Below are 1153433 nucleotides of genomic sequence, written 5' to 3'. Positions count from 1 at the left end.
CATGATTTATTTTTTTTTAAACTAGGAGACTAGTCAAAGGGATCTACTCGAGAATCATTTTGGTACAGCTTTTACATTCTCAGTTGATGAAATTATCAGTAAAACTACATCTTGATAAGAGGAAGACATAATTAAGTAACTGACTAAGTCCTGATTACTGAATAAAATGATTACCCACAGGTCTAACAGCAAAAATGAGTTTCTGTTACAACAATGGGTGCATAATTAGTGAAGTTTCTGAAACTTGCTGCTGCATTTCATGTCTCTACTTCTAAAATTTGTCTGTGATTCCTTGATACCATGATAGCATAATCCACACCCCTATATGCTAATTATTAGCCTTCACTATTTTCTCTACAACAAGCTGTGATAAAGCTTCGTGTGTTCACTTCATCAAAAACATTTCCATTGTGTGGGAATACCACAATCTCCTCATAACACCCTGACTTGGGCCAGGGAACTACTTTTTTTCAGCTTTGCTGGTTACTATCTTGGAACTCCCTCTAACACCACTGTGCAAGTACCTTCATCTCAATGATTACTGTGGCTCAGTGAAGAGCCACTGTATCCTCACCTGGGACAGTAATTGAGGCTTTCCAGCTCTGTGCCCTGGGAGCTAACGTATGTGAGCAGTAAATGAGCTTCTACCCTGAGGAGCTTAGCATAGCACTTGTAATTAACTGGAAATTCTCAGGGATTGTCGTCAAAGAATCACTGCCTCCAAATTCACATGAAATTCTTGATGTTGCTTAAATATTCAGATTGCTTATGTTAGAGTCTCCATCCAGAGTCTATCATAAAATTTGTATGTGGTGAATTAATTTCTTAAGCATTTGACTAGTCACTGTTAATGACGATGATTTGGAGATGGCAAAGTAGTTATCTTCTGTTTGCTTCAGTCATTGACCACACACACAGGTCTCACACTGGAGAGCAGAATACAACCAGAAAAATTAATTCAGAGTGTCATAGGAATAGTCTCTATTTTGGCCCATATGTTGTGCCAAACTAATTGTTGTAGTACTTGAGCAGGCCTGGTGGAAGAAGCTGTCCCAGAGCCTGTTAGTCCTGGCTTTTATGCTGCTGTACAGTTTCCTGGATGGTAGCAGCTGGAACAGTTTGTGGTTGGGGTGACTCAGGTCCCCAATGATCCTTCGGGCCCGTTTTACACACCTGTCTTTGTAAATGTCCTGTATAGTGGTAAGTTCGTATCTACAGATGCACTAGGCTGTCCACACCACTCTCTGCAGAGTACTACAATTGAGGGAAGTACAATTTCCATACTAGGTAGTGATGCAGCCAGTCAGATTCTCTCACTCGTGCTCCTATAGAAAGTTCTCAGAATTTGTGGGCCCACACCAAACTTCTTCAACCGTCTGAGATGAAAGAGGCGCTGTTGTGCATTTTTCACTACACAGCTGATATGTACAGACGATGTGAGATCCTCAGTGATGTTTATCCCGAGGAACTTAAAGCTGTTCACCCTTTCAACCCCAGATCCATAGGAGTTAGCCTGTCTAAATTAGAAATTCTTCCTCTCTTAAACATATTGTATGTGTCTCCACCATCACTGATGGCAGCACATTCCAGGCAGCCCCGGTTTTCCATGCACTCACCACTCTGTGTAAAAAACTTACCCCTGACATCTCCTCTGTACCTACTTAAAAACACCTTAAAGCTACGCCCTCTCGTGCTAGCCATTTCAGCCCTGGAGAAAAGCCTCTCATTATCTTGTACATCTCTATTAGGTCACCACTCATCCTCCATCAGTCCAAGGAGAAAAGGCCGAGTTCACTCAACCTATCCTCATAAGGCATGCTCCCCACTCCAGGTAACATCCTTGTAAATCTCCTCTACACCCATTCTATGGTTTCCACATCCTTCCTGTAGTGAGGCGACCAGAATTGAGCACAGTACCCCAAGTGGGGTCTAACCAGGGTCCTATATAGCTGCAACATTACTTCTCGGCTCTTAAACTCAATCCCACGATTGATGAAGGCCAATGCACCATATGCCTTCTTAACCACAGAGTCAACCTGCGTAGCAGCTTTGTGTGTCCTATGGACTCAGACCTCAAGATCCCTCTGATCCTCCACACTGCCAAGAGTCTTACCATTAATACTATATTCTGCCATCATATTTGACCTACCAAAATGAAACACCTCACACTTATCTGGGTTGAACTCCATCTGCCACTTCTCAGCCCAGTTTTGCATCCTATCAATGTCCCGTTGTACCCTCCGACAGCCCTCCACACTATCCACAACATCCCCAACCTTTGCGTCATCAGCAAATTTACTAACCCATCCCTCTACTTCCTCATCCAGGTCATTTATAAAAATCACAAACAGTACTCCAGATGGGGCCTAACCACAGTTTTATAAAACTAACATACCTTCCTGAATCTTAATGTTTTGACTGATGCCATGTTCCTCTATACATCAGCACTGTTGAGATTAATGCATTTCATGTGCTGAAGTGTAACACCTCAGTTGGCCAAATCTTTACACATATCTACAGCTTATATAAATCGTACTGTATTGGTTGGTAATTATCTACACATCATCAGTGATCACTCGTAGTCGAGTATGATTCTTCTTGCTGGTGGTTGATCTGGTCACTTGAGGGTCTTGAGATGACTGAAGAGGCCGGTCCATGATCCACAAGTCCTATTGCAGTGTTGGCAGGTGTATGTTGTAGAAGTGGTGGTGGATGTAGCTGGTTGGGCCTTTCCCAGTCTCTCCTTATGTTGAAATTGCTCAGTCTCAGTGGATGTATTCTTCAAACTCATAGACAGTCCTTCTCCAGCTTTCCCCATCCATTCAGGATGTTATGGCACTTCCTCAGGTGGGTCTTGATATTGTCTTTGAACCGCTTTTGCTGCCCTTCAGGAGTGGGCTTTGCATCCTTGAGCTGGCCGAACAAGAGTATTTCGGGGAGGCAGGAGTCAGGTATACAGAGATGTGGCCAATCCATTGCAATGGGTGTTGAGTCACAATTGTGGCTATGGAATTAATGCTGGAGTTAGTGTACGTGTTTTTCCAGCTAACTCTCAGAATCTTTCGTAGGCATTTTTGATGGTAAGTTTCTAGGGATTTTGTACTCCGCTCCATATAGCAAGGAGGGGAGGGCTACAGTTTTATAAACCAGAAGCTTAGTGTTGATCTGGATATCCCGATCTTCAAAAACACTCTCTCAGCCTGGAAAAAGCTCCACTCACACAGCGTAGTCTGTGATTTATTTCAAAGTCAATGTTGGCTCTTGAAAGAAGGCCGGCAAGATTGGGAAAGAGTTCTCCAAAGGGATATTATCAACTTGGATAGTTTGATGTTTAGGGGTTCGATCTGGAGCGGGTTGGTGCAGGAATTGGATTTTTCTGATGTTTAGATCACGTCCCAGGAATTTGTAAGCTCTGGCAAAAGCATCCGTTATTCATCACTGGTCCTCCTCAGGGTAAGCCATGATGGTGTTAATCGTCTGCATATTGGAGCTCTATTATGGAAGTAGTTGACATCTTGCTCTTTGCCTTGAACCTGTTAAGGTTAAAGAGCCCCCCATCTGTCCTATAGAAAATCTGGACTCCTTGTGGGAGGTCTTGGCCTGTGAGGTGAAGAATTGTTGCAATGAAAATGGCAGAGTTGGGGCAGTGATGCACCCCTGTATGACCCTGGTCTAAATGTTAAAAGGTGCTGTTTCAATTCCACTGATGCACTCGTATCATTGTGTAAAAGCTGCAGAATCTTGAGGTATTTCTCCAGACACCAATTTTGGACAGGACTATTTATAGGGTCAACTGCTTTTGTAATTGCTGAAGGCCATATAAAGTGGGAGATTTTGTTCCCGGGCTTTCGCCTGCAATTGGCGTACTGTAAAAATCATGTCAGATGTTCCTCTAGCTGAATGAAAGCCATACTGATACTCAGGGAAGGAGACCTTCTGCCAGAGGTGAAAGCTGGTCACTTAAAATTCAGGTGAGTACCTTTCCTGTTGTAGAGGGGAGGGAGATTCCTCTATATTTTCTGTCAGCTTTGAAGAGTGTGACAAACAAGGCATCCCTGAGTTCAGCTGGAATCTTCTCCTCATCCCAGATCTTGACAAGAGGCTCATGAATATGATTTAAAAGTTTTGTGCCTTCTTTCTTGAGGATTTCTGCTGGAATTCCATCAGGCCTCGTGGCCTTGTTGGTCCTCGATCTCTTGCAAGCCATCTGCACTTCTTTGACACTAGGAAGCTTAGTCATGTCCTTCATGGGTCATTGTGGGAGCTGGTTGATGACTTTAATATCAACAGTGGTGTTACAATTAAGTAGCTCCTGAAAGTGTTCCTTCCATTGAGAATTGATGGCATCATGGTCCTTTAGTAGCTTTTGTCCATCTTTGGAACAAAGGGGATTTATGCCACCTTAGTTTGGGCCTTACACTGCCTTGGCGGCAATAAAGAAACCCGAATATCATCAGGGTCATAAGGCTGCTGTATTTTGAGGGCCCTCTCAATCGACCACTGATTCTTTATTCCCCCTATTCTATGCTGGACTACAGCCTTATCTTTGGAATGAGCTTCTCTTTTTGCTTTGTATTTGATGTTCTACTGCTTGCACAGAAAGATTTCCTTTTGTTGTTCATTAGCTCTCCTATTTCATTGTCATTTTCATCCTGCAGGTTAACGTAAACAGTGAATAACTGAGGTCCAAGGGCTGATCATTTATTCCAATTTTGTTTTCTAGGTAATAACCAATCTTTAATCCATGTGAACACATATCCTCCAGTATCATGAGATTTTGATAACCAATATTTTATGAAGCATCTTGTCAAATCCCTTTAGAGGTGCCAACACATTAGTTCCACATCTACAGGTTCCACCTTGTCTATTCAGCTCCTTACATTCGAAAAGAACAAATTTGTAAATCATGATTTGTATTTCATAAAACCATCTTGACTAGGTTTAGTTATAGATTGGGATGCTGTTCTTTTTTCTGCAGGTCTAATGTTTCTCTTTGACTATTGGCTATACGGAGAAGATAAATCTCAGAGTTGTATATGGACAGGGAGATATATACACACACTCATTGATAATACATGAACCTTTGAACTTTGGTTATGCTGTAATCATTGACTCTAGCATCTTGTCAGCAGTAGATGTTAAACTCACCAACTTTAACAGTATCTTTAATTTATTTTCTGCTGTGTATTTCTCATTCAATGTGATCATAGCTGGTGTTTGCAAGTCTCAACTCTTCTTTAGTGGCAGTGCCCCATGACTCTCAATTCCATGATCTTTCAAATATTTATTTTTCTTCACTTTAAATGATCTAGCCTTTACCAACCTTGGGGACAGAATTCCAGAGTTTACCCTCAGAAGAAACTTTGATGCACCTCAGTGTTCAATAACCAGCCCCTTAACTTGTACCATGTTCATGTCCCTCTAACCAACTGAAAACATCCCAACTTCTACCCTGGCAAACCACTACACCCTCCCACACATAGGATTTTGTATCCTTTAAATAAGGTCACCCCTCATTCTCCTAAGCTGTAAGGTATTCAGACCAGAACTGTCTAGCCCAGAGGTTCCCAGCCTTTTTTTGAATGCCGTGCATCAACACCTTTAGCAAGGGGTCCATGGCTTCTCATGATAGGGCAGCCCTCTACTCCCAGGAATTAACATGTGTTTCCCCTTTGGACTGCCTCCAATGCTACTACATCTTTTCAAAGTACTTTTATTATCAAAATATAAATATGTCACTATATACAACCCTGAGATTCATTTTCTTGTAGGCATTCACAATTAACAGGACAAACAACCAATGCACAAGACAACAAACTACAGATACAAAACAAGTAATAGACAATAAATATAAAAACATGAGATGAAGAGTCTTTGTAGTTCAGTCACAGAATGCCCTTCCATTCCCATTTTATTTGCAACCTTTACATCTTGTTCCTTCCTTCCAGGTCATGAATATAAAGAGCAATTATGATCTAAGAACTAATCCCTGGTTACACCCTTCCGGTCTGAAAAAAGATCTATTTATTCCAACCCTCTTTGATGAGTCAGCCATTTTGCAATCTATGCTAACATTGTAGCAGTCAGAAAGATGTCATGCGGTCTGGGACAGTGGGCTAGGAAGTGTCATTGGGAACCCAGGAAACAAAAGAAACAGTGATGGAAGATCGACTAACCAATCCCTGATTTTAGGTTTACAGCCCATGAACTATCCACTGTAAACATCCCAGAATGTGTTAGGAATGAATCTTATGGAATGGACAATTTGATGAAATACAAAAGCTCAAGTAAACAAACTTAGGAAACAAATACCGGTAACTATTGTGGAATGACACTAGCAGGACTTTGTAGTTAAGGAAACAAAGTCTTATAGATAAGGAGTGGAATTACAGCTGTATAAACCTGCAATAACAAACGAGGTGTGTAAAGGAACACACAACGAGGTATCTTTTGGTATGAGATAATCAGCAGCAGTGACTCTGGAGACTAACCACTGAAAAAGAAGTTCCTGAGTCAGGTACTCAAACACTCAAGATGGAACCCGCACTCCAGTTCTTCAAGTGTGGGGATATCCAAAAATAACTAGGTCAAAGTAACTGAAGATGTTGTGAAACTGAAAAGATAGTAATTAATTAAACCAATGTAGCAAATCTTTGAATTGCTTTAACTATGATTAATAATTGTTAATGGTGTGTTATTGTATGCTGTACTGAATTAACAAAGTGGTGGCTATGTGGAAAGAGTTATAAAGCGGAAGTGGTGGACAGGGGTACAATTACAACATTTAATTGGATAGGAACAGTTTAGAGGGATATTGGCCAAATACAGGTGAATTGGCTCAGGTAGGCAACTCGTCATTTTGAGCAGAAGGCCGTTTCTGTGCTGTAGCATACTTCATCCAAAGCTGCATTCTTGATGCACTTATCACGTCTTTTTGGAAAGCCAATACATCACATCTACAGCTTCCCATTTAGCAACTCCCCTTGTCTCATTCAGAAAGAACTTGAGCACATTTGAGATTTGCTATTCATGAAACCATGATGAAAAGGTTGTATATTCAGCTTTCTTAAATGATTATATATTAAAAACAAGAGCACCATGCAAAAAATGCTGCAAGAACTCCACTGGTCAGGCAGCATCCATGGAGAGAATATTGATCTATCAATAGTTGGGATATTCATGTGCAAAGTTAATACCAATGCAAAATACATCACTGGACAACAGTGAAAACCAGCCACTTAGCAAAACAGGAGGAATTTGCCTGCATTTTGTACACAACTATTGGCTCACAGACATACCATTAAACTCCCCACCTCATTCCAGAGCTGGATCCATGGATATTAAAGTGATTTTTTTTTAAAAAAACACAAGATATAGTTGTAACTAATTCTTTTCTGACTCAATTATTTAAAAAGGACACTGGCAAGCTGAGATGATACTATCCCACCGTGGTCCAAGGCTGTCAGTTCTGAGAGCAGAAGTGCACTGTGATTGTAGTTTGAAATAGAGTTGTTGGGTTGCTCCATGCTTTAATATAATCACAGCTGATCAAAATTCAGCCCTGCTCCTGTTTTCACCCCTAATTATGGCCCAAAAACAATATAACTGCTTCTTGAAACATGTGCACAAGCAACACAGACTTCCATTTTAAGGTTACACACCCAGCTCTACAAATAGCAGAATGAGCACACAAACCTTTGTACATGTATCCATTTATTTCCTACTAGAGCTATCTACACAAGCTGTAGAATAGAAGCAAAAATTACAATCGCAAAGCATAGCAGTGAACCCTTGAAATCCCAGGCAGTGGTGTTTCAGGCAAAGAGCAGCCATGAGGGACAATAATAATGAGCACAAGAAACACACTCACAGCCAGCAGTTCTCTTCCTCACTTTTCTGTGGGTCAATAAATGGTTTATCTATTGATTTAATCATCAGTTCTCCACAATAGATACATTCATCTGCCACAAGGTCATCAATATCTGACTTGATCTGGTCACGGGACTGCTGACCCCGGTCATTGGCTTCTCCTTCCTTGCAGCGTTGCCGGGATTTAGTCTGAGCAGCTGCAACCAGCTTTCTCTGCAGCTCCTCCAGTATATTCTGTTTGAACTGAGAAAGGTGGGGCATGACTTCCTGCAGCAGACAGTCAGAATGGAACATGTGGCCACAAAGGAACAGATAGAAAGGGCGGTTCAACAGTGGGAAGTCACATGATGCACACTTCTCCTGAGACTCCACCACCCCATATTTGTTCCTCATTTCTTGGATGTCCTCGCGGATTCGCTTGGCACTTTCAGTTGCCTCCTCCATCTCCTGCTTGAGCTCATCAATATGCTTGTTGTACTCCTGCAGAGAACTGCAGATGGCTTCCTTGAAATGGTCAATGGTCACAAAGTTGGGAAAGAAGGGTAGAATATCTTCAATCTTTAACAGGTTGCAGCTGGACAGGCACACCATGGCCTTCTTCACATCCTTCTCCTCCTGAACCACATGCCGGGCAATCTTCAGCCACAGTTTCTTTCGGAGCTCTTCATCATCCTCTGGCATGTCCGCACATGATTTAGCAAGGTCCACATCCATCTGTGAAAAGATATCCAAAAGTCAACGTGGTGCAGGGATAACTACAACAACAACCAAGTGAGTCAATTCTTCAAACCACATTCTACATCATACCATCAGACCCCAATTTGTAGATTTGTACTTTCCAATCAATTTCATGAACACACTACCATTAGTAGCACATTCCATCACTCCAGCCACTCACTTTTTAATTAGATCACTTCACTACTGATCTGGCTCTTTGTTTATCTATCTTAGTTCTGTGACACTTGGTGACCTTTAACAAGGATCTTAATTTAGAAGTGTTCAGAATGGGTGAAACAGCAGCCTAGCGGTCAGCACAATTCCATTAAAAGCACCAGCAACCCAGGTTCAATTTCTGCCACAGACTGTAAGCTTTTGTACATTCTTCCTGTGACCATGTGGTTTCCTCAGGGTGTTCCGTTTTTTCCCCACGTTCCAAGGACATGCTGGTTCATAAGTTAGTCACACAGGTGACTCTAGGAATAATGGTGCCTAGTTCCCTGAAGGTGGGATCTCATGTGGATAGGGTGGTGAAGAAAGCTTTTGGTATGCTGGCCTTTATAAATCAGAGCATTAAGTATAGGAGTTGGGATGTAATGTTAAAATTGTACAAGGCATTGGTAAGGCAAAATTTGGAGTATTGTGTACAGTTCTGGTCACCGAATTATAGGAAAGATGTTAACAAAATAGAGAGAGTACAGAGAAGATTTACTAGAATGTTACCTGGGTTTCAGCACCTAAGTTACAGGGAAAGGTTGAACAAGTTTGGTCTTTATTCTTTGGAGCATAGAAGGTTGAGGGGGGACTTGATAGAGGTATTTAAAATTATGAGGGGGATAGATAGAGTTGACGTGGATAGGCTTTTTCCATTGAGAGTAGGGGAGATTCAAACAAGAGGACATGATTTGAGAGTTAGGGGCAAAAGTTTAAGGGTACCACGAGGGGGAATTTCTTTACTCAGAGAGTAGTAGCTGTGTGGAACGAGCTTCCAGTAGAAGTGGTAGAGGCAGGTTTGGTATTGTCATTTAAAGTAAAATTGGATAGGTATATGGACAGGAAAGGAATGGAAGGTTATGGGCTGAGTGCGGGTCAGTTGGACTAGGTGAGAGTAAGCGTTCGGCACAGACTAGAAGGGCCGAGATGGCCTGTTTCCATGCTGTAATTGTTATATGGTTATATGGGTGTAATCGTGCAGCTCAGGCTCGTCAGAAGGGCCAGTTACCATAGTCTCCAAATTTAAAAAAAAACATTTTCAACAGATGCCCTGTCTCAATATATTTTTGGAGAGAAGAGTTCCAGAGTTCCAGACTTCAACCAAGGGAGATAGAACTCCTGCCCTTCACCTCTTCCTTTCCACTGTCCAGGGATCCAAACACTGCTTCCAGCGGCATTTTTGCCATCTCTGCAATGGAGAAATCACATGCAGTGTGCAGAGGGTCCCTGTGCAATCCACCAGGGTAACCAGGGCTTCTAGACACTTCAAACCAAAATAAAAAATGCCAGAAACACACAGCAGTTTGGACACCATCTGTGGAAACAGCAAAGGAGATGAATATAGGAACAGGAGTGGGTCATAGATTCCCTCAAGTGTGCCCTGCCTTTCAATGGCTGATCCATGCTGACCTCAACTCCTCTTCCCCATAACTCCCACTTCCCTGATAATTCAAAAATTTATCTACCGCTGTTTTGATTACTTTCAACGATCTAGATATTTGGGACAGAGATGTTTTAAATGACCACCCCTTAACATTTTGTACTGATGTCCTCTTGTTCAAGACTCCCCAACAGGAATAAACATCTGTGTTTATAAGGATCTGTGCTGTCGTCAGCACTCATTATCCTAAATTTTACCAATATAGATATCAATTCTTTAGCCACCTGTGACAGGAAAACTCCTCCCAGTAATTAATCTGGTGAATCTCCTTTGTACTGTCTGCAATGCCTTGGGTAAGGGACAGGAAAGTACACAGTATTGAGTGTGGCCTCACCAACACCTAATACAACTAAATAAAAGATTGCCATTTGTTGGACATACCTGCGAACTTTTTGTGAATCATGCGATAGAATACCTTGATGTCTCTTAACATTGTGCAGTCTCTCTCCATTAAGATAATAGTCTGCCTTTAGATTCCTCTTACTGGCATGCATCTCCTCACACTTCCCCATATTAAGCTCCATTTGACAGGTTTTTTGTCCCATCACTGAATCTATCTCCATCTTGTTGCACAGTCCCAGTATTTTAGTTACCAGAGAATAGGCCTCCTACCTATTCTGTAAACTTGGATAGCTTGCATTCTTTCCTCCTGTAGGTCAATGTAAACAGTGAATAACTGAGGCCCAATCAACAGGACACTGCAGACTGCACTACTATGGACATGTCTGATAGTGCTCTTTTGCAGTAAAGACCTGCTCTGCACTATGAGAATTCAAATTTAAATCTAAATTAAAACAGTTACTTCAAAATGAAAATAAGCACATGCGCTGTGAATGCCACTTAAATGATCAAGGTGTGCTAGAGATGGACCCAGCCTAACTAAAATGCTGCTTCAGTTAAGTTAGGAATTCTCTCCCAGCTTTGATATTAGACACATAGTCAGAAACAGTTTCAGCGGTTATACTTTTAAGCCCCGGCTTCGGCGTGCAGCTGGCAGCGCAACTGTTCAGATTCCAGTATTGTGCTGTGCCCAAGCATAAAGTAAGGTGCCAGTACCCCTCCTGGAGAGTACAAACGTTTCTAAACTTTCAGGGCACGCTAGCCTAAACATACATTAATGTTGGATTATCAGATGTGAGCAGTAGTTGCTGAAGAGGGTGAACAGTTTGAAGAACAGTACTGATCATTGGCAGTGTAACAGCAGTCTATCATTCATCCCACTGAATTCATATCAGCTCAATGTTAGTACTCACTCCACTCCCTGTGCTTCCCCCATTGCCCCACAGATCCTTACCAGCTACAATGCAGTCTGCCTTTACTTCTCCCCGGTGGCACACATTTCTTGCTGCATGATAAGATCTTCCTGCTGTCATTGTCAATACTTTCACCAATTACCTTCATTTTGTGTTCCCTACCCACAGCAAGTTTCACTCTCCCTCACCTGTGCCCTCAACACAGCTACAGGTCACTGGTACAAATGACTGTAGAACTGGTAGGTACCAGATTTAAAACATTGCAGGGTCAGGTTTGCTTACGGTTTTGAGAATAAGGTTTGGAATACAATCTAAACTGATTATATCTGGACAAATGTCTTTGATAGACCATTTTCGTATTTAGAGATACAGCAATATAACAAACAGGTTCTTCTAGCCCAATGAGCCCTCACTGCCCAATCCATACGCCTCTGGAATGTGAGAGGAAACCAATAGAGAGAAGATAGACATTCCTTACATGGCAGCAGGCACCACTACACCACTGTGCCGTCCTTTAAGCAAAGTATTTGCATAAACTTATGTAATCCTTTCACTTAGACCAAAAGGAGCAATTGGGAACCACACAGTGACAATCATCAGTCATGTCCTGCATGAGACAAGGCTGCTACTCCAGACAGTACCACTGAAGCCCTGTATACAAAAAAGGCTTTAAAGCAAGCCTCTGTCTCTGCTCAGGAGAGGGTGAATGATTCTATAGGACTGCTCGAAAGGGATGTTCTCCCAAGATGCATCATTAAATACAAACCTGGTCACTGATAAACCTCTAGAAATAATAAGACCATAAGATAGAGGAGCAGAAGTAGGCATTTGGCCCATTGAGTCCGCTTTGCCATTCAATCATAGGCTGATCCAATTCTTCCAGTGATCCCCACTCCCCTCTCCCTATACCCTTTGATGCCCTGGCTAATCAAGAATCCATCTATCTCAGCCTTAAATACATCCAATGACTTGGCCTCCACAGCTGCTCATGGCAACAAATTCCACAGATTTACCACCCTCTGATTAAAGTAATTTCTCTGCATCTCAGTTCTAAATGGATATCCTTCAATCCTGAAGTCATGCCTTCTTGTTCTAGAATGCCCTACCAAGGGAAATAACTTTACCACATCTAATCTGTTCAGGTCTTTTAACATCCTGAATGTTTCTCTGAGTTCCCCCTCATTCTCCTGATCTCCAGGGAATATAGCCCAAGAGCTGCCAGACGTTCCTCATATGGTAACCCTTTCATTCCTGGAATCATTCTCGTGAATCTTCTCAGAACCCTCTCCAATGTCAGTATATCATTTCTAAAATAAGGAGCCCAAAACTGCACACAATACTCCAAGTGTGGTCTCATGAGTGCCTTATAGAGCCTCAACATCACATCCCTGCTCTTATATTCTATACCTCTAGAAATGAAGGCCAACACTTCATTCGCCTTCTTCACAACTGACTCAACCTGGAGGTTAACCTTTAGGGTACCCTGCACAAGGGCTCCCAAGTCCCTTTGCATCTATGCATTTTGAAATCTCTGCCCATCTAAATTATAGTCTGCCCATTTATTTCTCCCAAAGTGCATGACCATACACTTTCCCACAATGTAGTTCATTTGCCATTTCTTTGGCCATTCCCCTAAACTATCCAAGTCTCTTGTTTCCTCAACACTACCCGCTCCTCCACCTATCTTTATATCATCAGCAAATTTAGCCACAAATCCATTAATACCGTAGTTCAAGTCATTGACATACATCATAAAAAGCAGCAGTCCCAACACCGACCCATGGAACTCCACTGGTAACCGGCAGCCAGCCAGAATAGGATCCCTTTATTCCCACTCTCTCTTTTCTGCTGACCAGTCAATGCTCCCACCCACGTTAGTAACTTCCCTGTAATTCCATGGGCTCTCATCTTGCTAAGCAGCCTCATGTGCGGCACCTTGTCAAAGGCCTTCTGAAAAACCAAGTACACAACATCTGCTGCATCTCCTTTATCTACCCTGCTTGGAATTTCCTCAAAGAATTGCAGAAGGTTTGTCAGGCAGGATTTTCCTTTCAGGAAACCATGTTGGCTTTGGCCATCTTGTCATGTGCCTCCAGGTACTCAGTAATCTCATCCCTAACAATCGATTCCAACAACTTCCCAACCATTGATGTCAGGCTAACAGGTCTAAAGTTTCCTTTCTGCTGCCTCCCACCCTTCTTAAATAACGAAGTAACATTTGCAATTTTCCAGTACAATGCCAGAATCTATTTATTTCTTGAAAGATCATCATTAATACCTCCGCAATCTCTCCAGCTACTTCCTTCAGAACCCCAGGGTGCATTCTATCAGGTCCAGGAGATTTATCCATCCTCAGACCATTAAGCTTCCTGAGCACCTTCTCAGTCATAATTTTCACTGCACAAACTTCACTTCCCTGACACTTTTAAAAGTCTGGTATACTGCAGACGTCTTCCACTGTGAAGACTGATGCAAAATACGCACTCAGTTCCTCTGCCTTCTCTGGAACTCTCATGACAATTTCTCCAGCGTCATTTTGTATTGGTCCTTTATTTACCCTCGACTCTCTTTTACCCTTTATATACTTAAAAAAGCTTTCAGTATCATCCAATTTGCAATTTCACACCTGGCAGAAGATGCCTGTTGCAGACAGAAAATTAAACCCCATCCATCCTGCCAGCCTCATAAATATTTGCCTATCTGTATGGTAAAGCACTCATAACCTGGGAAGGACCTTTATTTGCTGTAATACCCTTGTGACATGAATGCCATCCAGTGACTGAAGCAATGAGCAGCATACCTGGAGAGCGTGGTCCACCGCCTCCTCATACAGTTCCATGGTCTTGTATATGTGCACACAGGCCTCTGTCTGTTTATTCTCTGCACAGAGACGTAGTGCATACTTGAGGTCATAGTGGATACAGTCTGCATTAGAGCCCGCCTGTTCCAGGTACCAAAGTAGGGCTTTGGGCTTGTACTTGGCATAGAGAGACAGCAGGTAGTTGTGAATGGCCTGGTCTGTCACTTCCAGCTGGTGTACACAAAATTCAAGGTAGCGAATAGCTTCACAGACCTGCGTCGAGCTCCCAATCTGGCTGTAGTTGACCAAGGCTGGGATGAGGTTTTTGGGATCCAGCCTCTTCCTCATGTTGATCCAGGCATCTACCACCTGCTTGGGAATATGCTGCATGAGGACAGGAGAAAACTTGTAGAAGAGAGCAGGGTCCTGGCACTTGGACATGACCTCCAGTGCTGCACTGTAACCATCATGTTGGCAGTGGTGGGCCACCACCCGCTCGTAGTCCTGCATAATCACAGAGAAGAAGATCATGTCCTCCACATTGCCATGGCTGGCGAGGAGGTCATAGATAGTTGAGCGATTGTTTAAGAGACACTCCTTTATCTTGGAGCCACTCAGGAACTTGCGGAACTCCTCCCTGGTTGCCTCAAATTGGTTCTTCTTGTCTTTGTCTGCCTCAAGAGTACCCAGCCAGTTTAGGTAGATTTCAGCAAGCCAAGTCACCAGCAGCGTCAGTTGTGTCTTGTCCTCCAACTTCAGGTTATTCAGCTTCTTCAGAAGGAACTCCTTCAGGGCCTCCTCTTGCTTGGCTTCAATAAACTTCAGAGCGATCTCCTCAAAGTACTTCTGAGTCAGTGCATAGTACTTGGCACTTTCCACATACTTTTTGTTTCGAAAGCAGTAATCTGCTTCCTTAGCAAGAACAGTGTCCAGACACTCAGGCCGGTCTTTGCAATACTCCTTAGCCAGTTCAAACTTCCCCATGTTCATGTACATCTGCCAGACATCCCGCGATTCCTTCTGAATGTGATAACGGAACACTGCCTTCTCCGTGTATATCCATATCAGCCCAGCCACCGAATCTTTGACCATACGGAGGAGGTGGCCAAACTTGTCAGGGAACACATCCTCAAAGACAAGCTGCCCATTCAGTGTGCAAATGGCCTTCACCCTATCAGGAAGCAACAGTAGGAAGTGAAACTGGGTGAGGACGATGGACCGGGGGGGCTCAAGCTCAGGGGCGATGTCACCTGGGTACTCCCAGACTTGTACATCACTTAGAAGGGAATCAGGCCGGGTGAAGTCCAAGGTGCCATAGAGCACGCCATTGCCCATCATCCAGGCAAATGATCGAGGGCTAGACCGTAGCTTAGAGGTGTAGAAAGAGATCTCGCTATAGCCCAGGCTTGCTGGGAACTCCTGGAAGCTGGGCAAAGTGTTGGTATACTGACTGAACATGGGCTGAAACATGTGTGGATCAGGGCTCTCTGGAGCCTTGCCCACAAATTGATACAAACGCTTCCGTGTGGTGGCGATGACAAAGAGCCGGGCGTCAGCACTTCGCTCAATCTCCAGACAGCAGACTGGAGCAGGGGATCCATCCTCCTCCAGATTGTACACATTCTTGAAATGCTGGTCAGGACTCGAGATGAAGAGCCGCTCTTCTGACACAACAATCTCTGCTTCATACAACTGGCCCTGGCTGGTTCCCACCAGGATAGGGCCTGTGCTGCTCTCATTGCCCAGATATTTGTTCCACCCAACGCTCTCAATCAAGTGTCCTTTCCAGCGAGAGAGGCTCTTCACTTTCTGAGAATTTCTGTTAAGGTAGAGACACTCATTGGAGGTGAGGCTGATCAGGAGGTGAGACCCTGCGATAAGAGACAACACGTTTCAGTGGGTTTATGCAGCTTCCAATACTGTAATTTTATGTATTACACTGTACTGCTGCCGAGAAAAACTAATTTCATGGTGTGAGTGAAGATAAACCTGATTCTGAGATGGGTTTCTATTGTGGACTGAGAGTGGGAATGGAACAGGGAGAGGGGAATCATGATTGATAAAAGGAGAAAGGAGAGGGGAGGGAGGGGCACGCACCAGAGAGACCTAGTGTAATGATCAATAAACCAATTGCTTGCAATCAAATGGCCTTGCCTGGTGTCTCAAGGCTGGCTGTGATCTGCACCCTTGCCAGTCCCCCATCCCTGGCACTCCTTCTCTACCATCTGTCCCACACGTCTCCTGCAGTGCTCCACCCTCACCATTCCCAATATCCTTTGCTCCCACCAGATTTACAAACTTGCACTGCTTCACATTGGCAAATACAGTACCGTGCAAAAGTCTTAGGCACCCTAGCTACAGTACTGCACCTCGACTTGAAGTGTAGTAGAGAATGTGTACTTACTAGCTTTGGAAATACAAGTGTTGAGTATTCATGTTTCTACAGTTTGAGAGGGAGAAGCTACAATCAGATATATCAGTATTGCAATGGAAAAAAGGGAACTAAAGAAGCACAAGACGAGATGCACAAACTTGACTGAAAGGGTACATTATGTGGGAAGACAGTGGAACAGCAAGGCCTGAGTTTTGGGGAGCAAATCAGAAGGCACAGGATAAGATTTATCCCAAAGAAGTTGCATTCTAAAGGGAGGATGAGGCAACAGTGGCGCACAAGGGAAGTCACAGACAGCATAAAAACAAAAGAGGGCATAAAATATTAATGGGAAGCCAGAGAATTGGGAAGCTTTTAAAACCAACAGAAGGCAACCAAAAACTAAATAGGAAGAGATGAAATATAAAGGTAAGATAGCTAATAATATAAAAGAGGATACCAAAGTTTTTGCAGATATATAAAGAGTAAAAGAGAAGAGAGAGCGGATTTTGAGCCACTTGAAAATTATGTTGGAGAGGTAGTAATAGGGGACAAAGAAATTGCATCTGAGAATAAGTATTTTATGTCAGTCTTCACTGTGGAACACACCAGCAATATGCCAGAAATCCTAGAGTGTCAGCAGGCAGAAGTGAGTATAGCCACAATCACTAGAGAGAAGGTACTTGGGAAGCTGAAAGGTCTGAAGGTAGATACTTCACTTGGAGGCAAAAGACAGGAAATTACAGGCCACCATGTTGGAGTACAATATTAAGAATGAGGTTTCAGGGTTCTTGGAGGCACATAAAATAGGCAAAAATCTGCATTGTTTCCTGAAGAGGAAATCTTACCTGACAAATCTGTTTGAAATCTTGAGGAAATAACAGGCAGAATAGACAAAGGAGAGTCACTGGATGTTGCTTAATTGGATTTTCATAAGGCCTTTGACAAGGTGCCATACAAGGCTGCTTAACAAGACAAGAGCCCATGGTATTAGAGGAAAGGTACTAGTATTGATAGAAGTTTGGCTGCCTGGCGGGAGGCAAATAAAAGGGAGACTTTTCTGATGGTAACTAGTGGTGTTCCACAGGGGTCCGTGTTGGGACCACTTCTTTTCAGGTTATATGTCAATAATTTGCATCATGGAATTGATGGCTTTGTGGCCTAGTTTGTAGATGATACAAAGATGGGTGGGGAGGGGAGGTAGTGTGAGGAAAAGAGTCTGCAGAAGGACTTGGACAAGTTAGGAGAATGAGCAAAGAAGTGGCAGGTGGAATACAGTGTAGGGATATGTGTGGTCATGCACTTTGGTAGAAGGAATAAAGGCATAGACTATTTTATAAATTGGGAGAAAATTCAGAAATCAGAGGTGCAAAGGGACTTGAAATCCTTGTGCAAGATTCTCTAGAGGTTAACCTGAAGGATGAATTGATGGCAAGGAAGGCAACTGCAATGTTAGCATTCATTTCAAGAGGACAAGAATATAAAAGCAAGGATGTAATGTTGGGACTTTAAGTCTTTGGTCAGATTGCTTTGAGAGCAGTTTTGGGCCCCTTATCTAAGAAAACATGTGCTAGCATTGCAGACAATCCAAAGGTTCATCAGAATGATCCCAAGAAGAAATGGTTAATGTATGAGGAGTGTTTGATGGCTCTGGGCCTGAACTCACTGGAGTCAGTAAGAATGAGGGAGGGATCTCATTGAAACTATCAAATATTGAAAGGCTTAGATAGAGGGGACGTGAAGAGGATGTTTCCGAAAATGGGGGATTCTAGGACCAGACGGCAGTCACAAAGTAGGATGTTCCTTTAGGACAGAGATGAGGAGGAATTTCTTCAGCCAGAAGGTGGTGAATCTGTGAAATTACTGGTCCCAGACTGATGCGGAGGTGAAGTCACTAGGTATATTTAAAGCAGACGTTGATGGGCTCTTGATTAATAAGGGGATCAAAGGTTACAAAGAGAAGGTAGAAGAATGGTGTTGAAGAGATTTAAAAAAATAAGCTGTAATGGAATGGCAGAGCAAATGTGATGGCCTATTTCCTCTCTTTCATCTTATTCCAGTCTACTTAAGATGATTAGTGTCCAGTTTTCATAGAGGAAACATAAAATTAACTATATTATCTGCCCTTGGGAACTGTTAAGTGATCTGCTTTGCACAAGCCAAGGCATATCCCTGTTCTATTGCAATATCCTGTAGATGGAAATTTTAGCTCTCACTGGGTCACTGAGACATGGGCCAAGGTGGCAGATTCAGGAGCTCATGGTGAGAAACACCTTCAACAGGGTGAGTGACCTGTACTGCTAAATTCTCAGTGTGGCTAATACAAACATCAGTCAGATTCTTAGGGCTCCAAACAGCTAAGCCATGATTATAGCAGTAACTTACATTAAAGAACCTTAAAAACAGCAAAACATCTTAATACAGGAGAGGAGAGGAGGAGGGAGAGGTTGATGCTCCATGCTGTGGTGAAGGGGATGAGATTACATGTCTTGTAGGGACAGCTGAAGTGACCTATTCAGTTAGGAAGACTGAACACTGAATGAGAAGCTGACAACCAAGCTCCTATAGCAGGAGCAGAAACAGGCAACGGCAAGGCACCAAAACCACAAGCCTCATACCCGAGGGATCCAGGAACAGTTTGTGGATCCGAGCATCATCCTTGCGCCCCACTTCAACCTGGTTTGGCTGGTCTGGTTTTCCAAGATCAATCCTGGAGAGGGCAGAGAGGAAAGAAAAGAGTCATATTAAAATAAGTCTTAATTGAAACCCCAAACTGGATTTATTAAGAATAGATATTCATATTTTAATATTCAGAAATTACTGAATATCATTCATTCCTCTCCATCTAAAGAATTTGAATGTGTTGTTTCTCTTGATGTAGAGAGAATCTTTGATAGGGTAGAATGGCCCTATTTATTTCGGGTTTTCGAAAGATTTAATTTTGGTCCATGCTTTATTTCTTGGATTAAATTGATTTATCAAGCCCTTTTGGTGGCAGTTATAACTAATAATCAAAAATCTTCTTATTTTAGGTTATATAGAGCTACCCGGTAGGGTTGCCCTCTCAGTCCACTATTTAATTTAGCTTTAGAACCTCTCACTATTGCTCTTCAGGACTCCAACACAGTTCAAGTTATTAAGAGAGGAGATAAAGTGCATAAGGTTTCGTTGTATGCAGATGACTTGTTAGTTTATATTTCAGATACTAAGAAATCGATTCCTGCTTTGTTACCTATTTTCTGAATTTAGTAGTTTTTCTGGATATAAATTAAATTTACATAAAAGTGAGTTATTTCCTATTAACAATTATATTGATCAATATGATCAATTTCCTTTTAGTATTGCTAAAAATAACTTATCTCGGTATTAAAATTACCAAAAATTTTAACGACCTGTATAAATATAACTTTCTTCCATTAATTAAGTATACACAGCAAGTAATTTCTAAATGGTCTCCTATGACATTATCATTAATTGGCCGTATTAATGCTATTAAAATGATAGCATTACCGAAGTTTTTATATGTATTCCAAGCAATCCCCTCCTTTGGTCCTAAACTGTTTTTGATAGAATAGACTCTAAAATTTTATCTTTTATTTGGAATAATAAAAATCCTAGATTGAGTAAACTTTTATTGCAAAAATTTTAAAAAGTATGGTGGTATGGCTTTGCCAAACTTTAGATTTTACTACTGGGCAATTAACATTCATTATATCACTTTCTGGATCCATTTTTCAGATATACATGATTGTCCCTTATGGGTGGATTTGGAGAAAAACTCAGTGAAGGGGTATTCTTTGGCCTCTTTATTGGGAGCTCCTCTTCCTTTTTTGCTTTCTAAGATCGGTAATCGAGATTTTAATCCTATTATTAAACATACATTAAGAATTTGGTTTCAATTTCGTAGATCCTTTGATTTTAACAACTTTGATCTTTCTAGTAAAATCCATCTTATTTTTTTTAAACCTTCAATTTTTGATCAGACCTTTTCATTTGGAAAACCAAAGGAATAGTAACTTTTTTAGATTTGATCTTGGCTAATTGTCTAATGTCTTTCACTCAGTTAGTGGATAAATATGACCTATCTAATGTACACTTTTTTAGATATTTACCAATTAGGAATTTTCTACGTAATTTACTGCCAGATTTTCCTTTGGTTTATTCTCCCAATATTATTGATACTCTTTTTCAGGTCAAACCATTTCAAAAAGGACTGATAGCTATAATTTATAAATGGTTATTGAACTTGTATATGTTATCTAATGATAAAATTAAAGCTGCGTGGGAACTGGAGTTTCGAAAGTCACTTTCATATAATCAATGGGATAAAATTTTTCATTTGGTAAATACCTCTTCTATTTGTGCCCATCACTCCTTGATACAGTTCAAGGTAGTGCATCAGGCGCATAGGTCAAAGGACAAATTAGCCCGTATTTTTTCTAATATTAATCCTATTTGTGATAGATGTAATATTGAGGTGGCTACTTTAACACTTATGTTCTGGTCTTGTATCAAGTTTGATAATTTTTGGAAAGAAGTCTTCAAAACTCTGTCAAAGGTTCTGAATTTGGAACTACAACTGAATTTACTTACAGCAATTTTTGGGATAATTCCTTCCGAAGCAGGAGATGTTCCTGCTTCCGCTCAATGGATGATAGCTTTTACAACTTTATTGGCTAGGAGAGCCATTTGCTTAAATGGAAGGATTCTAATCCACCTACTGTTATTCATTATGTCCTGTTTAAAGTTTAGAGAAAATAAGAAGTCGGACATTTGATGCATCCTCTAAGTTTGAGGAAACTTGGCAACCTTTTAGTCAATTTTTTCCTATCTCTGACCCATGGCCCTTCCAGTTACCTTTTTGAAGTTTTGGATTTGATTTTAAAGTTTTTCCTTTTTTTTTGGCTTTCACTCTCAGTTTGAGCTGCCCAGTTATTTTTTTTTTGTGTTTTTTTTATGTTTTGGGATTTTTTTCTGTTTATGTCAATTATAAAAGTTTATCTTTTTTTTCTTTTTATAGCTAAGAGGAGAATCAATTACCTTTCTCTTTATTATATACTATTAGATTAATACTTTGTTTGATCGTGATAATGTTTATTTTTGTTTATTTTTCCTTTTATTCAAACTGTTATTGATATAGTTACTTGTGATAATTCTCCTCGTGTGTATATGTACTTTTTCATTTAATAAAAAGATTGATAAAGAAAGAAAAGAAAGCCCACACGCATCATTCCCAAATTGAGCAGACTGTTTAGATTCAAACACATCAATAGATCTGTAGTCACATACAGGGCTAGGATGGCAGAGTTCCTCTTGCAAAGGACATTGGTAAGGCACAAACAGGAAAAAAGTTTGCAGATGCCTTAAATCCAAAGCAACAGATACAAAATGCTGGAGGAACTCAGCAGGTCAGGCAGCCTCTACGGGAAAGAGTAAACAGTCGATATTTCAGGTTGAGACCCTTCGTCAGGAGAGGCAGGTAAGGCAGACAGGTTTTTTATGATAATCCAGCACTTTCATAATCTGTTAATAAAATAAACAGATTTAAATTCCATTTTCCATATTAAATTTAGACCTCCAGCCACCATGGAGAGATTCTACATCTAGATCAGAGACTGTGGACAAGTCCTGTAATTAAATTGCTCCTGTCCTATCCATGGAGCGAGCCTAACCTGAGCAGTGTGTCCTTGCCCATACTCATGCAGAGCTGATTGTTGCACACCACTAGGTGGGTGATTGCACTAGGAGGAGTGAAATCAATTCTCTGCTTGGAAAAGATGGGCTTTTCCTCTTCCAGTCGGGCGCTGACATAGCCTGCAACAACCAGAGATCAATGTTAGACTATTGGATGCCAGGGCCCACTCGACCATCACCCACCAAGGACAGGAGCAGAAGGCATAGCTCTTGCTTATCTGATCCATGTCTGTCTCATCCCTGACCCTGTCACCCATTACTGAATCAGAGGAAATATAACATGCAACAACACACACAAAATGCTGGTAGAACACAGCAGGCTAGGCAGCACCTATAAGGAGAAGTGTTGTCGACGTTTCGGGCCGAGACCCTTCGTCAGGACTAACCGAAAGGAAAGATAGTAAGAGATTTGAAAGTAGTGGGGGGAGGGGGAAATGCGAAATGATGGGAGTAGACCGGAGGGGGTGGGATGAAGCTAAGAGTGGAAAGGTGATTGGCGAAAGTGATACAGAGCTGGAGAAGGGAAAGGATCCTGCTTTTTCTGGCGGACCGAGCGTAGGTGTTCCACGAAACGGTCTCCCAGTCTGCGTCGGGTCTCGCCAATATATAAAAGGCTACACCGGGAGCACCGGATGCAGTATACCACACCAGCCGACTCACAGGTGAAGTGATCTCCCAGTGGCCACACATTTTAATTCCACGTCCCATTCTGATATGTCTATCCATGGCCTCCTCTATTGTCAAAATGAATCCAAACTCAGGTTGGAGGAACAACACCTTATATATCGGCTGGGTAGCCTCCAACCTGATGGCATGAACATTGACTTCTCTAACTTCCGTTAATGCCCCTCCTCCCCTTCTTACCCCATCCCTGACCTATTTAGTTGTTTGCCTGTTCTCCATCTCCCTCTGGTGCTCTCCCACCCCCTTCTTTCTCCTGAGGCCTCCCGTCCCATGATCCTTTCCCTTCTCCAGCTCTGTATCACTTTCGCCAATCACCTTTCCAGCTCTTAGCTTCATCCCACCCCCTCCGGTCTACTACCATCATTTCGCATTTCCCCCTCACCCCACTACTTTCAAATCTCTTACTATCTTTCCTTTCGGTTAGTCCTGACGAAGGGTCTCGGCCCGAAACGTTGACAACGCTTCTCCTTATAGGTGCTGCCTAGCCTGCTGTGTTCTACCAGCATTTTGTGTGTGTTGTTGTTTGAATTTCCAGCATCTGCAGATTTCCTCGTGTTTGCAAATATAACATGCAACAGCGTTTTGTACCATTGTTAGTCAAAGTACACGCTCACAGGACAATCTCATCTCCCAACACCATCCATAATGCTTCAAATCCATACCCAAGTAGATTTTAAATACCAGGGTTTCAGTATCCATTTTCCCCCGCCCCCCCCCCCCCCACTTTGTGGATGGAAATATTTTTTTCTTCTCTTTCCCCTTAAACCCACACGTCCTGATTCCCCCTGAGGGAAACAAAACTTTTCTATTAGCTCCCCTCCAGCACCTATCATTTTAGATACCTCAATTAAGTATTCTCTCTGCCTCCACTGTTCCAAAGAAAACTCCAGCCTACCTAATTTTTCCTTATGCTACAATTTCAAATTTCTGCTAATATCTCCAGAAATCTCTGTGAACCCCTCCACTTTTATCTTTTCTGTTAATGTGCTGACAAGATCTGTTTACAGTTCCCACCTGTGGTCTAACTTGTATTCAGTGTCAAATCTGATATTACAACCCCCCGTGTAGTCATTTTATTAAACTGCCCTAATAAAGTTCCTCACTGTCTCTATTTTCAATATCCACCTGTTTATCCGCCATTCATTACCATGGTTGGAACTCCACAAAATGTATCATCTCAAACTTCCCAGATTAAAATCTCACAAGCAAAAAAAAACAAACAACTGGAGGAACTCAGCATGTCCAGCAGAATATTTTTTTTTAAATAATCATTCAACTATTATGGGCTGTGCAGAATGAATCAGTGGCTAATTGCCCATCACTAATTACCTTTCAGATGTGGCTGTATTCACAATGGTGTTAGGGAGGGATTTCCAGGATTTTAACTCAGTGAAGGAATGGCAAAATACAGTGGATTCCAGTTAATTGGGTCAACAGTTATTTGGGGAAGCCACTGGTTTGAGCCAACTCTTAAAAGACAAAAACTAATCGAGAAAAAAGCTGGATTCCCTTCATTTGAGAGATTGTGCCACTTATTTGGGACAGGAGACTGTTGCCAAAAAGTTTCGAACTGACATTAGTCATTTTAAATTTTGTGGCCATTAAGACGCTACACCATGCTTAGAGCAAATAGTTTTTAAATTAGCATCAGTTACATGTATTTGTTTTCAAAAAGCATTGATGTTTTTCACTGGCAGTTGGTGAGACAATTCAAAACTGTTTTGCTCACTGGTTTCAAACATTCAGGCTTAGCCATGCCAGAAACGGCCAGGGGTGAAAATTAAACTATTTCATTACTTCAACAAGCTAGGAACTATGAAGAATTTAAAAATATCGACAATCTCCTTGAACATTACAATGAAGTTGCAGATTTGGAGGATGCAATCATCAAACATTGTATCGAAGCAGTCCATTATCTTCACTATGAGTCAATCAAAAGAACACAGCAACACACACTGGATGAATTCTTCCATCGATAACTATTAAGAACAGTTTTACAGTACTGTAGTAGTATTGATGGTGTTCTAATTTGTTCTGTATTTCATTTTAAAAGGCAGTTGGTCTTGTTTATATTTTTAACTATTTCCATGATTAGGACCAGCTCCTTAATTGGGACAAAATGCACTAGTCTCCATGTGTTCAAATTAACCAGAATCAACTGCATTTTCAAGCTCTGTCCTCCACAGATGCCGAGTCCCCCAACAGTTTGTCTTTTTGCTCCTGGTCGTAGCATCCTGAATCACATTCTCCCATTTTTTGCCTAGCTGATAAGATTATCAACATATCCCCGTTGGTCACAGCTCTGCCCTTCACTATCAACCGCACACGGGCAATTGGAGCAACGGAAAACTCCTTTACCGTGATGCCTACAGTCAGGTGCCCATGACCGCGTTCTTCCCATTTCCCCCACCTCCTCCTGTCCCACCCCGCTCCGCGCCTGTGACCACTGCAATACCGGACTGTCCAATTCCTGTGCTTCCCAGCCGGTGCTGTTGGTACGGAAACCCAGAAGGCCGAAAACAGGCCCGGGCCTGTGAATCCTCGTACTCATCCAGGATGGAACTCATATCGGCTGACAAACAACACCGGAAACAGGCAGCAACCCGACCCTGACAGATGGCATGGCCAATTGCAGATCAGCTATTGGCAGGGTAATCCCGCCTACCTGCCAAGTTAGCCTATCATCGAAAGATTCTGTCTTCTCGCTTTCAATAACATCCAATCACAACGTGGACTCTGCACAGTATGACTACCAATCAGAATTGGGACAAGTGGGCCCGCACTGCCAGCCAATCATATCGAAGAAGAGCGGGGCGGGACGAGGCGAGAATTGACAGCTTGTTGGGCGTGGGGACGAGGCAACAGGGAATGCAGAGCAACATCGTTTTTCATTAATGGATTACCGTAGATACTGAGCATCACATTGTAGGAAATTGTGAATTTCAGTAGAGATGTTTTCTGAAGCATGGGAGTGACTCACACTTCTTCAAGCTGCAATAAATTCAGAGGGTTGTCTAGTGCAATGAGGGTATGCTGGGGGAGTTCATCAGACTTTGCAAATGTTGAGTTCAAGACTCGTCCTTTTGAATGCTTCAGTGAATGAGCTGACGGTATCTTGAAGCCTAAACTCGAGCTATATACAAATGTGAGCATCACCTGCTTCTATGTGAGCTTCTGATTAATGAGATTTGTATGAGACTGGTTCTACAGTCACGATAGGTTGTACAGTTTCCCATTCTGTACTCACCACAGGGTGAACAGTTTCCCATTCTGTAATCACCATAGGGTGTATAGTTTCCTATTGATCACGGTAACATAAAGATGATTTGCCACATGAGGGATATGAATGCTGGACCAGTAGGCTGTCTAGACTATTCAAACTTATCACTGTTAATGCTCAAACACATCTTTTAATTCACTTTACATAGCCAGCCAAATAAATATAAATTTTCTGTAATATCCCTGCATATTTGCTCTTCGGATTCCTGTTACCTATAGTACTGTGGCGACCCACTTTCCAGTGCACTCGAACCGGCTCACAAAATGGCGCGCGCCGGCAGGGAGGCCAACCCCAAAAAGGGCGCCAGGCCTTCTTCACCAGCAAGGGGAAAAGCCCGCGCGTGGAAAGGGACTGTAAATATGCACCCCCTATAGCATTCCCACCCGGGGAGGACGGAAATGGGAAAGCTTAAAAGTGAGGCCGCAAAGTTTGAATAAATCTCTTTTGAAACTGCAACTCACCGACTGTGTGTCATTATTCCAGTGCTGTGTGTAGCACACCACTACAATTGGTGACCCCAACGGCCCAAATGATATTTGGACCGAAGATGAATGACGCTGTATCTGTTCATGCAGTTTTGTTAAAACTGCCAAGCTTCTGGATGCTGCGACCTCACCTATGGTTCCAACAAGCAGAAGCCCAATTCCACATTCGGCAGATAACGTCGGATGCCACACATTACTACTACATGGTGAGCTCCCTCGACCAGGACACAGCCGCCCAGGTTGAGGAGTTCATACAGTCGCCCCCGGACGGCAAATACACAGCATTCAAAGCCTTGCTCATAAGGACTTTCAGACTCTCACGGCGCGAGCGAGCTGCCCGCTTACTGCACCTGCATGGTTTGGGAGACAGGCTGCCGTCGGTTTTGATGAACGAGATGCTGGCCCTGGCTGGAGGACACAAGCCCTGCCTCATGTTTGAGCAGGCGTTCCTAGAGCGGCTGCCCGAGGATATACGCCTGCTGCTGTCCGACGCGGATTTCAGCGACCCCCGGAAGGTGGCGGCCCAGGCAGAGTGCTGTGGAAAGCCAAGAAGGAGAGTGGGGCATCCATCGCACAGATCACCAAGCCACGTGCCCAACAGCAGACCAGACCAGGCCCAGCAGCAAAGCCCACAAAACCCAGAGGCAGGAGTGCGGAGGCCAATGAACAATGGTGCTTCTACTACCAGCAGTGGGGCACAGAAGCCCACCCTGCAACTTCACGGGAAACGCCAGGGCCAGCCACCGCTGATGGCTACGGCGGCTGGCCATCGGGATAGCCTCCTGAATGTCTGGGACAAACAGCTTTTTGGTCGACACCGGGCCCGAGATCAGTGCCTTACCTCCGATGAGTTATGACACCCGCAACAGAGAACCGGAGCCCACCCTGATCAAATGACAGCGCAATACGGACCTACGACACCCGTACAGTGCGGCTGCAGTTCAGTTCCAGCTGGTTCACATGGGACTTCACACTGGCCACCGTGGCCCAACCACTCCTGGGAGCAGATTTTTTGCGAGCTCACAGCCTGCTGGTCGACCAGGGAAGAGACTGGTCCACGCCAAGACTTTTCAAACGTTCTCCCTGGGTGAAGCTAAGTTGCCAGCCCCACACCTGGACTCCATCACGCTGTCCAACAATGACTTCACCAGAGTCCTGGCGGATTTCCCATCGGTTCTGGCACCGCAGTTCATGGCACCACATCCCAACCCAGGAACCACCCCTCCACGCCCATGCTCAAAGGCTTCCCCCAGACAAGCTCCGACTGGTGAAGAATGAGTTCAAGAGGATGGAGGAATTGGGGATCATACAGCGGTCCGACAGCCCATGGGCCTCCCCCCTGCACATGGTGCCCAAAGCGACAGGGGGCTGGAGACCGTGCGGCGACTACCGCAGACTGAACGAGGCTACAACAACGGACCGCTACCCTGTGCCGCACATTCAGGACTTTGCAGCAAACCTGCATGGTGCAAGGATCTTTTCCAAGGTAGACCTCGTCTGGGGATACCATCAAATCCCGATGCATCTGGACGACATTCCCAAAACAGCACTCATCACCCCGTTTGGCCTTTTCGAATTCCTCCGAATGCCGCACAGACATTCCAGCGGCTCATGGACGCAGTGGGATGCGACCTGGACTTTGCATTCATCTATTTGGACGACATCCTCATAGCCAGCAGTAGTCGTCAGGAGCATCTGTCCCACCTCCATCAACTCTACGCCCGACTGAGTGAATACGGCCTAACAATCAACCCAGCCAAATGCCAGTTCGGACTCAACGCCATCGACTCCCTGGGCCACAGGATCACTAAAGACGGGGCAACCCTGCTGCCCGCCAAGGTAGACGCGGTCCACCACTTCCCCCGACCCAACACACTCAAAGGCCTGCAGGAATCCGTGGGTATGGTGAACTTCTACCACCGCTTCCTCCCCTCAGCAGCCCGAATCATGCGCCCCCTGTTCACCCTGATGTTGGGTAAGGGCAAGGACATTACCTGGGACGAGGAGGCCGCAGCCGCTTTTGTTAAAACCAAAGGAGCCTTGGCAAACGCTGCGATGCTAGTGCACCCCAGAACAGACATCCCTACTGCCCTCACAGTGGACGCATCCAACACAGCAGTCGGTGGAGTGCTGGAACAACTCATCGAGGGCCATTGGCAACCCCCTGGCATTCTTCAGCAAACACCTACGACCACCCGAACTCAAATACAGTGCTTTCGACCGGGAGCTGTTGGCACTATACCTGGCAATCCGGCATTTCCGGTACTTCTTAGAAGGTAGGCCCTTCACCGCGTTCACTGACCACAAACCGCTCACCTTTGCGTTCACGAAGGTGTCTGATCTCTGGTTGTCCCGCCAGCAGTGACATCTGTCCTACATCTCCAAATACACAACAGACATCCGGCATGTCTCGGGAAAGGACAATGTCGTGGCGGACGCCCTATCCAGACCTACCATCCAGGCCCTGTCCCGGGGGTAGACTATGCAGCGCTGGTAGAGGTGCAGCAGGCAGACGAGGAGATCCCTAGTTACAGGACTGCAGTCTCCAGTTTGCAGCTCCAAGACTTCCCCGTAGGCCCAGATGAGAGGACCCTACTCTGTGACGTCACCACCGGCCAACCCCGTCCCGTCATCCCGGCAGCCTGGCGGCGACGCGTTTTCAACTCCATTCACAACTTAGCGCACACCTCCATCAGGACAACCGTCCGGATAGTAGCCAACAGGTTCGTTTAGCATGGACTCCGCAAGCAGGTCAGTGAATGGGCCAAAACGTGCATGCAGTGCCAAACAGCCAAGGTGCAGCGGCACACCAAAGCCCTGCCGCAGCAGATCCACCCCACCCACCGGCGTTTCGACCACATTCATGTGGACATCGTGGGCCCCCTGCCAGTGTCGCGAGGAGCGTGGCACCTCCTAACTATCGTAGACCGGTTCACAAGATAGCCAGAGGCAGTCCCGCTCACCGACACCAACTCCGAATCCTGCGCCTGGGCACTGATTGCCACCTGGGTATCTCGCTTTGGTGTACCAGCCCACATTACCTCCAACAGAGGCGCCCAGATCACCTCCAGCCTGTGGTCAGCTATGGCCAGTCTTTTGGGAACACAGCTGCACCACACAACTGCCTACCACCCACAGTCGAATGGACTAGTGGAGCGATTCCACCGTCACCTGAAGTCGGCTCTCATGGCCCACCTCAAAGGGCCTAACTGGACGGACAAACTTCCCTGGGTCCTGCACGGAACCGCACGGCGCCCAAAAGAGGATCTGCACACCTCATCAGCCGAGTTGGTGTACTGCACTCCCCTGGTCGGCCCAGGAGAGCTCATACCAGCCCCAAGGGGGCAAGAGGAAGAACCCGCAGCAGTCCTGGACAGACTATGTGAGAGGCTTGGTAACCTGGCCCCCATACCCACTTCACAGCATGGACAGAGCCTGACCTGCGTACCCAAAGACCTGCAGAACTGTAAGTTTGTTTTGGACATCAGGCACTGCTACAGCGGCCCTACGAGTGGCCGTTTAAGGTGATCAGGAACAACGGGTCCACGTTCGTACTGGACATTAGGAGGTTTTCACAGTGGACCGACTTAAACCGACCCATGTGGACTTGGCGCAGCCGGTCCAGGCTCCGGCACCACGGCGCAGAGGCAGACCTCCCAAACAGAGACCGACTCAGACTGTGGACATTGGGGGGGGGTGCGTATCGCCGGGTCTGGGAGTGGGTTATGTGGCGACCCACTTTCCAGTGCACTCGAACCGGCTCACAAAACAGTGCACGCTTGCAGGGAGGCCGGCCCCAAAAAGGGCGCCAGGCCTTCTTCACCAGCAAGGGGAAAAGCCCGTGCGTGGGAAGGGACTGTGAATATTGCATTCCCACCTGGGGAGGGCGGAAACAGGAAGGCTTAAAAGCGAGGCCACGAAGTTTGAATAAATCTCCTTTGAAACTGCAACTCACCGACTGCATGTCGTTATTCCAGCGCTGTGTGTAGCACACCACTACAGTACCTTATTTTTCAGCTCCATAAAGCCCCACTTCATGATCCCTCAGCAAGTTCATCTCAGACTGCAGCCATGATGTTCTCCTTGATTAGAAATTGAACTCCCTCTCCTCTCTTTCATCTATCTCTATCTCACTTATGGTTCCTAAAGGTTGTCACAGCCACGGGAGGTGGGGGTGCAGTGGGAAAATGCTTCCACAAATTATTAAGTGCTCCCAATGGCGTGGGTCTCAAATAGTCCCTGACAACAAATCCAGTTCCTGGCCTTCACAAGTGGTTTAGTTACTAAGCCTGGCAGAACAGTTCCTACTGACAGGAGAAGGGGCAAAGGTGGGTTATTGGCATCTTAAAGCCAGTTGCTTCAGACAGATAGGGCTCATCAGCCACAGTCAGCAGTGCATCTAGAAGAAGGAAAACGCTAAATTTCAAACCATCGCTGCCTTGCGGCTACACTGACTCTCACGGGAGGCTTTGGCAGTAAACCACGAGGGAAAAATTCAAAGCTGGAGTCTTTGGCAGCCCTACATTGAGTTTAATGTTGACTGACACCTCCTGTGATGCTGCAGGTCCCAAACTGGATCGGCCTCTGCCGTTCCTTTGGGTCATCAGCTGCGTGGAGTGGGGGGAGTGTGCTGCATGGACAACAGCTTTCTCGCCATATCATACTGCCCTGGCTTGCATATCACAGCTAAGACACAACATCCATGGACAACCTTGATCAATGGAGGGCTTCCTCCTCCAACCCACTAATGTGGGCTGAGTTCTTTTTTGGTGGGAAATGGGAGAAAACAAGAGAGAAGACTAAGGGTGCCGTTCCTGTTACACAAGGTGCTTTGTGCAGATGAAGGGCTTCAAGGAGAAAGGAAAAATACTCCCATGAGGGAGTCCATTTGTTGGAGGTGGATTTTGAGCGACATTCAGGAGGTGGTGTGTGCTTTCACGCGGTACAATGGTCCAGCACCTGAGTTACAGACAACTTCAACTCATGAGCTTCATGAAGATGAGCTTCAACTATGTGCATATTTGACTGTTTCATTATAATGTTTTTTTTCTTTAATAACTCTTTGGTTAAGTAATGTTCATAAATATACCCTCTTTATAATTGTATGCAGTATACGATCTGTTATTTCTTGCCAACGGGGGATTGCGGGGATTGGGGTAAGTGTGTGCAGTAAATCACACAGCATTCATACAAATCAGGGTCTGGTGGGACCAAAGTGTATACCCCCCAGATGTATGATGCCTGAGAAAGGTGTGTTTCTAGCCGTGGGGCCCAGCAGCTGTTAGCAAACCACATTTCCAGAGATGCCCAGTAAAAAGGGGATCTATTGTGGGGCTCACCCATATGGAATTCATTGAACGCTGTGTGATTGCCCTAAGGATTGATTAAGTGGTCTTGTGTTTAAGCCTGTGTTAAACTATCATCTGGTGAAGTGGTTATGGATACCGCAGAGATTAAGTTTTAGTGCGATTCAAAGAGATTACCTGTGCTTGTGTTCTGAGCAGGGTGGATATGCACAGACTATTGGAGTATAAAGTTGCATTGTTTGCTGTGTAACCAAAACTATGTAGTCAGCTTTGTATTTGCCATTTGCTATGTATGTATCCAATTTAGTAGAATAAAATCTCTGTATTGTCTCTGTACTATTGAACACCAGTGACTTAAGAATGTAGCCAAATAAGAAGATAATGGTGTGTTAATGAGAGGTGTAACCAAAACTATGTAGTCAGCTTTGTGTTTGCTATTTGCTATGTCAGCCAGAATGAAATCTCTGTATTGTCTCTGTACTATTGAACACATCAGTAACTTAAGAATGTAGCCAAATAAGAAGATAATGGTGTGTTAATGAGAGGCTAGCTAAGAGATAACTGTGGCCAGGGATGAGGTAACACATGGCCCAAAAACTAGATTAGAACATGATTAAGTTAATGGGTGGAAACAATAGTGGGAAGTCGGGAGCTGATGTACTGGTGATACGCAACTGTAGACCGATTGGATATGCTAATACAAGTAAACCAGGAGATTGCTATAAAAAATGCTATGCACAAGGATCGCTGGGCAACCAGCGACTAGCTCACTGACTGTCTCAGCTTTGATTTGCAAATTAAAGTTTAACACTTCTTGAAGAATCTTCTGCGTCTCCTGGTCGTTTGTGGGGCACGAGAAACCACGACAAGACCAGACGAATTGTTGATTCAGGTTTTAAGTTCCGTTAAAGCATTAGATAAAGTTACAGTCATGGAGCAGTGGGTTGATGGAATGGGCACAAATGTGGTTGTAGTTCAGACTAACAGTGGATCTGCCTGTTACCACTGGGGCGCCTGGAGAAGGGAGTGCCGAATTGCAAGTCGAGTTTTCCGTAGCCGAGGGCGGAGTCTTTAAAGACAAGTTGCTCTCATTTCTGTGAGTGAGGGGAAGGAGCTGTCTGATGTGAAAAGTCTACTGAGTCCTTCAGCTTTTGATTTAAACTCTGAGCTCATTTTGGTTATTACGTCAGTGGTTGATAAGTGCAGAAGTACATCTGCGGAGAGCCAGAGTTATTGTAAGCTGGGAGTGTTCTCTGGGGTCAAGTCCACACCCGATGGGGAAGAAGAATATAAGGTTTGGGCTGAGCAGACATCTCAATTACTGGATGCATGGCCGTGCTCAGATAACATGAAAATAATGAGACGGGTAGAGAGTTTAAAGGGGACAGCGGCTGATAGAGTGAGGTTCCTCAAGGCAGAAAATCCACTAGCCGTTATCAGCTAACTACCAGCAAGCTCTGGACGATGCTTTCAGCACTGCTGGAAGTGCAGCTGATCTTAGGAAGAATTTAAGGCACATATTTCAGGAGGAAATAGAGAAGCTGCCTGCCTACATTTTCAGATTGGAGAAGCTGCTGCACTGTTTGTGCCACAAAGGGGGCATTCAACTGTCTGAGGGAAATTGCTTGAGGATAGAGCAAGTTGTAAGGGGTGTGTTGTCACATGATGTGATGCTCTACATATTTGAATGACCTACAAGATGCACCCTCCTCCCTCTTTTACTGAGTTACTCAGAAATATTAGAGAGGAGGAAAACACACTAGGGGAGCTGGAGGTCTCAGTTAGCAGTTAGTCCTGGATAGTAGCCGCTGTTGCTGAAGTGACCCCCTGATCAAGTTCAAGTTCAGGTTGCTTTTTTATTGTTGTTTCAACCATAACTGCGGTACAGTACACAATAAAAATGAGACAACATTTTTCAGGACCATGGTGCTACATGAACAATACAAAAACTACACTGAATTACGTAAACCAACACAAAAACTACACTAGACTACAGACCTACCCAGGACTGCATAAGTAACACAAAACAGTGCAGGCAGTGCAAATAATAAACAAGACAATAGGCACTGCAGAGGTCAGTAGGTTGGTAGTCCGATGGCTTGGGGGAAACTCTGTTACATAAATAATCAGCTGAATGGCGGCGTCTGGGATTCCATCTGTTTCTGTACTCCTACCGAGTATATCCAACAGGCAGGGGTTTTACAGGATTTTGTGAAAGATTTGAGAGCTGAGGTATCCTGGTTGATATCGATGGATGCTATCACCAAGCCTGACAAGGCCATAGAAAACCAGGTCCACTGGTGGATGTATCAAGGCGAGGGGAGGTGCTGAAATGTGTCACTTGACCAGGGAAGTGACCGGTATTTTCTGTTACAATTGTGGAGAAGATGGACATTTCAAACAGGAGTGTGAAGGAAAGGAAAATCTTTGGAAATTATATCAGCATTTAATCAAACAGAGAAGAAAAGAAGGACCCAGCAAAGGAACAGGCTGACATTTCGGAGAGGATATGTTCCTATCAGCGTATCAAGGGAAATAGAAAGGTACAGAACACTATTCCTGAGGGTTAGTGGGACCAAACTCTGATGTACCCATACAGATTGAAGATGTTTATGCTAGAGCCATACTTGACACAGGTTCTCAAGTTATTTTGCTTTATAGATCCTTTTACAACCGGTTTTTGACGCACTTGCTGTTGACGCCACTCGGTACCCTTGAGATTCAGGTACTTAGTACTGCTGAGTACCATTACGATGGTTACATGCCGTTGAAGCTGGAGTTTTGGAAGCAGATGTTGGAGTAACTGAGACTATTGACACACCCATGTCGGTCTGCCCTGATCCAGTTGAAAAGGGAGGAGCTTCCATTCTTGTAGTAACAGACGCTGCCGATGTGAGAAGACTCGTAGGAGCATGCAAGGTGAGAAACAGTGAGAACTTTTTGAAAACCTTGTCCATTTACCCTGTGGTCACAGCTGCTTTTGAGAAGGAGCAAGTTTCTCCTAAGCAGGATGATGAGCAGAAATGCGGAGCTGTATGGCACACCCAGTCTAAACCCGTCATGTTACATACTGGAGGAGTGGCATGACAGCAACCCCGGAATTTGATGGAATGTCTGAAGAATGGAAAAGAAGATTAACTGAGAAGATGTTGGGACACAAAGATGCATTTTCTACCAATGAGGCTGATGAGCCACATTTCCAGAGATGCCCAGTAAAAAGGGATTTTCACTTTCTTTATGACCATATCTACCTGTGATGCTACTTTCAAAGTCCTATGGATCTGCATTCCCAGATCCCTCTGTTCTACCACACTCCTCAGTGTCTTCAGATGATCCTCCCAAAGTGCAACACCTCACACTTGTCTGCATTAAATTCTGGCTGCCTTTTGTCAGATGGTCCAGATCACACTGCAAACTTTGATAGTCTTCCTCACAGTCCTCGATACCCCAGTCTTGGTGACATCCACAAATTTGTTGATCGAGTTTACAAATTACCATCTAAATCATTGATAAAAATGACAAACAACAGACACAGCACTGATGTCTGTGGCACACCAGTAGTCACAGGCCTGAAGACAGAGGGGTAACCATCTACTAACACTCTCCAACTTCTCCTGCGAAGCCAATGTCAAATTCATTTTACTAACTCATCCTGAATTCAAGCTACTGAAATTTCTTGACCATCCTCCCATGTAGGACCTTGTCAAAACCTTTGCTAAAATGTAAACGGTTTCTGCCTTGGTTGGTAGTCAAAGTGTTTCTATAATACAAGTTGTTGTTAAAACTGATGTGAATTGGAACAATCAAAACCAGAGAAGAGTTCTGTTGGCTGAACCTGGTAAGACAAAGGAGCAGAATTAGGCCATTTGGACCATCGAGTCTGCTCCGCCATTCAATCAGCCCCACTCCCCGGCCTTCTCCCCATAACCTTCGATGCCATGGCCGACCAATAACTTATCAAGTTCTACCATAAATACACCCAATGACCTGGCCTCCACAGCTGCCTGTGGTAATAATTTCCACAAATTCACCACCCTCTGGATAAAGAAATTTCTCTGCATCTACTTTAAATGGATGACCCTCTATCCTGAGGCTGTGCCCTCTAGTCCTAGAAACCCCACCGTGGAAAACATCCTTTCCACATCTACACTGTCTACACCTTTCAACATTCAAAAGGGTTCAATGAGATCCTCCCTCATCCTTCTGAATTTCAGCAAGTACAGATCCAGAGCCATCAAACGTTCCTTGCATGATAATCCTTTCATTCCCAGATTCATCCTTGTGAACCTCCTCTGAACCCTTTCCAATGCCAGCACGTTTTCTTTTTTTTTGTAATTTATTTATTATTTAAGTTCATCATCAAACAAACATTTCCATCAGATGTATTTCAGATATTGTACATATATATCATATAGTCATATATGCCACAAATTTCCACATAATAGTTAACTGAGGTATACACTTATCGAAAATAGAGGAAAGAAATAACAAGCGGAAGGAGAAAACTATGTACAAATAGGGAGTGATCTTTTTTTTTACAACATATTCATTGATTCGTGATGATAAAATCAGGCCTAAGAGGTGCTATGTAGTTAACCATTTTTCCCAGTATGAATCAAATTGTTCCAATTTATAATTAACAGATGCTGTTATCTTCTCTATTCTGTAAATGTCCATTGTAATTTCCATCCATGCATTTAAGGTTTGGCTCTCCTGTGATAACCATTTCCTAGTAAGAGTCTTTTTACCAGCCACCAGTAGTTTATTCATTAAATATTTTTCTCTTTTCAACCATTCTTGAGGTATATACCCAAAATATGTGGCCTTAATTTCTAAGAGTATTTCACATTTAAAGATGTCTTGTAGGGCATTGTATATCCCACTCCAATATTCTTTGAGAATGGAGCATTTCCAGAAAATATGATAATGATTTGCATTTTGATTTCCACAATTTCTCCAGCAAACAAGGAGGTTACTATCATAATGGGATTTCTGAGAGGGTTTAATAAAATATCTTATCAAGTTTTCCATCCGAACTCCCTCCACTTCTGTGAACTGGTACACTTCCATTGATATCTCCATATTAATGTCCATTCTTCCTCAGATATAATTATCCCTTCTTCCTTCTCCCAGTTTGTTTTAATGTATGAAGTCGAGTGTGTTTTAAGATTTGACAAACCCTTATACGCACTTGAAATGATCCTACTACCGTTATCTGAATTATATGTTTTTCTAAATAGCTCTATCAAACATGTTCTTGCCTTGGTTACATTTTTAACCATCCTATTAACATATTGTCACATCTGTAAATACTGATAAAAGTCTTGTTTTTCTCTTTAAGCATTTCAAAACTGAATAGTGTTCCTTCTTTCATTATATTGCAAAGAACTGTTATTCCTTTAGCTGTCCAGTGCTTAAATCTACCAAACACGAGGAAATCTGCAGATGCTGGAAATTCAAGCAACACACACAAATTGCTGGTGGAATGCAGCAGGCCAGGCAGCATCTATAGGAAGAAGTACAGTCGACGTTTCGGGTCGAGACCCTTTGTCAGGACTAACTGAAAGAAGAGATAGTAAGAGATTGGAAAGTGGGAGGGGGAGGGGAAGATCGGAAATGATAGGAGAAGACAGGAGGGGGGTGGATGAAGTTAAGAGCTGGAAGGTTGATTCGCAAAAGGGATACAGAGCTGGAGAAGGGAAAGGATCATGGGACGGGAGGCCTAAGGAGAAAGAAAGGGGGAGGGGAGCACCAGAGGGAGATGGAGAACAGGCAAGGAGTGATTGTGAGAGCAACAAAGAGAGAAAAAAAGGGAGAGAGAGAAAAGAAGGAAAACGGGGGGAACATAATAAATAAATAAATAAATAAATAAATAAATAAATAAATAAATAAATAAATAAATGAATGAATGAATGAATGAATAAATAAATAAATAAATAAATAAATAAATAAATACATACATACATACATACATACATACATAAATAAATACATAAATAAATAAATAAATAAATAAATAGATAGATAAATTGATTGATTGATGGACAAATGAACGAACAAACAAACAAACAAACAAATAAATAAGGGATGGGGTAAGAAAGGGAGGAGGGGCATTAACGGAAGTTAGAGAAGTCAATGTTCATGCCATCAGCTTGGAGGCTACCCAGATGGAATATAAGGGGTTGTTCCTCCAACCTGAGTGTGGCTTCATCTTGACAGTAGAGGAGGCCATGGATAGACATATCAGAATGGGAATTGGACGTGGAATTAAAATGTGTGGTCACTGGGAGATCCTGCTTTCTCTGGCGGACAGAGCATAGGTGTTCAGCGAAATGATGCTCCCGGTGCGGCCTTCTATATATTGGTGAGACCCCACCTACATCTGCCCTTACACTCCCTCCCTCACCACCATTCCGGGCCCCAGGCAGTCCTTCCAGGTGAGGCTACACTTCACCTGTGAGTCGGCTGGTGTGATATACTGCATCCGGTGCTCCCAGTGTGGCCTTCCATATATTGGTGAGACCCGACGCAGACTGGGAGACCGTTTCGCTGAACACCTACGCTTAAATCTAGCATCCAGTTTATTCGGCGTAAAATCTGATTCATATGCACACCATTTAAGAATTACAGTATCTCCCTCTAGTTTATATTCTTTTATAATAGTTTTCCATATTTTAAGAGTCCATTTCACCCATGGGTTATCAATAGTATTTATGTACCTTTGTAGGTTGTTATCAGCCAAAATAGCTTGTATGGGGATGGGAAGTATCCCCTCCTCAATGTTTTTCCATTGAGCATCATATGATGGGTTGCACCAACATATCACAGCTCTCAACTGTGCTGCAAAATAATAATCTCTAAGAGAAGGCAAGCCCCATCCCCCCTTTTCCTTTGCCAATTGCAAAGTTTTGAGACGAACTCTAGGCCTTTTATCCTGCCAAATATACTTTGATAGCATCTTGTTCCATTCATTGAATTGATTTTGATTAATCTCTATTGGCAGGGTCTGAAAGAGATATAACAGTCTGGGCAGTATATTCATTTTAATAGACTCAATCCTTGAACTGAGACTAAAAAAAAGAATTAGGTTCCATCTTGTTATATTTTCCTTAATTTTTTAATATATAGGCTGATAATTGCATTCTGACAATGTTGCCAAATCTTTTGGCATAATGATGCCCAAATATTTGAAAGACTCTGTTTGCCATGCCCAGTGATATTTACTTCCAATTTCTCTTGGTGGGCAATAGCTATATGAAAGCAATTGGGTTTTATCTATGTTGATCTTGTATCCTGATAATTGACCATATTGTTCAAAGGATTTAGGTAAAGAGTATGTTGGTTGCCCTAGATAGATCAAAATGTCATCCGCGTAACAGGCCACTTTAATAGTAATTCCCCTGATATCTTCATTTTGTCTGATGTATTGAGTTAATGTTTTCAGATATAATGTGAAGAGTAGTGGTGACCATGCACAACCCTGTCTTGTGCCTCTTTCTAGGGTAAAACTATTTGATAAATATCCAAACACGAGGAAATCTGCAGATGCTGGAAATTCAAGCAACACACACAAAATGCTGGTGGAACACAGTATTTTGATAAATATCCATTGATTTTAATCCTAGCAGTAGGGTTGTCATATAGTGCATGTATAGTTTTAATAATTGTGTCATGGAAACCAAATCTATGTAAAACTCTGTAAAGAAAATTCCAATGAACCAAATCAAATGCCTTTTCAGCATCCACGTTTATCACTATTGCTTCGATTTAATTTTTTTGTATATGATCTATAATGTGAAGTGTCCTTCGTATATTGTCTTGTGGTTGGCGTTGTTGTATAAAACCTGTCTGATCGTTATGTATCAGTATGGGTAGAAACTCTTCTAATCGTTTAGCAATGATAGAGGTAAATAATCTATAATCTACATTAAGAACAGATATTGGTCTAAATGACCCACATTCCATTTTATCCTTACCTTCTTTCAGTATAACTGAGATTATCGCTTCCTTCCAGCTGGGTGGCATTTGTGCCTTTTTAGAGCCCAGTTCAGTGTGGGGAGTAAGGCAGGAATTAGCTCATTTTTAAATTGTTTGTACCACTCTGCCGTATACTCATCTGATCCTGGTTCCTTGCTTAATTTAAGCCTACTAATTGCAGCTTTTAGTTCAACTTCAGTTAAGTCAGCAGTCATCGTTCTATTTTGTTCTTCGCTTAAAGTGGGTAACTCTAGAGAATTCATGAAGGTGTCAATTTGGGTTATGCTTCCCCTGGAACTTTGGAATATGCCAGCACATATTTTCTTAGATGAGGAGCCCAAAATTGTTCACAATACTGGAGGTGAGGCCTCATCAGTGCCTTATAAAACCTCAGCATCACATCCAACATTGTATTTCATTTGCCATTCTTTTGTTTATTCTCCTAATCTGTTTGTCTTTCTGCAGCCTTCCTGTTTCCTCAACACTACTTGCCCCTCCACCAATCTTCATATCATCTGCAAACTTTGCAACAAAGCCATCTATTCTATCATCTAAATTATTGATATAGAGCATAAAAAGAAGCAGTTCTAACACCAGTCCCTGCGGAATACCACTAGTCACTGGCAGCTAACCAGAAAAGGATCCTTTTATTCCCATTCACTGCCTCCTACCAATCAGCCAATGTTAGTAACTTTCCTGCAAAAAAACATGGGTTCTTAACTTGGTAAGCAGCCTCATGTGTGGCACCTTGTCAAAGGCCTTTCGAAAGTCCAAATATACAACATCCACTACATCCCCTTTATCTATCCCACGTGTAATCTCATCAAAGAATTCCAATAGATTCGTCAGGCAGGATTTTCCCTGAAAGGAACCATACTGACTTTGACCTATCTTGTCCTCTGTCAGCAAGTACTCCATCACTTCATCCTTAGCAATTGACTCCAATGTCTTCCCAACCACTGAGGTCAGGCTAACTGATCTAAAATTTCCTTTTTGCTGCCTTCCTCTTTTCTTAAAGAGTGGAGTGACATTTTCAATTTTCCAGTCCCCTGGCACCATGAAAGATCATTTCTAATGCCAGCACAATCTCTAATGCTACCTCTTTCAATACCCTAGGATGCAGTTCATCTGATCCTGATGACTTACGTACCCTTAGATCTTTCAGCTGTTTGAGCACCTTTCTTGCACCCACATCTCTTCCCTCACATTCTTCAACATCTAGCACACTGCTAGTGACTTCCACAGTGAAGACTGATGCAAAATACTCATTTAGTTCATCTGCCATCTCCTTGTTCCCCATTATTCTTTCTCTGTCCTCATTTTCTGGTGGTCTGATATCAACATTCATCTCTCTTTTATTTTTTACATACTTGTAAAAGCTTCTACTATCCACTTTGATGTTGTTTGCCAGCTTGCTTTCATATTTTATCTTTTCCCTCCTAATGATTCTTTTAGTTTAGATTTTTAAAAGCTTCCCAATCCTCTATCTTCCTGCTAATTTTCCCTTTGTTATATGCCCTCTCTTTTGCTTTTACATCAGCTTTGACTTCCCTTGTCAACCACGATTATACTATTTTGCGCATTCCTCATTTATCCCAGAAACTCAAGCCATCGCTGCTCTGCTGTTTCCCCTGCCATCAACTCCTTCCAATTTACCTTGGGCATCTCCTCTCTCATACAATTGTAATTTCCTTTGCCCCACTGAAATATGTCAGACTTTACTTTCTCCTTATCAAATTTCAAATTGAACTCAATCATATTGTGATTACTGCCTCCTAAGGGTTCCTTTACCATAAGCTCCTTAAATTACCTCTGGTTCATTAGATAACCCACAATCAAGTATAGATGATCCCCTAGCAGTCTCTAAAAAGCCATCTTTAGGTATTCAACAAACTCACTCTCTGGATATCCATTACCAAGCTGATTTTCCCAATCGACCTGCATGTTAAAATCTGCCATGACTATCACCTTTTCTATTTCCTGTTGTAGTCTGTAGTCCACATCCCACCTACTGTTGGGAGGTCTGTATATAACTGCCATCAGGGTCCTTTTACCCTTGCAATTTCTTAACTCAACCCACAAGGATTCAACATCATCCGATTCTATGTCACATCTTTCTACTGATTTGATGTCATTCTTTACCAGCAGAGCCACACCACCCCTTCTGCCTACCTTCCTAACCCTCCAATAGAATGTGTAACCTTGGACATTCAGCTCCCAACTACAACCATCATTCAGTCATGATTCAATGATGGCCACATCATACCCGACAATCTGTAATAGTGCAACAAGATCATCCACCTTATTTCTTATACTCCGTGCATTGAGATACAACACCTTGAATACTGTATTTGCTACCCTTCTTGATTCTGCATCCCCAACGCACTGATACTCATCCTGCTGCCTGTGATTTTGTCCTATCATCTGCCTGCCCTTCCTGACAGTCTGACTACATGCTATCTTTGTTTTTTTTTACCATCCTTCCTATCCTGAGACTCTTCACTCCAGTTCCCTACTCCCCTGCTAAATTTCCCCATGAAAGTATTAGTCACCTTAGGTACAGGTCAGCCAGTGGGATTCAGTAACCCACACCAGCTTCTTGGGTGAATTGTTAACCTGGACAGTCAGCATAGGTCACAGGTATACTGAACAACAGGTACTTTGAACAAAGCCAGGGTGGTTCCAAAGTCTTTGACGAAGTCCCACATGGAGGGTTGCTCTGTAAGGTTGACTCATCTGGCATTCAGGTTGAAGTAGAAAATTGGATTCAACTGGGGCTTAGCAGGAGAAGTCAGAGAGTGATAGTAGATAGTTGCCTCTCTGGCTGGAGGTCTGTGTCTCATGGTGTTGGGTCCGCTGTTGTTTGTCATCTATATCAATGAAGTGGGCCAGCAGTTCTGAGGATGACACGAATTGGGGGTGTAGTAAACAGCGAGGAGGATGTTCATGTAAACCATGTCAACCACTTTTATTACATCAACTTTCCTGGTAACTTTCTGGAAAAACTCTAAAAATTGTTTAAGTATGACTTACTATTCACAAAGCCATGTTGACTACCCCTAATCAGGTCCCGCCTATCCAAATGTTTAAATATCCAGTCCCTTAGAGTACATTCCAATAATCTACCTACTATTGACATTAGGCTTACTAGCCTATAATTTCTTGGTTTATTAGACCATTACAGTCATAGAACATTACAGCACAGAAACAGGCCTTTTGACCCTTCTTGGCTGTGCCGAACCATTTTTCTGCCTAGTCCCACTGACCTGCACCTGGACCATATCCCACCATACACCTCTCATCCACGTACCTGTCCAAGTTTTTCTTAAATGTTAGAAGTGAGCCCGCATTCACCACTTCATCTGGCAGCTCATTCCACACTCCCACCACTCTCTGTGTGAAGAAGCCCCCTCCAATGTTCCCTTTAAACTTTTCCTCCTTCACCCTTAACCCATGTCCTCTGGTTTTTTTCTCCCCTGGCCTCAGTGGAAAAAGCCTGCTTGCATTCACTCTATCTATATCCATCATAATTTTATATAGAACATAGAACATAGAATAGTACAGCACATTACAGGCCCTTCGACCCACAATGTTGTGCCGACCCTCAAACCCTGCTTCCCATATAACCCCCCAACTTAAATTCTTCCATATACCTGTCTAGTAGTCTCTTAAATTTCACTAGTGTATCTGCCTCCACCACTGACTCAGGCAGTGCATTCCACGCACCAACCACTCTCTGAGTGAAAAACCTTCCTCTAATATCCCCCTTGAACTTCCCTCCCCTTACCTTAATGCCATGCCCTCTTGTACTGAGCAGTGGTGCCCTGGGGAAGAGGCGCTGGCTGTTCACTCCGTCTATTCCTCTTAATATCTTGTACACCTCTATCATGTCTCCTCTCATCCTCCTTCTCTCCAAAGAGTAAAGCCCTAGCTCCCTTAATCTCTGATCATAATCCATACTCTCTAAACCAGGCAGCATCCTGGTAAATCTCCTCTGTACCCTTTCCAATGCTTCCACATCCTTCCTATACTGAGGCAACCAGAACTGGACACAGTACTCCAAGTGTGGCCTAACTAGAGTTTTATAGAGCTGCATCATTACATTGCATCTCTTAAACTCTATCCCTCGACTTATGAAAGCTAACACCCCATAAGCTTTCTTAACTACCCTATCTACCTGTGAGGCAACTTTCAGGGATCTGTGGACATGTAACCCCAGATCTCTCTGCTCCTTCACACTACCAAGTATCCTGCCATTTACTTTGTACTCTGCCTTGGAGTTTGTCCTTCCAAAGTGTACCACCTCAAACTTCTCCAGGTTGAACTCCATCTGCCACCGCTCAGCCCACTTCTGCATCCTATCAATGTATCTCTGTAATCTTCGACAATCCTCTACACTGTCTACAACACCACCAACCTTTGTGTCGTCTGCAAACTTGCCAACCCACCCTTCTACCCCCTCATCCAGGTCATTAATAAAAATCACAAAAAGTAGAGGTCCCAGAACAGATCCTTGTGGGACACCACTAGTCACAATCCTCCAGTCTGAATGTACTCCCTCTACCACGACTCTCTGCCTTCTGCAGGCAAGCCAATTCTGAATCCACCTGGCCAAACTTCCCTGGATCCCATGCCATCTGACTTTCTGAGTAAGCCTACCGTGTGGAACCTTGTCAAATGCCTTACTAAAATCCATGTAGATCACATCCACTGCACTACCCTCATCTATATGCCTAGTCACCTCCTCAAAGAACTCTATCAGGCTTGTTAGGCGTGATCTGCCCTTCACAAAGCCATGCTGACTGTCCCTGATCAGACCATGATTCTCTAAATGCCCATAGATCCTATCTCTAAGAATCTTTTCCAACAGCTTTCCGACCACAGACGTGAGGCTCACTGGTCTGTAATTACCTGGACTATCCCTACTACCTTTTTTGAACAAGGGGACAACATTCACCTCCCTCCAATCCTCTGGTACCATTCCCGTGGACAACAAGGACATAAAGCTCCTAGCCAGAGGTTCAGCAATCTCTTCCCTTGCCTCATGGAGCAGCCTGGGAAATATTCCGTCAGGCCCCAGGAACTTATCCGTCCTAATGTATTTTAACAACTCCAACACCTCCTCTCCCTTAATATCAACATGCTCCAGAACATCAACCTCACTCATATTGTTCTCACTGTCATCAAGTTCCCTCTCAGTGGTGAATACCGAAGAGAAGTATTCATTGAGGACCTCGCTCACTTCCACAGCCTCCAGGCACATCTTCTCACTTTTATCTCTAATCGGTCCTACCTTCACTCCTGTCATCCTTTTGTTTTTCACATAATTGAAGAATGCCTTGGGATTTTCCTTTACTGTACTCGCCAAGGCCTTCTCATGCCCCCTTCTTGCTCTTCTCAGCCCCTTCTTTAGCTCCTTTCTTGCTACCCTATATTCCTCAATAGACCCATCTGATCCTTGCTTCCTAAACCTCATGTATGCTGCCTTCTTCCACCTGACTAGATTTTCCACCTCACTTGTCACCCATGGTTCCTTCACCCTACCATTCTTTATCTTCCTCACCGGGACAAATTTATCCCTAACAAGAGATCCTTAAACATCGACCACATGTCCATAGTACATTTCCCTGCAAAAACATCATCCCAGTTCACACCCGCAAGTTCTAGCCTTATAGCCTCATAATTTGCCCTTCCCCAATTAAAAATTTTCCTGTCCTCTCTGATTCTATACTTTTCCATGATAATGCTAAAGGTCAGGTAGCGGTGATCACTGTCCCCCAGATGTTCACCCACTGACAGATCTGTGACCTGACCTGGTTGGTTACCTAATACTAGATCTGGTATGGCATTCCCCCTAGTCGGCCTGTCAACATACTGTGACAGGAATCCATCCTGGACACACTACACTGCCCCATCTGAACCCTTGGAACTAATCAAGTGCCAATCAATATTAGGGAAGTTAAAGTCACCCATGATAACAACCCTGTTATTTTTGCACCTTTCCAAAATCTGCCTCCCAATCTGCTCCTCGGTATCTCTGCTGCTACCAGGGGGCCTATAGAATACCCCCAGTAGAGTAACTGCTCCCTTCCTGTTCCTGACTTCCACCCATACTGACTCAAAAGAGGATCCTGCTACATTACCCACCCTTTCTGCAGCTGTAATAGTATCCCTGACCGGTAATGCCACTTCTCCTCCCCTTTCCCCCCTCTCTATCCCTTTTAAAGCACTGAAATCCAGGAATATTGAGAATCCATTCCTGCCCTGGTGCCAGCCAAGTCTCTGTAATGGCCACCACATCATAATTCCATGTATGTATCCAAGCTCTCAGTTCATCACCTTTGTTCCTGATGCTTCTTGCATTGAAGTACACACACTTTAGCCCTTCTACCTTACTACCTTTATACCTTTTATTCTGCTTCTCTTTCCTCAAAGCCTCTCTATATGTTAGATCTGGCTTTACTCCATGCACTCCTTTCACTGCTCTATCGCTCTGGGTCCCATCCCCCTTGCAAATTAGTTTAAACCCTCTCGAACCATGCTAGCAAACCTACCTGCAAGGATATTGCTCCCCCTCGAGTTCAGGTGCAACCCATCCAATCTGTACAGGTCCCACCTTCCCCAGAAGAGATTCCAATGATCCAAAAATCTAAAACCCTGCACCAACTCCTCAGCCACGCATTCAACTGCCATCTCCTCCAATTCTTACCATCACTATCACGTAGCACTGGCAGCAATCCTGAGAACGCCACCCTTGAGGTCCTGTTCTTCAGCCTTCTGCCTAGTTCCTGAAACTCACACTTCAGGACCTCATCCTTCTTCCTGCCTATGTCGTTGGTCCCAACATGTATCACGACTTCTGGTTGCTTTCCCTCTCGTACCAGGATGTTGTGCACCCAGTCAGAGACATCCCGGATCCTGGCACCCGGGAAGCAACAAACCATGCGGGTTTCCTTCTCACGTCCACAAAATCTCCTGTCTGCTCCCCTGACTATAGAGTCTACAATGACGACAGCTCTCCTCTTCTCCGTCCCATCCTTCTGCACCACAGGGTCAGACTCAGTGCCAGAGGCCCTGCCACCATGGCTCACACCTGGTCGGTCGTCCTCACCAACAGCATCCAGGACGGTAAACATTATTTAGGGCATATATGTCAAACTCAAGGCCCGCGGTGGAATTATCTTTGGCCCGCGAGATAATATCTAATTACTATTAAAGCTGGCCCCAGTAATCGAAGCGCCTATGGCGTATGATATGGCTAATGCTGAGGTTATTCAGGTATCAGGTTTTCAGGGTTTTTAGTGTTTATTCGGCAGTCTTGCTCGGCAGTCTTCTTCATAAGAAACGGAATTTGTAAAGTGAAACACTTTGTAGTTATAGCAGAGACTGAGACACATGAGAGCAGGCTGAAAAAACGGAGGCAACGAAAGCTGCGTTTCATACGCGTCCGACTGATCCGACCCGCATGAAGCTGCATTTTGCTCAATCCGGCCTGTGACCTAAAATGAGTTTGACACCCCTGATTTAGGGGAATGGTTACAGGGGTCTACTCTCCTTTGCTTTCCCCCCTCGGACTGTCACCCAACAACCTACTTCCGGCAGCCCAGGTGTGACTCCCTCCCTGAAGCTCTCATCTATGACTGCCTCATTCTCCCTTATGAGTCGAAGGTCATCCAGCTGCTGCTCCAGATTCCTCATACAGTCTTCCAGATCGCCCAGCCGCAAGCACTTCTGGCAGATGTGACTCTGCGGGAGAGGGGAATTCCCCCAAGACTGCCACATCTCACAGGAGAGGCACATCACTGTCTCAGCAGGCATTGTAAAGACTAACTGGGAACAAACTCGTCCTCCACCTCTTCTCATTGAATATCAAATCTCCTCTCATTCTTCTATGCTCCAGGGAATAAAGTCCTAACCTGTTTTCCTCGGCAGTTGAACGGGGCATGACTGTGCAAGCATGTGAAAGTTGGCCAATGAGGCAGTAGGTGAGTAAAAAGTGAGCAGTTTGATATGGGTCGGTCACTTTCTTCAGCAGTTGAATGGGGCACGACTGCACAAGTGCATGAAAGTCAGCCCGTGAGGCAGTGGGAGAGTTAAAAAGCGAGCAGATTAACGGAGCGGGCGATGTAGTAGTGGGTGACGGAGTAGTGGGAGACAGAGTAGGAAGGCTTTGGCTCGAGAGGCTTCGGTGAACAGAGGCTGAGGAGGAGCTTGCTCTCAGTGAGGTAAGGCCGGGTAAGCTCCTTTAATAACTCTAATTAACTTAGGAGTAGGTAATGGAGGCAGCAGTTAGGGCAGTCGAGTGCTCCATTTGCAGTATGTGGGAAGTCAGGACGAGCACAATTGTCCCTGATGACTCCACCTGCAAAAGGTGCATCCAGCTGCAGCTCCTGACAAACCGTGTTAGGGAGCTGGAGCTGGATGAACTTTGGATCATTCAGGAGGCAGAGGCAGAAATAGACAGGAGTTTCAGGGAGATAGTCACTCCTAGGAGTCAGGAGACAGGTAGCTGGGTGACTGTCAGTAGAGGGAAGGGGAATAGACAGAATGAGCAGAACACCCCATCCCCACCAATAAAAAGTATATCATTTTGGATACTGTTGATGGGGACAAACTACCAGGGACAAGTTGCAGTGGTTGCATCTCTGGCACCAAGACTGGACCCTCAGCTCATAAGGAAAGGAGGGAAAAGAGGAGAGCAGTAATGATAGAGGATTCGATAGTTAGGGGGAGATAAGAGGTCTGTGAAAGAGATCAAGAATCCCAGATGATCTGTTGCCTGTCTGTTGGATATCTCGGATTGAGTTCTCAGTATTCTCAAGAGGGAGGGTGAGCAGCTGGATGTCGTGGTCCATGTAGGGACCAATGACGTGGGTAGGAAGAGTGAGGAGGTCCTGAAAGGTGAGTTTAGGGAGTTAGGCACCAAGTTAAAGGACAGGACCTCCAGGATAGCAATCTCAGGATTGCTACCAGTGCCACGTGCAGGTGGGTTTAGAAATAGTAAGATAGTGCAGATCAACACGTGGCTGAAGACAAGGTGCAGGAGGGAGGGCTTCAGATTTATAGTTAATTGGGCAGTTTTCCAGGGAAGGTGGGACCTGTTCCGGTGGGACGGTTTACATCTGATCTGGAGGGGGACAAATATTCTTGCAGGTAGGTTTGCTAGAGAGGCTCCAGTGGATTTAAACTAGATACAAGGGGGAGGGGAACCAAAGTGTAGGAACAGATGTATGGGAGAAGGTAGAAAAAGAAGATAGTAAAGTTGTTTGCACCATTAGTGATAAACAGAGAGTAAGAGACGGAGAATTTCTTAAATGCATTTATTTTAATGTTAGGAGCATTGTAAGAAAGGTGGATGAGCTTAGAGCATGGATTGATACCTGGAAATATGATGTTGTAGCTATTAGTGAAACATGGTTGCAGGAGGGGTGTGATTGGCAACTAAATATTCTTGGATTTCGTTGCTTCAGGTGTGATAGATTCGGAGGGACAAGAGGGGGAGGTGTTGCACTGCATGTCAAAGAAAATATTACAGCGGTGCTCTGGCAGGATAGATTAGACGGCTCATCTAGGGAGACTATTTGGGTGTATTATAGACCACCTATAATACAATTGGAATTGGAGGAGCAAATTTGTAAGGAGATAGCAGATATTTGTAGTAAGCATAGGATTGTGATTGTGGGAGATTTTAATTTTCCACACATACTGTAAAAGGGCTGGATGGTTTGGAGTTTGTCAAATGTGTGCAGGTTAGTTTTTTTGCAGCAATACATAGAGGTACCAACTAAAGAAGGGGCAGTGTTGGATCTCCTGTTAGGGAATGAGATAGGTCAGGTGACAGTGGTATGTGTTGGGGAGCAGTTCGGGTCCAGTGATCACAATGCCATTACGGTAGTTTCAATATAATTATGAAGAAGGATAGGACTGGACCCAGGGTTGAGACTTTTGATTGGAGAAAGGCTAACTTTGAGGAGATGCGAAAGGATTTAGAAGGCATGGATTGGGACAATTTGTGTTATGGGAAGGATGTAATAGAGAAATGGAGGTCATTTAAAGGTGAAATTTTGAGGGTACAGCATCTTTATGTTCCTGTTAGGTTGAAAGGAAAGGTTAAAAGTTTGAGAGAGCCATGGTTTTCAAGGGTTATTGGAAATCTGGTTCGGAAAAAGAGAGAGATCTACAACAAAAATAGGCAGCATGGAGTAAATGAGGTGCTCGAGGAATATAAAGAATGTAAAAAAAATCTTAAGAAAGAAATTAGAAAAGCTAAAAGAAGATACGAGGTTGCTTTGGCAAGTAAGGTGAAAATAAATCCAAAGGGTTCCTACAGTTATATTAATAGCAAAAGGATAGTGAGGGATAAAATTGGTCCCTTAGAGAATCAGAGTGGACAGCTATGTGTGAAGCCAGAAGAGATGGGGGAGATTTTGAACAATTTCTTTTCTTCAGTATTCACTAAGGTAAGGGAAACAAGTAGGGAAGTTATGGATACTATGATGATTAAAGGGGAGGAAGTACTGGAACTTTTAAGGAATATAAAAGTGGATAAATCTCCGGTTCCTGACAGGATATTCCCTAGGAACTTGAGGGAAGTTAGTGCAGAAATAGCAGGGGCTCTGACAGAAATACTTCAAATGTCATTAGAAACGGGGATGGTGCCGGAGGATTGACGTATTGCTTATGTTGTTCCATTGTTTAAAAAGGGTTCTAAGAGTAAACCTAGCAATTATCGGCCTGTAAGTTTGACGTCAGTGGTGGGTAAATTAATGGAAAGTATTCTTAGAGATGGTATATATAATTATCTGGATAGACAAGGTCTGATTAGGAACAGTCAACATGGATTTGTGCGTGGAAGGTCATGTTTGACAAATCTTATTGAATTTTTTGAAGAGGTTACGAGGAAAGTTGATGAGGGTAAAGCAGTGGATGTTGTCTATATGAACTTCAGTAAGGCCTTTGACAAGGTTCCACACAGAAGGTTAGTTAGGAAGGTTCAATCATTAGGTATTAATATTGAAGTAGTAAAATGGATTCAACAGTGGCTGGATGGGAGATGCCAGAGAGTAGTGGTGGATAACTGTTTGTCAGTTTGGAGGCCGGTGACTAGTGGTGTGCCTCAGGGATCTGTATTGGGTCCAATGTTGTTAGTCATATACATTAATGATCTGGATGATGGGGTGGTAAATTGCATTTGTAAGTATGCAGATGATACTGAGATAGGTGGCGTTGTGGATAATGAAGTAAGTTTTCAAAGCTTGCAGAGAGATTTAGGCCAGTTAGAAGAGTGGGCTGAAAGATGGCAGATGGAGTTTAATGCTGATAAGTGTGAGGTGCTACATTTTGGTAGGAATAATCAAAATAGGACATACATGGTAAATGGCAGGGCATTGAAGAATGCAGTAGAACAGAGTGATCTAGGAATAATGGTACATAGTTCCCTGAAGGTGGAATCTCATGTGGATAGGGTGGTGAAGAAAGCTTTTGGTATGCTGGCCTTTATAAATCAGAGCATTGAGTATAGGAGTTGAGATGTAATGTTAAAATTGTACAAGGCATTGGTAAGGCCGAATTTGGAGTATTGTGAACAGTTCTGGTCACTGAATTATAAGAAAGATGTCAACAAAATAGAGAGAGTACAGAGAAGATTTACTAGAATGTTATCTGGGTTTCAGCACCTAAGTTACAGGGAAAGGTTGAACAAGTTAGGTCTTTATACTTTGGAGCGTAGAAGGTTGAGGGGGGATTTGATAGAGGTATTTAAAATTATGAGGGGGATAGATAGAGTTGATGTGGATAGGCTTTTTCCATTGAGAGTAGGGGAGATTCAAACAAGAGGACATGAGTTGCGAGTTAGGGGGCAAAAGTTTAGGGGTAACACGAGGGGGAACTTAATTACTCAGAGAGTGGTAGCTATGTGGAACGAGCTTCCAGTAGAATTGGTAGAGGCAGGTTCGATATTGTCATTTAAAGTAAAATTGGTTAGGTATATGGACAGGAAAGGAATGGAGGGACATGAGCTGAGTGCAGGTCGGTGGGACTAGGTGAGAGTAAGCATTCGGCACGGACTAGAAGGACTGAGATGGCCTGTCTCCATGCTGTAATTGTTATATGGTTATATGGTCATATTCAACCTTTCTCTGTAACTCAGTTTCTCAAGTCCCGGCAACATCCTTGTAATCCTTCTCTGCACTCTTTCAACCTTATTAATATCCTTCCTGTAATTCGGTGACCAAAATTGCACACAATACTGCACATTCAGCCTCATCAATTCCTTATACAACATTACTCAATACTTTGATTTATAAAGGCCAATGTACCAAAAGCTCTCTTTACTACCTATGTACCTGTTACGCCACTTTTAGGGAATTGTGTATCTGTATTCCCAGATCCCTCTGTTCTACTGGTCTCCTCAGTGCCCTACCATTTACCTTGAATGTTCTACCTTGGTTTGTCCTTCCAAAGTGCAATACCTCACACTTGTCTGTATTAAACTCCATCTGCCATTTTTCAGCCCATTTTTCCAGCTGGTCCAAATCCCTCTGCAAGCTTTGAAAACCTTCCTCACTGTCCACTACACCTTCAATCTTTGTATCATCAGCAAATTTGCTGATCCAATTTACCACATTATCATCCAGATCATTGATATAGATGACAAATAACAATGGACCCAGCACTGATCCCTGTGGCACACCACTAGTCACAGGCCTCCACTCAGAGAAGCAATCCTCCACTACCACTCTCTGACTTCTCCCAGTGAGCCAATGTCTAATCCAATTTACTACCTCTCTATGTATACCTAGCGACTGAATCTTCCTAACTAATCTCCCATGCGGGACCTTGTGAAAGGCCTTACTGAAATCCATGTAAACAACATCCACTGCCTTCCCTTCATCCACTTTCCTTGTAACCTCCTTGAAAAACTCTAATAGATTTGTTAAACATGACCTACCATGCACAAAGCCGTGTTGATTCTCCTTAATGTCCCTGTCTATCTAAATACTTGTAGATCCTATCTCTTAGTACTCCTTCCAATAATTTACCTACTACCGACATCAAACTTACTAGCCTATAATTTCCAGGATTACTTTTAGAGCCTATTGTAAACAACGGAACAACATGAGCTATCCTCCAATCCTCCGGCACCTCACCCGTAGATACAGACATTTTAAATATATCTGCCAGGGCCCCTGCAATTTCAACACTAATCTCCTTCAAGGTCTGAGGGAATACCCTGTCAGGTCTTGGGGATTTATCTACTCTGATTTGCCTCAAGATAGCAAGCACTTCCTCCTCTTCAATTTGTATAGGTTCCATGATCTCATTACTTGTTTGCCTTATTTCCACTGACTCCATGCTAGTTTCCTTAGTAAATACAGACAAAAAAAACCCATTTAAGATCTCCCCCATTTCTTTTAGTTCCATATGTAGCTGACCACTCTGATCTTCAAGGGGACCAATTTTATCCCTTTCTATCCTTTTGCTCTTAATATACCTGTAGAAGCTCTTAGGATTATCCTTCACCTTGACTGTCAAAGCTACCTCATGTCTTCTTTTAGCCCTCCTGATTTCTTTCTTAAGTATTTTTTTGCACTTTTTATACTCCTCAAGTACCTTATTTGCTAGTTGTTTCCTATACATGTCATATATCTTTCTCTTCTTCTTTATCAGAGTTCTAATATCCGTAAAGAACTAAGATTCTTATTCAAGTCAAGTCAAGTCAAGTCACTTTTATTGTCATTTCGACCATAACTGCTGGTACAGTACATAGTAAAAATGAGACAACGTTTTTCAGGACCATGGTTTACATGACACAGTACAAAAAACTAGACTGAACTACGTAATAAAAAAAAACAACACAGAGAAAGCTACACTAGACCACAGACCTACACTGGACTGCATAAAGTGCACAAAAACAGTGCAGGTATTACAATAAATAATAAACAGGACAGTAGGGCAAGGTGTCAGTCCAGGCTTCGGGTATTGAGGAGTCTGATAGCTTGGGGGAAGAAACTGTTATATAGTCTAGTCGTGAGAGCCCGAATGCTTCAGAGCCTTTTCCCATACGGCAGGAGGGAGAAGAGATTGTATGAGGGGTGCATGGGGTCCTTCATAATGCTGTTTCCTTTGCGGATGCAGTGTGTAGTGTAAATGTCTGTGATGGCGGGAAGAGAGACCCCGATGATCTTCTCAGCTGACATCACTATCTGCTGCAGGGTCTTGTGATCCGAGATGGTGCAATTTCCGAACCAGGCAGTGATGCAGCTGCTCAGGATGCTCTCAATACAACCCCTGTAGAATGTGATGAGGATTGGGGGGTGGGAGATGGACTTTCCTCGGCCTTCGCAAAAAGTAGAGACACTGCTGGGCTTTCTTTGCTATGGAGCTGGTGTTGAGGGACCAGGTGAGATTCTCCGTCAGGTGAACACCAAGAAATTTGGTGCTGTTTATGATCTCTACCGAGGAGCCGTCAATATTCAGTGGGGAGTGGTCGCTCCGTGCCCTCCTGAAGTCAACAACCATCTCTTTTGTTTTGTTCACATTCAGAGACAGGTTGTTGGCTCTGCACCAGTCTGTTAGCTGCTGCACCTCCTCTCTGTATGCTGACTCGTCGTTCTTGCTGATGAGACCCACCACGGTTGTGTCATCGGCGAACTTGATGATGCAGTTCGAGCTGTGTGTTGCTGCACAGTCGTGGGTCAGCAGAGTGAACAGCAGTGGACTGAGCACACAGCCCTGGGGGGCCCCGTGCTCAGGTTTGATGGTGTTGGAGTTGCTGCTCCCAATCCGGACTGACTGAGGTCTCCCAGTCGGGAAGTCGAGGATCCAGTTGCAGAGGGAGGTGTTCAGCCCCAATAGGCTCAGCTTTCCAATCAGTTTCTGAGGGATGATTGTGTTGAATGCTGAACTAAAGTCTATGAGCAGCATCCGAACATATGTGTCTTTTTTGTCCAGGTGGGTTAGGGCCAGGTGGAGGGTGGTGGCAATGGTGTCATCTGTTGATCGGTTGGGATGGTACACAAACTGCAGGGGGTCCAGTGAGGGGGTCAGCAGGGTCTTGATATGCCTCATGACGAGCCTCTTGAAACACTTCATGATGATGGATGTGAGTGCAACGGGACGGTAGTCACTTAGGCAGGACACGGGGACGATGGTTGCAGCCTTGAAGCACGTTGGAACGGTGGCGCTGCTCAGGGAGATGTTGAAGATGTCAGTGAGAACATCTGCTAGCTGGTCTGCACATCCTCTGAGCACTCTACCAGGGATGTTGTCTGGTCCAGCAGCCTTCCATGGGTTGACCCTGCACAGGGTTCTTCTCACGTCGGCCACGGAGAGACACAGCACCTGGTCATTCGTAGGGGGGGTGGACTTCCTCGCCGCCACGTCATTTTCCGCCTCAAACCGGGTGTAGAAGATATTCAGCGCATTTGGGAGGGAGGCATCATGTGCACAGTCAGGTGATGTTGTCTTGTAATTGGTGATGTCCTGGATGCCCTTCCACATGCACCACGTGTCGCCGCTGTCCTGGAAGTAACTGTGGATTAGCTGGGCATGTGCACGCTTTGCCCCTCTGAAGGCTCGGGACAGTTTGGCCCTTGCTGTTGTTAAAGCTGTCTTTGCCTTTAATCCTGACAGGAACATATTGATGCACCATCAATAACTCTCGGAGACGTGAGGCGAGAGATAGGCTTTTATTAGCTGGAAGAAAGCACGATCAGCAGCAAGAGACCATCACACAACATCCTGCAGACTGAGGGAGGAGCAGTGCCTCCAATCGCCTTTATACAGGTGTCTGTGGGAGGAGACACAGGAGCAGAAACACAGGGCGAAGTTTCTTACAAGTATATTTACAGGTTAAGTCTATCAGGTGGTTGATTTCTGTCGCTGTGATCTATGTAGCACCAGTGGTGATTGCACCGGTGACGGTGGTTGTGCTGGTTCCGGCCTGACTTGAGGTGTCAGCCCATTAGGCGTCAGTGATCCTTCATGCGTGTGCGAGGCACCCGGTATGGGAGTGTCGTGAGGAGTCTGTGTAGGGCTTGGTGTACGCGGTGTCAGGTGGGTATACACCTCGGTGGGTACAGGGTTCATAGTTACCGTGGAGTGCTCGGGGTAGTGGTCTGCTGCTCCTGCGGGCGCCAGGTCATGGACAGAGACCGTGTCCGCCCGCCCATCAGGTAAGACCACATAGGCATACTGGGGGTTCGCATGTAGTAGGTGAACTTTCTCGACCAGCGGGGAGTATTTATTGCTCCTCGCATGTTTCCGGAGCAGCACTGGCCCTGGGGATGTCAGCCAAGCCGGTAGGGTGGTCCCAGTGGCAGACTTCCTGGGAAAAGAAAAGAGGCGCTCATGAGGGGTGGCATTGGTGGACGTACATAACAGGGAGCGGATAGAGTGGAGTGCCTCGGGGAGGACCTCCTGCCAGCGAGAGACCGGCAACCCCTTTGACTTAAGAGCTAAAAGTGTGGCCTTCCACACTGTGGCATTCTCCCTCTCCACCTGTCCATTTCCCCGGGGATTATAGCTCGTGGTCCCACTAGTAGCAATGCCCCTAGCCAGCAGGTACTGGCACAGCTCGTCACTCATAAAGGAGGACCCTCTATCACTGTGGATATAGCAGGGATATCCGAACAGAGTGAAGAGCTGGCACAGGGCTTTTATGACGGACGTGGCAGTGGTATCGGGGCAGGGGATGGCAAAGGGGAACCGCGAGTACTTGTCGATTATGTTGAGAAAGTAGACATTGCGGTCGGTGGAGGGAAGGGAGCCCTTAAAGTCAACACTCAGTCGCTCAAAGGGGCGGGTGGCCTTGATAAGTTGCGCCTTTTCAGGACGGTAGAAGTGCAGTTTGCACTCAGCGCAGACTTGGCAGTCCCTGGTCATCATCCTGATGTCCTCAAGGGAGTAAGGCAGGTTCCGGGCTTTCACGAAATGGTAAAGCCGGGTGACCCCCGGGTGGCAAAGATCTGCATGTAGGGCGTATAGCTGGTCGAGCTGCGCACTGGTACACACTCCCTGGGATAGGGCATCAGGGGGCTCATTGAGCCTTCCAGGCCGGTACAGGATATCATAGTTGTAGGTGGAGAGTTCCATTCTCCACCGCAAAATTTTATCATTTTTGATTTTGCCCCGCTGTTGGTTGCTAAACATGAACGCAACTGAGCGCTGGTCGGTCAGCAAGGTGAACCTTTTGCCGGCGAGATAGTGCCTCCAGTGCCTAATAGCTTCCACTATGGCTTGGGCTTCTTTCTCCACCATGGAGTGCCGAATTTCAGGGCCTTGAAGGGTACGAGAGAAGAATGCTATTGGCCTGCCTGCCTGATTGAGGGTAGCAGCCAGTGCGAAGTCGGAGGCGTCACTCTCTGCTTGGAAGGGAATGGTCTCATCCACTGCATGCATCGTTGCTTTGGCAATGTCCCCTTTAATGCAACTGAAGGCACCACGGGCCTCGGCTGAGAGGGGAAATGCAGTGGACTTGACCAGGGGGCGGGCCTTGTCTGCGTAATGAGGGACCCATTGGGCGTAATAGGAAAAGAAGCCCAGGCACCATCTGAGGGTGGTGGGAAGAGGGAGTTCTAACAGGGGGCGCATACGGTCGGGATCAGGGCCAATGACCCCGTTCTCCACGACATACCCAAGGATAGCGAGTCGGGTGGTTCCGAACACACACTTGTCCCTGTTATAGGTAAGGTTCAGAGCTTTGGCCACTTGGAAAAATTGTTGGAGGTTGGTGTTGTGATCCTGCCAGTCATGACCGCAGATGGTGATGTTATCCAGATAAGGAAATGTGGCCTTCAGTTGGCACTGGTCCACCATCCAGTCCATTTCCCTCTGGAAGACAGAGACACCATTCGTGACACCGCAGGAAGTGATAGAGCCTGCCGCCCACCTCGAAGGTGGTGTAGGGGTGGTCCTCTGGGCGGATGGGGAGCTGGTGGTAAGCGGATTTCAGATCTATGGTCGAGTACACCTTGTACTGAGCTATCTGATTGACCATATCCACGATGTGGGGTAGGGGGTACGCGTTAAGCTGCGTGAACCTATTGATGGTCTGGCTAAAGTCCACAACCATCCTATTTTTCTGCCCGGTCTGAACAACAACCACCTGGGCCCTCCAAGGACTTGTGCTTGGCTCAATGATCCCCTCCCTGAGCAGCCGCTGTACCTCCGACTGAATGAAGGCCCTGTCCCCCGCGCTGTACCTCCTGCTTTTAGTTGCCACAGGTTTACAGTCGGGGGTCAGGTTGGCGAACAGCGATGGGGGAGGGATCTTGAGGGTGGAGAGGCTGCAAGTGGTGTCCGTAGTGCAGCTGTCAGCATGGTTTTGGGTGGGATGTGCGGGTCAGTGAGTGTGTGTGGTCAGTAGTGGGGTATATGGCGAAGTCCCACAAAACTGAGGATTCCTGACAGTGAGTGGTGGGAGGGGCCCATCATACGCCATTGTCACACTTTTCAGGTGGCTCTGGAAGTCGAGCCCCAATAGCACAGGGGCACACAGGTGAAGCATGACCAGTAGCGCAAAGTCCCGATATTCTGTGCCCTGCACCACCAATGTCACTACACAACCCCCCCGGTTGTCTGTGGAATGCGATCCAGAAGCCATGGTGACCTTCTGGCTTACCGGCTGTGTCACGAGTCTGCAGCGTTGCACCGTGTCCGGGTGAATAAAACTCTCAGTGCTGCCCGTGTCAAACAGGCAGCTAGTCCTGTGCCCCTCCACCAGGATGTCCATCATTGACCTTGCAAGCTGGTGTGGGGCGCTTTGGTCGAGGGTTACGGAGGCCAGAGTTGAATCGCCGTCTTGGTGCCTGGTAAGCACCCGTGGGTTGGAGGCGGGGCGAGGTGGCACCAACAAAGATGGCTGCCCCCATGCCTCTCACGAGGCGGGCAGGCAAGATGGCGGCGACCAAGATGGCGACCCCCATGTCTCGCACATGGCACTGCTCGACCCCGCTTGTGGTTTAGACTTACAGACCTTGGCAAAATGGCCCTTCTTTCCGCAGCTGGAGCAGGTAGCTTCTCGGGCCGGGCAGCATTTTCGGGGGTGCTTTTCGACTCCGCAGAAGTAACATTGCGCGTACTTGCAACTGGCAGCAGCTGTGGTTGATTCGCCGGAGGGTTGCGAGGAGTTCACGGACTTGCGAGTGGCAGCAGCTGAGGTCGATTGGCTGGGTGGCAGGATCTGTGGCGTCCACGGGGCCAGTGGAAGATTGCACAGCTGGACAGTGTCAGTGTTGTGCAGAGCAGCCTCCAGCGTGTCGGCCAGCTCAATCGCCGAGCGTAAGGTAAGATCGGCGTTTTCCAGCAGCCGCTGGCGCATGTATGCTGACCTGATCCCCGTAACGAAGGCGTCTCGTACCAGGAGCTCTGCCTGCTGTTCCGCCATCAGTCCCCTGCAGTCGCAGGCCCGCACGAGTGTCTGTAGGGCCCGGACAAACTCAGCGCTCGACTCTCCGGCCCGCTGCCGCTGCGTCACTAAGCAATGTCTTGTGTAGACGGTGTTCACTGGCCGCAGGTACTGTCTTTTGAGGGCGCCCAGTGCCCCTTGGTAGGTCAGCAGGTTCCTGATGAGGGAGTATACCCTCGGACTGACCTTGGAGAGGAGGATTTTGTGCATGATAGCAGGCTCAGTCACGGGAATCTCTTCCAGGTATGATTGGAAGCATGCAAGCCAGAGTTCAAAGGCAATAGCTGCTTCTGGAGCTTGAGGATCAATGTCCAATTTTTCCGGATGTAAAATACTCTCCATGTTTTAAAATTCCAGCTAATAAAATTGATGTACCATCAATAACTCTCTGAGATGTGAGGCGAGAGATAAGTTTTTATTAGCTGGAAGAGAGCACTATCAGCAGCAAGAGACCATCACACAACATCCTGGAGACTGAGGGAGGAGCAGTGCCTCCAATCGCCTTTATACAGGGGTCTATGGGAGGAGCCACAGGAGCAGTCAGCGGGGGGGGGGGGGGGGGGGGGGTGTCCAGACAAGTATATGTAGTTCACCACACATATAAATTCTGCACTCTCAAAATTTCTCCTTTGAAGGCCTCCCACTTACCAACGACATCCTTGCAAGAGCTCAACCTGTCCCAATCCATGCTTTTTAGATCCTTTCTCATAGGATTCTTACAGGCCTTTCCTGAACAGCGGAACTATCCTCCAGTCACCCATGGTTAAGGGTGTTTAAACTTCCTCACTCTGATCAGATTTGATATTCATATAATCTTCTGCAGAAAAAGCATCCTTTCTGGACCTTTATCCAATTATGTTTAATAATTGTTTAAAAACCTGTCTATAGAAGATCAGGCTTCTTAACATTGGTCCAAGAAGGGGAACAAGGATTTCTCCTGCCTCTTTTCTCAAAGATTGAGAAAAGTGTGTGATTTCAGTGGGAAATCAAAACACAAAATGGAAAGGACCGAGAAGGAGACCTTGGAAAGACAAAATGGTGAAGCAATTTACCTGTATTTTAATTAACAGCAATCAAAACTGAAAGATGGGACTTAAGGCTCATAATAGTTAATTTTTAAACAGGTTGTAGATTGGCAGTAATTAGCCATTCTGATATCGTTATAGTGGGTCATAATCTGGAATGGACAAAACTGATATTTCTGCAGTAAATTTAGTTAATATTTACCTCGGGTATCTGTATCTAACAGGGCTCAATGATGCCTTTTCCTTAAAGGCGACAGCACCAGGCACAGTTTGGGTATCTGTGTCTAATTGCACATCCTTGTCTTATTTTAAGTTACTAAGCTACCTGTACTTTAGTAAGAAACGTGATTGCTTTCATGCAGCTTCAAACAACATCTCATCAAATATTTTCACATGTGGAGGAGCTTATAACTTGTTATTAAAATACAAGATAGTTATTAATTAATCCAATAGGAATTCAGAAGAGTATACTAGAGATTGAGTGAAATATGGAGTCTGCTTCAACATGAAGTTATTGAGACAGATAGCATTGTGCCTTTGAGGGGAAGCCAGTTACTGGAGAAAGGAAATGGAATATGTGCTGATGGACTTGGACAACGTGGGTGGGAGAAAACTGCGTCAACCACACTCTCAGGTTTCCATGCCTTTAACTGTGAACCTGTACATGTTGATATTGGAATTCCTGTTTCTCTACATGATTTGGAAGTAAAAGTACTGGGGGATTAATTCTTCTTAAATCCTCCAGGTTACATTGCACCCCCTCATTTCTGATACTAGGCTGTTCTCCAGTTGGTGAGGTGTAAAGTGCCTGCAGCAGTAAGGAGTAGTACACAATATCTGAACATAGAATCACATCATCACTGGGGAGGTGCAGTTGGTAAAAAAAAAACCCACGAAAGGGCTCCAACTTCTTCTGAAGCAAAGAGATTGACAGAAATATTGTGTTCAATTTCTTTCAAAATCGGGACTGGTCAGTCAAGAGTTACCTGGCCGCCTGACAGAGAGAGAAAAGAAAATGGGAAATCTCACTGCACATGCTCTGATTCAGATTCACTTATTTATCACATGTACATCAAAACTTTGTGAAATGCCTTGTCTGTATTAACATAACCAGAAGATGTGCTGAGGACAGCTCAATAATTGTCACCACGCATTCTGGCAAGAACATAGCCTATCCACAATGGTGAGCAGATTTTGGGGGTAGGGTGGTAGATATCTGCCCACTCAACATTTACTCCTTCATTTACATTAGCTTCCTTTGTGCAACTTAGCTGCCTTCCTGACACAAATTTGCCATTGTCCACCTTTAGGCCATGCTGAGGGTAAAATCCCACCCCACTTTATTTCCCATAAACACCTTAAAACACACAATTCTGGTCACTATCTCCAATACTGTCACTCCTTGCACCTGCCTGGCTACCTTTCCCAAGTTAAGGTTGCATAATTATCCATTCCTCATTGGTCTAGCTGCATACTGTGTCAAAAAGCTCTCCTAAACATACCTCAAAAACATAGATAGATAGATAGATAGATAGATAGATAGATACTTTATTCATGCAGATTTGTTGATGGGGAACAGTCAAGTCAAGTCATACTGCTGGTACAGTGCATAGTATAAATGAGACAACGTTTCTCAGGACCATGGTTTACATGACACAGTACAAAAACTAGACTGAACTACGTAATAAAAAGAACACAGAGAAAGCTATACTAGACTACAGACCTACACTGGACTGCATAAAGTGCACAAAAACAGTACCAGCATTACAATAAATAATAAACAGGACAGTAGGGCAAGGTGTCAGTCCAGGCTTCGGGTATTGAGGAGTCTGATAGCTTGGGGGAAGAAACTGTTATATATTCTGGTTGTAAGAGCTTCATTGTAAAAAGAGTTCTAGATTGACGAAGTGTTCAGGGTGTCTGGCAGTTCCTTCAGACCTAAGGAATGTTGCTGCGTTCCTGAAAGAGATAGCTTCAATCTGGCTCTCATCCAAATGCTGAGTACCACCAGTATTTTGCGTTTGTTACTGAGACACGACTGACTGGTATCCTGAGGTACCTAGTTTTCAGAGGAGACAGAGAGGGTAGTGGAGGGGAGTGGGTATTGCACTGTTGGGCGTATTGTAGGCCTCCCAACAATCAACAGGGAGAACAGAAATGTAGGCATCTAGAAGTTAGTTGTGATGAAAAAAAAAACTTTAAATGCTCAGGGACTTCAATTTCCCAAATATGAACAGACATTGTCTCAGTGTAAAAGGCTGAGAGAGGGCTGAGCCCAGGATCTTAAGGCACAAACTAACGGAGATGGGAGTAGACTCTCACATGGTGGATTGGATAGTGGACTACTTGACAGATAGACCTCAGTATGTGCGGTTGGGAGACTGTAGGTCTGACACGGTGGTCAGCAGCATAGGAGCGCCGCAGGGAACCGTACTCTCTCCGGTCCTGTTCACCCTGTACACATCAGACTTCCAATATAACTCGGAGTCCTGCCATGTGCAGAAGTTCGCTGATGACACGGCCATAGGGGGTGTCAGGAATGGACAGGAGGAGGAGTATAGGAAACTGATACAGGACTTTGTGATATGGTGCAACTCAAACTACCTGCGTCTCAATATCACCAAGACCAAGGAGATGGTGGTGGACTTTAGGAGATCTAGGCCTCATATGGAGCCAGTGATCATTAATGGAGAATGTGTGGAGCAGGTTAAGACCTACAAGTATCTGGGAGTACAGTTAGACGAGAAGCTAGACTGGACTGCCAACACAGATGCCTTGTGCAGGAAGGCACAGAGTCGACTGTACTTCCTTAGAAGGTTGGCGTCATTCAATGTCTGTAGTGAGATGCTGAAGATGTTCTATAGGTCAGTTGTGGAGAGCGCCCTCTTCTTCGTGGTGGCATGTTGGGGAGGAAGCATTAAGAAGAGGGATGCCTCACGTCTTAATAAGCTGGTAAGGAAGGCGGGCTCTGTCGTGGGCAAAGTACTGGAGAGTTTAACATCGGTAGCTGAGCGAAGGGCGCTGAGTAGGCTACGGTCAATTATGGATAACTCTGAACATCCTCTACATAGCACCATCCAGAGACAGAGAAGCAGTTTCAGCGACAGGTTACTATCGATGCAATGCTCCTCAGACAGGATGAAGAGGTCAATACTCCCCAATGCCATTAGGCTTTACAATTCTACCGCCAGGACTTAAGAACTTTTTAAAAGCTATTATTAATGCTTTTTGAGATAGTGATTTAGATGCATATAATATTTTTTTTTACTGAGTTAAGTATTGTATGTAATTAGTTATGCTACAACAAGTGTATGGGACATTGGAAAAAAAGTTGAATTTCCCCATGGGGATGAATAAAGTATCTATCTATCTATCTATCTATCTATCTATCTATCTATCTATCTATCTTAAGGGAAAGGAACCTTTAGGAGGCAGTGATTGAGTTCAACTTTTAATTTGATTACGTCTGATGTAGCAGTATTTCAGTGGAGTAAAGGAAATTACAGTGGTATGGGAGAGGAGTTGGCCAAATAAATTGGAAGTAAATTGGCAGGGAAGACAGCAGAAAAACAACGGTATGAGTTTCTAGGAAATATGAGGAAGATGCAGGATAGATATATTCCAAAAATGAAGAAATACTCAAATGGCTAAATATTACAATCATGGGTGACAAGGGAAGTCGAAGCTAATGTAAAAACGAAAGAGAGAGCATACAACAAAGCAAAAACTAGCAGGAAGATAGAGAATTAGGAACCTTTCAAAAACCTACAGAAAGAATCAATTAAAAGAATCATTAGAAGGGAAAAGATGAAATATGAAAGCAAGCTAGCGAACAACATCAAACAAGATAGAAAAAGCTTTTTCAAGTATGTTAAAAATAAAAGAGAAATGAGAGTGGATATAGGACTACTAGAAAACGAGGCTGGAGAAATAATAATAGGGTACAAGGAGATGGCAGATGAACTAAATGAGTATTTTGCATCAGCCTTCACTGTGGAAGACACTAGCAGTGTGCCAGATGTTGAAGGTGCAAGGAAATGGGAGTGAGTGCAGTTACAAAGGAGAAGGTGCTCAAAAAGCTGAAAGACAGAGGGGTACATAAGTCACCTGGACCAGATGAACTGCACCCTGGGGTTCTGAAAGAGGTAGCATTAGAGATTGTGGAGGCATTAGTAATGAAATCTTTCAAGAAGCATGGTGCCAGAGGACTGGAAAATTGCAGGTGTTACTGCAATCTTTAAGAATGGAGGAAGGCAGCAGAAAAGAAATTATAGACCAGTTAGCCTGACCTCAGTGGTTGGGAAGATGTTGGAGTCAATTTTTTAAGGATGATGTGATGGAGTGCTTGGTGACACAAGACAAGATAGGACAAAGTCAGCATGGTTTCCTTAAGGGAAAATTTTGCCTGATGAACCTGTTGGAATTCTTTTGAGATTACAAGTAGGATAGATAAAGAGGATGCAGTGGATGTTGTGTATTTGGATTTTCAGAAGGCCTTTGACAAGGTGCCACACATGAGGCTGCTTACCAAGTTAAGAGCCCATGGCATTACAGGAAGGTTACTGACATGGTTAGAGCATTGGCTGATTGGTAGGAGGCAGTGTGTGGGAATAAAAGGATCCTTTCTGGTTGGCCGCTAGTGACTAGTGGTTTTCCGCAGGAGTCAGTGTTGGGACCACTTCTTTTTATGCTGTATATCAATGATTTAGATGATGGAATAAATGGGTTTGTTTCCAAGTTTGCTGATGATACGAAGATTGGTGGAGGGGCAGGTAGTACTGAGGAAACAGGTAGGCTGCAGAAGGACTTAGACCAGGGTGTCCATTTGAAACAGAGGTGCAGAGAAATTTCTTTAGCCAGAGGGCAGTGAATTTGTGGAATTTTTTACCATTGGCAGCTGTGGAGGCCAGGTCATTGTATTTAAGCCAGAGATAAGCCTTATGAGATTGGGTTGAGTGAACTCGGCCTTTTCTCCTTGGAGCAACAGAGGATGAGAGGTGACCTGATAGAGGTGTACAAGATAATGAGAGGCATTGATTGTGTAGATAGCCAGAGGCTTTTCCCAGGGCTGAAATGGCTGGCACAAGAGGGCACAGTTTTAAGGTGCTTGGAAGTAGGTACAGAGGTACCTTGTCAGGGGTAAGTTTTTTACGCAGAGAGTGGTGAGTGCATGGAATGGGCTGCCAGCGGCGGTGGTGGAGGTGGAAACAATAGGGTCTTTTAAGAGACTCCTGGATGACTACATGGAGCTTAGAAAAATAGAGGGCTATGGGTAAAGCCTAGGTAGTTCTAAGTTAGGGACATGTTCGGCACAGCTTTGTGGGCCTGTATTGTGCTGTATGTTTTCTATGTTTCTAGATTGGTGGGCCATTGCTAACTGGCTGGTACCTTGACTGAGATCTTTAACCTCTCACTTTAGTAGTGTGTGGTACCCACTGGCTTCAATTATGCCAGTGCCCAAGAAGAGCGTGGTGACCTACCTCAATGACTTTTGCCCAGTTGCACTTACATCCACAGTGATGAAGTGTTTTGAGAGGCTGGTGATGAAACATATCAGATCCTGTCTGAGTGACGACTTTGATCCACTCCAGTTTACCTACTGGAGAAACAAGTCCACAGCAGATGGCATCTCATTTTCTTTTCACTGGAATATCTGGACAGCAAAGGATGCTCTCTATTGACTGCAACTCAGCATTCAATACCATCATCCCCTGAAAACTAATCAATAAACTCCAAGGCCTGGGCCTCAATACCCCTGGTACAATTGGATCCTGGATTTCCTCACTTGCAGACCCAGTCAGTTCGGATTGGCAACAACATCTCCTCCACAATCTCCATCAGCACAGGAGTACCACAGGGATGTGTGTTTAGCCCCCTGAGCTACTCGCTTTACACCTATGACTGTGTAGCTAAGTACAGCCCCAGCACCATATACAAGTTTGCTGATGACATCAGTGTTGTGGGCTGTATCAAAGGAGGTGATGAATCAGCATACAGGAGGGAGATTGAAAACTTGGCTGAGTGATATAATAACAACAACCTCTAACCCAGTGTCAGCAAGACCAAGGAACAGATTGTAGACTTCAGGAGGGGAAACCAGAGGTCCATGAGCTAGTCCTCATTGGAGGATCCCCCAGTGGAGAGGGTTAGCAACCTTAAATTCCTGGGTGTCACTATCTTAGTGGACCTGTCCTGGACCCATAATATAAATATAATTCTGAAGAAAGCATGGTAGTGCCTCTACTTCCTTAGGAGACTGTGGAGATTTGGCATGACATCTGAAATCTTGACAAATGTCTTCAGATGTGTGGTGGAGAATGTATTGACTAGTTGTATCATGGCATGGTATGGAAACACCAATGGCAGTGGATTCAGCCCAGTACATCACAGGTAAAGCCCTCCCAACCACTGAGCACATCTAAATGAAACACTGTCATAGGAAAGTAGCATCCATCATCAGAGATAGGCACCAGCCAGGCCATACTCTTTTCTCATCGCTGCCATCAGGTAGAAGGTACAAGTGCCTCAGGACTTGCATCACCAGGATCAAGAACAGTTACTACCCCTCAACCATCAGGCTCTTGAATAAAAGGGGTAACTACCTACCCATCCACTGAGATGTTCCCACAACCAATGATCTGTCTTTAGCAACTCTTTATCTCATTATCTCATGTTCTCATTATTTACATTTGTATTTACACAGTTTGTTGTCTTCTGCACTCTGGTTGATCCTGTTATAACTACTATTCTATAGATTTGCTGAGTATGACCGTAGGAAAACAAATCTCAGGGTTGTATATGGTAACATATATGTTCTTTGATAATAAATAAATTTACTTGGACTTTGAAATGAGCTTTGCTGATTTCATGCAGGAACATTTAGAACTGAAATTATTGTTGATTGTGGGATGCTTTAGATTTCCTAAGCAGTTTCACACTGTTTAAGATGGCACTGGTGAAGCTCAGTGCCTATTTGCTGGTGGCAAACAAAGCAAAGAATTAATTTAATAATTACACTTTTGCTGCAATCAATAGCTTGTAACTTCAGTTTTGGAATTGAGCTTTTGAGCTGCCTATATGACCTGGCATTTTTGCAGTGTGAACTGAAGTCTTGAAGGTGCAGGTTGGGGCGTGGTGTGTACGGGTCAAATCAGGTGTCTTGGCCTGCCATGAGAGCAGGGAATGAACCGATCTTTGGCCATTGCTGGCATGCACTGGGAGGTGATCCAATGTGGTAGAACTGAGGTGAGGAGAGCCAGAGCCCAAACCCAGGAATAAGGCAAGTCCAGAGGCTTGGATGATTTAAGCACTGGGCTGAATTGGGGAGGTTGGGTACCAGGGCGACAGGGTCCAGGCCCCAGAATGTATCAAAGTAAAAGAACCTTGGACCAAGAGCAAGGAATGGCCTAAGGTTTCAATGATTTAAGCACCAGGCCAGATCAAAAAAATCAGGATGTCAGGGGTGGAGGCAAGGGGCAGGCCAGTTCAGCTCACTACTCGCAAGGTTTACTTGTCTCTGCACTGAACTAAGACAGTAATGATGACTGACTTCACGGATGTGGTTTCACTTTTGTAAACTTTAGTTGTTTGCTTGCTTTTGTTGTTTGCACAGTTTGTTTTTTTTCTGCATGTTGGATGTTCGACGATTTTTTTAATGGGTTCTGTTGGGTTTCTTCATTTGTGGCTGCCTGTAAGGAGATGAATCTTAAGGTTATATGAATATTGTGATAAAAATATGCTTTATAAATACGAGGAAGTCTGCCAATGCTAGAGATCCAAAGTTACCCACACAAAATGCTGGAGGAACTCAGCAGCTCAGGCAGCATTATTGGAAACAAATAAACAGTCAATATTTGAGGTCAAGACCTTTCTTCAGGACTGAGAAGGCAGGGGGAACACACCAGAATAAAAAGGTTGGGGAGGGAAAGGAGGCTAGCTGGAAGGGGATAGGTGAAGTCAGGTGTGTGGAAAAGATCAAGGGCTGGAGAAGAAGGAATCTGATTGGAAAGGAAGAGTGGACCATAGGAGAAAGGGAAGGAGGAGAGGACCCAGAGGAAGTAATAGGCATGTGAGAAGAGATAAAAAGTCAGAGTATGGGATAGAGGAATAGGGGAGGAGGGAGGGATTTTTTTTACCGGAAGTAGAAATCGATATTCATGCCATCAGAATGGAGGCTGCCCAGACGGAATATAAGGTGTTGCTCCTTCACCCTGAAGGTGGCCTCATCTTGGCACAGGACATGGCCATGGACCTCCTTTTCAATCTGGCCTGACGCTTAAATGTACTTTGACTTTGGAATTAAAAGGAAGAGGAGTCTATTTCAGTATACCTGGCTGAATTGAAGAAGTTCATGGGTTAGCAAGTGACACAGAAAGCACTCTCTGAGAATAGATATATTCATCATTTATTTTGATATTGTAAAAATTCAACCAAACATTCATGTTCCAAAGTTACAGACACTACAAAGCTGAATATTCAACAAACATACTTAATGAAAAGAGCACGCAGAGCATACCTTCCCAACCATCATTGCTTCCTTGTCTTAAACAAAGGAAGAAGAGAGCAAGCATGTTCCACGTGCTACTTTATATACCCTGGTGTTTGAAACTGGACACCAGGCAGCTATCCAATGAGAAAAGTAGCTGTAGCTTCTAAACTAACCAATCACAATGGAAGTGACTTTCGACAATCAGAATAAAGCACCCCCCCCCCCCCCCACAGGACACTCCACCCTTCAAAAGTTGCTAACGTGATGATCCAACGCTAGACTAGTATGACTTTCATGAACTCCCAACTAAGTTATACATAAAAACACAAGAGTAAAATGCCCAGAACTGTAAACCCAATAGTCACCTCCCAGTATACCATAGTAATCCACCAGCCTCCCTGTGCCCCAAAAGCCCACCGGCTTACCCTGGTGTTTGATAGCCAATGAGCTGGTGCCTCACTTAATTTTATACACTGACTCTGAGATATGATCGACCAGGTGAGTGATGTTCACCAACCCATCATGTATGTAGGTGCAGCATTTCTAACCAATAACAGTACATGTGCCACCTTCCTTTGTGAGCAGGTAATCCAAGGCATCAGTGCCCGGAACTGTCTGGCTGTACCATACTGAGAAAGGCTATCATTCAAAACATTCTTCCTTTGTAATAACCTTCTTACCAAACATCATGGTCCATCCAGGGCACTAGGGTGGCATGCATACTGCACCACGTATCATCCACACCACTCTGGGAAAACAGATATGGCTTATCCAGTAAGAGCCATTCATAGAACATAGACAACTTCAGCACATTACAGGCCCATAATGTTGTGCTGACCATGTAACCTACTCTAGAAACTGCCTAGAATTACCCTACTACATAGCTCTCTAGTTTTCTAAGCTCCATGTACCTAAATAAGAGTCCCTTAAAATACCCTATTGTATCTGCCTCTACCACCATCACTGGCAGTGCATTCCACACACCCACCACTCTCTGTGTGAAAAACTTACCCCTGACATCCCCTCGGTACCTACCTCCAAGTACCTTAAAACTGTGCCCTCTCATGATAGCCATTACAGCCCTGGGAAGAAGTCTCTATCCACACGACCAATACTTCCTATTATCTTATGCACTTCTATCAGGTCATCTCTTATCCTTCATCACTCCAAGGAGAAAAGGCCAAGTTGATTCAACCCATTCTCATAAGGCATGCTCTCCAATCCAGGCAACATCCTTGTAAATCTGCAGGATGGGCAGCATCTGTAGAAACGAGCTCCCGTCTTCTCCATGGAAACAGCGCCTCCAACATTGGAGAAGACGGGAGCTTGTTTCCATGGATGCTGCCCGACCTGCTGAGTTCCTCCAGCTTGTTTGTACATGTTGATTTGACCACAGCATCTGCAGTGTACTTTGTGTTTATCATCCTTGTAGATCTCCTCTGCACTCTCTCTATAGTATCCACATCCTTCCTGTAGTGAGGTGACCAGAATTGAACACAATACTCCAAGTGGGGTCTAACTAAGGTCTAATACAGCTGTAACATTACCTCACAGCTCTTGAATTCAATCCCATGGTTGATGAAGGCCAATACACCATACGCCTTCTTAACAACAACTTTGAGTGTCCTATCAACATGGACCCCAAGATCGCGCTGATCCTCCACACTGCCAATTGTCTTATCATTAATATGATATTCTGATTTCAGATTGGACCTACCAAAATTAACCACTTCACTCTTCTCTGGGTTGAATCCATCTGCCACTTCTCAGCTCAGTTCTGCATTCTATCGATGTCTCGCTGTAACCTCTGACAACCATCCAGACTATCCACAACATCACCAACTTTTGTGTCATCAGAAAACTTACTAACCCACTTTTCTATTTCCTTATCCAGGTCATTTATAAAAATCACAAAGAGGAGGGGTCCCAAAACAGATCCCTGTGGGAAACCACTGGTCACCATCCTCCATGCAGAATATAAACCATCCACAACCATACTTCGTCTTCTGTGGTCAAGCCAATTCTGGATCCACAAAGCGAGGTCTCCTTGGATCCCATACCTCCTTACTTTCTGAATGAGCCTCACATGGGGAACCTTATCAAATGCCTTATGGAAATCCATATACACAACATCTACTGATTTACCTTCATCAATGTGTTTTGTTATATCATTTTCCAGCAAGTGCTCAGCTTCATGACACCATTTGGCATAGACACAGCCATCCCAGGATACTGCTCCTGCTCACAGTCATATCACTAGACCCGGACTTCTGAGGTCGAGAGAGTGGGATTGCCCCAGTGCAACGATTTTTCCACTTTAAGCGTAGAAGGTTGAGGGGGGACTTGATAGAGGTATTTAAAACTATGAGGGGGATAGATAGAGTTGACGTGGATAGGCTTTTTCCATTGAGAGTGGGGGAGATTCAAACAAGAGGACATGAGTTGAGAGTTAAGGGGCAAAAGTTTAGGGGAAACATGAGGGGGAACTTCTTTACTCAGAGAGTGGTAGCTGTGTGAAATGAGCTTCCAGTAGAAGTGGTAGAGGCAGGTTCAATTTTGTCATTTAAAGTAAAATTGGATAGGTATATGGACAGGAAAGGAATGGAGGGTTATGGGCTGAGTGCAGGTCGGTGGGACTAGGTGACAGTAAGCATTCAGCACGGACTAGAAGTGATGCACCATCAATAACTCCCAGAGACTGGAAGTGAACGATGGGCTTTTATTAACAGCAAAAGGGAGCACGACATCTCGGAGACTGAGGGAGGAGCAGTGCCCCAATCGCCTTTATACAGGGGTCTGTGGGAGGAGCCACAGGAGCAGTCAGCAGAGGGGCGTGTCCAGACAGGTCCAGACTATACATAGTTTACCACAAGAAGGGCCGAGATGGCCTGTTTCCGTGCTGTAATTGTTATATGGTTATATGGTTAAAAACTCTCCCGCACGGGTTTTCTGCCATTGTTGGACACAGCAACCACAGCTACTACTAAGTGACTGGCATATGTCATAATGCATTATGTACGTGCCTTGCTTAAGGAAAAATGAAAGACTCACACTCCAGACTCCCTTGTTTTTCTTCCAATTAGTTCTGTTTTAGAGTTACAAAGCATAACACCACACTGATGAAAACACTAACCACTGCTTCATTGATACCATTAAGTCCCACAACATCCCATGCTGTGCGGTTAAGTTTTCAAGAGATAATCTGCAGATGCTGGAAATCAAAGCCAGTGGCATATCTAAGTATGGCAGGTATGGCACGTGCCCTGGGCACCACTTGAAGGGGGGCACCACTGAGCAGTTTCTATTAAAGTCAAATAAGCCATCCTCGGATAGTGAAAAAAAATTTCTCCAGACGTATGATCTTTCTTTGATTATCATGGGTGAGAAGCACTAGGATGGCCTTATTTCAGAGCATTGTGTAAGAAGACCATGAAACGTTTCTTCATGAAGAAGGAAAATGGAGCTGAAGGACGGAAGAGACAAAAGTTGAAGGTGGAGGAAGCCAAGAAGTCCAGCAAGTTCTTCATGCCCTTCTTTGAAAAGCCTGGAACAAGTAGTTTGACACATTCCATCGAGTTGCCTGCATCTGCTACAAGTTTGTTAGAATCCGATGGTGGATCAAATACAAATGTGTCACAAGCCAAGGGGGAAGTCAAGTCAGATAAATCCGAGTGTGACGAGATTAAGAGTGAGGCTGCCACAGAGAACATGGGCATGACAGGAGGGGAAGACGATGGTGATGGTGGTGATGATGTTGAGTTTATTAGCGAGATTCTACCTGACGAGATTGAACCTGACGACACTGAACCTAGTGAACTGGATGGTGTCAAAGAGCCTCAAACTGTCATACCAGAAGTGATTGAACAGCATGACATTGGACTTCTGAAGTTCGACAAGGATACTGGAAAAGCAATTCTGCCTGACGTGTTGAGAACAGAAATAATAAAGCTGGGTTTGAAGTATTTCCAGAACAGTGAGGGGCCTTTCCTACCAACAAATAACTGCTCAATAAACAAAACTTGGTTCAAGAGGAAATTGGGAAATGGTTGTGATGAGGAAGTGACTCACTCATGGCTGGTCTATTCCCCTTCTAAAAAGTCTACATTTTGTATCTGTTGTCTTCTCTATTCTTGGTCAGACCATCAATTCTCATTGGAGCAGGAAAGTGGATTCAGACAGTGGAAAGCATCTGAAAGATTTAGTGTTCATGAAAATGCCAAAGATCATGGGGAATGCTTCACACAGTGAAAAGAAATAGAAAGAAATTTAGCTGGAAACAGAGGGGTTATTGACATGGTATTTCAGTCACAGATTGAGAAGGAAAAGCAGAAGTGGTGTGATATCTTGACAAGAATCCTTCACTGCATAAAATTCCTTGCGACTCAGAACCTGGCTTTGCGAGGACACAGGGAGTCACTTCAGTTAGACGATGACTCCAATGTGGGAAATTTCCCTGGCTTACTGAAACTACTGGCCATCTTTGACCCTGTCATAAAAGAACACCTCATTCATTTGGAAGGTCATCCTGGAACAAACTACTCATTCGCATTGACCGTATTCAAAAGAGGCTGCAGGATCCTAGCGTGATGCTACCCTGGATTTGAAAGCCCTCCGAGATCATTTTTATGATGAAAGAGAAGTGTTGGTCAGTGAATCACTTAAAGAAGGAGTTGGTCTCTGTCAAGAATGGAATATTGAAGTTGAAAGACATCAGAGACGAAAGAAATGAATGGCTGATGAGAACTTGAGAAACACTGGGTTAGCAGCTAAGGAGGAAATGGAAAGAGTCATGAAGGGAACACTCGACTGTCATCACAGAGAAATGGATGAAAGGTTTGCTCGTTTGCACAACACTGACACCAAGTTTGGGTTCCTTCTCAATGTCGAGGGACTGTGTTACGGCACCGACAGTAACAACCTAAAGCAAAAGTGCGAAAATTTAGGTGAATTGTACAGCTCTGATGTTGATGGACGGCAGCTATATGAAGAAATTTTGGATTGCAGAATGTTGCTATCAAGGCGGGTCAACATGAAAATATCAAGACCTGAAGAGCTTCTTGAATTTATTGTTCAATATGGAGATGAGAGCATCTTCCCCAATCTTCGCATTGCTATTCAGATAATGCTAACTATTGCAGTTTCCATCACCAGCTGTGAGAGATCATTCAGTAAGTTAAAACTAATACTTTTGTATTTGAGAGCCTCCATGGGTCAAGGCAGACTCTGTGATCTTGCTCTGCTGAGTGTAGAAAGAGAAGAAACCAAAAAAGCTGACTTTGATCATATCATAGACCGATTTGCATCAGTGAAAACAAGGAAGGTGCAGTTATACGTTTCATGTAGTGCCATAATTTGTTAATTAAAAGATTAATGACATATTTTTGAGCTGATATTATGGTAAAGTTGATCTAAAAGATGGGTGTCAGACATTTGGACAGGGGTGCAATTTCAGTGCTTGCCATGGGTGCTATTTTCCATAGGTACTCCCCTGATCAAAGTAACACTGTGGTGAACTACATATACCTGTCTGGACTGCTCCTGTGGCTCCTCCCACAGACCCCTGCTGACTGCTTCTGTGGCTCCTCCCACAGACCCCTGCTGACTGCTTCTGTGGCTCCTCCCACAGACCCCTGTATAAAGGCGATTGAGGCCTGATGCCCGGCCTCATTCTCCAGGATGTAGTGTTGTTCATTCTTCCAGTCAATAAAAGCCGATATCTCGCTTCTTATGTCTCAGAGTGAGTTATTGATGGTGCATCAAACACATACAAAAAAAGACAGCAAGGGGAAAGGAAGGCATTTATATCAAATTCAAAAGAGTGTTACAGGTGCTCGGGTAGGCAGTGGATACAGAAGAGAGGAAAGTGTGTGTGTGTGTGTGTGTGTGTGTGTGTGTGTGTGTGTGTGTGTGTGTGTGTGTGTGTGTGTGTGTGTGTGTGTGTGTGTGTGTGTGTGTGTGTGTGTGTGTGTGTGTGTGTGTGTGTGTGTGTGTGTGTGTGTGAGAGAGAGAGAGAGAGAGAGAAAATGGATGAAGGGATTTAGAATGTAAGTCTATTGTCTGATCCACACTCCGGAGCAGAAGGTGGTGGTAATGCACCATTAAGCTAGGTGTCAAATGCCGAAGAAGAAGAAGAAGAAGAAAGACACACAAAATGCAGCAGGTCAGGCAGCATCTATGGAGAAGAGTTAACAGTGGATGTTTTGGGCTGAGATCTTTCATCAATGTAGCTGGAAGTTAGGATTTAATAAGAACATAAGAAATAGGAGCAGGAGTAGGCCATCCGGCCCATCAAACCTGCCCCACCACTCAATAAGATCATGGCTGATCTGTCCATAAACTCAGCTCCATCTACCTGCCTTTTCCTCATAACTCTCAATTCCCCTACTATGCAAAATCTATCCAACCTTGTCTTAAATCTATTTAGTGAAGAAGCCTCAATTGCTTCATTGGGAAGAGATTTCACAGATTCACCACACTCTGGGAGAAGCAGTTTCTCCTCTGCTCCATCCTAAATCTACTTCCCGAATCTTGAGGCTATGTCCCTAGTTCTAGTCTCACCTACCAATGGAAGATAACTTTCCTACTTCTATCTTATCTATTCCATTCAAAATTTTGTATAAGATCCCCTCTCATTCTTCTGAATTCCAGAGAGTATATTCCCAGGTGACTCAATCTCGCTTCACAGGTTAACCCCTTCATCTCTGGAATCAACCTGGTGAACCTCCTCTGCACTGCCTCCAAAGCCAGTATATCCTTCCTCAAGTATGGAGACCAGAACTGCACACAGTACTCCAGGTGCGGCCTCACCAGTACCCTGTACAGTTGCAGCATGACCTCCCTGCTTTTGATTTCAATCCCTCTAGCAATGAAGGCCAACATTCCATTTGCCTTCTTAATAACCTGTTGTACCTGCAAGCCAACTTTTTACGATTCATACACAAGCACTCCCAAGTCCCTCTGCACAACAGAATGCTGCAATCTTTCACTATTTAAATAATAATCTGCTCTTCTATTATTCCTTCTAAAGTAGATGATCTCGCATTTACCTACGTTGTATTCCATCTGCCAGACCTTGGCCCACTCACTTATCCTATCTATATCCCTCTGCAGGCTCTCCACATCCTCTGTACAATTAGCTTTTCCAGTCAGTTTAGTGTCATCAGCAAATATTGCTACGCTACACTCAGTCTCTTCTTCCAAATCATCAATGTAAATGGTAAACAGCTGCGTGCCCAGCACCAACCCCTGTGGCACCCCACTCACCACTGATTGCCAACCGGAGAAACACCCTTTTATACCAACAACACACACAAAATGCTGGTGGAACACAGCAAGCCAGGCAGCATCTATAGGGAGAAGCACTGTTGACGTTTCGGGCCGAGACCCTTCGTCCTGATGAAGGGTCTTGGCCCGAAACGTTGACAGCGCTTCTCCCTATAGATGCTGCCTGGCTTGCTGTGTTCCACCAGTATTTAGTGTGTGTTGTTGTTTGAATTTCCAGCATCTGCAGATTTCCTCGTGTTTACCCTTTTATACCAACTCTCTGCCTTCTATCGGTTAACCAATCCACTATCCATGCCAATAAACCTCCTTCGACTCCATGCATCTTATAAATAAGTCTTTTGTGCAGCACCTTATCGAACGCCTTCTGGAAATCCAAGTATACAACATCCACCTGTTCTCCTCTATCCACTGCACTCAATATGTCCTCAAAGAACTCCAGTAAGTTTGTCAAACAGGACCTGCCCTTTCTGAATCCATGCTGCGTCTGTCTAATGGAATGACTCCTTTCTAAATGTTTCACAATTTCTTCCTTAATGACAGCTTCAAGCATTCTCCTGACTACAGATGTTAAGCTAACTGGCCTATAATTGCCTGTCTTTTGCCTACATCCTTTTTTAAAAAGTGGCGTGACACTTGCTGTCTTCCAATATGCTGGGACCTGCCCAGAGTCTAAAGAACTTTGGTAAATGATTACCAACGCGTCTACTATAACCTCCACCAATTCCTTCAGCACCCTGGGATAAATCTCATCGGGACCAGGGGACTTATCTACCTTCAAGCCCTCTAGTTTGTTCGTCACTATGTCTTTAATGACATTGATTTTATCAAGGTCCTCATCTCCCATTTTGTCCATAACATCCTTTTTTGGCATATTAGACGTGTCCTCCACCGTGAAGACCGTCACAAAATAGTCGTTCAATGCCTCAGCCATTTCCTTATCACCCAATATCAATTTCCCCTTCTCGTCTTCCAAGGGACCTACATTGACTTTGGCCACCCTCTTCTGCTTTAGATACTAATAAGAATTTTTTCTATCTGTTTTTATATTTTGTGCTAATTTACTTTCATACTTTATCTTCCCTTTCCTTATTTCTTGTTTAGTTGTTCTTTGTTGCTTTTTAAACTTTTCTCAATCCTCCAGTCTCCCACTACTCTTTGTGATTTTGTACACATGAGCTTTTAATCTGATACTATCTTTTAGTTCCTTTGTTATCCAAGGTTGGCTCTCCCCACACTTACTATCCTTACTTTTGACTGGAATATACTTTTGTTGAGCACTGTGAAAAATTTCTTTGAAAATATTCCACTGTTCCTTAACTGTCCTACCAAATAGCCTGTGCTCCCAATCCACATTAGCCAACTCCTCCCTCATCCTGTTGTAATCTCCCTTGTTCAAGAATATTACACTAGTTTTAGATCTATTTAATCTCCATCTGTATGTGAAATTCAATCATACTATGATCACTCTTTCCAAGAGGATCCCTGACTACAAGATCATTAATCTTACCTGTCTCATTGCACAGGACTAGATCTAAGATAGCATTTTCCCTTTTAGGCTCAATAACATGCGGCTCAAGAAAGCCATCATGGATGCATTCTATGAAGTTCTCCTCAAAGCTTCCTTGACCAACCTCATTCACCCAATCTATGTGGAAGTTAAAATCTCCCATGACAACTGCCATTCCATTCTTACAAGCCTCAGTTATTTCTTGGTTAATTGCCTCTGCCACTGCAATATTTTTATTAGGTGGCCTATAGACAACTCCCACCAGTGATTTTTTGCCCTTTACTATTCTTAACCTCCACCCAGATGGACTTAACATGCTGAGATCTTATATTGTCTCTCGCAATCGCCCTGATCTCATCCTTAATTCAGAGCGCCACCCCACCTCTTTTGCCTTCCTGCCTATCTTTCCATATTATCTGATACTCTTGGATATTTAATTCCCAGTCATCACCACTTTGCAACCAGGTTTCTGTAATGGCCACTAAATCATATGCCTTGGTACTGATCTGTGCCACAAGTTCACTAACCTTGTTTCTAATACTACAGGCATTTACAAACGTTTGTAGATAAAGTGCCCTTATACTCATTGTCCTTTTAGAATCTAGTGACCTATGTGATTATTGCTTTTTACTTTTATGCACTCTACTCTTACTTTTTTCTTCACTAACTCCAGCTTTGGTGTCTGCATCACTTCCCTCCTCTTTTCTGTATTGGTTTCCATCCCCCTGCCATATTAGTTTAAAGTCTCTCTGACAGCACTGGCAAACAATCTCCCTAGGACATTGATCCCGGCCCCACCCAGATGTAAACCCTCTGGACAGTACTGGTCCCACCTCCCCCAGAAGCAGTTCCAGTGCCCCAAGAATCTGAAACCCTCCCTCCTGCACCACCGCTAAAGCCACATATTCATTCTAGCTATCATGCTATTCCAACTCTGGCTAGCAGGTGACACCGGTAATAATCCTGAGATCATTACTTTTGAGGTCCTACTCTTGAACTTATCTCCTAGCTCCCTAAGTTCAGCTTGTAGGACCTCATCTCGCTTTCTTCCTATATTGTTGGTACCTGTATGCACCATGTAGGCTGGCTGCTCCCCCTCCCCTTTCAGATTGCCCTGCAGCCTCTCCAAGACATCTCAGACCCTTGCACCTGGGAGGTAACTCACCATACAGGAGTCCAGTTTGTGGTCACAGAAGCTCCTCTATATTACCCTGACAATGGAATCCCCTACCACAACAGCTCCGCCATTCCTTTTCTTGCCCTCTTGTGCAGCAGAGCCACCCGTGGTGCCATGATCCTGGCTACTGCTGCCTTCACCTGATCAGCCATCTCCCCAACAGACTCCAAAGCAGTATATCTGCTTTGGAGGGAGATGACTGCAGGAGACTCCTGTACTACCTTCCTGCTACTACTCTTCCTGTTGGTCACCCATTCCCTACCTTTCCTTAGATCCTTAAACTGCAGTGTGACCAACTCACTAAATGTGCTATCCACAACATTCTGAGCATCTCCGATGCTCCAAAGTGAGTCCAGGAGCAGCTCCAGTGCCACCATGCTGTCTATCAGGAGCTGCAGCAGGATACACTTCCTGCACACATAGTCTTCCATAACCAGCTACACAAAGCATTTCATTATTGTTGAGTTCAGTGTTAACGCAGGAATGGGAGAAGGGGAGTCTTACAGGGGATGAGCTAATGTCAGAAATAATCCTACACTCTGAGTCTCAGCAAACTGCAAAGCGGCAAAGCTTTATTTTTCACGAGTCTGCAGAGTCGGACCCAAAACTGCTCCAGCAGTATTGAGCCCAGAGCATTACATTTCATTTCCTTTTATACAGTTTCAAGTAGGTTATCACGTGTCCCTCAGTTGCTGTATCATTCCTACAATTATTCATAGTCAGCTCCACTCTCCCCCTCCCCACAGGCTTGTACATTTCGGGGGTCACATACACATTTTCTCATATCCTCTGTCCTTGGAGTTAGCCATCCGCAGAGCCATGTCTGCCAAGTTTTCAAAACATTCATCGGCCTTGGAGTTAGCCACAAGAGTACAGCTTATCTCCATCTGTTTCATCCACCTCCGCTCTCAGCTCCTAGCTTAATGACTCCTTTTTAGTTCTTCATGATTACCACAAGGTACAGATTGTACCTATACAGTTTTACAAGAATCTTATATCCTTATTTAGCAATGTGTCAGCATATGTTTTGTAAGCTTAGATCTTAGCACAGTCTAACCTTAACCCTTTCTCTTCTTACAATTCCACCCTTTTTCTTTTTAGAGTGTGCTAAGGATTTGTCCAGGGATTCCACTCTTCCAGTTCTCTGCCTCGTTGCAACAGCATTTTAGCCGGGTCAGCTGGGTTCCCTGGCTGCATTACCTGTACTACTACTCGCGTTATTAATGCTCTCAAGCAGGGTATTAAGCATGGTAATATGATTATCATTATGAGTATTCCGCCAAATATTAACAGGGCTATTCGCCACCAGCTTCCTCCCAGCAGACTATCCAGCCAACTCAGGTTCCCTAAGGATCTCCAAGTTTGTACTGGCACATGGGCCAACTTCCGAATTTTGTCGGATATTTTCAACACTGCCTTTCCATTATCATTTATCTTTAGGCAACAGTTTGTCAGATTGAACTTTCCACAGACCCCTCCCTCGGAGGCCAATAGGTAATCCAATGCTAATCGATTTTGGTATATGGCTGTTCTCATCTGGCTTTGCTGCTCAGCCAGCAATTCCAGAGCCAATGCGGTTTGGTTGGTGATCACCTCTACTACAGCTTGTAGGCGTATTATTCGATTTAACATATATACCGGGGTTCGGTAACCCCATGACCCATCCTGGGCCCAAGTTGCTGGTCCGTAATATTCAATGATGCGTGCTGGAGGCCACTCGTCGCCCCATTCTCCCACCTTTATCTCCCGCTTCTCCCTTCTCAGTGAGTCAAATAACTTGATTCCCAATTCCCTATCTTCATCCTGGGGTAGGAGGAAGAACTCTGGCCTTATAAGGCCTAAGAAACAAACTCCTCCCCATCCTTTCGGCAATTTGGTGTATGCCTGATTCCCACAAATCCAGAACAGACCTTCTGGAACAAATCCTCCTTTCTTTGCTTTCCGCCAGGCTTTCCAAACACTGGGAATTCCTTCGTACGGGTTATGCCCACTGCAATTCCAGATTCCCGAATTGTTTCCCATAGCCGTACAATTGTCCTTTGCCCCTTTAGTTATGTACCAAGTCGGCTCCTCGGGCCACCAAGTGGCATTATTTTTTTGTTTTAGCCAACTTTATACTCTGACATGGGCTTTCTCCTACTTTCACCTTCCCTTTTCTTTCTACACATACTTGTCCTTCCGGATAGTTTGTTAACTTCCATTCTTACGTCCTCCCAGTCCTTTTCTTATCCCAATCATGAGCCAATAGCTCCCACACACTCAAACTCTCACCTATCCATGGCCATTGCTCGCTCATGTGGGGTCCCCCACAAACCCAACAGTCACTTACATTTAAACTTGTAGCTATTCGAGTTGCTAAGTCTATAAACAGGTTTTCCTTCATTTCCGGTCTTGTTTTTCCATAGGTTCCCCATTCTTCTCTGACTCCACCAAACTCTGCCCTTCCTTTTTCTTTCCTTTCACATATCCATTCTGTCTCAGGGCATGTACTTTCTCGTACACTCCAACTTCTCCCTTCTCCTTTTTCTTCTCTCACTGATCCACCGGGGTATCCCCTGTTCTTTCTCAGGGTATATTTTATTCCTCCCTCTTCACATTCCTCTTTTTCTTTTCCATAACATTGGTCATTTACATGTGAATGTGACACAAGGGCCCCGGGTCGTTCTTTTCCTTTCTCCAAAACTCGGTTCCTACACTTGTCACATTTCCCTTCTATTTTTCCCACATACAGAATTAAATATATTACAGTCAATAATGTAACAGTCCACATTGAGTTCATTTTTGTTGCCTTTTCAGTTTCACCACCAACGGTTCTTCACTGGGAACACAGGTCCACTCCGTGTGTCCCTCAGGCTTAACTGGTCCCTTTATTCTGGATGCGTGGGTCCACCCTTTCTCTTTTGTTCGTACGGCCGCCTCGGTGGTTAACAGGACCTGGAAAGGGCCTTCCCACTGTGGTTGTAACTTCTCCGGCTTCCAGGTCCGTACCAGAACCCAATCTCCAGGCACGATCTGATGTAAAGCAAAGTCGAGCGGCGGAGTCTGGGCCAAGAGACCCTTCTTCCGCAGTTCTGCAAAGGAACGAGATAGTGCCAGTAAATAGTTCCTTATAAAAATATCACCCCCTTGTAGCGTGGGGTACCCTTCTACCTTATTCCAATACGGGAGTCCAAACAGCATTTCATAGGGGGAGATTCCTATATCCTTCCTGGGTGCTGTTCGGATTCTTAACAGGGCGATGGGGAGACACTTAGTCCAGGGTAACTTGGTTTCTAGCATTAATTTGGTCAATTGCGCCTTTAAGGTACTGTTCATCCTTTCCACCCGTCCCGAACTCTGGGGATGCCACGGGGTATGGTATTTCCATTGGATACTCAATGCATCACAAATCAACTGGTGCGTCTTGGAGGCAAAGTGTGTCCCTCTGTCCGAGTCTATGGACCCCATGATCCCATATCTGGGGATTATGTTTTCTAGTAGTATTCGGGCTACTGTAGGCGCATCGGCCTTTGTGGTCGGGTATGCTTCCACCCAGTGGGTAAAATGATCCACTATTACTAACAGGTACTTCCATCTCTGCACTGAGGGTAGTTCGGTAAAGTCGATCTGGACTCTATGGAACGGTCTCATGGCCAGTGGCTGGCCACCTTTTGGAGTGGATCGCATCACTTTCTTGTTTATCCGCTGGCACGTCGGACATCCAGTTATCTCTTGCTGGGCCAGTGTGTATATTCCTTTGCATACATAGTCCCTCAGAATTGTGTCGCACATGGCCTGTACTCCCCAGTGGGTTTGATGGTGCAACTGTTGGAGGATGTTGCGGGTTACTTCCTTATTTAGTACCTGTCTCCCATCCGGGACCGTCCATTTACCATCAGTGTCTTTTCGGGCTCCTAGTTGGTTCATGCTATCAATCTCTATTTGGGTAAACATAGGTTGTTTAGTAAGTCCTTCCCTCACTGGTATCAAGGTCAGGAGTTGGATCGGGTCTTCAACGGCTGCTCGTTTGGCCTCCCCATCGGCTAGACGGTTCCCTACTGCTTCAGGTGTTGATCCTTTTTGGTGTCCGGGTACATGTACTACCGCAATCTCAGTTGGTAGGGCCAGGGCTTCCAATGTCATACTTATCATTTGCTCGTGTGCCAGTCCCTTTCCTCTGGCCGTTATCAGTCCTCTTTCTTTCCATATCTTCCCAAAGGTATGTACTATCCCATAGGCGTACTTAGAGTCAGTGTATATTGTTCCGATCTTCTTCTCCAATATCCTCAGAGCCCTCTGGAGTGCGTATAATTCGCATGACTGGGCCGACCAGTTTCCCGGTAATCTCCCGGACTCCACTATTCTTTCAGTCTCTCCGTCAATGATGGCATATCCGCTGTGCCGTACTCCATCAATACATCGTGAGGATCCATCTATATACAATTCCTGTCCTTCTCCCAGGGGAACTTCCTGTAAGTCCTCCCGGCTCTTTGTTTGCAAGTCCAACAATTCAATACAGTCGTGTTCTGACTCCTTTTCTTCTAGTCCTCCATAGAGGAACTGGGCTGGGTTGCAACTGGAATCCTTTGCGAAGTTTAGGTCTTCTCCGGTCATCAGTATAGTTTCGTACTTTAGAATGCGGGAGTCAGTGAGCCACCGATGTGCCTTCTGGGCTAGTAGGGTGCTGACCGAGTGGGGAGAATGCACTGTGATCTTCCCTCCAAAGGTTAGTTTCCGGGCTTCCTCTACCAATACCGCTGTCGCTGCCACTGCTTGGATACAGGTGGGCCATCCACGCGATACCGGGTCTAACATTTTTGACAGGAAAGCCACGGGTTGCCGCTTTCCTCCTCTTAGTTGGGTGAGTACCCCTTGGGCCATTCCTCCGGCATTGTTGACGTACAGCTGGAATGGTTTTTCCAGGGCTGGCAAGACTAACACCGGAGCACGGATCAATTGCCCCTTGATATAGTTGAATTTTTGCTCCTCTTCCTTTGTCCATTTTACTGTTTGCTCATCTTGCCCGAGTTTATCATACAGAAATCTCACCAGGGGAGTATAATTCTCAATCCAGATTCGACAATACCCCACTAACCCCAGGAACTGTCGTATCTCCTTCTTGGTACGAGGTAGCGACATCCCTGTTATTCCAGCTATCCTTTCTGGGGTAATGCTTCGCTGTCCCTTACTGACCCGGTGTCCCAGATACCTTACTTCCTTTTCCACGAATTGTAACTTTTTCTTGGAGACCCGTAGCCCCTTTTTCCCTAGGAAGTTCAGTAATCTGATGGTATCTTCCTGCACCCCTTTCTGTGTTGGCCCGGATAGTAATAAATCATCCACATACTGTAGCAGTTGGTTCTCTGGAGCACATTGGAATTCCACTAGTACTTGCTCCAAGACCTGCCCGAATAGGTTAGGTGACTCAGTGAATCCTTGCGGCAGGACCGTCCATCTGAGTTGTCTTTTCCGCCCTGTTGTAGGATTTTCCCATTCAAACGCAAACATGTCCCGACTGCTTTCTTCTAGCGGGCAACTCCAGAAAGCATCTTTTAGATCTATTACACTGAACCATTCATGGTCAGGGGAGATTTTACTCATCAGGGTGTACGGGTTGGGTACTACCGGGTATCGGGTCTGGACTACTGCATTTAGACCCCGCAGGTCTTGTACCATCCGATAAGTCCCGTCCGGCTTTCGCACCGGGAGGATGGGGGTATTATATGGCGACATACATTCTTCCAGCAGTCCATCTGCGATCAGCCCTTCAATTACCGGCTGCAGCCCTTTTCTTCCTCCCATCGCAATGGGATACTGCTTCCTCCTTACTGGGCGACCGTCCGGTAGCAAGGTGATCTGTAGAGGGCTGATGTTCAATCCTCCCCTATTTCCCTCTCTATACCACACCTCGGGCTCTATTTTCTGGTCGTCCTCTTCTTTTAATGCGAATAATTTTACTATTATTTCTCCATTGTTCGGCACTGTTCCAATGCCCAGTTGCACTTGCAGGTCCCTTCCTAATAGGTTGAATCCTGCCGAGGGCAGCAGGAGAAGGTCTTGCCTTGTTGCCCTATCTTCATATCCGACTTCCACATTGTCCACAATGGACACTTGTATCGTTTTTCCTCCGATACCGGATACCTTCATTACTCTTGTTCCTGTTCGGGCGCCGGGAGGTATCTGGATTACACTGGATCTTTCAGCACCCGAATCTACCATAAAGGTTGTATCTGACCCTTGGGGACCTAATTTCAGATTTACCAGGGGTTCCTGTCGATAGTTTCTTCTCCCCAAGGGTAGGAACCCCCGACCCCCCTAGTCTTCGTCCTCCATCATGGCATATGACCTGACCTCTCGCCGATACTTAGGACATTCCCGTTTAAAATGTCCTTCCTCGTTACAGTGGAAGCATCTTAGAGTCCTTCGCGTTTTCCTTCCTGGTTCTTGGCCATTGCCTCGGTCTGACCACGTTCCCCTCTTTTCCCTGTTTTCTGTGGTTACTTGCCGTACTGTCTGAACCATTATCCTAGCGGTATTTTTCTGTTTCTCCTCGTCTCTTCTTACAAACACCTTCTGCGCTTCTCGCAGTAATTCGCTCAAGGGTTTTGAATTCCAGTCCTCTATCTTCTCTAGTTTCTTCCGAATGTCTGGCCAGGCTTTCGATACAAATTCTACCCTAATTAGCTGTTGTCCCACCTCTGTCTCCAGGTCTACCCCCGCATATTGTTGCATATTTTTCCGAATTCTATCCAGGAAGTCAGTTGGGGTCTCATCGGGGTTCTGGTGGCTTCCGAACGCCTTAGTGAAGTTATGACCCTTGGGGACCGCTTGTCTTATTCCCTTTATCAGGAATTCCCTCATGTCTCTCATGTTTCCTTGACCTTCTCCGGTCTGCTTATCCCAGTTCGGGTTTAACAGGGGAAACTTAGGTTCCCCGGCATTCCCCTTCTCCTTTCTCTCTCTCCTCTTCCGCCTGCCGTTGCGGATCATCCGGATGCGGAGCACTAGCAGCTTGTTCGGGCTGCTGGGGCCGGGGAACATAAGGGGGAGGTAGATGATTCAACACTTCCCAAGGAGGCTCTTCCTCCTTAGTTTTAGTTTCTAGTTTAAAACTTCTTGCGGAGTCTCCTGGTCCGGGAACCCAGCAAGAGGCATACTCATTTTCTTCCTCTCTCACATTTGGTTTAGAGTTTACATATATGTTTAAGGCCTGTCTAACCCAATCCTCATCTGACCCAAATGGTGGCCACCATACCGAGGACCCTGTTATTGGCTGTTTGGACCATAATTTGCAATATTCTACCATTCTCTTTTTCTGCTTTCCCTTTGTTCGTCCATATCCCCATCCTGCAAACATTCTACCGAGGGGGCTATCAGGAGGTACCTTCGGGAACAAACCCGAACTCTCCGGCTCCTTTTCCTTTGAGCTTCCCCCTCCCATTATTCCCTTCCCGGCCCGGTTCTTTTTACTCTAGGTGTCGTCACACCTACTTTACCCGGTCACACCCACCTAGATCTCAGTTAGCTAGTCTCACTTACCCGGTGTGCCGTAGAACCGTCTCCTTTCCTCCCTGCTTTGCCGCCTTGCGCTGTCCGGATCTCACTCGCTCAAGCCGTTTCAGACGACGAGCAAGGAATCAGGGACTGCCGAACTCGGCAGGGTGCACCTTCTCCGATGTCCTTCCTCTCGCCCTCCACGACCGGAGTGGGGATCCCGGACGAGCCCCCAGCTGTCAGAAATAATCCTACACTCTGAGTCTCAGCAAACTGCAAAGCGGCAAAGCTTTATTTTTCACGAGTCTGCAGAGTCGGACCCAAAACTGCTCCAGCAGTATTGAGCCCAGAGCATTACATTTCATTTCCTTTTATACAGTTTCAAGTAGGTTATCACGTGTCCCTCAGTTGCTGTATCATTCCTACAATTATTCATAGTCAGCTCCACTCTCCCCCTCCCCACAGGCTTGTACATTTCGGGGGTCACATACACATTTTCTCATATCCTCTGTCCTTGGAGTTAGCCATCCGCAGAGCCATGTCTGCCAAGTTTTCAAAACATTCATCGGCCTTGGAGTTAGCCACAAGAGTACAGCTTATCTCCATCTGTTTCATCCACCTCCGCTCTCAGCTCCTAGCTTAATGACTCCTTTTTAGTTCTTCATGATTACCACAAGGTACAGATTGTACCTATACAGTTTTACAAGAATCTTATATCCTTATTTAGCAATGTGTCAGCATATGTTTTGTAAGCTTAGATCTTAGCACAGTCTAACCTTAACCCTTTCTCTTCTTACAGCTAATGCTAGTGGGAGTAGCTTACGGGGTAGCTCTAGCTAGGGAAGAAACCTGATGCCACATTAGTGTGCTTGTTGTCCAGGAGGAAGCAACTGAAGAGCTTTAGCTGAATGCCATGAAGAACCAATTGGAAGGGGAGGTTATGATAGAGGACCAGTTGCTGGAGTGGGCCTGTTTCTGGGACAGGCCGCTGAAAGAGAGACACTCGGACTCCAGGGTGTTCGCCTGTTACGCGTTGACGTCAGTGTTGCGGCTAGGTCTTGGCACCGGAAGTGTCGTCACACCGGGCGGCGCAGAGACGGCGGCGGGTGAGGGTGCCGGTGATCGCCAGTTTGTATCAGCCGTGACCGAGTGGTTCTTCATCGTGAGTGGAGGCGAGGGCGGTAAGGGCCCAGTTCGGATGTATTGTCTTGGGTTGAAGCAGAGCGGTGTGCTCGGTGTTAGCCCGTCCCCGGCCCTTTCCCGGACGACTGGTTAAGTCACTGATTCCCACAGTCAGTCTGCTGTAATGGGATGTGACTCGGCAGGACCTGCTTCCCCTGGATCCGCCGTGATATACATCTGTCGGGAACAACTGCTCGAGTGCTGTCGCTGTGTTAGATCACGGCTGAAATATATGCCCCCGCCCCCACCCCCACTTTCTTCCTCCCCCACAGTGCCCGGCTCTTACTACCCCTCCCGGCTGCTGGTCAACTCGTCCATCAGAGTGGTCATTCACCTTCCAAAAATTAGCTTGTTGAGGACTTTTTATTTAACAAGTCTGACTAGTTCTGTTGTGCTGTCTTGTGTTTCGCCATTAAGATTCTGAAATTTCAGCAATCTGTATACCTAGTTTCACGAACAACTGTAAAACAAGTTAGCTATTGAACAGCATTCGTGTTACCTGGTTTTACCTCAATGTGGAAAGTAAACAATTGAGTGTGTATATCAAACCTGATCTCCAAGGTGGTCAAAGTTGGTATCCAGACATTACTTAAGAGGTGAATTTTAACATATACTTGTTGATATCATGTGGAACATACATATACCATATGTTATGTTAACGAAAGGGGATAATTTATTAACTGTTTATGCTGTACCTGTAATAAGTTATTCTAGATTGAGTGATAAGTGCTTTCACATGACCTGTATGATATACTTGGTATCTTCATTCTTTCAACTTGCTAATGTGCGATGCGGGTATCTGCTAACAATCACTGATGACCCTGCTTCACACTTTTTATCCAATATTGTTTTGCCATTCAGCTGAATTGGCCTATCCTTGTTTCTATTCTTGTTTGTCCAGTACAACTACCAGATTGGATTCTAGTCCTAGTTATCTCTACTTGACCACATTTATTTCTTGGCCTGTATGCTACCTGTTGGTAACCCTGAAATCAAAGTTGTGTATATATGACAATGAATTTGAGCACAGGTGCAATGAGAAACTGACTTGCAGCAGCTTCACAGGCACATAGCATCAGAGATAGAGCGTTCACAAGAAAAACAAATCTAAGTTATAACAATTTTTATAATATCATAGTTTACTTGCCTGAACCCTGAATTGACTCTATAGCTGTGGCCTGCAACCACTGGCACTCATCTCAACCTTGGACTGGCTGTGTGACTGACCATGTGTTCGGGGACTCTGCAGTTCATGTTCTGAATGTTATTTGTTTACTTTTTTATTGTTTGTGTGATCTTTTCCTTTTTTCACACTTTGGGTGTTTGACAGTCTTTGTTGTGTAGGGTTTTTTAAATGGATTCTATTGTGTTTCTTTGTTTTGTGGCTGCCTGCAAGAGGACAAACTCAAGGTTGTAAATGATATGCATACTTTCATAATAAGTGTTTTTTGAACTTTGATGTCATGTTTCAGATGCCAATCGATGACATCCAGCTCTACTTCACCATCATCTCTCCTGTGTCACTGACCCTGTCAGATTGATTATCCAAATTCCATTACTAGAGCAGGAGATATTTCCTCTCAAAAAATTGTATAAGTTCAATGTACATTTATTATCAACATATGTATGCAGTATACAACCTTGAGATTTGTCTTCCTACAGATAGCCGTGAAACAAAGAAACATAATGGAATCTATTTAAGGAAAACATCAAACACCCAATGATGGTCTTAGTCATTCCCTTCAGACTGCAAAAAATATGTTCCTTGGCCATCATCTCCAACTCTGTCAAAATAGGAAACAGACTGTTCATGACCTTCATGGCTTATTTGACTCTGAGATTAGCATCTGACAGCAGGACAATCTAATTCCAAATACATTTTGCCTTTCCAGATTTACCACTGCCTAAACATAATGCTGAAACCACCATTCATGTTTATGTTAACTCTAGGCAAAATCTATAATTCTTTCTTCCTCTATCTCGATTTGCACCATGTTTCATTCACTTCTGAAATTTACTGATTTTTTTTGCTTCCCATTTCAACACTGACTTTGGAAGTTCTCATTTGTAAATCCCGTTGTGGGTTTAGTCATAAGAACATAAAACAATAGGAGCAGGAGTTTGCCACCTGACGAATTGAGCCTGCTCTGCCATTCAATAAGATCATGGCTGATCTGGCCATGGACTCATCTCCACCTACCTGCCTTTTCCTCATATCCCTCAATTCTCCTACTATGCAAAAATCTATCCAACCTTGTCTTAAATCTATTTACAGAGGTAGCTTCCATTGGGCAGAGGATTTCACAGATTCACCATGCTCTGGGAAAAGCAGTTCCTCCTCCTCTTCATCCTAAATCTACTTCCCCGAATCTTGAGGCTATGTCCCTAGTTCTAGTCTCACCTACGAGTGGAAACAATTTTTCTGCCTTTCTTATCTATCCCTTTTATTATTTTATATAAGGAAGATCTGTAAGATCTCCTCCCATTCTTTTGAATTGCAGCGAATACAGTCCCAGGTGACTCAATCTCTTCACATAGTCTAACCCCCTCATCTCTGGAATCAAGCTGGTGAACCTCTTCTGCACCACCTCCAAAGCCAGTATATCCTTCCTGAAGTAAGGAGACCAGAACTGCTCGCAGTACTCCAGATGTGACCTCACCAGTACCTGGTACAGTTAGAGCATAACCTACATATTCTTCAATTCAATCCCTCTAGCAATGAAGGCCGACATACCATTTGCTTTCTTGATAGCCTGCTGCACCGGCAAACCAACCTTTTGTGATTCATGCACAAGCACTCCCAAGTCCCTCTGCACAGCAGCATGCAGCAATTTTTTACCATTGAAATAATGATCTGCTCTTCCATTTTCCTCACATCCTTTCAGCCAGAGTTTGAACAGAGGTCTTAAAGGCTTGTAAACTGTCATTTTCTTTTTATCACCTTTAGCCATGCCTTCTGTGTAGGGCTTAAATTCTGGAAGTTTCTACACAGACCTGGATTTCTGTCTCCCACTTGTCCTTTAATGTTTTTGAAGGCCAATTTCTTTATCAATATCTCTAGTCTCATTGATGATAATCCACTGATACCAATATCTAATGGCTACATGGATAGATAGGGTGGTTAATTAGGTATATGACATTATGACATGCTTGCCTTCATATGTTGGGGCATAGAATATAAGAGTTGGGATGATATACAGGCAGTCCCCGGGTTACGAACGAGTTCTGTTCCTAAGTCCGTCTTTAAGTCAGATTTGTACATAAGTCAGAACAGGCACATCCGGTATTATTTAGTGTCAGTTAGTCAAATGTTTGTCTTAGTATATAGTATATATTTTACCTTTCTATGCATATAAAACACTTAAGAAACGTATGTATTTCAATAATTAAACCACTGCGTTGCTTAGTAATAATTGTAGCTTTTATTGGGGCAGGGCCTTTCACATGCTCCATTATTCTCACTTTATCCTTTAAAATTGTTCCAATTGTTGACTGATTGTAGCCTAACACTTTTCCAATGATTGATGGTGTTTCACCTCTTTCCGATTGCTTTATTATTTCCACTTTATTTTCAATCGTGATCATTTTCCGTCAACTGAACAGAAACACTGCGGATTCAGCAGCAGCCGCGGGAGGCGGGTCCTGTGCTCCTCCGGGTCCTAAAGTCCACCCGCACTGAGACAGGTTAAATGGGACAAGTGGGGGCAGTGCTGACTGGAAAAGGGAGGTCAGGGTGAACCTTGCTAAGAAAAATTTAAGCCAAATACGAAGTTACACACTCAAAAACAGTGTTAACGGCAACGTGATCTGACTTAAAATGACGGACAGCGTTCTCCTTCCTCGAGTCGATGAATTTTTAATATAATAGGCTTTGTGGCAGGCTGTTCGTAAGTACGAGTTGTTCGTAAGTTGGACGTTTGTAACTCGGGGACTGTCTGTATTGAAACCACAACACACTGGTTAGTCTGCACTTGGAGTATCGTGTGCATCTTTGGTCATTGTACTCTTAGAAAGATGTGATTGTCTCGGAGAGAGTGCAGAAGAGATTCCCCAGGGTGGTGTGAGTTGGATAGGCTAAGCGTGAAGGGTATTTAATGTGTCTTTTACCCTTAGTAGAGCTATTAAAACAGAGGCAACAGGTTTATGGTGAGGGGAAAGAGTTTTAAAGAGGATTTGTGTGTAACACTTACCCAACAGGCTGGTATATGTCTAGGGGAAAAAGAGATCCAGCCACACACCAACCCACCTCCCGTACATGCAGGTGCTGTGAGAATTGCGTTTATGCCTCGCGCCTGCCAACAGTATCAAACCCACAACAAATACCGTTATGAAATACACTTTAAAGAGTTTACTAAAATTAAAAGAGTATTAGGCAATACAATATATATATATATACATATATACAAGAAAAAAACAAAAGGCGTCAACTTATCAAAGTTCAGTCAGTTTAGTGCACATCGGTGGAGCTCATCCAGCGAACCATTTGACTCCTCGGTGGTTGTCCTCCCAAAACTCCCACTTCGGACTCCCCGGTGGTCGTCCGAGCGCACGTCCTCCTTCCTCGGTGTCTCCCTCCGGACTCTCCTTACACCCCAAGCCTGTGCAACCCCTCCCCCAAGTTCCCAGCCTCACAAAACACAATAACATTCCCCATTGATTAACAAATGAATACAATTACCATATCAGCCATTCTAAAGCGAAACAAGGGCAAGAGAAACTTTTAACAGACAAAGAAGCATTCCTACTCGTAACAAACCAAAGAAGACCTTTTTAGTAACATACACAGGACATTGTACATTCTCTCCCCACCAGCAAATGTCATGCCCTCATGGCACTACTAGAGTTCCCCAAAGCTTCTTGCAACACCCAAAACCCAACCCAGGTGCAGAAAGCAGTGACATAACTACCCAGAGCAGTAGAAATCACACTCGGTTCTCCTGGTACCACATATATCAACCGCTCTGGGGGGCGCCTAATCCTCTGAGATCTCCATACCCCTTCTGCCCCCCTGGGCTCCCTCTCCACCTGCGAACCCACTGTCTCGGACACCCCAGGTCTTCCTGACAGACCCTCACCCCCTTCCTCATGGAGGTCCTCCCTCACCTGAGATCTCTCCGGCTCACGCTCGGGCTCCACCCTCTCTCCCACCACTGTTGGCTGCCTCTCCATCTGACCCTCAAGACCTTCCCTCCTCTCACCCAATTCAGTATGGGAAGGGCCAGGAGCCTCCTCTCCGAGTACTGGAGCACCAGCGAATGGGAACAGGGGCCACTCATCTGAGTCGTCCTCTTCCGAATCAGTAGCCATTTCCGGGTGAGGGACCCGTCCCCGCTCTTCAGCAGCGGTCTCTTCCCTTTCTATGCACCCTCGCAGAGTCCTTGTACTGGGCGTAACCTCCCACTCTGGCTCCGTATCCACCTGCACTGCTTGACCCAGCGGCAGCAGGTGATTCCGATGGAGTACCTTGATAGGCCCTTTCCCATCCTCAGGTTTCACCCGGTAAACTGGCAGGTTCGGCATCTGGCTCTCTATTACATAGGGGCTGGCCGCCCATCGGTCTGCCAACTTGTGCTTACCAGGGAGTCCCAAATTCCGTAAAAGGACCCGGTCGCCCGGCAATAATTGAACAAACTTCACCTTTCGATCATACTGCATCTTATTCCTCTGATTTTGTTTGGTAGCCGCCGCCTCGGCCAACTCGTACGCCCGCTGTAACTCCCTCTTCATGTCGGACACATACTTTAGATGGGACTTCCCGGGTAATTCACCCACTTCACCCCCAAAATACAAGTCAATGGGCAACCTCGCTTCCCGCCCGAACATCAGATAATAGGGCGAATATCCTGTAGCATCATTGCGAGTACAATTGTAACAGTGAACCAGTTGTCCAATATGACGACTCCACCTGCTTTTCTGCCCAATCTCCAGCGTCCCGAGCATATCCAACAGGGTCCGGTTGAACCTCTCTGGCTGCAGATCTCCCTGTGGGTGATACGGGGTAGTCCTGGATTTCTCAACCCCAAGCATAGTCAGTAATTCATGGATAAGGTGGCTCTCAAAGTCCCGCCCCTGATCGCTATGGATTCGCCTGGGAAGGCTGTAATGAACAAAATACTTCTCCCATAACACCTTCGCCACTGTCGTCGCCTTCTGATCCTTAGTGGGAAATGCCTGAGCATAGCGAGTGTAATGATCGGTGATGACTAAGACATTCGCGGTGTTGCTGGTGTCAGGTTCAATCGACAGAAAATCCATACATACCAGGTCCAGAGGTCCCGCACTCTGCAAGTGCGACAGTTGAGCTGCCAACGTGGGCAGGGTCTTCCTCCGGATGCAACGACTGCAGCCCCTACACTATTTTTCGACTTCCCCCCTCATCCGGGGCCAGTAGAACCGGTCTTTGAGTAATCCATAGGTCTTTTCCATCCCCAAGTGTCCAGAATCATCATGTAGGGCCTGGAGTACAGCCTGCCGATACTCCTCCGGCAGGACCAGTTGCCAACAGTGGGGTTGGTCCGGAGGCGCCGTTACCTGGTACAAGATTTTGTTCTTTAACTTCAACTGAGACCACTCCTTCAACAACAGGGGCACGAATGGGTGTTTCGCCTTCTCATCCCCCCTCTCGACCGCTCTCCACACTGTGCCAATGCCCGGGTCATTTTGCTGAGCAGCTGCCACTTCCCCCGGACTCAGTTCTGGCAACTGTTTAGACCTCAGTGCGGTCAGGTCACAGTAAGCTAGGGGTATGGCGTCGTCAAAACCCCCCAAATGGTCCACGGCTCGTTCCAGCCTCCCTCTTCCCTCGGCCTTCACGGTGATAGCAAACTGACACATCGCCTTCACTCCAGGGGCAGGGACACTCTCCCACTCCTCATCCCTCTCCTGTTCCCCCGGCTCCTGACGAGACAAAGCATCTGCATCGACATTCTTGCTTCCGGGCCGGTACCTCAGGCTGAAATCATATACTGACAAGGCCGCCAGCCACCGATGTCCTGTATCGCTGAGGATCGCTCCCGTAGGCCCGCGCCCCTTTTCCGCCCCAACGCTCTCTCTTCCTCCCGCACCTCTCTAATCAGTTGCCCGAACGATGGAGGGGGGCCTTTCCTATAAGCCTGCCTAATAGTCCACGCCACCTTGTCCTCCTCCAGAGAGCCACTGAATAACTGACTCATTCTCACGCTAGCCACGTCAGGCGCCTTCACTACCCCTCGGCGCCGCAGCCCCGAGAGCATCCCCTCCATCCTAAATATGTACTCAGAGAGCTTTTCCCCTCTCCATTGTTCCAGGCATTGGAACTCTGCTAAAAGCAGCCAGGGTTCCCCTGACAACCCAAACGCTCCCTCCAAAACTTCTATACATTTCTCCACTGAGGCCCCAGACTTTTCAGCTTTTCACTCCCGACCTGTTTTGGCTGCTAAACCCCTCAAACTTCCCACCAATCGCTGCCGCTTCTCCTCCTCCAAGCCTGGCCACTCCTCTAACATCAAGGACGTATGCTCGATCCAGGTCTCATAGTCCACCTCCCCGTCCGGAGTAGGCTTGGCTCCGGAGAACACCCCCAGCTTCAGCCGTGGCCTCTCGGCCCCTCCCACCAGAGAGTTAAGTGCGGCTGCCAACTCGGAGGCTTCCACCCTACCTGGGGAGCGGGGCCTAGTCACGACTCCCTCCTCCCTCCTCCCTTTGCTAGTGCCTGCCACCTCTCCGGGGTTTTCCTCTAGCTCTAGCTCCTCCTCTGATGTCTCCTCAGCCTCATCCTCATCCCCTCCTCCCCCAGTACACTGACCGTCGCCGGCAGTTCCAATGTCCTGACGTCAGCACTCGTACTAACCAACACCCAGCTAGACTCCATCTCTTTACCACACCGTCTAGCTACCAATTCTACCTGCCCCATACCCTTCACCAAACTTAACCCCCGCACTACCGCGTCTCCCGAAACTCGAAAATCCACTCCGCTCACTACGCATGTGTACTCTACCACCTTCAAATCCGCACCAGCGAACAATTTTCTCTCTCTCCATTTCCGCTCACTAACTGCGCGATTCCACAGCCCCCTGACAATCCAATCCCGGACCAGCACCCCACAAATGTAACACTTATCCAACAGGCTGGTATATGTCTAGGGGAAAAAGAGATCCAGCCACACACCAACCCACCTCCCGTGCATGCAGGTGCTGTGAGAATCGCGTTTATGCCTTGCGCCCGCCAACAGTATCAAACCCACAACAAATACCATTATGAAATACACTTTAAAGAGTTTACTAAAATTAAAAGAGTATTAGGCAATACAATATATATATATACACAAGAAAAAAAACAAAAGGCGCCAACTTATCAAAGTTCAGTCAGTTTAGTGCACTTGGTGGAGCTCATCCAGCGAACCATTCGACTCCTCGGTGGTTGTCCTCCGGAAACTCCCACTTCGGACTCCCTGGTGGTCGTCCGAGCGCACGTCCTCCTTCCTCGGCGTCTCCCTCCGGACTCTCCTCACACCCCAAGCCTGCGCAACCCCTCCCCCAAGTTCCCAGCCTCACAAAACACAATAACATTCCCCATTGATTAACAAATGAATACAATTACCATATCAGCCATTCTAAAGCGAAACAAGGGCAAGAGAAACTTTTAACAGACAAAGAAGCATTCCTACTCATAACAAACCAAAGAAGCCCTTTTTAGTAACATACACAGGACATTGTACATGTGGAAGATGTTTTTTTAAGAATGTGGCTAGAGGAGGTGGTGGAGGGCAGAAGTATCACTGTTTACTCAAGGCAGTGAGTTCAAAAGTTGGGAAGTTATGTTGCACCTTTAAAACACTTTAGTTAGGCTGCACTGGGAGTAATAACATTTAATTCTAGTTGCCACATTCTAGGTAGGATATAGAGAATTTGGAGAGGGTGAAAAAGGTTTTTCAGGATGCTGCCTGTATTAGAGGGTGTGGGTTATGAGGAGAGCTTGAACAGACTTTTCTCTGGAGCAGTGGAGGCTGAGAACAAACCTGATAGAAGTTTTTGTAGGGCACAGACAGCTGGTACATTTTTCTCCCAAGTTAAAATGTCTAATGTGTTTAAGGTAAGAGGTGTGCAGGGCAAGTTTTTTTGTATAGAGCCTAGAAAATACTGCTGGAGTTGGTGTGCTGGTTGGTGAAGGCAAATATGAAAAATGCATTCAATAAACTCTTAAGTAGGCACATGGATGTGCAGAGGATGGAGAGAGAAGGACATTGTGTAAGTAGAAGAGTGTAGTTTAGTTAGACATTTAATTAGTTTGGAAAAACGTGCTGTACTGCTCTATGAGGTGTTTTGAAAGGCACTTGAGTAGATGAGGCTTAGAAGCATGTAGTCATAATGCAGGCATTGGGGATATTGTGGCGACCCACTTTCTGCGCAGGCAAACCAGCTCACAAATAGCCAGCGCGCGGAGGGAGACTTTGGTAATGCACCTCTGACGTCATTTCCACCCGGAGAGGGCGGGTGCTAGGGATTAAATGCCAGTGCTGCGAAGTTTGAATAAACTAGTCTCAAAACGACTTAGTGACTGCGTGTCGTTATTTCAGCGCTATGTGTAGAACATCGCTACATTGGTGACCCCGACGGCCCAAACGGGATTTGGACCAAAGATGACTGACTCTTCATCTGTTCATGCAGTTTTGCTAAAACTGTCGACTTTCTGGACGCTGCGACCACGCGTGTGGTTTAGCCAAGCAGAAGCCCATTTCCAGATTTGGCAGATATCCTCTGATTACACGCGTTACTACCACGTGGTGAACGCCCTTGACCAGGAGACGGCCGCCCAGGTTCCGGATTTCATACAGTCGCCCCCAGAAGAAGGCAGATATGAAGCATTCAAAGCGCTGCTCATTGAGACCTTTGGCCTCTCACGGCGTGAGCGAGGTGCCCGCCTGTTTCACCTGGATGGTTTGGGAGACAGACTGCCGTCAGCATTGATGAACGAGATGCTGTCCCTGGCTGATGGACACAAGCCCTGCCTCATGTTTGAGCAAACGTTCCTAGAGCGACTGCCCGAGGACATACATCTGCTGCTGGTCGATGCAGATTTCGGCAACCCCCGGAAGGTGGCGGCCCGGGAAGACGTGCTGTGGAAAGCCAAGAGGGAGAGCATGGCGTCCGTCGGTCAGATTACCAGGCCACGCGCCCAACAGCAGACCAGACCAGGCCTGGCAGGGGGATGCACACAACACAGAGGCAGCAGTGAGGAGGCCAGTGAACAGTGGTGTTTCTACCACCAGCGGTGGGGCACAAAAGCCCGCTGTTGTCGCCCGCCCTGCAAGGGCCAGCTGCCGCTAATGTCTATGGCGGCTGGCCACCAGGACAGCCTCTTGTATGTCTGGGACAAACAGTCGGGACGCTGCTTCTTGGTCGACACCGGAACAGAGATCAGCGTCTTGCCCCCGAAGGGGTATGACACTCGCAACAGGAAGCCAGGACCCACCCCGAGGGCCGCAAACGGCAGCACGATACAGACCTACGGCACCTGCACAGTGCAGCTGCAGTTTGGCGCCAGCCGGTTCACGTGGGACTTCACACTGGCCGCAGTGGCCCAACCACTCCTGGGGGTGGACTTTTTGCGAGCTCACAGCCTGCTGGTCGACTTGCAAGGGAAAAGACTGGTACATGCCGAGACTTTCCAGACGTTCTCCCTGGGTGAAGCCAAGTTGCCGGCCCCACACCTAGACTCCATCACGCTGTCAGCAACGAATTCACCAGAATCCTAGTGGACTTTCCATCGATTCTGGCACCGCAGTTCACGGCAGCCATGCCCAGACACGGGGTACAGCACCACATTCCGACCCAGGGACCACCCCTCCATGCCCGTGCACAAAGGCTCCCCCGGAAAAGCTCCACCTGGCGAAGGAGGAGTTCAAGAGGATGGAGGAATTGGGGATCGTACGGAGGTCCGACAGCCCATGGGCCTCCCCCCTGCACATGGTGCCCAAAGCAGCCAGGGGTTGGAGACCATGCGGCGACTACCGCAGACTGAACGAGGCTACCACTCTAGTCCGCTACCCCGTGGCGCACATACAGGACTTTGCAGCAAACCTGCACGGGGCAAGAATCTTTTCCAAAGTAGACCTCGTCCGGGGATACCATCAAATCCCGGTGCTCCCTGAAGACATCCCCAAAACAGCACTTATCACCCCGTTCGGCCTGTTCAAGTTCCTCTGAATGTCGTTCGGCCTGAAGAATGCCGCACAGACGTTCCAGCGGCTAATGGACGCGACCTGGACTTTGCGTTCATCTATTTGGACGACATTCTTATAGCCAGCAGTTGTCGTCAGGAGCATCTGTCCCACCTCCGCCAACTCTACTCCCGCCTGAGTGATTTCGGCCTCACGATCAACCCGGCCAAATGCCAGTTCGGTCTCGATACCATCGACTTCCTGGGCCACAGGATTACCAAAGACAGGGCAACACCTCTGCCCGCCAAGGTAGTCGCGATCCGCCACTTTGCCCGGTCCAACACGGTCAAAGGCCTGCAGGAGTTCGTTGGTATGGTGAACTTCTACCACCGTTTCCTCCCCTCATGCGCCCTTTGTACACCCTGATGTCGGGTAAAGGCAAGGACATTATTTGGGACGAGGAGGCCGCGGCTGGTTTCTTTAAAGCCAAGGAAGCCTTGGCAGATGCCGCGATGCTGGTGCACCCCAGAATGGACGTTCCGACCGCCCTCACGGTGGACGCATCTGACACAGCAGTCGGTGGGGTGCTGGAGCAGCTCATCGAGGGGCGCTGGCAACCCCTGGCGTTCTTCAGCAAGCACTTACGACCACCCGAACTCAAGTAGAGTGCTTTCGACCGGGAGCTGTTGGCACTGTATCTGGCAATCCGGCATTTCAGGTACTTCTTAGAAGGCAGGCCGTTCACGGACCACAAACCGTTGACCTTCACGTTCACGAAGGTGTCCGATCCCTGGTCGGCTCGCCAGCAGCGACATCTGTATTACATCTCCAAGTACACGACGGACATCCAGCATGTCTCGGGAAAGGACAACGTCGTGGCGGACGCATTCTTCAGACTAGCTGTCCAGGCCCTGTCCCTGGGGGTGGACTATGCAGCACTGGCCGAGGCGCAGCAGGCAGACGACGAGATGCCCAGCTACAGAACCACAGTCTCGGGTTTGCAGCTGCGGGACTTTCTCGTAGACCCAGGTGATAGGACCCTCCTGTGCGACGTGGCTACCGGCCAACCTCGCCCCATTGACCCGGCAGCCTGGAGGCGGTGAGTTTTCGACTCCATACGCGGTTTGGCGCACCTATCTATCAGGACAACCGTCCTGCTGGTCTCCAGCAAGTTCGCGTGGCACGGACTTCGCAAGCAGGTCAGTGAATGGGCCAGAATGTGCGCGCAGTGCCAAACAGCCAAGGTGCAGCGGCACACTAAAGCCCCGCCGCAGCAGTTTGAACCTACACGCCGGAGGTTCGACCACATTCATGTGGATAAGGTGGGCCCCCTACCAGTGTCCAGAGGAGCGCGGTACCTCCTAACTATGGTAGACTGGTTCACGAGGTGGCCAGAGGCGGTCCCGCTCACCGACACATCTGCGGATTCCTGCACCCGAGCACTGATCGCAACCTGGGTAGCACGCTTCAGGGTACCAGCTCACATTACCTCTGACAGAGGCGCCCTGTTCACCTCCAGCCTGTGGTCGGCTGTGGCCAGCCTGTTGGGAACACAGCTACACCACACAACTGCCTACCACCCACAGTCGAACGGACTGGTGGAACGCTTCCACCATCACTTGAAGTCAGCTTTCATGGCCCGCCTGAGCGGACCTAACTGGGTGGACGAGCTTCCCTGGGTCCTGCTTGGAATTCGTACAGCGCCCAAAGAGGAACTGCACGCCTCGTCGGCCGAGTTGGTATACGGCACGCCCCTGGCTGTCCCAGGAGAGTTCACACCAGCCCCAAGGGGGCAAGAGGAAGAACCCTCAGCAGTCCTGGACAGGCTACGCGAAAGGCTCGGCAACCTGGCCCCCGTACCAACTTCACAGCATGGACGGACCCCGACCCATGTACCCAAAGACCTGCAGAACTGTAAGTTTGTGTTTGTATGAAGGGGTCGACAGCGGCCGTACGAGGGGCCGTTCCAGGTGATCAACAACAATGGGTCCACATACGTTCTGGACATTGGGGGGAGAGAGGAGGTTTTCACGGTGGACCGACTCAGACCAGCCCATGTGGACTTGGCGCAGCTGGTCGAGGTTCAGGCACCGCGGCGCAGAGGCAGACCTCCCAAACAGAGGCTGGTCCAAACTGTGGACATTGGGGGGTGTATCGCCGGTTCTGGGGGGGGGGGGGTGGTTATGTGGTGACCCACTTTCTGCGCAGGCGAACCGGCTCACAAATAGTCAGCGCTCAGGGGGAGACTTTGGTAATGCACCTCTGACGTCATTACCGCCCGGAGAGTGCGGACGCTAGGGATTAAATGCCAGCGCCGCGAAGTTTGAATAAACTAGTCTCGAAACGACTTACTGCGTGTCGTTATTTCAGCGCTGTGTGTAGCACATCGCTACAATATAATGTAAGTGGGCAAAAACATGGGCTTTGTACATGATGGACTCAAAATTTCAATGCTGTGCAACTCTGACTTTATAAAACATTCTGAGATGTCTTACTGCAATTTACTATAAATGTTCGATCAGGGACAATGTTTAGTACAAGTGCTACTTCACAATTGAAGGAAACCTGGTTCAATTGTGACTTGCAGTGCAGTCTCTAGTTCTGCTCCAGTTTCCTCCCTCATCTGTACATTTTCCAACAAGCACAACTTTGGAGGAAAAGATTTTTTTCTTTATTTTTGTTCACTAACTATTAAGTGAAATTTTTTTCAGTATCTCAAAGTTATGGGTAGTTATATTTTACTCACAAGGTATTATTGCAGACCACACATGGGATATTCTTTTCTGTTTTGGTCACCTCATTATAGGAAGGATGTGGAGATTTAGAATGGGTGCAGAGATTTACCAGGATGCTGCCTGCATTAGAGAGCATGTCTTATGATAGGCTGAGGGAGCTAAGGTTTTTCTTCTTGGAGTGAAGGGGGATGAGAGGTGACTTGATGGAGGTGTACAAGATGATAAGTGGATAGCCAGAGATATTTTTCCCAGGGCAGAAATGGCTAATACAATGGGGGTATAATTTTAATTGGATTAAAGGGTTAAGTTTTTTTACACAGACTGCTGAATATGTGGAGCACCATGCCGGGGTGGTGATAGAAGCAGATACACTAAGAAGCAATGTAAGAAACTGTTGGATAGACACATGGATGATGGGAAAATTGAGGGTTATGTAGGAGGGAAGTTAGATTGATTTTAAAGGTAGGTTAAAACATTGGTGCAACATCATGGTCCGAAGGGTATGTAGTGTTCTAGACTTAAACAGGAAATGATAGAGGAAAGCCAATAAAAGGCGGTAGGAGGGTTAGGGTCCTTCCATATAAGTAAAATGGTTTTCCTAGCCAGTAAGGTTGACAAGGCTGGAATAATCCCAAAAATAGCTGTAAATAAGTTTGGTTGTAAATCCAGATCCAGCACTTTAGATAAGGTTTTAAAAACATCTTTCCAAAAATACTCCAACTTTATGCAAGACCAAAACCATATATAACCATATAACATTCACAGCACGGAAACAGGTCATTCCGGCCCTCCTAGTCCGTGCTGAACTCTTAATCTCACCTAGTTCCACCTACCCGCACTCAGCCCATAACCCTCCACTCCTTTCCTGTCCATATACCTATCCAATTTTACCTTAAATGACACAACTGAACTGGCCTCTACTACTTCTACAGGAAGCTCATTCCACACAGCTATCACTCTCTGAGTATATAAATACCCCCTCGTGTTTCCCTTAAACTTTTGCCCCCTAACTCTCAAATCATGTCCTCTCGTTTGAATCTCCCCTACTCTCAATGGAAACAGCCTATTCACGTCAACTATCTATCCCTCTCAAAATTTTAAATACCTCGATCAAATCCCCCCTCAACTTTCTACGCTCCAATGAATAGAGACCTAACTTGTTCAACCTTTCTCTGTAACTTAAGTGCTGAAACCCAGGTAACATCCTAGTAAATCGTCTCTGCACTCTCTCTAATTTATTGATATCTTTCCTATAATTCGGCGACCAGAACTGTACACAATATTCCAAATTTGGCCTTACCAATGCCTTGTACAATTTTAACATTACATCCCAACTTCTGTACTCAATGCTGTGATTTATAAAGGCCAGCGTTCCAAAAGCCTTCTTCACCACCCTATCTACATGAGACTCCACCTTCAGGGAACTATGCACTGTTATTCCTAGATCTCTCTGTTCCACTACATTCCTCAATGCCCTACCATTTACCCTGTATGTTCTATTTGGATTAGTCCTGCCAAAATGTAGAACCTCACACTTCTCAGCATTAAACTCCATCTGCCAACGTTCAGCCCATTCTTCTAACCGGCATAAATCTCCCTGCAAGCTTTGAAAACCCACCTCATTATCCACAACACCTCCTACCTTAGTACCATCAGCATACTTACTAATCCAATTTACCACCCCATCATCCAGATCATTTATGTATATTACAAACAACATTGGGCCCAAAACAGATCCCTGAGGCACCCCGCTAGTCACTGGCCTCCATCCCGATAAACAATTATCCACCACTACTCTCTGGCATCTCCCATCTAGCCACTGTTGAATCCATTTTATTACTCCAGCATTAATACCTAACGACTGAACCTTCTTAACTAACCTTCCATGTGGAACTTTGTCAAAGGCCTTGCTGAAGTCCATATAGACTACATCCACTGCCTTACCCTCATCAACATTCCTCGTAACTTCTTCAAAAAATTCAATAATGTTTGTCAAACATGACCTTCCATGCACAAATCCATGCTGGCTACTCCTAATCAGATCCTGTCTATCCAGATAATTATAAATACTATCTCTAAGAATACTTTCCATTAATTTACCCACCACTGATGTCAAACTGACAGGTCTATATGAGGTCTATATCCAATTGGTCTATATCCAATTAAAACGTATGAGTTGAAGTGGCCACCTGAGTATTACACCTATCACAAATAGGATTAACATTGGGAAAAATAGGGCTAATTTATCCTTTGACATATGTGCCCGATGCACTGCCCTGAACTGTATCAAGGAATGATGGGCACAAATAAATGAAGTATTTACCAGATGAAAAATTTTATTCCATTGATTATCCGAAAGTAACTCTTAAAATTCCAATTCCCAGGCAGCTTTAATTTTATCTTTAGATATCATTCGTAAATTCAATAACCATTTATAAATTGTAGCTATTGATCCCTTTTTGGAGTGGTTTAACCTGGAAGAGGATATCTATTATATTAGATGGATAAGCGGGGGGGATAATTTGGAAGCAAAGTGCGTTTAAAACAAATAAATTCCTAATTTGTAAATATCTAAAAAAAAGTGTACATTGGATAAATCAAATTTATCCGCTAGCTGAGTAAAAGACATTAAACAATGCTCTATAAACAAATCCAAAAAGTTATTATACCTTTGGTTTTCCAAATTAAGAAAGTCTGATCTAAAAATTGATGGTTTAAAAAATAGTTACAACATATTTTACTAGAAAGGACAAAATTATTTAATTCAAAAAATTTGCGAAACTGAAACCAAATTCTTAATGTATGTTTAATAATAGGATTAAGGTCTTGTCTACCAAACTTGAGAGCAGAAAAGGAAGAGGAGCTTCCAGTAAAGAGGCCGAAGAATATCCCTTCACCGAGTTTTTCTCCAATTCCACCCATAAAGGACAGTCATATATGTCTGAATAATGAATCCAACAGGTAATATATCGAATATTAATTGCCCAGTAGTACAGTATAAGATTTGGCAAAGCCATACCACCTTCCTTTTTTAATTTCTGCAATAAAGGTTTACTTAATCTAGGATTTTATTGTTCCAAATATGGATAAAATTTTAGAGTCTATTCTGTCAAAAAAACTGTTTAGGAACAAATGAAGGAACTGCTTGAAATATATATAAGAATTTAGGTAGAACTATCATTTTAATAGCATTAATTTGGCCAATTAATGATAGTGTCATAGGAGACCATTTAGAAAGTGTTGTTGGGTATAATCAGTTAATGGGAAAAAATTATATTTATACAGATCTTTAAAATTCTTAGTAACTTTAACACCACGATAAGTAAATTGATTTTTAGCAATACTAAAAGGTAATTGCTCATACTGATCCAAATGATTATTAATAAGAAATAACTCACTTTTGTATAAATTTAACTTGTATCCAGAAAAACTACTAAATTTGTAGAATATGGATAACATGGAAGAAATAGGTTTCTTAGGATCCGAAATGTAGATTAACAAGTCATCTGCATATAACGAAACCTTATGAATTTTTCCCCTCTCTTAATACCCTGAATACTATTGGAATTCCAAAGAGCAATAGCAGGAGGTTCTAGAGCCAAGTTAAATAACAGAGGACTAAGAGGACAGACCTGCCGGGTACCTCTGTATAGTCTAAAATAGGGAGATTTTTGATTGTTAATTATAACCGCAGCCATAGCAGCTTGATATATCAGTTTGAAACCTGGACCAAAATTAAATCTTTATAAAATTTTGAAAAATAAAACTTTTTTTGTGTCAAGGGAAATGACACATTCAGGTTCTTTGGATGGAGAGGAATAAATAATGTTCAATAGTCTCTGAATATTAAAGTATGAATATCTATTCTTAATAAATCCAGTTTGATCGTTAGAGATAACTTCAGGTTAAAAATTCTCGATCCTAGAGCCGTAATTTTCGAAAGAATTTTAGAATCCACATTTAGTTAAGAAATTGGTCTATAAGAGGCACATTCAGATAAATCTTTTCCTTTTTCAGGAATTAGTGAAATTAATGCCTCAAAGTTTTTGGGAGAGACTCAGGATATAGAATCAGTGAAAACTTGACATAAATGAGGTGTAAATATCTCAGTAAAAGTCTTAAAAAAATTCCACTGTATATCCATCTGGTCCCGGAGCCTCACCTGATTGAAGAGAGGACATAGCCCTTGTAATTTCCTCTTGTTTAATAGGCACATCTAATGTATTCATATTTTGAGTAGAAATTTTAGGTATATTCAGCTTGTGCAAAGATCTATTCATAGAAGTAGTATTGTCTGAAAAGTGAGATTTATAAAGGTTAGAGTAGAAATCCAGAAATACCTTATTAATTTCCTGAACATCTGATGTTTCAATTCTGTCAGCTCTTCGTATTTTCAAAATCTGTCTTCTGGCCATATCTGCTTTTAATTGACCAGCCAACAATTTGCCTGACTTATCCCCATGTATGTAAAATTGACTTTTAGATTTGAGAAGTTGCTGCTCAATGGGATAGGTCAAAAGCAAATCATGCTGTGAAGTTCCATCCTCATAAAGATCTTCATTAGGTGTTACTGAATAAACTTTATTTCTTTAATTCTATTAGTAATCACTATAAGTTCCACTTTCGTTTTCTTTCTTAAACTTACTGAATATGAATCCGTCCCCTGAGAAAAGATTTCATCATATCCCAAATAACCAAATTTGACATTCCCTCAGTTGTATTTAATTCAAAAAATAAAGAAATTAATTCTTTAATAAAACTTACAAAAGCTAAGTCCTATAATAATATAGTATTTAAATTCTTCTCAGTGGAGATTTAAATGTTATCAGGAAATCTAAATGTTAATTTCATGGGTGCATGATCCGACAACGTGATGACATCATAAGTGTAATTGGCAACAAAGGCACCAATTGTGTGTCTAGCAAAAATAATCAATTCTTGAGTATTTATGATATGCATGTAAAAAGAAAGCAAAATCCCTATCTTTAGGATGTATAAATCTCCAGATATCAACTAAACCGTATTTCAATAAAAAAGAGTTAATACAAGTCGCAGCCTTGTTAGGAAGCAATGGATTGGTTGCTGACCTATCAGCCGAACGATTTAAACAACAATTGACGTCACTGCCCATAATCAACTTGTATTCATTTAAATTGGCAATGCAGAAATTAGTTTCTTAAAAAATTCAGGATTATCTATATTAGGTGCATAAAAACACACCTTTTGACCACATAACAGATCAGTAACAATTAAATAGCTTCCAATTGAATCAGTAACAGTATTAAAATGTATGAAAGGGATTTTAGATTTAACAAAAATAGTCACTCCTCTAATTTTAGTTACTGATAAAGAATGAAATTGATAACCTCTCCAAAATTTAAAGAAACAATTTTCATCTTCCCTACAAATATGGGTCTCCTGCGCAAAAATAATATCAGCTTGAAGTGTTTTTTCCGCTTAATAGGTTGATTCATACCGTTCAAATTCCAAGATATATTAATTTTATTGACATCCATATTTGAAATTTAATATGAGATTTTGTAAAGTAAGTTATTGCATAAGCACAAATCAAATCTACCAGGAAAAACAGAGCATGAACTCGATCAAAGATTTAAAAAAATGCAACATGGTTGACAGAGAAACCTCTCGGGAATGCCCAGTCAGAATACATCTAATCTAATAACCCCACCCCTCCCCCCAAAACCCAAAAACCGTCCAATAGGCAGACAGCATGCTAAACTACTATCCCCTATTCCCTGTCTCCGATTGGCAGGCTCTTCTCAGACAGTTATGTATTGACACCACGAGCTAAAGACAAAACAAAAGAAAAATTTTGATATTATACTAACAAAGGTTAGAACCTAACTAAGATTGGCCATCTTAAATTCATTTAAAATAAATTAGTTATATACAGGTAGTCCCCGAGTTATGAACGTCCAACTTACGGACAACTTGTACTTACGAACCGAGGAAGGAGAACACCATCCGCCATTTTAAGTTGGATCGCGATGCCGTCCACCATTTTAAGTCATTGCTGTTGACACTGTGTTGAGTGTTTAACTTTGTATTTGGTTTAAACTTTTCTTAGTAAGATTCACCCTGACCCCGCCCCCCTGTTCTGGTCAGCTGGTGGCGCAGTGAGATCAGCGTCGGGCTTGAGAACAGAAGTTCCCGAGTTCAATCCAGTGACAGACTGCTCCCGTGCCGAGTTGATGTCGATCCAGTGACTCCCGTACCATCCGTGCCGGGTTGATGTCGAGCTCGCAACTTGACCTTATAAAAAAAAACACTGCCACCTCCAGTTTAAATTCCCATGCGGAATATTGTGGAGGATCAAATACCCAAACCCAGGACAGCCCCCACTTGTCCCATTTAGCCTGTCTCAGTCTCCTTAGGACCCAGCGAACCTCGGGAGCCGGCCCAGCTAGGGACCCGCCACCCTCAGTGTTTCTGTTCCATTGACGGGAAGTAATCGCGATTGAAAATAAAGCAGAAATAATAAAGCCTTTGGAAAGAGGTGAAATGCCATCGGTCATTGGAAAAGCATTAAGCTACAGTCAGTCAACGATCGGAACAATTTTAAAGGATAAAGTGAGAATAATGGAGCATGTGAAAGGTCCTGCCCCGATGAAAGCTACAATTATTACTAAGCAACGCAGTGGTTTAATTATTGGAATACATGCATTTCTTAAGTGTTTTGTATGCATAGAAAGGTAAAATATATACTATGTACTAAGACAAACGTTTGACTAACTGACGCTAAATAATACCGGATGTACTTGTTCCAACTTATGTACAAATCCGATTTAAAGATGGATTCAGGGACGGAACCCGTATGTGACCTGGGGACTGCCTGTATTCAAAAAAGAGTAAATCCAACCAATTAATACATTATGACTAGTGCTAGCCACTTACAAGTCAATAAAAAAGTAAGTAAATATGTGTACAGGTGGCCCCTGTTTTTCGAACATTGGCTTTACAACAACTCGCTGTTATGAAAGACCTACATTAGTACTTGTTTTCGCTAACCAAAGAGGATTTTCATTTTTACGCAAAAAAGACGCCTGCTTTATACGTGTGTTTACCCTGAAAAGACTACCGTGACTGTGAAGCCTTGTGCGGGCAGCTGTGTGTGCATGTGTGTATGTGCATATGCATGTCCGTACGTATGCGTGTATGTGCGGATTTCTTTCTCCAAATCGATTTTGGTTCGCTGTCTTCCCGATTTTGATAAGTGAAATTACGCCGTACATACAATATTTCTACTTTATATAGGCTGTATACTTATCATTCCTGCTTTTACTATATGTTCGTGTTATTTTAGGTTTTATGTGCTATTTGGTATGATCTGGTAAGTTATTTTTTGGGTCTGGGAATGCTCAAAAATTTTTCCCATATAAATTAATGGTTTATGACTTCGCTTTATGACATTTTGGCTTACAAATGGTTTCATAAGAACGCTCTGCCTTCAGATAGCGGGGGGAACCTGTATATTAAATCCAAAACTATATTAAGTATTAAAGTTTTTCCATTTCAACGACTCCCAGCTAAGGATTAATCATTTAAATTGCTTGTGAGATGGTTTTGAACTCCTTTATGAATCTCCAAGTCTCTTCTGGAGAGTTGATCCATTTGGGGCGATCATTAGGTGGAGAGATTCTCAAACGAGTTGGGAAGCTCAAAGAAGGACGACAATTATTCTTAAAAAGTTCAGTCATCACTTCCCGATGTTTAACTCTTTCAGTATAAACCTCTGGATCAAAATCTTCAATTATGCGAATGGCTGCCCCATTAAGGATTAGCGTCCCTCGTTTTCTTCCAGCTCGGAGAATTGCTTCTTTCGTTGTAAAATAATGCAGGGTTAGTATCACATGGTGAGGTTTAATCTCAGGTGAAGGTTTTGGATGGAGAGAGCGATGAGCTCTATCTGTGATCGGAGGGGCTTCAAGTATCTCACTAAAAAGTGGTGTAACATATCTGTAAAATATATTTTTTAATTTTTAAATTTTTTTAATCCACAAAAACCACAACCTTAACAAAATCAAATTAAATATTGAGCAGCAAAAGGGAGAATAATATAAAGGCAAAAGTAAACATACACAGCAGAGGTGCACCACACCAAAAAACCTCAGTCCTCACCCCGTAAGAAGGTCCAATACAGGAGCCCATATCCTTTCAAAGATGTCCCCTCTGTCCTCATTACATAGTCTCAGTCTCTGCAAATGTAAAGTATTTGCCGGTTCTCTCAGCCACAGATTGTACGTAGGCAGAGTCCATTTTCCACATTTGCAGGATTAACTTCTTAGCAATCACCATTCCAAACAATACAGCCATTTTTTCATACTTATTGGCTGAAGATAGGGAGCTTGTTGCTCCAAGGATGGCTATGAGTGGGTCCGGTTCCCACTGCTTTCCATTAGCCTCAGAGAAACAGTGAAAAATACTTTTCCAGTATTCATAAAGCTTACAACATGACCAGAATGAATGTGACAAGTTACTGTTCTCAGATTTACATCTATTACAAACTGGTGAAACATCAGGGTAGAAGCTGTGCAACTTTTCTTTGGAATAATGGAGTCTATATATTGTTTTAAACTGTATAAGTCTGTGTCTGACATTGTCCGAACAACCATGTATACTCTCACCCCAGACCTCCTCTGTCAGTTCTATACCCAATTCATCCACCCATGCCTGTTTAAGACCTGCAGTATTCACCTGATCTCCATTATGTAGGATCTGATAAAAAATAGGATACGGCACTACGAGTAACCGGATCAAATTTATTTATTGCCTCCAGGGACTCATGTTTGTCTAAAACTTCGAAATTAGGTATATATTTCCTAACATAATCTCGAATTTGTAAATATCTAAAAAAACTAGATGCAGGGATATTGTAAACTGCTTGTAACTGCGCAAATGAGGCAAAGTTTCCATTAATATATAGGACACCTACACTACAGATGCCACTCTGTTTCCAGAAAGAAAGAACAGTATTATTCAGACCAGACAAAAAGGAATGATTGTCACAAATTGGAGTGTCAATATAAGTTTTTGGGGCCTTAATGTGTAGTTGAATCTGCTTCCAAATTCTTAGTGCTGCCAACCACAAAGCTGTTACTAAAATGTAACTTATTAACTGCAGTGGGGCTATTAAGGAGAGCTGGCAAGGAAGTCTTCTTACAAAGCACTCGCTGTATGAGTCACCATGCTGAGGTATGCATGAGTCTGAGGTAGAGGGTGGGCTTTTTTTCCACCATGCAAGAATGGATAGGTGGGCAGCCCAGTAATACATTTTAACATCTGGTAGGGCAAAACCACCTGCTTCCTTGGGCTTTGACGTGTGCTTTTTAGTAATTCTAATGGCTTTATAATTCCAAATAAAGTGTATAATAATTGAATCCAGTTGCTTAAAATATGATAGAGGAATAAAACATGGAATTGACTGGAAAAGATGAAGAAATCGTGGCAGTACAATCACCTTGATTGTGTTAACCCTCCCCACCAAAGAAATTGGAAGGGTTTTCCAAAAGTCAATATTGTGTTTAACCTGTTCAACTTTGTTTCGCCAATTCACTTGCAAAAGGTCATCTGGGTTTTTTGTAATAGACACACCAAGATAGGAAAAGTTATAAGTAATTTTAAAGGGAATAGACTATAAATATGCTGTATTAACCACTGCAGTGATTGGCATTAGTTCATTCTTATCCCAATTAATAGAGAAACCTGAGAAACTACCAAAATGATTAATTAGAGTCAGAAGGGCGGGTATTGATGTTTGTGGGCTGGAGATATATAAAAGGACATCGTCAGCGTATAACGAAAGCTGATGTTTATGTCCATGCATATCATTGGGAGATATCAAAGGGTCCTGTCTGATGCTAACAGCTAGTGGCTCAATGATAACTGCAAAGAAAAACGGAGAAAGGGGGCAGCCTTGACGAGTCCCACGATGAATTGCAAAAGGGGAGGAAATATTCTGATTAGTGATAATAGAAGCAGATGGGTGTGAATAAATTATCTCAATCCATTTAATGAAAGATCCAAATCTTTCAACATCATATATGGCCATTCCACTTGGTCAAACGCACATTGTGCATCTAATGAAATAACTACAGCCTCTTATGCATATTTTGTATATAAAATATTGAAAAGACAATGCAAATTAAAATGCATATGAATACCTGGTATAAAGCCAGTTTGAGCTGGATGAATAATAGAACAAATGCATTCTTTTAACCTATTGGCCAGGACTTTACCGAGAATTTTGGTTTCAATGGGCAGCAGCCAAATGGGGCAATATGATGAAACCATCTCGGGATCATTGCCTAGTTTTGGAATCAGAAAAACATTGGGTTTACATAAGGTAGGTGGCAATCTGGAAGCTGTCCTGGAGTGATTCAACATTTCTAAGAGGAGAGGTGACAATTTTGGACCAGATACTTTGAACAATTCCATGCTAAAACCATCCAGGCCTGCTCACCGGATTCCATATTTTCAGGCAAGCCCAGTATGCGTAAATTCATCCTGCGGCTTCTACTTTCCAGATCAACCATTTTCTTCTTAATTCTCGATATTTCCAAAGTAGCTTTGTTAACTTTCTTTTCCATAGCTGATAACTTTAATTCTTTTTCTTTAATAACTTGATTCATTGCCTCCGGTTCTCTTTGGATTCTGTAGTAGTCTTCTTGAGCGCCTCAAATTGAATTTCCAAATTGCCGCAAGGTTCCTGGATGACGAAAATAATTTTTTCAAACTTTTCATTAGCCTTCATCAAGCTATCAATCTTAAAATTCATATTTTCCATTAAAGAGAGCATTCTTTCTGAAGTAAGGACTTCCGCTGACTGCTCTGTTGGGTCGGTTTCAGCAACGGTTTTTCCAGCATTTTTAAAAATCCCTGCCATCGTAATTAAATCATAAAACCTTCAGTAAAAGTAATAAATCTTCAAACTTTAAATGGATCTAGCTGTATGAAGTAGGTTATCAAAGTTAAGAGCAGTGCACACTCCATGGACTGCCAAAAGGTGACTCCAGAATGGTTTGTGTGGAGCCGAAAGAGATGGGGGAAATCTTAAATGGATTTTTTCCATCTGTATTTACTCAAGCGATGGACACAAAGTCTATAAAAGCGAGGCAAAGCAGCAGTGAGGTCATGGACCCTGAACAGATTACAGAGGAGGAGAGGTTTGCTGATGTGAGGCAAATCAAGCCGGATAAATCCCCAGCTGGATAAATACCAGACGATGTGTTCCCTCATACCCTGTGGGAGGCAAGTGCAGAAACTGCAGGGGCCCTAGCAGAGATATTTAAATCATCCTTAGCGACTGTTGAGCTACCAGACAATTAGAGGATAGCTAATGTTCTGCTATTTAAGAAGGCTCTTAAAATAAAGCAGAAAATTATAGGCCGGTGATCCTGTCATCAGTAGTGGAAAAGTTACTGGAATTTATTCTAAGGGACCAGAGTGGTAGTAGATGGTTGCCTCTCTGACTGAAGGCATGTGACCAGTGGAATGCTGCAGGATCGGTGCTGGGTCTGTTGTTCTTTGTCATCTATATCAGTAATCTGTATGATAACGTGGTTAACTGGATCAGCAAATTTTGTGGATGGTACCAAGATTGCAGATATAGTGGACAGCAAGGACGACTATTGTGGCCTGCAGAGGAATTTGGATCAGCAGGAAAGAGAGGATAATGGAATTTAATGTAGACAAGTGTGAGGTGTTGCTCTTCGGTAGAACCAACCAGGGTAGGTCTTACACAGTGAATGGAAGAAGTGTGATAGAACAAAGGGATCTGGAAATACAGGTCAATAATCCATTGAAAGTGGTTTCATGGGTAGAGAGTGTTGTAAAGAAAGTTTTTGGCCCATTGGCCTTCATAAATCAAAGTATTGAATACAAAAGTGTTGGGGTGTTATGTTGAAGTTGTATAAGACATTGTGAGGCCTAATTTGGAGTATTGTGTGCAGTTTTGGTCACCTACCTACAGGGAAGCTGTAAGTAAAGTTGAAAGAGTAGAGAGAAAATTTAGAAGGATGTTGCTGGATCTGGAGGACCAGAATTATTAGGCAAGATTGAATAGGTTAGGACTTTATTCCTTAGAAATTAGAATACTGAGAGGAGATTTGATTGAGATATACAAGATGATGAGGGATGTTAACAAGGTACATGCAAGCAGTCCTTTTCCACTCAGGTTGGGAGAAACTACAACCGGGGGCATGGGTTAAGGGTGAAAGGTAAAAAGTTCAAGGTGAACATGAGGAAAACTTCTGCACTCAGAGGGTCGTGTGAGTGTAGAATGAGCTGACAGTACAAGTGGTGCATGCGAGCTCGATTTCAACATTTAAGCAAAGTTTGGGTAGGTACATGGATGGTAGGAAATGGAGGGTTGTGGTGCAGGATAATGGGAGTAGGCAGTTTAAATGATTTTGGCATGGACTTGATGGGCCAAAGGGCCTGTTTCTGCACTGTACTTTTCTTTCACTGACTCAAGAACCCATGTGAATACAGTCTTGCTTGTAGCTCTTTAGTCTGAAAAGGGCAGAGGTGCTCCTAACTCTGAGGCTTTCAATCTGTAGATTTGGAGGTGATAAGATTGCCTTTGTCTGTGATCTGTCTGTGCCTACAAGTCATTAAGGAAAATTGAATCATTAGGAAAAGTTAATTTAATTGGGCATCTTAAGTGTGGTGATCAGATGAAGGATTGTGAACAGATAACTAATTGTTATTTTTTTCATTATCTGTTTCAGTGAGAAAGTGCATCACCCACATTAACGAGTGAGACATAACTAATCCCCATGTCGGAACTATCTACTCAGATTGTGCCTGCTTTTCAGGCTGGGCAGCCAAAGGAAACTACCTCAGAAAACACTCAGAACACCTCGGTGAGATGTCTATCTCTTCTGATTTAACACCTTGAGCCCAGAGCATACCAATTTAAGGAATTTGACAGGAAATTGGATTTTGGGTGGGCTGGGAAGATGAGAAGAGCATTTTATCTTCTTACAATCTGGAATGTGCTGGCTTGCAAGTTTTAGAAGCAAATTCAGCTGTAACTTTCAATGGAGGGTTAGATAAACCATTGAGTAATGATTATATGGAAAGAGTGGGGCTAAATAGAGAGCTCTACCAAAGGGTAGTCACTGGCATAATGGCCAGTAACCTGTATTGTGTTATTCTATATAAAAGTCTAGATATAATGGGCTCACTCAATGAGGAGCAATGACATTAAGTTATTGATATCAAGTTAACGATTATCTAGGGTTGAAGTCATTAAATGTCCAGGAGTAGAATATCCTTTTTAAGGAGCAATTCAGCTTGATTTTATTTAATCTTTGTTGTTCTACATTCCTGTCTCTAATTTAAGTGTTGATGACCTTCCCCTCCAATCAACTAAATGTAAGGTTACTCTGTTTCAATATTAGATTGTTATAACATTTTGGCATCTTGGTCAGCAGAGACGTCGTGGGCCTCTTCCTGTACTCTACTGTTCTATGTTGTATTTCAACTTAAATTATACTTTGTCTTTTCTATTCCAATACATAATAATCATTCCAGATATTCCCAAATATTATCTGGAATTATGTATTTTTCTCTGGGTCTCAGTATCTTTGGTACAATTTATTTCTCCACTGTATGTTCACATTATTTTGTTTAAGGTTAAGGTGTGGATTTTGCATTGTGTTGGAGAGATGCATCAGTAATGACGACACCAATACGTCAGATTGTTGTAAAAAATAGCTCAATTCATTAACGCACTTCAAGGAAGAAGATCTGACCTCCTTCGTGAGTCTGATCCAGAGGTCAGTCTGAGCCAGCAAGAGTCATTGACCTTTAAAATTCTTCAAACAATCTAATAAATCACAGTTGGGAATAGGCAATAAATTCTGGACTTGCCTGTAATGCCCAGATCTTTAAAAATATTTTAAAAATGTGACATTGTTAAAGCTTTGACACTGCTGCAGTCAGCACATCTCTGACATAGTTTAATCCAGTGGATCGTAAGTTTGCATGTTTCTCATGATGTTAGATTCATGGAGAGAGCATCTGTACACTGGTGCTGCCAATTCATGTCTTCCCAAATGATTTGGGTTGGAAGTTTTGCTTTGGTGAAGAATGTTGGTTTTATTAAACAACCCATTCATCACCTTAACTTTTCATGCAGATTTTTTAGACTTCTTAATTTGTGCTATTCAGTTAGATTATTTTTCACTTTAGGATTGGTGGTCTTCACTAACCAATCTTTTATTCTTAATACTTTGTACTTGCACAAATCTCATTTTGCACGTTGATTATTTGTAAGTCTTTATGTGTAGTTTTTCATTGATTCTATTGTATTTTTTATTCTTCTGTGCCCGAATCAAAATGAATCTCAGCATAGTATATGGTGTCATATCTGTACTTTGATAATAAATTTGCTTTGAACTTTACACTATTATTATAATTTGTAATTTCACCAATTCTTCTGTGACTTGTCTGTATTGAACATCACTTTGGGAGTAGTAGGTAGGCGTTTCCTGGGGTATTTATAGAAATATTTAATCTCTCCCTGCTTCAGTCTGAGGTCTTCACCTTCTTTAAGAAGACCACTGTCATACCAGTACCCAAGTAAAACGAGGTAATGTGCCTTTATGACTGCCTCCAGTGGTCCAGCATTTATAATCATGAGAGCTTCAAGAGGCTGGTCATGGCACCCATTAATTCTAGCCGCCTGGAGATCCACTGTGATTTGCCTATTGCCAAAACAGGTCTCTGGCAGGGGCCATCTCTCTGGTCCTACACTAATCTCTCTGCAGCATCAGGGCAATAAAGGTACCTATGCTAGACTACTTATTAACTACAGCTTCTCCTTCAATTCTATAACTCCTAAGCAAGTTCATCTCCAAACTCCCAAACCTGGGGTTAATCTCCTTGCTTTGCAACTGGATCCTTGATCAACTGACTGCTATGGTAGGTTAGGTTATAACACCTGCTCTGAGATTATCTTCAATGCTGGCACCCCACAAGGCTGCAAATTCAGCCGCTTACTCCACTCGAGACTGCGTGGCTCAGTTCTGCTCGAACTCCACCTGCTTGCGGATGGTAACTTATCTCAAAAAAATGATGAGTCGAAGGAGATAGTGAGCCTAGTGACATGGTGTCATGACAGCCACGTTTCCCTCTGAATGTCAGCAAAACAAAAGAGCTGGTCTTTGAATTTGGGGGTGGGGGAGGGTGCACATGCACCTGCTTATATCAATGATGCTGAGGTAATGGGGTTAATTTCCTAGGTGTGAACATCACCAATATTTTCTCCTGGTCCAACCACATTGATGCCATGGCTAAGAAAGCTCAGACATTACATCATGTTGAACAAAGGCAACTGAATTGTCAATCAAAATCGAAGTACCTCTGGCCTTGGTTTGAAAGGAAGAATGAAAAGCTAGACCATTCCAACGCTTGAACAAACATCCACAGTCAGATCTGCGAACATGTGTTTCTTGTTTAAAAAAAAATTGAGGCAGTCAGTTTCTTAATATAGGTAAAAACCTTATTGAGTTTCACAGGGTGGTTTAAACCTTTCACATTTAAACTAAGAAAATAATATTGTGTACCATTTAAATATGTTTAAAACAGGTTAAACATATGAACCACTGGAATATATCAAAAATCCAAACCTTAAAATTCAAAATACTTAACCAAGCAATAGATGAGGCGGGGATAATCAAACAGGTGATAAAAAGGAAAAAGAAAAAAAAACAGCCCACTCCCGCCCACCCCCCTCAAAGAAAAAAATCACCCAAGAAAGCTAATCTAGTGATAAATCCCACCCCCAACATCCTACTGGCAGAGCTCCCCAGGAGAAAAGATTAGTACAAAATGAAATCCAACATAAACCAAATAACCTTCAAATGAACTGAAAAACATTCAAAACATAGTGCTTGCAAAAAATAATTACAAAGAAAGCTTACAGATTTAATTAATTTTAATAAATTTTCTATTAATTTTCTAAAAAATGAGAAGGAAAAGAAGAATTATTTATGAAAATATATCAAAAAAGAATTATTCAAAGTGCTATACAAATAAAACTACAAAAATGCAATGTATTGATCAGTCAAACTGAGGGGACAAGGTTATAAGAAGCAAAAATAAACAGTTAAACTTCTGGAGTTGATAGACTAAATATTATTCAAAAGAGCTAATGAAGAATTCAAAACATCATGTTAAAATATGATAAGAACAGAAGCTAATTGTAAGAATATATGAGAATAGAAAAAGTATTGTTCATAAGAAAGACGTTCTAAACCTTTAGACTGCAAACTTCCAACAACAAAGAATCGGTCAAGCTAAGGAAGCATAGTTTACATAAAACAGTATTAAACAATTAATTTTCTGGACTTGATTCGGCCTGAAGAAAATCGTGCACTTCCTCAATCGAAAGAAACCACTTAGGAGATCCATTTTTCAAAATGATCCTGAGGTGAGCAGGGTAATTTAGTGAAGGTTTATACCCTTTGTTATATAACTCAGACATGACTTTTTTGTACTTAAAACATTCATTTAATACCTTGGGTGAATAATCTTCGACCAGCCTTATCTTGTAATTACCACCGACTTAACCTGTAAATTATCTTCTAGGGAATCCTGCACAATGACTCCCAAGTTCCTTTGTGTATTTTCTCTCCGTTTAGAGAATAGTCAACCCTTTCATTTCTTCTACCAAAGTACATGATGACACACTTTGCCAACACAATTCCATCTGCCACTTCTTTGTCCATTCTCCTAATCTCCAAAACCTTCTATAGCCTCTCTGTTTCCTCAAAGCTACCTGCTCCCCCACCTATCTTTGTTATCATCTGCAAGCTTTGCAATGGGGCCATCAATTCCATCATCCGAATCATTGACTTATAACCTAAAAAGAACCTGTTCCCACACAGACCCCTGTGGAACACCACTAGTCACTGGCAGCCAGCAGGAAGAGGCTCTCTTTATTCCGACTGTTTGCCTCCTGCCAATCAGCCACTGATTTATTCATGCTAGAATCTTTCCTATAATACCATGAAGACTGGAGGTCTTCCAGACTTCCCACACACAGTACAAAACACTGCCCTGGAGCTATTCTCACTAAATTACAATGCCCTGACAGATGAGAAATGAACCAATGAAAACAAAGAGAGAAACTTACCAAATATTTAATCTCACCTGATGAGTCAAAGCGACCCTAAACACTGGCACACTCCAAAGTGTCTGCTCTGCTTGCACTTAAATTATTTTTATTGGCCCTTTCTAAGTGAGCCCTAGAGAGGTTATTATGAGGTATGGATGTCTGGGCTCTGCAGGTCAGATCAATACATGGTGTGAGGTTGGGTTGATGTACTAGGTGTTAATTCATTTACTTTTGAGTGCTGGACACATTTTCTAGGTGCCGATCAGGGAGATTTTCTTTCGACTTTCTTGGAAATTGAATATTAATTGAATTGCCCAATAGTTGGTTTCTAATCTATTTAAATTATCAGCATTGGTTTAAAAAATATTTAACATGTACTTGCCCTTGTCCGTCCATTACCTCTGTCTTATCGTCGTTTAGCAGCAACTGGATTTAAAAATTCTCATCAATGTTTTTGATTTCTTAGGTTGGGTCTTCCATTGTAGCTTACATCAGCCAAAACCATCGGTTTTCTTGGTCTGCATTACCTATTTCCAGACCTGCCACCTGTGTAGGTTTCAATCTTTGGAATTACTAGGACTCTCACCTTCTCTACCCGTCTGTGCTTATTTAACATGTGTCTTAAAGCCTGGGCTTAGCTTGAGCCAGTCTTTGTGATCGGAAGAAAAAAAAACTGCAGGTCTGAGAAAGACTGGCAATAATCAGAATCGGGTTTGAAATTTGTTGTTTTGCAGCAGAGCACAGTGCAAATATAAAAAATGATTAAGTTATGAAAACAGTACAAGAAAGAAATAATGAGGTAGTGTTCATGGACCCTTCAGAAACTTGATGTTGGAGGGAAAGAAGCCTTTCCTGAAATGCTGAGTGTGGGTTTCAGGTTCCTGTACCTCCCCAATGGTACTAACAAAAAGAGAACGCATCATGGATGGTGAAGGTCCTTAGGTATCATTGCTTAAAGATATCTTTGATGGTGGGGAGGGCGGTGCCTGTGATGTACCCTGAGTCTGCAACCCATTGCATCTTCTTTCAATCCTGTGCATCGGAGGCTCCATATCGGGTGAAGACGCAACAAGTCAAATGCTCTCCACCGTATATCTGTAGAAATTTGCAAGAGTCTTTAGTGACGCATCAAATCTCCTCAAACTCCTAATGAAATATTAGGAGATACTGGTGTGCTTTCTTTGCAATTGCATCAATATGTTGGGTCCAGGATAAATCTTCCGAAATGTTTATTCCGAAGAACTTGAGGCTGCCAACTCTTTCTACTGCTGCCCCCTTATCGTCATCTAAAATTCTGCCAATATGCTGTGGATGAATTCAGAGATGGCATTTGAGCCATCTACAGAGAGAGTAGAGCAGTGGGCTAAGTGTGTGTCCTTCAGGTGCGCCTGTGTTGGTTGTTAGTTAGAAGGAGATGTTACTGATCCACACTAACTGTCCTCCTGTCAGTACAGTTGAAGGAGATACTGATTGTTGGATTGTGACGTTTTTGATCCAAGGTTTTTCAGAAGTCAAGAATGAGGCATTAAACGTAATCATTTCTTACTGCTTGACAGAAACCTTTCTGAACTGTAATATTTTTCTGATGGGCATTGTCATGAAAATTCCAGGGTCCATAAGACATGGGAGCAGTATAAGGCCATTCAGCTCATCGAATCTGCTCCACCATTCCATCATGGCTGATAAGGATCCCACTCAACCCCCTACACCTGCCTTCTCACCATATCCTTTGATGCCTTGAAAGAACAGTAAACTATCAACTTCTGCCTTAAATATAAACACGAGGAAATCTGCAGATGCTGGAAATTCAAACAACAACACACACAAAATGCTGGTAGAACACAGCAGGCTAGGCAGCATCTACAGGGACAAGCGATGTCGACGTTTCGGGCCGAGACTCTTCGTCAAGACACTGGATCTCCCAGTGGCCACACATTTTAATTCCACGTCCCATTCCCATTCTGATATGTCTATCCATGGCCTCCTCTATTGTCAAAATGAATCCAAACTCAGGTTGGAGGAACAACACCTTATATACCGGCTGGGTAGCCTCCAACCTAATGGCATGAACATTGACTTCTCTAACTTCCGTTAATGCCCCTCCTCCCCTTCTTACCCCATCTCCCTTTGGTGCTTCCTCCCCCCCCCTTTTCTTTCTCCTGAGGCCTCCTGTCCCATGATCCTTTCCCTTCTCCAGCTCTGTATCACTTTTGCCAATCACCTTTCCAGCTCTTAGCTTCATCCCACCCCCTCCGGTCTACTCCTATCATTTCGCATTTCCCCCTCCCCCCTCTACTTTCAAATCTCTTACTATCTTTCCTTTCGGTTAGTCCTGACGAAGAGTCTCGGCCTGAAACGTCAACATCGCTTCTCCCTATAGATGCTGCCTAGCCTGCTGTGTTCTACCAGCATTTTGTGTGTGTTGTAGCCTTAAATATATATACCCATGGACTTGGCCTCAACCGCAGACTGTGGCAGAGCAGTCCACAGATTTACTGCTCTCTGGCTAAAAATCTTCATCCTTACCTCTGTTCTAAAAGATCGCTCTGCAGTTTTGAAGCTGTGCCCTCTAGTTCTGGATACCCCCATCCACCTTATCTAGTCCTTTTAACGTTCAGTATGTTTCAATTAGATCCCCTGGCATTCTTTAAATTCCAGAGAGTACAGGCTCAAAGCTACTAAATGCTCCTCCTATGTTAACTCCTCAATGACAACACATCCTTTCCGAGATATAGGGACAAATCTGTTGACAATACTCCAAATGCTGCCTGACTTGTGTCTTATAAAGCCTCAGCATTATCTCCTTGTTTTTATATTCTATTCCCCTTAAAATAAATGGCAACATTGCATTTGCCTTCTTTACCACAGACTCAACCTGTAAATTAACCTCCTGGGAGTCCTGCACGAGGTGTCCGAAGCCCCTCTGCATCTCTGATGTTTAAATTTTCTCCCAATTTAGATAATAGTCTGCACTACTGTTCATTTTACCAAAATGCATTATCATACATTTCCCAGCACTGTATTCCATCTGCCACTTTTTTGCCCATTCTTCCAATTTTTCTAAGTTCTGCTGCACTTGCATTGCTTTCTCAGCACTACCTAACCCACCACCTATCTTTGTATCATCTGCAAACTTTGCCCCAGAGCCATCAATTTCGTTATCCAAATCGTTGCCAAAGAATGTGAAAAGTAGCAGACCAAATACCAAACCCTGAGGAACACAACTAATCACTGCCAGCCAAGCCAATGCCCCTTCTATTCCCACTCGCTGCCTCCTGCCTATCAGTCATTCCTCTATAAATGACAGTAACTTTCTTGTAATACCATGGGATTTTACCTGGTTAAGCAGCCTCATGTGTGGCACCTTATCAAATGACTTCTGAATATCCAAGCAAATGACAGCCACTGCCTCACCTTTGTCCATCCTGCTGGTTACTTCCTTGAAGAACTCTAACAGATTTGTCAGGCAAGTTTTCCCTTTACAGAAACTATGCTGACTTCAACTTGTTTATCATTGGTCTCCCAAGTAGCCCAAAACCTCATCCTTAATAATGGACTCTAACACTTTTCCAACTACTGAGCTAACTGGCTTATAATTTCATTTCTTTTGCCTTCCTCCCTTAAAGAGTGGAGTAACATTTGCAATATTCCAGTCCTTAAGTGATTCTTGAAGATCATGACCAATGCATCCATTATCTCTTCAGCAACCTCTCTCAGGACTCGGGGATGTAGTCCATCTGGTCCAGGTGAGTTCTACACCTCAAGACCTTTGAGTTTGTCTAGCCCTTTTTCTTTTGTAATAGCAATGGCACTTACTCCTGCTTCCTGACACTCACGGACCTCTGGCACACTGCTGGTGTCTTCCACAGTGAAGACAGATACAAAGTATTAAGTTCATCTGCCATTTCTTTGTCCCCATTACTACCTCAACAGAATCATTTTCCAGTGGTCCAATATCAACTCTCACCTCCCTTTTACTCTTTATATAACTGAAATAAGTTTCAGTACTCTGCTTTATATTATTGGCCAGTTTGCCCTCTTATTTCATGTTTTCCCTTCTTATGGCTTTTTTAAATTGTCCTTTGTTGGATTTTAAAAACTGTCCCAATTATCCAACTTCCACTCACTTTTGCTACATTATATGCCCTTCCCTTGGCTCTAATGCAGTCCTTAACTTCCTTTGTCAGCCAGGGTTGCCTACCCCTGCCATGTGAGAACAACTTCCTCGGTGGGCCATATTTATCCTGCACCTTGTGAACTATTCCCAGAAACTTCAGTCATCTGTTTTTCCATCATCCCCACCAGTATCCTCCTCCAATCCACCTGGGCAAGTTCCTCTCTCATGTCTCTGTAATTCCTTTTATTCCATTGTGACAGTGATACATGTGACTTATGCTTCTCCCTCTCAAACTGCAGTATGAATTCAATCATATTATGATCATTACCTCCTAAGGATTCCTTTATGTTAAGCTCCCTAATAAGATCTGGGTTGTCATATACATTAATGATCTGGATGATGGGGTGATAAACTGGATTAGTAAGTATGCAGATGATACTAAGATAGGTGGCGTTGTGGATAATGAAGTAGGTTTTCAAAGTTTGCAGAGAGATTTAGACCAGTTAGAAGAGTGGGCTGAACGATGGCAGATGGAGTTTAATGCTGATAAGTGTGAGGTGCTACATTGTGGTAGGAATAATCCAAATAGGATATACTTGGTAAATGGCAGGGCATTGAAGAATGCAGTAGAAGAGAGTGATCTAGGAATAATGGTGCATAGTTCCCTGAAGGTGGAATACTCATGTGGATAGGGTGGTGAAGAAAGCTTTTGGTATGCTGGCCTTTTTAAATCAGAGCATTGAGTATAAGAGTTGGGATGTAATGTAAAAATTGTACAAGGCATTGGTAAGGCCAAATTTGGAGTATTGTGTACAGTTCTGGTCACCGAATTATAGGAAAGATGTCAACAAAATAGAGAGAGTACAGAGAAGATTTACTAGAATGTTACCTAGATTTCAGCACCTAAGATACTGAGAAAGGTTGAACAAGTTAGGTCTTTATTCTTTGCAGCGTAGAAGGTTGATGGGGGGACTTGATAGAGGTATTTAAAATTATGAGGGGGATAGATAGAGTTGACATGGATATGCTTTTTCCATTGAGAGTAGGGGAGATTCAAACAAGAGGACACGAATTGAGACTTAGGGGGCAAAAGTTTAGGGATAACACAAGGGGGAATTACTTTACTCAGAGAGTGGTAGCTGTGTAGAATGAGCTTCCAGTAGAAGTGGTAGAGGCAGGTTCGGTACTGTTATTTAAAGTAAAATTGGATAGGTATATGGACAGGAAAAGAATGGAGGGTTATGGGCTGAGTGCGGGTCAGTGGGACTAGGTGAGAGTAAGCGTTCGGCACGGACTAGAAGGGCCAAGATGGCCTGTTTCCATGCTGTAATTGTTATATGTTATTACACGATACCCAACCTAAGACTACCATTCCCTGAGTAGGCTCAAGCACAGACTGCTCTGAAAAGCCATTTTGTAGCCATACAACAAATTCCCTCCCTTGTGATTCGTACCAACCTGATTTTCCCAATCCCTTTGCATATTGAAGTCCCCCATTACAATTGTGTCATTACCCTTATTACACGCCCTTTCCAGCTCCCTTTGCAATCTCAGTGCCACATCTTGGCTTCTATTTGAAAGCCTATCTATGTCACTCGTATGTTTTTTTAAATCCTTGCAGTTTCTTAACTCCACCCACAAAGATTCCACATTCTCTGACCCATGTCACCTCTTTCTAAAGATGTAGTTACATCTCTTATCTATAGAGCCACACCACCGCCTATGCCTTCCTGTCTGTCCTTTTGATACAAGGTATATCCTTTGATGTTAAGTTCCCAACTATGGCCATATTTCAGCCACGACTTAGTGATGCCTACAACATCATACCGACCAATCTCTAATTGCGCCATGAGTCTGTCCACCTTATTGTGAATGGTACATACATTTAAATACAGCGTGTTCAGTCCTGCATTCTTCACCCTTTTGAATCTTGCCTCTGTGGTACAATTTAACTCTTTGCTTTGTCTTCATTTGTACCCAATCATTGGCTTGACCTTCCTTACATTCATGTTACACCCATCATCTACTTGTAAACCTGTTGGCTCATCCTCGGCTCTATCACACTGGTTCCCATCCCCTGCCATATTAGTTTAAACCACTCCCAACAGCTCTATCAAACCCATCCACAAGAATATTGTTCTCCCATGGATTCAAGTGCAACCTGCCCCTTTTGTACAGGTCACACCTGCCCCAGAAGAGGTCCCAGTTATCCAGAAATCTGAATTACTGCCCTCTGCTCTAATTCTTCAGCCATGCATTTATCTGCCACATTATTCTATTCCTATCCTCACTATCCTCGGCAGCAATCCCGAGATTGCTACCCTTGAGGTCCTGCTTCTTAGCTTCCTTCTTGTATTCTGTTTTCAGGACCTCTTCCCCTTTTCTACCTATTTCGTTGGTATCAGGACTTCTGGCTGCTCACCCTCCCTTTGCAGGATACTGTGGATGTGTTCAGAAACATCACAGACCTTGGCACCTGGGAGGCAAACTACTATCTGTGTTCATTTCCCCATTTAGGACATTGTAAAGTATAATTGTATAAACGGTGCCCTACTGGAATGGTACCTTCTGAATTCAAGCAAAAAGTAGCTTTTATAGGAAACCCGTGAAAAGACTTTATAGCTTTGTCATGAAACTTGCATGCATATATCAAGATATCCCAGCATAAGACATGAGTCTGGTCAGATATGAGATGATTCCCTAATGTAGGGAATCATGTAGGGCCCTTAAGTTTGTTAAAGCTGGGGTGGTAATGGGGACAAGCTCCCACTACCTATTAAATGCTCCCAATGGCGTGCATCTCAAATAGTCTCTGAAAATGAAGTACAGCTCCTGGCCTTCACTTATGGCTTAGCTACTAAGCCTGGTGGAACTGTTTCTACTGATAGGCAGGTCACTGACACCTTAAAACCAGATGCTCTTCAGTTGTGGTTGGCAGCTCATCCTGGAGAAGGAAAATTGATCTCAAACCTTTGCTGCCTTGCAGCTTCATGGGGAAGGCTGCAGCAACTCCTGCGACGCTGCTGATGCCAAACTGTATTGGTCTTTTGAATTTATCAGCTGTATCAAGAGGGGAAGCTTGCTATGTGGACAACAGCTTTCTTCATATTGTACTGCCCTAGCTTGCGTATCACATAGACCGCTGCGACTGACAGAGGGTCTCAAAGTGATCTAGTTGAAGATGATACGTAAGAGGCTTGATTATCATGTTAATATCACCGTTGCTGGATTGTGATAATGAACTTCAAGGAAACAGGTGCATGTTTGTTCTGAATCTGCAGCAGTGCCTAGCATTGGTGAATATTTTGAAGTGTGCAGTATTTAATGAGGTGCCCACAGTTGGAGGCATTACCAGCATCAGCAAATTCATGTGATGCCTCCAAGTACACATTGAGTCATCTCAATTAGCACATTGTGAGTAGAGAAAATTGGTAGAAATAGAACAGCAATAAATCATACTAGAATAAACTTCCTAATGTCTGATAGTTATAGACTCTTGAAGTCCTCTGGCTGGTTAGTGATTTGCTCACTATAGCCCAGAAGCATAGGCACTGAATCAGAGGTTACTAACACATTAACTTTAGTGTCTACTGTCTCAAGATGATCCTGTGCTAGCCTAGATCTGCCCTTCTAACCCAGCACCTCACACATAACTGCGATAATACTGCTAACAGCCAGCCAACTTTTTCCTTTGTCAAAGGTATTCTCTGGATCTTATCCCATACATTATCATGTAAAAGCCACATTTCGGTAGACTCAACATTGATGGTACATTTCATCCAGTTATTTTCATTAATATCAAATTTGAATATTTTATTCTGGTTAAAACTTAAACCCTCAGCCCTGCCTCCCTTTTTCTGTAGTAAGTTCTATGACTTTAGTCATTGTTTTAATGTAATCTCATGTAACGCTTAATTTGTACGTACTTTTTATCACGGATTGCATCAGAATACTGTTGGATTGCAATTGGAATTATCTTCTTAGTATTATAATCTGAGTATTGTAGGATAGTAGTTGGAAATACCTCAGGATTGGAATTGAAGTACTATTAGTTTGAAAATGACAGGTTTTTATCTCGTTGGATTGGGATCTAAATGTTTTTAAGCACTAGGTTACAATTGGTAGGTTTCTTAGGTAGTTCACCTAAAGAATTTAATGTGAGTATTATGTTAGATTTGGTGCTGTTCCAGAATAGCAGTCTAGTAGTTTTCATACACTCTTAAACTTCCACTAGGTGGTGTATTAAAACAAGAACTAGGTAATTTCTCAGCCAATTTGGAAAATACCTTCACCTTGCTGAAATTAATCATAATGTTTTTTATCTAAGATTATTCAGAAGTCAAGAATGAAGCATAAAAATTGTTGCTTATGGCAGTTTTCTATTAAATGCTAAAAGAAAAAAGTAATAAAGAAAAGGGAAATAGCGAAAGCAGAACCTAGTAGCAAAGGGAAGGTGAAGACAAATGAAAGAGATGGATCCAACATGATCTGGTCTTCTAATACCGAATAGCTGAATGCAATAAATTCCATTGCTTGAATCAACTAATAAGATAGCCCCCATTTGAGTAAATCTGTATCCGTCTCTAAAACCAAGAAGTTTCCAGAAAAATACCAAGGAACTGTAGCCCATTATAAAGCCAGTGAACAGTTACATATATGGGTAATTTATATAAAAATACAAACAAGCAGAAGAAAGTTAAACAGCAAGTAAAATAACAATTCTATAGTCTCATCCAGCAAGAGGTTCAGGTTTGGAAGCTTGTTGATTAGGACCGAGCAGATGATAGTGATGAATCCTGAGCTAAAAATTGATTAACAGCTGTTGTCTAGGTGTGCCAAAGTTGAGTAGTTGGCCAGTGAGATTGGATCCACTCTAGACCTGTTTTGGTGGGAGGCAAATTGCAACAGGTCCAGTCCTTGGTCTGGAGTTAATTCTAGTCATGACCAACCACTTCATCATAGTAGATGGGAGTACTTAGCCCAAAAACAGTCAACTCGAAGTTCAGTAAGTGTGTGAACAAGGAAGCCCCAAGCTTCCCAAAATGCAGTCACTACAGTCTTTATGACTGTGGCGAGGAATGCAGCATTGGAGAAGGGAACTTTATATTCTTTGGGTTTATTTGCAGGCTTACCCTTTGTTTTTATCCCTAGTTCTGGCTCATAAAGCCATTGCCTTGTGTTATAGGTTTATAATGTGGTAACCACCTGTCTTGTTCCTGACCAGACATATCTGGACATAGAAAAGAAAGCAGCCACAACCTGTCAAAGTTGTGAGCAGGCCGGTTTGAAAATGGATAGTGCTGATGAAAATGAGGAGTGTGTTCCTTTGCTGATCCTTAGAGAGGAGATGGCTGAAGAGACTGTCAGACCTGATCAGGTAGGCTATGGACCGTGCAAAGACGTGAATCAGCAATGTGTGCAGAGGTCTGTGCCTGATAAAACGGGTGTTTTTCCTCCCTGTTCAGGCAGGTTTGTAACTGCACATCGACATGGAAGTCTGTACTGAAAAAAACTCAGCTGAGTGACTTTATTTTTGTAGAGGATGATAATTTTCCCAGATGGGTCTAAATTTAAATGTGAACCTGAACTCAGTCGATCAGTTATTCGGTGTGTAGGAGTGGAAGTTGCTCGTCATGTTGTGGTATACTTGTAGAAATAAGTACAATCCAGTCTGCCTTTGTGATCTCAGCTGAAGCTCTGAGATATTTAGTGAACAGATGTATCTTTTTAAAGGAGCATAAAAGATGCTGGGGAATAAGCAACAAGCCAAGCAGCATCTGTGGCAAGGGAAATAATTGATCTCTCAAGTTGCTAACTTTCATCAAAACTCAGTGAGAAGACAACATGCTTCAAGTTGCAGAGATTCAGAAATTGGATGGAATTTCTGTAATGACTCCAATTCTCCTGTCCCACTCCAAACTCTACACGTGGTTGTACCTGCTTCCATTTATCACTTTTGTGTTGATTCTTAATTGCTGGATTTTAAAGTAATTGTTGCCTGATCAGTACCCTATCACATATTTCCTCAACCTCTCTCAACTTTAGGCTTAGTACCGTACAGCACAGTAACAGGCCCTTCAGGCCATCTAGTCTGTGCCAAATCATTAATCTGCTTAGTCCCATCAACCTGCATTCAGACCAGAGCCCTCCACATCTCTCCCATCCAGGTACCTATACAAACTTCTCTTAAATGTTGAAATCGATCCTGCATGTACCACTTGCGCTGACAGCTCATTCCACACTCTTATCACCCTATGAGTGAAAATGTTCCCGCTCATGGTCCCACTAAAATTTTCACCTTTCGCCCTTAACCCTTAACCCATGACCTGTAGTTGTAGTCTCACTCAACATCAGTGGAAAAAGCCTGCTTCCATTTACAAACACAAGAAAATGCTGAAGGAACTCAGCAGACCAGGCAGCATCAATGGAAAAGAGTACAACTGGTGTTTTGGGCCAAGACCCTTAATCGGGTTTGTATTATCCTATCTATATCCCTCATAATTTTGTGTCTCTCTATCAGATTTCTCCTCAATCTTCTACCTTCTAGGGAATAAAGTCATAATCATTCCACCATTCCCTATAAAGTCATAATCATTCCACCATTCTCTATAAGTCGAGTCCTCCGGTCCTGGCAACATCCTTGTAAAATTTTCTCTGTACTCTTTCAATCTGATTTACATCATTCCTGTATGTGGTATAACTGGACACAATGCTCCAAATTAGTCTCACCAACATCTTATGCAATTTCAACATAATATCCCAATTCCTGTAATCAGTGCATTGACTTATGAAGGCCAGTGTCTCAAAAGCTTTCTCTCTGACCCTGTTTACCTGTGATGCCACTTTCAAGGAATTACGGATCTGTATTCCCAGACAACTCTGATATACCACACTCCTTAATGACCTACTGCTCACCGTGCTGGTCCTCCCAAAGTGCAACACCTCATGCTTTTCTGCATTAAATTCTATCTGCCATCTTTCCAGCTGGTCAAGATCCAGCTGTAAGCTTTGACGGTCTTCCTCACAGACAGACAGACACACTTTATTGATCCCGAGGGAAATTGGGTTTCGTTACAGCCGCACCAACCAAGAATAGTGAAGAAATATAGCAGTATAAATCCATAAATAATTAAATAATAATAAGTTAATCATGCCAAGTGGAAATAAGTCCAGGACTAGACTATTGGCTCAGGGTGTCTGACACTCCAAGGGAGGAGTTGTAAAGTTTAATGGCCACGGATAGGAATGACTTCCTATGACGCTCAGTGTTACATCTTGGTGGAATGAGTCTCTGGCTGAATGTACTCCTGTGCCTAACCAGTACATTATGGAGTGGATGGGAGTCATTGTCCAAGATGGCATGCAACTTGGACAGCATCCTCTTTTCAGACACCACCGTCAGAGAGTCCAGTTCCACCCCCACAACATCACTGGCCTTACGAATCAGTTTGTTGATTCTGTTGGTGTCTGCTACCCTCAGCCTGCTGCCCCAGCACACAACAGCAAACATGATAGCACTGGCCACCACAGCCTTGTAGAACATCCTCAGCATTGTCCAGCAGATGTAAAAGGACCTCAGTCTCCTCAGGAAATAGAGATGGCTCTGACCCTTCTCATAGAAAGCCTCAAGTGTTCTTTGACCAGTCCAGTTTATTGTCCATTCGTATCCCCAGGTATTTGTAATCCTCCACTATGTCCACACTGACCCCTTGGTTGGAAACAGGGGTCACCGGTGCCTTAGCCCTCCTCAGGTCCACCACCAGCTCAGTCTTTTTCGCATTAAGCTGCAGATGATTCTGCTCACACCATGTGACAAAGTTTCCCACTGTCGCCCTGTACTCAGCCTCATCTCCCTTGCTGATGCATCCAACTATGGCAGAGTCATCAGAAAACTTCTGAAGATAGCAAGACTCTGTGTTGTAGTTGAAGTCCGAGGTGTAGATGGTGAAGAGAAAGGGAGACAGGACAGTCCCCTGTGGAGCCCCAGTGCTGCAGACCACTCTGTCTGACACACAGTGTTGCAAGCGCACGTTGCCAGTCAGGTAATCAATAATCCATGACACCAGGGAAGCATCCACCTGCATCACTGTCAGCATCTCACCCAGCAGAGCAGGGCAGATGGTGTTGGAAGCACTGGAGAAGTCAAAAAACATGACCCTCACAGTGCTCGCTGGCTTGTCCAGGTGGGCGTAGACACGGTTCAGCAGGTAGATGATGGCATCCTCAACTCCTTGTTGGGGCTGATGGGCGAACTGGAGGGGGTCTAAGTGTGGCCTAACCATAGGCTGGAGCTACTCTAGAACGAGTCTGTCCAGGGTCTTCATGATGTGGGAGGTCAATGCCAACGGTCTGTAGTCATTGGAGCCACTGGGGCGCGGCGTCTTCAGTACAGGAACAAGGCAGGACGTCTTCCACATCACAAGAACCCTCTGGAGAGTCAGGCTCAGGTTGAAGACATGGTGAAGTACTCCACATAGCTGGGGGGCACAGGCTTTGAGCACCCTGGGGCTGACACCATCCGGGCCTGCAGCCTTGCTTGTCCACTCTCTGTCCACTACATCCCCATTCATGGTGTCATCTGCAAATTTGCTGATCCAGTTTCCCATAAATCATCCAGATTGTTGATATAGATGACAAATAACAATTGACCCAGCATAGATCCCTTTGGAACAGCACTAGTCATAGGCCTCCAGTCCTATAGGGCAACCTTTTACCACGCTCTGGTTTTGTCCACAATGCCAATCCAGTTCACTGCCTCATCTTAAATGCCAATTGACTGATCCTTCTTGACGAACATCCTATGTGGGACCTTGTCAAATGCCTTGCTAAAGACCTTGCCTCATTATTCATTGCCTTGCCTTCATCACCTTTCCTGGTAACTTCCTCAAAAAACTGTACAAGGTTGGTTAGACGTGGCTTACCACACAGAAAGCCATAGTAACCTATCCCTATTCAGACCTGAATATCTGAATACTTGTATATCTGGTCCTTTAAAATACTTTCTAATAACTTTCCCAGTACTGATGTCATGCTCACTGGCCTATAATTTCCTGGTTTATTCTTAGAACCTTTCGTAAACAACAGAACAACATTAGGTATCCTCCAATCCTCTGGCACCTCACCCATCGCTAAGAATGTTTTAAAAATCTATGCTAGGGCCCCTGCAATTACTGCACTAGCCACCACACTGTCCGAGGGATCGCCTTGTCAGATCCTGGGGATTTATCCACCCTAATTTGCCTTAAGACAGCAAACATCTCCTCCTTTGTAATCCATATAGGGTCCATGACTTCGCTGCTGCTTTGGCTCAAATCTACAGACTCAGTGTCCATCTCCCAAGTGAATACAGATGCAAAAAAATCTGTAAGATCTCCCCTGTTCTTTTTGGCTCCACACATGGATTACCATTGTGATCTTCCAGAGGACCAGTTTTGTCCCTTGCAATCTTTTTGCTCGTAATAGATCTGTCAAATTCTTTGGGATTCTCCTTTACATTTTCTGCTAGAGGAAACTCATGTCTTCTTTTCACCCTCCAGATTTCTTTAACATGTTCTCTTGCATTTCTTACACTATTCAAGTATCTTGTTTGTTCCTGCCTGCCTATACCAGCTATGCACCTCCTCCTTTTTCTTAACCAGAGCCTCAGTATCTCTCAAAACCTGAGGGAACCTAAACTTGTTGCTCTTGCCTTTTATTCTCATAGCAACATAAAATCTGTACTCTAAAAATTTCACTTTTGAAGGCCTCCTACTTCTCCGATCCTTGCTGATATCAAAATTGGCCTTGCTCCATTTTCGTATCTCAACCCAAGGACCAGACACATCCTTTTCCAAAATTACCTTGAAAATTATGGCATTATGATCACTAGATGCAAAGTGTTTCCCTGCACAAATTTCTGTCATCTGCCCTGTCTTTTTCCCTTACAGAAGATCCAATATTGCATCTCTCTAATTGGCACTTCTATGTACTATGTACTGATTAAAGAAGCTTTCCTGAACATACTTGACAGACACTTAACCATCAGCCATGTTCCAGTAAGAGAGTCCCAGCCAATATGTGGAAAGTTAAGATCATCTACTATCACAACTCATGTTTCCCTGACTTAATAATGCCATCCTTCCCACTCTGTCACATCTAAAACAATGGAACCCCAGATCATTGAACTGTCAGTCCTGGCTCTGAAGCTAAGTGTCACTAATGGCTACAATGTAATAATTCCACATGCTAATCCATGCCTTAGCTCATCCACCTTGCCTATAATACACCTTGCACTGAAATATACGCAGCTCAGAGCAGTAGTCCCACCATGCTTGACCTTTTGATTGCTGACTTTGTTTGTAGGCTTAACAACCACTTTCTCCACAACCACTCCACTCTCTGTTCTGGTGTTCTGATTCACAACTGTAGTTTAAACCCCCTTCGTGCATCACTAGCAAACCTTCCCACTAGGATGTTAGTCCCCCTCCAGTTCAGATGCAAACTGTCCCTTCTGTACAGATCCCACCTTCTCTGGAAGAGAACCTAATGATCCAAAAATCTGAAGCCCTCCCTTCTACACCAACACCTTAGCCATATGTTAAACTGTAATAATCTTCCTGTATCTGGCCTTGCTAGCACAAGGCCTAGGAAGCAATACTGAAATCACAGCCCGGTAGATCCTGTCCTTAACTTACCATTTAACTCTCTGAACTCACTTTGCAGGACCTTATCACCCATTTTACTTGTGACATTGATACCGACGTGGACCACAGCCTCTGGCTGCTTGCACTCCCACTTAAGAATACCGTGGACTCGATCTAACATGTTTCTGACCCTAGCACCTGGGAAGCAACAAACCATTCTGGAATTTCGATCTTGTCAATCTTTCTGTTCCCTTAACCAACCAATCTCCTTATCACAGATAGCCTCTTCTTCTCTCCTTGCCCCTCCCCACCTTTCCTTCTGAGCCACAGAGCCCAAATCATTGCCAGAGACCTTACCATGTGGCTCCCCTGCTAAGTCACCCCCCCCCCCCCCATACAATATCCAGAGTGGTTTCTGATTATCCCCTTCCTTCTCATGATCACCCAGTTACCAGTGTCCAGCACTTTGGGTCTATCAGCCCTAAAGCCTCCTGAATGATGCAGAGTTAATCCAGTTCCAGCTCAACGCAGTCTGTTGGAAGCTGCAGCTGGATGCACTTCTTGTAGGTATAGTCATCAGGGATACTGGAGCTCCCTGCCATAGAACCATAGAACATTACAGCACAGAAACAGACCTTTTGGCCCTTCTTGGCTGTGCCAAACCATTTTTCTGAGTCCCACTGACCTGTCCCTGGCCCATATCCCTCCATACACCTTCCCACATTGCCTTCCCATATTCTGCAAGAGGAGCATTCTGGTATCCTGAATGGCATTCCCACTGTTTTCAAAGTGCAATAAGAAAGAAAGAAATAACAAAGAAAAAAATCTACCTGATGCCTCCACCTTTCCTCACTGAAGCCTCAACTCCCCACTCCAACACTAGCCCACTCACACAATGGCCGCTCCACTTAAATCTAACTTCATTTTATTGGTCCTTGCCAAGTGCTGAATTATGCATAAACTCTCTCTAACCCTATGCATTCCGGTGTCTCCTTGGGATCCTTGACCTAAAACATTGATCTTATTTTCCAGTGCAGAGTAAGTTACACATTTTATTCCTTATGAAATAGTTTCTTTGTATTTACTGCACAAGATCCTTTCATGCTGAGTGAAAATCTCTATTGGATAAACCAGGATTACATAGTCTGCCCTTGTAAGGCCTCATATCATTATTCTCTCCTGAGAGGAAGTGGCTATCTTTTGTATGGACCATAGACTAACAGAGATTGCGTTTAAAAGCTACATAGCTTTGAAAGAGGAAGAATTGCATGTGGTGTTCCATTGCTGGTTAAGTGACTGAAAACTAGACAAAACAAACAACAATACCTGACCTTTGTCAGAGGTAACCGGAAAATAGGGAAATATTTAAATTTGCTTCAGTTGGCTTTAAATATATCCATTGTGAAATCTTATTAATGTTTTTCTACCTTTTTATAACTTACATTTTGAAGCTGTTGGAGGCAGAGGACAAACATCTAATTGGAACCATGTACGTACAAAAAGAAATGAGCAAGCAGCTTAATTAGAAGTGCTTCAATATTTTCCTTTTTTAGCCATTACAGAGGCAAATTGAATTATATTACTTGAAAAGCCTTGTGGAAGTTTATAGAAGCCCTGTTTATCTGAAAGCTGTTAAATATGCCACAAGCATTTCCATAACATATAAAATGCTTTGATTAAAATAATGCACCTATTAAAATAGTGTTTTATTAATTAAATATGCAAAAAGTACATACCTGTAGTTTTATTGATGACCATCATCACTTAATATTGGGCAGGTTCAGTTGCTAAGGTTATTGGCTGATAGAGAACTGAATTATATAGAGTCTCAATTTGGTCCCCTCTTTTATTAGGGGAACTAGGGAAACCCGCCCTTTGGCTCAGCTCGTTCACATTGACCAAGTTTTCCATTTAAGTGAGGCCTATTTTGCCTGCATTTGGCCCATATTTCTCTCATAAAACAATAGAGGAACTAGTCAGCTGCTATACAGTGCCTTGAAAAAGTATTCAGCCCTCACCCCTTTGTTCACATAAGTGAGTATTACCAACAAGGATTTTGATCAATTTAACTGAGAATCTTTATTTATGAATCAAATGCTCGTTTTTTCATAGTAGAGCCCAAATATCAGGGAAAATGAAAATCTAAAAATTCAAAAACTGAAATGTCAGCGGTTCAAAAGTATTCATCCTTTTGGTCAGTACTTAGTTGAACCATCTCTCACAGCTTTTATAGCCAGTAGTCTTTTTGGATAAGTCTGTTAGCTTTGCACAGCATGATGGAGTAAGATTTGCCCTTTCCTCCTTGCAAAATTGCTCAAGCTCTGCCAGGTTAATTGAGGTCTTACCAGAGATGTTCAATCGGATTAAGGTCAAAACTGAATGGGCCACTCAAGGGCATCAATTTTCTTCATTTGAAGTCACTCCATGGTTGCTCTGGCAGTGTGCTTTGGGTCGTTGTTCTTCCGAAAGTTGAATTTCCTTTCCAATTGAAGCTTTCTGGCAGAGGCTAGCAGGTTTTTATCCAGGATCTTTCAGTATTTGACAGCATTCATCTTCCCATCAATCCTGACCAAATTTCCAGTCTCTGCTGCTGAAAAGCTCCTCCACTATTTACTTTACAGAAGGGAAGGTGTTTCATGGTTGATGCACAGTATTAGATTTACACCACATGTTCCACTTAGTGTTTCTTTTTGTGCCCATAAGTTCCACATTAGTCTCATGGACCAGAAGACTTTCCACATATTTACAGTATCTTCTCAGTGACACTTTGCAAAGTCTTTACAGGCAAGGATATGTTTTTTTCAGTGGTACAAGTGGCATAGATCTAATATTGCACACCATTGTAAACGTAAATTTGCCGGATCAAATAACGACAGCACAAAAAGATTGTTACTTACCAGTTTATTTCTTTGAGCTCAGCCAGCGAGGGAACTTGATCCGGACATCAAGGGATAAGCATTCTCATCCCTTCGGCTGCCTGACATCAGAATTGTTACAGTTTATAAGGCCACCAATACAAAAGAACAATCAGTTTGATAAACATTACAGCCAAGTCAATGGACTATTGATACAAAAGAACTATCAGTTTGATAGACACTTCAGCCACTTTAATTAAAAAAAGGAATGTCCTACCTGGTTTGTTGAAGCCAAAACTTATTACAAAGATAAGAACATCCACCAAATTTATGCTTTAATTAAGAAAGAAATGCCCTGCCTGATTTCCATCAGGTACTGCCTTTTGTCAAAATTAAAAGGTGTGAAAAATCAGGAGACATCTTATGTGGATCTGTGTGAACTTTAACGCTTACCTTGTTTCAAAGAAGCAGCTGTGAGATATTATTCAAACACACTGAAGTCACTCACAAAATACACAGATATAGTCGGTACTTAATCAATTATTTACAGGAATCTGAGAATCCCCCAATTCCCTTAAACTTTGTCATTCCCTCCTTTTTATCATTACATGATAACTTTTCAGAACAGATTGTCGCTTCTACAGCATGATACAAAACATACCCAACATGCTCCCTGTTCTTCTTGCTTAGTGTAGGTATGGCAGAGGGACAGAAAAGTGTTAACCTGGGGGCCACCTGGAACAGGGGCAGGTCCCCTTAGGGTCATTAAAATCATCAATAGCCAATACATTTTTCAGTCCTTATCAGTTTTGCCAGTAACGTGTTTACAGTCCGTTTGATGTATCCACCGGAGCTGCCCTTGCACTTTCACTGCAGTAGATGTTGTTAGTAGCACTTGGTATGGTCCTTTCCACCTGATGGAAATTAGACAGGGCATTCCTTTCTTAATTAAAGCATAAATTTGGTGGATGTTCTTATCTTAGTAACAATTTTTGGCTCCAACAAACCTTTTTTAAATTAAAGTGGCTGGAGTGTCTATCAAACTGAATGTTCTTTTGTATTGGTGGCCTTATAAACTGTAACAATTCTGATGTCAGGCAGTGAACTTGTTTGAACTGCCAGAGGGATGAGAATGCTTCTCCCCTGATGTCTGGACCAAGTTCTCTCGCTGGCTGAGCTCGAAGAAATAAACTGATAAGTAATGATCTTTTTGTGCTGTCGTTACTTGATCTGGCAAATTTACATTTACATTTGGTGCCGTGACTGGGATCCCAACATAGGGAATGCCTCTCTGGGCTGAATAAGTGACAGGGGGCTTGAATCGAACACAATTGAGTGGCAGGGTGCCCTGAGGTAGTTTACCTCGGGCTACTCCTTGTGTCCGACTGAGCGTTTTTACCCTTCGCCCATTGAGACAGGTACCTTGATGGGATCAGATGACCCATCTGGATACAGGATTTAAGGTAAGCAGTTGTCTCTTTTACGTTGCTGCGGGTGACAGGATATGGCCAGTTGAAATTTGAAGATTCGGAAAAGAGGTTGCGCATGTCTCAAGATATAGTTGAAATCTGAAAAAGATATGAGACTGGCAGCCCGGTAAAATTCTCACCTTGGCAGCAGAAATATAGCCGGTTGAAATTTAATGAAACAAGTTAAGGATAAAGGAGGAAAGACCTCCAGAGTATGTGAGAGTTTTTTTTTGCAAGTATTAACGGAAAATAGGCTAGCAGTTTTTGTGAGAATTAAAGACTGCAAGTGACATTGGGTATTCTATATTGTCCCTAAGGAAAGAGTTGGGACTGGGGACCCTGGTCAGGAGAGGCAGCCACCGCGACCTGACAGATTTGACCATATCAGCTGCCTCTTAATAATATGGCCAGTTGAAATTGATTAAGGGGAGGCAGGCTGGCCAAGTCAATGGACTATTAATACAAAAGAACTATCAGTTTGATAGACACTCCAGCCACTTTAATTAAAAAAAGTAATGTTCTACCTGGTTTGTTGGAGCCAAAACTTATTACAAAGATAAGAACATCCACCAAATTTATGCATTAATTAAGAAAGGAATGCCCTGTCTAATTTCCATCAGGTACTGCCTTTTGTCGAAATCAAAAGGTGTGAAAAATCAGGAGAATCTCTTAGTATCTTTCCTTTCAGTTAGTCCTGACGAAGGGTCTCGGCCCGAAACGTTGACAGCGCTTCTCCCTATAGATGCTGCCTGGCCTGCTGTGTTCCACCAGCATTTTGTGTGTGTTGTGACATCTTATGTGGATTTGTGTGAACATTAACGCTTACCTTGCTCCGAAGAAGCAGCTGTGAGATATTATTCAAACATGCTGCAGTCACTCACAAAATACACAGACATAGTCGGTACTTAACCCATTATTTACAGGAATCTGAGATTCCCCCACTTCCCTTAAACTTTATCACCATTGTGGAGGAGGGGCAGAGCGCAAGTTATCCAAGTTTGCTGATGAGATGAAAATAGGTGGAAGAATATGTAACAATGTGCAAAAATGTTTGTGTTTAGGAATGGGAAGTGTTGTTTCAGTGTTACTGGTGATGCCACATGTGGAACACTTTGCATAGTTTTGGAACCTTTATAAAGTATACTGTTACCGGAGGCAGTCCAAAAAGATTCACCAAACTAATTCTTGAGATGAAAGGGTTGCTGAATCACAGGTTGCTAAGGAAATGAAATCGATATTCTTTTGAGTTTAGAAGAATGAGGGGTGATCTTATTGAAGCATGTAAGATCCTTGGAGTGCTTGACAGGATAACTTGAGATATGATGAATGGCTAGTTATTTAAAACTGATGTCTAGGAATTTCTTGTGAATCACTGCAGTTCTTCATATGGTTGTGAAAGCTAGATCATGGGGCATATTTAAGAGGAAGTAGATAAATTTGTAAAGATCAGGGAATTGAGGGCTATGGAAAACTGGGAAGAAGAGATAAGTTTGGAAGAGGTCAGAAGGATATTAAATATCAGGATAGACTGTAAAGTACCAAGTGGCCTTGTTCTGTTATTTTCATGTGGATCAAGTCAATAAGAAGTTCTACCAACTACTTGGAGCCCTACCCAGAAATCACATTAACTGGAAGGGATGAGTTTTTTTACTGAGGAATGGAGAATTTTTCACAACAGATTCTGGCTGCCAATTTCATTCACTCTGACTGTCAATTTCAAGTTTATACTGCGGAATAGAGAATTTTTTATTCAGACTCTGGCTGCCAATTGCATTCTTTGTTTCGTGCAACAGCCAAGTTACATGGAAGGGACAGTACTCTCCACAATTATACTTGTTAATGTACGGTCTCCTAAACTATTGTCACAACTGTTTGTTTTAATGTTTGTCTGTAGATTTGATCATTTTCACATATTCAGTGTTAGTACTGAGCATGGAGCTTCCTTTGACTGTCTTAATTCTGTATGCTTGTGAACATTTTAATTATCCTTTATCTGAGCTGTGTTTTTGCCGGTAGGATATTAACTGCGAGATCCATTTGAAGTGGTAATTATATTGCTTATCAAAGTAAAAATGTTAAGTATATAGTTTTGATTTTGGCTCTTTTTATGGTTATGAGGTGTAAGATTACTTGAGTTTTACATTTTGAATGACTTCATTCTGAATTGCTGACCATTACAGGACTGCATTCTGACAAAGAGCACAAAGTTGGATATATTGTATAGCTCAACAAGTCTCTGATTGTAAACTGAATTGTAATCATGGAAAATTTTATGCCAGAAAGAGGCCATTGTGTCTGTGCTATTCAAAGAGTTATATACATTCATTCTACCTCCTAGCATTGTGTTGACCCGACTTCCCCCGTGTAAATTTATTTCCTTATTTCTCCACTAATCATCCTACCAAATACTTTTAAGTCTGTGCATCTGGTGTTTGATCCTCTGCGAGGTACTCTTAGACTTTCAAAGTTTTACACTCATTTATCAAGACTCTTCTGTCAGCCTCTTATATTCGAAAGGAAACAGCCCCAGCTTTTCTCACCAATAATTTTTCAGTCCTGGCAATATTCCTTTAAATCTCCCTTGCATCCTTTCCAGAGCAATTATACCCTTATCGTAATGTGGTGTGCACAGTACTCAAACAGAACCCTAATGGGTTGTAGAATCCTGGAGTCATAGAGCATTACAGCACAGAAACAGCTACTTCGACCCAACTAGCTGTGCTGAACTGTTATTCTGCCTAGTCTGATTGACTCAGCCCTGGACAATATCCTTCCGTATCCCTCCCAGCCATGTACCTATATAAACTTCTCTTAAATGTTGCAATCAAGCCCATATCCACTACGTTCTCTGGCAGCTCATTCCATATTCACACCACCTTTCGAGTAAAGAGGATCTATGGGCATAGAGGCCAAGGTTCTTTTGTTCCTCCTTGCCCAAGACTTGCCCAATATTTTGTATGCAATATTGCCTGCCACCTCTTCAAATGCAACTCAATGCACTTGTCTGCATTAACTTCACTTTTCCATCCTCTGCTCAAGTAACGGGTATGTTGTTCTACGTCTTGAATCTAACCTTATTGCCAACTGCATGGCCATTTTTAGTATCATTTGCACACTGCTTTCTTATTTTGGTTGAATTCTTTAAAGTATAAAGCAGAAAACAAGGGAGCAGATACTGAGTTTGTGGAATACTGCTGGTAATGTTTTCTAGCCTCAGAATATCAGCAAACTGTTATCCTTCACTTGCTTCTGTAGCCAGTTTTGGATCCACTTTGCTCCATTAATTCGGATCCCAAGGACTTTTACTTTGAGCCAGCACTCCATGTGGTATCTTCGCAGTGTCTCCGAATGCATTTACAATATATCTGTCAAAGCTAGTACATGCATTACTTGTTTTTACATTCTTGAGCTCTTCTGCTGGAGAACTATATAAAATGGTAGAACTAATTAACAACCCAGCCTGCTGCTCCTCCCTTAGGGTGTGTTTTGTTGGATGACATGCACCTCACTCATGGTGAATCACAGAAATCCAAGTCAGAGTACAGTACTGGAACAGACAGGAGTGTTTCTCCTGGTCTATCTACTCCAGGGGTATGTGGTTATCTGTGATTATTTTAATGCCAATCCCTCTGCTCGTCCTCAAATCCCCTTGCAGAGTTTCTTTTCTCATCCTCTCCTTCCTTGCTTTCCTCTTCCCTTTTTTCTGCACTTCCATTCTGATTGCTTCCTGATAGATAGATAGATACTTTATTCATCCCCATGGGGAAATTCAACTTTTTCCAATGTCCCATACACTTGTTGTAGCAAAACTAATTAGATACAATACTTAACTCAGTAAAAAAATATGATATGCATCTAAATCACTATCTCAAAAAGCATTAATAATAGCCTTTAAAAAGTTCTTAAGTCCTGGCGGTTGAATTGTAAAGCCTAATGGCATTGGGGAGTATTGACCTCTTCATCCTGTCTGAGGAGCATTGCATCGATAGTAACCTGTCGCTGAAACTGCTTCTCTGTCTCTGGATGGTGCTATGTAGAGGATGTTCAGAGTTTTCCATAATTGACCGTAGCCTATTCAGTGCCCTTCGCTCAGCTCCTTACCTCCTTGTCCTCCCTTCTCTCTTCCCAATGCTGCCAAACTTTGTGAGCCTTCTCTCAGTGAACCCTTTTTTTCCCCTCTACCATCTCTCACCCCACTGTCTGCAGCACCATCCGACTTCTCCAAAAAGGCAAATTGTCATTGTCATTGGGGAAACTGCAGTTTGGCACTTGTTGGCATGTAATTGTTTTGTTTTTGTTTTTCCCCCTCCCCCTCAAATCTTTTCCCAGTCTAATCTTGCTCGCAGGGGTCTAGATGAAGATGATCTTTGCCCAGAGAGTAACGGCCAGTCACAGAATGACATGAGACAGACGCAAGAGGAGTTTGGGGATGAAGAAGAGCTGTCTCTAAAATATGGAGCCAAGCATGTCATCATGCTGTTTGTTCCTGTCACTTTGTGCATGGTGGTGGTGGTGGCCACAATCAAATCAGTCACTTTTTACACAAGGAAGGATGGCCAGTTGTAAGTATTTCTTTGCTCAAAGTTTCTCCACCTCCTCTGACTTGCCATTTTAAGGAAATGATGTTTTGGTAGTGATGTAGCAGAGGCAGCATCTTGAACTTGAAGTACTTGAAGATAGTGCTAAGCAGGCTGTTTATCCTCTATAGTGGTCTCCTCCTGCTCCTTCTCACCCCATCATCCCTTTCCTATTTGTGCTCCTCTTCACTCGACCTTTAATACTTTTACACATGCCTTATCTTTTTTTCCCAACAGCTTCCACCTTCTCGATACTCCCTAAATTAAGTCTCGGATACTTTATTGAATTTCTTAGTGCTAATCTTGTGTATCAGTCTTGATTTTTGGAAGCCAAGTATAAAATCTCAACTATATTTGTATGCTTTTCTGCATGTTTTGGGGCATTGAGAAAAGTAACACAGTGCTCTTAGTTTGCAAAACTGTCCACTCAAACATCAAACTAAAGCTCTGACTTCTAACATCATACCCTGGTCTGGACACCTTGAGTGAAGCAAGGAGATGGAACATGAATTACATTTGGCTTGGTGGATTCTTTAAATTACTTCTAGTGAGAAAATTGGGAGGAATTTGTGAAACTGCTGTAAACTTTGATTAAAGTGGATGTTTGCGGCACATAGTTATAAAGTACTACAGCACAGAAACAGGGACTTTGGTCCATCAGTCCATGCTGAAACAGTTATTCTGCCTAGTCCCATCAAGCCATAGCCCTGTACTTAGACAATTTTCCTTAAATGTTGAAGTCAAACTTGCAAACACCACTTCTGCTGGTAGCTCGTTCCACACTTGCACCACCCTCTGAAGAAGATTTCCCTCAGGTTCCCCTTATATATTTCACCTTTCACCCTTAACTCATGATTTCCAGTTATAATCTCACCATCCTCAGAAAAAGCCTGTTTGCATTTACTGTTTCTAAACCATTCATAATTTTGCATGTCTTAATCCCTAACTCTGCAGGCAGGATGGTAGTTAAGGTGCTGGAATGCTTCTCCTGTAAGATATGAGATCACAGGATCCCTGATTATTACATCTTTGGGAAGTGCACCCAGCTTCAGCTACTGACTGCCAAGGTCCAAAAACTGGAGCTGCAGCTGGGTGTGCTCAGACCCATCTGGGAGGATGGAAACCTCATGCATGAAACTTTGACTGAGGTGGTCACACCCAGACTTCAGGATTCATTTGGTAGATGTGTGACCACCAGGGCAAGCAAGGGGTGTAAGCAGTCAGTCTACGGTTCCCCTGTGACCATTCCCCTCAGCAATAATATCCCTTTGGGTATTTGAGCAACACATACAAAATGCTGGAGGAACTCTGCAAGCCAAGCAGCATTTATGGAAAGGAGTATAGTTGGTGTTTCGAGCCGAAACCTTTTGGCAGGACTGGAGAAAATAAAGCTTAGGAGTAGATTTAAAAGGTGGTGGGGAGGGGAGAGAGAAACACCAGGTGATAGGTGAAACCAGGAGGGAGAAGGATGAAGTAAAGAGCTCTGAAGTTGATTGGTGAAAGAGACAGAAGGCCATGGGAAAAAAAAGGGGGGTGAAGAGCACCTGAGGGAGGCGATGAGTGGGCAAGGAGATAAGGTGGGGGAGGGATAAAGGTGGTGGACGGCATTACTGGAAGTTTGTGACTAAGACCCCCCCTTTTCTTTTTCTTCCATGGCCTTCTGCATCTTTAACCAATCAACTTCCCACCTCTTTACTTCCTCCCTCTCCATTTCCCTCCCAGTTTCACCCATCACCTGGTGTTTTCTCTCCTTCCCCCTACCTTTTAAATCTACCCCTCAGCTTTTTTTCTCCAGTCCTATCGAAGGGTTTCATCCCAAAGTGTCAACTGTACTTTTTTCCATAGACGCAGCCTGACCTGCTGATTTCCTCCAGCATTTGGTGTATGTTGCTTGGATTTCCAGCATTCTGCAGATTTTTTCTTGTTCCCTGTGGATATTGCTGAGTGGGATGACTCATCAGGGCACAGCTGTAGCAGCCAGACAAGTGGCACTGGGACTGGTTTTAAGGCTCAGTAGGGAATGGTAAAGAAAGGTAGAGTGATAGTGATAGGAAAGCCAGGATGTCTCAGAGTGGCTGCAGAGAACTCTCATTTGGGAAGGTGGCATTCAGGGGTCGTAGTGCACATTGGCTCTAATGATATGGGTAGAAGGGGGAAGATGTCCTGTACAGTGAGTATAGGGAGTTACAATAGATACCAAAGAATAGGACCTCCATGAAATAATTGGCAAGAAGCAGAGAGAGTTAATTGGGAACAGTTGTTTTTGGGTAAGTCCACATCTGACATGTGGAGGGTGTTTAAAGACGAACTGTACAGAGTACAGGGCAGGTATGTTCTAGAAGGAAGGACAGGGATGGCAAGGTAAAAGAACCTTGAGTGTCAAGAGAGGTAATGAATGTAGTTAGGAAGAAAAAGGGAAAATATATAAAAGCTAAGGAGCTAGGATCAGAGAGCTCTATAGGATTAAAAAGAAGCCAGAAAAGAACTCAAGAAGGGAATTAGGAAAGCCAGGAGGGGCCATGAAAAGTCCTTGGCAAGTAGGATTAAAGAGACTCTCCAGGCATTTTATACATACAACAAGAGCAAGGTGATAACTAAGGAGAGAGTAGGACCACTGAAGGATAAAGGAGGGAACATTCTGTTGAATGCAGAGGATGTAGGTGAGGTCCTAAATGAGTACTTTATATCAGTATTTACCAAGGAGAAGGATGTGGAGGATAGGGAGATTAGTGCTGAGTGTATTAATTTTTTAGGGCATTTCAAGGTAAAGGAGAAGGTAGTGTTGGTTTTTTAAAGAAGATTAAGGTGATAAATATCCAAAACCAGATGGGACCCCATGTTACTGAGAGAGGCAAGCAATGAGATTATCAATATCTTTGTGTCCTTTCTGATCACAGGTGAGGTTCTAGAGGACTGGCAAGTAGCTAATGTTCCATTATTCAAGAAGGGAACCAGGGATAATCCTGAAAAGTATAAACTGGTGAGCATCACATCAGTAGTAGGGAATTTCCTAGAAAGAATTCTTAGGGATAGGATTTATGAGAAATTGGAAAACCATGGCCTAATTAGGGACAGTCAGCATGGCTTTGTGCAGGGCAAGTAACTTGACTGAGTTTTTTGACAAGGTGATGAGGGTGATTGATAAAGGTAAAGCCATGAATGTTGCCTACATGGATTTTAGTAAGGCGTTTGACAAGGTCCTCCATGGGATGCTCATCCAGAAGATTAAGATGCATGGGATCCATGGTGAATTGGCTGTTTGTCCTATAGAACACAGTGACTGAAGGCACTTAGTCTAGCTGGAGATCAGTGATTAGTGATGTTCTGCTGGGATCTATGCTGAGATCTCTGCTGTTTATGATGCTATTTAAATTACCTGGATGAAAATGTACAAGGGTGCATTAGTAAGTTTGCAAATGATGCAAAGATTGGTGGTGGTGTGGTTGCCAAGCTTAGAAGATTGGCAAAGAATACAGAAGGATATAGATCTGTTGCAGATATGGACAGAGAAATGGTAGATGGTGTTTAACCGGCCAAATGTGAAGTGTCACACCTTGATAGGTCAAATGTAAAGGAACAGCACACTGTTAAAGGCAAGACTTTTAGCAAAGTTAATGAGCAGAGGGATCTTGGGGTCCAACTTAATAGCTTCCTGAAAATGGTTGTACAGGTTGATAAGGCAAACACGAGGAAATCTGCAGATGCTGGAAATTCAAGCAACACACACAAAATGCTGGTGGAACACAGCAGGCCAGGCAGCATCTATAGGGAGAAGTGCTGTCGATGTTTCGGGCCGAGACCCTTCGGCCTTACTTTATTCTAGAGTGGCAGAGACTGAGGGGAGATCTGATAGAGGTTTATAAGATTATGACAGACATAGATGGAGTAGACAGGGAGCATCTTTTTCCCAGGGTTAAAATGTCTTAATAGCAGAGAGTATGCACTTAAGGTGAGGGGGGTTAAGTCCAAAGGAGACACAAGGGACAGTGTTGAGTGGTGAGTACCTGGAATACGCTACCAGATAATTAGGGATTTGTTTAGATAGACACATAAATGTGAAGAAAATGGAAGGATATGGAGATTGTGTAGGCATAAGGGATTAGTTAAGTCAACCATGATTTCTATGTACAGTTCTATGTTCAGTGTTTTTTATTGAATTTTACCTCATTCTCCTACATTCCAGGGAATAAAGTCCTAACCTATTCAAACTTTCCCTGTAACTCAAATCCTTAGGTCCCAGCAATATCCTTGTAAATGTTCTCTGTACTCTTTCAATCTTATTGTTATCTTTTCTGTAGAGAGATGACCAGAACTGCACACAGTGCTCCAAATTAGGCCTCACCAAAATCTTGTACAACTTCAACATAATGTCCCAAGTCCTATACTCAGTTTGGAGGGCTATATGTCAAAAGCCCTCTTTATGACAGTATCTACCTATGATGCCACTTTCAAGGAATTAAGGATCTGTATCCCCAGATCCCTCTGTCCTGCTGCACTCCTCCAATGCCTACCACTCTCAGTACAAGTCCTCCCAAAGTACAACACCTCACATTTGTCTGCATTAAATTCCATTTGCCATTTTTCAGCTCATTTTTTCCAGAGGTCTGAATAGCCTTACTCGCTCTCCACTAGACTCCCAATCTTGGTTTTATCAGCAAATTTGCTGATCCAGATTACCACACTATCAAAGATATAAATGACAAACAACAATGGTCACTGCAACAACCCTCGGCACACCACTAGTCTCAGGCCTCCAGTCACAGAGACACCCATCTACTATCTCTGGCATTTGTGAAGCCAATGTAGAATCCAGCGGACTACCTCACCCTGAATGTCCACTGACAGAACCTTCTTGACTAGCCTCACATGTGGGTGTTGTTTTAAGGCCTGACTAAAGTCTTTGTAAACAACATCCACTGCCTTTCCTTCATCAACCCTTTCACTTTCACTTTCAACTTCACTTTTGAATGCCTCCCACTTACTTAGTGTCCCTTTGCCAGAGAACAATCTATCCCAATCGTCGCTTGCCAGAACTTTTCTGATGCCATCAAAACTGGCCTTTCTCCAGTTGAGAATTTCAGCTTAAGGACCAATCCTACCTTTCTCCATAGTTATCTGGAAATTAATGGGATTATGATCACTAGATTCAAAGTGTTCCCTTACACATACTTTTGTCACCTGCCTTGTCTCATTCCCTAATAGGAGATCCACTATCACATTCACTCTAGTTTGGATCTCTTGTGTTGATGAAGGAAGTTTCCCTAAATACATTTGACATGAAGTGCATCAAACTTAATGACAACTTTCACAATAAAACAATACATGCACATTCTTAAAATGTAAAGTAAAATGGAAAATGTACGTTGTTGGGATTCCTGGCCCAAAAATTACAGATGGTTCAACTGGGTGTAATGGAGAGCAAATAACTAGTAACCACAAGGGTTAGTGGATTTCTTGGAACTTTTCTTCACCTAAGCCAGTCCCTGCAAAAAAAAAAGACAAGTAACTGAGGCAGAAGGGTGTTGAGAAAAGAGAGCTTGTCAGATTGGGTGGGGATAGCCTTGGCAATGAAAATTAGTGAAATTAATTAGATGTGGAGGCTGGTGGAAAATATCTGCCCTCCTCCACATCACAGATCTTCCATTCACCTTTCTATTGACTTTAAAGTAGTTACATCTGTAATATAGCTGCTTTGAAATGCCTTGACTGAAGCATTAGTTCTGTATTTCTTAGCTTGTCTCTGCAGAGCACTGGAATATTTCTAATTTTCTTTCATTCATTTCACAAGAGTGATCCATTAAATGAGGTAAAATAACAATTAGCAGAACCTTTTCCATCTTTCGGACATCACACTGGAAGTCTTTTTATTCTGTTTCCAAACTGCTAGTAGTGTATCAGAAACACAAGGTAGAAAGTAATGATTAAGTGTGTTAATAGGCTGAATGTATTTATTGAGGAATAGAAGAGATCAGACTCAAGTGAAATAACCAGAAAACAATGTACAGATAAACAAACTAAACTGAAGTAGGAAACTGTTCAGCAGAAATGCATTGCAATTAAAAAGCCAGGAACTTGGCAGCAGTAAAGTGGGGGGGAAAAATGCCATGTACCGAGTTCATTAGCAATGACAAAGATGAGGAATGAAAATAAAACTTCAGGCAAAATTTGTAAAACTTGTATTAAAATAAAGCCATCTTATACATTAAGAATGATGGGGAGAAAGGGAGCTATAAACCAGTCAGCCTGTCATCAGTTAGGGAGGGGAAATGGTAGAAATTATTAGGGAAGCACTAACAGGGCATGTGGAAAATAATAGGAGGCTTGGGCCTGGTTGATACAGGGTTTTAAATGAGAGATGGTGCTTGATGAATTTGCCGTGGTTTTACACTTTGGAAAAGTCCCAATGAAATGTCCCTTAAGAAGTTATTAAACAGAAAAGAAGTACATGGAATTGAGTCACATAGACATGAATTGAGGATTGGATCATGGGAGAAGTGGATTGAGGATTGGATCATGGAGGCATGAATTGAGGATTGGATCATGGGAGACGTGGATTGAGGATTGGATCATGGAGGCATGGATTGAGGATTGGATCATGGGAGACGTGGATTGAGGATTGGATCATGGAGGCATGGATTGAGGATTGGATCATGGAAGACGTGGATTGAGGATTGGATCATGGAGGCATGGATTGAGGATTGGATCATGGGAGACGTGGATTGAGGATTGGATCATGGAGGCATGGATTGAGGATTGGATCGTGGGAGACGTGGATTGAGGATTGGATCATGGAAGCATGAATTGAGGATTGGATCATGGAGACGTGGATTGAGGATTGGACCGTTGAGGCATGTGTCGAGGACTTTTAAGGGGCAGACAAATAGAGAAAGATTGAACAGGTCTTTTTCTGATTACAAAATGGACCAGTTGGGTGACAGATATCAGTGCTGGCCTTTAACAAGATTTATTAGTGAGGGTGAGGGGATCAGGTGTTTGCTAGTGATACAAGTCTCGGTGGCAGTGCAGTGATGGGAAGGATACAGAAAGGCTTCAGAGATGATAGGCAGGAGAAATAAATGGGCATAAATATGGCAGGAAATAGCCAGAGATTTTATTGAATAGTGAAAATTTTTTTCTCTTTACACTGAGAGAAAATTCAGAGCAAAGTATTCTCTTTACATTGACTACTTTCCTCTTCCACTCACAGTTTTGTGTCACGGTCTTAACATTGACAATTCTGCTAAATATTATGGGCATGCTATGCTGGTGGCAGAATGTATGTCTTTACTTGCAGGCTGCTCCCAGCATATCCTTGAGTGTGAATGTAAATGACATTTTTCAAAATCAGATTTATTATCAGGTCTATTATAACATTATATTAATCTCTATAATGTTAGATTTAAAAAGTACAAAACAGAAATAATATATATAAAACAAAAGTGAGGTAGTGTTCATGGGCTCAATGTTCATTTAGGAATCATATGGCAGAGGTGTAGAAGCTGTTCCTGAATCACTGAGTGTGTGCCTTCAGGCTTCTGTACCTCCTTTGACAATAACATTGAAAAGAGGGCATGTCCAGGGTGATGGGGGTCCTTAATGATGGAGGCTGCCTTTGAGGCACTGCGCCTTGAGGATATCTTGGATGCTGTGAAGGGCTAGAACCCAAGATAGAGCTGACTAATCATAACTTTCTGTTGGTTCTTTCGGTCCTGTGAAGTTTTTGAGTGTTTCAGTTGACAAAGCAAATCTCCTCAATCTGCTATTGAAGTATAGCAGCTGTCTTGCCTTCTTTTTAGCTGTGTGGATATGTTGGGACCAGGTTAGAGCCCCAGAGATGTTGACACCCAGGAATTTGAAATCACTCATTTCTGATCACTGGATGTTTTGATGTACATTGTAATTTTGAATCTAAGGTTACCTTCAGTCTCCTTCATTCCAGAGTATCCAGTCCCTCCTTGTAACTCAAGCCTTCCAGAACTGGCAAGGTCCTTGTGAATCTTTTCTGTATTTTCTACCTACGTTATTATATTTTACCTATAGTATGGTGACTGGAACTGCTCAGACAGTATTAACAGATACATTCTCACGAACATTTGTACAGCTTTAAAATGAAATCCTAACTCTTGTACTTAATGTCCCATCCAAAGTAGGCAAGTGGACTATACACCTTTATCTTGGCTACCTGTGTTACCACTTACAGAAACTATGTACTATGTATATTTCTGTTCTACAGTGCTGCCCAGGACCCTGCCATTCACTGTAAATAGAAAAAAAACATAGAAAACCTACAACCCTACAGGTAGTGCCGAACAAGTCCCTACCCTAGAAATTACTAGTCTTACCTATAGCCCTCTATTTTTCTAAGCTCCATGTACCTATCTAAAAGCCTCTTAAAAGACCCTATCGTATCCGCCTCCACCACTGTTGCCAGCAGCTCATGCACTCACCACACTCTGAGTAAAAAAAATCACTTACCCCTGACATCTCCTCTGTACCGACTCCCCAGCACCTTAAACCTGTGTCCTCTCGTGGCAACCATTTCAGCCCTGGGAAAAAGCCTCTGACTATACACATGATCAACACCTCTCAGCATCTTATACACCTCTATCAGGTCACCTCTCATCCTTTGTCTCTACAAGGAGAAAAGGCCGAGTTCACTCAACCTATCCTCATAAGACGTGCTCCCCAATCCAGGCAACATCCTTGTAAATCTCCTCTGCACCCTTTTTATGGCTTCCACATTCTTCCTGTAGTGAGGCGACCAAAACTGAGCACGGTCCTCAAAGTGGGGTCTGACCAGGGTCCTATATAGCTGCAACATTACCTCTCGGCTCCTAAATTCAGTTCCACGGTTGATGAAGGCCAATACACCGTATGCCTTCTTAACCAAAGAGTCAACCTGTGCAGCTGCGTTGAATGTCTTATGGACTCGGACCCCAAGATCCCTCTGATCCTCCACACTGCCAAGAGTCTTACCATTAATACTATATTCTGTCATCATACCAAAACGAACCACTTCACACTTTTCTGGGTTGAACTCCATCTGCCACTTCTCAGCCCAGTTTTTCATCCTATCAATGTTCCGCTGTAACCTCTGACAGCCCTCCACACTATCCACAATACCTCCAATCTTAGTGTCATCAGCAAACTTACTAACCCATCTCTCCACTTCCTCATCCAGGTCATTTATGAACATCACGAAGAGTAAGGGTCCCAGAACAGATCCCTGAGGCACTCCACTGGTGACCAACCTCCGTGCAGAATATGACCCATCTACAACCACTCTTTGCCTTCTGTGGGCAAGCCAGTTCTGGATCCACAAAACAATGTCCCCTTGGATCCCATGCCTCCTTACTTTCTCAATAAGCCATGCATGGGGTACCTTATCAAGTGCCTCTTGAAATCTATATACACTACATCTACTGCTCTTCCTTCATCAATATGTTTAGTCACATCCTCAAAAAATTCAATCAGGCTCGTAAGGCACGACCTGCCCTTGACAAAGTCATGCTGACTATTCCTAATCATATTATACCTCTCCAAATGTTCATAAATCCTGTCTCTCAGGGTCTTCTCCATCAACTTAACCAACCACTGAGGTAAGACTCACTGGTCTATTAATTTCCTGGTCTATCTGTACTCCCTTTCTTGAATAAAGGAACAACATTCGCAACCCTCCAATCCTCTGGAACCTCTCCCGTCCCTATTGAAGAGGCAAAGATCATCGCCAGAGGCTCAGCAATCTCCTCCCTCGCCTCCCACAGAAGCCTGGGGTACATCTCATCTGGGCCTGGTGACTTATCCAACTTGATGCTTTCCAAAAGCTCCAGCACATTCTCTTTCTTAATATCTACACGCTCAAGCTTTTCAATCTGCTGCAAGTCGTCACTATTATCGCCGAGCCTTTTCCATAGTGAATACTGAAGTAAAGTTTTCATTAAGTACCTCTGCTATTTCCTCCAGATCCATACACACTTTTGCATATGGAATATCTTCCCAAAATATATTACTCTGCATTTGTCAGAGTTAAATTCTATTTGCCATCCTCAGCCCACTTTCCTTGTTAGTCTTGATCCTGTGGTAACCTTGGGCAAGCTTCTTCACTGTCTACGACGCCACCAATTTTGGTATCTGCAGACTTTCGGATCATGCCAGTGATATTTTCATTCAAATCATTAATATATGTGACAAACGACAGAACTTAGCACTGACGTCAGTGGCACACAGTGCAGGATCAAAGGCCTCTCCACTATGGGGGTGAAAAACCAACCCTCCACCACCACCCTCTGACTCCTATGAAGAAGCCAAATTTGTATACATTTGTAACCACAAGATTCTGCAGATTGCTGGAAATTCAGAGTAACATGTACAAAGATTAGAGCAGTGGTTCCCAACGTGGGGGTGTACGCCCCACAGGGGGGGTAATTTGATTTTTAAGGGGGGCAATTCGAGAATGAGTTATTAACAGAGAATTTTTTCTAGTAAGTCTGTGTGAGTATGAGTGTGTGTGCGAGTTAATACATATGTGTATATACAGTATGCATACATAAAAATACTTGTGTGTATGTACATGTGTAATTGCATATGTACTGTATATATAGTGTATCACCATCATTACAACCATCAAATGGCTTTCATAATTAAATTAATGAATTGACTGATGTAGGAAGGAACGAATGAACAAGTCCAAACGCGTAAGAAACTCATACGAGGTCGCGCCAATGCTGCTTTTTGCAGTAGCTTTCGGTTCTTGGTGGTGTGAAGGTGTGTACATTGCGTCATCTCTTTTAAACGGTGTATCTGTCTTTGTATGCTGTAGAAATGAATCGGCATTGTTTTATTTATTTATTATTATTATTTTAATATCACTTAATGTTCTTTTTTTTTACAATTTCTTAGTAATTTCTTCCTCAGAACTTTAACAGTCCTTTGGTTCTTTTATTTTTCTCTTTCATGAATGCCATGTTCTTTGGAAGCTTGTTTAAACCAAGTTAATGGTCTTTTAGGCTTCCTCCAGGTGAATAGGAGTTCACTTTTTGAATAATAAGAATTATATTTCACCACAGGGGGCATCAGGATTTAAGAGGTGATTAGGTGGGGCATGGCCAAAAAAAGGTTGGGAACCACTGGATTAGAGGATCTCATCATTCCTGATGAAGGGTCTCTGCCTGAAATGTCGACTGTTTATTCCTTTCCAAATATGCTCTGCTGAGTTCCTTCAGCATTTTGAATGTGTTACTCTCTATATCCAATTGGCTAGCTCAGTCTGGATCCTAGGTGATCTCACATTTTGAACAAGCTTATCATATGCTGAAATTCATGTAAGCTACTGCTTTGCCCTTGTCAGTTCCCTTGGTCAAGTCTTAAAATTTGAGCTTTTCTTTAGAAGAGAAGATATCCCATGTACAAAATAACTCTGTATAAATTGGTCTGCATCTTTCCAAATTCAGCTCACCAGCTGTAATTACCTGGCTTGTCCTTGCAACTGTTGCTTGTATAAGTGCACTATATGCAGGTATCTCACTTGAGGCTAAGGAAGGTACCAAGACCCCAGTGATTTCTCGTGTCCCACAAGGTCCTGGCTTTGTCCAGCTTCATGCACCTCAAGATCACTAACCCACCTTGGGGTTGGTGTAGGCATGTGGCTGTATTGAACAGTCAGATTGGCACAGGGATGGAATGGCCTATTCATGAACTGTTGGAACACTACAGAACAAAAATTGGGTTAGGGACAAGCCACTGAGCTATGCAATGGTAATGGGTGAGATGTCAGAAATTAGTTTGTCTCAGTGTACACCAGGAAAATTGTGGACGTGATGTTCAAAGAAATAATGACAATATCACCTATGCTTCTTTACCATATTTAGAGATGATCATGATCAGTGGATTTCTTTTCTGGATTCCTCAAAATTTTTGGCAGAATTTTGAGGAATCCAGAAGAGCAACTGCTGAAGAGAAGAGGGGATGCAGGAAGGGTCCTACCTACCCAAGCACCTGTATCTCGGATACTCCCAAGTCCCTGCTGCTTCAGAGTCTGCAGATCCAGAATTGGTCTCTACAGTCACCAATGATCATGCTGTCACTTCAGAGGTTTGTTCTTCATTGTTGATCTCTGCAGGCAAAGATCCTGCCATCAGCATCATCAGCGATGATAAATTCAGGCTAGATGTTTTTCACTGTAGGGGTGTTGATGAACCCTAACAAATCATTGGAAAAGTAGTTGGTATACCCAAGATATACCCAAGAAAAGGGTATACACAAAAGGCAGGGAACTATGCAGTAGTTTGTTAATGTCACTAGGAGGATGAGAAGGGAAACTGTCTACTTATCAGGTCAGGGACTCTTATGAAAACTGAATGAAAAGACAAATGTGTTTTTAGTTGTCTTGAGGAGTGCAGGAAGTGAAGTGGATGTCTGATAACTGAGATTAAAATTGGTCAATGTCTCTATATATATATACACACCACACACACACACACACACACACACACACACACACACACACACACACACACACACACACACACACACACACACACACACACACACACACACACACACACACACACACACACACACACTTTAACCCATCTACACTAAACCACTTGCCCACACTATAAATCGTCTCTTAATGCCTTGCCTAGCGAAATTTCTGGCTGTCCTTTAAGCATCATTGTATGTAACTCTGCTGTCACCTCTGACAATACATTCAAGATTAACAGCCTCTGCTTTCTTAAAAAAAACAAGTTTCTCATCTCTGTTTTAAAAGATAAAGGACTCTGACTATCTAGCTAAGATGCTCTTATCTCTCACATCATTCCTCAGCTTCCTTTGCTCCTGGGAAAACAAGGTGGCAATTGCTTGCTATTAGAAATAGGAGAGGAGAAAAAGAAGCAAGTTGAATCAGAGTTACAAGAGTAGAGACATGGAAAAGGGTGGTTACCTAAAATAGTTAAATTCTATTTTGAAGTCCAGAGGGCTACAACATGTGCAGACAGCTTGTGTGGGCCGCTTTTGGAGTGATGTAAGAGGCTAAGGGGCAGTGAGGTCAAAATGAAAATGGGGCAGAGAATGGAAGAGTCACAGGAACTGCAGATGGTGGGATCTGGACCAACTCACATCTGCTTGAAGAGTTTAGCAGGTCAAGCAACATCTGCAGGGGAAGGATTTGTTGATGTTTTGGGTCAAAACCCTGCAACAGGACTCAAACTGCCCACAGCTCCTTCCCACATCCCCACAGATGCTGCTCAGTCTACTGAGTTCCTCCAGCAATTTTTTGAATTGTTAAAGCAGGATTGTTAGTTATTTTGGAAGCTCAGGTCACCCTTGCAGGTTGAGCCAAAGATGCTCTGCAGAGTGGTTACCCAATCAGCATTTGGCTTTGCCTGCTGTTGAAGAAGTGCAGTTCGAGCACTGAATGCAATCCACTAAATTAGAAAAAGTGCGTTTGCTGCATAATTTGAAAGGATTATTTGGGCCCTTGGTCTTTGTGTTCAGTCTACAAGGAAATCTCTGAGTTACTTGTGTCAGTCACCTTAACTCTTTAAAGCTCTCTCATTTTCATCTGTCTTTGGCTTCCCACATTGCTCCAAAGATGCTGAATTCACCATTCCACTCTGGCTAATTTCATTGACAACAGCACAAGAAAAAAAAACTCACTGTTTACATTCAAAAGTTGTAAGGGATGCATTAGACATAGACATTTTAATCAGAATCTTGAGGGGTAAAAATAACCATGAATATTTTGATAGCACATATCCCTTCCTAATCTTTTGTTGAAAACCCTCATTTAAATTCTTTGAATCTGCAAATCTCTATCAAGAGCAGAAAATAGTTATGCATCTAGATTATAACTTGTTTGAATATTTATATTCAGATATACAACGTAGACTATGGATTTTATTTGTAATTTGTAGTAATTTTGCCTTTGCACTGCACTGCTGCCACAGACAAATTCCATGTCACCCAAGTGATATATCTAATTTGGGAAACAAACGGGATGAGAAGCTAGAAAGTTATCAGATCATATTTAAAGCAATTGATCAGTAAATAGTTGCTTTTGCTGCATTGGGAGTGAAATGCAGAGCAGTGGAATAAATGGAGACAATTGTGAACAATTGCACTCTGATACAATTTGTCTGTTAACCCTGTTCTATCAATGTACTTGCCTGTGCTGAATGGTTAGTAGAGTGAGGTCCTGGATGATTTATAGGATCCATTTGACTTTAGCTTGGCATTGATCAGCAGGAGAAAATCCTCATATGCAGAGAGAGTGAAAAGGGTATCTTGGGGTGTGGATGGGCCTTTCCAATTTCCTTTCTAATTATTTTTCTAATGCAAATGATCAGTATTGTTGGTTAAGGATATCAGTGCATTTTCTTATAATTAAAACAAACAAGAAATTATTTAAAGACGAAGGGTCTCGGCTTGAAACATCAACTGTACTTCTTCCTATAGATGCTACCTGGCCTGCTGTGTTCTACCAGCATTTTGTGTGTGTTGCAAGAAATTATTTAAAAATGGAGGGTATAGGTGTGTTGGCACTATGAGGATTTAACCAGTTGCACAGCCTGTTAAAAGTTTTGAAAAACTTTTGTTAATGATAACTGATTCAACACCAGTTTACTTAGGAAGTAATCATCCAGGTGGAAGTGGTCTGACTCTTATGGGCTTTTTATGTCTGCAGATTGTACACACCTTTTACAGAAGACACAGATAACATTGGACAGCGTGCTGTAAATTCCATTTTGAACACTCTTATTATGATCAGTGTCATTGTGGTGATGACACTGATTCTTGTACTCCTCTACAAATACAGGTGCTACAAGGTACGTATGTGCTACAAATTTTCTTGATTCGTAAGGCACATATTTTGTTATTCCCTCCTAAGAGAATGAAGGGTGTAAACTGTAAGCTGCTTCCGTAAGCTGTGACCCATGGACCCCTTAGTTAATGGTAGGGGTCCATGGCATAAAAAAAGTTTGGGAACTCCTTCAAGAGTTATCTCCAAAAGATTTTTCTGGTTGATGGTGGAGACTAGGTTAAATCTTGAGGGTGAGGGTGATGTCATTGGTTTACAGCTGTTGCACATATTTAATTTTCATAAAATGTGTTAAAGCTGCTAAGGCCAGCTTCCTCTTGTGTTATCTTCTCTGTTCAATGTGTTATCTTCTCTGTTCTTAATCAGTGGCTTGAATTTGTTCACTTCAATGATACCATGTGCTCACCAATCTGTTCTTTCAACTATTCTGCTGGCCTTTTATGTATCCCTGAAAACTGGCCTGTTTACTAACCTGTAGAGTTCCTTGCTTCATTTTCTTTTCTTTCTTCCATTAAGCACTGTTTTAAAAAACCTACCTTTTTAACGTGTGATATAGCTATTTTATTGTGTTAGATTTTCTGATGCGTTCTCTTGTAATGCAGTTTTGGACATCTTGCTGTTGGAAAACCTATCCAAACCCATGTCATTGTTTCTGTGTTCAATATTTTCTCGGGATCTGCTGCCCCTGCACAGGAAAATTTAGCAAATGTATTTTTTCTGTCCCAAATAGTTAATCAAATTGCCCTAGCTCAAGACCTGGTTTTGATTCACCTCTGTGCCAGTACTTTGCTATACTGATGTTCTGCTCAGTTCTAGCTTTTGTTTCTGGTTTAGGTACCATTTTGTCCACTCAGAGTCAGCTTCTTATCTATCCTATGTTTCTAGTTTTTTTGGAGACAAAAGAAGACGTATTGAAATTATTGTAAAAACATTTATAGAACCTTTTTTTCTGATGGGAGTAATCATTTGAATGAATATAGTTTGTGGGAAAGATGACTAGTACATAGAGCCAATATCATCAGGACAAGGTGAACTAGTGCTGCAGGTTGAAACCAATTTGGAAGGGGGTGGACTTTCAGGGTGAAATGAAGAGAAAGGGGGTATGCTGGTGCCTTATAGTGCCAACACCTTGTGTTCAGTCTTGACCTCATGTGGAGTTTGCATGCTCTCCCTGTGACTGTAACTTGGTGATTCATTTTTCTTCCACATCTCCAAGGTGTGCAGGTTGGTGGATTAATTTGCCTTGTGTGTAGTTGGGTCAAGGGGGAGTCAGGTGGAGATGATGGGTGTGTGGGATAGAATGGATTACTGGGAAATGGGACTGATGAGATTGCCCTGAGAGTTGGCATGGACTCAATACGCCTCAATATTGGAACAAAATATATAAAATTTCCCCTCGTGTGGGTGGATGGCAGGAAAATTGTGATGGGAAAGTTGTTGGCAATGTGAGACAGAATAGGTTGCGAGGAAAAAGAAACTGTATATAATAGGAGACCCAACATGGGTGTGGGGTTAAATCATCTGTTGTATGAAAGTATGAGAAATATTACATGAGAATTTGAAAAAGTAAAGAGCAATTCGGCACTATAAATTTGATATTTATGGGAAGCATTCACAGGTGGTTGTAAGCTCTGTGGTAATGTGGAGACTGGTGAACTCTAGGCTCATATAGATGACGTAGTAGCAGTAACAGTCATCAAACTTAAACAAAAAGGCAGGTGGAAACTGTATACTCTTGGCTAAAAGGTATTTATGAACCTTTTTCCTGTGAGAGGATGAGCCAAATGACAGTATTAAGCCATGTATAGCTAAAAAAAATGTTTTTGTATAAAGTGGTGAATTTCCCTGATAAATAAGGAAGAATAGTGGCATGATAATGTCTTCATTAATGGCAAAGATCAAAATCATGTGTAGATAAAAATCTCAAAGATGCATGAACTACTGTTGTGATAACAAGGGAGATGAGGGAGCGTGGAGTGAGGCAAGAGCAAATCTTCAATTACCCCCATATTGGTATGTTAAGTGTGAAGGCCAGTGGGAGATGGGGGTAAGGAACAGTTCTTGACATGCATTCTATGGATAGTGTGCTCCAGTCATTGCAGATGGAAGCTGAGCCAAATTGAGGGTTTTGGGAAAAGCTTAACCTCAGTGAGGGCCATTTTTGGGTACAGTGATCATAATATTGTTGACAGGTTCCTTAAGGTTGTCATAGCCAGGAGACATTGGGGTGAGGATAGTGGGGATAAGCTCCCACTACATGTTAAATGCTCCCAATGGCGTGCATCTCAAATAACCTCTGATAGCCTGTTCCTGGCCTCCACATTTGGCTTCACTACTAAGCCTGGCAGAACTGCTTCTGCTGACAGGAGAAGGGGCAAAGATGGGTTACTGACATCTTAAAGCCAGTTGCTTTGGACACATGGTGCTCATCGGCCATAGTTGGTAGCTCATCTAGGGGTAGGAAAACACTGATTTAACACCTCAGCTGCCTTGCGGCTATTCCCATACATGGGGATGGCTTTGGGAGTAAACCCTGAGGAAAAATACAGAGCTGAAATTCCTAAAGCAGTCCTACATTGAGTTCAACACTGACAGGCAAATCCTGAGATGTCACTGGTACCAAACTGTATTGGTCTCTGTTCTTCCTTTGGATTAATCAGCTACATGGAGATGGGGAGCCTGCTCTTCAAATCAGATTGCCCTGGCTTATGTGTTGATTTCAACAGCTAGGACCCAGCATCCACAGTTGACCTCAATCAATGGAAAGCCATATGATTATCAAAAATAGTGTTCAGATGTGTTTTTATCTGAGGCATTTAGAAGTTAAAAAGATGGCAGATTATTGAATGATAAGAGGGCCTTCATTTGGGTATCTCTTGAACAGAGGAGAGCATTCCTTTGAGTGTAAAAGGAAGGCTTCCCAAAGTTGTTAAAAAGGCAGAGGGCACAGTTGAGATGCTTGTAAAATGGGTATACTGTTAATTTAACTGAGGAGGAGGAGGAAGTAACAATACTGGTTAAGAGTTGACAGTTCTTCCTTCCAACAAATGGGATGGATCTGAGACAACTGGAGGAATGAAGGTGGTTTTTGCAGGGATTCTGGAGGATGGTACTTACTACAGCATGTTTAAAATTAGGTGTGAAGGACGAAACTGACTGATGTTGGCCAGTCCATCCAGAATCAGTGATGGAGAAAACCTGAGGTCATAATCTAGCAAGAGAGGATGATAAATGAAAGGGAGCACAGACTTGTTTGAAGCAAATTGCATGCAATCAATCTGTTTGAATGTAATAGCCAGTGAGGATGGTTCAGATGGTGTCTAGGCGAAATTTGAAAACTTCAGTCAGTTTCTTAGGAAATGCATGCTCAAAGAACTAATAGTACAGTGGGAACATGAATACAACATTAGGTGAGGGACTAATGTGCTATGAGTCAATATGAGGACCACTATGTTCCAGCTTGGGTGTCATTTGAAGTTTTGCACATGTTATAAGATCTGGAGATGAGGTGAACTGTGAGCATGTTAATACATTTCAGGGCAATGACAGGGAAGTGTGAAGTGATATGTTCAGGAAAAAGAAGAGCAATAGAAACAATTTAAAGAGCTGCAGAAAGTAAGATCATGTGCATAATCTTTCAATGATAGGTTAGTTAAGAAGACCTATGGGATGCTGGGCTTCAATAACGGGGATTGAGTTCAAGAGTAGAGAGGTCATGTTGCAACTCTACAAATCTCTGGTGAGACCTCTTGTTTGAATCTCCCCTACTCTCAATGGAAAAAAAGCCTATCCATGTCAATTCTATCTATCCCCCTCATAATTTTAAATACCTCTATCAAGTCCCCCCTCAACCTTCTACACTCCAAAGAATAAAGACCTAACTTGTTCAACCTTTCCCTGTAACTTAGTGCTAAAACCCAGGTAACATTCTAGTAAATCTTCTCTGTACTCTCTCTATTTTGTTGACATCTTTCCTATAATTCGGTGACCAGAACTGTACACAATACTCCAAATTCGGCCTTACCAATGCCTTGAACAATTTTAACATTACATCCCAACTCCTATACTCAATGCTCTGATTTATAAAGGCCAGCATACCAAAAGCTTTCTTCACCACCCTATCCACATGAGATTCCACCTTCAGGGAACTATGCACCATTATTCCTAGATCACTCTCTTCTACTGCATTCTTCAATGCCCTACCATTTACCATGTATGTCCTATTTGGATTATTCCTACCAAAATGTAGCACCTCACACTTACCAGCATTAAACGCCAACTGCCATTTTTCAGCCTACTCTTCTAACTGGCCTAAGTGTCTCTGCAAACTTTGAAAACCTACTTCATTATCCACAACGCCACCTACCTTAGTATCATCTGCATACTTACCAATACAATTTACCACCCCATCATCCAGATCATTAATGTATATGACAAACAACATTGGACCCAGTACAGATCCCTGAGGCACACCACTAGTCACCAGCCTCCAAACTGACAAACAGTTATCCACCACTACTCTCTGGCATCTCCCATCCAGCCACTGTTGAATCCATTTTACTACTTCAATATTAATACCAAACGATTGAACCTTCCTAACCAACCTTCCGTGCGGAACCTTGTCAAAGGCCTTACTGAAGTCCATATAGACAACATCCACTGCTTTACCCTCGTCAACTTTCCTCGTAATCTCTTCAAAAAATTCAATAAGATTTGTCAAACGTGACCTTCCATGCACAAATCCATGCTGACTGTTCCTAATCAGACCCTGTCTATCCAGATAATTATATATACCATCTCTAAGAATACTTTCCATTACTTTACCCACTACTGACATCAAACTGACAGGCCTATAATTGCTAGGTTTACTCTTAGAACCCTTTTTAAACAATGGAACCACATTAGCAATACGCCAATCCTCTGGCACCATCCCCGTTTCTAATGACATTTGAAATATTTCTGTCAGAGCCCCTGCTATTTCTATACTAACTTCCCTCAAGGTCCTAGGGAATATCCTGTCAGGACCTGGAGATTTATCCACTTTTATATTCCTTAAAAGCGCCAGTACTTCCTCCTCTTTAATCGTCATAGTTTCTATAACTTCCCTACTTGTTTCCTTTACCTTACACAATTCAGTATCCTTCTCCTTAGTGAATACCAAAGAAAAGAAATTATTCAAAATCTCCCCCATCTCTTTTGGCTCCACACATAGCTGTCCACTCTGATTCTCTAAGGGACCCATTTTATCCCTCACTATGCTTTTGCTATTAATATAACTGTAGAAACCCTTTGGATTTATTTTCACCATACTTGCCAAAGCAACCTGGTATCTTCTTTTAGCTTTTCTAATTTCTTTCTTTAGATTCTTCTTACATTCTTTATATTCCTCGAGCACCTTATCTACTCCATGCTGCCTATATTTATTGTAGATATCTCTCTTTTTCCTAACCAAGTTTCCAATATCCCTTGAAAAGCATGGCTCTCTCAAACTTTTAACCTTTCCTTTCAACCTAACAGGAACATAGAGTCTGTACCCTCAAAATTTCACCTTTAAATGACCTCCATTTCTCTATTACATCCTTCTGATAAAGCAAATTGTCCCAATCCACTCCTTCTAAATCCTTTCGCATCTCTTCAAAGTTAGCCTTTCTCCAATCAAAAATCTCAACCCTGGGTCCAGTCCTATCCTTCTCCATACTATATTGAAACTAATGGCATTATGATCACTGGACCCGAAGTGCTCCCCATCACATACCTCTGTCACCTGACCTATCTCATTTCCTAACAGAAGATCCAACACTGCCCCTTCTGTAGTTGGTACCTCTGTGTATTGCTGCAAAAAACTATCCTGCACACATTTTACAAACTCCAAACCATCCATTCCTTTTACCGTATGGGCTTCCCAGTCTATGTGTGGAAAATTAAAATCTCCCACAATCACAACCCTGTGCTTACTACAAGTAACTGCTATCTCCTTGCAAATTTGCTCCTCCAATTCTCGCTCCCCATTAGGTGGTCTATAATACACCCCTATAAGTGTTACTACACCTTTCCCATTTCTCAATTCCACCCAAATAGTCTCCCTAGATGAGCCCTCTAATCTATCCTGCCAGAGCTCCGCTGTAATATTTTCTCTGACAAGCAATGCAACACATCCCCCTCTTGTCCCTCCGATTCTATCACACCTGAAGCAACAAAATCCAGGAATATTTAGTTGCCAATCACACCCCTCCAGCAACCATATTTCACTAATAGCTACAACATCATATTTCCAGGTATCAATCCATGCTCTAAGCTCATCCACCTTTCTTACAATACTCCTAGCATTAAAATAAATGCATTTAAGAAATTTCCTCTTCCTCTCTGTTTATCTCTAACAGTACAAAGAACTTTACTGTCTTTTTCTTCCTTCTCCCATACATCTGTTCCTACACTCTAGTTCCCCTCCCCCCTCATATCTAGTTTAAATCCACGGGAGCCTCTCCAGCAAACCTACCTGCAAGAATATTTGGGTCCCTCCAGTTCAGATGTAAACCGTCCCGCCGGAGCAGGTCCCACCTTCCCTGGAAAACTGCCCAATTATCTATAAATCTGAAGCAATCTCTCCTGCACCATGTCTTCAGCCATGTGTTGATCTGCACTATCTTACTATTTCTAAACCCACCTGCACGTGGCACTGGTAGCAATCCTGAGATTGCTATACTGGAGGTCCTGTCATTTAACTTGGCACCTGGCTCCCTAAACTCGCCTTTCATGACCTCCTCACTCTTCCTACCTACGTCATTGGTCCCTACATGGACCATGACATCTGGCTGCTCACCCTCCCTCTTGAGAATACTGAGAATTCGATCTGAGATATCACGGACCCTGGCACCAGGGAGGCAACTGTCCATCTGGGATTCTCGATCTCTTTCATAGAATCTCCTATCTGTCCCCCTAACTATCGAATCCCCTATCACTAATGCTCTCCTCTTTTCCCTCCTTCCCTTCTGAGCTGAGGGCCCAGTCTTGGTGCCAGAGACGCAACCACTGCAACTTGTCCCTGGTAGGTCGTTCCCACCAACAGTATCCAAAACGGTATACTTTTTGTTGATGGGAACGGCCATAGGGGTGCTCTGCTCTTTCTGTCTATTCCCCTTCCCTCTCCTGATAGTCACCCAACTACCTGTCTCCTGACTCCTAGGGGTAACTATCTCCCTGAAACTCCTGTCTATTTCTGCTTCTGCCTCCCGAATGATCCGAAGTTGCTCCAGCTCCAGCTCCAATTCCCTGACACGGTTTGTCAGGAGCTGCAGCTGGATGCACCTTCTGCAGCTATAGTCATCAGGGACTGCTGTGCTCGCCCTGACTTCCCAAATACTGCAAACGGAGCACACAACTGCTCTAACTGCTGCCTCCATTACCTACTCCTAATCTAATTAGATTAATTAAAGGAGCTTACCTGGCCTTACCTCACCTGGAGTGAAGCTCGTACTCAGCCTCTGCTGATTTAAAAAAGCGTTTTAAATTCCCCCACTGATCTCAGAGGCCGACTTTCACGTGCCTGCACAGTCTAGCCTCTTTGCCCGGATCAGTTAAAAAAAAAAGCGGCTTTTCTCCAAGCTTCTTTCATCTTTTCCCTCTCCGCCTCTTGCTTCGATTTAAATGACCGTTGAAAGCTTCCTCTCCTTTTTAAACCTTTGGCACGTTACGTCACGCGCCTGTGCAGTCTAGCCTCTTTGCCCCAATCAGTTAAAAAAAAACAGCTTCTTGTCCGAGCTTCTTTTACCTCTTCCCTCTCCGCCTCCTGCTTCAATTTAAAAGAACGGCATAGATGGGGTGGATGGTCAGTACCTGTTTCCCAGGGCACCAATAGCAAACACCAGAGGGCATATGTACAAAATTAAGGGAGGGAAGTTTAGGGGAGACATCAGGGGTACGTTTTTTACACAGAGGGTTGTGAGTGCCTGGAATGACTTGCTAAAACATTAGGGGTATTTAAGAGCCTCTTGGACAGGCACATGGATGAAAGAGAAATGGAGGGTTATGGGGTAGTGTGGGTTTAGTACTGTTTTTTAAGGATTATATGGGTCGGTACAACGTGGAGGGATGAGGGGCCTGTACTGTGCTGTAGTGTTCTACTGTGCTGTAGTGTTCTATGGTGACTGGATCTCAAAAATTTTACTTTTGAAAAATATTTCACTTAATCATGAAATACAGGGACAAGATGGTGATATAGAATGTGCATAGAGAATTAAAGTAGTCAGCTGAAGTACTTGTTGCATTTTGAATACCTTGAAAAAGCAAAGGTCTTAAAAAGAAAATTTGTTAGAAATCTCTAGGGTTGAGGAACATTTGGAGAGGCAGGGAATGTTCTCCTACGTCAACACAAGTGGAGGAGATTTTGACAGGTGCTTTTAGACAGAGCAAAAGATGGAGAACTTATTCAGTGACAGTGCAATCAATAACTCGAGAAGTCAAGTTTAAGGCGATCCCTGGATGAGTGGCAAAGAGTGGAAGGAATGTTTTTTCTGTGTGAGTAATGTGATCTGGATTCTGCTGATGGAGGCAGATCAATATATAAAAGGGAGAACTCAGCACGATGGGGGAAGGGAAGAGAAATGGAATTAATTGTATAATGTCAAAGAGAGAGCATAGGTATAGTGTGCTGAATAGCTCCCATGTCAGTGGTTCCCAAACTAGGGTGAAAGACTCATTTGAGGTGGAGCAATAATTAATAATTTTGCAGTAATTAGAAAGTTTACAAAGCATAAAAATAAACATGAAAAGACTGCAAGAAACACGAGCTTAAGCCTACCAACTTTGTTGCTCATGTATTTCTGCAAAAAAAACATATAAGTTACTCTTCTCTATCATCTGACCTTTCTCAAGAAGGTTCTACTGCAGTTGTACAAGGCCTTGGTGAGACCGCACCTAGAATATTGTGTGCAGTTTTGGTCCCCTAATCTGAGGAAAGACATTCTTGCCATAGAGGGAGTACAGAGAAGGTTCACCAGGTTGATTCCTGGGATGGCAGGACTTTCATATGAAGAAAGACTGGATCGACTAGGCTTATACTCACTGGAATTTAGAAGATTGAGGGGGGATCTTATTGAAACGTATAAAATTCTAAAGGGATTGGACAGGCTAGATGCAGGAAGATTGTTTCCGATGTTGGGGAAGTCCAGAACGAGGGGTCACAGTTTAAGGATAAAGGGGAAGCTTTTTAGGACCAAGATAAGGAAAAACTTCTTCACACAGAGAGTGGTGAATCTGTGGAATTCTCTGCCACAGGAAACAGTTGAGGCCAGTTCATTGGCTATATTTAAGAGGAAGTTAGATACGGCCCTTGTGGCTAAAGGGATCAGGGGGTATGGAGAGAAAGCAGGTACAGGGTTCTTAGTTGGATGATCAGCCATGATCATACTGAATGGCGGTGCAGGCTCAAAGGACCACTCCTGCGCCTATTTTCTATGTTTCTATGTTTCTAGCCAAAGGTCTTTAGAGCCATTGAGTTACTTTTGAAGTGCTGTTACAATGCAAGATATATGGCAGCAGGTCTGCACTCAGTAAGTGCCCTCAGTAGCCATTACATAAACAAATTGATAACGTGTGATGTTTGGGGGTGAAAACTGCTGAGGTCATTCCTGAAATCTAGCTGACTCTTCAAACAGCCATGGCAGGTGAGCTGCTAATTTTAAAGCCTGACCCATAAGGCAGCCCCCTTGGCAACACAGCAATCCTCCCCCCTCCCCCCCCATTGCCACTTTAACCGCCCATGTCTTTTGAACCCACAGCCTTGACACTGTTGATTCATGACCTGCAATAGGTATGTATGTGAAGGCGAACACTGTGCCAGTCCTGTCCTGAGCTGGATGTTAACGACTTTGTGCCTTTGTAAAATAAAAGTGCTTGACTGAAAGCTTATTCATGATCTTGGTTTTTTAAATAGGTCATTCATGGATGGCTGATAATCTCGTCACTCTTGCTCCTTTTCTTTTTCTCCTACATCTATTTAGGGTAAGTTTAACCTTTTTTGAAAATTATACTTGCTTTATTTTATACTTGCTTTATTTAACAATCTGTCATTTAGCTGGTGGCAATGGTTGCAATATATTAAAAAAACTCACAATCAGAATCAGGTTTAACATTACTGGCATATGTCGTGAAATTTGTTAACTTAGCGGCAGCAGTAGGTATATTGCAATACAATTAAAAGAACTTTCAGTTACAATTTTTATATATGTGTGTATGTATATACAAGGTTGGAGGCGATATTGGATGTACGACAACTCTGGCAGGGTTCACAGGATTTACTTCCCACAAAGTGAAACCCTAGCAGGGGTGTCAAACTCATTTTAGGTCACGGGCCGGATTGAGCAAAATGCAGCTTCATGCGGGCCGGATCAGTCAGACGCGTGCGAACGCAGCTTTCGTTGCCTCCGTTTTTTCAGCCTGCTCTCATGTGTCTCAGTCTCTGCTATAACTACAAAGTGTTTCACTTTACAAATTCCGTTTCTTATGAAGAAGACTGCCGAATAAACACTAAAAACCCTGAAAACCTGGTACCTGAATAAACTCAGCATTAGCCATACCATACGCCATAGGCGCTTCGATGACTGGGGCCAGCTTTAATAGTAATTAGATATTATCTTGCGGGCCAAAGATAATTCCACCGCGGGCCTGAATGGCAGCGATGCTTCACTACCAGATGAACTCAACGCCTTCTATGCCCGCTTTGAAAGGGAGACTATAACTACAGCTGTGAAGCTCCCTGCTGCACCTGATGACCCTGTGATCTCTGTCTCAAAGGCTGATGTCTTTAAAGAGAGTGAACCCTCGCAAAGCAGAAGGTCCCAATGGAGTACCTGGTAAGGCTCTGAAAACCTGTGGCAACCAACTGGCGGGAGTATTCAAGGACATTTTCAACCTCTCAGTGCTACGGGCAACAATTATACCAGTGTTACAAACCCATAGGTTTTGTTTGCTGTGGACTGTCACTTTAAGAGAGTGCCTGAATGAGGCGGGACTAACAATGACATCAGCCACCGGCTTTCTCAGCTCACTTCTGATTTTTACAGAGAGAGAGAGAGAGAACACAGCTGCTCTCGTAGTCCAAGGTTGACTTGGACTTAAGAACTGCCAGGGCAAGGTTTACTCCAGAATGTATGTCTGTCACTTCATAATATCCAAAGGAGTGGATTGAGGAATGTCATGTGGAACCACTTGAAATCAACCCTTGCCTGGGTATGGTATGTGATAATTACTTGAAGACGACATTCCTGTGACAGGTCACTTTGGTGATATATCTAAGTGGACTTTGGATCGATTCAATGGACAAGATCTTCAACAGTTTTCGTTTGCCTGTGGAATTCAACATAATTGTCATCACTCTACATTTACCTTGGAGTACAGATATCTCTCTCCCATCATTTAGTCCTTGGATTACTGAACTTTCCTACTTTACCATCTCAAGATTCTAAGCCTTGTTCCCCCAGGCTCAATAGTTTGGGAGTTATATTTACAGACATTTATACACATAACACTGTTAACTTTTGTTTATCTTGTTTAAGTTACAATATTATAAGTAGTTACTAATAAAGATAGTGGTTTTAACATCAAAACCAGTCTCCAGTGTGAACTCTGTTGCTGCTGGTTTGTTTCTAAAGCATTACAGTTTGGTAACACTAGTGCCTAAGAAGAATAATGTGAACTGCTTTAATGATTATTGCCCAGTAGCACTCATATCTACAGTGATGAAATGCTTTGAGAGGTTGGTCATTAACTAGACTGAACTTCTGCCTCAGCAAAGACCTAGACCCATTGCAATTTGCCTATCACCACAATAGATCAATGACAGATGCAATCTCAATGGCTCTTCATGCGGCTTTAGACCATCTGGACAACACAACACAAACACCTATGTCAGGATGCTGTTCATCAACTAGAGCTCACTATTTAATACCATTGTTCCCACAATCCTGATTGAGAAATTACAGAACCTGGGCCTCTGTACCTCAGTCTGCAATTGGATCCTTGACTTCCTAACCAGAAGACCACAATCTGTGCGAGTTGGTGATAACATCTCCTCACTGACGATCAACACTGGTGCACCTCAGAGATGTGTGCTTAGCCCACTGCTCTACCCTCTGTATACCCATGTCTGTGGCGAGGCATAGCTCAATACCATCTATAAATTTGCTGATGATACAACCATTGTTGGTGGAATCTCAGATGGTGACGAGAGAGCATACAGGAGCGAGATATGCGAACTGGTGGAGTGGTGTCGTAGCAACAACCTGGCATTCAATGTCACTAAGATGAAAGAGCTGATTGTGGACTTCAGGAAGGGTAAGGCAAAGGAACACATACTAATCCTCATTGAGGGATTAGAAGTGGAGAGAGTGAGCAGTTTAAATATGTTGATCCCAACATATTGATGTAGTTATAAAGAAGGCAAGACAGCGACCATGCTTCATTAGGAGTTTGAAAAGATTTGGTACATCAACAAATACACTCAAAACTTCTATAGATGTACTGTGGAGAGCATTCTGACAGCCTGCATTACCATCTGATATGCGAGGGGTGGGGGGCTACTGCACAAGACCGAAAGAAGCTGCAGAGGGTTGTAAATTTAGTTGGCTCCATCTTGGGTACTAGCCTACAAAGTACCCAGGATATCTTCAAGGAGTGGTGTCTCAGAAAAGCAGCATCCATTATTAAAGACCTCCAGCACCCGGGGCATGCCGTTTTCTCACTGCTACCATAATGTAGGAGGTACAGAAGCCTGAAGGCACACCCTCAACGATTTGGGAACAGCTTCTTCCCCTCTGCCATCCGATTCCTAAATGGACATTGAACCTTTGGACACTACCTCACTTAAAAAAATATATATATGTTTTTGCACGATTTTTAATTTATTCAATATATGTATACTGAAATTGATTTATTTTATTATTTTTTTCTTCTAGATTATGTATAGCATTGAACCATTGCTGCTAAGTTAATAAATTTTATGACACATACCGGTGATAATAAACCTGATTCTGTGTGTGTGTGTGTGTGTGTGTGTGCATGTATGTGTATGTATATCAAATTAAATAAGTAGTGCAAAAAGAGAGTGGGAAAATATAGTGAGTCTGTGTACATTCATTGTCTATTCAAATATCTGATTGCCGAGCGGAATAATGGCGGGTCCTTAATGATGAATGCCACCTTTTTGAGTTATTGCCTTTTGAAGATGTCCTGGATGTCGAGGAGGCTAGTTCCCATGATAGAGCTGGCTGAGTTTACAACCTTCTGCAGCCTTTTTTGATCCAGTACAGAGAAATAGTCTGTTTTATTCAGTAAGCCACAATCATGTTATTTCTCTTTAACAGGGAAGTCTTCAAAACGTATAATGTTGCTATGGATGTCTTCACATTAGCAATGATAATCTGGAACTTTGGGGTGGTTGGAATGATATGTATTCACTGGAAGGGGCCACTTCGATTGCAACAGGCCTACCTGATTATGATCAGTGCTTTGATGGCCCTAGTTTTCATCAAGTATCTTCCAGAATGGACTGCTTGGCTCATCCTGGCTGTGATTTCGATATATGGTAAGATCTAATAATGGCTGAAGTTTGTTATGATGAATGAATGGCATCCTGCAGTTCATCTAAACACCTGGTAGGATGAGTTCAGTAGATAAGCAGGTCTGATAACTTTACTTGATGAGTGGGGATTCTGACATTGAAAAGCAAATTCAATGTCATTCTGCGTTGAAAAGCAAAGTTGCTTTTAAAATGTGTCCAGGAATTCTGAACAAATTTTAAAACTTATTACAATTACAGTGATTATAGGTACATATTTGTCCAAAAATACATATTTAATAGTTACCTGCACAAATAAATTATGACAGTTGTCCATTATTATACATCTGTTCTTGGACCTGAAATATTTTAGTTAATACTGAGGAGGTCAAGACATGTGGGGAGAAGGCAAAGGTAACTACGATATTGAATGATGGAAGCAGGCCAAGTGCCTACTCCTATATGTGTGTGTTATTCATGTTTTCATGTGCAGTTTGTTCTGAATAACTACTATCCTGATACCATTTCTTACCAGGTAGATGATTATGGAATTTGCCATTAGCCATTTGTTGCAGTTTTTGAAGAGCACGAGATTGGATTAGATGCACACTATTAGGGAAAGCTTGAAGGGCTATAGGTCAGATGCTGGTAAAATGACACCAGGTCAGCATGGCAATCGGGGAAAAGGAGCTCTTTTTGTATGACTGTTTTTGGATGAGCAGCAACATTATAGTTCTCTGCCAGTTATCTTTTTAAACTGAACAGACATATTTGAGGTAATGTGATTTTTGTATGCTTTAGATCATGGATGCAAGTCATGTATTTTTAATGAAGAGGTGAGGATCTAGAATCCCTGATAACAGGTATGAATGATGTTCTCTCACTAAGGAGGAAGTCGAGACTCACTGCAAAGATGAATGTAAATCTAGATTGACACTCTAAAACAGTTTTGAGTAAGTGTCAGTGTTTAGCTTTGGGTAAGGTGTTACTCTCTTTGACACAAAAGATGACCCTTCAGCCCACTGAGTCCATGCTAGCTGTCAGCAAAGTAATTGAGAGCTTTCATTTCCCTATACTGCTGCAGTTTGTGCTTTCACCTGCCCATCAACTTCCCTTTGATTTTTTTTGAGATTTCCCTACACTGAGGGCACTTTGCAGCAATCAATTAACCTACCAGACCATGTGAGGAAACCACATCACTTGGAAGTCCACATAGTCATGGGGCAGAATGGAATTACCACAAAGGTCAGGAGCAAACAAGGGTTCCTGGAACTGTGAGCTTTTCTGCTTTATTGAATAGAATTAAAAGATCCTATGACACTTTTCAAAGCAAACAGTCGCTGACATTGTTTTCATTACTTCACTCTTGCATTTTACTACTGTGTGAGACTCAGTAAACTGACAACAGGATCCACTGCAGTACTGCAGATAGTTGACTGAAAGCAATGATGTCCTAAAAAGAGGAGGAAGGTGTTGAAAAATGGAAGTCATTCTTTAATTGGAACTGGTAATAGATCAGATAATATTGTTGTTTGTTAATTTTATAAAGCTATATTTCAATTAAACGGGAACAAAATTCTGGGAGAGATTTGTTCTTTGAGGAAAAGAGGAAATTTAGTCTCAGGTGGTGATTTGGGATTTCTACCTTAGCTTATCCCTCTGTTCACCTTTTACATGAGCATTTTACATAAGCAATGGGAAAGCAGCTCTCTTTTCCCTCCCTCGGGACTTGCCAGGATCAGTCTATGGCTTGTTTTACCTGTGTGCTCTGTCTTCTTGTGTTGTGCAGGTAATGGAGGATGCCAGAATTGTTACTGTTGCTGCTCTGAGCCAGTAGGCCATCTGGTATCCAGCTGTCGGTTAATTTGTGGTAGAGCAGGCCAAGCGTGTGCTAAACAAAATTATTTGTTTCTCTTGGAACACATTGAGTGAGCTGTTGGGACAAGGGGCTTCCCGTCTGTTGTAAAAAGAACAATATGTGTAAATGTTCTTGATGTAGGAGCGGTGCTGAAGTATTCTTTGCCCATTTCCATTGAGTCCATCAAAGTGTAGGGCTAGGCTGGAGGGGACTTTTGCTCTCAAGAACCAATATTTTTCCATCATCCGAGACCCTCGTTTATCTGGTGACAACCCATAATAGCTAGATTTGCTGAAATTTGGTTCACTGAAACTTTTAATAATTTCTCAGGATCTGTGGTTCATCAGTTTACTAATTGTCCTTGAGGAGGTGAGGTATCACCTGTGAACCATTCCAGCCTTTCTGGTGAAGGTGCTATTGGGTAGGCAATATCAGGATTTAGACTGTTAATATATTTCTGAGCCATGGTGCACCACTTGAAGTAAAAGTGCAGAGTTTGCTGTTTCTGTGAGCCTGTTGCTCTTGTCACAGATTTTGGTCATGCTGGGTCAGTTACTGGAGCTCATTTTGTATGTGGCACAGGTTGGTGGTGGAGGGAATGTTTGGATTGGTTAATGAGGTGCTAATTAACGGGCTTGCTTTGTCCTGGATGGCGTTGAGCTCAAATAATAGTTGATGATGAGATTCTGCAGGTGTTGAAAATCTTGAACAAAGCAAACAAAATGCTAGGGGAACTCAGCAGTTCAGTTAGCTTCTATGGAGGAAAATCATCTGTTGACATTTTGGGCCAAGACTCCTCTGCAAAACTATTGAAGGGTCTCAGCCCCAAACATTGATTATTCATTTCTCTCCATAGATGCTGTCTGACCTGCCTGGTTCCTCCAGTATTTTTAGTGTGTTGGAGCTGCTCTCATCCAGTCAAGCAAAGATTTTAGTCAGTGATGTTGACTGAGGGGACTTCAACAATGTTAATATCATTGCATGTCTTGGTGTTGATCATTAGCACTTTTGTGATGAGACCATTAGTTGCCATTTATTTGTTAGTGCCTGAATGTTCTCTAGGTCTTCCTGCATGCAGGCATGGGTTATCTTCATTTGCTGAGGAGTAACAAATAAAACAGATATTGTACAAATATCACAAATATTGTGACCTGGTAGTTGAAGAACAGTTGTTGATAGAGCACATAAAGCTTATGGAATAATGAGCTAGAAGGGCTAGGATTTTTACTTTATATGGTCTTGTCCCCTGTTTTACCAGGACTCTCTTAAAAGTTGCTTTGATGTTAAGGGCAGCTGCTCTCCTGAAATTCTTGCGGGCAGGTTTACTTGAGCTGTTGGGAGTGATTTAAACTAATGTGGCAGGGGGTTGGGAACCAGTATGATAGAGCTGAGGATGAGCCAGCAGGTTTAGACCATATAACACTGGAGCAGAAGTAGGCCGTTTGGCTCATTGAGTCTGCTCTGCCATTCAATCATGGCCGATCCTTTTTTTTTCCCCTCCTCAATCCCACTCCCCAGCCTTCTCCCTGTAACCTTTGATGCCAAGTTCAATCAAGAACCTATCAAGCGCTACCATAGATACACCCAAAGACCAGGCCTGCACAGCTGCCTATGTTAATAAATTCCACAAATTCACCACCCTCTGGCTAAAGAAATTTCTCCGGATCTCTGTTTTAATGGACACTTCTCTATCCTGGGGCTGTGTATTCTTATCCTACTCTCGCCCACCGTGGGAAACATCCTTTCCACATCTACTCTGTCTAGGCTTTTCAACATTTCAAAGGTTTCAATGAGTCCCCCCATCATCCTCCTAAATTCCAGAGAGCCATCAAATGTTCCTCGTAAGATATCCTGTTCATTCCCGGATTCATCCTTATGAATCTCCTCTGAACCCCTCCAATGCCACACATCTTTTCTTAGATGAGGAGCTCAAAACTGTTCACAGTACTCAAGGTGGGGCCTCACCAATGCTAACATTGCATTTGCCTTCCTCACCACCGAATCAACCTGCAAGTTAACCTTTAGGGTGTTCTGCACAAGGACTCCCAAGTCCCTTTGCATCTCAGATTTTAGGATTTTCTCCCCATTTAGAAAATAGTCTGCACATTTATTTCTTCACCAAAGTGTATCACCATGCATTTTCCAACATTGTACAAGTAGGTTTACAAGTAGATGATGGGCGTAACAAGAATGTAAGGAAGGACAAGCCAATGATTGGGTACAGATGCAGACAGAGCAAAGAGCTAAATTATACCACATAGGCAAAATTCAAAAGGGCGAAGAATGCAGGACTGAAGGTGCTGTATTTAAATGCATGCAGCATTTGGAATAAGGTGGACAGACTCGTGGCAAAATTAGAGATTAGTCACTATAATGTTGTGGGCATCACTAAGTCATGGCTGAAAGAAGACCATAGTTGGGAGCTTAATTTCAAAGGATATATTTTGTATCGAAAGGACAGGCAAGAAGGCATAGTTGCGGGTGGGGCTCTTTTGGTAAGAGATGGAATTACATCTTTAGAAAGAGGTGACATAGGGTCAGAGAATGTTGAATCTTTGTTGGTGGAGTTTAGAAACTGCAAGGGTAAAAGAAACATTATGGGTATCATATATAGGTCTCCAAATAGAAGCCAAGATGTGGGGTTGAGATTGCAAAGGGAGCAGGAAATGGCATGTCATAGGGGTAATGATACAATTGTAATGAGGGACCTCAATATACAAGGGGATTGGGAAAAACAGGTCGGTGTTGGATCTCAAGCAAGGGAATTTGTTGAATGCCTATGAGATGGCTTCTTAGAGCAGTTTGTGGTTGAGCCTACTTGGGGAAAAATTATCTTAGATTCGGTATTGTATAATAACCCAGATCTTATTAGGGAGCTTGATGTAAAGGAATCCTTAGGAGGTAATGATCATAATATGGATTGAATTCATACTGCAGTTTGAGAGGGAGAAGTAGAAGTCAGATGTATCAGTATCACAATGGAATAAAGGGAATTACAGAGGCATGAGAGAACAGCTTGCCCAGGTGGATTAGAGGGGGATACTGGTGGGGATGACAGCAGAACAGAGGTGACTGAAGTTTCTGGGAATAGTTCACAAGGCGCAGGATAGGTATGTCCCTCAGAAGAAGTTGTTCTAAGTGGCAGGGGTAGGCAACCATGGCTGACAAGGGAAGTTAAGGACTGCATAAAAGCCAAGTTAAGGTAAGTGGGGAAATTGGATGATTGGGAAGATTTTAAAATCAAGCAAAAGACATCTAGAAAAGCCATAAGGAAGGAAAAGATGAAATATGAGGGCAGACTAGCCAATAATATAAAACAGGGTATTGAAAATTTTAGTTATATAAAGAGTAAAAAGGAGGTGAGAGTTGATAATGGACCACTGGAAAATCATGCTGATGGTGTAGTAATGGGGGACAAAGAAATGGCGGATGAACATTTGAAAATATGAAAATACTTTGTCTGTCTTCACTGTGGAAGACACTAGCTGTGTGCCAGAGGTCCGTGAGTGTCAGGGAGCAGGAGTGAGTGCCATTGCTATTACAAAGGAAAAAGTGTGAGGCAAATTGAAAGGTCTTGAGGTGGATAAGTCATCTGGACTGGATTGACTACATCCCAGATTTCTAAAAGAAATTGCTGAAGAGATAACAGATGTATTGGTTATGATCTTTCAAGAATCTCTTGATTTTGGCATGGTCCTAGTGGACTGGAAAATTGCAAATGTCATTCCACTCTTTAAGAAGGGAGGAAGGCAAAAGAGAGGAAATTATTGGCCAGTTAGCCTCACCTCAGTGGTTGGGAAAGTGTTGGAGCCCATTATTAAGGATGAGGTTTCAGGATGCTTGGAGACTAATGATAAAGTAAGTCAAAGTCAGCATGGTTTCTGTAAAGGGAAATCTTGCCTGACTAATCTGTAAGAGTTCTTCGAAGAAGTAATGAGCGCGGACAAAGGAGAGGCAGTGGATGTCATTTGCTTGGATTTTCAGAAGGCATTTGATCAGATGAGGCTGCTTAACAAGATAAAATCCTATGGCATTACAGGAAAGATACTGTCATTGATAGAGGAATGGCAGACAGGCAGGAAGGAAGCAACGAGTGGGAAAAAAAGGGGCCTTTTCTGCTTGGCTGCCAGTGACTAGTGGTGTTCCTCGGGTCAGTATTGGAACCACTACTTTTTACATTGTTTGTCAATGATTTGGATAATGGAATTGATGGCTTTGTGGCAAAGTTGGCAGATGACACGATGATCGGTGGAGGGGTAGGTAGTGCTGTGGAAGCAATGCAATTGTAGCGGGACTTAGACAATTTGGAAAAATGGGCAAAAAAGTGACGGAATACAGTGTTGGGAAATTATGATAATGCATTTTCGTAAAAGAGACGATAGTGCAGACTATTATCTAAATGGGGGGAAGGTTCAAACATCAGAGGTGCAGAGGGATTTGGGAGTCGTCATCTAAGGCTCCCAGAAGGTTAATTTACAGGTTGAGTCTGCGATAAAGAAGGCAAATGCAATGTTGCCATTTATTTCAAGGGGAATAGAATATAAAAACAAGGAGATAATGCTGAGGCTTTATAAGTCACTAGTCTGGTCACACTTGGAGTATTGTCAACAGATTTGTCCCTATATCTCAGAAGGGATGTATTGATATTGAAGAGAGTCCAGAGGAGGTTCACAAGGATGATTCCAGGAATGAAGGGGTTAACATATGAGGAGCGTTTGGCAGCTTTGAGCCTGTACTCACTGGAATTCAGAAGAATGCAGGGGGCTCTCATTGTAATCTACTGAATGTTGAAAGGACTAGATAGGGTGGATGTGAAGAGGATGTTTCCTGTGGTGGGGTTGTTCAGAACCAGAGGGCACCGCCTCAAAGTTGAGGGGTGACCCTTTAAAACAGTGGTAAAGGAGAAATTTTTTTAGCCAGAGAGTAGTGAATCTGGAAAGCTGTCACAGACTCTGGTGGAGGCCAAGAAACTGGGTATATTTTAAGCCAAAATTGGTAGTTTCCTGATCTGTCAGGGCGTCAAAGGTTATGACAAGAAGACCGGTGTATGGGGGTTACGGGATCAACTATGATGGAATGGTGGAGTGGAATCAATGGGCTGAATGACCTAACTCTGCTCCTATGTTTTATGATCTTATGGCCACAATTATAGAGGAGAATGGTAGGCACTCAATCATTAGACATTCCAGGTTGTGGGAATAAGAGTAGGAGAAAAATCCTAAGTCCAAACACCACAAAGAGTTTATCATGAAACATACAGTAGACCCACACCTTTTTCTTCTCTGGAAAAAATGTATATAATTAAATTAAATAAGTAGTGCAAAAAGAGAGCCAAAAATAGTGAGGTCGTGTTCATGTTCAGTATGTTCAGAAATCTGTTGGAGGGGAAGAAGCTGTTCCTGAAACTTTGAGTGTGTGTCTTCAGACTCCTGTACCTCCTCCCTGATGGTAGCAATGAGAAGGGATCATGTCCTGGGTGATGGGGATCCTTCATGATGTCACCTTTTTAAGGCATCGCCTTTTGAAATATCTTTGATGCTTTGGCTGAGTTTTCAACCTTCTGCAGCTCTTTGCAATCGGTGCAGCTAGATGGTGATCCATCCAGCTAGTAGTTAGAATGCTCTCCACAGTACACCTGTAGAAATTTGATTGAGTCTGATGACATATAAAGTCTTCTCAGACTTCAAATGATATATAGCTGCTGGCGTGTCTTTATAATTCCATCAATATGCTGGGCCCAGGATAGATTCTCAGAGATGGTGACACCCAGGAATTTGAAACTGCTCACCCTTTCCACTGCTGATCCCTCAATAAGGACTTGTGTGTGCTCCCTTGACTTCCCCTTCCTGAAGTCCACAATCAATTCCTTGGTCTTACATTGAATGCAAATTTGTTGTTTCGAAACCACTTGATCAGCTGATCTATCTTGCCTCTTCGTTACCACCTGAGATTCTGCCAACACCAGTTTGTCAATGGCAACTTTATAAATTCTGTTTGAGCTGTGCCTAGCCACCCAGTCATGAGCATAGGAGACTAGATCAGTGGGTTAAGCACCCATCCTTGAGGTGAGCCAGTGTTGATTGACAGTGAAGAGGAGATGTTATTTCCAATCTGTACTGACTGTGGTCTCCCAGTGAGGAAGTCAAGGAACGAGGTACAGAGGCCTAGGATTTGGAGCTTGTTGAACTGAGGGTGTGATTGTGTTGAATACTGAGCTATAATTAAAAAAACAGCCGCCTGATGTAGGTTTTGCTGTTAGCAAGGTGGTCCAAGGCTGAGTGGAGAGCCAGTTAGATTGCATCTGCTGTAGACCTGTTGTGGTGATAGGCAAAGTGCAGTGGATCCATGACCTTGCTTAGGCAGGAGTTGTTTCTGACCATGACCAACCTCTCAGAGCACTTCACAGTGGATGTGAGAGTAACCAAGTGATAGATGTTTAGGCATCAAATCCTGCTTTTCTTGGGATGCCTTTTGATGCCTTTTGGAAGCAGATTGAAACCTGCAACTGCAACAGTGACAGATTGAAGATGTCCTTGAACACTGCCGCTAGTTTGTTGGCACAGGTTTTCTGTGCCTGATAGTACACCATTGGATCCTGTCAGCTTGCCAGGGTTCACCCTCTTGGATGATGTTCTGTCATTGGTCCTGAGTCAGAGATCACAGGATCACCAGATGCTGCAGGGATTTGCACAGGTGTCATTTTATTCTCCCTTTCAGAGTGTGAACTAAAGGCTTTGTGCTCATGTGGAAGTAAAACATCACAGCCATTTATGATGTTAGTTTTTGCCTTGTCGGAAGTAATGGCCTTTGGCAAATCCTGCCAGATTCAATTGGAATTGTTTTCCATTCTTAACATAGCTTTCCATACTTAAGTTGTATCTGCAGTTCTTGTATACTTCTGGATCAGCAGTCTTGAATGCCACAGATCTAGTCCTCAGCAGACCGCGAATCACCTGGTTCATCCACAGCTTTTGGTTTGTGGGGTGTGTCTGGTATGTTCTCAAAGGCACACATTCATCCACACATCATGATAAAGTCAGTGACAACTATGGCATCTCTGAGTATTGTCCATACATCAACTCAAAGCAGTCAGGTAAGCACTTCTCCACCTCCCTTGACCACGCCTTCATGGTCCTCACCACTGGTGCTATAGTCCTCAGTCTCTGCCTGTAGCTGCAAGGTGATTGGTCTTGCCAAAGTACTTTGGTACGGTAAGTGCCCTTGATGGTGATTTAACAATGGTTAAGTGTGTTGGCTCTTCTGGTTCTACAGATGATATGTTGGTGGTAGTTGGTGAGAGACTTTAAGCTGGGCTGGTTGAAATCCCCACAATGATAGGAAAGGCATCAGCGTGCGCTGTTTCGTGTTTGCTGATCACAGTGCGCAACTCCCCCAGTGCATGCCTGACATTGGCCAGGGTGGAATGTACACCACTAGCAGGAGGATGGTGGAAAATTACATTGGCATAAAAATGGATGACTCTTGACTGCTAGATGTTTCAGGTTGGGTGAACAGGACTGAGACAAAACCACCGTGTCTGCACCACGATGAGTTGATCATGAAGCACACTTTGGCCCCTCTGCTTTAAGAGACCAGTGGACGGTGACTAGTGTGGGTGGCCACCTTTACTTTGTAACTTGTTTTCTTCACCCAACATCTGGTTCTGACAATTTCACACTAAGCACTTTCCCAGATAGAATTTCACTTCCAGCCTGAAGGATTCCTGTGATGGAGGAGTTGCTGCAATCCCCAGAGAATGTGACAAACACACATTGTGCCATGTGACTTGTTTCTTAAATGTTTTCTGGTTTATGTTAGTCTCCGTTGATTGTTAAATAACAGCAAATTAAGAATTGCCTTTTTATTGTCTTGAAATTAAAAGATAAGACTTCAGGGTTCCCAAGGGGCTTGTCTTTTCAAAGCAACGCTGAAACCACACTCAACTATCTGTTTAAAGAACTTAAAAGACAGTAGACAGAATAACACCTTCCCTGGGATATGTTTTCCAAATGTTAGCTATTGTTGCATTTACATATTAGGTATATTTAGGATTATATTCCTGTCAGTAGATTAAATCTGATCTGTGAACTTCAAACAGAGCTTTCTTTTCATTTGTTTGCAAAACGACATCTGCCAGCATCAGCAGTAAGGGGCTATGATCCTAAAAGGGTTGAATAATAAAGAGTAAACCAGCTTCCATTCCCAGTAAAATTCCCATAATTTAGCACCCTCGGGTCTTTGGTGCTGGACTAATGGGCTTTCTGGAGCATTGGATATTAATCCTATTCCACAGCACACTATTAATTCATGCTTTAAGGGTGTTTGTTAGTGATAAAATTTTTAAGTAAACTAAAGGAGTTTAAAATGTGCAGTAACAAAACCAGTGTATTTATAAGGAGAGTGGAAAGAGGATTCTTCGTGTTTATGAGGAGGGTGGGAATGAGGTCAGCAGTTTAAGTAAGTGTGGTGTTGTACCTCCAGGGAATGAGACTGCTGAATAAATAACAGAAAACAAATAAGGTACGTTAAATCAAATTTTTACATTGGTTTTAGTATTGGAGTCTTGTAGCTTGGAACCGGCTTTGTCCATGCTAACCATTTGGTGCCCATCTGTATTAATCCCTTTCCATATCCTTGTATGTCTAGGTGATTTAGGTTCCTGTCATTTTAATACTGCCATTGGCTACTTCCACTACTCCTCTCTGGCAGTGCAGTCCAGATACTCTGGGTGAAAGAGGACCCTATCAGTTCCCTTCCAATTCTTTTACCCGTTACCTTAAACCTGTCCTCCAGTTTTATTCATCTCTAAGGGGAAAAGAATAAACTGCAGCAAAACTAAGAATGATCCCTCATAACTTTTATATACCTCAATCTTAAGATCACTAGAACAGGAGCAAAATTAGGCCATTCACCCCATTGTGTCTGCTTCACCATTTAATCATAGCTGATCTCTCTAACCCCATTCTCCCATCTTCTCTTTGTAACTTTTAATGCCCTTTCTCATCAAGAACCTATCGACCTTTGCTTTAAACATACCATGTGACTTGGTCTCCCCAGCCATCTGTGGCAATGAATTCCACAGACTGCACACAATCTGGCTAAAGAAATTCTTCTTCACCTCTATTCTAAAGGTACAACCTGTCCTTCTATTGAGGCTGTGCCGTTTGGTCCTCAACTTTCCCACTAATGGAAGCATCTTCTCCACATATACTCTGTGTAGGACTTCCATTGTGTGGAATGTTAACCCTTTCATTCCTGGGATAATTCTCGTAAACCCCCTCTGGACCTCTCCAATGCCAGCACATCCTATCTTAGATATGGGGCCCAAAACTTCAAGGTGGTCTGACAAATGCCTTGTAAAGTCCTTGCTTTTATATCCTAGTCCTCTCAAAATTAAAGCTAACAATTGTTAGCCTTCTTTATAATTGCTTCAACCTACAAGTTAACCTGAAGGGATTCCTGCAATCGGACTCCAAGCCCCTTTGCTCCTCCAATTATACAAATCTGCTTTCTGTTTAGGAAATAATTTATGCCTTTAATACTTCTACCAAAATGCATGACCGTACACTTCCCTATACTGTATTCCATCTGCCACTTCTTTGTCCATTCTTGTAATTTGTCCAAGTCCTTCTGCAGACTCCCTACTTCTTCAACACTTTCTACCCCTCCACTTATTTTTTGTAACATCCATGAACTTGGCCACAAAGCCATCAAATCTGTCATCCAGATTATTCACAAATAATGTGAAAAGTATTGGATTCAACACTGACCCCTACAGAAAGCCACTATTCACCAGCTGCCAACCAGAGACACACTTTATTTCCACTTTCTGCCTTCTGCCTGTCAGCCAATCCTCTATCCATGCTGGTATTTTTCCTTAAGTACCAGGGGCTCTTATCTTTCTAAGGATTTGATATAATTATTTTTTAACCAACAAAGCCACCCACCTCCTCTGCCCATCTGCCTGTACTTTCAATATGATGTATATCATTGGATGTTAAGCACCCAGCTGTGAATATCTTTCAACTATGACTCTGTGATGCCCACAATGTTATACCTATAAATTTCTAATTGGGTTACAAGACCATCCACCTTATTTTGCATGCATCCAATATAACACCACCCTTATTTTCTATTCTGTCTCCATGCTGGTTAAAGTTAAAATGTTATCCCTTTTTGTCTTATACTTTATTCTAGAGACTTAAGTAACCTCTCCTGCACACTCCTTCCCTTTTACTTTATCCATACTTTTCCAGGCTGTTGAACCCAACTTCCTGCTGGTTAGATCAGAATCAGGTTTATTATCACTGGCATGTGACATGAAATTTGTTAACTTAGCAGCAGCAGTTCAATGCAATACATAATCTAGCAGAGAGAGAAGAAAATTAATAATAAATAAAATAAAACATAAATAAACAAGTAAATCAATTACGTATATTGAATAGATTATTATGAAATGTGCAAAAACAGAATTACTGTGTATTAAAAAAGTGAGGTAGTGTCCAAAGCTTCAAAGTCCTTTTAGGAATGGGATGGCAGAGGGGAAGAAGCTGTTCCTGAATCGCTATGTGTGTGCCTTCAGGCTTCTGTTGGTAACAGTGAGAAAAGGGCATGGCTTGGGTGCTGTAGGTCTTTAATAATGGACGCTGCCAATCTGAGACACCGCTTCCTAAAGATGTCCTGGGTACTTTGTAGGCTAGTGCCCAAGATAGAGCTGACTAGATTTACAACCTTCTGCAGCTTCTTTCGGTCTTGTGCAGTAGCCCCTCCATACCAGACAGTGATGCAGCCTGTCAGAATGCTCTCCACGGTACAGCTATAGAAGTTTTTGAGCGTATTTGTTGACATGCCAAATTGCTTCAAGCTCTTAATAAAGTATAGCCGCTGTCTTGCCTTCTTTATGACTACATCAATATGTTGGGACCAGGTTAGATCCTCAGAGATCTTGACACCCAGGAACTTGAAGCTGCTCACTCTCTCCACTTCTGATCCCTCTGTGAGGATTGTTATATGTTCCTTCTTCTTATTCTTCCTGAAGTCCACAATCAGCTCTTTCATCTTTCTGACATTGAGTGCCAGGTTGTTGCTGCGGCACCATTCCACTAGTTGGCATATCTCATTCTTGTGCGCCCTCTCGACACTGCCTGAGATTCCACCAACAATGGTTGTATCGTCAGCAAATTTGTAGATGGTGTTTGAGCTGTGCCTAGCCATGAGAGCCCTATCCATTGCCCCAGTTGTGCCGTGATTCCAGCATGGTTCTGATGGCAGCTTCCTCTTTCCCTCAATACTGGTGCCAGTGTCTCATATATTCAAACGCACTTCTCTCACACTAATATTTGAGCCACAAGTTTAGCTCTCTGTTCTTATTAACTCTGTGCCAATTTGTAGGTAACAGTCAGAGATTATTATATATATGATTCTGCCCCTATTTGCTTAAGTTCCCTCAGCAGAACATCTTTCTTTGTTCTTCCTACGTTATTGGTATTCACATGGACCACAATGATTGGATCTTTCCTCTGCAAGTCAGTGAGATGTCCTGAGCCCAGTTTCCAGGGAGATGTTCTCAATCTTTGCAAGGAAGTGTCTATTCCCAATTACAGCTACATTTATCTTCTTCCCACCCTTCTAAATGGCTCCCCAAATCAATAAGACCATAAGACATAGGAGCAGAATTAGGCCCATCAAGTCTGCTCCGCCATTCAACCATTGCTGATCCGTTTTTTTCCCCCTCCTCAGCCCCACTCCCCGGCCTTTCCCCCATGACCTTTGATTCTGTGTCCAGTCAAGAATCTATCAATCTCTGCCTTAAATACACCCAACAATCTGTCCTCCACAGCTGCACGAAGCAACAAATTCACCACCCTCTGGCTAAAGAACGTTCTCCATATTTCTGTTTTAAATGGATGCCATTCTATCCTAAGGCTGTGTCCCCTTGTCCTAGATTCACCCATCATGGGAAACATCCTTTCCACATCTACTCTGTCTAGACTAGTGGTCACCAACCTTTTTAAGCCCAAGATCCCCTACCTCAGCCTTAGTAAAAGACAAGATCGACCCCACATCCATTAGTTACATGCATGCGCACCAGGGCAGAAAAGACTGGAAGTAAAACCCCGCAACCCGGAAATAGAAATAATATATAAACACCAGGGGTACCCACCCTTTTTTTTTTGCACCGTGGACCGGTTTAATATTGATGATATTCTTGCGGACTGGCCGACGGGGGCGCGGGGGGGGGGGGGTAGGTGTTAAACACGACAAGAGCGTGGCCTGGGTAGTGAGGAATCATTATTGATGGATGTTGCTTTTCTATAGCAAGGTTTCATGTAGGTGTGCTCAATGGTTAGGAGGGTTTTACCCGTGATGTATTGGACCGAATCCACTACCTTTTGTAGGATTTGCTGCTCAAAGGCATTGGAGTTCCCATACCAAATTGTAATGTAGCCAGTCAGCACACTTTGCACTATACATCCTTCGAAGTTTGCCAGAGTCTTTGATGACGTGCCTAAGTTCCGCAGACTTCTGCGGAAGTAGAGGCACTGCCATGCTTTCTTTGCAGTAATATTTATATGATGGGTCCAGAACAGATCCTCTAAGATAGTTACACTCAGGAATTTAAATTTACTGATCCTCCAATGATTACTGGATCATGGACCTCTGGTTTCCCTCTCCTTATGTCCACAATTAGTTCCTTGATATTATTGACATTGAGTAACAAAAGAAGTCAAAGCCAACATAAAAACCAAAGAGAGGACATAAAATAGAACAAAAATTAATGGGAAGTTAGAAGATTGGGAAACTTTTTAAAACCAACAGAAGGCTACTAAAATGCCTTTAAGAAGGTAAAGATGGAATATAAAAGTAAACTAGTCAATAATATTAAAGAGGATACCAAAAGTTTCTTTATATACATAAAGTGTAAAAGAGAGGCGAGAATGGATTTTGGACCACTGGAAAGCGATGCTTGAGAGGTAGTAATGGAGGATAAGGAAATGGCAGACGAACTGAATAAGTATCTTGCGTCAGTCTTCACTGTGGAAGACACTAGCGGTATGGTGGAAGTTCCAGGTGTCAGGGGTCATGAACTGTGAGGGGAAAGAGGTGGCTGAAGAGACTGTGGTGGCTGAGAGGATGGTGCAGGAGGGAGGGCTTCAGGTTTTTAGATAATTGGGCTTTGTTCCAGGGAAGGTGGGATCTGTTCCGACGGGACGGTTTACACCTGAACTGGAGCGGTACTAACATTCCTGCAGGAAAGTTTGCGAGTGCTGCTTGGGGGGGTTTAAACTAAATTTGCAGGGGGCAGGGATCCAGAATGTGAGAGAGGATAGCGAGATGAAGAATAAAGGACAGGTGGGGATTACACGGTTCCAGAATATTAAGTGTGTAGTAGAGAAAGGTGAGGCGGAACAAGTGATAAGGAGTACACATGTACAGAGGGATGGTCTGACGGAACATGGAGTTAAATGTGCAGAAAGAATAAGTAAATTTTGGAAGGACAACAAAATTCAAGGGGCGTATAGCCTGATGGGAGTTCGGGGAGCTGGGTTAAGCACAATAGGCAGTGATTTAAACAGAGAGAGGAGAAATGGGCTAAAAATTCTATATCTGAATGCACGGTGTCAGAAATAAGGCGGATGAGCTTGAAGCTCAGGTGCGAATGGGTAACTATGATGTTGTTGGGATAACGGAGACATGGCTGCAGGGAGATCAGACCTGGGAAATGAATGTACAAGGGTATATGTGCTATCGTAGGGACAGAAATGTGGGCAGAGGGGGTGGGGTGGCCCTGTTGGTGAGAAATGAGATTCAGTCCTTTGTAAGGGGGGGACATAGGATCAGGAGAAGTAGAGTCTGTGTGATAGAACTGAGGAACAGTAAGGGCAAAAAGACCCTAATGGGTGTTGTCTACAGGCCCCCAAACAGTAGCATGGATATTGGGTGCAAGTTGAATAGGGAGTTAACATTGGCATGTGGCAAAGGTAATGTCACAGTAGTTATGGGGGATTTCAACATGCAGGTGAACTGGGAGAATCAGGTTGGTGCTGGACCCCAGGATAGGGAGTTTGTAGAGTGCCTACGGGATGCATTCTTGGAACAGCTTGTATGAGAGCCGACCAGGGACAAGGCTATTCTGGATTTAGTGTTGTGTAATGAACAGGATTTGATAAGTGATCTTGAAGTAAAGGAGCCATTAGGAGGTAGTGACCATAATATGATAAGTTTTTATCTGCAATTTGAGAAGGATAAGGGCAGCTCGGAGGTGTCAGTGTTGCAGTTGAACAAAGGAGACTATGGAGCCATGAGGGAGGAGCTGGCCAAAGTTAAATGGACGGATATCCTAGCAGAAAAGACAGTGGAACAGCAAAGGCAGGTATTCTTGGTGCAAGGTGCAAAATCTGTTCATCACCCGGAGAAGGACGGATTCAAAGGGGGGCAAGGGGCCACAGTGGTTGACAAAGGAAGTCAGAGATTGCATAGCATTAAAAAAAGAAGTATGACAGAGCTAAGGTGAGTGGGAAGACAGATGATTGGGAAATTTTTAAGGAACAACAGAACTTAACTAAAAAGGCAATATGGGGAGAAAAAATGAGGTACAAACGCAAGCTAGCCAGGAATATAAAGGAGAATAGCAAAAGCATTTTTAGGTATGTGAAGAGAAAGAAGATAGTTAAAAGCAATGTTGGGCCCTTGAAGAATGAATTGGATGAAATTGTTATGGGAAACAGGGAAATGGCAGAAGAATTTAATAAGTACTTTAGATCTGTCTTCACTAGGGAAGACACAAGCAATCTCCCAGATGTATGGATGGGCCAAGGATATAGGGTAACAGAGGAAATGAAACAGATTGACATTAGGAAGGAAACGGTGATGAGTAGACTGATGGGACTGAAGGCTAACAAATCCCCAGGTCCAGATGGTCTGCATCCTAGGGTACTAAAGGAGGTGGCTCTGGAAATTGCGGATGCATTGGTAATCATTTTCCAATGTTCCTTAGATTCAGGATCAGTTCCTGAGGATTGGAGAATGGCTAATGTTATCCCACTTTTTAAGAAAGGAGGGAGGGAGAAAACATAGAACTATTGTCCTGTCAGCCTAACATCAGTAGTGGGGAAGATGCTAGAGTCCATTATTAAAGATGAAATAGTGGCATATCTAGATAGCAGTGATAGGATTGGGCTGAGCCAGCATGGATTTACCAAGGGCAAAGCATGCTTGACTAATCTATTGGAGTTTTTCGAGGATGTAACCAGGAAGTTAGACAAGGGAGATCCAGTGGATGTAGTGTACCTCGATTTTCAGAAGGCATTTGATAAGGTCCCACATAGGAGATTGGTGGGTAAAATCAGAGCTCATGGCATTGGGGGGAAGATATTGACATGGATAGAAAACTGGTTGGCAGATAGAAAGCAAAGGGTAGCGGTGAATGGGTGTTTCTCGAAATGGCAGGTGATGACTAGTGGGGTGCCACAGGGCTCAGTATTGGGACCACAGCTGTTTACGATTTACATCAACGATTTAGATGAAGGCATTGAGAATAACATCAGCAAGTTTGCTGATGATACTAAGCTGGGTGGCAGTGTGACATGTGATGAGGATGTTAGGAGAATTCAGGGTGACTTGGATAGGCTGGGTGAGTGGGCAGATACTTGGCAGATGAAGTTTAATGTGAATAGGTGTAAGGTTATCCACTTTGGGAGTAAGAACAGGAAGGCAGATTATTATCTGAACGGTGTAGAGTTAGGTAAGGGAGAAATACAAAGAGATCTAGGAGTCCTTGTTCATCAGTCACTGAAGGTGAATGAGCAAGTGCAGTAGGCGGTGAAGAAGGCTAATGGAATATTGGCCTTTATTACAAAGGAAATTGAGTACAAGAGCAAGGAAATCCTTTTGCATTTGTACAGGGCCCTGGTGAGACCACACCTGGAGTATTGTGTACAGTTTTGGTCTCCAGGGTTAAGGAAGGACATCCTGGCTGTAGAGGAAGTGCAGCATAGATTCACAAGGTTAATTCCTGGGATGTCCGGACTGTCTTACTCAGAGAGGTTAGAGAGACTGGGCTTGTACACGCTGGAATTAAGGATATTGAGAGGGGATCTGATTGCAACATATAAGATTATTAAGGGATTGGACAAGATAGAGGCAGGAAATATGTTCCAGATGCTGGGAGAGTCCAGTACCAGAGGGCATGGTTTAAGAATAAGGGGTAGGTCATTTAGGACAGAGTTAAGGAAAAACTTCTTCTCCCAGAGAGTTGTGGGGGTGTGGAATGCACTGCCTCAGAAGGCAGTGGAGGCCAATTCTCTGGATGCTTTAAAGAAGGAGCTAGATAGGTATCTTATGGATAGGGGAATCAAGGGATATGGGGACAAGGCAGGAACCGGGTATTGATAGTAGATGATCAGCCATGATCTCAGAATGGCGGTGCAGGCTTGAAGGGCCGAATGGTCTACTTCTGCACCTATTGTCTATTACCGGTAGTAATCATCTTCCAAAAATCACTAGATTGGTGCTGAAAGACTGGAAAATTGCAAATGTCACTCCATTCTTCAAGATGGGAGAGAGGCAGAAGAAAGGAAACTGTAGACCAATTAGCCTGATCACAGTAGTTGGCAAGATGTTGAAGTTGATTATTAAGTATGAAGTCTCAGTGTACTTCGAGGCACATAGGCCGTAGTCAGCATGGTTTCCTCAAGGGAAATCTTGCCTGAAATTCTGTTGGAATTCTTTGAAGAAATAATCAACAGGATAGTCAAAGGAGAATCTGTTGATGTTGTGTACTTGAATTTTCAGAAAGTCTTTGAGAAGGTGCCACACATGAGGCTGCTTAACAAGTTATGAGCCCGTGCTATTACAGGATGAATTCTGGCATGGATAAAGCAGTGGCTGATTGGCAGGAGACAAAGGGTGGGAATAAAGGGAGCTTTGTTGGCTGGCTGCCAGAGACAAGTGACACAGGTCCCTCACAAGAGACTCATCCAGAAAGTCATGAGGCATGGGATAAGTGGAACCTTGGCTGTTTGGATAAAAAATTGGCTTAAAGAAAGAAAGCAGAGGGTAGTTGTGGAAGAAAAGTATTCTGCCTGGAGGTCGGTGACTAGTGAAGTGCCACAGGGATCTGTCCTGGGACCCCTGCTATTTGTGATTTTTATAAATGACCTGGATGTAGAGGCGAAAGGATGGGTGAGTAAGTTTGCGGATGACATGAAGATTGGAGGAGTTGTGGATGGAGCTGCAGGTTGTCAAAGGTTATAAGAGGATAGAGACAGGCTACAGAGTTGGGCAGAAAAATGGCAGATGGAGTTCAATCCGGACAAGTGTGAGGTGATACATTTTGGAAGGACTGAGTACAGGATTAATAGTCAGTTACTTAAGAGTGTGGATGAACAAAGGGACCTTGGGTTCAAATCCATAGATCCCTCAAAGTTACTGCGCAGGTTGATAGGGTAGTTAAGAAGGCCTATGGAATGCTAGGCTTCATTAACAGGGGGATTGAGTTCAAGAGTAGAGAGGTCATGTTGCAACTCTACAAATCTCTGGTGAGACTGCACTTAGAGTATTGTGTTCAATTCTGGTCACCTCATTATAGGAAGGATGTGGAAGCTATGGAGAGGGTGCAGAGGAGATTTACCAGGATGTTGCCTGGATTGGAGAACAAGTCCAAGATGGCGGCACGTCGCAGCTTGCCGCGGCCACTCCGGAGCTGATTATCTGTTATTTGTGAAGTGGGGTGCTGGAGCAATCATAATCGATTGAAAACGGACGTGGGAGCACGGAGGAACATCAGGAAATCTCCAGGAAGACCTTCTTTGTTGTTGCTGCTGCTGTGAGGTCCGGGACCCTGCTGGGAAGAACAGGCCCCCAGTCCTCAGGGTCGCATTGCCGATGGCTGTTGGTGGGGCCGTCTTAATACGCTCGGCAGAGGATGGTGCTCAGAGAAGCTGTGCCGGAGGGGATGGTCATCGGCTCAAAGGTTCGATGGACTCGGAGTCCACTGCAGTCAGGTCGCTTTCAGTGTGTGCTGCGTCTGCGAGGCTGGGTTCGATGGAGCTTTCGTTGTGTGCTGCATCTGCGAGGCTGAGTCGGGTGGCGCTGTGGAAGTCCATAGCGGGGGTATTCCCTTCTGCCACCGGCGTGGGATGGCGAGTCTGTTGGGACCCTGGGGACTTGTGGAAACTGTGGTGATTTCTTTTGAACTTATAGTCCTTTAACATCCTTGGACTATTTTTACTGTGCCCATGGTCTGTTTTTTTTAATCAATTATGCTATTGTTTGCACTGTTGTAACTATATGTTGTAACTATGTGGTTTTGTGCAGGTCTTGTAGCTTTAGTTTTTGGTCTTGTTTGTCTGGTGGATTTGGAGCTCCTTTCTGGGGAATGCGCTAAGACGGTAGCGCGATATTAATACGCAGCAGCCTCTCCAGACTCTGGATTGGGGATTGCCAAACGTTATGTGGATTTTCTGGTGTAGTCTGTTTTGTCATTTGCTTTTGTGATATCATTCTGGAGGAACATTGTCTCATTTTTTAACTGCATTGCATTTGTGGTTTCTAACTGACAATAAACTGAATCTGAATCTGAAGTCATATGAAGCAAAGTTAGCAGAGCTGGGACTTTTCTCTTTGGAGTGTAGAAGAGTGAGAGGGGACTTGATAGAGGTCTACAAGATTATGAGAGGCATAGATAGGGTGGATAGTCAGTACCTGTTTCCCAGGGCACCAAGAGCAAACACCAGAAGGCATATGTACAATATTAAGGGAGGGAATTTTAGGGGAGACATCAGGGGTAAGTTTTTTACACAGAGGGTTGTGAGTGCCTGGAATGACTTGCCAGGGATGGTGGTGGAGGCTAAGACATCAGGGTGACATGGAGGGCTGAAGGTCCTGTACTGTGCTGTAATGTTCTGTGGTTCTATGGTACACAGGGGTCTGTGTTGGGAGTGATTCTTTTTATGTTATATGTCAATGATTTGGATGATGGAATTGATGGCTTTGTTACAAAATTTACAGGTGGAGAGGCATGTAGTTTTGAGGAAGTAGAGAGGCTGCAGGGCTTAGACAGATTAGGAGAAGTGTATGGTCATTCACTTTGGTAGAAGAAATGACTGTTTGCCAAATGGAGAGACAATACAAAAAGCTGAGGTGCAGAGGGACTTGGGAGTTCTTGTGCAAGATTCTCTAAAGGTTAATTTGCAGGTTGAGTCTGTGGTGAGGAAGGCAACTGCAGTGTTAGTATTAATTTCAAGAGGTCTAGAAATTAAAATCAAGGATGTAATGTTGAGGCTTTATAAGGCAGTGACAAGGCCTCACTGGGAATATTGTGAGCAGTCTTTGGCCCCTTATCTTAGAAAGGATGTGCTGAAATTGGAGAGAATTCAAAGGAAGTTCACGAAAATGATTCCAGGATTGAATGGCTTGTTACATGAAGAGCTTCTGTTGGCCCTGGGCCTGTATTCACTAGAATTCAGAAGAATATGCGGTAACCTAATTGAACCTATCGAATGGTGAAAGGCCTTGATGGAGTGGATGTGAAGCGAACGTCTCCTATGGTTGGAGAGTCTAAGACCAGAGGACACAGCCTCAGAATAGAGGTGTGTCCATTTAGAACGAAGATGAGGAGGAATTTCTTTAGCCAGAGAGCAGTGAATCTGTGCAATTCTTTGCCACAGGCAGTTCTGGAGGCCAACTTGTTTATATTTAAGACCATAAGTCATAGGAGCAGAATTAGGCCATTTGGCCCATCGAGTGCTCCACCATTCAATCATGGCTGATCCTTTTCTCCCCTTTTCAACCCCTTTCTCTGGCCTTCTCCCCGTAACCTTTTGATGCCATGTCCAATCAAGAACCTTTCAGGCTCTGCCTTAAATACACCCATCAACCTGGCCTCCACAACTGCCTGTGGTAACAAATTCCACAAATTCACCAGCCTTTGGCTAAAGAAATTTCTCTGCATCTATGTTTTAAATGGACACCCCTCTATCCTGAGGCTGTGCCCTCTTGTCCTAGACTCTCCCACCATGGGAAACATCCTTTCCATATCTACTCTGTTTAGGCCTTTCAACATTCGAAAGGTTTCAACGAGATCCCCCCTCACCCTTCTAAATTCCAGCAAGTACAGATCCAGAGCCATCAAACATTCCTCGTATGATAATCCTTTCATTCCCGAATCATCTTTGTGAATGGTCCCTAGACCCTCTCCAATGCCAGCTCAACTTTTCTTAGATGAGGAGCCCAAAAATGGCAGAGGTTATTAGATTCTTGATTAGTCAGGACATGAAGGGATACGAGGAGAAGGCAGGAAATTGGAACTGAAAGGAAAATCGAATCAGCCATGATGAAATGGCGGAGCATACTTGATGAGCCAAATTGCCTAATTTTGCTCCTTTATCTTATGGTCTTACGGTTCAAGATGTTGATACTTGGAAACTTGAAACGGCTCACCATTTTCATCAATGAGTTTTTGTATGTGTTCTCAGCACTTTCTTGTCCCAGTCCACATTCAGTTCTTTGGTCTTGTTGATATTGAGTGCAAGGTTGTTACGATTGGCCGATCTATCTCATTCCTGTCGGTCTTCTCATCATGATCTGAGATTCTGCAAATAACTGTGCGTCATCAGCAAATTCATATGTGATGTTTGAGCTGTGCTTAGCCATGTAGTCATAATTGTAGAGAGAGTAGAGCAGTGGGCTAAGTGTGTTTTCCTGAGCTGCATCTGAATTGATAGCCAGCGAGGAAAAGGTGTTATTACTTATCTGCACTGGTTGTTTCTTCTAATAAGGAAGATGAGGATCCAGTTGCAGAGGCCAAGGTTTTGATAGATAGATAGATAGATAGATACTTTATTCATCCCCATGGGGAAATTCAACTTTTTTCCAATGTCCCATACACTTGTTGTAGCAAAACTAATTACATACAATACTTAACTCAGTAAAAAAAAAATATGATATGCATCTAAATCAATATCTCAAAAAGCATTTATAATAGCTTTTAAAAAGTTCTTAAGTCCTGGCGGTTGAGTTGTAAAGCCTAATGGCATTGGGGAGTATTGACCTCTTCATCCTGTCTGAGGAGCATTGCATCGATAGTAGCCTGTCGCTGAAACTGCTTCTCTGTCTCTGGATGGTGCTATGTAGAGGATGTTCAGAGTTTTCCATAATTGACCGTAGCCTACTCAGCGCCCTTCGCTCAGCTACCAATGTTAAACTCTCCAGTACTTTGCCCACGACAGAGCCCGCCTTCCTTACCAGCTTATTAAGACGTGAGGCGTCCCTCTTCTTAATGCTTCCTCCCCAACACGTCACCACAAAGAAGAGGGCGCTCTCCACAACTGACCTATAGAACATCTTCAGCATCTCACTGCAGACATTGAATGACGCCAACCTTCTAAGGAAGTACAGTCGACTCTGTGCCTTCCTGCACAAGGCATCTGTGTTGGCAGTCCAGTCTAGCTTCTCGTCTAACTGTACTCCCAGATACTTGTAGGTCTTAACCTGCTCCACACATTCTCCATTAATGATCACTGGCTCCATATGAGGCCTAGATCTCCTAAAGTCCACCACCATCTCCTTGGTCTTGGTGATATTGAGACGCAGGTAGTTTGAGTCGCACCATATCACAAAGTCCTGTATCAGTTTCCTATACTCCTCCTCCTGTCCATTCCTGACACACCCCACTATGGCCGTGTCATCAGCGAACTTCTGCACATGGCAGGACTCCGAGTTATATTGGAAGTCTGATGTGTGCAGGGTGAACAGGACTGGAGAGAGTACGGTTCCCTGCGGCGCTCCTGTGCTGCTGACCACCGTGTCAGACCTACAGTCTCCCAACCGCACATACTGAGGTCTATCTGTCAAGTAGTCCACTATCCAATCCACCATGTGAGAGTCTACTCCCATCTCCGTTAGTTTGTGCCTTAAGATCTTGGGCTGGATGGTGTTAAAGGCACTAGAGAAGTCAAGGAATGTAATCCTCACATGTTGAAATGTTGTTGTTAGTACTGAGGGAATAATGGTGTTGAACACCCAAGCTACAATAGATGAGCAATAATGTGCTATATGTTGTGTTGCTGCCAAAGTTAGAATGAGGAACCAGTGAGACTGGCTCTGCTGTAGATCTGCTTTGGCAGCAGATGAATTGCAGCAGGTCTAGGCAGAGTTAATGTTAGCCATGACCAACCTCTTGAAGCAATTCATTCCAGTAGATGTGAGTGCATTGAAGAGGCTCACCCTGCTCTTGAGCACTGGAATAACTGCTCTTCTTTTGAAGCAGATGGGAACCTCAGTCTGCAAAAGCGAGAGTTTGAAGACTGTGACCAGTTAGTCGGCAAAGGTTTTCAGTACCCGACCAGGTACACCACCAGGTCCTGATGCCTTACAAGACTTCATTCTCTTGAAGGATGTTCAAAACAAGAGATCATAGGGTTGTGGAACACAGGACTTGCACGAGTATAGTGTTATTTTCTCTTTCAAAGTGTACAAAATGGTTTTGAGATCACTGGGGAGTGAAGTAGCACTGCTATTTTATGCTGGTAGGTTTTACTTTATAAGTAATGGCATGCAAACCCTACCACAGCTGTCAGGTATCTGATCCTGTCTCTAACTTCACTCAGAGTTGCCTGTTTTCCTATTTTCTCAATAAGTATAGTTCCATATTTTCTTGGTTTACTCTTGAACGATAGTACTACATTTCTGCTAGTCTGCTATTCCTGTTCCCGAATACAGAAAATTAATATGTACACCACCCGTCAGAACCTGTGAAATACTTTCACCACATTTTCTTGATGTTAGCCATCTCTTATCTGTGTCCAACTGGAATATGGAACAGAAACAGAACTTTTGGCCACTGCATCTGTGATGGCCATGATGCCAAATTAAACTAATCCCATCTCCCAGTAATGTCCTCCATTCCCTGTTGTATCTGCATCCATCATGTTCACTGGTAGAGTGTTCCAGCCACCCATCATTTTATGTTTAGGAAAAAAAACTTGACTCTTCCATGAATCACACCCCCTCACCTTAAATGCATGCCGTATAGTATGAGAAATTCCAACCCTGGGGGAGTAAAGTAACCACTGTATACTCCATTTGTTGCCTTTCACAATCTTATAAACATCTATTACATCTTCTCTCAGCGCCACTGTTCCAGAGAAAGTTTGTTCAAACTTTCTTTATAGCACGTGCCCTCTAGTCCAGGCAGCATCCTGGCTAACCTTTTGTGCATCCTCTCCAAAACCTCCACATCCTTCCTATAATGGGGTGACCAGAACTAAATGCAGTACTCCAGATGTGACCTAACCAGTTTTATAAATCTACAATGTAACTTTCTAAAGGCAAGTATGCCATACTTCACCTTTATCACCTTGTCAACTTATGTGCGCAATTTGAGGGAGTCATGTACCTGGACCATAAGGTGCTCTGTTCTTCAATGCTGTTAAAGGTCCTGAAATTAAATGTATTCTCCTCTTGTGTTTGATCTCCCCAAATACAGCACCTCACACTTGTTCAGATTAAACTCCGTGTGCCACTTTTCTGTCTATATCTGCAACTGATCTATATCCCACTATATTGCTGGACAATCTTCTGTGCAGTCCACAAGACCACCAATCTCTGTCCATATAAGGTCCTAATGCAGAACACCACTAGTCACAGACCTCTATCCAGAGTAAGACCCGTCCGCCACTACCTTCTGGGCAAGCAGATTTTGGATTCAATCATCCAAGTCACCATGGATCTTGTGCATTCTAATTTTCTGGATGAGCCTACCTTGTTGAATGGAAATTCTATGTAAACAATATCCACTGCTCTACTTCTTCTATCACTTTTGTCACCTTAAAACACAATCAGATTAGTCAGACATGACCTTCCCTGTAAAAAGCCATGCTAGCTGTCCTTAGATCATGCTTCCCCAAATGCTCAAATCCTCTCTGTTTCCCTACCAGTAAAAGTAGGGGAACTATCTGGTCTATAATTTCCAGGTTTATCCCCATTTCCTTTGAACTAAGGAACAGCATTAGCTACCTATGAGTTGTCTGGCACAACACCTTGGTTAGTTTGTGCTTCACTGTGTCCTTTGACAGCCTTCCTTGGTATCCACAACTCTGCCCATTTTTGTGTTGTCTGCATCTTTACTTACATTTTTATCCATATCTTTATACCACAAGCAAGGAACCTTGCTGAATATTTTACTAAAATCCATTGAAACAATTGCACCATCCTCACCCTCATCACATCCTCAATGAACTCTGTCATGTTTGTAATTCATGATCTGTCTCCCACAAAGCCATGTTTAATAATACTATACTTTTACAAATGTGAGTAAATTGTATTAAGAATTTTATCCATATGCCACATGTGGTCTTGCCCCCATTGGCTTTACTCCAATTTAGTACCCACCCACTGCCTGTCTGAGATCCCATCTTACCCATATCCTTAAATAGCTTAAAGTGTATGGGGTTATGATCACTGGTCTCAAAATATTCTCCCACTGAATTATCTGATTCCTTTGGCCTCGCCACAGCCTTAATGTTATTCTTGGTTATTAGGCCTGCTCCTCATTCATTTCCACTTGGTCTGATCTTTGTAATGCCACATGTCCCCTTTCCCAATGTTAGTCACTATGTAATCACATCTTCATAAACAAGTTTAACTTAACAAGTATTATCTCTCTTGGTTCCATTGGTATGTTTGTTCTGAGTTTTTTGTGCATTCTAATATAGTGCCTTTAATTTTAATTTGCTCACAATTTATCTTGTTTTAGTTTACAAGTGTAAGACTATTTGACTCTTGTCCCAGTCTGCTTATCGTTAACCGGACAGCTACTCCTGTAACAGCTTGAGGCCTAATACATAAGGATGTGTGCACTGATGAGACTTTGTTATCCCTATTGTCTCTGCTGTAGTCTAAGGCTATCGTTTCCACTCTTTGGCCTAAGATTGCTGAAGTGATGCATCTTTTTTTGCAGTCAAACTGCTTCCTAACCACTGCTTACATCCCAGTTTTGCCCCATTACATTCCCACTCTCGAGGACTGGCCAAATCCCAAGTGCTATCTCATTACATGGCTCACCCGTGACAATCATAATGCTGTTCCAGTACATACCTCACTCCTGCTGCACTGTAATGTCCTTTACTTCTGCAGGCAGTTCAGTGACTTGAAGTTGAAACTCCTCAGTGTGTGGCCAGATTTTGCTCTGGATCACACTAATTTTCACCTTCAACCGTTTGGCCAGAGGTAATCTGTTGTTATTGCTGTTAGATCTTATGTACACTTTATTTTCATTCATTTAATTGTTTCTTAGTTGTATTACATTGTTAATTTAAAGTATTAGCAAATAAGACCTGTGTATTAGTTTAAATAATTTCAGTACATCAAAAATCATGTTACGACTTGTCAAACAAACAGACAAGTCTTTCTTCCACCACCCTTAATGCTTTCTCTCTTGTTCTCATTCTCGCTCTAACAATTTGGGTCTTTTTAGCTCCTCTTCTCCACACCTTCTATCTTTCTACCTTTCCCTGGGTATCTCGCTTTCCTCTCAGGACTCCATGCCCTCCCACTACCACTCTGCCTCAAACACTCAGGATCTTTCTTCAACACCGTTAATATCCTGGCACCACCCTCCTTGCCCTTGGGCTTGCTGTTGCTACCTATTCTATAGGAGTCTTTGTTAGTCAAAAGTTCAAACACACTTATACCACCTATACTTGTTAACATAGAAATAAATAGGTAATTGTAATTATGACTTCTATTGATGCTTTTACACATGAGTATGAAATCTCTAGTGTTGGTAGTAGCAGGTGACGGAGTAGAGGGAGACAGAGTAGGAAGGCTTTGACTCGAGAGACTTTGGCGAGCAGAGGCTGAGGACGAGCTTGCTCCCAGTGAGGTAAGGCTGGGTAAGCTCCTTTAATAACTAATTAGTTTAGGAGTAGGTAATGGAGGCAGCAGTTAGGGCAGTCGAGTGCTCCGTTTGCTGTATGTGGGAAGTCAGGACGAGCACAATTGTCCCTGATGACTACACCTACAAAAGGTGCATCCAGCTGCAGCTCCTGACAAACCGAGTTAGGAGCTGGAGCTGGATGAACTTCGGATCATTTGGGAAGCAGAGGCAGAAATAAACAGGAGTTACAGGGAGATAGTCACCCTTAAGAGTCAGGAGACAGGTAGCTGGGTGACTGTCAGGAGAGGGAGGGGGAATAGACGGAATGAGCATAGCACCCCTGTGGCCGTTCCCATCAATAATGAGTATACCGTTTTGGATACTGTTGGTGGGGACAACCTACCAAGGACAAGTTGCAGTGGTTGCGTCTCTGGCACCAAGACTGGACCCTCAGCTCATAAGAGAAGGAGGGAAAAGAGGAGAGCAGTAGTGATAGGGGATTCAATAGTTAGGGGGACAGATAGGAGGTTCTGTGGAAGAGATTGAGAATCCTGGATAGTCTGTTGCCTCCCTGGTGCCAGGGTCCACGATATCTCGGATCGAGTTCTCAGTATTCTCAAGAGGGAGGGTGAGCAGCTGGATGTCGTGGTCCATGTAGAGACCAATGATGTGGATAGGAAGAAGGAGGAGGTCATGCAAAGAGAATTTAGGGAGTTAGGTGCAAAGTTGAAGGACAGGACCTCCAGGGTTGCAATCTCAGGATTGCTACCCGTGCCACATTCTAGTGAGGCCAGAAATAGGAAGATAATGCAGCTAAATACGTGGCTAAGGAGTTGATGCAGGAGGGAGGGCTTCATGTTTTTGGACAATTGGGCCTTGTTCCAGGGAAGGTGGGACCTGTTCTGACGGGACGGGCTGCACCTGAACTGGAGGGGTACTAACATCCTTGCGGGAAGGTTTGCTAACGCTGCTCCGGGGGGGGAGGGGGGTTTAAATTAGATTTGCAGGGGGAGGGGAACCAGAGTGTTAGAGCAGATAGTAAGGTGGAGGAGGATAAAGGTCATGCGAGAGCTGCAAGTATAGTGCATGGAGTAAAGCCAGATCTGGCATATAAAGAGGCTTTGAGGAAAGAGAAACAGAATAAAAGGTGTAAAGGTAGTAAGGTAGAAGGGCTGAAGTGAGTGTACTTCAATGCAAGATGCATCAGAAACAAAGGTCATGAACTGAGAGTTTGGATACATCCAAGAGCTTCCAGTAGAAGTGGTTGAGGCAGGTTTGGTATTGTCATTTAAAGTAAAATTGGATAGGTATATGGATAGGAAAGGAATGGAGGGTTATGGGCTGAGTGCAGGCCAGTGGGACTAGGTGAGTGTAAGTGTCGGCACAGACTAGAAGGGCTGAGATGGCCTGTTTCTGTGCTGTAATTGTTATATGGTTATACATATTTGGAATTATGATGTGGCCATTACAGAGACTTGGCTGGCACCAGGGCAGAATTCTCAATATTCCTGGATTTCAGTGCTTTAAAAGGGATAGAGAGGGGGGAAAAGGGGAGGAGGGGTGGCATTACTGGTCAGGGATACTATTACAGCTACAGAAAGGGTCGGTAAAGTAGCAGGATCCTCTTTTGAGCCAGTATGGGTAGAATCAGGAACAGGAAGGGAGCAGTTACTCTATTGGGAGTGTTCTGTAGGCCCCCTGATAGCAACAGAGATACCGAGGAGCAGATTGGGAGGCAGATTTTGGAAAGGTGTAAAAATAACAGGGTTCTTATTATGGGTGACTTTAACTTCCCTAATATTGATTAGCACCTGATTAGTTCCAATGATTTAGATGGGGCAGAGTTTGCCAAATGCGTCCAGGATTGATTCCTGTCACAGAATGTTGACAGGCTGACTAGGGGGAATGCCATACTAGATCTAGTATTAGGTAACGAACCGGGTCAGGTCACAGATCTCTCAGTGGGTGAGCATCTGGGGGACAGTGACCACTGCTCCCTGGCCTTTATCATTATCATGGAAAAGGATAGAATCAGAGAGGACAGGAAAATTTTTAATTGGGGAAGGGCAAATTATGAGGCTATAAGGCTAGAACTTGCGGGTGTGAATTGGGATGATGTTTTTGCAGGGAAATGTACTATGGACATGTAGTCGATGTTTAGGGATCTCTTGCAGGATCCAGGCAACATCCTTGTAAATCTCCTCTGCACCCTTTCTATGGTTTCCACATCCTTCCTGTAGTGAGGTGACCAGAATTGAGCATAGTACTCCATGTGAGGTTTGATCAGGGTCCTATATAGCTGCAACATTACTTCTCAGCTCTTAAACTCAATCCCACGGTTGATGAAGTCCAATACACTGTATGCCTTCTTAACCACAAAGTCAACCTGCGCAGCAGCTTTGAGTGTCCTATGGATTTGGACCCCAAGATCCCTCTGATCCTCCACACTGCCAAGAGTCTTACCATTAATACTATATTCTGCCATCATATTTGACCTACCAGAATAAACCACTTCACATTTATATGGGTTGAACTCCATCTGCCACTTCTCAGCCCAGTTTTGCAACCTATCAATGTCCTGCTGTAATCTCTGACAGCCCTCCACACTAACCACAACACCCCCAACCTTTATGTCATCAGCAAATTTACTAACCCATCCCTCCACTTTCTCATCCAGGTCACTTATAAAAATCACGAAGAATAGGGGTCCCAGAACAGATCCCTGACGCACACCACTGGTAGCCTATCTCCATGCAGAAAATGACCCATCTATAATCACTCTTTGCCTACTGTGGGCAAACCAGTTCTGGATCCACAAACCAATGTACCCTTGGATCCCATGCCTCCTTTCTTTCTCAGTAAGTCTTGCATGGGGTACCTTGTCAAATGCCTTGTTGAAATCCATATACACTACATCTATGGTTCTACTTTCATCAATGTGTTTAGTCACATCCTCAAAACATTCAATCAGGCTCGTAAGGCACGACCTGCCTTTGACAAAGCCATGCTGATTATTCCTAATCATATTATGCCTCTCCAAATGTTCATAAATCCTGCCTCTCAGGATCTTCTCCATTAACTTAACAACCACTGAATTAAGACTCATTGGCCTATAATTTCCTGGGGTATCTCTACTCCCTTTCTTGAATAAGTGAACAACATCTGCAACCCTCCAATCCTCTGGTACCGTTCCCATCCTCATTGATGATGCAAAGATCATCGCCCAGAGGCTCAGCAATCTCCTCTCTTGCTTCCCACAGTAGTCCAGCGTACATCCTGTCTGGTCCCGGTGACTTACCCAACTTGATACTTTCCAAAAGCTCCAGCACATCCTCTTCCTTAATATCTACATGCTCAAGCTTTTCAGTCCGCTGCAAGTCATCCCTATAATCGCCAAGATCCTTTTCCATAGTGAATACAATACTGAAGCAAAGTATTCATTAAGTACCTCTGCTATCTCTTTTGGTTCCATACACACTTTTCCACTGTCACACTTGATTTGTCCTATTCTCTCACGTCTTATCCTCTTGCTCTTCATATACTTGTAGAATGCCTTGGGGTTTTCCTTAATCCTGTTCACCAAGGCCTTCTCATGGCCCCTTCTGGCTTTCCTAATTATATTCTTAAGCTCCTTGCCTGCTAGCCTTATAATCTTCTAGATCTCTATCATTACCTAGTTTTTTGAATCTTTCATAACCTCTTCTTTTCCTTTTGACTAGATTTACAACAGCCTTTGTACACCACATTTCCTGTACCCTACCATCCTTTCCCTGTCTCATTGGAACATACCTTTGCAGAACCCCACGCAAATATCCCCTGAACATTTGCCACTTCTCTTCTGTACGTTTCCCTGAGAACATCTGTTTCCAATTTATGCTTCCTAGTTTCTGCCTGATAGCCTCATATTTCCCCTTATTCCAGTTAAACATTTCCCTAGTTTGTCTGTTTCAATCCCTCTCCAATGCTATGGTAAAGGAGATAGAATTGTGATCACTATCCCAAGTATTGAATCTCAAACGTGGCACCCGTCAGGCATGCCCCTTAAGTCCCTTTCTCTTTGATTTGGCTATAGAACCTCTGGCGATAGCATTTCGAAAATGTCCTGAACTGACCGGGATTTGGAGAGGGGGTGTTGAGCATAAAGTCTCTCTCTATGCTGATGACTTACTACTCTTTCTCTCATATCCGTCTACATCCTTACCTCTAATGTTTTCACTTCTTGACCAGTTTAGCCAGATCTCTGGCTATAAACTCAACTTACATAAGAGTGAACTTTTCCCAATTAATAAAGAAGCACAAGAACTAATATTTCGTGATCTCCCTTTTAAAGTAGTCCATAATCAATTTACTTATCTTGGAATTACAGTCACAAGGAAGTTTAAAGATCTCTTTCGTGAAAACTTTGTCAATCTTTCATATGCTACAAAACAGAATCTGGTACAATGGTCACCTCTATCTATGTCCTTGGTAGGTCGTATCAATGTTGTCAAAATGTATGTTCTCCCCAAATTTTTATACTTATTTCAATCTATCCCAATTTTTATTCCTAAATCCTTTTTTGATTACTTAGACTCTATTATTTTGTCATATCTGTGGCAGAATAAGCGCTCTAGAATTAATAAAATCCACCTCCAAAAATCTAAAAAAGAGGGTGGCATGGCTTTACCTAACTTTCGCTTATATTACTGGGCAGCTAATATACGTTGTGCTGCCTTCTGGTCTTTCTTCCACGGTCAACCTGAGTGCCCTAACTGGGTGGCAATGGAGTTGAGCTCCACTAAAGAATTATCTATATCTGCACTTCTTGGCTCTGCACTCCCTAGCAGTCTGCCCAGATCAATAGCTAATCCTCTGGTTAGACACACTTTGCGTATATGGGCTCAGTTCAGGAAATGCTATGGTTTCCAAGGGTTTTCCCATTTCCAGCCCTGTCGCACACCTTTTTTTACCTACCACGTTCGATTCAGCATTCCATGTTTGGTACAGGAAGGGCATTAGACATTTTGAAGATCTCTTCATTGATAACCGCTTCGCTTCTTTTCAACAGCTCTCTGTTAAGTTCAACCTGCCTAACGCTCACTTTTTCAGATATCTCCAAATCCGACACTACTGCTCCTTTAATTCCTAACTTTACTGAAATGCCTGCGAAAAATGCTATGGACCTATTTCTCTCCATTACTCCACTAGGTAAAGGTTTAATTTCAATTATCCAAGATAAACTAGCAGCCTTACGACGGGCCCCTGTGGATAAAATTAAAATGGCCTGGGAGCAGGATTTAAATATCTCCTTATCCGAGGAGAGCTGGGACTCAGTTCTCAAATCGGTTTACTCAACCTCTCTTTGTGCTCGCCATTGTCTCTTACAGTTTAAGATTGTTCATAGAGCCCATATGTCTAAATCTAAACTATCTCGATTCTACCCTGGCATTAGTCCGCTCTGTGATAAATGCAAGAGGGGCGTGGCCTCTCTCATCCATATGTACTGGTTCTGTCCTAGCTTGGAGAAATTCTGGATAGATGTCTTCACTACACTATCGGGTATTCTGAATCAGCACCTAGAACCTAACCCCTTAATTGCTCTGTTCGGTTTTTGGGGCGAGACAGATTTATGTCTGGGTCCGACCAAATGCCGAATACTATCCTTTGCCTCTCTCCTGGCGAGACGCTTGATCCTCCTTAGATGGAGAGATGTTGCCCCGCCCACTCATGCGCAATGGCTTAACGACATTATGGCCTGCTTGGACCTCGAAAAAATTCATTATTCAGTTCTCAATTCGGATTTAAAGTTCCATAAGGTCTGGGGGCCTTTTATCGAGTACTTTCATAACCTTCCTCTTGACTAGATAGATAGATAGATAGATACTTTATTCATCCCCATGGGGAAATTCAACTTTTTTCCAATGTCCCATACACTTGTTGTAGCAAAACTAATTACATACAATACTTAACTCAGTAAAAAAAATGATATGCATCTAAATCACTATCTCCAAAAAGCATTAATAATAGCTTTTAAAAAGTTCTTAAGTCCTGGCGGTAGAATTGTAAAGCCTAATGGCATTGGGGAGTATTGACCTCTTCATCCTGTCTGAGGAGCATTGCATCGATAGTAACCTGTCGCTGAAACTGCTTCTCTAAAAAACTAGGGTTTTTTTTTTCCTTTTCGGTCCCTTGCTTTCAGCTCCCTTTTTTTTTCTGGTAGTAGGCATTATTATCCTCTGTTGCTAAGTGTATTCACAGTCTGGGAGTTTGACTGTCCGGACTTATACTCTCTATATTGTGTGGTGGTTGGTCTGGAATTGTTGTTTTTTTTCTTGTGTTGTGGGGTTTGGGGAGGACACTAAACTCACTTGTCTTTAATTTAGGTGCTTTTTTGTTAAATTCTCTTCCTTTGTAGCATATTGTTATTGTATGCTTAACCTTGCTCTGTATTAATGCTCCTCACTGGGATTTGGGGTTTTTAATTTTGTAAAATGTTTTGAAAAACTAATAAAAAAATTAAAAAAAAAAAGAATTGTGATCACTATCTCCAAAATGCTCTCCCACTGAGAGACCTGACCAGGTTCTTTTCCCAATACCAAATCAAGTACAGCCTCTCCTCTTGTAGGCTTATCTACATACTGTATCAAGAAACCTTCCCGAACACACCTAACAAACTCCACCCCATCTAAACCCTGCACTCTAGGGAGATGTCAATCAATATTTGGGAAATTAAAATCTCCCACCACAGCAACCCTGTTATTATTACACCTTTGCAGAATCTGTCTCTGTATCTGCTCCTCAATGTCCCTGTTACTATTGGGTGGTCTATAGGGAAAAAAACACCCAGTAGAGTTATTGACCCCTTCCACCCACAGAGACTCTGTAGACAACCCCCCGTGACTTCCTCCTTTTCTGCAGCCGTGATGCTATCCCTGATCAACAGTACAATGCAACCACCTCTTTTGCCTCCCTCCCTGTCCTTTCTGAAACAACGAAAGCCCGGCACTTGAACAAACCATTCCTGCCACTGCACCATCCAAGTCTCTGTAATGGCCACAACATCATAGGTCTAAGTGCTGATCCACGCTCTAAGCTCATCCGCTTTGTTTCCACAACCCCCCCAGCAATTCTAGTTTAAACTCTCCCCAATAACCTTAGTAAACCACCCCGCTAGGATATTGGTCCTGAAATCTAAATCCCTGCCCCCTGCTCCAATCCCTCAGCCACACATTTATCCTCCATCTCATTCTATTTCTATACTCACTGTCATGTGGCACAGGCAGTGATCCCGAGATGACTACCTTTGTGGTCCTGCTTCTCAACTTCCTTCCCAGCTCCCTGTAGCCTGCTTTCAGGACCTCCTCCCTTTCCCTGCTTATGTTGTTGGTACCAATATGTACCATGACCTCTGGCTATTCTCCTTCCCACTTCAAGATATCGTGGATGTGATCAGAAACATCTTGGACCCTGGCACCTGGGAGGCAAACTACCATCCAAGTTTCTTTCCTGTGTCCACAGAATCGCCTGTCTGATCCCCTAACTATAGAGTCCCTTATCACTGCTGCCATCCTCTTCCTTTCCCTACCCTTCTGAGCCACAGGGCCAGACTCTGTGCCAGAGGCGCGACCACTGTTGCTTCCCCCAGGTAGGCTGTCCCCCCCAACTCAAACAGGAGTATTTATTGTTAAGGGGGACAGCCACTGGGTACTCTCGAGCATCTGCCTCTTGCCCCTCCCTCTCCTGACTGTTACCCACTTGCCCCGGAGTGACAACCTGCCTATAGCTCCTCTGTACCACCTCCTCACTCTCCCTACCAGACTAAGGTTATTGAGCTACACCTGCAGTCCCCTAACGCAGTCCCTAAGAAGCTGCAGCTTGACCCATCTGATGCAGATGTGGCTGTCCTGGAGGCTGGGAGTCTCCAGGACCTCCCACATCTGACACCGAGCACAAAAAACCAGCCTCACACACATACTTTCAGTCTGTATTCTACACAGATAACCTACCTCACCATGACCCTTTATCGCCAAAGCCCTGTTGAGCCAAAGCCTTCCTACTCTGTCTCCCTCTGCTCTGATGCCCGCTGTATAAATCTGTCTTCTTTTTAAGCTCTTCTCGCTGTTCTCACCGGCTGAGCTCCACACCTTGTACAGTCGTGTCCCGTTCAAACTGCTGAAGAAATAGGGGTTTTCATTTCAAGTGTTAGCAAAACACTGTCAATAAGAACTTAAGAGCTTTTGCTCATATGTGAGTTGCTTGCTAAGTGATTCTTTAAAAATTCAAGTTTCCAAATATCTCACCATTTGCAAATTCGCCAATGAATTTTGTGCACAGTTTAAATTCCTTTGTGTGTTAGTAGCAAAAGATGTGTGTAGGTGCACATGTGCACACCTCTGAGGGAACATTGCTTAAGAGTTTCTCAAATGTCCCTAACATATATACCTCTACCACCTGTCTTGGCAGGGTGTTCCATGCACTCCCCACTCTCTGTGTAAAGAGTTTGCCTCTGACAACTATATTTTCCAACAACGATCTTAAAATTATGTCCTTTGTATTAGCCATTTCAGTCCTGGGAAAAAGTCTCTGGCTGTCCACTCTACCTATGCCTCTTACCATCTTTTACACCTTTGTCTCGTCACCTCTCATTTTCCTTTGCTCCAAAGAGAAAAGCCCTAGCTTGCTCACATTTATCTTCCCTCTAGTCCAGGCAGCGTCTTGGTAATTCCGCTCTCTGAAGCATCCACATCCTTCCTCTTAATTTCTTGATGCATCTGCTCCAGAAGTTCCCACAGACTATTTGGGAGCAGCCTCAATATAGCACTACCAAGATGACCATCTCCTCCTTATTTCTAAGTTCTACCCTATTGGCCTTGTTACATGATCCTTCTAGAATATCTTCTCTAAACACCACTTATATGCCTTCCCTTATCAAAAAAGCAACACCTCATCCACTTTATCTGTTCCTCTATCACACCTAAAGGAATATTGAGCTGCCAGTCTTGCTTTGTTTCAGTTTTGGACACAATATCCTATTCAGTAGAGGCAATCGGTGCTGTTTGCCCAGTTTACCTGTAAGCACCGTGCATTGAAATAGGACCACTGTTTAAATTGTATCTATCTGCCCTTTTACAATCCTGATTGCTAGGCTCACACACTTTGGTTGCCGCATGTGCCTCTGTCTTCTTACTGACTTGGTTATATTGAGTTGGAACCCCTTGTCAATCAAGATTAAAGCCTCTGATGGTGAAATTGCTGCATTTTAATTTTCCTTTTACTTCCGATATTACTTATTTAAACATGGTGGATTGTCAACTGTGGTTTGAGTGTAAAACTTGTAATTCATTTTGTTGTTTCCTGTTAACTCTACTTCTGTAACTACTGATGATGCAAAGTTTATAATGAGTGCTGTGTATGATTTTCAGATCTGGTGGCAGTTTTGTGCCCAAAAGGCCCATTGCGCATTCTTGTGGAAACTGCTCAAGAAAGAAATGAGCCAATATTTCCAGCTCTGATATATTCCTGTAAGTAGAGCTCTTTATGTTTAGTTTCTTAGCTGAAAGTCTCAGTGTACCTGTTTAACTGTTCTATTTGGTCTCCTGCAGCAACAATGGTATGGCTGGTTAACATGGCAGATGTCGATCCAGAGGCCAAGATAGACCCAACTAATGATTCTGGTTCTGAAACTCGCAGTGAGTATAGTTTATAGAAACATAGAACATTACAGCACAGAAACAGGCCTTCTTGGCTGTGCCAAACTGTTTTTCTGCCTAGTCCCACTGACTTGCACCTGGCCCATATCCCTCCAGACACCTCTCATCCATGTATCTGTCCAAGTTTTTCTTAAATGTTAAAAGTGAGCCCGCATTTACAACTTCATCTGGCAGCTCATTCCACACTCCCACCACTCTCTGTATGAAGAAGCCTTCCCCCCAATGTTCCCTTTAAACTTTTCCCCCTTCACCCTTAACCCATGTCCTCTGGTTTTTTTTCTCCCCTAGCCTTAGTGGAAAAAGCCTGTTTGCATTCACTCTATCTACACCCATCATAATTTTATATACCTCTATCAAGTCTCCCCCTCATTCTTCTACGCTCCAGGGAATGAAGTCCTAACCTAGTCAACCTTTCGCTGTAACTCAGTTTTTCAAGTCCTGGCAGCATCCCTGTAAACCTTCTCTGCACTCTTTCAACCTTATTAATGTCCTTCCTGTAATTCGGTGACCAAAACTGCACACAATACTCCAAATTCAGCTTCACCAATGCCTTATACAACCTCACCATAACATTCCAACTCTTATACTCAATACTTTGATTTATAGAGGCCAATGTACCAAAAGCTCTCTTTACTACCCTATCTAGCTGTGACGCCACTTTTAGGGAATTTTGTATCTGTATTCCTAGATCCCTCTGTTCTACTGCACTCCTCAGTGCCCTACCTTGTATGTTCTACCTTGGGATGTCCTTCCAAAGTGCAATACCTCACACTTGTCTGTATTAAACTCCATCTGCCATCTTTCAGCCCATTTTTCTAGCTGGTCCAAATCCCTCTGCAAGCTTTGAAAACCTTCCTCACTGTCCACTACACCTCCAATCTTTGTATCATCAGCAAATTTGCTGATCCAATTTACCACATTATCATCCAGATCATTGATATTGATGACAAATAACAATGGACCCAGCACTAATCCCTGTGGCACACTACTAGTCACAGTCCTCCACTCAGAGAAGCAATCCTCCACTACCAGTCACTGACTTCTCCCATTGAGTCAATGTCTAATCCAATTTACTACCTCACCATGTATACCTAGTGACTGAATCTTCCTAACTAACCTCCCATGTGGGAACTTGTCAAAGGCCTTACTGAAGTCCATGTAGACAACATCCACTGCCTTCCCTTCATCCACTTTCCTGGTAACCTCCTCAAAAAACTCTAATAGATTTATAAAACTCACCCTAATAAGTCCCTGTCCATCCAAGTATTTGTAGATCCTATCTCTTAGTACTCCTTCCAATAATTTACCTACTACATACGTCAGACGCATGGCCTATAATTTCCCGGATTACTTTTTGAGCCTTTTTTAAACAACGGAACAACATGAGCTATCCTCCAATCCTCCAGCACCTCACCTGTAGATGCTGACATTTTAAATATATCTGCCAGGGCCCCTGCAATTTCAACACGAGTCTCCTTCAAGGTCCGAGGGAATACCCTGTCAGGTCCTGGGGATTTATCTACTCTGATTTGCTTCAGGATAGCAAACACCTCCTCCTCTTCAATCTGTAAAGGTCCCTAGACCTCACTACTTGTTTGCCTTGTTTCCATTGACTCCATTGCCAGTTTCCTTAGTAAATGCAGACGCAAAAAACCTATTTAAGATCTCACCCATTTCTTTTGGTTCCATACATAGCTGACCATTCTGATCTTCAAGGGGACCAATTTTATCCCTTACTATCCTTTTGCTTTTAATATACGTGTAGAAGCTCTTAGGATTATCCTTCACCTTGACTACCAAAGCTACCTCATGTCTTTTAGCCCTCCTGATTTCTTTCTTAAGTGTTTTTTTTGCATTTTTTATACTCCTCAAGTACCTTATTTGCTCCTTGTTTCCTATACATGTCATACATCTCTCTCTTCTTCTTTATCAGAGTTCCAATATCCCTAGAGAACCAAGGTTCCTTATTCTTATTCACTTTGCCTTTAATCCTGACAGGAACATACAAACTCTGCATTCTCAAAATTGCTCCTTTGAAGGCCTCCCACTTACCAACGACATCCTTGCCAGAGAACAACCTGTTCCAATCCACGCTTTTTAGATCCTTTCTCATTTCTTCAAATTTGGCCTTTTTCCAGTTTAGAACCTCAACCCGAGGACCAAATCTATCTTTATCCGTGATCTAGTTGAAACTAATGGTGTTAAGATCACTGGAACCAAAGTGTTCCCCCACACACACTTCCGTCACCTGCCCTAACTTGTTTCCCAATAGTAGATCTAATATTGCATCCTCTATAGTTGGTACCTCTATATATTGATTTAGAAAACTTTCCTGAACACATTTTACAAACTCTAACCCGTCTAGACCTTTAACAGTATGGGGGTCCCAATCAATATGTGGAAAATTAAAATCCCCCACTGACACAACTTTATGTTTCCTGCAGTTGTTTGCTATCTCTCTGCAGATTTGCTCCACCAATTCTCGCTGACTATTGGGTGGTCTATAACACAACCTCATTAATGTGGTCATACCTTTCCTGCTTCTCAGCTCCACCCATATGGCCTTGGTAGACAAGCCCTCTAATCTGTCCTGCCTGAGCACTGCTGTAACATTTTCCCTGACTAGCAATGCCACCACCCCCCCCCCCCCCACCCTTCATTCCTCTGCCTCTATTACGTCTGAAACATTAACCTGCCAGTCCTGCCCTTCCTGTAGCCAAGTTTCACTAATGGCTACAATGTTATAATTCCACGTGTTAATTCACGCCTTCAGCTCGTCAGCCTTCCCCACAATACTCCTCACATTGGAATAGACACACCTCAGAAGATTATTACCACCACACACAACCCTTCTATTTGTGACTTTGCATGAAACTTTAACATCATTTATTTTCACCTCCACTCCACTATCTACTTTGTCACTCTGGTTCCCATCCCCCTGCAAATCTAGTTTAAACCCCACCCCCCAACAGCACTAACAAACCTCCCTGCAAGGATATTGGTCCCCCTGTAGTTCAGGTGTAACTAGTCTCTCTTGTACAGGTCCTACCTGCCCCAGAAGAGGTCCCAATGATCCTGAAATCTGAAACTCTGCCCCGTACACCAGTTTCTCAGCCATGTGTTCATCCTCCAGAGCATCCTAATCTTACCCTCACTGGCACGTGGCACAGGTAGCAATCCTGAGATTACCACCCTCGAGGTCCTGCCAAGTTTTAACTTCCTACCAAGCTTTCTATACTCACTCTTCAGGACCTCCTCACACTTTCTTCCTATGTCATTGGTACCGATGTGTACCATGACATCTGTTAAACTTTATAGAGAACATTGAATTAAAGTGGAGTAAAAGTATGTAAAGAACTCAACTGGACTCTCCGTGTAAATACTGTGACTGCTAAATGAGTTAAAAACTGGGTTAAGGTGCAGCGTGTGACCAACCTGATGCCCCTTCATCTACGTCAGGATTGTGATAGAATAATCTTTACTAGCCTGTATTGCTCTAAGAAATCTCAAGAAACCAGACACCATCCAGGATACAGCAGCCCATTTTGATTGGCACCCCATCCATCACCCAAAATTCCCTCCCCCAGTGCAGTGTTGTTCTTTCTGCAAAATGCACCCACTTCAACAGAACCTCTCAAGATCACAACCTCCCCTTATTGAGGGGAGCACCATTAACTGTCACAGGACCAGTGCTATGTCCATTGTTTGTCATCTATACCAGCAATCTAGATGATAATGTAAACCAGGTCTGCAAATTTGGAGATGATCCTAAGATTGTGGGCATTGTGGACAGTGAGGAAAGCTATCAAAGCCTGCAGCAGGATCTGCACTGGCTGGAAGGATGATTGAAAAACGGCAGATGGAATTCAATGCAGATACTGCAAGTGTGATGTGTTGCACTTTGGGAGGAGAAAGCAGGGTAGGATGTACACAATATCATTGAGGAGGGTCGTAGAATAGAGAGATCTGGGAATACAGATCCATAATTTCCTGAAAGTGGCGTCACAGGTAGATAGGATCCTAAAGAGAGGTTCTGACTCATTGACCTTCATAAATCAAATTACTGCGTACAGGAGTTGAAAAGTTGTATTGAAGTTGTATAATATATTGGTGAGGCTTAATTTGGAGTATTGTGTGCAGTTCTGATCATCAACCTACAGGAAAGATGGCAATCAGATTGAAAGAACGCAGAGAAAACTTACAAGGACATTGCCAGGACTTGAGTTATACGGAAAGGTTGAATGGGTTAGGACTTTACTCCCTGCTGCATAGGAGAATAAGAGCAGATTTGATAGATGTCTACAAAGTTATGAGGAGTATAGATGAGATAAATGCAAGTGGGCTTTATCCACTGAGGTTGGGTGAGACTAGAACTAGAGGTCATGGGTTCAGGGTGAAAGATGAAATATTTAAGGAGAACCTGAGGGGAAACTTTCACTCAGAGGGTGGTGAGAGTGTGGAATGAGCTGCAGAAGGTAATGGTGAATGTGGGTTTGATTTCAACATTTTAAGAGAAATTTAAGTAAGTGTATGAATGGGAAGGGTAGGAAGGGCTACGTGCGGGTCGAGGTATGGGTTGATGACACGAGGCAGGCACTAGATGGGCCAAATGGGCCTGTTTCTTTGGTTCCATGAGAGTGAAGGACGTAATCATTCGATTGTAGAATAGAGAGGGTTATGTTTTTGCTAGCTTCGTTGAAGAACCAGCAGCTTAGTCAGACTTCCTGGATCTTTTTCCAAACCTCTGCAAACTTTCCTTCTTGATAATTTACCTACCAGCTTCCAGTGTGTTCTAGATCACCACAACTCACAGGTGTATGCAATATTGGTTACACAGAAATATGGTGGAGTGAGGTGTGCTCTGAGAGGCAGCAGAGAAGGAAATAGATGAAATATGAATATTGAGTTCTCTTTTCTGCTCCTTTTACCAAGTCTGTTGTTTTGAAATTAAAAGGAGTATGCTCATTGCTCGTCCAAGCACATGCAGATAACTGGTAATAATTTTGCTCCTTTCCATTAACTTCATCTAGAACTTGAGCTAAATCAGGCTTGTCCTGATAGTAGTATAATGGATGCAGATGATGGAGGCTTCAGCCGGGAGTGGACAGAGACCAGAGAGGCCAGGTTGGGTCCTATGGAATCAACTCAGGAAAGTCGTGCCACCGTGCAGGCATTGCCAAGCCCTCCAGTGGTAACAGAAGATCCGGAGGAAAGTAAGTAACCACATCATTGGAAGGAGTAGATCATTATACTCCACCCATCAGTCTTCCTGGTCCAGCAAGTCAATCTTTTCATGTAGCTCATTCTCTCTATCTCCGTAACCAGCAATGATACAGATATCAGTGTTTCTTCAGTTCTGACCCTGTGAACATCATACTGCTCACACATATCTATGTTAACCAAGATATCCAAGAGTGGCTACAAGGATAGTTGCGACTAATTGAATAGGTGTGTTTAAGAGCAAGTTAGAAAGGAGAGAAAGTAGAAAGGGAAGTTGACTGATGACCAGCAGGCAGGCAACTCATTTCTAAGCAGTAGATTTGCCTCATGGAGTCATGGTCACAGAAATAGGCATATCAGCCCACCAATTGCACACTGGCCCTTGCATACCAATCCTGCTCAAATCCCATTTCATTCTCCCCATGTTCTTATCAGTTCCCCACTGATTGTAGGAATTACTTACACACTGGAGGCAATTTACAGTGGCCAACTAACCCATCAATTTGCATGTTAATTGGTTGTGGGAAGGAACCACAGCACACAGAGGAAACCCGAATGGTCACAGAGAGAATGTGCAAACCCCACGTGTTAGCCACCAAGGTCAGGATTGAACCTGCATCGGTGGCTCTACCAACTTGCAAATTGGAAAATGGCGCCAGTGTACTGTGGTGACTCTGCGGGCTGCAGAAAATTGTACCAGTTTTCCTCTTAAATATACTTTTGAATTACTTTCGCTGTAATCTGCATCATGTCAATTTCCTCTTTAACAATGGACTATAAAATTACATCAATGATCTTCAGTTCTCACTATCGATTGAATGAACAGAAGTCATGAGCTCTGGCAGAGCAGTTGAGCACAGCACCTTTAAGGGTCAACGCCATGGCAGGAGAGATGGAATTCAAAGCAGGCTGAAGCGCAGAGGGATGAGGCCTCCTCTGCCTACCATCTTGTTGGCAAATGTAGTCACTGCAAAATAAGATTGATAATCTCAGAGCAAGGCTGCTGCATCAGAGGCAGATGAGGCTGATCTCAATTGTTTGTTATGTTGAGACTTGGTTAACAGTGAACACAGCTATCCGATTAGAAGTTTTTATGATTTTCAGAATGGTTGGAACCTCTGATTCTGGTAAGGAGAAGGTGATGGCATGTGCTTTTTAGTCAATTCTCATTGGTGTATGGACTTGTTCTCCTGACTTGGAACACTTAACAATTAAATATAGACCCATTCTATTTGCATCGGGAGTTCTCATCTGTAATCCTGACCACAGATTATATACCAACAGTGGCCAATTATAAGTAAGCACTGCACAATGTTGTCTGCAGGCAAGAAACAGCCCATCCTGATGCATTTCAAATTATAATTGGCGACTTTAACCAGGCCTGTTTGAAGAAAATCCTACCAGCATGTAACCTGTTGCACCAGAAATCCCAACACACTGGACCACTGCCACACTACAAAAAGGAATGCCAATCAGTCCTGCCTGAGATCGCAATTTGGCTGTACTCCTGCTACCTGCATACAGATAGAGCCTAAAGAGCAAGGCTCCAGAGATCAAGACAACTAAGAGGTGGTTGCGGGAGGCTGAGGAACAGTTACAGGATTGCCTTGAGTCAGTGGACTGGGTCATGTTCACAAACTCATCTGAGGACCTGAATGACTACACTGGGGTGGTTACAGACTTTATTAGAACAGCTGTGGATGAGTGTGTCCCCATGAAATCATTCAGGGTTTTGCCCAATCAGAAGTGCTGATGAACCATGAATTCTGGAATTTGCTGAGAGCCAGATCAGAGGCATTCAGGTCTGGAGATCAAGAATGCTACAAGAGGTGCAGGTATGATCTCTGGAAAGCCATCTTTCAGCAAAATGGAGAATCTGGACTAGACTGAAATCAATGAGGGATGCTTGACAGCCCTGACAGGGTTTGAATGCCAAAATCACTTACAAAGCTAACGACTTAGGGGACTGCAGAGCTTCGCTTCCAGATGAACTCAGTGCCTTCTATGCTTGCCTTGAGCACCAGAACATGGAGGAACCATCTTGCATCCCCATGTCTCTGGTTGATCCTTTGGTCTCAGTATCTGAAGATGATGTGCGGGCTGCCTTCAAGAGAGTGAATCCAAGGAAAGCATCCAGTCTGGATGGAGTACCTGGCTGAGTACTGAAGACCTGTGCTGACCAACTGGCTAGTGTGTTCACAGATATCTTCAACTGCATTGGCAGTGGTTGGTACCCACCTGCTTCAAGCAACCCTGAAACATATGAGCAACAAAAATTGGATACATCAGGATGCTCTTTATCAATTACAGCTCAGCATTTAACACCATCATCCCCTCAAAACTAATCAAGACGTGGGCCTCAGTAACCCCTTGTGCAACTGGATCCTGGATTTCCTCACTTCTAGATCCCAGTCAGTTTGGATTGGCAAAAGTATCTCCAGCACAATCTCCTATCAGCACAGGAGCACCACAGGGATGTTTGCTTAGCCCCCTGCTCTACTCACGTTATACTTATGACTGTGTGGCTATGTACAGCTCCAATACCACATCCAAGTTTGCTGATGACACCACTATTGTGGGATGTATCAAAGATGGTGATGAATCAGCATAAAGGAGGGAGGTTGAAAATTTGGCTGAGTGATGTAATAACAACAACCTCTCACTGAATGTCAGTAAGACTAAGAAACTGATTGTAGACTTCAGAAGAGGAAAACCAGAGGTCCATGAGCCAGTACACATTGGAAATCAAAGGTGGAGAGGGTCAGTAACTTTAAATTCCTGGGTGTCACTATATAACCATATAACCATATAACAATCACAGCACGGAAACAGGCCATTCCGGCCCTCCTAGTCCGTGCCGAACTCTTAATCTCACCTAGTCCCACCTACCCGCACTCAGCCCATAACCCTCCACTCCTTTCCTATCCATATACCTATCCAATTTTACCTTAAATGACACAACTGAACTGGCCTCTACTACTTCTACAGGAAGCTCACAGGTACTATCTCAGAGTACCTGTTCTGGACACATCATATAAATATAATTGCAAAGAAAACATGACAGTGCCTTCTCTTCCTTAGGAGTCTGTAGAGTTTTGGCATGTCATCAAAAGCCTCAACAAACATCTATGGATGTGGTGGTGGCATGTGTGCTGCCTGGCTGCACGATGGCCTGGTGTGGAACACCAATGCCTTTGAGCGGAAAATCTAATAAAAGATGGTGGATTTGACCCAGTGCATTACGGTAAAGCCCTCCCAACTATTGAGCACATCCACACAAAAGCAACATCCATCATCAGTGCCCTGTTTGCTCGAAACATAGCAATGTGCATTTCTGCCAAAAAGTTCAACTTTTGTCTCATCTGTCCCAGAAGCATTGTGGAACATTCAGATGGTCTTTTGCAAACTTGAGACATGTGCAGCAATATTTTTTGGAGGGCAGTGGTTTCCTCCGTGGTGTCCTGTGAGCACCATTCTTGTTCTGTGTTTTTCTTGTAGTGGATACATGAACAGTGACTTCAGCAAATTCTTGAGATTTCTACAGGTCTCCTGCTGTTAACCTTGGCTTCTTTTTCACCTCCTTCAGCATTGCACATTGTGCTCTTGGTATGACTTTTGCAGGGTGCCCACTCTTAGCAAGAGTAGCAACAGTCCTTAAGGTAAAAGAACTCATAGGGGACAGTGATCATAATATGATTGAATTCACCCTGAAAAATGAGAATGGGCAGCTAAAATCAGATGTTTCAGTATTACAGTGGCGTGAAGGCAATTGCAGAGGCATGAGAGAGGAGTTGGTCAGAATTAATTGGGAAAGAACACTGGCAGGGATGATGGCAGAGCAGCAATGGCTGGAATTTCTGGAAGCAATTTGGAAGACACAGGATGTATACATCCCAAAGAGGAAGAAGTATTCTAAAGGCAAGATGACACAACTGTGTCTAACAAGAGAAGTCAAAACCAATATAAAAGTCAAAAGTCAAAGAGAGAGCATATGATAGAGCAAAGATTAGTGAACATTAGTGGATTGGGAAGATTTTAAAAAAACAACAGAAGGCAACTAAAAAAGTCATTAAGAAGGTAAGGATGCAATGTGAAAGTAAGTTGGCCATTAATATTAAAGAGGATACCAAATGTTGCTTCAGATACATAAAGTATAAAAGAGAAATGAGAATGGATATCAGACCGCTGGAAATTATGTTGAAGAGGTAGTAATGGGGAGCAAGGAAGTGGCGGACAAATAGAATAAGTATTTTGCGTCAGTCTTCACTGTGGAAGTCGCTAGCAGTATGGTGGAAGTTTCAGGTGTCAGGGGTCGTGGAGTGTGTGAAGTTACTATAAATAAAGAGAAGGTTCTTGAGAAACTGAATGGTCTAAATCCCCGGGACCAGATGGTGTATACCCCATGGTTCTGAAAGAGATTGTGGTGGCATTAGTAATGATTTTTCAGGAATTACTAGATTCTAGAATGGTTCCAGAAGACTGGAGAATTGCAAATGTCATTCCGCTCTTCAACAAGAGAGAGGCAGAAGAAAGGAAACTATAGGCCAGTTAGTCTGACCTCAGTATTTGGGAAGATGTTGGAGTCGATTGTTAAGATTGAGGTTTCAGGGTACTTGGAGGGACGTGATAAAAAAAAGTCGTTGTCAGCATGGTTTCCTCAAGGGAAAATCTTGCCTGACAAATCTGTTGGAATTCTTTGAAAAAATAACAAGCAGGATAGACAAAGTAAATGGATTCCAGGATTGAATGGCTTGTCATATGAAGAGCGTTTGATGTCTCTGGGCCTGTATTCACTAGAATTCAGAAGAATGAGGGGGGACCTTATTGAAACCTATCTAATGGTGAAAGCTCTTGATAGAGTGGATGTAGAGAGGATGTTTCATATGATGGAAAAGTCTAAGACTAGAGGACATAGCCTCAGAATAGAAGGGTATCCTTTTGGAATGGAGATGAGGAAGAATTTCTTCAGCCAGAGTAGTGAATCTGTGGAATTCTTTGCCACTGGCAGCTGTGGAAGCCAAGTCTTTATTTAAGGCAGAGGTTGATGGATTCTTGATTGGTCAGGATGTGAAGGGATACGAGAACGCAGGAAATTGGGGCTGAGAGGAAAATTGGATCAGCCATGATGAAATGGCAGAGCAGACTTAATTGGCCAAATAGCCTAATTCTCCTATATCTTATGATCTTTTATATATATTTATTTGTGTGTTTAAATACACATAGGACTTTTGCACAGTACTGTAGTTTTCATGTGTAACAGTGTGCAAGAGAGCTATTGCACTGAGCTATTATGATCAGTATATGTAGAGTTTACAATTCTTTTAATTTTGAAAACATTAAAGTAGGAGTCTTACAATTAAATGTTTACCATGCTGTTAGTTAATGATGTTCAGTTTTCTCTGTTCACTCTCATTTTCCCATTTTTACTTTTCCCATGATCACATGGAGTCAATGTTGCTGTCAATTTTTTTCTGTTCCAGGAGGTGTGAAGCTTGGTTTAGGTGACTTCATATTCTACAGTGTTCTTGTTGGCAAAGCATCAGCAGCAGCAAGTGGAGATTGGAACACAACCCTGGCCTGTTTTGTGGCAATATTAATTGTGAGTATGTCGCAGGCTGTTGTTGCACAGTAAATCTTATCATACGTAGAGTATAAAATGGGTATGATTACAGGAGAGGGATCTCGTTGAGCTACTTCACTATTTTGTCTGTGTTGAGTGTGTTTGGGAGTGAATTGTCCTTGGCAGACTCCCAGCTGTAGTGTTTGATGTGCTTTGCTCAATCATGGTGTGATAGGATGTGAAATAATGGCAGGCAAGTGGAGTTGCCTCATGATCTAATTGATAATAGAACAAGGGATCCAATGATTTCCCACTGTTCCTGTAACTTCCAATGTCCCTGAGCTTTTCTTCCTCTGTAGTCTGGTGAAGACAGTGTGAGTAGACCCCTGATTATGCTGGATTTGATCACATAGCTCTGTGATACAGGTGCCTACACCCGCACTTTGGCTCTTCCTGCTTCTGCAGATCCCACAACACTGATGTGAGGGTGATAGTAGATTCAGGCCTTGTGGCCCCACTCATTATGTCTCAATCAGCCTCACTAAAGCAAATTAATTGGATAACATATGGCAACTGTCTGGTTCTTTCCTGCAATGACTTGAGACATCTTGAAGTTGTGAAAAGCAAGTCGTTTTTGTTTTCTATTCCTCATTGTGTTTAATGGAGGGAGTGAACTGCATTTCTTTTCTTTGTGTTTCAGGGTTTGTGCCTTACTCTCCTGCTGCTCGCCATCTTCAAGAAGGCTTTACCAGCACTTCCCATCTCTATTACATTTGGGCTAGTTTTCTACTTTGCTACGGACAACCTGGTGCGCCCATTCATGGATCAGCTTGCTTTGCATCAGTTTTATATATAGGGCTGTCCTTGCTGTTGGGTGATTACACTGTAAGTCATGTTGAGAACTGGAATAGAGACATTTTGTAATTGGTATAACAATACAAGGTTAGGGAAAAGAATGATGAATGGAACTCTGGATTATAACTTTCTACTCAATTCATCTTATTTCTAATTTAAAATCACAGTGACATCAGAAGAAAATCAAACTGGTGCAAAAGTTTAACATCTGGCTGTAAAGAATGTTTGGAGTGCTTATGGAACAATCCTGTCTGCACTTAGCTTATAAATAGTCTCACAGTGCAATGACAGCAAATAGGCTCCAAACATATTTTCCAACATGCCTGCAAAGGTGGATTTGAAATATTACTTCACTAAGTTAGTTTATTACTCTGAAATATTCTTGTATTTCAGAAAGGTGGTGGCCTCTTCTCCATAAACAGATCTCTGTAAACTTTACTTCACCCTGAACTCAACTTATCCTTTCAAATTAAAAGAAAATCAGATTGTAGTTTTGAAATGAAAACAGGAAATGCCGGGGACACTGATGGTGGCTGTGGAGAGGGGGGTAGGGTTAAAGTTCCAAGTTGTCTTCTGCACCACATTTTGTTTTTATTGCAGAATTCCAGCAGCTGTACTGATGCTTTTTGTACTGATGTACTTTATTTTTTTAAACATTATAAATAAGACACTGTGGATTTTGTGATGTGTTTTGAAAGAATGCATACAAATGTATTGATCTTTTTAAAAAAAAAAATAATTATTTGGTTCTTCATGACCAGTCAGCTTTTGTCTGGTCCCTGATGAGTTAGCAATTAAAAATTAGCGATACACTGGAATGTTGTCTCTTGCTTGTTTCCTTCTAGTAATTGACAGTAATCATGATGGTGGTTTATGGGAGTCAGCAGGAAACACTTCAGACTCCCAGCTGCCTGCTCAACCCATGGGACATTGGCATTTTCTTACATGAGACTTTCAAGGCTAAGAAAAGTTAAAAGAAACTAGTTTCTCTGGAGGTGTGGTCTTGACCAAGCCAACAATAATTCGAGCCAATCCATCATGCCGATTAGTGTTCCTTCTGGGCAGTTTTTTAATTTAGGGCATCTTGGTGGTGTAGATATTTCAGCTCAAGGTGATCTGCAGTTTGGAGTTTAATTCTGGTGCCGTCTGTATGCTCGGTTTCCTCCACGTGCTCTGGTTTCCTTCCATAGGTCAAAGATATACTGGTTAGTCACTCTACTCAGCAGGGAATATGGCAGTGGTTAAAGCGCATTCTAGTCATTAGGTGGATGTGGGAGTGTAGTGGGGGATGTTAAGACCTCAACAGGATATTTTCAGTGGGATATTTGGGTATAGAGTTAGCAGGTGGAATTTACTCCTGACAAGTGTGAGGGGATCCATTCTGGGAAGTCAAATGTATGTAGCATATACACAAGAATGTCAATGAATAGAGGCACCTTGAGGTTGAATGTGGGAACCCTGGCAATAGGGTAGTGACAAAGGCATAACCTATAGCTGACAATTGGGTGGTGTGTGGCACAGAATATAAGAATTGGGAAAGAATATTGAAACTTTCCAAAACGCTGCTGAGACTACACAGTATTTCCTTAAGTTCTAGTTACCACACTATAGGAAGAATGTGGTTGTGCGTGGTTAGAGGACTTCAGTAATGGGAGAGATTGGACAGGCTGGCCTTATTTTCCTTGGAGTGATGGAGGTTGAAGGGTGACTAGATTGAAGATTACAAGAAGCATCGATGGGGTATTGGAAACATGAAGGTTTAAACATGCGGGTCAAGTTTTAAAGGGGATCTAAGGGGCAAGTTTTTTGTACAGAGAGGGGATTCATTGCTGTATGAGACGGTGAGCTCATATATGATAACCACACTTAGATAGGATTTATATCAGTACGGTATAGAAGGAAATAGTCCTAATGTGGGCAGATGGAATTGGTAGAGGTAGGCAACAGTTTGGAATGGCTTTTTTCCTGTTCTGTACAGTTCCATAACTATGCAGCAGTTAGATTGTGATCAAAGGGCAGGGATTTAAATAAATTGGCCCAAGCAGATTGTTTACCAGAGTGGTTTCCTCAAAGGGTGATTTAGTCAGCTGTAACAGGCAAAAGGGAGTTGGCTCAGGTACTTGAAGTTTGTAACTGTTGCTGAAGTATTGGTAAAGAGTGGTGAAGAAACCAGAGAGCTCTCTGAAAGCTTCATCCTGTGCCAAGTTATTGGGGCGATTGTATGAAATGGGCTAAACACTGTCCTATTGCTTCACTTCACCCTCTGTCAAAGGCCCCTCCCACTCCTTATTTACTTTTGTTCATGTTTCATTTAACCTGCCAAAGTCATAAATGATCTCCCTTAAAGAAGATTAAAGTGTAATAACCATGCTCTGATGATATGCACCATCAACAAGATTTAAGCTGTTAATATTCTCCATGTTAAACCTATTTGAAGGTAATCGTTAATTAAAATTTTAGAAAGATAATCCTATTACAAAGGATGTTGAATCATAACAAAAGCCATAAAAAGAGGACCAAAGTAATAAACGGGAAAGATGCAGTTGAAATAAATGGTGGTTTAAAATTAAAGGGTACCATTGTAATTAGCTAAACTGAATGACAGTTTCTTGTGTTGGAGATCATTAATCACAGTGCAATGTGAATTTTTTTTGTTTGGCATGGACTAGAAGGGCCGAGATGGCCTGTTTCCGTGCTGTAATTGTTATATGGTATATGTTGTTTACTGCATACAGGTGTTCTTCCCCCCCCCCCTTTTTTTTTACAAAGGTAGAGTGTTCCTATGAAACCTTTCTTAAGCCGAAATGGCGTAAAGCGAAGAACCATTAATTTATATGGGAAAAATTTTCATAAAAGCAAAAATCCTTTTTGTAATGCGAAAACAGGTTACTAATGTAGGTCTTTTGTAAAAGCGAAGTGGCGTAAAGCAAACATTCGTAAAGTGGGGGACAACCTGTACTTCAATAATAAATGTACTTTGAATTCAAATAAGCAGCTGTACTGTAAACAAATAAAAATCATCACTACTCAGAGCACTATCAAACACTCAGCTTGCCCCAAATTGACTCCAACCTAACCTATTCTCCACACATTCTGCCCCAAACCTACACACCAGGGCCAATTTACGATGATCAATTAACGTGCCAACCAGCATGTATTTGGGATGTGGGAAGAAACTAGAGCATCCAAAGGAAAGCAATGGAGTCACAGGGAAAATGTGCAAGCACATCATCATCAGTAGTACTGGATGGCAGGATTGAACTTACTCTTTGGAAATATTAGGGAATGTCTCTAATGACTACATCATTGTGCCACCTACTGTATGTAGTACTTGTCTGTAAGGGTTGTGTAGTATACAATCACAGGTCACATGCAAATGTAGACTCATTTTGAGTATCTTACACTGATTAAACTGAGTAGTAGTATTTTGCCTGATTGGTTTATAAGAACAGATGGCAATTGAAGTATTATCAGATGCTTTGAATTTTATTTGCTCTGGAACATTTATCTTTGTGCTTTTGTTGGAATTGATTGGAAATCTACCATCACGTCCAAAGATAATTTGGAAAGAACATGGAGATGATGATGTTGGAACTGGAACAGCTGCAGTTTCACTGCACCAAACAAACACAGAACTGCAACAAGAGAACGATGATTTATTGGAAAATGTGCTCAAATCTCTCTGGTATTAGTTACAACCAAAGAGTTGATAAGTCAGCGTAAGGGCACCATGTTTGTTTTTGAAGTCAACGAACTACAAGTTCAGAAACTTAATAGCCAACTGTCAGACAGAAGGTGGTAGAAGCTCGTGATCCTGATATTTCAGCATGGCATATCATAAGACATAGAAGAACTAGGCCATTTGGCCCATCAAATCTGCTCTGCCATTTCATCATGGCTGATTCATTTCCCTCTCAGCTACACCATTCTTCCTGTCTTCTTGTAACCTTTCACACCTTGAGTAATCAAGAACCTATCAACCTCTGCCTTAAATACAAACAATGACTTGGCCTCCACAGCTGTCTGTGGCACATTCACCACCCTCTGGCTTAAAAAGATTCTTCCTCATCTTCGTTCTAAGTGGATATCCCTCTAGTCTTTGGCGAGGAGGCTGAGGGAAGAGACTATGCCAGGCACATTTGGAGAGGGTGAAGACATGACTGCTAAGCTGATTCAGTGTGCTACGTGCATGATGTGGGAGGTCAGGGACACTGATGGTGCCCCCGGCTGCTACAGCTGTGGAAAGTATGTCCAGATTCAGCTTCTGAAGGAGCATGTTGCAGCACTGAAGACAGAACTGGATGACCTCAGGTTTATCCGCGAAAACGAGAGTTTTCTGGACAGGACCTACAGTGAGGTTGTTGCACCGAGGATACCGGAAGAGAGAAAGGGGGCGACGATGAGGAAGGAAAGGATGCTTGAAGTACAGGAGACCCCAGGGGATGTACCTCTCAAACAGGTTCACCCTCTTGGAAGCTGTCAGGACAGAAGATACTGCCAGTCTGAGAGGCGGACAGGTCTGCGAGCCAAAATTTGGTGCAGAAGCAGAGCCGAGGAGTCAGACATCAGGAAGAGCCATGGTAGTAGGGGACTTCATAGTAAGAGGTACGGAAAGGGGTTTTTGTGGCAACAGGCGAGATTTAAGGATGGTGTGTTGCTTCCCTGGTGCTAGGGTCCAGGACATCACGGACCGATTGCAGGGAATCCTCAAGGGTGAAGGTGAACAGCCGGAAGTGACAGTGCATGTCGGCACAAATGACATCGGGAAGAAGAGGAAGGACATTCTGCAGCGGGACTTCAGAGAACTCGGAAGAAGGCTGAAAAGCAGGACTTCCAGTGTGGTTATCTCTGGTTTGCTTCCAGTTCCTCGCGCTGGAGTGGGCAGGGACAGGGAGATAATGGATCTGAATGTGTGGCTGAGGAACTGGTGCAGGAATCAAGGATTTACATTCTTGGACCACTGGGATCTGTTTTGGGGTAGAGATGAATTATACAAAAGGGACGGGTTGCACCTTAACAGGTGGGGGACCAGCATTCTGGCAGACAGGTTTGCCACTGCAACGCGGATGTGTTTAAACTAAGTAGTGGGGGGGAGGGGATGAACTGGAAATATAAAGATGGCGTTAAAGGGAAAGTGAAAATAAGAAAAGTTAAAAAGGACAACAGAATCAATGGAGTAGAAAGCTCAAGAAGAGATCATACAGTATGGCCAAATGAAGTAGGAATTGATATGAAAGGTGAGGGGAGTAATGAATTAAAAGTGTATGTGAATGCACAAAGTATAAGGAATAAAGTAGATGAGCTTGAGGCTCAGTTGGAAATTGGCAAGTACGATGTGGGAATAACACAGACATGGCTTCAAGTGGACAGGGCCTGGGAAATGAATATTCAAGGATTTACATCTTATCGAAAGGACAGACTGACTGGCAGAGGGGGTGGGGTGGCTCTGTTGCTGAGGAATGATATTCAGTCCCTTGCGAGGGGGGACATAGAATCAGGGGATGTAGAGTCAGTATGGATAGAACTGAGAAATTCTAAGGGTAGAAAGACCCTAATGGGAGTTATCTACAGGCCCCCAAACAGCAGTGTGGATGTAGGGTGTAAGTTGAATGAAGAGTTAAAATTGGCATGTTGCAAAGGTAATCATACAGTTGTCATGGGGGATTTCAACATGCAGGTAGACTGGGAGAATCAGAATGGTACTGGACCCCAAGAAAGGGAGTTTGTGGAGCGCCTCCGAGATGGATTCTTAGAACAGCTTGTCCTGGAGCCTACCAGGGAGAAGGCAATCCTAGATTTAGTGTTGTGCAATGAACCGGATTTGATCAGGGACCTCGAGGTAAAGGAACCATTAGGAGGTAGTGACCATAATATGATATGTTTTAACCTACAAATTGAGAAGGAGAAGGGAAAATCAGATGTGTCAGTATTACAGTTGAACAAAGGGAACTATGGAGCTATGAGAGAGGAGCTGGCCAAAGTTCAATGGAACAATACCCTAGCAGGGAAGACAGTGGAACAACAATGGCAGGTATTTCTGGGAATAATGCAGAAGGTGCAGGATCCGTTCATTCCAAAGAGGAAGAAAGATCCTAAGGGGAGTAAGGGGCGGCCGTGGCTGATGAGGGAAGCAAAGGACAGTGTAAAAATAAAAGAGATGTATAACATAGCAAAGATGAGCGGGAAACTGGAGGACTGGGAAGCTTTTAAAGAGCAACAGAAGATAACAAAAAAGGCAATGCACCAAGAAAAAATGAGGTACGAAGGTAAACTAGCCAAGAATATAAAGGAGGATAGTAAAAGCTTCTTTAGGTATGTGAATAGCAAAAAAATAGTTAAGACCAAAATTGGGCCATTGAAGACAAACGGATGAATTTATTATGGTGAACAAGGAAATGGCAGATGAGTTGAACAGGTACTTTGGATCTGTCTTCACTAGGGAAGACAAAAACAATCTCCCAGATGTAATAGTGGCCAAAGGAACTAGGGTAAAGGATGAGCTGAAGGAAATTTATATTAGGCAAGAAACAGTGTTGGATAGACTGTTGAGTCTGAAGGCAGATAAGTCCCCGGGACCTGATGGTCTACATCCCAGGGTACTTAAAGAGGTGGCTCTAGAAATCGTGGATGCATTGGTAATCATTTTCCAATGTTCTATAGATTCAGGAACAGTTCCTGCTGATTGGAGGGTGGCTAATGTTGTCCCACTTTTCAAGAAAGGAGGAAGAGAGAAAACAGGGAACTATAGACCGGTTAGCCTGACGTCAGTGGTGGGAAAGATGCTGGAGTCAATTATATAAGAGGAAATTACGACACATTTGGATGGCAGTAGAAGGATCAGTCCCGGTCAGCATGGATTTATGAAGGGAAAATCATGCTTGACTAATCTTCTGGAGTTTTTTGAGGATGTAACTATGAAAATGGACAGGGGAGAGCCAGTGGATGTAGTGTACCTGGACTTCCAGAAAGCTTTTGATGAAGTCCCACATAGGAGATTAGTGGGCAAAATTAGGGCACATGGTATTGGGGGCAGAGTACCAACATGGATTGAAAATTGGCTGGCTGACAGGAAACAAAGAGTAGCGACTAATGGGTCCCTTTCGGAATGGCAGGCTGTGACCAGTGGGGTACTGCAAGGTTCAGTGCTGGGACCGCGGCTGTTTACAATATACATTAATGATTTAGATGAAGGGATTAAAAGTAACATTAGCAAATCTGCCGATGACACAAAGCTGGGTGGCAGTGTGAAATGTCAGGAGGATGTTATGAGAATGCAGGGTGACTTGGACAGGTTGGGTGAGTGGGCAAATGTATGGCAGATGTAGTTTAATGCGGATAAATGTGAGATTATCCACTTTGGTGGCAAGAACAGGAAGGCAGATTACTATCTAAATGGAGTCAAGTTAGGAAAAGGGGAAGTACAACGAGATCTAGGTGTTCTTGTACATCAGTCAATGAAAGCAAGCATGCAGGTACAGCAGGCAGTGAAGAAAATTAGTGGCATGCTGGCCTTTATAACAAGAGGAATTGAGTATAGGAGTTCTTCTGCAGCTGTACAGGGCCCTGGTGAGACCCCACCTGGAGTATTGTGTGCAGTTTTGGTCTCCAAATTTGAGGAAGGACATTCTTGCTATTGAGGGAGTGCAGCGTAGATTCACAAGGTTAATTCCCGGAATGGCGGAATTGTCATATGTTGAAAGATTGGAGCGACTGGGCTTGTATACACTGGAATTTAGAAGGATGAGAGGGGATCTGATTGAAACATATAAGATTATTAAGGGATTGGACATGCTGGAGGCAGGAAGCATGTTCCCGCTGATGGGTGAGTCCAGAACCAGAGGCCACAGTTTAAGAATAAGGGTAGGCCATTTAGAACAGAGATGCGGAAAAACTTTTTCACCCAGAGAGTGGTGGATATGTAGAATGCTCTGCCCCAGAAGGCAGTGGAGGCCAAGTCTCTGGATGCATTCAAGAGAGAGTTGGATAGAGCTCTTATAGATAGCGGGGTCAAGGGATATGGGGAGAGGGCAGGAACAGGGTACTGATTGTGTATGATCAGCCATGATCACAGTGAATGGCGGTGCTGGCTAGAAGGGCCGAATGGCCTACTCCTGCACCTACTGTCTATTGTCTATTATTCTGAAGTTGTGCCTTATGGTCTGAGACTCACCACAGAAACATCCTCTCCACATCCTTTCTGCTTGGACCTTTCAACATTCAATAGGTTTCAATGTGATTCTCACTCATTCTTCTAAATGTCAGTGAGTAAAGGCCCAGAGCCATCAATTGCTACTTATATGATAACCTTTTCATTCCCAGAATCATTCTTGTGAACCTTCCCTGGACCCAATGTCAGCATATCTTTTTTTAAATAGGGGGCCAAAACTGTTCGCAATACTCCGTGAGACCTCAATGCCTTATAAGGCCTAGGCATTACATCCTTGCTTTTATATCATAGTCCTCTTGAAATGAATGCTAACATTGTGTTTGCCTTCCTCACCACTGACTCAACCTGAAAATTAACCTTTAAGGAATCCTGCACAAGAACTCCCATATCCCTTTGCACTTCAGATTTTTCAATTTTCTCCCATTTAGAAAATAGTCTGTGCTTTTATTCCTTCTACCAAAGTGCATGATCATATAATTCCCAACATTGTATTCCATCTGCCACTTCTTTGCCCATTCACCTAATCTATCTCCTGCTGCAGCCTCCCTACTTCCTCAACAGTACCTGCCCCTCTACCTATCTTCGTACCGTCTGCAAACTTGGCCACAAAGCCATCAATTCTGTCATCCAAATCATTGACATACAATGTAAAAAGAAGAGGTCTCAACACCAACCCACGTGGAACACCACTAGTCACCAGCAGCCAATGAGAAAAGGCTCCCTTTATTCCCACACCTTGCCTCCTGCCAATCAGCTAATGTAATACCATCGGCTCTTATATTGTTAAGCAGCCTCATGTGCAACCTTGTGAAATGCCTTCTGAAAATCCACGTACACAACATCCACCAATTCTCCTTTGTCTTTTCCAACAGATTTATCAGGCAAGATTTTCAGTGCCTCCAAGTACCCCGAAACTATATCCTTAACAATCAACTCTAACATCTTCCTAACCACTAAGGTCAGGCTAACTGGACTATAATTTCCTTTCCTTGCCATCCTCTCTTCTTGAAGGGTGTATTGACATTTGCAATTTCCTCATCCTCCAGAACCATGCCAGAATCTATTGATTCTTAAAAGATCGTTACTAATGCCTCACAGTCTCTTCAGCCACCTCTTTCAGGACCCTGGGGTGTATTCCATCTGGTCCAGGTGACTTAACTTCTTTCAGACCTTTCAGTTTCCCAAGCACTTTCTCCCTGGTAACAGCAACTACACTCACTTCTGCCCCCTGCCACTCTCAACTTCCAGCATACTGCTAGTGTCTTCCACAGTAAAGATTGGTGCAAAATATTTAAATCAGTTAGTCCGCCATTTCCTTGTCCCCATTACTACCTCTCCAGTGGTCCAATATCTACTCTTACTCCATCTATCTGAAAAATACTTTTAGTATCTTCTTTGAAATTATTGACTAGCCTACCTTCAGATTTCATCTCCCCCCACCCCAAGGCTTTTTAGTTGCCTTCTGTTGGATTTTAAAAGTTTCCCAATCTTCTAACTTCCCAATAATTCTTGCTCTATTATACGCCTTTGACTTCCCTTGTCAGCCATGGTTATGTCATCTTACCTTTAGAATACTACATTTTTGGGATATTCCTACCAAAGAAGCTCAAATTAAGCCCAAACCCAGCCAACCATTGGACTCTACTAACAACCTTTAAGAACAAAATGCTCTTCCGAATTCTATTTTTCCACAACTTTGGTTTTGAATGATGATTCTCAGAACTTCATCTCTAGGTTTGGGGTGTGTGTACAGTAATTTTGATGAACTGAATCCTTTGCCATTTGCACTCAGTTCCAGATTTTTTATTTCTTCAGCTACTGTGGTGGGGTTAAAACACACCTCCTTACATTAACTGATACATTAACCATTGTATTGGCAAACAATTGTGTGCAGAGACAGAGGATAGGGTCTTACAAGAGGCTTTTAGATAGATACATGGAGCTTAGTAAAATAGAGGGCTATAGGAAAGCCTAGTAACATCTGAGGTAGGGACATGTTCGGCACAACTTTCTGGGCCAAAGGGCCTGTATTGTGTTGTAGGTTTTCTATGTTTCTATTCTATGTGAGAGATGAATAGAGTTGGAGAGCAGTAATTTGAGAAGTACCAACCGAGCAAATTACGTATGTATCAGCACAATTTTTGCTTTGGTCAAGCAGAGCTAACTTTTGTCTGTTAACATTAAAAATGATTGAAATCTGTTGGTTTTCTTGAATCCAAGGCCACAGGTGTAGCTCTAAGTTGTTAAGAGCAGATTTGGAGATTAGTGGAGGCAAGGACCTTTGTTCTCCATGGACTCGCTTTGGCATATGCTGAGCTGGTCCTGACTTCCTCCACCTTACATTCACGGAGGGAGGGGCTGTGGGTCGGGCCTGTAATGGGGGAAAGAGGAGGGGAGAGCTGGGCTGGACACATTATGGTTGCTAGGTGGCTGCTCTAATGAATGTTCAGTGAATTTGGAGGGAAAAATTGTCTGGCAAAGGTATCCTGAAGTTTCTCAGCCTTGGGGTTTCGGGGACATCCCATACTGACTGTGGGACTCTGTTCTCCCTCAAACCAGAGTTGGAGTAACTGTTTCTTGCCCCTACAGTTTTCCTGTGGTAATCTCCCCTCTCCCAAATCTCTGTGCAAGGTCCCTGCCTCAGCAGAGACCCTGCAGGCACCCTCTCCTACCTCCTCTCTGACTCCGCACCATAAACTTGAATACTCTCCTCTGGTGTAAGGCCCTTCCACATCTTCTCCCTGCCCCTTTGTTGCACCTTCCTTGTCTCTCCAATCCCACTACATTTGCCCTCCAGCTCTAAATACATCTGCCCCCGCTACCCCATCACAGTTTGATGTGACTGGACCTCTTACCCTGATATACCTGACCCATGCTTCTGTGAACCATTAAACTGTGCTTGGTTGCTCTCTACACGCAGACACTGTGTTACATCTCTGCACTGTCTTTCTCTCCTCTCAGAATAAGGTATCCAACACATTCCCTGAGCTTCAAGTGTCCTTTGATAGAAACTGGGGGAAATGAAGACACCCATCTCTTGCAAAATACAAACTACTGGAGGAACTTAGCAGGTCAAGCAAGTGTTCGTATGAGCAGCATCTGCAGTCTCATACTGACATTTATCTCTTACAATAGAGATTCTGAAACCACATACCAGACTCTACATGGCCATCAGAAACTTTCCTCAGAAGCACAGGGATTACCTGATTTTAACTCTATACCTCTTCCTCCACATCTCTATTTGTCCTCTCAATTCTTCCAAATCTCTCACCATATGTGTCTTCATGTCCACCCACCCACCTCTCCTCCTTACCCTCTGCACATCCCTCCTCCCTGTCTCCACTTCTCATTTGTCTTTTCTCCCCACTCTGCTCTCCTATTCTCTCTTTCATATCTATCCCTTTGGATTTTAGACACTTGTGATGTGTAAGCACAGCAAGATTCCACAAATAGGTGTTTGGAAGTGATTGGCAGATATGCAGAGTGAGTATAGAGCATGTCTCAGCCAGGACATCCTAGGTACCTCACACACTCCTTCAAATCTACTGTCTCACATCCAGCTGGAGAAATACATCCTGTCTCTGGGTCGGACACCCACTGCAAATGGTTCTGTATTTGGTCAGACAGGACAGGGCCATTCTGCAGTACTAACAACTGACACTTACTCACCAACACACTTTGGGTTTCACCAGGACAACTTCAATACATCATAATGACAGAGGTGAAGGTGACTGAATAGCATCGAGCAGCCTCAGTAAAACTGAAGTCAATGGGCATCAAAGTGATAACACTAAAGTGGCTGCACCTGCTCCTCATACAAAGGGAGATAGTTGTGGTAGTTGAAAGCAAATTCCCCCAGTCATAGAAAGTACAGCACAGGAACAGGCCCTTTGGTCCATGATGTGTCAAACCAATCAAATGGCCAACTAAATTAATTGATTCTGCCTACTCAATATGGTCCATACCTTTCCATTTCCCTCACATTCCCGTGCCTCTCTAAACATATCTTAAAAAGCCCAATTGAGATTGAAAAGATACTGCCTGTCTACTCTGTGCCTCTCATAATCTTAAAAACCTCTATCAGATCTCCCTTCAGCATCTGACACTCCAGAAAAAATAACCAAAGTTTGTCTAACCTCTCATGATAGCACATGCTTTCTAATCCTGGCAACAAACAAGAAAATCTGCAGATGCTGGAAATCTGAGCAACACACACAAAATGCTGGAGGAAATCAGCAGGCCAGGGAGCATGTATGGGAAAGAGTACAGTTGACATTTTGGGCTGAAAGCCTTCAGCAGGGTCCTGGTAAACCTCTTTTGCACCCTCTCCAAAGCCTTGACTTCCTTCCTATAATAGAACAACCAGAACTGTATGCAATACTCCAGATGTGGCCTAACCAGAGTTTATAAAGCAACAATGTAACTCCTTGACTTTTGAACTCAGTGCCTTGACTGATAAAGGCAAGCATGCCACATGCCTTTTCAACCACCCTATCAACCTGTGTGGCCACTTTCAGGGAACTCTGAACCTGGACCCCAAGATCCCTCTGCTCATCAATGCTCAGCATCTTATCAGTGTACTGTCTCTTTATGTGTAACCCAACAAGGTGCAACATTTCACACTTGGCTGGGTTAAACTCCATCTGCTATTTCTCAATCCATACCTACAACTGATCTATATCCCTTTTCCATTCTTCTGTGCTCTCCACAACACCACCAGTCTCCGTATCAACTGCAAACTTATTAACACACCCATCTGTATTTTCATCTGCCCAGTCTGTTGAAGCTGACTTTACATGCAAGGACAGGCATGTCCCTATTTTACCAGAGTATGAACCCGCCTGTCAAAGTGATGTACCAAGGTTTCAATAGGTACATTTAATGTCAGAAAAATGTATACACTATCCATCCTGTGAATTTTTTTCTTTGCAAACATCCATGAAAATAGAGGAGTGCCCCAAAGAATGAATGAGTTAAAATGTTAGAACCCCAAAGACCCCCCCAGCTCCCCCTCCCACACACAAGCAGCAGCAAATCAATGATCCCCCAGCCCCACCAGCAAAAAAGCATCAGCACCCTCCACTGAGCACTCAAGCGTGCAGCAAAGCATCAATAAAGACACAGACTTACAGTACCCCAAAGACTACTCGTTCACCCAGTAATTCGACATACCACAGGCTCTCCCTGTCTCCATAATAAGGGGAAAAGGCGTCTCCATTTCACAGCGAGAGGGGACACATAACAAAACAATTGGCTGATTTGTTAAATCAGTCTGAGCAGACTGGGTAGATGGTGTTAAAAATCTGTTACGTCGATTTTTCCAGCTCTGTTCCCAGAGTTGGCCCCAGAAAGGCGCACCTCTCTGGACACACAGCCCACAGCTGCTAACCTGCTGTTCCTGTTGTTCCACGTTCTCCCACGGTGATCAATTAGGGGCAACAGCCTAGAATCAGCCTGTCTCCAGAGTCATGAAAATCCAACACCCTGAAGGTGCACTACTCTTCCAGGCTGCGTCCTTGGGATATCAAAAAGTGGCCGGTCATGAGGCCCTGACAGCGGGTCCCATTCCCGCAAAGAACCAGTCAGAGTGTAACTCCAGGTCAGGGTCTTCAAAAGAACCTTGAATAGGGAAAAAAAGGAGAGATATCAGAGAAAGAAATAGAGCTTTTTCTGGGTGTGACTGTTGTTATATGCCAACAGCTATTTGGAACCACAGGTGAGAGCTGAGCAGCTGAGTGGCCGGTGGTGACCAAAGGTGAGTGAGCTGCCCCTGAAAAGACATGACAGGTGCCATCACCAGGGGTGCTACACCCCCTCCCCAGACACCCTATATACAGCAGCATACACTGGATGAATTCCTCCTATAATCATTAGGAACATTTATAGTAGTGTAGTATCATTTGTAGTGTTACAATTTGTTCTGTATTTCATTGAAAAATATAATTTATTACCAGTTAAACAGTAGTTTGTCATTTTTATCTATTTCCATCAAACTTTGGCTAATTGGAGCAGAAGTTTATTTACTTGGGACAAAATGTACTTGTCCCCATGTGTCCCAATTAACCGGAATCCACTGTATACTATAAAGAGCCGAGGGTCCCCAGTACAGATCCCTGTGGAACACCACTAATCACAGTCGTCCAGCTAGAATAAGTCCCTTTGACCACTATCCTCTGTCCTCTATGTGCAAGCTAGTTCTGAATCCAAATGGCCCATGCATCCTAATCTTCTAGATGAGCCTCCCATGAGAGAGCTTGTCTTACTAAAATGCATGAAGACATTATCCATAGCCTTTCCTTCATCAATCACCCTCATCAACTCATCAAAAACTGCAATCAGGTTAGCAAGACACAACTTGCCCCAGGAAATTATTGCAGTGTCCTAGGACCAGTGACCTTCATCGGCGGCTGTGATCAGTAGTGGGGATGCTTACTGCTGACTGCATTTGCAGCATCTTAACAAGGGAACCAGTCCATGCTGCAGGTAACAAGACTTCCAGACCATTCAGTTATGGGCTAATGTGATGCAGCTGTTACACCAGGCTACACAGCTCTGAGAGATTCTAGCCACATATTCTTGAATTTCAGTGATGCCATCAACCATCAGTACGCTTAAGGTCACTGTTATGAGGAGAAGCTGCACTGAACGTGGAATGCAGCACAGTGCAGTGAATAGGTCTTTTGGCCCACCATATTTGTGCTGCCGGTCTAGACTCATCCCATTTGTTTGAACTAGTCTATATCCCTCCATTTCCTGCCTGTTCATGTCTGTCCAAATGCTTCTTACATGTCTCTATCATATCTGCTTCCATAACTCCCTGGTAACATGTTCCAGGCACCTGCTGTTTTGTGTTTAAAAAAAATAATTACCTCGCAAATCTATAAGCTTTCCCTCCTCACCTCAAACCTGGGAAAAAGATTAACCATTTAGCCTAGCTCTGTCTCTCATAATTTCATAAACTTCTACTAGGCTGCCTCTCAGCTTCTACGTTTGTAGCTCTCCAGAGAAAACAATTCAAGATTCCGCTAATACTCTATAGTCAAATAGACTGTAAGTAAAGAGCTAATACTTTCTGATCTGGGCAACACCCTGGTGAAATTCTCCTGCACCTTGCCTAAAGCCTCCACATCCTTATTGCAATGGGACATCCAGAACTGCACACAATGCTCTGGGTGTGACTGAACCAATGTCTTAAATAGCTGCAAAATTACTTGTCAGCTTTTATATTCAAAGTCCCAATCAATGAGGGCAAGTAGCCATATGTCAGATCAGCCATCATCTTACTGAATGGCAGGGCTGGCTTGACAGGCCAGGTGGCTGACTCCTGCTCCTATGTCTTACATTCTGATGTTTATCACACTTTCTATTTCCATTTTCTACTACCAAGCACATCTTTCCCTTCCCCCACCTTTCTGCTTTCCGCAGGGAACGCTCCCTACACGACTCCCTTGTCCATTCATCCCCCCCATCCCTTCCCACCGATCTCCCTCCTGGCACTTATCCTTGCAAGCGGAACAAGTGCTACACCTGCCCATACACTTCCTCCCTCACCACCATTCAGGGTCCCAGATAGATAGATAGATAGATAGATTCTTTATTCATCCCCATGGGGAAATTCAACTTTTTCAGGTGAGGCGACACTTCACCTGTGAGTCGGCTGGTGTGGTATACTGCGTCCGGAGCTCCAGGTGTGGCCTTTTATATATTGGTGAGATCCGACACAGACTGGGAGACCGTTTCGCTGAACACCTACACTCTGTCCACCAGAGAAAGCAGGATCTCCCAGTGGCCACACATTTTAATTCCACGTCCCATTCCCATTCTGATATGTCTATCCATGGCCTCCTCTAGTGTCAAGATGAAGCCACAGTCAGGTTGGAGGAACAACACCTTATATACTGGCTGGGTAGCCTCCAACCTGATGGCATGAACATTGACTTCTCTAACTTCCATTAATGCCCCTCCTCCCCTTCTTACCCCATCCCTGATATATTTAGTTTTTTTTGGTTTTTCTCCCCCTCCTTTTTTTTTCTCTCTGCCCATCACTCTGCCTGTTCTCCATCTCCCTCTGGTGCTCCCCTCCCCTTTTCTTTTTCTCTAGGCCTCCCGTCCCATGATCCTTTCCCTTCTCCAGCTCTGTATCCCTTTTGCCAATCACCTTTCCAGCTCTCAGCTTCACCCCACCCCCTCCGGTCTTCTCCTATCATTTCACATTTTCCCCTCCCCCTCCTACTTTCAAATCTCTTACTATCTTTCCTTTCACTCAGTCCTGACGAAGGGTCTCGGCCTGAAATGTCGACAGCGCTTCTCCCTATAGATGCTGCCTGGTCTGCTGCGTCCCACCAGCATTTTGTGTGTGTTGCTTTCTATTTATATGGTGACTTTCAGGGAACCATGGACTTGGACTCTAAGATATCTCTGTACATTGAAGCTGTTAAGGGCCCTGTCATTTACTGTATTCTTTCCCTTTTGACCTCCCAAAATACAACATCTCACATGGATGGGTTTATTTGCATTGCAGCATCCGAGGAGACTGAGGGGTACCTGACAGAGATGAACAAAGTGACACACAACCTCGGATAACAGGAAACATTTCCCTGTAGCAGAAAAGTGTAAGACCAGAGGCCACAGGTGGACAGGAAAGAGTACAAAGTTTCAGGGGATCTGAGGACGAGCGGTTAGCTGAAGTGTAGAACACACTGCCCGAGGGATGGTGGAGGTAGACACACAATATTTAAGTACCTGAACGAATTCTTGAATCATGGCTGGTCAACAACAGAGTATAGATGGGTGGTAATAGACTGCGTAAGACCTCTTTCTGCGCTGTCTAACTGCATCCACTACTCCACCTGCTTTGGACCCCTCAAGGGGTAACACTGGGCAGGAGGTTGGAGGCCTTGTGGACAAGAGAGGGCAAGAGGGATCACAGGATGAGGAGGGCAACAGGGAATGGAGAGGTACAGGAGTCTTAGGGGTAATAGGAAGTCAGAGAAGTGGGTGCTGTTAAGGGAACAGGTTGGTGAGGGGTAACCCTCCACCCTGCTCTGTTGCAGCCTGTTCTGGGAACTATGGGAGTCCAATACATTGACTACCTCGAGGATAGTGAGGGTGGCTGTCCATGCTTGTGACGATGGTCCTTCCCTTCACTGTCCCTGATATTCCTCTCAACTGGTGACTGTGATGTTCTGTCAAATCAGCCTGAGAAAGAGTTGATTTGAATGAAGAATAGCAGCTGAAACAGGGTGGGGTGGGAGTCTGAGGGACCGCTCCCTGTCTAATGCTATTGCAACTGTTCATGATCAAAAGGCCCAAACGCCCCAGTTTTGCAGGATTTCTACAAGTCAGAACATGCAGACAATCTCTTACATCCTATCATTTTTATGAGTTCAGCAAAGATGAGCCAGCTGCCACTAATCCTCAACACCAATACCGTCCTGATGGTCCAACCCCCCCCCCCCCCATTGCCTGCTCCCTCCCTCTAAACTGGACCAACTGAACACCAAGTTCATTTGATGGTTTCCAGTGATGGATGGAGCCTACCTCCCCCTCCCCTCACAAAAACACACCTCACAACCCTCCTCACACCCACCCTACACCTGTCCACATCACCCACGCACCTCCCTCATGTCCCATCCTTACTCCATCTACCTCAAGTCAGTCTGCTTTTACACTGTCACCCTTCCATCTCACATCCCTCCCTCCCCACCTGGCACTCACCCCTCCCTCTCTCTCCTGCCCCACCCGGCACTCACACCTCCCTCCCCCTCCCCACCTGGCACTCACCCCTCCCTCCCCCTCCCCACCCGGCACTCACCCCTCCCTCTCTCTCCCACCCCACCCGGCACTCACCCCTCTCTCTCCCACCCCACCCGGCACTCACCCCTCCCTCTCTCTCCCACCCCACCCGGCACTCACCCCTCTCTCTCCCGCCCCGCCCGGCACTCACTCCTCCCTCTCCCTCCCCGCCCGGCACTCATTCCTCCCTCCCCCGCCCCACCCGGCACTCACCCTTCCCTCTCCCTCCCCGCCCGGCACTCACCCCTCCCTCTCTCCCCCGCCCCACCCGGCACTCACCCCTCCCTCTCCCTCCCCGCCCGACACTCACTCCTCCCTCTCCCCCGCCCCACCCGGCACTCACCCCTCCCTCTCCCTCCCCGCCCGGCACTCACCCCTCCCTCTCCCTCCCCGCCTGGCACTCACTCCTCCCTCTCCCTCCCCGCCCGGCACTCACCCCTCCCTCTCCCTCTCCCGCCCCGGCCGGCACTCACCCTTCCCTCTCCCTCCCCACCCGGCACTCACCCCTCCCTCTCTCCCCCGCCCCACCCGGCACTCACTCCTCCCTCTCCCTCCCCGCCCGGCACTCACCCTTCCCTCTCCCTCCCCGCCCGGCACTCACCCCTCCCTCTCCCTCCCCGCCCGGCACTCACTCCTCCCTCTCCCTCCCCGCCCGGCACTCACCCCTCCCTCTCCCGCAGAGTTGTATATCCCGCTGGCGACGCGGCTGAAGCAGCGAAAAGGATCGGAGCAGCTTCTGGTGAAGACGCCGCCCGGACCCAGAGCGGGATCAGGAGCGGCGAGGGAGAAGAGCCGGATCAAGATCAGTATCTGGAGCAGGGGCCGACCGGGACCCGGACTCGGATACGATGCTGCCTCTCCAGCCGCTGCCAGTCGCGCTGCTGCTGACTTGGGTGTCCGAGTCTTTGGTGAGTACGAAACTGCCGCTGGTTCAGGATGGGGGGGCGGGGGGTAATCCCAGGATCAGGTGTGGGTGTGTTTGATGCCGAACAGTAAGGGGAGACCACTCGGCCCCTTCAGACCATGCTAGTCGGGGAAGCCTCCCCCTGACCTTCACAGCGCTAGGTTAATTCCCTGGCTTCCCTTCCTCAGGTTCACCTCCCCCCCCCTCCCCCCCCTCCTCCCCCCCCCCTCCCCCCCCCCCTCCCCCCCCCCTCCTCCCCCCCTCCTCCCCCCCCCCCTCCCCCCCCTCCTCCCCCCCTCCTCCCCCCCCTCCCCCCCCTCCTCCCCCCCCTCCCCCCCCTCCTCCCCCCCTCCTCCCCCTCCTCCCCCCCTCCTCCCCCCCTCCTCCCCCTCCTCCCCCCCTCCTCCCCCCCTCCTCCCCCCCCTCCGGTAACGGGTCAGTGAGAATAGGATTTACCTCTCTCGTCCCTCACCTTCCTGGCTCTGTCACTGTGAATCTGTGCTCATGATATCTGATCTCATTGTCTCAGAACCTTACTTTAAGCACCCTTTCCCCTCCCCTGTTCCATAGAAAATAACTTCAGCCCATCCAAAAGTCAGGCTGCACCTGTAGGGAGGAAATGAGTTAATGTCAGTCTCACCAGACAGAAACAGGCCCTTTTTAGCCCACGTTGTCCAGGCCAGTATACACTGATCCTATTACCATCGTTACGTTCCTATCAGCCCTGTCTCAGCAATTGTAGTGCTTGTCTTCATACTTGTGCTGAGAGTCTCTGCATCCTCTACCCTCTCAAGTGATGTATTTCTGATTTCAAACCTGGCTGGGGCAAAAATTCGCCTTCAAATCCCCTACAATAGAACCATAGAAAATCTACAGCACATTACAGGCCCTTCGACCCACAATGTTGTGCCAACCATGTAACCTATTACCTTTCAGCTCTAGTTTCAGACATCTACTTTTGGGTAAAGTTTCTCACCTTCAGCCTTTCAGTCTCCTACACTCCAAGGATAACTGACTTAGCCTCTCCTCATCTCAGGTAACATCCCAGTGAATCTACTTTGCACCTTCTGCAATGTAGCCACGTCTGTCCGTCGTGTTCTATGCTGAACAGAACTGCAAATGAAGGCTTGCCAGAGATGTAATTGAGATGCTGCAAAGCAGGAGGATGCAGAAAAATAGAGACTTTTCTCTGACAAGGAGGTTCCTGAGTTTAAAGTAAGGGGCCGAGGAGCAGAGGCACGGCTAAGGAATTTGGGTGAAGGGGAATTGTGATGGAAGTGATTCAATGAACTTCAGAGGGAAGTTGGAGATGAACTGGGATATCTTTCAGGCTGTTAGGACAGAGTGCAGAAGTGGGGTTAGGAGGGATCTTGCAGGCTGTTAGGAAGGCGAGGAGGAGAGAGTTAGCGAGAATAGGAAGGTAGCAGCACTGGGGAGGAGGTGAACAGAAGCAGGCAAAGGAAGAAGTGGCTGTATACAGTGGAGCTTAGAGATAGTATCACACAGCACATAATTCAGCTCTTCAGTCGGCCATGTCCATGCTGGCCAGCAAGCACCCTCCTGCACCAATCCCATTTGGTCATTTATATGAGACAAGGCAGTGATGGGAGGCACATGCCTGACAGTGTTGAGCATTTTGGTAGGTAGCCGGAGAGCCTTTGAGTAACAATGGAGACCCAAGTTCAGAGCTCTGTAAAAGTGTCTGCACTGATGGTTAAGAAGGCTTGCCTTTATTAGGCGAGGTATTGAGTTCTAAGGTCAGGAAGTTGTGTTGCAGCTTTATACAACTCTAGCTGGGCTGCATCGGGAGTACTGCAAACAGTTCTGGTCACCCCATTATAGGAAGGATGTCGAGGCCTTGGAGAGGGTACAGAAGAGTTTACCAATATGCTGCCTGGATTAGAGGCCACATGCTATCACAAGAGGTTAGACAAACTTGGGTAGTTTCACTTGGAGTGGTGGATTGAGGGGAGACCAGTTAGAGGTTTATCAGATTATGAGAGGCATAGATATAGACAGACGGTATTTTTTCTCTCAGGGGTCAAGTGTGTAATACCAGGTAATATATATAAGGTGAGGGGGGTAATTTCAAACGAGATGTGAGGGGCAAGTTGTTTTTACGTAGAGTGGTGGGTGCCTGGAATGTGTTCCTGGGGTGGGGTAGAGGCAAATACAAACTTTGTACATTAGGGACTTTTAAGAGACGTTTGGATAGGCAAATGGATGTGAGGAATTTGGACAGATATGGATGTTGTGTCAGCTGAAGGGACTTGTTTAGTTGACAATTTGATCACTAATTGAATTGCTTTGCCACAACATTCTGGGCTGAAGGGCCTGTTCCTGTATCATTCCATGTTCTAAAGTTGGAGAAAATGGATAGATAAACCTTAGCTTCCAACTTTGTCACGAGTTGTGAGTGTGGTTTGTGAAATGGCTAAAAGAAATTTTGGCAAGTGTCCAGGTACTGTGATGGTTGCAGTCAACATTGTTGTGTTTGTTAACTGAAAGGGTTGGGCTAAGTGTTTTGGGCAGAAACTACTGTCATCACACAATCAAGAACAGCAGGCGTGGGATCACTCTGTGCAATTTGCAACAACACTAAGGAACTGAGGGAGTATGAAATAAGTCAGAGCAAGGGTGTGACTTTGGTGCAAGCCCTTACTCAGGAGGCAGATGTTGGTGAAGTATTTGGCATGACGCAGTGTGGAAGTGTGATTGAGTCCACAGAGGAGAGCCTATTTCCTTACCATGTTGAGGGGGTCATTAGTCACAGCCTACAAATCAGAAGAGAATACTGTAGTCACCAACATTGATCCCAACAGAAAAACAGTCTAACTGGGCAATTGGGCTGTACTGAACATAGAAAAATAGAAAATCTACAGCACATTACAGGCCCTTTGGCCCACAATGTTGTGCCAACCATGTAACCTACTCCAGAAACTGCCTAGAATTTCCCTACAACATAACCCTCTATTTTTCTAAGCTCCATGTACCTATCTTAAGAGTCTCTTAAAAGACTATTGTATCTAGCTCTACCGCTGTCACTGGTGATGCATTCCATGCACCCACCTCTTCCTCTATCAGGTCACCTCTCATCCTCTGTTGCTCCAAGGAGAAAAAACCGAGTTCCCTCACCTGTATTGGTCTCTGCCTTTCCTTTGGATTCAATCAGCTGCATGGAGAAGGAGAGCCTACTACATGGGCAACAGCTTGCTCTCCATATCATACGGCCCAGGCTTGCATACTGGCTGGCGTTTCACGTAGTCAACTGGAACGCAACCTCCATGATCAATTCAGGGCCTCAGTGGGCTGTACTTCAGGGCCAGAGCTTCAGGAGTGTTACTGTGGTGATGAAGGATTGGCAAAGAATGCCTATATTGGAACTGAAGAGGAACTTGCTCACCTTGTCCTTCTGAGTAGTAGAGGTAGCCAGATCAGGAGGAAGCCCCAGTGAGCATCTAGCAGGGTGTGCAGTGCAGCTGTGGAGTAGAGGTAGCAGGTAGGAAAAGTGGTGTAACTATCACACTCTCACCGGACAGTGATGGGTGTGGAGTAATCCAATCACTCCAGATGTATATTGTGGTTGGTTGAAAGTAGGTGCTGAGTGATTTATAGAAGGTTTGTATTGTGTTAACTCTGGTGTGTTGTGATACCATTATCAGTGATGCACTAATCCCATTACCATCACTGTCAGTAAGAAGAACCCATTCCAACCGGACTTGCTGAATGAACCACTAACACTTAGGCTACTCCAAGCCTCCAGAGAAAGACCACGTTGAAGTGGAGATTTTCTACACAGTACTACCCTGAGCCGAGCTGCTTGCTGGCTGGATTTTCACAGTGGAGGACACATCCTCTGGAAGGAAGTCCGTATAACCATATAACAATTACAGCACAGAAGCAGACCATCTCGGCCCTTCTAGTCCATGCCAAACGCTTACTTTCACCTAGTCCCACCTACCTGCACTCAGCCCATAACCCTCCATTCCCTTCCTGTCCATTTACCTATCCAATTTTTTTTAAATGACAAAATCGAACTTGCCTCAGTCCAGCATAACTGAGCATGTATATATAAACCAGGAATACACTGATAATCAAACACTCACTGGTAACCCATCCAAAGGACCTGTTTCCATGTGGTAAAACTCTCAGACTGTGTATTTTCCTCTATAGATGCTGCTTGACTCAAAGAATTCCTTCAGTTTCTCCAAATGTTTTTAATATGTTTGGGTAGAAGTCTTTTGAAGCAGTGTTAGTGACATTTTCCCTTCTGACTCAGGAGATCAAATTCTGAATGCGTTCACACCTTGCTCCAGAGTCCTGGGGACCAAGTGCAGTGCATTCAATGGGAATCCGGCACTGTCAGAAGCTCTGGCCTTGTTGGGACAATGAAGAGGACATTGACTACTCTCTAGTGGAGAGAGAAGTCCCAAAAACAGTAGTTAGAGAACTGGGAAGTTTTGTAGTGAAGCTGAAGCTAATTATATCGTCACTGTTCGGTCTTGCTTTGCACAAATTGGCTGCTGGTTTCCTAGGTTACAACAGTGGTTACACTTCACAGAGTATAGTGTCAGAACAGGCCTTACAGCCTGACTTGTTTGTGCCCACTACTTCCAGAACCCACTTTAGGCCTTCAGGGAGGTGGAGCTTTGCAATAAAAATACTTTGCTTGCTACCTCTCAGTTTAGGACAAACAGAAGTTGCCCAGAAGTGCAAATTTTCCTTGTACCAGTGCTTTATATACTACTTTATAAAAATAGTGCTTCACTCTTCGTGAAAATCAATCCTCTTTCAATGATCATCCAGCGACTGATTTTAAAAAATCATGAAATTTGCAACTTCATTGTAGTTGTGATTTAAAGGAGTAAATGATCCTTTCTGTACAATGAAAGGCAAACTGATGATGGCTTTGCTTTCACTAAACAATCTGAGCACTCACAAATGTGCATTCCTTAGAGTCTGACGTCAGGCGTATTATCGTATTTGTTCCTTCAGTGAACTTTAGAATATCAGAACCACCTCATCCACCCACTTCAAGGCAGAGACCTTAACCCTTAAGATGCCCGAGTAGGAGAGGATTTTTGCCCACAATGTACTGATGCAGTTTAGTTTTCCAGCCCAGTGTGTGCCAACAGCAGAGTTATAAGTGCAGACCTGCCAAATAAGCTGATTCTGGGTGGCTCTTCTGAGATATTGTTTATAGTTGTGTTAGTTCCAAGGACAGACTGTGAGCATTCCACTCATTAAAATAATAACACACCATATTTATGAGTGTTCAAAAGCAGAATGTTGCAGAAACAGACTGTACGAAGAAAACATTACCCCATGTTTCAGCACTTGTGAGGTATGTTGTTTCTTTCTCATCACGCTCTGTCAGTCACTGTCACCCTGTACCACACTGACACCCTACAGTCACGTTTCCCTGTATCACACTGACACCCTACAGTCCCTTTCACCCTGTACCACACTGACACCCTACAGTCAGTGTCACCCTATACCACACTGACACCATACAGTCACATTCCCCTGTACCACACTGACACCATACAGTCATATTCCCCTGTACCGCACTGACATCCTACAGTCACAGTTGCCCTGTAAGACACTGACGCTCTGCAGTCCCTCTCGCCCTGTACCACACTGACATCCTACAGTCTCTCTCGCCTTGTACCACACTGACATCCTAAAGTCTCTGACACCCTATGACACGTGAACACACCACAGTCAAGTTCCCCTGTACCACACTGACACCATACAGTCATGCTCGCCCTGTACCATACTGACAACCTACAGTCACTGTCACCCTGTACCACACTGACATTCTACAGTCCCACTCACCCTGTACCACACTGACACCCTATAGTCATGCTTAACCTGTATCACACTGACAACCTCAAGTCACTCTTGCCCTGTATCAACTGACATCCTACAGTCTCTGCCACACTGTACCACACTGACAGCCTACAGTCGTACCCCCTGTACCACACTGACTCCCTACAGTCATGCTCACCCTGTACCACACTGACACCCTACAGTCAGTGTCATCCTATACCACACTGACACCATACAGTCACTTTCCCCTGTACCACACAGACACCCTACAGTCACTCTCGCCCTGTACCACACAGACACCCTACAGACACGTTCGCCCTGTACCACACAGACACCCTACAGTCACGTTCACCCTGTACCACACAGACACCCTACAGTCACTCTCGCCCTGTACCGCACTTTACTGTCTTCATTGAGAAACTTGCTACTCCAGGCACAATGTCCACTTTTTCCCTTCAAGGGTCCTTATCCTTTTTCTCCTCATGTGCTTTAAATCTCTTTGGCTTCTTCTTTATCTTTGGCAAAGGCATCTGATGGTCTTTGTGAATTCCTTCTTCAGTGCATATCTCAGGGTTTCATGCCTCCAGCTGCCTGTCCATGGTTCATGCCTCTTTTTTCTAGACAGGGCCTCAATATCACTCATCATCCAGGGTTCCCTATTCCTACCAGCTGTACTCATCACTCTAACAGAAGTATGCATACCTCTGCATCTTACCTTTAAATGCCATCCACTTGCCAGATGCCTCTCTGCCTACAAACAATCTCTCCAATCAATTTAATACTGTTAAATATGGTTAAAATTTGCTTTTTCCCAGTTTGGATCTCTGCCTTGTAGACCAGATCTGTCCCTTTCCATAACTATTAGAAACATGGTCACCGGTCCCAAAGTGCTCTGTCACTGCAGTCACTTGACACACCCTAACAAAGAGAGACTGTTTTGAGGGTGGTAGGAGGGAGCTTAGGGAGTCGGAGTTAGGGGATGTTTAGGGTGTGTGATTGGGTGCCAGTAGATTGGCCGCTATACCCAGGATGGTGTCAAAGTACTTGAACGTTCTTGAGGCCACACTCATTCAGACAAATGGAGGGTGTTTTATCAGGCTCCTGACCTGTGCCCTGTAGATGGAGACAGAGTTTGGGTGCCTCTGTGATAGTTACTCCTCCCCACAGGGTCTTGAGTCTCTGACCTACTGAGAGCATCTTGCCCCAAAGTGTTAATGTTTCATCTTTGGCAGCCTGAAGACTGAATCCCCCTCACCTACACTCTTTGACCCTTTTGCAAAAGCTTCTCTTATAAGCACGACTGCAGCTCAGCCAACACTGTTAAACATAGTTTGGTGTCTCTTCTGTAAGAGCAATGTACAATGTTCGACAACAGTGACAGGAGCCTTAAGGAGAGTGAGGCACATCTTTGCTGCTGTTGGGAGACTAAGTGTGATCCCAGCCCTGTTCAAGAGATCACAAACTCTTCTGCTAAGGGGGATGGTTCTGCAAGCAGCTGGGTGAATGAGCAGTGCCAGGGGATCTGAAAGGTACACAGTTGCCCCGGTTCACAGAACCCGGGGAAGTGCAAGGGTAACTCAAATCCACTCACCTTTTGTAGGGTGAGTGAGAATTAGGATGTCTGTGCTGTTGGCATACAGCCCCTGTGCACAGACACTCAAAACTCCAGTAACCCCACCCAGTGCACACCTTGGATGGGGCCTGCACCTGCCATTTTGGTCCTGTGGTTTTAGTCAGTACTTTATCCTTCCATAGTTAATCTATTACTTCACTCCCCTATGATATTACTTCCTTTCACAGCAGTGATTCTATCCCCCTTTCAAGTTTGCATGAGACTCTTTCTTGGCCAGTTCAGAGAGGCTGGTACCTTTGACCATAGGTACGTTGTGGGGAATAAGTAGACTTGGGATAATCCAATTGCCAGACATTAGCAAAATTGATGAAGCACCAAAGGTTGGTCAAGGCACCAAGGAGCACTGTTAGTTTGAGTACCCTGTTGTACATTCTCTGACAGTGAGCTGACATTCTGAAATCAGCTCCCTGGATTGGAACAGCAAAGCTGAGTGTATTGGATAGATCCACTTGTGTCCTGTAGGTGGGGGCAGAACTTGGGGTACTGCTGGAATAGTCACTCCCCACAGGGTCCCCAGTATCGGCTATAATAACTGGGTTTTTTGATCTAGCCAATCAAAGTCTCCAAAACCTGCAGTAATTATTTTGTAGTTTGAATGTGCTGTTGTGGCCATTCTGTGCCGTTGCTTTGTGTTCTTTGCGGGGCAGTAAAGTGGAATAAAATCTGTTTCATTGATAGTGTATTTATGTGTTGCTATAACCAGAGGTCTCTCACCATTGAGCTGCTGGGAAGATACTTGCTCCATTAAATCAGAGCTTTTCATTAGGATGCTTCCTGGCTCTGTTGTTGCCTTTAATTAATCCTGCCAAGGCTGTAGGCCCTCTTGTTCGTCAGATAGGTTTGGCACTATTTCTGAGACCTACTAGAAGTAGGAATCTTGGATGCCATAGAATATTGTAACTCTGGTTAAGGAAAAGGAGGCTTGGGTCAGATCAAAATCAAATAAAGTCTAGAAAATAAAGAAATACAAAAGAATTTATGTAAGACTAAATGTAAACAAACAACCAATGTCAAAATCATGCAAATAAAAAAGATAAATAATACTGAGACTATGAATTGCAGAGTCATTGAAAGTGTGTCTTTTGTGGAGTCAGTTCAGCATTGAAGTGAGTGAAGTTATCCATGCTGTTTGATGAATGTAGGGGAATAGCTGTTCAGGAAAATGGTGATGTGGGACTTGAGGGTCTTGTACCTTCTGCCTGATTGTAATAGGGAGAAGAGAACATGGTCTGTATATTGGTGTTCTTGATGATGGATGCTGCTTTCTTGTGGGAGGACTCTTTGTAAGTGTGCTCAGTGATGGGGAGACCGTTGCCTGTGATAGACTGGGTTGTACTTCACTCCCCCCCACTAATTTTTTGTAGACTTTTCCATTCCTAGGTATTGGTTTTTCCATATCATGCTGTGATGTAATGAGTCAGGATACTCTCCACTGTGCATCTATAGAGTTTTGTCAAAGTGTTAGATGACATAACAAATCTACACAAACATCTAAGAAAGTTGAGGCACTTTCTAGCCTTCTTTGTGACGGATCCTCCTCTCTGGATTTCTGATCCCCTAATAAGGACTGGCTCATGGGCCTCCATCTTGGATGATAGTGTTGAATGCTGAGCTGTAGTCAGTGAAGAGCAACCAGCTGTATGCAACTTCTTTCTCCAGATGTGATTCACTCCAGGGCAGAATGAAGAGTCCACTGTAAATTGGAATGGATACAAGTCACACCTCAAACAGGAGCTGATATGCTTCATGACCAATCTCTCAAAGCACTTTACCACAGTGAATGCAAGTGCAACTGGACAATAGGCATTGAGGCGGGCTGCCATGTTCTTCTGGGACACCAGTATGATTGAAGTCTGCTTGAAGCAGGTGGGTGCCTCAGATTGCTGCAGTGAGAGGTTGAAGATATCAGTGATACTCTAGCTGGTTGATCAGCACCGGTACAGCATTTGGGCCAGATGGGCTCATCCTCTTGAAGGATGTTGGCCTCAGACACTGAGATCACAGGGTCATTGGGGGCTATGGGACTTCATGAAAGTGCCCCCATTTTCTGTCAGTCAAAGTGACAATAAAAGGCATTGAACTAAGTAAATGAAACCTCATTGCCATTTATTTTGTTTGGTTTTGCTTTGTAGGAGGTGATGACATTCAAGCCTTGCCATAGTTGTTGGGCATTCTTTTGTGATTCCAATTTTGTTCAGAGTTGCCATTTTGCATGTCTGAACCTCTTGTACACTCCTGGGTTGCCAGCTGTGAACACCGCTAATCTGATCCTCAACAGATCTGCATCTCATGGTTCATCCAGGGCTTCTGGTTGGGATACTCTGCAGATGCTGGAAATCCGAGCAACACGCACACCGTGCTGGAGGAACTCAGCAAGCAAGCGGCATCAATGGAAAAAAATACCGTCGACGTTTCGAGCTGAAACCCTTTGGCAGGACTGGAAAAAAAAAAGATGAGGAATAGATTTAAAAGGTGGAGGGAAGAGAGAGATAAACACAAGGTGACAGGTGAAATCTGAAGGGGGAGGAATGAAGTAAAGAACTGGAAAGTTGATTGGTGAAGGAGATACAGGGCTGGAGAAGGGGGGAGTCTGATAGAAGAGGATAAAGGCCATGGAAGAAAAAAAGAGGGGGGGAGCACCAGAAAGAGGTGATGGGCAGACAAGGAGATAAAGTGAAAGAGGGAAAAGGGGTTGGAGAATGGTGAAGGGGGCAGGGGGTCATTACCAGAAGTTCAAGAAATCGATGTTGATGCCATCTGGTTGGAGGCTACCCGAACTGTATATAAGGTGTAGTTTCTGCAACCTGAATGTGCCTCTTCGCAACACTAGAGGAGACCATGAGATATCTTTGGGAGACAGAACAAAGGTAAATTCTAAGAGATTTCTTAAGTATATCAAGAAAAACAATGCTAGGGAGTGAATTAGGCCCTCAACAATCAAGATAGAAATGTATGTGTGCAGTCTCTGGAGATGGGCAGAGCTCTCAATGATCTACTACTTAACTACTTCTACCATTGAGGAAAACCTGAAGATAGGGGACCTAGAAAGGTTAATGAAGATGTTTTAAAGAAAACATGAAGATGGGGGACCTGGAAAGGTTAATGAAGATGTTTTAAAGAAAACATGAAGATAGGGGACCTGGAAAGGTTAATGAAGATGTTTTAAAGAAAACATGAAGATAGGGGACCTGGAAAGGTTAATGAAGATGTTTTAAAGAAAACATGAAGATAGGGGACCTGGAAAGGTTAATAACGATGTTTTAAAGAAAACATGAAGATAGGGGACCTGGAAAGGTTAATGAAGATGTTTTAAAGAAAACATGAAGATAGGGGACCCGGAAAGGTTAATAACGATGTTTTAAAGAAAACATGAAGATAGGGGACCCGGAAAGGTTAATAACGATGTTTTAAAGAAAACATGAAGATAGGGGACCTGGAAAGGTTAATGAAAATGTTTTAAAGAAAACATGAAGATAGGGGACCTGGAAAGGTGAATGAAGATGTTTTAAAGAAAACATGAAGATAGGGGACCTGGAAAGGTTAATGAAGATGTTTTAAAGAAAACATGAAGATAGGGGACCTGGAAAGGTTAATAACAATGTTTTAAAGAAAACATGAAGATGGGGTACCTGGAAAGGTTAATGGAGATGTTTTGAGGAAAACGTGAAGATAGGGGACCTGGAAAGGTTAATGGAGATGTTTTGAAAACCGTCCATATCACAGTAGGAGAGGTGGTGCCTGTGTTAATGTGCATGAAGGTAGACAGATCTCTAGACCTGAGCAAAGCATATTCAAATGAACCTGGAGAAGAAATTGCAGCATCCCTCACTGAGATATTTGAAACATCGCTGTCTTTTGGCAAGGTGCTGGAAGTCTGGAGGATAGTAACTGTTGTGTCTGCCAGGATAGACCTGATAATTAGAGAACCATCAGCCTAACATTATTAGCAGACAAGCTGCTGGAAAACACTCCAGTGGGTAAGGTGTACTTACATTTGGAAAGGCAGAAATTGATCAGGAGTAGTCAGCATGGTTTAGTGTTACAAATTGGATTGAGTTTTTGTAATGGTGGTGAGGAAGGATGCTGAGAGTAGAGTGATCAGTGTAGTGTGTATAGATTCCAGCAAGGCTGTTGATAGGGTAGGCTGCTCTGGAAGGTTAGATTGTATGGGATCCAAGGAGAATTAACAATATGAATAATTGGCTAGATAGCAAACAGAAGGTGTTGGTGGAAGGATGATTCTCGGATAGGTGGCCTGTGACTAGTGGTGTGTCATAAGAGTCAGTTTGTGCAGTCATCTATAATAATGATTTGGATGAAAATATGCAAGGAATACTTAGTTAGTTTGCAGAAGACACAAAAATAGGCGGTGTTTTAGACAGTGAAAAGGAGTATCAAGAATTTCAGCAAGATGTTGTTCAACCCCATTGATTGAGATACAGCATGGAGTAGACCGTAGACCCTTCTGGCCCTTTAAGCCACACTGCTCAACAGTTCCCCGATTTAACCCTAGCCTAATCACACGACAATTTACAATGACCAATTAAACTATCAACTGGGCTGTCTTTGGACTATGGGAGGAAAGTGGAATACAAGGAGCAACAAGGAACGTGGAACGCGGTCATGGGGAGAACATACAAACTCCTTACCAGCAGTGTCAGGAATCTTGTATCTGAGTAGATGGGCTGATGCCCAGAGGCAAATGGAATTTAAATAAGTGCTAAGAGAGTCATTTTGGAAGGATAAATCAAGGTGGGAGTTTTACATTGAATGAAAGGCCCCTGAGCAGTGTTGTAGACAGGTGTGTAGACAAGGCCGTGACGAAGGCTTCTGCCATGCTGGTCTTCATCAATCGAAGCTCTGAATACGACAGTGTGAGGTGATGTGATTGTACAAGATGTTGGGTGAAGCCATGTTTGGAGTACTGTGTTTATTTTGGTGACCCTGTTATGCAAAGGATGTGTTTAAAAAGGGAGAAGTACAGAAAGGATTTCGATGGATATTTCTAAGACTCAACGGACTGAGGTTAGACAGTGTAGTGCAGGAGATGGAGGGTGATCTCACGGAAGTATTTCAAAGCATGAGGGATATAGGTAGGGTGAGCAGTCTTTTTTCTAGGGTTGGGGAATCAAAGACTAGAGGACATAGTTTTAAGTAAAACGTGAAAGGAAAATAAAAACCTGAGGGTCAATTTTTTATAGTGTGGGTGGTAGGTACAGTATATGGAACCACATGGCAGAGAAAGTTGTTCTGTTGTTTAAGAAAGGCTGTAAGAATAAATTAGGAAATTATAGGGCAGTGAGCCTGATGTTAGTTCTGGGTAGATTATGAGGTGATTATAGAGAATGAAGGGGATTTGATAGAAAACCAAATACAAAATCGTATTCAAAATCATGAGGGGTAAAGATATGGTAAATGCAAACAGGCTATTTTTATAGAGGTTGGGTGAGACTTGAGCTAGAGGTCATAGGTTAAGGGTAAAAAGTGAAATATTTAAGGAGAACCTGGGGGAATTTCTTCACTTGGAGGGTGGTGAGAGTATGGAACAAGCTGCCAATGAAAGTGATGTATGTGGCTACAATTTCAGCAATGTAAGGCAAGTTTGGTTCAGTACATGGGTGAGAGGGATGCGGAGGCCATGGTTCAGGTGTAAGGTGATAGCACTACGCAAAATAATAGTTCAGCATGGGCTGAAGGCTGTTTCTGTTCTGTAATGCTCTATGACTATTAATGCCAATGAAGTCTTCCTCCTATTTGTAAGAAAGTGTTGCCCAAAGCCCTCTAATCCTCTCTTATCTATCTTTTAAATGTTGCTGATGTTGCCTGCCCCAACCACTATTTATTGCAGTTCATTTCAAACACACACCATTCTTTGTGTGAAGATGACCCTTGATGTTCTTAAATCTAAGCCCTCTTGTTTTAGCACCACTGAACCCCACCCATCCTAGGTAAAAGACTATGCCTCTCAGGATTTTATATATGTGTAACCCTCTGGGTTGCCTCAGGCTCGCTCAGCTCGTTCTCGTCTGGGGGGAGCAGCCTTCGGCCCCGCCAAACTGGGTAATCAGCTGGTGTGGATGCTGTGTGATGTCCCCGCCTCGCCCAAAAACAGACAGTACACCTTATGCGATTAAATGAGTACAATTTATAAAGGTTACTATAACTAAGTGATTAATAACGATACAGTATATATGAAGGAAAAAAATAAAGAAAAGGCGCCAAACTTATCAAAGTCCAAACCACTTCGTGCACAACCGTTGGAGCTCAATTACTGAAGTCTTCTGGCCACCATTCGATCCCCTCCGAACTCCTCGACTCGCAGCTTAGGACCACCCGAAGTGGTCAACCAAGCACATCTAGCTTTATCTCCTCTCCTCGGGGTACCTCCTGGCCCTGGACCCCTGCTTGGGGTCCGTTCCTCGCCCCGTTTACAGCATCGCGTCCTCTCTCTCTCACCCCCTTGTGCCGATCTCCCCAAAATGCCCGCCAACAATAGCTTACAGACTCAGAAGAAAGAATAACATTAATCCCAATTGGTTTACAAAGGAATACAATTCTCGTTATCAGTAAATTTTAACCCAAACAAGCTTCCAGCACTCTCTCGCAACAAAGAAGCATTCCTACTTTTAACAAAACAAAGAAGCCATTTTGATTACATAGACAGTAACAAAGAAAAAGAAGAAATGCCCTTTACATATGTACCTCTGTCAGGTCATCCCTCGGTCTGCTATGTTCCGGGGAATAAAGTCCAGATTGCACAACTCTGCTTGTAATTAGATCCTGGATTTCCTCACTTGCAAACTCCAGTCAATTCAGATTAGCAACTCCATCTCCTCCATGATCTCGATCAGCACTGGTGCACCTGCTCTCCTCACTTTACACCTATGACTGTGTGGTTAAATGCAGCTCCAGCACTATATTCATGTTTGCTGATGACACCATTGTTGTGGGTCAAATTGAAGGTGGTGATGAATCAGCATACAGGAGAGACATTGAAAATTTAGCTAAGTGGTATAATAACAACAACCTGTCACTCAATGTCAATAAGATCAAGGAATGAATTGTAGACTTCATGAGAGGGAAACCAGAGGTCCATGAGCTAGTCTTCATTGGGGGATCAGAGGTGGAGAGGGTTATCACCTTTAAATTCCTGGGTGTTAACATTTCAGAGGACCTGTCCTGGACTCGGCACGTAAGTGCAATTGTGAAGAAAGCATGGCAGTGCCTCTACTTCCTTAGGAATCTGTGGAGATTCGACATTTCATCAAAAACCTTGATACACATCTTTAGATGGTCGTGGAGAGTATACTGAGTGACTGCATTACGGCCTGGTATGGGAACACCAATACCTTTGAAAGGAAAATCCTACAAAAGGTAGTGGATTCGGCCCAGTACATCACGGTACAGCATTGAGCACATCTTAATGAACACTGCCATAGAAAACAGCATCCATCATCAGAGATCCTCATCACTCAGTCCATGCTCTTTTCTCATTGCTCCCATCAGGTAGAAGATACAGGTGCCTCATGACTTGCACCACCAGGTTCAGGAACAGTTGCTACCCCTCAACCATCAGGCTCTTGAACTAAAGGGGATAGCTACACTCACATGCCTCTTCATTGTGATGTTCCCACAACCAATTATCTCTCTTTAAGGACTCTGTGTCTCATTGTTTCATGTTCTCATTATTTATTGCTATTTTATGTATATTTGCATTTTGCACAGTTGTGTTCTGCACTTTGGTTGATCTTTCTTTGATCCTGTTATAATTACTGTTCTATAGATTTGCTGAGCATGTCCACAGGAAAAATGAATCTCAGAGCTGCATATGGTGACATATAGGTACTTTGACAATAAAGTTTAATTTCAACTTTGAAATTTGATCTCAGACCCTCAAGTCAAGGCTGGTAATCTTTTCTCATTCTCTCTAGTTTAATAACGTCTTTCTTTTGGTAGTCTGACCAAAACTGTACACAATACTCCAAGTGTGGCCTCACTAATGTCTTGTATGACTACAGCATAACTTCCAAACTGCCAGACTCATTGCTCCAAATGATGGCGGCCAGACTTCTCCATCCCCCAGTCTACGTGTGACGTCGCTCTCAGTGAATCATGCCCTTGTACATGTAGGTGCCTTTGTTCCATAACATTTCTCTCTGAAATAGAAACACGAAACATTCAGCAGGTTGAAACTTTATTAAACATTGGCGAGGCCACATTTCGAGGCCTAATTGCCACACTGTAGGCAGTATGTGACTACATTGGAGAGGCTGTGGATGATTCACAAGGATGTGGCCTGTGATGGAGTGTTTCATTTATGAGGAGAGATGGGAAAAGCTGTGCTTATTCTTCCTGGAGGGGAGGAGGAGGCTGAGGTGGACCTGAGGGACATAAAAAGGGTAGGTAGTAGGAAACAGTCTAGCTAACTCCCCTCCCTGCCATAGGTGTTGAAGGTCAGAGGGCAGGTGTGTAAGGTGAGGAGTGATAGGCAATCTGAGGATGAATGAATGCCTCCCCCCCCAGAGGCTGGGGGGAATCTGGATGGCGTTGCTTGAAGTGGTGGTGGGGGTAAACACTTTTACAATGTTTATGTATTTAGACAAACCATTGAATCACCACAGTAGATATGGCTATGGACCATGAGCATCATCTGGGGACCAAGAAATAGAATTAAGATAAAATCCCATGGCATTACAGGAAAGATACTGGCATAGATAGCAGATAGCTGACAGACAGGAGGCAGCAAGTGCGAATGAAAGAGGGCTTTTCTGGTTGGCTGCCAGTTACTCGTGATGTTCCTCAGGGTCAGTACTGGGACCACAGTTTTTCACATTTTTTGTCAATGATTTGCATAATGGAATTGATGGCTTTGTGGCAAAGTTTGCAGATGATACAAAGATAGGTGGAGGGTTTGATAGTGCTGAGGAAACACTGCAGCAGGACTTAGACAATTTGGAAGAATGGGCAAAAAAGTGGCAGATGGAATACACTGTTGGGAAATGTATAATGCATTTTGGTGAAAGGAACAATAGTGTAGACTATTATCTAAATGGGGAGAAAATTCAAACATCAGAGGTGCAGAGGGACTTAGGAGTCCTTGTGCAAGACTCCCAGAAGGTTAATTTACAAGTTGTGTCTGTGGTAAAGAAGGCAAATGCAATGTTGGCATTTATTTCAAGGGGAATAGAATATAAAAGAAAGGAGATAATGCTGAGCCTTTATAGACACTACTCAGGCCACATTTGCAGTATTGTCAGCAGTTTTAGGCCCCATATCTCAGAAAGGATATGTTGTCATTGGAGAGAGTCTGGAGGAAGCTCACGAGGATGATTCTGGGAATGAAGGGATTAACATATGAGGAGCATTTGACAGCTTTGGGCCTGTACTCACTGGAACTTAGAAGAATGTGAGGGGATCTCATTGAAACCTAGTTAATGTTGAAAGGACTAGATAAGGTGGATGTGGAGAAGATGTTTCCTCTGGTGGTGGTATCCAGAACTAGAGAGCACAGCCTCAAAATTGGAGGGTGGCTGTTTAGAACAGAGGTAAGGAAGAATTTTTTTAGCCAGAGAGTGGCGAATCTGTGGAATACTCTGCCACAGACTGTGGTGGAGGCCAAGTCCATGTGCATACTTAAGGTGGAAGTTGTTCGTTTCCTGATCAGTCAGGGCATCAAAGAATATAGCATGAAGGGAGGTTTTAGGGGTTGACTGGGATCCAGGATCAGCCATGATGGAATGACAGAGCAGACTTGATGGGATGAATGGCCTAATTCTACTCCTATGTCTTATGGTCCAACAGCCAGAAGTTTGTGATCAGAAATTTAAGTCTGTTTCTCATTGTACAGATGCTGTCCGACCAGCTGAGTCTTCTGGCTTATTCTGTTATTGTTCAGGGGTGGGCTATCAGTTGAGCAAGGTCAAGCTGGGTTGGGGTAGTATTGCAGCTGTTAGGGTAATGCTATAACAGCACCAGCAATTGGGTTCAATTCTGCCACCTTATGCAAGGATATTGTTCGTTCTCCCCATGGCCATGTGGGGTTTCTCCAGGTGTCCAGTTTTCTTCCCACTGCCCGAAGGTATATGGGTTCATAGGTCACATGAGTGTAATTGGGTGACATTGGTTAATGGGCCAGAAGGGCCTGTTACTGTGCTGTATCTCTAAATAAAAATTAAAAAAAGTAAAAGTCAAGTTTGTTGTCATTTGCACAAGCATAGGTGCAATGAAAAACTTCACACATAGCATGAGGTATACAGCATTCTGTACATAGAACCCAGAGGAGTGAGGAGGAGAAACTAAAGACAGATGTATCAGTATTACGGTAGAGTAAAGGGAATTCCAGAGGCATGAAAGAGAAGTTGGCCAGATTTGATTGGAAAAGAACACTGGCAGGGATGACGGCAGAGCAGCAATAGCTGAAAATTCTGGAAGCAATTCGTAAGGGAGAGAGGCAGAAGAAAGGAAGTTTAAAACAAAAGCAGCATACACTTTCTTCAGAAAGGAAGACACAATCAAGTTTTTTAAGTTAGTAAATTGAATAATTCAGGGTTGATAAACTGTGAGTACCAGGTGAAGATAATAATTTTAAAAAGCAGAAATGGTTGGCTGTATTGGAAAGACTGATGGATTTGATCATGGGTAATTGGCTCACGTATACTGAGCTCGGAAGAGTATTTTGAAGCAAATTAAGTAGCCAATGAAAAGAGAATGCCAATTTTGCTAAAGGCATACAGTTTGCTTTGATATTTGACTGATCTAACCAAACCAACAGAAATGAGCATTGCTGCTGTGGAAAAAAGTGATACAGGAACACTTAGAACCAAAGCCATTATTGATTGCAGGACCCTTTAGATTTCATAAGCAGAATCAAAAGGAAGGGGAGTCCATATCAGCACATGTGGCTGAATTGAAGAAGCTGTCTGAGCATTGTCAGTTCAGTAATGGGATCAATTTGTGGAATCTTAAAAGAAAGCATTCAGAAGTGGTTCCTAACTGAAGCACAACATACATTCAAACAAGCAGTGGGAATTGCTGTTTCAATGGAAACCGCAGATGGAGACACAATGGAGTTACAGTCAGGAAGGAAAGTACAATGCCTATAAAAAATACTCACCCCCTTGGAAGTTTTCATGTTTTATTGTTTTACAACATTGAATCACAGTGGATTTAATTAGGCTTTTTTGACACTGATCAACTTTTCGTGTCAAAGTGAAAACAGATCTCTACAAAGTGATCTAAATTTATTACAAATATAAAACACAAAGTATTTGATTGCATAATTACTCACCCCCCTTCAAGTCAGTATTTAGTAGATGCACCTTTGGCAGCAATTAGAGCCTTGAGTCTGTGTGGATCGGTCATCAGCTTTGCACATCTGGATGCTGCAATTTTTCTCCATTCTTCTTTACAAAACTGAGCAAGCTCTGTTAGATTGCATGGGGTTCGTGAGTGAACAGTCCTTTTCAAGTCCAGCCAATTTTCAATTGGATTGTGGTCTGGACTCTGACTTGGCCACTCCAGGACGTTGACTTTGTGTTTTTAAGCTATTGCTATGTAGCTTTGGTTTTATGCTCGGGGTCATTGTCTTGCTGGAAAACAAATCTTCTCCATCGCAGTTTTCCTACAGTTTTTTTTTGTGCCATACTCTGCCAGAGCCTCAGCGACCACTTTTTTTTTCAAGTGGTTGTCTTGGAGGAAAGATTCTGTGAGTGGTCCCCCACGTCCTTCTCACAGCACAGTTGTTTTTTTTTTAATGAGGTCGAGTTGCGAGCTCAACACTCAACCTGGCACAGATGGAAAGCATGTCTGGGAGCGGCCTGACTGGATTTGAACTCGGGAACCTTCACTACGGACTCCGGCACTGATGTCACTGCACCACCAGCCGGCCATCAGGTGTACCTCCTGGATTTCAGTGTGTTTTGCTGTATTCATTTTACCCTCTACCTTCACAAGCCTTCCTGGACTTGCTGCAGTGAAGCATCCCTTCAGCATGATGCAGTAACAACTGGGCTTCATGGTAGGGATGGTGTGTTTTTTTTTATCACTAATTTTTATTGCAACACCAACAAATTACATTCAATACAACCAGTTGCTGATTACATTTTGACTGTTTAATCCAGCCACCCCCAACCCTCATTGCCATCCCTCCTCCACCCCTCCCTCCACCAACCGAATAGCAGTGCATACACAGACAGAGCATTCCTAGTTTAACAGAAGATCTTTAAAGTTAGATATAAAATTTGTCCACATTAAGATAGTGTTTGATCGTGCATCATTTACCCTTACTGATGATAATTCCAGGTAAGAAATGTCCAAAAAGCTCCGAAGCCAGTGAGTACTTGAAATATCATGAGGAGGTTTCCAACGCTGGACTACAATCTTCTTAGCTGCAGTCAGGCCTGCCAGCCAGACTTTGCGTGTTGTTTCTGTAAGTGAAAGGTGGGAATCATCATTTAGAAGATGTACAGCAGGGTCCATTGGTAATTGTACCCCCATTAGTTCTGTAAGAGTACTGATAACCTTCCCCCACAAACCAAAAACCACTGGACATTCCCATACAACATGTATAAATGAGCCAATGGTTCTGTGGGGGCAAAATGAGCAATATGGGTCAGGAACCAGTCCCATTTGATGTCTAATTCTTGGTGTTAGATATGCTCTATGACAAAATTTCAGGTGTATATACCGATAATTCAGGTTTTTCGAAGCACCGGCAGCATTATCCCAAATTGCAACCCAGTCTAAGTCTTGTCCCAATTCAGTTATGTCCCTATCCCAGGCTTTCATTCCTGATGTGGGCATATATCTCTGGGAGTTTAATTTATAATAGATATATGACATCATCTGTCTTGGAGCACTCTGTATCCAACTTAAAATGGGATGGTCCTTCAAATCTGACCCCCAGGTAACCCTGTAGGCTTTACAAGCTGATCTTACTCTAAAGTAGAAGAAAAGAGAGTGTTTATCAATAATATATTGAGATACCAGTTCTTGAAAGCTAAGAATAGCACTTACCCTATCAATATCTTGAAGAGTAGTAATACCTTTATCCTCCCAAGTTCTGTTAGTGAATGGTTTCCCCCCAGATAAAAGATGATTATTGTTCCATAATGGAGATGATTTACACCATACACTTTTAAATTTTAGGGATTTTTCTGCTGCTCTAAACACTTGCATCATATGGGTTAAAATTGGACTGTAACACAAATCACAGTTTTTGATATACACACCCATAAGGAGAAAGTCCTTCAACCTTATTGGTACTATTAGATCTTATATAACCATATAACAATTACAGCATGGAAACAGGCCAGCTTGGACCTTCTAGTCCATGCCAAATGCTTACTCTCATCTAGTCCCACTGACCTGCACTCAGCCCATAACCCTCCATTCATTTCCTGCCCATATACCTATCCAATTTTACTTTAAATGACAATATTGAACCTGCCTCTACCACTTCTACTGGAAGCTCGTTCCACACAGTGACCACTCTCTGAGTAAAGAAATTCCCCCTCGTGTTACCCCTAAACTTTTGCCCCCTTACTCTCAACTCATGTTCTCTTGTTTGAATCTCTCCTACTCTCAATGGAAAAAGCCTATCAACGTCAACTCTATCTATCCTCCTCATAATTTTAAATACCCCCATCAAGTCTCCCCTCAACCAACTACGCTTCAAAGAATAAAGACCTAACTTGTTCAATCTTTCCCTGTAACTTAGGTGCTGAAACCCAGGTAACCTTCTAGTAAATCTTCTCTGTACTCTCTCGATTTTGTTGACATCTTTCCTATAATTCGGTGACCAGAACTGTACACAATACTCCAAATTTGGCCTTACCAATGTCTTGTACAATTTTAACATTACATCCCAACTCCTACACTCAATGCTCTGATTTATAAAGGCCAGCATACCCAAAGCTTTCTTCACCACCCTATCCATATGAGATTCCACCTTCATGGAACTATGCACCATTATTCCTATATCACTCTGTTCTACTGCATTCTTCAATGCCCTACCATTTACCATGTATGTCCTATTCTGATTATTCCTACCAAAATGTAGCACCTCACACTTAGCATTAAACTCCATCTGCCATCTTTCAGCCCACTCTTCTAACTGGCGTAAATCTCTCTGCAAGCTTTGAAAACCTACTTCAGTATCCACAACGCCACCCATCTTAGTATAATCTGCATACTTACTAATCCAATTTACCAGCCCATCATCCAGATCATTAATGTATATGACAAACAACATTGGACCCAGTACAGATCCCTGAGGCACACCACTAGTCACCGGCCTCCAACCCGACAAACAGTTATCCACCGCTACTCTCTGGCATCTCCCATACAGCCACTGTTGAATCCATTTTACTACTTCAATATTAATACCTAACGATTGAACCTCCCTAACTAACCTTCCATGTGGAGCCTTACTGAAGTCCATATAGACAACATCCACTGCTTTACCTTCGTCAACTTTCCTTGTAACCTCTTCAAAAAATTCAATAAGATTTGTTAAACATGACCTTCCACGCACAAATCCATGTTGACTGTTCCTAATCAGACCCTGTCTATCCAAATAATTACATATACCATCTCTAAGAATGCTTTCCATTAATTTATCCACCACTGACGTCAAACTTACAAGCCTAGGTTTACTCTTAGAACTCTTTTTAAACAATAGAACAACATGAGCAATACGCCAATCCTCCGGCACCATCCCTGTTTCTAATGACCTTTGAAATATTTCTGTCAGAGCCCCTGCTATTTCTACACTAACTTTCCTCAATGTCCTGTCAGGACCCAGAGATTTATCCACTTTTATATTCCTTAAAAGCGCCAACACTTCCTCCTCTTTAATCATCATAGTTTCCATAACTTCCCTACTTGTTTCCCTTGCCTTACACAAATCAATATCCTTCTCCTTAGTGAATACCAAAGAAAAGAAATTGTTCAAAATGTCCCCCATCTTTTTTGGCTCCACACATAGCTGTCCATTCTGATTCTGTAAGGGATCAATTTTATCCCTCACTATCCTTTTGCTATTAATATAGCTGTAGAAACCCTTTGGATTTATTTTCACTTTACTTGCCAATCTTCTTTTAGCTTTTCTGATTTCTTTCTTAAGATTCTTTTTACATTCTTTATATTCCTCGAGTACCTCATTTACTCCATGCTGCCTATATTTATTGTATATCTCTCTCTTTTTCTGAACCAAGTTTCCAATATCCCTTGAAAACCATGGCTCTCTCAAACTTTTAACCTTTCCATTCAGCCTAACAGGAACATAAAGATTCTGTACCCTCAAAATTTCTCCTTTAAATGACCTCCATTTCTCTATTACATCCTTCCCATAAAACAAATTGTCCCAATCCACTCCTTCTAAATCCTTTCGCATCTCCTCAAAGTTAGCCTTTCTCCAATCAAAGATCTCAACCCTGGGTCCAGTCCTATCCTTCTCCATAATTATATTGAAACTAATGACATTGTGATCACTGGACCCGAAATGCTCCCCAACACGTACCTCCGTCACCTGACCTATCTCATTCCCTAACAGGAGATCCAACACTGCCCCTTCTCTAGTTGGTACAAAAACTAGAGTATTGCTGCAAAAAACTATCCTCTTGTTCCATGTTTTTCCATGACGAAACTTTACCCTCCTCCATCCAATAGCTAAGACTTTTTAATACAAATGCCCAGTGATACAGTTTAAAATTTGGACATGCCAATCCCCCATCTGACTTTTTGAATTGTAGAGCTGACCACTTTATATTGGGTCATTTACCATTCCAAACATAGCATTGTAGTAAGGAGACCAGTTTTTGCCAATATCCTGCTGGAGGCGCAAGTGGGATCATTGAGCGTCAAAATTAATGCGGGGTAAGATGTTCATTTTAATGACCGATATACGGGTTGGGACTAATGCTGGCAGGTGTCTCCACCTATTAATATCTTCTATTTTTTTCAAAATTAAAGAGTAATTTGTTTTAGCCACAGACGATAGGGAAATATTAAGTTTAATACCCAAGTAGCACTAACTAGCACCAACAAATTAGAAAGGCAAAGCGGTTCTCATAGACAATCATATCAAAGAAACAAGAAAAAAAACCTGGTCAAACCTGTTAACCTATATAATTAAAACCGTTCCCATCTCAAATATATTATAACACATTATCAAGACTCCAACAGCTCTCTTGCGGGGGACTGTTGCTTTAATAGACCGTTGCTTAGTGATAACGCCAGTGATGTCTTATCTCGAGCCCAGGAATGTAAACAAGTCTACTGGAGACATAACCCGAAATGAACATGTACAACTAAAGTTATTCAGAACAAACTGCTGTTTTTCAGCTTCATTCTTGATGAAGTATCTCATTTGGGTGTGTTGAATATCAGCTTAGAAAGTAAAAGATAAAAAGTATATTCTAGGCGGACTTATATCACCTTACCATGTTATCCTTGCCTTAAAACTCTGACCTGCAATACTCAGAAACAAATTGGCCCCTTAATTAACTAAATACAAAAGTGCATCAAATGACTTTCCAATAAAAGAATAACCAGAAATCTTCACACCTAGTACGTTAACTTGACTGTGCCTGTTAGATTGAACATACAGGCTGGTCCGAGCTCTTAATGCAGTTCCATCTCCTCCCGAAGGGCGTGTCGACTGCCAGGGTCTTCTTCCATATCTCCCAGCACCGATGATTTCAGGGCTTTTGCTTCCTCTGCTGAGTTAAACTACATCTTCATGCCCTTGATATTCATTCTCAAAATTGCCGGGTATATGAAGAACAAGTCGATCCCCTTCTGTCAAAGCTTCGCGCAGATGTCCTTGTATCCCTGCTATTCCTGCATCGTGCTGGGGCTGTAGTTGGCAAAGAACTTCAGCTGGGTGCCATCAGGGAGAGTAGGTTTGGCTTTCCTCGCGCCCTCCTGGATAGCCTGCCGGTTGGTGTACCGTAGAAGCCTAAAAACCATTGTCCACGGTCTTGAGGTGTTGTTAGAAAAGATCCTATGTGCTCTATCGATCTCCAGTGGAGTGCTGTGGGAATTCTTGAGCGCTGGAATCCAATTAGGCAGCATCTCCTGGGGGTAGCCTCTTGGATTGTCACCCTCAGCGCCTGTCGGTAAGTTGACCAGCCGCATATTGTTTCTCCTGGATCTGTCCTCCAAATCGTTTAGCTTCTTCCATATCTTAGTCACCTCTGCGAGACAGGAGCTAGTATCTTTCTCATTCTTGCGTAAACTAACCTGAATGTTGGCTATTTTGTTGAAGACCGTGCTAAATTTTTTAGCATGAATGTCCGCTTGCTCCTTTAATGTTGCCATTCTCTGCCATGTGCTTCTGTATGGGGTTGAGACCCTTTTCCAGCAACTCCTTTAGCACTTGGGCTACCGTTTCTTGCAGCGATTCCATCTCCGTTGCCATTGTTTGCTTAATTAGCATAGCTATTTCCTCGGATGAATCGCTAGCTTGGTGTTGTCTGCTGGTATCTTGTTTCTTGGTTGAATTTGGATCTTTTTTTGAGGTCATGTCTTTAGTTCGATCTTTCTTCAACTCAAGCTTGTTTTAAGACTGTATATGAGCCCTAAAGAACGTGAAAAAGGAGGGTTATATGTCAGCGCTCAGTGCTGTGCTACCATTTTGCCTCGTGCCTCACTGGAAGTCCCGGGATGGTGTATTTTTGATGATGTGCGGTCTTTGGCTTACAGCAAACATAGTGTTTAGTCTGATAGCTGAAAAGCTCAATTTTAGTTTCATCAGAACATGGAACCTTCTTCCAGCTGACGTCAGAGTCTCCTACATGTCTTCTGGAAAACTAGCCGAGATTTCATGTGAGGTTTTTTTTCCAACAGTGGCTTTCTCTTTGCCACTCTCCCATAAAGCTGCGACTGGTGAAGCACCTGGGCAACAGTTATTGTATGCGCAGTCTCTCCCACCTCAGCCACTGAAGCTTGTAACTCCTCCAGAGTTGTCATAGGTTTCTTGGTGGCCTCCCTCACAAGTCCTCTTCTTACACAGTGACTCAGTTTTTGAGAATGGCCTGCTCTAGGCAAATTTACAGCTGTTCCATATTCTTTCCATTTCTTCTCTGTATCGTTCCAATTTTAGTATATATGCTGCCGAAGTGAGCACATTCTTTCCATTTCTTGATAATTGACTTAACTGTACTCCAAGTGATATTCAGTGACTTTGAAATTTTCTTGTATCCAGCTCCTGACCTGTGCTTTTCAATAACCTTTTTGTGGAGTTGCTCAGAGTGTTTTTTTTTAAATTTTTTTATTAGTTTTTCAAAACATTTTACAAAATTAAAAACCCCAAATCCCAATGAGGAGCATTAATACAGTGCAAGATTAAGCATACAATAGCAATATGCTACAAAGGAAGAGAATTTAACAAAAAACCACCTAAATTAAAGACAAGTGAGCTTAGTGTCCTCCCCAAGCCCCACAACACAAGAAAAAAAACAACGACAACTCCAGACCAACCACCACACAGTATAAAGAGTATAAGTCCGGACAGTCAAATTCCCAGACTGTGAATACACTTAGCAACAGAGGATAATAATGCCTACTACCATTAAAAAAAGGGAGCTGAAAGCAAGGGACCGAAAAGAAGAAAAAAAAGAGAAAAAAAAACCCTAGTCAGGAGGAAGGTTATGAAAGTACTCGATAAAAGGTCCCCAGACCTTATGGAACTTTAGATCCGAATTAAGAACTGAATAATGAATTTTCCATAATGTCGTTAAGCCATTGCGCATGAGTGGGCAGGGCAACATCTCTCCATCTAAGGAGGATCAAGCGTCTCGCCAGGAGAGAGGCAAAGGATAGTATTCGGCATTTGGTCGGACCCAGACATAAATCTGTCTCGCCCCAAAAACTGAACAGAGCAATTAAGGGGTTAGGTTCTAGGTGCTGATTCAGAATACCCGATATGAATAGCTAAGGCAGATTTAGTAGGTGATCTGGTAACAGAGGACGATCGGTCCAGTTTAGGATCCAACCAACAGTTGAAGTCACCACCCAGTATAAGAGAGTATGAGTTTAAGTCTGGAAGTGAGGAAAAAAACCGTTCAAAAAAGTTAACATCATCAAAGTTGGGGGCATACAGGTTTGCTAGTGTAACTTTAGTGTTATATAGTTTACCAGAAACAATAATAAAATGGCCATTTGTATCAGATATTTTATTATGGAGTTCAAAAGGAATATTTGAGTTAACAAGAATGGAAACTCCCCTGGCTTTAGCGGCAAAGGATGAATGAAAATGCTGACCCGCCCACTTTGACAGAAGCCCGGAGTGATCAGAACAACGAATATGAGTTTCTTGGAGGAAAGCAATGTCAGCTTTGAGTTGTTTAATATGTGAGAATACCTTCCTCCTTTTAACAGGGTGGTTCAGTCCCTTTACATTCCAGCTCACGAATTTAAGTGCACTAGCCATTATCAATTACTAATGCATAAAAGGCAGCAGGCATATAAAAAGTTAAGCAGTACAACAGCAGTCTGGGAGCAGAGATGTAAACATAGATTCGTAAGGTCAAAATATAAACATGTCCTAAGCAATAAAAAGACGTTGGAACTGGAAAATCCACCCCACCCGCACAACCCAAAACTAGACGGTTACCAAAACAAGTAGCTAGCTCTACCAAAAAAATTAACCCTAATACAACTTCCAGATCTGTGTCATTAACAACAGTTCCATATAAATACTATAGCAAATAATAACTAGTTTATGCACTAGAAAACATAACTACAGATTAGAACACCTTCTGCAGAAATATAAAACTTAATACAGAGAAAATCGGAAGAAAACCAAAACTAACCTACCCGCGAAAAATTATAGAAGAATAAAGTAAGAGAAAAAGAAAAAAAAAGGTAAGGAGGAAAAAGAAAAAGAAGAGGAAGGGGAAAATTATAAATTTAAGACGAGTATTTATCAACCGTTTACAGAGAAGGGAGAAAAAAATTCAGAGATTAGAAAAAAGGGTGAAGAAAAGAAAAAGATAAAATAAATAAATATTTAACACAAAGGAAAAATGAATCAGCAGTTGAACTGTGAACCGACAAACAGGGAGGCCTTCGCTAAAGATTTCAAACCTCCAAAACAAGTTAGAGTTAGTTGTAGAACTCTGTAGGTAAAGTTATACAAGAATAAAAATAGATTACACACACACCAAATCCCGGGAGAGATTGTCAACAGCCCTTAAAGTTTCAATGAATAATGTCTGAGTGATTCAAGTGAATTCCGAGTCCAAAGAAAGTAATTTTACTACGAGGAGTACTTATCCACCATTTTATGAGGTCCGATCAGATTCCGAAGATGACTGGATAGCCAGAAGACTTGCCACAAACGCTTCAGCTTCCTTTGCTGATTTGAACCACTTGAATTTCCTGGTATTAAGCTTGATTCGTAGATCAGCAAGGTTACGAAGGGAAGGTTTGAAACCACGATCAAAAAGCACTTTCATTACGCCTCTAAACTCAGCGCGCATCTTTAAGGTCTGGGGTGCAAAATCTTCCACAAAGCGAATGGTTGTATCCTTGAAAGGAAGCGACCCCCTGCGACGCGCCTCTACAATCAGACTGTGTTTTACCTGGTATTGATGGAAACACAAGATTACTGGTCGCGGGCGGGAGCCCAGAATTCCGGAGGGAACGTAAACTCTGTGTGCCCGTTCGAGCTCGGGCGGCTTCGGAAGCAAATCTTTTCTCCCGGATTTAGAACTCTTGCTAGACATTGTAAGTTAGATATATTCACAGGCAAGTAAGAGATACCGAAATAATTCCTAACTAAGGTTTAAAAAATGAAGACATTTAATGCAAAGATAGCCACAGTAACGGAACAAAAGTTCGGAGCAGCTAAACAATCGCCATCTTACCGGAAGTCCCCCTCAGAGTGTTCTTTTGTCTTCATGGTGTTGTTTCTGCCAGGATACTGACTCACCAGCAGTTGCACCTTCTTCTTCTTCTTGTGTTGTTTTATGGCGGTTGGTAAACCAGGTTTAGGGTGCATTACCGTCACCTACTAGACTGGAGTGTGGATCGTTTGATAAACAGGAGGAATGAAAGGAATTGCATTGCCTAAATTCTACATAATAAACCAGAGTCTTTCAGATACTTCATGATATAGGTCCATATTTCTCTTGAACTCCCACCTAAAATGTCTTCTATACCCACAACACTTCACTCTTTCTCTTTTATACTTCTTACATTTTATCAGTACATGTTCAACTGTTTCTGGTTGATTACAGTATTCACACAACCCAGATGGATGTTTCCCTATTTTATATAATGTGTAATTAAGACATGTGTGTCCAATTCTTAAACGATTGATTACTTCTATCTTTCTATGCCCACCTGATATTCTTTGGTATCTGCCTTGCCTTTGTATTTTGCACAGTTGTCTCCCTGTTTCACTCTCATCCCAATACTTCTGCCATGTCTCCTCAATACGTGTTTTTATAATGCTTTTGTCTTCTGCTTTGCTTAGAGGGATCTGGACCTCTATTATAAACGATTTGAGTGATTGTTTAGCTATAATGTCCACTTTATCATAACGCTCCACACCACAATGAGCAGGAGCCCAAAGGAAACTTATTTTTACCCCATTTTCGGTCAGTGTACATAACTGGCAATAAAATATCCTGTCTACTTTCTGATTTTCTTGATTTGATGGTGGTTAATGCAGACAAACTGTCTGAACAAATTATGGCCTTTTGGACATTACTTTCTTCTATCCAAGGTAATGCACTCAATATTGCCATTAATTCTGTTGTATACACTGATAAATGGTTTGATGTTCTTTTCCTAATGCTAGTTTTGCACTGAGGAATGTAGACTGCAATACCTGTGTGGCCAGAGATAGGGTCTTTTGATCCATCCATAAATATTACTAATTCATTTGTAAAATGCAGGTCTATATGTTCTTGTACTATCAGTTTGATTCCACAGTTAGACTTCTTTTTTAAAAGTTGTTGCAGGTTTATATCCACTGTATGTATTGTAAAGAGCCATGGGGGAACATCAGATAATGGAACTGTAGGGCTATATTCCATCTCATGTAGACCATATTTTTGTGCTGCTGCATCCCCAATCCATCCAAACCTATTATAATTTGAATTATTATTATGTTCCCAGCAGTCTTTTAATATAGCTTTAGCTGGATGTGAATAGTTATGCCCCATGATGTTAACCCAGCAATGTAGCATTAGCTTTATTCTTCTAAGTCTTAATGGCATTTCCCCCATTTCGACTTGAAGAGCTGATACCGGTGATGTTCTGAATGCACCAATGCATATCCTGAGGGCCTGAGCTTGCTCAACATGCAGCATTTTTAAAGGCAACACGAGTGAATCTGCAGATGCTGAAAATTAATAAAAAACACAAAATGCTGGCAGAACTCAGCAGGCTAGACAGCATCTATGGGAGGAGGTAATAACGACGTTTCGGGCCGAAACCCTTTATCAGGAGTGAAGTAACATGGGATGGTCGAGGGGGGATAAGAAGTGGGGGGAGGGATAAAGTAGAGAGCTGGGAAGTGATAGGCTGGAGGGAAATGGGCTGGGGGAAGGTGAAGAATTATGGGAAATAAAAGAGAAAGAAAGGTAGGGCTGGGGGGAGAGATTATAGTGAGGGGGGAAAAGAGAGAGAAAGAAAACCAGACTAAAATAATAGATAGGGATGGGGGTAAGGGTGGGGGGCAGGGGTATCAACGGCGGTCAGTGAGTTGGATGTTCATGCTGGCAGGAAGGAGGCTACCTAGGCGGTGTGGTGAACTACATATACCTGTCTGGACATGCCCCCCTGCTGACTGTTCCTGTGGCTCCTCCCACAGACCCCTGTATAAAGGCGATTGAGGCCTGAGCCCTGCCCTCAGTCTCCAGGATGTAGTATGGTGGTCAATTACTGCTTGTTCTTTCTTCCAGTCAATAAAAGCCGATATCTCGCCTCCCGTCTCAGAGAATTATTGATGGTGTATCAATTTTATTGACTGGAAGTTTTAAAACATGGAAAGTATTTTACGTCCGGAAAAATTAGATTTGGACCCCCAAACTCCAGAAGCAGTTCTTGCCTTTGAACTCTGGCTTGCATGCTTCCAATCATACTTGGAGGAGGTTCGTGCGACTGAGCCCGCTATTATGCACAGAATTCTCCTCTCGAGGGTCACCCCGAAAGTTTACTCACTTATCAGGGACCTGCCGACCTACCAAGAGGCACTGGATGCCCTCAAAAGATGCCGGTGAACACCGTCTACGCAAGACATTGCTTAGCGACGCGGCGGCAGCGAACCGGCGAGTCGAGCGACGAGTTTCTCCGAGCCCTACAGACACTCGTCCAAACTTGCGACTGCAAAGCTCTCACGGCGGAACAACATGCGGAGCTGCTAGTACGAGACGCCTTCGTTACGTGGATCAGGTCAGTGTACGTGCGCCAGCGGCTGCTGGAAAATGCCGATCTTACCTTATGCTCGGCGTTCGAGACAGCCAACACGCTGGAGGCTGCTCTGCACAACGCTGATGCTGTCCAGCCTCGCGATCCACCACCGGTTCCGTGGACACCTCAGACTCCGCCACCCGCGAGTGAATTCACCAACGCCGCTGCCGGATGTGGCTCCACGAACTCCCCGAACCCAACCACAGCTGCTGCCAGTCGCAAACCCACACAGTGTTTCCTCTGCGGACTCAAAAAGCACCCCCGTAAATGCTGCCCGGCCCGAGAACGACCTGCTCCAGCTGCGGGAAGAAGGGCCATTTCGCCAAGGTCTGTAAGTCTGAACCACGAGCGGGGTCGGGCAGCGCTGCGTGTGAGACATGGGGGTCGCCATCTTGTCTGCCCGCCTCGTGTGAGGCATGGGGGCTGCCATCTTTGTCAGTGCCAACTTGACCCGCCCCGACCCACTGTTGCTTACCGGGCACCAAGACGGCAGTTCAACTCTAGCCTCTGTAACCCTCGACCAAATTGCCCCACACCAGCTTGCAAGGTCAATGATGGACATCCTGGTGGAGGGGCACAGGACTAGCTGCTTGTTTGACACGGGCAGCACTGAGAGTTTTATTCACCCGGACACGGTGCAACGCTGCAGACTTGTGACACGGCCGGTAAGCCAGAGGGTCACCATGGCTTCTGGATCGCATTCCACAGACATCCGGGTGGGTTGTGTAGCGACATTGGTGGTGCAGGGCACAGAATATCGGAACTTTGCGCTACTGGTCATGCCTCAACTGTGCGCACCTGTGCTATTGGGGCTGGACTTCCAGAGCCACCTCGAAAGTGTGACTATGGCATATGATGGGCCCCTCCCACCACTCACTGTCAGGAATCCTCAGTTTTGTGGGACTTCGTCATATACCCCACTACTGACCACACACACACACCGACCACACATCCCACCCAGCACCATGCCGACAGCTGCGCTACTGACACCACTTGCAGCCTCTCCACCCTCAAGATCCCTACCCCACCGCTGTTCGCCAACCTGACCCCCGACTGTAAACCTGTGGCAACTAAAAGCAGGAGGTACAGCGTGGGGAACAGGGCCTTCATTCAGTCAGAGGTGCAGTGGCTGCTCAGGGAGGGGATCATTGAGCCAAGCACAAGTCCTTGGAGGGCCCAGGTGGTTGTTGTTCGGACCAGGCAGAAAAATAGGATGGTCGTGGACTATAGCCAGACCATCAATAGGTTCACGCAGCTTGACGCGTACCCCCTACCCGGCATCGTGGATATGGTCATTCAGATAGCTCAGTACAAGGTGTACTCGACAATAGATCTGAAATCCGCTTATCACCAGCTCCCCATCCACCCAGAGGACCGCCCCTACACCACTTTCGAGGCGGGCGGCAGGCTCTATCACTTCTTGTACGACCCCTTCGGTGTCACAAATGGTGTCTCTGTCTTCCAGAGGGAAATGGACCAGATGGTGGACCAGTGCCAACTGAAGGCTACATTTCCCTATCTGGGTAATATCACCATCTGTGGTCATGACTGGTCGGATCACAACACCAACCTCCAATGATTTTTCCAAGTGGCCAAAGCCCTGAACCTTACCTATAACAGAGACAAGTGTGTGTTCGGAACCACCCGGCTCGCTATCCTTGGGTATGTCGTGGAGAACAGGGTCATTGGCCCTGATCCCGACCGTATGCGCCCCCTGTTAGACCCCCCTCTTCCCATCACCCTCAAAGCCCTCAGACAGTACCTAGGCTTCTTTCAAAGCCCAATGGGTCCCCCATTACGCAGGCAAGGCCTACCCTGGTCAAGTCTACCACATTTCCCCTCTCTGACGAGGCCTGCGCGGCCTTCAGCTGCATTAAAGGGGACATCGTCAAAGCAACGATGCATGCGGTGGATGAGACCATTCCCTTCCAAGTAGAGAGTGACACCTCCGATTTCGCGCTGGCTGCTACCTTCAATCAGGCAGGCAGGCCAGTAGCATTCTTTTCTTGTACCCTTCAAGGCCCTGAAATTCGGCACTCCGCGGTGGAGAAAGAAGCCCAGGCCATAGTGGAAGCTATTAGGCACTGGAGGCACTATCTCGCCGGCAAAAGGTTCACCTTGCTGACTGACCAGCGCTCAGTTGCGTTCATGTTCAGCAACCAACAGCGGGGCAAAATCAAAAATGATAAAATTTTGTGGTGGAGAATAGAACTCTCCACCTACAACTATGACACCCTGTACCGGCCTGGAAGGCTCAATGAGCCCCCGATGCCCTATCCCAGGGAGCGTGTGCCAGCGCACAGCTCGACCAGCTATACGCCCTCCATGCACATCTTTGCCACCTGGGGGTCACCCGATTTTACCATTTCGTGAAAGCCCAGAACCTGCCGTACTCCCTTGAGGACATCAGGACAATGACCAGGGACTGTCAAGTCTGCGCTGAGTGCAAACCGCACTTCTACTGTCCTGAAAAGGCGTAACATATCAAGGCCACCCGCCCCTTTGAGCGACTGAGTGTTGACTTTAAGGGCCCCCTTCCCTCCACCGACCGTAATGTCTACTTTCTCAACATTATCGACGAGTACCCTTTGCCATCCCCTGCCCCGATACCACTGCCGCGTCCGTCATAAAAGCCCTGCGCCAGCTCTTCACTCTGTTCGGATATCCCTGCTATATCCACAGTGATAGAGGGTCCTCCTTTATGAGTGACGAGCTGCGCCAGTACCTGCTGGCTAGGGGCATTGCTACTAGTGGGACCACGAGCTATAATCCCCGGGGAAATGGACAGGTGGAGAGGGAGAATGCCACCGTGTGGAAGGCCACACTCTTAGCCCTTAGGTCAAAGGGGTTGCCGGTCTCTCGATGGCAGGAGGTCCTCCCCAAGGCACTCCACTCTATCTGCTCCCTGTTATGTACGTCCACCAATGCCACCCCTCACGAGCGCCTATTCTCTTTTCCCAGGAAGTCTGCCACTGGGACCACCCTACCGGCTTGGCTGACATCCCCAGGGTCAATGCTGCTCCGGAGACATGTGAGGAGCAATAAATACTCCCCGATGGTCGAGAGGGTTCACCTACTACATGCTAACCCCCAGTATGCTTACGTGGTCTTACCTGATGGGCGGGAGGACACGGTCTCTGTCCGCGACCTGGCGCCCGCAGGAGCAGCAGACCACTACCCCGAACACTCCACGGCAACTATGAACCCTGTACCCGAGGTGACACCGCGCACACTGAGACCTACACAGACTCCTCACGACACTCCTATACCGGGCGTCTTGCACGCGCATATACCAGGCGCCTCGCAAACGCATGAGGGATCACTGACGCCTAGTGGGCTGACACCTCCAGTTAGGCCGGAACCAGCACAACCACCGTCTCTGGTGCAATCACCACCGGCATCTGTGCAATCACAGCCGGTGCTACGTGGATCGCAACGACAGATTCGACCACCTGATAGACTTAGCCTGTAAATATACTTGTAAGAAACTTTGCCCCATGGGGACTCTCTTTTAAAACAAAGGGGGGGTGAATGTGGTGAACTACATATACCTGTCTGGACATGCCCCTCTGCTGACTGCTCCTGTGGCTCCTCCCACTGACTGTGCCTCTTCCCACAGACCCCTGTATAAAGGCGATTGAAGCCTGAGCCCTGCCCTCAGTCTCCAGGATGTAGTATGGTGGTCAATTACTGCTTGTTCTTTCTTTCAGTCAATAAAAGCCGATATCTCGCCTCCCATCTCAGAGAGTTATTGATGGTGCATCAGGCGGGAGATAAGGTATTGCTCCATCGACCTGCGTGTGGCCTCATCTTGACGGTAGAGGAGGCCATGGACAGACATATCGGAGTGGGAGTGGTCTGTGGAATTGAAGTGTGTGGCCACAGGGAGATCCCGCCACTGCTGGAAGACTGAGCGCCGGTGTTCGGTGAAACGGTCTCCCAGTCTGCGGCGGGTCTCCCCAATGTATAAGTGGCCACATTGGGAGCACCAGATACAGTATATCACCCCAGTTGACTCGCAGATGAAGTGGTGCCTTACCTGAAAGGACTGACTGGGGCCTGGGATGGTGGTGAGGGAAGAAGTGTGGGGGCAGGTGTAGCACTTCTTCCGTTTGCAGGGATGAGTGCCCGGAGGGAGGTCCGTGGGGAGGGATGGGGGGGGGATGAATGGACAAGGGAGTCGCGATCCCTGCGGAAAGCCGAGAGTGGGGGGGGGGGGCAAAGATATGGTCTACACGAGATGGAATATAGACCTACAGTTCCATTATCCAATGCATAATCCTCCGTAACTTCCGCCACCTCCTACGTGATCCCACCACCAACCACATCTTCCCCTCCCCCACTCTCTACTTTATCCCTCCCCCCACTTCTTATCCCCCCTCGACCATCCCATGTTACTTCACTCCTGATGAAGGGTTTCGGCCCGAAACGTCGTTATTACCTCCTCCCATAGATGCTGTCTGGCCTGCTGAGTTCTGCCAGCATTTTGTGTTTTTTATGCAGCATTTTTAAATTGCTTTCAGCAGCTGACATATATGCTACACATCCATAATCCAAGGTAGCCCTCATTAGAGCTTGATAAATACTTAATAGCGATAACTGGCTCGCACCCCAATCCTGTCCAGCAAGACACCTCAATAAGTTGTTTATTTTTTTTACATTTGTTTGTAATTTTCTCAATTTGCTTTTTCCATGTAAGTTTCTCATCAAATAACAAACCAGATTACCTTGACCTGCTCTAATTTTTGTTCATATAATTTCATGGAAACTGGTTTGTGATTTCTTGAGAAATATATCATTTGCAAATTGCCTATAGACAATTTGAAACCCCATTTATTTGCCTACTCCTCCACTTTATTAATTACATCTTGCATTTTCCTTTGTATATAAATTAACTTTCTTCCCCTCGCCCATAAAGCCCCATCATCTGCATATAAGGATATGTTCAACTTGCGCAAGTATGTCATTTATCATTATGGTATATAGTAATGGACTGCAGACACTACCTTGTGCTGTTCCATTTTCAATCAAATATATCCTGAAGTACTCTTCTTCCACCTTGACTTGAATTGTTCGATCAAAAAGAAAGTCTAGAACCCAATTATATAATTTTCCTTCCACCCCTAATTCTTTCAATTTAATTAACACTCCCTCTTTCCAGAGCATATCATATGCCTTTTCTGTGTCAAAGAATACCACCAGGACCATTTTTTTTATTTGTTTGAGCCTAGCTGTGAAGTTAATGCAATTGGTCTATAGTTTGTTGGGTTTGATGAATCTTTATCAGGTTTTAATTTTGGAACAATAACAGAATGTTTCCATGCAGATGGTATTTTACCTATTTCCCATATATTAGTAAACAGTCTCTGTAGAACTAGAAGTGCACTTCTAGATAATTGCTTCAGCATTATACTCTGTACTTGGTCCTTCCCAGGAGAACTTGGCCGCGCATTCATAATGGCTCTTTCTGTTTCTGTTATGCTAATAGGTGTATCTAGAACTACTTCTGATGTTGCTCTTTTGTCTGTCGTTCCTGAATTTTGCTTAAGCCTCCCTTTGCTGTTTCTTTTATATTGTATTAATGTTTCTACCGAATGTTGTCTTTTTAACACTTTAAATGCTTTATTTCTTACTTTTATACTTCTACATTCACAATTCCACCATGGAACACTTCTCTCTCCTCTACCTTTACTTTTCGGAATTGTTTCTTCTGCCGAATTTATAATTGCTGTGACCAATTTATCATTCATTTCTCCTATATCCAATATATTTTCATCTAAAATCTTTATGCATCATACTTTACTTCTTTGGAATATCTCCCAATCTGCCTTATTTAGTTTCCACCTTGACACTCTAGGTCCTTTATTTTATTCTATTTTAATCTGAATCCTTGTGAGTATGGGATAGCGATCACTTCCTACTGTAGTTTGTTTTAATACGTTCCAAGTACTGATCCCTGCTAATTCTATACTTACAAATGTTAACTCTATTGCAGATTCTGTGTTTTGGGAAATATTTTCTGCAGACCTGACAATAATTTTAACTTCCTCAGTTCTCTTGTCGGTCTGTGCTGAACAGTTAATTGCATCTACCATAAACAGTACAAAATCCTTTCTACTCATTATTAGTGTATCCTTATTTATCATATTACAGCCCTCATAGTTCACTGGTTTATTATTCCCTATATTTGTTCGTTTGATAGCCTTCTCCTTTTCAGCCATTCCTTTCACTGCCTCTGCGTAGCTAATCCCTTGAGTTACTTTAACATATTGTACCTCAGCTGCCTTCTTGCTATTCGTGCACCCTCGATAAGCTGCACTGTGTTCCCTGCCACAATTGCAGCATTTCAGTCTAGTTCCTGCTTCACATTTCCTGTATTCATGTTCTCCAGCGCATCTCCCACATCTTTGTTTCCCACTGCAGACCGCCGCAATATGCCTGAATTTCTGACATTTAAAGCATCTTAAAGGCAGTGGTATACATATTCTGACCTCATATCACATATACCCTAAATAAACTTTAGTCGGCAATCTTTCTTCATCAAAGTTAATCATGACCGATAAACTACCACACTTTTTTCCATTTCTTGTAACTTTCAAATGCTTGGCCTCAATAATTTTTGCTCCTTTTATGTTCTGTTTAATCTCATCCATAGTAACTTTTGTTGGTATCCCTGAAATAACTCCTCTAGTCCACTTTCTGTTGTTGGGTATTGAACATTGTACTTTTTTGCCGTCTATTTTATTTACGGTAATCTTATCACTTTGTCTTGCTGAGCACTATCCCAACAAATCACTAATAGCGATCCATTTCATAAAATCTTTGCTCTTTTGACCTCGCCTATAAGTTTGTTGATTACCTTTGTCAAATGAATCGGGTTCCAATCATCAAAATACGCACCGCCTTTGCTTTATAATTTATAATCGTTTTATAATTGCTTTAATCTAATCTTTTTTTCATTGTTTTGCTTTGGTCATCCCCTGACTCCTGACTCCTCAGAGTTTGACATCTCATACCTCTTTCTTTTCTTTCATTTTCCACTCCTTTCCTCTTGCCCATCAGCCTCCATCTCTAAGTCATTTCCCAAATCGTCACTTCCTCCTGCTATCCTCCGTCCATTCACATTCTATTTGTTTAGCCAACCGCCGTCCTTCCTCCAGTCGCAGTTGCACCTTCCAGATACAGGAGTATTTTTACTACACCTTAACTGTACAGTCGGCCCTCCTTATCCATGGATTCTGCATGCACGGATTCAACCAACCGCGGATCGGGAAAACCCGGAAGTTCTCTCTCCAGCACTCGTTGTTTGAGCATGTACAAACTTTTTTTTCTTGTTATTATTCCCTAAACAATACAGTATAACAACTATTTACATAGCTTTTACATTGTATTAGGTATAAGTAATCTAGAAATGACTTAAAAGAACAGGCTGTCCCCGGATTATGAATGAGTGCCATTCCTGAGTCCGTCTTTAAGTTGGATTTGAAGTCGAAACAGGTACATCCGGTATTATTACTGTCAGTTAGTCAAACGTTTTTCTTTTTTTTTTGTAATTTTTTTAAATTGAAGTTCATCATCAAACAAACATTTCCATAAGATGTATTTCAGACATTGTACGTATATATCATATAATCATATTTGTCACAAATCTCCACATCATATTTATCTGGGGTATACACTTATAGAAAAGAGTGGAGAGAAAAAACAAGCAAAAGGAAAAAACTATGTACAAGTAGGGAGTGATCTTTTTTTACAACATATTCATTGATTTGTGAGAATAAAATCAGGCCTATGAGGCATTATGTAGCTAAACCGTTTTTCCCAGTATGAAGTAAATTGTTCCAGCCTATGATTAACAGATGCTGTTATCTTCTCCATTTTGTAAATGTCCATTGTAATTTCCATCCATGCATTTAAAGTTGGGTTCTCCTGTGATAACCATTTATCACAGAGTCTTTTTACCAGCCACCAATAGTATATTCATTAAATATTTATCTCTTTTCAACCATTCTTGAGGTATATATCCAAAATATATGGTCTTACTCTCAAAGGGTATTTCACATTTAAAGATGTCTTGTCGGGCATTGTGTATCCCCCTCCAATAGTCTTTGATAACAGGGCAGTCCCAAAAAATATGATAATGATTTGCATTTTGATTTCCACAATTTCTCCAGCAAACAGGGAGGTTACTATCATAATGGGATTTCTGAGAGGGTGTAATAAAATATCTTATCAAGTTTTTCCATCCAAACTCCTTCCATTTCTGTGAACTGGTACACTTCCATTGATACCTCCATATTATTGTCCATGTTTTAACGCTGGCAATGAGGCCAACTGAAAGTGAATTAAGAAGTATACTGGATGAAGCCGCAACTGTTTCCATGCTGAACACCATGAACCATTGCCCAACAGAAGACAAATAGGTGTTGGTGCCAACCATTGTGTCTTTGGTTTCTAAAGCATATTGGACCAAAAAGGACCATGCTGCTCAGAAGACTTGTAAAAGTGATGAAAGCAGTAATCAGACTACAACAATTTTTGTAGGTAACTTATCCGTGAGAGCCTCTGATGTGTTAATCAGGCAGTTGCTTGGGAAATGTGGCTTGGTTTTAAGCTGGAAGAGAGTTCAAGGATCTTCAGGAACGTTACAACCATTCATCTTTTGTGAGTAAAAGGAAGCAGAATCTACTCTGTGTGTAGTAAGGTTATTGCATGAACTTCAAGTGGGAGGCAAAAAGCTGCTCGTAAAAGTAGATGCAAAGGCCAAAGCCCAGCTGGATGAATGGAAGGAGTCAATGAAGACAGGAAAACAAAGTGTTCATCAGATGATGTGGATGAGGAAACCAAGAGGAGAGATCAGATCATAAAGGGAAAAATAGAAGGATTCATGAGAATACCCCAGTGAACTAAATGCACCTTCCCAAGATATAGATGCACAAACTAGAAGAAGAAGAAAAAGGAGAGGAGATGGAGAGAAAGAACGCAAAAGAGAAAGGTGTGAGAAAGGTGCCCAGAGCTATCAGAACCACTTCTTGCATTCTCAGAGCCAACCCCTGCAACCACCACAGAGGAGGCCCCAGAACTTGTGATTGTTTCACAGCTACAAGCCTCACCAGCCAAGCAGAATGATCTCCCTTGTCCGGAAAGACATTATCCCACAAGAGTAAGAAATCCTCCACAGTGATTAAATCTTTAGACCTGAATGGAACAATTAAAAAATTTACTATGCTGTGGATGTCTGTATATATGTTTCATTCTATAAAATACTGTGTAAATAGCTGAGATATAAACATATAACAATTTCAGCATGCTGACTGTCACCTAGTCCCACCAACCTGCACTCAGCCCATAACCCTTCATTCCTTTCCTGTCCATATAACTATCCACTTTTACTTTAAATGACAATACCGAACCTGCCTTTACCACTTCTACTGGAAGCTCGTTCCACACAGCTACCACTCTCTGAGTAAAGAAATTTCCCCTCATTTTATCCCTAAACTCTTGCCCCTAACTCTCAACTCATGTCCTCTTGTTTGAATCTCCCCTACTCGCAATGGAAAAAGCCTATCCACGTCCCCTCATAATTTTAAATACCTTTATCAAGTCCCCCCTCAACCTTCTACGCTCCAAAGAATAAAGACCTAACTTGTTTAACCTTTCTCTGTAACTTAGGTGCTAAACCCAGGTAACATTCTAGTAAATCTTCTCTGTACTCTCTCTATTTTGTTGACATCTTTCCTATAATTCGGTGACCAGAACTGTACACAATACTCCAAATTTGGCCTTACCAATGCCTTGTACAATTTTAACATTACATTCCAACTTCTATACTCAATGCTCTGATTTATAAAGGCCAGCATACCAAAAGCTTTCTTCACCACCCTATCCACATGAGATTCCACCTTCAGGGAACTATGCACCATTATTCCTAGATCACTCTGTTCTACTGCATTCTTCAATGCCCTACAATTTACCATGTATGTCCTATTCTGATTATTCCTACCAAAATGTAGCACCTCACACTTAGCATTAAACTCCATCTGCCATCTTTCAGCCCACTCTTCTAACTGGCGTAAATCTCTCTGCAAATTTTGAAAACCTACTTCATTATCCACAACGTCACCTATCTTAGTATCATCTGCATACTTACTAATCCAATTTACCACCCCATCATCCAGATCATTAATGTATATGACAAACAACATTGGACCCAGTACAAATCCCTGAGGCACACCACTAGTCACCGGCCTCCAACCTGACAAACAGTTATCCACCACTACTCTCTGGCATCTCCCATCTAGCCACTGTTGAATCCATTTTACTACTTCAATATTAATACCTAACGATTGAACCTTCCTAACTAACCTTCTGTGCGAAATCTTGTCAAAGGCCTTACTGAAGTCCATATAGATAACATCTACTACTTTACCCTCATTAACTTCCCTTGTAACCTCTTCAAAAAATTCAATAAGGTTTGTCAAATGTGACCTTCCATGCACAAATCCATGTTGACTGTTCCTAATCAGACCCTGTCTATCCAGATAATTATATATACCATCTCTAAGAATCTAAGAATAGAGATGTCTTCTTTATCGAGTTAGATTTTATAGCTAAGCTGGGAAGCGTGTTGTGTATTTAATATTTCAATAATATTGGAGTAATGTGTGTGTGTGTGTGTGCATGTGCATGTATGTGTGTGATCTTCATCAGTGGTTCTGTTCCACCACATGATCAGTAGTGGGAATGTTCACTGATGATTGCATTTGCAACACCTTAACTAGGTAACCAGTCGTGTTGCAGGTAACAAAACCACGAAGTTATTCTGTTATGGGCTAATGTGGTGCTGCTGTTACACCAGAATACACAGCTCTACCTTCATCAATCACCCTCATCACCTGTCAAAAAAAACTCAATCAACTTAGTAAGACATGACTGCCCTGCGCACTTGGCCATGCTGACTGTCCCTAATGATGCCATGGTTTCCAAACACTCATAAATCCTATCCCTCAGAATTCCCTCCAGTAACTTCCCTGCCACTGATGTGAGACTGTCTGGTCTATATTTTCTAGGATTTTCCCTGGTTCCCAGCAATCTCATCTTTGCACCTCTCAATAACCTAGGGTATATTGCATCAGGCCCCAGGGTTTTATCCACCTTAATGCTTTTGAAGAGACCCAACACTACCTCGTCCTTCACTTCAATGTGTTTGGCATGGATCTCCCTTTCTTCCTGATTCATGGTAAATACTGATGTCAAGGACTCATTTAGAACCTCACCTGTATTCTCCACATCCAAGCAAATGTTTTCCTCTATCTTTCAGTGGTCCCACCCTCTCCCCAGTTATCCTCTTGCTCTTGATGTATGTATGGAATACGTTGGGATTCATCTTAATCCTACTTGCCAAGGACTTTTCATGGGCACTCTTGGCTCGCATAATTCCCTTCTTCAGTTCTTTCCTGGCTGCTTTATAATCCTAGCTTCCCAAGATTTACATACTTTCCCTTTTTCTTCTGAACTACATTCATTACCTCTCTGGACATCCACCTTGCCGTCCTTGTCCTTCCTTCTGACTGGAACATACCTGCCCTGTACTCTGTACAGTTTGTCTTTAAACACCCTCCACACGTCAGATGTGGACTTGCCTAAAAACAACTGTTCCTAATTAACTCTCCCTAGTTCCTCCCTAATGCTCTCATAATCTGCCCTGTTCCAATTTGAATCTCTCCCACAAGGCCCACACTTATCCTTATCTATAGCCATCTTATGGTCACTGTTCCATAACTGCTCACCCACTGAAAGGTCGGTCACCTGGCCAGGCTCATTACCAGGATCAGTAAACCCCATCCTCTCAATAGACTGTGTCCATGTTGATTTAAGAAACCTGGATGCACCTAACAAATTCATAAAAGCTACTTGCACTAAGAAGGTGCCACTTTATATTAGGGAAGTTGAAGTCCCTCATGAAAACAACCCTATTATTTTTACACCTTTCCTTAATCCGCCAGCATATCTGTTTCTCAATGTCCCCATGGCTATTGGGGGGGGGCATGTCTGTTGTACAATCTCATCAGAGTGATTGCACCCTTCCTATTTTTGAGTTTTACCCATATAGACTCAGTGGACAAACTCTCCACTATTATTCCCTGTGAGCGCAGCCGTGATTTGTCCCTGATTTGCAGCTCCCCACTCCCACTTTTTACCTCCCTCTCTCTTTTCGAAAGTATTGAAACTCTGTGATATTCACCACCCATTCCTGTCCCTCTCTTAACCAAGTCCAGTTTGTGGATATATTCTGTTGCAGGCTGATGATGTACAAGTTCTCATTGTGTCCTGTTGGTTTGCACCCAGCCTGTAAGGAAGAACCGCCAGGCAGATTACTGGGGCCCCTGGGGAGAGTGGGGAGAGTGCAGCCGGACATGTGGAATTGGTGTTACCTTCCGAGAGCGTCGCTGTTACTTGAACCGGTGAGTAGAGAGCTGGGAGCCCGGTTCCGTATGAAACCGCACTGCACTGTGCCTGATTGCGTGAGGTGGCACAACTGCAGGCTGTGAGAAGGTGGGGTGCTTGGTGGAGGGCATTTGAGGGCTATTCTAGCAGATAGTCATGTCAATATCTATCACCTAGACTGTCACCCCCTTCCCCGTAAGCTGGCTCCACCTGCTCCTTCCTCACTCCATCTTCTATGTCTGCCTCCATCTATCGTGTCTTCCCACTCCACCTCTCTCCTCTCCTACCCCTTATCCTTCACCCTTTCTCAATCCATCAATCACCTCGGACTCCTTCATCACCATTCCTTGTCTCCTCTTTATCCTGGCCAATCTTAGTCCTGATGCCAAAACATCAACAGTTATTTCCTCCCCTCTCTTCCCCTCCCCTCCTCAACCCACTGACACAACCAGCAGACTGTGCATTGCTTGGCATCAGCCACTTGGTGCATGGCAGATGTACAAACGTAGATGGGAGCTTGCTCTGGGAGAAATTTGGAAACTAGAGTTCTTCCTAATTCCAAATATCACCTCTGGCTCCACTTCATGTTATTTCTAAATGAGACCTAACATCTTCGCATTTGAAAAGATCTCTCCTGCCTGCTTCCGCTCTCTCTCCGGGAACCCTCTCTCATAAGGTTATGAATCTTTTACATATTAACAAACCTGCAGTAACCCAATCCATTCTCTTCAGGGCAAACCCTCTGTTTAAGGTTCTGATTCAATACAGGTGACAACAAATAGGAGAGCAAGGCCCTGACCGTGTTATGGTGTTGGACAGTTCAGAAGCATGGGGTAAGGAAATGGCCCAGAATGGGCTCAGTGGTGATGGAGTTGAAAGTGCACAACGTTATAAAATATTTACATGCTGGCCTTCCAATAAACAGAAAAGGAAGTTCATTACTAGCAGATATTCTCAGCAGCTCACTGCACTGTTAAAAACTTTATCTGAAGAGCGCTGGGGTTGGAGTCAGGGAATTCCTGTCCGTGGAGATTCCCAGACAACCCGGATCCATCTTTTTACTGTCCTTCCCTGTACCTAGATTCTGCAATAGTTCCAGAGCTCTAGAAGATTGGAAATGTCAGTCCACTCTTCAAGAAGGGAGAGAGGCAGAAGAAAGGAAATTATAGACCAGTTAGTCTGACCCCAATGGTTTGGACACTGTTGGAGTCTATTATTAAGATGAGCTCTCAGGGTTCTTGGAGGCAGATGATAAAAAAGGCCAAGGTCAGTATGTTTTATTTAGCATGAAATGTTCCTTTGATTTCTCTAATCTTCTTGAATAGATCTCTTGTTTTTCCAATTCTGTTGGCTTCTTTAGCTTCTTTGCATCACTCCTTTGTTACGAACCCCGTAACTGGGTCACTTACCAGCAAAGATAGAGAGGTCTGTTGAAGTCTGATGATACTATTTTTAATAGTATTTATTAGTAAAAATACACAAAAATAATATCAATGCAAATTTACAGACAATATATGTCATCAATACTAAATCTAAAAGTGCGGGTATAATAATAATCAATAAGAAATAAGCTCTATCGTTGTCTAGGGGATAATGTATTGTCAGATGGAAATATAAAGTTCACTCAGTTCATGCAGGCTGCAGCCTCTGGGGACCGCTGGGTTGCAATGGTTGGAGAGAGAGAGAGATTTGGGAGAAAAACTTGCCGGCTTTCCTTTTATGATTTCGATCCGTCAGAGTCTCGTTGGTGTGGCCGTTCACTTGTGGCCTCCCCTTTAGCTAAACCGTTCTTCCCTGGCAAGGGAGGACGCACACCGGCTGTCGCTATTAAACACTGTCACGGGATCTCTAGCGTTTCTCCTGGTGCGTCTAAAGGGGTTGTTCCCCAGACCCTCTTTTATCCTTACTCACGGGGTCTCAGATGTCAGTCAGGTTGGGATGATGCAATCCCTCAACCAGACCACTCTGGTTGTCCCCTGAGGGGTTTCAATGAATAGTACAGTACTCAATACACAATTCCGTCTCCAAGAGACAATAGCCGTTATCAGTGGTTCCGTTTCGCTGAGGCCAGGACACATTCCAAACCCTGTGTATTCTGGATATCTCTCTCTCATTTCCTGGGTCCCAGACCCAAATTAATAGCGATCTTGCGATTCTCAAAAAGGAGGGGGGGCAACTTTGTACCTTTCGGCCCCTCAGAGTTGCGTCACATTCGTAACACCTTTAAGTAAGTATCCTTATCTTCTTGAACTTTGCATTTAGATGGAGGTATTTGTTCCAGTCTCCATTGGCCTTCACTTCTCTTAGCTGCTCAGCCAGTTGTAGAGCCTCCACAGAAAGCCATTTTGCTTTCCCGGTCTTTTAGTTTGCAATATTTTTTGTTGCCACCTCTTCTATAATGCTCCTTACTTCTATCCATAATTCTTCTGGCTTTCTCTCTACCAGGTTTAATCCATTGAATCTGTTCTTCACCTCCGCAGCATATTATTGATGGATGCTATCAACATCAAACTTTGCTGGTACATTGGTTTTTCTGATGCTCTGCAGTTTCAGTTCTGAATATTGCAACAAGCAGCAAGATTAGAGAAATCAAGGGAACGTTTCATGCAAAAATGAGTATAGATTCCAACAGCAAAGACACCTGCAATGACTCTCTCATTGATCTAGAGCCGGACATTCTGGAAAGTGAAGTCACATGGGCGTTAGAAAACATTGCCAATAATAAGGCTGTAAGATGTGACAGGATTCCAGTTGAATTGTTTAAAACTTTAAAAGGTGATGCTATAAAAGTGTTGCATGCAATTTGCCATCAGATGTGGAAAACCCAACAATGGCCTTTAGACTGGAAAAGATCAGTTCATATCCCAATTCCCAAGAAGGGAAATGTAAAGGAATATTCAAATTACTGAACAATTTCACTAATTTCACATGCTAGCAAGGTAATGCTAAAGGTCATGCAAGTGAGACTCCAGCAATATATGGAATGAGAACTGCTAGATGTACAATCTGGTTTTAGAAGAGTTAGAGGCACCAGAGATCAAATTGCTAACCTATGCTAGATAATAGAGAAATTGTGGGAATTCCAGAAAAGTATTTGTCTATGTTTTATTGACTACTCTAAAGCCTTCAACAGTGTGAACCACAATAAACAATGGCAAATTCTTAAAGAAATTGTGATACCTATACATCTGATCTGCCTTATGAGAAACTTGTACGAAGATCAAGAAGCAACAGTTAGAACTGAACACGGAACAATAAACTGGTTCAAGATTGGGAAAGAAGTACAACAAGGCTGGATGCTGTCACCCTACTTATTTAATCTATAAGCTGAACACATCATGAGGAATACTGGTCTAGAGGACTCAAAGGTTGGAATCAAAATTGCCGGATGAAATATTAACCTCAGATATGCAGGTACTCTAATGGCTGAAAATGAGGAGGATCTGAGGAAGTTTCTAATCAAAGGGAAAGAAGAAAGTGCAAAAGCTAGTTTGTTGCTCTTATTAAGAAAACCAAGATTATGTCGACCAGCCTTATTAACTCCGTGGTAAAGGATGTGAAAGCAGTGATGGATTTTGTCTTCTTCAGTTCAAAGATTTCTATAGATAGTAACTGCAGCCACAAAATTAAACGGCGCTTACTTCTGGGGAGGGCAGCAATGGCAAATTTAGATAAAATACTGAAGAGTGTAGACATAACGTTGTTTACGAAGATCCATATAGTCGAGTCTATGGTATTTCCAGTTGTAATGTATGGCTGTTAGAGCTGGACTATTAGTAAGGCTGAAAACAAAAGAATCGACGCCTTTGAATTTGGATGCTGGAGGAAAGTGTTAAGAGTTTGTTGGACAGCAAGAAGATCCAACAAGTCAATACTTGAAGAAATACAGCCAGACTGCTCACGAGGAGGCTTGATTATGAGACCAAAGCTCAAATATTTTGGACACATCATGAAAAGACAGGATTCCTTGGAGAAGACTGTCATGTTAGATAAAAGAAGGAGAGGATGACAGAGGCTACGATGGATAGATAATACTCAGACAATGCTGTTGTAAAGAAATACTTTTATAATGATCAAACACAAGGAAATCTGCAGTTGCTGGAAATTCAAACAACACACACAAAATGCTGGTGGAACACAGCAGGCCAGGCAGCATCTATAGGGAGAAGCACTGTCGACGTTTTGGGCCTTCTCCCTATAGATGCTGCCTGGCCTGCTGTGTTCCACCAGCATTTTGTGTGACTTTTATAATGATGATTAGTGAGGTACAGAGAAATCTTGTGTCTTCTTTAAAACATTGATCAAGCCGAGCATGTCAAACTCACAAAATGGAGAATAGAATGTCTTCACAAAATGGCAGCCTGCACCCCCAAGCATGCAACAAGAACAAAGCCAATTAGACTGTCTGCTTTCACTGCCCTTGATTCATTTAAATTCACTGATTTGTAGACTGTCATTCTTTCTGGCCAACAATGCATAGATAGAGTGGATGTGGAGAGGATGTTTCCTTTGGTGGGGAAGTTAGAACCAGTGGGCACAACAAAAGAGGGATGTCCATTTAGAACAGAGATGAGGGGGAATTTCTTTAGCCAGATGGTAGTGAAACACAAATGGCTGTGGCAGCCAAGTCATTTGATATATTTAAAGTGGAGATTGATATGTTCTTGATTAGGGTGTCAAATTTTACAGGGAGAAGGTAGGAGAATGGGGTTGAGAGGGATAATAAATCAGCCATGATGAAATAGTGGAGAAGACTCAATGGGATGAATGGCCTAATTCTACGCCTGTGTCTTATAGTTTTGTGCTTGCATTGGGTGGTGGTAGTGCAGCAGGTAGTTCCAGAATATTATCCTGCTACCAGTCTGTATAGAGGCACCTTTCACCCACTGCCTGGGGTTTTGGACAGAGATTTCCAATATGTCCCATTCCCTCAATGTGAATGCTGGTACAAGAATCAAAGTCAAAGAAGAGTTTATTGTCATGTACACAAGTGCAGTGAAAAACTTACTTGTAGCAGCATCTCTGGTATGTAGCATCTGATAAACAAGAAAATCATAAATTATACATTTTTTCAAAAAAGAGCACATTCAGAACAAAGCAAGTTTGTTTTTATGGGAAATGTTCAAAGTGGTTACAGGTGTGCCAAACCTTAGTGATTAGGATTGTGCTGCTTGGTTCAAGAAACGAATGGTTGAAGGGAAATAGCTGTCCTTGAACCCTCTCCCAGCATAGCTTCACCGTCTCCACAGTCCTTCCCCTGCTTAACTCTTCCTTGGCTATGCCCAGGATTGGTTAAAGGTATTGGGGTGGAGTTGGAACCTACAACTTGATTTGAAGGTAGTAAGTAGATCCGTAAACAGTTCCTGAGGTAAGGTGGAGTGGACAACAGGACCTTGTGGGATGGGAAGTGGTCAGAGAGACATGCAGTACCAGAACTAATCTTTTGGTCCAACTTGTCTGTCCTGACCAAGATGCCCATATAAACCAGTCCCGATTCCTTATGTTTGGTCCATATCCCTCTAAACCTTTCATATCCACTTGCCTGTCCAAATGTCTCTAAACACGAACTCTGCCACTTCCACTGGCAGCTTGTTCCATAAACCCACCACCATCTGTGTGAAAAACTTGCCCCTCAGGTCGCCTTTAAATTTCCCTTTCACCATAACCCATGCCCTCTGGATTTGCTCTCCCCTGACTGATCATTCACCTCATGATTTTATAAACCCCTCAGCCTCATTTGCCTCAGGGAAAACACTTCCAGCTTCTCTCCATATAACTCAAGTCTTGCTGTCCTGGGAAGATTACGGTGAATGTTTTTTGCTCCCTTTCTAGTTTAATGATTTGCAGTTCTAGGTGAGCAGAGCGCGCACAGTGCTCCAGGTGCATCACCTCCCATCTGTTGTATCAGATGATCCCAGATGTGTTTTCATTGTGTTTGTGGCTGCAGGAGAAATGATTGCTGCAAGTTTTGGAAGCATTTATGGACTGTGACTAATGACACAATTTAATCTTTGATGGTTAGTGATTCATCAGCAGAGTTCAAACGTGAGTGTGTTTGTTCAAACCAAAATTGAGTCAAGTGCCTGGACTAGGAATGGGTGTGGTTGTAATTTGCTAAGGGCACTCTGATGATTAAAACATAGAACAGAACAGCACCTTACAGACCCTCCGGCTCATGATGGTCCAAACAAAGGTGTAATTGTTAATTCTTTACCTCTTTTATACGATCACAAGACACTGCCTGATAGTAAGAAGGTTGGAGGAAATGGTTGACAAAGCTGAGGCTCTTATGGAGGACAGGACGTTTTGTCTCAGAGAGGGGAAGGTCAGAGGGACTGGTGGAGACCTGGCATAGATGAGATCGGGGATCAGTGGGGGTGGGAAGGAGGTTGGTAGTCTGAGGAGAAGGGAGGTGGTGAGAGATGAAAGGAAGATGAAGTCTCCAAGGACCCAAGAGCTGGTGGTGGGTGAGCTCCCTTTGACTACCTGGATCTCCTCCGGTTTCCTCTCACATCATATGTGGGTTGGTAGTTTGGTAGGTTGCACAGACCCTAGGGGTTGCACAGTTACGTAGTGGTTGGCTTAACACCAGTGCCCCAGATTCAGACCTACCGCTGTCTGTAAGGAGTTGAATGTTTCCTAACGTGACTACTGGGGTTTCCTCCGGGCATTCTGGTTTCCTCCCACAGTCCAAAGAGGTACGGGTTAGTAGGTTAATTGGTCACGTGGGTGTGATTGGGTGGCAAGGGCTCGTTGGTCTGGAAGGGCCGGGCTGGTATCTCTATCTGGGGAGACTGCTGATGATCTGTGCTTTGAAGTGAGTGTGGGCAGACCAGGATGGACTCAAAAGAATTCTGAACGCTATCATGTCGGCTGTAGCAGGAGAACTTTGCCCATTTAGCCCCTTTGCTTTGGTGGGATATGCGGGCCAGGCAGACCATGCCTCTATGTGGTGTTGGTGAGCAGGGTATGCTGGGTTCAGGAACTCTCACACATCTGAGCACTGAGACAGGCGTCGAGCTCCAGTGCAAGGTTTTGCTCTCTCAGCAATGCAGGACATCAGCCAGAGCACCACAGAACCCGAGGAGCAAGAGCTTCTGTTGTAGGCACCTGGAGCTTGGATACCCCTTCCCAGGATGGAGATAAAACGACTTGGCCTTCTGCCCAGATTCTCCTCTCTGACTCTCCCAATTCTTTTTGGTGACCCCCCGACTTCCCTCTCTCGTCTCCCGAAAGCCTGCTCTGACCCCACCGAATCTCCTCTCTGAGACCCTGATTCCCCTCTCTGACTCCCGGATTCTCCTCTGACCCCCCCGATTCCTCCCCTGAGCCCCCTGATTCCCCTATCTGACCCACCAATTCCCCTCTCTAACACCCCCATTCCCCTCTCTGAGATCCCCGATTCCCCTCTCTGACCCCTCCCCAATTACTCTCTCTGAGACCCCCGATTCCCCTCTCTGACCCCCGACTCCCCTCTCTCACCCTCTGATTCCCCAATTGGCAGATCATTTCTGATACCATCAAAATTGCCTTTTCTCCATTTTATAATCTCAGCCTGAAGACCAGACCTATCTTTCTGCATAATCACCTTGAAACTAATGGCATTGAGTTCACTGGATGCAAAGTGTTGCCCTCCACAAACTTCTCTCACCTGCCTTGTCTCATTCTCCAATATGCAATCTAGTTTTGCACTCTCTCTTATTGGGACTTCTGTGTGCTGATTAAGGAAACTTTCCTGAGCACATTTGACAAACTCTTTCCCACTCTGCCCTTTTGTAGTAGAAGAGTCCTGTGAAGGTCTGGCTGTATCCACGATTCCCTGCAGTTGGTATGGTTAGACTTTCCCTTCGTAATTGTATGTTTGTATTATGCACAGCGGGAGTCACTTCACAGCATTTGAAAGTGACCCAAAAGGTAATTGGCCCAATGGAATGGACCAAGGCTCAGGCCAAGGGGAATGGACCAAGGCTCAGGCCCACGTGGAGTGGACCAAGGCTCAGGCCCACGTGGAATGGACCAAGGCTCAGGCCAAGGGGAATAGACCAAGGCTCAGGCCCACGTGGAATGGACCAAGGCTCAGGCCCAAGTGGAATGGACCAAGGCTCAGGCCCACGTGGAATGGACCAAGGCTCAGGCCCAAGGGGAATGGACCAAGGCTCAGGCCCACGTGGCGTGGACCAAGGCTCAGGCCCACGTGGAGTGGACCAAGGCTCAGGCCCACGTGGAGTGGACCAAGGCTCAGGCCCACGTGGCATGGACCAAGGCTCAGGCCCACGTGGCGTGGACCAAGGCTCAGGCCCACGTGGAGTGGACCAAGGCTCAGGCCCACGTGGAGTGGACCAAGGCTCAGGCCCAATGGAATGGACCAAGGCTCAGGCCCAAGCAGAATGGACCAACGCTCAATCTGGAACCTCTGGCCCATATGCCAACCAACATCATGGAGGTCTAAGCATTGCCACTACCTCCAAGTCTTCCTGTAAACCAAGCTGTCATTTCTGCTCTGGAATGGATGTTGAATGCTCTGTCTCTGTTTGGCTATACTATAAGAAACCCTGTGCCCTGCACTAATCCCTCAGCCAAGTGTTTACCTGCCAAATCATCCTATTCTTACCTTCATTGGCATGTGACACAGGCAACAAACTAGAGATGACTACCTTGGAGGTCCTGCTAATCAGCTTTCTATCTAGCTCTCTTCAGGACATTCCCACATTGCTACCTATGTCATTGGAGTAATTATGCACCAAGACTTCTGGCTGCTCCTCCTCCTCCTTTAGAATGCTGTGGACCAGACCTGAGACATCCCCTTAGCTTTCCAGGGCCTTACTTAAGCCTCTGGTTGTAGATACTTCTGTTATGGGGAAGAGTCTCCTTATATCTACCCCTACTCTCCCTCTGCCTCTTATAATGTTGCATGCTTTCATCACCCACCACCCTGCACATTGCCTCCCTCCCCCTGCTCCAAAGGAAACAAACCTTGCCTTGTCTGGCCTCTCCGGAAACCCATTTGTTCTTGTTTGGCCTTTATTGCTCTGGATTTCCTGGAACAGCCTGTGACGTGAGTTTACTGCTTCAGGCACACAGGCCTTGTGCATAATCTCCACAAGATGCCCAAGGCTTGGTGGAGTGGAATGGGTGGGCAGCCTTAACAAGCCATGGAATTAGAATCCTTTGCAGACAGGAAGGAGATGAGGCAATCTCTGGGTTAACACAGCCATCTCTGAGATCCTTGTGCTGAACTCTAGGGCTGAGCTGTGACTGTACATATCCCTGCCATTTTTGTAGCTTCTGGTCCCAGACTGGGGATCCTGCATTGTCTAATGGTTAATCTGAATTCCTATAACAATGTATGTGCCTCCTCAAACCCCAGATTTTCACCTTCTTTACAGGAGAGCTGGTGGGAGCAGTTGTCTGGGACCGCTGAGAGACTACCGTGTTTGCAACATGCAGGTAGGGGACGCAGCTCTGCAACCCTGGGGTGGAGGGCATCCTCTGAGGTGCGGAGCTGCAGCCAGTGAGGCTTCTTGTAGGGATCAGTGTGTAGAGATCAGAAGCTGCAGTTAATACTAGGCTGGTGGGAGGGAGGAGATTCAGCCAAATGATTGGGACCTGAAATGGCTTAAGGGTGTGTGTTCCGATCAGTTGGGAGGACCAGGGTTGGCGAGTGGTCCCGCATTTGGCTCAGAAGGAGCTGACTGGAAGAGAGGTTGCTGAGGGTCTGGATTGTCTGGGGGGTGGGGAGGGGGGAGGGTCTCAGTTCTGATAGCTGTGTTGTGGTTTGAAGGGAGGGATTCCTGTGCTGAAATGGTTTTCAACATTTTCGAGGTTTACTGTCTTCACTCATGTGCTATCTGTCAAGGATTGGGTGGGGTGTCAGGAGTAAATTGGTTTATTATAGTCACGTGCCCCAAGGTGCAATGAAAAGCTTTGTTTTCAAAGATTTGTTTCCATATACAGTGCTGAAATTTGCAGCCATCATCCAGATCACATAGAGTGTCACATTTATAGAGAAAGTGCACATAGCCTAAACGACACAAGGTAGATTCTGAGGACCGTCTTATCACTGTTAGTTTTCTAAGAGTTGGGTGGAAGCAGTTCTTGAGCCTGTTGTTTTGTGCTTTCAGACTAGGCAGGGGAGAGGAGAGAATGTCGCAGGTGAGTAGGCTTTTCGATGAGGCTGACTGTGAGAAGTCTGAGGAGCGGAGATTGGTTTCTGTCATGTGCTGAGTTGTGCCCACGGCTCTCTACAGTTTCTTATGGTCATGGGCTGAGAAGTTATTATGAGTTGGTGGATGTTGGTGTATTTCTTTACCCTCCTGAGGAAGTCAGCTGTTATCTGGCTGTGTTGCCTGTGGTGTCAGCATGGTTGGACCAAGCCAGGCTGTTGGTAATATAGGAATGTGAAACTCTCAACCACTTTGGCCTCAGAGTTCACGTCTGTTCTCCCTGACGTTGAGCGGATGAACATGGGATATAAACTAATGGGAGCTATACTGCAGCGTACATCTCCCCGTATCACAGGCAGATACAACAAGACCACACAGATGTAGGATAAGGAGAGTTTAGACAGGATGTGATGGGCAGCAGTCCCTGGAATATACTGCCAGAGAGAATATTGCAGGCAAATTCATCAACAGTGACTCTAAGACAATAAGACTTAGGAGCAGTAGGCCATGTGGCCCATCAAGTCTGCTCTGCCATTCAATCATGGGCTGATCTAATTCTTCCAGTTATCCTCATTCCCCAGCCTTCTCCCCATCACCTTTGATGCCCTGGCTAATCAAAAACCTATCTATCTCTGCCTTAAATGCACACAATGACTTGGCCTCCACAGCTGCATGTTGCAACAAATTCCACAGATTTACCACCCTCTGACTGAAGTAATTTCTTCGCATCTCAGTTCTAAATGGACGTCCTTCAATGCTGAAGTCATGCTCTCTTGTCCTAGGGATGAGAACTTAGATCACTAAGACATCTCAGGTTACGTGCTAGAAGATAGGATTGATATGGATGGGTCCACTGGTCAGCATTGACATGCTGGGCTGAATGGCTGTATGGTTGTGGTGTGGGGGAGAGGGAGAAAGGCCCAGAAGCAAGAGTAGCCATCCAGTCCCTGGAGCCTGCTCCAGCACCCATTGCTCCCCTGGCCTTTTGCCCCAGTGCCTGCAGCAGCTCCTTCAGTGTCGACTCATATCGATTTCAATCGAACTGGAAGACTGAATCTCTGCAACCCACAAGGTCTGGAGGTTCACCGCTCGTATAAACAGCAGATGTGAAGCCACGATGCTTTGTTCACTTAGCCGGTTCATTGCTGTGGACTGTGATAATCTGGTGCCCATGATATGCCCCAGCACTCACATCTGACAACTTACAAACATAGAAACATAGAAAATAGGTGCAGGAGTAGGCCACTCAGCCCTTCGAGCCTGCACCGCCTGATCATCCAACTCAGAACCCTGTACCTGCTTTCTCTCCATACCCCCTGATCCCTTTATCCACAAGGGCCATATCTAACTTCCTCTTAAATATAGCCAATGAACCGGCCTCAACTGTTTCCTGTGGCAGAGAATTCCACAGATTCACCACTCTCTGTGTGAAGAAGTTTTTCCTCATCTCGGTCCTAAAAGGCTTCCCCTTTATCCTTAAACTGTGACCCCTCGTTCCGGACTTCCCCAACATCGGGAACAATCTTCCTGCACCTAGCCTGTCCAATCCCTTTAGAATTTTATACGTTTCAATAAGATTCCCCCTCACTCTTCTAAATTCCAGTGAGTATAAGCCTAGTCGATCCAGTCTTTCTTCATATGAAAGTCCTGCCATCCCAGGAATCAATCTGGTGAACCTTCTCTGTACTCCCTCTATGGCAAGAATGTCTTTCCTCAGATTAGGGGACCAAAACTGCACACAATATTCTAGGTGCAGTCTCACCAAGGCTTTGTACAACTGCAGTAGAACCTCCCTGCTCCTGTACTCAAATCCTTTTGCTATGAATGATAACGTACCATTTACCTTATTCACCACCTGCTGTACCTGCATGCCCACCTTCAATGACTGGTGTACAATGACACCCAGGTCTTGTTGCATCTCCCCTTTTCCTAATCGGCCACCATTCAGATAATAATCTGTTTTCCTGTTCTTGCAACCAAAGTGGATAACCTCACATTTATCCACATTAAATTGCATCTGCCATGAATTTGCCCACTCACCTAACCTATCCAAGTCACCCTGCATAACCTATCCAAGTCACCCTGCAGGTGACTTGAACCCCTTGAACCCCTAGGCTATGTAGCAGTTCATAGGTCAACTGGTTACTGTGAACTACCCCTAGTGTGTGAGAGAGGGCTCAAGTCTAGGGAGAGGCAATGGGAATGTAGCAAGAATGAAATGGGCTGGCAGGACAGGAAGGAGGTGGAGTGAGTGGACGAGGGGTTGAGAGGGAAAGGGCAGAGGAGGTAGTGATGGAAGATGAAGGACAATGGGTAGGATTGGAGGGTGCAAGGAGGGGAGGTTTGGGAGAAGAGGTGATGGGGAGGAAAAGCAAAAAGTAGAGTGAGAGAAGGTGAAGAAGGAGGAGTTTGAGAGGGTGAGGAGGAGTTTGAGAGCATTGGGACAGAGGAGTGTGAGTGAGAGCATTGGGATGGAGGAGTGTGAGTGAGAGGGTGAGGAGGAGGAGATTGAGTGAGAGGGTTGAGACAGAGAGTTTGAGGGAGAGGGTTGGACGGAGGAGTGTGAGTGAGAGGGTGAGGAGGAGGAGTGTGAGTGAGAGGGTTGGGATGGAGGATGATAATTTGGGGAGTTGTGGAGCTGAAAGTACGAAGAAGAGGGTGAGAATGGGGAGAAGATGGTGGTGTGAGGGTGGAGGAGGAGGAGATGGATGGGAGGATTGTGTGGTGGGCAGTCACAGAGAGTGGCCAGAGAGTTGCTGCCTTGGTCTGAATATTTAGGCTTTTTGTTCCACAGGACTGTCTGGAAGGTTCGAGGGATTTCCGGGAAGATCAGTGCTCTGCCTTTGATGGGACTGATTTCCAGGGAAAGAGGTACAAATGGCTGCCATATTACGGAGGTGAGCAGGTTCATGGGGATTTTCATGACATTGTAAACCCTTCCCTTTGTCAGCCTGCTTGCCAGAATGGTGACCCCTGTCCTTACACCAACGGTGCTGGCTGCAGTTTGTAGGGACACTGAATAGCAGTAAGCTCCGTTTACAATGGGCAGTGTTTTTCCTGAGTGCCACATCCCCCTCACTGATAAAGTGATAATCCCCTAGGGTCAGTACTTCCCAGTGTCATTGGTATTAATTACTGTCACATACAGTGAACGACTTGTTGGTGTGCCTTCCTGACAGGTTGCTATGTAAGGAAGTACATCGAGATAGTAGAAAAGGATAACAGAATGCAGAATAAAGTGTTACAGGGATGATGCGGAGCTCATAGACATAGAAAGTGCAAGGCCAGGGCCAGGTTGGCTGGTCAATCAAAGTTCATCTTTATCACACACGAGTTCCATTCAGGAGTCTTATATCAGTGGGGCTAAAGCTGTTCATGAGCCTGGGGTGTGATGGGAGAGGGCAGAAGGAAGAATGGCCAGTGTGGGAAGCAGCTTTGATTATGTTGTCTGCTTTCCTGAGACAACAGGAAATTGTAAATGAAAAGCAATGTGAGGAAGCTGGTTTTCGTGATACACTGTGCTGTGTCCACAATTTTGCAATTTCTCCACGCTCAAGAACAACTGCATTCCCATACAACTCTTGTATGATAAGAAGGCAGATATGGTTGTTTCCAGTGTCTGTTCTTTAAAGGTTCATGATTGACCATAAAGCAGTAGGCTGACTCATCAATAGCTTTGCAGCAGGGTAAATGGTTTGTTTCTCTGAGAGAAAAATGAAAATAAGTCTCCATCTGACTGTGTTTGGGCATATGATTGTGTTTCCTAACTTTATCTTGCGCTTCAGAGGTGTTGAAAATTGTGAAAGAATTTGATAAAGAGCCGGGGCAAAGGGTGGGTGATGTCAGTCACACCGCAATCCTGATTGGGTAACTGTGTACTCGTGCTCTACCTGTGGCAGCCCCTGACAGTGTCACCATTAGTCCAAACTTCTTATTTAGCTCTCCACAAATCACCAAATTCACATCCATGTTCCAGCACATTTATCCCGTTGGTACAGAAGCTTTTTCGTTGACATGGATTATGGACTGTTGTTTGGCAACAGGCAAGTTATAGCTCAGCAGTAATTAATTCAGTTTTTTCCTGGACACAAATTTATCTGAGGACTCTGGCTACAACACAGAAGCTGCTCAATCCATGGACCAGGTTCAGCAGTGCAGCTGAGAGCAGAACATCAATGGTCTTTCAGACAGAGCCTGGGATCGAGGGTCGTACCTTTGCACTGGCCATGTGGGAATCACAGTCTGCCCAGAAGGCTGTGGGAGAATGGGGTGGGTGATTTTTGAGGTGGACTACTCTTACACAGGGTTCACAGACTCAAGCCTGTTACAGGTTCTCAAGAACAACCTGGAATCTTTGCACAGCTTGCATCCTCCAATCATAGGGTTTGGAATCAAGTGTACCTTTAGGGAGCCTGCTGTCAGAAATGTAAATGAAGTGGACTGTCCCACAAAGCTGAAGTGAGAGACGGCCTCAGTTCTGGGACATTTCACAGGACTGGATTCTGATATTTGTTCAAGTATATAGGAGGCTCGGCAGGTGTTGTGCTGGTGGTTTAAGGTGCCTACTCTGGATCATACATAAACTAGGGTCACTGTTGCTCAATATTCCATTAGGTTGGAGTTTCGATCTTCAAACCACCAAAAGTTGTGCTGGCACACTGGAAGTGGAGTAACGTACGGAAAATGCTGGGAACCACGGTAGCATAGCGGTCAGCAGGACACTATTACAGCTTGGGATGTCCTGCACAGAGTTCAATTCCAGTACAGTTCTGTAAGGAGATTCTGTATTTCCTCACTGTAGAATGGCTGGGTTTCCTCAGGACTTCTGGTTTCTTCCCACAATCCAAAGAGATACCGAGTAGGTTGGTTGGTTATTGTAAATTGACTCATGATTAGATTAGGGCTAATTGGTTTTCTCAGGGGTTGCTGGGGCAGCAAGGCTCAAAGGGCCAGAAGGGACTACTCCATACTGTATTGCTGAATAAATACAATAAAATTAACTTGGGTCAGGCAGCAACTCTAGAGACATTTTGTACTGAGACTCTTCATCAAGACTCCTTAAGGTTCTTAGCCCAGTACTTCAACTGTTTCCTTCCAGAAATGCTGCTGAGTTCCTCCAGCATTTTATCTGTGTTGCTCAAGATTTCCAGCATCTGCAGAATCTCATGTGTGTGAAAACAGAGTACATTTCATCACTGATGGAGTTAATTGAATTGGAATAGGTTGGTATTATCACATGTACCGAGATACAGGTGACCGGCTGGTGGCACAGTGACATTAGCACCGGACTCCGGAGCGAGGGTTCCCGAGTTCAAACCCAGTCAGGCCGCTCCCAGACATGCTGTAGGGATGCTTCACTGCAGCAAGTCCAGGAAGGTTTGTGAAGGTAGAGGGTAAAATGAATACAGCAAAACACACTGAAATCCAGGAGGTACACCTGATGGCCGGCTGGTGGTGCAGTGACATCAGTGCCGGAGTCCGTAGTGAAGGTTCCCGAGTTCAAATCCAGTCAGGCCGCTCCCGGACATGCTTTCCATCTGTGCCAGGTTGAGTGTTGAGCTCGCAACTTGACCTCATTAAAAAAAAACAACTGTGCTGTGAGAAGGACGTGGGGGACCACTCACAGAATCTTTCCTCCAAGACAACCACTTGAAAAAATAGTGGTCGCTGAGGCTCTGGCAGAGTATGGCACAAAAAAAAACCGAGATACAGGAAAACGTTTGTCCATACAGATCAAATTTTTTACACAGTGCATTGAGGTAGAACAGGATAACACAGTAACAACACAGAATAAAGTGTAACGGCTACAGAGAAAGTGTAGTCTAGGTAAATAATTAAGTGCAATATCCTGGCTAGAAGGTTTGCTAATCCTACTCAGCAGAATTTAATCACTAACAAGAGAACAACTGCAGATGCTGGAAATCCAAGCAACACACACACAATGCTGGAGGAACTCAACAGGCCAGGCAGCAACAATGGTAAAAAGTACAGATGAGGTTTTGGGCTGAGACCCTTTGGCAGGACTGGAGAAAAAAAAGATGAGGAATAGATTTAAAAGGTGGGAGGAAGAAAGATAAACACAAGGTGATAGGTGAAACCAGAGTTGGGGGAGGTGGGGGGTTGGAGGGGTGAAGTAAAGAGCTGGGGAGTTGATTGGTGAAAGAGATACAGGGCTGGAGAAGGGGGAATCTAATAGGAGAGGATAGAAGACCTTGGAAGAAAGGAAGGGGAGGTGATAAGGTGAGAGAGGGAAAAGGGGATGGGGAGTGGTGATGGAGAGGGCGGGGTTTGAGAAATCTATGTTCTTGCCTTCAGGCTGGAGACTACCCAGACGTAATATAAGGTGTTGGTCCTCCAACCTGAGTGTGGCCTCATTGTAACAGTGGAGGAGGCCATGGATAGACATATAGGAATGGGAAGTGGAATTAAAATAGGCGGCCACTGGGAGATCCCAAGCGTAGGTGCTTGGTAAAGCAGTCTCCCAATCCATGTCTAGTCTCACAGGAGGCCACACTGGGAGCAACACAGTATATGACCCCAACAGACTCACAGGTGAAGTGTTGCCTCAACTGGAAGGAATATTTGGGGTCCTTAATGGTAGTGAGGGAGGAGGTGTAGCACTTGTTCCACTTGCAAGGATAAGTGTCAAGAGGGAGATCAGTGGGGAGGGATGAATGGACAAGGTTTGTCGCATAAGTTTGATCCCTATGAAAAGCAGTAAGTGTGGGGATCCTGGTTGAGATGGCAGAAGTTATGGAGAATTATGTGTTGGTGGGGCAAATGCAAGGAGGCAGTGAATTGATAAAGGCAAGATCCTGAACAGTGGTGCTGAGCAGAGAGATCTTGGGATTCAAGTTCACAGGTTGATAAGGTGGTTAAGAAGGCTTGTGGAATATTTGCTTTTATTAGTCGAGGCACTGAGTTCAAAAGTCAAGAAGTTACGTTGCAACTTTATAAAACTCTGGTTGGGCCACATCTGGAGTATTGCATATAGTTCTGGTTGCCCCACTATAGGAAGAATGTTGAGGCTTTGGAGAGGGTGCAGAAGATGTTTACCAGGATGCTGCCTGGATTAGAGGGCATGTGTTACCATGAGAGGCTGGATAAATTTGGGCTGTTTTCTCTAGAGCGCTGGAGGCTGGGGGGAGATCTGATAAAGGTTTATAAGATTACGAGAGGCATAGATAGAATAGATGGGGAGTATTTTTTACCCGGGATCTAATATCAAAGGGCATACATTAAAGGTGAGAGGGGCTAGGTTCAAAGGAGATGAGAAGGGTAAGTTTTTTGCTCAGAGTGGTTGATGCCTGGAATGTGCTGCTTAGTATGCTGGTAGAGGGAAATATATTAGAGGCTTTTAAGAGATGTTTGGATAGGGACATGGATTTGGGGGACATAGAGGGATATGGACATTGTGTAGATAGGAGGGATTAGTGTTTGGGTATTTTTGAGTTGCTTTTTAGCTGGTTTGGTACAACATTATGGGCCAAATGGCCTGTTCCTATGCTGTACTGTTCTGTGTTCTGTTGTGAGCACAAGAGTCCATCATATACTAGGGAGCCATTGAATAATCTTATAACATTGTAGCAGAAGCTGTCCTTTGGCCTGATAGTACATGCTTTCAGACTTTTCAATCTTCTGCTAAATGGGAGAGGGTTGAAGAGAGACTGTCTGAAGTGAGTGGAGTCTTTGGCTGATTTAGCAAAGTACAGAGTCCATGGTTTCTGTGACATACTGAGCTGTGTCCACAACGCTCTGCAATTTCTTGTGTTAAGGAAAAACTTCTCCCAGAGAGTTGTGGAGGTCTGGAATGCACTGCTTCGGAAGGTAGTGGAGGCCAATTCTCTGGATGCTTTCAAGAAGGAGCTAGATAGGTATCTTATGGATAGGGGAATCAAGGGATATGGGGACAAGGCAGGAACCGGGTATTGATAGTAGATGATCAGCCATGATCTCAAAATGGCAGTGCAGGCTCGAAGGGCCAAATGGTCTACTTCTGCACCTATTGTCTATTGTCTATTGATCATGTGCACAGCATTTGCCATGTCAAGCTGTTCTGCATCCGGATGGAATGCTTTCTATAGTATCAATGTAATGGGGGCATGCCAGAGTTTTTTAGCACCTGAGGATGTAAGAGGCATGGGTGAATTTTCTTGAATATACTTGGTTGACCAGTGAAGATTTTTGACGTTCACTGCTAGGAATGTCTACGTGGTGGAGCAGGACAAGCTTTTGATGTTCACTGCTAGGAATGTCTGCATGGTTGACCAGTACAGATTCTCGATGTTCACTGCTAAGAATGTCTACGTGGTGGAGCAGGACAGACTATTGATGTCACTCCTAGGAAGCTAAAGCTGTCAACCTCACCCTCCATACTATTGGATAGTACAGCACAGAAAAAGTCTCTTATGCTCACAACACCCATGTCAACCTTTTTGTCCATCTATGCTAATCCTATTTGCCCACATTAGGGCGATATCCAGCTACACCTTGCCTATCCAACTACCTGTCTAACTGCTTCTTAAACATAGTGATTGTATTTGATTGCACCACCTCCTCTGACAGTGCATTCCAGATATCTACCAAATTAGATCCCATTTGGAACTACTTTCTCTCACTGTCACAGAATTGGTGGCTTTGTGGCCAAGTTTGTGGATGATACAAAGATAGGTGGAGGGGCAGGTTAGTGTTGAGGAAGCAGGAGGTCTGCAGAAGGACTTAGACAGATTAGGAGAATGAGTGAAGAAGTGGCAGATGGAATATAGTGTAGGGATCGTTGGTCATGTAGTTTGGTAGAAGGAATAAAGGCATTGATTATTCTCTAAATGGGAAGCAAATTCAGAAATCAGAGGTGCAAAGGGACTTGGGAATCTTCGTGCAGGATTTCCTAAGGTTAACTTGCAGGTTGTGTTGGTGGCAAGGAAGGCAAATTCAATATTAGCATTCACCATAAGAGTAAGGATGTAATGCTGAAGCTTTATTATCATTGGTCAGGCAGCATTTGGAATATTTGGCCTTTGGGCTCTATCACTTTGCAACACAATATCCTAACTTTTGTAGCAACACACACAAAATGCTGGTGGAACACAGCAGGCCAAGCAGCATCTATAGGAAGAAGCACTGTTGACGTTTCGGGCCGAGACCCTTTGTCAGGACTGGCGAAGGGTCTTGGCCTGAAACGTCGACAGTGCTTCTTCCTATAGATGCTGCTTGGCCTGCTGTGTTCCACCAGCATTTTGTGTGTGTTGCTTGAATTTCCAGCATCTGCAGATTTCCTCGTGTTTGCATCCTAACTTTTCTATTCTATTTCATGCCCTAACCTAGGGAGACAAGTAAACCATATGCCGTTTTCACCACACTTTCTCCTGTGTTATCACTTTCAGGGAACTATGGGCTTTAAATCCCAAGGTCCCTCCATTAATCAACATCCCATAACACCGTACCATTTACTGTATATATCACGATCTGATTTTACTTCACAAAATGTATCTCTTCATATTGGCCAGAATGAAATTCCATCTGCTGATGTTCTACCCAACTTACTGACTGATCTATATTGTGTTGTAGGATTAGACAACCTCCCTCGCTATCCACAACGCCACTAACTTTGGTGTCTTCAGTAAAGGTTCTACACGACTATCTTCAGTGAAGACTGTATGATTAGTACAATTATTTTCCTGGCTGAGGTGGGCACTGGTGAATAGATAAATCAGGAAAAGCTGGTGATCCAGAAGAAGGCCATTCAGTCCATCAAGTATACTCTACCATTCCATCGTGGCTGATTTATTATCCTTCTCAACCCCATTCTCCTGCCTTCTCCCTATAACCTTTGACGTCCCGTCTAATCAAGAACCTATCAACCTTCACTTTATTGAATTGAATTGAACGAGCTTTATTGTCATTATACATAGGTACAATGAAACTCTGTTTGGCTTCCTCTCAGGCAATCAAACAAAGCGGTAGATAAAAACAAAACAGTAATAGAAAAACAGTATTAAATAGATAAGTAGCAGAAAATACGTTACAGCAGCACCAGAATGTCACAGTAATGCACAAAGTGCCATTAGTGCAAGTATTCGAGTACTTGTGTATGCTCGCAGTTTCATTCATTGTTCTGTGGGAGTGGTGTGATGGAGGTCACAGCTCTGGGGTAGAAGCTGTTCTTCAGTTTATTTGTTCTGGTTTTTAGTGTCCTGAACCTTTTGCTGGACGGAAGCGGGTCAAACAGGGAGTGGCTGGGGTGTGTGGTGTCTCTGGTTATACTGCTTGCTTTCCTCCTGAGTCTGCTGGAATAGATGGTGTCCAGTCCTGGGAGCTCCATCCTGACAATTCGCTGGGCCGCCTTCACCACACGATGCAGGTCTTGTCGCTCAGTGGCTGTGCAGCTAGCATACCATATTGTGGCGCTGTTGGTCAGGATGGTTTCAATTGTGCTTCTGTAGAAGTTAAGCAACAGCTTTTGTGGGAGTTTGGCCTGTTTCAGCTTTCTGAGGAGGAATAGTCTTTGATGTGCCTTTTTTACAAGCAGCGAGGTGTTAGTGTCCCTATCAACCTCCACTTTAAATATGCCCAATGCTTTGGCAATGAGTTCCACAGTTTTGCCACCCTCTAGCTAAAGAAATTCATCCTCGTTTCTGGACATCCCTCTATCCTGAGGCTGTGGCCTCTCATCCTTGACTCCCTCACTATAGAAACTTAAATATTGCATTTGCCTTCCTCAATACCAACTTAACCTGTAAGTTAATCTTTAGGGAATTCTGCACAAAGCTTCCCAAGTGCCTATGCATATCTGATTTCTGAATTTCTCTCCATTTAGTAATGCCTTTATTCCTTTTACCAAAGTGCATGGTCACATATATCCTTTCAATATTTGATAGGTTTCAGTGAGGTTCATCCTCATTCTTTAAAGTTTCACTGAGTACAGGTCCAGATACATCAAACTCTCCTTATATGTTGACCCACACAAAATGCTGGAGGAACTCAGCAGGCCAGACAGCGTTTATGAAAAAATGAAAAGTTGACGTTTCGAGCCGAGACCCTTCATCAGAACTCAGCCGCAATGTCAACTACATACGCTTTTGTGCATTTGTGTGTGTTGCTTGGATTTCCACCATCTGCAGATTTTCTCTTGTTTGTCATTTGTTAATCTTTTCATTCCTGGAATCATTCTTGTGAAGCTCCTCTGGACCCTCTCCAATGCCAGCACGTCTTTTCTTAGATATGGGGCCCAAAACTGCTCACAATGCTCCAAGTGTGGTCTGATCAATGTCTTTGAGCACAGCCCAAGCTGAATGGCATTCACTCAAGTCTCACCCCCTCCCCACCCCCTGCTCTGACACACATCCTCACTGAGCATCTACCCTGCTGCCCTTTGACCTTCCACCATCCCAGTGCTTACAGGGACTGTCCCTCTGAGCAGAACTTGTCACCATGTAAAGTATGCCTCCTTCTAGAGCATCTTAATAAATGCAGGAGGTGTGGCACAGGCAGCAGGTGAGGGAACTCCACAGAGGGCTGTGGACCAAATGTTGGCAGGTTTGGTATTGGAGGGTAATGGTGGGCACTGACAGGGTAGGTCAGAAGGCTTGCCTATGTACTCTATGACCCTGCATATTAAAGTATTGTGCTTTACTTGAAGGACATGGCAGTTGGGGAGTTCCTAACTGGTCATACACTGCAGTGTTCCATATGACATGTGATAATGTTGTACTACTGTAATGGGAAATCCATGACACTCATGTCAAGCAACACACACAAAATGCTGGTGGAACGCAGCAGGGCCAGGCAGCATCTATAGGGAGAAGCATTGTAGACGTTTCGGGCCGAGACCCTTCGTCAGGACTGATGTCAAATCAGGATTGCACACACAAGCAGAAGCACATGTTGCTAGTTTTTCAGGGTCTGACTTGTAGGGAAAGGTTGAATATAAAAGCATAACACCGTAAGTCATAGGAGCAGAATTAGGCCACTCAGCCCATTGGGTCTGTTCCGCCATTCCATCATAGCTGATTTATGATCCCTCTCAATCCCATTTTCCTCCCTTCTCTCCGTGACCTTTGACATCCTGAACATAGAACCTATCAAACTCTGCCTTAAATACACCCACGACCTGGCCTGCACAGCCACCTGTGGCAACAGGTTTCACAGATTCACCACCCGCTGGCTAAGGAATTTTTTCTTCATCTCAGTTCTAAGTGGATGTCCCTCTATTCTGAGGCTGTTTGCTCTAGTCCTAGTCTTCCCCACTACAGGAAAAATCCTATTTATATAGGCCTGTCAATACCTCATAGGTTTCAATGAGATTACCCCTCATTCTTCTAAGCTGAAGCAAGTTCAGGCCCAGAGTCATAAGACATAGGAACCAAATTAGGCCATTCAGCCCATCAAGTAGTTCTCATATGTTAACCCTTTCATTCTTGGGATCATTCTCATGAACCTTCTCCGATGTCAGCACATCTTTTCTTAAATAAAGGGGCCAAAGCTGCTTACAATACTCCAGGTGTGGTCTGACCAATGTCCATAAAGACTCACCATTGCATCCTTGCTTTGTATTCTAGTCTTCTTGAAAGGAGTTCAATTGCTTTCCTTACCACTGACTCAACCTGCAAATTAACCCTCAGGGAACCCTACACAAGGACACCCAAGTCCCTTTGCACCTTGATTTTTTCACCATTTAGAAAATAGTCCATGCCTTTATTCCTTTTGCTGAAGTGCATGACCATGCATTTCGCTACACTGTACTCCATTTAGCCACTTTGCCCATTCTCCTAATCTGTCCAAGTCCTTCTGAAGGCACCCTACTTCATCAACTCTACCTGCCCCTCCACTTTTCTTCGTATTGTCTGCAAACTTGACTACAAAGCCATCAATTCCTTCCTCCACAACACTGACATATAACATTAAAAAAAAATCGGTCCCAACACTGACCCCTGTGGCCCCACTAGCCACCGGCAGCCAACCAGAAAAGGCCCCCTTTATCCCCTCTCTTTGTCTCCTGCCAGTTAACCAATCTCCTATCGATGCTAGTATCTTTCCTGTGATACCATGGACTCTTAACTTGTTAAGTAGCCTCATGTGTGGCAGCTTGTCAAAGGCCTTCTAAAATCCAAGTAAACAACATCCACTGACTCTCCTTTGTCTATCCTGCCTGCTATTTTCTGAAAGAATTGTCAGGCAAGATTTCCCCTTTAGAAAACCATGCTGACTCTGACCTATTTTATCATGTGCCTCCAAGTAACCTGAAATCTCATCTTTAATAATAAACTCCAACGTCCTTTCAGCCACTCAGATCAGGCTAACTGGCCTATTTCATTTCTTCTGCCTCCCTCCCTTCATTACTAATGTCTTCATAATCTCTTCAGCTACATCTTTCAGAGTCCTGGGGTGTAGTCCATCTGGTCCACCTTACCTACCTTCAGATCTTTCAGTTTCCGACGCACCTTCTCCCTAGTAATAGTAACAACATTCACTTCTGCTCCCTGTCACTCTCACATTTCTAGCATTCTGCAGCTGTCTTTCACAGAGAAGACTGCCATAAAACTGTTATTCAGTTTGTCCGCCATTTCTTTGTCCCCATCACTGTATCTCCATTGTCATTTTCCAGTGGTCTCATATCCATTTGTGCCTCTCTTTCACTCTTTATAACTAGGATAAAACTTTTGTATCCTCTTATACTATTGGCTAGCTTGCCTTCATATTTTAATGTTTTCTGTCTTTATAGTTTTTTCATTGCCTTCTGTTGATTTTAAACTTCTCAATCCCCTTAATTCCCATTAATTGTTGCTCTATTATGTCCCCTCTTTAGCATTTATGCTGACTTCCCTTGTCAGCCACAGTTGCCTCATCTTCCCTTTAGAATACTTCTTCAGCTTTGAGATATATTGGAATTGCCCCCAGAAACTCCAGCTATCATCTGCCATCATCCCTGCTCGTGTCCCCTTCTAATCAACTTTGGCCAACTCCTCTCTCATACCTCTGTAATTTCCTTTATTCAACTGTAATACTGATATATCCAATTTTAACTTCTCCTTCTCAAACTGCATGGTGAATTATATCATATTATGATCACTGGCTCTTAAGGGTTCTTTTACCTTAAGCTCCCTAATCAGATCTGGGTTGTTACATAATACCAAATTCATAATTGCTGTTCCCCTAGTAGACTTAACCACAAGATGCTCCAAAAAGCTATCTCATAGGTATTCTACAAATTCTCACTCTTGGGCTCCAGGACCAACCTAATTTTCCCAATCTATCTGCATGTTGATTATCACAACATTGCCCTTTTTACGCATCTTTTTTAATCTCCGTTATAATTTCTACTCCAAATCCTGGCTAGTTTTTGGAGTCCTCTACATAACTCCTATCAGTTTCTTAACTTTTCTGTGGAGTGCAGGAGAATGAGGGGCGATCTTGCATAGGTATACAAAATTACCAGGGGTATAGATGGGGTAAAAGCATGGAGGCATTTTGCACTCAGGTTGTTTGAGACTGGGACTAAAGGTTGTAGGTTTAGAATGAAAGGTGAACTATTTAAGGGGTATCTGAGAGGGAACTTCTTCACTCAGAGGATGGTGTGAGCGTGGAATGTGCTACAAGATGCAAACACAGTAGTACATGCACACAGATACACTGAACCATACACAGACAGACATGAGCTAGCAAACAATACCAAAGTGTAAAAGCTTTTAAAGTATGCAAAAAATAAAAGAGAGATGAGACTGCTAGAAAATAAGGCCAGAAAAATAAAAATAATGATGGGGACAAGGAGATGGCAGATGAACTAAGAGTATTTTGCAACAGTCTTCACTGTGGAAGACATGAGCAGTGAGCCAGATGTTGTATCATGTGAAGGAAGAGAAGTGGGTGCAGTTACTATTTCAAGGGAGAAGGTGCTCAGAAAGCTGAAAGACCTAGGGGTACGTAAGTCACCCAGACCAGATAAACTGCACGCTAGGATTCTGTAAGTGGTAGCAGAAGAGATTGTGGAGGCATTAGAAATGATCTTTCAAAAATCATTGGACTCTGGCATGGTACAAGAGGACTGGAAGATTGCAAATGTCACTCCACTCTAAGAAAGGAGGGAGGCAGCAGAAAAGAAATTATAGACCAGTTAGCCTGACCTCAGTGGTTGGGAAGATATTGAAGTCAATTGTTAAGGATGAGGTGATGGAGTACTTGGTGACACAGAACAGGATAGGACAAAGTCAGCATGGTTCCCTTAAGAGAAAATCATGTCTGACAAACCTATTGGAATTCTCTGAGGAGATTACACATGGGAGATTCTGGGAATGAAAGGGTTATCATATGAGAAACGTTTGATGGCTCCAGGTCTGTACTTGCTGGAATTCAGAAGGATGAGGGGGGATCTCATCGAAACCTTTGGAATGTTGAAAGGCCTAGACAGAGTAGATATGGAAAGGGAGTTTCCCATGGTGGGAGAGTCTAGGACAAGAGGGCACAGCCTCAGGATAGAGGGGTATCTATTTCAAATAGAGATGCAGTGTAATTTCTCTGGTCCACTCATCCCTCCCACCCATCAACCCCCCGTCTAGGCAACACCTGCCCCTACACATCCTCCCTCAACTCTATCTAGGGACCAAAGCAGTCCTTTCAGATGAGGCAGTTATTCTCACATAATCATCCAGGGTTATTTATTGCTTCTGGTGCTCCCAACATGATCTGCTCTACATCAGGAACACCAAACACAGACTAGGCGACCGCTTTGCCAAGCACCCGTCTTCCATCCGTCTTGGCCTTTCGGAGTTTCTGATCACCAGCCCAGCCCTCCTGCTGTCTGCTCTCTTCTCTTCCAGTCCAAGCAGGGGTCTCACCTGTCCATTCCCTCAACAGATGGTGTTCCTCACTAACACTGAGCTCTTCACCCTCCCACAGCTTCCAATAAGTGTGAGCTGAACTGCATCCCTCAGGGGGAGAACTTCTACTACCGACATAGCTGGGCAGTGAAGGATGGCACGCTTTGTGAGCCTGGACACCGCCACATCTGCATACAGGGCATCTGCAAGGTAAGGCTGACTGCTGGCTGGGCTGAGGAGCAGGATGCCTGCTGGCTGCTCTCCGCACTCCTCACCCACAGAAGATGCCGCACCTGTCTGCTCAAATCTCTGGGAGCTTCCTTACTGCTTATCCATCATTGCATCTCACCACTCACCGGGGGGGCCCACACATCTCTCACCACTCAGCGGGGGCCTCCACCTCTCATACCACTCACCGGGGGGCCCATACCTCTCTCACCACTCACCGGGTGGCCCACACCTCTCACCGGGGGGGCCCACACCTCTCACACCACTCACCGGGGGGCCCACACCTCTCACCGGGGGGGCCCACACCTCTCTCACCACTCACCGGGGGCCTCCACCTCTCACACCACTCACCGGGGGGGGCCCACACCTCTCTCACCACTCACCGGGGTCTCACACCTCTCTCACCACTCACCGGGGGCTCACACCTCTCTCACCACTCACTGGGGGCCCCACACCTCTCTCACCACTCACTGGGGGCTCACACCTCTCTCACTACTCACCGGGGCCCTCCACCTCTCTCACCACTCACTGGGGGCCCCACACCACTCTCACCACTCACTGGGGGCTCACACCTCTCACACCTCTCTCACTGCTCACCGGGGCCCTCCACCTCTCTCACCACTCACTGGGGGCCCCACACCTCTCTCACCACTCACTGGGGGCTCACACATCTCTCACCACTCACTGGGGGCCCACACCTCTCTCACCACTCACCGGGGACTCACACCTCTCTCACCTCTCACCGGGGTCTCACACCTCTCTCACCACTCACCGGGGGCTCACACCTCTCTCACTACTCACCGGGGCCCTCCACCTCTCTCACCACTCACTGGGGGCCCCACACCTCTCACACCACTCACCGGGGGGCCCACACCTCTCTCACCACTCAGCGGGGGGCCCACATCTCTCTCACCACTCACCGGGGGGCCCACTCCTCTCTCACCACTCACTGGGACCCTCCACCTCTCACACCACTCACCGGGGGCTCACACCTCTCTCACCACTCACCAGCGGTCCCACAACTCTCTCACCACTCACTGAGGGCCCACAACTCTTTCACCACTCACCAGGGGTCCCACAACTCTCTCACCACTCACTGAGGGCCCACACCTCTCTCAGCACTCACTGGGGGCCCACACATCTCTCACCACTCACTGGGGGCTCACACCTCTCTCAACACTCACTGGGGTCCCACACCTCTCTCACCACTCACTGGGGGCCCACACCTCTCTCACCACTCACTGGGGGCCCACACCTCTCTCACCACTCACTGGGGGCTCACACCTCTCTCAGCACTCACTGGGGGCCCACACCTCTCACCGGGGGGGGCCCACACCTCTCTCAGCACTCACTGGGGGCCCACACCTCTCTCACCACTCACCAGGGGTCCCACACCTCTCTCACCACTCACCAGGGGTCCCACAGCTCTGTCACCACTCACCAGGGGTCCCTCAACTCTCTCACCACTCACTGGGGCCCTCCACCTCTCTCACCACTCACCGGGGGCCCCACACCTCTCTCACCACTCACTGGGGGCTCACACCTCTCACACCACTCACCGGGGGGGCCCGCACCTCTCTCACCACTCAGCGGGGGCCTCCACCTCTCACACCACTCACCGGGGGCCCACACCTCTCACCGGGGGGGGGCCCACACCTCTCTCACCACTCACCGGGGGGCCCACACCTCTCACCGGGGGGGGGGACCCACACCTCTCTCACCACTCACCGGGGGCCTCCACCTCTCACACCACTCAGCGGGGGCCTCCACCTCTCACACCACTCACCGGGGGCCCACACCTCTCACCGGGGGGGGGCCACACCTCTCTCACCACTCACCGGGGGGCCCACACCTCTCACACCTCTCACCGGGGGCCTCCACCTCTCACACCACTCACCAGGGGGGCCCACACCTCTCTTACCACTCACCGGGGGGCCCACACCACTCACCGGGGGGGGGTCCATACCTCTCTCACCACTCACCGGGGGCCTCCACCTCTCACACCACTCACTGGGGGCCTCCACCTCTCTCACCACTCACCGGGGGCCCCACACCTCTCTCACCAATCACCAGGGGCCTCCACCTCACACACCACTCACCGGGGGGCCCACATCTCTCTCACCACTCACCGGGGGGCCCACTCCTCTCTCACCACTCACCGGGGGCCCACTCCTCTCTCACCACTCACTGGGACCCACCACCTCTCACACCAATCACCAGGGGCCTCCACCTCTCACACCACTCACCGGGGGCTCACACCTCTCTCACCACTCACCGGGGACTCACACCTCTCTCACCACTCACCGGGGTCTCACACCTCTCACACCACTCACCAGGGGCTCACTCCTCTCACCAGGGGCTCACACCTCTCTCACCACTCACTGGGGGCTCACACCTCTCTCACCACTCACTGGGGGCTCACACCTCTCTCACCACTCACTGGGGGCCCACACCTCTCTCACCACTCACTCGGGTCCCACACCTCTCTCAGCACTCACTGGGGGCCCACACCTCTCTCACCACTCACCAGGGGTCCCACAACTCTCTCACCACTCACTGGGGCCCTCCACCTCTCTCACCACTCACTGGGGGCCCCACACCTCTCTCACCACTCACTGGGGGCTCACACCTCTATCACCACTCACTGGGGGCCCACACCTCTCTCAGCACTAACTGGGGGCCCACACCTCTCTCAGCACTCACTGGGGGCCCACACCTCTCTCACCACTCACCAGGGGTCCCACAACTCTCTCACCACTCACCAGGGGTCCCTCAACTCTCTCACCACTCACTGGGGGCCCACACCTCTCTCACCACTCACCGGGGCCCACACCTCTCACACCACTCACCGGGGGCCCACACCTCTCACACCACTCACCGGGGGGCCCACTCCTATCTCACCACTCACCGGGGGCCCACTCCTCTCTCACCACTCACTGGGACCCTCCACCTCTCACACCAATCACCAGGGGCCTCCACCTCTCACACCACTCACCGGGGGCTCACACCTCTCTCACCACTCACCGGGGACTCACACCTCTCTCACCACTCACCAGGGGCTCACACCTCTCTCACCACTCACTGGGGGCTCACACCTCTCTCACCACTCACTGGGGGCCCACACCTCTCTCACCACTCACTGGGGTCCCACACCTCTCTCAGCACTCACTGGGGGCCCACACCTCTCTCACCACTCACCAGGGGTCCCACAACTCTCTCACCACTCACTGGGGCCCTCCACCTCTCTCACCACTCACCGGGGGCCCCACACCTCTCTCACCACTCACTGGGGGCTCACACCTCTCTCACCACTCACTGGGGGCCCACACCTCTCTCAGCACTCACTGGGGGCCCACACCTCTCTCAGCACTCACTGGGGGCCCACACCTCTCTCACCACTCACCAGGGGTCCCACAACTCTCTCACCACTCACCAGGGGTCCCACATCTCTCTCACCACTCACTGGGGGCCCACACCTCTCTCACCACTCACCGGGGCCCACACCTCTCACACCACTCACCGGGGGCCTCCACCTCTCACACCACTCACTGGGGGCCCACACCTCTCTCACCACTCAGCGGGGGGCCCACATCTCTCTCACCACTCACCGGGGGGCCCACTCCTCTCTCACCACTCACTGGGACCCTCCACCTCTCACACCACTCACCGGGGGCTCACACCTCTCTCACCACTCACCAGGGGTCCCACAACTCTCTCACCACTCACTGAGGGCCCACAACTCTTTCACCACTCACCAGGGGTCCCACAACTCTCTCACCACTCACTGAGGGCCCACACCTCTCTCAGCACTCACTGGGGGCCCACACATCTCTCACCACTCACTGGGGGCTCACACCTCTCTCAGCACTCACTGGGCCCTCCACCTCTCTCACCACTCACTGAGGGCCCACAACTCTTTCACCACTCACCAGGGGTCCCACAACTCTCTCACCACTCACTGAGGGCCCACACCTCTCTCAGCACTCACTGGGGGCCCACACATCTCTCACCACTCACTGAGGGCCCACACCTCTCTCAGCACTCACTGGGGGCCCACACATCTCTCACCACTCACTGGGGTCCCACACCTCTCTCAGCACTCACTGGGCCCTCCACCTCTCTCACCACTCACTGGGGGCCTGCACCTCTCTCACCACTCACTGGGGGCCCACACCTCTCTCAGTACTCACTGGGGGCCCACACCTCTCTCAGCATTCACTGGGGGCTCACACCTCTCTCAGCACTCACTGGGGGCCCACACCACTCCCAGCACTCACTGGGGGCCCACACCTCTCTTACCACTCACCAGGGGTCCCACACCTCTCTCAGCACTCACTAGGGGTCCCACAACTCTCTCACCACTCACCAGGGGTCCCACAACTCTCTCACCACTCACTGGGGGCCCACACCTCTCTCAGCACTCACTGGGGGCCCACACCTCTCTCACCACTCACTGGGGGCTCACACCTCTCTCACCACTCACTGGGGTCCCATACCTCTCTCAGCACTCGCTGGGGGCCCACACCTCTCTCAGCACTCATGGGCCCTCCACCTCTCTTACCACTCACTGGGGGCTCACACCTTTCTCACCGGGGTCCCACACCTCTCTCAGCACTCACTGGGGCTCTCCACCTCTCTTGCCACTCACAGGGGGCTCATACTTGTCTCACCACTCACCGGGGGCCCACAAGTCTCTCAGCACTCACTGGGGCCCTCCACCTCTCTTACCACTCACTGGGGGCCCACACCTCTCTCAGCACTCACTGGGGGCCCACACCTCTCTCACCACTCACTGGGGGCTCACACCTCTCTCACCACTCACTGGGGGCCCCACACCACTCTCACCACTCACTGGGGGCTCACACCTCTCTCACTACTCACCGGGGCCCTCCACCTCTCTCACCACTCACTGGGGGCCCTCCACCTCTCTTACCACTCACTGGGGGCTCACACCTCTCTCACCACTCACTGGGGGCTCACACCTCTCACACCTCTCTCACTACTCACCGGGGCCCTCCACCTCTCTCACCACTCACTGGGGGCCCCACACCACTCTCACCACTCACTGGGGGCTCACACCTCTCTCACTACTCACCGGGGCCCTCCACCTCTCTCACCACTCACTGGGGGCCCCACACCTCTCTCACCACTCACTGGGGGCTCACACATCTCTCACCACTCACTGGGGGCCCACCCCTCTCTCACCTCTCACCGGGGACTCACACCTCTCTCACCTCTCACCGGGGTCTCACACCTCTCTCACCACTCACCGGGGGCTCACACCTCTCTCACTACTCACCGGGGCCCTCCACCTCTCTCACCTCTCATTGGGGGCCCCACACCTCTCACACCACTCACCGGGGGGCCCACTCCTCTCTCACCACTCACTGGGACCCTCCACCTCTCACACCACTCACCGGGGGCTCACACCTCTCTCACCACTCACCAGGGGTCCCACAACTCTCTCACCACTCACTGAGGGCCCACAACTCTTTCACCACTCACCAGGGGTCCCACAACTCTCTCACCACTCACTGAGGGCCCACACCTCTCTCAGCACTCACTGGGGGCCCACACATCTCTCACCACTCACTGGGGGCTCACACCTCTCTCAACACTCACTGGGGTCCCACACCTCTTTCACCACTCACTGGGGGCCCACACCTCTCTCACCACTCACTGGGGGCCCACACCTCTCTCACCACTCACTGGGGGCTCACACCTCTCTCAGCACTCACTGGGGGCCCACACCTCTCACCAGGGGTCCCACACCTCTCTCACCACTCACCAGGGGTCCCACAGCTCTGTCACCACTCACCAGGGGTCCCTCAACTCTCTCACCACTCACTGGGGCCCTCCACCTCTCTCACCACTCACCGGGGGCCCCACACCTCTCTCACCACTCACTGGGGGCTCACACCTCTCACACCACTCACCGGGGGGGCCCGCACCTCTCTCACCACTCAGCGGGGACCTCCACCTGTCACCGGGGGGGGGCCCACACCTCTCTCACCACTCACCGGGGGGGCCCACACCTCTCACACCTCTCACCGGGGGGGGGGCCCACACCTCTCTCACCACTCACCGGGGGCCTCCACCTCTCACACCACTCAGCGGGGGCCTCCACCTCTCACCGGGGGGGGCCCACACCTCTCTCACCACTCACCGGGGGGCCTCCACCTCTCACACCACTCAGCGGGGGCCTCCACCTCTCACCGGGGGGGCCCACACCTCTCACACCTCTCACCGGGGGCCTCCACCTCTCACACCACTCACCAGGGGGGCCCACACCTCTCTTACCACTCACCGGGGGGCCCACACCACTCACCGGGGGGGGGGTCCATACCTCTCTCACCACTCACCGGGGGCCTCCACCTCTCACACCACTCACTGGGGGCCCACACCTCTCTCACCACTCAGCGGGGGGCCCACATCTCTCTCACCACTCACCGGGGGGCCCACTCCTCTCTCACCACTCACTGGGACCCTCCACCTCTCACACCACTCACCGGGGGCTCACACCTCTCTCACCACTCACCAGGGGTCCCACAACTCTCTCACCACTCACTGAGGGCCCACAACTCTTTCACCACTCACCAGGGGTCCCACAACTCTTTCACCACTCACCAGGGGTCCCACAACTCTCTCACCACTCACTGAGGGCCCACACCTCTCTCAGCACTCACTGGGGGCCCACACATCTCTCACCACTCACTGGGGGCTCACACCTCTCTCAGCACTCACTGGGCCCTCCACCTCTCTCACCACTCACTGAGGGCCCACAACTCTTTCACCACTCACCAGGGGTCCCACAACTCTCTCACCACTCACTGAGGGCCCACACCTCTCTCAGCACTCACTGGGGGCCCACACATCTCTCACCACTCACTGAGGGCCCACACCTCTCTCAGCACTCACTGGGGGCCCACACATCTCTCACCACTCACTGGGGTCCCACACCTCTCTCAGCACTCACTGGGCCCTCCACCTCTCTCACCACTCACTGGGGGCCTGCACCTCTCTCACCACTCACTGGGGACCCACACCTCTCTCAGTACTCACTGGGGGCCCACACCTCTCTCAGCATTCACTGGGGGCTCACACCTCTCTCAGCACTCACTGGGGGCCCACACCACTCTCAGCACTCACTGGGGGCCCACACCTCTCTTACCACTCACCAGGGGTCCCACACCTCTCTCAGCACTCACTAGGGGTCCCACAACTCTCTCACCACTCACCAGGGGTCCCACAACTCTCTCACCACTCACTGGGGGCCCACACCTCTCTCAGCACTCACTGGGGGCCCACACCTCTCTCACCACTCACTGGGGGCTCACACCTCTCTCACCACTCACTGGGGTCCCATACCTCTCTCAGCACTCGCTGGGGGCCCACACCTCTCTCAGCACTCATGGGCCCTCCACCTCTCTTACCACTCACTGGGGGCTCACACCTTTCTCACCGGGGTCCCACACCTCTCTCAGCACTCACTGGGGCCCTCCACCTCTCTTGCCACTCACAGGGGGCTCATACTTGTCTCACCACTCACCGGGGGCCCACAAGTCTCTCAGCACTCACTGGGGCCCTCCACCTCTCTTACCACTCACTGGGGGCCCACACCTCTCTCAGCACTCACTGGGGGCCCACACCTCTCTCACCACTCACTGGGGGCTCACACCTCTCTCACCACTCACTGGGGGCCCCACACCACTCTCACCACTCACTGGGGGCTCACACCTCTCTCACTACTCACCGGGGCCCTCCACCTCTCTCACCACTCACTGGGGGCCCTCCACCTCTCTTACCACTCACTGGGGGCTCACACCTCTCTCACCACTCACTGGGGGCTCACACCTCTCACACCTCTCTCACTACTCACCGGGGCCCTCCACCTCTCTCACCACTCACTGGGGGCCCCACACCACTCTCACCACTCACTGGGGGCTCACACCTCTCTCACTACTCACCGGGGCCCTCCACCTCTCTCACCACTCACTGGGGGCCCCACACCTCTCTCACCACTCACTGGGGGCTCACACATCTCTCACCACTCACTGGGGGCTCACACCTCTCTCAACACTCACTGGGGTCCCACACCTCTTTCACCACTCACCGGGGTCTCACACCTCTCTCACCACTCACCGGGGGCTCACACCTCTCTCACCTCTCATTGGGGGCCCCACACCTCTCACACCACTCACTGGGGGCCCACACCTCTCACCAGGGGTCCCACACCTCTCTCACCACTCACCAGGGGTCCCACAGCTCTGTCACCACTCACCAGGGGTCCCTCAACTCTCTCACCACTCACTGGGGCCCTCAACTCTCTCACCACTCACCGGGGGCCCCACACCTCTCTCACCACTCACTGGGGGCTCACACCTCTCACACCACTCACCGGGGGGGCCCGCACCTCTCTCACCACTCAGCGGGGACCTCCACCTGTCACCGGGGGGGGGCCCACACCTCTCTCACCACTCACCGGGGGGGCCCACACCTCTCACACCTCTCACCGGGGGGGGGCCCACACCTCTCTCACCACTCACCGGGGGCCTCCACCTCTCACACCACTCAGCGGGGGCCTCCACCTCTCACCGGGGGGGGCCCACACCTCTCTCACCACTCACCGGGGGGCCCACACCTCTCACACCTCTCACCGGGGGCCTCCACCTCTCACACCACTCACCAGGGGGGCCCACACCTCTCTTACCACTCACCGGGGGGCCCACACCACTCACCGGGGGGGGTCCATACCTCTCTCACCACTCACCGGGGGCCTCCACCTCTCACACCACTCACTGGGGGCCCACACCTCTCTCACCACTCACTGGGGGCCCACACCTCTCTCACCACTCACCGGGGGCTCACACCTCTCTCACCACTCACCGGGGGCTCACACCTCTCTCACCACTCACCGGGGCCCACACCTCTCACATCACTCACCGGGAGCCCACACCTCTCACACCACTCACCGGGTGGCCCACACCTCTCTCACCACTCACCGGGTGGCCCACACCTCTCTCACCACTCACCGGGGGGCCCACACCTCTCTCACTACTCACCGGGGGGGCCCACACCTCTCTCACCACTCACCAGGGGTCCCACAACTCTCTCACCACTCACTGAGGGCCCACAACTCTTTCACCACTCACCAGGTGTCCCACAACTCTCTCACCACTCACTGAGGGCCCACACCTCTCTCAGCACTCACTGGGGGCCCACACATCTCTCACCACTCACTGGGGGCTCACACCTCTCTCAACACTCACTGGGGTCCCACACCTCTCTCAGCACTCACTGGGCCCTCCACCTCTCTTACCACTCACTGGGGGCTCACACCTCTCTCACCACTCACTGGGGGCTCACACCTCTCTCAGTACTCACTGGGGGCCCACTCCTCTCTCAGCATTCACTGGGGGCTCACACCTCTCTCAGCACTCACTGGGGGCCCACACCACTCTCAGCACTCACTGGGGGCCCACACCTCTCTTACCACTCACCAGGGGTCCCACACCTCTCTCAGCACTCACTAGGGGTCCCACAACTCTCTCACCACTCACCAGGGGTCCTACAACTCTCTCACCACTCACTGGGGGCCCACACCTCTCTCAGCACTCACTGGGGGCCCACACCTCTCTCACCACTCACTGGGGGCTCACACCTCTCTCACCACTCACTGGGGTCCCATACCTCTCTCAGCACTCACCAGGGGTCCCACAACTCTCTCACCACTCACTGAGGGCCCACACCTCTCTCAGCACTCACTGGGGGCCCACACATCTCTCACCACTCACTGGGGGCTCACACCTCTCTCAACACTCACTGGGGTCCCACACCTCTCTCACCACTCACTGGGGGCCCACACCTCTCTCACCACTCACTGGGGGCTCACACCTCTCTCAGCACTCACTGGGGGCCCACACCTCTCACCGGGGGGGCCCACACCTCTCTCAGCACTCACTGGGGGCCCACACCTCTCTCACCACTCACCAGGGGTCCCACACCTCTCTCACCACTCACCAGGGGTCCCACAGCTCTGTCACCACTCACCAGGGGTCCCTCAACTCTCTCACCACTCACTGGGGCCCTCCACCTCTCTCACCACTCACCGGGGGCCCCACACCTCTCACACCACTCACTGGGGGGGCCCGCACCTCTCTCACCACTCAGCGGGGACCTCCACCTCTCACCGGGGGGGGGGCCCACACCTCTCTCACCACTCACCGGGGGGCCCACACCTCACACACCTCTCACCGGGGGGGGGGCCCACATCTCTCTCACCACTCACCGGGGGCCTCCACCTCTCACACCACTCAGCGGGGGCCTCCACCTCTCACACCACTCACCGGGGGCCCACACCTCTCACCGGGGGGGGCCCACACCTCTCTCACCACTCACCGGGGGGCCCACACCTCTCACACCTCTCACCGGGGGCCTCCACCTCTCACACCACTCACCAGGGGGGCCCACACCTCTCTTACCACTCACCGGGGGGCCCACACCACTCACCGGGGGGGGGGTCCATACCTCTCTCACCACTCACCGGGGGCCTCCACCTCTCACACCACTCACTGGGGGCCCACACCTCTCTCACCACTCACTGGGGGCCCACACCTCTTTCACCACTCACCGGGGGCTCACACCTCTCTCACCACTCACCGGGCCCACACCTCTCACACCACTCACCGGGAGCCCACACCTCTCACACCACTCACCGGGTGGCCCACACCTCTCTCACCACTCACCGGGGGGCCCACACCTCTCTCACCACTCACCGGGGGGGCCCACACCTCTCTCACCACTCACCGGGGGCCCACTCCTCTCTCACCACTCACTGGGACCCTCCACCTCTCTCACCACTCACCGGGGGCCCACACCTCTCTCACCACTCACTGGGGGCCCACACCTCTCTCACCACTCACCGGGGGCCCACTCCTCTCTCACCGCTCACTGGGACCCTCCACCTCTCTCACCACTCACCGGGGGCCCACTCCTCTCTCACCACTCACTGGGGTCCCACACCTCTCTCACCACTCACTGGGGGCCCACACCTCTCTCACCAATCACCAGGGGCCTCCACCTCTCACACCACTCACCGGGGGGCCCACATCTCTCTCACCACTCACCGGGGGGCCCACTCCTCTCTCACCACTCACCGGGGGCCCACTCCTCTCTCACCACTCACTGGGACCCTCCACCTCTCACACCAATCACCAGGGGCCTCCACCTCTCACACCACTCACCGGGGACTCACACCTCTCTCACCACTCACCGGGGTCTCACACCTCTCACACCACTCACCAGGGGCTCACACCTCTCACCAGGGGCTCACACCTCTCTCACCACTCACTGGGGGCTCACACCTCTCTCACCACTCACTGGGGTCCCACACCTCTCTCAGCACTCACTGGGGGCCCACACCTCTCTCACCACTCACCAGGGGTCCCACAACTCTCTCACCACTCACTGGGGCCCTCCACCTCTCTCACCACTCACCGGGGGCCCCACACCTCTCTCACCACGCACTGGGGGCTCACACCTCTCTCACCACTCACTGGGGGCCCACACCTCTCTCAGCACTCACTGGGGGCCCACACCTCTCTTAGCACTCACTGGGGGCCCACACCTCTCTCACCACTCACCGGGGCCCACACCTCTCACACCACTCACCGGGGGCCCACACCTCTCACACCACTCACCGGGGGGCCCACACCTCTCTCACCACTCAGCGGGGGGCCCACATCTCTCTCACCACTCACCGGGGGGCCCACTCCTCTCTCACCACTCACTGGGACCCTCCACCTCTCTCACCACTCACCGGGGGCTCACACCTCTCTCACCACTCACCAGGGGTCCCACAACTCTCTCACCACTCACTGAGGGCCCACAACTCTTTCACCACTCACCAGGGGTCCCACAACTCTCTCACCACTCACTGAGGGCCCACACCTCTCTCAGCACTCACTGGGGGCCCACACATCTCTCACCACTCACTGGGGGCTCACACCTCTCTCAACACTCACTGGGGACCCACACCTCTCTCAGCACTCACTGGGCCCTCCACCTCTCTTACCACTCACTGGGGGCTCACACCTCTCTTACCACTCACTGGGGGCTCACACCTCTCTCACCACTCACCGGGGGCCTGCACCTCTCTCACCACTCACTGGGGGCCCACACCTCTCTCAGTACTCACTGGGGGCCCACACCTCTCTCAGCATTCACTGGGGGCTCACACCTCTCTCACCACTCACTGGGGGCTCATACCTCTCTCACCACTCACTGGGGTCCCACACCTCTCTCACCACTCACTGGGGGCCCACACCTCTCTCAGTACTCACTGGGGGCCCACACCTCTCTTACCACTCACTGGGGGCTCACACCTCTCTTACCACTCACTGGGGGCTCATACCTCTCTCACCACTCACTGGGGTCCCACACCTCTCTCACCACTCACTGGGGGCCCACACCTCTCTCAGCACTCACTGGGGGCTCACACCTCTCTCAGCACTCACTGGGGGCCCACACCTCTCTCACCACTCACCAGGGGTCCCACACCTCTCTCACCACTCACCAGGGGTCCGACAACTCTCTCACCACTCACCAGGGGTCCCACAACTCTCTCACCACTCACTGGGGGCTCACACCTCTCTCACCACTCACTGGGGGCCCACACCTCTCTCACCACTCACCAGGGGTCCCACAACTCTCTCACCACTCACTGCGGCCCTCCACCTCTCTCACCACTCACCGGGGGCCCCACACCTCTCTCACCACTCACTGGGGGCTCACACCTCTCTCACCACTCACTGGGGGCCCGCACCTCTCTCACCACTCACTGGTGTCCCACACCTCTCTCACCACTCACTGGGGGCCCACACCTCTCTCAGTACTCACTGGGGGCCCACACCTCTCTCAGCATTCACTGGGGGCTCACACCTCTCTCAGCACTCACTGGGGGCCCACACCACTCTCAGCACTCACTGGGGGCCCACACCTCTCTTACCACTCACCAGGGGACCCACACCTCTCTCAGCACTCACTAGGGGTCCCACAACTCTCTCACCACTCACCAGGGGTCCCACAACTCTCTCACCACTCACTGGGGGCCCACACCTCTCTCAGCACTCACTGGGGGCCCACACCTCTCTCACCACTCACTGGGGGCTCACACCTCTCTCACCACTCACTGGGGTCCCATACCTCTCTCAGCACTCACTGGGGGCCCACACCTCTCTCAGCACTCATGGGCCCTCCACCTCTCTTACCACTCACTGGGGGCTCACACCTTTCTCACCGGGGTCCCACACCTCTCTCAGCACTCACTGGGGCCCTCCACCTCTCTTGCCACTCACAGGGGGCTCATACCTCTCTCACCACTCACCGGGGGCCTACAAGTCTCTCAGCACTCACTGGGGCCCTCCACCTCTCTTACCACTCACTGGGGTCCCACACCTCTCTCAGCACTCACACCTCTCTCACCACTCACCGGTGGCTCACACCACTCTCAGCACTCACTGGGGCCCTCCACCTCTCTCACCACTCACCGGGGGCTCACACCTCTCTCACCACTCACTGGGAGCCCACACCTCTCTCACCACTCACTGGGAGCTCACACCTCTCTCACCACTCACCGGGGGCTCACATCTCTCTCACCACTCACCGGGGGCTCACACCTCTCTCACCACTCACTGGGGGCTCACACCTCTCTCACCACTCACCGGGGGGGCCCACTCCTCTCTCACCACTCACCGGGGGCTCACACCTCTCTCACCACTCACCGGGAGCCCACACCTCTCTCACCACTCACTGGGGCCCTCCACCTCTCTCACCACTGACTGGGGGCTCACACCTCTCTCACCACTCACTGGGAGCCCACACCACTCTCAGCACTCACTGGGGCCCTCCACCTCTCTCACCACTCACCGGGGGCTCACACCTCTCTCACCACTCACTGGGAGCCCACACCTCTCTCACCACTGACTGGGGGCTCACACCTCTCTCACCACTCACTGGGGCCCTCCACCTCTCTCACCACTGACTGGGGGCTCACACCTCTCTCACCACTCACTGGGAGCCCACACCACTCTCAGCACTCACTGGGGCCCTCCACCTCTCTCACCACTCACCGGGGGCTCACACCTCTCTCACCACTCACTGGGAGCCCACACCTCTCTCACCACTCACTGGGAGCTCACACCTCTCTCACCACTCACCGGGGGCTCACACCTCTCTCACCACTCACCGGGGGCTCACACCTCTCTCACCACTCACTGGGGGCTCACACCTCTCTCACCACTCACCGGGGGGGCCCACTCCTCTCTCACCACTCACCGGGGGCTCACACCTCTCTCACCACTCACCGGGAGCCCACACCTCTCTCACCACTCACTGGGGCCCTCCACCTCTCTCACCACTGACTGGGGGCTCACACCTCTCTCACCACTCACTGGGAGCCCACACCTCTCTCACCACTCACTGGGGCCCTCCACCTCTCTCACCACTCACTGGGAGCTCACACCTCTCTCACCACTCACTGGGAGCTCACATCTCTCTCACCACTCACTGGGAGCTCACATCTCTCTCACCATTCACCGGGGGCTCACTCCTCTCTCACCACTCACTGGGGGCTCACTCCTCTCTCACCACTCACCGGGGGCCCACTCCTCTCTCACCACTCACTGGGGCCCTCCACCTCTCTCACCACTCACTGTGAGCTCACACCTCTCTCACCACTCACTGGGGCCCTCCACCTCTCTCACCACTCACTGTGAGCTCACACCTCTCTCACCACTCACTGGGGCCCTCCACCTCTCTCACCACTCACTGGGAGCTCACATCTCTCTCACCACTCACTGGGAGCTCACATCTCTCTCACCACTCACCGGGGGCTCACTCCTCTCTCACCACTCACTGGGGGCTCACTCCTCTCTCACCACTCACCGGGGGCCCACTCCTCTCTCACCACTCACTGGGGGCTCACACCTCTCTCACCACTCACCGGGGGCCCACTCCTCTCTCACCACTCACTGGGAGCTCACACCTCTCTCACCACTCACTGGGAGCTCACATCTCTCTCACCACTCACCGGGGGTCCGACAACTCTCTCACCACTCACCAGGGGTCCCACAACTCTCTCACCACTCACTGGGGGCTCACACCTCTCTCACCACTCACTGGGGGCCCACACCTCTCTCACCACTCACCAGGGGTCCCTCAACTCTCTCACCACTCACTGCGGCCCTCCACCTCTCTCACCACTCACCGGGGGCCCCACACCTCTCTCACCACTCACTGGGGGCCCACACCTCTCTCAGCACTCACTGGGGGCCCACACCTCTCTCACCACCCACTGGGGGCTCACACCTCTCTCACCACTCACTGGGGTCCCATACCTCTCTCAGCACTCACTGGGGGCCCACACCTCTCTCAGCACTCATGGGCCCTCCACCTCTCTTACCACTCACTGGGGGCTCACACCTTTCTCACCGGGGTCCCACACCTCTCTCAGCACTCACTGGGGCCCTCCACCTCTCTTGCCACTCACAGGGGGCTCATACCTCTCTCACCACTCACCGGGGGCCCACAAGTCTCTCAGCACTCACTGGGGCCCTCCACCTCTCTTACCACTCACTGGGGTCCCACACCTCTCTCAGCACTCACACCTCTCTCACCACTCACCGGTGGCTCACACCACTCTCAGCACTCACTGGGGCCCTCCACCTCTCTCACCACTCACCGGGGGCTCACACCTCTCTCACCACTCACCGGGAGCCCACACCTCTCTCACCACTCACTGGGAGCTCACACCTCTCTCACCACTCACCGGGGGCTCACACCTCTCTCACCACTCACCGGGGGCTCACACCTCTCTCACCACTCACTGGGGGCTCACACCTCTCTCACCACTCACCGGGGGGGCCCACTCCTCTCTCACCACTCACCGGGGGGGCCCACTCCTCTCTCACCACTCACCGGGGGCTCACACCTCTCTCACCACTCACCGGGAGCCCACACCTCTCTCACCACTCACTGGGGCCCTCCACCTCTCTCACCACTGACTGGGGGCTCACACCTCTCTCACCACTCACTGGGAGCCCACACCTCTCTCACCACTCACTGGGGCCCTCCACCTCTCTCACCACTCACTGGGAGCTCACACCTCTCTCACCACTCACTGGGAGCTCACATCTCTCTCACCACTCACTGGGAGCTCACATCTCTCTCACCATTCACCGGGGGCTCACTCCTCTCTCACCACTCACTGGGGGCTCACTCCTCTCTCACCACTCACCGGGGGCCCACTCCTCTCTCACCACTCACTGGGGCCCTCCACCTCTCTCACCACTCACTGTGAGCTCACACCTCTCTCACCACTCACTGGGGCCCTCCACCTCTCTCACCACTCACTGTGAGCTCACACCTCTCTCACCACTCACTGGGGCCCTCCACCTCTCTCACCACTCACTGTGAGCTCACACCTCTCTCACCACTCACTGGGGCCCTCCACCTCTCTCACCACTCACTGGGAGCTCACATCTCTCTCACCACTCACTGGGAGCTCACATCTCTCTCACCACTCACCGGGGGCTCACTCCTCTCTCACCACTCACTGGGGGCTCACTCCTCTCTCACCACTCACCGGGGGCCCACTCCTCTCTCACCACTCACTGGGGGCTCACACCTCTCTCACCACTCACCGGGGGCCCACTCCTCTCTCACCACTCACTGGGAGCTCACACCTCTCTCACCACTCACTGGGAGCTCACATCTCTCTCACCACTCACCGGGGGTCCGACAACTCTCTCACCACTCACCAGGGCTCCCACAACTCTCTCACCACTCACTGGGGGCTCACACCTCTCTCACCACTCACTGGGGGCCCACACCTCTCTCACCACTCACCAGGGGTCCCACAACTCTCTCACCACTCACTGCGGCCCTCCACCTCTCTCACCACTCACCGGGGGCCCCACACCTCTCTCACCACTCACTGGGGGCTCACACCTCTCTCACCACTCACTGGGGGCCCGCACCTCTCTCACCACTCACTGGTGTCCCACACCTCTCTCACCACTCACTGGGGGCCCACACCTCTCTCAGTACTCACTGGGGGCCCACACCTCTCTCAGCATTCACTGGGGGCTCACACCTCTCTCAGCACTCACTGGGGGCCCACACCACTCTCAGCACTCACTGGGGGCCCACACCTCTCTTACCACTCACCAGGGGTCCCACACCTCTCTCAGCACTCACTAGGGGTCCCACAACTCTCTCACTACTCACCAGGGGTCCCACAACTCTCTCACCACTCACTGGGGGCCCACACCTCTCTCAGCACTCACTGGGGGCCCACACCTCTCTCACCACCCACTGGGGGCTCACACCTCTCTCACCACTCACTGGGGTCCCATACCTCTCTCAGCACTCACTGGGGGCCCACACCTCTCTCAGCACTCATGGGCCCTCCACCTCTCTTACCACTCACTGGGGGCTCACACCTTTCTCACCGGGGTCCCACACCTCTCTCAGCACTCACTGGGGCCCTCCACCTCTCTTGCCACTCACAGGGGGCTCATACCTCTCTCACCACTCACCGGGGGCCCACAAGTCTCTCAGCACTCACTGGGGCCCTCCACCTCTCTTACCACTCACTGGGGTCCCACACCTCTCTCAGCACTCACACCTCTCTCACCACTCACCGGTGGCTCACACCACTCTCAGCACTCACTGGGGCCCTCCACCTCTCTCACCACTCACCGGGGGCTCACACCTCTCTCACCACTCACTGGGAGCCCACACCTCTCTCACCACTCACTGGGAGCTCACACCTCTCTCACCACTCACCGGGGGCTCACACCTCTCTCACCACTCACCGGGGGCTCACACCTCTCTCACCACTCACCGGGGTCTCACACCTCTCTCACCACTCACCGGGGGCTCACACCTCTCTCACCACTCACCGGGGGGGCCCACTCCTCTCTCACCACTCACCGAGGGCTCACACCTCTCTCACCACTCACCGGGAGCCCACACCTCTCTCACCACTCACTGGGGCCCTCCACCTCTCTCACCACTGACTGGGGGCTCACACCTCTCTCACCACTCACTGGGAGCCCACACCTCTCTCACCACTCACTGGGGCCCTCCACCTCTCTCACCACTCACTGGGAGCTCACACCTCTCTCACCACTCACTGGGAGCTCACATCTCTCTCACCATTCACCGGGGGCTCACTCCTCTCTCACCACTCACTGGGGGCTCACTCCTCTCTCACCACTCACCGGGGGCCCACTCCTCTCTCACCACTCACTGGGGCCCTCCACCTCTCTCACCACTCACTGTGAGCTCACACCTCTCTCACCACTCACTGGGGCCCTCCACCTCTCTCACCACTCACTGTGAGCTCACACCTCTCTCACCACTCACTGGGGCCCTCCACCTCTCTCACCACTCACTGGGAGCTCACATCTCTCTCACCACTCACTGGGAGCTCACATCTCTCTCACCACTCACCGGGGGCTCACTCCTCTCTCACCACTCACTGGGGGCTCACTCCTCTCTCACCACTCACCGGGGGCCCACTCCTCTCTCACCACTCACTGGGGGCTCACACCTCTCTCACCACTCACCGGGGGCCCACTCCTCTCTCACCACTCACTGGGAGCTCACACCTCTCTCACCACTCACTGGGAGCTCACATCTCTCTCACCACTCACCGGGGGCTCACTCCTCTCTCACCACTCACTGGGGCCCTCCACCTCTCTCACCACTCACTGGGGCCCTCCACCTCTCTCACCACTGACTGGGGGCTCACACCTCTCTCACCACTGACTGGGGGCTCACACCTCTCTCACCACTCACTGGGGGCCCACACCTCTCTCAGCACTCACCGGGGGCTCACACCTCTCTCACCACTCACCGGGGTCCCACTCCTCTCTCACCACTCACCAGGGGCTCACTCCTCTCTCACCACTCACTGGGGCCCTCCACCTCTCTCACCACTCACTGGGGCCCTCCACCTCTCTCACCACTGACTGGGGGCTCACACCTCTCTCACCACTCACTGGGGCCCTCCACCTCTCTCACCACTGACTGGGGGCTCACACCTCTCTCACCACTCACTGGGGCCCTCCACCTCTCTCACCACTCACTGGGGTCCCACACTTCTCTCAGCACTCACCAGCATGTGCCTAGACAGTGCGGATCTGAGGAGTTTGGGGGGGGTTGTGTCACAGCTGACCCCTCACTCGCTGACTCACTCAGGGAGTTGAACCAGCTCCACGTCGTGTGTTTCACTGCTGAGACAGTGGTGAGCAAGCCTGGACTGTCCCGACTCACTATCATGGGATCTCCTCTGTGTCTGACTGGCTGCACTCTGAATGTCAAAGGTGATTCCCAGCCATCCCAGTGAGGAGCTGACTGGCTGACAAACACCAGTAGTGAGAACTTGGCTCAGGTCTCCCATTGCTTTGGTTTCCTCAGGACCAGCTTTCTGTTGTGTTGCTGATTGCAACCACCCTCTTGGTGAAAAAATGTCTCGTCAGCATGTCCCCTCAACACTTCCCAACCTAATCCTGGCTACTTCAGTTTCTGCTCAGAGGAGAAATTTCTCACTATTCACCCTTCCTATCCCTCTTAGAGCACAGATCACTACATGGAATTTTGGCCACTGTAGAGACTTGGCTGGCACAAGGGCAGGATACTCCAGGGTTTAGATGTTTTAAGAGGGACAGGGCAGGCAGGGAGGGTGGTAAAAGTAGAGAAGTAGCATTGTCAATCAGGATAGTATCACAGCTACAGAAAGGGAGGACACCCCGATAGCAACAGAGACTCTGAGGAACAGATTGCAAGGCAGCTTTTGGAAAGGAAAACACTATTCTTGGAAGAATTAAACCTTATCATGAGAGGGACCAACATCCTTGTGGATAGATTTTCTAGAGCTGTTGGGGAGGTTTCAAACTAGTTTGGCAAGGGGATGGGAACCAGAGTGATAGGTTAGGGAATGTGGTAGTTGGTACACAAGAAGATGGAGCATGTAGACAGTCTATGAGGAAGGATAGGTGGTTGATAGGGTGAAGTGAGTCTAATTCAATGCAAGAAGTATCAGGAGCAAGGGTGATGATCTGAGAGCATGGGTTAGTAAACGGAACTACAATGTTGTGATCATCACGGACACTCGCCTGTCATAAGGGCAGAAATGACTGCTGGATGTTTGAGGCTTTAATTGGAACATGTTCCAGTGTTGCGGTGGATTAAGTTGGTTGGTGGGGGTGGCATTGCTAATCAGGGATAGTAACCCATCTTCAGAAAGGGGGAGGTGGCTTGGAGATTATGGAGGGATTGTCTACTGAGTCGTGTGGTGGAAGTCTGAAGCAGGAAGGGAGCAATCACTCTATTGGGAGTATCCTATAGAACCTCCGACAGCACCAAAGCCACTGAAGAACAGATTAGGAAGTAGATTCTGGAATGGTGCAAAAATAACAGGGTTGTTTTCATAGGGGACTTCAACTATTGATTGGCAGCTCCTTAGTACAAAAGGTTTAGATAGGTGGATCCCTGACAGGTCAGTTCAAGGAGAAGCCATACTGGATCTGGTACAGGGTAATGAACCCCGGTCACTTGCTGGGTGAGTATTTCAGAGACAATGACCATAACTCACTGACCTTTACCATAGCCTCAGATAGGGATCAGGGCAAACGGCAATATGGGAGTGTGTTTAATATGGGGAGGTGAATTATGGTGCTATTACATAGAAACTTGGAAATCTGAATTGGGAACATGTACTCAGGCAAATAAACAATGGAAATGTGGAAGTTGTTTAGGGCTCTGTTTAGGTTAGTCCCAATGAGCCAGGGAAGGAACTATCTAGTCAACCAACTAGGAACCAGTGTGCAACATCTAGTCAACAGGAAGAAAGAAACATAATTACTGTTTAGAAAGCAAGAATCAGACGGGCTCTAGGGAATTACAAGTTATCCAAGAAGGAGCTTAAGTATGGACTGAAGAGAGCTAGAAAGGGGCATGAGAATTAAGGCGAGTAAGATTAAGGAAAAAGCTCTAGCTTCTACTAGTATGTGAAGAACAGGAGGATGAGTAGAGTGGGGGGAGGACTGATCAAAACGTGCCTGGAGTCAGAGGAGGTGGGGAGGCCATAAATGAATACTTTGCCTCAGTGTTCACTATTGAGAGGGATCTTGATGTTTGTGAGGACAGCGTAATGCAGGCTGATATTGTGGAACATATGGATGTTCAGAATAAGGGTGTGCAGGAAAACATTAGGGTAGCTATGTCTTTGGAACTGTACGGGATATACCCCAGATTTCTACAGAAAGTGAGGGAAGAGATTACTGCACCTTTGACGATGATCTCTGTGTCTTCTCTAGTCTCCAGAAGATTGGAGGGTGGCAAATATTATTCCTTTGTTCAAGAAAGGTAATAGAGACAACCCTGAGAATTAAAAACCATTGAGTCTTATTTCAACGAGGACAAACTATTGGAGGAGATTCTTAGAGATAGAAATTAGCATGTGGAGAAATGTTCTTTGAGGAAGTAAGTAAACAAATGGATGAAAACAGAGCAGTGGATGTGGTGTATATGGATATTATTAATGCATTTGACAAGGTTTCCATGGAAGCTCATTCAGAACTTAAGGAAGCATGGGATCCAAGAAAACTAGGCTACATGGATTCAGAACTGACGACAAAAGGTGTAGGAGATGAAACTAGGAGGTTAGTGACCAGTGGTGTCTGCAGGGATCTGTTCCCTGACTCCTGTTCTTGGTGATTTTTATGAATGACTTGGATGCAGAAGTGGAAGGCTGGGTTAGTAACTTGCAAAGGACATGAAGATTGGTGGTGTTGTGGACAGTGTAGAAGGTTGCCTCATTATAGGAAGGATGCGGAAGCTTTGGAGAGGGTGCAGTTGGAAGTTACCAGGATGCTGCCTGGATTAGAGAGCATGTCTGGTTGAACAAGCCAGGGCTTTTCTCTTCGGAATTAGGGAGGAGTGTGAAGTGATTCACTTTGGAAGGTTGAACTTGAAGGCAAAATACAAGGCTAATGGTTAGAGTGTGGAGAAACAAGGGATCCATGGATCCCTCAAAGTTATCACACAAGTTTATAGGGCTATTGAGAAGGCACATGGTGTGTAGGTCTTCATTAGTTGGGAATTGAGGTCAGGAGTTGTGAGGTAATGTTGCAGCTGATCAGACCACACTTGGAGAATTGTGTTCAATTCTGGTCACCTCATTATAGAAAGGATGTGAAAGATTTGGAGAAGGTGAAGACAAGATTTACCAGGATGCTTCCTGGATTGGAGAGAATATCTAATAAGGATAGGTTGAGTGAGCGAGCGAGGGATTTTGTCTTTAGAACAGAGAAGGATGAGAAGTGACTTGAAAGAAGAGTTGAAGATAAAACGAGGCATAGATTTAGTGGACATTTCTTTGGATAGAAACGGCTAATACAATGGGATATAACTTTAAAGTGTTTGGAGGAAAGACGGGGAGAGGGTGATATCAGAGGTTACACAGAGACTGCTGGGTGTGTGGTAGAGACAGGTACATTAGGGATTAAGGCACATGGATGAAAGAACAATGGTAGGCTGTGCGTGAGGAAAGGGTTAGAGTATTTTAAATGGTCAGTACAACATTGTGGGCAGAAGGGTGGTCATACTATGGTCTGTCATAATATATATACCTTTGTCAGGACATCCACCCCACCCCACCCTCCAAATCTCTAATGCCCCAGGGAAAACAAAACCTCTGCCCTTCTCTGGCATCCCTCAAAGTGAACAGCCCATTCTAGCCAACACACTAGTGAATTTGACCTCTCTCTCTCTGCAGTGCAAACCCTTCCTCCCTGTGTGCCTTCAGTCTGAGTGAGTCCCTATGCCTCTCGATAACACTGGCTTTCTTCATTCTAGACGGTTGGCTGTGACAACACGTTGGAGTCATTACAGACTGAGGACAAATGCTTGGAATGTGGAGGGGACGGCAGCAGCTGTTATGAAGTCGGGGGGATATTTGACACTGTTGATTTGCCCAAAGGTATGGTGCTGTGATCCATTCCTGTCTGTGTAGACATGTTATGTGGCAGACCAGTGAGTCATCACCACTCATTTCTCATAGCAGGTTACAACCAGATCCACGTCATCCCCATTGGCGCCATGAGTATTCACATCCGGGAGGTGCTCCCAACACGTAATTTCCTCGGTAGGTCACAATCTTTCTCATCTCTCCCTACCACCCACTCTGCATCAGGATGTGAGGTGCAAGGATGGACATTGACTCCTCAGGTGCTGCTGTTCATCCTCCCACACCTCCTACTGAGTGTTTGTGATGCTGAGACACTCTCTGTCTGCTCCTTCTGGGAGAACTCCACACAGAATCACCACAGCTGACTCTTCAGCATTACCACCACCATCCTGGTGATGGCCAGTCAGTCTGGGAATTCTGTTGGATGTGGCACAGGCAGGAATGGTTCCTGGAGACTGGAGTAGAATTGCTGTGGAGAGTCAGAAATTGACATGTCCTGTACCCCAACACTACCTTCCACAAAATCCCCCTTTGCTGGGCCTCTCCCATGGGACTTCACACACCACGTGGATCCCCACACTTGCCCTCACATTTGCCCTCACCCCTTCTCACTTCTCCGCCTCACTCCCCCCCACGCCTCCCCACATCAACCCTCACATTCACACTCCCCCCCTCACTCTCCTCTCTGTCCCCCCATTCGCCACCTCACTCTCCCACTCATCTCCCACTCAGAATTCCCCTCACATGCCCCCTCCTCATTCTTCCCCATTGATATTCCTGCTCCTCCTTCACTGGGGAGCGGAGGCTTCGTTAAAGCGAGGACATACTGAGTGCCCTAGTGAACGATGAATGCTCCTTTCCTACCACCTGATCTGCATCATTACCCACCCCGTCGCCCTTGGTTCCAGGCCCCTCCTCAGCAATAGAGGCCATTCAGCCTGTTAGTGTGTGTTGGCCCAGTATAGAGTCCTTGCTGCTCCCACATTCCCAGCAATTACCCTATGGCCTTTTGAGTTTCCCCCTACCTGACCCTCCTGAGCCCATGCAGACCCCACTGACCCTCCCTCGATCCCCACTACACATCCTGCGTCATCCAGCGGTAATCCCCGGTCTTTCTGTCTACAGCCCTGAGAAACGCCCAGGGTGAGTACTACCTGAATGGAGAGTGGACCATCGACTACAGTCGCACTCTGCACATCGCCAGCACACTATTACACTATGCACGCGGATCTGAGGGAGACCTGGCACCCGAGGTGATCCACGCACGAGGGCCCACCTCTGAGCCCCTCATCCTTGAGGTTAGTGTCACAAGCACAGAGCCTGTAACTAGGGTAGCAGGCTACACAGGCACCAGATCCCTCTCCGAGGGAGGGGCTCTCCCTTCCCGAGTGAAAGATCCTGTCTCTTCACAAACTGAGAAATTGTCCCCCAAGCAAGACATCCTCTCTGAGCAAGTGAAGACTCATCCCCTCTCCCGAGTGAGCGAGCCTCCACTGACTGCTCTCTGAGCAAGAAATTAGCCCCTCTTCTGAGAGGGAACCTCCCTGTCAGGGCTCATCCCTGAGTGAGAGATCCTCCCCAAGGAAGGCATTTCCTCAGAGCACACGAGGAACCTTCCTCGGAGAGCAATCCTCTCTCAAGTGAGGAAACCTCTCCTCGCTCTGGGTCAGAATCACTGAAGGGGGCTTGTCTATTTTGAGTGGTGGAAGGTAATGGAATTTCCTGAGGGATGGCAAGCAGGGAATATCCTTTGGGTGGAGGGTGCTGAGATCCTCTGAGCCCACCATCAACACCATCTGCATGGAGGCCAGTGACCAGTGGAGTGCCTCAGGGATCTGTTTTGGGACCCCTTCTCTTCGTGATTTTTATAAATGACCTGGATGAGGAAATGGCGAGATGGGTTAGTAAATTTCTGATGACACAAAGGTTGGGGATGTTGTGGATAGTGTGGAGGGCTGTCAGAGGTTACAGCAGGTCATTGATAGAATGCAAAACTGAGCTGAGAAGTGGCAGATGGAGTTCAGTCCAGGTAAGTGTGAGGTGGTTCATTTTGGTAGGCCAAATATGATGGCAGAATGTAGTATTAATGGTAAGACTCTTGACAGTGTGGAGGATCTTGGGGTCTGAGTCCATAGCACACTCAAAGCTGCTGCGCAGGTTGACTCTATGGTTAAGAAGGCATACGTTGCATTGGCCTTCATTGATCGTGGAATTGAGTTCAAGAGCCGAGAGGTAACGTTGCAGCTATATAGGAGCCTGGTCAGACCCCACTTGGAGTACTGTGCTCAGTTCTGGTTGCCTCACTACAGGAAGGATGTGAAAACCATAGAAAGGTTGCAGAGGAGATTTACAAGGATGTTGTCTGGATTGGGGAGCATGCCTTATGAGAATAGGTTGAGTGAACTCGTCCTTTTCTCCTTGGAGCGATGGCGGATGAGAGGTGACCTGATAGAGATGTACAAGATAATGAGAGGCATTGATCATGTGGATAGTCAGAGGCTTTTCCCCAGGGCTGAAATGGCTAGCACGAGAGGGCATAGTTTTAAGATGCTTGGAAGCAGGTACAAAGATGTCAGGGGTAAGTTTTTTTTTACACAGAGTGGTGAGTGTGTGGAATGGGCTGCCGGTGGCGATAGGGTCCTTTAAGAGACTCCTGGATGAATACATGGAGCTTAGAAAAATAGAGGGTTATGGGTAAGCCTAGGTGGTTCTAAAGTAAGGGTATGTTTGGCTCAGCTTTGTGGGCTGAACGGCCTGTATTGTGCTGTAAGTTTTCTATGTGTCTATGTTTCTAACACCCTGATTGTCCCCAGGCACTGGAAACTCAACTGGACTGGTCACTCACACTCTCAGTGATGAATCCACCTGGCACTATTGAGACAATCCAGCTGGATTCTGGTCAGTGAAAACTCCAGGATGGTGTCAGTGGGGAGCTGATTGAGTTGCAAAGACAAAGAGCACGGAGACAAGTCCTTTGGGCTACTGTGACCCTGCTGATCATCGACCTTCTCAACCTTCTCATCTTCATCCCACTTACACACACACACGTTTCCCCCACTATCCAAAAGTAGAGCGTTCTTATGAAATCTTTCGTAAGCCGAAATGGCGTAAAGCGAAGAAGCAATTACCATTAATTTGTATGGGAAAAATCTTTGAGCGTTCCCAGACCCAAAAAATAACCTACCAAATCATGTGCTATTTGGTATAAAACCTAAGATAACACTAACATATAGTAAAAGCAGGGATGATATAAATACACAGCCTATATAAAGTAGAAATAATGTATGTACAGTGTAGTTTCACTTACCAGAATTGGGAAGATTTAGCCAAAACCGATTTGTAGAGGAAAAAAAATCAGCACGTACACGCATGTGCACACACCTGCCCACGCAAGGCTTCTTGGTCATGGTAGTCTTTCTTGAGGTAAACACAAGTTTAAAGCGGGTGCCTTTTTTTGTAAAAGCGAAAATCCTCTTCAGATTTCTTTCGGTTAGTGATAACAGGTTCTAATGTAAACAACAACACACACAAAATACTGGTGGAACACACAGCATCTATAGGGAGAAGCGCTGTCGACGTTTCGGGCCGAGATCTTGACGAAGATGCTGCCTGGCCTGCTGTGTTCCACCAGCATTTTGTGTGTGTTGTTGTTTGAATTTCCAGCATCTGCAGATTTCCTCATGTAGGTTCTAATGTAGGTCTTTTGTAAAAGCGAAGTGGTGCAAAGCAAACTTTCGTAAAGCGGGGGATACCTGTACACACACACTCACATACGCACACACTTACCCACACACACACCAACACACCTACATGCACACACAGACCTACACACAAACACACATACTCTCTCACATACACTTACGCAGACATACACACACGCAGTCACTTATGCACACACAGACACACGCACACCTATAAACACACACAGGCACACTTATACGCACACTCACTTACATGCACATACTCACATACACACAGACCTACACATGCGTACACACACAGAGACCTACACGCAAACTCACTTACGCAGAGACACACACAAACACACTCACATACATACACACACTCACACACAAAGGCACACACACACACAGAGGCACACATAAACACAGATATGCACACATACACATACACCCATACAGACACACACACACTCTCACAGACAGACACACTCACAGACAGACACTCACACACAGACACACTCACAGACAGACACACTCACACACCACTATAATCCTTTCACTAACTATCCCCACTAAGGGCTTATTCTGAGTGGCAACATTATCTGGGAGTGGGGGTGGGGGTGGGTAGAACACCCGGAGAAGCTTCAAACGGCTAGTGGGGGAACGCTGGTCATCCTGTACTCTTGAAGGCTCCACCAGTTACTGTGTAAATCCTGCCAAGTTAAAGTCATAGGGAGCATTGAGTGACTGGGGCTGTGTATGGAACCTTGGCCCTGCATTTTTGGGACACCCCAGGGCCACAACCTGTGAACTGCTGATAGCCACAGCTGCTGGAATTTGTTAGGTATATAACCCAGAAGCAGACCACTATTCCCAATACATCCATGCTGGCCTTCACATGATATGTGTCACTGTTCACATTCCCTGGCCAATGGGGAAGTCACAGTAACCTCTCTCCAAGGAGTACCAGATCGACGTACACCTTTTCTGGAGGAGACCATTTGCTCTGCCGTATGCTGATTTCAAAAGCACCAATGTTACATGTGAAATTACCTCTTGTGTCTTCACAGATCATTAGCCAGGAGCCCAACCACGGCATTGAATACAAGTATTACCTCTCACGCCGCAGGAAGCAGTCACAGGGTTACATCTGGAGTGTGGGCTCCTGGAGTGTGTGCAGCAAAGAATGTGGGGGTGGTGAGTGACTGTTTCTAACACATCTCCCCATTCCCTCTCAGTGAAATTCTCTATAAGCAGGCAAAGCATCTTGTGACCAGAGGATGATCGGGGGTGTTTAACAAGCCAGACAGAAAAACTCTGAGTACAATGATCTCCACTCTAAGTATACCCAATGACTAGATCTCCACAGTTATCTGTGGCAACGATTCACCCCTGGCAAAATGCTCTAAATGGATGTCCTTCTAATCAGAGGCTTTGCCCTTTAGTACTAGACTTCCCCCATTAGGGGTAGCATGGTTAGCACAATGCTTTCCAATATCAGCAACCCAGGTTCAATTCCCACAGCTGCTGGTAAGGAGTTTATACTTTCTCCCCATGACTACGCGAGTTTCCTCCAGGTGCTTCTGTTTCCTCCCACATTCCCAAGATGTACCAGTTGGTAGTTTACTCGGTCATTGTGTATTGTCCTGCGATTAAGCTAGGAACAAATCGGGGGTTACTGGGTGGCGGGGTTCGAAGGGTCAGAAGGGTCTGTTCCATGCTGCATGCTAAATAATCGATATTGGAAACATCCTCTTGATCCCCACTCTATGTTCAATACAGAGTATGTTTCAGTGAGATCCCCACTCTATATTCAATACTGAGTATGGATCAATGAGATTTCCACTCTATATTCAATACTGAGTATGGATCAATGAGATTTCCACTCTATATTCAATACCGCGTATGTTTCAATGAGATCCCCATTCGATATTCAATACTGAGTACGTTTCAGTGAGATCCCCATTCTATATTCAATACTGAGTACGTTTCAATGAGATCCCCACTGTATATTCAATACTGAGTATGTTTCAATGCGATCCCCACGCTATATTCAATAGAGAGTACATTATCAATGAGATCCCCACTCTACTTTCCATACTGAGTACGTTTCAATAAGCACTCTCTCTTTCTTTATTTCTTTTTTTAAAAAATTTTTTAAAATTATTTTTTCAAAACATTTTACAAAATTAAAAACCCCAAATTCCAGTGGGGAGCATTAATACAGTGCAAGATTAAGCATACAATAACAATATGCTACAAACGAAGAGAATTTAACAAAAAAGCACCTAAATTAAAGACAAGTGAGCTTAGTGTCCTCCCCAATCCCCACAACACAAGAAAAAAACAACAACTCCAGACCAACCACCACACAATATAGAGAGTATAAGTCAGGACAGTCAAACTCCCAGACTGTGAATACACTTAGTAACAAGGGATAATAATGCCTACTACAAGAAAAAAAAGAAAAAGGGAGCTGAAAGTAAGGGACCGAAAAGAAGAGAAAAAAAAAGAAAAAAAAAAACCCTAGTCAAGAGGAAGGTTATGAAAGTACTCGATAAAAGGTCCCCAGACCTTATGGAACTTTAGATCCGAATTAAGAACTGAATAATGAATTTTTTCGAGGTCCAAGCAGGCCATAATGTCGTTAAGCCATTGTGCATGAGTGGGCGGGGCAACATCTCTCCATCTGAGGAGGATCAAGTGTCTTGCCAGGCGAGAGGCAAAGGATAGTATTCGGCATTTGGTCGGACCCAGACATAAATCTGTCTCGCCCCAAAAACCGAACAGAGCAATTAAGGGGTTAGGTTCTAGGTGCTGATTCAGAATACCCGATAATGTAGTGAAGACATCTTTCCAGAATTTCTCCAAGCTAGGACAGAACCAGTACATGTGGATGAGAGAGGCCACGCCCCTCTTGCATTTATCACAAAGCGGACTAATGCCAGGGTAGAATCGAGATAGTTTAGATTTAGACATATGGGCTCTATGAACAATCTTAAACTGTAAGAGGCAATGGCGAGCACAAAGGGAGGTTGAGTTGACCGATTTGAGAACTGAGTCCCAGCTCTCCTCGGATAAGGAGATATTTAAATCCTGCTCCCAGGCCATTTTAATTTTATCCACAGGGGCCCGTCGTAAGGCTGCTAGTTTATCTCGGATAATTGAAATTAAACCTTTACCTAGTGGATTAATGGAAAGAAATAGGTCCATAGCATTTTTCGCAGGCATTTCAGGAAAGTTAGGAATTAAAGGAGCAGTAAAGTGTCGGATTTGGAGATATCTGAAAAAGTGAGCGTTAGGCAGGTTGAACTTAACGGAGAGCTGCTGAAAAGAAGCGAAGCGATTATTAATGAAGAGATCTTCAAAATGTCTAATGTCCTTCTTGTACCAAACATGGAATGCTGAATCGTATGTAGTAGGTAAAAAAAGGTGATTATGTGCGACAGGGCTAGAAACTGAAAACCCCTGGAAACCATAGCATTTCCTGAACTGAGCCCATATACGCAAAGTGTGTCTGACCAGAGGATTAGCTATTGATCTGGGCAGACTGCTAGGGAGTGCAGAGCCAAGAAGTGCAGATATAGATAATTCTTTAGTGGAGCTCAACTCCATTGCCACCCAGTTAGGGCACTCGGGTTGACCGTGGAAGAAAGACCAGAAGGCAACACAACGTATATTAGCTGCCCAGTAATATAAGCGAAAGTTAGGTAAAGCCATGCCACCCTCTTTTTTAGATTTTTGGAGGTGGATTTTATTAATTCTAGAGCGCTTATTCTGCCACAGATATGACAAAATAATAGTCTAAGGAATCAAAAAAGGATTTAGGAATAAAAATTGGGATAGATTGAAATAAGTATAAAAATTTGGGAAGAACATACATTTTAACAACATTAATACGACCTACCAAAGACATAGATAGAGGTGACCATTGTACCAGACTCTGTTTTATAGCATATGAAAGATTGACAAAGTTTTCACGAAAGAGATCTTTAAACTTCCTTGTGACTGTAATTCCAAGATAAGTAAATTGATTATGGACTACTTTAAAAGGGAGATCACGAAATATTAGTTCTTGTGCTTCTTTATTAATTGGGAAAAGTTCACTCTTATGTAAGTTGAGTTTATAGCCAGAAATCTGGCTAAACTGGTCAAGAAGTGAAATCATTAGAGGTAAGGATGTAGACGGATTTGAGAGAAAGAGTAATAAGTCATCAGCATAGAGAGAAACTTTATGCTCAACACCCCCTCTCCAAATCCCGGTCAATTCAGGACAATTTCGAAATGCTATCGCCAGAGGTTCTGTAGCCAAATCAAAGAGAAAGGGACTTAAGGGGCATCCCTGACGGGTGCCACGTTTGAGATTAAATACTTGGGATTTCTGAAAATTAGTTAGAACAGAAGCAGTAGGACACAGGTACAGCAATTGGATCCAAGAGATGAAACTTTGGCCGAGGTCAAATTTTTCTAAGACTGCAAAAAGGTAGTTCCACTCTATACGGTCAAATGCTTTCTCCGCATCAAGGGAGATAACACATTCAGGAGTCCCAGTTGGAACTGAGTATAAAATATTAAATAGACGCCGAATGTTTAAAAAAAGGGAGACGGTTTTTAATAAAGCCTGTTTGGTCATCAGAGATAATGGAGGGAATAATGGTTTCTAATCTATGAGCCAACACTTTAGCTAAGATCTTTACATCAACATTGAGCAGAGAGATCGGCCTGTACGAGGAACACTCTGTTGGGTCTTTGCCCTTTTTTAAAAGAAGAATAATAGATGCCTCATTGAAAGAGGGTGGCAATTTGCTGTAATTAAATAAGTCAGATAATACTGAAAGTAACTGAGGAGAAAGAAGTGAGGAGAATGATTTATAAAATTCCACAGGGAACCCATCAGGTCCAGGAGATTTCCCTGAGGACAGTGCAGAAATTGCAAAAGATATTTCTTCTGGTGATACAGGCGCATTGAGTTTGGCTTTGAAATCAGATGAAAGTGAAGGGATATTCAGATTCTGTAAAAATTGATCCACAGTGATATTGTCATTCAGGGATTCAGAGGAATAAAGCTGAGAGTAAAATTTTTTAAATACGTCATTAATTTCTAAATGATCCGATGTAAAGTCTCCATTCTCCTTCCAGATCTTTGTAATATGTTGTTTGGCTTTGGAACGCCTCAGCTGATTGGCTAGGAATTTACCAGACTTAGCCCCATGAATGTAAAAGCGGCTCTTGCTTTTGAGAAGTTGGCGTTCGACAGGTTGAGTGGACAGAAGGTTAAATTTAGTTTGGAGTTCAACGTGCTTCTTGTATAATTCAGGGTTCTTAGTTTGGGCATATATTTGATCCAAATCTTTAAGCTGGTTAATGAGGTCTGCTCGATCTGCACGGGATCTTCTATTGAGATTTGCTGTGTAAGAGATTATTTGACCCCTCAGATATGCTTTCATGGCATCCCAGACAATCTGGGATGGCACTTCAGGTGATGTATTAGTGTTAAAATAAAAGGTTATCTGGTCCTTAATAAATTTTATGAAATCATCATCCGATAGTAAAGTTGAATCAAACCGCCAGTGTTTGTTCCTCTGAGGGAGACCAGGAAAGTTCAGAGAGAGGGTAATTGGGGCATGGTCAGAAATCAGTATACTCTGATAGTCACAAGAGTGGGCAAATGGGATAAGTTGGTTATCGAGTAAGAAATAGTCAATTCTAGTGAAGGTATGGTGAACATGTGAGAAAAAAGAATAATCTCTCTCCGTAGGATGGAGGAAACGCCATATATCAGAGATACCAAAATTAGAGAGAAACGATTGAATAGCTAAGGCAGATTTAGTAGGTGATCTGGTAACAGAGGACGATCGGTCCAGTTTAGGATCCAACCAACAGTTGAAGTCACCACCCAATATAAGAGAGTATGAGTTTAAGTCTGGTAGTGAGGAAAAAAACCGTTCAAAAAAGTTAACATCATCAAAGTTGGGGGCATACAGGTTTGCTAGTGCAACTTTAGTGTTATATAGTTTACCAGAAACAATAATAAAATGGCCATTTGTATCAGATATTTTATTATGGAGTTCAAAAGGAATATTTGAGTTAATAAGAATGGAAACTCCCCTGGCTTTAGCGGCAAAGGATGAATGAAAATGCTGACCCGCCCACTTTGACAGAAGCCGGGAGTTATCAAAACAATGAATATGAGTTTCTTGGAGGAAAGCAATGTCAGCTTTGAGTTGTTTAATATGTGCGAATACCTTCCTCCTTTTAACAGGGTGGTTCAGTCCCTTTACATTCCAGCTCACAAATTTAAGTGCACTAGCCATTATCAATTACTAATGCATAAAAGGCAGCAGGCATATAAAAAATCAAGCAGTACAATAGCAGTCTGGGAGCAGAGATGTAAACATAGATTCGTAAGGTCAAAATATAAACATGTCCTAAACAATAAAAAGACGTTGGAACTGGAAAATCCACCCCACCCGCACAACCCAAAACTAGATGGCTACCAAAACAAGTAGCTAGCTCTACCAAAAAAATTAACCCAAATACAACTTCCAGATCTGTGTCATTAACAACAGTTCTGTATAAATACTATAGCAAATAATAACTAGTTTATGCACTAGAAAACATAACTACAGATTAGAACACCTTCTGCAGAAATATACAACTTAATACAGAGAAAATTGGAAGAAAACCAAAACTAACCTACCCGCGAAAAATTATAGAAGAATAAAGTAAGAGAAAGGGAAAAAAAAAGGTAAGAAGGAAAAAGAAAAAAGAAGGGGAAGGGGAAAATTATAAATTCAAGACGAGTATTTATCAACCATTTACAGAGAAGGGAGAGAAAAATTCAGAGATTAGAAAAAAGGGGTGAAGAAAAGAAAAAGATAAAATAAATAAATATTTAAAGCAAAGGAAAAATAAATCAGCAGTTGAACTGTGAACCGACAAACAGGGAGGCCTTCACTAAAGACTTCGAACCTCCAAAACAAGTTAGAATTATTTGTAGAACTCTGTAGGTAAAGTTATACAAGAATAAAGATAGGTTACACACACACCAAATCCCGGGAGAGATTGTCAACAGCCCTTAAAGTTTCAATGAATAATGTCTGAGTGATTCAAGTGAATTCCGAGTCCAGAGAAAGTAATTTTACTACGAGGAGTACTTATCCACCATTTTAGGAGGTCCGATCAGATTCTGAAGATGACTGGATAGCCGGAAGACTTGCCACAAACGCTTCAGCTTCCTTTGCTGATTTGAACCACTTGAATTCCCCAGTATTAAGCTTTATTCGTAGCTCAGCAGGGTTACAAAGGGAAGGTTTGAAACCACGATCAAAAAGCACTTTCATTACGCCTTTAAACAGCGCGCATCTTTAAGGTCTGGGGTGCAAAATCTTCCACAAAGCGAATGGTTTTATCCTGGAAAGAAAAAGAGCCTCTGCGACGTGCCTCCACAATCAGACTGTGTTTTACCTGGTATTGATGGAAACACAGGATTACTGGTCGCGGACGGGAACCCAGAATTCCGGGGGGAACGTAAACTCTGTGTGCCCGTTCGAGCTCGGGCGGCTTCGGAAGCAAATCTTTCCCGAATAACTCACAGAGAAACTTGGTGAAAAACTTCATGGTTGATCCCTTTTCAGTCGCCTCTGGTAATCCCAGAATTCTGATATTGCAGCGTCTGCTACGATTTTCGAGATCCACCATTTTGGAAAGAAGTTTATTAGATTTTTCCTCTAAGCTGGAACAGAGAGTCTCCAAGTATCGAACACGACTTTCTAAATCTTCAGAAGTCGAATCGATGTGAGATAAGTGTTCAGCATGTTTGTCCACTTTATCGTTGATCCGATCCAGTTTGTCTTCTAACTGTTTGAAAGCGGTTTTAAATTCCTTTAAGATTTCGTCTCGGAGCTTTCCCAGCGCAACCAGCGTCTCGTCCGACGCGGTCATAGTTTCTTTTCTCCCGGATTTAGAACTCTTGCTAGACATTGTAAGTTAGATATATTCACAGGCAAGTAAGAGATACCGAAATAATTCCTAACTAAGGTTTAAAAAATGGAGACATTTAGTGCAAAGGTAGCGACAGTAACGGAACAAAAGTTCGGAGCAGCTAAGCAATCGCCGTCTTACCGGAAGTCCCCCAGGATTCTCTCTATATTCAATACTGAGTATGTTTCAATGAGATCCCCACTCTATATTTAATACAGGCAGTCCCCGGGTTATGAACGAGTTCCATTCCTGAGTCTGTCTTTAAGTCAGATTTGTACGTAAATCGGAACAAGTACATCCGGTATTATTCAGCATTAGTTAGTCAAACATTTGTCTTAGTATATAGTATATATTTTACCTTTCTATGCATATAAAACACTTAAGAAACATATGTATTCCAATAATTAAATCACTGCGTTGCTTAGTAATAATTGTAGCTTTCCTCGGGGCAGGGCCTTTCACATGCTCCATTATTCTCACTTTATCCTTTAAAATTGTTCCGATCTTTGACCAACTGTAGCCTAATGCTTTTCCAATGACCTATGATGTTTCACCTCTTTCCAAACGCTTTATTATTTCCAGTTTATTTTCAATCGTGATCGCTCCCTGTCAATGGAACAGAAACACTGCGGGTGGCGGGTCCCGAGCTCCGCCAGGTCCTAAGGACCACCGCACTGAATTCCCCGGGTCCTAAAGTCCACCGCACTGAGACAGGTTAAATGGGATAAGTGGGAGCTGTGATCCCCACTCTATATTCAATACTGAGCACCTTTCAATGAGATCCCCACTCAATATTCAATATTGAGTACTTTTAAATAAGATCCCCACTTTATATTCTATACTATGTTTCAATGATATATCCACTCTGTATTCAATACTGAGTACGCTTCAATATGATCGCTACTCTATATTCAATACTGAATACATTTTAATGAGATCCCCACTCTCTATGAAATACAGAGTACATTTCAATGAAATATCCACTCCATATTCAATACTGAGGATGTTTCACTGAGATCCCTACTCTACATTAAATACTGAGTACATTTCAATCTTACCCCCACTCTCTATGAAATACAGAGTACATTTCAATGAGATATCCACTCTGTATTCAATACAGAGTATCTTGTCCCTGACAACGACACCTGCAAGAAGTGCATCCAGCTGCAGCTTCTAACAAACCGCATTAGGGAACTGGAGCAGGAGCTGGATGACCTCCGGATCATTCGGGAGAATGAGGAGTTTATAGGTAGTAGCTTCAGGGAGGCCGTTACGCAAAGAAGCAGCACGCAGGTACTGGGTTACTGTCAGGTGAGGGAAAGGGAAAGCGCAGGCAGAGCAGGGCTCCCCTGTGACCATTCCCCTCAACAAGTATACCGATTTAGATACCATTGGGGGGGATGATTTACCTGGGACAAGCTGCAGCAACAGGATCTCTGGCACTGAGTCTGGTTCTGCAGTGTAGAAGGGAGGATGGAAGAAGAGGAGAGCGGTAGTGATAGGGGACTCAATAGGTAGAGGTACAGACAGGAGGTTCTGTGGCCGTGACAGAGACTCCCAGATGGTTTGTTGCCTCCCGAGTGCCAGGGTCAGGGATGTCTCTGATCGCGTGCACAGCATTCTGAAATGGGAGGGTGAGCAGTCAGATGTCATGGTACACATCGGTACCAATGACGTAGGAAGAAAGAGTGAGGAGGTCCTGAAGAGTGAGTATAGACAGCTTGGTAGGAAGTTAAAAAGCAGGACCTCGAGGGTGGTAATCTCAGGATTGCTACCTGTGCCTCGTGCCAGTGAGGGTAAGAACAGGATGCTCTGGAGGATGAACACGTGGCTGAGGAACTGGTGTAGGGGGCAGGGTTTCAGATTTCAAGATCATTGGGACTTCTTCTGGGGCAGGTGGGACCTGTACAAGAGAGACAGGTTACACCTGAACTACAAGGGGACCAATATCCTTGCAGGGAGGTTTGTTAGTGCTGTTGTGGGGTGCGGGAGGGGTTTAAACTAGATTTGCAAGAAATGGGAACCAAAGTGCCAGAGCAGATAGTGGAGCGGGGGTGAAAATAAATGATGTTAAAGCTTCATGCAAAGTCACAAATAGAAGGGTTGTGTGTGGTGGTAATAATCTTCTGAAGTGTGTCTATTTCAATGTGAATATTGTGGGAAAGGCTGACGAGCTGAGGGCGTGGATTGACATGTGGAATTATGACATTGTAGCCATTAGTGAAACTTGGCTACAGGAGGGGCAGGACTAGCAGCTTAATGTTCCAGGTTTCCGATGTTTCAGACGTGATAGAGGCAGAGGAATGAAGGGTGGGGGGGTTGGCATTGCTAGTCAGAGAAAATATTACAGCAGTGCTCAGGCAGGACAGATTAGAGGGCTTGTCTACCGAGGTCATATGGGTGGAGCTGAGAAACAGGAATGGTATGACCACATTAATGGGGTTGTATTATAGGCCACCCAATAGTCAGCGAGAATTGGAGGAGCAAATCTGCAGAGAGATAGCAGACAACTGCAGGAAACATAAAGTTGTGATTGTAGGGGATTTTAATTTCCCACATTTTGATTGGGACTCCCATACTGTTAAAGCTCTAGATGGGTTAGAGTTTGTAAAATGTGTTCAGGAAAGTTTTCTAAATCAATATATAGAGGTACCGACTAGAGAGGATGCAATATTATATCTCCAATTAGGAAACGAGTTAGGACAGGTGACGGAAGTGTGTGTAGGGGAACACTTCGGGTCTAGTGATCATAACACCATTAGTTTCAACTTGATCATGGATAAAGATAGATCTGGTCCTCGGGTTGAGGTTCTAAACTGGAAAAAGGCCAAATTTGAAGAAATAAGAAAGGATCTAAAAAGCATGGATTAGGACAGGTTGTTCTCTGGCAAGGATGTCATTAGTAAGTGGGAGGCCTTCAAAGGAGAAATTTTGAGAGTGCAGAGTTTGTATGTTCCTGTCAGGATTAAAGGCAAAGTGAATAAGAATAAGAAACCTTAGTTCTCTCGGGATATTGGAAATCTGATAAAGAAGAAGAGAGAGATGTATGCCATGTATAGGAAACGGAGCAAATAAGGTGCTCGAGGAGTATAAAAAGTGCAAAAAAATACTTAAGAAAGAAATCAGGAGGGCTAAAAGAAGACATGAGGTAGCTTTAGCAGTCAAGGTGAGCTCCAAAGAGCTTCTACAGGTATATTAAGAGCAAAAGGATAGTAAGGGATAAAATTGGTCCTCTTGAAGATCAGAATGGTCAACTATGTATGGAACCAAAAGAAATGGGGAGATCATAAATGGGTTTTTTTGCGTCTGTATTTACATGGAGTCAATGGAAATAAGGCAAACAAGTAGTGAGGTCATGGAATCTATACAGATTGAAGAGGAGGAGGTGCTTGTTATCTTAAGTCAAATCAGAGTAGATAAATCCCCAGGACCTGACAGAGTATTCCCTCGGACCTTGAAGGAGACTAGTATTGAAATTGCAGGGGCCCTGGCAGATATATTTAAAATGACAGTATCTTCGGATGAGGTGCCAGAGGATTGGAGGATAGCTCATGATGTTCTGTTGTTTAAAAAAGGCTCTAAAAATAATCCGGAAAATTATAGGCCAGTAAATTTGATGTTGGTAAAAGGTAAATTATTGGAAGGAATACCAAGAGATAGGATCTACAAGTATTTACATAGACAGGGACTAATTAGGGAGAGTCAGCGTGGCTTTGTGCATGGTAGGTCATGTTTAACAAATCTATTAGAGTTTTTTGAGGAGGTTACCAGGAAAGTGGATGAAGGGAAGGCAGTGGATGGTGTATACATGTACTTCAGTAAGGCCTTTGACAAGGTCACGCATGGGTTAGTTAGGAAGATTCAGTCACTAGGTATACATGGTGAGGTAGTAAGTTGGATTAGAAATTAGCTCAATGAGAGAAGTCAGAGAGTGGTAGTGGAGGATTGCTTCTCTGAGTGGAGGCCTGTGACTATTGGTGTGCAACAGGGATCAGTGCTGGGTCCATTGTTACTTGTCATCTATATCAATGACTTGGATGATAATGTGGTAAATTGGATCAGCAAATTTGCTGATGATACAAAGATTGAAGGTGTAGTGGATAGTGAGGAAGGTTTTCAAAGCTTGCAGAGGGATTTGGACCAGCTGGAAAAATGGGCTGAAAAATGGCAGATGGAGTTTAATACAGACAAGTGTGAGGTATTGCACTTTGGAAGGACAAACCAAGGTTGAATATACAAGGTAAATGGTAGGGCACTGAGGAGTGCAGTAGAACAGGGATCTGGGAATACAGATACAAAATTCCCTAAAAGTGGCGTCACAGGTAGATATGATGGTAAAGAGAGCTTTTGGTACATTGGCCTTTATAAAACAAAGTATTAAGTATAGGAGTTGGAACATTATGGTGAGGTTGTATAAGGCATTGGTGAGGCCGAATTTGGAGTATTGTGTGCAGTTTTGGTCACTGAATTACAGGAAGGATATTAATAAGGTTGAAAGAGTGCAGAGAAGGTTTACAAGGATGTTGCTGGGACTTGAGAAACTGTGTTACAGAGAAAGGTTGAATAGGTTAGGACTTTATTCCCTGGAGCGTAGAAGAATGAGGGGAGAATTGATAGAGGTATATAAAATTATGATGGGTATAGATAGAGTGAATGCACACTGGCTTTTTCTACTGAGGCTAGGGGAGAAAAAACCCAGAGGACATGTGTTAAGGGTGAAGGGGGAAAATTTAAAGGGAACATGGGGGGGGGGGGGCTGGCTTCTTCACGCAGAGAGTGGTGGGAGTGTGGAATGAGCTGCCAGATGAAGTGGTAAATGCGGGCTCACTTTTAACATTTAAGAAAAACTTGGACAGGTATATGGATGAGAGGTCTATGGAGGGATATGGTCCAGGTGCAGGTCAGTGGGAGTAGGCAGAGAAATGGTTCAGCACAGCCAAGGGCCAAAAGGCCTGTTTCTGTGCTGTAATGTTCTGTGGTTCTATGGATATCCACTCTGTATTCAATACCGAGTATGTTTCAGTGAGATCCCCACTGTATATACAATACAGACAACGTTTCAATGAGGTCCCCACTGTATATTCACTACTGAGTATGTTTCAATGAGATATCCACTCTATATTCAATACTGAGTACGTTTCAGCAAGTAACCTCTCTATATTCAATACTGAGTACATTCCAATGAGATTGTTACACGACCGAGGCAGTGGATGAACCCAAGTGCAGAACACAGGCTCGGAGGCAGAGTTGGGTGGCGTTCTTGACATAGCGAGCGTGGAATCGGTATCCAGGAGCAATGCTAGACTTAGAACTGGCAGTCCTAAGAACCATGAAACAAGGTTACTCACACCAGAGTCAACCAACAAACTGGCAGCTCCTTGTTGTGGTCACAGGGTTTTTATCCTACATTTGCTGATGGAAAGCAGGTATGTGTAGTTAGTGGAATCTGGGAATGATTGGAAACTAAACGAGGGGATTGAGGCCCAATTCCTGAGGTAAATAGCCAGGTGGGGGATTGCCAGAAGGGACCATGACAGAGATATTTACTCTATATTCAATATAGAGTACGTTTCAATTAGACATCCAACCTATATTCAATAGAGTATGTTTCAATGAGATATCTGCTCTATATTCAACACAGAATACGTTTCAAAAAGATCCCCGCTCTATATTCAATACTGAGTATGTTTCAATGAGATCCCCATTCTGTATTCAATACAGAGTACATTTCAATGAGATTGTCACACTGTAGGGGGCAATGGTGCTGGAGGAGGACCCAAATGCAGGACACAAACACGTTTTTGTCAGGTTAACTAAAATAGAGTTTATTACTCTTTACAAGGAGAACTGTGATGCAAGGATAGAACAGGGAAATCAAGGAGAGCAAAGAAGAGAGGGGACTAGGTGTAGTAGATGAGGGCTCAGGCCCGGGACTAGGCTGGGACTCAGGGTCTGGGGGGGCCAGGACTTGGAGATCGGGGATCAGACCCAGAACTTGGAACACAGACCTTGGGCTTGGAGACTTGGAACACGGAATGCCATGGCCAGGACTTGGAGACAAGGAACACCACGGCCAGGACTTGGAGACGAGGAACACCACGGCCAGGACTTGGAGACGAGGAACACCACGGCCAGGACTTGGAGACAAGGAACATCACGGCGAGGACTTGGAGACGAGGAACACCACGGCCAGGACTTGGAGACGAGGAACACCACAGCGAGGACTTGGAGACGAGGAACACCACGGCCAGGACTTGGAGACGAGGAACACCACAGCGAGGACTTGGAGATGAGGAACACCACGGCCAGGACTTGGAGACAAGGAACACCACGGCCAGGACTTGGAGACGAGGAACACCACAGCCAGGACTTGGAGACGAGGAACACCACGGCCAGGACTTGGAGACGAGGAACACCACGGCGAGGACTTGGAGACGAGGAACACCACGGCGAGGACTTGGAGACGAGGAACACCACGGCGAGGACTTGGAGACGAGGAACACCACGGCCAGGACTTGGAGACGAGGAACACCACGGCCAGGACTTGGAGACGAGGAACACCACACCGAGGACTTGGAGATGAGGAACACCACAGCGAGGACTTGGAGACGAGGAACACCACGGCCAGGACTTGGATCACCACAGCCAGCACTTGATACTTTGGACTTGGAACATCAGGGCCAGGACTTGATACTCAAACACAGGACATGAAACACTGAGCCAGGACTCTGCCTTAAGACACCAGGCATGGAGCCGAGACTCTTCTTCTTCAAGGGACAGACTCAGACACAGGACATGAAACACTGAGCCAGGACTCACACCAGGCATGGAGCCGGGACTCTTTAACACCGGGGTCAGGACACTTCTAGGGTACAGGGCCGGGACCCCTCTTCAGACAGGACATGGATACGGAGAGCACACAATGACAGTCCATTCGAGTAGTGGCAAACGGCCTGCCTACTGAACTGGATACAAGACGACAACACAACAGACAGTACTATCACTGGACCCAAGTTTGTTCCAAGCTGCAGGAGCTCTTAACTCACTCTGGTGGGTTAACCTTGCCCGGACCCACTCTGGCAAGGAAGGTGAATTGCTGGCACTTGCTGCGGGAGGGGTCTTGGCTAGCTCCAGCAAGTAACTTAGTTGGCTCCAGCTAGATGACTTTGGCTCGCGGTAGCTACGGTGACTTTGCTAATGCTCCATAACACTCTCGCGCCGAACGGCTGAAGCCAGGGGCTTATAAACTGCCAGTTTGGTTGAGAGTAATTTACCTTAATCACCAAGCTCGAGGGACACGTGAAACGGAATTAAAGGGGAACAAGGAGTCAACGGACTGGATCATAACACAACCTAGATAAATTTAAAGGGAAACCTATCTGGACCATGATAGAGATATACAATCTATATTCAGTACAGAGTATGTTTCAATGGGTATCCACTCTATAATTCAATACAATGTACGTTTCAATGAGTTATCCACTCTATATTCAATAATGAGTACATTTCAATGAGATATCCACTCTATATTCAATGCTGAGTACACTTCAATAAGTACCCACTCTATATTCAATAATGAGCACGTTTCAATGAGATATACAACCTAAATACTATATAGAATATGTTTCAATGAGCTATCTACTCTATATTCAATACTGAGTACATTCAGAGTATATTCAGTACCCTGACCTGACAGGGTATACCCTTGGACCTTGAAGGAGACTAGTGCTGAAATTGCAGGGGCCCTGGCAGATATATTTAAAATGTCTGTATCTACGGGTGAGGTGCCGGAGGATTAGAGGATAGCTCATGTTGTTCAGTTGTTTAAAAAAGGCTCTAAAAGTATTCCAGGAAATTATAGGCCGGTAAGTTTGACATCGGTAGAAGGTAAGTTATTGGAAGGAGTACTAAGAGATAGGATCTACAAGTATTTACATAAACAGGAACTTATTAGGGAGAGTTAACACGGTTTTGTGCATGGTAGGTTATGTTCAACAAATCTATTAGAGCTTTTTGAGGAGGTTACAAGTAAAGTGGATGAAGGGAAGGCAGTGGATGTTGTCTACATTGTCTTCAGTAAGGCCTTTAACAAGGTCCTGCATAGGAGGTTAGTTAGGAAGTTTCAGTCGCCAGGTATACATGGTGAGGTAGTAAATTGGATTAGACATTGGCTTAATGGGAGAAGTCAGAGAGTGGTAGGGGAGGATTGTTTCTCTGAGTGGAGGCCTGTGACTAGTGGTGTACCACAGGGATCAGTGCTGGGTCCATTGTTATTTGTCATCTATATCAATGATCTGGATGATAATGTGGTAAATTGGATCAGCAGATTTGCTGATGATACGAAGATTGGAGGTGTAGTGGATAGTGAGGAAGGTTTTCAAAGCTTGCAGGGGGATCTGGACCAGTTGGAAAAATGGGCTGAAAAATGGCAGATGGAGTTCAATACAGACAAGTGTGAGGTATTGCACTTTGGAAGGAAATCCCAAGGTAGAACATACAAGGTAAATGGTAGGGCACTGAGGAGTGCAGCAGAACAGAGGGATCTGGGAATACAGATACAAAATTCCCTAAAAGTGGCGTCACAGGTAAATAGGATAGTAAAGAGAGCTTTTGGTACATTGGCCTTTATAAATCGAAGTATTAAGTATAAGAATTGGAATGTTATGGTGAGGTTGTATAAGGCATTGGTGAGGCTGAATTTGGAGTATTGTGTGCAGTTTAGGTCACCAGATTACAGGAAGGATATTAATAAGGTTGAAAGAGTGCAGAGAAGGTTTACAGGGATGTTGCCAGGACTTGAGAAACTGAGTTACCGAGAAAGGTTGAATAGGTTAGGACTTTATTCCCTGGAGCGTAGAAGAATGAGGGGAGAATTGATAGAGGTATATAAAATTATGATGGGTATAGATGGCTTTTTCCACTAAGGCTAGGGGAGAAAAAAACCGGAGGACATGTGTTAAGGGTGAAGGGGGAAAAGTTTAAAGGGAACATTGGGGGAGGGCTTCTTCACACGGAGAGTGGTGGGAGTGTGGAATGAGCTGCCAGATGAAGTGGTAAATGCGGGCTCACTTTTAACATTTAAGAGAAACTTGGACAGGTACATGGATGAGAGATGTACGGAGGGATATGGGCCAGGTGCCGGTCAGTGCGACTAGGCAGAAAAATGGTTCGGCACAGCCAAGAAAGGCCAAAAGGCCTGTTTCTGTGCTGTAATGTTCTATGGTTCTATATTCAATGCTAAGTACGTTCTAATGAGATCCCCACTCTATATTCAATACTGAATACGTTTCAGTGGGATCCCCACTCTATATACAACACAGACTATGTTCCAATATTCTATATTAAATACTGAGTACGTTGCAAAAAGTACGCACTCTATATTCAATACTGAGCATGATTCAATGAGATATCCACTCTATATTCAATACTGAGTATGTTTCAATGAGAACCCCACTCTATATTCAATGCTGAGTACATTTCAATGAGATATCCAATCTATATCCAATACAGTGTATGTTACAATTGGATATCCACTCTATATTCAATACTAAGTATGTGCCAATGAGATCCCCACTCTATATTCAATACTGAGTATGTTTCAGTGAGATCCCCACTGTATAAACATTACAGACAACATTTCAATGAAGTTCTCACTGTGTATTCACTACTAAGTACGTTTCAATGAGATAACTACTCTATATTCAATACAAAGTACGTTTCAATGAGGTACCCACTCTATATTCAATACTGAATACGTTTCAATAAGTATCCACACTATATTCAATACTGACTACATTTCAATGAGATATCCACTCTACATTCAATACTGAGTGTGTTTCAGTGATAAATCCACTTTATATTCAATACGGAGTACATTTCAGTGAGATCCCCACTCTATATTCAATATTGAGTACGACTGAATGAGATATCCACTCTATATTCAATACTGAGTACATTGCAATGAGATCCCCACTCTATATTCACTACTGAGTATGTTTCAATGATAAATCCACTTTATATTGAATACTGAGCTTACAATGTGAACCCTACTCTATATTCAATACTGATACGTTACAATGAAACCCTCACCCTAGGTTTAATGCTGAGTACGTTTCAATGAAATCCCTACTCTTTATTCAATACTGAGTATGTTTCAATGAGAACCCCACACTCTATATTCACTGCTGAGTACATTTCAATGAGATATCCAATCTATATCCAATATGGTGTATGTTACAATTGGATATCCAATCTATATTCAATACTAAGTATGTGCCAATGAGATCCCCACTCTATATTCAATACGGAGTATGTTTCAGTGAGATCTCCACTGTATAAACGTCACAGACAATATTTCAATGAAGTTCTCACTACTAAGTACGTTTCAATGAGATAGCTACTCTATATTCAATACAAAGTACGTTTCAATGAGGTACCCACTCTATATTCGATACTGAATACGTTTCAATGAGATATCCACTCTATATTCAATACTGGGTACATTGCAATGAGATCCCCACTCTATATTCAATACTGATACATGACAATGAAACCCTCACCCTAGGTTCAATACTGAGTACGTTTCAATAAGATCCCCACTCTACATTCAATATTGAGTACGTTTCAGTGAGATATCCACTCTACATTCAATACTGAGTACGTTTCAATGAGATCTCCACTCTACATTCAATACATTCAGTACTGAGTACATTTCAATGAGATCCCCACTCTATATTCAATACTGAGTACGTTTCAGTGAGATCCCCACTCTATATTCAATACTGAGTACGTTTCAATGAGATCTCTACTCTATATTCAATACTGAGTACGTTTCAGTGAGATCCCCACTCTATATTCAATACTGAGTACGTTTCAATGAGATCTCCACTCTACATTCAATACATTCAGTACTGAGTACATTTCAATGAGATCCCCACTCTATATTCAATACTGAGTACGTTTCAATGAGATATCGACTCTATATTCAATACTAAGTACATTTCAATGAGATCCCCACTCTACGTTAGGGTGAGCCTTAATGTCCCTGATGACTACACCTGCAAAAGGTGCATCCAGCTGCAGCTCCTGTCAAACCATGTTAGGGAACTGGAGCTGGAGCTGGATGAACTTCGGATTATTCACGAGGCAGAGGCAGAAATAAACAGGAGTTACAGGGAGATCGTCACCACTAAGAGTCAGGAGACAGGTAGCTAGGTAGACTGTCAGGAGAGGGAAGGGGATTAGACAGAATGAGCAGAGCACCCCTGTGGCCGTTTCCATCAACAATAAGTATACCGTTTTGGATACTGTTGGTGGGGATGACCTACCAGGGACAAGTTGCAGTGATTGCGTCTCTGGCACCGAGACTGGACCCTCAGCTCAGAAGGGAAGGTGGGAAAAGAGGAGAGCAGTAATGATAGGGGATTTGATAGTTAGGGGGACAGATAGGAGGTTCTGTGGAAGAGATCGAGAATCCCGGATGGTCTGTTGCCTCCCTGGTGCCAGGGTCTGCGATATCTCGGATCGAGTTCTCAGTATTCTCAAGAGGGAGGGTGAGCAGCTGGATGTCGTGGTCCATGTAGGGACCAATGACGTGGGTAGGAAGAGTGAGGAGGTCCTGAAAAGTGAGTTTAGGGAGTTAGGCGCCAAGTTAAAGGACAGGACCTCCAGGATAGCAATCTCAGGATTGCTACCAGTGCCACGTGCAGGTGGGTTTAGAAATAGTAACATAGCGCAAATCAATACATGGCTGAAGACATAGTGCAGGAGGGACGGCCTCAGATTTATAGATAATTGGGCAGTTTTCCAGGGAAGGTGGGACCTGTAACGGCGGGACAGTTTATATCTGAACTGGAGGGGGACAAATATTCTTGCAGGTAAGTTTGCTAGAGAGGCTCTAGTGGATTTAAACTAGATACAGTGGGGGGGGGGGGGGGGACCAGAGTGTAGGAACAGATATATGGGAGAAGGAAGAAAAAGAAGACAGTAAAGTTCTTTGTACTGTTAGAGATAAACCGAGAGGAAGAGGTGGAGAATTTCTTAAATGCGTTTATTTTAATGCTAGGAGCATTGTAAGAATGGTGGATGAGCTTCGAGCATGGATTGATAGCTGGAAATATGATGTTGTAGCTATTAGTGAAACATGGTTGCAGGAGGGGTGTGATTGGCAACTAAATATCCCTGGATTTCATTGCTTCAGGTGTGATAGGATCAGAGGGACAAGAGGGGGATGTGTTGTATTGCTTGTCAGGGAAAATATTACAGCGGTGCTCTGGCAGGATAGATTAGAGGACTCATCTAGGGAGGCTATTTGAGTGGAATTGAGGAATGGGAAAGGTGTAGTAACACTTATAGGGTTGTATTTATAGACCACCTAATGGGGAGCGAGAATTGGAGGAGCAAATTTGTAAGGAGATAGCAGATATTTGTAGTAAGCACAGGGTTGTGATTGTGGGAGATTTTAATTTTCCACACATAGACTGGGAAGCCCATACTGTAAAAGGGCTGGATGGTTTGGAGTTTGTAAAATGTGTGCAGGATAGTTTTTTACAGTAATACATAGAGGCACCAACTAGAGAAGGGGCTGTGCTGGATCTCCTGTTAGGGAATGAGATAGGTCAGGTAACGGAGGTACGTGTTGGGGAGCACTTCGGGTCCAGTGATCACAATGCTATTACGGTAGTTTCAATATAATTATGGAGAAGGATAGGACTGGACCCAGGGTTGAGATTTTTGATTGGAGAAAGGCTAACTTTGAGGAGATGCGAAAGGATTTAGGAGTGGATTGGGACAATTTGTTTTATGGGAAGGATGGAATAGAGAAATGGCAGTCATTTAAAGGTGAAATTTTGAGGGTACAGAATCTTTATGTTCCTGTTAGGTTGAATGGAAAGGTTAAAAGTTTGAGAGAGCCATGGTTTTCAAGGGATATTGGAAACTTGGGTTTTTCCGATGACGTCATTGTCGAGAATGGCAGCTTAAGTCATTAGCTCCTCCGGAAAATCGTGTATTAAGCCCCATTAACCCATCAAATATAGTATTTTTTGAAAAATATTTGAACTGAAAAGAGGGGCAAGAATAGGAAAAAAGAATGGAAATTAAAAAAGCGACACTGCGGAGCCTACGGCTGAGAGGAGTGCAGCGAGTGGCTCTCCTACCCGACCGCGTGCTAGCGAGGCGGCTGCTGGGCCTCATTCAGGCGAAGCGGCAAGTATGATCGAATATCTGAAAGAGATAAGGGAGTTCCAGAAAGATATAAAGCAGCAGCTACATGGTATTAAGTCAGAGCTCGCCAACGTCAATCAAAAAATAGCGGTGGCAGAGACTCGAATTGAGAAGGTGGAAGATCGCGTTCAAAACATGGAACGGATACCGAGTAAGACGATAAAAATATTAAACCACCAAGAAGGTAAACTGCTTGACCTGGAGGGAAGATCACGGTGGAAAAATATCAGAATATACAATGTTCCCGAAGGAGCGGAGGACTTGTCTATGATGGAGTTTGTTGGAAAGTTGCTGCGGGACACGCTGGAGCTTCCCTCGACAATGGAGCTATCATAAAGCTGCTTGATGATATTCACCATCTCTTCCGGTACACCATAGTGTCGTAAGATGCTCCACATTGACTTTCTGTCCAGGCTGTCAAATGCCTTCTCAAAATCAATAAAACACACATATAGTGGAGTTTGCCATTCTATTGTCTGCTCCACAATGACTCTAAGTGTAGCTATCTGGTCAATGCATGATCTCTCTTTCCTGAACCCTGCCTGCTCATCTCTAATCAATGGCGTCTTTCATCTGCTCCAAGATGACCCTGGTGAGAACTTTGCTAGGAATGGACAACAAGGTGATTCCCCTCCACTTGCCACACAGTGAAAGATCTCCAAATTTTGGCAGCTTCACAAGGAGGCCCTTCTTCCAATCTGATGGGATCTCTCCTGTTCTCCATATCAAATTCAGCTGTATATACAAATGGTCCATCATAACCTCTCCACCCTCTTTCAATGCTTCTGCAGGAATGTTGTCTTCTCCAGCAGCCTTGCCGTTCTTCTGGCTTTTCAGGGCTTTTTGAATTTCTTGCTTGGTGATTTCACCTATATTGATGTTGAGTGGATCTCCAGGCTCCAGGTCAGGTGGGTTCTGTGGTGGTGGTCTATTCAATACTTCCTGGAAGTGTTCCTTCCATCTCGCCAGCTGATCTTCAACTGAAGTGAGCAGATGGCCTGTCTTGTCTCTAACAGGTCTGTTGAAATTGCTTTTCTTCCCTCTCAAAAGTTTAGTTGTTGTGTAGAGTGCCTTGAGGTCCCCTTTACTGACCGCTGTTTCTGCTTGCTCTGCTATTTCATTGAAGTATGACCTCTTGTCCTTTCTGAGCTGTTTCTACACCTCCTTGGCCATCACGCTGTACCTGTTGGCGGCGATTTGTTTCTGTTGCTGGGTTCTGGCCTGATTTAACTCCTGTTTGAGCTTTTTCCTCTCCTCCACTTTCTGCCATGTCTCGTCCCTGATCCAAGGTTTACTGTTGACTGGTGGTCTTCCCAGTACTTCATTGCAGGCTCCTACGGTGGCCTGCTTGAAGGTAATCCAGGCGTGTTCCGCTGTTCTCTCATCTTGTTCTTCTATTTGAAGAGCCCCAAAGCGGTTTTGCAAGGCGATGTGGAAATCTTTCTTGTTCTCTTCCGTCTGTAGTTTTCTAACATCAAACTTTATTCGCATGTTCTGTTGCTTCTTCTTGGCTGACAGCTTCATCTTCAGCTTTGCAACAACCAAATGGTGGTCAGATCCAATATCTGCTCCTCTTTTGGCTCTCACATCTTGCAATGAACTTCTCCAGCACTGCCGGACTATGACGTGATCAATCTGGTTCTCTGTTTGATGGTCAAGCGAGACCCAGGTTATCTTGTGGCAGCGTCGGTGGGGAAAGAGGTTACCTCCAATGGTCAGTTTGTTGAAGGCACAGAAGTCGGTAAGGAGTTCTCCATTTTCATTCATATTCCCCAAACCATTCTGGCCCATCTCTCTCTCCTGCCAGTGTTATCACTGCCTACTTTGGCATTCAGATCTCGCATGACGATCAACATATCTTGCTTAGGTACCTTTCCAACTACTGCTTGAAGCTGGGTGTAGCAGAGATATTTTTCTTCTTCCTCTGCGTTGTTAGTTGGGGCGTAGCACAGGATAATGGATACCTTCTGGAATCTGGACTCGAACCTGGCTGTGATGATACGGTCAGACACTGGTTCCCATTCTATCAAACTTCTGGCTGCTTCTTTGGACAACATCGGGGCCACACCAGCCTCATGCGGGTCTTCCTCTTTTTCTTTGCCGGAATAGAGCAGAGTTTCTCCCGTCTGCAGTTTGGTCTCACCAAAAGTATTCCACCTTGCTTCGCACATGCCCGGGAGTGTGAGGTGGTATCGGTTCATTTCCTTCACTGCCTGTGTGCACCTACCTGTCTCCCAAAGCGATCTCACATTCCATGTTCCAATTAGGATAGATTTCTTCTGTGAGAGCAGCTTTGGAACCTCCATTATGGTTTTCCTCGGGTGAAGGAGGGTTGTCAGCCCTGCAGCTTCCTGATGGGTTTGATTGCAGTGCGTCATCAGCCTCCTGAATGGGGCCCTGCTTTTCCCAAGATCTGGGTTAGTGGTTGACAATCTGTTGACAGTTTCTGTAACAATTGCTTGTTTTACGTGAACGGGTTGTTAGCCCATTGCACAACCCCCAACCTGGAGGACCAGGGGTTTTCTGTTGGGGTCACCTTCCCCCAGGCGATAGCATTTCCATGCTAATGAGCTCCACCTGCCCGGGTTTGAAATCAGAGTTTACCCTCTCCTAGATAGGCTGCCATCCAAGACTAACGAGTCCTATCTACCTGGGTTTGGAATCGGAGTTCCTTCTCCTAGGCTATGTTGGTTCGCGGCACCTTCTTCCATATTATCCGGTGCACCCCTCACACGAGGGATCCCCCATCCACCATCCAGGGGACGCGCCTCAACGCCATATAGCCCCAGCGTGAGGGGTTATCCCCCACAGCTAGACATTTCCTCTAGCTCAACGCAGGGTCATCTACTAGAGATCTCAGCCTTGGAATCACACGTTCGTTGCCATTTTTGTTATTATTTACGTTTCTTGGTTCTTATTTGTTCAGGGAGTAGATCGATTAAGTTTTATTCTGCTAATTTCAATGATACATTGACAGATAAATACAGATGGCTAGGGACAAAGTAAAATTCATTTCTTTTAATGTAAATGGGCTATTAAATCCAATCAAACGTAATAGAATTTTATCCAAAATGGAAAAAGAGCAAGCCCATGTAGTATATTTACAAGAAACTCATTTAAGAGATAATGAGCATAGAAAACTAAAGAGAATGGGCTTCACTAATTTGTTTTTCTCCTCATATAAATTGGAACATAGGAGAGGAGTTGCTATTCTTATCTCATTCTTATTTGTTACATTAATGGCTAGAAGATCTATCCTATTGAACTGGAAAGAAATTAATCCTCCAACTATATTTCAGTGGTTTTCTCAAACTATCTCTTGTTTGAGCTTAGAAAAAATTAGAAGTGTTGACTTTGATTCTTCAGTTAAATTTGAAGAAACTTGGCTATTCTTATCTCAAGCCAGCTAAATTTTGAAAAAATATTCAAAATGGGAGATAAAGAAGGCAGATATATTCTGGTAAGGGGGAATATAGATGGCAATTTAGTTACTCTATTGAATATATACGCACCCCCGGGAAGTGATATTGGTTTCTTTCAGAAAATTATTGATATTATGGTAATGGAAACAGAAGGTCTCCTGATATGCAGGGGAGACTTAAATTTACAATTACAACCAAACTCAGACTCTTCCAATAGAAAAACCTATGAAACAAAATCTTTACATAAGAAAGTTAGTACACTTTTTGAGGATGTTGGTTTAATTGATATATGAAGGGACCTTTTCCCTGACAGAAGGAGTTACACTCATTATTCTGCTCCACATTCTGTATATACAAGAATAGACTATTTCATAACATTTGGAAAAGACAAAGACAAAATAAACACCTGTGGCATTGGGACAATAGATGTAAGTGACCATGCACCTATATATTTATCTGTTGATTTTGACCTACAACCAAAGAATACTATATAGAAACTAAATTCAAGTCTACTCAATGATCCCTACTTTAAGGAACAAATTAAAAAAGAAATTGGTCTCTACTTAGAATTTAATGATAATGGAGAGGTTTCACCTCCCATTTTATGGGATACTCTGAAGGCAGTCTTAAGAGGGAAAATTATAGCGATATCTTCATATCAGAAAAAAATAAGGAATAATACATTAGAGGAATTACAAAATAGGCTGAAGGAACTAGAGAAAAAACAAACTGAATTTGGCACAGGATACATTAGTGGAAATTAAAAGAATTAGGAATGAAATAAATAAATTGGCTACACAAGAAATCAGGAAAAACTTAATGTTTCTGAAACAGAGGCATTATGAAAGTGGATCGAAATCTATGAAAATACTGGCTTCGAAACTGAAAAAAAAGATAGCAGAAAATACAATTCATAGAATTAGGGACCCAAGAACGAAAATGATAAAAAAATAAGCTAAGTGAAATTCAAGAAGCTTTTGAAGTGTTTTACAAAACTCTATATTCCACTTACCCACTTTAAGCGAAGAACAAAATAGAATGATGACTGCTGACATAACTAAAGTTGAATTAAAAGCTGCAATTAGTAGGCTAAAATTAACCAAGTCACCAGGATCAGATGGTACAAAGAATTTAAAAATGAGTTAATTCCTGTTTTACTCCCCACATTGAACTGGGCTCTAAAAAAGGCACAAATGCCACCCGGTTGGAAGGAAGCGATAATCTCAGCTATACCGAAAGAAGGCAAGGATAAAATGGACTGCGGGTCATTTAGACCAATATACGTTCTTAATGTAGGTTATAGATTATTTACCTCCATCATGACCAAAAGATTAGAGGAGTTTCTACCCATACTGATACATAATGATCAGACAGGTTTTATACGACAACGCCAGACACAAGACAATATATGGAGGACACTTCACATTATGGATCATATACAAAAAAATAAAATCGAAGCAATAGTGATTAGCGTGGATGCTGAAAAGGCATTTGATTCAGTTAATTGGAATTTTCTTTACAGAGTTTTACATATATTTGGTTTCCAAGACACAATTATTAAAACTATACAGGCACTATGATGCATTCTTGGAACAGCTTGTACAAGAGCCAACCAGGGACAAGGCTTTTCTGGATTTAGTGTTGTGTAATGAACAGGATTTGATAAGCGATCTTGAAGTAAAGGAGCCATTAGGAGGTAGTGACCATAATATGATAAGTTTTTATCTGCAATTTGAGAAGGATAAGGGCAGCTCGGAGGTGTCAGTGTTGCAGTTGAACAAAGGAGACTATGGAGCCATGAGGGAGGAGCTGGCCAAAGTTAAATGGATGGATATCCTAGCAGAAAAGACAGTGGAACAGCAATGGCAGGTATTCTTGGGAATAATGCACAAGGTGCAAAATCAGTTCATCCTCCGGAGAAGGAAGGACTCAAAGGGGGGAAAGGGGCCACAGTGGTTGACAAAGGAAGTCAGAGATTGCATAGCATTAAAAAAAAGAGGTATGACAGAGCTAAGGTGAGTGGGAAGACAAATGATTGGGAAATTTTTAAGGAACAACAGAACTTAACCAAAAAGGCAATACGGGGAGAAAAAATGAGGTACGAACACAAGCTAGCCAGGAATATAAAGGAGGATAGCAAAAGGTTTTTTAGGTATGTGAAGAGAAAGAAGATAGTTAAGAACAATGTTGGGCCCTTGAAGAATGAATTGGGTGAAATTGTTATGGGAAACAGAGAAATGGCAGAAGAATTTAATAAGTACTTTAGATCTGTCTTCACTAGGGAAGACACAAGCAATCTCCCAGATGTATGGATGGGCCAAGGACATAGGGTAACAGAGGAAATGAAACAGATTGACATTAGGAAGGAAACGGTGATGAGTAGACTGATGGGACTGAAGGCTAACAAATCCCCAAGTCCAGATGGTCTGGATCCTAGGATACTAAAGGAGGTGGCTCTGGAAATTGCGGATGCATTGGTAATCATTTTCCAATGTTCCTTAGTTTCAGGATCAGTTCCCGAGGATTGGAGAATGGCTAATGTTATCCCACTTTTTAAGAAAGGAGGGAGGGAGAAAACAGAGAACTATCATCCTGTCAGCCTAACATCAGTAGTGGGGAAGATGTTAGAGTCCATTATTAAAGACGAAATAGTGGCATATCTAGATAGCAGTGATAGGATTGGGCCGAGCCAGCCTGGATTTACCAAGGGCAAATCATGCTTGACTAATCTGTTGGAGTTTTTCGAGGATGTAACCAGGAAGTTAGACAAGGGAGATCCAGTGGATGTAGTGTACCGCGATTTTCAGAAGGCATTTGATAAGGTCCCACATAGGAGATTGGTGGGTAAAATCAGAGCTCATGGCATTGGGGGGAAGATATTGACATGGATAGAAAACTGGTTGGCAGATAGAAAGCAAAGGGTAGCGGTGAATGGGTGTTTCTCGGAATGGCAGGTGGTGACTGGTGGGGTGCCACAGGGCTCAGTATTGGGACCACAGCTGTTTACGATTTACATCAACGATTTAGATGAAGGCATTGAGAATAACATCAGCAAGTTTGCTGATGATACTAAGCTGGGTGGCAGTGTGACGTGATGAGGATGTTAGGAGAATTCAGGGTGACTTGGATAGGCTGGGTGAGTGGGCAGATACTTGGCAGATGACGTTTAATGTGAATAAGTGTGAGGTTATCTACTTTGGGAGTAAGAACAGGAAGGCAGATTATTATCTGAATGGTGTAGAGTTAGGTAAGGGAGAAATACAAAGAGATCTAGGAGTCCTTGTTCATCAGTCACTGAAGGTGAATGAGCAAGTGCAGCAGGCAGTGAAGAAGGCTAATGGAACGTTGGCCTTTATTACAAAGGGAATTGAGTACAAGAGCAAGGAAATCCTTTTGCATTTGTACAGGGTCCTGGTGAGACCACACCTGGAGTATTGTGTACAGTTTTGGCCTCCAGGGTTAAGGAAGGACATCCTGGCTGTAGAGGAAGTGCAGCGTAGATTCACAAGGTTAATTCCTGGGATGTCCGGACTGTCTTACACAGAGAGGTTAGAGAGACTGGGCTTGTACATGCTGGAATTAAGGAGATTGAGAGGGGATCTGATTGCAACATATAAGATTATTAAGGGATTGGACAAGATAGAGGCAGGAAATATGTTCCAGATGCTGGGAGAGTCCAGTACCAGAGGGCATGGTTTAAGAATAAGGGGTAGGTCATTTAGGACAGAGTTAAGGAAAAACTTCTTCTCCCAGAGAGTTGTGGGGATGTGGAATGCACTGCCTCAGAAGGCAGTGGAGGCCAATTCTCTGGATGCTTTCAAGAAGGAGCTAGATAGGTATTTTATGGATAGGGGAATCAAGGGATATGGGGACAAGGCAGGAACCGGGTATTGATAGTAGATGATCAGCCATGATCTCAGAATGGCGGTGCAGGCTCGAAGGGCCGAATGGTCTACTTCTGCACCTATTGTCTATTGTCTACAATCCTACTGCTAGGATTAAAATCAATGGATATTTATCAAATAATCTTACCCTAGAAAGGGGCACGAGACAGGGTTGTGCATGGTCACCGCTACTCTTCGCATTATATCTGGAACCATTAGCTCAATACATCAGACAAAATGAAGATATCAGGGGAATTACTATTAAAGGACAGAGCATAAATTGGCTTGTTATGCGGATGACATTTTGATCTATCTAGGGCAACCAACATACTCTTTACCTAAATTGATGCAATCCTTTGAACAATATGGTCAATTATCAGGATACAAGATCAATATAGATAAAACCCAGTTACTTCCATATTATTATAGCCCACCAAGAGAAATTGAAAGTAGATATCCCTGGGCATGGCACACAGAGTCTCTCAAATATTTGGGCATCATTATGCCAAAAGATTTGGCAAAATTATCAGAATGTAATTATCAGCCTTTATATAAAAAAATTAAAGAAGATATGGCAAGATGGAACCTGATTCCTTTTCTCAGTCTCAGTTCAAGGATTGAGTCTATTAAAATGAATATACTGCCCAGACTGTTATATCTCTTTCAGACCCTACCAATAGAGATTAATCAAAAACAATTCAATGAATGGAACAAGATGTTATCAAGGTATATTTGGCAGGGTAAAAGGCCTAGAGTTCATCTCAAAACTTTGCAATTAGTAAGGGAAAAGGGGGGATGGGACCTACCTTCTCTTAGAGATTATTATTTTGTAGCACAGTTGAGAGCTGTGATATGTTGGTTCAACCCATCATATGACGCTCAATGGAAAAACATTGAGGAGCGGGTACTTCCCATCCCCATACAAGCAATTTTGGCTGATAACAACCTGCAAAGGTACATAAATACTATTGATAACCCATGGATGAAGTTGACTTTTAAAATATGGGAATCTACTATACTGCCTAGACTGTTATATCTCTTTCAGTAGAAGGATCAGTCCGAGTCAGCATGGATTTATGAAGGGAAAATCATGCTTGACTAATCTTCTGGAGGTTTTTGAGGATGTAACTATGAAAATGGACAAGGGAGAGCCAGTGAATGTAGTGTACCTGGACTTCCAGAAAGCTTTTGATAAAGTCCCACATAGGAGATTAGTGGGCAAAATTAGGGCACATGGTATTGGGGGCAGAGTACTGACATGGATTGAAAACTGGCTGGCTGACAGGAAACAAAGAGTAGTGATTAATGGGTCCCTTTCGGAATGGCAGGCTGTGACCAGTGGGGTACTGCAAGCTTCGGTGCTGGGACTGCAGCTGTTTACAATATACATTAATGATTTAGATGAAGGGATTAAAAGTAACATTAGCAAATTTGCTGATGACACAAAGCTGGGTGGCAGTGTGAAATGTCAGGAGGATGTTATGAGAATGCAGGGTGATATGGACAGATTGGGTGAGTGGGCAAATGTATGGCAGATGCAGTTTAATGTGGATAAATGTGAGGTTATCCACTTATATTTTGAAAGATTGGAGCGACTGGGCTTGTATACACTGGAATTTAGAAGGATGAGAGGGGATCTGATTGAAACATATAAGATTATTAAGGGATTGGACACGCTGGAGGCAGTAAACATGTTCCCGCTGATGGGCGAGTCCAGAACTAGAGGCCACAGTTTAAGAATAAGGGGTAGGCCATTTAGAACAGAGATGCAGAAAAACTTTTTCACCCAGAGAATGCTCTGCCCCAGAAGGCAGTGGAGGCCAAGTCTCTGGATGCATTCAAGAGAGAGTTAGATAGAGCTCTTATAGATAGCGGGGTCAAGGGATATGAGGAGAGAGCAGGAACGGGGTACTGATTATGTATGATCAGCCATGATCACAGTGAATGGTGGTGCTGGCTAGAAGGGCCGAATGGCCTACTCCTGCACCTACTGTCTATTGTCTTTTGTCTACTATAAAAGAATATAATCTAGAGGGAGATATTGCAATTCTTAAATGGTGTGCATATGACTCTGATTTCACACCAAATAAATTGGATGCTAGTTTTAAGGACTGCACAGCTAAAGGAATAACAGTTCTTTGCAACATAATGAAAGAAGGAACACTTCAGTTTTGAAATGCTTAAATAGAAACACTTATTAGAAAAACAAGATTTTTATCAGTATTTACGGATGCGACAATATGTTAATAAGACGCTTAAAAATGTAACCAAGGCAAGTACATGCTTGATAGAGCTATTTAGAAAAGCATATAATTCAGATAACGGTAGTAGAATCATTTCAAGCATGTATAAGGGGTTGTCAAATCTTAAAACACATTCGACTTCATACATTAAAACAAAATGGGAGAAGGAAGGAGGGATAATTATATCTGAGGAAGAATGGACAATAATACGGAGGTATCAATGGACGTGTACCAGTTCACATAAATGGAGGGAGTTTGGATGGAAAAACTTGATAAGATATTTTATTACACCCTCTCAGAAATCCCATTATGATAGTAACCTCCCTGTTTGCTGGAGAAATTGTGGAAATCAAAATGCAAATCATTATTATATTTTTTGGGACTGCCCTGTTATCAAAAACTATTGGAGGGGGATACACAATGTCCTACAAGACATCTTTAAATGTGAAATACCCTTTGAGAGTAAGACCATATATTTTGGATATATACCTCAAGAATGGTTGAAAAGAGATAAATATTTAAGAATATACTCTTGGTGGCTGGTAAAAAGACTCTTACTAGGAAATGGTTATCACAGGAGAGCCCAACTTTAAATGTATGGATGGAAATTACAATGGACATTTACAAAATGGAGAAGATAACAGCATCTGTTAATCATAAGCTGGAACAATTTGATTCATACTGGGGAAAAATGGTTTAACTACATAATGCCTCATAGGCCTGATTTTATTCTCACAAATCAATGAATATGTTGTAAAAAGAATTCACTCTGTAGTGGTGTGCTACACACAGTGCTGAAGTAACGACACGCAGTCGGTGAGTTGCAGTTGCAAAAGAGATTTATTCAAACTTCGCGGCCTCGCTTTAAAGCCTTCCTGTTCCCACCCTCCCCGGGCGGGAATGCTGTAGGGATGTTCACAGTCCCGTCCCGTGCGCAGGCTTTTCCCCTTGCTGGTGAAGGAAGCCTGGTGCCCTTTTTGGGACCGGCCTCAATGCTGGCGCGCGCCACTTTGTGAGCCTGTTCGAGTGCGCTGGGAAGTGGGTCACCACATTACCCTCCCCCCCCCAGAACCGGCGATACACCCCCCCCACCCCCAATGTCCTCAGTCTGGGAGGTCTGTTCTGCGCCATGGTGCCTGAATCTCAACCGGCTGCACCAAGTCCACATGGGCCGGTTTGAGTCGGTCCACTGTGAAAACCTCCTCTCTCCCCCCAATGTCCAGCACGAATGTGGACCCGTTGTTTCTGATCACCATAAACGGCCCGTTGTAGGGCCGTTGTAGCGGTGTCTGGTGTCTGGTGTCTGCCCCGTCGTACAAAAACAAACTTACAGTTCTGCAGGTCAGGCTCTGTACATGCTGTGAAGTGGGTATGGGGGCCTGGTTACCAAGCCTCTCATGTAGTCTGTCCAGGACTGCTGCGGGTTCTTCCTCTTGCCCCCTTGGGGCTGGTATGAACTCTCCTGGGACGACCAGGGGTGCGCCGTACACCAACTCGGCCGATGAGGTGTGCAGATCCTCTTTGGGTGCTGTGTGGATTCCGAGCAGGACCCAGGGAAGCTCGTCCACCCAGTTAGGCCCTTTGAGGCGGGCCATGAGAGCCGACTTCAGGTGACGGTGGAAACACTCCACTAGTCCGTTCGACTGTGGGTGGTAGGCAGTTGTGTGGTGCAGCTGTGTCTCCAAAAGGCTGGCCATAGCTGACCACAGGCTGGAGGTGAACTGGACACCTCTGTCGGAGGTAATGTGGGCCGGTACACCAAAGCGAGATACCCAGGTTGCAATCAGTGCTTGGGCGCAGGATTCGGAGTTGGTGTCGGTGAGCGGGACTGCTTCTGGCTATCTTGTGAACGGGTCTACGATAGTTAGGAGGTGCTGCGCTCCTCGCGACACTGGCGCGAAAGGATATCCACGAAAGGATATCCACATGAATGTGGTCGAAACGCCGGCAGGTGGGGTGGAACTGCTGCGGCAGAGCTTTGGTGTGCCGCTGCACCTTGGCTGTTTGGCAGTGCATGCACGTTTTGGCCCATTCACTGACCTGCTTGCGGAGTCCGTGCCAAACGAACCTGTTGGCTACCATCCGGACGGTTGCCCTGATGGAGGGGTGTGCTAAGTTGTGAATGGAGTTGAAAACGCGCCGCCGCCAGGCTGCCGGGATGATGGGGCGGGGTTGGCTGGTGGTTACGTCACAGAGTAGGGTCCTCTCACTTGGGCCTACGGGGAGGTCCTGGAGCTGCAAACCGGAGATTGCGGTTCTGTAATTAGGGATCTCTTCGTCTGCCTGCTGCGCCTCCGCCAGCGCTTCATAGTCTACCCCCTGGGACAGGGCTTGGATATTAAGTCTGGAGAGAACATCCACCACGACGTTGTCCTTTCCCGAGACATGCCGGACATCCGTCGTGTATTCAGAGATGTAGGACAGATGTCGCTGCTGGCGGGACGACCAGGGGTCGGACTCTTTTGTGAACGCAAAGGTAAGCGGTTTGTGGTCCGTGAACGCGGTGAAGGGCCTACCTTCTAAGAAGTACCTGAAATGCCGGATTGCCAGGTATAGTGCCAACAGTTCCCGGTCAAAAGCACTGTATTTGAGCTCGGGTGGTCGTAGGTGCTGAAGAACGCCAGGGGTTGCCAGCGACCCTCGATGAGTTGTTCCAGCACTCCACCGACTGCCGTGTTGGATGCGTCCACTGTGAGGGCAGGAGGGACGTCTGTTCTGGGATGCACTAGCATCGCAGCGTTTGCCAAGGCTCCTTTGGTTTTAACAAAAGCGGCTGCGGCCTCCTCGTCCCAGGTAATGTCCTTGCCCTTACCCGACATCAGGGCAAACAGGGGGTGCATGATTCAGGCTGCTGAGGGGAGGAAGCGGTGGTAGAAAGTCACCATACCCACGAATTCCTGCAGGCCTTTGATTGTGTTGGGTCGGGGGAAGTGGCGGACCGTGTCTACCTTGGCGGGTAAACCTGTGGCCCAGGAAGTCGTTGGTGTTGAGCCCGAACTGGCATTTGGCCTGGTTGATTGTCAGGCCGTATTCACTCAGTCGGGTGTAGAGTTGACAGAGGTGGGACAGATGCTCCTGATGACTACTGCTGGCTATGAGGATGTCGTCCAAATAGATGAAAATGAAGTCCAGGTCGCGTCCCACCGCGTCCATTAACCACTGAAACGTCTGTGCGGCATTCTTTAGGCCGAACGGCATGCGGAGGAACTCGAAAAGGCCAATCGGGGTGATGAGTGCCGTTTTGGGGATGTCGTCTGGATGCATCGGGATTTGATGGTATCCCCGGACGAGGTCTACCTTGGAAAAGATCCTTGCGCCGTGCAGGTTTGCTGCAAAGTCCTGAATGTGCAGCACAGGGTAGCGGTCTGGTATTGTAGTCTCGTTCAGCCTGCGGTAGTCGCTGCACGGTCTCCAGCCCCCTGTTGCTTTGGGCACCATGTGCAGGGGGGAGGCCCATGGGCTGTTGGACTGCTGTATGATCCCCAATTCCTCCATCCTCTTGAACTCCTCCTTCGCCAGTCGGAGCTTGTCTGGGGGAAGCCTTCGAGCACGGGCGTGGAGGGGAGGTCCCTGGGTCGGGATGTGGTGCTGTACTCCTTGTCTGGGCATGGCTGCCATGAACTGCGGTGCCAGAACCGATGGGAAATCCTCCAGGACTCTAGTGAAGTCATTGTTGGACAGCGTGATAGAGTTTAGGTGTGGGGCCGACAACTGGGCTTCACCCAGGGAGAACATTTGAAAAGTCTTGGCGTGGACCACTCTCTTCCCTTGCAGGTCGACCAGTAGGCTGTGAGCCCACAAAAAATACGCTCCCAGGAGCGGTTGGGCTACGGCGGCCAGTGTGAAGTCCCACGTGAAATGGCTGGAGCCGAACTGTAGCCGCACCGTACGGGTGCTGTAGGTCCTTACTGTGCTGCCATTCGCGGCCCTCAGGGTGGGACCCGGTGCTCTGTTGCGGGTGTCGTAACTCGTCGGAGGTAAGACGCTGATCTCGGCTCCGGTGTTGACCAAAAAGCGGCGTCCTGACTGCTTGTCCCAGACATACAGGAGGCTATCCCGATGGCCAGCCACCGTAGCCATCAGCGGCGGCTGGCCCTGGCGTTTCCCGGGAACTTGCAGGGCGGGCTACAGCGGCGGGCTTCTGCGCCCCACCGCTGGTAGTAGAAGCACCATTGTTCATTGGCCTCCGCACTCCTGCCTCTGGGGTTAGTGGACTCTGCAGTCGGGCCTGGTCTGGTCTGCTGCTGGGAGCGTGGCCTGGTGATCTGTGCGACGGATGCCCCACTCTCCTTCTTGGCTTTCCACAGCACGTTTGCCCGGGCCGCCACCTTCCGGGGGTCGCTGAAATCTGTGTCGGACAGCAGCAGGTGTATGTCCTTGGGCAGCTACTCTAGGAACGCCTGCTCAAACATGAGGCAGGGCGTGTGTCCTCCGGCCAGGGCCAGCATCTCATTCATCAAAACCGACGGCGGCCTGTCTCCCAAACCATCCAGGTGCAGTAAGTGGGCAGCTCGCTCGCGCTGTGAGAGTCCGAAAGTCCTTATGAGCATGGCTTTAAATTCTGTGTATTTGCTGTCCTCCGGGGGCGACTGTATGAACTTCTCAACCTGGGCGGCTGTCTCCTGGTCGAGGGAGCTCACCATGTAGTAGTAACGTGTGGAATCCACGGTTATCTGTCGAATGTGGAATTGGGCTTCTGCTTGCTGGAACCATAGGTGAGATCGCAGCGTCCAGAAGCTTGGCAGTTTTAACAAAACTGCATGAACAGATGCGGCGTCGTTCATCTCCGGTCCAAATATCGTTTGGGCCATTGGGGTCACCAATTGCAGCGGTGTGCTACACACAGCGCTGAAATAACGACATGCAGTCGGTGAGTTACAGTTGAAAAAAAGTTTCATTCAAACTTCGCGGCCTCACTTTAAAGCTTTCCTGTTCCCGCCCTCCCTGGGCGGGAATGCTGTAGCCTGCATTTTCACAGTCCCGTCCCGTGCGTGGGCTTTTTCCCCTTGATGGTGAAGAAGGCCTGGCACCCTTTTTGGGACCGGCCTCAATGCCGGCACGCATCACTTTGTGAGCCAGTTCGAGTGTGCTGGGAAGTGGGTCTTTTTGCTTGTTTTTTCTTTCTGCTCTTTTCTATAAGTGTATACCTCAGATAAATACTTTGTGGAAATTTGTGATATGATTATATGATACATATGTACAATGTCTGAAATATATCTTATGGAAATGTTTGCTTGATGACGAACTTCAATAAAAAAAATTACAAGGAAACTTGGTTCTGAAAAAGAGTGATATCCACAATAAATATAGGCAGCATGGTGTGAATGAGGTGTTCGATGAATATAAAGAATGTAAAAAGAATCTTAAAGAAATTAGAAAAGCTGAAAGAAAATGCGAGGTTGCTTTGGCAAGTAAGGTGAAAATAAATCCAAAGGGTTTCTACAGTTATATTAATAGCAAAAGGATAGTGAGGGATAAAATTGGTCCCTTAGAGAATTAGAGTGGACAGCTATGTGTGGAGCCAAAAGAGATGGGGGAGATTTTGAACAATTTCTTTTCTTCGGTATTCACTATGGAGAAGGATATTAAATTGTGTAAGGTAAAGGAAACAAGTGGGGAAGTTATGGAAACTATGACTATTAAAGAGGAGGAAGTACTGGTGCTTTTAAGAAATATAAAAGTGGATATATCTCCAGGTCCTGACAGGATATCCCTAGGACCTTGAGGGAAGTTAGTGTAGAAATAGCAGCGGCATTGACTGAACTATTTCAAATGTCATTAGAAACGGGGAGGATTGGCGTATTGCTCATGTTGTTGCTTTGTTTAATAAGGGTTCTAAGAGTAAACCTAGCAATTATAGGCCTGTTAAGTTTGATGTTAGTGTTGGGTAAATTAATGGACTGTATTCTTAGAGATGGTATATATAATTATCTGGATAGACAGTGTCTGATTAGGAACAGTCAACATGGATTTGTGCTTGGAAGGTCATGTTTGACAAATCTTATTGAATTTTTTGAAGAGGTTACTAGGAAAGTTGACGAGGGTAAAGCAGTGGACTTCATGGACTATAAGGACTTCAGTAAGGCCTTTGACAAGGTTCCACATGGAAGGTTAGTTAGGAAGGTTCAATCGTTAGGTATTAATATTGAAGTAGTAAAATGGATTTAACAGTGGCTGGATGGGAGATGCCAGAGAGTAGTGGTGGATAACTGTTTGTCAGGTTGGAGGCCGGTGACTAGTGGTGTGCCTCAGGGATCTGTATTGGGTCCAATGTTGTTTGTCATACACATTAATGATCTGGATGATGGGGTGGTAAATTGGATTAGTAAGTATGCAGATGATACTAAGATAGGTGACGTTGTGGATAATGAAGTAGGTTTTCAAAGCTTGCAGAGAGATTTAGGCCAGTTAGAAGAGTGGGCTGAAAGATGGCAGATGGAGTTTAATGCTGATAAGTGTGAGGTGCTACATTTTGGTAGGAATAATCAAAATAGGACATACATGATAAATGGTAGGGCATTGAAGAATGCAGTAGAACAGAGTGATCTAGGAATAATGGTGCGTAGCTCCTGAAGGTGGAATCTCATGTGGATAGGGTGGTGAAGAAAGCTTTTGGTATGTTGGCTTTTATAAATCAGAGCATTGAGTATAGGAATTGGGATGTAATGTTAAAATTGTACAAGGCATTGGTAAGGCTGAATTTGGAGTAGTGTGTACAGCTCTGGTCACCGAATTATAGGAAAGAGATCAACAAAATAGAGAGAGTATAGAGAAGATTTACTAGAATGTTACCTGGGTTTCAGCATCTAAGTTGCAGAGAAAGGTTGAACAAGTTAGGTCTTTATTCTTTGGAGTGTAGAAGGTTGAGGGGGGACTTGATAGAAGTATTTAAAATTATGAGGGGGATAGATAGAGTTGATGTGGATATGCTTTTTCCATTGAGAGCAGGGGAGATTCAAACAAGAGGACATGAGTTGAGAGTTAGGGGGCAAAAATTTAGGGCTAACACGAGGGGGAATTTCTTTACTCAGAGAGTGGTCACGGTGTGGAACGAGCTTCCAGTAGAAGTGGTAGAGGCAGGTTCGATATTATCATTTAAAGTAAAATTGGATAGGTATATGGGCAGGAAATGAATGGAGGGTTATGGGCTGAGTGCAGGTCAGTGGGACTAGATGAGAGTAAGCATTTGGCATGGACTAGAAGGTCCAAGCTGGCCTGTTTCCATGCTGTAATTGTTATATGGTTATACTAAACCTTAACCCTTTCATCCCTGGGATTATTCTCATTATCATCCTTTGAATACTTAGCATTGGCAGCACATCTTTTCTTAGATATGGAGACCAAATCTGCTCACAGTACGCCAACATTGTCTGTCTCTTTGCTACAAGGCCTTAGAATTGCATCCTTCCTTTTATATTGTAGAATTTGTATATTTCCTATTGAAGTGAATTCCAATATCGCATTTGCCTTCCTCACCACTTTCTCAACGTACAATTTAACCTTTAGAGAATCCTGCACAAGAACTCCCAAAGCCCTATGCACTTCTAACTGCAGAATTTGCTCCCTGTTTGGAAGACAGTCTAGACCTTTGTTTCTTGACCATCTGTACCATCGTAGTGTAGTGGTTGGAGGTGTTATACCTCAGGTCTTTGGACTTTCGAGTTCGATTCCAATGTCTTCGAAAAGCAGTATGTGCACCCTTCCTGTGAAATGTGGGTTTTCTCCAGGCCTCCAGTTTTTTCCCGGAGTCCAAAGACATACTAGTTGACCGGTCAATTGGTTATTGTAAATTGTCTTGTGATGAGGCGAGGGTTAGATGAGGAATACTGGATGACACAGCTCAAAGGTTTTGAAGGGTCTGTTCTGCGCTGTAACGCTAAATAATTAAAAATTAAAATGTACTTCCTGACATGGTATACCATCTACTACCTCTATACCCATTCTCCAAAACTGTCCACGTCACTCTACAGACTCCACGTCCCTCCACAGACACCCAGTCCCTCCAGAGACTCCACGTTGTTCCACGGGCTCCACACCCCTTCCAGACCCCAGTTCCCCCTGCAGCCTCCACGTCCTCCTGTTGACTCCTCATCCCCCTGCTGACTCCACGTCCCCCTGCTGCCTCCACTACCCTCTGCTGCCTCTACGTCCCCCTGCTGCCTCTACGTCCCCCTGCTGCCTCTACGTCCCCCTGCTGACTCCTCGTCCCCCTGCAGACTCCACGTCCCCCTGCTGCCTCTACGTCCCCCTGCTGCCTCTACGTCCCCCTGCTGACTCCTCGTCCCCCTGCAGACTCCACGTCCCCCTGCAGACTCCACGTCCCCCTGCTGCCTCCACTACCCCCTGCTGACTCCTCTTCCCCCTGCTGACTCCTCGTCCCCCTGCAGACTCCACGTCCCCCTCCTGACTCGTCGTCCCCCTGCTGACTCGTCGTCCCCCTGCTGACTCCACTACCCCCTGCTGACTCCTCTTCCCCCTGCTGACTCCTCGTCCCCCTGCTGACTCCTCTTCCCCCTGCTGCCTCCACTACCCCCTGCTGACTCCTCTTCCCCCTGCTGTCTCCACTACCCCCTGCTGCCTCCTCGTCCCCCTGCAGACTCCACGTCCCCCTGCTGTCTCCATGTCCCCCTGCTGCCTCCACGTCCCCCTGCAGACTCCACGTCCCCCTGCTGACTCGTCGTCCCCCTGCAGACTCCACGTACCCCTGCTGCCTCCACGTCCCCCTGCTGTCTCCATGTCCCCCTGCTGCCTCCACTACCCCCTGCTGACTCCTCGTCCCCCTGCTGACTCCTCGTCCCCCTGCTGTCTCCATGTCCCCCTGCTGTCTCCATGTCCCCCTGCTGACTCCTCTTCCCCCTGCTGACTCGTCGTCCCCCTGCAGACTCATCGTCCCCCTGCTGACTCCACTACCCCCTGCTGACTCCTCTTCCCCCTGCTGACTCCTCGTCCCCCTGCTGACTCCTCTTCCCCCTGCTGCCTCCACTACCCCCTGCTGACTCCTCTTCCCCCTGCTGTCTCCACTACCCCCTGCTGCCTCCACGTACCCCTGCTGCCTCCACGTCCCCCTGCTGTCTCCATGTCCCCCTGCTGCCTCCACGTCCCCCTGCAGACTCCACGTCCCCTTGCAGACTCCACGTCCCCTGCTGACTCGTCGTCCCCCTGCTGCCTCCACGTCCCCCTGCTGACTCGTCGTCCCCCTGCAGACTCCACGTCCCCCTGCTGACTCGTCGTCCCCCTGCAGACTCCACGTCCCCCTGCTGACTCGTCGTCCCCCTGCTGACTCCACGTCCCCCTGCTGACTCCACGTCCCCCTGCAGACTCCACGTCCCCCTGCTGTCTCCACGTCCCCCTGCAGACTCCACGTCCCCCTGCAGACTCCACGTCCCCCTGCTGACTCATCGTCCCCCTGCAGACTCCACGTCCCCCAGCTGACTCATCGTCCCCCTGCAGACTCCACGTCCCCCTGCTGTCTCCACGTCCCCCTGCTGACTCATCGTCCCCCTGCAGACTCCACGTCCCCCAGCTGACTCCACGTCCCCCTGCTGCCTCCACGTCCCCCTGCTGACTCATCGTCCCCCTGCAGACTCCACGTCCCCCTGCTGACTCCACGTCCCCCTGCTGACTCATCGTCCCCCTGCAGACTCCACGTCCCCCTGCTGCCTCCACATCCCCCTGCAGACTCCACGTCCCCCTGCAGACTCCACGTCCCCCTGCTGACTCATCGTCCCCCTGCTGCCTCTACGTCCCCCTGCTGCCTTCACGTCCCCCTGCTGCCTCCACGTCCCCCTGCTGACTTGTCGTCCCCCTGCTGACTCCACGTCCCCCTGCTGACTCCACGTCCCCCTGCTGACTCATCGTCCCCCTGCTGACTCCACGTCCCCCTGCTGACTCCACGTCCCCCTGCTGACTCATCGTCCCCCTGCTGACTCCACGTCCCCCTGCTGCCTCCACTACCCCCTTGCAGACTCTACGTCCCCCTTGCAGACTCCTCGTCCCCCTGCAGACTCCACGTCCCCCTGCTGACTCCTCGTCCCCCTGCTGACTCCACGTCCCCCTGCTGACTCCTCTTCCCCCTGCAGACTCCACGTCCCCCTGCAGACTCCTCGTCCCCAGCAGACTCCACGTCCCCCTGCTGACTCGTCGTCCCCCTGCAGACTCCTCCTCCCCCTGCTGCCTCCACTACCCCCTTGCAGACTCTACGTCCCCCTTGCAGACTCCTCGTCCCCAGCAGACTCCACGTCCCCCTGCAGACTCATCGTCCCCCTGCAGACTCCTCCTCCCCCTGCTGCCTCCACTACCCCCTTGCAGACTCTACGTCCCCCTTGCAGACTCCTCGTCCCCCTGCAGACTCCACGTCCCCCTGCTGACTCCTCTTCCGCCTGCAGACTCCACGTCCCCCTGCAGACTCCTCGTCCCCAGCAGACTCCACGTCCCCCTGCAGACTCATCGTCCCCCTGCAGACTCATCGTCCCCCTGCAGACTCCTCCTCCCCCTGCTGCCTCCACGTCCCCCTGCTGCCTCCACGTCCCCCTGCTGACTCCTCTTCCCCCTGCTGACTCCTCGTCCCCCTGCTGCCTCCACGTCCCCCTGCTGCCTCCACGTCCCCCTGCTGACTCCTCTTCCCCCTGCTGACTCCTCCTCCCCCTGCTGCCTCCACTACCCCCTTGCAGACTCTACGTCCCCCTTGCAGACTCCTCGTCCCCCTGCAGACTCCACGTCCCCCTGCTGACTCCTCTTCCCCCTGCTGACTCCTCGTCCCCCTGCTGACTCCACGTCCCCCTGCTGACTCCTCTTCCCCCTGCAGACTCCACGTCCCCCTGCTGACTCCACGTCCCCCTGCTGACTCCTCTTCCCCCTGCAGACTCCACGTCCCCCTGCTGACTCCACGTCCCCCTGCTGACTCCTCGTCCCCCTGCTGACTCGTCGTCCCCCTGCAGACTCCACGTACCCCTGCTGCCTCCACGTCCCCCTGCTGTCTCCATGTCCCCCTGCTGCCTCCACTACCCCCTGCTGACTCCTCGTCCCCCTGCAGACTCCACGTCCCCCTGCTGTCTCCACGTCCCCCTGCTGACTCATCGTCCCCCTGCAGACTCCACGTCCCCCAGCTGACTCCACGTCCCCCTGCTGCCTCCACGTCCCCCTGCTGACTCATCGTCCCCCTGCAGACTCCACGTCCCCCTGCTGACTCCACGTCCCCCTGCTGACTCATCGTCCCCCTGCAGACTCCACGTCCCCCTGCTGCCTCCACATCCCCCTGCAGTCTCCACGTCCCCCTGCAGACTCCACGTCCCCCTGCTGACTCATCGTCCCCCTGCTGCCTCTACGTCCCCCTGCTGCCTTCACGTCCCCCTGCTGCCTCCACGTCCCCCTGCTGACTTGTCGTCCCCCTGCTGACTCCACGTCCCCCTGCTGACTCCACGTCCCCCTGCTGACTCATCGTCCCCCTGCTGACTCCACGTCCCCCTGCTGACTCCACGTCCCCCTGCTGACTCATCGTCCCCCTGCTGACTCCACGTCCCCCTGCTGCCTCCACTACCCCCTTGCAGACTCTACGTCCCCCTTGCAGACTCCTCGTCCCCCTGCAGACTCCACGTCCCCCTGCTGACTCCTCGTCCCCCTGCTGACTCCACTACCCCCTGCTGACTCCACGTCCCCCTGCTGACTCCACGTCCCCCTGCTGACTCCTCTTCCCCCTGCAGACTCCACGTCCCCCTGCAGACTCCTCGTCCCCAGCAGACTCCACGTCCCCCTGCTGACTCGTCGTCCCCCTGCAGACTCCTCCTCCCCCTGCTGCCTCCACTACCCCCTTGCAGACTCTACGTCCCCCTTGCAGACTCCTCGTCCCCAGCAGACTCCACGTCCCCCTGCAGACTCATCGTCCCCCTGCAGACTCCTCCTCCCCCTGCTGCCTCCACTACCCCCTTGCAGACTCTACGTCCCCCTTGCAGACTCCTCGTCCCCCTGCAGACTCCACGTCCCCCTGCTGACTCCTCTTCCGCCTGCAGACTCCACGTCCCCCTGCAGACTCCTCGTCCCCAGCAGACTCCACGTCCCCCTGCAGACTCATCGTCCCCCTGCAGACTCATCGTCCCCCTGCAGACTCCTCCTCCCCCTGCTGCCTCCACGTCCCCCTGCTGCCTCCACGTCCCCCTGCTGACTCCTCTTCCCCCTGCTGACTCCTCGTCCCCCTGCTGCCTCCACGTCCCCCTGCTGCCTCCACGTCCCCCTGCTGACTCCTCTTCCCCCTGCTGACTCCTCCTCCCCCTGCTGCCTCCACTACCCCCTTGCAGACTCTACGTCCCCCTTGCAGACTCCTCGTCCCCCTGCAGACTCCACGTCCCCCTGCTGACTCCTCGTCCCCCTGCTGACTCCACGTCCCCCTGCTGACTCCTCTTCCCCCTGCTGACTCCTCGTCCCCCTGCTGACTCCACGTCCCCCTGCTGACTCCTCTTCCCCCTGCAGACTCCACGTCCCCCTGCTGACTCCACGTCCCCCTGCTGACTCCTCTTCCCCCTGCAGACTCCACGTCCCCCTGCTGACTCCACGTCCCCCTGCTGACTCCTCGTCCCCCTGCTGACTCGTCGTCCCCCTGCAGACTCCACGTACCCCTGCTGCCTCCACGTCCCCCTGCTGTCTCCATGTCCCCCTGCTGCCTCCACTACCCCCTGCTGACTCCTCGTCCCCCTGCTGACTCCTCGTCCCCCTGCTGTCTCCATGTCCCCCTGCTGTCTCCATGTCCCCCTGCTGACTCCTCTTCCCCCTGCTGACTCGTCGTCCCCCTGCAGACTCATCGTCCCCCTGCTGACTCCACTACCCCCTGCTGACTCCTCTTCCCCCTGCTGACTCCTCGTCCCCCTGCTGACTCCTCTTCCCCCTGCTGCCTCCACTACCCCCTGCTGACTCCTCTTCCCCCTGCTGTCTCCACTACCCCCTGCTGCCTCCACGTACCCCTGCTGCCTCCACGTCCCCCTGCTGTCTCCATGTCCCCCTGCTGCCTCCACGTCCCCCTGCAGACTCCACGTCCCCCTGCAGACTCCACGTCCCCTGCTGACTCGTCGTCCCCCTGCTGCCTCCACGTCCCCCTGCTGACTCGTCGTCCCCCTGCAGACTCCACGTCCCCCTGCTGACTCGTCGTCCCCCTGCAGACTCCACGTCCCCCTGCTGACTCGTCGTCCCCCTGCTGACTCCACGTCCCCCTGCTGACTCCACGTCCCCCTGCAGACTCCACGTCCCCCTGCTGTCTCCACGTCCCCCTGCAGACTCCACGTCCCCCTGCAGACTCCACGTCCCCCTGCAGACTCCACGTCCCCCTGCTGACTCATCGTCCCCCTGCAGACTCCACGTCCCCCAGCTGACTCATCGTCCCCCTGCAGACTCCACGTCCCCCTGCTGTCTCCACGTCCCCCTGCTGACTCATCGTCCCCCTGCAGACTCCACGTCCCCCAGCTGACTCCACGTCCCCCTGCTGCCTCCACGTCCCCCTGCTGACTCATCGTCCCCCTGCAGACTCCACGTCCCCCTGCTGACTCCACGTCCCCCTGCTGACTCATCGTCCCCCTGCAGACTCCACGTCCCCCTGCTGCCTCCACATCCCCCTGCAGACTCCACGTCCCCCTGCAGACTCCACGTCCCCCTGCTGACTCATCGTCCCCCTGCTGCCTCTACGTCCCCCTGCTGCCTTCACGTCCCCCTGCTGCCTCCACGTCCCCCTGCTGACTTGTCGTCCCCCTGCTGACTCCACGTCCCCCTGCTGACTCCACGTCCCCCTGCTGACTCATCGTCCCCCTGCTGACTCCACGTCCCCCTGCTGACTCCACGTCCCCCTGCTGACTCATCGTCCCCCTGCTGACTCCACGTCCCCCTGCTGCCTCCACTACCCCCTTGCAGACTCTACGTCCCCCTTGCAGACTCCTCGTCCCCCTGCAGACTCCACGTCCCCCTGCTGACTCCTCGTCCCCCTGCTGACTCCACGTCCCCCTGCTGACTCCTCTTCCCCCTGCAGACTCCACGTCCCCCTGCAGACTCCTCGTCCCCAGCAGACTCCACGTCCCCCTGCTGACTCGTCGTCCCCCTGCAGACTCCTCCTCCCCCTGCTGCCTCCACTACCCCCTTGCAGACTCTACGTCCCCCTTGCAGACTCCTCGTCCCCAGCAGACTCCACGTCCCCCTGCAGACTCATCGTCCCCCTGCAGACTCCTCCTCCCCCTGCTGCCTCCACTACCCCCTTGCAGACTCTACGTCCCCCTTGCAGACTCCTCGTCCCCCTGCAGACTCCACGTCCCCCTGCTGACTCCTCTTCCGCCTGCAGACTCCACGTCCCCCTGCAGACTCCTCGTCCCCAGCAGACTCCACGTCCCCCTGCAGACTCATCGTCCCCCTGCAGACTCATCGTCCCCCTGCAGACTCCTCCTCCCCCTGCTGCCTCCACGTCCCCCTGCTGCCTCCACGTCCCCCTGCTGACTCCTCTTCCCCCTGCTGACTCCTCGTCCCCCTGCTGCCTCCACGTCCCCCTGCTGCCTCCACGTCCCCCTGCTGACTCCTCTTCCCCCTGCTGACTCCTCCTCCCCCTGCTGCCTCCACTACCCCCTTGCAGACTCTACGTCCCCCTTGCAGACTCCTCGTCCCCCTGCAGACTCCACGTCCCCCTGCTGACTCCTCGTCCCCCTGCTGACTCCACGTCCCCCTGCTGACTCCTCTTCCCCCTGCTGACTCCTCGTCCCCCTGCTGACTCCACGTCCCCCTGCTGACTCCTCTTCCCCCTGCAGACTCCACGTCCCCCTGCTGACTCCACGTCCCCCTGCTGACTCCTCTTCCCCCTGCAGACTCCACGTCCCCCTGCTGACTCCACGTCCCCCTGCTGACTCCTCGTCCCCCTGCTGACTCCTCTTCCCCCTGCTGACTCCTCGTCCCCCTGCAGACTCCACGTCCCCCTGCTGACTCCACGTCCCCCTGCAGACTCCACGTCCCCCTGCTGACTCCTCGTCCCCCTGCAGACTCCACGTCCCCCTGCTGACTCCACGTCCCCCTGCAGACTCCACGTCCCCCTGCTGACTCCACGTCCCCCTGCAGACTCCACGTCCCCCTGCCGACTCCTCTTCCACCTGCAGACTCCACGTCCCCCTGCTGACTCCTCTTCCCCCTGCAGACTCCACGTCCCCCTGCTGACTCCACGTCCCCCTGCTGACTCCTCTTCCCCCTGCAGACTCCACGTCCCCCTGCTGACTCCACGTCCCCCTGCTGACTCCTCGTCCCCCTGCTGACTCGTCGTCCCCCTGCAGACTCCACGTACCCCTGCTGCCTCCACGTCCCCCTGCTGTCTCCATGTCCCCCTGCTGCCTCCACTACCCCCTGCTGACTCCTCGTCCCCCTGCTGACTCCTCGTCCCCCTGCTGTCTCCATGTCCCCCTGCTGTCTCCATGTCCCCCTGCTGACTCCTCTTCCCCCTGCTGACTCGTCGTCCCCCTGCAGACTCATCGTCCCCCTGCTGACTCCACTACCCCCTGCTGACTCCTCTTCCCCCTGCTGACTCCTCGTCCCCCTGCTGACTCCTCTTCCCCCTGCTGCCTCCACTACCCCCTGCTGACTCCTCTTCCCCCTGCTGTCTCCACTACCCCCTGCTGCCTCCACGTACCCCTGCTGCCTCCACGTCCCCCTGCTGTCTCCATGTCCCCCTGCTGCCTCCACGTCCCCCTGCAGACTCCACGTCCCCCTGCAGACTCCACGTCCCCTGCTGACTCGTCGTCCCCCTGCTGCCTCCACGTCCCCCTGCTGACTCGTCGTCCCCCTGCAGACTCCACGTCCCCCTGCTGACTCGTCGTCCCCCTGCAGACTCCACGTCCCCCTGCTGACTCGTCGTCCCCCTGCTGACTCCACGTCCCCCTGCTGACTCCACGTCCCCCTGCAGACTCCACGTCCCCCTGCTGTCTCCACGTCCCCCTGCAGACTCCACGTCCCCCTGCAGACTCCACGTCCCCCTGCTGACTCATCGTCCCCCTGCAGACTCCACGTCCCCCAGCTGACTCATCGTCCCCCTGCAGACTCCACGTCCCCCTGCTGTCTCCACGTCCCCCTGCTGACTCATCGTCCCCCTGCAGACTCCACGTCCCCCAGCTGACTCCACGTCCCCCTGCTGCCTCCACGTCCCCCTGCTGACTCATCGTCCCCCTGCAGACTCCACGTCCCCCTGCTGACTCCACGTCCCCCTGCTGACTCATCGTCCCCCTGCAGACTCCACGTCCCCCTGCTGCCTCCACATCCCCCTGCAGACTCCACGTCCCCCTGCAGACTCCACGTCCCCCTGCTGACTCATCGTCCCCCTGCTGCCTCTACGTCCCCCTGCTGCCTTCACGTCCCCCTGCTGCCTCCACGTCCCCCTGCTGACTTGTCGTCCCCCTGCTGACTCCACGTCCCCCTGCTGACTCCACGTCCCCCTGCTGACTCATCGTCCCCCTGCTGACTCCACGTCCCCCTGCTGACTCCACGTCCCCCTGCTGACTCATCGTCCCCCTGCTGACTCCACGTCCCCCTGCTGCCTCCACTACCCCCTTGCAGACTCTACGTCCCCCTTGCAGACTCCTCGTCCCCCTGCAGACTCCACGTCCCCCTGCTGACTCCTCGTCCCCCTGCTGACTCCACGTCCCCCTGCTGACTCCTCTTCCCCCTGCAGACTCCACGTCCCCCTGCAGACTCCTCGTCCCCAGCAGACTCCACGTCCCCCTGCTGACTCGTCGTCCCCCTGCAGACTCCTCCTCCCCCTGCTGCCTCCACTACCCCCTTGCAGACTCTACGTCCCCCTTGCAGACTCCTCGTCCCCAGCAGACTCCACGTCCCCCTGCAGACTCATCGTCCCCCTGCAGACTACTCCTCCCCCTGCTGCCTCCACTACCCCCTTGCAGACTCTACGTCCCCCTTGCAGACTCCTCGTCCCCCTGCAGACTCCACGTCCCCCTGCTGACTCCTCTTCCGCCTGCAGACTCCACGTCCCCCTGCAGACTCCTCGTCCCCAGCAGACTCCACGTCCCCCTGCAGACTCATCGTCCCCCTGCAGACTCATCGTCCCCCTGCAGACTCCTCCTCCCCCTGCTGCCTCCACGTCCCCCTGCTGCCTCCACGTCCCCCTGCTGACTCCTCTTCCCCCTGCTGACTCCTCTTCCCCCTGCTGACTCCTCGTCCCCCTGCTGCCTCCACGTCCCCCTGCTGCCTCCACGTCCCCCTGCTGACTCCTCTTCCCCCTGCTGACTCCTCCTCCCCCTGCTGCCTCCACTACCCCCTTGCAGACTCTACGTCCCCCTTGCAGACTCCTCGTCCCCCTGCAGACTCCACGTCCCCCTGCTGACTCCTCGTCCCCCTGCTGACTCCACGTCCCCCTGCTGACTCCTCTTCCCCCTGCTGACTCCTCGTCCCCCTGCTGACTCCACGTCCCCCTGCTGACTCCTCTTCCCCCTGCAGACTCCACGTCCCCCTGCTGACTCCACGTCCCCCTGCTGACTCCTCTTCCCCCTGCAGACTCCACGTCCCCCTGCTGACTCCACGTCCCCCTGCTGACTCCTCGTCCCCCTGCTGACTCCTCTTCCCCCTGCTGACTCCTCGTCCCCCTGCAGACTCCACGTCCCCCTGCTGACTCCACGTCCCCCTGCAGACTCCACGTCCCCCTGCTGACTCCTCGTCCCCCTGCAGACTCCACGTCCCCCTGCTGACTCCACGTCCCCCTGCAGACTCCACGTCCCCCTGCTGACTCCACGTCCCCCTGCAGACTCCACGTCCCCCTGCCGACTCCTCTTCCACCTGCAGACTCCACGTCCCCCTGCTGACTCCTCTTCCCCCTGCAGACTCCACGTCCCCCTGCTGACTCCACGTCCCCCTGCCGACTCCTCTTCCCCCTGCAGACTCCACGTCCCCCTGCAGACTCCACGTCCCCCTGCTGACTCCACGTCCCCCTGCTGCCTCCACTACCCCCTGCTGCCTCTACGTCCCCCTGCTGCCTCTACGTCCCCCTGCTGCCTCTACGTCCCCCTGCTGACTCCACGTCCCCCTGCTGTCTCCATGTCCCCCTGCTGCCTCCACTACCCCCTGCTGACTCCTCGTCCCCCTGCAGACTCCACGTCCCCCTGCTGTCTCCATGTCCCCCTGCTGACTCCTCCTCCCCCTGCTGCCTCCACTACCCCCTTGCAGACTCTACGTCCCCCTTGCAGACTCCTCGTCCCCCTGCAGACTCCACGTCCCCCTGCTGACTCCTCTTCCCCCTGCAGACTCCACGTCCCCCTGCAGACTCCTCGTCCCCAGCAGACTCCACGTCCCCCTGCAGACTCATCGTCCCCCTGCAGACTCCTCCTCCCCCTGCTGCCTCCACGTCCCCCTGCAGACTCTACGTCCCCCTTGCAGACTCTACGTCCCCCTTGCAGACTCCTCGTCCCCCTGCAGACTCTACGTCCCCCTGCAGACTCCTCGTCCCCCTGCAGACTCCACGTCCCCCTGCAGACTCCTCGTCCCCCTGCAGACTCCACGTCCCCCTGCTGACTCCACGTCCCCCTGCTGCCTCTACGTCCCCCTGCTGACTCCACGTCCCCCTGCTGTCTCCATGTCCCCCTGCTGCCTCCACTACCCCCTGCTGACTCCTCGTCCCCCTGCAGACTCCACGTCCCCCTGCTGTCTCCATGTCCCCCTGCTGACTCCTCCTCCCCCTGCTGCCTCCACTACCCCCTTGCAGACTCTACGTCCCCCTTGCAGACTCCTCGTCCCCCTGCAGACTCCACGTCCCCCTGCTGACTCCTCGTCCCCCTGCTGACTCCTCTTCCCCCTGCAGACTCCACGTCCCCCTGCAGACTCCTCGTCCCCCTGCTGTCTCCATGTCCCCCTGCTGACTCATCTTCCCCCTGCAGTCTCCACGTCCCCCTGCTGACTCCTCTTCCCCCTGCTGTCTCCACGTCCCCCTGCTGACTCCTCTTCCCCCTGCAGACTCCACGTCCCCCTGCAGACTCCACGTCCCCCTGCTGTCTCCATGTCCCCCTGCTGACTCCTCTTCCCCCTGCAGACTCCACGTCCCCCTGCTGACTCCTCTTCCCCCTGCAGACTCCTCGTCCCCCTGCAGACTCCACGTCCCCCTGCTGACTCCACGTCCCCCTGCTGACTCCTCTTCCCCCTGCAGACTCCTCGTCCCCCTGCAGACTCCACGTCCCCCTGCTGACTCCACGTCCCCCTGCTGACTCCTCTTCCCCCTGCAGACTCCACGTCCCCCTGCAGACTCCTCGTCCCCAGCAGACTCTACGTCCCCCTTGCAGACTCCTCGTCCCCCTGCAGACTCCACGTCCCCCTGCTGACTCCTCGTCCCCCTGCTGACTCCACGTCCCCCTGCTGACTCCTCTTCCCCCTGCTGACTCCTCGTCCCCCTGCTGACTCCACGTCCCCCTGCTGACTCCTCTTCCCCCTGCAGACTCCACGTCCCCCTGCTGACTCCACGTCCCCCTGCTGACTCCTCTTCCCCCTGCAGACTCCACGTCCCCCTGCTGACTCCACGTCCCCCTGCTGACTCCTCGTCCCCCTGCTGACTCCTCTTCCCCCTGCTGACTCCTCGTCCCCCTGCAGACTCCACGTCCCCCTGCTGACTCCACGTCCCCCTGCAGACTCCACGTCCCCCTGCTGACTCCACGTCCCCCTGCTGACTCCTCTTCCCCCTGCAGACTCCACGTCCCCCTGCTGACTCCACGTCCCCCTGCCGACTCCTCTTCCCCCTGCAGACTCCACGTCCCCCTGCAGACTCCACGTCCCCCTGCTGACTCCACGTCCCCCTGCTGCCTCCACTACCCCCTGCTGCCTCTACGTCCCCCTGCTGCCTCTACGTCCCCCTGCTGACTCCACGTCCCCCTGCTGACTCCACATCCCCCTGCTGCCTCTACGTCCCCCTGCTGCCTCCTCGTCCCCCTGCAGACTCCACGTCCCCCTGCAGACTCCACGTCCCCCTGCTGCCTCCACTACCCCCTGCTGCCTCCACTACCCCCTGCTGCCTCCACTACCCCCTGCTGACTCCACGTCCCCCTGCTGCCTCCACTACCCCCTGCTGCCTCCACTACCCCCTGCTGACTCCACGTCCCCCTGCTGCCTCCACTACCCCCTGCTGCCTCCACGTCCCCCTGCTGCCTCCACTACCCCCTGCTGCCTCCACTACCCCCTGCTGCCTCCACGTCCCCCTGCTGCCTCCACTACCCCCTGCTGCCTCCACTACCCCCTGCTGCCTCCACGTCCCCCTGCTGACTCGTCGTCCCCCTGCAGACTCCACGTCCCCCTGCTGCCTCCACGTCCCCCTGCCGACTCCTCTTCCCCCTGCAGACTCCACGTCCCCCTGCAGACTCCACGTCCCCCTGCTGACTCCACGTCCCCCTGCCGACTCCTCTTCCCCCTGCAGACTCCACGTCCCCCTGCTGACTCCACGTCCCCCTGCTGACTCCTCTTCCCCCTGCAGACTCCACGTCCCCCTGCTGACTCCACGTCCCCCTGCTGACTCCACGTCCCCCTGCTGACTCCTCTTCCCCCTGCAGACTCCACGTCCCCCTGCTGACTCCACGTCCCCCTGCTGACTCCTCGTCCCCCTGCTGACTCCTCTTCCCCCTGCTGACTCCTCGTCCCCCTGCAGACTCCACGTCCCCCTGCTGACTCCACGTCCCCCTGCAGACTCCACGTCCCCCTGCTGACTCCACGTCCCCCTGCCGACTCCTCTTCCACCTGCAGACTCCACGTCCCCCTGCAGACTCCTCGTCCCCCTGCTGACTCCTCGTCCCCCTGCTGACTCCACGTCCCCCTGCTGACTCCTCTTCCCCCTGCAGACTCCACGTCCCCCTGCTGACTCCACGTCCCCCTGCCGACTCCTCTTCCCCCTGCAGACTCCACGTCCCCCTGCAGACTCCACGTCCCCCTGCAGACTCCACGTCCCCCTGCTGACTCCACGTCCCCCTGCTGCCTCCACTACCCCCTGCTGCCTCTACGTCCCCCTGCTGCCTCTACGTCCCCCTGCTGACTCCACGTCCCCCTGCTGACTCCACGTCCCCCTGCTGCCTCCACTACCCCCTGCTGCCTCTACGTCCCCCTGCTGCCTCTACGTCCCCCTGCTGACTCCACGTCCCCCTGCTGACTCCACGTCCCCCTGCTGTCTCCATGTCCCCCTGCTGCCTCCACTACCCCCTGCTGACTCCTCGTCCCCCTGCAGACTCCACGTCCCCCTGCTGTCTCCATGTCCCCCTGCTGACTCCTCCTCCCCCTGCTGCCTCCACTACCCCCTTGCAGACTCTACGTCCCCCTTGCAGACTCCTCGTCCCCCTGCAGACTCCACGTCCCCCTGCTGACTCCACGTCCCCCTGCTGACTCCTCTTCCCCCTGCAGACTCCACGTCCCCCTGCAGACTCCTCGTCCCCAGCAGACTCCACGTCCCCCTGCAGACTCATCGTCCCCCTGCAGACTCCTCCTCCCCCTGCTGCCTCCACTACCCCCTTGCAGACTCTACGTCCCCCTTGCAGACTCCTCGTCCCCCTGCAGACTCCACGTCCCCCTGCTGACTCCACGTCCCCCTGCTGACTCCTCTTCCCCCTGCTGACTCCACGTCCCCCTGCTGACTCCACGTCCCCCTGCTGACTCCTCGTCCCCCTGCTGACTCCTCTTCCCCCTGCTGACTCCTCGTCCCCCTGCTGACTCCACGTCCCCCTGCTGACTCCTCTTCCCCCTGCAGACTCCACGTCCCCCTGCTGACTCCACGTCCGCCTGCTGACTCCTCGTCCCCCTGCTGACTCCTCTTCCCCCTGCTGACTCCTCGTCCCCCTGCTGACTCCACGTCCCCCTGCTGACTCCTCTTCCCCCTGCTGACTCCTCGTCCCCCTGCTGACTCCACGTCCCCCTGCTGACTCCTCTTCCCCCTGCTGACTCCTCCTCCCCCTGCTGCCTCCACTACCCCCTTGCAGACTCTACGTCCCCCTTGCAGACTCCTCGTCCCCCTGCAGACTCCACGTCCCCCTGCTGACTCCACGTCCCCCTGCTGACTCCTCTTCCCCCTGCTGACTCCTCGTCCCCCTGCTGACTCCACGTCCCCCTGCTGACTCCTCTTCCCCCTGCAGACTCCACGTCCCCCTGCTGACTCCACGTCCCCCTGCTGACTCCTCGTCCCCCTGCTGACTCCTCTTCCCCCTGCTGACTCCTCGTCCCCCTGCAGACTCCACGTCCCCCTGCTGACTCCACGTCCCCCTGCCGACTCCTCTTCCACCTGCAGACTCCACGTCCCCCTGCAGACTCCTCGTCCCCCTGCTGACTCCACGTCCCCCTGCTGACTCCTCTTCCCCCTGCAGACTCCACGTCCCCCTGCTGACTCCACGTCCCCCTGCCGACTCCTCTTCCCCCTGCAGACTCCACGTCCCCCTGCAGACTCCACGTCCCCCTGCTGACTCCACGTCCCCCTGCTGCCTCCACTACCCCCTGCTGCCTCTACGTCCCCCTGCTGCCTCTACGTCCCCCTGCTGACTCCACGTCCCCCTGCTGCCTCTACGTCCCCCTGCTGCCTCTACGTCCCCCTGCTGACTCCACGTCCCCCTGCTGCCTCTACGTCCCCCTGCTGCCTCCTCGTCCCCCTGCAGATTCCACGTCCCCCTGCAGACTCCACGTCCCCCTGCTGCCTCCACTACCCCCTGCTGCCTCCACTACCCCCTGCTGACTCCACGTCCCCCTGCTGCCTCCACTACCCCCTGCTGCCTCCACTACCCCCTGCTGACTCCACGTCCCCCTGCTGCCTCCACTACCCCCTGCTGCCTCCACGTCCCCCTGCTGCCTCCACTACCCCCTGCTGCCTCCACTACCCCCTGCTGCCTCCACGTCCCCCTGCTGCCTCCACTACCCCCTGCTGCCTCCACTACCCCCTGCTGCCTCCACGTCCCCCTGCTGACTCGTCGTCCCCCTGCAGACTCCACGTCCCCCTGCTGCCTCCACGTCCCCCTGCTGACTCGTCGTCCCCCTGCAGACTCCACGTCCCCCTGCTGACTCCACGTCCCCCTGCTGACTCCACGTCCCCCTGCTGCCTCCACTACCCCCTGCTGCCTCCACGTCCCCCTGCTGACTCGTCGTCCCCCTGCAGACTCCACGTCCCCCTGCTGCCTCCACGTCCCCCTGCCGACTCCTCTTCCCCCTGCAGACTCCACGTCCCCCTGCAGACTCCACGTCCCCCTGCTGACTCCACGTCCCCCTGCAGACTCCACGTCCCCCTGCTGACTCCACGTCCCCCTGCTGACTCCACGTCCCCCTGCCGACTCCTCTTCCCCCTGCAGCCTCCACGTCCCCCAGCAGACTCCTCATCCCCAAGCTGACTCCACATCCCCCTGCTGACTCCTCATCCCCCTACTGACTCCTCGTCCCCCTGCAGACTCCACGTCCCTCTGCAGACTCCACGTCCCCCTGCTGACTCCTCTTCCCCCTGCAGACTCCACGTCCCCCTGCTGCCTCCACTACCCCCTGCTGCCTCTACGTCCCCCTGCAGACTCCACGTCCCCCTGCCGACTCCTCTTCCACCTGCAGACTCCACGTCCCCCTGCTGACTCCCTGTCCTCTGCAGACTTCATGTCCCTCCACAGACTCCCTGTTTCCTCAACACTACATGCCCCTTTCCCTATTTTGGTATCATATGCAAACCTGGCCTCAAAGCCATTAATTCCATCATTCAGAATATTAGCATATAACATGAAAAGTAGCCTCTGCCCAACACCTACCTCTGTGAAACTCCATTCATCAGTGGCAGCAAGCTAGCAAAGGCTTCGCCTGCCCTCACTCTTTTCCTTTTGCCCATCATGCACGTATTGTTTCTGTTAGTCAATGGGCTTTTGTTTCACTGCCTCGTGTGGTACCTTGTCAAAGGTGTTCTGAAATCCAAGTAAGCAAATCCACTGACTGTCTATCCTGCTTATTATTTCCACAAAGAATTCCAGTAGATTTTTCAGGCCTGATTTTCGCTGAAGGAAACCATGCTGACTTTGCCTTATTTTATCATGTGCTTCCAAATACCCTGAAACCTCATCCTTAACAATGGACTCCAACATCTTATTTAGCACTGAAGTCAAGTTAACTGACCTATAATATCCTGTCTGTTGCCTCCCTCCCTTCTTAATAAGTTGAGTGACATCTACACTTTTCCAGTTCGCTGGATTCATTCCAGAATCTAGTGATTCTTGAAAGATCACTAATGTCAACCCATCTCTTCAGTTACCATTTTCATTGTCCTAGGGTGTAGTTGGTCTGGTCCAGGTGACTCGTCCACCTTCAGAAATTACAGCTTCTCAAAGCAATTCCCCTTTAGTAATTGTGACTACACTCACTTCTGCCCCCGATGATCTCAAATTTCTATTGTCTTCCACAGTGAAGACTGATACTGGATTGAGTTTGTCTTTGTTCCCCTTTAACACTTTTCTGGTGTCACTTTCCTCTCTTTTCCTGCCCTTTCGTATATTTGGAAAAACTATTTGTATCCTCTTTCACAGTAATAGTGAAAGGTGTGTGTAGATACAGACTCCTACTGTGCCTTAATGAATAGACAACATGCTCTGTCTCTGCCTCTGCTTGAGTGAATGCCTTTGTTCTGTGTTTGGAACAACTGTTGGGATGTTGTGTCAACCCTGATGTTGCTGTCTGCCGTTTTCTGCCACATGCAGGCTTCCAGACCAGACTGGTCTTCTGCACCATTGATGACGAGGCATATCCCGACTACCTGTGCCGAGAACAGGTCCGGCCCAGCAATAACAAAACCTGCAATCCCCAGAGCTGCCCCAGGACTAAACGGTGAGTCTGTATCCAGCATGATAGCACTCTGCCCACTTCCCACAGATGCCGTGCACCACGGTCCACGTTCTCATCCAGGGTCCACATTCTCATCCAGGGTCCACGTTCTCATTCAGGGTCCACATTCTCATCCAGATTCCACATTCTCATCCAGGGTCCACGTTCTCATCCAGGGTCCACATTCCACATTCTCCTCCAGGGTCCACATTCCACGTTCTCCTCCAGGTTCCACGTTCTCATCCAGGTTCCACGTTCTCATCCAGGTTCTACATTCTCATCCAGGGTCCACATTCTCATTCAGGGACGACATTCTCATGTAGGGTCCACATTCTCATGTAGGGTCCACATTCTCATGTAGGGTCCACATTCTCATGTTGGGTCCACATTCCACATTCTCATCCAGGGTCCACATTCTCATCCAGGGTTCACTTCTGATCCAGGGTCCACATTCTCATCCAGGGTTCAGTTCTCATCCAGGGTCCACATTCTCATCCAGGGTCCACATTGTCATCCAGGGGCCACGTTCTCATCCAGGGTCCACATTCTCATCCAGGGTCCACATTCACATCCAGGGTCCACATTCTCATCCAGGGTCCACATTCTCATCCAGGGCCCACATTCTCATCCAGGGCCCACATTCTCATCCAGGATCCACATTCTCATCCAGGATCCACATTCTCATCCAGGGTCCACATTCTCATCCAGGGCCCACATTCTCATCCAAGGCCCACATTCACATCCAGGGTCCACAATCTCATTCAGGGCCCACGATCTCATCCAGGGCCCACGATCTCATCCAGGGCCCACATTCTTATCCAGGATCCACGTTCTCATTCAGGGTTCAGTTCTCATCCAGGGCCCACATTCTTATCCAGGATCCACGTTCTCATTCAGGGTCCACATTCTCACCCAGTGTTCAGATCTCATACAGGGTCCACATTCTCATCCAGGGCCCACATTCTCATCCAGGGTTCAGTTCTCATCCAGGGCCCACATTCTCATCCAGGGTCCACATTCTCATCCAGGGTTCAGTTCTCATCCACGGCCCACATTCTCATCCAGGATCCACGTTCTCATTCAGCGTCCACATTCTCACCCAGTGTTCAGATCTCATACAGGGTCCACATTCTCATCCAGGGTCCACATTCTCATTCAGGGTCCACATTCTCACCCAGGGTTCAGTTCTCATCCAGTGTCCACATTCTCATTCAGGGTCCACGTTCGCATCCCGGGTCTACATTTTCATCCAGGGTTCAATTCTCATCCAGGGTCCCCATTCTCACCCAGGGTTCAGTTCTCATTCAGGGTCCACATTCTCATGCAGGGTCCACATTCCACATTCTCCTCCAGGGTCCACGTTCCACACTCTCATCCAGGGCCCACATTCTCATCCAGGGCCCACATTCTCATCCAGGGTCCACATTCTCATCCAGGGCCCACATTCTCATCCAGGGTCCACGTTCCACATTCTCATCCAGGGTACACATTCTCATTCAGGGTCCACATTCTCATCCAGGTTCCACATTCTCATCCAGGGTCCACATTCTACATTCTCATCTAGGGTGCACATTCTCATCCAGGGTCCACATTCCACATTCTCCTCCAGGGTCCACATTCCTCATTCACCTCCAGGGACCACATTCTCATTCAGGGTCCACGTTCTCATCCAGGGTCAATGTTCTTATTCAGGGTCCACGTTCCACGTTCTCATCCAGTGTCAATGTTCTCATCCAGGGTCAATATGCTCATCCAGGGTCAATGTTCTCATCCAAGGTCAATGTTCTCATCCAGGGTCCACGTTCCAGATTCTCATCCAGGGTCGATGTTCTCATCCAGGGTCCATATTCCACATTCTCATCCAGGGTCAATGTTCTCATCCAGGGTCCACGTTCCCATCCAGGGTCCACGTTCCCATCCAGGGTCCATGTTCCCATCCAGGGTCCACGTTCTCATCCAGGGTCCACGTTCTCATTCAGGTTGCACATTCTCATTCAGGGTCCACGTTCTCATGCAGGGTCCACATTCCACATCCTGATCCAGGGTCCACATTCCACATTGTCATCCAGGGCCCACATTCTCATCTAGGGTCCACATTCCACGTTCTCATCCAATGTCCGCGTTCCACATTCTCATTCAGGGTCCACGTTCTCATCCAGGGTCCACGTTGCACGTTCTCATCCAGTGTCAATGTTCTCATCCAGGGTCAATATGCTCATCCAGGGTCAATTTTCTCATCCAAGGTCAATGTTCTCATCCAGGGTCCACGTTCCACATTCTCATCCAGGGTACACATTCTCATTCAGGGTCCACATTCTCATCCAGGTTCCACATTCTCATCCAGGGTCCACATTCTACATTCTCATCTAGGGTGCACATTCTCATCCAGGGTCCACATTCCACATTCTCCTCCAGGGTCCACATTCCTCATTCACCTCCAGGGACCACATTCTCATTCAGGGTCCACGTTCTCATCCAGGGTCAATGTTCTTATTCAGGGTCCACGTTCCACGTTCTCATCCAGTGTCAATGTTCTCATCCAGGGTCAATATGCTCATCCAGGGTCAATGTTCTCATCCAAGGTCAATGTTCTCATCCAGGGTCCACGTTCCAGATTCTCATCCAGGGTCGATGTTCTCATCCAGGGTCCATATTCCACATTCTCATCCAGGGTCAATGTTCTCATCCAGGGTCCATGTTCCCATCCAGGGTCCACGTTCCCATCCAGGGTCCATGTTCCCATCCAGGGTCCACGTTCTCATCCAGGGTCCACGTTCTCATTCAGGTTGCACATTCTCATTCAGGGTCCACGTTCTCATGCAGGGTCCACATTCCACATCCTGATCCAGGGTCCACATTCCACATTGTCATCCAGGGCCCACATTCTCATCTAGGGTCCACATTCCACGTTCTCATCCAATGTCCGCGTTCCACATTCTCATTCAGGGTCCACGTTCTCATCCAGGGTCCACGTTGCACGTTCTCATCCAGTGTCAATGTTCTCATCCAGGGTCAATATGCTCATCCAGGGTCAATTTTCTCATCCAAGGTCAATGTTCTCATCCAGGGTCCACGTTACACATTCTCATCCAGGGTCCAAGTTCTCATTCAGTGTCCAGATTCTCACCCAGGGTTCAATTCTCATCCAGGGTCCACATTCTCACCAAGGGTTCAGTTCTCATCCAGGGTCCACGTTCTCATCCAGTGTCCACGTTCCACATTCTCATCCAGGACCCACATTCTCATCCAGGACCCACATTTTCATCCAGGGACCACGTGCGCATCCAGGGCCCACATTCCACATTCTCATCCAGGGTCCACATTCCACATTCTCATCCAGGGTCAACATTCCACATTCTCATCCAGGGTCCACATTCCACATTCTCATCCAGGGTCCACGTTCTCATTCAGGGTCTACATTCTCATCCATGGTCCACATTCTCATTCAGGGTCCACGTTCTCATCCAGGGCCCACGTTCTCATCCAGGGTCCACGTTCCATATTCTCATCCAGGGTCCACGTTCCAGATTCTCATCCAGGGTCAATGTTCTCATCCAGGGTCCACGTTCCACATTCTCATCCAGGGTCAATGTTCTCATCCTGGGTCAAAGTTCCACATTCTCATCCAGGGTCAATATTCTCATCCAGCGTCAATGTTCTCATCCAGGGTCAATGTTCTTGTCCAGGGTCCACGTTCCTCATTATCATCCAGGTCAATGTTCTCATTCCGGGTCCACATTCTCATTCAGGGTCCACGTTCCACACTCTCATCCAGGGCCCACTTTCTCATCCAGGGTCCACTTTCTCATTCAGAGTCCACATTCTCATCCAGGGTCCACATTCCCCATTCTCATCCAGGGTCCACGTTCCATATTCTCATCCGGGATCCACGTTCCATGTTCTCATCCAGGGCCCACATTCACATCCAGGGTCAATGTTCTCATTCCGGGTCCACGTTCTCATGCAGGGTCCACAGTCCACACTCTCATCCAGGGCCCACTTTCTCATCCAGGGTCCACGTTCTCTTTCAGGGTCCACATTCTCATCCAGGGTCCACGTTCCAGATTCTCATCCAGGGTCAATGTTCTCATCCAGGGTCCACGTTCTCATTCAGGTTGCACATTCTCATTCAGGGTCCACGTTCTCATGCAGGGTCCACATTCCACATCCTGATCCAGGGTCCACATTCCACATTGTCATCCAGGGCCCACATTCTCATCTAGGGTCCACGTTCCACGTTCTCATCCAATGTCCGCGTTCCACATTCTCATTCAGGGTCCACGTTCTCATCCAGGGTCCACGTTGCACGTTCTCATCCAGTGTCAATGTTCTCATCCAGGGTCAATATGCTCATCCAGGGTCAATTTTCTCATCCAAGGTCAATGTTCTCATCCAGGGTCCACGTTACACATTCTCATCCAGGGTCCAAGTTCTCATTCAGTGTCCAGATTCTCACCCAGGGTTCAATTCTCATCCAGGGTCCACATTCTCACCAAGGGTTCAGTTCTCATCCAGGGTCCACGTTCTCATCCAGTGTCCACGTTCCACATTCTCATCCAGGACCCACATTCTCATCCAGGACCCACATTTTCATCCAGGGTCCACGTGCGCATCCAGGGCCCACATTCCACATTCTCATCCAGGGTCCACATTCCACATTCTCATCCAGGGTCAACATTCCACATTCTCATCCAGGGTCCATGTTCTCATTCAGGGTCTACATTCTCATCCATGGTCCACATTCTCATTCAGGGTCCACGTTCTCATCCAGGGCCCACGTTCTCATCCAGGGTCCACGTTCCATATTCTCATCCAGGGTCCACGTTCCGCATTCTCATCCAGGGTCAAAGTTCTCATCCAGGGTCAATGTTCTCATCCAGGCTCCACATTCCACATTCTCATCCAGGGTCAATGTTCTCATCCAGGGTCCACGTTCCAGATTCTCATCCAGGGTCAATGTTCTCATCCAGGGTCCACGTTCCACATTCTCATCCAGGGTCAATGTTCTCATCCTGGGTCAACGTTCCACATTCTCATCCAGGGTCAATATTCTCATCCAGCGTCAATGTTCTCATCCAGGGTCAATGTTCTCGTCCAGGGTCCACGTTCCTCATTATCATCCAGGTCAATGTTCTCATTCCGGGTCCACATTCTCATTCAGGGTCCACGTTCCTCACTCTCATCCAGGGCCCACTTTCTCATCCAGGGTCCACTTTCTCATTCAGAGTCCACATTCTCATCCAGGGTCCACATTCCCCATTCTCATCCAGGGTCCACGTTCCACATTATCATCCGGGATCCACGTTCCATGTTCTCATCCAGGGCCCACATTCACATCCAGGGTCAATGTTCTCATTCCGGGTCCACGTTCTCATGCAGGGTCCACAGTCCACACTCTCATCCAGGGTCTACGTTCCTCATTATCATCCAGGTCAATGTTCTCATTCCGGGTCCACGTTCTCATGCACGGTCCACGTTCCACACTCTCATCCAGGGCCCACTTTCTCATCCAGGGTCCACGTTCTCTTTCAGGGTCCACATTCTCATCCAGGGTCCACGTTCCAGATTCTCATCCAGGGTCAATGTTCTCATCCAGGGTCCACGTTCTCATTCAGGTTGCACATTCTCATTCAGGGTCCACGTTCTCATGCAGGGTCCACATTCCACATCCTGATCCAGGGTCCACATTCCACATTGTCATCCAGGGCCCACATTCTCATCTAGGGTCCACGTTCCACGTTCTCATCCAATGTCCGCGTTCCACATTCTCATTCAGGGTCCACGTTCTCATCCAGGGTCCACGTTGCACGTTCTCATCCAGTGTCAATGTTCTCATCCAGGGTCAATTTTCTCATCCAAGGTCAATGTTCTCATCCAGGGTCCACGTTACACATTCTCATCCAGGGTCCAAGTTCTCATTCAGTGTCCAGATTCTCACCCAGGGTTCAATTCTCATCCAGGGTCCACATTCTCACCAAGGGTTCAGTTCTCATCCAGGGTCCACGTTCTCATCCAGTGTCCACGTTCCACATTCTCATCCAGGACCCACATTCTCATCCAGGACCCACATTTTCATCCAGGGTCCACGTGCGCATCCAGGGCCCACATTCCACATTCTCATCCAGGGTCCACATTCCACATTCTCATCCAGGGTCAACATTCCACATTCTCATCCAGGGTCCATGTTCTCATTCAGGGTCTACATTCTCATCCATGGTCCACATTCTCATTCAGGGTCCACGTTCTCATCCAGGGCCCACGTTCTCATCCAGGGTCCACGTTCCGCATTCTCATCCAGGGTCAATGTTCTCATCCAGGGTCAATGTTCTCATCCAGGCTCCACAATCCACATTCTCATCCAGGGTCAATGTTCTCATCCAGGGTCCACGTTCCAGATTCTCATCCAGGGTCAATGTTCTCATCCAGGGTCCACGTTCCACATTCTCATCCAGGGTCAATGTTCTCATCCTGGGTCAACGTTCCACATTCTCATCCAGGGTCAATATTCTCATCCAGCGTCAATGTTCTCATCCAGGGTCAATGTTCTCGTCCAGGGTCCACGTTCCTCATTATCATCCAGGTCAATGTTCTCATTCCGGGTCCACATTCTCATTCAGGGTCCACGTTCCACACTCTCATCCAGGGCCCACTTTCTCATCCAGGGTCCACTTTCTCATTCAGAGTCCACATTCTCATCCAGGGTCCACATTCCCCATTCTCATCCAGGGTCCACGTTCCACATTCTCATCCGGGATCCACGTTCCATGTTCTCATCCAGGGCCCACATTCACATCCAGGGTCAATGTTCTCATTCCGGGTCCACGTTCTCATGCAGGGTCCACAGTCCACACTCTCATCCAGGGTCTACGTTCCTCATCATCCAGGTCAATGTTCTCATTCCAGGTCCACGTTCTCATGCAGGGTCCATGTTCCACACTCTCATCCAGGGTCTACGTTCCACATTCTCATCCGGGATCCACATTCCATGTTCTCATCCAGGGCCCACATTCTCATCCAGGGTCCACGTTCCACAATCTCATCCAGGTTCCACGTTCCACATTCTCATCCAGGATCCACACTCTCATCCAGGGTCAATGTTCTCATCCATGGTCCACGTTCCACATTCTCATCCAGGGTCTATGTTCTCATCCAGTGTGAATGTTCTCATCCAGGGTCCACGTTCCACATTCTCATCCAGGGTCAATGTTCTGATCCAGGGTCAATGTTCTCATTCAGGGTCCACTTTCCACATTCTCATCCAGGGTCAATGTTCTCATCCAGGGTCCACGTTCCACATTCTCATCCAGGATCGATGTTTTCATCCAAGGTCAGTGTTCTCATCCGGTGTCAATGTTCTCATCCAGGGTCCACGTTTCATTTTCTCATCCAGGGTCAATGTTCTGATCCAGGGTCAATGTTTTCATCCAGGGTCAGGGTTCTCATCCAGGGTCCACGTTCCACATTCTCATCCAGGGTTAATGTTCTCATTCAGGGTCAGTGTTCTCATCCCGGGTCGACGTTCCACATTCTTATACAGGGTCAATGTTCTCATCCAGGATCCACGTTCCACATTCTCATCCAGGACCCACATTCTCATCCAGGACCCACATTTTCATCCAGGGTCCACGTGCGCATCCAGGGCCCACATTCCACATTCTCATCCAGGGTCCACATTCCACATTCTCATCCAGGGTCAACATTCCACATTCTCATCCAGGGTCCATGTTCTCATTCAGGGTCTACATTCTCATCCATGGTCCACATTCTCATTCAGGGTCCACGTTCTCATCCAGGGCCCACGTTCTCATCCAGGGTCCACGTTCCGCATTCTCATCCAGGGTCAATGTTCTCATCCAGGGTCAATGTTCTCATCCAGGCTCCACAATCCACATTCTCATCCAGGGTCAATGTTCTCATCCAGGGTCCACGTTCCAGATTCTCATCCAGGGTCCACGTTCCACATTCTCATCCTGGGTCAACGTTCCACATTCTCATCCAGGGTCAATATTCTCATCCAGCGTCAATGTTCTCATCCAGGGTCAATGTTCTCGTCCAGGGTCCACGTTCCTCATTATCATCCAGGTCAATGTTCTCATTCCGGGTCCACATTCTCATTCAGGGTCCACGTTCCACACTCTCATCCAGGGCCCACTTTCTCATCCAGGGTCCACTTTCTCATTCAGAGTCCACATTCTCATCCAGGGTCCACATTCCCCATTCTCATCCAGGGTCCACGTTCCACATTCTCATCCGGGATCCACGTTCCATGTTCTCATCCAGGGCCCACATTCACATCCAGGGTCAATGTTCTCATTCCGGGTCCACGTTCTCATGCAGGGTCCACAGTCCACACTCTCATCCAGGGTCTACGTTCCTCATCATCCAGGTCAATGTTCTCATTCCAGGTCCACGTTCTCATGCAGGGTCCATGTTCCACACTCTCATCCAGGGTCTACGTTCCACATTCTCATCCGGGATCCACATTCCATGTTCTCATCCAGGGCCCACATTCTCATCCAGGGTCCACGTTCCACAATCTCATCCAGGTTCCACGTTCCACATTCTCATCCAGGATCCACACTCTCATCCAGGGTCAATGTTCTCATCCATGGTCCACGTTCCACATTCTCATCCAGGGTCTATGTTCTCATCCAGTGTGAATGTTCTCATCCAGGGTCCACGTTCCACATTCTCATCCAGGGTCAATGTTCTGATCCAGGGTCAATGTTCTCATTCAGGGTCCACGTTCCACATTCTCATCCAGGGTCAATGTTCTCATCCAGGGTCCACGTTCCACATTCTCATCCAGGATCGATGTTTTCATCCAAGGTCAGTGTTCTCATCCGGTGTCAATGTTCTCATCCAGGGTCCACGTTTCATTTTCTCATCCAGGGTCAATGTTCTGATCCAGGGTCAATGTTCTCATCCAGGGTCCACGTTCTCATTCAGGTTGCACATTCTCATTCAGGGTCCACGTTCTCATGCAGGGTCCACATTCCACATCCTGATCCAGGGTCCACATTCCACATTGTCATCCAGGGCCCACATTCTCATCTAGGGTCCACGTTCCACGTTCTCATCCAATGTCCGCGTTCCACATTCTCATTCAGGGTCCACGTTCTCATCCAGGGTCCACGTTGCACGTTCTCATCCAGTGTCAATGTTCTCATCCAGGGTCAATATGCTCATCCAGGGTCAATTTTCTCATCCAAGGTCAATGTTCTCATCCAGGGTCCACGTTACACATTCTCATCCAGGGTCCAAGTTCTCATTCAGTGTCCAGATTCTCACCCAGGGTTCAATTCTCATCCAGGGTCCACATTCTCACCAAGGGTTCAGTTCTCATCCAGGGTCCACGTTCTCATCCAGTGTCCACGTTCCACATTCTCATCCAGGACCCACATTCTCATCCAGGACCCACATTTTCATCCAGGGTCCACGTGCGCATCCAGGGCCCACATTCCACATTCTCATCCAGGGTCCACATTCCACATTCTCATCCAGGGTCAACATTCCACATTCTCATCCAGGGTCCATGTTCTCATTCAGGGTCTACATTCTCATCCATGGTCCACATTCTCATTCAGGGTCCACGTTCTCATCCAGGGCCCACGTTCTCATCCAGGGTCCACGTTCCATATTCTCATCCAGGGTCCACGTTCCGCATTCTCATCCAGGGTCAAAGTTCTCATCCAGGGTCAATGTTCTCATCCAGGCTCCACATTCCACATTCTCATCCAGGGTCAATGTTCTCATCCAGGGTCCACGTTCCAGATTCTCATCCAGGGTCAATGTTCTCATCCAGGGTCCACGTTCCACATTCTCATCCAGGGTCAATGTTCTCATCCTGGGTCAACGTTCCACATTCTCATCCAGGGTCAATATTCTCATCCAGCGTCAATGTTCTCATCCAGGGTCAATGTTCTCGTCCAGGCTCCACGTTCCTCATTATCATCCAGGTCAATGTTCTCATTCCGGGTCCACATTCTCATTCAGGGTCCACGTTCCTCACTCTCATCCAGGGCCCACTTTCTCATCCAGGGTCCACTTTCTCATTCAGAGTCCACATTCTCATCCAGGGTCCACATTCCCCATTCTCATCCAGGGTCCACGTTCCACATTATCATCCGGGATCCACGTTCCATGTTCTCATCCAGGGCCCACATTCACATCCAGGGTCAATGTTCTCATTCCGGGTCCACGTTCTCATGCAGGGTCCACAGTCCACACTCTCATCCAGGGTCTACGTTCCTCATTATCATCCAGGTCAATGTTCTCATTCCGGGTCCACGTTCTCATGCACGGTCCACGTTCCACACTCTCATCCAGGGCCCACTTTCTCATCCAGGGTCCACGTTCTCTTTCAGGGTCCACATTCTCATCCAGGGTCCACGTTCCAGATTCTCATCCAGGGTCAATGTTCTCATCCAGGGTCCACGTTCTCATTCAGGTTGCACATTCTCATTCAGGGTCCACGTTCTCATGCAGGGTCCACATTCCACATCCTGATCCAGGGTCCACATTCCACATTGTCATCCAGGGCCCACATTCTCATCTAGGGTCCACGTTCCACGTTCTCATCCAATGTCCGCGTTCCACATTCTCATTCAGGGTCCACGTTCTCATCCAGGGTCCACGTTGCACGTTCTCATCCAGTGTCAATGTTCTCATCCAGGGTCAATTTTCTCATCCAAGGTCAATGTTCTCATCCAGGGTCCACGTTACACATTCTCATCCAGGGTCCAAGTTCTCATTCAGTGTCCAGATTCTCACCCAGGGTTCAATTCTCATCCAGGGTCCACATTCTCACCAAGGGTTCAGTTCTCATCCAGGGTCCACGTTCTCATCCAGTGTCCACGTTCCACATTCTCATCCAGGACCCACATTCTCATCCAGGACCCACATTTTCATCCAGGGTCCACGTGCGCATCCAGGGCCCACATTCCACATTCTCATCCAGGGTCCACATTCCACATTCTCATCCAGGGTCAACATTCCACATTCTCATCCAGGGTCCATGTTCTCATTCAGGGTCTACATTCTCATCCATGGTCCACATTCTCATTCAGGGTCCACGTTCTCATCCAGGGCCCACGTTCTCATCCAGGGTCCACGTTCCGCATTCTCATCCAGGGTCAATGTTCTCATCCAGGGTCAATGTTCTCATCCAGGCTCCACAATCCACATTCTCATCCAGGGTCAATGTTCTCATCCAGGGTCCACGTTCCAGATTCTCATCCAGGGTCAATGTTCTCATCCAGGGTCCACGTTCCACATTCTCATCCAGGGTCAATGTTCTCATCCTGGGTCAACGTTCCACATTCTCATCCAGGGTCAATATTCTCATCCAGCGTCAATGTTCTCATCCAGGGTCAATGTTCTCGTCCAGGGTCCACGTTCCTCATTATCATCCAGGTCAATGTTCTCATTCCGGGTCCACATTCTCATTCAGGGTCCACGTTCCACACTCTCATCCAGGGCCCACTTTCTCATCCAGGGTCCACTTTCTCATTCAGAGTCCACATTCTCATCCAGGGTCCACATTCCCCATTCTCATCCAGGGTCCACGTTCCACATTCTCATCCGGGATCCACGTTCCATGTTCTCATCCAGGGCCCACATTCACATCCAGGGTCAATGTTCTCATTCCGGGTCCACGTTCTCATGCAGGGTCCACAGTCCACACTCTCATCCAGGGTCTACGTTCCTCATCATCCAGGTCAATGTTCTCATTCCAGGTCCACGTTCTCATGCAGGGTCCATGTTCCACACTCTCATCCAGGGTCTACGTTCCACATTCTCATCCGGGATCCACATTCCATGTTCTCATCCAGGGCCCACATTCTCATCCAGGGTCCACGTTCCACAATCTCATCCAGGTTCCACGTTCCACATTCTCATCCAGGATCCACACTCTCATCCAGGGTCAATGTTCTCATCCATGGTCCACGTTCCACATTCTCATCCAGGGTCTATGTTCTCATCCAGTGTGAATGTTCTCATCCAGGGTCCACGTTCCACATTCTCATCCAGGGTCAATGTTCTGATCCAGGGTCAATGTTCTCATTCAGGGTCCACGTTCCACATTCTCATCCAGGGTCAATGTTCTCATCCAGGGTCCACGTTCCACATTCTCATCCAGGATCGATGTTTTCATCCAAGGTCAGTGTTCTCATCCGGTGTCAATGTTCTCATCCAGGGTCCACGTTTCATTTTCTCATCCAGGGTCAATGTTCTGATCCAGGGTCAATGTTTTCATCCAGGGTCAGGGTTCTCATCCAGGGTCCACGTTCCACATTCTCATCCAGGGTTAATGTTCTCATTCAGGGTCAGTGTTCTCATCCCGGGTCGACGTTCCACATTCTTATACAGGGTCAATGTTCTCATCCAGGATCCACATTCCACATTCTCATCCAGGGTCAATGTTCTCATCCAGGGTCCACGTTCCAGATTCTCATCCAGGGTCAATGTTCTCATCCTGGGTCCACGTTCCACATTCTCATCCAGGGTCAATGTTCTCATCCTGGGTCCACGTTCCACATTCTCATCCAGGGTCAATATTCTCATCCAGCGTCAATGTTCTCATCCAGGGTCAATGTTCTCATCCAGGGTCCACGTTCCTCATTATCATCCAGGTCAATGTTCTCATTCCGGGTCCACGTTCTCATTCAGGGTCCACGTTCCACACTCTCATCCAGGGCCCACTTTCTCATCCAGGGTCCACGTTCTCATTCAGGGTCCACAATCTCATCCAGGGTCCACGTTCCACATTCTCAACCAGGATCAATGTTCTCATCTAGTGTCAATGTTCTCATCCAGGGTCCACATTCCACATTCTCATCCAGGGTCAATGTTCTCATCCTGGGTCAATGTTCTCATCCAGTGTCAATGATCTCATCCAGGGCCCACATTCTCATCCAGGGTCCATGTTCCACAATCTCATTCAGGGTCCACGTTCCACATTCTCATCCAGGATGCATGTTCTCATCCAGGGTTCAATTCACATCCAGTGTCAATGTTCTCATCCAGGGTCAATATTCTCATCCAGGGTCAATGTTCTCATCCAGGGTCCACGTTCCACATTCTCATCCATGGTCAATGTTCTCATCCAGGGTCAATGTTCTCATCCAGGGTTCACGTTCTACATTCTCATCCAGGGTCAATGTTCTCATCCTGGGTCCACGTTCCACATTGTCATCCAGGGTCAATATTCTCATCCAGGGTCAATGTTCTCATCCAGGGTCAATGTTCTCATCCAGGGTCCACGTTCCACATCCTCATCCAGGTGAATGTTCTCATTCCGGGTCCACGTTCTCATGCAGGTCCAAGTTCCACACTCTCATCCAGGGCCCACTTTCTCATCCAGGGTCCACGTTCTCATTCAGGGTCCACATTCTCATCCAGGGTCTACATTCCACATTCTCATCCGGGATCCACGTTCCATGTTCTCATCCAGGGCCCACATTCTCATCCAGGGTGCACGTTCCACAATCTCATCCAGGGTCCACGTTCCACATTCTCATCCAGGATCCACATTCTCATCCAGGATCAATTTTCTCATTCAGAGTCCAAGTTCTCATGCAGAGTCCACATTCCACACTCTCATCCAGGGTTCACATTCTCATCCTGGGTCAACTTTCTCATTCAGGTTCCACATTCTCATCCAGGGTCCACATTCCACATTCTCATCCAGGGTCTACGTTCAACATTATCATCCAGTATCCACGTTCCATTTTCTCATCCAGGGCCCACATTCTCATCCAGGGTGCACGTTCCACAGTCTCATCCAGGGTCCACGTTCCACATTCTCATCCAGGATCCACATTCTCATCCAGGATCAATTTTCTCATTCAGAGTCCAAGTTCTCATGCAGAGTCCACATTCCACACTCTCATCCAGGGTTCACATTCTCATCCTGGGTCAACTTTCTCATTCAGGGTCCACATTCTCATCCAGCGTCCACATTCCACATTCTCATTCAGGATCCACGTTTCAATGTTCTCATCCAGGGCCCACATTCTCATCCAGGGTCCACGTTCTACATTCTCATCCAGGGTCCACATTCCGCATTCTCATCCAGGGTCAATATTCTCATCCAGCGTCAATTGTTCTCATCCAGGGTCAATGTTCTCATCCAGGGTCCACGTTCCTCATTCTCATCCAGGTCAATGTTCTCATTCGGGTTCACGTTCTCATGCACGGTCCACGTTCCACACTCTCATCCAGGGCCCACTTTCTCATCCAGGGTCCACGTTCTCTTTCAGGGTCCACATTCTCATCCAGGGTCCACATTCCCCATTCTCATCCAGGGTCCACGTTCCACATTCTCATCCAGGGTCCACATTCCCCATTCTCATCCAGGGTCCACATACCCCATTCTCATCCAAGGTCCACGTTCCACATTCTCATCCGGGATCCATGTTCCATGTTCTCATCCAGGGCCCACATTCACATCCAGGGTCAATGTTCTCATCCAGGGTCCACGTTCCACATTCTCATCCAGGGTCCACGTTCCACATTCTCATCCAGGGTCAATGTTCTCATCCTGGGTCCATGTTCCACATTCTCATCCAGGGTCAATGTTCTCATCCAGGGTCCACGTTCCACATTCTCATCCAGGGTCAATGTTCTCATTCTGGGTCAATGTTCTCATCCAGGGTCCACGTTCCTCATTCTCATCCAGGTCAATGTTCTCATTCGGGGTCCACGTTCTCATGCACGGTCCACATTCCACACTCTCATCCAGGGTCAACTTTCTCATCCAGGGTCCACGTTCTCATCCAGGGTCCACATTCCCCATTCTCATCCAGGGTCCACATTCCCTATTCTCATCCAGGGTCCACATTCCACATTCTCATCCAGGGTCCACATTCCCCATTCTCATCCAGGGTTCATGTTCCACATTCTCATCCGGGATCCACATTCCATGTTCTCATCCAGGGTCCACGTTCCACATTCTCATCCAGGGTCCACATTCCCCATTCTCATCCAGGATCCACGTTCCACATTCTCATCCGGGATCCACATTCCATCTTCTCATCCAGGGCCCACATTCTCATCCAGGGTCCACATTCTCATCCAGGGTCCACATACCCCATTCTCATCCAAGGTCCACGTTCCACATTCTCATCCGGGATCCACGTTCCATGTTCTCATCCAGGACCCACATTCTCATCCAGGGTCAATGTTCTCATCCTGGGTCCACGTTCCACATTCTCATCCAGCGTCAATATTCTATTCCAGGGTCCATGTTCTCATCCAGGGTCAATGTTCTCATCCAAGGTCCGCGTTCCTCATTCTCATCCGGTATCCACGTTCCATGTTCTCATCGAGGGTCAATGTTCTCATCCTGGGTCAATGTTCTCATTCAGGGTCAATGTTCTCATCCAGAGTCAACGTTCTTATCCACGTTCCACGTTCCACATTCTCATCCAGGGTCAATGCTCTCATCCAGTGTCAATGTTCTCATCCTGGGTTAATGTTCTCATCCAGGTTCCACGTTCCACATTCTCATCCAGGGTCAATGTTCTCATCCTGGGTCAATGTTCTCATCCACGGTCCACATTGCACATTCTCATCCAGTGTCCGCGTTCCACATTCTCATCCAGGATCCACGTCCATGTTCTCATCCAGGGCCCACATTCTCATCCTGGGTCCATGTTCCACATTCTCATCCAGGGTCCACGTTCCACATTCTCATCCAGGTCCACATTCTCATTCAGGGTCCATGTTCTGATCCAGGGCCCACATTCTCATCCAGGGTCCACGTTCCACAATCTCATCCAGGGTCCACGTTCCGCATTCTCATCGAGTATCCACGTTCTCATCCAGTTTTTAATTCACATCCAGTGTCAATGTTCTCATCCAGGGTCAATGTTCTCATCCAGGGTCCACGTTTCATTTTCTCATCCAGGGTCAATGTTCTGATCCAGGGTCAATGTTTTCATCCAGGGTCAGTGTTCTCATCCAGGGTCCACGTTCCACATTCTCATCCAGGGTTAATGTTCTCATTCAGGGTCAGTGTTCTCATCCCGGGTCCACGTTCCACATTCTTATACAGGGTCAATGTTCTCATCCAGGATCCACATTCCACATTCTCATCCAGGGTCAATGTTCTCATCCAGGGTCCACGTTCCAGATTCTCATCCAGGGTCAATGTTCTCATCCTGGGTCCACGTTCCACATTCTCATCCAGGGTCAATGTTCTCATCCTGGGTCCATGTTCCACATTCTCATCCAGGGCCCACTTTCTCATCCAGGGTCCATGTTCTCATTCAGGGTCCACAATCTCATCCAGGGTCCACGTTCCACATTCTCAACCAGGATCAATGTTCTCATCTAGTGTCAATGTTCTCATCCAGGGTCCACATTCCACATTCTCATCCAGGGTCAATGTTCTCATCCTGGGTCAATGTTCTCATCCAGTGTCAATGATCTCATCCAGGGCCCACATTCTCATCCAGGGTCCATGTTCCACAATCTCATTCAGGGTCCACGTTCCACATTCTCATCCAGGATGCATGTTCTCATCCAGGGTTCAATTCACATCCAGTGTCAATGTTCTCATCCAGGGTCAATATTCTCATCCAGGGTCAATGTTCTCATCCAGGGTCCACGTTCCACATTCTCATCCATGGTCAATGTTCTCATCCGGGGTCAATGTTCTCATCCAGGGTTCACGTTCTACATTCTCATCCAGGATCAATGTTTTCATCCTAGGTCCACGTTCCACATTGTCATCCAGGGTCAATATTCTCATCCAGGGTCAATGTTCTCATCCAGGGTCAATGTTCTCATCCAGGGTCCACGTTCCACATCCTGATCCAGGTGAATGTTCTCATTCCGGGTCCACGTTCTCATGCAGGTCCAAGTTCCACACTCTCATCCATGGTCAATGTTCTCATCCAGGGTCAATGTTCTCATCCAGGGTTCACGTTCTACATTCTCATCCAGGGTCAATGTTCTCATCCAGGGTCAATGTTCTCATCCAGGGTTCACGTTCTACATTCTCATCCAGGGTCAATGTTCTCATCCTGGGTCCATGTTCCACATTGTCTTCCAGGGTCAATATTCTCATCCAGGGTCAATGTTCTCATCCAGGGTCAATGTTCTCATCCAGGGTCCACGTTCCACATCCTCATCCAGGTGAATGTTCTCATTCCGGGTCCACGTTCTCATGCAGGTCCAAGTTCCACACTCTCATCCAGGGCCCACTTTCTCATCCAGGGTCCACGTTCTCATTCAGGGTCCACATTCTCATCCAGGGTCTACATTCCACATTCTCATCCGGGATCCACGTTCCATGTTCTCATCCAGGGCCCACATTCTCATCCAGGGTGCACGTTGCACAATCTCATCCAGGGTCCACGTTCCATATTCTCATCCAGGATCCACATTCTCATCCAGGATCAATTTTCTCATTCAGAGTCCAAGTTCTCATGCAGAGTCCACATTCCACACTCTCATCCAGGGTTCACATTCTCATCCTGGGTCAACTTTCTCATTCAGGGTCCACATTCTCATCCAGGGTCCACATTCCACATTCTCATCCAGGGTCTACGTTCAACATTATCATCCAGTATCCACGTTCCATTTTCTCATCCAGGGCCCACATTCTCATCCAGGGTGCACGTTCCACAGTCTCATCCAGGGTCCACGTTCCACAATATCATCCAGGGTCCACGTTCCACATTCTCATCCAGGGTCCACATTCTCATTTATGGTCCACGTTCTCATGCAGGGTCCACATTCCACCCTCTCATCCAGGCCCCACATTCTCATCCAGGATGCACGTTCTCATTCAGGGTCCACATTCTCATCCAGGGTCCACATTCAACATTCTCATTCAGGATCCACGTTTCAATGTTCTCATCCAGGGCCCACATTCTCATCCAGGGTCCACGTTCTACATTCTCATCCAGGTCAATGTTCTCATTCGGGGTCCACGTTCTCATGCACGGTCCACGTTCCACACTCTCATCCAGGGCCCACTTTCTCATCCAGGGTCCACGTTCTCTTTCAGGGTCCACATTCTCATCCAGGGTCCACATTCCCCATTCTCATCCAGGGTCCACGTTCCACATTCTCATCCAGGGTCCACATTCCCCATTCTCATCCAGGGTCCACGTTCCACATTCTCATCCAGGGTCCACATTCCCCATTCTCATCCAGGGTCCACGTTCCACATTCTCATCCGGGATCCACATTCCATGTTCTCATCCAGGGTCCACGTTCCACATTCTCATCCAGGGTCCACGTTCCACATTCTCATCCAGGGTCCACATACCCCATTCTCATCCAGGGTCCACGTTTCACTTTCTCATCCGGGATCCACATTCCATCTTCTCATCCAGGGCCCACATTCTCATCCAGGGTCCACATTCTCATCCAATGTCCACATACCCCATTCTCATCCAAGGTCCACGTTCCACATTCTCATCCGGGATCCACGATCCATGTTCTCATCCAGGGCCCACATTCACATCCAGGGTCAATGTTCTCATTCCGGGTCCACGTTCCACATTCTCATCCAGGGTCAATATTCTCATCCAGGGTCCATGTTCTCATCCAGGGTCAATGTTCTCATCCAAGGTCCACGTTCCTCATTCTCATCCGGTATCCACGTTCCATGTTCTCATCGAGGATCAATGTTCTCATCCTGGGTCAATGTTCTCATTCAGGGTCAATGTTCTCATCCAGGGTCAATGTTCTTATCCACATTCCACGTTCCACATTCTCATCCAGGGTCAATGCTCTCATCCAGTGTCAATGTTCTCATCCTGGGTTAATGTTCTCATCCAGGGCCCACGTTCCACATTCTCATCCGGGGTCAATGTTCTCATCCTGGGTCAATGTTCTCATCCACGGTCCACATTGCACATTCTCATCCAGTGTCCGCGTTCCACATTCTCATCCAGGATCCACGTTCCATGTTCTCATCCAGGGCCCACATTCTCATCCTGGGTCCATGTTCCACATTCTCAGCCAGAGTCCACGTTCCACATTCTCATCCAGGTCCACATTCTCATTCAGGGTCCATGTTCTGATCCAGGGCCCACATTCTCATCCAGGGTCCACGTTCCGCATTCTCATCGAGTATCCACGTTCTCATCCAGTTTTTAATTCACATCCAGTGTCAATGTTCTCATCCAGGGTCAATATTCTCATCCAGGGTCAATGTTCTCATCCAGGGTCCACGTTCCACATTCTCATCCAGGGTCAATGTTCTAATTCAGGGTCCACGTTCCACACTCTCATCCAGGGCCCACATTCTCATCCAGGGTTCTCGTTCTCATTCAGGGTCCACATTCCACATTCTCATCCAGGATCCACGTTCTCATCCAGGGTTCAATTCTCATCCAACGTCCACGTTTTCATCTAGGGTTCAATTCTCATCCAGGGTCAATGTTCTCATCCAGGGTCCACGTTCCACATTCTCATCCAGGGTCAATGTTCTCATCCTGGGTCCATGTTCCACATTCTCATCCAGGGTCAATATTCTCATCCAGGGTCAATGTTCTCATCCAGGGTCCACGTTCCACATTCTCATCCAGGGTCAATGTTCTCATTCTGGGTCAATGTTCTCATCCAGGGTCCACGTTCCTCATTCTCATCCAGGTCAATGTTCTCATTCGGGGTCCACGTTCTCATGCACGGTCCACGTTCCACACTCTCATCCAGGGCCCACTTTCTCATCCAGGGTCCACGTTCTCTTTCAGGGTCCACATTCTCATCCAGGGTCCACATTCCCCATTCTCATCCAGGGTCCACATTCCACATTCTCATCCAGGGTCCACATTCCCCATTCTCATCCAGGGTCCACGTTCCTCATTCTCATCCTGGGTCCACATTCCCCATTCTCATCCAGGGTTCACGTTCCACATTCTCATCCGGGATCCACATTCCATGTTCTCATCCAGGGTCCACGTTCCACATTCTCATCCAGGGTCCACATTCCCCATTCTCATCCAGGATCCACGTTCCACATTCTCATCCGGGATCCACATTCCATCTTCTCATCCAGGGCCCACATTCTCATCCAGGGCCCACATTCTCATCCAGGGTCCACGTTCTACATTCTCATCCAGGTCAATGTTCTCATTCGGGGTCCACGTTCTCATGCGCGGTCCACGTTCCACACTCTCATCCAGGGCCCACTTTCTCATCCAGGGTCCACGTTCTCTTTCAGGGTCCACATTCTCATCCAGGGTCCACATTCCCCATTCTCATCCAGGGTCCACGTTCCACATTCTCATCCAGGGTCCACATTCCCCATTCTCATCCAGGGTCCACGTTCCACATTCTCATCCAGGGTCCACATTCCCCATTCTCATCCAGGGTCCACGTTCCACATTCTCATCCGGGATCCACATTCCATGTTCTCATCCAGGGTCCACGTTCCACATTCTCATCCGGGATCCACATTCCATGTTCTCATCCAGGGTCCACATACCCCATTCTCATCCAGGGTCCACGTTTCACTTTCTCATCCGGGATCCACATTCCATCTTCTCATCCAGGGCCCACATTCTCATCCAGGGTCCACATTCTCATCCAATGTCCACATACCCCATTCTCATCCAAGGTCCACGTTCCACATTCTCATCCGGGATCCACGATCCATGTTCTCATCCAGGGCCCACATTCACATCCAGGGTCAATGTTCTCATTCCGGGTCCACGTTCCACATTCTCATCCAGGGTCAATATTCTCATCCAGGGTCCATGTTCTCATCCAGGGTCAATGTTCTCATCCAAGGTCCACGTTCCTCATTCTCATCCGGTATCCACGTTCCATGTTCTCATCGAGGATCAATGTTCTCATCCTGGGTCAATGTTCTCATCCAGGGTCAATGTTCTCATCCAGGGTCAATGTTCTTATCCACATTCCACGTTCCACATTCTCATCCAGGGTCAATGCTCTCATCCAGTGTCAATGTTCTCATCCTGGGTTAATGTTCTCATCCAGGGCCCACGTTCCACATTCTCATCCGGGGTCAATGTTCTCATCCTGGGTCAATGTTCTCATCCACGGTCCACATTGCACATTCTCATCCAGTGTCCGCGTTCCACATTCTCATCCAGGATCCACGTTCCATGTTCTCATCCAGGGCCCACATTCTCATCCTGGGTCCATGTTCCACATTCTCATCCAGGGTCCACGTTCCACATTCTCAGCCAGAGTCCACGTTCCACATTCTCATCCAGGTCCACATTCTCATTCAGGTTCCACGTTCCACAATCTCATCCAGGGTCCACGTTTCGCATTCTCATCGAGTATCCACGTTCTCATCCAGTTTTTAATTCACATCCAGTGTCAATGTTCTCATCCAGGGTCAATATTCTCATCCAGGGTCAATGTTCTCATCCAGGGTCCACGTTCCACATTCTCATCCAGGGTCAATGTTCTAATTCAGGGTCCACGTTCCACACTCTCATCCAGGGCCCACATTCTCATCCAGGGTTCTCGTTCTCATTCAGGGTCCACATTCCACATTCTCATCCAGGATCCACGTTCTCATCCAGGGTTCAATTCTCATCCAACGTCCACGTTTTCATCTAGGGTTCAATTCTCATCCAGGGTCAATGTTCTCATCCAGGGTCCACGTTCCACATTCTCATCCAGGGTCAATGTTCTCATCCTGGGTCCATGTTCCACATTCTCATCCAGGGTCAATATTCTCATCCAGGGTCAATGTTCTCATCCAGGGTCCACGTTCCACATTCTCATCCAGGGTCAATGTTCTCATTCTGGGTCAATGTTCTCATCCAGGGTCCACGTTCCTCATTCTCATCCAGGTCAATGTTCTCATTCGGGGTCCACGTTTTCATGCACGGTCCACGTTCCACACTCTCATCCAGGGCCCACTTTCTCATCCAGGGTCCACGTTCTCTTTCAGGGTCCACATTCTCATCCAGGGTCCACATTCCCCATTCTCATCCAGGGTCCACATTCCACATTCTCATCCAGGGTCCACATTCCCCATTCTCATCCAGGGTCCACGTTCCTCATTCTCATCCTGGGTCCACATTCCCCATTCTCATCCAGGGTTCACGTTCCACATTCTCATCCGGGATCCACATTCCATGTTCTCATCCAGGGTCCACGTTCCACATTCTCATCCAGGGTCCACATTCCCCATTCTCATCCAGGATCCACGTTCCACATTCTCATCCGGGATCCACATTCCATCTTCTCATCCAGGGCCCACATTCTCATCCAGGGTCCACATTCTCATCCAGGGTCCACATACCCCATTCTCATCCAAGGTCCACGTTCCACATTGTCATCCGGGATCCACGTTCCATGTTCTCATCCAGGGCCCACATTCTCATCCAGGGTCAATGTTCTCATCCTGGGTCCACGTTCCACATTCTCATCCAGCGTCAATATTCTCATCCAGGGTCCATGTTCTCATCCAGGGTCAATGTTCTCATCCAAGGTCCGCGTTCCTCATTCTCATCCGGTATCCACGTTCCATGTTCTCATCGAGGGTCAATGTTCTCATCCTGGGTCAATGTTCTCATTCAGGGTCAATGTTCTCATCCAGGGTCAACGTTCTTATCCACGTTCCACGTTCCACATTCTCATCCAGGGTCAATGCTCTCATCCAGTGTCAATGTTCTCATCCTGGGTTAATGTTCTCATCCAGGGTCCACGTTCCACATTCTCATCCAGGGTCAATGTTCTCATCCTGGGTCAATGTTCTCATCCACGGTCCACATTGCACATTCTCATACAGTGTCCGCGTTCCACATTCTCATCCAGGATCCACGTTCCATGTTCTCATCCAGGGCCCACATTCTCATCCTGGGTCCATGTTCCACATTCTCATCCAGGGTCCACGTTCCACATTCTCATCCAGGTCCACATTCTCATTCAGGGTCCATGTTCTGATCCAGGGCCCACATTCTCATCCAGGGTCCACGTTCCACAATCTCATCCAGGGTCTACGTTCCGCATTCTCATCGAGTATCCACGTTCTCATCCAGTTTTTAATTCACATCCAGTGTCAATGTTCTCATCCAGGGTCAATGTTCTCATCCAGGATCCACGTTCCACATTCTCTTCCAGGGTCAATGTTCTCATCCAGGGTCCATGTTCCGCATTCTCATCCAGGGTCAATGTTCTCATCCAGGGTCCACGTTCCACATTCTCATCCAGAGTCAATGTTCTCATCCTGTGTCCATGTTCCACATTCTCATCCAGGGTCAATATTCTCATCCAGGGTCAATGTTCTCATCCAGGGTCCACGTTCCACATTCTCATCCAGGGTCAATGTTCTCATTCTGGGTCAATGTTCTCATCCAGGGTCAATGTTCTCTTCCAGGGTCAATGTTCTCATCCAGGGTCCCTGTTCCACATTCTCATCCAGGGTCAATGTTCTCATCCAGGGTCCATGTTCTGATCCAGGGTCCAAATTCCACATTCTCAGCCAGGGTCAATGTTCTCATCCAGGGTCCATGTTCCACATTCTCATCCAGGGTCAATGTTCTAATTCAGGGTCCACGTTCCACACTCTCATCCAGGGCCCACATTCTCATCCAGGGTTCTCGTTCTCATTCAGGGTCCACATTCCACATTCTCATCCAGGGTCCACATTCCACATTCTCATCCAGTATCCATGTTCCACATTCTCATCCGGGATCCACGTTCCATGTTCTCATCCAGGGCCCACATTCTCATCCAGGGTCCACGTTCCACATTCTCATCCAGGATCCACGTTCTCATCCAGCGTTCAATTCTCATCCAACGTCCATGTTTTCATCTAGGGTTCAATTCTCATCCAGGGTCAATGTTCTCATCCAGGGTCCACGTTCCACATTCTAATCCAGGGTCAATGTGCTCATCCAGGGTCCATGTTCCACATTCTCATCCAGGGTCTATGTTCTCATCCTGGGTCCTCGTTCCACATTCTCATCCAGGGTTAATGTTCTCATCCAGGGTCCATGTTCCACATTCTCATGCAGGGTCAGTGTTCTCATCCTGGGTCCATGTTCCACATTCTCATCCAGGGTCAATATTCTCATCCTGGGTCAATGTTCTCATCCAGGGTCCACGTTCCACATTCTCATCCAGGGTCAATGTTCTCATTCTGGGTCAATGTTCTCATCCAGGGTCAATATTCTCTTCCAGGGTCAATGTTCTCATCCAGGGTCCCTGTTACACATTCTCATCCAGGGTCATTGTTCTCATCCAGGGTCCATGTTCTGATCCAGGGTCCACGTTCCACATTCTCAGCCAGGGTCAATGTTCTCATCCAGGGTCCACGTTCCACATTCTCATCCAGGGTCAATGTTCTAATTCAGGGTCCACGTTCCACATTCTCATCCAGGATCCACGTTCTCATCCAGGGTTCAATTCTCAGCCAACGTCCACGTTTTCATCTAGGGTTCAATTCTCGTCCAGGGTCAATGTTCTCATCCAGGGTCCACGTTCCACATTCTCATCCAGGGTCAATGTTCTCATCCTGGGTCCATGTTCCACATTCTCATCCAGGGTCAATATTCTCATCCAGGGTCAATGTTCTCATCCAGGGTCCACGTTCCACATTCTCATCCAGGGTCAATGTTATCATTCTGGGTCAATGTTCTCATCCAGGGTCCACGTTCCTCATTCTCATCCAGGTCAATGTTCTCATTCGGGGTCCACATTCTCATGCACGGTCCACATTCCACACTCTCATCCAGGGCCCACTTTCTCATCCAGGGTCCACGTTCTCTTTCAGGGTCCACATTCTCATCCAGTGTCCACATTCCCTATTCTCATCCAGGGTCCACGTTCCACATTCTCATCCAGGGTCCACATTCCCCATTCTCATCCAGGGTTCACGTTCCACATTCTCATCCGGGATCCACATTCCATGTTCTCATCCAGGGTCCACGTTCCACATTCTCATCCAGGGTCCACATTCCCCATTCTCATCCAGGATCCACGTTCCACATTCTCATCCGGGATCCACATTCCATCTTCTCATCCAGGGCCCACATTCTCATCCAGGGTCCACATACCCCATTCTCATCCAAGGTCCACGTTCCACATTCTCATCCGGGATCCACATTCCATCTTCTCATCCAGGGCCCCCATTCTCATCCAGGGTCCACATTCTCATCCAGGGTCCACATACCCCATTCTCATCCAAGGTCCACGTTCCACATTCTCATCCGGGATCCACGTTCCATGTTCTCATCCAGGACCCACATTCTCATCCAGGGTCAATGTTCTCATCCTGGGTCCACGTTCCACATTCTCATCCAGCGTCAATATTCTATTCCAGGGTCCATGTTCTCATCCAGGGTCAATGTTCTCATCCAAGGTCCGCGTTCCTCATTCTCATCCGGTATCCACGTTCCATGTTCTCATCGAGGGTCAATGTTCTCATCCTGGGTCAATGTTCTCATTCAGGGTCAATGTTCTCATCCAGGGTCAACGTTCTTATCCACGTTCCACGTTCCACATTCTCATCCAGGGTCAATGCTCTCATCCAGTGTCAATGTTCTCATCCTGGGTTAATGTTCTCATCCAGGGTCCACGTTCCACATTCTCATCCAGGGTCAATGTTCTCATCCTGGGTCAATGTTCTCATCCACGGTCCACATTGCACATTCTCATCCAGTGTCCGCGTTCCACATTCTCATCCAGGATCCACGATCCATGTTCTCATCCAGGGCCCACATTCTCATCCTGGGTCCATGTTCCACATTCTCATCCAGGGTCCACGTTCCACATTCTCATCCAGGTCCACATTCTCATTCAGGGTCCATGTTCTGATCCAGGGCCCACATTCTCATCCAGGGTCCACGTTCCACAATCTCATCCAGGGTCCACGTTCCGCATTCTCATCGAGTATCCACGTTCTCATCCAGTTTTTAATTCACATCCAGCGTCAATGTTCTCATCCAGGGTCAATGTTCTCATCCAGGGTCCACGTTTCATTTTCTCATCCAGGGTTAATGTTCTCATTCAGGGTCAGTGTTCTCATCCCGGGTCCACGTTCCACATTCTTATACAGGGTCAATGTTCTCATCCAGTGTCCGCGTTCCACATTCTCATCCAGGATCCACGTTCCATGTTCTCATCCAGGGCCCACATTCTCATCCTGGGTCCATGTTCCACATTCTCATCCAGGGTCCACGTTCCACATTCTCATCCAGGTCCACATTCTCATTCAGGGTCCATGTTCTGATCCAGGGCCCACATTCTCATCCAGGGTCCACGTTCCACAATCTCATCCAGGGTCCACGTTCCGCAATCTCATCGAGTATCCACGTTCTCATCCAGTTTTTAATTCACATCCAGTGTCAATGTTCTCATCCAGGGTCAATGTTCTCATCCAGGGTCCACGTTTCATTTTCTCATCCAGGGTCAATGTTCTGATCCAGGGTCAATGTTTTCATCCAGGGTCAGTGTTCTCATCCAGGGTCCACGTTCTACATTCTCATCCAGGTCAATGTTCTCATTCGGGGTCCACGTTCTCATGCACGGGCCACGTTCCACACTCTCATCCAGGGCCCACTTTCTCATCCAGGGTCCACGTTCTCTTTCAGGGTCCACATTCTCATCCAGGGTCCACATTCCCCATTCTCATCCAGGGTCCACGTTCCACATTCTCATCCAGGGTCCACATTCCCCATTCTCATCCAGGGTCCACGTTCCACATTCTCATCCAGGGTCCACATTCCCCATTCTCATCCAGGGTCCACGTTCCACATTCTCATCCGGGATCCACATTCCATGTTCTCATCCAGGGTCCACGTTCCACATTCTCATCCAGGGTCCACATACCCCATTCTCATCCAGGGTCCACGTTTCACTTTCTCATCCGGGATCCACATTCCATCTTCTCATCCAGGGCCCACATTCTCATCCAGGGTCCACATTCTCATCCAATGTCCACATACCCCATTCTCATCCAAGGTCCACGTTCCACATTCTCATCCGGGATCCACGATCCATGTTCTCATCCAGGGCCCACATTCACATCCAGGGTCAATGTTCTCATTCCGGGTCCACGTTCCACATTCTCATCCAGGGTCAATATTCTCATCCAGGGTCCATGTTCTCATCTAGGGTCAATGTTCTCATCCAAGGTCCATGTTCCTCATTCTCATCCGGTATCCACGTTCCATGTTCTCATCGAGGATCAATGTTCTCATCCTGGGTCAATGTTCTCATTCAGGGTCAATGTTCTCATCCAGGGTCAATGTTCTTATCCACATTCCACGTTCCACATTCTCATCCAGGGTCAATGCTCTCATCCAGTGTCAGTGTTCTCATCCTGGGTTAATGTTGTCATCCAGGGCCCACGTTCCACATTCTCATCCGGGGTCAATGTTCTCATCCTGGGTCAATGTTCTCATCCACGGTCCACATTGCACATTCTCATCCAGTGTCCGCGTTCCACATTCTCATCCAGGATCCACGTTCCATGTTCTCATCCAGGGCCCACATTCTCATCCTGGGTCCATGTTCCACATTCTCAGCCAGAGTCCACGTTCCACATTCTCATCCAGGTCCACATTCTCATTCAGGGTCCATGTTCTGATCCAGGGCCCACATTCTCATCCAGGGTCCACGTTCCACAATCTCATCCAGGGTCCACGTTCCGCATTCTCATCCAGGGTCAATGTTCTAATTCAGGGTCCACGTTCCACACTCTCATCCAGGGCCCACATTCTCATCCAGGGTTCTCGTTCTCATTCAGGGTCCACATTCCACATTCTCATCCAGGATCCACGTTGTCATCCAGGGTTCAATTCTCATCCAACGTCCACGTTTTCATCTAGGGTTCAATTCTCATCCAGGGTCAATGTTCTCATCCAGGGTCCACGTTCCACATTCTCATCCAGGGTCAATGTTCTCATCCTGGGTCCATGTTCCACATTCTCATCCAGGGTCAATGTTCTCATCCAGGGTCCACGTTCCACATTCTCATCCAGGGTCAATGTTCTCATTCTGGGTCAATGTTCTCATCCAGGGTCCACGTTCCTCATTCTCATCCAGGTCAATGTTCTCATTCGGGGTCCACGTTCTCATGCACGGTCCACGTTCCACACTCTCATCCAGGGCCCACTTTCTCATCCAGGGTCCACGTTCTCTTTCAGGGTCCACATTCTCATCCAGGGTCCACATTCCCCATTCTCATCCAGGGTCCACATTCCACATTCTCATCCAGGGTCCACATTCCCCATTCTCATCCAGGGTCCACGTTCCTCATTCTCATCCTGGGTCCACATTCCCCATTCTCATCCAGGGTTCACGTTCCACATTCTCATCCGGGATCCACGTTCCATGTTCTCATCCAGGGCCCACATTCTCATCCAGGGTCCACATTCCCCATTCTCATCCAGGATCCACGTTCCACATTCTCATCCGGGATCCACATTCCATCTTCTCATCCAGGGCCCACATTCTCATCCAGGGTCCACATTCTCATCCAGGGTCCACATACCCCATTCTCATCCAAGGTCCACGTTCCACATTCTCATCCGGGATCCACGTTCCATGTTCTCATCCAGGGCCCACATTCTCATCCAGGGTCAATGTTCTCATCCTGGGTCCACGTTCCACATTCTCATCCAGCGTCAATATTCTCATCCAGGGTCCATGTTCTCATCCAGGGTCAATGTTCTCATCCAAGGTCCGCGTTCCTCATTCTCATCCGGTATCCACGTTCCATGTTCTCATCGAGGGTCAATGTTCTCATCCTGGGTCAATGTTCTCATTCAGGGTCAATGTTCTCATCCAGGGTCAACGTTCTTATCCACGTTCCACGTTCCACATTCTCATCCAGGGTCAATGCTCTCATCCAATGTCAATGTTCTCATCCTGGGTTAATGTTCTCATCCAGGGTCCACGTTCCACATTCTCATCCAGGGTCAATGTTCTCATCCTGGGTCAATGTTCTCATCCACGGTCCACATTGCACATTCTCATCCAGTGTCCGCGTTCCACATTCTCATCCAGGATCCACGTTCCATGTTCTCATCCAGGGCCCACATTCTCATCCTGGGTCCATGTTCCACATTCTCATCCAGGGTCCACGTTCCACATTCTCATCCAGGGTCCATGTTCTGATCCAGGGCCCACATTCTCATCCAGGGTCCACGTTCCACAATCTCATCCAGGGTCCACGTTCCGCATTCTCATCGAGTATCCACGTTCTCATCCAGTTTTTAATTCACATCCAGTGTCAATGTTCTCATCCAGGGTCAATGTTCTCATCCAGGATCCACGTTCCACATTCTCTTCCAGGGTCAATGTTCTCATCCAGGGTCCATGTTCCGCATTCTCATCCAGGGTCAATGTTCTCATCCAGGGTCCACGTTCTCTTTCAGGGTCCACATTCTCATCCAGGGTCCACATTCCCCATTCTCATCCAGGGTCCACGTTCCACATTCTAATCCAGGGTCAATGTTCTCATCCAGGATCCACGTTCCACATTCTCATCCAGGGTCAATGTTCTCATCCAGGGTCCATGTTCCGCATTCTCATCCAGGGTCAATGTTCTCATCCAGGGTCCACGTTCTCTTTCAGGGTCCACCTTCTCATCCAGGGTCCACATTCCCCATTCTCATCCAGGGTCCACGTTCCACATTCTCATCCAGGGTCAATGTTCTCATCCAGGATCCACGTTCCACATTCTCATTCAGGGTCAATGTTCTCATCCAGGCTCAATATTCTCATCCAGGGTCAATGTTCTCATCCAGGGTCCACGTTCCACATTCTCATCCAGGGTCAATGTTCTCATTCTGGGTCAATGTTCTCATCCAGGGTCCACGTTCCACACTCTCATCCAGGGCCCACTTTCTCATCCAGGGTCCACGTTCTCATCCAGGGTCCACATTCCCCATTCTCATCCAGGGTCCACATTCCACATTCTCATCCAGGGTCCACATTCCCCATTCTCATCCAGGGTCCACGTTCCTCATTCTCATCCTGGGTCCACATTCCCCATTCTCATCCAGGGTTCACGTTCCACATTCTCATCCGGGATCCACATTCCATGTTCTCATCCAGGGTCCACGTTCCACATTCTCATCCAGGGTCCACATTCCCCATTCTCATCCAGGATCCACGTTCCACATTCTCATCCGGGATCCACATTCCATCTTCTCATCCAGGGCCCACATTCTCATCCAGGGTCCACATTCTCATCCAGGGTCCACATACCCCATTCTCATCCAAGGTCCACGTTCCACATTCTCATCCGGGATCCACGTTCCATGTTCTCATCCAGGGCCCACATTCTCATCCAGGGTCAATGTTCTCATCCTGGGTCCACGTTCCACATTCTCATCCAGCGTCAATATTCTCATCCAGGGTCCATGTTCTCATCCAGGGTCAATGTTCTCATCCAAGGTCCGCGTTCCTCATTCTCATCCGGTATCCACGTTCCATGTTCTTATCGAGGGTCAATGTTCTCATCCTGTGTCAATGTTCTCATTCAGGGTCAATGTTCTCATCCAGGGTCAACGTTCTTATCCACGTTCCACGTTCCACATTCTCATCCAGGGTCAATGCTCTCATCCAGTGTCAATGTTCTCATCCTGGGTTAATGTTCTCATCCAGGGTCCACGTTCCACATTCTCATCCAGGGTCAATGTTCTCATCCTGGGTCAATGTTCTCATCCACGGTCCACATTGCACATTCTCATCCAGTGTCCGCGTTCCACATTCTCATCCAGGATCCACGTTCCATGTTCTCATCCAGGGCCCACATTCTCATCCTGGGTCCATGTTCCACATTCTCATCCAGGGTCCACGTTCCACATTCTCATCCAGGTCCACATTCTCATTCAGGGTCCATGTTCTGATCCAGGGCCCACATTCTCATCCAGGGTCCACGTTCCACATTCTCATCCAGGGTCCACATTCCGCATTCTCATCGAGTATCCACGTTCTCATCCAGTTTTTAATTCACATCCAGTGTCAATGTTCTCATCCAGGGTCAATGTTCTCATCCAGGATCCACGTTCCACATTCTCTTCCAGGGTCAATGTTCTCATCCAGGGTCCACGTTCCACATTCTCTTCCAGGGTCAATGTTCTCATCCAGGGTCCATGTTCCGCATTCTCATCCAGGGTCAATGTTCTCATCCAGGGTCCACGTTCCACATTCTCATCCAGAGTCAATGTTCTCATCCTGTGTCCATGTTCCACATTCTCATCCAGGGTCAATATTCTCATCCAGGGTCAATGTTCTCATCCAGGGTCCACGTTCCACATTCTCATTCTGGGTCAATGTTCTCATTCTGGGTCAATGTTCTCATCCAGGGTCAATGTTCTCTTCCAGGGTCAATGTTCTCATCCAGGGTCCCTGTTCCACATTCTCATCCAGGGTCAATGTTCTCATCCAGGGTCCATGTTCTGATCCAGGGTCCACATTCCACATTCTCAGCCAGGGTCAATGTTCTCATCCAGGGTCCATGTTCCACATTCTCATCCAGGGTCAATGTTCTAATTCAGGGTCCACGTTCCACACTCTCATCCAGGGCCCACATTCTCATCCAGGGTTCTCGTTCTCATTCAGGGTCCACATTCCACATTCTCATCCAGGGTCCACATTCCACATTCTCATCCAGTATCCATGTTCCACATTCTCATCCGGGATCCACGTTCCATGTTCTCATCCAGGGCCCACATTCTCATCCAGGGTCCACGTTCCACATTCTCATCCAGGATCCACGTTCTCATCCAGGGTTCAATTCTCATCCAACGTCCATGTTTTCATCTAGGGTTCAATTCTCATCCAGGGTCAATGTTCTCATCCAGGGTCCACGTTCCACATTCTAATCCAGGGTCAATGTGCTCATCCAGGGTCCATGTTCCACATTCTCATCCAGGGTCAATGTTCTCATCCAGGGTCCACGTTCCACATTCTAATCCAGGGTCAATGTGCTCATCCAGGGTCCATGTTCCACATTCTCATCCAGGGTCTATGTTCTCATCCTGGGTCCTCGTTCCACATTCTCATCCAGGGTCAATGTTCTCATCCAGGGTCCATGTTCCACATTCTCATGCAGGGTCAGTGTTCTCATCCTGGGTCCATGTTCCACATTCTCATCCAGGGTCAATATTCTCATCCAGGGTCAATGTTCTCATCCAGGGTCCACGTTCCACATTCTCATCCAGGGTCAATGTTCTCATTCTGGGTCAATGTTCTCATCCAGGGTCAATATTCTCTTCCAGGGTCAATGTTCTCATCCAGGGTCCCTGTTCCACATTCTCATCCTGGGTCATTGTTCTCATCCAGGGTCCATGTTCTGATCCAGGGTCCACGTTCCACATTCTCAGCCAGGGTCAATGTTCTCATCCAGGGTCCACGTTCCACATTCTCATCCAGGGTCAATGTTCTAATTCAGGGTCCACGTTCCACATTCTCATCCAGGATCCACGTTCTCATCCAGGGTTCAATTCTCAGCCAACGTCCACGTTTTCATCTAGGGTTCAATTCTCGTCCAGGGTCAATGTTCTCATCCAGGGTCCACGTTCCACATTCTCATCCAGGGACAATGTTCTCATCCTGGGTCCATGTTCCACATTCTCATCCAGGGTCAATATTCTCATCCAGGGTCAATGTTCACATCCAGGGTCCACGTTCCACATTCTCATCCAGGGTCAATGTTCTCATTCTGGGTCAATGTTCTCATCCAGGGTCCACGTTCCTCATTCTCATCCAGGTCAATGTTCTCATTCGGGGTCCACGTTCTCATGCACGGTCCACATTCCACACTCTCATCCAGGGCCCACTTTCTCATCCAGGGTCCACGTTCTCTTTCAGGGTCCACATTCTCATCCAGTGTCCACATTCCCTATTCTCATCCAGGGTCCACGTTCCACATTCTCATCCAGGGTCCACATTCCCCATTCTCATCCAGGGTTCACGTTCCACATTCTCATCCGGGATCCACATTCCATGTTCTCATCCAGGGTCCACGTTCCACATTCTCATCCAGGGTCCACATTCCCCATTCTCATCCAGGATCCACGTTCCACATTCTCATCCGGGATCCACATTCCATCTTCTCATCCAGGGCCCACATTCTCATCCAGGGTCCACATACCCCATTCTCATCCAAGGTCCACGTTCCACATTCTCATCCGGGATCCACATTCCATCTTCTCATCCAGGGCCCACATTCTCATCCAGGGTCCACATTCTCATCCAGGGTCCACATACCCCATTCTCATCCAAGGTCCACGTTCCACATTCTCATCCGGGATCCACGTTCCATGTTCTCATCCAGGACCCACATTCTCATCCAGGGTCAATGTTCTCATCCTGGGTCCACGTTCCACATTCTCATCCAGCGTCAATATTCTATTCCAGGGTCCATGTTCTCATCCAAGGTCCGCGTTCCTCATTCTCATCCGGTATCCACGTTCCATGTTCTCATCGAGGGTCAATGTTCTCATCCTGGGTCAATGTTCTCATTCAGGGTCAATGTTCTCATCCAGGGTCAACGTTCTTATCCACGTTCCACGTTCCACATTCTCATCCAGGGTCAATGCTCTCATCCAGTGTCAATGTTCTCATCCTGGGTTAATGTTCTCATCCAGGGTCCACGTTCCACATTCTCATCCAGGGTCAATGTTCTCATCCTGGGTCAATGTTCTCATCCACGGTCCACATTGCACATTCTCATCCTGTGTCCGCGTTCCACATTCTCATCCAGGATCCACGTTCCATGTTCTCATCCAGGGCCCACATTCTCATCCTGGGTCCATGTTCCACATTCTCATCCAGGGTCCACGTTCCACATTCTCATCCAGGTCCACATTCTCATTCAGGGTCCATGTTCTGATCCAGTGCCAACATTCTCATCCAGGGTCCACGTTCCACAATCTCATCCAGGGTCCACGTTCCGCATTCTCATCGAGTATCCACGTTCTCATCCAGTTTTTAATTCAGATCCAGTGTCAATGTTCTCATCCAGGGTCAATGTTCTCATCCAGGGTCCACGTTTCATTTTCTCATCCAGGGTCAATGTTCTGATCCAGGGTCAATGTTTTCATCCAGGGTCAGTGTTCTCATCCAGGGTCCACGTTCCACATTCTCATCCAGGGTTAATGTTCTCATTCAGGGTCAGTGTTCTCATCCCGGGTCCACGTTCCACATTCTTATACAGGGTCAATGTTCTCATCCAGTGTCCGCGTTCCACATTCTCATCCAGGATCCACGTTCCATGTTCTCATCCAGGGCCCACATTCTCATCCTGGGTCCATGTTCCACATTCTCATCCAGGGTCCACGTTCCACATTCTCATCCAGGTCCACATTCTCATTCAGGGTCCATGTTCTGATCCAGGGCCCACATTCTCATCCAGGGTCCACGTTCCACAATCTCATCCAGGGTCCACGTTCCGCATTCTCATCGAGTATCCACGTTCTCATCCAGTTTTTAATTCACATCCAGTGTCAATGTTCTCATCCAGGGTCAATGTTCTCATCCAGGGTCCACGTTTCATTTTCTCATCCAGGGTCAATGTTCTGATCCAGGGTCAATGTTTTCATCCAGGGTCAGTGTTCTCATCCAGGGTCCACGTTCCACATTCTCATCCAGGGTTAATGTTCTCATTCAGGGTCAGTGTTCTCATCCCGGGTCCACGTTCCACATTCTTATACAGGGTCAATGTTCTCATCCAGTGTCCGCGTTCCACATTCTCATCCAGGATCCACGTTCCATGTTCTCATCCAGGGCCCACATTCTCATCCTGGGTCCATGTTCCACATTCTCATCCAGGGTCCACGTTCCACATTCTCATCCAGGTCCACATTCTCATTCAGGGTCCATGTTCTGATCCAGGGCCCACATTCTCATCCAGGGTCCACGTTCCACAATCTCATCCAGGGTCCACGTTCCGCATTCTCATCGAGTATCCACGTTCTCATCCAGTTTTTAATTCACATCCAGTGTCAATGTTCTCATCCAGGGTCAATGTTCTCATCCAGGGTCCACGTTTCATTTTCTCATCCAGGGTCAATGTTCTGATCCAGGGTCAATGTTTTCATCCAGGGTCAGTGTTCTCATCCAGGGTCCACGTTCCACATTCTCATCCAGGGTTAATGTTCTCATTCAGGGTCAGTGTTCTCATCCCGGGTCCACGTTCCACATTCTTATGCAGGGTCAATGTTCTCATCCAGGATCCACATTCCACATTCTCATCCAGGGTCAATGTTCTCATCCAGGGTCCACGTTCCAGATTCTCATCCAGGGTCAATGTTCTCATCCTGGGTCCACGTTCCACATTCTCATCCAGGGTCAATGTTCTCATCCTGGGTCCATGTTCCACATTCTCATCCAGGGCCCACTTTCTCATCCAGGGTCCACGTTCTCATTCAGGGTCCTCAATCTCATCCAGGGTCCACATTCCACATTCTCATCCAGGGTCAATGTTCTCATCCTGGGTCAATGTTCTCATCCAGTGTCAATGATCTCATCCAGGGCCCACATTCTCATCCAGGGTCCATGTTCCACAATCTCATTCAGGGTCCACGTTCCACTTTCTCATCCAGGATGCATGTTCTCATCCAGGGTTCAATTCACATCCAGTGTCAATGTTCTCATCCAGGGTCAATATTCTCATCCAGGGTCAATGTTCTCATCCAGGGTCCACGTTCCACATTCTCATCCATGGTCAATGTTCTCATCCAGGGTCAATGTTCTCATCCAGGGTTCACGTTCTACATTCTCATCCAGGGTCAATGTTCTCATCCTGGGTCCACGTTCCACATTGTCATCCAGGGTCAATATTCTCATCCAGGGTCAATGTTCTCATCCAGGGTCAATGTTCTCATCCAGGGTCCACGTTCCACATCCTGATCCAGGTGAATGTTCTCATTCCGGGTCCACGTTCTCATGCAGGTCCAAGTTCCACACTCTCATCCATGGTCAATGTTCTCATCCAGGGTCAATGTTCTCATCCAGGGTTCACGTTCTACATTCTCATCCAGGGTCAATGTTCTCATCCTGGGTCCACGTTCCACATTGTCATCCAGGGTCAATATTCTCATCCAGGGTCAATGTTCTCATCCAGGGTCAATGTTCTCATCCAGGGTCCACGTTCCACATCCTCATCCAGGTGAATGTTCTCATTCCGGATCCACGTTCTCATGCAGGTCCAAGTTCCACACTCTCATCCATGGTCAATGTTCTCATCCAGGGTCCACGTTCTCATTCAGGGTCCACATTCTCATCCAGGGTCTACATTCCACATTCTCATCCGGGATCCACGTTCCATGTTCTCATCCAGGGCCCACATTCTCATCCAGGGTGCACGTTCCACAATCTCATCCAGGGTCCACGTTCCATATTCTCATCCAGGATCCACATTCTCATCCAGGATCAATTTTCTCATTCAGAGTCCAAGTTCTCATGCAGAGTCCACATTCCACACTCTCATCCAGGGTTCACATTCTCATCCTGGGTCAACTTTCTCATTCAGGGTCCACATTCTCATCCAGGGTCCACATTCCACATTCTCATCCAGGGTCTACGTTCAACATTATCATCCAGTATCCACGTTCCATTTTCTCATCCAGGGCCCACATTCTCATCCAGGGTGCACGTTCCACAGTCTCATCCAGGGTCCACGTTCCACAATATCATCCAGGGTCCACGTTCCACATTCTCATCCAGGGTCCACATTCTCATTTATGGTCCACGTTCTCATGCAGGGTCCACATTCCACCCTCTCATCCAGGCCCCACATTCTCATCCAGGATGCACGTTCTCATTCAGGGTCCACATTCTCATCCAGGGTCCACATTCCACATTCTCATTCAGGATCCACGTTTCAATGTTCTCATCCAGGGCCCACATTCTCATCCAGGGTCCACGTTCTACATTCTCATCCAGGGTCCACATTCCGCATTCTCATCCAGGGTCAATATTCTCATCCAGCGTCAATTGTTCTCATCCAGGGTCAATGTTCTCATCCAGGGTCCACGCTCCTCATTCTCATCCAGGTCAATGTTCTCATTCGGGGTCCACGTTCTCATGCACGGTCCACGTTCCACACTCTCATCCAGGGCCCACTTTCTCATCCAGGGTCCACGTTCCACATTCTCATCCAGGGTCCACATTCCCCATTCTCATCCAGGGTCCACGTTCCACATTCTCATCCTGGGTCCACATTCCCCATTCTCATCCAGGGTCCACGTTCCACATTCTCATCCGGGATCCACATTCCATGTTCTCATCCAGGGTCCACGTTCCACATTCTCATCCAGGGTCCACATACCCCATTCTCATCCAGGGTCCACGTTTCACTTTCTCATCCGGGATCCACATTCCATCTTCTCATCCAGGGCCCACATTCTCATCCAGGGTCCACATTCTCATCCAATGTCCACATACCCCATTCTCATCCAAGGTCCACGTTCCACATTCTCATCCGGGATCCACCTTCCATGTTCTCATCCAGGGCCCACATTCACATCCAGGGTCAATGTTCTCATTCCGGGTCCACGTTCCACATTCTCATCCAGGGTCAATATTCTCATCCAGGGTCCATGTTCTCATCCAGGGTCAATGTTCTCATCCAAGGTCCATGTTCCTCATTCTCATCCGGTATCCACGTTCCATGTTCTCATCGAGGATCAATGTTCTCGTCCTGGGTCAATGTTCTCATTCAGGGTCAATGTTCTCATCCAGGGTCAATGTTCTTATCCACATTCCACGTTCCACATTCTCATCCAGGGTCAATGCTCTCATCCAGTGTCAATGTTCTCATCCTGGGTTAATGTTCTCATCCAGGGCCCACGTTCCACATTCTCATCCGGGGTCAATGTTCTCATCCTGGGTCAATGTTCTCATCCACGGTCCACATTGCACATTCTCATCCAGTGTCCGCGTTCCACATTCTCATCCAGGATCCACGTTCCATGTTCTCATCCAGGGCCCACATTCTCATCCTGGGTCCATGTTCCACATTCTCATCCAGAGTCCACGTTCCACATTCTCATCCAGGTCCACATTCTCATTCAGGGTCCATGTTCTGATCCAGGGCCCACATTCTCATCCAGGGTCCACGTTCCACAATCTCATCCAGGTTCCACGTTCCGCATTCTCATCGAGTATCCACGTTCTCATCCAGTTTTTAATTCACATCCAGTGTCAATGTTCTCATCCAGGGTCAATATTCTCATCCAGGGTCAATGTTCTCATCCAGGGTCCACGTTCCACATTCTCATCCAGGGTCAATGTTCTAATTCAGGGTCCACGTTCCACACTCTCATCCAGGGCCCACATTCTCATCCAGGGTTCTCGTTCTCATTCAGGGTCCACATTCCACATTCTCATCCAGGATCCACGTTCTCATCCAGGGTTCAATTCTCATCCAACGTCCACGTTTTCATCTAGGGTTCAATTCTCATCCAGGGTCAATGTTCTCATCCAGGGTCCACGTTCCACATTCTCATCCAGGGTCAATGTTCTCATCCTGGGTCCATGTTCCACATTCTCATCCAGGGTCAATATTCTCATCCAGGCTCAATGTTCTAATCCAGGGTCCATGTTCCACATTCTCATCCAGGGTCAATGTTCTCATCCAGGGTCCACGTTCCTCATTCTCATCCAGGTCAATGTTCTCATTCGGGGTCCACGTTCTCATGCACGGTCCACGTTCCACACTCTCATCCAGGGCCCACTTTCTCATCCAGGGTCCACGTTCTTTTTCAGGGTCCACATTCTCATCCAGGGTCCACATTCCCCATTCTCATCCAGGGTCCACATTCCACATTCTCATCCAGGGTCCACATTCCCCATTCTCATCCAGGGTCCACGTTCCACATTCTCATCCTGGGTCCACATTCCCCATTCTCATCCAGGGTTCACGTTCCACATTCTCATCCGGGATCCACATTCCATGTTCTCATCCAGGGTCCACGTTCCACATTCTCATCCAGGGTCCACATTCCCCATTCTCATCCAGGATCCACGTTCCACATTCTCATCCGGGATCCACATTCCATCTTCTCATCCAGGGCCCACATTCTCATCCAGGGTCCACATTCTCATCCAGGGTCCACATACCCCATTCTCATCCAAGGTCCACGTTCCACGTTCTCATCCGGGATCCACGTTCCATGTTCTCATCCAGGACCCACATTCTCATCCAGGGTCAATGTTCTCATCCTGGGTCCACGTTCCACATTCTCATCCAGCGTCAATATTCTATTCCAGGGTCCATGTTCTCATCCAGGGTCAATGTTCTCATCCAAGGTCCGCGTTCCTCATTCTCATCCGGTATCCACGTTCCATGTTCTCATCGAGGGTCAATGTTCTCATCCTGGGTCAATGTTCTCATTCAGGGTCAATGTTCTCATCCAGGGTCAACGTTCTTATCCACGTTCCACGTTCCACATTCTCATCCAGGGTCAATGCTCTCATCCAGTGTCAATGTTCTCATCCTGGGTTAATGTTCTCATCCAGGGTCCATGTTCCACATTCTCATCCAGGGTCAATGTTCTCATCCTGGGTCAATGTTCTCATCCACGGTCCACATTGCACATTCTCATCCAGTGTCCGCGTTCCACATTCTCATCCAGGATCCACGTTCCATGTTCTCATCCAGGGCCCACATTCTCATCCTGGGTCCATGTTCCACATTCTCATCCAGGGTCCACGTTCCACATTCTCATCCAGGTCCACATTCTCATTCAGGGTCCATGTTCTGATCCAGGGCCCACATTCTCATCCAGGGTCCACGTTCCACAATCTCATCCAGGGTCCACGTTCCGCATTCTCATCGAGTATCCACGTTCTCATCCAGTTTTTAATTCACATCCAGTGTCAATGTTCTCATCCAGGGTCAATGTTCTCATCCAGGATCCACGTTCCACATTCTCTTCCAGGGTCAATGTTCTCATCCAGGGTCCATGTTCCGCATTCTCATCCAGGGTCAATGTTCTCATCCAGGGTCCACGTTCCACATTCTCATCCAGAGTCAATGTTCTCATCCTGTGTCCATGTTCCACATTCTCATCCAGGGTCAATATTCTCATCCAGGGTCAATGTTCTCATCCAGGGTCCACGTTCCACATTCTCATCCAGGGTCAATGTTCTCATTCTGGGTCAATGTTCTCATCCAGGGTCAATGTTCTCTTCCAGGGTCAATGTTCTCATCCAGGGTCCCTGTTCCACATTCTCATCCAGGGTCAATGTTCTCATCCAGGGTCCATGTTCTGATCCAGGGTCCACATTCCACATTCTCAGCCAGGGTCAATGTTCTCATCCAGGGTCCATGTTCCACATTCTCATCCAGGGTCAATGTTCTAATTCAGGGTCCACGTTCCACACTCTCATCCAGGGCCCACATTCTCATCCAGGGTTCTCGTTCTCATTCAGGGTCCACATTCCACATTCTCATCCAGGGTCCACATTCCACATTCTCATCCAGTATCCATGTTCCACATTCTCATCCGGGATCCACGTTCCATGTTCTCATCCAGGGCCCACATTCTCATCCAGGGTCCACGTTCCACATTCTCATCCAGGATCCACGTTCTCATCCAGGGTTCAATTCTCATCCAACGTCCATGTTTTCATCTAGGGTTCAATTCTCATCCAGGGTCAATGTTCTCATCCAGGGTCCACGTTCCACATTCTAATCCAGGGTCAATGTGCTCATCCAGGGTCCATGTTCCACATTCTCATCCAGGGTCTATGTTCTCATCCTGGGTCCTCGTTCCACATTCTCATCCAGGGTCAATGTTCTCATCCAGGGTCCATGTTCCACATTCTCATGCAGGGTCAGTGTTCTCATCCTGGGTCCATGTTCCACATTCTCATCCAGGGTCAATATTCTCATCCAGGGTCAATGTTCTCATCCAGGGTCCACGTTCCACATTCTCATCCAGGGTCAATGTTCTCATTCTGGGTCAATGTTCTCATCCAGGGTCAATATTCTCTTCCAGGGTCAATGTTCTCATCCAGGGTCCCTGTTCCACATTCTCATCCAGGGTCATTGTTCTCATCCAGGGTCCAGGTTCTGATCCAGGGTCCACGTTCCACATTCTCAGCCAGGGTCAATGTTCTCATCCAGGGTCCACGTTCCACATTCTCATCCAGGGTCAATGTTCTAATTCAGGGTCCACGTTCCACACTCTCATCCAGGGCCCACATTCTCATCCAGGGTTCTCGTTCTCATTCAGGGTCCACATTCCACATTCTCATCCAGGATCCACGTTCTCATCCAGGGTTCAATTCTCAGCCAACGTCCACGTTTTCATCTAGGGTTCAATTCTCGTCCAGGGTCAATGTTCTCATCCAGGGTCCACGTTCCACATTCTCATCCAGGGTCAATGTTCTCATCCTGGGTCCATGTTCCACATTCTCATCCAGGGTCAATGTTCTCATCCAGGGTCCACGTTCCACATTCTCATCCAGGGTCAATGTTCTCATCCTGGGTCCATGTTCCACATTCTCATCCAGGGTCAATATTCTTATCCAGGGTCAATGTTCTCATCCAGGGTCCACGTTCCACATTCTCATCCAGGGCCAATGTTCTCATTCTGGGTCAATGTTCTCATCCAGGGTCCACGTTCCTCATTCTCATCCAGGTCAATGTTCTCATTCGGGGTCCACGTTCTCATGCACGGTCCACATTCCACACTCTCATCCAGGGCCCACTTTCTCATCCAGGGTCCACGTTCTCTTTCAGGGTCCACATTCTCATCCAGGGTCCACATTCCCTATTCTCATCCAGGGTCCACGTTCCACATTCTCATCCAGGGTCCACATTCCCCATTCTCATCCAGGGTTCACGTTCCACATTCTCATCCGGGATCCACATTCCATGTTCTCATCCAGGGTCCACGTTCCACATTCTCATCCAGGGTCCACATTCCCCATTCTCATCCAGGATCCACGTTCCACATTCTCATCCGGGATCCACATTCCATCTTCTCATCCAGGGCCCACATTCTCATCCAGGGTCCACATACCCCATTCTCATCCAAGGTCCACGTTCCACATTCTCATCCGGGATCCACTTTCCATGTTCTCATCCAGGGCCCACATTCTCATCCAGGGTCAATGTTCTCATCCTGGGTCCACGTTCCACATTCTCATCCAGCGTCAATATTCTCATCCAGGGTCCATGTTCTCATCCAGGGTCAATGTTCTCATCCAAGGTCCGCGTTCCTCATTCTCATCCGGTATCCACGTTCCATGTTCTCATCGAGGGTCAATGTTCTCATCCTGGGTCAATGTTCTCATTCAGGGTCAATGTTCTCATCCAGGGTCAACGTTCTTATCCACGTTCCACGTTCCACATTCTCATCCAGGGTCAATGCTCTCATCCAGTGTCAATGTTCTCATCCTGGGTTAATGTTCTCATCCAGGGTCCACGTTCCACATTCTCATCCAGGGTCAATGTTCTCATCCTGGGTCAATGTTCTCATCCACGGTCCACATTGCACATTCTCATCCAGTGTCCGCGTTCCACATTCTCATCCAGGATCCACGTTCCATGTTCTCATCCAGGGCCCACATTCTCATCCTGGGTCCATGTTCCACATTCTCATCCAGGGTCCACGTTCCACATTCTCATCCAGGTCCACATTCCCATTCAGGGTCCATGTTCTGATCCAGGGCCCACATTCTCATCCAGGGTCCACGTTCCACAATCTCATCCAGTGTCCACATTCCGCATTCTCATCGAGTATCCACGTTCTCATCCAGTTTTTAATTCACATCCAGTGTCAATGTTCTCATCCAGGGTCAATGTTCTCATCCAGGATCCACGTTCCACATTCTCTTCCAGGGTCAATGTTCTCATCCAGGGTCCATGTTCCGCATTCTCATCCAGGGTCAATGTTCTCATCCAGGGTCCACGTTCCACATTCTCATCCAGAGTCACTGTTCTCATCCTGTGTCCATGTTCCACATTCTCATCCAGGGTCAATATTCTCATCCAGGGTCAATGTTCTCATCCAGGGTCCACGTTCCACATTCTCATCCAGGGTCAATGTTCTCATTCTGGGTCAATGTTCTCATCCAGGGTCAATGTTCTCATCCAGGGTCCATGTTGTGATCCAGGGTCCACATTCCACATTCTCAGCCTGGGTCAATGTTCTCATCCAGGGTCCATGTTCCACATTCTCATCCAGGGTCAATGTTCTAATTCAGGGTCCACGTTCCACACTCTCATCCAGGGCCCACATTCTCATCCAGGGTTCTCGTTCTCATTCAGGGTCCACATTCCACATTCTCATCCAGGGTCCACATTCCACATTCTCATCCAGTATCCATGTTCCACATTCTCATCCGGGATCCACGTTCCATGTTCTCATCCAGGGCCCACATTCTCATCCAGGGTCCACGTTCCACATTCTCATCCAGGATCCACGTTCTCATCCAGGGTTCAATTCTCATCCAACGTCCATGTTTTCATCTAGGGTTCAATTCTCATCCAGGGTCAATGTTCTCATCCAGGGTCCACGTTTCACATTCTAATCCAGGGTCAATGTGCTCATCCAGGGTCCATGTTCCACATTCTCATCCAGGGTCTATGTTCTCATCCTGGGTCCTCGTTCCACATTCTCATCCAGGGTCAATGTTCTCATCCAGGGTCCATGTTCCACATTCTCATGCAGGGTCAGTGTTCTCATCCTGGGTCCATGTTCCACATTCTCATCCAGGGTCAATATTCTCATCCAGGGTCAATGTTCTCATCCAGGGTCCACGTTCCACATTCTCATCCAGGGTCAATGTTCTCATTCTGGGTCAATGTTCTCATCCAGGGTCAATATTCTCTTCCAGGGTCAATGTTCTCATCCAGGGTCCACGTTCCACATTCTCATCCAGGGTCAATGTTCTCATCCTGGGTCCATGTTCCACATTCTCATCCAGGGTCAATATTCTCATCCAGGGTCAATGTTCTCATCCAGGGTCCACGTTCCACATTCTCATCCAGGGCCAATGTTCTCATTCTGGGTCAATGTTCTCATCCAGGGTCCACGTTCCTCATTCTCATCCAGGTCAATGTTCTCATTCGGGGTCCACGTTCTCATGCACGGTCCACATTCCACACTCTCATCCAGGCCCCACTTTCTCATCCAGGGTCCACGTTCTCTTTCAGGGTCCACATTCTCATCCAGGGTCCACATTCCCTATTCTCATCCAGGGTCCACGTTCCACATTCTCATCCAGGGTCCACATTCCCCATTCTCATCCAGGGTTCACGTTCCACATTCTCATCCGGGATCCACATTCCATGTTCTCATCCAGGGTCCACGTTCCACATTCTCATCCAGGGTCCACATTCCCCATTCTCATCCAGGATCCACGTTCCACATTCTCATCCGGGATCCACATTCCATCTTCTCATCCAGGGCCCACATTCTCATCCAGGGTCCACATACCCCATTCTCATCCAAGGTCCACGTTCCACATTCTCATCCGGGATCCACTTTCCATGTTCTCATCCAGGGCCCACATTCTCATCCAGGGTCAATGTTCTCATCCTGGGTCCACGTTCCACATTCTCATCCAGCGTCAATATTCTCATCCAGGGTCCATGTTCTCATCCAGGGTCAATGTTCTCATCCAAGGTCCGCGTTCCTCATTCTCATCCGGTATCCACGTTCCATGTTCTCATCGAGGGTCAATGTTCTCATCCTGGGTCAATGTTCTCATTCAGGGTCAATGTTCTCATCCAGGGTCAACGTTCTTATCCACGTTCCACGTTCCACATTCTCATCCAGGGTCAATGCTCTCATCCAGTGTCAATGTTCTCATCCTGGGTTAATGTTCTCATCCAGGGTCCACGTTCCACATTCTCATCCAGGGTCAATGTTCTCATCCTGGGTCAATGTTCTCATCCACGGTCCACATTGCACATTCTCATCCAGTGTCCGCGTTCCACATTCTCATCCAGGATCCACGTTCCATGTTCTCATCCAGGGCCCACATTCTCATCCTGGGTCCATGTTCCACATTCTCATCCAGGGTCCACGTTCCACATTCTCATCCAGGTCCACATTCTCATTCAGGGTCCATGTTCTGATCCAAGGCCCACATTCTCATCCAGGGTCCACGTTCCACAATCTCATCCAGGGTCCACGTTCCGCATTCTCATCGAGTATCCACGTTCTCATCCAGTTTTTAATTCACATCCAGTGTCAATGTTCTCATCCAGGGTCAATGTTCTCATCCAGGATCCACGTTCCACATTCTCTTGCAGGGTCAATGTTCTCATCCAGGGTCCATGTTCCGCATTCTCATCCAGGGTCAATGTTCTCATCCAGGGTCCACGTTCCACATTCTCATCCAGAGTCAATGTTCTCATCCTGTGTCCATGTTCCACATTCTCATCCAGGGTCAATATTCTCATCCAGGGTCAATGTTCTCATCCAGGGTCCACGTTCCACATTCTCATCCAGGGTCAATGTTCTCATTCTGGGTCAATGTTCTCATCCAGGGTCAATGTTCTCTTCCAGGGTCAATGTTCTCATCCAGGGTCCCTGTTCCACATTCTCATCCAGGGTCAATGTTCTCATCCAGGGTCCATGTTCTGATCCAGGGTCCACATTCCACATTCTCAGCCAGGGTCAATGTTCTCATCCAGGGTCCATGTTCCACATTCTCATCCAGGGTCAATGTTCTAATTCAGGGTCCACGTTCCACACTCTCATCCAGGGCCCACATTCTCATCCAGGGTTCTCGTTCTCATTCAGGGTCCACATTCCACATTCTCATCCAGGGTCCACATTCCACATTCTCATCCAGTATCCGTGTTCCACATTCTCATCCGGGATCCACGTTCCATGTTCTCATCCAGGGCCCACATTCTCATCCAGGGTCCACGTTCCACATTCTCATCCAGGATCCACGTTCTCATCCAGGGTTCAATTCTCATCCAACGTCCATGTTTTCATCTAGGGTTCAATTCTCATCCAGGGTCAATGTTCTCATCCAGGGTCCACGTTCCACATTCTAATCCAGGGTCAATGTGCTCATCCAGGGTCCATGTTCCACATTCTCATCCAGGGTCTATGTTCTCATCCTGGGTCCTCGTTCCACATTCTCATCCAGGGTCAATGTTCTCATCCAGGGTCCATGTTCCACATTCTCATGCAGGGTCAGTGTTCTCATCCTGGGTCCATGTTCCACATTCTCATCCAGGGTCAATATTCTCATCCAGGGTCAATGTTCTCATCCAGGGTCCACGTTCCACATTCTCATCCAGGGTCAATGTTCTCATTCTGGGTCAATGTTCTCATCCATGGTCAATATTCTCTTCCAGGGTCAATGTTCTCATCCAGGGTCCCTGTTCCACATTCTCATCCAGGGTCATTGTTCTCATCCAGGGTCCATGTTCTGATCCAGGGTCCACGTTCCACATTCTCAGCTAGGGTCAATGTTCTCATCCAGGGTCCACGTTCCACATTCTCATCCAGGGTCAATGTTCTAATTCAGGGTCCACGTTCCACACTCTCATCCAGGGCCCACATTCTCATCCAGGGTTCTCGTTCTCATTCAGGGTCCACATTCCACATTCTCATCCAGGATCCACGTTCTCATCCAGGGTTCAATTCTCAGCCAACGTCCACGTTTTCATCTAGGGTTCAATTCTCGTCCAGGGTCAATGTTCTCATCCAGGGTCCACGTTCCACATTCTCATCCAGGGTCAATGTTCTCATCCTGGGTCCATGTTCCACATTCTCATCCAGGGTCAATATTCTCATCCAGGGTCAATGTTCTCATCCAGGGTCCACGTTCCACATTCTCATCCAGGGCCAATGTTCTCATTCTGGGTCAATGTTCTCATCCAGGGTCCACGTTCCTCATTCTCATCCAGGTCAATGTTCTCATTCGGGGTCCACGTTCTCATGCACGGTCCACATTCCACACTCTCATCCAGGGCCCACTTTCTCATCCAGGGTCCACGTTCTCTTTCAGGGTCCACATTCTCATCCAGGGTCCACATTCCCTATTCTCATCCAGGGTCCACGTTCCACATTCTCATCCAGGGTCCACATTCCCCATTCTCATCCAGGGTTCACGTTCCACATTCTCATCCGGGATCCACATTCCATGTTCTCATCCAGGGTCCACGTTCCACATTCTCATCCAGGGTCCACATTCCCCATTCTCATCCAGGATCCACGTTCCACATTCTCATCCGGGATCCACATTCCATCTTCTCATCCAGGGCCCACATTCTCATCCAGGGTCCACATACCCCATTCTCATCCAAGGTCCACGTTCCACATTCTCATCCGGAATCCACGTTCCATGTTCTCATCCAGGGCCCACATTCTCATCCACGGTCAATGTTCTCATCCTGGGTCCACGTTCCACATTCTCATCCAGCGTCAATATTCTATTCCAGGGTCCATGTTCTCATCCAGGGTCAATGTTCTCATCCAAGGTCCGCGTTCCTCATTCTCATCCGGTATCCACGTTCCATGTTCTCATCGAGGGTCAATGTTCTCATCCTGGGTCAATGTTCTCATTCAGGGTCAATGTTCTCATCCAGGGTCAACGTTCTTATCCACGTTCCACTTTCCACATTCTCATCCAGGGTCAATGCTCTCATCCAGTGTCAATGTTCTCATCCTGGGTTAATGTTCTCATCCAGGGTCCACGTTCCACATTCTCATCCAGGGTCAATGATCTCATCCTGGGTCAATGTTCTCATCCACGGTCCACATTGCACATTCTCATCCAGTGTCCGCGTTCCACATTCTCATCCAGGATCCACGTTCCATGTTCACATCCAGGGCCCACATTCTCATCCTGGGTGCATGTTCCACATTCTCATCCAGGGTCCACGTTCCACATTCTCATCCAGGTCCACATTCTCATTCAGGGTCCATGTTCTGATCCAGGGCCCACATTCTCATCCAGGGTCCACGTTCCACAATCTCATCCAGGGTCCACGTTCCGCATTCTCATCGAGTATCCACGTTCTCATCCAGTTTTTAATTCACATCCAGTGTCAATGTTCTCATCCAGGGTCAATGTTCTCATCCAGGGTCCACGTTCCACATTCTCATCCAGGGTCAATGTTCTCATCCAGGGTCCACGTTCCACATTCTCATCCAGGGTCAATATTCTCATCCAGGGTCAATGTTCTCATCCAGGGTCCACGTTCCACATTCTCATTCTGGGTCAATGTTCTCATTCTGGGTCAATGTTCTCATCCAGGGTCAATGTTCTCTTCCAGGGTCAATGTTCTCATCCAGGGTCCCTGTTCCACATTCTCATCCAGGGTCAATGTTCTCATCCAGGGTCCATGTTCTGATCCAGGGTCCACATTCCACATTCTCAGCCAGGGTCAATGTTCTCATCCAGGGTCCATGTTCCACATTCTCATCCAGGGTCAATGTTCTAATTCAGGGTCCACGTTCCACACTCTCATCCAGGATCCACATTCCACATTCTCATCCAGTATCCATGTTCCACATTCTCATCCGGGATCCACGTTCCATGTTCTCATCCAGGGCCCACATTCTCATCCAGGGTCCACGTTCCACATTCTCATCCAGGGCCAATGTTCTCATTCTGGGTCAATGTTCTCATCCAGGGTCCACGTTCCTCATTCTCATCCAGGTCAATGTTCTCATTCGGGGTCCACGTTCTCATGCACGGTCCACATTCCACACTCTCATCCAGGCCCCACTTTCTCATCCAGGGTCCACGTTCTCTTTCAGGGTCCACATTCTCATCCAGGGTCCACATTCCCTATTCTCATCCAGGGTCCACGTTCCACATTCTCATCCAGGGTCCACATTCCCCATTCTCATCCAGGGTTCACGTTCCACATTCTCATCCGGGATCCACATTCCATGTTCTCATCCAGGGTCCACGTTCCACATTCTCATCCAGGGTCCACATTCCCCATTCTCATCCAGGATCCACGTTCCACATTCTCATCCGGGATCCACATTCCATCTTCTCATCCAGGGCCCACATTCTCATCCAGGGTCCACATACCCCATTCTCATCCAAGGTCCACGTTCCACATTCTCATCCGGGATCCACTTTCCATGTTCTCATCCAGGGCCCACATTCTCATCCAGGGTCAATGTTCTCATCCTGGGTCCACGTTCCACATTCTCATCCAGCGTCAATATTCTCATCCAGGGTCCATGTTCTCATCCAGGGTCAATGTTCTCATCCAAGGTCCGCGTTCCTCATTCTCATCCGGTATCCACGTTCCATGTTCTCATCGAGGGTCAATGTTCTCATCCTGGGTCAATGTTCTCATTCAGGGTCAATGTTCTCATCCAGGGTCAACGTTCTTATCCACGTTCCACGTTCCACATTCTCATCCAGGGTCAATGCTCTCATCCAGTGTCAATGTTCTCATCCTGGGTTAATGTTCTCATCCAGGGTCCACGTTCCACATTCTCATCCAGGGTCAATGTTCTCATCCTGGGTCAATGTTCTCATCCACGGTCCACATTGCACATTCTCATCCAGTGTCCGCGTTCCACATTCTCATCCAGGATCCACGTTCCATGTTCTCATCCAGGGCCCACATTCTCATCCTGGGTCCATGTTCCACATTCTCATCCAGGGTCCACGTTCCACATTCTCATCCAGGTCCACATTCTCATTCAGGGTCCATGTTCTGATCCAAGGCCCACATTCTCATCCAGGGTCCACGTTCCACAATCTCATCCAGGGTCCACGTTCCGCATTCTCATCGAGTATCCACGTTCTCATCCAGTTTTTAATTCACATCCAGTGTCAATGTTCTCATCCAGGGTCAATGTTCTCATCCAGGATCCACGTTCCACATTCTCTTGCAGGGTCAATGTTCTCATCCAGGGTCCATGTTCCGCATTCTCATCCAGGGTCAATGTTCTCATCCAGGGTCCACGTTCCACATTCTCATCCAGAGTCAATGTTCTCATCCTGTGTCCATGTTCCACATTCTCATCCAGGGTCAATATTCTCATCCAGGGTCAATGTTCTCATCCAGGGTCCACGTTCCACATTCTCATCCAGGGTCAATGTTCTCATTCTGGGTCAATGTTCTCATCCAGGGTCAATGTTCTCTTCCAGGGTCAATGTTCTCATCCAGGGTCCCTGTTCCACATTCTCATCCAGGGTCAATGTTCTCATCCAGGGTCCATGTTCTGATCCAGGGTCCACATTCCACATTCTCAGCCAGGGTCAATGTTCTCATCCAGGGTCCATGTTCCACATTCTCATCCAGGGTCAATGTTCTAATTCAGGGTCCACGTTCCACACTCTCATCCAGGGCCCACATTCTCATCCAGGGTTCTCGTTCTCATTCAGGGTCCACATTCCACATTCTCATCCAGGGTCCACATTCCACATTCTCATCCAGTATCCGTGTTCCACATTCTCATCCGGGATCCACGTTCCATGTTCTCATCCAGGGCCCACATTCTCATCCAGGGTCCACGTTCCACATTCTCATCCAGGATCCACGTTCTCATCCAGGGTTCAATTCTCATCCAACGTCCATGTTTTCATCTAGGGTTCAATTCTCATCCAGGGTCAATGTTCTCATCCAGGGTCCACGTTCCACATTCTAATCCAGGGTCAATGTGCTCATCCAGGGTCCATGTTCCACATTCTCATCCAGGGTCTATGTTCTCATCCTGGGTCCTCGTTCCACATTCTCATCCAGGGTCAATGTTCTCATCCAGGGTCCATGTTCCACATTCTCATGCAGGGTCAGTGTTCTCATCCTGGGTCCATGTTCCACATTCTCATCCAGGGTCAATATTCTCATCCAGGGTCAATGTTCTCATCCAGGGTCCACGTTCCACATTCTCATCCAGGGTCAATGTTCTCATTCTGGGTCAATGTTCTCATCCATGGTCAATATTCTCTTCCAGGGTCAATGTTCTCATCCAGGGTCCCTGTTCCACATTCTCATCCAGGGTCATTGTTCTCATCCAGGGTCCATGTTCTGATCCAGGGTCCACGTTCCACATTCTCATCCAGGATCCACGTTCTCATCCAGGGTTCAATTCTCAGCCAACGTCCACGTTTTCATCTAGGGTTCAATTCTCGTCCAGGGTCAATGTTCTCATCCAGGGTCCACGTTCCACATTCTCATCCAGGGTCAATGTTCTCATCCTGGGTCCATGTTCCACATTCTCATCCAGGGTCAATATTCTCATCCAGGGTCAATGTTCTCATCCAGGGTCCACGTTCCACATTCTCATCCAGGGCCAATGTTCTCATTCTGGGTCAATGTTCTCATCCAGGGTCCACGTTCCTCATTCTCATCCAGGTCAATGTTCTCATTCGGGGTCCACGTTCTCATGCACGGTCCACATTCCACACTCTCATCCAGGGCCCACTTTCTCATCCAGGGTCCACGTTCTCTTTCAGGGTCCACATTCTCATCCAGGGTCCACATTCCCTATTCTCATCCAGGGTCCACGTTCCACATTCTCATCCAGGGTCCACATTCCCCATTCTCATCCAGGGTTCACGTTCCACATTCTCATCCGGGATCCACATTCCATGTTCTCATCCAGGGTCCACGTTCCACATTCTCATCCAGGGTCCACATTCCCCATTCTCATCCAGGATCCACGTTCCACATTCTCATCCGGGATCCACATTCCATCTTCTCATCCAGGGCCCACATTCTCATCCAGGGTCCACATACCCCATTCTCATCCAAGGTCCACGTTCCACATTCTCATCCGGAATCCACGTTCCATGTTCTCATCCAGGGCCCACATTCTCATCCACGGTCAATGTTCTCATCCTGGGTCCACGTTCCACATTCTCATCCAGCGTCAATATTCTATTCCAGGGTCCATGTTCTCATCCAGGGTCAATGTTCTCATCCAAGGTCCGCGTTCCTCATTCTCATCCGGTATCCACGTTCCATGTTCTCATCGAGGGTCAATGTTCTCATCCTGGGTCAATGTTCTCATTCAGGGTCAATGTTCTCATCCAGGGTCAACGTTCTTATCCACGTTCCACTTTCCACATTCTCATCCAGGGTCAATGCTCTCATCCAGTGTCAATGTTCTCATCCTGGGTTAATGTTCTCATCCAGGGTCCACGTTCCACATTCTCATCCAGGGTCAATGATCTCATCCTGGGTCAATGTTCTCATCCACGGTCCACATTGCACATTCTCATCCAGTGTCCGCGTTCCACATTCTCATCCAGGATCCACGTTCCATGTTCACATCCAGGGCCCACATTCTCATCCTGGGTGCATGTTCCACATTCTCATCCAGGGTCCACGTTCCACATTCTCATCCAGGTCCACATTCTCATTCAGGGTCCATGTTCTGATCCAGGGCCCACATTCTCATCCAGGGTCCACGTTCCACAATCTCATCCAGGGTCCACGTTCCGCATTCTCATCGAGTATCCACGTTCTCATCCAGTTTTTAATTCACATCCAGTGTCAATGTTCTCATCCAGGGTCAATGTTCTCATCCAGGGTCCACGTTCCACATTCTCATCCAGGGTCAATGTTCTCATCCAGGGTCCACGTTCCACATTCTCATCCAGGGTCAATATTCTCATCCAGGGTCAATGTTCTCATCCAGGGTCCACGTTCCACATTCTCATTCTGGGTCAATGTTCTCATTCTGGGTCAATGTTCTCATCCAGGGTCAATGTTCTCTTCCAGGGTCAATGTTCTCATCCAGGGTCCCTGTTCCACATTCTCATCCAGGGTCAATGTTCTCATCCAGGGTCCATGTTCTGATCCAGGGTCCACATTCCACATTCTCAGCCAGGGTCAATGTTCTCATCCAGGGTCCATGTTCCACATTCTCATCCAGGGTCAATGTTCTAATTCAGGGTCCACGTTCCACACTCTCATCCAGGATCCACATTCCACATTCTCATCCAGTATCCATGTTCCACATTCTCATCCGGGATCCACGTTCCATGTTCTCATCCAGGGCCCACATTCTCATCCAGGGTCCACGTTCCACATTCTCATCCAGGATACACGTTCTCATCCAGGGTTCAATTCTCATCCAATGTCCATGTTTTCATCTAGGGTTCAATTCTCATCCAGGGTCAATGTTCTCATCCAGGGTCCACGTTCCACATTCTAATCCAGGGTCAATGTGCTCATCCAGGGTCCATGTTCCACATTCTCATCCAGGGTCTATGTTCTCATCCTGGGTCCTCGTTCCACATTCTCATCCAGGGTCAATATTCTCATCCAGGGTCAATGTTCTCATCCAGGGTCCATGTTCCACATTCTCATGCAGGGTCAGTGTTCTCATCCTGGGTCCATGTTCCACATTCTCATCCAGGGTCAATATTCTCATCCAGGGTCAATGTTCTCATCCAGGGTCCACGTTCCACATTCTCATCCAGGGTCAATGTTCTCATTCTGGGTGCATGTTCCACATTCTCATCCAGGGTCCACGTTCCACATTCTCATCCAGGTCCACATTCTCATTCAGGGTCCATGTTCTGATCCAGGGCCCACATTCTCATCCAGGGTCCACGTTCCACAATCTCATCCAGGGTCCACGTTCCGCATTCTCATCGAGTATCCACGTTCTCATCCAGTTTTTAATTCACATCCAGTGTCAATGTTCTCATCCAGGGTCAATGTTCTCATCCAGGGTCCACGTTCCACATTCTCATCCAGGGTCAATGTTCTCATCCAGGGTCCACGTTCCACATTCTCATCCAGGGTCAATATTCTCATCCAGGGTCAATGTTCTCATCCAGGGTCCACGTTCCACATTCTCATTCTGGGTCAATGTTCTCATTCTGGGTCAATGTTCTCATCCAGGGTCAATGTTCTCTTCCAGGGTCAATGTTCTCATCCAGGGTCCCTGTTCCACATTCTCATCCAGGGTCAATGTTCTCATCCAGGGTCCATGTTCTGATCCAGGGTCCACATTCCACATTCTCAGCCAGGGTCAATGTTCTCATCCAGGGTCCATGTTCCACATTCTCATCCAGGGTCAATGTTCTAATTCAGGGTCCACGTTCCACACTCTCATCCAGGATCCACATTCCACATTCTCATCCAGTATCCATGTTCCACATTCTCATCCGGGATCCACGTTCCATGTTCTCATCCAGGGCCCACATTCTCATCCAGGGTCCACGTTCCACATTCTCATCCAGGATCCACGTTCTCATCCAGGGTTCAATTCTCATCCAATGTCCATGTTTTCATCTAGGGTTCAATTCTCATCCAGGGTCAATGTTCTCATCCAGGGTCCACGTTCCACATTCTAATCCAGGGTCAATGTGCTCATCCAGGGTCCATGTTCCACATTCTCATCCAGGGTCTATGTTCTCATCCTGGGTCCTCGTTCCACATTCTCATCCAGGGTCAATATTCTCATCCAGGGTCAATGTTCTCATCCAGGGTCCATGTTCCACATTCTCATGCAGGGTCAGTGTTCTCATCCTGGGTCCATGTTCCACATTCTCATCCAGGGTCAATATTCTCATCCAGGGTCAATGTTCTCATCCAGGGTCCACGTTCCACATTCTCATCCAGGGTCACTGTTCTCATTCTGGGTCAATGTTCTCATCCAGGGTCAATATTCTCTTCCAGGGTCAATGTTCTCATCCAGGGTCCCTGTTCCACATTCTCAGCCAGGGTCAATGTTCTCATCCAGGGTCCACGTTCCACATTCTCATCCAGGGTCAATGTTCTAATTCAGGGTCCACGTTCCACACTCTCATCCAGGGCCCACATTCTCATCCAGGGTTCTCGTTCTCATTCAGGGTCCACATTCCACATTCTCATCCAGGATCCACGTTCTCATCCAGGGTTCAATTCTCATCCAACGTCCACGTTTTCATCTAGGGTTCAATTCTCATCCAGGGTCAATGTTCTCATCCAGGGTCCACGTTCCACATTCTAATCCAGGGTCAATGTTCTCATCCAGGGTCAATGTTCTCATCCAGGGTCCATGTTCCACATTCTCATCCAGGGCCCACATTCTCATCCAGGGTTCTCGTTCTCATTCAGGGTCCACATTCCACATTCTCATCCAGGATCCACGTTCTCATCCAGGGTTCAATTCTCATCCAACGTCCACGTTTTCATCTAGGGTTCAATTCTCATCCAGGGTCAATGTTCTCATCCAGGGTCAATGTTCTCATCCAGGGTCCACGTTCCACATTCTCATCCAGGGTCAATGTTCTCATCCAGGGTCCACGTTCCACATTCTCATCCAGGGTCAATATTCTCATCCAGGGTCAATGTTCTCATCCAGGGTCCACGTTCCACATTCTCATTCTGGGTCAATGTTCTCATTCTGGGTCAATGTTCTCATCCAGGGTCAATGTTCTCTTCCAGGGTCAATGTTCTCATCCAGGGTCCCTGTTCCACATTCTCATCCAGGGTCAATGTTCTCATCCAGGGTCCATGTTCTGATCCAGGGTCCACATTCCACATTCTCAGCCAGGGTCAATGTTCTCATCCAGGGTCCATGTTCCACATTCTCATCCAGGGTCAATGTTCTAATTCAGGGTCCACGTTCCACACTCTCATCCAGGATCCACATTCCACATTCTCATCCAGTATCCATGTTCCACATTCTCATCCGGGATCCACGTTCCATGTTCTCATCCAGGGCCCACATTCTCATCCAGGGTCCACGTTCCACATTCTCATCCAGGATCCACGTTCTCATCCAGGGTTCAATTCTCATCCAATGTCCATGTTTTCATCTAGGGTTCAATTCTCATCCAGGGTCAATGTTCTCATCCAGGGTCCACGTTCCACATTCTAATCCAGGGTCAATGTGCTCATCCAGGGTCCATGTTCCACATTCTCATCCAGGGTCTATGTTCTCATCCTGGGTCCTCGTTCCACATTCTCATCCAGGGTCAATATTCTCATCCAGGGTCAATGTTCTCATCCAGGGTCCATGTTCCACATTCTCATGCAGGGTCAGTGTTCTCATCCTGGGTCCATGTTCCACATTCTCATCCAGGGTCAATATTCTCATCCAGGGTCAATGTTCTCATCCAGGGTCCACGTTCCACATTCTCATCCAGGGTCAATGTTCTCATTCTGGGTCAATGTTCTCATCCAGGGTCAATATTCTCTTCCAGGGTCAATGTTCTCATCCAGGGTCCCTGTTCCACATTCTCAGCCAGGGTCAATGTTCTCATCCAGGGTCCACGTTCCACATTCTCATCCAGGGTCAATGTTCTAATTCAGGGTCCACGTTCCACACTCTCATCCAGGGCCCACATTCTCATCCAGGGTTCTCGTTCTCATTCAGGGTCCACATTCCACATTCTCATCCAGGATCCACGTTCTCATCCAGGGTTCAATTCTCATCCAACGTCCACGTTTTCATCTAGGGTTCAATTCTCATCCAGGGTCAATGTTCTCATCCAGGGTCCACGTTCCACATTCTAATCCAGGGTCAATGTTCTCATCCAGGGTCAATGTTCTCATCCAGGGTCCATGTTCCACATTCTCATCCAGGGCCCACATTCTCATCCAGGGTTCTCGTTCTCATTCAGGGTCCACATTCCACATTCTCATCCAGGATCCACGTTCTCATCCAGGGTTCAATTCTCATCCAACGTCCACGTTTTCATCTAGGGTTCAATTCTCATCCAGGGTCAATGTTCTCATCCAGGGTCCACGTTCCACATTCTAATCCAGGGTCAATGTTGTCATCCAGGGTCAATGTTCTAATTCAGGGTCCACGTTCCACACTCTCATCCAGGGCCCACATTCTCATCCAGGGTTCTCGTTCTCATTCAGGGTCCACATTCCACATTCTCATCCAGGATCCACGTTCTCATCCAGGTTCAATTCTCATCCAACGTCCACGTTTTCATCTAGGGTTCAATTCTCATCCAGGGTCAATGTTCTCATCCAGCGTCCACGTTCCACATTCTAATCCAGGGTCAATGTCCTCATCCAGGGTCCACGTTCCACATTCTCATCCAGGGCCCACATTCTCATCCAGTGTTCTCGTTCTCATTCAGGGTCCACGTTCCACATTGTCATCCAGGATCAACGTTCTCATACAGGGTTCAATTCTCATCCAACGTCCACGTTTTCATCTAGGGTTCAATTCTCATCCAGGGTCAATGTTCTCATCCAGGGTGCACGTTCCACATTCTAATCCAGGGTCAATGTTCTCATCCAGGGTCCACGTTCCACATTCTAATCCAGGGTCAATGTTCTCATCCACGTTCCACATTCTCATCCAGGATCCACATTTTCATTCAGGGTCCATGTTCTCATCCAGGGCCCACATTCTCATCCAGGGTCCACGTTCCACAATCTCATTCAGGGTCCACGTTCCACATTCTCATCCAGGATGCATGTTCTCATCCAGGGTTCAATTCACATCCAGTGTCAATGTTCTCATCCAGGGTCAATATTCTCATCCGGGATCCACGTTCCATGTTCTCATCCATGTTCCACATTCTCATCCAGGGTTCAATTCTCATCCAACGTCCACGTTTTCATCTAGGGTTCAATTCTCATCCAGGATCAATGTTCTCATCCAGGGTCCACGTTCCACATTCTAATCCAGGGTCAATGTTGTCATCCAGGGTCAATGTTCTAATTCAGGGTCCACGTTCCACACTCTCATCCAGGGCCCACATTCTCATCCAGGGTTCTCGTTCTCATTCAGGGTCCACATTCCACATTCTCATCCAGGATCCACATTCTCATCCAGGTTCAATTCTCATCCAACGTCCACGTTTTCATCTAGGGTTCAATTCTCATCCAGGGTCAATGTTCTCATCCAGCGTCCACGTTCCACATTCTAATCCAGGGTCAATGTCCTCATCCAGGGTCCACGTTCCACATTCTCATCCAGGGCCCACATTCTCATCCAGGGTTCTCGTTCTCATTCAGGGTCCACGTTCCACATTGTCATCCAGGATCCACGTTCTCATACAGGGTTCAATTCTCATCCAACGTCCACGTTTTCATCTAGGGTTCAATTCTCATCCTGGGTCAATGTTCTCATCCAGGGTGCACGTTCCACATTCTAATCCAGGGTCAATGTTCTCATCCAGGGTCCACGTTCCACATTCTAATCCAGGGTCAATGTTCTCATCCACGTTCCACATTCTCATCCAGGATCCACATTTTCATTCAGGGTCCATGTTCTCATCCAGGGCCCACATTCTCATCCAGGGTCCACGTTCCACATTCTCATCCAGGATGCATGTTCTCATCCAGGGTTCAATTCACATCCAGTGTCAATGTTCTCATCCAGGGTCAATGTTCTCATCCGGGATCCACGTTCCATGTTCTCATCCATGTTCCACATTCTCATCCAGGGTCAATGTTCTCATCCTGGGTCAATGTTCTCATCCACGGTCCACATTGCACATTCGCATCCAGTGTCCGCGTTCCACATTCTCATCCAGGATCCACGTTCCATGTTCTCATCCAGGGCCCACATTCTCATCCTGGGTCCATGTTCCACATTCTCATCCAGGGTCCACGTTCCACATTCTCATCCAGGTCCACATTCTCATTCAGGGTCCATGTTCTGATCCAGGGCCCACATTCTCATCCAGGGTCCACGTTCCACAATCTCATCCAGGGTCCACGTTCCGCATTCTCATCGAGTATCCACGTTCTCATCCAGTTTTTAATTCACATCCAGTGTCAATGTTCTCATCCAGGGTCAATGTTCTCATCCAGGATCCACGTTCCACATTCTCTTCCAGGGTCAATGTTCTCATCCAGGGTCCATGTTCCGCATTCTCATCCAGGGTCAATGTTCTCATCCAGGGACAACGTTCCACATTCTCATCCAGAGTCAATGTTCTCATCCTGTGTCCATGTTCCACATTCTCATCCAGGGTCAATATTCTCATCCAGTGTCAATGTTCTCATCCAGGGTCCACGTTCCACATTCTCATCCAGGGTCAATGTTCTCATTCTGGGTCAATGTTCTCATCCAGGGTCAATGTTCTCTTCCAGGGTCAATGTTCTCATCCAGGGTCCCTGTTCCACATTCTCATCCAGGGTCAATGTTCTCATCCAGGGTCCATGTTCTGATCCAGGGTCCACATTCCACATTCTCAGCCAGGGTCAATGTTCTCATCCAGGGTCCATGTTCCACATTCTCATCCAGGGTCAATGTTCTAATTCAGGGTCCACGTTCCACACTCTCATCCAGGGCCCACATTCTCATCCAGGGTTCTCGTTCTCATTCAGGGTCCACATTCCACATTCTCATCCAGGGTCCACATTCCACATTCTCATCCAGTATCCATGTTCCACATTCTCATCCTGGGTCCACGTTCCACATTGTCATCCAGGATCCACGTTCTCATCCAACGTCCACGTTTTCATCTAGGGTTCAATTCTCATCCAGGGTCAATGTTCTCATCCAGGGTCCACGTTCCACATTCTAATCCAGGGTCAATGTTCTCATCCAGGGTCCACGTTCCACATTCTAATCCAGGGTCAATGTTCTCATCCAGGGTCCACGTTCCACATTCTAATCCAGGGTCAATGTTCTCATCCAGGGTCAATGTTCTAATTCAGGGTCCACGTTCCACACTCTCATCCAGGGCCCACATTCTCATCCAGGGTTCTCGTTCTCATTCAGTGTCCACGTTCCACATTCTCATCCAGGATCCACGTTCTCATCCAGGGTTCAATTCTCATCCAACGTCCACGTTTTCATCTAGGGTTCAATTCTCATCCAGGGTCAATGTTCTCATCCAGGGTCCACGTTCCACATTCTAATCCAGGGTCAATGTTCTCATCCAGGGTCCACGTTCCACATTCTAATCCAGGGTCAATGTTGTCATCCAGGGTCAATGTTCTAATTCAGGGTCCACGTTCCACACTCTCATCCAGGGTTCTCGTTCTCATTCAGTGTCCACGTTCCACATTCTCATCCAGGATCCACGTTCTCATCCAGGGTTCAATTCTCATCCAACGTCCATGTTTTCATCTAGGGTTCAATTCTCAGCCAGGGTCAATGTTCTCATCCAGGGTCCATGTTCCACATTCTCATCCAGGGTCAATGTTCTCATCCTGGGTCAATGTTCTCATCCAGTGTCAATGATCTCATCCAGGGCCCACATTCTCATCCAGGGTCCACGTTCCACATTCTCATCCAGGGTCCACATTTACATTCAGGGTCCATGTTCTCATCCAGGGCCCACATTCTCATCCAGGGTCCACGTTCCACAATCTCATTCAGGGTCCACGTTCCACATTCTCCTCCAGGATGCATGTTCTCATCCAGGGTTCAATTCACATCCAGTGTCAATGTTCTCATCCAGGGTCCATGTTCCACATTCTCATCCAGGGTCAATGTTCTCATCCAGGGTTCACGTTCCACATTCTCATCCAGGGTCCACATTTTCATTCAGGGTCCATGTTCTCATCCAGGGCCCACATTCTCATCCAGGGTCCACGTTCCACAATCTCATTCAGGGTCCACGTTCCACATTCTCCTCCAGGATGCATGTTCTCATCCAGGGTTCTATTCACATCCAGTGTCAATGTTCTCATCCAGGGTCCATGTTCCACATTCTCATCCAGGGTCAATGTTCTCATCCAGGGTTCACGTTCTACATTCTCATCCAGGATGCATGTTCTCATCCAGGGTTCAATTCACATCCAGTGTCAATGTTCTCATCCAGGGTCCATGTTCCACATTCTCATCCAGGGTCAATGTTCTCATCCAGGGTCCACGTTCCACATTCTCATCCAGGGTCCACATTTTCATTCAGGGTCCATGTTCTCATCCAGGGCCCACATTCTCATCCAGTGTCCACGTTCCACAATCTCATTCAGGGTCCACGTTCCACATTCTCCTCCAGGATGCATGTTCTCATCCAGGGTTCAATTCACATCCAGTGTCAATTTTCTCATCCAGGGTCCATGTTCCACATTCTCATCCAGGGTCAATATTCTCATCCAGGGTCAATGTTCTCATCCAGGGTCAATGTTCTCATCTAGGGTCCACGTTCCACATCCTCATCCAGGTGAATGTTCTCATTCCGGGTCCACGTTCTCATGCAGGTCCAAGTTCCACACTCTCATCCAGGGCCCACTTTCTCATCCAGGGTCCACGTTCTCATTCAGGGTCCACATTCTCATCCAGGGTCTACATTCCACATTCTCATCCGGGATCCACGTTCCATGTTCTCATCCAGGGCCCACTTTCTCATCCAGGGTCCACGTTCTCATTCAGGGTCCACATTCTCATCCAGGGTCTACATTCCACATTCTCATCCGGGATCCACGTTCCATGTTCTCATCCAGGGCCCACATTCTCATCCAGGGTGCACGTTCCACAATCTCATCCAGGTTCCACGTTCCACATTCTCATCCAGGATCCACATTCTCATCCAGGATCAATTTTCTCATTCAGAGTCCAAGTTCTCATGCAGAGTCCACGTTCCACACTCTCATCCAGGGTTCACATTCTCATCCTGGGTCAACGTTCTCATTCAGGGTCCACATTCTCATCCAGGGTCCACATTCCACATTCTCATCCAGGGTCAATGTTCTCATCCAGGGTCAATGTTTTCAGCCAGGGTCCTTGTTCCACATTCTCATCCAGGGTCCATGTTCCACATTCTCATCCAGTGTCAATGTTCTCTTCCAGGGTTAATGTTCTCATCCAGGGTCGACGTTCTCATCCAGGGTTCAGTTCTCATTCAGGGTCCACATTCTCATGCAGGTTCCACGTTCTCATTCAGGGTCCACGTTCTCATTCAGTGTCCAGATTCTCACCCAGGGTCCACATTCTCACCAAGGGTTCAGTTCTCATCCAGGGTCCACATTCTCATCCAGGACCCACATTTTCATCCAGGGTCCACGTGCGCATCCAGGGCCCACATTGCACATTCTCATCCAGGGTCCACATTCCACATTCTCATCCAGGGTCAACATTCCACATTCTCATCCAGGGTCCACATTCCACATTCTCATCCAGGGTCCACGTTCTCATTTAGGGTCTACATTCTCATCCACGTTCCACATTCTCATCCAGGATGCACGTTCTCATCCAGGGATCAATTCACATCCAGTGTCAATGTTCTCATCCAGGGTCAATATTCTCATCCAGGGTCCACATTCCCCATTCTCATCCAGGGTCCACGTTCCACATTCTCATCCAGGGTCCACGTTCCACATTCTCATCCAGGGTCCACATTCCCCATTCTCATCCAGGGTCCACGTTCCACTTTCTCATCCGGGATCCACATTCCATCTTCTCATCCAGGGCCCACATTCTCATCCAGGGTCCACATACCCCATTCTCATCCAAGGTCCACGTTCCACATTCTCATCCGGGATCCACGTTCCTTGTTCTCATCCAGGGCCCACTTTCTCATCCAGGGTCAATGTTCTCATCCTGGGTCCACGTTCCACATTCTCATCCAGGGTCAATGTTCTCATCCAGTATCCACGTTCCACATTCTCTTCCAGGGTCAATGTTCCCATCCAGGGTCCATGTTCCACATTCTCAGCCAGGGTCAATGTTCTCATCCAGGGTCCACGTTCCACATTCTCATCCAGGGTCAATGTTCTCATCCTGGGTCCATGTTCCACATTCTCATCCAGGGTCAATATTCTCATCCAGGGTCAATGTTCTCATCCAGGGTCCACGTTCCACATTCTAATCCAGGGTCAATGTTCTCATCCAGGGTCCATGTTCCACATTCTCATCCAGGGTCTATGTTCTCATCCTGGGTCCTCGTTCCACATTCTCATCCAGGGTCAATATTCTCATCCAGGGTCAATGTTCTCATCCAGGGTCCAAGTTCCACATTCTCATCCAGCATCAATTTTCTCATCCAGGGTCCACGTTCCACATTCTCATGCAGGGTCAGTGTTCTCATCCTGGGTCCATGTTCCACATTCTCATCCAGGGTCAATGTTCTCATCCAGGGTCAATGTTCTCATCCAGGGTCAATGTTCTCATTCTGGGTCAATGTTCTCATCCAAGGTCAATATTCTCTTCCAGGGTCAATGTTCTCATCCAGGGTCCCTGTTCCACATTCTCATCCAGGGTCCATGTTCTGATCCAGGGTCCACGTTCCACATTCTCAGCCAGGGTCAATGTCCTCATCCAGGGTCCATGTTCCACATTCTCATCCAGGGCCCACATTGTCATCCAGGGTTCTCGTTCTCATTCAGGGTCCACGTTCCACATTCTCATCCAGGATCCACATTCTCATCCAGGGTTCAATTCTCATCCAACGTCCACGTTTTCATCTAGGGTTCAATTCTCATCCAGGGTCAATGTTCTCTTCCAGGGTCCATGTTCCACATTCTAATCCAGGGTCAATGTTCTCATCCAGGGTCCACGTTCCACATTCTAATCCAGGGTCAATGTTCTCATCCAGGGTCCACGTTCCACATTCTAATCCAGGGTCAATGTTCTCATCCAGGGTCAAATTTCTAATTCAGGGTCCACGTTCCACACTCTCATCCAGGGCCCACATTCTCATCCAGGGTTCTCGTTCTCATTCAGGGTCCACGTTCCACATTCTCATCCAGGATCCACGTTCTCATCCAGGGTTCAATTCTCATCCAACGTCCACGTTTTCATCTAGGGTTAAATTCTCATCCAGGGTCAATGTTCTCATCCAGGGTCCACGTTCCACATTCTAATCCAGGGTCAATGTTCTCATCCAGGGTCCACGTTCCACATTCTAATCCAGGGTCAATGTTCTCATCCAGGGTCAATGTTCTAATTCAGGGTTCACGTTCCACACTCTCATCCAGGGCCCACATTCTCATCCAGGGTTCTCGTTCTCATTCAGGGTCCACGTTCCACATTCTCATCCAGGATCCACGTTCTCATCCAGGGTTCAATTCTCATCCAATGTCCACGTTTTCATCTAGGGTTCAATTCTCATCCAGGGTCAATGTTCTCATCCAGGGTCCACGTTCCACATTCTGATCCAGGGTCAATGCTCTCATTCAGGGTCCACGTTCCACATTCTAATCCAGGGTCAATGTTCTCATCCAGGGTCCACGTTCCACATTCTAATCCAGGGTCAATGTTCTCATCCAGGGTCAATGTTCTAATTCAGGGTCCACGTTCCACACTCTCATCCAGGGCCCACATTCTCATCCAGGGTTCTCGTTCTCATTCAGTGTCCACGTTCCACATTCTCATCCAGGATCCACGTTCTCATCCAGGGTTCAATTCTCATCCAACGTCCACGTTTTCATCTAGGGTTAAATTCTCATCCAGGGTCAATGTTCTCATCCAGGGTCCACGTTCCACATTCTAATCCAGGGTCAATGTTCTCATCCAGGGTCCACGTTCCACATTCTAATCCAGGGTCAATGTTCTCATCCAGGGTCAATGTTCTAATTCAGGGTTCACGTTCCACACTCTCATCCAGGGCCCACATTCTCATCCAGGGTTCTCGTTCTCATTCAGGGTCCACGTTCCACATTCTCATCCAGGATCCACGTTCTCATCCAGGGTTCAATTCTCATCCAACGTCCACGTTTTCATCTAGGGTTCAATTCTCATCCAGGGTCAATGTTCTCATCCAGGGTCCACGTTCCACATTCTGATCCAGGGTCAATGCTCTCATTCAGGGTCCACGTTCCACATTCTAATCCAGGGTCAATGTTCTCATCCAGGGTCCACGTTCCACATTCTAATCCAGGGTCAATGTTGTCATCCAGGGTCAATGTTCTAATTCAGGGTCCACGTTCCACACTCTCATCCAGGGTTCTCGTTCTCATTCAGTGTCCACGTTCCACATTCTCATCCAGGATCCACGTTCTCATCCAGGGTTCAATTCTCATCCCACGTCCATGTTTTCATCTAGGGTTCAATTCTCAGCCAGGGTCAATGTTCTCATCCAGGGTCCATGTTCCACATTCTCATCCAGGGTCAATGTTCTCATCCTGGGTCAATGTTCTCATCCAGTGTCAATGATCTCATCCAGGGCCCACATTCTCATCCAGGGTCCACGTTCCACATTCTCATCCAGGGTCCACATTTACATTCAGGGTCCATGTTCTCATCCAGGGCCCACATTCTCATCCAGGGTCCACGTTCCACAATCTCATTCAGGGTCCACGTTCCACATTCTCCTCCAGGATGCATGTTCTCATCCAGGGTTCAATTCACATCCAGTGTCAATGTTCTCATCCAGGGTCCATGTTCCACATTCTCATCCAGGGTCAATGTTCTCATCCAGGGTTCACGTTCCACATTCTCATCCAGGGTCCACATTTTCATTCAGGGTCCATGTTCTCATCCAGGGCCCACATTCTCATCCAGGGTCCACGTTCCACAATCTCATTCAGGGTCCACGTTCCACATTCTCCTCCAGGATGCATGTTCTCATCCAGGGTTCTATTCACATCCAGTGTCAATGTTCTCATCCAGGGTCCATGTTCCACATTCTCATCCAGGGTCAATGTTCTCATCCAGGGTTCACGTTCTACATTCTCATCCAGGATGCATGTTCTCATCCAGGGTTCAATTCACATCCAGTGTCAATGTTCTCATCCAGGGTCCATGTTCCACATTCTCATCCAGGGTCAATGTTCTCATCCAGGGTCCACGTTCCACATTCTCATCCAGGGTCCACATTTTCATTCAGGGTCCATGTTCTCATCCAGGGCCCACATTCTCATCCAGGGTCCACGTTCCACAATCTCATTCAGGGTCCACGTTCCACATTCTCCTCCAGGATGCATGTTCTCATCCAGGGTTCAATTCACATCCAGTGTCAATGTTCTCATCCAGGGTCCATGTTCCACATTCTCATCCAGGGTCAATATTCTCATCCAGGGTCAATGTTCTCATCTAGGGTCCACGTTCCACATCCTCATCCAGGTGAATGTTCTCATTCCGGGTCCACGTTCTCATGCAGGTCCAAGTTCCACACTCTCATCCAGGGCCCACTTTCTCATCCAGGGTCCACGTTCTCATTCAGGGTCCACATTCTTATCCAGGGTCTACATTCCACATTCTCATCCGGGATCCACGTTCCATGTTCTCATCCAGGGCCCACATTCTCATCCAGGGTGCACGTTCCACAATCTCATCCAGGTTCCACGTTCCACATTCTCATCCAGGATCCACATTCTCATCCAGGATCAATTTTCTCATTCAGAGTCCAAGTTCTCATGCAGAGTCCACGTTCCACACTCTCATCCAGGGTTCACATTCTCATCCTGGGTCAACGTTCTCATTCAGGGTCCACATTCTCATCCAGGGTCCACATTCCACATTCTCATCCAGGGTCAATGTTCTCATCCAGGGTCAATGTTTTCAGCCAGGGTCCATGTTCCACATTCTCATCCAGGGTCCATGTTCCACATTCTCATCCAGGGTCAATGTTCTCTTCCAGGGTTAATGTTCTCATCCAGAGTCGACGTTCTCTACCAGGGTTCAGTTCTCATTCAGGGTCCACATTCTCATGCAGGTTCCACGTTCTCATTCAGGGTCCACGTTCTCATTCAGTGTCCAGATTCTCACCCAAGGTCCACATTCTCACCAAGGGTTCAATTCTCATCCAGGGTCCACATTCTCATCCAGGACCCACATTTTCATCCAGGGTCCACGTGCGCATCCAGGGCCCACATTGCACATTCTCATCCAGGGTCCACATTCCACATTCTCATCCAGGGTCAACATTCCACATTCTCATCCAGGGTCCACATTCCACATTCTCATCCAGGGTCCACGTTCTCATTTAGGGTCTACATTCTCATCCACGTTCCACATTCTCATCCAGGATGCACGTTCTCATCCAGGGATCAATTCACATCCAGTGTCAATGTTCTCATCCAGGGTCAATATTCTCATCCAGGGTCCACATTCCCCATTCTCATCCAGGGTCCACGTTCCACATTCTCATCCTGGGTCCACATTCCCCATTCTCATCCAGGGTCCACGTTCCACATTCTCATCCGGGATCCACATTTCACATTCTCATCCAGGGTCAATGTTCTCATCCTGGGTCCACGTTCCACATTCTCATCCAGGATCCACGTTCCACATTCTCTTCCAGGGTCAATGTTCTCATCCAGGGTCCATGTTCCACCTTCTCATCCAGGGTCAATGTTCTCATCCAGGGTCCACGTTCCACATTCTAATCCAGGGTCAATGTTCTCATCCAGGGTCCATGTTCCACATTCTCATCCAGGGCCCACATTCTCATCCAGGGTTCTCGTTCTCATTCAGGGTCCACATTCCACATTCTCATCCAGGATCCATGTTCTCATCCAGGGTTCAATTCTCATCCAACGTCCACGTTTTCATCTAGGGTTCAATTCTCATCCAGGGTCAATGTTCTCATCCAGGGTCAATGTTCTCATTCAGGGTCCACGTTCCACATTCTCATCCAGGATCCACGTTCTCATCCAGGGTTCAATTCTCATCCAACGTCCACGTTTTCATCTAGGGTTCAATTCTCATCCAGGGTCAATGTTCTCATCCAGGTTCCACGTTCCACATTCTAATCCAGGGTCAATGTTCTCATCCAGGGTCCACGTTCCACATTCTAATCCAGGGTCAATGTTCTCATCCAGGGTCCACGTTCCACATTCTAATCCAGGGTCAATGTTCTCATCCAGGGTTCAATTCTCATCCAACGTCCACGTTTTCATCTAGGGTTCAATTCTCATCCAGGGTCAATGTTCTCATCCAGGGTCCACGTTCCACATTCTAATCCAGTGTCAATGTTCTCATCCAGGGTCCACGTTCCACATTCTAATCCAGGGTCAATGTTCTCATCCAGGGTCAATGTTCTAATTTAGGGTCCACATTCCACACTCTCATCCAGGGCCCACATTCTCATCCAGGGTTCTCGTTCTCATTCAGGGTCCACGTTCCACATTCTCATCCAGGATCCACGTTCTCATCCAGGGTTCAATTCTCATCCAACGTCCACGTTTTCATCTAGGGTTCAATTCTCATCCAGGGTCAATGTTCTCATCCAGGGTCCACGTTCCACATTCTAATCCAGCGTCAATGTTCTCATCCAGGGTCCACGTTCCACATTCTAATCCAGGGTCAATGTTCTCATCCAGGGTCAATGTTCTAATTCAGGGTCCACGTTCCACACTCTCATCCAGGGCCCACATTCTCATCCAGGGTTCTCGTTCTCATTCAGTGTCCACGTTCCACATTCTTATCCAGGATCCACGTTCTCATCCAGGGTTCAATTCTCATCCAACGTCCACGTTTTCATCTAGGGTTCAATTCTCAGCCAGGGTCAATGTTCTCATCCAGGGTCCACGTTCCACATTCTCATCCAGGGTCAATGTTCTCATCCAGTGTCAATGATCTCATCCAGGGCCCACATTCTCATCCAGGGTCCACGTTCCACATTCTCATCCAGGGTCCACATTTTCATTCAGGGTCCATGTTCTCATCCAGGGTCCACGTTCCACATTCTCATCCAGGATGCATGTTCTCATCCAGGGTTCAACTCACATCCAGTGTCAATGTTCTCATCCAGGGTCAATATTGTCATCCAGGGTCAATGTTCTCATCCAGGGTCCACGTTCCACATTCTCATCCAGGGTCAACGTTCTCATCCAGGGTTCACGTTCTACATTCTCATCCAGGGTCATTGTTCTCATCCTGGGTCCACGTTCCACATTGTCATCCAGGGTCAATATTCTCATCCAGGGTCAATGTTCTCATCCAGGGTCCACGTTCCACATCCTCATCCAGGTGAATGTTCTCATTCTGGGTCCACGTTCTCATGCAGGTCCAAGTTCCACACTCTCATCCAGGGCCCACTTTCTCATCCAGGGTCCACGTTCTCATCCAGGGTCCACATTCTCATCCAGGGTCTACATTCCACATTCTCATCAGGGATCCACTTTACATGTTCTCATCCAGGGCCCACATTCTCATCCAGGGTGCACGTTCCACAATCTCATCCAGGTTCCACGTTCCACATTCTCATCCAGGATCAATTTTCTCATTCAGAGTCCAAGTTCTCATGCAGAGTCCACGTTCCACACTCTCATCCAGGGTTCACATTCTCATCCTGGGTCAACGTTCTCATTCAGGGTCCACATTCTCATCCAGGGTCCACATTCCACATTCTCATCCAGGGTCTACGTTCAACATTATCATCCAGGATCCACGTTCCATCTTCTCATCCAGGGCCCACATTCTCATCCAGGGTGCACGTTCCACAGTCTCATCCAGGGTCCTCATTCTCATCCAGGGGCAATGTTCTCATACAGGGTCCACTTTCCACATTCTCAGACAGGGTCCACATTCTTATTCAGGGTCCACATTCTCATCCAGGGTCCACGTTCCACAATCTCATCCAGGGTCCACATTCCACATTCTCATCCAGGGTCAATGTTCTCATCCAGGGTCAATGTTCTCATCCTGCGTCCATGTTCCACATTCTCATCCAGTATCAATGTTCTCATCCAGGGTCCACGTTCCACATTCTCATCCAGGGTCAATGTTCTCATCCAGGGTCCATGTTCCACATTCTCATCCAGGGTCAATGTTCTCATCCATGTTCTATGTTCTCATCCAGTCAATGTTTTCATCCAGGGTCCACGTTCCACATTCTCATCCAGGGTCAATGTTCTCATCCAGGGTCCACGTTCCACATTCTCATCCAGGGTCAATGTTCTCATCCAGTGTCAATGATCTCATCCAGGGCCCACATTCTCATCCAGGGTCCACGTTCCACATTCTCATCCAGGGTCCACATTTTCATTCAGGGTCCATGTTCTCATCCAGGGTCCACGTTCCACATTCTCATCCAGGATGCATGTTCTTATCCAGGGTTCAACTCACATCCAGTGTCAATGTTCTCATCCAGGGTCAATGTTCTCATCCAGGGTCCACGTTCCACATTCTCATCCATGGTCAATGTTCTCATCCAGGGTCCATGTTCCACATTCTCATCCAGGGTCAACGTTCTCATCCAGGGTCAACGTTCTCATCCAGGGTTCACGTTCTACATTCTCATCCAGGGTCAATGTTCTCATCCTGGGTCCACGTTCCACATTGTCATCCAGGGTCAATATTCTCATCCAGGGTCAATGTTCTCATCCAGGGTCCACGTTCCACATCCTCATCCAGGTGAATGTTCTCATTCTGGGTCCACGTTCTCATGCAGGTCCAAGTTCCACACTCTCATCCAGGGCCCACTTTCTCATCCAGGGTCCACGTTCTCATCCAGGGTCCACATTCTCATCCAGGGTCTACATTCCACATTCTCATCCGGGATCCACTTTCCATGTTCTCATCCAGGGCCCACATTCTCATCCAGGGTGCACGTTCCACAATCTCATCCAGGTTCCACGTTCCACATTCTCATCCAGGATCAATTTTCTCATTCAGAGTCCAAGTTCTCATGCAGTGTCCACGTTCCACACTCTCATCCAGGGTCCACATTCTCATCCAGGGTCCACATTCCACATTCTCATCCAGGGTCTACGTTCAACATTTTCATCCAGGATCCACGTTCCATCTTCTCATCCAGGGCCCACATTCTCATCCAGGGTGCACGTTCCACAGTCTCATCCAGGGTCCACATTTTCATTCAGGGTCCACGTTCCTCATTCTCATCCAGGGGCAATGTTCTCATACAGGGTCCACTTTCCACATTCTCACACAGGGTCCACATTCTTATTCATGGTCCACATTCTCATCCAGGGTCCACGTTCCACAATCTCATCCAGGGTCCACATTCCACATTCTCATCCAGGGTCAATGTTCTCATCCAGGGTCAATGTTCTCATCCTGCGACCATGTTCCACATTCTCATCCAGTATCAATGTTCTCATCCAGGGTCCACGTTCCACATTCTCATCCAGGGTCAATGTTCTCATCCAGGGTCCATGTTCCACATTCTCATTCAGGGTCAATGTTCTCATCCATGTTCTATGTTCTCATCCAGTCAATGTTTTCATCCAGGGTCCACGTTCCACATTCTCATCCAGGGTCAATGTTCTCATCCAGGGTCCACGTTCCACATTCTCATCCAGGGTCAATGTTCTCATCCAGTGTCAATGATCTCATCCAGGGCCCACATTCTCATCCAGGATCCACGTTCCACATTCTCATCCAGGGTCCACATTTTCATTCAGGGTCCATGTTCTCATCCAGGGTCCACGTTCCACATTCTCATCCAGGATGCATGTTCTTATCCAGGGTTCAACTCACATCCAGTGTCAATGTTCTCATCCAGGGTCAATATTCTCATCCAGGGTCAATGTTCTCATCCAGGGTCCACGTTCCACATTCTCATCCATGGTCAATGTTCTCATCCAGGGTCCATGTTCCACATTCTCATCCAGGGTCAACGTTCTCATCCAGGGTCAACGTTCTCATCCAGGGTTCACGTTCTACATTCTCATCCAGGGTCAATGTTCTCATCCTGGGTCCACGTTCCACATTGTCATCCAGGGTCAATATTCTCATCCAGGGTCAATGTTCTCATCCAGGGTCCACGTTCCACATCCTCATCCAGGTGAATGTTCTCATTCTGGGTCCACGTTCTCATGCAGGTCCAAGTTCCACACTCTCATCCAGGGCCCACTTTCTCATCCAGGGTCCACGTTCTCATCCAGGGTCCACATTCTCATCCAGGGTCTACATTCCACATTCTCATCCGGGATCCACTTTCCATGTTCTCATCCAGGGCCCACATTCTCATCCAGGGTGCACGTTCCACAATCTCATCCAGGTTCCACGTTCCACATTCTCATCCAGGATCAATTTTCTCATTCAGAGTCCAAGTTCTCATGCAGAGTCCACGTTCCACACTCTCATCCAGGGTTCACATTCTCATCCTGGGTCAACGTTCTCATTCAGGGTCCACATACTCATCCAGGGTCCACATTCCACATTCTCATCCAGGGTCTACGTTCAACATTATCATCCAGGATCCACGTTCCATCTTCTCATCCAGGGCCCACATTCTCATCCAGGGTGCACGTTCCACAGTCTCATCCAGGGTCCACATTTTCATTCAGGGTCCACGTTCCTCATTCTCATCCAGGGGCAATGTTCTCATACAGGGTCCACTTTCCACATTCTCACACAGGGTCCACATTCTTATTCAGGGTCCACATTCTCATCCAGGGTCAATGTTCTCATCCAGGGTTCATGTTCCACATTCTCATCCAGGGTCCACATTTTCATTCAGGGTCCATGTTCTCATCCAGGGCCCACATTCTCATCCAGGGTCCACGTTCCACAATCTCATTCAGGGTCCACGTTCCACATTCTCCTCCAGGATGCATGTTCTCATCCAGGGTTCTATTCACATCCAGTGTCAATGTTCTCATCCAGGGTCCATGTTCCACATTCTCATCCAGGGTCAATGTTCTCATCCAGGGTTCACGTTCTACATTCTCATCCAGGATGCATGTTCTCATCCAGGGTTCAATTCACATCCAGTGTCAATGTTCTCATCCAGGGTCCATGTTCCACATTCTCATCCAGGGTCAATGTTCTCATCCAGGGTCCACGTTCCACATTCTCATCCAGGGTCCACATTTTCATTCAGGGTCCATGTTCTCATCCAGGGCCCACATTCTCATCCAGTGTCCACGTTCCACAATCTCATTCAGGGTCCACGTTCCACATTCTCCTCCAGGATGCATGTTCTCATCCAGGGTTCAATTCACATCCAGTGTCAATTTTCTCATCCAGGGTCCATGTTCCACATTCTCATCCAGGGTCAATATTCTCATCCAGGGTCAATGTTCTCATCCAGGGTCAATGTTCTCATCTAGGGTCCACGTTCCACATCCTCATCCAGGTGAATGTTCTCATTCCGGGTCCACGTTCTCATGCAGGTCCAAGTTCCACACTCTCATCCAGGGCCCACTTTCTCATCCAGGGTCCACGTTCTCATTCAGGGTCCACATTCTCATCCAGGGTCTACATTCCACATTCTCATCCGGGATCCACGTTCCATGTTCTCATCCAGGGCCCACTTTCTCATCCAGGGTCCACGTTCTCATTCAGGGTCCACATTCTCATCCAGGGTCTACATTCCACATTCTCATCCGGGATCCACGTTCCATGTTCTCATCCAGGGCCCACATTCTCATCCAGGGTGCACGTTCCACAATCTCATCCAGGTTCCACGTTCCACATTCTCATCCAGGATCCACATTCTCATCCAGGATCAATTTTCTCATTCAGAGTCCAAGTTCTCATGCAGAGTCCACGTTCCACACTCTCATCCAGGGTTCACATTCTCATCCTGGGTCAACGTTCTCATTCAGGGTCCACATTCTCATCCAGGGTCCACATTCCACATTCTCATCCAGGGTCAATGTTCTCATCCAGGGTCAATGTTTTCAGCCAGGGTCCTTGTTCCACATTCTCATCCAGGGTCCATGTTCCACATTCTCATCCAGGGTCAAAGTTCTCTTCCAGGGTTAATGTTCTCATTCAGGGTCCACATTCTCATGCAGGTTCCACGTTCTCATTCAGGGTCCACGTTCTCATTCAGTGTCCAGATTCTCACCCAGGGTCCACATTCTCACCAAGGGTTCAGTTCTCATCCAGGGTCCACATTCTCATCCAGGGTCAATGTTCTCATCCAGGGTCCACGTTCCACATTCTAATCCAGGGTCAATGTGCTCATCCAGGGTCCATGTTCCACATTCTCATCCAGGGTCTATGTTCTCATCCTGGGTCCTCGTTCCACATTCTCATCCAGGGTCAATATTCTCATCCAGGGTCAATGTTCTCATCCAGGGTCCATGTTCCACATTCTCATGCAGGGTCAGTGTTCTCATCCTGGGTCCATGTTCCACATTCTCATCCAGGGTCAATATTCTCATCCAGGGTCAATGTTCTCATCCAGGGTCCACGTTCCACATTCTCATCCAGGGTCAATGTTCTCATTCTGGGTGCATGTTCCACATTCTCATCCAGGGTCCACGTTCCACATTCTCATCCAGGTCCACATTCTCATTCAGGGTCCATGTTCTGATCCAGGGCCCACATTCTCATCCAGGGTCCACGTTCCACAATCTCATCCAGGGTCCACGTTCCGCATTCTCATCGAGTATCCACGTTCTCATCCAGTTTTTAATTCACATCCAGTGTCAATGTTCTCATCCAGGGTCAATGTTCTCATCCAGGGTCCACGTTCCACATTCTCATCCAGGGTCAATGTTCTCATCCAGGGTCCACGTTCCACATTCTCATCCAGGGTCAATATTCTCATCCAGGGTCAATGTTCTCATCCAGGGTCCACGTTCCACATTCTCATTCTGGGTCAATGTTCTCATTCTGGGTCAATGTTCTCATCCAGGGTCAATGTTCTCTTCCAGGGTCAATGTTCTCATCCAGGGTCCCTGTTCCACATTCTCATCCAGGGTCAATGTTCTCATCCAGGGTCCATGTTCTGATCCAGGGTCCACATTCCACATTCTCAGCCAGGGTCAATGTTCTCATCCAGGGTCCATGTTCCACATTCTCATCCAGGGTCAATGTTCTAATTCAGGGTCCACGTTCCACACTCTCATCCAGGATCCACATTCCACATTCTCATCCAGTATCCATGTTCCACATTCTCATCCGGGATCCACGTTCCATGTTCTCATCCAGGGCCCACATTCTCATCCAGGGTCCACGTTCCACATTCTCATCCAGGATCCACGTTCTCATCCAGGGTTCAATTCTCATCCAATGTCCATGTTTTCATCTAGGGTTCAATTCTCATCCAGGGTCAATGTTCTCATCCAGGGTCCACGTTCCACATTCTAATCCAGGGTCAATGTGCTCATCCAGGGTCCATGTTCCACATTCTCATCCAGGGTCTATGTTCTCATCCTGGGTCCTCGTTCCACATTCTCATCCAGGGTCAATATTCTCATCCAGGGTCAATGTTCTCATCCAGGGTCCATGTTCCACATTCTCATGCAGGGTCAGTGTTCTCATCCTGGGTCCATGTTCCACATTCTCATCCAGGGTCAATATTCTCATCCAGGGTCAATGTTCTCATCCAGGGTCCACGTTCCACATTCTCATCCAGGGTCACTGTTCTCATTCTGGGTCAATGTTCTCATCCAGGGTCAATATTCTCTTCCAGGGTCAATGTTCTCATCCAGGGTCCCTGTTCCACATTCTCAGCCAGGGTCAATGTTCTCATCCAGGGTCCACGTTCCACATTCTCATCCAGGGTCAATGTTCTAATTCAGGGTCCACGTTCCACACTCTCATCCAGGGCCCACATTCTCATCCAGGGTTCTCGTTCTCATTCAGGGTCCACATTCCACATTCTCATCCAGGATCCACGTTCTCATCCAGGGTTCAATTCTCATCCAACGTCCACGTTTTCATCTAGGGTTCAATTCTCATCCAGGGTCAATGTTCTCATCCAGGGTCCACGTTCCACATTCTAATCCAGGGTCAATGTTCTCATCCAGGGTCAATGTTCTCATCCAGGGTCCATGTTCCACATTCTCATCCAGGGCCCACATTCTCATCCAGGGTTCTCGTTCTCATTCAGGGTCCACATTCCACATTCTCATCCAGGATCCACGTTCTCATCCAGGGTTCAATTCTCATCCAACGTCCACGTTTTCATCTAGGGTTCAATTCTCATCCAGGGTCAATGTTCTCATCCAGGGTCAATGTTCTCATCCAGGGTCCACGTTCCACATTCTCATCCAGGGTCAATGTTCTCATCCAGGGTCCACGTTCCACATTCTCATCCAGGGTCAATATTCTCATCCAGGGTCAATGTTCTCATCCAGGGTCCACGTTCCACATTCTCATTCTGGGTCAATGTTCTCATTCTGGGTCAATGTTCTCATCCAGGGTCAATGTTCTCTTCCAGGGTCAATGTTCTCATCCAGGGTCCCTGTTCCACATTCTCATCCAGGGTCAATGTTCTCATCCAGGGTCCATGTTCTGATCCAGGGTCCACATTCCACATTCTCAGCCAGGGTCAATGTTCTCATCCAGGGTCCATGTTCCACATTCTCATCCAGGGTCAATGTTCTAATTCAGGGTCCACGTTCCACACTCTCATCCAGGATCCACATTCCACATTCTCATCCAGTATCCATGTTCCACATTCTCATCCGGGATCCACGTTCCATGTTCTCATCCAGGGCCCACATTCTCATCCAGGGTCCACGTTCCACATTCTCATCCAGGATCCACGTTCTCATCCAGGGTTCAATTCTCATCCAATGTCCATGTTTTCATCTAGGGTTCAATTCTCATCCAGGGTCAATGTTCTCATCCAGGGTCCACGTTCCACATTCTAATCCAGGGTCAATGTGCTCATCCAGGGTCCATGTTCCACATTCTCATCCAGGGTCTATGTTCTCATCCTGGGTCCTCGTTCCACATTCTCATCCAGGGTCAATATTCTCATCCAGGGTCAATGTTCTCATCCAGGGTCCATGTTCCACATTCTCATGCAGGGTCAGTGTTCTCATCCTGGGTCCATGTTCCACATTCTCATCCAGGGTCAATATTCTCATCCAGGGTCAATGTTCTCATCCAGGGTCCACGTTCCACATTCTCATCCAGGGTCAATGTTCTCATTCTGGGTCAATGTTCTCATCCAGGGTCAATATTCTCTTCCAGGGTCAATGTTCTCATCCAGGGTCCCTGTTCCACATTCTCAGCCAGGGTCAATGTTCTCATCCAGGGTCCACGTTCCACATTCTCATCCAGGGTCAATGTTCTAATTCAGGGTCCACGTTCCACACTCTCATCCAGGGCCCACATTCTCATCCAGGGTTCTCGTTCTCATTCAGGGTCCACATTCCACATTCTCATCCAGGATCCACGTTCTCATCCAGGGTTCAATTCTCATCCAACGTCCACGTTTTCATCTAGGGTTCAATTCTCATCCAGGGTCAATGTTCTCATCCAGGGTCCACGTTCCACATTCTAATCCAGGGTCAATGTTCTCATCCAGGGTCAATGTTCTCATCCAGGGTCCATGTTCCACATTCTCATCCAGGGCCCACATTCTCATCCAGGGTTCTCGTTCTCATTCAGGGTCCACATTCCACATTCTCATCCAGGATCCACGTTCTCATCCAGGGTTCAATTCTCATCCAACGTCCACGTTTTCATCTAGGGTTCAATTCTCATCCAGGGTCAATGTTCTCATCCAGGGTCCACGTTCCACATTCTAATCCAGGGTCAATGTTGTCATCCAGGGTCAATGTTCTAATTCAGGGTCCACGTTCCACACTCTCATCCAGGGCCCACATTCTCATCCAGGGTTCTCGTTCTCATTCAGGGTCCACATTCCACATTCTCATCCAGGATCCACGTTCTCATCCAGGTTCAATTCTCATCCAACGTCCACGTTTTCATCTAGGGTTCAATTCTCATCCAGGGTCAATGTTCTCATCCAGCGTCCACGTTCCACATTCTAATCCAGGGTCAATGTCCTCATCCAGGGTCCACGTTCCACATTCTCATCCAGGGCCCACATTCTCATCCAGTGTTCTCGTTCTCATTCAGGGTCCACGTTCCACATTGTCATCCAGGATCCACGTTCTCATACAGGGTTCAATTCTCATCCAACGTCCACGTTTTCATCTAGGGTTCAATTCTCATCCAGGGTCAATGTTCTCATCCAGGGTGCACGTTCCACATTCTAATCCAGGGTCAATGTTCTCATCCAGGGTCCACGTTCCACATTCTAATCCAGGGTCAATGTTCTCATCCACGTTCCACATTCTCATCCAGGATCCACATTTTCATTCAGGGTCCATGTTCTCATCCAGGGCCCACATTCTCATCCAGGGTCCACGTTCCACAATCTCATTCAGGGTCCACGTTCCACATTCTCATCCAGGATGCATGTTCTCATCCAGGGTTCAATTCACATCCAGTGTCAATGTTCTCATCCAGGGTCAATATTCTCATCCGGGATCCACGTTCCATGTTCTCATCCATGTTCCACATTCTCATCCAGGGTTCAATTCTCATCCAACGTCCACGTTTTTATCTAGGGTTCAATTCTCATCCAGGATCAATGTTCTCATCCAGGGTCCACGTTCCACATTCTAATCCAGGGTCAATGTTGTCATCCAGGGTCAATGTTCTAATTCAGGGTCCACGTTCCACACTCTCATCCAGGGCCCACATTCTCATCCAGGGTTCTCGTTCTCATTCAGGGTCCACATTCCACATTCTCATCCAGGATCCACATTCTCATCCAGGTTCAATTCTCATCCAACGTCCACGTTTTCATCTAGGGTTCAATTCTCATCCAGGGTCAATGTTCTCATCCAGCGTCCACGTTCCACATTCTAATCCAGGGTCAATGTCCTCATCCAGGGTCCACGTTCCACATTCTCATCCAGGGCCCACATTCTCATCCAGGGTTCTCGTTCTCATTCAGGGTCCACGTTCCACATTGTCATCCAGGATCCACGTTCTCATACAGGGTTCAATTCTCATCCAACGTCCACGTTTTCATCTAGGGTTCAATTCTCATCCTGGGTCAATGTTCTCATCCAGGGTGCACGTTCCACATTCTAATCCAGGGTCAATGTTCTCATCCAGGGTCCACGTTCCACATTCTAATCCAGGGTCAATGTTCTCATCCACGTTCCACATTCTCATCCAGGATCCACATTTTCATTCAGGGTCCATGTTCTCATCCAGGGCCCACATTCTCATCCAGGGTCCACGTTCCACATTCTCATCCAGGATGCATGTTCTCATCCAGGGTTCAATTCACATCCAGTGTCAATGTTCTCATCCAGGGTCAATATTCTCATCCGGGATCCACGTTCCATGTTCTCATCCATGTTCCACATTCTCATCCAGGGTCAATGTTCTCATCCTGGGTCAATGTTCTCATCCACGGTCCACATTGCACATTCGCATCCAGTGTCCGCGTTCCACATTCTCATCCAGGATCCACGTTCCATGTTCTCATCCAGGGCCCACATTCTCATCCTGGGTCCATGTTCCACATTCTCATCCAGGGTCCACGTTCCACATTCTCATCCAGGTCCACATTCTCATTCAGGGTCCATGTTCTGATCCAGGGCCCACATTCTCATCCAGGGTCCACGTTCCACAATCTCATCCAGGGTCCACGTTCCGCATTCTCATCGAGTATCCACGTTCTCATCCAGTTTTTAATTCACATCCAGTGTCAATGTTCTCATCCAGGGTCAATGTTCTCATCCAGGATCCACGTTCCACATTCTCTTCCAGGGTCAATGTTCTCATCCAGGGTCCATGTTCCGCATTCTCATCCAGGGTCAATGTTCTCATCCAGGGACAACGTTCCACATTCTCATCCAGAGTCAATGTTCTCATCCTGTGTCCATGTTCCACATTCTCATCCAGGGTCAATATTCTCATCCAGTGTCAATGTTCTCATCCAGGGTCCACGTTCCACATTCTCATCCAGGGTCAATGTTCTCATTCTGGGTCAATGTTCTCATCCAGGGTCAATGTTCTCTTCCAGGGTCAATGTTCTCATCCAGGGTCCCTGTTCCACATTCTCATCCAGGGTCAATGTTCTCATCCAGGGTCCATGTTCTGATCCAGGGTCCACATTCCACATTCTCAGCCAGGGTCAATGTTCTCATCCAGGGTCCATGTTCCACATTCTCATCCAGGGTCAATGTTCTAATTCAGGGTCCACGTTCCACACTCTCATCCAGGGCCCACATTCTCATCCAGGGTTCTCGTTCTCATTCAGGGTCCACATTCCACATTCTCATCCAGGGTCCACATTCCACATTCTCATCCAGTATCCATGTTCCACATTCTCATCCTGGGTCCACGTTCCACATTGTCATCCAGGATCCACGTTCTCATCCAACGTCCACGTTTTCATCTAGGGTTCAATTCTCATCCAGGGTCAATGTTCTCATCCAGGGTCCACGTTCCACATTCTAATCCAGGGTCAATGTTCTCATCCAGGGTCCACGTTCCACATTCTAATCCAGGGTCAATGTTCTCATCCAGGGTCCACGTTCCACATTCTAATCCAGGGTCAATGTTCTCATCCAGGGTCAATGTTCTAATTCAGGGTCCACGTTCCACACTCTCATCCAGGGCCCACATTCTCATCCAGGGTTCTCGTTCTCATTCAGTGTCCACGTTCCACATTCTCATCCAGGATCCACGTTCTCATCCAGGGTTCAATTCTCATCCAACGTCCACGTTTTCATCTAGGGTTCAATTCTCATCCAGGGTCAATGTTCTCATCCAGGGTCCACGTTCCACATTCTAATCCAGGGTCAATGTTCTCATCCAGGGTCCACGTTCCACATTCTAATCCAGGGTCAATGTTGTCATCCAGGGTCAATGTTCTAATTCAGGGTCCACGTTCCACACTCTCATCCAGGGTTCTCGTTCTCATTCAGTGTCCACGTTCCACATTCTCATCCAGGATCCACGTTCTCATCCAGGGTTCAATTCTCATCCAACGTCCATGTTTTCATCTAGGGTTCAATTCTCAGCCAGGGTCAATGTTCTCATCCAGGGTCCATGTTCCACATTCTCATCCAGGGTCAATGTTCTCATCCTGGGTCAATGTTCTCATCCAGTGTCAATGATCTCATCCAGGGCCCACATTCTCATCCAGGGTCCACGTTCCACATTCTCATCCAGGGTCCACATTTACATTCAGGGTCCATGTTCTCATCCAGGGCCCACATTCTCATCCAGGGTCCACGTTCCACAATCTCATTCAGGGTCCACGTTCCACATTCTCCTCCAGGATGCATGTTCTCATCCAGGGTTCAATTCACATCCAGTGTCAATGTTCTCATCCAGGGTCCATGTTCCACATTCTCATCCAGGGTCAATGTTCTCATCCAGGGTTCACGTTCCACATTCTCATCCAGGGTCCACATTTTCATTCAGGGTCCATGTTCTCATCCAGGGCCCACATTCTCATCCAGGGTCCACGTTCCACAATCTCATTCAGGGTCCACGTTCCACATTCTCCTCCAGGATGCATGTTCTCATCCAGGGTTCTATTCACATCCAGTGTCAATGTTCTCATCCAGGGTCCATGTTTCACATTCTCATCCAGGGTCAATGTTCTCATCCAGGGTTCACGTTCTACATTCTCATCCAGGATGCATGTTCTCATCCAGGGTTCAATTCACATCCAGTGTCAATGTTCTCATCCAGGGTCCATGTTCCACATTCTCATCCAGGGTCAATGTTCTCATCCAGGGTCCACGTTCCACATTCTCATCCAGGGTCCACATTTTCATTCAGGGTCCATGTTCTCATCCAGGGCCCACATTCTCATCCAGTGTCCACGTTCCACAATCTCATTCAGGGTCCACGTTCCACATTCTCCTCCAGGATGCATGTTCTCATCCAGGGTTCAATTCACATCCAGTGTCAATTTTCTCATCCAGGGTCCATGTTCCACATTCTCATCCAGGGTCAATATTCTCATCCAGGGTCAATGTTCTCATCCAGGGTCAATGTTCTCATCTAGGGTCCACGTTCCACATCCTCATCCAGGTGAATGTTCTCATTCCGGGTCCACGTTCTCATGCAGGTCCAAGTTCCACACTCTCATCCAGGGCCCACTTTCTCATCCAGGGTCCACGTTCTCATTCAGGGTCCACATTCTCATCCAGGGTCTACATTCCACATTCTCATCCGGGATCCACGTTCCATGTTCTCATCCAGGGCCCACTTTCTCATCCAGGGTCCACGTTCTCATTCAGGGTCCACATTCTCATCCAGGGTCTACATTCCACATTCTCATCCGGGATCCACGTTCCATGTTCTCATCCAGGGCCCACATTCTCATCCAGGGTGCACGTTCCACAATCTCATCCAGGTTCCACGTTCCACATTCTCATCCAGGATCCACATTCTCATCCAGGATCAATTTTCTCATTCAGAGTCCAAGTTCTCATGCAGAGTCCACGTTCCACACTCTCATCCAGGGTTCACATTCTCATCCTGGGTCAACGTTCTCATTCAGGGTCCACATTCTCATCCAGGGTCCACATTCCACATTCTCATCCAGGGTCAATGTTCTCATCCAGGGTCAATGTTTTCAGCCAGGGTCCTTGTTCCACATTCTCATCCAGGGTCCATGTTCCACATTCTCATCCAGTGTCAATGTTCTCTTCCAGGGTTAATGTTCTCATCCAGGGTCGACGTTCTCATCCAGGGTTCAGTTCTCATTCAGGGTCCACATTCTCATGCAGGTTCCACGTTCTCATTCAGGGTCCACGTTCTCATTCAGTGTCCAGATTCTCACCCAGGGTCCACATTCTCACCAAGGGTTCAGTTCTCATCCAGGGTCCACATTCTCATCCAGGACCCACATTTTCATCCAGGGTCCACGTGCGCATCCAGGGCCCACATTGCACATTCTCATCCAGGGTCCACATTCCACATTCTCATCCAGGGTCAACATTCCACATTCTCATCCAGGGTCCACATTCCACATTCTCATCCAGGGTCCACGTTCTCATTTAGGGTCTACATTCTCATCCACGTTCCACATTCTCATCCAGGATGCACGTTCTCATCCAGGGATCAATTCACATCCAGTGTCAATGTTCTCATCCAGGGTCAATATTCTCATCCAGGGTCCACATTCCCCATTCTCATCCAGGGTCCACGTTCCACATTCTCATCCAGGGTCCACGTTCCACATTCTCATCCAGGGTCCACATTCCCCATTCTCATCCAGGGTCCACGTTCCACTTTCTCATCCGGGATCCACATTCCATCTTCTCATCCAGGGCCCACATTCTCATCCAGGGTCCACATACCCCATTCTCATCCAAGGTCCACGTTCCACATTCTCATCCGGGATCCACGTTCCTTGTTCTCATCCAGGGCCCACTTTCTCATCCAGGGTCAATGTTCTCATCCTGGGTCCACGTTCCACATTCTCATCCAGGGTCAATGTTCTCATCCAGTATCCACGTTCCACATTCTCTTCCAGGGTCAATGTTCCCATCCAGGGTCCATGTTCCACATTCTCAGCCAGGGTCAATGTTCTCATCCAGGGTCCACGTTCCACATTCTCATCCAGGGTCAATGTTCTCATCCTGGGTCCATGTTCCACATTCTCATCCAGGGTCAATATTCTCATCCAGGGTCAATGTTCTCATCCAGGGTCCACGTTCCACATTCTAATCCAGGGTCAATGTTCTCATCCAGGGTCCATGTTCCACATTCTCATCCAGGGTCTATGTTCTCATCCTGGGTCCTCGTTCCACATTCTCATCCAGGGTCAATATTCTCATCCAGGGTCAATGTTCTCATCCAGGGTCCAAGTTCCACATTCTCATCCAGCATCAATTTTCTCATCCAGGGTCCACGTTCCACATTCTCATGCAGGGTCAGTGTTCTCATCCTGGGTCCATGTTCCACATTCTCATCCAGGGTCAATATTCTCATCCAGGGTCAATGTTCTCATCCAGGGTCAATGTTCTCATTCTGGGTCAATGTTCTCATCCAAGGTCAATATTCTCTTCCAGGGTCAATGTTCTCATCCAGGGTCCCTGTTCCACATTCTCATCCAGGGTCCATGTTCTGATCCAGGGTCCACGTTCCACATTCTCAGCCAGGGTCAATGTCCTCATCCAGGGTCCATGTTCCACATTCTCATCCAGGGCCCACATTGTCATCCAGGGTTCTCGTTCTCATTCAGGGTCCACGTTCCACATTCTCATCCAGGATCCACATTCTCATCCAGGGTTCAATTCTCATCCAACGTCCACGTTTTCATCTAGGGTTCAATTCTCATCCAGGGTCAATGTTCTCTTCCAGGGTCCATGTTCCACATTCTAATCCAGGGTCAATGTTCTCATCCAGGGTCCACGTTCCACATTCTAATCCAGGGTCAATGTTCTCATCCAGGGTCCACGTTCCACATTCTAATCCAGGGTCAATGTTCTCATCCAGGGTCAAATTTCTAATTCAGGGTCCACGTTCCACACTCTCATCCAGGGCCCACATTCTCATCCAGGGTTCTCGTTCTCATTCAGGGTCCACGTTCCACATTCTCATCCAGGATCCACGTTCTCATCCAGGGTTCAATTCTCATCCAACGTCCACGTTTTCATCTAGGGTTAAATTCTCATCCAGGGTCAATGTTCTCATCCAGGGTCCACGTTCCACATTCTAATCCAGGGTCAATGTTCTCATCCAGGGTCCACGTTCCACATTCTAATCCAGGGTCAATGTTCTCATCCAGGGTCAATGTTCTAATTCAGGGTTCACGTTCCACACTCTCATCCAGGGCCCACATTCTCATCCAGGGTTCTCGTTCTCATTCAGGGTCCACGTTCCACATTCTCATCCAGGATCCACGTTCTCATCCAGGGTTCAATTCTCATCCAATGTCCACGTTTTCATCTAGGGTTCAATTCTCATCCAGGGTCAATGTTCTCATCCAGGGTCCACGTTCCACATTCTGATCCAGGGTCAATGCTCTCATTCAGGGTCCACGTTCCACATTCTAATCCAGGGTCAATGTTCTCATCCAGGGTCCACGTTCCACATTCTAATCCAGGGTCAATGTTCTCATCCAGGGTCAATGTTCTAATTCAGGGTCCACGTTCCACACTCTCATCCAGGGCCCACATTCTCATCCAGGGTTCTCGTTCTCATTCAGTGTCCACGTTCCACATTCTCATCCAGGATCCACGTTCTCATCCAGGGTTCAATTCTCATCCAACGTCCACGTTTTCATCTAGGGTTAAATTCTCATCCAGGGTCAATGTTCTCATCCAGGGTCCACGTTCCACATTCTAATCCAGGGTCAATGTTCTCATCCAGGGTCCACGTTCCACATTCTAATCCAGGGTCAATGTTCTCATCCAGGGTCAATGTTCTAATTCAGGGTTCACGTTCCACACTCTCATCCAGGGCCCACATTCTCATCCAGGGTTCTCGTTCTCATTCAGGGTCCACGTTCCACATTCTCATCCAGGATCCACGTTCTCATCCAGGGTTCAATTCTCATCCAACGTCCACGTTTTCATCTAGGGTTCAATTCTCATCCAGGGTCAATGTTCTCATCCAGGGTCCACGTTCCACATTCTGATCCAGGGTCAATGCTCTCATTCAGGGTCCACGTTCCACATTCTAATCCAGGGTCAATGTTCTCATCCAGGGTCCACGTTCCACATTCTAATCCAGGGTCAATGTTGTCATCCAGGGTCAATGTTCTAATTCAGGGTCCACGTTCCACACTCTCATCCAGGGTTCTCGTTCTCATTCAGTGTCCACGTTCCACATTCTCATCCAGGATCCACGTTCTCATCCAGGGTTCAATTCTCATCCCACGTCCATGTTTTCATCTAGGGTTCAATTCTCAGCCAGGGTCAATGTTCTCATCCAGGGTCCATGTTCCACATTCTCATCCAGGGTCAATGTTCTCATCCTGGGTCAATGTTCTCATCCAGTGTCAATGATCTCATCCAGGGCCCACATTCTCATCCAGGGTCCACGTTCCACATTCTCATCCAGGGTCCACATTTACATTCAGGGTCCATGTTCTCATCCAGGGCCCACATTCTCATCCAGGGTCCACGTTCCACAATCTCATTCAGGGTCCACGTTCCACATTCTCCTCCAGGATGCATGTTCTCATCCAGGGTTCAATTCACATCCAGTGTCAATGTTCTCATCCAGGGTCCATGTTCCACATTCTCATCCAGGGTCAATGTTCTCATCCAGGGTTCACGTTCCACATTCTCATCCAGGGTCCACATTTTCATTCAGGGTCCATGTTCTCATCCAGGGCCCACATTCTCATCCAGGGTCCACGTTCCACAATCTCATTCAGGGTCCACGTTCCACATTCTCCTCCAGGATGCATGTTCTCATCCAGGGTTCTATTCACATCCAGTGTCAATGTTCTCATCCAGGGTCCATGTTCCACATTCTCATCCAGGGTCAATGTTCTCATCCAGGGTTCACGTTCTACATTCTCATCCAGGATGCATGTTCTCATCCAGGGTTCAATTCACATCCAGTGTCAATGTTCTCATCCAGGGTCCATGTTCCACATTCTCATCCAGGGTCAATGTTCTCATCCAGGGTCCACGTTCCACATTCTCATCCAGGGTCCACATTTTCATTCAGGGTCCATGTTCTCATCCAGGGCCCACATTCTCATCCAGGGTCCACGTTCCACAATCTCATTCAGGGTCCACGTTCCACATTCTCCTCCAGGATGCATGTTCTCATCCAGGGTTCAATTCACATCCAGTGTCAATGTTCTCATCCAGGGTCCATGTTCCACATTCTCATCCAGGGTCAATATTCTCATCCAGGGTCAATGTTCTCATCTAGGGTCCACGTTCCACATCCTCATCCAGGTGAATGTTCTCATTCCGGGTCCACGTTCTCATGCAGGTCCAAGTTCCACACTCTCATCCAGGGCCCACTTTCTCATCCAGGGTCCACGTTCTCATTCAGGGTCCACATTCTTATCCAGGGTCTACATTCCACATTCTCATCCGGGATCCACGTTCCATGTTCTCATCCAGGGCCCACATTCTCATCCAGGGTGCACGTTCCACAATCTCATCCAGGTTCCACGTTCCACATTCTCATCCAGGATCCACATTCTCATCCAGGATCAATTTTCTCATTCAGAGTCCAAGTTCTCATGCAGAGTCCACGTTCCACACTCTCATCCAGGGTTCACATTCTCATCCTGGGTCAACGTTCTCATTCAGGGTCCACATTCTCATCCAGGGTCCACATTCCACATTCTCATCCAGGGTCAATGTTCTCATCCAGGGTCAATGTTTTCAGCCAGGGTCCATGTTCCACATTCTCATCCAGGGTCCATGTTCCACATTCTCATCCAGGGTCAATGTTCTCTTCCAGGGTTAATGTTCTCATCCAGAGTCGACGTTCTCTACCAGGGTTCAGTTCTCATTCAGGGTCCACATTCTCATGCAGGTTCCACGTTCTCATTCAGGGTCCACGTTCTCATTCAGTGTCCAGATTCTCACCCAAGGTCCACATTCTCACCAAGGGTTCAATTCTCATCCAGGGTCCACATTCTCATCCAGGACCCACATTTTCATCCAGGGTCCACGTGCGCATCCAGGGCCCACATTGCACATTCTCATCCAGGGTCCACATTCCACATTCTCATCCAGGGTCAACATTCCACATTCTCATCCAGGGTCCACATTCCACATTCTCATCCAGGGTCCACGTTCTCATTTAGGGTCTACATTCTCATCCACGTTCCACATTCTCATCCAGGATGCACGTTCTCATCCAGGGATCAATTCACATCCAGTGTCAATGTTCTCATCCAGGGTCAATATTCTCATCCAGGGTCCACATTCCCCATTCTCATCCAGGGTCCACGTTCCACATTCTCATCCTGGGTCCACATTCCCCATTCTCATCCAGGGTCCACGTTCCACATTCTCATCCGGGATCCACATTTCACATTCTCATCCAGGGTCAATGTTCTCATCCTGGGTCCACGTTCCACATTCTCATCCAGGATCCACGTTCCACATTCTCTTCCAGGGTCAATGTTCTCATCCAGGGTCCATGTTCCACCTTCTCATCCAGGGTCAATGTTCTCATCCAGGGTCCACGTTCCACATTCTAATCCAGGGTCAATGTTCTCATCCAGGGTCCATGTTCCACATTCTCATCCAGGGCCCACATTCTCATCCAGGGTTCTCGTTCTCATTCAGGGTCCACATTCCACATTCTCATCCAGGATCCATGTTCTCATCCAGGGTTCAATTCTCATCCAACGTCCACGTTTTCATCTAGGGTTCAATTCTCATCCAGGGTCAATGTTCTCATCCAGGGTCAATGTTCTCATTCAGGGTCCACGTTCCACATTCTCATCCAGGATCCACGTTCTCATCCAGGGTTCAATTCTCATCCAACGTCCACGTTTTCATCTAGGGTTCAATTCTCATCCAGGGTCAATGTTCTCATCCAGGTTCCACGTTCCACATTCTAATCCAGGGTCAATGTTCTCATCCAGGGTCCACGTTCCACATTCTAATCCAGGGTCAATGTTCTCATCCAGGGTCCACGTTCCACATTCTAATCCAGGGTCAATGTTCTCATCCAGGGTTCAATTCTCATCCAACGTCCACGTTTTCATCTAGGGTTCAATTCTCATCCAGGGTCAATGTTCTCATCCAGGGTCCACGTTCCACATTCTAATCCAGTGTCAATGTTCTCATCCAGGGTCCACGTTCCACATTCTAATCCAGGGTCAATGTTCTCATCCAGGGTCAATGTTCTAATTTAGGGTCCACATTCCACACTCTCATCCAGGGCCCACATTCTCATCCAGGGTTCTCGTTCTCATTCAGGGTCCACGTTCCACATTCTCATCCAGGATCCACGTTCTCATCCAGGGTTCAATTCTCATCCAACGTCCACGTTTTCATCTAGGGTTCAATTCTCATCCAGGGTCAATGTTCTCATCCAGGGTCCACGTTCCACATTCTAATCCAGCGTCAATGTTCTCATCCAGGGTCCACGTTCCACATTCTAATCCAGGGTCAATGTTCTCATCCAGGGTCAATGTTCTAATTCAGGGTCCACGTTCCACACTCTCATCCAGGGCCCACATTCTCATCCAGGGTTCTCGTTCTCATTCAGTGTCCACGTTCCACATTCTTATCCAGGATCCACGTTCTCATCCAGGGTTCAATTCTCATCCAACGTCCACGTTTTCATCTAGGGTTCAATTCTCAGCCAGGGTCAATGTTCTCATCCAGGGTCCACGTTCCACATTCTCATCCAGGGTCAATGTTCTCATCCAGTGTCAATGATCTCATCCAGGGCCCACATTCTCATCCAGGGTCCACGTTCCACATTCTCATCCAGGGTCCACATTTTCATTCAGGGTCCATGTTCTCATCCAGGGTCCACGTTCCACATTCTCATCCAGGATGCATGTTCTCATCCAGGGTTCAACTCACATCCAGTGTCAATGTTCTCATCCAGGGTCAATATTGTCATCCAGGGTCAATGTTCTCATCCAGGGTCCACGTTCCACATTCTCATCCAGGGTCAACGTTCTCATCCAGGGTTCACGTTCTACATTCTCATCCAGGGTCATTGTTCTCATCCTGGGTCCACGTTCCACATTGTCATCCAGGGTCAATATTCTCATCCAGGGTCAATGTTCTCATCCAGGGTCCACGTTCCACATCCTCATCCAGGTGAATGTTCTCATTCTGGGTCCACGTTCTCATGCAGGTCCAAGTTCCACACTCTCATCCAGGGCCCACTTTCTCATCCAGGGTCCACGTTCTCATCCAGGGTCCACATTCTCATCCAGGGTCTACATTCCACATTCTCATCAGGGATCCACTTTACATGTTCTCATCCAGGGCCCACATTCTCATCCAGGGTGCACGTTCCACAATCTCATCCAGGTTCCACGTTCCACATTCTCATCCAGGATCAATTTTCTCATTCAGAGTCCAAGTTCTCATGCAGAGTCCACGTTCCACACTCTCATCCAGGGTTCACATTCTCATCCTGGGTCAACGTTCTCATTCAGGGTCCACATTCTCATCCAGGGTCCACATTCCACATTCTCATCCAGGGTCTACGTTCAACATTATCATCCAGGATCCACGTTCCATCTTCTCATCCAGGGCCCACATTCTCATCCAGGGTGCACGTTCCACAGTCTCATCCAGGGTCCTCATTCTCATCCAGGGGCAATGTTCTCATACAGGGTCCACTTTCCACATTCTCAGACAGGGTCCACATTCTTATTCAGGGTCCACATTCTCATCCAGGGTCCACGTTCCACAATCTCATCCAGGGTCCACATTCCACATTCTCATCCAGGGTCAATGTTCTCATCCAGGGTCAATGTTCTCATCCTGCGTCCATGTTCCACATTCTCATCCAGTATCAATGTTCTCATCCAGGGTCCACGTTCCACATTCTCATCCAGGGTCAATGTTCTCATCCAGGGTCCATGTTCCACATTCTCATCCAGGGTCAATGTTCTCATCCATGTTCTATGTTCTCATCCAGTCAATGTTTTCATCCAGGGTCCACGTTCCACATTCTCATCCAGGGTCAATGTTCTCATCCAGGGTCCACGTTCCACATTCTCATCCAGGGTCAATGTTCTCATCCAGTGTCAATGATCTCATCCAGGGCCCACATTCTCATCCAGGGTCCACGTTCCACATTCTCATCCAGGGTCCACATTTTCATTCAGGGTCCATGTTCTCATCCAGGGTCCACGTTCCACATTCTCATCCAGGATGCATGTTCTTATCCAGGGTTCAACTCACATCCAGTGTCAATGTTCTCATCCAGGGTCAATGTTCTCATCCAGGGTCCACGTTCCACATTCTCATCCATGGTCAATGTTCTCATCCAGGGTCCATGTTCCACATTCTCATCCAGGGTCAACGTTCTCATCCAGGGTCAACGTTCTCATCCAGGGTTCACGTTCTACATTCTCATCCAGGGTCAATGTTCTCATCCTGGGTCCACGTTCCACATTGTCATCCAGGGTCAATATTCTCATCCAGGGTCAATGTTCTCATCCAGGGTCCACGTTCCACATCCTCATCCAGGTGAATGTTCTCATTCTGGGTCCACGTTCTCATGCAGGTCCAAGTTCCACACTCTCATCCAGGGCCCACTTTCTCATCCAGGGTCCACGTTCTCATCCAGGGTCCACATTCTCATCCAGGGTCTACATTCCACATTCTCATCCGGGATCCACTTTCCATGTTCTCATCCAGGGCCCACATTCTCATCCAGGGTGCACGTTCCACAATCTCATCCAGGTTCCACGTTCCACATTCTCATCCAGGATCAATTTTCTCATTCAGAGTCCAAGTTCTCATGCAGTGTCCACGTTCCACACTCTCATCCAGGGTCCACATTCTCATCCAGGGTCCACATTCCACATTCTCATCCAGGGTCTACGTTCAACATTTTCATCCAGGATCCACGTTCCATCTTCTCATCCAGGGCCCACATTCTCATCCAGGGTGCACGTTCCACAGTCTCATCCAGGGTCCACATTTTCATTCAGGGTCCACGTTCCTCATTCTCATCCAGGGGCAATGTTCTCATACAGGGTCCACTTTCCACATTCTCACACAGGGTCCACATTCTTATTCATGGTCCACATTCTCATCCAGGGTCCACGTTCCACAATCTCATCCAGGGTCCACATTCCACATTCTCATCCAGGGTCAATGTTCTCATCCAGGGTCAATGTTCTCATCCTGCGACCATGTTCCACATTCTCATCCAGTATCAATGTTCTCATCCAGGGTCCACGTTCCACATTCTCATCCAGGGTCAATGTTCTCATCCAGGGTCCATGTTCCACATTCTCATTCAGGGTCAATGTTCTCATCCATGTTCTATGTTCTCATCCAGTCAATGTTTTCATCCAGGGTCCACGTTCCACATTCTCATCCAGGGTCAATGTTCTCATCCAGGGTCCACGTTCCACATTCTCATCCAGGGTCAATGTTCTCATCCAGTGTCAATGATCTCATCCAGGGCCCACATTCTCATCCAGGATCCACGTTCCACATTCTCATCCAGGGTCCACATTTTCATTCAGGGTCCATGTTCTCATCCAGGGTCCACGTTCCACATTCTCATCCAGGATGCATGTTCTTATCCAGGGTTCAACTCACATCCAGTGTCAATGTTCTCATCCAGGGTCAATATTCTCATCCAGGGTCAATGTTCTCATCCAGGGTCCACGTTCCACATTCTCATCCATGGTCAATGTTCTCATCCAGGGTCCATGTTCCACATTCTCATCCAGGGTCAACGTTCTCATCCAGGGTCAACGTTCTCATCCAGGGTTCACGTTCTACATTCTCATCCAGGGTCAATGTTCTCATCCTGGGTCCACGTTCCACATTGTCATCCAGGGTCAATATTCTCATCCAGGGTCAATGTTCTCATCCAGGGTCCACGTTCCACATCCTCATCCAGGTGAATGTTCTCATTCTGGGTCCACGTTCTCATGCAGGTCCAAGTTCCACACTCTCATCCAGGGCCCACTTTCTCATCCAGGGTCCACGTTCTCATCCAGGGTCCACATTCTCATCCAGGGTCTACATTCCACATTCTCATCCGGGATCCACTTTCCATGTTCTCATCCAGGGCCCACATTCTCATCCAGGGTGCACGTTCCACAATCTCATCCAGGTTCCACGTTCCACATTCTCATCCAGGATCAATTTTCTCATTCAGAGTCCAAGTTCTCATGCAGAGTCCACGTTCCACACTCTCATCCAGGGTTCACATTCTCATCCTGGGTCAACGTTCTCATTCAGGGTCCACATACTCATCCAGGGTCCACATTCCACATTCTCATCCAGGGTCTACGTTCAACATTATCATCCAGGATCCACGTTCCATCTTCTCATCCAGGGCCCACATTCTCATCCAGGGTGCACGTTCCACAGTCTCATCCAGGGTCCACATTTTCATTCAGGGTCCACGTTCCTCATTCTCATCCAGGGGCAATGTTCTCATACAGGGTCCACTTTCCACCTTCTCACACAGGGTCCACATTCTTATTCAGGGTCCACATTCTCATCCAGGGTCAATGTTCTCATCCAGGGTTCATGTTCCACATTCTCATCCAGGGTCCACATTTTCATTCAGGGTCCATGTTCTCATCCAGGGCCCACATTCTCATCCAGGGTCCACGTTCCACAATCTCATTCAGGGTCCACGTTCCACATTCTCCTCCAGGATGCATGTTCTCATCCAGGGTTCTATTCACATCCAGTGTCAATGTTCTCATCCAGGGTCCATGTTCCACATTCTCATCCAGGGTCAATGTTCTCATCCAGGGTTCACGTTCTACATTCTCATCCAGGATGCATGTTCTCATCCAGGGTTCAATTCACATCCAGTGTCAATGTTCTCATCCAGGGTCCATGTTCCACATTCTCATCCAGGGTCAATGTTCTCATCCAGGGTCCACGTTCCACATTCTCATCCAGGGTCCACATTTTCATTCAGGGTCCATGTTCTCATCCAGGGCCCACATTCTCATCCAGTGTCCACGTTCCACAATCTCATTCAGGGTCCACGTTCCACATTCTCCTCCAGGATGCATGTTCTCATCCAGGGTTCAATTCACATCCAGTGTCAATTTTCTCATCCAGGGTCCATGTTCCACATTCTCATCCAGGGTCAATATTCTCATCCAGGGTCAATGTTCTCATCCAGGGTCAATGTTCTCATCTAGGGTCCACGTTCCACATCCTCATCCAGGTGAATGTTCTCATTCCGGGTCCACGTTCTCATGCAGGTCCAAGTTCCACACTCTCATCCAGGGCCCACTTTCTCATCCAGGGTCCACGTTCTCATTCAGGGTCCACATTCTCATCCAGGGTCTACATTCCACATTCTCATCCGGGATCCACGTTCCATGTTCTCATCCAGGGCCCACTTTCTCATCCAGGGTCCACGTTCTCATTCAGGGTCCACATTCTCATCCAGGGTCTACATTCCACATTCTCATCCGGGATCCACGTTCCATGTTCTCATCCAGGGCCCACATTCTCATCCAGGGTGCACGTTCCACAATCTCATCCAGGTTCCACGTTCCACATTCTCATCCAGGATCCACATTCTCATCCAGGATCAATTTTCTCATTCAGAGTCCAAGTTCTCATGCAGAGTCCACGTTCCACACTCTCATCCAGGGTTCACATTCTCATCCTGGGTCAACGTTCTCATTCAGGGTCCACATTCTCATCCAGGGTCCACATTCCACATTCTCATCCAGGGTCAATGTTCTCATCCAGGGTCAATGTTTTCAGCCAGGGTCCTTGTTCCACATTCTCATCCAGGGTCCATGTTCCACATTCTCATCCAGGGTCAAAGTTCTCTTCCAGGGTTAATGTTCTCATTCAGGGTCCACATTCTCATGCAGGTTCCACGTTCTCATTCAGGGTCCACGTTCTCATTCAGTGTCCAGATTCTCACCCAGGGTCCACATTCTCACCAAGGGTTCAGTTCTCATCCAGGGTCCACATTCTCATCCAGCATCAATTTTCTCATCCAAGGTCCACGTTCCACATTCTCATCCGGGATCCACGTTCCTTGTTCTCATCCAGGGCCCACATTCTCATCCAGGGTCAATGTTCTCATCCTGGGTCCACGTTCCACATTCTCATCCAGGGTCAATGTTCTCATCCAGGATCCACGTTCCACATTCTCTTCCAGGGTCAATGTTCCCATCCAGGGTCCATGTTCCACATTCTCATCCAGGGTCAATATTCTCATCCAGGGTCAATGTTCTCATCCAGGGTCAATGTTCTCATCTAGGGTCCACGTTCCACATCCTCATCCAGGTGAATGTTCTCATTCCGGGTCCACGTTCTCATGCAGGTCCAAGTTCCACACTCTCATCCAGGGCCCACTTTCTCATCCAGGGTCCACGTTCTCATTCAGGGTCCACATTCTCATCCAGGGTCTACATTCCACATTCTCATCCGGGATCCACGTTCCATGTTCTCATCCAGGGCCCACTTTCTCATCCAGGGTCCACGTTCTCATTCAGGGTCCACATTCTCATCCAGGGTCTACATTCCACATTCTCATCCGGGATCCACGTTCCATGTTCTCATCCAGGGCCCACATTCTCATCCAGGGTGCACGTTCCACAATCTCATCCAGGTTCCACGTTCCACATTCTCATCCAGGATCCACATTCTCATCCAGGATCAATTTTCTCATTCAGAGTCCAAGTTCTCATGCAGAGTCCACGTTCCACACTCTCATCCAGGGTTCACATTCTCATCCTGGGTCAACGTTCTCATTCAGGGTCCACATTCTCATCCAGGGTCCACATTCCACATTCTCATCCAGGGTCAATGTTCTCATCCAGGGTCAATGTTTTCAGCCAGGGTCCTTGTTCCACATTCTCATCCAGGGTCCATGTTCCACATTCTCATCCAGGGTCAAAGTTCTCTTCCAGGGTTAATGTTCTCATCCAGGGTCGACGTTCTCATCCAGGGTTCAGTTCTCATTCAGGGTCCACATTCTCATGCAGGTTCCACGTTCTCATTCAGGGTCCACGTTCTCATTCAGTGTCCAGATTCTCACCCAGGGTCCACATTCTCACCAAGGGTTCAGTTCTCATCCAGGGTCCACATTCTCATCCAGCATCAATTTTCTCATCCAAGGTCCACGTTCCACATTCTCATCCGGGATCCACGTTCCTTGTTCTCATCCAGGGCCCACATTCTCATCCAGGGTCAATGTTCTCATCCTGGGTCCACGTTCCACATTCTCATCCAGGGTCAATGTTCTCATCCAGGATCCACGTTCCACATTCTCTTCCAGGGTCAATGTTCCCATCCAGGGTCCATGTTCCACATTCTCATCCAGGGTCAATATTCTCATCCAGGGTCAATGTTCTCATCCAGGGTCAATGTTCTCATCTAGGGTCCACGTTCCACATCCTCATCCAGGTGAATGTTCTCATTCCGGGTCCACGTTCTCATGCAGGTCCAAGTTCCACACTCTCATCCAGGGCCCACTTTCTCATCCAGGGTCCACGTTCTCATTCAGGGTCCACATTCTCATCCAGGGTCTACATTCCACATTCTCATCCGGGATCCATGTTCCATGTTCTCATCCAGGGCCCACTTTCTCATCCAGGGTCCACGTTCTCATTCAGGGTCCACATTCTCATCCAGGGTCTACATTCCACATTCTCATCCGGGATCCACGTTCCATGTTCTCATCCAGGGCCCACATTCTCATCCAGGGTGCACGTTCCACAATCTCATCCAGGTTCCACGTTCCACATTCTCATCCAGGATCCACATTCTCATCCAGGATCAATTTTCTCATTCAGAGTCCAAGTTCTCATGCAGAGTCCACGTTCCACACTCTCATCCAGGGTTCACATTCTCATCCTGGGTCAACGTTCTCATTCAGGGTCCACATTCTCATCCAGGGTCCACATTCCACATTCTCATCCAGGGTCAATGTTCTCATCCAGGGTCAATGTTTTCAGCCAGGGTCCTTGTTCCACATTCTCATCCAGGGTCCATGTTCCACATTCTCATCCAGGGTCAAAGTTCTCTTCCAGGGTTAATGTTCTCATCCAGGGTCGACGTTCTCATCCAGGGTTCAGTTCTCATTCAGGGTCCACATTCTCATGCAGGTTCCACGTTCTCATTCAGGGTCCACGTTCTCATTCAGTGTCCAGATTCTCACCCAGGGTCCACATTCTCACCAAGGGTTCAGTTCTCATCCAGGGTCCACATTCTCATCCAGCATCAATTTTCTCATCCAAGGTCCACGTTCCACATTCTCATCCGGGATCCACGTTCCTTGTTCTCATCCAGGGCCCACATTCTCATCCAGGGTCAATGTTCTCATCCTGGGTCCACGTTCCACATTCTCATCCAGGGTCAATGTTCTCATCCAGGATCCACGTTCCACATTCTCTTCCAGGGTCAATGTTCCCATCCAGGGTCCATGTTCCACATTCTCAGCCAGGGTCAATGTTCTCATCCAGGGTCCACGTTCCACATTCTCATCCAGGGTCAATGTTCTCATCCTGGGTCCATGTTCCACATTCTCATCCAGGGTCAATATTCTCATCCAGGGTCAATGTTCTCATCCAGGGTCCACGTTCCACATTCTAATCCAGGGTCAATGTTCTCATCCAGGGTCCATGTTCCACATTCTCATCCAGGGTCTATGTTCTCATCCTGGGTCCTCGTTCCACATTCTCATCCAGGGTCAATATTCTCATCCAGGGTCAATGTTCTCATCCAGGGTCCAAGTTCCACATTCTCATCCAGCATCAATTTTCTCATCCAGGGTCCACGTTCCACATTCTCATGCAGGGTCAGTGTTCTCATCCTGGGTCCATGTTCCACATTCTCATCCAGGGTCAATATTCTCATCCAGGGTCAATGTTCTCATCCAGGGTCAATGTTCTCATTCTGGGTCAATGTTCTCATCCAAGGTCAATATTCTCTTCCAGGGTCAATGTTCTCATCCAGGGTCCCTGTTCCACATTCTCATCCAGGGTCCATGTTCTGATCCAGGGTCCACGTTCCACATTCTCAGCCAGGGTCAATGTCCTCATCCAGGGTCCATGTTCCACATTCTCATCCAGGGCCCACATTGTCATCCAGGGTTCTCGTTCTCATTCAGGGTCCACGTTCCACATTCTCATCCAGGATCCACATTCTCATCCAGGGTTCAATTCTCATCCAACGTCCACGTTTTCATCTAGGGTTCAATTCTCATCCAGGGTCAATGTTCTCTTCCAGGGTCCATGTTCCACATTCTAATCCAGGGTCAATGTTCTCATCCAGGGTCCACGTTCCACATTCTAATCCAGGGTCAATGTTCTCATCCAGGGTCCACGTTCCACATTCTAATCCAGGGTCAATGTTCTCATCCAGGGTCAAATTTCTAATTCAGGGTCCACGTTCCACACTCTCATCCAGGGCCCACATTCTCATCCAGGGTTCTCGTTCTCATTCAGGGTCCACGTTCCACATTCTCATCCAGGATCCACGTTCTCATCCAGGGTTCAATTCTCATCCAACGTCCACGTTTTCATCTAGGGTTAAATTCTCATCCAGGGTCAATGTTCTCATCCAGGGTCCACGTTCCACATTCTAATCCAGGGTCAATGTTCTCATCCAGGGTCCACGTTCCACATTCTAATCCAGGGTCAATGTTCTCATCCAGGGTCAATGTTCTAATTCAGGGTTCACGTTCCACACTCTCATCCAGGGCCCACATTCTCATCCAGGGTTCTCGTTCTCATTCAGGGTCCACGTTCCACATTCTCATCCAGGATCCACGTTCTCATCCAGGGTTCAATTCTCATCCAACGTCCACGTTTTCATCTAGGGTTCAATTCTCATCCAGGGTCAATGTTCTCATCCAGGGTCCACGTTCCACATTCTGATCCAGGGTCAATGCTCTCATTCAGGGTCCACGTTCCACATTCTAATCCAGGGTCAATGTTCTCATCCAGGGTCCACGTTCCACATTCTAATCCAGGGTCAATGTTCTCATCCAGGGTCAATGTTCTAATTCAGGGTCCACGTTCCACACTCTCATCCAGGGCCCACATTCTCATCCAGGGTTCTCGTTCTCATTCAGTGTCCACGTTCCACATTCTCATCCAGGATCCACGTTCTCATCCAGGGTTCAATTCTCATCCAACGTCCACGTTTTCATCTAGGGTTCAATTCTCATCCAGGGTCAATGTTCTCATCCAGGGTCCACGTTCCACATTCTAATCCAGGGTCAATGTTCTCATCCAGGGTCCACGTTCCACATTCTAATCCAGGGTCAATGTTGTCATCCAGGGTCAATGTTCTAATTCAGGGTCCACGTTCCACACTCTCATCCAGGGTTCTCGTTCTCATTCAGTGTCCACGTTCCACATTCTCATCCAGGATCCACGTTCTCATCCAGGGTTCAATTCTCATCCCACGTCCATGTTTTCATCTAGGGTTCAATTCTCAGCCAGGGTCAATGTTCTCATCCAGGGTCCATGTTCCACATTCTCATCCAGGGTCAATGTTCTCATCCTGGGTCAATGTTCTCATCCAGTGTCAATGATCTCATCCAGGGCCCACATTCTCATCCAGGGTCCACGTTCCACATTCTCATCCAGGGTCCACATTTACATTCAGGGTCCATGTTCTCATCCAGGGCCCACATTCTCATCCAGGGTCCACGTTCCACAATCTCATTCAGGGTCCACGTTCCACATTCTCCTCCAGGATGCATGTTCTCATCCAGGGTTCAATTCACATCCAGTGTCAATGTTCTCATCCAGGGTCCATGTTCCACATTCTCATCCAGGGTCAATGTTCTCATCCAGGGTTCACGTTCCACATTCTCATCCAGGGTCCACATTTTCATTCAGGGTCCATGTTCTCATCCAGGGCCCACATTCTCATCCAGGGTCCACGTTCCACAATCTCATTCAGGGTCCACGTTCCACATTCTCCTCCAGGATGCATGTTCTCATCCAGGGTTCTATTCACATCCAGTGTCAATGTTCTCATCCAGGGTCCATGTTCCACATTCTCATCCAGGGTCAATGTTCTCATCCAGGGTTCACGTTCTACATTCTCATCCAGGATGCATGTTCTCATCCAGGGTTCAATTCACATCCAGTGTCAATGTTCTCATCCAGGGTCCATGTTCCACATTCTCATCCAGGGTCAATGTTCTCATCCAGGGTCCACGTTCCACATTCTCATCCAGGGTCCACATTTTCATTCAGGGTCCATGTTCTCATCCAGGGCCCACATTCTCATCCAGGGTCCACGTTCCACAATCTCATTCAGGGTCCACGTTCCACATTCTCCTCCAGGATGCATGTTCTCATCCAGGGTTCAATTCACATCCAGTGTCAATGTTCTCATCCAGGGTCCATGTTCCACATTCTCATCCAGGGTCAATATTCTCATCCAGGGTCAATGTTCTCATCTAGGGTCCACGTTCCACATCCTCATCCAGGTGAATGTTCTCATTCCGGGTCCACGTTCTCATGCAGGTCCAAGTTCCACACTCTCATCCAGGGCCCACTTTCTCATCCAGGGTCCACGTTCTCATTCAGGGTCCACATTCTTATCCAGGGTCTACATTCCACATTCTCATCCGGGATCCACGTTCCATGTTCTCATCCAGGGCCCACATTCTCATCCAGGGTGCACGTTCCACAATCTCATCCAGGTTCCACGTTCCACATTCTCATCCAGGATCCACATTCTCATCCAGGATCAATTTTCTCATTCAGAGTCCAAGTTCTCATGCAGAGTCCACGTTCCACACTCTCATCCAGGGTTCACATTCTCATCCTGGGTCAACGTTCTCATTCAGGGTCCACATTCTCATCCAGGGTCCACATTCCACATTCTCATCCAGGGTCAATGTTCTCATCCAGGGTCAATGTTTTCAGCCAGGGTCCATGTTCCACATTCTCATCCAGGGTCCATGTTCCACATTCTCATCCAGGGTCAATGTTCTCTTCCAGGGTTAATGTTCTCATCCAGGGTCGACGTTCTCTACCAGGGTTCAGTTCTCATTCAGGGTCCACATTCTCATGCAGGTTCCACGTTCTCATTCAGGGTCCACGTTCTCATTCAGTGTCCAGATTCTCACCCAAGGTCCACATTCTCACCAAGGGTTCAATTCTCATCCAGGGTCCACATTCTCATCCAGGACCCACATTTTCATCCAGGGTCCACGTGCGCATCCAGGGCCCACATTGCACATTCTCATCCAGGGTCCACATTCCACATTCTCATCCAGGGTCAACATTCCACATTCTCATCCAGGGTCCACATTCCACATTCTCATCCAGGGTCCACGTTCTCATTTAGGGTCTACATTCTCATCCACGTTCCACATTCTCATCCAGGATGCACGTTCTCATCCAGGGATCAATTCACATCCAGTGTCAATGTTCTCATCCAGGGTCAATATTCTCATCCAGGGTCCACATTCCCCATTCTCATCCAGGGTCCACGTTCCACATTCTCATCCTGGGTCCACATTCCCCATTCTCATCCAGGGTCCACGTTCCACATTCTCATCCGGGATCCAGATTCCACATTCTCATCCAGGGTCAATGTTCTCATCCTGGGTCCACGTTCCACATTCTCATCCAGGATCCACGTTCCACATTCTCTTCCAGGGTCAATGTTCTCATCCAGGGTCCATGTTCCACATTCTCATCCAGGGTCAATGTTCTCATCCAGGGTCCACGTTCCACATTCTAATCCAGGGTCAATGTTCTCATCCAGGGTCCATGTTCCACATTCTCATCCAGGGCCCACATTCTCATCCAGGGTTCTCGTTCTCATTCAGGGTCCACATTCCACATTCTCATCCAGGATCCATGTTCTCATCCAGGGTTCAATTCTCATCCAACGTCCACGTTTTCATCTAGGGTTCAATTCTCATCCAGGGTCAATGTTCTCATCCAGGGTCAATGTTCTCATTCAGGGTCCACGTTCCACATTCTCATCCAGGATCCACGTTCTCATCCAGGGTTCAATTCTCATCCAACGTCCACGTTTTCATCTAGGGTTCAATTCTCATCCAGGGTCAATGTTCTCATCCAAGTTCCACGTTCCACATTCTAATCCAGGGTCAATGTTCTCATCCAGGGTCCACGTTCCACATTCTAATCCAGGGTCAATGTTCTCATCCAGGGTCCACGTTCCACATTCTCATCCAGGGTCCACATTTTCATTCAGGGTCCATGTTCTCATCCAGGGCCCACATTCTCATCCAGTGTCCACGTTCCACAATCTCATTCAGGGTCCACGTTCCACATTCTCCTCCAGGATGCATGTTCTCATCCAGGGTTCAATTCACATCCAGTGTCAATTTTCTCATCCAGGGTCCATGTTCCACATTCTCATCCAGGGTCAATATTCTCATCCAGGGTCAATGTTCTCATCCAGGGTCAATGTTCTCATCTAGGGTCCACGTTCCACATCCTCATCCAGGTGAATGTTCTCATTCCGGGTCCACGTTCTCATGCAGGTCCAAGTTCCACACTCTCATCCAGGGCCCACTTTCTCATCCAGGGTCCACGTTCTCATTCAGGGTCCACATTCTCATCCAGGGTCTACATTCCACATTCTCATCCGGGATCCACGTTCCATGTTCTCATCCAGGGCCCACTTTCTCATCCAGGGTCCACGTTCTCATTCAGGGTCCACATTCTCATCCAGGGTCTACATTCCACATTCTCATCCGGGATCCACGTTCCATGTTCTCATCCAGGGCCCACATTCTCATCCAGGGTGCACGTTCCACAATCTCATCCAGGTTCCACGTTCCACATTCTCATCCAGGATCCACATTCTCATCCAGGATCAATTTTCTCATTCAGAGTCCAAGTTCTCATGCAGAGTCCACGTTCCACACTCTCATCCAGGGTTCACATTCTCATCCTGGGTCAACGTTCTCATTCAGGGTCCACATTCTCATCCAGGGTCCACATTCCACATTCTCATCCAGGGTCAATGTTCTCATCCAGGGTCAATGTTTTCAGCCAGGGTCCTTGTTCCACATTCTCATCCAGGGTCCATGTTCCACATTCTCATCCAGGGTCAATGTTCTCTTCCAGGGTTAATGTTCTCATCCAGGGTCGACGTTCTCATCCAGGGTTCAGTTCTCATTCAGGGTCCACATTCTCATGCAGGTTCCACGTTCTCATTCAGGGTCCACGTTCTCATTCAGTGTCCAGATTCTCACCCAGGGTCCACATTCTCACCAAGGGTTCAGTTCTCATCCAGGGTCCACATTCTCATCCAGGACCCACATTTTCATCCAGGGTCCACGTGCGCATCCAGGGCCCACATTGCACATTCTCATCCAGGGTCCACATTCCACATTCTCATCCAGGGTCAACATTCCACATTCTCATCCAGGGTCCACATTCCACATTCTCATCCAGGGTCCACGTTCTCATTTAGGGTCTACATTCTCATCCACGTTCCACATTCTCATCCAGGATGCACGTTCTCATCCAGGGATCAATTCACATCCAGTGTCAATGTTCTCATCCAGGGTCAATATTCTCATCCAGGGTCCACATTCCCCATTCTCATCCAGGGTCCACGTTCCACATTCTCATCCAGGGTCCACGTTCCACATTCTCATCCAGGGTCCACATTCCCCATTCTCATCCAGGGTCCACGTTCCACTTTCTCATCCGGGATCCACATTCCATCTTCTCATCCAGGGCCCACATTCTCATCCAGGGTCCACATACCCCATTCTCATCCAAGGTCCACGTTCCACATTCTCATCCGGGATCCACGTTCCTTGTTCTCATCCAGGGCCCACATTCTCATCCAGGGTCAATGTTCTCATCCTGGGTCCACGTTCCACATTCTCATCCAGGGTCAATGTTCTCATCCAGGATCCACGTTCCACATTCTCTTCCAGGGTCAATGTTCCCATCCAGGGTCCATGTTCCACATTCTCAGCCAGGGTCAATGTTCTCATCCAGGGTCCACGTTCCACATTCTCATCCAGGGTCAATGTTCTCATCCTGGGTCCATGTTCCACATTCTCATCCAGGGTCAATATTCTCATCCAGGGTCAATGTTCTCATCCAGGGTCCACGTTCCACATTCTAATCCAGGGTCAATGTTCTCATCCAGGGTCCATGTTCCACATTCTCATCCAGGGTCTATGTTCTCATCCTGGGTCCTCGTTCCACATTCTCATCCAGGGTCAATATTCTCATCCAGGGTCAATGTTCTCATCCAGGGTCCAAGTTCCACATTCTCATCCAGCATCAATTTTCTCATCCAGGGTCCACGTTCCACATTCTCATGCAGGGTCAGTGTTCTCATCCTGGGTCCATGTTCCACATTCTCATCCAGGGTCAATATTCTCATCCAGGGTCAATGTTCTCATCCAGGGTCAATGTTCTCATTCTGGGTCAATGTTCTCATCCAAGGTCAATATTCTCTTCCAGGGTCAATGTTCTCATCCAGGGTCCCTGTTCCACATTCTCATCCAGGGTCCATGTTCTGATCCAGGGTCCACGTTCCACATTCTCAGCCAGGGTCAATGTCCTCATCCAGGGTCCATGTTCCACATTCTCATCCAGGGCCCACATTGTCATCCAGGGTTCTCGTTCTCATTCAGGGTCCACGTTCCACATTCTCATCCAGGATCCACATTCTCATCCAGGGTTCAATTCTCATCCAACGTCCACGTTTTCATCTAGGGTTCAATTCTCATCCAGGGTCAATGTTCTCTTCCAGGGTCCATGTTCCACATTCTAATCCAGGGTCAATGTTCTCATCCAGGGTCCACGTTCCACATTCTAATCCAGGGTCAATGTTCTCATCCAGGGTCCACGTTCCACATTCTAATCCAGGGTCAATGTTCTCATCCAGGGTCAAATTTCTAATTCAGGGTCCACGTTCCACACTCTCATCCAGGGCCCACATTCTCATCCAGGGTTCTCGTTCTCATTCAGGGTCCACGTTCCACATTCTCATCCAGGATCCACGTTCTCATCCAGGGTTCAATTCTCATCCAACGTCCACGTTTTCATCTAGGGTTAAATTCTCATCCAGGGTCAATGTTCTCATCCAGGGTCCACGTTCCACATTCTAATCCAGGGTCAATGTTCTCATCCAGGGTCCACGTTCCACATTCTAATCCAGGGTCAATGTTCTCATCCAGGGTCAATGTTCTAATTCAGGGTTCACGTTCCACACTCTCATCCAGGGCCCACATTCTCATCCAGGGTTCTCGTTCTCATTCAGGGTCCACGTTCCACATTCTCATCCAGGATCCACGTTCTCATCCAGGGTTCAATTCTCATCCAACGTCCACGTTTTCATCTAGGGTTCAATTCTCATCCAGGGTCAATGTTCTCATCCAGGGTCCACGTTCCACATTCTAATCCAGCGTCAATGTTCTCATCCAGGGTCCACGTTCCACATTCTAATCCAGGGTCAATGTTCTCATCCAGGGTCAATGTTCTAATTCAGGGTCCACGTTCCACACTCTCATCCAGGGCCCACATTCTCATCCAGGGTTCTCGTTCTCATTCAGTGTCCACGTTCCACATTCTTATCCAGGATCCACGTTCTCATCCAGGGTTCAATTCTCATCCAACGTCCACGTTTTCATCTAGGGTTCAATTCTCAGCCAGGGTCAATGTTCTCATCCAGGGTCCACGTTCCACATTCTCATCCAGGGTCAATGTTCTCATCCAGTGTCAATGATCTCATCCAGGGCCCACATTCTCATCCAGGGTCCACGTTCCACATTCTCATCCAGGGTCCACATTTTCATTCAGGGTCCATGTTCTCATCCAGGGTCCACGTTCCACATTCTCATCCAGGATGCATGTTCTCATCCAGGGTTCAACTCACATCCAGTGTCAATGTTCTCATCCAGGGTCAATATTGTCATCCAGGGTCAATGTTCTCATCCAGGGTCCACGTTCCACATTCTCATCCAGGGTCAACGTTCTCATCCAGGGTTCACGTTCTACATTCTCATCCAGGGTCAATGTTCTCATCCTGGGTCCACGTTCCACATTGTCATCCAGGGTCAATATTCTCATCCAGGGTCAATGTTCTCATCCAGGGTCCACGTTCCACATCCTCATCCAGGTGAATGTTCTCATTCTGGGTCCACGTTCTCATGCAGGTCCAAGTTCCACACTCTCATCCAGGGCCCACTTTCTCATCCAGGGTCCACGTTCTCATCCAGGGTCCACATTCTCATCCAGGGTCTACATTCCACATTCTCATCAGGGATCCACTTTACATGTTCTCATCCAGGGCCCACATTCTCATCCAGGGTGCACGTTCCACAATCTCATCCAGGTTCCACGTTCCACATTCTCATCCAGGATCAATTTTCTCATTCAGAGTCCAAGTTCTCATGCAGAGTCCACGTTCCACACTCTCATCCAGGGTTCACATTCTCATCCTGGGTCAACGTTCTCATTCAGGGTCCACATTCTCATCCAGGGTCCACATTCCACATTCTCATCCAGGGTCTACGTTCAACATTATCATCCAGGATCCACGTTCCATCTTCTCATCCAGGGCCCACATTCTCATCCAGGGTGCACGTTCCACAGTCTCATCCAGGGTCCTCATTCTCATCCAGGGGCAATGTTCTCATACAGGGTCCACTTTCCACATTCTCAGACAGGGTCCACATTCTTATTCAGGGTCCACATTCTCATCCAGGGTCCACGTTCCACAATCTCATCCAGGGTCCACATTCCACATTCTCATCCAGGGTCAATGTTCTCATCCAGGGTCAATGTTCTCATCCTGCGTCCATGTTCCACATTCTCATCCAGAATCAATGTTCTCATCCAGGGTCCACGTTCCACATTCTCATCCAGGGTCAATGTTCTCATCCAGGGTCCATGTTCCACATTCTCATCCAGGGTCAATGTTCTCATCCATGTTCTATGTTCTCATCCAGTCAATGTTTTCATCCAGGGTCCACGTTCCACATTCTCATCCAGGGTCAATGTTCTCATCCAGGGTCCACGTTCCACATTCTCATCCAGGGTCAATGTTCTCATCCAGTGTCAATGATCTCATCCAGGGCCCACATTCTCATCCAGGGTCCACGTTCCACATTCTCATCCAGGGTCCACATTTTCATTCAGGGTCCATGTTCTCATCCAGGGTCCACGTTCCACATTCTCATCCAGGATGCATGTTCTTATCCAGGGTTCAACTCACATCCAGTGTCAATGTTCTCATCCAGGGTCAATGTTCTCATCCAGGGTCCACGTTCCACATTCTCATCCATGGTCAATGTTCTCATCCAGGGTCCATGTTCCACATTCTCATCCAGGGTCAACGTTCTCATCCAGGGTTCACGTTCTACATTCTCATCCAGGGTCAATGTTCTCATCCTGGGTCCACGTTCCACATTGTCATCCAGGGTCAATATTCTCATCCAGGGTCAATGTTCTCATCCAGGGTCCACGTTCCACATCCTCATCCAGGTGAATGTTCTCATTCTGGGTCCACGTTCTCATGCAGGTCCAAGTTCCACACTCTCATCCAGGGCCCACTTTCTCATCCAGGGTCCACGTTCTCATCCAGGGTCCACATTCTCATCCAGGGTCTACATTCCACATTCTCATCCGGGATCCACTTTCCATGTTCTCATCCAGGGCCCACATTCTCATCCAGGGTGCACGTTCCACAATCTCATCCAGGTTCCACGTTCCACATTCTCATCCAGGATCAATTTTCTCATTCAGAGTCCAAGTTCTCATGCAGTGTCCACGTTCCACACTCTCATCCAGGGTCCACATTCTCATCCAGGGTCCACATTCCACATTCTCATCCAGGGTCTACGTTCAACATTTTCATCCAGGATCCACGTTCCATCTTCTCATCCAGGGCCCACATTCTCATCCAGGGTGCACGTTCCACAGTCTCATCCAGGGTCCACATTTTCATTCAGGGTCCACGTTCCTCATTCTCATCCAGGGGCAATGTTCTCATACAGGGTCCACTTTCCACATTCTCACACAGGGTCCACATTCTTATTCAGGGTCCACATTCTCATCCAGGGTCCACGTTCCACAATCTCATCCAGGGTCCACATTCCACATTCTCATCCAGGGTCAATGTTCTCATCCAGGGTCAATGTTCTCATCCTGCGACCATGTTCCACATTCTCATCCAGTATCAATGTTCTCATCCAGGGTCCACGTTCCACATTCTCATCCAGGGTCAATGTTCTCATCCAGGGTCCATGTTCCACATTCTCATTCAGGGTCAATGTTCTCATCCATGTTCTATGTTCTCATCCAGTCAATGTTTTCATCCAGGGTCCACGTTCCACATTCTCATCCAGGGTCAATGTTCTCATCCAGGGTCCACGTTCCACATTCTCATCCAGGGTCAATGTTCTCATCCAGTGTCAATGATCTCATCCAGGGCCCACATTCTCATCCAGGATCCACGTTCCACATTCTCATCCAGGGTCCACATTTTCATTCAGGGTCCATGTTCTCATCCAGGGTCCACGTTCCACATTCTCATCCAGGATGCATGTTCTTATCCAGGGTTCAACTCACATCCAGTGTCAATGTTCTCATCCAGGGTCAATATTCTCATCCAGGGTCAATGTTCTCATCCAGGGTCCACGTTCCACATTCTCATCCATGGTCAATGTTCTCATCCAGGGTCCATGTTCCACATTCTCATCCAGGGTCAACGTTCTCATCCAGGGTCAACGTTCTCATCCAGGGTTCACGTTCTACATTCTCATCCAGGGTCAATGTTCTCATCCTGGGTCCACGTTCCACATTGTCATCCAGGGTCAATATTCTCATCCAGGGTCAATGTTCTCATCCAGGGTCCACGTTCCACATCCTCATCCAGGTGAATGTTCTCATTCTGGGTCCACGTTCTCATGCAGGTCCAAGTTCCACACTCTCATCCAGGGCCCACTTTCTCATCCAGGGTCCACGTTCTCATCCAGGGTCCACATTCTCATCCAGGGTCTACATTCCACATTCTCATCCGGGATCCACTTTCCATGTTCTCATCCAGGGCCCACATTCTCATCCAGGGTGCACGTTCCACAATCTCATCCAGGTTCCACGTTCCACATTCTCATCCAGGATCAATTTTCTCATTCAGAGTCCAAGTTCTCATGCAGTGTCCACGTTCCACACTCTCATCCAGGGTCCACATTCTCATCCAGGGTCCACATTCCACATTCTCATCCAGGGTCTACGTTCAACATTTTCATCCAGGATCCACGTTCCATCTTCTCATCCAGGGCCCACATTCTCATCCAGGGTGCACGTTCCACAGTCTCATCCAGGGTCCACATTTTCATTCAGGGTCCACGTTCCTCATTCTCATCCAGGGGCAATGTTCTCATACAGGGTCCACTTTCCACATTCTCACACAGGGTCCACATTCTTATTCAGGGTCCACATTCTCATCCAGGGTCCACGTTCCACAATCTCATCCAGGGTCCACATTCCACATTCTCATCCAGGGTCAATGTTCTCATCCAGGGTCAATGTTCTCATCCTGCGACCATGTTCCACATTCTCATCCAGTATCAATGTTCTCATCCAGGGTCCACGTTCCACATTCTCATCCAGGGTCAATGTTCTCATCCAGGGTCCATGTTCCACATTCTCATTCAGGGTCAATGTTCTCATCCATGTTCTATGTTCTCATCCAGTCAATGTTTTCATCCAGGGTCCACGTTCCACATTCTCATCCAGGGTCAATGTTCTCATCCAGGGTCCACGTTCCACATTCTCATCCAGGGTCAATGTTCTCATCCAGTGTCAATGATCTCATCCAGGGCCCACATTCTCATCCAGGATCCACGTTCCACATTCTCATCCAGGGTCCACATTTTCATTCAGGGTCCATGTTCTCATCCAGGGTCCACGTTCCACATTCTCATCCAGGATGCATGTTCTTATCCAGGGTTCAACTCACATCCAGTGTCAATGTTCTCATCCAGGGTCAATATTCTCATCCAGGGTCAATGTTCTCATCCAGGGTCCACGTTCCACATTCTCATCCATGGTCAATGTTCTCATCCAGGGTCCATGTTCCACATTCTCATCCAGGGTCAACGTTCTCATCCAGGGTCAACGTTCTCATCCAGGGTTCACGTTCTACATTCTCATCCAGGGTCAATGTTCTCATCCTGGGTCCACGTTCCACATTGTCATCCAGGGTCAATATTCTCATCCAGGGTCAATGTTCTCATCCAGGGTCCACGTTCCACATCCTCATCCAGGTGAATGTTCTCATTCTGGGTCCACGTTCTCATGCAGGTCCAAGTTCCACACTCTCATCCAGGGCCCACTTTCTCATCCAGGGTCCACGTTCTCATCCAGGGTCCACATTCTCATCCAGGGTCTACATTCCACATTCTCATCCGGGATCCACTTTCCATGTTCTCATCCAGGGCCCACATTCTCATCCAGGGTGCACGTTCCACAATCTCATCCAGGTTCCACGTTCCACATTCTCATCCAGGATCAATTTTCTCATTCAGAGTCCAAGTTCTCATGCAGAGTCCACGTTCCACACTCTCATCCAGGGTTCACATTCTCATCCTGGGTCAACGTTCTCATTCAGGGTCCACATACTCATCCAGGGTCCACATTCCACATTCTCATCCAGGGTCTACATTCAACATTATCATCCAGGATCCACGTTCCATCTTCTCATCCAGGGCCCACATTCTCATCCAGGGTGCACGTTCCACAGTCTCATCCAGGGTCCACATTTTCATTCAGGGTCCACGTTCCTCATTCTCATCCAGGGGCAATGTTCTCATACAGGGTCCACTTTCCACATTCTCACACAGGGTCCACATTCTTATTCAGGGTCCACATTCTCATCCAGGGTCAATGTTCTCATCCAGGGTTCATGTTCCACATTCTCATCCAGGGTCCACATTTTCATTCAGGGTCCATGTTCTCATCCAGGGCCCACATTCTCATCCAGGGTCCACGTTCCACAATCTCATTCAGGGTCCACGTTCCACATTCTCCTCCAGGATGCATGTTCTCATCCAGGGTTCTATTCACATCCAGTGTCAATGTTCTCATCCAGGGTCCATGTTCCACATTCTCATCCAGGGTCAATGTTCTCATCCAGGGTTCACGTTCTACATTCTCATCCAGGATGCATGTTCTCATCCAGGGTTCAATTCACATCCAGTGTCAATGTTCTCATCCAGGGTCCATGTTCCACATTCTCATCCAGGGTCAATGTTCTCATCCAGGGTCCACGTTCCACATTCTCATCCAGGGTCCACATTTTCATTCAGGGTCCATGTTCTCATCCAGGGCCCACATTCTCATCCAGTGTCCACGTTCCACAATCTCATTCAGGGTCCACGTTCCACATTCTCCTCCAGGATGCATGTTCTCATCCAGGGTTCAATTCACATCCAGTGTCAATTTTCTCATCCAGGGTCCATGTTCCACATTCTCATCCAGGGTCAATATTCTCATCCAGGGTCAATGTTCTCATCCAGGGTCAATGTTCTCATCTAGGGTCCACGTTCCACATCCTCATCCAGGTGAATGTTCTCATTCCGGGTCCACGTTCTCATGCAGGTCCAAGTTCCACACTCTCATCCAGGGCCCACTTTCTCATCCAGGGTCCACGTTCTCATTCAGGGTCCACATTCTCATCCAGGGTCTACATTCCACATTCTCATCCGGGATCCACGTTCCATGTTCTCATCCAGGGCCCACTTTCTCATCCAGGGTCCACGTTCTCATTCAGGGTCCACATTCTCATCCAGGGTCTACATTCCACATTCTCATCCGGGATCCACGTTCCATGTTCTCATCCAGGGCCCACATTCTCATCCAGGGTGCACGTTCCACAATCTCATCCAGGTTCCACGTTCCACATTCTCATCCAGGATCCACATTCTCATCCAGGATCAATTTTCTCATTCAGAGTCCAAGTTCTCATGCAGAGTCCACGTTCCACACTCTCATCCAGGGTTCACATTCTCATCCTGGGTCAACGTTCTCATTCAGGGTCCACATTCTCATCCAGGGTCCACATTCCACATTCTCATCCAGGGTCAATGTTCTCATCCAGGGTCAATGTTTTCAGCCAGGGTCCTTGTTCCACATTCTCATCCAGGGTCCATGTTCCACATTCTCATCCAGGGTCAAAGTTCTCTTCCAGGGTTAATGTTCTCATCCAGGGTCGACGTTCTCATCCAGGGTTCAGTTCTCATTCAGGGTCCACATTCTCATGCAGGTTCCACGTTCTCATTCAGGGTCCACGTTCTCATTCAGTGTCCAGATTCTCACCCAGGGTCCACATTCTCACCAAGGGTTCAGTTCTCATCCAGGGTCCACATTCTCATCCAGCATCAATTTTCTCATCCAAGGTCCACGTTCCACATTCTCATCCGGGATCCACGTTCCTTGTTCTCATCCAGGGCCCACATTCTCATCCAGGGTCAATGTTCTCATCCTGGGTCCACGTTCCACATTCTCATCCATGGTCAATGTTCTCATCCAGGATCCACGTTCCACATTCTCTTCCAGGGTCAATGTTCCCATCCAGGGTCCATGTTCCACATTCTCAGCCAGGGTCAATGTTCTCATCCAGGGTCCACGTTCCACATTCTCATCCAGGGTCAATGTTCTCATCCTGGGTCCATGTTCCACATTCTCATCCAGGGTCAATATTCTCATCCAGGGTCAATGTTCTCATCCAGGGTCCACGTTCCACATTCTAATCCAGGGTCAATGTTCTCATCCAGGGTCCATGTTCCACATTCTCATCCAGGGTCTATGTTCTCATCCTGGGTCCTCGTTCCACATTCTCATCCAGGGTCAATATTCTCATCCAGGGTCAATGTTCTCATCCAGGGTCCAAGTTCCACATTCTCATCCAGCATCAATTTTCTCATCCAGGGTCCACGTTCCACATTCTCATGCAGGGTCAGTGTTCTCATCCTGGGTCCATGTTCCACATTCTCATCCAGGGTCAATATTCTCATCCAGGGTCAATGTTCTCATCCAGGGTCAATGTTCTCATTCTGGGTCAATGTTCTCATCCAAGGTCAATATTCTCTTCCAGGGTCAATGTTCTCATCCAGGGTCCCTGTTCCACATTCTCATCCAGGGTCCATGTTCTGATCCAGGGTCCACGTTCCACATTCTCAGCCAGGGTCAATGTCCTCATCCAGGGTCCATGTTCCACATTCTCATCCAGGGCCCACATTGTCATCCAGGGTTCTCGTTCTCATTCAGGGTCCACGTTCCACATTCTCATCCAGGATCCACATTCTCATCCAGGGTTCAATTCTCATCCAACGTCCACGTTTTCATCTAGGGTTCAATTCTCATCCAGGGTCAATGTTCTCTTCCAGGGTCCATGTTCCACATTCTAATCCAGGGTCAATGTTCTCATCCAGGGTCCACGTTCCACATTCTAATCCAGGGTCAATGTTCTCATCCAGGGTCCACGTTCCACATTCTAATCCAGGGTCAATGTTCTCATCCAGGGTCAAATTTCTAATTCAGGGTCCACGTTCCACACTCTCATCCAGGGCCCACATTCTCATCCAGGGTTCTCGTTCTCATTCAGGGTCCACGTTCCACATTCTCATCCAGGATCCACGTTCTCATCCAGGGTTCAATTCTCATCCAACGTCCACGTTTTCATCTAGGGTTAAATTCTCATCCAGGGTCAATGTTCTCATCCAGGGTCCACGTTCCACATTCTAATCCAGGGTCAATGTTCTCATCCAGGGTCCACGTTCCACATTCTAATCCAGGGTCAATGTTCTCATCCAGGGTCAATGTTCTAATTCAGGGTTCACGTTCCACACTCTCATCCAGGGCCCACATTCTCATCCAGGGTTCTCGTTCTCATTCAGGGTCCACGTTCCACATTCTCATCCAGGATCCACGTTCTCATCCAGGGTTCAATTCTCATCCAACGTCCACGTTTTCATCTAGGGTTCAATTCTCATCCAGGGTCAATGTTCTCATCCAGGGTCCACGTTCCACATTCTGATCCAGGGTCAATGCTCTCATTCAGGGTCCACGTTCCACATTCTAATCCAGGGTCAATGTTCTCATCCAGGGTCCACGTTCCACATTCTAATCCAGGGTCAATGTTCTCATCCAGGGTCAATGTTCTAATTCAGGGTCCACGTTCCACACTCTCATCCAGGGCCCACATTCTCATCCAGGGTTCTCGTTCTCATTCAGTGTCCACGTTCCACATTCTCATCCAGGATCCACGTTCTCATCCAGGGTTCAATTCTCATCCAACGTCCACGTTTTCATCTAGGGTTCAATTCTCATCCAGGGTCAATGTTCTCATCCAGGGTCCACGTTCCACATTCTAATCCAGGGTCAATGTTCTCATCCAGGGTCCACGTTCCACATTCTAATCCAGGGTCAATGTTGTCATCCAGGGTCAATGTTCTAATTCAGGGTCCACGTTCCACACTCTCATCCAGGGTTCTCGTTCTCATTCAGTGTCCACGTTCCACATTCTCATCCAGGATCCACGTTCTCATCCAGGGTTCAATTCTCATCCCACGTCCATGTTTTCATCTAGGGTTCAATTCTCAGCCAGGGTCAATGTTCTCATCCAGGGTCCATGTTCCACATTCTCATCCAGGGTCAATGTTCTCATCCTGGGTCAATGTTCTCATCCAGTGTCAATGATCTCATCCAGGGCCCACATTCTCATCCAGGGTCCACGTTCCACATTCTCATCCAGGGTCCACATTTACATTCAGGGTCCATGTTCTCATCCAGGGCCCACATTCTCATCCAGGGTCCACGTTCCACAATCTCATTCAGGGTCCACGTTCCACATTCTCCTCCAGGATGCATGTTCTCATCCAGGGTTCAATTCACATCCAGTGTCAATGTTCTCATCCAGGGTCCATGTTCCACATTCTCATCCAGGGTCAATGTTCTCATCCAGGGTTCACGTTCCACATTCTCATCCAGGGTCCACATTTTCATTCAGGGTCCATGTTCTCATCCAGGGCCCACATTCTCATCCAGGGTCCACGTTCCACAATCTCATTCAGGGTCCACGTTCCACATTCTCCTCCAGGATGCATGTTCTCATCCAGGGTTCTATTCACATCCAGTGTCAATGTTCTCATCCAGGGTCCATGTTCCACATTCTCATCCAGGGTCAACGTTCTCATTCAGGGTCCACATACTCATCCAGGGTCCACATTCCACATTCTCATCCAGGGTCTACATTCAACATTATCATCCAGGATCCACGTTCCATCTTCTCATCCAGGGCCCACATTCTCATCCAGGGTGCACGTTCCACAGTCTCATCCAGGGTCCACATTTTCATTCAGGGTCCACGTTCCTCATTCTCATCCAGGGGCAATGTTCTCATACAGGGTCCACTTTCCACATTCTCACACAGGGTCCACATTCTTATTCAGGGTCCACATTCTCATCCAGGGTCAATGTTCTCATCCAGGGTTCATGTTCCACATTCTCATCCAGGGTCCACATTTTCATTCAGGGTCCATGTTCTCATCCAGGGCCCACATTCTCATCCAGGGTCCACGTTCCACAATCTCATTCAGGGTCCACGTTCCACATTCTCCTCCAGGATGCATGTTCTCATCCAGGGTTCTATTCACATCCAGTGTCAATGTTCTCATCCAGGGTCCATGTTCCACATTCTCATCCAGGGTCAATGTTCTCATCCAGGGTTCACGTTCTACATTCTCATCCAGGATGCATGTTCTCATCCAGGGTTCAATTCACATCCAGTGTCAATGTTCTCATCCAGGGTCCATGTTCCACATTCTCATCCAGGGTCAATGTTCTCATCCAGGGTCCACGTTCCACATTCTCATCCAGGGTCCACATTTTCATTCAGGGTCCATGTTCTCATCCAGGGCCCACATTCTCATCCAGTGTCCACGTTCCACAATCTCATTCAGGGTCCACGTTCCACATTCTCCTCCAGGATGCATGTTCTCATCCAGGGTTCAATTCACATCCAGTGTCAATTTTCTCATCCAGGGTCCATGTTCCACATTCTCATCCAGGGTCAATATTCTCATCCAGGGTCAATGTTCTCATCCAGGGTCAATGTTCTCATCTAGGGTCCACGTTCCACATCCTCATCCAGGTGAATGTTCTCATTCCGGGTCCACGTTCTCATGCAGGTCCAAGTTCCACACTCTCATCCAGGGCCCACTTTCTCATCCAGGGTCCACGTTCTCATTCAGGGTCCACATTCTCATCCAGGGTCTACATTCCACATTCTCATCCGGGATCCACGTTCCATGTTCTCATCCAGGGCCCACTTTCTCATCCAGGGTCCACGTTCTCATTCAGGGTCCACATTCTCATCCAGGGTCTACATTCCACATTCTCATCCGGGATCCACGTTCCATGTTCTCATCCAGGGCCCACATTCTCATCCAGGGTGCACGTTCCACAATCTCATCCAGGTTCCACGTTCCACATTCTCATCCAGGATCCACATTCTCATCCAGGATCAATTTTCTCATTCAGAGTCCAAGTTCTCATGCAGAGTCCACGTTCCACACTCTCATCCAGGGTTCACATTCTCATCCTGGGTCAACGTTCTCATTCAGGGTCCACATTCTCATCCAGGGTCCACATTCCACATTCTCATCCAGGGTCAATGTTCTCATCCAGGGTCAATGTTTTCAGCCAGGGTCCTTGTTCCACATTCTCATCCAGGGTCCATGTTCCACATTCTCATCCAGGGTCAAAGTTCTCTTCCAGGGTTAATGTTCTCATCCAGGGTCGACGTTCTCATCCAGGGTTCAGTTCTCATTCAGGGTCCACATTCTCATGCAGGTTCCACGTTCTCATTCAGGGTCCACGTTCTCATTCAGTGTCCAGATTCTCACCCAGGGTCCACATTCTCACCAAGGGTTCAGTTCTCATCCAGGGTCCACATTCTCATCCAGCATCAATTTTCTCATCCAAGGTCCACGTTCCACATTCTCATCCGGGATCCACGTTCCTTGTTCTCATCCAGGGCCCACATTCTCATCCAGGGTCAATGTTCTCATCCTGGGTCCACGTTCCACATTCTCATCCATGGTCAATGTTCTCATCCAGGATCCACGTTCCACATTCTCTTCCAGGGTCAATGTTCCCATCCAGGGTCCATGTTCCACATTCTCAGCCAGGGTCAATGTTCTCATCCAGGGTCCACGTTCCACATTCTCATCCAGGGTCAATGTTCTCATCCTGGGTCCATGTTCCACATTCTCATCCAGGGTCAATATTCTCATCCAGGGTCAATGTTCTCATCCAGGGTCCACGTTCCACATTCTAATCCAGGGTCAATGTTCTCATCCAGGGTCCATGTTCCACATTCTCATCCAGGGTCTATGTTCTCATCCTGGGTCCTCGTTCCACATTCTCATCCAGGGTCAATATTCTCATCCAGGGTCAATGTTCTCATCCAGGGTCCAAGTTCCACATTCTCATCCAGCATCAATTTTCTCATCCAGGGTCCACGTTCCACATTCTCATGCAGGGTCAGTGTTCTCATCCTGGGTCCATGTTCCACATTCTCATCCAGGGTCAATATTCTCATCCAGGGTCAATGTTCTCATCCAGGGTCAATGTTCTCATTCTGGGTCAATGTTCTCATCCAAGGTCAATATTCTCTTCCAGGGTCAATGTTCTCATCCAGGGTCCCTGTTCCACATTCTCATCCAGGGTCCATGTTCTGATCCAGGGTCCACGTTCCACATTCTCAGCCAGGGTCAATGTCCTCATCCAGGGTCCATGTTCCACATTCTCATCCAGGGCCCACATTGTCATCCAGGGTTCTCGTTCTCATTCAGGGTCCACGTTCCACATTCTCATCCAGGATCCACATTCTCATCCAGGGTTCAATTCTCATCCAACGTCCACGTTTTCATCTAGGGTTCAATTCTCATCCAGGGTCAATGTTCTCTTCCAGGGTCCATGTTCCACATTCTAATCCAGGGTCAATGTTCTCATCCAGGGTCCACGTTCCACATTCTAATCCAGGGTCAATGTTCTCATCCAGGGTCCACGTTCCACATTCTAATCCAGGGTCAATGTTCTCATCCAGGGTCAAATTTCTAATTCAGGGTCCACGTTCCACACTCTCATCCAGGGCCCACATTCTCATCCAGGGTTCTCGTTCTCATTCAGGGTCCACGTTCCACATTCTCATCCAGGATCCACGTTCTCATCCAGGGTTCAATTCTCATCCAACGTCCACGTTTTCATCTAGGGTTAAATTCTCATCCAGGGTCAATGTTCTCATCCAGGGTCCACGTTCCACATTCTAATCCAGGGTCAATGTTCTCATCCAGGGTCCACGTTCCACATTCTAATCCAGGGTCAATGTTCTCATCCAGGGTCAATGTTCTAATTCAGGGTTCACGTTCCACACTCTCATCCAGGGCCCACATTCTCATCCAGGGTTCTCGTTCTCATTCAGGGTCCACGTTCCACATTCTCATCCAGGATCCACGTTCTCATCCAGGGTTCAATTCTCATCCAACGTCCACGTTTTCATCTAGGGTTCAATTCTCATCCAGGGTCAATGTTCTCATCCAGGGTCCACGTTCCACATTCTGATCCAGGGTCAATGCTCTCATTCAGGGTCCACGTTCCACATTCTAATCCAGGGTCAATGTTCTCATCCAGGGTCCACGTTCCACATTCTAATCCAGGGTCAATGTTCTCATCCAGGGTCAATGTTCTAATTCAGGGTCCACGTTCCACACTCTCATCCAGGGCCCACATTCTCATCCAGGGTTCTCGTTCTCATTCAGTGTCCACGTTCCACATTCTCATCCAGGATCCACGTTCTCATCCAGGGTTCAATTCTCATCCAACGTCCACGTTTTCATCTAGGGTTCAATTCTCATCCAGGGTCAATGTTCTCATCCAGGGTCCACATTCCACATTCTAATCCAGGGTCAATGTTCTCATCCAGGGTCCACGTTCCACATTCTAATCCAGGGTCAATGTTGTCATCCAGGGTCAATGTTCTAATTCAGGGTCCACGTTCCACACTCTCATCCAGGGTTCTCGTTCTCATTCAGTGTCCACGTTCCACATTCTCATCCAGGATCCACGTTCTCATCCAGGGTTCAATTCTCATCCCACGTCCATGTTTTCATCTAGGGTTCAATTCTCAGCCAGGGTCAATGTTCTCATCCAGGGTCCATGTTCCACATTCTCATCCAGGGTCAATGTTCTCATCCTGGGTCAATGTTCTCATCCAGTGTCAATGATCTCATCCAGGGCCCACATTCTCATCCAGGGTCCACGTTCCACATTCTCATCCAGGGTCCACATTTACATTCAGGGTCCATGTTCTCATCCAGGGCCCACATTCTCATCCAGGGTCCACGTTCCACAATCTCATTCAGGGTCCACGTTCCACATTCTCCTCCAGGATGCATGTTCTCATCCAGGGTTCAATTCACATCCAGTGTCAATGTTCTCATCCAGGGTCCATGTTCCACATTCTCATCCAGGGTCAATGTTCTCATCCAGGGTTCACGTTCCACATTCTCATCCAGGGTCCACATTTTCATTCAGGGTCCATGTTCTCATCCAGGGCCCACATTCTCATCCAGGGTCCACGTTCCACAATCTCATTCAGGGTCCACGTTCCACATTCTCCTCCAGGATGCATGTTCTCATCCAGGGTTCTATTCACATCCAGTGTCAATGTTCTCATCCAGGGTCCATGTTCCACATTCTCATCCAGGGTCAATGTTCTCATCCAGGGTTCACGTTCTACATTCTCATCCAGGATGCATGTTCTCATCCAGGGTTCAATTCACATCCAGTGTCAATGTTCTCATCCAGGGTCCATGTTCCACATTCTCATCCAGGGTCAATGTTCTCATCCAGGGTCCACGTTCCACATTCTCATCCAGGGTCCACATTTTCATTCAGGGTCCATGTTCTCATCCAGGGCCCACATTCTCATCCAGGGTCCACGTTCCACAATCTCATTCAGGGTCCACGTTCCACATTCTCCTCCAGGATGCATGTTCTCATCCAGGGTTCAATTCACATCCAGTGTCAATGTTCTCATCCAGGGTCCATGTTCCACATTCTCATCCAGGGTCAATATTCTCATCCAGGGTCAATGCTCTCATCTAGGGTCCACGTTCCACATCCTCATCCAGGTGAATGTTCTCATTCCGGGTCCACGTTCTCATGCAGGTCCAAGTTCCACACTCTCATCCAGGGCCCACTTTCTCATCCAGGGTCCACGTTCTCATTCAGGGTCCACATTCTTATCCAGGGTCTACATTCCACATTCTCATCCGGGATCCACGTTCCATGTTCTCATCCAGGGCCCACATTCTCATCCAGGGTGCACGTTCCACAATCTCATCCAGGTTCCACGTTCCACATTCTCATCCAGGATCCACATTCTCATCCAGGATCAATTTTCTCATTCAGAGTCCAAGTTCTCATGCAGAGTCCACGTTCCACACTCTCATCCAGGGTTCACATTCTCATCCTGGGTCAACGTTCTCATTCAGGGTCCACATTCTCATCCAGGGTCCACATTCCACATTCTCATCCAGGGTCAATGTTCTCATCCAGGGTCAATGTTTTCAGCCAGGGTCCATGTTCCACATTCTCATCCAGGGTCCATGTTCCACATTCTCATCCAGGGTCAATGTTCTCTTCCAGGGTTAATGTTCTCATCCAGGGTCGACGTTCTCTACCAGGGTTCAGTTCTCATTCAGGGTCCACATTCTCATGCAGGTTCCACGTTCTCATTCAGGGTCCACGTTCTCATTCAGTGTCCAGATTCTCACCCAAGGTCCACATTCTCACCAAGGGTTCAATTCTCATCCAGGGTCCACATTCTCATCCAGGACCCACATTTTCATCCAGGGTCCACGTGCGCATCCAGGGCCCACATTGCACATTCTCATCCAGGGTCCACATTCCACATTCTCATCCAGGGTCAACATTCCACATTCTCATCCAGGGTCCACATTCCACATTCTCATCCAGGGTCCACGTTCTCATTTAGGGTCTACATTCTCATCCACGTTCCACATTCTCATCCAGGATGCACGTTCTCATCCAGGGATCAATTCACATCCAGTGTCAATGTTCTCATCCAGGGTCAATATTCTCATCCAGGGTCCACATTCCCCATTCTCATCCAGGGTCCACGTTCCACATTCTCATCCTGGGTCCACATTCCCCATTCTCATCCAGGGTCCACGTTCCACATTCTCATCCGGGATCCAGATTCCACATTCTCATCCAGGGTCAATGTTCTCATCCTGGGTCCACGTTCCACATTCTCATCCAGGATCCACGTTCCACATTCTCTTCCAGGGTCAATGTTCTCATCCAGGGTCCATGTTCCACATTCTCATCCAGGGTCAATGTTCTCATCCAGGGTCCACGTTCCACATTCTAATCCAGGGTCAATGTTCTCATCCAGGGTCCATGTTCCACATTCTCATCCAGGGCCCACATTCTCATCCAGGGTTCTCGTTCTCATTCAGGGTCCACATTCCACATTCTCATCCAGGATCCATGTTCTCATCCAGGGTTCAATTCTCATCCAACGTCCACGTTTTCATCTAGGGTTCAATTCTCATCCAGGGTCAATGTTCTCATCCAGGGTCAATGTTCTCATTCAGGGTCCACGTTCCACATTCTCATCCAGGATCCACGTTCTCATCCAGGGTTCAATTCTCATCCAACGTCCACGTTTTCATCTAGGGTTCAATTCTCATCCAGGGTCAATGTTCTCATCCAAGTTCCACGTTCCACATTCTAATCCAGGGTCAATGTTCTCATCCAGGGTCCACGTTCCACATTCTAATCCAGGGTCAATGTTCTCATCCAGGGTCCACGTTCCACATTCTCATCCAGGGTCCACATTTTCATTCAGGGTCCATGTTCTCATCCAGGGCCCACATTCTCATCCAGTGTCCACGTTCCACAATCTCATTCAGGGTCCACGTTCCACATTCTCCTCCAGGATGCATGTTCTCATCCAGGGTTCAATTCACATCCAGTGTCAATTTTCTCATCCAGGGTCCATGTTCCACATTCTCATCCAGGGTCAATATTCTCATCCAGGGTCAATGTTCTCATCCAGGGTCAATGTTCTCATCTAGGGTCCACGTTCCACATCCTCATCCAGGTGAATGTTCTCATTCCGGGTCCACGTTCTCATGCAGGTCCAAGTTCCACACTCTCATCCAGGGCCCACTTTCTCATCCAGGGTCCACGTTCTCATTCAGGGTCCACATTCTCATCCAGGGTCTACATTCCACATTCTCATCCGGGATCCACGTTCCATGTTCTCATCCAGGGCCCACTTTCTCATCCAGGGTCCACGTTCTCATTCAGGGTCCACATTCTCATCCAGGGTCTACATTCCACATTCTCATCCGGGATCCACGTTCCATGTTCTCATCCAGGGCCCACATTCTCATCCAGGGTGCACGTTCCACAATCTCATCCAGGTTCCACGTTCCACATTCTCATCCAGGATCCACATTCTCATCCAGGATCAATTTTCTCATTCAGAGTCCAAGTTCTCATGCAGAGTCCACGTTCCACACTCTCATCCAGGGTTCACATTCTCATCCTGGGTCAACGTTCTCATTCAGGGTCCACATTCTCATCCAGGGTCCACATTCCACATTCTCATCCAGGGTCAATGTTCTCATCCAGGGTCAATGTTTTCAGCCAGGGTCCTTGTTCCACATTCTCATCCAGGGTCCATGTTCCACATTCTCATCCAGGGTCAATGTTCTCTTCCAGGGTTAATGTTCTCATCCAGGGTCGACGTTCTCATCCAGGGTTCAGTTCTCATTCAGGGTCCACATTCTCATGCAGGTTCCACGTTCTCATTCAGGGTCCACGTTCTCATTCAGTGTCCAGATTCTCACCCAGGGTCCACATTCTCACCAAGGGTTCAGTTCTCATCCAGGGTCCACATTCTCATCCAGGACCCACATTTTCATCCAGGGTCCACGTGCGCATCCAGGGCCCACATTGCACATTCTCATCCAGGGTCCACATTCCACATTCTCATCCAGGGTCAACATTCCACATTCTCATCCAGGGTCCACATTCCACATTCTCATCCAGGGTCCACGTTCTCATTTAGGGTCTACATTCTCATCCACGTTCCACATTCTCATCCAGGATGCACGTTCTCATCCAGGGATCAATTCACATCCAGTGTCAATGTTCTCATCCAGGGTCAATATTCTCATCCAGGGTCCACATTCCCCATTCTCATCCAGGGTCCACGTTCCACATTCTCATCCTGGGTCCACATTCCCCATTCTCATCCAGGGTCCACGTTCCACATTCTCATCCGGGATCCAGATTCCACATTCTCATCCAGGGTCAATGTTCTCATCCTGGGTCCACGTTCCACATTCTCATCCAGGATCCACGTTCCACTTTCTCATCCGGGATCCACATTCCATCTTCTCATCCAGGGCCCACATTCTCATCCAGGGTCCACATACCCCATTCTCATCCAAGGTCCACGTTCCACATTCTCATCCGGGATCCACGTTCCTTGTTCTCATCCAGGGCCCACATTCTCATCCAGGGTCAATGTTCTCATCCTGGGTCCACGTTCCACATTCTCATCCAGGGTCAATGTTCTCATCCAGGATCCACGTTCCACATTCTCTTCCAGGGTCAATGTTCCCATCCAGGGTCCATGTTCCACATTCTCAGCCAGGGTCAATGTTCTCATCCAGGGTCCACGTTCCACATTCTCATCCAGGGTCAATGTTCTCATCCTGGGTCCATGTTCCACATTCTCATCCAGGGTCAATATTCTCATCCAGGGTCAATGTTCTCATCCAGGGTCCACGTTCCACATTCTAATCCAGGGTCAATGTTCTCATCCAGGGTCCATGTTCCACATTCTCATCCAGGGTCTATGTTCTCATCCTGGGTCCTCGTTCCACATTCTCATCCAGGGTCAATATTCTCATCCAGGGTCAATGTTCTCATCCAGGGTCCAAGTTCCACATTCTCATCCAGCATCAATTTTCTCATCCAGGGTCCACGTTCCACATTCTCATGCAGGGTCAGTGTTCTCATCCTGGGTCCATGTTCCACATTCTCATCCAGGGTCAATATTCTCATCCAGGGTCAATGTTCTCATCCAGGGTCAATGTTCTCATTCTGGGTCAATGTTCTCATCCAAGGTCAATATTCTCTTCCAGGGTCAATGTTCTCATCCAGGGTCCCTGTTCCACATTCTCATCCAGGGTCCATGTTCTGATCCAGGGTCCACGTTCCACATTCTCAGCCAGGGTCAATGTCCTCATCCAGGGTCCATGTTCCACATTCTCATCCAGGGCCCACATTGTCATCCAGGGTTCTCGTTCTCATTCAGGGTCCACGTTCCACATTCTCATCCAGGATCCACATTCTCATCCAGGGTTCAATTCTCATCCAACGTCCACGTTTTCATCTAGGGTTCAATTCTCATCCAGGGTCAATGTTCTCTTCCAGGGTCCATGTTCCACATTCTAATCCAGGGTCAATGTTCTCATCCAGGGTCCACGTTCCACATTCTAATCCAGGGTCAATGTTCTCATCCAGGGTCCACGTTCCACATTCTAATCCAGGGTCAATGTTCTCATCCAGGGTCAAATTTCTAATTCAGGGTCCACGTTCCACACTCTCATCCAGGGCCCACATTCTCATCCAGGGTTCTCGTTCTCATTCAGGGTCCACGTTCCACATTCTCATCCAGGATCCACGTTCTCATCCAGGGTTCAATTCTCATCCAACGTCCACGTTTTCATCTAGGGTTAAATTCTCATCCAGGGTCAATGTTCTCATCCAGGGTCCACGTTCCACATTCTAATCCAGGGTCAATGTTCTCATCCAGGGTCCACGTTCCACATTCTAATCCAGGGTCAATGTTCTCATCCAGGGTCAATGTTCTAATTCAGGGTTCACGTTCCACACTCTCATCCAGGGCCCACATTCTCATCCAGGGTTCTCGTTCTCATTCAGGGTCCACGTTCCACATTCTCATCCAGGATCCACGTTCTCATCCAGGGTTCAATTCTCATCCAACGTCCACGTTTTCATCTAGGGTTCAATTCTCATCCAGGGTCAATGTTCTCATCCAGGGTCCACGTTCCACATTCTGATCCAGGGTCAATGCTCTCATTCAGGGTCCACGTTCCACATTCTAATCCAGGGTCAATGTTCTCATCCAGGGTCCACGTTCCACATTCTAATCCAGGGTCAATGTTCTCATCCAGGGTCAATGTTCTAATTCAGGGTCCACGTTCCACACTCTCATCCAGGGCCCACATTCTCATCCAGGGTTCTCGTTCTCATTCAGTGTCCACGTTCCACATTCTCATCCAGGATCCACGTTCTCATCCAGGGTTCAATTCTCATCCAACGTCCACGTTTTCATCTAGGGTTCAATTCTCATCCAGGGTCAATGTTCTCATCCAGGGTCCACGTTCCACATTCTAATCCAGGGTCAATGTTCTCATCCAGGGTCCACGTTCCACATTCTAATCCAGGGTCAATGTTGTCATCCAGGGTCAATGTTCTAATTCAGGGTCCACGTTCCACACTCTCATCCAGGGTTCTCGTTCTCATTCAGTGTCCACGTTCCACATTCTCATCCAGGATCCACGTTCTCATCCAGGGTTCAATTCTCATCCCACGTCCATGTTTTCATCTAGGGTTCAATTCTCAGCCAGGGTCAATGTTCTCATCCAGGGTCCATGTTCCACATTCTCATCCAGGGTCAATGTTCTCATCCTGGGTCAATGTTCTCATCCAGTGTCAATGATCTCATCCAGGGCCCACATTCTCATCCAGGGTCCACGTTCCACATTCTCATCCAGGGTCCACATTTACATTCAGGGTCCATGTTCTCATCCAGGGCCCACATTCTCATCCAGGGTCCACGTTCCACAATCTCATCCAGGGTCCACGTTCCACATTCTCCTCCAGGATGCATGTTCTCATCCAGGGTTCAATTCACATCCAGTGTCAATGTTCTCATCCAGGGTCCATGTTCCACATTCTCATCCAGGGTCAATGTTCTCATCCAGGGTCCACGTTCCACATTCTCATCCAGGGTCCACATTTTCATTCAGGGTCCATGTTCTCATCCAGGGCCCACATTCTCATCCAGGGTCCACGTTCCACAATCTCATTCAGGGTCCACGTTCCACATTCTCCTCCAGGATGCATGTTCTCATCCAGGGTTCAATTCACATCCAGTGTCAATGTTCTCATCCAGGGTCCATGTTCCACATTCTCATCCAGGGTCAATATTCTCATCCAGGGTCAATGTTCTCATCTAGGGTCCACGTTCCACATCCTCATCCAGGTGAATGTTCTCATTCCGGGTCCACGTTCTCATGCAGGTCCAAGTTCCACACTCTCATCCAGGGCCCACTTTCTCATCCAGGGTCCACGTTCTCATTCAGGGTCCACATTCTTATCCAGGGTCTACATTCCACATTCTCATCCGGGATCCACGTTCCATGTTCTCATCCAGGGCCCACATTCTCATCCAGGGTGCACGTTCCACAATCTCATCCAGGTTCCACGTTCCACATTCTCATCCAGGATCCACATTCTCATCCAGGATCAATTTTCTCATTCAGAGTCCAAGTTCTCATGCAGAGTCCACGTTCCACACTCTCATCCAGGGTTCACATTCTCATCCTGGGTCAACGTTCTCATTCAGGGTCCACATTCTCATCCAGGGTCCACATTCCACATTCTCATCCAGGGTCAATGTTCTCATCCAGGGTCAATGTTTTCAGCCAGGGTCCATGTTCCACATTCTCATCCAGGGTCCATGTTCCACATTCTCATCCAGGGTCAATGTTCTCTTCCAGGGTTAATGTTCTCATCCAGGGTCGACGTTCTCTACCAGGGTTCAGTTCTCATTCAGGGTCCACATTCTCATGCAGGTTCCACGTTCTCATTCAGGGTCCACGTTCTCATTCAGTGTCCAGATTCTCACCCAAGGTCCACATTCTCACCAAGGGTTCAATTCTCATCCAGGGTCCACATTCTCATCCAGGACCCACATTCTCATTTAGGGTCCACGTGCGCATCCACGTTCCACATTCTCATCCAGGATGCACGTTCTCATCCAGGGATCAATTCACATCCAGTGTCAATGTTCTCATCCAGGGTCAATATTCTCATCCAGGGTCCACATTCCCCATTCTCATCCAGGGTCCACGTTCCACATTCTCATCCTGGGTCCACATTCCCCATTCTCATCCAGGGTCCACGTTCCACATTCTCATCCGGGATCCACATTCCACATTCTCATCCAGGGTCAATGTTCTCATCCTGGGTCCACGTTCCACATTCTCATCCAGGATCCACGTTCCACATTCTCTTCCAGGGTCAATGTTCTCATCCAGGGTCCATGTTCCACATTCTCATCCAGGGTCAATGTTCTCATCCAGGGTCCACGTTCCACATTCTAATCCAGGGTCAATGTTCTCATCCAGGGTCCATGTTCCACATTCTCATCCAGGGCCCACATTCTCATCCAGGGTTCTCGTTCTCATTCAGGGTCCACATTCCACATTCTCATCCAGGATCCATGTTCTCATCCAGGGTTCAATTCTCATCCAACGTCCACGTTTTCATCTAGGGTTCAATTCTCATCCAGGGTCAATGTTCTCATCCAGGGTCAATGTTCTCATTCAGGGTCCACGTTCCACATTCTCATCCAGGATCCACGTTCTCATCCAGGGTTCAATTCTCATCCAACGTCCACGTTTTCATCTAGGGTTCAATTCTCATCCAGGGTCAATGTTCTCATCCAGGTTCCACGTTCCACATTCTAATCCAGGGTCAATGTTCTCATCCAGGGTCCACGTTCCACATTCTAATCCAGGGTCAATGTTCTCATCCAGGGTCCACGTTCCACATTCTAATCCAGGGTCAATGTTCTCATCCAGGGTTCAATTCTCATCCAACGTCCACGTTTTCATCTAGGGTTCAATTCTCATCCAGGGTCAATGTTCTCATCCAGGGTCCACGTTCCACATTCTAATCCAGTGTCAATGTTCTCATCCAGGGTCCACGTTCCACATTCTAATCCAGGGTCAATGTTCTCATCCAGGGTCAATGTTCTAATTTAGGGTCCACATTCCACACTCTCATCCAGGGCCCACATTCTCATCCAGGGTTCTCGTTCTCATTCAGGGTCCACGTTCCACATTCTCATCCAGGATCCACGTTCTCATCCAGGGTTCAATTCTCATCCAACGTCCACGTTTTCATCTAGGGTTCAATTCTCATCCAGGGTCAATGTTCTCATCCAGGGTCCACGTTCCACATTCTAATCCAGCGTCAATGTTCTCATCCAGGGTCCACGTTCCACATTCTAATCCAGGGTCAATGTTCTCATCCAGGGTCAATGTTCTAATTCAGGGTCCACGTTCCACACTCTCATCCAGGGCCCACATTCTCATCCAGGGTTCTCGTTCTCATTCAGTGTCCACGTTCCACATTCTTATCCAGGATCCACGTTCTCATCCAGGGTTCAATTCTCATCCAACGTCCACGTTTTCATCTAGGGTTCAATTCTCAGCCAGGGTCAATGTTCTCATCCAGGGTCCACGTTCCACATTCTCATCCAGGGTCAATGTTCTCATCCAGTGTCAATGATCTCATCCAGGGCCCACATTCTCATCCAGGGTCCACGTTCCACATTCTCATCCAGGGTCCACATTTTCATTCAGGGTCCATGTTCTCATCCAGGGTCCATGTTCCACATTCTCATCCAGGATGCATGTTCTCATCCAGGGTTCAACTCACATCCAGTGTCAATGTTCTCATCCAGGGTCAATATTGTCATCCAGGGTCAATGTTCTCATCCAGGGTCCACGTTCCACATTCTCATCCATGGTCAATGTTCTCATCCAGGGTCCATGTTCCACATTCTCATCCAGGGTCAACGTTCTCATCCAGGGTTCACGTTCTACATTCTCATCCAGGGTCAATGTTCTCATTCTGGGTCCACGTTCCACATTGTCATCCAGGGTCAATATTCTCATCCAGGGTCAATGTTCTCATCCAGGGTCCACGTTCCACATCCTCATCCAGGTGAATGTTCTCATTCTGGGTCCACGTTCTCATGCAGGTCCAAGTTCCACACTCTCATCCAGGGCCCACTTTCTCATCCAGGGTCCACGTTCTCATCCAGGGTCCACATTCTCATCCAGGGTCTACATTCCACATTCTCATCAGGGATCCACTTTACATGTTCTCATCCAGGGCCCACATTCTCATCCAGGGTGCACGTTCCACAATCTCATCCAGGTTCCACGTTCCACATTGTCATCCAGGATCAATTTTCTCATTCAGAGTCCAAGTTCTCATGCAGAGTCCACATTCCACATTCTCATCCAGGGTCTACGTTCAACATTATCATCCAGGATCCACGTTCCACACTCTCATCCAGGGTTCACATTCTCATCCTGGGTCAACGTTCTCATTCAGGGTCCACATTCTCATCCAGGGTCCACATTCCACATTCTCATCCAGGGTCTACGTTCAACATTATCATCCAGGATCCACGTTCCATCTTCTCATCCAGGGCCCACATTCTCATCCAGGGTGCACGTTCCACAGTCTCATCCAGGGTCCTCATTCTCATCCAGGGGCAATGTTCTCATACAGGGTCCACTTTCCACATTCTCAGACAGGGTCCACATTCTTATTCAGGGTCCACATTCTCATCCAGGGTCCACGTTCCACAATCTCATCCAGGGTCCACATTCCACATTCTCATCCAGGGTCAATGTTCTCATCCAGGGTCAATGTTCTCATCCTGCGTCCATGTTCCACATTCTCATCCAGTATCAATGTTCTCATCCAGGGTCCACGTTCCACATTCTCATCCAGGGTCAATGTTCTCATCCAGGGTCCATGTTCCACATTCTCATCCAGGGTCAATGTTCTCATCCATGTTCTATGTTCTCATCCAGTCAATGTTTTCATCCAGGGTCCACGTTCCACATTCTCATCCAGGGTCAATGTTCTCATCCAGGGTCCACGTTCCACATTCTCATCCAGGGTCCACATTTTCATTCAGGGTCCATGTTCTCATCCAGGGTCCACGTTCCACATTCTCATCCAGGATGCATGTTCTTATCCAGGGTTCAACTCACATCCAGTGTCAATGTTCTCATCCAGGGTCAATGTTCTCATCCAGGGTCCACGTTCCACATTCTCATCCATGGTCAATGTTCTCATCCAGGGTCCATGTTCCACATTCTCATCCAGGGTCAACGTTCTCATCCAGGGTCAACGTTCTCATCCAGGGTTCACGTTCTACATTCTCATCCAGGGTCAATGTTCTCATCCTGGGTCCACGTTCCACATTGTCATCCAGGGTCAATATTCTCATCCAGGGTCAATGTTCTCATCCAGGGCCCACATTCTCATCCAGGGTCCACGTTCCACAATCTCATTCAGGGTCCACGTTCCACATTCTCCTCCAGGATGCATGTTCTCATCCAGGGTTCAATTCACATCCAGTGTCAATGTTCTCATCCAGGGTCCATGTTCCACATTCTCATCCAGGGTCAATATTCTCATCCAGGGTCAATGTTCTCATCTAGGGTCCACGTTCCACATCCTCATCCAGGTGAATGTTCTCATTCCGGGTCCACGTTCTCATGCAGGTCCAAGTTCCACACTCTCATCCAGGGCCCACTTTCTCATCCAGGGTCCACGTTCTCATTCAGGGTCCACATTCTTATCCAGGGTCTACATTCCACATTCTCATCCGGGATCCACGTTCCATGTTCTCATCCAGGGCCCACATTCTCATCCAGGGTGCACGTTCCACAATCTCATCCAGGTTCCACGTTCCACATTCTCATCCAGGATCCACATTCTCATCCAGGATCAATTTTCTCATTCAGAGTCCAAGTTCTCATGCAGAGTCCACGTTCCACACTCTCATCCAGGGTTCACATTCTCATCCTGGGTCAACGTTCTCATTCAGGGTCCACATTCTCATCCAGGGTCCACATTCCACATTCTCATCCAGGGTCAATGTTCTCATCCAGGGTCAATGTTTTCAGCCAGGGTCCATGTTCCACATTCTCATCCAGGGTCCATGTTCCACATTCTCATCCAGGGTCAATGTTCTCTTCCAGGGTTAATGTTCTCATCCAGGGTCGACGTTCTCTACCAGGGTTCAGTTCTCATTCAGGGTCCACATTCTCATGCAGGTTCCACGTTCTCATTCAGGGTCCACGTTCTCATTCAGTGTCCAGATTCTCACCCATGGTCCACATTCTCACCAAGGGTTCAATTCTCATCCAGGGTCCACATTCTCATCCAGGACCCACATTTTCATCCAGGGTCCACGTGCGCATCCAGGGTCCACATTCCACATTCTCATCCAGGGTCAACATTCCACATTCTCATCCAGGGTCCACATTCCACATTCTCATCCAGGGTCCACGTTCTCATTTAGGGTCTACATTCTCATCCACGTTCCACATTCTCATCCAGGATGCACGTTCTCATCCAGGGATCAATTCACATCCAGTGTCAATGTTCTCATCCAGGGTCAATATTCTCATCCAGGGTCCACATTCCCCATTCTCATCCAGGGTCCACGTTCCACATTCTCATCCTGGGTCCACATTCCCCATTCTCATCCAGGGTCCACGTTCCACATTCTCATCCGGGATCCACATTCCACATTCTCATCCAGGGTCAATGTTCTCATCCTGGGTCCACGTTCCACATTCTCATCCAGGATCCACGTTCCACATTCTCTTCCAGGGTCAATGTTCTCATCCAGGGTCCATGTTCCACATTCTCATCCAGGGTCAATGTTCTCATCCAGGGTCCACGTTCCACATTCTAATCCAGGGTCAATGTTCTCATCCAGGGTCCATGTTCCACATTCTCATCCAGGGCCCACATTCTCATCCAGGGTTCTCGTTCTCATTCAGGGTCCACATTCCACATTCTCATCCAGGATCCATGTTCTCATCCAGGGTTCAATTCTCATCCAGGGTCAATGTTCTCATCCAGGGTCAATGTTCTCATTCAGGGTCCACGTTCCACATTCTCATCCAGGATCCACGTTCTCATCCAGGGTTCAATTCTCATCCAACGTCCACGTTTTCATCTAGGGTTCAATTCTCATCCAGGGTCAATGTTCTCATCCAGGTTCCACGTTCCACATTCTAATCCAGGGTCAATGTTCTCATCCAGGGTCCACGTTCCACATTCTAATCCAGGGTCAATGTTCTCATCCAGGGTCCACGTTCCACATTCTCATCCAGGGTCCACATTTTCATTCAGGGTCCATGTTCTCATCCAGGGCCCACATTCTCATCCAGTGTCCACGTTCCACAATCTCATTCAGGGTCCACGTTCCACATTCTCCTCCAGGATGCATGTTCTCATCCAGGGTTCAATTCACATCCAGTGTCAATTTTCTCATCCAGGGTCCATGTTCCACATTCTCATCCAGGGTCAATATTCTCATCCAGGGTCAATGTTCTCATCCAGGGTCAATGTTCTCATCTAGGGTCCACGTTCCACATCCTCATCCAGGTGAATGTTCTCATTCCGGGTCCACGTTCTCATGCAGGTCCAAGTTCCACACTCTCATCCAGGGCCCACTTTCTCATCCAGGGTCCACGTTCTCATTCAGGGTCCACATTCTCATCCAGGGTCTACATTCCACATTCTCATCCGGGATCCACGTTCCATGTTCTCATCCAGGGCCCACATTCTCATCCAGGGTGCACGTTCCACAATCTCATCCAGGTTCCACGTTCCACATTCTCATCCAGGATCCACATTCTCATCCAGGATCAATTTTCTCATTCAGAGTCCAAGTTCTCATGCAGAGTCCACGTTCCACACTCTCATCCAGGGTTCACATTCTCATCCTGGGTCAACGTTCTCATTCAGGGTCCACATTCTCATCCAGGGTCCACATTCCACATTCTCATCCAGGGTCAATGTTCTCATCCAGGGTCAATGTTTTCAGCCAGGGTCCTTGTTCCACATTCTCATCCAGGGTCCATGTTCCACATTCTCATCCAGGGTCAATGTTCTCTTCCAGGGTTAATGTTCTCATCCAGGGTCGACGTTCTCATCCAGGGTTCAGTTCTCATTCAGGGTCCACATTCTCATGCAGGTTCCACGTTCTCATTCAGGGTCCACGTTCTCATTCAGTGTCCAGATTCTCACCCAGGGTCCACATTCTCACCAAGGGTTCAGTTCTCATCCAGGGTCCACATTCTCATCCAGGACCCACATTTTCATCCAGGGTCCACGTGCGCATCCAGGGCCCACATTGCACATTCTCATCCAGGGTCCACATTCCACATTCTCATCCAGGGTCAACATTCCACATTCTCATCCAGGGTCCACATTCCACATTCTCATCCAGGGTCCACGTTCTCATTTAGGGTCTACATTCTCATCCACGTTCCACATTCTCATCCAGGATGCACGTTCTCATCCAGGGATCAATTCACATCCAGTGTCAATGTTCTCATCCAGGGTCAATATTCTCATCCAGGGTCCACATTCCCCATTCTCATCCAGGGTCCACGTTCCACATTCTCATCCAGGGTCCACGTTCCACATTCTCATCCAGGGTCCACATTCCCCATTCTCATCCAGGGTCCACGTTCCACTTTCTCATCCGGGATCCACATTCCATCTTCTCATCCAGGGCCCACATTCTCATCCAGGGTCCACATACCCCATTCTCATCCAAGGTCCACGTTCCACATTCTCATCCGGGATCCACGTTCCTTGTTCTCATCCAGGGCCCACATTCTCATCCAGGGTCAATGTTCTCATCCTGGGTCCACGTTCCACATTCTCATCCAGGGTCAATGTTCTCATCCAGGATCCACGTTCCACATTCTCTTCCAGGGTCAATGTTCCCATCCAGGGTCCATGTTCCACATTCTCAGCCAGGGTCAATGTTCTCATCCAGGGTCCACGTTCCACATTCTCATCCAGGGTCAATGTTCTCATCCTGGGTCCATGTTCCACATTCTCATCCAGGGTCAATATTCTCATCCAGGGTCAATGTTCTCATCCAGGGTCCACGTTCCACATTCTAATCCAGGGTCAATGTTCTCATCCAGGGTCCATGTTCCACATTCTCATCCAGGGTCTATGTTCTCATCCTGGGTCCTCGTTCCACATTCTCATCCAGGGTCAATATTCTCATCCAGGGTCAATGTTCTCATCCAGGGTCCAAGTTCCACATTCTCATCCAGCATCAATTTTCTCATCCAGGGTCCACGTTCCACATTCTCATGCAGGGTCAGTGTTCTCATCCTGGGTCCATGTTCCACATTCTCATCCAGGGTCAATATTCTCATCCAGGGTCAATGTTCTCATCCAGGGTCAATGTTCTCATTCTGGGTCAATGTTCTCATCCAAGGTCAATATTCTCTTCCAGGGTCAATGTTCTCATCCAGGGTCCCTGTTCCACATTCTCATCCAGGGTCCATGTTCTGATCCAGGGTCCACGTTCCACATTCTCAGCCAGGGTCAATGTCCTCATCCAGGGTCCATGTTCCACATTCTCATCCAAGGCCCACATTGTCATCCAGGGTTCTCGTTCTCATTCAGGGTCCACGTTCCACATTCTCATCCAGGATCCACATTCTCATCCAGGGTTCAATTCTCATCCAACGTCCACGTTTTCATCTAGGGTTCAATTCTCATCCAGGGTCAATGTTCTCTTCCAGGGTCCATGTTCCACATTCTAATCCAGGGTCAATGTTCTCATCCAGGGTCCACGTTCCACATTCTAATCCAGGGTCAATGTTCTCATCCAGGGTCCACGTTCCACATTCTAATCCAGGGTCAATGTTCTCATCCAGGGTCAAATTTCTAATTCAGGGTCCACGTTCCACACTCTCATCCAGGGCCCACATTCTCATCCAGGGTTCTCGTTCTCATTCAGGGTCCACGTTCCACATTCTCATCCAGGATCCACGTTCTCATCCAGGGTTCAATTCTCATCCAACGTCCACGTTTTCATCTAGGGTTAAATTCTCATCCAGGGTCAATGTTCTCATCCAGGGTCCACGTTCCACATTCTAATCCAGGGTCAATGTTCTCATCCAGGGTCCACGTTCCACATTCTAATCCAGGGTCAATGTTCTCATCCAGGGTCAATGTTCTAATTCAGGGATCACGTACCACACTCTCATCCAGGGCCCACATTCTCATCCAGGGTTCTCGTTCTCATTCAGGGTCCACGTTCCACATTCTCATCCAGGATCCACGTTCTCATCCAGGGTTCAATTCTCATCCAACGTCCACGTTTTCATCTAGGGTTCAATTCTCATCCAGGGTCAATGTTCTCATCCAGGGTCCACGTTCCACATTCTGATCCAGGGTCAATGCTCTCATTCAGGGTCCACGTTCCACATTCTAATCCAGGGTCAATGTTCTCATCCAGGGTCCACGTTCCACATTCTAATCCAGGGTCAATGTTCTCATCCAGGGTCCATGTTCCACATTCTCATCCAGGGTCAATGTTCTCATCCATGTTCTATGTTCTCATCCAGTCAATGTTTTCATCCAGGGTCCACGTTCCACATTCTCATCCAGGGTCAATGTTCTCATCCAGGGTCCACGTTCCACATTCTCATCCAGGGTCAATGTTCTCATCCAGTGTCAATGATCTCATCCAGGGCCCACATTCTCATCCAGGGTCCACGTTCCACATTCTCATCCAGGGTCCACATTTTCATTCAGGGTCCATGTTCTCATCCAGGGTCCACGTTCCACATTCTGATCCAGGATGCATGTTCTTATCCAGGGTTCAACTCACATCCAGTGTCAATGTTCTCATCCAGGGTCAATGTTCTCATCCAGGGTCCACGTTCCACATTCTCATCCATGGTCAATGTTCTCATCCAGGGTCCATGTTCCACATTCTCATCCAGGGTCAACGTTCTCATCCAGGGTCAACGTTCTCATCCAGGGTTCACGTTCTACATTCTCATCCAGGGTCAATGTTCTCATCCTGGGTCCACGTTCCACATTGTCATCCAGGGTCAATATTCTCATCCAGGGTCAATGTTCTCATCCAGGGTCCACGTTCCACATCCTCATCCAGGTGAATGTTCTCATTCTGGGTCCACGTTCTCATGCAGGTCCAAGTTCCACACTCTCATCCAGGGCCCACTTTCTCATCCAGGGTCCACGTTCTCATCCAGGGTCCACATTCTCATCCAGGGTCTACATTCCACATTCTCATCCGGGATCCACTTTCCATGTTCTCATCCAGGGCCCACATTCTCATCCAGGGTGCACGTTCCACAATCTCATCCAGGTTCCACGTTCCACATTCTCATCCAGGATCAATTTTCTCATTCAGAGTCCAAGTTCTCATGCAGAGTCCACGTTCCACACTCTCATCCAGGGTTCACATTCTCATCCTGGGTCAACGTTCTCATTCAGGGTCCACATTCTCATCCAGGGTCCACATTCCACATTCTCATCCAGGGTCTACGTTCAACATTATCATCCAGGATCCACGTTCCATCTTCTCATCCAGGGCCCACATTCTCATCCAGGGTGCACGTTCCACAGTCTCATCCAGGGTCCACATTTTCATTCAGGGTCCACGTTCCTCATTCTCATCCAGGGGCAATGTTCTCATACAGGGTCCACTTTCCACATTCTCACACAGGGTCCACATTCTTATTCAGGGTCCACATTCTCATCCAGGGTCCACGTTCCACAATCTCATCCAGGGTCCACATTCCACATTCTCATCCAGGGTCAATGTTCTCATCCAGGGTCAATGTTCTCATCCTGCGACCATGTTCCACATTCTCATCCAGTATCAATGTTCTCATCCAGGGTCCACGTTCCACATTCTCATCCAGGGTCAATGTTCTCATCCAGGGTCCATGTTCCACATTCTCATTCAGGGTCAATGTTCTCATCCATGTTCTATGTTCTCATCCAGTCAATGTTTTCATCCAGGGTCCACGTTCCACATTCTCATCCAGGGTCAATGTTCTCATCCAGGGTCCACGTTCCACATTCTCATCCAGGGTCAATGTTCTCATCCAGTGTCAATGATCTCATCCAGGGCCCACATTCTCATCCAGGATCCACGTTCCACATTCTCATCCAGGGTCCACATTTTCATTCAGGGTCCATGTTCTCATCCAGGGTCCACGTTCCACATTCTCATCCAGGATGCATGTTCTTATCCAGGGTTCAACTCACATCCAGTGTCAATGTTCTCATCCAGGGTCAATATTCTCATCCAGGGTCAATGTTCTCATCCAGGGTCCACGTTCCACATTCTCATCCATGGTCAATGTTCTCATCCAGGGTCCATGTTCCACATTCTCATCCAGGGTCAACGTTCTCATCCAGGGTCAACGTTCTCATCCAGGGTTCACGTTCTACATTCTCATCCAGGGTCAATGTTCTCATCCTGGGTCCACGTTCCACTTTGTCATCCAGGGTCAATATTCTCATCCAGGGTCAATGTTCTCATCCAGGGTCCACGTTCCACATCCTCATCCAGGTGAATGTTCTCATTCTGGGTCCACGTTCTCATGCAGGTCCAAGTTCCACACTCTCATCCAGGGCCCACTTTCTCATCCAGGGTCCACGTTCTCATCCAGGGTCCACATTCTCATCCAGGGTCTACATTCCACATTCTCATCCGGGATCCACTTTCCATGTTCTCATCCAGGGCCCACATTCTCATCCAGGGTGCACGTTCCACAATCTCATCCAGGTTCCACGTTCCACATTCTCATCCAGGATCAATTTTCTCATTCAGAGTCCAAGTTCTCATGCAGAGTCCACGTTCCACACTCTCATCCAGGGTTCACATTCTCATCCTGGGTCAACGTTCTCATTCAGGGTCCACATACTCATCCAGGGTCCACATTCCACATTCTCATCCAGGGTCTACGTTCAACATTATCATCCAGGATCCACGTTCCATCTTCTCATCCAGGGCCCACATTCTCATCCAGGGTGCACGTTCCACAGTCTCATCCAGGGTCCACATTTTCATTCAGGGTCCACGTTCCTCATTCTCATCCAGGGGCAATGTTCTCATACAGGGTCCACTTTCCACATTCTCACACAGGGTCCACATTCTTATTCAGGGTCCACATTCTCATCCAGGGTCCACGTTCCACAATCTCATCCAGGGTCCACATTCCACATTCTCATCCAGGGTCAATGTTCTCATCCAGGGTCAATGTTCTCATCCTGCGTCCATGTTCCACATTCTCATCCAGTATCAATGTTCTCATCCAGGGTCCACGTTCCACATTCTCATCCAGGGTCAATGTTCTCATCCAGGGTCCATGTTCCACATTCTCATCCAGGGTCAATGTTCTCATCCATGTTCTATGTTCTCATCCAGTCAATGTTTTCATCCAGGGTCCACGTTCCACATTCTCATCCAGGGTCAATGTTCTCATCCAGGGTCCACGTTCCACATTCTCATCCAGGGTCAATGTTCTCATCCAGTGTCAATGATCTCATCCAGGGCCCACATTCTCATCCAGGGTCCACGTTCCACATTCTCATCCAGGGTCCACATTTTCATTCAGGGTCCATGTTCTCATCCAGGGTCCACGTTCCACATTCTCATCCAGGATGCATGTTCTCATCCAGGGTTCAACTCACATCCAGTGTCAATGTTCTCATCCAGGGTCAATATTCTCATCCTGGGTCAATGTTCTCATCCAGGGTCCACGTTCCACATTCTCATCCATGGTCAATGTTCTCATCCAGGGTCCATGTTCCACATTCTCATCCAGGGTCAACGTTCTCATCCAGGGTTCACGTTCTACATTCTCATCCAGGGTCAATGTTCTCATCCTGGGTCCACGTTCCACATTGTCATCCAGGGTCAATATTCTCATCCAGGGTCAATGTTCTCATCCAGGGTCCACGTTCCACATCCTCATCCAGGTGAATGTTCTCATTCTGGGTCCACGTTCTCATGCAGGTCCAAGTTCCACACTCTCATCCAGGGCCCACTTTCTCATCCAGGGTCCATGTTCTCATCCAGGGTCCACATTCTCATCCAGGGTCTACATTCCACATTCTCATCCGGGATCCACTTTCCATGTTCTCATCCAGGGCCCACATTCTCATCCAGGGTGCACGTTCCACAATCTCATCCAGGTTCCACGTTCCACATTCTCATCCAGGATCCACATTCTCATCCAGGATCAATTTTCTCATTCAGAGTCCAAGTTCTCATGCAGAGTCCACGTTCCACACTCTCATCCAGGGTTCACATTCTCATCCTGGGTCAACGTTCTCATTCAGGGTCCACATTCTCATCCAGGGTCCACATTCCACATTCTCATCCAGGGTCTACGTTCAACATTATCATCCAGGATCCACGTTCCATCTTCTCATCCAGGGCCCACATTCTCATCCAGGGTGCACGTTCCACAGTCTCATCCAGGGTCCACATTTTCATTCAGGGTCCACGTTCCTCATTCTCATCCAGGGGCAATGTTCTCATACAGGGTCCACTTTCCACATTCTCACACAGGGTCCACATTCTTATTCAGGGTCCACATTCTCATCCAGGGTCCACGTTCCACAATCTCATCCAGGGTCCACATTCCACATTCTCATCCAGGGTCAATGTTCTCATCCAGGGTCAATGTTCTCATCCTGCGTCCATGTTCCACATTCTCATCCAGTATCAATGTTCTCATCCAGGGTCCACGTTCCACATTCTCATCCAGGGTCAATGTTCTCATCCAGGGTCCATGTTCCACATTCTCATCCAGGGTCAATGTTCTCATCCATGTTCTATGTTCTCATCCAGTCAATGTTTTCATCCAGGGTCCACGATCCACATTCTCATCCAGGGTCAATGTTCTCATCCAGGGTCCACGTTCCACATTCTCATCCAGGGTCAATGTTCTCATCCAGGATCAATGTTCTCATCCAAGGTCCATGTTCTCATGCAGGGTCCACGTTCCACACTCTCATCCAGGGCCCACTTTCTCATTCAGGGTCCATGTTCTCATCCAGGGTTCAATTATCATCCAACGTCCACGTTTTCATCTAGGGTTCAATTCTCATCCAGGGTCAATGTTCTCATCCAGGGTCCACGTTCCACATTCTAATCCAGGGTCAATGTTCTCATCCAGGGTCAATGTTCTCATTCAGGGTCCACGTTCCACATTCTCATCCAGGATCCACGTTCTCATCCAGGGTTCAATTCTCATCCAATGTCCACGTTTTCATCTAGGGTTCAATTCTCATCCAGGGTCAATGTTCTCATCCAGGGTCCACGTTCCACATTCTAATCCAGGGTCAATGTTCTCATCCAGGGTCCACGTTCCACATTCTAATCCAGGGTCAATGTTCTCATCCAGGGTCCACGTTCCACATTCTAATCCAGGGTCAATGTTCTCATCCAGGGTTCAATTCTCATCCAACGTCCACGTTTTCATCTAGGGTTCAATTCTCATCCAGGGTCAATGCTCTCATCCAGGGTCCACGTTCCACATTCTAATCCAGTGTCAATGTTCTCATCCAGGGTCCACGTTCCACATTCTAATCCAGGGTCAATGTTCTCATCCAGGGTCAATGTTCTAATTTAGGGTCCACATTCCACACTCTCATCCAGGGCCCACATTCTCATCCAGGGTTCTCGTTCTCATTCAGGGTCCACGTTCCACATTCTCATCCAGGATCCACGTTCTCATCCAGGGTTCAATTCTCATCCAACGTCCACGTTTTCATCTAGGGTTCAATTCTCATCCAGGGTCAATGTTCTCATCCAGGGTCCACGTTCCACATTCTAATCCAGGGTCAATGTTCTCATCCAGGGTCCACGTTCCACATTCTAATCCAGGGTCAATGTTCTCATCCAGGGTCAATGTTCTAATTCAGGGTCCACGTTCCACACTCTCATCCAGGGCCCACATTCTCATCCAGGGTTCTCGTTCTCATTCAGTGTCCACGTTCCACATTCTTATCCAGGATCCACGTTCTCATCCAGGGTTCAATTCTCATCCAACGTCCACGTTTTCATCTAGGGTTCAATTCTCAGCCAGGGTCAATGTTCTCATCCAGGGTCCACGTTCCACATTCTCATCCAGGGTCAATGTTCTCATCCAGTGTCAATGATCTCATCCAGGGCCCACATTCTCATCCAGGGTCCACGTTCCACATTCTCATCCAGGGTCCACATTTTCATTCAGGGTCCATGTTCTCATCCAGGGTCCACGTTCCACATTCTCATCCAGGATGCATGTTCTCATCCAGGGTTCAACTCACATCCAGTGTCAATGTTCTCATCCAGGGTCTATATTGTCATCCAGGGTCAATGTTCTCATCCAGGGTCCACGTTCCACATTCTCATCCATGGTCAATGTTCTCATCCAGGGTCCATGTTCCACATTCTCATCCAGGGTCAACGTTCTCATCCAGGGTTCACGTTCTACATTCTCATCCAGGGTCCATGTTCTGATCCAGGGTCCACGTTCCACATTCTCAGCCAGGGTCAATGTCCTCATCCAGGGTCCATGTTCCACATTCTCATCCAGGGCCCACATTGTCATCCAGGGTTCTCGTTCTCATTCAGGGTCCACGTTCCACATTCTCATCCAGGATCCACATTCTCATCCAGGGTTCAATTCTCATCCAACGTCCACGTTTTCATCTAGGGTTCAATTCTCATCCAGGGTCAATGTTCTCTTCCAGGGTCCATGTTCCACATTCTAATCCAGGGTCAATGTTCTCATCCAGGGTCCACGTTCCACATTCTAATCCAGGGTCAATGTTCTCATCCAGGGTCCACGTTCCACATTCTAATCCAGGGTCAATGTTCTCATCCAGGGTCAAATTTCTAATTCAGGGTCCACGTTCCACACTCTCATCCAGGGCCCACATTCTCATCCAGGGTTCTCGTTCTCATTCAGGGTCCACGTTCCACATTCTCATCCAGGATCCACGTTCTCATCCAGGGTTCAATTCTCATCCAACGTCCACGTTTTCATCTAGGGTTAAATTCTCATCCAGGGTCAATGTTCTCATCCAGGGTCCACGTTCCACATTCTAATCCAGGGTCAATGTTCTCATCCAGGGTCCACGTTCCACATTCTAATCCAGGGTCAATGTTCTCATCCAGGGTCAATGTTCTAATTCAGGGATCACGTTCCACACTCTCATCCAGGGCCCACATTCTCATCCAGGGTTCTCGTTCTCATTCAGGGTCCACGTTCCACATTCTCATCCAGGATCCACGTTCTCATCCAGGGTTCAATTCTCATCCAACGTCCACGTTTTCATCTAGGGTTCAATTCTCATCCAGGGTCAATGTTCTCATCCAGGGTCCACGTTCCACATTCTGATCCAGGGTCAATGCTCTCATTCAGGGTCCACGTTCCACATTCTAATCCAGGGTCAATGTTCTCATCCAGGGTCCACGTTCCACATTCTAATCCAGGGTCAATGTTCTCATCCAGGGTCCATGTTCCACATTCTCATCCAGGGTCAATGTTCTCATCCATGTTCTATGTTCTCATCCAGTCAATGTTTTCATCCAGGGTCCACGTTCCACATTCTCATCCAGGGTCAATGTTCTCATCCAGGGTCCACGTTCCACATTCTCATCCAGGGTCAATGTTCTCATCCAGTGTCAATGATCTCATCTAGGGCCCACATTCTCATCCAGGGTCCACGTTCCACATTCTCATCCAGGGTCCACATTTTCATTCAGGGTCCATGTTCTCATCCAGGGTCCACGTTCCACATTCTGATCCAGGATGCATGTTCTTATCCAGGGTTCAACTCACATCCAGTGTCAATGTTCTCATCCAGGGTCAATGTTCTCATCCAGGGTCCACGTTCCACATTCTCATCCATGGTCAATGTTCTCATCCAGGGTCCATGTTCCACATTCTCATCCAGGGTCAACGTTCTCATCCAGGGTCAACGTTCTCATCCAGGGTTCACGTTCTACATTCTCATCCAGGGTCAATGTTCTCATCCTGGGTCCACGTTCCACATTGTCATCCAGGGTCAATATTCTCATCCAGGGTCAATGTTCTCATCCAGGGTCCACGTTCCACATCCTCATCCAGGTGAATGTTCTCATTCTGGGTCCACGTTCTCATGCAGGTCCAAGTTCCACACTCTCATCCAGGGCCCACTTTCTCATCCAGGGTCCACGTTCTCATCCAGGGTCCACATTCTCATCCAGGGTCTACATTCCACATTCTCATCCGGGATCCACTTTCCATGTTCTCATCCAGGGCCCACATTCACATCCAGGGTGCACGTTCCACAATCTCATCCAGGTTCCACGTTCCACATTCTCATCCAGGATCAATTTTCTCATTCAGAGTCCAAGTTCTCATGCAGAGTCCACGTTCCACACTCTCATCCAGGGTTCACATTCTCATCCTGGGTCAACGTTCTCATTCAGGGTCCACATTCTCATCCAGGGTCCACATTCCACATTCTCATCCAGGGTCTACGTTCAACATTATCATCCAGGATCCACGTTCCATCTTCTCATCCAGGGCCCACATTCTCATCCAGGGTGCACGTTCCACAGTCTCATCCAGGGTCCACATTTTCATTCAGGGTCCACGTTCCTCATTCTCATCCAGGGGCAATGTTCTCATACAGGGTCCACTTTCCACATTCTCACACAGGGTCCACATTCTTATTCAGGGTCCACATTCTCATCCAGGGTCCACGTTCCACAATCTCATCCAGGGTCCACATTCCACATTCTCATCCAGGGTCAATGTTCTCATCCAGGGTCAATGTTCTCATCCTGCGACCATGTTCCACATTCTCATCCAGTATCAATGTTCTCATCCAGGGTCCACGTTCCACATTCTCATCCAGGGTCAATGTTCTCATCCAGGGTCCATGTTCCACATTCTCATTCAGGGTCAATGTTCTCATCCATGTTCTATGTTCTCATCCAGTCAATGTTTTCATCCAGGGTCCACGTTCCACATTCTCATCCAGGGTCAATGTTCTCATCCAGGGTCCACGTTCCACATTCTCATCCAGGGTCAATGTTCTCATCCAGTGTCAATGATCTCATCCAGGGCCCACATTCTCATCCAGGATCCACGTTCCACATTCTCATCCAGGGTCCACATTTTCATTCAGGGTCCATGTTCTCATCCAGGGTCCACGTTCCACATTCTCATCCAGGATGCATGTTCTTATCCAGGGTTCAACTCACATCCAGTGTCAATGTTCTCATCCAGGGTCAATATTCTCATCCAGGGTCAATGTTCTCATCCAGGGTCCACGTTCCACATTCTCATCCATGGTCAATGTTCTCATCCAGGGTCCATGTTCCACATTCTCATCCAGGGTCAACGTTCTCATCCAGGGTTCACGTTCTACATTCTCATCCAGGGTCAATGTTCTCATCCTGGGTCCACGTTCCACATTGTCATCCAGGGTCAATATTCTCATCCAGGGTCAATGTTCTCATCCAGGGTCCACGTTCCACATCCTCATCCAGGTGAATGTTCTCATTCTGGGTCCACGTTCTCATGCAGGTCCAAGTTCCACACTCTCATCCAGGGCCCACTTTCTCATCCAGGGTCCACGTTCTCATCCAGGGTCCACATTCTCATCCAGGGTCTACATTCCACATTCTCATCCGGGATCCACTTTCCATGTTCTCATCCAGGGCCCACATTCTCATCCAGGGTGCACGTTCCACAATCTCATCCAGGTTCCACGTTCCACATTCTCATCCAGGATCAATTTTCTCATTCAGAGTCCAAGTTCTCATGCAGAGTCCACGTTCCACACTCTCATCCAGGGTTCACATTCTCATCCTGGGTCAACGTTCTCATTCAGGGTCCACATACTCATCCAGGGTCCACATTCCACATTCTCATCCAGGGTCTACGTTCAACATTATCATCCAGGATCCACGTTCCATCTTCTCATCCAGGGCCCACATTCTCATCCAGGGTGCACGTTCCACAGTCTCATCCAGGGTCCACATTTTCATTCAGGGTCCACGTTCCTCATTCTCATCCAGGGGCAATGTTCTCATACAGGGTCCACTTTCCACATTCTCACACAGGGTCCACATTCTTATTCAGGGTCCACATTCTCATCCAGGGTCCACGTTCCACAATCTCATCCAGGGTCCACATTCCACATTCTCATCCAGGGTCAATGTTCTCATCCAGGGTCAATGTTCTCATCCTGTGTCCATGTTCCACATTCTCATCCAGTATCAATGTTCTCATCCAGGGTCCACGTTCCACATTCTCATCCAGGGTCAATGTTCTCATCCAGGGTCCATGTTCCACATTCTCATCCAGGGTCAATGTTCTCATCCATGTTCTATGTTCTCATCCAGTCAATGTTTTCATCCAGGGTCCACGTTCCACATTCTCATCCAGGGTCAATGTTCTCATCCAGGGTCCACGTTCCACATTCTCATCCAGGGTCAATGTTCTCATCCAGTGTCAATGATCTCATCCAGGGCCCACATTCTCATCCAGGGTCCACGTTCCACATTCTCATCCAGGGTCCACATTTTCATTCAGGGTCCATGTTCTCATCCAGGGTCCACGTTCCACATTCTCATCCAGGATGCATGTTCTCATCCAGGGTTCAACTCACATCCAGTGTCAATGTTCTCATCCAGGGTCAATATTCTCATCCTGGGTCAATGTTCTCATCCAGGGTCCACGTTCCACATTCTCATCCATGGTCAATGTTCTCATCCAGGGTCCATGTTCCACATTCTCATCCAGGGTCAACGTTCTCATCCAGGGTTCACGTTCTACATTCTCATCCAGGGTCAATGTTCTCATCCTGGGTCCACGTTCCACATTGTCATCCAGGGTCAATATTCTCATCCAGGGTCAATGTTCTCATCCAGGGTCCACGTTCCACATCCTCATCCAGGTGAATGTTCTCATTCTGGGTCCACGTTCTCATGCAGGTCCAAGTTCCACACTCTCATCCAGGGCCCACTTTCTCATCCAGGGTCCATGTTCTCATCCAGGGTCCACATTCTCATCCAGGGTCTACATTCCACATTCTCATCCGGGATCCACTTTCCATGTTCTCATCCAGGGCCCACATTCTCATCCAGGGTGCACGTTCCACAATCTCATCCAGGTTCCACGTTCCACATTCTCATCCAGGATCCACATTCTCATCCAGGATCAATTTTCTCATTCAGAGTCCAAGTTCTCATGCAGAGTCCACGTTCCACACTCTCATCCAGGGTTCACATTCTCATCCTGGGTCAACGTTCTCATTCAGGGTCCACATTCTCATCCAGGGTCCACATTCCACATTCTCATCCAGGGTCTACGTTCAACATTATCATCCAGGATCCACGTTCCATCTTCTCATCCAGGGCCCACATTCTCATCCAGGGTGCACGTTCCACAGTCTCATCCAGGGTCCACATTTTCATTCAGGGTCCACGTTCCTCATTCTCATCCAGGGGCAATGTTCTCATACAGGGTCCACTTTCCACATTCTCACACAGGGTCCACATTCTTATTCAGGGTCCACATTCTCATCCAGGGTCCACGTTCCACAATCTCATCCAGGGTCCACATTCCACATTCTCATCCAGGGTCAATGTTCTCATCCAGGGTCAATGTTCTCATCCTGCGTCCATGTTCCACATTCTCATCCAGTATCAATGTTCTCATCCAGGGTCCACGTTCCACATTCTCATCCAGGGTCAATGTTCTCATCCAGGGTCCATGTTCCACATTCTCATCCAGGGTCAATGTTCTCATCCATGTTCTATGTTCTCATCCAGTCAATGTTTTCATCCAGGGTCCACGTTCCACATTCTCATCCAGGGTCAATGTTCTCATCCAGGGTCCACGTTCCACATTCTCATCCAGGGTCAATGTTCTCATCCAGTGTCAATGATCTCATCCAGGGCCCACATTCTCATCCAGGGTCCACGTTCCACATTCTCATCCAGGGTCCACATTTTCATTCAGGGTCCATGTTCTCATCCAGGGTCCACGTTCCACATTCTCATCCAGGATGCATGTTCTCATCCAGGGTTCAACGCACATCCAGTGTCAATGTTCTCATCCAGGGTCAATGTTCTCATCCAGGGTCCACGTTCCACATTCTCATCCATGGTCAATGTTCTCATCCAGGGTCCATGTTCCACATTCTCATCCAGGGTCAACGTTCTCATCCAGGGTTCACGTTCTACATTCTCATCCAGGGTCAATGTTCTCATCCTGGGTCCACGTTCCACATTGTCATCCAGGGTCAATATTCTCATCCAGGGTCAATGTTCTCATCCAGGGTCCACGTTCCACATCCTCATCCAGGTGAATGTTCTCATTATGGGTCCACGTTCTCATGCAGGTCCAAGTTCCACACTCTCATCCAGGGCCCACTTTCTCATCCAGGGTCCATGTTCTCATCCAGGGTCCACATTCTCATCCAGGGTCTACATTCCACATTCTCATCCGGGATCCACTTTCCATGTTCTCATCCAGGGCCCACATTCTCATCCAGGGTGCACGTTCCACAATCTCATCCAGGTTCCACGTTCCACATTCTCATCCAGGATCAATTTTCTCATTCAGAGTCCAAGTTCTCATGCAGAGTCCACGTTCCACACTCTCATCCAGGGTTCACATTCTCATCCTGGGTCAACGTTCTCATTCAGGGTCCACATTCTCATCCAGGGTCCACATTCCACATTCTCATCCAGGGTCTACGTTCAACATTATCATCCAGGATCCACGTTCCATCTTCTCATCCAGGGCCCACATTCTCATCCAGGGTGCACGTTCCACAGTCTCATCCAGGGTCCACATTTTCATTCAGGGTCCACGTTCCTCATTCTCATCCAGGGACAATGTTCTCATACAGGGTCCACTTTCCACATTCTCACACAGGGTCCACATTCTTATTCAGGGTCCACATTCTCATCCAGGGTCCACGTTCCACAATCTCATCCAGGGTCCACATTCCACATTCTCATCCAGGGTCAATGTTCTCATCCAGGGTCAATGTTCTCATCCTGCGTCCATGTTCCACATTCTCATCCAGTATCAATGTTCTCATCCAGGGTCCACGTTCCACATTCTCATCCAGGGTCAATGTTCTCATCCAGGGTCCATGTTCCACATTCTCATCCAGGGTCAATGTTCTCATCCATGTTCTATGTTCTCATCCAGTCAATGTTTTCATCCAGGGTCCACGTTCCACATTCTCATCCAGGGTCAATGTTCTCATCCAGGGTCCACGTTCCACATTCTCATCCAGGGTCAATGTTCTCATCCAGGATCAATGTTCTCATCCAAGGTCCATGTTCTCATGCAGGGTCCACGTTCCACACTCTCATCCAGGGCCCACTTTCTCATTCAGGGTCCACGTTCTCATTCAGGGTCCACATTCTCATCCAGGGCCCACTTTCTCATTCAGGGTCCACGTTCTCATTCAGGGTCCACATTCTCATCCAGGGTCCACATTCCCATCCAGGGTCCACGTTCCACATTCTCATCTGGGATCCATGTTCCATGTTCTCATCCAGGGCCCACATTCTCATCCAGGGTGCACGTTCCACATTCTCAACCAGGGTCCACGTTCCACATTCTCATCCAGGGTCCACATTCTCATTCAGGGTTCACGCTCTCATCCAGGGCCCACATTCTCATCCAGGGTCCACGTTCCACAATCTCATCCAGGGTCCATGTTCCACATTCTCATCCACGGTCAATGTTCTCATCCATGTTCTATGTTCTCATATAGTCAATGTTCTCATCCGGGGTCCGCGTTCCACATTCTCATCCAGGGTCAATGTTCTCATCCAGGGTCCATGTTCTCATGCAGGGTCCACGTTCCACACTCTCATCCAGGGCCCACTTTCTCATTCAGGGTCCACGTTCTCATTCAGGGTCCACATTCTCATCCAGGGTCCACATTCCACCTTCTCATCCAGGGTCCACGTTCCACATTCTCATCCGGGATCCACGTTCCATGTTCTCATCCAGGGTCCTTATTATCATCCAGGGTGCACGTTCCACATTCTCATCCAGGGTCGACGTTCCACATTCTCATCCAGGGCCCACATTCTCATCCAGGGTCCACGTTCCACAATCTCATCCAGTGTCCATGTTCCACATTCTCATCCAGGGTCCACGTTCACATTCTAATCCAGGGTCAATGTTCTCATCCAGGGTCAATGTTCTAATTTAGGGTCCACATTCCACACTCTCATCCAGGGCCCACATTCTCATCCAGGGTTCTCGTTCTCATTCAGGGTCCACGTTCCACATTCTCATCCAGGATCCACGTTCTCATCCAGGGTTCAATTCTCATCCAACGTCCACGTTTTCATCTAGGGTTCAATTCTCATCCAGGGTCAATGTTCTCATCCAGGGTCCACGTTCCACATTCTAATCCAGGGTCAATGTTCTCATCCAGGGTCCACGTTCCACATTCTAATCCAGGGTCAATGTTCTCATCCAGGGTCCACCTTCCACATTCTAATCCAGCGTCAATGTTCTCATCCAGGGTTCAATTCTCATCCAACGTCCACGTTTTCATCTAGGGTTCAATTCTCATCCAGGGTCAATGTTCTCATCCAGGGTCCACGTTCCACATTCTAATCCAGGGTCAATGTTCTCATCCAGGGTCCACGTTCCACATTCTAATCCAGGGTCAATGTTCTCATCCAGGGTCAATGTTCTAATTTAGGGTCCACATTCCACACTCTCATCCAGGGCCCACATTCTCATCCAGGGTTCTCATTCTCATTCAGGGTCCACGTTCCACATTCTCATCCTGGGTCCACATTCCCCATTCTCATCCAGGGTCCACGTTCCACGTTCTCATCCGGGATCCACATTCCATGTTCTCATCCAGGGTCCACGTTCCACATTCTCATCCAGGGTCCACATTCCCCATTCTCATCCAGGGTCCACGTTCCACTTTCTCATCCGGGATCCACATTCCATCTTCTCATACAGGGCCCACATTCTCATCCAGGGTCCACATTCTCATCCAGGGTCCACATACCCCATTCTCATCCAAGGTCCACGTTCCACATTCTCATCCGGGATCCACGTTCCATGTTCTCATCCAGGGCCCACATTCTCATCCAGGGTCAATGTTCTCATCCTGGGTCCACGTTCCACATTCTCATCCAGGATCCACGTTCCACATTCTCTTCCAGGGTCAATGTTCTCATCCAGGGTCCATGTTCCACATTCTTATCCAGGGTCAATGTTCTCATCCAGGGTCCACGTTCCACATTCTAATCCAGGGTCAATGTTCTCATCCAGGGTCCATGTTCCACATTCTCATCCAGGGCCCACATTCTCATCCAGGGTTCTCGTTCTCATTCAGGGTCCACATTCCACATTCTCATCCAGGATCCATGTTCTCATCCAGGGTTCAATTCTCATCCAGGACCCACATTTTCATCCAGGGTCCACGTGCGCATCCAGGGCCCACATTGCACTTTCTCATCCAGGGTCCACATTCCACATTCTCATCCAGGGTCAACATTCCACATTCTCATCCAGGGTCCACATTCCACATTCTCATCCAGGTTCCACGTTCTCATTTAGCGTCTACATTCTCATCCACGTTCCACATTCTCATCCAGGATGCACGTTCTCATCCAGGGATCAATTCACATCCAGTGTCAATGTTCTCATCCAGGGTCAATATTCTCATCCAGGGTCCACATTCCCCATTCTCATCCAGGGTCCACGTTCCACATTCTCATCCTGGGTCCACATTCCCCATTCTCATCCAGGGTCCACGTTCCACATTCTCATCCGGGATCCACATTCCACTTTCTCATCCAGGGTCCACGTTCCACATTCTCATCCAGGGTCCACATTCCCCATTCTCATCCAGGGTCCACGTTCCACTTTCTCATCCGGGATCCACATTCCATCTTCTCATACAGGGCCCACATTCTCATCCAGGGTCCACATTCTCATCCAGGGTCCACATACCCCATTCTCATCCAAGGTCCACGTTCCACATTCTCATCCGGGATCCACGTTCCATGTTCTCATCCAGGGCCCACATTCTCATCCAGGGTCAATGTTCTCATCCTGGGTCCACGTTCCACATTCTCATCCAGGATCCACGTTCCACATTCTCTTCCAGGGTCAATGTTCTCATCCAGGGTCCATGTTCCACATTCTCATCCAGGGTCAATGTTCTCATCCAGGGTCCACGTTCCACATTCTAATCCAGGGTCAATGTTCTCATCCAGGGTCCATGTTCCACATTCTCATCCAGGGCCCACATTCTCATCCAGGGTTCTCGTTCTCATTCAGGGTCCACATTCCACATTCTCATCCAGGATCCATGTTCTCATCCAGGGTTCAATTCTCATCCAACGTCCACGTTTTCATCTAGGGTTCAATTCTCATCCAGGGTCAATGTTCTCATCCAGGGTCCACGTTCCACATTCTAATCCAGGGTCAATGTTCTCATCCAGGGTCAATGTTCTAATTCAGGGTCCACGTTCCACACTCTCATCCAGGGCCCACATTCTCATCCAGGGTTCTCGTTCTCATTCAGGGTCCACGTTCCACATTCTCATCCAGGATCCACGTTCTCATCCAGGGTTCAATTCTCATCCAACGTCCACGTTTTCATCTAGGGTTCAATTCTCATCCAGGGTCAAAGTTCTCATCCAGGGTCCACGTTCCACATTCTAATCCAGGGACAATGTTCTCATCCAGGGTCCACGTTCCACATTCTAATCCAGGGTCAATGTTCTCATTCAGGGTCCACATTCCACATTCTAATCCAGGGTCAATGTTCTCATCCAGGGTTCAATTCTCATCCAACGTCCACGTTTTCATCTAGGGTTCAATTCTCATCCAGGGTCAATGTTCTCATCCAGGGTCCACGTTCCACATTCTAATCCAGGGTCAATGTTCTCATCCAGGGTCCACGTTCCACATTCTAATCCAGGGTCAATGTTCTCATCCAGGGTCAATGTTCTAATTTAGGGTCCACATTCCACACTCTCATCCAGGGCCCACATTCTCATCCAGGGTTCTCGTTCTCATTCAGGGTCCACGTTCCACATTCTCATCCAGGATCCACGTTCTCATCCAGGGTTCAATTCTCATCCAACGTCCACGTTTTCATCTAGGGTTCAATTCTCATTCAGGGTCAATGTTCTCATCCAGGGTCCACGTTCCACATTCTAATCCAGGGTCAATGTTCTCATCCAGGGTCCACGTTCCACATTCTAATCCAGGGTCAATGTTCTCATCCAGGGTCAATGTTCTAATTTAGTGTCCACATTCCACACTCTCATCCAGGGCCCACATTCTCATCCAGGGTTCTCGTTCTCATTCAGGGTCCACGTTCCACATTCTCATCCAGGATCCACCTTCTCATCCAGGGTTCAATTCTCATCCAACGTCCACGTTTTCATCTAGGGTTCAATTCTCATTCAGGGTCAATGTTCTCATCCAGGGTCCACGTTCCACATTCTAATCCAGGGTCAATGTTCTCATCCAGGGTCCACGTTCCACATTCTAATCCAGGGTCAATGTTCTCATCCAGGGTCAATATTCTCATCCAGGGTCCACATTCCCCATTCTCATCCAGGGTCCACGTTCCACATTCTCATCCTGGGTCCACATTCCCCATTCTCATCCAGGGTCCACGTTCCACATTCTCATCCGGGATCCACATTCCACTTTCTCATCCAGGGTCCACGTTCCACATTCTCATCCAGGGTCCACATTCCCCATTCTCATCCAGGGTCCACGTTCCACTTTCTCATCCGGGATCCACATTCCATCTTCTCATACAGGGCCCACATTCTCATCCAGGGTCCACATTCTCATCCAGGGTCCACATACCCCATTCTCATCCAAGGTCCACGTTCCACATTCTCATCCGGGATCCACGTTCCATGTTCTCATCCAGGGCCCACATTCTCATCCCGGGTCAATGTTCTCATCCTGGGTCCACGTTCCACATTCTCATCCAGGATCCACGTTCCACATTCTCTTCCAGGGTCAATGTTCTCATCCAGGGTCCATGTTCCACATTCTCATCCAGGGTCAATGTTCTCATCCAGGGTCCACGTTCCACATTCTAATCCAGGGTCAATGTTCTCATCCAGGGTCCATGTTCCACATTCTCATCCAGGGCCCACATTCTCATCCAGGGTTCTCGTTCTCATTCAGGGTCCACATTCCACATTCTCATCCAGGATCCATGTTCTCATCCAGGGTTCAATTCTCATCCAACGTCCACGTTTTCATCTAGGGTTCAATTCTCATCCAGGGTCAATGTTCTCATCCAGGGTCCACGTTCCACATTCTAATCCAGGGTCAATGTTCTCATCCAGGGTCAATGTTCTAATTCAGGGTCCACGTTCCACACTCTCATCCAGGGCCCACATTCTCATCCAGGGTTCTCGTTCTCATTCAGGGTCCACGTTCCACATTCTCATCCAGGATCCACGTTCTCATCCAGGGTTCAATTCTCATCCAACGTCCACGTTTTCATCTAGGGTTCAATTCTCATCCAGGGTCAATGTTCTCATCCAGGGTCCACGTTCCACATTCTAATCCAGGGACAATGTTCTCATCCAGGGTCCACGTTCCACATTCTAATCCAGGGTCAATGTTCTCATTCAGGGTCCACGTTCCACATTCTAATCCAGGGTCAATGTTCTCATCCAGGGTTCAATTCTCATCCAACGTCCACGTTTTCATCTAGGGTTCAATTCTCATCCAGGGTCAATGTTCTCATCCAGGGTCCACGTTCCACATTCTAATCCAGGGTCAATGTTCTCATCCAGGGTCCACGTTCCACATTCTAATCCAGGGTCAATGTTCTCATCCAGGGTCAATGTTCTAATTTAGGGTCCACATTCCACACTCTCATCCAGGGTTCTCGTTCTCATTCAGGGTCCACGTTCCACATTCTCATCCAGGATCCACGTTCTCATCCAGGGTTCAATTCTCATCCAACGTCCACGTTTTCATCTAGGGTTCAATTCTCATTCAGGGTCAATGTTCTCATCCAGGGTCCACGTTCCACATTCTAATCCAGGGTCAATGTTCTCATCCAGGGTCCACGTTCCACATTCTAATCCAGGGTCAATGTTCTCATCCAGGGTCAATGTTCTAATTCAGGGTCCACGTTCCACACTCTCATCCAGGGCCCACATTCTCATCCAGGGTTCTCGTTCTCATTCAGTGTCCACGTTCCACATTCTTATCCAGGATCCACGTTCTCATCCAGGGTTCAATTCTCATCCAACGTCCACGTTTTCATCTAGGGTTCAATTCTCAGCCAGGGTCAATGTTCTCATCCAGGGTCCATGTTCCACATTCTCATCCAGGGTCAATGTTCTCATCCTGGGTCAATGTTCTCATCCAGTGTCAATGATCTCATCCAGGGCCCACATTCTCATCCAGGGTCCACGTTCCACATTCTCATCCAGGGTCCACATTTTCATTCAGGGTCCATGTTCTCATCCAGGGTCCACGTTCCACAATCTCATTCAGGGTCCACGTTCCACATTCTCATCCAGGATGCATGTTCTCATCCAGGGTTCAACTCACATCCAGTGTCAATGTTCTCATCCAGGGTCAATATTCTCATCCAGGGTCAATGTTCTCATCCAGGGTCCACGTTCCACATTCTCATCCATGGTCAATGTTCTCATCCAGGGTCCATGTTCCACATTCTCATCCAGGGTCAACGTTCTCATCCAGGGTTCACGTTCTACATTCTCATCCAGGGTCAATGTTCTCATCCTGGGTCCACGTTCCACATTGTCATCCAGGGTCAATATTCTCATCCAGGGTCAATGTTCTCATCCAGGGTCCACGTTCCACATCCTCATCCAGGTGAATGTTCTCATTCTGGGTCCACGTTTTCATGCAGGTCCAAGTTCCACACTCTCATCCAGGGCCCACTTTCTCATCCAGGGCCCACATTCTCATCCAGGGTCAATGTTCTCATCCTGGGTCCACGTTCCACATTCTCATCCAGGGTCAATGTTCTCATCCAGGATCCACGTTCCACATCCTCTTCCAGGGTCAATGTTCTCATCCAGGGTCCATGTTCCACATTCTCATCCAGGGTCAATGTTCTCATCCAGGGTCAACGTTCCACATTCTAATCCAGGGTCAATGTTCTCATCCAGGGTCCATGTTCCACATTCTCATCCAGGGCCCACATTCTCATCCAGGGTTCTCGTTCTCATTCAGGGTCCACATTCCACATTCTCATCCAGGATCCATGTTCTCATCCAGGGTTCAATTCTCATCCAACGTCCACGTTTTCATCTAGGGTTCAATTCTCATCCAGGGTCAATGTTCTCATCCAGGGTCCACGTTCCACATTCTAATCCAGGGTCAATGTTCTCATCCAGGGTCAATGTTCTAATTCAGGGTCCACGTTCCACACTCTCATCCAGGGCCCACATTCTCATCCAGGGTTCTCGTTCTCATTCAGGGTCCACGTTCCACATTCTCATCCAGGAACCACGTTCTCATCCAGGGTTCAATTCTCATCCAACGTCCACGTTTTCATCTAGGGTTCAATTCTCATCCAGGGTCAATGTTCTCATCCAGGGTCCACGTTCCACATTCTAATCCAGGGTCAATGTTCTCATCCAGGGTCCACGTTCCACATTCTAATCCAGGGTCAATGTTCTCGTCCAGGGTCCACGTTCCACATTCTAATCCAGGGTCAATGTTCTCATCCAGGGTTCAATTCTCATCCAACGTCCACGTTTTCATCTAGGGTTCAATTCTCATCCAGGGTCAATGTTCTCATCCAGGGTCCACGTTCCACATTCTAATCCAGGGTCAATGTTCTCATCCAGGGTCCACGTTCCACATTCTAATCCAGGGTCAATGTTCTCATCCAGGGTCAATGTTCTAATTTAGGGTCCACATTCCACACTCTCATCCAGGGCCCACATTCTCATCCAGGGTTCTCGTTCTCATTCAGGGTCCACGTTCCACATTCTCATCCATGATCCACGTTCTCATCCAGGGTTCAATTCTCATCCAACGTCCACGTTTTCATCTAGGGTTCAATTCTCATCCAGGGTCAATGTTCTCATCCAGGGTCCAAGTTCCACATTCTAATCCAGGGTCAATGTTCTCATCCAGGGTCCACGTTCCACATTCTAATCCAGGGTCAATGTTCTCATCCAGGGTCAATGTTCTAATTCAGGGTCCACGTTCCACACTCTTATCCAGGGCCCACATTCTCATCCAGGGTTCTCGTTCTCATTCAGTGTCCACGTTCCACATTCTTATCCAGGATCCACGTTCTCATCCAGGGTTCAATTCTCATCCAACGTCCACGTTTTCATCTAGGGTTCAATTCTCAGCCAGGGTCAATGTTCTCATCCAGGGTCCACGTTCCACATTCTCATCCAGGGTCAATGTTCTCATCCTGGGTCAATGTTCTCATCCAGTGTCAATGATCTCATCCAGGGCCCACATTCTCATCCAGGGTCCACGTTCCACATTCTCATCCAGGGTCCACATTTTCATTCAGGGTCCATGTTCTCATCCAGGGTCCACGTTCCACATTCTCATCCAGGATGCATGTTCTCATCCAGGGTTCAACTCACATCCAGTGTCAATGTTCTCATCCAGGGTCAATATTCTCATCCAGGGTCAATGTTCTCATCCAGGGTCCACGTTCCACATTCTCATCCATGGTCAATGTTCTCATCCAGGGTCCATGTTCCACATTCTCATCTAGGGTCAACGTTCTCATCCAGGGTTCACGTTCTACATTCTCATCCAGGGTCAATGTTCTCATCCTGGGTCCACGTTCCACATTGTCATCCAGGGTCAATATTCTCATCCAGGGTCAATATTCTCATCCAGGGTCAATGTTCTCATCCAGGGTCCACGTTCCACATCCTCATCCAGGTGAATGTTCTCATTCTGGGTCCACGTTCTCATGCAGGTCCAAGTTCCACACTCTCATCCAGGGCCCACTTTCTCATCCAGGGTCCACGTTCTCATCCAGGGTCTACATTCCACATTCTCATCCGGGATCCACTTTCCATGTTCTCATCCAGGGCCCACATTCTCATCCAGGGTGCACGTTCCACAATCTCATCCAGGATCAATTTTCTCATTCAGAGTCCAAGTTCTCATGCAGAGTCCACGTTCCACACTCTCATCCAGGGTTCACATTCTCATCCTGGGTCAACGTTCTCATTCAGGGTCCACATTCTCATCCAGGGTCCACATTCCACATTCTCATCCAGGGTCTACGTTCAACATTATCATCCAGGATCCACGTTCCATCTTCTCATCCAGGGCCCACATTCTCATCCAGGGTGCACGTTCCACAGTCTCATCCAGGGTCCACATTTTCATTCAGGGTCCACGTTCCTCATTCTCATCCAGGGGCAATGTTCTCATACAGGGTCCACTTTCCACATTCTCACACAGGGTCCACATTCTTATTCAGGGTCCACATTCTCATCCAGGGTCCACGTTCCACAATCTCATCCAGGGTCCACATTCCACATTCTCATCCAGGGTCAATGTTCTCATCCAGGGTCAATGTTCTCATCCAGCGTCCATGTTCCACATTCTCATCCAGTATCAATGTTCTCATCCAGGGTCCACGTTCCACATTCTCATCCAGGGTCAATGTTCTCATCCAGGGTCCATGTTCCACATTCTCATCCAGGGTCAATGTTCTCATCCATGTTCTATGTTCTCATCCAGTCAATGTTTTCATCCAGGGTCCACGTTCCACATTCTCATCCAGGGTCAATGTTCTCATCCAGGGTCCACGTTCCACATTCTCATCCAGGGTCAATGTTCTCATCCAGGATCAATGTTCTCATCCAAGGTCCATGTTCTCATGCAGGGTCCACGTTCCACACTCTCATCCAGGGCCCACTTTCTCATTCAGGGTCCACGTTCTCATTCAGGGTCCACATTCTCATCCAGGGCCCACTTTCTCATTCAGGGTCCACGTTCTCATTCAGGGTCCACATTCTCATCCAGGGTCCACATTCCCATCCAGGGTCCACGTTCCACATTCTCATCTGGGATCCACGTTCCATGTTCTCATCCAGGGCCCACATTCTCATCCAGGGTGCACGTTCCACATTCTCAACCAGGGTCCACGTTCCACATTCTCATCCAGGGTCCACATTCTCATTCAGGGTTCACGCTCTCATCCAGGGCCCACATTCTCATCCAGGGTCCACGTTCCACAATCTCATCCAGGGTCCATGTTCCACATTCTCATCCACGGTCAATGTTCTCATCCATGTTCTATGTTCTCATATAGTCAATGTTCTCATCCAGGGTCCACATTCTCATTCAGGGTTCACGCTCTCATCCAGGGCCCACATTCTCATCCAGGGTCCACGTTCCACAATCTCATCCAGGGTCCATGTTCCACATTCTCATCCACGGTCAATGTTCTCATCCATGTTCTATGTTCTCATATAGTCAATGTTCTCATCCAGGGTCCACGTTCCACATTCTCATCCAGGGTCAATGTTCTCATCCAGGGTCCACGTTCTCATTCAGGGTCCACATTCTCATCCAGGGTCCACATTCCACATTCTCATCCAGGGTCCACGTTCCACATTCTCATCCGGGATCCACGTTCCATGTTCTCATCCAGGGTCCACATTATCATCCAGGGTGCACGTTCCACATTCTCATCCAGGGTCGACGTTCCACATTCTCATCCAGGGTCCACATTCTCATTTAGGGTTCACGTTCTCATCCAGGGCCCACATTCTCATCCAGGTCCCACATTCTCATCCAGGGTCCACGTTCCACAATCTCATCCAGTGTCCATGTTCCACATTCTCATCCAGGGTCCATGTTCCACATTCTCATCCAGGGTCCACGTTCTACAATATCATCCAGGGTCCCTGTTCCACATTCTAATCCAGGGTCCACGTTTTCATCCAGTGTTCAATTCTCATCCAGGGTCCATGTTCTCATCCAGGGTTCAATTCTCATCCAGGGTCAATGTTCTCATGCAGTGTCAATGTTCTCATCCAGGGTCCACGTTTCACATTCTCATCTAGGGACCACGTTCCATATTCTCATCCAGGGTCGATGTTCTCATCCAGGGTCCACGTTCCACATTCTCATCCAGGGTCAATGTTCTCATCCAGGTTCCACGTTCCACATTCTCATCCATGGTCAATGTTCTCATCCAGGGTCCACGTTCCATATTCTCATCCAGGGTCAATGTTCTCATCCAGGGTCAATGTTCTCATCCAGGTTCGATGTTCTCATCTAGGGTCCACGTTCCACATTCTCATCCAGGGTCCACGTTCCACATTCTCATCCAGGGTCAATGTTCTCATCCAGGGTCCACGTTACACATTCTCATCCAGTGTGAATGTTCTCATCCAGGGTCCACGTTCCACATTCTCATCCAGCGTCAATGTTCTCATCCAGGGTCCACGTTCCACATTCTCCTCCAAGGTCAATGTTCTCATCCAGGGTCCACGTTCCACATTCTCATCCAGGGTCAATGTTCTCATCCAGGGTCCACATTACACATTCTCATCCAGGGTGAATGTTCTCATCCAGGGTCCACGTTCCACATTCTCATCCAGCGTCAATGTTCTCATCCAGGGTCCATGTTCCACATTCTCCTCCAAGGTCAATGTTCTCATCCAGTGTCCACGTTCCACATTCTCATCCACGGTCAATGTTCTCATCCAGGGTCCACGTTCCACAGTCTCATCCACGGTCAATGTTCTCATCCAGGTTCTATGTTCTCATCCAGGGTCCACTGAGGAAGTGTGTCTGCTGGGTGGAGAGCAGGCAGTACCAAGGGAGGAGGGGGTTTGTCAGTAGGAGTGTGAGGGTTCAGCATCCGACGGATAGGGAGAGCAGCAATCCCAATGATGTGATTGTCAGATCCTGGAGCAAAGCTTCTCCGTGAAAAGCAGTGACTTTCACCTCATGCTGGTCTGGGATGAGCTCTTTGAACAGGATTGTCACTTCTATAAAATACCCTCCTATTTTTTTCCCGATTTGCCATCAAGGGATATTCTGCTCTGGCACCCTGGAGTTGGCGCAGGGATTGTGAGAAGCTGGGATGAAATGTGCCATAAACCAAGGCGAGGACATTAGGGAGAGGTCAAGACTTGCTGTTCAGAATGTGATAGCACTGAGGTGTGGGCCAGCTCTGTAAGGGGACATATAGAAGGATGTGGAGTCTGCCGGGGTCATGGAATCTGCAGCGGGTCGTGGTGTTTGAGGTGATAGATGTGCTCTTAAAATTGTGTACAGAATAAGCAGGACAGTTTTTAAACTTGACTCTGTTCCACATGCAAGGATTTCATTCATAAATCCGCCCAGTCCTTGGATTTGGAGGCAGTGCCTGAAACCCAGAATTTACAGGTAACCAAGGCCGCAACAGGCAACCAGTGGGAGCTGCTTTGTCGTTTGTAGTGGAGCAGACTCTGCTTGTGGTGGTGGTATGCTGCTGCTGGGTGAGGTGTTTGCAAATGCTCGCTCAGTAGGCTGGCTATCTGCCCTGATGTTGTGTGAGGCCCTGTGGACTCAAGGTCCCCTCAGCCCACCATTCTGCCTGCTCTGTCCAAACCAATATTCAGCTTCCAGACACAAAACTCATCAAAAACATTTCAATACACCAGTCAATGCCAGAGTCCTTCAGGGAAATCTGACCCTTGCTTTGCCATTCACAGACCATTGCTCCTTCCCAATCCCTGTCCCCTCCTCTTCCCTACAGTACGTCCCAACATTACCATCATTGCTTCGATGGACTATGCATGGGTGTGCACATTCTCAATGGAATTGTGTACACGGGTATGGTGTGTGTGTGTGTGTGTGTGTGTGTGTGTGTGTGTGTGTGTGTGTGTGTGTGTGTGTGTGTGTGTGTGTGTGTGTGTGTGTGTGTGTCTCTCTCTCTCTCTCTCTCTCTCTCTCTCTCTCTCTCTCCCCCCATCCCAGGGGAATGTTCTGTCTTATCTCTCTTTATAAAAAGTGTTGGTCTATAATAGTTTTGTATTTGAACATAGTTACTGAATTCCTTAATCCTTCTTTTCCACGGAGTATTAAGGTAACACTGATATGGTACTGCAGCCCAGCCCATAGTGTACTTGTTCCCAGTGCTTGCAGCAGGTGTATGAGAGGTAGATCTTTTCAGTGTGTGCGTCTGACTGTCTGTGCACTCTGAACTTGTATGGGCTTGTATCGCACCATCTCTCTCCACACATACCTTGTCCCACCCCTGTCTCACATCACTCCCTCCACAAACTTTGTCCCACCTCCATCTCACCACTCCCTCCCCATCTCCCCTCACTCCCTCCCCCATCTCACCTCACTCCCTCCACACATACCTTGTCCCACCCCCATCTCACCTCACTCTGCCCGTCCTTTGCAGCTTCCGACTGCCTGCATACTATTCCCATCAGCCAGTTGTTGTAGACTGTGATCTTCTGGCCACACACATTTACCCAAATCTGTTGTTGGACCTGCTGGACTTTTGGCTTTGAGATCTGGTCCCCAAAAATGGAAGGCTCTCTTTGACTTCCCCACAGACCCCGGTGCAAGGTTTCATCTGGTGCGCACTGTTTGAGAGTGTCTGGCCCTTTGCTAAATCCATTGATCGCTCTGTGTTCACTTCCTCACTGCCTCTGCTTATTGGTGGGGGTTGTGTGTTTTGCTGGAGTTCTTGTTCTTTGTAGAGCTGTGCAGCAGGGGCAGTGTGAGAGGTGTGGGATAGTGTTCGAGCCAAGGGGACCGTGTTAGATGTGGCACAGTTTTAGTGCTGGGGTAATGGTATAGAACATAAGAGATGGGAGCAGGAGTTGGCCATCTGGCCTGTCGAGCTTTTTTCTCCATTCAGTGTGATCTGGCCGTGGACTCAGCTCCATTTACCCGCCTTTTCTCCAGAATCTTTAATTTCCCTGCTATGCAAAAATGTATCTATCTGTTTGTTAAATGTATTTAATGAGTTCGCCTCTACTCTTTCCCTGGGTAGAGTATTCAGCGGGTTCACTGCTCTCTGGGAGAAATGGTTTCTCTTCATCCCCGTCTTAAATCTATTCCTCCAAATCTTGAGACTATGTTCCCTAGTCCTAGTGTGAAGTACCATTGGAAACAACTTCCCTGCCTCTGTTTCATAATTTGATATGTTTCTATCAGATCTCCCCTCATTCTTCTGAGTTCCAACGAATACAGTTCCAGGTGACCTAGTCTCTCCTCATAGTCTAACTCCTCATCTCCAGAATCAGCCTGGTGAACCTCCTCTGCACCACTCCAAAGCCTTCCTTCCTCAAATAAGGAGACCAGAACTGCAAACTGTACTCCAGATGTGGCCTCACTAGTGCCCTGTACAGCTGCTTTTAAATGCAATTCCTCTAGCAATGAAGGCCAACATTTCATTTACTTTCTTGATAGCCTGCTTCACAAGCAAACCAGCCTTTGCAATTCATGCACAAACACTCTCAGGTCACTTTGAACAACAGCATACTTCACCATTTAAACAATAATCTGATTTTATTTTTCTTTGTAATGTGAATGTCCTCTCACTTAACCTATCTATAGCTCTCTGAAGACCCTCAGCAAACTTTACATAATTTGCTGTTTTTTTTTCACTCAGTTTATTGTCATCAGTAAACAGGCTACACCTGGTTATTTTACCTTCCAAGTCATTTATAAATAACGTGAACAGTTGTGTGCCCAACACCAGTGGTACTCTGCTCAACACTGACTGCTATCTAAAGAAAGAAAATCACCTTTATTTGTCACATGTACATCAAAACACCAAAACAAACAGTGAAGTGCATTGTTTCAGTCAAATCAAATCAACAAAAACTGTGCTGGAAGCCAGCTAGTGCTGCCACGCTTTTGAAGCCAATGTAGCATGCACACAACCTACTAACCCTAACTTGTATGTACGGCTCCTATTTTTTTCCAAATTTAGACATGCTATCATTCAGGAAAACCATTGAAATGTGGTGTGGGGGGTGGGGTTGGAATCTTTCCATTGAAATAAAATGGATCTTCTGGCTATTAATGTAACAAATGCAATTAAACAACAAGCTGATGAGGATAAATGACTGGAGTCTATCACTGGTAGTCCAAAGATTGCAGCAATAGGATGAGGTTGTAAATCAACACGCAGGACTACTGAAAAAATATCAAAAATATCTTTCCAATATTTTCCTATAAGAGGGCAAGACCAGAACATTGTGTCAAGGAAGCTACTTCAGAATTACATCTATCACAAACAGGATTTATATGATGATAAAAACGAACTAACTTATCCTTGGACATATGAGCCCTATGAACCACATTAAATTGTATCAAAGCATGCCTGGCACACATTGAAGAAGTATTAACTAGTTTAAGAATTTTCTGCCATTTCTCTGTAGATAAAGATATTTGAAGTTCTCTTTCCCACAGTTATTTTTATCAGATGTACCTAGACATAATTTCATAATCAGATCATAAATAACTGCTATTAAACTCTTCTGATAGGGGTTTAAACCTAAAAAAATTTCTGTAACTTCAATTTGATGTGACATTGGAAAGGTAGATAAAGTAGCATTCAGAAAGTTTCTAATCTGTAAATATCTGAAAAAGTGTGATCTAGGCAAATTATATTTATTAGACAAACTGTTTAAAAGACATAAAACATCAAAAGAATAAATCATGAAAGCATGTTATTCCTTCTGTTTTCCATTAAAAAAAGCTTGATCAATTCTAGATGGTTGGAAAAAAAGTTAGATATAATAGGACTCAACAGGATAAATTTATTCAATCCAAAAAATTTATGAAATTGAAACCATATTTGTATTGTATGTTTAACTATTGGATTTATCATTTGTTTATTCAATTTAGTAAAGGCAAAGGGAAGCTCAGCTCTTAAAATAGAAGCCAGTGAAAGCCCCTGTGCAGAATCCTGCTTGAGGTTCATCCATCGTGGAGATTGAATTTCATTCAACTCTTGTGTCCAAAACGTTAAATATCGAATATTAATTGCCCAATAATAAAATCTAAGATTCGGCAAAGCCAAACCGCCTTCCTTTTTTGATTTCTGTAAATATTTCTTACTTAACCTGGGATTTCTGTACTGCCATATATATGAAGAAATTTTAGAATCAATAATATCAAAAAAAAAAGTTTAGGAATAAAAATTGATACCGCCTGAAATAGATACAGAAATTTAGGTAAAATAAACATCTTAATGGTATTAATTCTACCAATCAAAGATAAGGACAGTGGGGACTATTTAGTAAACAGTTGTTTAACATGATCAATCAAAGGTAAAAAATTAACTTTAAATAGGTACTTTATTTCTTAATAATTTTAACCCCCAAATAAGTAAAATAATCAGTAACCAATCTAAATGGTGATTGTCTATAAATTGGAACTAGCATATTTAATTGGAAAAGCACACTCCTATCAAGATTCAATTTATAACCAGAAAAACTACTAAACTGAGCAAGTGGTGCTATTACTGCAGCAGGTTAGAAATATGTAATAACAGGTCATCTGTATATAGTGATATTTTATGCATCCCATTCCCACGAATAATGCAAGGTATATTAGGTGAATCATGAATAGCAATTGCCAAAGGCTCCAGAGCAATATCAAATAGTAAAGGGCTTAAAGGACAGACCTGTCTAGTACCTCAAAAAAGCCTAAAAAAAAGGATCTCTGATTATTGGTAAATACAGCAGCCAAGGGTGTATGATATATCAATTGAATCCAAGATATAAATTTTGAGCTAAAATTAAATTTCTCAAATGGGAATATTTATTTAATGTACTTGAGAAATTTAATTTTAGCTCAAAATTTATATCTTGGATTCAAATGCCTTCTCGGCGTCAAGCGAAATAACACATTGTGGAGTATTAGATGAAGTAGTGTATACAATGTTCATTAAGCTCCTAACATTAAAATCTGAGTAACAATTTTTAATAAATCCTGCCTGATCCTCAGAAATAATTTGAGGCAATACCTTCTCTAATCTAACTGCTAATATTTTGGATAAGATTTTAGAATCCACATTCAACCAAGATATAGGTCTGTATGATACACATTCAGTGGGGTCTTTATCTGTTCCTTAATGAAATTTACAAAATTTAAATCCTGAAGCAAAATAGAATTGAACTGCCATTGTCTAGTTACTTCACTAAATTGAATTGATAACTTGAAAGACGCATGATCAGAAATGGCAATTGCATCATACTCACAGGTAGTGACAGACAAAACTAATTGAGAATCAATAAAGAAGTAATCAATTCTAGAGTAATTATGATAAACATGAGAAAAGAAAGAGAACTCTTTATCATTAGGATGTAAAAGCCTCTAAATTTCTAAAATTCCTGAGTCAACTAAAAAGAAATTAATAAAAGTAGCAGATTTGTTTGGAAGTACCTGACTGGGTGCAGACCTATCCATCATAGGATTCAAACAACAATTAAAATCTCCACCCATTATTAACCTTTATTCATTTAAATTGGGAAGAGAGCTAAATAAATGCTTAAAGAATTCAGGATAGTCAGTATTTGGTACATAAACATTAACCAAAACTACTTTTTTGGTTACCAGTAAACCAGTAATTAATAGAAATCTGCCATATGGATCTGAGATTGTATCATAATGAACGAATGAGATCGAAGGGTCTATAAAAATGAAAGCACCTTTCACTTTGGTCGATGGCTTTCAGTCAAACTGTTGTTTTTTCCAAAACCTAAAAAAAGTGCTGATTATCCTCCTTCCTCACATGAGTCTCCTGTACAAAAATAAATCTGAGCATTCAATCTATGAGAAACTTTTAAATTAAATCTTCTTCCATTTAATTGGATGATTCAAACCATTTGTGTTCCATGAAACAAAGTTAATAATATTATCCATTTTCCTTAAATAAACCATATGGTTTGTAAAGGTTTAACCAAGTTGCATAGGAAACTCATGAACCAGGAAGAGGAAAAAAAGTTTAAAGAGGAACCAGAAGTTACGACAAAACAGACATTTTTGTAGTTTCAAGGCAGCACAAATGAAAAATACTGAACTAAAATAAGATCCTCCCCCCTGCCCCAAAGCCACGAAACCTGGCCAATAGACAGCCAGGAGACTATCTAAGAACCACCCAACCCCCATCTCTCTTGATGGCAAGTCTTCAAATTTTAAAGAAAAAAACACCACCCGTAGCCAAAACATTACGAAAGAATGCCAAATACAAGCTAAGTGAAAAAACAACTTTTTGTAGACCATTTTAAAAAACAAGGTCTTAAAAAATAAAACAGAGTACAATCTTCATAATAATTAATCACCAAGTAATAATTTTCTAAAACAAGCAATTAAAAAATAAAAAAGTAGAATAATAAAGGAAAAGGAAGAGAAATTTAATATGAAACAGACATAAGCCAAAACAAAGTATCCAAGACATCAGCCCAAGGGCAAGACTCCACGAACTTAAAATGTCTGAATCTGTAAGCTGATTATTAACTAATAAACCCGGTATGTACAAACATAAAGAAACAGAAAATTGATTAAACATCCAAGCTCAAACAGTGTTCTTTGAGAAATTGTTTTGCGCTGTCCACTGATATAAACCATTTAAACAATTTATCGGGTAAGACCACTCTTAAATGGGCAGGGTACAGCAAAGCTGGTCGAAGATTCCTTTGATATAATTCTGACATCACCGCTTTAAAACGCAATCTTTCTTGTATTACCTTGGGACCAAGGTTGTGATGATCAATAATTCCTTAACGACGAGCAATTTGAATTAAGCGCTCCTTAGTACTCACATAGTGAAATCGAAGAATAACGTGACATGGTTTTAACTCTTTCGAAGGTTTTGGCTTTAACGACCTATGCGCGTGATCGAGTGCTGGAGGAGAGGTAAAAACCTCCGAACCAAAAACTTCCATTAAGAATTGAGAGAAAAACTCAGTAAGGTCCCCGCTCTCGACGTCTTCACTGAGTCCTATTATTTGCAAATTCTGTCTGTGACTACGACTCTCCAAATCAATAATCTTGGCTTTATACTGCTCCAATGTATGAGTAGTCGAATTTAATTTCTTTTCAAAAGAATCCATTCTGGAATCTCTCTGTTTCCCAGCTTCAGAAAGCTTGGAAATTTGCCGTTGTTGTTTTTCGTTCTCTTTTTCAGTTTACCTTTGTTCTTCTTCAACATTACTTCCAATCCAGCGAATCTTTTCTCAAGTTTTTCATCCAACTTTTCATCCAATACATTTGAAATAACTTATAAAGTAAGTCGAGGCTGTGTAGGTTGTTCTTCTTTCTTCCTGTTTCCATTACCAGTTTCCTAGCCTTCGGCTAATGCCTTTCTTGCTCTGGAAGTCATTTCCGTCAATTAAACTTCAAAATTCAAACATATAAAGATGTTAAAGAAACTTTGATATATATAATAAAAGGGTGATTAGGAAATTGAAAAAAGACCAGAGCAGCGCCAAAAATGTGACCTACTCCATCTAGCACCACCAAGAGAGTCTGAGAGAACTCCTAAAACCCTCTGAGCCTTCTTCCCTTTTAGATAATAGTCTGCACTATTGTTCCTTTCACCAAAATGCATTCTCGTACATTTCCCAACACTGTATTCCATCTGCCATTTTTTTGCCCGTTCTTTCAATTTTTCTAAGTCCTGCTGCAATTACATTACTTCCTCAGCACTACCTACCCCTCCACCTATCATCGTATCATCCACTAACTTTGCCACAAAGCCATCAATTCCATTATCTAAGTTAGTGGTCGTCAACCAGTCGATCGCGATTGACCGGTTGATCTTTGAGACTTACCCAGTAGATCCCGAAAATAAAGAAAAATAAATACACAAATACATTATGCCTGATAAACCTTTTGATGCAAATATGTAGTAACTTCTACTTTGTAAAAGGACCACTTGACAACTTCATGCCTAAAAGTAAACTTTATCTAGGACGGTAAAATGATATTCGCATAGAGGTTTTCACTAATGCGCACCAGGCAGAAAAGACTGGAAGGAAAACCCCACAACTCCAGAAACAATTTCTCTTTACAAACAGTTTCCATAGTGGGAGTATTGCTATATTACCATGATCCTAATTGATATTAACTTATCTTTATAATACTCACATTACAACCCTTCTCCCACTTTAAATTCTAACATTCCCTAAATGTACAATAAATGGGAAACAAAAACAGTGGTGTCATTAGCTTGCGTACCCCTGAAACTTATACTAGTGTGTCAGTAAGTTTACCAATACCAGGAAAGTTGAGGAGCTGAAATTGGGGTTGAAGGCCAAGCAAACATGCTGCTCAGAGGACGTGGATCGACAGTGTCAAGGACTTGTCACTCTGTGAATATTTTTTCACAACAGTTTGGATGTAATGCAAACAGCTCAGCTTGTTGTATTTGTCAGAATGGCTTTCCAGGGCTTTGCAAAAAAGGAGGGCTTCCTCACTCTTTTGCACTTAAAGGAGAGAACAAGAGGTGAGGATATTTACAATGAGTTTTAAAAAATGTCCGTGAAAATGACATCCCCATTCATAAACTGGTGGCAATTACCACTGATGGGGCCCCAGCAATGCGCGATGTGCGCATTGGTTTTATAGCACTGTGCCGTAATGACCCTGATTTTCCGGACTTCCTGGATTATCACTGTGTGATTCATCAGCAGGCCTTGGCTGGGAAGGTTGTGGTCTTTTCTCATGTACTGACACTGGTGGTCAAACTGATAAACCTGATTCGAGCAAAAGCGCTTCAGCACCGCTTATTCAAGGTGTTATTGGATGAGCTCGATGCTGCTATGGCCTGTTTGATACGCTAGTTACAGTGTTTTCTTGGTTAAATTAATTTGAAAATTTGACAAAAGCATTTTATGTAATTAAAATACAATTAGCCCAAATAAAGGCCTCAAGTTAGAAGTACAACCTGAGCTGTTTTTTCTCTAAACGATTTAGTAGGTCGATCTTGCCTTTCACTAAGGTGGAGGTAAGGGATCTTGGGCTTAAAAAGGCTGGTGACCCCTAATCTAAATCATTGACAAACAGTGTAAAAAACAGCGGTCCCAATACTGACCCCCTGAGAAACACTACTAGGCACCAGCAGCCAATCAAAAAAGGCTCTTTTTAATCTCACTAACTGCCTCCTGCCTGTCAGATATTCCTCTATTCATGCCAGTATCTATCATGCAATGCCAGAGGATTTTATCTTAAGCAGTTTCGTGTGAGGCCTTCTGAAAATCCAAGTAAATGACATCCGCTGCCTTTCCTTCATCCACCCTGTTGCTTATTTCCTCGAAGAACTCTCACGGATTTGTCAGGGAAGATTTTCCTTTATAGAAACTAGGCTGACTGACTTACTTTATCATCAGTGTCCAAATACCTTGAAACCTTATCCTTAATAATGGACTGGAACACTTTCCCAACCACTGAGATTAGGCCAACTGGCCTATAATTTCCTTTCTTTTGCCTTCTTCCCTTCTTAAAGAGTGGAGTGAGATTTGCAATCTTCCACTCCTCTGGGACCATGCCAGAATCAAGTGATTCTTGAAAGATCATGACCAATGCATTCATTATTTCTTCAGTAATCGCTCTGAGGACTGTGGGTCTTTTGGCAGCCTGCTTTATATTGTAGCAGGATTTAGCAGGACTCTAGTTTGCCCTCATATTTCATCTTTTCACTTATAGCTTTTTTTACTTGCCTTTTGTTAGATTTTAAAAGCTTCCCAATCATCCAACATCCTGCTCACTTTTGCTACCTTATATTCCCTTTCCTTGGCTTTTATTCAGTCCTTAACTTCCTTTGTCAGCCATGGTTGCCTAGCCCTGCCATTTGAGAACAACTTTTTGTGTGGGACATATCTATCCTTCAGCCATTTCTGCTCTACCTTCATCCCTGCCATCATCCCCTCCAATCCACATAGGAAGCTCCTCTCTCATGTCTCTGTAATTCCCTTTATTCCATTGTGATACTGATACATGTGACTTGTGCTTCTCCCTCTCAAACTGCAGTGTGAATTCAATCATATTCTGATCACTGCCTCCTAAGGGTTCCTTTACATTAAGCTCCCTAATAAGATCCAGATTATTACACAACACCCAATCTAAGATAGCTTTTCCCTGAGAAGGTTCAAATACAAACTGTTTTAAAAAGCCACCTTGTAGGCAAATACACTCTTGCGATCTGACACCAACTTGATCTTCCCAATCCCCTTGCATATTGAAGTCCCCCATTACAGTTGTGTCATTACCCTTATTGCATGCCCTTTCCAGCTCCCTTTTGTGATCTTAACCCCACATCTTGGCTACTATTTGGAGGCCTATATATGATTCCCATAATGGATTTTTTTACCCTTACAGTTTCTTAATTCCATGCACAAAGATTCAACATTCTCAGACCCTACGTCACCTTTTTCTAAAGATGTAATTCCATCTCTTACCAACAGGGACATGCCACCAACAGACCCTAGGCCCTCTTGCCTGTCCTTACGATAGGAAGTATATCTTTTGATGTTAAGTTCCCAACCATGGCCTTCGATCAGCCAGTGTGGAGGAGTTATTAACAATATGGTAACAGTTTAAGAGCCAATGAAGTGGGGGGGGGGGGGGAACGATGTTAGAGCAGTGGGAGGGAGAGTTATTTCACTGTTGTATCTTACCCTCACCTGACCACCCATGCCACTGTGATGTATGTTTTCTCTTGTTGGATTGAGCAGCTGGAAGACAGGCGGCTGGAGCAGGTGTTCAGTGACGTGCGGAGGGGGGATGCAGACACGCTCTGTGTACTGCTCCCTTTCGGACAGCAGTGGAAGAGAGTTGGTGTGGGACGATTCTGACTGTGCTGCCATCAGGGAAAAGCCACCCTCGCAGCAGGTGTGCAACCTGCGACAGTGTGCGAGCTGGAGCACCGGCCACTGGTCACAGGTTTGTGAAGCAGAGTGCACAGGCTGCTGTTCCTCCCATCAACCGGTCCGACCCACCCAGGCCCTGTCCCTCATTTGGCCTCGCCCATGAACGGGTCCCATCCATCAACAACCCACCAATCAGGTACAGGCCCCTGCCATCTCCAGCCCAGGCAATTCAACCTCCCTTCTTTTCCTGGGCTCCATGTCTCTTCCAGTGCTTCATACAGTTTCTCTAGTTGGTTTCAATGACTATTCAGTGGCCCCCTGCCATTGCAGGTCAGGAGATGTGCTGCACAGATCCCAGTTGCAGAGTGCCACTGAAGCTGACAATGCCATCTCCTGTGTTGCAGTGCTCAGTAACCTGTGGGGAGGGGTTTCGCTCTAGGACCCTCTCATGTGTGACGCCATCAGGTAGCCAACTCCCGGACTTTGCGTGTTCCTCCCAGTCGAAGCCCACCAGCACCCAGACCTGTGTGCTGCAGAGCTGCAGGGACATGTTCTCTTGGTACATCGGAGCCTGGGGATCGGTGAGTGCGGGGCAGGGGCAAGGGGGTGTCTGGGTCAGCATGTGGGAGGTCTTGGTCTGGAGTGGAAGCGGAGTTATGGAGGGGAGGATGGAGTATGGGTCTGTATTGGAGAGGGATCATAGAGTCATACAACATGGGAATAGGCCCTTGGGCCCAACTGGTCCATGCTGACCACAGCATCCTCCCTGGTAGGTCCAGTTGCCCTTGTTTGGCCCATTACACTCCAGGCTCTCCTCTCAATGTACCTATCCAAGCGCCTCTTAAAAGTTTGCAATGGTACCCTCATCCACCAAAGTCCAAATTATTATCCAAGTACTGTATGTTATGTCAACGTATGCCACCCTGGCTTTCACTTTCTTGCGGGCATTCACAGTAGAACAAAGAAATACAATAGAATCAATGAAAAATTCCACACAAAGAGAGGTTAACAAACAACAGATATACAAAAGAAGACAAACTGCAAATACAACAAAAAATAATAAAAATAATAAATAGTGAAAAGACAACACTGAGAACATGAGTTGGAGAGTCCTTGAAAGTGAGTCAAGGTTCAAAGTTCAAAGTTACTTTATTATCACAGTACATATGCCACCATATACAACCCTGAGATTCATTTTCAGGTGGGCATACTCGGGAAGTCAATAATAGAATATCTGTAATAGAATCCGTGAACGACCACACAAATCTAAGTGTTCAACCAGTGTGCAAAAGATAACAAACTGTGCAAATACAAAAGAAAGAAATGATAAATAAATAATAAGCAATAAATATTGAGAACATGAGATGAAAAGTCTTTGAAAGTGAGTCCATATTTTGTAGGAATATTTCAGTGAAGTTAACCCCTTGATGATTGAGTGATATTAATTGCTCCTGGACCTGGTGGTGTGGGTCTTGAAGCTCCTGTACTTCCTTCCCGATGGCAGCAGCGAGAAAAGAGCACGTCATGGACAGTGGTTGTCACTGATGATGGATGCTCCTTTCCTGCAACAACACTTCGTGTACAGTGCTCAGTGCTGGGGAAAACTTTACCTGTGATGTACTAGGCCATATACACTACTTTTTGTAGGATTTTCCATTTAAGGGCATTAGTGTTTCCATACAAGGCTGTGATACAGCCAGTCTATATAACCTCCAGTTTGTCAAAGTTTTAGATGTCATGCTGAATCTTCACAAATTCCTAAGGAAGTTTGCTGCCCTGCTTTCTTTGTAATTGTACTTAAGTGCTCGGTCCAGGACAGACCCTCTGAAATAAGAACACAGAGGAATTTAAAGATGCTGACCCTCTCCATCTCTGAATCTCTGATGAGTTCTGGCTCACGATCTCTGGTTTCCTCCTGTAGTCAATAATCAGCCCCTTGGTCTTGCTGACGTTGAGTAAGAGGTTATTGTTAAGGCACCTCTCAGCCAAAGTTTCAGTCTCAATTAAAAAAGGTTGTGGAATCAGTTCAGTGTTGAGGTGAGTGAAGTTATCTATGCTGGTTCAGGAGCCTGATAGTTGAAGGGTAACAACTGTTCCTGAACCTGATGATGTGGGACCTAAGGCTCCTGTTCCTCCTTTCTGATGGCAGAGGAAAAAAAAGAGCATGGTGCAGATGGTGATGGATGCTGCCTTCTTTGACAGTGCTCCCTGTGAATGTGCTCAGAGGTAGGGAGGGCCTTTCCTCTGATGGACTGAGCTGTACCCACTACCTTCTATAGGCTGTTCTGTTCTTGGGAATTGGTGTTTCCATACCAGGCCGTGATGCAACCAGTCAGGTATCTACAGAAGTTTCTCATGGTTTTAGATGCCATGCGGAATCTTCTCAAACCTCTAAGAAAATAAAGGTGCTGCCGTGCCCTCTTCCTGATAGCACCTACATGCTGGTCCAGGACAAATTCCTTGAAATGATAACATCAACGACTATATAACCATATAACAATTACAGCATGGAAACAGACCATCTCAGCCCTTCTAGTTCATGCCGAATGCTTACTCTCATCTAGTCCCACTAACCTGCACTCGGCCCATAACCCTCCATTCCTTACCTGTCCATATACCTATCCAATTTTACTTTAAATGACAGTATCAAACCTTCCTCTACCACTTCTACTGGAAGCTCATTCCACACAGCTACCACTCTCTGAGTAAAGAAGTTCCCCCTCGTGTTACCCCTAAACTTTTGCCCCCTAACTCTCAACTCATGTCCTCTTGTTTGAATCTCCCCTACTCTCAATGGAAAAAGCCTATCCACGTCAACCCTATCTATGCCCCTCATCATTTAAATACCTCTATCAAGTTCCCCCTCAACCTTCTACACTCCAAAGAATAAAGACCTAACTTGTTCAACCTTTCTCTGTAACTTAGGTGCTGAAACCCAGGAAACATTCTAGTAAATCTTCCCTGTACTCTCTCTATTTTGTTGACATCTTTCCTATAAGTCGGTGACCAGAACTGTACACAATACTCCAAATTTGGCCTTACCAACGCCTTGTACAATTTTAACATTACATCCCAACTCCTATACTCAATGCTCTGATTTATAAAGGGCAGCATGCCAAAAGCTTTCTTCACCACCCTATCCACATGAGATTCCACCTTCAGGGAACTATGCACCATTATTCCTAGATCACTCTGTTCTACTGCATTCTTCAATGCCCTACCATTTACTATGTATGTTCTATTTTGATTATTCCTACCTGTGGTAAACTATGTATACCAGTCTGGACACGCCCCTCTGCTGACTGCTGCTGACTGCTCCTGTGGCTCCTCCCACAGACCCCTATATAAAGGCGATTGAGGCACTGCTCCTCCCTCAGTCTTCGAGATGTCGTGCTCCCTTTTCGCTGTTAATAAAAGTCTATTGTTCACTTCCAGTCTCCTAGAGTTATTGATGGTGCATCACTACCAAAATGTAGCACCTCACACTTATCAGCATTAAACTCCATCTGCCATCTTTCAGCCCACTCTTCTAACTGGCCTAAATCTCTCTGCAAGCTTTGAAAACCTACTTCATTATCCACAACGCCACCTATCTTAGTGTCATCTGCATACTTACTAATCCAATTTACCACCCCATCATCCAGATCATTAATGTATATGACAAACAACATTGGACCCAATACAGATCCCTGAGGCACATCACTAGTCACCGGCCTCCAACCTGACAAACAGTTATCCGCCACTACTCTCTGGCATCTCCCATCCAGCCACTGTTGAATCCGTTTTTACTACTTCAATATTAATACCAAACGATTGAATCATCCTAACTAACTTTCCGTGCAGAACTTTGTCAAAGGCCTTACTGAAGTCCATATAGAGAACATCCACTGCTTTACCCTCGTCAACTTTCCTAGTAACCTCTTCAAAAAATTCAATGTTTTGTCAAACATGACCTTCCACGCACAAATCCACGTTGACTGTTCCTAATCAGACCCTGTCTATCCAGATAATTATATATACCATCTCTAAGAATACTTCCATTAATTTACCCACCACTGACATCAAACTTACAGGCCTATAATTGCTAGGTTTACTCTTAGAATCCTTTTTAAACAATGGAACAACATGAGTGATACGCCAATCCTCCAACTTCCCTCAGGGTCCTAGGGAACATCCTGTCAGGATCCGGAGATTTATCTACTTTTATATTCCTTAAAAGCGCCATCACTTCCTCTTCTTTAATCGTCATAGTTTCCATAACTTCCATACTTGTTTCTCTTACCTCACAAATTCAATATCCTTCTCCTTAGTGAATACCGAAGAAAAGAAATTGTTCAAAATCTTCCCCATCTCTTTTTGCTCCACACATAGCTGTCCACTCTGATTTTCTAAGGGACCAATTTTATCCCTCACTATCCTTTTGCTGTTAATATAACTGTAGAAACCCCTTGGATTTATATTCACCTTACTTGCCAAAGCAACCTCGTATCTTGTTGCTTTTCTAATTTCTAATTTCTTTCTTAAGATTCTTTTTACATTCTTTATATTCCTCGAGCACCTCATTTACTTCATGCTGCCTATCTTTATTGTAGATAAAAGTAGACTAAAGTTACTGACCCTCTCTATTTCCAATGCTCTAATAAGGACTGGCTTGTGGGCTCCAGTTTCCTCCTCCTAGGGTCAGTAATCAGCTCCTTGGTCTTACTGATATTGTGTGAGAGGTTGTGTTGTAGCACCACTCAACCAGATTTTCAACCTCCCTCCTGTTTGATCATTTGTCACCACCTTTGATTTGGCCAGCAACATTAGTCAGCAAGCTTAAATGTGGCACTTAGCCACACAGTCATAAGTGTAAAGGGAGTAAAGCAGAGGGCTAAGCACTCAGCCTTGTGGTGCACCAGTGCTGGTGGACATTGTGGAGGAGATGTTGTTGCCAATCCAAACTGACTGGGGTCTGCATGCTGGGAAATAGAGGATCCAGTTGCACAAGCAGGTATTGAGGCCAAGGTCTTTAAGCTTATTGCTTAGTTTCGAGAGGATGATAGTGTGGAATGCAGAGCTGTAGTCAATGAACAGCACCCTAATGTGTGCATCTTCATTGTCCGGATGTAAGTGCCTCCATTTCCTCTGGCAGCCCTTTCCAGGTACTCACTAACCTCTGTGTAACAAAGATGTCTCCTAGTGTCATATCCCAATGATTTAATAAACATTTGAAGTTACCCCTCTATGAGTGTCTCTTGAACTCCAAGGAATAAAGATTCAGCACGCTCATCCTCTCCCTGTGACACAGACTCTCTAGTCCAGATAGCATAAATAAATCTGTTTAAATTTAAATGTTTAAATCTACATAAATCTATTTTGCATGCACCATCTAAACAGTTTTTCTAACCACATCCTCATGATTGACTTGTGTAACAGTAACATGGTGGCCGTAATCCTAAACTTAATGTTATGGCCTTCTTCGCCACCTTGTTTACTTGCAGTGAACTGTGCACTTTGTACTTCTCAGCTCCCTCCGTTCACAACACTCCCCAGTGCCCGCCATTTACTGTACAGGTCCTACCCTGTTCACAACACTCCCCAGTGCCCGCCATTTACTGTACAGGTCCTACCCTGTTCACAACACTCCCCAGTGCCCGCCATTTACTGTACAGGTCCTACCCTGTTCACAACACTCCCCAGTGCCCGCCATTTACTGTACAGGTCCTACCCTGTTCACAACACTCCCCAGTGCCCGCCATTTACTGTACAGGTCCTACCCTGTTCACAACACTCCCCAGTGCCCGCCATTTACTGTACAGGTCCTACCCTGTTCACAACACTCCCCAGTGCCCGCCATTTACTGTACAGGTCCTACCCTGTTCACAACACTCCTCAGTGCCCGCCATTTATTGTACAGGTCCTACCCTGTTCACAACACTCCTCAGTGCCCGCCATTTACTGTACAGGTCCTACCCTGTTCACAACACTCCTCAGTGCCCGCCATTTACTGTACAGGTCCTACCCTGTTCACAACACTCCCCAGTGCCCGCCATTTACTGTACAGGTCCTACCCTGTTCACAACACTCCTCAGTGCCCGCCATTTACTGTACAGGTCCTACCCTGTTCACAACACTCCCCAGTGCCCGCCATTTACTGTACAGGTCCTACCCTGTTCACAACACTCCCCAGTGCCCGCCATTTACTGTACAGGTCCTACCCTGTTCACAACACTCCCCAGTGCCCGCCATTTACTGTACAGGTCCTACCCTGTTCACAACACTCCCCAGTGCCCGCCATTTACTGTACAGGTCCTACCCTGTTCACAACACTCCCCAGTGCCCGCCATTTACTGTACAGGTCCTACCCTGTTCACAACACTCCCCAGTGCCCGCCATTTACTGTACAGGTCCTACCCTGTTCACAACACTCCCCAGTGCCCGCCATTTACTGTACAGGTCCTACCCTGTTCACAACACTGCCCAGTGCCCACCATTTATTGTACAGGTCTTATCCCGGTTTGAATGCCAAAATGCATCAGCTTAGTCTTCTCAAAGTTGAAATCCATTTGCCATTCCTCAGCCCATCTTCCTAACTGATCAAGATCTCCTCGTGATTCATTGTAACCTGCTTTCCTAAGTTAGTATCATCGGCAAACTTATTAATCGTGTCATGTAGATTGTTATCCAAGTCATTGACATATATAATGAATAATGGAGGGCCCAACACTGACCCCTGAGGCATCCTACTAGTTACAAGCTCCAGTTGGAAAAGTGACCTGCATCTCCCTCTGTTTCCTATCATTGGACCAATTCTGAATCCACCTTGCAAGCAACTCCTGTATCCAATGCAACCTAACCTTCCAGATCAGCCTCCCATGGATGACCTTGTCAGAGGCTGAAATAAAGTCCATGTGTACAACATCCACTGCCATACCATCATCTATCCCTTAAGTTACCCTTTCGAAAAACTCCAAACGATTCATCAGGCATGAGCTTCCAAAACTCTGCTGACTGTTCCTGATCAGGCCTTCCCTATCTGAGTAATGGTAGATCTTTATCCCTCAGGTAATTTCCCTACAACTGAAGGCATGCTCACTGGCCTGTCCTTATGATCAATGATCAATGCAACCCTCCACCCTCTATCCTTCTGAAACTTTACCAGTGGCCAGCGATGAAGCAAATATCTCTACAAAGGCCTCTGTGATTTATTTCCTGCCTTCTCTGAAGTCCAGGGGGTGCACTTGGTCAGGCCCTGGGGAATTGTCAGGTGTTGGGGCTGGGAAAGATGTGTGTGGGTGGTGGATGGGAGAAGAGATTGGGTGTCTCAGGAGGAGCTGCTGAGCTCTGTCCTCTCTGATTGTTGAATCCTCCTTCAACCCCAGTGTTCAGTGTCCTGTGGAGAAGGGTTCCAGTCACGGCCAGTCTCCTGTATGTCCCAGCAAGGGGGCCAGCTGCCAGACTCGGCCTGTTCCTCACAGCCCAAGCCTGCTGCCATCCAGACCTGTATTCGGAATCACTGCCGTGTCTTCTCCTGGCACGTTGGTGCCTGGGGCCTGGTGAGTCCTCTGCTCTAGGATGGGTGGTGCTGATCTTGGGAAGGAAAGATGGATAATAACTTCTGCTGTGGGCCTCACCTTGGATCATCCCTCCTCACGATCTCTGGCGTTGTGGGAGGAGGGTGTTTTTGGATTCCGACGATTTTAATCCAAGGTTCATTCTGAAGTTGGGAAAGAGGCATCACAGTCATTTTATTAAGAGTTGACAGAACAAAGGGAAGTTGGAACAAAGAGTGACAGAGATATATCAAGTGAAGAAAAAGCTGAGATTAGAATGGCACCTAGCACAGAACAGCTGTTTTTATTCCACAGACATAAGGGAAATGCCATTCAAATTTATAGATAAGAATTAACCAATTGGGAAGCTATTATTCAAATACTGCAATAGCAGGTTAACCAATGAGAAAGCACTTACTCAAGTAATACGGAGCAAAGAGACATCCAGAGCTCTCCAGAATGATGCTTTGTATTTCCAGTCATGGAAATAAACTATTATATGCATAAAAGATCTACTTAGAATATATGTAGATAGTTAATTGTTAAACTCTAAAGAACAGTTGGATCTAACAGTGTTTTTCGGACAAAACAGGAGGATGGGTGCTTTGGGATGGGAATTGTTGCTGCAGGTCAGGTGTTTTTGTTTTTGGAGGGTTGTTGAGTTGTGGAATAAAAGGATGTTTGATGTAGGAGGACATGTTGCTGGACTGGTGGTGTGGTAAGGCTTGTTCTGGGAGGATGGTCACCCCAGGTGCAAGAGATGCTGACTGTAGCTGTGTGTCTCAGTGTGGAGTGGGCACTGTCCCCTTGATGTGATGGACAGCCGTTCCAGGTCCCCTTGGGGTAACCCATGTCTGTCACTGTCCCGCAGTGCTCCAAGAGCTGTGCATTGGGCCACAGGAAGCGACAGGTTATCTGCTATGACCAGGACAGGAACAACCAGGACCCGAGCAAGTGTGACCCCAGGATGTACCCACGCGAGACGGAAGTCTGCAACACCCAGCCCTGCTACCTGCCGCAAGGTGAGCTGTGTCCACAGCATGTCCCGTGTCCTCACATTCGCCACAGGCTCACCTCCATCATGGAAGAGCAAGCATCCCGCATCAGATGCACTGCCTGCACTCTTCATGTTCCTGTGAGCTCTGTGTGCAAGGGGTTGTGGTAAACTATGTATACCTGTCCGGACACGCCCCTCTGCTGACTGCTCCTGTGGCTCCTCCCACAGACCCCTGTATAAAGGCGATTGGGGCACTGCTCCTCCCTCAGTCTTCGACATGTCGTGCTCCCTTTTCGCTGTTAATAAAAGCCTATCATTCACTTCCAGTCTCCTAGAGTTATTGATGGTGCATCAGGGGTACATATCTGTCCTGAAGGTCACATACTCTCCTCCCTCTGCTGTTCACGTCCCTATGGTAACCTTCCTGACAATATCACTCCCCCCTCTGGTGTGTGGCTGATGAGTTTTGAGTTTTGGTCTATGATAGGGATAGTTAACTCTCACTTCCTACCTATCACAGAGAGGGAAATTGACCAGCCCTCTCTCACTCCATGTGGACCCAGTGCCATTCCAAGGCTGAGGAGCAGAGGGGCTGTAGCTGGGGAGATATTAAACAGAAACTGCATGCATGGCCTTGGACATTTACACGGCAACAGGCTGAGGCAGGTCTCCCCAGGAACCCCGCAAATCTCTGCCGCTGATTATCAGGTTAGTGACAGTGCTGCTTGTGGGATTCTGCTGTGCATATACTGTCGCCTATGTTACACCTCTGACAACACTGGCCATTATCTGCCAAGAGTTTCCTGCTGTCCTGGTGTTGAGAGAAGTGTGACAGTAAGCCAGATCGCTTCACCATCAACACATGATGGAGAGCCGAGGTTCAGTGACACCCCCCCCCCCCATACACATACGTACAGTGCCACACACACACTCTTTCCCACATGCATGCTTGGTTAAATTCTTTTTCATTTATTCCTTAAGTTGTTCCGAGTTTCCAAGATCCGACCGGATTTGATCCAGAGGAAGAGTTTGTGACCATTCCCCACATTGATTCCCTCTCGCCCTCTGGTAAGTAGTTCCTTCTGACCTCACTCCTTGTGTGAAACAGCTGGGGAAGAAAGAAACACTCCTGTGGGTGTATTGTTATCTGTGTGCTCGAAGTATATTTATTATCAAAGTATGTATACCTTATACAACCTTGAGATTCATCTCCTTACAGGCAGCCACGAAACAAAGGCACCCAAAAGCAAATCCCATACATCTGGAAAAAGATGTCTAACACCCAGTGTGCAATGAAAAAAAGCATCATGCAGACAGTAACCACGAGTGAATCGTGTTTCTGAAACAGAGAAAAACCTACAGCACAATACAGGGCCTTCGGCCCACAAAGTTGTGCTGAACATGTCCCTACCTTAGAAATTACTAGTCTTACCTCTATTTTACTAAGCTCCATGTACCTATCTAAAAGCCTCTTAAAAGACCCTATCATATCCGCCTCCACCACTGTTGCCAGCAGATCATTCCACGCACTCACCACTCTCTGAGTAAAAAAACTTACCCCTGACATCTCCTCTGTACCTACTCCCCTGCACCATAAAACTGTGTCCTCGTGACAACCATTTCAGCCCTGGGAAAAAGCCTCTGACTATCCACACTATCAATGCCTCTCATCATCTTGTACACCTCTATCAGGTCACCTCTCAACCTCCTTCACTCCAAGGAGAAAAGGTCAATTTCACTCAACCTGTTTTCATAAGGTGTGCTCCCCAGTCCAGGCAACATCCTTGTAAATCTTCTCTGCACCCTTTCTATGGCTTCCACATCCTTCCTGTGGTGAGGCTACCAGAACTGAGCACAGTACTCCAAGTGGGGTCTGACCAGGGCCCTATATAGCTGCAACATAATATGATAAGTTTTTATCTGCAATTTGAGAAGGATAAGAGCAGATCGGAGGTGTCAGTGTTGCAGTTGAACAAAGGAGACTATGGAGCCATGAGGGAGGAGCTGGCCAAAGTTAACTGGACGGATATCCTAGCAGAAAAGACAGTGGAACAGCAATGGCAGGTATTCTTGGGAATAATGCACAAGGTGCAAAATCAGTTCATCCCCCGGAGAAGGAAGGATTCAAAGGGGGGAAAGGGGCCACAGTGGTTGACAAAGGAAGTCAGAGATTGCATATCATTAAAAAAAAGGAAGTATGACAGAGCTAAGGTGAGTGGGAGGACAGATGATTGGGAAATTTTTAAGGAACAACAGAACTTAACTAAAAAGGCAATACGGGGAGAAAAAAATGAGGTATGAACACAAGCTAGCCAGGAATATAAAGGAGGATAGCAAAAGGTTTTTTAGGTATGTGAAGAGAAAGAAGATAGTTAAGAACAATGTTGGGCCCTTGAAGAATGAAATGGGTGAAATTGTTATGGGAAACAGAGAAATGGCAGAAGAATTTAATAAGTACTTTAGATCTGTCTTCACTAGGGAAAACACAAGCAATCTCCCAGATGTATGGATGGGCCAAGGACATAGGGTAACAGAGGAAATGAAACGATTGACATTAGGAGGGAAACGGTGATGAGTAGACTGATGGGACTGAAGGCTAACAAATCCCCAGGTCCAGATGGTCTGCATCCTAGGGTACTAAAGGAGGTGGGTCTGGAAATTGCAGATGCATTGGTAATCATTTTCCAATGTTCCTTAGATTCAGGATCAGTTCCTGAGGATTGGAGAATGGCTAATGTTATCCCACTTTTTAAGAAAGGAGGGAGGGAGAAAACAGAGAACTATCATCCTGTCAGCCTAACATCAGTAGTGGGGAAGATGCTAGAGTCCATTATTAAAGATGAAATAGTGGCATATCTAGATAGCAGTGATAGGATTGGGCCGAGCTAGCATGGATTTACCAAGGGTAAATCATGCTTGACTACTCTATTGGAGTTTTTCGAGGATGTAACCAGGAAGTTAGACAAGGGAGATCCAGTGGATGTAGTGTACCTTGATTTTCAGAAGGCATTTGATAAGGTCCCACATAGGAGATTGGTGGATAAAATCAGAGCTCATGACATTGGGGGGAAGATACTGACATGGATAGAAAACTGGTTGGCAGATAGAAAGCAAAGGGTAGCGGTGAATGGGTGTTTCTCGGAATGGCAGGTGGTGACTAGTGGGGTGCCACAGGGCTTGGTATTGGGACCACAGCTGTTTACGATTTACATCAACGATTTAGATGAAGGCATTGAGAATAACATCAGCAAGTTTGCTGATGATACTAAACTGGGTGGCAGTGTGACATGTGATGAGGATGTTAGGAGAATTCATGGTGACTTGGATAGGCTGGGTGAGTGGGCAGATACTTGGCAGATGACGTTTAATGTGAATAAGTGTGAGGTTATCCACTTTGGGAGTAAGAACAGGAAGGCAGATTATTATCTGAACAGTGTAGAGTTAGGTAAGGGAGAAATACAAAGAGATCTAGGAGTCCTTGTTCATCAGTCACTGAAGGTGAGTAAGCAAGTGCAGCAGGCAGTGAAGAAGGCTAATGGAATGTTGGCCTTTATTACAAAGGGAATTGAGTACAAGAGCAAGGAAATCCTTTTGCATTTGTACAGGACCCTGGTGAGACCACACCTGGAGTATTGTGTACAGTTTTGGTCTCCAGGGTTAAGGAAGGACATCCTGGCTGTAGAGGAAGTGCAGCGTAGATTCACAAGGTTAAATCCTGGGATGTCCGGACTGTCTTACGCAGAGAGGTTAGAGAGACTGGGCTTGTACACGCTGGAATTAAGGAGATTGAGAGGGGATCTGATTGCAACATATAAGATTATTAAGGGATTGGACAAGATAGAGGCAGGAAATATGTTCCAGATGCTGGGAGAGTCCAGTACCAGAGGGCATGGTTTGAGAATAAGGGGTAGTTCATTTAGGACAGAGTTAAGGAAAAACTTCTTCTCCCAGAGAGTTGTGGGGGTCTGGAATGCACTGCCTCGGAAGGCAGTGGAGGCCAATTCTCTGGATGCTTTCAAGAAGGAGCTAGATAGGTATCTTATGGATAGGGGAATCAAGGGATGTGGGGACAAGGCAGGAACCGGGTATTGATAGTAGATGATCAGCCATGATCTCAGAATGGCGGTGCAGGCTCGAAGGGCCGAACAGTCTACTTCTGCACCTATTGTCTATTATCTATTGTCTATAACATTACCTCTCGGCTCCTAAATTCAATTCCACGATGGATGAAGGCCAATACACCATATGCCTTCTTAACCACAGAGTCAACCTGCGCAGCTGAGTTGAGCGTCCTATTGACTCAGACCCGAAGATCCCTCTTTTTTTAAAAACTTTTTTTATTGAGTTTTCAAATGATTACAGAAAGAAAAAAATATATGCCCTTCCCCCCTCCCCTTAGCCCCTCCCCCCTAACATCCCTATAGAAAAAAAGAAAAAGAAAAAAAAAGAGAGAGTGCCTCCACAGAGTTCGTAATATCTTTAGTATATTTATTTATTTCTTTCCCCAAATAACCAATTATTTTTTCTTCAGAGCACCTATATATTTAATCCTGTCTTTTGTAAATAAGGGCACCAAATTTTCAAAAATGTTTCATATTTATCTCTTAAATTATAAGTAATTTTTTCAAGTGGAATACAGCTGGAAATTTCATTCTTCCAACGATCTATACTTAAGTATGAATCCGATTTCCAAGTAACTGCAATAGCCTTTTTGGCTACTGCCAGTGCAATTTTTGTGAATTCTTTCTGATATTTATTCAATTTGGGTTTCGATTTTATCCCTTCAATATCGCCTAATAAAAATAATATTGGATTATGTGGAAGTTGTGTTCCAATAACTTGTTCCAATAAAACTCTTAATTTAAATTGTCCAAAAAGGTTGAATTTTAGAACAAGACCAAGTAGAATGTAAAAAAGTATTGATTTCTTGGTTACATCGGAAACACTGATCGGATAAATTTGGATTTAATTTATTTATTTTCTGTGGTGTAATATATAATTAATGTAAAAAATTATATTGCACTAATCTTAACCGGACATTTATTGTATTTGTCATACTATCAAGACATAGTCTTGACCAATTTGCTTCTTCAATTTTAATATTCAAGTCATTTTCCCATTTTTGTCTTGACTTATGGATTCCTTGTTTAATTGCCTGTTTTTGAATCAAGTTATACATACAAGAAATAATTTTTTTAGTTTTTCCTTTTTGAATTAAAGTTTCTATTTCATTAGATTTCGGCAATAACATTGTTTGACCTAATTTTTCTCGTAAATAAGCCCTTAATTGGAAGTAACAAAAAAAAGTGTTGTTTGATACTTTATATTTATTCTTTAATTGATCAAATGACATTAATATACCTCCTTCAAAACAAACTCATATATATCTAATCCCTTTTTGAAACCAATTATATAAAAGTTGATTATCCATTGTAAAAGGAATGTCTATTTTGAATTAAAGATCTCTTTGCTAATAAAGATTTCTTTGTCTCATCATCAACATTTATCTTATTCCATAAGTCAATCAAATGTTTTAATATAGGAGATTCTTTCTTTTCCCGTATCCATTTAGATTCCCATTTATATATAAAATCTTCTGGTGTATTTTCTCCTATTTTATCTAGCTCTATTCTAATCCATGCCGGTCTATCTTTCTCAAAAAAAGATGCAATAAATCTAAGTTGATTTGTTTTATAATAATTCTTAAAATTTGGAAGTTGTAACCCTCCTAGATCAAATTTCCATGTCAATTTTTCCAACGATATTCTTGACATCTTACCTTTCCAAAGAAACTTCCTCACATACTTATTTAACTCTTGAAAAAACTTCTGGGGTAGTTGTATTGGTAGTGATTGGAATAAGTATTGTAGTCTAGGGAATATATTCATTTTTACGGTATTTACTCTACCTACTAATGTTATTGGTAATATCATCCATTTATCAAGATCTTCTTGAATTTTTTTCAATAATGTTAAGTAATTTAATTTATATAAGTTCTTTATATCATTATCAACTCTTATACCTAAATATTTTATACCGTTTGTTGGCCATCTAAATTGAGTTATTAATCGACATTGACTATAATCTCCTTTAGTAAGAGGTAAAATTTCACTTTTATCCCAATTTATTTTGTAACCTGATATTTTCCCATATTCTTCTAATCTAGAGGATAATTTACGCAACGAGTGCAATGGGTTTGTTAAATAAAGCAGAACATCATCAGCAAATAAGTTAATCTTGTATTCCTCCTGGTTAACTCTGAAACCCTTAATATCTGGGTCCATTCTAATTAATTCAGCTAATGGTTCTATCGCCAACACAAGTAAAGCAGGTGATAATGGACAACCTTGCCTAGTTGACCTTGTTAACTGAAATGGTGTTGAAATTTGACCATTTGTCACTACTTTAGCTTTGGGATTAGTATTTAAGGTTTTAATCCATTTTATAAAAGATACTCCTACCCCATATTTTTCCAATACCTTAAATAAAAAATCCCATTCCAATCTATCAAATGCTTTTTCTGCATCTAAAGCAACTGCCACACTCATTTCCTCCCTCTTTTGAGCCAAATGAATTATACTAAATAACCGAGTTACATTATCTGCTGATTGTCTATTTTTAATAAATCCTGTTTGATCCATATGTATTAATTTTGGTAAGTATTTAGATAATCTGTTAGATAAAATTTTTGCTATTATTTTATAATCAGTGTTCAACAAAGAAATAGGTCTATATGATATTGGCTTTAAAAGATCTCTATTTTTGGCAATACTATTAAAATAGCTGTCGAAAAAGATTCTGGAAGTTTATGCGTTCTTTCCGCTTGATGTGTTAACTCCATAAAAGGAGGAATTAATAAATCTTTAAACTTTTTATAAAATTCAGGCGGAAAACCATCTTCTCCTGGAGATTTATTACTTTGAAATGATCCTAGAGCTTCTTCGACCTCTTTTAATGTAAAAGGCATATCTAATCCCTTCTGTTCTTCCGTATTCAATTTTGGAAGCGTTATTCGTGATAAAAACCTTTCTGTCTTGACATTATCATTTTGTGATTCTGATTTATACAATTCAGAATAAAAATTCTTGAAAGTTTCATTAATTTCTAAAGGTTTATAAGTAATTTTATTTACTCTTGTTCGAATTGCATTTATCATTTTAGAAGTCTGGTCTGTTTTTAACTGCCATGCAAGGACCTTATGTGATCTTTCACCTAGTTCATAATATCTTTGTTTAGTTCTCATAATTGCTTTTTCTGTTCGATTTGTCTGAAGTGTATTATATTGTAACTTCTTGTTAATAAGTTGTCTTCGTTTTTCTTCTGTCATATATCTTTGAGATTCTTTTTCTAATTTTGTAATCTCTTTTTCCAATTGATCTATTTCTATCATATATTCCTTCTTAATTTTAGAAGTATAACTTATTATCTGACCTCTCAAATATGCCTTCATTGCTTCCCACAATATAAATTTATCATCAACTGAATGTGAATTTGTATCTAAAAAGAACTGAATCTGCTTTTTCATAAAATCACAAAAATCTTGACGTTTTAGTAGAATTGAATTAAATCTCCATCTATAAATTGATTCCTCTTTATCTATCATTATCATTGTCATTGTCAAAGGAGAATGATCTGACAATATTCTCGCTTTATATTCCATATTTTTCACTCTGACTTGAATATTCATTGATAATAGGAAAAAATCTATCCTTGAATATGTTTTATGTCTATTTGAATAAAATGAATAATCTCTTTCTTTTGGGTTAATTCTTCTCCATATATCAATCAAATTTAAATCTTTCATCAATGATAGAGTTAATTTTGCTACTTTTGATTTTGTGACAACCTTTGTTGATCTGTCTAAAACTGGATCTAGACAAAAGTTAAAATCTCCACCTATTAATATTTTGTCATGTGCATTAGCCAAATTCAAAAAGACCTCTTGTATAAATTTTACATCATTTTCATTTGGTGCATAAATATTCATAAGAATCCATAGTTCTGAAAAAATTTGACAATGTATATATATATATACATATCTCCCCACCAAATCAATTAATATGTTTTGTATTTTAATTGGTAAATTTTTATTAGCCAAAATTGCAACTCCTCTCACCTTTGAATTAAATGAAGCTGCAATAACATTTCCAACCCAGTCTCTTTTTAATTTCTGATGTTCTATTTCTGTTAAGTGTGTTTCTTGTAAAAAAGCTATATCTATTTTCACTTTTTTAATGTATGTTAAGATTCTTTTTCTTTTCACCGGTCCATTAAGCCCATTAAAATTAAAAATTAAAAAATTCAGTAAATTAGTCATTATTTTTAATTGTGTTACTCCAATCTATAATAATACCTAATCTCTATGTGTAGTTAGTGAATAATTGGGAGTTTTTGTGCGAACTCCTCCGCTTCTCGATAATCGGTAAAAAATCTTCTTTTTCCATCCTCCAAAAAAATTATCAGTGTTGCTGGGTGACGCATTATAAATTTATAACCCTTTTCCCATAAAACTTTTTTTGCCGGGTTAAATTCCTTCTTTCTCTTCAAAAGGTTATAACTTATATCAGGATAGAAAAGAACTGCTTTCCCTTCTATCATCAATGGCCCGTTTCTCTTTTTGGTACATTGGGCAGCCACCTTCAGGATCTTTTCTTTATCTTGGTATCTTCAGCATTTTATCAAAATTGATCGTGGATTTTGATCAGCTTGAGGTCTTGACCTTAAGGCTCTATGAACCCTTTCAATTTCAATTAGAGTTTCTCCTTCCATTTCCAATTTTTCAGGGATCCATTTTTGAAAAAAATTTATTGGATCTTCTCCTTCTATATCTTCCTTAAGTCCAACAATTTTAATATTGTTTCGTCTACTAAAATTTTCAAGCTTATCCATTTTTTCCAACAATTGTTTTCTTTCTGATGTCCAGGCAGTAATATCATCTTCCATTTTATTCATTCTTTCAACCATGTCTTCCGTTGTAGCTTCCAAATCTATAATTCTCTTCTCCATTTTTTCCTGTCTTTTTGTCATTTTATCAAACATAATCTCCATATTTATCATTTTTTAATTACTTTTAATGCGTTTAATTTTTCTAATTTACGCATTATTTGCATCAAAGTCTTTTCTATATTTCCAGAAAAACTTTTACCTCCATCTTCGTCTGATTTTTCCAGAGAATCTGAATCTCCCTCAGATTCACTTTCACTTTCGGTTTCAGTCGTAACTGGGATTTGTAGTTCTGGTTGCTCTCGTTTATGCATGCTCCTTCCTTCACGTTTGCGCAGTTCTCGTTGGTCTTTTTCTTTAGAAATGGTCGATGTTGCCGCAGTTTCCTGTTCTGTATCGCCGGAGGTGAAATGTACCTGAGCCCGCGGTTCTTTGGCAGAAGTGGGCCTTGATTCTGTTCCAACTTGTGTTGTCTTCACGGTAGTAGTTTTCTTCATCTTTTGTTTGTGAGGCATAACTTGAAACAGTCCGGAGTAGTTTATAAGTAACTTTTAGAAAGTATTGACTAACTTTTCTTCACTTAAACATTAATTTACTGATTTTTTACGGGAGAGCTGGGTTCCCGCGTCTCGATCCTACGTCATCGCATGACGTCCCCCTACCCCAAGATCCCTCTGATCCTCCACACTGCCAAGAGTCTTACCATTAATACTATATTCTGTCATCATACTTGATTTACCAAAATGAACCACTTCACACTTATCTGGGTTGAACTCCATCTGCCACTTCTCAGCCCAGTTTTGCATCCTATCAATATCCTGCTGTAAACTCTGACAGCCCTCCACATTATCCACAACATCTCCAACCTTTGTGTCATCAGCAAACTTACTAACCCATCGTTCCACTTCCTCATCCAGCTCATTTATAAAAATCACGAAGGGTAAGGATCCCAGAACTGATCCCTGAGGCACACCACTAGTAACTGACCTCCATGCAGAATTTGACCCATCTACAACCACTCTTTGTCTTCTGTGGGCAAGCCAGTTCTGGATCCATAAAGCAATGTCCCCTTGGATCCCATGCCTCCTTACTTTCTCAGTAAGCCTTGCATGGGGTACCTTATCAAATGCCTTGTTGAAATCCATATACACTACATCTACTGCTCTTCCTTCATCAATGTGTTTAGTCACATCCTCAACAAATTCAATCAGGCTCGTAAGGCACAACCTGCCCTTTGCAAAGCCATGCTGACTACTCTTAAACATATTATACCTCTTCAAATGTTCATAAATTCTGCCTCTCAGGATTTTCTCCATCAACTTGCCAACCACTGAGGTAAGACTCACTGGTCTGTAATTTCCTGGGCTATCTCTACTCCCTTTCTTGAAAGGAACAACATCCGCAACCCTCCAATCCTCCGGAACCTCTCTTATCCCCATGATGATGCAAAGATCATCGCCAGAGGCTTAGCAAACTTCTCCCTTGCCTCCCACAGTAGTCTGGGGTACATTTTGTCTGGTCCTGGCAACTTATCCAACTTGATGCTTTCCAAAAGCTCCAGCACATCCTCTTTCTTAATATCTACATGATCAAGCTTTTCAGTCTGCTGCAAGTCATCACTACAATCACTAAGATCCTTTTCCATAGTGAATACTGAAGTATTCATTAAGAACCTCTGCTATTTCTTCTGGTTCCATACACACTTTCCCAATGTCACACTTGATAGGTCCTATTCTTTCACGTCTTATCCTCCTGCTCTTCACATACTTGTAGAATGCCTTGGGGTTTTCCTTAATTCTGCCTGCCAAGGCCTTCTCATGGCCCCTTCTGGCTCTCCTAATTTCCTTCTTAAGTTCCTTCCTAGTAGCCTTATAATCTTCTAGATCTCTAACATTACCTAGCTCTCTGAACCTTTTGTAAGCTTTTCTTTTCTTCTTGTCTAGATTTACTACAGCCTTTGTACACCACGGTTCCTGTACCCTACCATAACTTCCTGAGAACATCTGTTTCCAATATAAGCTTTCAATTTAAACCATGGAACCATAGAACACTACAGCACAGTACAGGCCCTTCAGCCCTCCATGTTGTGCCGACCCATATAATCCTTAAAAAAAAAGTACTAAACCCACACTACCCCATAACCCTCTATTTTTCTTTCATCCATGTGCCTGTCCAAGAGGCTCTTAAATACCCCTAATGTTTTAGCCTCCACCACCATCCCTGGCAAGTCATTCTAGGCACTCACAACCCTTTGTGTAAAAAACTTACCCCTGATGTCTCCCCTAAACTTCCTTCCTTTAATTTTGTACATATGGCCTCTGGTGTTTGCTATTGGTGCCCTGGGAAACAGGTACTGACTATCCACCCTATCTATGCCTCTCATAATCTTGTAGACCTCTATCAAGTCTCCTCTCATTCTTCTACGCTCCAAAGAGAAAAATCCCAGCTCTGCTAACCTTGCTTCATATGACTTGTTCTCCAAACCAGGCAACATCCTGGTAAATCTCCCTGCACCCTCTCCATAGCTTCCACATCCTTCCTATAATGAGGTGACCAAAAATGAACACAATACTCTTAAGTGTGGTCTCACCAGAGATTTGTAGAATTGCAACATGACCTCTCTACTCTTGAACTCAATCCCCCTGTTAATGAAGCCTAGCATCCCATAGGCCTTCTTAACTATCCTATCAACCTGCACAGCGACTTTGAGGGATGTATGGATTTGAACCCCAGGGTCCCTTTGTTCATCCACACTCTTAAGTAACTGACTATTAATCCTGTACTCAGTCCTTCCAAAATGTATCACCTCACATTTATCTGGATTGAACTCCATCTGCCATTTTTCTGCCCAACTCTGCAGCCTGTCTATATCCTCTTGTAACCTTTGACAACCTGCAGCTCCATTCACAACTCCTCCAATCTTCATGTCATCCGCAAACTTACTCACCCATCCTTCCGCCTCTATATCCAGGTCATTTATAAATATCACAAATAGCAGGGGTCCCAGGACAGATCCCTGCAGCACTCCACTAGTCACCGACCTCCAGGCAGAATACCTTCCTTCCACAATTACCCTTTGCTTTCTTCCTTTAAGCCAATTTTTTATCCAAACAGCCAAGGTTCCACTTATCCCATGCCTCATGACTTTCTGGATGAGTTTCTCGCGAGGGACCTTGTCAAATGCCTTGCTAAAGTCCATGTAGACCACATCCACTGCCCTACCCTCATCAATTTCTTTTGTTACCTCTTCAAAAAACTCAATCAGGCTCGTGAGGCATGATCTTCCCTTCACAAAGCTATGTTGACTATCCATGAGTAGACTGTACTTCTCCAAATGCTCGTAGATCCTATCCTTAAGAATCCTTCCCAGTAGTTTGCAGGTCACTGACGTAAGACTCACTGGTCTATAGTTCCCAGGTTTCTCCCTATTATCTTTTTTAAACAAGGGAACTACATTTGCCATTCTCCAGTCCTCTGGCACTTCCCCTGTAGCCAAAGAGGATTCAAAGATCATAACTAATGCTCCAGCGATCTCTTCTCTCAATTCTCACAACAACCTAGGGTGTATCATATCCGGCCCTGGGGATTTATCAATCTTGATGTTCTTAAGAAGATCCAGCACCTCTTCTTCCATAATCTCCACATTGGCCTGCTCTATTTCAACCTCACCCTGATCAAGATCCTTTTCACTTGTGAATACTGAAGCAAAGTATTCATTTAGGACCTCCCCAACCTCCTCCGCCTCCAGGCACACGTTGCCCTCTTTATCCTTTAGCGGTCCCACCATCGTTCTCGTCATCCTCCTATTCTTCACATACGCATAGAACGCCTTGGGGTTCTCCTTAGTCCTACGTGCCAAGGCCTTCTCACGCCCCCTTCGAGCTCTCCTAAGTCCTTTCTTTAGCTCCTTCCTGGCTATCCTATATTTCTCATGAACCCCTCCTACTTCCTGCTTCTTATATCTAACATATGCTTCCTTTTTCCTCTTGACGAATTGCCTCACGTGTTTCGTCAGCCACGGTTCCCTTTTCCTACCATTTTTTCCTTGCCTCAGTGGGACAAACCTATGCTGAACCCAGCTCAAGTGGTCCCTAAACTACTCCCACATTACTTCTGTGCTTTCCCCTTTGAACATCTGTTTCTGATTTACTCTCGCTAGTTCCTGCCTCATCCCTTCGAAGTTAACCCTTCCCCAGTTAAGCACTTTACCATTTTGTCTGATTTTATCCCTTTCCATAGCTATGCTGAAGCTAAGGGAGTTGTGGTCACTCTCACCAAAATGCTCCCCCACCAAGAGGTCTGTCACCTGTCCAGAGTCATTACCCAGAACTAGATCCAGTATAGCCTTTCCTCTCATCGGCCGGTCCACATACTGTGTCAGGAATCCTTCTTGAACACACCTGACGAACTCAGCCCCATCTATCCCCCTTGCACTCAGGAGGTGCCAGTCAATATGAGGGAAGTTGAGATTACCCATAACTACTACCCTGTATTTTGTGCACCATTCTAAAATCTGCCTACTTATCTGCTCCTTGGTGTCCCGAGGGCTATTTGGGGGCCTACAGACTACTCCCAGCACATTGATTGATCCCATCCTATTTCTGACTTCCACCCAGACCGACTCAGTGGACACTCCTTCTGCAGCGTCCTCCCTTTCTATAGCCGTGATACTATCCCTGACCAGTAATGCCACTCCCAGCGCTTTTCTACCTCCCATCCTATTCTTTTTAAAACACCTGAACCCCGGGACCTACATCATCCAATCCTGCCCTACCTCCAACCAAGTTTCAGTAATGGCCACAACATCGTAGTTCCATGTACTAATCCATGCTCTAAGTTCATCCTCCTTGTTCCAAAAACTTCTAGCATTGAAATAGACACATTTCAACCCCTTACCTGGCTACAATTATGTTTCGTCCCCTGCCTGTCCTTCCTCATCAACTCAGAACTCTTAGCATCATGCCCTTGTCCTTCTACCTTAATCCCTGCACTCACATTCTGATTCCCATCCCCCTGCCAAACTAGTTTAAACCCTCCCCAACAGCTCTATCAAACCTGCCCGCCAGGATGTTGGTCCCCCTGGGATTCAAGTGCAACCCGTCCTTTTTGTACAGGTCACACCTGCCCCAAAGGAGGTCCCAATGATCCAGAAATATGAATCCCTGCCCCCTGCTCTATTCCCTCAGCCACGCATTTATCCTCCACCTCATTCTATTTCTATTCTCACTGTCGCGTGGCACAGGCAGTAATCCCAAGATTACTACCTTTGAGGTCCTGCTTTTCAACTTCCTTCCTAACTCCCTGTAGTCTTCTTTCAGGACCGCTTCCCTTTTCCTACCTACGTCATTGGTCCCAATATGTACCACGACCTCTGGCTGTTCTACCTCCCTCCGCAGGATATCTTGGACGCAATCAGAAACATCCCAGACCCTGGCACCTGGGAGCCAAACTACAATCCGGGTTTCTTTCCTGCGTCCACAGAGTCACCTGTCTGACCCCCTAACTATAGAGTCCCTACTACTGCTTTCCTCTTCCTTTCTCTACCCTTCTGAGCCACAGGGCCAGACTCTGTGCCAGAGGCACGGCCACTGTTGTTTCCCCCAGGTAGGCCCCAACAGTACTCAAACAGGAGTACTTATTGTCAAGGGGTACAGCCACAGGGGTACTCTCTAGTACCTGACTCTTCCCCTTTGCTCTCTGGACTGTGACACATTTCTCTGTCCCCCGTGGTCCCTGAGTGACCACCTGTAACTCCTCTCTATCACCTCCTCACTCTCCCTGACCAGACGAAGGTCATCGAGCTGCACCTCCAATTCCCTAACATGGTCCCTTAGGAGTTGCATCTCGATGCACCGGGTGCAGATGTGGCCATCCGGGATGCCGGGAGACTCTAGGACCTCCCACATCTGACACCGACCACAGAAAACCGGCCTCACACACATACTACTTCCTTTTGCAATCAACAACTGCCTCGTCTTGTCCCGTTACCGCCGAAACCCGTTGAGCAAAAGCCCTTTCACTCTGCTGCCTCTCACTCCACTGCCCACTCCCAACACTGCCCGCTGGATATGGCTGCCTTCTTTTTAAACTGTTCACGTTCAACTGGCTGACGTCACGCGCCTGCGCAGTCTGGCCTCTCTCTTCCCCTGAGAACTCAAAATGTCTTCCCACTGGAAATCCTTAGGTGCTCTCCCGCTGCCTTCTTGTTCCTGTCTGATAGCCTCATAATTCCCCTTACTCCAATGAAATGCTTTTCTAACTTGTCTGTTCCTATCTCTCTCCAGTGCTATTGTAAAGGTGATAGAATTATGATCACTCTCTCCAAAATGCTCTCCCACTGAGAATCTCACATCTGACCAGGTTCATTTCCCAATACCAGATCAAGAGAGTCCTGTAGTTCACCACAGAGCCAATTAAAGATTGTGAAGCAGCCATCCAAACTAGCCCCTACCTCACCTCGGGTTCTGACACACCGACCTTTTCTATCCGGATTGGCACTTAACTCTCCATTTGGACACAGGTTCTGCTGTTTCAAGCAGCAATCTGAAACGGCCCCTACCTCAACACACCAACCTTTTCAATCTGTCCCAGCACTTAAATCTCTATCCAAACAATGGCTTGTGCCATATGGATATGCCGGACTTTGCTGCCTCAACTTGGCCTGTAAATCTCCATCCACATCGTGTTCAGTCTCATTGATACGCTCTGGGGCCTGGACCCCGCAGCTTCAACTCGGCCTGTAAATCTCTGTCCACATCGCGTTCAGTCTCATTGATACGCCCTGGGGCCTGGACCCCGCAGCTTCAACTCGGCCTGTAAATCTCTGTCCACATCGTGTTCAGTCTCATTGATACGCTCTGGGGCCTGGACCCCGCAGCTTCAACTCGGCCTGTAAATCTCTGTCCACATCGTGTTCAGTCTCATTGATACGCCCTGGGGCCTGGACCCCGCAGCTTCAACTCGGCCTGTAAATCTCTGTCCACATCGTGTTCAGTCTCATTGATACGCTCTGGACCCCGCAGCTTCAACTCGGCCTGTAAATCTCCATCCACATTGTGTTCAGTCTCGTTGATACGCCCTGGGGCCTGGACCCCGCAGCTTCAACTCGGCCTGTAAATCTCTGTCCACATCGTGTTCAGTCTCGTTGATACGCCCTGGGGCCTGGACCCCGCAGCTTCAACTCGGCCTGTAAATCTCTGTCCACATCGTGTTCAGTCTCGTTGATACGCTCTGGGGCCTGGACCCCGCAGCTTCAACTCGGCCTGTAAATCTCTGTCCACATCGTGTTCAGTCTCGTTGATACGCTCTGGGGCCTGGACCCCGCAGCTTCAACTCGGCCTGTAAATCTCCGTCCACATCGTGTTCAGTCTCGTTGATACGCTCTGGGGCCTGGACCCCGCAGCTTCAACTCGGCCTGTAAATTTCTGTCCACATCGTGTTCAGTCTCGTTGATACGCTCTGGGGCCTGGACCCCGCAGCTTCAACTCGGCCTGTAAATCTCAGTCCCAGGGTCCCACGGGGTGAAGTAACTGACAATATTTTAGACAAGTATATTTACAGGTCAAGTCTATCAGGTGGTCAAGTCTGTAGCTGCGATCTACATAGCACCGGTGGTGATTGCACCGGTGACGGTGGTTGTGCTGGCTCCAGCCCGACTTGAGGTGTCAGCCCATTAGGCATCAGTAATCCCTCATGCGTGTGCGTGGCGCCCGGTATGGGAGTGTTGTGAGGTGTCTGTGTAGGGCTTGGAGTGCATGGTGTCTCGTGGGTATATATATCGGTAGGTACTGGGTTCATAGTCACCATGGAGTGTTCAGGGTAGGAGTCTGGTGCTCCTGCAGGTACCAGGTTGCGGATGGAGACCATGTCCTGCTGCCCATCAGGTAAGACCACATAGGCATACCGGGGGTTCGCATGAAGTAGGTGAACCCTCTCGACCATCGGGGAGTATTTATTGCTCCTCGCATGTTTCCGGAGCAGCACTGGCCCTGGGGATGTCAGCCAAGCCGGTAGGGTGGTCCCGGTGGTCGACTTTCTGGGAAAAGAAAAGAGTCGCTAATGAGGTGTGGCATTGGTGGACGTGCATAACAGGGAGCGGATAGAGTGGAGTGCCTCAGGAAGGACCTCCTGCCAGCGAGAGACCGGCAGTCCCTTTGACCTAAGGGCTAAGAGTGTGGCCTTCCACACCGTGGCATTCTCCCTCTCCACCTGTCCATTCCCCCAGGGATTATAGCTCGTGGTCCTACTAGTTGCAATACCCCTAGCCAGCAGGTACTGGCGCAGCTCGTCACTCATAAACGAGGACCCTCTGTCACTGTGGATATAGCAGGGATATCCGAACAGAGTGAAGAGCTGGCGCAGGGCTTTTATGACTGACGTGGTAGTGGTATCGGGGCAGGGGATGGCAAAGGGGAACCGCGAGTACTCGTCAATTATGTTAAGAAAGTACACATTGTGGTCGGTGGAGGGAAGGGGGCCCTTAAAGTCGACATTCAGTCGCTCAAAGGGGCGGGTGGCCTTGACAAGTTGTGCCTTTTCAGGACGGTAGAAGTGTGGTTTGCACTCGGCGCAGACTTGGCAGTCCCTGGTCATCGTCCTGATGTCCTCAAGGGAGTAAGGCAGGTTCCGGGCTTTCACGAAATGGTAAAATCGGGCGACCCCTGGATGGTAAAGATCTGCATGGAGGGTGTATAGCTGGTCGAGCTACGTGCTGGCACAAGCTCCCCGGGATAGGGCATCAGGGGGCTCATTGAGCCTTCCAGGCCGGTACAGGGTGTCATAGTTGTAGGTGGAGAGTTCGATTCTCCACCTCAAAATTTTATCATTTTTGATTTTGCCCCGCTATTGGTTGCTAAACATGAACGCGACTGAGCGCTGGTCGGTCAGCAGGGTGAACTTTTTGCTGACAAGATAGTGCCTCCAGTGCCTAGTAGCTTCCACTATGGCCTAGGCTTCCTTCCCCACCGCGGAGTGCCGAATTTCAGGGCCTTTGAAGGGTACAGGAGAAGAACGCTACCGGCCTTCCTGCCTGATTGAGGGTAGCAGCCAGCGCGAAGTCGGCGGCGTCACTCTCTACTTGGAAGGGAATGGTCTCGTCCACTGCATGCATCGCTGCTTTGGCAATGTCCCCTTTAATGCGGCTGAAGGCCGTGCGGGCCTTGGCTGAGAGTGGAAATGCAGTGGACTTGACCAGGGGGCGGGCCTTGTCTGCGTAGTGAGAGACCCATTGGGCGTAATAGGAAAAGAAGCCCAGGCACCTTTTGAGGGCTCTGAGGGTGTTGGGACGAGGGAGTTCCAATAGGTCGGGGTCAGGGCCAATGACTCCATTCTCCATGACACACCCAAGGATAGCAAGTCGGGTGGTTCTGAACACACACTTGTCCCTGTTATAGGTAAGGTTAAAAGCTTTGGCCGCTTGGAAAAATTTTTGGAGGTTGTTGTCGTGATCCTGCTGGTCGTGACCACAAATGGTGATGTTATCCAGATATGGGAACGTGGCCTTCAGGTGGCACTGGTCCACCATCTGGTCCATTTCCCTCGGGAAGACAGATACACCATTTGTGACACCGAAGGGGACACGCAGGAAGTGATAAAGCCTGCCGTCCGCCTCGAAGGCGGTGTAAGGGCGGTCCTCCGGGCGGATGGGGAGCTGATGGTAAGCAGATTTTAGGTCTATGGTCGAGTGCACCTTGTACTGAGCTATCTGATTGACCATATCAGGCCCTGAAATTCGGCACTCCGCGGTGGAGAAGGAAGCCCAGGCCATAGTGGAAGCTATTAGGCACTGGAAGCACTATCTCGCCTGCAAAAAGTTCACCCTGCTGACCAACCAGTTCAGTCGCGTTCATGTTTAGCATTCATGTAGGGGGTACGCGTCAAGCTGCGTGAACCTATTGATAGTCTGGCTATAGTCCACGACCATCCTATTTTTCTGCCCGTTCCGAACAACGACCACCTGGGCCCTCCAAGGACTTGTGCTTGGCTCAATGATCCCCTCCCTGAGCAGCTGCTGCACCTCCGACTTAATGAAGGCCCTGACCCCCACGCTGCACCTCCTGCTTTTAGTTCCCACAGGTTTACAGTCGGGGGTCAGGTTGGCGAACAGCGGTGGGGGAGGGATCTTGAGGGTGGAGAGGCTGCAAGTGGTGTCCGTAGTGCAGCTGTTGGCATGGTGTTGGGTGGGATGTGTGTGTGTGTGTGTGTGTGTGTGTGTGTGTGTGTGTGTGTGTGTGTGTGTGTGTGTGTGTGTGTGTGTGTGTGTGTGTGTGTGTGTGTGTGTGTGGTCAGTAGCGGGGTATGTGACGTATTCCTACAGAACTGAGGATTCCTGACAGTGAGTGGTGGGAGGGGCCTGTCATACTCCATTGTCACACTTTTCAGGTGGCTCTGGAAGTCGAGCTCCAATAGCACAGGGGCACACAGTTGAGGCATGACCAGTAACGCAAAGTCCCGATATGCTGTACCCTGCACCACTAGTGTCGCTACACAACCCCCCCGGATGTCTGTTGTATGCGACCCAGAAGCCATGGTGACCCTCTGGCTTACCGGCCGTGTCACGAGTCTGCAACATTGCACCGTGTCTGGGTGGATAAAACTCTCTGTGCTGCCCGTGTCAAACAGGCAGCTAGTCCTGTGCCCCTCCACCAGGATGTCCATCATTGACCTTGCGAGCTGGTGGGGAGTGCTTTGGTCAAGGGTCACAGAGGCCAGAGTTGAATCGCTGTCTTGGTCCAGCGTGGTGGGGTGCCCAGTAAGCACCTGTGGGTCGTAGGCGGTGCAAGGTAGCGTCAACCAAGATGGCCGCCTGATGCCTCGCACGTGGCAGCGGGCAGGCAAGATGGCGACCCCCATGCCTCGCACGCAGCGCTGCTCGATCCTGCTTGTGGTTTGGACTTACAGGCCTTGGCGAAGTGGCCCTTCTTTCTGCAGCTGGAGCAGGTAGCTTCTCGGGTTGGGCAGCGTTTCCGGGGGTGTTTCTCGAGTCCGCAGATGTAACACTTTGTGGACTTGCGACTGGCAGCAGCTGTGGTTAATTCGCCGGCGGGTTGAGGGGTCTGCAACGTCCACGAGGCTGTCGGGAGATCGCGTGCCTGGAGAGCATCAGAGTTGTGCAGAGTGGCCTCCAGCGTGTCAGCCAGCTCAATCGCTGAATGTAAGGTAAGATCAGCGTGTTCCAGCAACCGCTGGTGCACATACACTGACCTGATCCCTGTTACGAAGATGTCTCTTACTAGGAGCTCCGCATGCTGTTCGGCCATCAGCCCCCGGCAATCGCAGGCCGGCACAAGTGTCTGTAGGGCCCGGACAAACTCAGCGCTTGACTCTGCAGGCCGCTGCCGCCGCGTCGCTAAGCAATGTCTTGCATAGACGGTATTTACCAGCTGCAGGTATTGTCTTCTGAGGGCACTCATCGCGCCGTCATAACTCAGCTGGTCTCTAATCATCGAGTAGACCCGTGGACTGACATTGGAGAGGAGAACTCTGCACTTCGCGGTGGACTCGGTCACTTCAATCTCCTCCAGGTATGATTTGAAGCAGGCTAGCCAGAGGTAGAAAGCATTGCCGGCCTCAGGTGTTTGCGGGTTGATATCCAATTTGTTGGGCCTCAAAACATGCTCCATGCCTTAAAATTACTGCTAATAAAATTGATGCCCTAGCAATAACTCCAAAAGACTGGAAGTAGAGTAAATACTGAAAGGCTTTTATTAGCAGTAAAATGGATCCACGTCCATGCCAGATGATTGCCCTGGACTGTGGGAGGAGCAGTGACACAATCACCTTTATGCAGGGGTCTGTGGGAGGAGCCACAGGAGCAGTCAGCAGAGGAGCGTGTCCAGACAGATATACATGGTTTACCATAAAATCTCCGTCCACATTGTGTTCAGTCTTGTTGATACGCTCTGGGGCCTGGACCCCGCAGCCTCAACTCGGCCTGTAAATCTCCGTCCACATTGTGTTCAGTCTCGTTGATATGCTCTGGGGCCTGGACCCCGCAGCCTCAACTCGGCCTGTAAATCTCTGTCCACATTGTGTTCAGTCTCGTTGATACACTCTGGGGCCTGGACCCCGCAGCCTTGATTCAGCCTGCGCCTGACCTTTCATACTCCTCCCTGCTCTCGGCAACTGGCCTGCCACCTTGCCTCAGTTCTGGCACATTGAATTGCCTCCAAGTATTACTTGTGATGATAATTTGCCAGAAAAAGATTTGCCATCCTTGTTTCATCAGCCACGAGCCAGAAGACACTGAGGCTCATCCGTGCCATGTTAAACCTGTGTGAGAACAGTGTACAGAGTGAGTGCCACACAGCTGGAGATGTGCTGCAAGAGGGAGGACTTTAGGGCACCAGATTCTGGGAACCTTGCAAATGATTGAACAGCTTGTCTTATGAAGAGCGTCTGATGGCTCTGGGCCAGTATTCACCAGAATTCAGAAGAATGAGGGGTGACCTCACTGAAACCAATAGAATGCTGAAAGTTGTAGAAGAATGGAAAATAGCAAATGTCACTGCACTCTTTAAGAAAGGACGAAGGCAGTAGAAATGAAATTACAGGTTTCCCCCGCAATCTGAAGGTAGAGTGTTCCTATGAAACCGTTTGTAAGCCAAAATGTTGTAAAGCGAAGAAGCAATTACCATGAATTTATATGGGAAAATTTTTCAAGCGTTCCCAGACCCAAAAAATAACGTACCAAATCATACCAAATAACACATAAAACCTAAAATAACACTAACATATAGTAAAAGCAGGAATGATATGATAAATATACAGCCTATATAAAGTAGAAATATTGTATGTACGGTGTAGTTTCATTTATCAAAATTGGGAAGACAGCGAGCCAAAATCGATTTGGAGAAAAAAAAATCGGCATGTACACGCATGCACAAACAACTGCCCACACAAGGCTTCACAGTCATTGTAGTCTTTCTCGGGGTAAACACATGTATAAAGCTGTCGTCTTTTTTTTCATAAAAGCGAAAATCCTCTTTGGTTAGTGAAAGCAGGTACTAATGTAGGTCTTTCGTAACAGTGAGTTGTCGTAAAGCGAACGTTGGAAAAGTGGGGGACACCTGTAAAGACCAGTTAGCCTGACCTCAGTGTTTGGGAAGATGTTGGAGTCAATTGTTTAGGATGAGGTGATGGAGTACTTGGTGACACAGGACAAGATAGAACAAAGTCAGCATGGTTTCCTTTTTTTTAAAAAATTTTATTTAATTGAATTTTTGAATGATTACAAGTGTAGAAAAAAAAAGTATGTGACCCTTCCCCCCTCCCCTTAATCCCTCCCCCCTAACTTCCCTATATGAAAAAAATTAAGAAAGAAAGAAAAGAAAGAAAGAAAGAGTGCCTGGTTGTTGGAAGGTCTCCACATGCTCCATGGAGTTCTTAATAACTTTAGTATATGTATTTATTTCTTTCCCCAAGTAACCATTAATTTTCTCTTCAGAGCACCTATATATTTAATCCTGTCTTTTGTAAATAAGGGCCCCAGATTTTCAAAAATGTTTCATATTTATCTCTTAAGTTATAAGTAATTTTTTCTAATGGAATACAGCCATAGATTTCTTTTTTCCAACAATCTATACTTAAATATGTATCTGATTTCCAAGTAATTGCAATAGCCTTTCTGGCTACAGCCAGCGCAATTAATTCAAAAAGGAAATATTAAAAAATTTATATCTTGTATGTATAATTTGATTCAAAACCAGGCAACTAAACAAGGAGTCCATAAGTCAAGACAAAAATGGGAAAGTGATTTGAATATTAAAATTGAAGAAACAAATTGGTCAAGACTGTGTCTTGACAGTATGACAAATACAATAAATGTTCGGTTAAGATTAGTGCAATATAACTTTTTACATCAATTATATATTACACCACAAAGCATGGTTTCCTTAAGAGAAAATCCTGCCTGATGAACCTGTTGGAATTCTTTGATGAGATTACAAGTAGGAAAGATAAAGGGGTTGCAGTGGATTTTGTATATTTGGACTTTCAAGACCTTTGAAGACCTTTGACAAGGTGCCACACGAGTCTGCTTGCCAAGTTAAGGGCCCCATGATATTACAGGAAAGTTTCTGGCATGGTTAGAGCATTGGCTGATCGGTAGGAGGCAGAGAGTGGGAATAATAGTATCTTTTTCTGGTTGGCTGTCAGTGACTAGTGGTGTTCCACAGGGGTCAGTGTTGGGACCACTTCTTTTTATGCTGTATATCAATGATTTAGATGATGGAATAGATGACTTTGTTGCCAAGTTTGTAGATGATATGAAGATTGGTGGAGGGGCAGGTAGTGTTGAGGAAACAGGTAGGCTGCAGAGGACATAGACAGATTGGGAGAATGGGCAAATGAATACAATGTTGGAAAATGCATGGTCATGCACTTTGGTCATAGAAATTAATGTGCAGACTATTTTCTGAACAGGGAGAAAATCCAAAAATCTGAGCTACAAAGGGACTTGGGAGTCCTTGTGCAGAACACCCTAAAGATTAACTTACGAGTTGAGTCGGTGGTGGGGAAGGCAATTGCAATATTAGCATTCATTTCAAAAGGTCTAGGATACAAGAGCAAGGATGTGATAAGGCAGTTATAAGGCACTGGTAAGGCCTCACCTTGAGTATTGTGAGCAGTTTTGTGCTCCTCATCTAAGAAAAGTTCACAAAGATGACAATTGATGGCTCTGGGTCTGTACTTGCTGAAATTCAGAAGGATGAGGGTGGATCTCATTGAAACCTTTCGAAAGTTGAAAGGTCCAGTCAGAGTAAATGTAGAAAGGATATTTCTCATGATGGGTGAGTCTAGTACAAGAGGACAGAGCCTCAGGATAGAGAGACGTCTATTTAAAACAGATGCAGAGAAATTTCTTTAGCCAGAGGGTGATAAATTTGTGGAATTTATTACCACAGGCAGCTATGGAGGTATTTAGGCAGAGCTTGATTGGTTCTTGATTGGATACAACGTCAAAGGTAATGAGGCTGAGGAGGGGAAATAAAAGATCAGCCATGATTCAAATGGCCTAATTCTGCTCCTATGTCTTATGGTTTGAAATGATCTGCATGGATGCTGTGCAGATCAAAGGTTTAAACTGTGCCTCCGTATGTTGAGGACAAAAGAGTCTGGTGGTCCTGCACTGTGCTGTGACAATAATAAACCAATTATTTTTGCCCTCAACCCATATCGTCTGGTCTTGTACAGTGGACACCTCTGCACGAGGGAGCAGTTGCAATTCCAGTACTATCTATGCCTCTGAAAATTTTGTAAACCTCAGACATGTCCCTTCAGAGTCTTCCAGTCCAAGGAAAGCAAAATAAATTGAAATGCTCCATTGCAGACAAGATCCCTGATAAATCTCCCTTGCCTGCTCTACAGGACATCACATCCTCCCTGTTGTGTAGCTTTGACAGCACTGTCTGATCAGTAAACATTGAGGACAAAGTCAACAAGTGAATGTTAAAATACAGCTCTGATTTTGGAACACTGAGAAGTAAACTGATGTTGGAAAGGTATCAGCCTGCAAACCAAACCAAAGAGGTGCTGGACTGTTATATCCACTTGATGCTTGTGAAACCTGGATGGTGTTAATTAGATCTTCCAGACAACTCAACCACTTCTACACGTCTGTCAGGCTGATCAACAACTCCACCATTAACCCACTCACCACCACTATGTACACAGCACTTAGCATTGCACAGTCTCTGTATAACAGTTACCTGGACATTGTGTTTGATGAGATTGCTTTTATATTTTTAGTTATTTTTTTGTTGCATGTCCTTTATGCCGCATCATGTAACGATCATTTTGTTCTCCTTTACACTGCTGCACACAATCCTGAATCCTGACTAAGATATGAAGTTCACAGTTTGATCTTTGTCATCCTGCTGTTGTAAGTGATAGACATTGAAATGTGTACAAGAAGTGAAGCGGGTCATAGCAACCTTGAAGATTCCTTCAAAATAAGTTCAAAAGCATTCTGTGGTCTCCTGGGTTGTAAAAGTTACTATAAAAAGCGCGAACCTTTGCAAATTCATCCAACCAAAAAGGAACAGTTTCCAACATTTCTTCTTTCTTTCAGCTCGGTTGTTCCCAGAGTTTCTGCCTGTTCAAGCTGAGACAAATCTGCTCCCAGCCTCGTCTGCTCCACAGGAGTCGGAGCTCTCATGGTTTCAATATTACGTCTCTGAATCAGATTCCCTGTTGAACAACCCATCGAGGACTGAGTCACGGCAGGAACCACTGTCAAGGGTGTTGGACTGTAACACACAAACTTACGGGTGTTGCCCAGATGGTTATGCTGCAGCCAGGGGCCCAGGTGGGGCAGGCTGCCCTCTCATCCCTTGCTACAAAAGCAGGTAAGGAAAGCAGGCCACTGCCCACAATCTGTCTTTTAATTTGAAAGTATCCTTCATACATAAAAGATAGAAAGTTTTATAAATTTAAACTCAAAGTGATTAGTTCATAGAGCTTCAAAATCAGAATCCTACCACCTGTCCACACTAACCAAGTTGCATACTTGAACTAGCTCCATTTCACTGTGTTTGACCTTTATCTCTCTAAACCTTTCCTATTCATTGTGGTTGTACCCACTTGTACCACTTCCTCTGGCAGCTCATTCCACCCTATGTGTGAAAAAGTTGCCTCTTTAAAATGTGACCAGCTGATCGAAATATTTGCCTCAGAGGGTGAAGATTGGGAAAGGAAAATGGTGAAAAATCGAGAGAAGAGGCATCCAGCTCTTAATGATGAAACTCTTCAGTGAACTGAAGGTGCTTGGAAGTTACTCTGTTAGTCCCTGTAAGGTTTGGGGAAAATACCACAACAACATAAAAGGTTTGAGTTGAAAGGTGAAAGATTGAAGGGAAAACATCTTCACTCAGAGGGTGGCATGAATGAGAAACCCGCTGCCTGATACACAAGGTGATAAGAGGCACAGGCAGAGTGGACACCTTTTCCCATGGTGGAAATGCTGATATAATGGGCTATAACTTTAAGGTGTTGGGAGGAAGATGCAGGCAGATATTGAGAAAAGTTTTTTACACAGGCATGGGTGGTGGTGGAGGCAGATACATTAGGAACATTTAAGAGACTCCTAGATAGGCACATGGATGTTTATGTGGGAGATAAGGATTAGATTGATCTTTGAGTAGGTTAAAGGGCTGGTATAACATTGTGGGCTGAGTGGCTTAGGCTGTGCTGTACTATGCTATGTTTGATGTAAATCTTTCCTCTCTCATCTTAAACCTGTGTCCTTTAGACAGAGTCTCCTACTCTGAAAAAAGACTGTCTGTCTATCCATACCACACAATTTTATAAACCTCTATAAAGTCTCCTGTCAGCCTCCTGTATTCTGGGGGAAAAGTTTCTACCTATTCTAACTCACACTCTCCTGATGCAGTGATGTCCTCATGAATTTTATCGTACTCTTTCCAGTTTAATGGCATCCTTCTTAACACAAATTTCAATGACTCTGTGTATTGGTTGAGGCCCTTACTCCTCACAGGCACCCTATTGGTTCTTTCCCATTTGCTGCCAGTATCTGAGCTCAGGCAAACTCCCGGCTTGAAGAGGCACCATCTTTGGACCTTATTGCTGTGGGGCAGTGGATCCTGTTGGCAGTCATGGAAGCTGGAAGCAGTGTAGGCATTACAGCCTCTTTCATCAGCCCACTGCCTTGCCCCTGGTTCAGGCACTGAACTCCCAGCCACTGACCCTGCTGAAACACTTGGGCTAATTTGATGGAGATAGAGGGTTGGGAGATTTGCTGCATCAGCCAAACAAAGCCCAGGGTTGTTGTTTGATTCCATTGTCACATGATCTTCCCCAGTCACCGAGGACCGGCTGGTCTTCCTCAAGGCAGAGTGGATGATGGTACTGTCTCTCAGCCAGTAAGGTGGGTACAACCTCAGTCGTGCAATTGGGCTGAATGTGGTTTACATTCTGACAGAAAGAAGAGGACAGTGGACCATTATTAATGAGGGAAGTTTAGACGTTCAGAGGTACAGTAGTCACTTAGAACAAACGGTGGGTCTGTTGTCCTTCATTGCAGAAGTGTTGTATTTTTGTCAGTTAAAGCAAAGCAGGGTTTCAACAGTGAATTCAAAGGTCTGGGGGAGTGTGGTAGATCAGAGTGATGGAAGGGTACATGTACAGTATATAGTCCACAAAAGTAGTAAACAGTGGTGAAGCATTTAGCATGAGCACTGAGCAACAGGAGCTGGGGTGTCATGTTCCATCTGTAGAAGGTGGAGAGGACCAAACACAGAATGACACGGAGTTTGAAACGGTGTATTACTACCATTGGGGAGGAGACTACAGACCTCACAACACTTCAAGAAGCACCTTTCAAACTATTTGATTGATGCACTATCAATAACTCCAAAAGACTGGAAGTAGAGTAAATACTGAAAGGCTTTTATTAGCAGTAAAACAGAGCACGTCCATGCTGGATAACCGCCCTGGACTGTGGGAGGAGCAGTGACACATTCCAGGGGTCTGTGGGAGGAGCCACAGGAACAGTCAGCAGAGGGGTGTGTCCAGAAAGATATACGTGGTTTACCACATGTGTATTTTGCAATTTATTTTGGTGTCTCATAATAATTTTTATGCCTTGCATTGTACTGCTGCATTGTAAAAAAAGACATTTCAATGATAATAAACCTGATTCTGATTCAGATGTACCAGGACTAGAAGGTTTGAGACTCGGAGAGACTGGATAGGGCAGGACTCAGCAGTGAAGATTCAGCAAATGGTTCCTGAGCTGCTGAGGCTGTTGAATGAGGAGATGTTAGTTTGACTGGCCCTGTAGTTTTTTAAAGTGTGGTAAGCCATGTATATAGGTTGTAACTAGGTTATCTGTCTGGACATGCCTAGACACGGCCCTCTGCTGACTGCTCCTGTGGCTCCTCCCACAGACCCTTGTATAAAGGCCATTGTCTCACTGCTTCTCCCACTGTCCAGGACAGACATATAGCATGGACGTGGATTCATTTTACTGTTAATGAAAGCCTTTCAGTATTTACTCCTCTTCCAGTGTTTTGGAGTAATTGATAGTGCATCATAAAGTAAAGATTATTATAACAGTTAAAATTGTTGCAGAAGTAGACAAACGGGATGCATGGTCTAGTACAGTGGGTGACAGTCTCAGGATACAGGTAAAGTGAATTTCTTTACCCAACGGCCGCTGAATGTGTGGAACTCTTCCTACATATGGCTGTGGAAGCTGAATAGGCAGATTTCTAGGCGCAAAAGGCTTTGGAGGATGGTTGTGCAAAGAGCATGGGATGATGCACTTCAATCTGTTGAACAGCGGAATAGACTCAGCTGCATGGCCTACTTGTGCTCTGGTCAGTGTGTTTCTGTGGACAGTGGATGATCCTCATTTACAATCCCTCGTTCTGAAATTTTTTGTTACTTTTTCGAAGTAAATTTCACCTCTTTAATGGCCTCATCCTCCTTACCTCAGCTTGGTTTCCAGTGGTGGATGGGTCATCAGAGAGTGTCCTGACAAACTCTGACCTCTCTCCCACACTTTGTCCTGCACCTTGGCATGAGGACACTGCTCCATTGTTCATAGGGCTGTTTGCTGAGGCTGCAGGTGACATTATCAGTGCACAGCTGAGCATTGTTTCTGCCGAGAGTCCGCGTTTATATTGGTCCCGACTCGCTGTTCTCATCACACTGGTCATTGGTCTCTGCTGGGTCCCTGCTGACCGGATAGCTGGGTGATCTCTGCTGATTTGTATCCCTGGTTATCAGTCATTGTGAGCGTTAACACTCTGTTGTGTACTATTGATGGCTCCTTGAATGGTGACAAAATGTTTGCGACCTAACCTTCAGGCTCAGCGAACACCCCAAGATACCAATCTCCTCTTTCATTTCAAACTGCTCCATTGATTTAATGAATGCTAGAGATACTGGAAACAATTCCAAATGAAAGACTTGCAGCCCAAACTGGTATTAAAAAGGCAAAGGATACCATCAAAGAACAGTCCTCAGGACAATGCATGTCGTCCACAAGTTGTGCTGCTATGATGAAGTCTCCTTCCTACCCCAGCAATGTATAGAGGTTTCTGCCTGCCTAGAGTCAGTGAGAAGTAGAACATTTCACAATCCCATTCAAACAGGCCCATGTTTATTGGATTATGTGTCTGTCTGAAATGCTCAGGTACGGGTGTTGTCCAGATGGACTGACGTCTGCAAGAGGGTTTAACCAGCTCGGGTGTCCGAGGCATCCAACTGATGATCTTCTTGATGAAGGTGAACTGATCTCTGTGAGTATTGAGCACATCTTCCACTGTAAAGCCATTACACTGAGCACATCTTCCACTGTAAAGCCATTCCACTGAGCACATCTTCCACTGTAAAGCCATTCCACTGAGCACATCTTCCACTGTAAAGCCATTACACTGAGCACATCTTCCACTGTAAAGCCATTCCACTGAGCACATCTTCCACTGTAAAGCCATTCCACTGAGCACATCTTCCACTGTAAAGCCATTACACTGAGCACATCTTCCACTGTAAAGCCATTCCACTGAGCACATCTTCCTCTGTAAAGCCATTCCACTGAGCACATCTTCCACTGTAAAGCCATTACACTGAGCACATCTTCCACTGTAAAGCCATTACACTGAGCACATCTTCCTCTGTAAAGCCATTACACTGAGCAAATCTTCCTCTGTAAAGCCATTCCACTGAGCACATCTTCCACTGTAAAGCCATTCCACTGAGCAAATCTTCCACTGTAAAGCCATTACACTGAGCACATCTTCCACTGTAAAGCCATTACACTGAGCACATCTTCCACTGTAAAGCCATTACACTGAGCAAATCTTCCACTGTAAAGCCATTACACTGAGCACATCTTCCACTGTAAAGCCATTCCACTGAGCACATCTTCCACTGTAAAGCCATTCCACTGAGCACATCTTCCACTGTAAAGCCATTACACTGAGCAAATCTTCCACTGTAAAGCCATTACACTGAGCACATCTTCCACTGTAAAGCCATTACACTGAGCAAATCTTCCACTGTAAAGCCATTACACTGAGCACATCTTCCACTGTAAAGACATTCCACTGAGCACATCTTCCACTGTAAAGCCATTACACTGAGCACATCTTCCTCTGTAAAGCCATTCCACTGAGCACATCTTCCACTGTAAAGCCATTACACTGAGCACATCTTCCACTGTAAAGCCATTCCACTGAGCACATCTTCCACTGTAAAGCCATTACACTGAGCAAATCTTCCTCTGTAAAGCCATTACACTGAGCACATCTTCCACTGTAAAGCCATTACACTGAGCACATCTTCCACTGTAAAGCCATTCCACTGAGCACATCTTCCACTGTAAAGCCATTCCACTGAGCACATCTTCCACTGTAAAGCCATTACACTGAGCAAATCTTCCACTGTAAAGCCATTCCACTGAGCACATCTTCCACTGTAAAGCCATTACACTGAGCAAATCTTCCTCTGTAAAGCCATTACACTGAGCACATCTTCCACTGTAAAGCCATTACACTGAGCACATCTTCCACTGTAAAGCCATTCCACTGAGCACATCTTCCACTGTAAAGCCATTCCACTGAGCACATCTTCCTCTGTAAAGCCATTACACTGAGCACATCTTCCACTGTAAAGCCATTCCACTGAGCACATCTTCCACTGTAAAGCCATTACACTGAGCAAATCTTCCTCTGTAAAGCCATTACACTGAGCACATCTTCCACTGTAAAGCCATTACACTGAGCACATCTTCCACTGTAAAGCCATTACACTGAGCACATCTTCCACTGTAAAGCCATTCCACTGAGCACATCTTCCACTGTAAAGCCATTACACTGAGCACATCTTCCACTGTAAAGCCATTCCACTGAGCACATCTTCCACTGTAAAGCCATTACACTGAGCACATCTTCCACTGTAAAGCCATTCCACTGAGCACATCTTCCACTGTAAAGCCATTACACTGAGCAAATCTTCCACTGTAAAGCCATTACACTGAGCACATCTTCCACTGTAAAGCCATTACACTGAGCACATCTTCCTCTGTAAAGCCATTACCCTGAGCAAATCTTCCACTGTGAAGCCATTACTTGAGTTTGGTCCAGGACTACACATGATCCAACCAGGACCAGTTTGTACTAGAAAGAGGGAATGACACGGATGACAAGAGAGGTATTTAATTTAGTCAAGAAGTCAAAAGAAGTATGTGCAAGGCTTGGAACAGTGGAGCCAGAAGGGAAGTACAGAAGGTCAGCAAATTTGTAGGTGACACATAATGGACAATGAGGAAGGCTATCAAATGTTGCAGTGGGATCTGAAAAACGGGCTGAAAAAGGGCAGATGGAACTTAACATAGAACATAGAATAGTACATCACATTACAGGCCCTTCAGCCCACAATGTTTTTCCAACCTTCAAACCCTGCCTCCCATATAATCCCCCACCTTAAATTCCTCCTGTATAGTAGTCTCTTAAATTTCACTAGTGTGTCTGCCTCCACCACTGACTCAGGCAGTGCATTCCACGCACTAACCACTCTCTGAGTGAAAAACCTTCCTCTAATATCCCACTTGAACTTCCCTCCCCTTACCTTAAAGCCATGTCCTCTTGTACTGAGCAGTGGTGCCCTGGGGAAGAGGCGCTGGCTGTCCACTCTATCTATTCCTCTTAATATCTTGTACACCTCTATCATGTCTCCTCTCACCCTCCTTCTCTCCAGAGAGTAAAGCCCTAGCTCCCTTAATCTCTGATCATAATGCATACTCTCTAAACCAGGCAGCAGCCTGGTAAATCTCCTCTGTACCCTTTCCAATGCTTCCACATCCTTCCTATAGTGAGGTGACCAGAACTGGACACAGTACTCCCAAGTGTGGCCTAACTAGAATTTTATAGAGCTACATCATTCATCACATCTCTTAAACTCTATCCCTCGACTTATGAAAGCTAACACCCCATAAGCTTTCTTAACTACCCTATCTACCTGTGAGGCAACTTTCAGGGATCTGTGGACATGTACCCCAGATCCCTCTGCTCCTCCACACTACCAAGTATCCTGCCATTTACTTTGTACTCTGCCTTGGAGTCTGTCCTCCCAAAGTGTACCACCTCACACTCTTCCGGGTTGAACTCCATCTGCCACTTCTCAGCCCACTTCTGCATCCTATCAATGTCTCTCTGCAATCTTTGACAATCCTCTGCCCTATCTACAACACCACGAACCTTTGTGTCGTCTGCAAACTTGCCAACCCACCCTTCTACCCCCACATCCAGGTCGTTAATAAAAATCACAATAAGTAGAGGTCCCAGAACAGATCCTTGTGGGACACCACTAGTCACAACCCTCCAATCTGAATGTACTCCCTCCACCATGACCCTCTGCCTTCTGCAGGCAAGCCAATTCTGAATCCACCTGGCCAAACTTAACTGGATCCCATGCCTCCTGACTTTCTGAATAAGCCTACTGTGTGGAACCTTGTCAAATGCCTTACTAAAATCCATGTAGATCACATCCACTGCACTACCCTCATCTATATGCCTGGTCACCTCCTCAAAGAACTCTATCAGGCTTGTTAGACACGATCTGCCCTTCGCAAAGCCATGCTGACTGTCCCTGATCAGACCATGATTCTCTAAATGCCCATAGATCCTATCTCTAAGAATCTTTTCCAACAGCTTTCCCACCACAGACGTAAGGCTCACTGGTCTATAATTACCTGGACTATCCCTACTACCTTTTTTGAACAAGGGGACAACATTCACCTCCCTCCAATCCTCCGGTACCATTCCTGTGGACAACGTGGACATAAATATCCTAGCCAGAGGTTCAGCAATCTCTTCCCTCACCTCGTGGAGCAGCCTGGAGAATATTCCGTCAGGCCCCAGGAACTTATCCGTCCTAATGTATTTTAACAACTCCAACACCTCTTCTCCCTTAATATCAACATGCTCCAGAACATCAACCTTACTCATATTGTCCTCACTGTCATCAAGTTCCCTCTCAGTGGTGAATACTGAACAGAAGTATTCATTGAGGACCTCGCTCACTTCCACAGCCTCCAGGCACATCTTCTCACTTTTATCTCTAATTGATCCTACCTTCACTCCTGTCATCCTTTTGTTCTTCACATAATTGAAGAATGCCTTGGGGTTTTCCTTTACCCTACTCACCAAGGGCTTCTCATGCCTCTTTCTTGCTCTTCTCAGCCCCTTCTTAAGCTCCTTTCTTGCTACCCTATATTCCTCAATAGACCCATCTGATCCTTGCTTCCTAAACCTCATGTATGCTGCCTTCTTCCACCTGACTAGATTTTCCACTTCACTTGTCACCCATGGTTCCTTCACCCTACCATTCTTTATCTTCCTCACTGAGACAAATTTATCCCTAACATCCTGCAAGAGATCCTTAAACATCGGCCACATGTCCATAGTACATTTCCCTGCAAAAACATCATCCCAATTCACACCCGCAAGTTCTAGCCTTATAGCCTCATAATTTGCCCTTCCCCAATTAAAAATTTTCCTGTCCTCTCTGATTCTAGCCTTTTCCATGTTAATGCTAAAGGCCAGGGAGCAGTGATCACTGTCCCCCAGATGTTCACCCACTGACAGATCTGTGACCTGACCCGGTTCGTTACCTAATACTAGATCTAGTATGGCAATCCCCCTAGTCAACCTGTCAACATACTGTGACAGGGATCCATCCTGGACACACTTAACAAACTCTGCCCCATCTAAACCCTTGGAACTAATCAGGTGTCAATCGATATTAGGGAAGTTAAAGTCACCCATGGTAACAACCCTGTTATTTTTGCACCTTTCCAAAATCTGCCTCCCAATCTGCTCCTCGGTATTGCTGCTGCTACCAGAGGGATATAGAATACCCCCAGTAGAGTAACTGTTCTCTTCCTGTTCCTGACTTCCACCCATACTGACTCAAAAGAGGATCCTGCTACATTACCCACCCTTTCTGCAGCTGTAATAGTATCCCTGACCAGTAATGCCATTCCTCCTCCCCTTTTCCCCCCTCTCTATCCCTTTTAAAGCACTGAAATACAGGAATATTGAGAATCCATTCCTACCCTGGTGCCAGCCAAGTCTCTGTAATGGCCACTACATCATAATTCCATGTATGTAACCAAGCTCTCAGTTCATCACCTTTGTTCCTGATGCTTCTTGCATTGAAGTGCACACACTTTAGCCCTTCTACCTTACTACCTTTACACCCTTTATTCTGCTTCTCTTTCCTCAAAGCCTCTCTATATGTTACATCTGGCTTTACTCCATGCACTTCTTTCACTGCTCTATCGCTCTGTGTCCCATCCCCTTTGCAAATTAGTTTAAACCCTCCCGAACCATTGTAGCAAATCTACCAGCATGGATATTGCTCCCCCTCGAGTTCAGGTGCAACCCATCCAATCTGTACAGGTCCCACCTTCCCCAGAAGAGATCCCAACGGTCCAAAAATCTAAAACCCTGCCCCCTGCACCAACTCAACCACGCATTCAACTGCCATCTCCTCCAATTCTTACCATCACTATCACGTAGCACTGACAGCAATCCTGAGAACGCCACCCTTGAGGTCCTGTTCTTCAGCCTTCTGCCTAGTTCCTGAAACTCACACTTCAGGACCTCATCCTTCTTCCTGCCTATGTCGTTGGTCCCAACATGTATCACGACTTCTGGTTGCTTTCCCTCTCATACCAGGATGTCATGCACCCGGTCAGAGACATCCTGGACCCTGGCACCCGGGAGGCAACAGACCATACGGGTTTCCTTCTCACGTCCACAAAATCTCCTGTCTGACTCCCCTGACTATAGAGTCTTCAATGACGACAGCTCTCATCTTCTCCGTCCCATCCTTCTGCACAACAGGGTCAGACTCAGTGTCAGAGGCCCTGCCACCGTGGCTCACACCTGGTCGGTTGTCCTCACCAACAGCATCCAGGATGGTAAACTTATTATTCAGGGCTACAGGGGTCTGAACTTAATTCAGACAAGTGTGACTTTGGGAGGACAAACCAGGGTAGGACTAACACAGCGAATGATAGAGCACTGAGGAGTGTGTTAGAATCAAAGGAAGACCAGAATTAGGCCATTCAGCCCATCAAGTCTGCTCCACCATTCCATTATAGTTGATTTATTTTCCCTCTCAACCCTCGTCTCCTGCCTTCTCCCTGTAACCATTGATACCCTGACTAATCAAGAACCTATCAACCTCCACTTTAAATATACCCAATGACTTGGCCTCTAGAGCTGCCTGTAGCAATGAATTCCACAGATTCAACAACCTCTGGCTAACCAAATTCCTCCTCATCTCTGTTCCTTCTATTCTGAAGCTGTACCCGCTGGTCCCAGACTCTCTCCTTATAGGAAACATCTGCTCCATGTCTACGCTAACTAGGCCTTTCAATATTCGATAGGTTTCAATTAGTCCTCCCTCATTCTTCTAAACTCCAATAAGTAAAAGCCCAGAGCCATCAAACGTTCATCATATGTTAACCCTTTCATTTGCAAGATCATTCTCATTAACCTCCTCCGTACCTCCCCCCCCCAATGCCAGCACATTCTCTCTTAGCTAAGGGGCCCAAAACTGCTCATAATACTCCAAGTGTGGTCTGCCCATTCTCTCAGCATTACATCCTTGTTTTTATATTTTACTCATTTTGAAATGAATGCTAACATAGCATTTGCATTCCTTACCACCAACTCCTGCAAGTTAACCATATAACCATACAACAATTACAGCACAGAAACAGGCTATCTCGGCCCTTCTAGTCCATGCCGAACGCTTACTCTCACCTAGTCCCATCAACCTGCACTCAGCCCATAGCCCTTCATTCCTTTCCTGTCCATATATCTATCCAATTTTACTTTAAATGACAATATTGAACCTGCCTCTACCACTTCTACTGGAAGCTCGTTCCACACAGCTACCACTCTCCGAGTAAAGAAGTTCCCCCTCATGTTACCCCTAAACTTTTGCCCCCTAACTCTCAACTCATGTCCTCTTGTTTGAATCTCCCCTACTCTCAATGGAAAAAGCCTATCCACATCAACTCTATCTATCCCCCTCATAATTTTAAATACCTCTATCAAGTCCCCCCTGCACCTTCTACACTCCAAAGAATAAAGACCTAACTTGTTCAACCTTTCTCTGTAACTTAGATGCTGAAACCCAGGTAACATTCTAGTAAGTCTTCTCTGTATTCTCTCTATTTTGTTGACCTCTTTCCCGGTGACCAGAACTGTACACAATACTCCAAATTTGGCCTTACCTATGCCTTGTACAATTTTAACATTACATCCCAACTGCTATACTCAATGAACACAAAATGCTGGTGGAACACAGCAGGCCAGGCAGCATCTATAGGGAGAAGCACTGTCGACATTTTGGGCCTTCTCCTTATAGATGCTGCCTGGCCTGCTGTGTTCCACCAGGATTTTGTGTGTGTTGTTTGAATTTCCAGCATCTGCAGATTTCCTCATGTTTGCTCCTATACTCAATGCTCTGATTTATAAAGGCCAGCATACCAAAAGCTTTCTTGCCCACCCTATCCACATGAGATTCCACCTTCAGGGAACTATGCACCATTATTCTTAGATCACTCTGTTCTACTGCATTCTTCAATGCCCTACAATTTACCATGTATGTCCTATTTTGATTATTCCTACCAAAATATAGCACTTCACACTTATCAGCATTAAACTCCATCTGCCATCTTTCAGCCCACTCTTCTAAATGGCCTAAATCTCTCTGCAAGCTTTGAAAACCTACTTCATTATCCACAACGCCACCTATCTTAGTATCATCTGCATACTTACTAATCCAATTTACCACCTCATCATCCAGATCATTAATGTATATGACAAACAACATTGGACCCAGTACAGTTCCCTGAGGCACACCACTAGTCACCGGTCTCCAACCTGACAAACAGTTACCCACCACTACTCTCTGGCATCTCCCATCCAGCCATTGTTGAATCCATTTAACTACTTCAATATTAACACCTAACGATTGAACCTTCTGTTGGGCTTCAAATTCTGCCCTGTGTTCGTTTAGGAAGAGAGACAACCAACACCGGAATATTACAAAACTTGGCTTTAATGCAGAATCGTATCTGGCACAGCGAGAAAACAAAACCCCACTGGAGAAGGCACGTTCTGCCCTCCCCTTTCTTCTGCTCTTGTTTATACCCCTTTCCCTTAGCCCAACCCCTCGCTACACATATTTGGTAATGCTGAACTTTGTTATACATATTTGATAATATTGGACACTGATAATATTGGACACTTGTGTCCTTCTCATTGGTCCGATGCCATTTTCTCACGAGTTCCCTGTTTTACTGAATCACGTGACACTAGCAGTTTCAGCACAAAGGAATCCTTTGTTTCGCTCCCTCCCTTGTATTCCTGTCTTCTAATATTACGCGAGCCACTCCTGACCTGAACTGGCAGTCGCAAATTAACCCTAACATTCCCTCCCTTGGCCTCCCTGAGGCCACATCCCTTACAAGCTTTTCCGCGGCTGTCGGGACCAGGCAGGGAGGCGAGCGTCCCCCCGGCACTCTTTGGTATGCCCTCCCTTTTTGCATTTCCTGATTTGTCCGACCTAGGGTCACAAAGTATGGGTAGGGGTTCCCTAAGCATCAGCAATTTTACAAGTAGCACGCAACAATTTCTGAAAACTTATTCAAGAACAAATTCACGATCCCCCCCTTGCCATGGTCCATTCCAGTCCATGTCCTCCCATAGCGCGTCCACTTTCGGGAGGGCCTCGATCTCCCCTTCCACTGGGAACAAGGGTGCCTGGTACGCCGGTGGAGGTCCATCCTTTCCAGTCAAGGTTCGATCTATAGTCCGGACGACTAGGGTCCTGATACAGGGTATGCAACAACAACCACACGTGATAAAGATAGCAATTGAAATAGACAGTCCTAGAGCCAACTGTCCCAGGAACGCTCCCCACTTACCAAAGGTCTTATTCAGCCAATCTACCACTGGGTTGTTTACCCCGGACTGCTCTTTCAGCTCGTTGGCCAACGACCGGAGTTCTATCAGGCTCCTGGTCAGCTTTCCATCTGGTGCACCCCGTTCCCCACCAAACATCATCCCAGGAGGCACACCACTGCCCTCCCGCCGTTTATCATTAAGTAGTTGCTGAGCAACAGAGGCACACTTTTCTGCCTCAACAATAGCTTCCCGCAACTGTTTCAATAAATCATTTTCTGGAAATTTTTCCTTCTCTGCTTCCTTTAACAATGATTTGAAATCAGAGATACTTTTCTTTTCATTATCTTTAGCTTCCAGACAAGCACAGTTATCAATTTTACCATATTTCTAAAAACTCTCATATACTCTGTTACTCAACACGCAAATGTCTGAGTTTTGGTAACTTGAAGTTGAAGTGCTCCATGGCTCCCTAGTACACGGAGAGGATCAAATGTGGGACAGTCGCCTTTCAAAACCTGACCTTCGCGTGGGAGATTTCTCCTCTTAACAACCAGTCTAAGGTAGGCGCCGTCAGTATCTCCGTGCACGACGGTGTACCGCGCAACTTTTATCCTCCTCACTCCTGAGACTTTTATGCCCTTCGTGGGCGGCAGGTACCCTCACTCAGAAGACTTTTATGCCCTTCGTGGGCGGCAGGTACCCTCACTCAGAAGACTTTTATGCCCTTCGTGGGCGGCGGGTACCCTCACTCAGAAGACTTTTATGCCCTTCGTGGGCGGCGGGTACCCTCACTCAGAAGACTTTTATGCCCTTCGTGGGCGGCGGAGGATCCTTCTACAAACAAACAAGACAAAGTGAGTACTTACCAGTCATGATTCTGCACCGGGAATAATCTTTCCCAGGGTAATTTGGGGTTGGTGAGGATCCGTCAGCAGACAAGATCTAACTCAGTAATTTAACTATCTAGTGGAAGTCTTCGATATAACAGGCACTTCCTGACCTTAGTCGGGGTGCAGCCGCAAGTTGTCTGCTGTCGGACCCGCCAGCCTGTGTTGTCTCTTCCCTCCCCACGTCGGGGTCACCAATTGTTGGGCTTCAAGTTCTGCCCTGTGTTCGTTTAGGAAGAGAGACAACCAACACCGGAATATTACAAAACTTGGCTTTAATGCAGAATCGTATCTGGCACAGCGAGAAAACAAAACCCCGCTGGAGAAGGCGCGTTCTGCCCTCCCCTTTCTTCTGCTCTTGTTTATACCCCTTTCCCTTAGCCCAACCCCTCGCTACACATATATGGTAATGCTGAACTTTGTTATACATATTTGATAATATTGGACACTGATAATATTGGACACTTGTGTCCTTCTCATTGGTCCTATGCCATTTTCTCACGAGTTCCCTGTTTTACTGAATCACGTGACACTAGCAGTTTCGGCACAAAGGAATCCTTTGTTTCGCTCCCTCCCTTGTATTCCTGTCTTCTAATATTACGCGAGCCACTCCTGACCTGAACTGGCAGTCGCAAATTAACCCTAACACTTCCTAACCAACCTTCCGTGTGGAACCTTGTCAAAGGCCTTACTGAAGTCCATATAGACAACATCCACTGCTTTACCCTCGTCAACTTTTCTCGTAACCTCTTCAAAATATTCAGTAAGATTTGTCAAACATGACCTTCCACGAGCAAATCTATGTTGACTGTTCCTAATCAGACCCTGTCTATCTAGTAATTATATATACCATCTCTAAGAATACTTTCCATTAATTTATCCATCACTGACGTCAAACTTACAGGCCTATAATTGCTAGGTTTACCCTTAGAACCCTTTTTAAACAATGGAACAACATGAGCAATACGCCAATCCTCCGGCACCATCCCTGTTTCTATTGACATTTGAAATATTTCTGTCAGAGCCCCTGCTATTTCTACACTATCTTCCCTCAATGTCCTAGGGAACATCCTGTCAGGACCTGGAGATTTATCTACTTTTATATTCCTTAAAAGAGCCAGCATTTCCTCTTCTTTAATTGTCATAGTTTCTATATCTTCCCTATTTGTTTCCCTTACCTTACACAATTCAATATCCTTCTCCTTATTTAATACTGAAGAAAAGAAATTGTTCAAAATCTCCCCCATCTCTTTTGGCTCCACACATAGCTGTCCACTCTGATTCTCTAAGGGACCCATTTTATCCCTCACTATCCTTTTGCTATTAATATAACTGTAGAAACCCTTTGGATTTATTTTCACCTTACTTGTCAAAGCAACCTCGTATCTTCTTTTAGCTTTTCTAATTTCTTTCTCAAGATTCTTTTTACATTCTTTATATTCCTCGAGCACCTCATTTACTCCATGCTGCCTAGATTTATTGTAGATCTCTCTCTTTTTCCTAACCAAGTTTCCAATATCCCTTGAAAACCATGGCTCTCTCAAACTTTTAACCTTTCCTTTCAACCTAACAGAAACATAAAGATTCTGTACCCTCAAAATTTCACCTTTAAATGACCTCGATTTCTCTATTACATCCTTCCCATAAAACAAATTGTCCCAATCTACTCCTTCTAAATCCTTAACTTTCAGGGAATCTTGCACAAGGTCTCACAAGACCCTTTCCCCCTCTGATATATGAATTTTCTCTCTGTTTAGAAAATAGTCTACATCTTTCTACTAAAGTGCATGACTATACACTTCCCTACACTGTATTGCATCTGCTATTTCTTTGATCTGTCTAAGTTCTCCTGCAGACTCCATGCTTCCTCAACACCACCTGCCCCTTCACCTACCTTTGTATTGTCCACAAACTTGGCCATAAAGCCATCAATTCCATCATCCAAATAGTTGACATGTAAGCTGAAGAGGTGGTCCCAACACCAACCCCTGCGGAAGACTACTAATCACCATCAGCCAACCAGAAAAGATCCCCTTTATTCCCACTGTTTGTCTCCTGCCAGTCATCCAATCTTCTACCCATGTTAGTATCTTTCCTGATATGCCATCGGGTTTCCTGTAATACCATTGATCTGGGAATACAGACCCATAATTCCTTGAAAATGGCATCACAGGTAAATATGGTTGTAAAGAGGTGGGGGTGTTAATCACGACCAGAGTATAGGACCTATATTGTCAAGTCAAGTCACTTCTATTGTCATTTCAACCATAGCTGCTGGTACAGTACATAGTAAAAATGAGACAATGTTTTTTCAGGACCATGGTGTTACATGACACAGTACAAAAACTAGACTGAACTATGTAAAAAAACAACACAGAGAAAAACAAAACTACACTAAACTACAGACCTACCTAGGACTGTATAAAGTGCACAAAACAGTGCAGGCGTTACAATAAACAATAAACAAGACAATAGGGCAGTAAGGTGTCAGTCCAGGGTATGGGTATTGAGTCTGATAGCTTGGGGGAAGAAACTATTACATGGTCTGGGCGTGAGAGCCCAAATGCTTTGGTGCCTTTTCCCAGATGGTAGGAGGGAGAAGAGTTTGTATGAGGGGTGTGTGGGGTCCTTCATAATGCTGTTTGCTTTGCGGATGCAGTGTGTAGTGTAAATGTCCGTAATGTCGGGAAGAGAGACCCCGATGATCTCAGCTGACGTCACTATCCGCTACAGGGTCTTGCGAACCAAGATGGTGCAATTTCCGAACCAGGCAGTGATGCAACTGCTCAGGATACTCTCAATACAACCCCTGTAGAATGTGATGAGGATGGGGGGGGTGGGGGGAGATGGACTTTCCTCAGCCTTCGCAGAAAGTAGAAACGCTGCTGGGCTTTCTTTGCTATGGAGCTGGTGTTGAGGGACCAGGTGAGATTCTCCACCAGGTGAACACCAAGAAATTTGGTGCTCTTTACAATCTCTTCCGAGGAGCCGTCGATGTTCAGCGGGGAGTGGTCGCTCCGTGCCCTCCTGAAGTCAACAACCATCTCTTTTGTTCACATTCAGAGACAGGTTGTTGGCTCTGCACCAGTCCGTTAGCCGCTGCACCTCCTCTCTGTAAGTTGACTCGTTGTTCTTGCTGATGAGACCCACCACGGTCATGTCATCGGCGAACTTGATGATGTGGTTTGAGCTGTGTGTTGCGGCACAGTCATGGGTCAGCAGAGTGAACAGCAGTGAACTGAGCACACACCCCTGTGCTCAGTGTGATGGTGTTGGTGATGCTGCTCCCGATCTGGACTGACTGAGATCTCTCAGTCAGGAAGTCTAGGATCCAGTTGCAGAGGGAGGTGTTCAGGCCCAGAAGGCTCAGCTTTCCAATCAGTTTCTGAGGGATGATTGTGTTGAATGCTGAACTGAAGTCTATAAACAGCATTCGAACGTACGTGTCTTTTTTGTCCAGGTGGGTTAGGGCCAGGTGGAGGGTGATGGCAATACCGTCTGTTGAGTGGTTGGGACGGTACGCAAACTGCAGGGGGTCCGGTGAGGGGGGCAGCATGGTCTTGATATGCCTCATGACGAGCCTCTCGAAAGACTTCATGGTGATGGATGTAAGTGATGGACGGTAGTCATTTAGGCAGGACACTGAAGACCTACGGCACGGGGACAGCGGTGGCGGCCTTGAAGCACATTGGAACGGTGGCGCTGCTCAGGGAGATGTTGAAGATGTCAGTGAGAACATCTGCTAGCTGGTCTGCACATCCTCTGAGCACTCTACCAGGAATGTTGTCTGGTCCAGCAGCCTTCCGTGGGTTGACCCTGCACAGGGTTCTTCTCATATTGGCCATGGTGAGACACAGCACCTGGTCATTTGTAGGAGGGGTGGACTTCCTTGCCGCCACATCATTTTCCACCTCAAAACGGGCGTAGAAGTTATTCAGCGTATCAGGGAGGGAGGCGACACCCGCACAGTTAAGTGATGTTGTCCTGTAATTGGTGATGTCCTGGATGCCCTTCCACATGCGCAGTGTGTCGCCGCTGTCCTGGAAGTGCCTGTGGATTTGCTGGGCGTGTGCACAATTTGCCCCTCTCATGGCCCGGGACAGTTTGGCCCTTGCTGTTGTTAGAGCTGCCTTGTCACCTGCTCTGAAGATGGAGTCACGGGTCCTCAGCAGCACACACACCTCCGCGGTCATCCATGGCTTCTGGTTAGCACGCATAGTGATGGACTTGGACAGAGTAACATCATCAATGCACTTGCTGATGTAGCTGATCACTGATGCTGTGTACTCCTCTAAGTTGGTAGAGTCACCATCAGTTGCAGCCTTCCTGAACGTGTGCCAGTCAGTGATAAGTCAACAGTTATAGGTGATAAGTTATAAGTCACTTATAAGTGGCTAATACGCTCAATTTCATTTCTAAAAGGGTTTATCTAATGAATTTAATATTAAACACACAGCACATATTTTCCTCGCATGAATATAGTGATAAGTCAATTATAACTCACTTATAAGTAAATAGTATCAAACATTTTAAGTAACATTGAGATATTAAACACACAGCGCATATTTTCCTCGTATGAACATATAAAATCATTGCAACACACCAGTGAGAGGACAAGGTAAAGGCCGGAGGTCCCCGTACCAGGGCTGCGGCAGTCGCAGTCTGGAGAGAGTGACTGGCCGAGCGAGGAGTGCGACAGGATGCATGCCTGCCCCACCCCCGTAGGTAGGTAGGATCTATTGGCCGACAAAAGTTTGGTTCGAGAGATGAATTTCAGTAGATAGCAGCGAGGTAGCTGCTCTGCTACTTACAAAACCCAGAACCTGGATTAGGTTTTCTGCAAATATTTTAGCACCAGGTTCCCCACAAACATTCGATGTGCTAAACAGGTTTAGAGGCTGTCCACGCTCCAGGCCAGCAGCAACGGCACTTCTCGAGTTCTCACCAGCCACACGAGACAGCCGGTTACCCGAGGCCAACCAGTTTTCCCTGGTGCAAAGATATTGCTGCATTCAAGTTCAACAGTGGGCGTGACAGGGAATGAGGAAAGGTGCAGCTGACTCATGTCGTTTCATATCGCCAAATCATATTGTTTCCTCGTTGGGGACCACTGGGATAGTAGAAGGTGTATGGCACGCTTGCCTTTGTTAGTCAAGGCTTTGAATTCAAAAGCTGGGAAGCTATGCTACAGCTGCTAGGCCATATTTAGAGGTTTGCATTGAATTCCAGTTGCCTCATTATCAGAAAGATGTGGTGGCTTTGGAAAGGATGCAGAGATAGTTTACCAGGATGCTGTCAGATTTGGAGGACATGTTCTATAAGGAGAAGCTGGTCCTTTTCTCCAGAGTGGCAGATGTGGAGAGGAGATTTAATAGAGAAAATTATGAGAGGCATAGAGAGGAGAGCCAGAATATTCTCCCCAGTATTGGAGTGTGCGATACTAGGCTGCCGGCGATGGTGGTGGAGGTGGATACGATGGGGCCTTTTAAGAGACTCCTGAACAGGTACATGGAGCTCAGAAAAATAGAGGGCCATGAGTAACCCTAGGTAATTTCTAAGGTAAGGACATGTTTGGCACAGCTTTGTGGGCCGAAGGGCCGGTATTGTACTGTAGGTTTTCGATGTTTCTATCACTGGAGGGCACTTATTTAAGGTGAGAGGGATTAGGTTAAAAGGAGATGTGTAGGCAAGTTTTTTTAAAATACAGAAATCACTGTCAGGGATAGAATGGAGATACGTAGATAGCATAGGAGCATTTAAGCAACAGCGAGGCTCATGAATGCGTAGAGAAATGGGCGGGGGGGAGGATATGATCAATGTGTGGTGAAGAGGGATTGGATTATTAAGGTTTAATCATTGGTTTGGCATAACATTGTGGGGGGGGGGGTGCTGAGAGGCCCGACCTATGTGGTTCTGTTCCATTTTCTATGTGACACAGGCCCAGACAGGTAGACCACGACTCATCTGGGCGAGGACTTCCAGTGGAGTTGGAACATGCACAGTGCAGCACCCCATGTTGAGAAAGTCTCTACACATGACCCTGTCAAATCAATGGAGACAGCTTCACTCAACCTCACACCCACTCTTCATGATGGTCACTGTCACCCACACCCCCCCACCAGCCATGATATTGAACAGTGGGTCCTGGGGAGGTCAGCAATTACCAGACTGACGGGGGCACAAGTAACTGGACCCAGGACCTGTTGGGTCCACATTGGTGCACTGGCACCACTGCCTGTCTGATCCAACTTCACTCTGCCCCACCCTGGCTCACTGAAGCTACCCCAATCCACTCAAACCCCAATCGCTCATTCACATACTCTTGACCAGCCCTGACCTCCCACCCCATCAAGCTTACCCACTGAACCTCACCCACCCCCATCCAGGCAAATGCTCCACCCTATCTCACTGAATTCCCCCCCTGCTAACCCCACCCTGAATCACCCACCTGTGACCAGTGACCCCATCCTCCCCACCCCCATCCTTGCCCTTACCTGACTCTACTCCAGCTCCAAACTCCGACAGCACAGAAACTTCAATATGATTCCACCTTCAAAGCTTCCTGTGGCCTGCCATCCCTCTGCTCAATCTACTAACCCCAAGCAATCTTTCCAGATCTCCCACCCCTCAACATCCCTCCTCCCAGAACCCCACATCCTGTGATCCAGACTTTCTACTCCCACTCACTACCTCCCTACACTCATCCACCTCACACAATCCCTCCCTTCTTGTTGAGGAAACCCTAAAGCCTTGTGTCCAGTGACTTGGGTCATTTCCCTATGTTCGAATAGTTCACTGGGAACCCTGGTGAAGCTACTCAGTAGGGTGCACTTCAGTCACCCCTCACACAAAGGAAGGTGATGTAATGGTGTTCAATCACCCTAGTCCCAGGACATTACTGTGGGAGTTCCTTGTCCCAGACCTTAACTATCTTCTGCTACTTCATCACTGACATTCCTTTCAACACAGGGACAGAAGTGGGATGACTACAAACAGTTCACTTTCATCTAGGCCTAAGCGACCTGGCGTGGCAGGTAACCACAGAAGTGAAAGGCAGGGACCATCTCTACCATCTACCCTTGTCATTCAATGATATGTCCCGCCATCAATGGCCTGTTGTCAGCATTGGCCACAAACTCAGCTGCATCAGCCTTGTGACTATCGTGGCCACAGCAACAGGCCCAAGTCTGGGCCTACTGTGCTGAGTGATCCTATCCATCCTGACTCAAAGGCCTCCCACAGGTAATGAAACACTGACCTGGATCAGCATAGATCCAGGGAGCTTGGCACTGTCCAGCACAGGGTGGGGCTGAGAGCACATGCTTGCTACCATCATCTCATGGGAGGGGAAGAATTGGCCAATAAAGGCAGCTGGGGTGGTGAAAATATTGACCAGCACTGCCTTGTCACCCCTGGTGTAGGAACCAAGAGTGATGGCCCAGAGCAGTCCACCGGATGAGTGCAGGAGTTCCATGTATGGCTGCTGTCAGGATGAGGCCTCCTTTGCCCAGGGACCAAGTGGTGAAGGGTGCAGAGACAGGCCCAACCACTGTAAGTAGATCTCGAGATGTGCGCTTACTGTCTGCCATTCCCACACAGAATTGAAGTATGTGCAGTGAAAATTACAATGGAGAAGGTGCTCAGGAAGCTTACCGTAAATTCTGGTGTATAAACTGACCCAACTCCCCATTTTCAAGGTTAAAAAAGTGATTTTTTCATGTTACCTTTGTACTTTTGTAGAGTTTTTTGATTTAACCAGAAAAGATCACAAGATCTCACATGCTTTGCTGGATTCAGAACTTGGAAATTTTGTGAACCAGTACCTGCTAAGAAAATAAGCCTACACATTGTAGAGCATTATAAGTGAATTCTTAATAAATAAATCAGGGTGGGAAGTTTTGGATTAGGTTCCCAATGGAAAAGAATCCTCTGAAATGTAACCCCCGTGAAACCATTTAGTGCCCATCGTAATCTAATTAAAACATAACACGGGGTGGTGGGATCAGTACGTGTACTCAGTATTGAGTTCACGACCACAAAAGATAAAAACAAATGCGATATGATGCTGGCTTCAAGCTGAAGGTTGTTGATTTTGCAAAAGGAACGAGTAATTCTGCTGCTAAGAACCATAGAACATTACAGCACAGAAACAGGCCTTTTGGCCCTCCTTGGCTGTGCTGAACCATTTTTCTGCCTAGTCCCACTGATCTGCACCAGGCCTATATCCCTCCATAGACCTCTCATCCATGTACCTGTCCAAGTTTTTCTTAAATGTTAAAAGTGAGCCTGCATTTACAACTTAATCTGGCAGCTCATTCCACACTCCCACCACGCTCTGTGTCAACCCCCCACCCCCATGTTCCTTTTAAACTTTTTCCCTTCACCCTTAACCCATGACCTCTGGTTTTTTCCACCCCTAGCCTCAGTGGAAAAAGCCTGCTTGCATTCATTCTATCTATACCCATCATAATTTTATATACCTCTATCAAGTCTCCCCTCATTCTTCTACGCTCCAGGGAATAAAGTCCTAACTTATTCAACCTTTCTCTGTAACTCAGTTTCTCAAATCCTGGCAACATCCTTGTAAACCTTCTCTGCGCTCTTTCAACCTTATTAATATCCTTCCTGTAATTCAGAGACCAAAACTGTACACAATACTCCAAATTCGGCCTCACCAATGCCTCATACAACCTCACCATTACATTCCAACTCCTATACTTAATACTTTGATTTATAAAGGCCAATGTACCAAAAGCTTTCTTTACTACCCTATCTACTTGTGACACCACTTTTAGGGAATTTTGTACCTGTATTCCCAGATCCCTCTGTTCTACTGCACTCCTCAGTGCCCTACCATTTACCCTGTATGTTCTACCTTGGTTTGTCCTTCCAAAGTGCAATACCTCACACTTGTCTGTATTAAACTCCATCTGCCACTTTCAGCCCATTTTTCCAGTTGGTCCAAATCCCTCTGCAAGCTTTGAAAACCTTCCTCACTGTCCACTACACCTCTAGTCTTTGTATCATCAGCAAATTTGCTGATCCAATTTACCACATTATCATCCAGATCATTGATATAGATGACAAATAACAATGGACCCAGCACTGATCCCTGTGGCACACCACTAGTCACAGGCCTCCACTCAGAGAAGCAATCCTCCACTACCACTCTCTGACTTCTCCCATTGAGTCAATGTCTAATCCAATTTACTACCTCACCATGTATAGCTAGCGACTGAATCTTCTTAACTAACCTCCCATGTGGAGTTTAGTGTAAACAAGAAACAAGTGAGAGAGTGGAGAAGGGCAGAGGACATGCTGAGGGAAATGCCAAAGACAAAATTTGCAAACCATGGGAAAACATGCCAGTGGCCAGAACTCGAAGAAAAAGTTTTAAGGTGGGTGAACCACCAGTCTGGATACATTGTTACCAGAGAAATGATTCGAGTTCAAGCGTTGAAATGGGATAAAAAACACCGTGAAGTCAGCAAAAATTTCAAAGCTACACGAAGTTGGTGCACCCGATTTATGAATAGACGTGATCTTGTGTTGAGACAAAAAACAAAGATTGCTCAGAAAATTCCTGCGGGGTGTTGTTTACATTCAAGAACACTGCTGGATGGATGAAGCGGGTTGCTTGAAGTGGGTTAAAGAGGTGTGGCGTTGACGTCCCGAAGGTTTCGGGAAAGAAAAGTCGCTACTTGTCTGGGACATGTTCAAAGCGCACTTGTCAGGTGAGACAAAAGCAGCACTGAAAGCTGAAAATACGGAGATTGCAGTTATCCCCGGTGGTTTGATCTCCATGCTCCAGCCACTAGATGTGAGTTTAAACAAACCATTCAAAGAATTCATGCGTCGACAGTGGAACAAATTTGACTCAAAAGCAGCCAATAAATACGACCTGTCTTCCGTGTATTTGTTTTTCCAAAGTTGACACCCTCTATAAAAGCCGACACCCTAATTTTAGGACCAAAATGTAGGGCCAGATTTTCAGCTTATACACCAGAATTTACGGTAATGGTTTGAGGGTGGATAAATCTCCTGGACCTGATGGAATGCACCTTCGGGTTCTGAAGGACGTAGCTGGAAAGATTGCGGAGGCATTAACACTGATCTTTCAAGAATCAATGGATTCTGGCATTGTACTGGATGACTGGAAAATTGCAAATGTTACTCTGCTATTTAAGAAGGGTGGGAGGCAGCGGAAAGGAAACTATAGACCTGCTGGCATGACATCAGTGGTTGGAATTGATTGTTAAGGATGAGATTACGGAGTACCTGGAGGCACATGACAAGGTGGGCCAGCATGGTTTCCTGAAAGGAAAATCCTGCCTGACTAATGTATTTTGAGAAATGACAAGTAGGGTAAACAAAGGAGATGTAGTAGATGTAGTGTACTTTGATTTTCAGAAGGCCTTTGACAAGGTGCCGCACTAGCAAGATAAGAGCCCATGAAATTACAGGGACGTTACTAGCATAGGTGGAGTACTGGCTGATCAGCAGAAAACAGAGAGTGGGAAAAAAAAGATCCTATTCTGGCTGGCTGCCGGTTACCAGTGGAAGTTCCACAGGGGTCGGTGTTGGGACCGCTGCCTTTTACGATGTATGTGGATGATTTGGACTATGGGATTAATGGATTTGTTGCTAAATTTGCCAATGATACAAAGTTAGGTGGTAGAGCGGGTAGTTTTGAGGAAATAGAAAGCCTGCAGAGAGACATAAGATAGTTTAGGGGACTGGGCAAAGAAGTGACAAATGAAATATAATGTGTATGGTCATGCACTTTGGTGGAAGAAATAAACGGGCAGACTATTATTTAGATGGGAAGAGATTTCAAAATGCAGAGATGCAAAGGGACTTGGGAGTCCTTGTGCAAGATACCTCCAGGTTGAGTCAGTTGTGAAGAAGGTGAATGCAATGCTGGCATTCATTTCCAGAGGTGTAGAACATAAGAGCAGGGATGTGATGTTGAGAACAGAGATGTGGAGCAATTACTTCAGTCAGAGAGTGGTAAATCTGTGGAATTTGTTGCCACGAGCTGCTGTGGAAGCCAAGTCAGTTAAGGCAGAGATAGATAGGTTATTGATTAGCCAGGGCATCAAAGGGTATGGGGAGAAGGCAGGGGAGTGGAGATAATTGGAAGAATTGGATCATCCCATGATTGAATGGCAGAGCAGACTTGACTGGCCGAATGGTCTACTTGTGCTTCTATAGCTTATGGTCTTATAGCCCCGACCCTCATCTCCCTCTCCATGGGCGCTCCAGAGTGGGCTGGTTAGCAACACTTACAACAAACACCAGCATTTATATAGAACCACAATCTGGAAAAATAACGTAACGTGCCATAGGAACAGCGATGGAAATTTCAGAGCCGGGGAACTGCTGAGATGAAGTGTATTGAGACAAGGGTGAGGGTGAGGACACAGCTCAGTGCTTTGGGGGATCTGTGGGGTGAGGGTTCTTGGTGTGGTGGGCTGACTGTTAGTGGTGTGGTGGGGGATCTGTTCGCTGAGGGTTAGTGGAGTGGTGGGGGATCTGTGGGCTGAGGGTTAGTGGTGTGGTGGGGGATCTGTGGGCTGAGGGTTAGTGGTGTGGAGGGGAATCTGTGAGGTTGAGGGTTAGTGGTGTGGTGGGGGGATCTGTGGAGTGAGGGTTAGTGGTGTGGTGGGGAATCTGTGGGGAGAGGGTTAGTGGTGTGGTGGGGGATCTGTTCGCTGGGGGTTAGTGGTGTGGTGGGGTATCTATTCGCTGAGGGTTAGTGGTATGGTGGGGGATCTGTGAGGTGAGGGTTAGTGGTGTGGTGGGGGATCTGTGGGGTGAGGGTTAGTGGTGTGGTGGGGGATCTTTGGGGTGAGGGTTAGTGGTGTGGTGGGATCTGTGGGGTGAGGGTTAGTGGTGTGGTGGGGGATCTGTTCGCTGAGGGTTAGTGGTGTGGTGGGGGGATCTGTGGGGTGAGGGTTAGTGGTGTGGTGGGGGATCTTTGGGGTGAGGGTTAGTGATGTGGTGGGGGATCTGTGGGGTGAGGGTTAGTGGTGTGGTGGGGGATCTGTTCGCTGGGGGTTAGTGGTGTGGTGGGGGATCTATTCGCTGAGGGTTAGTGGTGTGGTGGGGGGTCTGTTCGCTGAGGGTTAGTGGTGTGGTGGGATCTGTGGGGTGAGGGTTAGTGGTGTGGTGGGGGATCTGTTCGCTGAGGGTTAGTGGTGTTGTGGGGGGATCTGTGGGGTGAGGGTTAGTGGTGTGGTGGGGGATCTGTGGGGTGAGGGTTAGTGGTGTGGTGGGGGATCTGTGGGGTGAAGGTTAGTGATGTGGTGGGGGATCTGTGGGGTGAGGGTTAGTGGTGTGGTGGGGGATCTGTGGGGTGAGGGTTAGTGGTGTGGTGGGGGATCTTTGGGGTGTGGGTTAGTGATGTGGTGGGGGATCTGTGGGGTGAGGGTTAGTGGTGTGGTGGGGGATCTGTCAGGTTGAGGGTTAGTGGTGTGGTGGGGGATCTTTGGGGTGAGGGTTAGTGGTGTGGTGGGGGATCTGTCAGGTTGAGGGTTAGTGGTGTGGTGGGGGATCTTTGGGGTGAGGGTTAGTGGTGTGGTGGGGGATCTTTGGGGTGAGGGTTAGTGGTGTGGTGGGGGATCTGTTCGCTGAGGGTTAGTGGTGTGGTGGGGGATCTGTGGGGTGAGGGTTAGTGGTGTGGTGGGAGATCTGTGGGGTGAGGGTTAGTGTTGTGGTGGGGGATCTGTGGGGTGAGGGTTAGTGGTGTGGTGGGGGATCTTTGGGGTGAGGGTTAGTGGTGTGGTGGGGGATCTTTGGGGTGAGGGTTAGTGATGTGGTGGGGGATCTGTGGGGTGAGGGTTAGTGGTGTGGTGGGGGATCTGTTCGCTGGGGGTTAGTGGTGTGGTGGGGGATCTATTCGCTGAGGGTTAGTGGTGTGGTGGGGGGTCTGTTCGCTGAGGGTTAGTGGTGTGGTGGGGGATCTGGGGTGAGGGTTAGTGGTGTGGTGGCGTGAGGGTTAGTGGTGTGTTGGGGGATCTTTGGGGTGAGGGTTAGTGGTGTGGTGGGGGATCTGTGGGGTGAGGGTTAGTGGTGTGGTGGGGGATCTTTGGGGTGAGGGTTAGTGGTGTGGTGGGGGATCTGTGGGGTGAGGGTTAGTGGTGTGGTGGGGGATCTGTGGGGTGAGGGTTAGTGGTGTGGTGGGGGATCTTTGGGGTGAGGGTTAGTGGTGTGGTGGGATCTGAGGGGTGAGGGTTAGTGGTGTGGTGGGGGATCTGTTCGCTGAGGGTTAGTGGTGTGGTGGGGGGATCTGTGGGGTGAGGGTTAGTGGTGTGGTGGGGGATCTGTGGGGTGAGGGTTAGTGGTGTGGTGGGGGATCTGTGGGGTGAAGGTTAGTGGTGTGGTGGGGGATCTTTGGGGTGAGGGTTAGTGATGTGGTGGGGGATCTGTCAGGTTGAGGGTTAGTGGTGTGGTGGGGGATCTTTGGGGTGAGGGTTAGTGGTGTGGTGGGGGATCTTTGGGGTGAGGGTTAGTGGTGTGGTGGGGGATCTGTGGGGTGAGGGTTAGTGGTGTGGTGGGGGATCTGGGGTGAGGGTTAGTGGTGTGGTGGGGGATCTGTGGGGTGAGGGTTAGTGGTGTGGTGGGAGATCTGTGGGGTGAGGGTTAGTGTTGTGGTGGGGGATCTGTGGGGTGAGGGTTAGTGGTGTGGTGGGGGATCTTTGGGGTGAGGGTTAGTGGTGTGGTGGGGGATCTGTGGGGTGAGGGTTAGTGGTGTGTTGGGGGATCTGGGGTGAGGGTTAGTGGTGTGGTGGGGGATCTGTGGGGTGAGGGTTAGTGGTGTGGTGGGGGATCTGTGGGGTGAGGGTTAGTGGTGTGTTGGGGGATCTGGGGTGAGGGTTAGTGGTGTGGTGGGGGATCTGTGGGGTGAGGGTTAGTGGTGTGTTGGGGGATCTGGGGTGAGGGTTAGTGTTGTGGTGGGGGATCTGTGGGGTGAGGGTTAGTGGTGTGGTGGGGGATCTTTGGGGTGAGGGTTAGTGGTGTGGTGGGATCTGTGGGGTGAGGGTTAGTGGTGTGGTGGGGGATCTGTTCGCTGAGGGTTAGTGGTGTGGTGGGGGATCTGTCAGGTTGAGGGTTAGTGGTGTGGTGGGGGATCTGTGGGGTGGGGGTTAGTGGTGTGGTGGGGGATCTTTGGGGTGAGGGTTAGTGATGTGGTGGGGGATCTGTGGGGTGAGGGTTAGTGGTGTGGTGGGGGATCTGTGGGGTGAAGGTTAGTGGTGTGGCGGGGGATCTTTGGGGTGAGGGTTAGTGATGTGGTGGGGGATCTGTGGGGTGAGGGTTAGTGGTGTGGTGGGGGATCTGTGGGGTGAGGGTTAGTGGTGTGGTGGGGGATCTGTCAGGTTGAGGGTTAGTGGTGTGGTGGGGGATCTTTGGGGTGAGGGTTAGTGGTGTGGTGGGGGATCTGTCAGGTTGAGGGTTAGTGGTGTGGTGGGGGATCTGGGGTGAGGGTTAGTGGTGTGGTGGGGGATCTGTCAGGTTGAGGGTTAGTGGTGTGGTGGGGGATCTGTGGGGTGAGGGTTAGTGGTGTGGTGGGGGATCTGGGGTGAGGGTTAGTGGTGTGGTGGCGTGAGGGTTAGTGGTGTGGTGGGGGATCTGTGGGGTGAGGGTTAGTGGTGTGGTGGGGGATCTGGGGTGAGGGTTAGTGGTGTGGTGGCGTGAGGGTTAGTGGTGTGGTGGGGGATCTGTGGGGTGAGGGTTAGTGGTGTGGTGGGATCTGTGGGGTGAGGGTTAGTGGTGTGGTGGGGGATCTGTGGGGTGAGGGTTAGTGGTGTGGTGGGGGATCTGTGGGGTGAGGGTTAGTGGTGTGGTGGGGAATCTGTGGGTTGAGGGATTTTGGTTGCAAGGTGCAGTGAAGGCTGTCAGTGTGAAGGCTGCATTAACCCTGCTGCTTCCTGCCTGTCCACAGCATACCCGTCCCACTGCCAGCTCCTGTTTGCCAATGGCCCATGTACAGACTGGACCGTCCGCTGGTTTTTCATCCCCGAATCTGCCGTCTGTAACCGCTTCTGGTATGGGGGTTGTCACGGAAACCAGAACAACTTTGAGACGGAGGATGAGTGTTTGCGTCAGTGCAAGAGGACTGCATTGGAGGGTTCTCACACAGAGTGGCAGAACCAAGCTGGACGTTCATCCAACAGTGACCCATCTCCCTCTGAGCGCGAGCAGCCTGTCTATAGGTAAATTCATGGGGAACCCATCCCCACATCCAGACAAAGAACTTTTCACACAGATAGCTCCCACATGCTGCACCCCTGTACACCTCGTGTACTCAGCCCATGCGCATTCAAGCAATGTATCTGCAGCCTGAGATTGCACAGCTACAAACAGATGCTACATGCTCTGTGTACACACTCCCACCCCCTGTACACACACACCAGCAAACCCTTCCATTGCTGCTCCAGCCCAGCGGGATCTCCATACCACGTGATCTCCAGTGCACCATACTCTCAGCTGAGCTGTTTTCTGATCTCTGATTCACCCCAGTTTCTCTTGCTCTCAACAGGTTACAGATAGATCGAGGGGATCCAGTGTCTGTGGAGGCCAGGCTTGGGGAAACAGCTCGGTTACTGTGCAGAGTGGATGCCTCACCATCTCTTCATGTGGAGTGGCGCCGAAATGGGAGGCCAGTGTATTCACCTAGGTAACTCAGTAATTGCTGCTCCACGTAGGCAACCCCATCTCACTCCCCAAGCTATTTTCTCTCTTTCCCAGTTGTATCCTTCCCACACTGATCTCCTCACCTACACTAAACTGAGGCCAATTACACAGCTAATTACCCCACCAGCCCTCACCTCTTTAGGTTGTGGGAAGAAACTGGACAGCTGGAGGAAACCCACACGGTCACAGAGAAGTAGAAGCTGTACACTGATGGCACCAGAGATCAGGATTGAAGTCAAGTCATTGTTGCTGTGAGGCAGTGGCTCTACGTGAGGAGCTGGTGGGGTGGGGGTAGGGTGGTTGTTGGTGATGTGAGGTGCTGGTGGGGTGGGGGTTGGGTGGTTGTTGGTGATGTGAGGTGCTGGTGGGGTGGGGGTTGGGTGGTTGTTGGTGATGTGAGGTGCTGGTGGGGTGGGGGTAGGGTGGTTGTTGGTGATGTGAGGAGCTGGTGGGGTGGGGGTTGGGTGGTTGTTGGTGATGTGAGGTGCTGGTGGGGTGGGGGTTGGGTGGTTGTTGGTGATGTGAGGTGCTGGTGGGATGGGGGTAGGGTGGTCATTGGTGATGTGAGGAGCTGGTGGGGTGGGGGTTGGGTGGTCGTTGGTGATGTGAGGTGCTGGTGGGGTGGGGGTAGGGTGGTCGTTGGTGATGTGAGGTGCTGGTGGGGTGGGGGATGGGTGGTTGTTGGTGTTGTGAGGTGCTGGTGGGGTGGGGTAGGGTGATCATTGGTGTTGTGAGGTGCTGGTGGGGTGGGGGTAGGGTGGTCATTGGTGTTGTGAGGTGCTGGTGGGGTGGGGGTTGGGTGGTCGTTGGTGTTGTGAGGAGCTGGTGGGGTGGGGGTAGGGTTGTTGTTGGTGATGTGAGGTGCTGGTGGGGTGGGGGTTGGGTGGTTGTTGGTGATGTGAGGTGCTGGTGGGGTGGGGGTTGGGTGGTTGTTGGTGATGTGAGGTGCTGGTGGGGTGGGGGTAGGGTGGTTGTTGGTGATGTGAGGAGCTGGTGGGGTGGGGGTTGGGTGGTTGTTGGTGATGTGAGGTGCTGGTGGGGTGGGGGTTGGGTGGTTGTTGGTGATGTGAGGTGCTGGTGGGGTGGGGGTAGGGTGGTCATTGGTGATGTGAGGAGCTGGTGGGGTGGGGGTTGGGTGGTTGTTGGTGATGTGAGGTGCTGGTGGGGTGGGGGTAGGGTGGTTGTTGGTGATGTGAGGAGCTGGTGGGGTGGGGGTTGGGTGGTTGTTGGTGATGTGAGGTGCTGGTGGGGTGGGGTAGGGTGATCATTGGTGTTGTGAGGTGCTGGTGGGGTGGGGGTAGGGTGGTCATTGGTGTTGTGAGGTGCTGGTGGGGTGGAGGTAGGGTGGTCATTGGTGTTGTGAGGTGCTGGTGGGGTGGGGTAGGGTGATCATTGGTGTTGTGAGGTGCTGGTGGGGTGGGGTAGGGTGATCATTGGTGTTGTGAGGTGCTGGTGGGGTGGGGGTAGGGTGATCATTGGTGTTGTGAGGTGCTGGTGGGGTGGGGGATGGGTGGTTGTTGGTGTTGTGAGGTGCTGGTGGGGTGGGGTAGGGTGATCATTGGTGTTGTGAGGTGCCGGTGGGGTGGGGGTAGGGTGATCATTGGTGTTGTGAGGTGCTGGTGGGGTGGGGTAGGGTGGTCATTGGTGATGTGAGGTGCTGGTGGGGTGGGGGTTGGGTGGTTGTTGGTGATGTGAGGTGCTGGTGGGATGGGGGTAGGGTGGTCATTGGTGTTGTGAGGTGCTGGTGGGATGGGGGTAGGGTGGTTGTTGGTGATGTGAGGTGCTGGTGGGATGGGGGTAGGGTGGTTGTTGGTGATGTGAGGTGCTGGTGGGGTGGGGGTAGGGTGGTCATTGGTGTTGTGAGGTGCTGGTGGGATGGGGGTAGGGTGGTTGTTGGTGATGTGAGGTGCTGGTGGGGTGGGGGTAGGGTGGTCATTGGTGTTGTGAGGTGCTGGTGGCGTGGGGGTAGGGTGGTCATTGGTGTTGTGAGGTGCTGGTGGCGTGGGGGTAGGGTGGTCATTGGTGTTGTGAGGTGCTGGTGGCGTGGGGGTAGGGTGGTTGTTGGTGATGTGAGGTGCTGGTGGGGTGGGGTAGGGTGATCATTGGTGTTGTGAGGTGCTGGTGGGGTGGGGGTAGGGTGGTCATTGGTGTTGTGAGGTGCTGGTGGGGTGGAGGTAGGGTGGTCATTGGTGTTGTGAGGTGCTGGTGGGGTGGGGTAGGGTGATCATTGGTGTTGTGAGGTGCTGGTGGGGTGGGGTAGGGTGATCATTGGTGTTGTGAGGTGCTGGTGGGGTGGGGGTAGGGTGATCATTGGTGTTGTGAGGTGCTGGTGGGGTGGGGGATGGGTGGTTGTTGGTGTTGTGAGGTGCTGGTGGGGTGGGGTAGGGTGATCATTGGTGTTGTGAGGTGCCGGTGGGGTGGGGGTAGGGTGATCATTGGTGTTGTGAGGTGCTGGTGGGGTGGGGTAGGGTGGTCATTGGTGATGTGAGGTGCTGGTGGGGTGGGGGTTGGGTGGTTGTTGGTGATGTGAGGTGCTGGTGGGATGGGGGTAGGGTGGTCATTGGTGTTGTGAGGTGCTGGTGGGATGGGGGTAGGGTGGTTGTTGGTGATGTGAGGTGCTGGTGGGATGGGGGTAGGGTGGTTGTTGGTGATGTGAGGTGCTGGTGGGGTGGGGGTAGGGTGGTCATTGGTGTTGTGAGGTGCTGGTGGGATGGGGGTAGGGTGGTTGTTGGTGATGTGAGGTGCTGGTGGGGTGGGGGTAGGGTGGTCATTGGTGTTGTGAGGTGCTGGTGGCGTGGGGGTAGGGTGGTCATTGGTGTTGTGAGGTGCTGGTGGCGTGGGGGTAGGGTGGTCATTGGTGTTGTGAGGTGCTGGTGGCGTGGGGGTAGGGTGGTTGTTGGTGATGTGAGGTGCTGGTGGGGTGGGGGTTGGGTGGTTGTTGGTGATGTGAGGAGCTGGTGGGGTGGGGGTTGGGTGGTTGTTGGTGATGTGAGGTGCTGGTGGGGTGGGGGTAGGGTGGTTGTTGGTGATGTGAGGAGCTGGTGGGGTGGGGGTTGGGTGGTTGTTGGTGATGTGAGGTGCCGGTGGGGTGGGGGTAGGGTGGTTGTTGGTGATGTGAGGAGCTGGTGGGGTGGGGGTTGGGTGGTTGTTGGTGATGTGAGGTGCTGGTGGGGTGGGGGTTGGGTGGTTGTTGGTGATGTGAGGTGCTGGTGGGGTGGGGGTAGGGTGGTCATTGGTGATGTGAGGAGCTGGTGGGGTGGGGGTTGGGTGGTTGTTGGTGATGTGAGGTGCTGGTGGGGTGGGGGTAGGGTGGTCGTTGGTGATGTGAGGTGCTGGTGGGGTGGGGGTAGGGTGGTCATTGGTGTTGTGAGGTGCTGGTGGGGTGGAGGTAGGGTGGTCATTGGTGTTGTGAGGTGCTGGTGGGGTGGGGTAGGGTGATCATTGGTGTTGTGAGGTGCTGGTGGGGTGGGGTAGGGTGATCATTGGTGTTGTGAGGTGCTGGTGGGGTGGGGTAGGGTGGTCATTGGTGTTGTGAGGTGCTGGTGGGGTGGGGGTTGGGTGGTCATTGGTGATGTGAGGTGCTGGTGGGATGGGGGTAGGGTGGTCATTGGTGATGTGAGGAGCTGGTGGGGTGGGGGTTGGGTGGTCATTGGTGTTGTGTGGTGCTGGTGGCGTGGGGGTAGGGTGGTCATTGGTGTTGTGAGGTGCTGGTGGGATGGGGGTAGGGTGGTTGTTGGTGATGTGAGGTGCTGGTGGGGTGGGGGTAGGGTGGTCATTGGTGTTTTGAGGTGCTGGTGGCGTGGGGGTAGGGTGGTCATTGGTGTTGTGAGGTGCTGGTGGGGTGGGGGTAGGGTGGTTGTTGGTGATGTGAGGTGCTGCTGGGATGGGGGTAGGGTGGTTGTTGGTGATGTGAGGTGCCGGTGGGGTGGGGGTTGGGTGGTTGTTGGTGATGTGAGGTGCCGGTGGGGTGGGGGTAGGATGGTCATTGGTGATGTGAGGTGCCGGTGGGGTGGGGATATTGTGGTCATTGGTGTTGTGAGGTGCTGGTCGGGTGGGGGTAGAGTGGTCATTGGTGTTGTGAGGTGCTGGTCGGGTGGGGGTAGGGTGGTTGTTGGTGATGTGAGGAGCTGGTGGGGTGGGGGTTCGGTGGTCATTGGTGTTGTGAGGTGCTGGTGGGGTGGGGGTTCGGTGGTCATTGGTGATGTGAGGTGCTGGTGGGATGGGGGTAGGGTGGTTGTTGGTGATGTGAGGTGCCGGTGGGGTGGGGGTAGGATGGTCATTGGTGATGTGAGGTGCCGGTGGGGTGGGGGTTGGGTGGTTGTTGGTGATGTGAGGTGCCGGTGGGGTGGGGGTTGGGTGGTTGTTGGTGATGTGAGGTGCCGGTGGGGTGGGGGTAGGATGGTCATTGGTGATGTGAGGTGCCGGTGGGGTGGGGATATTGTGGTCATTGGTGTTGTGAGGTGCTGGTCGGGTGGGGGTAGAGTGGTCATTGGTGTTGTGAGGTGCTGGTCGGGTGGGGGTAGGGTGGTTGTTGGTGATGTGAGGAGCTGGTGGGGTGGGGGTTCGGTGGTCATTGGTGTTGTGAGGTGCTGGTGGGGTGGGGGTAGGGTGGTCATTGGTGATGTGAGGTGCTGGTGGGGTGGGGGTTGGGTGGTCATTGGTGATGTGAGGTGCTGGTGGGGTGGGGGTAGTGTGGTCGTTCTCCTGATACAGCATTGCTTATAAAGTTCCAAAACTTCCAAAGTTCAGTGAAGTAAACAGTGTCTCCAGTGTGTTTACATGGTAGGTGTTTGATAAGTACCCTCAGAGCAGCCCCATCTAGAAGGTTAGGGTGCACTTAGCCATTTGGATTTGGACTTGGCTTGCCCAAAGAAGACAAATAGCCATGGTGGATGGGACTGATCCTGGATGAAGGAGTATGAGTAGTGGTCTACCATAGAGTCTCTGCTCTACCAGTGACTTGAATAAAAACATCAATTGGTGGGTTCGTAAGTTCGCAGATGATACAAAGATTGTGTCATGCATAGCATAGAGGCTGGTGAAGAGAAATGGAGTTTAACCTGGGCAAGTGTGAAGTGTTGCACTTTGAGACGTCAAATGTAAAATAATGGCAAGAATCTGTACATTGTTGATGTACAGAGTGGTTTTGACGTGATGTCAAAGACCATAGCTTCCTGGAAGTGGCCACACATGATGGTAAAGTGGTAAAGAAGGCTTGTCTTTGCCAGGTGAAGCACTGAGTTCAGGAGTCGAGAAGTTATGTTGCAACTCTGGTTAGGTGGCATTGAGAATAATGCATTCGATTCAGGTCCCCCTATTGAGGGAAGGTTATCAGCGATATCGAGAGAATGTGAAAGGGATCTACCCCTGATCAAGATAGCACTGATAAGTGCAACAGTTTGCATGCAGGGACTGGTCAAATATTATTGTTTAGGACTACAACATCTGAAGTTCAGTCACAGCTACGGATACTTCATTAAGCAGCATCCTTTTAAGATGCTTAAAATATCCATTGACACTCAAAACTGGCAGATCCTAGATGGTACACCTGGGTTGCAAGTGCAGTTCCACTTTAAGAAAACAAAAGCTGAGCCACAGGTACGATTGAAACACAGAGGCCTTAGGCCACCCTCCCCCCCCCCCCCCCCCCCCACCAACCCCTATTCATGACTATCCAGCTGACAAATATACACTCTCTGGAAAATGTAATTGAAGACCCTAGAGCAAGACTGCAGTACCAAAGGGATTTGAGGGACTACTGTGTCTTGTACTTCATTAAAACATGGTTCACCTCCACCATTTTGGACACAGCACTGCAGCCCACAAAGACAGGACAGATGAGCCTTTTGAAGGTAGAGGAGGGGGAGTATGTTTTATGATGGTTTGCAGTTGTGGTGGTTTTGTCTAAATCCTTCTCACCCAATCTGAAACATCTGGCAATCAGATATCCATTTTTTCTGCCGAGGGAGTTTTCCGCCATCATCCTGAAAGCAGTGTACATTCCACCTCAGGCCAACATTAAGAAGGTACTGGAGAATCTGAGCAAACAGCGCAGCCAGGTGCCTTTCTTATCGTTGCAAGAGATTTCAATCAGGCCATTTTGAAGACATCTCTGAACAACTACATATCACCTGTTGAACCAGAGGAGCAAACACACTTTACCACTGTTATACCATCATCAAGAACGCTTGCTGTGCCATCCCATGCCCGCACTTTGGAAAGTCTGATCACCTGGCTGTTCTTCTACTCCCAGTGTACAGACAGAGACTACAGCCTGCAGCATCAGTGGGGAGGACCAAGGTCAGGAGAGGTGGAGGAGCACTTACAGGGATGCTTTGAGTTGGTGGACTGGACAATATTCAGGGATTCATCGTCCAATCTGAATTAATGCACCTCAGTCGTCACCAACTTCAAGACCTGTGTGCATGAGTGTGTACCTTCAAGAACATACTGAATATACCCAAACCAAAAGGCAAGGATGAACCAGGAGATTCATAGTCTGCTGAGGGTTAGATCTGTGGCATTCAAAACCACTGATCCAGAACTATACAAGAAGTCCAGGTATGAGCTACAGAAAGCTCTCTTTAAGAGCGAGAAAAGCTATTCTGATTTAGTTTAGAGATGGAATTGGAGGGTTTGCAGGCCATTACTTCCCCAAGTCTGAGTGTGATGCTTCATTTTCACTTGAGCCCAATACCTTTTATGTACACTTTGAAAGTGAGAATAAAGCTGCACCTTTGCAAATCCCTGCAACATCTGGTGACCCTGTGATCTGTCTTGGAGGCCAAGGTCAGAATGTCTTTCAAAAGGGTGAACACTCGCAAGGCTTCAGGCCCTAATGCTGTCCCTGCTAGGGCATTGAAAACGTGTTAACCAACTGGTGGGAATTGTTCAAGGACACCTTCAATCTCTCACTGCTGCCATCGGAGGTTCTCACGTGCTTCAAAAGAGCGACAAGAAGAGCAGGGTGAGCTGCCTCAATGACTATTGCCCAGTTTCACTCACATAAGACTATAAGATATAGGAGCAGAACTAGGCCATTTGGCCCATCGAGTCTGCTCCGCCATTTTATCATGGCTGATCGATTTTCCATCTTAGCCCCATCTCCCTGACAAATCAAGCATCTACCAACCTCGGCCTTAAATAGCCCCACCTACTGTGATTGTTTTGAGATGAAGTCCTGATGAAGGGTCTTAGCCCAAAATGTTGACTGCTTACTCGTTTTCACAGATGCTGCCTGGCCTGCTGAGTTCCTCCAGCATTTTGTGTGTGATGAAGTGCTTTGAGAGGTTGGTCACAGCCAGAAGCAACTCCTAATGTTCTGGACCTGCTGCAATTTGTCTGTCACCACAATAGGTCTACAGTGGATGCAATCTCACTGGCTCTCAACTTGGCCTAGGATCACATGGACAGTAGCAATACCTACATCAGGCTGCTGTTTACTGACTACAGCTCAGTGTTCAACACCATCATACCTCAGTGCTCATCAGCAACTCTAAAACCTGGGCATATGTACTGTTACATACCCCGTGGGTATCTTGAGACTGTCTTATGACCATGATGTAATTGAGTATCTGGTGAGCATGATGTAATGGTCTTGTGATGATGGGGTGATGTAATTTCCCGCCAGTGTGAGGCCACATGATGTAATTTTCCCGCCAGTGGGAGGTCATGTGATGGCCTGTTCCAACAGGTATAAAACGGAAAAGCCTTGTTGTGACACAGGTCAATTTGTTGCTTAATTCGTCAGTTACTCCATTATGCTGCGTATTCATCTCATGCCGCAGTTTTGTTTTAAAGTGGAATTTTAATTTCTAAAGTCTCAAAGGTTACTGCTGGCAGTTTTGCCACAATGCTGTTTTAGTCCAATCGGAGAGTGAAGAATCTATCGAAGTATAGAGACTCAAAGGATCAAGTAGAGTTGGTGTCATCGGCGGTAGTACAGGGTCGACCTTATTGAATCCTCATTCAAAGAGATGGTAACCTGCATCCGAGATAATCCCTGCTATAAGAACAGAAAGGATTGGGGCAGAGTTATTCATCAAGGAAAAGGTCAGTTCCTTTAAGCCATTTTTATTTCCTTCGTCGCAAATCCTTTGGGCAAGGCATATTTCAGCGGGATCAGCAGTAACATCACGTTGTCGAGGAATTCATTACTTCAGGAAAGTCTCTCCTAATTGACTATATAAATCAATTGGACTTTTGCATTTATCGCTTTAAGAACTGAGTTCACATTTATCACTTTAAAAACTGTTCGAGTTGCCATATAGCAGTTAACTTCCCGTTAAGTTAGTCGTTTGTTTACTTTTCATTTTTTTATTGAGCAGTGTTTAATAAATGTTTTATTTGTTTATAAAAAAACCTGCCTCAATTCTATATTCCTTGTTGCTGTATCTTACCTTCCTCTGCAGTTTGATCCTCAACCTCCTCATCAGGAGACCACAGTCTGTGGAGATCAAAAATAACATCTCTTCCTCACTGACAATCCAACACTGGCACACCTCAAAGATGCATGCTTAGATCATTGCTCTATTCTCTCTATACCCACAACTATGTGGCATGGCAAAATTCAAACACCAGCTACAAATTTGCTGATGACACAATTGTCAGAATTTCAGATGATGACAAGGAGGCACACAGGAGTGAGAAAGATCAGCTGGTTGAGTCGTGTGGTAGCAACAACCTTGCTCTGAACATCAGTAAACTAAGGAATTGATTGTGGACTTCAGGAAGGGAAAGTCGAGGGAACACACACCAGTCCTCATCAAGGGATCAGCAGTGGAAAAGGTGAGCAAAGTTCCTGGGTGTCAACATGTCTGAAGATCTATCCTGGGCCCAACATATAGATGCAATTACATAGATGCCATGCCAGCAACTGTTTTTCTTTAGAAGTTTAACGGGAATTGGTTTGTCATCAAAAATACTCACAAGTTTCTACAGATGTACCATGGAGAGCTTTCTAACTGGTTGCATCACTGTCTGGTACGGAGGAGCTGCTGCACAGCAAGAGCTGCAGAAGGTTGTAAACTTAGCCAGCTCCATCATGGGGCCTCCCCAGCATCGAGCACACCTTCAGAAGGCGATGCCTCAAAAAAGCAGCATTTATCATTAAGGACCCCATCATCATCCAGGACATGCCCACTTCTCATTGTTACCATCAAGGAGAAGGTACAGGAGACTGAAGACATGCACTCAGTGTTTCAAGAACAGCTTCTTCCCCTCTGCCATCTGATTTTGAATGGACCATAAACCCATGAACACTCCCTCAGTTCTTTTTCCACTCTCTTTCTGCACTACTTCCTAATTTAATGTTTTTATTTGCTCGTTGTAACTTATACAGTAGTTTTTTATTATTATGTGTTGTAATGTACCACTGGCACAAAACAACAACATATGCCAGTGATATTAAACCTGATTCTGATACAAGGACATGACCTGGATGAGAGGGTATTTACTATAAGGATAAGTTGGACAAACTAGGATTGTTTACTTACTCATGACCAGCACAGGCTGAGGGGTGACCTGACATGAGATTTGTAAAATTATTAGGCAAAGGTAGAGTTTTCCTATATGTCACATACTAAGAGGTGAGAAGGGGAAAGTTCAAAGGAGCAAGTGTGTAACTGAGAGAGTGGCAGGTGCTTGGAATGTACTGTCAGATGGTGGTGGGAGCAGTTATGTTCAAGAGGCACGGTGACTGGCACATGGATATACACAGAATGGAGAGATATGGACATTGTCTATCCAGGACAGATTAGTTTATTTAGGTATTTATTTACTAATTTAATTAGTTTGGAACAACATTGTGGACATAGTAAATCCACTGGGCAGCAAGCTGAGCTGAAGCTGAACAGCTGTTGGTTTCAACGGTGTTGACAATCTCATTGACTAGTCCACCAGGGAGAACTCCTGCTCTTCCTCAGGTACTGAAAGCTATAGGGGCACAATCCAAGATAACTGCTGAGAATGGTGTCCTTGTTTAATCTGTGGGCTGTACTGACTGGGGGTAAGTGATCATTCTGTTCTGACCTGATCAATCTCTGTTCTGGTAGGCACAGCAAACATTCTGACGACTCACTGGTGATCAGCCAAGTTCAGCAGCAAGACGCTGGATTGTATACCTGTCAAGCATCGAACGGACGGGACCAGGATGTTCGCCAAGTTGAGCTAAAGGTCCAAGGTAGTGTTGATGTGGTTATGTTAGACCTCAAAGCAGGAACCTCTCAGGCGGAAGGACCACAGTCTGGTAGAGCAACTCAGCCAGTTGGGCTCATCTGTGGGGAGGGTTTGAGGGAAGAAATTGTTGATGTTTTGGGTCAAGACCCTGCATCAGTCCTGGTGTAGATTACAGCATTGGTAGTGTCTTCCATCTCCCTCAGTACTCCCCCAGTGATGGGACTGCTCCCATGTAGTGAAATTGCATGACAAAAACAGACCAACTGATGCATACTGACCATAGAACCATAGAGCAAAGCATTCGACACTGTGCAAAGAGAGCTCTTATGGGATGTCCTCCTTGGGTTTGGCTGTTCCAATAAATTTGTTAACATCCACCAGTTCCATGATGGGATGACTGCTCGAGTGGCCATAGGACAAGAGTCCGATCCCTAAGCACAGGGGTGACGCAGGGGTGTGTGCTAGCGCCAGTGCTCTTTAACATCTTCCTTCTGTGTGTACCAAGCTACTCCACAACGAGGTTGAGGATAGCAGCAGTGTGGCAGTGGACGCCAGATTAGATGGCAACCTCTTTAACATCAGGAGGCTCCACGCAACCACCAAACTCTGTAGAGAGCAGGTCCTGGAGCGGCAGTATGCAGGCGAGTGTGCTCTTGTGGCCCATACTCCAGAGCAGGGGTGTCAAACTCATTTTAGGTCATGGGCCGGATTGAGCAAAATGAGCTTCATGCTCATGCCAGATCAGTCAGACGCGTGCGAACGCAGCTTTCGTTGCCTCCGTTTTTTCAGCCTGCTCTCATGTGTCTCAGTCTCTGCTATAACTACAAAGTGTTTCACTTTACAAATTCCATTTCTGATGAAGAAGACTGCCAAATAAACACTAAAAACCCTGAAAACCTGGTACCTGAATAAACTCAGCATTAGCCATATCATACGCCATAGGCACTTCGATTACTGGGGCCAGCTTTAATATTAATTAGATATTATCTCGCGGGCCAAAGATAATTCCACCGCGGGCCGGATTTGGCCCGCGGGCCTTGAGTTTGACATATATGCTCCAGAGGATCTTCAGACTGTCCTTGCTGTGGCGGTGAGAGCGTACAGCAGGATGGGCCTGACTGTCAATACGACCAAGACAGAAGTGGTTTGCCAATGGAGTATCAGTGTTCCACCCATCCACCCTACCTGCCTTCACTGTTGGTGATGAAAAGCTGTCAGTAGTGCCATCTTTCAAATATCTGGGAGCATTCTCTCTGAGGATAGCGGCATTGACAACGACATCCGCAGCCACATTAAACAGGCATCAGCTGCCTTTGGGAGACTTCGGCATAGAGTCTTTCAGAACAGGAGCCTTCATCCCTCCACAAAGGTCGCTGTATACCAAGCGGTCTGTGTCACCACCCTCCTTTATGGCTGTGAAGCTCGGGTAACCTACAGCCGTCACACCGAGTCCTTGGAGCACTTCCACATAAGCTGCCATCAGCGCATCCTGGGAATTACCTGGCATGAGCGGGCGCGTCACACTGAAATACTTGTAAAGACCAACTGCAGAAGTATTGAGGCCATGATCACCCAGCGTCAGCTGCAGTGGCTGGGGCACGTGATAAGGATGCCTCCATGTCGGCTACCCTGCAGAGTGTTATATCATCATGGTCGATGCTACATCATGGTCGACATTCAGCTGGAGGGCTGAAGAAATGCTATAAGGATCAGATGAAGAATGCTTTAAGGAAGTGCAAGATCAGACCTGAGGACCTGGAGGATGTTGCTGCTGACCATAACCCTTGGCGACAGCTGTGTAGGGACGGGGTTCGTATTCTGGAGACGGAAAGAACAATCAGAAGATAGCAGAAGAGAGCTAGGAGAAGTGCAGCCATGGTTGCTATCACTATCACCACTACCACTACCACATATACATGTCCCACCTGCAACAGAGCTTTTGGGTCCAGGATAGGACTGTATAGTCATCAAAGATCTCACCGTTAAAGGAGTGGATGTCGTCATCGGATTCTGATGGACAACCAAAGAAGAAGAGAACCATAGAACATTACAGCACAGAAACAGGCCTCTTGGCCCTTCTTGGCTGTGCCGAAACGTTTTTCTGCCTAGTCCCCACTGACCTGCACCTGGTCCATATCCCTCCAGACACCTCTCATCCATGTACCTGTCCAAGTTTTTCTTAAATATTAAAAGTGAGCCTGCATTTACCACTTCATCTGGCAGCTCATTCCACACTCACACCACTCTCTGTGTGAACTAATGTTCCCACTAATGTTCCCTTTAAATTTCCCCCCTTCACCCTTAACCCATGTCCTCTGGTTTTTTTCTCCCCTAACCTCAGTGGAAAAAGCCTGCTTGTATTCACTCTATCTATACCCATCATAATTTTATATACCTCTATCGTCTCCCCTCATTCTTCTACGCTCCAGGGAATAAAGTCCTAACCTATTCAACCTTTCTCTGTAACTCAGTTTCTCAAGTCCCGGCAACATCCTTGTAAACCTTCTCTGCACTCTTTCAACCTTATTAATATCCTTCCTGTAATTCGGAGACCAAAACTGCACACAATATTCCAAATTTGGTCTCACCAATTTCTTATACAACCTCACCATTACATTCCAACTCCTATACTCAAACTTTGATTTATAAAGGCCAATGTACCAAAAGCTCTCTTTACTACCCTATCTACCTGTGACACAACCTTTAGGGAATTTTGTATCTGTATTCCTAGATCCCTTTGTTCTACTGCACTCCTCAGTGCCCTACCATTTACCTTGTATGTTCTACCTTGGTTTTTCCTTCCAAAGTGCAATACCTCATACTTGTCTGTATTAAACTCCATCTGCCATTTTTCAGTCCATTTTTCCAGCTGGTCCAACTCCCACTGACCTAGATCTGTATCTGAGCTAGACCCGTTTGTCTGTGTTAGGCCTATATTTACCTTCAGTGGCCACTTTATTAGGTACCTCCTAATATACGTTCATGGTCTTTATTAGGTACCTCCTAACATATGTTCATGGCCTTCTGCTGCTGTAACCCATAGACTTTAAGATTCAATGTGCTGTGCGTTCAAAGGTGCTTTTCTGCACACAACTGTTGTAACAGGTGTTTATTTAAATTGTTGTCGCCTTCCTGTCAGCTTGAACCAGTCTGGCCATTCTCCTCTGATCTCTCTCATTAGCAAGGCATTTTCACCCACGGAACTGCTGCTCCCTGGATGTTGTCTGTTTCTTGCACCATTCTTTGTAAAATTTAGGGACTGTGTAAGTGGACAGTGGCTTGGATGAGAACATGTGCAGGCTAGAACTTGCGTTTGAGAAGCTGGAGGCATAACAAGTGTAGGCAGGACAGTAGTTCAGGCAGTGGAATGCTCCTCCTATATGACGTGGGATTTCATGGTAACCTAACAGTCTCCGTGATCTGCAATGGCTTGGATGAGAACATGTGCAGGCTAGAACTTGCGTTTGAGAAGCTGGAGGCATAACAAGTGTAGGCAGGACAGTAGACCAGGCAGTGGAATGCTCCTCCTATATGACGTGGGATTTCATGGTAACCTAACAGTCTCCGTGATCTGCAGGATTGCACCCAATTTCAGCTTATGACTGACAACATCAAGGAGCTGGAGCTGGGCACACACAGGACCACACAGAAAACTGAAAACTTCATTTTACAGAGGTGCTCACACCCAGAGTGCATGCTTCAGGTAGTAGATGGGAGACCACCAGGAGTAAGGGCAGAGTAGATGGGTGACCACTGGGAGAAGTAAGGGGAGAGTAGATGGGTGACTACCAGAAGTAAGGGGAGAGTAGATGGGTGACTACCAGAAGTAAGGGGAGAGTAGATGGGTGACCACTGGGAGAAGTAAGGGGAGAGTAGATGGGTGACTACCAGAAGTAAGGGGAGAGTAGATGGGTGACTACCAGAAGTAAGGGGAGAGTAGATGGGTGACCACCTGGAGAAGTAAGGGGAGAGTAGATGGGTGACCACCAGAAGTAAGGGGAGAGTAGATGGGTGACCACTGGGAGAAGTAAGGGGAGAGTAGATGGGTGACCACCAGAAGTAAGGGGAGAGTAGATGGGTGACCACTGGGAGAAGTAAGGGGAGAGTAGATGGGTGACCACCAGAAGTAAGGGGAGAGTAGATGGGTGACCACTGGGAGAAGTAAGGGGAGAGTAGATTGGTGACCACCAGAAGTAAGGGGAGAGTAGATGGGTGACCACTGGGAGAAGTAAGGGGAGAGTAGATGGGTGACCACCAGAAGTAAGGGGAGAGTAGATGGGTGACCACTGGGAGAAGTAAGGGGAGAGTAGATGGGTGACCACCAGAAGTAAGGGGAGAGTAGATGGGTGACCACCAGACGTAAGGGGAGAGTAGATGGGTGACCACTGGGAGAAGTAAGGGGAGAGTAGATGGGTGACCACTGGGAGAAGTAAGGGGAGAGTAGATGGGTGACCACTGGGAGAAGTAAGGGGAGAGTAGATGGGTGACCACCAGAAGTAAGGGGAGAGTAGATGGATGACCACTGGGAGAAGTAAGGGGAGAGTAGATGGGTGACCACCAGAAGTAAGGGGAGAGTAGATGGGTGACCACTGGGAGAAGTAAGGGGAGAGTAGATGGGTGACCACCAGAAGTAAGGGGAGAGTAGATGGGTGACCACTGGGAGAAGTAAGGGGAGAGTAGATGGGTGACCACCAGAAGTAAGGGGAGAGTAGATGGGTGACCACTGGGAGAAGTAAGGGGAGAGTAGATGGGTGACCACCAGAAGTAAGGGGAGAGTAGATGGGTGACCACTGGGAGAAGTAAGGGGAGAGTAGATGGGTGACCACCAGAAGTAAGGGGAGAGTAGATGGGTGACCACCAGAAGTAAGGGGAGAGTAGATGGGTGACCACTGGGAGAAGTAAGGGGAGAGTAGATGGGTGACCACCAGAAGTAAGGGGAGAGTAGATGGGTGACCACTGGGAGAAGTAAGGGGAGAGTAGATGGGTGACCACTGGGAAAAGTAAGGGGAGAGTAGATAGGTGACCACCAAGAGTAAGGGGAGAGTAAATGGGTGACCACTGGGAGAAGTAAGGGGAGAGTAGATGGGTGACCACTGGGAGAAGTAAGGGGAGAGTAGATGGGTGACCACCAGAAGTAAGGGGAGAGTAGATGGGTGACCACTGGGAGAAGTAAGGGGAGAGTAGATGGGTGACCACCAGAAGTAAGGGGAGAGTAGATGGGTGACCACTGGGAGAAGTAAGGGGAGAGTAGATGGGTGACCACCAGAAGTAAGGGGAGAGTAGATGGGTGACCACTGGGAGAAGTAAGGGGAGAGTAGATGGGTGACCACCAGAAGTAAGGGGAGAGTAGATGGGTGACCACCAGAAGTAAGGGGAGAGTAGATGGATGACCACTGGGAGAAGTAAGGAGAGTAAGCAGTCAGTGAAGGGTTCCACTATGGTCATTCCCCTCAGCAACAAATATGCCCTTTTGGATACTGCCGGGTAGGATGACTCATCAGGATACAGCAGCAGCCAGACCAGTGGCACTGTAGCCAGCTCGGCAGCTCAGCAGAGAAGGATAAAGTCAGGCAGAGCAGTAGTGATAGGAGACTCGATAGTTAGAGGGACGGACAGGAGATTCTGAGGCTGCAAAAGGGAAGCCAGGATGGTGTGTTATCTCCCAGATGCTCTGGTCCAGCAAAACTCTGGGAAATTGTAATCTCTTGCTAAAAGAGTGCTCACAACAGACCTGGACCATTTATTTCAAACCGTTTGTCACTTTCACATCACTGCTCCTCTTTCTGCCATCCTTGAGAACTTGGTAATGAGATATATTCAAAACAGAAATGGGTAGGTTAACAAGTTCCAAGGGTTTAGATGGGGCAGAGTTTGTTAAGTGTGTCCAGGACAGATTCCTGTCATAGTATGTTGACAGGCCGACTAGGGGGAATGCCATACTAGATCTAGTATTAGGTAACAAACTGGGTCAGGTCACAGATCTTTCAGTGGGTGAGCATCTGGGGGACAGTGACCACCGGTCCCTTTAGCATTATCATGGAAAAGGATAGAATCAGAGAGGACAGGAAAATTTTTAATTGGGGAAGGGCAAATTATTGGGGAAGGCTAGAACTTGCGGGTGTGAATTGCAATGATGTTTTTGCAGGGAAATGTACTATGGACATGTGGTCGATGTTTAAGGATCTCTTGCAAGATGTTAGGGATAAATTTGTCCGAGTGAAGAAGATAAAGAATGGTAGGGTGACAAGTGAGGTGGAAAATCTAGTCAGGTGGAAGAAGGCAGCATACATGAGGTTTAGGAAGCAAGGATCAGATGGGTCTATTGAGGAATATAAGGTAGCAAGAAAGGAGCTTAAGAAGGGGCTGAGAAGAGCAAGAAGGGGGCATGAGAAGGCCTTGGCGAGTAGGGTAAAGGAAAACCCCAAGGCATTCTTCAATTATGTGAAGAGCAAAAGGATGACAAGAGTGAAGGTAGGACCGATTAGAGATAAAGGTGGGAAGATGTGCCTGGAGGCTGTGGAAGTGAGTGAGGTCCTCAATGAATACTTCTCTTTGGTATTCACCAATGAGAGGGAACTTGATGGCAGTGAGGACAGTATGAGTGAGGTTGATGTTATGGAGCATGTTGATATTCAGGGAGAGGAGGTGTTAGAGTTGTTAAAATACATTAGGACAGATAAGTCTCCGGGATAAGTCCCTGACAGAATATTCCCAGGGCTACTCCATGAGGCGAGGGAAGAGATTGCTGAGCCTCTGGCTAGGATCTTTATGTCCTCGTTGTCCACAGGAACGGTACCGGAGGATTGGATGGAGGCGAATGTTGTCCCCTTGTTCAAAAAAGGTAGTAGGGATAGTCCAGGTAATTATAGACCAGTGAGCCTTACGTCTGTGGTGGGAAAGCTGTTGGAAAAGATTCTTAGAGATAGGATCTATGGGCATTTAGAGAATCATGGTCTGATCAGGGACAGTCAGCATGGCTTTGTGAGGGGCAGATCGTGTCTAACAAGCCTGATAGAGTTCTTTGAGGAGGTGACAAGGCATATAGATGAGGGTAGTGCAGTGGATGTGATCTACATGGATTTTAGTAAGACGTTTGACAAGGTTCCACACGGTAGGCTTATTCAGAAAGTCAGAAGGCATGGGATCCAGAGAAGTTTGGCCAGGTGGATTCAGAATTGGCTTGCCTGCAGAAGGCAGAGGGTCGTGGTGGAGGGAGTACGTTCAGATTGGAGGGTTGTGACTAGTGGTGTCCCACAAGGATCTGTTCTGGGACCTCTACTTTTCATGATTTTTATTAATGACCTGGATGTGGGGGTAGATGGGTGGGTTGGCAAATTTGCAGATGATACAAAGGTTGGTGGTGTTGTAGATAGTGTAGAGGATTGTCGAAGATTTCAGAGAGACATTGATAGGATGCAGAAGTGGGCTGAGAAGTGGCAGATGGAGTTCAATCTGGAGAAGTGCGAGGTGGTACATTTTGGAAGGACAAACTCCAAGGCAGAGTACAAAGTAAATGGCAGGATACTTGGTAGTGTGGAGGAACAGAGGGATCTGGGGGTACATGTCCACAGATCCCTAAAAGTTGCCTCACAGGTAGATAGGGTAGTTAAGAAAGCTTATGGGGTGTTAGCTTTCATAAGTCAAGGGATAGAGTTTAAGAGTCGAGATGTAATGATGCAGCTCTATAAAGCTCTAGTTAGGCCACACTTAGAATACTGTGTCCAGTTCTGGTCGCCTCAGTATAGGAAGGATGTGGAAGCATTGGAAAGGGTACAGAGGAGATTTACCAGGATGCTGTCTGGTTTAGAGAGTATGCATTATGATCAGAGATTAAGGGAGCTAGGGCTTTACTCTTTGGAGAGAAGGAGGATGAGAGGAGACATGATAGAGGTGTACAAGATATTAAGAGGAATAGATAGAGTGGATAGCCAGCACCTCTTCCCCAGGGCACCACTGCTCAATACAAGAGGACATGGCTTTAAGGTAAGGGGAGGGAAGTTCAAGGGGGATATTAGAGGAAGGTTTTTTACTCAGAGAGTGGTTGGTGTGTGGAATGCACTGCCTGAGTCAGTGGTGGAGGCAGATACACTAGTGAAGTTTAAGAGACTACTAGACAGGTATATGGAGGAATTTAAGGTGGGGGGTTATATGGGAGGCAGGGTTTGAGGGTCGGCCCAACATTGTGGGCTGAAGGGCCTGTAATGTGCTGTATTATTCTATGTTCTAAGTTAGGTATTTGACAGAAAGAGGCTGCAGAGGGCTAAGGATAAGTTATCTGAGTAGACAAGAAGTTGACAGATGCACTATAATGTGTGAGGTTATCCACTTAGGAAGGAAGAATGAAAAGTATTGTTTAAATGGAATGAGACTGCAGATGTCGTAGAATAAAAGAATCAGATTGCAGTGTGTGAAACATATGTAATTCTAGCAAGTAATCAGGAAAGTTGGTGCAAGTTGTGTAAGTTTTGATGCAGTTTGTCACTGGTGAGGCTGCACCTGGAGTACACTGTGCAGGTTTTGGTCTCCATATTTCATAATGGATGCCAACAGCTTTAAGGACGTTGACTGTACTACATGTTCTCCCCCCACAACTACCCCCCTCCCTGAGCTCTGCGGACTCCAAACTGGAAGTTGAGGAATTCAGAGCTGCCTCAGGCTGACAACCTCTCTGGCAATCGAGGTGTGCACAGTTAGACCTGGATAAATTACTAGAGATCCTTTCAAAGACCAGCTCTCCCTCACCTCTCAGGTGAGGAAGCATCACAGCGTTTGTTTGACTTTGCTGTGTAGGAGGTGGGCTCCAAAAGATAGGCTTCAAGGGCTGTAAACTCTTATCTATAGTGCAAGTGTGGTGAGTGGGAAGGCCTGTTTCCATGACGTTACCCATTTCCCCACCATTACCTGTTTCTCCGCCATTACCCATTTCCGTACCGTTACCCATTTCCGCGCCATTACCCATTTTTGCACCGTTAACCACTTCACACTTATCTTGGTTGAACTCCATCTGCCACTTCTCAGCCCAGTTTTGCATCCTATCAATGTCCCACTGAAACCTCTGACAGCCCTCCACACTATCCACAATACCTCCAACCTTTGTGTCATCAGCAAATTTACTAACCCATCCCTCCACTTCCTCATCCAGGTCATTTATAAAAATCACGAAGAGTAAGGGTCCCAGAACAGATCCCTGAGACACTCTACTGTTCACTGACCTCCATGCAGAATATGACCCGTCTACAACCACTCTTTGCCTTGTTTGGGCAAGCCAGTTCTGGATCCACAAAGCAATGTCCCCTTGGATCCCATGCCTCCTTACTTTCTCAATAAGCCTTGCATGGGGTACCTTATCAAATGCCTTGCTGAAATCCATATACACTACATCTACTGCTCTTCCTTCATCAATGTGTTTAGTCACATCCTCAAAAAATTCAATGAGACTTGTAAGGCATGACCTGCCCTTGACAAAGCTATGCTGTCTATTCCTAATCATATTATACCTCTTCGAATGTTCGTAAATCCTGCCTCTCAGTATCTTCTCCATCAACTTACCAACACTGAAGTAAGACTCTCTATAATTTCCTGGGCTATCTCTACTCCCTTTCTTGAATAAAGGAACAACATCCGCAACCCTCCAATCCTCCAGAACCTCTTCAGTCTCCATTGATGATACAAAGATCATCGCCAGAGGCTCAGCAATCTCCTCCCTCACCTCCTGCAGTAGCCTGGGGTTCATCTCATCCAGTCCTTTGACTTATCCAACTTGATGCTTTCCAAAAGCTCTAGCACATCCTCTTTCTTAATATCTACATACTCAAGCTTTTCAGTCAGCTGCAAGTCATCACTATAATCACCAAAATCCTTTTCCATAGTGATTACTGAAGTAAAGAACCAATTCATTAAGAACCTCTGCTATTTCCTCTGGTTCCAAACACACTTTCCCACTGTCACACTTGATAGGTCCTATTCTTCCACGTTTTATCCTCTTGCTCTTCACATACTTGTAGAATGCCTTGGGGTTTTCCTTAATCCTGTCTTCCAAGGCTTTCTCATGGCCCCTTCTGGCTCTCCTAATTTCTTTCTAAAGCACCTTCCTGTTAGCCTTATAATCTTCTAGATCTCTAACATTACCAAGCTCTCTGAACCTTTGGTAAGCTTTTCTTTTCTTCTTGATTTATTACAGCTTTTGTACACCACAGTTCCTGTACCCTACCATAACTTCCCTGTCTCATTGGAACATACCTATGCAGAACTCCACACAAATATCCCCTGAATATTTGCCACATTTCTTCCGTACTTTTCCCCGAGAACATCTGTTCCCAATTTAAGCCTCCAATTTCCTGCCTGATAGCCTCATAATTCCCCTTACTTCAATTAAACACTTTTCTAACTTGTCTTTTCCTAACTCTCTCCGATGCTATTGTAAAGGAGAAAGAATTATGATCACTATCTCCAAAATGCTCTCCCACTGAGAGATCTGACACCTGACCAGGTTCATTTCCTGCGTCAAGGAACCTTCCTGAACACACCAAACAAACTCCGCCCTATCTAAACCCCTTGCTCTAGGGAGATGCCAGTTGATATTAGGGAAATCAAAATCTCCTATCACGACAACTCTCTTATTATTACACCTTTCCAGGATCTGTTTCCCTATCTGCTCCTCGATATCCCTGTTACTACTGGGTGGCCTATAAAAAACACCCAGTAAAGTTACTGACTCCTTCCTGTTCCTAAATTCCACCCACAGAGACTCCGTAGACAATCCCTCCTTGATGTCCACCTTTTCTGCATCTGTGACTCTATCTCTGATCAACAGTGCCACACCCCCACCTCTTTTGCCTCCCTCCCTGTCCTTTCTGAAACATCTAAAACCCGGCACTTGAAGTAACCATTCCTGTCCCTGAGCCATCCAAGTCTCTGTAATGGCCACCATATCATATCTCCAAGTACGGATCCACGCTCTAAGCTCATCTGCTTTGTTCACAATACTCCTTGTGTTAAAATGGACACATCTCAAACCATCCGTCTGAGTGCGTCCCTTCTCTATCACCTGCCTATTCTCCCTCACACACTGTCTCCAAGCTTTCTCTTACCCAACTGCCTCTTCCCCAGTCTCTTCAGTTTCGTTCTCACCCCCAACAATTCTAGTTCAAACTCTCCCCAGTAGTCTTAGCAAACCTCCCTGTTATGATATTGACCCCTGGGATTCAAGTGCAACCCGTCCTTTTTGTACAGGTCACACCTGCCCCAAAAGAGGTCCCAATGACCCAGAAATCTGAATCCCTGCCCCCTGCTCCAATCCCTCAGCCACGCATTTATTCTCCACCTCATCCTATTCCTATTCTCACTGTCATGTGGCACAGACCATAATCCCGAGATTACTACCTTTGCGGTCCCGCTTCTCAACTTCCTTCCTAACTCCCTGTAGTCTGTTTTCAGGACCTCTTCCCTTTTCCTACCTCTGTCGTTGGTACCAGTTTGTACCACGACATCTGTCTGTTCTTCTTCCCACTTCAAGATACCGTGGACGCGATCTGAAACATCCCAGACCCTGGCACCTGCGAGGCAAACTACCATCCGAGTTTCTTTCCTGGGTCCACAGAATCGCCTGACTATAGAGTCCCCTATCACTGCTGCCTTTCTCTTCCTTTCCCTACCCTTCTAAGCCACAGGGCTGGACTCTGTGCCAGAGGCACGGCCACTGTTGCTTCCCCCCGTTAGGCTGCCCCCCCAACAGTACTCAAACAGGAGTACTTATTATTCAAGGGGATAGCCACAGGGGTACTCTCTAGTACCTGACTTTTCTGCCTCCCATGAGAGGCTGGGCCAGGACTTCCCACATCCGACACCAAGCACAGAAAACCGGCCTCACACACATACTTCCTTTCCGCAATTAACACAGGTAAACTTAACTCGCCTTGTTACCACCTAAGCCCACTGAGCTAAAGCCCGATCACTCTGCTACCCTCTCAGCCCACTGAGCTAAAGCCCGATCACTCTGCTACCCTCTCAGCCCACTGAGCTAAAGCCCGATCACTCTGCTACCCTCTCAGTCCACTGAGCTAAAGCCCGATCACTCTGCTACCCTCTCAGTCCACTGAGCTAAAGCCCGATCACTCTGCTACCCTCTCAGTCCACTACCTGCTGGATATGGCGGTCTTTTTTTAAACTTTTCCCACTCTACTGGCTGACATCACACGCCTGTGCAGTCTTGCCTCTCTTTACTCCAACTAGTAAAAATGCCTTCGTTCTGGAAATCCTTAGCCGTTCACTCACAGCCTTCTTGCTCCGAATGAGGGACAAGCTGCTCTCCCTCGTCCTCCTGCCTACCTGTGATTGCCCAAGGCCACTCATTGCACTTAATATAAAATGTAACCTCTTGTTTTGTTTAACCCAGAGCTGGATTGAGGAGTTGGGAGACATTAAGTTGGATTTTTCTCAGTTAATTAATCCTACATACATTGTCCCTCAGTGTTTAATTTGCAGTGTTAGTCTAGGATGGGGAATACTTCCTGCGTAAGGAATTTTGCCCCAATAGTCCCCTCTCCTGGAAAGCTGAGGCTGGAGTGACCAATGTCTGTGGAAACTGCAGTCAGTAGGGCTGGATGTCCCACTATATATTCTGCATCTGGGCTGAGTGCTCTCTCTGCACAGGACTGGCAGACACTGCTCTGGGGAGATTGTCCTTTACATCAAAGCTTGCAACATACGAGGTGATGCTGGGATGGGTTCTCTGTTTATGGAATCGTGTCCCAATAGGGTGACACCCCCACCCACCCAAAGCCCTTCCCTGCCCTTTTCTTTAGAGGGGAGAGGGTCACACCCTGAGGAAAATCTCCAAGAACCAGGTCTGGTGGGATCAGGAACTCATCCCACTGCCATTCCCATTCCTGTCGTTGTTCCAGCTGCTGCCGGTGTTCCTGTTCCATCTCCCACCAGCCATCTTGGCTACAGGGGACACCAGTGTGTATTTTTTCTTGTGAATGAGCAGGGGTGGGGTTCTGAACTTGGGTTCCAGAGGTACTAACACAACCTCTGTCTCGGTCAGGTGAGCTGGAGATTATTGAGCCTCCACGGAATTCGGATGTGACCTTGGGAGGACGAACCGAGCTTTCCTGTGTGGTGTCTGACAGCCGAGCGCACGTGCGATGGACCAGGTAAACTGGGACAGGTGGTCTAGGGCAAGCACACTAAACCCCACCCTGGGGAAGAATGTCCTGTCCTGGTGGCCCCCACGCTGGGGAATTGTTCCTGGACAGTGATCCAATCAGTTCCCACTCAGCATCATGACACAGCTGGAGGGAGATGTGGGGTTGATGTATGGGGCTTATTAAGGGGATAGGGAGGTACTGAGTGATGTATGGGGAAGAGGGAGGGAGGGGGCTAAGATGTTGGTGCTGTCTTGGATGTTGTAATTACTAATAGTTACATGCTGTAAATATTGCTGATTATTAATCTACACTCTAGTCCCACCACTCTTTCAGGTAGAATTCACCAACTGAATCCCTGTTTGGTCTGACTCTCCCCGGCCAACATAACCCACTTAGAGGTTCTGCTGTGTTTGGTAGGACAGCTTTCTGTGCCCCACACTAGGTTCCCTGGCAGGATGTGAACAAGCATCGATGCCCCAGCCCAAGTCCCTCCTCATTCTTATTAGCCTTGGTAAGGGTAGGAGATCACCAGGGTCATCATGGAAAGGAGACAAGAATGTGCACAGAGAGCCTGTGAAGACCTATAACATCACACTGGATCCTGGGAATTCCCATTCCTTGACCTGTCATGGTGATGGACACGGGCTGGGGTAGTCCACCTCACTGCCTGCTCTTGCTCCTGACTCATTTGTGGGGGAAAGGGTCCAGATTGTCCACAGGCTTGATGCCAGGCTCCCTAACCAAGCCATCAGAGCTCCCAATGGGCAGAGATTTCAGGAAGAAAAAGGGAATATTTTTCCCCAGAGTCTCCTTGTGGGGAAGAAACAGAAGCCCTACCCAACTGGCTCCTGGGATCCTCTGGCCCGTGACTGATCGTGGTTTTCGAAGAAGGGTTGGGATGGTGAGGATTTTATACCTCAGAAGTACACAGAGCTTTGTGCAGGCAGTGTAAGGAGTGGACCACCTCCCTAATAACCTATACACCCACCCCTCAGTCCCCTTCTCCTCCACCTGTCAGGTCGCACACTGATCTCGTCGGCCACCTCAGGCAAATAACATCCTCGATCCAAAACCTAATTGCAAAGATGCTTCTACTCCACAGTGAGTGTGTGCCTTTGAGAAAACACCAGTTATACCAAAACCAGAAGCTGTGGATGAACCAGGATATTCACAATATGCAAAGAGTTAGATCTGTGGCATTCAAGACCAGCAATCATGAACCCTACAAGAAGTCCAGGTACCAGGTTATTGTCAGAGGGAAAAGGCAATTCTGGGTAAAGTTCGAGACTCAGTCAGATGCACGACAGCAGTGACTGGGTTTCCAGTCAGTAATAGCATAAAAGTCTACGATGCTTCACTCTTTGATGCTTTTTATGCACGCATTGAAAGGGAGAATAAAACTACACCTGTGTGAATCCCCACAGCTTCTGGCAAATCTGCGATCTCCTGTTCTTGAGGCTGATGTCAGAACATCCTTCAGGAAGGTGAACCCTCACAAAGTATCAGGCCTTGATAGTGTAACAGGCAGGGCACTGAAAACCTGTGCCAACCAACTCGGAGTGTTCAAAGTCACCATCAACCTTGTACTGCTACAATTGGAGGTTTCCACCTGCTTTAAAAGGATGTCAAGCAAGAAAGAGCTGGATGGCCTGCCTCAACAACTAAAGCACATTACTGTGATGAAATGCATTGAGAGGCTGGTCAAATATCTCCTGCCTGAGCAAGGACCCAGAGCTGCTGCGATTCGCCTATCGCTACAATATGCCTGCAGTGGACACAATCTCAGTGGCTCTTTACTCAGTCGTGGATCACCCGGACAACGGCAGGACCCATCGGCTAGTCTAGTGGTGTCACAACAACAACCTTGCATTCAATGTCAGCAGACTCAGGAATTGAGTGTGGACTTCAGGAAGGTGAAGTTCTGAGAACGTGCATCAGATATTGTTGAAGGATGAGCAGCTTCAAGTTCCTGGGCATCAACATCTCAGCGGTTCTATCCTGGCCCATCATACTGAAACAATTACAAGGAAGGCATGCCAGTAGCTATACTTCGTCAGGAGTTTGAGCAGATCTGGTACGTCACCAAAGACTCGAGTAGATTTCTGAAGATGTACTTTAGAGAGCATTCTGATTGGTTGCTTCTCCATCTGGTATGGTATGGTAAGAGGCTGCAGAGAGCTCCATAATGAGCACAACTCTCCCCACCATCAATGACATTTTCAAAAGCAGTGTCTGTCAGTAAGGACCCTTACTGTCCGGGGCATTACTACTATCAGGGAGGAGGTACATGAGCATGAAAATGCCCACTGGTCGCATTAGGAAAGGTTTTTTACCTCTGCCATCAGATTTTGCAATGGTCCATAAACCCACGAGCACTACTTTGGTATTTCCTCTTTCCCTCCCTACCTACCCACTCACTCAGCCACACTGTGCTGCTGCCACTACCCAGTGAGTTTCATGCTTTCTGTCAGTCACAATTACTCTGACTCTGAGAAACCCCACAGGAAGAAGTTGATTCTGTTTTTTTAGTGTGCAATGGGCTGTGGACCCACATTTCTCCCACCTCGCCTTCAAGGAGGTTTGCACTCGTACAGGGCGCTGCTCATTAACATCAGCGGCCAACACCAATGCACCTAAAATGGGAGTGCACAGCTCCAGGCTGCCAAAGGCAAGCTGAGTGTGGGACCCATCTCTGCTTCAACCTCGTTTTCAGCCATAAGAGTGAGCACAGTGGTGCCAGGATCAGTCAGTACTGCGCCTCCATTCCATGGCCACAACACTGACATCCAATCGCCTCCTGCTTGTCCACTCTCTGCAAGGCAGAAATCAGGAGTGTGATGGAACCCTCTCCACTGATCTGGTCCATACAACACTCAAGAACCCAATGCCATCCAGGACAAAACAGCAACTCAATCAGCATCCCTTCCCTATCCATTGCATCCATTCCCTGCACACCATAGTGTGCATTGGCTAAAAATGCAATCCATTTACTCTCCCAGTTTGCCCCAACACCACCTCTACCGCCAAGAAGGGCAGGAACAGCAGATGTAGGTGAATGTCACCTCCTTGCACGTTCTATCTAAGCCAAGCACAATGCAATATTAGAATGATATTACCTGTCCTGTATCACCTCTATAACTCCTTCCCCTGCAGTCCTGCAGTGGTTCAAGGAGGTGGCTCACACCCTCCTCAAGGGCAGTTTGGGTCAGGTCAGACATTTATCCACTGTCCCACAACGGGTCTCATCAGATGCCCAGGCTCTAGCAAGTCTACCTGAATTGATGTGAGAATGATTTGCTGGTATCTTCCTCAATGAAGAAATTAGTTAGTTAAAGTCTGTCCCGAGCCTTATAGGCTCATCAGGCTGGTGCTTATGCCGGTTTCCATGGCGTGAAGCGACTGAGTGTACGAGACTCACCCCGGATAGGACACCAGTCTATCGCGAGGTTAACCCCAGCATTTTGCCAGTACCCGTTTTCAGCTGGGTGGACTGGAGCAATATGTGGTTGAGTGTCTTGCTCGAGGACACAACACACTGCCTCGGCTGGGGCTCAAACTCACGACCTTCAGATCACTAGTCCAGCGCCTTAACCACTTGGCCACGAGCCACACCAATGAAGAAATGGTGCAGCCAGACTATGATAAGTAGATTTGTTTTTAATGCAGGAATGGGATCCCTGTGAGAGTGGACACCAATCACATCTCCATTTCACCGGGTGGCACCTTGACTTTACACAATGCTCAGCTGAGAGACGCTGGGACCTACACCTGCAATGCCTACAGTGGATCTCGCTCGGTCAGTGCCAGTGCTGAGCTGACAGTGACATGTGAGTAAGATGAGAGTCTGATGGTCTGTGGTAGTTGTCCTAGTCCCTTTGTACAGTGATTGTGCTGTCCATCTCCACCCTTTGGCCGACAGTGGGAGTAGCTGGTTAAGGGAGGAGGCTGAGGCATTTACTGATCATCTCTGGATTCTTGGTAACAGTTCCATCTGACACCTGGCCTCATTTTCTGGTGGGGACCCAGAGATACTGTTAGTGAGCTCATTCTATTCCTCCTGAAGCAAAAATCCAAACACAAGTGGAGCTGTTCAAGAAAAATGCACCCAGGTCATTCTGTCATTTATTGCTGGTACTTTACTGCAGGACTGTGATTTCCAGATGCTATATTGCAGAACTTGAAGAATTCAGTGCTGACCTCTGCTGCTGTCTGGGTGAAGTTTGTAACCGTGAGCTTTAGGCATAGATGTGTGGGTTGATAGGTTAATTGGCTGTTAATTGGTGCCTCGTGAGGGGGAGAGTCTGGGTGGAGTACGGGCAGAATGAAATGGGTTGTTGGTCAGTACGCTGGGCCAGTGGGCCTGTCTCCATGTTGTATGAGTCTGTGACATCCTGAAATATATTCGAGTGTAGTATGTACTAGTCACTGGAGCTGGCAAATTTCAGTGGTGACCTCTGTCACATCCCAGTCAACACTGCTGGCCTGCATTTCTGCATCTGTCAGTGAGAATCTGCTTCCCTGTGGTAGAGGGTAGCACTCGTGCCTACTGCATTCCAAATACTTTTCATGTGATATTTTTCAGCTGCAGAAGCAACATCGTCCCCTACAGCTCTTGATTCGCTGTGTGTGGACCTGCCGGAGCTGGCAAACTGTGATCTGATAATGCAGGCCAACCTGTGCTCCAACCAGTACCACGCCAGTTTTTGCTGTTCAACTTGTTCCAAACATCTGACTCACAACCGGCTGCTGCAGCAGGGATAACAGGGCCATGCACGGAGAGCGGTAGCTCACAGGTGATGGGTGAAACCTCTTTCTTGGTGCAGTGACTAATCTATGTTCTCAGGCATTAATACGATGGGAAAATATAACTAGCCCAAAGTGAAGCAAATCAAAGGGTTTCCTTAACACTAAGTCCATATAGAATAAAGAAGGGAAAAAGATCACATTCAGTATCATTTGCCTGTGTACTGGCTCTAAGTCATGGGTGAGAGGCAGGCAACAGAAAGGGAGTGATGGATGTAAATAATAAGCTGGAGCTGGAGTAGAAAAGATGTTGCTTGGATTGGATCTTGAGTTATAAGGAGAGGCTAGAAAGGGCTGGGACAGTTTTCCCTGGAGGAAAGGAGGCTGACCTTGCTCAGGTTTATAAACTCAATGAAAGGTGGAGGTCTTTTCCTTAAGGTAGGGGGATAAAAATTAATCAGCATAGGTTTAATGTGACAGGGGAAAGAGTCGGGGGGACTTGAGGGGTAACTTCCCCACATGGGTGGAATGAGCTGCCAGAGCTGGATACAGTTTGAATGTGGACAGATATATGGATAGGAAAAGTTTAGATGGATATGGCCAAATACAGGCTGAGATGGGAATCTTGGTCAGTATGGATGAGTTCCATGTTGTATGACTTCATGATCTGAAGTGCATCCTCACTTGGAAACTGTGCAGAGGGCTCAAGTCACTGCACTTTTTCCTTGTGGATGTTAAATAAGATGCAGCAAGAGACTGCTGGTTTTCCTCATTTGCATGGATGTTGGACTTAACCTGAAGTTCATGAGCATCTTGACAGCCCCATGCTGTCAAATGGATATATTTAGTGTGAGGAGGCTGTAGTTCATGCTATGCCTCTGCTGACTCCAAAAGAGCTAGCAGTTACTCCCTGTTTCCTGTGCTTCCTAAATGTCACACTAACCAAAAGATCAAGTGCTGGTGAAGTATTCTCTGGGCTCACAAAATGATGTTTTGAGAGAGATGTTACACTTTTTTCCAGTGATACAATCCCAACATTCAGCTTTTACTTCTGAGTATATTTGCATTCCTTCAAAACAGTAGTTTAATGGCACCCCATTGTAGAATATTGCCTGGAAACATCCTATTTCTTCTGGCATATTTTAACATTGTACAGCTTTGCACACACTTGCTTGGGCTATGTGGTCTGTTTCATGCTGTAGGCTCACCATGTCTCAGCTTTGCACCTCATCCTGAACTGCTGGCTATTCTCTTGAATAAGCGATCCAGTATAATTTGTAATGTAGTTGTGTTGGCTGATGTGAGTACAAGCCTGGCCCCCTAATGATCGATTGGAGCCAGGCTAAAATTGTTCCCCATGGTGTGGTTTGCAGTATTTCAGGGATGCAGATGTTGCTGGCATGACCAATTTGTACAGTCTCCTGAAGTGAGAGAGACACTCTTCAGAAACTGCAGCTTACTGCAGTCTTTTTGGTGACAATGTGTGTAGTTGTGGACAGTATGGATTCTGATCCAGTGGCAGTGATGGAAGAGTAATTCTTTTTTCGTCGAAATAGGATGAAGGTTGGATGGAAGTCAAGTCATTGTGTCCCACGCACCATAGATACAGAATTTTAACTTATTTCCAACAATCAATATATCTGCTTAATCAGAATTCACTCCGGCCTTTGGAGTGAGCTGGGAAGTCAGAGCAGGAGTTGGCCATTGGTCCCCTACGTCTGTTCAATAAGATCATAGCTGACCATTTCCCAGTCGTAGTTCCTATGATTTCCTGCATATCCAAGGTTCACCCACCGTAGTGTCAATGATGGTCTCCGAGCTTTCCAGATTAGTCACTTACTCTCACACCAGTCTTTTGTGAATAGCCCACAGGACATCCCAGTCCCTAAGATCTCCCTCAGCATTGAACTACTTAAAAAAGTCCTGCCTCCACATTTGTCTGTCCAGATCATTATGAGGTCACAATGCCCACATCACATCTTATATTTCTCTTTGTCCTTGTGTCACCAGAAACAAAACACACTTTGGTGGCCACTTTATTAGGTGCAGAAAGTACTTAATAAAGTAGACACTGAGTATATTTTGTATGTTAGTGGTCTTCTGCTGCAGTAGCCCATCCACTGCAAGGCTTCATGTGTTATGCATGCAGTGATGTTCTTCAGCACACCATTGATGCAATGTAATTTGAGTTACTGTCGTCTTTCAGACAGCAAGAACCTATCTGATCATTCTCCTCTGTCCTCTCTCATTCATCCACAGAACTGGCACTCACTGTAAATTCTAGAGCAGAGGTCTCCAAACTGGGGTCCACAGACCCCTTGGTTAGTAGTAGGTGTCCGTGGCATAAAAAGGATTGGGAACACCAGCTCTAGAGATTGTTGTACATGAACATCCCAGGAAATCAGTAGTTTCTGAGATATTCAAACCACCCCATCTGGCATCACCAATATGGTCAAAGTCACTTGGATCACATTTATTCCCCATTCTGATGTTTGGTCTGAAAACTGAACTTCTTGGCTATGCCTGCATGCTTTCATGTACTGAGTTTCTCCCATGTGATTGGTTAATTAGATATTTGCATTACCAAAGTGTGGCCATTGGGTGCAGATGTTCATGTTACAAGTTGAGACCCCCCCAGCAATGAACTCCCTCCTTTCAGTACTACTATTTCTGCCACTCAGCCATTGTTCCATTCTTGGTTCTGCATCCCCTTTCAATTTCAATGACAAGCCTGTTGTATGTCAGTTTATCAAACACTTTTATGAAATTTGTATAACAAATCACATTAACCTTATCAACCCTCTGGTACTATATCAAAAATATGATCATTAATTTTGCCTTGAATAAATTCACTCCTGTCTAGGTAACTGCTATCTTTGTCCCTGATTGGCTCATGACATCTCACTGACAGCAGACAGTATTTATTCTGTATGTATTTCCCCATAAGGATACTTTGGTTCCCTGTACTTTGGTAAACTCCATGCCCTCTCACAGTAACTGTTTTATTGAAGTTTCCTGTATTCCCCTCCTTCCTGCTCATTTTGTGCTGGTAATGGCTACTGGAGCAGAATTAGGCCATTTGGCCCATTGAGTCATTCAATCATGGCTGATTTATTATCCCTCTCAACTCCAATCTCCTGCCTTCTGTTCGTAACCTTTGACGCCTTCACTAATCCCCATTTAATTATCAGTCTCTAAATATACCCAGTGACTTGGCCTCCACAACCGTCTATGACAATGAATTCCATAGATTCACCCTCTGGCTGAAGAAATTGCTCTTCATCTCTGTTCTAAAGAGACATCCTTCCATTCTAAGGCTGTGCCCTCTAGTCCTAGACTCCCCCACTATAGGAAACGTCTCCACTTCCATTCTATCTAGGCTTTTCAATATTTAATAGGTTGCAATGAGATCTCCCCATGTTCTTCTAATATCCAGCAAGTACAGGCCCAGAGCTTCAAATAGTCTTCATACATTACAGAATATCTTTGGATGTCAATCTCCCAACTATGATCTTCTTTCAGCCATGACTCAGTGATGCCCACTGCATCATACCTGCCTAGGTCATCTACATTCTTCCATATACTGAGTGCATTCAAATATAACCCTTTTAGTTCTGTATCCACCCTTTTCAAATTAATTCTGAAGTCTTTCATAACCTCTCCTACATTCTCCTTCTTTTACTTTATCCTCTCTTTTCCAAACTATTGAATCTACTGTTTAGATGTAATTCAACCCATTGCCCCGACTGCAGTTTTGCCCAATCAACTGCCTATCCTTCCTCAGTCTCAGAACATCTACTTGTATACTAACTGATCTATCACTCTAGTAGCCACAGCTCTGCCTAATTAGTTTAACCCCCCACCCCCCCCACAACAGCTCCAGTTTCTTGCATGCATAATGTTCCTACATCTTGTTTGCCCTCCTAGTTCTCCCACTGGCATTCTATTTGCTAGTTTATTGTCTATTAATCAGCCACTTGTATCTTCCTTTCTTACACTCATTTGGGTATAATTACGAAGTTTCTAAATTTTGATCGCTACAGTTGTCAAAATTTATGTAAGGTTTACAGCTGGGAACCAGAGTGCTTGTATATGTCACATTTCCTTTAAACTCAGATTCATTGGTAAGTACCGGTATATTGTGTAATGTATAAAACTTCAAATGGTGCTTGGGTGTCTATGAGGAGGACCATCTAACAGTCCAGTAAAATCTGCTCATCCAACCCCAAAAGCCAGCCAGGGCCATATGATACAGAGAGCAAACTGCTGCCCTTGAAGCTTGCTCCCCCTCTCCACGCAGCTGATGAATCCAAAGGAACGGCAGAGACTGGTACAGTTTGGCTCCAGCTGTGTCACAGGAGTTGCCAGTTGGCATTGAACTCAATGTAGGACTGTCTTAAGGACTCTAGCTTGGGATTTTTCCTCAGGGTTTACTCCCAAAGCTTTCTCCATGAGTAGGTATAGCTGCAAACTAGTGAAGGTTTGAGATCAGAATTTTCCCTCTTAGATGAGGCTGATGAACCGCATTTTCCCAAAGCACCTGGTTTTAAGGCATCAGTAACCCACCTTTGCCCCTTTTCTTTTAGTAGAAAAGATTCCACCAGGCTTAGTAGCTAAGCCACATGAAGCCCAGGAGCTGTATTTGGTTGTCAGATGCTATTTGAGATGCACACAATCCTGATAAAGAGGTGAGAGGTGACATAGCATCAGAAGATGTAGTGTCCCTGTAGGAGGATTTAAGAAACTACAATGGTAAAAAGATGCTGATGGGAGTTATATTCAGGCCTCCAAGTATGAGTCAGGACTTGGGCTATACATTACAATGGAGCATGTAACAAGGGCAATGTTGTGATAATCATGGGGCATTTCAATATGCAGGTGGACTGAGAAAATCAGGTTGGTGCTGGATCCCAGGAAGGAATCTGTAAAATGCTACGACATGGCTTTTTAGTGCAGCTTGTGGTTGAGTCCACTAGGGGAATGGCAATTCTAGATTAGGTGTTATGTAATGACCCAGATTTGATGAGGGAGCTTAAGATAAAGGAACCCTTAGGAGGCAGTGATCATGTTAGAATAACAAGCAGAATGGGCAAAGAAGTGACAGATGGAACAAATAGTGTAGTGAGTGCATGGTCATGCATTTTGGCAGAAGGAATAGAAGTGTAGAATATTCTCTAAATGGGGAGAAAATTCAGAAATTGGAGGTGCAAGGGGATTTGGGAGTCCTCATGCAGGATTGCCAAAAGGTTTATTTGCAGGTTGAATCATCGGTAAGGAAAGCAAACACAATGTTAGGATTCATTTTGAAAAGACTAGAATACAAAAGCAAGGACATAATGTTGAGGCTTTAAAAGGCATTGGTCAGAAAGAAATTGGAGTGTTGTGAGCAGTTTTAGACCCTTTATCCAAGAAAGACTGTGGTGGCATTGGAGAAGGTTCAAGGGGTTCATGAGAATGATCCCAGGAATGAAAGAGTTAACATGAGTGTTTGATGGCTCTGGGCCTGTACTTACTGGAGCTTAGAAGAATAAAGGGGGTGGGGGGGAATCTCATTGAAACCTTTTGAATATTGAAAGGCCTAGACAGTGTGAATGTGGAGAGGATATTTCCTACATTGGAAGAGTCTGGGAGGGCACGGCTTTGGAAATAAGGAACATCCATCTGGTGAAGAGATGAGGAAATTTTTTTTTAAGCTAGAGGGTGGTGAATCTGTGGAATTCATTGCACAGATTGTGCAGGCCAAGTTGTTGAGTAAACTTAAGGTGGAGCTTGATAGGTTTTTCATGAATCAGGGTGTCAAAGGTAGAAGATAGGAAATTAGAATTAAGACATAATAAGTCAGTCATGATGGGAACGGCAGAGCAGACTTGATGGACTGAATGGCAAAATTTGCTTTTATGTTGCAACTTCATAAAACTCTGGTTAGCCCACATCTGGAATATTGTATATGGTTCTGATCACCCCCACTACAGGAAGGGCGTAGAGGCTTTGGAGAGGGTGCAGAAGAGGTTTAGAGGGCATGTGCAATCACAAGAGGCTAGACAAACTTGGGTTATTTTCTTTGGAGTGGCAGAGGCTGTGAGGAAATCTGATAGAGGTTTGTAAGATTATGAGTAGACAAGGAGTATTTTTTTCCCTGGGACATAAATGCCTAATATCAGAGGGCATGTATTGAAGGTGAGAGGGGCTAGGTTCAAAGGTGACACAAGGGGCAAGTTTTTTTACTCAGAGGAGTAGATATCTGGAATACACTGCCTGGTATGCTGGTAGAGACAAATACATGAGAGGCTTTTAAGAGACGTTTAGATAGTCACATGAATGTGAGGAAGATGGAGGGATATGGACACTGTGTAGGTAGGAGGGATTAGTTTTGGGGGTTTCTGATTTTTTTTAGCTGGTTCGTCACAACATTGGGGGCTGAAGGGCCTGTTTCTGTGCTGTATTGTTCTATGCTTTATGGTCATTGGGAGCTTAACCTCATTACTTCCCCCAGCTATGATAACCTTAAGGAAGCTAATGCCCAGAATATCCAGAAATTGTTCCACCCGTTACATTTATTTCCTCCCAAGCTTTCCTTTAGTTCATTTTAGGCAACCAAGGACACAAAGGATACAGCAACCATAATAATAAACCATGAGCAGAATTTAAGCAATAAACAACTGGGTTGTGAAGAAAAATAACTGAAATTGAACCACACAGCTATAAAGTTGTGCTCATGTCGACTTTGATCTTCCCTGTAGGAGGGAAGGACAGGTTAGGTCACCTTTGTGCAGCTAATGGAACTGCTCTCTCACATCTCATAATTTGGTTCAGTTTTGACCTCCACTGTGCTAATCTCCTCATTCATGTTGATCATGCTGCCTGTCTCAATGGTAAGATCATCATTTATAGCTTAGCTTTCATTCTGAACCAATAAAATCCTTCTGGTGGGGTGATCACAAAACAATCACAAGCCATGTACTGTACAGTATAGGGGACTTTAGCAAAGTCAATCTAGCTTGACACTTGGAGATGAGTCACACATTTTTTTTCTGCTATAGGTCCACTTTACTTGAAATGACATGCAAAGGCCTACCGTAGAATCTGATCAAGAGGTGCTACAAGTAGTTTTTGAAAATTCATACCACACCTAAATGTACAAGCAGTTATATTTTTTAATTATCCAAGAAACTTGTAAGTATATTTGAAGACATACTGTATGTAAGATTTAGAATTAAAAGTTGATGCACATATTTTACCGTGTGATATACAGAATATAATTTAAGGATGGGAGGTTTATTCACCTTAAGAGATCTTAATATCTGCAAACAGAATTTGTGAAGACCTTGGTGTTTTTATACGAGAAGTTGGGTATATTCACTAAATTATCATTCTTTCACTAGACTCAACTGTTTTGAACACACTGTCACTTCTTTGCTGACTCTAGAAGCACACTTTAAGGACAATGTTTCTGTTAAAGTGTATTATGTACTGTTTATTAACTGTTTATTTGATTAGCAAACTAAATGACTTATTTTGAATCTATATATTTGTATTTTAGATCATGACAAAATTCTTTGATACAGGAATTTAAAAAAAGATATCCTGCCAAGATGGGAGTAGGTTTGGGTATGCAAATTTCCTTGCATAGCTTTACAGACTTCTTTAAAATAAAAGTTATACTGAGTTATTGTTGCAATTAGAGTTCATTGATCTGGGATTTTCTTGCTCTGTGACACAAGTACATATGGGGGCTGGTCAAGGAAAATACCATTTAGTAACTGGAATCAGTCATCCACAGATCCACACAATATTCCAACATAGAAAGTGGAGTGATTTCAAATAATCCAAAACGCTTTTCAAATAAGGTCAGTCTTCCAACCATTTATTTGTTAAAGATTATAAATCTCCAGTATAAATTTCTTTTTATTACAAGTGATTGTAAGGCTCGTGCAAGTGAACATTAAAACAAAACTAGAAAGCATACCTGCTGAACTTTAAATTAAGATGCCAAGTAACTAACTCAGAAGAAATGAAGTTTTCACTAGATGGAGATTGGTTAAAGTACCACAAGTGACCAAGGAGCCAGTTTATCTGTATTGTGCAAATCAATTTTTACCATTCCGGCAATCAAACCTGGCTGGTCTCTAATAAATCTATTCAAGATAGCCAGGGATCAAGAACATTGTCAATAACACAAAATATTGCTGAACAAAATACAAGATTGATCATGGTTAATGTACATCATAACAATACTGCTCTGTACTAATGATTTGTAATAGGGCATCTGTTCAAGCAAGTGTGCTACCCACAGCAAAGAGATAATTGCAAACACCACTTTAAAAGATGGAATACATGAATTACTTACATTAGTATCAGCAATAAACCACTCTCTTTGTATATACATTCGGTGTTTTACCTTTGGCAAGATTACATACAGCTCAATTTCCGTACTATTAAAATATATACTAATGCATAAAAATAAAGATTTTGGCATCAATGTATTCAAATTGGAAGCTCCAACACAAGAACTGCAGCATCTTCCTGCAGTCCCACCACAGAGTACCCACATATTTATAGGTAGAAAGAGTTTAGAAACCAGCAACTGATTCCAAATGTGTACCATTAGAATAAACCAGTTTTCAAAGGCAGATAATGGACAAGCCCCTTTGATGGGACAACTTAGTCAGATGGTTGAGTCCAGCTTTGCATCATGTTTGTAATGGTTCTCCAGAAATGCTGAAGCAGTTCTTCACGCCCATTATCACCAGTGAACATTCTCCACATACTTTGTAGAGAAAGGTAAACCAGAGCTTTGCTCAAAGCTCAATTTCAAAAGTCTTCTGTAAATCATTGGAGAATGGATTAGTTGGAGAAGGTGTTGCCCGCTGCTTTGACTTGCACTCCAGTGCATTCCACTGAGCTTCGAATGCATCCTCTGGAATACCTGCTGCCACCCGAGTGCTTTTGGTTTCCACTGCCCAGTTGCTACTTTCTGTTTCATTCGAAACTGCCGAACCATTAATCTGCTTGTCAGGTTTAAAGTACGGGCTACGGTTTGTAACAATCCCTGCCATGTTCTGACCCTGCTGTGCATGGGTAACCTGAGTATGGCCGGCTGTGCCAAAGACATTTGCAACCATTTGTGAAGGGGTAATGCCCACCACTGGCAGACTTGGAGCTTGAAATGGAATGCCATTGTTGACCTGCAGAGGGTAAGGCTGACCAGGAATAAAAGCAGGCTGCATGGGAGGCACCATGCTGACTTGTGCTGTCGGAAGGCTGATGAATGTGCCACTCTGAAAGGACTGTGATGCTGAAGGCTGGGGTGATGGCTGCATCCGGACACTCTTTGACACTTCTTCAAGCCAGCGGTCTGCTTCTGATGGTGTGCGCTTGTGACTGGGCTGAAATGATGCTGTTACAGCAGCAGATGGGCCCCAGTCACCACCTGTGTAACACAAGAGGAAGAGTGAAAAAACGAACTGCAGCATCAAATCCAAACACATTGTTTGCGCATAGCGATTCTCTGCTAAACAAGTAAGGAAAACATTTAATCAATTTCCTTACAAAAGTACTTAGCAGTTTAAATGTTTTGGCATGGACTAGATGGGCCGAATGGCCTTTCCGTGCTTGCATTTCTCTGTGACTGTAAGAGTACCTGATACTGCCTAGTCTTGTACATTGTATCCTCAGGCACATATACTCTGCTTTTCTCTAGATTTACACTAGAGTGAGTGACCTGCCATGCTCCTGTTGACATCCCTCAGATATCTCTTTACATCCTGGCTGTACTCATAATCCCACACAGTTTAGTATCAGCAGCAAACTAGGAACACTGATATTCTTTACCAAACCACTTATGAATTTTGAATGGCTGGTACCCAAGTACCAATTCTTGTACCAGTCATAACCTGCCACCCAAGAAGGGTTCCTTTATTTCCTGCTTAGCTATAAACACTTATGAATACACGTCTGTATATTGCACAACCTAGTACTTTGATGTCTGAAAGCAGAGTAACCAAAAATGGGGCAGAACGCTGCACAGAAGGTCACAGTTGGACACTGCAGTCTTGAATGGGTTGTAATGTCAGAGAAGGTCATAGAGTCTCAAATGAAAGAAACCAAAACCATGAAGGTGTTTTTTTCTGAACAGGCAACAGTAATTTTTATTGGCTTTTATTTATAGTATACATCCCCAAAACAACCAGGAGTTTTGCAACAATCTAAAGGAACTCAGCAAGTCAAGCAAGCAGCTGTGGAGGTGTGGGGTGGTGGGGAGATAAAAAGGCCCAGAAAGTCACACAGTATTCCCGATGGGGCTTCACAAGTGTTTTATAGAGATTCACAAACACGAGGAAGTCTGCAGATGCTGGAAATCCAAAGCAACGCACATAAAACTCAGCAGACATGGCAGCATCTAGGGAAATTAATAAACAGTCAATGTTTCAGCTGAGACCCTTCATCAGGACCAGAAAAAAAGATGAGCAGTCGAGAGTAAGAGGGTGGGGGAGGGAAGGAAGAAGTACGAGGTGGTAGGTGGTAAGTGAAACCAGGAGAGGAGATGCTGTAAAGAGCTGGGAAGTCAGTAGGTGAAAGGGCTGGAGGAGGGCTAATCTGATAGGAGGGTAGGAGAAAAGGGAAGGAAGAACACCATGGAGATGATGAGGTGAGAGATGGAAACAGGAATGGGAAATGGTGGAGAAGACAGGGGGCAATTACCAGAACTTCAAGAAATCGATGTTCATGCCATCAGGTTGCAGGCTACCCAGGTAAATACAAACTGCAATTTGAATGTGGCCTCATCACGGCAGTAGAAGAGGCCATGGACTGAAATATTAGAATGGAAATGGGATGTGGAATTGAAATGGATGGCTACTGGGAGGTCCGCTTTTTCTAGCAGCCGGAGCATAAGTGCTCAGCAGTCTCCCAATCTACAACGGGCCTCACCAACATACAGGAGGCCACACCGGGAGCACCAGACACAGTAGGTGACCCAAACAGGTGAATTGTCGCCTCACCTGGAAGGACTATTTGGGGTCCTGAATGGTAGCGATGGAGAAGGTGTAGGGGCAAGTGTAGCACTTGTTCCACTTCCAAAGGTAAGTGTCAGGAGGGAGATTAGTGGGGAGGGACAAGTGGAAAAGGGAGTTATGTAGGGAGTGAATGCTGCAGAAAGCTGGGGGAGGGGGAGAAGTCGGGAGATTGGGGCTGAGAGGAAAATCGGATCAGCCATGATGAAATGGCAGAGCAGTCTTGATGGGCCAAATGGCCTAATTCTGTTCCCATATTTTATGGTCTTATGTGCTTGGTGGTGAGATCTCATTGGAGATAGCGTAGGATTTGGAGAATTATGTGCTAGACATGGAGGCCAGTGGGGTGGTAGGTGAGGACAGGAGGAACCGTATCCCTGGTGGAGTAGTGGGAGTACAGAGTGAGGGCAGATGTAAGCAAAATTGAAGAGATACAGGTGAGGACAGCACTGATAGTGGAGGAAGGCAAGCTTTCTTTGAAGGAGGAGGTCATCTCATTAGCTCTGGAATGAAAAGCCTTATCCTGAGAACAGATGTGGCAGAGAAGGAGTAACAGAGAAGGGGATTGCATTTTTATAAGTGACAGGCTGGGAAGAGGTACGGTCCAAGTAGCTGTGAGAATCAGTGGATTTTTAAAAGGTATCAGGAGATAGACTATCTGCAGAGATTTAGATTTAGATTGATTTAGGAAGCCTACAGCACAATACAGGCCCTTCAGCCCACAAAGCTGTGCCGAACATATCCTTACTTTAGAAATTAACTAGGGTTTCCCATAGCCCTCTATTTTTCTAAGCTCCATGTACCTATCCGCTGTCTGAACCCTTAGTGCACAGGTGGCACATGGGATCTCATGTACCTATCCAGCAGTCTCTTAAAAGACCCTATTGTATCTGCCACCACTGTTGCTGGCAGCCCATTCCACGCAATCACCACTCTCTGCAAAAAAACCTTACCCCTGACATCTCCTCTGTACCTACTTCCAAACATCTTAAAACTGTGCTAGTCATTTCAGCCCTGGGAAAAAGCCTCTGACTATCCACACGATCAATGCCTCTCATCATCTTATACACTCAGGTCACCTCTCAACCTCCGTCACTCCAAGGAAAATAGGGCAAGTTCACTCAACCTATTCTCATTAGGTATGCTCCCCAATCCAGGCAACATCCTTGTAAATTTCCTCTATACCCTTTCTATGGTTTCCACATCCTTCCTGTAGTGAGGCAAACAGAACCGAGCACAGTACTTCAACTGGGGTCTGACAAGGGTCCTATATAGCTGCAACATTACTTCTCGGCTCCTAAACTCAATCCCATGATTGATGAAGGCCAATGCACCGTATGCTTTCTTAACCAGGGTCAATCTGCGCAGCAGCTTTGAGTATCCTATGGACTCGAACCCCAAGATCCCTCTGATCCTCCACACTGCCAAGAGTCTTACCATTAATACTATATTCTGCCATCATATTTGACCTACCAAAATGAACCACCTCACATTTATCTGGGTTGAACTCCATCTGCCACTTCTCAGCCCAGTTTTGCATCCTATCAAAGTCTTGCTGTAACCTCTGACAGCCCCCCACACTATCCACAACACCCTCAACCTTGGGGTCATCAGCAAATTTACTAACCCATCCTTCTACTTCCTCATCTAGGTCATATATAAAAATCACAAAGAGTAGGGGTCCCAGAACAAATCCCTCAGGCACACCACTGGTCAATAACCTCCATACAGAATATGACCTGTCTACAACCACTCTTTGCCTTCTGTAGGCAAGCCAGTTCTGGATTCACAAAGCAATATCCCCTTGGATCCCATGCCTCCTTACTTTCTCAATAAGACTTGCATGGGGTACCTTGTCGAATGCCTTGCTGAAATCCATATGCACTCCATCTACTGCTCTACCTTCATCAATGTGTTTAGTTACATCCTCAACAAATTCAGTCAGGCTCGTAAGGCACAACCTGCCTTTGACAAAGCTGACTGTTCCTAATCATATTATGCCTCTCCAAATGTTCATAAATCCTGCCTCTCAGGATCTTCTCCATTCACTTACCAACCACTGAAGTAAGACTCAATGGTCTATAATTTCCTGGGCAATCTCTACTCCCTTTCTTGAATAATGGAACAACATACGCAACCCTCCAATACTCCGGAGCCTGTCCTGTCCCCATTGATGATCATTACCAGAGGCTCAGCAATCTCCTCCTTCGCCTCCTACAGTATCCTGGGTTACATCTTGTCCCGGTGACTTATCTAACTCGATGCTTTCCAAAAGCTCCAGCTCATCCTCTTTCTTAATATCTCCATGCTCAAGCTTTTCAGTCTGCTGCAAGTCATCCCTACAATTGGCAAGACCCTTTTCCATAGTGAACGCTGAAGCAACATATTCATTAAGTGCCTCTGCTATCTCCTCCGATTCCATACACACTTTTCCACTGTCACACTTGATTGGTCCTATTCTCTAATATCTTATCCTCTTGCTCTTCACATACCTGTAGAATGCCTTGGGGTTTTCCTTAATCCTGTCCACCAAGGCTTTCTCATGGCCCCTTCTGGCTCTCCTAATTTCTTTCTTAAGCTCCTTCCTGCTTGCTTTATAATCTTCTAGATTTCTATCGTTGCCTCGTTTTTTGAACCTTTTGTAAGTTCTCCTTTTCTTCTTGACTAGATTTATAACAACCTTTGTACACCACAGTTCCTGTACCCTACCATCCTTTCCCGGGCTCATTGGAACATACCTATGCAGAACTCCACACAAATATCCCCCAAACATTTGCCATATTTCTTCCATACATTTCCCTGAGAATATCTGTTCCCAGTTTATGCTTCCAAGTTTCTGCCTGATAGTCTCATATTTCCCCTTACTCCAATTAAATGCTTTTCTAACTTGACTGTTCCTATTCATCTCCATTGGAGATACAATTATGATCACTATCTCCAAAATGCTCTCCCACTGAGAGATCTGACACCTGACCAGGTTCATTTCCCAATACCAGATCAAGTACAGCCTCTCTTCTTGTCGGCTTATCTACATATTGTGTCAGGAAATCTTCCTGAACACACGTAACAAACTCCAGGCCATCTAAATCCCTTGCTCTAGGGAGATGCCAATTAATATTTGGGAAATTAAAATCTCCCACCACGACAATCCTGTTATTATTACACCTTTCCAGAATCCGTCTCCCAGTGTCTGAAAGGGGGAGGGTTGGAGTGTTCAGGGAAGTTAGGGTGAGAGGAAGATGGAGTCTTCAAGGACCCAAGAGCTGTGGAGGGACCTGAGGGACAAGGGATAGAGACAGAGAGTTCTGGAAAGGCAAGTGAGGTGTTGGAAATGGACTGGAAATTTGAGAGCACGGTGGAAGTTGGAGGAAAGTTGATGAAGTCGATGAGCTCAGTGTGGGTTCAGGAAGCCACATCCGTGCATTCGTCGATGAAGAATTTGGGGGGGGGGGGGGTGATAACAGTGTAGGTTTGGAACATAGGCTGTTCCACGCAGCTGACAAAAAAGCAGGCATAGTTGGGACCCATGCGAGTGCCCACGGCTATACTTCTGGTTTGAAGATCGTGGGAGGAAGCATCAAGAGTGAGGACCAGTTCTGTCAAAAAGAGGAGAGTGATGGTGGAGGGGAACTTGTTGGATCTGTTGTCCCGAAAGAAGCGGAGAGCTTTATGGCCTTCCTGATGGGCAATGACTATGTACAGGGACTGGACATCCATAACTAGGGCCAGCGAAATTGAAGTCATTGAAAAGATCAAGGTCGTGTGAAGTGTTACAGATGTAGGTAGGAAGGGACTTATTTTTAGCATGTCACACCAGACAGTCAGCCATTCTTGTCTGGTGCGTGCTGTCAGGATTGGTCTCCTTTCAGATTAACCGGGTCACGATATGAACATTCCTGACTCGACCCTTGTATTTTTTACAAGGCCGAATGGGTAGCTCGACGCTCAACCCGGCATGGATGGAGTGCGTGCTCGGAACTGGCTGGACTTGGATTTGAACTCAGGAGCCTTCGCTCTGGAGTCCAGCGCTGATGCCATTGTGCCACCAGCCGGCCAAGGAAGGGACTGAACCAGGGTCTAGGTATGCAGATACAAGTTACGTGGGGCAGTTAGGGTTATGTTTCTATCTCAGAGTTTGGAGTTCAATTCCGATGCCATCTATGAGGGATCTATACATCCTCCCTGTGGAATGTGTGGGCATTCTCCAGGACGCTCCAGTTTACTCCCACAATCCAAAGACATACCAGTTGACAGGTTAATTGGATATTGTAAATTGTCCCGTGATTAGGCTAGGATTTAATCAGGTGTTGCTGGGGCAGTGCAGCTCGAAGGGTCAAAAGGGTGTACAGTGCACTGTATCTCTAAATAAAATAAAATAAAAAGTCGATGAATAGAGGAAGGGAAAAGAACAAAACAACTGAGGAAAACAGTTACCATGAATTCCGGTGTATAAGTTGAGAATTTGGCCCTAAATTTTGGTCCTAAAATTAGGGGTTCGGCTAATACAGAGGGTGCCAACTTTGGAAAAATGGATACATGGAAGACAGGTCGTATTTATTGGCTGTTTTTGGGTCAAATTTGTTCCACTGTCAATGCATGAATTCTTTGAATGGTTTGTTTAAACTCACATCTAGTGGCTGGAGCACAGACATCAAACCACCGGGGATGACAGCAATGTCTGTATTTTCAGCTTTCAATGCTGCCTGACAAGTGACAAGTGCACTTTGAACATGTCCTAGACAAGTAGCGACTTTTTCTACCTGAAACCTTCTGGACATCGACACCACACCTCTTTAACCTACTTCAAGCAACCAGCTTCGTCCATCCAGCAACGTTCTTGAACATTTCATGGGGGTTACATTTCAGAGGGTTCTTTTCCATTGGAAACTTAATCCAAAATTTCCCTCCCTGATTTATTTATTAAGAATTTGCTCTTAACGCTCTACAATGTGTAAGCCTGTTTTCTTAGCAGAATTTCCACAAAATTTCCAGGTTCTGGATCCAGCATGTGAGATCTTGTGATCTTCTCTGGTTAAGTCAAAAACAAAACAAAGGTAACATGAAAAAGTCACTTTTTTAACCTTAAAAAATGGGGGGGGGGGGGTTCTGCTTATACTCCGGGCCGGCTTGTACAACGGAATTTACGGTATTTTGAATGGAGCAAAACAGCATTCAGAAAATGTATTAGCAAGATACACAATTGTAAAAATTAAAAATTGTACAGTTGAGTCACAGATCATCTCCCCCATTTCCAAGTATACTAAGCATAAAAGAGGTAACAATCTCTTGAGCTAGGGGTCATAAAGCTCACTGAGAAATAAGTTCAAAATGGCACAGATATTCTTGGTAAGGTATGATGTTGATTTAAATATGTCAAAGTTAAATAGTACTAGTTCACTTGAGTGAAAACATACCTGGTTTAAGAAGAGAAAGTGAACGAAGGGGACAAAAATAGAATGGCAAAGAAAATGGAAGTGTGCGGCAGTCAGTGTGAGATGTTGGGTAAGTGAAGCTTTGGAATAATTGTACCCTGGCAACAATCTAGTGTTCAGATAGATAGTAGCTTTCTTTAAATATCCTAAGAGCTTAAACCTATGACAGGAGGGATTAATGTTGCTGACTGGCCAGAGAGAAGCTTATCTCTCAGTTAAATTAGCTTGGATGTTCAGACACAAAGCGAGTGAGTGCCTGTGTGTGAGATCAACAGGTGTAATGGGAAACTCACAGAGCACCACTGTGGATGCTCTGTGAGGCTGTCAAGCTCCACCACTGGTACAAGAAGTTTATGACTGAATGCCCATCAGGGCAACTGACTTTGCATGAATTCAAACAGTTCTTCGGCCTTAAGGGATTGAGCCCAGAAGCCAATACTTATATTGAGCAGAGGTTTAAAACCTTTGATATGAATTAGGTATGGAAAGAGAAAATCAAAATATTCTATTAACTTTGTCTATATGAAAAGGATATCAAGAAATCAGTAATTTGAAGGGGTACATAAAGTAGATTAACAATGAGATAAGTAATAGTGAGGTGGATGAGATGAGATTGAAAATGAAGGCTGATAGAGTAGAAGAAGTGATTTGGCATTTAAAAGTATTAAGTGTATAATGCGGGGTGGGTGGGTGTGTGTGTAGACCTTGAGATTGTCTGACGTAATGAAATTAATCATGAGGAAACATCTTGAATGGGTAATGTGAGATACAGTAAAGGATCTAAGATGCAATCACTCTGCATGGGACCAGAAATTCAGTGTATGAAAAATTACTATGAATGAAAAGTACTTCACTATTTTATTTGGTTTTGGCAGTTACCATACAATTTCCCTAATTTCAGCATTCCATTTAGAAATTATGAAAATTCTGTTATTACATTAAAATAGGGAAAGCTTAAACTCGGATGATTTCTTTTTTATTGACCGATCCATATAAGGTGATAATAATTAGAATATAAGACAATAAGACTGTGGATTTTAATATAAAACACCAGGAACCTGCTTGAACAAGTAGAGACAATGGGTCTACCTGGACAGACAGATTAATGAATCTTCGGTAGAAGGTAGGAACAGGAGGTGTGGGGTGAGGGAACTATGAGATGGTTCCATTTGATGAGAGATCCCCAGAGCTAATACAGCTCTCACCCTACCTTCCCTGAACACCCCAACCCTCCCCCTTCAGACACTACCAACCCTCTTCTCCTCCACCCCCACCCGATCCCAGCTCTCATCTGTGCTAGGTTGTCATAATTCCCTCTGACCTTCCCCTTTGAGGCAGTGGGAAACAATGGCCTGGTGCTGCTTAGTGGGGTCCTGTTCGAGGAGGTGTCAGAGTTTTCGCCTGGTCTCAGCAAGGTAAAGGTCAGTCCATTAGACTACTACAACATCCCCCTTATCTGAAGGCTAGATGGTGAGGCTGGAATCGGAGAGAGCAGTGGTAAAGTCAAGACGATTGATGTCTCATCAGCAGTTAGCAATAAAAAGATCCAAAGCAGGCAGAAGACCAGAGCGGGGTGTCCAGGAAGAGGAGGAGGGTTGAAGATCAGAGAAGGGGTCATCAATGCTAGCCGGAGTGTCATTCCCAAAGATGTAGACTTGAAGACGGAGGCGACGGAAGAAGAGTTTAGTGTTGTGGCAGGTGTGGAACTCACTGAGGTGTGGGTGCAGGGAGCCAAAGATGAGGTTCTTACTGAGAACAGAACATTCTGCCTCAAAGGGGAAGGTCAGAGGGAATTGGGTCTCCAAGGACCCAAGAGCTGTGGAGGGTCCTGAGAGATAAGGGATTACAAAGTGGTGGTGTGTGTGGGGGGGGGGGGGGGGGAAACTGGGGTTCCAAGTCAAGTCAAGTCGTCACTTTTTATTGTCATTTCGACCATAACTGCTGGTACAGTACACAGTAAAAATGACACAGCTTTTTCAGGACCATGGTGTTACATGAAACAGTAAAAAAAACTACACTGAACTACGTGAAAACAACACAGAAAATAAAAACTACACAAGATTATAGACCTACCCAGGACTGCATAAAGTGCACAAAACAGTGCAGGCATTACAATAAATAATAAACAAGACAACAGGGCAGTAAGTTGGTTACATAGTCTGGTCGTGAGAGCCCGAATGCTACGGTGCCTTTTCCCAGATGGCAGGAGGGAGAAGAGTTTGTATGAGGGGTGCGTGGGATCCTTCATAATGCTATTTGCTTTGCGGATGCAGCATGTAGTGTAAATGTCTGTAATGGCGGGAAGAGAGACCCTGATGATCTTCTCAGCTGACCTCACTCTCCGCTACAGGGTCTTGCGAACCAAGATGGTGCAATTTCCAAACAATGCAGTGATGCAGCTGCTCAGGATGCTCTCAATACAACCCCTGTAGAATGTGATGAGGATGGGGGGTGGGAGATGGACTTTCCTCAGCCTTCGCAGAAAGTAGAGATGCTGCTGGGCTTTCTTTGCTATGGAGCTGGTGTTGAGGGACCAGGTGAGATTCTCCGCCAGGTGAACACCAAGAAATTTGGTGCTCTTAACGATCTCTACCGAGGAGCCGTCGATGTTCAGAGGGAAGTGGTTGCTCTGTGCCCTCCTGAAGTCAACAACCATCTCTTTTGTTTTGTTCACATTCAGAGACAGGTTGTTGGCTCTGCACCAGTCCATTAGCCGCTGTACCTGTAAGCTGACTCGTCGTTCTTGCTGATGAGACCTACCACGGTCGTGTCATCAGTGAACTTGATGATGTGGTTCGAGCTGTATGTTGCAGCACAGTCATGGGTCAACAGAGTGGACTGAGCACACAGCCCTGGGGGGCCCCATGCTCAGTGTGATGGTGCTGGAGATGCTGCCTCCGATCCTGAGGTCTCCCAGTCAGGAAGTCTAGTATCCAGTTGCAGAGGGAGGTGTTCAGGCCCAGAAGGCTCAGCTTTCCAATCAGTTTCTGAGGGATGATTATGTTGAATGCTGAACTGAAGTCTATAAACAGCATTTGAACATACGTGTCTTTTTTGTCCAGGTGGGTTAGGGCCAAGTGGAGGGTGATGGCAACGGTGTTGTCTGTTGAGTTGTTGGGACGGTACGCAAACTGCAGGAGGTCCAGTGAGGGGGGCAGCAGGGTCTTGATATGTCTCATGACAAAACTCTCAAAACACTTCATGATGATGGATGTGAGAGCAACAGGACGGTAGATGTTGAGGCAGGACACTGAAGACTTCTTCGGCAAGTGGATGATGGTGGTGGCCTTGAAGCACGTTGGAATGGTGGCACTGCTCAGGGAGATGTTGAAGATGTCAGTGAGAACATCTGCTAGCTGGTCTGCACATCCTCTGAGCACTCTACCAGGAATGTTGTCTGGTCCAGCAGCCTTCCGTGGGTTGACCCTGCACAGGGTTCTCCTCACATCAGCCATGGTGAGACACAGCATCTGGTCATTTGTAGGAGGGGTGGACTTCCTCGCCGCCACGTCATTTTCTGCCTCAAAACAAGCGTAGTTATTCAGTGCATCTGGGAGGGTGGCATCACCCGCACAGTCAGGTGATGTCCTGTAGTTGGTGATGTCCTGAATGCCCTTCCACATGCGCTGTGTGTTGCCACTGTCCTGGAAGTGCCTGTGGATTTGCTGGGTGTGCGCACGCTTTGCCCTTCTGATGGCCCGGGACAGTTTGGCCCTTGCTGTTGTTAGAGCTGCCTTGTCACCTGCTCTGAAGGCAGAGTCACAGGTCCTCAACAGCACACGCACCTCCATGGTCATCCATGGCTTCTGGTTAGAGCATGTAGTGATGGTCTAGGACAGAGTAACGTCATCAATGCACTTGCTAATGTAGCTAGTCACTGATGCTGTGTACTCCTCTAAGTTGGTTGAGTCGCCATCAGTTGCAGCCTCCCTGAACGTGTGCCAGTCAGTGTGCTCAAAGCAGTCTTGAAGAGCAGAGATGGTTCCTGCTGGCCAGGTTTTCACCTGCTTCTGAACTGGTCTGGAGCGCCTGACAAGATAACAGAGATGTGGTCTGAATAACCGAGGTGGAGACTGGGCTCCATCCCTATACGCGTCAGGGATGTTTGTGTAAACCAGGTCCAACGCATTCTCCCCCCTCATTGCAAAGTCCACATACTGATGGAATTTGGGGAACACTGACTTAAGGTTCGCGTGGTTAAAATCTCCGGTGACAATAAACAGTCCATCAGTTCGCTAATAGCCCCGTACAGTTCACAGAGCTGTAGCGCTGGGGGAAATGTAGACACCGAATATGAGGACAGTGGTGAATTCCTGTGGCAAATAAAATGGTCTGCATCTAACAGCCACAAACTCCACTAGCGATGAGCAGTGTCTGGAAACAAGCACAGAGTTGTTACAGGTGGAAACCAACACAGAGTTGTTACACCATTCTGTATTGATGTAAACACACAAGCCACCACCGCGGGTCTTAACAGAAAGAGCTGCGACCCTGTCCGCTCGAAACAAGGTGAGCCTGTCCAGCTGAACAGCGGCGTCCGAAATCCCATCAGCGAGCCATGTCTCTGTAAAAACATACGCACAGCAGACTCTGTACTCCTGCCGAGTATTTTGTTGGAGTCAGATGTAGTCCGATTTATTGTCCAGGGAGTAGACATTGGAGAGCAGAATGGACTGGAGAGCCGGCCGGCTAGGGTTTGCTTTTTGCCTGGCACGGACCCCTGCCCGCTTGCCTCGCTTCCGCTTCCTCGCACATCGCTTATGATGTCTCCATCTCCGGCCACCAGCAGCACATATCGGCCTGGAGGTGCTGTCTCTTATATTCTGTTACCCAGCTAATGAAGAATAGTATCCTGTGTACCTTCTTCACCTCCTTACCTCCTGTGCCCACCATCTTCTTGGATTTTTGGTCTTGTCATAGTGATAAGAGTTGAAAGCATGGAAACAGGCCCTTTGTCTAACTCAGCCATGTTGACCCACTACTGTTTGTGGCCAAATCAAAAGGAGGAGATGAATTGGATATGAGGAATGGTGCCACAACAACAACCACTCACTCAACATCAGCAAAACCAAAGAGCTGATTATTGACTACAGGAAGAAGCCAGAGGTCCATGAGCCAGTGTTCATCAGGTTTAGTACCTCAATCACTGCTTTGACTGCAAGCAAATATGTTTATCCTTTAGCGGATCTACCTTTTCTTTAGTTATCCTTCTTTCCTCACAGTAGAAAATATCTTGGGATTCTCTTTGATCCAGTTCACCAAGGACATACCATCATCCCTTTTGCCCTGCTTAAACATTTTCCTGTCATCTTTGACGGGAAAATGATTTTTACTCCAGTCTGATTTTAGCTTCCTACTGTTACGAACGTGCCGCAACTCACAGAAGGGTACAAAGTCGCCCCCTCCTTTTTGAGAATCGCAAGATTGCTATTAATTCGGGTCTAGGACCCAGGAAATGAGAGAGAATCCACAAGGTTTGGAATGTGTCCTGGCCTCAGCGAAACAAAACCATTGATAACGGCTATTGTCTCTTGGAGACGGAATTGTGTATTGAGTACTGTACTATTCATTGAAGCCCCTCAGGGGACAACCAGAGTGGGCTGGTTGAGGGATTGCATCATCCCAACCTGATTGACATCTGAGACCCCGTGAGTAAGGATAAAAGAGGGTCTGGGGAACAACCCCTTTAGACGCACCAGGAGAAATGCTAGAAATCCCGTGACAGCGTTTAATAGCGACAGCCGGTGTGCGTCCTTCCCTTGTCTGGGATTGGCGGGCTCGCCACGGAAGAACGGCTTTAGCTAAAGGAGAGGCCACAAGTGAACGGCCACACCAACGAGACTCCGACGGATCGAAATCATAAAAGGAATCGGCAAGTTTTTCTCCAAATGTCTCTCTCTCTTTCCAACCATTGCAAACCCAGCGGTCCCCAAAGGCTGCAGCCTGCATGAACTGAGTGACTTTTATATTTCCATCGGACAATACATTATCCCCTAGACAACGATAGAGCTTATTTCTTATTGATTATTATTATACCCGCACTTTTAGATTTAGTATTGACGACGTATATTATCTTTATATTTGCATTGACATTACTTTTGTGTATTTTTACTAATAAATACTGTTAAAAATCGTATCATCAGACTTCAACGGACCTCTCTATCTTTGCTGGTAAGTGACCCAGTTACGGGGTTCATAACAAAGTGGGGGCCTCATCTCGAGATTTGATACCAAATTGGAGGGCCAGTGAATCGGGCTTTTAAGTCCAAATGTGGGTCTGGTTGCGCGGGAAACCAGCAAAGATGGACGTTGACGAATTTATAGAAAACCCGACTCTGGAGGTGCTAGAGGCTGCCACAAAGTCGGACTTGATAAATAATGCGAAAGGACTAAATCTCGCAGAGGTGAGGTTGTCGATGAAAAAGCGGGTGCGGAGGGCCATAACTCAGTATTATATTGTGAAGAATGTGTTTTCAGCTGAGGTATTGGAAAATATCCCTGAAAAGGTAACAGCTAGTGGGACGGCTCACTTAGAGTTGGAGAAATTGAGGCTGGACGTGGAACAGAGGAAGAGGGAGCATGAGCTCCAGCTAAAGGAGTTAGAGCAGGAGAGAGCTGAGAAGCAGAGGGAGCATGAAATTCAGTTAAAACAGCTGGAAGCAGCTGAAAAGGAGAAGGAAAGGGCCGAGAAAGAAAAGGAGAGAGCCGAGAAGGAGAGGGAGTATGAGGAGAAAGAGAAACAGAGGCAACATGACTTGGACATGGAAAAGTTAAGGCAGGAGCGAAGAGCTCAAGGACCAGACCGAGAGGAGCGGTTTAATGTTAGTCAGGAGTTTAGGTTAGTATCTCCGTTCGAGGAGACGGATGTTGATAGTTATTTCTTGCATTTTGAAAAGGTGGCAGTGAGTCAGAAGTGGCCCAAAGATCAGTGGGTGGCGTTGTTACAAAGTGTGTTAAAAGGGAAGGCACAACGGGCATATGCGGCGTTGTCCATGGAGGAGGAGGAGTCTGAGAATTATGAGAAAGTAAAGGAGGCCATTCTTCGGACCTATGAATTGGTACCTGAAGCATCTAGACAAAAGTTCAGAAATTTAAAGAAAGGGTGGAATCAGACGTATGCAGAGTTTGTCTATGAGAAGGGTGTGCTCTTGGATCGCTGGTGTGCAGCAGAAATAGTGGAAGAAGATTTTTGGCGTCTCAGGGAGTTAATTCTGATTGAGGAATTTAAAGGTTGTGTTTCGGATGATATCCGGATGTATTTGAATGAGAAGCCGAATAAGTCCATCTCCGAATTTGCTAGGTTCGCAGATGAATATGCCCTAACCCACAAGACAAAGTTTTCCTCAAATAAAAGTTACCAGAGAGACCGTGGGAACGGTAGAGAAAGCCCGCCGGCTGAGGCAGAGATCCCGCCGGGAGCTAGCGGTAAAATTAAGGAGGAGGAAAGGCAAGACGGCAGGAGAGGTCCTGGCTTGACCTGTTTTAATTGTGGAAAGGTGGGTCATATTGCATCTAAGTGCCTTGCTCAGAGGAAGGAGACAGGAAAAGGGAGAGCAGCAGTCCCTATAGGATGTGTTGTGGTGATCAGTAAATCGACGAGAAAGCCCCAGGTAGACAGAATACGAGAGGGGTCTGAGAAATGTATTTCAGAAGGAACCGTGTCTGTGAAAGAGGGAGACACACCAGTTCCAGTGCGGATCTGGAGAGACACGGGAGCTGAACTGTCATTGATTCGCAGTACGGTACTAGGTTTTGGTCCTCAGACTGGAGAGGTAGCTTTGAGAGGCATAGGAAAAGGGACAGAAGCGGTGCCTTTGCATAGGATCGTTATAAATTGTGAGCTGGTATCTGGACCAGTTGAAATAGGGGTGCGATCAGAGATTCCGAGAACTGACGTAGACATCCTTCTGGGTAACGATTTAGCTGGTGGTGAAAGTCTGGTCGGCCATGGAGCTGCCGAGCCAGTTTGTAAGTGTTGAGGACCCGCCCCTAGATTTCAAGATCTATCCCGCATGCGCGACCACTCGCAGCATGTCGGAAAAGGCAGCTGAGAAAGAGACCAGTTTAAATCCGGCCAGTATCGATTTGGCCGAGACGTTTTTACCGACCCTGTACCAAGAGGGTTTAGAGGGTGGTAAAACGGAGAATAGGAAAGTGAAAGAGAGTAAGGGAGAGGAGGTAGACCTGCCCTTAGCCAGGAGGAAATTTAAAGAGGCATGGAGTAAAGATGAGAAACAGTTAAGGCTGTTAAAAGGTCCAGGGTTGGACACGGATGATCTGTCTGGTTTGGCAGAACTGTTTGAAGAAGTTGAAAATTCTAAAGGTGTTCCCGATAATGAAATGAGGGCAGTCCTAGATGAAAAGGATGCCATTACCTTGAAGAAGTCTGCTGGGTTGGCAGATGAGGTTGTTTCAGCCCGCAGGGTTGAGTTTACTCCGGAAGGGAGTTGCCCAGAGAGTAACTGGGAGGATCAGGGGAATTTAGAATTTGAAAAGGGTACGGGTATTGAAAGCCTGGAAGAGATAGATGTCCCGTTTGAGTGTGTTCAAGATGTGGACGCATGTGGTACTGAACCTAGTAAGGGAACTCAGAAAAAATCTGAGGCATTTGATTCAGTTGAAAAGGAATGCAGTCCTTGTGGGTCAGATGGACTTGGTTCAGTGAAGAAAGGGTTAACTGTGGTACTAGTGGGAAGTGAGAATTCCCAGTTGTTTGTGTTCGAAGGTGTGTTAAAAGTTAGTGAGGAGATAAAAGGTGGTGAGGTGAATATTATTATTGAAGGAAAAGGGAAAAGTGTAGTTCCTAAATTGATTTTAGAAAATTTAGAGTCTGGATTGATGTCAGAAGCAGCAACCAGGCTACAGCGACAATGGCTTGGTAACATGGTGCCTGCGAATCAATTACAGGTTGATTTGGAATGTAAAGGTGCCCCACACGCTATTGTTATTCAAGAGTGTGCTGTGAAGAGGCAGAATTTGAAATGCTGTTTGGACAAAGGGAGAATGCTTGCAGAGTTTAAACTGAAAACTCATGCTAACAACTTGCTTAAAATTAAAGAATTGTGTGGAAATTCGGAAAATGGTCTAAGTTTGGAACACATTGTTGATAAGATAACTCCTATGAAAGCAGCATGCAAAAGCCTATTCCACACTAGTATACAAGTTAACCACGTGGGAGTTAACTGGAAAAGGGGCAAGGGTTGACGGGATGCCATTTTAAATAACAGGATCCGGTTTTAAGGGATTTCGACAAAGCATGTAAATAATAAAGACAACCCCCATGGAAGATTGACTGTTAAGTTTGAAAGTAAAATAAAGATTAGTATTTGCATGAACTTTTGTAATATACACGTAAGCTAAGATCACAACTCTTTAGTTTTTGTTTGCTGAAGAAAAGGAATAAAAAAAGGTGGTTATCAAATTGAAGTCTGATGCTACAAGAATTAAGGTACAAGATGTTAAGATATTAAAGGAAGTGACAATGTAATCGCTAACTGTTTAGATGCTGAATTGAATGTATCTGTATTACTCTGTAGTGAAAAAAAACTCTTGTATTGTGTTAGATTCTGAAATCCTGTAAGACTCTGTATTAATTCATTTTTACCGGTGGTAAAAATCTTAGAAGGAAAGGGGTGTTACGAATGTGCCACAACTCTGAGGGGCCGAAGGGTACAAAGTCGCCCCCTCCTTTTTGAGAATCGCAAGATCGCTATTAATTCGGGTCTGGGACCCAGGAAATGAGAGAGAATCCACAAGGTTTGGAATGTGTCCTGGCCTCAGCGAAACAAAACCATTGATAACGGCTATTGTCTCTTGGAGACGGAATTGTGTATTGAGTACTGTACTATTCATTGAAGCCCCTCAGGGGACGATCAGAGTGGGCTGGTTGAGGGATTGCATCATCCCAACCTGATTGACATCTGAGACCCCGTGAGTAAGGATAAAAGAGGGTCTGGGGGACAACCCCTTTAGACGTACCAGGAGAAACGCTAGAAATCCCGTGACAGCGTTTAATAGCGACAGCCGGTGGGGGGCTTGCGTGCGTCCTTCCCTTGCCTGGGATTGGCGGGCTCGCCACGGAAGAACGGCTTTAGCTAAAGGAGAGGCTACAAGTGAACGGCCACACCAACGAGACTCCGACGGATCGAAATCATAAAAAGAATCGGCAAGTTTTTCTCCAAATGTCTCTCTCTCTCCAACCATTGCAAACCCAGCGGTCCCCAAAGGCTGCAGCCTGCATGAACTGAGTGACTTTTATATTTCCATCGGACAATACATTATCCCCTAGACAACGATAGAGCTTATTTCTTATTGATTATTATTATACCCGCACTTTTAGATTTAGTATTGACGACGTATATTATCTGTATATTTGCATTGACATTACTTTTGTGTATTTTTACTAATAAATACTGTTAAAAATCGTATCATCAGACTTCAACGGACCTCTCTATCTTTGCTGGTAAGTGACCCAGTTATGGGGATCGTAACACTACTCATTTACCTTAAATATAGAGATGTAGTCAACTATTCCCAAAATGTTCATGCACTATCAGGTTATCACTTGGTTGGCTCAGTATGTTCTATTTAGAACTCAAGCCCTCCAATCCTGGCAAAATCCTTGTGAATCTTCTCTGCACCCTCTCTAAGATGTGGCATGGTATTAGGAACAGAAATGCACACAATATTTCAGCTGTGACTTGTGCTTGATGCCCCAACTGATGAAGGTAAGCCTGCTATACACCACCTTCACCAGTCTCTACCAGAATCACCACTTTCAAGAAACTATGAAAGTTTTATTTTAATTATTTAGAAATAGAGCGTAGCAGGCCCTTCTGGACCAATGAGCTGTACTGCCTAGCAACCCACTGATTTAACCCTAGCCTAATCACAGGACAATTTATAATGACCAATTAACATACTAACCAGTACTGAGAGAGGAAACTGAAGCACCCAGAAGAAAGGTACACAAAGATTGTACAAACTTTCTAAGAGGACGCCAGAATTGAACTCAGAACTCTGATGCCCCGAGCTGTAACAGCATGGTGCTAACCACTACACTACGGTGGCACCCCACAGTAGCTTTCCAAGAATAAACTATAAAAAAGAACTATTGGGTCATACAACACAGAAGCAGACCATTTGGCCCATCTAGTCCATGCCAAACTGCTATTCTGATTAGTCCCAACAAACATGTACTTATCCAAACTTCTCTTAAATGCTGCAATCAAATCTGCATCCACCACTTCCACTGGCAGATCATTCTACACTCTCACTACTCTCTGAATGAAGTTCCCCCTGTGGTTCCCCTTAAATATTTCACCTTTCACTTTGAACATATGACCTCCAATTTTCATCTCACTCAACCACATTTGAAAAAGGCTACTTGCATTGACTATTGAAAGGATTACAACATTCCAAAGGACCCTGCTATTCACTGTGTATGCCCTGCCCTGGTTTAGTTTCACAAAATACATCATTTTGCCCTGTTCCAATAAAATTTAATCTACTAATCTTTCAATTTCCCAGTTGATCTAGATCCTGTCGTAACCTTACACAATTTCACTATCTGCTAATAAAACACAACTTTGGTGTCATCTGGAAGCTTACTTGCGACATAAGCTACATCATTATCAAAACCATTATGACAAACAGCAGGGGACCCAGTACCGATCCCTGCAGCACACCACTGGTCACAGACTTCCACTCTAGGGGGAAAAAAAACAATTACCTCACTACATCTGCTTCCTATCACCAAGCTAATTTTGTATCCAATTGGCCTGCTAACCCTGAATCTCATGTGATCTAATCTCTCTGACCCATCTATCTTGTCCAGTTAAGAGTTGAAGTTCAAATAGCTAGCATTTACTGTTTTGCCATTATCAATCATCTTACTTATTTCTTCAAAAGCACATCAAATTCATAAGGCATAATTTCTCACATACAAAGCCATGCTCTAACTATTCAGTGTACTGAGATGCTTCACTCGAGCCTTAACATCATTGGCTGGGTCATAACCTTACACAACTTCCCAAAATGCATTACTCTATACTTAAGATTTATTCCATCTGCTGTTGCCTGACTCAACTTAGATGAGCTGGAATATCCTCTTCAATATTCACAGTTTCCATGTACTTAGTATTGTGGAAGGGTCAAGCAAGATAATGAAGAGATAAATTCCATATGAAGTCACTGCCTCTACCTTTTAGTGCTGTCCTGGTCCTAACTCAGGTTCAATCTCAACCTCCAGTGGTAACCTGTGTTTGCATTTTCTCCCTGTGACTGCCTGGATTTTCCCGATTTCTTCTCATATCCCAAAGAAATAAGGATTCATAATTTAATTGGCTGCAGAAAGCTGCCCCAGTGGTAAAATCTGGAGGAGTTGATGGGGATAGAATCAGTTGTTCATGTTGGCATAGACTCGGTCTGAATGGCTTTCTTTCTAAGGTATATGACTCTATAAACAAGGCACAGAGGGCTGTGTTGAGAATCACAGCAGCAAATTCAGTGGAGACAGATGCAATACTAAACAAAGCTTATTGGAAGATGAAGAAACTGTTTTTATATTGAAGGAAGGTAACACTGGCATGTCAATTCAAGATTAAAGCAGAGAATGTAAACAACCAGGGTGAAATTGTGCCAGTGGCAGGGACAAGGAATGCAGGGTTAGTGTAAACAACAATAAACATTTCATATCTAGTGTAAAACAGCAAATATCAGTGACAGATTAAATTACATTAGAGCATGCTGAATTAGACCTTTTCAATTCTTTCTGATTCTGTCCAGATTAATTATAATTTGTTCTTTTGATTCCATCTTCTGCCAGGTACATAAATGGTGTGTATAAGCTTACCTGCAGCAACCATTGTTCTGTCACTAGTTGCAGGTGGGGCCTGGGACCAAGGGTTGGTGTCACGCACTGGCATCACTGTGGGAGACATGGCTGGAGCTGCAACAGGTGCTGAGAAGGCTGATGTTCCATTGACTACATTGAGAAAATTCAGGTGGTCATAATTCTAATACAAACTTTGTGGCAAAGTTTATTCACATCTGAATTGTCATCAAAACAGATGCTTACTTTGGGAGGCTGTCACTTGAGGAGTCACACCCACAGCAGGCTTGGTCATTGGTGCAGATGAGAATGGATCATCCACTTGTCCACTGAAAGCATGTGTTATCTGAGAGCACAGGGAACTTATACTGTCGATTTCAGCTGCGCGATCACCTTCCACTTCAGGCACTACATAAAAATGGAGGAATATAATTTTTAATCTATCACAAATGTTGCACAAACTAAGATTTCATCTGCTGTATTCCAGCATACCCCTTTGATTTGGCATTTCATCAGATGCAGATCAAGAAATAGCTGAGTAAACTATTGACCAGGAATCATCACTGACACATGTAAATGGTGATCTCAACCACAACCTTGCATTACTGATCATGAAACAGTGACCCCTCTATGGGCAAAAACCTGGCCAAGAATGAAGAACAGATAACTAGGTGTGACAATGAAAAGACATAATACCACAAGAATTGGTACCCAGTTGTTGGAACTAAACATTAGAAGTGAAGATACAATGGATAATCAGTATTCCAGTAATTTAACTAAACAACACAGCACAATTTTTTCCTCTTTTCCTAGGTATCAAGTAAACAGAAATGAAGCTTAAAACCGCAGGAAAAATAAAATGTAAGTATCTAGATTGTGAAAGGTGATAAAATAAAATCAAGGAAAACCAAGAGTTTCAGAATTTCAGGGAATGGAGTATACTGTGAGAGACTAAGGCTACCTGTGGTCATTGTTCAGTCAGCTTGGGAAATTTGAGCTGGGGAGAGCAGTATAACCAAATAAAGAGGGAGAAACATCAACTCCCATCATGTGCAACAAGTAATGAGAGAGATCATATGATTGGACACCTTCGGTCCCCAGCAGTGCAGGCATGAACCCAGCATCACAGCATTGAGACACCACATTGTTTGCACCAGGCCTTCCAATGCCAGTCCTCACAGGCTGCCTGCTGCCACAGCTGTGCTCCCGTGTCAATGATCTAATGTGGTAGCCATTGGCAGTGGCAGCGGATTATGCTGCCTGAGTCTGAGGAGGGCAGAGGCTTGCTTCACATTCTGGCACAGCTTCACACAATCAGGCACATTCCTTCTAAGAGCAGAGGTAGGTATGAGCCTGGGAGTATTCAAGTTGGGGCGCCATGACAGTGGTAGAGAAATAATGCTGTGTGAGGTAACATTCAGCAGGGTATCAATGTAACCCTGAGAAGACCAGGGTGGGGCATTTGAGCAGGGGAAATGAGGAAACTACGGCAAGTTATTATGCACTGAGAAGTAGTGTAGAAGATATGTACTGGAATGCACACACACCTCAGGGAAGAACTGGGAGTAAGGTGGTGAGGTACCAAGAATACTTTCCTTTAGATGACAAGATGTGAGAGAATAGGATCAATCAAGTGTGACAGTGGAAGTGTGTATGGAACCAGAGGAAATAGTGGAGGTACTTAATGAGTATTTTGCTTCAGTATTCACAATGGAAAAGGATCTTGGCGATTGTAGGGATGACTTGCAGTGGACTGAAAAGCCTGAGCAAGTAGATATTAAGGAAGAGGATGGGCTGGAGCTTTTGGACCAGAAAGGATGTAAGCCAGGCTACTGTGGGAAGCGAGTGAAGAGATTGCTCATTGCATTGCATCATCAATGAGGACAGGAGAGGTTCCGGAGGATTGGAGGGTTGCGGATGTTGTTCCCTTATTCAAGAAAGGGAGTAGGGATAGCCCAGGAAATTATAAGCCAGTGAGTCTTACTTCAGTGGTTGGTAAGTTGATGGAAAAGATCCTAAGAGGCAGGATTTATGAACATTTGGAGAGGAATACTCAGCATGGCTTTGTCAAAGGTGCCTTACGAACCTGATTGAATTTTTTGAGGATGTGACTAAACATATTGATGAAGGTAGAGCCGTAGATGTAGTGTATATGGATTTCAGCAAGGCATTTGATAAGGTACCCATGCTAGGCTTAGCGACAAAGTAAGGAAACATGGGATCCAAGGGGACAATGCTTTGTGGATCCAAACTGGCTTGCCCACAGAAGGCAAGGAGCAGTTGTAGGCAGATCATATTCTGCATGGAGGCTGGTGACCAGTGCTGTGCCTCAGGGATCTGTTCTGGGACCCCTACTCTTTGTGATTTTTATAAATGACCTGGATGAGGAAGTGGAGGGATGGGTTAATAAATTTGCTAATGACACAAAGGTTGGGGCTGTTGTGGATAGTGTGGAAAGCTGTCAGAGGATACAGCAGGACATTGATAGGATGCAAAACTGGGCTAGGAAGTGGCAGAGGGAGTTCAACCTAGATAAGTGTGAGATGGTTCATTTTGGTAGGTCACATATGATGGCAGAATATAGTGTTAATGGTAAGACTCTTGGCAATGTGGAGGATCAGAGGGATCTTGGGGTCCAAGTCCATAGGACACTCAAAGCTGCTACACAGGTTGACTCTGTGGTTAAGAAGGCATACGGTGCACTGGCCTTCATCAACCATGGGATTAAGTTTAGGAGCCGAGAGGTAACATTACAGCTATATAGGACACTGGTCATACCCCACTTGGAGAACTATGCTCAGTTCTGGTCACTTCACTATAGGAAGGTTGTGGAAACCATAGAAAGTGTGCAGAGCAGATTTACAAGGATGTTGTCTGGATTGGGGAGCATGCCTTATGAGAATAGGTTGAGTGAACTTGGCCTTTTCTCCTTGGAGTGACAGAGGATGAGAGGTGACCTGATAGAGGTTTACAAGATAATGAGAGGTATTGATCATGTAGATAGTCAGAGGCTTTTTCCCAGGGCTGAAATGGCTAGCACGAGAGGGCATTGTTTTAAGGTGCTTGGAAGTAGGTATAGAGATGTCAGGGGTAAGTTGTTTTTTTTTGTTTGTTTGTTTTTTTTTTACACAGAGAGTGGTGAGTGCGTGGAATGGGCTGCCAGCGGTGGTGGTCCGGCAGAAACGATAGGGTCTTTTAAGAGACTCCTGGATGGCTACATGGAGCTTAGAAAAATAGAGGGCTATGGGTAAAGCCTAGGTAGTTCTAAGGTAGGGGCATGTTCGGCACAGCTTTGTGGGCCAAAGGGCCTGTATTGTGCTGTAGGTTTTCTATGTTTCCATGATAAGACACAGGTGCAGAATTAGGTCATTTGGCTGAGAAGAGTCTGCTTTGCCATTACACCATCAACCCCTCTCAACACCATTCTCCTGGCATCTACCTGTAACTTTGACACCCTTAGTAATCAAGAACCTATCGATCTCTGCTTTAAATATACCCAATGACTTTGCCTCCATAGCAGTCGGTGGCAATGAATTCCATAGACTCACCACCCTCCAGCTGAAGAATTCTTCATCTCTGTTCTAAAGGGACATCCTTCTGTTCTGATGCTATGCCCTTGGTCTTAGACACCCCCCACTATAGGAAACATCTTCTCCACTCCACTTTCAATATTCAATATGTTTCAATGAGATGCTTCATGCCTCTAATCTCCAGCAAGAACAGGCCCAGAGCCATCAAATGGTCTTTCATTCCTGGGATCATGCTCATGAACTTCCTTTGGACCCCTACTAATGCCAGCACATTCTTTCTTAGATAAGTGGTCCAAAACTGCTCACAACACTCCCAAATGGGGTCCGACTAAAGCCTCAGCATTACATCTTTGCTTTTGTATTCTAGTCATAGAAACATAGAAAACCTACAGCACAATACAGGCCTTTCGGCCCACAAAGCTGTGCTAAACATGTCCTTACCTTAGAAATTACCTCTATTTTTCTGAGTTCCATGTACCTGTCCACGAGTTTCTTAAGGAGTAGGGGTCCCAGAACAGATCCCTGAGGCACACCACTGGTGACCAACCTCCATGCAGAATATGACCCATCTACAACCACTCTTTGCCTTCTGTGGGCAAGCTATTTCTGGATCTATAAAGCAATGTCCCCTTGGATCCCATGCCTCCTTACTTTCTCAATAAGACTTGCATGGGGTACCTTGTCAAATGCCTTGCTGAAATCCATATGCACTCCATCTACTGCTCTACTTTCATCAATGTGTTTAGTCACATCCTCAAAAAATTCAATCAGGCTTGTAAGGCACGACCTGCGTTTGACAAAGCCATGCTGACTATTCCTAATCATATTATGCCTCTCCAAATTTTCATAAATCCTGCCTCTCAGGATCTTCTTCATCAACTTACCAACCACTGAAGTAAGACTCACTGGTCTATAACTCCCTGGGCCATCACTACTCCCTCTCAAAATGAATGCTAACACTGCATTTGCCTTCCTTACAACTGACTTAACCTGCAAGTTAACCATTTGCACCTCTGATTTCTGAATTTTCTCATATAGATAATAGTTTACACCTTTATTACTATACACTTCCCTACACTATATTCCTTCTGCCACTTCTTTGCCCATTCTCCTAAGTCCTTCAGCAGATCCCCTACCTCGTCAACGCCCCTCCATCCATCTTCATATTGTCCACAAACATGGCCACAAATCCATCAATGTTGTCATTAAGACATTCAGTAGAGTCAGAGAGTCATACAAAAATACAGCACAGAAACAGCTCCTTCAGCCCATCTAGTCTGTGCCAAACCAAACTGCCTACGCCCATAGACCTGCTCCCAGACCATAACCCTCCATCCCCCTGCCATTAATGTCCCTACCCAAATTTCTCATAAACATTGAAATAAAGTTTCCATGCACCACTTGTGCTGTCAGTTTATTCCAGACTCTCACAACACTCTGAATGAAGATGTACCCCCTCATGTTCCCCTTGAACTTTTCACCTTTCACCCTTAACCAATGACTTTTAATTGTAGTCCCAACTTCAATGGAAATGCATTCAATGGAAACTTCAATGCTTGCATTTACCCTGTCTATACCCTTCATAATATTGTATATCTCTATCAAATTTCCCCTCGATCTGCTATGTTCCAAGGAATAAAGTCCTAACCTATTCAATCTATTTCCTTATAACTCAGGTCCTCCAGTCCTGGCAAAAGCCTTGTAAGTTTTCTCAGAACTCTTTTAAACTTATTTACATTTTTCCTGCAGGTAGGTGACTAAAACTGCAGGCAATACTCCAAGTTAGGCCTCACCAATGTTTTATACAACTTCAATAAAACATTCCATCTCCTGTACTCAGTACCTTGACTTATTACGACCTATCTACACGTGCTGCCACTTTCAATGAATTATGGATCTGTACTCTCAGATCCCTTTGTTCTACTGCACTCCCCAGTGCCCTACTGCTCACTGTATAAGACCTATCCTGGTTGGTCCTACCAAAGTACATTACTTTGCACTTGTCTGAATTAAATTCCATGTGCCATTTTTAGCCCATTTCCCCAGCTAGTCCAGATGCCATTGCAAGCTCTAATAGTCTTCCTCGCTATGCACTACACTCCCCAATATTTGTTGATCCAGTTAACCACAATATCATCCAGATTGATAATATATATGATAAATGACAAAAAAGGACCCAGCACCGATTTCTGCAGCACTCCACTAGTTACAGGCCTCCAGAGGAGCAATCATCTACTACCACACTCTGGCACAACTCAGGGAGGTGTGCTTAGCCCAATGCTCTAACCTCTCTACACCTGTAACCGTGTGGCTAGGCACAGCTCAAATGCCAATTATACATTTGCTGATGATACAACGTTTGTTGGCAGAATTTCAGATAAATGCCAGTGATATTAAACCTGATTCTGATTTCTCCCACAAAGCTAATGTCTAATCCAACTCATCTTGAATGCAGGGTGACTGAACCTTCGTGACCAACCTCCCATGTGGAACCTTGTCAAATGCCTTGCTCATGTCCATGTAGACAACATCCACTGCTTTGCCTTCATCTAATCCTGATAACTTCCTCGAAAAACTCTATAAGATTGGTTAGAAACAACTTACCATACATAAAGCTATGCTGACTATAACTAATCAATCCATGTCTATTCAAATATTCATATATCTGGTCTCTTGGGATACCTACCAATATCTTTCCCACTACTAATGTCAGGCTCACTGGTCTACAATATCCAAGTTTACTTTTAGAGCCTTCCTTAAACAGCAGTAAAACATGAGCTGTCCTCCAGCCCTCTGGTACCTCATTGGTTACCAAGGATGATTTAAATCTCTCTTCTGGGGCCCCTGCATTTTCTGCACTTGTATTCCACAGATTCAAGGGAACACCTTGTCAGGCCCTGGAGATTTATCCACCTAACTTGCCTCAAGGCAGCAAACATCTCCTCCTCTGTAATCTGTTTAGGATCCATAACCTTGATGCTGCTTTGCCTCACTTCTATTGAGTCTATGTCCATCTCCCAAGTAAATACAGATGCTAAAAACCTATTTAAGGTCTCCCCTATCTCCTTCGGCTCCATGCATGGATTACTATACTGATCTTCCAGAGGACCAATTTTGTCCCTTGGTATCCTTTTGCTCTTAACATATCTGTAGAATCCCTTTGGATTTTCCTTCGCCTTATCTCCTCATGCCTTCCTTTAACCTTCCTGATTTCTTTCTTAAGTGTTCTCTTTCATTTTTTATACTCCATTAAGTACCCCATTTGTTTCTACCTTGCATACCTGCTATGCACTGCTTCTTTTTTTCTTAAACAGGACCTAAATATCTCTTGAAAACCCAAATTCCTTAAACCCGTTATCCTTACCTTTTATTCTGACAGGCACATACAAGCTTTTTACTCTCAACATTTCACTTTTGAAGGCCTCTCAGTTATGAAGTATAGCTTTGCCAGAAAACAGCCTGTCCCAATCCACATTTGCCAGATCAATTCTGATACCATCAAAATTGGCTTTTCTCCAATTTAGAATCTCAACCCATAGACCAGACTTATCTTTTTCCAAAACACCAAACTGCCACGAATCGATGTCTTACATACTCAATCGACAAAAGTCTTGACCACCCTAATTTTTAAAAAATATATAGTCCTGACAAAGGGTCTCGGCCTGAAACGTCGACAGTGCTTCTCCCTATAGATGCTGCCTGGCCTGCTGCGTTCCACCAGCATTTTGTGTGTGTTGCTTGAATTTCCAGCATCTGCAGATTTCCTCGTGTTTGTTTTTTTTGATATAGATTGTGTTTTAGGTGTTTATTTGTTGTCTTCTCATTAGTGTGTCAGAAAAAAAGAGCAAATTTTAGATTTCCAAACATATATTCAATCAAATAAGACTGTTCCTCCAGACCACTGTCGCCCACAAAACAAATATCTCACCTAGCAAACAGTAAGCAGCGTGCTGTTCTAGTGATAAGACTTCAGTGTTGGCAGGGTATTCATTAGTCTCTCAGCCTGAGAGAAGTAATTATCCAGTCTGTCAGTCCTAGTCCTGATGTTCCTGTACATGCTTCCTGATGGTAGTGGGTTAAAGACATAAGTAGGGGCAAGGAAGACCCCGATGATTTTTACTGCCCTCTGCAGGATCTTGTGGTCTGATGCCTTGCAGCTCCCATACCACATAATGATGCAGCCAAACAGGATACCCTTGATAGTGCTTTTGTAGAAAGTTATTAGAATGGAGTGGGCAACCCTGCATGCCTCAATTTCTCAGAAAGTGTCTACACTGCTGTGCCTTCTTGACTAATGTGTGCGTGGGCCCAGGTTAGATTGTTATTATGTGCAAACCAAAGAACTTTGTGCTCTTCACTGTCTCCATGGAAGAGCCATTGATGTGCAATGGAAAGAGATCGACTTGTACCTTCCCAAAGTTCACAAACATCTCTTTTGTCTTGTCTATGTTAAGACTCAGATTGTTGTTCTCACACCATTTGACAAGCCACTCTACCTCCTCCCTGTATGCCGACTCATTATTGTTGCTCATGAGGCCAACCACTGTTGTATCATCAGCAAACTTGATGAGGTAGTTTGAGATGGATCTGGCAGTGCAGTTATGAGTCTGCAGTGTGAACGGCAGCAGGCCATAGGGGGCACCAGTGCTCAGTGTCATGAACTTGAGATGTTGCTGACAACTCGGTCTGACTGGGGTTTTTCTACCAAAAAGTCCAAGAACAGCCTTTGAGGGATGATTGTATTGAATGTTGATCTGAAGTTAATGATCAACACCCTGGCACAGGAGGCATTGTGTTCTAGGTGGGACAGGACGGAGTGAATGACCAAGGCAATAGCATTGTCAGTGCATTGGCTTGAGCAGTAAGCAAATGGAAAAGGGTCTAATGTAGCTGGAAAATAGGATTTTATATAATCCATTATCAGCTGCTCAGAGTACTTCATAACCGTTGAGGTCAGGGCCACTGGGTGGTAATCGTGAGATTAGTTATTTTCGGCACCAGAATGATGGTGGCTGCCTTAATGGACTGTGGGGCAGTGGACTGTTGCAAAGAGGCCCACATAATCTCTGAGCACAACTTTGTGTGGGTGTACCCTGGCGAGGATCCTCCTCACTTTGGCTGTGGCTCCTCAGGTGGGAGAGGGGGCTTTCCTCAATATCGCATCATTCATTGTGTCAAATCAATCATAGCCCACCAGGAAGGGAGGCATCACTATCGTTGATGCACAGGGTGGACTTGTAATCTGTTATGGCTTGTAAAACCTTGCCACATGCACTGTATATCCCGTGTCCCTGGTGTTTCAATTTGTTGAGAGTACTCTGCCTTCTTGATGGCATACGAGCGCATGGCTCTTATTGACCTTAGAGTTATCCTGTCCCACGATCTGAAGGCAGTATCCAATTTTTAAGTAGTGCACAAACCTCTGCAGGTTTGCCCTGGCAGTGCAGTGTTTAATCACTGTACTTTCCTTATGGCCCATCCCGATCCCGCATATTTATCAATGTTGACATGATGATCATAGGCAGCTGCCTTCCTGAATATGCTCCAGTCCAGTCCTGCAGCAGTTCACACTGCAGGTGGCAACTTCTGGCCAGGTCTTGATCTCCCTGTAAACTGGTTTGACTTGTTTAACCAGTGGTCTGTATGCAGGGATTAGCATAATGGATGTGCGGTTTGAATAGAGGTAGCCTAGTAGGCTCCATGAATATTGTTATAGAGCAAGGCTAATATATTCTCTCCTCTTGGTGGCCCAATCAAGTGCATCTCAAATGTTATAGGAATCAAGAAATTGCTAGTGCCCTGGTAGAGATTTTTATACCTTCCTTTGCCACTGGTGAGATACTGGAAGACTGGAAAGCGGCTAATGTTGTCCTACCAGCCCTTCTTAAATAAAGGCACAAGTTAAGTTGTTACCATCAGTGGCAGCAAAATTCCTGAAGGGGATCCTAAGAGGAAGGATCTATCTGTAATTGGAAATGCAAGGACTGATTAAATATAGTCAGCATGGCTTTGTGTATGGAATATAGAGCATCACAAATTTAATTGAATTTTATTTTGAAGTGGTGACAAAAAGAATTGTAAACGTTGTCTACATAGATAGTTAGCAAAGCTTTTGACAAGATATTAAATGGTAGGTTTGTTCGAAAGGTTAAATCACAAGGCATCAAGGGTGTACACAAAATAGACCTGGCGATAGGAGTCAAGGGTGATAGTGGAGGGTTGTTTACAGAGTGGAGGCCTGTGATCCATGGTGTGATGGTTCCCTATTTGCTTGTCTTATGTTAGTGGTTTGGATGAGTATACAGGTGATATGACACTAAAGATTTTTTGACAGACTCTGAAGATGATTGTGTCAAGTTACAGCAGGATCTAGAGCAACTGGGAAGGGGGGGGAGAGGGAAGAGAGAAAAGGAATGTTAGGTGGAATTTAACTCAGACAATTGCAAAGTTAAAGGAGTTTAGGACATACACGGAGAATGGCAGGACCTTTACAGTATTGTAGACCGGGGTACAAGTAGATAGTTCTCTGAAAACTCAGGACACTAAGTGCAAGAGTTGGGACATCATATTACAAACTTACAAGTCACTGGTGAGATAGCATTTGAATATTGTGTTAAGTTATGGTCACCTTCCTACAAAAAATGATGAGTTTAAGCCAGGGAGATGCAGAAAAGATTCATAGGAATGGTCCTGGGACTAGGGGGTTTGAGTTACAAAGATAGACTGGACAGACTGGAACTCTTTCTCCCCAGAATGGAGCAGGCTGGGTCACAATGGGTATAAATAGGGTGGATGATCACAGAGCTTTCCCCAGGGTAGGCAAGTCCAAAACTAGAGGGTACAGGTCTAGGGTGAGAGGTGAAAGGTTTAAAGGGGATCTGAAGAGCAGAGGGTAGTGGGTATGTGGGACGAACTGCCAGAGGAAGTGATAGAGGCTGGTACAAGAATACAATGCTTAAAAGACATTTGGGCAGGTTGATGAATAGGAATAGTTTACTTATTTATTTAGAGATTCAGTGCAGAACAAGCCCTTCTAGCTCAACAAGTCGCACTGCCCAGCAACACATGTATTTAACGCTAATCTAAACATAGGACAATTTGCAATGACCTACTAACTGGTACATCTTTGGACAGTGGGAGGAAGCCTACATGCTCACAAGGAGGAACATATAAACTTCTTACAGATGGCATGGGAATTGAACTCCTCTCCCCCAAGCTGTATTAACATTGAGCAAACCACTACATTATTGTAGTGCCCCCACTAGATGGATAGAGGACAAATACAAGCAAATGGGACTAGGTCCAGAAGGCAACTCAGTTGGCATGGGTGAGTTGAGCCAAAGGGCAAAGAAAGTATAACCTTATGACTCCACATCTGAGAGTATGTTGCTGCACCTGGAGAATTTTATATGTGAAAACAAGTTTTTCTTTACAATACAGGTAGCTAAGGGGATATTTATAGGTAACCTAGATAAGATGACTATGAAGGGACTATTTCCTTCTGCAGTGAAGTCAGAACACAAAGTAAATAAATTTAAGGTAATAGATAAAAGGACTGAGGTAGTTGAAAGGAAAATCAAATGCCCAATGACTGAGGGAGATGAACAGTACTCTTCAGCACACTTAAAACAATACTAGGTGAACTGTTATGAAGCAGGAAACAAAGGACAGGAGGTGGAATTAGTGCAAGTAACTCATTTTTTGGAGGATATGGAGGCTTTTGGGCCATATTGCTGCCTGTGTTAGATATTTCTTTAATTCTACTAATTAGTCCAATACCTAGAAGGTTAAGTCTGTATGCACTCCACCTGTCCATACCAACACGAATATCTGCAGTGGGAACCAATGTCTCATTATGCTTTTAGTACCACGCTCAGCTATTTTAGGGTTTATTTGTGCAAGGACAATTCCCATGGAATCCAAGCAAAATGGATGCTTTCACATTTCTGAAAATTGCAACTCCCAATACTTTCACTGTGAAACCACTGTATGAATAACTTCATTTCATTAGAATTTAAGCTTTTTAACCCGAACAACAAAAATCAACAAGACTTCTCACCTGTATTTTTAATTTGGAAATCAGTTTTCCGTTGTGTTGTTGAAGGCAATTCATTTACTCGAAGTGACATTTGCCTCTTAAACGGAGATGTTGTCTGGCTCAGCACTGGGAATCCTCTGAAAGATCCTTGCCTGGCAAGCTGCTCAGCAGGTGCATGCCTTCTGGGTATGGCGTGTATGTTGTTGGGTTCTTTGCTTTCTGTAACAGTGGACAGGGCTGATGGTGAAATTGACGGGGCTGCAGCAAAAGCAGCAGTGGTAACAACTGTCCTCTCTGTTTCAGCTGTAAATTAAACATGACATTCCTAAGTAGGTCACATACTTTATTTTTTTTTTACAAAAGCAAAGCTGCAGTGAGAATAATTTCTTCAAAGGCAAGTCATTTTAAACGTTTTATGGCATTTTTGACTGACAAAATAAAAGAAACAACAGTCCATTAAAAAAACTCATCTTTTAAAGCCAATAGGAATCTGCAAGGCAAACAACACTTTAATCATCACTATCACCTACCATGCACATAAGAATACACTTTGAACTTGCACTCTTATACAAACTCAGTGGCAACAAGGCAGTCTGAAAAACAGTCACAGTGCACAGAACCAGGCCCATTGGCCCACTTGACCATGATAACCATTAATACCAGTCCATGCTAATCCCATTTACTGGCTTGTAGTCTGCCATGCCTTGCTGATTTACTTGCTTGTCTTGATGTTGTGTGAATACTTGCTGTCATCACTCCCTCAACAGTGCACTTCTGTTTTCAATCATCCTCTAGGAAACTGCCTCTATCAGATCCCCTGTAAGTCCTTTACCACTTATCCCAGAAATTTTCTACTTAATATTTTGTCCATGTCCCACTGTTATAATAGTTCCCGGAAGGAATAAGAACACTTGACCTCACTAAGACTTTGCACGTTACTGTCTAGCTGCACTGCAACCTCGAACTGTAACACTTTATTCTGCACCCTGTCATTGTTTTACCTTGTGTACCTCAATGCACTGTGTAATAAATTAATCTGTGTGAACAGTATGAAGACAAGATTTTCATTGTAGCTTGACACATATAACAGTAATACACCAGTTTACTTCAGCCCCTCAGGTTTTGCATGGCTCAATCAGTTCTCCCCTCTGTCTCCTCTACTCCAAGGTTAACAATCACAGCCTATCTATACTCCATCTCAGGTAACATCATAATGAATGCTCTTGTTACCCTCTCTGGTTGAATCAGATCTTTTCTGTCATGTGGTGACCAGAAATGTACATAGTACTCTGGAGTAGCTGAACCAGAATCAAAAAACACATAAGTGTGTCCTTTGGCTCACCACGTCCATGCTGATCTTTTCGCCCATCTACACCAATCCCACAACTTCCAAGCTTTGGCTACTTAGGTGTCCCTTACATGAGAAAAAGACTGCATTCACCCTACTGAAGCCTCTCATGATTTTATAAGACAAGCTGTTCAATGGCTGAGGCAGGTACAATAACACTTAAAAGACATTTAAATAAGTAAATAGATAGGGAATGGGCCAAACGCTTAGTTGGATAGCTTGGTCAGCATGGATGTATTGGGCTGAAGAGCCAACTTCTATGCTGTTATACTCTGATTTGAGACCACTGTGGAACAACAATGATCAGATCAGTGTCTATGAAACAAGTATATTTAAGATTCTCTGCTAAGAATGAGCCCAAGTCTAAGTGTGGCTTGCAGAATTGCCTCCTTGGTAAACAGAAAGTGTGTCTGTGTATTACTCAGGATTGTTTTCCAGCGGTTCGATATCTACTGTCACCTCTCTTTTATGTATCTGAAGAAATAGCTGGTATCCTCTTTAATATTATTAGCTATCTTACTTTCACACTATCTTTACCTTCTTAAGTACTTTTTTTTTAGTTGCCTTTTGTTGGTTTTTAAAAGCTTCCCAATCCTCTAACTTCCCACTAATTTTTGCTCTATTATATGCCCTCTCTTTGGCTTTTATGTTGGCTTTGACTTCTCATGTTAGCCACAGTTATGGCATCGTTCCTTTAGAATACTTCTTCCTCTTTGGGATGTAAACTCTCCAATCATGGCACAACACCCAATCCAGAATAGCTGATCCCCTAGTGGGCTCAACCACAAGCTGCTCTAAAGCCAGCTCATAGGCATTCTAGAAATTCCCCCCCTTGGGATCCAGCACCAACCCGATTTTCCCAATCTATATGCATATTGAAGTCCCCCATGACTATTGTAATATTGTCCTTTTGGCATGCATTTTCTATCTCCCATTGTAGTTTGTAGGCCACGACCTTATTATTGTTTGGGGGTCTGTATACAATTCTCATCAGGGCCTTTTTACCCTTGCAGTTCCTTAGCTCTATCCATAGTGATTCAACTCCTTCCAATTTGATTTCATTTTTTACCAACAGAGCAACGCCATCCCCTCTGCCTTCCTGCCTGTCCTTTCCATACAATGTGTATCCTTGGACATTAAGCTCCCAGCTATAATCTTCTTTCCACAGGTCTCCTTTTCTCTGTTTTGCTTATGTGAGCATAAGACTATATGACATGGTTCGAAGTTCAAAGTAAAATTTATTATCAGAGTACATACATGTCATCACATACAACCCTGAGATTCTTCTTCCTGCAGGGAAACTTAGCAAATCTATAGAACAGTAACTGTAAACAGGGTCAATGAACAACAAACTGTGCAAATGCAAATATAAATAAATAGCAATAAATTAGGAGCATGAAATAACAAGGTAATGAGTCCTTCATGTGAGACCATCAATTGTGGGAACATTAGAAATAGAATGATTGTAGTTATCTCCTTTTGTTCAACAGCCTGATGATTGAGGGGTAGTAACTGTTCCTGAACCTGGTGGTGCCGAGTCCTGAGGCACTTGTACCTTCTACCTGATGGCAGCAGTGGGAAAAGAGCAAGGCCTGGCTGGTGAGGATCTTTTGATGGATGCTGCTTTTCTATGCAACATTTTATGTAGATGCTTGACGGTTGGGAGGGCTTTACTTGTGATGTACTGAAGGCTGAATCCAACCTTTTGTTGGATTTTCCACTCAAAGGCATTGGTGTTCTGATGCCAGGCTATAACGCAACTAGTCAATACATTTCCATAATACATCTGTACAAGTCTGCCAAACTTCTTGATGACATGCCAAATCACCACAGACTCCTGAGAAAGTAAAGGTGCTTTTGTGCAATTATATTTATTTGATGGGTCCAGGACAGGTCCCAGGTCCTCTGAGATAGTAGCACTCAGGAATTTAAAGTTAATGGCCCTCTCCACCTCTGATGGGTATTGGCCCATGGACCTCTGGTTTCTCTCTCCTGAAGTCTGCAATCAGTTCCTTGGTCCTACTGACAATGAGTGAGAGGTTGTTGTTATTACACCACTCAGCCAATTTTTCTATCTCCCTCCTGTATGCTGATTTATCACCACCCTTTGATACAGCTCCCAACAGTGGTGTCATCAGCAAACTTGTATATGGTATTGGAGCTGTACTTAGCCACACAGTCATAAGTAGTGGCACTCCTGTGCTGATGGGAGATTGTGGAGATGTTTTTGCCAATCCGAACAGATTGGGGTCTGCAAGTGAGGAAATCCAGAATCCAATTGCACAAGGGGTTATTGAGGCCCAAGTCTTAGAGTTTACTGATTAGTTTTGAGGGGACGATGGTGTTAAATGCTGAGCTGTAATCCATAAAGATCCATCTTTGCTCTCCAGATATTCCAGGGTTGAGGCCAATGAGATAGCATCTGCTGTAGACTTATTCCTTTGGTAAGCAAATTGGAGCGATCCAAGTCACCACTCAGACAGGAGCTGATAGGCTTCAACACCAGCCTTTCAAAACACAAAACAATAAAAAAACACTTCATTGTGGATTTGAGTGCCACTGGGCAATAGTCATTGAGGCAGATTAGCACACTCTTCTTGGGCACCAGTATGATTGAAGCCTGCTTGAAGCATGTGGATATCACACACTGCAGAGCAAGAGGTTGAAAATATCTGTGAACACACCACTCATTTGATCAGCACAGGTCTTCGGTACTCGGCTTTCCTTGGATTTACTCTTGAAGGCAGCCCACACATCATTTTCACAGACAGGAGCAGAATTAGGCCATCCCATCAAATCTGTTTCACAATTACGTCATGCTGATTTAATATCCTTCACAACCCCATTCTCCTTCTACCCATAAACTTTTGAAGCCTTTGCGAATCTAGAACCTATCAACCTCTGCCTTAAATATACATAATGACTTGGCTTTCACATCCATCCTGGCAGTGAATTCCATAGTCTGACCACTCTCTGGCTTAAGAAATTCCTCACTTTGTTCCAAAGGAACAGTGTTATATTCTGAGGCTGTACTCTCTGTTCCCAGACCATACAAAGCCTCAGTTTTATATCCTTGCTTTTATATTCCAGTACTCTATAAATTAGTTGTTCTGTGCAGCAGTACATTGTAATACTTAATAATAAAAAACTATAAATTACAATAAGTATAATATAAAAATAATTAAATGAGGAATGCAAAAAAAGAGCAGAAAATAGTGAGAGTGTTCATAGATTCATTGTCTATTCAGAAATCTGATGGAATATTGAGTGTATCTCTTCAGGCTCTTGTACTTCCTCCGTGATGATAGCAAGGGCATGATAGGGGTCCTTAATGAAGTAGGCTGCCTCTTTGAGCCATCATCTTTTAATGGTGCCCTGAATGCTGGAGAGGCTAGTACCCATGATGGAGCTGAGCTTACAACTTTCTGCAGCTTTTTCCAATCCAGTGCAGAGGTCCCTCCATACCAGACAGTGAGAGTTAGAATGCTCTCCATGGTACACCTGTAGAAACCTGCGAGAGTCTTTGGGACATACCAAGTGTCCTCAAACTCATAATGAAATGTAGCCATTGTTGTGCCTTTTTTTGCAACTGCATCAATCTATTGGGCCCTGGATAGATCTTCACAAAGATGTTGACACCCAGGAACTTGCAAGTTCTCGCCCTTTCCAGTGCTGATCCCTTGATGAGGACTGGTGTTTGTTCCATAGAACCATAGAATATTACAGCACAGAAACAGGCCTTTTAGCCCTTCTTGGCTGTGCCAAACCATTTTTCTGCCCAGTCCCACTGACCTGCACCTGGGCCAAACCCTCAAAACCCCTCTCATCCATATACCTGTCCAAGTTTTTCTTAAATGTCAAAAGTGAGCCTGCATTCACCACTTCATCTGGCAACTCATTCCACACTCCCACCACTCTCTGCGTGAAGAAGCCCCCCCCAATGTTCCCTTTAAACTTTTCCCCCTTCACCCTTAACCCATGACCTCTGGTTTTTTCCTCCCCTGACCTCAGTGGAAAAAGCCTGCTTGCATTCACTCTATCTATACCCATCATAATTTTATACACCTCTATCAAATCACCCCTCATTCTGCTACGCTCCAGGGAATAAAGTCCTAACTTTTCTCTGTAATTCAGTTTCTCAAGTCCCGGCAACATCCTTGTAAACCTTCTCTGCACTCTTTCAACCTTATTAATATTCTTCCTGTAATTAGGTAACCAAAACTGCACACAATACTCCAAATTCGGTCTCACCAATGTCTTATTTTACCTCACCATTACATTCCAACTCTTATAATCAATACTTTGATTTATAAAGGCCTTGACTTCCCCTTCCTGAAGTCCACAATCAACTCCTTGGTCTTACTGACACTAAGTGCAAGGTTCTTGTGTGACACCACTTAACCAGCTGATCTATCTAGCTTCTGTATGCCCTTTGTCACCATTTGAAATTCTGCCAACAATAGCTGGTCGTTGGCAAACCTATAGATGGCATTTGAGCTATGCCTAGCCACATAATTGTGGGTGTTTAAATTGTAGAGCAATGGGCTAAGCATACATCTTTTGAGGTGCAACAGTTGTTGATTGCCAATGAGGAGATTATGTTATTTCTGATCTGCACTGACTGTGGCTTCCCAGTGAGGAAGATAAGGATACAGTTGCAGAGGTAGGTACAGAGGACCAGGTTTGGAGCTTGTTGATTAGAACTAAGAAATGTTGATTGCTTTAAATGCTGAGCTGTAATCAACAAACAGTAGCCTGACATAGGTATTGCTGCTGTCCAGGTGATCCAAGGCCAGTGAGATTGCTGTGGTGATAGTCAAACTGTAGCGGGCCCAGGTCCTTGCTTTGGCAGGGGTTGATTCTAGCCATGACCAACCTTTTAAACTTGAGTGCCCACTGGCATCTCATCCCACTTTTCTTGGGCACTGGTATGATTGTCACTGACTCAACCTGCAAATTATGAATTTTATACTCGTTTAGAAAATAGTCTACATGTTTAATCCTTCTACCAAAGTGCACTTCCCTGCACTATATTCCATTTGCCACTTCTTTGCCAATTCTCCTAATCTGCGCAAGTGCTTCTTGGCAGACTTCTTGCTTCCAACTCTATCCGCTCCTCCACCTATCTTTATATTATCCACAAACTTGACCACAAAGCCGTCAATTCCATAATTCAAATTATTGACATATAACGTGAAAAGAGGAGACCCAAAATCAGCCCCTCAGAACTCCACTAGTCAATTAATAGTCATAATGGACTCAAACTTCAAAGTAATATTATCAAAGTACACATATGTCACCACATATGACCCTGAGATTCATTTTCTTGTGGGCATACTCGATAAATCTATAGAACGATAACCTGCATCAGAATCAATGAAAGATCGCCCAGCTAGGACGTTCAAACCAAGTTCAGGAGACAACAAACTGCAAATACAAAAAGACACAAATGATAATAATAAGTAAGCAATAAGTACAGAGAACAAGAGTCCTTGAAAGTGAGTCCTTGGTTGTGAGAATATTTCAATGATGGGTCAAGTGAAGTTATACCGCTTTGGTTCAGGAGCCTGTTGGTTGAGGGGTAATAACTGTTCCTGAACCTCCTGATGTGAATCCTAAGCCTCCCATACCTTCTTCCGGATGGCAGAAGTGAGAAGAGAGCATGTCCTGGGTGGTGGGGGTCCCTGATGCTGCTTTTCTGCAGCAGCATTTCATGTAGATGTGCTCAATGGTTAAAACATAGAAACATACATAGAAATCTACAGCACATTACAGGCCCTTCAGCCCACAATGTTGTGAGAGCTTTTCCTGTGACGGACTGGGCCGTATCCACTACTTTTTGTAGGATTTTCCATTCAAGAGGATTGGTGTTTCCATATTAGGCTGTGATGCAACCAGTCAATATACTCTCCACCACACTTCAATAGAAGTTTATCAGTTTTAGATGTCATGCCAAATCTCTGCAAACTCCTAAGGAAGTAGAGGCGTTGCTGTACTTTCTTCATAATTCCACTTACATGCTGAGCCCAGGACAGATTCCCTGAAATAATAACACTAAGGAATTTAAAGTTTCTGACCCTCTCTACCTTTAATCCTCCAATAAGAACTGACTCACAGTCTTCTGGTTTCCTTCTCCTAAAGTCAACAATCAGCTCCCCAGTCTTGCAGACATCGAGTGAGAAGTTGTTGTTATGGCACCACTCAACCAGACATTTAATTTCCCTCCTATATGCCGATTCATCACCACCTTTGATTCGGCCCATGACAATGGTGTCGTCAGCAAACTTGAATATACATTGGAGCTGTGCTTAACCACACAGTCATAAGTGTAAAGCGAGTAGAGCAGGGGGCTAAGCACACATCCTTGTGGTGCACCTATGCTGATAGAGATCATGGAGGAGATATTGTTGCAAATCCAAACTGTCTGGGGTTTGCAATTGAGGAAGTTTAGGATCCAATTGTACAAGGAGGTATTGAAGCCAAGATCTTGGAACTTAAGTTTTGAGGGGATAATGTATTAAATGCTAAACTGTAGTTGATAATAAGTATCCTGATGTATGCATCAGTGCTGTCAAGATGTTCCATGGTTTAGTGAAAAGCTAATGAAATGGCATCTGCTGTGGACCTATTGCACCAGTACGTAAATTGGAGCTCTTCAGGCAGGAGTTGCTTTCGGCACGGACTAGAAGGGCCAAGATGGCCTGTTTCTGTGCTGTAGTTGTTATATGGTTATATGATATGCTTCATCACCAACCTTTCAAAACACTTCATGGATGAAAATGTTACTGGGTGATAGTCATTGAGGCAGGTTACCACGCTCTTCTTGGGTACAGGTACCCTGTCTGGGTCAGATGCTTTTCATGGGTTCTCCCACCTGAAGGCTGCTTGCACGTCAGCCTCAAAAGACTGAGATCACAGAATCATTGGGGGAGGTGGGACTTCATGATGGTTCCTTCCTGTTTTGACAGTCAAAGCAAGCATAGAAGGTTTGTGCTCACCAGGAATTGAAGCCTTACTGTTGCCTATGTCACTTGGTTTAACCTTATAAAAGGTGATAGTATTCAAGTCCTGCCACAACTGTAGAGCATCCTTCATTGATTCCAGTCTAGTCCAGAATTTCCACTTCACCCATGAGATGGCTTTTCAGAGATTGTACCTACACCTCTTATAACTTCCTTCATCACCAGACTTGAATGCCTCTGATCTGGTTCTTGGCAGACTGTGGATCTCATGGTTCATCCAGGGATTCTGAATGGGGAAGACCGAATGATTTTGTGGGGACACATTTGACTACAACTGTTTATTTAATCAAGTCCGTTACAACCATGGTTTATTTATTCAGATCCACAGATGAGTCCCTGAACACAGCCCTGTCCAGTGTCTTGAAGCAATCCCAAAGCTGCTCCTCTGCCTCACACGACAACCTCTTTGTTGTCCTAATCTCTGGAGCCTTGCTCTTTAGCCTCTGCCTATACACAGGTAAGAGAAGAACAGCCAAGTAATCCAATTTAATGAAATGAAGCCTGGGTAAGCATTCCTCGTCTTAGTATAACAGTGGTCTAGTGTGTTGGGACCGCTGTGTGTAATTGGTCAGTATTTTCTTCAAACAAGCTTGGTGGAAGATCCTGGTGGAAGACTATGATTTGAAATGAGTCAGGATGGAATGTTTCTTGTTTGGAGGCAGTATCTCAAGCACTTTATAGTCAGCTGCTCATGGTATGTAAACTGTGACCAGGATTATGGAGAACTCCCTAGGTAAATTAGAATGGATGGCATTTGACCATTAGGTGCTCAAAGTTAGGGGAACACGAGTTCAACAAAACTGCCATATTGGAGCACCACCGAGAGTTTATCATGAAACACATACCTCCACTTTTTCTCTTTTCCAAATCAGAGTTCAGTCCATTCAGTAAATTGAAAACTATTCCAAAATCTTTTTGAAATCTCACCACTAATGCCTCCACAAACTCTTCAGCTACCTCTTTCAGAACCTGGGGTGCAGTCCATCTGGTCCAGGTGACTTATCTACCTTGCAGCTTCCTAAGTAACTTCTCCTCTCAGTAATAACAACTACACTCACTTCTGCCTCAACACTCAAATTTTTGGCCTACTCCTGGTGCCTCTCAGTGAAGAATGACATAAATACTTATCAACTTTGTCCACCATCTCTTTGCCCCCATTACCTCTTCAGTGTCATTTTCTAGTGGTTCTACATCCACTCTGGCCTCTCTTTTACTCCATATATCTGAAAAAAAAAACCTGGTATCCTCAATTATTGGGTAGCTTCCATCTTTTCTCTCCTTTTTGCGTTTTTTAGTTGCCTTCTTTTGTTTTTTAAAAGCTTTCCAATCCTATAAGATGGTGGCACACAGTAGCTTCTGTGGGGCCAGAGATGTTACTGTCTTTTGCAAATGTATTTTTTATGATCACAGGACACTGCTGGACATTGAGAACTTGGAGAGCTGCAACACTACCCATCAGAGGATTGCTTGTTGGTGGAAGAGTTGGGCTTGGTGAGGATCATGTTGATGCCTGCGTCAAAGAAGTTGGTGAGCTAAGGAGGTGTGTAGTCTAACAACATGTGATTGTCTCAGTTGCTTTTCTTGTGATCGCAAGACCCTGTTGGACATTTTTGATGTGGAATGTTGCAAGTCTAACTCACTGACGTATTGGCAGATGACAGGGGAGCTGCATGGCCTTGGTTGAGGTGAGGACTGGGCCTCAGGCCACGGTGTCACTTGTTTGCAGCTGCCCAGGAGAGAGGCTTTGGAGTTAACATGAGGAAATCTGCAGATGCTGGAAATTCAAACAACAACACACACAAAATGCTGGTGGAACACAGCAGGCCAGGCAGCATCTATAGGAGAAGCACTGTCGACATTTCGGGCCAAGACCCTTCGTCAGGACTAACTGAAAGAAAAGATAGTAAGAGATTTGAAAGTAGTGGGGGGAGGGGGAAATGCAAAATGATAGGAGAAGACCGGAGGGGGTGGGATGAAGCTAAGAGCTGGAAAGGTGATTGGTGCAAGTGATACCAAGCTGGAGAAGGGAAAGGATCATGGGACGGGAGGGCCTCAGGAGAAAGAAAGGAGGGGGGTGAGGGAAACACCAGAGGGAGATGGAGAACAGGCAAACAACTAAATATGTCAGGGATGGGGTAAGAAGGGGAGGAGGGGCATTAACGGAAGTTAGAGAAGTCAATGTTCATGCCATCAGGTTGGAGGCTACCCAGCCGGTATATTAGGTGTTGTTCCTCCAACCTGAGTTTGGATTCATTTTGACAGTAGAGGAGGCCATGGATAGACATATCAGAATGGGAATGGGACGTGGAATTAAAATGTGTGGCCACTGGGAGTTGTTGCATTCCATTGGAATGTCAGGTGGGGTGTGAAGCAGCATCCAAGCTGGAGTCAGTGCTGCTCCCTAGTGTTCATTTAGCAGAAGATAAGACAAGTATTATGTGCAACTGCAAACTACTGTAACATTCATGGACTCAGGGTCATGGACTATTTTTTTTGTGTGATTGTATGTGTTTGCTATCTCATATGAGCACTATGTGCCTTCTGCTGTTGATAATGTGTTCAGCACCTTGGCCCAGGAGTAACACAGTTTTGTTAAGCTGTATTCATGGGTGTTCATGTATATTTGAATGACAATTCAACTTGAATCTGAATCCTCTAGCTTCCCAATATTTTTTGCTATATTGTATCCCTTTCTTTTGCTTTTATTCCATCTGTGACTTCCCTTGTCAGCCACAGTCACCTCATCCTTCCTTTAGAAAACTATAACTTCTTTGAGATGCATCTATGAAACTTGAGCCTTTGCTGTTCTGCCATCATCCCTAGTGTGCCTGAGACTTTTGCATAGAACTGTATTTGTCAACATGGAGCGGAGGGTGAGTTTGTAAATCTGGTAGAGCAAAGGATATTAGTACTGGCGAGGATGGAGTGCTGCAGGAGGGGTGAGGGACAAGTGACAGAGAAGGAGTGCCAGGGCAGGGAGGGGTGGGGTTCCATGTGCAGATATATCCAGCCCTGAGGTAACAGCTTCAAACAATTGGTTTACTGATAATTACAGAATGTCTCTCTGGTGCTTCCCACTCCATCCCCTTCATCCAACCATGATTCCTTTCTCCCTCCCTGTCTTCTTCCCACTCTCAGCTGAGGCCCATATCAGAATCAGGTTTATCATCACTCACATGAAGAATTTTTTGTGTGGCAGTACAGTGCAATACATAAAATTATTGCAGTACTGTACATCTGATTTTCTTCTCCTTCTAGCAAATTATGAACATACACAGCACCCAATCCAGCATTGCCTTTTCCTTGGTGGGCCCAACCATAAGCTGCTTTAAAAACCTATCTTGTAGGCATTCGACAAATTCTTTCTTTCATGATTAAGAACCAACCTGATTTTCCCCAATAAAACTACAAATTTAAATCCCCCAAGACTTACGCAACATTGCCCTTTTTACAGGTCTTTTCTATCTCGCATCTTACCCCACATCCTGGCTACTGTGTAACTCCCGTCAGAATCATTTTACCTTTGAAGTGTCTTAACTCTACTCACAAGGATTCTATATCTTCTGATCCTCTGTCATTTCTTTCTAAGCATTTGATTTGTTTTAAGCCAACAGAGCCACCCACCCCTTCTTCCTACCTGACTGCTCTTTCAATACAATGTTTATCCTTGAATGTTAAGCTCCCAACTATAATCTTCTTTCAGCCACAGCATCACACCTGCCAAATTCTAACTGTGCGACAAGATCATCTACTTATTCTGTATAATATGTGCATTCAAATATAACACCTTCACTCATGTATTCATCACCCATTTCATTTTTGACTCCATGTTCCTGGAAGTTACATTTTTATTCCTTTATAAACTGTTTTTAAAAATTTTATTCTGGAAACTTTCGTAATCTCGCCTTCACAATTCTTCACTTTTACTTTATCCTCATTTTTCCATACTGTTAAACCCACACTCCGAGAATTTAAAGACAAACTTCAATCTATTCCACTAACAGCAAATTTTCCCAAACAACTGCCTAGGAACAGCAGGTATTCCTGATAGTAGTTTACCAACAGTCGAATGTGTTGGGAGCCTTGGTGATACAAGTCATAGAGAAGTACAGCACAGAAACAGGCAACTTGGCCCATACCAAACCACTTAAACTGCCTACTCCTATCGACCTGCACTGGGATCATAGCAAATCATCAACCCCCAAATTCCCCCTCCCTGTACAAAAAAAACCCAAAAGCGAAACAAACACATCGACCTTTAAATCCAAAGAGCAAAACCAAACAGCTGATAATTGACTACAGGAGGAGGAACCCAGAGGTCAATGAGCCAGTCCTCATTAGGGGATCAAAGTTGGAGAGGGTCAGTAACTTTAAATTCATTGGAGTTACGATTTTAGAGGATCTGTCCTGGGACCAGCAATTCCATAGAAGGCCTCTACTTCTCTAGAAGTTTGCTCAGATTCAGGATGTGACCCAAAACTTTGACAAACTTGTTTTGATGTGTAATGGAGAGTATCCTGACTGCTTGCATTAGGTTCTGGTATGGAAACAATAATGCCCAAAAAAGGAAAAGCCTTTAAAAGATAGTGGATACAGCCCAGACCATTGTGGGAAAAGCCCTCCCAAAAACTGAGCACATACACAAAAAAGTGCTCCCACAAGAAAGCCGTGTCCATCATCAAAGACCCCACCATCCAGGCCATGCTCTCTTCTCACTACAGCCATGTGGAAAGGTGCTACAGAAGCTTCAGGACCCACTCCAGCAGGTTCAGTAAGTTACTGCCCTTCAAACTATCAAGCTCCTGAACCAGCATGGGTAACTTCACTCAACACTGAACTAATTTGTCAACCTATGGGCTCACTTTCAAGGACTCTACAACTCTTGTTCTCAATATTTAAAAAAATTACTTATTGTTATTATTACTTTTTTTTTGTAGTTGCAGATTTTGCCTTGTTTTGCACATTGGTTCTTTGTCTTTGCTTGTGTGTAGCTTTTTAGAGGTTCTATTATGTTTCTTTGTATCTACTGTGAATGCCTGCAAGGATCACTACCTTGCAGGTCATTCTCAATATCCATTGCTTATTTATTCACGAGTATTATTTCTTTTTACTTTGTATTTGCAGTTTGTTATTTTTTGCACATTTGGTTGTTTGTCTATCTGTGTGGTGTTTTATTGATTCTATTATGGTTGTTGGATTTACTCAGTATGCCTGCAAAAATGAATTTCAGAGCTGTATATAGTGATAGACATGTACTTTGATAATAAATTTACTTTGAACTATCCTTCCTCACAGTCTCAATATACACTGCATCAAATTATATACCAACTGCTGTATCATCTGACAAATTAGTTTAAACTAACCAATTAAAACTCCCCAACTGCTCTAACAAACTGGCCTGCAAGGATTTTGGTTCCTTTCAAGTTCAGGTGTAACCTGTCCTTGCTTTCATCTTTTTCCACTTTTCTGAATTAAATGTTGCCTGTCATGATGTATCTGTGCACATCACTAGCCTAGGCTAGTGATTACCGTGTGAACTCTACTTTGCAGCTCCAGTTGAGTACACCACTAAATGCAACAAGGCTTCAGTGAATTACAGCACTCTGCCCTTGCCAATACTGATGGCTTTTTGACAATTCTAACTGTAAGCAATCTTTTTAACTGTGTTTAAAAGTCTCTGACCATATTACTTAACCCACAACTAATTTAAGTGGTGGTGGCATCTATTAGTCTCACGAGACCGTGGATCTGCGCCTGGAAAGTCTGCTGGAGTGTCCTCTCCAGGGCACAGGCCTGGGCAAAGTTGTATGGAAGACCGGCAGTTGCCCATGCTGCAAGTCTCCCCTCTCCATGACACTGATGTTGTCCAAGAGAAGGGCAAGGTCCGATACAGCTTGGCACCAGTGTCATCGCAGGAGTTGCCAGAATGAGGTTGAAGACAACGTTGGACTACCTTAGGGACCACAGCTCTGGATTTGTCCTCAGGGTTTACTCCCGAAGCCTTTCCCATGAGTAGGTATGGCCGCAAGGCAGCGGAGGTTTGAAATCAGAGTTTCCCCTCTCTTAGATGGACTGCCTTCCCAGGCTGACGAGATCCATCTACCCGAATTAAGTAAATGAGCTAAAACCTCTCACTCACCTTTTACATCATAGTTACCAGCTCTATCTCAATGATTTGATTCAGCTCCTTCACAAAGGATGTCTGAGCACTTCCCCTACAGTGTGTGCTGGGTCCATGAAGTAATGATGAGATGGGTTGGCACCTGACCTCCAGCTCATCTTCATCTTCTCTGTTACAAAGTGCAGGTGCTAACCTATGCCCTGCTCTTATCCAACGGCCTTCACTAGCTGTACAGGTTAAAATCCACCATTATGTCCTCCAAAATATTGTTACAACATTCTTTGCTGTTCACTACACTGTGCTGTGTCAAGAATTTGATGCTCAATTATCTGACCCACATTCAATTCAGATACCGCTTCTTCCCCTCCACCATCTGATTTCTGAATGGTCCATAAACAAAACCAGTTTTTTAGTTTGCACTATTTATGTACAGTTTATAGTAATATATCAAAAAAATTCAGTAAGATTTGTCAAACATGACCTTCCACGCAAAAATCCATGCTGACTGTTCCTAATCAGACACTGTCTATTCAGATAATTATATATACTATCTCTAAGAATACTTTCCATTAATTTACTCACCACTGATGTCAAACTTACAGGCCTATAATTGCTAGGTTTACTCTTAGAACCCTTTTTAAACAATGGAACCACATGAGCAATACGCCAATCCTCCGGCACCATCCCCGTCTCCAATGACATTTGAAATATTTTTGTCAGTGCCCCTACACTAACTTCCCTCAAGGTCCTAGGGAATATCCTGTCAGGATCCGGAGATTTATCCATTTTTATATTCTTTAAAAGCGCCAGTACTTCCTCTTCTTTAATCATCATAGTTTCCATAACTACCCTACTTGTTTCCCCTACCTTACACAATTCAATATCCTTCTCCTTAGTGAATACCGAAGAAAAGAAATTATTCAAAATCTCCCCCATCTCTTTTGGCTCCGCACATAGCTGTCCACTATGATTCTCTAAGGGACCAATTTTAGCCCTCACTATCCTTTTGCTATTAATATAACTGTAGAAACTCTTTGGATTTATTTTCACCTTACTTGCCAAAGCAACCTGTAATTATATAGCAAAAAGCAGCCTATAGGCTTCACATGGATAGAAACATAGAAAACCTACAGCACAATACAGTCTCTTTGGCCCACATAGCTGTGCCAAACATGTCTTTACCTCAGAAATTATCTAGGGTTACTCATAGCCCTCTATTTTCCTAAGTTCCAAGTACCTATCCAGGAGTCTCTTAAAAGACCCTGTTGTATCCGCCTCCACCACCGTCGCCGGCAGCCCATTCCATGCACTCACCACTTTCTGCATAAATAACTTACCCCTGACATCTCCTCTGTAGTTACATCCACGCACCTTAAAACGGTGCCCTCTCGTGCTAGCCATTTCAGCCCTGACTATCCACATGATCAATGCCACTCAGCATTTTAAATACCTTTCAACCTCCATCACTCCAAGGAGAAAAGGCCAAGTTCATTCAACCTATTCTCATAAGGCATGCTCCCCAATCCAGGCAATATCCTTGTAAATCACCTCTGCACCCTTTTTACGGTTTCTACATCCTTCCTGTAGTGAGGCAACCAGAACTGAGCACAGTACTCCAACTGGGTTCTGAACAGGGTCTTATATAGTTGCAACATTACCTCTCGGCTCCTAAACTCAACCCCCCAATTGATGAAGGCCAATGCACTGTATGCCTTCTTAACCACAGAGTCAACTTGCACAGCAGCTTTGACTGTCCTATGGATTCGGACCCCAAGACCCTCTGATCCTCCACACTGCCAAGAGTCTTACCATTAACACTATATCCTGCCATCATATTTGATCTACCAAAATGATCCACCTCACACTTATTTGGGTTGAACATCATCCGCCACTTCTCAGCCCAGTTTTGCATCATTTCAATGCCCCGCTGTCACCTCTGACAGCCCTCCATACTATCCACAACACCCCCAAACTTTGTGTCATCAACAGATTTACTAACCCATCCCTCAACTTCCTCATCCAGGTCACTTATAAAAATCACGAAGAGTACGAGTCCCAGAACAGATCCCTGAGGCACAACACTGGTCACTGACTTCTATGCAGAATATGACCCATCTACAACCACTTTTTGCCTCTCATGGGCAAGCCAATTCTGGATCCACAAAGCAATGTCCCCTTGGTTCCCATGCCTCCTTACTTTCTCAATAAGCCTTGGATGGGGTACTTTGTCAAATGCCTTGCTGAAATCCATACAATCTACCTTCATCAATGTGTTTAGTCACATCCTCAAAAAATTCAATCAGGCTCACAAGGCATGACCTGCCTTTGACAAAGCCATGCTGATTATTCTTAATCATATTATGCCTCTCCAAATGCTCATAAATCCTGCCTCTCAGGATCTTCTCCATCAACTTACCAACCACTGAAGTAAGACTCACAGGTCTATAATTTCCTGGACTATCTCTACTCCTCTTCTTAAAATAAGGGAATATCTGCAACACTCCAATCCTCCGAAACCTCTCCCGTTCGCACTGATGATGCAAAGATCATCATTAGAGGCTCAGCAATCTCTTCCCTTGCCTCCCACAGTAGCCTGGGGTACATCTCGTCTGGTTCCAGTGACTTATCCAACTTGATGCTTTCCAAAAGCTCCAGCACATCCTCTTTCTTAATATCTACATGCTTGTGTTGGCGTGTGGCCTAGTGGGCAAGGCATCAGACTAGTAACCTGAAGGTCACTGGTTCGAGCCTCAGTTGAGGCAGCGTGTTTGTGACCTTGAGCAAGGCACTTAACACATTGCTCTGCGATGTCACCGGAGCCAAGCTGCATGGGTCCTAGTGCCCTTCCCTTGGACAACATCGGAGGCGTGGAGAGGGAAAGGCCTGCAGCTTGGGCAACTGCCTGTCTCCCATACAACCCTGCCCAGGCCTGCGCCCTGGAAACTCCAGGCGCAGATCCATGGTGTCTCGAGACCGACGGATGTCACCACCACATGCTCAAGCTTTTCAATCCACTGTAAGTCATCCCTACAATCTTCAAGATCCTTTTCCGTAGTGAATACTGAAGCAAAGTATTCATTAAGTACCTCTGTGAGAGATGATATAAGATATATGGAGCAGAATGTTGAATTCATCTGAGTAGAGATTAAGAATAGTAAAGGGAAAATAAAACACTGGTGGGAGTTGTCTACCACCAGTTATTTATTAGTTGTCTCTGCCACCTAATAAATATATTGCAGTGGCAGAGGCGATTAACCAAGAAATAACGGAGGCTTGTAAGAACGGAACGGCAGTTGTCATGGGGGATTTTAACTTCCACATAGATTGGGTGAATCAGGTTGGTCAAGGAAGACTTGAGGACTTCATAGAATGCATCCCTGAGAGCTTTCCTGAGCAGCATGTTAGTGAATCTACAAGGGAAAAAGCCATCTGAGATCTAGTCCTGTGCAATGAGACAGGTAAAATTAATGATCTTGTAGTCAGGGATCCTCTTGGAAAGAGTGATCATAGTATGATTGAATTTTGCATTCAGATGGAGGATGAAATGGTTAGATCTAAAACTAGTGTATTATGCTTGAACATGGGAGACTACAACAGGATGAGGGTGGAGTTGGCTAATGTGGATTGGGAGCACAGGCTATTTGGTGGGACAGTTGAGGAACAGTGGAATACTTTCAAAGAGATTTTTCACAGTGCTCAACAAAAGTATATTCCAGTCAAAAGTATGGACAGTAAGTGTGGGGAGAGCCAGCCTTGGATAACTAAGGAAATAAAAGAAAGTATCGGGTCTCAGGATGGCGCTTATGGAGTGAAGCGGGTTTAGGCTTTGCTCCAAACCTTTTATTTTTTTTTAACCTACAAACACCCCCTAATTGATCTTTTTATACCTATTCTAAAGGGGTTTAAACATATGAAATTTTTTTCAACTGTTTGAAACATCTTCAACTTGCTGAAATGTCTAAAGCAAAGGAATCGAAACAGACGAAAGAACCGGTAACTTTAGAAGCAATTGCGAATCTTATGGATGATAGACTTGGAAAACTGGAGAGTAAATTAACCGCAAAGCTTTCTACATTCGATGAAACTTTAAAGTCATTTGAGGCAAAACTTCAAGCACTTACACTGGAGTCACAAAAACAACAAGCAAGTACTTTAGTTCTTGAAGAAGCCGCTCGCCAGAGAGATCGTATAATTGAAACTTTGCAACAACAGCAAACTTCGACTTCTCAACAGATGGATCGTTATAAATTTAAAATTACTGATCTCGAAAACCGCTCTCAAAGACAATATCTTCGGTTAATTGGGATTCCGGAAAAATTTGAGAATGGCGATCTCACAGTTTTTCCTCCAAATTTTTAATGGATGTCTTTGGCTCAGAAGTACTGGATTCTCCTCCAACAATCGACCGTGCACATCGCATCTCTCGTTTTCATTCAGATTCAAGTTTGAAACCACGACAAGTAATTCTCCGGATCCATTACCCTCATACCAAAGAGTGTTTGATTCGGGCTGCACGGAAAAAGGGTACGATCAGCTTTCAAGATTTTAAATTCCGTATTCTGGAAGATTACAGTCCTGAAGTTTTAAGGGCAAGAATGGCTTTTAAATCGGTTATGTCGGAAATTCATCAGAAAGGCTACAAGCAAGCGCTGTTATTTCCAGCACATTTGAGAGTTTCTCTCGAAGACGGAACTTATCGGCTGTTTAAATCTCCAGCCGATGCTCAAAAATTTCTGGAAGAATAACATTTTATCGGGTTGACTAATGTAATAATTAGTCCATAGATCTGGATCTTCTATAAAATGATGTTTTTTTTAATGTATGGCTTACATGTATTTTTTATACATGGTAAAAGTTTGTTTTTGGTTTATTTTGAATTTGTTATTTTTTCATATTATTAATCTGTTAGTTTTGAAAGTAATTTATTAGGGTTTTCTTTTAAGTTCGTATACACTTTTTTATATTTTTTAACATTTAAATATTAAGATTTTTTTAAAAAATAAAATGTCGTTTCTTCTTCCTGAAAGGCTTTAGTGCTTGGAACGTCACATCCGTTTTGATGTGTTTGAATAAGTTTTAAACTTTCTTTTAAAACACTAATTCAGTATTATTCATTTATGGGTTTTATCATTTTAATTCTTTTAAAAAAAAATCCTTTTGTTTTATATATATAATACTAACTTTATATTTGATTTTTTGTTCTATCAACCCTTTCTTATAATATGGGTGGTTTGTATCTTTTATTCAACTTTTTTTTGTTTGAGTTGCCGTCTTGAGACATGGGGGTAATCAGTGTTAGATTGCTTGCTTGCCTCTTTTTGGCTTTTTTCCTGGGGTTTTGAGGGTAGAGGGAGGGGGATTTTTCTTTTTTCTTTTCTTTCTGCTTGCTTTGTGCTTAGTTTTACTTCATGGACTTATATGCAACTACAAAAATGGCTGCAGTGTCGTGACTTCCGGTTCCTCCTTGAACTTACTTTCCTCTTCTGGATTCATGAGTTCATCTTTTGTTTAACCTTATGCGTTAATTGTAATAAATATTGTCAATATGGATAGGGTTATTAATTTTGTTTCTTGGAATACTAATGGTTTAAATCATCCGATCAAATGGAAAAAAATATTCAAAGTATTCCATAGAATGAATGCTAATGTTATCTTTGTACAAGAGACTCATGTAAGGAAGGTGGATAGTCAACGCTTTTTTAGGTTTTGGAAAGGCCAACAATATCACTCGAATTCTCAAGCCAAAATAAGAGGCGTTTCTATTTTTATAGATTCTTCAACCTCCTTTATACATCATGAAACAATTTCAGATCCACAAGGTAGATTTTTGCTTATTACTGGTCTACTTTTTAAATCAAAAAGTAGTTTTAGTTAATGTTTATGCTCCAAATACTGATTGTCCTGAATTTTTTAAGTGTCTATTTACATCCTTTCCCAATTTGAATCAGTATAGACTGATAATGGGTGGGGATTTTAACTGTTGTTTAAACCCTTCGATGGATAGATCCAAGTCCACACAAGTTCTTCTGAAAAAATCGGCCTCTCTTATCAACTCCTTTATGACTGATTCAGCAATTTGCGAAATTTGGCATTTTTTACACCCCAATGACAAAGAGTTTTCTTACTTTTCTCATGTTTATCATAATTATTCAAGAATTGATTACTTTTTCATTGATCACCATTTACTTACAGATGTTATAGATTGTAAATATGACTCTATTACCATTTCTGATCATGCACCTTTGAAGTTATCTATTAAGATAATGGATTCATCTATTAATACTAAATCTTGGAGGTTCAACTCTTTTTATTGCAGGACTTAGACTTTGTTAATTTTATTAAACAACAAATTGATTTGTTTTTCTCAACAAATTCTACAGCAGAGATCTCTAGTGGAATTTTATGGGACACTTTTAAAGCATTTATTCGTGGACAGATTATTTCATACTCTGCTGGAGTTAGGAAACGAACTAATTCTAAAATATTAACATTGGTTGACAAAATCAAAGCAATTGATAAGATTTATTCAGTGACTCCCAGCAAAAAACTTTATAAAGAAAGAGTGGAACTTCAAATGGAGCAGTTTGTTAATATCCTCTTAGATTGAAAATCAGTTAATTACCGTAGATGTCGGATTATAAGCCGCTACTTTTTTCCCACATTTTGAACAGCTTTGAACTCTGCGGCCTTTAATACGGTGCGGCTAATACATGATTTTTTTCATGCCGCCAAAAACATTTTGCCTCGTAACAGTAGACCAATAAAATTGATGAGTAGTTCACAGAGGTCCAATGAAATTGTACGATAAATCAAGCGCACTTTCACAATTAAATTATTGTAAATCAGTCATTTGTACTCACCCTCATCAACATGGAAAACACTCGAAGAAAAGCATTGTGCTGCCTTTATGGCAGTTATTTAGTTTATAATATTTTCGCTTAGTAATTCATTTGTTAGTTAAAGTTAGAAGTGTTTTAACTATATTTGTTTTCTGTACTACATCGCGGGATGCTATGACGTCACACCCGGTTTCGCCGCGTCTTGTGGGATACTGGTTTGCGATAAACGGGAAGGAGGGGGGGAGCGGCATTACGCGAGCGGCTTTGGATCTGAGCGAACGCTGCTTTTAAGTTAAAGGCGATCAATAACTTTTCCTGGTAGGCTGCAGTATATATATTTTTTACCAGTCGTTAGGAGATATTGGAATGTTGTTCAGTAAAAAAGTATACGCAACGTATATTTAAAAGTAGCCGCGTTACAGGCACGGTTCGAAAAAAAGCATTTGCAATATGTATTTGTTTATGTTACCATATGGATTTAATTAAAAGTTAAAAAATCCTCACGTGTAATATCTTTCTGTGTAAATATCTCATATTACAACGTGGGACACCTGCGGCCGTAAATCCGGTGCGGCCTGTACAAGTAAAAAATTGATTTTCTTTCTAAAATTAGAGCCAGCGGCTTTTAATCAGGTGCGCTCTGTAGTCCGGAATCTACGGTAAATCTAGAACCCAGTTTTATGTATATGGAGATAAGTCTGGTAAATTATTGGCTAATCAATTGAAAACTGCTTCGATTAAACGACAGATTACTAGGATTCGTAACCAAGATGGCACTCTGACGATCGACCATAAAGAAATAAATAAAGCCTTTCAAGATTTTTATAATTCCTTATATCAATCAGAATTTGCTGAGGATTCTTCTATAATAGATGAATTTTTAAGGAAATTGAATATTCCAAAATTAACAGTAGAGGATAGTGTATTCTTAGATACACCTATCACGGAAACTGAAATAAAAAAGGCTATTTTTTCAATGAATTCCGGTAAAGCTTCTGGTCCAGATGGTTATTCTGCAGAATTTTTAAAATCTTTTTCCTCTATACTTTCTCCTTGGCTTTGTAAAATTTTTAAAGATGCGTTAATTATAGGTAAATTGCCACAATCTTTTTATGAAGCTTCTATTTCTTTAATCCTTAAAAAAGATAAAGACCCTATTGAATGTACATCCTTGCTGAATACAGATTTTAAGATTTTTAGTAAAACTTTGGCTACTAGATTAGAAAATATATTACCTCGAATCATTTCTGAAGATCAGACTGAATTAAAAATATTAAATATTAAAAATCGCTATTCATCTTTTAACATTAGAAAATTAATTAACATTATTTATACTTTCTCATCCAAAATACCAGAATGTGTCATTTCTTTAGATGCTGAAAAAGCATTTGATAGAGTTGAATGGCCATATTTATTTAATACGATGCAGCATTTTAATTTTAGTTCAAAATTTATATCATGGATTAAGTTAATATACTATAAACCCTTGGCTTCGGTTTTTACCAATAATCAAAGATCCCCTTTTTTTCAGTTATTTCGTGGTACACGGCAAGGCTGTCCTTTAAATCCTTTATTATTTGACATCGCTTTGGAACCTGTGGCTATAGCCATTCGTGAATCACCTAATATTTTGGGTATTACTCGTGGGGAGGGGACGTATAAGTTATCATTATATGCTGATGATTTGTTACTATACATATCCGACCCTGAAAGATCTATTCCTGCTATTTCATCCTTGCTTGCTCAGTTTAGTAACTTGTCTGGTTATAAATTGAATTTTAATAAGAGTGAATTATTTCCATTAAATATGCAAGTTCCAATTTATAAACATTTACCATTTAAAGTGGTTACAGATTATTTTACTTATTTAGGCATTAAAATTACTAAAAAACATAAAGATTTATTTAAAGTTAACTTTTTACCCTTAATTGACCAAGTTAAGCAACTTGCTATCAGGTGGTCTCCGCTATCTTTGTCATTGGTTGGTAGAATTAATGCTATTAAGATGATGGTATTACCCAAATTCTTATATCTATTTCAAGCATTACCAATTTTTATTCCTAAATCTTTTTTTGATATTATTGAATCTAAAATATCTTCTTATCTATGGCAGAATAAAAATCCTAGACTAGGTAAAAAATATTTACAGAAGCCTAAGAAGGAGGGTGGTTTGGCTTTGCCAAACTTGAGATTTTACTATTGGGCAGTTAATATACGATATTTAATATTTTGGACACAAGAATTGACTGCAGCTGCCTGCCCACAATGGGTAAATTTGGAATGTAAACCTGTACAAGACTTTTCATTGTTTTCAATCTTAGGATCTTCGCTTCCTTTTTATTTATCTAAATTGAATAAACAAATAACATATCCTATAGTCAAATATACATTGCGAATTTGGTTTCAATTTCGTAAATTTTTTGGTTTGAATAAGTTTATTTTATCATGCCCTATAATATCTAACTATTCTTTTCGGCCCTCTTTTATGGATCAAGCTTTTCTCTTATGGAAAACTAAAGGTATAACATGTTTTCGTGATTTGTTTTTAGATGATAGTGTTATGTCCTTTGAACAGCTATCTAATAAATATAATTTACCTAAAACCCATTTTTTTTAGATATTTGCAAGTTAGAATTTTTTTGTATAATGAGTTACAGTCTTTTCCGAAATTATGTCCATTGGACATTACCGAAAGAATTTTAGCTCTGAACCCTTGTCAAAAGGGTTTAATAGCTATTATTTATAATATGATCATGAAAATACAGCCAGAAGTATCAGAAAAAATTAAGAAGGAATGGGAAGAAGAACTTCATTGTCTTATATCCACTGAACAGTGGGAGAAAATTTTACTATTAGTCAATTCGTCCTCTATTTGTGCTAAACATGCCCTAATACAATTTAAGGTTGTACATAGAGCTCATATGTCTAAGGATAAACTTGCTAGATTTTACTCTTATGTTAATCCAACCTGTGACAGATGTCATTCTGATGTTGCTTCATTGACCCATATGTTTTGGTCTTGCCCTTGTATACAAAATTACTGCAAAGATATTTTCAGTATTATTTCAAGAGTTCTGAATATCAATTTCCAACCGCATCCTTTTACTGCAATTTTTGGTTTACCAATGGTGGATAATAGTCGTTTATCCTCTTCATCTCGACGGATGATTGCATTTGTTACATTAATGGCTAGAAGATCTATTTTATTGAACTGGAAAGAAATTAATCCTCCAACTATATTTCAGTGGTTCTCTCAAACTATCTCTTGTTTGAGTTTAGAAAAAATTAGAAGTGTTGTTTTTGATCCTTCAGTTAAATTTGAAGAAACTTGGAGACCATTTATACAACATTTTCATATGAGTTAAATTGTCTTTTCCTAAACCTCACTTTGATTATCCTTAATTATTTGGATGGAGGTTCAGAGTTATTGGCACTACTGTATGTACTTAACATTATGCAATGGCCCATGTTGGTTAGTTTTTTTTTCTTTCTCTTTTTTTGGGGTTGTTTTTTTTTCTTTTTGTCTCTTTTGTTCATAAATACTCTGAGTTTGGGAGGCTATATATATTGATTATTATATATTTGAATGTCTACTTAAACTATTAATTATGTACTCTCAAACACTTTGTATTCATGTTTCATTTATGTTTGTTTAAAAAATTAATAAAAAGATTTAAAAAGAAAGAAAAGAAAGAAAGTATCAAATTAAAAGCTCGTGTACAAAGTCGCAAGGAGTAGCGGGAGACTGGAGGATTGGGAAAACTTTTTGGGAAAAGCGGAAGAGGGTGGCTAAAGTCAATGTAGATCCCCTGGAAGACAAGAAGGGGAAATTGATATTGGGTGATAAGGAAATGGTTGAGGCATTGAACGACTATTTTGTGTGGAGGACAGGTGCTGTCAAGGTGCTGAGGGAATTAGCAGAGGTTATAGCAGACATGTTGGTAATCATTTACCAAAACTCTCTAGACTCTGGGCAGGTCCCGGCGGACTGGAAGACAGAAAATGCCACACCACTTTTTAAAAAAGGATATAGGCAAAAGACGGGCAACTATAGGCCAGTTAGCCTAACAGTTAGTCAGGAAATGCTTGAAGCTGTCATTAAGGAAGAAATAGCGAGACATTTAGAAAGGAGTGGTTTCATTTGACAGAGCAGCTTGGATTCAGAAAGGGCAGGTCCTGTTTGACAAATTTACTGGAGTTCTTTGAGGACATAATGAGTGCAGTGGATAGAGGGGAACAGGTGGATGTCGTATACTTGGATGTTTAGAAGGCGTTCGATAAGGTGCCGCACAAGAGACTTATAAATAAGATTCAGATGCATGGAGTCGGAGGAAGTGTATTGGCATGGATGGTGGATTGATTAACCAATAGAAGGCAGAGAGTTGGTATAAATGGGTGTTTCTCCGGTTGGCAGTTGGTGGTGAGTGGGGTGCCGCAGGGGTCATTGCTGGGCCCACAGCTGTTTACCATTTACATTGATGATTTGGAAGAGGGAACTGAGTGTAGTATAGCAAAATTTGCTGATGACACTAAACCGAATGGAAAAGCAAATTGTACAGAGGATATGGAGAGTCTGCAGAGGGATATAGATAGGTTAAGTGAGTGGGCCAAGGTCTGGCAGATGGAATACAACGTTGGCAAATGCGAGATCATCCACTTTGGAAGGAATAATAGAAGGGCAGATTATTATTTAAATGGTGAAAGTCTGCAGCATGCTGTCGCGCAGAGGGACTTGGGAGTGCTTGTTCATGAATCACAAAAAGTTGGCTTGCATATACAACAGGTTATTAAGAAGGCAAACGGAATGTTGGCCTTCATTGCTAGAGGGATTGAATTCAAGAGCAGGGAGGTCATGCTGCAACTATACAGGCTACTAGTGAGGCCACACCTGGAGTACTGTGTGCAGTTCTGGTCACCATACTTGAGGAAGGATATACTGGTTTTGAAGGCAGTGCAGAGGAGGTTCCCAAGGTTGATTCCAGGGATGAAGGGGTTAACCTATGAGGAGAGATTGAGTTGCCTGGGACTATACTCTCTAGAGTTCAGAAGAATGAGAGGGGATCTTATAGAAACATACAAAATTTTGAAAGGGATAGATAAGATAGTAGGAAAGTTGTTTCCATTGGTAGGTGAGACTAGAACTATGGGACATTGCCTCAAGATTCATAGAACATAAAACAATACAGCACAATACAGGCCCTTAAGCCCACAATGTTGTGCCGACCCTTAAACCCTGCCTCCCATATAACCCTCCACCTTAAATTCCTCCATATACCTGTCTAGTAGTCTCTTAAATTTCACTAGTGTATCTGCCTCCACCACTGACTCAGGCAGTGTATTCCACACACCAACCACTTTCTGAGTAAAAAACCTTCCTCTAATATCCCCCTTGAACTTTCCTCCCCTTATCTTAAAGCCTTGTCCTCTTGTATTGAGCAGTGGTGCCCTGGGGAAGAGGCACTGGCTGTCCACTCTATCTATTCCTCTTAATATCTTGTATACCTCTACCATGTCTCTTCTCATCCTCCTTCTCTCCAGAGAGTAAAGCCCTAGCTCCCTTAATCTCAGATCATAATGCATACTCTCTAAACCAGGCAGCATCCTGGTAAATCTCCTCTGTACCCTTCCCAATGCTTCCACATTCTTCCTATAGTGAGGCGACCAGAACTAGACACAGTACTCCAAGTGGCCTAACCAGAGTTTTATAGAGCTGCATCATTACCCCGCGACTCTTAAACTCTATCCCTCGACTTATGAAAGTTAACACTCCATAAGCTTTCTTAACTACCCTATCTACCTGTGAGGCAACTTTCAGGGATCTGTGGACATGTACCCCCAGATCCCTCTACTTCTCCACACTCCCAAGTGTCCTACCATTTACTTTGTACTCTGCCTTGAAGTTTGTCCTTCCAAAGTGTACCACCTCACACTTCTCCAGGTTGAACTCCATCTGCCACTTCTCAGCCTACTTCTGCATCCTATCAATGTTTCTCTGCAATATTCAACAATCCTCAACACTATCCACAACACCACCAACCTTTGTGTTGTCTGCAAACTTGCCAACCCACCCTTCTACCCCCACATCCAGGTCGTTAATAAAATCATGAAAAGTAGAGGTCCCAGAACAGATCCTTGTGGGACACCACTAATCACAACCCTCCAATCCGAATGTACTCTCTCCACCATGACCCTCTGCTTTCTGCAGGCAAGCCAAATCTGAATCCACCTGGCCAAACTTCCCTGGATCCCATGCCTCCTGACTTTCTGAATAAGCCTACCGCGTGGTACAGGGGAGAAGATTTAGGATGGAGAAGAGGAAAAACTGTTTTTCCTAGAGAGTGGTGAATCTGTGGAATTCTTTACCCAGGGAAGCAGTTGAGGCTTCTTCATTAAATATATTTAAGATCCAGTTAGATAGAGTTTTACATAGTAGAGGAATTAAGAGTTATGGGGAAAAGGCAGGTAGATGGAGCTGAGTTTACGGACAGATCAGCCATGATCTTGTTGAATGGCAGGGCTGGCTTGATGGGCCTGATGGCCTACTCCTGCTCCAATTTCTCAAGCTCTTATGCTCCGGTTCCATACACACTTTTCCACTGTCACACTTGATTGGTCCTATTCTCTCACGTGCATCAAGAGGGCTAAGACTGCCTACGCTCAAAAAATTCAGCAACATCTGTCCGATAATGATCCTTGGCATATGTGACTGGGCAACGAGGGCATTATCGACTATGAAAGGAAAAACCGTGCTGTCTCTGTCCCAATGGATATGGATACATCATTGCATACTTCTTTTGACCACCATTCTCTGCTTCCATTTTGCAAATTCATATCCATCCAGTCACCAGCTCTACAACCCTGCAGGGTTCATTGTTGCTCTTGTAACACTTACCCAACAGGCTGGTATATGTCTAGGGGAAAAGGAAATCCAGCCACTCACCAACCCCACTTCCCGTACACGCAGGTGCTGTGAAAATCAAGTTTATGCTGTGCGCACACACACCATATCAAACTCACACCAGATACTGTTATGGAATACACTTTAAAATCTTACTAAAACTAAAAGAGTACTATGCAATACAATATATATGAAAGAAAAGAAAATAAAGTAAAAGGCGCCAACTTATCAAAGTTCAGTCAGTTTAGTGCACATCATTGGAGCTCAACCATCGAACCATTCGACCCCTCGGCACTTTCCTCCGATCTCCATGTCCTTGCACCTGGGACCACCCTGGTGGTCAACCGAACAGTGCAGCGCACGTCCACCTCCTCGGCGTCTTCTTCCCGACTCCCCTGAAAAGACCGCGAAAACCCCCAAGCTCCCAGCCTCACAAGACAAAATAACATTCCCCATTGGTCAACAAATGAATACAATCCCGATATCAGCAAGTCTAAAGCTAAACAACTGTGAGAGAAAGCACTTACCATACAAAGAAGCATTCCTACTCTTAACCAAACAAGGAAGCCATTTTGATTAACATACACAGTACATTGTACACTCTCAAGGTTATTATGTGGTATTTCAAAGAACTCTTCAGGAGATAGATATTATGATTAATTCACAAAGAAGTGCTCAAAAATTACTCAACCTCCATGCTTCAGGATTGCTTTGAACAGACTACCTGACAGGTGTTTAAGGAGGCTGCTACAAAAGGAGAAGACACATTCATCAAGAAATATGCTTCATCTGTTATCAACTACATCAGTAAGTGTGTAGACAATGATGTTATCTCAAGGACGGTCATCTTGCAAACCAACCATAAGCCCTGGCTGAATGCACTCCAGGATACTGCCTTCAAGCCTGATGGCAGAACAGCTCTCTGAGCAGCCAGCAGAAATGTCATTTTATGCATCAAGAGGGCTAAGACCACCTATGCTCAAAAAATTCAGCAACATCTGTCTGATAATGATCTTTGGCATATGTGACCCGTGCATCGAGGGTATTACCAACTATAAAAGGAACAACAGTGCTGTCTCTATCCCTGATGTTCTAAACAACTTTTACACACACTTGGGGGCATGCAACACAACACCAACCATGAAAGTTACCCAACTCCCAGGTGAGGGGCCACCATCTGTAACAGCAGCAGACATGAAGTCAACCACCTTAAGGCAGCAGGTCTGACAACATCCCAGGCTAAATACGCAGTGAGTACACACACCAGCTCAGTGAGGTCTTCACAGACATCGTCAACATTTCACTCATCTAGGCTGCTGTCCCCACATGCTTCAAATCAGCCACCATCATCCCTATACCAAAGAACACTATGCCTTCAGAACTAAATGACTACCTTCCAGTGGCACTGACACCAATCATCATGAAGTGTTTCGAACGGCTGGTAATGGCATATATCAAAACACTATTCTTGCTATATTGGGTACTCACCAATATAAACAAACATACCAACAGACCTACTCTACGACAGATGCCTGGCCCTGACACACCTGGAAAACAAGGGCACTTGCATCAGAATGCTGGTTTTGGATTTCAGTTTGGCATTCAGCACTATTGTCCCACAGTCCTTGGTGAACAAACTCCCACTCCGCACTCTAAATACATGACTGTGCAACTGGGGTGTTGGACTTCCTAATCAACAGACCTTAGATAGTTAGGATGCACTCCAGGGCTGTGTGCTGAACCGATTGTTATACACTGCTCACATATAACTGCACAACTAAACACCCAAGTAATCACATTGTCAAATTCACAAATGACACGACAGTGGTGGGGATCATCACCAACAACGATTAGGTGGCCTTCAGAGAGGAGGTAGAAGAGCTCAAAGCCTAATGCCAGGAAAATAACCTCTTCCTCAATATCAACAAAACAAAGAAGATGTTTGTCGACTTCAAAAGAACTCGTACTACTCACACCCTTCTTTACTTCACTGGCACAGCAGTGGAAACTGTAGCAGAATCAAACTCCCAGGAGTGCACAATCCACAATGTCTCATGGCCCCATAATACATTCACACAATCAAAAAAGCTCACCAACACCACTACTTCCTGAGGAGGCTGAAGAAAGCTAGACAATGCACATCAAAATGTATGTCATTCTATAGATGTGTAGTAGAGAGCATCCTAACAAGCATGGTACAGAAACTGCACTACAGTGGGCAGGATGGGTCATCACTGGCATCAGCTTACCTGCCATCAAGGACATATATACAGAAAGCTGCCAGAAAAGGGCCAATTACATCGTGTAGGACGCCACCCACCCTGCTCATGGACTGTTTGTTCCACTCCCACCAGAATGTAGGTGACGTAGCATCCATGCCAGCACAACCAGACTCAAAAACAGTTATTTTCCCCAAGCAGTCAGGGTGCTCAACACCTCTACCCACAAACCTACCTCTCCACACCTCCAACCACCATTACTTTATAATTTCTTGTCAGAGTTACCTTATGTACAGACATTCCTGTGTACAGAGTTACCATTATGTACAGACATACACTTAATCAATGTATAAAAGCTATCTTATATGTTTTATTATTATTATTGTGTTTTTATTTTATTTTGATTTTTTTCATGCAGCATCAGATCTGGAATAACAATTATTTCATTCTCCTTTATACTTGTGTACTGAAAATGACATTAAACAATCTAGAATCTTCAAGATAATTTATTAGGGAACTTCAGTTAATCCAGCATGTATGTCCTTAAAGAAGAATATGGAATCTTTTAAAAAAATCTGCTGAGTAATTTTCCCAAGTGTTATTTTTGTTTTCCACCACCAATGTTTCCCTTTTCAAGTTATTATACAACTGTATTTCTATAGGCTACAAGCTGTCATCCAAACCCCCATTTCACTCAGTCAAAATGTGAAGTTTCAGATAAATGCTAAATTACAAACAGATTTGAAAACCTGCAACCCATCCAGAAATTACTTTTCAAAAAACAGACCTTTTTAAAATGCCTTTATTTTTATCCTTTTCTTTCGACCTCTTTTCCTGGGATATTGACAGGTACCTATTATTTCATAAAGGCCTTTAGTGTAAGGCAATTGGGAAATCAGTAAAATATAATGGGCTTGAGTAAAGCCAAAAAACAGTTTTGTGAGATGCAAACTGTTGTGGTAATGTGGGATTAGTTAACCAAGGGTAACACTAAATCAGGTGTAAACCAACCATCAAAAGCCTAATCACAACAGTTTAGCAACACCTTGATCACTTTGCAATAAAATAGACTTTTTTAATCTAATTGTGTTTTCTCATGAAAACGGTGTATAATTTATGCTAATTTGTTTTTCTTGTGAATGCTGCTTATCTGATGCTATGTGCCTGTAAAGCTCCTGAAAGTAAATTAACCATTCCACCAACATATACGTGTGCTTGTCCATAGGACAATATGCTAGACTTTAATTGAGTGCATGTGCATGGGGGAGGGGCCACGAGTTAGGTGGTTTGGGAAAGTACTCTGCATATAGACTGGGTAAGCCAATTTATAAATTTTCCTGCCACATTGTTATTGTGTATACAAATAACTTTCTCAGTCAGTAATTGAGTAATGAACTATGGAATAAGCTATCATAGATGAAGTTTTGTGTGTTGAGAAAAGATTACCGGTAGTAACTGAAGGGACTTTACTGAAAGTCCTGCATCGGAGGCTGGTCAAGAAGTTTCAGTCACTTAGCATTCGGGATGAGAGAATAAATTGGATTCAACTTTGGATTCACGGGAAAAGCCAGAGAATGGTAGCAGATAGTTGCCTCTCTGCCAGGAGGCCTGTGACTAGCGGCGTGCCACAGGGATTGGTGCTGGGTTCATTGTTGTTTGTCATATATATCAACAACGATCTGGATGATGATGGGGCAAACTGGATCTGCAGATTTACGGATGATGACAAGATTGGGAAAGATATCATAGCTTGCAGTGGGATCTGCACCAGCTGGAAAATGCCAGATGGAATTTAATGCAGACAAGTGTGAGGTGTTACACTTTGGGAGGACAAATCAGAAGAGGAATTTCACAGTGAACAGTAGGGTATTGAGGAATATGGTAGAACAGTCAGGTACTGAAGAATATGGTAGAACAGAAGGATTTAGGTATACTGATCCACAATTCCTTGAAAGTGGTATCACAGGAATATAGGGTCATAAAGAATGTTCTTGTTACATTGGCCTTCATAAATCAAAATATTGTTACAGGAGTTGGGCTGTTATGTTGAAGTTGTACAAGACATTGGTGAAACCAAATTTGGAGTGTTCTGTGCAGTTCTGGACAACTACATACAGGAATGATATCAGTAAGATTGAAAAGAAAAGTTGAGGATCTGAGTAATAGGGAAAAGTTGAGCATATTCCATGGAGCGTGGGAGAATATGGGAGATTTGAATGAAGTATACAAAATTATGAGAAGTATAGGTAGGGTTAATGCAAGCAGGCTATTTTCAATGAGTTTAGGTGAAACTAGATCTGGAGGCCAAAGGTTAAGATTAGAATTTGAAATATTTAAGAGAAACTTCAGCGAGAACTTCTTCGCTCAGGGTGGTGCAAGTGTGGAACAAGAGGAAGTGAGAAGTTTGGAATAGTACATAGATGGGAGGCCTGTAGAAGGGTGTGGTCAGTGTGGGTCAATGGGACAAGGTAGAATAACAGTTCAGCACAGACGAGATGGGCAGAAGGGCTCTTTTTCTATGCTTCGGTGCTCTATGACTTTACTAATTAATAAAGCTGTAGTTAAGGACCCTTCAGTGAAGAGCAATTTCAAAATGATAGAACTAAATATGATTTGTTTCAATCTGAAGCCAGGGTCTTAAAATACCAACTCTGACAGTCAGAGCACGAGTTGGCTATGTTAGACTGAGAAATTACAGGAACAATGGCTAATGAATAGAATATTTACACACTATATATAGCAGCTTTAACACACAAAATCCCCACATGAATTGTGATCCAATCATAGTTAAAATGCTTTCAGAATTCAGTAAAGAGAATCAATGCATTGAAAGAGGGAAAATTCAAAAAATATAAGTAGACTACTGAGAAACAATCAGACAAACCTTCCATGTCAAAAGGAAAAGAGTAGCACAATTAGAAGGTTGAAGTAGCTTGTTACACATTTTTCATTCTGGAATCATCCTCATAAGGGAATGGGAGAAATACTTCAGACCATATTTGGGTCATGGTAGAAACTGGGAAGTTTGTTCTATAAGATGGCATAGATATAATAGCTGTGTTATACATTTTTGTGTTTGTTGTAGTACATTCTTCTTGTCTACAAGTTATCATTAAGCATGACATCGTTGTAGCTGGTGGAAGAATTACTCCTTTTTCAAGAACCTATCATCCCTCCTCCCTTTACCATCTCGTTATGTTGCTTCTTTACCTTTCTTGGTGTCCTGTATCTGTTTCATAATTTCTTCACACTCTGCTTGCTCAGTGGCTGAGATTACTCGGAAGGAACCTTCCCTGGTGAAGGTGGTTCGATTGGCATCAAAAGTGGCAGTAACATTACATTCCTTCTCACGTTTCTGCTTCCTTTCCAAACATGCTGCAAAAGCACAGCCCACAGCATGGCTTAAGCGCTCACCCTGTGAAACATTACAAAATCATTAGCATAACACCAGGGCCTTGATTTCTTATAGAACTGTTATCAAAGACAGTCAGCATCACTTACCCATATGTCCAACATGCCAGTTCTCCTATCTAGGTACAGATAAGTAAAATTAACTCCTTGCTTAGCTACATGGACATCACTATCAATCAAGAAAAGTGGCCAACAAAAACCTCTGGCCGAAGATCTTTTGTTTGTCGATTTTTTTTTCAGGGAATGGGTAGAAATCAGCTAGGAAAGGACAAGAGATTAAAGTAGGGCAGTTCTCAACTGTGTGTTGTGCTGCACCACACAACACATTCATCCACAGTGCAGCCTTCATACGAAGCACATCTTTCATCTGAGGTAGGGTGGGAAGCAAATCAAAATTTCAGCATGTATTCTCTGTCAAATTAATTCCTGAAGTATCTATTTTATTGAGATGGAAAATTATTTAATTATATTAGCTTTGCAACTGAAAATTTCACAGCAGACTGAATCAGAATCAGATACATTATCACAGACAAAACTGTATACAACATGTAGATGACAGCAACAGCAAAGTTCAAGTCCATTCACCACTGAAAACTGAAAATCTAGTTCATCGATTGCGAACTACTTTTGGGGAAAAAATAGCATGTCATTGGTTCACAGTTTTTGAAATTTTTTAACATTTGCAAGTCATTGGACAAGATATGGATGGGTGGGATTTATGTTCACTGGGAAAGACAGGATCTCATAAGTCACGGAAAATACTTTAGTGCAGTGCAGATCATGCCTCAAATATTTATTTAGAGATAAAGCATAGTAATAGGCCCCAACAAACCTGTGCTGTCCAATTACATCCATGTGACCAATTAACATACTAACTTGCACATTTTTGGAATGTAATAGGAAACTGTAGCACTGGGAGAAAACTCACACATTCATGGGGGAACATACAAACAGACAGCGGCAGTAATGAATCCAGGTTGATAGCATAATGCTAAACTCAAAGCTACAGTGGCATCCGTTATGACACTGAGCTTTCTTGAGAAGGTAAATAAGAAAACTGATGAAGGCAGCATGGTAGATGGGGTTTATATTGACTTTAACAAGGCATTTGATAAGGTTCTGCATGTTAGACTGGTCAAGAAGATCTGAGGTACTTTGGTGAACCAAATCCAAAATTGAATAGGTTATAAAAGGCAAAGAATAGTGTTTGCTAGGATCTTCTGACTGGAAGTCTATAACAGATGGCGTACTTTGAAGTAGCAAGTGGAAGAGCTAGACCCTTGCAGAGTGGGAGCCATTTAAAAACAAGTCTCGTTGAGAGTGAGTTTTATTTGAGCCAATAAAAAGAAGCAAGGTGTAAGTGGAGCGGACAGTGTTAGAGCAGTCAGATTTCGACCCAAGAAACTCAGTTGAGAAGAGGTAAAGGCTTTAGGTAAGTTTCTGATAATATTTTATCTTTCTTTGTCTATTAGTATATAGCTACTGCAGTGAGAATGAATCCAGAGTCAATGGTATGTTAAGAAACTGCAAGGGTGAAAAGATCCTGATGGGAGTTATATACAGGCCTCCAAACATAGCCAGAATGTGAACGACAAATTACAGTGGGAGGTAGAAAAAGCATACAAAAACAGTAGTGTTATGATGGTCATGGAGGATTTCATTATGCAGCTAAATTGGAAAAATTATGTTGATGCTGGATTGCAAGAGAAGGAATTTGTAGATTGCTACAAAGTGGCTTTTTAAGTAGCATGTTCTTGAGCCCACTAGGGAAAAGGCAATTCTGCATTGGGTATTTTGTAATGAACCAGATTTGATTGGAGAGCTGAAGGTAAAGGAATCGTTGAGAACCAGTGATCATAATATGATACAATTCACCCTGCAGTTTGAGAAAGTAAAGCTAAGACTGGATGTATCCATATTACAGTGAAATAAAGGGAATAACAGAGGCATGAGAAAGGAGCTAGCCAAAGTCAATTGGAAGGAAACACTGGCAGGGATGACAGAACAGCAATAGCTGGAGTTTCTGGGTGCAATTCAGAAGGTGCAGGATAGATATATCCTAAAGAAGTAGTGTTCTAAATGGAGGATGAAACACCCATAGACGACAAGGGAAGTCAACTGCAGCATAAAAGCAAAATAGAAAGCATACAATATTGCCAAAATTAGTGGGAAGCTAGGGATTAGGAAGCTTTTAAAAACCAAAAGAAGGCAACTAAAAAGCATTAGGATAAGGATGAAATATGAAGATGAGCTAACCAATCATATATAAAGGATAACAGAAGATCTTTCAGATATACAAAAAGTAAAAGAAGTAAGAGTGGATTTTGGATTGCTGGAAACTGATGCTGGAGAGGTTGTAATAGGGGACAAAGAAATGGCAGATGAGCTCAGTAATTATTTTGTGTCAGTCTTTACTGACGAACACACTAACAGAAGGTGCTTAGGAAGCTGAAAGGTCTGAAGGGAGATAAGTCACCTACACCAAATGGACTACTCCACCACCACCCGCTAGGGTTCTTAAGGAAGTGACTGAAGAGATTGAAGAGGCGTTAGTAGTGATCTTTCAAGAATCAGTAGATATTCTGGAATGGTTCACCATTCACCATTCTGGAATGGTGAATTGGAAAATTGCAAATGTCCTCCACTCTATGAAGAGAGGAAGGCAAAAAACAGGAAATTGTAGGCTAATTAGCCTTGCTTCAGTGGCTGGGAAGATTTTGGTGTCCATTATTAAGAATGATCCTTCGGGGTACATGATTAAATAGGGCAAAGTCAGCATGGTTTCCTTTTGTAGAAATCTTGCCTGACAAACCTGATAGAACTTTTTGAGGAAATAACAGGCAGGATAGACAAAGGAAGTCAATGGATTTTGTTTGCTTGGATTTTCAGAAGCTCTTTGACAAGATGCTGCCCATGAGCCTGCTAAGATAAGAGCCCATGGTATTACAAGAAAGATAATAGCAAGGATAGCAGAGCGGTTGACTGACAGGAGGAAAAGAGTGGGTATAAAGGAGACCCACTCTTTCTGGTTGGCTAACGGTGACTAGTGGTGTTCTGCTGGGGTCAATGTTGGGACCGCTTCTTTTCACATTATATGTTAATGATTTGGATGACAAAATTGAAAGCTTTGTGGCCAAGTTTTCAGACCATACAAAGATAGGTGGAGAGGCAGGTATTGCATGGAGTTTGATGGCTTTGGGCCTGCACTTGCTGGAGTTTAAAAGAATGAGAATGGGGAGTAAAAGAATGGAGTAGTGGGGGTGAAATCTCATTGCAAACTATTAAATTTTGAAGGTCAAGACAGAACAGACATGGTGAGGATGTTTCCAGTAGTTGGAGAGTCTAGGACCACAGGGCAGAGATTCAGAACAGAAGAACATCATTTTAGACCAGACATGAGGAGGAATTTCTTTAACCAGAGGGTCGTGAATCTGTGTAATTCATTACCACAGATGGCTGTGGAGGGCAAGTCATTGGGTATATTTAAAATGGAGGTTGACAGGTTCTGATCAGTAAGGGTGTCAAAAGTTATGGGGAGTAGGCTGGAGATAGCATTGAGATAGATAATAAATCAGCCATGATTGAATGGCAGAGCAAATTTGATGGGGTGAATATCCTAACTCTTCTTGGCCTTACGGTATTGTAGGGGTTGATACTGGTACTGCTTATATATAATGGATAAGAATATAGGTGGTCTAAGGTAGTAAAAATTGCAAAATTGCATCAGAGTAACAAAAAAATGACACACCAGTTTTCAAACTTGGAGCTGTACTAAGGTCTACTGGACCGCACAGTGCATGGTTTCTTAATTGAAGATTGCAGCTCAGATTGATACATTGTTGTTCAAGGGAAACAACCAGAGGTCTTGAACAAATACAAAACACTTTGTATATTAATAATTAATTTCTGAAATGTGTTTTTTAAAAAACACTACAGAGATACAGGTCAATACCAAGAATCTGCTTTTCAAAGCAGATTGTTTTGGAGTAAAACGCGACACAACACTGCACAAGGTCAGGTGACTGCAAATGGACACAGCAAATGAGTAGATGCAAGCGCCTGAAAGTTTTTCCATTTTGTTAGGACAGCACACTTTCTACTCTAAGCAGGGCTGAGAGATTTGGCAAATTGTCATTGTTGCTGTGGCCGAGCACAGACTAGGAATAAAACCTGTGATCACATGACCTTGCACTGTGGAATGAGTCAGAAGCTTGATGAGAAAAAGACCAAGAGAAATAACATTTACTTAAATGTAAATGGGATAGAATGATTTCTCAATTCAAAAAGACACAACTTCAACAGAACCATTCAACTGCCACAATGTTGGTGGGGAACAGATAACTTACATGGAACAATTGCAAATCAATATCCTACCACAAACATAATTCAAGAAAAGCCAACAGCAATCCTAATCTTCCTTCATAACCTCAGGTGAAGTGCCCCCACCCTTGCTTATATTCCCTGCAGTAACAATAGAATCTGAAATTCAGCTAGATCTGACTTTCAGACTCTCACTATCAAGCTAAAAAACCTCATGCTTCCTCTTACAGTCTCAAGAGCACTGTATGATTCCTTTGGCCTGTCTCCCCACCTTACTCCCACCATAACAATAGATACCGCCTTGAGTTTCATTACCGAATCTCGTATCGCCAAGAAGCAATGACAGATCCAACGTCTGGTTGTACCATCTCGACAAATGTATGAGAATGCCTTGTCAAAGTTTCGATCAGGAGCACAGAAGGATACCTTCTCTATAGTTTGATCAACAATTAGGTCCTGAGAGAAAAAGGGAAAACAAGTTATTACAAAAGAACTATAATGTTTTACCAATAATCTGTCATTTTATGTACCCAGTCTAGCTGCCCGTTAGAATTACTTGAAAACACTCAACCTTTTCATTTTAGTCAGGCACTAGATGGCAGCCTTGCATTCTGTACTAATTGTACACTGATGTCATTTCCAAAGTTATTTGAGCATAAGACATAGGAGCAGAATTAGGCCATTCAGCCTACTGAGTCTGCTCCGCCTTTCCAACAGATTATTTATTATCCCTCTCAACCCCACTCTCCTGTTATTCTGGGAATGTACAATGTTTCTTTTAAAACAACTGATACATATGAACCTTGGTATCTAGAAAATGTCCTTGCTTTTTTTTAAAAAAAGAACTCAACTAACTGGGCCTATCCATTATTAGTAAAATACTTGTGTACACTGTTGCATGATTACTGAGCTAGTCCAATCCCTCTTTTACAGCCTCAGTGTCTTTCATAATTGCAGAACCCTATTAGATCACATGATACATTACTACAGAGTTAGTCTTACACTATGCAACATCAATTTATCCCAAGCAACATACACAAAACGTTGAAGGAACTCAGCAGATCAGGCAGCATCTAGAGAAATAAATAGTTTTGGGCAGAGACCCTTCTTCAGGACTGGGAAGGAAGGTGGAAGACACCAGAATGAATAAGTGGGGGGGGGGGGGGGGGGGAGAGAAACGGGAAGGAGAATAGCTAGAAGGTGAATGGTAAAGGCAGGTGGACAGGAAAGTTAAAAGTGTTGGGGAGGAGGAGCCTGATAGAAGGGAGTGGATCATAGAAGAAAGGGGAGGAGGAGGTGATAGATAGGTAAGAAGAGCCAAGAGGCCAGAGTAAATAGAAGAAGAGGGGAGGGAAGGGAAAGCATTTTACTGGAAGGAGAAATCGATATTCATGCCATCAGGCTGGAGGTTACTTTATCCCAAATACACTGCGACAAAATGAAATTGTACTTAATCATGTTTCATTTTTACACAGCATTTTCAACTGCAGAAACAAAGCCACAAGACCCCTGATATACACCTAATAGTCAAGGCCTATGGACACAAACATTTCAACAATTCAGAAATAAAGCTTGCACTACAAAGAAAAAAATACTACATCCTACTTTTCTCATTTCAAGTACCCATAAATCCTGATTCCTTATAAATGCAGCCAGTGTTGGAATCAAACTTTCATATTTCCCCAAACTTATCCCCTACACACTGCCACAATCCATTGCTACAGTTCCAAACGGAAGAGTTAAAAGCTACACACACAAAACGCTAGAGGAACTCAGCAGGCCAGGCAGCATCCATGGAAAAAAGTGCAGTCAATGTTTCCGGCCGAAACCCATTGGCAGGACTGGAGAAAAAAAGCTGAGGAGTAGATTTAAAAGGTTGGGGGGGGAGGGGTATGGATGAAGTAAACAGCTGGGAAGTTGATTGGTGAAAGAGACAGAAGGCCATGGAAGAAAGAAAAAGAGGGGAGGAGCACCAGAGGAAAGCAATGGGCAGGCAAAGAGACAAGGTGAGAGAGGGAAAAGGGGATGGGAAATGGAGACAGGGTTGTGGGGGAATTACTGGAAGTTTGAGAAATTGATGTTCATGCCATCAGGTTGGAGGCTATCCAAACAGAACATAGGTGTTGTTTCTCCAACCTAAGTGTGGCCTCATCACAATATTGAAGAGGGCCATGGATGGACATTTGGAATGGGAATGGGAAGTGGAATTAAAATGGGCGGCCACTGGGAGATCCCGCTTGTCCTGGCGGACGGAGCATAGATACTCAACAAAGTGATCTCCCAATCAAAGTCGGGTCTCACCAATATACAGGCTGGGAGCACCAAAGACAGTACCCTGCCTTATGCAGCTGGATCCTGGACTTCCCGTCAGATTGCCGGCAGATAGTAAGAGTGGACTCCCTCACCTCCACACCTCTGACTCTCAACACAGGAGCCCCTCAGGGCTGTGTATTAAGTCCCCTCCTTTACTCCCTGCATACCCATGACTATGTCGCCACCCACAGCTCTAATCTGCTAATTAAATTTGCTGCTGACACTACATTGATTGGCCTAATCTCAAACAATAATGAGGTGGCCTACAGGGAAGAAGTCATCTCTCTGACACAGTGGTGTCAAGAAAATAACCTCTCCCTCGATGTCGCAAAAAGGAGCCAGTTGTGGATTACAGGAGGAATGGAGACAGGCTAATCCCTATTGACATCAATGGATCTGGGGTTGAGAGGGTAAACAGCTTTAAGTTCCTCAGCATCCACATCACTGAAGACCTCACATGGTCTGTACACACCAGCTGTGTGGTGAAAAAGGCACAACAGTGTCTCTTTCACCTCAGAAGGTTGAGGAAGTTTGGAATGGGCCCCCAAATCCTAAGGACTTTCTACAGGAGCACAACTGAGAGCATCCTGACTGGCTGCATCACTACCTGGTATGGGAACTGTACCTCCCTTAATCGCAGGACTGCAGAGAGTGGTGCAGATAGCCCAGCACATCTGCAGTTGTGAACTTCCCATGATTCAGGCCATTTACAAAGACAGGTATGAAAAAAGGGCCCATAGGATCACTGGGGACCCAAGTCACCCCAACCACAATCTATTCCAGCTGCTACCATCCAGGAAACTGTACCACAGCATTAAAGCCAGGGCTGCTATTCCTTAAAAGTATGCAAAGATTTGGCATAATATCTAACTTCTATAGATGCATAGTGAAGAGTATATTGACTGGATACATCACAGCCTGCTATGCAAACACCAATGCCCTTGAATGAAAAATCCTACAAAATGTAGTGGATTCTGCCTAGTTCATCACAGGTAAAGCCTTCCCTATTATTGAGCATTTCTACATGAAACACTGTCATAGGAAACCACCATCCATTATCAGGATTCCTCACCACCCAGGAAATGCTCTCTTCTCGCTGCTGCCATCAGGAAGCAGGTACGAAAGCCTCAGGACTTGCACTACCAGGTTCAGGAACAGTTATTACATCTCAACCATCAGGATGTTAAATCATTGGGGATAACTTCACTTGCCCCTTCACTGAATAGTTTCCACAACCTATGGACTCACTTCCAAGGACTCTTCACCTCATCTTCTCAATATTTATTGCATATTTATTATTATTTCTTTTTTTTGTATTTGTAGGTTTGTCTTTTGCACACTGGTACTCTGTTGGGTGCAGTCTTTCATCGATTCTATTATAGTTATTGGATCTACTGAGTGTGCCCACAAGAAAACAAATCTGGGGGTTGTATATGGTAACATATATGTACTTAAAATAGAGGGTTATGGGGTAGTGTGGGTTTAGTACTTCTTTTTAAGGATTATATGGGTTGGCACAACATGGAGGGCTGAAGGGCCTGTACTGTGCTGTAATAGAATAGTACTATAATGCTGTAATGTTCTATGGTACTTTGATACTAAATTTATTTAGAGCTTTGAATTCTGGAATATTGTCCACTCCACCTCCCTTTATCATACCTTCTTGACCCTCATGACTGGTGCTGCAGTCTTTAGTCTCTGCCTATACACTGGGATAGGAAGTACAACTAGGTGATTGGACTTTCCAAAGTGTGAGCGTGGGATGGCACAGTAACTGTTCTTGATGGTGGTCAAACAGTGTTTGCTATTCTGACTCCACAAGTGAGATGTTTGTGGTAGTTGTTCAGAAACTTCAAGCTATTTTGTGGCTGCTAATCACAGTGCTCTGGTCCTCCAATGCCTGCCTGATTTTGGCTTGAGGTGAAATGTACACCACTACCAGCATGATGGTGGAAAACTCACTCAGCAAATAAAATGGACAATATTTGACCGCTTTTGACCGATTGTTCCAGGTTGGGTAAACAGGACTGAGGCAGAACCACTACATTTGTGCATCACAATGAGTTAATAAAGCATAAAGCATACTCCAACCTCCTCTGCCTTCAAAACACTGAGCTGTCATTTCTCTGTGGAGAATGGTGAAACTATTAGGCTGAAAATGCCAGTGTTTCTGTAAAGCAGAGTACACAGTCATCCCTGATGTCCCTATAATATAGCAATCTTGCTCTGAGATTTTCAACTTTATTTTGCAGACACGGTACATTCACCAGCAGGATAGTTGGGAGTGGAAGTCTGAGGCCTCTGCATTTCAATCATACCTGTGTGTCAACCTGCTTCTTTTTTCTTAAAGGAGAACTGCATTTGCAACCTGAGTCTGCCATTTCAGGTTTGTTGATTTTGAGTTTTAAAATAATGCTGATTACTAAGTACCCATTGCCTTGACTCTGGATTTCAGCTGTAGTAGTCCTAAACAGAAATATTTGATGATTCCCATCAGAGCTGCATACAAAGAGTTGCCACTTAATGGCACTATCTTACCGGACAAAGATTTGCAGACTCGGGGAATAATCACGGTGAAGGAGTTGCAGCCTATCCTTGTGATTACTGTCTGGCAGGAAGTCAAAGATCCAATTGCAAAGAAAAGTGTTGAGTTCCAGATCTTGGAGTTTGGAGGTGCATTGCTGTACTCAATAAATAGTCTGACATAAGGGTCTTTCCTGCCCGACGCTCTAGGGATGAGTGGAGGGCTAGGGAGATGGCATGTGCCGAGTATCCCTGTTCCATGCCAAGATATGCCCTGATAATATTCTCTGTTCCTGGTTAAACCTTGTCCGGTTAATATTAGTTGCAGCATTTCACTGTGGTTAAATCACCTTTTAGGCTTTCCTATTGAATAAATGATAGAATATTGACTGTAAATTACTATGAAATCTCCAAAGCTTTGAAAGGTGATGTGTGAAGTCTTTTTTAAAACTTCCATTCTTTTATGAAGCAGTTCCCATGATATCATTTTTTTCAGAAATAGAAAACAAATGCAATAAAAGTGCACACATCTCAGCAAAAAGTACAATGGATTAAGCAAACATTGCATTCTTTATTTAAAACTTTCCTTTGAGCTATATTTCAGGCAACTTATTCAATGGCAGCCAGAGTCACAGAGCATGGAACCAGGCCCTTTGGCCCACCATGTCCATGCCAACCACTTACCTACACTAATCCCACTTGCTCCGTAGATGATAGAGAATGTAAAAATGAAGATCATACTCACAACAGTTGTAGGGTTGCTACTGAAGAGGACATTGAGGGATAGGATTCATGTACATTTACAAAGGGACAGTCAGCATGGCTTTGTGCAGGGTAGGTAGGTCATACCTTAAACTTTTTTGACACAAACCAAGTTTTTTTTGGTGATGAAGGTGCACGAGGAAGGCAAGGCAGTGAACATTATCTATATAGACTTCAATAAGGCACTTGATAAAGCAGATTTGATTCAGAAGATATAGATGCAGATCCAAGGTAAACTGTAAGCTTGGATTCAGAACTGACAGTAGGGGTGGAAGCTGGTGTTCTGATTAGAGGTCTATGACCAGTGTGTTGCACAAGGATCAGTGCTGTTACCTCTGTTGTTTGTGATATATCAATAATTTGGAGAAAAAACACAGATGGGTGGATTAGCATCCTGAACAACATAAACTGTACAGGACACAGTAGGTCTCTTCGGCCCATGATATTCTGCTAATTAGTCATCAAATGCCCAACAAAGGCAATCACTGCTGCCTACACAATGAACATATCTTTTCATTTCCTGCATTTTTGGGTGCCTATCCAAGAGCCTTATGAATGTCTCTATTATCCTCTGTGTCAGTGCATTCCAGGCACCCACCACTGTAGAAATAAAGTTACCCCCGTCACCTTAAATGCATGTCATTTGGTATTAGACATTTCAACCCTGGGAGAAAAGATATTGGCTGTCTACTCTAACTGTGCCTCATAATTTAATAAATATCTACAAGATCTCCCCTCAGCCTCTGCAGAGAAAACAATCCAATCCTGATAAATGTCTTATTGCACACACTCTCTAATCAAGACAACACCCCAGTACATCACTTCTGTATCCTCTCCAAAGCTGCAACGTTTCCTATAATGGAGCAAAATAGAACTGAAGACAATATTCCAGATTAAGCCTAACTAGAGTATTATAAAGCTGCAACATTAACTTCCTGACTCTTCAACTCAACTCCTTGACTAATAAAGTACACCATACAACCATATACTTAAGACCAGAATTAAGCCATTCAGTCCATCAAGTCTGCTGCACCAGGGGGGACGTCACGTGATGACGTAGGATCGAGACGTGGGATTCCAGCTCTCCCGTAAAAAGTAATAAAACAAAGTTTAAGTGAAGAAGAGTTAATTAATACCTTCTAGAAACTACTTATAAACAACTCAGGATTATCTTTGGATATGTCTCCTAAACAGAAACAGAAGAGAACTACTACTTTGAAGACAGCGTGAGTCGGCGGGGAAGAAGGCCCGGCCGTCTTGGCGGAGCCTTGTACTCAAGTTAGATCTCTTCCCGGCGAAGTACTTGCCCCCTCTGATGGTGCAGGGCAGGAAGCTGCGGCATTATCGACAGTCTCTAAGAAGAAACAGCAAGAACGGCGCATGCGTGAAGAAACGAGTATGCACAAACAGGTGCAAACAGAACTACAAGTTCCAACTGCGACTGGAAGTGAAAATGAAAGTGAATCGGAAGTAGAATCAAATTCTCTGGAAAACACAGATGAAGAAACAGACGAAGAAGAAGAACAGGAGGAAATTAAAGGTGGAAATTTTTCTGGAGACATAAGAGAAGTCCTGATACAAATAATGCATGAATTAAAAGTAATAAAAACAGATATTAGAAATGTGAAGATTACGCTTGATAAAGTGGTGAAAAAACAAAAGAAGATGAACAAGAAAGTTAAAAAGTCGGAAGAAAAAATGGGAGACAACACTGAAAGAATGGATAAGATGGAAGATAATATTCTTGCCTGGACATCAGAAAGAAAACAGTTGTTGGAAAAAGTAGATGTGCTTGAAAATTTTAGCAGACGAAACAACATTAAAATTGTTGGTCTTAAAGAAGGTATGGAGGGAGAAGATTCAATAAAATTCTTTCAAAAATGGATTCCGGAAACTTTGGAAATGGAATAGGGAAGTCAGCTAATTGAAATTGAAAGGGCTCACAGAGCATTAAGACCAAAACCTCAACAAGATCAAAATCCACGATCAATCTTGATAAAATGTTTAAGATATCAAGATAAAGAAAAGATCTTGAAGGCAGCTGCTCAGGGTGCCAGAAAGAGAAATGGGCCATTGATGATAGAAGGGAAAAGAGTTCTTTTTTATCCTAACATAAGTTACGACCTTTTGAAGAGGCGGAAGGAATTTAATCCAGTGAAAAAATCCTTATGGGAAAAGGGTTATAAATTTATATTGAGTTACCCAGCAACATTGATAATTTTTCTGGATGATGAAGAAAGAAGATTTTTTACTGATCATCAGAAAGCGGAAAAATTCATACAAGAACTCCCTAATATTCACGAGATGCAGTAAAGAATTATAGAAATGAAATGGATTAAAGATGAAGATTGAGATAGGGATTGGACTTGATGGACATTTATGAGTAGAAGAACACAAATATATTTTAACTATATGATCGAAGTGGAACAAGGAAAAAGAAAATAATTGACATTAATTTTTTTTCTTCTTCACTTATATATATATTTTTTTTCTCTTTTCTTTCTTTGCGGGGGAGCTGGAGGAGCTTCTGATCGATGGCTGCGGGATTCACGTGCGCAATCATGGCAATTGCCATGACCCATAAAACGGAGGGGGGTAATGTTGTGTTTCTTTTTATTCACAACATTAGTGGGGGGGGGGTACTTTGTTTTTTTTCTCTATATCAATTATCTTTTTTCTATTTTTCTTTTTTTTGCCTGGATGATTGGGGAGAGACACATAGCAACATGGAGAATTTTAAAGAGATTCCCCAAGGTAGTATGAATGACAAATTTACTTAATTTTTAAAGTTTTAATGTTAATGGACTTAATGGACCTGTGAAAAGAAAAAGAGTTTTAACATATATTAAGAAAATGAAAGGAGATATAGCTTTTTTGCAGGAAACACATTTAACAGAGACAGAACATCAGAAGTTAAAGAGAGATTGGGTTGGAAGTGTTATTGCAGCTTCATTTAATTCAAAATCGATGGGAGTTGCAATTCTGGTTAATAAAACCTTACCAATTAAAATACAAAATGTATTAATTGATTCTGTGAGGAGATATGTGATTATACATTGTCAAATCTTTTTGGAATTATGGACTCTTATGAACATTTTTGCACCAAATGAAAATGATGCAAAATTCATACAAGTTTTTTTGAATTTGGCTGACACACATGATAAAATATTAATAGGTGGAGATTTTAACTTTTGTTTAGACCCAGTTCTAGATAGGTCAACTAAAGCTGTTACAAAATCAAAAGTAATAAAGTTAACTTTATCATTAATGAAAGACTTAAATCTGATTGATATATGGAGAAAAATTAATCCAAGAGAAAGAGATTATTCATTCTATTCAAATAGACATAAAACTTATTCAAGGATTGAATTTTTCCAATTATCAAAGAATATTCAGGATAGAGTGAAAAGTGTGGAATATAAAGCAAGAATACTGTCAGATCATTCCCCCTTGATAATGACAATGATAATGATGGATAAGGAGGAATTGATTTATAGATGGAGATTTAATTCAATTTTATTAAAACGTCAAGATTTTAGTGATTTTATGAAAAAACATCCAATTTTTTTTGATACAAATTCACATTCAGTTGAGGATAAATTTGTATTATGGGAAGCGATGAAAGCATATTTGAGGGGTCAGATAATAAGTTATACTTCTAAAATTAAGAAGGAATATATGGTAGAAATAGATCAATTAGAAAAAGAGATTACAAAATTAGAAAAAGAATCCCCAAGATATACGACAGAACAAAAACGAAAACAACTTGTCAATAAAAAATTACAATATAATACACTCCAGACGTATCAAACAGAAAAAGTAATTATGAGAACTAAACAGAGATATTACGAATTAGGTGAAAGATCACACAAGATTCTTGCATGGCAGTTGAAAACAGAACAGGCTTCCAAAACAACAAATGCAATTAGAACAAGTGCAAATAAGATTACTTATAAACCTTTAGAAATTAATGAAACTTTAAAAAAATTTTACTCCGAATTATATCAATCAGAATCACAAAATGAGATTGCTGAGATAAGACAAATTTTTATCACAAATAACACTTCCAAAATTAAATTTGGAAGAACAGAAAGGACTAGATATGCCCTTTACATTAAAAGAGGTTGAAGAAGCTTTAGGATCACTTCAGAGTAATAAATCCCCAGGAGAAGACGGTTTTCCGCCTGAATTTTATAAAAAAAATTTAAAGATTTATTAATCCCTCCTTTTATGGAGTTAATATATCAAGTGGAAAGAACGCATAAACTCCCACAATCTTTTTCGACAGCGATCATAATAGTATTGCCAAAAAAAAAGAGATCCTTTAAAACCAACATCATATAGGCCTATCTCTTTGTTGAATACAGATTATAAAATAATAGCAAAAATTTTATCAAATAGAATATCTAAATATTTACCAAAATTAATACATTTATTAAAAATAGACAATCGACGGATAATGTAACTCGGTTACTTAGCATAATTCATCTGGCACAAAAAAAAAGAGAGGAAATGAGTGTGGCAGTTGCTTTGGATGCAGAAAAAGCATTTGATAGATTGGAATGGGATTTTTTAATTTAAGGTATTGGAAAAATATGAGTTAGGAAAATCTTTTATAAAATGGATTAAAACCTTAAATATTAGTCCTCAAGCTAAAGTAGTGACAAATGGTCAAATTTCAACATCATTCCACTTAACAAGGTCAACTAGACAAGGCTGCCCATTATCACCTGCCCTATTTGTATTAGCGATAGAACCATTAGCTGAAATAATTAGAACGGACTCAGATATTGTGGGCTTCAGAGTTAACCAAGAAGAATATAAGGTTAATTTAGTTGCTGATGATGTTCTGATTTATTTAACAAACCCATTGCAATCATTGCAAAAGTTATCTTTTAGATTGGAAGAACATGGGAAAATATCAGGGTATAAAGTAAACTGGGATAAAAGTGAAATTTTACCCCTTACCAAAGGAGATTACAGTCAATGTCGACTAGTAACTCAATTTAGATGGCCAACAAATGGTATAAAATATTTAGGTATAAGAGTTGATAATGATATAAAGAATTTATATAAACTAAATTATTTGCCATTATTGAAAAAAATAAAAGAAGATCTTGATAAATGGATGATGTTACCAATAACATTAATAGGTAGAGTTAATGCTGTAAAAATGAATATATTTCCTAGATTACAATATCTATTCCAAACATTACCAATATAACTGCCTCAGAAGTTTTTTCAAGAATTGAATAAATGTGTGAGGAAGTTTCTTTGGAAAGGAAAGATGTCAAGAATATCGTTGGAAAAATTGACATGTAAATTTGATTTAGGAGGGTTATAACTTCCAAATTTTAAGAATTATTACAAAGCAAATCAACTTAGATTTATTGCATCTTTTTTGATGAAGAAAAACTGGCATGGATTAAAATAGAACTAGATAAGATAGGAGAAAATATACCAGAAGATTTTATATATAAATGGGAATCCAAATGGATATGGTAAAGAAAAAATCTCTTATATTAAGACATTTGATTGAGTTTTGGAATAAGGTAAATATGGATGATGAAATAAAGAAATCCTTATTAGCAAAAAGAATCTTAATTCAAAATAGGCTTATTCCTTTCACAATGGATAATCAACTTTTACATAACTGGTTTCAAAAAGGGATCAGATATATAGCTGACTGTTTTGAAGGAGGTATATTGACGTCATTTGATCAATTAAAAAATAATTATAAAATATCAAATAACACTCTTTTCTGTTATTTTCAATTAAAGGCCTATTTATGAGATAAACTGGGTCAAACAATGTTAATGCCAAAACCTAATGAAATAGAAATCTTAATTCAAAAAGGAAAAATTAAAAAATTTACATCTTGTATGTATAATTTGATTCAAAAACAGACAATTAAACCAGGAATTCATAAAATCAAGACAAAAATGGGAAACTGATTTGAATATTAAAATTGATGAAAAAAATTGGTCAAGACTATGTCTTGATAGTATGATAAATACAATAAATGTCCGACTTAGATTAGTACAATATAACTTTTTACATCAATTATATATACCACAGCAAATAAATAGATTAAATTCAAATTTATCTGACCAATGTTTTCGATGTAATCAAGAAATTGGTACCTTTTTACATTCTACTTGGTCTTGTTCTAAAATTCAACCGTTTTGGATAAATTTAAGACTTTTACTGGAACAAATTATTGGAATACAACTCCCACATAGCCCAATATTATTTTTACTAGGTGATATTGAAAGGATAATACTGAAACCTAAATTGAATAAATATCAGAAAAAATTTATAAAAATTGCATTGGCAGTAGCCAAAAAAGCTATTGCAGTTACTTGGAAATCAGATTCATATTTAACTATGGATTGTTGGAATAATGAAATATATAGCTGCATTCCACTTGAAAAAATTACTTATAATTTAAGAAATGAATATGATATATTTTTGAAAATTTGGCACCCCTATCTACAAAAGATAGGATTAAATATATAGGTCCTTTGAAGGTAAAATTATAAGTTATTTGGGGAAAATAGAACTCCATGGAGCATGTGGTGGATCCTCCGATATCCAGGCAATCTTTCTATCTTTATTCTTTCTTTCTTTTTTCTTTTCTTTTTTTCAGATAGGGAACTAAGGGGGGGAGGGTTAAGGGGAGGGGGAGGGCCAATATTAATTTTTCACTATTCTAATATTCTATTCATTTTATGTAATTCTCTTAAAAATTTGATAAATAAATAAAAAAAATTAAAAAGTCTGCTGCACCATTCCAGCATGGTTGATTTATTATCCTTCTCAAACCCATTCTCCTGCCTTCTTCCAATAACCTTTGACACCCTGATTAATTAAGAGTGTCTATCAAACTCCACTTTAAACATATCCAATGAATTGGCCCCCACAACCACCTGTAGCAACGAATTCCACAGATTCACAGCCCTCTAGCTAGAGAAATTTCTTCTCATATTTTTTGAAAGGACGTTCTTGTATTCTGAGGCTGTGTCCTCTGGTCCTAGACTCTCCCATCATAGGAAACATCCTCTCTATATCAATTCTGTCTAGGCCTTTCAATATTCAATAGGCTCAAATGAGATTCCTTCCTTCAAACTTCTTCAAAGTTCCAGTGAGCACAGGCCTAGGGCCATCAAACATTCCTCATTTGTTCACCCTTTCATTCCTGGGATAATTTTTGTGATACTTCTCTGATAATTTGCCAATGCCAGCACATCTTTTCTCAGATAAGGGGTTCAAAACTGCTCACAATACGCCAAGTGCTGTTTAACCAATGTCTTTTAAAGCCTTGGCATTACATCCTTGCTCTTGCCTTCTAACCTTCTTGCAATGAATGCTAACACTACATTTACCTTCCTTACCACCAACCCATCCTGCAAAGTAGCTTTTATCGAATCCTGCACAAGGACTCCCAACTTCTTTTTCATCTTTGATTTCTGAAGAGGCACAGCTGAGTGATGATGGCACTATACCGCGATTCCTTTGCTTGCATCTTAGGAAACAGCTCTATTTCTATCTTTGATATCTCTTTTTTTTTCCCCTTTCAAGGTTCTTTTGAAGACCCTGACCTGGAGTTACACTCTGACTTCAGTTCTTTGCAGGAATGGGACCCGCTGTCAGGGTCTCATGACCACCTGCTTTTTGATATGCCAAGGACATGGCCTGAAAGGCTAGCGCTCCTTCAGGATGCCAGATTTTCGCGCCTTTGGAGGTGGGCTGATTCGAGGCTGGTGCCGCTGCTGCTGACTGATGCATCACAGGAGGACAAGAAAGATCGGAAGCAGTGGGCTTGCTGTTGGCTGTCTGCCTAGAGCACAGAGCTTGGAAAAAGCGATGCAACAGACTTTTAACACCAGAAATCAGCAAGTTGTTCTGTTATGTCTCCCTTCTTGCTGTGAAATAGGGACACCTCTTTTTCCAGAGGGGGAGGGGGAGGGGGAGGGGGAGGGGGAGGGAGAGGGAGAGGGGGAGGGGGAGGGGGAGGGAGAGGGAGAGGGAGAGGGAGAGGGAGAGGGGGAGGGGGAGGGAGAGGGAGAGGGAGAGGGAGAGGGAGAGGGAGAGGGGAGAGACAGACTGACTGTTGTATGCCGAATTACCAGGTGAATGAATAGGCTTTGGGGTACTGCAAGTCTGTGTCTTTACTGATGCTTTGCTACATACTTGCGTGCTCGGTGGGGGTGCTGATGCTTTTTTGCTGGTTGGGGGGAGGGGAGTCATTGCCTTGCTTGTGCATGGGTGGGGGGAGTTTGGGGGGGCTTTGGCGTTCTAAAATTTAACTGTCATTTATTCTTTGGGGCACTCCTCTGTTTTCATGGGTGCTCGCGAAGAAAAAGAATTTCAGGATGTAAATTGTATATGTAATGCCCTGGGAAAGGTTCACTGTTAATGTAATGGTTTCTCTGTAGCAGCAGTGTTAGGGTTATGATTAGAGTTAATGGAGGCTTTGGAATGCACGCTGTCCAATGAGGGGAGTGTTTTTCTTTCTTCTGTACCTGAGAGCGAGGGATTCGCGGGCTTTTGTTCGTCGGACCATGGAGAGAGAAGATGCCGGAACGGAAAGATAGTAGACTGCAGGATGGAGTGGACATAGAATGGGGCTGGGAGTCAACAACGCCTGGGTGAAATCAATGGAGAACTAATGGATGGAGAAACCGTGAACTCCAATGTGCACATTAGACTGTTTCATTAAAATGGGTCTTTTCTTTGTTTTTCTTTACTAACCCTCTAGTCAAATTAAGAATTACAAAGCTGAATCGTTTAATTGCATATGGTGAACTGTCTGTTATTTTCTGTAACTGATTTGTAATGGGAAAACATCACGCAGCATCCACACAAATGAGAATTCTCAAGTTTAGCGGGGCCGGAGACAGTCTTCCCTTCGATTAATGCAGCTGGCCTAACCTGAAGGTTACATTTGTGGGGGTTTCGTTCCGGGATTGATTTCGTTGGATGCTGTGTGATTGCCCTGAGCACTGAACCAGTGGGTTGTATGTTTTAAGTCTGTGCTAGTATGGATGCAATTGGGGTGGAGCAGTGGTGTTCATCCACGGGGTTACCAGTAACTAATGCATGCGTATTGAGTGGGGTAGATATTCATACTCTGGATGAATTGTTAATTCGCCTGTTATGTACTGTTAAAGTTGTCGGCAAAATTACGATTGTTGGACGGAGGTTTGATAAAATGGCAGGTACCAACCTTGTTTTACTGCAGACTAGCATTGACGTAACAGCATTGGAGCTGCCCAGGTGAGGTGGGGCCGTGGACTGTCCATACTGTAGGGAGGAAGAGAGTGTAGCAGAGTGGGCTGAGTTTCCCATAGCTGGGGATGGAGACTTGAAAGACAGGGTTATATCATTTCTGAGCAGTGAGGGGAAGGAGTGGTCGGATTTGGAATGTCTAATTAGTCCCTGTCGCCCAGGGAAGAGTGAGAATTCTATGTTAGTATCCGCCCTTATCTCTCTGGCAAATAAATGGAAAAATGCCCAGGTCCAAAGTCCCAGCTACAGAAGGCTCTGCCTGTTCTCAGGAATGAAGCCCACCCCTAAAGGGGAAGAGGAGTATGAGGCTTGGGTGGAGCAGACCTCTCATTTGTTAGATGAGTGGCAGTGCTCCATTGACGTAAAGCGACAGAGCTTGGTTGAGCGTTTGAGGAGGCAGGCCGCTGATGTGGCGAGAGCCACGAAGTCCCAGTATCCCCTAGCCAAGGCTGCCGATTACATGGGAGCATTGGAAAATGTGTTTGGCATGACAGGAAGCCCAATGGAGCTCACGGCGGGGTTTCAGAACGTGTCAGGAGAAAGGGGAGAAGCTTTTTGCCTACATTTTTCGACTAGAGAGGCAGCTACATTGCTTGTGGCATAGAGGGGCCATTCAGACGGCTGAGGTGGATCAGTTAAGAAAGGACCAGGTAGCAATGGGTGCCCAGTCCCAGGACCTGATCGCTTGGGGTCTCCGACTATCTCTTAAGACGTGCTCCTGCCCCACCCCCCCCCCCCCCCCGTTTGTTGAGCTGATCTGAGAAGCATGAGAGGAGGAGAATATGCCACAGGTGTGGGAGGCCTCCATCAGCAGGGTACAGTCCTCGGTAGTGGTCCCCTGAGATGAAGTGACCATGGATAGCCTGCCCCAGGGAGTAGTAGAGGAGATTGTGGCAGAGTTGAGAACTGAGATGTCCTGGTTGTTATCAGCAGGAGTGCCCTCCCCCCCCATATGATGGAGCTGATAGGGAGGTGGATCCTCTAAGCGGACGGATTATATGGAGGGCTGCTAGCAGCCAGTGTCACACAAGAAGGGGAGTGGCCAGTGTTGTTTGTTATAACTGTGGTGAAGAGGGACACTTCAGGCGGGAGTGTGAACGACAGGCAACCTTTCAGAGAGTGAGCCCCCGAGTACCTAGGCAGAGAAAGCTGTTGGGAAAACTTAAAAGAGACCCAGAGGGGGATGGCCTGGCATATTGCAGGGAACACATTCCCAGCAATATATTAAGGCACAATCTAAAGCAAAAAAACTCTATTCCTGAAGGCTTAGTGGGGCCAAGCTCCAGTGTATTGCTACAGATAAGAGGGTAGTTATGCTAGAGCCATACTTGACACAGGGTCGCAGGTCACTTTGCTGTAATGTTCATTTTACAAACAGTATTTGATGCATTTACCATTGACGCCATTCAGTACACTAGAGATCTGGGGTCTTACTTCGGGTGATTATCCGTATGATGGCTATTTGTCAGTGAAGCTAGAATTTTCAGAGGACGATGTGAGAGTGGCTGAGGTCCTTGATACATTAGCGCTAGTTTGTCCGGATCCCATTGAGAGAGTTGGTGTTTCAATTCTTGTGGGGACCAACACTCCTGTTGTGAGGAGACTCATGGGAGCCTGCAAGGAGTAAGCTGGAGAGCTTCCTGAGAACACTGTCTGTTCACCTGGTGTTTCAAGCTGTTTTTGAGGAAGTGCTTGTCTGCAGTGGGCCGGACAACGAGTTTAGATGAGGGACTGTGTGGTTCACCCAGTCCAAGCCAATTGTGTTACAGCCCTGGGAATTAACGAGAATAATGGGAAACCCCATATTTCCTGGAATGCCTGAAGGTGAGACCTTCTTGGTGGATGCTCCAGAAGACCACGAAGAGGAGTCGGGAATGGCTGCTGGGGTACTGGTGAGGCCCGAACTTCAGAAACCCTCAGTTCTACAGACGAACAGGATGGCAGTGACTGTCAGGAACACAATGAAGAGGGAGGTCACCTTCAAGCGGGGGATGCCCCGGCACATCTTTTCCCGGTGACGGTAATGTCTTGTGTCCCTGTGAGCCAAGTCAGGGAGAAACTAGTGGAAAAGGGGGAAAGTTGACCGCTGAGTCATTCAACTTCAGGGACTCCCCCAGTACAGGTGGCCCCCGTCTTTTTAATGTTCACTTTACGACAGCTCGCTGTTACGAAAGACCTACATTAGTACCTGTTTTCGCTAACCAAAGAGTATTTTCGCTTTTACGAAAAAAAGACACCCACTTTATACATGTGTTTACCCCAAGAAAGACTACAATGACCATGAAGCCTTGTGCAGGCAGTTGTTTGTGCATGCGTGTACGTGCGTAGGTGTGTACGCGCCGATTTTTTTTCCTCCAAATTGATTTTGTCTCGCTGTCTTCTCGAGTTTGATAAGTGAAACTACACTGTACATACAATATTTCTACTTTATATAGGCTGTATATTTATCATATCATTCCTGCTTTTACTATTTGTTGGTGTTATTTGGTTTGATTTGGTAGGTTATTTTTTTGGGTCTGGGAACGCTCAAAAATTTTTCCCATATAAATTAATGGTAATTGCTTCTTCGCTGTACGACATTTCAGCTTACAAACGGTTTCATAGGAATGCTCTACCTTCGGATTGCGGGGGAAACCTGTACCTGCGGGTTGGAAGAGGTTGGTAGAGAAGATATTGAAGCTGGAAGGTGTCTTTTCCACTGATGAGTTTGACGTGGGTTATCCTAAAAGCGCTCATCACACTATCCAGGTGACTGAGGACACCCTGTTGACAGAGAGATCACAGTGACTGGCCCCTACAGAAGTGGAAGATGTTCAGCAGCATTTGTGTCAGTTGAAGGAAGCTGGGATCATCACCAAGTCCCAAAGCCCCTACGCGTCCTAGTAGTAGTGGCCGGAAAGAAGAATGGTGCAGATGTGTGTAGACTCTAGGACTCTGAATAGGCATACCATTCCCGACCAATATATGGTCCCAAGGATCGAAGACGTGCTGGCCTGTCTGAATGGTGTGAAGTGCTTCAGTGTGCTAGACTTGAGGAGTGGATATAACCAGATCCCCACGAAGGAGGCTGACAAAGAGAAGACAGTATTTATATGTCCACTGGGATTCTTCTAGTTCGAAAGGATGCCCCAGGGCATATTGATAGGCCCTGCGATTTTCCAGCGTGTCATGGAGAAAACGGTGGGGATATGAACTTGCTTGAGGTATTGGTGTATCTGGATGACCTCATAATGTTTCGGTCCACCTTGGAAGAACATGAAGTGAGGCTACTGAAGGTGCTGAGCTGCCTGAAAGCTGAAGGGTTAAAACTTACCCTGGACAAGTGCCAGTTCTGCAAGACGTCTGTTGGCTATGTTTGGCACATAGTTTCACAGGACGGAGTAGCTTGAGATCCATCTAAGATAGAAGCGGTGACATCTGGCCAAGGCCCCAGACTGTGAGCGCTTTTGGCTTGTTCCTTGGGTTTTGTGGATACCATTGGAGGTTTGAGAAGGGCTTTGCGAAAATGAGTTACCCGTTGAATCAGCTTCTGTTTGGTTACCCTACCTTGGGGAAGAAAGGGAGGAGGACAAAAGGAGAGGAGAGTAAAGAGTATGTTAGCCCTTCGGAGCCTTTTGGACTGAGGTGGGATGTGAAATGTGAAGAGGCCTTTCGGTTGCTAGAGGAGATGCTGACCCAGGCACTAGTACTAGCTTTTGCAGACCCTCGATTGCTGTATGTACTGCATACGGATGCCAGTAGAGAGGCTTAGGAGATTTCCTGTATCAGGATTAGGACAGGTGCCAGATGGAGTCTGTTGCCCTCTGAGAAAAACTATCCCATGCACAAGTTGGAGTTTCTGGCATTGAAATGAGCTATGGTGGATAAGCTGAGTGACTATGTCTGTGGTGCCAAGTTTGAGGTGAGGACGGACAACAATCCCCCAACTTATATCCTGACTGTGGCAAAAATGATTGCCACAGGCCATCCGTGGTTGGTGGCGTTGTCTGCCTATGGTTTTAGCCTTAAGTACCAGCCAGGAAGGAGGAACACTGATGCTTTGTCCCAATGTGCACATGAAGGGCTGGACAGAGACAAAGAGTGGGAGAGCATTACTGTCTTGGGGGTGAAAGCCATGTGCCAGTTCGCCATCATGGTGAAGGCAGATGGAAAGCAAGGGCAGGATTGAGCAGTAGATCAATTGGGAACTTCTGATGACGCTATTCCACAAGTTTACTGTAACCTGACTGCTTTGAAGACAAACCAGTTGCCGGAATTGAGTCCTGGGGAAGTGGCAGCGGCTCAGCGAGATGACCCGGGCATCGGTACAATTTGATCAGCGATCAAAAAGGGAGTCATCACTCAGGTGGTGAAGACAAAACACACTGCGGTGCCTCCATTACAGAGAGAATGGACCAGGTTGGAGTTGAGGAACCAGATCTCTTACCGGGTTACATCACCTCTGGACCAACCTTGCCGTTCCCAGTTGGTTCTGCCTGAGAAGTATTAGAGGATTGTGTTGAAGTCATTTCATGATGGTTCTGGAAATTTGGGGGTTGAAAACACCTATAGATTGTTCAGAGACTGGTTCTTCTGGCTGCGGATGAAGCTGGAACTTGAAGAATACTGCAAGTTGTCCATTTGATGCATACGAAGGAAGATGCTGCCTACGAGGGCCATTCCGTTGTCCCACTTGCAGAGTGCAGGGCCCCTTGACTTGGTGTGTATGGATTTCCTGTCAATAAAGGCAGATGCCTGCAACATGGCGAATGTCTTAGTCATCACAGATCACTACACCAGATATGCACAGGCTTTCCCTACCAAGGACCACAAGGTGTCCATGGAGGCCAAAGTGTTATGGGAGAAGTATTTAATTTATTATGGCCTTTCCAGCCAAATCATAGTGATCAGGGACAGGATTTTGAGAGTAAGTTTGTCCATGAGTTACCGAGCATGCTTGAAGTCGAGAAGTTGAGGACCACGCCTTATTACCCGCAGGATGACTCCCAGCTTGGGAGGTTTAATCGGACCCTGTTAGACATGCTCGGGACCCTGAAGATCAACAAGAGCAGGTGGAATCAACATATTGGACACTGTACCCAAAATAAAGTTAGCTGGTACAGGTGTCCCCCGTTTTTCGAACGTTCGCTTTACTTCAACTCACTGATATGAAAGACCTACATTAGTTATCTGTTTTTGCTAACAGAAGGTGTTTTCACTGTTACGAAAAAGGCAGCACGCGCATTGAGCTGTCAAGTTCCTCCCCCGGAACTGCATTCATTGCTTAAACACATGCCTGTGAGCATCTGTCTTTATGTCGATTTATTTTGTGCATCTGTTAGCAAGATGAGTTCTAAGGTTTCGGAAAAGCCTAAAAGAGTGCGTAAGGTTGTTACACTTAGCGTAAAACTAGACATAATTAAGTGTTTCGATCATGGTGAACAAAGTAAGGACAAAGTGAGTTTGGCTAAGGGTTTGTGGAAGTTGACGAAGATGATGTTGAAGAGGTTTTGGCATCCCATGACCAAGAACTGACAGATGAAGAGGAAAAGATAACAATTGAAGCCGAACGCAGTAGTGAAAGTGAAGACGTCCAGGAACTGAACGGGAAGCAACTGCGTGAGATTTTCGCTGAGATTGACAACGCTGCAATGATTGCAGAAAAGTATGACTTTAATTTTGAAAGGGTACGTAGGTTTACAACATATTTGCAAGATGGCTTGAGTGCTTACAAAGAACCGTATGATAGAAAAATGCGCGAGGCTAAGCAGTCAAGCATACTGTCGTTTTTCAAGCCTTCCACATCAGCCACAGCAGACAACGAAACTTGACCTTCGACATTGAGGCAGGCAGGCATAGAAGATAAGCTGCCTGCCCTGATGGAAACAGACGATGATGAGATGACACCCGTCTCCTCTACCTCCCACTACCCCAACCTCCGACAACTCAGTCTAACACACCATCATCAGTGTGCTCGCTCTCTTCTCGATTCTGGTAAGTAAAACTACACTGTACATAGATTATTTCTACTTTATATAGACTGTGTATTTTTATGTGTTATTTAGTAGCTTCATAGCTTTAAGGTTACTGGAAAGAGTGTTTCTGCTGGGAGCGCTTTGCGCCGTGTGTTTTTTGCCATGAGTGCTGCCGAGAGCGCTTGCATGAGATTTTCACTGCGGTGGACAGTACTGCAATACTTGCAGAAAAGTATTCCTACATTATATAAGGCTGTGTATTTATCAGATCATTCCTGCTTTTACTATATGTTACTGTTATTTTAGGTTTTAAGAGTTATTTGGCATGATTTGGTAGGTTATTTTTTGGGTCTGCGAACGCTCACAAATTTTTCCCCATGTAAATAAATTGCAATTGCTTCTTCACTTTACGACATTCCGGCTTAAGAACCATTTCATAGGAACGCTCTACCTTCGAATAGCGGGGGAAACCTGTACTTGTCATATTATCTGATGTTTGGGTGTGAGGCGAGGTTGCCCATTGACCTTTGCTGTGGGACTCACGTGGGGGACGTATTACCAAAGACTTATCTGATGTGTCTGATATGAGAAGGGAACTGAAAAAGGCTCATGAATTAGCTGGGGTCATGGCCGCCAAGCAGAATCAAGGAATTAGGAGGGATGATCAAAAGGTGAGGCTCTGCCAACTCCTGCCAGGCGACCGAGTCCACGTAAGGAATTTGGGGCTACCTGGGAAGGATAAGTTGGCTGACCACTGGACAGCTATGCCCTATGTGGTGGAGAGTCAGATGCCAAACGTACCAGTTTTCCGGATGAAACCAGAGGATGAGAATGGTCTGTCAAGGTTCTCCATTGGAACCACCTTCTGCCTCTGGAACATGAGGTGCAGGCCGACCCAGAGCCTAACCTGGAGCCTACCACTAGTAAGAGAACTCTGTGGTGACACAGCGCGACTGAAGGACCACAGCAGGAGAGATTAGGCAGGCCCCGCTCCTGAGTGGGATACTGATTCGGAGGATGAGGACATGGAGGTGTGGTATATGCTGCCTTTTGCTAACTCCCCACTGATTGAGACTCCGCTTCTCATGCTGAGTCAGGTGAAATCAGGCATTCTATCTGTGGACAGCCTCACTTGCAGTGGGACCCTGCAAGGGATGAAGCGGGGTTCAGCCAAGGGACAGAGGGGTCTGAGTTGCAGGTGGGCACAAGTGATAGGCCGGGGGAGGCCTCGCCCGGTAGACCAGAAGTATCCCCAGTAGTGTCAGAACATGAAGAAGTAGATGAGGGGGTAAGGAGGTCTCAAAGAATTAGGAGACGAGCATTCTCCTGCTGGTTGTGAATGGAGTAACAGCTTCTTGCAGTCACTCCTATCTCATTTACTTTACTGTTTTCAATCTGTTTTGAAACCTCACTTTTAAACGTGATTTTTTTTTACTATGAGTACAAGGAGTGCCAAAGGTACTAAAAAAGATGCTCCTGCATCTTTGGATTCTATAATGGATTTGCTTTGAAAACACAGAAAAGAATCTTCCGACGAGTTCCAACAACTTAGATCTGAATTTAAACTAATGGACGCAAAATTGGATTCTATTCATAAAACCTTAACCGAGCATGGTAAATGAATAGATGAGCATGAAGGAACTCTGATGATTTTGGATGCAAGAATGGATGACTAGCAAAAGCAATCTAAATCTAATGAGAAACTAAGATAGAAGATTATCGATTTAGAAAACAGAAGCAGAAGAAATAACCTACGAATTCTGGGTCTTGAAGAGTTAACGGAAGGTGATCAGCCTACTGAATTCTTTGCAAGCTTTTTGGTACAATTATCTCCTAAAATCTTACCGTCTGCACTTATGATCAATTGAGCTCATAGATCGCCTGTCCTGAAACCACCTCTGGGAGCCAAGCCCAGATCAGTTATAATTTGTTTTCATGAATTTCAAACAAAGGAACGTTTAATTCATGAATCTTGTCGAAGAGGAATGATTGATTACAAGGGTCAGTTAATTATGATTGTCGAGGATTTTTCACCCAAGGTCATGGATAAGCATGCTAAATTCAAAGAGATTATGTCGGAACTTTTTAACAAAGGTTTAAAGCCGTCTCTTCGTTATCCTGCTCGTCTTAGAATCATTCTGCAATATGGTTCTAAAGAATGGTTTTCCTCGAGTGGAGAAGCCCGGGATTTTTTAAAGACAATGGATTGACTGTTTAGTATCTTGCTATATGAATAATTGCTTCTCTTACTTTTGGTGAACTTCGCAGCTAAACTTCCTTGTGATTTAATGCTTTGCTTAGAGAATAAGATTTTAATGAGTTAATACCGAGTGTGATTATACGTTATGAATTTAGATAAGCTTTTATTATTTCATACACTTTTCTCAAGGTTTTTTTTTAAATCAATATGGCTTAGTTTGGGTATTTTTTGTTCTATTGTCATAATCAATCTATTTGTGTCTTTGTTATGAGGGCTAAGCTTTTTTTGGCCGTTATTTAGTCTAGCTTGGAATACAGTTGACCTTGGAATTAATTAGGAGTCAATCAGCAGGCTGTTTTGGGAGGGTGATGTCATTAGTTGTAGCTGCCAGCCTTCTTTTGGCTGGCCTTCTGACTTCGTGGGGGGGGGGGGGGGGGGGGTGTCTTTTTCTGGGAGCTGTTTTGGGATGTTAGCCAAATCTGTGGCTTGGTTACCCTTATTTCAAGGCTTATTGTTTGGTTTTAATGTTCATTTTACTGGTTATTACTCTAATTTTTCTATTAAATAGTATTAATAATGGGTCATACTATTAACTTACTCAGTCTTAACGTGAAAGGATTAAATCACCCTGTGAAGTGGAATGAGATTTTTGGCGATATTTAAAAACTTAAGCCCCAATTATTATTTTTTTAACAAGAAACACATAAAAACCTTTATAGCTAAATGGCAAATTAAAGACATTTGTAAAGGCAATGGTGATAGGAAAACAGTTGGATCAACCTATTTCATATGAGGAAATTGCCAAGGCTGTACGTCCCTTGCACTCGGGGAAGGCTCCGGTTCTTGATGGATTTTCTGCAGAATTTGATAAGGCTTTTTCCTCATGGCTTATACCTCATTTAAGTGTAGTTTTTTCAGACTCCTTTATGTTGGGTTGGTTGCCACAATCTTTTTATGAAGCTTCTATTTCGCTTATTCTTAAAAAGAATAAGAACCCAACCGAATGCTCTTCATACAGATCAATTTCTTTACTTAATGTTGATACTAAAATCCTATCTAAAGTTCTGGCCTGTAGAGTTGAAAATATTTTACTATCATTTCTGATGATCAGATGGGATTTATTAAAAATCAATATTCCCACTTTAATATTCATCATTTATTAAACATTATTTATTCCCCTTCTAAGGAGGTATCAGAATGTGTGATTTCTTTGGATGCTGAGAAGGCTTTTGATCAGGTTGAATGGAATTGTTTATTTAAAACTTTAGAAAAATTTAATTTTGGGCCCGATTTTATTCAATGGATTAAATTACTGTATCTATCTCCTTCTGCCAGGGTCCTTACTAATTTTCAGTATTCCAAACCTTTTAAACTTCAATGTGGAACTAGACTCTTTGACTTGGCCTTCGAACCCTTAGCCATTGCTTTTTCGAGAATCTAACGATATCACTGGTATTCTAAGGAGAGGGACTATTCATAAAGTTCCGCTTTATGTTGATAACCTATTGCTTTTTATTTCTAATGTCGAGACTTCACTACCTCCTGTGCTTTCTCTACTTTCTTGTTTTAGCCAGTTTTCAGGATACAAACTGAATTTACATAAGAGTGAACTTTTTCCTTTGAATAATTTGTCATCAATTAATACTAAACTTCCTTTTAAAATTGTAAAAAGATCAATTTAACTCTTTGGGTGTAACAATTACCAAGAATTATAAACATTTAATGAAAATTTTCTTACTCAATTTTGTAAAAAGGACACTATCAAAGCTGGTCGCCTTTTTCGTTATCCTTGATTGGCCAAATCAACTCTATTAAAATGAACATTTTACCTAAACTTATATACCTTTTTCAGGCATTACCTGTTTTTATTCCTAAATCTTTTTTTGATTCTCTTGATTCTATTACATCTTCCTATATATGGAAAAACAAACATTCTCGACTAAATAAAGTTCATTTTCAAAAACCTAAGAAGAATGGGGGTTTAGCTTTACCAAATTTTAGGTTTTATGATTGGGCAGTCAGTATACAAAATCTTACATTTTGGACATACTATATTAACCATGAGGGCTGTCCGAAATAGGTTTCTTTAGAAGCTAACTCTTGTCAATAAATTTTCTATTATTTCTCTTCTTGGATCCCAACTCCCTTTACCTTTAAGTAAACTAACTGAAAACTTGGTAGTTAAACTTACTTTTTTTCCACTTCCTTCCGGGAGAAGGTTCAGGAGCATGAAGATACATACGGCCAGATTTGGGAACAGCTTCTTTCCAACTGTGATAAGACTGCTGAACAGATCCTGACCCGGATCTGGGCCGTACCTTCCAAATATCTGGACCTGACTTGCACTACCGTACTTTCCCTTTTCTATTTTCTAATTATGATTTATAATTAAAATTTTTATTATATTTGCTTCAATTTGTACTTCAGGGAGCACAAAGCGCAGAAACAAATATCACTGTGATGATTGTACGCTCTAGTATCAATTGTTTGGTGACAATAAAGTATTTGTATTTGTACTTTGAGGATCTGGGTACAATTTAGGAAATTCTTTCATCTATTGAGATTTTCTTTGTCTAGTCCCATTTGTTTTAACTATTTTTTTAAACCTTCTATGACTGATACAGTTTTTAAAGAATGGGATGGGTATTAAATGCTTCCACGATTTGTTTGTTGGAGGAGGTCTTCTTTTGTTTGAGCAGATGTCAGCTAAATATAGTTTACTCAAAACTCATTTTTTTCATTATTTACAAATTAGAGACTTCCTGCATTCTCAACTATATACATTTCCTAAAAGTTCCAATAAGGATTTATTAGATGTAATTTTTAATTTGGAACCTTTTCATAATGGTTCAATATCCAATATTTATGGTATGTTGCTAGGAATGAGAAATGTACCTATAGACAACATTAAAAATCTTTGGGAACCAGATTTACATACTTAAATTTCTGAGGAAACTTGGAATGAAATTTTTTAATTGGTTAACAACTTCATCGTCATGTGCCCGTCATTCCCTTTTACAATTTAAAGTGTTCATAGGGCTCACGTCTAAAGATAAGCTATCTCGTTTTTATTTGGATATATCCCCTTTCTGTGATAGATGTAATAATGGAGAAGCTTCATTAACTTACATGGTTTGGACATGTTCGATCCTTGAAAGATACTGGAAGGAACTATTCCAAACTTTCTCCGTACTTTTCAAGGTAAATCTTAAACCTAACCCTTTGACCGGATTATTTGGTATTGTTGGAGGAAAAAAGTCTTTATTTTGGAGACACCTGATTTGCATATTTTGGCTATTATTTCTCTTATACCTAGGAGGGCGCTCTTGCTTAAATGGAAGGATGCTGTTCCGCCTACTCATGCTCAATGGTTATGCCATGCTTAAATTTAGAGAAGATCCGATGTTCAGTTTTTGAACCTAGCCAAGACTTTTATACAGTGTGGGGACCATTTTTGAGTTATTTTCAAAACCTTTGATTTGTTGTAAAAGTACAGATAATGGCTAATAACGAATTTTATTATATGATAAGGGTTTTCCTTTCCCTTTTTTCTTGCTTTTCCTAACAGCTCTGACTTTGGTAGTGGGTTTAGATTTATTTTTCCGAATAACAAAATTATTATTTCAATATTACGATTTAATTTAATTTTTATGAATTAAAATTTTTTTGTTTTGTGAGTGTAACTGTACTTTTAATACAATGTATTTGGTACTATTTTATTTTTTTCTTTTGACTTATAATATATATCTTCTTGTACTTTGTATTCCTTTATGCAGAAACTAATAAAAATATTGAAAGAGGAGACCACCAGAGGGGCTGGCGTATGTAGCACCCGGAGAACAGAGTGTTGCTCCTACCTTTGTGGGGAGCCATGTCACTGCATTTTGCACCAGGGTTGGACTTTGTGCTTTGCAAGTAGGGATGGCAAATTGTCTCAAAGTCATGAGGACATGACTAAATTCTGGTGGGGGGAGAATGTAACACCCTGGGAAAGGTGTCCCCCCTCAACCTTCTACGCTCCAAAGAATAAAGACCTAACTTGTTCAATCTTTGCCTGTAACTTGGGTGCTGAAACCCAGGTAACATTCTAGTAAATCTTCTCTGTACTCTATTTTGTTGACATCTTTCCTATAATTCGGTGACCAGAACTGTACACAATACTCCAAATTTGGGCTTACCAATGCCTTGTACAATTTTAACATTACATTCCAACTCCTATACTCAATGCTCTGATTTATAAAGGCCAACATACCAAAAGCTTTCTTCACCACCCTATCCACATGAGATTCCACCTTCAGGGAACTATGCACCATTATTCCTAGATCACTCCGTTCTACTGCATTCTTCAATGCCCTACCATTTACCATGTATGTCCTATTTGGATTATACCTACCAAAATGTAGCACCTCACACTTATCAGCATTAAACTCCATCTGCCATTTTTCAGCCCATTCTTCTAACTGGCCTAAATCTCTCTGCAAGCTTTGAAAACCTACTTCATTTCCCACAACTCTACCTATCTTAGTATCATCTGCACACTTAATAATCCAATTTACCACCCCATCATCCAGATAATTAATGTATATGATAAACAACATTGGACCCAGTACAGATCCCTGAGGCACACCTCCAACCTGACAAACAGTTATCCACCACTATTCTCTGGCATCTCCCATCCAGCCGCTGTTGAATCCATTTTACTACTTCAATATTAATACCTAACTAACCTTCCGTGCGTAACCTTGTCAAAGGCCTTACTGAAGTCCATACAGACAACATCCACTGCTTTACCCTCATCAACTTTCCTTGTAACCTCTTCAAAAAAAATTAAACATGACCTCCCGCCCACAAATCCATGCTGACTGTTCCTAATCACACCCTGTATATCCAGATAATTATATATACCATCTCTAAGAATACTTCCCATTAATTTACCCACCACTGATGTCAAACTGACATGCCTATAATTGCGAGGTTTACTCTTAGAACCCTTTTTAAACAATGGAACCACATGAGCAATATGCCAATCCTCCAGCACCATCCAAGTTTTTAATGACATTGGAAATATTTCTGTCAGAGCCCCTGCTATTTCTACACTAACCTCCCTCAAGATATTCAAGGGAATATCCTGTCAGGACCGGGAGATTTATCCACTTTTATATTCCTGAAAAGTGCCAGTACTTCCTCCTCTTTAATCGTCATAGTTTCCATAACTTCCCTACTCGTTTTCCTTACCTTACACAATTCAATATCTTTCTCCTTAGTGAATACCGATGAAAAGAAATCGTTCAAAATCTCCCCCATCTCTTTCGGCTCCACACATAGCTGTCCATGCTGATTCTCTAAGGGACCAATTTTACCCCTCACTATCCTTTTGCTGCTTTTCTAGTTTCTTTCTTAAGATTCTTCTTACATTCTTTATATTCCTTGAGCACCTCATTTACTCCATGCTGCCTATATTTATTGTAAATATCTCTCTTTTTCCTAACCAAGTTTCCAATATCCCTTTAAAACCATGGCTCTCTCAAACTTTTAACCTTTCTTTTCAACCTAACAGGAACATAAAGATTCTGTACCCTCAAAATTTCAACTTTTTAAATGACTGCCATTTCCCTATTACATCCTTCCCATAAAACAAATTGTCCCAATCCACTCCTTCTAAATCCTTTCGCATCTCCTCAAAGTTAGCCTTTCTCCAATCAAAAATCTCAACCCTGGGTCCAGTCCTATCCTTTTCCATAATTAGATTGAAACTAATGGCATTGTGATCACTGGACCCAAATTGCTCCCCAACACATACCTCCGTCACCTGACCTATTTCATTCCCTAACAGAAGATCCAACACTGCCCCTTCTCTAGTTGGTTCCTCTATGTATTGCTGCAAAACACTATCCTGCACACATTTTACAAACTCCAAACCATCCATCCCTTTTACAGTATGGGCTTCCCAGTCTGTGTGTGAAAAATTAAAATCTCCCACAATCACAAACCTGAGCTTACTACAAATATCTGCTATCTCCTTGTAAATTTGCTCTTCCAATTCTTGCTCCCCATTAGGTGGTCTACAATACACCCCTGTAAGTGTTACTACACCTTCCCCATTCCTCAATTCCATCCAAATAGTCTCCCTAGACGAGCCCTCTAATCTATCCTGCCAGAGCACCGCTGTAATATTTTCACTGACAAGCAATACAACACGTCCCCCTCTTGTCCCTTCGATTCTATCACACCTGAAGCAACAAAATCCAGGAATATTTAGTTGCCAATCACACCCCTCCTGCAACCATGTTTCACTAATAGCTACAACATCATATTTCCAGGTATCAATCCATGCTCTAAGCTCATCCACCTTTCTTACAATGCTCCTAGCATTAAAATAAATGCATTTAAGAAATTCTCCACCTCTTCCTCTGTTTATCTCTAACAGTCCAAAGAACTTTACTGTCTTTTTCTTCTTCCTTCTCCCATACATCTGTTCCTACACTCTGGTTCCCCTCCCCCCTCAAATCTAGTTTAAATCCACGGGAGCCTCTCTAGCAAACCTACCTGCAAGAATATTTGTCCCCCTCCAGTTCAGATGTAAACCGTCCCACCGGAACAGGTCCCACCTTCCCTGGAAAACTGCCCATTTATCTATAAATCTGAAGCCCTCCCTCCTGCACCATGTCTTCAGCCACGTGTTGATCTGCACTATCTTACTATTTCTAACGTGCACGTGGCACTGGTAGAAATCCTGAGATTGCTATCCTGGAGGTCCTGTCCTTTAACTTGGCACCTAGCTCCCTAAACTCACCTTTCAGGACCTCCTCACTCTTCTTACCCATGTCATTGGTCCCTACATGGACCATGACATCCGGCTGCTCACCCTCCCTCTTGAGAATACTGAGAATTCAATCCGAGATATCGCAGACCCTGGCACCAGGGAGACAACAGACCATTCGGGATTCTCGATCTCTTCCACAGAACCTCCTATCTGTCCCCCTAACTATCAAATCCCCTATCACTACTGCTCTCCTCTTTTCCCTCCTTCCCTTCTGAGCTGAGGGTCCAGTCTTGGTGCCAGAGACACAACCACTGCAACTTGTCCCTGGTAGGTTGTCTCCACCAACAGTATCCAAAACGGTATACTTATTGTTGATGGGAATGGCCACAGGGGTGCTCTGCTCTTCCTGTCTATTCCCCCTCCCTCTCCTGGCAGTCACCCAACTATCTGTCTCCTGACTCCTAGAGGTGACAATCTCCTTGAAACTCCTGTCTATTTCTGCCTCTGCCTCCTGAATGATCCGAAGTTCATCCAGCTCCAGCTCCCTAACACGGTTTGCCAGGAGCTGCAGCTGGATGCATCTTTTGTAGGTGTAGTCATCAGGGACAACAGTGCTCGCCCTGACTTCCCACATACTGCAAATGGAGCACTCAACTGCCCTAACTGCTGCCTCGATTACCTACTCCTAATCTAATTAGATTAATTAAAGGAGCTTACCCGTCCTGACCTCACCTGGAGTGAAGCTCGTACTCAGCCTCTGCTCGCTTTTTAAATTCCCCCGCTGATCTCAGAGGCCGACTTTCACGTGCTTGCGCAGTCCTGCCCCGTTCAAACCTTGTCTCTACCTGTCCTCGCCAAAGCTGTCCCACTCTGCCTCAGTCCAGTCCGACGATGGCTGCTGTATATGGCGGTCTTTCTTTTTAAACCTTTGGTGCGCTATGTCACACGCTTGCGCAGTCTAGCCTCTTTGCCGCGATCAGTTAAAAAAACAGCTTCTCTCCGAGCTTCTTTTACCTCATCCCTCTCCACCTCTTGCTGCGATTTAAATAACCGTTGAAACCTTCCTCTCCTTTTTAAACCTTTGGCACGTATGTCACGCACCTGCGCAGTCTAGCCTCTTTGCCACAATCAGTTAGAAAAAAACAGCTTCTCTCCAAGCTTCTTTTACCTCTTCCCTCTCTGCCTCTTGCTGCGATTCTCAAACTCATCTCTCCCATTTCACGCACATCTGCTCTCACCCCATCCGCCTGCCACCCCACTCGGGATAGGGTTCCCCTTGTCCTCACCTACCACCCCACCAGTCTCCAGGTCCAATGTATAATTCTCCATAACTTCCGCCACCTTCAACGGGATCCCACTACCAAGCACATCTTTCCCTCCCGCCTTTCTGCTTTCCGCAGGGATCACTCCCTACACGACTCCCTTGTCCATTATTCCTCCCCCAATCCTTTCCCACCGATCTCCCTCCTGGCACTTATCCTTGTAAACAGAACAAGTGCTACACCTGCCCTTACACTTCCTCCCTCACCACCATTCAGAGCCCAAGCCAGTCCTTCCAGCTGAGGTGACACTTCACCTGTGAGTCGGCTGGTGTGGTATACTGCGTCCGGTGCTCCCGGTGCGGCCTTTTATATATTGGTGAGACCCGACACGGACTGGGAGACTGTTTCACTGAACACCTACGCTCTGTCCGCCAGAGAAAGCAGGATCTCCCAGTGGCCACACATTTTAATTCCACGTCCCATTCCCATTCTGATATGTCTATCCATGGCCTCCTCTACTGTCAAAATTAAGCCACACTCAGGTTGGAGGAACAACACCTTATATTCCGTCTGGGTAGCCTCCAACCTGATCGCATGAACACTGATTTCTCTAACTTCCGTTAATGCCCCTCCTCCCCTTCTAACCCCATCCCTGATTTATTGCCCCCCTTCCTTTTTTTTCTCTCTCTGCCCATCACTCTTTGCCTGTTCTCCATCTCCCTCTGGTGCTCCCCTCCCCCTTTCTCTCTCTCGGCCTCCCATCCCATGATCCTTTCCCTTCTCCAGCTCTGTATCCCTTTTGCCAATCACCTTTCCGGCTCTTAGCTTCACCCCACCCCTCTTGTCTTCTCTTATCATTTCGTATTCCCCCCCCCCACTTTCAAATCTCTTACTATCTTTTCTTTGTTAGTCCTGACGTAGGGTCTCAGCCCGAAACGTTGACAGTGCTTCTTCCTATAGATGCTGCCTGGCCTGCTGTATTCCACCAGCATTTGGTGTGTCCCGCTGCTTAAATCTGTCTTTTTTTTAAACTCAGCCATTTCTTCTTGGAGTGACGGAGAGGTGACCTGAGAGGTGTATAAGATGATGACGGGCATTGATCGTGTGGATAGTCAGAGACCTTTTCCCATGTCTGAAATGGCTTGCACGAGAGGACACAGTTTTAAGGTGCTTGGAAGTAGGTACAGAGGAGATGTCAGAGGTAAGTTTTTTTTTATAAACAAAGAGTGTGGTGAATGTGTGGAATGGGCTCCTGGCGATGGTGGTGGAGACAGATATGATAGGTCTTCTAAGAGGCTCCTGGATAGGTACATGGAGCTTAGAAAAATAGAGGGCTATGGGTAATCCTAGGTAATTCCTAAAGTACGTACGTGTTTGGCACAGCTATGTGGATCAAAGGGCCTGTATTGTGTTGTAGGTTTTATATGTTTTTATGTTTCTAAATTCACCAGCTCTGTCAGGTTCCAAACCTCCTTTATCTGGCCATTTTGTCCTTCCTTGTTACTGGAACGAAAGTTCTGTACTTCATGCTGATTGTCTTTAAACACCCTCCACATGTAGTTGTGGAATTTCCCAAAAACAAATTTTCTCAGTTTATTTATTTATTGAAATGCAGCGGTGAACGGGCCCTTCCAGCCCTTTGAGAGTGCAACCCAGCAATCCCCCAATTTAATCCTAGACAACTCACGGGCAATTTACAATGCCCAATTAATCTACCAACTGGTATGTCTTGGGAACATAGAAGGAAACTGGGGCACCTGAAGGAAACACACGCCATTCAGGGGAGAACATACAAACTTCTTACAGGTAACTTTCCTTAGTTTCTAATACTCTCATAATTTTCCTTGCTCAAATTTATTACTCTCTTGCAATGTCTATACTTATGCTCATCTGTGTTCATCTTAAAACTTGAGTTGTGATCACTCAGGCAGTGTCCCACTGAAAGGTTAGTCACCTGGTTAGAGTCATGACCCAACACCAGAGCCCTCCTCTTGTTTAATTATCTACATATTCAAAGTACAAAGTAAATTTTATTATCAAAATACATACTACCCGAAGATTAATTTTTCTTGCGGGCATACTATCTACAGAATAGTAACTATAACAGGATCAATGAAAGTCCAGAGTGCAGAAGACAACAAACTGTAATTTCACATATAAATTAATAGCAATAACTATTGCGAACCTGTGATGAAGAATCCTTGAAATTGGTCAATTGGTGGAAACATTTCAATATTGGGGCAAGTGACGTTAAGCCGCTTTTGTTCAAAGCCTGATGGTTGAGGTGTAATAACTGTTCCTAAACCTGGTGGTGCAAGTCCTGAGGCTCTGATGGCAACAGTGAGAAGACAGCATGTCCTGCATGGTGGAGAATCCTGATAACGGATAGTGATTTCCTATGACAGTATTTCATGTAGATATGCTCAATGATAGGGAGCGCTTTACCCGTGATGGACTAGGCAGAATCCATTCCTTTTTGTCAGATTTTCATTCAAGGGCATTGGTGTTTCCATAGCAGGCTGTGACACAGCCAGTCAACGTACTCTCCTCTATACATCTAAGGAAGTTTGTCAAAGTTTTAGATGTCATGCTGAATCTCCATAAACTCCTAAGGAAGTAGAGGAATTTTCTTCATAATTGCACTTATTGCTGGGCCCAGGACAGGCCTTCTGAAATAGTAACAACCAAGAATTTAAAGTTGCTGATCCTCCGACTAGCACATGGACTTCTAGTTTCCCTCTCCTGAAGTCTATAAATCAGATAAATATTGATTGAAGAAGCCCCTCTGACAAATTCCACCCCATCTACATGTCTCTTGGTTTCGGCTCATAAGTATTAGGTACCAGTTTTTATTCAGCTGAAGTAATCTACAACAACCCTGTTGTTTTCACACCATTCCCTCATCTGCCTATGTACCTGTTTCTCCATGTCCCAACTGGGGAGGAGGAGGAGGAGGGTGTGAGAGTGTGTGAGAAAGTGTGTGAGAGAGTGTGAGTGTGTGTGAGAGTGTGTGGTTAGTGGAGGGGGGGCATGTGTAGCATATTCCCCTCAAATTCATTGTACTTTTCTTACTTTTGAGTTCCAGCCATATAGTCTCAGTCGATGAGCCCTCCATAACATCACACAAAAAGATGCTGTGGATAGGGATAGAGACATTGAGAGAGGGACGGAATGGCTGATACAAGTATCCAACTGTTAGCAATCAGAATGCTGAGATAGACAGGAGACCACTGACAAGTCTAGTTCTCATTAGAAATAGAAAAGATTCAAGAGACAAGGGGCAGTTGATATTACTGTTCTGAAAAGTGACTGCTTTGCTAACTCTTTTAGAAAACCAAGTAAGGCATAGGAAGCCACATATTTTTGCTGGAACAGGAGAAAATAACATTTAATATGAAAGAGGTTGTGCTGGTAGAGAGAATTAAGAGGAGAGAATTAAAATACAGCATACAAACAAGGGCTTGGAAGGATCACCTTTGCAGCCAGCTGAACATTATCACCTGTACAACAAAAGATTTTGAACAAGGTGGTAAAGGACTAAGAGAGTGACAGAGTTACAGTTTGAAGTTAGAGGTCCTCCATCAGGACCCACAGCCTGCAAAGCTGAATAGTTCCAACACTGTTTATTTTTAAATGTTAGCTTACTGGTATCTGTAGTTACTCTGATTTTCATGTATGAATTTGCATTGTCATCTACCCAGTGTTCAAGAATCATAATTTCACACAGCCTTTCCCTTGGTGATACGGTTGTGATGAAGTAACAGTATGAACAAGTCGGGACAAATATAGAATTGTAAAGGTAGGTGCTATAGCTATTTCAAAAGTATGCTGAAAGAATGCCATAGTGAGAAGTCTATGAATGAAAGAAATCATCCACAATTTTTCTGCCAATACTCAATAGTGTAAACCTCACTACCAGGAGACAGAAAGGAAAGTCAAGTTACTTAATATAGTTATTATAAGAGAAATGAAACTAATCATTTCTGGACTTGGTTCCATTAGTGGCATTTATAAACTATCAGTAAAGCAAACTACATTTTCAGGTTTAAATTGAATCAAAGGCAGAAGTTCACCACATTTTTAATGTAAAACAATTTTTATTCTCTGATCAATGGATCATCAAAATGTACTTATAACACAGTCTCATTACTTGTAGTGCCCCAAATCAAAACACTGCAGCTCATCATATATGAGCTGTGGCCTACTGCTAGATTCCTCATGGAGTTCAGAAGCAAAAAAACATTTTGCTGTGGTTCACCAGCATTCATGCTAGGAAATCCACTCAAGAATCCTACATTGGTTAGACATGGCATGGAACACTAGAATTACACTTGTGTCATTATGTTTATTTTGCATTTGTGGTAGTTATTATAACTTGTTATGTTTATCCTCTTTTTATAATGTACTGTGCAATTGCTACAGAAAGCGGATTTTCATGGCGTTTATACTGTTTATGTATGCTTATGACAACAAGGTTCCTTAAGGTTTCATAGCCGGGGGAAAATAGTGGGGATTTGCTCCCACTACCTGTTAAATGCTCCTAATGGAGTACATCTCAAATAGCCTCTGACAACCAAGTCCAGGTCCTGGCTTTCATGAGTGGCTTAACAATTTCTATTGACAGGAAAAGGGGCAAAGGCAGGTTACTGGCACTTTTAAATATTTTAAATATTTCTTAAATACTCCTAATTGTCTAGATACTCATAAGGTTTAGCCTCAGTTTGACTCAAGTAGAACTGAATCAAACTGGAATCAGCTGATTTAAATCAGAATTAAAGATGATTGACGGCATGGGGTTTGGGTAGAATGAGCAACACATTGCAGAAAACACAAGGCTAATTTGCTTTGTTTAATTTCCTCCACATTAAACAATCTGGAAATTAAAATTTAAAAAGCAATTAAAGATATTAAGAGTTAATGAAGGTTATCTCAAACTGGAAAGAAAAGCAATGCTGTGCAGAGGCTGTAGAATTCAAAAAGAAACAGACAAAAATAAACAATAAACTGACCTTTGTTTTCTCATCCACTACTCGCAGTCCATCCGCTGATACCCAGAGTACAGCCTTCACTGCCTTCTTTCCGGTCTTAAAAAGGAAAGAAAAGTAAAAATTTAGCCAAATCATTTCATTCAATCAGTGCTCTTGATGAGAAACAAGAAGACATTAGCAAGCAAGAACAGCAGCGAACAAGATCAGATTTCATGGACAGATAGAACACCACAGATTTAAGGCACTGAAATAGAACAGGAAAAATCACACCATTAAACACACAAAGATTTCTCACCCAATTCTTTAACCAAAATATATTTTAAAAACTGGAAGTTTCAGAACACTGACACTCAAGGAGTTACACCACTAACATGGCAGGCAGTTTTTCTCCTACTGGGGAAATAAAGCCATTTTAATTCCACACTCCCCATACACTCTTTGGTTAAATTAGATTTATGGTTAATTCTGCAATTTTAAAACATTAGGATTCATTTCTATTACCTGAGTAAGGAACATTACTCACCACCTGATAGCGGGGAACATGAATAAATGCATCTCCCAGGTTTCCTGTTGGCCCATTTCCATGGTGCACCTCCACAGACCACAGCCTCATACAGTGCTTACAAACCTTTTCTTCGAAGATTGTCAGAGACACAGGGCTCCCTATCCAGCTTGTGAAAATAGTGGAATCATTACAGAGATTGTTTTTTTTTTAAATCAAGAGCCAACAAATGTATTTTTCCATTCAATATTCCATATAAGCAAAAAAAAGTCAACAAAATGACAAAGAAGGGAGCCCTAGATCTACAGTAATGCTGCAGAGCATATTACAATTAGAGGTCAATGCCAAGAGAAAGGAGATGGAGTGATTAAATGTGATGCAATTACTGCAAGTGAGAAACAGTTCAGTTTCCTTGAGATGGGGACTGACCAATGTCATTTGGTGATGGAAGTAGGAAGTGAAGCCCTCTAGCTCCTTCAGTTTAGCAAGCAAGTCATTAAGAGACTTCTCCCAAAGGTTTCCTCATCTTCCTTATGCTATGTTCCATCCCACCACAAAGGTCTGGGGAATGCAATCAGCCACTGTTGAACCTGTCAAACCAAATTAATTTGAATAATTAAATTATCAAATCCTGGGAACATCTTCCAACTTGGGCTTTCCCTGTTAACTTAAAGCTGGAAGTCAGCAGGTTCTGAGCAATCAGTGCAACCACAGCCCACAGATTTCTGGATTTAAAAATTCATTAATTGCATCAGCAGGGTGAAAAACTAACTGCCCAACTATCACCTACTTTTATATATATGGATAGAAAAGATCAATAATGAGGCAAGTTTTAGCATGGCTGCAAAGAAGCTGGAAATTTGTTTTTGACTAACGCATTTGACACACTAGACAAATTTTATTTCACTATACCTTCAACATGGAGAAAATGATCAGAATGCCAGTCAAGTACTTTAGTATATTCTTATATTACTGAAGATCCCAGAGAATGTCTCATTAAAGGCTGAGACTTATTGAGTTAGGAGCCAATCAGCATGTCAAGTCTTGAAACCTCAAGAAGGCGGAGGTCACACACATTAATTGCTAGCCTCTTCTGTAGAATGGAACCAAATTGGTAAAATGGTCAGATTAGGAATCAAGAGGCAAAAAGTATAACAGGAATTAATCTGCAGAAATCACAATAAATTTTGGTCTTGTTGATAGAGGAGGAATATGGGTGAGGGGCCACAGGCCAGCTTACATGAGATGCAGCCGGTTTTGCCCACAGGGAGAAATTCTGATTGGCAAAAGGGAGGTCACAAGTTTTCCTGAAGGGCCAGGAATCAGTACATCATAATGGCATAGAAAGTGGTTCATTCCAACTCCCTTCAGAAAGCTCAGATTGACCGTCTGCAAGAACACAGTCATTTGCAAGAATTCCCTGTTCAAAGTTTTCCCTCACACCTTTCTCATGGTTTTGAATCTTCATAACCTAGTCCTCAAATTACCTACAAATGGATAAATAGAACAATTGCTTCCTTCCAAATGCACAGCATTAGTACCTCTTAAATCTCTTCTCACATTTTATTTTCACTGTTGTCTCAGTGCTGCAACAATTCCTGCATACACTTACCATGGGTCCATCTGTTCCTCCCAGTCCTTTATAATGATACTACTTGATTCTCCAGATGAAGGGTCTCGGTCTGAAACACTGGCTGTTTATTTCCCTCCATAGACACTGCCTGACCCGCTGAGTTCCTCCTGCATTTTGGGCTTGTTATTCTCTCTCCTGATTTTTCTGTCAATACACATTACTGCTGCATTACATTTCATTGACTTCTGTGTGTGTGCTCTCGTGGAAACCTATGTCTAAAAACCCAAAACTACAACCTCAGTTTTAACTATACCTGCAAATAAAGAACAGTCAGCTGAATTTAAAATTTAAATTTTATTATATATTGTGTAAAAGATAAAATATAAGGAAACCAAGAAACAATCTGCTGGGGAACTCAACAGATTAAATGGCATCTGTGGACTGATAACATTAACATTCCTTCCACCGATGGTGCACAACTCTGAATTCCTCCAGCAATTTTGTGTGTTGCTCCAGACTGCAGCATCTGCAGTCTCATATCTCCAACATTTATCATGACATCAATTTCTGCATTTAAATCAATATTTTTTCAGTGACCCTTTTACTCATTGGACCTCAAGTCCATGAGACCACGTTCTCTGTGAGATTGATCAAATACTATCAAGATCCAAGCAAATAATATTAACTACACCCCCTTCAACAACTGTGTCACCTCAATAATTTATCTTTATCCATATTGACACTTCATTATTAATTCAACTTCTCCAAGTCTGTTATCCTATGACTGTTGGTTCATAAATTTCCCTGGCTCAGACTAAATTGCCTGGAACAGAGCCTTATACTTTGCATTTATATTTAACTTCAGACCTTTAGTGCCTCCCTTGCTCTGGACAGGATTGAGTATATGACCATGAATCAGCTGAAATTCAAATAAATGTAAATATTCTGGAACCCAAAATAAATCCAGAGCCTTCCAGCCCAGCCCACCATGCCAAATATCAAGTACCCATCTATATTAATATCATTTACCACACTTGGCCATAGCTTGTTATGCCTTGGCAACTCACATGTTCATCCAGATGCAACGTAACGCTTAACTTTGACACTCTTCACCTCCACTCCCCCTCAGACAAATGTATTCCAGATTCCAACCACCGTCCCAGTGAAAAAAATCCCCAAATCTCCTCATCTCAAACATCTACCCTGTCATAGGAAAAGATACTTCATGGACAAATGTTTATTATTTATTTTTATTTACTCTAAGCCGATCATAATTTTATATATTTGTATCAGGTAGACCTCAACCTCTGTTCCAAGAAAACAAACTCAGCCTATCCAGTCTCTCCTCCTAGTGAATTGTTCTGCCTCCTCTCCAGTGAGCTGCATACGATACTCCAGCTATGGTCTAAACAGTATGTTATAGAAATCTATGGAAAGCATCTGTTAAAAGAGAACAAAAGATTGGTAGGTTTTTGCCCTGACACAAATAAACACTAATATTTTCCATACAATCTGTTCAAGCTGTTCATACCTCCATAGAGGTACCAACTAGAGAGGATGCAATATTAGATCTTCTATTAGGAAACGAGTTAGGACAGGTGACGGAAGTGTGTGTAGGGGAACACTTTGGTTCCAGTGATCATAACACCATTAGTTTCAACTTGATCATGGATAAAGATAGATCTGGTCCTCGGGTTGTGGTTCTAAACTGGAAAAAGGCCAAATTTGAAGAAATGAGAAAGGATCTAAAAAGCGTGGATTGGGACAGATTGTTCTCTGGCAAGGATGTCGTTGATAAGTGGGAGGCCTTCAAAGGAGAAATTTTGAGAGTGCAGAGTTTGTATGTTCCTGTCAGGATTAAAGGCAAAGTGAATAAGAATAAGGAACCTTGGTTCTCTAGGGATATTGGAACTCTGATAAAGAAGAAGAAAGAGGTGTATGACATGTATAGGAAACAGGGAGCAAATAAGGTACTTGAGGAGTATAAAAAGTGCAAAAAAAACAATTAAGAAAGAAATCAGGAGGGCTAAAAGACATGAGGTAGCTTTGGCAGTCAAGGTGAAGGATAATCCAAAGAGCTTCTACAGGTATATTAAGAGCAAAAGGATAGTAAGGGATAAAATTGGTCCTCTTTAAGATCAGAGTGGTCGGCTATGTATGGAACCAAGAGAAATGGGGGAGATCTTAAATGGGTTTTCTAAGGAAACTGGCATGGAGTCAATGGAAATAAGGCAAACAAGTAGCGAGGTCATGGAACCTATACAGATTGAAGAGGAGGAGACGCTTGCTATCTGGAGGCAAATCCGAGTAGATAAATCCCCAGGACCTGACAGGGTATTCCCTCGGACCTTGAAGGAGAATAGTGTTGAAATTGCAGGGGCCCTGGCAGATATATTTAAAATGTCAGTGTCTACGGGTGAAGTGCCGGAGGATTGGAGGATAGCTCATGTTGTTCCGTTGTTTAGAAAAGGCTCTAGAAGTAATCCGGGAAATTATAGGCCGATAAGTTTGACGTCGGTAGTAGGAAGGAGTACTAAGAGATAGGATCTACAAGTATTTGCATTCACAGGGACTTATTAGAGAGAGTCAACACAGCTTTGTGCGTGGTAGGTCATGTTTAACAAATTGATTAGAATTTTTTGAGGAGGTTACCAGAAAAGTGGATGAAGGGAAGGCAGTGGATGTTGTCTACATGGACTTCAGTAAGGCCTCTGACAAGGTCCCGCATGGGTGGTTAGTTAGGAAGATTCAGTTGCTAGGTATACATGGTGAGGTGGTAAATTGGATTAGACATTGGCTCAATGGGAGAAGCCAGAGAGTGGTAGTGGAGGATTGCTTCTCTGAGTGGAGGCCTGTGACTAGTGGTGTGCCACAAGGATCAGTGCTGGGTCCATTGTTATTTATTGTCTATATCAATGATCTGGATGATAAGGTGGTTAATTGGATCAGCAAATTTGCTGATGATACAAAGATTGGAGGTGTAGTGGACCATGAGGAAGGTTTTCAAAGCTTGCAGAGGGATCTGGACCAGCTGGAAAAATGGGCTAAAAAAATGGCAGATGGAGTTTAATACAGACAAGTGTGAGGTATTGCACTTTGGAAGGAAAAAACCAAGGTAGAACATACAAGGTAAATGGTAGGGCACTGAGGAGTGCAGTAGAACAGAGGGATCTAGGAATACAGATACAAAATTCCCTAAAAGTGGCGTCACAGGTAGATAGGGTAGTAAGGAGAGCTTTTGGTACATTGGCCTTTATAAATCAAAGTACTGAGTATAAGAGTTGGAATGTTATGGTGAGGTTGTATAAGGGATTGGTGAGGCCGAATTTGGAGTATTGTGTGCAGTTTTGGTCACCAAATTACAGGAAGGATATTAATAAGGTTGAAAGAGTGCAGAGAAGGTTTACAAGGATGTTGCCGGGACTTGAGAAACTGAGTTACAGAGAAAGGTTGAATAGGTTAGGACTTCATTCCCTGGAGTGCAGAAGAATGAGGGGAGACTTGATAGATGTATTTAAAATTATGATGGGTATAGATAGAGTGAATGCAAGCAGGCTTTTTCCACTGAGGCTAGGGGAGAAAAAAAAAACAGAGAACATAGGTTAAGGATGAAGGGGAGAAAGTTTAAAGGGAGCATTGGGGGTGGGGCTTCTTCACACAGAGAGTGGTGTGAGTGTGGAATGAGCTGCCAGATGAAATGGTAAATACGGGCTCATTTTTAACATTTAAGAAAAACTTGGACAGATATGTGAAAGGTGTATGGAGGGATATGGGCCAGGAGCACGTCAGTGGGACTAGGCAGAAAAATGGTTTGGCGCAGCCAAGAAGGGCCAAAAGGCTTGTTTCTGTGCTATAAAGTTCTATGGTTCTATATTCTCAAGAGAAGGAATTTCTACGATATGGCTTTTCAGAGCAGCTTGTGGTTGAGCCCATAGGAGAAAAAGCAATCTTGATTGGGTTTTGTGTAATGAACTAGATTTGATTGGGGAGTTAAGGTAAAAGAACCCTTAGAAGGTGCTGCTCCTCCTAAGGAGTTTGAGAGGGCAAGGCTAAAATCAGATTTATCAGTATTACAGTGGAATAAATGGAATTAGAGGCAGGAGCTGGCCAAAGTTGATTGGAAGGGGACACTATGAGGAATGACAACAGAACAGCAATGGCTGGAGTTTCTGGGAGTGGTTCCAAATGTGCAGGATAGATAGATCCCAAAGAAGAATAATTCTAAAAGGAGGATGAGGGAACTGTAACTGACAAGCCAAAGACAGCATAAAAGAAAAAGACAGGACATATAACGTATAAAAAATTACTGGGGAATTAGAGGATTGGAAAGCTTTAAAAAAACAAACATAAGGCAACTAGAAAAGCAAAGAGCAGAGAAAAGATGAAATATGAGGATAAAACAGGATACCCAAAGTAGCAATAGGGGACAAAAAATGGTGAAAATCTTATGCATTTTGTGTCAGTCTTCAATGTAGAAGACACCAGCAGTGTATCAGAAAATTAAGTGTTGGGGGCAGAAGTGAGTGGAGTTGGCATTACTAAGGAGAGATGCTTGGAATGCTGAAAGGTCTGAATGTAAATGTCACCTGGGCCAGATTGGCTACATCCAAGAGGTCTGAAGGAGGTTGCTGAAGAGGTTGTTGCGATATTAGTAGTGATCTTTCACAAATCACTAAATTCTCAAATGGTTCCACAGTACTGGTCAATTGCAAATGTCACTCCACAATTAAAGACCATAAGACATTGGAGCAGAATTAGGCCATTTGGCCTATCGAGGCTGCTCCATCTGGAGGGAGGGAGGCAAAAGAAAAGATATTAAAGCCACTTAACCTGGTTTCGGTGGTTGGGAAATTTTGGAGTCCATTATTAAGGATAAGGTTGCAGGGTACTTGGATGCACATGATAAAACAGACCAAAGTTTGCATTGTTTCCTTAAGGGTAAATCTTGCCTGACTAATCAATTGGAATTCTTTAACAGGCAAGATAATCCAAGGAGGGTCAGTAGATGTTGTTTCCTTGGATTTTCAGAAGGTGTTTGACAAGGAGTCGCACATGAGGCTCCTAAACAAGGTAAGCGCCCATGGAATTACAGGAATGAACGGATAGATGACTGGCTGACTGGTAGGAGAAAGAGAGTGGGAATAAAGGCCAGTATTGGGATCACTTCTTTTCACATTATATGTCAATGACTTGAATGATGGAAATGATGGCTTTATGGCCAAGAGTGCAAACAATACGAAGATAAGTGGATGGGCAGATAAGTTTGAGGATGCAGGGAGTCTGCAGAAAGACTTGGACAGACTAAGAGAAGGGGCAAAGTGGCAGATGGAATATAGTGCAGGGAAGTATATGTTCATGCACTTTAGTAGAAGAAATAAAGGTGTGGACTATTTTTTAAATGAGGAGAAAATTCAAAAAAATGCGAGGTGCAAGGAGTCTTGTGAGTCCTCGTGCAGGATTCCTGAAAGGTTAACTTGTAGGCTGAATTGGTGGTAAGGCTGGCAAACACAATTTTAACTTTCATTTCAGGTGAACTAGAATATAAAAGCAAAGCTGTAATGCTGAGGATTTATAAGGCATTGGTCAGACCAGCATTTGTTTTGTGAGCAGTTTTGAGCCCTTTATCCAAGAAAAGGTGCTGACATTGGAGATGGTCCAGAGGAGGCTCAAAAAAATTATTCCAGAATGAAAGGATTAACATATGAGGAATGCTTGATGGCTCTGGGCCTGTCTTATAATCGCTGGAGGTTAGAGGAATGGGGGGGGGGGGGGGGGGGAAGGAATCTCATTGAAGCTATCAAACATTGAAAGGCCTAGATAGAGTGGGTGTGAAGAGAATGTCTCCTATAGTGGGGGAATTTAGGACCAGCCGGCACAGCCTCAGAAAAAAAAGGATGTTCCTTTATATGAGAGATGAGGAGGCGTTTCTTCAGCTAGAGGGTTTTGAATCTGTGGAATTCATTGCCACAGATAGCTGTGCAGGCCAAGTCATTGGGTACATTTGAAGCAGAGGGTGATAGGTTTTTGATTATTAAGGGTCTCAAAGGTTATGGGGAGAAGCCAAGAGAATGGGGTTGAGAGCGATGATGAGCAGATTGAGCAATTGAGCAGACTTGATGGGTCAAATCGACTAATTCTGCTCCTCTGTCTTATGGTCTTACATTGCATTTGAGCACCAAGACAAGGGAAACATGGCCACCAACTACTAAAATTAAACAAGATCCCAACAGCTGAGAGAGATGATTTTATGTTTGATCTTAGCCCTTCAAGGAGCACCTGGAGTGCGCGCACACACACACACCAAGAATGAAGTTTAGATTCTGTCCATCAAGGGAATATGATCTTTACCAGGTGACAACCTCAACAAAAATATAGGAGAAGCACTGACTATTCTACCAGCCTCATGGACATCACTTCAAACAACAAAGAGCCCCTCCACTAATAGTGGAAGGGAGAGTGATTATGGAGTTAGATCATTTAACTTAATGCCACACATTTGAAATTAGCATGGTCCCAAACTCTCTTGTGTAAAAATATCACCAAACCTACCCAAAGAAAACACTTAAGAATGTGCTCCAATCCTTGGGAAAATATGAACACTCCCTGCTACACCTGGAAATACCTGGCTATGACTGTGAACCTCTGGTACGTGCAGACCCCACTTCAAATGCTACAGGGCACTTCTTGCACATTCCACAGAGTATCACTCCCACATTGGTGTAATCTGTTGCCTCACAACCTTCAGAACCAGAGTGGAAGCAAATCTTGCTTGATCCCAAAGGACTTCCTCAGAAAATAACTAGATGAGCAGAGAGAACCTGATTCATCCTCATTCCACCTGTAAAGTACCAAGAGTATAGTAACCACATCCCTTTGAACATTTATTAAAACAATTAGAGATATTGCCATTCATTTCCAAATAATGTTTGGGGTCAGCCTGATGGTTGTGTAGAAACTCAAAGATCTGGTTACACACAAGCTAATACCTTGCAACAGATAGTCATACAGTGCCAGAAACGGGCACTTTGTCCCACCAAGTCTATGGCAGCCACTGGCCAATTAACATACTAACATGTTGTCTTTGGGATGTGGAAGGAAATCAGAGCAACAGAAAGAAACCCATCGGAGAATATGTAAATGTTGCACAGACAGCACCACAGGTGTGTTACTGGAGTTGTAAGGCAGCAGTTCAACTGGTTGAGATAGAATTTCTCTTTTGCACTGCTGAGTATAAAAAAAACTGTACCAGGAAGACCAAGTGGGAATAAATGACCCACGAAAAGAAAAATTCATATGGGTAGCAAACACGACCAAAACAAAATGAATAGGTGACAAACCATTATGGGTTCACAAAAACACTGCACTACAGGTAGACAGATAATGTCAAAACAATAGACAGCACAAAATGAACAACCAAATTAGTTGTCAGCAACACCACATTCTGAATTAATTTAAATCTGGTCGATTAATAGGTAACAACCAGTTTCAAAAAGCTTAGTTTCAGAAAATTTTTATTATTGTCATATTTAAAAATGTGCTGTTTTGTGGATCCATTAGATCAACACAAATGTATGCTGCTGATACTACATATGAACAACCATCTGTGAAGATGATTGATCTACAGTGATTTACTTGTTTAGAGATACAGTGAGGAACAGGCCCTTCTGGTCCAATGAGCCACACTACCCAGCTACACACTTATTAACCCTTGCCAAATTACACAGCATTTAAAATGATCAATTAATGTATGAACATTTTTGGACTGTGGGAGGAAACCAGAGCACCCAGATGAAATCCACATGTTCACAGGGAGGAACATACAAGCTACTTACAGATGGCACCAGAATTGAACTCTGAACTCTGATACCGCAAGCCGTAATAGCATCATGCTAACCACTATGTTGCCTCCACCTTGCATTAAGACAATTATTCAATATGTCTATAATTTCTGCAACATGCTAAATGCTCCACAAAAGAACCATGGTAAATTACAACATCTAACTTCAGAGTGTGTGTAAATCAGTTGAGTTCCCATGATCAAATTGGACAAATTAAGATAATCTGTCCCTTGAATTGATTTTGCTTCGCAGAGTGAAGCTATACTGCAGTCTTTAAATGTGTGCGTTAAATATTTAGCCTTTTTATTCCTCTATGCCAGTTTTAATAAGCACTATTCAGATCACAGATCACCCTTAACATGTTACAGGAGAAACTGACAAGTGCAGCCCCTCTACATCCAAGAGAGTGATTTTTTGTCATTTATTTCCCCTCTTCTCCCAAACAGTAACACATATTTGCAACATATCGGTTGCAACAGCAAAATAAGAAGAAATTTATATTCACTTCACACACCAAACCATTTTAGGCCAGTGGGGGAAAAAACTGCAAACCATTCGTATTAAAAAAATTTACTTTAGAAATGAACAAACAGAGCTTTATGCAACTTTGGCCGATAAATTACTGAAAGTTACTGTCTGAAATTTAAATAGAGTGGTGTAATCCCTTAGTGCGTTAAGATCAGACTAGGCATTCAAACTTACTTTTCCAAACAGGGCTTTGAAGAACTTCCTTTCCTGGAGTGACAGGGGGAACAAGTCAGGAGACTATTACTGTGAAAAGCTACAAATACTGCAGAAGTTTCAAATCAAAGCGTAAGAACTAGTTTGGAAAGTTCTCCAGAAAGGATGTAAAGAGTCATATGTGAAGGTCACCCATAATAATGCAATGCACTCTATGGACTTGCATTAAGCTATAAGCCACCAACATGATTTAAGAACTGGGCAGAACGGTAGCTGGAGGTCCGCCACATGCTGAGCAACCAGTTAGATTTGGTATCAGCTTGGTGCTCAAGAACACGTCTAAGTTCAGTCTAAGTTGGCAGCAGCAGTTTTAACAGTACTGAACTATTTTGAGTCAGAGGCACGAGGGCCATAAGACACAACCAAAGAAAGCATTGCTATACTTGAATTTGGTCATTGCAAAATGTAAACCACCATATTATAAAAACTTTAATATTTTGTGAAATTTTTAAACTGAATCACTATCTCAAATGATGCAAACTTGCCAGAACTGCAAACTGTAGACGATTTACCAAATGTATAGCTGAAATTCAATGTTACGATTGTATGCAGTTGAACACAATTACACGAATGAAATGAATGCTGCTGCCAAGTGTTAAGATGCTAAACCAGTTATTAGATATTAATAAGTAAATCAATCCTATTGATGAATCTGTTAGCTAAGAAATTTCAGTACCACTAAATCATTCCAAATTAGGAGCATTAATTGTTTAATGGAAAGATTTTGCCTAGCAACATTAGTTAAAGTATCATACATGCAGGATTATAACTACTGTGCACTACAAGAAGAAATGAGCATTGAATTTTAATGTTTCTTATACCTGCTGAAACAAAAACAAACACTTTACATCATGATATAATAGTTATAATTAAATTACAAGAAATAGGGGCATATACAATTTGTCCCTAAAATGGAGTTCTTTTTATTTTGAAGAAAATCTGAACATGAAGAGAACAACCATCAATGACATGGGACGTAATATGATCACCAATCCACACAGAATAAATGGTGAATAGAGAAGGCTTGTGCATGGGTAATGGTTTTGTCCTGGGTAGAAGTGGATACTCAGGAAAAATTAATCTAAATCAAAAATCAATGGCAGAACAACTTCAAACAATAAAGATCTAATTCCAATGTGAATTATGGTATTTTGTTAGAAAGTGAGAATTTTAGGAAACCGAAAACAGGGAAAAAAATTCTAACAAAATTTAAACTGCAATATCAAAAGCCTGATAATTCATTTCATTTTGCTATTATTGTTTACATTATGCAATATTCTGACAAGAATTCTGATTTACTTTAATGATTTAGCTCAATTTATTAGGTCTATTAATTTCCAAAAACAAGCTAGAACTGAACGATGAGGCTACAAAAATACAGACAAATCCATCAAGCAATGATGACATTGAAACAGGAGTTGATAATAATAATGATGTTGAAGAACTAAAATCTCAATCATTCAGATAGATGAAGAAATTCCAGTGATTTTAAACAATTTATCTCAGAAGAGCTACAATAAAGTCATAATAATTTAAAATGACATGAAGGCAATGTCACTACAGATCAGATCAGATATAAAACTAAAGTATGGGATGGCTGTCACTGTCTCAGAGGACCTGTCCTGGACCTATCATATACTGTAAATACTATTGCAAAAAAGCACAACAGCACCTCTACTTCCATAGAGTCTGTGGAGATTTGGCATGTCATCAAAAACCATGGCAAACTTGTATACAGTTGGCCCTCCTTATCCGCGAGGGATTGGTTCTGGGACCCCTTGCGGATACCAAAATTCACAGATGCTCAAGTCCCTTATTCAACCTGTTTCAATGCGGTGAACCTTAGGACCCAGCGGAACCCCAGGCCTTATTTAGCGTCAGAGCTCTGAATCCGCAGTGTTTCTGTTCACAAAAGTAATCACGATCACGATTGAAAATAAAGTGGAAATAATAGAGTGATCGGAAAGAGGTGAAACGTCATCGGTCATTGGAAAAGCGTTAGGCTACGTCGGTCAACGATCATAACAATTTTAAAGGATAAAGTGAGAAAGGCTCTGCCCCGTTGAAAGCTACAATTATTACTAAGCGACGCAGCGGTTTAATTATTGGGTTTTGGGTTTTTGATCCTCCACATCAACCCGGCACAGTGGAGAGCACACTCGGGAGTGGTCTGTCACTGAATCAAACTCGGGAACTTCCATTCCCAAGCCCGGCACTGAAATATATGCTCTTAAGCGTTTTATATGCATAGAAAGGTAAATTATATACTATATACTAAGACAAATGTTTGACTAACTGACACAAAATAATACTGGATATACCTGTTCCGACTTACTTAGTAAGAGAACTTCCAATTTTTTTCTATCCCGATCCACGATAACCTACACACATCCTCCCGTATACTTTAAATCATCTCTACATTACTTATAATACCTAATACAATGTAAATGCTATGTAAAATAGTTGGTATACTGCATAATAGGGAATAATGACAAGAAAAAAAAGGCTGTACACGCTCGAACAACAAGTGCTGGAAGAGCACTTCCGGGTTTTCGCGATTCACGGTTGGTTGAATTCGTGCATGCGGAATTCGCTATTAAGGAGGACTGACTGTATACAGATGTGTGGTGGTAAGTGTAAGACTGGCTGCACTACATCAATGCCTTTGCAGAAAATCCTACAATGGTTAGTGGATTCAGTCCAGTACATCTCAGTAAAGCCCTCCCAATCATTGAGCACTTGCCATTCATCCCTCCACACTGATCTCGCTCCTGACACTTTTCTTTGCAAGTGAAACAAGTGCTACAGCTGCCTCTATACCTCCTCCCTAACTACCATTCAGGGCCCTAAATAGTTCTTCCAGATGAGTCTGTTAGGGTCATCTACTGTATCTAGCGTCTCTGGTGTGGCCTCCTGTATATTGGTGAGACCCGACGTAGACTGGGAGACCGCTTCGCTGAGCACCTACATACTTACCGCCAGAACAAGTGGGATCTTTCAGTGGCCATCCACCTTAATTCCATTTCCCATTCCCATTCCAACATGTCAGACTATAGCCCCCTTTACTGTTGCAATGAGGCCACACTCAAGTTGGAGGAGCAACACCTTATATTCCATCTGGGTAGCCTCCAACGTCGATTTCTTGAACTTCCAGTAACACACCTCCCTTCGCTATTCCCCATTCCACTCTCTCATCTTATCTCTTTACCTGCCCATCACCTCCCTCTGACACTCCACCCCCTTTTCTTCCTAACCCTTCTATCCTCTCTGATCAGATACCCCCTTCTCCAGCCATGTATCTGTTTCACCAATCAACCCCCCAGCTCTTTACTTCACCCCTCCCCCCACCCTTCCTGGTTTCACCTATCACCTTGTGTTGCTTCCTCCCCTCCCCCCACCTGACTCTGACTCCTTTTTTTCTCTTCTGTCCTGATGAAGGGTCTTGACTCAAAACCTCGACTATACTCTTTTCCATAGCCTGACCTGCTGAATTCCTCCAACATTTTGTGTGTTGACTGGATTTCCAGCATCTGCAGATTTTCTCTTGTTTACAATAGTCTGACAATAGTCAACTCATTCTCTTGCCTTCACCCCATAACCTTTGATACCCTTACAAATTAAGAATCTAAGAAAACCTCTGCACTAAATATACCCCAAAACTTGGCTTCCCCAGCCATCTATAGCAATGAGTTTTACAGATTCACCATCTTCTGGCTAAAGAAATTCCTCCTCTTCTCTGTCCTGAAGGGATATTCTTGCACTCTGAGACTGGGCCCTCTGATCCTAGACTCCTCACTATAGAAAATTTCCTCTTCATGTTCACTCTATCTAGGCCTTTCAATATTCAATAGGCTTTAATGAGATCTCCCCTCATTCTTCTAAACTCCAATGAGTACAGGCCGAGAGCCATCAGACACTCCTCATACCAGGGGTTCCCAACCCATTTTTATGCCATAGACCCCCACCATTAACCAAGGGGTCCGTCAAATTTTAATTGGGCAAAAATATTAGGAATGTTCACCAGCATGCAAATATTTTGGCTTAAATGTTCTCCAAGTGTGGTATTTTTAAGGCTGGAATCTCCTGCACTGTATACGTACACACTGATAATGTAAGAGCCTCAACACCAGAGATAGTCAGGTAGAAGTTGTTCAGAGGAAAGACGACCAGTCTTGAAACCTGATAAAGGTAAGCCACTCTTGAAGGAAGGGAGCAGAAAAAGTGGGGCAGAAAACTGCCTGATTATTGCAATGTACTTGAGGAACAATTGTTCAAGCTCATGACTGGACTAGTCACCCTCAAAGGCATTTAATATTCAGACTGCAAGTTTCTGCTTTGACCAGCAGTTCAGAGACTTGCTAGCATTGTGCACTTTGGAGTTGTCTTCAACAGCGAGAAAAATGAGACTGAGAACAAATAAAGTATTCATCAATGGACTAAACTCAATGGAAATGTTGAAAGCAGTTGAGATACAAGTACATACTTTTAAAAAAATGAAAAGAAATAAATGCCCTTTGTCAGTCAATTCTACTTGAACAAGGAAGCCTTTAACTAGCTTTGAGTCTGACTTCTGTAAATGCCTATTGTTAATGTTTTCCTCTTTTAAAAACTGTTTGTGCTTATTGTAGACATTCAATGTAAGAGCAAGGGAACGGAACTTTGAATTTTGGCTTCTTATCTCATACAATTCAATTTGTGCTTTTGCACAAACATGGACTGTAAAGCTAAAATCCCAGAAACGTGCATTTAATCTTCCTTAGCTTGATGGTCTGCTGCATTTATTCAGCAATAGAGAATTCTGCTCAATTCTCGGCAATGCACATTTGGCTAGCAGTATTTAGTTAGGTTTAAATGGTGAAAGCGATGAATGTAATGCAAATAGTTGCCATGGGATTGGTCTACGAAGTGATATTAAACAACTCACCTCAATTATTGATTAACCGGAAAACTATTGGCTGAATTAGCTCGAACAATAAATCCTCCTCAGTTACCTTAGAAGACCCAAGCTAAAACAGAGTGTGCAAGTCACCTCCACAAGGAGGAGTTGAAAAGACTTGTAGAAATCATTCTGAGAGGAAGAGAGGAACAGCCCCTCAACTCTAAATGACAGAGAGGGGATCTGTGATACAGGCTCTCCCACCTTTAACCATCTCCAAGTAATTATCTATCCAACTCAGATTTAAAATACAAATGACCTTCTAGTAGCTGATATTTACATAAGTTTCATTTTCACCTGAAAGAAATGCCACCTTGTGCTGAACTACCCAATTAGCAGAATTAGTTTTGTCCACCTATGGCGCCATCTAATTAATTCTGAGCCCAAAAGACATTTCGTCTGCTGCCTCTACGTCTGCTTATTTCTTTGACCAGAAGTTTTCATCCCAAACAATGAACAACTTCTCCCGTTCGGAACTACCATAGATTTCGCACTACAGAGCGCACCTGATTAAAAGCCGCTGGCTCTAATTTTAGAAAGAAAATCAATTTTGTACTTGTACAAGCCGCACCGGATTTTAGGCCGCAGGTGTCCCACGTTGTAATAAGAGTTATTTACACAGAAAGATATTACACATGAGGATTTTTTAACTTTTAATTAAATCCGTATGGTAACATAAACAAATACACATTGCAAATGCCTTTAACTTAAAAGCAGCGTTTTCGCTCGGGTCTAACGTGCTCGGCTAATGTGCTCGGGTCTAACGTGCTCGGGTCTAACGTGCTCGGCTAATGTGCTCAGGTCTAATGTGCTATCGCAAACCAGTATTTCCCACAAGACCGCGGCAAAACCGGATGTGATGTCATAGTATCCCGGGATGTACAGAAAACAAACAGATAGATACTTTATTCAACTAGAAAATACTAACAAATGAATTACTAAGCGAAAATATTATAAACTAAATAACTGCCATAAAGGCAGCACAATGCTTTTCTTCGAGTGTTTTCCATGTTGCTGAGGGTGAGTACAAATGACTGATTTACAATAATTTAATTGTGAAAGTGCACTTGATTTATCGTACAATTTCATTGGACCTCTGTGAACTACTCATCAATTTTATTGGTCTACTGTTACGAGGCAAAATGTTTTTGGCGGCATGAAAAAAAATCATGCATTAGCCGCACCGTAGTAAAGGCCGCAGTGTTCAAAGCTGTTCAAAGCGTGGGAAAAAAGTAGCGGCTTATAATCCGACATCTACGGTACTAATCCACTTGGGCCTTCTCACTGGCCTCTTACCCTTTAGGAATCTATTCAAAGTCTGCCATCAACTGCAAGAGGACAAGAATCACCTTGCTTTTTTCAAGTCCCTTCAATCCCTTTCAACCCTCTGAAGTTGCAGCTCTCTGCTCACAGAGAACCATCCTGGTATCATCCTTAAATGTTTTGACAAGGGTGGTGCTATTGTGATGCAGCATTACTTTTAATGCCAATCTCCACCTTGTTCTCATCTTTGCAGTCATTCTCTGACTCTTCCCTTCTTGAGTCTGTCTCTTTCTCTCTCTCAGGAGAAAAGCTAGCTATAAATTTCCATTACCAGCCTATAGACTTTCATAGATACCTGGACTTTAATTCCTCCCATTTACATTCTCAAAGTATTCCATTCTATTTTCCAGTTCCAATGACTCTATTGTGTTTAGCCCAATGATGAAACTAAAATGTCCTCTTTCTTCCATAAGTGCAGCTTTCCCTTTACCTTAAAGGACAAATTCCTTGACTATATCTCAAGGCAAGTTCCAAATTCAAAATAAATATATTATCCAAGTATGTACAGTACTGTGCACAAGTCTTAGGCATATATATACACCTAACCCTAAACCACCAGGCAAGGTCATTTGATTCCAAACAATTGGTTTATTGATCATTACAGAATGTCTCCCTAATGCTTTCTCCCCTGTCCATTTCCCTTTTCCCTGACCATGATTCCCCTCTCCCTGCCCCCTTCTCACACTCAGTGCAGAATAGACACCCGTATCAGATTCAGGTTTATCATCACTCACATCATGAAATTTGTTATTTGCAGCAACAGTACAGTGCAATACACAAAGTTACTACAATTAGGCACATATATAGCTATATGACACCAGAAACTACCATGAGATTCATTTTATTGCAGGCTGTAAGTACAATAGAATCAATTAAAAAGTATACACAAATATTGATACACAACCAATGTGCAAAAGATAAACTGTGCAAATAAAAATAAATAAATGAACTGAGAACAGGAGTTGTGAGTCCATAGGTTGTGGAATCAGTTCAGAGTTGAGGTAAGTCAAGCCAAGTTTATTATCAACTATATACATGTATATAACATAAATAACCATAAAATGTACATTCTTCAAACCAGGGTGAAAAGCATATAGTATACATAACACATGATAACTTATAAAATCCACAAATGAATCACACATTTGTAAAAAACTAAGGTGCATTGATTTTAAATATTGGAAGATACAGAACAGATTAACCAGTGACACTTTGAATACAATGTAGCTGGGAGTTCAGAAGCCTCATAGCCTGGGGTAAGAAACTGTTTCCCATCCTGACCATTCTTATTTTTATGGATCGTATCCTCCCTGATGCTAGAAAGTCAAAGAGGATGCTGGATGGATTATTACTAAGGGCCCCGCATATGCAGTGCTCCCGAGAAATGGATGGTAGGGAGACCCCCTATGATCCTCTCAGGGGTTCTCACAGTCCTTTGTAGGGACTTCCAGTCCAGTGCTCGACTGCTCCCATACCAGAAGGAGATGCAACTTGTCAAGATGCTCTCAATTGTGCTCCTGTAAATGTAGTTACAATGGGATGTGGTAGCCTTACTTGCCTTAATCTTCTTAGGAGGTGGAGGCGCTGCTGTGCCTTCTTGTGCAGGGAGGTGATATTAAGGGACCAGGTGAGGTCATCTGTGATGTGAACTCCTAGGAACTTGGTGCACTTAGGTCTCTCAACGGAGGAGCCATGTACTCACAGAGGGGTGAAATGGTCCAGTGATTCAAGAGTCTGATGGTTGAAAGGCAATAAGAGTCCCCGTACCTGGTGGTGTGGAACCTATGGCTCCTTCCCAATGGCAGCAGTGAGAAGAGTGCATGACCTAGATGATGAGGGTCCTTGATTGTGGATAATGCACAATTCTGGCAGTGCTTCTTGCAGATGTGCTCAGTGGTGGTGAGATCTTTGCCTGTAATGGACTGGGCTGCATCGGCCACTGTTTATAGACTTTCCCTTCTTGGGCACTGGTGTTTCCATACCAAGCCATAATCTCCACGGCACATCATTAGAAGTTCGCCAGAATTTAGTTGACGTACCAAACCTGAGCAAACTCTAAGTACATAAAGCACTGTCATGCTCGACTTTCTCATCATTTGGTAGAGCGTAGAAAGAAAACTCTGCTTGCGCTGAACTGGCACATGTCAGGCCCCCACCCTTGCGTTTATCCCAAACCGGTATTTTCCCACAAGACGCGGCGAAACCGGATGTGACGTCCTCGCCGCGATATATTACAGATAACGAATTTTACTTAAACAATCCTAACTTTAACTAAAAAATGCTAACACATGAATTACTAAGCGAAAATATTATAAACTAAATAACTGCCATAAAGGCAGCACAACCCTTATTACATGCCTTTTCCAGCTCCCTTTGCAAACTGAACCCCACATCTTGGCTACTATTTAGAGGCCTATATATGATTCCCATAATGTTTTTTTTACCCCTGCAATTTCTTAACTTCACCCACAAAGATTCAACATTCTCTGACCCTATGTCACATTTAACTAAAGATGTAATTCCTTAGCTTATCAATAGAGCCACAGCACCGCCTACACCTTCCTGCCTGTCCTTTCAATACAAAGTACAGTCGACCCTCCTTATCCACGGGTTCCACATGTGTCGATTCAACCAACTGCGGATTGGGAAAACCAATAAGTTCTCTCTCCAGCACTCATTGTTGGAGCATTGTTCACCTCACGTCTCATTCAGTCGCTACTTTGTTTCTGTGAAAAAATGGCTCCTAAAAAGCAATTAAGTGGTCAAAGCAATTCCTCAAAGGCTAAGAGTGCTATCTCTTACTGAGAAAGTAGAAATCTTAGATCTTTTGGAAAGTGGCATGTTACTTGCCAAAGTGCGCAGTAAGGTCAGTAAGAACGAATCCAGCATTCGCACAATAAAGCAAAAAGAAGCTGAAATTCGTGGAAGAGTTAGTGCTACCCCTACAACAGCAAAAACGGTCTCTCTGGTTTGTAATGAAGTGCTTGCAAAGACTGAGAAAGCATAAGTGTGTGGCTAGAGGAGATGTCACAGAAGCATATCTCTGTTGATGGCAAAATTATACATGAAAAAGCACTTAGCCTCTACGAGCACTACAGTGACGGGGTTGAGGAGAGCGAGAGGAAAGAGTTTAAGGCTAGTAAGGAATGGCTGGCTGGCTATGTAAAGACCTACAGCCTCAAGAATGTAAAGATCACGGGAGAACCTGGATCAGCGTTCCTAGAAGAGCTACAATGGTTGCGTCTGTACTGAACATGTACAGACTTTTTTTTCTTGTTATTATTCCCTAAACAATACAGTATAACAACTATTTACATAGCATTTACATTGTATTAGGTATTATAAGTAATCTAGAGATGATTTAAAGTATACGGGAGGCTGTGCATAGGTTATATGCAAATACTTTGCCATTTTATATAAGGGACTTGAGCATCCGCGTTTTTTGGTGTCTCTGAGGGGTCCTGGAACCAATCCCCTGTGGATAAGGAGGGCCGACTGTATATCCTTTGATGTTATGGCCTTCTTTCAGCCACGGCTCAGTGATGCCCACAACGTCTTTTGTTTGGATAAAAGATTGGCTTAAAGGAAGAAAGCAGAGGGTAGTTGTGGAAGGAAAGTATTCTGCCTGGAGGTCGGTGACTACTGGAGTGTCGCAGGGATCTGTCCTAGAACCCCTGCTATTTGTGATTTTTATAAATGACCTAGATGTAGAGGCGGAAAGATGGGTGAGTAAGTTTGCGGATGACACTAAGATTGGAGGAGTTGTGGATGGAAAAATGGCAGATGGAGTTCAATCTGGATAAGTGTGAGGTGATGCATTTTGGAAGGACAAACCAGAAGACTGAGTACAGGATTAATGGTCAGTTACTTAAGAGTGTGGATGAACAAAGGGACCTTGGGATTCAAATCCATACATCCCTCAAGGTCGCTGCACAGGTTGATAGGGTAGTTAAGAAGGCCTATGGGATGCTAGGCTTCATTAACAGGGGGATTGAGTTCAAGAGTAGAGAGGTCATGTTGCAACTCTACAAATCTCTAGTGAGACCGCACTTAAGAGTATTGTGTTCAATTCTGGTCACCTCATTATAGGAAGGATGTGGAAGCTATGGAGAAGGTGCAGAGGAGATTTACCAGGATGTTGCCTGGATTGGAGAACAAGTCATATGAAGCAAGGTTGGCAGACATGGGACTTTTCTCTTTAGAGCGTAGAAGAATGAGAGGGGACTTGATAGAGGTCTACAAGATTATGAGAGGCATGGATAGGGTGGATAGTCAGTACCCGTTTCCCAAGGCACCAATAGCAAACACCAGAGGGCATATGTACAAAATTAAGGGAAGGAAGTTTAGGGGAGACATCGGGTAAGTTTTTTTTTTACACAGAGGGTTGTGAGTGGCTGGAATGACTTGCCAGGGATGGTGGTGGAGGCTAAAACATTAGGGGTATTTAAGAGCCTCTTGGACAGGCACATGGATGAAAGAAAAATGGAAGGTTATGGGGTAGTGTGGGTTTAGTACTTTTTTTTAAGGATTATATGGGTCGGCACAACATGGAGGGCTGAAGGGCCTGTACTGTGCTGTAGTGTTCTATGGTTATACCAACCAATCTCTAATTGCACCACAAGTTCGTCCACCTTATTCGAAATGCTACGTGCATTTAAATACAACACCTTTAGTCCTGCATTCTTCGCTCTTTTGAATTTTGCCTCTGTGGTACAATTTAGCTCTTTACTCTGTCTGCATTTGTACCCAGTCATTGGCATGTCCTTCATTACATTCATACTACACCCATCATCTACTTGTAAACCTGCTGGTTCATCCTCAACTCTATCATACTGGTTCCCAAGTCCCTGCCATACAAGTTTAAATCATTAAGCAAAGGGTCCATGGACCCCACATTGGGAACCTCTGCCCTGGAGAAAGTAACCTCTCTACATTGAAGTATCCAGGCATTGAGCAACCACCCAAATAATTTATCTCATGACCTTACAATTCAATGAAATTACATTACTTTAAATAGTTATATCCAATCTAATTCATCTCATACAGCACAATACAGGCCCTTCAGCCCACAAAGCTGTGCCGAACATGTCCTTACCCTAAAAATTACCTAGAGCTACCTGTAGCCCTCTATTTTTCTGAGCTCCATGTACCTATCCAGGAGTCTCTTAAAAGACTATTGTATTCGCCTCCACCACTGTCACCGGCAATCCATTCCACGCACTCACCACTCTCAGTAAAAAACTTACTCCTGACGTCTCCTCTGTACCCTACTTCCAGGCACCTTAAAACTGTGCCCTCTCATGTTAGCCATTTCAGCCCTGGGAAAAAGCCTCTGACTATCCACACGATCTATGCCTCTCATCGTCATATACACTTTTATCAGGTCACCTCTCATCCTCCGTCACTCCAAGGAAAAAAGGATGAGTTCACTCAACCTATTCTCATAAGGCATGCTCCACAATCCAGGCAACATTCTTGTAAATCTCCTCTGCACCCTTTCTATGGCTTCCACGTCCTTCCTGTAGTGAGGTGACCAGAACTGAGCACAGTACTACAAGTGGGTTTTGACCCAGGGTCCTATATAGCTGCAACATTACCTCTCAGCTCCTAAACTCAATCCCACGATTGATAAAGGCCAATGCACCGTATGCTTTCGTAACCACAGAGTCAACCTGCGCAGCAGCTTTGAGTGCCCTATGGACTTTGACCCCAAGATCCCTCTTATCCTCCACATTGCCAAGAGTCTTACCATTAATACTATATTCTGCCATCACATTTGACCTACCAAAATGGATCACCTCACACTTATCTGGGTTGAACTCCATCGGCCACTTCTCAGAACAACAACACACACAAAATGCTGGTAGAACACAGCAGGCTAGGCAGCATCTATAGGGAGAAGCGCTGTCGACGTTTCAGGCCGAGACCCTTCGTCAGGACTAACCGAAAGGAAAGAGGCCACTTCTCAGCTCAGTTTTGCATCCTATCAATGTCTTACTGAAACTTCTGAAGTCCTCCACACTATCTACAACACCCCCAACCTTTGTGTCATCAGCAAATTTACTAACCCATCCCTCCACCCTCTTCATCCAGGTCATTTATAAAAATCCCAAAACAGATCCCTGAGGCACACCACTGGTGACCAACCTCCATGCAGAATATGACCTGTCTACATCCACTCTCTGCCTTCTGTTGGCAAGCCAGTTCTGGATCCACAAAGCAATGTCCCCTTGGATCCCATGCCTCCTTACTTTCTCAATAAGCCTTGCATGGGGTACCATGTCAAAGCCTTGCTGAAATCCATATACACTGAATCTACTGCTCTACCTTCATCAAGGTTTTTAGTCACAACCTCAAAAAATTCATTTAGGCTCGTAAGGCATGACCTGCCTTTCACAAAGCCATGCTGCCTATTCCTAATTATATTATGCCTCTCCAAATGTTCATAAATCTTGCCTCTCAGGATCTTCTCCATCAACTTACAACCACTGAAGTAAGACTCAATGGTCTATCTCTACTCTGTCTTGAATAATGGAACAACATCCGCAACCCTCCAATCCACCGGAACCTCTCCCATCCCCATTGATGATGCACAGATACTTACCAGAAGCTCAACAATCTCCTCCCTCACCTAGGGTTGAAGTGTGTGTATTGTAATAGAGTCAGGGAGTGTGCTGAAGTGGGTATTGTAATACAGTCAGGGGGTGGGCTGAAGTGTACGTATTGTAATAGAGTCAGGGTGTGAGTTGAAATGTGTGATTGTAATATAGTCAGGGGTGGGTTGGTGCGTGTGTATTGTAATACAGTTAGGGAGTGGGCTGAGGTGTGCGTATTGTAATGTAGTCAGGGGTGTGGGTTGAAGTGTGTGTATTTTACAGAATGCAGACCGGGGTGGGTTGAAGTATGTGTATTTTACAGAATGTAGATGGGGGGTGGGTTGAAGTGTGTGTATTGTAATGCAAGGCACATCAGGAACAAATTATTTTTATTTATTTGGAGGAACAGGCCCTTTGATTTTCACCACCAACAAGTCTGATTTAACCCTAACCTAATCGCAGGACAATTTACAATATCCAATTAATCTTACCAGTAAGTCTTTGGTCTGTAGACCCAGAGAAAACCTAGACATTCCATAGGAGATTGTACTGAGAGTCCTTACAGTGGATGTTGGGATTAAACTTTGAACTCCAATAGCATTGCCCAAAATACTACTCTACCATGGCACCCAAAGTTGATGAACTTAGACAATGTGCCAGTACATGGAATTACAACGTTGTGACCATTACAGTAGCTTGACTGTCACAAGGGTAGGAATAGCTGCTCAGTGTTCCGGGGTTTGTATGTTTCAAAATGGATGAGGAGGTTATTAAAGAGATGGAGGAGTGGCATTGCTAATGAGGGATGGTATCACAACTGTAGAAAAGGAGAATGTCACGAAGGGATTGTCAGTGTGGATGGAAGTCAGAAACAGGAAGGGAGCAATGACTCTATAGGAAGTACTCTCTAGACTCTCCCATTAGCAACAGGAATGCTGAGATATAGATCGGAAGGCAGAATTTAGAAAGGGGCAAAAATAACAGGGTTGTTGTCACAAGTGACTTCAACTTCCCTTATATTGATTGGCTCCTCCTTAGTGCAAAAAGTTTAGATTGGGTGGAATGTGTTAGGTGTGTCCAGGAAGACAATATGCTGACAGGCCAACTAGGGGAGAGGCCTGTCAACATATTGTCTAGGGAATCTCTTAGTGGGAGAGCATTTCAATGATAGTGACCACAACTCCCTGATCTTTTCCTACAGCCTTGAACAGGGATATGAGCAGAATACATGGAACAGTATTTAACTGGGTGGGGAGAACAATGACACTGTTAGACAGAAACTTGGTAGTGTAACTAGAAACAGGTGTACCAAGGGAAATACAGAACTGAAATGTGGATGTTGTTTAGAAAGCACTTGTATGGGGTTCTCTACAGGTTTGTCCCATTGTTCAGATGGTAGGGTGAAGAACCATACTTAACAAAAGATGTGAAATGTCTGGTCAAGAGGAAGAAAGTTTACTTAAGATTTAGAAAGCAAGGATCAGACAGGGCTCTAGGGAGTCACAAAGTAGCCAGGAAGGAGCTTAAGAATGGATAGGAGAGCTTGAAGGGGGCATGAGAAGGCCTTGGTGAGTCGGATTCAGGAAAATCCCAAGGCGTTCTACACCTCTATAAAGAACGAGAGTGAGGGGAGGACCTATCAAGGACTGAAGAGGAAATGAGCCTGAAGTCAAAGGAGGTTGGGGAGGCCTTTAACGAATACTTTGTTTCAGTATTCACCAGTGAGAGGGACCATGATGTTTGTGAGGACAGTGTAATGCAGGTTGAGATGCTAGAACATATCGCCATTAAGAAACAGGGTGTGATTAAATTTTTGAAAAACATTAGGATAGATTAGTCCCAGGGCTGGGTGGGATACACTCAACATTACAATGGGAAGAGAGGGAAGAGATTGTTGTACCTTTGGTAACGATCTTTGAATTCTCATTGTCTGGGGCCAGGTGATTGGAGGGCAGCAAATGTTTTTGCCTTCATTCAAGAAAGGGTGTAGGAATAAACCAGAGAATTATGGACCAGTGACTCTTTATAAATCAGTGGTGAGCAAATTATTGGAGGTCAGTGACGAGTGATGTTTCACAGGAATCTGTTGTCATTTTAATAAATGATTTGGTGAGGAAATGGAAGGGTGGGTTAGTAAGTTTGCAGATGACTTAAAGTTTGGAGTCGTGGCTAGCGTAGAAGGTTGTCATACATTATAACAGGACTTTGACAAGATGTAGGCTAGAAAAGTTCAACTGGAAAAGCGTGGAGAGATTTACTTTGGAAGGTTGAACTTAAAAGCAGAAAATAAGGTTAATGGTAGCTTTCTCAACAGTGTGGAGGAACATAGGAGTTGATGTCCATTGATTCCTCAAAGTTGTCATGGAACTTAATCAGGTTATTAAGGTGTATGGTTTCGGCCCAAAACGTCGACTGTACTCTTTTCCTAGATGCTGCCTGGCCTGCTGAGCTCCTCCATTATTTTGTGTGTGTTGTATGATGCATTGGTCTTCACTAATTGCATTCTAGAGCTGCAAGAGAACGTTGCAGCTCTATCAAATCCTGGAATGCTGCATTCAGTTCTGGTCACCTAATCATAGGAAGGATATGGTAGCTTTAGAGGGGACCCAGAGAGAATTTACCAGGGTGTAGCCTGGATAAGAGAGCATGTCTAATGAGAATAGGCTGAATAAGCTTGGGCTTTTCTCTTTGAAGTGAAGGGGGGTGAGAAGTGACTTGATACTGGCATACAAGATGAATGATAGACAGAATGGATAGACAGAGACATTTTCCAGGGTGATTTCTTTTTTAACACACGGAAAGTGGTGGGTGCGTGGACTGCTCTGCCAGGAGTAATGGTAGAGGCAGACACATTAGGGACATTTAAGAAACATTTCAGATAGGCACATGGATAATTGAAAAGTGCAAGGCTATGTAGGAGGGAAGGGTCAGATTGATGTTAGAGTAGGTTATAATTGGCACAGCATTGTCAGTGGAAGGGCCTATACTGTGCTATAGTGTTCTATTTTCAATGAAAATGCATCACTGATTTCATGCTCAGCTTACAAATGGAAGGCTGTTCTAAAACTCCATAAAATCTTTATATAGAATATAAAAGCAAGAATATAATGCTGAGGCTTTAGAAGACACTGGTTAGACTGCACACAGATTATCATGAGCAGTTTTGGGCCCCTTATTGGAGTAAAGATGTGTTCTCATTGGAGAGATTCCAGAGGAGGTTAATAAAAATTATCCCAGGATCGAAAGGGTTAATGCATAAAAAGTATTTGATGGCTCTGGGCCTGTACTCTTTGGAGCATGGACGAACAAGGGAGGTCTTTCACTGAAACCTAACGAACAGTGAAAGACCCAAGATAGAGTGGAAGTGGAGTGGATGTTTACTCCAATGGGAAGAATTTACTTATCCAGGAAGTGCTGAATCTGTGGAATTTATTGCCACAGACAGCTGTGGCCAAGTCACTGGGTATATTTAAAGCAGAAATTGACAGGTTCTCAATGAATAAGGCAACAAAGGTCATGGGGAGAAGGCAGGCGAATGGGGTTGAAAAGGATAATAAATTAATCATGATGGAATGTCAGAAAGACTTAATGAGCCATATGCCTAATTCTGCTCATACATCTTATGGTCTCATTAACATTTCCTTACTTTTGTATTCCAATTTTCTAACCTGTTTTAATGATCTATTTTCTATCTAAATGCCCTCTTAAGATGAAACATGGAGATATTTACAGATGGATGACTTTCTTTCGTTATGGTCCAAGAAGCAAATGCCTGCATGAAACACATCCTAAACAGCATTTCAAGTTGAAGTTTAACCATACATGAATACCACCAAATGAAACAGCATTCCTCCAGGCCCAAGGTGCAAAACTAACACAGAACAAGGCACATAGAGCACAAATAAGATAGCAAATAGTCACACAAGAAATATATAACATAGTCCATCCATGAGTGACACATCCTGTTGATAGATAGCACATGGATGTTGTCGAGAAGAACAAGCCCTCAGCAATCCACAGATGAATGCATGCAAACCAGCTTGTCGTCCACCAAGCAAACACTGGAAGGCAGCATCGATAGGAGGGACCTGGCCCCAATCCAACATGACACCACATCACACTGCCTCCAGCATCTCCCCTCCATGGAGGCTGCAACAGGCTACTCCACTGTTTGGGCATGGCTGCTCAATAACAATTAAATTTGCGTTACACAAATGCCAGACAATCTTCATCAACACAAAAAAGATGTAACTACACAAGACATTCACCACTACAATTACCAGGTACCCCACCATCAACATCCTGTTGATTGCAATTAATCAAAATTTGAAATCATGAAAATACCATGGCTCCGAGAGCAGTTCAAACAATGGGTATCCCTTGTTGAATGAGACACCAGTATCTTTCCAATATCTGCAAGGAACAAGTCCAGAATGTTATGGAAATCAGTCCACTTGCCCAGCAGTGTGTAGCTACAGTAGAACTCATCAACCAAACATGACCAAGCAACTGCTTGATTAGGAGTCATGATTGGTACTGTAGTGCAATAAGTGATAGATTACCTTCTCAACCTACAACCTCTACCAAAGGGCAGCATAGGAATCTCAGATCTGTGGTTCCCTCTTCAGGACCCACACATCAACTTGGAAATATTTCACAATTCTTCACAACTGTAACATCTAAATCCTGTAATCTTTATGCCTAAAGCACTGTTAGATTATCTTCAGTAAAAGGACTATGGCCATTTCTGAAAATGGCTTAGTGCCATATGTTCAAGGCCAATGATAGATATACAAATTTGGACTATGATTCTGACATTGCATACTATAAATCAGTTAGTAAAAAGAGATAATACTCATGAAAAAACAGCTGAACATTAGTAATTAATGAATATCTAAAAGGTCAGGATAAAATAGTTGGCAAGTTAGGGTACAGAAGGTTTCCAAGGAGAGCTGTGCCAGCAGCTGCTCACTTTAGCAGTCTATATTTCCACAAGGAAAATTCACAGGTGTTTGGTGTCATGATAACATCCTTTCCCTCAATGTCAGCAAAACAAAAGAGCGAGATTGACTTCAGGAAGGGACAGTGCACATGCTCCTATCTACATTAATGGTGTTGAGGTTGAGAGCTTCCAGTTCCTGGGAGTGACCATCACCAATAACATCCTGGTTCAACCATGGCAGAGGTCATTGCTGAGAGAAAGCCTCTATTTTTCAGGAGGCGAAAAGACATTCGGTATACCCCATTAACTCTTACACATTTTTAATCAATGCACCACAGAAAGCATCACAGAATACATAATGGCTTGGTATGGCAAATTGCTGTGAAAGTGACAAGAAACTGTAGGGAGTTGTCGACATGACTCGGTACATCACAAAACTTAACCAAAACTGGACTCTGATTATATATTGGCTGCTTTGCTAATACAGTGAGAAATATAAGACCCTAAGCACCCTGACATCCTCTTTTCTCCTTCTCCATCAAGAAGATACAAAAAACATAGAAACACATACCACAAGGTCAAGGACAACATCTAATCCACTGTTAAGACTACTAAAGAGATAAGTTGGACTACTGACCTCACAATCCACCTCAGTATATTTTGCACCTTATTGTTTACCTGTATTGCCCTTCCTCTATATATCTACTTTATTCTGCATTCTATTATTGTTTTACCTTGTTCTATCTCAATGCCCTCTGCATTGATCTGCTCTGTATGAGCAGCATGTGAGACAGGTTTTTCCACTGTATATCTGTACATGTGACAACAACAAAACAAATCCGGTTCCCAATTCCAAATGTAGGCAGCAATGGATTGAAGTGGTAATGGAGAATGTGCATATCCAAAGTTAGCGTGACTACAGTCATTGCTTTGATACAAATCATATAGATACATTTTAGCTTTTGTGAAGTGGCACTGGGGCACACTGCAGATTTACTCATTGGTATTATTTTGATTAAGAAAGCACTACTCCTTCAATAACATTATATCAAAGGCAGCAGAAATGAAAATAAACTAGCAGCAATCAAATTTTAAATAATAGTCAAACTTGAACAGAAAGTTCTGGGGAAAAGTTATTGGAATAGCACACACGATTCTCTAACTTCAGATTCCTCTGTGTTGTACTGTTTGCGTCAACATCAAACACAACCTTGGGCAGCCTGCAAGTGTTGCTTCACATTCCAGTGCCAACATGGTATGGCCACCATGTTCACAGGACAACAGCAAAACAAACCCTGTTCCTCCCTACCACCTGCAAAAGCCCATACACAGACAGTCCTCCAACCTGATGTCTTCAGCCTCCAGTGCACTCAGACTCAGACTCTCTGGGCCTTCACCTTCCGTTGTGGACTTACAGAACAGGTTTCTAGCCATAAAGCCTCGACTTCCAATCGACCTTTGGCATCAACTCAGGATTTGCCAATGATGATAAATGAAGACCCTGGATGAGGACCCTGAATTCTAGGGCTTGAACACCAATGATCGGGATCCCAACACTACACCTCCAACTCCAATGTTGCCATATCAGGGTCACTGTTACTCGTGCCTCCTGGGCACATGGAACTCCGATCCCGGAAGATGCCGTCGACTTGCTGACCTGGAGGGTGGGGGGCCACCATCACTGGTCTGCCAGTCTGACATACAATCATGGATGTTCTTCGTCTTAAATTCATGTCACTGACCTTTGAACTCTAAGCAGAGGCCTAGATTCCTAACTGAGTTCTAACTACCCATCTTCCTATCCCTAACACAAATCTGACACCCAACTCTCCTCTAACCTCAAAACCATCTTACGAACCCAAGAAACAATTAATCTGAGCCATGACCTCAGAGACCACAACTCGGCATTATCTTCATCGTAAAGTCCTCAGTTTTATATACCTCAAGGGTCAACTCTCAGCCTCTGATGCTCCAAAGGAAACAGTCCCAGCTTATCTAGCTTTTCCTACTAACTCAAGCCCTCCCACTCCCAGAAACATCCTGGTGAATCTTCTCTGCACCTTTTCCAAGTTAATCACATCTTTGCTTTTGTATGGTGACCACCAACATCTTGTACATTTGCAACTCCTTTACTGAATGCCGTCAGGGGAGAAACATAGAACACTATAGCACAGTACAGGCCCTTCAGCCCTCCATGTTGTGCCGACCCATATAATCCTTAAAAAAAAGTACTAAACCCACACTACCCCATAACCTTCCATTTTTCTTTCATCCATGTGCCTGTCCAAGAGGCTCTTAAATACCCCTAATGTTTTAGCCTCCACCACCATCCCTGGCAAGTCATTCCAGCCACTCACAACCCTCTGTGTAAAAAAAAAAACTTACCCGATGTCTCCCCTAAACTTCCTTCCCTTAATTTTGTACATATACCCTCTGGTGTTTGTTATTGGTGCCCTGGGAAACAGGTACTGACTATCCACCCTATCTATGCCTCTCATAATCTTGCAGACCTCTATCAAGTCCCCTCTCATTCTTCTACGCTCCAAAGAGAAAAGTCCCAGCTCTGCTAACCTTGCTTCATATGACTTGTTCTCCAAACCAGGCAACATCCTGGTAAATCTCCTCTGCACCTTCTCCATAGCTTCCACATCCTTCCTATAATGAGGTGACCAGAATTGAACACAATACTCTAAGTGCGGTCTCACCAGAGATTTGTAGAGTTGCAACATGACCTCTCTACTCTTGAACTCAATCCCCCTGTTAATGAAGCCTAGCATCCCATAGGCCTTCTTAACTACCCTATCAACCTGTGCAGCGACCTTGAGGGATGTATGGATTTGAATCCCAAGGTCCCTTTGTTCATCCATACTCTTAAGTAACTGACCAATAATCCTGTACTCAGTCTTCTGGTTTGTCCTTCCAAAATGCTTCACCTCACAATTATCCGGATTGAACTCCATCTGCCATTTTTCTGCCCAACTCTGCAGCCTGTCTATATCCTCTTGTAACCTTCAACAACCTGAGGCTCCATCCACAACTCCTCCAATCTTCGTATCATTCGCAAACTTACTCACCCATCCTTCCGCCTCTACATCCAGGTCATTTATAAAAAATCATAAATTGCAGGGGTCCCAGGACAGATCCCTGCAGCACTCCACTAGTCATTACTTCATTACTTCGAAGTGACTACTTCACTAGTCCAGAAGTAGCAGAATACATTGTCAGCTGAAGCTTACTGAGTGTCAAAAGGTGCAAAAGCGAAATTTCCACCATACTTTTGTTTTCTCCTTCAGTGGGGATTCTATTCTTTTTCTCCTATCATTTAACATTATTTGGCCAAAAATCAATTAGACTACAACACACACAAAATGCTGGTGGAACACAGCAGGCCAGGCAGCATCTATAGGTATAAGTACAGTCGACGTTTTGGGCCGAGACCTTACGTCAGGACTAACTGAAAGAAGAGATAGTAAGATATTTGAAAGTGGAAGGGGGAGTGGGAGATTTGAAATGATAGGAGAAGACAGGAGGGGGAGGGATGAAGCTAAGAGCTGGAAAGGTGATTGGCAAAAGGGATACAGAGCTGGATAAGGGAGAGGATCATGGGGTGGGAGGCCTAGGGAGAAAGAAAAGGGGACGGGAGCACCAGAGGAAGATGGAGAGCAAGGAGTGATTATGAGAGGGACAGAAAGAGAAGAGAGAGAAAAAAAAGGGGGAAATAATAAATAGATAAATAAATAAATAAATAAATAGGGGATGGGCTAAGAAGGGGAGGAGGGGGCATTAACGGAAGTTAGAGAAATCAATGTTCATGCCATCATGTTGGAGGCTACCCGGAAGGAATATAAGGTGTTGTTCCCCCAACCTGGGTGTGGTTTCATCTTGACAGTAGATGAAGCCATGGATTGACATATCAGAATGGGAATGTGACATGGAATTAAAATGTGTGGAATGTGTGGATCCTGCTTTCTCTGGCAGACAAGTGTAGATGTTCAGCGAAACGGTCTCCCATTTTGCTTCAGGTCTCACCAATATATAGAAGGCCACACTGGGAGCACCGGACGCAGTATATTACACCAGTCGACTCACAGGTAAAGTGTCGCCTCACCTGGATGGACTGTCTGGGGCCCTGAATGGTGGTGAAGGAGGAAGTGTAAGGGCAGGAGTAGCAACTGTTCCGCTTACAAGGTTAAGTGCCGGAAGGGAGATCAGTGGGAAGGGATGCGGGGGTGGGGGGGAACAAATGGACAAGGGAGTCGCGTAGGGAACGATCCCTGCAGATGAGCTTGGTGGTGGGATCCCGTTGGAGGTGGCGGAAGTTACAGAGAATTATATGTTGGACCCGGAGGCTGGTGGGGTGGGAGGTGATGACAAGGGAAACCCTATCCCTAGTGGGGTGACGGGAGGATGGGGTGAGAGCAGATGTGTGTGAAATGGGAGAGATGCATTTGAGAGCAGAGTTGATGTCCTGAATGGTGGTGAGTCGGCTGGTGTGATATACTGCGTCCAGTGCTCCCGGTGCGGCCTTTTATATATTGGTGAGACCCGACGCAGACTGGGAGACCGTTTCGCTGAACACCTACACTCTGTCCGCCAGAGAAAGCAGGATCTCCCAGTGGCCACACATTTTAATTCCATGTCCCATTCCCATTCTGATATGTCTATCCATGGCCTCCTCTACTGTCAAGATGAAGCCACACTCAGGTTGGAGGAACAAGACCTCATATACCGGCTGGGTAGCCTCCAACCTGATGGCATGAACATTGACTTCTCTAACTTCCGTTAATGCCCCTCCTCCTCTTCTTACCCCATCCCTTATTTATTTATCTATTTATTATTTCCCCCTTTTTTCTCTCTCTCTTTTTTCCTCTCTCTGTCCCTCTCACAATCACTCCTTACCTGCTCTCCATCTTCCTCTGGTGCTCCCCTCCCCCTTTCTTTCTCCCTAGGCCTCCCTTCCCATGATCCTCTCCCTTCTCCAGCTCTGTATCTCTTTTGCCAATCAACTTTCCAGCTCTTAGCTTTATCCTCCCTCTCCTGTCTTCTCCTATCATTTTGGATCTCCCCCTCCCACTTTCAAATCTCTTACTATCTTTTCTTTCAGTTAGTCCTGACGAAGGATCTCGGCCCAAAACACTGACTGTACTTCTTCCTATAGATGCTGCCTGGCCTGCTGCGTTCCACCGGCATTTTGTGTGTTGCTTTAATTTCCAGCATCTGAAGATTTCATGCTTGCGTTTTTAGACTGTAGGTAATCTGCCCCAACTCCACAATACTCCACATCAAATGCCATCTATTTAGCCTACATATCCACTGGTAACTTCTTTCTCCCATCTACACATTTTCATTAACTTAGTACCAGTTGAAAACTTTTATTGACATCTTTGTTCCATCATGCAATTTATAACTTACTGAAGATACAGTTAACACATTTTTCAGTGACACATCATTATATGTAACACCAATTCCACAATCTACTACCACATTACAAAGTCACTCATTTAACACTTGATGTTTGACCAAGATCGAAATTAATAGTAACAAAGCCAAAGCTGGTTACGTTTGCAATCCTAAAAATATTTTATAGAACAGCACACTATCAGTGAAACTCTACGTACAACTGCACCTCAATATTTGTTTTTCACACATGTAATGTTTTATAGTATGGCACTGTTGTAAACTACAATCCACATAGAAAGTGATTGATTCAATCCTCATTCTATTAAATACCATCTCCAAGTAACACAGTTTTGTTGTGTCTTACTAATATGACTCCACGGAAGATTCTGCTAAGGATGCGAGCATAAGGCTTCCTTTGCCTTAGCAATAAACCAGTGGAGATATGAAGTCCTAGAGTCCATGTCCTGTCTCTGCAAGATGGGGAATGCCATGCTACAATCGTGGGCAAGAGGAGAAATAATGGTGCAAGAAAATTAAAACAAAACCCCACCATTGCAGCCCATTTAGCTAGCACAGATAAGATGCTACATTAGTACTCCAGCGTGCAATGGTATACAAAACAAACCTGAACTATTTCATGTACTTAAAGTACAAGAGTCAGCAACCATAAATCATGACAAAGTGCAACACCAAGCTAGGAGCAGCAAACTACAAAGAACATTAGTTAAGCAACATAAAAATTAGTATTTTCTGATATTATGTGCAATTTTTAACTGTTTTGTGTTGTTCAAAATGTATATACATACAGATTTCAGTTTCTTTACAGCTTCCTCACAGATGTGCATCCCTCGAGATTCATCTACCTCCACATGGCCTAAGTACTGAAAAGGAAGAATGCAACCTCTGATTAGTCTTAAAATACATCTCACTTAATACAAAGTTTATGTAAAATCCTAAGAGACTCCTCATGGAATTGCTTCCCATTGAGCATTTGTAACAGATGAATCAAGGTACTTCACTATCTGCAATCTCAATAGCTATAGGTTCAGTTCAACCAACAGGGAGGAAAATCAATGATAGCTTTTGCTCAAGATCACAAACACACACTTTGAAGCTTTGCAAAGATAATGTTGGGTTTGATTGTGAATAACCAGCTGAAAAAAGAGTAACTACTTAGTCAATCTATCGGGAGATCATTCACATGAGTGCAACTCTGTGGCTAATGAAAGCTGTGCCCACAAAATAGAATATCACAAGAGAATGACACAACCTGAGAATGTGGAGGCAAGTACACACAACATTTAACCATTATCTGGATGTGCACTTGAATCAAGGTATAGAAGGCTACTGACCAATTGCTGGTAAATTGAATTGGTAAAGATAACTGCTTGATGGTCATACCTGCATTCCAGATTTCAAGTTCTCATTAAATATTACAGATCCTAATTAAACTTTTCTTCACAGATAATCCTGAATATTGAGAATTTATAGTTTTAATTTCAAGTTTACAGTTCTTTGTTTTCCATGCATATTTTCCAGTCTATTTTCTGAAAAAATTTAACAAATTCTGAAAGTTCCCACATTCCCATTTACCCTTATTTCATATAATACATTCTGAGAAAATGTCTCATCAATGCTTTTTCAAAAGCTAGGTGCAACAGATTCACTTGTACTTGTCTACGTACCCTTCTGAAGTTCACTAAAGAGAGTCAGGTACTTTTTAAAAAAACAAAACCTCACTAACATACCTTATCATACGATGATTTTCTAGGTTTCTGGTTATAATAATGTAACTACTGTTAGCCTATCTGGTTCATAGATTCACACAACACAGAAAGGTGCCCTGATAGCCCACTTTGATCATGCCAACTATATTGAACCTTTATGATAATCCATTTGCCCACATTAGGCTCATATCTTTACAGGCATTTTCTATTCAAAAGTCTTTCAATGTTTTAATTCTACCTTTTTTTAAAAAGATAAAGATTAGCTTTATTTGTCAAATATGCATCGAAACATCCAGTGAAATGAGTTACTTGCATCAATGACCAAACTAGTCTGAATATGTGCAACCCACAATTGTCGCCACACTTCCGGTACCAACATAGCATATCCACAACTTACTAACCCTAACCCGTACGTCTTCTGAAATGTGGCAGGAAACCAGAGCACCAGGAGGAAACCCACGCAGTCATGGGGAGAACACACTCAGCAAAATCAGTAGTGGGAACTGAACCCTGATCATACAACTGCCATTGTAAAGCATTATACTAACCACTACCAACTCCTTTGGCAAATGTTTCTAGATCACAACATGGTGGAAAAACTTACCCCTTAGATTTCCTTTAACTTTCTCCATATTCCCCTTAAACCTGTGCCCTCCAGTTCTCAACTGGCCTACCTGAAGAAAGAATCCAGCAAACCTATCCATGCCCATCATAATTTTATGAACACTTATAAAGTTACCACTCAACTTCCTACATTCCAGTAAAAACAAACCCAACCAATACAATCTCTCAATATAATAATGGCCTTCCATTCACCAACACCTTGGTGAATCTAGGGTGCCACAGTATGTAGCGGTTAGTGCGACGCTATTACAGCTCGGGACAGAGTTTGGAGTTCAATTTCGCCATCCTCTGTAAGTTGTACGTCGTACATGGGTTTCCTCTGGGTGCTCTGGATTCATCCCCCAGTACAAAGTTAGCAGATTGTCCTGTGATTAGGTAAGGGATAAACAAAGGGTTGTTGGGCAGTGTGGCTCGTTGGGCCATTAATCCTGTAGTGTGTTATCTCTAAATAAATTTCTGCTCTTTCTGTTGTGATCACAGAGGCCCCATGTACCGCCTAGGCACTAGGGTTCAGACGACGATGACGACATATTGTGATCACAACCTTCTTTTTAGCGTGGCAACCTGAACTGTACATAATCCTCTTACATCTATAAAAATAAGCATATCAAATGCCTCTTTTCACTACTGGGAACGATGGACTTGCAGCCTAAGGTATCACAATGCATCAACACTCCCTGCCATTTCGTCGATATGTCCGAACAGAATTTGATCTCCCAAAGTGTTACCTCACTTGTATGGATTAAATTCAAACTGCCACTGTTCAGCTGATCCATGTCGCATTGGATTGTTAGACACCCATCTTCCTTATCTATGATTTCACCGAAGAAAACTTACATCACAGTACAGGCCCTTCGGCCCATGATGTTGTACCAATCTTTTAACCTACTCTAAGATCAATCTAAACATTCCCTCCTACATATCCTTGCATTTTTCCAACATCCATGCGCCTATCAAAGAGTTCCTTAAATCCCCCTAATGCTCAATCACCATTCCTGGCAGGGCGTTCAATGCATCCACCAATTTCTGTATAAACAACTAACTCTGACATTCCCTCTATTCCTCCAGTTACCTTAAAATTATCAGAATCAGGTTTAATATCACCAGCATATGTCGTGAGATTTGTTAACTTTGTGGCAGCAGTATAATGCAATAGGTTTGAATAGGTTTCAAGAGATACCTTTAATGTCAGAAAAATATATACAATATACATCCTGAAACTCTTCTTCTTCACAAACGTCCATGAAAACAGAGGAATGCACCAAAGAATGAATGACAGTTAAACATTGCGAAGTTCCCTCCCACGCACGAGCAGCAGCAAGGCAATGACCCCTCTACCCCCACCAACGGAAGAGGATCAGCACCCTCCACTGAGCACTCAAGCGTGCAGCAAAGCATCAATAAAGACACAGACTTGTAGTACCCCAGAGACTACTCGTTCACCCGGTCATTCAACATACCACAGGCTTTCTCCTTAATAAGGGAAAAAAAAAAGAGGTGTCCCTGTTTCTCAGCGAAAGGGGAGACATAAAAAACAACTCGCTGATTTACAATGTCAATAATAAGAAGCTGTTCCTGAATCACTGAGTGTGTGCCTTCAGGCTTCTTCCTGATGGTAACAATAAGAAGAGAGCATGTCCTGGGTGGTGGGGGTACTTAATGATGGAAGTCGCTTTTCTGAGGCACTGCTCCCTAAAGAAATCTTGGATAATATGCAGGTTATGTCCCATTCTATTAGCCATTTCTGCTTTGAAAAAAAAATCTGGCTATCCACTTTATCTATACCTCTTATACCTTTTGTACACCTCTATCAAGTCACCTCTCACCCTCCTTTGCCCCAAAGGGAAATGCCATAGCTTACATAATCTATCATCCCAAGACATGCCTTCCAGTCCAGGCAATATCCTGATAAATTTCCTTTGCACCCTCTCTTTAAAGTTTCCACTTCCTTCCTATAATGAAGTGACCAGAACTGAAAAGAATATTCATGGTGTAAAAAAGCTATAACATTATCGCACAGCTGTTGAACTCAATCTCATCTAATGACAGTTTTGAGTCATCTATGGATGTGGACCCCAAGATCCTTCTGTTCCTCCACACAGCTAAGAAACCTGCCTTCAACCCTCCATTCTGCCTTCAAATTTGACATTGCAAAGTGTATCACTTCGCACCTTTCTGGGTTGAACACCATCGAACTTCTCAGCCTAGCTCTGCATTCTGTCAATGTCCTATTGCAAACTACAACAACCCTTCACACTAACCACAAATCAACCACCCTTTGCGTCATCTGCAAACTTGCTAACCCACTTTTCCACCCTCATTCAAGTCATTCATAAAAATCACAAAGAGCAGGGGTCCCCAGAACAGATGCCTGCAGATACCACTGATCACTGACCTCCAAGCGGAATATAGTCGATCTACTACTATCCTCTGTCTTCTATAGGCAAGCATATTCTGTATCTATACAGCCAGGTTTCCCTGGATACCATGCCTCCTGACTTTCTGCATGAACCTACCATGGAGAACCTGATTAAACGCCTTACTAAGATCACTATGAACCACAGCTCCACCTTAATTAAAGTGCTCAATCATATCCTCAAAGAATTCAATCAGGTTCAGGAGGCATGATCTGCCTCTCTCTCACGCAAAGCCATACTGACTATCCTTAATTAGACTATGCTTCTCCAAATACTTGTAAATCCTGTCTTTAAGAATTTTCTCCAATAATTCGCCCACCACTGAAGAAAGACTCATTGATCTATAATTCCCAGGATTACTCCTACTCCTTTCCTTGAAGAAAGGAGTAACATTACTACCCCACAATCATCAGTGGCCAGTAAGGATGCAAAGACAACCACCAAGGGCATAGCATTCTCTTTCCTTGCTTCCTGAAATAACCCAGGATATAACCAAATTTTGCGTCATCTGTAAACTTCACAATCAGGGTACATACATCACTTACAGGTCCCACACCAATCACTGTAATACACCACTAACAGACTTCATGACAGAGAAAACAACCACATGAATATCCCATATCCTATCAACAAGCCAATTTCTAATCCAGTTTGCCAATACACCTTGGATTCCCTGTGCCTTAACTTTCTGAACCAGTCTACCGTGCAAGATGTAGTCAAGAGCCTTACTGAAGACTGCATAAACTCCTGAACTGTATACTTCAATCAATATTCTTAGTTACTGCCTTAAAAAAGTGATCAGATTTGCAACGCATGACCTCCCCTACACAAAATTTGCTGACCCCTGAAGTTCTCTAGTTTTAAGTCTAAAATTAAATTGGGATAACCAATATATCTCAAAAATAGAGGGATTCCTCATCTCTGTTCTAAATCGACATTGTTCTATTCTGAGGCTGTGCTCTCTGGTCCTAGATTTCCCCACTAATGGAAATATCCTATCCACATCTGCTCCAAACAGGCCTTACAATATTTGATGAATTTCAATGAGATGCCCCCACTTCTTCTATTCTCCAGCAAGTACAGGCTATATTTCTCACACATCAATCTTTTCATTTCTGGGTTCATTCTCATGCTCCAATTACTCCAAGTGTGGTCAGACCAGCATTACATCCTTACTTTTATATTCTTGTCCTCTCAAAGTGAATGCTAACATCGCATTTGCCTTTCTCACTACCGACTCAACCTGCAAGTGAAGCTTCCAGGAAATCCTGTACTAGGACTCTGAAGTCCCATGCACCTCCACTTTCTGAATTCCGTTTATAAAATAATCTATGCCTTTATTCCTTCTTCCAAAGTGCAGGACTATACACTTCCTTACACTATATTCCATTTGCCACTTCTTCGCTCATTCTCTTAATCTAAATCCTTCTGCAGACTCCTTGTCCCTTTGTCTATCTTTGGACACAAAGCCAGCAATTCTGACTTCCAAATCACTGGCATGTAATGTGAAATGGTCCCAACACTGACCCTGAAGAACACTACTAGTCTCCAGCAGCCAACTAGGAAAGGTCCCCCTTATTCCTAATCTTTGCCTCCTGCCAGTCAGCTAATCTTCTGTTCATGCTAATATCTTTCCTGTAATACCATAGGCTCTTGTTTAGCAGCCTGTGTGGCATCTTGTCAAAGGCCTTCTAAAATTCAGGTAAATAACATCCATTGATTCTCCTTTGTCCATCCTGCTTATTATTTCCTCAAAGATTTCCAACAGATTGTCAGAGGCAAGATCTCCCCTTAAGGAAACCATGCTGACAGTCTATTTTATCGTGCTACACTGAAACCACATCCTTAATAATGGATGATAATATCTTGCCAACTACTGAAGTCAGGCTAACTGGCCTATAATTTCCTGTCTTTTGCCTCCCCCCCACCCGCCTTAAAGAGTGGAGTGACATTTATGGCTTTCCAGTCCTCTGGAACCATTACAGAATCTAGTAATTCTTGAAAGATCACTATACAAATGCCCCCACTAAGTTCCGGTAATATGGCATGGTCGGACTGATTGGCCACTCCGGGTCCAATCAAAAGTGCATTTGTTCGCCTTGTAGTCTTTTTTTTTAAATGATCGCAAGTCACTGCTGGATGCTCAGAACATCAAGTATTTCAGGACTATCCCATCAGTCAGTTGCTCAATAACCATGGAGTTGCACTTATTGCTTATCATTCAGTTGTTGCCCAGACTTGTTACATACCGTTGTGCTGAGACAGTATGAGTGATTATACTGGTCATTTTTATTGTGATCGCAAGACCCTGTTGGACAATGGTAACGTAGAATATTGCAAGTCCAGTTCACTGGCGAGACTGACGGTGGGGGAGCTGCGTTGCCTCAATTGTAGCAAGAACTAGACCTAGGCTGCAGGGTCATCTCAGATGCAAAGGCCTGTTGCAGATGCCCAAGGGGGGAGAGCTGAGACAGCATGAGAGACAGCAGAGCTCTCTGTGGGGCACACTGGAATTTGTATTGAGTTAGACCCTCCCATCAGAGCTGCTCTCAGTGTTCACTCGGTGGAAGAAAAAGCTGAACCAGGACAATCTACAGTCAAGCCACTCAGGGACTTCAGCTATATTTTTTCTTTATGTCTGCATGTATCCTCTTTTATATTAATAGTTTGCTTATTTTAATACAGGTATCCCCCACTTTACAAATGTTCACTTTACACCACTTCACTTTTACAAGAGACCTACATTAGTAACCTGTTTTCGCATTACAAAGAGGATTTTCGCTTTTACGAAAATTTTCCCCATATAAATTAATGGTTTTTCACTTTACGCCATTTCGGCTTAAGAAAAGTTTCATAGGAACACTCTACCTTTGTAAGGGGGGGGCACCTGCACTTAATTTTTTCCCCTTGTTGCATTTGGTTGTCTCTGTTGATTTTTTAAAAGCTTCCCATTCCTCAACTTCCCACTATTTTTTGGGGATACTGTACAAAATACTGCTCTTCTGGTTTTATGCTGTCTTTTATTTCCCTTCTCAACCATGATTTGCTGATCCTCTTGAACAGTGGTTCTGGAACTTTTATATGCCATGGACCTCAACCATGGCCTCTGCACTCGGGTAATCACACTCTTTCTCTCCTGACGGTAAGAGTTTGTTGCTGAGGATGAGTTGGGAGAACTCAAATCAAAGCGACACTGCAAACTGTAACATCAAAACAGTGAGAGACGCTGGTCTCCCTCTCGTTATGGCAGGAACAATATCCCTCTCCCCCTTGTTAGAAAGAGAGGGCCCGTTAAAATGGCAAAGTGTTGGGATGGTCACTGGATTCCATTGGACTCCTTGGGGGCCATGCTGTGCTTGCATGGTAGGTAGTGGGACTGATGCTCTTTATTGAAATAAGTGGAGAGAGGGGGAGGGGAGGGCTGATGCTTTTGCTGCTGCTTGTGTGTGGGCCAGGGAAAGGGGGGCTTTGGGAATTTTACAATTTTTCTATCATTCGTTCTTTGGGGTTTTTCTTCTGTTTCATGGATGTCTGCAGAGAGTAAGAATTTCAGGCTGTATATTGTATACATTCTCTGATATTAAATGGAACCTTGAATCATTAACCAAGGAATCCATGGACTCCAGGTTGGAAACCCTTGCTCTAAAAGGCCTCTTTTTTGGGATTAACCAATCCTGTTCCTTTCAAGTTTCTCCCAGAAACTTCAGCCATTACTGCTCTGTCGTTAACCCTGCTAGTATCCCCTTCCATCCAATTTTGACCAACTCTTCTCTTATATCTCTATAGTTCCCTTTAGTCCACTGTAATACTGATATATTTGATTTTAGATTGTCTCTCTGAAACTGCAGTGACTTCTATCATATTATAACTTCCTAAAAGTTCCTTTACCTTAAGCTCCCAAATCTAGTTCATTGAATAACCAATCTAGAATTGACTTTTTCCTCGTGTACTCAACCAGAGGCTGCTCTAAAAAGTCATCGCATTCCTTCTGGAGAATGCTTCTGAAATGGCATTTCAGAACAGCACCAACCTGTTTACTCTAATCTACTTGCATGGCCATAGTAACATTGCCTTTTTTACATGCCTTTTCTATAGCCAGTTGTAATTTTTACCCCAGATCCTACTGTTTAAAGGCCTGTATATAACTCCCCATCAGGGTCTTTTTATCTTCGCAGTTCATTGACTCAAGGACTGAACATCTTCTGATCCTATGTCACTTAAGGATTTTTTTTAAAACAACAGAGCTACCCCACCTGCCTGCAAAGCAATGCAGTAAAATATTCAATAACATCCTGAAGTGAAGAAGCACCACATAGTTACTTCTGAAATTCTGATATTTTGCTGGTTCCATAAAAGTCTTTTTTAAACCAAACACAAACAAAATCATTGAATTTAGTTAAATAAAAGTTCAGACAAGACCTCACCTTAACTTGGAAACTACATTTGCCACCACGGACTGCTTCTTCATCCGTCTGCCACTGGTGTGGACGGCTTGATTCAGGAACATATACATCTTTCTTGCGCCTAAAACTCTGTCGCAACTTGTTCATTTTTAACCACCAACTTCCTGAAACACAAGTGTAAAAATTTGCATATTATCTGGAAACCATAGAAAGGGTGCAGAGGAAACTTACAAGGATGTTGCCTGGGTTGGGGAGCATGCTTTATGAGAATAGGTTGAGTGAACTTGGCCTTTTCTCCTTGGAGCGATGGAGGATGAGAGGTGACCTGATAGAGGTTTACAAGATGATGAGAGGCATTGATCGTGTGGATAGTCAGAGGCTTTTTCCCAGAGCTGAAACGGTTGCCACAAGAGTATACAGGTTTAAGGTGCTGGGAAGTAGGTACAGAGGAGACTTCAGGGTAAGTTGTTTGGTTTTATTTTTTTTAATTTTTTTTTTAAAAACGCAGAGAGTGGTGAGCGCGTGGAATGGGCTGTCAGCAACGGTGGTGGAAGCCAATACAATAGGGTCTTTTAAGAGAGTTTTGGATGGGTACATAGAGCTTAGAAAAATAGAGGGCTATGGGTAAGCCTAGTAATTTCTATGGTAGGGACATGTTCGGCACAACTTTGTGGGCCAAAGGGCCTGTATTGTGCTGTAGGCTTTCTATGTTTCAATGTTCCTATTAAGTTTGACCCACTGACAGTAGTGTTATTCCTTTTTTGTAAAAGCAGTAATTATTTCTCCAGCACAAATAACTAAATTAGCAAACTAAAATCAGAATCAGATTACCATTGATTTAAATGACAGGAAACAAGTCAATTACACTAATGAATTCAAATTAGCAAAATGACTGTACCAATTATTCATCTAATCTTCAACACTAATTCTGATGTATTTACGCATATGAAAATCCAATGCAACTCCAGATTAAATAGCGAAGTTGCAATCACAGCAAAGTGCTTTAGCTGTTGCATATACAATATTCTCTGCTTAATTGGGGCAGCTGATCATTTAGGACAACTCTTAAAGAAACAAATTAATCGAGAAAATATCTAGGATACCCTTTATTTATTTGGGACAGTGTGCTGCTTAATTGAGACAGGAGACTCTTGCTGAATAGTTTCTAACTAGCAACAGTCAGGTGCAATTGTGTGACCGTTAACACTACACTGTGCTTACAGCGAAGAATTTTAAAATAGTGTCAATTGTGTGTGTGTTATGTTATCCATTCCCATCAACGGATGCCGATTCAGGAAAGTACATCTGAACTTGAGTTAGTAAACTGACAGGATGCCAGGAAATTTATTGTTGGATTACGATGCCATTCATGCTGGAAGGCAATAAGGCAGTCCATTGGCTGCACTAGATGTCTACGCTGATTTTGTTCATTTACAGTCAAAAGAACATGGTAGCATACACTGGATGAATTACTCTGTTGAAAACTATTAGGAACTAATACAGTTTTATAGTGCTATAGTAATATTAGTAATGTTCTAATTGGTTCTGGATTTCATTTAAATATACATTGGTTATTCAGTTAAAAGTACTTTGTCTTTTTAACTATTTGCATGAAGCTTCGGTTAATTGGTGCAGCCACTTAATTGGGCCAAAATGTACTGATAATGATGTGTCCCAATTAACTGGGATCCACTGTGTCTTAAGTAAATTACAGTTATTTATTATTATGAATTCCAATATACTGCTGCCACAAAACAACATATTTCATGAAATATGCCAGTGCTATTAAACCTGATTCTGATAAGGCGACCAGACTGAACACAATATTCAACATGTAGTCTGACCAGGGTTTTATAGAGCTGCAGCATTTCTTTGCAGGTCTTGAATTCAGTCCCCTGACTAATGAAGAACAAACCATAGATATTTGTAACAACCATATCAACTTGCATGACAACTTTGAGGGATCTATGGACATGGACCCCAAGATCTCTCTGTTTCTCCACTCTGCCGAAAATCCTGCCATTAACCCTGTATTCTGTCTACAAATCTTCATGTTTTTCTGGGTTGAACTCCATCTGCCACTTTTCAGCCCAGCTCTGCATCCTGTCAATGTCCCACTGCAACCTAAAAAAAAACCCTGCACAGCTCTACCAACCTTTGTGTCAACTGCAAACTTACTAACATGCCCTTCTACTTCCCCATCCAAGTTATCTGTAATAATTAGATTACAGTGTGATTAATTAGATTAGAGTGCAGACCATCACTGCTTACCAACCTCCAGGCAAAATATGCTCTGTTGAATACCACTCTCTGCCTTCTCTGGGCAAAACAACTCTACATCCACACAGCCAAGTTTCCCTGGGCCCCATGCCTCCTGACACATCCAGTGTCGTGTCACATTCTCAAAGAATTCAATTAGGCTCGTAAGACATGGCATGGCCTGCACAAAGCCATGTTGACTATCCCTAATCAGATTATGGTTTTCCAAATGCTTGTAAATGCTATCTCTAAAAACGTAAACACAACGAAATCTGCAGATGCTGGAAATTCAAGCAACACACATAAAATGCTGGTGGAACGCAGCAGGCCAGGCAGCATCTCTAGGAAGAAGCACTGTCAACGTTTCGGGCTGAGACCCTTTGTCAGGACTAACTGAAAGAACAGATAGTAGAGATTTGACAGTAGGAGGGGGAGGGGGGCCCCTCTGGATTTCCCCCTCCTACTTTCAAATCTCTATCTATCTTTTCTTTCAGTCAGTCCTCAGCCCAAAACATCGAAAATGCTGTCTCTAAGAGCTTTTGCCAATAATTTGTCCACCAATTCCCAGGGTTATTCCTACTCCCTTGCTTGAACAAAGGAATGACATTTTGCCATCCTCCAATCATCTGGTACAACTCGAGGATGTAAAGATCATTGCCAAAAGTGCGGCAAACTCTTCCCATAGTAACCTCTGGGTTATCCCTTCTGGCTCCAGGGACTTAACTATCCTAATGTTTTTTCCAACGTGCAGCACATCCTCTTTCTTCACAATGTTCATGCAAGTCAGCCTGTTTTGCGCTGTCCTCACAAATGTCAAGGTCTCTTTCACTGGTGAATACTGCTTTCATTAAGGACCTCCCTCCTCTACTCCTGATTGTTCCTAACCTCACTCTGGCTATCCTCCTGCTCTTCACATACATGTCCAATGTCTTGGGGATTTTCTTAATCATATTTGCCAAGGTCTCTTCTTGCCCCCTTCTAGCTCTCCTAAGTCCATTGTTCAGCTCCTTTCCAGCAACCTTGTAACTCTCTACAGCCTATCCTTGCTTCCTAAACCTAAAGTAAGCTGCTTTCTTCTGCTTGACTGGATAATCCACAGCTGGTCAACCATGGTTCCTTCACCCTACCATCCTTTTTTCCCTTTTCTCTGGCAACATCTTAAAATCGTCTTCACTCTTCTCAGTTTAACTACATTGTTCAGACAACAGGGTAACTAATGCTGTACGCAGTACTCAAAGTCTGGGCTTACCAACAACTTACAGAACTGCAACATAATGTTTCAATTCCTATACTCAATGCCCTGTCCCACCATACATTCTTAACAAGTTTCTTTCAGATTGGAAGTCTGTGACCAGTGAGATGTCACAGATATTAATGATTTGGATAATAGAATGATACTTAATACATCAATTTTCTGAAGACTAGCTGGACACAGGATGATGAGGATCCAGTGGGGTTCTTGCAGGACATAGATAGGTCAAAGGTAGAGCAGATGGAATATAATGCGGGAAATTGAAGTATTCACCTTACATAAACAAAAACAAGGTGCCTGCATGACTTTGGATATGAATCTCTAAAGTTAACATGCTGGTTCAGCAAGTAACTTGGATGGCAAATGAAATTTTGACTTTTATTCTTGACTGCCACCTTGTTGCAATTAGTTGTACAGGTTGGGCCTCTCTATCTAGAGGAGGATAAGTTTGTAGCTGGGATGAGGCAACTGCACGCCCAAAAAATTTTTAGGCAGGAGGCTCTGCTGGATGGATTAAGAATACCGTCCACACAGGCTAGACTTTTAGAGGAATAAGAGGTGAACTGGAGGATGATAGAGCTGAGGATGAGCCAGCAAGTTTACAAGTTGATGATGGATGTAACATGAATATAAGGAAGGACAAGCCAATAATTGGGTACAACTGCAGACAGAGCAAAGAGCTAAGTTGTACCACAGAGGCAAAATTCAAAAGGGCGAAGAATGCAGGACTGAAGGTGTTGTATTTAAATGCACGTAGCATTTGGAATAAGGTGGATGAACTCATGGCACAAATAAAGATTGTTCGGTATGGCATTGTGGACGTCAATGAGTCATGGCTGAAAGAAGGCCACATTTGGGAGCTTAACATCAAAGGATATATACTTTGTATCAAAGGATAGGCAGCAAGGCATAGGCGGTGGTGTTGCTCTGTTTGTAAGAGAAGGAATTACAACTTAGAAAGAGGTGACATAGTGTCAGAGAATGTTATGTCTTTCTGGGTGGAGTTAAGAAACTGTAAGGGTAAAAATAACCTTTATGGGAATCATATATACGCCTCCAAATAGTAGCCGAAGTATGGGGTTAAGATTGCTAAGGGACCTGGAAAAGGCCTGTAATAAAAGGGTAATGACACAATGGTAAGGGGGGCTTCAATATGCAAGGAGATTGGGAAAATCAGGTTGGTGACTTATTGCAAGAGAGGGACTTTGTTGAATGCCTACGAGATGGCTTTTCAGAGCAGCTTGTGCTTGAGCCGACTCGGAGAAAGACCATCTTAGATCGGGTGTTGTGTAATAACCCAGATCTTATTACAGAGCTTAATGTAAAGGAACCTGCAGGATGCAATGATCATAATATGATTGAGTTCATACTGCAGTTTGAGAGGAAGAAGCATATATCACATGCATCAGTATTACAATGGAATAAGGGGATTTACAGAGGAATGAGAGAGGCGTTTGGCCAGGTGGATTGGAGGATGATACTGGCAGGTATGATGGCAGAGCAAAGCTGGCTAAGTTTCTGGGAATAGTTCACAAGGTGTAGGATAAAAATGTCCCACAGAGCAAGGAGTTCTCAAACGGCAAGGAAGGCAACCATGGCTAACAAGGGAAGCTGACTACATAAAAGCCAAGGAAAGGTCATATAAGGTACCAACAGTGATTGGGAAATTGGATGATTGGCAACTTAAAATCCAAAAAAAGGCAACTAAGAAAGCAATAAGAATGGAAAAAAGTTAAATATAAGGGCAGACTAGCCAATAATATAAAGCACCATACCAAAAGTTTTTTCATTTATATAAACACTAAAAAGGTGAGAGTTGATATTGGATCACTGGAAAATTATGATGGTGAGGTAGTAATTGGGGACAAAGAAATGGCAAATGAATATTGGGTACTTTGCATCAGTCTTCAATGTGGAAGACACTAGCAGTGTGCCAGAGTCAGTGAGCAGGAGTGAGTGCCGTTGCTATCACAAACAAAAAAGTGCTAGGTAAACTCAAAGGTCTTAAGGTGATAAGTTAGCTGGACCAAATGGACTACCTGAGAGAAGTTGCTGAGGAGATAATGATGCATTGCTCATGATCTTTGAAGAATCACTTGATTCTGACATGGTCATGGAGGAATGAAAAATTGTAAATGTCACTCCATTCACTCCACTCTTTAAGAAGGGAGGGATGCAAAAGAAATGAAATTATAGACCAGTTAGCCTAACCTCAGTGGTTGGGAAAATGTTAGAGTCTATTAAGGATAAGGGCTCAAGGTTCTTGGAGACTAATGATAAAATAAGTCAAAGTCAGCATAGTTTCTGTGAAGGGAAATCTTGCCTGACAAATATGTTAGTGTTCTTTGAGCAAGTAACAAGTAGGTGGACAAAGGAGAGGTAGATAATGTCATTTATTTGGATTTTCATAAGTTATTTGATAAGGACCCATACATGTGGCTGCTTAACAAGATAAAATCCTTTCACATTACAGGAAAGATACAGGAATGGATAGCAGAATGGCTGACAGGCACAGACAGTGAGTGGGAATAAAAGGAGCCTTTTCTGATTGGCTGCCAGTGACCAGTGGGGTTCCTCAGAGTCACTATTGGGACCACTGCCTTTAACATTGTTTGTCTGTGATTTAGATAATGAAATTGATGGCTTTGTGGTGAAGTTTGTGAGTGATGTGAAGATCAGTAGAGGAGTAGGTAGTGCTGAGAAAGCAATGCAGGACTTAAGACAAATTGGAAGAATGGGCAAGAAAGTGGCAGATGAAATACAATGTTGGGAAATGTATACTAATGCACACTAGTAAAAGGAACAATAGTGCGGACTATTATCTAAATGGGGAGATGGTTCAAACATCGAGGTACAGTGGGACTTGGGAGTCCTCATGCAGGACTCCCAGAAGGTTAATTTACAGATTGAATCTGTGGTAAAGAGTCTGTGCAATGTTAGCATTTATTTCAAATGGGAATAAAATATAAAAACAAGGAGATCATTCTGAGCCCTTATAAGACACTAGTCAGGTCACATTTGGAGTATTGTCAACAGTTTTGGGTCCTGTATCTCAGAAAGAATGTGCTGCCATCGGAGAGAGTCCAGAGGAGGTTCATGAGGCAATAAAAGGGTTAACACATGAGGAGCGTTTGTCAGCTTTGGGCCTATACTCACTGGAATTTAGAAGAATACGGGGGGTTGGGGTGAGCGGGGAATCTCATTGAAACCTACCGAATGTTGAAAGGACTAGATAGGGTGGATGTGGAGAGAGGAATGTTTCTTATGGTGGGGGCATTCAGTACTAGAGGGTACAGCTTCAAAATTGAGGGGCAACTTTTTAAGAACAGAGGAATAGAAGATTTCTTCTTAACTCGAATGCTTTGCCACAGACTGCAGTGGAGGCCAAGTCCATGATTATACTTAAGGCGGAAGTTGATCATTACCCGATTGTTCAGGGCATCAAAGGATATGACGAAAGGGCAGGTGTATGGAGTTGAGTGGGTGTGGATTCAGCCATGACGGAATGGCAGAGCAGACTCAACAGGCTGAATAGCCCAATTCTGCTCTTATGTCTTATGGTCTTGCTCTTTAAAACTTAAATTCTTAAGAGACTTGAAATATTGATGTTTCTCTGGTTAGGGTTCCAATCTGAAACAGCATTCAGAAAAGAAATCCTTTGCCCATAAAACAGCATATTTTTGATTTCTCTATGCTGTTGAGGTTCAGTTGCCAAGTGCATTCAAGAAAGTTTTTGGTCACAACAGACATGAAGATTGTGCACAAGATAAGCTTGAGACACTGGACCACTGTGACCTGATTCTAGTGAGCAGTGAGCAGCCAATTGATGTTTTTTGTGGCTAAAGGGATCAGGGGGTATGGAGAGAAAGCAGGTACAGGGTTCTGAGTTGGATGATCAGCCATGATCATACTGAATGGCGGTGCAGGCTCGAAGGGCCAAATGGCCTACTCCTGCACCTATTTTCTATGTTTCTATGTTTCTGTTTTCCATTTGTTGTATTTTGAGCACACCTAAAGCACACTTTAATCATGACCTAAAAACACACCATCCACCTAAATGAATGCATTAAAAAATGACTGATTCAATGCAATAATATTTTCCACCAACTGCCCCCAAACTGTTTACAGCATTGTCTAGTCTAGTCATTATTTTCTTCCAGATTGCTGCAAGGAATAAATGTATAAAAGCATCATCTTCATCTTGAACGAATTGCTACTGAAATATTTCAGATGCTTATGCCATAAAACCGCTCACCACCACCACAGACCACAGGTGGTGCCAATTCACTTGGGGCTACAACACAAAGTAAAGATCGAAGGTTAACAGGGTATTTTAAAATAACTATCTTAAAAAAAGGGCTTCTTACATGTCACCACAAAAAAAAATCTGTGCCAAAGCATAGATAGCTAAGTTGCCCTGTGATAGCAGAAATATTGTTTAAGGAAGGACTGAGTATATAGTTGACAGCACACTTCCTCACTGTTAGTTGTTTATGGGATCCAGTACCACTCCACATAAAGTGTAGCAATGCAATGTAGGTGGGTCTTTCTTTTGGATAAGCTATCAAATGAAGCTTCATCTACTCCATCAGGGATGTAAGAGATCCTATGACATCATAATGTGGTAACCAGTATAAAGTGTTTCTAGTTGCTGTATTACAGGAAGGACACAGCAGTTCTGAAGGGTTCAAAGGAGTTTTATAAGGATATATGCAGCCCTCTGTTTAGTAGACAGGTCATATTTGTGTAATCTTAGAGAAATGCTGATGTTGTTAGAATTTCAGAAGTGTGTACCTCCAGAGTCAGATTGTGGATCTTGGAAGGAAGCCATGACAGAAAAGCCACTGTATCTACTGCAAGAAGCATTTCACTGTTCAGGCAGCATTTATATCCTTCCAAAACCCAATGGAAAGCATCCTGTAAATTTTAACTGTTGGAATGACTACAAGTGCTTGGACAATAAAGGATACTATAAATGATCAACTCCTTTAAGAACCTGCTTCATGAAATCAATTTAGACCATAAGTATAGGAACAAAATTAGGCCATTTGGCCCATCGTGTCTGCTCTGCCATTTTATCATGGCTGATCCAATTTTCATCTCAGCCTCAATCTCCTGCTTTCTCCCCATATCCCTTCATGCCCTGACCAGTCAAGAATTTATCAACCTCTGCCTTAAACATACATAAAGATTTTGCCTCCGCAGCTGCCTGTAGCAAAGAATTCCACAGATTCATCACTTTCTGGCTAAAGAAACTGCTCATCTCTGTTTTAAAAAGATGTCCCTCTATTCTAAGGGTGTGTTCTCTGGTCTTAGAGTCTCCCACCACAGAAAACATTCCCTGTACATCCACTCTATTAACACCTTTCACCATTCGATTGGTTTCAATGTGGTCACTCCTCATTCTTCTGAATTCCAGTGAATACAGACCCAGAGCCATCAAATGCTCTTCATGTGACAAGCCATTCATTCCTGGAATCATTGTGAACTTCCTTTGAACCCTCTCCAGTTTCAGCACATTCTTTAAGGTAAGGGACCCAAATGAAGAACATAAGAGTATAATTAATAGGAGCAGGAGTAGGCCATCTGGCTAACTGAGCCTGATTCGGCATTGAATAAGATCATGACTGACCATGGACTCATCTCCACCCATCTGCCTTTTCCCCATAACCCTCAATTCCCTTAATATTCAAAAATCTATCCAACCTTGTCTTAAATATATTTACTGAGGTAGCTTCCAATGCTTCATTGGGCAGAGAATTCCACAGATTCACCACTCTTTGGGAAAAGCAGTTCCTCCTCATCTCCATCCTAACTTTACTCCCCCAAATCTTGAGGCCATGTCCCTTAGTTCTAGTCTCATCTACCAGAGGAAGCAACTTTTCTGCCTCTATCTTATCCCTTTCATAATTTCATAATGTTTTGCAAGATCTCCTCTCATCCTTCTGAATTCCAGCAAGTAATCGCAGGCAACTCAATCCCTCCTCATAATCTAATCCCCTTATCTCTGAAATCAGCCTGGTGAACCTCCTCTGCACTGCCTCCAAAGCCAATATATCCTTCCTCAAATAAGATCTGAACTGTATGCAGTACTCCAGATGCAGCCTCACCAGTACCCTATACAGTTGCAGCAATACCTCCCCTACTCTTAAATTCAATACCCCTAGGAATGACAGTCAACATCCCATTTGCCTTCTTCATAGCCTGCTGCACCTGCAAGCCAACCTTTTGCAATTCATGCACAAGCACTCCCAAGTCCTCTGCACAGAAGCATGCTACAAGTTTTTACCATTGAAATAATAATCCACTCTTCCATTCTTCCTTCCAAAGTGGATGACCTTGCACTTACCAACAATGTACTCCATTTGCCAGACCCTTGCCTACTCACTTAATTTATCTATATCTCTCTGCAGACTCTCCATATCCTCTGCACAATTTGCAGAGTTGCAGACCACAGTATGTGCGCTTGCAACACTGTGTGTCAGACAGAGTGGTCAGCAGCACTGGGGCTCCAAAGGAGACTGTCCTGTCTCCCTTTCTCTTCACCATCTACATCTCGGACTTCAACTACTGCACATAGTCTTGCCATCTTCAGAAGTTTTCTGATGACTCTGCCATAGTTGGATGCATCAGCAAGGGAGATGAGGCTAAGTACAGGGCTACGGTGGGAAACTTTGTCACATGGTGTGAGCAGAATCATCTGCAGCTTAATGTGAAAAAGACTAAGGAGCTGGTGGTGAACCTGAGGAGGGCTAAGGCACCGGTGACCCCTGTTTCCAACCAAGGGTCAGTGTGGACACGGTGGAGGATTACAAATACCTGGGGATACGAATTGACAATAAACTGGACTGGTCAAAGAACACTCAGGCTGTCTACAAGGGTCAGAGCTGTCTCTATTTCCTGAGGAGATTGAGGTCCTTTAACATCTGCCAGACAATGCTGAGGATGTTCTACGAGTCTGTGGTGGCCAGTGCTATCATGTTTGCTGTTGTGTGCTGGGGCAGCAGGCTGAGGGTAGCAGACACCAACAGAATCAACAAACTCATTTGTAAGGCCAGTGATGTTGTGGGGGTGGACCTGGACTCTCTGACGGTGGTGTCTGAAAAGAGGATGCTGTCCAAGTTGCATGCCATCTTGGACAATGTCTCCCATCCACTCCATAATGTACTGGTTAGGCAAGGAGTACATTCAGCCAGAGACTCATTCCACCAAGATGCAACACTGAGCATCATAGGAAGTCATTCCTGCCTGTGGCCATCAAACTTTACAACTCCTCCCTCGGAGTGTCAGACACCCCGAGCCAATAGGCTGGTCCTGGACTTATTTCCACTTGGCATAATTTACCTATTATTATTTAATTATTTATGGTTTTATATTGTTATATTTCTACACTATTCTTGGTTGGTGCAACTGTAATGAAATCCAATTTCCCTCCAGATCAATAAAGTATGTCTGTCTGTCTTTTCCAGTCAATTTAGTATCATCAGCAAAATTAGATACACTACACTCGGTCCTCTCTTCCAGATCGTTAATGTATATCATTGCAGGCCCAGCATGGACCCCTGTGGCACACCACTCACCACTGATTGCCAACCAGAATAACACCCATGTATCCCAACTCTCTGCTTTCTATTGGTTAACCAATCCTCTATCCATGCTGATACATCACACCTAACTCTATGTATCCTTATCTTATATCTTTTATGTGGCAAATTATCAAACGCCTTCTGGAAATCCAAGTAAATAACATCCACCTGTTCCCCATAATTCCCTCCAGGCTTGATAAGCAGCTCAGAGACTTCGGCCTTCACCCTGCCTTGCGCAGTTGGATCCTGGACTTCCTGTCAGATCAACGGCAGTTGGCAAAAGTGGGCTCCCTCACCTCTGCCTCTCAACACAGGAGCACCCCACGGCTGTATCCTAAGTCCCCTCCTTTACTCTGTATACCATGACTGAGTTGCCACCCACACCTCCAATCTGCTAATTAAATTTGCAGACAATACTACATTAATTGGCCTTATCTCAAATAATAATGAGGCAGCCCACAGAGAAGTCATCACCCTGGCACAGTGGTGTCAAGAAAACAACCTTTCCCTCAATGTCGCAAAAACAAAGGAGCTGGTTATGGACTACAGGAGAAACTGAGACAGGCCCAACCCTATTGATATCTTATAGATCTGGAGATGAGAGGGTGAACAGCTTTAAGCTCCTCGGTATACACATCACTGAGGACCTCACATGGTCTGTACATACCGGCTATGTGGTTGAAAAAAAAAGCACTACAGCGCCTCTTTCACCTCAGACGATTGAAGAGTTTGGTATGGTCCCCCAAATCCTAAGATCTTTCTACAGCAGCACAATTGAGAGCATTCTAACTGGCTATATCACTGCCTAGTATGGGAACTGTACTTTCCTCAATTGCAGGACTCTGCAGAGAGCGGTGCAGACAGCCCAGCACATCTATAGATGTGAACATCCCACTAGTCAGTATATTTACAATGACAGCTGCTTAAAAGGGCCCCAAGGATTATTGGGGATCCAAGTCACCCCAACCACAAACTGTTCCAGCTGCTAGCATCTGGAAAATGGTACTGTCTCTTCGATCCGCCTACCTGCCCCACTTGCAGTCACACGCTCTTGTCCCTAACCTCACAATGAATTTGAGGCAGCTAATTTAATGGGTGTACCTTTCATTCCTGAAACAGAGTGCCAGGTAACTCTCCTCCTCCCTGATGTGCCGCAGTTTCTGAAGCTCAGATTCTAGGTCATCAACTCTGAGCCTGAGCTCTTCAAGCAGCCAACACTTGCTGCAGATGTGGTTATCAGGAACCACAATGGGGTCCACCAGCTCCCATATCATGTAGCTACAGCACATCACCTGATCCTGCATCTTCCTTCCTTTATTTATTTAGTTGATGCTTGGTGACTTTTTTTTATTTAACCACTACAAAAACTTTTTAAAATTTATTTATTAAATTTTAGAAATTACAAGGAATAAATGTGATAATAAAATACCGTAGATGTCGGATTATAAGCCGCTACTTTTTTCCCACATTTTGAACAGCTTTGAACTCTGCGGCCTTTAATACGGAGCCGCTAATACATGATTTTTTTCATGCCGCCAAAAACATTTTGCCTCGTAACAGTAGACCAATAAAATTGATGAGTAGTTCACAGAGGTCCAATGAAATTGTACGATAAATCAAGTGCACTTTCACAATTAAATTATTGTAAATCAGTCATTTGTACTCACCCTCATCAACATGGAAAACACTCGAAGAAAAGCATTGTGCTGCCTTTATGGCAGTTATTTAGTTTATAATATTTTCGCTTAGTAATTCATTTTCTAGTTAAAGTTAGAAGAGTTTTAACTATATTTGTTTTCTGTACTACATCGCGGGATGCTATGACGTCACACCCGGTTTCGCCGCGTCTTGTGGGAAAAATGCCGTTTGCGATAAACGGGACGGCGGGGGCGAGCGGCGGAGCGAAAACGCTGCTTTTAAGTTAAAGGCGATCAATAACTTTTCCTGGTAGGCTGCAGTATATATATTTTTTACCAGTCGTTAGGAGATATTGGAATGTTGTTCAGTAAAAAAGTATACGCAACGTATATTTAAAAGTAGCCGCGTTACAGGCACGGTTCGAAAAAAAGCATTTGCAATATGTATTTGTTTATGTTACCATATGGATTTAATTAAAAGTTAAAAAATCCTCACGTGTAATATCTTTCTGTGTAAATATCTCATATTACAACGTGGGACACCTGCGGCCGAAAATCCGGTGCGGCCTAAAATCCAGTAAAAAATTGATTTTCTTTCTAAAATTAGAGCCAGCGGCTTTTAATCAGGTGCGCTCTGTAGTCCGGAATCTACGGTAGTAAGAAAAATAATGTTGACCCTCCCCCCTCCCCTTAACCCTTATCTAAAAAAAAAGAAAAAAAAAAGAAAGAAGAAAAAGATTGCCTGGATATCGGAGGATCCCCACATGCTCCATGGAGTTCAAAATAATTTTGATATTTATTTTTACTTTCCCCAATTACTATGATTTTATCTTCAAAGGACCTGTGTATTTAATCCTATCTTTTGTAAGTATGGGAGCCAAATTTTCAAAAATATATCTATTAATTTCTTAGATTATACATAATTTTTTCAAATGGAATACAACTATGTATTTCATTATTCCAATGATCCATAGTTAAATATAAATCAGATTTCCAACTAACTGCGATAACTTTTTTGGCTACTGCCAATGCAATTTTTATAAATTTTTTCCGATACTTGTTCAATTTAAGTTTCGGTATTGTCCCTTCAATGTCTCCTAATAAAAATAATAATGGACTATGTGGGAGTTGTACTCCAATAATTTGTTCCAATAAAAGTCTTAAATTTATCCAAAATGGTTGAATTTTAAAACAAGACCAGGTAGAATGTAAAAAAGTACCAATTTCTTGACTACATCGAAAACATTGGTCAGACATATTTAAATTAAATCTATTTATTTTCTGTGGTGTTATATATAATTGATGTAAAAAATTATATTGTATTAATCTAAGTCGAACATTTATTGTATTTCTCATACTATCAGAACATAATCTTGACCAATTTTTTTCATCAATTTTAACATTCAGATCAGATTCCCATTTTTGTCTTGATTTGTGAATTCCTAACTTAATTGTTTGCTTTTGAATCAAATTATACATACAAGATATAAATTTTTTAATTTTTCATTTCTGAATTAATATTTCTACTTCACTAGGTTTTGGCATCAACATTGTTTGTCCCAGCTTTTCTCGTAAATAGGCTTTTAACTGAAAATAACAGAAAAGAGTATTATTTGATATTTTATATTTATTTTTTAATTGATCAAACAACATCAATATACCTCCTTCAAAACAATCACTTATATATTTAATCCCCTTTTGGAACCAATTATGTAAAAGTTTATTATCCATTGTAAAAGGAATAACCCTATTTTGAATTAAAGTTCTTTTTGCTAATAAAGATTTCTTTATCTCATCGTCCATATTTACCTTATTCCATAAATCAATCAAGTGTCTTAATATAGGAGATTCTTTTTTTTCCCGTATCCATTTGGATTCCCATTTATATATAAAATCCTCTGGTATATTTTCTCCTATCTTATCTAATTCTATTTTAATCCATGCCGATTTTTCTTCATCAAAAAAAGACGCAATAAATCTAAGTTGATCTGCTTTATAATAATTCTTAAAATTTGGAAGTTGTAACCCCCCCTAAATCAAATTTACATGTCAATTTTTCCAATGATATTCTTGACATCTTACCTTTCCAAAGAAATTTCCTTACATATTTATTCAGTTCTTGAAAAAACTTCTGAGGTAATTGTATTGGTAAATTTTGAAATAAATATTGCAATCTAGGAAATATATTCATTTTTACAGCATTAACTCTACCTATTAATGTTATTGGTAACATCATCCATTTATCAAGATCCTCTTTTATTTTTTTTAATAATGGCAAATAGTTTTGTTTATATAAATTTTTAACATCATTATCAACTCTAATACCTAAATATTTTATCCCATTCATTGACCATCGAAATTGAGTTGCTAATCGACATTGATTATAATGACCTTTGGTGAGGGGCAAAATTTCACTTTTATCCCAATTTACTTTATAACCTGATACTTTCCCATATTACCACTACAAAAACTTGAAGGGATCATCTATAGAGACACAAGAGCTATACAGCACAGAAACAAATCCTTTGGCCCAACTAGGCCATGCCAACCTGGTAACTAACTTTGCTATTTGCCTGCTTAACACAGTCAACTCCATGGATCTCTCCAAATATCTTTTAAGTGGTCAAAGTCAAATTTACCTCAATTTATAAAAAGGTAGATGGCACCGGTGTACATCGGTGACTGGACTACAGGAATTTGTACCAGTTTTCCTCTTAATATACTCCTGAACTACTTTTGCTGCAATCCGCAGCGTGCAAATTTCCTCTTAACAATGGACTATGAAAATACATTAATGATCTTCAGATCTCACGTTTGACAATTAAATGCAGAGCAGCTAAGTGTAGCACCTTTGAAGGTCAACGCCAAGGCCAAAAATGCAGTAGGAGAGGTGGGATTGAAACCAGGCTGAAGCACCATCTTGATAGCAAATGTACAGTCACAGCAAAATAAGATTGATGATCTCAGGGCAAGACTGCTGTATCAGAGGCATATGAGGTTGATCTCAATTGTTTGTTGCATTGAGAATTGGTTAACAGTGAACACAGCTATCTGATTAGAAAGTTTTATGATTTTCAAAATGGATCAAACCTTGAATTCTAGTAAGGAGAAAGGTGGCAGCATGTGCTTTTTAGTCATTTCTCATTGGTGTATGGACCTTGGGGTTATGTCGACCTCCTGTTCCCCTGACTTGCAAAACCTAATGATTAAATGTAGACCATTCTATTTGCATCAGGAGTTCTCATCTGTAATCCTGACCACAGATTATATACCAGCAGTGGCCAATTATAAGCAAGCACTCACAAAACTGCACAATGTTGTCTGCAGGCAAAAAACATCCCATCCGGATGCATTTCAAATTATAATTGGCGACTTTAGCCAAGTCTGTTTGAAGAAAACCCTGCCCAATTATCACCAACATGTAACCTGTTCCACCAGAGGTCCCAACACACTGGACCATTGCTACACTACAATAAATTCCTTATATCCACTTGGAGTACTTGGAGACTAATGATAAAATTAGTCAAAGTCAGCATGGTTTCTGTAAAGGAAACCTGGCCTAACATATCAGTTAGAGTTCTTCGAGGAAATAAGAAGGGTGGACAACGGAGAGGCAGAAGATGTCATTTACTTGCATTTTCCAAAGCATTTGATAAGGTGCCACATATGAGGCTGTTTAACAAGATAAAATCCTACAGCATTACAGGAAAGATACTAGCACGGATAGAGGAATGGCTGACAGCCAGGAAGCAGAGAGTGGGAATAAAAGGGGCCTTTTCTGGCTGCCTGCTGATGACTAGTGGTATTCCTTGGGGTGAATATTGGAACTGCTACATCTCACATTGTCAATGATTTGGGCAATGAAATTGATGGCTTTGTGGCAAAGTTTGCAGAGGATACGAAGATAGGTGGAGGGGTCGGTAGTGCTGAGGAGAACGCAATTGCAGCAGGACTTGGACAAATTGGAAGAATGGGCAAAAAAATAGCAGATGGAAAACAGTGTTGGGAAATGTATGATAATGCATTTTGGTAAAAGGAAAAATAATGTAGACTCTTATCTAAATGGGGAAAAGGTTCAAACATCAGAGGTGCAGAGGGACTTAGGACTCCTTGTGCAAGACTCCCAGAAGGTTAATTTACTGATTGAGCCTGTGGTAAAGAAGGCAAATGCAATGTTGGCATTTACTTCAAGGGGAATACAATATAAAAGCAAAGAGATAATGCTAAGGCTTTATAAGACACTAGTCAGGCCGCACTTGGAGTGTTCTCAACAGTTTTGGGCCCCTTATCTCAGAAAAGATGTGTTGTCATTGGAGAGAGTCCAGAGGAGGTTCAAAAGAGGGGATTCCAGGAATGAAGGGATTAACATATGAGGAGCAGCTGGCAGCTTTGAGCCTGTACTCACTGGAATTTAGAAGAATGCGGGGGGATCTCATTGAAACCTACCCAATGTTGAAAAAGGACTAGATATGGTGGATGTGGAGAGGATGTTTCCTATGGTGGGAACATCCAGAACTAGAAAGCACAGTTTCAAAATTGAGGACGAGACCTTTTAGAACAGATGTAAGGAAGAATTGTTTTAGCCAGAGAGTCGTGAATCTGTAGAATGCTCTGCAGTGGAGGCCAAGTCTGTGGGTATATTTGAGGCATAAGTGCATAGTTTCCTGAATGGTCGGGGCATCAAAGGATATGGCAAGAAGGCAGGTGTATGAGTGGGTTCTGAGATCAGCCATGATGGAATGGCAGAGCAGACTTGATGGACTGAATGGCCTAATTCTGCTCCTATGTCTTATGCTCTTATGGATCCATGGTGATGAAGTATTTTGAGAGGCTTGTGTTGAAGCATATCAACTCCTGTCTGAATGGTGACTTGGATCCGTTCCAATTCGTCTACCAAAACAACAGGTCAACAGCAGTTGCTATCTCGTTGGCTCTTCACAACCCTGGAACATCTGGAGAGCAAAGATGCATACATCAGGATGCACTTGATTGATTATAACTTGGCATTTAACGCCACAATTACTTTAAAACTAACCAGTGGGCCTCAATACCACCTTGTGCAACTGATCCTGAATTTCCTCACTTGTAGACCCCAGTCAGTTCAGATTGGCAAAAACATCTCCTCCACAATCTCTATCAAGATGGGAGCACCACAGGATGTATGTTTAGCCCCCTGCTCTACTCGCTTTACACCTATGACTGTGTGGCTAAGTACAGCCCCAGCACCATATACAAGTTGGCTGACAACACCACTGCTGTGGGCTGTACCAAAGGAGGTGATGAATCGACATACAGAAGGGAGAGTGAAAACTAGGCTGAGTGGTGAAATAACAACCTCTCATTCAATGTCAATAAGACCAAGGAAAAGATTGTAGACTTCAGGTGAGGGAAACCAGAGGTCCATGAGCCAGTAATCATAGGAGGAGCAGAGGTGGAGAGGGTCAGTAACTTTAAATTCCTGGGTGTCACTATCTCAGAGGACCTGTCCTGGACCCATCACACAAATATAATTGCAAGGAAAGGACAACAGCGCCTCTACTTTCTAAGGAGTCTGCGGAGATTCAGCATGTCATCAAAATCCTTGGAAAACTTCTATAGATGTGAGGTGGAAAATGTACTGCCTGTTATGGGAACACCAATGCCTTTGAGCAGAAAATCGTACAAAAGGTAGTGGATTCAGCCTAGTACATCATGGGCAAAACCCTCCCAAACCATTGAGCACATTTACATGAAATATTCCCACAGGAAAGCAGCATCTATCAAAGATCCTCACCACCCAGGCCATGCTCTTTTCTCGTTGCTCCCATCAGGTAGAAGGTACAGGTGCCTTAGGACTATCATCAGGTTCAAGATCAGATACTACCATTCAGCCGTCAAGCTCTTGAACAAATGGGGATAGCTACACTCATTTAAGGACTCTGTTATACTGTTATTTCATGCTTGTTATTTATTGCTATATAAATTTATTGCTATTTATTTATACCTGCATTTGCATAGTTTGTTTACAGTTACCGGTTCCTGATGTTTACAGTTACCATTCTATAGATTTGCTAAGTATGCCCACAGAAAATGAATCTTGGGGTTGAATGTGGTGTTAATAAATACTCTGATAATAAATTTTATTTTGAACTTTGATACCAATGCCTTATACAGCTGTAAAATCATGACTTAACAACTTACTCAATACTCAATATCCTGAATGAGGAAGGCAAGCACACCAAATGCTTCATCACCACACACGTGTCATCACTTTCAACCAACTACATACCTGCAACCCTTGCTACCATTTATTGGGCAATCCTTTGGTCTGTCTTACTAAAATGCAATATCTCACATTTACCTGAATCAAACCCTAAAGTTTGAATCTCTACAGTTAACAATTCCACAGTTAATCAAGTTAACCTTCAACATACAGGACACCACCAATTTTAGTATCATCTACAAATTTACTGACCATGCCATCTACATTCTCATTCAACTCGTTGATATAGACAAACGTTATTGGACCCAGTGCCAAACCCAACAGCATGACACTGGTCAACACACACAAAATGCTGGAGGAACTCAGCAGCCCAGGCAGCATTTGTAGAAAAGTGTAAAGCTGACATTCCAGGCCAAGAACCTTCAGCCCAAAAACATCGACTTTACTCTTTTCAAGAGATGCTGCCTAGTTTGCTGAGATCCTCCAGCATTTTGTGTGTATTACTTGGATTTCCAACAGCTGCAGGTTTTCTCTTGTTTCAGCATGACACTGGTCACAGGACTTCATTCTGAAAATCAAGCATCTACCACCACCCTCTTGTCTCCTATCATTGAGCCAATTTTGTATCCAATTGCCTATCTTGTCCTGAATTCCATGTGATCTAACCTTCCAGACCATCCTATTATGTGGTAACTTGTCAAAGGCCGTGCTGAAGTCCACATAGACCACGTTTATCAGGCTGCCCACATCAGCATTTTTGGTAACCTCTTCAAAAACCTCAAACTTTAAAAAACTGAAATACAATAATTTAACACTTTGTTTCATTTGTTATCTTCCAATCCAAACTTTACTTGCAGTATTTTTGATCTAAAGCAGCACATTTTCTTCACAACTCATTTAATCTTTCTCTGTTTTAAAAAGTGTCAAATGCCTGACAATCTTGAATTTATTTGCATTATGTATTAAATGGAACAAAATTAATTCTAATTAAACACTTCTTATATTACAATGTATTAAATATTGAAATATTTTAAAGCTGTAAGAAACAGAAATGCAAACTGCTCACTCCTTATGGCACAGATGTTATTTCTTTATTCTGAAAGATCTTTGGCAAGAAGTTTCTTCCCACTCCCCTGACTACTGCAAAACTGATTGCTTCAGTACTGGTCATACATAGACTGAAAAGCCTATACATAGCCTCAGTTTCTGAGGCTGCTGAGAAGTCAAGAATGAAAAGGGATGGAACTGTGACCAAAACTGTTTGATAAACTCATTTGTGGAATTCCAAAACAGAGTTAAAAGAAATGTACATAAATCAATACAGCATAGGAACAAGGTCTTCAGCTCAGACTGTGTCAAAATAATTGAACCAATAATTAAATACCAAACTACACTAATCCATTCTGCCTGCACAATTTCTGCAGAAATCTTCTGATGGCTCAGCAATAGTTGGGTGTATAAAGGGAGGACAGGAGGATGAAAACAGCACCCTGGTGGAAGACTTTGTCAAATGGTACAAGCTGAATCATCTACAGCTCAACTTCAGTAAGATAAAAGAGATGGTGATGGACTTTAGAAAGACGAAGCCTGACCTGCTCCCTGTTAGTATTGACGGTCAGGATGTGGGTGTGGTGAGGACTTACAAGTACCTGGGGGTGCACCTGGATGGCAGACTTGAGTGGAAGACCAACAAAGATGCTGTGTACAAGAAGAGCTAGTCACCTCTACTTCTTGAGGGGACTGAGGTCTTTGGCATATGCAGGCCTCTCCTTCACACATGCTATCAGTCTGTTGTCTCTAGTACAATCTTTTATGTGGTGGTGTGCTGGGGAAATGGCATCGACTCAGGTAATGCTACTACTACGACGTCGACTCAGGCCTAGGGGGTGGGTGTCGGACACGGTGACGGAATCTCCACTCCTCCCTCTCCCTCATCAGTGTGTTCAGTTCATCTACACTAGCGGCACCACTATCTTCTAGAAGTGTGTTGACCATAGTCTTGGGAGGGCGCCCAGGGTCATCCTCCCATGCTTGGGCTCCCATACGATGACTAGGCCTGCAGGTAGCTCAGGGTGGCATAGACAGTGCCCCGCTAGTTGCAGTCTTCTCACCTCAATTTCAGTAATGAGCATCGGTACGTCATCATAAAACTCGACGTTCGTCATGTGCTGTTGCCAACTCACGTCAAGAGCCATCCGGAGCATTCGGGTGATGCAAACAGGCTCAATAAACTGATCAGAAAGGCTGGTTCTTTTATAGGAGTCAAACTGGACACACTGGAGGCTGTGGTAGAACAAAGATGGAAAATCTTGGCAAATCTGGGCAATGTTTCTGCCTCATCCTCTGTGTGCCGCCTTGGCTGAACAGAAGAGCACTTTTAGTAATCGACTAAGACAACTGCGCTGCTCCAAAAAGCACTATATGAGGTCATTCTTACCCTCAGCCAAAAGGTTCTATAACGAGACAACCTATAGCTAGGTGGTAACTTCTTTTTATTCATTCTACTGCCCTTCTAATATTTGTACATTTGTGAACTTGTAATGCTACTGTGGCACTGTAATTTCTTTTGGGATCAATAAAGTATTTATCTATATTCCTCCATTCTCTGCACATTCATGTGACTATGCAAGAGCTTCTAAAATGCTTCTATTGCATTTGCATCCACTACCATTCTGGCAGTACATTCAATGCACCCATGACTAATTGTATATAAAACAAATACTTGCACTACACACCTCCTTTGAATTTACCACCTTTCATCTTAATTTCATGGCCTGTAGTATTAGACATTTAGACCCTTGGAAAAAGATTCAGGCTGTCTACTCTATTTATGCTTCTCATAATCTTAAACCTTGATCAGGTTTTCCCCTCAGCCTCTGCTCTCCAGCAAAAGCAACCCAAGTTTGGCTAACCACTCCTTATAGTATATACCCCTCTAATCCATGATTTAGAGTCCTTGATGCCTTGAAACATGCAGATGTGAGACATTACAGAATGTGAAATGATGAGATCACTTTTTTTCCTTGAAAATGAGTGAGAGTGGTTCAGTTGACAATGTAAAATTAGTTTAAAAAAATAATTAGTTTTAAAATTGTAGTTGACTGGAACGTGTAGATTAGAAAAGAAGTCTGAGTATTCTTGATTATTGAGTAGTGAATAAGCTCCTCAGACTGGAACTTTGACTGGTGCCAAGGATCTCTGAGATTCTCCAAATCAGTCACATGTGACAACATCTGCAAATGCACACAGCCATTGTTTAAGTATTTCACTTTTGGACATCATCAACATGCCATGGGTCATCTGTCAGCCTTATGGAAGCAGAACATTGATAAATGAGAGAGGAAAGTCATAAGCAGGTAAGCAGGATGGGAAAATGGACCACCAGCTACAATAGAGGCCCAAAAGTTGAAGTCCATGGGTGAGTGTGTCCAGAGGTCAGTATTCTGCAAGCCAGAGCCAGGGACTGGAGGTTTGAGGCCCAACGTCTGAGAGTCCAGGGATAAAGGCTGGTGGTCAGAGGCCTGTGTGTGTGAGAGTGGGTGAAAGAGTGGGAAAGGGGTTGAATTTACTGTTGTTTTGTTATAGTTCAAAGTATGTATACATTATACAATCTTGAGATAGGTCTCCTTACAGGCAGCTACAAAACAAAGAAACCCAAAAGAACCCATTAATAAAGACAAACACCCAATGTGCAGAGTGAAAAAAACAAGCAAATATCATTCAGAACTGAAGTCAACAAAAGAGAGCCCTACCAGACCATCAGTTCAGCGCAGAGCTGAATAAACATCTTTGAGCAGTGAGCTGAACCGGTCTGTTCCTTGCCTTGGGCTCTGACACCTTGACCTTTTCAATCTGGCCCATCGCTTAAATCGTCATCCACGCATTCACTTGCTCTGATATGCTCTGGGGCCTGGACCCAGTCACCTCGATTCAGCCTGTAGCTGACCTTTCCGATTTAATTAACCAAACCTATGAACTTTACTCCTTCCAGTGATGGCCCCAGTGCCTCACCTCGGTGCTGTTGCTGCATCAAATTACCTCCAAGTCCAAAGGCTCTGGTTTGCAGTGATCATTTATTAGAAAAAAATGTGATTAACATTGAGTTGTATTTAGTTGTTTTCTTTGTTTCATTGGTCACCAGTATGTAGTTACTGAGCTTCACCAGTGCTATCTTAAAACTTAGCGTGCTACGATGTTGAGTAGAACAACAAAATCAACTATCTGTTGCCACCTGAATATGTGGTGAGATTTTGTGGACTGCCCCTAGCACATAGTAGGGCTGTGTTGGTTATTAATGCAAACAATACATTTCATTATATGTTTCGATGCATATGTGATAATTAAATTTGAACCTGAATCCTTGCAGCATCTACCTGCTCTGCATCCTCTCCAAAGCCTCGACATCCTTCCTATAATGGAGTGACCAGAACTGAATGCAATACTCCAGAGTTTATTAAACTCCTGAGTTTAATAAAGCTGCAACATAACTTCCCTTGAACTCAACGCCTCAAATAATAAAGACAGACATGCCAAACACCACCTATACTATCTTATCAATCTGTTTATCTGCTATCAGGGAGCTATGGACGCGGAACCCAAGATCCCTCTGTACATCAATGTTGTTTAGGGTCCTGCCATGAACTGTGTATCACCTCCCAAGGTACAACACTTTGATTTTCATATGGCCAGATGAAATGCCGTCATTTCTCTTCCCATATCTGTAATGGCGCAATATTCTGCTGCATCTTTTGGCAATCTTTGTATTGTCTGTGAATCCACATTTTCATCCACGTCACTAATATATACATGGCATTAACTACTCCAAGTGCGGCTTGATCTTCACCTAAGTCACAATAACAGACATCCCACCCTGCAAAAACTCATTTCAGGGAGTGTATCCAGAGATACCAGCCACGTGACAAGAGGCACTGCCACCTGGCTGGTCGGAGGACACACCATATGCCAATCAACATTTGGTCCCTCCCAACTAATCAATGCACACCTAAATTATTGGTCACCTTAATTGGATTATCTCGCCCAGCCCCATGCTATAAAAGGTGAGACATGTGCCTGGCTCGGTCTCTCTTACAGACCACCTCATTGAAGGTAAGTGCTTTGATTTATGTTTGGGAAGGTTTATCGTTGGTCCTGGTAAGGGAGCCGCAGCTATCCAAGGTCAAGGGGGATAGCTGTCGTAGTGCTTTTCCCTTGTTCTTTGTATGTGTAACTGTACCCTGTCCCCACACCTCTTTCTGTGTATTGTACAGCCGACCCGACCTTCCCCACACGTGTTAACCCTAAACATTTTTTGTTGTTAGAATATTGTAGTTGCTTGTGTTGACCAGACTTCCCCTTGTAAATAAATTCCTTATTATTAAAACTGTGTGTGTCCAGGCCTCTACTGTTGAGACTCAAAGAACCAGTTATTTTCCATCACAACATTTAGCGCTGCGGAGCAGGGTCTCATAGGTTTTGGCTGGACACAAGCACAGGCGATAATGTTCTGGAATGAGGGGAAAAAAGCCAGTGCAGGCACCCAGGATAAGATCCCCGGGTGGGCTGATGAAAGGGAGGGATTTGAGAGTCTGGCCAGCATGCTGGCAGACCACAGAAAACCAGTGGATTGGTCTGAGCAGTTACAGCCACGTGGAGAGAAGCTGGGCCATCATGTGGTCTCCCTCCTGAAGGAATCAGGGTTTCCCAAAGCCAAGGGGAGTCAAAGGGGTGCCTTCTGGTTGTTTGCATCCCTGCTGAGACGCCAGGTTAGCATTACTGATCACCTGCAGCACTTGTGTGGTCAGAAGGACAGGGAAATTGAAGACCTCAGTCAGCGTTGTTGCACGCTGAAGGACGCAGCACAGGCTGCCCAGGCCCGAGCCAATGACCTTGAAGTTAAGGGAACTGAACTTGCCTGTCACCTCATAAAACTTCAGCAGGTCAGGGTAGCCTGTCGGTCTGGCTGGTAGCCGGAGCCATTAAAGATTCGAGCCTTAGTCCAGTGCGGCGACAAGCTGGACGCATGGCTGGGGGATGGGGACATCTGGCTTGATAGTGGCGACGAGGGGGTGCCCGAGGAGCCAAGGTCCCACAACCACCCTTCCCCCTTCTCACCCAAGCTCCAACATGCCCGACCCATCACCACGCGGTCCCAGGTTCACTGCAGGGAGGAAGGGAACGAGGGGGAGACGCTTGGACTTTCCCCTAGTCACTCCGAGACCACGGAGACCTAGGACTTCTCCCCCAAGGAGCTGACCCAGTTGGCAGATCGGTACCGCCAACGACCAGGCGAGCACCTGGCCGCCTGGCTGCTCCGGCTGTGGGACGAGAGGGGCCCCAACCTCAGCCTCTCCCATCAGGAGGCAAGTGCCCTGGGAAGCCTCTCTGACCAGCAGAGCATAAACAATGCGCTGCAGGCGCCACAAGCAGAAATCTGCGACGGCACAACCCTGTGGTGACCGCGGTACGAGCTCGCCATCCCACCCTTCTGGAGTGGGATCTACGCGGGCGCCCGCAATGGGGTACCGTCAGTGAGGGCACCCAGGTTATCAGGGAATGGGCACTGGTCAACTGCATCTATCAAGGTGCCTGTGACCGTAACTTCCTTGAAAACACACGAGTGACCGGTGCCCTAGCAGGATACCTGGTCACTACCGCGCGCCCCGATCTGAAAATCTGTAATCCTGCCCCTCATGGCACCAGCCAGCGGTAGGACCGTACGGGATGCCATCACCCTCCTGGAGAGATTAGAATATATGCAGAGGGGGGCACCTATGCAGGTCCGCAAGACCGAGACAAGGGCCCTAGACACTATCCCTCTCACATATACACGCAGGCAGCTGTACACGGACCTGCTGCATGCAGGGGTGGATCATAACAATATAGATGGCATCCCCACCTCCAACCTATATGCCCTGTGGAAGGAGCATTGCAAGGGGAAGACTAGTTACAAAAAGACTGCCAGACCCGATGCAGGGGGCGCCACAGCCCCCAGACCGCCAGGCCAGATCATGCCCACACCGAGCCACTCTCCACGCCTCCCTTACCTGAAACTGTCTCGAAGGCCCTCAAAGCAGAACTCAGACAGCTCGTCAGGCAGGAAATGTCCCACCTCCACCAGCAAAGTGCCTCACCCCCGGCGTGGCAGCCCTCTTCCCCCCCTCTCATAGCATGAAGGCCAGGGCCCCCGGCGCATTTGCTCTTTCGCCCTTTCCCGCCCGGGGGACCTGAGGCCACATATACCCGTCACAGTACATTGGGGAAAGGGAAACACTCACAGGTGGATGGCACTTGTCAACACAGGCGCCCAGCACACAATTATCCCAGGCAATCCTGCCTTATGGAGGGGTACGGACATGCAGATAGAGGGATTGGGGGGCTCCCTTTTACCCACCAGGGAGGTCACACTTCGCCTAGCCATAGGCAACCATTCCCCCAGACGTGTACAAGTCCTTATTGCCTCCTCCGTGGAATGTATCCTCGGAATCAATGTTTTAAAGGGACAATCACTTGAAACAAACAGGGGCAAGTTCACCTTCGGCATCACGCAAGCCACTATCGTCGTCGGGGTGGCTAAGTGGGAGCCAATTGTTATTCCCCCTCCCTCCAAGATCAACTGTAACAGTCAGTACAGAGTGCCGGGGGGGGGGGGCGCCAAGAAATTGCAGACTCCATTCAAGCCCTGTTACGGGAGGGAATTATTAGAACTGCTACCTCGCCTTTCAATAGCCCCATTTGGCCCGTCCGAAAGAAGAACGGCTCCTGGTGGATGACCATTGATTATAGGCAATTGAACAAGGCTGCACCCCCCCCTCGCCGCCGCTGTACCTGACATTGTCACCCTTATTGAAGGCATTGCAGGTTGTCCCCATAAACCCTGGTACGCTGTTGTCGATTTAGCGAATGCATTTTTCGATTCCCCTGCACTCAGATAGCCAAGACCAGTTTGCCTTTACTTGGGATAGCCAACAATACACATTCTGTCGCCTACCCCAAGGCTACATTCACAGCCCCACTCTCTGCCATGGCCTTGTCTCCCGCGATTTACACAACATCCAATTCCCGACGGAGATTTCAATTGCACATTATATAGATGATATTCTTCTCCAAGGTCCTTCTGAGACCATTGTGTCAAAGGCCCTTCACATGCTAATCGAATCCCTCAGGGGACGGGGCTGGGCCATTAATATAGAAAAGATACAGGGCCCCAGCCAAGGTGTCATTTTCCTCGGAGTACAATGGAACTCCGGGGACAGAAGCATACCCGATGCCGCTAAAAATAAAACTTTAAATTTTGCCTTCCCCTCGAATAAAACTGACACACAGAGATTCGTGGGGCTCCTGGGCTATTGGCAGCAGCATAAACCCCACTTGACCAAGCTTCTCCGGCCACTATAGGATCTCCAGGAAAAAATCCACACTTCTTTAGGGGCCAGCGGAACAGGCTGCCTTTGATACAGCGAAACTAGCGGTGGAACAAGCCATGCCACTTTCTTCCCGCCAGGCGGGTCTGCCTTTTGAGTTACAGGTCTCAGCGAGTGAGACGGTCACCGAGTGGAGACTCTGGCAGAAGACCCCAGGGCGTAGAGTCCCCCTCGGTTTCTGGACTAAGTCCCTACCTATAGCGGCAGTGCGCTACAGCCCCTTCGAGCGCCAGCTACTAGCCTGCTACCTGGCGCTCCTCGCCACAGAACACCAAACAGGGACCGACCCTGTCGTCCTTCGCCCCCATCTCCCCATAATGTGATGGGTTAAGTCCCCCGATTCTACCCACAAGGAGGGCCGTGCCCAGAGGTCCTCCATTGTCAAGTGGAAGTGGTACATTGAGGACCAGGCTGAGCCCGGTCCTGAAGGGGTCAGCCACCTCCATGAACAAGTCATAGCTTTCCCCCAGTCCCAGGACCCTGCCCCGGACATCCCCGAGGTACAACCCTCCCCAGCATGTTGGGGTCAACCCTTCGATTCCCTCAACCCCGACAGCAAACTGCACGCCTGGTTCACAGATGGCTCCAGCCGCTGGAAAGGGGGTAAACAATTTTGGAAAGCGGCAGCACTTTATCCCACCACGGGTAAAATTTTAACCACCGAGGGGGAGGTGGGTTCCAGTCAACTTGCCGAGCTGGCAGCAGTGGCCCTCGCCCTCCAAAACACTACCGGACCAGTCCACATCTATACTAACTCCTGGGCAGTAGCTAACGGCATTGCGGTGTGGATGGCCCAGTGGCAAGACATGGGGTGGGAAATACACGGACGTCCCCTCTGGGGACAGCAGCACTGGCGTTTCATTTGGGACCAGGCTACCCACAGAAAAATTTCTGTCCACCATATGGATGCCCACACCTGAAAAGATAATGAAGAGGCAATGTTTAACGCCGCTGTGGACCAGGCTGCCCAAATATCATCTGCCACCACTTCCACCCGACACAGACCCCAGTACACTAGCTGCGTGGGCACACCGCAAAGATGGCACACGGCGCTGGGCTGAACAATTCAGTGTCGCCTTGACACTCGATCAATGTAAAACCTCTGTAGATAACTGCCCCATCTGCCAGCAAGTCAAGCCGCGGGACTGGCCGATAGGGCCACCGGGCCACATTCGTCGCGGCACGGGAGCGGGTTAGGTATGGCAAATTGACTATATTGGACTGCTCCCGCGACAGAATAAGAAGCAGTATGTCCTCACGATGGTGGACACATACTCGGGTGTCCTGGTGGCGGTGCCCTTTGAGAGGGCCAACCAGAACGGCACCATCAGAGGATTACAGCACCTCTCCTCTATCTATGGTGTCCCATGGGAGGTACAATCCGATCAGGGCTCACACTTTGCTGGGACCAAAGCCCAGACCTGGGCGGCTGAGGCGGGGATCTCGTGGCTGTTCCATATACCCTACCACCCCCAGGCATTGGGGTTAATTGAAAGAATGAACGGCCTGCTCAAGGAAAAAATTCACACTCTGACACCCTCTCGCAAGCTGCAGGGGTGGCTAAGTGTCCTTCAGCAGGCCGTTGACCAGTTAAACACACGGCCCACTAGCCAAGGGGGATCCCCACTGGCCCGCCACCCGGCACAGTTCCTATCTCCCGACTGGGAAACCACTGAACCCCCAGAGAGCGAGGACTCGGGCAGAGTATAGATCAGACAGCCACAAAGCCTCCCCAGAAAGGGAGAAATTGTTGCGCGCAGTCGAGGGGACACCCTCTGGGTTGCCATTCCAGGTAAATCTGATTTGTCCTGTATACATACCTGGCATTTAACCAGATGGGAATGAGTTTCCTCCTACACCTACCCCCACCCCGCCCCCCCCACCCACGTCTCCCTCTACAGGACAATGGTGCGACTCTGGTCATCCCTCTTGGTCGCTGCGATGATCAGCTCCGTGACAGCTGCTAACACCTTCCCCAGAATCGCTTACGAGTTTGCCAGCAACACCAACAGATCGGACTGCTGGATCTGCTTGTGGGCCCCAGCATACGCTGATGATGCGCTGCCACTCACGCCGATCCCGCTGGATGACATTGAGATGAACTGTTTACACAGACTGTTTGCTCCTGCTGGTTTTGGTATATCTGTTTGGGGGGGGGGGGCCCTGCTGGCAGTCCCCCACCACTCTCCTCCCCACTACACAACATCTCTTCCCTTGACCCCCGATGGGGTGGGTGCTTCAGGAACTGGTATTTCCCTCCCTACAATTTGACCTCCACCCGAGTCCCCACCCTCAGTTATTCAACAGCAACTGTGAGCAAAACTGGTACCCGGGTGCCCCAGTGACCACTGCCGACAATGCTGCTCAGCTTGGAGCTCCCTGGACCCTGCAGTGGATCTGCGGCCACCGTGATCCAGATGACCAGTGTGCTCGAGACTCTGGCCAATGAGACGGCAGTGGCACTGCAACACACGGAGGATGCCCTCACCCGGATGGCAGCAGAACTGACAGCTGTCAGGATGGTTGCCCTGCAGAACCGAATGGCACTGGACTACCTACTCACTGCTGATGGTGGAACATGTGCAGTGGTTGGTAAGGAATGCTGCACCTTTATCCCTGATGAGTCCAGCAACATCATTCACTTGGCTGCTCACATTTGAGACTTGGTGGCTAAAATTCAAAAATCAAGGGACCAGCTCCTCCAGCACAACACCTCATGGGGCAATTGGTGGCCATTTGGGTCCCTGGAGGGGTGATGGGCAACTGTCATTCACTGGTCCATCGTACTCATTCTTGTAATCATAGCCATTTTATACTATGTTGTGCATGACAGCTGATTAAGAGTGTCTCTGCAATTACTTAGCTGCTTAAAAATGGTTATTTCTGATATATGCGATATTGTTTCACCCTCTTATATGTGTTGGCTATGTGGTGCGCCTTCCGAGGGGTGGAGTGTATCCAGAGATACCAGCCACGTGACAGACGCACTGCCACCTGGCTGGTTGGAGGACACACCATATGCCAATCAACATTTGGTCCCTCCCAACCAATCAATGCACACCTAAATTATTGGTCACCTTAATTGGATTATCTTGCCCAGCCCCATGCTATAAAAGGTGAGACATGTGCCTGGCTCGGTCTCTCTTACAGACCACCTCATTGAAGGTAAGTGCTTTGATTTATGTTTGGGAAGGTTTATCGTTGGTCCTGGTAAGGGAGCCGCAGCTATCCAAGATCAAAGGGGACAGCTGTTGTAGTGCTTTTCCCTTGTTCTTTGTATGTGTAACTGTACCCTGTCCCCACACCTCTTTCTGTGTATTGTACAGCCGACCCGACCTTCCCCACACGTGTTAACCCTAAACGTTTTTTTTGTTAGAATATCGTAGTTGCTTGTGTTGACCCGACTTCCCCTTGTAAATAAATTCCTTATTATTAAAACTGTGTGTGTCCAGGCCTCTACTGTTGAGACTCAAAGAACCAGTTATTTTCCATCACAATAGGGAGGTAGCACCAGAAACCCCCGGCCCTCATAACCCCATACCCCACCCCCGTCGAACTCCAAGGGTGTATGTATACAGGACATTTTATTATGAAAGAACACAACAATTTATTTGATCACATATTGAAACTATTTACATATATATATGTAAATGTAAAAGAAATATACTATTTCTTTTGCAAACTTCCTTTGTACTGTGATGTGGCTTGCTTGGCAGATTTGAGCATTTTGCCATTAGTCTCAACCTCATAGCAGTCTGTGTCAATGAATTTGTTAATTTTGCAAGACACTAGATTTACAAGATTCACAATTATATATTATCATGGAGTCACTGTTTTATTCTATTACGACTTCAAGCAAGTCTACAGGGAGTTTGGCCTCATCACATAGGACATCAATAGAGTAGCTCCTTAGCAGCTAGCCAGCTAGTTTAAATAACATTAGCTATGCTAATGAATGAATGACACCTGTTAAACTCACCTCAACATGTCTTTTACAGTCATTTTAACCCACCATGGGCAATAGAAAAGTCACTGTTGCAATCAGTGCAGCAAGCAACACTGTCATTATTTTTGACCCCTATTAGGCAGGGATACACTTTAGAGTAGTCTGGGGTAAAGTACTTTCTGTATTTTCTTTTTTTGGAACACTCTGCAGGACACTAAACTGAACTGATGGACAATGAAAGACAGAGAGGTTGACTGTAAAGCCCTCCCACCAAGAAAACTGATAGGTCTACTTAGCACAAAGGGAGGCCAATCAGAATGTTCTCTCTCTCTACCCCTCCCTCCAAAAAAAAAATCGATTTCCAGGATATTGTATATAATTTGTGGGCGTCAGGGAGCCGCTATCAATATGCGGGAGACTCCTGAAACTTCAGGGAGAGGTGGGATGTCTGCAATAACACACAAACACAGTCTGCTCAAACTAATCACACAAACAATTGTACTTTGTGTCTGTATTGAGCACATTGTTTAATCATTCATGGTCCAGGCTGGGAAAAGTATGTGAACCCTTGTTTTTAATAACTGGTAGAATCTCCACCAAACATTTTCTGTAGCTGCTGATCAGACTTGTACAATGACTAGGAAGAATTTTAGACTAATCCTCCATACAAAACTGTTTCAGTTCACCCGTATTGATTCCTGTGAACACCACTAATTTCAGACCCCTAGCCAGAACAAGTCCCATCGACTGTGACCATGTCTTCCATAGGCAAGCCAATTTTGAATCAAAATGACCAAGTCAGCATGGACTTACAAATGTAGGTACAGGAAGAAAGCAACTACATAAGTTGCAACAGCAGGCAGCATCTAATATGACAGAGAATGATAAACTACAACATGTAACAGGAAAGAATGTCAGAGAGTGAGGTAGCTAAAGGAAATAAGTTTGAAGCAACTAGATATTTTGCACGAGATGAGCTTCAAACCACAAGTGAATACTGAGCTGACAAAAGGGCAAAAGCAGGTCAGGTCAAGGGAAACTTCTGAGGAATTCCCATTCAATGGACCAGGATGGGAACTGAAGTGACTGGTGCAGCTAAACATCTATATACTACTAAAACTTTCATGCTGTCTGTCTGTTTCTCTGTTTGTGACCTCCAACTACTGCAAACAGTGCATTACAGTGGCACTTTTTTTTTTGGCTAAATCAACTTAAAATGTGCTAACTTACAGAATGCAGGTAAACCTCAGAAGCAACACCAAGGGCAGGGTGATTGTTAATCGCGACCGGAATATAGGTGATAAGTCAAATATAAGTCACTTATAAGTGGCTAATACACTCAATTTCATTTCTAAAAGGACTTATCTAACGAATTTAATATTAAGCACACAGTGCATAGTTTCCTCGCATTAATATAGTGATAAGTCAATTATAACTCACTTACAAGTCAATAGCATCATAACACTTTAAGTAACTTCTGGATATTAAACACACAGTGCATATTTTCCTCGAATGAACATATAAAATCATTGCAACACATCAATATCACTGAATCAGTGGGAGCCCTGGGCTTGTTTCCCTGCAACAAGACGGTCCCGGGGTGTTGGGAGACAGTGATACTCGAAGCGGGTTCCTTATGTCCAGTCTATTCCGCAATTTAGTTTACGTGGCTCTCAGCACTTGCTTCTATCCCACTTGCTCACCGTTTTTCCGCTCAAAAAACTCAACGGGTTTATGCAGGGTGCTTGGACTCAAGGTACCGAAGCAATTTTGAGGGCTTCATTCCCTCATTAGACAGCCTCCACGCCCGAACTCCAGCTTCCCACCCACCTGCAGCCAGACGCCTTGGCCAGGTGCGGCTGGTCGTGGGTGGGGTGACAGGACAAGGTAAGGGCCGGAGGTCCCTGTGCCGGGGCCGCGGCAGTCACAGTGATCCCCGGCCCTAGGGTATCACTGCGTTTAGCTGACTGATGACTTCGCGTGCGTTCAAGTTCAACAGTGGGCGTGACAGGGAATGAAGAAAGGTGCAGCTGATTCATATCGTTTCATATCGCCATATCACATCGTTTCCTCATGTGGTTGGGGACCACTGCCATAGGCTGAAACATAGAAATCGATATTACAGGTCCTTTGCCCCACAATGTTGTGCCGACCATATAATCTACTCTAGAAGCAGCCTAGAATTTCCCCAGTGTACAGCCCTCTATTTTTCCAAGCTCCTTGTACCTATCTAAGAGTCTCTTAAAACAACCCTATTGTATCTGCAATAACTGATACAATATAACTTGTCTGGTTTAACAGACTGCTAGGGGTTCCATGTTCAAACACCAGACAAGCAAAGGCTTTTTATTTTGAGCAGCTGAATTGTGGACCATTGACTGACACAAGTCTCTGGTATTCCATGGCAAGCGAATACAGCTTTTGGGTGCTGCTGAGGACAGAGGACAGCCTGAGCATTCCATGAGTCGTAATCCATAGTGAGACGAGTACACTGTCACTGATCTTATTAACTGTAGGGATCTCCCACCCACTGCCACCAACCTCATAGTTCCCTCACCCTACACCTCCCATTTCTACCTCCTACCCAAGATTCACAAACCTGCTTGTTCAGGTAGACCCATTGTTTCTGCTCCACTGAACTTCCATCTGCATATCTTGACTCAGTTTTATCCCTCCTGGTTTAGTCCCTTCCTACCTACACCCATGACACTTCACACACTCTTGATCTTTTCAATGATTTCAAGTTCCCTGGCCCCCACTATGGATGCCCAGTCCTTATACACCTCCATCCCCCATCAGGAGGGCCTCAAAGCTCTCAGTTTCTTTCTGGACACCAAATCCAACTAGTTCCACCCCACAACCACTCCCCTTTGTCTTGTAAAACTTGTCCTTACTCTCAATAATTTTCCTTCAAACAAAAGGTGTGGTCATGGATCCTTGCTATACCTACCTTTTTGTTGGCTATGTGGAACAGTCTATGTTCCAAAACTATACTGGTATCACTCCCCAACTTTTCCTATCCTACATCAACAATTGCACTGGTACTGCTTCCTGAACCCATGCCCAAGCTCAATGACTTCATCCACTTTGCCTCCAACTTCCACCCTGCCTTCAAATTTACCTGATCCATTTCCAACACCAACTTCCCCTTTCTCAATCTCCCTGTCTCTATCTCTGGAGACAGCTTATCTACTGATTTCTATTATAAACCCACTGACTCTCACAACCACTTGGACTTCCCACGCTGTTACTTATAAAAATGCCATCCCCTTCTCTCAATTCCTCTGCCTTCATTGCATCTGTTTTCACAATGAGGCTTTCCATTCCAGAACTAATGAGATGTCCTCCTTCTTCAAAGTAAGGGGCTTCCCTTTCTCCACGATCAATGCTGACCTCAACCATATCTCTTCCATTTCATGCCCTCACCCCATCCTCCCACCACCCCACCATGGATAGTGTACCTTTTGTCCTCACCTACCACCCCACCAGCCTGTGTCCAGCACATAATTCTCTGTACCTTCCACCATTTCCAATGGGATCTCACCACCAAGCACATCTTTCCCTCTCCCCTCCCCCCCCCCCCCCAACACTTTCTTCAGGGATCACTCCCTATGTGACTCCTTTGTCCATTCATCCCTCCCCACCAACCTCCCTCCTGGAACTGACCCTTACAAGCAGAAAAGTGCTACACTTGCAACACCCCCTCCCTCACTACCATTCAGGACACAAACAGCCCTTCCAGGTGAGGTGACACTTCGCCTGTGAGTCTGTTGGGGTCATCAACTATATCTGGTGCTTCCAGTGTGACCTCCTGAATATCAGTGAGACCTGATGTAGATTGGGAAACCAGTTTGCTGAGCACTTGTGCTCCGTCCACCAAAACAGGATCTCCCAGTGGCCACCCATTTTAATTCCACTTGCCATTTTGACATGCCAATCCATAGCCTCTTCTACTGTCTCTATGATGCCACACTCAGGTTGGAGGAGCAATACCTTATATTCCATCTGGGTCGCCTCCAAACTGATGGCATGAACATCAATTTCTCAAACTTCTGGTAATGCCCACCTCGCACCATTCCCCATTCCCATTTCCCTCTCTCACCTTGCCTGCCAATCAGCTCCGTCTGGTGCTCCTCTCCCTTTTCTTTCTTCCATGGCCTTTGGTCCTCACCTGTCAGAAATATCGACTGTACTCTTTTCCATAGATGCTACCTGGCCTGCTGAGTTCCTCCAAAATTTTGTGCGCTACTTGGATTTCCTACAGCTGTAGATTTTCTCTTGGTTGTGAGAAGATATTTGTCTCTTTTCAGCCCGAAAATGTCTGTGTCTGCAATTTGCCATGGATTTTCGTGGGTCAGAGAGGTCAGCATGATTTCTGTGCAGTTTTCTGCATGCTTTACGACTGTTTTACATAATCTCTCAGCTGTGTGTTCAAATCAGGCCACCACACGGATTCCTTGCTCTTAGATAATAATTTTCAATGCCTTGATGTCCTTGGTAGATTTGACTTGATGTCTTTGACATGCATAGAAGCAAGAATGACGAGTCTGGAACCCTTTAGCAGCAAACCATCAAGAATGGTGAGTCACTAACAAGAGAAAATCTGCAAATGGTGGAAATCCAAGCTCCGTCAACAAAACAAGCCTGAAAGATGAGGACATCTACAATGGGCATGTGGGTCACACAGGTGCACGGTTATCTCATGCTCCTTCTGAGTGGGGAAGGTGAAGAGCCGCTGAACCTTCAACCATAACGTTCAAGACCAATGATCCTGAAACTGATAAGTAATCCAAGAAAGACATGTGAAAGGCCATCACAAAAGCAAAAAAGTAATTCTGTGTGTGAAGTTACTGACACAATTGGATGCACGTCAGCTGGGCAGGGTTTGCATGCTATTTCTTCCTTTAAGATGAAACCTAACAGCATAAATGGCAGTGATACTTCATTCCCCAATGAACCCAATGCCTTTTATTTACAATTTGGAAAAGAGAACTGTGTGTATTTCCACAGCATATAGCTAAGAATATAGAACAGAGAAATCTACATCAGATTACAGGACCTTTGACCCAAAATGTTGTGCCGGCCATGTAACATACTCTGGAAACTGCCTAGAATTTCCCTACCACATAGCCCTCTATTTTTCCAAGCTCTATGTATCTAAGAGTCTCTTATAAGACCTTATTGTGTCTGCCTTTACCACTGTTGCTGACAGTACATTCCACACACCCACCACTCTGTGCAAAAGAAAAACACTAACCTCTAACATCCCCCTTGTATCTACTTCCAAGCACCTTAAAACTATATCCCCTCATATTAACTATTTCAGCCCTAGCGATCCACACCATCAATGCCTCTCATCATCTTAGACACCTCTATCAGGTCATCTCTCATCCTACATCACTCCAAGGAGAAAAGGCCATGTTCACTCAACCTATTCTCATAAGGCATGCTCTCCAACCCAGGCACCATCCCTGTAAATCTCCTCTGCAATCTCTCTATAGTGTAACACTTACCCAACAGGCTGGTATATGTCTAGGGGAAAAAGAAATCCAGCCACACACCAACCCCGCCTCCCGTTCACGCAGGTGCTGTGAGAATCGAGTTTATGCCTCGCGCCCCGCCGGCAGTATCAAACTCACAACAAATACCGTTATGAAATACACTTTAAAGAGTTTACTAAAATTAAAAGAGTATTAGGCAGTACACTATATATATATATATATACAAGAAAAAAAAACAAAAGGCGCCAACTTATCAAAGTTCAGTCAGTTTAGTGCACATCGGTGGAGCTCATCCAGCGAACCATTCGACTCCTAGGTGGTCGTCCTCCGGAAACTCCCACTTCGGACTCCCCGGTGGTCTCCCGAGCGCACGTCCTCCTTCCTCGGCGTCTCCCTCCGGACTCTCCAAGCCCGCGCAACCCCTCCCCCAAGGTCCCAGCCTCACAAAACACAATAACATTCCCCATTGATTAACAAATGAATACAATTACCATATCAGCCATTCTAAAGTGAAACAACGGCAAGAGAAACTTTTAACAGACAAAGAAGCATTCCTACTCGTAACAAACCAAAGAAGCCCTTTTTAGTAACATACACAGGACATTGTACATTCTCTCCCCACCAGCAAATGTCATGCCCTCATGGCATTACTAGAGTTCCCCAAAGCTTCTTGCAACACCCAAAACCCAACCCAGGTACAGAAAGCAGTGACATAACTACCCAGAGCAGTAGAAATCACACTCGGTTCTCCGGGTACCACATATGTCAACCGCTCTGGGGGGCGCCTAATCCTCTGAGATCTCCATACCCCTTCTGCCCCCCTGGGCTCCCTCTCCACCTGCGAACCCACTGTCTCGGACACCCCAGGTCTTCCTGACAGACCCTCACCCCCTTCCTCACGGGGGTCCTCCCTCACCTGAGATCTCTCCGGCTCACGCTCAGGCTCCACCCTCTCTCCCACCACTTGTCTGCCTCTCCATCTGGCCCTCAAGACCTTCCCTCCTCTCACCCAATTCAGTATGGGAAGGGCCAGGAGCCTCCTCTCCGGGTACTGGAGCACCAGCGAATGGGAACAGGGGCCACTCATCTGAGTCGTCCTCTTCCGAATCAGTAGCCATTTCCGGGCGAGGGACCCGTCCCCGCTCTTCAGCAGTGGTCTCTTCCCTTTCTCTGTGCCCTCGCAGAGTCCTTGTACTGGGCGTAACCTCCCACTCTGGCTCCATATCCACCTGCACCGCTTGACCCAGCGGCAGCAGGTGATTCCGATGGAGTACCTTGATAGGCCCTTTCCCATCCTCAGGTTTCACCCGGTAAACTGGCAGGTTCGTCATCTGGCTCTCTATTACATAGGGGCTGGCCGCCCATCGGTCTGCCAACTTGTGCTTACCAGGGAGTCCCAAATTCCGTAAAAGGACCCGGTCGCCCGGCAATAGTTGAACAAACTTCACCTTTCGATCATACCGCATCTTATTCCTCTGATTTTGTTTGGTAGCCGCCGCCTCAGCCAACTCGTACGCCCGCTGTAACTCCCTCTTCATGTCGGACACATACTTTAGATGGGACTTCCCGGGTAATTCACCCACTTCACCCCCAAAACACAAGTCAATGGGCAACCTCGCTTCCCGCCCGAACATCAGATAATAGGGCGAATATCCTGTAGCATCATTGCGAGTACAATTGTAACAGTGAACCAATTGTCCAATATGACGACTCCACCTGCTTTTCTGCCCAATCTCCAGCGTCCCGAGCATATCCAACAGGGTCCGGTTGAACCTCTCTGGCTGCGGATCTCCCTGTGGGTGATACGGGGTAGTCCTGGATTTCTCAACCCCAAGCATAGTCAGTAATTCATGGATAAGGCGGCTCTCAAAGTCCCGCCCCTGATCGCTATGGATTCGCCTGGGAAGGCCGTAATGAACAAAATACTTCTCCCATAACACCTTCGCCACTGTCGTCGCCTTCTGATCTTTAGTGGGAAATGCCTGAGCATAGCGAGTGTAATGATCGGTAATGACCAAGACATTCGTGGTGTTGCTGGTGTCAGGTTCAATCGACAGAAAATCCATACATACCAGGTCCAGAGGTCCCGCACTCTGCAAGTGCGACAGTGGAGCCGCCAACGCGGGCAGGGTCTTCCTCCGGATGCAACGACTGCAGCCCCTACAGTATTCTTCGACTTCCCCCCTCATCCGGGGCCAGTAGAACCGGTCTTTGAGTAATCCATAGGTCTTTTCCACCCCCAAGTGTCCAGAATCATCATGTAGGGCCTGGAGTACAGCCTGCCGATACTCCTCCGGCAGGACCAGTTGCCAACAGTGGGGTTGGTCCGGAGGCGCGGTACCCGGTACAAGATTTTGTTCTTTAACTTCAACCGAGACCACTCCTTCAACAACAGGGGCACGAATGGGTGTTTCGCCTTCTCAGCCAACACCCCATCCCCCCTCTCGACCGCTCTCCACACTGTGCCAATGCCCGGGTCATTTTGCTGAGCAGCAGCCACTTCCCCCGGACTCAGTTCCAGCAACTGTTTAGTCCGTAGTGCGGTCAGGTCACAGTAAGCTAGGGGTATGGCGTCGTCAAAACCCCCCAAATGGTCCACGGCTCGTTCCAGCCTCCCTCTTCCCTCGGCCTTCACGGTGATAGCAAACTGGCACATCGCCTTCACTCCAGGGGCAGGGACACTCTCCCACTCCTCATCCCTCTCCTGTTCCCCCGGCTCCCGACGAGACAAAGCATCCGCATCGACATTCTTGCTTCCGGGCCGGTACCTCAGGCTGAAATCATATACCGACAAGGCCGCCAGCCACCGATGTCCTGTGGCATCCAGCTTTGCCGAAGTCAAAATATAAGTGAGCGGATTGTTATCCGTTCGCACCTCAAACTTGGCTCCGTACAGGTAATCGCCCAACTTGTCCACCACCGCCCACTTCAGCGCCAGGAACTCCAACTTGTGAGTGGGATAGTTTCTCTCCGATGGCGACAAGCTTCAGCTGACAAAGGCTACCGGCCTCAATGCTTTGCCATGCTCCTGGTACAGAACAGCCCCGAGACCCTCTCGACTGGCATCCGTGTGCAGCACATATGGCTTCTGGGGATCGGCAAAAGCCAACACCGGGGCCTGGGTCAGTGCCCTTTTCAAAGATCGGAACGCCTCTTCACATTGATCATCCCATCTCGAGCCAAAAGGTTCCGCCGGGTTCCAGTATCCTCCAGCGTCCTGCCTCTGGTCCCCCGTCCGTTTCTTTCCCACCGGGGGATAGCCACACAACAGCTGAGTCAACGGATGACACACTTTGGCGTATCCTTTCACAAATCGCCGGTAATACCCACAGAACCCCAAAAATGAGCGCAGAGCGCCCACTTTCTGGGGTCTCGGCCAGGTGGTCACGGCCTCTATCTTGGTTGGATCAGTAGCCACTCCCTCTCGCGAAATGATATGACCAACGTAGCTAACCGACGACTTGCAGAACTGGCATTTGTCCAGGGAAAGCTTCAACCCTTCTTCATTAAGCCGGCCCAACACCTTCAACAGCCTCTCCTCATGTTCCTCCAAAGTCGATCCAAACACTATCAAATCGTCCAGGTACACCAGCACCTCTAACAGATTCATATCCCCCACAGTTCTCTCCATGAGCCTCTGGAAGGTGGCTGGGGCTCCCGATATGCCTTGGGGCATTCGTTCGAACTGAAAGAACCCCAGCGGACAGATAAAAGCAGTCTTCTCTTTATCGGCCGCACTCATTGGGATCTGGTAATACCCACTTCTTAAATCCAGCACGCTGAACCACTTCGCACCACTCAGGCAGGCCAGCGCATCCTCGACTCTTGGGACAGTATATTGATCAGGGACAGTTCACCGATTCAACGTCCTGTAGTCAACACACATGCGCACTCGCCCATTCTTCTTCCGTGCCACCACTATTGGGGACGCATAAGGACTTCGGGACTCAGCTATGATTCCGGCCTCCTTCAACTTGCGCAGGTGCTGCCGCACGTCCTCAACATCTGCCGGAGCCAGCCGCCGGGATCTCTCTCTGAACGGGGTGTCCTCCGTCACCCGGATGGTGTGGCGAGTGCTTTTGGAGCAGCCAACATCAAACTCGCCCTGAGAAAAAACAGCTTCCATCTTCAGCATCTTCTCCACTAGTCTGTGTTTCCACTCCGGCGACACAGGGGAATCCCCGAAGTTAAAGACTTCAGCGGTCAGCTCCCTTCAATGCTCCGATCCCTCCCCGTTAGGGGTCCTCACCGGTGCGCTAGACATTACCGTCACCGGGAACAGATGTGCCAGCGGCATTCCCCTCTTAAAGGTGATTTCTCTTGCCGTGGTGTTCCTGACACTTATAGCTATACGCCTCGCATGTACCACCCCTGGTCTCTGCACTTCGGGCCTCACCAGCACCCCCGCCGGAAATCGTGTCTCCCCTTCAAGATCGTCCGGGGCGTCTACTAACAGGGCTTCGCCCGTCGGCACTCCTGGGAATCTGGGGGTCCCCATCACTAGTGCTACCTCCCCGGGTCGGATCACCTTGGGCCTCGCCTGCGTACACCACACCGTCCCGCGTTTACACTCCGGGTCCAGTCCTAGTGAGGCAACCCCTTCTTTGAACACTGCTCGAAACACTGGATGCACCGAGAGGGTCTCCAGAAAGTCTTCCCCCGCTTTCTCCTTACAAGCTCCCAGGAGCCGTCGCACAACGGGGGAATTAGTCCCCACCAGGAGGGCAGCACCACCAGTTTCCACCGGGTCAGGACACACCATCACCAACGTCTCAATAGCTTCGGACACTCCCACATCGCCCTCCGAGAACTCCAATCTCACCGATAGGTACCCATCGTACGGGTAGTCACCCTCGCTCACACCCCAAATCTGCAGGGCGTCAAATGGGGTTACGGGCAAAGTCTTTAGATATTGGTGGTCACCTGCGATCCCGTATCCAGAACGGCTTTTGCGTAAACTCCCTCTATCCGTAGACCCACACTGGCACGGGGTCCTACCAGCCCATCTGGAATAGAGGGGTGGGCACCCGGTGGTCCCCTGGCTGATCTCTGGGAACGTGTTCCTCCAGAGGCTCCAGTCCGTTCCCTCACTGAGCCTCTCCTAAGTTTCCCGACACCTCCCCCTTCTTAGTCGCAGGGGGGCTTGTCCTCCGCGGAACTCCTTGTCTCTCACAATCCCACCTAAAGTGTCCCTCCTCTCCACAGCTATAGCACACCCTCGGCCGCCCACAGTCCCGCCTGAAATGCCCCTCTTTCCCACAGTTAAAGCACACGCTGCCTGCCGCCCCTCCTCTCCCAGGACGACTCCCACTCCCAACCCACGGCACTGGTCGCCCCTGAGAGTGGGTACCTCCCCTGTCCCTCCCCTCCAGAGGGGATTCTCTACCCCTCGGTGGGTTGTCATTCCTCCACCCAGCCACCACTTCCTGTATCACTGAGGATCGCTCCCGTAGGCCCGCGCCCCTTTTCCGCCCCAACGCTCTCTCCTCCTCCCGCACCTCTCTAATCAGTTGCCCGAACGATGGAGGGGGGCCTTTCCTATAAGCCTGCCGGATAGTCCACGCCACCTTGTCCTCCTCCAGAGAGCCACTGAATAACTGACTCATCCTCACGCTAGCCACGTCCGGTGCCTTCACTACCCCCCGGCGCCGCAGCCCCGAGAGCATCCCCTCCATCCTAAATATGCACTCGGAGAGCTTTTCCCCTCTCCATTGTTCCAGGCGTTGGAACTCTGCTAAAAGCAGCCAGGGTTCCCCTGACAACCCAAACGCTCCCTCCAAAACTTCTATACATTCCTCCACTGAGGCCCCAGACTTTTCAGCTTTCCATTCCCGAACTGTTTTGGCTGCTAAACCCCTCAAACTTCCCACCAATCGCTGCCGCTTCTCCTCCTCCGAGCCTGGCCACTCCTCTAACATCAAGGACGTATGCTCGATCCAGGTCTCATAGTCCACCTCCCCGTCCGGAGTAGGCTTGGCTCCGGAGAACACCCCCAGCTTCAGCCGTGGCCTCTCGGCCACTCCCACCAGGGAGATAAGTGCGGCTGCCAGCTCGGAGGCTTCCACCCTACCTGGGGAGCGGGGCCTAGTCACGACCCCCTCCTCCCTCCGCTAGTGCCTGCCACCTCTCCGGGGTTTTCCTCTAGCTCCTCCTCCAATGTCTCCTCAGCCTCATCCTCGGAGAGAGTGTGGAGCCCCCACAGCCCCTCCTCCCCCGGTACACTGACCGTCGCCGGCAGTTCCAACGTCCTGACGTCAGCACTCGTACTAACTAACACCCAGCTAGACTCCATCTCTTTACCACACCGTCTAGCTACCAATTCTACCTGCCCCATACCCTTCACCAAACTTAACCCCCGCACTACCGCATCTCCCGAAACTCGAAAATCCACTCCGCTCACTACGCATGCGTACTGTGCCGGTACACCTTCAAATCGGCACCAGTGAACAATTTTCTCTCTCTCCATTACCCTCACTACCTGCGCGATTCCACAGCCCCCTGACAATCCAATCCCGGGCGAGCACCCCACAAATGTAACACTTACCCAACAGGCTGGTATATGTCTAGGGGAAAAAGAAATCCAGCCACACACCAACCCCGCCTCCCGTTCACACAGGTGCTGTGAGAATCGAGTTTATGCCTCGCGCCCCGCCGGCAGTATCAAACTCACAACAAATACCGTTATGAAATACACTTTAAAGAGTTTACTAAAATTAAAAGAGTATTAGGCAGTACACTATATATATACAACAAAAAAAAACAAAAGGCGCCAACTTATCAAAGTTCAGTCAGTTTAGTGCACATCGGTGGAGCTCATCCAGCGAACCATTCGACTCCTAGGTGGTCGTCCTCCGGAAACTTCCACTTCGGACTCCCCGGTGGTCTCCCGAGCGCACGTCCTCCTTCCTCGGCGTCTCCCTCCGGACTCTCCAAGCCCGCGCAACCCCTCCCCCAAGGTCCCAGCCTCACAAAACACAATAACATTCCCCATTGATTAACAAATGAATACAATTACCATATCAGCCATTCTAAAGTGAAACAACGGCAAGAGAAACTTTTAACAGACAAAGAAGCATTCCTACTCGTAACAAACCAAAGAAGCCCTTTTTAGTAACATACACAGGACATTGTACAATAGTATCTAAATCCTTCCTGTAAAGTGATCAGAACTGAACACTGCTCCAAGTAGGGTCTACCTAAGGTTTTATATAGCTTTAACATTACCTCACACCTCTTGAACTCAATCCCACGATTAATGAAGGCCATCACTACACATGCCTTCTTAACAACACTGTCAACCTGCGCAGCAGCTTTGAGTGTCCTGTGGATACGGACCCCATGATCTCACTGATCCTCCACACTGCCAAGAGTATTACCATTCATATTATATTCTGTCTTCAAATTTGACCTACCCAAATGAACCACTTCACACTTACCTAGGTTGAACTCCATCTGTCATTTCTCAGCCAGTTCTGCATCCTATCGACGTACTGCTGTAACCTCTGACAACCCTCCAGACTATCCACAACACCCCCAACTTTTGTGTCACTAGTAACCTTACTAACCACCCTTCTACTTCCTCATCCAGGTCATTTATAAAAATCACAAAGAGGAGGGGGTCTCAGAACCAATCTCTGTGAACACCACTGGTCACTGTCCTCCATGCAGAATACAAACCATCTACAGCCACTCTTTGCTTTCTATGGGCAGGCCAATTCTGGGTCCACAACGCAAGGTCTCCTTGGATCCCATGCCTCCTTACATTCAGGATGAGCCTTAGATGGGGAACCTTAACAAATTAAAGATTTTCACCATCTGAGACATGCCCTCTCTCGATCACTACCATTGGAGAGGAGGTACAGGAAACTGAAGACTCACACTCAACATTTTAAGAACAGTTTCTTCCACTCTTCCAGTCTTTTGAATGGCCCATGAACTCATGAACACCATCTTGCTATTCATCTTTTGCAACTTTATTTTGTAAATGAGCATTTAATATGTCTGCACTACTGCTGCCACAAAAAACAAATTTCATGACATATCAGTGATAATAAACCTGATGTTATTTCTGTGCATATATGTGCTCATGACAAAAGGTCATGTACTTTGACCTTACAGTAAAGTCCCAGGAAGTTGTCTGCAAGAGTATACAAGATGTGAACTAGCAAGAGGACATCAACACCAGATAATAAACATTGTTGAAGTAGCTCAGTGAGGAGAATGGTCTCCACAATGGATATGCAGTTAGTTTGAAATTGTGAAGCAAGCAATCTTAAGACATAAACCATAAGACATTGGAACAGAATTAGGCCATTCAGCCTATCAATTCTGTTCTTGATTGCTTTCATGTATGCATCTATAGAGTGCCTTTGTTCACATTGAATCAAGACACAAAAGAGCAGCTCAGAATAGCACGTGTTTCAAATGTCTGGTGTCAGGCCTATGAACTACAAGATCTGCCATTAAACTGATCAAGTGCAATTTAGGCCTCAAAGCTACCCCTGTTGTTTCAGGAAGCTGACACTGGTTCGCAGGACTTGTGGAGATAACTTTGGTAATATCGCTCAAATACTAATTATGGATCGTCAATGTCTCAAGAGGTGTCAAGAGGGAATGGATAACTGCCGCCTGCAAACATGAACTTCATGCCAGATTTCAAATGGGCTAAGTATAAGATCAATGTAAATGGGCAGTTGATGATTGGGTATCCTCTGATGGACCCTTTCTAGGTTGTATGGCTCAATTAAACACACTTTTTCTCAAATATCCGAAGGCTGTTTTGATGAACTGAAGAACATGAATTTCATTGACACATGCCTGCACGAACAGTTATCTTCCATATAGGGAAGAGAGCTTATAATATGAATGAAGGACATATTAGAGGAATTAAATAAAAACCATATATATCACACAAAAGAAAATGGGTCAAGGTAGGATTTGTGTAAAAAAGATTGTTTGGAAGTTGGTGGAGACTTGGTGGACCAAATAACCTGTTTCTGTGTTGGATCTTTAACCTAGCAGAAAATAACAGAACAAAGTGTCAAGTGAAAGGAGGAACTGAAAGTTCATAATTAAGAAAATAATATTAGGGTTTTTGGCAAAAGGTTGCAACTTGCAAGTTTGGCACCTAACCAGTGCTAGGCCACAGAAATTACTCTAAACACCTTCAACATAAACATACCAAACCCCTAGAATTGTCAAGTTTAATCTGCACAAACTTTTAAGTGGCATCCTCCTGTGAACACTGTCCTCCTTAAACTAGCTATCTGCAAAGATTTTCTAAATGGAACACACATGGAACAGCCTGGTACTGATATTTTATGGTATATTATGGTAGTTGAGACTAAATGAACCCCTCCTCTGCATCATTCATATCTATCCATTCAATTCATATTCATGCATCTATCTAAAAGCCTCAAACTCCACCAAACTGCCTGCTTCCACTACTAACCCCGGAAACACTGCAACAATAAACTTTACCCAGGCCCTTCAATACTACAGTTGGGCCAACCTGCAATGAAGTCTAGAGCACAGTGATACTGATGAAAGATTATTCAGATCAACCAGTCTCTAGTTTATACTGATTATCTGATCAGCTTACATTCTTTTCTTGTTGTGCTCTGGGATCTATCTTAGATTATGCTATTAACTTAAAATTAAAATGATCAATGCTTATCCTTTTCTTCACCTTTTTTAAATCTTCAAATCCAGTACGATTCTTTCTCTGACTAATTTTTAGTCCTCTTCGTACTATCAACGTTTTGTCCTCTTCATCAACTGAAAATGAACAAGTGGTCAGTTAATGTCTTCATTTCATTATCTAGAACTGTTACCTTTGAAAAATCTTCTGGCACTTTAATCCACTCACTTAGAATGATACTAATAACTATAATACAATATTTTCTTGATGCCATGAACTACAACACATATCATTAACACTAGACCAGCCTTTTCAGTTTCTATTAGAACTGATTTGCAATATGAACTCTCGACTTGGATGCAGCCTGATCTACCAATACACACAGGTAAAGAAAAAGAAAATACTCCAGGATTAGCTGCTTTGCTTGAGTCTTTCCCACCTCCACCCCCTTGCCACTGCAGTCATTTAATATAACTAACTACTAAGGTTCACTGTGGTCTCCACCTGCTCCGACGTATCATGGAAACAACATATTACCTACCCTGCTGTATCACGACAAAAATTAATTCAACATGAATAAAAGTAGCCAGCAGAAAAAACTTCAGATTTTTTAATCCAACATGAATTTAGTTTTAAAATACAAATTACAGTTATACTTTTGAAGTGGATTTTCCTGTTCAGAAAATGAAAATCTATCGTACTTACACTGCCTTTCTGTCAAGTCGAAATAATACTTTACCTCAATTTTTTTAAACATGTGATTCAATTTACAGCGAGCACAATAACAAAGCTTCCTGCATCACTAATCATCAAGGAGGGAGGAAGGGAGCCGTGGTGCGTGGGGAGGAGTGAGGGGGAGGAGAGGACTGGGGTGTTAGTGGGGGAGGGAAGGAGAGAGCCAGCGCATGGGAGGGTGGAGGGCCAGTGTTTAATAAACTTTCCTGCCAATTGAACACTGCACAATCAGCAGGAAACATCTGCATGACCAACTTTATTGGAAGTTGCTGAAGAACCTCGTGATGATTTGGTCTAAAACTTCACCTCCAAAAGCTTCCACTACCCTGTCTTGGCATTGGGATTATTGACCATCAGGAACCACAATAATCATTTTCTGGGAGTCACCATGCCTATAAAAAGTATTCACCCCCGCCCCCGCTTGGAAGTTTTCACGTCTTGTTTTACAACATTGAATCACAGTGGATTTAATTTGTTTTTTTTGACACTGATCAATAGAAAAAGACTCTTTCATGCCCAAGTGAAAACAGATCTCTACAAAGTGATCTAAATTAATTACAAATATAAAACACAAAATAATTGATTGCATTAGTATTTACCCACCCGCTCTCCCCCTTAATATGACACACCAAATCATCACTGGTGCAGCCGATTGGTTTTAGAAGTCTCATAATTAGTTAAAAGGAGATCACCTGTGTGCAATAAAGGTGTTTCAATTGCCTCTTATAAAAATACACCTGTATCTGGAAGATCCATCTGCTAATGAGTCAGTATCCTGGCAAAAACTACACCATGAAGACAAGAACCCGCCAAGCAACTCCATGAAAAGGTTATTGAAAAGCATAAGTCAGGAGATGGATACAAGCAAATTTCCGAGTCACTGAATATTCCTTTGAGTACTGTTAAGTCAATCATCAAGAAAGGTGCTTCACCAGTCATAGCTTTGTGGAAGGGTGGCAAGGAGAAAGCCACTTTTGGGGGAAAAAACACACATGAAAACTTGGCTAGACTTTGCCAGAAGTCATGTGGAAGAAGGCTGTATGGTCTGATGAAACCAAAATTGAGTTTTTTTGGCCATCAAGTTTAATGCTGTGTTTGGTGTAAGTCAAATGCCGCACATCATCAAAAACACACCATCCCTATCATGAAGCATGGTGATGGCTGCATCATTTTGTGGGATGCTTCAGTGCAGCAGTCCCTGGAAAGCTTATGAAGGTAGACAGTAAAATGAATGTAGCAAAATACAGGGAAATCCTGGAGGAAAACCTGATGCAGTCTGCAAGAGAACTGTGACTTGTGGACAAAGGCACTCTATAGCCCAATTCCATTCCAGCAAGACAGTGACCCAAGCATGAAGCCAAAGCCACACAGGAATGACTTAAAAACAACAAAGTTAAATGTCCTGGAGTTGTCAAGTCAGAGTCCAGATCTCAATCCAATTGAGAATTTGTGGCTGGGCTTCATGCATGATCCCCGTGCAATTTCACCAGTTTTGTAAAGAAGGATGGGGGGAAATTGTAGTGTCCAGATGTGCAAAGCTGATAGAGACCTATCCACAGACTCAAGGCTGTAATTGCTACCAAAGGTGCATCTACTAAATACAGGTTTCCCCCGCCATCCGAAGGTAGAGCGTTCCTATGAAATGGTTCGTAAGCCTGAATTTTGTAAAGTGAAGAAGCAATTACCATTTATTTATATGGGAAAAATTTGTGAGCATTCGCAGACCCAAAAAATAAGCTACCAAATCATGCCAAATAACACATAAAACCTAAAATAACAGTAACATATAGTAAAAGCAGGAATGATATGATAAATACACAGCCTATATAAAGTAGAAATACTTTTCTGCAATCATTGCAGCAGTCCACCATAGCGAAAATCTGACGCAAGTGCTCTCAGCAGAAACACTTGGTGCAAGCGCTCTTGGCAGAAACACTCTCTCCAGTAACCTTTAAGCCATAACAAATTGTACCAAATAACACATAAAAATACACAGCATATATAAAGTAGAAATAATGTAGGTACAGTGTAGTATCACTTATCAGAATCGGGAAGATAGCGAGCACACTGACGATGGCGTGTTAGGCTGAGTCGGAGGTTGGGGTGGTGGGACACTGGGGTGTCATCTCACCATCGTCTGTTTCCATCAGGGCAGGCAGGTCATCTTCTTCTATGTCTGCCTGCCTCAATATCGAAGGTCGAGGTTTGTTGTCTGCTGTGGCTGATGTGGAAGGCTTGAAAAAACGACAGTATGCTTGACTGCTTAGCCTCACGCATTTTTTTTATCATACAGTTCTTTGTAAGCACTCAAACCATCCTGCAAATATGCCCTAAATCTATGTGCCCTTTCAAAATTAAAGTCATACTTTTCTGCAATCATTGCAGCGAAAATCTCATGCAGTTGCTTCACGTTCAGTTCCTGGACAACTTCACTTTTGGTCCGTTTGCTACTGCATTCGGTTTCTATTGTTATCCTTTCCTCTTCCAATTGCATCAGCTCTTCATCTATCAGTCTTTGGTCACAGGATACCAAAACCTCTTCAACATCATCTTCGTCAACTTCCACTAACCAAATTCACTTTGTCCTTACTTCGTTCACCACAATTGAAACGCTTAATTATGTCTAGTTCGACGCTAAGTGTAACACCCTTATGAGCTCTTTTCGGCTTTTCCGATACCTTAGAACTCATCTTGCTAATAGATGCACAAAATAAATAGACATAAAGCACAGATGCTCACAGGCATGTGTTTAAGAACTGGCAGCTAGAATGCTGTTCTGGGGGAGGAGCTTGGCTGCTCGGGGCGTGCGCTGCCTTTTTATGCGCGCTGCTTTTTTTTTGCATGCTGCCTTTTTCGAACACTGCCTTTTTTGTACCAGTGAAAACACCTTCTATTAGCGAAAACAGATAACTAATGTAGGTCTTTCGTAACAGCGAGGTGTCGTAAAGCGAACGTTCAAAAAACGGGGGCACCTGTACTGATTTGAAGGGGCTGATTAATTAAACAATTATTGTGTTTAATAATTGTAATAAACTTTAGACCAATTTGTAGCAATTTGTTTTCACTTTGACACGAAAGTCTTTTCTGTTGATTAGTGTCGAAAAAGCCAAATCAAATCCACTGTGATTCAATGTTGTAAAAACAAAACATGAAAACTTCCGGAGATGGAGGGATAGAATACTTTTTATAGGCACTGTTTGGCTTGAAGGAAAGGAGCATTTTCTCCTTTATGTCATGCATGCTTTGGGGGAATGCTGAGGATGTCAGATGGTGGTTGATCAGTGGTCCAGGAGTTCATGAAGGACTGCATTGCAAATCAGCAAGCAACAGATGCATCTGTAAAGGCACCACATAAGAGTAGAAATGCAGGGGATAATCTTTTAAATAAGGTAGATATTAACAGTGGAAATGTAGGGTCTGGAGAATTATGGCCGATGGAAGATTATAGCTGGAAGCTGGGAGCAAGGATACAAGCGTATCGAAAGGAAAGGCAGGAAGGCAGAGGGTGTGCACTGTTGGTAAAAAGTGAAATTAAATCATTAGAAAGAGGTGACATAAGGTTAGAAGATGTTGAATCATTGTGGATAAAGCTAAAATTACACTGATGGGAGTTGTATACAGAACCCCAATATTAAGGATGTGATGTACAAATTACAATGTGAGATAGAAAATGTATGCCAAAAGGGCAATGCTACAATAGTAATGGGAATATATACAGGTATAGATTAGGAAAATCAGGTTGGTACCGGATTCCAGGAGGGGTATTTCTAGAATGTTTACGAGATGGCTTTTTAAGGTAGCTCGTGGTTGAGCCCATGAGGGGTCAGCTATTCTGGATTAGGTGTTATGCAATGATCTGGAATTAATAGAGAGCTTAAGGTAAAAGAACTCTTAAGAGAAAGTGATCATAATATGATTGAATTCACCCTGAAATTTGAGGAGGAGAAGCTAAAGTCAGATCTGTTGGAAGTAGAGGTATGAGAGAAGAGATGACCAGAACTGGTTGGAAAAGAACACTCGCGGGAATGATGGTAGAGCAGCAATGGTTTAAATTTCTGGAAGCAATTTGGAAGGCACAGGATGTATCTTAAAACAAAAGTAATTAAGAAGGTAAAGATGGAATATGAAAGTAAGCTAGCAAATAATATTAAAGTGGATACCAAAAGTTTCTTCAAATACATAAAGTAAAAGAGAGGCGAGAGTGGATATTGGACCACTGGAAAATGATATGTAATTGGGGACAACGAAATGGCGGAAGAACTGAATAAGTCTTTTGCATCAGTCTTCACTGCAGAAGACATTAGCAGTGCGGTGGAAGTTCCAGGTGTCAGGGGTCATGAAATGTGTGAAGTTACTATTACTAGGGAGAAGGTTCTTGGGAAACTGAAAGGTCTGAAGGTTGCTAAGTGACCTGGACCAGATGGTGTACACCCAGGGTTCCATCTGTCTACTGTATACATTTTTCACAATTTTAAATACGTTTAGATATCTCTTTTGCCATGGTCACATGGAAAGCATAAAAATTCTACAAGACCTCTAGGTGAGGATTGACCTTGAAGACCTGGTGATGAGAGATCCATGCTGTTTCAGAAGCCTGATCATTGTTGGGTCATAATTGTTCCTGCAACTGCTGGTGTGAGACATAAGTCTGTAGCTCCTGATGATGGAGTAGTGATAAGAGGACGTGGTCTTGGATGGTGGGGGCTCTTGATGATGTATGCTGCTTTATTATATGGCAGTACTCCATGCAAGTATTCTCAATGGTGCTGCAAGCTTTGCCTGTGATGGGCTCAGTTATATCCACCACCTTCTTCTGCCTTTTCCCTTCTTAGGCACTGGTGTTTCCATACAAGGCCGTGATGCAACCGGTTAGGATACTCTCCATTGTGCATCTATAGAAGTTTGTCAAAATGTTTCACTTAAAACTAAACAAAGTTTTAAGAAAACTGAGGTTTTGTTGTGCCTTATTTGTGATGACGTGTGTGCTGGTCCCAAGACGGATCCTCTGATACGTTAACACCATGGAATTCAAAGCAACTGACCCCCCTCTACCTCCATTCCACTAATAGGAACTGGCTCATGGGCCTCCAATGTCTTCCTGTAGTCAATAATCAGCTTGTTGGAAAGAGAGGTTGTTGTGGATTTTCTATCTCCCTTATATCTGCCAATTTGTCATCACCTTTGACTAGGCCAACAGCTGTGGTGTTGCCAGCAAACTTAATTGTGGCATTGGAGCTGTATTTAGACAAACAATGGCTAAACAAAAGTGAACAGGAGTCTTAAGTACACAGCCATGTGGTGTACCTGTGCAGATAGTGATTGTGGAGGAGATATTATTGCCAATCCGTAGAAACTGGAGTCCGCCAGTGAAGAAATCGAGGATCCATTTGTGCAGAGAGTGAATGAGCCCCAGGTTTTGAAGCTGAATGATGAGTTTTAAGGTGATGATAATATTGAATGCTGAGCTGTCGTCAATGAAGAGCATCATTATTATCCAGGTGTTTCAGAGCTGAGTGTAGAGACATTGAAATGGCATCTGCTGTTGACCTGGTGTGACGATAGTCAAATTGGAGTAAATCCAGGTCGCCTCTCAGGTAGGAGTTGATATGCTATGACTAGCATCTCAAAGTATTAGATTAGAGTGGATGTTAGTGGCACTGGATGATGGTCATTGAGACAGGTTACTACATTCTTCTTGGGCATTGGTATGATTGAAGCCTGCTCGAAGCTGACAGATACCTTAGACAGCTGAAGTGAGAGCTTGAAGATGTTAGTAAGCACCATGACGAGCATAGGTTTTTAGTACTTGGCCAGGTATGCCTTTTGGTCCAGGTGCTTTCTATGGATTCACCCTCCTGAAGGATATTCTCACGTTGTCCTCAGAGACACTGAGATCACAGGGTCATTGAGGACCGTGGGGGTTCGTGAAAGTGTCTCTATTTTCTGTCAATCAAAGTGACAATAAAAGGCATTCAGCTAATTGTTAAGTGAAACCTCATTGCCATTTATGTTATTTGGTTTTGCTTTGTAGGAGATGTTGACATTCAAGCCCTGCCATAGTTGTTGAGCATCCTTGTCTGATTTATGTTTAGTTTAGAATTACCATTTTGTATTGAGAGAGTCTTCTGATAGACATATTTGGACCTCTTGTACTTTCCTGGCTGTTGGTTCTAAACAACACCAATATAGCCCTATGAAGATTGTGAATCTCTTGCTTCATCCAAGGTTTCTGATTGGGAAAGATTCCGAATGATTTTGTGGGGACATACTAGTCTTTATGAAGGCTGAGACAACTGTGGCCTATTCATTCATGGCCCACTCCACTTACTCAAAGCAGTCCTAGAGCTGCACTTCTGCCTCCTGCTACAATCTCTTCTTGTCACTGCAATTTGGTGGCGTGTTCTTGTCTCTGCCTGGATGCAGATAGGAAGATTTTCTACAATGCAGTCAAAGGAATGATAGGCATTTTTCTTGATGTTAGGGCAGTAGTGATCAAATGCATTGGACCCTCTTGTGCTGCAGGTGATGTGTTGGTGGTAGATGGGCAGAGATTTCTTTAAGCTAGCCTGATCGAATTCACCTCTAATGATAAAGCTAATATCTGCGCATACAGGTGGCCCCCGTTTTTTGAACGTTCGCTTTACAACAGCTCACTGTTACGAAAGACCTACATTAGTACCTGTTTTAGTTAACCGAAGAGGATTTTCACTTTTACGGAAAAAAGACGCCCGCTTTATACGTGTGTTTACCCCAAGAAAGACTACCATGACCATGAAGCCTTGGACAGGCAGTTGTGTGCGCCTGCATGTACATGCGTAGGTGTGTATGTGCACATACGTGTATGTGTCTATTGTTTTTTCCAAATCGATTTTGGCTTGCTGTCTTCCCAATTTTGATAAGTGAAACTACACCATACATACAATATTTCTACTTTATATAGGCTGTATATTTATCATATAATTCCTGCTTTTACTATATGTTAGTGTTATTTTAGGTTTTATATGTTATTTGGTATGATTTGGTAGGTTACTTTTTAGGTCTGGGAACGCTCAAATTTTTCCAATATAAATTAATGGTAATTGCTTCTTTGCTTTCTGACATTTTGGCTTACAAACGGTTTCATAGGAATGCTCTACCTTCAGATAGCGGGGGAAACCTGTACTTTTTTTAATATAGAAACTGTATCCTCTAGTTTCTGCTTCTTAACAAAATACAATTCTTGACACTTCTCAGCACTGAGTTACTGATAGAAGTAAGGGAGGAAATTGCAAAAGCTGTTGGAAGAGGGTTGGCAAACTGTAAATGTTACACCATTGAAGTTATATAAGGTAAGCTAGTAACCTCAAACAAGTTAGTTGAATGCATTCCTGGAGAAAATTCCAAAGAATACATCTGAATTGATTGTTGAAAGGTAGAATATATCTTGCTTGTGTGTTAAACTAATTGTTGTAATTCACGTTAATGTTCTTTAGATATTACGCAATGTTTGTCCACTGTTAACACATTTGGGAATGTTCCCTAATCTGATAGAGATGGTGAAATGAAGGTAGATCAACCTCCAAGGTCTGGCCAGGTATCTCTGAGAACACAGAGATATTGTGGGAGCTCTGGCTGAGATATAAGCATGGTCATTAGTGATGAGTGAAATGCCAGAAGACAGGCAGCTAATGTTGTATCTTTATTTAACAAAGGCTGCAAAGAAATTCTGGGAATTATACACCAGGAAGCATAACATCTGTGGCAGGTACACTACTAGAGGGGATACTGAGGGATTAGATATACAGTCCTTATCCGCGGGGGATTGGTTCCGGGACTCCCCGTGATTACCAAAATACACGGATGCTCAAGTCCCTTAATTAACCTGTCTCAATTCGGTGGTCTTTAGGACCCAGCGGAACCCCGGACCTTATTTAACCTGTCTCAGTGCGGTGGTCTTTAGGACCCCGCAGAGCTCTGAATCTGCAGCGTTTCTGTTCATGAAAATAATCACGATCACGATTGAAAATAAGGTGGAAGTAATACAGCGATCGGAAAGAGGTGAAATGCCATCAGTAATTGGAAAAGCGTTAGGCTACAGTCGGTCAACGATCGGAACAATCTTAATGGAGCACGTGGAAGGCATTGCCCCCGATGAAAGCTACAATTATTACTAAGCAATGAAGTGGTATAATTATTGAAATACATATGTTTCTCAATTGTTTTATATGCATAGAAAGGCAAAATATATACTACATACTAAGAAAAACGTTTGACTAACTGACGCTAAATAATACCGGATGTACCTGTTCTGACTGCAATCCGACTGAAAAACGGACTCAGGAACGGAACTCGTTCATAACCCGGAGACTGCCTATACTTTCAAATCATCTCTAGATTATTTTTAATACCTAATACAACGTAAATGCTATGTAAATAGTTGTTATACTGTATTGTTTAGGGAATAATGACAAGAAAAAATAGTCTGTACACGCTCAAACAATAAGTGCTGGAGAGAGAACTTCCGGGTTTTCCCGATCTGCGGATGCGGAACCCGCGGATAAGGAGGGCCGACTGTACAAGCATTTGGAAAGATGGTTTGAATTGAATAATCGGCATGGTTTTATGTATGGAAGATCATGTCTCATGAATTCGCGGTTTTTGAAGAAGTATCCAAAGTTGATGAGAGCAGGACCATAGACATAGTCTATATTAGTAGTCACCAACCTTTTTAAGCCCAAGATCCCCTACCTCTGCCATAGTGAAAGGTGAGATCAATCCGTTACACGCATGCGCACTGGGGCAAAAAAGACTGGAAGTAGAAATAATGTATGAACACCAGGGGTACCCACCCTTTTTTGCACCCCGGACCAGTTTAATATTGACAATATTCTTGCGGACCGGCCGACGGGGGTGGGGGGGGGTGGGGTGTTAAACACGACCGGAATACAGGTAATACTCAAAGCAGGTTCCTTATATCCAGTCTATTCCGCAATTTAGTTTTCGCGGCTCTCAGCACTTAGCTTCTGTCCCGCTTGCTCACGTGTTTTCCGCTCAAAAAACTCAACGTGTTTGTCTTTAAGCGCAGGGTGCTTGGACTCAAGGTACCAACGCAGTTTTGAGGGCTTCATTACCTCATTAGACAGCCTCCCGGCCCAAACTGCAGCCTCCCACCCACCCGCCACCTTGGCCAGGTGCGGCTGGTCATGGGTGGGGTGAGAAGACAAGGTCAGGGCCAGAGGTCCCCATGCCAGGGCTGCGGCGGTTGCAGTCCGGAGAGAGCAACCGACCGAGCGAGGAGTGCGACAGGGTGCGCACCAGCCTCCCTTGTAGGACCAATTGGCCGACAAAAGTTTGTTTCAGTAGATCGCAGTGAGGTAGCTGCCCTGATACTTACGAAACCCTGAGCCCAAATCAGGCCGTCTGCGAATATTTTATCACCGGGTTCCCCACGAACATTTGGTGTGGTAAACAGGTTCAAAGGCGGTGCCCATCTATCCGCTCTCCAGGCCAGTAGCAACGGCACTTCCCGCCGGCCGGTTACCCAAGGCCAGCCAGTGATCTCTGGCGCGAGAGTATCACTGCATTTAGGTGACTGATGACCTCGTGTGCGTTCAAGTTCAACAGTCAGCGTGACAGGGAATGAGGAAAGGTGCAGCTGACTCATATCGTTTCCTCGCGGCCCGGTGGTTGGGGACCACTGAATTACACTGTGTAGTGTGGGGGAGCTACACGCATGCGCACTGGGTAGAAAAAACGGAACTAAAACCCCGCAACCCGGAAACAAATCTCTCAACAGTAATTATGTATCTCTTTTTTTTTAAACCGGGATCTACTGGGAAAGTCTCAAAGATCGACCAGTCGATCGCGATCAACACGTTGGCGACCACTAGTCTACATGGACTTCAGAAAGGGCTTTGATGTGGTCCCACATGGTGGGCTGCTGTGGAAAGTTGAATCACATGGAATATAGGAACAGCTAGTTTTCTTGCATACACAATTAGCTAGATGGTAGGAAGCAGAGGGTGATGGTGGAAGGTTTTTTTTGAACTGGAGGGTTGTAACTTGAGGTCGGTGCTAGGCTTGCTGCTTGTCATCTGCTTAAATTATTTGGATGAGAATATAGAAGACATGATCAGTTAGTTGGTGGCTGACACTAGAATAGGTGGTTTTGTAGACAGTAAAAATGTTTACACAATTTAGAGCAATCTTGATCAGCTGGGGAAGTGGGCCAACAAATGGCAAATTGAGTTTAATTCTGGTAAGGTACTATATTTTGGCATGTATAATCCAGCTGGGCCTGAGTGGCAAGGCCCTGGTAAGAGTTTTAAAACAGAGGGACATAAGAGTTACACGAAATTGGTTCCTTGAAAGTGGTATGGCAGATTGATAGGGTGGTGCGGAAGGCTTTTGGTACGCTAGATTTCAAAGTTCAAAGAGCATTTATTATGAAACTAAAGTATGTTTCTGTGTCCATATACTATCCTAAGTTTTTTTTGCAGTTGTTTAAAGAAAAATAAATACAATAGCATTTAAGAAAAACTATACAAAATCAGATTGACCAACTACCAATGTGCAAAATAAAACAAACAGTGCAAATAATTAACTGTAAATATATACTGAGAACATGCATGGTAGAATACTTGAAAGTAAGTCTAAGTTGTGGAGTCAATTCAGCTTTGAGGTGAATGAAGTTATCCATGCTGGTTCAGGCGTGTGGATAACTTCATTTCCTTATTGGGAGACTTCCTCTTGGCTGACAGTTAACACCAGTGCACCTCAAGGATGTGTGCTTAGCCCACTACTCTACTCTCTCCATATCCAGGACTGTATGACTTGGAAAAGGATCCAGGATTGGAAAAAGCTGTAAAAAAATTGTAAACTCAGCCAGCTCCATCTTGAGCACTAGCCTCCCTACCATTGAGGACATCTTCAGAAGGTGATACCTCAAAAAGGCAGCATCCTTCATTTAAGGACCCCTCCATCCATGACATGCCTTGACATTACTAACATTATAGAAGTACAGGAGCCTGAAGATGCACACTTTAAAAATTTCAGGACAGCCTCTTCATCTCCACCATCATACTTCTAAACGGACAATGAGCCCATAAATACTGTCTCACTACTTTTTTTGCTCTTTTTGCACGACTTATTTAATTTTTTAATATAGTTATTATAATTTATAGTATATTTTATGTATTGCACTGTACTGTTGTTGCAAAACAACAAATTTCATGCTTCTAAGCCTGATGGTTCAGTTGGGCCATTGAGTATAAAAATTGGATTGTTATTTTGCATTTGTACAGATTGTTGGTGAGGCCACATTTGGAATATCGTTTAGTTTTGCTCACCCTGCTATGGAAGATGCTATCAAACTGGCAATGGTGCACTAGAGATTCATAAAGATGTCAAGACTTAAAGGAATGTCTTAAGAAGAGAGTTTGAGAAGGTTTGGACCTTCTCCAGGTTAAGATGAGAGAGGAAAAACTTAACAGGGCCCTGAAGGGCAATTATTTTTCCACCCATCAGTCACTAAATGACTTGCTTGAGGCAGGTCTATAAAAACATTTAGCGCACGCATACAAACATGCACGTTAGGGAACAGATAGGAAGTTCCACAAATGAGCATGAGATTCTGAGGCTTGTAGAGAGATCACAGTATTGTAAGAAACATAAGGTTGTAATAGTAGGTGATTTTAACTTCCCAGATATTGACTTGGACTCCTGCACAAAAATAAGGCTGGATGGGATAGAGTTTGTCAGATGTGTTCAGTAAAATTTCCTTATTCAATACATCCGGACTCACTTTCAAGGACTCATTTCACATTGCATCTCATCTCAATACTTATTGGCTATTTTTTTTTGGTACTTGCACAGTTTGTCTTTTGCATATTGGCTGAATGCCCAAGTTGGTGTCTCTTTCATGATTCCAGTATGGATTTATTCAGCGTCCCCACAAAGAAATTAATCTCTGGGTGGTACATGGTGACATATATGTACTTTGATAATACATTTGCTTTCAACTTTTGAAATTTGAAGTCCGACCTCGAGAGAGTGTGATACTAGATCTCCTGTTAGGGAATGAGAGAGAAAGTGACAGATGTTTACGTAGGGTAACACTTTGCATCTAGTGATTATAATGTCAATATTTTCAATGTAATTATGGAGATGGATAGATCTGGTCATTGGGTTGAGAATCTAACTTGAAAGGCCAATTTTGATGATATCAAAGGATCTGGCAAGTATGGATTAGGACAGGTTATTTTCAGGCATAGGTGCTGAGTGGTTTTTTTTCCAGTGATGTCATCGTCGAGAATGGCAGCTTAAGTCACTAGCTCCTCCGGAAAAACGCGTATTAAGCCCCGTTAACCCATCAAATATAATATTTTTCAAAAAATATTTGAACTGAAAAGAGGGGCAAGAATGGAGAAAAAGAATGGAAATAAAAAAAGTGACACTGTGGAGCCTGCGTCCAAGAGGAGTGCAGCGAGCGGCTCTCCTACCTGACCGCGTGTTAGCGAGGCAGCCGCTGGGCCTCGTTCAGGCGAAGTGGCGAATGTGATCGAAATCCTGAAAGGAATAATGGAGTTCCAGAAAGATATAAAACAGCAGCTTCGTGATATTAAGTCAGAGCTCGCCAGCGTCAATCAAAAAATAGCGGTGGCAGAGACTCGAATTGAGAAGGTGGAAGATCACGTTCAAAACATGGAAAAGAAACTGAGTAAGACAATAAAAATATTACTTCACCAAGAAGGTAAACTGCTTGACCTGGAGGGAAAATCACGGTGGAAAAATATCAAAATCTACAACGTTCCCAAAGGAGCGGAGGGCTTGTATATGATGGAGTTTGTCGGAATTTTACTGCGGGACGCGCTGGATCTTCCCTCGGCTATGGAGCTGGAAAACGAAAGAGCCCACCGCGCGCTCGTCCTGAAACCTACCCAGGATAGAAAGCCACGCTCAATAATAATTAAATTCCTTCAGTACAGCACCAAGGAGGAGATTCTACGTAGGGCCTGGGGTAAGAAGAGAGTGTTTTTCGAGGATAAATTAATATATTTCGACCAAGATTACCCTCCCCCACGGTCCTGCAGAAATGCAAAGAATACTCTGAAGTAAAGCGAGTGCTAAAGCAAAAAACGATTAGATTTCAAACTCCATACCCTGCTAAACTTCGAGTGTTTTATGACAACGGGACGCGGTTGTACCAGACAGTGGAAGAGGCGACTACAGACATGAAGGCCAGAGGGTTGCCTGTCAGCGTGACCAAAACATGGGAGAGGGCCGAGAGAAATATATCAGGAAGAGACCAGGAGTTTCCCAAAGACAGTCCTCACCCCCTTCAAAAGAGTCATAAGGTTTGGCTAACTTTAAAAATGTTGAGAAGCTAAACTAAAGCAAAAGTACACGGTGATATACCTATCTCGAGAAATACTTACTATAATGTGGATTTTATATTACTTAGTTGTTATTCTTTATTCACTCACTTACTCCTTTTTCCCCACCAAAATGAGAATATATATATGTGTGCATTATGTCTATGTATGTAATGTGTGTGTGTGTGTGTGTGTGTGTGTGTGTGTGTGTGTGTGTGTGTGTGTGTGTGTGTGTGTGTGTGTGTGTGTGTGTGTGTGTGTGTGTGTGTGTGTGTGTGTGTGTGTGTATATGTATGTGTGTGTGGATGGATATATATATATATACATACATACACACACACACACAGGGGTACAGGAGTACACAGGGAAATCTTTTCTGTGTAATGGATTTGTTCACTGACTTTTATGAATACTGCAATGGGGACCCTCAACTCACAAGTAGGAGGGGTTATCCCCCACAGCTAGACATTTCCTCTAGCTCAACGCAGGGTCATCTACTAGAGACCTCAGCCTTGGAATCACACGTTTGTTACCATTTTTGTTATCATTTGCATTTCTTGGTTCTGATTTGTTCAGGGAGTAGATCGATTAAGTTTTATTCTAATTTCAATGATACATTGACAGATAAATAGATGACTAAGGACAAGGCAAAATTCATTTCTTTTAATGTCAATGGGCTATTAAATCCAATCAAACATAAGAGAATTTTATCCAAAATGAAAAAAGAACAAGCCCATGTAGTATATTTACAGGAAACTCATTTAAGTGATAATGAGCATACAAAACTAAAGAGAATGGGCTTCACTAATCTGTTTTTCTCCTCATATAAATCAGGACATAGGAGAGGAGTTGCTATTCTTATCTCAAGTAGGCTAAATTTTGAAAAAGTATTCGAAATGGGAGATAAAGAGGGCAGATATATTCTGGTAAGGGGGAATATAGACGGTAATTCAGTTACTCTATTGAATATATACGCACCCCCAGGAAGTGATATTGGTTTCTTTCAGAAAATTACTGATATTATGGTAATGGAAACAGAAGGTCTCCTAATATGTGGGGGAAACTTAAATTTACAATTACAAACAAACTTAGACTCTTCCAATAGAAAAACCTATGAAACAAAATCTTTACATAAGAAAATTAATACACTTTTTGAGGATGTTGGTTTAATTGATATATGGAGAGACCTTTTCCCTGACAGAAGGGATTACACTCATTATTCTGCTCCCCATTCTGTATATACAAGAATAGACTATTTCATAACATTTGGAAAAGACAAAGACAAAATAAACACCTGTGGAATTGGGACAATAGATGTAAGTGACCATACACCTATAATTTTATCTGTTGATTTTGACCTACAACCAAAGAATACTATTTGGAAACTAAATTCAAGTCTACTCAATGATCCCTACTTTAAGGAACAAATTAAAAAAGAAATTGGTCTCTACTGAGAGTTTAAAGATAATGGAGAGGTTTCACCTCCCATTTTATGGGAAACTCTGAAGGCGGTCTTAAGAGGGAAAATTATAGCGATATCTTCATATAAGAAAAAAATAAGGAATAAAACATTAGAGGAATTCCAAAATAGGCTGAAGGAACTAGAGAAAAAAACAAATTGAATTTGGCACAGGATACATTAGGGGAAATTAAAAGAATTAGGAATGAAATAAATAATTTGGCTACGCAAGAAATCAGAAAAAACTTAATGTTTCTGAAACAGAGACATTATGAAAGTGGATCGAAATCTATGAAAATACTGGCATGGAAACTGGAAAAAAAAGATAGAAAATACAATTCATAGAATTAGGGACCCAAGAACAAAAATGATAAAAAATAAGCTAAGTGAAATTCAAGAAGCTTTTGAAGTGTTTTACAAAACTCTATATTCCAAAGTTCCAGGGGGAAGCATAAACCACATTGACACCTTCTTGAATTCTCTAGAGTTATGCACTTTAAGCGAAGAACAAAATAGAACGATGACTGCTGACATAACTGAAGTAGAATTAAAAGCTGCAATTAGGAGGCTTAAATTAAGCAAGTCTCCAGGATCAGATGGGTATATGGCAGAGTGGTACAAAGAATTTAAAAATGAGTTAATTCCTGTTTTACTCCCCACACTGAACTGGGCTCTAAAAAAGGCACAAATGCCACCCAGTTGGAAGGAAGCGATAATCTCAGCTATACCGGAAGAAGGCAAGGATAAAATGGAATGCGGGTCATTTAGACCAATATCCGTTCTTAATGTAGATTATAGATTATTTACCTCCATCATAGCCAAACGATTAGAGGAGTTTCTACCCATACTGATACGTAACGATCGGACAGGTTTTATATGACAATGCCAGACACAAGACAATATACGAAGGACACTTCACATTATGGATCATATACAAAAAAATAAAATCGAAGCAATAGTGATAAGCGTGGACACGGAAAAAGCATTTGATTCGGTTAATTGGAATTTTCTTTACAGAGTTTTACATAGATTTGGTTTCCAAGACACAATTATTAAAATTATACAGACACTATATGACAATCCTACTGCTAGGATTAAAATCAATGGATATTTATCAAATAGTCTTACACTAGAAAGAGGCACGAGACAGGGTTGTGCATGGTCACCGCTACCTTTCGTGTTATATCTGGAACCATTAGCTCAATACATCAGACAAAATGAAGATATCAGGGGACTTACTATTAAAGGGACAGAGCATAAATTGGCTTGTTATGCAGATGACATTTTGATCTATCTAGGGCAACCAACATACTCTTTACCTAAATTGATGCAATCCTTTGAACAATATGGTCAATTATCAGGATACAAGATCAACATAGATAAAACCCAGTTACTTTCATATTACTATAGCCCACCAAGAGAAATTGAAAGTAGATACCCCTGGGCACAGCACACAGAGTCTTTCAAATATTTGGGCATCATTATGCCAAAAGATTTGGCAAAATTATCAGAATGTAATTATCAGCCTTTATATAAAAAAATTTAAGAAAGATGTGGCAAGGTGGAACCTGATTCCTTTTCTCAGTCTCAGTTCAAGGATTGAGTCTATTAAAATGAATATACTGCCCAGACTGTTATATCTCTTTCAGACCCTACCAATAGAGATTAATCAAAATCAATTCAATGAATGGAACAAGATGCTATCAAGGTATATTTGGCAGGGTAAAAGGCCTAGAGTTTGTCTCAAAACTTTGCAATTAGCAAAGGAAAAGGGGAGATGGGGCCTACCTTCTCTTAGAGATTATTATTTTGCAGCACAGTTGAGAGCTGTGATATGTTGGTGCAACCCATCATATGACACTCAATGGAAAAACATTGAGGAGTGGGTACTTCCCATCCCCATACAAGCAAATTTTGGCTGATAACAACCTGCAAAGGTACATAAATACTATTGATAACCCATGGGTGAAACTGACTCTTAAAATATGGAAAACTACTATAAAAGAATATAATCTGGAGGGAGATATTGCAGTTCTTAAATGGTGTGCATATGACTCAGATTTTACACCAAATAAATTGGATGCCAGATTTAAGGACTGGACAGCTAAAGGAATAACAGTTCTTTGCAACATAATGAAAGAAGGAACACTGTTCAGTTTTGAAATGCTTAAAGAGAAATACTTATTAGAAAAACAAGATTTCCATCCATATTTACAGATGCCACAATATGTTAATAAGATGCTTAAAAATGTAACCAAGGCAAGTACATGCTTGATAGAGCTCTTTAGAAAGGCATATAATTCAGATAATGGTAGTAGAATCATTTCAAGCATGTATAAGGGGTTGTCAAATCTTAAAACATATTTGACTTCATACATTAAAACAAAATGGGAGAAAAAAGGAGGGATAATTATATCTGAGGAAGAATGGACAACAATATGGAGGTATCAATGGAAGTGTACCAGTTCACAGAAATGGAGGCAGTTTGGATGGAAAAACGATAAGACATTTTATTACACCCTCTCAGAAATCCCATTATGATAGTAACCTCCGTTTGCTGGAGAAATTGTGGAAATCAAAATGCAAATCATTATCACATTTTTTGGGACTGCCCTGTTATCAAAAACTATTGGAGGGGGATACACAATGCCCTACAAGACATCTTTAAATATGAAATACCCTTAGAGAGCAAGACCATATATTTTGGATATATATCTCAAGAATGGCTGAAAAGAGATAAATATTTAATGAATATACTCTTGGTGGCTGGTAAAAAGACTCTTACTCGGAAATGGTTATCACAGGAGAGCCCAACTTTAAATGTATGAATGGAAATTACAATGGACATTTACAAACTGGAGAAGATAACAGCATCTGTTAATCATAAGCTGGAACAATTTGATTCATACTGGGAAAAATGGTTTAACTGCATAATGCCTCATAGGCCTGATTTTATTCTCACAAATCAATTAATCTGTTGTAAAAAAAAAGCACTCCCTATTTGTACATAGTTCTTTCTTTTTGCTTGTTTTTTCTTTCCACTCTTTTCTATAAGTGTATACCTCAGATAAATACTTTGTGGAGATTTGTGATATATATATATGTACAATGTCTGAAATACATCTTATGGAAATGTTTGATGATGAACTTCAATAAAAAAATAAATTACAAAGAAAAGGAAAAAGGTGCTTAGCAAGTTCAGGCAGAAAGGAGAAAATGAGATGCTGGAGGAATAAAGAAATGCAAGAGAACACTTAAGTAAATCAGGAGGGCTAAAATAGGGCATGAGGTTGCTCTACTAAATGAGGTGAAGGAGAATCCCAAGAGCCTCTACAAATATATTAAGAGCAAACTGTTTTTTTTGCATCTGTATTTACTTGTGACACGGACACAGAATCTATGGAAATGAGGCAAAACAACAGCAAGTTCATGAACCTTGTATGGATTCCAGAGCAGGAGGTGTTTGCTGTCTTGAGACAAATTAGGGTGTATAAATCCCCAGGGCCTTCTGAGGTATTCCCTCAGACCTTGTGAGAAGCTAGTGCAGAAATTGCAGGGGTCTTAGCAGAGGTATTTAAAACATCCTAAGCAATGGGTTAGGGGCTGGAGGATAGCTAATGTTGTTTTGTTTAAGAAAGGCTCTAAAAATAAGCCAGGGGATTTGGCCGGTAAAACTGACATCAGTAATGGGTGAGTTATTGGAAGGTATTCTAAAGGACTGTGTATTCATCCTTATCAATTCTGTCTGCCTTTACATGGCAATTCATCCTGCTGACTGCAATGTTGCCCTACCAACAACCTCTCCTCAGTACACATTGCCTGTTTGTAAACCAGCTACCTCATCTTCAGTACTACCGTAGATTCCGGACTACAGAGCGCACCTGATTAAAAGCCGCTGGCTCTAATTTTAGAAATAAAATCAATTTTTTAATTGTAAAGGCCGCATCGGATTTTAGGCCGCACCGGATTTTCGGCCGCAGGTGTCCCACGTTGTAATATGAGATATTTACACAGAAAGATATTACACGTGAGGATTTTTTTAACTTTTAATTAAATCCATATGGTAACAAAAACAAATACATATTGCAAATGCTTTTTTTCGAACCGTGCCCGTACGCGGCTACTTTTAAATATACGTTGCGTATACTTCTTTACTGAACAACATTCCAATATCTCCTAACAACTGGTAAAAAAATATATATATTGCAGCCTACCAGGAAAAGTTATTGATCACCTTTAACTTAAAAGCAGCGTTCGCTCAGATCCAAAGCCGCTCGCGTAATGCGCTCCCCCCCTCCTTTCCGTTTATCGCAAACGGCATTTAAAAGCAGCGTTCGCTCAGATCCAAAGCCGCTCGCGTAATGCGCTCCCCCCCTCCTTTCCGTTTATCGCAAACCGGCATTTTCCCACAAGACACCGCGAAACCGGGTGTGACGTCATAGCATCCCGCGATGTAGTACAGAAAACAAATATAGTTAAAACTCTTCTAACTTTAACTAGAAAATGAATTACTAAGCGAAAATATTATAAGTAGGCAGCACAATGCTTCGAGTGTTTTCCATGTTGATGAGGGTGAGTACAAATGACTGATTTACAATAATTTAATTGTGAAAGTGCGCTTGATTTATCGTACAATTTCATTGGACCTCTGTGAACTACTCATCAATTTTATTGGTCTACTGTTATGAGGCAAAATGTTTACGAGGCGGCATGAAAAAAAACCATGCATTAGCCGCTTCGGATTATAGGCCGCAAAGTTCAAAGCTGTTCAAAATGTGGGAAAAAAGTAGCAGCTTAAAATCCGGAATCTACGGTAATATCTGCCTTTCCTACGATACTTCTTGCATTGAAATACAGTCGGCCCTCCTTATCCGCAAGGGATTGGTTCCGGGGCCCCTTGCGGATACCAAAATTCGTGGATGCTCAAGTCCCTTATTCAACCTGTCTCAATCCGGTGGACCTTAGGACCCAGCAGCAGAGATCTGAATCCACAGTGTTTCTGTTCGTGAAAATAATCACGATAACGATTGAAAATAAAGTGGAAATAATGAAGCGATCAGAAAGAGGTGAAACGCCATCGGACAACGGAAAAGCGTTAGGCTACATCGGTCAACGATCGGAACAATTTTAAAGGATAAAGTGAAAAAGGCTGTGCCCCAATGAAAGCTACAATTACTACTAAGCAATGCAGTGGTTTAATTATTAGGTTTTGGGTTTTTGATCCTCCACATCAACCCGGTATGGTGGAGAGCGCACTCCATAGCGATCTGTCACTAGATCGAACTCAGGAACTTCCCGAGCCCGCCACTGAAACAAATGTTCATAAGTGTTTTATACGCATAGAAAGGTAAAATATATACTTTATATGAATGCAAACGTTTGACTAACTGATGCTAAATAATACTGGATGTACCTGTTCTGACTTACTTAGTAAGAGAACTTCCGATTTATTTTGATCCCGATCCACGATAACCCACGCACATTCTCCCGTATACTTTAAATCATCTCTAGATTACTTATAATACCTAATACAATGTAAATGCTATGTAAAATAGTTGTTATACTGCATTGTCTAGGGAATAATGACAAGAAAAAAAAGTCTGTACATGCTCGAACAACAAGTGCTGGAAGAGCACTTCCGGGTTTTCACGATTCACGGTTGGTTGAATTCGTGGATGCGGAATTCGCGGATAAGGAGAGCAGACTGTATATGCAGCTTAGGGACACTCGGTGCCACACTATGCTTGACCTTTTGATTCCTAACTTTGTCTGAGATCTTACCAACATCTGCCTCCACAACCTCTCCACTAACTTTTCTGGCACTCTGATTCCCATCCCCCTGCAAGTCTAGTTTAAAAACCCCATTGTGCAAACCTTCCTGAAAGGATATTAGTCCCCCTCCAGTTCAGGTACAAACCAACCCTTCCGTAAAGGTCCCATCTTCCCTGGAAGAGAGTCTAATGTTCCAAAAACCTTATGCCCCCCCCCCCCTTCTACACCAACTCCTTAGCCACATGTTGAACTGTTCTGGCCTCACTAGCACGTAGCATGGGTAGCAATCCTGAGATCGCAGGAGGTCCTGCCCTTTAACTTAGCAACTAACTCCCTATGCAGAATCTCCCCTCACTTGTCCTAACCATGTCATTGGTACCTGCAAGCTTATCATCTGCAAGCTTTGCAACAAAGCTACCAATTCTATGATCCAAATCATTGAGATACAACACAAAAAGCAGTCCCAACATAGATCCCTCTCCACTAGTCACCGGCTCCATTTATTCCCACTCTTTGCCTCCTGCCTCTCAGCCATTGCTTTATCCATGCTAGAATCTTTAGAAATGCCAAGGACTCGTAGCTTGTTAAGCAGCCTCATGCGTGGCACCTTGTAAAAGGCCTTCTGAAAATCCAAGTACACAACATCCACTGATTGTCCTTTGTCCATTCGGCTTGTTATTTCTTCAAAGAATCCCAACAGATTAGTCAGATAATATTTTCCCTTAAGGAATCCACACTGACTTTGGCTTATTTTATCATGTGCCTCCAGGTACCCTGAAACCACATCCTAAACAATCAACTCCAACATCTTGCCAAGCACTGGGGTCAGACTAACTGGCCTACAACTTCCTTTCCTCTGCCTCCCTCCCTCCCTTCTGAAGAATGATGTGACATTTGTAATTTTCCAGTCTTCCAGGAAGATCATTGCCTCTGCAATCTCTTTAGCCACCTGTTTCAGAACCTTTGGGTGTACACCATCTGGTCCAGGTGACGTATCGACCTTCAGACCTTTCAGCTTTCCAGGAACCTTCAGTTTGTCCACTATTTCCTTGTCCCGTATCACTTCCTCTCCAGCATCACTTTCCAGTAGTACAATATCTATTCTCATCTCGCTTTCACTCTTTAAATATCTGAAGAAACTTTTGGTATCCTCTTTAACATTACCAGCCAACTTACCTTCATTTTTTTTTGATATTTTTGAATAAAAGATTACACGTTGTGTGGGGCATAGATAAAGTGCAAGCAGGCTTTTTCCACTGAGATTAAAATTAGAGGTCACAAACAAGAGAAAATCTGCAGATGCTAGAAATCCAAGCAACATGCACAAAATGCTGGGGGAGCTCAGCAGGCCAGGCAGCATCTATGGAATAAAGAACAATCAACATTTCAGTCCTGCTGAAGGGTCTCGGCCCAAAATGTTGACAGTATATTCTTCCATAGATGCTGCCTGGTCTGCTGAGTTCCTCCAGCGTTTTGTGTTAGAACTAGAGGTCATGGGTTAATAGTGAAAGTGAAATGTTTAAAGGGAATTTCTTTACAGGTGGTGAGAGTGTGGAATGAGCTACTAGCAGAAGTGATGGATGTAGGTTCAACTTCAACATTTCAGTGAAGTGTGTATAATTAATGGATGGAAGGGGAATGGAGGGCTATGGTCCAGGTGCAGCTCGATGAGTCTAGACAAGATAAGTTAGGGATGGACGAGATGGGTCTAATGGCCTAGTTGTGCTGAGAATTTCTATGACCAGCCTCAGTAGTTGCATGTTTTGTTATATAACACTGCTTTCAGTCAGATGCAAGTGTTCTCAGATTACAAATATATACCCACATTTTTCCATTCATTCAACCCAGCCAATTGAATTGACTTTATTATTTACATCCATCATATACACGAGGAACAAAAATCTTTACGTTAGATCTGTCTAACTGTGCAATGTACAATTACAGTCAGCCCTCCTTTACCGCAGGTTCTGCATGGGCGGATTCAACCAACCGCGGATCGGGAAAACCCGGAAGTTCTCTCTCCAGCACTTGGTGTTTGAACATGTACAGACTTTTTTCTCTTGTCATTATTTCCTAAACAATACAGTATAACTATTTACATAGCATTTACATTATATTAGGTATTATAAGTAACCTCGAGATGATTTAAAGTATGCGGGGGGACGTGCATAGGTTACCGTGGATTGGGAATCAAAAGAAAACGGAAGTTCTCTACGTCGGAACAGGTACATCCAGTATTACTTAGCGTCAGTTAGTCAAACATTTGTCTTAGTATATAGCATATATTTTACCTTTCTATGCATATAAAACACTTAAGAAACGTATGTATTCCAATAATTAAACCACTGCGTTGCTTAGTAATAATTGTAGCTTTCATCTGGGCAAGGCCTTCACGTGCTCCATTATTCGCACTCTATCCTTTAAAATTGTTCTGATCGTTGGCTGACTGCAGCCTATGCCTTTCCAATGACCAATGGCGTTTCACCTCTTTCCGATCGCTTTATTATTTCCACTTTATTTTCAATCGTGATCACTTTCCGTCAACGGAACAGAAACAGCAGCAGCCGTGGGCAACGGGTCCTGAGCTCTGCTGGGTCCTAAAGTCCACCACACTGAGACAGGTTAAATAAGGGATGTGAGCATCCATGTTTTTTGGTATCCACGGGGCATCCCAGAACCAATCTCCCGTGGATAAGGAGGGCCGACTGTATAGTAATTTATGATAAATAGTATGTGCAACAGGATAGTCAATATAACAAAGAAATACAGTTGTGTCAGCATGAGTTAAGTCGTCTGATGGTCAGGGGGAAGAAACTGTCCTGGAGCTGGTTGATCCTGGCTTTTATGCTGCGGTACCGTTTCCCTCATGCTAACAGCTGGAACAGTTTGTGGGTGGGGTGACTTGGGTCCCCAATGGGCCCTTTTTACATACCTGTCTTTGTAAATGTCCTGAATAGTGGTAAGTTCACATCCACAGATGCACTGGGCTGTCCACAGTACTCTCTGCAGAGTCCTGTGATTGAGGGAAGTACTGTTCCCATACCAGGCTGTGATGCAGTCAGTCAGAATGCTCTCAATTGTGCCCCTGTAGAAAGTTTTTAGGATTTGCGGGCACATACCATACCTCTTCAACCATCTGAGGTGAAAGAGGCACCAATGTGCTTTTTTCACCATATAGCTGGTATGTAAAGACCACGTGAGATGCTCGGTGATGTGTATGCCAAGAAACTTAATTTAAAGCTGTTCACCCTCTCAGCCTCAGATTCATCAATGTCCATAGGGCCTGTCTCCATTTCTCCAGTAGTCCACAACCAGCTCCTTTGTTTTTGCAACATTCAACAAATAGGTGTAACATCTGACAGCAGCAGCAGGTTCAAACGTTCATTTACTATCAAATAATCTAACTCTGAAATTCTTCTCCAGATAGCCACGAAACCAAGAAAGAAACAAATGGCAGCACGATTATCAACCCCCAGATCCCTCCTCCCCACAGGAAACTGAAAAATGGAACAACAGGCACATCATCCTCCAAATCCCCCTCCCTTGCATACGAAAAAAACCTAGATCATACATTAAACACAGAATATAAAAAAGTATAATACTGAAAAAGTTCATAGGCCAAGTCTATATTAATATCTATATCCAAAACACAGAAAACCTAGGTAATATATCCTGGGCACTGTAGCAGTCTTCCCTCTCCAGTAGCAGAGTTATCCCACCAGCGATCAAAAGGCAAGCAGCCAGCACTCCCACTCCACATTCCCCTTGATGTTTCAATCTGATGCAGCATATACCAATGTGCAGTTAATCAGCAATTTTTAAGCCACCAGAGGGAAGTTATATTCTCCTTCTATGCTAGTCTCTTTTCTTCCCTCCTCCCACCCTGCCCCCAAACATCGAGGAGCACACTTTCATCCCATCCCAAGTAGATTTTTACCAAAAAAAATCAATAGTTTTATGGCCATCATTACTGACACTTCTCTTTAATAGCAGAATTAATGAAATCAATTTCCTCAGCTGCTAGAGCAGGGCTTTGACTAGTCCTGGGTTAATAGACCCTCTGAATGCTTCTCCAGTAACCTCCAGTAACTCTGCCACTGTAACTATTCTACAGAGGGAGGATTATTGCTCCACTGCATCAGCAATGTCACCATGTAAGGAGTGCAAATTCCAGAGCACAGCAAATATCCATTTCTTGTAATTGGCAGCAGAGTTTACATCATTCAACTTCATTGTTTAAATAAGGTCAAGGCAATATAATGAAATCTGAATTTTTACAAAGGATTGCATCTATAATACAGACACAAAATGACAGAGCTTGTTTCATCATTAAACTCAGAAGGAAGAGGTCAGCAGAAAATAATCACATGACATGAACTTTGCAACAGGAAGTGACAAATTTCAACATTCACAGAGAACACACAAACCGGATGAAACAAATTATTTAAAGATATGAAACTAATCCTATAATATTTTTCAAGATTCAAGATTGTTTATAATGTTATTTTCAGTACACAATTGTAAAGAACAAAATAATTGTTACTCTGGATCTGATGCAGCACAAAAAACACAAACAATTATAATAAAAAACACAAATATAAATACACAAGATGGTTTCTACACAGATTGATTGCGCTAGGTATGGGAGTGTCGATACACAAGTTGACTGACAGGAAATAATTAAATAGTGGTAGTTGGAGGTGTGAAACACAGAACACTCAGGAAATTGGGACTTCTGAAATGATTACCAGCAACAAGCTGTTTCAAATAAAGCTATATACAAACTAATTATGCTATAATTTGCATACAATTGAAAGATTACATTACAGATGTAATCTTTCAATTTTATCATTGTGAAATGATAAAATTTTCATTTTAGTTACAAGAGAACTTGCAAACACACCAAACCATCTCCCCTCAGCCTTATCCATTGCTAGCATGAGGCCAAACGCAAACTAAAACACCTCTTATTCTGCCTGGGAAGCCCAAAACCCAATGGTATGAACAATTTTGGTTAACCCACACAATGTTCCTTTTTGTCCGGATCTACCTAGGTTCTCTCATCCCACACTCCTTTTTAATTACTTCCCAGCCTCAAGACCCAGCTTCTATCCCCTGACCCACTTGGATCTGTTCACACACTCAACCCATTGAGTTTCATATCCTCCCACACCTGGTTCCATCTGCACATCAAGCTCCTCCTCACCAAGTTCCACTTATTGCTTGTCAAGGACTGCCTCACCCCTACCTCTTTCCTGGCCATCTGCCCTTTAGCCCTCAGTGCCAGGGTCACAACCCAAAATGTTAACTGTCCAGTTGCATCCATAGATGCTGCCTGACCTGTGAATTTCCTTCAGCAATTTGCTTTCCATCCCCGATTCCGGTATCAGTCATCTCTCGTGTCTCCACTTGGAATGATAAATGGAAATCACTACCTTCTCAAGAGAAGTGGGGAGATGGCCTATGTGGTACCCTGCCCTTGCTCTGTGAATTCTTCCAATTTGTAAATGTTGCCAGTGACTGTGGTTCAGCTATTCTGTCCTTATTTGAGTCAAAGGCCACCTTCAGGTATTCAAAATGTTTGCAGATATATTAACATTTTAAAAACTGCACTTTCAGTGGAAGCCAATTTATCAAAGAAAAAATAAACAGTATTTCCAACCAGAAAACTAGCACATCAATCAATGAAACAATTTCTTAAAGATCAGCCAAAGTTTTTTTTGATCATATATAAAATTTTTAATGCCATTAGATTGCATATTCAAGATCAATACTAAACATTAACATAAATTTGGGCTGAACTTTTGTGCAGCTAAGGCAGGGCTGCATGGTCAGAAGTTCCCATGGCCCATGATTCAAACAATGTAGAATTCCTCACAATGTCATGTTCAAAACCATAGAGTTAGAGAGCACAGGAAAAGGCACTATAGCTCAACCAGTCCATACCAACCAAGATGTCTCATCCAACTTACCGTAGATTCCGTACTACAGAGCGCACCTGATTAAAAGCCGCAGGCTCTAATTTTAGAAAGAAAATCAATTTTGTACTTGTACAAGCCGCACCGGATTTTAAGCCGCAGGTGTCCCACATTGTAATATGAGATATTTACACAGAAAGATATTACACGTAAGGATTTTTTAACTTTTAATTAAATCCGTATGGTAACATAAACAAATACATATTGCAAATGCTTTTTTTCGAACCGTGCCTGTAACACGGCTACTTTTAAATATACATACGTATCGGTAACACACAAATTACGTTGCGTATACTTTTTTACTGAACAGTGCACGAACAACATTCCAATATCTCCTAACGACTGGTAAAAAAATATATACTGCAGCCTACCAGGAAAAGTTATTGATCGCCTTTAACTTAAAAGCAGCGTTTTCGCTCGGGTCTAATGCGCTCCCCCCCCCCCACCTTCCCGTTTATCGCAAACCGGTATTTTTCCACAAGACGCGGCGAAACCGGATGTGACATCATAGCATCCCGGGATGTAGTACAGAAAACAAATATACTTAAAACACTTCTAACTTTAACTAACAAATGAATTACTAAGCGAAAATATTATAAACTAAATAACTGCCATAAAGGCAGCACAATGCTTTTCTTCGAGTGTTTTCCATGTTGATGAGGGTGAGTACAAATGACTGATTTACAATAATTTAATTGTGAAAGTGCGCTTGATTTATCGTACAATTTCATTGGACCTCTGTGAACTACTCATCAATTTTATTGGTCTACTGTTATGAGGCAAAATGTTTACAAGGCGGCATGAAAAAAATCATGTATTAGCCGCTCCGGATTAAAGGCCGCAAAGTTCAAAGCTGTTCAAAATGTGGGAAAAAAGTAGCGGCTTAAAATCCGGAATCTACGGTAATCCAAAATTACACTTTGTGAAGCCAAGGGGAAAAATTTGTACTTCATAATGCATTCTGAGCAACACTCACATAGCATACTTTGCTAATACAGCTACAATGCAGTGTGCTGTCATATTTGGATGATGTGTGAAAATATTTACTTTCATTAGTAGAATAAAGGTCCCCTTGATAATCAGCATTGTTTTTTCCTAGTATCAACAAACATCATATGACTCTTGCCAACAACTCCAAGTGCTTGAAAGTGCTCCATATAGGATCTAAATATTCAGGTCAAACACTCCTAGAATATATTCAGCAGTTTCATTCCTGGAAAGGAATGAAAATAAATTCATATATTATTTAACAGCCAAGAGGATTAATAAAGACACTACCAAATTAGTAAGGAAATGCACTTCCAGAGGCATCTACAGTATATTCCTTGAGATGAGGAGAAAAACAAAATCAGTTCTTTAGTTGATAACTGTTTTAAAGCAAATCAAGTTTAACTGTCATTCAAACCATACATAGATACAGCTTTATGAGACAGTATTCCTCTTGGACCACAGTGCAAAACACTCAAAATAGCAAACTTTCAAAAATAATGAGTAACACAATTCAAAATATTCAGCAAAGAAGCATATACACTCAGGATCTTGGACTATATATTGTCCAAGACCCTGAGCAACAATGCTTTTCATTACTTCTCAGCGTTTTATGCTTAAAGCAAATTACGTTTTTGAAATGTTTTCCCCCAATTTAAAGCTAGTTAATAATATCCCAACCCTGAGTGGAAGGTTAGTTCATTTGGTGACGTGGAAACCATAGAAAGGGTGCAGAGGAGATTTACAAGGATGTTGCCTGGATTGGAGAGCGTGCCTTATGAGAATAGGTTGAGCGACAGAGGATGAGAGGTGTACAAGATGATGAGAGGCATCGATCGTGTGGATAGCCAGAGGCTTTTTGCCAGGGCTGAAATGGCTAACATGAGGGGGCATAGTTTTAAGGTGCTTGGAAGTAGATACAAGGGGGAAGTTTTTTTCTAAAAACAGAGTGGTGGGTGTGTGGAATGCACTACCAGCAACAGTGGTAAAGGCAGACACAATAAGGTCTTTTAAGAGACTCTTAGATTGGTATTTAGAGCTCAGAAAAATAGAGGGCTATGTGGTAGGGAAATTCTAGGCAGTTTCCAGAGTATGTTACAGGGTCAGCACAACATTGTGGCTGAAGGGCCAGTAATGTGCTGTAGATTTTCCTGTTCTCTGTTCTTTTCAAGATTGTTTATGCCTCAAGTGTCACCCCTTAGCCTCTTATATGCTAAGGAATAAAGCCTTAGCCTGTCCAACCTCTCCCTATAATCAGGCCTTTCAGTCCAAACAACACTCAAACTTCTATGCTCTCTTTCCAGCTGAATGATTTCATTCCTATAAATAGAGCAACTAAAACTGAAAACAATACTCCAGGTGCACCTCACTAATGTCCTACATAGCTGCAAAATATTGCCCCAACTTCTCTACTAAATGCCCTGTCTGATGAAGGTCTGTGTGACAAATGCTTACTTTACCACCCTGTCTAACTTAACACCACTCTATAGAACTATGTACTTGTAATCCTCAATCCGTCCATTCCACACACTCCCCAGAACTTCCATTCACTGTCAAAGTGCTACACTGTCTGACTAAACCAAAACGCAAACCCTCACACTAATCTGGATAACATTACATCCACTGTGCGATGAAGTGCTTTGTATGGTTGATCATGAAGTACATCAACTCCACTCCAATTTGCCTCCCATCACAACAGGTCAACAGCAGATGTGATTTCATTGTTTCTTTACTCAGCCCTTAAACATCTGGACAAGACATACAAAATGTTGAAGGATCTCAGCAGCTCAGGCAACATCTACAGAAATGAATAAATAGTCGATGATTCAGGTTGAGATCCTTCTTCAGGACTGGGGGTGCTAAAATAAAAGGGGGCAGAAAGTGGAAGGACTGCTAGAAGGTAATAAGTGAAGCCGGGTGAGTAGCAAAGGAAAAGGGCTGGGGAGTATGGAATCTGATAGGAGAGTGGACATAGGAGGAAGAGAAAGCTGTGGGGGGGGGGGGGCAGAGATGACAGGCAAGTGAGAAAAGGTAGGAGGACAGAGTGGGGAATATAAGGGAGAGGGAGTGAAGATTTCCCCAATCAAAATTTCCTCCTCTATTGGGGAAGATAGAAAATAGCCTGCTCACACTTATCCTCTCTATATCCCTCAATCTTTTTAGACCTCTATCAAATATTCCCTCAGCAACACACACAAAATGCTAGAGGAACTAGCAAATCTTCCCTCACTCTTCTCAGCTCCATGGAATAAAGTCACAATTTATTCAATGTTTCCCTACAAATCAAGCCCCCAAGTACCAGCAAAATCTTAGTAAATTTTCTCTGTACTCTTTCAACCTTATTGATATCTTTCCTGTAGGTAGGTGACCAGAATTACACACAATAATCCAAATTTGGCCTCACCAATGACTTACAACAACATAATATCAGAACTCCTGCACTCACTACTTTAATTTATGAAGGCCAATGTGCTAAAAGCCTTCTTTACAAGCCTTGTGATGCCACTTTCAAGGAATTATGGATCTGTATTCCCTGATCCCTCTGTTCTACTGCATTGTCATTGTCCTACCATTCACTGTACAATTCTGATACTGGTTTGTCCTCGCAAAGTGAAAGCTTCACACTTGTCAGTTTTAAATTCCATCTGCCATTTTTCAAACCATATTTCCAGCTGGTCCAGATCCTGCTGCAAGTTTTGATGGTCTTCCTTGCTGTCCATTATAGCCTCAAACTTCGTGTCATCGACAAATTTGTTGATCCAGGAGCCAAAGAGGTAAGGGAAAAAAAAAGGGGGGGGGGGAGTGAATAAGGGAAGTTAACAGAATCAGAGTTGATGCCATGAGGTTGGAGACTACCAAGACAGTGCTTGGCCTCAGTGTGGCAACAGAGGAGGCGATGGATGCACATGCCAGTATAGGAATGGGAAGTGGAATTACAAAGGTAACCTCCAGAAGGTCCTCACATTTTTGGTGGACTCAATGAAGTTGAATCTCACTGATGTAGAGATGGCCACACCGGGAGCATCAGATACAATAAGTTACCCCAATGGATTCACATGTGAAGTGCTACCTCATCTGGTAGGATTGTTTTGGGCCTGAATGGTGGTGAGAGAGACAGATGTAACTATCTATTAGCCATGGTTACAGGGATATGCGCCTGGAGGAGAATCGGTGGGGAGGGACAAGCGAACAAGGAAGTCCAGAGATAGCAATAACTGGAGAAAGAGGGGAGAGGGAGATATGAGATTGATGGTGGGATTCCAGTAAAGATGGTGAAAACTTTGGAGAATGCTGTGTTAAATATGGAGGTTTTTTGTGTAGTAGGTGAGAACAAGGAAGAACCCTAGCCCTATCATGTTGGAGGTGGAAGAGATGGGGGCAGATGCGTGCGAAATAGAGATGCAGGTGCCTCATTTCAATGTTGCGCCTTTTGTTCCAATTCTTTCTTTCTACAACATTCTGTAGTCTCACTCCACTAAGCTGTTTGTTCATTCCTTGTTCCAAAGTTCAAAAGTTCTAAGTAAATTTACCAAAGTACATATACAGTGGTCCGAGAAAGTTTGTAAACCCTGTCGAATTTTCTCTATTTCTGCATAAATATGATCTAAAATGTGATCAGGTCTTCACATAAGACCTAAAACTAGATAGACAGAACCCAAGGCAAACACGAGGAAATCTGCAGATGCTGGAAATTCAAGCAACACACAAAAACTGCTGGTGGAACGCAGCAGGCTAGGCAGCATCTATAGGGAGAAGCGCTGTCAACGTCGACAACACTTCTAGAACCCAACACTAGATAGAACCCAATTAAATAAATAACACAATAAACATCATATTTATTGAGAAAAATGATCCAATATTACATGTATTTATTGAAAAAAGTATATGAACCTCTGGGGTAATGCCTTCTCCAAAAGCTATTTGGAGTCAGGTGTTCCAATCAATGAGATGAGATTTGTCATGTTACTGACAGAGCCTACTCTTCTCAGGAAAGATCTGTTTACGTGGACCATGCCTCAATCAAAGCTTTCAGAGGACCTTAGAAGAAGAATCGCAGAGAAGCATGAAGCTGGAAAAGGCCACAAAAGTATTTCTAAAAAACCAATTTATTTTTAAAAAATTGCTGCATGTCTCAAGATTGCAAAAGACCACCTGGATGTTCCACAACACTTCTGGGACAAAGGTCTATGGATAGATGAGATAAAAGCTGAACTTTTTGGCAGAATTACACACCATTATGCTTGGAGGAAAAAGGGCACGTCATCATAGTCTGGGGCTGCTTTGCTACCTCAGGGCATGGACAGCTTGCAATCGTTGAGGCAACAATGAATTCAAAATTTGAAAAGACAAAATTGATTTGAAAGACAATAGAGTAAATCAACCACAGAATGGTTTAAAAAAAGAAAATTTGTGTTTTGGAATGGCCAAGTCAAAGTCCTGATCTTAATCCCATAGAAATGTTGTGGAAGGACCTGAAGCAAGCAGTTCACGCAAGGAAGCCCACCAACATCCCAGAGCTGAAGCAGTTTTCTAAGGAGGAATGGCCCAAAATTCCTTCAAGCCGATATATAGGACTGATCAAGTTACTGGAAACAGTTGATTGAAGTTATTGCTGTACAAAGGGATCACAACAAACACATGTAATATTAGATCATTTTTCTTAATAAATAAACAAACAAATGTAATGCTTTTTGTGTTATTTATTTAATTAGGTACTATTTATCTAGTTTTAGGACTTAAGTGAAGATCTGGTCATATTTTAGATCATATTTACACAAAATTAGAGAAAATTCTACAGGGTTCACAAACTTTCTAGCACCACTGTATGTCAGCATGTACTACCCTGAGATTTATTTTCTTGTGGGCATTCACAGTAAATAGAAAGAAACAACAGAATCAATGAAAAACTGGACGGAGACAAACAGCCAATCCGCAAAATACAAAAAGGAAAAAAAAAAGCAAAATAATAATAATAAACAATAACTATCAAGTACATGGATTGTAGAGTCCTTGGAAGCAAGTCCATAGGTTGTGGAATCGATTCAGTATTGGGGTATGTGAAGCTGTCCACTCTGATTGAGGAGCCTGATGTTAAGGGGTAATAACTGATCCTGAATCTGGTGGTGTGCTACCCAAGGCTCTTGTACCTCCTCCAGTGAGAACAGAGGATGTACTGGATGGAGCTGCTTTTCTGTGACAGCACTCCTTGCAGATGTGCTCAATAGTGGGAAGGGCCTTACCTGTGATGGACTGGGTTATATCCACTATATTTCTGTTCAAGAACATTAGTTTTCCCAAACCAGCCAGTATACTCTCCGCCACACATCTGCAGAAGTTTGTCAAAGTTTTAGATGACACGCCTTCTTTGTAATGGCACTTACATGCTGGACCCAAGACAGATCTTATGAAATGATAACACCAACGAATTTCAAGTTACTGACCCTCTCCACATACAATTCCCCAATGAGAACTAGCTCAAACTCCAGTTTCCCCCTCCTGTAGTCAGCTTTCTGGTTTTACTGAGTGAGGGGTTGTTATTCACGATCCTCAGAGCCCAATGTGATAACCTCACAATTATTCCTTCTATTTTATACCTATTTACTTAATGCAACGACATTTCTTTCACATTCTATGTATACTCTAAACTATTTATAAATAATAAATCTGACCATAATGCTCTCTGTGGCTTTATCCAAGTCATTAATTTAGACTGTAAGTAGTCATCATCACTCTGAGAAAAGTACAATCTGGCTGATGACCAACATCAAGTCAGATTCAGTTTTTCATCTAGTTTAGCTCAGCTTTAAAGCTTCAGAAACTCTAAAACAGCAATTTGGCTTGGATAAAAGGGGCTAAAGTGAGAACAATGACATAAATAACAGTTCCAACAGCAAAAGTTAAACTTACAAGATCAGGCTCCCATTTCTGCAACATCCCATTGAACACACAAAAAGGCTCAAATATCACATTGCATCTGTGCATGATTCTTGTTAAGGATTGCCCTTCATCTCAATTGACTAAAATTCTAAATTAAATAATTGTACCACATCTATAGAATGGATGGGGCAAAACTTGTACTGGAATATTGAATTCACAACTTGAGATATTTTAGTCAATGGAATCTGTTCAGAAAGATTCACCAAAAATATTAGAGGGCAAACTTGAGAGGTAATCATGGGCACCCATAAGGGCCACAGCTATGCTTGCCTCTTTGTTGGCTACACATTCCAAGCCTTCCATGGTAATGCTTCCCAAACCTTCCTGCGCTACAATGACAGCTGCATTGGGCTGCCTCATGCATCCAAGCAGACCTTGTCTATTTCATCAACTTTGCCTCCAACTTCCTCACTTCAATTCACTTGGTCCATTTCCAACATCTCTCTCCGCCTTGATCTGTTTTCATCTCTCGAGACAAATTGTTTACAAACATTTTATTACCCTTCAAATTCCCACATCAATCTTGACTATGCCTTTTCCCACTCGTCTCCTGTAAAAATCCAACTCCCTTTTCTCAGTTCCTTCGCCTCTGCTCTATCTGTTCCCAGGATGACACTTTCCTTTCGAGGAAAATGTCCTTCTCCTTCCAAAGAAGAGGGTTACCCTTCCTTGATGCTGCATTAACTTGCATATCCTCCTTTTCCCGCGCATCCATGCTCACCCCACCTCATAGGGATAGAATTCCTCTTGGCCTTGCCTACCACTCCAAGAGCCTCTGCATCCAGCACACCATTCTGTTTCCACCATTTTCAATGGGCTCCTACCTCCAAACTCATCTTCAACTATTTCCCCCCCCCACTACTTTCTGCAGACATTGCTCCCTCTGATTACCTTATCCATTTGTCCCTCTTCACTAATCTCCCTCCAAGCACATATCCATAAAGCAACAAACGCTACACCTGCCCATTCACTTTCTCCCTTGCCTCCATTCAGGGCCTCAAACAATCCTTCCAGGTGAAGCAACAGTTCACCTGCAAATCTGTGCAGTCACCTATTGTACCTGGTGCTCCAGATGCTGCCTCCTCTCCACTGATGAGACCCAACATACCGTAAATTCCGATGTATAAGCCGAGAATTTGGCCCTAAATTTTGGTCCTAAAATTAGGTGGTCGGCTTATACAGAGAGTGCCAACTTTGGAAAACCAAATACACAGAAGACAGGTCGTATTTATTGGCTATTTTTGAGTCAAATTCGTTCCACTGTTGACACATGAATTCTTTGAATGGTTTGTTTAAACTCATATCTCATGGCTGGAGCACAGACGTCAAACTACCAAGAATGACTGCAATGTCCATATTTTCAGCTTTCAATGCTGCTTTTGTCTCACCTGACAAGTGCGCTTTGAACATGTCCCAGACGGGTAACGATTTTTCCTTCCTGAAACCTTTGGGACGTCGACGCCGCACCTCTTTAACCCACTTCAAGCAACCGGCTTCGTCCATCCAGTAGCATTCTTGAATCTAAACAACAACACCCCACGGGAATTTTCTGAGCAATCTTTGTTTTTTGTCTCAACACAAGATCACGTCTATTCATAAATCGGGTGCACCAACTTCGCTTAGCTTTGACATTTTCGCTGACCTCAAGATGCTTTTCGTCCCATTTCAATGCTTCAACTCCAATCATTTCTCTGGTAACAATGTATCCAGATGATCGTAGGTGATTCACTGTTTCTTCCAGTTCTGGCTACTGACATATTTTCCTGCAGTTTGCACATTTCGTCTTTGGCATTTCCCTCAGCATGTCCTCTGCCTTTCTCCACTCTGTCACTTGTTTCTCATTTACACTAAACTTCTTAGCAGCTGCAGAATTATTCGTTCCTTTAGCAAAATCAACAACCTTCAGCTTGAAGCCAGCATCATATCGCAATCACCTTAATCTTTTGTACATGGTGGTCGCAAACTCAATACTGAGTACACGTACTGACTACCCCGTGTTATGTTTTAACAAGATTACAATGGGCGCAAAATGGTTTCACGGGGGTTACATTTCAGAGGATTCTTTTCCTTTGGAAAACTATTCCAAAATTTCCCTCTGATTTATTTATTAAGAATTCGCTTATAATGCTCTACAATGTGTAGGCCTGTTTTCTTAGCAGGTACTGGTTCACAAAATTTCCAGGTTCCAAATCCGGCATGTGAGATTTTGTGATCTTTTCTGGTTAAATCAAAAACCTCTACAAAAGGGGTCAACTTATACAAAGGTAACATGAAAAAGTCACTTTTTTAGCCTTGAAAATGGGTGATCGGCTTATACTCCAGGTCAGCTTGTACACCGGAATTTTCGGTAAATTAGTCCTGATGAAGGGTCTCGGCCCAAAATGTTGACTGTTTAGTCTTTTCCATTGGTGCTGCCTGGCCTGGTGAGTTCTTCCAGCATTTTGTGTGTAACATAAATTAGGGAACAGCTTTGTTGAGCACCTCCACTCCATTCACCGAAAGTGTAATTTCTTGGTGGCCACCCATACCTATCCCTATTCCCATCTCAATATGTTGGTCCATGGCCTCCTCTGTGATGAAACCACTCCGAGGTATCTCTCCCTGATATTCTGGCTAGGTAGCCTCCAACCTGATGGCATGAACATCAATTTCTTCTTCCAGCAATTTTAACCCCCTTCCCTTTTCTTCTATTTCCCTCGTCTCTTCTCATCATCTGCCTATCACCTTCCCCGGTACTTCACCTTCTTCCCTTTCTCTCATGACTCACTCTTCTCTCCTATGAGACTTTCTTCTCCAGCTCTTTAGTTTTTCCACCCACCTGGCTTCACCTATCTCCTTCTAGATGGTCCTCCTTCCTCTCCATCAACCTTTTTATTCTGATGCCTTCCTTCTTCCTTTCCATTCCTGAAGGATCTCAGCCCGAAACGCCAACTTTTTATTAATTTCCATAGATACTGTTTGACCTGCTGAGTTCCTCCAGCATTTTGTGTGTTGATGAGGATTCAAGGCTGTCACTACACGGAATAGACTGTCACTACATTTTCACAGCCCTCCAAAACAGCTCTCCCCTCCCCCCAAGTTTAAATGATTAACATATAATCTTACTGAAGGTAATCGATGGATGCGATGAAGCTAAATGCACAGAAGTGTTTCTTTCATTGAAATCAAGGAGATCATGCTGGGGAGAGGTATATATGCAGCAACCTAAAAATTAGAGCTGAACATACTTACAGATGAAATAAGTGTGTTTTCTCAATGTAGGTGTTGAAATCTTAACTCTCCCTCAGATGAGGGTCAGACAGTTCAATAATTCAATCACAACTGCTGCATCAAGAACAAAGGAGATTTGTGTGTCATTTTTCCAAGCAAAACTGAATTTAAATTATTCATAACATGAAATGACAGAGAGGGCTGGAGGCGATTGCACAACCTGTGGTGCAGCCATTGCTCTGGTTAATTGTTGCAAACAGACATGCTCCAGAGCACTGCACTTCCTTTTTACTTCAAAAATGTTACTTTATTCTTAAAGTTTGTAATTGTAGAAAATATACTCCTATTTTCAGAAAAAGAATGCTATTCATTTATAATGCATGATAAAAATGATTTTTTAAAAAATATTTTCCTCAATGCATATGGTAGGAGGCCCTAACTGTGACATTGCCTGATGGAGTCTTTGTGTCAGGTGAAACAAGCTTCAGTACATCCCTCAGCAAGCAGTCCTGCACTTTGGAATGTATCGGTCAGCATCATAGGCTATGGACAGCTCCTTCTCTGAAAGGCCTGCAAGTATAGGGCAAACCAGAGGAATCTTTCAAGAAGCCAGTGAGCCATCTAACAGGATCTAATATTTCTTTTTCCCCTCAGCACTGAGGACATGCTGTGCAGTCTACTCTCTGATGTACTAATGGTCAAACACCCTCCTCCATTCAGAATGTTCTACAAGCAACAGGTAACATGGCACAGCCCAGATGAAAGGAATTTTTCACAGCAGTATGGCTAGACCCATTCCTCACATCACAAGGTAAAAACAGAACTTCAGCACACAGGGACACTAGGTGTTTTGTTTACTTAAGGTGTATAGAAAGCTTGGTGAAGCCACACACTAAATGACAGCCATCACAATGAGGGCAATGTTGAATACATTTTCTCCCACTCCCAATTTTCTTCGGATATTTGACCATCAAGTCTGTACAAACAATTTGCGAATCTCCAGACAAAATAGAAAATTGATTGGTTCACTACCGTACCAGATGCATGGGTACAGGCCACACACACGGAGAAGTTTGGCTCCCACATTTCCAATTCCTGCTTCACATTAGCCACATATCCCACTTTGACCAATGCCACGACTTCTCCAAACTATATTTCCAGGTAATAAGATGTGACTGTAACAGGACTAGCTGTCACAAAGTAATGCTTCATATTTTGCTGGAATTATATCTGGTCTTGGGGCCCTCCCAAATTGGTCTCAATGTTCATCGGTTCGATTACTGACAATGTGATAATGATGACCATAAACAGGAAAGTCATGCCTAAATGCATCCATTGTCTAGAATCTACCTCCTATTCTGACTTTCTTCCTCAGACTCTACTAATGGCTCAACACAATGCACAAGACTCATTTCATTTTCTTTGCAATAATATGTATTTATAAAAGACTTTGACAAAATATTCAGGGCTCAGTTTGACTGACCCATGATCTTTGACATTTTTATTGTAACTCATTTAAAAAGGCACATTGTGAAAGATGAAAATGTGCCATAAATTCACAAACATTTTACCATTAAAATAACTGCAAAGCTTTAAAGCTTGGTGGTTGTGAGATAATGTTGAAGTTTTTCTACGTTAAAAATGTTTACCAATTTTATGCTAGCTTGGACATTATCTGCTGGGATGGGGGTGGGGGGGGGGGGGGGGGGGGGGGGGGAGGGAAGAGGGAGTCAGTTTGCTTTGTCCCCCAAGGTATCCTGCTCCAATATCATTAGCGTGTCCATCCCAGTGAGCACTTCACAGCAGCTGAGTGTAGGATTAAGGAACACACTTATGCAACCCAACACTTGACAAGTTAGCATCATACATGATCATCATGGGGATAACTAGTGTTCACGAAGGCCCATTCCTAACATTAGCTTTAGGAAAACAAAAGAGAAAGCGACATCTAAGCAAGGAGGTTTAAAGTTCATTTTAAAGGGCATTAGTCAAGGACTACTGATTTTATTACTTGTGACAAGGCCAAGAAACACTGTGGAAGCCAGTTGCCATCACCAAGATTCCAACAACCATGAAAGATTTATCTCAGTATTGTTCAGTGGATCTTTATCCAGGAAACTTAAATGTATTATCTGTCAATTTAATTATTGCCACACTTCTAAACCAACTCAAATTGTGAAGTAGCCAAAGTGCAAGCTCATATTTTGTTAAGTTGCAAGTATAACCACATTTTTGAATTTGAATAGAACACATACCAGAAATCTTGAAACATTTCTAACATGCTCAGCTGGAATTTAACTTTAGGAGCTACTTCAAACAGTGAAACAATGGTCAATTAAGTTGTGAAAAATATATCTACATATTAACAACTAAAAACAAAAAAAAGAGTGGAAGTCTAATAATCTAGCACCCTCTCATAACTTCAGTGATGTTGGACTGGCAGATTTCCCATATTGTTGGTTAGTTTTGAAATTAATGGTCCAATGAGGATCATCTGAGGCTACAGAAAACGATTGATAATCTGATAAACTGGAATGGAATTTAATCCTGTTAAGTGCTACTGATTAATTTTGAGAGGCCGGATTAAGCTAGCACATGCATGATCAATACAGGACCTTAGAGTATACTGAGGGAACAGAGGGATCTTGATGTACATGTTCAAACACTGCTGAAGATGGCAGAACAGATAGCTGGAATGATAAAAGCAGCAAATAGCAATGCCAATCTTCATGAGCCAGGCACAGAATGCAAAAGCATTGCATGTTGTGTTATAAAACATTAATTAGGTCACAGTTGGAGTAATGTGTAGAGTTCTGTTATTTTGGAGAGGGTGCAGAGGAGATTCACCGGAGTGTTGAAACGCTTCAGTTAGAAGGAATGACTATAAATGCTGGGCTTGTTTTTCTTGGAGCAGAGGAAATCAAGAGGGGACCCGAAATTCACTTTGAACATGTTTTGAAATTGTAGTTTCCTTTCTGCTTTATGTAACTAAACTAGCACAGACTCTTTGCTGGGACTATTTCGGCCATACAGCAGATAAGAAGCACATTTTTGAATCGTGCACCTGGTAATCTTGCTGCAATAGAGCTCAGAATAAACGGGTCTGCTTTGAGAATCCTGTGTCAGCCACAAAGCCATTCAAATGTAAACACAGATCAATACTCACCTCACAGGGGAAAATGAAGCTGTTTTTGTTTATCCTTACAGTATATTTGGAGCATTCTGCAGACAACATTGATGGTAGCTCTGCAGTGCTTTGATGATTCCCTCACAGATATTAGTAAAACAGATGGATTTTTACAGAATGCAGAAGTCATAATTTCAGAAAATTCTGCACTGCATATGTTAGCCACTTAATTAAAATGCAGCCCAACTTCAGCATGCTTACAGAATGTAGATATACAGTATATCAATACCATTCTCATTAATTCTTTTCACAAAAAATGAGAATGACCTGGAGGCCAGAACTCGTGCCTTGATGTGGCACGTTCTCTCAGCAGTATCTGAGAGAGAGAAAGCAGCTGTCCGAACTTCTTAACAGCTCAGCTATACTGTCCAATTCAAGATGAAATTGCTCAAAATGGGGAAAAAATAACTTCCTTCATCTCCACCAATCTCTCAGGATTGAGCACAATTTGATTTCACTCCAGTTTTGTTGGTTCCAAGGTGGCTGAGGAGACCAATCATGAATCTACAGACTGCCACAGATGTAGCAGGAAATGTCTGTACAAGAGGTGGGACATGTTCCGATCTTTCCCACTGATCCTAACAAAGAAACAAAATACTCTTTGTCCATTTTAAATGGTCAGAGACAAGGACTGTTGCAAGTCTGTACTACAGCTAACATGAATGTCTGAAGCACTTTCCCTTCCAGCCTCGAACCCTCTTGCTGTGATCGAGAGTATTAAGTGTCCATGTTATGAGCCTGCATCAAATAAGCACACAATTGCAGCCTCACCATCCAAGCTAGCCAAGTGTCTGATTCTAGGGATGTCGGCTTAGGAGAGGACATCATTCACTTATCACTGGATTTGGAAAATTAAAGGCAATGTCAGCAGCACCATTCCAATGCTATGAGGTGCCCATTGCAGGTTGTTTATGTCTCCTGGTACACAAGATGCAGATTGTATGAAATAAATGCAACACACCCAAAATGCTGGAGGAACTCAGCAGGCCAGGCAGCATCAATGGAAAAGAGTACAGTCAACTTTTGGGCCGAAACCCTTTGGCAGGACTCTTGATAAAAGCAGGAAGGCCACCTGATTCTCATCATCTGCTTTGCCATTCGATACAAAGCTATCAAATTTATGGCTGTACCACTTCCCTATTCTTCTATTCCTTCAAGATACAAAAAACATCCATTAATATATTCAGTAACCAAGCTTCTACACTCTCTTGGGTATAGAATTGCAAAGATTTACCACTGCCCTACTAAAGAATCCTCACCCTATTTTAGCCTTGAATGGACAGCTATTTTGAAACTGAAACTGCAAGTTTTCGGCAACTTGTCCCAGAGGGAGACATCACCTCAGCATCTTACTTTCAACCCTAAAAGAATTTTCCTTCTTGCACCAGTAACCTTATCACTCTAATGTTAACCAAGACTAGCACATTTCAGAGTTTGCAAGCTATTCAACCATGAGCATAACCACTGATATGCAACCGTGCTTTCATTTGTATTTACACTTTCCCCAACTAATTATCAGAATGTAAACAGAAATGGGAAACTTGCCCAAATTAATTGCCTATCCAAGGTCTGAGGTCAAATGCAGCCTTATAATTCTTCACCATCTTGGAAGGAATAATACCAAAAGACCAATTATGAAATATTTTCTAAACCTCAGTGTTTAACCCATTCCTTCCACATTGTGCACAATATGGTTGCAATTTGACTAGTAAAATGAACATGTATAATGACAGATTTACCTGAAATAGTAAGAAGGAAATAAAAACTCTTGGGGATAAGGATATTGCAAACCATTTAACATTCAATCTTGTATTTCAGTCGGTAACTCAGTCAATGGCTCACGGAAACCTAGGCAATGTCTCTGATCACTGTAAATTTATTCCTCAGTATTCATTACCGAGTAGCGACCAGAGGCACTGTGGAATTATAGTTTTAAAACCTATATGGAACTAGAGTTAAAAAAATTAATAAAATGACTAAGGTCCTTTGTACAATAACTATCAAATTATGACTTATCATTTAGAAGCAAAGATCTTTGAAAAGAAACAGCACTGACACTGCTGTTAACTTCAATATTGCTTGTCATTTTTCAGTACACATTTCTAAAAAGAACTTAAAAGTAAAATCTACATTAGGTGAAATGAGCAAAAGTGATGACATGATACCACATGATTCCTTTTGCATTTGTACAGGGCCCTGGTGAGACCACACCTGGAGTATTGTGTACAGTTTTGGTCTCCAGGGTTAAGGAAAGACATCCTGGCTGTAGAGGAAATGCAGCATAAATTCACGAGGTTAATTCCTGGGATGTCCGGACTGTCTTACGCAGAGAGGTTAGAGAGACTGGGCTTGTACACGCTGGAATTAAGGAGATTGAGAGGGGATCTGATTGCAACATATAAGATTATTAAGGGATTGGACAAGATAGAGGCAGGAAATATGTTCCAGATGCTGGGGAGAGTCCAGTACCAGAGGGCATGGTTTGAGAATAAGGGGTAGGTCATTTAGGACAGAGTTAAGGAAAAACTTCTTCTCCCAGAGAGTTGTGGGGGTCTGGAATGCACTGCCTCGGAAGGCAGTGGAGGCCAATTCTCTGGATGCTTTCAAGAAGGAGCTAGATAGGTATCTTATGGATAGGGGAATCAAGGGATATGGGGACAAGGCAGGAACAGGGTATTGATAGATGATCAGCCATGATCTCAGAATGGCGGTGCAGGCTCAAAGGGCCGAATGGTCTACTTCTGCACCTATTGTCTATTGTCACATTGTTTTCCCTGACGTACACTAGAAAAATGTGGCTAAACTTGAAAGATACTGAAACTAATATTTTATAGAGAAGAAAAAGGAGAATAACCAAAAATTCACAAACTGAATTAACACTTTATCCCCATTTACTTCTGAACATTTGTTTTCAGCTCCCATGTAAAATTGGATTAGTAGAATAATTGTCCACTGTAAATTGTCCCTATTGTGTTAGTGAGTAACAGAACCTTGGGAGAATTGATGGGAATATAAAAAAAATAAAATAGGATAAATGCAAGAATAGTGTAATTGGATTAGAGTTAAATGGTGGATTGAAGGTGTCATTTCTGCAGTGTTTCTCCCCATGACTAGGGCAACTCACAAATGTAGTCAAAATGTAGTCAAGAGACTTAGAGAGTTTAGGGGAATGGGCAAAGTAATGACAATGGAAATACAATGTTGGAAAGTGTACGGTCATGCACTTTAGTGGAAGAAATAAATGGGAAGATTATATTTAGACAGGGAGAGAATTCAAAATGCAGAGATGCAGAGGGACTTGGGAGTCCTTGTGCAAGATACCCTAAAGGTTAACCTCCAGGTTGAGTCAGTGGTGAAGAAGGTGAATGCAATGTTGGCATTCATTTCTAGAGGTATACATTGTAAGAACAGGGATGTGATGTTGAGGCTCTATGAAGCACTCATAAGACCACACTAGGAGTATTGTATGCAGTTTTGGAAAGAATATACTGACATTGGAGAGGGTTCAGAGAAGATTCACAGGAATGATTCCAGGAATGAAAGGGTTACCATATGAGGAACGTATGGCAGCTCTTGGGCTGTATTCCCTAGCGTTCAGGAGAATGAGAGGGATCTCAAAGAAACATTCCGAAAGTTAAAAGGCCTGAACAGATTAGATATGGCGAAGTTATTTCCACGGTAGGGAATTCTAGGACAAGAGGGCACGAATTCAGGATTGAATGCCATCCATTTAGAACTGAGGTGTGGAGAAATTACTTCAGTCAGAGGATGGTAAATCTGTGGAATTTGTTGCCAGGAGTCGCTGTGGAGGCCAAATCATTGGGTGTATTTAAGGCTGAGATAGATAGGTTCTTGATTAGCCAGGGTATCAAAGGGCATGGGGTGAAGTCAGGGGAGTAGTGATGGACTGGAATTGTATCAGCCCATGGTTGAATGGTGGAGCAGACTCGATGGGCCAAATGGCCTACTTCTGCTTCCATATCTTATAATATTACCGTAGATTCCAGACTACAGAGCGCACCTGATTTTAAGCCGCTGGCACTAATTTAGAAATAAAATCATTTTTTTAAATGTAAAGGCCGCACCGGATTTTAGGCCGCACCGGATTTTCGGCCGCAGGTGTCCCACGTTGTAATATGAGATATTTACACAGAAAGATATTACACGTGAGGATTTTTTTAACTTTTAATTAAATCCATATGGTAACAAAAACAAATACATATTGCAAATGCTTTTTTTCGAACCGTGCCCGTACGAGGCTACTTTTAAATATACGTTGCGTATACTTCTTTACTGAACAACATTCCAATATCTCCTAACGACTGGTAAAAAATATATATACTGCAGCCTACCAGGAAAAGTTATTGATACCTTTAACTTAAAAGCAGAGTTCGCTCAGATCCAAAGCCGCTCACGTAATGCGCTCGCCCCTCCTTTCCGTTTCATCGCAAACGGCATTTAAAAGCAGATTTCGCTCGGATCCAAAGCCGCTCGCGTAATGCGCTCCCCCCTCCTTTCCGTTTCATCGCAAACGGCATTTAAAAACAGATTTCGCTCGGATCCAAAGCCGCTCGCGTAATGCGCTCCCCCCTCCGTTCCGTTTCATCGCAACCGGCATTTTCCCACAAGACACCGCGAAACCGGGTGTGTCGTCATAGCATCCCGCGATGTAGTACAGAAAACAAATATAGATTAAACTAAGTAGGGTAGGTAGCACAATGCTTCGAGTGTTTTCCATGTTGATGAGGGTGAGTACAAATGACTGATTTACAATAATTTAATTGTGAAAGTGCGCTTGATTTATCGTACAATTTCATTGGACCTCTGTGAACTACTCATCAATTTTATTGGTCTACTGTTACGAGGCAAAATGTTTACGAGGCGGCATGAAAAAAACCTTGCATTAGCCGCTTCGGATTATTGGCCGCAAAGTTCAAAGCTGTTCAAAATGTGGGAAAAAAGTAGCGGCTTAAAATCCGGAATCTACGGTAATTTTTGTAAAAGATTAAACCTAATTACATTAAAATCTCACTCAATGAACATTTCCCTGCTGCTCCCTGGTGTACTTTCTATTTTAAAGTAAAACTTAAGTCACTCGGGGGGGAAAAACAGTCAGATCAACTGGTTTAGGGTGCTAGGCACTTGATTAGCGCTCATCAAATGAAATTCATGAACATACATTAAACCCATCTCTTTTCAAAACATCCCTTACCATTACAAGGAAGACACAACAACATTTCTACTTTCTTAGATGGTTCTGCAGATTCGGCATATCATGTAAAACTTTGACCAACTTCTATAGATATATGGTTTCAGATCTCAACATTATCAAGGCTGTCTGGGATTAACCAGAGAGACAAAAACAAATAAGACAGCCAAAGTCTGTAGAAGAACTGTGGCAAGTTCTCCAAAATGAAACATAGAATAGAAACATAGAAAACCTACAGCACAATATAGGTCCTTTGGCCCACAAAGTTGTGCCGAACATGTCCCTACCTTAGAAATTACTAGGCTTACCTATAGTCCTATATTTTACTAAGCTCCACGTACCCATCTAAAAGCCTCTGAAAAGACCTTATCATATCCGCCTCTGCCACCGTTGCCGGCAGCCCATTCCATGCACTCACCACTCTCTTAGTAAAAACCTTACCCCTGACATCTCCTCTGTACCTACTCCCCAGCACCTTAAACCTATGTCCTCTTGTGGCAATCATTTCATCCCTGGGAAAAAGCCTCTGACTATCCACATGATCAATGCCTCTCATCATCTTGTACACCTCTATCAGGTCACCTCTCATCCTCCTTCGCTCCAAGGAGAAAAGGCCAAGTTCACTCAACCTTATTCTCATAAGGCATGCTCCCCAATCTTGGCAACATCCTTGTAAATCTCCTCTGAACCCTTTCTATGGCTTCCAGTAGCGAGGCAACCAGAAATGAGCACAGTACTCAAAGTGGGGTCTGACCAGGGTCCTATATAGCTGCAACATTACCTCTCGGCTCCTAAATTCAACGCCACAGTTGATGAAGGCCAATACACCGTACGCCTTCTGAACCACAGAGTCAACCTGCACAGCTGCTTTGAGCGTCCTATGGACTCAGACCCCAAGATCCCTCTGATCCTCCACACTGCCAGAAGTCTTACCATTAATACTATATATATTCTGCCATATATGACCTAACCAAACGTTCACACTTATCTGAGTTGAACTCCATCTGCCACTTCTCAGCAGTTTTGCATCCTATCAATGTCCCACTGTAACCTCTGACAGCCCTCCACACTATCCACAATACCCCCAACATTTGCGTCACCAGCAAACTTCCAAACCCATCCCTCCACTTCTTCATCCAGGTCATTTATAAAAATCACGAAGAGTAAGGGTCCCAGAATAGATCCGAGCCCTGTGGCTGACCTCCATGCAGAATATGACCCGTCTACAACCACTCTTTGCCTTCTGTGGGCAAGCCAGTTCTGGATCCACAAAGCAATGTCCCCTTGGATTTCATGCCTCCTTTTCTCAATAAGCTTTGCATGAGGTACCTTATCAAATGCCTTGCTGAAATCCATATACACTAAACGCACTGCTCTTCCTCAATCAATGTTTTTCAATCAGGCTCATAAGGCACAACCTGCTCTTGACAAAGCCATGCTGACTACTCCTAATCATATTATACTTCTCCAAATGTTCATAAATCCTGCCTCTCAGGATCTTCTCCATCAACTTATCAACCAGAGTTAAGACTCACTGGTCTATAATTTCCTGCACTATCTCTACTCCGTTTCTTCAATAAAGGAACAATATCCACAACCCTCCAAACCTCCGGAATCTCTCCCATCCCCATTGATAATGCAAAGATCATCGCCAGAGGCTCAGCAATCTCCTCCCTCACCTCCCACAGTAGCTTGGGGTACATTTTGTCCGGTCCCGGCGACTTATCCAACTTGATGCTTTCCAAAAGCTCCAGCACATCCTTTCTTAATATCTACATGCTCAAGCTTTTCAGTCTGCTGCAAGTCACCACTACAATCACTAAGATCCTTTTCTATAATGAATACTGAAGTATTCATTAATACCTCTGATATTTCCTCCTGTTCCATGCACACTTTCCCACCGTCAAACTTGATAGGTCCTATTCTTTCACATCTTATTCTCTTGCTCTTCACATACTTGTAGAATGCCTTGGGGTTTTCCTTAATTCTGCCCGCCAAGGCCTTCTCCTGGCCCCTTCTGGCTCTCCTAATTTCCTTCTTAAGCTCCTTCCTCTTAGCCTTACAATCTTCTAGATCTCTAACATTACCTAGCTCTCTGAACCTTTTATAAGCTTTTCTTTACTTCTTGACTAGATTTATTACAGCCTTTGTACACCACGGTTCCTGTACCCTACCATAACTTCCCTGTCTCATTGGAACGTACCTATACAGCACTCCACACAAATATCCCCTGAATATCTGCCACATTTCTTCCGTACTCTTCCCTGAGAACATCTGTTTCCAATTTAAGCCTCCAATTTCCTACCTGATAGCCTCACAATTCCCCTTACTCCAATTAAATGCTTTTCTAACTTGTCTCTTCATATCTCTCTCCAATGCTATTGTAAAGGAGATAGAATTATGATCACTATCTCCAAAATGCTCTCCCACTGAGAGATCTGACACCTGACCAGGTTCATTTCCCAATACCAAATCAAGTACAGCCCCTCCTCTTGTAGGCTTATCTACATACTGTGTCAAGAAACCTTCCTGAACACACCTAACAAACTCCACCCCATCTAAACCCCACATTCTAGGGAGATGCCAATCAACATTTGGAAAATTAAAATCTCCCATCACAACAACTCTGTTATCTACAGCTTTCCAGGATGTTTCCTTATCTGCTCCTCGATATCCCTGTTACTATTGGGCAGCCAATAAAATACCCAGTAAAGTTATTGACCCCTTCCTGTTCCTAACCTTCACCCACAGAGACTCCGTAGACAATCCCTCCTTAGCGTCCACCTTTTCTGCTGCCGTGACACTATCTCTGATCAACAGTGCCACACCCCCACCTCTTTTGCCTTCCTCCCTGTCCTTTCTGAAACCTCTAAAACTCAGTACTTGAAGTAACCAATCCTGTCCCTGAGCCATCCAAGTCTCTGTAATGGCCACCACATCATATCTCCAAGTACTGATCCACGCTTTAAACTCATCCACTTTGATCACACCACTCCTTGTGTTAAAATAGACACATCTCAAGCCTTCAGTCTGAGCACGTCCCTTCTCTATCCTCCCTCTCGTACTGTCTACAAGCTTTCTCTATTTATGAGCTAACCTCCTCTTCCCCAGTCTCTTCAGTTCGGCTCCCATCCCCCAACAATTCCAGTTTAAACTCTCCCCAGTCTCCTTAGCAAATCTCCCCGCCAGGATATTGGTAATCTGAATCCCTGCCCTCTGCTCCAATCCCTCAGCCACACATTTATCCTCCACCTCATTCTATTCCTATTCTCACTGTCGCATGGGACAGGCAGTAATCCCGAGATTACTACCTTTGTGGTCCTGCTTCTCAACTTCCTTCCTAACTCCCTGTAGTCTTTTTTTTCCTTTTTCCTGTCATTGGTACCAATATGTACTACGATTTCTGGCTGTTCTCCCTCCCACTGCAGGGCATCTTGGATGCGATCTGAAACATCCTGGACCCTGGCACCTGGGAGGCAAACTACCATCCAAGTTTCTTTCCTGCTTGGAACAATATACCAGACAATTTTCTTATAAAACTGTACAACAGCGTTTTGCAGAGAATTGATGTAGTTTTAAAAAGGTAAAGAACAGACACACCAAATATTGATTGATTTCATTATTATGCACTCATTATAATAAATGTGTTGATACTTAGAAACTTCATTTTTTTACTTCTGAAAGCATTTTTGCTTCATAGAACATTTTTTTTTAAAAAGATTTTTGCACAGTACTCTACAGAGAGCGCTGCCACAACAAAGCATGCATCATCGAGGACCCCCACCATTCAGGCAACACTCTCTTCTCACTGCTGCGATCAAGATGTACAGGAACCTTCAGTCCCACATCACCAGGTTCAGGAAGATATTACACTTCAACTATCAGGCTTCAAACCAGCATGGCGAACTTCACTCACCTCAACTCTGAACTGATTCCACAAGCTAAGGACTCACTTTCAAGGACCCTACAACTCATGTTCTCACTATTATTTATTTACCTATAATTATTCTGTATCTGCATAGATTGCATTCTTTTTTGCATTGGTTGTCAGTTTTGTGTGTCGTTTTTCATTGATTCTATTATATTTCTTGACAGTTACCATGAATACCTGCGAGAACATGAATCTCATGGTAATGTATATTTTCATAATAAATCTACTTTAAAATTTTAAAGCCATTATCAATACCCTTAGTTGAACTGCAGTCCATGGGAGTGCCACAAAATTTGCTCTCTTAAATTCCACATTTAATTCCTCATTTATTGCAACAGGACCTGCTCATAATTCTTTGGCTGGGCAGGATCCTAAGGGGAAATCAAACCACATTCTCATAACAATGAATGGCAATGCCATCACCAAATGGCCCAGCCTTTTTTTAAAAAACATGGGGGAATATGCAGAAGTATAATCACTACTAACCAGAAACTTTTCCAGCCAAACAGGTCAAGTAAGGAAGTCATGCTGTAGCTTTGTCAAACTTTATAGTCAGACCACAACTGGGAGTAGTGTGCAGATCTGGTCACTCCATTAGAAGGATGCAGACAATAGAAAAGGTGCAGTAACAGTTTACCAGGATGCCACTCTGAAAGAATTGAAAATCTTAAATTGATTTTTTTTTGATATTTGTATTTACTTGGAAGATAGATGGAATCTGGAGAATTAAGGCAAAACAGCAGTGAGATCATGGATCACATACGACTAGAGGAGGAAATGCTTGCTGTCTAGAGTCAAATTAAATCACCATCCCTGGGACCTGACAAGGTGTTCACTCAAACCCTTTGAAAGCTTTTCAGGTATACCAGGAAAGTTATTGAAGGCAAGACAGTGGATGTTGTCTACATGGACTTTAGCAAAGCCTTCGACATGGACTTTAGCAAAGCCTTCGACAAGGTCTTGAATGGGAGGTCGGTCAAGTAAGTTCAGTTGCTTGGCATTCAGGATGTGATCATACACTGGATTAAACATTGGCTTCGCAGGAGAAGCCAGAGTGGTATTAGATAGTGCCTCTGAGTGGAGGCCTGTGACTAGTGGTGTGCAGCAGGGCTCAGTGCTGGGTCCGTTGCTGATAGTCATCTATATCAATGATCTGGATGATAATGTGGTTAACTGGATCAGCAAATTTGCAGATGACACCAAAATTAGGGGGTGTAGTCAACAGTGAGGAGGACCATCAAACTTTACCATGGGATCTGGACTAGATAGAAAAATGGGATTAAAATGACAGATGAAATTTAATATAGACAAATGTGAGGTGTTGCACTTTGGAAGGACAAACCAGGATTGGACTTGCACAGTACTGAATTGAATTGACTTTATTTCTTACATCCTTCACATACATGAGGAGTAAAAATCTTTACATTACGTCTTCATCTAAATGTGCAACTATAGTAATTTATAATAAATAGAACAATCAATGTAATATAGACTACACTCAAGTCAGCATGAGTTCATCAGTCTGATGGCCTGGTGGAAGAAGCCTGTTGGTCCTGGCTTTTATGCTGCTGTACTGTTTCCCTGATGGTAGCTGCTGGAATAGATTGTAGCTGGGATGGCTTGGGTCCCCAATGATCCTATGGGCCCTTTTTATACACCTGTCCTTGTAAATGTCTTGAATCATGGGAAGTTCATGGTGGGCTGTCCGCACCACTCTCTGCAGAGTCCTACGATTAAGGGAGGTACAGTTCCCATACCAGGTAGTGATGCAGCCAGTCAGGATGCTTTAAATTGCGCCTCTGTAATTGCTTCTTAGGATTTGGGGCCCATACCAAACTTTCTGAACTGTCTGAGGTGAAAGAGGCGCTGTTGTGCACCACTGTGGATCACTGAGGTCCTCGGTGATGTGGATGCCGAGGAACTTGAAGTTGTTTACCCTCTCAACCCCAGATCCACTGATGTCAATAGGGGTTAGCCCGACTCCATTCCTCCTGTAATTCACGACCAGCTCCTTTGTTTTTGTGACATTGAGGGAGAGATTGTTTTCCTGACACCACTGTGTCAGAGAGATGACTTCTTCCCTGTAGGCCACCTTGTAATTGTTTGAGATAAGGCCAATCAATGTAGTATCGTCAGCAAATTTAAATAGCAGATTGGAGCTGTGGTAGGCGATACAGTCATGGGTATACAGGGAGTAAAGGAGGGGACTCAGTACGCAGTAGGACTAAGGAATGTGGTAAAACAAAGGAATTTGGGAACAGAGATCCATTCCTTGAAAGTGGAATCTCAGGTATATAGGGAGCTTTGGCACATTGGCTTTCATAACAGGAGCTGGGATGTTATGTTGAAGTTGTATAAGACTTCAGTGAGGCCTATTATGAGCAGTATATGCAGTTCTGGTCACTTACCCAAAAGAAATGTATGAATATAACTGAAAGAGTACAGAGAAAATTTTCAAGTATGTCACCAGGATATGAGGACCTGAGTTATCAGGAAAGATTAAATAGACTGGTACCTTATTCCCTGAAGTATAGGAGAATGAAGGGAGATATGAGGGTTCTAAAGAAGTATTATGAGGGGTACAGATAGGGCAAATGCAAACAGGCTTTTCCCACTGAGGTTGGGTGAGACTAGAACTAAAAGTCATGGGTTAATGGTGAAAGGTGAAATGTTTAAGGGGAATATGAATGGGAACTTGTCACTCAGAGGATGGTGAAAGTGTTGAACAAGCTGCCAGGGTAAGTGGTGGATGCAGATTCAACTTCAACATTAAAGAGAAGTTTGATTAAGTACGTGGAATGGAGGGGGCAAGAACGATGGGACAAGGCGAAATAATACTTCAGCACAAACGAGATAGACCAAAGGTACTATTTCAGTGTGGTAGTGCTCTATGATTCAGAGTTACAGAGAAAGAGAGATTAGAGGGTATTAGCTATAAGGAAAGATTTGACAAACTTGAATTGTTTCCCTAGAGCAGATGCAAAGGGGAGACCAGATAGAGGCTTTAAAATTATGAGAAGCATAGAGAGGGTAGACAGTCAGAATCTCTGTGGGTAGGAACACCAGATTACATGACTTTAAATTTAGAGGGGAAGGTTTAAAGGCAATGTGAGGGGCATTTTTCTCCACTGAATGTGTGATAAGTACCTGAAATAGGTTATCAGAGTAGTGAGGAAGCATGCAGTTTGATGGAGTTCAAGAGCTTTTAGATTGAAATAAATATGAATGGAAGGATATGGATGATATATGGAAGAGGAATATTCAGTAAACCTCTGCATCAAGATCAGGACAATATCATGGGCCAAATAGTCTTTAGTGTTATACTATGCTTCATATCAACTGACTGAGCATTAAAGACATGAAAGGTCAAACATGTACCAGCGCCTAAGCTTCTAGTTCTTTGCCAGCAATGAAGAACTGGGGGAAGCATTAATCAATACTGCTTCACTATATCATGAAATCCATGTCAATTTTCCTGCTCAATTTCATTTTCCTACACAATCCCTGAAATAATCAGAAATCTATTGATCCCTGTATTTAATTAAACTGACAAGAGTTTTCTACAGCCTTCCAAGATGGAGAGCTGCAAAGGTTCAACACTTTGCGCACTGTAAATTTCTCCTTTTTTCCTCATTTTTAAATGATCTATCCATAGTTTGAGATTGTGGCCCTTGTCAGAGAAATCATCTCTTCTTTCATTTTTCTAAACTGGATAGAGGCTTCAGCTACTCAATCTCTCCTCATACAGCAAGTCTATCTTTCTTGGAAGCAGTAGAGCAAATCTTTGTTGCACTTTCTTTCTGCCAAGAAACTGGCAGTTACCTAAACTGTGTGCAATACTCAAGGTGCCTTCTCATTATGGTCTCTACAACTATAGTCACACATAGAACATTAACAGTACAGGCTCTTCAGCCCACCATGTTCTGCTGACCTTTTAACCCACTCTAAAAGATCAATCTAACATCCCTCCTACATACCCTCCTTTTTTCTATCAGCCATGCAACTAAATGCCCCTAAATGTATCTGCCAAACATCTTTACTCTCAAATTCAAATCCTCGCATAACATCAATGTGCGTCAGTGTACACAATAGTTGCACAATATACTATTTGTCTTCCTAAGTGCTGTACTTCACATTGGCTGTCAGTGACTTGTTCAAATGGACTCAACATGTTTCTGTCACAATTTTTAATAATCTTTTTTCTGTTTTGCCCACCAAATAAGCAATTTTTTCATTGCTGCTGCCATCCACCCCTATGCATCCCAAAAAGTCAACAATTTCTTTCTTTCTCCAGATGTTACTGGATGCACCAAGTTTCTCCACAGATTTTTTTTGCTCCAGATTCCAACTTCTGCAGTTTCTTGTGTCTCTACATTTACCCTAAATTTTCCTGAAACCTCTTTACACTCTCCATCCTTTCATTATTCCTACTTGTTTAGCTGTCAGGAGTAAACTTAGGAATTATGTATTGGGTCGCTTCAAGTGATGAATATGGTGAATAGCAGGGCCCGAAACACTGATACCTGCGACTAGTCACAGCCTGTGCAAGGCTTATCGACAGCTTAATTACTGAAGGATATCAGTGTAAAGCACGAAACGCCCGATGACTGTCGAGTGAATCAGCACTGCAAGTGTGTTGATTTCAGGTATCCACCAACCAAACTGCTTTGGGCTGGCAGGGAGACCAGGACCTGAAGCAGCCCCCGAGCATCCATTACACAGTAGGAAGAGAAGTCGAACGAGCGCCCAGTTAGCGGCAGGCTCGGTCCCACAGTCCACATATCCGGGGCAAAGGGTAACCCGACAAGGGCAGGTGCTAGGCATCGACCTCCCCCAACTTTAAATGGGGGCAGAACCAGCGCAATCGGCGACGCGCCGCCGGGCTTTGGGCGCGCTCCCGAACCTCCAGACCGCGCCTCGGCCGTTGAATAAACAAGGGTGGGGAGAGGGTGTAGGGGCACCGAGCGAACACCTTACCTCAGTGACCGGGCGTACGACCGCCGCGCCGCTGGGCACCTCTCAGCGCGATAACCCACCGTCACCGGCGGAACGGGAATACGAAACTAATTCAAATCTAATTCAGCCCCAGAGACGTGGCTGAGTCAGCAACTCAAATACACAGCCCTGCCTCACCTGCCAGTGCGCACCGAGCGCTCTCTCCTTTGGTGTGCCGGGGGAGGGGATGAGAAAGGGGAGGTGGAAGAGGGCGGGACGAAATCTAAACAGATGCGTCCCGCCTCCTGTCTCTGTCGTGTTGCGATTGGTCTATCGGACAAGCACGTCATCGCCATAGCTGTTGCTTACTGGAGAAGTGGCCGCGTCTGTCAAACCCAATATCTCGCGCCCACACGCACGCACTCTGGCGACTGGGTGAGGTCATCACGTTGGGAAGTTCGCCTGACCGCCTGCATCTCCTCTACTGTGCATGCGCATGCACTCTTCCGGTTCGCGGACGAAAGATTTGGACAGGTGAGGTCGAGGGATGTGGGTTTGAGGTGAAAGATTTACTTACTGTTTTCTATGATGTTTTAAAACAAAACCTGCAATTAGTGCTTCTATCAAGTAACCGTTCTCGTAAGATTACTTGGAGGACCTTTCAAATCCATATTTTCAGATTATTAGTGTCCCTGATCTCTGATGTCAAATCAGAACGAGAGAATCTGCAGATGTCCTGCTGAAGGGTCTCGGCCCGAAACGTCGACTGTACTCTTTTAGTAGATGCTACCTGACCTGCTGAGTTCCTCCAGCATTTTGTGATGTCTAATATTGCTGGTCAACATGGTTCTCTTAATTTTTCTTATTGACTAAAATATTTTTTTGTTCTGCGTTCTGTGATGGAGCAATAAAAAAGCAGTATTATTTTCAGAAGACACGAAGCCACAATATTACTTTAAGCATAGTTAGCTAATTTAAGGATTGTCCTCAAAGATAAAAGTTTGTACTTTTATTGACTTTTTTAGGAACCTACAATGTCTAAGCATGTAAAATGCAAATAGGATCCAAGTGAAAGTGACAAGCTGAATCTAAAATTGGTTCAGTGGCAGAAAATAAGGTAAAATGTTTACAGAACTTCCAGTAAGTCAACACCTGCATAGAATGTCTAGTTCCACAGGGTGCATGCTACCAAGCCACAGGTGGAGAAGCCCTACTCCTTTGTGAAATCTTGCAGAGATACACCACAGAAACAGGCCCTTTGGCTACTGAGTGCCTTCTGACCATCAAGCATCCAATTAATCAGTTTTATTCTTCTCACATTACCATGTACCCCTCTGGTGCACACGAGACTTACAGAGTAACAACTTAGATTAACAGGGTCCTCATTAGGAGGTCAGTAACTTTAAATTTCTTGGTGTTATCATTTCAGAAGATGTGTCCTGGGGCCAGCACATAAGTGCCATTACGAAGAAGGCAGGGCAGGACTTCTACTTTCTTAGAGGTTTGTGCAGATTTGGCATGTCATCAAAAACTTTGACAAACTTCAACAGACACAATGTTGAGAGCATTCTGACTGTTTGCATCATGGCCTGGTATGGAAATACCAATGTCCAAACATGGAAAAGCCTATAGAAAGTGGTGAAAGCAGCCCAGTCCATCAGAGGAAAAGCCCTCCCATCATTGAGCACATCTCTGAGAAGCACTGCCACAAGAGTGCAGCCTCCATCATCAAGGCTGTATTTTCAGGAAGGAGGTCGAGGAGCCTTGGCGCTCACACCACCAGGTTCAAGAACAGCTATTACACTTCATCTGGCTCTTGAAGCAGTGTGAAGGACTGTACAGCTTGTGTTCTCAGCATTATTTGTTTTCTTCGTATTTGCGTACTTTTGGTCTTTAGTTGATTGTCAGCTGATTGTGTGTAGGTTTTAATTGATCCTGTTGTATTTCTTTGTCCTATAGTGAAATTGTTTCGGCATAGACAGTATCTGAGATCAGAATTGGACCCTGGTTTCTAATGCAGTTCTACAGCACCACTTTGTCTCTCCTGTAAAAACAGATTATTTAGCTTTTCATTTCTGTTGATCAAACTCACTTTTTTCACTATCAGTAGGCTTGGCTTCCCCCCAACATCATCTGGCCAAAGCTCCCACCCCTGATCATCCCTGGAGCCACTCAACAATCTGTCTGATTGCCCCAATACTGTGATCATCTGCCCTGATAACTCTGCATGCTTGCAGTGATCATCTCTCTGACACCACACACTTTTCCACACTACAACTCCAATCTAACAATTCTCTTTGTTGTTACCAATCACCTTATCCCTACCCTAATGATCAAATTTCTTCTCACTTTATGCACAATACACTTTATTTGTGATCTGTGGGGGAACCCAAGAGGAAATGCCGATTTAGCTATGTGGCACATCCTTTAGGAAAGTTCCCATTTAGTGGTGCAGTCATGTATGAGTTGAAATCCAGAGTTCCAACAAAATAGAGTCTACTGAGATTACATGTTCTTGGCTCCTTGAAAGTAATTGAACAGGGACAGATGATTAGTAATATACTTATTAATGTTTGCTTTAATGAGCCAATAAATTATTACAGTTAAAAAGTCAGAACTATCTAAAATCCTAGTCCGACCACAATTATGAGGCAATTTTTTGATGGAGCAAATAAGGTGTGGAGAAAGAAAAGAACTGCTTCAAAGTCCTGTTTTTTGTTCCTAGCCTATTCTTTGTGCAATCCTCTCACCGGGATAGTAACAAACTCAGCTCGTCAGCTAACTCTGGCTAACAACAAAGGGACTCAGCATTGCCTGGGTACTAGTAAGACCACCACCTTCAATAACGATACACATCTAGGGTCGGTATGATTTAGATTCAATCAACAGAAAAGTTGGGATGTTCTGATTAATTGTAGTGAATGCTGTGTAAATACAGTTATCGTTCACCAGGAAATGACAGATCGTACACCAGCATGAAATTACAAAGGAAGTACATTTACCAATTTTTAAATTTTAACAGTTAACAGAAAAATTAAAGGATCCATTATAGTTAAATCAGTCCAAATATGCACATAAACATTGGAGCTCACTTTTGGAGCAGTTGGGTGTATTGATTTACTCACACGCTGAACCCACATTCTGCATGAACGACACCCAGGACTGTGTTGCCATGCACAGCTCTGCTGATCAAATATGCAGATGACATGACATTGATAGTCCTCATTTCCAACAATGATGAGATAGCCTACAAAGGAGAAGTCAACACCCCGACATGGTGGAGCCAAGAAAACAACCTCTCCCTCAATGTCAAAAAAATGAAAGAGTTGATCATGGAATACAGGAGGAACGGGGACAGGCTCACCCCTATTGACATCAATAGGATTGTAGTTGAGAGAGTGAGTAGTTTCAAGTTCTTCGGTGTACACATTACGGAAGATCTTCCCTGTTTTGTACATACCAGCCAGGTGGTGAAAAAAAACACAACAGTGCCTCTTTCACCTCAGACAGCTAAGAAGTTCAGCATGAATCCCCAAATCCTCATGACCTTCTACAGGGGTACAATTGAGAGCATCCTGACCAGCTGTGTCATCAACTGGTACAGGAACAGTACCACCTTGAATTGCAGGGCTCTGCAGAGAGGTGCGGACAGCCCAGCACATCTGTGGATGTAAATGTCCCTCTACTCAGGACATTTACAGCAGCAGATGCATAAAAAAGGGCTCAGTGGATCATCAGGGACTCCAGCCACCCCAACCACAAACTCTTACAGCTGCCACCGTCTAGCAAACGGTACCGCAGCATTAAGACCAGGCCCAATAAGCTCCAGAACAGTTTTTTTCACCAGTTTGTCAGAAACACATTGATCTGATTGCATATCTGACTGTACATGTATACAATCTTAGTGTCTGGGCAATATCTTCCTACATTCCCCCTCTTTATTACCTGTACATTGCAACGGAGATGCAACATAAAAATTTTTACAGCCTTGGATGTAAGAAATAAATATAAATACCAGCCACAGTTAGAACTTTTCTCAAACAAGCTGGCTAACTCAGGAGTATTGATACTTCCTCCTTGGGACCATTTATCTGCACAAAGCACTTCTCACAATGGGTCTCTCCTTCAATCATCTTCCCTTGTGCTTCACTCCACAGCTCCTACCAAAAGACCCTAAGCCAGACTGCTGTCCTTTAGAAATCTGATCCTGCCCAGCTCAAGCTCTCTTGAATCTTTCATATCATCCCACTGTACAAAGTGTTACAATACGTTACCAAGACAAACCTAATTGGCTGACATAACAGTCCTAATTTGCCAAATGGCTAAATGCCATTTTATCTATAGTTGAAGCCAAAACACTAGTCTATCAAGCTTACTAACAGGACACACTGCGGTTGTAGAAAGCTGCTGAAAATAAAAATACCTCACAGCATAGCAGTAGAAAGCTTAACAGGGGCATTTGTTTCCACATTCAATATCCTAATTCATAGCCAATTATCACATCTACTGTATGGTTCAACTCTGCCCTTCTGATTTGGCCTCTAGTGGATCACAGATTTTACATTCACCTCTCATTGATATAATTAAGGAGAATATCTGAATGGATAATGTTACGCTAGTGCAAAATACATTAAAGGGCATCAGATTTATTGCAGAGTACCAGCTTCTGGTTTAAGATGGCATTGGTGAAGCACAGCAATGACCTGCAGCAAACAAAACTACTAACTACCCAGTTAATCACACTATGGAAAACAAACACTGCAATCAATAGCCTGTAACTTCCCTTTATGCGTTTGAATTGTCTATGACCTGTTATTTTTGCAGTGTGAACTGAAGTCTCGAAGGTGTGGGACAGTTGCAGCACGGTGTGTGCAGGCTATTTGAGGCGGCAAGGTCCAGGCCATTGCTAAGTGAACTTGGAGATGATTCAAAGCAGCAGAACCGACAAAAGGCAGAGTTGAGGTGGCGAGTCCTGGACCTGAGGGCAAGGAACAAGCCATTGTTTGACTGATTTAAGTGCCGGGCCAAATTGGTAAGGTTGGATACAGGACAGATTGAGGCGGTGGATCCTGAGCATGTGAGAGCATTGAAGTGGCAGGGCCAGGGTCTAAAAGCAAGGAACAACCTGATTTTGGCCAATTTAAGCACTGGGCCAGACTGAAGAGGTTAGATTGTTGTTGCTAGAGGTGAGGCATAGGCTGGTTTTCAGCTTGCTGCTCGCAAGGTTTACTCGTTTCTGCATTGAACTGAGGCTGTAGCCTTTAACTAATGGGCTCCTGGATCGCCTGTGACTGGCTTCGTGGCTATGGATTCACCTTTGTTTGTATGATTTATTTTTTTATGCACATTGAATGTTTGATAGGTTCTATTGGATTTCTTTGTTTTGTGGCTCCCTGTAAGGAGATGATCTCGGTTATATGTAGTACACAGACTTTGATAATAAATGTTGAGCTACATTTGGATGATGCAGTTGGTAGTATCAACAATATTTCATGCATCATTATTTGAGGTGATTTCTCAACTGTGTGGTTCTGCACCAAACCAGTGGCTGCCGTCATCCCAGTCTCTGATCAGAATAGCACCTCCTAGTAAATAAGAGGATCCGCTCTAGAGCGGATTGTGAGGCCCTGATCCAAACGAACTGTTTAACTTTTAACAGGAATAGTGGTGGTGTATGTCATACGACACAGCACATAATGATGACCGAAGTTGAGGCTAACTTACTAGGCTAGTAAATAGCAAATTCTAGCAATCCATATCTGAATTCAAGCTCCATCATGTTGAGCACTTAAAATTCAGATCGCGTCCAAGATGTCCTGAAGTGGGAGGGTGAGGAGCCAGAGGTCGTGGTACATGTAGGTACCAATGACATAGGTAGGAAAGGGGAAGAGGTCCTGAAACGAGAGTATAGGGAGTTAGGAAGGCAGTTAAGAAGAAGGACCGCAAAGGTAGTAATCTCGGGATTACTGCCTGTGCCACGCGACAGTGAGAGTAGGAATGGAATTAGGTGGAGGATGAATGCGTGGTTGAGGGATTGGAGCAGGGGGCAGGGATTCAAGTTTCTGGATCATTGGGACCTCTTCTGGGGCAGGCGTGACCTGTTCAAGAAGGACGGGTTACACTTGAATCCTGGGGGGACCAATATCCTAGCGGGGAGGTTTGCTAGGGCTACGGGGCAGACTTTAAACTAGTAAGATGGGGGGGCGGAAATCAATTTGGGGAAACTATGGGAGAGGAGGTTAGTTCACCAGTAGAGCAAGTAAGTAGACCGTGTGTGAGGGAGGACAGGCAGGTGATGGAGGAGGGATGCGCTCAGCCCGAAGTTGTAGGGGAGAAGAAAGAAAAGGATAATAAATTTGAATGCATTGCTAGGGATGAAAAGAGAGGAGGAGGTGGAGAGTATCTTAAATGTATCTATTTTAATGCTAGGAGCATTGTAAGAAAGGTGGATGAGCTTAAAGTGTGGATTGATACCTGGAATTATGATGTTGTAGCTATTAGTGAAACATGGTTGCAGGAAGGGTGTGATTGGCAACTAAATATTCCTGGATTTAGTTGCTTCAGGTGTGATAGAGTAGGAGGGGCCAGAGGAGGAGGTGTTGCATTGCTTGTCCGAGAAAATCTTATGGCGGTGCTTTGGAAGGATAGATTACAGAACTCCTCTAGGGAGGCTATTTGGGTGGAATTGAGGAATGGGAAAGGTGTAGTAACACTGATAGGAGTGTATTATAGGCCACCTAATGGGGAGCGTGAGTTGGAAGAGCAAATGTGTAAGGAGATAGCAGATATTTGTAGTAAACACAAGGTGGTGATTGTGGGAGATTTTAATTTTCCACACATAGATTGGGAAGCTCATTCTGTAAAAGGGCTGGATGGTTTAGAGTTTGTGAAATGTGTGCAGGATAGCTTTTTGCAACAATACATAGAAGTACCGACTAGAGATGGGGCAGTGTTGGATCTCCTGTTAGGGAATGCGATAGATCAGCTGACAGATGTATGTGTTGGGGAGCACTTCGGGTCCAGTGATCACAATAGCATTAGCTTCAATATAATTATGGAGAAGGACAGGACTGGACCTAGAGTTGAGATTTTTGATTGGAGAAAGGCTAACTTTGAGGAGATGCGCAGGGATTTAGAGAGAGTGGAATGGGTCAAGTTGTTTTATGGGAAGGATGTAATAGAGAAATGGAGGTCATTTAAGGGTGAAATTATGAGGGTACAGAATCTTTATGTTCCTGTTCGGTTGAAAGGAAAGGTTAAAGGTTTGAAAGCGCCATGGTTTTCAAGGGATATTAGAAACTTGGTTCGAAAAAAGAGGGATGTCTACAATAGATATAGGCAGCATGGAGTAAAGGAATTGCTCGAGGAATATAAAGAATGTAAAAGGAAACTTAAGAAAGAGATTAGAAAAGCTAAAAGAAGTTACGAGTTTGGTTTGGCAAATAAGGTGGAAGTAAATCCGAAAGGCTTCTACAGTTATATTAAAAGCAAGAGGATAGTGAGGGATAAAATTGGTCCCTTAGAGAATCAGGGTGGTCAGCTATGTGTGGAGCCGAGGGAGATGGGAGAGATTTTGAACGATTTCTTCTCTTCGGTATTCACTAAGGAGAAGGATATTGAATGGTGTAAGGTGTGGGAAACAAGTAAGGAAGTTATGGAACCTATGACAATTAAAGAGGTGGAAGTACTGGCGCTTTTAAGAAATTTAAAAGTGGATAAATCTCCGGGTCCTGACCGGATATTCCCCAGGACCTTGAGGGAAGTTTGTGTAGAGATAGCAGGAGCTCTGACGGAGATCTTTCAGATGTCATTAGAAACAGGGATTGTGCCGGAGGATTGGCGTATTGCTCATGTGGTTCCATTGTTTAAAAAGGGTTCTAGAAGTAAGCCTGGCAATTATAGACCTGTCAGTTTGACATCAGTGGTGGGTAAATTAATGGAAAGTATTCTTAGAGATAGTATTTATAATTATCTGGATAGACAGGATCTGATTAGGAGTAGCCAGCATGGATTTGTGCGTGGAAGGTCATGTTTGACAAACCTTATTGAATTTTTTGAAGTAGTTACGAGGAATGTTGACGAGGGTAAGGCAGTGGATGTAGTCTATATGGACTTCAGCAAGGCCTTTGACAAAGTTCCACATGGAAGGTTAGTTAAGAAGGTTCAGTCGTTAGGTATTAATGCTGGAGTAATAAAATGGATTCAACAGTGGCTAGATGGGAGATGCCAGAGAGTAGTGGTGGATAATTGTTTATCGGGATGGAGGCCGGTGACTAGCGGGGTGCCTCAGGGATCTGTTTTGGGCCCAATGTTGTTTGTAATATACATAAATGATCTGGATGATGGGGTGGTAAATTGGATTAGTAAGTATGCTGATGATACTAAGGTAGGAGGTGTTGTGGATAATGAGGTGGGTTTTCAAAGCTTGCAGGGAGATTTATGCCGGTTAGAAGAATGGGCTGAACGTTGGCAGATGGAGTTTAATGCTGAGAAGTGTGAGGTTCTACATTTTGGCAGGAATAATCCAAATAGAACATACAGGGTAAATGGTAAGGCATTGAGGAATGCAGTGGAACAGAGAGATCTAGGAATAACAGTGCATAGTTCCCTGAAGGTGGAGTCTCATGTAGATAGGGTGGTGAAGAAGGCTTTTGGAACGCTGGCCTTTATAAATCAGAGCATTGAGTACAGAAGTTGGGATGTAATGTTAAAATTGTACAAGGCATTGGTAAGGCCAAATTTGGAATATTGTGTACAGTTCTGGTCACCGAATTATAGGAAAGATATCAATAAATTAGAGAGAGTGCAGAGACGATTTACTAGGATGTTACCTGGGTTTCAGCACTTAAGTTACAGAGAAAGGTTGAACAAGTTAGGTCTCTATTCATTGGAGCGTAGAAGGTTGAGGGGGGATTTGATCGAGGTATTTAAAATGTTGAGAGGGATAGATAGAGTTGACGTGAATAGGCTGTTTCCATTGAGAGTAGGGGAGATTCAAACGAGAGGACATGATTTGAGAGTTAGGGGGCAAAAGTTTAAGGGAAACACGAGGGGGTATTTCTTTACTCAGAGAGTGATAGCTGTGTGGAATGAGCTTCCTGTAGAAGTAGTAGAGGCCAGTTCAGTTGTGTCATTTAAGGTAAAATTGGATAGGTATATGGATAGGAAAGGAGTGGAGGGTTATGGGCTGAGTGCGGGTAGGTGGGACTAGGTGAGATTAAGAGTTCGGCACGGACTAGGAGGGCCGGAATGGCCTGTTTCCGTGCTGTGATTGTTATATGGTTATATGGTTAAATAATGTGGAATTTTATCAAAGGCCTATTTTAGTGATGATCACAGTTTAGGCAAGGAAATCTATATTGTCAGGAACCAGCTGAGTGAGTAATGCCACAGCAACAGCCTCTCACTCAGTATCAGTAAAACTAAAGAACTGTTGGTTGACTGCAGGAAGAGGAAGGAGGGGAAACGTGTCAGTCTTCATATGGAGGATCAGCAGTGGAGATAGTAGCTATGAATGCGCAGTAATGTAAGAAGCTGCAGAGAGCAGTGGACAGCTCAATGGATCATGGGAAATTCATCTTCATCATTGGTAGTATATACATGTGGTGCTGTCAAAAAATGGCATCATCAAAGATCCCCATTATCATGGCTGTGCCATATTTTCACAGCTACCATTGGACAGGAGGTACAGAGCTACTCCCTTTCAACTATTTGGTACTTGAACCATCTGCATAAGCCTCATTGCTATCTCAGTACAACAATATTACCACTTTGCACATTGAACTTTGTTTTTCTCTTTGTTCTAATTGTGCTCTTCCGTGTACAATTATAATGTAAATTTTGTTTTACTTCTGAATGCTGTGTGCCTGTGGCAAGTAAGTCTTTCATTGTATGTGTGCACTTGTGATTTGATATGTGACCTTAGCAAAATAGTTCACTCTGAACTTCTTTAAAACAACCCTTGCAAGTTGCATCAAAGACAGCAAGATTAAAGCACAACTTCAAACCTCTTAGATTTTATCCAGGGCAAATTTGCTCCCACCTCAGGCAACCTTGCCAACTCTTCCTCACTGATATTTGAGGACTGGTGTCTAAATTTGCAAGTGTTGATAGGTTTTTCAAGTAACAGCCAGGTAGGCTTATACTCACAGAATCTTATGTTACAGCTGATGTGCAAGACTCTTCCATTACAATCACAGTCTACATCCTGTCCCACCAGCAATTGGAATCCCTGGGAACTCCGATTGTGACTGTGAACTGTGTGAACTCAAAGAGAGAAGGAAAACTCCTGACTATCGTATCCTGTCCTTCAACGGATGAATTTGTGCTCCCCAATTTTGTTCAATACTAAGGTGAAAGCTGGCACACTCAGTCTGTAGCAGCACTGAGTGAACCAATGTTCAGGATAAATCTACTCAACCTTGTCCTTCTCACGTACTTGTATCTGATACATCTGTTCTTGACACTGTACAAGTGATAACTGCGTCTGTACTCCATTCTCTCAGGTTGTGTTACCATTGAACTAAATGGGATGCAGTCCAGATTTCACAAATAAGACTAAGACAGCAGAATTAGGCCATCCAGCCCATTGAGTCCACTCCGTCGTTTCATCATGGCTGATCCCAGATACCATTCAATCCCATACACCTGCCCTCTTCACCATATCCCTTGATGACCCAGCCAATCAGGAATCTATCAACTTCCGCTTTAAATGTATCCATAGACTTGGCCTCCGCCTCGGTCTGTGGCAGAACAGATTCACCACTCTTTGGCTAAAAAGTTCCTCTTAACTTCTGTTTGAAGAGGTCACCCCTCAATTATGAAGCTGTTCCCTCTAGTGTTCTGGTTCCCACCAGAGAGAACATCCTCTCCACATTCACCTTATCTAGCCTTTTCAACATTCAGTAGGTTTCAATGAGATCCCCCCACATTCTTCTAAATTCCAGTGAGTACAGGTTCAAAGCTGCCAAACAGGTATGTTAACCCCTTCATTCCCAGAATCATTCTTGTGAACCTCATTTGGACTCTCCAATGACAATACATCCTCTCTGAGATAAGGAGCCTAAAATTGCTGACCAAGTGCGGCTGACTAGTGTCTAATACCATTTCAGCATTATCTCCTTGTTTTTATATTCTACTCCCCTTGAAATAAGTTGCATTTGCCTTCTTTGCCACAGATTCAACCTGTAAATTAACCTTCTTGGTATCTTCACGAGGACTCCTAAGTCCCTTTGCACCTCTGATGTTTGAATTTTCTCCCCATGTAGATAATAGCCTGCACTATTGTTCTTTTCACCAAAATGCATTATCATACATTTCCAAAGTATTCCATCTGCCACTTTTTTTACCCATTCTTTCAATTTGTCTAAGTCCTGCTGCAATCTCTTTACTTCCTCAGCACTATCTACCCTTATCTTCATATCATCTGCAAACTTTGCCACAAAGCCATCATTTCCATTATCAAAGTCATTGAGAAACATTGTGAAAAGTTGCAGTCCCAATACTGATCCCTAAGGATCACCACTAGTCACTGGCAGCCAATCAGAAAAGGCCCCCTTTATTCCCACTTGCTGCTTCCTGCCTGTCAGCTATTCCTCTATCCACACCAGTATCTTTCCTGTAACACCATAAGATTTCATCTTGTTAAGCAGCCTCATGTGAAGCACTTTATTAAATGGCTTCTGAAAATCTAAGTAAATGACATCCACTACCTTTCTCCACTCTGCTGGTTACTTCCTCGAAGAATTCTAACAGATTTGTCGGGCAAGATTTCCCTTTACAGAAACTATGCTGACTTTGACTTATTTTATATCATTAGACTCCAAGTACCCCTAAAACTTGTCCTTAATAATGGACTCCAACACTTTCCCAACCACTGACATTAGGTTAACTGTCCTATAATTTCCTCTCTTTTGCCTTCCTCCCTTCTTAAAGAGTGGAGTGACATTTTCAATTTTCTAGTCCTCCAGGACCATGCCAGAATCAAGTGATTCTGAAAGATCATGACCAGTGTATCCATTATATCTTCAGCAACCTCTCTCAGGACTCTGGGATGTAGTCCATCTGGACCAGGTGACTTATCACCTTAAGACCTTTAAGTTTGCCTAGCACGTTTTCCTTTGTAATAGCAATGGCACTCTCTTCTGCTCCCTGACACTCACTGACCTCTGGCAAACAGCTAGTGCCTTCCACAGTAAAGACTGAAGCAAAGTACTTATTAAGTTCATCTGCCGTTTCTTTGTCTCCCATTACTTCCTCACCAACATCATTTTCCAGTGGTCCAATATCAACTCTCACCTCCCTTTTATTCTGAAACTGAAAAACTTTTAGTATCCTGCTTTATATTAGCTAGTTTGCTCTCATATTTCATCTTTTCCCTTCTTGTAGTTTATTTAGTTGCCTTTTGTTAGATTTTAAAAGCATCCAAGTCATCCAACTTCCCACTCACTTTTGCTACCAGCATTTATGGAAAAGCTCTTTCTTTGGCTTTTATGCAATCCTTAACTTCCTTCGTCAGCCACAGTTGCCTACCCCGCCATTTGAAAACTACTGCGGGACGTATCTATCCTGTGCCTTATGAACTGATCCCAGAAACTTCAGCCACCTCTGTTCTGCCATCATCCCCTCCAATCCACCTGAGCAAGCTCCTCTCTCATGCCTCTGTAATTCCCTGGTTTCCTGGGTGGCATAAATCTAGGGAAGACACTCTCAAATCCCACCAGACTGCTGAGATTCAGACAGCTCGTCCCACCTCAAACCCTGGTTTGTGTGGGTGCTGTGTAATTTGCTACCCTGTTACAAATTAGTGCCAGAAATAACAGACAGTACGCTGTGTATGATTAAAGGAATTATATTTGTGAATCTTAACTAAAGGGTTAGTAAAGAAAAACAAAAAGAACAGGGCCCATTTTAATTAAACAGTCAAAAGTGCACAAGTTGGAGCTCAACTTGAACTTCTCTGTCACTCACGTGCTAGGCCCTCGGTCAGCATGAAAGCACACACCACCTTCCGAACATTGCTTGCATCCATCCCGAACAAACAGGTCTCCCACCCGGTCGTTTCCTACGACTGGTTCTCCCCAGCGTCTTCTCTCTTCAACTCCCACCGAGCTTGAGCCCAAGACCGACCTTATTGTCCCTCACCTAGTTAAACCTCCCACCAATTGGATGGCACACATTCCACATCATCCCTTATCTTCAACAATAAGCCAAGCAGGCTGAAAGCAGAACAAACAGCTCCCATAGAGCTGCGAAATGAAACATCTAAAGCATAACAGTACAGATATGAATCAGGGCATTACACCTTTATTCCATTACGATACTAATACATGTGACTTGGGCCTCTCCCTCTCAAATTGCAGTATGAATTCAATTATATTATGATCACTGCATCCTAAGGGTTCCTTTATATTAACCTTCCTAATAAGATCTGGTTCATTACACAACACCCAATCTAAGATGGCCTTTCACCTAGTAGGCTCAAGCACACCTTGCTCTAAAAAGCCATTTCGCAGGCATTCAACAAATTCCCTCAACGTCAATCTAATTTTCCCAGTCCCCCTGCATATTGAAGTCCCCCATTACAATTGTGTCATTACCCTTATTATATGCCCTTTCCAGCTCCCTTTGCAATCTCAACCCCACATCTTGGCTACTATTTGGAGGCCTATATATGATTCCAATAATGGTTTTTTCACCTTGCAGTTTCTTAACTCCACCCACAAAGATTCAACATTCTCTGACCTTATGTCACCTCTTCCTAAAAATGTAATTCCATTTCTTACCAACAGCCACACCACTGCCTTCCTGCCTGTCCTTTTGATATAAAGTATATCCTTTGATGTTAAACTCCCAACTATGACCTTCTTTCAGCCACGGCTCAGTGATGGCCATATCAGACCAACCAATCTCTAATTGCGCCATGAGTTCCTCCACCTTATTCCAAATGCTACGTGCATTTAAATACAGCACCTTCAGTCTTGCATTCTTTACCCTTATGAATTTTGCCTCTGTGGTACAACTTGATTCTTCGCTCTGCCTGCAGTTGTACCCAATCATTGGCTTGTTCTTCCTTACACTCATATTAGATATTGCATCATCTGTTTGTAAACCTGCTGGCTCATCCTCAGCTTTATCATACTGGTTCCCATCACCTTGCCATATAAGTTTAAATACTGGGCATTCATAAGGTACTGTGGATAATCATTGGTAGCAGTGGTGTGGTCACCTACCACAATCTGTGACTTAATGGCCTTGTGTTTCCCTCATTCTACCACTTCTATCTATTCTGGGTACCAACCCTACTTCAATGACTGTTGAAGGGCATGCTAGAATGCCATCAGTACCTTTTAATATAGTGCATACTGGCAGAGTAGAGACAGAAAGCCTATTGGCATAGTGTCAAGACAACAATATCTCCTTCAATGTCTGCAAAACAGAAGAAATGGGAAGAAAGAAGACTTCAGGAATCAGGATAGAATGTATCCTGATATCATTGTACCTTTTATATCATTGGGTGAAAATGGTTGCAAGCTCAAATTCCTAGGTGTAAGCATAACCCAGTGGCACAGACACCAACAATTGGTTCAGGAGTCTCAGGAAATTTAGCATGTCCCTGTTGATCCTCAATAATTTTTACTCCTATCTGGATGCAACACAGCTTTATATAAGACCATAAGCTCTAGGAACAGATTCAGGCCATTTGGCATTTCAAGTCTATACTGCCATTATATCATGGATGATTTATTATTCCTCTGAACTCCATTCTCCTGTCTTCTCCCTGTATTCTTTAACACCCTTTATAAAGAATCTATCAAACTCCACTTTAAATACACCCAATGACTTGGCCTCCACAGCTATAGAAAACATACTCTCCACATCCATTCTTTTTAAGCCTTCAAGATTCAAAGGTTTCAATGAGATCCCCCTCATTTTTCCATCCTGCCTGATATTTTCTCAAAGAAGTCTAATAGATTTGACAAATAAGATTGCCCCTTAAGGAAACAATGCTAACTTCGGCCTATTTTATCAAGTGCCTCCAAATACCCCATTACCTCATCCTTATAAAAGACTCCAACATTTTGCCAACCACTCAAATCAGATAACGGCCTAAAATTTCCTGTCTTTTGCCTCCCTCCCTTCTTAAAGAGTGGAGTGACATTTGCAATATTCCAGCCCTCCAGAACCATTCCAGAATCTAGTGATTCTTGAAAGATCACTACAAATGGCTTCACAATCTTTTTCCTGGAGTGTGTACCATCTGGTCCAGGTGACGTATCTACATTCAGACTTTTCAGTTTCCCAAACACCTTTTCTTTCATAATAGCAGAACCTCATAAAGGTTCCTTTATCTTACTCTAATCAAATCTGGTTCATTACAAAACATCTAATCCAGAAGCGACTTTCCCCCAGTAGGCTCCCCGCAAGTTTCTCTAAAAAACCTATCTTGTAGACATTCTACAAGTTCCTTCTCTTGGAATCCAGCACCAACCTGGTTTTCCCAATCTACCTACATATTGAAATCCTCCATAACAATCATAATATTACAGTTTTTATATGCCTTTTCTGTCTCTCATGTAACTTCAGTTACAATGTGTATCTTAGGATGTTAAGCTCCCAACTGTGCTCTTCTTTCAGCCAAGACTCAGTGACGCCCGCATTTGGGTGACCTGCCAATTTGTAACTGCACTACAAGATCATCTACCTTGTTCTGTATACTGGGTTTTTTCAAATATAACATCTTCAGCCCTGTATTATCACCTTTTTCAGTTTTGTCTCCATGTTACTGGAAGTTAAACTTTTGTCCCTTAATAAATTTTTTTTTCTTTAAATTTATTTTCTTTGAAACAGCTCCCTCCTTCCCAATACTGGTGCCAATGTCTCATGAATTCAAAACCATTTCTCCCACACCAATTTTTGACCAATCATTTCAAAGTTCAAAATAAAATTATTGGAGTATGTACATGTCACCACATACAATCTTGAGATTGTTTCTCCTGTAGGCTTACTCAACAGAATAGTAACTAAACAGGGTCAATGAAGGAGCAAGAGTATGGAAGACAACAAATTGTTGAAATGCAACTATAAACACATAGCAATAAATAACAAGAAGATGAAACAAAAGACAAAGAGTCCTTAAAGTGAGATCATTGGTTGTAGGAACATCTCAACAGATGTGTGCAATTACCCAGTTTTGTTCAAGAACCTGAGGGGTATTAATTGTTCTTGTACCTGGCGGTGTGGTCCTGAGGCACTTGTACCTTCTGATCTCTAATTCCATTAACCCTGTGTCAATTTGCATATAGCTCAGATAATAATCCAGGGAGTAATTCCTTTTAATTTTTGCATTTCAATTTAGCCCCCAAGTTACTCAAATTCCCTCAACAGAACCTCCTTTCTTTGTTCTTCCTTTGTCATTACCCCCACATGGAGCACAACAACTGGATCTCTCCCCCCCCCCCCCCACTCCAAATTCCTCTGCAAATCAGATGAAGGTCCTGAACCTGGGCATGAAGCAGCCAACACAGCCTTCAGGACTCTTGATCCTTGTAACAGAGAATTGTGTTTATTCTCCTGATTATACTATCCCCAATTACAACTACATTTCTCTCCCTCCTCCCCATGAATGGCTCCCAAAACCACAGTGCCATGTTGCTCATCCATTCTATGGCCCCTTCTTACAGGAAGCAACAAATTTGACTAATTGATGGCAATTTATTTGCCTAAAACCACAAGAAATTTCTGAGAATTGTGAGGTTAGCCCAGCCTATCATGCAAACCAGCTTCTCCACTGACTCTGTCTATACTTGCAACTGCTTGGAAAAATAGCCAGCATAATCAAAGACCCCCCCCCCCCCACACACACACACACGTCATTCTCCCTTCTTCCCAATCACCCCGCGCCCCCAAATCAGATTGAATATATAGAAGCTTGAGAATATGTACCACAAGGCTCGATGATAGTTTTTGCCCTTTATAAGAACTGAACAGACTTCTTGTATGTGAAATATGGGCTCTTGATTTCCCAGTCTACTTTGTCGTGGCCCTTACACTTTATTGTGTCTACCTACATTGCATTTTCTTTGTAACTCTAACAGTGTAGGGTAATGTGTTGAGTGACATGATACATATTGTTCATAATAGGAACTCTTCTACGTAGTTCACAGACACCATCATTGAGTGGTTCTGTTCGCTTTGAGAGATGGTGTCTGACATAGTGACATCAGTGGAAGGCGACTGTTTTTATTTTGGTTTTATCATAATGGAAGTAAACTGGCTTTTGTTAAGCACATAAAATGACTCTAGCATGTTTTATTCACAAAATCCTCCAAAAGTATATTATGCATTTGAATGGAAAATAGCAAAAGCTGCATTCTGAATGATGTCACAACAAACAATTGGCATCAATGCTTGACATCCTGTCATGTCCAATTATGACAGTTAAGCAGTTAATGGAAAGGGGATAGCAAGAACATCTATGTCCGAAATGATGGTGAAGATCAGCATGTAAACCCCAAAGAAAGGTGACACATCACAGAGAATATCCAGCCAGAAATGTTGATTAGATAACATGATTCAATTCACTGCAAGAAATAGCTGAGAGCACCAGACTGGTAAAAGACTTGACAATCCCAGCTATAATACTGAAGACCTGCTGTTCAGAACTGGAGATAAGTTGCACTGAGCTGTTCCGGTACATTTACAACACTGGAATCTGCTTGACAAACTGGGAAATTGTTTAGACAAGGGCCCTCCAACCTTTTACGTGCCATGAACCAATACCAATAATCAAGGGGTCCATGGACCGCAGGTTGAGAACCCCCTGGTTTAGATGATCTGTGCATGACAATAGGACAAATTAACTATACGAGGGGTGATTGGTAAGTTCATGGCCTAAGGTAGAAGGAGTCAATTTCAGAAAACCCAGCACATTTATTTTTCAGCATAGTCCCCTCCTATATTAGACTGCCTTCAATAACAAGCAAGTGTGCTGTCAGGTGGCACATAAACACAGCAGCCTGCTCATCAGTGCTGCTTCAAACCTCAAACCTTAATCCAAAGATGAGCTGAACAGCTGAATTCCAGAGAGGAAGCAAAACTGACTGCCCTTAATGTAAATGCAGCATTTGGCTAAGCAACCCTGGCATCAAATTGAAAATACTTGCACAAATGAAAATAGTTGTGTTTGCTGGAAATCAATTTATCCAGCTCCTGCATATTACTGGAGGACCTTCATCAGTGACCTTTCCATTATAAGTTCAGCAGTGGTGATGTTCTCTGAAGATTGTACAATGTTCAATTCCATTCGCAGTCATTCAGTAAATTAATATTCCATGCCTATATGCAACAAACTTTAACTTTGAGGTTGGATTACATCTATGCCGCCAACCTCCAACAAGAGAGAATCCAACCACCTACTTTTGACATGTAGCTGGTAGTTTTCTCCCACCCAGTCACCCCTGACCAGAAACTAAATTGGATTAGTACTATGGCTACAACAGCAGGTCAGAGGCTGGGGTTCTAGTGAGGAGTCACTCGCCTTCTGCCACTCCAAATCTTTCTACAGTCTTCAAGGCACAAATCAGGAGTTTGATGAAGCATGCTGCATTTGCCTGGTTGAGTGCAGGTCTGGTAATTCAAGTTCAAGAGCAAAGTTGCCCTCTTATTTGACAGTCTAACAACCACCCTACATATTAATGCTGCCAAACTGTCTGCAACATGTCACACCAATAAAATGCACTATAATTACCAATTAAATGCCACTTCTATCACCAGAACTGAAAGCAGAAAGTAGACCACCAACTCTCTTAAGTCACACATCATCTTGAAAGGCATCACTGTTCCTTCATATCAAGAAGCACTGTCAGGTACCTTGTACCACAAGGCTCGCAGCAGCTAGCTACCACATATTCAAAGGTAATTAAGGGTAGTGGCGGTAATATTGACAATAAATAGTGGCTGTACCTTCAGTTCCTTGGACCTCAGTTGTGGAATACTCTTTCTAGACTTCCCCACTTCCCCAGCTCCTCATTTATTCTAATATCTCCTTTTGTGGGCTACTTTCAAACTTTGTTTTGGAATGTACCCATCATTCAAAGTTCAAAGTGAATTTATTATCAAGATATACATATGTCACCATATACAACCTTGAGATTTATCTTCTTGCAGGCAATCTCAATAAATCCAATAACCATAATAGAATCAATGAAAGACCAGACCAACAGGGTGGACAATCAGTGTGCAAAAGACAGAAACAGTAAAAAAGAAATAATAATTAATAAGCGAACAATAAATAGCGAGAACATGAGATGAAGGGTGAAGGAAGTGAGTCCATAGGTTGCGGAAACAATTCAGTGATAGGGCAATTTCACTTGCCCTATCTGGTTCAAGGGGCTGATAGTTGAGGGGTAATCACTGTTCCTGTACCTGGTGGTGTAAGTACTGAGGTTCCTGTACCTCCTTCCTAATGACAACAGCAAGAAAAGAGACATGGCCTGGTGGTGGGTGTCCCTGATGATTGATGCTGCTTTTCTGCAATACCGCTCTGTGTAGGTGTGCTCAATGGTGGGGAAGGCTTTACTCATGATGGACTGAGATGTATCCACTACTTTTTGTAGGATTTTCTGTTTAAGGGCATTGGTGATTCCATAGGAGGCTGTGATGCATCCTGTCAATATACTCTCCACCACACATCTGTAGAAGTTTGTCAAATTTTTACATGTCATGTCAAATCTTTGCAGACTACTAAGGAAGGGGAGGCGCTGGGCCCAGGACAGGTCTTCTGAAATGATAACAGTGAGGAATTTAAATTTGATCCTCTCCACCTCTAATTCCTCAATGAGGACTGGCTCATGGACCTCCAGTTTTCTCCTCTTGAAGTCAATAATCAGCTCCTTGGTTTTGCTGACATTGAGTAACAAGTTGTTGTTATGGCACCACTCAGCCAAATTTTCAATCTCCCTCCTATATACTGATTCGTCACCACCTGCCTACGACAGTTGTGTCATCAGCAAACTTGGATATACATTGAAGCTGTGCTTTGCCACACAGTCATAAGTGAGTAGAGCAGGGGGCTAAGCACTCAGCCCTGTGATGTACCTGTGCTAATGGAGATTGTGGAGGAAATGTTGCTGATCCAAACTGGTGTTTGCAAGTGAGGAAATCCAAGATCTAAATGCACAATGAGGTATTGAGACCAAAGTCTTAAAGCTTATTGATTAGTTTGTAGGGGATGATAGTATTGAATGCAGAGCTGAGGTCAATAAAAAGCATCCTGATGTATGCTTTCTCTACCACTCCGTTTACACTTCCCCGACATCCTGCCACACCAGTCACACCTCCCCTATACCCTTCCACACCAGTCACACCTCCCGGACACCCTGCCACACCAGTCCCCACCTCCCCAACACCTTGCCACACCAGTCCCCACCTCCCCTACACCCACACTGTTTACACCTCCCTACACCCTGGCACAACAGTCCCCACCTCCCCATGCACCCTGGCACACCGGTCCCCCTCTCCCATGCACCCTGGCACACCAGTCCCCCCCTCCCATGCACCCCGGCACACCAGTCCCCACCTTCCATGCACCATGGTACACCGGTCCCCACCTCCCCATGCACCCTGCCACACCGTTTACACCTCCCTACACCCTGGCACACCGGTCCCCACCTCCCCATGCACCATGGCACACTGGTCCTCACCTCCCATGCACCCTGGCACTCCAGTCCCCACCTACCCATACACCCTAGCACACCAGTCCCCACCTCCCATGCGCCCTGGCACACTCAACCACACTGGTTCCAACCTTCCCTACACCCAAGCTCACCAATCCCAACTCCCTTTACACCCCACTACAAAGGTCCTCAACACACCCTACACCCAGCACACCTACCCCTTCCATAAAATATCATAATACATATCAAAGTCGGGTTTTTCGACAAATGCACGTCACACATATGCATAAGTTTAATGAAAAATATCTATTGAGCAGCATCATAAGCACATAACATCAGATAAGCAGCATTCACAATGAAACAAACCTATACCAGTTATTATTAGAAAGAATACAATATGAAAAATAAACAAGGTCTATGTTAGTGCCATGTGATCTAAATGCTCACACTGTTTCTCAGATGTAGTGATTAGGGATGTGCTGGTTGGTTCAAGAAGCAAATGGTTGGTAGCAAGTGGCTGTCCTTGAACCTGGTCGTGCATCGGTGCATCTTACCTTGTGTTAACTACAAGAAGATGGCATGACCTGGATGATGGGAATCTTTGATGATAGATGCTGCTTTCATGAGGCAGCATCTCCGGTAGATGGTATTCACACTGGCGAGTTGTGTGCCTGTGATGTATTGGGCTGAGTCACTACACTTTGCAGTTTCTTTGGTCACACCAGACCATGATGAAATCAGTCAGGATACTGAATGTTCAGTGTCATGTCGAACCTTCTCAAATCTGCAAAGAAACTAAAGATGCTTTAGTTACACAGTTGAACTGCTTCACAGTTCAATCACCTTTCTTGTGATTGCATCTGTGTGCAGTGTTCAGGACTGTTCATTCAATTATATTAACACTCAGCTGCTGCTGCTGATCGGTGTATTTTCACCCTCTTTCCCATTCTTCATATCACCAATCAGCCTTTTCATTCTACTGGCATTGAGTGAGAGGTGGTTGTTGCATATCACTCAACTGGGTCATCACTATCTGTGATTCATCCAATGACTGTAGTGTCATCCACAGATTTGTATATGGCCTTGGAGCTGTTCTCATTCACATTATTGTGCTTATAGAGAGTAAAGCAAGGGGCTTAGCACACGGTGTTGAAGTACACCACTGATGGTGTTCAGGGAGGAGAAGCTGTTGTTTCCAAACATCACTGGTTGAGGTCTCCCAATGAGGAAGTCAAGAATACAATTGCAGAGGGAGGTAATGCCCAGCTCCCCTTCTTACCCCATCCTTTATTTATTTATTTATCTCTATTTATTTCCCCCTTTTTTTTTCTTTTCTCTCATTTTTCTCTGTCTCTCTCACAATCACTCCTTGCCTGCTCTCCATCTCCCTCTGGTGCTCCCCTCCCCCTTTCTTTTTCGCTAGGCCTCCCGTCCCATGATCCTCTCCCTTCTCTAGCTGTGCATCCCTTTTGACAATCAATTTTATAACCATATAACATATAACCATATAACAATTACAGCATGGAAACAGGCCATCTCAGCCCTTCTATTCTGTGCCGAACACTTACTATTTTCCTGCACAAGTTAACACAAGGTAACGATTTTCCGGCTCTTAGCTTCATCCCTCCCCCTCCTGTCTTCTCCTATCATTTCGGATCTCCCTCTCCCCTTCCCACTTTCAAATCTCTTACTATCTCGTCTTTCAGTTAGTCCTGACGAAGGGTCTTGGCCCAAACCGTCAACTGTTCTTCCTATGCTGCCTGGCCTGCTGCATTCCACCAGCATTTTGTGTGAGTTACAGTACTTGATGATCAGTTTGGATGGGATGGCCATGTTGCATGCCAAGTTGTAGATGATAAACTACAACCTGATATAATTTGTTCTTGTTGTCCAGATAGTCCATAATAAAGTGAAGGGCCAGAGAAATTCCATCTGCTCCCATAGAAATAGCATCTGTGTTCCTGTTCAACCTCTTCCCATGCACGTGGAAACCATGAAGAGAGTGTTGTAAAAGGTCTGGAGCTGGATACCGGGAACACAGTTAGCTCAGTGCCTGGGACAAGACTATTATATGGTCAGGACCTCACTTGGAATGTGAGCTAGAAGGGTGCATGGAAGCCGGGAGGGGCAGTGAGCAGGGGGCTCTGTGCCTGAGCCCATATGTGTGTATGTCTCAGAGACAGAGTGTATATACCAAGGAGCAGCAGCACCTGCCCATTAATGTGTGACTGTTGGTACCATATAGCAGAGCCTGGTCTGCAACATGTACTTCATGCTAATGAAACCAAACTCAAGCAACTCCCACTTCACAGTACAAAGTTCAGGATCTGCAACATCAGAAGCCTCATGGACAATCCCAACAGTGACAAATCTAAATATCTTGCAAATATCTAAATACCTTAACTTGCAAACTCCAGTGCTTTGATATTGATGTCATCACACTGAGAGATGCTGGAGGTAGATAGTTTAAAGGTAATAGTTGCACCCTTTCCTAAAGTGCATCTACCCAATATGTGAGTATCCTGCCTCTCAGTGACCTCTGCAGAATTAAAGAACGTCTTATGTAACCAGTACACACACCCCAACCCTAGAAGCTTTGGATGAGATGAAGAGGTCTTCTCTTCCTCTCTTGAACAAGACACTAGTGTGTATCCCAATGGGAGACAAGGTGATCTTCCTAGACCCCTTCAATGCCAAGGCAAGAAGACACTAAACCTCCTGGCAAGGCATGATTGGCAAAGGAAGAGATTTTATTGGTGACAACATGCTCAAAGTATGGCCTTGTTGTTATGAAAATCCTGTTTTTTTCCATGAGAGACCAGATGTCAAGACAACACTCCAGTTCAAGAAATGGCCTGTATTAGATGTTATCACCCATCATCCACGTGAGGGACCATAAAGCTATGTACGTCACCTGTTCCTGGTGACACCTACTCCATTCTATTATCAACTCTTATCACGAAACAGGCCCTTCAGCCCAATTCATCTGTGCTGACCAATGTACCTACCTGAGCTAGCCCCACTTGCCTGCATTTCCCTCCAAACCTTTCCTATCCATGTTTCTGTCCAAACATCTTTCAAACATTGTAGTTGTACCCACTTGTACCACTCACAATTATCCTTCAGAGTTAGGACTATGGTTTTTGTTTCTGCTCTGATTTCTACAAGAAGACCCAGAGAGAGCTGGTTGACTCTAGCTTGCCTGGCCCACATCTCAGCTTCTCTTGTGATCATTGGAATGCCAGAGATACCTTCAGCCTGGTCTTTCATTTTTAGACTTGTTAAGCTTAGAAGTGTGCATATTTTTGTATTGCTTCCTACACTATTTGTATATTTAGCCATTAGGATCATTGTGATACCACGCTGTTTGATATTAATGAGTGAAACTTCTTTAATTCCTTCCATTAAACCCACTGACCAAATGACTTTATTAACAGATCAGCCCCTTCCTCCAGCCTCCCTGCAGATTAGTATGCTGCCCATGACTAGTGGTGTGTTCCACAGGAGTCGGTGCTCGGACGGCTTCTTTGCATGTTATATGTCAGTGATTTGGATGATTGTTTTGTGGCCAAGTTTGCAGATGATATGAAGTTAGATGGAGGGGCAGTTAGTGTTGAGGAAGCAAGAAGTCTGCAGAAAGATTTAGACAGATTAAGAGAATGAGTAAAGAAGTGGCAGGTGGAATATAATGTAGGGATTGTTGGTCATGCAGTTTGGTAGAAGGAATAAAGGCATAGACTATTTTCTAAATGGGGAGTAAATTCAAAAATCAGAAGTGCAAATGGACTTGGGAGACCTTGTGCAGGATTCCTTAAAAGTTTGATTGCAGCTTTAATCAGTTATAAGGAAGGCAAATGCAATGTTATCATTCATTTCAAGAAGGCTATAATATAAAAGCAAAGGTGCAATGGTGTTTGACAAGGCCTTGGTCAGACCACACTTGGAATTTTGTGAACAGTTTCAGGCCCTTATCTAGGACGGGATGTGCTGGCATTGAAGAGGATCCAGAGGAGGTTCATGAGAATGATCCCCAGAATGGTTATGGGGTACTATGGGTTTAGTACTTTTTTTAAGGATTATATAGGTCAGCACAACATGGAGGGCTGAAGGGCCTGTACCGTGCTGTAGTGTCCTATGGTTCTAATGAAAATGTATGAGATGTATTTGATGGTTCTGGGCCTGTACTCACTGGTATTTAGAAGAATTAGGGGGGACCTGATTGAAACCTATCAGAATATTGAAAGGCCTAGATTGTCTGGATGTGGACAGGAGGTTTCCTATTAACACACACAAAATGCTGGAGGAACACAACAGGACAAGCAGAGTCTATGGAAAAAAGTATAGTTGATGTTATGGGCTGAAACCCTTTAGCAGGACTGGAGAAAAAAAAGCTAAGGAGTAGATCTAAAAGGTGGAGGGAGGGGAGGGAGAAACACCAGGTGATACCAGGAGGGAGAAGGATGAAGTAAAGAGCTGGAAAGTTGATTGGTGAAAGAGACAGAAGGCCATGGAAGAAAGAAAAAGCAAGAGAGGAGCACCAGAGGGAGGTGGTGGGCGGGCAAGGAAATAAGGTGAGAAAGTGAAAAGGGGATGGGAAATGGTAAAAGGGGGTGGGGGGCATTAATGGAAGTTTGATTTCTCAACATCGATTTCTCAAACTTCCGGTAATGCCCCACACACCCTCGCCTTCACCATTTCCCATCCCCTTTTCCCTCTCTCACCTTACTCCTTCCTCCCCCCCCCCACCCTTTTCTTTCTTCCATGGTCTTCACTGCTGCCCCTCAGGGCTGTGACTAAGCCCCCTCCTTTACTCTCTGTATACCCATGACTGTGTCACCACCCAGAGCTCCAATCTGCTAATTAAATTTGCTGACACTACACTGATTGGCCTAATTTCAAGCCATCACCCTGACACAGTGGTGTCAATGTTGCAAAAACAAGGGAGCTAGTTGTAGATTTCAGGAAGAATGGAGACAGGCTAACTCCTATTGACATCAATGGATCTGGGGTTGAGAGGGTGAACAGCTTCAGATTCCGCAGCATAAACATCACTAAGGATCTCACATGGTCTGTACATACCGGCTGTGTGGTAAAAAAGGCACAACAGCACCTCTTTCACCTCAGACGCTTGAAGAAGTTTGGTATGGGCCCCCAAATCCTAAGAACTTTCTATAGGGGCACAATTGAGAGCATCCTGACTGGCTTCATCACTGCCTGGAATGGGACCTGTACTTCTCTTAATCGCATGACTCTGCAGAGAGTGGTGCAGACAGCCCAGCGCATCTGTAGACGTGATCTTCCCATTATTCAGGACATTTACAAAGACAGGTGTGTAAAAAGAGCCCGAAGGATCATTGGGGACCCAAGTCACCCCAACCACAAACTGTTCCAGCTGCTACCATCCAGGAAACAGTACTGCAGCATAAAAGCCAGGACAAACATTCTCCGGGACATTAGATGCTGACTCATGCTGACACAATTGTATTTTTATGTCATATTGACTATTGTGTTGTACATAATATTTATTATAAATTACTATAAATTGCACGTTGAACATTTAGACAGAGATGTAATGTAAAAATTTTTGCTCTTCATGTATATGAAGGATGTAAGTAATAAAGTCGATTCAATTCAATTCCTGCTGAAGGGTTTTGACCCGAAACATCAACTGTACTTTTTTTCATAGATGCTGCCTGGTCTGCTGAGTTCCTCCAGCATTTTGTGTGTGTTGCTTGGATTTCCAGCATCTGCAGATTTTCTCTTGTTCGGAGGTTTCCTATAGTGGGTGAGTCTAGGACCAAAGGGCACAGCCTCAGAATAGAAGAGATGAGGAGGAATTTCTTTAGCCAGAGGGTGGTGATTCTGCAAAATTTAGTGCCACAGACGGCTGTGGAACCCAAGTCATTGGGCATATTTAAAGATGAGGTTGATAGGTTCTTGAGGAGTATTAAAGGTTAAAGGGGGAGGGCAGGAGAATGGGGTTGAAATAGATAATGTATCAGCCATGATGAAACGGCAAAGCAGACTAATTGTGCTCCTATGTCTTTTGGTCTAATCACAAAGGAAGCACTCCAGCAGTGATATTTCATGAATCCATGAACACTACCTGTCTGATGGATGACTAAGAACCTTTCTTTAATGCACATGTACAAGAGGGGTTGAAGGAGGGAATTTTGAAGCTTTGGGTCAAGGCTACAGAAAGAGGTCGGAAGTGGATAATTGCGGAGTCCTCAAGGATTGCAGGTCTGAAGGAGGTCTCAAGCCTACAAAGTACCCAGGACACCTTCAGGAAGCAATGTCTCAGAAAGACAAGAGTTCATTATTAAGGATCTCCAGCACCCGGGGCATGCCCTTTTCTCACTGTTACCATCAGGTAGGAGGTACAGAAGCCTGAAGGCACACACTCTAGCGATTCAGGAACATCTTCCCCTCTGCCATCCAATTCCTAAATGGACATTGAACCCTTGAATGCTACCTCACTTTTTAATATATATTATTTCTGCTTGTTTTTGTACGATTTTTAATCTATTCAATATACATATACTGCAATTTATTTATTTATTTTTCTTATTTATCATGTATTGCATTGAACTGCTGTTGCTAAGTTAACACCAGTGATAATAAAAATTCTGATTCTGAGTCTTAGATTTCTGCAGCATGTGATCAGAGTGAGCAAGTGTAAATGTTACTAATTGAGGTTATTGTCCACACTGATTGAGATGCAGCTCAGCAAATTACTGTTTAATCATTCTGTAGTGATTTTGTAACTAATCTTATGTTTACATGACATTTCTTTGTGTACAAAATATGTCACCTGTTTTTCAGTTTATGTTGTCTCCACAAGACTACTACCAGCGACTGCTCTTCCACTGTCTCCCATAAACATTGGTTAAGTGATAATCACTGTTATATTGTATAACACTAAACAAATGTGATTTGTTGGTTCCTGCTGTTATAATACCCATGCATAAATTCAAAAGCATTTATGTATGACCTTTGTCCATAAAGTTTATTACTATCTGTTGTTTTGTGTCCAATTCCTCCAGGCCTAACCATTTAAGTGGAAACTAGGGCATGAGTTTCTCTGCCAGGTTGTTTACTGATTAGAAGACCCACTGGAGCATCAGCAGCTTTGATATTCATCTCCCCTTCAAGGAAGAACTTGTGTTTATTGAGGGTCTCTTGCAAATTTTGAGTCATTAAAGAGGACTCATTCTTATTGTGTGTGTGGCAGGGCCCCACAAATATCTTTGCTTGTGTGTTGTGTGTGTGAGAGAGAGAGAGAGAGCGCGCTAAAACATAAATACTCAGCAGATCAGTCTGAACTTTTGGAGAAAGGAGCTCTTAACACTGAGGCCAATGACTTTTCATAAGAGCCAGGAAAAGGAAAATGCCAGTCTGGTTTAATTTGCAGAGAATTGGGAGGGTGAGAGAATGGAATGGGATCAAGACTGTACAGTTGGCTCAAGTGCTGCCATTGCCAAGTAAGAGAGGGTGTAAATGCTTGATACTCAAAGCTGATCTGAGTAGGGGATATAAAGGAAGAGGAATGAGGGCAGTAAAGAGAATATTGGAAATGTGAAATGCAGAACTTTATAATTGCTGGAAATCAGAAAACAATCAAATGATATGTGGAGGAAAAGTACTCAGTTTATGTATGTGTGACCTTGCATCAGAACTCGCCAGTTGTGACAGAAACAGGAAAGGCTGGTTATCTGTTATTATTGACTTCAAATATTGAGTCCTAGAGATTGCATCATGTCCAAATAGTTGATTAGCTGCCTTTCCTTGTCCTTTTGTTGGACATCATTGTAACAAATAGATGGCCAAATGCAGAGACACAAGAAACTGTAGATGCTGGAAACTGAAACAACACAAAATATGAGGGAACTCAAGAGGTCAGGCAGGGTCAATAGAGGGAAATGGGCAGTCGATATTTTGGATCAGTGAAAGATGGAATACAACAGTAAGCGCCAATAATATTAGAGGATACCAATAGTTTCTTCAGATACATAAAGTGTAAAAGAGAGACAAGAGTGACTTTGGTCTGCTGGCAAATGATGCTGGAGAGGTAGTAATGGGGACAAGGAAATTGCAGACGAACTGAGTAAGTATTTTGCATCAGTCTTCAATGTGAAAGACTAGTAGTACAAAGGAAGTTGCAGGAGGCACAGGTGTGTAAAGTTAACATAACTAGAGGAAAGGTTCTTGGGAAACTGAAAGGTCTGAAGTTAGACAAGTCACCTTGACCAGATGGCGTACACCCCAGAGTTCTGATAAAGGTGGCTGAAGAGATTGTGGAGGAACTAGTAATGATGTTTCAAGAATCACTAGATTCTCGACAAGGCAACCCTAACAACAGCAAGGGCCAAACTGTCCCGGGCCATCAGAGGGGCAAAGTGAGCACACGCCCAGCAAATCCACAGCCACTTCCAGGACAGTGGCAACACGCGGTGCATGTGGAAGGGCATCCAGGATATCACCAATTACAGGACAACATTACCTGACTGTGTGGGTGATGCCTCCCTCCCAGATGCGCTGAATAACTTCTACGCCCTTTTTGAGGTGGAAAATGACATGGTGGTGAGGAAGTCCACCCCTCCTACAAATGACCAGGTGCTGTGTCTCACCATGGCCAATATGAGAAGAACCCTGTGCAGGGTCAACCCACGGAAGGCTGCTGGACCAGACAACATCCCTGGTAGAGCGCTCAGAGGATGTGCAGACCAGCTAGTAGATGTTCTCACTGACATCTTCAACATCTCCCTGAGCAGCGCCACCGTTCCAACGTGCTTCAAGGCCGCCACCATCGTCCACGTGCCGAAGAAGTCTTCAGTGTCCTGCCTAAATGACTCACATCCATCATCATGAAGTGTTTCGAGAGGCTCATCATGAGGCATATCAAGACCATGCTGCCCCCCTCACTGGACCCCCTGCAGTTTGCGTACCGTCCCAACAACTCAACAGACAATGCCATTGCCATCACCCTCCACCTGGCTCTAACCCACCTGGACAAAAAAGACACACACATTCGAATACTGTTCATAGACTTCAGTTCAGCATTCAACACAATCATCCCTCAGAAACTGATTGGAAAGCTGAGCCTACTGCCCCTGAACACCTCACTCGGCAACTGGATCCTAGACTTCCCGACTGGGAGACCTCAGTCAGTCCGGATTGGGAGCAGCATCTCCAACACCATCACACTGAGCACAGGGGCCCCCTAGGGCTGTATGCTCAATCCACTGCTGTTCACTCTGCTGACCCATGATTGTGCTGCAACACACAGCTCGAACCACATCATCAAGTTCGCCAATGACACGACCATAGTGGGTCTCATCAGCAAGAGCGACGAGTCAGCTTACAGAGAGGAAGTGCAGCGGCTAACGGACTGGTGCAGAGTCAACAACCTGTCTCTGAATATGAACAAAACAAAAGAGATGGTTGTTGACTTCAGGAGGGCACGAAGCAACCACTCCCCGCTGAACATCGACGACTCCTCGGTAGAGATCGTTAGGAGCACCAAATTTCTTGATGTTTACCTGGCGGAGAATCTCACCTGGTCCCTCAACGCCAGCTCCATAGCAAAGAAAGCCCAGCAGTGTCTCTATTTTCTGCGAAGGCTGACGGAAGGCCATCTCCCACCCCCCATCCTCATCACATTCTACAGGGTATGAGAGTATCCTGAGCAGCTGCATCACTGTCTGGTTCAGAAATTGCACCTTCTCGGATCGCAAGACCCTGCAGTGGATAGTGAGGTCAGCTGAGAAGATCATTGGGGTCTCTATTCCCGCCATTACGGATATTTACACTACACGCTGCATCCGCAAAGCAAACAGCGTTATGAAGGACCCCATGCACCCCTCATACAAACTCTTCTCCCTCCTGCTGTCTGGGAAAAGGCACCAAAGTATTCGGGCTCTCACAACCAGATTATGTAACAGTTTCTTCCCCCAAGCTATCAGACTCCTCAATACCCAGAGCCTGGACTGACACCTTACTGCCCTATTGTCTTGTTTATTCATTATTGTAATGCCTGCACTGTTTTGTGCACTTTATGCAGTCCAGTGTAGGTCTGTAGTCTAGTGTAGTTTTTTCCTGTGTTTTTTTTAATGTAGTTCAGTCTAGTTTTTGTACTGTGTCATGTAACACCATGGTCCTGAAAAAACGTTGTCTTATTTTTACTATGCACTGTACCAGTGCATATGGTTATGGTCAAAATGACAATAAAGGTGACTTGACTTGACTTGAAATGGTTCTGGAAGAATGGAAAATTGCAGATGTCACTCCACTCTTCAAGAAGGGAGAGGGGCAGAAGAAAGGAAACTAGTTAGTCTGACCTCAGTGGTTAGGAAGATTTTGGAGTCGATTATTAAGACGAGGTTCTGGGGTACCTGGAAGCACATGCTAAAATAGGCTGTAGTCAGCATGGTTTCCTCAAGGGGAAACCTTGCCTGACTAATCTGTTGAAATTCTTTGAAGAATAACAAGCAGGATAGAGAAAGGAGAATCAGTTGATGTTCTGTACTTGGATTTTCAGAAGGCTTTTGACAAGGTGTCAGACATAAGGCTGCTTACCAAGCATATGGATTCATAGGAAAGATTCTAGCATGGATAAAGCATTGGCTGATTGGCAGGAGCCAAAGAGTGGGAATAAAGGAGCCTTTTCTGATTGGCTGCTGGTGACTAGTGGTATCCACAAGGGTTTGTGTCGGGACCGATTCTTTTTAATGTTCTTTAATGTCAGTGATTTGCATGATGGAATTGATTGCTTTGTTGCAAAGTTTGTGGATGATATGAAGAAAGGTGGAGGGGCAGGTAATCTTGAAGTAGAAGAGGCTACAGATTAGGAGAATGGGCAAAGAAATGCCAGATGGAAAACAGTGTAGGGATGTGTACAGTCATGCACTTCGGTAGAAGAAATGAAATGGAGAGAAAATACAAAAATCTGAGGCGCAAAGGGACTTGGGAGTCCTTGTGCAGGATTCCCTAAAGGTTAATTGCAGGATGAGTCTGTGGTGAGCAAGGCAAATGAGATTTTAGCATTTGTTTCGAGAGGACTAGAATATAAAAGCAAGGATGTAATGTTGAAACTTCATAAAACAATGGTGAGGCCTCACTTGGAGTATTGTGAGCAGGTTTGGGCCCCTTATCTTAAAAAGGATGTGCTGAAACTGGAGAGGGTTCAATAGAGGTTCACAAAAATGATTCCAGGATTATCATATGAAAAGTAAACCTAACAATTATAGGCCTGTCAGTTTGACGTCAGTGGTGGGTAAATTAATGGGAAGTATTCTGAGAGATGGTATATATAATTATCTGGATAGACAGGGTCTGATTAGGAACAGTCAACATGGATTTGTGCATGGAAGGTCACGTTTGACAAATCTTATTGAATTTTTTGAAGAGGTTACGAGGAAAGTTGACGAGGTTAAAGCAGTGGATGTTTTCTATATGGACTTCAGTAAGGCCTTTGACAAGGTTCCGCACAGAAGGTTAGTTAGGAAGGTTCAGTCATTGGGTATTGATATTGAAGTGGTAAAATGGATTCAACAGTGGCTGGATGGAAGATGCCAGAGAGTGGTGGTGGATAGCTGTTTGTCAGGTTGGAGGCCGGTGACTCGTTGTGTGCCTCAGGGATCTATACTGGGTCCAATGTTGTTTGTCATATACATTAATGATCTGGATGATGGGGTGGTAAATTGGATTATTAAGTATGCAGATGATACTGAGGTAGGTGGCATTGTGGATAATGAAGTAGGTTTTCAAAGTTTTCAGAGAGATTTAGGCCAGTTAGAAGGGTGGGCTGAACGATGACAGATGGAGTTTAATGCTAATAAATATGAGGTGCTACATTTTGGTAAGAATAATCCAAATAGGACATACATGGTAAATGGTAGGGCATTGAAGAATGCAGTAGAACAGAGTGATCTAGGAATAATGGTGCATTGTTCCCTGAAGGTGGAATCTTATGTGGATAGGGTGGTGAAGAAAGCTTTTGGTATGTTGGCCTTTATAAATCAGAGCATTGAGTATAGGAGTTGGGATGTAATGTTAGATTTGTACAAGGCATTGGTAAGGCCGAATCTGGAGTATTGTGTACAGCTCTGGTCACCGAATTATAGGAAAGATGTCAACAAAATAGAGATAATACAGAGAAGATTTACTAGAAATTTACCTGGGTTTCAGCACCTAAGTTACAGGGAAAGATTGAACAAGTTAGGTCTTTATTCTTTGGAGCGTAGAAGATTGAGGGGGGACTTGATAAAGGTATTTAAAATTATGAGGGGGATAGATAGAGTTGACATGGATAGGCTTTTTCCATTGAGAGTAGGGGAGATTCAAACAAGAGGACATGAGTTGAGAGTTAGAGGGAAAAATTTAAGGGTAACACGAAGGGGAATTTCTTTACTCAGAGAGTGGTAACTGTGTGGAACGAGCTTCCAGTAGAAGTGGTAGAGGCAGGTTCGGTATTGTCATTTAAAGTAAAATTGGATAGGTATATAGACAGGAAAGGAATGGAGGGTTATGGCTGAGTGCGGGTCAGTGGGACTAAGTGAGAGTAAGCATTTGGCACGGACTAAAAGGGCCGAGATGGCTTGTTTCCGTGCTGTAATTGTTATATGATTATATGGTTAAGTGCCTGATGGCTCTGGGCCTGTATTGACTAGAATTCAGAAGAATGATGGGTGACCTTATTGAAACTTACAGAATGGTGAAAGGCCTTGACAGAGTGGATGTGGAAAGGATGCTACCAATGGTGGAGTCTAAGACCAGAGGACACTGCCTCAGAATAGGAGTATATCCTTTTAGAATGGAGAAGAGGAGGAATTTCTTTAACCAGAGAGTGGTGAATCTGTGGAATTCTTTGCCACAAGCAGCTGTGGAAGCCAAGTCACTATGTGTATTTAAAGCAGAGGTTGAAATGATCAGGGCATGAAGGGGTATGGGGAGAAGGCAGGAGACTGGGGCTGAGAGGAAAAATGGATCAGCCATGAGAGGAGTGGAGCAGACTTGATGTGCCAGATGGCTTAATTCTGCTCCTATATCTTATGGTCTTAACAACTTTTCCAATAAACTGCCTTCCCACTGACACTGGACTCAATGGCCTGTAATTACGTTACTTATCCCCATTTCCATCCAATACCATCTATAAATTCTGATGATACAACCATTGTTGGTACAATCTGAGATGGTGACAAGAGGGTGTACAGGAGTGAGACATGCCAACTAGTGGAGTGGTGCCTCAGCAACAACCTGGCACTCTGTCAGTAAGAAGAAAGAGCTGATTGTGGACTTCAGGAAGGGTAAGATGAAGGAATACGTACCAATCTTCATAGAGGGATCAGAAGTGGAGAGAGTGAGCAGCTTCAATTTCCTGGGTGTCAAGATCTCTGAGGATCTAACCTGGTTCCAACATATTGATGTAGTTATAAAGAAGGCAAGACTTTATTAGGAGTTTGAAGAGATTTGGCATGTCAACAAATACACTCAAAAACGTCCATAGTTGTTCCATGGAGAACATTCTTTCTGGTATGAAGGGGCTACTGCATAGGACCGAAAGAAGCTGCAGAAGGCTGTCGATCTAGTCAGCTCCATCTTGGGCACTAGCCTACAAAGTACCCAGGACATCTTCAGGGAGCGATGTCTCAGAAAGGCAGCGTCCATTATTAAGAACCTCCAACAGCCAGGGCATGCTGTTTTCTCACTGCTTTTCTCATGTAGGAGGTACAGAAGCCTGAAGGCACACACTCAACGATTCAGGAACAGCTTCTTCCCCTCTGCTATCCAGTTCCTAAATGGACATTGAATCTTTGGACGCTACCTCACTTTTTTTGAAATATACAGTATTTCTGTTTTTGTACATTTAAAAAAATCTTCAACGTACGTAATTGTATTTATTGGTTATTTATTTATTATTATTATTTTTATTTTATTTATATTTTTTCACTGCCAGATTATGTATCCCATTGAAATGCTCCTGCTAAGCTAACAAATTTCATGTCACATGTTGGTGATAATAAACCCGATTCTAATTCTGAATCTGATCCTAATCCTCCTGCTGCTCTCCTCCAGTCATCTGGCACCTCACCTGTGGCCAGTGAAGATTCAGAAATCTCTATCAGGGTCCCAACAATCTCATCCCTTGCTTCTCATAGCAGCCTGTGGTAAATCACATCTGATCCTGGGCATTTATTCATCTTTAATCCACATAATGCCTCTACTTTTTGTTCCAGAACTCCATCACTTTCCTCCCTAACTTCTCCAGCCATGATATCCTTTGCCACATCATGTTGTTTTTTTATTCCCTAATGGGTGTCACATTTTCCCTGGTTGCTGCCTTGCTCTTGGTATGCAAAATGCTTTAGTACTTTGACTTAAAGTCAAAGTCAGTTATATTGTCATATGCACAGATACACATATGCACAGGTGCAAAAACACACTTGCAGTAGCAGAATACAGCAGGAGATTAACAGCACTCCCAAGGAAAAAGACAAAGAAAACAGAAGTTATACAAAAAATGTACAAGAATATAATTAGAACAAAAAATCACGACCATAAGACAGAGCAGAATTAAGCCATTTGACCTATCGAATCTGCTCCACCATTCAATCATGACTGATTCCTTGTTCCCCTCCTCAGCCCCACTCCCTAGCTTCTCCCCGTAACCTTTGATGCCGCGTCCAATCAAAAACCTATCAAGCTCTGCCTTCAGTACACCCAACAATCTGGCCTCCAAAGCTGCCTGTGGTGATAAATTCCACAAATTCACCACCCTTTGGCTAAAGGAATTTCTCCACATCTGTGTTTTAAATGGACACCTCTCTCTCCTGAGGCTGTGCTGTCTTGTTGTAGACTCCCACATCTTATGGTGATAGGCAGAGGGTCGAGGTGGCACTGTTGGTAAAAAAAAATCTAGTTTAATCCTTAGAAAGGGGTGACATAGGATTAAAAGATGTAGTAGAGTCCTTGTGGGTAGAGTTAAGAAAATGGAAGGTTAAAAAGACTGATGGGAGTTATATACAAGCGCCCTACTGGTAGCTAGGATGTGTGCCACAGATTACAATGGAAGATAGAAAAGGTATGTAAAAAGGGCAATGTTGCGACAGTCAAAGGGGATTTCAGAAACCTAGAAAACCTACAGCACAATACAGGCCCTTCGGCCCACAAAGCTGTGCCAAATGTTTACTTACTTTTAGAAATTACCAAGGGTCTATTACCATAACAGTCTATTTTTCTAAGCTCCATGTACCTATCCAAGAGACCCTAAAAGACCCTATTGTATCCGCCTTCACCACCGTTGCCGGCAGCCCATTCCACGCACTCACCACTCTCTGTGTAAAAAAAAAACTTACCCCTGACATCTCCTCTGTACCTACTTCCAAGCACTTTGAAACTGTGCCCTTTTGCGTTAGCCATTTCAGCCCTGGGAAAAAGCCTCTGCTTCTCCACACAACCAATGCCTCTCATCATCTTATACACTTCTATCAGGTCACCTCTCATCCTCTGTCCCTCCAAGGAGAAAAGGCCAAGTTCACTCAACCTATTCTCATAAGGCATGATCGCCAATCCAGGCAACGTCTTTGTAAATCTCCTCTGCACCCTTTCTATAGTTTCCACACCTTTCCTGTATTGAGGTGACCAGAACTGAGCACAGTACTCTAGGGTCCTATATAGCTGCAACATTACCTCTCAGCTCTTGAACTCAATCTCACAGTTGATGAAGGCCAATACAGTATGCCTTCTTAATCACAGAGTCAACCTGCGCAGCAGCTTTGAGTATCCTATGGACTCGGACCCCAAGATCCCTTTGATCCTCCACACTGCCAAGAGTCTTACCGTTAATACTATATCCTGCCATCATATTTGATATACTAATATGAACCACCTACACTTACTCCATCTGCCACTTCTCAGCCAGAGTTTTGCATCCTATCAATGTCCCACTGTAACCTCTGACAGCCCTCCATACTATCCACAATGCCCCCAAACTTTGTGTCATCAGCAAATTTACTAACCCATCCCTCCACTTCCTCATCCAGGTCATTTATAAAAATCACGAAAGGTAGGGGTCTCAGAACAGATCCCTGAGGCACATGCAGAATATGATCCGTCTACAACCACTCTTTGCCTTCTGTGGGCAAGCCAGTTCTGCATCCACAAAGCAATGTCCCCTTGGATCCCATGCCTCCTTACTTTCTCAATAAGCCTTGCATGTAGTACCTTATCAAATGCTTTGCTGAAATCCATTTACAATACATCTGTTGTTGTTCGTCCTTCGGATTTGAAGATGACCACGACTTCAGTCAGGTGGAAGGTTTGTGACTGTGGGTCTGGAGGTGACTGGTGAGGCCAATCCGGGCTCTGAAAGCTCGCCCACATGTGGGACACATGAGGGTAGGTGCTGCAGTGGAAGTGGAGGTAGCTCGAGCCTTGCGCATGGCGTGTTTCCTCTGAGCCTCTGTGGTGTGTCTGATTTCTGCTGCATATGCTCCTTTAGTGGTCCTGCTCCACCAGGTTGGGTGGTCCAGAGCAAGCGATTCCCAGCTACTGGGATTGATGCTGAGGTCTTTGAGGGACACTTTGAGGCAGTCTTTGAAACGTTTCTTCTGCCCTTCAACTGAGCGCTTGCCCTGGCTCAGCTCTCCATACAGCAGCTGTTTTGGTAGTCGACTGTCAGACATCCTGACGACATGACCAGCCCATCTGGCTTGGGCTTTCTGTAGGAGTGCTAGCCCGCTCCAGGACCTCCGTGTCTGGGACTTTGTCCTGCCATCGTACGTGGAGAAGTCTGCGGAGGCAGCTCAAGTGGAAGTGGTTGAGCTGTTTAGCATGTCTGCTGTAGACAGTCCAGGTCTCGCTGGCATAGAGGAAGGTGGTGAGAACCACTGCTCAGTAGACCTTCAGCTTGGTAGTAAGGCTGAGTCCTCTCTGCTCCCATACATTCTCACGGAGTCTCCAAAAGGCGGCACTGGCTTTGGCAATTCTGTTGCTGATCTCTGCATCTATGTTCACCACTCGTGATAGAGTACTGCCCAGATAAGTAAAGCTGTTGACTGCCAGTAGTTTCTGCCCCTTTACTGTGATGTGTGGTTCCTGGTAGGGCTTTCCGGGTGCGGGCTGGTACATAACTTCGGTCTTTTTGGTGCTGATTGTAAGTCCAAAGTTGTCACAGGCTCGTGAGAAGCAGTCCATTTCTCGCTGCATCTTCTGCTCTGTGCTGGCATTGAGGGCGCAATCATAAGCGGATAAGAGGTCTCTGACGACGGTCTCCTTTACCTTTGTAATAGCCTGTAGATGCCAGAGGTTGAGTAGCCCACCACCAGTCCTGTATCTGACGTGTATACCATCCTGACAATCACAGAAGGCATCATTCAGCATAGCAGAGACCATACTAAAGAGTGTAGGGGCGAGAACGCATCCTTGCTTCACACCGTTTATCACTGGGAAGGCTTCTGACTCGTCACCATCATCTAAAACTTTCAGCGTGGAACTGTCGACATGATATTTGCTGCACGCCAACTCTAGGAAATGTCAAGAATACATCTACTGCTCTACCTTCAGCAATGTATTTAGTCACATCCTCAAAAAATTCGGTCAGGCTTGTAAGGCATGGCCTGCCTTTGACAAAGCCACGCTGACTATTCCTAATCATATTATGCCTCTCCAAATGTTCATAAATCCTACCTCTCAGGATGCTCTCCATCAACTTACCAACCACCAAAGTAAGACTCACTAGTCTATAATTTCCTGGGCTGTCACTACACCCTTTCTTTAATAAGGAAACAACATCTGCAACCCTCCAATCCTCCTGAACTTCTCCCATCCCCATTGATGATGCAAAGATCAATGCCAGACGCTTAGCAATCTCCTCCCTCAACTCCCACAGTAGCCTGGGGTTTATCTTACCCGGTCCCGGTGACTTATCCAACTTCATGCTTTCTAAAAGCTCCAGCATATACTCTTCCTTAATATCTACATGCTCGAGCTTTTCAGTCCGCTATCAGTGATCCCTACAATCACCAAGGTTGTTTTCCGTAGTGAAAACTGAAGCAAAGTATTCATTAAGTACCTCCGCTACCTGCTCAGGTTCCATACACACTTTTCCACTGTCACACTTAATTGGTCTTATTCTCTCACGTCTTATCCTCTTGCTCTTCACATACTTATAGAATGCCTTGGGGTTTTCCTTAACCCTGCTCACCAAGGCCTTCTAGCTTTGTTCTTAAGTTCCTTCCTGCTAGCCTTATTATTTTCTAGATCTCTATTATTGCCTGTTTTTTTTTAAATCATTCTTAAGCTTTTCTTTTTTTTTTGACTTGATTTTCAACAGCCTTTGTATACCATGGTTCCTGTACCCAACCATTCTTTCCCTGTCTCATTGGAATGTATCTATGCAAAACACCACGCAAATATCCCCTGAACATTTGCCACATTTCTGCCATATATCTCCCTGAGAACATCTGTTCCCATTTTATACTTCCAATTTCCTGCCTGATAGCTTCATATTTCCCCTTACTCCAATTAAATGTTTCCCTAACTTTTTTGTTCTTATCTCTCTCCAATGCTATGGTAAAGGAGATCAAATTGTGATCACTATCTTCAAAATGCTCTCCCACTGAGACATCTGACACCTGACCAGGTTCATTTCTCAATGCCAAATCTAGTACAGCCTCTCCTCTTGTAGGCTTATCTACATATTGTATCAGAAAACCTTCCTGACACACTTAACAAACTCCACCCCATCTAAACCCTTTGTTCTAGGGAGATGCCAATCAATATTGGGGAAATTAAAATCTCCCATAATGACAACCCTGTTATTATTGCACCATTTCAGAATCTGTCTCCCTATCTGCTCCTTGATGTTCCTGTTACTATTGGGTAGTCTATAAAAAACACCCAGTGAAGTTATTGACCCCTTCCTGTTTCTAACTTCTACCCACAGAGACTCAGTAGACAATCCCTCCATGACTGCCTCCTTATCTGCAGCCATGACACTACCTCTGATCAGCAGTGCCATACGCCAACTTCTTCCACCCCCCCATCCTAAAGCCTGGCACTCTAAGTAGCCATTCCTGCCCCTGAGCCATCCAAGTCTCTGTAATGGCCACAACGTCATAGCACCAAGTACTGATCCATGCTCTAAGCTCATCTGCTTTGTTCATGATACTCCTTGCATTAAAATAGACACATCTCGAACCATCAGTCAGAGCACATCCCTTCTCTATCACTGGCCTATCCTCCCTCTTACACTGCCTACAAGCTTTCCCTATTTGTAAGCCAACTGTCCCTTCCTCTGTATCTTCAGTTCAATTTCCACCCCACAGCAATTCTAGTTTAAACTCTTCCCAACAGCCTTAGCAAACCTCCATTCCAGGATATCGGTCCCTGTCGGATTCAAGTGCAACCCATCCTATTTGTACAGGTCATGCCTGCCCCAAAAGAGGTCCCAATGATCCAGAAATCTGAATCCTTGCCCCCTACTTCAATCCTTCAGCCATGCATTTATCCTCCACCTCACTCTAATCCTATACTCACTATCACGTGGCACAGACAGTAATCCCGAGATTACTACCCTTGTGGTCCTACTTCTCAGCTTCTTTCCTAACTTCCTGTAGTCTGTTTTCAGGACCTCCTCCCTTTTTCTACCTATGTCATTGGTACCAATATGTACCATGACCTCTGGCTGTTCTCCTTCCCACTTCAGAATATCATGGACGCGATAAGAAACATACTGGACCCCGGCACCTGGGAGGCAAATTACCATCCGACTTTCTTCTCTGCGTCCACAGAGTCCCCTGTCTGACCCCCTAACTATAGAGTCCCCTATCACTGCTGCCATCCTCTTCCTTTCCCTACCCTTCTGAGTCACAGGGCCAAGCTCTGTGTCAGAGGTGCAGCCACGTTGTTTCCCCCCCAGTAGGTCATTCCCCCCCCCCCAACAGTACTCAAACTGGAGTACTTATCATTAAGGGGCCAGCCACAGGTACTCTATAATATCTGACTCTTACCCTTCCCTCTCCTGACTGTTACCCACTTATCTGCCTCCCGAGGCCCCAGTGTGACTACTTGCCCATAGCTCCTATCTATCACCTCCTCACTTTCCCTGACCAGACGAAGGTCATCAAGCTGCATCTCCAGTTCCCTAAGGAGCTACAGTTCAACACACCTGGCGCAGATGTAGCCATCTGGGAGACTGAGTGTCTCCCAGACATCCCACATCCGACACCCATTCAGAACATCAGGCTCACAGACAGACTTCCTATTCCTATTCTTCACAAATAACTTACCTCACCTCAACCCGTTATTACTGAAGCCCCATTGAGCCAAAGCCCTCCTACTCTGACTCCCTATACTAAACTGTATGCTCTATAAAGCTGTCTCCTTTTTAAATTCTTCCCACCGATCTAACTTGCTGATGTTCATGCATCTGCTCAGTCATGCCTCAATCAAACAGCTGAAGAGAAAATGCACTCCTTTTAAATTCTTCCCACCAGTTCAATATGCAGGTAGATTGGGAAATTCAGGTTGGAGCTGGATCCCAAGAGAGGGAATTTGTAGAATGCCGACAAGATGAGGCAGCCATGCCCCATCCTCCCTTTAGCATATTTCTTCATCTTTTGGATGTATCTATCCTGCACCTTCCAAATTGCAGCCATTCCTGTTCTGCCATCATACCTGCTAATCTCCCCTTCCAATCAACTTCTCTCATGTCTCTGCAATTCCCTTTACTCCACTCTAATACTGATACATCTGACTTTAACTTCTCCCTCAAACTGCAGGCTGAATTCTACCATATGATGATCACTGCTTGGTTCATTACACAACACTCAACCCACTATTTCCTTTCCCCTCATAGGCTCAACCATAAGCTGCTCTAAAAAGTCATCTGATAGACATTCTACAAATTCCTTCTCTTGGGATCCAACACCAACCGGTTTTTCCCCAATCTATCTGCATATTGAAATCCTCCATTATCATAACATTGCCCTTTCTACATCATCTTTCAATCTCCCATTGAATGTTGTATTCCCATCATGGCTACTGTTTGGTGACCTGTGTATAATACGCATCAATATCTTTGTACCCTGTAGTTTCTTAAGATGTAGAACCACAGGGTTCTACATCTTCCTATCATATGTCCCTTCTTTCTAAGGATTTGATTTTCTTTACACCGACAGAGCCATCCCACCCCTCTGCTTCCCTCTATGTTCTTTTGATACAATGTGTATTGTTACGTATCTGTGGGTGTCTTGTACCTGTCACGTGACTAATGATGTAATTGAAGTTATGCTGGACATGAGGTAATGGTCTTGTGATGGGGGAGTGATGTCATTTTCCCACCAGTGAGAGGTCATGTGATAGTTTTTTCAACCGGGTATAAAAGGAGAACTCTGAATTTGCTACTGACTCCACGCTGCTGCATATTCCAATGTTATGACACAGTTTCATTTAAGAGTGGAGTTTTTTTCAAAAATGGATCCCGGAAAATTTGGAAATGGAAGAGGGAACCCAGTTGATTGAAATCAAAAGGGTCCACAGAGCCTTAAGACCAAAACCTCAACCTGATAAAAACCCACGACCAATCTTGATAAAATGTTTAAGATATCAAGATAAAGAAAAGATCTTGAAGGCAGCTGCCCAACGTGCCAGAAAGAGAAATGGGCCATTGATGATAGAAGGGAAAGCAGTTCTTTTCTATCCTGATATAAGTTATGACCTTTTGAAGAGAAAGAAGGAATTTAACCCAGCGAAAAAAGTTTTATGGGAAAAGAGTTATAAATTTATAATGCACCACCCGGCAGCACTGATAATTTTTTTGGATGACGGAAAAAGAAGATTTTTTACTGATCATCGGGATGCAGAGGAGTTTGCACAAGAACTCCCAAATATTCACTAGACACAGTAAAGATTTAAAAGTGAAACAGAGTAAAGATGAAGATGGGGACACTGAAGTGAGTTGATGGACATTAAGGACAGAAGAATATTTAAATATACTTTAAATTATATGATACAGGGGGAGAAAGGTAAAAATTTGAGAAATATTAATCGAGAGTAGTGATACTATTTTTTCTTCTCTTATATATACTTTTTTCATGTTACGGGGGAGCTGGGGGAACTTCGAATCGATTGCTACGGGATTCACGTGTGTAATCATGGCGTTTGCCATGACCCGCATAATGGAGGGGGGTAATGTTGTGTTTTTTTTTCATTCACAACATTAATAGGGGGGTTTTTTTTGGGGTTTTTTTCTTTATTATCTATTTTTCTTTTATTTTTCTTTCTTTGCCTGGATGATCGGAGGGGAGACACATAGCAACATGGAGAATTTTTAAATAGTTCCCCAAGATACTATGAGAGTTGAAATATTATATATTATTATAGACAGGAGTAACCCCATTAAAAATAATGACTAATTTACTGAATTTTAAAAGTTTATTGTGCGGTGAAAAGAAAAAGAATTTTAACATACATTAAGAAAATGAAAATAGATATAGCTTTTATACAAGAAACACATTTAACAGAGATAGAACATCAGAAATTAAAGCGAGATTGGGTTGGAAATGTTATAGCAGCTTCATTTAATTCAAAAGTGAGGGGAGTTGCAATTTTGATCAACAAAACGTTACCAATTAAAATACAAAATGTATTAATTGATTCTGCAGGGAGATATGTAATTATACATTGTCAAATCTTTTCAGAACTATGGACTCTTATGAATATTTATGCACCAAATGAAAATGATGTAAAATTTATACAAGAGGCTTTTTTGAATTTGGCTGACGCACACGATAAAATATTAATAGGTGGAGACTTTAACTTTTGTCTAGGCCCAGTTTTAGATAGGTCAACAAAGGTTGTTACAAAACCAAAAGTAGCAAAATTAACTTTATCATTGATGAAAGATTTAAATTTGATTGATATATGGAGAAGAATTAACCCAAGAGAAGGAGATTATTCATTTTATTCAAATAGACATAAAATTTATTCAAGGATAGATTTTTTCCTACTATCAGCGAATAGTCAAGACAGAGTGAAAAATATGGAATATAAAGCAAGAATATTGTCAGATCATTCCCCTTTGATAATGACAATGATAATGATGGAGAAGGAGGAATTGATTTACAGATGGAGATTTAATTCAATATTATTAAAACGTCAAGATTTTTGTGATTTTATGAAAAAACAGATTCAGTTTTTTTAGATACAAACTCACATTCAGTTGATGATAAATTTATATTATGGGTAGCAATGAAGGCATATTTGAGAGGCCAGATAATAAGTTATACTTCTAAAATTAAGAAGGAATATATGGTAGAAATAGATCAATTGGAAAAAGAGATTACAAAATTAGAAAAAGAATCTCAAAGATATATGACAGAAGAAAAACAAAGACAACTTGTTAATAAGAAGCTACAATATAATACACTTCAGACATACCGAACAGAAAAAGCAATTATGAGAACTGAATAGAGATATTATGAACTAGGTGAAAAATCACACAAGATTCTCGCTTGGCAGTTAAAAACAGACCAGGCCTCCAAAACGATAAATGCAATTAGAACAAGTATAAATAAGATGACTTATAAACCTTTAGAAATCAATGAAACTTTTAAAATTTTTTATTCTGAACTGTATCAATCAGAATCACAAAATCATATTGTTGAGATAGAAAGGTTTTTATCACAAATAACTCTCCCAAAATTGAATTCGGAAGAACAGAAGGGATTAGATGTGCCTTTTACATTAAAAGAGGTCGAAGAAGCTTTAGGATCACTTCAGAGTAATAAATCTCCAGGAGAAGATGGTTTTCCACCTGAATTTTACAAAAAGTTTAAAGATTTATTAATTCCTCCCTTTTATGGAGCTAATACACCAAGCGGAAAGAATGCATAAACTTCCAGAATCTTTTTCGACAGCTATTTTAATAGTATTGCCAAAAAAAGACAGAGATCTTTTAAAACCAACATCATATAGACCTATTTCTTTGTTGAACATGGACTATAAAATAATAGCAAAGATTTTATCTAATAGATTATCTAAATACTTACCAAATTAATACACATGGACCAAACAGGATTTATTAAAAATAGACAATCAGCAGATAATGTAACTCGGTTACTTAGCATAATTCATTTGGCACAAAAGAGGGAAGAAATGAGTGTGGCAGTTGCTTTGGATGCAGAAAAAGCATTTGATAGATTGGAATGGGATTTTTTATTTAAGGTATTGGAAAAATATGGATTAGGAGTATCTTTTATAAAATGGATTAAAACCTTAAATACTAACCCCAAAGCTAAAGTAGTGACAAATGGCCAAATTTCAACATCATTTCAGTTAACAAGGTCAACCAGACAAGGTTGTCCATTATCACCTGCTTTATTTGTGTTGGCGATAGAACCATTAGCTGAATTAATTAGAACTGACTCAGATATTATGGGTTTCAGAGTTAATCAGGAGGAATATAAGATTAACTTATTTGCTGATGATGTTCTGATTTATCTAACTAACCCATTGCATTTGTTGCGTAAATTATCCTCTAGATTGGAAGAATATGGGAAAATATCAGGGTATAAAATAAATTGGGATAAAAGTGAAATTCTATCCCTTACTAAAGGAGATTATAGTCAATGTCAATTAATAACTCAATTTAGATGGCCGATAAATGGTATAAAGTATTTAGGTGTAAGAGTTGATAATGATATAAAGAATTTATATAAATTAAATTATTTGCTATTATTGAAAAAAATTCAAGAGGATCTTGATAAATGGATGATGTTACCAATAACATTAATAGGTAGAGTCAATACTGTAAAAATGAATATATTCCCTAGATTACAATATTTATTCCAAATACTACCAATACAATTACCGCAGAAGTTTTTTCAAGAGTTAAATAAATGTGTGAGGAAATTCCTTTGGAAAGGTAAGATGTCAAGAATATCGTTGGAAAAATTGACATGGAAATTTGACCTAGGAGGGTTACAACTTCCAAACTTTAAGAATTATTATAAAGCAAATCAACTTAGATTTATTGCATCTTTTTTTGATGAAGATAAACTGGCATGGATTAGAATAGAATTAGATAAAATAGGAGAAAATATACCAGAAGATTTTATATATAAATGGGAATCTAAATGGATATGGGAAAGGAAAGAATCTTCTATACTAAAACATTTGATTGATTTATGGAATAAGATAAATGTTGATGATGAGATAAAGAAATCTTTATTAGCAAAGAGGCCTTTAATTCAAAATAAACATCCCTTTTACAATGGATAATCAACTTTTATATAACTGGTTTCACAAAGGGATTAGATATATAGGAGACTGTTTTGAAGGAGGTATATTAATGTCATTTGACCAATTAAAGAATAAATATAAAATATCAAATAACACTCTTTTCTGTTAATTCCAATTAAGGGCTTATTTAAGAGATAAACTGGGTCAAACAATGTTATTGCCAAAACCTAAGGAAATAGAAACTTTAATTCATAAAGGAAAAATTTTAAAAATTATTTCTGGTATGTATAATTTGATTCAAAAACAGGCAATTAAACAAGGAATTACACCACAAAAAATAAATAGATTAAACTCAATTTTATCTGATCAATGTTTTTGATGTAATCAAGAAATTGGTATTTTTTTACACTCTACTTGGTTTTAAAATTCAACCTTTTTGGACAAATTTAAGAGTTTTACTGGAACAAATTATTGGAATACAACTTCCACATAATCCAACATTATTTTTACTAGGCGATATTGAAGGGATAAAATTGAAATCCAAATTGAATAAATATCAGAAAGAATTCATAAAAATTGCATTGGCAGTAGCCAAAAAGGCTATTGCAGTTACTTGGAAATCGGATTCATACTTAAGTATAGATCATTGGAAGAATGAAATTCTTAGCTGCATTCCACTTGAAAAAATTACTTATAATTTAAGAGATAAATATGAAATATTTCTGAAAATTTGGCACCCTTATTTACAAAAAATAGGATTAAATATATAGGTGCTCCAAAGATAAAATTATTGGTTATCTGGGGAAAGAAATAAATATACATATTAAAGCTATTATGAACTCCGTGGAGCATGTGCCTCCGATATCCAGGCATTCTTTCTTTCTTTCCTTTTTCTTTCTTTCTTTTTTCTTCTCTTTTTTTTCATAGGGATATGTTAGGGGGGAGGGGGGAAGGACTGATAATTTTTTTTTCCTTCTGTAACCATTTTGAAAATTCAAAAAATTTTTTTTTTTTAAGAAGTGGAGTTTTACTTTCTGTTTTAGGTCTTAAAGGTTATTGCCGGCAGTTTTGCCATGTTACTGCCAGTCCAGTCATTGGAGAGTGAAGATTTGAATTTCGGGAAGTTAAAGATCGAGGAAAGTTGATTTCGACAGTAAAGCAGGTTCGACCTTGTTTGATCCTCATTCGGAAGGAATTCGTCAGCTATGCCCATGATAACCCCTGTTCTGCCAGAAGAATAGAGGGTTAGGTAAAGTTACGCCAAAGAAAGGTCAGTGCCTTTAGGCCGTTTCATTTTTCTTCATCGTAAATCCTTTGATCGAAGCATACTTCGACTGGGCTAAGCAATAATGCCATGAAAGAGAATTTATTATCAAGGAAAGCCTTTCCTTTAACAGACTGTAAATCATTTTGGACTTTCGCATTACTGCTTTAAGAACTGTTTTCGCATTACCGCTTTAAGAACTGTTCGAGCTGCCGTATTGCAGCTGACTTCCAGTTACGTTAGTCATTTGTTTACTTGTGGGTTTTTACTGTGTTTAATAAATGTTTTATTTGTTATAAAAGACCTGTCTCAATTACATATTCATTGTTGTTGATTTGTAACAAATGGGGGCTCGTGGGATGAACCATTTTTGAGTTTAAATGCTTGTTTCATTTTTGATCGGTGTTTTGGAAAAGGGAAATACCCGATTCTTTTGTTTGATTAGCTTGTGAGTGGTATTCAGCAACAATGAATATTGATGACTTTCTGGCTTCGCCAAACACAGAGTTGTTAGTGAAGGCGAAAATAAATGTTGTATTTGAGATTGTTAGTAGATTGGAATTTAAAGGGATCTCGAGGTCTACATCAAAGGCTCTAATACAGAGAAAAGTCGCGTCACACTATGTAGATTCGGGAGATTTTGATGAATTGGTTTTAGATTCATTTCCAATAAGTACTCTAGAGATGCAGTTACAAATCAAACAATTGAAGTTGGAACAAAGCAAAGCAGACTTGGAGCGTTGTAGGTTAGAAGCTGAAAATAAAAAGAGGGAATTTGAATGTGCGATTGCGGAATTAAGCTCTGAGAATCAGTCTCCTGGTTCTAAGAAAATGTTTGTTGTTAGTCAGGAAATTAAATTGGTCCCTCCTTTTTGTGAAACAAGTAGAAAAATATTTCCAACATTTTGAAATGATTGCTCTGATTTCAGAGTGGCCAAAAGAGAAGTGGTCAGTGTTGTTGCAGAGTGTAATTAAAGGCAAAGAACAACAGGTTTATGCAGCTTCAACCACTGAGCAAGCACTTGATTATGATATTGTGAAACAGCAGATATTGAGTGCGTATGAGTTGGTCCCAGAAGCTTATAGAGAAAGATTCAGAGATCTGAAGAAATCTGTGGAGAAAACGTATGTGGAGTTTGCCTATGATAAAGCTGTGTGTTTTGAGAGATGGGTTTCCTCTAAAATTGTAAATGGGGACTATAATAAATTGAAAGAGTTGATTTTAATGGCGGAATTTAAAAGAAGCATTCCTGTTGAAGTAAGAACATACTTAAATGAGAGAGATATTGATGTATTGCAGGACTCTGCTAAATTAGCTAATGAGTATGTTTAATTCATAAGGATAAATTTTCTCAGGGTAGAACTTTTAAAAGGTAAAATAACACAGAGACTCAAGGTAAATCAGAAATTAAATCAGAAGTTGGTGAGAAGGGTAAAGAGGAAGGAAAACCTGTGAAGGAAAGACAGTTTGGTCCCATTTGTAATTATTGTAAGAAATCTGGTCATGTAATAGCTAACTGTTTCCGATTGAAAAAGAAAGAGAAGGAAACAGTCCCAGATGCTTGTGTGCAACATACTGAAACAGCTGTAAAATCACAGGGTTTGATAAACACAGATGAGGTTTTATTAGAGTCTGACCAAGTTAAAAGGGGATATGATCATTTTATAACTGAAGGGTTTGTATCCTTGGAAGAAGGATCTACTCCAGTGTCAATAAAAATTCTTAGGGATACTGGAGCTTCTCAATCACTGATGTTAGACAGTGTGTTAAAGTTTAATGAAGAGTCTGACACTGGTGAGGTAAATTATATATAAGGTGTTGGGAGTGCCCTTATGCCTGTATATTTACATAAAGTAAATTTAAAGTCAGGGTTAGTTACAGGATTTGTTAAAGTAGGATTACAGCATAGCTTACCTGTGAAGGGTATTTCTTTATTGTTAGGTAATGACTTGGCAGGTGGACAAGTTTTTCCTGAAGTGCATTTAACAATGGAGTCAGAGGAACCAGAGATGAATTCTAACATTCTAAAATTCTTCCTGTGTTGTGACTAGAGCTATGGCTAAAAAGATTGATGCGCAGAATGAGGTTGTTACTCATGACTGTTCAACTCAGGATTCGAGTTTTGAGGATGTGTCAGAGACTTTCTTACCTTCGTTGTTTGAACAAGATTCTTGGAGTAAGTCTGACTATGAAGATTTATCTCTGTCTTGGAAGGAGATGATAGCAGAGCAGAATAGAGACCCTGAGATTATAAAATTAAGAGAACAAGCTCTACTAGATAGTGAAATTGAGAAGGTGCCAGTAGGATATTACTTGGAAAAAGGAGTGTTGATGAGGAAGTGGAGGTCACCTACAATTTCTGCAAGCGAGGAATGGAATATTGTTTACCAGGTAGTTGTCCCTAAAGTTTATCGAAATGAGATTTTGACTTTAGCTCATACTGTGCCTTTAGGTGGACATCAAGGGGTAAGGAAAACTGTGGACAAGATTTTAAAACATTTTTACTGGCCTGGTCTAAGAAAAGATGTGGCGATGTTTTATAAAACGTGCCATACTTGTCAAATTGTGGGTAATCCAAATCAAGTTACACCAGTGGCTCCATTACAACCTATTCCAGCATTTGGTGAGCCGTTTTCTAAAGTTATTGTAGATTGTGTTGGTCCATTACCAAAGACAAAAACTGGTATATCATGTGTACTTCGTCTAGGTTTCCAGAGGCAGTACCACTTAGGAATATAACAGCTAAAACTGTGACAAAGGCCCTTTTAAAATTCTTCACTTATTTTGGATTACCTAGGGATATACAAACTGATCAAGGCAGTAATTTTATGTCTGGATTGTTTCAACAGATAGTTTATAAATTGGGAGCTAAGCAAATCACTTCGTCTGCATACCATCCAGAGTCGCAAGGTGCCTTGGAGAGGTTTCATTCTACCCTCAAGAATATGATTAGGACATATTGTGTGGAAAATGAAAGTGATTGGGATGAGGGTATAAACCTAATTCTATTTGCAGTAAGGGAATCGGTACAAGAATCCTTAGGTTTCAGTCTATTTGAACTTGTATTTGGGCATAGAGTTAGAGGACCTTTAGTCTTATTAAAAGAACAATGGATTAATAAAGAGGTACACACTAATTTGTTAGACTATGTTGTGAAATTCAAGGACAGATTACATAAAGCTTGTAGGTTAGCTAGGGAAAATTTAAAATTGGCTCAGGAGAAAATGAAAACCTGGTATGATAAAGAAGCTAGGATGAGGACATTTAAACCTGGAGATAAGGTGCTGGTTCTTTTCCCAGTGCAAACAAATCCTTTACAAGCTAGATTTCATGGTCCTTATGAAATTGTGTCTAAAATCAATGAGGTGGATTACGTGATAAAAACTCCAGATCATAGAAAGCCAACACAACTTTGTCATATAAATATGATAAAGCCATATTATGAGAAACAGTTCTGCTACTATGACTGTTGTGGTCAATGATAATGAGTTTGATCTCACTAGAGACATAATGGATAATTAATTTGAAACTCATTCTGAACCCAACATTGTTTCTGCCAGGTTACCAAACTCGACCATTCTGGAAAATATTGATGAGAAATTAGCACATTTACAACCAGAGCAGAAACAGCAAATGAAATAATTAATTTTTAAATATAAGGATTTATTTCCAGATGTTCCTAGAAGAACTACTATAGCTTCACATGATGTAGATGTTGGAGATGCCAAACCCATTAAACAACATCCATATAGGATGAACATGGAAAAATGTGAACTTGCTGAGAAAGAAATTAAATATATGCCAGAGAATAATATTATTAGACCTTCTAACTCAAATTGGAGTTCACCTTGTTTTATGGTGCCAAAACCAGACGGTAGTATTAGGTTTTGCATGGACTATAGGAAGGTGAATGCTGTAACGAAAACAGATGCATATCCAATTCCTAGAGTAGATGATTGTGTAGATAAAGTGGGAAAAGCAAAGTTCCTTACAAAGATTGATTTATTGAAAGGGTATTGGTGTGTTCCATTAACGGATAGAGGTAGAGAGATATCTGCATTTGTAACTCCATCTGGATTATATGAATATAATGTTCTTCCATTTGGGATAAAGAATGCCCCAGGTACTTCCCAGAGGATGATTAACTCTATGATTCAGGGATTGAAAGATACAGATGCTTATATTGATGATTTAGTGACAGGAAATGATACTTGGGAAGCACACATGATTGCGATGGAAAAATTGTTTGAAAGGCTTTCCAAAGCTAACAGCTATTAATTTAGCTAAAAGTGAATTCGGACATGCCACTGTGATTTACCTTTGGTTATGTTGTGGGTCAAGGTAAGGTAGCTCCTGTTCAGGCAAAAGTTTGGGCAATTTTAGAGATTCCCACTCCAACTGGGAAAAAAACTCTCAGAAGATTTTTGGGAATGGTAGGATATTATCGAAAATTTTGTAAGAATTTTGCTAATGTGGCCCTTCCATTAACTAACCTCTTGAAGAAAAATGAGAAGTTTGTGTGGACAGTGCCTTGTCAAGAAGCATTTGAGAAATTGAAAACTATGATATGTCAACACCCTGTGCTCAAGGCACCTGACTTTGAAAAACCTTTCTCATTAGCTGTAGATGCTAGCGATGAGGCTGCAGGAGCAGTATTAATGCAAAGGAATGAGGGTGATGAGGTTGATCATCCAGTAGCTTACTTTTCTAAGAAATTTAATAAGCATCAAAGGAACTATTCGACAATAGAGAAGGAATTGTTACTCTTGTTTTAGCTTTAGAACATTTTGATGTGTATGTTGATACAACTCAAAAACCACTTATGGCTTACACTGATCGTAATCCGTTAGTGTTTCTAAGTAAGATGAAAAACAAAAACAGAGGTTATTAAATTGGAATTTAATGTTACAAGAGTACAATATTTTAATAACTCATATTAAAGGTAAAGATAATGTGATTGCTGATTGGCTATCTCGATGTTGAATGTACAATGTAATTTTTTTAATGGAGTGATATTTTAACATTTGTAACACTCCTGTGTAATAATCTGTAAGTTGATGTATGATAATACCATGTATACTGTGTATGTTGTAAATTTTTATACATTTGTTTTTCTTTTCTCTTGTAAATAATTGTTAAAATTTTGTTCAGAACAAAAGACACGTGGGTGTCTTGTACCTGTCACGTGACCATGATGTAATTGAAGTTATGCTGGACATGAGGTAATGGTCTTGTGATGGGGGAGTGATGTCATTTTCCCGCCAGTGAGAGGTCATGTGATAGTTTTTTTCAACCGGGTATAAAAGGAGAACCCCACCCTGTGACGTGGGCAGTTCGTCGCTGAACTTGCTACTGACTCCATGCTGCTGCGTATTCCAATGTTATGACACAGTTTCATTTAAGAGTGGAGTTTTACTTCCTGTCCTGACGAAGGGTTTCGACCCGAAACGTTGACTGCTTCTTTCAACGGATGCTGCCCGACCTGCTGAATTCATCCAGCTTTTTTGGACGTCTTGAGTTTTACTTTCTGTTTTAAGTCTTAAAGGTTATTGCTGGCAGTTTTGCCATATTACTGCTAGTCCAGTCATTGGAGAGTGAAGATTTGAAATTCGGGAAGTTAAAGATCGAGGAAAGTTGATTTCAACGGTAAAGCAGGTTCAACCTTGTTTGATCCTCGTTCGGAAGGAATTCGTCAGCTATGCCCATGATAACCCCTGTTCTGCCAGAAGAATAGAGGGTTGGGTAAAGTTTCGCCAAAGAAAGGTCAGTGCCTTTAGGCTGTTTCATTTTTCTTCATCGTAAATCCTTTGATCAAAGCATACTTCGACTGGGCTAAGCAGTAACGCCACCAAAGAGAATTTATTATCAAGGAAAGTCTCTCCTTTAACGGACTGTAAATCATTTTGGACTTTCGCATTACCGCTTTAAGAACTGTTCGAGCTGCTGTATCTCAGCTGACTTCTGGTTACGTTAGTCGTTTGTTTACTTGTGGGTTTTTACTGTGTTTAATAAATTTTTTTAAAATAAAAAACCTGCTTCAATTACATATTCATTGTTCCTGATTTGTAACAGTATATATCCTTGGATGTTAAACTCCTAACTATGTTCTTCTCTTAGCCACAAGTCAGTGATGCCCACAATGTCCTATCTGTAAATTTGAAACTGTGCTGCAAGGTCATCTACCTTGCTCTGTATACTGTGATCCAAATATAGAATCAGAATCAGGTTTATTATCACGAGCATGTGAATGAAATTTGTTAACTTAGCAGCAGCAGTTCAATGCAATACATAATCTAGAAAAAATATTAAATGAAATAAAAATAATAATAAATAAATAACTAAATAAATAGATTGCAGTATACGTATATTGAGTGGATTAAAAATCATGCAAAAAATAGAAACACTGTATATTAAAAAAAAGTGATGTAGTGTTCAAGGGTTCAATGTTCATTTAGGAATCGGATGCAGAGGGGAAGAAGCTGTTCTTGAATTGCTGAGTGTGTACCTTCAGGCTTCTGTACCTCCTACCTGATGGTAACAGTGAGAAAAGGGCATGCCCTGGGTGCTGGAGGTCCTTAATAATGGATGCTGCCTTTCTGAGACACTGCTCCTTAAAGATGTCCTGGGTACTTTGTAGGCTAGTACCCAAGATGGAGCTGACTAGATTTACAACCCTCTGCAACTTCTTTTGGTTCTGTGCAGTATAACACCTTCAGTCATGTATTCATCACCCTTTTCAATTTTGTCTCCATGTTACCAGAAGTTAAATTCTATTTCTTTCTAAACTTTTTGTCTTTTTCTTTATTCTGGAGACTTTCTTAACCTCTCCTTCACGCTCCTTCCCTTTTACTTTACCCTCACTATTCCAAACTGTTGAACCCACTCCAGTGCTATTTAATTCAAAACATTTACTACAGCACTAGTTATGTGATTAGCCAGGACCCTAGTCCCAGCATGTTTCAGGTGGAGCTTGTTCTATGGGAGGTTATCCCTCCTTCCACAATAGTGCTGCCAGTGTCCCACAAATTCAAATCCACTTGTCCCACATACATCTTTGAGCCACGCCTCATATAATAATAGGATCATCTCTGATCCTATTAACCCTTTGCCAATATGCACATGGCTCAGGTAACAATCCAGTGATCAATACCTTTTTGATTCTGCATTTTAACTTGTGTAGCTCCTATCTGCTCAAATTCCCTCAGCAGGACCTCTTTCCTTGTTCTTTCTCTGTCGTTGGAACCCACATGGGCCACAGCAACTGGATCTTTCCCGTCCACTCCAAATTCCTGTGCAAATTAGATGAGATGTTCTGAACCCGGGCACCAGAGAGACAACATAATCATTGGACTCTCGATCCTTGTGACAAAGAATTGTGTTTATTCTCTGACTGTACTATTCCCAGTTACAACAACATTTCTCTTCTCTCACCCCTCTTAAGTAGCTCCCTGAACCATAGTGCCATAGTTCAATTACTGATCCTTCCTACAGCCTCACGCCCATCTTCACAGGGAGCAACAATCTCGTCCCTGTAGGGCCAGCTCAAGGGCCATCTCCTCCAGCACTACCTCTTGGATTTCTTTCCCCACCTCCCTTGCATTCACAGTCTTTTGTCACCGCCACAGACCAAATTTGAACTATTTAATCTAATTGGGATAACTGTCCAGGTAATTTTCTCCTTCCCTGATGTTTTGCAGTGTTTGAAACTCAGATTTCAGATCATTAACTTTGAGCCTGAATTCCTTGAACAGCTGAAACTTGCTGTAGGTGTGGTCACCGGGTACCCCAATGGGTTCCTGTAGCTACAACTCATCGCCTGATCCTGCATCCCGAGTTCATTTAATTTGTTGTGATTTGATACCTTTTTAGTTCTATAAAACTAATACTACATACAATGAAAAACCCATACCTGTTCTTACCTGCTACTCACCTGTGTCTCTGCCTCTTCTTGCCAAATCCTCAGTTCTCCACTCTACACTGCTCACTCACTCAATAGCTGTTTTGCTTTTGCCTCACTTTTTTTAATTGGCTCAAGCTGAGACTCACTTCCCAGCTAGACTTGTTTTTAATGACTCCCCCTCAACCCAGATCTTGCTCTCTCCCAGTGAGACTTTGTTGTTTGCAAATAGCTTTCACTCTGCACAGACCTCTCCACAGCTCCATGCCTCCCCCCACCACACCCCCCCCCCCCCCAAACGAACAATGGTTTGTTCGTATTTCCTTGGCTGTGAAGTACTTTTGTATTTCCTGAAATGGTAAAAGGTGCTGCAGAAAAAGCATTGTCCTAACTTAAGTGTGACTAAATACGGAAGGAGTGGAGCAAGAGGAATTGTTCCTCCTTTTATAAGCATCCAGTTGACCATACTTTTTCCACCTCACCAGACAGCTGCAGCTGAACGTGCACGAATTGAGTACACTTACCTGGAGTGCTAGCACAAGAAACATCCCCACCATCCAGGCCATGCTCTCTTCTTGCTGCTACCATCAGGCAGGAGCTACAGAAGCCTTAGATTCCTTACAGCCTGACCTTACAACATCATGCTCCTGAACCAGCATGGATAACTTCAACGACCATAACTCCAAATCAATCTTATGACCTACAGACTCACTTTCAAGGACTCTTGCAACTTACGTTGTATTTTTTTTATTTGCATGGTTTGTCTTTTGCACATTGTTGTTTGTCAGTCTTTGTTTCTGTATGGTTTTTCATAGTTTCAATTGTATTTCTCTTAAATGCCTGCAGGAAAATGAATCTCGAGGTAGCAGATGGTAACATGTATGTACTTTGATAATAAATTTACTTTGAACTTTGCACGATGTCTGGTACAGTAATGCTGATGACAACTTTTTCTGAACTCTCAGACATGAACTAAATTCTTTCCTCACACTGTATATTGAAGTGTTACTGAAATTGTGAAAATTAATAATTATGCTGATGACACAAAGGTTGGAGGTGTTGTGGATAGTGTGGGGGACTGTCAGAGGTTACAGTGGGACATTGATAGGATACAAAACTGGGCTGAGAAGTGGCAGATGGAGATCAACCCAGATAAGTGTGAAGTGGTTCATTTTGGTAGGTCAAATATGATGGCAGAATATAGTAGTAATGGTAAGACTCTTGACAGTGTGGAGGATCAGAGGGATCTTGGGGTCAGAGTCCATAGAACGCTCAAAGCAGCTGCACAGGTTGACTCTGTGGTTAAGAAGGCATACAGTGTATTGGCCTTCATCAATCGTGGAATTGAATTTAGGAGCTGAGAGGTAATGTTGCAGCTATATAGGACCCTGGTCAGACCCCACTTGGAGTACTATGCTCAGTTCTGGTGGCCTCACTACAGGAAGGATGTGAAAACCATAGAAAGGATGCAGAGGAGATTTACAAGGATGTTGCATGGATTGTGGAGCATACCTTATGAGAATAGGTTGAGTGAACTTGGCCTTTTCTCCTTGGAGCGACAGAGGATGAGAGGTGACCTGATGGAGGTGTACAAGATGATGAGAGACATTGACCATGTGGATAGTCAGAGGCTTTTTCCCAGGGCTGAAATGGTTGCCACAAGAGGACACAGTTTTAAGGTGCTGAGGAGTAGGTACAGAGGAGATGTCAAGGGTAAATTTTTAACTCAGAGAGTGGTGAGTGCGTGGAATGGGCTGCCGGCAACGGTGGTGGAGGCAGATACGATAGGGTCTTTTCAGAGGCTTTTAGATAGGTACATGGAGCTTAGTAAAATACGGACTATAGGTAAGCCTAGTAATTTCTAAGGTAGGGACATGTTCGGCACAACTTTGTGGGCTTAAGGGCCTGTACTGTGCTGTAGGTTTTCTATGTAATAACAGCCACCAAACATTAATGTCCATTGGAGTCTGTGCCACCCTTGGACCCTTATTAACCTGCTTTAATGCTTTGAGGGATTTGTGCTCTGTAATCCCTTGCTTTCCCACTCTCCAATCCAGCCTTCCAATGCAGAGTGCAGATCATCAATGTCGTCTGCAAACCACGTTGGGCCACCACTTCCACTCGCTGTGGGACACCACCACTTTGTTTGCCTGCCTAAGAAACCAACCCAAAACCTCCAATTACTTTTTTTTCTGTTTGTAGAGAGCTTTTTATCTGCTCCTCCCACTAACTTTACACACTCAGCCTTCAGATGTGCATGTGTGTTCTCCGTACAGAGGCCTACTGAAAATTAAAATAAATTCCAACTACTGCATTTCCTTGTTGAATTTTGTTACTCGTTTAAATATCCCAACAGAGTATGACTTGCCTTTAGAAATGGCACAATTGCTCTTCATCATATTTCCAATTGCAGGAATATTTTTCTATCACATCTTTGAGTAAACTTTCCTCACGCTGACATAAAGCCAGTCACATTATCATTCCCTGGACTTCAGCCTCAGATTTTAAACACAGGCAGACTTCCAAACCTTGGGCACGTGTAGTGTAGAAGGGACCCACAAGAGCGTCTGAATGTGTTGGAACTGCTGAGCACCAGCTCTTGAACTTGACAGGGAAACTGCATTCATAGATTGACCTGACTGCAGTGTCTTACTGGAACTTAGAATTCCTGCTCATTTATTTAAACTGGCATTTATTGGCCATCCATACGCATTGGACTGAGTAGCTTGCTGGATCATTTCAGAGAGTCAACCACACCAGAGTCACACTTATGTCAGAATGAGGAGAAGAGTAGGGTTTCTCGCCCTTGGACATCAGCAAACCAGACAGGTATTTTATGTGGTCATCATGTCTTTTTACATGTTCCAAATGATAAACTGAAATTAAAATTCACAGTGGAATTTGACCATGGGTCTCTGGATTAATAGTGTTTAAAGTGTTTTGTGGCTTCACTAGCGATCAAAGCTCTTACTGTTTGAATATTTCACACCATCTTTGACATCCAAATGTATTCAATTACAGAAAATAGAAACATTATTTAAAAGAAACTAAAAAAACAAATCAAACAAATACGCTTTAACTAATTTAAATATTTTAAGAGCTTCCACTTCTTTTCACAGCTGTTTTCTCCCTCATTTACTGTGTAGTCTAAAATTGTGTAGTCCAGTATTAGTGCTAGCTTCAGGAATTGAAGATGTAGCTTCACAGATCATTCGAAAGACTGACTATAATCTAAGGATATTAATTTATTGATTTATTAATTGTAGCCACTTTCATGCCATTTGCTAGTATTCACCCACACCCTCACCCCCCCACCCTGGGAAGTTTTCCTGTTTTATTGTTTTACAACATTGAATCACAGTGGATTTAATTGGGCTTTTAGGACACTGATCAACAGAAAAAGACTCTTTCATGTCAAAGTGAAAATAGATCTCTACAAAGTGAATTGACTTTATTGAATTAACTTTATTTCTTACATCCTTCACATACAAGAGTAAATATCTTTACATTATGTCTCTGTCTAAATGTGCAATTTAAGTTAATTACAATTATAAAACCCAAAATAATTGATTGCATAAGTATATTCCCCCTTCATGTCAGTATTTAGTAGATGCACCTTTGGCAGCAATTACAGCCTTGAGTCTGTGTGAATTGGTCTCTATCAGCTTCGCACATCTGGACACTGCAATTTTCCCCATTCTTCTTTACAGAACTGCTGAAGCTCTGTCAGATTGTTTGGGAATCATAGGTGAACAGCCCTTTCAGTGCAGCCACAAATTCTCAATTGGATTGAGGTCTGGGCTCTGACTTGGCCAGTCTAGGACATTAACTTTGTTGTTTTTAAGCCACTCCTGTGTAGCTTTGGCTTTATGTTTGGGGGTCATTGTCTTACTGGAAAACATATCTTCTCCCAAGTCACAGTTCTCTTGCAGACTGCATCAGGTTTTCCTCTGAGATTTCCTTGTAGTTTGCTGTATTCATTTTACCCTGTACCTTCAAAGCCTTCCAGGGCCTGCTGCACTGAAGCATCCACACAGCATAATGCAGCCACCACCATGTTTCACGGTGTGTTGAGAATGGTGTGTTTTTGATGATGTGCAGTGTTTGACTTATACCAAACATAACATTTGGTCTGATGGCCAAAAAGCTCAATTTTGGTTTAATCAGGCCATAGAACCTTCTTCCAGCTGACTTCAGAGTCTCCCACGTGCCTCCTGGTGAACTCTAGCTGAAATTTCATGTGAGTTTTTTCAACAGTGGCTTTCTCTTTGCTACTCTCCCATAAAGCTGTGACTAGTGAAGCACCTGGACAACAGTTGTATGCGCAGTCTCTCCCATCTCAGCCACAGAAGCTTGTAACTCCTCCAGAGTTGTCATAGGTCTCCTGGTGGCCTCCCTCACTAATCCCCTTCTTACACAGTCACTCAGTTTTTGAGGATGGTCTGCTCTAGGCAGGTTTACAGCTGTGCCACATTCTTTCCATTTCTTGTACTCCAAGGGATATTCAGTGACATGGAAATTTTCTTATATCCATCTCCTGATTTGTGCTTTTCAATAACCTTTTCACAGAGTTGCTTGGAATGTTCTTTTGTCTTCATGGTGTAGCTTTTGCCAGAATACTGACTCACCAGCAGTAGTTGGACCTTCCAGATACAAGTCTATTTTCACTACAATCAATTGAAACACACAAGTGATCTCCATTTAATTATGTGACCTCTAAAACCATTTGGCTGCACCAGTGATGATTTGGTGTGTCATATTAAGGGGGGGGGGATACTTATGCAATCAATTATTTTGTGATTTATATTTGTAATTAATTTAAATCACCTTGTAGAGATCTGTTTTCACTTTGATATGGAAGAGTCTTCTTCTGTTGATTAGTGTTAAAAAGCCAAATTAAATCCACTGTGATTCAATGTTGTAAAACAATAAAACATGAAAACTTCCAAGGAGGTGATTACTTTTTGTAGACTTGTATATTTGATCAGCCTGAATTTCACATGGTCTGTGTACTTGCAGAGATTTTAGATAGATCCCTTGACTCTAAATACACTGTGTATTGCATTAGAAGCTGTTCCATTGTCCTACTGACGGTTCCAACATTGCCTAGATTTTCACTACCTAGTTATGATTAGATCCTGTACAAAACCAAATTTGTGACTTTGGGATTCAGCAGTCTTCTTTATTTCAGAGCTCATGGGTGAGTCACCTACGGCTCTTGATTCAGGAATCTGAGCTGCAGCAGTGACTCAGCCTGAGTGACATTGCAAAAACCTCTTTTGGAATGTCACTAGTCACAGGCCACTCAACGATAGGAATTTAAGAGAAAATCTATTAGTAGTGGGAAAATCACACGAAAATAGTTATGGTTGTTGAAGGTCAATCACATCCAATCATCAGTGATGATGTGGACACCACTGCAGGAGTTCCTCAAGACAGTGTCTTTAGTCCAACCATCTTCAGCTGCTTCATGTTGTCCACCCTGCTTGCCCAATTTCCTGTGTTCAGTCATATCCCTTCAGGCCTTCAATCGTTCTATTAGAGTCATAGAAAAGTACAGCACGGAAAGAGGCCCTTCAGCCCATCTAGCCCATGCTAACACAACTTAAACTGCCTTCTGTCATTGACCTGCATTAGAACCATAGTTCTGTATACCCCAACCATCCATGTACCTATCAAAACTTCACTTGAATGTTGAAATTGAGCTCACTTTCCACAGGGCCAGCTCTTTCTGTTACCTCATCCCTCTTCACCCACCTGTTTCTGAGCCCTGGAAGATCCAAGATTGTTTAATGTCATTTCCTGTACACAAGTGTAAAGGAGAATTAAATACAGTAATTGTTACTCCAGATCCAATGCAGCACAAAAGATAAAGACCACAGTAATAATAATAAAAACAAAGAATATAAATTAATCAATTAGCTTGTATACATAGATTGATTGTTTACCCATAAAGTGATGCAAGGCTTTACAAGAGGTGACTGATGGGCAATAATAAAGTAGCCGTGGTTGATCAGCCTTACTCCTTGGGTAAAGTAACTGAGTCTGGTGTGGATGCTACATGCCTCCTCCCTGACGGGAGTGGGGCAAACAGTCCATGAGCAGAATGTATACAATCCTTCATGATGTTTGTACTGCTCTCCTTGTGTATGAAGCAGGAAGTACATAATTCCGCAGTAGGTCAAACTCCACTCAGCTGAACACAGGAGTCAAGGTATAACGTCCAAGTTTCAGGTGCTTTATTTGGACAGCACTCACGTATACAATCGAATAAAACTGGGCACGCGTGTACAGTCGAATGAAACTGATTGCTCACGTGCACTATCAAATAAAACTGGGCATTTGTGTATCATCATCATCAGGTGCCATGCCCAGTTTGAGCTTTGACTGCCATGGCCCACACACTCATGTTTAGGGTCAAGTGGATCAATTCATTGGTATTCATTTCCAGTTCTCTGGCTGCTGTTTCCATCATCATTTGTCTTTGCCTTCCACTTGCTTTCTTCCCTTCAATCTTTCCCTTAATTACCATGCATTCTAACTCCTCATTCCTAATCACATGTCCAATGAAGTTATGTTGCCTTTTCATGATCTCATACATTATTTCTCTTTTTGTGCTTGCTCTATTTATGACGTCCTCATTAGATATTCGTTTCATCCATGATATTCTTTACATCCTCCTCAAAAACCACATCTCTGCTGCTTCAATTCATTTCCTCATGTTACTAGATATTGTCCAACATTCTGAGCCATATAACATAATTGGATAAACTTAATATTTCAGTACTCTGAAACGGTTTGTCATGCCTAGTTTACTGTTGGTCAGTATACTCTTCATTCTCGTAAAGGTGTCTTTTATGATCCCTATTCTTCTTTTGATGTCCATGTCGCACCTGCCATCTGATGTCACCCAGCTTCCTGAGTAGCAAAAGTTCTGTACTTGTTTTATGTCTTCCCCGTTTGTTCTCAGCCTGCAGATAGGATTCTCCTTCTTTTTGGATATCACCATACATTGTCTTTTTGCAACTGATATATATAGACCCATTTTTGCACTTTCTTCAATAACTATATCAATTAAGTTTTGTAGTTCTTCTTCCGTACCTGCAATTAATACAGTGTCATCTGCATATCTGAAATTATTGATGTTTTCACCGCAGACTTTGATTCCCAAGATGTCTCTTATTTTTTGTAATATTGTTTCACTGTACACATTAAACAAATTGATGCACCATCAGTAACTCTCGGAGACTGGAAGTGAACGATAGGCTTTTATTAGCAACAAAAGGGAGCACAACATCTCAGAGACTGAGGGAGGAGCAGTGCCCCAATCGCCTTTATACAGGGGTCTGTGGGAGGAGCCACAGGAGCAGTCAGCAGAGGGGCATGTCCAGACAGGTATACATAGTTTACCACACAAATCAGGGGAGAAAATTTAAAGACAGCAGCGCCATCAGAATTTAAGTCAGCAGCACAATCAGCTTAGCTATATTTCAAAGCAAAAGCCTGAACAATGTTAGTGGCCCTTTTCTGGCACCTTTCTGTATATATGTCCTTGCTGGTGGGTAGGCTGGTGATGGTGATGCTTTTGACAGTTTTAGCTACCTGCTGCAGAGCCTTCCTGCCCATCACAGTGCAGTTTCTGTACTTTGCAGTGATGCAGCTTTTATTGTTTTATGCATATGCAGATGGGCAATGTGCAAATTCAATGAAAGCTTGCTTGTAATGGATAGTGTAACAGCTCTGGTTATCAGAGTTCAGTTCTGACACTGACTCTAAGGAATTTGTACATCCTCCACATGAACGTGTGGGTTTCCGCCGGGTGCTCCATTTCCTCCCACATTCCAAAGACATACTGGTTAGTAGTTTAATTGGTCTTTGTAAATTGTCCTGTGATTAAACTAGGGTTAAATAGGTGGGTGGCTGAGCAGTCCAGCTCATTAGGCCAGAAGGGCCTATTCTACACTGTATCCCTAAATAAATCAATCAATCATAGGACACAGTATCATACAAGATAGATAGATAGATAGATACTTTATTCATCCCCATGGGGAAATTCAACTTTTTTTTTCCAATGTCCCATACACTTGTTGTAGCAAAACTAATTACATACAATACTTAACTCAGTAAAAAATATGATATGCATCTAAATCACTATCTCAAAAAGCATTAATAATAGCTTTTAAAAAGTTCTCGCCCTTCGCTCAGCTACCGATGTTAAACTCTCCAGTACTTTGCCCATGACAGAGCCCGCCTTCCTTACCAGCTTATTAAGACGTGAGGCGTCCCTCTTCTTAATGCTTCCTCCCCAACACGCCACCACAAAGAAGAGGGCGCTCTCCACAACTGACCTATAGAACATCTTCAACATCTCACTACAGACATTGAATGACACCAACCTTCTAAGGAAGTACAGTCGACTCTGTGCCTTCCTGCACAAGGCATCTGTGTTGGCAGTCCAGTCTAGCTTCTCGTCTAACTGTACTCCCAGATACTTGTAGGTCTTAACCTGCTCCACACATTCTCCATTAATGATCACTGGCTCCATATGAGGCCTAGATCTCCTAAAGTCCACCACCATCTCCTTGGTCTTGGTGATATTGAGACGCAGGTAGTTTGAGTCGCACCATATCACAAAGTCCTGTATCAGTTTCCTATACTCCTCCTCCTGTCCATTCCTGACACACCCCACTATGGCCGTGTCATCAGCGAACTTCTGCACATGGCAGGACTCCGAGTTATATTGGAAGTCTGATGTGTACAGGGTGAACAGGACCGGAGAGAGTACGGTTCCCTGCGGCGCTCCTGTGCTGCTGACCACCGTGTCAGACCTACAGTCTCCCAACCGCACATACTGAGGTCTATCTGTCAAGTAGTCCACTATCCAATCCACCATGTGAGAGTCTACTCCCATCTCCGTTAGTTTGTGCCTTAAGATCTTGGGCTGGATGGTGTTAAAGGCATTAGAGAAGTCAAGGAATGTAATCCTCACAGCACAACTGACCCCATCTAGGTGAGAGAGTGATTTGTGCAGCAAATACGTGATAGCATCCTCCACTCCCACCTTCTCCTTATACGCAAACTGAAGAGGATCCTGGGCGTGCCTGGTTTGTGGCCTCAGATTCTGTACTATCAGCCGCTCCATGGTCTTCATCACGTGCGACGTCAAGGCAACAGGTCTGAAGTCATTCAACTCCTTTGGTTGTGGTTTCTTCGGTACCGGGACAATACAGGATGTTTTCCACTGTCTGGGTACTCTTCTCTGCTCCAGGCTCATGTTGAAGATGCGCTGTAGTGGTTCTCCCAGCTCAGTCGCACAGGCCCTCAGTAATCGTGGGGAAACTCCATCCGGTCCAGCCGCCTTGCTGGTACAGATCTTCCTCAGTTGACCTTCCACCTGTGCAGCCGTAATCCTGGGCGTGGGCAAGGTCTCCTGTGAGTGGCTATTTTCCTGTGAGGGAAGTAAGCCTGGTGTGGATTTCTGCGGAGAGGAAAAACCAGTGGAAGTACATCCACAGGAAAAAATAACGTATGCACCATTTTACAAGAAAGAACAGAGTAGAATTTTAAAAATTAAGTCCATTTGACTGTAAAGTTGGCAGTATTGCCAAAGTGCCCCAATTAGGGGTTTGTGTCTTGACCTGATATGTTTATTCTCCTCCATAGATGCTGCCTGACCTGCTAAGTTGCTCCAGCATTTTGTGTGGGTTAAAGCGAAGTATCTGGTTTTGAACCTGTTGGTATGGAACTTCAGACTTCCATATCTCCTGGCCAATGAGAAGATGGAGTGGCCCGGATGGTGACGATACCTTTTTCAAGTAATGCCTCATGGGTATACTACCAATGGTGAGGAGGGACTTTCCATGGCCTGTTGTGCTGAGTCCACTACTCTCTGCAGCTTCTTACATTCCTGGCCAATCAAATGGCCACACTAGACCATGATTCAATAACTATGGATAGTTTCAACAGTACATCTGTAGACATTTATTAGAGTTTTTGGTGACACAGAATCCAGTCTATTTTTTGACAGTGAGCAAATTAATCATAGTTTCACTTCAATTACTTATACATTTCTTAAATGGACGAGTACATCTCCCACTCTCACAGTGCATTTCAATGAAGCTGCTTGCCTTCCTTTGTTCTGATTCTTCTACTGACTAGTGACCCACCAAAAACAATTTTTATCAAAGCCACTAGTAGTTTTTCAGAGCTGTCAAATCTTTCCTGTTGTAAAGAAAGCCACTGAAGATAACTCATAATAAAACTCTTCAAATCTGCACCATTATAGTAATTAGCAATGTACACACAATCAGGTCTTCCTGTCATTGTCAAAGCTTTATTACCCAGAGAGGATACAAACTCAGGCTAGGGCTAATTGTAGCTGTATAAAGATTTAGCACAACTTGTACCCTCTTTGTAAGCTGGTGTGCAAGGTTAGGACCCATAGAATCCAGGGAAATCTAGAGAGATCGATTCAAAATTGGCAGGATGTAGGGAGCAGAAAGATAGTGGTTGAAGGTTGTTTCTACAAATGAACAAAGCTTGTGGAATTTGTGGATGACATAAAATTAGGAGATGCTGATAGTGAAGAAGGTTATTGTGTATTTCTGATCAGTTTGGGAAATGGACTGAAGAGTGGCAAATGAACATCAGTACAGATAAGTGTGCGATGATACAATGTTTCATTGAAGCAGTTTCAGCGACAGGTTACTATCGATGCAATGCTCCTCAGACAGGATGAAGAGGTCAATACTCCCCAATGCCATTAGGCTTTACAATTCAACTGCCAGGACTTAAGAACTTTTTAAAAGCTATTATTAATGCTTTTTGAGATAGTGATTTAGATGCATATCATATTTTTTACTGAGTTAAGTATTGTATGTTATTAGTTTTGCTACAACAAGTGTATGGGACATTGGAAAAAAAGTTGAATTTCCCCATGGGGATGAATAAAGTATCTATCTATCTATCTATGTGGAAAGTCAAACTAGCACTGGACTTAGACTACAGTTGGCAAGGCACTCGGGAGTGTAGTGGAACAGGGGGAGCCCGGAGTTATAACTGCATATCAGTGAAAGAGGTAGACAGTGGTGAAAAAAAACTTTCAGCACACTGGCCATCATCAGACACAGAGTGCAAAAACAAAGGAATGCTGCAAGATATAGAAGTATAAGCTGTGGGTGATAATGGAGGAAGATGGGCAGATGAAATCTAAAGGGGGAGGGGACAAGAAAGGACAAGAGATGAAACCCATGTGGATAGGTGTACAGTGGGCAGGTGAAACCAGGTGGATGAATTGCACTAGGTGTCTTCACTGATATTGTTTATTTACCTTGATCTATGAAGACCAATGTCCCAAAAGCTTTCTTTACAACCTTATCTACCTGTGATACTACTTACGAGGAATTATTCAGATTCAGTTTATTGTCATTTAGAAACCACAAATGCAATGCAGTTAAAAAATGAGACAACGTTCCCCCAGAATGATATCACGAAAGCATATGACAAAACAGACTACACCAAAAAATCCACGTAACTTTTGGCATCCCCAATCCAGGGTCCAGAGAGGCTGCTGCATATTAATATCGCGCTACCGTCTAGTGCATTCCCCAGAAAGGAGCTCCAAATCCACCAGACAAAAACAAGACCAAAAACTAAAGCTACAAGACCTGCACAAAACCACATAATTACAACATATAGTTACAACAGTGCAAACAATAGCATAATTGATAAAAAACAGACTATGGGCACAGTAAAAATAGTCCAAGATGTTAAAGGACTGTAAGTTCAAAAGAAATCACCACAGTTTCCACAAGTCCCCAGGGTCCTGACAGACTCGCCATCCCACACCAGCGGCAGAAGGGAGTACCCCCACTATGGACTTCCAAGGCGCCGTCCGACTCAGCCTTGCAGACGCAGCACACAATGGAAGCTCCATCGAAACCAGCCTTGCAGACGCAGTACACACCAAAAGCGACCTCAGTCCGTCGAACCTCCGAGCCGAGGACCATCCCCTCCGGCACAGCTTCTCTGAGCACCATCCTCTGCCGAGCGTATTAAGACAGCCCCACCAACGGCCATCAGCAACGCGACCCCGAGGACTGGGGGCCTGTTCTTCCCAGCAGAGTCCCGGACCTCACAGCAGCAACGAAGGAAGTCTTCCTGGAATTTCCCAATGTTTTTCCGTGCTTCCACGTCCGTTTTCAATCGATTATGATTGCGCACGGCACCCCACTTCACAAATAACAGATAATCAGTTCCAGAGTGGCTGCTGCAAGCTGCGTCGCGCCGCCATCTTGGATCTCTATTATGGACCTCTATTCACAGATCCCTCAGTTCCACTACACTTCTCAGTGCCCTACCACTAGCCGTGTAAGTCCTACCCTGTTTTGTCCTCCCAAATTGCAACACCTCACACTTGTCTTCACTAAATAACATCTGCCATATTTTGGCCCATTTTTCCAGCTGGTCCAGATCCCACTGCAAGCTTTGATAGTCTTCTTCACTGTCCACTACACCCACAATCTTAGTGTCATCTGCAAATTTGCTGACCCAGTTTACTACATTATCATCAAGATCACTGATATAGATGACAAACAACATGGACCCAGCACCGATCCCTGCAACACAGTAGTCACAGGCCTCCAGTCAAAGATGCAACCATCTACTCTTGCTCAACGGCTTCTCCCGCAAAGCCAATGTCTAATCCAATTTTCTACCTCATCTTGAGTGCTGAGCAACTGAATATTCTTGACCAATCTCCCATGTGTGACCTCGGCAAAGGCCTTTCAGAATTCCATGTTGGCAACAGCCATTGCCTTTCCTTAATCGACTTTCATGGTAACCTCCCTGAAAAATGATAAACACTGGTTAGACAGAACCTACCATGCACGTAGCCGTGTTAACTATCTCTAATCAGGCTGTCTATCCAAATACTTACATATCAGGTCCTTTAGAATATTTTCCAACAACTTTCCCACTACTAATGTCAGGCTCAGTGGCCTATAATTTCCCATCTTGTCTTAGAGCCTTTTTTGAACAACAGAAGAACATTAGCTATCCTCCAATTCTCCAGCACTTCACCCGCGGTTGAGGACATTTTTAAATGCCTCTGCCAGGGCCCCTGCAATTTCTGCACCAGCATCCCATAAAATCCAGGGACACCTTGTCAGGTCCTGGAGATTTAACCACCCTAATATGTCTGAAGACAGCAAGCACCCCCTCTTCTGTAATCTGGGTACGGTCTATGACCTCACTGCTGTCTTGTCTCAGTTCTAGACTCTGCATCCATCTCCTGAGTCAATACAGATGCAAAAAAGTCCATTTAAGATCTCCCCCATCTCTTTCGGCTTCATGCATAGATGACCACATTAATCTTCAAGTGGACCATTTTTGTCCTTTGCTATCAATATGCTCTTAATACTTCTGTAGAACCCCTTGGGATCTCTTTCACCTTGTCTGCCAGAGCAACCTCATGTCTTCTTTTATCCCTCCTGATTTCCCTTTGATGTGTTCTCTTGTATTTCTTATACTCCTTGCTGCCTACATCTGCTATGCACTTCCTTCTTCTTAACCAGGGCTCAATACCCCTTGAAAACCAAGGTTTCATAAACCAGTTAGCTTTGCCTTTTATTCTAATAGGAACATACAAACTGTACTCTCAATATTGAAGGCCTCCCACATATCAAGAATCTCTTTGTCAAAATACAACCTGTCCCAATCCACACCAGCCAGATTCTTTCTGAAGCTATCAAAATGATTCTTTCTCCAATTTAGAATATCAACCCAAGGACCCCTCCTATCTTTCTCCACAATTATCTTGAAAGTAATGGGATAATGATAACGCGATCCAAAGTGTTGACCTACATACGCTTCTGCCACTTGCCCTAATAGGAAATCTGTTTTTACACTCCCTCTAGTTGGGACCCCTAAGTAATGATCAAGGAAACTTTCCTACACTGTAAAGAGTGCTGAGAAGATTTACAAGAATGTTGCCAGGATAAGAGGGCTTGAGTTATAGGGAATAGTTAGCCAGGCTAAATCTTTATTCCTTGGGACATAGAAGACAGAGGAGCCACCTTATCAAAGTGTTTAAAATTATGAGAGGCATTGAGAAGGCAGATGGTAACAAGTCTTTGCTCCAGGGCAGAAGAGACAAAAGCTAAAATAGATACAGAGTGAGAGGGGAAAGATCTTAAAGGGACCTGAGGGGCAGCTGTTTTATGCAGAGTGTGGTGAGTTGCCAGAGGAAGTGGTTGAGGCAGATAGAGGTACAAACACTATAATTTACAAAATTCTTGGATATGTAGTGTACACAGAGAGGTGGAGCTTAAAGGAGTATGGGCTGATGCATAAAATTTGGACTTGCTGGGAAGACACCTTGGTTAGCATGGACATATTGGGCCGAGCAGCTATATCTGAGCTTTGTATCATTATGAATTTATCTATCTTGCTACTGTGCCATTTCTTTATATTAATGAAGCCAAGGTTCCTGTACACCTCTTGAGCAGGTTTCCAAAATGTTAAAGCCACCTTCATACTCCTTTGAAAATTGTATTCTACAGCTACAATAGTCTCATGGTATCAATAAAACCCCATGAGACTGTGGAAGCTCTTTGTTTCACTAATGACACTATCCCTTTCTCAACTTGAACTCGTTGACTTGAACCAAATGTTTGCAACTTCTGATTTGACTGAAAATCTGCTTTGGACCTGTCACTTCTGCCAAGCATTATGGTTGCCTATTTCCTCTGCTACATCACCTGATATCATTATGGTTCCAGTTACCATGCTGAACCTTATCTTCATCTGTATGATATCAGGATAACTCTTCCACTTGCTGTAATATGAGTTAATTTAGAACTTTGCTCCTTACTCATACTGTCCAGTTCTCCCACTATCACTGTGTCGTCTGATCCACATTGATCCCAGTCATACAATTCAGAAGTTCACAGCCTCCTTGTCAGTTCTTCTATGACACTCCACCCCACTCCCTGCTGCCATGCAACCCACAGACATGTGTTCCCCCCCCCCGATGGACCCCTAATCAACCCCATTTCTCGAAATGAGTCCTTACTTCAATTGGCCCTAAATACTGGAATTCTCTTGTAAACTTCTTCCACTCCATTCACCCTTTCCCTGTGGTGCAGGAGTTCCCAACCTGGTTAATAGTAACGGTCCATAGCATAACAAAAGTTGGGCACTCCTTAAAATGAAACTCTGACCAGGCTTCTGATCATCTGCCCTAATATTGTCTAATTTGGTTTGGAATAATTTTTCTTGATATATTGCTTTGGTTCACTACTATCATGTGTACTGAGACAGAGTGAAAGGGTTTTTTTATTTTGCATGTCATACTGAAAGATCACGCCATGGATGTACATTGAGGGAGTAAAAGGGAAAGCAGAACACAGTGTTGCATGTACGTACAGGAAAAGTGCACTGCAAGTCAATAATAAGGTACACGGATCCTGACAAGATAGATTGGGAGATCAAGAGTTCTGTTCAGGAGTGAGTCTAAAAGCAGCAGGACAGTCACTGTCCTTGAGCCTGGGGGTTCATGTTCTCAGAGTTTTGTATCTTCTTCCCGATGGGAATGGGGAGAAGTGAGAAGCCTGGGGTGGAGGGGTCTTTGATTATGTTCCCAAGGCAGCAGGAAGTATAGACAGGGTCAATGGAGGGGAAGTTTAATTTTGTGATGGACTTGTCTGTGTCAATTTCTTGCAGTCTGGGACTGAGCAGTTGCATTCTGAGCCATAACCCTAATACTTAGTTCAATTATGGGTGCTCGGGAAATGGAAGTTGTTGAGAGATTATCTCATTCATCATGCAGACAGTAAGATGCTGTGAAGCATGTAAAGGCTCCAGAAATTATTTAAACTAGTAATCTGATCAAGAGTTTCAGTTTACACTGAAGGAGGTGGTTGCTGCAATGTCCAGCTGTCATTGGAAGCTTGGGATAAGTTACCTCCTTGAAATCCATCTAGGTTATTCATTATATTTTAAATAATATATATCTTTAATATTGAGCAGCTTTGTTGCTTAAGAAAATGACAGGAAATTTTGAGAAGAGATGTGCAAGGTATTAGCAGAATTATGGCTGTGAACCCCTTGCTGAAGCTTGGGTTAAAAAGTAGATCAGGCTGGCAATGCAGCCTTCTGGTGAGGAGAATCTTCAGGCATGATTGGGGGAGCAATGGCAATGGCAATGGAAAAGAGGAATATTAATCAGGCAGTATTAGGAGTAATCAGGGAAGATGGCATTGATGGTTTTTGTTTTAAATACAGGATTACATAGGTAGAATTCAGGAACCAAAAAAATGGGTGATCACTTTGCTGATGATATAGATTGACAACAGGCCTCCCAAAGTCAGCAGGAGATAGAGGGGGAAATGTGTGGACAACATCTAGCCAGATTTATAGTAGAAGAGAGAAGTTAATGTTGGTTACTATATCTAATATGAATAAGGATCAACACCCCCAAAATGCTGCAGAAGCTCAGTAAGTCAGGCAGCATCTATGGAGGGAAATGATATTTCATACCAAAACCCTTCATCTGACCAAGGATTGCCTTGCTATGAAAAACTTAGAGGGAGTGAAGGTTTTAACATGGGAGAAAAATAAAGTTGTGAGCATAAAGTAAGAACAACAAGCTCACAGCATACAGGATATCCATGTATACCGATGGTTTGACAAAGGGAAAAGGAAGCATAGGACATTGAAAACAAGTGAAGGCCATCAGGAGCAGAGAATGTAGGATGCTACTGAAAGTAGAAGTAAGGAGGACAAAGAGGGTGAACAAAACACCAAGCTCTGTATCTGCATCTGCAACTAGATACTTGATTTCAATAGACCTCACCAGTTCCCCAACACCACCACACTTCTCAGGTTGGCGGAACTGGTACTCACACTTAATAACTTCTCTTTCGGCTCTTCCCACTTTCTTCAGACCAAGGGTGTTGCTATGGGCACTCGCATGGGCCCTAGCTACGCCTGCCTCTTCGTGGGTTATGTGGAACAGTCTATGCTCCAAATCTATACTGGTATTGCTCCCCAACTTTTCCTTTGATACATTGGTGCTGCTTCCTGCACCCATGCTGAGCTCGTCAATTTCATTGACTTTGCCTCTAACTTTCACCCAGCCCTCAAATTCACTTGGTCCATCTTGGACACTTTTCTCCCCTTTCTCAATCTCTCGGTCTCCATCTCTGGAGATAGACTGTCCACTGACATCTTCTATAAACCCACTGACTCCCATAACTGCCTTGATTATACCTCTTCCCACCCTGCCAAATGCAAAAATTCTATTCCCTATTCCCAGTTCCTCCGTCTCTGCCGCATCTGCTCCAAGGATGAGGCTTTCCGTTCCAGGACATTTCAAATGTCCTCTTTCTTTATGAACCGTGGGTTCCCTTCTGCCGTCATCAACAATGCCCTCACCCACATCTCCTCCCCATTTCCCGTACTTCGGCCCTCACCCCATCCTCCGGTCACCACAACAGGGACTGTGTCCCCCTTGTCCTCACCTATCACCCCACCAGCCTCCACATCCAGCATATTATCCTCCGCAACTTCCGCCACCTTCAACAGGACCCCACCACTAAGGACATCTTTCCCTCTCTACCCCTCTCTGCTTTTTGCAGGGATCGTTCCCTCCATGACTGCCTGGTCCACACGTCCCTCCCCACAGATCTCCCACCTGGCACTTAACCCTGCAAGCGTAAGTGCTACACCTGTCCCTACACCTCCTCTCTTACCACCATTCAGGGCCCCAAACAGTCCTTCCAGGTGAGGCAACACTTCACTTGTGAGTCTGTTAGGGTAATCTATTGCATCCGGTGCACCTGGTGTGGCCTCTACATCGGCAAGAGCCGACGCAGTTTGGGGGACCACTTTGTCCGTCACAACAGACGGGATCTCCCGGTTGCCATTCACTTCAACTCTCCTTCACATTCCCATTCGGATATGTCCATACATGGCCTCCTCTACTGCCATGATGAGGCCAAACTTCGGTTGGAGGAACAACATCTCATATACCATCTGGGTAGTCTTGGTATGAACATCAAATTCTCCAACTTCCGGCAATTCCCTCCCTCTCCCTTCCCCCATCCCACCTTCACTCTGTCTCCTCTTCTAGCTGCCTAACACCTCTCATGACTCTGCCTTCTTCTACTACCCATAGTGCTTTCCCCTTACATTCCTTCTTCACCTCTCCTGCCGATCCCCTCCCTGCTTCCCCTCCCCCACCCCTGATTGGTTTTCCACCCTCCCCCCACCTTTATAGGGCACCTGCCCCCTCCTTCTTTAGTCCTGACGAAGGCTCTCGACCCGAAACGTTGACTGCTTCTTTCAACGGATGCTGGCCGACCTGCTGAGTTCATCCAGCTTTTTTGTACGTCTTCACTTGATTTCCTTATCGGGAGACCTTAGTCAGAGAGGACAGTTAACAGGTCCTCTTTGCTGAGCACCAACACAGGTACACTTCAGGGCTGCGTGCTTAGCCTCCCGCTTTACTCTACACACACAACTGTGTGGCTAAGCATGGCTCCAATTCCATATATGAATTCACCAACAAAATCAGTTTTGCTGGATGAATCACAAATTGTGATGAGTACAAGAGTGAGATAGGACATTTCATTGAGTGGTGCTACAACAACATCCTCTCAATCAACATCAGCATAACAAAAGAGCTGATGCTAACTTCAGGAAGGGGAAGAAGGGCAAACTCGTGCCTAGTCAGTGGTGAAGAGGGTCAGTGGCTCTAAATTCCTGGCTATTAACATATTGGATGAACTGCCCTTGGCTCAGAACACAGAAGCAATCATAGTAAAGGTGCACCAGCATCTTTACTTTCTTAGGCTGTTCAAGAGGTTCAACTTGTCGCTGAACACTCTCACAAAATTCTATGGATGAACTGTTGACAGTAGCTCTCAGCTGGTTGCATCAAGGGGTGGTACAGCACTTCAAATACATGGGAATGAAAGAAGCTGCAGAGAGTGGTGGACTCAGGCCAGTACATTAGGGGCACACTCCACTCACCACCCCCATCAACAATTCTTGAACCAACTGTTCACTATAGTTCAGCAATTCTATGACTACTTTGTTCACTTTGCACTAAAATGGACTTGATTTTTTTTGTTATAATTATATTAGAAACATAGACACAGAAAATCTACAGCACAATACAGGCCCTTCGGCCTACAAAACTGTGACAAACATGTCCTTACCTTAGAAATTACTTAGGTTTACCCATAGTCCTCTATTTTCCTAAGTTCCATATACCTGTCCAGGAGTCTCTTAAAAGACTGTATCGTATCCACCTCCACCATCATCACCGGCAGTCCATTCCACATGCTCACCACTCTCTGCAAAAAAAAAACTAACCCCTGACATCTCCATACCTACTTCCAAACTGTGCCCTCTTGTGCTAGCCATTTCAGCCCTGGGAAAAAGCCTTTGACTATCTACATGATCAATGTCTCTCATCATCTTGTACACCTCTTTCAGGTCACCCCTCATCCTCCGTTGCTCCAAGGGAAAAAGGCCAAGTTCACTCAACCAATCCAGGCAACATCCTTGTAAGTCTCCTCTGCACCCTTTCTATGGTTTCCACAACCTTCCTATAGTGAGGTGACCAGAACTGAGCACAAGTGGGATCTGACCAGGGTCCTATATAGCGCAACATTACCTCTCGGCTCCTAAACTCTATCCCATGTCATTGTCTGGTCCATGGATTCTGCAGTCCGGTTGTTTCTGTTTTCCCTTGTTCTATTGGACACCTTAATTGAGGCACCTGATTCTCGTTTCAGGCTGGCAACATAAATAGCTCCGGGATCCAGCTATACATGCGCTGGACCATCCAGTCAGAAACCCACACCAACAAGCTCGGCATCAGAAACTCATCCCAAGAAGCTCAGCATCCGAAACCCATACCAAGAAGCTCGCTACCAGAAACCAGTTACCAGAAATACGTGACCTCAGCCAGTGCGGGATGTCTGGACCATTATCAGAGTTACTGAGTATCATGGACTCTAAGTTGTTTCGGTGCCTGTGGCTGCTTAGCAAATTCAGTCGTTTTTGTGTCCAGTTGAGTTGCCGGCTGTCTGCCGCTGCTCTGAGTAAGGTACGAATTCTGACGCTTTCATGGCCATCTGAGAATTGCTGGCGGTTTGCAGTAAGAAAAATCCCAGCTCTGTGTCCAAGAAGAGTCCAAATCTAGTCAAGTCTGAGTCTGAGTCTGAGTCCGAGTTCTGCGTCAAGCCAAGCCCGAGATCTAGTCAAGAGCCAAGTCAAGACCCAGGTACTGAGTCCCTGCCGACCTGAGTTCCCAGTCAAGTCCAAGTCCCAAGACCTAGCCCAGGTTGTATCCTATGTCTACGTCCATGTTGTCATCTTGTCCTTGCTCCTTGGCTTCCCTAGTATTCTTAATAAACATTGTCCTGTTCATACTACTTCAGTGTCTGTGTCTTGCATTTGGGTCCTCTCCCAAAGCTCCCTTGTGACACAGGATTGATGAAGACCAATGCACCATATGCCTTCTTAACCACTGAGTCAATCTGCATAACAGCTTTGAGTGTCCTATGGACTCGGACCCCAAGATCCCTCTGATCCTCCACACTTCTTGTATAATTTTTGTGTAATTTCTGTTTTGTCTTTTTCCTTGGGAGTGCTGCTAATCTCCTGTTGTATGTCTATGATGCTACTGCAAGTGTGTTTTTGCACTTGTGCATATGTGTATTTGTGCATATGACAATATAATTGACTTTGACTTTAAGTCAAAGTACTAAAACATTTTGTATACCAAGAGCAAGGTGGCAACCAGGGAAAATGTGACACCCATTAGGGAATAAAAGGCAACATGATGTGGCAAAGGACATTATGGCTGGAGAAGTTAGATAGGAAAGTGATGAATTTCTAGAACAAAAAAGGGGAGGCATTGAAGATTAAAGATGAATAAATGCCCAGGACCAAATGTGATTTACCACAGGCTGCTATGAGAAGCAAGGGATGAGGTTGCAGAGACCCTGATAGAGATTTCTGAATCTTCACTGGCCACAGGTGAAGTGCCAGTTGACTGGAGGAGAGCAGCAGGAGGAAACAGGGGTAAGCAACATAATTACAGGCCATTGAATCCAGTGTCAGTGGGAAGGCAAGAATATTGGAAAATTTGTTAAGACCATAAAGATATAGGAGCAGAATTCGTCCATTTTACCCGAGTCTGCTCTGTCCTTTCATCATGATTGATCCACTTTTACTCTCAGCCCTAATCTCCTGCCTTCTCCCCATATCTCATCATGCCCTGACCAATCAAGGATCTATCAACCTCTGCCTTAAATACACATAAAGACTTGGTGTCCACAGCTGCCTGTGGCAATGAATTCCATTGATTCACCACTCTCTGGCTAAAGAAATTCCTCCTCCTTTCTAACAGGATGTCCCTCTATTTGAAGCTATGTCCTTTGGTCTTAGATTCTCCCATCATAGGAAACATCCTCTCCACTCCCACTCTATCAAGGATATCTACCAGTCGATAGGTTTCAATGAGGCTATCCCTCATTCTTCTAAATCCAGTGAATACAAACCCAGAGGCATCAAATGCTCTTCATATGACAAGCCATTCAATCCGGGGAATCATTTGTGAACCTCCTTTGAACCCCCTCCAGTTTCAGCACGTCTTTTCTAAGGGGCCAAAATTGCTCACAATCCTCCAAGTGAGACATCACCAATGCTTTATAAAGTCTCAACATTACATTCTTGCTTTTATATTCTATATAATATTCTATTATATTCCTCTTGAAATGAATGCTAACATCGCATTTGCCTTCCTCACCACAGGCTCAAACTGCAAATTAACATTTAGGGAATCTTGCACAAGGACTCCCAAGTCCCTTTGCACCTCAGATTTTTGTATTTTCTCTCCATTTAGAAAGTAATCAACCCTTTCATTTTTTCTGCCAAAATACATGACCGTACACTTCCCGACACTATTCCATCTGCCATTTCTTTGCCTATTCTCCTAATCTGTTTAAGTCCTTCTGTAGCCTCTCTACTTCCTCAAAACTACCTGGCCCTTCACCTATTTTCATATCATCTGCAACCTTTGCAAAAAAGTCATCAATTCCATCATCCAAATCATTGATATATAATGTAAAAGAATTTATCCCAACACAGACCCTTGTGGAACACCTGGTAGTCAACCAGAAAAGGTTCCCTTTATTCCCACTCTGCCTCCTGCCGATCAGCCACTGCTTTATCCATGCTAGAATCTTTCCTGTAATACTCCAGGCTTGTTGTGATGTGAGTCATTGACAAAGATGAATTAGACCCAAATTGAGATATCCAAAGCAAGGTTCGAGACATGGTATTACACTGGATCTGAGCTCAAAACAAACAGGAGATGATATCATGAGTCGACTTACAATTGAGTTCAGGTGTTCCTTTAAAAAAAAAGATCTCTTTCAGGTGCCCAGCAACTCTCCTCGAGTCTGAATCCTTCCCAGTCCATGAGGTACTGCTGAACACCTCGAACAGTATATGAGTCCAAAAGTCTTTTCACCATGAAGACCTTCCCCCCTGGTTGGTGGTGGGGCTAAGAGGCTGGTGCAGACAGGTTTTAATTTAGAAATGTGCAGACTTCCTACTGGTCGCCGATGGAGTAGCAGCTTTTTGCAATTGCTCCTATCTTACTTACTTTACTGTTTCCAACCTGTTTTGAAACCTTACTTTTAAACGTGATATTGTTTTACCATCAGTACAAGGGGTGCCAAAGGTACTAAAAAAGATCCTCCTGCATCTTTGGAATCTATTATGGAGCTCCTTCGAAAACACAGAAAAGAATCTTCCGCTGAAATTAAACAAATAGATGCCAAATTGGATTCTATTTTTAAAAAAACCCTAACTGGACATGATAAACGAATAGAAGAGAATGAAGCAACTCTGACGATTTTGGATGCGAAAATTGATGACCTGCAAAAGCTTTGTGAAAAACAATCAAAGTCTAATGAAAAATTAAGACAGAAGATTATCAATTTAGAAAATAGAAGCAGAAGAAATAACCTACGAATTTTGGGCCTTGAAGAGTTAACAGAAGGTGATCAGTCTATGGAATTCTTTGCAAGCTTTTTGACAGAACTATTTCCTAAAATTTTATCGTCTGTCTATGATTGATTGAGCTCATAGATCGCCTGTGCCCAGACCACCTCCAGGAGCAAGACCCAAATCAGTAATAATCTGTTTTCATGAATTTCAAACAAAGGAACTTCCAATTCGTGAATCCTGTTGAAGAGGAATGATTGATTATAATGACCAGAAAATTAGAATTGTCAAGGAGTTTTCACCCGAGGTCATGGATGAGCGTGCTAAGTTCAAAAAGGTTATGTCGGAACTTTTAAACAAAGGTTTCAAGCCTTCTCTTCGTTATCCTGCTTGGCTCAGAATTATACTGAGGGATGGCTCTAAAAAATGGTTCCATTCGACCGAAGAAGCCCAGGAATTCTTGGAATCTGGAGAGTAATTGTTCAGTATCTTTCTACATGAATAATTGCTTCTTTTACTTTTGGTAAACCTTTGTAGCTAACTCTCATTTCGAACCTTTTAATGCTTTACTTAGAGAATAAGATTTTAACAAGTTAATACCTTGTGTGTTGATACGTTTTGAATTTTGAGTTTTTTTATTATTTTATATTATACTTACTCTTTGAGGTTTTTTTTGGGTATTTTTCATTTTATCATTTTGAAACTGTAATAATTAATCTATATCTGTTCTTGTTACAAGGGTTAAGTTTTGTCTCCATCTGTTGTTTTGTCTAACAACACACACAAAATGCTGGTGGAACTCAGCAGGCCAGGCAGCATCTATAGGGAGAAGCACTGTCGACATTTTGGGCCGAGACCCTTCGTCAGGACTAACTGATGTTGTTTTGTCTAGGTTAGAATGCAGCCAAATTTCAAATCAATTTGGAGCTAAACGAGGAGGTTTTTTTTGAGGGGATGTTATCATTAGGCGTAGCTGTCAACTATCTATTGGTCAACCTTCTGACTTTGGGGGGGGGGGGGTAAATGGATTTTCTTTCTGGAAGCTGCTTTGGACTCTCAGCCAAATCTGTTGCTTGGTAACCCTATCTCAAGGTTCTTTCTTTGGTTTTACTATACATTCCAATGGTTATTACTTTAACCTTTCTTTTAAATAGTATTAAAATGGATCAAACTATTAACTTACTTAGTCTTAACATGAAAGGGTTAAATCACCCTGTGAAACAGAATAAGATTTTTGCTTATATTAAAAATCTTAAGTTCCCAGTTATTTTTTTACAAGAAACTCACATATGTAAATGTGACAATTTACGTCTTTTTAGCCAGTGGAGAGGACTACATCTTCATTCCTCTTTTCAGGCTAAGTCTAGGGCATTTTTGATCTTTATAGATAACACAGTTCCATTTGTCCAACATAAAGTAGTGTCTGATACTAATGGTCATTTTGTTTATAGTGTCAGGAAAATTAGATAATAGATTAATGGTACAGATTTAACCATATAACAATTACAGCACCAAAACAGGCCATCTCGGCCCTTCTAGTCCGTGCCGAACACTCACTCTCACCTAGTCCCACTGACCCACACTCAGCCCATAACCCTCCATTCCTTTCCTGTCCATATACCTATCCAATTTTACTTTAAATGACAATACTGAACCTGCCTCTACCACTTCTACTGGAAGCTCATTCCACACAGCTACCACTCTGAGTAAAGAAGTTCCCCCTCGTGTTACCATTAAATTTTTGCCCCCTAACTCTCAACTCATGTCCTCTTGTTTGAATCTCCCCTACTCTCAATGGTAAAAGCCTATCCATGTCAATTCTATCTATCCCCCTCATAATTTTAAATACCTCTATCAAGTCCCCCCTCAACCTTCTATGCTCCAAAGAATAAAGACATAACTTGTTCAACCTTTCCCTGTAACTTAGGTGCTGAAACCCAGGTAACATTCTAGTAAATCTTCTGTACTCTCTCTTTAGTGGTTTCCCCCGCTATCCAAAGGTAGAGCATTCCTGTGAAACCATTTGTAAGCCAAAATATCATAAAGCGAAGAAGCAATTACCATTAATTTATATGGGAAAAATTTTTGAGCATTCCCAGACCAAAAAAATAACCTACCAAATCATACCAAATAACACAAAATCTAAAATAACACTAACATATAGTAAAAGCAGGAATAATAAGATAAATATAGAGCCTATTTACAGTATACAGTATATAATATACAGTAGAAATATTTTATGTATGGTGTGTTTCATATATCAAAATCAGGAAGACAGCAAGCCAAAATTGATTTGGCGGGGGGGGGGGGGGGAATGGCACGTACACACATGTGCATGTACACGCTTAAGCACGTACACACATATGTACATGTGTACGCACGTACACGCATGCACACACAACTGCCCGCACAAGGCTTCCCGGTCATGGTGGTCTTTCTCGGGGTAAACACACGTATAAAGCAGGTGTGTTTTTTTTCATAAAAGCAAAAATCCTCTTTGGTTAGTGAAGATAGGTATTAATGTAGGTCTTTCGTAACAACGAGCTGTTGTAAAGCAAATGTTCGAAAAATGGGGGCCACCTGTATTTGCTAATCGGTATGCCCCGATTCTTTGAGCATTTTTTTTTTGTTGTTGCCAGATTTGAGTCTTTACTCATTGGTAATGGGAGGAGATTTTAATTGTTGGTTAGATCCAAATTTAGATCTGTCATCTTCTAAACCAGCGACACCCAATTAATCAGCTTTGTTTATTCAATCTTTCCTAATGAAGTATGGTATTGTTGATGTCTGGCATTTCTTACATCCAGTAGACAGGGAGTATTCATTTTTCTCTCATGTCTATCATACATATTCCAGAATTGATTATTTTTTATTGATAGCTAAATGATTCCATTAGTTTAATCCTGCGAATATAAAGAGACTGCTGTCTCAGATCATGCTCCTGTGTTTTTGTCTTTAAATCTCCCTGGTCTCCCTCAAATAAATAGATTTTGACATTTTAATCTAACTTTGCTATCTAATAAGGATTTTTTAAAACTTTCTGGAGAGACAAATTATTCTTTTGTTAAAAAATAATACACTGGAAGAGACTTCTAGTCATTATTTGGGATGCCTTCAAGGCCTAAATTAGAGGACAAATTATTTCTTCTACTGCGAATGTTAAGAAAAAAGCTAATAAAGAGAGAATTGATTTAGCTAATCAGTTGAAACAATTAGATCAAAAATATGCCTTGGCTCCAGATTCGGTTTTATATAAAAGGTGTGTTGAAAGTAAAACTAAATATGATCTTTTAACATATCCAATTGAAACTCAACTCCTAAAAGATAAAACTCAATTTTATATTCACGGAGACAAAACAGATCAATTATTGGCAAACCAACTAAAAACCTTTATAGCTAAAGGGCAAATTAAAGAAATTTGTAAAGTTAACAACAATAGGACAGTTGACAATTTAGAAATAAATTATACCTTTAGAGAATTTTATTCTAAACTTCATTGTTCTGACTCTCCTAAATACTGTAATGAATAATTTTTTTGGGACCAATTAAACATTACTACACTTTCTGTTGATAACTGAGAACAGTTGGATCAACCTGTTTCTTATGAGGAAATAGCCGAGGCTGTACGTTCATTGCACTCGGGGAAGGCTCTGGGTCCTGATGGATTTTCTGGAGAATTTTATAAAGCTTTTTCCTTACTGCTTATACCTCATTTATATTCAGTCTTTTCAGATTCCTTTAAGTTGGGTAGATTGCCACAAACTTTTTATGAAACTTGTATTCCTCTTATCCTTAAAAAGAGTAAGAACCCAACTGAATGCTCTTCATATAGACCAATGTCCTTACTTAATCGTAATACTAAAATCTTATCCAAAGTTCTGGCTCATAGGATTGAAAATATCCTGATGATCAGACTGGATTTATTAAAAATGTTATCTATTCTCCTTCTAAGGAGATATCAGAATGTGTGATATCTTTAGACACTGAGAAGGCTCTTGATCAGGTTGAATGGAATTATTTAAAACCTTAGAAAATTTTAATTTTGGGCCCAATTTCATTCAATGGATTAAATTACTTTATTTATCTCCCTCTGCTCAGTTTTTACTAATTTTCAGAATTCCAAACCTTTTAAACTTCAGCATGGAACCAGACAAGGCTGTCCTTTGAGCTCTTTGCTCTTTGATCTGGCCTTAGAACCCTTAGCCATTGTTTTTCAAGAATCTAGTGATATCACTGGTATTTTAAGGTGAGGTACTACCCACAAAGTTTCGCTCTATGGTGATGACCTATTGCTTTTTACTTCTAATATTTCTAATAACTTTGTTATCTTCTGCACTTTCTTTACTCTCCTGCTTCAGCCAGTTTTCAGGATATAAACTGAATTTATATAAGAGTGAACTTTTTCCTGTGAATAATTTGGTATCAATTAATACTAACCTTTCTTTTAAAATTGTAAGAAATCAATTTACCTATTTGGGTGTAACAATTACTAAGAATTATAAACACCTACTTAAAGAAAACTTTCTTACCCTACTGAATTATGTAAAAAGGGTATTATCAAATTGGTCACCCCTCTCATTATCGTTGATTGGCTGAATTAATTCTATTAAAATGAATATCTTACCTAAATTTATATACCTTTTTCAGGCTTTACCCGTTTTTATTCCTAAATCCTTTTTTGATTCTCTTGATTCTATTCTATCTTCTTATATATGGAAAAACAAACATTGTTGACTAAATAAAGTTCATCTTCAAAAAGCTAAAAAGAATGGGATAGATTGGGTATTAAATGCTTCCAGGATCCGTTTGGTGGAGGAAGTCTCTTTTCATCTGAGCAATTGTCAGCTAATTATAGCTCACCAAAATCCCACTTTTTTTTCCAATATCTACAAATTAAAGACTTTCTGCAATCTCAATTATATATATTTCCTAAAAGTCCCGATAAAAAATTATTAGATGTAATTTCTAATGATTCAATATCCAATATTTATGGCATGTTGCTGGGAATGAGAAATGCACCTTTAGACAAAATTAAAAATCTTTGGGAACAAGATTTACAGATTTCAATCTCTGAGGAAACTTGGAATGGAATTTTTTAAATTGGTTAACACTTCATCATTATGTGCCTGCCACTCCCTCCTACAATTTAAAGTGGTCCATAGGGCTCACATGACCAAGGATAAGCTATCTCGTTTTTATTCTGATATATCTCCTTATTGTGTTAGATGTAACAATGGAGAAGCTTCACTAGTTCATGTTTTGGACATGTCTGAGTCTTGAAAAATACTGGAAGGAAGTATTCCAAACTTTCTCTGTTCTTTTCAAAGTAAATTTTAAGCCTCAAACACGAGGAAATCTGCAGATGCTGGAAATTCAAACAACACACACACACACACAAAATGCTGGTGGAACACAGCAGGCCAGACAGCATCTATAGGGAGAAGCACTGTTGACGTTTTGGGCCGACACCCTTCATTAAGCCTAAGCCTAACCCTTTTTTTTTAAAGGGTATTTTAAGCCTAACCCTTTGACTGCCTTATTTGGTATTGTTGAAGGAAAAGGTATTATTTTGGAGACATCTGATTTGCACATTTTGGGTTTTATTTCTCTTATAGCTAGGAGGGTGCTCTTGCTTAAATGGAAGGATGTCATTACGCCTACTCTTGCTCAATGGTTACGTGATGTTATGTCATGCTTAAATTTAGAGAAGATCCGTTGTTCAATTTCTGAATCTATTCTAGACATTCAAATATTGTGGGGACCATTTTTGAACTATTTTCAAATCTTTTGATTTGCTCTTAAAGTACAGATGTTGGTTAATAACATATTTCACTATATGATAAGGATTTTTTTCCTATTTTCTTTCTTTACCAAACAGCTTTGGTCTTGGTAGTGGGTTTAGATTCTTTTTTGTATAATAAAATGATCACATTTCAATATTACGATTTAATTTAATTTATATGAACATAGGATAATGAGATTCCAAGTGTGATTCAAATATAATGTATTTGATAATATTGTCCTTTTTCTTGACCCATAATATATCTTATTGTACTCTGTATTCTTCAATGTGGAAATTAATAAAAATATTGACAAAGAAATGTGGAAGGTAGGATTGATCTTTAGGGTCTCGGGGACCTTAATGTTGTAAGCCACTAGGTTTACTTTCCTCAGGATTTTAAAGGGCCCAATGAACTTAGGTCAACTTTCTAGATTTCACTCAGAGGGGCAAATCATGAGTGTAGAGCCAGACCTGTCACCCAGGCTGTAAAGCAGGTCCCAGGCTTCTCTTTCAGTTTGCCTTGGTCTTTGCTTTACAGGTAGAGTCCAGCAAAAGCTTTCTTGCCCCAATCCATCTTTTCTTGCAGCATTAGATGAAGTCTTTGGCTCAGGGACCCCAACCTCAGCCTCTTGTTCCAGAAAGAAAGGCAGAGGATAACCAAACTGGTACTTGACCAGTGACATCCCATTTGCCAAATTCTGCAAAGTATTGTGGGTGACCTCTGCCCACATCAAATGGTCACACCACTCAGATATTTCTGAGGCCAGGCATCTCAGGGTACGTTCTAAATCCTGCTTGTTCCTCTGTCTGGCCATTGGACTGTGAGTGAAACCCAAAGGAAATGCCTGTTGTTGCCCCAATCAGTTGACAGAACACCCTCCAGAAATGTGATGTAAATTGTGGATCACAATCCAAGTCAATATCCACCAGGTATCCATAGATGCTAAAGACCTGATCCAGGATGATCTCAGCTGTCTCGGCTGCTTTTCCCAAGGCAATGAACTAGTAGGCTTTCAAAACTTGATTGACAATGACCATGATGACCAACTTCCCCTTAGATGGTGGGAGACCCATGACAGTCTATGGACACGTGTCCCCAAGATCTTTCTGGAACTAGTAGGGAGCAGAGGAGCCTTTGAGACAGGTACAGGGTTCCTTGTTCCAGGCGTACACCTCACCTATCTGCACATTCTGCCCAACCTCTGTCATCATTCTGGGCCAGCAATACCTCTTCATCATTCCTCTGTCATCATTCTGGGCCAGCAATACCTCCTCTTGATAAATTTGCAATCCCTGGAGTGCGGTCATTCTTGATGAATGTCCCCATTAGTGTACCTGGGACCGGACAGAACTTGGGACAAACAGCATAACCGGAGGGCTGTTCCTAGGAATCTCCCCTTGTGTTTGGGCTTTGTGAACAAGGGCATCAATACCCCAACAGATTGGCATTATCACCCTGGACAGGGGCAAAATGGTGGAAGCCTGTTCCTCTCATCAACTTGAAGGGCTTTTTGACCCCAGTCAGTACATCAGGATGAATTCAAAGCAGTTAAAGAACAAAGCCCACCTGGCCTGCCTGGAATTCAGCCTCTTGACTATAAGCCAGGTTCTTATGGTCAGTCCAAATGATAAAAGGGTTCTTGGTCTCCTCTAGCCAGTGATGCCATTCCTCCAAGGCTAACTTACCAAAGAAAGCTCCTGCCAATGTCTGCAGCATCCACTTACATGAAGGGAAGATCTGGAAACCAAGATGCAAGCTGTTGTGAACCACTGCTTAAACTCTGCAAAAGCAGACTCCACTTTAATCATCCAGACAGATAAGTTAGCAAATCCCAGGAATCGCTGGACTTGTTTGATTCTGGATGGTGGTGGCCAGTCTATGACTGCCTAGGTCTTGGTAGGGTCCATCTTGAGATTGTCATTGGAGATGATGAAACCCAAAAAATGAAACAATCGTCACATGAACCTCTGACTTGACATAAAGTCCATGGTCTAGACACCTCTTTATAATGTCCCTGACATGAGCAATGTGCTCCTCCATGGACTTCAAGATTATATCATCCAAGCAGACAGAAGCATACTTATGGAGAGTATTCCAGAGCACTTTGTTTATATAGGCCTGGAAAATGTCAGAGCATTTGCAAGGCCGAACTAGGTATTCATAGTGCCCTGTCAGTTATTTGAATGCAAGCTTCCACTCATCACTTCCCTAATATGGACCAGACTGTACGCACTCCTTAGGTCAAATTTTGAGAATACCCTCGCTCCTTGGAGCATCTCAAAAGCCGTATTCATGAATGGAAGGGGGAGTGTTTCATGGGTGTTATGTGGTTTAATCCCCTGTAGTCAATGTATGGCTGCAAGCTCCCATCTTGCTTTTGTACGAAGAAGAGTGAGGTGGAGGGCCGAATGAAGCCCATGGCAAGAGCTTTCTTTATATATTCCTCCATTGTGCTTCTCTTTGGGCCTGAGAGCGCGTACAGTCGACTCCATGGGGGACAGGTACTGGGCAGCAGGTCTATAGCACAGTCGTAGGGTTAGTGCGCTGGAAGAGTCAAAGCCTCTCCCTTGCTGAAGGCCTCTTCCAAGCCCTTGTAAATGGAAGGCATTTTGACCAGCCAGGGTGTTGCAATCTCCTCTGGACTTTCCTTCAAGGACAACTCCTGAGACTTCACATGTGACAAGGGTGATTCGACAGACCTGTGAGTCCTCTCCCTACCCTCAAAATTCCTTCATGTAAACAGAGGTCAAATCGGAACCGAATACCCCCCTATCATCAGGCAATGGCAATGAGGCATTACAGAGAGTTCTGCCCCCTGGGAGCAGGCTTCAAGGATCAGCATGCAGGAGTCTCTCCCTTCCTTGAGACCTGGCCACAGGAAGCCCTAAACTTAGCAGCAAGTTCCCCAGACCTCTCGGACCTCTCCTGAACTAGAGTTTTCCTCTCTAGTTCCTGTGGGATCCCGACCAGACAGTGTCAGGATTTGCACAGTCCACATGGCCAGAACCAGCCTGTCCACTCTTGAGGACAGAACTAGATCTCCAGAAGATCTTAGCAAAAATTCCCCCTCCCTCTAGTGTGCAGATGGTTTATGCTGGGACAGCCAAGCATAAGCAAGATTCAGGAGTATGAGTGGACAGTAGAAACCAATGTCTTCCACATGATCCCCTATCCTCATCTCCAAAACTAGAGTTTGTTGCTGGATCTGCCTGGAGCCTAGTGGGTGGCTGTCCAGGACTGGTGTGGCCATGGGCTGGCACAACTCTCACTGTGATATGTCAAACCAATATGGGCGATTCTTAAATCCAGAAAATTACCCACTGCCCCAGAGACCACAAAAGCCCTCACCTGCTTCAGGTTCTTAACCCAGGTGAGCTCCATCTTCAGCATGAAACCAGAATCTGTGGCATTGTGCGTACTGGCTTCTACCATCAGTCCTCCCAACAACGGCTGGTCTTTGCTGTTCTCCAGGTGGCTGCAGCTTTGGACATCTGCTCCCCCCCCCCCAGTTAAAGCAGTGACCTTGGACTTGTCATTGGTAGGGACTCCAGTACCACCAACCTATATGGATTTGACTGGATCATGATCAGGTGATGGGCTGGTCATAGTTGGAGGTTGGGGAGTGGAACTGTAATATATAGGGAGTAGACTCTGACAGGATCTCCTCGACCTGGTCCCACTTTTCCTCTTCTAGATGATGGTCAAGATGATGGACTGGTTAATCAGAAACTAAGTTCTCTGCTGGCTCTCCCAAGGTGAGGACATCCTTCAGTTCATCTCAGAGTCCATGGTAGTAGAGCGTGTTCAACGCCTTACTGTTCCAACCACTCTCCTGGGCCAAGGTTCGGAATTCAGTCACATAGTCAGCCGCTGACTGCCCCCCATCAACCCCCCACATCAAATCTTAATCAGATAGTCAGAGGCTCAGCTGGCTCTGTCAGGATGATGAAACACTTTCCTCAGGGTGACCCCAAACTCCAGATTAGGGCAAATCTCTGACCTACGATCCCAGTGCGCAGTGGCTCATCAAGTCAGAAGAATAATAATGAAGGTCACCTTTCTGCACTCTGAGGGGAACTGGGATGGCTGGGATTTAAATACTAATGAGTGTTGGACAAGGAAGCAGTGGCAAGAACTCAGGTCATTCTCTAGGAACTCAGATCATCTCTCTGGGGATGGAAGATCAAGTGGCTCCACTGGGCGGCCAACAGCCACAGCCGAGTGGCTTTGGCTTCCTGCCTGCAATAATTGGCAAATGGTGACCTGGAGGTTGTGCATCTCCAGGCTTTGTCTGGAAATGGGAAATGTTCTCACTGTGGCTGGCCTTAGCTGATGAAAGGCTCCAATATCCAGCTGGTTCCATGTCGGCTCTGTTGTACTGTGACAAGAGTCTTTGATGAGGAGGAATTAGGCTCAGATACTGAGATACCCAAAGCAAGGTTCGAAACATGGTAGATAGATAGATAGATAGATACTTTATTCATCCCCATGGGGAAATTCAACTTTTTTTCCAGCTTATGATTGATCATTGAACCACAGTTCAAGTGTTCCTTAACTACTCAATTCTTGGCATTCAAAGCATGATTACCAATTAGCAGGACTACCCTGAGCACTTAAAGGGCCGCATCAGCTATTCGTACTCTGGGGGTTTTGAGTGTCTAAATCCTGGATGCTGGCACGTTTGGGTGGGGTCTCATAGCACTCACACCTTGTTAAGCAGCCTCATGTGTGACACCATGTCAAAGGCCTTCTGAAGATCAAAGTACACATCAACCAATTCTCCTTTCTCTATCCTGCTTGTTATTACTTCAAATAATTCCAACAGATTTGTCAGGCAAGATTTTCCCTTGAGGAAACCATGCTGACTACAACCTATTTTATCATGTGCCCTCAAGTACCTTGACAGCAACACCTTCCCAACCACTGGGGTCAGACTAACTGGTCTATAATTTCCTTTATTCTGTCTCTCTCCCTTCTTGAAGAATGGAGTGACATTTGCAATTTTCCAGTCCTCTGGAACCATGCCAGAATCTTTTGATTCTTGAAAGATAATTACTTATGCCTCCACAATCTCTTCAGCCACCTCTTTCAGAACCCTGGGGTGTACACCATTTGGTCGAGGTGACTTATCTACCTTCAGACTTATCAGTTTCCCAAGATCCTTCTTTCTAGTAATGGTACCTTCACACACTTCATAACCCCTGACAACTGGAACTTCCACCATACTGCCAGTGTCTTCCACAGTGAAGACTGATGCAAAATACCTATTCAGTTCATCTGCCATTTCCTTTACTACCTCTATTGGTTAGCTTATTTTGGTATTCCATCTTTACCTTCTTAATGACTTTTTAGTTGCCATCTGTTGGGTTTTAAAAGCTTCCTAATCCTCTAACTTTCCATTCATTTCTGCTCTATTATATGCCCTCTCTTTGGTTTTTATGTTGGCTTTCACATCTTTTAGCCACGGTTGTACCTTCTTTCTTTTAGAATACTTTTTCCTCCTTGGGATGTATACATCCTGTGCCTTCCAAATTGCTTCCAGAAATCCCAGCCATTGCTGCTCTGCCATCATCCCTGCCAGTGTTCTTTTCCAATCAATTCTGGCCAACTCCTCCCTCATGCCTCTGTAACTCCCTTGTAATACTGATGCATTGACTTTAGCTTCTCCCTCTCAAATTTCAGGGTGAATTCGATCAAATTATGATCACTTTCCCCTGAGGGTTCTTTCACTCTAATAAATTCTGGTTCATTGCAAAACATCTAATCCCATACAGCTGATCCACTAGTGGGCTCACCCATGAGCTGCTCTAAAAATCCATTTTGTAGGCATACCCCTCTTGGACTCCTGCACCAACCTGATTTTCCCAATCTACCTGCACATCGAAACCCCCCATGACTATTGTAACATTGCCCTTTTGGCATGCATTTTCTATCTCCCATTGTAATTTGTGGGCCACATCCTTACTATTCAGTCCTGTATTCACTCTTTTCGATTTTGTCTATTTTTTACATTGCAACCCATCCTGTTGACTGCAATTTTGCCCTATCATCTGCTTCTCCTTGCTAGGAGTATCATTACACATTCTCTCTATAAATCAACTACCTCATCTTTAGCACTATCACTTTAGCTCTCATTCCTCTGCCCCAAATTAAAAACCTCCTGAACAACTCTAGAAAACCTGCCCGCATGGACATTGGATCCCCTCAGGTTCAGATGTAACCAGTTTCTTTCGAATCTTTATTATTATTATTATACAAAATAGCAAGAGTACATCGAAGTAACACTTACAATGTCTCAAAAAAAAACAAACAATATTTTAAGGATTGAAAAATATGGTGACACAAAAAAGAAAAAACCCTACTAAAGCAAGAAAAAAGTGAGAGAAAAAAAGAACCCATTAGATGTTCAACTCTGGAGTCACGCATCATACAAAAAGCTTCTAAAGATAAACATCAAACCGCCAGCAAAAAAAAATTATACCAAAATTTACAATTAGATCATGGAGGAAATCTATCAATTAACTCAAATGGTAGTAATGAGCAATGAACCCCATCTTTTCTCAAAATCAAACATAGGTTCGAAGGTTCAACTTCTAATTTTCTCCAAACTAAGACATAACATCACTTGAGAGAACCATTGTGACAGAGTGGGAGCCGAGATATAGAATATAGAATAGTACAGCACATTACAGGCCCTTCAGCCCACAATGTTGTGCTGACCCTCAAACCCTGCCTTCCATATAACCTCCACCTTAAATTCCTCCATATACCTGTCTAGTAGTCTCTCAAACTTCACTTGCGTATCTGCCTCCACCACCGACTCAGGCAGTGCATTCCACGCACCAACCATTCTGAGTGAAAAACCTTCCCCTAATATCCCCCTTGAACTTCCCTCCCCTTACCTTAAAGCCATGTCCTCTTGTACGGAGCATTGCTGCCCTGGGGAAGAGGTGCTGGCTGTCCACTCTATCTATTCCTCTTAATATCTTGTACACCTCTATCATGTCTCCTCTCATCCTCCTTTCCAAAGAGTAAAGCCCTAGCTCCCTTAATTTCTGATCATAATCCATACTCTCTAAACCAGGCAGCATCCTGGTAAATCTCCTCTGTACCCTTTCCAATGCTTCCACATCCTTCCTATACTGAGGCGACCAGAACTGGACACAGTACTCCAAGTGTGGCCTAACTAGAGTTTTATAGAGCTGCATCATTACATCACATCTACTAAACTCTATCCCTCGACTTATGAAAGCTAACACCCCATAAGCTTTCTTAACTACCCTATCTACCTATGAGTTAACTTTCAGGGATCTGTGGACATGTACCCCCAGATCCCTCTGCTCCTCCACATTACCAAGTATCCTGCCATTTACTTTGTACTCTGCCTTGGAGTTTGTCCTTCCAAAGTGTACCATCTCACACTTCTCCAGGTTGAACTCCATCTGCCACTTCTCAGACCACTTCTGCATCCTATCAATGTCTCTCTGCAATCTTTGACAATCCTCTACACTATCTACAACACCACCAACCTTTGTGTTGTCTGCAAACTTGTCAACCCACCCTTCTATCACCACATCTAGGTCGTTAATAAAAATCACAATAAGTAGAGGTCCCAGAACAGATCCTTGTGGGACACCACTAGTCACAACCCTCCAACTTGAATGTACTCCCTCCACCACGACCCTCTGCCTTCTTCAGGCAAGCCAATTCTGAATCCACCTGGCCGAACTTCCCTGGATCCAATGCCTTCTGACTTTCTGAATAAGCCTACCATGTGGAACCTTGTCAAATGCCTTACTAAAATCCATGTAGATCACATCCACTGCACTACCCTCATCTATATGCCTGGTCACCTCCTCAAAGAACTCTATCAGGCTTGTTAGGCACGATCTGCCCTTCACAAAACCATGCTGACTGTCCTTGATCAGACCATGATTCTCTAAATGCCCATAGATCCTATATCTAAGAATCTTTTCCAACAGCTTTCCCACCACAGACACAAGGCTCACTGGTCTATAATTACCCGGACTATCCCAACTACCTTTTTTGAACAAGGGGACAATATTTGCCTCCCTCCAATCCACCGGTACCATTCCCGTGGACAACGAGGACATAAAGATCCTAGCCAGAGGTTCAGCAAATATCCTTCCACTTCAACAAAATGGCCCTCTTAGCTATCAATGTAACAAATGGATTATTTTGAGGAATTATTCCAAAGAGCACAGTTAACTTGTTAGGTTGTAAATTAATTTTAAGGGCTTTAGAAATTGTAGAAAAAACTGACTTCCAAAACTGTTCCAGTGTAGAACAAGACCAAAAGCATAGCTGTCTCAGTTTTACATCTATAACAATAACTATCAACATTAGGAAAGATTTTAGACAATCTCTCCTTCGTCAAATAATAACAATGTACAATTTTAGATCGAATCAATGAATGACTAGCACAAATCGAAGAAGAGTTAACCAACTTCAAGATCCGCATCCAGTTACAAGCAGTTTGTTTTTTTAAATCTCCAAACATATAAAATTGACTTTTTAGCTTAAGCAAGTAGCCTTCAATAGGATGAGTTAATAATACATTATATTGTGATTGAAGTTCCACCCTTTGTTTAAATAAGTTGATTTTAAGGGAAATCACATATAGTATCTAAATCTTTAATTTGTTTTGAAATCTTACCTAATTCTACTTTAGTCTGTTTTTTAAGCTTAGCTGAATAAGAAATGATCTGACCATGTAGAAATGCTTTAAATGTATCCCATATGATTAATTTAGACATACCCCCTGTAGTGTTCTCGCACAGGTGTAAAAGAACTCTGAACTAAACACCAAGCATAAACCAATCAATGAGGCGGTCCCAGTAAGATTAACCGTTTACTGTTCACTCTTCCACATTAACGTATGGTGAAAGCTGTTGATAAAACAATACAAAATATATACAGTATTTGTTTCCTTCTTGACATCACATTTACATCATAAATACTTGCAAAAGTAAAACTACAACTATATTACATTAAAGTGCAACATACAGTCAGAATCTACCTACGCCATCGACTGACTTTAAATACACTTCAACACAAACTATCCGCAACTCTTTAAATAACAAAAAACATAAACTTTATCAACCATCATTACTTTTAACAGAATCAGTGTTAACATTTTAAATTCAATATATCGATTATCTCATGAACTTATGGCGTTGCTTCACTAATGTTTCTAGTGCGTAGAAAGAAAACTTTTCTCACGCTGATCCTGCACACACAAGCCCCCTCCTTCCCGTTTCTTCAAACCGGTATTTTCCCACAAGACGCGGCGAAGCCAGGTGTGACATCATCGCATGCCGTGATATATCACAGACAACGAATTTACTTTAAACAATCTTAACTTTAACTAGAAAACGATAGCAAACGAATTACTAAAGCGAAAATATAATAAACTAAACAAATGCCTTAAAGGCAACACACTCCCCACATGACCTTCGTAAGGTCACAATGAACATAATACAAAACTTCAGTCTCTAAGTCAGTCATTAGGTAGAAGTAGAATGACTTCTGCAACTGGCCTTTGGTAAATTTTCACATCACCTTGGTCAGAAGTTTTCAACTCAACCTTCCTGACATGTCCATCCCTACTAGGGAATGTGGCAGTGATTCTGGCCATTGGGCAGCAGTTGTGGGCGATCTGCTTGTCCCTGAGCAGGACTAAATCGCCAACTTGAAGATTCCTGCAGGGTTCTGTCCACTTTTGTCTGTGTTGCAACAAAGGTAGATATTCATGTCTCCAACGAGACCAGAACCAATTTGCCAGAGCCTGGACCTGTCTCCATTGCTTTGTGTACAAATCCTTATCAGAAAAGTCTCCAGGTGGGGTGGACGTCACGTGATGACGTAGGATCGAGACGCTGGAACCCAGCCCTCCCGTAAAAAAATCAATAAATTAATGTTTAAGTGAAGAAAAATTAGTCAATACTTTCTTAAGGTTACTTATAAATGACTCTGGATTGTTTTAAGCTATGCCTTATAAACAGAGGACGAAGAAAAATACTACCGCGAAGACAGCTCAAGTTCGAACAGAATCAAGGCCTACTTCTACCGAAGAACCGCGGACTCAGGTACAACACATCACTGGCGAAACAGAACAGGAAACTGCGGCAGCATCGGCCATTTCTAAAGGAAAAGATCAACGAGAACTGCGCAAGCGTAAAAGAACGAGCATGCGCAAACGAGAGCAACCAGAACTACAAATCTCAGCTGCGACTGCAACTGAAAGTGATAGTGATTCTGAGAGAGAGTCAGATTCTCTGGATAAATCAGATGAAGATGGAGATGAAAGTTCCTCTGAAAATACAAAAAAGACTTTGAGGCAAATAATGCATAAATTAAATGCATTAAAAGTAATTAAAAGTAACCAAAAAGTAATTAAAGAAAAAATAATAAATATGGAGGCTATGTTTGATAAAATGACAAAGAAACAAGAAAAAATGGAAAAGAAAATTACAGATTTGGAAATTAAAATGGAAGATATGGATGGAAGAATGAAGGAATTGGAAGATGATAATAATGCCTGGACATCAGAAAGAAAACAACTCGTGGAGAAAATGGATAAGCTTGAAAATTTTAGTAGACATAACAATATTAAAATTGTTGGACTTAAAGAAGGTACCGAAGGAGAAGGCCCAATAAATTTTTTTCAAAAATGGATCCCTGAAAAATTGGAAATGGGAGAAGAAACTTCAATTGAGATTGAAAGGGTGCACAGAGCCTTAAGGCCAAGATCTAAAGATGATCAAAATCCGCGATCAATTTTGATAAGATGTTTAAGATACCAGGATAAAGAAAAGATTTTGAGGGTGGCTGCCCAAGGTGCCAAAAGAAGAAAGGGTCCATTGATGATAGCAGAGAAACCAGTTCATTTTTATCCTGATACAAGTTATAACCTTTTGAAGAGAAAGAAAGAATTTAATTCAGCAAAAAAAGTCTTATGGGAAAAAGGTTATAAATTTTTAATGCGTCACCCAGCAACACTGATAATTTTTTTGGAAGAGGGAAAAAGATTTTTTTCCGATTATCGAGATGCGGAGGTATTCACACAAAAACTTCCATCTATTCGCTAATTAAACGTAGAGATTTATAAATGCAATGGTTAAAGACGAAGACAGAGATAGCGAATGGAACTGATGGACATTTAAGGATGATAAAAGGGAGAAAAGTAAAATTTTAGAAATATTAATTGAGAATAGTATGTTTTTTCTTTTCTTATATATATACTTTTTACGTTGCGGGAGGGCTGGGGAGCTTTGAATCGGTTACTATGGGATTCACGTGTGTAATCATGGCGATTGCCATGACCCGTACAACAGAGGGGGGTAATGTTGTGTTTTTTTTCTTTCACAACATTAGTAGGGGGGTATTTTGTTTTTTTCCTTATACTCTATTTTTCTTCTATTTTTTTGCCTGGATGATTGGTGGGGACACACATAGCAACATGGAGACTTCTAAAAAGATTTCCCAGGATACCACGAAAGTTGAAAGATTAGGCATTATTATAGATTGGAGTAACATAATTAAAAACAATGACTAGTTTATTGAATTTTTTAAGTTTTAATGTTAATGGGCTTAATGGACCAGTAAAAAGAAAAAGAATTTTAACATATATTAAAAAAATGAAAATAGATATAGCGTTCCTACAAGAAACTCATTTAACGGACATAGGACATCAGAAATTAAAAAGAGACTGGGTTGGAAATGTTATTGCAGCTTCATTTAACTCAAAGGCGAGAGGAGTTGCAATTTTGGTTAATAAAAATTTACCAATTAAAATACAAAATGTATTAATTGATTCAGCAGGAAGATATTTAATTATACATTGTCAAATTTTTTCAGAACTATGGACTCTTATGAATATTTATGCACCAAATGAAAATGATGTAAAATTTATACAGGAGGTCTTTTTGAATTTGGCTAACGCACATGGTAAAATATTAATAGGTGGAGATTTTAATTTTTGTCTAGATCCAGTTTTAGATAGATCAACAAAGGCTATTACAAAATTAAAAGTAGTAAAATTAACTCTATCATTGATGAAAGACAAATTTGATTGATATATGGAGAAGAATCAATCCAAAAGAAAGAGATTATTCATTTTATTCAAATAGACATAAAACATACTCAAGGATAGATTTTTTCCTATTATCAACGAATACTCAAGATAGAGTGAAAAATGTGGAATATAAAGCAAGAATATTGTCTGATCACTCTCCTTTAATAATGACAATGATAGATAAAGAGGAATCAATTTATAGATGGAGATTTAACTCAATTCTACTAAAACATCAAGATTTTTGTGATTTTATGAAAAAGCAGATTCAGTTCTTTTTAGATACAAATTCACATTCAGTTGATGATAAATTTATATTGTGGGAAGCAATGAAGGCATATTTGAGAGGTCAGATAATAAGTTATACTTCTAAAATTAAGAAGGAATATATGATAGAAATAGATCAATTGGAAAAAGATTATAAAATTAGAAAAAGAATCTCAAAGAAATATGACAGAAGAAAAACAAAGACAACTTATTAATAAGAAGTTAAAATACAATACACTCCAGACATATCGAACAGAAAAAGCAATTATGAGAACTAAACAGAGATATTATGAACTAGGTGAAAGATCACACAAGGTCCTTGCATGGCAGTTAAAAACAGATCAGACTTCTAAAACAATAAATGCAATCCGAACAAAAGTGAATAAAATTACTTATAAGCCTCTAGCAATTAATGAGGCTTTTAAGAATTTTTATTCTGAGTTGTATAAATCAGAATCAAAAAATGATGATGTTAAGATAGAAAGATTTTTATCACAAATAACTCTTCCAAAATTAAATACGGAAGAACAGAAGGGATTAGGTATGCCTTTTACATTGAAGGAGGTTGAAGAAGCTCTAGGATCACTTCAAAGTAATAAATCTCCAGGAGATGGTTTTCCGCCTGAATTTTATAAAAGTTTAAAGATTTATTAATTTCTCCCTTTATGGAGTTAATACATCAAGCGGAAAGAATGCAAAGACTTCCAGAATCTTTTTCAACAGCTATTTTAATAGTATTGCCAAAAAAAGATAGAGACCTTTTAAAACCAGCATCATATAGACCTATTTCTTTATTAAATACTGATTACAAAATAATAGCAAAAATCTTATCTAATAGATTATCTAAATGCTTACCAAAATTAGTGCATATGGATCAAACAGGATTTATCAAAAATAGACAATCGGCAGATAATGTAACCCGGTTATTTAGTATAATCCATTTAGCGCAAAAGAGGGAGGAAACGAGTGTGGCAGTTGCTTTAGATGCAGAAAAAGCATTTGATAGATTGGAATGGGATTTTTTATTTAAGGTATTGGAAAAATATGGATTAGGAACATCATTTATAAAATGGATTAAAACCTTAAATACTAATCCCAAAGCTAAAGTAGTGACAAATGGTCAAATTTCGACATCATTTCAGTTAACAAGATCAACTAGGCAAGGTTGTCCATTATCACCTGCTTTGTTTGTGTTGGCAATAGAGCCATTAGCTGAATTAATTAGAATGGACCCAGATATTAAGGGTTTCAGAGTTAATCAGGAAGAATACAAGATTAATTTATTTGCTGATGATGTTCTACTTTATTTAACAGATCCATTACATTCATTATGTAAATTATCTTATAGATTAGAAGAATATGGGAAAATATCATGTTATAAAGTAAATTGGGATAAAAGTGAAATTTTACCTCTTACTAATGGAGACTATAGTCAATGTCGATTAATAACTCAATTTAGATGGCCGGCAAATGGTATAAAATATTTAGGTATAAGAGTTGATAATGACATAAAAAACTTATACAAATTAAATTATTCACCACTTTTGAAAAAAATTCAGGAAGATCTTGATAAATGGATGGCATTACCAATAACATTAGTAGGTAGAGTAAATACTATAAAAATGAATACATTCCCTAGACTACAATATTTATTTCAATCATTACCAATACAATTACCCCAGAAGTTTTTTCAAGAGTTAAACAAATATGTGAGGAAGTTTCTCTGGAAAGGTAAGATGTCAAGAATATCGTTGGAAAAATTGACATGGAAATTTGATCTAGGAGGGTTACAACTTCCAAATTTTAAGAATTATTATAAAGCAAATCAACTTAGATTTATTGCATCTTTTTTTGAGAAAGATAAACCGGCATGGATTAGAATAGAACTAGATAAAATAGGAGAAAACGTACCAGAAGATTTTATATATAAATGGGAATCTAAATGGATTTGGGAAAAAAAACAATCTCCTATATTAAAACATTTGATCGATTTGTGGAATAAGATAAATGTTGATGATGAGACAAAAAAATCTTTATTAGCAAAGAGATCTTTAATTCAAAATAGACTTATTCCTTTTACAATGGACAATCAACTTTTATATAATTGGTTTCAAAAAGGGATTAGATACATAGGAGATTGTTTTGAAGGAGGTATATTAATGTCATTTGATCAATTAAAGAATAAACATAAAGTATCAAATAACACTTTATTTTGTTACTTTCAACTAAGGGCTTATATAAGAGAAAAATTAGGTCAAACAATGTTATTGCCGAAATCTAATGAAATAGAAATTTTAATTCAAAAAGGAAATATTAAAAAAATTATATCTTGTATGTATAATTTGATTCAAAAACATGCAATTAAACAAGGAGTCCATAAGTCAAGACAAAAATGGGAAAGTGATTTGAATATTAAAATTGAAGAAACAAATCGGTCAAGACTATGTCTTGATAGTATGACAAGTACAATAAACGTTCGGTTAAGATTAGTGCAATATAACTTTCTACATCAATTATATATTACACCACAAAAAATAAATAAATTAAATCCAAGTTTATCTGATCAGTGTTTCCGATGTAACCAAGAAACTGGTACTTTTTTTACATTCTACATGGTCTTGTTCTAAAATTCAACCTTTTTGGCAAATTTAAGACTTTTACTGGAACAAATTACGGGAATACAACTTCCTCATAATCCAATATTACTTTTACTAGGTGATATTGAAAGGATAAAACCGAAACTCAAACTAAATAAATATCAGAAAGAATTCATAAAAATTGTACTGGCAGTAGCCAAAAAGGCTATTGCAGTTACTTGGAAATCGGATACATATTTAAGTATAGATTGTTGGAAGAAAGAAATTTATGGCTGTATTCCATTTGAAAAAATTACTTATAATTTAAGAGATAAATATGAAACATTTCTGAAAATTTGGTGCCCTTATTTACAAAAGACAGGACTAAATATATAGGTGCTCTGAAGATGAAACAATTGGTTACTTAGGGAAAGAAATAAATATATATACTAAAGTTATTAAGAACTCCATGGAACATGTGGAGATCTTCCAACAACCAGGCACTCTCTTTTTTTTTCTTTCTTACTTTCTCTTTTTTTTTAATAGGGAAGTTAGGGGGGAGGGGTTAAGGGGAGGGGGGAAGGGATATATACATTTTTTTCTAGACTTGTAATTACTTAAAAACGCAATTAAATAAAATTTTAAAAAAGTCCCCAGGTGGAGGGGGAGCTCCTGCCTTCTGTGTAAGGAGCATTGATGGCAAGAGTATGAAGGGGTTTTCCGGGTCAGAAGACACAGGTAGGAGTGGTCGTGCATTTATAATGGCTGTGACCTCTGCCATTAGTGTGCACAGTACCTCGTGGGTCAATCGGGTGCGTTGCTGCAGAAACATTGAATCAAGAATTCTTCTGGCGATACCAATCATCCGCTCCCATGCGCCTCCCATGTGAGAGGCATGTGGTGTGTTAAACTCCCAGTTGCATACCTGCTGACTGAGGTACTTTTGCACCGTTTTGTCCATCCCCAGCTCCTTTGACACTCCAACAAAGTTCATGCCGCAATCAGACCTTAACTGTTTTGCAGGGCCTCTTAGCGCAAAGAAGCGCCCGAGAGCATTAATACAGCTGGATGTATCCAAAGATTCGATGACCTCAATGTGTACCGCTCTTGAACTCATGCAGCTAAACATGATGGCCCACCGTTTGCTCTCTGCTTGTCCTCCTCTGGTGCGTCTCATAGTGATAGTCCAGGGACCAAATACATCGAGCCCCACATATGTAAAAGGAGGGCAGGCTTCAAGGCGTTCTGGTGGGAGGTCCACCATACGTTGAGCTTCCAACTTGCCTCGCAGTTTCCTGCAGGTTACACATTTGTGGAGTACTGAATTGATCAGTGTTTTACCTCCCAAGATCCACAGTCCCGCTGCCCTTATTGTTCCTTTCGTCAGGTGATGGCCCTGATGCTTTATCTGTTCATGGTGATGGCGAGTGAGCAGTAAGGACACATGGCTGTCTTTGGGCAGGATTACTGGACTCTTTTCTGCAGCTGGAAGTTGGGAGTGTATTAACCAGCCTCCAATGCAGATGATATCATTCTTCAGGATTGGGTTGAATTTCCTCAAAGGGCTGTCCTTTGGTATTGGTTTATTAGCTTGGAGAGCCGAAAACTCCCTTGCAAAATCTGCTCTTTGAGTTGCTTTAAAGATGACATCCTTTGCCTGGGCCATTTTGTCCGCAGTGCGAGGTAAGTTACATTTGTGCCATAAGAAACGGAGGAAATTGCGATGGTCCTCCTGTACTAAGAAGCAATGGAACATCTGTTGGATGTCCGCTAAGATTGCGACCTTCTCCTTTCGGAAGCGCAGCAGGACCCCGAGAAGGGTATTGTTAAGGTCGGGGCCTGTAAGGAGCACGTCATTAAGGGAGATACCAGCGCACTGAGCACTGGAGTCAAAGACCACCCTGATCTGATTGGGCTTTTGTGGGTGGTAAACCCCAAACTTTGGGAGGTACCAGCACTCCTCGCCTTCCCTCAGTGGCGGTGCTACTTCAGCATGTCCATTAGCGAAGATCTTCTCCATAAATGCTATGTATCGTTGCTGCATCTCAGGTTTCCTTTTCAGGGTTTTCTGCAAGGATGTGAACCGCTTGACTGCCTGCTCTTTGTTGTTTGGCAAGCGCTGGCGTGGTTCTCTGAAAGGTAGTGGGGCGACCCAATTATTAGCTTCACCTCCGAAGACCTTGGTGTCCATTATTTTTAAGAAAATGGCGTCTTCAGCTGATGGAGCAAGTTTATTATCATGCTCAGTTTGAGCGAAGACTGACTGACCCAGCGTCTTGCCGGTTACTTTACATTTGTTAAAGCCTTGTCGTGCTTCCTTGATACACATGAAACTTGTGCAGGGTTGAAAAATTGAATGGCGGCCACTCTCGAGCACATTGGTCTTGAGTGTGTTAACTGTCGGTTTGTGTACATTGCCGAGGCACACCTCTCCTATCACCATCCAGCCCAGATCCAGGCATTGGGCAAAGGGGGCGTCGTGTGGTCCATTGACCTGCTGCCTAACCTTGTGCACCTGGAGAACATCTCTTCCTAATAGCAGGAGTATTTCTGCTTTTGGATCCAGTTCTGGGATGTGCTTGGCAATGTGGTGGAGATGTGGCTGGTGTAGCACTGCACTTGGCGTCGGGATCTCAGTGCGGTTATTCAAAATTTCATTGCACTCTAAGAGTGGAGGGAGACAGATAACAACTTTACCATCGAGGGACTCGAACTGGAAGCCTTCTGCCTTCCTTCCATATGTTTCCACACTGCCTGAGCAAGTTCTAAGGTAGTATGGGAACTGATTACTCTCAATGTTGAACAAGTCAAAGAACTCTGGTCTGACTAGTGAGCGATTGCTCTGATCATCCAGAATTACGTAGGCTTTGATGGCCTTGTCTTTGGCTCCCTTAGGGTACACCTTAGTGAGGCAGATCTTTGAACAAGAACGGCTTGACTGAGCTTGACCGCAAACTTCTGTGCAGCTCGAGCTGACAGCAGTTGTCCTGGAGTGAGCCTCTCTCTCCCCGCCGTCCTGTTGTGAGGGTGAAGGAGCTTTGTCGGTTTGCGGTAACGGGCAGGGATGCATGGCCCCATCGTGATTAGTGCTATTACATTCCGGGCACTTCACGGAGATCGTACACTCTCTAGCAAGGTGAGAGGTAGAGGAACAGCATTTAAAACATTTTTTTCTCCTTGAGAAGGGCCATTCTCTCTTCAAGGGGTTTTTTCCTAAATGTTCTGCATTTTTTGAGGGGGTGGGGTTTGTTATGCAATGGACAATTCTTGCTAGGGTCATTGTTAGTTGTAAAGACTTCAGTTTTATGCACTGAGACAGGTTTATTAATGTTGAAATTATTCGAAGTGGATTTAACTGGCTTGGTGTACTGCTACCTGGACTCATGAAGCTAGGGTCATTTCGCTTCTTCACCTCATTGCACACAAACCTAGTGAAATACTCAAAGGGAGGAAATCGACCATCGTTCTCTTCCTTGTACTCTGAGCCAACAGACACCCACCTTTCCTGCAGCCCAAATGGAAGTTTGTCCACGATTTGTCTAATCCCATATGAGGTATCTAGGTATAATAGACCAGTTAGTTAGCCATCTTCTTTGGCGCCTTGAATCTCCATGAGTAAATCTGCGAGCTCTCTTAACTTAGTGTGGTCCTTGGCTGACACCTTAGGAAAATTTTCCAGACGTCGGAATAGTGCCGTTTTAATAATTTCAGGGGCCGCATAGCACTCCCGAAGTCTCTCCCATGCTTTGTGTAAGGCTAGCTTGGGGTTGTTAATGTACACTGAACGTATGTGTCTCACCTGTTCGCATGATTCTTTTCCCAGCCATTTCGTCATAAGATCCAACCCTTGGGTTGCTCCAAGCTGGACTCCCTGGATAGCGTTGGCGAATGAGGAGTACCATGCATGGTAATTTTCAGGTTTATCGTCAAACTGATATAATCCTGAAGTGATGAGATCTCGTCGTGCTAAATACTGTGCCATGGGTTCAACTGCAAGTGTCATGCTGGCTGGGGGAATATGTCGGCGGGTATATGACTGAGGGTGTACATTTGTTATGGAATTTGCTGTTCTGAATTCAGCCTTTGCCTCTCTTCTCGCCAAATCTGGTAAGTTTGGTGTTGAGAAGTATTTGTCATCAGCCCTTTCATTCTTGAATTCATCGCGGAGTTGCAAGGGTAAATTGCCTTCCTCAGGTGAATGTGATGCAATTAGGCCTCTCCGAGACTCCTAGTGAGGTGGGATGTTAGCATACAAGTATGGAGAAGAAGAACGAATCTTCAAGTCCATTTGAGATCGGACATAGTCGTTTGTGCATTCCAATCTGATCTTTTCTGAAGTAGATTTTACGTCAACCAGAACATGCATTTCTTCAGCACTTTCTATTATCTCTGCTTCCACCCTGGCAGCTTCTGCTTCTCGGTGTAGCGTCAGTACTTCTAACTCTGACTCTATCCTTGCCCTTTCCAACTGGTTTTCGGCTTCTCTGGCAGCCGCTTCCTTTTTCAATTTTGCTTCTTGTTCGGCGTACAACGCTCGCACCTTGGCGGCTTCTGCCTTAGCTCTTGCATGGGCAGCCTTACTTGTTGATGCCCTACTGCCCCTGTCGCTGGATGGCAACGACTTGATGCTGGATCGTGATGCCATTGTAGCACTTGAAACACCTGGTAATGCCGCCCTTTCACTGTAGTGTTCTCGCACAGGTGTAAGGGAACGCTGAACTAAACACCAAGCATAAACCAATCAATGAGGCGGTCCCAGTAAGATTAACCATTTGCTGTTCACTCTTCCACATTAACATATGGTGAAAACTGTTGATAAAACAATACAAAATATATACAGTATTTGTTTCCTTCTTGACATCACATTTACATCATAAATACTTGCAAAAGTAAAACTACAACAACTATATTACATTAAAGTGCAACATACAGTCAGAATCTACCTACGCCATCGACTGGCTTTAAATACACTTCAACACAAACTATCCGCAACTCTTTAAATAACAAAAAACATAAACTTTATCAACCGTCATTACTTTTAACAGAATCAGTGTTAACATTTTAAATTCAACATATCGATTATCTCATGAACTTACGGCGTTGCTTCACTAATGTTTCTAGTGCATAGAAAGAAAACTTTTCTCACGCTGATCCTGCACACATAAGCCCCCTCCTTCCCGTTTCTCCAAACAGGTATTCTCCCACAAGACGCGGCGAAACCGGGTGTGATGTCATCGCATGCCGCAATATATCACAGACAATGAATTTACTTTAAACAATCTTAACTTTAACTAGAAAACGATAACAAATGAATTACTAAAGCGAAAATATAATAAACTAAACAAATGCCTTAAAGGCAACACACCCCCCCATATCATTAAAAAGAAAACAATTCTTTTATCTGGGTTTCAATAAAGCTAACAAAGTCAGAATTCTGCAATAATGTTTGAGCTAGGCACCAAGGTGGGTGGGCAAGGATGACATCATTGAATTCGAAAGAAACTCAAAGGTGCATGATCAGATACAGCAATAGTGTCATATTCACAATTCTTAACACTAGGCAAGAAGCAAGGGTCAACTATAATATAATTTCTCCGAATATTTTCTATGAACATATGAAAAAAAGAATATTCTCTGTCATCAGGGTGTAAATATCTCCAGGGTATAAATATCTCCATAGTTCAATCAATTAAAAAGGAATTAATAAGTGAAGCAGAGTGATTTGAAAGTCGCTGATGGGTTGAGCTCTTGTCAATCAAGGGATTTAACCAACAGTTAAAATCCCCACCTATTATCAACATATATTTATTTAAATCAGGCAATAGAGCAAATGCATTTTTAAGAAAAAGATCATCTAAGTTAGGACCATACAAATTGACCAAAACAACTTTTCTATTACAAATTACTCCTTTAACAATTATAAATCTACCATTAAAATCTGACTTAATATCCTCTTGAAGGAACAAAATATTGGACACCCTTTTAGTTTTACTTTCAGAAGTAGAGTGAAATTTCAAACCATTCCATGATCCAAAAAAATCTATCTTGATCTCCCGCCCTGATAGGCGTCTCTTGGGCAAAAATTATATCAGGCTGGAATCGATTAATGATTTTAAAAGTCTTTTTTCATTTGATAGGATGATTCCAGCCACGTACATTCCAACTTATTACATTAATCCATTTAAATACCATACTACAATTTTATTCTACTTTACACATGCGCAGAGCACATAGCAATACAGGATTATCAAAAATGGCGGCAATGAAGAATACAACCACAAAAAACACGCATGCTGGAACCACCCAATGGAAAAAAAACCCTAACTCTAACCCCACCCCTCCCCCCATAACTCAGAAAAAAGCATGCACCCTATGATAGAAAACAAAGGCAAGGACCGCCCTGTCCATCCAAAACAAAAAGTTTAAAAAGGTTCTCTACCCTGACCTTGTAAGAGAAACAACAAAGTCACAGAGGAAAGTGTTTACATTCCAGCATCTACAAACGATCCCATGTTTATATTTAATCTTTTAAACAAAGAGAAAACCAAAAAAATTATTCTCTTTAAAAAAAACCAGTGCCATCTTAAATTTAACAATAGATCCCCTAAAAAAGCTTTGAATTCAGTTTTAAGATGCTATAGTATTCTATTACATAAAAACATACTAATATATTGAAAAGAAATTAAAAAAATAAGCAGTTATTAAGATCTAAAATATATTACCTAGAAAAACCAAGCATAGTATTTAACAAATCAACACAATTTTTTTTTAAAGCTTAAAAAAAGCAAGAAACATTAATAGGATATTTAACCCAACTAAATTTTCAAAAATACCAATAATATTATATAAATAATTGAAACCTCCACTAAGTGTGTGTGTATATTTTATATATATATAAAAAAAGGGAAATAGCCCCATTAGTAGGAAAAACTACCAGTTAGTTAATTAAGAAACAAAAAAAATCAAACCAGATTAAAGGAGTAAGTCCTCTTACCTTCTTTTTCTCAGTTGAATGTCCGAATAACCATTTAAATAGTCATACTTGAACCATGAATCTTTTTTCCAAAACAAACCGATGATATGCAATAATGAACAAGTCCCCTAGTCTTCATAAATCAGCCTTCATGAGTCTTCTTTCGGAAATGCTAATGCAGATAACCAAACAAACTTCCAGACAGTTCAATCGGCAGTTATAGCAGGTATGGTTTGAACAAACGCCAGTGCAACTTTAGGATAAAAAAAAACGTACGAGGAGAATCAGGAGGGAAAACTTTAACTCTTGTTGGGTGACACAAGGAAGGAAACAATTTCTTTTCATATGCCTGTTTCATTACCTGAGCAAATTTTGATCTTTGCTCCATTACCTCCTTCGGATAATCTTCATAGAAACGGAGCTCAGATTTCTCAAATCTGAAAACTCTGCTTTCTTGCCTGTCGCATTATTTGATCCTTAATCTTAAAATGAAAACAAACCAAAACAGACGGTGGTTTATCTTGATGTCTCAAAGTAAACGATCTGTGTGCTCTTTCTATAGTAGGCGGCTGCGATAGTATAGTAGGGCAAGGTATAAAAAAGCTTACCAAAGTAAACAGTTAAGTCTCCATTTTCAATTCCTTCCTGCAGCCCAACAATTCGTGTACTCCTTCAGCAAGACCTAGTTTCCAGGTCTATAATCTTATTTTGATATCTTTCCAAACAAGTTGTAGTTTCAAGTAATTTTTGCTTAGTTATCTTCAATTCCTCTTCATGTGTAATGACTTGAGTTTCCAGATCTTTAAGCTTTCCCAGAAATGACATCATTTAATTACTATTCTTTTCCATTTGGTCTTTGATTGAATTCAGTGTCCGAACCATATCTTCCACCCACAGCGGGATTTCATCAGATCTTTCCTTTTGCATCTTTCCTTTTCCGTTGCCTTTATCACTAGGTTCAGACAAGTTCTTCCCACTCCTTAAAGACATTGGTCTCCTTCAAGAATCAGCAACTAAAAATTTTAAATTCGAAGTTTAAACTAGGGGGAAAGGAACAAAACTAGAAGCAGCACAGAAACTGCTGTTACTCTATTCATAGACAGGCGCAGTCTCCGTAACCCATTTCTTTTGTACAGGTCATACATTGCCTGGAAGAGATCCAGAAATCAGAACCCCTGCCTCCTGTACCAGCCACACATTCATCCTATTCTTACCCTCACTGGCATGTGACACAGGCAGCAATCCAAAGATTACTACCCTGCAGATCCTGTTTCTCAGCTTTCTACCCAGCTCCCTAACATCTCTCTTCAGGACCTCCTCACCTTGTCTACCTATGTCATTGGTGCTAATATATACCAAGACTTCTGGCTGCTCACCCTTAACCTTGAGAATGTCATGGAGCTGATCCGAGACATCCCTGACCCTGGTACCAGGGAAGCAACATACCCATGGAACCTCATCTAAGGAATCTCCTATCAACACTACTGTCCTCTTTACCTCTCTGCTCTTCTGGACCATAGGATCAGACTAAGTGCCAGAGACACGGTTACTGTGGCTGCCCCTGATAGGTCTACCCTACAACAGTATCTAAAGTCATATAATGATGATTGAGGGGAACAGCCCCAGGGGCACTCTGTACTGGCTGTGCATTTCCTCTCCTCCTGACAGTCACCCAGTTACCTGGCTCCCTCAATCTAGGGGTGACTACCTCCCTGTAGCTCCTGTCTATCACCTCCTCAGTCTCCCACTTGAGTTGAAGGTCATTGAGCTGCAGCTTCAGTTCCTTAACACATTCTCTCAGGAGCTGCAGTTCAGTGCACCTGGTGTAGATGTGGTTATCTGAGAGACTGGAGGTCATGGACACACACACACACACACACACACACACACACACACACACACACACACACACACACACACACACACACACACACACACACACACACACACACACACACACACACACACACACACACACACACACACACACACCAACCACCACCACCACCACCACCAGATCCATTTTCACTAAACTACAATGCCCTAAAAGATGAGAAATGAACAAATAAAGATGGAAAGAGAGAAATTTACCAAATACCCAAGCTTGATCTCACCAAAGCCACTTTAAAGACTGGCACACTCAAAAGAATAGCTGCTCCATAGGCACCTGAGTTATTTTTATTGGCCCTTTCTAATTAAACCCTCTTGTTGATTGGTTGCTCCTCAACTTAGAGAAACTGCCACAAAACTCTGCCTTCAGAACCTTGATCAGCACTCTGATTAAAATGTAGCTCTTTTTACGCACCCCTGACATTGATTAATGAGATAGTGGATGTCATTTACTTGCATTTTCAGAAGGCATTTAAAAAGGTGCCACACATGAGGCTGCTAAACAAGATAAAATCCGATGGTGTTACAGGAAAGATGCTGGCATGGATAGAGGAATGACTGATGGGCAGGAGGTAGTGAGTGGGAATAAAGGGGACCTTTTCTGGTTGGCTGCCAGTGACTAGTGGTGTTCCGCAGGTGTCAGTAATGGAACCGTTACTTTTTGCATTGTGTGTCAATGATTTGGATAATGGAATTGATGGCTTTGTGGCAAAGTTTACGGATGATTTGAAAATAGGTGGAGGCATAGGTAGTGCTGAGGAAGCAATGAGATTGCAGCAGAACTTAGACAAATTGGAAGAATGGGCAAAAAAGTTGGCAGATGGAACACAGTGTTGGGAAATGTATGATAATGCATTTTGGTAAAAGAAACAATAGTGCAGATTTATCTAAATGGGGAGAAAATTCAAACATCAGAGGTGCAGAGGGATTTGGGAATCCTCGTGCAAGACTCCTAGAAGGTTAATTTACAGGTTGAGTCAATGGTAAAGAAGGCAAATGCATTGTTGACATTTATTTCATGGAAATAGAATATAAAAACAAGGAGATAATGATGAAGCTTCATAAGACATTAGTCAGGCCACACTTGGAGTATTGTCAACAGTTTTGGGCCCCTTATCTCAGAAAGGTTGCAATGTCATTGGAGAGAGTCCAGAGGAGGTTCACAAGGATGATTCTGGGAATGAAGGGGTTAACATATGAGGAGCATTTGGCAGCTTTGGGCCTGTATTCACTGGAATTTGGAAGAATGCGTGGGGATCTCATTGAAACCCTACTGAATGTTGAAAGGACAATGTAGGGTGGATATAGAGAGGATGTTTCCTCTGGTGGGGGCATCTAGAACTAGAGGGCACAGCCTCTGAATTCAGGGATGACCTTTTAGAATGGAGGTAAAGAAAATTTTTTTTAGCCAGATAATGGTGAGTCTGTGGAATGCTCTGCTACAGTCTGATGTGGTGGAGGTCGTCCCTGGGTATATTCAAAGCAGATTAATAGATTCCTGATTGGTCAGGGCATCAAAGGTTATGATGAGAGGGCATGTGTAGGGAGCTGAATGGGAGCTGGGATCAGCCATGATGAAATGGCTGAGCAAACTCGATGAACTGAATGGCTTAATTCTGCTCCTATGTCTTATGGTCTTATTATGGTCTAATACTTTAATTTGGCCTAAATGTGCCTAAAGTTTTCTTTATGATCATAACTGCAAGTGACACCTTTGTTCTACCACAATCTTCAATGCCCTGCTGTTCTCTGTAAGTCCGACTCTGGTTTTCCCTACCAAAGTGCAACACCTCTCTTTTGTCTGCATTAAATTCAATCTGCCATTTTTCAGCCCATTTTTTCCAACTGGTCCAGATCCCACTGCAAGCTTTGATAATCTTCCTTGTTGTCCATCATGCCCCCAATCTTGGTGTCATCCATAACTATGCCGATCCAGTTCACTACATTGTCACCCAGATCATTGATATAGATGACAAACAACAGCAAACCCAGCACAGATCCCTGTGGCACGCCACTCATCACAGGCCCCCAGTCAGAGAGACAACCATCTACTACCAATCTGGCTTTTCCCGCTAAGCCAATATCTAATCGAATTTGCTACCTCATCTTGAACCTTCTTGACAAATTTCCCATGTGGAACTTTGTCATAGACCTTGCTGAAGTCCATGTAGATGATATCCATTGCCTTGCATTCATCAACTTGCCATGCCTTGCAGAGGGCCTTTCAGCAGTGGGAGCAGAGCACTGCAAAGAGGTTTCTCACAGGTCAGTGACATTTGTTTAAAAAAAGAGCTTTGCAGGCATTTGGCCATTGCAGAAGCCCTATCAATGGAGGGAGTAGATCACTGCAAACCAAATAAAAGTACAGAAAAGGACAAACATGGTGGCCACTCTCTGGTGTAGGCCAGTGGCGAGAGTAGAAGCATCAGGCTTTGGCTCAAAGGACACTTCGGCTCGGAAGAGGCATTGGCTGTGGGTAAGCTTCTGTTAAGTTTTTTTTGTTTTCCTTTTACTGTACCTGGTATAGTAAATGGCTGTTGTGTGTTCTTCATGCCAGATGTTGGAGTCCTGAGAGACCCAGAGTCTCCCAGGAAACTACATCTGGGTGAAGTGCATCCAGCTGCAGCTCCTTGAAGACTGTGTTAGGGATCTGGAGTAACAGCTGGATGACGTTCGGTTTGTATGGGAGAGTGAGGGGATCATCGATCAGAGTTACAGGGAAGTAGTCAACCCAAAGTTGCAGGAGGTGAGTAGCTGGGTGACTATCAGGAGGAATGGAAATGTGAATAGGCAGTTAGCGCACAGCAACCTCTGTGGCCATTCCCCTTGATAACAGCTGTTGTGGGGCTGACCTCCCAAGGGAATACCATGGAGACCAGGTTACTGGCACTGAGCATAGGTCCATGGTACAGAAGGGAAAGAGGGAGAAGAGGGGAGCAGTAGTGATAGGGGACTCAATAGTCATGGGAACAGACAGAAGATTCTGTGGACATTCACAGGACACCCGGATGGTATGTTGCCTCCCAGGTGTCAGGGTCAGGGATGTCTCAGAACGTGTTCACAACATTTTGGAGAGGGACAAGAACAGCCAGATGTCTTGGTACATATTGATAACAATGACATAGGAAGGAAAAGCAAAGAGGTTCTGAAAAGAGAATTTAGACAGCTAGGCAGAAAGCTGAGAACCAGAACCTCCCGGGTAGTAATCTCTGGATTGCTGCCTGTGCCATGTGCCAGTGAGGGTAGAAACAGGCTGATCTGGCAAATTAATGCGTGGCTGAGAAGCTGGTGCAGGGGGCAGGTCTTCAGGTCCTTGGATCATTAGGATCTCTTCTGGGGAGGTATGACCTGTTCAAAAGTGACACGTTGCATCTGAACCTGAGGGGAACCAATATTCTCATGGGCAGGTTTGTTACAGTTGTTGGGGAGGGTTTAAACTAATTTAGCAGGGGAGTGGGAACCAGAGTGGAAGGACTCAGGATAGGGCAGATGGTAAAAAAGTAAAGATAGCATGCAGTTAGACTGTCAGGAAGGGCAGGCAGGTGATGGGAATCAGTGCATTGGGGATGCAGAATCAAGAAGGGTAGCAAATACAGTATTCAAGGTGTTGTATCTCAATGCACGGAATATAAGAAGTAAGGTGGATGATCTTGTTGCAATATTGCAGATTGTCAGGTATGATGTTGTGGCCATCACTGAATCGTGGCTGAAGGATGGTTGTAGCTGGGAGCTGAATGTCCAAGGTTACACGTTATATCTGAGGGATAGGAAGGTATACAGAGGGGGTAACATGGCTCTACTGGTAAAGAATGGCATCAAATCATTGGAAAGACATGACATAGGATCGGAAGATGTTGAATTATTGTGGGTTGAGTTAAGAAACTACAAGGTAAAAGGACGCTGAGGACAGTTATATACAGGTCTCCCAACAGTGGCTGGGAAGTGGACCACAGATTACAACAGGAAATAGAAAAGGTGAGTCAAATGGGCTATGTTATGATCATCATGGGATATTTTAACATGCAAGTTGATTGGGAAAATTAGGTTGGTAATGGATCTCAAGAGAGGGAGTTTGCTGAATTCCAAAGATAAGGCTTTTTAGAGCAGTTTGTCGTTGAGCCTACAAGGGGATCAGCTTACTGGATTGGGTGTTATGTAATGAATCAGAGCAGATTATAGAGCTTAAGGTAAAAGAACCCTTAGGAACCAGAGATCACAATAGGATTGAGTTCAACTTGAAATTTGATAGGGAGAAAGTGAAGTCTGATGTAGCAGTATTTCAGCGGAGTAAAGGAAATTACAGTGGTATGGGAGAGGAGTTGGCCAAATAAATTGGAAGGAGATGCTGGCAGGGATGACAGCAGAGCAGCAATGGAATGCACTTCTGAGAAAAATGAGGAAGGTGCAGGACCGGTGTATTTCAAAAATGAAGTTAATATGATTTTAACATGTAGGTCAATTGGGAAAATAAGGCTGGAAATGAATCTCAAAGGAGAGAGTTTGTTGAAAGGTTATGAGATGGCGTTTCAGAGCAGTCTACTAGGGGATTAGCTGTACTGGATTGGGTGTTATGTAATGAACCGGAGGTGATTAGGGAGCTTAAGGTAAAAGAACCCTTAGGAGGCAGTGATCATAATATGATTGTGTTGAACTTGAAATTTGATATGAAGAAAGTAAAGTCTGACACACCAGTATTTAAGTGGAGATTACAGTGGTTTGAGAGTGGAGTTGGCCAAAGTAAATTGGAAGGAGATGCTGGCAGGGATGACAGCAGAACAACAATGGAATGCACTTCTGGGAAAAATAAGGAAGGTGCAGGACCGGTGTATTCCAAAAATGAAGAAATATTCAAATGGCAAAATAGTACAACTGTGGCTGACAAAGTGAAGTCAAAGCTAATGTAAAAACAAAAGAGAGGGCACACAACAAAGCAAAAATTAGTGGGAAGGTAGAGGATTGGGAAGCTTTTAAAACCTACAGAGAGCAACTAAAAGAATCATTAGAAGGGAAAAGATGAAATATGAAAGCAAGCTAGCAAATAATACCAAAGTGGATAGTAAAAGCTGTTTCAAGTATGTAAAAAAATAAAAGAGAGATGAGAGCGGATATAGGACCGCTGGAAAATGCAGCAGGAGAAATAATAATGGGGGACAAGGAGATGGCAAATGAACCAAATAAGCATTTTGCATCAGTCTTCACTGTGGAAGATACTAGCAGTGTGCCAGATGTTGTAATGTGTGAAGAAAAAGAAATGAGTGCAGTTACCATTACAAGGGAGAAGGTGCTCAAAAAGCTGAAAGACCAAGGGTACATAAGTCACCCCGACCAGATGAACTGCACCTTTCAAAGATCATTGGACTCTGGCATGGTACCAGAAGGCTGGAAAATTGCAAATGTCACTCCACTTTTTAAGAAAGGTGGAAGGCAGCAGAAAGGAAACTCTAGAACAGTTAGCTTGACCTCAGTGGTTGGGAAGAGGTTAAAGTCAATTGTTAAGGATAAGATGATAGAGTACTTGGTTACACAGGACAAGATAGGATGAAGTCAGCATGATTTCCTTAAGGGAAAACCCTGCCTGACAAACCTGTTGGAATTCTTTGAAGATATTACAAGTTGGATAGATAAAGGGGATGCAGTGGATGTTGTGTATTTGAACTTTCAGAAGGCCTTTGACAAGGTGCCACACATGAGGCTGCTTACCAAGTTAAGAGCCCATGGTATTACAGGAAGGTTACTGACATGGTTAGAGCATTGGCTGATTGGAAGGAGGCAGCAAGTGGGAATGAAAGGATCCTTGTCTGGTTGCCTACCAGTGGCTAGTGGTGTTCCACAGGTTTTGGAGTTGGGACCACTTATTTTCAGGCTGTATATAAATGAATCAGATGATGAAATAAATGGCTTTGTTGCCAACTTTGCAGATGATACGAAGATTAGTGGAGGGGTAGGTGGTGTTGAGGAAACAGGAAGGATGTAGAAGGACTTAGATTGAGAGAATGGGCAAGAAAGTGACAAATGAAATATAATGTTGGAAAATGTATCATTATGCACTTTGGGAGTAGATATAAATGTGTAGATTATTTGCTTAAAGGGGAGAGAATCCAAAATTCTGAGATGCAAAGGGAGTCCTTGTGCAGAACACCCTAAAGGTTAACTTGCAGGTTGATTTGGTGGTGAGGAAGGCAAATGCAATGTTAGCATTCATTTCAAGAGGTCTAGAATACAAGAGCAGGGATGTTATGCTAAGACTTTATAAGGCATTGGTGAGGCCTCACCTTGAGTATTGTGAACAATTTTGGGTTCCTCATCTTAGAAAAGATGTGCTGGCATTGTGGAGGGCCCAGAGGAGGTTCATAAGGATTATTCCAGGAATGAAAGGGTTATCATATGAGGAACGTTTGATGGCTCTGGGTCTGTACTCACTGGAATTTAGAAGGATGAGGGGGGATCTCATTCAAACTTTTCAAATGTTGAAAGGCCTAGACAGAGTAGATGTAGAAAGGATGTTTCCCATGGTAGGGGAGTCTAGGACAAGAAGGCACTGCCTCAGGATAGAGGGGCACCCTTTCAAAACAGAGATGCAGAGAAATTTCTTTAGCCAAAGGTTGGTGAACTTGTGGAGTTTGTCGCCACATACAGCTGTGGAGACCAGGTTGTTAAGGAAGAGATTGATAGGTTCTTGATTGGACATGGCATCAAAGGTTACTGGAAGAATGCTGGGAAATGGGGTTCAGGAGGAGGAAAAAAAGGATCAGCCATGATTGAATGTCAGAACAGACTCAATGGGCCAAATAGCCTAATTCTGCTCCTATGTCTTATGGTCTTATGGTCTGACTTTCCTGGTAACTTCATTGAAAAAAAGGATTAGTTAGACATGATTTACCACACACAAAGTCACGTTGACTATCCCTAATTAATCCAGATGCTTAGAGTACCTTCCAGTAATTTACCCACTACTGATGTCATGATCACCAGCCTATATTTTCTTTTCTTCTTATAGCCTTTTTAAAACAATGGGACAACATTAGATATCCTCCTATCCTAGAGCACCTCATGGACTTTAGTAATGCATTTGGCAATGACCCCTACTGTACTGGATCAAGAAGGTTCAGTCGCTTGGCATTCAGGATGAGGTGATAAATTGGATAAGACATTGGCTTTCCAGGAGAAGCTAGAGAGTGGTAGTAGATGGTTGCCTTTCTGATTGGGTGCCTGTGACTAGTTGTGTGCAGGATCCTTTGTTGTTTGTCACCTATATCAATTGCCTGGATGATAATATGATTAACTAAATCAACAAATTTGTGGATGACACTAAGAGTGGGGGTGCAGTGGACAGTGAGGAAGACTGGGAAAATGGACTGAAAAATGGCAGATGGAATTTAATATAGACCAGTGTGAGGTTTTGCCTTCAGTAGGACCCATCAGGGTAGGTGTTACACAATGAACAGTAGGGCACTGAGGAGTGTGGTAGAATCAGAATCAGGTTTATTATCACCAGCATGTGATGTGAAATCTGTTAATTTAGCAGCAGCAGTTCAATGCAATACATAATCTAGCAGAGACAGAGAAAAAATAAAACATCATAATAAATAATTAAGTAAATCAATTACGTATTGAATACTTTTTTTAAATGTGCAAAAAACAGAAGTACTATATATTTTAAAAAGTAGGGTAGTGTCCAAAGCTTCAATGTTCAATTTAGGAAAGGGATGGCAGAATGTTCCTGAATCACTGAGTGTGTGCCTTTAGTCTTCTGTACCTCATACCTGATGGTAACAGTGAAAAAAGGGCATGCCCTGGGTGCTGGAGGCCCTTAATAAAGGATGCTGCATTTCTGAGACATCGCTCCCTAAAGATGTCCTGGGTACTTTGTAGGCTAGTGCCCAAGATGGAACTGACTAGATTTACAATCTTTTGCAGCTTCTTTCGATCCTGTGCAGTAGCCCCTCCATACCAGACAGTGATGCAGCCTGTCAGAATGCTCTCCACAGTACAACTATAGAAGTTTTTGAGTGTATTTGTTGACATGCCAAATCTCTTCAAACTCCTAATAATGTATAGCTGCCATCTTTATGACTACATCGATAGTCATATGTTGGGACCAGGTTAGATCCTCAGAGATCTTGACACTCAGGAACTTGAAGCTGCTCACTCTCTCCACTTCTGATCCCTCTATAAGGATTAGTATGTGCTCCTTCATCTTACCCTCCCTGGAGTCCACAATCAGCTCTTTTGGCTTACTGACGATGAGTACCAGGTTGTTGCTGCAGCACCATTCCACTAGTTGGCATGTCTTACTCCTGTACGCCCTCTCGTCGCCACCTGAGATTCTACCAACAATGGTTGTATCGTCAGCAAACTTGTAGATGGTATTTGAGCTCTGCATCATGTGTATACAGAGAGTAGAGCAGTGGGCTAAGCACACACCCCTGAGGTACACCAGTGTTGATCATCAGTGAGGAGGATATGCTATCACCAATCTGCACAGACTGTGATCTTCCAGTTAGGAAGTCAAGGATCCAATTACAGAGGGAGGTACAGAGGCCCAGGTTCTGCAACTTCTCAATCAAGATTGTGAGAATGATGGTATTAAATGCTGAGCTATAGTCGATGAACAGCATCCTGACGTAGGTGTTTGTGTTGTCTAGGTGGTCTAAAGCTGTGTGAAGAGACATTGAGATTGCATCTGCCATTGACCTATTGTGGCAATAGGCAAATTGCAACGGGTCCAGATCCTTGCTGAGGCAGGAGCTCAGTCTAGTCATAACCAACCTCTCAAAGCATTTCATCATTGTCGATGTGATTGCTACAAAGGGATATGGGAATACAGGTAAATAATTCATTGAAAGTGATGTAATATGTCAATAGGGTCATAAAGAAAGCTCTTGGCACATTGGCCTTCATAAATCAATGTACTGAACACAGAAGATAGGATGTTATGTTGGAAGTTTTATAAGACATTGTGAGGTCTAATTATTGTGTGCTGTTTTGGTCACCTACCTACAGGAAAGATGTGGACAAGGTTGAAAGAGTACAAAGGAATTTTTAAAAAGATCTTGCCGGGTCTGGAGGACCTGAGTTAAAAGGAAACTTGTAGGTTAGGACTGTAATCTTTATTACATAGAAAACTGATAGGAAATTTGATAGAGGTATACAAAATTAGGAGGGGTATAGATAGGGTAAATACAAGCAGGCTTTTTCCACTGAGATTGAGTGGGACTACAACTAGAGGTCATGTGTTAAGGGTGAAAGGTGAAAAGTTTAAGGGGAACATGTGGATAAACTTCTTCAGTCAGAAGGGTGAGAGAGTGTGGAATGAGCTGTCGGCACAAGTGGTGCATGCAAGCTTGATTTCAACACTTAAGAGAAGTTTGAATAGGTACATGGATGATAAGGGTATGGTGAGCTTTGGTCTGGGTGCAGCTGGATAGGAGTAGACAGTTTAAATGGTTTCAGCATGGACTAGATGGGCTGAAGAGTCTGTTTTTGTGATGTACTTCTCTATGACTCTATGACATTAGCTGTTCTCATGTTTGTGATTCTTTCAGTAGAACAATGTGACATAGGATGTTGAATTCTTGTGGGTTAAGTTAAGAAACTGCAGGGGTAAAAGGACCGTTATGGCAGTTATATACAGGCCTCCCAATAGTAGCTGGGCTGTGGACCACAGATTACAACAGGAAATAGAAAATGCCTGTCAAAGGGCAATGTTCTGATAGTCATGGGAGATTTTAACATGTAGGTCAATTGGGAAAATAAGGCTGGAAATGAATCTCAAAGGAGAGAGTTTGTTGAAAGGTTATGAGATGGCGTTTCAGAGCAGTCTACTAGGGGATTAGCTGTACTGGATTGGGTGTTATGTAATGAACCGGAGGTGATTAGGGAGCTTAAGGTAAAAGAACCCTTAGGAGGCAGTGATCATAATATGATTGTGTTGAACTTGAAATTTGATATGAAGAAAGTAAAGTCTGACACACCAGTATTTAAGTGGAGATTACAGTGGTTTGAGAGTGGAGTTGGCCAAAGTAAATTGGAAGGAGATGCTGGCAGGGATGACAGCAGAACAACAATGGAATGCACTTCTGGGAAAAATAAGGAAGGTGCAGGACTGGTGTATTCCAAAAATGAAGAAATATTCAAATGGCAAAATAGTACAACTGTGGCTGACAAGGGAAGTCAAAGCTAATGTAAAAGCAAAAGAGCAGGGATACAACAAAGCAGAAGTTAGTGGGAAGGTAGAGGATTGGGAAGCTTTTAAAAACCTACAGAGAACAACTGAGAGAATCATTATGAGGAAAAAGATCAATATGAAAGCAAGCTAGCAAGTAATATCAAAGTGGATAGTAAAAGCTTTTTCAAGTATGTAAAAATAAAACAGAGATGAGAGTGGATATAGGACTGCTAGAAAATGAGGCAGGAGAAATAGTAACGGGGGACAAGGAGGTGGCAAATGAACTAAATGAGTATTTTGAATCAGTCTTCACTGTGGAAGACACGAGCAGTGTGCCAGATGTTGTAGTGTGTGAAGGAAGAGAAGTTGTCGCAGTTACCACCACAAGGGAGGAGGTGCTCAAAAAGCTGAAAGATGTAAGGGAACATAAATCACTCGGTCCAGATGAACTGCACCCTAGCGTTCTGAAAGAGGTAGTGGTAGTGATTGTGGAAGCATTAGTAATAATCAAAAATCATTGGACTCTGGCATGATGCTAAGGACTGGAAAATTGCAAATTTCATTGCTCTCTTTAAGAAAGGAGGAAAGCAGCAGAATGGAAATTATAGACCAGTTAGCCTGACCTCAGTGCTTGCAAAAATGTTAATTGTTAAGGATGAGGTGATGGAGAACTTGGTGACACAGGACAAGATAGGACAAACTCAGCATGGTTTCCTTAAGGGAAAATCTTGCCTGACAAACCTGTTGGAATTCTTTGAGGAGATTGCGAGTTAGATAGATAAAGGAGAATTGAATTGAATTGAAATGACTTTATTTCATACATCCTTCACATATATGAAGAGTAAATATCTTTATGTTACATCTCCATCTGTGTTACTGTTTCCCAGATGGTGCCATGTGTAATCTTAGTAATTTATAATAAATTGGACAGTCAGTGTAATATAGAGTACACTCAAATCAGCGTGAGTTAATCAGTCTGATGACCTGGCGGAAGAAGCTGTCCTGGAGCCTAGTGGTCCTGGCTTTTATGCTGTGGTACCATTTCCTGGATGGTAGCAGCTGAAATAGACTCAGGTCCCCAATGGAGATTCTGTACCTTACAGAGAGCCCCGGGGCCCCCAACACTCACCAGCCAGGGAGGCAGAGTGAAACTGGGATGGGTGAAGGGAGAGGGAGGGAATTACTGGAAGTTGGAGACCTCAATTACTGGAAGTTGGAGACCTCCCTCTCCCTTCACCCATCCCAGTTTCACTCTGCCTCCCTGGCTGGTGAGTGTTGGGGGCCCCGGGGCTCTCTGTAAGGTACAGAATCTCGGCAGAGTGAAGGGTGGGTGACGGACAGGGGCACTTGTTACGTAACCTCGTAACCAGGTAACTTACCAGCAAAGATAGCGGGATCAGCTGAGTCGGATGCTACTATTTTCAAACGTTTTATTCAAAAAGGGCACAAACGTATGGTTAATACAAAACATTCAGATCATATACATCGTCAAAACTCAATCTAAAACACTGGTGTAATAATAATCAATCAGAAATAAGCTCTATAGTTGTCTAGGGGTAATACTGAGTCCAATTGAAATATAAAGAGTCACTCAGAAGTTTGCAGGCTTTTCCCTTTTGGGAACCGCTGGGGTTTTCACGTTGTAGAGAGAGAGAGATGATTTAGAAAGGATAAACACTTGCCCGTTGTCTTTGCAGAGCAAATCCTTGGAATCAGGGGAGCAGGCTTCCCCGTTGTTAGTTAAAAGCAGTCTTTCGTTGGTTCTAGCCACAGATTCAAAATTTGGAATCTAATGCACGTGGCTTCCTTCAAAATGGCTTCCCGCTCCCACGGAAATCGGTATCGTGCTTCCTTGGTGCGTCTGAGGGTTCCCCCCCTCAGACCCTCCTTTATACTTCTTCACGGGATCGCAGGTGTCAATCAGGTTGCAGGTAATGCGATCTCTCTCTCAATCAGCCCACTTTGCCCAAGGGCTTTTCACGTGGTCTCCATGAGACAATAGTCAATGTCGCCTTTATTCTGCTTCTTGGGAGAACGTGGTCTTCCGCACGTCTCTCTCTCTCTCTCCCATTTTCCTGTGTCTATTCAGCACGTCTCTTTCTCTCTTGGGTCAGTTGACCCCCCCTCGACTAGGGCTCTTGCGATTCTCACAAAGGAGGGGGCTGAGGGCATAACACCTCCCCCCATAACGGGTTCTTAACCAGCGGTTAAAAACAGGTTGGTACAGGACTTTTTTTTTTGAATCTACATACTACACAAGCTTTTCTCTTCACAGAGTACTACCGTTATACATTCAAGTCAGTATCTAAACAGGTAACAAGTACAGTGCCCCTTTTCTTTAATACCTTAACCTCACGTGCCATACTAAAGTCTGGTAGCATCAAACTTCAGCTTAATAACCACCTTATTTATTTATTTATTTTCTTCAGCAACATAACTAAGGAGGTGTGATCTTAGCTTACGTGTGTACTACAAAAGTTCATGCAAAATACTAATTTTTTATGCTACTTTCAAACTTAACAGTCAAGCTTCCATGGGTGTTGTCCTTATTGTTCACATACTTTGTCAAAATCCCTTAAAACCGGCTTCTGCTATTTAAAAATGGCGTCCCCATTAACCCTCGCCTCTTTTCCGGTTAATTCCCTCGTGGTGATCTTGGGCACCCTGGCGAAATAGGCTTTCGCCCGCTCCTTTCATAGGAGTTATTTTATCAACAATGTGTTCCAAACTTAGACCATCTTCCGAATTTCCACCCAATTCTTTAATTTTATGCAATTTGTTAGTTTCCTCTTCAGGACCCTTCAGGCTATTAGTTTTCAGTTTAAACTCTTTGTTCAAACAGCATTTCAAATTCTGCCTTTTCACACCACACTCTGGAATAACAATAGCGTGTGGGGCCCCTTTACCTTCCAACTCAACCTGTAATTGATTCATAGGCTTTGTGGCACCAAGCCATTGTCTCTGTAGCCTGGTTGCTTCTTCTGATATCAGTCCAGCCTTTAAATTTTCTTCATTCAATTTGGGAACTACACATTTCCCTTTTCCTTCAATAATAATATTCACCTCACCAACTTGTAACCCACTTTCGAGCACAACCACCTGGGAACTCTCACTTCCCAAGGTTAACTCCTTTTTTTCCGAACCACGTCTATCTGATCCAAAAGGACGGCCGTCTCGTCCAGCTGAGTCAAATACCTCCATTTTTTCCTGAGCTCCGTGACTAGGTTCAGCACCACGTGCATCCCCATCTTGGACACACTCAAACGGGACATTGGCCTCTTCCAGGCCTTCAACACCCGTACCTTTTTCAAATTCTAACGTCCCCCGATCCTTCCAGCTACTCTCTAGGCAGCCCCCCGTTGGGGAAGGCGCAACCCTGCGAGCTGAAACAACCTCCTCAGCCATTTCAGCTGACTTCTCCACAGCAAGGATACCCTTCCTCTCTAAGACTGCCCTCATTTCACTCTCGGGACCATCGAGAACACCTTTAGAACTCTCAACTTCTCCAAACAATTCTGCCAAACCAGACAGATCAACCATGTCCAACTCTGGACGTTTTAACAGCTTTATCCATTTTTCATCTTTATTTCTTACCTCTAGGACCTTTCTCTTCACTAAGGGGGGGGGCTATCTCCTTACCCCCTTTCACTTTACTCCTTTCTGTTTTACCACCCTCTGAACCCTCGTGGTATAGGGTCGGTAAAAACGTCTTGGCCAATTCACTACTGGCCCGATTTAAACTGCTCTGGTTCTCAGCTGCTTTTCTCGACAGGCTGCAAGTGTCCGCGCATGCGGGATAGCTTTGGGACTCTAGGGGCGGGGAGATCGTACTCGCCGGTCGGCGGGTCGGCATCATGGCTGCCGAAATCCTACCTCCGGCTAAATCGTCCCCCTCCCCTCTCTCTCCCACTTGAGCTCTTCGCTCTTGCCTTCGCCTGTCCAGCTCCAATTCATGGCTCCTTTGTTTCTCTTTCTCTTCTGCTTTTACTTCTAGCTGCTTTAGCTGGAGCTCATGACCCCATTTCATCTCTAATTCCCTTAGTCTGAACACATGCTCCCTTTCCACAGCCTTTTCAGCTGCTTCTACTTCTAGCTGCTTTACTTTAAGATCATGGTCCAACCTTGCTTTCTCCAACTCTGCCTGATCTGTCCGACTCGCTAATCTCTTTTTGGGAATATTTTCCAAATCCTCAGCTGCAAACACCTTCTTCCCAACGTAATGCTGTTGTATGACCCTTCGCACTTCCTGCTTTTTCATTTCTGGCTTCACCGCTGTGAGGTCTAACGCCTGCGCCAAATTTACCATGTCTGATTTTGTAGCTTTCCCTAGCGCCTCTACCGTCGGGTTTCTCATAAATTCATCCACATCCATCTTTGCTGGTTTCCCGTCTGGCTACCTGCGTAACCAGATTTAAGTTTGGACTTACAGCCCGATTCACTGACCCTCCCGTTTGGTTTCAAATCCGGGACGAGAACCCCACTTGTTACGTAACCTCGTAACCAGGTAACTTACCAGCAAAGATAGCGGGATCAGCTGAGTCGGATGCTACTATTTTCAAACATTTTATTCAAAAAGGGCACAAACGTATGGTTAATACAAAACATTCAGATCATATACATCGTCAAAACTCAATCTAAAACACCGGTGTAATAATAATCAATCAGAAATAAGCTCTATAGTTGTCTAGGGGTAATACTGAGTCCAATTGAAATATAAAGAGTCACTCAGAAGTTTGCAGGCTTTTCCCTTTTGGGAACCGCTGGGGTTTTCACGTTGTAGAGAGAGAGAGAGATGATTTAGAAAGGATAAACACTTGCCCGTTGTCTTTGCAGAGCAAATCCTTGGAATCAGGGGAGCAGGCTTCCCCGTTGTTAGTTAAAAGCAGTCTTTCGTTGGTTCTAGCCACAGATTCAAAATTTGGAATCTAACGCACGTGGCTTCCTTCAAAATGGCTTCCCGCTCCCACGGGAATCGGTATCGTGCTTCCTTGGTGCGTCTGAGGGTTTCCCCCCCTCAGACCCTCCTTTATACTTCTTCACGGGATCGCAGGTGTCAATCAGGTTGCAGGTAATGCGATCTCTCTCTCAACCAGCCCACTTTGCCCGAGGGCTTTTCACGTGGTCTCCATGAGACAATAGTCGATGTCGCCTTTATTCTGCTTCTTGGGAGAACGTGGTCTTCCGCACGTCTCTCTCTCTCTCTCTCCCATTTTCCTGTGTCTATTCAGCACGTCTCTTTCTCTCTTGGGTCAGTTGACCCCCCCTCGACTAGGGCTCTTGCGATTCGCACAAAGGAGGGGGCCGAGGGCATAACACACTACACTAACGTGCAATGTTTGCATGGATCACAATGCGGAATGTGGCAAATTATTGAAATAACCAACAGCAGAGAAATAGGAAGAGAAGCATGGGGATCAAAGGTGTTGCTCCCCAAGAAGCTGGCATGCGCTACTCTTTCATATTCAGGTATGAGACTTCTGAACTGCATTATTTGATCAACATAAACCAAGTTATAAAGTACGTGCAAACAGGTGACATCTTCATCCAGAATAACAACAATGAGTCATGCACATTCAACCAGCTGTTTCCCTCTCCAGTGTCACAGACACAGAGGAAGATTGTCCAAGGTGACGACATGCTACAGATTAGCTTGAGAGATGGGCAGAGCATTTCCAATGGGATTGGCAAATGAAGGTAGGATGTATACAGTAAATGGCAGGGTCTTTGGGCTCTGTTCAGGTTGTTGAATAGAGAGACCTTGGGAGTACAGGTCTACAGATCCCTGAAAGTGGAGCACAGGTGGAGAGATTGATGAAGGCATATAAGATGCTGGCTTTCATCAGTTGTAACATAGAATGTAAGACTTGGACATCATGCCATAACTTTATAAAACATTGGGACTATTGTGTACAGTTCTAGCTACCACACTGCCATAGCGATGTGGTTGCGTTAGAGAGCATGCAGCAGAGATTCAACAAGATGGTGCTTGGATTGCAGCATTTCTCTTGTAAGGAGAGATTGGCTCAGCTGAGTTGTTTACTCTGGAGCAGTGACCTTACAGGAGTTTAAAAAATCATGAGATAAAATGGATGGTCACTGTGCTTTTCTCAGGGTAGGAGAGTCTAAAACTAGAAGTTATAAGTTTAACATCAGCGAGGAAAGGTTTAAAGGAGACATGAAAGGAAACATCTCCACATAGTGATGGGTATATAGAGCAAGGCAGCACTTTGGTTGGTGTGGACAAGTTGGATCTAAGGGTCTTCTTCCATGCGATGTAACTCTATGGCTCCTGAGACCGAGGACTACAAAGCAGGCAGTGGAAAACGTAATCAACACAAAGTCCTCTAGATACATTTGAAAGGATAAACAATCAGAAGCCCATCACAGACTCAAAGCCTGCTCACAGCCTGGGGACACTTCGGACAGCTTACACCCTTCTCATGTCTGAACGGTGACTCTAATGTGAGCTTTGTTAAAGATCTGTCCTTTTACATCAGTTCAAGCATTCCTATCAATCTTATCAACACTTTGCTTTATTCTCTCACACACGCCCAAACACTCACCCACGCAGTAGGTGCAATTGATGTCAGCCAATCTGCCTGTTATTGGGATGTGGGAAGTCCACACTTTCATAGGAAGAATGTGGAAACTCCATACAGACAGCATCCGAGTCAGGATTGATCCAAGGTCTTGGTGATAGGTGCCAGTGGCAGAGCAGAAGATTCAAGGGTTGTTCAAAACTTCCTTGGGAAGAACTGTAACATGCCCACACACTCCAAGAATCTCTGGCCCATGACCACTGGAAGTAAAGGAGGACATTATGGAAAACCTGAAGTTCATTGTTTAGGAGCGCAGACCCCAGGGTAAGCAGTGAAGGTGGCAGACATCCCCACAAACTATCAGCTGTCTATTCCCTCAGAAACTCCAGCCCACTGAGGCTGAGTGTTACATTCCTACCTGAGAAATGGAGCAAGTCACCTGTAAGCAGAGACATGGGTAGACACATAGTAAAGAAGGCACCGAATACAGGAGCTGGGATATAATTTTACAACTGAACAAGATGCTAGTGAGAGCACATGTGGTATAGTGTGTACAGTTCTGGTCACCCTGCTAGAGTAAAGATGTTATTGAGCTGGAAAGGATGCAGACAAGATTCATGAGGATATTACTGAGACTGGATGGCTTGAATTATGAGGAGAGGCTGAATATCCTTCGAGGAGTTTCCCCAAGGGGTGACCTTATTGAGGTATATAAAGTCATGAGAGCTGTAGATAGGATGGACGGGCATGGACTTTTTCACAGGGTAGGGGAATCTAAAACACAAGGGCAGAGGTTTAAGTGAGAGGGGAAGAATTAAAGTAGAGCTTCAGGGACAATTTTAAAAAGTTATGGATAAGGTGGATGCTCATAGTCTTTTCCCAAGGTAGGGGAGTCTAAAATCAGAGAGCAGCGGTTTAATATCAAAAGGGAAGATTTTAACTGACATCAAACTTTTCTCAGAGACAAGTGGGTGTATAGAACTAATTGCCAGAGGAAGTCGGTACAATTACAGTGTTTGAAAGGAACACAGACAGACAGCTGGATGGAAAGGGGGATATGGAGCAAATGCAAGCAAATGGGATTAGCTCAGGTCTTGTGGATAAGTCACCTGGCCAGATGGACACCTGCTGAGTCTTATGATCTGATGGACAACTTGGTTGGCATGGACAAGTTGGGCTGAAGGGCCCATTTCTGTGTAATGTCTGCAGTTGCAGGTCAAGCACAAGAGACCAGAGACATCTGCTGATGTTTTATCATGAAGTCTGGCTGAATAGTTTAATTTACAAGAATGATTAACCCACCATAGTATATTTGACATAGAATTATGTCCTACAGTTTAAAACCACCTTAATGATTTACAGACCATTCAAATATTCATCTGCAGAGAATTCATGGCCATAACTACCCACCCTACAACTGGTCATACTGCCCACTGAAGTTTGAAGATTGAGTCGAGTCCACTTCCATTCACCCATCAGATTAAGGTAGTGGTGAGGGATTGAGGTCCAGGTCAGCCATGACCAAGCAGGGTGGGATGCTCATTGATCCTCTTTTTCCACTGGATAATCATAACATCTACACCCATCAGCATAAAAAAAACAGACAGACATACTTTATGATCCCGAGGGAAATTGGGTTTCATTACAGCCGCACCAACCAAGAATAGTGAAGAAATATAGCAATATAAAACCATAAATAATTAAATAATAAGTTAATCATGCCAAGTGGAAATAAGTCCAGGACCAGCCTATTGGCACAGGGTGTCTGACACTCCGAGGGAGGAGTTGTAAAGTTTGATGGCCACAGGTAGGAATGACTTCCTATGACACTTAGTGTTACATCTCGGTGGAATGAGTCTCTGGCTGAATGAAAAACCGAATGGGCTAGGCACATTTATTAGGAGATGGCCGATGATAGTCTGATACTTTGGCGGATAGATTAGAGGGCTTGTCTAGGGAGACTACTTGGGTGGAATTGAGGAATGAGGTGTATTATAGACCACCTAATGGGGAGCAAGAATTGGAGGAGCAAATTTGTAAGGAGACAGCAGATATTTGTAGTAAGCACAAGGTTGTGATTGTGGGAGATTTTAATTTTCCAAACACAGACTGGGAAGCCCATTCTGTAAAAGGGCTAGATGGTTTGGAGTTTGTAAAATGTGTGCATGATAGTTTTTTGCAGCAATACATAGAAGTACCAACTAGAGATGGGGCAGTGTTGGATCTCCTGTTAGGGAATGAGACAGGTCAGGTGACGGAGGTATGTGTTTGGGAGCACTTCAGGTCCAGTGATCATAATGCCATTAGTTTCAATATAATTATGGAGAAGGATAGGACTGGACCCAGGGTTGAGATTTTTGATTGGAGAAAGGCTAACTTTGAGGAGATGCAAAAGGATTTAGAAGGAGTGGATTGGGACAATTTGTTTTATGGGAAGGATGTAATAGAGAAATGGAGGTAATTTAAAGTTGAAATTTTGAGGGTACAGAATCTTTATGTTCCTGTTAGGTTGAAAGGAAAGGTTAAAAGTTTGAGAGAGCCATGGTTTTCAAGGGATATTGGGAACTTGGTTCGGAAAAAGAGAGAGATCTACATTAAATATAGGCAGCACGGAGTAAATGACGTGCTCGAGGAATATAAAGAATGTAAAAAGAATCTTAAGAAAGAAATCAGAAAAGCTAAAAGAAGATATGAGGTTGCTTTGGCAAGTAAGGTGAAAATAAATCCAATGGTTTTCTACAGTTATATTAATAGCAAAAGGATAGTGAGGGATAAAATTGGTCCCTTAGAGAGTGGACAGCTATGTGTGGAGCCAAAAGAGATGGGGGAGATTTTGAACAATTTCTTTTCTTCAGTATTCACTAAGGAGAAGGATATTGAATCATGTAAGGTAGGGGAAACAAGTAGGGTAGTTATGGAAACTATGATGATCAAAGAAGAGGAAGTTCTGGTGCTTTTAAAGAATATAAAAGTGGATAAGTCTCCATGACCTGACAGGATTTTCCCGAGGACCTTGAGGGAAGTTAGTGTAGAAATAGCAGGGGCTCTGACAGAAATATTTCAGATGTCATTAGAAATGGGGATGGTGCTGGAGGATTGGTGTATTGCTCATATGGTTCCATTGTTTAAAAAGGGTTCTAAGATCAGTGGTGGGTAAATTAATGGAAGGTATTCTTAGAGATAATTATCTGGATATACAGGGTCTGATTAGGAACAGTCAACATGGATTTGTGCATGGAAGGTCATGTTTGACAAATCTTATTGAATTTTTTGAAGAGGTTACTAGGAAAGTTGACAAGGGTAAAGCAGTGGATGTTGTCTATATGGACTTCAGTAAAGCCTTTGACAAGGTTCCACACAGAAGGTTAGTTTGGAAGGTTCAGTCATTGGGTATTAATATTGAAGTAGTAAAATGGATTCAACAGTGGCTGGATGGGAGATGCCAGAGAGTAGTGGTGGATAACTGTTTGTCAGGTTGGAGGCCAGTGACTAGTGGTGTGCCTCAGGGATCTGTACTGGGTCCAATGTTGTTTGTCATATACATTAATGATCTGGATGATGGGGTGGTAAATTGGATTAGTAAGTATGCAGATGATAAGAAGATACGTGGCGTTGTGGATAATGAAGTAGGTTTTCAAAGCTTGCAGAGAGATTTAGGCCAGTTAGAAGAGTGGGCTGAAAGATGGCAGATGGAGTTTAATGCTGATAAGTGTGAGGTGCTACATTTTGGTAGGACTAATGTAAATAGGACATACATGATAAATGGTAGGGCATTAAGGAATGCAGTAGAACAGAGAGATCTAGGAATAATGGTGCATAGTTCCCTGAAGGTGGAATCTCATGTGGATAGGGTGGTGAAGAAAGCTTTTGGTATGCTGGCCTTTATAAATCAGAGCATTGAGTATAGGAGTTGGGATGTAATGTTAAAATTGTACAAGGCATTGGTGAGGCCTAATTTGGAGTATTGTGTACAGTTCTGGTCACCGAATTATAGGAAAGATGTCAACAAAATAGAGAGAGTACAGAGAAGATTTACCAGAATGTTACCTAGGTGTCAGCACCTAAATTACAGAGAAAGGTTGAACAAGTTATGTCTTTATTCTTTGGAGCGTAGAAGGTTGAGGGGGGACTTGATAGAGATATTTAAAATAATGAGGGGAATAGATAGAGTTGACGTGGATAGGCTTTTTCCATTGAGAGTAGGGGAGATTCAAACAAGAGGACATGATTTGAGAGTTTGGGAGTGAAAGTTTAGAGGTAACACGAGGGGGAACTTCTTTACTCAGAGAGTGGTAGCAGTGTGGAATGAACTTCCAGTAGAAGTGGTAGAGGCAGGTTCGGTACTGTTATTTAAAGTAAAATTGGATAGGTATATGGACAGGAAAGGAATGTAGGGTTATGGGCTGAGTGTGGGTCAGTGGGACTAGGTGAGAGTAAGTGTTTGGCATGGACTAGAAGGGCCGAGATGGCCTGTTTCCATGCTGTAATTGTTATATGGTTATATGTTTACAGGATTTTAAAAGGTAAAAGGAAGGGCCATGAGCATAAAAAAGTCTTTACTACATCTGACTGGAAAAATAAGTAATTCAGTACTGCTCATAATTGAACGCAGAGACGTTTCAGGGATTTGGGGTGGGAAGAGGTCTCACAGTTCACTCAGATGGAGAGGTGGCTGAGGAGCTCCTATACTTGTGTTGTAATGGTCTTTTTCTGCAGGATAAACACACAGAAATCTGTACTCTGAAATCAAAATCAATAAGAGTTCTCTTCAATTCATCTAAGTCTGTTTCTTTTCTAGTCGCTGAAAGAGCAGAAGGAACAATTCTTTTGGCAGCAGTCCTTCAAGCTTCAGCAGGTGAGAGGCCTGTCCCTGACACCTTGCAGTGGCTCGGCAGTGCAGGTCCCAGCATCTGTCACCCCCAACAGTGGGAGCAAAACAGCCAACTTTATGCCAACAAATACTGTTCAAATGTAACTCAATTCCTGTCTGCTTTGGCAAGCCAACTCCAGCTCACAGCAGATCTGTTGCATGATACACAGTCCAGAGGCCAGATCCCAAAGGGCTCTAATATCGTTAAGCTTGTGATGCTGTCAACAGTTTTATTGAATTACTGAAACTCAATTGATACCCTGTCAGATCTCCTTTTTTGCTTGTACTTAAGTTGTAGTTTAAATGTGGGCAGCATCCCAGGGCACTCAGGAGCAGACAATGAGCCAGCAACCAAAGGACAAAGAAAGGTAGAATTGACTCCTTGGACAATGAGGCCCAGTGCAGATTCCAAGTGCTCAACATTGACAAAAGTATAGGGGTAACATTAGAAAGAAAGTTTTGTCTGGCAGAAGGACACACAAGAAAAGACATTTGCCAAGTAAATCAAGGAAAACTGTAAAATGTTTTGTACGTAGACAGGGGAAAAGGAATTACAAAGGAAAGAGTAATGAAGGGGACCTAAACAGAAGGGTTGGCATGGAGGTGGAAGGCAAATGTAGTTTAAATGAAACTCTTCAGTCTGTATTCATAGAGAAGGAGCACCCATCTGCAAAAGTGTGATGCAATTAACATGGTTTTGTTAAGCAAAGGTTGTGCTGGCCGGACCTGACTAGGTTTCTTGAAGGAAGGTTACCATGTTAAAGAAAAGTGAGAGAGTTGCATTTTGGGTGAAGGGGAACATCACAACAATGGTCTGAGATAAAAATACTGAAGGATTGGGGAGCTGAGAAATGGGAAAATAGGATCACATTGCTGGAATGGTACCATAGGCTCTAAATAGTCAGCAGGAATTAAAAGAACAAATATGCTAAGATATTAGGATAATGGGGTTGTCATAGTTGGGGATTCTAATTTTCTTAACATACTATAGGTTGGAGCTGCCATACTGTAAAGAGCTTAGATGAGGAGGAATTTGTAAAGTGTGTTTAGGAATGTTTCCTTGGGCAATATGTAGAGGGCCCTGTTGGGGAGAGAGAGCAAAACTTGACTTACTCTTGGATAATAGGGCAGGGTAAGTGACTGAGGTGACCATGGGGGAGAACTTTGCAATTAGTGACCATAGTTTCATTAGTTTTTAAATAGTTAATGGAAAGGGGGGACAGATCTCGTCCACAGGTTCAGGGTCTGGGTTGAGCAAGGCAAACTTTGATGGTATAAAATTGTAGCTTGCAACATTGACTGGATGTGGTAAACTATGTATACCTGTCTGGACATGCCCCTCTGCTGACTGCTCCTGTGGCTTCTCCCACAGACCCCTGTATAAAGGCGATTGGGGGCACTGCTCCTCCCTCAGTCTCCGAGATGCCGTGCTCCGTTTTGCTGCTAATAAAAGCCTATCGTTCACCTCCCGTCTCCGAGAGTTATTGATGGTGCATCAATTTTGTTAGCAGCAATTTTAAAACATGGAGAGCATTTTACGACCAGACAGATTGGATCTCGACCCACAATCCCAGGAAGCCAGCGACGCTTTCGAACTCTGGCTAGCATGCTTCAAATCGTACCTGGAGGAGATTCATGTGACCGACCCTGCCACAAAGTGCAGGGTACTCCTCTCCAGAGTCAGTGCAAGGGTCTACTCCGTGATCAGAGACCAAACAAACTACCAGGGTTTAATGGATGCCCTCAAAAGACAATACCGGCAGCTGGTGAACACCGTCTACGCAAGACATCGCTTAGCGACACGGCGGCAGTGGGCCAGAGAGTCGAGCGCTGAGTTTGTCCGGGCCCTACTGCAGGGGACTGACGCCGGAACAGCATGCGGAGCTGCTAGTAAGAGACGCCTTTGTTTCGGGGATCAGGTCAGTGTATGTGCGCCAGCGGTTGCTGGAACACGCCGATCTTACCTTACAGTCGGCGATCGAGCTTGCTGACACTCTGGAGGCCGCTCTGCACAACGCTGATGCTGTCCAGGCGTGCGATCTCCCGCCGGCCCCGTGGACACCGCAGACCCTGCAACTCACCGGTAAATTGATCTCAGCTGCTGCCAGTCGCGAGTCCGTGAAGTCCCTGCAACCCGCTGGCAAGTTGACCATGGCTGCTGCCAGTCACAAGTCCGCACATGAGCGGGGTCGAGCAGCGCCACGTGCGAGGCATGGGGGTCGCCATCTTGCCTCCCCACCACATGCGAGGCATGTGGGTGGCCATCTTTGTCGGCGCCACCTTGCCCCGCCTCTGACCCACGGGTGCTTACAGGGCACCAAGACGGTGATTCAACTCTGGCCTCCGTGACCCTCTACCAAAGCGCTCCACACCAGCTCGCAAGGTCAATGATGGACATCCTGGTGGAGGGGCACAGGACTAGCTGCCTGTTTGACACGGGCAGCACTGAGAGTTTTATTCACCCGGATACGGTGCAACGTTGCGGACTCATGACACATCCGGTAAGCCAGAAGGTCACCATGACTTCTGGATCGCATTCCACAGACATCCGGGTGGGTTGTGTAGCGACATTGGTGGTGCAGGGCACAGAATATCGGGACTTTGCGCTACTGGTCATGCCTCAACTGTGTGCCCCTGTGCTATTGGGGCTCGACTTCCAGAGCCACCTGAAAAGTGTGACAATGGAGTATGACGGGCCCTTCCCACCAATCACTGTCAGAAATCCTCAGTTTTGTGGGACTTCGTCACACACCCCGCTACTGACCACACACACACACCAACCCGCACATCCCACCCAGCACCATGCCGACAGCTGCGCTACTGACACCACTTGCAGCCTCTCCACCCTCAAGATCCCTCCCCCACCGCTGTTCGCCAACCTGACCCCCGACTGTAAACCGGTGGCGACTAAAAGCAGGAGGTACAGCGCAGGGGACAGGGCCTTCATTCAGTCGGAGGTGCAGTGGCTGCTCAGGGAGGGGATCATTGAGCCAAGCACAAGTCCTTGGAGGGCCCAGATGGTCGTTGTTCGGACCGGGCAGAAAAATAGGACGGTCGTGGACTATAGCCAGACCATCAATAGGTTCACGCAGCTTGACGCGTACCCCCTACCCCGCTTCGCGGATATGGTCAATCAGATAGCTCAGTACAAGGTGTACTTGACCATAGACCTGAAATCCGCTTACTATCAGCTCCCCATCTGCCCGGAGGACCGCCCCTATACCGCCTTTGAGGCGGGCGGCAGGCTCTATCACTTCCCGCACGTCCCCTTCGGTGTCACGAATGGTGTCTCTGTCTTCCAGAGGGAAATGGACTGGATGGTGGACCAGTGCCAACTGAAGGCCACGTTCCCATATCTGGATAACATCACCATCTGCGGTCACGACTGGCAGGATCACGACACCAACCTCCAATGATTTTTCCAAGCGACCAAAGCTCTTAGCCTCACCTATAACAGGGACAGTGTGTGTGTTCGGAACCACCCGACTTGCTATCCTTGGGTATGTCGTGGAGAACGGGGTCATTGGCCCTGACCCTGACCGTATACGCCCCCTGTTGGAACTCCCTCTTCCCACCACCCTCAGACCCCTCAAACGGTGCCTGGGCTTCTTTTCCTATTACGCCCAATGGGTCTCTCACTACGCAGACAAGGCCCGCCCCCTGGTCAAGTCCACCGCATTTCCCCTCTCAGCCGAGGCCCGTGCGGCCTTCAGCCGCATTAAAGGGGACATTGCCAAAGCAATGATGCATGCGGTGGACGAGACCATTCCCTTCCAAGTAGAGAGTGATGTCTCCGACTTCGCGCTGGCTGCTACCCTCAATCAGGCAGGAAGGCCGGTAGCATTCTTCTCTCGTACCCTTCAAAGCCCTGAAATTTGGCACTCCACGGTGGAGAAAGAAGCCCAGGCCATAGTGGAAGCTATTAGGCACTGGAGGCACTATCTCACCGGCAAAAGGTTCACCTTGCTGACCAACCAGCGCTCAGTTGCGTTCATGTTTAGCAACCAACAGCGGGGCAAAATCAAAAATGATAAAATTTTGAGGTGGAGAATAGAACTCTCCACCTACAACTATGACACCCTGTACTGGCCTGGAAGGCTCAATGAGCCCCCTGATGCCCTATCCCGGGGAGCGAGTGCCAGTGCGCAGCTCAACTGGCTATACACCCTCCAAGCAGATCTTTGCCACCCGGGGGTCACCCGACTTTACCATTTCGTGAAAGCCCAGAACCTGCCTTACTCCTTTGAGGAAATCAGGACGATGACCAGGGACTGTCAAGTCTGTGCTGAGTGCAAACCGCATTTCTACCATCCTGAAAAGGCACAACTTATCAAGGCCACCTGCTCCTTTGAGCGACTGAGTGTCGACTTTAAGGGCCCCCTTCCCTCCACCGACCGCAATGTCTACTTTCTCAACATAATCGACGAATACTCGCGGTTCCCCTTTGCCATCCCCTGCCCTGATACCACTGCCACGTCCGTCATAAAAGCCCTGCGCCAGCTCTTCACTCTGTTCGGATATCCCTGCTATATTCACAGTGATAGAGTGTCCTCGTTTATGAGTGACGAGCTGCGCCAGTACCTGCTGGCTAGGGGTATTGCTACTAGTAGGACCACGAGCTATAATCCCCGGGGGAATGGACAGGTGGAGAGGGAGAATGCCACGGTGTGGAAGGCCACACTCCTAGCCCTTAGGTCAAAGGGGTTGCCGGTCTCTCGCTGGCAGGAGGTCCTCCCCGAGGCGCTGCACTCCATCCGCTCCCTGTTATGCACATCCACCAATGCCACCCCTCATGAGCGACTCTTTTTTTCCTCCAGGAATTCTGTCACTGGGACCACCCTACCGGCTTGGCTGATGTCCCCAGGGCCAGTGCTGCTCCGGAAACATGCGAGGAGCAATAAATACTCCCCGATGGTTGAGAGGGCTCACCTACTTCATGCGAACCCCCAGTATGGCTACGTGGTCTTACCTGATGGGCGAGAGGACACGGTCTCCGTCCGCGACCTGGCGCCCACAGGAGCACCAGACCCCTACCCCGAACACTCCACGGTGACTATGAACCCCATACCCACCGATGTATATACCCACAAGACACTGTGCACACCAAGCCCTACACAGACTCCTCACGACACTCCCATACTGGGCGTATGAGAGATTACTGACGCCCAATGGGCTGGCACCTTAAGTCAGGCCGGAGCCAGCACAACCACCGTCGCCGGTGCAATCACCACCGGTGCGACATAGATCACACCGACAGACTCAACCGCCTGATAGACTTAACCTGTAAATATACTTGTAAGAAACTTCGCCTGTGGGGACTCTCTTTTAAAACAAAGGGGGGGGGGGTGAATGTGGTAAACTATGTATACCTGTCTGGACATGCCCCTCTGCTGACTGCTCCTGTGGCTCCTCCCACAGACCCCTGTATAAAGGCGATTGGAGGCACTGCTCCCCACTCAGTCTCCGAGATGCTGTGCTCCATTTTGCTGCTAATAAAAGCCTATCGTTCACCTCCCGTCTCCAAGAGTTATTGATGGTGCATCACCGTAGTAGATTGTTTGCGGACAAAGGGACCAGAGGCAACTATGAAGCTTTTAAAGGTGAGATAACAAGAGCTCAAGTTCTGCAGTTCCCTGTCAGAGTGAAGGGCAAGGCTGGTAGGAGCAGGGAGCCCTGGATGATGAGAGACATTGAGGCCCTGGCCTTGAAAAAAGAGGTATGCATCAGGCAGCTCAGATCAAGCAGATCCTTAGAGAGATAAGGGGATGCAGAAGTGTACTTGAGAGGAAGATCGTCAGGGCAAAAAGGGGCATAAGAGAGCTTTGGCAGAGAAGGCTAAAAAGAATCCGAAGAGATTTTATAAGTACAAACATTAAGAGGAAAAAGTAACTATAGAGAGAATAGGGTCCATCAAACAACAATCATAGAGACAGGGTGTACAAGTTCGGACTTTATCCTTTATGGGATGGAGAGATGATCTTATAGAGGTGTATAAATTCATGCCAAGCGTAGCTTGAATGCACTGGACGAAGAAACAAAAACAAAAGAGCAGAATTTTAAGGTGAGAGGGGGATGATTTACTAGGATCTTGAGGATAGTATCTTCTCTGGCAGAGGATGTAACTGAGGCAAGTACAATAACAACTTTTAAAAGATAATTGGATAGGTATATGGATTGGAAAGGTTTGTGGGTTATTGTTCAAATGCTGGCAAATGGAACAAACCTAGATCTTGATTGGCATGGGCCAGTTTGGCCAAAGGGCCAGTCTTTGTGCTGTATGACTATGTGTTACAAGGCTGTTCGATCAAATGGGTGAAAGTCCAAGAGTAATAGCAAGCCTCAGTCATTGTTGGCTCCATGGCAAAGGGTAATGATGATTGGGGCCTGTGTGCAGAATGCATTTGCAAAGAAGTTACTGACTATTTAGTTTTACAAATTTCAGCAGGCATAAAGTCCTGAAAATCCCAGTGCTGGAACGATTTGGGATCCACAAGTTTATACTTTACCTTTTCCTTATTACAGGAATCATAGGATATCCTTCAGTTTATTCACATAGTGCTTTTATTCTGGAAGAAATTACTCCATATACGTTTACAGTAAAATCAAATCATTTTACTGTCACATTAAGGCGCCTGTTCCACACAGAGACTGCTTACTCCCTAAATAACACTTCCACAAATCACTTTGTCATTTTACTCATTCTTAGTCTAGCCTTCATACAAGAATAATCACTAAGGGATGGATATAGAGCTAGTTGTTGGAGTTGTGATCCGATGGGTCCAGAAAATCATCTGGTGAGATTGCAGAAAGTAGTAGATATAGACCAGTCCATCACAGGAAAAGCGCCCCCATCCCCCACCATTGAGCGCATCAAAGCACGCTGTCACAAGAAAGCAGCATCCATCATTAAGGACACCTTCCATCCAGACCATACTGTCTTCTCACTGCTGCCTGCGGGAAGGAGGTACAGCAGCCTTAGGTCCCACACCACCAGGTTCAGGAACATTTATTACCCCTCAAACATCAGGCTCCTGAACCAGTGTGGATAATTTTACTCACCTCAAAATTGAACTGATTCCAGAACATATGGACTCACTTTCAAGGACTCTATAACTTAAGTTCTCAGTGTTATTTATGTACAATTTATTATTATTTGTAATTTTTTGTTTGTACAGTTTGTCTTTCCACAATAATGAAGTTCCAAAGTAAAAAAAATACCTTTGATCCTTTATTAAGAAACCAGTAAAGGTGAACAATCTTGCAGTAATAAAACTACTGAAACTAAATCTAACGATATAACAAAATAATTTGTCTAAATTAGCATATTAAGAGCAGTCAACCAAAAAAAAAAATCAGCCCTGGCTCACCCATGGCTCTAACTCTCTATGAGACTAAACTGAACTCAGACAAAGCGGAATACATGCCTATACTCATTTGATTCTACCATGCCCAAACCCACTTGACAAATTACCCAAAATAAATGCCCAAAATACAATACAGACAGACAGAAAATTGATACATGGCTCCTACAACCCAGCCCTAATTATTACATAATAATAATTACAGCTATATACTGCTAAATAGGAGACATGAAATCTACAAGAATAAGCATCTTAATTTCATGCAAATATCTTCTTCATCTTGGCCAGAGGTCACCAGTACTGTGATGTTTACCACCACTCACTGTAAAGTCAGTAAGTTAAAGTCATAAAGCTTCTAGAGCAGTTGCTCCTCAAGTCTCTGCCTCCCGTAGCAGGCAAATCTTGGTTATAGGTCTCTTCAGACAGCTGGTCCTAATCTTGATGCATGCCTGCCACACAAATCCTCTTCTGTCTGGAAGAAGTTGAATGATGCTTCCCACGATCAATTAGTTTCGAGGCATGTCTTCTGTGTTTTATACCTGACCATTTCTGACATTCCTGTAGCTGTGGGTTTAAACTAGTTTGGTAGGGGGATAGGAACTGTTGTGATAGTGCAGAGGATGAGGTAGATGGTTTACAATGTGTAGTTTGACTCCTGGCAAGGAGAGGCTGATGTTTGGGCAAAATTGTAGTCAACAGGATGAGTTGCGATGTAAAAGGTGGACAAAATGGAAAAAGGTGCATATAGGACTGAAGATGTTAAATTTGAATGCATGCAGTATACGGAATAAGGTAGATGAACTTGCAGCATAGTTACAGATTTACAGGTATGATGTTGTGGGCATTTCTGAATTGTGACTGAAAGAAGATTATAGCTAAGGAACTTAACACAGGTAGGTAGAGTGACACTGTTGGCAAAATCAAATCATTAGAAAGACATGACACAATTCAGGTGGTGTAGAATCATTGTGGATAGAGTTAAGAAAGACCCTGTTGGGAGTTATATACTGACACCCAAACAGTACTAAAGATGTGATCTACAAATTACAACAGGAGATAGAAAATACATGTCAAAAGGGCAATGTTACAATAGTCATGCATTCTACAATATGCAGGTAGACTGGGAAAATCAGGTTGGTGCTGAATCCCAAAAGGGGAAATTTCTAGAATGCCTACTAGATAGCTTTTTAGAGTAGGTCATGGTTGAATCCATTAGGGGATCAACTATTCTGGATTGGGAATTGATTAGAGAGCTTAAGGTAAATGAACCCCGACAGAGCAGTGATCATAATACGATTGAACTCACCCTGCAATTTAAGAAGAAGAAGTTGAAGTCAGAAGTAGCATTATTACAGTGACAGAAAGGGAATTACAGAGACATGAGAAAATAACTGGTTAAAATTAATTGGAATAGAACACAAGCAGATATGACAGCAGAGCAGCAATGGTGGAATTTCTGGAAGCAATTTGGATGGTGCAGGATATATACATCCCAAAGAGGAAGAAGAATTCTAAAGGCAGGATGACACAAGCATGGCCACCAAAAGAAGTCAAAACCAACATAAAAGCCAAAGAGAGGGCATATAATAGAGCAAAAGTTAGTGGGAAGTTCGAGGATTGGGAAGCTTTTAAAAAGCCAACTGAAGGTAACTGAAAAAGTCATTAAGAAGGAAAAGATGGAATACAAAAGTAAGCTAGCCAATAATATTAAAGAGGATACCAAAAGTTTCTTGAGATATATAAAGTGTTAAAGAGAGGCAAGAGTGGATATCAGATTGTTGGAAAATTATGCTGGAGAGGTAGTAATGGGGAACAAGGAAATGGCAGACGAAGTGAATAAGTATTTTGCATCAGTCTTCATTGCTTGAAGTTCAAGAGTGTCAGGGAGCAGAAGTGTGTGAAGTTGTCATTACTAGGGAGAAAGTTCTTTGGAAACTGAAAGGTGTGAAGGTAGGTAAGTCACCGAGACCAGATGGTGTACACCCAGGCTTCTGAATGAGGTGGCTGAAAAGTTTGTGGAGGCACTAATAATGATCTTTCAAGAATTAATAGATTCTGGCATGATTCCAGAGGAATAAAAATTTGAAAATGCCACTCCACTCTTCAAGAAGGGAGAGAGGCAGAGGAAAGGAAATTATAGGCCAGTTAGTCTGACCTCAGTGGGTGGGAGGATGCTAGAGTTGGTTTTCAAGGATGTGGCTTTGGGGTTCTTGGAGGCATGTGATGAAATAAGCTAAAGTCAATGTGGTTTGCTCAAGCGAAAAGCTTGCCTGACAAATTTGTTGGAATTATTTGAAGAACTAACAAACAGGATAGACAAAGAAGAATTGGTGGATATTATGTACTTGGATTTTCAGAAGGACTTTGACAGGGTACAGCACATGAGGCTGTTTAACAAGTTAAGAGCTTAGAGAAAAGAATCTAGAATGCATAGAGCATGGGCTGATTGGCATGAGACAAAGAGTGGGAATAAAGGGGGCCTTTCTACTTGGCTGCCAGAGACAAGTGGTGTTCCACAGTTGTCTGTGTTGGGACCCCTTCTTTTCATGTTATATGTCAATGATCTGGAAGATGGAATTGATGGCTTTGTGACCAAGCATTGGCTTATTGGCAGGAGGCAAAGAATGGGAATAAAGGAAACCTTTTCTGGTTGTCTGTCAGTGACTAGTGGTGTTCCACAGGGGTCTGTGTTGGGATTGGTTCTTTTTATGTTATATGTCAAAGATTTGGATGACAGAATTGATGGCTTTGTGGCAAAGTTTGTAGATGATACAAAAATAGGTGGAAGGGCAGGCAACTTTGAGGAAGTAGAGAGGCTGCAGAAGGACTTGGACAGATTAGGAGAATGGGCAAAGAAATGGCAGATGGAATATAGTGTTTGGAAATGTTTAGCCATATACTTTGGTAGAAGAAATAAAACCATATATTAATTTCTAAATAGAGAGAATTTTTTAAAAATCGGGGTGCAAAGGCATTTGGGTGTCTGTGGTGAACTAGATATACCTGTCTGACTGCTCCTGTGGCTCCTCCCACAGACCCTGCTGACTGCTCCTGTGGCTCCTCCCACAGACCCCTGTATAAAGGCGACTGTGGGCTGCTGCTCTCCCTCATTTTCCCCAGGATGTAGTGTTGTTTATTCTTCCAGTCAATAAAAGCCGATATCTCGCTTCCTACGTCTCAGCGTGAGTTATTGATGGTGCATCAATTTTATTGACTGGAAGTTAAAACATGGAAACCTTTTTACGCCCAGAATGTTTAGATTTGGACCCCCAGGACCCTGACGCAGCTCTTGCCTTTGAACACTGGTTTGTATGCTTCCACTCATACTTGGAGGAGGTTCGTGCAACCGACCCAGCTGTTAGGCACAGACTTCTCCTCTCGAGGGTCGCCCCAAAAGTTTATTCATTCATCAGGGACCTCTCGACCTACGAAGGGGTGCTTGACGCCCTCAAAAGACAGTACCTGCGGCCGGTGAACACAGTTTATGCCCGGCATCGCTTGGCTACCCGAAAACAGCGGCCTACGGAGTCGACTGCTGAATTTCTCCGAGCTCTACAGGCACTCGTGCGGACTTGTGACTGCAAAACGCTCACAGCGGAACAGCATGCAGAACTCTTGGTCCGAGACGCCTTTGTGACCGGAGTCAGGTCAGTGTATTTGCGCCAGCGGCTGCTGGAAAAAGCTGATCTGACCTTATGCTCAGCGATAGAGACGGCTGATACGTTGGAGGCTGCACAGCTGTACGCCGAGGCGGTCCAGCCGCGCGATTCCCCGGTTCCGAGCGAATTCGCCAACGCCGCTGCCAGTCGCGGTATCACGAACTCCTCGAACTCGCCAGGCATAAAACTTTGTTACTTTTGTGGGCTTTGGAAACATTCCAGAAACAGCTGCCCGGCTCGCGAAGCGACTTGTTCCAGCTGCGGGAAGAAGGGACATTTCGCCAAGGTCTGTAAATCTAAACCGCGCCCGGAGTCGAGCAGCGCTGCGTCTGAGACCTGGGGGCCGCCATTTTGCATGCCCGGATGTGAACAACCATCTTTGCCGGCGTCGCCATGCCCCGCCCCTACCTACCCGTGTGCGACCTGGGAGCCGCCATCTTGCATGCCCGGATGTGAGCGGCCATCTTTGCCGGCGTCACCATGCCCCGCCCCCGACTCGCCCCGTTCAACACTGGCTACCGTGACCCTCGATCAAAGTGCTCCGCACCAGCTCGCAAGGTCGATGATGGACATCCTGGTGCAGGGACACAGGACTAGCTGCCTGTTTGACACGGGCAGCACTGAGAGTTTTATTGACCCGGCCACAGTGCAACGCTGTGGACTCGTGACACGGCTGGTACATCAGAAGATCACCTTGGCTTCTGGGTCGCATTCCACAGACATCCGGGTGGGTTGTGTAGTGACATTGGTGGTGCAGGGCACAGAATATCGGAACTTTGCGTTCCTGGTCATGCCTCGACTGTGCGCCCCTGTGCTGTTGGGGCTCGACTTCCAGAGCCATCTCAAAAGTGTGACTATGGCATATGACGGGCCCCTCCCACCACTCACTGTCAGGAATCCTCAGTTTGGTGGGACTTCGCCATATACTCCATTACCACACGCAGATACACACCGAACCACACATCCCGCCCAGCACCATGCCGATAGCTGTGCTACTGACACTACTTGCAGCCTCTCCACCCTCAAGATCCCTCCCCCATCGCTGTTCACCAACCTGACCCCCGACTGTAAACCGGTGGCGACTTAAAGCAGGAGGTACAGCGCAGGGGACAGGGCCTTTATTCATTCAGAGGTGCAGCGGCTGCTCGGGGAGGGGATCATTGAGCCGAGCACAAGCCCATGGCGGTCCCAGGTGCTTGTTGTTCGGACTGGGCAGAAAAATAGGATGGTTGTGGACTATAGCCAGACCATCAATAGATTCACGCAGCTTGACGCGTACCCCCTACCCCGCATCGCGGATATGGTCAACCAGATAGCTCAGTACAAGGTGTACTCGACAATAGATCTGAAATCCGCTTATCACCAGCTCCCCATCCGCCCAGAGGATCGCCCCTACACCGCCTTCGAGGTGGGTGGCAGGCTCTATCACTTCCTGCGCGTCCCATTTGGTGTCACAAATGGGGTCTCAGTCTTCCAGAGGGAGATGGACCGGATGGTGGACCAGTACAAATTGAAGGCCACATTTCCCTATCTAGATAACATCACCATCTGTGGTCGCGACTGGTCGGATCACGACGCCAACCTCCAACGATTTTTCCAAGTGGCCGAAGCTTTGAACCTCACTTATAACAGGGACAAGTGTGTGTGTTCAGAACCACACGACTCGCTATCCTTGGGTATGTCGTGGAGAACGGGGTCATTGGCCCTGACCCCGACCGTATGCGCCCCCTGTTAGAACTCCCTCTTCCCACCACTCTCAAGGCCCTCTGGCGGTGCCTGGGTTTTTTTTCCTATTACGCCCAATGGGTCCCCCATTACGCAGACAAGGCCCGCCCCCTGGTCAAGTCTACCACTTTTCCCCTCTCTGCCGAGGCCTGCGCGGCCTTCAGCTGCATTAAAGGGGACATTGCCAAAGCAACGATGCATGCGGTGGACGAGACCATTCCCTTCCAAGTAGAGAGTGACGCCTCTGACTTCGCGCTGGCTGCTACCCTCAATCAGGAAGGCAGACCAGTGGCATTTTTTTGTCGTACCCTTCAAGGCTCTGAACTTCGGCACTCCGCGGTGGAGAAAGAAGCCCAGGCCATAGTGGAAGCTATTAGGCACTGGAGGCACTATCTCGCCAGCAAAAGGTTCACTTTGCTGACCGACCAGCGCTCGGTTGCGTTCATGTTCAGCAACCAACAGCGGGGCAAAATCAAAAATGATAAAATTTTGCGGTGGAGAATAGAACTCTCCACCTACAATTATGATATCCTGTACCAGCCTGGCAGGCTCAATGAACCCTCTGATGCCCTATCCCGGGGAACGTGTGCTAGCGCACAGCTCGACCAGCTGTATGCCCTTCATGCCCATCTTTGCCATCCGGGGGTCACCCGATTTTACCATTTCATTAAAGCCCGGAACCTGCCGTACTCCCAGGAGGACATCAGGGCGATGACCAGGGACTGCCAGATCTGCGCTGAGTGCAAACCGCACTTCTACCGTCCTGACACTGCGCAGCTTGTCAAGGCCACCCGCCCTTTTGAGCGACTGAGTGTTGACTTTAAGGGCCCCCTTCCCTCCACCGACCGCAATGTCTATTTTCTCAGTATTATTGACGAGTACTCGCGATTCCCCTTTGCCATTCCCTGCCCCGACACTACTACCACGTCTGTCATAAAAGCCCTGCGCCAGCTCTTCACTCTGTTCGGATATCCCTGCTATATCCACAGTGATAGAGGGTCCTCCTTTATGAGTGACGAGTTGCGCCGGTTCCTGCTAGCTAGGGGCATTGCTACTAGTCGAACCACGAGTTATAATCCCCGGGGGAATGGCCAGGTGGAGAGGGAGAATGCCACAGTGTGGAAGGCCACACTTTTAGCCCTTAAGTCAAAAGGGTTGCCGGTCTCCCGATGGCAGGAGGTCCTCCCTGAGGCACTCCACTCTATCCACTCCCTGTTGTGTACGTCCACTAATGCCACCCCTCACGAACGCCTATTCTCTTTTCCCAGGAAGTCTGTCACTGGGACCACCCTACCAGTTTGGCTGACGTCCCCGGGGCCAGTGCTGCTATGTAAACATGCGAGGAGTAATAAGTACTCCCCGCTGGTCGAGAGGGTTCACCTCCTGCATGCTAATCCCCAGTATGCCTACGTGGTCTTGCCTGATGGGCGGGAGGACACGGTCTCTGACCGCGACCTGGCGCCCGCCGGAGCAGCAGACCACTACCCCGAACATTCCACGGTAACTATGAACCCTGTTCCCGAGGTGACACCGCACACACCGTGCCCCACACAGACTCCTCACGACGCTCATGTACCGGGCATCTCGTACGCGTCTATTCCGGGGGCCTCGCACACACGCGAGGGATCCCTGACACCTCCAGTTGGGACAGAACCAACCCACTCTCCGCCTCCGGTGCAAACACCACCTCCGGCACCTGTGCCATCACCACCTCCGGCACCTGTGCAATTGCAGCCGGAGCTACGTAGATCGCAGCGAACGATTTGACCACCTGATAGACTTAACCTGTAAATATACTTGGGGACTCTTTTAAAACAAATAGAGAGAATTTTTTAAAAATCAGGGTGCAAAGGCATTTGGGTGTCCTTGTGCAGGATTCCCTAAACTTTAATTTGCAGGTTGAGTCGGTGAGAAAGGAAAATGCAAAGTTAGCATTCATTTCAAGAGGACTGGAATATAAAAGCAAGGATGTAATGTTGAGCCTTTATAAATCACTGGTGAGGTCTCACTTGGAGTAGTTGTAAGCAGCTTTCGATCTCAAGGGATCATGGGTTTGCGCCTCTGATGGACTGTGTCCTCTCCAGGGTGCAAGCCTGGATGGGAAGATTTGAAGAACCGACTGTTACCCCTCTCCACGTCACTGATGTAGTCCAAGGCAAGGGCAAGCCCCAATACAGCTTGGCACCAGTGTCGTTACAGAGGTTGCTAGAGTGACGTTGTAAACAACATCAAACTGCCTCAGGGACCCCGGCTCCAGATTTCTTCCTCAGGGTCTACTCCCGAAGCCTTTCCCACAGGTATGTATGGCCATAAGGCAGCAGAGGTTTAAAATCAGAGTTTTCCTTGTCCCACTTGGAGTATTGTGAGCAGTTTTGGGCCCTTTATCTAAGAAAGGATGTGCTGGCATTGGAGAGAGATTCTGGGATTGAAAGGCTTGTCACATGAGGAGCATTTGATTCTCTGGACCTGTTCTCAATAGAATTCAGAAGAATGAGGGGTGACTTCATTGAAACCTATTGAATGGTTAAAGGCCTCAATAGAGGGGATGGTGGGGGAGTCTTAAGACCAGAGGTCATGGCCTCAGAGTAGAGGGATGTCCATTTAGAATGCAGATGGGGAGGAATTTCTTCAGACAGAGAGTGGTGAACCAGTGGAATTCGTTGTCACAAGTGACTGTGGAAGCCAAGTCGATGGGTATATTTAACATAGAGGCTGATAGATTCTTGATTAGTCAGGGCATGAAGGTATACGGGGAGAAGGCAGGGGATCAGCCATGATGAACTAGTGGAGTAGACTGGATGGGCTAAATTGCCTAATTCTGCTCCTATATCTTATGATCTTATGTTCTCTGTGGTAAACCCACCATTTCCAAATCAAGTTTGACATATATTGGACTTGCTTCCATCTATGACATGCATCAATGTCTTTCTTTTGAAAGGATAGTGAGGTCTTCAGAAGCAACAGCTAGATGGGGGGATAGGAAGGTAGCCAAAGGGGATCGTGTGGCTCTACTGGTAAAGAATAGCATCAAATCAGTAGAAAGATGTGACATAGGATCGGAAGGTGTTGAATCCTTCTGGGTCGAGTTAACAAACTGAAAGGGAAAAAGGACATTGATGGCAGTTATATAAAGGCTTCCCAACAGTGGCTGAGATGTGGACCACAGATTGCAAAAGGAAATAGAAAACACGAGTCAAAAGGGCAATGTTATGGTAGTCATGCGAGATTTTAACATGCATGTCAATTGGGAAAATCAGGCGGATAATGGATGTTAACAGGAGTTTGTTGAATGCCTAAGAGACAGCTTTTTAGAACAGTTTGTTGTTGAGCCTACTAGGAGATCAACTATACTGGATTGGGTGTTATATAATGAACTGGAGGTGATTAGGGAGCTTAAGGTAAAAGAACCCTTAGGACCAGTGATCACAATATGATTGTGTTCAACTTGAAATTTGATAGGAAGAAAGTAATGTCTGATGTAGCAGTACATCAGTGAAGTAAGAGAAATTACAATGGTAAGAGAGAGGAGTTGGCCAAAGTAAATTGGAAGGAACTGCTGGCAAGGATGTCAGTAGAGCAGCAATGGTGTGCGTTTCTGAGAAAAATGAGGAAGGTGCAGGACATATGTATTCCAAAAATGAAGAAATATTCAAATGGTAAAATAGTACAACCGTGGCTGACAAAGGAAGTCAAACCTATTGTAAAAGCAAAAGAAAGGGCATATGGCAAAGGTCACTCCACTCTTTAAGAAAGGAGGAAGGCAGCAGAAAGGAAATTCTAGACCAGTTAGCCTGACTTCAGTGGTCGGGAAGATGTTGGAGTCAATTGTTAAGGATAAGATAATGGAGTACTTAGTGACACAGGACAATATAGGACAAAGTCAGCATGGTTCCCTTAAGGGAAAATCCTGTCTGATGAACCTGTTGAAATTCTTTGAGGAGATCACACGTAGGATAGATAAAGGGGATGCAGTGGATGTTGTATATTTGGACTTTCAGAAGGCCTTTGACAAGGTGCCACACATGAGGCTGCTAACCAAGTTAAGAGCCCATGGTATTACAGGAAAGCTACTAACATGGTTAGAGCATTGGCTGATTGGTAGGAGGAAGTGAATAAAAGGATCGTTTTCTGGTTGGCTGCCAGTGACTAGTGGTGTTCCGCAGGAGTGTTGGGACCTCTTCTTTTTATGCTGTATATAAATGATTTAGATGATGGAATAGATGGCTTTGTTGCTAACTTTGCAGATGATACAAAGATTGGTGGAGGGGCAGGTAGTGCTGAGGAAACAGATAGGATGCAGAAGGACTTAGACAGATTAGGAGAATGGGCAAGAAAGTGGCAAATGAAATACAATGTTAGAAAATGCATGGTCATGCACTTTGGAAGTAGAAATAAATGTGCGGACTATTTTCTAAAAGAGGGGAAAATCCAGGAATTAGAGATGCAGAGGGATTTGGAAATCCTTATGCAGAACACCCTAAAGGTTAACTTGCAGGTAAAGTTGGTGGTGAGGAAGACAAATGCCATGTTAGCATTCATTTCAAGAGGTCCAGAATACAAGAGCAAGGATGTGATGCTGAGGCTTTATAAGGCACTGATGAGGCCTCACCTTGAGTACTGTGATCATTTTTGGGCCCCTCATCTTAGAAAAAATGTGCTGGCATTGGAGAGGGTCCAGAGGAGGTTCACAAGGATGATTCCAGGAATGAAAGGATTATCATAAGAGGAACGTTTGATGGCTCTGGGTTTGTACTCACTGGAATTTAGAAGGATGGGGGGGGGGGGGATCTCATTGAACGCTTTTGAATGTTGAAAGGTCTAGACAGAGTAGATGTGGAAAGGATGTTTCCCATGGTGTAGAGTCTAGGTCAAGAGGGCATAGCCTCAGGATAGAGGGATGCCCTTTCAAAATAGAGATGCAGAGAAATTTCTTTAGCCAAAGGGTGGTGAATTTGTGGAATTTGTTGCCACATGCAACTGTGGAGGCCAGGTCATTGGGTGTATTTAAGGCAGAGATTAATAAGTTCTTGATTGGACATGGCATCAAAGGTTACGGGGAGAAGGCCAGGAAAATGGGTTTGAGGGGGATATAAAAAAAAGGATCAGCCATGATTGAATAGTGGAGCAGACTGGATAGACCAGATGACCTAATTCTGCTCCTATATCTTATGGTCTTATGGGGCTTAATGCTTCCAAATTGGACGACCATTGATAACAGCCTCCACTTCACAAAGGACTGTGTGGAAACCCACTTTGTCAAGATTCATGGTGGAACTGAGGATCTTCTGCACACAGTTCCCATGTTCCTTCATGAAGTGAACCAGCAGAGTGAGGGGGGGGGGTGGAGGTTAAAAATCCACTTTATTTCTTTTTCGAGAAGGATTTCACTGATCCATGAATGATTCCACGTCTCGCAACTCACGCTCAGCTCCAACAAACTTTGTTGCATTATCACAGCACAGTTCACAAACCTATCCTCATCTTGCTGTACAGCATCGAAGTGTATGATCAAAGGAAACTGTGTCAAAAGAAAATGCCATTTCTGTAATGTGTGGATCGATTACTTTTAGAGCAGTGACTCCCCTTAGCACAACGTATGAACTGATAACTCGTTGATCTGTTGTCTATACATGCACTCTGATCTCTCTGCTCGCTCTCTCTCTCCTCCTGCAATGTAAATACACCAGGTAAAGCCACCTCCCATGTGCTTGCACAGACCCAACAAATTGGCATGGAGTACGAACCTGAAAGTCAGTGAATATCAGCAACGACAGTGGTCCTCAACCACTAGCGATATAGAGCAAGTATATGCAAGCATATAGCAAGCAAAGCATGTACTACCAGGCCACAAGGAAACGATATGATTTGTCAATATGAAATGATATGAGTCAGCTGCACCTTTCCTCATTCCCAGTCATGCCCACTGTTGAACTTCAACGCCCGCAAGGTCATCAGTTGCCTAAACGCAGTGACACCCTCATGCTAGGGATTACTGGTTGGCCTCATGTAACCGGCCGCGTTGCACAGTTGGAAAGAAGTGCCGTTGATACTGGTCTGGAGCACGGACAGATGGGCACCGCCTCTGAACCTGTTTAGCACGCCGAATGACGTGGGGAACCCAGTGCTAAAATATTCACTGACGACCTAATTCGGGCTCAGGGTTTTGTAAGTAGCAGCTACCTCTCTGCGATCTACTGAAAGTCATCCATTGAGCCAAACTTTTGTCGGCCAATAGATCTTACCTACCCTACAAGGAGGGCGGGCACGCGCCCTGTTGCACTCCTCACTTGGTCAGTCGCTCTCTCTGGACTGCGACCCGCCGTGGCCCCGGTACGGGGACCTCCGGCCCTTAACTTGTCCTCTCACTGGTGTGTTGCAATGATTTTACATGTTCAAACGAGGAAAATATGTGCTGTCTGTTTAATATCCAAACGTTACTTAAAATGTTATGATGCTATTGACTTATAATTGAGTTATAATTGACATCACTACATTCATGTGAGGACAATTATACACTGTGTTTAATATTAAATTCGTTAGATAAACCCTTTTAGAAATGAAATTGAGTGCATTAGCCACTTGTAAGTGACTTATAGTTGACTTCTTACCTATATTCCGGACGAGATTAACACCCCCACCCCCACCCCCGCCCCTTGTCGGCCGGTCCACAAGAATATTGTCAATATTAAACCGGTCCACGGTACAAAAAAGGTTGGTGACCCCTGAGCAATGCCACCAATAGTTATGAGATGGCAGAATTCAGAGAGAGGGAAAAATTAAACAGTACAGAGAAGGCCGTCATGAACGCTAACAAAGGGCACGTGAGTACCTGCATAGGTACAGTGAAAGATGCACAACTAGCAAAGTTAAAGTGAAGATAATGTGACGATGGCCTTAGTCAGGTAAGCTGACAAATTTGATAGCACTGAGGACTGGGAGTCGTATATCAAGAGGGTTGAACTGTACTGTAACGCGATCTATGTGGATGAGGAAAAGAAAATAGCCACGCTTCTTAGCTTAATGGGTGCCAAATCGTACTGGCTTTTACGCAACTTAGTAACTCCTGAAAAGCCAGCAAGCAAGACATTCGATGAACACACACAAAATGCTGGTGGAAAACAGCAGGCCAGGCAGCATCTATAGGGAGAAGCCCTGTCGAAGGGTCTCGGCCTGAAACGTCGACAGTGCTTCTCGCTATAGATGCTGCCTGGCCTGCTATGTTCCACCAGCATTTTGTGTGTGTTGTTTGAATTTCCAGCATCTGCAGATTTCCTCATGTAAGACATTTGATGAAATTGTTACAATTTTACAAAATCACTTGAGCCCTAAGCTGCTGGTAATGGCTGAGAGGTTTAGATTTCACAAACGAAACCTGTAAAAGGCAGACATCCCACCTCTCCCGTAAGTTCTGGGAGTCTTCTGCATATTGATAGTAGCTCCCCGCCGCCAGCAAATTATATACAATATCCCAGAAATCGATTTTTTTGAGAGCAAGCAAACCGGGGCGGGGGGGAGGAGAGGAGAGGAGATTGGTCCTGATTGGTCTCTCTTTGTGCTAAGTAGACCTATCAGTTTTCTCTGTGGGCGGGCTTTACAGTCAACCTCTCTCTCTCTCTCTCTTTCATTGCCAATCAGTTCAGTTTAGTGTCCTGCAGCGCCATAGCGAAATGTTCCAAAAAAAGAAAATATAAAACGTACTTCACCCCAGACTACACTAAAGTGTACCCCTGCCTAACAGGGGTCAAAAATAATGATCAAATAAATTGTTGTGTTCTTTCATAATCAAATGCCCTGTATACATACATACATACACCCTTGGAGATCGACCCAGGGGGTGGTGCTACCTCCCTGAAATGAGTTTTTGCAGGGTGGGATGTCTGAAAAGGATGAAAGCATTTCTGAATAATTGCAGAACTGCACAGACTTTCCCAATACAGTGACTTTGGAGATGGACCTTCTGATGCATTAAAGGACAGTTTTAGAACATAGAAAACCTACAGCACAATTAAAGAGGTGGAAGTACTGGCGCTTTTAAGAAATTTAAAAGTGGATAAATCTCCGGGTCCTGACTGGATATTCCCCAGGACCTTGAGGGAAGTTTGTGTAGAGATAGCAGGAGCTCTGACGGAGATCTTTCAGATGTCATTAGAAACAGGGATTGTGCCGGAGGATTGGCGTATTGCTCATGTGGTTCCATTGTTTAAAAAGGGTTCTAGAAGTAAGCCTGGCAATTATAGACCTGTCAGTTTGACATCAGTGGTGGGTAAATTAATGGAAAGTATTCTTAGAGATAGTATTTATAATTATCTGGATAGACAGGATCTGATTAGGAGTAGCCAGCATGGATTTGTGCGTGGAAGGTCATGTTTGACAAACCTTATTGAATTTTTTGAAGTAGTTACGAGGAATGTTGACGAGGGTAAGGCAGTGGATGTAGTCTATATGGACTTCAGCAAGGCCTTTGACAAAGTTCCACATGGAAGGTTAGTTAAGAAGGTTCAGTCGTTAGGTATTAATGCTGGAGTAATAAAATGGATTCAACAGTGGCTAGATGGGAGATGCCAGAGAGTAGTGGTGGATAATTGTTTATCGGGATGGAGGCCGGTGACTAGCGGGGTGCCTCAGGGATCTGTTTTGGGCCCAATGTTGTTTGTAATATACATAAATGATCTGGATGATGGGGTGGTAAATTGGATTAGTAAGTATGCTGATGATACTAAGGTAGGAGGTGTTGTGGATAATGAGGTGGGTTTTCAAAGCTTGCAGGGAGATTTATGCCGGTTAGAAGAATGGGCTGAACGTTGGCAGATGGAGTTTAATGCTGAGAAGTGTGAGGTTCTACATTTTGGCAGGAATAATCCAAATAGAACATACAGGGTAAATGGTAGGGCATTGAGGAATGCAGTGGAACAGAGAGATCTAGGAATAACAGTGCATAGTTCCCTGAAGGTGGAGTCTCATGTAGATAGGGTGGTGAAGAAGGCTTTTGGAACGCTGGCCTTTATAAATCAGAGCATTGAGTACAGAAGTTGGGATGTAATGTTAAAATTGTACAAGGCATTGGTAAGGCCAAATTTGGAATATTGTGTACAGTTCTGGTCACCGAATTATAGGAAAGATATCAATAAATTAGAGAGAGTGCAGAGACGATTTACTAGGATGTTACCTGGGTTTCAGCACTTAAGTTACAGAGAAAGGTTGAACAAGTTAGGTCTCTATTCATTGGAGCGTAGAAGGTTGAGGGGGGATTTGATCGAGGTATTTAAAATGTTGAGAGGGATAGATAGAGTTGACGTGAATAGGCTGTTTCCATTGAGAGTAGGGGAGATTCAAACGAGAGGACATGATTTGAGAGTTAGGGGGCAAAAGTTTAAGGGAAACACGAGGGGGTATTTCTTTACTCAGAGAGTGATAGCTGTGTGGAATGAGCTTCCTGTAGAAGTAGTAGAGGCCAGTTCAGTTGTGTCATTTAAGGTAAAATTGGATAGGTATATGGATAGGAAAGGAGTGGAGGGTTATGGGCTGAGTGCGGGTAGGTGGGACTAGGTGAGATTAAGAGTTCGGCACGGACTAGGAGGGCCGGAATGGCCTGTTTCCGTGCTGTGATTGTTATATGGTTATATGGTTATAATATAGGCCCTTCGGCCCACAAAGCTGTGCTGAATATGTCCTTGCCTTAGAACTACCTAGGCTTACCCATAACCCTCTATTTTTCTAAGCTCCATGTACCTATCCAGGAGTCTCTTAAAAGTCCCAATCGTATCTGCCTCCACCACCATCGCCGGCAACCCATTCCAGGTTCTCACCACACTCTGTGTAAAAAACTTACCTCTGACATCTCCTCTGTACCTACTTCCAAGCACCTTAAAACTGTGCCTTCTCGTGCTAGCCATTTCAGCCCTGGGGAAAAGCCTCTGACTATCCACACGATCAATGCCTCTCATTATCTTGTACACCTCCATCAGGTCACCTCTCATCCTCCGTCACTCCAAGGAGAAAAGGCTGAGTTCACTCAACCTATTCTCATAAGACATGCTCCCCAATCCAGGCAATATTCTTGTAAATCTCCTCTGCACCCTTTCTATGGTTTCCACATCCTTCCTGTAGTGAGGTGACCAGAACTGAGCACAGTACTCCAAGTGGGGTCTGACCAGGGTCCTATATAGCTGCAAAATTACCTCTCGGCTCTTAAACTCATGCCAATGCCTTCTTAACCACAGAGTCAACCTGCGCAGCAGCTTTGAGTATCCTATGGACTTGGACCCCAAGATCCCTCTGATCTTCCACACTGCCAAAAGTCTTACCATTAATACTATATTCTACCATCATATTTGAGCTACCAAAATGAACCACCTCACACTAATCTGGGTTGAACTCCATCTGTCACTTCTCAGCCCAGTTTTGCATCTTGTCAATGTCCTGCTGTAACCTCTGACAGCCCTCCACACCATCCACAACACCCCCAACCTTTGTGTCATCAACAAATTTACTAACCCATCCCTCCACTTCCTCATTCAGGTCATTTATAAAAATCATGAAGAGTAGTGATCCCAGAACAGATCTCTGAGTCACACCAGTGGTCACCTTGCTGAAAACCATATACGCTACATCTGCTGCTCTACCTTCATCAATATGTTCAGTCACATCCTCAAAAAATTCAGTCAGGCTCATAAGGCACGACCTGCCCTTGACAAAGCCATGCTGACTATTCTTAATTATATTATACCTCTCCAAATGTTCATAAGTCCTGCCTCTCAGGATCTTCTCCATCAACTTACCAACCACTGAGGTAAGACTCACTGGTCTATAATTTTCTGGGCTATCTCTACACCCTTTCTTGAATAAGGGAACAACATCCACAACTCTCCAATCCTCTGAAACTTCTCCCTTCCCCATTGATGATGCAAAGATCATCGCCAGAGGTTCAGCAATCTCCTCTCTTGCTTCCCACAGTAGTCTAGGGTACATCCTGTCAGGTCCCGGTGACTTATCCAACTTGATACTTTCCAAAAGCTCCAGCACATCCTCTTCCTTAATATCCACATGCTCAAGCTTTTCAGTCTGCTGCAAGTCATCCCTACAATACTTGTATGTGGCATGCACAGTAAAAGCACTCAAAAGAGGCTACTTTTAGAAAGAGACCTAAACTTAGAACAGGCATTGACCATTGCAATATTGTGCCTTTGCACTACATCTTAAAGTGGATGCTGCACTTCAGAGCTTGGAGGCATCCGGCTTTCTCTCCAAGACTGAGTGGAGCAATTGGTCCTCACCCATTGTCCCAGTGATCAAGAAAGGGAAGGTTGGAGATATTCACATATGCAAAGACTTCAAAATGAGCATCAACCCTGTGACTGTACAGTATCTCCTACCATGAATAGAAAGATTCTTGTGTCTTTGGCAGGCAGGGAGAGGTTTTCCAAGATTGACTTGTCACAAGCCTATCTGCAAATAGAGATTGAGGACTCTATCAGGAAGTTCCTCACAATGAATACTCACAAGGGACTGTTCCAGTCTAATCACCTCGTCTTTGCCATCGCATCAGCTCCAGCAATTTGGTAAAGAGCAATGGACCAAGTGCTCCAAGATATCCCAGAAACACAACGTTTCCTTGATGACATCATCGTGACTGGCAAAAATGATGAAGAACACCTCCAGAAAATTGGTGAAGTGCTCACCAGGCTGAGTGAGTATGGTCTGTATGCAAAAGAGAGAGAAATGTGAGTTTTTCAAGAATTAAATCTCATATTGTAGAAAGGTCATTGTCAAGCATGGCTTACATAAGTCACAAAAGAAAACTGAAGCAGTGCTGCAGGCACCCAAACCAGAAAATGTGTCACAACTCAGGTCATACTTGGGCCTGGTAAATCAGTACCACTGGTTTCTCTCAAACACTGCTAAACCCATAGAACACACTGTTGCAGACAGGAGTGAAGTGAGAGTGGATCTGATGCCTGATAGCAATTGCTTCAAGATCACTGGCGAACGCAGAACGCAACTAAGCACAGATCGACCGAAAGGCCCTTAGTCTAGTTTGGGGAACAAAGAAGTTCTATCACTACCTCTCCAGACAGAAGTTTATGTTAGTGACAGATCACCACCCCCTTGTATCCATTTTCAATCCCAGGAAGGAAATCCCAGTGCTGTCTGCTACCCAGTTACCACATAGTTCACTATTCCTAGGAGTCCACTCTTGTGACATAGAGTTCAAGGGTACCAAACTACACAGCAATGCTGATGGCTTGTCACATCTTCCACTGTTGGCAAATGAAGACGAAAAATCTTCATTCTGTGATCCAGCAGAAGTCTTCCACACTGTATTGGTAGGCCAGTTGCTGGTAACAAATTCTGAAGTACAAAGAGAAACAAGGAATGACCCAACATTGTCAAAAGTCAATGACATCACCATGCAAAGATGGCCAGCTCATGGTGATCCTGTGTTTCCAGAGTTCTCAGTGAGATGGGATCAACTTGCTGTATGTCAAAGAAAAAGCTGATGTGTGGATCTCGTGTTGAGATTCCCTCTAAACTGTGCACCAGAGTGTTAGAGAATCTGCATGATGGACACCTGGGTACAGTCAAGATGAAGATAGGGAGAGGGACAGGAACAGACAAGTTAGGAAAGCTTAGGAAAGGTTCAAAAAACTAGGTAATAATAGAGATCTGGAAGATTATAAGGCTGGCAGGAATGAGTTTAAGAATGAAATTAGGAGAGCCAGAAGGAACCATGAGAAGGCCTTGGCGAGCAGAATTAAGGAAAGCCCCAAAGCATTCTACAAGTATGTGAAGAGCAAGAGGATAAGACATGAGAGAATAGGACCAAGTGTGACAGTGGAAAAGTGTATATGGAACCGGAGGAGATAGCAGAGGTACTTAATGAATACTTTGCTTCAGTATTCACTACAGAAAAGGATCTTGGCAATTGTAGGGATGACTTGCAGCAGACTGAAAAGCATGAGCATATAGGCATTAAGAAAGAGGATGTGCTGGAGCTTTTAGAAAGCATCCAGTTGGAGAAGTCACCGGGACCAGACGAAATGTACCCCCAGCTACTGTGGGAGGTGAGGGAGGAGATTGCTGAGCCTCTGGCAATGATCTTTGTGTCATCACTGGAGACGGAAGAGGTTCTAGAGGATTGGAAGGTTGCAGATGTTGTCCCTTTATTCAAGAAAGGGAGTAGAGATAGCCCAGGAAATTAAAGACCAGTGAGTCTCACCTCAGTGGTTGGTAAGTTGTTGGAGAAGATCCTGACAGGCAGGATTTATGAACATTTGGAGAGGTATAATATGATTAGGAATAGTCAGCATGGCTTTGTGAAAGACAGGACATGCCTTATGAGCCTGATTTAATTTTTGGAGGATGTGACTAAACACATTGATGAAGCTAGAGCAATAGATGTAGTGAATATGGATTTCAGCAAGGCATTTGATAAGGTACCCCATGTAAGGCTTATTGACAAAGTAAGGAGGTATTGGATCCAAGAGGTCATTGCTTTGTGGATCCAGAACTGGCTTACCCACAGAAGGCAAATAATGGTTGTAGATGGGTATCGGTGACCAGTGGGGTGCCTCAGGCATCTGTTCTGGGAACATTACTCTTCGTAATTTTTATAAATGACCTGGATGAAGAAGTGGAGGGATGGGTTAGTAAATTTGCTGATGACACAAAGATTGGGAGTGTTGAGGATAGTGTGCAGGGCTGTCAGAGGTTACAGTGGGACATTGATAAGATGCAAAACTGGGCGAGAAGTTGCAGATGAAGTTCAACCCAGATAAGTGTGAGGTGGTCCATTTTGGTAGGTCAAATATGTTGGCAGAATATAGTATCAATGTTAAGACTCTTGGCAGTGTGGAAGATCAGAGGAATCTTGGGGTCCAAGTCCATAGGGCACTCAAAGCTGCTGTGCAGGTTTACTGTCAGGTTAAGAAGGAATGCGGTGAATTGGCCTTCATCAACTATGGGATTGAGTTCAAGAGCCAAGAGGTAATGTTTTGGCTATATAGGACCCTGTTCAGACCCCACTTGGAGTACTGTGCTCAGTTCTGGTCACCTCACTATAGGAAGGATGTGGAAACTATAGAAAGGGTGCAGAGGAGAATTACAAGGATGTCACCTGGATTCAGGAGCATGCTTTATGAGAATAGGTTGAGTGAACCAGATACTGGCTGCTCAGTAAAGAACACACCTAAGTCGATGGCATCCAACAAGATGGGCATATTACAGCCACTGATGATTATTGTGTCACTAAGCAGCAACATGACACCTGGAACAGAAAAAGTTGTCTTTGACAAGACACCTGCCAACTCTGATGCCATTCCACAGGTCCAAAGGTGCTATCCTGAAAGAAACAGAGTGCCACCCAAAAGACTGAATCTTTAGTATAGCGAAGTTAGTTATGGAGTGTTATTGTGAAAGCATGTTTATTTGACTATGGTTTGTTAAAAGGAAATTTAATGTTTTGTTACATATACAGTTTTATGTTACATTAATCTAAAGGTAGAAAGTGTAATGTAGGGATCTATTTCTTTTAGAACAATGACTTCCCTTAGCACTACGTATCGACTGATAACTCATTGATCTGTTGTCTATACATGCACTCTGATCTCTCTGCTCTCCCTCTCCCTCTCCCTGCAATGTAAACACACCAGGTAAAGCCACCTCCCATATGCTTGCCTTTATTTAATTGATAAGTAGTTGCACAAACACAACAACTTCATTAGGAACAGCTCATATAGCTGGACAGGCAAATATGACCCTATACCTCTTCACTGTCCTCCTGCTCTTCACCTTAAAAGATCCAAAGTTGTCCACTCCAAAAAGTGTAAATGGAAGTTCACTTGGAAGTTTCTTTCTTCAGCAAAACCCAAATCTCCATTGTAGCCTTTCTCCACTGAGTTTCTTAACTGAAAGACAATCTCAGCTGATATGACCTTTGGCCTTCTCAATCTCTCTCTCCAAGGAATACATTTGTTCTTCACCCAAGTCAGACTGAGTAAAAGCAATGTTCAATTGCTTCTTCTTCTGACTAAGAAACAAGATCAGGTTCTTAAATCTGAAAATCCAGGCCAATGTCTTGCTCAAACAGGTCCAGGACGAGACGTGATGGATTATAAGACCAGAAGACCATAGACATAGGAGCAAAATCTAGGCTATTCTGCCCATCTGGTCTGCTCCACCACTTCATCATGGCTGATCCATTTTTTTCTCTCAGCTCCAATCCATAAAACTAAAATATACAGGAGCAGTGATATGTGTTACTATGTCCACCTCCTCTTCAATCTGCATGACATTTATTGTAGCACTCTGCTTGACTGCCAGATCATCCAGCAGAAGTTCTCCAGAACAATCAGGATTCACAGGCCATTTCCTTTCAGGCAAAGAAGATACTGAGACCCTGACACCATATCTCATTCTTCAGGAATAATTTCACCTTCAACCTATGTTCCCTCTAAGCTATGTGCGTGTGCGCACACACTCACGTTTTTCAACCAACGCACAAAGGAAATTAATGTGTGCATAGAAGGTTAGTTACCTAACATAATGTAGTAATTCATAAGTACACTTAATGTAAATAATCTTTTAGCTAAATGTTTCTGTTAACCAGTTAGTCGGTTTTTCAAATACCACAATGCACGTCACTAATTTACGTCACCTCACCTTTCCTGTTCTAGCTTGTACAGCTGCATCATAGCGGCGGCCATCTTTGGCAGACAGTGTTCATATCATAAGGTTTACAAAATCCTGTAGATAGCTTACTAAGTTTTTATTGAAAAAAAATATTGAGAGGTTCCGGTGAAGTAATTGTCCAGAATGGCAGCTTAAGTCAATAGCTCCTCCAGAAAAATGCATATTTTGCCCCATTAATCTGTCAAATATAAGATTTTTCAAAAATATGTGAATTGATAAGGTGGGCAAGAATGGGGAAAAAGAATGGAGGTAAAAAAAAGCATCACTGCGGAGCCTGTGGATGAGAGGGGTGTAGCAAGCGGCTCTCCTACCCGAACACATGGTTGCGAGGCTGACAATGGGCCTTGTTCAGGCGATGTGGCAAATATGATAAAAATTCTGGAAGAGATACAGGGATTCCAAAAAGATATAAAACAGCAACTAAGTGATCAAGTCAGAGCTCGCCAACGTCAATTGAAAAATAGCAGTGGCAGAGACATGAATTGAGAAGGTGGAAAATCGCATGCAAAATGTGGAACGGATACAAAGTAAGACAATAAAAATATTAAATTAACAAGAAAGTAAACTGATTGAACAGGAGGGAATATCACGGTGGAAAAATATCAGGATATACAATGTTCCCGAAGGAGCAGAGGGTTTGTCTATGATGGAGTTTGTACAAAAGTTGCTGCAGGACGCGCTAGAGATTCCTTCAATTATGGAGCTTGAAATTGAGAGGGCGCATTGTGCGCTTGCCCCGTGGTCTACTGGAGACAGAGAAGATAAGCCATGCTGAATAGTAATTAGATTCCTACAAAGGGCCTGGGGAAAGAAGAGCGTGTTTTTGGACGGAAGATTAATATATTTCGATCAAGATTACCCCCCAGCGATTCTGCAGAAATGTAAAGAATACTCTGAAATAAAGCAAATATTAAAGCAAGGAAAGATTAGATTCCAAACTCCATACCCTGCTAAATTGTGAGTGTTTTATGAAGATGGGATCTAACTGTATCAGACAGTGGAAGAGGCACCTACAGACATGAAGGCCAGAGGGTTGACCATCAGCGGGATCAAACTGAGGGAAAGCCTGGCTGAGCAGTTATCCCGATCTGCTTGGGAAATAGTGAGAGAATCAAGAAAGCAGGGGATGGGAGCAGGGTGAGAGAATTATATGAGGGAGAGACTGTGAGTTTTCCAAAGACAGTTCTCACCCCCTTCAGAACAGCCATAAGGTTTGGCTAACTTTAAAAATGTTGATAAGCTAAACGGAAGCAAAAATAAATGGTGCTATACCTATCTGAAGAAATACTTACCATAATGTAGATTTTATAGTAATCAATTATTCTTTTTTATTCATTCATTCACTCCTTTTTCCCCACCTAAATGAGAATACATATATGGGAGGAATACACAGGGAAATCTTTTCTATGTAATGGACATAGATTTGTTCACTTACTTTTATGGGTACTGCAATGGGGGCCCTCAACTCACAGGTAGGAGAGGCTATCCTCCACAGCTAGACATTTCCTCTAGCTCAACCTAGGATCATCTACTAGAGACCTCAACCTTGGAATCACACCTGCATTACCTTTTTTTTATTATTCGCGTTTCTTGGTTCTTATTTGTTCAGGGAGTAGATCGATTAAGTTTTATTCTGCTAATTTCAATGATATATTGACAGATAAATACACATGGCTAAGGACAAAGTAAAATTCAATTCTTTTAATGTCAATGGGCTGTTAAATCCAATCAAATATACTAGAATTCTATCCAAAATGAAAAAAGAACAAACCCATGTAGTATATTTACAGGAAACTCACTTAAGTGATAATGAGCATGGAAAACTAAAGAGAATGGGCTTCACTAATTTGTTTTTCTCCTCAGATAAATCAGGACATAGGAGAGGAGTTGCTATTCTTATCTCAAGCAAGCTAAATTTTGAAAAAGTATTCAAAATGGGAGATAAGGAGGGCAGATATATTCTGGTAAGGGGGAATAAAGACAGAAATTCAGTTACTCTATTGAGTATATATGCAACCCCAGGAAGTGACATTAGTTTCTTTCAGAAAATTACTAATATTAAGGTAACGGAAACAGAAGGTCTCCTGATATGTGGGGGGAGACTTGAATTTACAATTACAACCAAACTTAGACTCTTCCAATAGAAAAACTTATGAAACAAAATCTTTACATAAGAAAGTTAATACACTTTTTGAGGATGTTGGTTTAATTGATATATGGAGGGACCTTTTCCCTAACAGAAGGGATTACACTCATTATTCTGCCCCACATTCTGTATATACAAGCATAGGCTATTTCATAACATTTGGAAAAGACAAAGGCAAAACAAACACCTGTGGAATTGGGACACTAGATGTAAGTGACCATGCACCTATATACTTATCTGTTGATTTTGACCTACAACCAAAGAATACTACAGTCGGCCCTCCTTATCCGGGAATTCCGCATGCGCAGATTCAACCAACCGTGGATTGGGAAAACCCAGAAGTTCTCTCTCCAGCACTCGTTACTTGAGCATGTACAGACTATTTTTTCTTGTCATTATTGCCTAAACAACTATTTACATAGCATTTACATTGTATTAGGTATTATAAGTAATCTAGAAATGACTTAAAAGTACAGGCAGTCCCCGGGTTATGAACGAGTTCCATTCCTGAGTCTGTCTTTAAGTCGGATTTGAAGTCGGAACAGGTACATCCAGTATTATTTAACGTCAGTTAGTCAAACGTTTATCTTAATATATAGTACATATTTTACCTTTCTATGCATATAAAACACTTAAGAAACATACGTATTTCAATAATCAAACCACTGCATTGCTTAGTAATAATTGTAGCTTTCATCGGGGCAGGGCCTTTCACATGCTCCATTAAAATTGTTCCGAGCGTTGACCGACTGTAGCCTAATGCTTTTCCAATGACCGATGGCATTTCACCTCTTTCCGATCGCTCTATTACTTCCACCTTATTTTCAATCGTGATCGTGATTATTTTCGTGAACAGAAATACTGCGCATTCAGAGCCAAGCCACCAGGTCCTAATGTCCACCACACTGAGACATGTTAAATAAAGTCCGGAGTTCCGCTGGGTCCTAAAGACCACCACACTGAGACAGGTTAAATAAGGGACTTCAGCATCTGCGTTTTTTGGTATCCGCGGGGGGTCTCGGAACCAATCCCCCGTGGATAAGGAGGGCCGACTGTATTTGGAAACTAAATTCAAGTCTACACAATAATCCCTATTTTAAGGAATAAATTTTAAAAAGTAATTGGTCTTTACTTAGAATTCAATGATAATGGAGAGGTTTCACCTTCCATTCTCTGGGATACTCTGAAGACTTTTTTAAGAGGGAAAATTATAGCGATATCTTCATATAAGAAAAAAATAAGGAATAAAACATTAGAGGAATTACAAAATAAGCTAAAGGAACTAAAAAAACACAAATTGAATTTGGCACAGGATACATTAGAGGAAATTTTAAAAATTAGGAATGAAATTAATAGTTTGGCTATGTCAGAAATCAGGAAAAATTTAATGTTTCTGAAACAGAGACATTCTGAAAGTAGATCTAAGTCTATGAAGATACTGGCGTGGAAACTGAAAAAAAAAGATAGCAGAAACTAGAATAGAATTAGGGATCCAAGAACAAAACTAATTAAAAAAAAATAAGGTAAGTGAAATTCAAGAAGCTTTTGAAATGTTTTACAAAACTCTATATTCCAAAGTTCCAGGGGGAAGCATAACCCAAATTGACACCTTCATGAATTCTCTAGAGTTACCCACTTTAAGCGAAGAACAAAATAGAACGATGACTGCTGACATAACTGAAGTTGAACTAAAAGATGCAATTAGTAGGCTTAAATTAAGCAAGTCTCCAGGATCAGATGGGTATACATCAGAATGGTACAAACAATTTAAAAAATGAGTTAATTCCTGTCTTACTCCCCACACTGAACTGGGCTCTAAAAAAGGCACAAATGCCACCCTGCTGGAAGGAAGCAATAATCTCAGCTATACCGAGAGAAGGCAAGGATAAAATAGAATGTGGGTCATTTAAACTAATATCTGTTCTTAATGTAGATTATAGGTTATTTACCTCCATCATGGCCAAACGATTAGAGGAGTTTCTACCCATACTGATACGTAACGATCAGACAGGTTTTATACGACAACGCCAGACACAAGACAATATATGGAGGACACTTCACATTATGGATCATATACAAAAAAATAAAATCGAAGCAATAGTGATAAGTGTGGATGCTGAAAAGGCATTTGATTCGGTTAATTGGAATTTTCTTTACAGAGTTTTATATGTATTTGGTTTCCATGACACAATTATTAAAACTATACAGGCACTATATGACAATGCTACTGCTAGGATTAAAATCAATGGATATTCATCAAATAGCCTTACACAAGAAAGGGGCACAAGACAGGGTTGTGCATGGTCACCACTACTCTTCGCATTATATCTAGAACCACTAGCTCAATACATCAGACAAAATGAAGATATCAGGGGAATTACTATTGAAGGGACAGAGCATAAATTAGCTTGTTACGCAGATGACATTTTGATATACCTAGGGCAACCAATATACTCCTTAACTGAATTGATGTAATCCTTTGAACAATATGGTCAATTATCAGGATACAAATACTTTCATATAACTATTGCCCACCAAGAGAAATTGAAAGCGGATATCCCTGGGCACGACAAACAGAGTTTTTCAAATATTTGGGCATCATTATGCCAAAGATTTGGCAAAACTATCAGAATGCAATTATCAGCCTATATTTAAAAAATTAAAGAAGATATAACAAGACGGAATCTAATTCCTTTTTTTTAGCTTTGGTTCAAGGATTGAACCTGTTAAAATGAATATACTGCCCAGACTGCCCAGACTATTCAAACCCTACCAATAGAGATTAATCAAAATCAATTCAATGTATGGAACAAGATGTTATCAAGATATATTTAGCAAGGTAAAAGGCCCAGAGTTCATCTCAAAACTTTGTAATTAGCAAAGGAAAAGGGGGGATGGGGCTTGCCTTCTCTTAGAGATTATTATTTTGCAGCACAGTTGAGAACTGTGATATGTTGGTGCAACCCATCATATGACACTCAATGGAAAAACATTGAGGAGGGGATACTTCCCATCCCCATACAGGCAATTTTGGCTGATAACAACCTACAAAGGTACATAAATACTATTGGTAACCCATGGGTGAAGTGGACTCTAGTTAGCCACACTTGGAGTACTGTGTCCAGTTCTGGTCGCCTCACTATAGGAAGGATGTGGAAGCATTGGAAAGGGTACAGAGGAGATTTACCAGGCTGCTGCCTGGTTTAGAGAGTATGCATTATGATCAGAGATTAAGGGAGCTAGGGCTTTACTCTTTGGAGAGAAGGAGGATGAGAGAAGACATGATAGAGGTGTACAAGATATTAAGAGGAATAGACAGAGTGGACAGCCAGCGCCTCTTCCCCAGGGAACCACTGCTCAGTACAAGAGGACATGGTTTTAAGGTAAGGGGAGGGAAGTTCAAAGGGGATATTAGAGGAAGGTTTTTCACTCAGAGAGTGGTTGGTGCATGGAATGCACTGCCTGAGTCAGTGGTGGAGGCAGACACACTAGTGAAATTTAAGAGACTACTAGACAGGAATATGGAGGAATTTAAGGTGGGGGATCATATAGGAGTCAGGGTTTGAGGGTCAGAACAACATTGTGGGCCGAAGGGCCTGTAATGTGCTGTACTATTCTATGTTCTATTTTCTATGTTCTATGACTCTTAAAATATGGAAAACTATTATAAAAGAATATAAACTAGAGGGAGATATTGCAATTCTTAAATGGTGTGCATATGACTTGGATTTTAGGCCAAATAAACTGGATGCTAGATTTAAGGACTGGACAGCTAAAGGAAAAACAGTTCTTTGCAACATAATGAAAGAAGGAACACTGTTCAGTTTTTAAATGCTTAAAGAAAAACACTTATTAGAAAAACAAGACTTTTATCGGTTTTTACAGATGCAACAATAAGTTAATAGAACGGTCAAAAATGTAACCAAGGCAAGAACATGTTTGATAGAGCGATTTAGAAAAGCATATAATTCAGATAACAGTAGTAGAATCATTTCAAGTGTGTATAAGGGTTTGTCAAATCTTAAAGCACATCGGACTTCATACATTAAAACAAAATGGGAGAAGGAAGGAGGGATAATTATATCTGAGGAAGAATGGACAATAATATGGAGGTATCAATGGAAGTGTACCAGTTCACAGAAATGGAAGGAGTTTGGATGGAAAAACTTGATAAGATATTTTATTACACCCTCTCAGAAATCCCGTTATGATAATAACCTCCCTGTTTGCTGGAGAAATTGTGGAAATCAAAATGCAAGCCATTATCATATTTTCTGGGAATGCCCTGTTATCAAAGACTATTAGAGTGAGATACACAATGCCCTACAAGACATCTTTAAATGTGAAATACCCTTAGAAAGTAAGACCATATATTTTGGGTATATACCTCAAGAATGGTTGAAAAGAGATAAATATTTAATGAATATACTGCTGGTGGCTGGTAAAACGACTCTTACTAGGAAATGGTTATCACAGGAGAGCACAACTTTAAATACATGGATGGAAATTACAATGGACATTTACAAAATGGAGAAGATAACAGCATCTGTTAACCATAAGTTGGAACAATTTGATTCATACTGGGAAAAATGGTTTAACTACATAACACCTCATAGGACTGATTTTATTGTCACGAATCAATGAATATGTTGTTAAAAAAAGATCACTCCCTACTTGTACATAGTTTTCTCCTTTCGCTTGTTATTTCTTTTCTCTCTTTTCTATAAGTGTATACCTCAGATAACTATTATGTGGTGATTTGTGGCATATATGACTATATGATATATATGTACAATATCTGAAATATATCTTATGGAAATGTTTGTTTGATGATGAACTTCAATGAAAAATAAATTACAAAAAAAAGAAAAATTATTGATTCACTATGTCGAATTCAGAAGAAGTGAAGGGCGTGAAGTGCAAAAGAACTGCAAATTTGTTTAAAGTTTTGCTAAGCCAACAACATGAAGAAAACGTCACAGTAGATACTGTTACAAATGTGGAGCAACTCTGAGGGGCCGAAGGGTACAAAAGTCGCCCCCTCCTTTTTGAGAATCGCAAGATCGCTATTATTTCGGGTCTGAGACCCAGGAAATGAGAGAGAGAGACGCAGAATACACAAGGTTTGGAATGTCTCCTGACATAAGCGGAACGGAACCACTGACTACTGCTATTGTCTGTTGGAGAAGGAATTGTGTATTGAGTACTGTACTATTCATTGAAACCCCTCAGGGGACAACCAGAGTGGTCTGGTTGAGGGATTGCATCATCCCAACCTGATTGACATCTGAGACCCCGTGAGTGAGGATAAAAGGAGGGTCTGGGGAACACCCCTTAGATGCACCAGGAGAAACGCTAGAAATCCAGTGACGGCGTTTTATAGCGAAAGCCGGTGGGAGCTCGTGTGCATCCTCCCTTGCCTGGGTGGCGGGCTCATCACGGAAGAACGGTTTAGCTAAAGGAGAGGTCACACTTGAACGGCCACAACAACGAGACACCTGACGGATCGAAATCATAAAGGAAAGTTGGCAAGTTTTCTCTTTCTCTCTCTCTCTCCAACAATTGCAACCCAGCGACAAACAAACGACGGCAGCCTGTGTGAACTGCAGCGAACTTTATATTTCCATCGGACAATACATTATCCCCTAGACAACAATAGAGCTTATTTCTTATTGATTATTATTATACCCGCACCTTTTAGGTTTAGTATTGACGACGTATATTATCTGTATATTTGCATTGATATTATTTTGTGTATTTTTGCTAATAAATACTGTTAAAAATAGTATCACCAGACTCCAACGGATGTCTCTATCTTTGCTGGTAAGTAACCCAGTTACGGGTTTCGTAACAATACAAGTTCACTGTTGACTTTAATAAATAGTCTTTGTGTTCATTTAGAAGGAAGGTTTCCTGAAGATGAGGTACAAGAATGATCAGCTTTTGATTTTTCCGCAATTGCAGACTGTGACTTCACATTTGGCGGTGAAAAAGTTAATGCCTTATGTCTAAAATATCATGATTTCCTAGCTGAAAATACTGTAATAGTTAGACAGTTTAATGATTTCAAATTTTCCGTGCAAGAAAAAATTAAATCCAAACTGATTTCAAACTTTGCTCAAATGGTGGCATTTGTACTTCAAAATAAACAGTTTTGCGACCTTGCACAGTTGATGGACATTGAGGGAACCTTTTTTGCATCTAGTGTGAACTGTGAGCGAGGTTTTAGCCTAACGAATCAACTCAAAAACAAGTTGAGAAACCATTTAGGTGAATGTCATTTGGATATGTTAATGAGAATCAAAAGCTATCAGTTGGATGGAAGTTCTATTAGTCTAGATAGAGTTTACAAAGAGTGGGTAAATGCCAAAGACAGGAGAGAGAAAAAATAACTGAGTGACTTAAATATGTATGTTATTTTGTTGTTATTCTGTGCAGTTTTATGTCAAATATTTTGTGAACCTACATAAACTGTGCCATGTGTGCATTCAGTGCACACATACTTTTGTCACAGGAAAACAATTTGCACAACATAATATTTTTTGCACACACTGACTACTAAAGATTAAAGGGAACATTGTCTTCAACCCTCTTGAGGCCACTTCTGCTGGGCTGCTTGAAATGTTTACATACTTCCATTGAGATGCTTGTGAGACATTAAGAATTTCTGAAACCACGAGCAATGAAAGTTCAAAACCTGGAAGTTTCATTTTTGATATACTTCAGCAATGAAGTACCATAAGTCCAAAAAACTGAAGCTGCACGTGCAACTCCTTCCTCCACGATGAGTCCATTTGACTTTCCTTCATAGCACCAGTGAGCTCCGTACAAGGGATGGACAGTGACCCTAGATTTCCCATGATAAAAGCACTGTGCAGCTGTGAGTGTGTGCTGTGCAACAATAGGTAGGGCGAATGGACTACCTTGGAATGTGATCTTAAACTTGAAAGTGTCAGACTGAATGCACCATTGCACACCCAGTACTCCCTCCACCGAAGGTATATCTTGATCAAAATCCAAAACCTTCAAGTCTTTCCCTCTTTGATCTTCTGGTATCACAGCTAGCACACTATGTCTTTTGCTTATCCACTTTGTGAGTCGAAAGCCGCCTTTCACACAAATGGATACAAGGTCTTGATAGGGACACTGCTTCTTCCTCAGACACAAGGCAGTCATCAACACTGAAGCAATGCAAAACCTTATCCACCATCTCACAGCTGAACTGTTCTTCATGGTCTTCTGTGCATTTCCTAAGAGCAAAATTGGCGCAGTTTAGTGATTAAATTGCTCTGAAGAGATGTCCCCCCATTCTAAAGTCCATCATATCTTGGTTGAAATCACCATTAGGCCACCAGAGAAACCTCAGCAGATCTGCATCTTCTGCTGGTACTAAAACCTGATGAAACATTGATACACTGTCTGCCATGTTCACCAGCGGTTCTTTTCTGAATCTCATTATATTGCCAATCAGTGAGCTAGTAAGGTCGGGTCTCTGTAAAAATTGGGCATTAAGTGATATTCCCAGGAAAATCATGCCACAGTCAAACACAAAGTTTCCCTTTTCTGGGGTGGTAAACACAATGATGTGGAATATACCAGACTTTTTCATCACTGCATTCCAGATCCTCCGCTGGCACTCTTTCAGCATAAACTTTACAGACAACATCCTTAAGACCAAAAGACCATAAGACATTAGAGCAGAATTAGGCCATTCAGCATCAAGTCTGCCACATCATTCCACCATGGCTGATCCCAGAACCCACTCAAACCCATACGCCTACCCTCTCGTGATATCCTTTGATGCCCTGACTGATCAGGAAATGATCAACTTCTGCCTTAAATATATCTACCCACAGACTTGGCCTCTGCTGCAGTCTGTGGCAGAGCACTCCACAGATTCATCATGTTCTGGCTAAAAAAAATTCCTCCTTACCTCAGTTCTAGAAGGTCGCCCCTCAATTTTGAGGCTGTGCCCTCTAGTTCTGGATACCCTCACCAGAAGAAACATCCTTTCCACATCCACCTTTTCAAGTCCTTTCAACATTTGGTAGGTTTCAATGAGATCCCCCCTCCCTGACATTCTTCTAAATTCTAGTGAGTACCTGCCCAAAGCTGCCAAAAACTCCTCATATGTAGCCCCTTCATTCCCGGATCATCCTCATGAACCTCCTCTGGACTCTCTCCAATGACAACACATCCTTTCCAAGATATGAGGCCCAAAACTGTTGACAATACACCAAGTGCAGTTTGACTAGTATCCTATAAAGCCTCAGCATTATTTCCTTGCTTTTATATTCTATTCCTATTAAAATAAATGCCAATATTACATTTACCAACAGACACAACTTGAAAATTAACCTTCTGGGAGTCTTGCACAAGGACTCCTAAGTCCCTCTGCACCTCTAATGTATGAAGTTTCTCCCCATTTAGATAATAGTTTGTACTATTATTCCTTTTACCAAATACATTGTCATAACATTTCCCAACATTGCCATTCTTTTGCCCAATCTTCTAATCTAAGTTCTGCTGCAATCGCATTGCTTCCTCAGCACTAAATACCCCTCCCCCATCTTTGTATTATCTGCAAACTTTGCCACAAAGCCATCAATTCCAGTATCCAATCACAAGCAAGAGAAAATCTGCAGATGCTGGAAATCCAAGCAACACACACAAAATGCTGGAGGAACTCAGCAGGCCAGGCAGCATCTATGAAAAAGAGTAAACAGTCAACATTTTGGACCGACACCCTTCAGAAGAACTGGTGAAAAAAAGATGAGGAGTAGAGTTAAAAGGTGGGGCGAGGGGAGGGAGAAACAGAAAGTGATAGGTGAAACCAGGAGGGGGAAGGGTGAAGTAAAGAGCTGGGAAGTTGAGGATCCCTTTGGAGACAATGGAAGTTGTGCAGATTTATGTGCTGTCTTCTAGGCAAAGATGAACTGTGTTGCTGTTGTACCAATAAGGTTATTTCATTTTGCTTCCTCACAATATCTATAATGCTATTTTGACCTGTATCATCTGAAACAAGAATGTTTCCATGAGCCTCTTGGATATGACATGGGTTCAGAGTGCCTCCTTAGTGCAGGCTGATAGTACACACTGTAAATTACCTCTTGGGAATGAAGTTCATGTATTTCTAACACTAGAGGAACAAATGAATCAACAATGACATCAAGTATTTTTGTTTCTCTCTCTGCCTTTTCAATATAGGAACCCACACCATGGGACTACCAAGTCCATGGATATACTTAAAGCAGAAGTTGATAGTTTCCTAACTGGTCAGCACATCAAAGGATATGGGGAGAAGGCAGGTGTGTGGGGTTGAGTGGGATCTGGGATCAGCAATGATGGAATGGCGGAGCAGACTCGACTAGCTGAATGGCCTAATTCTGCTCCAATGTCTTATGGTCTTTTGGACTGTCCTTTTGGAGCACTTTTAGCACTCACCACACTTGAAATACTCAGTATGCTAACTTTGGCCACTTGTGCAGTAATTTTTTCCTGCACCTTAAGCTGCTTTGGCCTTTCCCATAGCTTTTCCTCTTGCTCCTCCAGAGCATGATTGCCCTTCAGTAATTGTTGCCATGTGATTAATGCAGCCAAATCAGCTCCTGCTTCATCAGCCTCTAGCTGAATGCGTGCAGAGTTGGTATTAGATACAGATGATGCCCTCTTCCTGCAGCAGTACTTGGAGTACTAATATTTGACACACCGTCGCTTGGGTTTAATCATCCTGTGGGTCCTCTGCTCTATGCACAGTCAAAACATGCCTAGGAATTTCAGAATCATTTTCAGTTGTTGCAGCAACGTGACCTTCAATAGAACATGTTTGGGACAACCATTGTTTAAATCCCCCGTGAATGCACTACTAAGACATCCAGTGTTTGAAAAACATTCATTTTGTTTGACTTGCTCAACCTTGGGAGGTCATAACAATAGCATGTGATGTTGCTGAGCAACAGCTTCATGGAGACTAGTCAAGTCCTCAAGATAAGATTGCACCTGTATGGCATTTTCCTTATTTCCTAGAAGATCCTTACATAATGGTATTAAACCTTTAGTTTTGATCACATTGGTCTTATATTCCTTTTGAAGACTTTCGATTCTACCCACTAAAACTTTCGAATTAAGTTCAATTCCTCTCTTGCCAGGCCTGATTCCAGGGTCAGTTCCATGCTTCAATTCACTTACTTTACTTTCTGCTTCTTGCGCCTCTTGCAGTTAACTCTTTGTTCGCTTACAGCACTAGGGGCATTCAAATCAATAAATGCGGTCAACAATTAAACTGTTTGCACATCCAAAGCGCTTAAAACTAGACAGAACAAAATGGCCTTCAAATTCAAACGTTGGCAACTGGAAATTGGCATTTCGATAAGACAAAGTGACGAACCCTCAGGCAAACACCGCACAAACGTGCCAAGGTCCCCAATGGACAGTCAGTGCTGACCAATCAAAACAGCATGGATCAACAAAAAGGTCCTTTACTGTACTTAGTGTAAACTGATTTGGCTTCTCAGTGTTGCGATTCCAATTTTGCCAACAGGTCCAAGGCAATCCTTTGGCATGGACTGGTGTTCTTCAGTATTACTTTTTTTGTTGATAAAATGTAGCCGTTGCTTGAAAACAAACCAAAACTGCTCAGAGACTAAGCACAGGGGTTGACACATATGATACGCTTTCCACAATAACCAACCTCCAAATTTGAAAAAAGTATGTTTGATCCTTTATTAAGAAATCAGCAAAGGCAAGTGATCTTGTGGCAATAAAACTACTGAAATTAAAAGTAACAATATAGCAAAATAAGCACTCTAAGTTAGTGTATTAAGAGCTGTCAACAAAAAAAAACACTACTGGCTGTAACTCAACTAGACTAAACTGAAGTCAGGCAAAGTGTGTATATGTAACTATGCTCATTTGCTTTGACCACAATCACTGTTGGATTGGGGAGAAGCAAATGTAACAGGGAGCATAGAAATAAAACAAGATTATTAGTCAAAGTCAACATTGTGAAGGCGTTTACCAAGGTTCCAGGTGGTAGGCTGGTTTGGAAGGTTAGATCGCATGGGATCCAGGGAGAACTTGCTGATCTTGTTCACAATTACCCCAGTGGTAGGAAGCAGAGTGACATGGTAGATTGCTTCTCAGACTGAAGGCCTCTAACTAGTGCTGTGCCACAGAGATTGATGCTGGGCCCATTGTTGTTTGGAATTTATATAATTGATTTTGATGAGAATGTCCAATGAATCGTTAGTAAGTTTGCATGTGATATTAAAATAAGCAGTGTCATAAACATTGAAGAAGGTTCTCAAAAATTACAGGGAGGTCTTGGTCTGCCAGGTAAATGTGCCAAAGATTGGCAATTGGCCTTCAATTCAGGTAAATGCAAATTGTTACATCTTGGCATGTCAAACCAGGGTAGGAATAATGCAACAAAAATTTGGGCCCAGGAGAATGTTGTGGAACAGACTTAGTTTTTTTTAAACCATAAAGTAGGTGTAACATTAATCCAAAAACACTGCAGTAGATTGCTTTGGTTAAAGGTTACATATTGGCCATATCAAATGGCAGAGCTGAGGCAGAAATTTTAAAGACTTCACGTTGAATACAATTTAGACTGTTGAATTGGCATTTCAACTACTCCATCTACGAAGACTTTCAGTGTTAATATATTTCTTGAGCAATCATACTCAGACTGTTCCTGTTCAGTTGCCTCCTGACTGAACATCTGATCATCACCCTCAGAGTAGAGAACATTTAACAACATACAGAAAGTAAAGCAGTGATTACTAAGACTAATGTTTTTCCAAGGTTAAAGCAGGAGAAGGCCTTTTGGCCCCTCAAGTACATTCCACCACTCAATCTGCCCAGAGGCAACTATCACCAGCCTTAGACCACAAGACATGGAACGGGAATTAGCCTACTTGGCCCAAAGAGGCTGCATCTTGGTTCCATATATCCCAGCTAACTTCAGCTAACAAAATATATCTAGGTCATTACTTAAAGGCACCAATGAATATCCACATTGACAGTCTTGTTATATATTTCCATTGAGTTCTGTACAAGATAGGCTTGGGTAGACTGTGAGGGTACGAAAGCATGGCCATTCTGGTACGGGACCAGTTTAAACACAGGAGCCAGGGCAATGCAAATTCAGCCGGTTAATTAAATGTAAATCTGCCATTTAGTGTTATCATTAGAGATGATGATGAAAGAAAAGAATTGTTGAAACACCCATCTCATTCACTCATATCTTCTTGAACCTTGTGGTGAGTTTTTTTTTACTGTGCTCACTCAAAAAGATATATTGCAATTAAAAGTAAGAATGCAAGTGTGGAGAAAGCCAGCCTTAGGTAACTAAGGAAATGAAGGAAGGCCTCAGACTAGAAGCTCATGCATTCAGATTTGCTAAGAGTAGTGAGAAACTGGAAGACTGCAAAAGCTTTAAAAAGTAACAAAGAACCATCAAGCAATAAAAAAGGAAAGATAAATTCTGAAAGTAAGTGAGCATAAAATATGGAACAGATAGCTAGTAAACATTTCATAATTATATAAACCTGAAAAGGGTGGCTAAAATGAACATAGATCCTTAGGAATATGAGATGAGGAATTAATAGTAGATAATGTGGGAATTGTCAAGGCTTTGAACAATTATTCTGTGTCCATCTTCACAGTGGAAGACATGTCTAACTTACTAAAGAGAAAAGTTATGGATGTGTTGGGAGGTGATGACTTCAGTGCAATTATTACCATTAAAGAGGTAATGCTGAGCAATCTAACGGGCCTAAATATAGACAAGTCTCCTAGTATGCATCCCAGGGTGCTGAAAGAAATCATGTAAATTATAATACTGTTACAAGTGTCAGATGATTTCATTCCTGACGCCACGACTACATCATTCCACCACCCTCAGTAAATTCAATTCCTTTTCTCCTATTCTTACCTCCCATCGTGGTGTACAGCGTTCTTGGGTAACTGTTGACCTACATTCTGCCTTGTTTGTTTTCATCCGCCATGATGCACACCAGCATCACCTTAGGCCCCTTTATGATGGTTGTCCTGTGTTTTGGAACGAGGAGAGAAGATAAGATAAGATAGATACGAGGGGTAAACCTGAATGTATTCCGGTAGATCGCCTTAAACCAGCCCACCAAGATTTGAAGAATTCCGCGACCATGCCCCTGACGTCACAACATGACGTTTGGAGTATTGTGTACAGTTCTGGTCACCGAATTATAGGAAAGATGTCAACAAAATAGAGAGAGTACAGAGAAGATTTACCAGAATGTTACCTGGGTGTCAGCACCTAAATTACAGAGAAAGGTTGAACAAGTTAGGTCTTTATTCTTTGGAGCATAGAAGGTTGAGGGGGTACTTGATAGAGGTATTTAAAATTATGAGGGGGATAGATAGAGTTGACATGGATAGGCTTTTTCCATTGAGAGTAGGGGAGATACAAACAAGAGGACATGAGTTGAGAGTTAGGGGGCAAAAGTTTAAGGGTAACTCGAGGGGGAATTTCTTTACTCAAAGAGTGGTAGCTATGTGGAACGAGTTTCCAGTAGAAGTGGTAGAGGCAGGTTTGGTATTGTCATTTAAAGTAAAATTGGATAGGTATATGGACAGGAAAGGAATGGAGGGTTATGGGCTGAGTGCGGGTCAGTGGGACTAGGTGAGAGTAAGCGTTCGGCAGAATGAGGCATTTTATACTTAATAAAACCCGCAACACATTTTATTGAATTCCAAAAGCTACACACTAAAAAGCTTTACGTAATAACGTCATCATGTTGAACCAGCTTCTTAAAGTGAAACTCCAACTCAATGTCGGTGATTGCGAATTATGTACATTTCACCCAATTACGTTACCCTATACAGCACCCCACCCCCAATAATTTACTAAAACCGACAATGTGAGTCAGTCTGGAGTTTAGACAAGCCACCCAGCTCAGGTCCTATGTTCCATGGGTGGAGGAACAACAGGAGCCTCTGGCACAAATGCACAAATCCATGTTGACTGTTCCTAATCAGATCCTGTCTATCCAGATATTTATATATACCATCTCTAAGAATACTTTCCATTAATTTACCCACCACTGACGTCAAACTGACAGGCATATAATTGCTAGGTTTACTCTTAGAACCCTTTTTAAACAATGGAACCACATGAGCAATATGCCAATCTTCCGGCACCATCCCCATTTCTAATGACATTTGGAATATTTATATTGAAACTAATGGCATTGGATTCACTGGACCTGAAGTGCTCCCCAACACATACCTCTGTCACCTGACCTATTTCATTCCCTACCAGAAGATCCAACACTGCCCCTTTGATGTTCATCAGTCAACATTAACCCATATCGAAGTAGAGTGAGAAACAGAGTTAACATTTTGGGTCAGAATACTTGCAGCGTTTTGTGATTTTATTTCTGGGTTAGAAACTCACCTTTGGCCGCAAGTCAAAGATGATGTGTTGATACATCTCAGTGGGACTGAATGTTGGGAAAGAGGAAGGGGTCTGTCCCTTTCTGGGAGCCTCAGTGAGTGTTCTTGATCATAATCTTCTCCCTCCCCTTTTTTATAGATACCTACTAATGTGCTTCTGCACATACGTCATACCTCACTAACAAAAGCTTAAAGCTCTTTGTAAAGAACACAAACTATTTTTGCCCCATGTGGGGACACATTTTCCCCATGAAGTAGTTCATCCTTTGAGGATCTCAGGACATCCCAAACATCTGAATTCACTGCAGTTATGTAGGGATCCTGCCAGCTCACTCATTATCACGCAGCAAGCTCCCATTGTCTTCAATGCAATTGGCAGCAGATTTGGTGGTGTTGGCTAGATGAAGCATACTAGCAGAGATGTTGGGAGGATGTCTATACAGGCCTCAGAAAGACTCATAGGACAATGACCATAAATCATAAGAGCAGAATTAGGTCATTCAGCCCAGTGAGTCTGCTATGCCAATCAATAATGGCTGATTTATTATCTTTCTCAATCCCTCTGAGATCCCTATGTAACATCTCAGAGTATACAGTGCAGCAATCCTTTAGTCCTGCAGAGAGAATGCAACCCCCATCTTGTGCCAATGTCTGAGTGGGATTGGAACTCTATCTCAGCCAGAGTGGGCCAGCCACTGCCAACTTTCCAAAGATGCTGTCTGACTTGCTGGGTCTTCATTCCCACCCCAGAAAATTTGACTCCTTTCTAATTAAAGACACAATTAAACAAACACAAAGAACTCTAGAGTGAGCTGTCTGCACTAGCCTGAAACTGACCACTACATGTTTCAGCACAATTCCTTCATTATTCATTGGCAGAAAGAAAACTGCTTTGTTTTTCAGAAGTTCCCAAGCTATGTAGGACAAAACAGACTAATTATGGGTAGATTGGAGGACACGTTTTGATTGTAACTTTGGCTGTGTTCTATTAAGTTTTACAGTAGACTAAGCCAAAGGAGTATACAGGAGTCCGGGAATGCAGGTCTAACTCTTCTTTGTGGTGGCGTGTTGGGGAGGAAGCATTAAGAAGAGGGACGCTTCACGTCTTAATAAGCTGGTAAGGAAGGCGGGCTCTGTCGTGGGCAAAGTACTGGAGAGTTTAACATCGGTAGCTGAGCGAAGGGCGCTGAGTAGGCTCCGGTCAATTATGGATAACTCTGAACATCCTCTACATAGCACCATCCAGAGACAGAGAAGCAGTTTCAGTGACAGGTTACTATCGATGCAATGCTCCTCAGACAGGATGAAGAGGTCAATACTCCCCAATGCCATTAGGCTTTACAATTCTACCGCCAGGACTTAAGAACTTTTTAAAAGCTATTAATGTTTTTTGAGACGGTGATTTAGATGCATATCATATTTTTTTTACTGAGTTAAGTATTGTATGTAATTAGTTTTGCTACAACAAGTGTATGGGACATTGGAAAAAAAAAGTTGAATTTCCCCATGAGGATGAATAAAGTATCTATCTATCTATCTATCTATCTAACTCCAAGTTTCCAAAGGAGTATACAGGAGTCCGGGAATGCAGGTCTAACCAAGTTTCCAAAGGAGTGTACAGGAGTCCGGGAATGCAGGTCTAACTCCAAGTTTCCAAAGGAGTGTACAGGAGTCCGGGAATGCAGGTCTAACTCCGAGTTTCCAAAGGAATATACAGGAGTCCGGGAATGCAGGTCTAACTCCAAGTTTCCAAAGGAGTGTACAGGAGTCCGGGAATGCAGGTCTAACTCCAAGTTTCCAAAGGAGTATACAGGAGTCCGGGAATGCAGGTCTAACTCCGAGTTTCCAACGGAATATACAGGAGTCCGGGAATGCAGGTCTAACTCCAAGTTCCCAAAGGAATATACAGGAGTCCGGGAATGCAGGTCTAACTCCAAGTTTCCAAAGGAGTATACAGGAGTCCGGGAATGCAGGTCTAACTCCGAGTTTCCAAAGGAGTATACAGGAGTCCGGGAATGCAGGTCTAACTCCGAGTTTCCAAAGGAGTATACAGGAGTCCGGGAATGCAGGTCTAACTCCGAGTTTCCAAAGGAGTATACAGGAGTCCGGGAATGCAGGTCTAACTCCGAGTTTCCAAAGGAGTATACAGGAGTCTGGGAATGCAGGTCTAATTTCGAGTTTACTTTAAGTAGTATATGTCACATGGTATTGTGATGACATATAGATAGATAGATAGATAGATAGATAGATACTTTATTCATCCCCATGGGGAAATTCCAACTTTTTTCCAATGTCCCATACACTTGTTGTAGCAAAACTAATTACATACAATACTTAACTCAGTATGCATCTAAATCACTATCTCAAAAGCATTAATAATAGCTTTTAAAAAGTTCTTAAGTCCTGGCGGTAGAATTGTAAAGCCTAATGGCATTGGGGAGTATTGACCTCTTCATCCTGTCTGAGGAGCATTGCATCGATAGTAACCTGTTGCTGAAACTGCTTCTCTGTCTCTGGATGGTGCTATGTAGAGGATGTTCAGAGTTATCCATAATTGACCGTAGCCTACTCAGCGCCCTTCGCTCAGCTACTGATGTTAAACTCTCCAGTACTTTGCCCACGACAGAGCCCGCCTTCCTTACCAGCTTATTAAGACGTGAGGCGTCCCTCTTCTTAATGCTTCCTCCCCAACACGCCACCACAAAGAAGAGGGCGCTCTCCACAACTGACCTATAGAACATCTTCAGCATCTCACCACAGACATTGAATGACGCCAACCTTCTAAGGAAGTACAGTCGCCTCTGTGCCTTCCTGCACAAGGCATCTGTGTTGGCAGTCCAGTCTAGCTTCTCGTCTAACTGTACTCCCAGATACTTGTAGGTCTTAACCTGCTCCACACATTCTCCATTAATGATCACTGGCTCCATATGCTGTTTGTGTTTTTATGCATTTAACCCATAATGAATTATTGAAACAAAGAATGCTCAAACTCTATTATTTACAATATTACTCAAATACTACTGAAATATTAAATACACAACACTTCCCTGCTTAGCTATAAACTCCAACTTACCGGAGAATGCATCTCAACCATATACACAGTATACTGTACAATATAACACTACATATGGACATCCACAGCATAGTAAATTTTAAATTGTCCCGTTCAGGCCTGGAGATATGATCGCTGTCGGAGATTTCTTACTCTTGTAGGATAACACCTTTCCTGACCAGGGAATCACTCTGCTTGGAAGGTGAGGCTTGTGGCTGTGAAGCAATCTCATGTTCTGGGGTCTCCTCCATGATGGTTGTAGGAGTTGATTTTGAGACTGCACAAAGTGGTTCTGACAGCTCTGGACACCCTTCTTCTCTAACAATTGATTGATTTCCTTGACTAATTTGATGATATCAGACACAATCTCCACTGTGAGGGAGGGTGGTCCTTAATCTTTCTGAGTACCCATTTTTGATCACCTCTGTAGTCCCTCACCAAGACTGCTTGTCCAGGAGGGAAACATCCTTGTTTGAGGTGACCTCAATTTGTCTCTAATCTTTGTCCTGCATACTCCTTCTGAGACTGGGTTTGAGGAGATCCAAGTGTGGGTGCAAGGAAAGACCCAGGAGCAGCATAGCAGGTGAGTTGTTGGTTGTGGAGTGTGCTGTGTTGTGATATCCATAGAGGAAATTGGTGAGCTTCTGATTCAGTGTAATGTAACTCTACTGACATTGGTCACAGTGCGTTATTTAGACTCTGGACAAACCTTTTTGCCAATTCATTTGTTGCTGGGTGGTATGGTGTAGATGTAATATGTCTTATTCCATTAATTTTTAGGAATGACTGAAACTGATCCACTGTCACTGACTAAGTGTTCTGAATCACCAGTCCTTGTGAAAAGCCTTCTCAATACATCAACAATTTGTGAGGCTAGTGAAGGCTGTTGGAAACACTTCTGGCCTCTTTGTAGCTGCAGCCACTACTACCAAGGAATGACCACAAACAGTCTGGCAAAATCCACATGAATTCTCTGCAGGGCAATGCAGGTTATTCCCAGGGAAAGGGAGGCATTGTTCTTGGCATCTTCTGGATGTGTTGGAATCCTGTGTAGTGCATGGCAAGCTGCTCCATCTGCTGATCTATACCAGGCCACCAGACAAAGCTTCGAGCCAACACTTTCATTTTTACCATACCTGGATGTAGCTCCTCCAACACTTTAGCTCTCAGATTGGACTTACAACTCTCAATCCTCACATAAGGCAACTGTCAAGGGCAAGTTCATCTCACCACTGGTAAAAAAAGGGGAAACTGGAGCTTCTGCTGCATATTCCAGCCATTTTGGGTGGCCAGACCTGAGACACTATGGGTTTTTTGTGCTTTCCCTTTGAATCATCTCTGTCATAATAGGGAGACTTTTTTTTGTCTTTTTTTGTAAATTTAGGGATATATTGTAAATTTTGTAAATAATAGGGAGGGTCTTTTTTTGTAAATTTTGCTGGTATTTCCTTTTCCAAGGATAAATGGGACAATCTATCAGCATTTCCATGATTAGTTGTCCTCTTGAATTCAATCTTGTAATTGTGTCCTTTTAGTGGATGGAAAATGGACGCCAGAGGTTGATGATCCATAATGAGGGTAAACTCTCCCATACAAGTACTGGTTGAAGTGCTTTACACTCCAAACCAGACTCGAGACCTCTCTGTCAGTCTGTACTAATTTTTCTGGGCGGCAGTAATGGATTATGGTGCAAAGGTCATAGGTCGTTCATGTCCATCACTCATAACATGTGACATATACCATAAGGTGAGACATCACAGGCAAGCTTCACTGGATGATCTGGATCATAATGTGTCAAATGACATCACTATTTCCTTTATATTTTTGAAAGCCATCTCACACCGCTTTGTCCTTTGCTATTTCTTCTTTCCATATTGAGTTTAAGGGGCGGAGCACAGTAGCCAGGTTGGCAGGAACCTGTTATAGTAGTTGACAAATCCTAAAAGAAGACCACAACTGTGACATGTCCTTTGACTATGGGGCATCCACTACTGCTTGAATTTTCTCAGCATATTTATGCATCAATGGTGTGACCACAGTAAGTGATGCTTGTGTAATACTCTGTAAGGTTTCACTGCTAATGTGATGGTTTCTCTGTAGCAGCAGTGTTTGGGTTATGACTAGGGGCTTTGGAATGTGCGCCATCTAATGAGAGGAGTGTTGTTTCTTTCTTTTGTGTCTGAGAGAAGGTATTCGTGGGCTTTTGTTCGGCAGAAGATGGAGAGAGAAGATGCCAGAATGGAGAGGTCGTAGACTGCAGGACTGAGTGGACGTGGAATGGGGTTGGGAGTCGACGACGCCCAGAGGAAATCGATGGAGAGCGAACGGACGGGAAAGTCGTGAGCTCCAACATGCACATCAGATTGTTTCATTAAAACCGCCCCTTTCTTCTAGTTTTCTTTACTAACCCTCTAGTCATATTAAGAATTATAAAGCTAAATCATTTAATTGCATATGGTGTACTATTTATTATTTCGTGGTACTGATTTGTAACAAGAGAAAACATCACACAGCATCCACACAAACAAGATTTCTCAAGTTTGGTGGGCCGGAGAGTGTCTTTCCCTAGACTAATGCAGCCCACCGAACCTGGGGGTAACACTTGGTTTAAAAAATTCACACTTGTCACGTCATGCTCTGAGCCCATGATCTTCTAATCTTTTTAACATTGTATTGAGGTTTTGGAGAAGTTAGACCATAAGATATAGGAGCAGAATTAGTCCATTTGGCCCATTACATCATGGTTGATCCAATTTTCCTCTCAACCCCAATATCTTGCCTTCTCCCCATATCCCTTCATGCCCTGACCAATCAAGAATTTATCAATCTCTGCCTTAAATATACATAAAGACTTTGCCTCTAAGCTGTCTGTGGAAAAATTTCCACAGATTCACCACTCTCTGGCTAAAGAAATTCCTCCTCGTCTCTGTTCTAAAGGACACCCCTCTATTCTGAGGCTGTGTCCTCTGGTCTTAGACTCTCACATCATAGGAAACATCCTCTCCACATTCCCTCTATCAGGGCTTTTCACCACTTGATAGGTTTCACTGAGGTCATCCCTCATTCTTCTGATTCTGGTGAATGGAAGAATGAGAGGAGATATTATAGAAAAATGGGAGGAGATCTTATAGAAACATAAATTTGTGAAAGGGATAGATAAAATAGAGGCAGGAAGGCTGTTTCCAGCGGTAGGTGACTCTAGAACTAGGGGACATAGCCTCAAGATTCAGGGGAGTAGATTTAGGATGGAGATGAGGAGGAACTGCTTTTCCCAGAAAGTGGTGAATCTGTGGCATTCTCTACCCATGAAGCAGCAGAGACTACTTCAGTAAATATATTTAAGACAAGGTTTGATAGATCTGTGCATTATAGTGAAATTAAAGGTTATGAGGAAAAGGCAGGTAGGTGGAGATGAGCCCATGGCCAGTCATGATTTCATTGAATGGCGGAGCAGGCTCGGTGGGCCAGATGGCCTACTCCTGCTCCTATTTTTTATGTTCTTATGTAATACAGGCACAGAGCCATCAAACACTCTTTATACGACAAGCCATTCAATCCTGGAATCATTTTCATGAACCTCCTTTGTACCCTCTCCAGTTTCAGCTCATCCTTTCTATGATAAGGGGACCAAAACTGCTCACAGTGCCCCAAGTGAGGCCTCACCAGTGTTTTATAAAGTCTCAACATTACATCCTTGCTTTTATATTCTAGTCCTCTTGAAATGAATACTAACATTGTATTTGCCTTCCTCACCAGAGACTCAACCTGCAAATTAACCTTTAGGGAATCCTGCATAAGGACTTCCAAGTCCCTTTCCACTTCAGTATTTTTTGTATTTTCTCTCCATTTAGAAAATAGACAACCCTTTCATTTCTCTTACTGAAGTGCATGACCAAACACTTCCCAACAATGTATTCCATCTGCCATTTCTTTGCCCTTTCTCCTGATCTGTCCAAGTCCTTCTGTAGCCTCTCTAATTCCTCAAAAACTACATGCCCCTCCACCTATCTTTATATCATCTGCAAACTTTGCAACAAAGCCATCAATTCCATCATCCAAATCATTGACATATAACATAAAAAGAATCGGTCCTGACACAGACCCCTGTGCAACACCACTAGTCACCAGCAGCCAACCAGAAAAAGTTCCCTTTACTCCCTCTCTTTGCCTCCTGCCAATCAGCCACTTCTTTATCCATGCTAGAATCGTTCCTGTAATACATTGGGCTCATAGTATCCCAACCATGGATTCAACAGCACAGTAGATATGGCGATTGCGCTTGTGAATATGTACGTGTCAGCTAATTATTATTTTATTGTGATAGTATTTAACTCTATACTTGTCATCGTAATGCTTGTTGAGAATTGGACACAGCACAGCAATGCTTTGCTGCCTGTTTGCATTCAGCCTTGGCTGAGAAATTGGACTGTTGAGTCAACTGACTCTGAAGACTAGCAGTATTCATTTAATATTTAGTTGTTCTTTTCAGCCGCAGTGTAGGCTTCGTTTTTCCCCTCCCTGATGACAGGTATTCTCTTTTACTGGACGCTTGGAACATGCCACCTAGAAGTGTCCTGGATCACCACAGTCGAGGCAGGAACCTGTTCTCTGGCGCCGCTCTCGTTCCTCCTGAGACAGGTGCATGTGCCCCACTTGCATAGGCTCCTCCATGGGCTGGGTGCTGGGTGTTGAGAGAGGGGGAGAGGGCAAGGAAAGAGGGTGATCAGGTGCCGCATAGGAAGTTTGAAACATTCCTTCCCTGTGCCACTCAGTTACCCGGTCATAAACTTAAATAGCCAGATTAATCCTGGACAGCGATCTCATGCTGGATCCCTGCATTCAGTCCATGCTGGAAGGCGGTGATGAGAGATCTCCCATTCCAACCCATCCCTACTGCAAGGGTACAGAATTTAACTGCTAGGCTCTCACCGTTCCTCTGCCTTGGCACAGATCCAAGAGTCAGTGGGCAGCCTCGTAACCCCGTACTAAAAGATCAAAAGCCCTTCTTAACTCCGCCATGAACTGTCGGAACAACTGGGCTGCGAGGCATCTTTGCTCCTGTAAAGCATTGAACAGGCTGAGTGGAGGTCCATCATTGACCATGTCAATGGTCAATGTCAGTTTTCACACATCATCACCAAAATGACCAGTGTTCTCAAAGAGTTGGCTGAAGAGATTGTGGAGAGATTCTTTCAAGAATCATTGGATTCTGGAATGGTTCTGGAAGACTCAAGATCCTGACAGACTCATTCTTCTTGGCTACTAGGACCACTGGAGTTGCTCATGGGCTCCACTCAACCTGGAAAAGAATCCCTTCAGCCTCCATGCAATCTAGCTCACTGGCTACTTTATCACAGATGCTATAAGGAACTGATAAGGAATTGTGCTGTAGGCTTTGCAAAACTTGAGTGCAGCATTTACCTTTAACACTATTTTACCCTTGATATATTTGAGTTTTCCAATGCTACCCCTGAACTGTGCCATCATTTAGTATCTTTCTCAGTTTGCTTTCATATGACTTCATTACAGGAGATGTGGCATGCAAATGGTGGATGGATCTCCAATCAAGTTGTAATTGTCTCAGCCAATCACATTCCCACAATGCTGGCCCTTCTGTTTTTACTACATACAAGCTCAATGTGTCTTGTTGGTTGCTGTATTTCACTGTGACAAATGTCATTTCCACAAGAGTTATCTTTTCTCCAGTATAAGTTCTTAGTTGGACATGTTCTGAGCTAGGGATATGTTCGGCACATCTTTGTGGGCTGAAGGGCTTGTATTGTGCTGCAGGTTTTCTGTGTTTCTATGTTTCTATTTGCAGGCTTCAGTTTAGTTTCTTTGAAATGCATTTTCAAATCAAAAAGGCTCTCAAATGCATTTTGTGGAATGACTGAAACAGTTGAACCAGTGTCTAATTCCATTTTAACTAATTTGCCGTTCACTTCTGATGTAAGCCATATTGCTTGTCTAAGTGCAACTTGGCTTTGGTTCTAAATGTTTCTTCATTATGTTGACAAAGCTCATTTCTGCTGGTTTGGTTAGAGCAGTTAAACTTTGAAGCAAACGGAATGCCTTTAAACCCAAAGTACTCGGCAAAATTGGTATCTGCTTCTCATTAGCTATTTAATTTGCTTCAAAATATTGTTGAATTAGCTCGGTATGCATAGTTCAGTTATCTTTTATGTAGTCAAACATGTCAAATTTGCCAACAAAGCCAGTTATTTCTGCTATTTTTAATTATTTTTATTACTCATTCATTATCAACTCATGGATTCCTCCATTTACTGCCATGTTTTAAACTCAACAGTTTGCATGTGCTAGTATGCGTTTTTACTAAATGTTCCTTACTGCATTTGTTTTAGTTCGCACATCTCGCTGCACTTCTATAGACTGATAGCCATCTCAGGTTCGGTTTAAAAATACCTCATCATCAATGTTATGTTTCATAACTTCAGAGCATTAAACTAATCCAAAGGAAGACACATGAGTTCAGGAATGCGGGTCTAACTTCAAGTTTACTTTAGTGAGGTACACATGTATCACATGTAATGGGTTGACATATGCAATTCACGTATTTATATATAACCCCAAATGAACAAGAATGCTAAATTGAACAATATATTTGCAAGATGACTCAAATACTGAAATATTAATTATACAACATGCTCTTGTGATAATGTGTTGTTTCCAGGTGAAGCCTGCACCAGGTTTATTACCGAGTGTTGACTCAGGATTAATGAACATGATCTGGTATGGGAAGGGCCAGACCCATGCTTAGAAGGATAGGGATTCAGGTAGCAGTATCCACTGACCCTGACAATCTCAGCTGGGATGCAGTCTGCATGAGGCTCAGCAGCAATATCTCATCCATCCTTATAACACAGGAGGAGGCTGTTCAGCCCATTGAGTCAGTATTAGCTCAATCAATTCTATCAGTACTATTTCCACACTTCTTTCCCTGTTAACTGTTCTCTCTTACACATCCATATTTAAAGGCCTCTCTCTCTAACAGAGGCTATAGTGTCTGTGCTAGATACTTAGCTAAAAAAAAAGCTAAAAGATACTCCCTGTTCCATGCACAACATTTCCCTTTCATGTTTAAGTCTATGAAAGTTAACATTGAATTTTTTAACATTGCACTTCCAGAGAGTGCAATCCATATTGTAAAATTTGTTTTTGGATAAAGCCTCCTCAGAACCTTTTTCCCAAATCCTGGCTGTTCACTGAAAGAATATTGTGGCTTGGGCATTGTATTTGATACACATTTGGGATATGTTCTCCATACCAGTTCAAAATGCTGCAAACTAACATGAATGACTTGTGTTTGTGTGTGTGTGTGTGAGTGCATCTGTGTGTGTGTGAGTGTGTGTCTGAATGTGTGCGTGTGCGCACGTGTGTGTGTGCGCGTATGTAAGTGTGTGTGTGAGTGTGTACGTGTGCGTGTGTGTGTGTCTGCATGTGTAAGTGTGTGTGAGCGTGTGTGTGTGTGTGTGAGTGCGAGTGTCTGAATGTGTGAGTGTATGTATGTATGTGTGTGTACGTGTGTGTGTCTCTATGTATGTGTGTGTGTGCCTGTCTGTGCACATCTGTGTGTGTGTGTGTCTGTCTGTCTGGGCGCATCTTTGTGTGTGCGTGCGTGTGTGTCTGTGTCTGTGTGTTTTAATATAAGTAACTGAAGCAGGTAAACAAGATCCTTCTACAGTTTTGCACTTGTGAAACCATATCATGCAATTTTTCCCTTCTGTTTAATGCCTGTCTCGAGCGTTGCTCAACAGGATACCACTGTGAAGGATTATATATGTTTACATGAGTGTCTGTGTATTTTCAATTGTACCTTTGCTCTCCAGTGTGTCAGCGTTCCATTATAGCTTGAGTGAGCTGTCATAAACATGCAGATTGCTGAATCTGCAGGTAATGTGTGTGTGAATTGGTGGTTCATTCCTCCAGTGGATATTGAGCAATAAAATATGACCTTTGTGTATATACAATGATTATTTACAAGCTATTACTTTGTACAGTGAGATTAGTCTTTTCAGCCATGTCAGGGGCCTGATGTGAACTCCATGGGAATGGGTGAACAGAATATGGGTTGTTTGGTCGGCTGTTTATTATTAAATCTCTAACCCTAAACAAATGAACATTTTGTACACAATTTTATTGAGCTATTTATAAATGAACCATTTTTTAATAAAGAAACGTGGAAGATCATTGATGAGAATTGTGGTCTTTTTGACAAATTTGAATTTACACAGGCAGAGCACCCTGGGCCCTGAGTCTGATTCTTCTGCTCCAGACTCTTCACTCATATTGTACGTATCAGAAAAGATGGAGAAAGGCTCAAACTGGACATTATAACACATGGTAGCCGTGGAATTGGGGAAAAAAACACAAAACTGCTGGAAATATGCAGAATTTGTGAAGATAGAAAATTAGGGTTAATGCCATATGCTTTAAGACCTTTTGTCAGAAGTGGTCTGAAATTGGCTGGCTCTCTGAAATTGTTGAATTAATGTTGTCCTGAGGATTGTTCTGTCTAGTTGGAAGATGATATGCTGTTCCTGGAGCTTGAATTGATCTTTGCCTGAGTAGTGTGGGTGGCCCAAGACAGGTCAAGATGACAGAGGGACAGAGAATCAAAATGACAGTCACCTTTGTCACTGAATGCAGGTGTTTTCCAGTTGACAGGAGACCACACCAGATGCTATATAGAGCACACAGAAATGGAAGAAGTGCAAATAAATTGCTCCTTTACTTAAAAGAACTTTGAGGTTCTTGGATGATGGAAAGGGTTAAACGGCAAGTGTTGGGATATATTCCCTCTACAGACAGAATAAACCTGCTGAAAGTTTTTAGCCTCCATAGATGTTGCCTGACCTGCTGGATTCCTCTAGCATTTTGTGTCTGTTACATCAGATGGTTCTTTAAGGTTTTCATAGCCAGGGGAGATAGTGGGGATAAGCTACTTAATCAACATTCCTAATAGTGTACATCTCAAGTAGCCTCTGACAGCCAAATCCACCTCCCATGGCTCATGTGTGCTTAGATACTAAGCCCAGGAGAACCATTTTTACTGACAGGGGAGGGACAAAGGCAAGTTATTGGCATCTTAAAACCAATCGCTTCGGGCAGATGGGACTCGTCAACCTTGGTTGACAGCTCATCTTGGAGAAGGAAAACTCTGATATTAAGACTTCCACTGCCTTGCAGCTATACCCACTAATGGGGAAGGCTTCCGGAGGAAGGAATTTTCCCCAAGGAAAATTCCAGAGGTGGAGTCCTTACATTGAATTAATTGCTGACTGGCAACTCCTGCTGCTGGTGCTGAATTGTATCGATCTCTGCTGTTCCTTTGGATTCAGAAGCTGCTTGGAAAGGGTGAGCTTGCCGCATGGGCCCCAGCCTTGGCTTGTGTACTGGCTCACATGTCACATAGACAGCTTGTACACAGTATTCCATGGTCCGTGACCAACATACCTCATTTATCAGGAAACATATCATGGTCTCAAAGTTCTAACAGAGCTTAACACAGCCTAATTCTGCTTCCATGTCTTAGGGTAAACTTGAAGAATGTCATCTTCTGCCATCTAAGTGAATGATAGCCCTCTTGGCTCAATATTGTATTCAACTGTTTCAGCTTTTATAGTTTGAATCAGAACTGACCACTTTTGATGAAAGGTAATCAAACTCTAGCATTCATTCATCTTTTTCTCCACTGATGCTGTCCCAAGCGCTAAGTGTTGATTTCAGATTTCCACCATCAGCCAAGTTTTTTTTTTCTCTTTCTCCTTTGTCTTATTCAGCTCCATCCATGATTAACAGAGCTGGTCAAGAATGGTTTTAAATTGAAAAGTCGGGAATACAAAACGGCAAGGGCTGTTGGCAGAGTAGACGACTGGGAGGTTTTTATGAATCAGCATCCAATGTCTACAAAGCTCCTAAGAAAGGAGAAAATTGATTTTGAGAAATTTTGACATCATAACAGATTGTAAAACTTTCCATTGTTATAGAAATGGTAGAAGATAATGTCTAGAGAAGGAGGTGATTGGACAATGGGAAATAAGGAAATGGAAGACACATAAAACAGCCTGTTCACCAAGGAGAACACTGTGAATTTCCCGATGGCTCGCCACACTCCCCAACCCCCATCTCCCCTCTTCAACTGGCTCCACTTATCTCCTGCCTCACACTTCCTTCTCACCTCTTTAAATTAGCTCTTTCCTCTCTCAGTCCTGATGCAGGGTCTTGACTAAACACATCAACCATCCCTGTACCTTCACAGGTGCTGCCTGACCTGCTGAATTCCTCCAGTAGTTGTTTTTTAACTCCTTAAAACTATCTCTTTGACCAAACATTGCATTTTGATATACTGTACACCACACAGTTGAATTTTGCCTAGGAGTACTTAACCACGTAAGCAAATAATGTAGAAATGATAATTATTGATATCTTTTTTGGTAAGTAAGATGATTACCACGTGTGGACGTTCGGTTAATTGTTGTGTAAAATAACCCTTGCTCCAAAGGTCTCTCACTGAGATGAGGTCAGGGCAATTGATCATGATAAGGCCCTGATATTCTTTTCATTGAAAAACAAGCATAGAAGAATGAATCCATTCATTTAAATTGCAATTTTAATGTGACTTGTATTCAAATCCCTTTTCAGATCTCCACTAGATGGCAGAATGAAGCCATCTCAATAATTCCCGTGGCTTTTAAATGAAATAAAATATCACGGATTTGACAGTGAGATGCTCTAAATTAAGTGAAATTAGAACCCAATGACTGTTTTATTTGCAACACTGAAAATCCCAGTCCATCTGCAAGATTGATGCATTAAAGTTTCAGTTGGTGTCCTTCATTGAGTTCCTCAGTGTTGATAGTTCCTCTCTCCAAAGACCCTTCCTGTCTGACCTGCTGAGTATCTCAGAATTCTCTGACTTTGTTCCTCACTTTGCTCAGTTACTGTTCAGGCTTCAGCCCCAACCAAACTGGCTGCGTTTTTTTGTTTCTTCTGCGTCCCAGTTTTTAACACTGCCATCTGAGGAACATTTGAACGATGTTTTTTGGCTACTTTCATTTTATGCAGTTTTTTATATATATTTCAAGGAAATTGAGATGAAAAATATTAGGCAATATTGAATGAGAGCAGTGCAAATTTATTAACATTGCTTACATATTTTCAAAACCGGATGTGTAAAAATAACACAGCATAGTTTAAATATTTTATTCTGATAAATAGAAAATGCAAACTAAAGTCTTCTATTTCTATTGCACTTTTACAACCAAACTCCTTATGTGCAACAAAATGTGTTTCAAGTCCATTGTCATCATAATCCAGGAAATGTAAGCCATAAATGATTATTTGGCCCACCATCTCTATGCCAATCATCAAGTCCTGATCTATACTCATCCTGTTTACCAGCACTCGCCATACCCTTCCCTGCCTTGGTGATTTCTCATCCAGATACTTCTTAAATATTGTGGGAATATCCCTTTCTTCCACACAGCCAGGCAGATTCGAGCTTCTAACTACCTTCGGGATGAAAAGGTTTTTCTTCAGATTCCCCTCTATCATTTACCATACAAGGGATGATTGATAAGTTCATGGCCTAAATTTTGGGAAACCTAGCACATTTATTTTTCTACGTAGTCCCCTCCTACATTTACACACTTAGTTCAGCGGGTGTGGAGCCTTCTTTGTAGAAGTCAGTGTCTTGGACTGGGGTGATTGATAAGTTCGTGGCCTAAGGTAGAAGGAGTTGAGTTATTAACTTCAAACTTTCTGCATAATCATTCAAAGAGTTGAACTGCAAGTACATTTAACGAAAGCTGTATAACTCATCTCCTTCTACCTTAGGCCATGAACTTATCAATCACCCCTCTGTCAATCACTTCTGGAGGTCCAAGACGCTGACTTCTACAAAGAAGGGAACCGTATGCTCCAAATTTTCTACCTCTATCTTATCTATCCCTTTCAAAATTTTGTATGTTTCTATAAAATCTCTCTCATTCTTCTGAACTCCAAAGAGTATAGTCTCAGGTGACTCAATCTCTCCTCCTTCATCCCTGGAATCAATCTGGTGAACCTCCTCTGCACTGCCTCCAAAGCCAGTATATTCTTCATCAAGTATGGAGACCAAGAACTGCACACAGTACTCCAGGTGCCTCACCAGTATCCTGTATAGTTGCAGCATGACCTCCCTGCTCTTGAATTCAATCCCTCTAGCAATGAAGGCCAACATTCCGTTTGCCTTCTTAATAACCTGTTGTATATGCAAGCCAACTTTTTGTGATTCATGAACAAGCACTCCCAAGTCCCTCTGCACAGCAGCACGCTGCAATCTTTCACCATTTAAATAATAATCTGCTCTTCTATTATTCCTTCCAAAGTGGATCTCGCATTTACTAATGTTGTATTCCATTTGCCAGACCTTGGCCCACTCACTTAACCTATCTATATCCCTCTGCAGACTCTCCACATCCTCTGTACAACTTGCTTTTCCACTCAGTTTAGTGTCATCATCAAATTTTGCTATGCTACACTCAGTCTCTTCTTCCAAATCATCAATGTAAATGATAAACAGCTGCGGGCCTAGCACTGACCCCCTGCAGCACCCCACTCACCACCGACTGCCAACTGGAGAAACACCCATTTATACTAACTCTCTGCCTTCTATTGGTTAACCAATCCACAATCCATGCCAATACAACTCCTCCGACTCCATGCGTCCATATCTTATTTATAAGTCTCTTGTGTGGCACCTTATCGAACGCCTTCTGGAAATCCAAGTATATGACATCCACCTGTTCCCCTCTATCCACTGCACTCATTTTGTCCTCAAATAACTCCAGTAAGTTTGTCAAACAGATCCTGCCCTTTCTGAATCCATGCTGCGTCTGTTTAATGGAACCACTCCTTTCTAAATGTTTCGTTATTTCTTCCTTAATGACAGTTTCAAGCATTTGCTCGACTACAGATGTTAAGCTAACTGGCCTATAGTTGCCCATCTTTTACCTACATCCTTTTTTAAAAAGTGGAGTGACATTTGCTGTCTTCCAGTCTGCCAGGACCTGCCCAGAGTCTAGAGAGTTTTGATAAATGATTACCAACGCGTCTACTGTAACCTTTGCTAATTTCTTCAGCACCCTGGGATGCATCCCATCAGGACTAAGGGACTTATCTACCTTCAGGCCCTCTAGTTTTCTCATCACTGTCTCTTTAGTGACAGTGATTTTATTGAGGTCCTCACCTCCCATTTCGTCCATAACATCATTCTTTGGCATATTAGATGGGTGCATTATAACCAGTGCATTATGAAGTTGTATTTGTCTTCTATTCTGTGACCTGGCTAATGATGACTGGTATCTTTCTTCACCATGCACCTCCACCTCAGAGTTCCTTGAATTGCATGCTAGTGTCCCCCTGCTCTTCAGTACTCCTAATGGCCTATCATTCACTCTGTATGGTATATTCTATCTTTATTAGTGTTTCCAAAATACATACCTCTTACTTATCAGGTCTAAGTTACAACTAAGTTGGTTCTGCAGAACATTGTGGACCAAAGGGCCTATTACTCTGTTGAACTGTTCTATGTTCTATGTTCCAATGTTGAGAAAGCAGGGAATCTGCAGAAGGACTTTGACAGATTAGGGGAATGGGCAAAGAAGTGGCAGATGGAATACAGCGTAGGGACATGTAAAGTCATGCACTTAGATTGAAGGAATAAAGGTGTAGACAGTTTTCTAAATAGGCAGTAGATTCAAGGGACTTGGGAGTCCTTGTGCAGGATTCCCTGAAGATTAACTTGCAGCTTGTGTCAGTAGTAAGGAAGGCAAATATGGTGTTAGCATTCTTTTCAAGAGGAATAGAATATAAAAGCAAAGATGTAATATTGAGGCTTTGTAAGGCATCGTGGCGGATGGCCAAGTGGTTAAGGCACTGGACTAGTGATCTGAAGGTCATGAGATTGAGCCCCAGCTGAGGCAGTGTGTTGTGTCCTCGAGCAAGGCACTTAACCACACATTGCTCCAGTCCACCCAGCTGAAAACGGGTACTGGCAAAATGCTGGGGTTAACCTCGTGATAGACTGGTGTCCTATCTGGGGGGGGGGGGGGGAGAGTCTCATACACTCAGTCGCTTCACGCCACGGAAACTGGCATAAGCACCAGCCTGATGAGCCTATAATGTCATGGTCCAGTCTGTGAAATCTGCATTCCAGTTCACAGTCCAGTCCATGTTCCTTATTCCAGTTTTTCCGATTTTCCCCAGTTTCTGTTGAGGCAGCTGATTCTCATTTGGGCTGGCTCATAAATAGCTTCAGGATTCAGCCTCTGGCTGTTGGATTGTTCCTGTCCAAACCTCCTGTTTGTATCCCTCCCCTCCACTCCACCTTCCTCCTGGAGCTTTGCCTGTAACCCTTGCCTTCACTGCTGTCATGTTCAACCACTGGAGCAAGATAGGAACTGTCTTTTGTTGTTTTGAAATGTTTCTGTGTCTATGCCTTTGCTAGGTAAGTCCGGCTGTCTGCCACTACCTAGTGTTGAGAACCATCTTGTTGTATTCTGCATACTGTGTAATGAGTCCCAGCCCTACATCCTGTACCCAAGGAGGGGTCCTGGCTCTGTGTTCCATGTTCTTGTCTTTCCCTTGACCAAGGTTCTGTGTTCCTGTCTCTTACTTGATCAAGTCAAGGCTTCGGGGTCTTGTCCAGTCCTAGCCACGTCCTAGAACCTTGTCCTGTCCAAGCCACGGCTTTGTGTTCTTGTCTTGTCCATGTGCCTTGCCCAGCCCAGGAGTACCTTGCCCAGCCCGGTGCTGGGGTTCCCTTGTCCTGTCCAGAAGTCTCACGTCCAGTCCTGCTGCCTCTCCTTGTCCTGTAGTCATGTCTTGTCCTCAACTAGTTCAGAGTCTGAGCCTGAGACAAGACCCAGGTTCTGGGTCCTTTTCCAGTCTCTGGCTCGGAGTCCAAGCCCAGGCTCCTAGTTCCCAGTTTCATGTCCTGGTTCTGCTATCCTAGTCTAGTCCTAGCCCATGTCCTGTCTCCTAGTCTTGTCCAGGGCCTGTGTCTTGTCCAGCATCGTTTCTTCCCCACTTCCCTTGCTTTCTTGATACACCTAGTCCTCTCCCTCGTACTTCAGTGTCTGGGTCTTGCATTTGGGTCCACTCCCAATGCCCTCCTTATGACATATAAGGCTCGGGACAGACTTTAACTTTTTGCAAGGCATTGGTTAGACCACACTTGGAGTATTGTAAGCAGTTTTGGGGCTCATACGATGTGCATGCATTTGAGACGGTCCAGGGGAGGTTCATGAGGTTTCATCCCAGGGATGAAAGAATTAATATAGGAGGAGTGTTTGATTGCACTGGGCCTGTACTCACTGTAGTTTGCAAAAATGAGGGGAGAATCTCACTGAAACCTATTAAATATTGAAAGGCTTAGATAAATCGGAGAGGATAATTCCCTACAGTGGAGGAGTCTTGAACCAGAGAATACGAAGGCATTCCTTTAGAAAAGAGATGAGGAGGAATTTATTTAGCCAGAGGGTAGCGAACCTGTGGAATTCATTGCCACAGACAGCTTTAGAGGCTAAGTCATTGGGTATATTTAAAGCAGAGTTTGATAGCTTCTTGATTAGTGAAAGATGTCAAAAGTTACTGGGAGAAGGCAGAAGAATGGCATTGAAAAGCAAACTAAATCAGCCAAGATGGAATGGCAGAGCAGACTAGAAGCCTTCCCCACCATTGAGCACATTTACAAGGAGTGTTGTCGCAGGAAAGCAGCATCCATCATCAAGGACCCCACCCCTCAGGTCATGCTCTCTTCTCACTGCTACCATAAGGAAGAAGGTGCAAGAGTCTCAAGACATACACCACCAGGTTCACGAAGTTATTGCTGAAATATTTTCACAATCCATGTACTTGCTTTCAAGGATTCTTCATCTCTTGTTCTTGCTATGTATTGCTTATTTATTTATTTATACTTATTATTTCTTTTTGTATCTGCATTGTTGGTAGTTTTCTGCACTTTTTGTCCCTTTGGGTGCGGTCTGTCATTGCTGCTTGTATTTACTGTGAATGCTTGCAAAAAAATGAATCTCAGGGTTATATAGGATGACACATATGTATTTTGATATATATACTTTATTTACAGTTTATGTACATTCTCCTCCCGCTGTATGTCTTTCTATGAGTTTTCTATCACACAGCTTCAATTGCATGCTGGTATTGCAACATATGAACTTAGATCATTATACACACATAATTCAGGTGCAATTCCATTCCCACCACAAGCAAGGGATCAGAACTGCATGGTTGAGAGGGAAAAACAGAACACCCGCTTCCTTCAGGCGCTGAATTTCCCGTGATTGACAAGCAGCCCTGGACGGGGCTGATTGACACTTCCTAGACCCGCCCCTCGCCGCGTCCGCGCTCTGATTGACACCTCGTGCCCCGCCTCGGTGCGATGCGGACCGAGTAGAGGGAAAGTTGGGTGAAAGAGCGGCTGGCGAGTTGGAGTCGGCGGTTTGACGAGCGGAGCCCGCACGGCTGTCGGTCTTGGCTTGGCAACAGTGCCGGCTGCGCTTTTGGAGGATGTCAGTAAGATCCGCAGATTAAAGTATCTTCCTGTGACTCAGCCATGGCGAACGTGAAAGTGGCAGTGAGGGTCCGACCGCTGAGCAAGAGGTGAGGGGGCGGTGGGGAAGGGAGGGGTGAGAGGGAGGTGGAATGGGGAAGGGAGGGGTGAGGGGTAGGGTGCAGTGAGAGTTGGGGTGAGGAAGAGAAGGGTGAGGTGGGGTCCAGTGTGGAAGTGAAGGGAAGGAGTGGGTGTGAGAGGGAGGGGTTGAAGTGAAGTAAGGAAGTGAAGGGGCGTTGGGTATGTGGGGAGATGAGTGTAGGTCTGGGGTGGGAAAATGAAGGTGAGGTGGGGGAATGAAGGGAGGAAGGTGTGGGGTGGATGCAGTAGGGAAGGGAGGGGTTGGGAGAGGTTAATTGGGGTGGAATGGAGTGGGGAAGTGAAGGGAAGGATGAGGTGGGGTGGAGTGGGTAAGTGAAGGATGAGGTAGGGTGGTGTGAGGAGATGGAGGAGTTGGGAGGGGTGAAAGTGAGCTGTAAGGAGGTGGAGGGTGTTTGGGGAGATGAGAAGGGAATGGATGGGGGGTGGGGACAAGGAGGGGTGGAGAAAGGAATAAAGTAATGAAGCAATGGGGGCAGAGATGTTGGTGAAAGTGGGAAGAGTGGATGGAGGAGATAATGGAAGGGGATAGGGTAGAGATGGATGGGGAGGCAGAATCAAGATGATGGAAAAGCAGTGGTGAATGGTTTTCATGCAAGCTATAAGCTGTAAGAACATGTTTAGCACAGCATTCTGGGCCAAAGGGCTTGTTTTGTACTGTAGGTTTTCTGTTTTTATGATCAAGGGTTTGTGGAATGGTTGGAGGGGGATGGACAGAGTGGGGACGGGTGCAGTCGGAGGGGGGTGGAGTGGAGATGGGTGTGGTCGGAGGGGGGGACAGATGGGAATGAGAGCAGTCGGAGGTGGACGGACGGAGTGGGGACGGGTGCAATCGGAGGGGGACGGACGTAGTGGGGACAGGTACGGTTGGAGGGTGGGGGATGGAAGGAGTGGGGACGGGTGCGGTTGGAGGGTGGGGACTGGCGGAGTGGGGACGGGTGTGGTTGGAGGTTGGGGATGGATGGAGTGGGGACGGGTGCGGTTGGAGGGTGGGGACTGACAGAGTGGGGACGGGTGCGGTCGGAGGGTGGGGGACGGACGGAGTGGGGGACGGGTGCGGTCGGAGGGTGGGGGACGGACGGAGTGGGGACGGGTGCGGTCGGAGGGTGGGGGACGGACGGAGCGGGGACGGGTGCGGTCGGAGGGTGGGGGATGGAAGGAGCGGGGACGGGTGCGGTCGGAGGGTGGGGGACGGGTGCGGTCGGAGGGTGGGGGACGGACGGAGTGGGGACGGGTGTGAGGAGAGCGGACTGTTGTGTCTCAGTGAGATGGGGAGGGGAGAATGTGGTAAGGGTTTGAAGGGGAGGGATAAGAGTAGATGAGGTCAAAAATATTCAGTACTGATATGAGAATGGTGGTGAATTTGTGAGCAGTTAACTGAATTAAGTGAGGCTGTGAGTGTGTTTTGCTGATGAGGTTGGAAGGGTGTCTGTGATAGTGCAGTGGCGGAAACAACTTCATGACCACACCTCAGAATGGAGGTATATTCCACACTGTTGCACAGCAGGGATTCTGGTGACTGATTGCAGGGACTGATTTGTCTTCCTTTCAGACTGGTACACAATTTACCCCATGTCTTATTTACAAGAGTCTTGTCTCTCTGCCGATTTTTAATCATTTTTAATCGTCTGATTTTGTGTTCCAAGAACATTTTTTTAAGATCTCCTCCCCCCCCCAGCTGTATAGTTTTGTTTTGGGTGGGAATGGAATGGCGGTCAAGACATAAGAAATTGTTTGCAATAACTGATTTTTTTCACTCAAAAGTGTATTTCCAAATTTGGTTGTAGCTACATATCTGGTCTGTACTATTGCAGCAGTTAGCTCATGGGAGTTGGCTGGATTTATAATTCAGTGGAGAAAACAATTCCAAATGCATTTAACTGGGGACAGCCATTTCACATTGCCTGCAGTGTGGTTACTTTCCAAATGCTTGTTTATATAATGAACTTGAAGGTAAACAATGAACATTTAATTAATGTTGTGCTTTTGAAGTGATTAAGTGATACAACATCTGCCCTAATTAATATCTCCTGATGTGCTAAATAGAGAAGTAATGTAATTTAGCCACTTTTCCATTGAACAGCTTACACTTTAAAAAATAAGCAGGACAATAGTTAGGAGTGATTAAGTCTTAAAACTATGGACTGCATCTGTCCAAACAATGCAGAAGGGAAGATGAATTTCTGGCAGGGGTAGCTAAAGCTACAATTTATTGGCCTATTGACTAAACATTGACAGTGTTTCACATATATTGGAGTAAACTATTGTTGGAGAAAATACTTCAATGTGTCAGCATGTATGTTACACATTTTTCCTCAGCCATAGACAAAGTAGTAACTGTTAGGAATTTAGCGACTATAGTTTAAATTTGCTTAAATAAAAACTGTTCATATGCTCACCACCACAATTGGGGCAAAGGCTGCCAATAGCAGCTCACAAGTATTCTCTGTCCTGAGCCAGTGTTTGAAAGTGTAGCCTGTCGAAGCTCCTTCCTCTTCCAAGGATGAGGTCTTTGAGCTGCTTGTTAGTGTTTCTGTAGCACTGGGCTTTTATGGATGGGGTTGCTAGGCTGATGCGCAACCCTCCTCCTTTCACAGCTGGCTTGGCACTGTTCATGATGGAGTTTAAAACTTGGTTAGATGTTTCTAATTACATGATGTTGCACATATGAGTTCTGGAAAAAAATATATATTTCAGCTGCATTTGGCAACTTGCTGCATTTATGTTTTGTGTGTTACTTCTTGATCTTTCAGTGTAAAGTTCTAATCAATCATTGTTCAGTTCTGTGGTCAAACTGTAGGTCAGTAGCTAATCCAATTGAGGATTTCCGCAGATAGATGTTCTACCTGAAAACCTGGGCTTTAAAGATGGCATTTTAAATGAGTACTTGTTCCAGATGTGAAGTGACAAGAATTTATTTTAACTGAGTACAAAATAATTATTCTACCTCTTGTCTACTAAAATGCTTTATATAATTTAGCAATTTCAATCTTTAAGATCAAGAATTTTTTGTGATAGTCAAATAGCGCAGGTCAATATTGAATCTGGCTGCCTAGTGCGGTGAGGTACTGGTTCTACTTGCAGTGCAACTGTGTGGGCAGTCATTTTCTTAAATAAAATGGCGACATAAAATGTATTTGTTAATTAAAATGTAATTCAGCCCTAACATTAATATTCTGCAACTTTGAACTCTCAGTAGTGGTCAGTAGTTGGTCAGTAGTTTCATTATTTTTGGACATGACAATTCAAAATCTCTCCTTGAGTTTGTATAAAGTTTGTACCAAATCAACTTAGACATCATCCCTGTGTTTCCTGGCCTTCCTCGGTCACTGGTACTCCAGTACCTCCAAACCTTGCTTCTGTGTAATCTTACCATATAAGCTTAAAAACAAACTACACACACAAAATGCTGGTGAAAATCAGGTCCTGACGAAGGTCTCGGCCTGAAATGTCGACAGTGCTTCTTCCTATAGACGCTGCTTGGCCTGCTGCATTCCACCAGCATTTTGTGTGTGTTGCTTGAATTTCCAGCATCTGCAGATTTCCTCGTGTTTGCCTTTAAAAACAAACTTCTGTTTTGTGGCCACCATTGAGAGCTGTTTCTTCCACTGTCCAGAGCCTATACAAAAGTACTTGAGTTAAATGTGCATCACAGAAAACGAATAGTAACCTTGTGGGTTTCATTTTAAGTCACCCAAGGTCTCCCTTCATCCAAAGTGGACAACAGTTGAAGGAGGATTTTTTTGAATTTCTCTCCTGCCCTTCACCCACAATCCTTGGAGCAAGACTTATTATCTGATGAGTCTGGGAGTTTGAGCAGTTCATCATTATCACTGGTACTACTCTGATTTCTAAATTGGAAATGCTGGATTCCCAATGCATGAGGATATGTGTATCTGCAAGTCCCTGTTCTATTAGATTCAGCCAGTTTTGGTCATTGGTCTAACCAGCTTTTCTTTTTGGCCTGATTTCAACATTTGTAAAGTTCTTTAAGGTGATTTACTATGTTAAAGGTGCAATTAGAAATGACAGTTGTTAAGCATCTTTTTAATGTAGAAATGTGTGATAACGTTGAAAAAGTATAACTATTCTCTCAGCTGGCTAATTCTGTTGACTTCAGTGTATGCCTCAGGGCACAGCTTTGTCATGACAATTTAACTAAAATTAAGTGTGCATTGAACTCTCTGTCTTTTGGCAGGTAAAGTAGTGTTGGGCTTGTTGCTCAGGACATAGCGTACATATCACTGTTACAGGTGCAAAACAGTTGCAAATGCCAAACTGTACTTGTATTGTTTGGGTGCTGGACCTGTGTGTGTGTATGTGTATGTATATGTAAACAACAGACCAGTGATCTAGCCTGCATTTGTATTACTGAAATCCTTCCCTGTGTCTGGGAGCATTTGCCTTAAATGTGCATCACAGAAAACTAATAGTAACCTTGTGGTGTACTCTTTTGGGTTTCATTTTAAGTAACCCAAGGTCTCCTTTCATCCAAAGTGGAGTGGGGTCAAAGGGGGATTTTTTTGAACTTCTCTACTACCCACAACCCTTAGAACCAAAGGGTTTCAGCCCAAAACATCGACTGTACTTTTTTCCCATTGATGCTGCTTGGCCTTCTGAGCTCCTCCAGCATTTTGTGTGTGTGTTGATGGGATTTCCAGCATCTTCAGATTTTCTCTTGTTTGTGTGATGGGTCTGGAAGTTCGAGCAGTTCATCATTATTACTGGTACTATGATTTCCAAGTTGGAAAATGCTGGATTTCCAGTGCACGAGGAGATGTGCATGCCTGGATATGTGTATCTCTTGCAGGTATCTGTATTAGGTTTCTAATTGTCTTAGATTTCTTTGCCTTTGTGCCAAAGTCTTTCTCTGTCAAGTCTATATGTTGGTGGTGTGTATGGTATCCCATGTTAAAAGAAATTGTATGCAAGCACTCATTCACCAGAATGGAGTTTGGAAGCTGGAATGTTAGGACTTTCATGGCCAACCAGAGCCATGAGAGAATTGAACTTTGCCCAGCAAGTTGGATGGTTTAGTATTGACATTGGTGCTTTGAGTGACATGATGTGTTGGAGGTGGCCAACTCAAGCAGCAAAGACAGCAAGCAGGGGAGTGGATTTGGAGGCTTTTTTGAGAATGAAACAGGACCGAGGATTGCAGTCTTTATGGATGGGTCATGTCTTTAAGACTGAGCTGGTTTTGGGACCTGGCAACTTTTTTACTGCCATCACCAACCCTCTTCACCACCTCTGCTAACTTCTGTTGGAATTTGTGTTTGTTTGAAGACCACTCAGTGCAGTGAACTCCTTGTGATCAGTGGGGTTAAATTCTAACCCTGGAGCTATGGGATGAACTTGGAGAGAAATTCTGCTCTGGCTTGCCACTCTTCCCTGGCAAGAGTGTTAACCAGGAAATAAGCTGGCACTTCTCAGTAAATTCAGTGCCAGAGTTAGAAAAGATACAAACTTCCTGGAGATGAGTTAGGTAATGAAGGTGTTATCCTCCTGTCAAAATGCTTGGAACATGGAACATCCAGTTTTATCAGAGAAACGAGAGCGGCTTTTCAATCCAAGCACCTGTAAGGAGACATCATTGTTCAAGTGAAGGTCTGCAGGGATGTCTGCATCAAACACTGTCACAGTTGCTAAGCGCGACTGGACTGGCTGCCACTGATATATTCACTTACATTGTCTTTTACCAATTAAAGTCCCACAAAGTAGTTAGTGCCCTGGGAAACTGCAAGGTCTTCACAGCATCCAGCTGTTCTGAGGCCACTCATTCAGTGTGAAGTTTCTCCTGGCTTTTCAGCCTGTAGTATACTTACACGATCCACATGCATCTGAAGGGGAGGCCCAAAAATATTGATCTTAAGGAAGGAAGGTGGGTGGAAAGATATCTATCCTTTATTAAGCCAATCTTTGCAAATTATCTCTGGGCTTGCCTTACCAAAACAGTCATAGATCCATAGTCATACTCTATGGAAACAGGTTCCCCAGTCCCTTGAATCCATGCAGACTACAGAACACTCACTTACATTAATCTCTCTATTTTCCCCATTCTCCTATAAATTCTCTCCAGATTCTACCACTCAGCCACTCACCAGGGACAATTTAAAATTAACCTACCAACCTGCAAGTCTGTGGAATTTGAGAGAAAACTGGACCACCAGCAAGGTAATCATAGAGAAATTCTACACGGACTGCACAAGATGTTGGGATTGACCTCAGGCCACTGGTACTGTGAGGCAATGGCTCTGCTCATTGTACTACTGGGGAGCTAAGAAATGGGGAGAGTTTATCAAGGACAGAGCACCCAGCAGAGTGGCTGTTTGAGCATCTGTTGGATGCAAGTGTCCTTGACTACTTCCCATGCCATCTTGTACAATTTGATGCTACCTCAATCTGTAAAAATGTTAAAAAGGCCATCCACCAGTTGAAACAATAAAACTTCTGATGCAGCTAAACTGTTGGAAAAAAGAGTTGTTGTTGCTACAATTTTTTTAGCCCTTCTTTATACAATACTACACCAATAAGCTTACTGCTGGAGTGGAGTTGGTCTGCAAGGAAAGTGAAGAATTATTCCACCTTTTCCTGGACTCTAGAACTAAGATCACCCCAACCTAAAATTCCAGCATGCAGCTAATGTCCAGCTGACCCACCTGGACAGCCCCAACTCTTTCATCAGAATGTTGTTCATTGACTTTAGTTCAGCATTCAATACTGTAACCCCTTCCAAGCTGATCGCCAAACTTCGCCAGCTTGGTATCAGCTCATCCCTCTGCAATTGGACCTTGGACTTTCTGACTAACAGCCCCCAATCTGTTAAGTTAGACAACCTTTCCTCCTCCACTCTCACCCTGAACACCGGCATACCTCAAGGCTGTGTGCTGAGCCCTCTTCTGTACACCTTTTTCACCTATGACTGTACATGGTTCTAACTCCATAATCAAGTTCTCAGATGACACCACGGTTGTTGGCCTGATCAGAGGGGATGATGAGACGGCCTACAGGGACGAGGTCCAGCACCTGGCCTTGTGATGTGCTGACAACAACCTGGCCCTGAACACCCATCAGACCAAGGAGATCATTGTGGACTTCAGGCATGCTAGGAACCACGCTCATGTCCCCATCTACATTAGCGGAGCTGTAGTGGAGCGTGTATCAAGCTTCAAATTCCTTGGAGTCCACATTTCTGATGATCTCACCTGGTCCCTGAACTCCTCCATCCTGATCAAAAAGCATTTGGGCTGTCACGACCAGACTATGTAACAGTTTTTTCCCCCAAGCCATCAGACTCCTCAATACCCAGAGTCTGGACTGACACCAACTTACTACCCTCTACGGTGCCTATTGTCTTGTTTATTATTTATTGTAATGCCTGCACTGTTTTGTGCACTTTATGCAGTCCTGGGTAGGTCTGTAGTTTAGTGTAGTTTATGTGTTGTTTCATGTAGCACCATGGTCCTGAAAAAAGTCTCGCTTTTACTGTGTACTATACCAGCAGTTATGGTCGAAATGACAATAAAAAGTGACTTGACTTGATATTGTACTGTCTCAGTACTTTTATATTTGTGTGCTGTAGCACTTTTTATTTGTAGTTATTTTGTAAATAACTCTATTCTTTGCATTTCCGGTTAGATGCTAACTGCATTTCATTTGGCTTTGTATCTGTACTCGGCACAATGACAATAAAGTTGAATCTAATCTAAACTAAATCTAATCTAATGTTTGTATTTGTACACACTCTAAAGCCAAGCTCCAAGGTATTGATTCCATCATTGGCACTCGTATATTTAAAAAACTGGCCTTGCATCAAAAACCTGGAAGAGCCCCAAACAATGACAATTCACAACAAGATCCTGAAAGCATGGGTTACTTTTCTGAGGGGCTATTTAAAAGTCATTGGCTCCAATTAATCTGCTGACTAAAGAAGTGTATGTAGACCAAGACCAATCATGCTGTTAACAGCTCATCTCACACCCTGCTCCCTTATCCAACCCATTCCCAAACTATTTTACTACTCATCTACACAAAGAGGACTTTAAAGTACCTAACAAAGTGTATTTGCAGCTGGAAAGACAAGAACTGATTACATACTGTCAGTGTGAATGCCTGCCCTTAAATGACAACACACGACAAGTGGTGAAGGCAAGCTTGTCAGATGGCTTCTTCATTGGGAAGGAAATTTAGTACAAGTGTTGGGATATTACAGCAAAACAAGATGTTGATATACACATGAAATATTGTGAATAGTTCTGATTGTTGCTGTATGGGAAGGAGCAAGCAAGAGGGAGTAGACAAAAGATTCATAAGGATTTTACTGAGACTGGAGGACTTCAGTTATATGGAGAGACCAAAGCTGAGGAGTGACTTTCTAGAGTTTTGTAAGATCATAGCTAAGGGGGATGGTCACAGTCTTCTCTCCAGGGTAGGGGAGCCTAAAACGAGAGGGCAGGGGTGTAAGGTGAGAAGGTAATTTGGAGGGGACCTGAGGGGGTAGGTTTTTCCACACAGAGGATGGTGGGTTTATGTAATGAGCTGCCAGTGGAATTTGCAGAGGTGGATACAATTTATAACATTTAGAAGACATTTAGACGTGTTCATGGATGGGTAATGTTTAGTGATATGTGCCAAATGCAGGCAAATGGGACCAAGTTGGTTGTTGTGGACAAGTTGGCCCAAAGGTTCAGCTTAACAAAGGTACAACTGACTAAAGACCTGAACAAAACCTTCTAGACTGACAACCCAGAGTAGTGCATAGGAAGGCTGCAGTGTTCTTTGCACCTCTGCATCCAACAAATCATTCTCCACAACAATAGATCTTTACCCCCTCTTCCCCCCTTCCCTCCCCCATTCTCTTCTTTCTGCAGTGATCACTCCCTCTGTGATTCCTTCCACTCCTGATACATATTCCTCTCTTACATTCATCTCCTCTCTTATGTCAATTCGAGACCCCAAATAGTCCTTCCAGGTGAGGTAATACTTCATCTGCGAATCTGTTGTATCTGGTACTCCCGATGCAGCCTCTTCTACATTGGTGAGACCCGACATAAATTAGGGGACTGCTTTGTTGAGCACCTCTGTTCCATCCACCAAAAGTGGAATTTCCTTGAGGCCAACCATTTTGATTACTATCCTCATTTACATTCCGACGTGTCGGTCCATGAGCTCCTCTTTTGCCATGATAAGGCCACTGATGAACTCATGCTGACTTGAGTATTCTCTATATTACATTGACTGTTCTATTTATTATAAATTACTATGATTGCACATGGCACATTTAGATGGAGATGTAACAAAGATTTTTACTCATGTATGTGAAGGATGTAAGAAATAAAGTTAATTCGAATTCTAAATGGATGTCCCTTGCTTCTGAGGCTGTGGCCTCTGATCCTAGTCCCCCATTATAGGAAACATTCTTTCTACATCCACTCTCTCTAGATCTTTCAACATTCGATTAGGTTTCAGTGAAATCTTTTTTCCCTCTCCCCATTCATCTGAATTCCAGTGAGTAAAAGCCCAGTGATATCAAATTTTCTCATATGATAAGCCTTTCATTCTGGGGATCATTCTCATTAACTTCCTTTGAACCTTCTCCTATGTAAGCCCATCCTTTCTTAAGTAAGGGGCTCAAAGCTGCTGAGAATACTGCAAGTAAGGATTCACTAATGCCTTATAAGCCTCAGCGTTACATCTTTTTTTTTTCTATTTTAGTCCTTTTGAAATGAATGCTAACATTGCATTTGCCTTCTTCACCACCAACTCAATCTGCAAGTTAACCTTTAGGGAATCCTACGCGAGGATCCATTGCACCCGCGGAATTTTGAATTTACTCACTGTTTTAGAAAATATTCTACACTTTTATTCCTTCTACCAAAGTGCATATCATACATTTCCAGACACAATTCCACCTGCCACATCTTTGCCCATTCTTATCTGTCTGCAAACTCTCTGCTATCTCAACACTACATGCCTCTCCACCTATTTTCATATCATCTGCAAACTTGGCCACAAAGCCATGAACTCTGTCATCCAAATCATTGACATATATTGTAAAAAGTGATCTAACACTGACCTCCGTGGAACACCACTCTTCACTGGCAGCCAATCAGAAAAGTCTCTCTTTATTCCCACTCTTTGCCTCCTGCCAATTAGTTAATGCTTTATCTATGCTGGTACCTTTCCAGTTTATCAACAACAGTCAAACATTTTATCACATTGCTTTTTCTTGAATGTATGTACTAATTGTTTACAATATTTCCTGTAGTACCACAGATGCAGCACTCCCAGAGGACTCCACCGGTTCTGCAATGTTTTCAGTTGACCTGAAAGCTGTTGTAGAAGTGCAATTTTTTTTTCTGCTTGGGTTTTAGAAAAGGAAGAACTTTTGCACTGCCTTTCCAAATTGCAGGATATTCCAAAACTACTGAGTGCCATTGAAATAGTCACTAAGTTATGCAACACAGAAACTGTCTTGTGAGCCTGCCGCGTCCATAATGACCATCAAGTATTTGTCTGCCCTAATCCTATTTTTTTGTATTTGGTCAATTGCCTTCGATGTTCAGGAAATTTAACTACTTGTTGAGAAACTTTAAATGTTATGAATGTATCTGACTTCACTGGCCATTCAGACAGTGTTCCAATTTCAATCTACCATCTGTGTGGGGAAAAATTAATTTTAAAATCCATTCTAAACCTTTACCATGTAATTTAGTTATCTCTTTTATAGAATAGTATGGCATAATACAGGCTCCTTGGCCTTCAATGTTATACTGACCTTTTAACTTACACCAAGATCAATCAAATCGTTCCCTTCCACAGAGCCTTCCATTTTTCTTTCATGAATGTGTCTAAGAGTCTCTTAAATGTCCTTAATGTACCTGCCTCTGCCACCACCCTCAACAGTGCATTCCATGCACTCACACTCTGTGTTTTAAAAGAAACACAGTTGAAGGTGTTTTCACATTTTAAGCAACTCAAAGCTGACATTGCTTTTTTTGCAGGGAAAAAAATGCTGAGTGCAGGTAGGAGGGTCTAGGTGAGAGTAAGCGTTCAGCACGGACTAGAAGGCCTGGGATGGCCTATTTCCATTCTTCCTTCCTGGCTAAAGCTGTGGGGGGGGGGGTGTGGGGGGTTTCTATCCTTACTAATCAAAATATTCCTTTCGAGCTCCACCATAAGGTATCTGATACAAATGGTCATTTTATTATTGTCTCTGGTAAATTGTATAATACTAGGGTAGTATTGGCTAACCTGTATGCTCCTAAATTGGATGATGTGAACTTATTTGAATGTTTTTTTAATTGCCTGATTTGAATTTATATTCTCTTATATTGGGCGGTGACTTCAATTGTTGGTTAGATCCAGTTTTGGATCGATCGTCCTCTGTTCCTAGATTACCTAGTAAATCTGCTTTATCTATTCATTCTTTTCTTTCTAACTATGGTATCTCTGATGTGTGGCTTTTTTTTCACATCCTACTGAGAGAGATTACTCCTTTTTTTCCACATGTCCACCATACTTATACTAGAATTGATTATTTTTTAATGGATAACCAGCTTATTCCATCTGTTCACTCCTGTGATTATCAGAGTATATTGATTTCGGATCATGTCCAGTTACCTTGTCTATAAATTTCCCTGATCTTCCTCAAATGAATAAATATTGGAGTTTTAATCCGACTTTGTTATCGGATAATGATTTTGTAAAATTTATGAAGGACCAGATAACTTTTTTCTTAGAACACTAATACGTCATCTGAAATCTCATCCCAGACTGTCTGGAATGCTATGAAAGCATATTTGAGGGGTCAAATAATTTCATATACAGTGAATCTGAAAAGAAAGACCCATTTAGAGTGATTAGATTTGATCAGTCAGATTAAAGTAATAGACCAACTATATGCCCAGACTAAAAATTCTGAACTGTACAAGAAATGAGTAGAACTTCAAACTAAGTTTGACCTTATCTCCACTCAACCAGTTGAATGTCAACTTCTTGAAAGTAAGAACCGATTTTATATTCATGGTGATAAATCCGGCAAGTTTTTAGTTAACCAATTCAGACGCTCTAAAGCTAAACAACATATTACAAAAATTCAATGGAAAATAGGAGTATGACTTCGAATCATTCTGAAATTAATGATACATTTAAGAATTATTATTCTCGACTTTATACCTCCGAATCTTTAAATGATAATATTTCTGTTGACCATTTTTAAAAATAGTTTAAATATCCCTTCGCTCTCCTCTGACGGGAAACAAAACTCAATGAGCCATTATCACTAGAAGAAATATCCTCTTCCAGTTCTGCACTGCAGTTGAGCAAATCTCCTGGACCTGATGGGTTCTCTGCAGAATTTTATAAATCATTTTCCTTACTACTTTCATCTCAGTTATTTTTAGTTCTATCTGATTTGTTTAAACATGGTAAATTGCCACCATTATTTAATGAGGCATGTATTATTCTTTTAGCTAAAAAAAAGTAAAGATCCAACAGAGTGTTCTTCATATAAGCCGATTTCTTTGTTAAATGTTGATGTTAAAATTTTGGCTAAAGTTTTGGCTCATAGATAGGAGAGCATTGTATCATCTTCCCTTTTTTAATATACGGTGTTTATTTAATATCCTATATTCACTTCAGTTGGGACTCCTGAATGTGCTATTTCTTTTAATGCGGAGAAAGCGTTTGATCATGTGCAGTGGAATTACCTTTTTGCGATTTCAGAAAAATTTGATCTTGGACAAAGTTTTATTTCATGGATTAAATAGTTATACTTAACATTTACATAAGAGTGAACTCTTCCCAATTAATAGAGAAGCACAAGCATTAGTATTTCATGACCTCCCTTTTAAAGCAGTTAATAATCAATTTACTTACCTTGGTATTATAGTAACAAGGAACTTCAAGAATCTTTTTTGAGAAAATTTTGCTAATCTTTTAAATTCTACAAAACAGAGTTTGACACAATGGTCACTCTTATCTATGTCTCTGGTAGGTTGAATTAATGTTATTAAAATGTATATTCTTCCTAAATTTTTATACTTATTTCAGTCTATACCAATTTTTATTTCTAAAGCTTTTTTTTTGATTCGTTAGATTCTATCATTTTGTCCTATCTATGGAAGGGCAAACATTCTAGACTTAATAAAGCTTACCTCCAAAAATCTAAAAAAGAAGGTGGTATGGTTTTACCTAACTTCCGTTTATATTATTGGGCAGCTAATATTCGCTGTCTTACTTTTTGGTCCTTTTTTTATAATCAGTCTGATTGTCCAAAATGGGTGGCAATGGAGTTGAACTCTACTAAGAATATCTATATTTCTGCACTTCTTGGATCTGCACTTCCTTGTCACTTACCTAGACTAATTGTTAATCCTCTTATTAGACATACTCTGAGAATATGGGCTCAGTTTAGAAAATTCAATGGCCTTCATGGTTTCTCTCTCTCTAATGCTATCTTACATAATCCTCTTTTCCTACCTTCTATGCAAGACTCAACATTTCATGATTGGCATTAGGCGCTTTGAATATCTTTTCATAGATAATCGTTTTGCAACTTTTCAACAACTGTCTGAAAAATTTAATCTACCTAATACCCATTTCTTTAGATACCTTCAAATTAGATATTTCATTAACCCTTTATTATCTAATTTTCCTGAGATGCCCAACAAAAACGTTGACCTGTTTCTTTGTATTAATCCATTGGGTAAAGGCTTAATATCTTTTATTCGTGATAAATTTGTGATTTTGAGGCGTGCCCCCTTTGATAAAATTAGAACTGCTTGGGAACATGCTTTAAATATTTATTTATCTGATGTGGTTTGGGATTCAGTTCATAAGTTAGTTAATTCAACCTCTTTATGTGCTTGCCACTGTCTTTTACAGTTTAAGGTTGTACATAGGACTCACATGTCTAAAACTAAATTGTCGCGGTTTTATCCTGACATTAATCCTGTTTGTGACAAGTGTAAAGGTCTCTTATTCATATGTACTGGGCTTGTCTTAGTCTAGAGAAATTTTGGAGAGAAGTTTTTTTTAACCTTTATCCCATATTCTTAATTGCCACAGAATCTAATCCTCTGATTGCCCATTTCGGTACCTTGGGTGAGGCAGACATGCATTTGAGTCTGACCAAACCTCCAACGTTATCTTTTGCCTCTCTTTTGGCAAGACGCTTAGTTCTTCTTAAGTGGAGAGATGTTGCCCCACCCACTCATGCTCAATGGCTTAATGATATTATGTCCTGTTTAGACCTTGAAAAAATTCATTACTCACTTCGGCCTTAAAATTTTAAAAGGTGTGGGGGCCTTTTCTTGAATACTTTCATAACTCCTCTTTAGATTAAGGTTATTCTTTTTAATTCCTTACTTTCAGCTTTTTTTCTCTCTAAGTTTTATGGTTTCTTTTTGATGGAAATTACATTATAGTTTTGGTAGTAGGCATTATTATTTTATTTATATTTACAGGTTTGTGGGGTCGAGTTAATTTTTTTTTTACATATTGTAATGGTTGGCCTGGAGTTTCATAGTGGGAGGGAGGGGAGGATACTAACTTTATATGATTTTATTCTGGGTGCTGTTTCCTTATTGTTATAAATTATATAATTGATATGTTTATTTTGCACTGTATTAATCTTCTCTTTGTTGGTTTTTTTTGTTTGTAGTTGGTTTGTAGAAATGCATAAAAAAATTAATAAAAAAACAGTTTCTGGAATGCCTCCTAAACTTTCTTCTAATAACCTGAAAGTATGCCCTTCATTACCTGTTGCTGCTCTGGGAAAAAGGGCACTGGCTGTCCACCCTGTCTATATCTCTAATCTTAATAAGACCATAAGACATAGGAGCAGAATTAGGCCATTTGGCACATCGACACTGTTCTGCCATTCAATCATGGCTGATCCTTTTCCCCCCTCCTCAATCCTACTCCCCAGCCTTCTCCCCATAACATTTGATGCTGTGTCCAATCAAGAACCTATCAAGCTCTGCCTTAAATACACCCAATGACCTGGCCTCCATAGTTGGCTAAAGCCTCCTCTGGCTAAAAGTATTTCTCTGCATATGTTTTAAATGGATGCTCCTCTAGCCTGAGGCTGTACCCTCTTGTCCTACACTCATCCACCATGGGAAACATTCTTTCCACATCTACTCTGTCTAGGTCTTTCAATGTTCCAAAGGTTTCATTGAGATTCGCCTTCATCCTTCCAGCAAGTACAGACCCAGACCAATCAAACGTTTCTCATATGATAATCCTTTCATCCCCAAAATCATCCCTGTGAACCTCCTCTGAACCCTCTCCAATGCCAGCACATCTTTTCTTACATGAGGAGCCCAAAACAGTTCACAGTACTCAAAGTGAGGCCTTACCAGTGCTTTATAAAGCCTCAGCATCACAACCCTACTCGTGTATTCTAGACCTCTTGAAATGAATGCTAACATTGCATTTGCCTTCCTCACCACCAACTACCTGCAAGTTAACCTTTAGGGTGTTCTGCACAAGGACTCCCAAATCCCTTTGCACCTCAGACTTTTGGATTTTTCCCCATTTAGAAAATAGTCTGCACATTTATTTCTGCTACCAAAGTACATGACCATGCATTTTCCAACATTGTATTTCATTTGCCACTCTCTTGCCCATTCTCCTAATCTAAGTCCTTCTAGTGTTTCCTCAACACTACCTACCCCTACACAAATCTTTGTATCATCTGCAAACTTAGCAACAAAGCCATCTATTCCATCATCTGAATCATTGATATACAGCATAAAAAGAAGTGATCCCAACACTGACACCTGTGGAACACCACTAGTGACTGGCAGCCAACCAGAAAAGGATCCTTTTATTTCCACTCACTGCCTCCTAACAGTCAACTAATGCTCCAATACCATGGATTCTTAACTTGGTAAGCAGCCTCATGTTACACAGACCAGACTGTGTAACATTTTCTTCCCCCAAGCCATTAGACTCCTCAATTTCCAGAGTCTAGTCTGACACCAACACATGCACACTCTCCCCTCCCTTCCACTCCACTTCCCTTGCAATTTTTGCTCATTTCTTTCTCAATTCCTGAAAAAACAATTTTTACATTTACATCATTTATCATTATATCATAATTTGTCCTTTTCTGTGCCTATTGTTATTAGTCCTGTGTAGGTCTGAAGTCTAGTGTAGTTCTGTGTTTTTTCATGTAGCACCATGGTCCTAGAGGGATGTTGTTTCATTTTTACTGTATACTGTACCAGCAGTTATGGTTGAAATGACAATAAAAGCAACTTGACTTGATGTGTGGCACCTTGTCAGAGGCCTTCTGGAAGTCTAAATATACTGCATCCCCTTTATCTATCCTACGTGTAATCTCCTCAAAGAATTCCAACAGCTTCGTCAGGCAAGATTTTCCCTTAAGGAAACCATGCTGACTTTGTACTATCCTGTCCTGTGTCACCAAGTACTCCATAACCTCCTCCTTAACAATTGACTTCAACATCTTCCTAACCATTTAGGTAAGGTTAACTGGTCTATAATTTTTTTTCTGCTGCCTTCCTCGTTTCTTAAAGAGCGGAGTGATATTTGCAATTTTCCAGTCCATGACACCCATACCAGAGTCCAATGATATTTGAAAGATTACTAATGCCTCCACAATCTCTACTGCTACCTCTTTCAGTACCCTAGGGTGCAGTTCAGGTGACTTGGGTACCCTTGGGTCTTCCAGCTTTTTGAGCACCTTGTAATGGTAACTGCACTCACTTTTCTTCCCTCACATGATTCAGCATTTGGCACACTGCTAGTGTCTTCCACAATGAAGACTGATGCAAAATACTCATTTAATTCATCTCCCATCTCCTTGTCCCCTGTTTCTATTTTTCCAGCCTCATTTCTAGTGGTCCTATATCCACTCTCATCTTGCTTTTATTTATTTTTTATTTACATACTTAACAGCTTCTACTATCCACTTTGATATTATTTGCTAGCTTGCTTTCATATTTCACCACTTCCCTTCGAATGATTCTTTCACGGATGTACTATTTTGCCATTTGAGTATTTCTTCAGTTTTGGAATACATCTATACTGAACGTTCCTTGGTTTTCCCAGAAATGCACGCGATTGCTGCTCTGCTGTAATCTCTGCAGGCATCTCCTTCCAATTTACTTTGCCCAACTCCTCTCCCTTGCGTTTGGCATCCATCTATCTTGAAGGACAAGCCTAGGTGGAAGGTATGAAGATACCCAGTCATCAAGAGCCCCCTCCCACCCCCGAGCCTCACCAGTGTAGTCCAAAGGCAAGCTAATGGAGCAATACGTTTGGTACTAGCTTGGCGGCAGGAGCCGCTGGAAAGATGTTCAATGACATCCAGCTGCCTTAGGGGCTCCACTCTGAATTTGCTGTCTGGGTTTACTCCTGCAGCCGCCTTCTCTGCTAAGACTGCCCACAAGGCAGTGTCTATTTACCTGTAGCTGGGGATTTGGTTCACGAGCACCAGGGTGTTGTCCATGTGCCGGTGGGCCTGTGTACTACCTGTGCAGGGGCCAGACCTCCTCCCTATCCTCTGCAGTTCAGCCTGAGTCTGAAAGGAGCTCAGTTTCCATGTGTTGCCAGTGAGGAGGCACTACATAAGGCTTTCTGTTGGAGAGGAAATGTACTGGCAGGGAGAGACTTACACATTCAGCTCTCCTTTTTGCAAGACTGCTAGTCAGTGGTGGAAGTTGGAAGTGCGAGCAGCAAGCACTATCCACAACACTACCATACTAGACACATCACAACAATCATTTTGATACCTCAAATCTTATACACCTCTATCAAGTCACCTATCATCCTTCGCTCTAAAGAGAAAAGCCCTAACTTGCTGAACCTTTCCTCAGAAGACATGCTCTCAAAATTTGAAGCATCCTGGTAAGTCTCCTCTCTACATCCTGTCTAAAGCTTTCCCATCATTCCTATAATAAGGCAACCAGAACTAAACACAATTCTCGGAGTGTTCTAACCAGAGTTTTAGAGAGCTGCAACTTTACCTCATGGCCCTTGAATCCTCTGTGACTAATGAGGGCTAACAATCCATTCTCCTCCTCAATCACCCAATCCTGCAAAGCTGTATGGCAACTTTGAGGGCTCTATGGCTGCATTGCTCACATGAATGTCAAATAACCAAGAGTCTTATTGAAGTATTGTATCATTATACAGCTTTCAGATGGATCATGTGTTTCAGCAACAGGAAATATGATCAGTAAAAGTGACCTAAACTGCCTTTGAGACAATTGAGCAATTTCATGGTTTTATTGTGATATGTTGTGATTTATCACAATCAATGGAGGTGCGGGAATGTTCCTTACCTGCACTTGCTGCCCCCTTCAGGGCAGGTAGTTCCTGCTAAATTTCACATTTGGTTTGCAGCCAGCTGCTTCAAAGGGAACTGGAAAGAGTTCTGAGTTGAAGTATTCTTTGTGAACAGCTTGGAACTCAAGTTTTGCATTTGATTTTATTCTACTGAGAAGGAAAAAACCTTTGCAGATCTGCATTCCTGTGTGAAATTTAGTGAGGCAATATGCCATTGTAGAAATTAGCATTTAATTTGCAATTGCTGTTTATGTATAGTATATCGCACTGGTACAGTAGTCTCCCAAGGATAATCATAATACATAAGGGGAGAGGCACAGAAAAGGGAATTGCATATTCAATCTGTTGTTCCAACTTTGAACCATGAAAGCAATAAGGGTTTTCAGAATGATCAATGTATTCACAATGCTTAAAAATATTTCTGAAATTAATGTTACATACTATAGTCCAACTGAAGTGTCAATTATCAAAAAGAATACGTCATTTGTAATTCTATCTTGCATTGACATGAGAATATTGGTGGAGAACCTCACAGGGAAGTAAGAAGAGCCTGTAAATGTTGTGGTCCATAAAATAGTGAACTTTGCCTCCTAATCACTGCAGTATAATATTCTCCTTCAGAACTACAATGAAATAAACAAAAATCTTTTAAAATTCTAAGATGACCTAAAGCTCTTCACAACTTTGGAAGTCTCGTGGCTATTGTAATGTGGAAATTACAGTTTGGCTCTTGCAAGCAAACATGATAAGCTGCCTTGTTTGTGGGATAACTATTATTCAGCACGCTGAGAAGAATGTTCTTGGCTCCATAGCACGGGATTGTTTAGGGACAGGAGACATAGTCTCAACTTCCTGTATCATCCAAGAGAAGGCATAGCTGTAGTGATAGAACTCAACAGCAGCTCTTGCTAATTATTTTCATTGCTTTAACTTTTTTTTTTAGCCTATTTTGAGTGGACGATCATCAAAATAATTGCCACATCTTATTGGGCAATACATGGTACAAAGGAGGAGTTGGGCTTGTTTAATGAGAGGGAGAGAGAAAGAATGGAGAAGTTGCTTTAGGCTGAGTTGTACACAGAATTGACAGTTCAAGGAAAGGGACTGATTTCAGCTTTTAGGTGTGATTGCTTCCTTTTTACAGAGCAAATGTGTAAGATGACTTTTGCAGAGAAAAGTACAAGATCAGGAGCTTCTTTTGTTAGTTAGATTAATCTTCCTTGAAGATGAGCTAAATTAATGTAGTATCTGTAAATGTTGCTTGATGGTCAATACAGACCTGGTGTGTTGAAGGGCTGATTTCTGCTGTATTTCTATCACTCCATAATTCCCCTCCATAAGTTACTGTCAAACCTATAAAAGTATTTAAACCCCCCCCCCCACCCCTGCTGGAAGTTTTCATGTTTTCTGTTTTACAACATTGAATCACAGTGGAATTAATTTGGCTCTTTTGACACTGATCAACAGAAAGAGACTCTTTTGTATCAAAGTGAAAACAGATCTCTACAAAGTGATCTAAATTAGTTACAAATATAAAACACAAAATAATTGATTGCATAACCCCTTTAAGTCAGTATTTAGTAGATGCACCTTTGGCAGCAATTACATTCTTGAGTCTGTGTGGATACGTCTCTCTCAACTTTGTACATCTGGACACTGCAGTTTTTCCCCATTCTTCTTCATAAAACTGCTCAAGCTCTGTTAGATTATATGGGGATTGTGAGTAAACAGCCCTTTTCAAGTCCAGCCACAACTTCTCAATTGGTTTGAGGTCTGGACTCTGACGTGGCCATTCCAGGACATTAACTTTGTTGTTTTTAAGTCATTCCTCTTAGCTTTGGCTCTATGCTTGGGGTCGTTGTCTTGTTGGAAAACGTATCTTTTCCCAAGTTGCAGTTCTATTGCAGACTGCATCAGGTTTCCTACAGGATTTCCCTGTATTTTCCCTGTGGTGTACAAAGGCTGTTGTAAATCTAGTCAAGAAGAAAAGAAGAGCTTACAAAAGGTTCAAGAAACTAGGTAATGACAGAGATCTAGAAGATTATAAGGTTAGCAGGAAAGAGTTTAAGAATGCAATCAGGAGAGCCAGAAGGGGCCGTGAGAAGACCTTGGCGGACAGGATTAAGGAAAACCCCAAGGCATTCGACAAGTATGTGAAGAGCAAGAGGATATGATGTGAGAGAATAGGACCATTCAAGTGTGACAGTGGAAAAGTGGAGATAGTTGAGTTGCTTGGTGAATACAGGGATGACTTACAGCAGATTGAAAAGCTTGAGCATGTAGATAGAAACATAAAAAAATTACAGCAGAATACAGGCCCTTCGGCCCACAAAGTTGTGCTGAACATGTCCCTACCTTAGAAATTAATAGGCTTACCTATAGCCCTCCATTTTACTAAGCTCCATGTACCTATCTAAAAGCCTCTTAAAACACCCTGTTGTATTGGCCTCCACCACTGTTGTCGGCAGCCCATTCCATGCACTCACCACTCTCAGAGTAAAAAACTTACCCCTGACATCTCCTCTGTACCTGCTCCCCAGCACCTTAAACCTGTGTCCATTTGTGGCAACCATTTCAGCCCTGGGAAAAAGCCTCTGACTATCCACAGGATCCATGCCTCTCAGCATCTTGTACACCTCCATCAGGACACCTCTCATCCTCCTTTGCTCCAAGGAGAAAAGGCCGAGTTCACTCAACCTATTCTCATAAGGCATGCTCCCCAATCCAGGCAACATCCTTGTAAATCTCCTCTGTACCCTTTCTATGGCTTCCACATACTTCCTGTAGTGAGGCGACCAGAACTGAGCACAGTACTCCAAGTGGGGTCTGACCAGGGTCCTATATAGCTGCAACATTACCTCTTGGCTCCTAAATTCAATTCAACCATTGATGAAGGCCAATACACCTTATGCCTTCTTAACCTCAGAGTCAACTTGTGCAGCTGCTTTGAGCGTCCTATGGACTCGGACCCCAAGATCCCTCTGATCCTGCACACTGCCAAGACTCTTACCATTAATACTATATTCTTTCATCATATTTGACCTACCAAAATGAACCACTTCACACTTATCTGTGTTGAACTCCATCTACCACTTCTTAGCCCAGTTTTGCGTTCTATCAATGTCTCCCTGTAACTTCTGACAGCCCTTCACACTATCCACAATGCCTCCAACCTTAGTGTCATCAGCACACTTACTAACCCATCCCTCCACTTCCTCATCCAGGTCATTTATAAAAATCAGGAAGAGTAAAGGTCCCAGAACAGATCCCTGAGGCACACCACTGGTCGCCGACCTCCATGCAGAATATGACCCATCTACAACCAATCTTTGCCTTCTGTGGGCAAGCCAGTTCTCGATCCACAAAGCAATGTCCCCTTGGATCCCATGCCTCCTTACTTTCTCAATAACCCTTGCAAGGGGCACCTTATCAAATGCCTTGCTGAAATCTATATGCACTACATCTACTGCTCTTCCTTCATCAATGTGTTTAGTCACGTCCTCAAAAAATTCAATGAGACTTGTAAGGCATGACCTGCCCTTTACAAAGCCATGCTGACTACTAATCATACTATACCTCTCCAAATGTTCATAAATCCTGCCTCTCAGGATCTTCATCATCTTACCAACCACTGAGGTAAGACTCACTGGTCTATAATTTCCTGGGCTATCTCTACTTCCTTTCTTGAATAGAATAAAGGAACAACATCTGCAACCCTCCAATCCTCCGGAACCTCTCCGGTCCCCATTGATGATGCAAAGATTATCACCAGAGGCTTAACAATCTCCTCCCTCGCCTCCCATGGTAGCCTGGGGTACATTTCATCCAGTCCCAGTGACTTATCCAACTTGATGCTTTCCAAAAGCTCCAGCACATCCTCTTTCTTAATATCTACATGCTCAAGCTTTTCAGTCTGCTGCAAGTCATTACTACAATCACTAAGATCCTTTTCCATAGTGAATACTGAAGTAAAGCATTCATTAAGTACTTCTGCTATTTCCTCCTGTTCCATTCTCACTTTCCCACTGTCACATTTGGTAGGTCCTATTCTTTCATGTCAAGGTTTTCCTTAATCCTGCCCGCCAAGGCCTTCTCATGGTCCCTTTTGACTCTCCTAATTTCCTTCTTAAGCTTCTTCCTATTAGCCTTACAATCTTCTAGATCTCTAGCATTACCTAGCTCTCTGAGCCTTTTATAAGCTTTTCTTTACTTCTTGACTAGATTTATTACAGCCTTTATACACCACGGTTCCTGTACCCTACCATAACTTCCCTGTCTCATTGGAACGTACCTATACAACACAAATATCTCCTGAATATTTGCCACATTTCTTCCGTACTTTTCCCTGAGAACATCTGTTTCCAATTTAAGCCTCCAATTTCCTGCCTGATAGCCTCATAATTCCCCTTACTCCAATTAAAAGCTTTTCTAACTTGTCTGTTCCTATCTCTCGCCAATGCTGTTGTAAAGGAGATAAAATTATGATCACTGAGAGATCTGACACCTGACCAGGTTCATTTCCCAATGCCAAATCATATCCAGCCTCTCCTCTTGTAGGCTTATCTACAAACTGTGTCAAGAAACCTTCCTGAACACACCTAACAAACTCCACCCCATCTAAACCCCTTGCTCTAGGGAGATGCCAGTTGATATTTGGGAAATTAAAATCTCCCATCACGCCAACTCTTATTATTATAACTTTCCAGGATCAGTTTCCCTATCTGCTTCCTGTTACTATTAGGTGGCCTAGTAAAGTTATTGACCCCTTGCTGTTCCTAACCTCCACCCACAGGGACTCCGTAGACAATCCCTCCATGGCGTCCACCTTTTCTGCAGCTGTGACACTATCTCTGATCAACAGTGCCATGCCCCACCTGTTTTGCCTCCCTCCCTGTCCGTTCTGAAACATCTAAACCATTCCTGTCCCTGAGCCATCCAAGTCTCTGTAATGGCCACCACATCATATCTCCAAGTACTGATCCACACTCCAAGCTCATCTGCTTTTTTCACAACACTCCTTGCATTAAATAGACACATCTCAAGCCTTCGGTCTGAGCGTGTTCCTTCTCTATCACCTGCCTATCCTCCCTCTCGCACTGTCTACAAGCTTTCTCTATTTGTGAGCCGATCTCCTCTTCCCCAGTCTCTTCAGTTTGGTTCCCAGCCCCCAACAATTCTAGTTTAAACACTCCCCAGTAGCCTTAGCAAACCTTCCACCCAGGATATTGGTCCCCCTGGGAATCAAGTGAAACTCGTCCTTTTTGTACAGGTCACACCTACCCCAAAAGAGGTCCCAATGATCCAGAAATCTGAATCCCTGACTCCTGCTCCAATCCCTCAGCCACGCATTTATCCTCCACCTCATTCTATTCCTATTCTCACTGTTGCGTGGCACAGGCAGTAATCCCGAGACTACTACCTTTGAGGTCCTGCTTTTCAACTTCCTTCCTAACTCCCTGTAGTCTTTTTTCAGGACCTCTTCCCTTTTCCTACCTATGTCATTGGGTACCAATATGTACCAGGACCTCTGGCTGTTCTCCCTCCCACTGCAGGATATCTTGTACGTGATCCGAAACATCCCAGACCCTGGCACTTGGGAGGCAAACTACCATCTGAGTTTCATTGCTTTAACTTTACTGTACTTCCAAGTACTTTAAAACTGTGTACTCTCGTGCTAGCATTTCAGCCCTGGGAAAAAGTGTCTGACTATCCACACAATGAATGCCTCTCATCATTTTATACACCTCTCATCCTCTGTTGCTCCAAGGAGAAAAGGCCGAGTTCACTCAACCTATTCTCATAAGGCGTGCTCCCGCAAACCAGGCAACATCCTTGTAAATCTCTTCTTCACCCTTTCTATGGTTTCCACATCCTTCCTGTAGTGAGGCGACCAGAACAGAGCACAATATTCCAAGTGGGGTCTGACCAGTGTCCTATATAGCTGCAACATTACCTCTCAACTCCTAAACTCAATCCCATAATTAATGAAGGCCAATGCTTTTCTTAACCACAGAGTCAACCTGCACAGCAGCCTGGAGTGTCGTATGGACTTGGACCCCAAGATCCCTCTGATCCTCCACACTGCCAAGAGTCTTACCATTAATACTATATTCTGCCATCATATTTGACCTGCCAAAATGAACCACCTCACACTTTTCTGGGTTGAATGCCCTCTGCCACTTCTCAGCCCAGTTTTGCATCCTATCAATGCCCCATTGTAACCTCTGATAGCCCTCCACACTATCCACAACAGCCCCAATCTGTGTGTCATTAGCAAATTTACTAACCCATCCCTCCACTTCCTCATCCAGGTCATTAATAAAAATCACAAAGAGTTACTTAGTAATAATTGTAGCTTTCGTCGGGACAGGCCCTTTCACATGCTCCATTAAAATTGTTCCGATCGTTGACCGACTGTAGCCTAATGCTTTTCCAATGACCGATGGCATTTCACCTCTTTCCGATCGCTTTATTACTTCCACCTTATTATCAATCGTGATCGTGATTATTTTCGTGAACAGAAACACTGCGGATTCAAGCTGCGCCGCCGGGTCCTAATGTCCATCGCAGTGAGACAGGTTTAATAAAGTCCGGGGTTCCGCTGGGTCCTAAAGAACACCGGACTGAGACAGGTTGAATTAGGGACTTGACCATCCGTGTTTTTTTGTATCTGCGCGGGGTCTCAGAACCAATTCCCCGCGGATAAGGAGGGCCGACTGTAGGTACAGAGGAGATGTCGGGTATGTTTTTTACGCAGAGTGTGGTGAGTGCGTGGAATGGGTTGCCGGTGACGTTGATGGAGGTGGATACAATAAGGACTTTTCAGAGACTCCTGGATAGGTATATGGAGCTCAGAAAAATAGAGTGCTGTGGGTAACCCTAGGTAATTTCTAAGTTAAGGACATGTTCGGCATGGCATTATGGGCCAAAGTGCCTGTATTGTGCTGTAGGTTTTCTGTGTTTCTATTTTGCTACGTTCTTTTTATCCTCTACCTTCACAAGTCTTCCAGGACCTGCTGCAGTGAAGCATCCCCACAGCATGATTCAACCACCACCATGTTTCATCGTAGGGATGGTATGGTTTTGATAATGTGCAGCGTTTGCCTTACACCAAGCATAGCATTTAGTCTGATGGCCAAAATGCGCAATTTTGGTTTCATCAGACCATAGAACCAGAAATTTTCTTGTATCCATCTTCTGACTTGTGCTTTTCAATACCCTTTTCATGCAGTTGCTTGAAATGTTCACTTGTCTCCACGGTGTAGTTTTTGCCAGGATACTGACTCAGCAGCAGTTGGACCTTACAGATACAGGTCTATTTTACTACAATCATCTGAAACAACTTGACTGTACACAGGTGATCTCCATTTAGCTAATTATGTGACTTCTAAAACCAGTTGGCTACACCAGTGATGATTTGGTGGGTTATATTAAAAGGGGTGAAAACTTATGCAATCAACTATTTTGAGCTTTATATTTATAACTAATTTAGATCACTTTGTAGAGATCTCTTTTCACTTTTGACACGAAACAGCTAAATTAAATCCACTGTGATTCAATGTTATAAAACAATAAAACATGAAATTTCTGGAGTGGGGCAAATACTTATATAGGCATGGTATATGCACCATTTTTCAGCCCATGAATTTCAATTTACAATAATTGTAAGTTACAAAAGGATGCTTTCTCTCCATCTTAATTCCTCTGCTTGTTTTCCTCTACAGTGTGCAGTGGTACTGCCCCATCTGCCAGCCAGAGCAGTTTCTCTCAATTTGCTTTCATTATATGCTCTATCAAAATATATGCTCACAAATTTAAGGTTTTGGTCATTGTGAATCTCTATTTTCTTTGGCTTCATGTCTTATCCAGTTGATTGCTGAGAATGAGCCAATCCAGAGCACTTGTTCTACTCTTTAATCCAGATTATACAAGTCAAGTTTTGATAGCATATTTTCTTCTTCCCTGTTTGCCTTTAAACTTAATATTTAAATTGTGACTTTGAATATAAATTGATCACTTTCCTGCAATTTGCAGAGCTATTTTATTTTAATGTCTGAATCAATGATCTGATTTTTAACTTCAATTATATTACCACTTGTTTAAATATAGTATTGTGCAAAAGATTTTGGGCACAATATATTTTTTTAATATGGATTCAGATGGTATATCCTTCAGAACCCTGACCCTCAAGATCATTGAGGCTGTCTGGAATTACTTAGGGAGACAGAAGCAAGCAAGACAGCCAAAGTCTGAAGAAAATCTGTGGCAAATTCTCCAAGATGCTTGGAGCAACCTACCATCTGATTTTCTCATAAAACTGCACACAGTGTACCTGAGGTAATTCATGGAGCTTTAAAGGCCAAATATTGATTTGATTTAGTTTTTTTTCACAGCTTACTGCTGTTCCTAGTAAATTTTCTGGTATTTTGAAATGTTTTAATGATAATGATGCTTTCATTATCTTTGAAAGCATCTTCGCTTTACAGATCTTATTGTTATATGTACCTAAGACTTCTGCACAGTGTTGTACATTTTTTTTTAAAAAAAGCAAAGTATATAACTGATAATTCTGCAAAGGAAATGGTCACAGTCACTTCTGGATGCCAGCATAGCATCTGCTCTTAATGCTTTAACCTGAAAATCACTTGAAGAGAACTTCATTGAGTTGTAATCAGACATAATTAGATGTTGGCCAAGGCAGTAGAGCTTCGGAGGAGCAACTGAAACCTCAGCTTTAAGGAAGACTGAAACTGGGATATAGAGTTTTAGAGCTGTTGCTATAGTTTTGGCTAGGTTTTGGGGGTTTTGCTGCCAATTCCACAGCAAAGGCAATAGTGAGGTACGTAAATTAGTTGATGCTTTGAAAAGCCAGAATTAGATGGAGAATTTTGGCATGGAAGTAGGGCTGCAAATTACACTTGGAGGAAAGAAGCTATGGAAGTATTTAGACAGGGCAATGAGAATTTTTAAGATTGCAGGTATTCTGGGATGAGCAGATGCGGCCTTGCAATGTTGATACAATAAGTTAGTAAAATATAGTGCAAAGTCAGATTCAGGCAGCAGAGTTTTGAAAAGCAAATGCTATATTAGACCCATTTTATTCTCCACACATTCTCATCAACTTCCCTCAGATTTTACACTCACCTAAACACTCTGCACACTTTATAGTGATTAACTAACCTAATCTATGTGTAAATGGAGTTAATGTGGGGAATTGTGAGGTAATGAATTGAAGTAAGGGGAATTACATATCAGATTGTTATTTATATGGAAAGAGACTGCAAAGGAGTGAAGTTCAGTAGGATCTCTTTATAGTGCACGTGTCAGTAATGATAGCAGACAGGTTCAATAAGTAGTTGGCAAAACAATTGATCTTCAATGTCAAGATGTTAGAGTTTAATTTGAAAGATTTTCTTAGTCATAGAGTTGAGAAGGATGCCTCTTCTAGGAAATCATGTGGTTAGACACCAGTCGTGACTGTATTTCAAAGTAATTTGTGATGATATTGGGGTAGAGGGTATGAGGGGAGGATTCAGACATATAATTGTAATATTGGTTTTCTAACTATGTTTAAGCAGCATCCCAATTGACATGTACAAATATTTTCACTCCTCTGAATCACTAAATGTCCCCCACATTATGGCCGTTTGAGTAATGGAAACTCACCCTGCTGGTAAAAAGACTCTTACTAGGAAATGGTTATCACAGGAGAGCCCAACTTTAAATACATGGATGGAAATTACAATGGACATTTACAAAATGGAGAAGATAACAGCATCTGTTAACCATAAGCTGGAACAATTTGATTCACACTGGGAAAAATGGTTTAACTACATAATGCCTCATGGGCCTGATTTTATTCTCACAAATCAATGAATCTGTTGTAAAAAAAAAAGATCACTCCCTACTTGTACATAGTTCTTTCCTTTTGCCTGTTTTTTCTTTCCACTCTTTTCTATAAATACCTAAGATAAATACTTTGTGGAGATTTGTGATATATATGATTATATGATATATATGTACAATGTCTGAAATACATCTTATGGAAATGTTTGTTTGATGATGAACTTCAATAAAAATATAAATTACAAGGAAACTCACCCTGATAGATTTTACAAGTCACTACCAAGCATTTGATATATTCAATGAAGTTGGTCTTGTTCTATGGAGTGAAAAAAAAGTAAATAAATTTTTAAAAATTTGTATTTCTCAATACCTGTACACATAATGTCGCTTCTTGTTACAGAGAATTACAACATGGACCATTTTCTAGCATTGTAAATTCCTTTAAGGCAGTGGTCACCTGTTTATTGTTTGCTGAGTATTAAAATAGTTTACTATGCAAATATCTTCCTCACTGACCCCCCTTATGATTAATGAATAGCTCTGCATTGTTTCTTCTGGTTCTGAATTTCAACCGAGGTGAGGACAATCAACAGTGAGCACAAACTAAGTTAGTCCTGGACTTAACACTGTAACAGTTTAAACTTTTGATGCTATGTTTTGAGCTGATTGAAATCACCAGATATACATTTTACATTTTAATCTGCAGATTACTTTCATAGTTAATGGTAGATTGTGAATTTAAAATTGTTTATTCTTTGTGTATGTAGCAAAGTATCCATTTGTTACATATTATTCACAAAATGATTTATAATTATTCCAACACAGTACTTTATGTGACTGGAGTAGGGAGTGATTATGTATATCTAACTAGTCAATGTTCTTGTGGTATTTGCAGTTTACAATAATCATGTCCATGTCATTCTCCAGAGAACTTGCAGAAGGCTCAAGTATAATTGTGAAGGTGGATGACAAAGTTGCCAGCATCAGGAATGTCAAGGTCAGTGAATTGATTTTTGTTTCATGATCTAGGGAAATTAAGGATTTTGTCTGTACACAACATTTCAACATTTTACCTGAACAACTACATACCAAGCACAAAAATGCTGAAAAAACTCAGCATCTTTGAAAAGAAAACAGTTGACACTTCAGGTTTGTGACTCAACAGACCTGCTGTTTGTCTAGCATGCCCAATGTAATTTTTTTCAGATTTCCAGTATTGATAGTTTCAAAATTTACATCATAAGTACAATGTCCATGGGTAGAAGTATTCAAAGGAATTGTTCTACATGTCTAATTGTATCATCACAAACTGAGCTGGAAAGAATGTTGGTTTAACTAAGCCACTGAATGTTGATAGTTCTTAACAACTTCCGGTTCACTTGAGTTTGGTGTTTGATTCTAACCTTTCACAAAAAGCAGTTTTGGTCTGGTTAATGTAACACAGTGGGTTCTGGTTAATTGGGACACATTGGGACCTGTACATTTTGGCCCAATTAAGTGGCTACTTAGTGAAAATTTCATGGAAATAGCAGTATAAAAAAGACAAAGTTCTATTTAACTGAATAACAAATTATGTATTTAAATGTACAGAACAAATTAAACCACTGTCAATACTACTGATTGTTGCCTGTCATATCTGACGATGATAGGAAACCTATGCAGGAGAGTTTTTAAGATGGAAAAGCAGTTGCACTGGGGCAGTTCTACTCTCAACCTCCGAAGTCTGGGCCAAGTAGTACGAATAGGTGACATAACTGGGGTCTTCCCTGTTTGCAGTGGATGACCATGACTACTGTGCCTCGTCATGCCTTCGTTCTCCACATAGCTTTGTAGAAGGTTTGCCTTCCATTCTGAGACTGGGTTGTCTGGTCTTAGACTCCCCCACCATAGGAAGCCCCCTCTCCACTTCTACTCTTTCAGGGCCTTTCATAGTTCAATAGGTTTCAATGAGATCTCCACTCATTCTTCTAAATTCCATTGAGTACAGGTCCATAGCTTTGTAGAACTGCCTTCCTGGCTGTTGGATCTCACTGTAGATCACATCTGCCAGTCCACTGGAGCTGACTTTGCTTACTAGCATAGGCATATCCCTATCTCACTGGGGTATGAGACCCACCAGCTACCCTCACTTGATTTAGCTTGTTAGTTGAAGCAGTGTGCCGGGGTGTGGCCGTGTTGCATGCAAACAACTACTTGGAGCTACAGTTGAGAGCTGAGTGTCCAGTGGGAATCAAAGGTAACATTCAAGATGATTGCTGATACCTTCAAATTCTTTGTAGTTCTTAACTTACTGAAATAGTGAAATAATTTTATTTTCACTTCTGGTTGTTTCTGGCATTTCCAATTCTGAATGCTTGAGCAAAGCAGTTCATTTTTGAACACAAATGCACATAATGATGCTACTTAAAAGCTTTTCACTCTTAAGTACGGTGTATTGTCTCATACAACTGACCATAAGACTATATGATATAGGAGCAGAATTTGGTCATATGGCCCATTGTGACTGCTCCTCCGTTTCGTCATGGCTAATCCATTTCCCTCTCAGCCCCAATCTCCTACCTTCTCTCTATATCCCTTCGTGCTCTGACTATTCAAGAATTTATCAACCTCTGCCTAAAGCATGCGCAATGACTTGGCTTCCACAGCTGCTGGTGGAAATGAATTCCACAGATTCACCACCCTCTGGCTAAAGAAATTACTCATCTCCATTCTAAAGGTTTGCCTTCCATTCTGAGACTGGGTTGTCTGGTCTTAGACTCCCCCACCATAGGAAGCACCCTCTCCACTTCTACTCTTTCAGGGCCTTTCATAGTTCAATAGGTTTCAATGAGATCTCCACTCATTCTTCTAAATTCCATTGAGTACAGGTCCAGAGCCATCAAATATTCTTCATATGACAAGCCTTTCAATCCTAGAATTATTTTTGTGAACCTACTTTGAACCCTCTCCAATGTCAGCACATCCTTTCTTAGATAAAGGGCTCAAAACTGCTGACAATACTCCAAGTGAGCCCTCACCAGTGCCTTATAAAGCCTCAATATTGCATCCTTGCTTTTGTACTCTAGTCCTCTCGAAAAGAATGTTAACATCGCATTTGCCTTCCTCACCACTGACTGACACCAGTGTTCTCTCCCTGTTAAGCAGCCTAGAGTCCCAAATAAATGAAGGAAATCCTGGCTATTTTCATGATTACCGTAGATTCCGGATTTTAAGCCGCTACTTTTTTCCCACATTTTGAACAGCTTTGAACTTTGCGGCCTTTAATACGGAGCGGCTAATACATGATTTTTTTTCATGCCGCCTCGTAAACATTTTGCCTCATAACAGTAGACCAATAAAATTGATGAGTAGTTCACAGAGGTCCAATGAAATTGTACGATAAATCAAGCGCACTTTCACAATTAAATTATTGTAAATCAGTCATTTGTACTCACCCTCATCAACATGGAAAACACTCGAAGCATTGTGCTGCCTTATGGCAGTTATTTAGTTTATAATATTTTCGCTTAGTAATTCATTTTCTAGTTAAAGTTAGAAGAGTTTTAACTATATTTGTTTTCTGTACTACATCGCGGGATGCTATGACGTCACACCCGGTTTCGCCGCGTCTTGTGGGAAAAATGCCGTTTGCGATAAAACGGAAAGGCGGGGGTCGAGCGGCGGAGCAAAACGCTGCTTTTAAGTTAAAGGCGATCAATAACTTTTCCTGGTAGGCTGCAGTATATATATTTTTTACCAGTCGTTAGGAGATATTGGAATGTTGTTCAGTAAAGAAGTATACGCAACGTATATTTAAAAGTAGCCGCGTTACGGGCACGGTTCGATAAAAAGCATTTGCAATATGTATTTGTTTTTGTTACCATATGGATTTAATTAAAAGTTAAAAAATCCTCACGTGTAATATCTTTTTGTGTAAATATCTCATATTACAACGTGGGACACCTGCGGCCGAAAATCCGGTGCGGCCTTTACAATTAAAAAATTGATTTTATTTCTAAAATTAGAGCCAGCGGCTTTTAATCAGGTGCGCTCTGTAGTCCGGAATCTACGGTAGTTTTGCTGTCCCAATTAATCGATGGCTCAGTTAACGGGAGTTTACTGTATTAGAATTGGCGAAAAAGAGCTTCATTAATTCACATCCTTTTAAAATTGCAGGATGTGACAGACTGGGATTTGATTAATTGAACCAATAGAATTGTTTGAGTGCAAACAGTTTAAAAAGGGCAAGGAATCTGCAGAAGTTTTTGATTCGGAACAAGAAGGCAGCAGGAGAGCACCTAAGGATTTCCAGCGGGAAGACATTTTTAGTTCTCGGGGGAAGAGAGAGGCCAGACTGCGCAGGCGTGTGATGTCAGCCAGTTGAGCGTGAACAGTTTAAAAAGAAGGCAGCCATATCCAGCGGGCAGCAGAGTGAAAGGGCTTTGGTTCCACGGGCTTCGGCGGTAATGGGACGAGGTGAGGCAGTTGTTGATTGCAAAAGGAGGTAGTATGTGTGTGAGGCCAGTTTTCTGTGGTTGGTGTCAGATGTGGGAGGACCTGGAGTCTCCCGGCGTCCCGGACGGCCACATCTGCACCCGGTGCATCGAGATGCATCTCCTAAGGGACCGTGTTAAGGAACTGGAGCTGCAGCTCAATGACCTTCGTCTGGTCAGGAAGTGATAGAGAGGAGTTACCGACAGGTGGTCACTCTGGGGCCACGTGGTCAGAGAAATGGGTCACAGTCAGGAGAGGGAAGGGGAAGAGTCAGGTACTAGAGAGTACCCCTGTGGCTGTACCCTTTGACAATAAGTATTCCTGTTTGAGTACTGTTGGGGGGGGGGGGGGACAGCCTACCTGGGGGAGGTGACAGTGGCCGTGCCTCTGGCACAGAGTCTGGCCCTGTGGCTCAGAAGGGTAGGGAAAGGAAGAGGAAGGCAGTAGTGATAGGGGACTCTATAGCCAGGGGTTCAGACAGGCAATTCTGTGGATGTTGGAAAGAAACTCTGATGGTAGTTTGCCTCCCAGGTGCCAGGGTCCGGGATGTTTCTGATCGCGTCCAAGATATCCTGCGGTGGGAGGGAGAACAGCCAGAGGTCGTGGTACATATTGGTACCAATGACATAGGTAGGAAAAGGGAAGAGGTGCTGAAAGAAGGCTACAGGGTGTTAGGAAGGAATTTGAAAAGCAGGACCTCAAAGGTAGTAGTCTCGGGATTACTGCCTGTGCCACGCGACAGTGAGAATAGGAATAGAATGAGGTGGAGGATAAATGCGTGGCTGAGGGATTGGAGCAGGGGTCAGGGATTCAGATTTCTGGATCATTGGGACCTCTTTTGGGGCAGGTGTGACCTGTACAAAAAGGACGGATTGCACTTGAATCTCAGGGGGACCGATATTCTGGCGGGCAGGTTTGCTAGAGCTGTTGGGGAGGGTTTAAACTAGTTTGGCAGGGGGTGGGAATCAGAATGTGAGTGCAGGGATTAAGGTAGAAGGACAAGGGCATGATGCTAAGAGTTCTGAGTTGATGAGGAAGGTCAGGCAGGGGACAGAACATAATTATAGCCAGTTAAAGGGGTTGAAATGTGTCTATTTCAATGCTAGGAGTATTAGGAACAAGGAGGATGAACTTAGAACATGGATTAGTACGTGGAACTACGATGTTGTGGCCTTTACTGAAACTTGGTTGGGGGAAGGGCAGGATTGGATGATGCAGGTCCCGAGGTTCAGGTGTTTTAAAAGGAATAGGATGGGAGGTAGAAAAGGGGGGGGGGGGAGTGGCATTGCTGGTCAGGGATAGTATCACGGCTATAGAAAGGGAGGACGCTGCAGAAGGAGTGTCCATGGAGTCAGTCAGGGTGGAAGTCAGAAATAGGAAGGGATCAATCACTGTGCTGGGTGTAGTCTATAGGCCCCCAAATAGCCCTCGGGACACCGAGGAGCAGATAAGCAGGCAGATTTTAGAATGGAGCTGAAAATACAGGGTAGTAGTTATGGGTGATTTTCAACTTCCCTCATATTGACTGGCACCTACTGAGTGCAAGGGGGATAGATGGGGCTGAATTTGTCAGGTGTGTTCAAGAAGGATTCCTGACACAGTATGTGGACTGGCCAACGAGAGGAGAGGCTATACTGGATCTAGTTCTGGGTAATGACTCTGGACAGGTGACAGACCTCTTGGTGGGGGAGCATTTTGGTGAGAGTGACCACAACTCCCTTAGCTTCAGCATAGCTATGGAAAGGATAAAATCAGATGAAATGGTAAAGTGCTTAACTGGGGAAAGGCTAACTTTGAAGGGATGAGGCAGGAACAAGTGAGAGTAAATTGGAAACAGATGTTCAAAAGGGAAAGCACAGAAATAATGTGGGAGAAGTTTAGGGACCACTTGAGCTGGGTTCAGGATAGGTTTGTCCCACTGAGGCAAGAGAAAAATGGTAGGAAAAGGGAACCGTGGCTGACAAAACATGTGAGGCAACTTGTCAAGAGGAAAAAGGAAGCATATATTAGACATAAGAAGCAGGAAGTAGGAGGTGCTTATGACAAATATAGGGTAGCCAGGAAGGAGCTAAAGAAAGGACTTAGGAGAGCTTGAAGGGGGCATGAGAAGGCCTTGGCATGTAGGATTAAGGAGAACCCCAAGGCATTCTATGCGTATGTGAAGAATAGGAGGATGACGAGAACGAAGGTGGGACCGCTAAAGGATAAAAAGGGCAACATGTGCCTGGAGGCGGAGGAGGTTTGGGAGTTCCTAAATGAATACTTTGCTTCAGCATTCACGAGTGAAAAGGATCTTGATCAGGATGAGGTCGAAGTAGAGCAGGCCTGTGTGCTGGACAATGTGGAGATTAGGGAAGAAGTGCTGGATGATCTTAAAAACATTAAGATTGATAAATCCCCAGGGCCGGATATGATACACCCCAGGTTGTTGTGGGAATTGAGAGAAGAGATCGCAGGAGCATTAGCCATGATCTTTGAATCCTCTTTGGCTGCAGGGGAAGTGCCGGAGGACTGGAGACTGGCAAATGTAGTTCCCTTGTTTAAAAAAGGTAATAGGGAACTATAGACTGGTGAGTCTTACGTCAGTGGTATGCAAACTACTGGAAAAGATTCTCAAGGATAGGATCTATGAACATTTGGAGAAGTACAGTCTACTCATGGATAGTCAACATGGCTTTGTGAAGGGAAGATCGTGCCTCACGAGCCTGATTGAGTTTTTTGAAGAGGTAACAAAAGAAATTGATGAGGGTAGGGCAGTGGATGTGGTCTACATGGACTTTAGCAAAGCATTTGAAAAGGTCCCTCATGAGAGACTCATCCAGAAAGTCATGAGGCATGGGATCAATGGAACCTTGGCTGTTTGGATAAAAAATTGGCTTAAAGGAAGAAAGCAGAGGGTAGTTGTGGAAGGAAAGTATTCTGCCTGGAGGTCGGTGACTAGTGGAGTGTTGCAGGGATCTGTCCTGGGACCCCTGCTATTTGTGATTGTTATAAATGACCTGGATGTAGAGGTGGAAGGATGGGTGAGTAAGTTTGCCAATGACACGAAGATTGGAGGAGTTGTGGATGGAGCTATAGGTGGTCGAAGGTTACAAGAGGATATAGACAGGCTGCAGAGTTAGGCAGAAAAATGGCAGATGGAGTTCAATCCGGACAAGTGTGAGGGGATGCATTTTGGAAGGACAAACCAGATGACTGAGTACAGGATTAATGGTCAGTTACTTAAGAGAGTGGATGAACAAAGGGACCTTGGGGTTCAAATCCATACATCCATCACGGTCGCTGCACAGGTTGATAGGGTAGTTAAGAAGGCATATGGGAAGCTAGGCTTCATTAACAGTGGAATGAGTTTAAGAGTAGAGAGGTCATGTTGCAACTCTACAAATCTCTGGTGAGACCGCACTTAGAGTATTGTGTTCAGTTCTGGTCAGCTCATTATAGGAAGGATGTGGAGGCTATGGAGAGGGTGCAGAGGAGATTTACCAGGATGTTGCCTGGATTGGAGAACAAGTCATATGAAGCAAGGTTAGCAGAGCTGGGATTTTTCTCTTTAGAGCGTAGAAGAATGAGAGGAGACTTGATAGAGGTCTACAAGATTATGAGAGGCATAGATAGGGTGGATAGACAGTACCTGTTTCCCAGGGCACCAAGAGCAAACACCAGAGGGCATATGTACAAAATTAAGGGAGGGAAGTTTAGGGGAGACATCAGAGGTAAGTTTTTTACACAGAGGGTTGTGAATGCCTGGAATAACTTGCCAGGGATGGTGGTGGAGGCTAAAACATTAGAGGTATTTAAGAGCCTCTTGGACAGGCACATGGATGAGAGAAAAATGGAGGGTTATGGGGTAGTGTGGGTTTAGTATTTTTTTAAGGATTATATGGGTCAGCACAACATGGAGGGCTGAAGAGCCTGTACTGCGTTGTAGTGTTCTATGGTTCTAAGGATTGGGCTAAAGCTTTTTCTTTTAATGTAGCCAACTCTTTCTGCTTTTTTTTTTGCCATATTCTTTATAAGAATCACTGTAGATTTTAAAAAAAAGCTCATCTTGAGAGTTCACAGAGTTGTTACAAATTAACCTAGACTTAGCTGCATTGGAGATTGTTAAAACACAAAGGGATGTTCATTTATTGGGAAAGTGTCTGCTGTTGTCTTCCCAAAGAGTTTGTTGCTATCATGAAGGTGATCAAAGATTGAAAGGTCAGATCAAAAGCAGGATGGAATGAGGGGCAATTGAAAGACTGGAATCATTGTTAAGAACTCAGAGGGAATCACATTGTGAGCAATCTAGCAAATTGGAGGACCTGCAGGTGAATTGCTGTTTCACCAGGAAAAACTGAGCTAATACGATTCACTTCCTCCAAATCCATGCAGCAATAATGCACAGATAGAGGCACTTTGGCACAGTGAGCCCATGCCAGCCATGGTGCCCACCCAGGATGGGAAGAGATGATAGGGCAGGTCTTCCGCCTTCTGTAGTTAGGTGGGAATGTGCTGTGAGGTGAAAAATGAACCTGGCATAGGGCATGGTCCTTTTAGAAATGGGGAAAAAGAGTGGAGGGGAAAATGTCTAGCTATAACGTCATGTAGATTGATGAATTTGGAGGTTGGTGAGGACGCTGCCAGTACTAGAAGGTCTGAGTCATAGGGGAAGGTTGGTGTGCTAGGCCTTGATTCCTTGGAGTGTAGGAGAATGAGGGGGCAACCTTACAGAAATGTTCAAGGTTATGAGAGGTGTAGATAAGGTGATCAGTAATGGTGTTTTTGCCAGATAGGAGAGTTCAAATTGGTTTAGAGTGAGAGAGAAAGAATAAGTTACCTGAGGGACAAAATTTCACACAATATGGAGTGAGCTGCTAGAAGTCGTGGTTGAGGCCAATACAATACCACTTAAAAAACATTTGGATAAGTACATGGAGGGATGGGGTTTGGAGGGATATTGGCTGAGGATGGAAATTGGGACCAGCTGGGTGGGCACCATGGCTGGCATGGGCTCACTGTGCCAAAGTGCCTGTATCTGCATTATTGCATGGATTTGGAGGAAGTGAATTGTATTAGGTCATTATTTCTGAGAACAAGTTTATCTGTTAGGCATCTGTGCAAAACGGACAATGCTTAGGTTGTGCAGGTGTGGAATGAGTTGGATGAAAATTAACTGGTTGTGACCAGGAAGCTGGAAACTTGAGGTAATGGAGATATTGGAAATATAATTGATGTACTTACAAAGAGAGTAGAAGAAGAAAGTGGAGATGCTAGGTAGAAGAGGGATAAGTACCTACTGAAACAATGGGAATACTCAATTCTGAATAGTCTATTCAACTCTGTTGAAAAGAGATTATTAGCAAGACAGAGAAAAAGGTTAAAGCTATACTTAAGTCTCCTTGGAGAAGAAAAATACAATTTTCTGTCTGACCCCTGAAGTTTTGGCCCATAACTGCTCAATTGAGAAACAGTATTTGAGATGGCACTGTGATCCTGAGGCCATGCATGTGAAGCTACTACATTACCATACTGAGAAAAGAAGTGGAACACCCTTCAAACTACTGCACACTCACCCTATATTGGTCATCACTTGTCCTACTTGCATTTTCCAGAGTAGCCTCATTAGCAACTAGGGTTCGTTCCTGACTTTGGGTGCAGTCTGTTTGCAGTTTGCACATCCTTGGTGCAACTGCATGGATTTCTGCTAGTTGGCTGGTTTCCTCTGTTTGCAAGTTGGCAGGTAAATTGGGTATGTACATTGCCTCAAATGTGTAATTGAGTGGAAAGATCTGTGGAGTATTGGTGGAGTAGGGGGAAGAAAATGATAAAGTGTAAATCAGTGTAAGTAGGTGGCTCACCATTAGTGCAGACTCAGTGACCAGGATGGTCTGTTTCATGTGCTTTATAAATGCAATGAGATCCCATTGATCCTGTGGGGCTGCATAAAATTCTAATTGGGGCAGTCCCATATGGGATTTTAAGAAGACTCCATGTGGTTGGGGTACAGTAAAGCTGTGAATGGATTATCTCCAGAAGGTGTGAATTCAGTGACTGGAGGAAATTGTCTGATGTTACATGGTGTGAACCCAATGTTATTTTCATGCTTAGAACATGAAACAGTACAGGCCCTTTGGCACATGCTGTTGTGCCGACCCTTTGATGCACTCCAGAAGAATTTAAGCCTTCCCTCCCACATGGCCCTACATTTTTCTTTTATCTATGTATCTAACATCCTGAATGTATCTGCCTCCACCACCACCCTCAGTCGTGCATTCCATACACTTACCATGAAACTTGAGTTCATGAATTTTAAGGAAGTACTGTGGCGACCCACTTCCCAGCGCACTCGAACCGGCTCACAAAGTGGCGTGCGCTGTAATTGAGGCTGGTCCCCCTACAGCATTCCTGCCCAGGGAGGGCGGGAACAGGCAGGCTCTAAAGCGAGGCCACGAAGTTTGAGTAAACCTCTTTTGCAACTGCAGCTCACCGACTGCGTGTCATTATTTCAGCGCTGTGTGTGGCACACCGCTACAATTGGTGACCCTGACGGCCCAAACGATATTTGGATCGGAGATGAACGACGCCGCATCTGTTCATGCAGTTTCGTTAAAACTGCCAAGCTTCTGGACGCTGCGACTTCACCTATGGTTCCAGCAAGCAGAAGCCCAATTCCACATTCAGCAGATAACCTCGGATGCCACACGTTACTACTACGTGGTGGGCTCCCTCAACCAGGAGACAGCCGCCCAGGTTGAGGAGTTCATACAGTCGCCCCCAGAGGACGGCAAATACACAGAATTCAAAGCCCTGCTCATAAGGACTTTCGGACTCTCACGGTGTGAGCGAGCTGCCCGCTTACTGCACCTGGATGGTTTGGGAGACAGGCCACCGTCGGCTTTGATGAACGAGATGCTGTCCCTGGCCAGAGGACACAAGCCCTGCCTCATGTTTGAGCAGGCATTCCTGGAGCAGCTGCCCGAGGACATACGCCTGCTGCTGTTTGATGTGGATTTCAGTGACCCCTGGAATGTGGCGGCCCTGTGGAAAGCCAAGAAGGAGAGTGGGGCATCCGTCACACAGATCACCAGGCCACGCTCCCAGCAGCAGACCAGACCAGGCCCGGCCGCAGAGCCCACTAACCCCAGAGGCAGGGGTGAGTAGACCAATGAACAATGGTGCTTCTACCACCAGCGGTGGGGCGCAGAAGCCCACCGCTGTAGCCCACCCTGCAAGTTCCCGGGAAACGCCAGGGCCAGCTGACGCTGATGGCTATGGCGGCTGGCCATCGGGATAGCCTCCTGTATGTCTGGGACAAGCAGTCGGGACACCACTTTTTGGTCGACACCGGAGCCGAGATCAGCGTCTTACCTCCGACGAGTTACGACACCTGCAACAGAGAACCGGGTCCCACCCTGAGGGCTGCGAACGGCTGCACAGTAAGGACCTACGGCACCCGTACGGCTCCAGCCGTTTCACGTGGGACTTCACACTGGCCGCCTTAGCCCAACTGCTCCTGGGAGTGGATTTTTTGCGAGCTCACAGCCTACTGGTCGACCTGCCAAGGAAGAGACTGGTCCACGCCGAGACCTTTCAAACGTTCTCCCTGGGTGAAGCCCAGTTGCCGGTCCCACACCTAGACTCCATCACGCTGTCCAACAACAACTTCACCAGAGTCCTGGCGGATTTCCCATCGATTCTGGCACTGCAGTTCACGGCAGCCATGTCCAGACACGGCGTACAGCACCACATCCCGACACAAGGACCACCCCTCCACGCCTGTGCTCGAAGGCTTCCCCTGGACAAGCTCTGACTGGCAAAGGAGGAGTTCAAGAGGATGGAGGAATTGGGGATCATACGGCGGTCCAACAGCCCATGGGCTTCCCCCCTGCACATGGTGTCCAAAGCAACAGGGGGCTGGAGACCATGCGGCGACTACCGCAGGCTGAATGAGGCTACAATACCGGACCGCTACCCTGTGCCACACATTCAGGACTTTGCAGCAAACCTGCACGGCGCACGGATTTTCTCCAAGGTAGACCTCGTCCGGGGATACCATCAAATCCCGATGCATCTGGACGACGTCCCCAAAACGGCACTCATCACCCTGTTGGGCCTTTTCAAGTTCCTCCGCGTGCCGTTCGGCCTAAAGAATGCCGCACAGATATTTCAGCGGTTAATGGACGCGGTGGGACGCGACCTGGACTTCGCTTTCATCTATTTGGATGACATTCTCATAGCCAGCAGTAGCCGTCAGGAGCATCTGTCCCACCTCCGTCAACTCTACGCCCGACTGAGTGAATACAGCCTAACAATCAACCTGGCCAAATGCCAGTTTGGGCTCGACACCATCGACTTCCTGGGCCACAGGATTACTAAAGACGGGACAACCCCTCTGCCCGCCAAGATAACGTGGTCCGCCATTTCCCCTGACCCAACACAATCAAAGGCCTGCAGGAATTCATGGGTATAGTGAATTTCTACCACCGCTTCCTCCCTTCAGCAGCCTGAATCATGCACCCCCTGTTCGCCCTGATGTTGGGTAAGGGCAAGGACATTACCTGGGATGAGGAGTCCGCCGCCGCTTTCATTAAAACCAAAGAAGCCTTGGCAAATGCCGCGATGCTAGTGCATCCCAGAACGGACGTCCCTACCGCCCTCACAGTGGACGCATCTAACACGGCAGTCGGTGGAGTGCTGGAACAACTCATCAAGGGTCATTGGCAAACCCCTGGTGTTTTTCAGTAAACATCTACGACCACCCGAGCTCAAATACAGTGCTTTTGACCGGGAACTGTTGGCGCTATACCTGGCAATCCAGCATTTCAGGTACTTCTTAGAAGGTAGGCCCTTCACTGCGTTCACGGACCACACACCTCTTACCTTTGCGTTCACAAAAGCATCCGACCCCTGGTCATCCCGCCAGCAGCGACATCTGTCCTACATCTCCGAATACACGACGGATGTCCGGCATGTCTTGGGAAAGGACAATGTTGTGGCGGATGCTCTCTCCAGACCTAACATCCAAGCCCTGTCCCGGGGGTTGACTATGAAGCACTGGCGGAGCCGCAGCAGGCAGATGAGGAGATCCCTAGTTACAGAATGCAGTCTCCGGTTTGCAGCTCCAGGACCTCCCCGTAGGCCCAGGTGAGAGGACCCTACTCTGTGATGTCACCAACGGCCAACCCCGCCCCGTCGTCCCGGCAGCCTGGCGGCGGCGCGTTTTCAACTCCATTCACAACTTAGCACACCCCTCCATCAGGGCAACCGTCCAGATGGTAGGTAGCCAACAGGTTCGTTTGGCACGGACTCCGCAAGCAGGTCAGTGAATGGGCCAAAATGTGCATGCACTGCCAAACAGCCAAGGTGCAGCGGCACACCAAAGCCCTGCCGCAGCAGTTCCACCCCACCCACCGGTGTTTCGACCACATTCATGTGGATATCATGGGCCCCCTGCCAGTGTCGCAAGGAGCGCGGCACCTCCTGACTATCGTTCACAAGATGGCCAGAGGCGGTCCCGTTCACTGACACCACCTCCAAATCCTGCGCCTGAGCACTGATTGCAACCTGGCTTGCAATCCACTTTTTTTGTTTCATCCATGTCCATCTAAGGGTCTCTTTAATATCCTGAATGTATCTGCCTCCACCACCACCCTCAGAAGTGCCATCCATACACTTACCATGAAACTTGAGTTCATAAAATTTAAGGAAGTACCAAATACTACCTAGAATTGTAGCGACAGTGCTTGTTAATGACACTCAGAATGTAAAATACAAACTTCCTATGCATGTGTAAGTCTTTTGCCCCCTAGAGCTTGTGCCTCCATTCAAGAAGAACGTGGCTGATTTAATCTCGGCCTCAGTTGCATTTTCCATCCTGTTCCCTTTACATCATTAATGTCTAAACTTCTATATTTTATATTATAAATCTGTAGCAGAAGTAGGCCACTTGTACAACAAATTACTCTCACTTAGAAGGACTACTCCACTGTTTCTCTCACATCCTAAGGATAATGCTAGTAGATTAAAGATTTCCTCATCTGGGAATATGTCCTCATCATCAACACTTCCCTTTGTGGGTTTGACTCCTTTCCCTCAGCTTCACTGCCTACACTGCAGCAATCTGGCAAATCAAAGCACTCAGTATCCACATTCAACCCTTTGCTCAGTGAATCTGTTCATTCTTCCCCAGACTGAACTAAAGTGGAAGTGTATGGGGAAATTTATGTAAGAAATTGAGAACAGTGAGCCAATGAAAGGGCAGAGAGATCAGAATTGCTTACTGCAGGGTAGGAAGAGGGAGCCCAGGTGTTCTACACATATGAAGAGCAGGAGGATGACTAGAGTGAGGGTAGGACTGGTCAGGGATAGAAGAGAAATTGTGCCTGGAGTCAGAGGAGGTAGGGGAAGTCCTGAATGAATACTTTGCTTCAGTATTCACCGGTGAGAGGGACCTTGACATTTGTGAGGACAGCGTAAAGCAGGCTGATAGAACTTGACATTAAGAAAGAGCATCTGCAGGAACATTTACCTTGTGGTTCTTGAATTCTGTCCCCTGATTAATGTATGCTAACACACCATATGCTTTCTTAGCCACCCTATTGACCTGTGTGGGATCTATGGAGATGGACCCCAAGATCTCTCTATTTCTCCACACTGCTAAGGATCCTGCCTTTAACCTTTTACTTTGCCTATAAGTTCGACCTTCCAAGGTGTATCACTTCAGTTTTCCAGATTGAACTCCTTCTACTTCTTCTCAGCCCAGCTCTATATCCCATCAATTTCCTGTTGTAAACCTAGACAGCCTTCTGCACTATCCACAATCCACTAATTACTGTGTCATCTATAAACTTACTAACCCACACTTCACCACTTTTCTCATCCAAGTCATAAAGAGGAGGGGTTCCAGGACAAATCACTGCAGAACACTGCTGGCTACTGACCTCCAGATAGAATACACTACATCTACTACTGTAGTGGCAAAACAAAACCGACCAAACCAAAACGATTGCCGCTGCCAGTGACTCTATGGATTTGTTATACTTGCATGACACACCCCCTGCTCCAACAAAGTGATTGTTCCAAAAGTCTTTAAGAAGGGACCAAGACAAAAGAAAGGAAATTATAGCTCAGTTAACCTAACCTCAATGGTTGGGAAAATGTTGGAGTCTGTTATTAAGAATGAGCCTTCGGGGTACTTGGAGACTTATGATAAAATAAGTCAAAGACATTATGGTTTCTGTAAAGGGAAATCTTGCTTGACAAATTTGTATTAGAGTTTTTTGAAGAACAAAGGAGAGGCAGTGGATGTCATTTACTTGGATTTTCAGAAGATGTTTGATAAGGTGCCATACACGAGACTGCTTAACAATGTAAAATCCTCTGGTGTTGCAGGAAAGATACTGACGTGCATAGAGAAATGGCTGACTGGCAGGAGGCAGCATTTGGGAATAAAAGGGTCCTTTTCTGGTTGGTTGCTGGTGACTAGTGGTGTTCCGCAGGGTTCAGACTGCAGCCTTTCACGTTGTTTGTCAATGATTTAGAATTGATGGCTTTGTGGCAAAGTTTGCAGATGATCTGAAGATGGGTGGAGGGGTAGGTAGTGCTGAGGAAGCGAAGTGATTGCAACAGGACAGAGAAATAGGAAGAATAGGGAGAAGGTTTAAACATCAGAGGTGCAGAGGGACTTTGGAGTCCTCATGCAAGACTACCAGAAGGTTAATTTATAGGTTGTCTGTGGTAAAGAAGGCAAATGCAATGTTGGTATTTATTTTGAGGGGAATAGAATATAAAAGCAAAGAGATAATGCTGAGGCTTTATAAGACACTAGTCAGGCCACACTTAGGGTATTGGCAACAGTTTTGGGCCCGTTACGCCTGCGCCCCAACTCTGAGGGGCCAAAGGGTATAAAGTAGCCCCCTCCTTTTTGAGAATCGCAAGATCGCTATTAATTCAGGTCAGGAGACCCAGGAAATGAGAGAGAGACGCAGAATCCACAGGGGGTTTGGAATGTCCTGGCCCCTCAATGATACAAAGCCACGGGAAACGGCCATTGTCTCTTGGAGACGGAATTGTGTATTGAGCACTATGCTATTCATCGATGTCCTCAAGGAATGAACAACGTGGGCTGGTTGAGGGGATGGCATCCTCCCAACCTGATTGACATCTGAGACCCCGTGAGTAAGGATAAAAGAGGGTCTGGGGAACAACCCCTTTCAGACGCACCAGGAGAACGCTAGAAATCCCGTGACAGCGTAAAAGCGACAGCCGGTGGAAAGCCCACGTGTGTCCTTTTCCATTTGCCTCAGAATTGGTGGGACTGACCACGGAAGACGGCTTAGCTAAAAGGGAAAGGACACCGACGACATTTCGAAGGATCGGCATCATAAAAAGGAAAACAGGCAAGTTCTAAACTCCGTCTCTCTCTCCAACCAAAAGCTGCAGCCTAAATGAACTTGAGTGACTTTTATATTTCCATCGGACAATACATTATCCCCTAGACAACGATAGAGCTATTTCTTATTGATTATTATTATACCCGCGCTTTAGATTTAGTATTGACGATGTATATTATCTGTATGTTTGCAGTGATATTATTTTTGTGTATTTTTATCAATAAATACTGTTAAAAATAGTACCATCAGACTTCAACGGACCTCTCTATCTTTGCTGGTAAGTGACCCAGTTACGGGGTACGTAACAACTGGGGTTCTCGTCTCGGGATTTGACCCCAAATTGGGAGGCCAGTGAATCGGGCTTTGTAAGTCCAAACTTGGATCTGGTTACGCGGGTAGCCAGACGGGAAACCAGCAAAGATGGACGTGGGTGAATTTATAGAAAACCCGACTCTGGAGGCGCTAGAGGCGGTCACCAAATCGGACTTGATAAATATGGCGAAGGGGCTAAACCTCGCAGAGGTGAGGTTGTCAGTGAAAAAGCGGGAGGTGCAAAGGGCCATAACTCAGTATTATATTGAGAAGAATGTGTTTGCAGCTGAGGTATTGGAAAATATCCCTGAAAAGGTACCAGCTAGTGGGACAGCTCAGTTAGAGTTGGAGAAATTAAGGTTGGAACATGAAATTAAATTAAAGCAGCTGGAAGCAGCTGAGAAGGACAAAGACAGAGCTGAGAAGGAGAAAGGGCCAACAAACAAAGGGAGCATGCGCTCCAGCTAAAGGAGTTAGAGGTGAAATGGGAGCATGAGCTCCAGCTAAAGGAGTTAGAGATGAAAAAAGAGCAGGACAGAGCTGAGAAGCAAAGAGAGCATGAAATTCAGTTAAAACAGCTGGAGGCAGCTGAAAAGGAAAAGGAGCGAGCCGAGAGGGAAAAGGAGCGAGCTGAGAAGGAGAGAGAGTATGAGGAGGCAGAGAAACAGAGGCAACATGACTTGGATATGGAAAAGTTAAGGCAAGAGCGAAGAGCTCAAGGGTCAGACCGAGAGGAGCGGTTTAATGTTAGTCGGGAGTTGAGGTTAGTACCTCCGTTCAAGGAGACGGATGTTGATAGTTATTTCTTGCTTTTTGAAAAGGTGGCAGTGAATCAGAAGTGGCCCAAAGAGCAGTGGGTGGCGCTGTTACAAAGTGTGTTAAAAGGGAAGGCACAACGAGCACATGCGGCGTTGTCCATGGAGGAGGGAGAAACGGAGAATTATGCCGAAGTAAAGGAGGCCATTCTCCGGACGTACGAATTGGTACCTGAAGCGTATAGACAAAAGTTCAGAAACTTAAAGAAAGGGTGGAATCAGACGTATACCGAGTTTGCCTATGAGAAGGGTGTGCTCTTGGATCGTTGGTGTACAGCAGAAATAGTGGAAGAGGATTTTTGGCATCTCAGGGAGTTAATTCTGATTGAGGAATTTAAAGGTTGTGTTTCAGAGGATATCCGGATGTATTTGAATGAGAAGCCGAATAAGTCCATCTCCGAATTTGCTAGGTTCGCAGATGAATATGCCCTAACCCACAAGACAAAGTTTTCCTCGAATAAAAGTTACCAGAGAGACCGTGGGAACGATAGAGAAAGCCCGCCGGCTGAGGCAGAGGTCCCGCCGGGAGCTAGTGGTAAGATTGGGGAGGAGAGGCAAGACGGCCAGAGATTTCCGGGCTTGACCTGTTTTAATTGTGGAAAGGGGGGACATATTGCATCTAGGTGCTTTGCTCTGAGGAAGGAGACAGGAAAAGGGAAAGCAGCCGTCCCTATAGGATGTGCCGTGGTAATCAGTAAATCGACAAGAGTGCCCCGGGTAGACAGAGTACGAGAAGGGTCTGAGACTTGTATGTCAAATGGAACCGTGTCTGTGAGAGAGGGAGATCCACCAGTTCCCATGCGGCTATGGAGAGACACGGATGCTGAACTGTCATTGATTAGCAGTAAGGTACTGGATTTTGGTCGCAAGACGGGAATGGTAGCTGTGAAAGGAATAGGAAAAGGGACGGAAACGGTGCCCTTGCATAGGATCATTATGAATTGTGAGCTAGTATCTGGACCAGTTGAAATGGGGTTGCAATCAGAATTCCCAAGAACTGACGTGGACGTCCTTCTGGGTAATGATTTAGCCGGTGGTAAGGTTTGGTCAGCAATGAAGCTGACGAGACCGCCGGTGGAGGTCCTGCCCCTAGATTCCAAGATCTATCCCGCATGCGCGATCACTCGCAGCATGTCGAGAAAGGCAGCTGAGAACGAGAGCAGTTTAAATCCGGCCAGTATCGATTTGGCCGAGACGTTTTTACCGACTCTGTACCACGAGGTTTTAGAGGGTGGTAAAACGAAGAGTAGTAAAGTGAAAGAGAGTAAGGGAGAGGAGGTAGACCTTCCCTTAGTGAGGAGAAAAGTTCTGGAGGCTTGAAATAAAGATGAGAAACAGATAAAGCTGTTAAAAGGTCCAGGTTTGGACATGGATGATCTGTCTGGTTTGGCAGAACTGTTTGAAGAAGTTGAAAATTCTAAAGGTGTTCCCGATAATGAAATGAGGGCAGTCCTAGATGAAAAGGGTGCCCTTACCTTGAAGAAGTCTGCTGGGTTGGCAGATGAGGTTGTTTCAGCCCGCGGGGTTGAGTTTACTCCGGAAGGGAGTTGCCTAGAGAGTAGCTGGGAGAATCAGGGGAATTTAGAATTTGAACAGGGTACGGGTATTGAAAGCCTGGAAGAGGCAAATGTCCAGTTTGAGTGTGTCCAAGAGGTGGATGCACGTGGTACTGAACCTAGTAATGGAGCTCAGAAAAAGTCTGAGGTATTTGATTCAGTTGAAAAGGAATGCCATCCTTGTGGGTCAGATGGACTTGGTTCAGTGAAGAAAGGGTTAACCTTGGTAATAGTGGGAAGTGAGAGTTCCCAGGTGTTTGTGCTCGAAGGTGGTGAGGTGAATATTATTATTGAAGGAAAAGGGAAAAGTGTTGTTTCCAAATCGAATGAAGAAAATTTAAAGTCTGAATTGATGTCAAACGCAGCAACCAGGCTACCGAGACAATGGCTTGGTACCGCGGTGCCTGTGACTCAATTACAGATTGAGTTGGAAGGTAAAGGGGCCCCACACGCTATTGTTATTCCAGAGTGTGGCGTGACACCGCAGAATTCGAAATGCTGTTTGAACAAAGAGGGATCGCTGGCATTGAGACCTAATCGCCTGAAGGGTCCTGAAGAGAAAACTAGCACCTTGCATAAAATTAAAGAATTGTGTGGAAATTCGGAAAATGGTCTAAGTTTGGAACACATTGTTGAGAAAATAACTCCTATGAAAGGAGCGGGTGAAAGCCTATTTTGCCAGGGTGCACCAGCTCCCCACGTGGGAATTAACCGGAAAAGAGGCGAGGGTTAATGGGGACGCCATTTTTAAATAGCAGAAGCCGGTTTTAAGGGATTTCGACAAAGCATGTGAATAATAAAGATAGCCCCCATGGAAGCCTGCCTGTTAAGTTTGAAAGTAACATAAAGATTAGTATTTGCATGAACTTTTGTAGTATACCCATAAGCTAAGATCACAACTCTTTAGTTTTTGTTTAGTAGAGAAAAATAAGAACTAAAAATAAGTGGTTATTAAATTGGAGTCTGATGCTACAAGACTTTAGTAAGGTACAAGATGTTAAGATATTAAAGGAAGTGACAATGTAGTCGGTAACTATCTAGATGCTGAATTGAATGTATAACTGTATTACTCGGTAGAAAAAAAAACTTTTGTAT

At 44.7% G+C, this 1153433-nt stretch overlaps 6 protein-coding genes and 1 long non-coding RNA gene across 25 annotated transcripts in view; 4 read left to right on the top strand and 3 right to left on the bottom strand.

The window, feature by feature from the left end:
* Nucleotides 1–7696: 7696 nt before the first annotated feature.
* Nucleotides 7697–25655, bottom strand: vps18 (VPS18 core subunit of CORVET and HOPS complexes). The gene is made up of 5 exons (XM_073040524.1): nucleotides 25498–25655; nucleotides 22337–22478; nucleotides 19283–19374; nucleotides 14294–16164; nucleotides 7697–8583 (listed from the first exon to the last, which is right to left on the bottom strand). Exons 1-5 carry the CDS (start codon nucleotides 25607–25609, stop codon nucleotides 7867–7869), a joined length of 2934 nt encoding a protein of 977 aa, XP_072896625.1. The 5' UTR covers nucleotides 25610–25655; the 3' UTR covers nucleotides 7697–7866.
* A 53875-nt stretch (nucleotides 25656–79530) lies between these two features.
* LOC140725267 (endogenous retrovirus group 3 member 1 Env polyprotein-like) lies at nucleotides 79531–87244 on the bottom strand. The gene is made up of 2 exons (XM_073040523.1): nucleotides 86498–87244; nucleotides 79531–82050 (listed from the first exon to the last, which is right to left on the bottom strand). The coding sequence occupies exon 2, from the start codon at nucleotides 80999–81001 to the stop codon at nucleotides 80087–80089; it is 915 nt and encodes a 304-aa protein (XP_072896624.1). The 5' UTR covers nucleotides 81002–82050; nucleotides 86498–87244; the 3' UTR covers nucleotides 79531–80086.
* Nucleotides 87245–87487: 243 nt separating this feature from the next.
* Nucleotides 87488–220544, top strand: psen1 (presenilin 1). 3 transcript variants are annotated; one of them, XM_073040520.1, is made up of 13 exons: nucleotides 87520–87633; nucleotides 104323–104467; nucleotides 114256–114390; nucleotides 127994–128146; nucleotides 142045–142277; nucleotides 156979–157120; nucleotides 167045–167112; nucleotides 170472–170692; nucleotides 207804–207902; nucleotides 207984–208070; nucleotides 213122–213304; nucleotides 218792–218910; nucleotides 219572–220544. In XM_073040520.1, the coding sequence occupies exons 3-13, from the start codon at nucleotides 114304–114306 to the stop codon at nucleotides 219725–219727; spliced, it is 1548 nt and encodes a 515-aa protein (XP_072896621.1). In that variant the 5' UTR covers nucleotides 87520–87633; nucleotides 104323–104467; nucleotides 114256–114303; the 3' UTR covers nucleotides 219728–220544. The 3 variants fall into 3 exon arrangements, with proteins under 3 accessions (XP_072896620.1, XP_072896623.1, XP_072896621.1); XM_073040519.1 differs by lacking the exon at nucleotides 104323–104467 and having other exon boundaries at nucleotides 87488–87633; XM_073040522.1 differs by lacking the exons at nucleotides 104323–104467; nucleotides 127994–128146 and having other exon boundaries at nucleotides 87488–87633.
* A 17807-nt stretch (nucleotides 220545–238351) lies between these two features.
* Nucleotides 238352–659007, top strand: paplna (papilin a, proteoglycan-like sulfated glycoprotein). 9 transcript variants are annotated; one of them, XM_073040502.1, is made up of 26 exons: nucleotides 238352–238596; nucleotides 281833–281948; nucleotides 291318–291378; nucleotides 294889–294991; nucleotides 307986–308116; nucleotides 331061–331184; nucleotides 331269–331349; nucleotides 332298–332470; nucleotides 335926–336052; nucleotides 390277–390403; nucleotides 549745–549810; nucleotides 560115–560322; nucleotides 560654–560830; nucleotides 567614–567787; nucleotides 568656–568806; nucleotides 569763–569849; nucleotides 593794–594070; nucleotides 597883–597988; nucleotides 614988–615117; nucleotides 622511–622781; nucleotides 623108–623245; nucleotides 633315–633442; nucleotides 646484–646592; nucleotides 650253–650413; nucleotides 651169–651379; nucleotides 658370–659007. In XM_073040502.1, exons 1-25 carry the CDS (start codon nucleotides 238537–238539, stop codon nucleotides 651345–651347), a joined length of 3465 nt encoding a protein of 1154 aa, XP_072896603.1. In that variant the 5' UTR covers nucleotides 238352–238536; the 3' UTR covers nucleotides 651348–651379; nucleotides 658370–659007. The 9 variants fall into 9 exon arrangements, with proteins under 9 accessions (XP_072896603.1, XP_072896602.1, XP_072896607.1 ...); XM_073040501.1 differs by having other exon boundaries at nucleotides 331266–331349; XM_073040506.1 differs by lacking the exon at nucleotides 560654–560830 and having other exon boundaries at nucleotides 331266–331349.
* A 157-nt stretch (nucleotides 659008–659164) lies between these two features.
* Nucleotides 659165–910811, bottom strand: numb (NUMB endocytic adaptor protein). Of its 8 annotated transcripts, none has more exons than XM_073040513.1 (12): nucleotides 910763–910811; nucleotides 855921–856009; nucleotides 809451–809593; nucleotides 801065–801139; nucleotides 777023–777055; nucleotides 766429–766503; nucleotides 730667–730807; nucleotides 725831–726035; nucleotides 692195–692476; nucleotides 680852–681013; nucleotides 680627–680758; nucleotides 659165–660759 (listed from the first exon to the last, which is right to left on the bottom strand). In XM_073040513.1, the coding sequence occupies exons 3-12, from the start codon at nucleotides 809574–809576 to the stop codon at nucleotides 660128–660130; spliced, it is 1863 nt and encodes a 620-aa protein (XP_072896614.1). In that variant the 5' UTR covers nucleotides 809577–809593; nucleotides 855921–856009; nucleotides 910763–910811; the 3' UTR covers nucleotides 659165–660127. The 8 variants fall into 8 exon arrangements, with proteins under 8 accessions (XP_072896614.1, XP_072896613.1, XP_072896615.1 ...); XM_073040512.1 differs by having other exon boundaries at nucleotides 910607–910798; XM_073040514.1 differs by lacking the exon at nucleotides 855921–856009 and having other exon boundaries at nucleotides 910763–910805.
* A 231-nt stretch (nucleotides 910812–911042) lies between these two features.
* Nucleotides 911043–938251, top strand: LOC140725262 (uncharacterized). Of its 2 annotated transcripts, XR_012098309.1 has the most exons (4): nucleotides 911043–911098; nucleotides 911590–911681; nucleotides 936926–937024; nucleotides 937303–938251. It is a non-coding gene; the product is annotated as an uncharacterized lncRNA (long non-coding RNA). The 2 variants fall into 2 exon arrangements; XR_012098310.1 differs by lacking the exon at nucleotides 911590–911681.
* A 166140-nt stretch (nucleotides 938252–1104391) lies between these two features.
* Nucleotides 1104392–1153433, top strand: part of stard9 (StAR-related lipid transfer (START) domain containing 9) — a 438377-nt gene continuing 389335 nt past the window's right edge. The window contains exons 1-2 of the mRNA XM_073040494.1: nucleotides 1104392–1104589; nucleotides 1133736–1133805. Of these exons, the coding sequence (XP_072896595.1) occupies nucleotides 1104543–1104589; nucleotides 1133736–1133805 (117 nt within the window). The 5' untranslated portion in view covers nucleotides 1104392–1104542. The remainder of the gene's footprint in view (nucleotides 1104590–1133735; nucleotides 1133806–1153433) is intronic.

Source organism: Hemitrygon akajei, chromosome 3, assembly GCF_048418815.1.
Source record: "Hemitrygon akajei chromosome 3, sHemAka1.3, whole genome shotgun sequence".
Lineage (NCBI taxonomy): Eukaryota > Metazoa > Chordata > Chondrichthyes > Myliobatiformes > Dasyatidae > Hemitrygon > Hemitrygon akajei.
The sequence above is the reverse complement of the archived record's forward strand: the minus strand, read 5'-3'. Positions and strand labels throughout refer to the sequence as shown.

What these genes read in the sequence shown, in the direction of transcription:
- LOC140725267 (XM_073040523.1), bottom strand. Translation starts at nt 81,001, where the DNA reads ATGGGAAACAATTCGGGAATCTGGAATTGCAGTGGGCATAACCCGTAC.
- vps18 (XM_073040524.1), bottom strand. Translation starts at nt 25,609, where the DNA reads ATGAGTTCCATCCTGGATGAGTACGAGGATTCACAGGCCCGGGCCTGT. An exon ending in ACTGTTCCTGGATCCCTCGG is followed by an intron (nt 16,165 to 19,282) that starts GTATGAGGCTTG and finishes CTCTTATCGCAG; the next exon opens with GGTCTCACCTCCTGATCAGC. An exon ending in CGGTGGACCACGCTCTCCAG is followed by an intron (nt 8,584 to 14,293) that starts GTATGCTGCTCA and finishes ATCTTTTCACAG; the next exon opens with ATGGATGTGGACCTTGCTAA.
- numb (XM_073040513.1), bottom strand. Translation starts at nt 809,576, where the DNA reads ATGAACAAGTTGCGACAGAGTTTTAGGCGCAAGAAAGATGTATATGTT. An exon ending in AATGTAGTTTCCAAGTTAAG is followed by an intron (nt 801,140 to 809,450) that starts GTGAGGTCTTGT and finishes CTTCCTTTTCAG; the next exon opens with TACTTAGGCCATGTGGAGGT. An exon ending in CAGAACAATGGTTGCTGCAG is followed by an intron (nt 660,760 to 680,626) that starts GTAAGCTTATAC and finishes TGTGTTACACAG; the next exon opens with GTGGTGACTGGGGCCCATCT.
- psen1 (XM_073040519.1), top strand. Translation starts at nt 114,304, where the DNA reads ATGTCGGAACTATCTACTCAGATTGTGCCTGCTTTTCAGGCTGGGCAG. An exon ending in ACAAGGAAGGATGGCCAGTT is followed by an intron (nt 142,278 to 156,978) that starts GTAAGTATTTCT and finishes TTATGTCTGCAG; the next exon opens with ATTGTACACACCTTTTACAG. An exon ending in GGCTGTGATTTCGATATATG is followed by an intron (nt 170,693 to 207,803) that starts GTAAGATCTAAT and finishes TATGATTTTCAG; the next exon opens with ATCTGGTGGCAGTTTTGTGC.
- paplna (XM_073040501.1), top strand. Translation starts at nt 238,537, where the DNA reads ATGCTGCCTCTCCAGCCGCTGCCAGTCGCGCTGCTGCTGACTTGGGTG. An exon ending in ACCGTGTTTGCAACATGCAG is followed by an intron (nt 291,379 to 294,888) that starts GTAGGGGACGCA and finishes TTTGTTCCACAG; the next exon opens with GACTGTCTGGAAGGTTCGAG. An exon ending in ATGGCTGCCATATTACGGAG is followed by an intron (nt 294,992 to 307,985) that starts GTGAGCAGGTTC and finishes ACCCTCCCACAG; the next exon opens with CTTCCAATAAGTGTGAGCTG.